This window comes from Mesocricetus auratus, unplaced genomic scaffold (assembly GCF_017639785.1).
Source record: "Mesocricetus auratus isolate SY011 unplaced genomic scaffold, BCM_Maur_2.0 Super-Scaffold_100021, whole genome shotgun sequence".
Lineage (NCBI taxonomy): Eukaryota > Metazoa > Chordata > Mammalia > Rodentia > Cricetidae > Mesocricetus > Mesocricetus auratus.
Window position 1 is genome coordinate 15,395,578 of NW_024429202.1, and position 995,388 is coordinate 16,390,965.

The 995,388-nt window shown below is 39.9% G+C and overlaps 7 protein-coding genes and 6 long non-coding RNA genes across 21 annotated transcripts; 6 read left to right on the forward strand and 7 right to left on the reverse strand.

Moving 5' to 3' along the window:
• The first annotated feature begins 3,020 nt into the window (after nt 1-3,020).
• Nucleotides 3,021-9,270, forward strand: LOC110341272. 2 transcript variants are annotated; one of them, XR_005870054.1, is made up of 3 exons: nt 3,021-3,120; nt 6,440-6,652; nt 9,224-9,270. It is a non-coding gene; the product is annotated as an uncharacterized LOC110341272 (long non-coding RNA). The 2 variants fall into 2 exon arrangements; XR_005870053.1 differs by lacking the exon at nt 9,224-9,270 and adding an exon at nt 7,113-7,323.
• A 31,599-nt stretch (nt 9,271-40,869) lies between these two features.
• On the reverse strand, nt 40,870-42,328 carry LOC121133294. Its single transcript, XR_005870116.1, has 2 exons — nt 42,282-42,328; nt 40,870-42,176 (listed from the first exon to the last, which is right to left on the reverse strand). It is a non-coding gene; the product is annotated as an uncharacterized LOC121133294 (long non-coding RNA).
• Nucleotides 42,329-54,326: 11,998 nt separating this feature from the next.
• LOC110341284 lies at nt 54,327-57,392 on the reverse strand. The gene is made up of 2 exons (XR_005870141.1): nt 56,209-57,392; nt 54,327-55,581 (listed from the first exon to the last, which is right to left on the reverse strand). It is a non-coding gene; the product is annotated as an uncharacterized LOC110341284 (long non-coding RNA).
• Nucleotides 55,339-75,796, forward strand: LOC110341285 (glutathione S-transferase alpha-3-like). 3 transcript variants are annotated; one of them, XM_040729506.1, is made up of 7 exons: nt 55,339-55,453; nt 63,478-63,585; nt 67,675-67,726; nt 69,521-69,653; nt 71,375-71,516; nt 74,282-74,413; nt 75,268-75,796. In XM_040729506.1, exons 2-7 carry the CDS (start codon nt 63,499-63,501, stop codon nt 75,385-75,387), a joined length of 666 nt encoding a protein of 221 aa, XP_040585440.1. In that variant the 5' UTR covers nt 55,339-55,453; nt 63,478-63,498; the 3' UTR covers nt 75,388-75,796. The 3 variants fall into 3 exon arrangements, with proteins under 3 accessions (XP_040585440.1, XP_040585441.1, XP_040585442.1); XM_040729507.1 differs by lacking the exon at nt 55,339-55,453 and adding an exon at nt 60,933-61,044; XM_040729508.1 differs by lacking the exons at nt 55,339-55,453; nt 63,478-63,585 and adding an exon at nt 67,416-67,475.
• A 27,984-nt stretch (nt 75,797-103,780) lies between these two features.
• On the reverse strand, nt 103,781-105,208 carry LOC121133268. The gene is made up of 2 exons (XR_005870081.1): nt 104,862-105,208; nt 103,781-104,576 (listed from the first exon to the last, which is right to left on the reverse strand). It is a non-coding gene; the product is annotated as an uncharacterized LOC121133268 (long non-coding RNA).
• Nucleotides 104,821-125,677, forward strand: Tmem14a (transmembrane protein 14A). The gene is made up of 5 exons (XM_005072277.4): nt 104,821-104,959; nt 115,148-115,233; nt 120,798-120,899; nt 121,446-121,533; nt 124,683-125,677. The coding sequence occupies exons 2-5, from the start codon at nt 115,164-115,166 to the stop codon at nt 124,720-124,722; spliced, it is 300 nt and encodes a 99-aa protein (XP_005072334.1). The 5' UTR covers nt 104,821-104,959; nt 115,148-115,163; the 3' UTR covers nt 124,723-125,677.
• Nucleotides 120,848-144,205, forward strand: LOC101840807 (glutathione S-transferase A3). 2 transcript variants are annotated; one of them, XM_040729281.1, is made up of 8 exons: nt 120,848-120,899; nt 121,446-121,533; nt 133,362-133,468; nt 138,173-138,224; nt 139,419-139,551; nt 140,758-140,899; nt 141,957-142,088; nt 143,648-144,205. In XM_040729281.1, the coding sequence occupies exons 3-8, from the start codon at nt 133,382-133,384 to the stop codon at nt 143,765-143,767; spliced, it is 666 nt and encodes a 221-aa protein (XP_040585215.1). In that variant the 5' UTR covers nt 120,848-120,899; nt 121,446-121,533; nt 133,362-133,381; the 3' UTR covers nt 143,768-144,205. The 2 variants fall into 2 exon arrangements, with proteins under 2 accessions (XP_040585215.1, XP_040585216.1); XM_040729282.1 differs by lacking the exons at nt 120,848-120,899; nt 121,446-121,533 and adding an exon at nt 128,860-128,997.
• A 16,713-nt stretch (nt 144,206-160,918) lies between these two features.
• Nucleotides 160,919-165,477, forward strand: LOC121133253. Of its 2 annotated transcripts, none has more exons than XR_005870064.1 (3): nt 160,919-161,252; nt 161,830-162,011; nt 165,232-165,477. It is a non-coding gene; the product is annotated as an uncharacterized LOC121133253 (long non-coding RNA). The 2 variants fall into 2 exon arrangements; XR_005870065.1 differs by lacking the exon at nt 160,919-161,252 and adding an exon at nt 161,259-161,635.
• A 1,319-nt stretch (nt 165,478-166,796) lies between these two features.
• On the reverse strand, nt 166,797-177,337 carry LOC101840543 (glutathione S-transferase alpha-3-like; the record flags this gene model as incomplete). The annotated part of the gene is given in 6 exon segments (NM_001281637.1): nt 166,797-167,164; nt 168,346-168,477; nt 171,012-171,153; nt 172,219-172,351; nt 172,982-173,033; nt 177,231-177,337. Coding segments are annotated over 6 exon segments (666 nt in total). The 3' UTR covers nt 166,797-167,044.
• Nucleotides 177,338-190,877: 13,540 nt separating this feature from the next.
• Nucleotides 190,878-206,457, reverse strand: LOC101822455 (glutathione S-transferase A6). The gene is made up of 7 exons (XM_040729210.1): nt 206,305-206,457; nt 200,720-200,827; nt 197,652-197,703; nt 196,430-196,562; nt 195,169-195,310; nt 194,587-194,718; nt 190,878-191,197 (listed from the first exon to the last, which is right to left on the reverse strand). The coding sequence occupies exons 2-7, from the start codon at nt 200,804-200,806 to the stop codon at nt 191,075-191,077; spliced, it is 669 nt and encodes a 222-aa protein (XP_040585144.1). The 5' UTR covers nt 200,807-200,827; nt 206,305-206,457; the 3' UTR covers nt 190,878-191,074.
• A 14,182-nt stretch (nt 206,458-220,639) lies between these two features.
• Nucleotides 220,640-222,647, forward strand: LOC101840269 (KH homology domain-containing protein 1-like). The gene is made up of 3 exons (XM_005072425.1): nt 220,640-220,745; nt 222,025-222,207; nt 222,523-222,647. The coding sequence occupies exons 1-3, from the start codon at nt 220,640-220,642 to the stop codon at nt 222,645-222,647; spliced, it is 414 nt and encodes a 137-aa protein (XP_005072482.1).
• A 5,796-nt stretch (nt 222,648-228,443) lies between these two features.
• On the reverse strand, nt 228,444-728,771 carry Kcnq5 (potassium voltage-gated channel subfamily Q member 5). Of its 4 annotated transcripts, none has more exons than XM_005072274.4 (14): nt 727,269-728,767; nt 398,791-398,881; nt 359,792-359,918; nt 336,766-336,941; nt 336,376-336,501; nt 318,734-318,844; nt 310,813-310,908; nt 301,125-301,219; nt 298,488-298,514; nt 289,291-289,511; nt 255,281-255,389; nt 236,275-236,406; nt 234,888-235,014; nt 228,444-233,193 (listed from the first exon to the last, which is right to left on the reverse strand). In XM_005072274.4, exons 1-14 carry the CDS (start codon nt 727,670-727,672, stop codon nt 232,231-232,233), a joined length of 2,805 nt encoding a protein of 934 aa, XP_005072331.1. In that variant the 5' UTR covers nt 727,673-728,767; the 3' UTR covers nt 228,444-232,230. The 4 variants fall into 4 exon arrangements, with proteins under 4 accessions (XP_005072331.1, XP_040585233.1, XP_040585232.1 ...); XM_040729299.1 differs by lacking the exon at nt 727,269-728,767 and adding an exon at nt 435,255-435,860; XM_040729298.1 differs by lacking the exon at nt 318,734-318,844 and having other exon boundaries at nt 727,269-728,771.
• LOC121133270 lies at nt 435,372-438,064 on the reverse strand. The gene is made up of 3 exons (XR_005870083.1): nt 437,682-438,064; nt 436,620-436,684; nt 435,372-435,395 (listed from the first exon to the last, which is right to left on the reverse strand). It is a non-coding gene; the product is annotated as an uncharacterized LOC121133270 (long non-coding RNA).
• Nucleotides 728,772-995,388: the final 266,617 nt, after the last annotated feature.

Here is a 995,388-nt window from a genome sequence, read left to right on the forward strand (position 1 = left end):
CTATATTTTCAGTTATAGCTGGGACCTAACCTTGGATGAGCAGATCTCCCATCACCCATCACACTGCCTGTCCATTCTACCCCCTGCTTGACTGAATTATGCCTGAGATTTCTGTCTCTCAGACACAAGTAATTGGATTGTTGGGTTCCTTTGTAGGGTTGTAGATTGGGTTAGTTTCCTCAGCGATGTCTCCTCCAGTCCCAGCTCTGCCCTTGTCAACCTTGCACTACCAGAGTTGCCTCATGCCCATTCAAAGTTCCTGATATATCTTAATATCTGCATACACTGAACTCCTAGACACTCTGACTAGTCTTAGTGCTCCTATGCCATTTCTGGTCCCTTAATCAGAAATGTCTTTAGCTGACCAGATGTGATGATTCACAGCTATCATCCTAGCACTCAGGAAGCTAAGGAAGGGTGATTGTGGCCAGTCTGAGGCCAGGCTAGGCTGCAGAGTGAGGCCAGGCTAGGCTGCAGAGTGAGGCCAGGCTAGGCTGCAGAGTGAGGCCAGGCTAGGCTGCAGAGTGAGGCCAGGCTAGGCTGCAGAGTGAGGCCAGGCTAGGCTGCAGAGTGAGGCCAGGCTAGGCTGCAGAGTGTGGCCAGGCTAGACTGCAGAGTGAGGCCAGGCTAGGCTGCAGAGTCTCTCAAAAAGAAAAAAAAAAAGCCCTTTCTGCAGCCTCAGGTCTTTACACTGAGTCTTCATTGAAGGCTTTCCCACAATTCTACTTTTTGGTTGAGACAGGATCTCATGTAGCTCAGGCTGGTCTTGATCCTACTATGTAGCAGAGGTTAGCCTTGAACTTCTGATTCACCTGCCTCTACCTCTGGATTACTGAGAATATCATACGATGAAGTGAGTGTCTGTGAAATCCATAAGTAAAGCTGATAATACAGGAAGTAAAAAGAATTAACAAAACATGGGAAAACAGAATTCATTGAAATACACTGGAAGGAGGCAGCGAATAAGTTTCCAGAGAGGGAGCATGGGCTGAGAGTTAATGGAAGGTTTTCCTTCCTTCCTTCCTTCCTTCCTTCCTTCCTTCCTTCCTTCCTTCCTTCCTTCCTTCCTTCCTTCCTTTCTTCCTTCCTTCCTTTCTCTCTCTCTCCCTCCTTCCTTCCTTTCTTTTTTATTTTTTGCAGTTGAGAAGTGTGTTGGTCATATCTTGTGGGCCGTCGGTGCAGGAGTGTCCACATCTGAAAAGACAGGTGGGCATCTCCTTCTTTTACTAAGAAGTAAATTTTACAGCTTGAGCTGTTTTTCTTGGAACTGGCAACACTGGTTTTTAGGAGTTAGGTTTCAGGTGTCTGCATAAGTAACATGGACCCCATGTGGTCACGGCCTGGTTGCTGAGCATGGGAATTTATCTTTCGCTTTAGGGATTTGTGCACAATGGGAAGATGCCACCATGCCTCCTTTTCAAATGAAGAAAACCAAGAGCTTACTATTCCTGGTGACAGGGCTAGTAAATGGCTGTGTGAGGCAGTTTGAGACAGCTCAGGCTAATCTCCCCTGTCTTCTTACCCTCTTTAGCCTTTTTCAGAAGACGGCCCCCGCACAAGACTTGAAACAATATTTTCTGCTGGGTGTTGGTGGCCCACGCCTTTAATCCTAGCACTCGGGTATGGGGAAACCCTGTCCCGAAAAACCAAAAAAAGAAAAGACATTTTCCTTCATGCTTACAAGTACCTATGGGCAAGGATATTTGCTATCTCATCTTGGAAGCAATATGCTTGTTCAAGTGGGGAGACAGAAGTCTTGGTTCGGTTCACATATCACTTATTTGTGTCTGCGAGAGTCAATCTGAATGTATGTACATGTGTGTGGGGTTGCCCATGCCTGTGTCCCAGGACTTAAGAAGAGAGTGGGGATCCTTAGGATCCGGAGTTAATCTGTTTTCAGTTCATCTGGCCTGGCTTGTAATGCAGGTGCTGGGATCCAAACTCTGGTCTTTATGATTGGGTAGCAAGTGCTCTTGACAGCTGAGCTATCTCCGCAGGCTTACGACAGCTGCTTAAAATTATTGAAAATGTTAAATCTTATTGATCTGTGTGTTTGTGTGTGTGTGTGTGTGTGTGTGTGTGTGCGCGCGCAAGCGCGCGCACGGGCGCCACAGCACAGCTGAGATGATCAGAGGACATTCTATCTTTCTACTACCTAGGTCTAGGAGATCCAATTGAGGTCATTGGCACTGGTGACAAGTGCCTTTACCCACAGGGCCGTTTCACTAACCATAGCTGTCTTAAATCTCATTTACCCCATTGTAATTTTTTATGTGATTCAATCTTTTAATAACTATGTTTAACAATCTGTTTGAAAAATTCCTGAAAATGTAGCAAGATTGGCAGTCTGGCTTGGGTCAGCTTCAGCGCTCCACTAGTAGAGTCTAATATAATGTTTTGCTCTGTAATAGGCATGGGATGGTGAGGTCGCCGGTATTATATGTGGTTATCTTCTCAAGAGCTTTGCCCTAGCAAGCATTCCATGCTTGTGCTGTTTCTGCTGTCCCAGGACCGCTGGGTTCTATCCTTCCTCCTTTACAAAAGCCCTAACAAATAAAACGCACTTGAGGGTGGAGAGCGAACAAAAGAGCTAATGCTCCGATTTTGAGCTGTGAATACTGACCTCTGCTTAGGGTCAGGGTGGGGCTCTCTGAGTGCTTCCAATTCGGAACTGAGCTCAGCTGCAATTGGGCTAGAGCTAGTGTCTCCTCTCCTCCCAGCTCCCAGCCACGCCTACAAGATCACTGAAACACCAGAATACTATTCTATTACATTCTAGAAAGGACAGCCTCCCAGGAACTGGGATCCTAGAAAGAAGTTAGCAGTGATTTGTAAAGCACAAAGCCCTGCACTTTAGCTATCTTAAACTTTTGCTATGGATGCTGTGCTGACCTCGATGGAAACTGGAGTGGGCCGGCACAGCTTTGGGAGCAAGAAGGACAGCTGGTGAATCAGCTGTGTTGCATTAGAGTCTATTCTACCGTTGGCTCAGAGACGGTACCATATATGGGCTGAGGCTCAGGACCAGCAGTCGTGCTGATTTGCCCCCAGGGATCCTCTAAAAGTGCATTTGGGGATTAGGTCATTGTTCCCAGCCAAAGGGAGACCCCAGAAAAGTTGGTGAGTATGAAGAAACTGAGATGATTTATAGTCTGGCCGAGATAAGGAGGAGGGCACAGCCGAAGTGCAGCCAGGCTGCGCTTGCAGGAGAAGGGCTGAGCCTGAGAAAGCCGTGGGAGTGATTCTTTGTAGTGGCTTCAAAGGGGAACCGCAGACCCCTTTGTGGACTCGCCCTCCAGCCACTGACCGCCAGGGGAAGCTCAGATCAGTGCTGGAGGGGCCAACTGGGCTAACTCTAAAGTGCTAGCTGGTTACGAATGATGGTGGCTATGACGCTGCTGAAGACGAAGGAGCCCGGCTACCAGCTGGGGATGGTCCAGGCTCTGGATTATTTTGAGGGCGAGGCAGGTTCATTCACACGAAACACAGCTACTTATCTGCCAGTCCCTTCCTATCAGCTCAGGCAGGACCAGCCTAGTGTGACACAGCTAGAACTGTAGGAATCTGAGGAAAGAGGTGGGGTGGGGGTGGCCGGGTGATGGAGGAGCGATTTTGGAAAATTGCTCTTAACAGATCCATTACATTATAAATGAAGCAACTCTCTTTCTCTCGCTGTAACTTAGTTACTTTATCTCCCTCCTGTCCTCCCCCACTGCCCGCCCCCCCCCAGCTCTTCTCTTTCTCCACGCACTTCTTAATTGTGTCCCACAGTCTGGAAGTATAGAGCACTCTACTCCACTGTGAGGATAAATGGCTTGCTATGTGAAACACAGGCAAATCTCACAAACACAATGTGGAGCAAAGAATCCAGACACAAAAGAGTACTGTGAAATCCCATTTATGCCAGGCTCAAAACCAGGCAAAACCAATCTGCGATGTCAGAAGTCAGGATAGTGGCTCCTTTGTTGACCAATGGTTGGGGACTCCAGGGGTGCTGCTAATGTCCTCGTTCTTTGTCCTGACACTGCTTCCGTCGCTGTGGACATGCTGAATATCCACTGATGATCCGTGCCGTTGCTGCGTGTGCTGTGTTTTAGTCAACTGCGCACATGATGGCAGGAAAGAGGGAAGGCAAGCAGGTAGGCAACCAGGAGGCAATCTTGTGAAACTGGTGTTTCCAGGAAAAGTGAGTGCCAGAGTGACAACCGAAAATGCGGTCTCAAGGATGGCGAGGCACGGTGATGCTTGACGATCCCCAAAGCAAGTCAGCCAGTCTAGCCTTAATTGGTGAGATCCGGGTTAATGAGAGATCCTGTCTCCAGGAATAAGCTAGAGAACAATAGTGAACCCACATGCACATGTGTGTCTATCCACATGAACATGTGCAAACACCACACACTATATATACACATATATATGTATACATATACATGCACACACACATACAACAATGGGCTGCCATAAATCATGACAAACTAGATAACTATGGACTGCAGAAATGTTTGTCTCACAGTTGTGGACACAAAGTGTGTCTACAAGAATCTCCCTGGTTCGGTGAGGCTGAGACCGTCTCTTCATTTCTTTAGCCGGAGGTGCTCCTGCCTTTGTAGTGTATCACTCCAGAGCATGGCTGTGCTTGAGTCCCCACAGAGACGTCTCTTAGGGCATGTCTGTGTCCAAATTTGTCCTTTTAAAAAGGACAGCAGTGGGATCTGTGAGAGCCCACTCCAGTGACTCCATTTTAACTTGGTTAAACACTTCCAAACAAGATCACATTTTGTGGTACTGGGGGTTAAGAATCCACCACATTTTTCTCTTAACCACAGAACTCAGAAATGCTAGCTGCTGGGACACAGGCTCAGAGCCATCTAGAGCAGTCCCCCGACTCCATGCCTTGTTTGGTTAAGGATCCCAGCTGAAGACCAAACACCAAGAGGCTGGGTTCGTAGTCACAATCTGTCATGTGTACACAGTGTTCCCTGCTCCCCAGGCACCATTGGTATCCCTGCATTACTTGAGGCTTCGTGGTAATAGGAGTAAGAAGGCAGCTCTGGGCCAGACTGCCTGCCTTGGACTACGTCTGTTACTAGCTAGTTGACCCTCAACTTCTGTGTCTCAGTTTCCTCATATGTAAAACCAGGATGTAGGAAGAAGTGAATGGAGGAATACAAGAAGAACTTACAACAGTGCCTGTAAGAGGAGCTCAGATCCTCTGGAACTGGCGTTATAGATGCTCGATAATCACCATGTATGTGCAGAGAACCAGTCCAGGGTTCCCTGGAAGACCAACCTGAGCTTTTAACTGCTGCCCACCTCTTCTTCCCCATCTGTTTATTTATAAACATTTACTTTGTCATTTTGTGTGCATGTGTGTGTGTGTGTGTGTGTGCAAGCATACACATGTGGGCAAATGTGCATGTAGTCGTCCATGGAGGCCAGCAGAGAGTATGTGATCACCTTATCTGGAAGTGCAGACATGTCACTGAGAGTCCCTCGACATACTTTGGTGTCCTGGAAGAATAGTAAGCACTCTAGACCACTGAACTATCTCTATAGCCCTTGTTATCCCATTTTAGAGTGGGAAATACTGACTCCACAAAGTTGTCCTCTGACCTCCATATACAGGCTATGGTGTCTGTGCCCACATTCATGCATCCTATAAACACACACAATTAATTAAAACAATACGGAAGGCAAGGTGGGTCACTCTGCTAGTAACAGGCAGCCAGAACCTGAATGAAATCTGTGTGACTCCAGAGCCTGAGGTTTCAACCATTTACATTCAGTGAAGTCAACAACAACAACAAAAAGACTATCCTGATGAATGCTACTTTATAAACAGCTGCGAGCTACCAGGACAAATGGGGTGGTATTTCTGAGCTCCTCAAGGTCAGGAGTCCTTGCTATCATTCCGTACTTCTTCTCCCTCTGCATCAGGCACTAGACCCCCACAGGTGACCCATATGCTCCCACAGAAGGATCTGCAAGTCGATTTCCAGAGAGCTTAAGCAGCCAGGCTCAGGGGAGGCAGATGCCAGGTGAGCACTTGGTAGCAAGGCCAGCACTGGGGCCAGCAGGCTTGCCCGATAGTGGTGAAGAGAGAGAAGCAGTAGATGCCAGAACGCAGAGGGACCGCAGTGTCTGGTCACACAGCTTGTGTTGGCTGTCGATTTTCAGAAAGAAAACAAACTCAAGGCAAGGAGGCTGGCACTTCCCACAGGGGCAGCCAGTCCCAGCAGGGTGCTGCTCCTGCAAGGGCTGCAGTAGCTGCCTGCTTGAAGATCACAGCTTAGGTCTGAGGGACAGGGCTCTTTGGCAGGCATTGTCTGGGCCATTCTGACTCTGACAAGCTCTCAGGATCACACATGGTTGTGGCTGGCAGCCCAGACAGACACGATTGTTTTGGCTTCTGTTGTTTCTATTTTTCCTCTGTCACCAGGCATGCACTCAAGGTCCTGGATCTCAGCTCATCTGATTGGAGGTGGTGGCCAACCCAAGTACCTGCTGGTGCCCCCTGGTGGAAGAGCAAAGGATACAAGCACCATCTGGGTCAGGAAGGAAAAGATATGGTCAGGAAGGGAACAGGTTGCTCTGTGGATCTTCCCAATGACTTTAAAGAGCTGTGCTGTGACTCTCCCTGCTGTCCCCATAGGTACATGATTTACTGTGACTGAAGGGGCAGCGAACACAACAGCTCTGACTGTCGATTGGACTTTGTTGAGGGAGGCAAAGAGTTGTTTCTTCACCTTGGCTTCCCTTTGGAGGCCCCACAACTATCATGGGATCTAGAAGGTCATTCGTTCAGGGATTTCCCAAAATTTGGGCTGACTTGAGCAGGAGGCATTTACTCCCACAGAGTTGGTATTTTTATTGCTAGGTCAACATCAAGGAGGTGTGAAAGTTTTGCTAAATCTTGGCCACCTTAGGGAGGGCAGGGGGGCAGGAAGGGGCTCGGAGTGCCTGGCTTCTCACACTGAGCTGCATTCTAAGCATCTGGAGTTGCACACAATGCAGATTCATAATGAGTAAGCCTGGGTGGGACCTGAGGCCTTCCCTACTCCCTTGTGCTGCAAGAGGACCACACTGGAACTTAAATCCTCCTGTCCTCCCAGCACCCCATCCTTGGAGCTTCCTGATGCACACATAGCAGAACAGAAGCTGAGAGACTGCATTTCCTGGAGATGGCTTACATGATCTCAGACAACTGGGAAGGGTGTCCCATGAGGAACGTGTACGTCTGGGGCAGTGGGAAGATTCAACTGGGAAAGGGGCTTGTTGTTAGTCAAGCCTTACCATCTAAATTTAATCTCTCTAATCCACAGGGTGGAAGGAGGTAACTGACTCCTGAAAGTCACACACACACAGGAACACACACACACACACACACACACACACACACGAACACATACACAGGAACACACACACACACACACACACACACGAACACATACACAGGAACACACACACACACACACACACAAACACATACACAGGAACACACACACACAAATATGTAAACACATTTTAAAATAGCAACAATAAGGAACCCAAAGAATGTTTACTACTATCACCCCCCCACTTGGTCAATTTAATCAAATAAGCACAGATGATAATATTTCAACTACTTTATCTGCTTATTTAGCTTCAAAATACATTCTTTTTTTTTTTTGGTTTTTTCGAGACAGGGTTTCTCTGTGGCTTTGGAGTCAAAATACATTCTTAAAAATAGTTTTGACAGACAGAGGCTGAAAACTGGACTAATATGTCTGTGAGGTTTTTTTTTATTTCTTAAAATTTCTGCAAATTAATCTACACTACTTTTTATTTTTCTTAAAGTGTACACTTGAAACATTCTGTGCTGCTGAAGTTCACAGGCCTCTGTTTTCCCTGGTGCTAGCTGATCCAGATGGAATCTATACGTTGGTGGCGCACGCCTTTAATCCCAGTACTGGGGAGGCAGAGGCAGGCGGATCTTTGTGAGTTCGAGGCCAGCCTGGTCTACAAGAGCTATTTCCAGGACAGCCTCCAAAAGCCACAGAGAAACCCTGTCTCAAAAAAACAAAAACAAAGCAAAAAAAGGAATCTATAATATCTAAGGGTTGAAACTGTAAACTTGGCACCCTCTGCTGGTAACTGCACCTTTGGGGGTCAAGGAAGACCAAGCCTCTGGGGCTGAGAAGAAGATTGCAAGGCAGTATTGATGAGTCTCTGTTTAGCACTGAAGGGAGGACAGAGAAGGTCAATAATGGGTATCTAATCTCTGCCTCTTTGGGTCACAACGACTACTGGATGACCTAAGGTCTGATTTATTTTAGTTTCTTTGTCTGGAAGGGTAACCAATTTGCATGAGTGGTTAAATTACCTGACATCTTGATGCATGTTTACAGATGAGTAGATGATCCAACTTAATGATCCATGGTCTTGTGCACTTTATAGATAGGAGAGGGAGGATGGATAATGGTGATCATGGAAACGAGAAGTTCATAACTCACTTTCCCATTCCATGAGCTTTACTTTAAATAAGGCATCATTAATCTTTGAAAGTGCTTGGGTAGCACATCTTTGGGTAAACATGCTCCTCTTTTATCAGATTTTGTAATTTTTTTGTTTGGTTTGTTTTTTTGACTTTTCAAAACAGTGTTTCTTTGTGTAGTTTTGGCTGTCCTGGAACTCTCTCTGTAGACCATACTGGCCTCAAACTCACAGAGATCTGCCTGTGTCTGCCTCCCAAGTGCTGGGAATAAAGATGTGTGCCACCACTGCCCGACTAGATTTTATAATTTTATATACAGTAAGTAATCAATAAATGTTTAACCCAGGCTGGTCTCAAACTTTCAATCGTCCTGCTTTAACATCTGAGATTACAGATGTATGTCACCATCATGGCTTCAATGTTCAGAGAAGTTTTTTAACATGCTTTTTGACTATTGGTTTTTGTTTTTACCTCTAATGATAATCTGAGCATCTAGTACAGAGCAATGTTAGTACATTGCCATTCCACAGGTAGCAGGAAGGTTTTCAAGAAGTTTGACTAAATAGTCATTCGCAGTTACTTGCTAACTGTTATAAAGAATACCAAAGCAGTAAGATTTGGGTTATTAAAACAGTAGAAGTGTACAAGAAATGGAAAACACACAACTCTGAAAGTAGCAAAATTGTTTTATTGAAGTGTCTAAGATGGCTATACAGATTCAAGCACTTGATTTCTTTCTTTCCTTTTTAGATTTATTTATTTATTATGAATACAACATCCTGCCTCCATGGATGTCTGCACACCAGAAGAGGGCACCAGATCTCATTATGGATGGTTGTAAGCCACCATGTGGTTGCTGGGAATTGAACTCAGGTTCTCTGGAAGAGCGGTCAGTGCTTTTAACCTCTGAGTCATCTCTCCAGCCCCAAGCAATTGGTTTCTAATATTTGAAGAAACTAAATTCAAGAAGAGTACCTTCCATGGATCCCTTCACCCATTGGGGGGGAATGAAGCCTGACCTTGAGTCCGTCCTTGGCCAAGGTGACTGTTGAGTCCTTTCAGTCGCACTCTGTCCTGAGTCTTTCACACTATGGGATACAAAAGTACATAGAAGAGTCGTTTGATCCTTGTATCTCCTGTCCTCGGTCTGCTAGGTTCTCTAGTCTGTCCCTTTAGGTGTCCAGCATTTTCATTGTTTACCTTAAAAAGGAGATATAAATAACTGTTAACAGCTTAGTGTGCTAGGCCCTGACCCAGGCTGAAGCGTGACAGACATTTGTCTCCTAAGGCTCTACTACAGAGCTAGGGTGCTCTGACTCTGACTACATCAATAGTACCCCCTTAGTTCAGGCAGGACCCAGTCTTCCCAGCTTTACCTTGTCCCTGTACCTCTCCTCCTCTTACCATATCATGTAAAGTTATCAACCTTTGTCTTTATTAAAAAATTATGAAGCAAAGTTGGATTTTGTTAAGAATAGGTTTTTGTTTGGTTGATTGATTGACTGACTGACTGATTGATTGATTGACTGATTGATTCACCAAGCTGCCCTGATACTTGCTACTTACATAGCCCATGCTGGTCTTAGACATTCCGCTATACTCAGTCCCAGCCTTTGAGAATAGAGAGATTACAGGCATGTGCTACTTTGCTCGCCTAAGACTAGCTTGCTAGGTTCCTTGAGAAAAGATCTCATGCAGCCTTGAACCTAGCAGGTAGTTGTAGGTGGTGACCTTTAACTTTTTTCTTCCTGTCTCCATTTCCCAAGTGCTGGGATCATATTCATGTGTCACTGTGCCCAACAAAAGATGGTTTCAATGTAAATTTGTAAAAGATTTATTTTGTTATTCATTTGTGTATATACGTGTGTGTGTGTGTGTGTGTGTGTGTGTGTGTGTGTGTGTATTGGATGCATGAGGATGCATGTGCGTGTTACTGCACTTGCCCATGTGAACATGTGTAGAGTCCAGAGGTTGACATCCAGATATCTTTCTTCAGTTGCTCTCCATCTTATTCCCTTGAGAAAGTCTCTCACTGAACCTAGAGCTTACTGCTTTGGCTAGACAGGCTGCCCAGTCACCTCCAGGATCCTCCTGTCTCTGTCCCCTCACACTAGGGTTACAACTGTGACCTGCCACACCAGTCTTTTGCTTCTGGGGAATCCAAATTCAGGCCCCGGTTTGTGCAGCCAGCACTTTACCCCCTGAGCCATCGCCTTAGGCTCCTTTGTTTTCCTAATGCCAGCCTTTTTGACTGGAGTGACAAGGATCTCCATGTATTTATTCAAATGTTCTTGATGACCAAGGGTGTTGAACATTATTTCATATGCTTATTGGCCATTTGTACTTCATCTCTGAAGAATGATCTGGTGGGAGGGAGAACTGTGGTTGGAATGCAAAATGAAATTTAAAAAAAACTTAAAAACAAAAGGATGATCTGTTGGCCTATTGACTTCAACAAGTCATTTATTGACTATAGTGGTTTCCTTTTTTCTGTCTTTGGAGAAGCTTTCCTTCTTTCCTTTTTCTTTTTAGTTCTTCGTATATCCCACGTGATAATCCTGACCAGATGTTTTGTTTTGTTTTTTTTATTCTATGAGCTGTCTCCTCACTCTCAGGATTCTTTCTATATACGGTGTAATCTCCTTTGTCAATCCTTTGCTTTTATTTCCTGATTTGCTGCAGCCCTTATCAGAAGGACCTTGCCTGGCCTGTACCTCTAAGTGCTCTCTGACCCATTTTGGATTGATTTTTTTTGTGCAGCATGAGTGACAGAGGTCTGGTTTCATTCTTCTGCGTGTGGACAACCAGCGGCACTTGTGGAAGCGGTTGTCTTTCTTACAAGTATGTGTTGGGCATCTTTGTCAAAGATGAGGTACCCATAGCGCATAGGTTTTTTTGGGGGGGTCCTTTAATCTATTCCACTGATGGATGTGTCTGTTTTTCTACCAGCAATGTACTATCTTTGTCACTAAAACTCTGCAGCATAACTTGAAACAATGAACTGTTCTTTTCTTGCCAAGGATTGCTTTGGCTACCTGGTGTCATTTGTGATTTCATATGGATTTTAAGAGCTCTTTTCTGTTTCTACAGTGAAAAGCATTGTAATTGTGTGTGTGTGTGTGTGTGTGTGTGTGTGTGTGTGCCTGTGAACACACGCAGAAAACAGAAGAAGGCATCGAGTATCTAGCTTGATCATTATTTTCTGCCTCATTCCCTGGAGACACAGTCTCACTGGAATTAGGCTGATAGCTAACTGATAGCTCCTGCCTTCATCCTTCACAGAGCTGGGTTGCAGGCACATGCAGCTGATAGCTGTCCAACCCCAGTGATCCTCCTGCCTCCGTCCTCCACAGCGCTGGGGTTACAGGCACATGCAGCCATGCCCAGCTTTTCACACAGGTTCTGGTCATTTGAACTCACGTAAAGCAAGCATTCTTACCTGCTAATTTCTTTTGATATCTATTTTTATTAGTTATAGGTTTTGGACATTTGTGTTTGTGACTATGTGTGGGTATTTGAACATGAATGCAGGGGCTGATGGGAGTCAGAGGCATCTGATCCCCCACAACTGGAGTCAGAGGCAGTTATGAGCCACCAGACATGGGTGCTAGGAATTGAACTGAGCACTCTGTAAGAGAGATACAGTCTTAACTGCTGAGCCATCTCTGTGGATCTCTAATGTAACGTTGTATGAATACTTTGAGAATCTTTTACACACATATAATATGATCATAAGCTCCTCCTATTCCTCTGCAAGCACCACCCAGACCCAGACCCACCCCAACTTCATGTCTTCTTTCTAAGACATATACATTTTTGATTATCTGAGAATGCCATGCAGTATATTTTGATCATATTCACCTTCCCTACTCCTCCCTCTAATTTCTTTCAGATCTACTCCCTACTCCCAGCCCTACTTCATGTACTCTTGTTTTGTGCTATAACCTATTGGGTCTGATTTGTGCTGCCCATATACTAATGGATGTGAGGTCATCTACTGGGATACTGTCAACTAACCAGGGACTATATTCTGTAAAAAACTGATTTTCCGCCAGATGGTTTGTGGCACAGTCTTTAATGCCAGCACTTGGGAGGCAGAGACAGACGAATCTCTGTGAGTTCAAGATCAGCCAGGTCTATAAAAGCTAGTTCCAGGGCAGCCAAGGGCTACACAGAGAAACCCTGACTCAGAAAACAAAACAAAACACAACAACAACAACAAACTGACTTTCCCTCACCAAAAAGCCATCAACTGTCCATCAGGGGTGGGATTTGTGAACCCCTTTTCCCTTCATGGTAGAATGATGACTGGCTTGATCTTGTGTAGATCTTGTGCAAGCAACCAAATGTGCTGTGAGTGGAGCAGGTCTAGAAGACACTGTTCCAATCTGGCCCTTTCTGACTTCTGGCTCTTAAAATATTTCTACCCCCTTTCCACCATAGTCCTTGGGTTTGGGAGCGTGGTAGCAATTTAGAATATCCCTTTTGTGGCTGAGCACTCCAGGGATGCTCTTCACACTTTGACAAGTTGTGAATTTCTGTGTTAACTGCCATCTACTGCATAAAGAAATGGTTCTAATGAGGTCTGAGAGCTGCCTTTGACATATGAACCGAGAGATGCCAACTTAAAGGGAAGTTGATACTATGTACACACCCACATGAAAAGCCAGGTGTGGTGGCTCACTTGCAACCTAAGTGTTGGACAGACAGAGACAGGGAGAACTTGGGATCCCTGAACAGATGACTGGGTGAGCCCATGGGTCCAGTTCACCTGTGGGTAAAAATAGGTGTTACAGTTTTAATGAACATGCAGAGAGACACAAGCGGCTTGGGGAGACAGTTCCATGGGTAGAATGCTTGCCATGCAGACATAAAGACTGGAGCCAGGTGGGCATGGTGGTTCACCTATAATCCTATAGCTGAGGAGGAGGAGGAGACAAGGGATTTCCCCAGGACAAGCTGGCTAGCTAGAGCAGTTCAATTGTGAGTTTGTGTTCTAGACAGAACCCTGGCTCCCATGGAAAGCAAAGGATGAAGACACAAAATGACACCTTCTAGACTCCATATGCATGGGCACCCTCATGGATGTAAATCTATGTGCACCATTGCCCACAAACATACCATTGCCCACCAATACACATACAACAAACAATACAGAAGAATGTATGGGATAAAGGGGCCACCTGTCCAGAGTGGGGGAAGTAGGCTATCCACCATGGAGACTGGAAGATCTCCTTTTGAAAGAGATGTGTGCTGGCTAGTTTTATGTCAACTTGACACAAGCTAGAGTCATTTGGGTAGAGGTAACTCCCATTGAGAAAATGCCTCCGTAAGATTGACCAGTGGACAAGTATGTAGGGCATTTTCTTAATTAGTTATTGATGTAGGAGGGCCTAGCCCATTGTGCAATCCCTGGGCAAGCGGTCCTGGGTAGTATAAGAAAGCAAATTGGGCAATGGTGTCTGATTCAGCTCCTGCTTCCAAGTTCCTGCCTTTACTTCTCCAGCTGATGATTTCCCATAAGATGAAATACCCCCTTTCCTCCCCAAGCTGATTTTGATTATGGTGTTTTATCACAGCAATAGAAACCCAGACTAAGACAGGAGGGGAGGAAGGCAATTGCTCTGACAGAGGGAATGGCCTGTGCAAGGGTCCTAAAGGAACACACTTCATCTGAGAGAGGTGTTTGTTTCTGGAGTTCATGGTGAGGGAATGGGAAGAGGAAGAGAAGTGGGATCTCATGGTTTTCATTCAGGAGTTTGGTTGAGAACCAAAGACAAAGGAAGGGACAGAGAAAATCTCTTGGGTCACCTTTTGCATTTTCCTGAGTTTTTTCTTCTATCTGCAGACAATCTGAGACTGTGACTATGCTGGGACAATAGTGTCACCTCCAGGGTCTTGTGGTAGCATACTGGGTGAGCTTGTTTGGTCCAATAACAGCAGAAGAGGCTCTTCTTTCTCCCCAAAGTTACGACTTTTTAGGAACTAACAGAAACAGACATGAAATCCCCAACTTGTAAGGGACCTGATGAAGGTCCCTTCCTGAAGATTGCCACTTGAGAAATATATCTCCAGTTTGTTCAATTTTCCTCCCATGATGCACTCATTCAGTAGTTAGTGTTGGCACAGCGTGAAGTAGGCTCAAAGTAGGCACTGAGGATGTAAACGTGATTAAGAAAATCTGTCTCCCAGTCGAGTTCACATGGGAGAATGCCTCTCAGCACTGCAGAAGACTGGTCAAGGAACAACAGTGCCTCATAAGGTTCAGCCATGAATGTTCCACAACTAGAAAAGGCCTGAATGAAAAAGGAGCTTGGACTAGCCCTTGCATCAGAAACCACTGTTACTCCATCTATTTTGGACCACACTCTCAAGGTGGAACTGCGGAAGTCTTTCTCACTATTTTCAAACAACTAAATGGCCTGGACCACACATGGTGTACCAGCTAGTTTTTAATGTCAACTTGGCGTTAATTCTAATTAATTAATTTTAATTAACTTTAATTGTCATCTGAGAGGAGGCAACATTAACTGAGAAAATATCTTCATATGACCAGGCTGTAGTCAAGTCTGTAGTACCTTTTCTTAATTACTGATTGAGGCAGTTGTGGGTGGTGCCACCCATGGACTGGTGGTCATGAGTTCTATAAGAAAGCAGGCTGAAGCCAGGTGTTTGTGGCGCATGCCTTTAATCCCAGCACTCGGGATGCAGAGGCAGGCAGATCTCTGTGAGTTCGAGGCCAGCCTGGTCTACAGGGCGAGTTCCAGGACAGCCTCCAAAACAATACAGAGAAACACTGTCTTGAAAAACAAAACAAAACAAAACAAAACAAAACAAAAAACAAAAAAAAGAAAGAAAGAAAGCAGGCTGAGCAAGCCATAAGGAGCAAGATAGTAAGTAGAAACCCTTCATCGCCTCTCCAGGCGACACCAGTCCCGCCTCCAGGTTCCTGCCCTGTTTGAGTTCATGTCCTGACTTTCCTTGATGATAAACAGTAAGGTGGAAATACAAGCAAAATAAATCCCCAATAACACCCCCCATTTGCTTTTGGTATTGGTGTTCCATCACAGTAATAGACAATTGCTCTCCAAGTTTCTCCAACAACTACAATACTAGGAAGTTCGTACTGATTTTCAGTTTCTTGTGGTTTTCAGATTAGAAGAGATGAATACCCTCCCACGATCTTGTACCTAGATGTGCCTTCCCTCATTTATAAGAACGAATGAAGGAGGACATGCTGTATATTCCACCATTGTATTTCCTCTCCATCAGGGCTCTGGACTGAGGAGGAAGCAGTCTTTGATCTTCCTCTGCATTTCAGAATCTCAGCACTGAGGTTACCACTCTAGCATGCTCTGTTAGTCTGTTGGATCATCCTCAATAAACAGTGATGGTACAGAATTCCACGATGAACATTATTTTCTGACACCAGTGCTGTGATAGTAAATTCAGCAACTTGAAGCAGTTACACACTAAACGACACCATGGTCAGCTTGGAAATTCTAGAAATATTGTATTAAAACCTGCCGCTGTTCAGAAGAGAAGTCTTGAGATCAAAAGTTGATGTGTGCTGGCCAGGAAATCTGCTGTTTAGTTGCTTTGTCCCTTGGTAAGTCAGTTGGCATTTTTTTTTATTTTGCTTAGTCTTAGGGGAGGTTAGAGTAGTAACATCCCTTGTCCAGATGGACATTGTTCTTGTCTGTTAAGTGCTCCATCTTTGTCCTACAGACTCAGGTCACATCTTCGTCTTTCCAGACACACGATGAAAGAGCACTATGGTGCTTTAGAACACAATCTTCAAGACTCCGTTAGCATTCCCTACTGTTTCCTCTCTAGGTGATGCACTTGACTACTGGAGTAGATGAGCTCTCTTCAGGGGTTCAGGCAATGCTTTGCCATATGAATGAATCTGTAGTGTCTCCTCGCATTTCCAAAGGACAGTGCAGTCATACAAGAGGTGGGTAGTCAATAAACACAGTGTGTGTGTGTGTGTGTGTGTGTGTGTGTGTGTGTGTGTGTGTGTGTGTGTAGGCCCACACATCTCAGTGACAGGAGAGTTACTTACACTATGTGTGCATTTGTTGGAGAAAGGCTGTCCAGGCTGTCTGGGTGGGCAACATGTGGTTCACAGCTGCTGTGAAACCTTCAGACCCTAGGCCAAGCACGTTTGAAAGTTGATACCTTGCAGGGAAGGAAACCAACTCTCATTAAAACTGCATGAAGGGTCATTACCATTTACTTAACCCCAACTTGGACTATAGAGACCTCTAGGCTCTGCTGGAGCCCCTTTATTTGGGGGAAATTTAATCGTTTTTACCTTATTTTACTACCTTACTCAAGAGAGTTTTCTTGAAAATGACAACCGTGAGAACAGCATGACTTATTTCTTCTCACTACAGCCATTGACTCAGATAAAGTGATTCGAATTTCATCTCCTTGAGGCGAGATGGAAAGTTAAAGTTCGTGTTAGCTGTACATCCAGAGTGTCATATTGCTCACTCACACTCAAGGACAGATTTTATTTTCCTGCCAGACATGGTCTCACTCTGCAGCCAACAGAAAACTCACTAAACAGCTGGTCCAAATGGGCATCCCATGAGCCACCACATCCAGGAATGCACTGGCTGCTTTCTGTGTGGCCGGGCTATGAGGAGAGGTCTCTGCACACAAAGAGCTCCTTGTTTGGTCACGTATGTGGACAAATGGGTTGAGTTGGCCATGCAGTGTTGGAGGAGCTGTGATGGGAGTTCTCATTGTACTTACCCAGTCTTAGAGATGAAAAATGCAGTCTATACCTGGGCATTGCTGGTGTGTGCCTTTGATCCCATCACTCAGGAGGAAGAGGCATGCAGGGTTCTGTTAGTTCAAGGCCAGCCTGGTCTACAGAGAGAGTTCCAGGACAGCCAGGGCCACTAGAGAAACTGTCTTGAAAATCAATCAATCAATCAATCAGTCAAACAAACAAACAAACAGAAACCAAAAAGAAAAGCACAAACAAACAACAACAACAACAAAAGAATGTACTCGAGAAAGAGACAGAGAGAGAGAGAGAGAGAGAGAGAGAGAGAGAGAGAGAGAGAGAGAGAATCGGATGAGACACAATGAATGGGCAGGAGTTTTGACACGACTTGAAAGCAGCCTGGAAATAGGAAAACTGTTCAGTGCTCTTGGGAGAAGACGGATTTGAGTGACTGAGAAATTTTCACTTAGAATGGGATTTGGATTGTGAAGTACACATGCACGCGTGTATATGGTCATGGGTATGGAGTGTAAGGGAAAATTCGAGAAGGGAGGTAAAGAGGCAGGCAAAGCCAGATAAATGGAGGTCTCACAAGCCAGCTATGGTGTTTAGCCACCAGAACTGGAGCCTTAGCGCATCATGATTAGATTGGGTTGTATTTGGGACAACCTTACCCCTGTCTCAGCATCATGTGACGCTCAAGCCCCACATCCTAGATGGCCTCTTTTAACCCCATCAGCATGCAGGCATCCCTTTTTGTATTTTCTCGGAACATTTATTACTTCCCTCATGTCACTTTGTATTAATCACGCACAGGTTTGTATAACTATACAATTGGTTGTGTGTGTCTTATATTTACGACAATGTTGTTAATACTGCTAAGAGAGAGGTGTCTCTAAGTATTTCCTTAGCAAGGTCTTGACAGCTCTCTCTCTCTCTCTCTCTGTCTCTCTCTCGTGTGTGTTTGTGTAATACAAGGTTTTGATATGTAACTTAGGCTGGACCCAGTGTATGTAGCTCAGGTTGATGTGGGACCTAAGATCTTCCTGTCTGAGCTTTCTGAGGGCCAGAGTTGCTGGTGAATGCTGTCACCACCAGTTTCACACAACATTTTAAGTTTTTCAGGCCACGTACAGTTTCTGTCATAGCCACAGCAAATACGTAGCAAATGGATGTGTTTTGATAAAAGTTTATAAAAATAGGCAGCAGGTCAGCTTTGCCCTGAAGCATGTCTTTTGATGATCCATAACCCACTGTGTCCATAGAAACCAACATATAACAGATGTCTACTTAAGATGTATGAAGTGCGTGCAGATGCAAAGCCTGAATGTTCTGGATTATTAACAAGTAAGACTTCTTTCCAGGATTCCTGCTAATGATCTTTTTAAAATATTTGATCTGTGCCCCTGCATTAATCCTGAAGGTCTAAGAACTCCACTTGAACCGTGCCTTGAGCCTCAGGCTTGTAAGGTTAGAGAATGCCAAAGCTCCTCAGTGACTACATCGGCAGACGTGATCGGCAGTGGCTCTTGTCGCAGAGACAGCATCTATCCGCCCCTGTTCAATTGGTGCATACTCATACCCACATGACAACTGTGGAAACATGCATTCTTTTCTCTGGCGCTTTGCTGTTCACATACCTCTTTTGTCAGATATCTCAAATCATTGTTCTTGAATTGCGACTTCCATGAAGTCCTAGGAACTGGACACAATTTTTGCAGATTGCTTGCAAGTGAAAACAAGCATAGCCTTTGCTCTCATTCCCTGTACTTGGCTCCTTATGTCAACCTGAGGCCTCTTCAGAGTTGCCTTTACGCCTCTATTTCCGTTCCTCAGCATTCTGATCTTGACCATGGACATCTGATGGGGGATATCCTTCTGTATATATGTTTCTTTTATTGGCTTATGATTAAAACACTAATTGGCCAGTATCCAGGGAGAAGTATAGGCAGGGCCTACGAGATGAGGAGAATTCTGGGGAGAGGACTCAGAGAGAGGTCGTGAGAGAGATGCCATGTAGCCACTGAAGGCGTAACATGCTGGAGCCTTCTTGGGTAAGATAAGGTCATATAGAAATACATAGATTAATAGTTATAGATTAATAATTAAGAAAGAGCTAGCCAGTAAGAAGCCTGAGCCATTGGCCAAACAGTTTATAATTAGTAGAAGTGTCTGTGTGTTTATTTGGGGCTGGAGGGCAGTGGGACCAGGCAGAACAGAACCTCTGTCTACAGACATTGTCTCCAAGAAGTGAAAGATATTTAGCTTTTCCTCTGCATCACCAGAGCCTTCCTTATAACTCCACCTGTGGCATCTTAGACTTTTTCCAGCAGAACCTCCAAAGCCTCTAGGCTCTGCTCACTACACAGATCCAAGGATGTTCTCACATAAGGTATTTGTTACAGCAACAGACTGGTGGTGTGGAATGTTCATTTACACCGTGTTAAGATGTGTCACTATGATTGGTTTAATAAAAAGCTAAACAGCCAATAGCGAGGCAGGCGATACAGCAAGGACTTCTGGACAGACAGAGCTCTGGGAAGAAGAAAGGCAGAGTTGTCAGCCAGATGGAGAGGAAGCAGTGAGGAGGCCTAGGCAATCGATGGGGCCTTGGGTAGTTGATCAGTATTTATCCCTGGAACACAAATGGACTTTGGGTGCCCATCCCATAATGAGAGATACACTCTCACCCTGGACTCTTGGGGGAGGGTCTAGGCCCTGCCCTGGATGAAATGACAGACTATGGACACCCCCATGGAGGGCCTCACCCTCCCTTCGAAATGAGGGTGTATGGGAGGGACCGGTGGGAGGGCATGGGAGGAGGGGAGGGAAGGGAGAGGGACCTGGGATTGACATGTGAAGCAACCTTGTTTCTAATTTAAATTTAAATTTAAAAATTAAAAATTGTAAAAAAAAAAACAGGTTAATTTAAGTTATAAGAACTGGCTAGGAACAAGCCTAAACTGAGGCCGAGCTTTTATAATTACTAATACGTCTCCATGCCATTTCTTGTGAACTGGTGCCTCAAAGAAAAACCATCTACAGACTGACTTTTCAATACCAGCTTAGTGTCTTAGATGATTAAAAAAAAACTGAAAAGGATCTTGTTATGTAACCCTTGGTGGCCTTGAACTTGTGTCCTTTCTACTTCTGCTGTCTGAGGGCTGGCATTACAAGCACACACCAGCACACTCTACTTAGACCATTTTTTGTGTTACTATAATAGAATACCTAAGAATTGATATTTTATAATAAAAAACCAGAGATTAACTTATGATTCTGGAAGCTGGGAAGTATGTGGGGAACACAGTAAGAGAGTGGGGGGGAGGGTTTGAATTTTTTCTCTTATTTAATCCACACACTTGATAATGCCATTTATCTATTCCAAGGACAGAATCTTCATGATGCAGTCATCCCAGCAAAGGTCATATCTGGTAGCATTATTGCACTGGGGGTTAACTTTCAGACATGTGTACAACAGTGGGTGCCATTCTGTAGTTTGAAAATCGAATCTAGAGTAAGTAACTGGCCATGGGATGAGTTATTAGTAATTGCTCACTCAGAGCAATTCTACCTGGGATTCAGCTCTAGAACTGTCTGACTTCAAATGATGGCAAGTGTAAGATTTGGTTTAGCTGGACTTTATTCCATCCATCAAAGATGTTTTATTTTACTAAAAAAAAAATTGAAGCAGAGTCTCATACCTTTATCCCAGGCTGGTCTGAAATGCACTATACGTACGTAGCCCAGGCTGGTTTCAAACTCATTGTGATCCTCTCTGCTCTAGGTTTCTTAGTGCTGGAATTACAGGCATGAGCTCCCACACCTGGCTTCCACGTTGCTTTAGAACCTCCTTCCCACCGCTGTTCCTCTTATGTCCAGGTTTGTACGTTACTCTAAACTTGGTCTAGAGTGGTCCGCATGAAGCAAATCTGTGAAACACTGGACAAAGAAACGGGTGGTGACTCAGTGGTTAAGAGCACTGGTTGCTCTTTTAGAGGACCTGGATTTAATTCCCAGTCCCCACTCACAAACATCTATAATTCCTGTCCCAGAGGATCCAACACCCTCTTCTGGTCCCTGAGGGTACCAGGCATGGATGCGGCACACAAGCATACATGCCAACAAAACACTCATACATAAACTTTTTTTTTAAAGAAATGAACGCAATGGGGGAGGGGCACTCCAGGGTGACTGCACCACTGAGACTCTGGCTAGCAGAATGTCAGCTATGCAGAGTGAGTAGGTCTAGTGTTTCTCACTAACTTCGTGCCGTACCCAGGCTTTATGGTAATAACTTGTGGGCTGGAGTGAAATGGCTCCTCTCCCATGGCCCATTTGAGAAGCATAATGAATGGCTCCTTATGTAAGGCTTCCTTGTGCAGTTTGACCAAGTGCACAGAACCCAGCCTCCAAAAACAGAGGCGTACGTCCAGGTTTTAAAAACCACCAACCAACCTGTACCCAGAAACAGTCATTCATTTATCTCTGTAGGAACCACGCGACTTCACAAACGTTCCAAGCCAAACTGCTCAGAGTAAAAAACAAACACCAGCAGCTTGCTCGCATGATGTTTCCAGGAATCACCCTGCCCAGTAATGAAAACAACACCCAAGTCTGCACGTTAACCAGTTCAAGTCTGAGTAAAACTGCATGGGGCGTCGGGGGAGGGGATCTATGTTATTTTGCTGCTTAGAAATACAAAAATTAATGAAAATTCCTAAGCAAAAGGCTAGGCCCTCAAGAGAAAAAAATTAGCAGTATTTCTGTTCCAATATTGGGCGTCCATTCTAGAGCCAAGGGTTTAAATGACAGCTACAATGTTGTGTGTTAGTGTCGGAAACTGGAAACCTAGATATCCCGTGATGGGGAGGGCTTATAAGCTAGTGTAGCTAGGCTGAAGAGGGGAGTGATGGGGTTATGATGAAGTGCGAGTGGAACCTTCGTGAATTCCACGGCAAGTGAGGGTGACCGAGGCAGAGGGACAAACACGCCAGGCAGACAGAGCTTAAGTGAGCAGTTTTATTAGAAAGGGGAGGGAAGGGGGGAGGAAAGAGAAAAGAGGTAGAGACACAGAGACAGAGAGAGGACAGAAGAGAAGAGGGAAGCAGGAAAAGTCCTATCTGCCTCAGGAGAACAGCAGGAAAGAGAGTGTAAGTTGGCTGGGGTCTTTGTTTTAAAGACTAAGCAACTATGGAACCTTGGGCTGACCAGAATGCCTGAGTGCATTCTGCCAGGTAACAGGGGCAGGCCAGCATGATGCCTTCCTTAAAGATGAACCAATGAGTGAGTGCTCAACTCCCTTGTTTCTGGTAGATTAGAGGAAAAGCATCAACAACACAAAACTAAGGACAGTCTGGACACACACATACGCACATACACACATCACACACATATATGCATCAGGAAATGCAGAGTGCAGCTAAATTTAAGCATCTCTGTATTTTGTGGGAGCAAATACCCTGCATATTTGGGAAACTGGTAGGAGTGATTCCTATGGAGAAGACAGAGTAGAACTGAGAACAAAGCAGGGATTTTAGGATTGTAGCCAGAGATATATGTATGCATCTGCTTTATAATTAGAAATTAACTTTTTGAAAAGGAGATCTTCTGGTTAGTAATGTGAGAATCCTACTTACACAACCTGACAAGTTCATGCTGCAAAGAAATCTCCCTCCTTTTGGGTGGTGCTCAGGATTGAACCCTTGGCCCTACATATGCTAAACATACGGAATTTATATCCTTAGTCCCAGAAAAATTATGTTAAAGAAGAAAGAATTTTTAAGAAAAAATTGTAATTGTAAAGTACTGTTTGATACTATTAAATCAATAACAACTTGAAATTTTGAAGATTTTTCTTATGAGAACTATTTAATTGATTGACTGATTCATCATTCATTCATTCTTTCTTTTTTTTTCTGAACCAGTGTCTCTTACTTGCTCTGTACCTGAGGCTGCTCTTGGACTTCTGATTCTTGGTGTCTGTCCTCCTGCCAAGGGCTGAGATTATGGGGATGCATAACCACACCTAGCCAGAAAATGTTTTCATTGGGAAATATTTAACAAGTATACCGAAGGAGTAAATATCTCCCCCTAAATTAAGTGAAATTGAGAAATATCCAGTGTTTTGTTTGTTTTCCAATTTAAGAACAATTACTGATCAAAAAAATGGTAATGGAAACTTCTGTCAGTGATAGCAGCATAAAAAGAATAAATTCTCCTAGAATGTAGAGGACTTATATGATCAAAACTTAATTAAGAAATCCACAAGAAGATTGAAATCGGGAAAACATAGACTGTGTTCCTTGGTGATAAGATGATGAACAAACCTTTCTGAATTAGTTACAAAGTCAGGCAATCCCAATGGAATTTCATCTTATTAACTTTGTTTATTTAATCTGAAGGCATGATTCTGAGTTCTAAGAACAGGTTGATGAGAAAAATCAAGATACTTCTCTACCTAGGCTGTTTTAAAATACAGCACAGAGCTTCAAGTTTTACATTTCTATTTCTGACAGAAAAATCAAACGGATTGGTGCAACAGAATAGAAATTGGGCTGTAAGTAAGTCTGCCTGTCTATTGTCCATCTGTCTACTAATGAATGAGAAACATCACATTCCAATGGTGAAAGGAAAAAATTATGTTTCCCCTGGTATTTTAAAAGATTCACCAGGCATGGAAGTGCAAAGGGGTTGAGGTAGAAGACTTTTGAGTTCAAGGCCAGCATGAAACACTTTGTTTTGTAAATCACAGCAATAGAAAAGTAACTAAGACAGGTGGCCAAGGCCACCATGCCGGGAAAGAGAATGTGCAAACTGGACAGAAATTAGATCACATCCCAGTGCCTCTCATAAAAATTAACAGCAAATGCTCATTGTAGCACCCGGGATGCTGAAACCGGAGGACTTCAAATTGCATAGCTAAGCTTGCATTCATAAACCAAACCAAACCTAAACCCCTCCTATGTTTAGATTTTAATGTAAGATTATAATTCCCTTTATTTTAATTAAGTTAATTAATTTCATCCCTTCCCTTTTGTGGTGCTAGAATAGAACTCAGGACCTTGTGCATGCAGGGCAAGTGCTCTACCACTGACCCATGCTCTTTATTGTAATTTTTCAAGATCTTGAAGCTTTTTAATAGTGATATTGTCAATCCCAGAAGAAGGTCAAGTCAGAAACCAAGAACCCAAATCAAATAAACCCAACCAAAGCAATCAACCAAGCACTAAAACAAACAAACCAAGAGGAAACAGCGAACAGACACTTTCTAGAAACAGCCTGAAGTTGGAGTCTCTGGATCTGGGCAGGTTCCAGGTATGCACAGGTGTGCTGAGGAGAGAGGGGGTTCAAATCTACTTAGGAACACGAACAAAGTGATGAATTGAGGAAGGTAGATAAGGATTTTTCACCAGAGAGCCACTTAGCATGAGGAGAGGTTACTAGGAAAGGTTGTTTAAAGAATATTTAGTCTTAGTTCACATTGAAACAAAAGAAAAAAATCTCATACTGCTGGGGTGATATAAATCAATTCTCAGTAAAAACTCAAACATCTAGGGACCTAGCCTGGGAAATTTTGTAATAGTTGATGATTTTTAAGGGACTGCAATTTTTTGCAAGTTACTGTATTAAGTAAACTGTCAAACCGTCCTTTAACCCCACATTTATTGAGACAGATTAGTAAATTTGCTGAGGCAAATTATTGCGCGATTAATCTCACTGGAGGCAAATACCACCCGAAGACCAAGAACATCCATAGCAGTCATAGATGTACCGGTGCCACCAGTGTGGACTGAACATAGCACTTTCCCAGCCTTAGCTGTTCAGGCGGCATGTTCTCCCAGGCTTTCTACACGGCGACACCTTTTCGGATATTTTCAAAGGATGCGATGCTCTCCTTAACTACAGTGTCAACATAGCAATCAGCAGCGCTCTCCTTTTTTATTTGCTCCGCTGTCAAAGTTCATAGTGCTACACCATGGTAACTCCAAGCTCTGCACATTTCTCCCACCGCACTCAGGTGGTCCAAAGGTAGAGCACTTTAGATGAGCAAAGTCCACTCTGTTTACTCTGAGTGAAAAGGCAGGAGCCACAGCTGCCTAGTGGCCTTTAATTTCGTGTTATCATTTGTTTACATTAGAACTTAATTTCCAAGGAGGATGTTGAAGCGCTATCGTTCATTGTTTGAGGAAGAAAGTAGAGTTGCGCTCAAAGGAAGCCTGATAATCAAAGTACTGGGTTTCCATCATGGTTCCTATTTGGGAAGTCCCAGGGCTACTAATCCTCCCACTTGTGCTGAATTATTAACACTTATCCTGCAAAAAGATATTGTAAAAATCGCTCATGCAGGTAGGTCACTGGGAAGCTGCTATCATGCTAGATTTGCACACTCATCTTTGTGGGTGGGGGCAGGGAAGTTTTGTGTATGGAAAGGATGGTCTTTCTGGGCCATATAAGCATCTAAATAATGGCCTTTGAAAATTTAGTTAATGTGAAATATTTCTGAAAGGGATTGGGATTATGCAACACAACATTACCCTTAACTGTATTGCTTTTCATTCATACAAGGAAGCATATCAGAATTGAAGAATACAGAATACTATTAGTGATTTAATCCAAGTGATGGCTAGAAGTCTCATGCTCTTAATTTGTTTTTCATTTTGAGACAGTCTCACTCTGTGTCATTTGGTTCAAACCTCCAGCTTGCCCCTGCATGACCCGTAAAGCCCCATTCCTGTCTCTCCAAACCCTGCCCTCACAATCTCCAACAAATAAAAGGCACCAAAAAGTCAAGTTCCACATTCCTGGTGACTATTGCAATTTCCTCCCATGTTGCTGCCAGCAGCCCAAGTCCCCGCCTAAGAATTGCAGCTCTTGACCATACTTGGACACCAACCCAGCTTGGGGTAGACACGTCATCACTCCTTGACTAAAGGCTATATAATCTCCCTGCTTTAGTTCAGGCCTTGATCTCTGGGGTTAGAGAACCAGTCTGACAGTTGCTTTGCTCAAATAAACCTGTTGTTATACTTTTTCTATTCAGCTTTATCTGACTCACTGTGTCAGTGGAGAGACCTATTGTCCAGGTACATAAAACCTACTATCTGTCTGGGCTGGTCTTGAACTTGCGGCAATCCTCATACCTCAGTCTCCTCCATACTGAAATTGGAAGTATTCGATACCACACCTGGCTTAAGACTTGTTCTTTGTACTACTCTTTGTGAGTAATGCTTTATGCTAATTATATTGTCATTTAATTTGATATGTAAGAAATGCTACTACTGTATATTTGTACTATTGTACAATATATTATAATTGAGTACTGGGGCAATATTGAATCAGTTTAATCTAAAGGCATCCCAGTAATAAGTAGCACTAATATAAACATGTTTTTCACCAGAGACATCTTGTTTGTCTTCTATATAAACTAACAACCCAGGACAACCCTGCTTCTTAAACAGTCACAATACCATGCCATGAGCATATTAAATAATAGTTTGAGGAGACTGTTTCCCAGAGGGCAAACAGGCTGATAAGCTGAACACAAAATATGACTTTACCAGTAAATTTAAACATCAAGGGGAAAAATAATGTCACCTTACACAAACTTGTTTTTGTAGGAGGAAGTCATGAGATAACACTTTAGAGCTCATTTTATAAGGCCAGGATTCCGGTGATATCAAAACTGCAAAAAACAAAAACAAAAAACCCCACAATACAAAAAGAGTATTACTGCAACACATTGTCAGTAACTGAGAAGCAAAAGCCTGGAATCGCCACCAAGCTGTATTCAGTACTGCAGAGAAAGGACAAGCATCATGATTAGATGGATTTATTACAGGATGGCTACCTTAGCAGGTCTTTAATGTGAACTGAGGGGATTTAGGAGAGAAATATGATCCATATGATTATCTTAACATATGCACGAGAAACATCTGCCAAATTCAAACAGAGAAGAAGGAGAAGGAGAAGAAGAGAAAGAGGAAGAGGAAGAGGAAGAGGAAGAGGAAGGAGAAGACAACACACACACAAACTCACTCCCTTTAATACACAGACTAAGGGAAATTTCGTTCCACTTGCCACAGGACCTCTGTGGCATGTCTGTGGCTAATGTATTTAATGTTGAAATGTCAGAACACGTCCCCCTAAGATTAGGATCAAGGCCAGTTTGCCCTCTCCCAGAATTTACATTAGAGGTTTTAGACACTGTTCTTGGGGTGTCAACTCAGCAGAATATTCAGTGAAGGTTGTGTGGATGTTGCTTTTGTTACTGGTCCTTTCAGTGCTGGGTAGTATCCATTGGACAGACAGACAGCACATTCTGTTTGTCTACTCACTAGGTCCAGTAAATTGGGCTTGTTTCTAGATAGAAAAGTACAGAAGTTCAATAAATGTTTATTTTAAAACATGAAGGAGCTGGATGGTGGTGGTGCATGCCTTTAATTCCAGCACTCAGGAGACAAAAGCAGGGAGATATGAAGCCAGCCTGGTCTTCAGAGTGAGTTTCAGAATAGCCAGCATTACACAGTGAAACCCTGTCTCGAAAAAAAAAAAAAAAAAAACCAAAACAACAAAAACCTAAACAAACAAACATGAAGGTATGTAAGGATCTTTATTAATAGGAAAAGATGTTTTTGACCAGTTGGTAAATGAAAATAAATTACAAAATAGGTAATGCTATCTGAACCTTTTTTATTTTTTATTTTTATTTGTTTTTTGAGATGGAGTTTTGCTTTATAGCCCAGGCAGGACTTGAACTCAAAATCCTCCAACCTCAGCTTACTCACTTCAGATCCCCAACACCCAATCAAAAAGCCGTGTGTGGTGGTGCATGACACCAATGCTGGGGCAGAGACAGGAGGGTCCCTGGTCAGCCAAATTAGCCAATCAATCATTGAGATCCAGGTTCACGAAAGACCCTGTCTCAAAAACTAAGATGGAGAGTGTTTAGCAGACACTCAGTGCTAAACTCTGGCCTCAATGTGTGAACACATGGGTGAGTGCACCCTTACATACACATGCACATCTACACACACACACACACACACACACACACGTTGAACAAACACTGTACAAAGGAAGATATGCAGAGAAGCACATTGAAAAGATGCTCAATGGCATTAATCATTAAGGAGAGGTTAGCAGAAGGCACTATCTTCTGGAAAACACCAGATACCAGGAAGAGTGCCAAGAAACGTGAACATACTTTTCTGGTGTGAACAGAAAATTGTGTAACCACTTTGGGACCTGGTCAGGGAGATTCTCGTAAACATGCACCTACACCATGACCCAGCAAACACACTTCTAGGGATTTACTTGGGAGGAATGAAAATATTGGGGGCTGGGACTGTAGCTCAGAGCTAGAGTTCTAGCACAGTGGTAGAACAGCATGGACAAGTACCAGATTCCAATCCTTAACACCACACAAAATGGGATCTGGACACAAAAGAGACTTGCGCGTGAGTGCTCATAGCAGTGATATTAGTGCTGAATCCTCTAGGAGGAAAATGACACTTCAAAGACTTACCCAGCTGGGAGTATAGCTCAGAGGTAGCAAGCTATGAGGCCCAGAGTTTATTTCCCAACTCTCTCTCTCTCTCTCTCTCTCTCTCTCTCTCTCTCTCTCTCTCTCTCTCTCTCTCTACACACACACACACACACACACACACACACGTACATGTGCACTGCATCTTTCCCCTCCTTTCCAGCCTTGGCCTCAATAGAAATGACTTCAGTGTTCATCAGAAAAGAATTAACCACCACATGCGTATGTCTTCTCAAATGAAGGCCACTCAGAAATAAGAGGGCCGAGAGTCCTACCACATATAACACATGGACAGACCTCAGTGTTATTATACTGACTGAGAGAAGCCAGACAGAGAGGAGTACATCCTGTATGATCCCATGTTTATGACCAGGCAAAACCATATCAAGGAAAAGAGGAATAGGGAATGGAGTTGGGATGGGAAAAAATGGTCGAGGGTGGATATTTTAGGAGTTACAGCGTACTCCTGACATTGCAACAGTTTGTATTCAACATGCCTGTCTTAAAAAAAATGTGATGTGTGGGCCTTAGTACCACAAGGCCAGAAGAGGGTGTTGGGCCCCTGGAACTTGAGCTGCAGTTGGTGGTCAGTCACCCTGTGGGTACCGGGGACCCAAGTTGGGTCCTCCGTGAGAGCAGCAATCACTCTTAACCATCGAACCAGCTCTCCAGCTCCTCATTATGAATATCTTAATAAGCTGAGTGATGCACAGGCATGCGCAATTGTTGAAAGTCATTCAGCTTGTTATTTCACTGAGTGTGATTTTTCAGTAACAATGGGGGGGGGTTTAAAAAGAACCAAACCAGAAATCTTTGTATTATGTACTAAGTGAAACATGTACAAAATAGAACAGATACCAGAACTGGCTCTTTGCCGTATTTGAATCATTTGTTAACATCAGTCACTGGCAATAGATTGTTTGAGGTACGTGTCACAACTTGTTCCTACTTGTTTTGAACCAAGAATAGTTTACTTCCTAACGAAAGGCTTCTTGTGTCCTTACAGTGTGAGAAATGGTGTCTTTTCAGGGATGTTACTGGAATATCATAGTCTGGCCCATGGAGGTCTACTGAAAAATCTTGGTCATTTTCAAATATCAGAAAGGCTTTGTCTTTTAGGGCATTTTCAGACAATGTTGTCTTTTAGAAGGGAACACTTTGCATTGGTGTATTAATTTTAAGGTCAGCTTGATAGTTTTGCTACCCACCAAGGCAAAAGCTACAGAGAAGGTTACTGCGACCCTGCCCTCCCTTCCCAGTTTGGAAGATGAATTGCTAGAAAGGATGAAGCAGATGGTGGAGAAACCAATTCTTCCTAAGTGCTTTATGATCTCCAACATATTTCTTCTTTCTGACTGTCCATTTCCACAGTAGCAAGGGAACTTCCACCAGAGAGGCCTTTGTGATGTGCTGGGAGCTCTGGAAATGTTACCAAACCTTTCTTAACTCTTCATTAGAAAGCAGGAAGGAAGAACACTGTGATGAATAGCTTTATGTCAACTTACCACAAGCTAGACTCACTTGGAAAAAGGAAACCCCCAATGAGAAAATGCCCCCACCAGAGTGACAAGTCTATTGGGCATTTTCCTGATCAACAATTGTTGTGTGGTGGGTCCACCTCACTGTGGGTGGTGCCACCCCTGGGTTGGTGGTCCTGGATGTATAAGAAAGCAAGTCAAGCCAGCCTTCAAGAGCCAGTAAGCAACATTCCTCCATAGCCTACATCAGGTACTGCCTCCAGGTTCCTGCCTCAAGTCCCTGCTTGGCTTTCCTGGATGATGGACTACAAGCTGTAAGGTGAAATAAACACTTTTTTCTAGAAATCACTTTTGGTTATAGTATTTTATCACAGTAATAGAAACCCCAAGACAAACACTGTTTTTCTGCTTTCCATATCAGAGCTAAGTTACTCAGAAACCTGGACATTCTTTTTGGAAACTATACACATCTTATTTGAACTGTCTCAGAATGAGGTGGCAATGAGCCAGAGAAGGTGAGGTTGAGAGGAGTGAGATGTCACCATTTTTTAAAATCAAATTAGAGCAGTGGTTCTCAACCTTCCTAATGCTTCTTAATGTTTTAATACAGTTCCTCATGCTGTGGTGACACCAAGCCATAAAATTATTTCTTTGCTACTTCACAACTATAGTTTTGCTACTGTTATGAGTCACAGTGTCAATATCTGACATGCAGGATATTTGATGTGACCCCGTGAAAGGATTGCTCGACCCCTAAAGGGATCAATCACAGCCAACCAGTTGAGAACCACTGCATTAGAGCGTCATAAAGGTTTCGTAACAACAGCGCATGTCAATATTGTCTTCATTCTCTGTTTTTCTCATGGAATGAGTACTTGCAACAGTACTCATCTGAGCCATCCTTCCAGCCATGTTTAAATTACACTCTTTAAAGTAAGACTGTCCAGCGTGTTTGTCCACTTCCACACCAAGCTTGCTGCTTTCCTTCCGGTGTCTCCTCCATGCTGTAGCGTAGACTAGGAGGACCTTTACCAGAGCTCAGACAAGTGGGAATGCTCAGTCTTGAACTTCCAGCTTTCAAATTAGGAGTCACATATATCTTTTTTTCTTTATAAAACACCCAGCCTTAGATATTTTGTTATATCAACAAAAATAGATGAATATAAGTCCTCTCATTCCATAACGAGGAAACTGAGGCTCAAAAAGCTGATGTGTTTAATCAAGCTTTTTGCTTGATCCTGTGTAGAGGACAAGCCTTGAACCAAACCCATGCCTCAAACCCTGGCCTTTTAGCCTTGTGTTTTTCTCATTAGACTGACTGTCATGATTGGATGCATCTTCAATTATTTTTAGAGCATTTTAATGAAGTGGTCCAGAAAAGCAAACTTGGGCACGTGCCTCTCAAGTACAGTCTGTGACTAGGGGAAACGAAGATGCAGGAACCAGGGCTGAGATGCCGGACACAAAGGTCCCAGCAAGAGCTTGAAGGGAAGATGTTCAGTGTGACGCTTGATAGAATCTTCTCTCATGCATCTCATTCCAAGCTTACCTCTCATCTCTAACTGACAACAACAGCAAAGTGTGCAGAGCAGAGAAAAGCAGGAACACATTCCATTCCTAGCATATCAAGAGGGCCACAATCACAGAAGTTTCCCAAATGTTCACATAGAACATTTCCACTCCCTTCTGTCTTTAGACTAAAAACTAGGGTTCCAGGAACAGGGTAGAACGGTGGTTGCCAGAGGTTGGGGTGGAGGTGCTTAGAAGAAGTGCCCTGATGGCCAAAGGCTACAAAATTTCAACGAAGCTGAATGAATCCGTTCTTGTGACCCAGCACACAGTATGATGACTACAGTCGCTTGCGTGGTACATGTACTTGAAGTTGGCCAAGAGAAGATTTTAAATATTTTTACTACAAAAACAAAAATAGTAACTCTGTGAGGTGATGAATTGTTAGTAAGCTCAACAGGACCAATTATTTCACAGTACAAATCCAGCCAAACATTGTGCTTTTTTTTTCAAACATTGTGCTTTATACCTTAATGCTTCTCCAATTTATTCGTCGATTATATATCAATAAAACTGGGAAATTATTATTTGGTCTTTGCACTAAATTGAGGCATTACAGCAATGTCTAAAATAAATCCAGCAAAGCTTTTAAATATATTGGGATTTTACCATCCATAAGATTAAGATTACCTCAGTGCTTTCAAAATTAAAGGCTTCAAAGTCAGGAAAGCACAGCACTAAGTCCCAGTGAGCACGGGGCTCACTTAGCATGTGTGTGTGTGTGTGTGTAAACAGCATTGTGTCCTAGTGCGCACAGGGCTCACTCAGCATGTGTGTGTATGTGTGTGTGTGTGTGTGTGTGTGTGTGTGTGTCCAGTGTTGACCAGCAAATGCTTTCCTGAGTAGAAACAATTTCAATAACCCTCCCACCACATTGCACACTTCCTGTTCTGAACTGTCCTTCCTCTCCTGGGGCCTGTCATCACAGGCGACAGGAGAGCTAAAAATCAGCAGAAAATTAACTTGGCAGGACATACGCTTACAGCCATCAGCTTCTGAGGGAAGGAGGCTTTTATCTCAGTTTCTTGTTTTGTTTTGTTTTGTTTTGTCTTTCCTCTATAGTTTTGTTTTTCTTTGTCTTGTAACACGTCTCCTGAAAGTAGGGATTACTTTCAAAAGACAGAAACCTTCTGCTTTAGGCTAATTCTGTACCAGATCAAAACAAACAAAAACCAAGAACAAAAACCACCACAAACAACAAAACAACCCAACTGTAAGAGGCTAGAAAACTCACAAATTCTTGAGCATCAATATGATACATGGTGGGAAACTACACACTTGATATCTCGTCACAGGCAAATGCATTAATAACATTGCATGGAATTACCTTCTCGTTATGTGTGTTGGTTGCATATGAGACATAAGTAAATTTTACATTTAATCCTGGGTCTTATTCCAAAGACAGCTCAGACATGTACAAATAGTGCAGACACTAAAAAAGTTTTCCAAAATTGAAAACATTTCTGCTACCATGAATTTTGGTTAGGGAGTACTCATTCTGTGAGGAAAAATCTTCAGTGAATAAATACCACTGAATAGAATGTTCAACATGTGCTTATTTCCAAATAAAGCGTCTTTTTGCTTCATGTAAATGACTTTGTAAGAGTAAGAAATATTTGTAAACTGAAGAAATTAATTCTCATGAACTATGAGTCCTTGAACATACATTTAATACAGGAGCCACTGACTGTTACATATAAAATAATCACATAGCCAATGGATTCTTCCAAACCTAGTGATCATCAGACTTGCCTTTCCACTGCGGTGGGATGCATAGAAGGATTTTTAGAGAGCACAATTACTTTCATATCAGAACCCAGACACTGCACTTCTGAGTTTTCTAAGCAAATCAGGAAGTTCTAATGGATAACAGAAGCTGGTCATCAGTGTCTTCAAATGAATGGCTGCATTTATTCAGCACTTACAAAGCCCTGGGACCCACGCTGGACCAACACAAAGACTAGTGTTTGTAGAAATTACTTAGTTTATCATGATTAACATCAACGAAGCCTTAGGACCTTTTAACCTTTTACTCCATATGCCTGTAATTAAAGGGCATTTTTGTTTTTTAGATCATAAAAATTAAAATGTATTTTTGTTGTGAGAAATTTCTAAAGAAGTATGCCTTTTAAAGCATTGTTTTTAGTGATACAGTTCAATACACTGAAATGCTGAAGAGCCCGCTCTCTGGATCATGACTGATCCCTTGTTTCCTCTTCACCTGATACTGTGCTTGAGTTTTGATTGGATGGAGAAGTCATTGTTCCCTTTCCAGGAAGGAAATTACTTCAGCAAAACTGTCTGATCTGAGCTTCAGAATCTTTTTTTTATTATTTATTTTCCAGTTTAAATTTAGATTAGAAACAAGGTTGCTTCACAAGTCAGTTCCAGGTCCCTCTCCCTTTTCCTCCCCTCCTCCCGTGCCCTCCCCACAACCCCCCCATTATCCCCTCATTTCCCCAGGGAGGGTAAGGCCCTCCATGGGGGTGTCCATAGTCTGTCATTTCATCCAGGGCAGGGCCTAGACCCTCCCCCAAGAGTTCAGAGTGAGAGTGCATCTCACATTGTTGGATGGGAGTACAAAGTCCGTGTGTATACTCGGGATGAGTACTGATCTACTGCCCAATAAAGGGCATTTTTGTGACTACAGATGACCATGTATCATGAAGACTATGTCATCTCAGCAATGTCTTCTATGGATTTGGACCTTATAGGTAGGTGTTCAGAAAAATTCAGTATCAGTGCCTCCCGAGTTGAGCAGCAGAGCTGAGACCAGCTGTGCGAGAGCAGGAACACAAGTGAATTACCACAAAGAAAATAGGGACTGCGCTGTCAGCTGGGTGAGACCCACTAAGGTGTGGGAAGCCATGTGATTAGGAGTCACTGTCACAGGCTGGCAGCATGAGGCATTGAGCATGTGTCAGTTACAGGGTTACAGGTATGCAAACCACTGAGCGATCTGGGGAGCAACTGTATGGTTAAGACACGTTTGACTAGGGAAAAGAACTCTTCAACAGAGTCCAGCTTTCGTGTGGTGTCCAGTGCCACAGGCCAGTGACTGTGGGCGTGTGGGTGCTGGGTAATACTGTCACCCTCGGTGCCCTGCTGTTGCTTTTCCCTCTAAGGGTCTCTCTTCCACCCTCACAGACTTGGTTGGCATGCTGGTAAATGTTTTGAATAAGCAACACCTGTGAACATTTCCGAGTCCTATTTGGTAGAATGAGAAGTGTTTTATGAGAAAATAAGAATGGAAACAAGAACAGGCGGAGATAGGGAAACTTGAGGACTAAAGCAGGCAGACAAATGGTAGGGGCATTCTTAGAGAAGAACGCACAGAGAGAACCCGAGAGGGTTAGGAGACAGGGATTCACCGTAAGAGACCGCCTTGCTGAAGAACACAGAGGGCAGCAGTGGGTGTGGAGGCAGAGGGTGGCATTGCCAGGCTGGAAAGTTCACAGAGAACACAAGCACTGATGTGACCCGTCTGGAACGTCCAACCTTCCTCGCCAGGCCTGCTGGAGCGTGCGTGTGTAATCTTCCTAAGCATAAGTGGGGTTTCTCCTACTCATCCCCATGCCTGCTCGGTCTGGAGGGAGACTCAAGAACTTGATTTCTCCCCAGCACTAGGTCTTGGGGACCTCACATGCTCCCTGCCCCTGTGGCTTCTCTGGAGTTGATGGAATCTCACCTCACCTCCCATGGATAGTTTCTCTTGAAGGCAGTGGCTGCTAAAGGGATAGGTATATAACTCAGGAAAGGAAATGTGAGCCCACCAGTTTCACTGATGCTAGAGCTTCAGCGTTTGTCCTCAAACCTCTGCTTAAAGCACAGAGATATGTTTGGCTGAACTGGGGCTGTGTCTTGCATCCATAAAGAACCCGACACTGAGAGTGGTTCACAGATCATCAGGTAACTAAATGAACAACCAGGTTCTCTTCTGAACAGCTGTTACAAAATTGTCTTAGGGCTTTTTATTACAGAAGCCAATAGACTACTTTAAAAAATTAAGCCAGTTCACACTGTATTTTCCATTGCTCACAACTAAATCCCACCTGGTATAATCTCTTGGGTGTTATGTACCAACCGATTTTTTGAGATAGGCTCTCACTGTATAGCTCTGACTGATCTGGATGTCTCTGTATAAACCAGGCTGGCTTCAAATTCCCAAAGACTTACTTACCTCTGCTTCCCAAATGCTTGGATTAAAAGTGTATACCACCACACCCAGAAAAATATTAATCTTTATTTTATTCATAAAAATGTGTATGGTGTTTTGCCTGCATGCATGGCTATGTATCATGGTCATGTAGGACTCCTAGAAGCCAGAAGAAGGCATTGGATCTCTTCAAACTGAAGTTACAGACATTTGTGAGCCACCATGTGGATCTGGGAGTCAAACCCAGGTCTTCTGGAAGAGAAACCAATGCACTTAACCACTGAGAAATCTCTGCAAATAGATTTCTTTAAATGTAAATTTTATTTTATGTATTTATGTGCACCGCATGTGGTCAGTACTGGAGTTAGAAATTGTTGTGAGCCACCATGTGGGTGCTGGGAACTCAGGTCCTCTGAAAAAACAGTAAATACTCTTAGCCAATGAGCCATCTCCCCAGGTTCAATATAATGTATTTAAATTAAAATTTTAGATTAGCATACAGAGTAACCGGTTTTGTTATGTCATTTTCATATAAATGTGCATCATTGTATTTTGTTCTTATGTGCTTCCTTCCCTACTCCCAATCCCTCTAGATGATTTCTTCCTTTAGTCTAATCTGCCTCCCTCCCTCCCTCCTAGTCTCCCTTCCTCCCTCCCTCCTTCTCCTCCACCTCTTTCTTCCTTCCTTCCTTCCTTCCTTCCTTCCTTCCTTCCTTCCTTTCTTTCTTTCTTTCTTTCTTTCTTCTTTCTTCCTTCCTTCCATCCATCCTTCTTCCCTCCCTCCCTCCCTCCCTCCCTCTCTCTCTCTCTCTCTCTCTCTCTCTCTTTCTTCCTTTCATTCTTTGGCAAATTCATACCTGCACATAATGTATTTGGGCTATTTTCAGTCCCCATCACTCCTTCTTATGCTCCCATTCCTGATGAATCCCTTCTTTTTCCCAACAAGTACCCTGACTACTTTCATATTCAAAAGTTTTTTTGAGCCACTGAGTTTAATTAGAGTTGCTTGTGTGAGCATGGGTGAGGGATTATAGCTGGAGCATGGGTAACATACGGTGGCTACACCACTGAAGAAAATTATCCTACCGCCCCCTGCAACCATCAGCTGAGAAAGCTCCCCAGGAAGGGTGGAGCCCCATGAGTCCTCCCTCAGGCTCTTACATTCTTTCTTCCCCTCTTCTGCTGTGTTCCCTGAGTCTTGTTCATGGGGAGGTCTGTGATACAAACATATGGTATATTCAGCGTATTTAAACACTTGATAGATAGTCCCTTCTTCTTAGCACTCTGACCAGTGAGGAGTCTTTGCATTAACTGTTGTCTACTACAACAGAAGCTTCACTAAGCCAACTTGAGAACAACACTCATTTATAGTTATACACATAAAGGTTTAGAAGACAGTTTCACACCATGTGAAGACAGCAAAACAACAATTCAGTGAAGCAATATTCTGACCCATTGCCTTCTTATCACGCGTATTCCACGACCCTCCATTTACTCCCTCTCTTAAAATCACTTCCTCTCCTCATGATCCTTTTACAGTCTTCATACTCTTCATACCTACCCCTGTGCACACACATACATACATATGTAATGTCTGAAATCTAGGTTTCCCAGCTCATTAGGCTATTTATTAATTACACGTTGGGGAGTGTATTAGTATGGAATGAATCTCTCTCTCTCTCTATATATATATATGTATGTATGTATGTATATATATATATATATATATATGGGTTTTTTGGTTTTGACGATGCTTCTAGGGATTGTATCCTAGGCTTTTGTTATGCCAAGTAATCGCTTAGCTCCTGACTGACATGCTTAAACTCAGACCTTCACTCTAAAAACCTCTACATCTCATAGTGTGTTGCTAAGAACATATTTTAGTCAGGTATGGTGATGCATGCCTTTAATCCAAGCACTTGGGGGGCAGAGGCAGAAGGATCTCTGGGTTTGAAGTCAGCCTGATCTACAGAGTGAGTTTCAGGACAGCTAGGCATACACAGAGAAATGCTGTCTTTAAAACCAAATGACAAGAAAAGGAGAAGAGGAACAGGAACATACTTCAGAGTTACCAAATCTTAGAATTCTCTGAACTGTCAACCTGGAGCAATAGTTATATGTAGTGGTTTGAAAGAAAACGGCTCCATAGTCTTAGATGGAATGATATTAGAAGGGGTGGCTTTGTGCTGGGCGGTGGTGGCGCACACCTTTAATCCCAGCACTCGGGAGGCAGAGGCAGGAGGATCTCTGTGAGTTTGAGGCTGGGCTGGACCGATAACCTCCAAAACAATACAGAGAAACCCTGTCTCGTAAAAACCAAAAAAAAAAAAAAAAAAAAAGGGGTGGCTTTGTAGAAGTAGGTGTGGCCTTGTTGGAGGAAGTGTATCACCTGGGGTGGGCTTTGAGGTCTCAGATGCTCAAGCCAAGCCCAGTGTGTCATTTTCATCCTGCTGCCTGCCAATCAGATGTAGAGCACTCAACTCCTTCTCCGGGACCATGTTGGCCTGCATACTGTCATGTCCTGCTATGACAATGGACTAAACCTTTGAAACTGTAAGCACGTCCCAGTTAAAATATACAAGGAGAACCCCAAAATGTGTCACCCATTTGCCTTAAGTGCAGAACCATGCTTATCAAGATTCCTACACTAGGAATTGCTGGAGGACAAACTGATTGCAGCTCTCCAGGCAGATTTGGTGGGTTTAGGGTGGGGCCTGAGAATCAACATTTTTTTTTTTTGGTTTTTTTCGAGACAGGGTTTCTCTGTGGCTTTGGAGGGAGAATCAACATTTTTAACAAGGTCCCAAGCAGTGCATTTCTGAGCACACTTTGGAATCTTTTATCACATTTAAACATGGAACTCCAAGAGACCTTAGGAAGATAACAAAACCCTCAAAGGCGCTCTGCTCCTATCCCAGAAACCAAGCTCCACCTAGAGGAGATGGGCAAGAGCTTGAGGTACTGCTTGGCTAGTGGAGCCTTGCTCACATGCTGGCATGCCTACTTTGACTAAGATACCCAAACTAAACTCAGAAGGCCCGGGATGTTAAACCAGCTAAGGGTTGGGTTACGGGAAAGCATTTTTAAAATGCAATCTTTGCTACCCCGTTTCCTACCATTCTCATTGCTCTGAGGGCTTCTTCAGCGCTCACCCGTTTCCATCCTTGGCGAGAGCTGGAACTGTTCTATTCCCACCGTATCCGGGAAGGGATGATGTAGTACCATCAGGGGGATAAGAAGTCTATGCCCTGCCTCGTGGGTTTATGGCCACTGCAGGTATCCAGGGTGCCACAGTAAGAAGGCGTCCTGAACTTGGGACATATGTTTCTGCTGACACCTTTCCAATCACTATTATGATTATGTTTTTGAATGTGTGCTTGAAAGTCTAGTGGAACGACAGTATGTGATCCAAGGGCTTCGTGGAGCTTGTTCGTCCTGCTCCCCACTGCCTTCCATGGTGGTTTCTTCCCCAAATTGTAGCATTGTGTGTTGTACCAGTTTAGCTTCTTTCCCTGGGTCCCGTTCTGTTGTCCCTTCCACAGCTGTCAGAGACCAGGGCACTGATCCATGCAAAGTCAAGAAGTCTGCATAGGGAGAACACTGCATCATGGGTAGAGGGCCAGGCAGCAGCCTGGTGGCTCTAAGCTCTGAGTACATTGGCTGTTGGCTGGAATTCTCCAGTCTCAACCCAGGGACTAAATGAGTTCATCTGGGAAGTAGACTTTGCTTTGAAATTACCTGTCCGCTGTGGGTTCATGGGAAGAGAAGGTTGATGTCTCCAGTGCTCAGTTTTCCTTTTGCGTTAGGTCTGAAAGGTCTTGACACTGGCCCAAAATAACCCACAGAGACCTGTGCAACCAACAGTTGCAGACAAATCACGAAGTTCCACTGACACTTTAACAAATGTTCACTCTCCCCAGCATTGCGTGGGAACAAAAGGTTTACCCTGGGCACCGCAGAGAAAGTAAAGAATTGAGGGGAGCGTGATGAGGTAGAACTGGGAATCTCAGGCCCAGGAAGACATAATGATCACTGGGACAAAGTCTAAAGGGGAGAGGAACAGCGATGCCTCGGGGAAGGCCTGTATAAATAGATGGTGACTCAGACCAAGCGACCCACCCCAGGAGACTGCGAGAGTGTGTCCAAATCCCATAGTGATGGATTAGCCTCTTGTTGCGGGGTGATACGGAGGCCTGGAGTAGAAAATAAGTTAGGATATTAGAAAATAAGGAATATTAAATTTGGTATATTCCTGCATTTGTAGACCGAGGTGTTTTTATGTGCTACCGCTCAAAAGGAGAAGTTGCAAGGGGCTTAGACTGTTCGAGGGAAGGGAGTCTCTCACAGCAACGAGAGCGGGGCAAAAGGGGAGCCATTGATCTTATCTGGTCAGCGACTGCTTTTCCAGGATGGAGAACATTCCGAAGTTAGCTGCGAGTTCTCAAGGGTCAAGAAACAGAGACCGAGTCTAGTAGATGCTATCAAAGAAACAGCAAAGATTCGTAAGGTCTGGCTTCCAGAGGGCTCTCTGAATTGTGTTTTCAAGCCACTTGCTTTACCCTAGTTGGTGGAGGCCCGTAGTCCCAGCCCTCAGGAGGCTGAAGCGAAAGTTCATGAGTCTGAAGGCGTCCTGGGATATATGGCCCCCATCTCGATTCCTCTCCCACTTCTTCCCCCATGCCTTGTACCTGAATGTTCCTTTTCTTACTCTATCTGGGAGAAAGATTTCTCAAAGAAACTTAGCTAGATACCTTTTGTAGGGGTGTGCCACTAGTTGCTAGGGTAACATTAGGATACTGGAATTCCAGGAGTGTGCCCAGCACTGGTGAAAAAATTTGGATATTTCACTTTCTTTTTCTTTATCCCTTCATATAATTTCCCTATAACACACATACTTAGCCCGTACAATTACTTGGAACAGATTTTATTTTTTTGCAATGGAAAATAACTCAGGGTGTCTATGGTAAAGATGAATTTATGACTTTAACCCCCTTCTATGTTTTTGGAGGGGAGAAAAGGCAGAGGAAATTAAAAACAAAGCAATCCAAACAAACAAAAACCATAGACAGTGCTCTTCTCTCCCCTGTCAGGAGAATCTAGCTAAAAAAAAAAAAAAAAAAAAAAAAAAGGATGAAGATTCTCAGTGTGCAATAGGAAGCAAAGCAGGGACCAAGTCTTTCGAGGACCAAAGCCATCCCAGAGCTCTAATCATGGAATGAACCACAGCCGGGACACATTCTGGGCCTAAACAACTGTCTTTCCAGTGAAAATTCTTGCATAATTCAACAAGTTCCACGTTGGGGTAACAGACACGAAGCGTTGATGCCAGGAATTCCCGGATGCTTCCTTGGAGCTCCTGGGGCCTGGAATTGACTCATGGAAGATTTTCGCTTCTCTTTGTAGCGTTAAGACTGCCACTAGAGAGAACACTCAGTATTGACACAGCTCACCTCGGGGGTAAACCAAGACAGGACATGTTATTCACGAGGTGGAATCGTCCAGGGAGGCAAAGGAATGATGAGAGTCTGATGATCAAGGGTAGATAAACCGCTCTTTCAGAATCAGACAGTGGGGAAAGCTTCTGTAGAAGGGGTCACATCCCCGACACAGAAGACTCAACACCCTGCTTGGCTGCATGCCTTCTGCATTGATGGAGCCCTCTGCGCAAATTCAACTGGGTCTGTTCTCAGAAGCTCACGTTTCCTCTGTGCCGGGGATACTGTTTGGCTCTTGATGGGAATTCTGTCTTTATCGGCATCACTGTTCAAAATCCACCATAAAATCAAAAGGGAAGAAGCATCCCGTTTGGGGTGTTTTATATCAGGACTCAGCATGTCCTTCCCTCCCGGGAATCGCGTCCACAGACAGCAGTCCCCTTGGCCCGTCGTGGTCGTTATCAAAGCCAGCCTCGAGAATGTAGAGATGAGCTGGATGGAATCTATCTTGTGTTGGAGTCACTGACTCTTAAGTTCCGATGCAGTCACAGGGCAGAGCCATTTAGCACCGAGGAGGCAGAAATGAAAGAGCCTGGTGTTCAAATACTTGGGCTTTCTAGCATGCAGGCTGTAAGTGGATCCAACACTTGCGGACCACTGAAGGGAGGCAGACAGTGGCCTTTTGAAACCCACAGCTCATCCTGTTTGGGCGGTAACTATAAACTAAAGGAAGTGTTTGTGTCAAGAAGTTTTGTCAATTTTGTTTTGTTTCATTTTAATCTGCAAAATACGGAAGGGAGGGGCAGAGTTTAAGAATGTGTGATCAAACTCGGGTGAGTTAAATTTTCTAGAGACATAGAAACTCCGGGGTTTTGTAAGACTTACCTGCTTTAGGGCTGGAGAAATGGCTCCGAGATTGGGAACACTTGTTGCTCTTCTAGACAGCCCAAGTTCGATTCCCAGCACCCACACGGTGGTTCACACCATCTGTAACTCCAATTTCAGGGAATCTGATGCCTGCTTCTGGCCTCCATGGACACCAGGCACAGATGTGGTACATACACGTGAAGGCAAAGCACTCATAGACATAAAATTAAAAAAAAAAAAACTAGATTAACAGTGTCAAGAAGACTAACTGAGAACCACAATTTCTGCCCATAAGGCTTCACTGTACTCTCTCACTTCAACATTTAAAACAAATTTGGAGTTCAGGGTCCATCATTTTCTTCAAGTGACTACCACAGCCTCAAGAGGAGAAACACAGTCAGCTTGGAAATACAGAGCACACAAGAGTAAAATAGAGAAACTTCAGGGAGCCAGAAAGAACCACGGAGAAATCAGAGAAGGAGCTGGGAAAGTTACCCATCAAGCTATATAAGAATTGGTGCCTATTCTCAAAGGTGGGAATGCTTGGATCTGACCAAGACCATGATATACTACAAACTGAACCTGGAAGGGACCTGGGCGCCACTAGGCGGCATATACATCTTCTGGACTGGAGAAAGATGTAAGGAGCATAGCCAAGTCTTTCAAAACAGAACTGACAAGTGGAAGCAGAAAAGAGAGAGAGATGGGCATAGTGGCCTGTGCCTGCAATTCTAGCACACGGCGCATGGAGGCAGCTGCATTGTCTCTGATTTGAGTTCTAGTCCAGTGTAGGCTACAAAATGAGACTCTACAGACCCACAAACAAAAAATAAAGAAATGAATGAAAAGTAGGAGAAATATTTGGAGAATGAATGGAGGGACCAACAGTTTGGGGATCATACAGGATGGATGTATTTCCTGGTAAATATGAATAGTGCAGCAGCAAATAAGCGTGTGCAGAACCTCTATGGTGCTATGACTTAAGAATTAGAGTCCTTGGGGTATCCACACCAGAGTATTACAGCTGGGTCCTATGAGGGTTCTGGTGTTGGTTTTTTGAGGTCCCTCTACACTGATTTCCACTGTGGAGACTCTCCAAACAGTTCAGACTATTGATATTACCCTTGGTTGCACCCTGGAGCTGGAAGGTAAGTCTATATTGCTGAAGACTCCATACACTTCAGACACAGACCCCAGAGGCCCCTGAGTCAGAACTGACCTGAATGCTGGAAGATCAGCCAGAGCTCTTAATCAGTAAGCCGTCTCTCTAGGCCATCACAGAAGTTTCAATTTGTATTTCCTTGATGGCTAAGGATGTTAAACACTTTTTCAACTATTTCTCAGCCATATCCATTTTCTCCATTGAAAGCTAACTATTTGTTAATCCATTTATTGATTGCATGATTTGTTATGTTTAATTTTTGATAGATCCTAGATATGGGTCCAGACAGTGGTGGCACATGCCTTTAATCCTAGCATTTGAGAGGCAGAGGCTGGCAATGTCTGAGTTTGAGGCCAGCCTGGTCTACAAAGTGAGTTCCAGAACAGTCAGAGCTATACAGAGAAACCCTTTCTCAAAAATAAATAAATAAACAAACAAATAAATAAAAAGTACAAGTAAAAAATTAAAATCACTGATTGAACTTATAGTTGAAAAGATGTTTTCCCCAGTCTGTTGGCTGTTTCTTCACTATGCTGATTGCTGTCTGTGCTGTATAAAAACTTTTCAGATTTCATGCAGTCCCATTTTCTAGTTCTTGGGATGTTCTCTATCCCCTTGGAGACCTTCTCAGGAAGCCCATGCCATATCTGTATCTTGAACTGTTTTACTTAGGTTTATTTTTTATCTAGTAGTTTCGGATTTTGCAGTTATACATTAAGTTAGCTGATGCATTTTGATTTGGAGGCAGGAGATGTGGGTCTAGCTTAATTATTTATATGTGGATATCCACCCTTTTTCAGGACCACTTGTTAAAAGAGGTTGTCTTTCCCCAAATGCATATTTCTGGCATCTTTGTCAAGTCAGGTGCCTGGAGCTGTGTAGGTCTCCTATTTCCTTGGTCAACAAGTCTTTCTGTGCCAGGACCATGCCATTTTGTTACTGTGTCTCTGTCGTATGATTTGAGATGAGGTATTACGATACCTCCCACGTTGTTCTTTCCATTTAAGATTGCTTTGACTTAGCGTTTTTTCTCCTTCTACATTTTTAGTCTTTTATCAATTCTTTGAGAATTTTGTACATACAATACGTTTTGATCATTGTCACTTGCCACTTCTCCCAGAACCACTCCCACTTCCCTACCCCTCCCAACTTAAAAAAACAAACCAAAACTGATTGACTCTGATTTGTGCCGCCCGTACACTGATGGGTGTGCAGCCAACCACTGGAGTGAGGTTGACCTGCCAGGGGCAACACCCTTAAAGAGAACTGACTATCCGTTCCTAGAAGCCATCAGCTGCCAGGAGCTCAGCTCTTCTGTTAGCGTGGGGGTTCCTGAGTGCCCACTTCACCACCTTGTTGGAAGATTGACCAGGTTGATCTTGTGCAGGCAACCACATCTGCTCTGTGTTCATGAGTATAGCGGCCCTGTCAAGTCCAGAAACACCATTTCAGCCTAGTCTTCCTCTATCTCCGACCCTTACAGCCTTGTCTGGGATGGTCCTAGAGCCTTTCCATAGGAATTTTCTAACTATGTTTCCTTGCTCTGTGAAGAATATCATTAGGATTTTATTGGATATGTGGACAGCTTCCCCAAATAGAGCCATTTTCACAACATTAATTAAGCTAATCCATGAACATGTGTGGTCTTTTCATTTCCTTGTGTGTATTTCATCTTCTTTCTTCAATGTCTTAAGGTTTCCACTGCAGAGATCTTTCACCATGCTGCGTTATTTCTTGATATTTTATTGTTAGATATCATTTTGAATATAATTTTCCCCTGATTTCTTTCTCATTGGGTTCATTGTTGGTAAAGAAAAACTATGGGTCTTTTTGTAGGCTGACTGTTGAAAAAAGTGTATCATGTTTAAGGGTTTTTGGTTGAGTCTTAAGGGTCTTTGTGTCTTTAAGTTTAGCCTCATGATATTTGCAAAAAGAAATACTGTGATTTCCTCTTTACTGTGTTATTCTTCTCCCTTTTTTTTTGTATTGCTCCTGCTGAGACTTTGAACACTATATTGAATAAGAGAACTGAGTGTGGACATCCTTGTTTACTCCTGATTTTAGAGGAATTTGAATAAAGTGTGCAAATGGTCACATTATTATTATTATGCTAGCCCTACATGAATCTACATATGCCACAATATAGAAAGATTAATTTTGGAAATGTCTTTCATGCCTGAATATCTCTTCATCCCAACTAAATTATAAAGTCAGGAATTGGAAGCCAGGCAATTGTGAGTTCCTTGAGGTTGGGAAGCATTGAATTAGGCAGCACAGAACCAAGAAGCTCTTTGAGGAGATAAAGAAAACAAAGAAAGGAAGGAAGGAAGGAAGGAAGGAAGGAAGGAAGGAAGGAAGGAAGGAGGGGAGGGAGGGAGGGAGGAAGGAGGGAAGGAAGGAAGGAAGGAAGGAAAGGGTACCAAAGTATAGAGGCACTTTTGTGAAAGGGAGCTACAAAGAAGTATCTAATTTTGATTTTGGCCATATCCCCAGTCAATATAAGGGACATCTCATGATGTCCTCATTCATCTGCAGGTTCATGGGCTTAAGAAAGTCTTCAGTTGAGAACTTAACCCTGAAAGTCAACATTATTAGCTGCTTCATGACCGGAATAACTTACCAAAATGTTTTCAGAAGTCCTTCCATGAAAACCAATTTCTTCCTCTCCATCGTAATCCTAATGCTCTTTACTTATTTATTTAAATTTTTTTCCTTTTTTGGGGGGGTGGTGGTTTTTGAGACAGGGTCTCTCTGTATTGTTTTGGAGGCTGTAAGTTTTAATTGTGTGTGCACATGTGCAGGTGTTCTCAGAGTCCAGAAGAGGGCATCAGAGCCACGGGGGTTGGAGTCATAGGTGGTTATTGTTAAGTCTCAAAGAAGCCTGGAAATATCTCCTCTCCTCCCAGGTCAGACTTCAGCTTCTCTTCCTGCAGTCCGATCTCTTATAACTCAGCCGTTTTGGCTACACTGGTTTCTTGTCTCTTGGCCTGGGCTGCCTCTCTTGCTCTCCCTCTCCGTCTTTCCTCTCACGGTCAGGTTTAGTCAGTCAGCCATGTTTAGCCTGGACTCTCCCCTCTGCCTGCTTTCTCCCTTCTCCCTGCAATAAAAGTCTTCTCCATACTCTAGGAGTAGCCATGTCCTCCTCCTTTTATGTCACTTTTCATTCAGTGTGAGCCTCCTGATGTTGGTGCTGGGAACCAAACTTGGGTCCTCTGGAAGAAGAGTGCATGGTCTTAACCACTGCACCAACTCCCCAGCTGCTCTACCTCTTTAAGACTAGCCTGAGCCGTCACAGCTTCTGTGAAGTGTGCCAGAGCCTGCCCAAGGTATCATAGCTGTGTGAATTTCGCAACATACCTGGCCAGTGTTTCTGATGTAGCATTCACTTCCCCTCTTTCCAAGAAACTTCTTAGAGATCCCGCTTCAACTTGTTATGACAAGCAGCCTGTTATATCACACAGCAAAAAGAAAGGAGAGGGAACAGGGTGGAATCTTTCCTCTCCTTAAACTTGTACCAGACTGGACCTCAATAGTAACTCCTGTAGCATCACCAAGAGGTGGATGCTTCTAGATAGTGTTTTTTTCTGACTTTCCCTAAGCTTTCTCTTGGGACTCCTCCTTGTAGATTAAAGACATTGTTCGATGCACTAGTGGAATGCTATAGAGAGGAGAAAGAGCTTCATCAGAGGCAATGATATGCTTAAGGACACCAGTTTGATTGCATTAAGATAACTTTGCTCAAAAAGACTTGGGGGAGAAATATAAATTAATACTATACATCATACTTTCTTCCTCATAATCCAGTTTTCTGTTTATATTCTGAGAGTCACAAGTACAGTCCCAGCTCTTGAATTATCTTTAGTGTTTGTCTTTTATTTTCAAGAAATTTATTTTGGATAAGATGAAGTCATGCCACCCATGTGTGCTCGTGAATGCATGTGACCCATCGGCCATAGAGACAAACGTGACTCTTTTAAAAGCTAACTTTATCTAGTATGACTGTATGTAATGATACGTGGATGTACATATGCCATGTTGTACATGTAGAGCTCAGAGGACACCTTTCTGGAGTCTGTCCTCGATTTTCACCCTAATGTGGGTTCTGGGACAAAACTCAGGTTATTAATTAGGTCATGCGGCAGCACCGTTAGCCCCTGAGCCATCTTTCCAGCCCCTTCTTTAAACAAAACAAAGAGGGAGGGGTCATTTAAGACCAATGCTCTCCTGGTCTTGTATGCGCACAGACACGTATACAGCACTGAGTACAGTTAATGACAACCAGTGAGAAGCAAGCTGCGCACAAAAATGACCTTTCACCCCATCGGCAGCATCTGGAGACGGCGAGGGCCGGATGACTTAAGGAGATGACTCAGGGGCAGGTAACCCTGCTCAGCCAAGGCCCTTTATGAACACAGCCTGTTGCTCAATCAATTCACTCGGCTTCTGATTCACAGTTCTGCGGCCCCAGGACTCTCAGTTGGTTCCCACCAGTCACAGAGCCCTTTCTCCACCTTTGCTCAATCCATTCCAGGTATCCAGTACCAGGTTCCAATACAGCTCCAACTGGCTCATTGCCTGCTGGCTCTCTCTCAGACTTCAAGTTTCAATTAACATGATATTCTTGCCCATGTTCCTTATTCTACAGCCTGTGAATTGGCCATTCTGTTCAGGCCTGAGTCCTTCCTATTGCTGAGCTAACAGAAAAATATCTGTGAAGTTAATAACAGACCCTTAAAATCAGCAACTAGGTGCTTTCTTTGGCCAAGACGTAGGTATCAAGCTATTGTTCTAGTGAATTTTAATGAAGAAGATATTCGTAGCCAAACACCCACAAGCATATGATGATCAAATGTGGCCATGCATTATAATAAAAATAGTTCTTATATTTTAAAAGTCTAGGAATTTTTTTTGCTGGACTCTACAGATAATTTAACAATACATGGGGGACGGAGGGCGCAAAAAAAGTTAGCAATATACTTTGAGGTTACTTAAGACTGCTTTCCTGCTGTGTACCTAGCCTGTTTGTTTAACTTGGTTAAAGAGAACAATGGAACAACCAACCTTGCTCACCTTGGATTTGCATACATGTGTAATCACCACTTACAATCTAAATTAGTAAACAGCTGTAATCTTGACATCTGTACTGTTCCATCCCCGACCTAGTACAAGGCACACGTGTTCTGATAGTCATTCGCTGAAAGGAGCAGAAATAGTGGTTAGAAACAGTCTCACGCCGGGCGGTGGTGGCGCACGCCTTTAATCCCAGCACTTGGGAGGTAGAGGCAGGCAGATCTATGTGAGTTCGAGGCCAGGCTGGACCGACAGCCTCCAAAACAATACAGAGAAACCCTGACTCATTAAAAACAAAACAAAACAAAACAAAAAAACCAGTCTCACAAAGTGAGTATCCACCACAGATACTGAACACAACATGTGGATATTGCTTGGTAAACAATGTTGCCTGTTGTCTGGGGTCAGCTGGAGTCAGTAGCTTAATCCCCTGTAAAATTCTGGTCGAGGTTTCTGTGAAGTGTCCCTCATTCCTTCTCCGTGCGATGTTTTTCTGTGTGTGATGTTCAGTTAATACAGAGTAAAACAGTTTGTGAGGAACAGTCACTCAGACAGACACACACCACGCATTCCACAGACAGACACATTCACACGGACAAACAGGCACAGGCACAGACTCACAAGACAGCCTTTGGGCAGGCACAGATTCACACGCATGCAACAGACAGACAGGAAGACACGGGGAACCTGAAGTACAGAAATAACAAATAGGCTCGCTCTTGGCTAAAGGACCAAGGGAAAGTGCTTTGATTTCCGTCCTTAACATCCGCACACAATACGTTATTAGTAACTTGGAGTTTATCATTAATGCGTTCAAACAGAGTGAATTCTGGTGCCTCGTGTGACAGTTCTTTGACGTGTTTAATCCATTCAATCAAACATTCAGAAGGTAACTCTTATCTTAGCCACTTAGAATCAGAAATTGCTTTCTATTAGTGGTGTGGAGGCAGACACGATACTGAACCAGCCATGACCCAGGCCTGACATTCTCTCTGCACACTGGAATACTGATACACAACTATTATTTGTTAGGTTGATTGATCGACTCATTAATTCATTCATTCGGTGCCTCTCCTGCATTATTAACCTTCCTAAACTCCTTAACTAGATACTAAGCTCCCAGAGGACGCATATCACTCATTGTATTAATAACAATAGCAAATATGACTGTGTGTTTCATACAGTGTATTCCGAATGGTCGGCCAGGGCTTTCCTTTGTAGAAGTGTGTGGGTGACACACGGGGAACCCTGTGGAATGACGAGAGACTGCACGTGATCCTCCTAAACCTGGATCTGACGCTTCCAAGGCGAGCTGCCTGTTCCTTCCTGTGTAAGATGGGATGATAGTGGCACCTGCCTCAGAGGGTGACTGTGAAGGTGACAGCTGATATCTGTAAAATATTTAAAGCGACTGGCACACAAAAGATGATCATTACCATTTAGTGGTTCCTATACCATTATTGCTTAATGAAATGTTCTCAGTCCCAAGAAAACCTTCATCTCCAGTGTTAACGTGAAAGGACCCACAGCCTTGGCTAAAGTTCGTTCTGAGTCCGGATGACTGGCTGAGGATAGAGTCAGGCCCTGTTCCCGTCATTCCCCACTGCTCTGCTTAAATCCTGTAATTTTTATATCTTATATCCTGCAATTTTTCATTATTTCTTCCTTGCACAGAATTTCAGGAAGCTGTATTCCTTAAACAGGATTCAATAAAAAAAGCATGCAACTTTTTTCATAGTTTTTCACACAAACTATTGTCCTTTGACCTCAGGTTAAGGGCAGTACTTTGCTCAATGAAGCGCCTGTCTCTATCGCCCCCTGCTGTCTCTCAGTGGAAAATGCAACTAAATGAGAAAAGCTTACTTGTCATGTTTGAGTCTTGAGGTCCTCATACAAATTCCATGCAAATTTACTGAACTTGGAAATAAATTTAAATTTATCTTTCTCTGGTCTCTCCAACTTGACTTTTATCTCTTTGGGTTTTTTTTCCTTTGCAAAATTTGCTTTTTGCTTAATCGGGTCTTTTCCATGTAATTATTTTCCTCTTGATTTTTGGCTGTTTTGCTTTGGTTATTTAAATTTTTCTCTTACACTTGTCTCTTTTTCAGTTTGGCAAAGGCCAATAAGGTGTATGATGAAGCAAACGTCCGCGTCCAGGGCATCTCCAACGAGTGGCCCTCGTGGACCTCCCACAGGACAGTGACCTCAGGCAGGCTGAGGAGGACCCAAATGGATTTAGAGCGGGTGCTTGCAGCTGATGGCTGCTACACTGTGTGTTGGGCAGACTGAACTGACCAGAGACCTTTGGACCACCAGGGTTCGCCTCCTCTTGGGATTAATACCCCCCCCCGAAAAGTGTTCCAGAACCCAGAACCAAGCTGGTCTTAGCTGGAGGTGGCACCTCGAATGTTGGGAAGGGTGGACAAGTGGCTCTAGGGCAGGAATGTGATGGGAGAACCATCTGGGTTGGCTATATGTCAGAAGCAGGTGATGGTGAGCGGTCCACATTACTGACCCACCAGGAACCTGCACGAAGTGGCGGTGGTAGGGTACCTGCCTGCTAGGACTAATGACACCACACCTGAGGGCAGAAAGTGGAGGCTCACAGGCGATCAGCTCCAAGGACGGAGAAGAGGAGAGGCATCTTGGAGCTGTAGTATTGTGGGGTGGAATTCAGCATGATTTTGAAGTCTCCTAATGGAATGGGCTAGTGGACGGATCCAGAGAGAGCCCAGGCAAGTGGGATCTGAGTCCCCAAAGCCTTCTAATCCCTCCAGCCCTCCCTCTATTTGCTCCCCCTGCTCTTCCATTGGGTACCTAGACCCTGTCAAACCCAGTCTCTGAGCTCTGGAAGACAGTTCTCTGGGGAGGGGCCACGTCTGGGATTCCCAGGAAACAAAGGGACCAGAGCAAGCCTGTTTTTGTAAGAGGGTTTTCAGATTAACCTCCAGCGTGCCCAAGGCCAGCACTGTGGATAAGCTATTTGCTTGCCTTCTGGAAACAATGTAGGTGCGATAGTCTTTGTCAGGAAGAGCTGGGAATATTTGCGAGTACCTTTCATGGGTAAATGCACCCTGCTAGCTAGTTTTATGTCAACCGGACAGAAGCTGGACTCGTTTGAGAAGAGGGATTCTCAATTGAGAAAAAGCTCTCATGAGATTGGTCTGTAGTCAAGTCTGTAGGGCATTTTCTTAACTAGTGATTTATGTGGGAGGACTCAGTTAATTGTGGGTACCACTCCAGGGCTTGTGGTCCTTGGTGCTATAAGAAAGCAGGTTGAGCATGCCATGGGGAGCAAGCCAGTAAGCAGCACCCCTCCATGACCCCTGCATCAGCGCCTGCCTCCAGGTTCCTGTTCTTACTTCCCCCAGTGAGAGACTGAACTGGAATACCAGCAAAAAGGACTCGAAATACCATTCAATCAAATTCGGAGCTATCCCTGGCTAGGCTGTCAAAAGTGATCCCAACACTGCAAGATGAAGAGGATTGAGTGGTATATTCCAGAAAAAGGAAAGCAGTGTGGAGAAGGACCAAGATTGGCTTGTCTGAGTCACAGATGTGGCCAAGTGTACACTGGAGTTCAGGGAATTACTTGTTTCTGCAGGGTATGTTGGCTACAGTGTCCAGGAAGAGGACACTTGGCATGTAGTTCCTGTGTGTATGATGGCTTCACATGTGAGTCTTAAAAAGACACTCAAGCTATATTAGTGTCATTTACAGGAAAAGAAACTTGGTGTGTGCACTTCATGGGATATGTGAAGAAAGTTCTCACCCCAGATAGGGCACCGATTGCAGACCAAAGAATGGATTCTACCAAAGTTCAACTTGGTGAACTAATGAATTTATTGGGCTCACTTACAGGAGTAGGAATGACTTAGAGGTAGCTACATCACCCTAAGTCACTACTTGTGAAATTTGTTTTTGGAGCTCTTTGTATGGCTTACAAACAGCTCAACATGCTTGGGACTCTCTAGCAGTTCTTATTATTTATATAACCTTGGGGCAGGGAGGAATCTTTGTGGATCTGTTAAGTTTCAGGGATTTCCTGAGACTTGTGGGTTGCTTACTGAGTGGTCTTGAGCATTACTTTAGAATGTCCTGAGTCTTAAGGAGCCTCCATCCAGGATGGAATGTTTCAATTCAGAGGATACTGTTATACAACATTGAACATTAGTTAAAGATGAGGGTAGGGTACTGAAGTAGCCCACTATTATTGCATTAGGGCATGTCTGACTTTTTGTGTCTAATGTTTGTTTATGAAATTAGGGTTCCAATGTTTGGTGAATATGTATTTATATTGTTATATCTTCTTGATGAATTTGTTCCCTGTATTAATAATGTAGTATTTCCTTTATCTCTTCTAATTTTGACTTGAAGTATGCTTATCAGACATCAAACTAGCCATGCCATCTTGTTTTTGGCTTCCATTCACTTGACAGATTATCTTCTATACTCTGTCCATAGGTGTGTTTTTTGGAATGAATATATATATATATATATCTGTGTTGTGGAGTATTATTTTAAGCTATGTTACTTTTGTTTATGCTGTGGGACAATTGTTTTAATGATACAAAGATGTATAGCTTTTGTTTATGTTGCATTGGTTTAATTATGTGAAGGTGTGATTCTTTGCCTGTCTAAAACACCTGATGGTCTAATAAAGAGCTAAACATCCAATAGTGAGGCAGGATAAATGATAGGCAGGGTCAGCAGGAGAGAGAATAAACAGAAGGAAAGATCTAGGAGCAAGAGAAGAAGGAAGAGTAAAAGGGAACAAGGAGAGGAAGAAGCTAGGGACCAGGCACCCAGCTACCCCTAGCCACAGAGAAAGAGTGAAAGTAAGATTACAGAAGTAAGAAAAGGTTAAAACCCAGAGGCAAAAGACAGAGGGGATAATTTAAGTTGACAAAAGCTGGCTAGAAAGAAATAAGTCAAGCTAAGGTTGGGCATTTATAAGTAAGAAAAGTCTCTCTCCATGTGATTTATCTGGGAGCTGGGTGATAGGATCCCAAAGAGCAAAAGAGTAAAAAACAACCAACAACCTATTTGGTTTTTCAAGATGGGGTTTCTCTGTGTGTCTTGGCTATTCTGGAACAAATTCTACAGACCAGGCTGGTCTTGAACTCACAGAGGTCTGCCTGCCTCTGCCTCTCAAGTGCTGGGATTATAGGCTTGTGCTACCACCTGTCCAGCTGTATCTAGTTTCTTTTTTTTAAAGTTCAGCCAACCAGTCTGCATGTCTTTATTGGTAAGCCAAAGTCATTTACATTTAAGGTTATTATTGAGAGGCATAATTTTATTGGCTGGATTATTCTTTCCTCTTTTTCTTCCCTATCTGTGTCATGGCTTTGCTGGTTGACTGTGTAGGGCACAACCGATTTCATACTGGCTCCCCTTGCCCACTCACTCTTCAATGCATTCATCTTCTGCTGTGCTCTTATGATTGAAACTTTCTTCCTCTTTCGTGTGTAGCATTTCTGTAACTATTTTCTGCAGTGTCAGCTTGGTGGGCATGAAATGCCTTAGTTTGCACCTGTTTATCAGTTTGCAAAATACGTTTGCTGGTTTTGGCAGTTGGAAGTTCAGCCTGAAAAAGTTCCTCTTCCCCATATGTTTGCAAGTGTGCAATTCTCACAGTGCAGAGATTTTAAAAAATGGCTTAAATAATGTGTGTCTAAGAGAAACATTGTGCACCTGTTTCCAGCTTCTAGTTTTTAGTGGCCAGGCGAAAGAGATCTTGGAGAAGCTAGTCTGAGACACATCTCTTAAGAAGAAAATTACTTTCCCAGAGGGGAAGGCATTTATTCATATCATATTGTTGAAACAACGAGGACTACTAAGAAGGTTTATTTTGAGTAGGGAAAGTGTTTTGTTTGTCTAGGGAGAGAGACAAGGCTGGGGGTGAGGGGGGACACAGCAGGGTGGGAAGGAGTTTCCTGGAGAACTCAGAGGCAAACATCAGGATGCCGCAGCCTCCTCATCCCTGTGACTTGCCGTCTCTGTTCCCGTGACTCTTCAAGGGTTTGATATTAATCCCCTAAGATCAGTGTGGACTTCCCGATTCTCAAAATACAGTCACGTTGCTTCCCAGAATAGTGTGTGTGTGTGTGTGTGTGTGTGTGTGTAAGGAATAGTTTCAGCAAACGAATGTCACAAGATGTAATGTACATATTAAGTTCGTTTGTGTTTGGAATCCCCACAGAACCCAGGAGCCTCCCTCAATACCTGGATTGCTATTGTATAATTAGAGAGCAGAGCGTCCGCCCTGGTTACTATTTTCAGCCTAGAAGGCAAAACCAGAGTGTTGTAAGAATTTACCAAGAGGCACAATTTCATGTCAATTTAAGATTCTTTTCTGGGAACTGAGTCCCCTGGACTCGCAAGATTAAAAATGCTTTCCCAATCTGGCGCTCTGTACCATTCCTCCCGGACGTTGAAGGCTGGTATCCCTGGTCCCACAGTGTAAACGCACGGTCTTGAGGTCACGCGCACATCTGTCTGATCCTAGAGACAGTAAGCTGTAAGGGGACTCGGGCTTTAAACCATATCAACTTGAACTCTGATCTGGACATCCTACTCCACCTTTTGGAAGGCCACCTCCCTCCAAGGAAAACAGGAAGAATTTAGACAACCAGTACGTTGTTTGCCTTCCGTAGATGCTCCACCAGGGTGGGCTCCCCGAAAGAACTTCATTCCTGCTAAAAATCTTCCTTCTGGGATCTAGCTGGCAATGCACCAGAAATGCACCTGCTGCCAGCGTCAGCCAGCCCGGCAGGAGGCGGCAGGAACTAGTCACACGCACGCACGGAATTTCTAGGTTGCTGAATGGCACGCAAACTGCTGGGCGGGGCTGGACCTAAGGAGCTGCACATGCGCACTGCGGGGCCGGCTCGGCCCGCAGGGTAAAGTGGGCCGTATCGCGGGAGTGCGCCTGCGCTGAGCTTGCTTCTGGAATGAGGTACTGCGCTTGCGTGTCTCCCTTTTCCCACCGCTGTTTTCTTTTCTTTCTTTAGCTTCAGTTCAGGCCCAGGAGAGCTGATGATTTATATGCATCCCACGGTGCAGACTTCCTTACCGTGGATTTTCCTGCAAAGGTGCAGAAATAAAGAGGCCTTCGCTGTCCCTCCCCGACTGTAAACCACGGTGCCAACACAGTTTCCCCCATGCCACCTGCGGACAGTTCTGCATTTCTAACTTCTTACCGACCTAAATCTCCCAGCCACCCGGCCTTCCACCGTCCCGGAGCTGGGGTTTTGGTGAAGGTTGCAGGGTGAGCTCATAGATTCCCATTTTCTCAGAATCATACAGACGTCACAGGGACATGGCTTTCATGTCCAGGGACCTCAAGGGTAGTGGCTAAAGCCTTAGGAGGTAAAAATACAAGTCAGAGCGGTTAAAGATTATGCCTGGTTTTCACAGCTCGTAGGTAGTTGTACCCGTTTGAAGCCAGATGTAGGACCTCACCCTAGCCTGTCTCAGGGGTGGGGATGGGGGTGTTTCCCTTCCTCTAGTCTCTTCTCCATTTGAACCAGAGTAGTTTTTCGAAAATCAATCTGAATATACTTCTTTCTCTAAATCCTTTGAATCCTGTTCCGTGCTGCCTACAGGACGCTTCCTGGCACCCCTCCCAATTCCCGAGCACGAGCACAGTCTATCCCTCAGAAGATGAGAGGCCAGGTTGCTCCCTGACCCTACTTGGCAAATCTTTCTCACCTGGCCGTGTTTAATTCTCCCGACCTTCCAGCTTCTCAGACAGTTGTCTGTCCTCTGCTTCTCCACGGAGCCCTAGCGAACGTAAAGCACTGTGTTGGCATCCACACTCCTGTGAGTCCAGTTATCTCTCGTGATAGATAATGCACTGTGAGCATCCACCGAAACCCTAGGGCATGGGTCCAGGCTCTGGGAATTTCTCGCACATTCCCAAAGCCTGTGCCGGACCTTGTCTCTCTTCATTCATCCATTGCTATAAAATACATTCCTTCATATCACTCAGGTGCTGTATGTGGATCTTGCTCAGGTTCAAATACTAGACTAGGACTAGTAATCTTTATGGTATAGCCGGAGAAATTAGAGAGCTAAGGAGGAGGCAGAATAATGGAATTTTAAATTTTAAGAGAGTTGTACAATGGCGTTTCATTTGTAGACTAATTGTGATACCATGCATAAAGTGCTGTGGTATCTGGCGCTGGTTTCAAGGCAGCTCTAGAATAGCAGGAGAGGTTTGTAGGAATGTATATGAGTCTGTCTGGCGCCGGTGGTAGATTTATAGACATTTGATGACTCCAGGGAAACATTCTTATATCTGTGAAGGCTGGAAGTCCCAAGTGAAGGTGTCAGTGGGTCTTCTGGAAGCTCTAGGAGAAAACCCTTCCTGTGTCATCGTCTAAGCCACCCCTCACCCATGCTGCTGGAAGTGGCCCCACACGTGGCTTCCCCACGCCCGTCTACTTGGCTCCCTGGGAGTGGTGCCAGGGAGAGTCCCTCAACGCGTGGGATGTGGCCGCATCCTTCCAATCTCTCCTCGGCCGCTTTGCCTTGTTAGTGTCTGTCCTGTCTCTCATCCAGGCACTTACCAATGGATTGAAGGTTTGTCTGGGTAATTCAGTTCTTCTTATCGGAAAGTCCGTAAGTGTCTCTCAGGAACCTTTTCCCCAAGTAGGGTCACATTTACAGGATCCAGGGATTTCGACATGAACTTACTGCCAAGCCGTTTCTCTAGCCCTCCTAACTCAACTTTTTGTGTTGCTTCTATGGTCAGGCTATATCCCACACTGTTAGCAGTAAGTTGGCTGGCTTCCTTTCGCCTTGACCTGTTTTGAAATCCTGTGCAGGTTAAAAGTCCGGTCAGTATCCCCGTCTTCTGTGTTTGACAGTAGTGAGGAGAGGCTGCAGGCAGGTGGGACCAGCAGCGCGTGGCGCCCTCTAGTGTTACAACTCTTGCATGGCTCTAGGAACTCAGGATTCCGCAGCTCTTGGCTTCTGGGCCTAGATAGAGTATTTGAGACCCTTGCGGTTGAAACATTAACTACTCTTTGGAGCTCTTCAAAGTGGTGGGGCTTGCAGTTTTTATTCCACGGCTCTCATAGCTCTTTTAATCTTCCATCCTCCCTCATTTTCTGCCTTCTGGATCCCCCACCCCAACCCCTGTCCCGTCCCTCTCCCTGCTCTCTTTAAGACAGGATGTCATGTAGCCTCTGCTGGCCTTGCACTTGAAGTAGCCAAGGGTAGCCTTGAACTTGTGATCCTCCTGCTTCTACATCTCAAGTGCTGGGACTACAAGGCAAGGAGCAGCATGTCCAGTTTTATGTAGTGTTGGCTTTGAGCGAGGTAAGCATTCTGCCAACCGAGCTACATTCTCAGCTTTTCAACCTCACCCTTTGACCCCTCCCACTTTACTCTTTGCTTTCTGTATCCCTACCATTCCTTTCCCCATCACCCTGGCTGTTCCCTTGGACGTAGATCTGTCTTTTATCGTCATGACTTCTGATTGCCACGGTGGGAGGCCGCTGCCATCATCCCTTCACGGCTGCTGCTGCCCCTCTTACAAAAAGAACCGGTAACTGCTCCCTCTGAAGTTGCAGTTAAAGCTTGAAAGATTTCAGTTAGATTTTGCTTTGTCTATGTGGCGGGCTTTTCCAGGAACCTGAATTGTGTGGCTTTCCGGAACACAATGCAGACAGTGGCATATACTGAGCCTGTATTTTGAGCTTAGCTTGAAGGCAATGTTTGTAAAAAGTGCGCATTGGAGAGCTGGAATACTTTCTTGTTACATTGCCTGACAAGATGCAGGACTTCAAGTCAACTAAGACTTCAGACAGACAAACAGTAATTATCGATGTGAGTATGTCTCAAACATTGCAAGGACCGTACTTATACCAAAGAGTTGTTTCTCTGAAATATACGTGAACACAAGTGTCTAGACTTTTCTCTGATCCATGCAGCAACTTTTTGCATGTTTCCCCCTTTCCACCTGACTCACAGGACCTTCCCCGCCTAGGCACCTTTATAAACATTGTTGGCTCTCATTAGGCTGTTTTTTTTACCTTCAGCGGCTATTGTATTGTATTTTCTCAACTTAGACTTTCCTTGAATTATTTCGACATTACTTATTTACTATCAGTTTCTACCATAGATTTTGAGCTCACTGGGGCTGAGCTTTCATATTTTGTGAGTTAGTCCCTATAGTTTTGAGAAAGCTGTGGGACACCTTCCCTCTCCCTGGGGCTCCAGGCAGATGTTACGCATCATTCAGAGAGCTGTTAAAAGTCAGTAATCAATGCTAACTCCTCAGGTTCTTCCTGTAAGAACACTTTCTCATGTTCATGTTCCTGGGAATAAGCAAAGACTTTGATGTCTCTTGTTGTCCTGGCTGCCTTAAACAAAAGAACTGTCAGCCAAACAGCTATAGTCTTTCCGGCCAACTCTCTCCTTTTGAGCTCTCTACAGACACCTCCAGGAAACTACCCAAGAATTGCAGCAATCATTTTCACCTAGGCCAGAGAACAACCCCCCCCCCCACCTTGTGGCCGAGCAGAGGGGCTGCAATGCTATGATTGGTGCAGATACAAACCTTCATTTGCATGTGAGGTTTGCCTCCTTGTGCAGACATCCTTCTGGATACATGACTGGATTGTTCATTTCACTTGGCGATTTTTCTGTGAGATGTTCTCACGTGCTGCCCCACCTTGTTTTCAAATAGTAGGGTCCATAAAAAGCTCCCCTTGAGTGGTCTTTTCCTGTCGGGGTAGCCTGACTGAACTGGTCATAGATAAGAAGCCTAGATACCACAGCAACAGTGATGTGGAGGCATCTGTCGCTTAGACTGTGGTGTGGCTGGCCAGCTGCTTGGAAGCTGAGGAAAAGGCAGATAAGGGGCCATGGCAAGTGTGCTGGCACAGGTCCCTGTAGTCGTGACACAATGAAGGGCTGTTCGTGTTAATCTCAGACCTTAGTGGAAGTGTGCTACCCTGCCTCTGGCCTTAGTAAAAATGACTGAGGCCTATGCAAGGTCATGTTGAATTCACCAAGCTCGTCTTGCGTGGAGTGTCACTTTTCTAGGCACGTGCAGACTACCAGGAGTGCAGAATCATAGCTGGAACATGCCTTCCTCTCCAGCTGCTGAAGGGTTTTAGAGTTGTTATAAAGTTTCCCAAACATCTGGGCTCCCAAGCCCCATCCAGCCTGTTACCAGTGATGGGACTGCTTGATGTACAGTTCCCCACTCAAGGCTGCCTAGACAGAAGGCAGGGAGGGCCTGTCAAACTGCCTCCTTCATCAGTTTTAATCATCCATCAAAAGCATTACAGTTTTTGGTTATCAGAAAGCTGGATGCAGGAGTGATATTTTTATTGACACTTAATTAGTACTGAATATTTAGCAACACTGGACAGTGCTGAACACCTTCTCCATGCCCCAGGAAGAGGTGGGTGCCTATGTCCAGCCTCACCTGGGCTAGCAGGGTATACATGCACCCATCTTCCCAGATCTGGGGAGCTGTGACTGGCCTTTTATGACAGTCATCAGTATTATATGCATCTTAGTTCATTGTTAATTCTCAATAGCCCTAAAAAGTATTTTTAAAAGATTTATTTATTTATTACATATACACTGTTCTGCCTACATGCCAGAAGAGGGCATGGAACTGAATTGTAGATGGCTGTGAGCCACCATGTAGTTGCTGGGAATTTAACTCAGAACCCCTGGAAGAGCAGTCAGTGCTCTTAACCTCTGAGCCATCTCTCCAGCCCCAAAACTAAATTATAAAGTGCTTTTACAAGAGAAAATGCAAGTCAGATATTAGACAATCTATTGGAGTTTATATACCCCCAAATGGAAGAGTTTCACCCTGTAATATATGGCACTCATACCCCAGTGTTTTTGGACAACTCAGAGACATAGTTTTCTTAATTTGCTAGACTTGTCATTGATTATATTTCTTTAAGGACAAGTCTCCCCTCTCCTTTTTGTAGTACTTAGAAATTAAATCTAGGCCTCATAAATGCTAGGCAAGGGTCCTACTACTGAGCTATGGTTCACCTGCCCCCCTATCTATTTTCTTTATAAAAAGATGTATCATATGTTTATTTATGTCTGTTTATGTATTTTGGGGAATATCCATTTGTGATTCATGAGACAGAAGAGGGCATCAGATCTCCTGGAGCTGTAGTTACAGGTGGCTGTGAGCCATCTGACTTTCATGCTGGCAATCAAACTGTGATTTAACCTGTTTTAAAGTTCTGAGCCACCTCCAACTTCTCCCAACTCCATTTTCTTAGTTAGGCAAATACTGTTATTGTATTCTCCAATTCAGTTTTGGGTTGTCAAAGTACCACAGTGTGTACTTGTTAGTGATTTCATCTCCCATCTCCCATCATGTGGTTGAAAGGCCGTTCACAAAAAGGCACTCACAAATTAGCTGCTCTCCTTGCACCCTCCAGGCTGAAGGATCCTGACTAGCGGAGGTCCTCAGAGGGCAGCACAGAGCTCAAGCAGGCTCCAGAGTGGAGTAGAGCAACCCTGCCTTGGCATTCATTGTGAGAGCATGGGCAGGTTAGTTCTCTGTAAGTAAAATATCAGGGGCTATTGCCGTGGTGGTTGCAGAAGCAGAATTACTCCCCGGTACTATGAGTGAGGATTGTATACTCCACCTACAACCACCGCTCATCTCTCTGTCTCATTTTCTGTTTACCCAACAAAACTTTTTAGTAACCTTTATCCTAGTTTTGTCCTGGCCTTTGGCAACCTCACTTTGAGAAACAGTAAGGAACATTTGGTAAAATATTTCATAAGATACGCCTTCATTTCCCTCTGTAACGTGATCCTCAGTCAGGGACCCCCTGAGCAGTATTGCAGGGGCTGAATCTCCTGGCTCTTCATCCCTAATACTTACCTGTGCCTCAAGCAGTGTGACGTCACTCTCCGTTCCCTCTGCTCAATCAAGCCACCCCCACTACCCTGATAAGAAAGTACAGTATTCACGATGACCTACAGTTATAAGACAAGTGAGTTGTGTGTTTTGGAGTGTTTTATACTTTATTTTGTAGTTGCACATTTAAAAATAAGTGCTTTTTAAATTGGATTTCTATCATTGAAGTCACACACTTTCTCAGAAAGATGTATGTAGGTAAAGCCAGTGTGTTGTGTGGTTTTTATCTAAAAATAAACATGTAAGAATTTTTCTTTAATTAAAAAAAACCTTTAACTTTTAGTTGGCATGTAAAATAGTGAGTTTTGGTAGGTAGATTTCTCTCTCTCTCTCTCTCTCTCACACACACACACACACACACACACACACACACACACACACACACGAGTGCACGCACGCACACATTCTTGTACTTGGTTTGTATTTCCCCCTCACTGCCCCTCCCAATTGGACTCATTCCTTCTCACAAATAGTCCCTCTGTACATTTGTGGGTTTTTTTTTTTTTTTGGTTTTACGAGACAGGGTTTCTCTGTATTGTTTTGGAGGCTGTCGGTCCAGCCTGGCCTCGAACTCACAGAGATCCTCCTGCCTCTGCCTCCCGAGTGCTGGGATTAAAGGCGTGTGCCACCACCGCCCGGCGCATTTGTGTTTTTAAATATATATATATATGCACACATATATGTGTGTGTGTGTGTGTGTGTGTGTGTGTGTGTTTGTGTATATATCATTTAGATCTAGATCTGGTAAATCTAAATGTTTTTATAAGTGCCTCAGATCAGGAGGAAAGTAGAGCTGTTTCTTCCAGGTTTCAGTGTTTGTACTCTTCCTTTCAATGAGCCTTTTACTCGTATTATCACGATACTGTTAGTTATGTCCATGCCGGGAGCTGTTGGTTTTCATGTTCTGATTCTTTGCTTTGTTCTGCCTGCCAAGCAGCCTGGATAGAGCAGGGGCTGTCAGACTGCCTTGACTGGACTCAGTCAATATGTGTATTATCATTTATAATGATTGAGCATGTACATGTGTACACACATGCGCCGTATACATGTAAGTGAAGCTGAAGACTCACCATGTATTATTTTTCTGCACTCCACTATCCCCTGTTCCTTTCTGTTTCTTTGAGGCTTGCCACAAGTTGTTTTGAGCACCACTAGCACTGCCTTCATTTGAGCAAGTCTCCCCAGAATCCATCTGTGAAATAAATATACCTCTTAGGTGATCTTTTTAGAGCAAAATAAAGACAAATTGGTGAGACTACCCATTGCTTATCTGATAATGAAGAACTGTTGGGTCCTTTTTGTATACTGTAATATTAAGTCAGCGACATCCCTTTTTGGCTTGATTATACAATGGAACTGAAGCATTAAAGGTAGGACACAGAGTCTAATGAAGAAAGATGGTAGGAGCTTGTCAGAGCCTTCAAATCGGGGGACATCACCGATAAAAGGCCAGGAAGCAGCACGGTAGACCTTTTGCAGCTAGGATATTATACCTGCTCGGTTGAATGGTTCTTGAGGCCCAGGTTTTGCTTTTGTCAAGGCGTTGACAAGTTTCTTGGGCCTTCACTACTGTGGGTTCCACACCATTCTGCTTTTTGTGTTCACTGAATTTTCATGTCTGTTGTGGGCTTTAGTAGACATTGCATTTGACATCTCTAACATTCAGTTTCATTAATTGCCATGTAGAGATAATAGCATCTTCACAGGTAAACCATGAATAATAAAGACTTGTATCAAGAAGCTATTGGAGACATTCAGAAGTGTTCAATGTATTTGAGTTCTCTGATTCTTCCTTTTCTCACTAAGTCTCACACAGGTATGGCCTCAAGTGCCCGCCTGTTAGCCTGCCAAGAGCAGAAGCGTTTTAACCAATGATAACCTGAGACCAGCTTGGTTTTTTTTCACCAGTGCTGTTGCTGGGTAACAGTATGGACCAAATCTGGGAACATGTATACCTGTCATAAAAAGGAAGAGATTTCCTTATTCTAGTTGATACTATCCACGCATCTATCATAAAATGCATTTTCACATGGTCTCTTTTATTCATTCTTGTTTAGAGAAACAAAGAGGCAACAGCCATGGCAAGCAAGCCCATCCTTCACTACTTCAATTCACGGGGCAGAATGGAGTCTGTCCGCTGGCTCTTGGCTGCAGCTGGAGTAGAGGTAGGTTCTAAGATGAGCCATCTAAAGTTGCATCTGAGTTGACTGAATGACATACTTTCCTCACATAAGCCTGATGATGTTTCTCACTGAAGGATTTATTAAGAGTTATGGTTTGAAATTCCAATTATTAAGAGATTTACAGGCTTGGCTAGGCGTTGGTGGCGCACGCCTTTAATCCCAGCACTTGGGAGGCAGAGGCAGGCGGATCTCTGTGAGTTCGAGGCCAGCCTGGTCTACAAGAGCTAGTTCCAGGACAGCCTCCAAAGCCACAGAGAAACCCTGTCTCGAAAAACCAAAAAACAAACAAACAAACAAAAAGAGATTTACAGGCTTATCCTAAGAAATCATTAGACCTTTCTTATAAAGTTGTATAATTTCAAAATAAACAAGAAATATATCACTTTTATGGACCTTATTTTTATTGAAACAAACTGAAAAATAATCTGTGTCATCTAAGTAACAGAGATGTGGGTACTGAGTGATGATAATAAATTACTGTTGTTTTTATGATTGTATATTAGATTTTTTCACATAATTCCTATGCTTTGGAGAAACAATTATTCTACTATGAAAGATGGTTATATATTTATTAGTAATAGATGTACATTCTGAAAAATGTATCACTCATAAATTTATATAATTCTATGCATTTGCTACTATTTGTATGTGTGTGTGAGTATGCACATGGCATGGTATGTGTGCATGTGTGTAGGTTGGATGACATCTTGTGAAAGTAAATTCTCTCCTTCCACCATGTAGGTTCGAGGGCTAGAACTCAGATCGTCAGTCTTAGCAGCAGGCACCTTCACCCAACGAGTCATCTCACGGTCACTCACTCACCACCTTCATTGTGCAAAGTTCATGGAATGTTCTTAGACAAAAATCTGGATTGTGGCCTACTGCCTATGCTACACAGTATAGCCTATGTTCCTAGGTCATACACTCAATGCAGCATGCCACGATACTGAATATGGTAGGCAACTGTAACACAATGATAAACACTTGTGTACGTAAGCAAACCTAAGCATAAAAAAGGCACAGAGAAGTTATGATTTCAAAGACACAGAAGGTGCATCTACTTAGGACATTTAGCCATGTGGAGGGCTTATCAGACTGGACACTGGTCTGAGGCAACGAATGAGGACTAAGTGGATGTCCCTGTAGGACATTTCTATATGCTATAGTTTGAACTATAGCATACAGAAAGGTTCATGTGGTAAAGGCTTGATCCACAGCCCGCGTATGATTGACAAGGAGAGGAACCTTTAAGTTCTTAAAATTCTCCACTACTCCCCTCACTGGGATTTTCCTAGGGGATCATTTTCTTCTTCAATGTCTTTGTTCTCTTATTCTTCTTCAGCTGGTATCCACCAAACAACAGGAGTACTTCAGTTGTACCACAATGGGGCAAACTTGAGTAGACAGCCATGTTGGACTGAACATTGTAATGGCAGCCATGGCTGCGCATCGTTGCTGAGATTCCTTCACGATATTACAGAAGAGGGAAGGAGGGTGGGGTGTGTACAGGAAAGCCTGTCTGCTCAGGATGACTGTTGAAGGTAGATGTGGGGTGCAAAGAACAGCAATATGATTTTCTGTATGTTTATGCATTTGATAAATTTGCATAATAAAATAATTAAGGTGTATACTATTGGAAAAGAAACACAATTATGGTGAAAATGCATAACACAAATGAGACATGGGTAGATGAGGGTAGTAGCTACCTGTTAGAAGCTGCAGCATCTACTCTGTGCCAATGTACTGGGGGATATAGGTTGACAAGGACAGATGGGTTCCTGTGATATGATGGCTTCTATATCTAGGAAGACAGGGTCAAATGTTTGACAGGATTCCTACCACCTATGAAGGAACCTGGTAAGGATCTTTGCACTATGGCACTGCCCCCTAGAGGTGTCTCAGATCAGAAGGACCCAGCATTGTGAGGGTCATGGACACTCTCACATCTTGTCCCTCATATGAGTGTAAAAGAGAAACGTTAAGAAGTGAGGTCATGCAGGGCAGTGGTGGCGCACGCCTTTAATCCCAGCACTCGGGAGGCAGAGGCAGGAGGATCTCTGTGAGTTCGAGTCTGGGCTGGACCGACAGCCTCCAAAACAATACAGAGAAACCCTGTCTCGTAAAAATCAAAAAAAAAAAAAAAAAAAAAAGAAGTGAGGTCACAGCCCTTTAGGAGAGCATCTCTTGGCCGTGAGTTTGCCTATGTCTTGGGATTGAATTTTCTCCATTGTGTCATGAATGGATGAAGTTTGCCCTGATCCTTTCTTGATTTCATGAAGAAAGAAGCATGAGATAAACATAAACTCCAGTGCCATTCTAGGTTGTTGTGCTTTTGCAAAAGAACAATCTGGTTTCAACACAGGTTAGATGCCAGGTATATGGTACAGGAATATGTTCCTGTGGGCAGCATAAGTTCAAAAACTATAGTCCGTGGGAGTAGCCTATGGTTTCCCATTCTCCATCCCAGTTGTGACTGAAGAGGACGGTGTTCAAGACTGTCTGTAGACATTTGCTTAGGCCTTCTGGGTTCCCCGTGCCCCAGTAGTGATCATTCCAGACCCAGTATTCACCACCAGACCACATTAGCACATACTAGCCAACTGCATTCCACCCTACCACCCTCCTGCAATGGCCAGGCTGTCAGTTATGTTTTACTTGAATGAATGCCTGGTAAAGTGACTGCACACATCCCCTTAGTGTCTCTGTAACATGACCTGTATGACCATGTAGAGACACAAGATGCTGTTCTTCACAGCATGCTAGGGACCCCCAAGCTCTGACTTTTCTCTACAAGGAACTCCATAAAAATAAAATGGCCATTACCTACACCAGTGTTGCTTACGGCTTGGCTTATGTGGGCCTGGCCCACTATGATGTGTTTTGGCAACGCTACATCAGTCTGTTTAAGGAAGTGATCTGTCCCTGTTTTAAAGAACAACCAAAGGCTTGCTGGAGCCAAGTGACTTCTTAGATCACTTAGTGTGTATGAGGCAGAGTGTCATTTGCAACCAGAACCCAGCAATGAAATCCAAAGAGCTTGATGACAGTCCTGATGATCTTTTGGGTGGAGAGAGAGTCTGCCCACTGAATAAGGTATGTTAAATAAGAACTGGTTTTCATCTTGATGTTATCTTACCATATGGAACTTCTGGTCAGACAGAGACATCTCCACTACCGGCTGCCATTCCAACCCAAGTGCCTTTTCTCAGAACAGGGTCTAAATGACTGTATACAGATCAAGGCCAAGCTGTATTAGAATGATTTAAAGAAAAAAATATGGGATTATATGATGAAGTAACAGTACCTATTAAATCCCAATGATGACTTAACATCTATCTAACACTTAGTGGAAACCTGGAACTTTCCTAAGTTATATACATACATAGTGACTTAGTCCTTATACTAACTTAAACACTAGGTTACTAAGCCACAAAGTTTAGTAATGAATCAATGTCATCTCACAAAGGCACCATTTCACCTTCCATGGTCATATCAGAAATCAAAGGTACCTTCATGTGGCAACTCTTTGATTCTTGCCTTAAGTGTGGAAGTCTATCTTAGTGCACCCCATCTTTTCCAGGGGAGGCAGTTGTGTAACAGTTTCTAAAAAGTTGAAGTTACGTATCAAGTAAGACCATTTTGCTTCACCTGACGGTGAAGTGCCATCAATTCCAGCAGAGGCCTGTTAGTGGTACAAAGTTAGATGTTTGTTGGTTCTCACCACATCCCATGGTAGAGACACAGAAAGTTCTGTTCTCTCAGCCACAGAGCTCCCTGCGATGTGATTAGAGAAATTCTCAAGTCTCTTCCATCCAGTACGATTCCTCCAGTGCCATGATCTCGTCACAGACATGGGTGTGGTCATGGAGGAGGTGAGCAGTAAGAGTGAGGGGCTGTGTGTGCACTTCCTCTGTCTCTGTTTCTTTATGTCTGTCATCAGTTTCTGCATGGCTATCAGTGTTCCTGCTAAACAAGTTTCTCTCCACTCTGCATACACAGGTGCTGTCATGTTGAGAGCTCAAAAACAGTGCATGATAAACAGGAACTCATGTACTATTTTTTGATTTGCAGTTTGAAGAAAAATTCATTAAAACACAAAAAGACTTGAAAAGACTAAAAGATGGTAAGAATTAATGTCTGTCTTAGGGTTTCTATTGCTGTGAAGAGACATCATGACCAGGGCTACTCTTTTTTTTTATATTTTATTTTCCAGTTTAAATTTAGATAAGAAACGAGGTTGCTTCACAAGTCAGTTCCAGGTCCCTCTCCCATCCCCTCCCCTCCTCCCGTGCCCTCCCCCCAGGGCTACTCTTATAAAGGAAAACATTTAATTTCACTGTCTTACAATTTCAGAGCTACATCTTGATTCCTGCAGGCAACAGGAAGTGAACTGAGACATTAGGCATGGCCTGATCATATATAAGACCTCAAGGCCCATGCCCACAGTAACATACTTCTCCAACAAGGCCACACCTCCTAATAGTGTGACTTCCTGTGAGTGTATAAGGGCCAGTTACATTCAAACTACCACACTGTCTAAGTGTCTCTGAGCAGGGTCCTCCATGTCGAGTTTAAATAGCAGATTCTATCTATGTACTTGTAGGGCTTTCGTGGGATGACAGAGAGGCAGAGTGGTAATCCGTAAGAGAGGAGTCTCCTTTGGCAGACCTAGCAACCTTCCCTGAGCTTCAAAGGGCTCTGGGTGTTTACTGAGGAGCCATCCCCAGGACCCCAGGAATGATCTCTCCTTTTCATGTGTTCTGTACCACAATTGGCTGTAGTAGCTTGGAATCCTACAGTACCCTCCATCCGGGTACAAGCAGGGACAGAAGCAAAACTAGAGGCAGCACTTACTTACCTTTCATTCTCTGACAGGCTTTAAAAGTGACTTCTCAGTAATATTGTAGGTTGATAATGAAATAGTACTGTATGATTTGAAAGTCTAAGTGAGAGTGCAGGAGGGAGGGAGGGAGGGAGGGGGTGGTGGGAGAGGGGGATGTCAAAAAGCTTACCTAGGACTCAATGTCCCACGATGCTAGTTTAACAGCATACAGAGACCCTACCTAGAAATCCCCTCTGTGAGCTGACCTTGAAGTAAGGGAGGTCCTACATCTTCCTTAACTGCTTCTTAAAATATCCATGAAGATGAATTAAGTTAAAAACTACAGAGACCAACAGCATATGTAGATGGAGAAAACACCAATGCTAAATTTCAGGCTAAAAGAAAAATAAGCCTTAAAAAAAAAATAGGGGGGGGGCGGTGCTGATGGTGCACGCATTTAATCCCAGCACTCAGGAGGCAGAGGCAGGTGGATCTCTGTGAGTTCGAGGCCAGCCTGGTCTAAAAAGCAAGTTCCAGGACAGCATCCAAAGCTTCACAGAGAAACCCTGTCTCAAAAAACAAACAAACAAAAAAGAGGGGGAGCTAAGCCAGTCAGTGGTGGTGTACACCTTTAATCCCAGCACTCCAGAGTCAGAAGCAGGCGGATCTCTCTGAGTTTGAGGCCAGCCAAGTCTCCAGAGTGAGTTCCAGGACAGCCAAAGCTATGCAGAGAAACCTTGTCTCAAAAAAACTTTAAAAAGGGGGGGCAGGGGCTAGTTTGCTGCTCTTACAGAGGAACCATGTTTGATTCCCTGGACCCACAAGGGAGCCCACAACTATCTGCAACTCCAGTTGCAGGTGATCTGATGCCCCATTCTAATTTCCATGGGTAACAGGCATATCTGTGGTATATAGAGATGCACGGGGCAAAACACACACACACACAATTTAAAAAAATAAATTAAAATTTAAAATTAGAAAAAAGAAGGACTAGGAAGCAAAAAATAAAACTTGAAAGGCTCCCACATGTATTTTTCTTTGAACATATCTGAGCCATAGACAATTTGTTCTTCTTTTCTTTGCTTCATCCAATAGATGGGAGTTTGATGTTCCAGCAAGTGCCCATGGTGGAGATTGACGGGATGAAGCTGGTGCAGACCAGAGCCATTCTCAACTACATTGCCTCCAAATACAACCTCTATGGGAAGGACATGAAGGAGAGAGCCCTGTATGATGAGTTTCCTGTACTTATGAACAGATAACATGAGAAGAATTTAAGTCCCATCTTGAGTGAGCACAACTGTGGTAGGGGGATCACAACCAGCACTGACATCAAGCAGGGAGACTCCCATGGAGAGGGAATAGTATAGCTAGCTGCCCTTAGAGAGCTATGAGTTCATGGATACAGAGACCTATGATTATACAGCAGCATAGAGCTTTTGGATTTAGCATGTCATCTGGGCTTTGGAAACTCTAAGGAACTATGAAGTCAGGATGGTGGAGTCCTGATTCCGTCTACTGAGTCTTTAGAGGCAAGATTCTGCAATTTGAAAGGTTAGACATGGATGAATGACCCAGAAATTCCATGAGAAATATACCCCAGAGAAATGAGCATGCATCCTTGGTTTTCTTCCTTCCTTCCTTCCTTCCCTTCCTCCTTCCTTCCTTCCTTCCTTCCTTCCTTCCTTCCTTCCTTCCTTCTTCCTTTTTCTTTGTTTTTCCAAGACCAGGTTTCTCTGTGTAGCTTTGTAGACCAGGCTGGCCACGAACTCACAGAGATCCACCTGCTTCTGCCTCCCGAGTGCTGGAATTCAAGGCGTGCACAACTACTGCCAGGTGGTTTTGGTTATTTCCAAGTGTTCCCAGCTGTACTGCTAATAATTAAAAAGTGCAAAATGTCCCACAGATGAACGCATGAGGAAAGTGCTGTCCAGCCACACAATGAATTATAACTGCACAGAGGAGAGGGCAGACTCATGAGATGACACAGATAAACCTGGACATTCTGTCACATAAGAGATCAGACACAGTGTGCCACACATTCCATGCTTTCTTTTGTTTAAAATGTCCAGAGGACTCAAATCCATGGAGACAGAAAGCAGAGTAGAGGCTGTCTAGAGTCGGTGGGAGGGGCTTAGACTTGGCTTATTATTACCCAGAGTGGTTAAAAAGTATGAGACTGGAGAGTGTTGTCCTTACCGACTTCAGTGAACATACAGAAAAGCACTGAATAGGATGCTTGGGTGACAGTTATGGCTATGAACATATCTCAACAAACTGAGTATTTTTAAAAAGTAGTTTATCAACTTCGTTTCAAATTTCATTGAATCTTTCCTGTGCCCCACACCTGTGACCATAAAAAAAAAAAACCCAGCATTTAGTGATGTGCTATTTTAAGTGGAGACTCAAGAAATTCAAGTATTGCTGGAATTGAATGACAGGGCCAGAGGGTGTAGTGGATCCATGTTTTATGGAAAATAATTGAGAGAGCTTCAACATTAGGGCTGTAATGAGCCTAAGCCACTCGATAGGGTTAGGGAGGGACATCAGAGTCTCAACAGCTGTGCCGGGGATTCTGATGATCTGTGTGGCATAGAACATGCCACGGCCAACAGCTAGCCCTCTTTGCAGGGTTCGTGGTTATGGATGCCACATTCTCTGAGTACTGACTCATTGACTCAGATGGATTGCTGATGTTCTCTGCCTGTGCTTAGTTACCTGGTTAACAAAGCTTCACAAATGTCTTCTCCCCTGTATACCTAAGAAACAAGTGTTAACCTATGAGCGATAGTTGGAGGTCCCACCACAGGTAATTTTTCTTGGCCACGATTCGAGTTGTCTCCTTTTAGGTTTTTAATCACTGAGCCATCTTTCCAGCCCCATCCCAGGTTTTTAAACAATGAGTGCAGGACAGGAAGGAAGTATTTGAGAGAGAATTTTATCTTTCAGGATTGACATGTACACAGAAGGTACGGTTGATCTGAATGAAATGCTTATTCGCTATCCATTCCTTCTACCTGGGGAGAAGGATGCAGGCCTTGCCCAGATCACACGGAAAGCAAGGAAGTGTTATTTTCCTGCCTTTGAAGAGGTAAGTGGAGGCTGTGTCACCATCAAGAGCTCTCAGTTTAGAGGACATCATAGTCTTCAGAGAGCGCCTTCTAATTTAGGGCTTCAACAACAAAAATGCCACTAAGTGGCTTATTCATATACAAAAATACTTATTTCCCATAAATCTGGGGGCTGAGAAGTATAAGGCTCTGGTTGAGGCCTTTCTTGCAGGGCCTTGCTTCTTGGTTGATGGATGGTTGACTTCTGGTCATGTCATCACATAGCAGATGGCTCAAGGGAGCTCTCAGAGGCACCATTATAATCACAAAAATAGGAAACCTGGGCTGCAGCTCAGCTGGTAGAATACTTGCCTAGCATGGACAAAGCCATGGGTTCTATTTCCAGCACCACATAATTCAGGTATGGTGGAACATATACCACCCCCCACACCTGTAATCCTTGCACTCAGGAGGTAGGGCCAGGAAGAACAAGTTCAAGATCATCCTCAGCTACTTTGGCTACATGAGATACCATCTCAAGGAGAGAGAGAGAGAGACAGAGAGAGAGAGAGAGAGAGAGAGACAGAGAGAGAGAGACAGAGACAGAGAGAGACAGAGAGAGAGACAGAGAGAGAGAGAATGTCATTCATGAGAGCATATGATTATTTCTCAAATGTCCCACCTACAAATTGCATCATATCATGAGATCATGAATTAGAATCTCAGTTTATGAATTTTGGGGGAATCCAGACATTCAGCTCAACAAAGACAGGAAAGTATCAACTTTCCTTTCCAAAGGACTTCTATTAATATTAGTCTAGTACCCCAGTTCTAAAGGTATTATGTAGAAGCATTTCTCTATTTATGCCAGAGCTCCCTGTTTTCAGAAAAAAAATGATTTATCTAGAATTTGATCCTTGGGACCCATGTGGTGGAGCGAAAAAACCATGTTCTTTTGGATTGTCCTCTGATCTCCACACAGGTGCTGTGGCAGAGAGAGAGAGAGAGAGAGAGAGAGAGAGAGAGAGAGAGAGAGAGAGAGAGAGAGAGAGAGAGGGAGGGAGGGAGGGAGGGAGGGAGGGAGGGAGGGAGGGAGGGAGGGAGGGAGAGAGAGGGAGAGAGAGAGGGAGAGAGAGAGAGGGAGAGAGAGAGGCATAATAAGTGTAAAAGAATTAGCTTGTGTTTTGTGTTTATACTAAACAATTATTCATACTTATTTTTTATTTATTATCTTATAGTATGTCTGAGATATCTTTAACTGATATTCCCATGTGTTTTGGTTTTCTTTTATTCATAGATCTGAAATATCATGTATTAGTCTTTCCCAGTTGTCATGTAACTTTCTTCCAATAAGAAAAGTTGAGAGACATTTTAGAGGCCACATAGATACTCCCCATGGATGGAGGAGATTTGACATCCTGTGGGGTTGTCTCATCATCTGCGTCCATCCCTGCATCCCACTCTCCGCCCATAAAGCACATTCTCAGTTACAGACATAAGTTCAGCTCATCTTCCATACTTCAGCATGCTGATTGTGCCACAGTGCTAAGAATGAAACCCAGTGTTGCCAAGATGATGGTTCCACTTGTCTTTATTTCAGTGTGAGTATGTGAGTATGAGAGATATGTTTGCACATGGTGTGTGTGTATATGCATGCAGCTGGAGGCCCAAGGCTGCTACCAATTGTCTCTCCTCAATCACTTTACACCTTTATTTTAAAACTGAACTTGAAGCTTATCGCTCTGCTAGGCTGGCTGGCCAGGAACTTCAGGGACCTGCCTGTGTCTGCTACATCTCCCAAGGCTGAGGTTACAAGCGTGTACCACTACTGAGCTGGGTGGTGATGGTACACACCTTGAATCCCAGCACTGCAGAGGCAAGATCTCTGTGAGTCTGAGTCCAGCCTGGTCTATAGAGTGAGTTCCAGGGCAGCCATGGCTACACAGAAAAACTCTGTCTGGAAAAACAAAAACAAAACAAAACAAGCAAACAAAAAACCCAAAGCAAAAGTACAAACATGTACCATCATGTCCCGCTTTTTTTTTTTTTTTTTTTTTGGTTTTACGAGACAGGATTTCTCTGTATTGTTTTGGAGGCTGTCGGTCCTACCTGGCCTCGAACTCACAGAGATCCGCCTGCCTCTGCCTCCCGAGTGCTGGGATTAACGGCGTGCGCCACCACCACCTGGCTCATGTTCTGCTTTTTAAAAATCATTTATTTTTATGTATATGGATTTATTTTTGTCTACATGTATATCTGCACTTTGGAAGACAGCCTCTGATCTCATGGGACTACAGTTAGAAATAGTTGTGAGCCACCATGTGGGTGCTGGGAATTGAACCCAGAACTTCCAAAAGAGCAGCTAATGCCCTAAACTGCCAAACCATTGGTCCAGCCCCATGTCCCAGTTAAAAAGCGGATTCTGGGGATCAGAGATCAGGTCATTATGCTTTGTTACCAGGCACTTGGCCAGCTAAGCTATCGCCTCAGTCCCTCAAGTTGACCTTAGGTCCCAGAGACACGTGAAAGACGAGCAAACAGACAAGAGCAGAACTATAGACAAAAAAAAAAAAAAGGCCCACTCATGGATGTATGGTCCTGCCGTGAAAGTTGTCAGGTTCCTAGAGAGAGAGCAGACCTCATGTCTCCCCATCCTTCATGTCAGGGTCCTAAAGAGAGGTCTAGGACTCTGCACTTCCTTCAGGAGGCTGTAGAAGGGGGAGAACTTGGCTGAAAAAGTCAGGGAAATACTTTTGTTCCAGTTTGATTGTTTATGTTCAGAGGTCGAATTTCCTAAATTCTGCAGGTGTTGAAGAGCCATGGCCAAGACTACCTTGTTGGGAACAGGCTGAGCAGGGCCGACATTCACGTGGTCGAACTTCTCTACCACGTGGAGGAGCTGAATGACAGCATTGTGGCCAACTTCCCCCTGCTTCAGGTGAAATAGCTGGGTCCCTCAGTCAGCCCGCAGATCCTGCAGAAGTCTTCGAGTACTGGTGGGGGGCTGGCATCTGGCCTCAGTCGTATCCAATCTTCAGTCCTCCTGCATCAGCTGGAAAATGATCTTCCAGGCCTGTTTCTGGAGTGGGAAAGGGAGTCCTGCTGTACCCGGAAATTCGGCATAGACACAACCTCAACAAGTATAATTTCACGTCGTATAATGAACAAATGCTAACACTCAGCTGTCTCCCCACGCCGCCTTTCCACTGTGGGTTCAGACCCTGATTTCTCTGGGATTCCCCTGACCACAGATGTACCTGTCATTGGGCACCAAGTCTTAGCTTAGCAGCTCTCTTCCCATCTGGTTTCTGCCTTTCAGATTCAGCCCCCGTTAGCAGACATTGTATTTCTCTCAGCGTGGGTACATACTCCTCCGACCCAGAAACCCCCCCTCTTCACATCTCACTGTGATAGGACCCTTAAGTCTGGACTCTGATTTTCCTGGTCTAATTCATCATCACTCATCCTTGGCATCTTGGTTTCAACTGTTGAGGGTTTCTCAGTGTTGGCGTCTGTCTGACACTTCTCTTCATTTTCCTTTACACTAGGGGTGACTCTGTATGGTTAAAGGGCAAGAAGGAAGGTGGGGATGGCCGAGGCTAGATAAAGTCTTCAGGGTGTGCTGAGAAGGAAGTGCTGCTCAGCCTTATTTCTCACTTCTTGCCTCTAGTATCTGTTCCCGCGGCTCTCCCCACACGTGCCTAAAGGGAGTTATTTTGTGTTGTTCAGGACAGGGCCCAGATTTCCTGGGATATGCTGCTTTGGGCCTCACTTTGAGGTTTTATATTGCAGGCCCTGAAAACCAGAGTCAGCAGCCTCCCCACAGTGAAGAAATTTCTACAGCCTGGCAGCCAGAGGAAACCTTTGGAGGATGAGAAGTTCATAGAAGAGCTTAAGAAGAGCTTCTTTTAAATCTGCCTGGACAGGACAGCACATGGATTCCCTGTCTTCCTGGGTTCCAGCAGTGAAGTGCCCAGCATTGCTCCTAATTCTCATGGAGCTAACAAAGGTTTCCAGCTGTTACCTGCTGATCTTGTTAGACATGAACCATGCAAATGGAGTTGTAATATCACCTATTGTGTTTTGAGCAAGTTTGGAATCAAGATCACCTTGTAATATGTCCCTTTGAATTTAAATAATCGGAAGAAGATGTTTAAACTCAGATCTGTTTGGAAAGAACTTTGTCATTCATCAGCTGTTGTAGACCCTATCAAAAAAAATTAAGCAGAATTTTTCACCTGATGCTTTGGCCTACGCAAAAGCACTCTTCTCTGTTATGTTTTGATGACTTTCTGAATAAGAACCCTGTTCCTTCAAGTAATACTTTTCTTGTTTGCTCACTCATTTGCACACTGTGTCCATGGTCAGGCATCCATTGCTCCCGGAGCTGGGTAAATGATGAATGAATCAGACACAATCTTAGCCTCAGGAAGATTGTTGCAGCAAGGGAAACTACAAAACAGGATGATCCTAATTCAACCAGGCTTTCCTTAAGAATCACATTCCTAAGGCTGCTCCGACAACACAGTGCAGACTTTACACCTCAAGATAATTAAATCTCTGTCAGAATCCCGAAGGGTGTGCATTTGAAATCAGTTCTGTTGTGCACCAGGCTTTAGCTAATGGCATCAGGGAAGGAGCCTTCTTAGCTTGTTCCTATCATTTGACAGTGGCTAGCCACATTAGAGAGTCCTTGATACACTCCCCTAAACTCTGCTTTCATGGTCATGTGGTATTTAGTGTGTGTGTGTGTGTGTGTGTGTGTGTGTGTGTGTGTGTGTGTGTACATTTTCCCTTTCTTATAAGGAACCAATAATCACATTTGGGAACACCTCTACAGGCATGACCTCACTTGATTGCATCTGTAGGGACCTCCTTTCCAGAGGGCATCACATTGACAGGTGTTATGAGTTTGTATATCTCTTTAGGAGACGGAATTTAGCAAGCATTCCTTTGAGACATCCTCCAGCCTCTTGTTTTTTTACATTGGGAAGACTCAGATGTAAGCTTCTGTTATGAAATAATCTTTTTGTGCACTGTGAAGATGAGTCTTTGCCAAGGTGCCTTCTGATTGGTTTAATAAAAGAGCTGACTGGCCAATAGCTAGGCAGGAGGTATAGGCTGGATGGCAAGACACAGAGGATGGTGGGAAGAAGGAGGGTAGAGTCTGGAAGTTCCAAGAGATGCAGAGAGAAGCAAGATGGGCATCCCTTACTGAGAAAAGGTACCAAGCTATGTGGCAAGGTGTAGATAAGAAATATGGTTTAATTTAAATGTAAGAGCTAGTAACAAACCTGAGCTATTAGCCAAGCATTTATAATTAATAATAAGCTTTTTTTTGTGGTTATTTAGAAGCAGCTGTATTCCGTAGTTCTATTGTCCCAGGTGTGTCCTTAGCATTCTTCAGTTTATTTGTTTGTTTGTTTGTTTATTTTTTCCGAGACAGGGTTTCTCTGTGTCGCTTTGGAGCTTGTCCTGGAACTAGCTCTTGTAGGCAGGCTGGTCTCGATCTCACATAGATCCATCTGCCTTTGCCTCCCAGGTGTCTTCAGTTTATTCTAACAGGTTTTCATCCACCTAATTTACCACCCTCAGCTTCAGCTCCAACTTCCTGGAATTTAACTCCTCTTTGCAATGTTGACCTTAGTTGGAAATTTCAAACCAATTGCATTTACAGAATTGATTTGAGCCCCAGATTATGGGCTGGGACCATAGCACAGTGCTAGTGTTTTCTTAGAATGTACAAGACCCTGGGTTCAGTCTTTAGCAGTGGAGGGGAAAAAGTATTGTTTATTGGGCAGTGGCTTGAACTCAAAGGGGCATAAAAAGTGTAACTCAGCAGCATGAAGTGGGCTTTGCAGCTCCACCAACAAAGACAAGGAGGGCATTGTTTGACTGGTTCTGCTTTTAGGCATGCATGGCTTGAGAGCCATTGGCTTATTTGGGATGATTTATTCAGGTAGCAGTTTTTGAATGTTAAGACCCAGTTATTCATTTAAAAAATAACAGAAAACATGTAATTTAGATTTTAGTTTCTTCATGTACTGAGTTAGAGTGAAGGTTTTTTAACTGTCAATGCCGTGCCCGCTGCGCAGCCTGTATCCGAGAATGTGCGGAGCGTGTCGGGATTGATGACACAGAGACCAGTCAACGATGTAAAGAAAACTTTAAGCAGGCCCCAAAAAGGCTCAAGAAAACTTTCCAAGAAAGGCTTCCCTCCAGAAAAGCTTCTGCTCCCTGCCTTACCCCTGGCTGGTACTGCTCTGACACCAGAAACTGACTTGGGTGTGTCAGAAGAGGCAGTTAGTCTTTGGAAAAGGTCGAGGTCAGGGCAGTTCCCATGGGACAGCCTTTTTCAGGAACTTATTGCCCCAGGCATTGTCCTGTTTTTAGTAAACATGTTTTTAGTAAACATTGTCTTACAGCTGCCTACTCCCAGGCCTAAGGTCTGTTGTCCCCACTTGTCAACTCTCAAATACAAGAGAATTCATGGTGGTTCATGCTTGTTCTCTAGTACCCAGGGGGCTGAAGCATTATCAAGTACAATTCCACCCATCCTACTTCTGTCTCTCGTGGCGAAAGTTGCTTTTGATTGCCCTGTAATATGCGTTCTATAATTTTTCTGTCTTCAAATCCAGCTTCATCTTCCTGTATCTTTGTTTTCTTTTGACCATTTGAAGACTTCAACTCGATAGACAAATCATTCTTTCTTGTACTACACCAAAAGAATGAATGCACAGGATTAGAATTCGGGGTCTAAGATAGGGAGAATGCAGTTCTGACCGGTCTCACATTGGTGTCTCCAGGAAGGAGTTTCTGTCTTTGAAAGTTTCTTTCTTCTCACCTTCATTTCTCACTAAGTGTCTCTCTCTAGCTTCTGCAGTGGAGCTGAAGCAGAGGACTCAGCTGATGTTTGTCTGGAAGGGGCTAAGACTTCCCTAGCTGTGTTGGCTCCACTGTGTGGCTCCAATTTCTGCATTGCAGATCTCCCAGTCAGAATCAGCAGCTGCCTCGAGATGAATGTGGTTCTGTAGGTTGAAAGCCCCCTTTGGATGAGGGGAGCTTTGAAGGAACCAGGAACTTTTTAAAAAGATTACATTAAACAGAGATGCATAGATTGTGGTTTGCAAGAAAATGGTCCCCCAAGGGAGTGGCACTATTAGGAGGTATGGCCTTGTTGGAGGAAGTGAGTCAGTGTACAGGTAGACTTTTGAGGTCGCTTTTGCTCAAGCTTCCCTCAGTGTGACTATCAGTTGATTTCCCATTGCCTGCAAGATGTAGGACTCTCAGCTACTCCAGTACCATGTCTGCCCACAGGCGGTCATGCTCCCCACCATGATGGTAATGGACTGAACCTCTGTACTATAAGCAAGCCAGAGTTGCACCCTTCCCCCTTGGGGGTCTGCAGACTAGCTTGTGACTAGGAGCTTCTATCCTCTTATCCTCTCCTCCTAGTATAGCCTGAATGCAAGTTCCTGTCCATCCTTGTTGTCTAATGCTAATTCCTGTTATTGGCCCATCCTTTGTCAGAGGGCACTGGGAACATAGGCTTCTGACCTTGGTGGTTTTCCACCGTGGCTGACTGGTATTTAATGCTCACTCTTGTTACAATAACTGCCATTCTCCTTGCAAGAATGAGCCGCTGTCTTCGTCTTCATTTAAATCCTTAGCCCTTCACCCAGATTTGAGAAGTGTTGTAGCCCCACACCGTAATCAAACCAGTTCGCTACAAGCCGGCACAATTAAATGTCTTCCTTTATAAGATGCCATAGTTATGGTCTCTTCACAGCAATAGAAACCATAACTAAGACAACTGGGTTCCATTTAGGGCAGATATCAGACCTGCTTAGGCCAAAGGCTGGGAAGAAAGGCAGTATGCCTAAGGGTGTGGCAAGGGAATAGGATGACTAACCCTCTGCTTAGCCAGCTCTGTGCCTCTGAACCAGAGAAGATGTTGCTCACATTCACACTGAGCTTGCCCAGTCTTGCCTCCAGGGAGCATAAGTTCTCAGCACCCCTTTCCAGGAAGCTGTTGGCACTTGCTCAGCCAGGAGCTTTTCCACCCCACCCCTCAGAGCTTTCTGGCTTCAATTCCTCTGGTTTCCCCAGTGTCTACTCTCAAACACTTTTGTTAATGTGACCCAGGACCTGAATGGGACTTAATGTGACCCAGGATCCCCCGGCCTCATGCTCACACGCAATGCTTAAATGTTTTATGTGGACATTGTCTGAATCTTGATACAAAGGATTTGGCTTTAGGAAAATCCTTGGAGACAATGGAAGGAATTGGAGTGCTGAATAGTAGTCAAAATTAAGGGAGAGGAGGGGAGGAGGAAGGAACTGGGATTGACATGTGAAACAAGCTTGTTTCTAACTTAAATTTAAAAAAAAGAAAGAAAGGGAAAAATTAAGGGAGGATGTGCTTTTGGTGTGGTAGAACAGTTTGGCTTTGTGTGGGAGTCGCGTGGGTTTTAGGCCCAGGGAATGAATGAGCCAGGTGCTTTCCTTATCTCTATGGCACATAACTGGTGGGAACAAATTAAGGAGAGAAGTTTGTCTTGACTCACGGCTCGGTGGCTTTAGTTCATCGAGGCGCATAGGCATTGCAGCCACAGTGGCAGAGTCTGGCAGTGGGAGCTTGCTGACATCTTGCTGACCAGGAATCAGAGAGCTCAGGCTCCCTGGAGGCAAGACCGGGCAAGCTCAGTGTGAATGTGAGCAACGTCTTCTCTCAGATACAGAGGTTCCTCTAAGAGAGGTTGTGGAGGTCATCTTCTCAGATATTACTGTGCAATCGGAGAATTGCTTTGGGGGAAGCATTGGTTAACTGGCTACTTTATTTTATTATTTTAAACACCAGTTTCTTTTGCTGGGTTTTATTTCCTTTATTTTTTTCTTCCTGAGTGCACAAATTAAACTATCCAAAGATCTCTAAACAGTTTGAAGTTTGTAGCCACCAACGAAACTAAAACACACTCACTCTGCCTTCCTCCCAACACCCCCAGAATAAGGGGAAGCAAATTACAGACACCGCCTTATTTTATTTTAGTGCCTGCTACAGTTTGACTGTGAAAGCTCTCTGCCGGTTCACATGTCTGAACCCTTATTCCCCAGCTGGTGGTGCTGCCTAGGGAGGTGGTGGCATTCTGGCTGTATAGTACAGACATTTGAAAGTTTCAGCCTCTCTTAGAGGAACCTCTGTTAGGTCTCAAGCCCAGGACAAAAGGCTAACTAAGGAGCCTATTTAACATATTAAAGTGGACCTGACTGCCAGGTTCTCCCAGCATACCTCAGCCCCTACCTGTTACAGGGTGAGGAGTCTTTAGATCGAGAAAGGAAACGTTACCACTCTGGAGACCAATAAGTGATCTAGCTTTCCTTTGTATATTTCAAGGTGGAGCCCTGATTTATGAACAAGTGCCCATGATTGAAATCGATTAATGAATTTGGTTCAAACGAGAGCCATTTTAAGACACATAGCTGCAAAATATGACTTATGTGAAAAAAAATCTGGAAGAACAGGCCTGATATGAAGACCATTTGTTACTTAAAGCAAGAGCCAGAGCAAATCAACAACAATAAAACCACCCAAAACAGAACACTAACTATTGCAGCTGTTCCTCTTTGAAGAAGTAGAAACTGTCTGTGGATCCATCTTTAATGATATTAGTAGCCATTGGTGCTCAATGCTACCTACCATTCCTTCCACATTTAGTACTTAGGATAATTATAGTACAAAAGGCTTTCCCTCATTCATTATCTAGTACATAGAGGCCTAGTTTCTGATAAAGAGCATTGGAGGTGGGTCTTTTGTTTACCTGTTTTCCACAGAATGAGCTGGTTCACCTGTATTCTGTACTAGCGACCAATTTTTATTTTATTATTTTTATGGATTAACATTTATCATCTTAGTGTCACTATCCCTTTAAGCATTTATGATATATTTAATTTCATTTCAGTTGTTATTCTCATTTGTGTTCAAAATGTGCTATTTTTGGCCACTGGGTCTGAACGACTCCTGAAAATGTTTTACATTCCCATAATGGTCCCTGATGACTCCTTCTTATATTTAGCTGAGGGTCCAGTTCAGCCCTGAGCATCTCTCCTTCAGATACAGACTCAGTCATTTCTCTAAGGAGCTGCTGTTAATCTTAACACAGACTGTTTTAAAGTAGATATGTCATAGAAATAAAGTGCATGACTGAAGGTGAATTGATAATTTATTCATAGTGATTTCATTGGTAAAATTTTCATTATGATAAAACCTTGCATGTGCCTTTGTATACTTTCAACTCTTACACCTACGTAATCCCACGATGGTCCTGACACTCTGAGTGGTACTCTTGAACTGCCATGCTCTCAGATCGGTGAGCTTATGCCTCAGTTGGTAGTCCTCAGACTTTCTCATGCAGTGGTGCTTTTCTTAAGTCTGGGCCCTGGGCTGAGGGAGGCCAGGCATTTCTTTCTCTTTCCATGTGGCTGGATGAGGCTTCCTCAGATCCTCAGCATGGACTTCTTATAATGAAGCTAGTTGCCCTTACTGCAAATGTAAAATGATAATCTGGTGGAAGCTGCAAGACATCAATTCTTGCCTTTTATTGTTCTATAGCATCTCTGAGACCCATTACATTCCAGGGCAGAAGCAACAAGAATTTGAGACTGTCTTCATGACACGTGATGTTATCTCAGGACGAAGCTACAGGACCAGAGGTTCAAAAGGATCACAGATTCCCGTTGTATCAGGACAGAGACATATTGTGAGACCCCCAAGGGTCTCTTTATTGCTTTGGTGTCTGTTTTTCCATTCATTCTGGCAGAGTTGTCCATGGTGTCCCCTTTTTCCTTATTGCCATTGGCCACCAGTCCTTGAGGACAAAGTGGCAGAAGTGGTGATAGAGAGCTTTGTGCAGCCTGTGAACATGGTGGAAATAGCCTTCTGGGAGACAGTTCAACTTTATTCCAGAGTGAGGGGAGATATAAAGGATGGGGACAGAGGCTGGGGCATCACCTAATTTGCATTAAACAGCACATTCCTGTCATAAGACCCCAATACAATGACTACATACCATATGTGCAACGGGGGAAAGCTTTTGCAGGGGACTGTGTCAAGGGTCACACTAGAGCTAAGTCAGGCATGGGGAAGGCAGTAGAGACAGTCCCCGGATAAGGTCAGATAGAGAGCAAGAAGCCCCTGCCCAGGGGAGGGAGTCCTCCATGTTGCTGAACTTGGAGAGAGCTGCCAGGCTGTTGTAGATGAAACCTTTGACCAGTGGGGCATCCCAACAGTTTTGGGTAGCAGCAAGTGGAGACTTGTGGAGCAAATTCTGTGCCCTTTAAAATGCTGTTCTGAGTGATTGAGATTGACAGAGATCCCTAGATAACCTCTTCTCCCAGATGTATACTATATGTAAATAGACAAATACAATAAACACCATATTTACCCAATATATTACTTTATTGTTACTTTAATACTTTGTGTGAGCACTTCATACTTTTTTATAACAATACCGCATAATTAATGTGAACACACATGCAATTGCTCAAACACTCTGGTGCTGTAATTCTTATTTCCCAGATTAATTTGAGGGGTGGAGTTTTGCTACATGGCTCAGTACCCTCCCACCTTCGCCCTCTGAATATTAGGATTCCAGGCTTGTACCACTGCACCTGGTGTCTGGTTAAGCTTGATGACTATCCTCCAAGGACCACTTGCTGGTATAAGTACTTGACTGGAGTTCCTGAAACAGTATCCCTTGTGGACCCCCAGTAATGAGGCAGAAGAGGTAGATACTGTATGAAATGTTTCCTGGTCCATAAAATGTTCTTCCTTGTATTGGTAATTCTTTTGCAAATGATCTCCCTTTCTCTAGGATTGATATGCATGTAGAAGGCTTGAGGGACCTGAGTGACACAATTATGTACTTTCCACTCTCTCTGCCGGAAGAAAAGGAAATGAATCTTGAATACATCCTCCAACAAGCAATGACAAGATTCCTCCCTGTTGATGAGAATGTCAGCAACAAACTTTTTCTGTTATATGTGTTGTACTTTAAGAAAAGGGGTGTGCGAGAGAAAGACACCATGTGACAGGGTTCAAGCAGAGGGGCTTAGGCTTTTTTTTTTCTAGTTAGGGAAAGGGATCATAAAAAGGGAAAGGGAAGCAGGGAGATTTACCTCTGGGGTCAAGAGCAGAGAGAGAGAGAGAGAGAGAGAGAGAGAGGGAGGGAGGGAGGGAGGGAGGGAAGGAGGGAAGGAGGGAGGGAGGGAAGGAGGGAGGGAGGGAGAGAGAGAGAGAGAGGAACACGCACAGGCGGTGCTCTTAGTGCCTACAGCTGAGGGCGTATCCTGTCAGAACTCCAAGGGCAGGCCAGTTCCGATGCCTAAACACTAACAATATGGCTTGCATCAAATTAAAAGACAACATCAAATGAAATTGAAAACAGAACTTCTTTGGTGGATGAAAGATTGCAAACCTTTCTAGGACAACTTGACATTCTTCCCTCGCTTGTATGAACTGAAACATGTTCCTTCCACTGAGGTTTTCACCCACACCAGATTCCTTTCCCTTCCTCCCCCTCCCCCTTCTCCTTCCCATTTTGTGTGTTGCACATATTGTGCGTGTGCACATGTGTGTATGCGTCTGTATGAATGTGCAGATGCTAACACCTGTGCATGCATACAGAGGCCAGAAAAGGACATCAGGTACCATCTTACATCACTTTGCACTTAGCTCTCCTTTGAGATGGGGTCATCCCTGCACCTAGAGCTCCTGTTTTCAACTAGACTGGAAGCCAGCAGGCCTCAGGGTCTTCTGTCTCTACCCATGTCAAAGCTGAGTTCACAGCGAGCTTTGGAACCTACAGGGTGGGGTGCCCTGCTTATTGTTAGTGTTGGGATCCCAACTCTAGTCTTCACGAGGAAGCACTCTTAACCTCTGAGCCATCTCTGCATCCCCTACAGAAGTCTTCTGGATTCTGTTTTGTTTTTAAGGACTTTATGCACATCTCCAGTATTGTTTGTGGTTTTGGTGTTGATAGAAGTTCAGTTACCTTACTTATGTCTGCAGTAACATAGTACCTTCTTCACAAGATCCCCCAGGACACCCCACACTGGGAGAGTGAGGATGAGACACTGGGGGAGTGAGGATGAGTGTGATTTCTCAAATGCTCTGGTGGGCACCAGAACTTCATGAAGTTTACAAGGTTAACAGGACTCTGTGAGCTACATGACAGCTTAAAAAGTAACACTGTGTTTTGTTTCACATTTTTCATGTCTGCAAAATGATTCCTGAAAAGCCTGTGCCTTAAACACACATGTAAAGCAGCGTCTCTAACTCCAGGTTGGGTGGTTCTTCAGTGACACATGCTCTTTCTTACAGGGACATTCATTATCTTAAGCACAGGTGTGGGGAAGGGTGCTGAAAACTTGACTCTTAATTTTAAAAAAAATAGAGGCATATTCTGAAATTATTTGCCATACTGATGCCATTATCTTTTCTGAGGTGCATGACATGCTTAGAACTGAATGATTAGTACATACATTTAAATGTATTGCTCATGAACATATCGTGTCATGCATATTTTTGTTACTATGCTTGTGTTACAAATTACAGGTACCCCAATTTCCTAAGTTATAGTTTTCTCTTAATACATCTATTAAGTTTCCAGTCTTTTTGGTCCAAAATGTATCCAACTATAAATACTATACGCTGCAGACTTTCTCAACATAAATTTCTTTCAAAGGCAGTTAAAGTATATCCATCTGTAATTTAAGACATTTTGCCTTCTAATTTTAAAAATAGTGTCAATAGCATAGATGGTTAACACCACTATTTCTCCTTCTTATTTTTCTGTTTGTGGTGCTGATGGAGATAAAACCTAGAATAAAACTTCTTAGCATGCAAGGCTTTATCCTCAAACACAGCTACTTTAATTTTTCTCCTCTTTAATACCACAGAGTGCAGAGGTAGCACTCATGAATAAAAGTGGCAACAATATAAACATTTCTAGCAACAAAGCCAGTAACAATGATGACTCACTGCTACTGAAAGCCAAGGATCAGACCATATGCATTTTTCGAGCACTGTCTTTTAATATTCATATTAACTCCAACAAAGAGGTGTTATTATCACTCCACTTATAGATAAGGAAATCACAACTTAGAATAACTTGATCGACGTCATATAACTGATAGAAGTCAACACTTTACATTCACAACTCTATAAATACTTACCACTCATCCAAGTTCTACAGTAAGAGCATGGACTTTTGGGCTGGAATATTGTTAGTGACACTGATTCTATTTTTTTTCATTTTTGTATCCAATGAATTTTAAATGAACACGACACACATTTATAGATATGTTGGAAGAACACTTGCTAATAAAATGTAGCTTTGTGTCCCTAGAAGGGGACATTCTCCCTGTACAGAGGCAACCTTCTAAAGAGCAGCTCATGCAAGGAAAGTGCCCAGAGGTGGGTGAGGACAACCTATGCCCACATACCCAGAAAAGCCACCAGACTAGGGTGCTGCATAACTCACGGGGTAGGTGCAGGAAGATGAGATGGAAAGGAAACAAAGAAGGATGAGTCTGAAGTCTTTCCTGTGCTCAGCTGACTGGAGGCTTAACTAAGACAGAGAGTTTAAACTGAGAGATTTGGGGTGGGGCTTAAGCTCGTGATGTTAGCTGGGGACAAAAAGCCAGATTAACAAATAGGTCTAACTTCTCAGAAACCTTCTGCCAGACTAAGAGCACTTTAATTTACATGTTGAGAGTGACCCTCACCTTCTGCCTCCTCCATCACAACCACCATGCAGGCCCTAAGAGAACACAGGCAAGATTTTCTTGTGGGCAGTCGGCTGAGCTGGGCCGCTGTGCAACTTGAAGAATGCAAGGCCAGTGTGCTGTAAGGGTTCCTACTGCGACAGGTAATGCTAAGTGCAAGCCAGTGTTCTCTCAGGCTTCCCACTGCTGCAAGTAATGCTATCTAACAGCTCCAGGGAACTTCAGAGAGAACGAATGTGTATTATTTCTTTACTCCTTCACTCGGTCATCCATGATTAAGAATTCGCTTATATATCTGTGTTACAACCTGTGCTAGAAATATAAAGACACCATCATTGAACACATCTAGTCCAGAAAACAAGCCCACAGGCAGGCACCTCCCATACAATGTGCTAAGTTAAGCACATGGGAAAGCAGGTAAGGGCTGCCTGGACCATCTCAGGGAGTGAATCTCCACACCTTTGCCTGGTGTGTGGGAGACGCTTAATGAAGTTGCTTCCTAAGCCGGTGCAGTGGTTCATACTTGCAGCTGTAGCACTGTACAGGCTGAGGCAGGAGGATCTCTAGTTCAAAGTCAGCCAAGGGTGCAGAGCAAGATCCCTTTCTCAAGAACAAACAGCCGCTTTCCTCTGGGGTAGGGCACGTAAGACAATACCAGGCAACACAGTCATTTCTTAGCAACAGCAGTGCCCACGATGAAGCTCATCTTCCTTCCACTGTACTAGGAACCAAACACACTTTTCCTCATTCATTTAATGCATCTCAAAGTAAAGAGAAGGGATGTGGAGGTTAGAAAACCTCTGTAAACAGAGACGGAGTTTTTCTTTTGTCCTGACCACACCTGGTCCCAAATAAATACACAAAGGCTTGTATTAATTGCAAAATGTTTGGCCTATGGCTCAGGGTTATTACTAACCAGCTCTTACAACCTACATCAACCCACTCCTATTAACCTACATTTTGCCACATGACTTTGTGGTTTCACCTGCCCTGTAGCATCTTGTCCCTCTGGCAGCTGCCTGGCATCTCTGCTGACTCCGCCCTTCTTTCCCCCTGTATCTCCCTTGGTTTTCCTGCCTAGCCTTATTCTGCTTGGCTATAGGCCAATTCAGCTTTATTATTAACCAATGAGAGGAATCCGTATTCACAGCAGCCGGAAGGATTATCCCACAGCAAATCTCTGCATTGTGAGTTGGTAAAAGGACTGGTACTCAAACTTTAATCTGTCTGATTACACAAGCATCATATAGGTTAAATCCCCAAATCTGCAATTTTAAAACTAAACCTTAAATATTCAACACTTACTACAATTCTGAAGCCTCAATTTTTTCCCACTTCATATTCCAGTGTAAACTTACTTGGAATAGTTTTTTGGCTCACTTCTTTTTTTTTCAGTGTTGCCAGTTTTACATTTCTGAACATTCCTGATCATATATGGCTCCATTCCTTATGCTTGTTTTAAGTAGTGAAAGCCAAAAGCACCTACTGTGTCAGAGATGGCTACACAAATGACAAAGCACCCATTTTGTAAGTTCATGCAGCCACCAAAAGTTGTTTAAAAGATCACACAACAGCATGAAAGCCAGGACTCCCCAAACTGTGGTCCTCACTGGGATGCTCTGATGTTGCTTTTATGGATTATATGTCAACACTTCATTACGGGTATGGGCATTTTCACATTTAAGACATTAGAATGTAATTCTTAAAATGAGATTACACTTTCATTACTCATAAGAACATTGCAACTTGCATTACACAAGGGCAGTATCATTTGGCAATAATAGACGATGTAGGAAAATGTCATTATTCTAACCCTTTCCCACAGTGTAGAATACAAATTTTGTTTCTTTTATAATTTGCACACACTCATACACACATATGTACACATACTCTCTCTAACACTCACACACATACATAAATACTCACATATACACGTACTCATAGTCACATACACACATATATTCACATGCACACTCACACACACGTACACTCACATACTGAAACACACACACACACACACACACACACAGAGCAAGTGCTGGAGCAGGCCAGGAGAGGGTGTCAGATCCCTTCAGCAGAAGTGACAGGTGACTGTGAGCCACCTGGTGGTGGTAGCAGAACTCGGGTCCCCTGGACAAGAGTGGAAAGCCTCCTTAACCGCTGAGCCATCTCTCCAGGAATATCAATTTCTGCATTTTTTCTCATTTGTAAGAACATGTCTCCTTTGTATTTATTTTGCTACATTACCTCATGGATTGTGACCTTTTCACATTGTAGAACTACAAAGTCAGAACCAGTCAAATCCCTACCATTAACAGATTTCTCCAACCTGGAAGCCAGAGGAAGCCTCCATTGGATGACGAATCCATTGGGACTGTGAAGAACATATTCAAATTTGAACAAGGCATATTTCTTAAAAACATGAACACTACAGTAACTGAGTAGACACAAAGGCCCAAATAATTCACTAAAAACTTTTCACTGTGCTTGTATCAATGACCAGGAAAATGTCCTGTTGCTGTGTTAATAAAGAAAATAATAAATGTGTAAGGAAATAAACTACTGGAAACTTACCAACAAGTCAGAAATACTAACTCATGTTTGTAATAATATATTTCCAAGGATAAGTCCAGAAAACCCAAGGAGGCTTCTCTGCACTCTGTATAATGCTAGAATAGACTTGTATATAGCAAGTGGAAGCCAAAGTGTTTCTATCACGTGTGTGTGTGTGTGTGTGTGTGTGTGTTTGTGTGTAAATGCTGGATTCAGGTGTGGTAGTTTGAATGTAATTGGCCACCATAAGCTCATGAGGATTGGCACTATTAGGAGGTGCAGCTTTGTTGGCCTTGTAGGTAAGGCCTCTTGGAGGAAGTGTGTCATGGTGGGGGTGGGCTTTGAAGTCTCATATATGCCCAAGCTATACCCAGTGAGACAGTTCAGTTCCTATCGCCTGTGGATTCAAATGTAGGACTCTCAGGTACTTCTCCAGCACTATATCTGCCTGCACACTACCATGTTCTGCCATGCTGATAACAGACTTAACCTTTGAACTATAAGCCACCCCAATTAAATACTTTCCTCTATAAAAGTTGCTGTGGTCATGGTGTCTCTCCACAGCAATAGAAACTCTAAGACATTAGGTTATCAGAGTTAGGTTCGGGCAAACTTGCTGACCCTCAAAGATTAAAAAAACAAAACACAACAATAACAAAAACACACATAGCACCAGCATTCAGGTTCACTGCCTTTTGTCAAAAATTCAGAGTGAAGCATAACTTCCACTAGCTTCCAAAACTTCCCATCATTTACTATGTCTTATACATATAGTAAATTTCTCTACAATTGGTCACACTGTTTGCATTTATTTCAGCATCAGCCACGACATGAATAGAAGCCACTGTCAGCCTTGGCTGTTGGAAGAAGCAAACACCTGTGATTGCCAGCCCAGCTGTGGTAACAATCTCTTTGGCATTGCTGGGCCAGTGGGCATTCTTTTCTTTTCTCTTCTTTTCTTTTCTTCTCTTTTTTTCTCTTTTCCTTTTCCTATTTTAAAGTGCATCCTTTAAAGTGTACCAAAGGAGTCTGCACAGGTTTCCTATTGGGTTCACCTAGTGGGTTTGCGTTCTCCCTCCCTCAATTCCTTATGGCTGAGATTTAAGCCTGCTTGTAAGTCAGCAGTGAGCTCCTCTCCTACCAGCCTGGCAGCTGGGGCTCTCCACCCCTCTCCTCTCACCAAAGGCCACTGTCTGAAGGACTGAAACTGTGGCCTTGGTGTCCTGGAGGGCATGCTAATCACTGAAAACCCTCAGGGGTGAGACACAGTCCTCAGGGGAAGACTCATTTCCCAGGGACCACACAAACCAGTGGAAAATCATCAGGATCTCCAGGGGGGCCAACTGGTCCATAAAACTGCCCTGGACATTACAGCTATAACTGTTCTTGAAATGAAGTGGTGATTGACGTGGGGGGAGAGGGAGACTCTCCTGAGAGATATGCAGAGCTGGTGTAACAACAGTCCCTGACACCCTTTTTACTAACAGTGAAACATGCAAATGTCAAAGATGATTGAGTTTCCAGGAAAGACAAAGAAATGAATGGAGAGGCTGAAAATAAAATATTTCTGTCAGGATACTAATGAGCTGTGCATAGAATTCCTTCAATGCGAAAACTCATATAAATAATACAAATAAAATCCCTAATGTACCAAAGTGACATACAACTCAATACCATGCTCTGTGGTTCACTCCAGGAATCCCTACAGTTTAACTTAAGCTTATTTGTGTCATAAGTGTTTGGAACTGTCAAAATCAGAAAGCAGCAAGCCTCCAAATTCCACACACAAAATGAGACAAAGCAAGTGCATACATAACAACTCATGAAAGACCAGCGTTAACAAATAGAAACAGCTAAAATTTGTGCTTTAAATTAAAAAAGGGGGAAACAAATATTGCCAGTTAGTTTTCAATATTAGGGTGACATTATTTTGATTTCAGTGTAAGACATTTACCCCCTATTTAAATTGATCTTTGAAATGCAAGAACCTGCTCTACTAGGTACAGGAGAATGATGGTAGTTTGACTCTTGGCTCCTCTAGATGCTAAAGCAGCAGTATGGACAGCCTCAGGATCATCACCAGGCTGAATAAACATAAGAGGAAGAGAGATGAAGGTCATTCCCATGGACAGGAAGGTCATATACTCCCTGTCATGTTCTTATCTGTGGCCTCTGAGGGTTCTATTAGCATTTACTAGAGCAGTGGGGGGATTTATTTTTCCTGTGCTCTAACTTCTCAGATGCAACCTAAAAACATTCTCTGATGGAAAGAGATATCAACTCACTGTTCTGAAAACCTTGGATGGGGGATTAAGGGAGAAACGCCAGTAGAAATGTAAATTACCCAAGAAAATCTACCCAAGAAAAGCAACTTGAAAAAAATAGCCAAGGGTGTTGGAGAGATGGTTCAGAAGTTAAGAGCAATTGCTGTCTTCCAGAGAACCTGAGTTCAGTTCCTGGGTGCATGGCAGATGCTCGTAATTAGAAATGATGTAGAACTCCAGTCCCAAGGTGCCTGATCACTTCTTCTGGCTTCTGTAGTCACTTGCACACTCATGGCATACACATGTTTGCACATGTGTGGGCACTCGTGTATGCACACACACATACGCACACAAAAATAAATCTTTTTACAAAAGAAAATAAAAGGACCAACCAGTAATTCAGTGGGGGCATAATTTTTTCAGATCTCTGGCGTCCTTTCTTCATCACTAACCCACTTTGATTATTCCCAGCATCAACCATCATCTTCACGTCAGGGACACTATTGGAAAGTTGTCTTTGGCAACTCCTCCCCCAAATAAAAACCACCACACTCGATAAATACAGAGCAACTCTAGAAAATTCTACAGTAAGAAAAGACCATCAAACTATTTAAGAGGCTTTAACCCAGGGCTAAATACTACTGATACTTTAAAGTATTTCTGTCTTGTGTTGGTTTATGCCACAGACATCTTCAAACATTGGGTTAAACAGTATTTGGTCTGTTTTTGTATGTTATTATGACATTATTAATTTCCAATGATGCCAACTGATTTTTCAAGTATGATATCCAAATACCTGTTTAATATTCCTTAAATGGAAAATCTGTAAATGTACTAACCTTGCTTTTTGGCTTTGGTAGTTCTGCTTCTGGCTAGCTTCTGATTAACTGAGTATGACAACTGAGAACATAGTTTTTGTGCTTAAAAGCTCACTCTGGGAAAGGTTCAGGGCTACAGTAGGATCCTGAACACTCAGTGTGGTTCCTGGTCAGCTAATAAAGACTTTCTATTGGTTTAAACCCATGTCCCAACAGGTTACTCTGGTGAACACCCTACAGCAACAGACACACACACACACACACACACACACACACACACACACACACACACACACACAGAGAGAGAGAGAGAGAGAGATTATATAAGAAAAAGTTTAAAAAGTAGGTAAATTTGGTGTAAGATGGCAGACTAGAGGCTGCCTCTGTGCGACTCACTGAAGAAACAGACTCTTTTCTGAAGGGAACCAGAGGAAGAACACTGAAAATATGTAAAGGAGGGGGGAGATAAGACACCCAAAAAAGTGCCAGAAAAAAAAGACAGAAACACACTGATGTAAGCCAGGCCCACACTGCTCTAGATGCATGGTCCCAGGATGATTGAAGGGAAGCAGAAGCCTCATCAGACCTATGTCCCACAGCCCTGGGAAAGCCCGATGTCTCACAAATCTCAAGCCCAGTTGTAGGTCCTGGGGACACGGATTCTTCTGCCAGTCAGTTGAAGGCACCACAGACAGCCATAGAGAGGAATCCGAGGCTGTCATTCTGTGACCTGGGGTCCAGTGACCAGGTGCTATCTCCAGAGGCAGTCTAGAGAAGGGGACAGAAACTGCCAGTCACACTACATAAGAGGGAGAGGTGGCTCTATGACAAGGACAGCAAAGGACAATCTTCATGATAGGAAGACATGAACAAGGAGAACTAGGAAGGAGTCCACCATGTCCAGCAGCACACCAGCAAACCCCCTGATGCTGTCCGAGAAGACAGAGGAGAACAGACAACAATCCAACCAATCAGAAAAAATCCACACGTTTATAAGAACTAGGTCAAGTGTGATGGTGTATGCCTTTAATCCCAGCACTCAAGAGGCAGAGGCAGGAGGGTCTCTGTAAGTTTGAGGCCATCCTGGTCTATATGGTGAGCTGCAGGATGATCAGGACTACAAAGAGAGATTGCGCCCCCCTCCCCAAAAAGTGAAGGAACATACCTCATTGGTGAAGATATTAGTGAAATGAGAGTCAAACGTCGAACATAAATTTATTAAGCAAACAAGCTGGTATATTAGTTTGATAGTGAACAAAAGCAGCCTTAAATTAGACTAGAAGATATAAAGAAGGTTACTACATAATAACAAGAGAATAATTCATGAAGAAGACATAGCAATTATAAATATGTACACATAACAAAATTTGAGTTAGCAACTGCATAAAACAAATACTAATGAGCATAAAAGACCAGACAGGTCTGGATACAAAAGCAGGTTGTCTCATCTTTAGATGGGTCACCCAGCTCAAAAATCAAACCAAGATACTTCAGAGTTAAACTTCACCACAGATCAAATGGTACACATATATTCAGAATATCCTTGCTACAGATGTAAAACACTCGTTCTTTCCTATGGTCCACGATAGCATTAGCACTGTTTGTAATTTGTACTTAAATACACATTGTAGGAAAAGCAGCTAGCAGGTGTCTATAAAACAGATGAAGTGGACTCATGCCTTCAAGTCATAGCAAAAGCTATGGCTTTTGAAATTTACTGCAGTAGCATAGAGAGAGAAAGAAATCTGAAACTTTTTGCTATATACCTTAAATCACTTTCTTAGACCTTTATAACTTGCACTTGCACACCTGAAATTATTTTTTAGACTGTCTCAGTTTACTTGGGGTTTTACATCCTCAGACCTTTACAACTTGTATTTACACACCTTAGAACATTTTCTTAGACCCTCAGATCACACGTAAACTTTCCACCTGTTTTTAATTTACCGTGGTTGGTTACTGAAAGCAGTCACTGTTAGGCTATGGGGAAGGAACCACTGCTGCCAAACTGACAGAGCTAAAGTTAGCCTAGCCCTCAACTATGTCAGAGCTCTGAGAAGGATAATTACAGCAGGAAATAGAAACCATATCAATTAAAATGACTGAGACTCATCCACTTACCTAGATGGCTACCCTAGGCTCACGTGGTCTTGATGGTTTCATTAGAGGCTCATAGATCTTCAGCTACTACACAGGATAGCATTTTATCTTCGTGATAGCATGGGTCTGTGGCTTCCAGCCAGACCCATAAGGTCTGAGGGATTTTCCTGTGGCTGAAGAACTTGGGAAGACTGGGTTACCTTGACTTAGGCAGATTCAAGCAGTCAACCCAACAGTGTTCACAGTTTGTGCATGGCCCAGGCAGCAGTCGAGGCATAGGGGAGTTTTCCTCAGTGGTTAGTGTTACCACAATCCAGGTCTGTGCCGCATCTGTCTTCTTTGGAGACCTTATAGTTGCTGCCAGCAGCTGGCATTTCTGTCTATCAACCACAGGAAGCTTCTTCCAATAACATTTTAAATGCCATAGGCAGCAGATCTCTGGAGTTTTGAGGGCCATCTACTAAGTATACCTGATTTTAGGTAAACTTGACTTATTTTCAGTTATTCTCTTTAGACTCAACCCTGAAAAAATATACAGGAGGATAAACAAAGCTTATTTCTGTAAATAAATTAAACTTGTACTTAGCATGACTACAAGTATATTTCTGAACACATTAAAGAATTTGGTCATTTATAAGATGACTAATAATTTGCATGTTTTAATTATCTTTTGTCTTTAACAGTTTACAATAAGTTAGTAGCTTTTATAAGGCTGGGATTTGCATTTTTAACCCTGTTAACTTTAGCCTGAAAAAATTATCAATTTTTGAATTGAAATTCTTGCTTCATCATTAGACAGAAGTATCCCAGTTTCTTGTATTTAGTGTTTGGTGTTCTTAGCTGTGGGGCTAAGTCTTTAGTCTTTTAAGATTACATATTAATAAAGACATCACGATATAAAATATTTAAAACATTTTAAATGTCCCACAGCCTTATAAATTTAAATGTTTCTAAGAAAATATGCCAGTTTCAAATTTAATTTTCTGTAAAGCCCCCAAAATTTCATTTAAAAAATTTAGCAGGATAGTGGTGGTACATCATGCCTTTAATCCCAGCACTCAGGAGGCAGAGGCAGGTGGATCTCTGTAAGTTCGAGACCAGCATGGTCTACAGAGTGAGTTCGAGAACAGCCAGAGCAGTATCTCCTGGAGATAGAGTTCTAAATATAGCTGCCATGTGAGTGCTTGGAATTGAACCTATGTCCTCTGCAAGAACAACCAGTGCTCCCACCTGCTGAGCCATCTCTCCTGCCCCTCACCTCTTCTAAGCTCTCTCTTTCCTCCTTCCACTCTGTCTCTCCCCTATCTTCAAACATGCTTTAATCTCAAAAATCAATTGTAGTGAAGATATTCCTGAATTCTCCCATGTCATTTAAAAGGTAAAAGATAAAAGGGACCAAAGGTTATTCTTTCACACAGGGACCTATTCTTAAGCTTGATGCTACTTTGTTTTGTGGTGGATTTGAGAACCTTAAAGATAGGACTCTCTCTCTCTCTCTCTCTCTCTGTCTCTCTGTCTGTCTGTCTCTGTCTCTGTCTGTCTCTCTGTCTCTCTCTCTCTCACACACACACATGCCTGCCTTAGTTACCAGCTTATCACCTACCATACATCACAGGCAAAATGAACACAGTAAACAAAATTTAATGAGAGAAGAATTTAAGAAGCCCAAAGGATATTCCACAGGACCTTGAAATACAACCACGTATTCAGATTCTTTGTGCTTATGACACAACATTAAATTTCATTATATTATAAGTCAATTATGTATTCAGGATTTTCAGCATATGATGGATTTTTGTCAACAGGCAGGTTCAAAGTCTTTACACAGGATTCCTCAGGATTGGGGAAAAGGACAAAAAGTCTGTCTCTTGTGATTTGGGGCAGTCAGTCCCTGGTCACAATGGCTTCACAACACCTACTGCTCCCGATCCTGTAGCAATTCCTCACTTTGTCCAGTGAGTTTCTGTAAACCAAGCAGGGCATGAAGTATAGGAAACAAAACAAAAAAGAGATTTGGGGACTGAGAATAAGAAAGCACAAGAAAAAAAGGCACACACTGAAGTAAGAGAGAAGAGAGGGAGGGGGCAGGTCTGGAGGAGAGGAGGGGTGGGAGAGATAAGACATAGATGGCATCTACAGCACAACACCTCTAGTAATGTCATCTTTATCTTCCCTGAACAGATGTGTGAGAACTTGCATCTACTCATTATCTCACATGAAAATGAAACAGGTTTCTGTCAGTCTCATCAGAAATCCTGGCAGATCCTGACAGAAAATACGTGCTATTCCCGAGATGAGATTTTTTTCAAGAATACAAGGCACACACACACACACACACACACACACACACACACACACACACACACACACACTGGGGTTGAGAGAGAAGGAGCATACACACACACACACACACACACACACACACAAACACACACACTGGGTTGAGAGAAGACGAGGGCGGTGTGTCTTCCTCTTGTCACACTTGATCTTTGACGTTGTTCTCGTCCAGTCTTGCTTTAGATCGCACTGCACTGTGAGGAGCCCTGTCCCCGTGGAAAGCGATCACGGACACGCCATACCCAGTTCTAAGGGCTCGCTCCTCTGAACAGCCCCTCACCCTCTCACCTCCCTCACTCCAGCATTGCTCAGCTTCCCTGCCTTCTCTTCTACATCTGCCTTCAGCATCCCTTCCTGTCAACGTCCTCTCAACGTGTGTTCAAGGAAAGGGTGCATTTGCTCCCAGCTGAGCAAGGCTCAGGCAGCCTGCAGTCCAGAGCAGGGAGTGGGCACCGTTTGCCTCTGAACTGCAGCCATGCAGTGTGCAAGTCCCCGCAGCAAACACCACCTTTCCCTGGGAAGGCAGCCAAGGCCTGGAGCCCTGGGTAGGAAATCCCCTGTGAGAGGCCCTTCCCGAGCCCCACAGAAAATGGTTCTCTTCATAAGCTCTGAGTCTCCTTCCTTTGTAGCTGTAAATGTCCACAATACATCCTCTACTTGGCCTTCTACCCACAATTTGCTTGCTGCTATAAAGATAGGAGAAAATTCTTGTATAAACATGACTTTACTTCACCCACAGAACAAACCCATCAGGGTTGCTATCTGTCATCTTTACAAGGCAAGCAGAGCGCACCCAAATATTTCTGTCTGCCAACTTGTCTTGTAAACATATGCTCCGTAAGCTTGACATGGAGATTGTGTCCTCCATTTTTCCTTGAGCGCTGACCCTAAACTGGGCATGCTCAGAAGTGTGTACCTACATGTGCTGAGGAGTGTGCCCATACTCAAGTGCTTCCCTCCATGAAATATGCATAGGCTTGCCTGCATAAAATCCCCACAGCCCCCTTGTCTGAGGAGACTTTGTATTGCACTCACCAGCAGCAGATAAGGAATCTTCCTCAATCCTGTTTGCCTGTGTTGAGGGTTTCCAGTCACCATGATGCAAGCCTACTGCCTTCAGTTACAGACCACACATCATATACCCCTGCCTTGTGCCTTATAGCTCAGAGGTGTCTGCAATGTGTCTGCACCCCCTACTCCTGTTCCCGGCATCTTCACCAAGATTTCTTTTCTGCTTCCTAACTGGGCCCTCCCTCTGAGATCAACATTAGGGTAAAATCCCCCATACAAGGAGACCCTGTGCTCTAGACTCTGCCACCTGTCCCAAGCCACTAGGACAAGTACTGAGAATCAGAAACGGAGCATTCTTGATGATGTGATACCAGAAAGCACGGAGGCCCAGTGATCTAAAATCTGTCAAACTATCTCAGTGATCCAGGACAGGGACTGGAGATCTCTATAACAGGTTTCTGATAGTGTTGGTCGAGTTCGATAATTCTCAATGTGTGCGTGGTGACCCCTTTGTGGTTTGAATGCACCTTTTACAGGGGTTGCATAAGACTATTTGCAGATCAGATATTTGCATTACAATTTATAACAGTAGCAAAATTACAGTTATGGAGGAGCAATAAAAGTAATTTTATCACTGGGGGTCACCGCAATGGGAGGAAGTGTACTGAGGCATTAGGAAGGCTAAGAACAACGGCCCCAGTTGATCTAATCATCGACCTAGCATCTGCCATTGAGGGGGGTTTGATGCCAACAAACTAGTGCTTATGCATTAGTTTCAGTCCTTTGTCTCAAGATGACAATTAGACTCATGGCTCCTGAAATCCCAGGCAAGTGCAGGGAAGAAAGATTCAGCAGATCTCAGAAAGAGAGGAAGGAAATAAAGTGGGGTCAGAAAAAAAATAAAGTGGGGTCAGGAACAAAATCCACTTAGCTAGACGGATCCAAGGCTTCTCAGAGGCTCTGATGAAAGGACAAAGGAGCCCAGCTCAGTGCCATGGCTCAGAAACAGAACTGGCAAGGCCAGCCTGGGACTGAGGCGTGGGCCTTGACGGGATTAAGGCTCCAGTCCCTGGGAACTTGGCTTTTCCCTGCAGAGACTGGCATTATCAGTCCTGTGCCTGCTGTGTCCCCTGGCAGCTCTTGAGATGCCCTGTGTTCCCTGGTGCAACATTGCTTGATTAGCCTCGCACTGGCTGACCTGTCCCATCGTGTGATAGATTTTGCTGACTGCCCCATTTCACCCTAGAAGCAGTATGTTAAGTGCTGTACTTCTTTATACGTTTGCTTAGCATCAGACAAAGTTTGTGCAAGACGTCCTGACCCTATCCTCTGTCTTCTCTACTTTTCTCATCCCCTGGAACCCCCACCTCGAGATCACTGAAGAAGGAGCTGCTGGTCCAGGTGAGTCCTCCAGCTGCTGAGGAGTCACAATCTGTCGTGTAGACACAGGGCTCCCCTCTCTGGGCACAGTCAGAATCACTGCATCATTTGAGGCTTCAGAGTAACACGGGAAAGAGTGCAAGCTCTGGGCCTGACTGACTGCGTGGGTTGGTTTTGCGCTTTGCGTAATGGTGCTTGCATATTTGTTTCATTTTTGAGACAGGGTTTCAATATGTAGCGCTGGCTGTCCTGGAATTTGCTAAAAAAGCCAGCTGACCTTGGCTTCACAAAGATTTGCCTGCCTCTGCCTGCCAAGTCCTGTGGTTAAAGGCATGTGCCACTACACCAGGATCTGCCTGGTCCAGAATCCCGGCTCCGTCTATCAATAGCTGCTTGACTCTTTCTGGTAGGATGTAAGGTTAGAATGCAGCTACTGGTCAGACCCAGCACAGGCAGCAGCCATTCCGTTGTCACAGACGCAGCCAGGCTCCCACTGAAGCACTGTCTGTGAGTCCCTAGCTAACAGAATTTCAGTGCCAATGGGAGTTTTCATCAAAAAGCGTCCTGGTGACCACACATCCTTCTTCCCACCCTTCCTAGTGCAGGGAAACTTGTCACACCATCATAACGGGGTCAAGAGAGACCTCCATTTCTCTCTTCCTCTGATGCTGAGGCCTGAGCTCTCCTCAGAGTCCCTGTCATGCTGTTATCCATTTGTTCATAATGTTCATTTTCAGAATAAACTCCTTCCTCCTCAACAGTCCTTCTCAGTTACCTTCTCAAAACCCTTATCTGAGACCTTTTAACCCTTGACCTCTGTGCTTCAGTTCCCCCATGCACAAAGCTGGTACGAAATCAGGGTTAAATGAGTTAACACAAAAAAGAGTTTACCCAACATAAAATACCTTGGGGTAATGCTAACCAAACAAGTGAAAGACCTGTATCACAAGAACTTTGAGTCTTTAAAGAAAGAAATTAAAGAAGCCCTCAGAAAATGTAAAGATCTCCCATGCTCTTGGATAGGTAGGGTCAGTGTAGGTTTTCTGGGATAGATCATGCCTATTTTATGTAGCGATAAGAAGAACAAGACAATTGTTTATGGATACTCACTAACTGCTCACTGTGTTAAGGCCAAACACAGCACCTTATTTATCCCTCATAGTCAACCTGGAGAGTTCCTTACACTGGTTCCTTGTTCTGAAGTTAACAGATAAAACTGTGTTGTCCCATGAAGCAGGTGTCCTTAACTTGATTTTAGCAAAGGAAAATTTGTGGCCAAGAAATTCAGAAGGCAAATACTGACTGGTCTGTCAGGGACAACCATCCTGGATGCCAACATAACTCTCTGCACCCCAGAGCCTTGGTGCCAACTATGTATGTTCAGTGACCTCTGCAATGCAAAGACCAGTTTGCTTTATAACCAGCTGCGAACTACCAGGACAAATGGGGTAACACTATGAGCTCCTCAAGGTCAGGAGTCCTTGCTGTCATCCCTCATCTCTCCCTCTGCATCAGGCACTAGACCCCCACAGGTGACCCATATGCTCCCACGGAAGGATCTGCAAGTCAGTTTCCAGAGAGCTTAAGCAGCCAGGCTCAGGGGAGGCAGATGCCAGGTGAGCACTTGGTAGCAAGGCCAGCACTGGGGCCAGCAGGCTTGCCCGATAGTGGTGAAGAGAGAGAAGCAGTAGATGCCAGAACGCAGAGGGACCGCAGTGTCTGGTCACACAGCTTGTGTTGGCTGTCAATTTTCAGAAAGAAAACAAACTCAAGGCAAGGAGGCTGGCACTTCCCACAGGGGCAGCCAGTCCCAGCAGGGTGCTGCTCCTGCAAGGGCTGCAGTAGCTGCCTGCTTGAAGATCACAGCTTAGGTCTGAGGGACAGGGCCCTTTGGCAGGCATTGTCTGGGCCATTCTGACTCTGACAAGCTCTCAGGATCACACATGGTTGTGGCTGGCAGCCCAGACAGACACGATTGTTTTGGCTTCTGTTGTTTCTATTTTTCCTCTGTCACCAGGCATGCACTCAAGGTCCTGGATCTCAGCTCATCTGATTGGAGGTGGTGGCCAACCCAAGTACCTGCTGGCGCCCCCTGGTGGAAGAGCAAAGGATACAAGCACCATCTGGGTCAGGAAGGAAAAGATATGGCCAGGAAGGGAACAGGGAGCTCTGTGGATCTTCCCAGTGACTTTAAAGAGCTGTGCTGTGACTGTCCCTGCTGTCCCCATAGGAAAATGATTTACTGTGACTTAAGGGGCAGCGAACACAACAGCTCTGACTCTCACATGGACTTTGATGAGGGAGGCAAAGAGTTGTCTCTTCACCTTGGCTTCCCTTAGGAGGCCGCACAACTGTCATTGAATTTAGAAGGTCCTTCATTTAGAGGTTTCTTGGAACTAGAGTGTGGGGGGAGGTAACTTGAGTATAAGGTACTCACTCCATCATTACTAGGTCAACATAAAGAGGTGTGAAGATCACGTGCAAACCTTGGCATCAGCACTACCTGGGGAAGGCAGGAAGGCTTTTATACAACCAGAAGATCTCGGGGGTGTTCAGAACTGCATTCTGGTGAGTTTGTGCTTAAGAAGGAACACTGGAAGACAAAACATGTCTCTCCTCTTCTTAGCCTCCTCCTCCATCCAATTTCATTGAGACCCTGAACACCCCTCACCCCGCAGTCTGTGGGAAACAATTTCCTGAAGACTTCTTACATAACCCTGAACCCTGGAGACCAGGCTGTGATGTCATCCTGTGGTTCTTTTTCATTCCATGTCCCCCTCATCAGAATGGTTGCTGAAGCCAGAAAATACGTGACTGGATGAAATTCTCTGCAAAAACTCCCTCATACTTCACTGCATGAAGCTGTGAGGGTGAGACCTAGCTTGTGACAGGGACCCACGGGAAATGTCAGGCACAAAGTGAAGCTGGCCTGAGAGAGAGCTCACATGAGCTGTAGGTGGCAAAGACTGTCTATTGGTGGCTGCCAAGGCACATTAGAGCCCAGGTGATGTCACCAGAAGCTTCATATGCCAGACAAGGAGAAGCCAGTCCTGGTGTTTGCCCTGCTGGTTATCAGTGTTGTTTAATCCAGTCACTCCTTGCTGGCTTCCCATTCTTGTCTCTTGTAAGGAGAATCTTTAGTCTGTGCCAGGACACATTGGAAGTCTGTTCTTACTTTTCACATTTCACATGGACTCACACAGCAGAGTACACTGAGTCTTAGAAGCGACTTTGGAAGAAGAATCTGCAGTGTGTCCCCACGTCCCATCAAGTGCAGAACAGACTCTCAAGGTTCCCAGGTCAGAGCTGCAGGAGAGATAGCTCCCCAGTCCCACCTCCAGGGTTCCAGAGTCACTGGGTTAGGAGCAGGGCCCGAGAATCTGCTTTTCTAACAAACACTCAAACGCTGCTGATTTGAGCCACACTTGAATGTTCATTGTGTATACTTTAGCCTAACTATCCAAGAGGGCTTAGCTAGGTAACAAACAAGCAACCCCAAACTCCTAACTTTCTGTTTCCACTCAAAACCCAAGGCCCGCTCCACAGAACAGTCACCAGACCTAGAGGAGCGCCTTGAGCCATGGTGAGGAGGTTTGGAAGTGCTTCAGAATGAAGGGTATTTGAGAAGTGGGGAGCCTCTGTGATGAGCTCATGACACAAACACCCCAATTGACACACAGCTGGTCTCTCACAGAAGCCTGTAGACATGACACAGGAGGCTGCTTAAGAGGAAATGATGGAATCTAAAATCTGCTATTACAAGGAAGTATAGACATGGTGGTTCACATCTATAATTCAGCTCTTGTAAGGCTGAGGCACAAAGGATGGCAGTGGCTTTGAGGCCAGCCTGGGCTACACAGTGAATTCCAGGCCAGTTGGGATTACAGACTGAGATTCTGTCTCAAAAATAATTAACTTTTAATATTCCATGTACTATATGCACACAAGCTTATTCAGCATAGTTTTTCCTAATGAGCAGTAGAGGAGTCACATGGATCAGAAAGGGATGAATCAAAACCTTTTTGCTTTTGCTTTTCTCTAATATCAGTAAGTCTCTGATTGCAATTTTTAGAGAGCAATCTCCACAAAGCAGGGTCCACTTGGAAGACCTGAGTTTCTCATGGGTGTTGAGGAGCAGGCTTAGCACTCAGTAAGAAGTCACTCAGAAAGTCCTGACTGGTGGGCTAGACTGCTGGCCTGACATCTTCCCTCCCTCCCTCCCTCCCTCCCTCCCTCCCTCCCTCCCTCCCTCCCTCCCTCCCTCCCTTCTTCCCCCCCCTCCTCAATCTATGGAAACACCCATCCTTTCGGATCTGCAATTCCAAAGTGGTCTAAGGACTGGAATCAGGAGGTGTGAGAAGTCACATGGGAAAATGCCATTTACCCTGTAGGATATTCCTTTGCAATCCTATGTATTTTATCTGGTGCATTTCTCCAGAATGCCAAAGGTGCTGAGGCCACACTGACTTGTTTGCCTCTCGTGTTGAGGATCATGAATAGACAGTCCTACAAAGTTTGCATAAGGTTTTTCTGGACCCCCATCCTGAGCTCCACCCTGACCATTCACTGGACTAGGTGGCAGCTGATGGCTTGAGCTTAGATGACAAGTTCCCTCCACTAAGAACCAGCCTGTTCCACATACTTGACACCATGCAATCCCAAGGCCATACAAAGTTCCCTCCACTAAGAACCAGCCTGTTCCACATACTTGACACCATGCAATCCCAAGGCCATACAAAGTTCCCTCCACTAAGAACCAGCCTGTTCCACATACTTGACACCATGCAATCCCAAGGCCATACAAAGCCATGGTCTTTGAGGTTTGTTTAGAATAACTGAATAGAAGCCTGTTGAGGCTGCTTCTGTCCTCTGATACTGTAGTAACAGAAATGTCAGAGTGTCTAGTCTGAGCCATATAAACGCTGCTGCTGGGGGTGATGTGTATCTAGGGAGAGGGATGTTTAAGTGGTAGACTGCACAAGACAGACTGTGCTCCAGTTCAGCAAAGACAAATGTGAGATAACAGAATCATTTACCCAAGTCATGTCACGGAAGTAATAAAGTGTCCAAAAGGTCCTCCTTTTATTTTGAGTAGGGAAAGTGTCCTGTGTGTCTGGGGGGAGAGACAAGGCTGGGGTGAGGGGGGACACAGCAGGGTGGGAAGGAGTTGCTGGAGAACTCAGAGGCAAACATCAGGATGCCGCAGCCTCCTCATCCCTGTGACTTGCCACCAACGTCCAGTGACTCTTCCAGGGTTTGCTTAGTCCCCAAGGACCAGTGTAGACTTCTCAGTTCTCAAAATACAGTCGCGTTATTTCCCCAAATACTTTCATGTGGAAGAAATAGGTTCAGCAAACTAACATCACAAGATTTAATAAATATGATGTTAGGGTCCTTTGTGTATTCTGGGAAATTCTGTTTTCCCCCACACCACAGAATCCGGGAGCTTCCCTCAGTACCTGGACTGCTGCTGTATAATAGAGAGTAGAGGGTTTGTCCTAGTTAAATTCTCAGCCAAGAGGGCAAAACTGGTGTGGCGTGAGAATTCACCACGAGGCACGGTTTCATATCAACTTAAAGTTCTTTTATGGGAACTGATTGCCCTGGACTCACAAGATTCAAAATGCTTTCCCAATCTGGCGCTCTGTACCATTCCTCCTGGCCATCTAAGCCTGGTAGCCCTGGTCTCACAGTGTAAAAATAGGGTCGTGATGTCGTATCCACATCTTTCTGATCCTACAGGCAGTAAACTGTACTCCCCCACTCGGGCTTAACACCACATCAACTTGGATTCTCTGAACATCCTACTTCGCCTTTTGCAACGTGAGTTCCTCCAGCGGAATTGCTTGGCTTCCTAAAAAAACAAAAACACCCCTTAATTTCACTTGTGGATCCTAGCTAATCAAACCCAGGAGTCTCCTTACACGCATCGTCCCGGCCGGGAGAGGGCAGCGGACTCCAACCCTGCGCTCCCGGGTGGCAACCAAGTTTCTAGGGTCTCGGTTCCCTCAGCTCCACCCAGAACTGCACCCGGAGTCCGGGCCTTGGAAAGCAGAAGGACGTGGGACTAGGGACACCGCGTCGCAGGACGGAGTTCCGGAGAGGTCTCGGTTCTGCAAGAGAACGCAGGCGGCAGTACCTGAGTGCGCCTGCGTGGAAACTGCTTCCGGGGTGAGGTCCTGCGCTTGCGCATCTCCTTTTTCCCTTCTCGAGCCACAGCACGTCTCAGGGCTGCAGGTGAGCTGTGCGTTCGTCTCATAAATGAAATTTTCTTGCAAAGGCATGGAAATAAACCGGTCTTTGCTGGGCATGCGCCATCTCCTTCAGTCTCTCAGTCTACACAGCAAGAAAAAAAATTCAGAGGACCAGGGGAAGGAGGGATGGAGGCTGCCCTCCCAGAGGGCTTTCCTGTCCCCAACGCCGGCAGTTTCCTGAATTTCTGCCTTCCGGGGGCCCTAAATATCGCACATATTTTGTCTTCTACCTCCCCGGAGGTGGGGTGTGGTGGCCGATAACATTCAACCAGACTTCCTTCAAAAATGGCTTTCGTGCGGCGTAGCTCAGAGGTAGCCAGTTATATTTTTTAATTATTATTATTTTTATTTAGGTTAGAAACAATTTTGTTTCACATGTCAATCCCAGCTCCCTCTCCCTTCCTGTCTCCCCCGCCCTCTCCACCAGGTAACCCAGTCCCCCACCCAATCTCCACTCCGATCCATGGTGGATATCCAGTGACTGTCATTTCATCCAGGGCAGGGCCTAGGCCCTCCCCCAAGAGGCCGGGCTGAGAGAGCATCCCTCATCGTGGGATGGGCACTCAAAGTCTATTTGTATGCCAGGGATGAATACTACTCAAGGCCCCATAGATTACCTTGGCCTTCTCACTGACACCCACATTCAGGGGGTCTGGGCCAGTTCCATGCTTTCCACACAGCCATCAATCTGGGGTCCAAGAGCTCCCTGTTGTTCAGGTCAGCTGTTTCTGTGGGTTAAACCAGCCCACTCTTAACTCCTTTGCCCATCAGTTCTCTCTTTCTGACACTGGATTCCAGGAGTTCGGTTCAGTGTTTGTCTGTGGGTATCTGCCTCTGCTTTCATTAGTGGCTCGATGAAGGTTCTGTTTCCTAGACTCTCTGGCAGTTGGATTGTATGCTGGCACTCCCCTGATTCATGTCTAAAATCCATAAATAAGTGAGTACATACCATGTTTCTCTTTTTATGACTGAGTTACCTCACTCAGGATTTCTTCTAGTGCCATCCATTTGCCTGCAAATTTCAAGATTCCATTGTTTTTCTCCGCTAAATAGTACTCCATTGTGTAAATGTACCATACCAGCACTCCCACCAGCCGTGTAGGAGTGTTCCCCTTTCTCCACATCCTCTCCAGCATAAACTATCATTGGAGTTTTTCATTTTAGCCATTCTGACAGGAGTGACATGGTATCTCAGAGCTATTTTGATTGGCATTTCCCGGATGGCTAGGGATGTTGAGCATTTTCTCAAGTGTCTCTCAGCCAGTTTAGACTTCTCTACTGAGAATTCTCTATTTAGTTCTGTACCCCATTTTTTGATCGGATCCTTTGGTGTTTGGAGACTTGCTTCTTGAGTTCTTTGTAAATTTTGGAGATCAGCCCTCTGTCAGATGTGGGGTTAGTGAATATCTTTTCCCAATCTGTGGGCTGCCTTTTTGTCTTGCTGACTGTGTCCTTTGCCTTACAGAAGCTTCTCAGTTTCAGGAGGTCCCATTTATTAATTGTCGATCTTAGTATCTGTGCTACTGGAGTTACATTCAGGAAGCAGTCTCCTGTACCAATTCGTTCAAGGGTGCCTCCCACTTTCTCTCTCTCTTTTTTTTTTTTTTTTTTTTTTTTTTGGTTTTTCGAGACAGGGTTTCTCTGTGGCTATTTTGGAGGCTGTCCTGGAACTTGCTTGGTAGTCCAGGCTGGTCTCGAACTCACAGAGATCCGCCTGCCTCTGCCTCCCGAGTGCTGGGATTAAAGGTGTGCGCCACCACCGCCTGGCCCCACTTTCTCTTCTAACAGGTTCATTGTGGCTGGATTTATGTTGAGGTCTTTGATCCATTTGGGCTTAACTTTTGTGCATGGTGATAGACATGGATCGATCCGCATTCTTCTACATGCCAACATCCAGTTATGCCAGCACCATTTGTTGAAGATGCTTTCTTCCTTGCCAGCCACAGTTGCAGTCCCCAAATAACACACAAGACGGTATATTAATCATGAAGACTCAAAGTTCTTGTTATTACAGGTCTTCCACTTGTTTGGTTAGCATTATCCCAAGGTATTTTATGTTGTTTGTGGCTTTTGTAAAGGGCTATATTTCTCTGATTTCTTTCTCAGCGCTATTATTGTTTGTATATAATATGGCTACTGATTTTTTTTTAGTTAATCTTGTATCCTGTCACTTTGCTGAAGGTGTTTATCATCTGTAGAAGTTCCCTGGTAGAGTTTTTTGGGGCACTTATATAAACTATCATATCATCTGCAAATAGTGAAAGTTTGACCTCTTCGTTTCCAGTTGGTATCCCCTTGATCTCCTTTTGTTGTCATATTGCTCTAGCTAGAACTTCAAGTACAATGTTGAGGAGGTATGGAGAGAGTGGACAGCCTTGTCTTGTTCCTGATCTTAGAGGAATCACGTTGAGTTTCTGTCCATTTAGTTTGAGGTTGACTGTTGGTTTGCTGCATATAGCTTTTATTATGTTGAGGTAAGTTCCTTTTATCCCAGATCTCTCCAGGTGTGTTGGATTTTGTCAAAGACTTTTTCAGCATTCAGTGAGATGATCATGTGATTTTTGTTTCTCAGCTTGTTTATATAGTGGATTACATTGATGGATTTTCATATGTTGAACCAACCCTGCATGCCTGGGATGAAGCCTAAAGCCTACTTGATCATGGTGGATGTGTTTTCTGATGTGTTCTTGGATCTGATTTGCCAGTATTTTATTATTTTTGCATCAATGTTCATAAAGGATATTGGTCTGAAGTTCTCTTTCTTAGTTGTGTCTTTGTGTGGCTTGGGTGTCAAGGTTATTGAAGCCTCATAGAAAGAGTTTGGCAAAGACCCTTCTGCTTCTATTGCATGGAATACTTTGAGAAGAATTGGTATAAGCTGTTCTTTGAATTTCTGGTAGAATTCTGCACTGAGGCCATCTGGCCCTGGGCTTTTATTGGTTGGAAGACTTCTGATGACTGCTTCTATTTCCTTAGGTGATAGGTCTATTTAAATTGCTTATCTGTTCTTGATTTAATTTTGGCAAGTGATATCTATCCAGAAAATTGTCTATTTCCTTTAGGTTTTCAAATTGTGTGGAGTACAGGTTTTCAAAGTATGACCTGATGATTCTCTGGATTTCCTCAGTGTCCATTGTTATGTCCCCCTTTTCATTTCTGATTTTGTTCATTTGCATGTTCATACTGTGTCGTTTGGTAAGTTTGGATAAAGGTTTGTCTATCTTGTTGATTTTCTCAAAGAACCAACTCTTCATTACATTGATTTTTTTTTGTATTGTTTTCCTAGTCTCTGCTTATTGATTTCAGCCCTCAATTTGATTATTTCCTGGCGTCTACTCCTCCTGGGTGAATTTGCTTCTTGTGTTCTAGAACTTTCAGTTGTGCTTTTAATTCTCTAGTGTAACTATTCTCCAGTTTTTTCATGTGGGCACTTAGTCCTATGAACTTCCCTCATAGCACTGCTTTCAAAACGTCCCATAAGTTGGGTATGTTGTGTCCTCATTCTCATTGAATTCTAGGAAGTCTTTAATTTCTTTTTTTATTTCTTCAGTGACCCAGGAATGGTGCAATTGTGCATTATTCAACTTCCATGAGTTTGTAGGGTTTCTGTAATTTGTGTTAATGCATGGTGGTCTGATAAGGTGCGTGGAGTTATTCCAATTTTTTTGTACCTGTTGAGGTTTGCTATGTTGCCAAGTATGTGGTCGATTTTTGAGAGGTTCCATGTGGCGCTGAGAAGAAGGTATATTATTTTTTATTTGGGTGGAATCTTCTATAGATTTCTGTTAATCCCAATTGGGTCATAACTTCTATTAGTTCCTTTGCTTCTTTGTTAAGTTTTTGTCTGGTAGTCCTGTCTAGAGGTGAGAGTGGGGTGTTGAAGTTTCTCACTATAAGTGTGTGGGGCTTTATATGTGATTGAGTTTTAGTAATGTTTCTTTTATGAATGTGAGTGCCTTTGTATTTGGGGCATAGATGTTCAAAATTGAAACTTCATCTCATGGATTTCTCTGTGATGGGTATGAAGTGCCCTCCTTTATCTCTTTTGATTGATTTTATTTTGAAATCTAATTTGTTAGATATTAGGATTGCTACCTGTTGTATATGTTTGAGTTTGTATCAAATTTAAATCTTCTATTTAGACTAAAAGGGGAATTGTAGGAGTGAGCCCAACAAAGCTATCCGCCCATGAGGGCGGAGATAAGCAAATTAGCACAGGTAGAGATAAAAGGAAGCAAAAGGAAAAAGGACCTCTTTTTTTGGAAGCCGGCCATGCTTCTGATTCCCAGCTTGTGTAATTCTCTCTTTCTTTCTCTGGTAAATAAATATATTGTATTCCCTATTGCATTGACTATAATCCTTAGCTACCCCCGCTTGTTTCTTGGGTCCATTTGATTGGAAAGTCTTTTCCCAACCCTTAACTCTGAGGTAATGTCTGTTTTTGAGGCTGAGGTGTGTTTCTTGTATGCAGCAGAAGGATGGGTTCTGTCTTCAAATCCATTCTGTTAGCCTGTATTTTTTTATGGTCGAGTTAATACCATTAATATTGAGGGATATTAATAACCACTGATTGCTCATTCTTGTTTTTTTGGAATAGTTGATGGTGCTGGAATTATATGTGGATTTCCACCTCTTTTCTTTGTCTGTTGCTAAGGTGGGATTATCTGTTGCCTATGTTTTTCTGGTTGTAGTTAACTCCCTTGGATTGGGGTTTTCCTTCCAGAACTTTGTGTAGGGCTGGGTTAGTGGATACGTATTGTTTAAATCTGGTTTTGTCATGGAATATCTTGTTTTTTCCATCTATAGTGATAGAAAGCTTGCTGGATATAGCAGTCTGGGCTGGCATCCGTGGTCTCTTAGTGTTGGTAGAATATCTATCCAGGCTTTCAGAGTTTCCATGGAGAAGTCAGGTGAGATTCTGATAGGTTTGCCTTTGTATGTTACTTGGCCTTTTTCCTTTGCTGCTCTTAATATTCTTTCTTCCTTATGTTCGGGGTTTTTACTATTATGTGGCGAGGTGATTTCCTTTTGTGGTCCACTCTATTTGGTGTTCTATAGGCTTCTTGTACTTTCATTGGCTTCTTAAGTTGGGCAAGTTTTCTTCTATGATTTTGTTGAATATGCTTTCTGTCCCCTTAAGGTGGTTTTCTTCACTGTCTTCTATACCTATTATTCTTAGGTTTGGTCTTTTCACGGTGTCCCATATTTCCTGGATATTTTGTGTTAGGGATTTTTTGGAGTTAAGATTTTATTTGGTTGATGAATTTTTTCCCCTAGTGTATCTTCAACACCTGAGATTCTGTCTTCCATCTCTTGTATTCTGTTGGTAATGCTTGTATCTGTAGTACCTGACCGTTTGCCCAGCTTTTCTATTTCACAGCATTCCTTTAGACTGTGTTTTTTTTTTATTGTCTGTTTCAGCTTTCAACTCTTGCACTGTTTGAATTGTTTCTTGTAATTTTTGCTTTGTCTTTTCCTCTCTTTCTTGCATTTGTTGAAGTTTTTGGTTAGTCTTTTCTTCCATTTCTTGCATTTTTTGGATTGTTTTTTCCTCCATTTCTTGCAATTCCTGCATTTTTTCCTCCATTTCTTGTATTTTTTGGCTTGTTTTTTCTTCCATGTCTTTAAGGGATTTTCTCATCTCTTCTTTGAGGGCCTCTATCATTTTCATGTAGTTGCTTTTAAGGTCTTTCTCATCTGCTTCTTCCACAATGGACTGTTCAGGTCTTGCGGGTGAAGATTCTCTAATTTCTGGGAGTGTCATATTGGTTTTTCTGTTGGTGGGTGTGTTTTTGTGTTGTCTCCTTCCCATCATTTCTTTCTGTGGGTGCAGAAGGAGTTTCTTCCTCCCCTGGTGGATATGTGACCACGGGTTCCTTTCCAGTGGGTGGGAGCAGTTCTAATACCCTGGTGGCTTTCCTCTTGTGTGGATGGAGGCTGTCCTAGTATCAGGACCTTAGCAAACTCTGGGTAGGCTGGACCCTTGCCTCGTCTGTGCCGTGGGTGGAGAATGGGATTTGGAAGCTGGTAGTCTCTGGGCGGGCTGTATCCCGATCTGGATTAACTGTGCATAGTCCTCAGGTCTCCGGTGTTTCTGCTCAGGCCACCGGAAGTTAGGCTTGGTAGTTTTATTTTTAAGTGACACCCTTTCGTGTATTTTTATCTACAGATCTCTTAGTGGGTGGGCAGACCTTGGAGGACTTGGGACTGGGCAAGCCAGGGATTTGTCCTTTGGTTTTGTATGTGAGCAGTAAATAACTTTGCTGCCTTGCATCCAGATTGCTATCTGGGCTCCTATCATTCCTCAGCCTCCTGTCTGTTGCAGGGATATGAGCATGCCTCTCTCTTCCAGCCACACCCATTCTTTTCATGTTCAGGCAGCCTCTCCTCTTAATGCTTGGTTGTGGTCTGCCGTGGAGGAGAAGCAAGAAATTTGATTGATTTGTGGGAATATTCTCAGTGTGCAAAGGTTGGGAATGGGTTTACCTTAGCGTTCCTTAGAACAGTGCTTAGTTCTCTATGGAGATGAAGGAACAGTTGGGTTCCAGACAATGTAGGCAGGGGTTGTGGGGCAACAGGGGATAGCTTCAGAAGGTTGTTTGTCTGAGTCACCTTGGTGCCCAGTGCAGGTCAGCAATGGACGCGAGCGCAGCTTTGCTCTCAGTGAGCTTGACGGGCCAAGAAAAGAGATTTAGACAGGCAACACACCACAGCCACTGGGCTGAGGGACATTAGACTTTGTTCTTCCTTCACAGGGACACTGTGCCCCCCCATCCTTTTCCTCCCCACACCATTTCCAGGCTCTGCTAACCTTTTAGCTTCCCTGTGTGTGTGAGAACACATGGGATTTGTCTCTCTGAGCTTAGAACACTAATGTTTACTGAATGCGCAGTGTGTCCCAGGCACTATTCTGGAACTTTAATTCAGTTTCTAAGTGGCCATGGGAGCCAGGCGGTCCTAGTTTCCTTTTGTGAAAATGAAGAAGAGGAATTACTGGCAGTTGAGGAACGCATCTGATTTTACACAGCTGGTAAGCCGTGGTATCAGCTCGGAGCCAAGGTGTGTGGTATAACATGCTTAGTACTGAGTAGGACTTACTGTGAGATGCTTGTGGGCAGAGGAGTGAGTCAGCAGTGTGGTCACAAGGTGTCGGCCACTTGGGAGAAGCATCCAGGATGGAGATATGCCACTGTGCCCCAGCCAGGTCTCTCTCCCTCCCTCCCTCCCTCCCTCCCTCCCTCCCTCCCTCCCTCCCTCCCTCCCTCCCTCCCTCCCTCCCTCTCTCCCTCTGTGTATGTACTTCAGTACTATGCTTACACATTTCTAGGGTTTTTTTCCCCCACATCACAATTCTCTAGGGTTTTTGTTTGTTTGTGTTTTGATGTTTTAGGGAATTTCCCTGTATTCATGTCTGTACGGGAAGAGAATTCCTGGTGCCCTTGGAATCCGAAAGAGAGTACCTGATCCCTTGGGACTGGAGTTACAGAGTCATGAGCTGCCCTGTGGATTCTGAGAATTGAACCCCAGTATTCCAGAGGAGTAGCCTGTGCTCTTAATCACTGAGCTGTCTCTCCAGCCCCCTGTTATTATTTCTTCATCTCTCATTTAGTCATCAAATGGTTTTTTTGAACTCAGGTGCTTCCTGTATGTATGCCCCTTGGTGTAACTTCTTGGGTACAGATGAAATCTGCCAGGTTAGCTCATCATGCAGATATGAGGATTCCTTCAGTGGGGTCTCCTTTTCTGTGACATCCTCTCTCTGTCTTTCTCTCTGTCTCTGTCTCTCTCTCTGTGTAAATGTGTATGTGTGTGTGTGTGTGTGAGAGAGAGAGAGAGAGAGACAGAGACAGAGACAGAGACAGAGACAGAGACAGAGATGGGGGGGCTTATTTACAAGGTCTCATGTTGTAGCCTGACTGGCCAGGGACTCACTATGTAGTGAGGTTGGCCTTGAACTCCTGGAAACCCTCCTTCCCTGGTCTCCCACATGCCGAGATCACAGGCATGTGCTACCACACTTGGTTTACAGTATACTTTAAGTGACTCTGAGATAAGCTTAGCACCTATCCCAGTCTGAGTCAGTCTCAAGAGACTGCTTAATCGAAAGGAGGAGCCGTGAGAAAATCAGAGGAACACGTGGGAGAGCCAGGAGTACGGCCCAGTGGTAGAGCTCCTGCCTGGTATGTTCAAGGCCTGCATAAAGTCCCCCGTTAGCACACACATGCTCTTATACATGCATACACACAGACAAATACACAGGATACTTCATACCCCATTAGCACTTTCATATTTGCTAACATAATTATTTTTCCTATGGAAAAAGACGTAAAAATGGTAAAATATAAAAATATCAAGATCCTGTGGCTACATAGGCCATAGACCATAGGGACAGCCTACCACTATTATTCAGCTAAATGGAAATAATATTAAAATGACTCCTAATACCTTATCGCTATACCCATAGATTAGTGTACTTTTCAGTACTCATCAGAGAAAGTTCTTGCAGTAGTCAGTAACACAGACTCACAACGGGTCACCATCCAGAGAATAAGTGACGTGTGCCAAGCATTTAATGGGATGTCTGCTATACCCTCCTTGCAAGGCCCAGGGATCATCTAGGAAGAAGGGGTAGAAAGACGGTCAGAGCAAGAGGCTGTGGATGGCTACAAGCAACATTTCCTAGACACAACAGGGCACATACGAACTCACATCGATTCTTACAGCATGCACAAGGCCCGTGCAAACTCAAGCAAGACAAAATCCCAGGATGGAGATGGGGAGATGGACACAAAGTCCCGTCCCTACCTGAGGACCTGTTAACATTTGGTGCTGCTGGAAGAGGGAGGGTCAGTTTTCCTTAAGGATATGAGCCGTGGTAGGTCAGCCACTCTCTAGGCCCCACAGCCAAGAGTATTTTAGCAATACAAATCGGACTTTATGGGAATGAGAGAGACTCAGAGAGAGAGAGAGAGAGAGAGAGAGAAAGGGGGGGGGGCAGGGAGGGAGGGCACAAACTTGGGTGGGTAGGGAAATGGGGGTGGAGATGGAAGGGGTTGGGGGAGGTAAGAGTATGTTAAAATACATTCTATGGAATTCTCAAAGAATCAATGAAAATATTATTTAAAAATCAGTAGTCAATGTCGACATTAACAAGCTGAAAAGCTACATTGGGTCTCATCTATCGTCCTCACTTGGGGGACATGGGGAAATGAAGGGATGTGGCCTGTGGATCCACAACCAGCTAGAGCAGTGAGTCTCAACCTTCCAAAGCTATGACCCTTTAATACAGTTCTTATCTTGTAATGACCCCCCAACCCTAAAGTTATTTTTATTGCTATCTCGTAACTAATTTTTGGTACTGTTGTAAATCGTAATGTGAATATGTGATATGCAGATAGTCTTAGGTAACCCCAGGAAAGGCCCCCAAAAGGATTACAACCCACAGGTTGGGAACTGTTGAGCTAGAGGCTGATTCTTTATCCCCTGAGGCTATCAAATTTCTGTTGCATCTTAGGTGGTTGAGGGCAGGGTTGCAATGGAACCTCTCCTCATCATTGGAGGTGCTTTCCCTGTCCCATGAGTCACAGGCCGATCAATTAATTTTTGGGAAGGGCATTATAAATGCATAGTGATTTACTATCGATTGCAAGTGGATGTCTTGGCCACTGGAAAATTGGTAGCAAAGCAAATAGTCAGAGTGAATCCTCACTTAGAGGAGGCAAAAAGCCACCCACTGCAGAGACAAAGTCCAAAGACTCGGTGAGGAAGCATTGAGAACAGAGGCTGATGAGACTGTGTGGAAGGACAGTGCATGCAGGTGTTGGCTGTGTCTCAGGTTGCAGGCCTGGAATCAAGGATGAGTTGGAATATCTAGTTAGCCTGACCAGAGCAGAAGTCTCAGTTAGAAATGGAACAGCTGAGGGTACAGCAGGTCTTGAAGACAGCCAACACAGAATTAGCGACAACACAGAATTAGCTGAGGTGTCCTCCACCCACCTGTGTATTTATAGTGATGAGATGGGGGATGGTAGCTGGGTGGTACAGGATATAAAGAGTAGACTTCTTTCTTTGGTGGGCCAGAGAAATGCCATAGTTTTGTGGGATGCCTATCATTTGTATACACATCTGTTCTCCAAAACTCTATATAATACGACCCTCACCCTTTCTTTAGACTTTTGTCTTCACCAATGGACCTGGTTGGTTTTGCTTATGCAGCCCTTTTGACAATTGGAACTATTTTGGGATATAAGCGAAGAGGTAAGCCTTTCCCTCTCTCTCTCCCTCCCCCTCTCTTTCTCCCTCTCTCCTGCCTCCCTTCCTGATAATAGTGTCTCATGAAGCTCAGGCTGGCTTCAAGCTCACTACTGATCTGCCAAAGTGTTGGGATTGTAGGTGGGCACCTACCATGTCCTGCACAAATGCAACAAAGGAACTTAGTGGGGAGCCGGTGGCTGTAGTGGAGGTTTGTGGCTGTAGTGGAGGTTTGTGACTGTAGTGGAGGTTTGTGACTGTAGTGGAGGTTTGAGACTGTAGTGGAGGTTTGTGACTGTAGTAGAGGTTTGAGACTGTAGTGGAGGTTTGAGACTGTAGTGGAGGTTGTGACTGTAGTGGAGGTTTGTGACTGTAGTGGAGGTTTGTGACTGTAATGGAGGTTTGTGATTGTAGTGGGGGAATTGGTGTTTGTAGTGGGAAGTTGGTGGCTGTAGTGGGGAGTTGGTTGCTGTGTTGGGATCTCCTGAGGGTCTGTGAGCAGGACAAGAATCTCTTGATGTCTTTGAGGTGGCTGAGAAACAGCATGCCTTGGGAGAGATTCATGGAGAGAAGGGAGTTATGTGGGGCCAAGCCTTCTGTCTTTCACAAAACTAATTTCACAAGCAATTGAATTTCATAATTAATTATGCACAAAATTTTCCCCACAAAATAAATACTAAGGATATAAAGTACTTAGCTACTTAATTTTTATAGTTATAAATATTTATGAACTTTATAGTCAAATTTCTATTGTTTTTATAGGTAGATTCTTCTATTTTTTAATACATTTTATTTAATTAGAAATGATCTTATTTTATATTTCAGTCCCAGTTCCCGCTCCCTCCCATCCTCCCATGTCCCCCATTGACCCCCCATACCATCCCATCCCCCATCCACTCACTAGGGAAGGTGAGGCCTTCCATGAGGGATCATCAAAATCTGTCAAGTCATTTGGGGCAGAGCCTAGGCCCTCCCCTGTGTATCTAGGCTAAGAGAGTATCCTTCCATGGGATGAACTCCCGAAGTCAGTTTGTGCGTTAGGGATACATCCTGGTTCCATTGCCCAGGGCTCCTAGATCACACCCACATTCAGGAAGCCTGATTTGGGTCTATGCTGGTTCCCCAGCTGTCAGACTGGGGTCCATGAATTCCTACTTTCCCAGGTCAGCTGTTTCTGTGGGTTTTCCCAGTGTGGTCTTGACCCATTTGTTGGTCATTCCTCCCTCTGAAGCTGGATTCCAGGAGTTTGGCTCAGTGCTTGGCTGTGGATCTCTGCATCAGCTACTGGCATTTAAGGTAGTCATCATTCTCATTATAGGAGAAGGGCGTTTAAGGGTAGCCTCTGCATTATTGCTTAGGGTCCTAGTTGGGGCCATCTTTGTGGATCTCTGTACAATTCCCTAGTGCCAGATTTCTCTTTAAATCTATAGTGGCTCCCTCTGTTGATGTGTCTCTTTTCTTGTTCTCCTCTATTCCTCTCCCCACTCAATCTTCCTGATCCCTCATGTTCTCCTCCCCCTCATCTTCTCCCCTCCTCTTTCTCCTCCCTCCCTCCCCCTTCCCCCCATGCTCCCAATTTGTTCATTGGCTCTTGTCTTTTCCGCTTCACTGAGGGACCGTGTATTTCTCTTACGGACCTCCTTGTTTTCTTGCTTCTCTGGAGGTTTGGATTGTAGGCTTGTAATCCTTTGCTCTATGTCTAATATCCATATAGGAGTGAAGACATACCATGTTTGTCTTTCTGTGACTAGATTGCCTCACTTAGGATGGTTTCTTCTAGTTCCATCCATTTGCCTGCAAATTTCAAGATTCCATTGTGTAAATGTACCACATTTTCTATATCCATTCTTCAGTTGAGGGGCATCCAGATTGCTTCCAGGTTCTGGCAATTACAAATAATGCTGCTATGAACATAGTGGAACAGACATCCTTGTTGTATGAATGTGCATCCTTTGGGTATATGCCTAAGAGTGGAATTGCTGGATCTTGAGGTAGACTGATTACCATTTTCTGGAGAAACCACCATACTGTTTTCCAAAGTTGCTGTACAAGTTTGCATTCCCACCAGCAATGGAGAGTAGATTCTTTTTTATAATTAATTTTCTTTTGTTTTTTAGAATGGGCCTGACTATGTAGCCCTAGCTGACCTTGAACTGACAAGAGATCTTTTGGCTTCTGTCTCCTGAGTGCTGAGATTGAGTGTGTACCACCACACTCAGTTTTTTAAAAAAGCATTTAAAAATTAATTATAGGCAGGTATAGTTAGATTGTAGAGTATTTTAGAGATAGTCCCATTGAAAGACCCCCAGAGTGGGGAGACCCTCACTCAAGTCTCTGGATAAGCCGACGCCCCAATAATTTAAGAGAGATGGTTCTTGCTGCAAGCACATGAGGTTTATTCGGGGAACCAGTGCACTGGGGCCGAGCTCATGACCCTCGCAGGAGCAGAGGAGTTCGACCCGTAGTAGCTGCAGTCGGGGGTTTTTAAAAGGGAAAAACTGAATCGGGGAGTTAGGCAAACATCATAAACATAAAGGATGAGGAAGTTAAATGATAGCTTATGTCTTAGCAGGAAGGTTATCTCAAGCAAGCATTCGTTGGGCATTGTTAACATTGAGCAGGAATGTGGTGAGCTAGTTCCTGGATCAGGGAGGGTTATCTCTTAAGTTTACCTTGAGGTCTCCGGTTTCTCAGGAGAGGGCAGAAGGGCAAGTCACTCTGTGATGGCTAGTCACTAGGGGTCTAAAAATGTTGAGTTGGGATCCCTCACCATGAGCTGTAGAGAAGAATTTGTGTTTTGCATTTGTAGGATAGAATATTCTGAATTTCTCTTTAGATCTCTTTGATCTGTGGTGGAGTTTTACAGATCTCTCTTTGTAGTCCTGACTGTCCTGGAGCTTACTGTGTAGACCAGGCTGGCCTTAAACTTACAGAGATCCTCCTGCCTCTGCCTCTTGAGTGCTGGGATTAAAGGCATACACCATCACACTTGACCTAGTTCTTATAAACGTGTGGATTTTTTCTGATTGGTTGGAATGTTGTCTGTTCTCCTCTGTCTTCCCGGACAGCATCAGGGGGTTTGCTGGTGTGCTGCTGGACATGGTGGACTCCTTCCTAGTTCTCCTTGTTCATGTCTTCCTATCATGAAGATTGTCCTTTGCTGTCCTTGTCATAGAGCCACCTCTCCCTCTTATGTAGTGTGACTGGCAGTTTCTGTCTCCTTGTCTAGACTGCCTCTGGAGATAGCACCTGGTCACTGGACCCCAGGTCACAGAATGACAGCCTCGGATTCCTCTCTATGGCTGTCTGTGGTGTCTTCAACTGACTGGCAGAAGAATCCGTGTCCCCAGGACCTACAACTGGGCTTGAGATTTGTGAGGACATCAGGCTTTCCCAGGGCTGTGGGGCTTAGGTCTGATGAGGCTTCTGCTTCCCTTCAGCCATCCTCAGACTGTGCATCTAGAACAGTGTGAGCGTGGCTTACGTTAGTGTGTTTCTGTCTATTTTTCTGGTACTTTTTGGGTGTCTTCTCACCCTCTTTACAAATTTTCAGTGTTCTTCCTCTGGTTCCCTTCAGAATGGAGCCTACACAGAGGCAGCCTCTAGTCTGCCACCTTACCCCAAATTTACTTACTTTTTAAATTTTTTTCTTAAATAATCTCTCTCTCTCTCTCTCTCTCTCTCTCTCTCTCTCTGTGTGTGCGTGTGTGTGTGTGTGTGTGTGTGTGTGTGTGTGTGTGTGTGTGTGTGTATGTATCTGTCTGTCTGTCTGTTGCTGTAGGGTGTTCACCAGAGAAACCTGTTGGGACATGGGTTTAAACCAATAGAAAGTCTTTATTAGCTGACCAGGAACCACACTGAGTGTTCAGGATCCCACTGTAGCCCTGAACCTTTCCCAGAGTGAGCTTTTAAGCACAAAATCTATGTTCTCAGTTGACATACTCAGTTAACAAGAAATTAGCCAGAAGCAGAGCTACCAAAGCCAAAAAGCAAGGTTAGTACATTGACAGACCTTCCTGGAACTATAGACATGGATGGGATAGGGCTTTGTTTTCATTTTGGCAGGCGGTGCTGTCTACATGCTGAGTTTTACAGCCTGAATGGCACTTGCATCATGGAGTCAGTTGTGCTAAGGTCTGGGTGCCTACTAAGTTCTTGGACCTTGTTATACCATGTCTATCTGTCTGTACCTACATTCGCATATGGATGACTATAATTTGTGAGCCCAGCTGCATAGCTTAATTCCCTATGGGTGTTTAAAATATAGAGATACTTCAGCTTCCACCTGGGAGTTCTAATCTAAAAGATCTTAAATTAGTTGGCTTCTCTAAAGCAAGGATTACATGCAAATTTTCCACAGTGTCTCCAGTGTGCAGCTCTCTGTCCAGAGCGTAGGAAGTGCTTAGCATTCATCATGGTGCATTGGGGTGGGTGGCTTGACTAGATGCAGAGTGGCTGTGTCTTCTACTTTCTCGGTGCAGTCCCCTTTTGTTTCTGATTACTGATATTTTTAAGACTAGAAGATGATTTTTCAAGATAAAGCCATTGCTTAACCTACATAGCACTTCTCTCCTCACCCTTGTAAGATAAACATATTTCCTGTTGTCACAACCCCTTAGTAAAAAGGAGATTGGGAGGGATGTTGGAAGAAAAGGAGCAACCGAGGAAGACTTTCTTACTCTGACATGTGATGCCTACCTCTGCAGTGCCGTGTTTGTGTTCTCCTGCCTCGCATTTAGTGTTTTGCAGGAAATGACCTGTGACGAGGTCCATCATTAGTTCGCCTTCATCCCTGTGGTCTTTTGAAGGAAAATGCCCTTCCAAAGGTAGTGGTACTGTGATGAGGTGTGGCTTTGTTGGAGTAGATATGGCCTTGTTGGAGGACGTATATCACTGTGTAGGTGGGTTGTGAGGTCTCATATATGCTCAAGATACCACCCAGTGTCTCAGACCACTTCCTACTGACTACAAAATGTAGGACTTTCAGCTACTTCTCCAGCATCATGTCTGCCTGCATACCACAATGTCCCACCATGATGATAATGGGCCTCTGAACTATAAGTGAGCCACCTCGAATAAATGTCTTCCTTTATAAGAGTTGATGTGGTCATGGTGTCTCTTTACAGCAATAGAAACCCTAAGACAATCGCCTTAAGACGCCCAAGTAAGAGAGTTAGACTTATATGTTAGATTTAAAATGATGGAATGAATTCCTTTCATTTTTCAGCTTTCTCTCTCTTTTGCATTTTCCTTTTCTTTTATTTTTTAAGGCGGATCTGCCTGTCCGGGAGTATTCTGTAGACCAGGCTAACCTCTAACTCAGAGATCTACCTGCTTTTGCCTCCTGAGTACTGGGATTAAAGGTGTGTGCCACCATACCTGGCTGCAGTTTTCTTTTCCTCTTCTTCATTTTCAAAATACTTATTCTCATTATTTTTAGTTGTATATAAGTATGGGTATGTACACATGAGCGGCAGGTGCCCAAGGAGCTGTGCAAGAGCAGTACTCACTATTAACTGCCGACCCAGCTATCCAGCTCATGTAATCCCTCTCTCTCCCTCCCGCCACAGGTGGAGTTCCATTTTTGATTGCTGGTCTTTCTGTTGGCTTTTTTGCTGGATATGGAGCCTACCGTGTCTCCAATGACAGACGGGATGTCAAAGTGTCATTGCGTAAGTGACATGCTTTCCCCAGTTACAGAGGATCAACCTGGAAGATGCCCCCTTCGGACTTTGTACCAGGCTTACTAGAAAACGAACTGTCAAAGTTAAGTGTCTGTGAGTCTTTGTCAAGATTGAGTATAATTCTTGTTGCTTTCTAGACAGAAGTGATCAAAAATCATAGTAATAATGACTTCCCACCTTATTTTTCTATAACACATGCTGTAAGAAATTGAATCAGAATAAGGATGGAATTATGACTAGATTTTCTTTTAGCTTTCTTGGGTGTACACTGAATGTGGTTTTCAGGTTCCAGTGAGCATTCCTTTATGCTGCCTTATATCATTCTGTTCAGTGCACAGATGGCTTTTCTGTACAGCTATGCCTTAGGACTGTCTAAAAGAACAGTACTTTTACCTGCTCATAAAGCACCTTTCTCTTCCTGGGCTCAGCAAGAGAATGCCTACTGCTTAATCCCCCAGGGTACCTGGTTTTAGTTTTTTCCACTAGTAAGCACTAATGATGCTTAAAATTCTAATTCATGGTTTTGGGTTTCAGTTACAGCTTTCTTCCTGGCCATGATAATGGGTTTGAGATTCAAGAGGTCCAAGAAAATAATGCCTGCTGGCCTGTTTGCAGGCTTAAGGTAAGAACCGCTCTGATCTATGCTTTCCTGTGGAGCATTTCCAAGTGGTGACAGTCTACGGCAGTACCACCCTGAATATGCCCAGTCTCACTAAAGTGTGGCTAATTTTGTGACGAATTCATTTTCATGGGGATGGAGAAATGCTGTTCCTGCAGAGGACCAGGTTTGGCTGACAACTAGTTCCAAGTGACCCAACACTCTCTTCTGGCCTCCATGTGTCCCAGGCATAGATGCATGCAGGCAAACCATTATTGCACATAAAATAAAGATAAATATTTTAAAAAAGAAATAAGTTTTCATGCTGGAGAAGCGACTCAGCAGTTATGAGCACTTGCTGCTCATAGGAAGTGAACTGGGTTTCCAGAACCTACATCAGGTGCCTTACAATCATGTGCAACTTCAGATCCAGGGGATCAGGTGACATCTTCTGGACTTTGCAGGCACCAAAACAGACACACAGACACAGACAGACAGACAGACAGACAGACACACATACACAGACACAGACAGACAGACAGACACACACTAGAATAAATCTTTAAAAAACATTTTAAAAGAATTAACTTTCATGTGAAAGGTCAAATGGTTATTACGATAAGTATAACTATAACAGAGGTAAGCCACCATGGATTCATCAGTCTTTGGAGTGACAGCATTCCTCTTTGGTGCACTTTGTAGTATCCAATCAGATGTACACATTTATCTTTATCAGGCTAAAGAGTTCAGTTCCCAATCAATTTTCCTCAAGATTTCTCCACTTGTAGCAGTAAATTGATATAGTGACAATTTAACTCATTGAATTTTGAAGGGAGATTTTCTTTTCTTTCCTTTTGTTTTTAAGTAAATAATCTCAAATTTCTCTTAATTTGATAGAGTATATTCATTTCATTCCATTGGTTTGTTTATTTATTTGGTGGGGTGTTTAGTGTATTACTTGCTTTTCTGTAACTGTGATAGATTATCCTGACAAATAGCAACCTAGAGAAGAGGACATATTCCAGGGGGATGTTCCAGAGGGGATGCTGTCCTTCAGGTCAGCCTGTTCTAGAGGGGATGCTGTCCATCATGTCAGCCTGTTCTAGAGGGGATGCTGTCCTTCAGGTCAGCCTGTTCTAGAGGGGATGCTGTCCATCATGTCAGCCTGTTCTAGAAGGGATGCTGTCCTTCAGGTCAGCCTGTTCTAGAGGGATGCTGTCCTTCAGGTCAGCCTGTTCTGGAAGGGATGCTGTCCATCATGTCAGCCTGTTCTAGAGGGGATGCTGTCCATCATGTCAGCCTGTTCTAGAGGGGATGCTGTCCTTCAGGTCAGCCTGTTCTGGAAGGGATGCTGTCCTTCAGGTCAGCCTGTTCTAGAGGGGATGCTGTCCTTCAGGTCAGCCTGTTCTGGAAGGGATGCTGTCCATGTCAGCCTGTTCTAGAGGGGATGCTGTCCTTCAGGTCAGCCTGTTCTAGAGGGGATGCTGTCCATCATGTCAGCCTGTTCTAGAGGGGATGCTGTCCTTCAGGTCAGCCTGTTCTGGAAGGGATTCTGTCCATCATGTCAGCCTGTTCTAGAGGGGATGTGGTCAGCTATGTGAGGTCAGGCACAGCAATACTAGGTGAGACAGGATCTGGAAGTAACGTGATCACGTTCTGTCCACACAGAGAGAAAAGAAAGAGGGCCAAACTACAAACCTCAAAGCACGCCCTCTGGTAACACACTTCCTCCAGTCAGGCTTCACTTCCTAAAGAAGCCATAACCTTCCTAAACAGCACCACCAGCTGGAGACTAAATGTTCTCCATGAGCCTGTGGGGCACACTTCTCGTTCCCACCGCTAGCTATTAGTTAGTAACTGTTACCTTTCAATGCTGAGGACTGAACCCAGGGCCTTGCACAGGCCAGGCAAGCACTCTGCCACTGAGCTGCATCCCCAGCCCTGATCCTGTGATTCTGTCCATGAAATGAAACATATTATCCAGTAAAATATTCTGATTCCTCCTGGGAACTGTCCTTGAGTGTTGAAAACCTTAAACATTGCCTTCCTTTGGTACATTTTAAAGGAATTATTTCAAAGAAGAAGTATGTAAAGCCTAATGTTCACTGGGGCTATATTTCTAATAGAAAATAGAAGCCAGAAAATTAAAGCTGCTCAGAAATTCACTAGAAAATAAATGAAAATATTTTATCCATTTAAGGAATATTAAACAGAAATTTGAATATCATACTTGAAAAACCAGTTGGCTTCATGGGAAATTAATACTGTCATAATAACATATAAAAAAACAGATCAAATACTGTTTGACCCAAATTTTGAAGATGTCTGTGGCAAAAACCAACACAAGACAGAAATACTTGAAAGTATCAGTAGTATTTAGCCATGGGTTAAAGCCTCCTGAATAGTTTGATGGTCTTTTCTTGCTGTAGAATTTTCTAGAGTGTCTGTGTATGTGTCTAGTGTGATGGTTTTTATTTGGGGGAGGAGTTGCCAAAGGCTACTTTCCAATAGTGTCCCTGACGTGAAGATGATGGTTGATGCTGGGAAGAATCAAAGTGGGGTTAGTGATGAAGAAAGGGTCCTTGTGATGGAACATTCCTGATACTCTTTAAAAAACGCCCCCACTGAATTACTCGTTGGGTCTTTTTTCTTTTGTAAAAAGATTTATTTTTGTGTGAGTATGTGTGTGTGCATACATGAGTGTCCACACATGTGTAGACATGTGTATGCCATGAGTATGCAAGTGACTACAGAAGCCAGAAGACATGGTCAGACACATTGGGACTGGAGTTCTATATCATTTATTGTTACAAGCATCTGCCATGGATCCAGGAACTGAACTCAGCAGCAATTGCTTTTAACTGATGAACCATCTCTCCAGCACCTTTGGTTATTTTTTCAAGTTGCTTTTCTTGGGTAGATTTTGGAAGTTTACATTTCTACTGGTATTTCTCCCTTAATCCCCTATCCAAGGTTTTCAGAACAGGGGGTTTGGCTTCTCTCATCTGTTCAGGAAAAATTTTTAAGTTAAAACACAGGGAAAATAAATTCCCTGCTGCTCTAAAGGGTGCTAATAGAGCCCTCAGAGGCCACAGATAGAACATGACAGGGAGTACATGACCTTCCTGTCCATCGGAGTGACCTTCATCTCTCTTCCTCTTCTCTTTATTCAGCATGGTGATGATCCTGAGGCTGTTCATACTGCTGCTTTAGCATCTAGCGGGACCAAGAGCCAAACTCCTATCATTCTCCTGTACCTGGCAGAACAGTTTCTTGCATTTCAAAGATCAATTTAAATAGGTGGTAAATGTCTTACACTGAAGTGAAAATAATGTCACCCTAATATTGAAAACTAATTGGCAAAATGTCCCCCCTCCTTTTTTTATTTAAAGCACAAATTTTAGAGGGAATGTTGTCCATCATGTCAGCCTGTTCTAGAGGGGATGCTGTCCTTCAGGTCAGCCTGTTCTAGAGGGGATGCTGTCCATGTCAGCCTGTTCTAGAGGGGATGCCGTCCTTCAGGTCAGCCTGTTCTAGAGGGGATGCTGTCCATCATGTCAGCCTGTTCTAGAGGGGATGCTGTCCTTCAGGTCAGCCTGTTCTGGAAGGGATGCTGTCCTTCAGGTCAGCCTGTTCTAGAGGGGATGCTGTCCATCATGTCAGCCTGTTCTAGAGGGGATGCTGTCCATGTCAGCCTGTTCTAGAGGGGATGCTGTCCTTCAGGTCAGCCTGTTCTAGAGGGGATGCTGTCCATCATGTCAGTCTGTTCTAGAGGGGATGCTGTCCATCATGTCAGCCTGTTCTAGAGGGGATGCTGTCTTTCAGGTCAGCCTGTTCTAGAGGGGATGCTGTTCTAGAGGGTCTTTCATGAGTTGTTATGTATGCACTTGCTTTGTCTCATTTTGTGTGTGGAATTTGGGGGCTTGCTGCTTTCTGATTTTGACAGTTCCAAACACTTATGACTCAAATAAGCTTAAGTTAAACTGCAGCCTGTCAGGTAATGGGATTCTTGGAGTGAACCACAGGGCATGGTAATGAGTTGTATGTCAATCTGATACATTAGGGATTTTATTTGTATTGTTACTGCACTGAAGGAATTCCATTCTTAGCTCATCTGTGTCCTAGCAAAATGTACTGAGCATTCCAATAAAATACATTTTATTTTCAACCTCCTCATTCATTTCTGTGTCTTTTCTGGAAACTCAGTCGTCTTTGACATTTGCATGTTTCACTGTTAGTAAAAAGGGTGTCAGGGAGTGCTGTTACACTAGCTCTGCATATCTCTCAGGAGAGTCTCCCTCTCCCCCCACATCAATCACCACTTCATTTCAAGAGCAGTTATAGCGGTAATGTCCAGGGCAGTTTTATGGACCAGGTGGCCCCCCTGGAGATCCTGCTCATTTTCCATTGGTTCGTGTGGTCCCTGGGAAATGAGTCTTCCCCTGAGGACTGTGTCTCACCCCTGAGGGGTTTCAGTGGTTAGCGTGCCCTCCAGGGCATCAAGGCCACAGTTTCAGTCCTTCAGACAGTGGCCTTTGGTGAGAGGAGAGGGGTGGAGAGCCCCAGCTGCCAGGCTGGTAGGAGAGGAGCTCACTGCTGACTTACAAGCAGGCTTAAATCTCAGCCATAAGGAACTGAGGGAGGGAGAAAGCAAACCCACTAGGTGAACCCAATAGGAAACCTGTGCAGACTCCTTTGGTACACTTTAAAGGATGTCCTTTAAAATAGGAAACGAAAAAGAAAAGAGAAGAGAAGAGAAGAATGCCCACTGACCCAGCAATGCCAAAGAGATTGCTACCACAGCTGGGCTGGCAGTCACAGGTGTTTGCTTCTTCCCCAACAGCCAAGGCTGACAGTGGCTTCTGTTCATGCCGTGGCTGATGCTGAAATAAAGGCAAATTGTGACTGCTTGTAGAAAAATTTACTATGTGTATGAGACACAGTAAATGACGGAAAGGTTGAGAAGGTAGTTGAAGCTGTGCTGCATCCTCGGCTTTTGTCAAAAGGCAATGAAAGTGAATGATGGTGATGTGTGTATTATGTGTTTGTGTTTTCATCTGTGAGGGTCAGCAAGGTGGCTCAGCAGGCCAGGTTACTTTCAGCTAAACCTGACAACATGGGTTCCTGAGTTCAATCCCCAAAGCCTACAGGGTATAAAGAGAGTTGTTCTCTGACCTCCGCACTTTCCAGGGAAAGCAGAGGTGTATACACACACACACACACACACACACACACACACACACACACACACACACACACACACAAATAAATGTAGTGAAAACCCTTTGACTTCCACTCACTATATATAAGTCTATTCTAGCACTGTACACAGAATGAAGCTACTATAGTGCTCGTGTTTTTAAGAAACATGCCTTGTTCAAATTTGAATATGTTCTTCGATGAAGAATGTCCTTCTGTATCTATGTTTCTCTTACTGGTTGACGAATTGGCCAGTAGCCAGGCAGGAAGTATAGGCGAGGTTGTCAGAGGAGGGGAATTTTGGGGAGAGGACACAGAAAGAATCCGCCAGAGAAGCAGCTGCCATGTAGCTACTGGGAAGATAGGATGCACCATGCCAGGTGTTCTTTGGTAATATAAGGCCATGTAGAAATACATAGATTAATAGTTATGGGTTAATAATTAAGAGAGAGCTAGCCAGTAAGAAGCCTGAGCCATTGACCAGCAGTTTAATAATATGTCTCTTTGTGCTTATTTGGGGCTAATCAGCTGAGGGACCAGGTGGAACAGGAACTCCAACTATGTTTTTTCACAGTCCCAATGCATTTATCATCAAAGGGAGGCTTCTTCTGGCTTCCAGGCTGGAGAAATCTGTTAATTGTGGGTATTTGACTGGTTCTAACCTTGAAGTCCTACCATGTAAAAGACCACAACCCATGAGATAATGTAGTGAAATAAATACAAAGGAGACATATTCTTACAAATGAGAAAAATGTAGAAATTGATATTACCTGGTGATATGGCTCAGTGGTGAAGGAGGGTTCCCACTCTTCTAGAGGACCTGAGTTCTGCTACTGCCATCAGGTGACTCACAGTCACCTGTAACTCCTGCTGAGGGGATCTGACACCTTCTCCTGACCTGCTCCAGGACCTGCACACATCTGGGCGTGTGTGTGTGTGTGTGTGTGTGTGTGTGTGTGTGTGCACGCGCGTGTGCGCGCGTACACGCACGCGACCATGTTTCAAAGTGTATTTGTATGTGTATGTTGAGGGTGTGTATATGTGTATGAGTGTGTGTGTGTAAGTGTGTGAGTGTACAAATTTTAAAAGAAACAAATAATAAAATTTGTATTCTGCTTTGTGGGAAAGGGTGAGGATAATCGAATTTCCTACATTTTCTGTTATGGCTAAATGATACTGCCTTGTACGATGCAAGTTGTAATGTTTTTATGAGTAATAAAAGTATTCACAAGCTGTAACCAACTGATCTCATTTTTATTAATTAAATTTATTTACTTATTTTACAAGTTCCATATATTAAGCACATCTGCAAAGAATTTTTTCCAATTCAATTCATATTTATAAGATCCTGGAAATTGGACCTGGCCCTGTCTTTTGAGGGGGACACATTGTAAACTTAATATACTCTATAGTATAGTTGACAAAATGTGGCACTTGCTGGATAGAATGATGGATAATTTGGGGTTGGCTACACTATTTCACTTCCATATTTGTTAGGAATTGTTGTCAACATTCTAAATCAATTTACTGAATTAGTAATATGTCATATTGTGTGCCCATTTGTAGGACTTGACACACACAAAAGCCCATGAGAGAAACACATTAAACACACAATGTGAAAATAACCTGAGTCCCCCTTATTGAGAAAATACAACAGAAGCTGAAGGTAGAAGAGTCTAACCCAGCACAAACCACACCCAAAGGTCTTTCTGTGAGAAGGTAAAATCCAGGACACCTGTGTCATCTCTCCTTAGCTTAAGCACATTCCCTCAGTATTTGGGAATGCTTATGTTAATAATCTTTATTTGTCTGAAGCTCAGCTGTTTGTTCTGTGCCTTACCTGGTGGCCCAGGCAGCAGAAATCCTCCCTGCCCCATCAGTTGGCCCTTTACAGCTTCTCCCAGCTAAGCTAAACAGAGATTTCCCACTTGCTCTCGCCTTTGCCTGCCACTCCTGAAAACCTCACAGGGAGTTTCTTGTAACAGTCCACCCTGACTGACACACAGGGAGTTAAACCCGTCTGAATTCTGTTCTTCAAGCTCTCCACTAGCAGCATTGAAAAGAAAACACATTAACAAACCTGTTTAGCAACAGAGGCATGACTTTGCTTTTTTTCTTGTAGTTTCTCATAGAAACTTCTGGCCTCTGGACAATGTGGGAGCAGCTTTTCTCTTATTGGATTGTCTCCCCTTAACTGGGAAGGGCTTATTCAAATTAGCAAATAGCTTATACAACATCAGGAACTCTTCTGTGATATGTGGAGTTATTTAGAGGGAAAAGCTTTTTAAGGTAAGTAATAAATCAAATTTTCTAACACACACATACACACACACACACACACACATACACGGCCCTTTGGCACCTAGAAAATGCTTTAGCACATGAAAACGTATGCTCTGTGCTCACATTATACAGACTTGGTGTGCTTCAGGACAGTTTTAAGAACTGTTGATGCTGTTTCTGCTGGATGCATTGTTAGAGATGTAAACATGAAGGGTTTAGAAAACTAGGGCTGAGAATTTAATGGTAAGAGACAAATTAACTTCCTATGGAGGAAAGAGAGGGGTAACAGCCCAGACAAACTGGAGTCATGTCCAGGGAAGGGGAGCCTGGTACTGATGCCAGAGTTGCTTTCCCTGTAGAAGGAACCAATGTACAGTTGTCAATTGTGATGCCAAGGCAAGACGTGAGGACAGGGAGAATTAAATAGACGAGGAAGGAAAATGAACTCACCTCTGCTGACTGAGATTTTGACCAAGATCACAAACTATGTTTGCAGTCAAGACATTTGTCTTGATTATTTGCCATTTTTGACTTCTATCTTATCAAACTATAAACCAGTGCAATACTCCTCATAAACTGCATATAATTTAGTTTATGGGGGAAAGTCTTTGGATAAAAATAAGCATGTCTAAACTTATTGCCTAACCTTTAAATTTTTAGTTGTATTTACAAATCTAAATACAACTATGTGTGGATAGCAATTGTCAAGACAGCTTGCCCCACCCATACACACACTTGGGTATATACCACTATTCTTTTCCTTTTCAGAAATATTGAGTGTAGACCCACTATATAAAATAACTGAGTTCATCCAGATTCTTGCAATTGAGTATATCATTATACTTCCACCCTAACCATCCCTGCTGCTAGTCTCCTTCCTTGCCCCAAACAGTCCTCCTCTTTTCTCCACCTTCCTCCCCCACCTCTCAAATCTAAAACAAAACGATTTTCAGGCAATGATTTTTCCGTTTATTTTCATTCTTTCATTCTGTGTCAAGGCATCTTGGCCACTTCTGTTCTCCGCATCTTCTCTCTTTCTAACTCCATCCGCTTCCCCTCTCAGACACATTACCCCTCCCAACTTCTTGTTATCCTCTCGATGTTCTGCCCACTGAGTCTGATTAGTTTGACCCAAATACACAAGGATATGGAATCATCCACTGGGTCATGTGCAACCTCCCAGGAGTGATCACCCAAAAGAGAAGCGACTCTCCCTGTCTCAGCAGCCCTGGACTGTCAATTGTTCTTCCATTGGGGATGGAGCACTGGGACTATCCTCCCCTCAGTACTAGGATTTTTAACTGGATTGATTTTGTGCAGATAACCGTGCTTACTATGAGTACAATTGTGTGATAGCAATATCATGTCAGGAGAATTCTGTTTCACAGGACCGCTCCCCAATTTTTTTGCTTGTAAGTTCTTTCTACTTTCTCTTCTCTAATGTTCTCTGAGCCACGAGTGGGAGGCAGGGCTTTTCTTAATGAATTTCAACTTTGCTTTATGCTGACATACCCTGAAATTCTTCTCTGTGGCATCAGTCTAAACATCCCAGTTCTAGGGAGAGGAGTCTCTGAGTACATTCCCTACCCTCAGGCTGTGGCTGCCCAATGTCCCTCCAACCTCAGCAGTGGGAATGCAGCCTAAGCTCTGGCTGGGGGTCGATGAAGGAGCTGGCTTCTCAGGGGCTACCACTTCAGAAGTATGAATGAGAGGGACAAACACTAGAGCATTTGGTGTTAGCTAGAATGCAGGTCTTTGGAATGTGAAAGTCATCAATATTATCATGTTGTGTGGTAGTCCTCTTCACACGGAGTTCCTTAAGTCTTCACTTAAGTAAAGCACTGAGATCCTTTGTCAAACTTTCTGTCTCTGGAGTTCCTCAAAAGCTGCTCACAGAGAGGCATGTATGAACTAAAGGCTCCCTCATTCCCTCTTCAATCTTGACTAGACTGGAGGACTCTTGGAAAATAAGTCCTCAGGACAGCAGCATGGAGCTGGGGGTGGGGTGAGGACTCCAGTGGAGCAGCCCTGACCTTTAGCAGGAGAAAGTCAGTGGTCAAATGCTATGAGGGTGGGAGTGTGTGGTTTCTCACTGAACTCTGTGAAACCATCTGTAAGTGGAGCACAAGGAGCTGGTCCCATGGTGGTTGTAGACAGGGCAGTTACTCCTCAGGACTGGCTGTGGCTGAGGGTCATGTTGAGAGCCCATCAAATCGTCCAGTCTCTCTGTTTCTTATTCTGTTGACTCTAAGGCTGTGTGATACCCTTTGTCCTGGTGGTGAAGCAACATTTGGAAGGCTCTTGTTTGGAAATGGAGAACGTTAGAGGGAGGAGCACTATGATGAAACACTCCAGAGCACGATCCAGTATCAATAATAATAGGATTAGTGAGCAGGTTTTAATCTCTTGGCTCTGAGTCCCCAACAATCAAACACCTGAAGCCAAGAGAACTTTACTCTCCCTTTCGTCCTGCTGCATTAACCCCCTAGTAAGAACATGCAATACTCGCATCCCGAAGTGTAAGAATGATTGAGTGATTGCATCACCAACAGAATTTATAATGTAAAGGTTGGAGCTTAGGAGCTCTGCATCTTAGGTGATGCTATTTAAAGTAACTTTCTATCTTAAATCCAAGCCCACATGCTTTAAAAAATACACCTTTGGTAAAGACAAGGATGGTGTTTCAAGCTGTGCAACATCAAAACTTTCCGAGAAGAAATGTAATGTTATATAATCATCTCTGTGTCTGGGGGAGGAAAGGGAGTTTCCCCCAAGTGGAGCCTTTGATCTCAGTGATGCCTGGATGTTCCAGGAGCCACTGCTTTTTTATCCTGTGGCTGTTTGCTGGGCCCAACTCCAAGAAGCCTGAGGTGGGGAGTGTCACATTTCCTTAATGGACTCAGCAGACTGTCTTATTCATTCCCAATGACCAAATGAGCACAGACATGTGCCTATGTCCACACACACAGCGTACACACACTGAGCTGAAAACACAGCCACGTCCTTAACCCTTTCTGCTCTCTGACAATTCCTACGCTTTTCTATATCACTAAAAAATACTGCATTTCAAACCTACATAGAGATTTCCACCATAATTTGAAAACCAATACTATAATTAATAAGACCTAGACTTTGGTTTTTCATGCAAGAGTGAATACTGGCACAGTGCTTCATTTTGGGCAAGCGCCTCTAGAAACCTCTGTCTCGCCATCCATACACTGAGAATAAATTTTACCAGTCCACTAGGTGCATGTTTCATTAGGATACAACGAAGATGAAGTGATGAGAGTACCCAGTGTGGCAGATGGGGACACCCCTGAACGTGGTCATCAATTCTGTGAAATGAACGCAGCAACACCTCTTTCCCTTGATTTCACATAGAAATGCAGGCACAAAGATGACAATCACAGGCTGAGTAAGCAAGGGATAAGCACTCTGTGTGTGTGGGCAGAATATGACTGTTTTCGAGGGCAACTCAGTTATTCTTAGCATACTCTCTCCGTGCAGTAAAACTCATTCCTGAAGCCTGATCTCTGCTTTTGATCAAACCCTGTCCGACAGCCAAAGGGCTGAGCAGTGCCTGCCGCCCTGCTCGTTGCTGCTAGCCATGTCCTCCGTTTGATGAGCTCAGTTCTGAGCATTCATGCATGAGGAGACAGAGCCTTCTTGGTTTATTCCTCTCCATGATTCTTTATGTCTGTCGCTGGTTTGATGTGATTGTGAACAACGCCTTAGAGTTCTCTGAGGTTAGTCTCCTTAACTGAAAATGGAGAAATAGGCACTTGGTGTGGTCATGTGTCTATTAAAGGCAATGTGTCAGAAGAGATCTGGGCAGGGATGTGGCCCAGGGATGCAGAGCTTGCTAGCATATGCAATCCCTGGGTTAGACCTTCACCAAGGGGGCAGGGCAGATGAGAGGAGGGAAGGGAAGAGAGAAAAAGGGAGTGGGAGTGTAATGGGTGGGACCGTTAGAGGCCTACAATAAACTGCAGTTTGCTGGCCCTGCTTTCCTATTGTGTCCCACACATTATTATCCTCCATTCTGACATATGAAGCAGTTTCCTTTTTTTCTAAGTCACACTTCAGCCAGTGGAGACACTAAACTGGTTTCGTGCAATCTGAAGGTGGCTCCTTTGGACCAAGGACACACTCTTGGAATGTCTCCACCCCTGACATAAGGAAGGTAGACACTCCAGTGTAGTGACTGCTGTCCAAACACCATCACAGGCCAGACTGTAAGAGCAACGTCAAGAACACATCAGAAAGCTCATCCACCATGATCATGTAGGCTTCATTCCAGGGATGCAGGGATGGTTCAACACACAAAAATCCATCAGTGTAAGAGCAACGTGTATTTCGTTCCTGTTTAGAAAACCACGCGGTTGCTGCCATGGCGGGGAAGCCAGTCCTTCACTACTTCGATGGCCGGGGAAGAATGGAGCCTGTCCGGTGGCTCTTGGCTGCAGCTGGAGTGGAGGTCTGTTCTGACTTGAGTCATTTTAAGTCGAGTCTGAAATTGATTTTACCAAACGTGTTTCTCATATGAGACATCAGAGTATCTTCCTGAGTGACCTAGATTAAAAACTGCCAACTATTAATCTATTACCCCAATAAATTATTGTTTTCATTAGCAATCATGAACATTAGAATAAGGACTGGAGAAATGGCTCAGCAGTTAAGAGCTGAGCAATTTACACAGCACACATGCACATAGACACACACCCAGAGAATAAAATAAATCTTCAAAGACACTAAAATAAGTGTAAGTAATGTATCAAAACTTGTGCACTGTATTTAAATTTGAGTCATCAGTAAAAATGTAAATGGAAAACTTATGCCATTTAGAGAAAAAATAGAAACATAGACATTGCCTAGTTGACATTGCTAAGTTACTTTGGTATTTTTGGCATACTCACATATTGTAGTTTTTAGGATAAATTCTATGTCTTGTTTTTTATTATTTGTGTGTAAGTGTGCAGATGCATATGTTATGTGGGCTCACGTGTGGAGGCCAGAGGACAGCCTCAAGTGTGATTTCTCTGGTACCAGCCACCTTCTTCTTTTTTTTTCAGACAGGCTCTTTCACATAGGCCAGGTTGATTGGCCAGGGAGCCCCAGCTCTGCAGCTGTCTCTATGTCTCCAACTCTGTGATTACAAGTGTGCACCACCTCATCCAGCTAGTTTACATGGGATCTGGGAGTCAAACTCAGGTCACTATGCAAACATTTTTCCAAATAAGCTGTTTTCCCCAGCCCAGTTCCTATGCTCAAGAGAAACAATCTGAACTATTTAAGGGTGAAACAGAGACAGAGGAGACGAGACCAAGTCAGTGGGAAGGGAGATGAGTAGAACAAAGTATAATCCTATACACATACACTGATGTACATATATGTATGTATGTGTAAAATGTAATAAAACAACCACTTTATATATTAGCTTAAAAACAATTAAAAGATTAATAAGTAAATCAAAGGAATAAATAACCATCCCCAGAATAGGGATTTTTTAAAAAAGTCATATAGTTTTTAAGTTATATCATTTGACAGTTCAGTTGTATTCAAACATTTTACACTTAGAGGAAAATAAGGGATATAAAATAAAATGTACCTAGGCCAAATGGCATAGCATAATGCTACCAGGCCACAAACCCGTACAGAGTTACTGACCTTAATACTGCAGGAATCATAACACCATGACAAGTACTTATATATATAAACATAGACAAAAGTAATGTGTAAAGCGTTTACTCCCCACATTGCTTAGAATGGAGATTGCAAGTCGATGACTGAGGAGTGCATGAAAATGGGAGCCCCAGGCATCACTGTGTCAGTTTGTGTGGGTCTCCAATGCCCTCTATGGGTCTGAGAATCCAGATCCCCAGCTGCGGCTGTGTTGAGCAGCAGTGGGACCTGCACGAGATGGGGCCCGATTGGAGGAAGTCAAGTCCTAGGATGTCTGCTCTTAAAAGGCCGTGGGCTCCAGCCGCTTTCTCTCTCCTCGCTTGCAGCAGCTGTGTGAATGGTTGGCTCCGGCAGGCGCTGCAAGCCTGAGTGTTCTAGCCAGGTCCAAAAGCAACGAAGGCAGCTGGCGGAGGACTGCACCTCTGAAAGCATGAGTCGAGATAACTTTCCTTCTCTTATGTTATCTCAGGAATTTGCTCCACTATCAGAGTCTGACTGACTTGCATGTGTACACAGACGTTGCATGAATACTTTATGTTAAGGCAACACCAACTCAAGAAAAAAAAATGTCTCGATAATAACCTTCACTTAATGTAAATGTCCAACTTCATGAATTTCATTTTTAAACGTTATATTTTTTGTCTATTGCCACGACAATAAGAGCACACATTATGTATGTAGCCAAATAAAATATTTCTAAATTTAAATGTTTTTTCATTTTCTGTAAGTGTTGTTTAAACATAAGACACAAGCACACACATTAGCTTCAGGCTGATGGCGGTCTGGATCTTCAGCGACACCATCCTCTTCCTCCATATCTTGTCCCCTTGGGAAGTCCTGGGACAGTGACGTCCATGAATTGTTATCCTCTATGAGGACAATGTCTTCTTCTAAGGTGTCTGAGGCTGATCTGAGATGTCACTCTGTCATGAGTTTGCTTGACATCTCTGAAAGCAGATGAAGGAGCATGATTTTCCTCTCTGCAAATGAAGGGTTTTCCATGTCCAGGTCTGTGTGTTCAGCATTAAAGGAATGTTTCTGTGAATGTTCCTAAATGTCCCACTACAGTTCCACGCCTCCTGCCTCTTTTTCCATCTATGCATTCACCATGCAGTAATAACTCTGAAATTCTGCTGCAACCTATGGGACCATGTTTGCAAACACTTCGTGGTTGATGCAGACGTTGTTGGAGAGGGCTTGAGTGTACATGAAATTTGAGATTTCCTTCAAGTGATTAAAATGATGATTTGTAAATAAAAACTTGTTGAAAGTGAGTGAGGGGTATAGCAAGGCACATTATAATTTTCTGTTTACTCCTATGTATATCCAACATGGTAACAGCAGAAGGATAGAAGCATATACTCTTAGGAAACGAATACAAATACAATGAAAATATTCACCCCAGAGGAGGGGTGGGCAGGAGACACAGTACAAACCTTCTATTAACCATGAAACATGTTCATTCATATTATCAAGAGAAGCAGGTTGTTTGCTGGGTCCTGGGAATACAGGGCAAAAACAAAAACAAAAAAAAATGACAGTTGCAATGCTGGCCTTTGGGCATTGTATTGCCAACATAAAAGCCACAGCTCTCATCTTAAATGGAATAAGAGATGGTTTATTCTGGAGCCACTGTGAGTGACCATGGCCCCTGGGAGCCCAGTTTAGGTTACCTCAAATTCCATGTTCCAACAAGAAAGTAGTTTCACAGGGTTTTTATAGTTTTACAGAACAAAAAAAGCTGTAACTCAGAACAAGTTTAAAATGCATTGGTGGGTGCACCAGAGAGGAAGGGACAATGAGACGAGGAGAGCTATTATCCGGTGACATTCTTAACTTTTGGCTCGGTGGAAGCCAGGGTCCTGCTAAGTTAATGGCTTCTAAGAGGTTTCTATTTATTATCATAGGATGCCAATTCTAAGTGAATATCTTCTAAAAGATTTTTATTTATTATCAGAAGATGTGAGCACAGATAATAGTTGAGCATGGAACAGATGTTCTATAAGGCTAAAACTAGCCCAAGATAAAGCAGTTAGTATCTGAACCTGCAAATGACAATCTGTTCACAAAACTGAAATTGAAGTAAGTTCACAAGCCTCCACAGACACAGACTCCTTCCAGGAGTTATTAGTTCACAGCTAGACACAGCATTTTTTCAGGAATTTTCTATTTCAGTATATTTCTATGTATATTTGGTTTAAATACACATACACATACATTTATATATACACATATGAGACAAGGAGTCAAGTTATTTACTGGGTTAAACGACATTTTTCCAACTGTTTGAGCAGAAATGCAGCGGGGATCTCTGTGATTCAGCTGAGTACTGCTTTCTAGAATTGTCACAAGGGAAAAAATCTTCTCAGTACAGGCCAGAGGGACCCCAAAACTGGGCGACAGGTCTTCTGAAAAGGAAGTCATGGAAACTGTCCTTGTCCCTGGGAGGTGGCGGTCAGAAAGGGAGGACTGCAATATGACGTTCTTTCCATCCTTCAGCTGGGCTTCCCCTGCCTCCTCAGCTTCCCAGCAAAGTGTTTGCCAAAGCCTCAGATTAGCACCTTTCACAACCACGTTGCGAACATGTTGATCATGTAATGAGGAAACAAGAACAAAACTGCTTTCTTCATACAAACCAGTGGTCTGTTTTCCCAAGCAACCAGATGGTGGCTTGTGTTTCAAGAGTGAGTTCAGGGCAGGAAGAGCAAGTGGCAATATACTTAATATACAACTGGTGACCTTTCTGAGTAGTTTGCCTCAGTGGGTTAGTCCTGAGATCAACCCAGTGTGAAATACATTCTGTGGATTAGGATACCGAGACACAAGAACACTTAGTAACATGGCCAACGTAAAGAACTTAGCACACTTTAAAGGCCATACCCAACTCAAAAAGCCATCTCTGGACCCAAGGATTTTAGTGACAAAAAAAAAATAGGTAGAGACATTGATTACTTCTTAAATCGGGAATTCAATATAGTTGTGCCCCATTTTTCAGGAGAGGCAATTTTACTTGCAAGACTAAAATAGTGTAGAAGAGGGACCTGCTTCATCCACAGCAGGCTCCCAAGGAGAGAAGTGCTGTGATTCCAACACAAGACTACTGGTAGATGCTAGTCACTGCCCTGTGTCATATTCCATGCTGAAGACACACAATGTTTCTTCTGATCTCATTGGGGATAGGCTGAAATATTATAAATGATAGCCCGAAGGAATGGTCAGCCTTTTCCTTCCACTGGAACTCCTGACTTAATCTACATAGAGTTTCAGAAAGACGATGTCAACTACAAGAAGGAGAAGCAATGTGTTGTGATCACAGTTCTTTTCTTAAAAGATCTGCTCTTAATTCCCACAAGCCATGATTAGTTCACCCATGTACTCACCAAATTAAAAAATATCTCCCTTCTCTTATATTATCTTCAGCTAGGAGTCATTAAAGTGAAAAGCCTGGCGCACAATGAAATTAATTAATAAAGACTTGTTTATTCTTTCTGTATTCTAGTTTGAAGAGAAATTTCTGAAAACTCGGGATGACTTGGCAAGGTTAAGAAATGGTAAAGACAAAGACCTAAATGCTCCCAAGAGGGTTTGTAGTAGAAGCTTTAAAATTAGACAGTAGCTGTGTAACCATAGGAAATTATCAGGTAGCAATTGATGAAAGGGCGGTAAATTGTAAGTCATTGGTCACTGTAAGCAGACCTCGTAAATATCTCAGTATTTGCTGAATCCAACCTCAAAGCCCCATGAATGTCCTCCCTGTGCTTTTCCATGCTTGCTGCAGTTAGCTTGGGTTCCCACACTGCCTTCCATCCACACACAATTCACTAGATGCCAGGAGTAGCTGTGTCAGCTACTTATCTTGAATTCTTTTTTTCTTTTTAAAGATTCACTTTATTTTTCATTTTTGTTCATAAATGTCTTGTGTGAGGGTGTCAGAGTCCCTGGAACAATAGTTAAAAACAGTTGTGAGCTGTCATGTGGGTGCTGGGAATTGAACCCATGTCCTCTGGAAGAGCAGCCTGTGCTTTTATCCTCTGGCCAATTCTCCAGCCTTATCTTGTGTTCTAACAAACTATTTCCCTAGTAACAGTGTATCATAGGATTAATAGGAAGTCTATGCTGGTTATGTGGAATAGTATGAGGGAAGATGAGAGAGAAAGGGGGAAGGTCAACACCTATGGGTGTGGATTTCTGGGCCTACCCAGAGCATACTGACCCTTGGTGTTAGTAAAAACCACATAGGAAAGCAACAGAGAAGTAAGGTTATGATCTTGCCTTGCTGTAGTGATGTAATGGCCCTAGCTAACTGTTGGCTTGTACCTCCCTCACCTTCTTCCTAAAACATATATGAACATGTAATAAACACTCCATCACATACTGTGTAACAAATATAGAATTAGTATTCTGGATATGAAATAAGATATCAATAAAATAATAGGGTAAACTTAGAAGACACAAAAGAATCAGAAAACCAAAAATTAAATGCTATATCATTAAAAGGTTGCTAAGTAATAAGTTGTTTTAAAAATTGTAGTCAATTCATCAAATACATTCTGCTTTGAATATGTCTAGCCATAGAGTATACATACACACATACATATCCATATATATGGAGAGAAAGAGGAGAGAGAGAGAGAAAGAGAGGGAGGGAGGGAAGGAGGAAGGAAGGGAGGAAGGGAAGGAGGGAGGGAGGGAGAGTATATGTCCATAGACACCTTAGTCTCCTTTTTCTTTGCTTCATCCAATAGATGGGAGTTTGATGTTCCAGCAAGTGCCCATGGTGGAGATTGACGGAATGAAGCTGGTGCAGACCAAAGCCATTCTCAACTACATTGCCTCCAAATACAACCTCTATGGGAAGGACATGAAGGAGAGAGCCATGTACAGTATAGTTTATCTCATTATGGGAAAGATTTAGGTCCTACCTTGAGTGAACAGAACCATGACAAAGGACTCATGAACACAAAGCGCCTGAGTGCTTGCGCATGCAAGCACTGACATCAGTTAAGAAGACTACTCTGGAATTGAGGGAAGAATGTGAGGAGAGATGAGGGAAAAATAGGAGGTGTTAGGTTGTCTTATGTACAAGAGGAGATGGTAGAGTCTTCAGAAGCAACAGTCTAGCCAATAGATTTGGACAACGGGAACATCCAAAGGGCAGTCAAGAGAAGGCTCCAAAGACCTAAGGGTGGTTATCTTCTAGTTCTGACAGTTACATCCATGACCATAGGCTACCATGGAAACCTACCATGACTGATTGTGGCTCACAGAGTCTGGTACAAAGACACCAGGGTTGCATGAAGCTTTTTGTGGAATCTGAAGTCTGTTTTAGGGGTGTCAAGACTGATCATGAGGTTTTCTCTCTCCTGATAGAACAACCCATTCAGACTAAATCTTCTCTGGAACTGTGGGCTTTTTATCAGACAGTTAAACACTAAGTCACCAATAACCCAGCAGTTCCATTACCACATGATACAGAAGAGAAATGAAAACATGTCCTCAGGAACAATTGTATAGGAATGTTCGTAGATGTGTTATTTATAATGTTAAAAAGAAAGGTTAAAAAATGAGCCAAATGTTAACACAAGAACATTGCTTTCTAGCCCTTTAGGTTATTCAAAAGGGAATATTATTATTAGAAGTGGTGGCATTTGCTTTTAATCCCAACACTCACTGACAAAGGAAGAAGAATCGTAGTGAGTTTAAGGCCAGACTGTAAACATAGTAAATATATGGGCCAGCCTGAGCTACACAGAGAGAGATCCTGTGTGTGTGTGTGTGTGTGTATTCTGAAAGGATTGCTAATCAGCAAGTAAAAATCAGATTACTGTGTGTGTGTGTTTACTCCTGAAAGGATTGCTAATCAGCAAGTAAAAATCAGATTACTGTGTGTGTGTGTGTGTGTGTGTGTGTGTGTGTGTGTATTCTGAAAGGATTGCTAATCAGCAAGTAAAAATCAGATTACTATTACTGGCTCCACAGCCCCATCAGAGGTGAACTATTTTACCCCTGTCTTTTACATCTTTCAAATATAAAATCTGAGGCTGAGGCAAGAGGGCCCTGGTAGAACGCTTGTCTGTTTTTCAGCATTGACATGTATGCGGAAGGTGTGGCGGATCTGGAGTTAATGGTTCTCTATTTCCCCCATATGCCCCCTGGGGAGAAAGATGCAGCCCTTGCCACAATCAAAGACAAAGCACAAAACCGTTACTTCCCTGCCTATGAGAAGGTGAGTGCCAGCTGTTTGACCTTCGGAGCATTCAGAGGGTCCTTACCCATCTGAGCAGCTAATATTGCTGCAACAAACATGCCATGCACTGTAGGGGTGAGCCTACAATATTGTCCACACCCAAGGGGGCATGAACAGGGGATGGGCACAGGTGAGATATTTAAGGAAAGGAAAAGGAAACGCTCTCTCTCTTTCTTGGAAGCCTGCCACACTTCTGATCTCCCAGCTTGTGTGTAAGTGCTTTCTCCTGATAATAAAAATGTTTGTTTCCATGTTGCATTGGTTCGCTTACAATGCTCTGTGTGGGTTAAAGGATATTATGAAGTATAAAATCAAGACTTACAAGTTTGGTTTCTAGGAAGACATGCTCCTTGGTTCATGCCTGCCTGCCTTCTGTGTCTTCAAAGGCAGGTGGGGCATGGGAGGTCTCTGGAGCCCCCTTGTTGGGAGCAGGAGGCATCATTGAGAGCTTAAGCTGCAGGAGAGAAGCCTTTCTTAGGGGTCCTATTTATCAACAGCATCGTGCTGTGGGCTGGCATTCTTATCATCTTAATTTGGGAGAGACACAGATCTTCAATCACAAAAGAGGCAAGAGGAAAAGGGTCTGGGTGTCATGGGGATGTTGGTGCTCCCTTCCACAATGGACTTCATTATTGTTAATTGAGCCGAAATGTAATCACTGGGTCAATCTACTTTAGTGTGAAGGGTACATTCACACAGGTGAAGTCACTTCCCACTAAGAGACCAGAGTACAGTTGGTGGGACACCCTCAAGCGTCAGAGCTTCACCTCATTACAGGGAGGGGGGAATAGTGCGGCTGGAGCTGGGAGTTTGGCACCTGTAGGAAAAGCAGTGAAGGACAGATGACAAAATGACGGGCAGAGATGTGCTTCTTGATGCTGGACCTGAGTCAGGGCCGAGGGAAAGGTGTGCAGCTCCATACTCACCTGAAAAGGAAGCAGAAGGGAAGGTGACTTGGGAACCTCAGAAAAAGTCAGGAGGGCCCAGATGACGGCTGTTTTCTTCAACATCTAACTAACATCTTTGAATCCTCCAGGTGTTGAAGAGCCACGGACAAGATTATCTCGTTGGCAACAGGCTGAGCAGGGCTGATGTTTACCTGGTTGAACTTCTCTACCATGTGGAAGAGCTGGATCCCAGTGCTTTGGCCAACTTCCCTCTGCTGAAGGTGCTCTATTTCAAACCCTCTGAGGGGCAGCCCATATCTTACTTCGTGAATCCAATATTTTGACCCACCTTCCAGTTTCTTCCTACCTTCATACCACCTCTCAAGCCCAGCTATACCTACAAAATGAGATTTTAGACCCTAGGCCTGAGACACCTGCTATCTCCAGAAGTACTCTTTGTCTTGTGTAATGGGAAGAACCCAAGGCCTTGCTTTCTCCCCCCATACCCTATTCCACCTTGGACTTGATCCTGATTTCAAGGAGATTTTCTTTATCACTGCTGCAGCCTTGTCTTTCTCACTGAATCTATCTGGGGATGTCTTTTCAAGCTTCTATGTTAACAAACCCTGTTGGGGAAGTCCTGTTATTTGTCAATAAAGTACTGTTGAGCCTATAGGAATCTAGATAGGTGGGGCTAGGAGTCCAGGAGGATTCTGGGAAGGAGAAACACAAGAGAGTCGAGATGTAACGCCATTGGGGTAGGAAGCCCGGAAACCTCTCCGGTAAGAGACATACTTAGATTAACAATTATGGGATAATTACTTAAAGCAGAGCTAGCCAGTAAGAAACAAGCAAAGGCCAACAGCTTCATAATTAATATAGCCTCCTGTGTGTTTATTTGGGACTGATGCGGATCTAGAACCAGGCTGGCGCGGCAGAGCCCAGGCGACTGGCAGGGGATAAACCAAAGCGGCTAGCAAAGAAAAAGCTTCTCTTAACAAAACCCTGCACATTTCTCTCTCCAGTGACTTCCCTCACAAGCATGTTTCTCCAATCCAGTAACTTCCACTGTGTGTGTGTGTGTGTGTGTGTGTGTGTGTGTGTGTGATGTATACATGTGTTCATCTGGGTGTACAAATGTGCCTATGCATATGGAAGCCAGAAGTATACATAGGATGCCTTCCTGTTTTGCTCTCTATCTTATCCTTGAGAAGCAGTTTGTCTCTGAGCCAGAGCTCATCTATTCAGCTAGGCTGTCTGACCAATGAATTTTAGAGCTGTCCATCTCCACCCTCTGCACCACAGCGCTGGGGCAAAGACACATACTGTTATACTTGCTTCTGTGTGGGCGCTGGGATCCAAACTCACCCCCATGCTTGCTGAGCAGGCACTTTGCCCACTGAGCCATTCTTCAGCTCCCTCACTGGTTTTATTGTCTTTGTTTTGTGTGGTGCTAGTGATTAAGCCTTGCATACACCAGGAAAGTGCTGTACCACTGGGCTACACTGACAGCCCCTGGGAATTCCCACTTTTCTTTCTCAGTGGTTGACACCGGACCCAGTTCCCTGTTCTATTTTCTACCACTATTTCTGACTCTGTTGTCCCAGATCTTCATGGAAGAAGATGAGAACCACTGGAGCAGAAGGAGTGTTTAAGATGTACTGGGGGAAAGCTCCATTTTCTCCTCTCAACTTCATTCTCCCCGAGTATCTGTCTCTGACCTCCACTTGCTGCTGATGGAGGGGATCGGTTGGTCTTTGATTGGCAGGGGCACAGGGCTGCACAGCAATAATAGTTTTTTCTTCAGCTGCTCTCTGAGGCTCTGATTTGTTTGTTGCAGGCACTGAGAACCAGAGTCAGCAACCTCCCAACAGTGAAGAAGTTTCTTCAGCCTGGCAGTCAGAGGAAGCCGTTTGATGATGCGGAATGCGTAGAATCAGCCAAGAAGATTTTCAGTTAAATCAGGTGGATATGGATGGATAGCAGCCACCAGGCAAGCCTTCTAAAGCTTTGCAACAATGAAGTGTTTTCATTAAATGTTGATCCTGGCTGGGCAGGGGTGGCCCACACCTTTAATCCCAGCACTTGGGAGGCAGAGGCAGGAGGATCTCTGTGGCTTCGAGGCCAGCCTGGACTACAAAGTGAGTTTCAGGACAGGTGCCAAAGCTACACAGAGAAAGCCTGTCTCAAAAAACAAAAACAAACAAAGTTGATCCTGCTGATTGTGAAGTTAACGTCTTTTCTAGGGTTTGTGCATGAATTCAAGTACTTATGACAAGTGGGGATTTGCTGGGATGCTATTTGGTTGTCGTCAAAATTGAAATCATAATCACTTCCTAGGATGTTTCCTTGAATTTCAATAAAATAGGGCAGGCTTACTCTCTGCCTGTTGACCAGATTGTTGCGAGTCTCTGTGTTACTACTGACTACTGCAAGTAGTTTTTCTGGAGTGGCTGAAAAATGCACTAATCTATGGGTATAGCAATAAATTGCTAGGAATCCTTTTAGCACAATTATCGCAGTAGACACTCCCTGTCTAGCCACAGGATCATTTCTCTCTACTTTTTAAAATTTAAATTAGAATAAAGCTTGTTTTACATGTCAATCCCAGTTCCCTCTCCCTCACCTCTTCCCCTGCCCCCCACTAACTCCCTATCCCATCCCCTTTCTGCTCCCCGGGGAAGGTGAGGCCTTCCATGGGGGTCTTCAAAGTCTGTCATTTTCTTTGCAGCAGCGCCTACACCCTGCCCCATATGTCTAGACTGAGAGAGTCCTCTGTGTGGAAGGGGCTCCCAAAGTCCACTCGAGTGCTAGGGATAAGCACTGATCCACTACCAGAGGCCCCATAGATTGCTGAGGCCTTCTCACTGATAGCCACGTTCGTGGGGTCTGGATCAGTCCTATGCTGGTTTCCCAGCTATCAGTCTGGGATCCATGTTCTCCCCCTTGTTCAGGTCAACTGTTTCTATGGATTTCCCCAGCCTGGTCTTGACCCCTTTGCTCATCACTCCTCCCTCTCTGCAACTGGATTCCAGAAGTTCAGCTCAGTGTTTAGCTGTGGGTGTCTGCTTCTGCTTCCATCATTTACTGGGTGAAGGCTCTAGGATGGCATATAAGGAGTCATCAATCTCATTATTGGGGAAGGGCATTTAAGTAGCTTCTCCACTATTGCTTAGATTGTTAGTTGGTGTCATCCTTGTAGATCTCTGGACATTTCCCTAGTACCAGATTTCTCTTTAAACCTAGAATGGCTCCCTCTATTATGGTATCTCTTATCTTGCTTTCCTCTGTTCTTCCCCAAACTCAACCTTCCTGCTCCCTCATGTACTCCTCTTCCCTCATCTTGTCCGTTTCTCTTCCTCCTAGCTCCCTCTCCCCTGCCCCCATGCTCCTAATTTTCTCAAATCTTTTCCCTTTCCCTTTCTCCGGGGGAACCATGTATGTCTCCCTTAGGGCCATCCTTGTTTCCTAGCTTCTCTGACATTGTGGATTGTAGGCTGATAATTCTTTGCTCTATGTATAAAATCCATATATGAATGAGTACATACCATGTTTGGCTTTTTGTGACTGGGTTACCCGGCTCAGGATGGTTTCTTCTACTTCCATCCATTTGCCTGCAAATTTCAAGATTCCATTGTTTTTTTCCACTGAGTAGTACTCCATCGTGTAAATGTACCATATTTTCTGTATCCATTCTTCGGTTGAGGGGCATCCACGTTGCTTCCAGGTTCTGGCTATTACCAATAATGTTGCTATGAACATAGCTGAAAAAATGTGCTTGTTGTATGAATGTGCATCTTTTGGGTATATGCCTAAGAGTGGAATTGCTGGATCTTGTGTAGACTGATTCCCATTTTCCCAAGGAGTCGCCACACTGATTTCCAAAGAGGCTGTTAGAGTAGGCACTCCCACCAGCAGTGGAGGAGTGTTCCCCTTTCTCTACATTCTCTCCAGCATAAACTGTTGTTGTTTTTTAATTTTAGCCATTCTAACAGGAGTAATATGGTATCTCAGAGTTGTTATGATTTGCATTTCTCTGATGGCTATGGATGTTGAGCACTTTTTAAGTGTCTATCAGCCATTTTAGACTCCTCTATTGAGAATTCTCTAGTTCTGTACCCCACTTTTTAATTGGATTATTTGGTGTTTTGGAGACTAGCTTCTTGAGTTCTTTGTAAATTTTGGAGATCAGCTGTCTGTCCAATGTGGGGTTGGTAAAGATCTTCCCATTCTGTGGGCTGCCATTTTGTTTTGTTCACTGTGTCCTTTGCCTACAGAAGCTTCTCAGTTTCAGGAGGTCCCATTTATTAATTGTTGATCTCAGTGTCTGTGCTACTGGTGTGATGTTCAGGAAGCAATATCCTATACCAATTCGTTCAAGGGTGCATCCCACTCTCTCTTCTAAGTGGCTGGATTTATGTGGAGGTCTTTGATCCATTTGGACTTAAGTTTTGTGCTTGGTGATAGACATGGATCTATCTGCAGTCTTCTACATGCTAGCATCCAGTTCTGCTAGCACCATTTGTTGAAGATGCTTTCTTTTTTTATATTGTATAATTTTAACTTCTTTGTCAAAAGTCACGTGTTTGTAGGTGTGTGGGTTAATCTCAGTGTTTTCAATTCTATTCCATTGGTCTACCTGTCTATTTTTGTGCCAATACCAAGCTGTCTTCAGGACTATAGCTTTAGAGTAGAGTTTGAAGTCAGGGATGGTGATGCCTCTGGAAGTTCTTTTATTGTACCGAGTTATTTTGGCTATCCTGGGTCTTTTGTTTTTCCATATAAAGTTGAAAAATGTTCTTTCAAGGTCTATGAAAAATTATGCTGATATTTTGATGGGGATTGCACTGAATCTGTAGATTATTTTTGGCAATATTACCATTTTTTTCTATGTTGATCCTACCTATCCAAGAGCATGGGAAATCTTTCCATTTTCTAGTATCTTCTTTAATTTCTTTCTTTAAAGACTCAAAGTTCTTGTTATACAGGTCTTTTGTTTGTTTGGTTAGCATTGCCCCAAGATATTTTATGTTGTTTGTGGCTATTGTAAAGGATGATGTTTCTCTGATTTCTTTCTTAGCCCATTTATCGTCTGTATATAGTAGGGGTACATGATTTTTTTTTCTTGAGCTAACCTTGTATCCTGCCACTTTGCTGAAGGTGTTTATCAGATGTAGGAGTTCCCTGGTAGAGTTTTTTGGGTCACTTATGTAAACTATCATATCACCTGAAAATAGTGGAAGTTTGATTTCTTCCTTTCCAATTTGTATCCCCTTGATCTCCTTTTGTTGTCTTATTGCTCTAGCTAGAATTTCAAGGACAATATTGAAGAGGTATGGAGAGAGTGGACAGCCTTGTCTTGTTCCTGATTTTAGAGGAATTGCATTGAGTTTCTCTCCATTTAGGTTGATGTTGGTTGTTGGTTTACTGTGTATTGCTTTTATTATGTTTAGGTATGTTCCTGTTATCCCTGATTTCTCCAAGACCTTTATCATGAAGGGGTGTTGGATTTTGTCAAAGACCTTTTCAGCATCTAGTGATATGGTCATGTGGTTTTTCTTTTGAAGTATGTTTATATGGTGGATTACATTGATAGATTTTTGTATGTTGAACCATGCCTGCATCCCTGAGATGAAGCCTACCTGATCGTTGTGGGTGATTTTCCTGATATGTTCTTGGATTCGATTTACCTGTATTTTATTGAGTATTTTTGCATCAATGTTATCTTTCTTAGTTGTGTTCTAGAGCTTTCAGTTGTGCTGTTATTTCTCTAGTGTGACTATTCTCCAGTTTCTTCATGTGAGCACTTAGTGCTATGGACTTTTCTCTTAATACTGCTTTCAAAGTGTCCCATAAGTTTGGATACGTTGTGTTTCCATTTTCATTGAATTCTAGGAAGTCTTTAATTTGTTTCTTTATTTCTTCCTTGACCCAGGAATGGTACAATTGCGTGTAGTTCAATTTCCATGAGTTTGTAGGGTTTCTGCAATTTGTGTTGTTGAATTTTAACTTTAAAGCATGGTGGTCTGATAAAATACATGGGGGTTATTCCAAATTTTTTGTACCTGTTGAGGTGTAGGGAGATATCTACATATCTGTGACCACACACCAACGAGGTTTCCTATGTTGCCAAATATGTGGTTGATTTTAGAGAAGGTCCCAGGTGGCTCTGAGAAGAAGTTATATTCTTTTGTGTTTGGATGGAATGTTCTATAGATGTCTGTTAATACCAATTGGGTCATAACTTCTGTTCCTTTGTTTCTTTGTTATGTTTCTGTCTGGTGGTCCTGTCTAGTGGTGAGAGTAGGATGTTTAAGTCTCCCACTATAACTGTGTGAGGTCTTATGTGTGATTTAAGTTTTAGTAACGTTTCTTTTACAAACATGAGTGCCTTTGTATTTGGGGCATAGATGTTCAGAATTGAGACTTCTTCCTGATGGATTTTCCTGTGATGAATATGAAATGACCTTCTTCATCTCTTTTGATTGATCTTAGTTTGAAGTCTAATTTGTTAGATACTAGGATAGCTACACCAGCTTGTTTCTTGGGTCCATTTGATTGGAAAATCTTATCCCAACCCTTTACTCTGAGGTAAAGTCTGTCTTTGAAGCTGAGGTATGTTTCTTGTATACAGCAGAAGGATGGATTCTGTCTTTGTATCCATTCTGTTAGCCTTTGTCTTTTTATAGGCAAGTTATGACCATTAATATTGAGGGCTAGGGTTAGGGTTAGGACCACTGAATATTAATTCTTGTTTGTTTTAGATTTGCTGTTGGTGGTGGTATTGTGTGTGGATTTACCCTGCTTTTTCTTTTGACTTTTGGTGAAGTGGGATTATCTATTGACTATGTTTTTTTGTGTGTAGTTGACTTCCTTAGGTTGGAGTTTTCCTTCTAGTATTTTCTGTACGGCTGGGTTAGTGAATATGTATTGTTTAAATCTGGTTTTGTTTTGGAATATTTTGTTTCCTCCATTTATAGTGACTGAAAGCTTTGCTGGGTATAGAAGTCTGGGCTGGCATCCATGGTCTCTTAGTGTTGATAGAGTATCTATCCAGGACCTTCTGGCTTTCACAGTTTCCATGAAGAAGTCAGGTGTAATTCTGATAGGTTTGCCTTTATATGTTACTTGGCCTTTTTCCTTTGTTGCTTTTAATATTCTTTCTTTATTCTGTGATGAGGGGACATTTTTGTGTAGGTTTTTGTACTTTTCTGTAGGCTTCTTTTACTTTCATTGGCATGTCTTTCTGTAGGTTGGGAAAGTCTTCTATGATTTTGTTGAATATGTTTTCTGCCCCTTTGAGTTGGGTTTCTTCACCTTCTTTCATACCTATTATTCTTTGGTTTGACCTTTTCACAGTGTCCCATATTTCCTGTATATTTTCTGTTAGGAATTTGTTGGACTTAAGATTTTTCTTTGGTTGGTGAATCTATTTCTCCTAGTGTATCTTCAACGCCTGAGATTCTCTCCTCCATCTCTTTTTTTCTGTTGGTTATGCTTGCATCTGTAGTTCCTGATAGTTTACCCATCTTTTTCTAATTCCAGCATTACCTCAGACTGTGGTTTTTTTTATTGTCTCTATTTTAGTTTTCAAGCCCTACACTCTTTGAATTGTTTCTTGCAAGTTTTGGTTTGTCTTTTCTTCCATTTCTTTAAAGGATTTTTCTCATTTTCTCTTTTAGGGTCTCTATCGTCTTCATCAAATTGTTTTTAAGGTCATACTCTTCTGCTTCATGTATGTTGGGATGTTCAGGTCTTGCTGTTGTAGAGTCCCTAGACTCTGGTGGTGTCATATTGGTTTTTCTGTTGTTGGATGTGTTCTTATATTGTTGTCTTCCCATCCCTTCTTCCAGTGGGTACAAGTGGGGTCTCTTCCTCTCCTAGTGGGTCCAAGGATCTCTTCTGTTGGGTGCAAGCAGGTCCAATACTTTGATGGGTCTCACAGTGGGTGCAGGTGGGTCTGAGGCACTCCCTCTCCTGGTGGGTGGGAGCTGGACTAGCACAGTGCTGTCAACAGACTAGTGTGGTTGCTTGGTGTGCTGGGGGCAAGTTGACTTGCCTGCAGTCACCAGGCTGGGAGTTCCCAGAGTTGGCGAGTGGATGTGGGCCCCGAATGGGAGTGGGAGTAGCCCAGTGATCTCAGCAGACTGAAGCTTGCTTGGTTTTCCAGGGGCGAGTTAACCTTCCTGCAGTCCCCAGGCCAGGAGATCCCAGAGTGGGCAAGCAGAATTGGGGCCCGAGGCAGGGGCCAAAACTCACCTCTCCCCTGAGTCCTCTAACCACAGGATCTTAACATAGCTTTAGCCATCACAATAGGAGTCTAGGGCAGGCAGATTTCTAGGAGTTCAAGGCCAACCTCACTGCATAATGAATTACAATTCAGCCCTCTCCAGAATGAGACCTTGTTTAAAAATAAACACCAAAATAACTAAGGAGAGAAAGAGGGACGAGGGAGGGAAGGGGGAGGGAGAGAGAGGGGGAGGGAGGAAGAATGATGATGATGATATCACAGAAAAGGAGACAACACTGAAAGAATCCTCACATTTGCATGGAGAAGTAACCCAGTAGATTTCATCTTTACCCAAGAAGTGGTACCAAGGGGCATAACATGTAGGAAGAACCTGAGTTCAAAAAGCATTTGTTGACTGAATAAGAGATGAAGAGATAGTGATGGGGGCGGTGGGAAAATGGCTCCATAATTCAGAACACAAACCTTTCTTCCAGAGGACGAGGGGTTTTCAGCACCCACATGACAACTTATGACTGTAACTCCAGTTTCAGGGGACCCAATGTCCTCTTCTGACCTCCATGGACTCTCTTGGTGCATAACCACATACGTACACACCTTCAATCCCAGGTGGGTGGACATATTTGAGTTTGAGACCACCCTGGCTTGCACAATGAATTCCAAACAACCCAGTGCTGCACAGTGAGACCGCCATGTCTGGTGGCAGGAAGTACCTAACTAAAATAACATCTAAAAAACTAAACAAAGAAACGGGAAAAACTAAAAAGAAATAGTAATAGGGGTGCTGAGAAAGGCAATTCTGAGCTCCTAGCACGTGATTCCATACCATCCCAGTCACCACTGTGTAAACTTTATGAGGAGAATGTTATCATTGTAAATACTTCCCAGGTAAAGAAACTGAGTGTCATAGGGTTTCTATTGCTATGAAGAGACACCATGACTATGGCAACTCTTATGAGGAAAATGTTTAATTGAGGGGGCTCCCTTATAGTTTCATAGGTTCAGTCCAATATCATCATGGCAGGAAACATAGCAGCATACAGGTAGGCCTGTGCTGGTGAAGGAGCTGAGTGTCCTACATCTTGCAGGCAACAGAATGTTGACTGTAACACTGGGCAGTATCCTGAGCATAGGAAACCTCAAAACCCACTCCCACAGTGACATACTTCCCCCAACAAGGCCATACTTACTCAAACAAAGTCACACCTCCTAATAGTGCCACTCCCTATGAGATTATGTGGGCCAATTGATTCAAACTACCACAAAGAGACGTGAAGACGACAAGCAATGTCCAAACCGCACCCACCTAAGATTTCAGAATCAGCAAAGTATCACTGTTGGAAACTGTGCAATACCAGCCCTGAGAGCTGAGTTATTTGACTGAACAAGGTGAAGAGGCAGAGGAAGGGATGTGTTTCAGAGTTCTTCATCCTGGATTCTTCTCCTGAGTGGCCCACACCTTGTGACCACACTGCACCATCCACCTGCTGACTCATTCCTCTGCCCACGAGCATCTCACAGTAAGTCCTACTTAGTACTAAGCATGTTATACCACACACCTTGGCTTCGAGCTGATACCACGGCATACCAGCTGTGTAAAATCAACTGCCCTGTAATTCCGTCTCTCCATTTTCACAAAAGGAAACTGAATTTCCCACGGCCACTAAGAAACTGAATTAAAGTTCCAGAATAGTGCCTGGGACACACTGAGCATTCAGTAAACATTAGTGTTCTAAGCTCAGAGAGACAAATCCCATGTGTTCTCACTCACACGGGGAAGCTAAAAGGTTAGCAGAGCCTGGAAATGGTGTGGGGAGGGAAAAGTTGGGGGGCACAGTGTCCCTGTGAAGGAAGAACAAAGTCTAATGTCCTTCAGCCCAGTGGCATAGCTGTGGTTGGCAAAATCACAGCTTCCTCAATAGGCACAGGATTTTTGGATGATGCTAGCATAAAGAAATAATAAATGTCTGAGGTAATGGCTATGCCAATTGCCCTAATCTGTTGGTTAGACATTAAATACGTGATACTGAAATGCCACAGTTTATCCTATATATATGTATAATTACTATGTGTCTATTAAAAGTACATTTTAAAACAAGCATTACCTTGCAATGATAAGATTACTTCATAGTTCCTCCTATTCCTAAGGCCATTAGTCTTTCAGCACACAAGAGACCAACTGACATAGACTAAACCTGTCGTGCGGATATTCAGTGAAGCATTCTTACCCTCCTTTTCTCTCCACAAGTATTTACTGTACATTGTCTTTGTAGGCATAGGAAGCAACTTCAGAAAGGCTGTGGACACTGGCTTGTCTACAGAACAACAGGGAGAAGCAGATGGTGAAGAGAGGAGAGGGAGGCATCTGACAGACACTGGAGCCTAAGGGAGGATGTCCAGGGGAGGCTGGGTCCCAGCTGGGATCTTGGGGGAAGCAGGAATAAGCCCAGTGAGCAATGAATGAACATGTACAAAGGCTGGAGCACAAGGCGTGTTTGCAAATAAAATGAAGCACAAAGGGTAGAGGGAGGATGGGGATTGCTCGGAAAATCATCTGAGCTGTTTCCAGCAGAGGGCAAGTAATACTCTGAGGGCAAGTACACTGTGTGCACAAACCCACACAGACACACACACAACAATAAATAATTTAAACACTGGAACAAATGGGCCGGGAACAGAACACCCGTTCAGAAACGTCACCCTGCACTCAGCAGCCCTGCAAAAGGAGTGTGTGGCTCCTGTCCCAAGGCCAGCGAGGGGTTAATAAGCAAGCCTTACAATACAACATAGATGCTACCAAATGTTTGCTGGCTGTGTAGTGGAGCATCCGGAAGGCAGGGGCATAAGCTGGGAGCTGACTGCAGTAAACTAATGTTGACGGGAGTGACCACCCTGGAGAAAGGACAATGGAGGGCAGAAGGTCCTGAGAGCTGCAGCATTCAGAATCAACAGATGGAGGTGGGACAGAAAGACAGGGAAGTCACAAGGATGACTCCCACATGTCTCTGGCTTCTACCTCTAGGAGATGCGGGGGTGAGTAGTGCCTTTCCCTGAGTCAGAGCCCTGGGGCAGTAGCCACTGAGTGTATGTGTGTGTGTGTGTGTGGTGGGGGGCATTAGGGAAATAGACTGAGGTGTCTATCAGCCAGGAAGACACCCTTGCTTAGAAGTCTGAAGCCGGAAAGACTATCATTCATCACTGGTTAGTAATTTGGGGCCTTATTTTCCTCAAGTATGAAAAGTAGATTCATCTTCTTCCTGGGACCCCCAGAATGTACCTGTGACCCTCTCTTAGACACGAATTCCTTTAATTTGGTGTAAAACTGTGGTGTGTTGCCTGTCTAAGTCTCTTTTCTTGGCCTGTCAAGCTCACTGAGAGCAAAGCGGCACTCGCGTCCATTGCTGACCTGCACAGAGCACCACGCCCTGAGTGACTGGGTGGCTCAAACAGACAGCCTGTTGAAATTATCCCCTCCGTTGCCTCACCACCACTGCCTACATTGCCAGGAATCCAACAGCTCCTTCATCTCCACAGAGAACTGAGTGTTGTTCTAAAGAACGCTAAAGTAAACCCATTTCCAGCCTTTGCTCCCTGAGAAAATGCCCACAAGTAGGTCATACTTCCTGCTTCTTCTCCACGGCAGGCAGAGGCCACAACCAAGCATTGAGGGGAGAAGACAGGAAAATGAAAGGAGCCATGCAGTGAGTCCATCCAGGTGCATGGAATTCAGCCAAAAGCACTGCCCACCAGCCTGCCGTATGGTACTGGGCGGCTGGCACTATAATGATCTCTGTGAGGAGGCAGCATGGCCCAGCACAGCGTCATGGTGAACTGAGTGGGTCAAGGAGACCCACACGTAGGCCTGGCACTGTCTGCCCTGGGCTCCAAGGAGAAAACATGGGCCCACCTGGCACCTTGCAGCGCCAGCCAGATGGGCACTATTAGAGTGAGCATTGGTGGTAAGTATTTTGAAAAAGCCTTGATAGTGGGCTCCTCCGCCATGCAATAAGCCAAATCCAGTCGAATGCGGCGCCACTGCCACTAGCAAGTCCATGGTATCAGGAAAAGAGAGACCAGACATCCAGCTGTTTGTACTAAGAGAATGCACATGTTGCCTTTATTGCCAGGAGAGTGTGTGTGTGTGTGTGTGTCTTCATTGTAAGTGCTAAGAGGTCTCTCTCTTGTAAGAGGGAGGAGCTTTATATACAGGTTTACAGCACAGTGGAAAAAACCCAGGTAGAAGAGGTCGTTGTTTTCCTCCTGCTAGATGTTGATGTCAGAGGGTCAAGGCCAGGGCAGTAAGCCAGGACTAGAAAACAGAAAGCACTTGGACTGGAAAACAAGTTGCACTTGTAGGCTGACCAGCAACTCACAGAGACCCCATGGGGCTGGGGCCCAACAGTCGAATTAATAAATCCAGGTTTAATAAACAGAGCAGTGCAACATTTGGGTGACTGTCGAAAGGCAGGAGAGAAATCATGTGGCAGGTCTAAGGATTGGGTCTTTAATCCCCTGTAAGCACAGTCTTGGGCAGCTCTGAGGGAGTAGCTGACCCTTGGCAGGCTTTCTGAGGGCCGGGGTTTGGAATGGGCGAGAGTGAGGTTGGATTAGAGCTTCCAACTAAACAAGAGGTATAGTAAGGGAGGGACCTGTGTGTACAGGGGAGACAGACAGAATGGTTCACGTCCAATGGACAGAGGCATATATCTGAAGAGGCAAGAGAGGAAGGGAGCCCACTGGGGTGAGTGACTAAATTGCCACCCAGGGCCAAGGTGATGTTTGGGTTCATGACTTGACACAATGGTGGTCTCTGTTGATGTCCCTGACCACTGATACCAACAAAAGTTGAGAGGTCAGGGCTGTACAGAGTTGACCACGTCCCCCACTGGCTGCAACACTTGGGAGAACTGGTCTCCCCCCTCACTGGCTGAAGCACTCAGGAGAGAGGGTCCTACACCTTACCTGGGCAGCACAATAGAGCTGACCCTGTGCACAGGAGCATGGGCAAGCTTGCTCTGAGGATGTGGGAATGGGAGAGCAGACAGCAGCCCTCTAATATTTCCTGTGGTGACATAGGTGCAGGAAAGAGGCCCTCCTCCCATCGACCCCCCCACACCACCAGCGGCTGGTGGGGACCTGACTCAACCCTTCACCAGCCGCAACACTCAGGATAACAGGCCATGCATCTCACCCAGGCAGCAAAGCAGAGCTGTCCCTGTTAACAGGTGCAGGAGAGCCAGCCCTGAGAGTGTGAGGGCTATAGCTGGTACTGCCTCCCTCATCTACAGTGAGGTGGTAGGGACGAGGTAAAGATGCCCTCCCCCCTTGCCCTTCCCACCTCCATATGGCAAGGGAGCTGACTCCCTGGACAGCTGCAACACACAGGAAAGTGAACCCTGTACTTCATCTGGGCAGCACAGCACAGCTGAGCAAGTTGACAAGACCGCATACGAGCCAACCCTGGGAACGTGAGCATGGGAGACCTGGCCCCACCCCTCATCTGCCACATGGGTGGGGGAAAGACGCTTGCCACTTCCCACCCATCAGTGCTTGAGACAGGTGGGGGAACTGTCCGTGTGCCCCACCAGCTGCGACACTGGGAGAGCATGTCCTGCACGTCACCTGGGCAACACAATAGCGCCAAAACTGCTGGAGTACGTGAAGAGGCAGAGGCAGGTCCTGCAGATCAGAAGCTGTAGGACCTCCACAACACAGGGAAGCAGCAGGATAACCAAGAGGACTCCCAGTGAGGGCCTTGAATTGGACCAATCACTCTATGCAATGATCACTTGCAAGTAAAGATATATGTGAGGGAACACCAGACCTTGAGCAGAGACCCACTTCCCCTTCTGCCTGGGAGTAGGCAGCTGTAAGACAATGTTTAGTAAAAACATGTTTACTAAAAAACGATACAATGCCCGGGGCAATAAGTTCCTGGAAAAGGCCTTCCCACGGAAACTGCCCTGACCTCGACCTTGTCCAAAGACTAACCGCACCTTCAAACCCACACACATCCACCTCTGGTCAGAGCAGAACCAGCCAGGGTAGAGGAGAGAGCAGAAGCTTCTCTGGTGGGAGCCTTTCTTAGGGAGTTTTCTTGAACCTTTTTGGAGCCTGCTTAAAGTTTTCTTTATATCGTTGAACGAGTCTCTGTGTTGTCAATCCCCGACACCCTCCTCACGTTCTCGGACACAGGCCGCACAGCAGACGCGACAATATGGACAAAGAGGTTTATTGCCTTACTCACTTGCAACTTCCATGATGAAAATTAAAATTTTTCCCTGCTTATTGATTTTGTTTGTTTCTTTATCTCCCCACCCTGTCTCCTAAATTTGCTTTATTTGGGGGAGGGGCACAGGGGAGGAGGGAGGATGCAAAGGAACTGGGAAATGAATGGGGCCAAGATACATGATGTGAAAAAAGGGTACATGGTGTAAAAGACACATAGAATAAAAAGAAAGTTATAAAATAAAACACCACTGGCTGATAAAAGAGGAGGGCATGAATTGCCTCCTCGTCAAAGTCTATTTTAGAGTGAGACTGTTGTGTTCGCTGCCCCTTAAGTCACAGTAAATCATTTACCTATGGGGACAGCAGGGAGAGTCACAGCACAGCTCTTTAAAGTCACTGGGAAGATCCACAGAGCTCCCTGTTCCCTTCCTGACCCAGATGGTGCTTGTATCCTTTGCTCTTCCACCAGGGGGCACCAGCAGGTACTTGGGTTGGCCACCACCTTTAATCAGATGAGCTGAGATCCAGGACCTTGAGTGCATGCCTGGTGACAGAGGAAAAATAGAAACAACAGAAGCCAAAACAATCGTGTCTGTCTGGGCTGCCAGCCACAACCATGTGTGATCCTGAGAGCTTGTCAGAGTCAGAATGGCCCAGACAATGCCTGCCAAAGGGCCCTGTCCCTCAGACCTAAGCTGTGATCTTCAAGCAGGCAGCTACTGCAGCCCTTGCAGGAGCAGCACCCTGCTGGGACTGGCTGCCCCTGTGGGAAGTGCCAGCCTCCTTGCCTTGAGTTTGTTTTCTTTCTGAAAATCGACAGCCAACACAAGCTGTGTGACCAGACACTGCGGTCCCTCTGCGTTCTGGCATCTACTGCTTCTCTCTCTTCACCACTATCGGGCAAGCCTGCTGGCCCCAGTGCTGGCCTTGCTACCAAGTGCTCACCTGGCATCTGCCTCCCCTGAGCCTGGCTGCTTAAGCTCTCTGGAAACTGACTTGCAGATCCTTCCGTGGGAGCATATGGGTCACCTGTGGGGGTCTAGTGCCTGATGCAGAGGGAGAGATGAGGGATGACAGCAAGGACTCCTGACCTTGAGGAGCTCATAGTGTTACCCCATTTGTCCTGGTAGTTCGCAGCTGGTTATAAAGCAAACTGGTCTTTGCATTGCAGAGGTCACTGAACATACATAGTTGGCACCAAGGCTCTGGGGTGCAGAGAGTTATGTTGGCATCCAGGATGGTTGTCCCTGACAGACCAGTCAGTATTTGGCTTCTGAATTTCTTGGCCACAGATTTTCCCTTGCTAAAACCAAGTTAAGGACACCTGCTTCATGGGACAACACAGTTTTATCTGTTAACTTCAGAACAAGGAACCAGTGTAAGGAACTCTCCAGGTTGACTATGAGGGATAAATGAGGTGCTGTGTTTGGCCTTAGCACAGTGAGCAGTTAGCGAGTATCCATAAACAATTGTCTTGTTCTTCTTATCACTACGTAAAACAGGCATGATCAATCCCAGAAAACCTGGGCTTCGCTTCTAGATCTGACGTGAATGACTCTTGCCGCCCTCAGTTTCCTCATTGGTAAAATGCAGACAGCACAGTCCGGCCTTTGGTCACTCTACTGAAGGACAAGAAATCAGATGTTAACCCTGTGGAAGGCACCGCTCTAAACTCTTTTTTGTGTTAACTCATTTAACCCTGATTTCGTACCAGCTTTGTGCATGGGGGAACTGAAGCACAGAGGTCAAGGGTTAAAAGGTGTCAGATAAGGGTTTTGAGAAGGTAACTGAGAAGGACTGTTGAGGAGGAAGGAGTTTATTCTAAAAGTGAACAATGAACAAATGGATAACAGCATGACAGGGACTCTGAGGAGAGCTCAGGCCTCAGCATCAGAGGAAGAGAGAAATGGAGGTCTCTCTTGACCCCGTTATGATGGTGTGACAAGTTTCCCTGCACTAGGAAGGGTGGGAAGAAGGATGTGTGGTCACCAGGACACTCTTTAATGAAAACTCCCATTAGCACTGAAATTCTGTTAGCTAGGGACCCATAGACAGTGCCTCAGTGGGAGCCTTAGTTTGTGTCTGTGACAAAGGAATGGCTGCTGCCTGTGCCGGGTCCGACCAGTAACTGCATTCTAACCTTACATCCTACCAGAAAGAGTCAAGCAGCTATTGATAGACGGAGCTGGGGTTCTGGACCAGGCAGATCCTGGTGTAGTGGCACATGCCTTTAGCCACAGGACTTGGCAGGCAGAGGCAGGCTAATCTCTGTGAAGCCAAGGTCAGCTGGGTTGTTTAGCAAATTCCTGGACAGCCTTCGCTACATATTGAAACCCTGTCTGAAAAAAAACCAAACAAATATGCAAGCACCACCACTCAAGCCCTGAAATGGACCCACGCAGTCAGGCCCAGAGCTTGCACTCTATCCTGTGTTACTCTGAAGCCTCAAATGATGCAGTGATTCTGACTGTACCCAGAGAGGGGAGCCCTGTGTCTACATGACAGATTGTGACTCTCTCCTCAGCAGCTGGAGGACTCACCTGGACCAGCAGCTCCTTCTTCAGTGATCTCGAGGTGGGGGTGCCAGGGGATAAGAAAAGTAGAGAAGACAGAGGATAGGGTCAGGAGGTCTTGCACAAACATTGTCTGATGCTAAGCAAACGTATAAAGAAGTACAGCTCTTAACACACTGTTTCCAGGGGAAATGGGGCAGTCAGCAGAATCTATCACACAATGGGACAAGTCAGCCAGTGCGAGGCTAATCAAGCAATGTTGCACCAGGGAACACAGGGCATCTCAAGAGCTGCCAGGGGACACAGCATGCTCGGGACTGATAATGCCAGTCTCTGCAGGGAAAAGCCAAGTTCCCAGGGACTGGAGCCTTAATCCCGTCAAGGCCCATGCCTCAGCCCCAGGCTGGCCTTGCCAGTTCTGTTTCTGAGCCATGGCACTGAGCTGGGCTCCTTTGTCCTTTCATCAGAGCCTCTGAGAAGCCTCGGAACCGTCTAGCTAAGTGGATTTTGTTCCTGACCCCACTTTATTTCCTTCCTCTCTTTCTGAGATCTCCGGAATCTTTCTTCCCCAGAGTTGCCTGGGATTTCAGGAGCCACGAGTCTAATTGATGGTCATCTTAAGACAAAGGACTTAAACTATTGCCTAAGCCCCAGAGAAGTTACTGGCATCAAAAACCCCCTCAGTGGGGATAGACATGGGTCTATCTGTATTTTTCTACCTGTCGACATCCAATTATGCCAGCACCATTTGTTGACGATGCTTTATTTTTTTCCATTGTACAATTTTGGCTTCTTAGTGAAAAATCAGGTGTTAAAAGGTGTAGGGAAAAAGAACAAGTCTAAGAAACACACCCTGAGCAGAGACAAAGAAACACACTTTGGCCCTGCAACCAGAACTAAAGAAATGCACCTTGGCCCTAAAATTGGAGCCAAAAGGCTAAAAAGGACCAGAGAAAGAAACACACTTTGGCCGTGAACCTAGAACCAAATCTGACCCTAATGCTGTGCAGAAAACTAACCAATCCTCGAGCAGAGTTCTAGCCAATCTGAGCTCAGCACTAAAATCTGACCAATCCCCACCCTGGAAGCCCCATATAAACCCTGTATCTGTTTAGCTTGTGGCTGTTCCCGCTACTGGGCTGTCTCCTGCCACTCTGGCAGAGGGCAGCCACTCTCCTGGGTTCTTCCTTCCAATAAACCCATTCAATGAGCTTTTGGTGAAGATCTTCTTTTGTGGCTACCGGGATGGAGCAGAGGCGACCCTGGGCAGAGCAGAGTGATCAGGGCTGTAACACTTTTGCAGGGGAAACCTTCGCTGGGCAGATGCTCTCCTCTCTCCTCTCTCAGGGAGCAGAGATGAACTGTAGCAACTTTGCTTGAGAAACCTCCTGCCGAGCAAAACTGCTACACTGGGCGAACATCCCCAGCTGGAAGACCCTGTCCTGCCAGAGCGGAGCCGATACACTGGCGAAGCCTTTCCTTGAGGCAAGGCTGTAAGCTGCTAAGCTTACTACAACCTGTGGTGGTCCTTGGCTCCAGAGCTCCAGGATACCTTTCCATCTGAGCTGTGTAACACTCAGGATTGTGACTCCGGAGTGCCAGAATACCTGACCCATCTTGATCATACCGAAATGCCTACAATAGGGGTGTGTATTAGTATAAGGGCCTTCAACTCAGTTCCATTGGTCCATGTGTCTGTTTTTATGCCAATACGGAGCTGTTGAGAAAGATTTCTTATTTGCTGATTTTATGCAGGCGAGCCTATGCACATTTCATGGAGGGAAGCACTTGAGTATGGGCACACTCCTCAGCACATGTAGGTACACACTTCTGAGCATGCCCAGTTTAGGGTCAGCGCTCAAGGAAAAATGGAGGACACAATCTCCATGTCAAGCTTACGGAGCATATGTTTACAAGACAAGTTGGCAGACAGAAATATTTGGGTGTGCTCTGCTTGCCTTGTGAAGATGACAGATAGCAACCCTGATGGGTTTGTTCTGTGGGTGAAGTAAAGTCATGTTTATACAAGAATTTTCTCCTATCTTTATAGCAGCAAGCAAATTGTGGGTAGAAGGCCAAGTAGAGGATGTATTGTGGACATTTACAGCTACAAAGGAAGGAGACTCAGAGCGTATGAAGAGAACCATTTTCTGTGGGGCTCGGGAAGGGCCTCTCACAGGGGATTTCCTACCCAGGGCTCCAGGCCTTGGCTGCCTTCCCAGGGAAAGGTGGTGTTTGCTGCGGGGACTTGCACACTGCATGGCTGCAGTTCGGAGGCAAACGGTGCCCACTCCCTGCTCTGGACTGCAGGCTGCCTGAGCCTTGCTCAGCTGGGAGCAAATGCACCCTTTCCTTGAACACATGTTGAGAGGACGTTGACAGGAAGGGATGCTGAAGGCAGGGCAGATGTAGAAGAGAAGGCAGGGAAGCTGAGCAATGCTGGAGTGAGGGAGGTGAGAGAGTGAGGGGCTGTTCAGAGGAGCGAGCCCTTAGAACTGGGTATGGCGTGTCCGTGATCGCTTTCCACAGGGACAGGGCTCCTCACAGTGCAGTGCGATCTAAAGCAAGACTGGACGAGAACAACGTCAAAGATCAAGTGTGACAAGAGGAAGACACACCGCCCTCTTCTTCTCTCAACCCAGTGTGTGTGTTTGTGTGTGTGTGTGTGTTGTATTCTTGAAAAATCTCATCTCGGGAATAGCACATATTTTCTGTCAGGATCTGCCAGGATTTCTGATGAGACTGACAGAAACCTGTTTCATTTTCATGTGAGATAATGAGTAGATGCAAGTTCTCACACATCTGTTCAGGGAAGATAAAGATGACATTACTAGAGGTATTGTGCTATAGACGCCATCTATGTCTTATCTCTCCCACCCCTCCTCTCCTCCAGACCTGCCCCCTCCCTCTCTTCTCTCTTACTTCAGCAGGCCTGTGTGTGTGTGTGTGTGTGTTTTCTTTCTTACTATCACTTTCACACAACTTTGGTTTTTTTTTTTTCCTACACCTTATGCCCTGCGTGGTTTACAGGAACTTGCTGGACAAAGTGAGGGATTGCTACAGAGTCTGGAGTAATGGGCGTTGTGAAACCATGTGACCAAGGACTGACCGCCCCAAATCATGAGAAGGAAAGATTTTATCTGTCCCCCAATCCTGAGGAATCTTGTGTAAAGACTTTTAACCTGCCTGTTGACAAGAATCCATCATAAAAGGTAATTCTGAATCCCTGATTGATTTATAAAATAATGAAATTTAATATTGTGTTGTAAGTACAAAGAATCTGAATGTGAGATTGTATTTCAAAGCTGTGTAGAGATGACCTTGGGCTCCTCAAATTCTCTCATTAAGTTTTGTCTGCTGTACTCGTTTTGCCTGTGGTGTGTGGTATGAGATAATTTAGTGGCTAAGACTCATAGGTAGAAACTCCCAGTCTCTCTTTTAAAACTCCTTTCCCTCCTACCCTGAATTTCAGCATATATCCCAGGATGATGCTGGTTTATATAATGATAATGAGCCTGTACATGCCCAGTGACATTAGATTTTTCAAAATGAGTTAGATGATTAACTACCTAGTTTTCCCTTACAAACTTTTGAGTTTTTAATTAGTTAAGGTTATTGACTTATTCTTCTACAGTTTCATAAGACATACTTTAAAAATCAAGATTCCTTTCCTTTTGGCCCCTTCTCAGTCTCATCAAATCCCTTCTCCCCAAACCTTCTGCCTCTTTTCATGTTTTATTTTGAATTGGAGGAGGCATTCTCAAACAGGCCTGATTTACTGGCTACACTAGAAATTTATCCATGTCTGGAGATGTTTGTGGTCTGGGTGAGAGGAGGTGGGAAGGACTACAGAACGAGATGTGAAGGAGCTAGGGAAACTTCTAGATGTCTCCTGCTGAGGTTCAGATTCCTGCCTTGGCCATTCTCCAGACATCCCATAGATGCTGACTCACCATGTAGCTAACTTGCTGACTACACTAAATTGGCGTCCTGTTTTCCTGACATTCAGAGTAATTCATTTCATTTCTTTTTTTTCTTTTTCTTTTTCTTTTTCTTTTTTGGTTTTACGAGACAGGGTTTCTCTGTATTGTTTTGGAGGCTGTGGGTCCAGCCTGGCCTTGAACTCACAGAGATCCACCTGCCACTGCCTCCAGAGTGCTGGGATTAAAGGTGTGCACCACCACTGCCTGGCTCAGAGTAATTCATTTCTAATATAGATTATAAATAAAATCATTTAATAAAAAGTTCTACAGGAAGCAAGTCAAATTCAAAATGCCCAGAATATATCCAAGTAATAAATCAAACAGATAGATGTGAACATACAACACTTGTGCAAAGACATTAGAGCAACTGGATTTTCTACTGGTCACTGAACTACTTGGCTTCTTGAATGGAGTTGGTTTCTGATTTTCTTTTGAGAGTTATACGGTTAACTGGGAATCTGTTAGGTTGAGATGGCACCAGCACCTTGATTTTCATGTGTGAGTAACATAGTAACTTGCACTTCAGTGGTCACACACTGCCAATGACCTTCTACCTTAACAAAGGATATATAACGTTTTTATTTGTTTTGATTCCATAAACACAACATAAAGTTTCCCCTCCATTCTCACTGCATGGATTCCACATCACTTGTGATTTGTTGATGCCATATTTATGAGTGACTGTTTGGTCAAATGAACCCATTAAATATTTTAATGGGCCTAAGTCTCCTATCTCTGTAACAAAACACCATGATCAACACAAACTTATGAAAGAAATTTGTAGGTTTTCAGAGAGTTAGCGTCCATGGCCGCCATGGTGGGAAGCAGTATGGCAGCAGGTAGACATGACACCAGGGTAGTCACCAAGAGCTTACATTTGATCCACAAGCACAAGGCAGGGGGAAGTGGGGAAAGGAACACACTAAGCGGGAAACTGGGAACGGCATGGGCTTTTGAAAGATCAAATCCCATCTCTGACGACATACCTTCCTCAACAATGACACCTCCAAGTCCTTCCAAACAAGTCCACCCACTGGGGATCAAGGATTCAAATATCTGAGCCTATGGGGGTCGCTCCCATTTGAGCATCTAATTTGTCATGGTTCAGATACAAAACGTTACCCTGGGACCCATGCGTTGAAATCTTTGTGCCCGAGTGTGCAATCCAATCCTACAATGTTGCTGAATAATGAGGTGGACACCTAATCTAAGCAATGGATTAATCCGCTGCTTGATTAAAAAACAAACTTGACTGTACTGTAGGAAGATAGTGAACCGTGGGAGGTAGGGTCTCATTGGAGGAAGTAGGGTGCCAGGGGGCCATGCCTTTGAGAGCAAAGCTTGTCCCTGGCCCCAATGTTCCTCTTCTGTGCTTCTCAGCTGCCTAGACCTGAGCAGCTGTCTCCATCACTCCCTCCCTACTTGATATTCTGTCCCATTTCTGCTCTCAAACAATGGAGCCATCTGACCCTAGAATGAAGTCCCTGAAACAGTGAACAAAACTCAGTCTTAGCTGCTGTTGGCTTGTCTCTCTGGAGTGTTTTGACAACAGCAATAAAATAACACACGGGAGGGGGGCAATATTCTTGGTATTCTGAGATAAGAGCCACGAATGACTTAAAAAAACATTTAAAAGTGTGTTTCTGTTTTTGTTTTTTCAATCTTACATTATGCTGGAAAAGTAAAACTCATATTTACTCTTCAGATTTCTATGTTCCTCAAAACCAAACCCAGACTTGTTTCTGTGGCTTCCAAGTTCACACAACAGGCTGTTGTTCCTCAAAGGGCCTCATTGTCAGTCCCTCTTGTGCTATAATTCCCACCAAAAATAGCACTTTCTGTCTTTGCAAACATGATCTCTAGCCCATCTCATGAGCTGGCTATCCTAATTTGTGCTTAGATTCTATGAGAAACCACTGTTTTTGGATGATACTTTTTAAAAGGCAGATTCAAGCGCAACACCTTTATTTTTATATTAAAACTACTCTAGAGCAGAAAAATTAAATAATGGTAAAAGTGGTGGCTTGGATGGGAAAAGTTTTTCACAGTCTTGTGTGTTTGAATACTTGGTTGCCAGTAGGTGGTGGTGTTTAGGGAGACTTAGGAGGTGTGGCCTTGTTGGAAGAAGTGTGTCACTAGAGTTGGTGTTGAGAGTTTAAAGACTAGAGACGTTTCTAGTTTGCTTTCTCAGCTTCCTGCATACATTCAAGATATGAGGGCTCAGCTTCTTTTCTTGCTGCCATGCTGGGTCTAAAAAGGCCTAGTAGAATTTCCTGAGCCTGGCTAGACTTTGGCGACCTGTCTCAGCAAAACTTCCTCAGCCCAGCTACTGCTAACGTGATGCAATGTTATTGGCCCTTACACCTCACCCTATCCTGAGGTCTCCACCCTCTTTCTCAACCCTACATAAATGCATGCTTGTTACAAAAAAGTGACTTTGCTTCCACAGGTATTCATGACTCAGTGTGGCTCTCTCAGGTGACTAGGAGGCGGGTCTGGGTCATCAGCACTTACATCCTGCTCAACCCAAGGAAGTGACCAGCTTGACCAGCCCTTCCCATAGCCCTGACTGCCAGAGGACCCAGCAGAGTGGTGCCCGAACAGGGACCTGGCACTGCCATGCCTGCAACTTCCTGATATCACAGACTCTTAAAACCTCTGGAACTGTAATCTCAAATAAAATCTTCCTTCTGTAGATTGCCTTGGTCATCATGTTTTATCACCACAATAGAAAAGTAACTAATATAATTATTATTGATTAGTCTTGATTATTAATTTGATAGGGCTAAGCAATAACTAAGCGATAAACCACTGTGTATGTGTGTGAGGATATTTCCATACAGGCTTAACAATGGAAAGACCTACCCTGAATCTGAATATAAGAGGCACCATTCCATGGGCTGTGATCTCCAGTTGAATAAAAAGGAATAATGTAAAGCCAAGTGCCAGAATCCCCCTGTCGCCCTTCCTGACTGTGGATTAAAGGTGAGAAGCTGCTTCATAACCCTGATACCACAGCTAAAGATACCCTCACCATCATGCCTTCCCTGAATAGTGGACTGTGCCCCCCAAATTTAAGTCAAAAAGTCCCTTTGTCTCATAAGTTACTTTTCTCAGGTGTTTTTGTCATGGTAGAACAAGAAATAACTATATCACTTCTCACCCAGAGTCTAGAGTCCAGCAGAGGTATATATCCAGAATTAACTGTTCCCTAGTGCGGTACTTTAGGATAAATTCTATCCTAGAGTATGTTTCAGTCTTAGCTGTAATTCCTACCAGTGCGATCTCATCTGGAAAGATGGTCTCTACCGATGTAAAACATTGATGCCATACAAGACTGGTGCTGTCCATAAGCTGATGATTGGTAAGAGGGATATCTGGGTAAGCATGCATGTGCGCACACGATGCCATGCTACCATGGAGGTAGAGATCGGGGTTCTATATCAACAAACCAAGGATATTCAGCATAGGTTTGGGACAAAAAGGTGCTAGGAAGAGGTAAGAAGAATCCATCCTCAAAGCAGAATCTGGCACACCTCACATTTAGATGTTAGACAGACATACCCCTCCCTGAGAACTGTGGGAGGGTATGTTTATATTATTTTGAGGCACAGAGTTTGTGGTGCATTGCTATACAAGTCTTAGGAATGGGCCACATGGAATGTCCAATTTTGTATTAGGAACACTTAACTTCTTATTACAATACTTTGAGCTTCTGGGGGCAGGAGGCATGATTGTATCATAATGCATGCAGCCCCGGAAGGAATGAATGCTCCATATTGAACATAAACATACTGTTTGAGTACTTGATGAGAAAAAAAAGCTTAATTCGTTGAAGGAGCCAGCTCTGCACAGTGTGAGTGTACACATGCATGTGCATATTTGGTCAGAAAGGGCACTATCCATCAGGGAAGATTAAGTTTGCATGAGCCAGAGTTTGACGTGAAGATTTCTACTTACCTCTGTTTGGCAAGGATGACAGCTATTTTATGAGAATATTTGAATAGTCCAGAGTCTAAGAAGCTTGTTCTATTTTATTGAAATTCAAGGGAACATCCTAGGAAGTGATCATGATTCCAATTTTGACTACAATAGCATCCTAGCAATTCTGCACAGGTCATGACTACTTGAATTAATGCTCAAAGCTTAGAAAACATGTTAGCCTCACAATAAGCAGGATCAACATTTAATCAAAACACTTCATTGTTGCGACGCTTAAGAAGGTTGACCTGGTGGCTGCTATCCATCTATCTGTGCCTGATTTAACTGAAAATCTTCATTACTGATTCTACACGTTTCTCGTCCTCGTAAGGTTTCCTCTGGCTGCCAGGCTGAAGAAACTTCTTCACTGTTGGGAGGTTGCTGACTCTGGTTCTCAGTGCCTGCAACAAACAAATCAGAGCCTCAGAGAACAGCTGAAGAAAAACTATTATTGCTGTGCAGCCCTGTGCCCCTGCCAATCAAAGACCAACCGATCCCCTCCATCAGCAGCAAGTGGAGGTCAGAGACAGATACTCGGGGAGAATGAGGTTGAGAGGAAAAAAATGGAGTTTTCCCCCAATACATCTTAAACACTCCTTCTGCTCCAGTGGTTCTCATCTTCTTCCATGAAGATCTGGGACAACAGAGTCAGAAATAGTGGTAGAAAATAGAACAGGGAACTGGGTCCGGTGTCAACCACTGAGAAAGAAAAGTGGGAATTCCCAGGGGCTGTCAGTGTAGCCCAGTGGTACAGCACTTTCCTGGTGTATGCAAGGCTTAATCACTAGCACCACACAAAACAAAGACAATAAAACCAGTGAGGGAGCTGAAGAATGGCTCAGTGGGCAAAGTGCCTGCTCAGCAAGCATGGGGGTGAGTTTGGATCCCAGCGCCCACGCAGAAGCAAGTATAACAGTATGTGTCTTTGCCCCAGCGCTGTGGTGCAGAGGGTGGAGATGGACAGCTCTAAAATTCATTGGTCAGACAGCCTAGCTGAATAGATGAGCTCTGGCTCAGAGACAAACTGCTTCTCAAGGATAAGATAGAGAGCAAAACAGGAAGGCATCCTATGTATACTTCTGGCTTCCATATGCATAGGCACATTTGTACACCCAGATGAACACATGTATACATCACACACACACACACACACACACACACACACACACACACACACACAGTGGAAGTTACTGGATTGGAGAAACATGCTTGTGAGGGAAGTCACTGGAGAGAGAAATGTGCAGGGTTTGTTAACATAGAAGCTTGAAAAGACATCCCCAGATAGATTCAGTGTGAAAGGCAAGGCTACAGCAGTGATAAAGAAAATCTCTCTGAAATCAGGATCAAGTCCAAGGTGGAATAGGGTATGCGGGGAGAAAGCAAGGTTCTTCCCATTACACAAGACAAAGAGTACTTCTGGAGATAGCAGGTGTCTCAGGCCTAGGGTCTAAAATCTCATTTTGTAGGTATAGCTGGGCTTGAGGGGTGGTATGAAGGTAGGAAGAAACTGGAGGGTGGGTCAAAATATTGGATCCACGAAGTAAGATATGGGCTGCCCCTCAGAGGGTTTGAAATAGAGCACCTTCAGCAGAGGGAAGTTGGCCAAAACGCTGGGATCCAGCTCTTCCACATGGTAGAGAAGTTCAACCAGGTAAACATCAGCCCTGCTCAGCCTGTTGCCAACGAGATAATCTTGTCCGTGGCTCTTCAACACCTGGAGGATTCAAAGATGTTAGTTAGATGTTGAAGACAACAGCCGTCATCTGGGCCCTCCTGACTTTTTCTGAGGTTCCCAAGTCACCTTCCCTTCTGCTTCCTTTTTAGGTGAGTATGGAGCCCCACACCTTTCCCTCGGCCCTGACTCAGATCCAGCATCAAGAAGCACATCTCTGCCCATCATTTTGTCATCTGTCCTTCACTGCTTTTCCTACAGGTGCCAAACTCCCAGCTCCAGCCGCACTATTCCCCCCCTCCCTGTAATGAGGTGAAGCTCTGACGCTTGAGGGTGTCCTGTACTCTGTAGTCTCTTAGTGGGAAGTGGCTTCTCTGGTGTGAATACACCCTTCACCCTTGAGGAGACTGCTTCAGTGACTGCATTCCCACTCATTTTCCCCCAGTGTCTTTATATCTATGACATCAAGAGTAAGCTTGATCGTCATCTCCTCTGCAACACTGACTCGGACTCTTCACACAACGTCACATCCTTTCAGTGCTGAGGCAACAAAGGGTTCACTGCATGTATGTCTCCAATGGATTTTGGAATGCTAGAAAAAAAAATACCATGATGGGAAGAAGAATGCGTGGGTGGGGGAGGGGAGGGATGGGCACACACAACAAAGCCAGTACCACAGGATATTGAATTTGGCTTTAAGTAGATGATGCCAGCATGTTCTTTAATATAAATAGCCTGTTTTCTGTCTTTCTGTCTTTCTTTCTTTCTTTCTTTCTTTCTTTCTTTTTCTCTCTCCTTCTTTCTATTTTGGTTTCATGACTGTAGCCCAGGCTGGCCTCAAACTCATTGTGTACTTAGCCTAATCTTGTTTTGATCCTTCTGCTTCTGTCTTAAGTTTGGCTTACAGGCTTGCATCATGCCTATCTCAACCTTTGTAGATGATTGAAAGTTTGTATACAAAATATTGGAGTAATATGTAATACGTGTTAAAATAATCTGTCAATGTTAGAGTCCTGAAGAATAAAGAAGAAAAATGCCGCAGCACTACCAATTAAAAGTAATGTTATCAAAGAGATATCAGATTATGCATATATACATAGAAATATGAACGACTCATTGGTATAAGAACAAAATGATAGTGAAATTTACATTTTTACTGATATTCAAGGGGTTCTTTGGTTTCACAGTATAGGCGACAAGTTTTAATGAATAGAGAGCATCTCTTCATGGGATAAATCCTAATCTGTCAGAATCCCAAGGGCCAAGAGGGAGGATCTGAGGATATGAGTATTTGTACTCTTATGTGGGCCCTGGGTCTGACATGCATCAATGAGTTAATATTTGTCGAATGAAGGAAGGAATGAAGAATAATATAACGCTAAGTAGGTTTTTACAAAACGAATGGGAACAATATGAGCTATTTGCTGAAATATCTCAGCGTTATTGCAACCTGAAGAACAAAACGCCCATGGTCAATGAAATGGGAGTGCGTGGAAGGTGGATGGTTTTCCTTCATCTGCAAGGCTCCTGCCAGTGACATGCTTACACACTTCACTTTTGTTCGGTTTGGCCTCACATAGCTGGATTCTGAAACATGGCCTCTTCATTTGTAAATGCAACTCCTACTAGTATGGCACACATACAACAAGCACACCACAAATGCATATGGAAATTAAGCTTTATCCATTGTCTCTGTGTGACTTTCTCTTAAAGTTACGTTTTTTCTTCACATCTCCTCGCTGTCTCTTCCCTTCCACGCCTCTGTCAGTACTGTGTATCCATCCTGAAGCGGTATAATACTCTCCTGATGGGGACCTTCTTCACGCCTCCCTATACTGTGGGGAAGGGTGCTTTCTGTTGTGTTATTCTCATTTTGATGTTCTTGAGTCAAAAGATTCATTACAGTGCTCTGTCCGATCAAGCCCAGCCTCCAGTGTGGCTTAGATGTTTACATACCCCAAGTTCGAGTTGAGACTGTGAAATCTGTCAGAAAAATTCTATGGTAGGTCACAGCAAAACAAAACTTGGGGGGATGGGACCTTACATTTGCTATAACTATGTCAAAGGATGTTTACATTCCACTTTTACACAATGCCTCAAGTGTTTGGGCGCTGAATTAACAACAATGAAGTCCATTCTGGAAGGGAGCACCAAGCCAAGAACACCCAGATCCTTTTCCTCTTGCTTCTGTTGTAATTGAGGATCTGTGTCTCCCCCAGTTAAGATGATAAGAACCCCAGCCCACAGCACTATGCTGCTAGTAAGTAGGACTCTTGAGATGGGAATAGATCCTACAGGTTAAGGGCTCATTATTGGCATTCCTGCTCCCAGCAAGGTGCACCAGAGAACTGCTACCCTTATCAGCTGCTGAAGACACAGACAGAAGGCAAGCATTCATGAACCAAGGAAAAGTCTGGCTAGAAACCAATCTGAAATGTCTTGATTTTATACTTCATATTATGCTTTAACCCATACAGTGCTTGACATCTTTGTTGCAGCAATGTTAGCTGACCAGATGGCCCCTGAGGACTAATGAACCCTCTGAATGTTCTCAAGGTCAAACAGCTGGCACTCACCTTCTCATAGGCAGGGAAGTAACGGTTCCTTGCTTTATCCTTGATCTTGGCAAGGTTTGCCTCTTTCTCCTCTCGGGGAACATAAGGTTGATGGAGAACGATTTCATCCAGATCCGCTATACCTTCTGCATACATGTCAATGCTGAAAAAACAAACAAGCATTCTGCCAACGCTCTCTTGCCTCAGAGTTTATAGTTGAAAAACATGAAAGGCAGTGGTAGAATAGTTCACCTCAGATGGGGCTGTAGAACTAGTAATAATAGACTTTTGCTTGCTGATTAGCAATCCTTTGGGTTTTTTTTTTTTGCTGGGGGAGGGTGTTGAGACAGGATCTCTGTGTAGCTCCGGCTGACCTGTATATATACTATGTTGACAGACTGGCCTTAAACTCCTAGATTCCCTTTCCTTTATCACTGAGTGCTGAGATAAAGGCAAACACCACCGTCTCCAGTAACATTCCCTTTTAGAATGACCTAAAGCACTAGCAAGCAAGGTTCCTCTCTTCATCCATTCTTCTGTTAACATATGGCTCATCTTCTACTTTTTGGACACTATATTTTTTGAATATAAATAACACATCTATGAACAGTCCTGTGCAATTATTCCCAGGGATGCATTTTTATTTCTCCTGTGTGTTTATCTGGTATTGAAATTGCTGGGTTATTGATGACTTAGTGTTAAATTTTTGAAAAAAAAACACTATAGTTCCAAAGAGGATTTAGTTTGAATGGGGTTGTTCTATTGAGAGAGAAAACTTTGTGATCAGTCTTGATACCCCCAAACAGCCTCCAGATCCCACAAAAGCTTCATGCAATGCTGGTATCTTTGTACCAGACTCTATGAGCCACAATCAGCCTGGCTGATGTAGATTTACATGGTAACTGAGGGTCATGACTGTAATTGTCAGAAATGGAAAATCTGTCAAAGACTTATTCTGTGTCTAAAGTTATTGGCTAGAATCTTGCTGCTGAAGACTAAAAAAACAAAAACGGAACTTCACCATCTCCTATTCTACAGGAGACAACCTAACCCTTCGTATTCTGTCATCTCCCCTTGTATTTTCCCCTCAATTTCACAGTACTCTTCTTAACTGATGTCAGTGTATGCATGGCCAAGCAACCCGGTCCATTGTGTTCATGTGTCCTTTGCCATGGTACTGTTCATTCAAGAGAGGACCCAAATATTTCCCAGAGTAAACATGTCATACAGGGCTCTCTCCTTCATGTCCTTCCCATAGAGGTTGTATTTGGAGGCAATGTAGTTGAGAATGGCTCTGGTCTGCACCAGCTTCATCCCGTCAATCTCCACCATGGGCACTTGCTGGAACATCAAACTCCCATCTATTGGATAAAGCAAAAAGAAAGGAGAATAAGATGTTTATGGGCAAATGTATGCATGTATGTATGTATCATTTATAATATTTCAGCCTATCCCCAATGAGATACATACATACATACATACATACATACATACATTACATATATTCCATGGTCAGGCACATTCAAAACAAAAAGTATTTGACAAAATGACAGAAAATTCTAAAACAGGTAATTACATGATAGCTAACTTTTCAGTGAAATAGTATTTAAATTTTTTGTTTTCTGTGTCTTTAGTGTCTTCTAAGTTTTATCATTTTTATCCTATTGATGTTTTTATTTGATACTTCGGTATTTGTTGCACAGGATGTAATGGTGGCATGAGTTAAACACAATATCTGCTTTTCCATGATAAGAGCAGCATGCATGCAAAAGCAGAGACAAGTCATTCATGGGGCTCGAGGGATGGTTTCAGCAAATACAGAGAGAGTTTCAGCCCTTTTAACTAAGATATTTACCAGATATGCTTACAGTGACCAATGACTCACAATTTACCATCCTTTCATCAAAGAATACTACAGTTACATAGGTACTGTCTAATTTTAAAGCTTCCACTACAAACCCTCTAGGGAGCATTTAGGTCTTTGTTCTTACCATTTCTTAACCTTGCCAAGTCATCCCGAGTTTTCAGAAATTTCTCTTCAAACTAGAATACAAAAAGAATAAACAAGTCTTTATTAATTAATTTCATTGTGCTCCTGGCTTTTGACTTTAATGACTCCTATCTGTAGATAATATGAGAGAAGGGAGATAGTTTTTAATTTGGCGAGTGAACTAATCATGGCTTGTGGGAATTAAGAGCAGATCTTTTAAGGAAAGAACTGTGATCACAACACATCACTTCTTCTTGTAGCTGACATCGTCTTTTCCATAACTCTATCTATGTAGATTAAGTTACGAGTTACAGGAATGCCAGTGGAAGGAAAAGGCTGACCATTTCTTAAGGCTATCATTTATAATATTTCAGCCTATCCCCAACAAGATCAGAAGAAACATTTTGTGTCTCCAGTATGGAATATGGCACATGCCCGTACCTAACATCTGCCATTAGGCATGGTCTGTGATTACTTTAAGTAAAAAGATCTGTAACTATTATAAAACACAATATTGGAAGCATTACAGAGGTAGGTTACAGTCATCGGTGGAATCTCAACTACAGGCCTCTGGTGCAACCTGATAAGATTTTCAACCCCGTGACTGGTGGAGAGTCATCTTGTTAGGTCTGACACAGATGTGGACAAATCATGGCTCTGTAGGGGTTTAAATATAACCCAAGATAAATAAGAATTAGCCTCTAGGTCTGTGACATGCCAAGTTCTCCACAGTTCTAATCAGACTCTGCACACTTACCTTCTTTGTAGGAATTCTTGTTCACAGGTGCTTTTTGATATCACCCTTTAGTTTAAACTGGTCTCATATTGGTGAAAAATGTACTTCATCCTAGATCCATATCTAATTATTTAAATGTTTTCCTGAAATTACAGAGTCTAGCCAAAATCCCATGCAAAGAAAAAGTCATCAAGGCAGGTGACTTTTACTGACATGTTTGTGCCATGTCTCATGCTGGCTGTGAGATTGTATAAGCAATCAGTTAACACAGGAAGGACTTCATTCCACTCATTTGTAAACTTAGAGGAAGTACATTCTTCTTTAAAAGAATAGTAGGATGCTTTCAAAATACTCAGTGCCTCACTGGCCCCACAGAAAGCAAATATCCTTATGGAATACAGTGGTGTGATTTTCAGTGACTTTTTGACTTCATGGAGTTCCTGGTTGTAAAATGTTAGAATATCAGAGTTACTTAGCATACTCCATGTATCAGTTTCCTGTGGATCTATATGATCACATGGTGTCACACCCAGGGACAATGAGGCTGGTGTGATAACAATTTGCCAAACACCCAGCCCAAGAAAAACATAAGGGGTGGAGGGTGGGCACCCCAGGAGAGTGGGCAGGGTGGGATGTGGCTGGAGTGTGGTGTTGATGGAATCTGTTGATGATGGATGGGGCTGTAATGATCCTTTGTACACTGTAGGATCCAGGCAACTTGTTCTCAGCAGGCTCCTCAGTCATGCTGAGAGGCAGGAGAGGGAGCTGACATTATTGCCACTTGCTCTTCCTGCCCTGAACTCACTCTTGAAACACAAGCCACCATCTGGTTGCTTGGGAAGACAGACCACTGGTTTGTATGAAGAAGGCAGTCTGTGTTGGTCCTACAGTTTTGTTCTTGTTTCCTCATTACATGATCAACATGTTCCCAACGTGGTTGTGAAAGATGCTAATCTGAGGCTTTGGCAAACACTTTTCAAGGAAGCTGAGAAAGCAGGGGAAGACCAGCTGAAGGATGGAAAGAACATCATATTGCAGTCCTCTCTTTCTGACCGCCACATCCCAGGGACAAGGATAGTTTCCATGACTTCCTTTTCAGAAGATCTGTCACCCATTTTGGTGTTCATCTGGCCTGTACTGAGAAGTTTTTTTTCCCTTGTGACAATTCTAGAAAGCAGTGCTCAACTGAATCACAGAGATCCCCGCTGGATTTCTGCTCAAACAGTTGGAAAAATGTCGTTTAACCCAGTAAATAACTTGATTCCATGTGTCATATATGTAATTATATGGAAATTATGAAAATGAAGCTGTGTCTGGCTGTGAAAGAAGACTCCTGGAAGGAGTCTGTGTCTGTGAAGACTGATAGACAGACTGGAGTTTTAGCATTGGGAAAAGGTTGGAATTGTATTAAGTTCAGAGTCTACTTACTTTTTCTTGGGCTAGTTTTACCCTTGTGTAACAGTCATTCCTTGCCCTATCTTTTATTTGAACTAACATCTTGTGATAATAAATAAAAATGTTTTAGAAGCTATTGACTTAGACCTAACATCTTATGATAATGAATAGAAACCTCTTAGAAGCTGTTAACTTAGCAGAACACCAGAGTCTACCAATCCAACAGCTAATTATGTCATCAGATAGCTTCTTAGATCTAAAAAACATTTCCCCTCATCTATTTGTCTCTGCCCTTCCAGTGTATCCACAATGTATTTTAAACTTGCCTTGATCTATGACTTTCTTTGTTCTGTAAAACTATAAAAGCACTGTAGTGGTTTGAGGAAGTATAGCCCCATAGACTCATGTGTTTGAAAGCTTCGCCTATGGGGAGTGGCACTATTAAGAGATAGGTGTGGCCTTGGTGGAGTAAGAGCATCACTGTGGATGTGGGCTTTGAGGTCTCATGTGCTCAAGTTATGTCCATTGTGGTAGACAGTTCACTTCCTATTGTCTGCAGATCAATATGAAGAACATTTAGTTCTTTCTCCAGCACCATGTCTGCCCGAATACCACCATGTCCATCATGATGACAATGGACTAAACCTCTGAAACAATAAGTGAGCCATCCCAACTAAATGTTTTCCTTTATTAGAGTTGTGTGGTCATGATGTCACTTTACAGCAATAAGCACTCTAATTAAGAAAATCTTGGAACATGGAATTTAGAGTAACCAAAATCTGTTTTCCCTGGGTTATGGTCACTCTCAATGGCTCAAGAATAAACTATCTCCTATTCCTTTTAAGATGAGAGTTGTGGCTTTTATGTTCACAATATGCTTCCTAAAGGCCAAAGGCCAGCATTGCCTCTATTTTTTGCCCTTTATCACCAGGACTCAGCAATCAACCTGACATTTCTAGATCATATGAATGAACATGTCTCATGGTTAATAGAAAGTTTTTACTGTGTCTCATGCCCACCCCTCCTCTGGGCTATATATTTTCACTCTAATTGCATTCATTTCCAAAGATTGCATGCTTCAGTCCTTTTATTGTTACCATATTGGGTATGCATATGTTTAAACAGAAAATTATAATGTTCGTCTCTATACCCCTCATTTACTTTCAACAAAATTGCCAACCAAGGCAACAGGCTTTCATCTACACCTCTTCATTTTAATCACTTGTAATCACTCAAATATCATGTACACTTACACCCTCTATAACAATGTTTGGGTCAACCACGAAGTGTTTGCACAAAGGTGGTGTCATAGATTACAGCAGAATGTCAGAGTTGTTACTGCATGGTGAATGCATAGATGGAAAAAGAGGCAGGAGTGGAACTGTAGTGGGACATTTAGGAACATTCACAGAAACATTCCTTTAATGCTAAACATACGGACCTGGACATGGAAAAAACCTTCATTTGCAAAATTATGCTCCATTATCTGCTTTCAGGAATGTCAAGCAAACTTGTGACAGAGTGACATCTCAGATCAGCTTCCAACACCTTAGAAGAAGACATTGTCCTCATAGAGGATAACAATTCATGCACATCACTGTCCCAGGACTTCCCAAGGGGACAATATACGGAAGAGGATGGTGAGGCTGATGTGTGTGCACAAGTTGTGTGTGTACGAGTTTTGATAAATGACAAACTTATTTTAGTGTTTTCCAAGATTTATTTTCATTCCCTGTCTCCTTTCTGGTGTGTGAGTGTGTGTGTGTGCATATACCTGTATGTGTGTTTGTACAGGGAGGCTAGTAGAAGACACAGTTGGGGACTTGGAGTTACAGGTGGTTATCAGCTGCCTGAAGCAGGTGCTGAGAATTAAACTTGGGTCCTCTGGAAATACAGCAAGTGCTCTTAACTGCTGAGCCATTTCTCCAGTATTTATTTTAATGTTTACGATCATTGATGGAAACAATATATATTTATTAGGATAAATCTGTGGGTTACTTAATAGTTGGCAGTTTTTAATTTAGGTCACTCAGGAAGACACTCTGATGTCTCTTATGAGAAACATGTTTGGTAAAATCAATTTCAGACTCAACTTAAAATGACTCAAGTCAGAACAGACCTCCACTCCAGCTGCAGCCAAGAGCCACCGGACAGGCTCCATTCTTCCCCGGCCATCGAAGTAGTGAAGGACTGGCTTCCCCGCCATGGCAGCAACCACTTGGTTTTCTAAACAGGAACGAAATACATGTTGCTCTTAAAGTCTGCCCTTTGAGGGTGTTTGGACAGCAGTCACCACACTGGAGTGTCTGCCTTACTTATGTCAGGATTGGAGACATTCCAAAAATATATTCCTTGGTCCCAATTGTTACCCATCAAGAACTACCATCAGATTGTACCGAACCAGTTTAGTGTCTCCATTGGTTAAAATGTGAATTAAAAATAAAAACTGTTTCATGGGTGAGAGTGGATGATAACAATGTGTGGGACACAATAGGAAAACAGAGGACCAGAAATCTTCAGTTTATTGTAGACCTCTAATGGTCCCACCCACTACACTCCCACTCTCTTTGTCTCTCTTCCCTTCCCTCCTCTCATCTGTCCCGGCCCCCTTGGTGAAGGTCTAACCAGGGATTGCATATGCTAGCAAGCTCTGCATCCCTGGGCCACATCCCTGCCCAGATCTCTTCTGACACATTGCCTTTAATAGACACATGACCACACCAAGTGCCTATTTCTCCATTTTCAGTTAAGGAGACTAACCTCAGAGAACTCTAAGGCGTTGTTCACAATCACATCAAACGAGTGACAGACATAAAGAATCACAGAGAGGAATAAAACCAAGAAGGCTCTGTCTCCTCATGCATGGATGCTCAGAACTGAGCTCATCAAACGGAGGACATGGCTAGCAGCAACGAGCAGGGCGGCAGGCACTGCTCAGCCCTTTGGCTGTCGGACAGGGTTTGATCAAAAGCAGAGATCAGGCTTCAGGAATGAGTTTTACTGCACGGAGAGAATATGCTAAGAATAACTGAGTTGCCCTCGAAAACAGTCATATTCTGCCCACACACACAGAGTGCTTATCCCTTGCTTACTCAGCCTGTGATTGTCATCTTTGTGCCTGCATTTCTATGTGAAATCAAGGGAAAGAGGTGTTGCTGCGTTCATTTCACAAAATTGATGACCACGTTCAGGGGTGTCCCCATCTGCCACACTGGGTACTCTCATCACTTCATCTTCGTTGTATCCTAATGAAACACGGACCTAATGGACTGGTAAAATTTATTTTCAGTGTACTGATGGAGAGGCAGAGGTTTCTAGAGGCGCTTGCCCAAAATGAAGCACTGTGCCAGTATTCACTCTTGCATTAAAAACCAAAGTCTAGGCTTTATTAATTATAGTATTGGTTTTCAAATTATGGTGGAAATCTCTACGTGTGTCTGGAATGCAGTATTTTTTAATGATATAGAAAAGCATATGAATTGTCAGAGAGCAGACAGGGTTAAGGATGTGGCTGTGTTTTCAGCTCAGCGTGTGTACGCTGTGTGTGTGGACATAGGCACATGTCTGTGCTCATTTGGTCATTGGGAATGAATAAGACAGCCTGCTGAGTCCACTAAGGAAATGTGACACTCCCCACCTCAGGCTTCTTGGAGGTAGAGCCCAGCAAACAATCACAGGATAAAAAAGCAGTGGCTCCTGGGACACATGGAGCCAGAGAGATCATGAATGTAAACTAAACACCCAGGAGTCACGGAGACCAAATGCTCCAGTGCCACACTTGGGGGAAACTCCCTTTCCTCCCCCAGACACAGGGATGATTATATAACATTACATTTCTTCTCGGAAAGTTTTGATGTTGCACAGCTTGAAACAACATCCTTGTCTTTACCAAAGGTGTATTTTTTAAAGCATGTGGACTTGGATTTAAGATAGAAAGTTACTTTAAATAGCATCACCTAAGATGCAGAGCTCCTAAGCGCCAACCTTTACATTATAAAATCTGTTGGTGATGCAATCACTCAATCATTCTTACACTTCGGGATGCGAGTATTGCATGTTCTTACTAGGGGGTTAATCCAGCAGGATGAAAGGGAGAGTAAAGTTCTCTTGGCTTCAGGTGTTTGATTGTTGGGGACTCAGAGCCAAGAGATTAAAACCTGCTAACTAATCCTATTATCATTGATACTGGATCCTGTTCTGGAGTGTTTCATCATAGTGCTCCTCCCTCTAACGTTCTCCATTTCCAAACAAGAGCCTTCCAAATGTTGCTTCACCACCAGGACAAAGGGTATCACACAGAGTCAACAGAATGAGAAACAGAGAGACTGGACGATTTGATGGGCTCTCAACATGACCCTCAGCCACAGCCAGTCCTGAGGAGTAACTGCCCTGTCTACAACCACCATGGGACCAACTCCTTGTGCTCCACTTCCAGAGGGTTTCACAGAGTTCAGTGAGAAACCACACACTCCCACCCTCATAGCATTTGACCACTGACTTTCTCCTGCCACAGGTCAGGGCTGCTCCACTCCACTGGAGCCCCCATCCCCAGCTCCATGCTGCTGTCCTGAGGACTTATTTTCCAAGAGTCCTCCAGTCTAGTCAAGATTGAAGAGGGAATGAGGGAGCCTTTAGGTCATACATGACTCTCTGTGAGCAGCTTTTCAGGAACTCCAGAGACAGAAAGTTTGACAAAGGATTTCAGTGTTTTTCTTAAGTGAAGACTTGGAACTCAGTGTGATGAGGACTACCAAACTCTATTTGTTCCATTAAGAAAACTAGCCTCTGCCTGTGGTGGCAAATGACTGTAACCCCAATACTTGGGATGCTGGGGCAGGAGGATAACGAGTTTGAGACTAAATTGAAATATATATCAGAATTTGTCTCAAAATAACAACAAACAGGATACAAACAAACAAAAAGAATGCAAAGAAAAAGGTTCAAAGAAATTGGGATCCTTAAGCAAATTAAGGGAGTTACATCTCTGGTGAATCCTAACATCTGGTTAAGAGTGCCCCCTCAAGAGGTAGAAATGCATCTTACAGATAATTCTGTCCATTTAGAGACAAGGGGACTCCATATTTTATTGGATCAGAGTCTCAGTTTTCCTTCTTACTATGGAGACAGTTACACATGCCTACATTCAGGGGTTAGTGATTAATACAATGAATATATATATGTATATATATGATAGATAGATAGATAGATAGATACATAGATAGATAGATAGATAGATAGATAGATAGATAGATAGATAGATAGATAGATGATAGATAGATAGATACATAGTACACGCACATTCACCATTGCCCTAGTTCCTGGGAGATGAGCATGTGTTTGAACACATCAGCCATCTCATCTGCAGCAATTATAATACATCAGAGAATGATCACTGATTTGGTCCTTTCCCTGTAAGTTTTTACAGGTATCCATACGCCTTATGCAAACCTGGCAGAGCAGAATATACTCAGAGTAACTTCAATACAATCTGTTTCTCGGAACCTCTCAACCTATGGATCCTGATTCACATGGCTAAGCAAGTGACAACCAAAGGAGAAGGCAAGTCATCTAAGAGAATGGGGACTCTCTCCAGTTTGAATTGGCGTTGGAGTGCTACTTGCAAGAAAGAGTACATTTTGGAAGTCTGAGATGTCCCATTCTCCCTTCAAACAAGGACCGATTCTCATACAAACATTACCGTACAGCATCTTGTCAGTCTGCTCTTCTATAATGTCTATTTTTTACAGAATTATTTCCTGTGAATTGGTAGACCTGGCTACATTGACATCTGGACTTTCAGAAAGTCTCACTATCTCTCTTCTAGAATATCCCTTTGCCCCCAATGGTAACATATGTTCCATGGCATTGTTGACTTCTACATTCTAACGACCTGTGCATTCTAGCTAACTACAAAATGCTCCAATGTTGGTCCCTCTCATTCATACTTCTGAAGTGGTAGCCCCTGAGAAGTCAGCTCCTTCATTGACCCCCAGCCAGAGCTTAGGCTGCATTCCCACTGCTGAGGTTGGAGGGACATTGGGCAGCCACAGCCTGAGAGTAGGGAATGTACGTGTAAAACACTCTTGGGTGGTAGATGCCAGGGATTCCTCTCAACATTCTAAAACAGACAGTGAAGCCCTACTGAGGAAGGGTAAGCCAGTAAAAACAGGCAGACTTGTGTAACTATTTCCTCTGGATTAAAACAATCTTGTGAAGGAAAGAACTACTCTTATGAGTCTCAGGAAGCTAAGGAAACCTAGGAGCCTCAGGAAGATCATAAAATCTACAAGATTCACATGGCCCCTCCCCAGGGTATTAAAAAGTAGTGAACAATTGTTGGGAAAGAATTATCTTCACTGGAGCTTCTTACAATCCAGACAGGATGCTCTAGTAGGCAGCTTTTGAGTAATTATCAATGCCTTTGAGTCACCCATGGTCCTATAAGAAACCACAGTATAGTCCTCAGTTCACTAAGCCAAATGTGGATGAAATATTTCCCTTCATTTGTCAGTGTTGCCCTGTGTAGGGTAAGTAGATACTTATTCATGTCTCCCCAGGGAAGGTCACATAACTGACAATGGTGCTGAGGTTGGAGAACTCTCTCCCTACCATTCTTCTGCTGTGCTATCAGATGCTTGAGTCCTACAGAGTTGATGTCACTGGTGATCTGCTTAATTAGTGACAAAGACTGATGTAAAATTATTTCTACAGCAGTAAATGCCATATTGGATTTTCCTGGCCTACATAGTTTTAGGATATTGTTGCTGGCAGTGAGAGCTGTGGCCCAATGCTGTCAGCTGTAGCAGCTCAAGGAGTTTTATTCAAGAGACACTGCTCCCTGGAAGCTGGGTGTATGGACTGATACCCCAGAGAAAAATTTCAGGGTATGTCTGCATAAAATAAATTTGGAGTTCATTAAAATAAAGTCTTGTCTTCCATTCAAAGATCTGGGAACTTCCGAGTGTAGGTGGAGCAGAAGTGGAGGCAGAAAGAACATATAAGCTGGACAATAGAGAGGGGTTCTATGAACTGCAGTACTCTTGCGTGACATGCTTGTTGCATACTTGAACCCATAGCCACCATGGTTACCTGCACAAGATCAATCCAGGTAAAAGATCCAGTGTGAGACAGAAGGTTCCCAGTGCTTCATGCCTACTTGAAAGCTATGGGAGCAGACAGCTGCTGAGGCAGAAAGAATCGCTTTTCTCTTGGGGGATCACCCTTGGTAGATAGATTATTACCCCATGGATGATTCCACACCTATGTGCATTTAGGCAAAACTAATAGGACTCAATAGATAGTAAAGCAATGTGAAGCCCAGAAGTTAGGAGGGAGAGTTGAGGAGAGGCAAAGCAGATAGAGTCAGAAGATGGATGGGGGGGGGGTTGTGGAGTGGATATGGGCAAGATATCTTGTACACATAATGAAAATTAGATAAACCAAAAAATTATTCATAAAAATAGTCCTAGTATAGATCTAATTAGAAGCAGAAGGTGGAAGGAGAGGAGGACTATTTGGTGCAAGGAAAGAGAGTAGCAGAAGAGAGGGCAGGAGGGATAGGTATGATCAAAGTATAATGATATACTTGATTGCAAGTATCTTGATGAACTCAGTTACTTTATACAGTGAGTGCACACTCAATATTCATGAAAAAGAAAAGAATAGTGGTACATACCCAAGGATGTGTATGGCCAGACATACACAAACACACACACACACACACACCCAGAGAGAGAGAGAGAGAGAGAGAGAGAGAGAGAGGAGAGAGAGGAGAGAGAGAGTTATCCTTAAATGTCTTAAATTTGTAGTTATAACTGTCTGAAGGTTTAAAAGATTAGGCACCGTGTTTAGATATGCTTATTTTTATCCATAGTTTCCTTCCTCATCTATTTAATTCTCCCTGTCCTCATGTCTTGCCTTGGCATCACGATTGACAACTGTACATTGGTTCCTTCTACAGGGAAAGCAACTCTGGCATCAGTGCCAGGCTCCCTTCCCTGGACATGACTCCAGTTTGTCTGGGCTGTTACCCCTCTCTTTCCTCCATAGGAAGTTAATTTGTCTCTTACCATTAAATTCTCAGCCCTAGTTTTCTAAACCCTTCATGTTTACATCTCTAACAATGCATCCAGCAGAAACAGCATCAACAGTTCTTAACACTGTCCTGAAGCACACCAAGTCTGTATAATGTGAGCACAGAGCATACGTTTTCATGTGCTAAAGCATTCTCTAGGTGTAAGCAAAGTTGATTTGATTTAGTACTTACCTTGTTAAAAAGCTGTTCCCTCTAAAAACTTTCATAACACATAAGGTTTCCTGATGTTTTATAAGTTATTTATTTATTTGAATAAGCCCTTCCCAGTTAAGGGGAGACAATCCAATAAGAGAAAAGCTGCTCCCACATTGTCCAAATGCCAGAAGGTTCTGTGAGACATTAGAAGAAAAATGCAAAGTCATGCCTATTTGGCTAAGAGTTTGGTTAATGTGTTACTTATTCAATGCAGCTGACGGGTTTAACTCCCTGTGTGCCAGTCAGGGTGGACTGTTACAAGAAACTCCCTGTGAGGTTTTCAGGAGTGGCAGGCAAAGGCAAGAGCAAGTGGGAAATCTCTGTTTAGCTTAGCTGGGAGAAGCTGTAAAGGGCCAACTGATGGGGCAGGGAGGATTTCTGCTGCCTGGGCCACCAGGTAAGGCACAGAACAAACAGCTGAGCTTCAGACAAATAATGATTATTAATATAAGTATTCCCAAATACTGTGGGAATGTGCTTAAGCTAAGGAGAGATGACACGGGTGTCCTGGATTTTACCTTCTCACGGGAAGACCTTTGGGTTTGTGCTGGGTTAGACTCTTCTACCTTCAGCTTCTGTATTTTCTCAATAAGGGTGACTCAGGTTATTTTCACATTATATGTTTAATGTGTTTCTCTCATGGGCTTTTGTGTGTGTTAAGTCCTACAAATGGGCACAAAATATGACTATAGTGCCAATTCAGTAAATTAATTTAGAATGTTGACAACAATTTCTAACGACTGAGGAAGTGAAATGGTGTAGCCAACCCCAAGGTATCCATCATTCCATCCAGCAGGTGCCACGTTTTGTCAACTATACTGTAGAGTAAGTTTATAATGTGTCCCCCTCAAAAGACAGGAACAAGTCCAAATTCCAGGGTCTTAGAAATATGAACCGAATTTGGAAACCGTTCCTTGTGGATGTATTTAACATATGGAACTTGAGATGACGCCGTCTCCAATAATGCACATAAACCTGCAGCCTAATGGCAGGTGTCTCTGTAGCAGCAGAAACAGGTATGAACAACGTGAGCTGGTGGAGAAAACAGCTCAATGGTGTTTTCCACAGACATCTTTCTTCAATTCATTTCCCCTGTATGGCCGTTTTGTCTGTGGGTATTTCTGTGCAGCGCCTGCATTCTTGGAACCCACATTAGCGGGAATATGTCAACAAATCTCCCTGGACTGGAGTTAGGATGGCTGTTAAACTGTAATGTGGGCTCTGGGAATCAAACTCAGGTCCCCTGGAAGAGCCAGTGGCCTTACACTGAACCATCTCTCTAGCATCCACAGAGATTCTTTTAAGACATTCATTTCTATTAATTCTTATTTCTCTGCTATACATTAGACTTTCTGTCTGTCTTTTTGGTTTTGGTTTTCCAAAGCAGGGTTTCTCTATGTAACAATCCTGGCTGTCCTGGAACTTACCTTGTAGAGTAGGTTGGCTCCGAAATTCACAGAGATCCTCCTGCCTCTGCCTCCTGAGTTCTGGGATTAAAGGTGTGTGCACCACCACTGCCTGGTTATACATCAGACTCTTAAATCTCACATAGTCGAAGGGACAACAATGTGTCAGATGTCAACTCATAGGAATCTCTAAGTGGATAGAATTAAAACATGGAAAATGTAGCTGGAAATGAACCTGGGAATGTCTAAAGTCAAACCACAGCTACGGTCTCTTGATAGGTATGATAGGAATGTAGTTAACCGGCGATATGTGAAGCATCGGCTGGCAAACCCACCACAATGAGCCCCATTTTATGGAAGCAGGATTACACTTTAAATAATAATGAACAGTATATTATAGCAAAGACACAAATGAAACCCAGTTGCTTACCGTCTTTATGAAATGTTAGGAGCTGGGGCTGCAGAGACAGCTCTGCACTCTGCTCCTACAGAAGACCTGAGTGTGGTTCCCATCACCACGTGGGGCGGCTTGCAACCATCTACAACTCCAGCTTGAGGAGCATCTGACAGCTTGGATCCCTGCAGGCTCCTCCACTCACCTATATGCACCCATGTACAGAGATACACACATATGCACAATTAGACATGATTTTTAAAAAAAATCAATCATTTAAAAAGCCTTTGGGGGACTGGAGAGTAAAGGCATGAGTGTAATGCTGTAACTCCAGTTCCAGAGGATCTAATAACCTCTTCTGGACACCCAACTTCAAGCAAACACCCCTACCTTGTAAGGGAAGGTCCCCTCCAGTCCTCTGCTTTCTGGGTGTGGGTGCGGCTTCTTTTCTCTGTTTACAATACACACCGCCTTTGTTGGGAGCCAGGACATCCTGATCTTTGTGCTACAGACTAATGTCTGTTATGCACTGCAACCCAAGGCAGGAAGATGTACAAAACTAGTTTTAGCATATTTTTATATGATGTGTATGACTGTCCTATATGTATATCTGTATACCATATGTGTAGCTGGTGTCCAAGAGGCCAGAAAAGGGTACTTGATCTCCCAGGACTGGAGATACAGATCTTCGTGGTCATGCATGCTTGCTGGGTCCTCTGGAAGTGCAGCCACTGATCTTAACTGCCTAGCCCCTACAAAACTAGTTTTTCTAGATTTTAAAACAACAGCAACAGTGTGGTATACAAATGGATGTGTGCTTTGAGGACTTCTTAAAGGATAGGAACATCTTGATTGAGTCCAGTCAACACCTGATAGATGTTGTTCTTTCTGTCTTAGCAGTGTGGAAAGTGGGACAGAGCAAAGAACCAGACAGGGAAACTTAATGGCTTCAGTGACACTTGTGGCTTGAATAGAAACACAGGGAAAGATTTATTGGAAGCAGCATTCTCAAGGCCTGGACTCAGTTACAGATGGTTTCACAACCCCCCCAAACTGTTACATAACGTCCCAAAGTACAAACTGTGCTTAGAAAACATCCAGAAATTTTCTTGCAAAGTTACATTGCATGTAGCTATAATTTTTATGATTGTCTGATCTCTTTTAAATCCATTTAATTTATTATTTGGAAATTTTATACATGTGCAAAATGCATTGCCTGCTCTCATTGTTTCCATTCCCATCATCTTCCCATCTCCCCCTCCCTCAAGTCCATCTCCCCTCACAAGTCCATCCCCTCCTCCCACAAGTCCATCTCCCCCTCCCCCAAGTCCATCCCCTCCTCCCACAAGTCCATCTCCCCCTCCTCTCCCAAGTCCATCTCCACACTTGCGCCCTTTTGTTTGGTTTTGTGAGCCACTGGTTTTATCCAGGACCAGCAGTATGCTATGGGTTTGGAAATGTCCAATGGAGCCTGGTGTGTTCACCGTTATGGGTTTCATACACAACAGAAGACAAATACCGTCCCTCCTCCAGAATCCATTTCTTGCTAAGAGTTCTGCCCCTTGAGTCCCTTCCCTAAAGCAAGATTAGCTGTTGACAGGCCAAGTTTTGTTCCAGTGCAGTGCGGGCAACTACGACTGCTGTGAGACCATGCTTGAAAGGCAGTTTTTTTTTGGTAAAATATTTTTCTACATAGCCAGGAGGGATTTCTAAAACCAAAGATGTGTGACCATGACCCTACACTGTTCTTTCTGGCCAGAGAAACATAACAGCAAAGTCCAGCGGAAGGCAAGAGAGGGTGAAGCTGATGGTAACCACTGAGGTGTGTGAAGTGTTAGGACCTAAAGCGGAGACATCACTAGCTCTTTGTTGTTAGTAGCTGAGGGCCATGTTACAAAGGGAATGGGTCTCCCTTACGTAATATTTTATCCAGCGTACTTTATTAAAGCCACTTTCTGCTACTTATAAGTATGAGGATCCCAAACCTGGCTTATGACTCAGGGAAACGTAAGCATCTAGCTTCCTGGGTTAATAGAAAAGGAAATGAGGGGAGATCAATTGATAGGGGGTCTCACCCATGTTTCTCACACATACTCAGTACAGAAAGGCTGTCCTCCTTGTAATCACCACCCTAAGAACAGGCACTTGGATTCCATTTACTGAGGAGTGCTCAAGGCTCAGATAGAACCTTCTCACCCATATACACAGTGAGTGTTGGACACCTGCTTGGCCCTGGCTTCAGGTCAGCTTCTCCTCTCTTCCTAGTTCTCTGAAAACTATAGCACCCGCACCACACGCAACTCCGAGGTATCAGGAAAAGACCAGATGTCCAGCTGTTTGTACTAAGAAGTGTCTTTATTTTGCAAGTGCTAAGAGGTTTCTCTCTTGTAGGAGGGAGCAATCTTATATATAGTCTTACAACACAGTAGAAAAACCCCAGGTGGAAGAGATCGTGTTTTCCTCCTGCCAGATGTTGATGTCAGTGGGGCAATGCGGGGGCAGTAAGCCAGGACTAGAAAACAAAATGCACCTGTGGCTGTCAGCTGACAAACAACTCAGAGACCCTGTGGGGGCTAAAGATGTCACATTCATCTTTATTCACATGCTCCTTTTTATTATTGTTGCTTCAAATTTAATTTTTTTTGAGACAGGATCTCACTATGTAGCCCTGACTGGCTCAGAAATCACTATACAGGACAGGCCGACCTTGAGCTTACAGATATCCACTTACTTCTGCCTCTGCAATGCTAAGATTAAAGGTGTGTTACCACCACACCCTGTGCATTGCAGTCTCTATTCCAGGAGCAGCATTTGTTTTTTATGAGAATAGAAGACTAGTAAACTTCATCTTTGGGCTTACTTTAACAACCAAAAAAAATATGTTTGAATCGAGGGCATGCATTTATCTGTATAAGACAACGGGCTTGTTTTGAAATCAGTGTGACCTATATCAATTCTATCTGGAAGTTCAAGGCATTCTGGTTTTGAAGGTACCTTGTTTCTTGCCAGAGTGAAGGCAGATTTTATAGATAACCCCCAACTTTTAGTATGAGGAGCTGTGCAAATCTAACAAAGTTAATAAAACTCAGATCTATATATTCTTTCTTGAAAATAAAGAGAGATATTTGTTTTCTGAAGGTCTCTAGAGGTTAATAGACATGATACCTAACAATGTCTCAGCAAATGGGAGTGCCCTGCTTCCCCAGGACCCAAGCTCAGTATTAGATCTGTTTTACGCTCTTTTATGTCCCCAGTGGGTTGTGAGGTCTCAGAGGGTAGGTTTTCCAGGGTAAGTACGGTATGTTGCACACAGCTGTATTACAGTCCCACTGGTTATCTAAAGCTTAGACCAGCAGTGCTCAATGCATAAGAGGTCACCCAGATGTATAGCCTTCTTCTTGAGAATGACTAAATAGAAACATTGCATAGTAGGTGATATTAGATCTGTAATATCTCAGAGACCACTTTCAGTTTACACAGACTCAATAAAAACTGGGCTCTTCACAGTCAGTAGACATGGAAACACTAAGGCATAGATATTGGAAAAATGAACTGAGTCTCCACAATGATCGATGTGTGCTACAAAATGAAGCATCTCTGACCGAGTCCAAGATGTACTCATCTAAGGCACAAGCAAATATTGAGAAAATGATTGATAACTACAAATTCATTTACCAAAACAGTAGTAGCTTGCGTCACTTACACCTACAACTTTCACAGTCCATGTTTTACAGGAGCCAGACATGAACTGTCTCCTTTAGAGTGGGCTTCAAATGCAGTTGGTTGCCCCTGTAATAGTCAGGCCACTGCTGACCAGTGGCACAACTTTCCTGGCATATGGGATGGGTTGTGTAGCAAGCAAGTACACAGCTGGGTAAAGTCTTTGATACCTTTTGTCTGGCTTTAGTCTACCTAGCACTGGTCTGTGCTGTGAAAGCTAGCCAGAAAGGAGGAAGCCTCTAGGTACCTTTCACCTTAACTCCCCTATGTCCAGTGGCCAACGCATGAGGTATCTTCAGAAATAGCATCTTAGCATCTAGTACTGGTAGGCTACCAAAAAGCAGTGGCAATAGGGTTCATTGCTTTGGAGGCCTATTGATCTCCCTGACCAAGAACTCCTAGGGAAATATTCTACCTTTGGCATTGGGAATTATAGTAACATACGACTTCTGGGAGCAACAGAATTCACCTGTGTCAGGGACCTCTTTTAAACTCAAACTATTAAAAATGTCTAAATTATGCATTTTTAATCTTCTTTGGGATGTCAGGAAGTGGGGTAGAGACTGAGAGAACTTGTAAAAGGCTGTCTTCTTATATTACGGTTGACTAGGATGTTCAGGTTGTTTTTTTATAAAACATTGGCTCATTTGAATAACTCCTCCCTACCAAAGGAGCCAGAGCCCAATCAGGGAAAAGCCACTCCCACAGATTTCAGGGGTTCACAAATTTCTATACCACATTAGAAGAGGGATGCCAGATATTTCCACAAAGCAACTGGTTTAATTATTCCTTTTCAAAATTTCAGGTAGGACAAAGACAGCTGACTGGACAAGGGGGAGTTCTTGAACACCAGACTGATGACTAAGAGGCCAACAGGGGAATGATCCAGACTCCATGAATGTAGTGTCAGTGAGGAGGCCTCAGAAATCTCTTGGGCCTTGGGTAGTAGACTAGTATTCACCATTGCATACAAATGAATTTTGGGAGCACATTCCACATGGAGGGATGCTCTCTCAGCCTGGACACATGGGGAAGGGCCTAGGTCCTGCCCTGGATGAAATGACAGACTCTGGAGATCCTCCCAAGGAGGGCCTCACCCTCCCTGGGGAATAATGTGGGGATTGGGCTGGGGGTGGGGGGTGGGGGTGGGGCTGGTGGAGGGAGAAGGGGGAGCATGCATGTTTCTAATTTAAATTAAAAAAACATAAATAAAAAAATTCAGGTAGACTGTTTTAGCAAACTATAGGGGAATGGATTTTTGAAGGAATGTCCTGTTATATTTTTATGAGTCAGATGCATAAAGCCAGCATGTGGAGACTAACAGCAGACAGGAAGGTGATGCCCTGTTGTAAAACTTTTCTTATAAGATCATATTTTAGTTCTGTTGACTGTGGCTGTGACAACATGCCATGAGAAAAGCAACTTTAATTGAGAAGCAGTTTGTTTGGTTCACAATTGCAGGTTATAGTTCATCACAGTGAGGATGTCCTCACACGAGAGCGTGAAGCAGCTGCCCATGTCCACTGTCAAGAGCAGACAGAGCAGGATCCCACCTATGTTTACCACCCAGCCCATCGTCTCCGCTCTTAAACACACCCTACAGCCCAAACCCAGGGAACGGTGCCACCATGGTGGTCTGTGCTTCCACAATTAACACAGGGAAGACAAACCTACATGGACATGGGCAGTTCTCTGTGAATTTGAGGCCAGCCTGGTCTCCATGGAGAGTTCCAGTACTGCAAAGATTACAAAGTGAGATACTGCCTTAAAAATGAATAAATTAAGTAAAATAAAATAAAAATAAGTTAATAATAATAATAATGATAATTGTCACTTGGGATATTACTCCAGAATTACAGCCATGACTGTGCAAACCTAAGAACATCAGGTGAAATTTCTAAATTTGACTCTTTGATAGATGATATGAAAGATGCTGTGACTATAAAACAAACCACATAATCTTCATTTTTTATTAAAATTTTCATTTTTACTACAGGAAATGGTTAAGCCAGGATATCAGAAAACCAATCCACCAGCATATCCTAATAAGAGAGTTTCCATTAAATTGTGTCAATATGGGAGCCCATATTTCATTAATACACATAAGTGAGAAGGCTCACTGTCTCACAGTCTTCAGGATCTATGTCACTTCATTAGAACTTGAAAATCTTCCTTGCTTTTAGTACAGTTTTCTCATCAACAGGAGGCTGCCTCCGGCTGCCAGGCTGCAGAAACTTCTTTATGTTGGGCATGTCACTGATTCGGGTTTTCAGAGCCTGTGGTTAAAAAAAATCCATAGCCTTATGGGGGAGCCCAAGGAGAAAGGCAGCTTGTCGCACAGCCTAGGAAATCTGAGTTCCTCCACCAGTTTGAGTGTCACAGCTACAGATAGGCAAGGGCAAGGGAAATAAGACTAAGAGACAGACAACAGCTCACTGGCACCTTGCATGAAGATTTGTCAAGGTTGTACTGAGTTCAGTCATCCTTATTATCTTCCTTGCATCTTACCCTTTGAGGTTCATGACTCTGGTAGAATGCAAGGAACAAAACCAGGGTGTCATACATCAACTCAGAGGAGTATGAGAACGGACGATAGGAAATACTGAGTAAATATTAGCAAATAAAAAACCAAATAGTTTATTGTGTCATCTGATATGATAATGTCCCAGGAGAAATTAAAGGAAGTAAACAAATACTTGGGGTTGGAAGAGTTTCACCAAAGATAACATGGAGGAAACTGGAAATCTTCTAGATCAAAGCCGAATGAAAACACAACTTAACAGAACATTTGTGATAGAGCCAAGGTAGTTTTAGGAGGAGAGTTACTGCTACCAGTGCATCCATTAACAAGTCAGAGAGCTCTCAAATAAACTACCTAATGATGCACCTTAAGGTCTTAGAAAAACTAGGGCAAGCTAAGCTCAAAAGCAGTAGGAGGCAAGAAATATCAGTGCATAAGTGAATTAAATACAAATTAAGAGAATAATAAATACATAGGCTGGGAATTTAGGTCAGTTGGCTGTGCTTGTTTAGCCTGTACAAAGTTTGATGATTCAATCCCTAAAACTGAATAAAGGAAGTACACCAGCACATACCTGCAATCCCAGCACTTGGAAGGTGGTGGTAGGAAGGTATGAAATTGAAGGGTTATCTCTAGCTACATAGTAGGTTAGAGGCTACTCTTAGGTATTTGAAATCCCATCTCAGAACAACCAAATAAATAATCAATACTCATAAACTTTATCAAGTACAGAGTTGATTTAAAAAATGAACATAAGTGAAAACTTCTAACAAATAGAACCAAAAGATAAAGAGAAGTTTCAAATCAACAGCATTAGAGATGAAAACAGGGATAATACCAAGGATTCTAATAAAATTGTAATGATCATTAAGAACAAAGCAATTCCAGGACTGTATGCATACCACTGATGAATTCCAGCAAGACTTTATAGATGACCTAACACTAATGCTTTTCAGAAACATTCAAGAAACATTGTTTGGCTCATGGTTCCAGAACCACAGGAGCCTATTGTGGATGGACGCATGCACAAGATGGCAGGTTTGCTGGCAGAAGCAGGAAGCTGCGAGCCCACATCTTCAACCCCAAGAAGGAAGAGAGCAAAGTAGGTGTAGGATGGGACTACAGAAGCCCACAGGCCCCTTCCTCGTGACACACTTCCTCCAGTAAGGTCACACTTCTTAAACCTCCCCTCAAATAATGTCACCAACTGGGAATACATTGTTCAGGTATCTGAGCCAATGGGAGACACTGTCATTTAGACTGCTATACCTGCATCAAAGCCAGACTATGGACAACACCAAAAACCAAACAAGCAAATGAATGAAACTACCCAAAACTCCTGTAGTACAGTTTCTTAATAAACACAGACATAAAACTTGTCAGTAAAAGTTGATGACAGCTACAACACAAGGCATTTGGTGGGATGCCTCACACCATTTGCTGGTACAGCTTGCCAAGAGGCCAGAGTGCAGGACTTATATTGACCACAGTGCATGGGAGGTGTTTGTAAATGAATGAAGAATATCTGAATGAATGAATCCCAACAGTCCCTCCACACATATGATAGCAGTCAGTCATTCTGGCAGATCACAACTGCCTTGTGTGTTGAACCTATGGGCAGACATTCCAGTTTCATAACAAAGACTGAATCAAAGAGAATATCTAGATTCTCCTCCATTGGCAGGCCCAACAGGTTGAGTTGGAAGAGTTAAGAGTTGGACAAGGGGTTGGAATAGATGCATTCAGCATGCTGTGGTGAATATTGTATATGATAGCTATCCTGTTTCTATTTTGTTGGTCTATCTAAGATCGGATGTATTACATGAAATGTAAATTATCTTTTTAATCTGAAACCACCATTGTCCATTTGCTTGCCCTTCCTTCCTTCCTTCCTTCCTTCCTTCCTTCCTTCCTTCCTTCCTTCCTTCATTTTAATACTTATTTTATAATTTAAATAGAAAGTGGTTTTTTGTCACTCAAGATTCCAGTCACTGAAGCTGCTCATATCTGCTTCATAGCATTCAAGTACACTAACTCTTTGTGGGGGGTGGGGTGCAGGGTGGGGTGTGGGGTGGGGTGCAGGGTGGGGTGCGGGGTGGGAGTGGTGAGAAAGTTAGAGTTATGTCCTCTAGGAAAGTCTTAGTGAAAAAAAAAAAGAAATGCTCTTTCGTTGTGTTTTTTAAATGTCAATTTCAAATCTAATTTGAAGACATGTTAAGATCATACACTCCATTTCTTTCTAGAGATGCAAAGTTGCTTCAACACATACAAATCAATAAATGTACTATAACAACCTGGTACAGCACTAGTGGAATTTTATTCAATCATAACGGATGAAATTATGACACTTGTAGGAGAATGAATGGAACTCATTATGTTAAGCAAAATAAACTAGACTGAAGGAGACAAAATAACATGTTTCACTCACATATGGAAGCTAGATTTAAATGTGTATATATATAAGTGTATATATATGTGACATGAATGTCGAAAAGGTATTATGGGGGTAGGCTTAAAAGGAAGGGGAGGACAAATCAGTAGTGGAATATATATTAATGAAAGCAAAAAGTGAGACTGTTTCAGGAGGGGAAGGGGTCTAGTCAGAGGCAGGAGAGAAGATGAACTGGGCGGTAGGGATAATCCTAATGGAACCCATTTCTTTGGAAAGAAAAAGAGAATATGAATATTAGAGCCAATCAAATGTCAACCATAATCAACTTTTACGCTGAGGTAAAGACAGTTTTTGATGGAAGAGTGTGTGTGTGTGTGTGTGTGTATGTGTGTTTCTCTACACAGGAGGGAAATCAATGTTTGACAGTGGGGTGAAAGCTGAGGGTAGGAGATCAGATGGCCAGAGACCAGCCCTGATGGACTCTGCAAAGACAAAGTTTCACCTAGGATGCTGAGCATCCAAGAGAGCAAGAAAAGAGACGCTGGCGGGAGAAGAGGATGGGGCAGAGGTGCTGGGTCCTTTGGGGTAACACCCAACTGGGTTTCTTAGAGACAAGTTTATCTTTAAGCCTTAGAACAAATGTCTAGAAGTTCATTTTGGAGGCCGAGGGATAAGAGTGCAGGCCTGAAGAAGGCTGGAGATCAAAACTACCTAAACTTGAGACTCCTGATGGGAGGTGTGAGACAGCTCACCTGAAGCAGAGGGAAGTTGGCTATAATGTTGGCGTCCAGCTCTTCCATGTTGTAGATCATCTCAACCAGGTGAATGTCAGCCTTGCTTAGCTTGTTGCCAACAAGGAAGTCCTGTCCATGGCTCTTTAATACCTGGAGAATTCAAGGGAACACATGCTGGACACACAGGGCCAGGCTGGGACTCCTGCTTCTTCCTGTTGAGACCCTCTCAGCATCATCTGTTAGTAGACTGGGACCCTGGGTTCAAATTAGTAAATGGGCAGGAGAGCCTGAAGAATGGCGCCAGTGCCCTTACAAAAAGCATGTGGAGGGTTCCTTAACCCATTGACTCTGTGAGGACACTTCTAGAAGTTGGCTACCCATGAAATATGAATCTGACCTTCGGGTTAGTAACTGCATCTGCCAGTACTTTGATCTCCTCTCCAGTCTCCAGAATTGTTACAAATTAACAACGGTTGCACAACTCCCAGTGCATAGAATTTGTCCTCCTGTCCCAGCCTTCAGGGTACTGGAATGACAGGTATATGGCACCACGTCCCCACCTGCATTATTGATCCTCAAGTCCAAGCAGCTTCTACAAACCTTTTCAAAGGCAGGAAAGTAACGGTTTTTCGCTTTCTCTTTCATCTGGGCAATTTTTGCTTCTTTGACCCCAGGTGGGTCATATGGGTAGACAATAAACAACTCATTCAAATCTGCCAAACCTTCCGAATACATATCAATCCTGAAAGACAAACACACCACAATTGTCCAATGTGTCTTGCCTGACATACTCAGCACGAAAAACTTAGAGAACAGAACATCAGAGGGTACTAACCACACCTCCTGCCCCTTCCTCCTGGTATATGCCAGATATTAGCTACGACTTTTACTATTAACGTTGGTTTCTGTGGTGATATATTACTTATGATTTATTAAAGCTTGCCTGAGGATTCAGAAAGCAAAGTCAGTCTCAAGCTGTAGAGATCAGACAGTAGTGGCATATACCTTTAACCCCAGGACTCAGGAGACAAAGGCAGATGGATGTTTCTGAATTCAAGACCACTCAGGGCTACTCGGGACTGAATCAGTCTAAAAGAGTAACAGAGCTCACACCTTTAACCCCAGAACTAGAGAGATATAAAAGCCAGGAGCAGAGCCTTCAGTGGTAAGTTTCAGTATTAGTCTCCAGCTCTGTCGAGGAGAGCATAGCAGTCTGAGTGAATCTGAGGAGCAGTGAAGTTGGGAGCAGTATGAGGCTCGCCCCTTTGGTCTGAGCTGAGGTAGAGGTAAGAGCGAGTGGCCGGCTGCTTTGCTTTTCTGATCTTCAGCTTGAAGCTTGAACCACTATACCAGTCTCTGGGTCTTTTACTTTTGGTGTTACAGGTTTCTTAGAGAAATCTACAAGGAACACACGTGTAGCTTAATTCCCTGGCCCTGACCATGATCATCTCTGGAAACTCAAAGTTGGCAGATGAAATCCTTCCAGTGTCAGCCTTTCATGTCTACAGCTCATGCTACGAGCATCCAGCTCCTGAAAAGCCTGAGCACTGGAACAATGATTCCACTGTTTCCCCGAATTCAAAGATGACAAAAGTTCTCAAGTCTCTATTCCTGTGTTATATCTAAGAACATCCTTGGTTATTGTTACCATCACATCCTTGGTTACTGTTACTGTCACCAAGATCTGCCCCAATGTTATTCATCCCTCATCTCCACAGGATTCTGCCATCTTCAACCCAGTATAAATACCAAGGCAAGTCTCCTGGTGGCCATAATCCCTTGCCCGAGATCTGATCATTCAATGAAGGACTTAAAACCTTCTTATGCTATCCACTCATAATGAAATAGAAATATACTGTACAGGGCTCTCTCCTTCATGTCCTTCCCATAGAGGTTGTATTTGCTGGAAAAATAGTTGAGAATGGCTCTGGTCTGCACCAGCCTCATTCCGTCCACCTCCACCATGGGCACTTGCTGGAACATCAAAACTCCATCTTTTGGAAAAAGAAAAAAGAATAGAAAGAGTTTTAAAACAAAAAACTGTGGATTATGCATATGCTGGCAGAATAAAAAGCCCTCAAGTGACTAAAAGTACAAGAGGAAATACATTATAGCCTGGTACCTTACTGTTTCTAAGGAAGTGTCCCATAGTTCTCCACCCCCTCCCTGGTGTTGCTCAGTAGCTTGCTAATTCACTTCTGTCTTTGTTACCCATCCAGACATATGCTAGGGAACTTTTGTTTCTTCATGTTGACTTCTGCTCTTAGCCATTATAGGAAAGTGGGAGAGACTGCAACAAGGAGATCAAGTTATAGCAAGGTTGGTCCACAGAACAATCGCTTTTTTTAAAAAAAACTTATTTGTATTTATTTAATGTACATGGGTGTTTTGCCTGCATGCATGTCTGTGTACCACTTATGTGCCTGGTGTCCTCACAGGTCAGAGTAGGGCACTGGATGGTTCCTGGGATCTGAACCTGGGTCTTTTAGAAGAGACGGCGTTCTTAACCACTGAGCAGTGTCTCCAGCCCCACAGAACAATTTCTATGTAGGGTTCTTGTGTGCTCTTCTAATCATGGCAGCAGGCAGTGGGTCCCAGGAAGGCAAGAGTGCCTGGACCCATGACTGCTAACCATGCCTGTTTCTTTAGCTCCTCACATGCAGTCACAACTTTCAATTCTTTAGGACCTTCTCACTGGAGATCCTTAAGGACCATCAGGGAATCGCTTGGTCGAGTCATCAGACTGAAGAACTCAGGTGAGTGCTGGGCCTGCTCCTTTTCTCAACCCTAATGCAGCAAGTGAGGAGTGTGGGGGGCTCTGAGCTCTGTGTATTTCAGGAAAAGTGGTGGAAGAAGGGGAAAGTGAGGGGCAGGCACTGGGGATGTTTCATTAGCAAATACTTAGAAGGCAGCCCTTTTTAAAGTTAAGTCTCAAGTCTTCCCAAAGAACCCTCCTTCTTCTTGTTTTCCTACTCACACTTCTCTGCCATCCCTGGGACACTCCTGTAAACACACCATATGACCTGGAATCTAACCTATCTTGAAGACACCCCTGTCTGGGGTCTTTGGGAACTTGGGCTTACCACTTCTTAACTTCTCCAAGTCCTCATTGGTTTGCAAAAATTTCTCTTCATACTAGAAGGCAGAAACCACAAGGAGTTGTTAGTTTTTCTTTACTTTTATAGGACCCTTGAGTTGAGTACATTCTCTTCCATACATGGTATAAGGGAGGTAGCACTCTGGGGTTTGGCAGTTTAAGTAACAACCTGCTTACAGCTGTTTGGAGCTGGTGTCTGACCTGTCCAGAAGGGAGCACAACTCACAGCTGTGTAGCTGCTCATCCTGAAGATCATTTTGTAGGGAAAAGGGGCCAGTCAAAGAAACACACCCTGAGCAGAGCCAAAGAAACACACTTTGGCCCTGCAACCAGAACTAAAGAAATGTACCCTGACCCTGAAACCAGTGCCAAAGGAACACACATTGTCCCTGGAATCAGAGTCAGCCCTAAAATTGGAGCCAAAAGGCTAAAAAGGACCAGAGAAAGAAACACACTTTGACTCTGAAAACAGAGCCAAATCTGACCCTAATGCTGTGCAAAAAACTAACCAATACCTGAGCAAAGCTCTAGCCAATCTGAGCTCAGCACTAAAATCTGACCAATCCCCACCCTGGAAGCCCTATATAAACCCTGTGTCTGTTCAGCTTGTGTCTGTTCGTGCTACCGGGCTGTCCGGCAGAGGGCAGCCACTCTCCTGGATCCTTCCCTCCCAATAAACCCCTTCAATGAGCTTTGGGTGAAGATCTTTTGCAGTGGCGATGGAGCAGAGGAGACCCTGGGCAGAGCAGAGCAGAGCGATCAGGGCTGCAACACTTGCCTGGGAAACCTTCCCTTGGCAGAGCAGAGTTGTTACACTCCTCTCCCCCTATCTGCTCTCAGCTCTCAGCTCTCCGGAAGCAGAGCTGAACTGTAGCAACTTCGCCCAAGAAACCTCCTGCCGAGCAAAACTGCTACACTAGGTGAAAATCCCCAGCTGGAAGATCAGAGAGGAGCTGATACACTGGGGAAACCTTTCTCTGAGGCAAGGCTGTAAGCAGCTAAGCTTACTGCAACCGGTGGTAGTCCTTGGCTCCCGAGCTCCAGGATACCTTTCCACCTGAGCTGTGTAACACTGAGTATTCTGTGACTCCCGAGTGCCAGAATATCTGACCCACTCCTGTTCCATCTTGTTCCATCCCCATCCAGCCCAAAATGCCAATACATTTCCCTTCCACCCTGCTCCCCACCAAGACTATGGCAACTTCACCATCTGGGAGGGGGGGTCTCATAGGGGAAGTCTGAGAAGGTCTCCTAATGATGAGTGTAACATTGCAGGGGTCTGCATCTCCACGTGGGATCACTGGGGCTGCAGCACAAGATAAGACATAGAACAACAGTCTCTGTCCTAGTTACCTTTAGCTGTCAAGGTGACACAGCCCAGTTACCTGAAGGAGTCTCAACTGGGGGATCTTACGAGTATTTATGCATTTTGATGCTCACGATTTATGATCTAGGCTTAACTCAGAAGCAGCTGTGTGATTTGAGCACAAGCGTTTAAGATCTCACAGCACTTCTTTTCTTCATTTTCAATATGGAGATTGTTTAGTATTCATCTATTGATTTTTTTTAATGTGAAAAAGTCTCACTATGTGGCTCAAGCAATTCTCTGGCTACTTCAGCCTCCTGAGTAGCTGGGGTCATAAGCACACTCCACTACACCTAGCTGGGTGGAGAGTTTTCAAAATACACAGTGCAGGGCTTGACCCACATCACAACCGACAATAAATATTAGTTCTAGTTCCAGAGGCTCTGATGATTTATTTCAGTTCTAAGTAGTGATGGACAGGAATATTTTCATCTCTGGCTGCTCGCTGGGATGTGTGATTGCAGATCACACTGTCACACTGCATTAGATGACAGAGACGGTGAAGTGGTGAATGTCACCAGTTAACCAAATATTCCCTCAGGAAACACATAGTGTATATAGGGGAAGAGCAGTAAGAAGCTCACTAAGGTTGGATGGGATTGGTGGGTTTAATGGTTATGCTGGGAACACTGGGAGGGATGGGCCTGTTATAAATCATTCTTGGGACACACAGGACCCAGATGGTCTGCGTGCTGGGAAAGCAGATTCCTCATACAAAAAACACAAGGTGGAAAGGCGCTGTTTATATCTGCCGGCTGCTTCCTTTGAAACTGGAAAGCATCAAAGCTAAAGTCCCATTCATGCCAGGAACAAGGGTGAAGTGCGATCCTCAGGGTCAGGAGTCTGGAAGAGCATTGTAGATCTCCCTCACAGGACACTGCCTTATTCCTTAACCATTCTTCCCAGCTTCTATCCAAGGGCAGAATCTGTGATTTCCATCAGAGGAAATCCTGCACAGATTACAGGCATCTGATCGAGAAGTGTTTTACTCAAAGTAGCCTCTAGAGGACAGCACTCAACAGGGTCATACAGTAAAGCGTCTGTGCCTCTTAAACATCAGGTAAAGCATGCTACAAACTGAGTGAGAGCTATAAAACAAGACCCTCTCACAAACAATAATGGGACACCTCTTTTTTTTATTCCCACAGATGTGTAGGATGCTTGAGGACAGAGCTGACTGTCTTCCTCATTGTGTATCCTTGAAACTTAAAAGGCCCTGGCACTTACTAGGTGGTCAAGAAAATAACCTCTCATGCGCTCACCCCACCCTGAACAAGCAGGCTGTGGGTTTCTACTCCTGACACCTGTCAGTTGTGTGGGTTGTATTTCACTTTTCTTTCATTTGCTAAAATGCTATATATTAATTCTTTTGCTACAAAAAGATAAACACTACAATAGTATATGGTTGTTCCTTGGGGCCCTTAGGATGTGCCGAGCAGTGTCCTCTCAAATTTCCTCTTACCTAGTCCAAATGTCAGATACAATATATTTTGTCTCTTCATTGAACTTGGAACCCACAAGCCTAGACTTTTGGGATTACAAGTGTGCCTTAATACCAGCACACAATTCTTCCAGGTCACAGTTCTTTCAAGGTTAAACAATAGGAAACACATCCTGACTGACGTGAGGATGGCAGTTGACACAGTCAGTTGTAGATTCATCTGAAGACGAACCGTCTCAAAACTTACCTCTACCCCAGCTGCAGCCAAGAGCCACCGGACAGACTCCATTCTACCCCGGGCCTCATCATAATGAAATAAGGGCTTTCCAGCCATAGTTGTAGCTCCTCAGAGTAACTAAATATGAATAAATGGATGAATGAATGTACAGAAGCAAAATGTACCTGGGATCATGGTTAATAATATAATAGTACAGCACTACCTACAATTATCTATGTGCTCTCATCAAGGCTGCTAGAAATCCCAGTCAGACCTTCTTGATCTAATTTCTCACCCTCCAAGTCCCACCATCCTAAAACTGCACCCGGCCACTCCCGCGCCTTCACTTGGAGAATATAAGGAAAGCAGCCTTAATTCTATTGGAGAGGAGGGCTGGGCACCTGGCAAACGTTGAAAACTGGAGACAGCACTGGCAAGGGGAAGGTGCCAGAACAAAGTTCTTCCCTAGCTCTTTGGCTCCTGTGTTGCTATGATCAGGAGGTCGTAGCTCAGCTTCACTCTGGCTGTAACCAGACCCCTATTCTCCCCACTTTTTCTATTGCAACTCGATTTCCCACACCTACATTGAGTTTTATTTCACAATGTAGGAAGAGAGCAGTTGCTACAGTAACTCTGTATTGAAAGGATCATGACCACAGGTGTGTTTAGTGCCTAGTAAGTTTCTCATTCTAATCTTCATTCAACTGTTAGAAGACACACAGGCGTCTCTACAGGTCCCGTGATGTGGAAAACCCGGCATTCAAATGCACTTCGTTTGACCCTTCCCCACACATGTGATTTGTAAACTCCACATCATTATTTATTAGTGAGTTGAAAAAGACCCCATTGGTTCTAAGTAGCACTCAAGTTTTAATGCCATAGGGAATCTTGGAATGTGCCATGTATGTTAAAGGTAAGCATTCTGAGTTCCTTTGATCCTGTGCAATGTACCTGTGGCTGGGCGTTCCACAAAGAAACACACCTTCCTGGTACCAGCCATGGGAGGGTCACAGCTTGTTCTTTTCCACAGTGCCTCCTCACTAGTGACTTTCTGGAATGGGTAATTTTTGTTCTGGGAGTCTATGTCAATCATTGGAGGATACATACGAAGCAACCTATGGTATTATGTTGCAGCCTCCCCAACGCTCAATTATGACAAGCAAATATGCCTACAGGCTTTATCCACTGTTCTCTTGGGGCAGCACCTCTCTGCCACTTCCCTTCAGGTTGAAAACCATGGCTCTGTTCCTAGCTGCCCCAGAGAGAACAGCATAAAGAATTGAAAAGCATCTCAGACTAAGACTAGGGGAGGTCAGCATCAGGCTTGGGCAAGCTGTGCATGAGGTACATACAGGAAAGCAAACCACAATCTCAGATTGTTGCTTTGTTGGATCATTGACACTCACACTTCTAGTTTACAAGTAATCTATTAGTCTTTTTGTAAAAGTCCAAAGCGATTTTCCTCATAAACCCCCATGGAGCATATGTTATGTCTCATGCAGCGATGATGGCTGTTATGTAGTGCCATGCCCACCTGATCTAGTTCCTTCACTAAAGAGGCTTAAATCAGTGGGACATTGGTGGTGCACACCTTTAATCCCAGTACTCGGGAGGAAGAGGCAGGCGGATCTCTGTGAGTTCGAGGCCAGCCTGGTCTACAGAGCCAGTGCCAGGACAGCCTCCAAAACTACACAGAGAAACTCTGTCTAGAAAAACCAAAAAAAAAAAAAAGAGGCTTAAATCTAGTCCAGACAATGAACCGAAGTGGCTGTAGTTTTCCCTTCAGGACTCATCATCGCCTCAGCTTGTCGGAGCTGGGAAGAATGTCTGCCAGCATGCAAACAAGGCATAGGCCTTCTGGAGGTGGGCTCCTGCCTGCAGGGTCAGCATCACCGAGCACTTTTCACACCTCTCAGAGGTCAGGCCTCTCATGCTTAGATTACCTTTGCCCCTTGCATAGTCTAATAAACCTGCTTCAAAGGCTTGAGAGATGGGGCCATAGGTAAGAGCACTTGATGTCCATAAGGAAGACCCGAGTTTGGTTCCCAGCGCCCACACCAGCTGGCCCACAGCTGCTTGTAACTCCAGTTCCCAGGGATCGAGCAACCTCTTCCGAACTCCGTGGACACCTGCACTCACACAGGAGTACTTACACACATGGGCACACTCACACACATGTAGTTACAAGCGTCGTGTTCTCCATGTATTTCAATGTTCCTCCCACAGGCACCATGGTTCTTTGAATTTCCGGTTGACTTATGCAACTCCAAATAATTATGATTTCTTTTTTCACAAGATCTCCTTGAGAGTGAAATTTTCGTACATAAGACCATTGTCACATTTTCTCTTCTGCTGCCAGTGACTTCAAGGCAATGCTGAGTCGGCTTGGTCAAATGCAAGCGGCTGCTCCGTTTTGCTAGTTTCCCCTTATGTCTCCTTAAACAGTGAGCCGCAAGGGATCTGAGAAACTAGATTTAAAGCTGGTTCTGCCATTCACACTAGTTTCTTCTTGCTTGTCTCATTATTCAGTTTTCATAGCTTACAAAAGTAATATCCTCTCCCCCCGCGCCCCACACACACTTAGGGAGATGCCAGGAAGTCAGCATAGCCTTTTAGTCTGTCAGTGTCTGTATTATTTATTCTACAGCCCAGAATAGCACATGGCTCCCTAGTTCAAGAGGGAGCCATTTCTTACAGAGCTTCCTTGCCAGGAAGAACACTGAAACCAGAGCAAAGCAAGTCAATGTAAGCTAGAGTCATGCTAACACAGTGATGTTCTCACTACGATACCTGCTACTCAGCTGTTTAAACACAATCATCCAAATAACGGTGGTCTCCAGACAGACAGCTCGTCAACTGAGAGTGCTTGCTACTCTCCCAGAGGACCAGAGTTTAGTTCTCCGCATCCATACAAGGCAGTAATCACTTACGTATAACTCCAGGGCTAGAAAATCCAACACACTCTTCTGGTCTCTTATCCGCTCATGCATACACATATTCACACACACACACACACACACACACACACACACACACACACACACAAATCTTTAAAATAATAGTGGCTGTTTCCTACAGAGCAAAAATAGTGGGTTGTTCTGGTTTTGTTTTGTCTTTTAAGTTGCATTTTTTCTTTTTGTTGGGAACCCTGGGAATATTAAACTCAGAAAAACAAAGGGAACTTGCAGATTCTCTGCTGCATTGGGAATGGGGCATTTCACAAGAGCTTGAAGTGCCCTTAAATTTGCCTAAGTCTAGGTCTTCTTGCTTTCACCACTCCAAAATTCCAAACATGTCCATCTTATTGCCCTTTTGAGACTTTAAATTCTGCTCATCTTTGGGCTCCTTAATACTGAAGGAGCAGGAAGACGAGGGAGGAGGAAGGCAAAGTGACAGAAAGAGAACCCAGGGGAGTTGGTGAGCAGAGGGAGGGGGAGAGGAAGGGGGAGGAAGAGACTAGAGTGAAGGCCCCTGACACTGCTTAGATGGTAACCCTGCTTGGCCTGCAAGCCTAAGCCTGAAGAGCAGCATTCCAGCCTCAGCTCCCACGGTGGTGGAAGGACCCAGCTACCCAAAGCAGTGCCCTGAGCACAGATGTGTGGTGGCTCATGGGTGCCCACACTTCCGCACATTGTAGGTAAGACACATACTAACGAAATAAAATAAAGGTGCCGCTATCAAGTTCTGACAACTCCACCAATGTGGTCTAACAACAGAAGAAACAGAAATGCAGGATTCCTAGAGTAAGTAACTGACTACAGTCTAGGCAACAATTCGGCCTGACTAGCTAGGCTGTAATCCATTGTTTTGCTTTGATTTCATTTTTTTTTTCAGAGAAAAAAACACTTTCTCCTTTGTGCCTGGCCTTAAAGCTCACTTGAACATTGGACATTCATGTGAAGACAACATGAAGTCCACATTTGGATTCTGCCAGGCAGACACACATTTCAGGGTGAGAATACAGACTACAGGATTGTATTTTCAGATTACGGCAGACATCCCCACCAATCCATCAAATTATCCTCCCTTGTTTTCTAAATTCCTGGCTTTTTTTGTTGTTGTTTTGTTTTTTTTGTTTTTTTTTTTTTTGAAACAGTGTTTCTCTATGTAGCCCTGGCTGTCCTGGAAATAGTTTTGTTGAGCAGGCTGGCCTGGAAGTCTCAGGCATCCTCCTGCCTCTGTGCTGGGGTTAAAGGCTAGCAGCACTGCTACCTACTACTGCAGCTGTGTAAACCAGAGAGATGGCTCAACAGAGCTCTTGTAGCTCTTGCAGAGGGCCCCAGTTTGAATGCCAGAACCCACATAATGAGACAGGTATCCCACAAAACACCTCTGACTCCTGCCTGGTGGGATCTGACTCCTTTGTCTGGGCTCCCACCCACAGTCACAGGCACCCCTCACATGCAAATACCATAAAAATTTTAAACGACTAATAAAAAAGGCCCATTCAACGGGCAGCGATTAGGGTGAAATGCTAGCTCTTTCTTATCTCATAATGAGACTGGGAGAGGTACTTTAAGGTATAGGTTAGGGTTTGGAGAAAACGGCTACCCAGCTCCCTGATTTCGAAAGTCACTAAGCAAGCAGGGGTTCAAAACTGCTTATTTGACGTCTCCTAAATCCTAGGAGCTCAGGCCTTTGCTAAGCCCCGCCCCCAAATGAAACTGAAAGCATCTCTTGGGTTTAGAAAACTCCAGGCCTGGGGGAAAATTTTCGATGCTAAAAAGCCTTCAAGGCAGGAAAAACAAAACAAAACAAAACAAAACAAAAAAAACAACCAGATAACTGAGAGCCATGCATAACCGCCTTCAGAGCATAGCAAGGCTGTGGCCCTCATGAAGTCACAGCACCTACACTGCCAGCACACGACCTGCCCACAACTAAGTGTCCCCCTTGTCCTAGCTGAGGAGGGACTCAAGAGGCCAGGCTCACCCACGCAGGACAGTCTGCTTATACCCAGTGGATCACCACACCAAAAAAGACGGGAAAGTGGGATTGGTGAGTGCCGCCAGGCTTTGTTATTCACGCATATGAAATCATCAAAGAATAAATCAATTAAATTTCTTCTAATTAAAAAAAAAGGCTCAAGCATTATGGAAGGCACTGCCCTGGCCTCTCCCCTCTATGAGAAGGAAAGGAAGGGACTGCTTGAATGAGGAGTAAAAAGCAAGAGGACAATGCCTGATGCTTGCTGAGAGGTAATTGAAGGTCTGTAACTTCGCAGTGTTCAGAGAGGCTGGAAGTTTTCTGTGTTCCTCTGGCAGTCTTCCTGATGCTCCAGTGCAAGGACAAGGCTGTACCTCTAGCCAATGCTTGTATGGAAGTCACAGAAATCTAAGGACCTGTATGTAATAGGACAATAAATTTTCTCGGTCCACTGAGCTCAAGTTTCCTCATTTTCTGCATTGTTCCTTTTTCACATTTCTGGAAAAAATGTTGTCAAACAAACGGGGTGAAGGACTTCTGCCATGCGCTCTAGGCACACCCACAAGAAAGCGCCTTGACTATACAACACTCCTTCCTGTGCTAAGGACTTTAAGTTAAAGTAATTTTCTTAGCAGCTAAAAGGCAGCTTATGCAAACTTGTAGGAAAAAATAACTCTGCCAGCACTTACCTCGCTAGAAAATTCTCCTCTTTGCTTCCACAGCAGGAAAGAACCCCAAGAGTATTTATTTCTTAGATTCCTTCTGGGAGGAGAGGGAGGAGTCCCGGGGAGAAGCCACACCCACAGCGTTCAGGGCTGGTGGGGAGGAGGGCTTCATTTGCAATTAGAAGGGAAAGTGTCAAGTCATTCTAACTCCCGCAAAGCACCCGGTTAATAGTTTGCCTTTCAAGATTGATCGCAAAGTACAACTGATAATCTCAGATAGTTTTACTCCGCCTGTGGGTGGCGACTGAGTTTGTGATCAAAGAGTTTTTTCCAATGGTGAACGGACTGCAGAGATAAAGGCAGATACAAAATTCTCACTCTGAAGTTAGCACTGTAAGCCAAGAAATCACAGACACAAAGGCAGTTTTATTCCAGGGTAGAATTCCAGGGTAGACTGGATTCTCAAGTGACAATAGCTTGGTTTGTAAACCCAATAAGTCACCAGCATTAATGAGATCTGAGGGTTTTGTAAGAAAGGATGTTAGCGAAACTGCTTCTCATTCTGAGGAGAAAAATAAGCAGGAATGGGACAAATCAGGTGGTCATGCATTTTCTAAAGCTATGCCAGAATTCAGGTCAAAAGACAAAACAGTCTATCTGATAATTCTGACACTGAGTCGTTTTTTGGCCTGTGAAAATATGGATAAATCACCGGTAGCCTGACGTGCAGCAATTCAACCCATGTATAAAAATTCCTTAGAAAATGTTTTTGCTGCTTGGTTTTCATCATTCTGCATCTATTTTCACGTTTCTATGATCATTTCAGTAGTTACTATTTCCTGATGATTGGAGGAAATCACACTGTCCCAGAATGATTCATTCCCTAGGATTCATATCCCACAAAGGAGGGAGAGATATGAGCATTGCTGGAGGCTGCAGGACATGAGGCTTTAGGATAGATAGGAGATAGATAAATTGGGAGATAGATGTTAGATAGATACAGATGCTAGGTAGATTGATGATAGATAGGTAGATTGATTGATTGATACATTTATGGAGCTGAACTCCTGAACCAGAGTCAGGTTGGAGGCTGAAAGAGACTTGTCTGTTGGATAAATCAGTACCACACAGAGATGCCTGGTGGTTTCTATAATGCAAACATAGTCTCTTCCTATTAGATTGCATTGAGTCCTCAATGAGCAATTATTTTAAGTAAACAAAGTCTGCAGAATTAAAGTATGGGTATTGTTGTAGAATATTATCTTAAGAGTTTTACATTTGTTTATGCTGTGGAATATTTGTTTAATGATGCAAAGATGTGTTGCATTCCTTTATGTTGCCTTTAACTCTGTGAAGCTAAGATACCCAATTGGTTTAATAAAGAGCTGAATGACCAATAACAAGGCAGAAAAAAGGATAGATGGGGCTGGCAGGTAAAGGGAGTAAATAAATAGAAGAAGAAATCTGGGAAGCAAAAGCAAGAGAGATCAAGGAGAAAAGAAGGGGCCAGTCAACCAGCTACACAGCCTGACATGGTTTAAAAAGAAAAGAAAAGTTATGAAGAAATACACAAAAGTAAAAACCCAGAGGCAAAAGGTAGATTAGAAAAGCTGGCTAGAAATTAACTAAGCTAAGGCTGGGCATTTATAAGAATTATAGGCCTCTATGTGTTTGATTTCTTTGGGAGCTTAGTGGTTCCCCCCCCCCCCCCAAGAGCAAAGGTCCCTCAAAGAGCCAAAAGAGTAAAAACAACAACTACAAGGTATATTTGGATTTGTACTTGAGCATCTTATGCACCTATTCTACCTATTTCTTGATGAAAAGCATAGTGCAAATCCCCCTTGAATGAGTGTGCATGCATGCTCTCCCCCCCCCCCACAGAGCCTGAGTAAACTCTTGATATATGTAAGTCCCCTTTATATAGCTGAAGCGTCTTACCATGGGAGGTGTGGATGGCAAATGGAAATTGTGTTGGTATCTGGTCAGGATCTATATTGGGAAAAGGTAACTTTTCTCACTGATGCAAGCCTTAAGTTTGACAAAGACATGAAGAGGTTTCACCGTTTTCATCAGGGGATGCAAGGTCTCATTTTCAGGGTCTTAGATTCATAGTTAAAGGAATTTAAAACCGAGGGTTTGTGAGGTGGCTGAGCAAGTAAACGCACTTGTTGCCAAACCTGATAACTTGAGTTTGATCTCAGAGACTGGCATCCTAGGTGTGCCTGTTGGGGAGATTTCATGTTCATAATGCTATCCTAGTATTTATTTATGCCCTACTGTTCAACAAAGACTCACATGTCTACAGCCAGCACAAGAAGCTTGGGAAATGTAATCCTTAGCTTCATGGGGAAATCACCATGCTCAGGGGATCAGGAAAGGCCAATCTTGTCACAGCTAGACTCCTAGAGAATTTAGGATGAGAGTGCAGAGCATGATAGAAAAACAGGAGCTCCCTGAGTTTAGGATTCTAGAAACGACTGCAGCAATTCTTGCAATGTTTTCCTGATGGAGGATGTCCTTCTCTCTATATGTTTCTCTTATTGATTGATGAATAAAGTGGTGTTTGGCCAATAGAGGCAGGAAGATAAGTGGGACTAGGAGAATTCTGGGAAAGGTAAGCAGAGAGAGGCTGTGAGAAGACATCTTGTAACTGAGGATGGAGTAGCAGGTCCAGACCCTTCTCCAATAAGCTAAGACCACATGGAATTGCATAGATTTATAGAAATGTGTTAATAATTAAGACAAAACTAGCCAATAGTAAGCCCTAGTCATAGGCCAACAGTTTAATAAATTAATGTAGGATCTCTATGTGTTGATTTTGTGCTGAAAGGAAACTCCATCAATGTTTTCCTGTGCAAATCATGGCAACAAACCAATGCTATGTTGAATGTATCTTTTTTTGGCCTTATCAGTACAATGTCCTCTTTCTTCATCATCATCTCTCTCAAATACACCAAAGCTGTGGCCCACATACACCAAAGCTGTGGTCCACATATTCTTCTTGAATGTGCTAGATTGATGGTTGGTTCAGAACAAACAAAACATTGACAAAGTGTATTCATGCCTGCAGAATGAAGAACAAATTCCCTCTCATAATAGAAACTATGAAGTGCCCCTGTCATAGCCTTCATTTATTTTAATTGGAAGGAGGTATTACATCCTCCATTAAACACTGGTCTACCCAAAAATATGCACATTTTGTCTCTGTAGGTAGATGAGGGTGATTTTATTAAACTAAATGAGTCACAGCAAAAGTAGGACATAAGCCAAGAACAGAGACTATGGGCAGCAACGGTGATCACACATAAAAGAGTAAATAAGAAAGAATACAACATTTATTAGTGACACTTTAAATATTCTAAGGAATGTCACCATTTAGATTGATCCATTTAGTTCTTAGAGAGAAAGGTTTTAGTTGACTCTAATTCACATTAAAAATATATGTAGGATTCACTTAAATCATATTTCTGCATTAACTTTTCTGGGGAGGTTTGCATGAACATCTCTTAGTTGTGTGGTATCCACCAGAAAGTTCTATTCAGACATGGGTCTAAGCCCAGAGAAAGTCTCTGTTATCTGGCCAGAGTCTACAATGGGTGTTTGGGATCTCAGTGAGGACCCCAGTGTAGTCCTGTTCATTTTGCAGGGTGAGATTTTAACCAAACCAAACCAAACAAAACACTCCATTCACACATCTGGGTTGACACACTTCAGTTGGCAAGAACAATTAGTCAGAAGCAGGACCATAGAAGCCCAAAAGCTAGGTCAGTACTTTTAGAGACTTGCCCCAGATCAATGGGCTTTGATGGATTAAGTCTTTGTTTTCGTTTTGGCAGGTGGTATTGTCCCTATGTGCCATTTATTTAACCAACCACAGGCAAAGATGATGGGACCATTTCCATTGGTATAACCAAATCAGCTGGTATTGGGCTGGCTAAGAATCATCACAGCGCTACAGGGGTCTGGTGTTCTGCAGTTTGAAGTCATCTGAAGTGTGATAGTGATGTGTCTCTCAGATCGTTTATTCCCTAAGGATTAGAAGCTCCAGACTCTAATGTAGAGTGCAATAGAAACTCTACTCTGGTACAAATTTGATTGTTCATTTTCTGATATCAGAAAACTATTGACACATTTGGTCTCAGGTTTGGTAGTCAAGCTATGAGTCCACAGTCATTAGAAGATGGGCAATCCCAAGTGTATCACAGGTCCATGTCCTTCCAGTGTGAGCATACACTCACTTGAGGATCTTAAATTAAAACTGTCCTTGGGGCTGGGCGTTGGCGGTGCACGCCTTTAATTCCAGCACTCAGAAGGCAGAGGCAGGTGGATCTCTGTGAGTTCGAGGCCAGCCTGGTTTACAGGGCAAGTTCCAGGACAGCCTCCAAAACAATACAGAGAAACCCTATCTCAAAAAACCAACCCTCCCCCCCAAAACCAAACAAACCCATCCTTGTTTCCATTCGTCTCACTTGCAGCCCTTGCCTTCCCAAAACTCAAAATAGCAAAGCTGTGCACTAGTGTCAGCTCCCACACCACACCTGCCATCTTCGACTCTGTTTCAGAGCCCATTGTGGTCCTTTTAACATATTCCTGCTATCACAACTACGCATTGTTGTGTTCTATTGTAGTCACTGAACTTGAAGGTTTTTTCTTCCAGCTTTAACACCGGAGTCAAATGGTTGCCTTATTTCCTCAAAGGGATAATACTTGACAAAGACACCACAAAGCTGACTGCAGAAAGGATTAGCTTTCTCACAGGCAAAATTCATGCCTCCTGGTATGTGTGTGCATGGGTGCAGATGTGTGTGTGTGTGTGAGGGGCAAATAAATGTTTTTGCAACCTTACGCCTGCTTTCTAATCTAAAGGCCATACAAGGAAGAGTAATTAGGAGAGTAATAGTTTTGTAATTTTTTTTAAACTCAAGAAACCATCAAAACTCAGGCATTAACCTGATACCAAATAGTACCATAGGGCGAGTGGTAACAGGAAGTCAGGAGTTCAGCACTTAAGAGCCACAGCAATCAAGTAGTTGCAAGCTGGCTGCATTCAGCTAAGTTTTGTCCATTTGAAGGAACAAAGTTGGAGATCAAGTCAAGGTTGATGCTGGCCATGTCTTATTTTGTTTTTGACAGTTTCATCATACTGTGTGGTCAAGGATGATCATGAATTTCTGATCTTCATATATCTCCATATCCAAGAACCGGGATGAGGCTTTTGCCACCAAGCCCAGCTCTGGGACTCCCTGTTTATGACAGTTGGGGTGTGTGTGAGTGAGGGTGGCTGATGGTCTTGTCTACTCCTACTGATTCACTACAAATTCTTCACATACTAATTTCGCCAGAGGCTGTATACTATTTTGTTTCTATTTTGTTCCCTGCACCAACTGAGTGCAGAGATTACAGTATTGAGCCACCTCACCTGGTGCATGGGTTACTGGGAATGGATGTGCTGTGTTTTTAAAATGGGGCTTCACCAAAGTCCCCCAACATGTCTTTTGACATTTTCCTTCTTCAGAGTAGTAGACTCACAATGTGGGGCTGCATTAAGGAGGCAGTCTGTGCACTGTTTCTAAGGTTTTGGGGGCACAAAGGTCCTGGTGCCCACTGATCACCAATGAAACCAGGAATGTTAAACACACAGGGGCCTCTTCTCAATGGAGAAGATAAAAAAAAATACAGTTTCTAGCCCAGAAAACTATGAATGGATTTTGTTAATGACCCCTGACCTTTTTGTTATGTGTGAAGGCCTCACCCACCTTTTACTATAGAGGCAGAATTCACCAAAATTCCCCAGAATGATTATCCTACACTCTTCCCTCCCTAGACCAATATCCATTCATAGGGGAGATGTCATATATACATTATAGCCTAGTGATCTCTATGTTTTCTTAGTCAGAGACAATGCTAGATTCTAGGTTTTTTAACTATGGAACCCATCCTCATGGTCACATGTACTTATGCATTCATACCTTCAGAGCTTTATTGTACATTTGGAACTGGAATGATTGTTGCCTAGAAACATTTTCCGAAATTGTGCTGTTTTAAATGTGCTGACAGTGAACCACCTGGCGTTAGACTCCCGAAGTCTGATCTAGATTGATGAAGTCAATCTGTACTGGATTTTCATTCTCATCTCTTTGCAGGTCACTGCCTGCACTGACACCTGCAGGGTCCCCCTCAACCGGCGTAGGGAGTATGTAGGCTGGGGGCAGCCAGATGATGGCCTGGAAAACCTCCCTGAGGGCCATACATGGTTGTGTGTCTTAGGCTGGTCTCCCAAAAATGGGAGCAGCAAGCATTGACCTAAAGGGAGGCACCGGACCAGCATTTGGTCCCATGTTTTAGTTTTCCTTCCAAGTACTGTGGCCAACCCCTTAGCAGTGTATGTGTGTGCTTGGATGAACCTGAGGGACTCTGCTCACTCAGGTAGGCTCCAGTGGTGCCAGGCAGATCTATGGACGAGCTCTGCTTGCTCTACTCTCAGAAGGAAAGCTTGCCTCCTCCAAAAGTACCTTGCACAGAGCCGAAGAGATGAGGGGGGCTTAAGCATCCCTCTCTTTCCCGACCTCTCTTTCCTTCCCTCCCCTTTCCTTTCTGTCCTCTACTTCAGTTTCCTCCCTGTCCCCTCCCCGACATCCTCTTTGTCTCCCCTGCTACTACACCCTCTTCCTCCTGTCCTCCTCTCTTATGGGGGGCTTGCCTTCCCTCAAGTTTGAACTAATTACGTTGTGTCCAGGAGATCCAACATATGAGGATAAATCAGAGCTTCACATGGATCATAGGAGATGGCATAGGCTTCGGCTGGCCAGGAACTTCTTTTTGCAGCAGCAGTAAACATGGTTTGTAGCGTTGTACAAAGTCATGACTACCCAGGCAGAACGACTTTGTGTTTAGGCTTAAAGGAAAAGAAATGACCTACCTTTCTAGACCAGAACAAAGAAATGTTTTGGATAACACTTCAAGGCTTGGTTTTGGTGTCTAGGCCTTGTCCCTTAGGTTATGAATTAATGAAAAAAAAGTAAAAAAAAAAAAAAAAAAAAAAAAAGGAAAGGACGTGACTAGTTTCAAGTTTCTACACCATATGAATGAAAAAAATTTTTAAAAAGGAAATGACCTAACTTCTCCTAGGCATGGTGATGGAAAAGGCTTATTGTAGGTATAAGGCAGAGCACAGGCGGAGGCAGGGACATCTGAGAGTTCAGAGTGAAAATGACCCTGAGCTGGGCCATGTGAGAAGAGGGGGACAGAGCCAGACCAAGAATCCAGGAAAGTAAAGGTATACCAAAGGAGCCAAAGGGACTACTGTAGCAAAGTGGCTGGATTATACAGGGAAGGCTAGTTTGGGAAAGAGCAACCCTGGCCCTGAGCTATAGCAGTTTAGGGTAGGGGGTAGGATTTGCCAGCCAGGAGGGCCCTATAACAGGTAGAGACTAAGGGATTCTAGAAGAGTCTAGTGCTGGGGTTAAAGGTATGAGATACTAACAGATACTAAAGGCATAAGTATACCCCATAAAGCCTATTAAAAATGACCCTAAGCCGGGCATTGGTGGTGCACGCCTTTAATCCCAGCACTCGGGAGGCAGAGGCAGGCGGATCTCTGTGAGTTCGAGGCTATCCTGGTCTACAAATCGAGTTCCAGGAGAGCCTCCAAAACAATACAGAGAAACCCTGTCTCGAAAAACCAAGAAAAAAATGACCCTAATGTAGAACTAAAAAAATTTCTTTTAAATAATCAATATGTTGTGTAAACCAGGTGTGATATTACTTATCTATATTCCCAGCCCTAGGGAGATGAAACCAGGAGGATGAGAAGCTCAAGGCCATTCTCCCTCTATTTCAAGGTACAGGCAGCCTGGGCTATGTGAGACCTTGTCTCCAAAAGTAAATAAATTGGGGCCTCACTTAAGGGAAAAGGCCAATCCTGAGGAAATAAATTAGCTTCAAGCTGTCAACTGAGTGGGCAGCATTAATCTAGTAACAGCTTCAGCACTGAATTGTAACACATTCCGGCTGTTCTCTTAAGTTCTGGATGGTGTGAAGCCATTCCTGATGGGACAGCCCAGGTTCTAAGGATAGAATTCCTTGCCAGTTGTTCTGGACCCAAAGAACTTCAATTTGTTCTTTAATGGTCAGGAACATCAGCTCCAGAATGTGTTTCCTTAAAACAAAACAAAACAAAACAACAACAAAACTATCAAGAGAGGGACGATATGAGGGGGGGGGGGTTCAAGATCATGATGGGGGAACTTAGAGGTGGTTGACCCGAAGTTGCCAGAGCTCACGGACTTTGGGGAGCCTGCGTGGGATAGATACAGGCCCTCTACATGTGAGTAACAGTTTTGGAGCCTGGTCTGTTTGTGGGACCCCTGGCAGTGGGACCAGGATCTATCCCTTGTGTATGAGATGGCCTTTTGAAGCCCATCCCATATGGAGGGATGCCTTCCTCAGCCTTAATGTGGGAGGGGGGTTTGGTCCTGCTTCAATTGAATGTGCCAGGCTTGGTTGACTCCCCATGGGAGGGAGGCAATACCCTTTTTTGAGGAGTGGATTGGGGTGGATTGGAAGAGGGGAGGGAGGGGAATTGTGGCTGATATGTAAAATGAATAAATTAAAAAAAATAAAGGCTCAGACAGCCCCCTAACTACCAGATCTTAGGCAGGAAAAGAATACAAAAACTCTTAAGCTGAAATCTTGGAAATAATCTGACACTTGAACTTCTTTTTTTTTAAATTTATTTCTTATTTTACATACCAAGCCCAGTTCCTCCTCCCTTCCCTTCCTCATCCCTCCCTGCCTCCCCCTTCCCACCCTTCATCTATTCCTCAGAGGGGTAAGGCCTAAACCTTTGGGGAGTCAACAAAGTCTGGCATACTAAGTTGAAGCAGGACCAGGGCCCTCCCTGTCCCCATATCAAGACTGAGCAAGGTATCCCACCATATGGAATGGGTTCCAAAAAGCCAGTTTATGCCCCTGGAATAGGTCCTGGTGCCACTGCCATGGTCCCCCCTAAACAGATCAAGTTGGAAATCAGTATGGCAGTTTCTCAGAAAAATGGAATCAATCTACCTCAAAACTAAGCAATACTACTCTTTGGCATATACCCAAAGGATGCTCAATCATCCCACAAGCACACTTGTTCAACAATGTCCATAGCAGCATTATTCGTAATAGCCAGACCCTGGAAACAATCTAGATGCCCCTCAACTGAAGAATGGATAAAGAAAATGTGGTACATTTACACAACGGAGTACTGCTCAGAGACACTTAAACTTCTGTTGTCTAACACCTTTTTGTCTTGGAGACTTGAAAGAGTGCAGTTCTGAGTGGAAAAGTAGGGACATTTGGAATAAGCATTTAAGGTTTGAAAACAACCCAGAATATAGTGGTATTTAGAAGTCCACAAACCCCAAATTTTCAGTTAAGGGAGCTGATGACCCTGAGTAGGTACTTCAGTCAAGAGACCAAACAAGATGTTTTTCTATCTAGACCCATTGACTGTGCTGCATTTCTTCGTGTCCTTTGCTGCCCTCTAGAGGCCCAAAGTTTCAAGATGGGTTCAGAAGTCTTTTCACCTTTAGCAGTATTTGTTACTCTAGGTATCTAAAGGAACACAGTTTCCAGCTACTGTTTTTTTTTTAAATCTAGTTTTGACACAGGGTCTTGCTTATGTCACCCAGGCTGAGTCTCATATCATAATTTAGTCTAAGCTGAAGGTATTACATGACCATCTTGGCTCTGTCTCTGGAGCAATGGGTACACATTCACCCCCTTCCCTCCTCTTTTTTTAAAAATAATTTATTTAACTTTATGTGGTGTGGTCAAAATACATGTGTGTGTGTGCAGTTCTCAAAGAATAAATGAGAGTATTAAAATAAATAAGGCTTTTCTCAATGGCCAATCCTTGTACAAAAGAGTCGATTTCAAGAACACATGGACACACAGACACACACAAACACACGCATATATATCACAATGTAATTTATGTCTCCACTTACCCTCTTCTGTTGACCTTCCTTTCTCATCCTAGTTATCTTTCTTGTTCTTAATTTTCTCCATTCTGTTGACAAATCCTGTGTGTGTGTGTTTGAGAGTGTGTACTATATAGCCATCCCATCCTCCAGTGTTGTGTGTGTGTGTGTGTGTGTGTGTGAGAGAGTGTACTATGTAACCTTCCCATCCTCCAGTGTCGTGTGTGTGTGTGTGTGTGTGTGTGTGTGAGAGAGAGAGAGTGTGTACTATGTAACCTTCCCATCCTCCAGTGTTGTGTGTGTGTGTGAGTGTATGTGTGTGTTTGAGAGTGTGTACTATGTAACCTTCCCATCCTCCAGTGTTGTGTGTGTGTGTGTGTGTTTGAGAGTGTGTACTATGTAACCTTCCCATCCTCCAGTGTTGGGATGCCAGGTTTGCACCAATATGACTTACCATGCCTATTATTTCAAATCAAACTGATTCGTGGGTTGTTTTCACTTACCACATGATTTAACTAACATGGATTTAATATCTGTTCATTTAAGTGCTTTATAAAGCAACTTATAGGAATTCTCTCCGAAACTTGTAGTTTTCTGATGATTAACCTGTTAATATTTGTTCTATTAAAGTTGCATTTGGAGACATGATTCCAGGCTTTGGCTTTGCAATTTAGGCTCTGATCTCTTAGTTTATTACTAGTATTAAGAATAAGTGTTTGTGACAGGGCCTGGTAGCCCATGTCTCTAATCCTAGCACTGGGGAGGCAAAGGCTGGGGAATCTCTCTCTCTTATTTCTTTTTGGTTTTTCAAGACAGGGTTTCTCTGTATTTCTCTGTATTGCCTTGGAGGTTATCCAGGACTTGCTCTGTAGACCAGGCTGGCCTTAACTCACAGAGATCCACCTGCCTCTGCCTCCTGAGTGCTGGGATTAAAGGCGTGCGCCTCCACTGCCCGGCTGGCTGGGGATCTCTGTAAGTTTGAGACTACATAGGCCAGCAATGAAACACATGAGACCCAAGCGAAAGAAAAGCAGTGTCATAATTAAGCATTGCATCATATTGTGTGCAGTCATCGTCTCTTTAAACGCTTCATTATCTCATTTTGCATAAGAAGGTCTCTTAGACCAGGCGTTGGTGCCTTACCCTTTAATCTCAGCACTAGGGAGGCAGAGGCAGGTGGATCTCTGTGAGTTCGAGGCCAGCCTGGTCTAAAGAGCTAGGATAGGTTCCAAAGCTTCACAAAGAAACCCTGTCTTAAAACAACAAAAAAAAGAAAGAAAAAAGAAAAGAAAAAGAGAAAAGAAGGTCTCCTCTCTTAGACCCTGACTGTGCACTCCTGTGAGTGTCCATCTGTGAGTCACTTGGTGATCAATGGACTGTGACAGTGATGTGTGCTTTACACAGGACCCTTTCCAGGCTCCTTAGTGACATGTGCTGAGGTGCATCTCAGGTGACCAGGTCCTTTCCTGTTGCCAGGCACTTGGAGCTACAGAGGCTGCACTAGGGAGAAGACCCAACACAAACCTCACAAAGTTCCTGACTTGCACAGAGGGTAGTGGTCTCTGGGCTTAGAGGGAAAGAGTTATCAGATTAGTGAGGGAACCATATAGGATAAAAGGCAGAAATTTGGTTTTTTACGAGACAGGATCTCAATGTGTAGCCCTGGCTGTCCTGGAATTCACTATGTAGCCCTGGCTGGACCTTGCTCATGAGATCTGCCTGCCTCTGCCTCCTGAGTGCTGGGATTAAAGGAATGTGCCACCACTGCCCATCCTGGACCTTTATTTCTGGACCAGACATAGCCAAATTTTGTCTCAACAAGTCAAAATATGTGAGTTCGAGGCCAGGCTGGACCGACAGCCTCCAAAACAATACAGAGAAACCCTGTCTCATAAAACCAAAAAAAAAAAAAGACTGCACAACAACTGGTCTTATACAATGTTTATTTTATTACTTATGGCTGCCTCTATGACATTATAGGCCCATCAGGACAGTTTGGGGACAGTTCTAGAAGAAAAGGCAAGAGCTCTCTAGAACAGATTCTCTTGGATTTGGGGACATGATATAGGGGCTTGGTTTTCAAATGTCTTTGTTCTTAAAGTTTATTAATAAAAGAATACATTTTTTCTAATTACGAGCAGTATTGTATTTGACCATGTCATGGTATTCAGTGGAAAATTTCCCAACCTATGATTTGATAGTTCAGTGTGCATAAAATGCCTGCTAGACACTAACTGAATGGTTCTGTAGCAGGTGTTCTCTGAGGAACCACAGTGGCATATATCGGAACTCTACAAACTGCAGAGGAGGGCAGGTAGTTTTGCTGTTGCTGTTTGTTTGCTTTAGAAAGGGTCTCTATTACACAGCTCTAGCTGTCCTGAAACCAATTATGTGGACCAGGCTGGTCTTGAACTAACAGAGATGCACCTGTGTATTGAGTCTCCTAAGTGCTGGGATCAAAGGCATGCTCTACCATGTCCATTCAAGATGAATACTAAAAAAGAAAAATTATATTTGTATTTATTGTGTGTGTGTGGCTTAAAGGACAACTCCCTGGTGTTGTTCTCAGTGATAAACATTGAGGTCCTTCAACATTGAGGGTCACTCAAAACAGGTGAAACTAGGGAACTGGGATGGGACATCTAATGGCATCCCATGAAACAAAGGACATTATTTACATTTAGAGATTTTAGAGGGTGTTTATCTCTGAGATTAGCAGGGCCTCTTCGTGTGGAGGCAAGCGGTCTTAGTCTTCAGTAGACTAGTGACCTTACTAGATAGGATATAAAGCAATAATCTAAGTCATTACTCCTATTGCCCCACCCTACCTTGGGACTGTTCATGCTGGGGGTTTAGGAATTTAAGTGATAGGCTGTAAGGTGTGGCTGCTTGCTCCTCAGAGACAGCTTCTGTAATCCAACCTTGTCTCTGAAGAAAAATGAAAATGAAAGGAAAGTAAGAAGTGAACAATAACAACATATTCCCCAAGAGCTTGCAGTTGTTAGGCAAAATGACCGAGACAGGTAGTTTAATGTTTTCTATCAAACACAAATATTTCTTCAAAAGCTGGGTGGGGGAGCACACCTTTAATCCTAGCACTCAGCAGGCAGAACCAGTTCCAGGACATCCAGAGCTACACAGATCCTGTCTTAAATGAACCAAACCAAACCAACCAACCAAACAAACAACAAAGATAGTTAGAGAGAAAGAAAAAGAAGTTATCATGGCCAAGGTGTTATCATTGCCAAACTGTGCTTCAAAAATCTGAGCACTGAGAAAACAGTAACTTGCCACAGATGACCAAACATCACAGGAAGCTGCAGTATGAGCAGGCCATCTTTGAAACATTGCTTCAAACTTTCGTGCACCTAGATGATCATGGAACACAAAATTCGGACTGGAATTTTGAGACCTGCATTGAAGCCCAGAGAGGAGAAGAATATTGATCTGCTAATGGTTCGTATGAAACTTGACTGAAGGAGAAAATACCTTTCCTGCATCTTGGAAGTCTCTGGGCTGGACTCAAACTCAGAGATCTGCCTGCTCTGCCCCCACAGTGCTAGGATTAAAGGCATGTTCTCCCTTTCCTGGATTTATGTCTCTTCTTTTTAAGAGTATAATATAACTACACCATTTTACCCCTTCCCTTTTTTGACTCTCAACCCTCTCATATAACCTTCCTTGATCTCTTCCAGATTCATGGTCTTTTTCATCAGCTGTCTTTACATGCATATATGTATATATACATGCATATGCCTAAATAACCAATTCAACTTGCTTTTTCTCTACCTAATAAAAGTGAAATTATCAAACAAATAATAAATGCCACCATGCTATTGGAGCTAGGGATGTAAACTAGACTTGCCCACAAACACTGATCTCATAAGATAGGCAGCAAAGGTGGCACACGCCTTTAATCCCATCACTTTGGAGGAAGAGGTGGGTGGATCTCTGAGTTTGAGGCCAGTCTACTACACAGTAAATGCTAGGACAGTCAAGAGCTACGTAGAGAGACTTTGTCTCAAAACAAAGCAATATAACAAACAAACACATGTTGGACCCACCCAGGACCTTCCTGTTCCCACACTTTCATCCCTCATCCATTTTTCTAGTCCATGCTCAGGAGAGTTCCTCAAGCATCTTTGATATTACCTAGAAGAAGATTTGACTTCCTGGCCACTGAAGATGATCTAATTGTTGTAAAAGGTTAAACCAATAGCTGACTGGTTGAATTCATAGAAACTTATGGGTGGATCCCTTGTGCTAAGGTGGGTCAATGGCTGGGTTTTTTGAGTTGAGTATATAAGCCAGAACCTGGGCCTTCTGCTCAATTTCATTGTATAGTCAGTTACTTGGACTTGCCATGTCCTGAAGTTGGAGGAGCACTTAAAATGGAAATGAATGGTGTCGATGAGAATGCCTGGTGGACGTTGCCTGAAAACTTTGAGGCCCCCTTTGTGGTATTCATAGATGAGGGCCAGGAGGAGCTCATATTTGGTAGGTGGCCTTTCTTATATTTTTCTCTTTTTTCTTTTTTTTTTGGTTTTTCGAGACAGGGTTTCTCTGTGGCTTTGGAGGCTGTCCTGGAACTAGCTCTTGTAAACCAGGCTGGCCTCGAACTCACAGAGATCCGCCTGCCTCTGCCTCCCAAGTGCTGGGATTAAAGGCGTGCGCCACCAACGCCCGGCATATTTTTCTCTTTCTGTTTCATGTTTTTCCAGTCTTTTTTTTTCCTGTCTGTCTCAGATTCCCAGTTGTGTGACACTACTCCTGGGGAGACATGAGCAAATGTCTATTCACCCCAGAGAGGGAACCAATAACAGCAATATAAGGAAACCATAAGTAGAACTTGGTGAAACAATGTGACTTATTGGGTTACTTAGGAATAGGAGTGAGGGGTTACCCATAGGAGCAGAATGACTCAAAGACAGCTGCATCACTAAAACCCACCTCAGCCTGGGTGACAGGTCACAAAAACTGGGAAACCCAGAGAGCATGCTGCTCAACATGTTGGCGGATAGTTTTCCCAGTGGCTCAGCTGGTCTGAACCTCTTCCAGGCACCTTGGTTGGTCTCTGCTTCTTCCAGGCTGCTTGGGTTGGGTTTCCCAGCAGCCCAGTCTTCCTGAGAGTGACTATTGGCAGTCTTTTGTGCTTTTTTTTTTTTTTTTAGATAGTGTTTCTGTGAGCAGCCTTGGCTGTCCTGGAATTCTGTAGACCAAGATATCTCATCTGCCTGCCTCTGCCTCAGGAATGCTAGGATTAAAGGTATGTGCTGCCATCATGCAGCTTGCTTAAATACACTTGGGGAAGTCAGAGCTTAGTGAATATGGTCAGTTTTGAGGGACTTCGGAAGCCGTGTACTTCCGTCTTTAGAGGCTTTCCTGCAGGATGGAATATGTAACTGCACCTGTCCTTAAACATTTTTTTGCTTTTGGGTTTTTGAGATAATGCCTCTCTTTGTAGTTCTGGATGGCCTAGAACTAGATATGTAGACAAGGCTGGTCTTGAACTCACAAGGAACTGCCTGTCTCTGCTCACTGAATGCTGGGATTAAAGGAGTACACCCCAAATGGCTGGTACACCCTGTTTTGTCTCTTCTTTAGCATCCATTGTCTTTACAGCTTCACACCAACCTGGTCTTAATCTTGGAGGTGACTGCTGCCTAGCATCACCCTCCTCAGGGACTCATGTGCATACAACAAATATATATATATATATATATATATATATATATATATATATATATATATATATGGTCATCTCTTCCATGCACAGGCCATCGAGACTTACACCTCAGACAGATAGAGGTACACAGTAACACCTTCATTCAGCTGGAGGAGTGGTTTACGGCATCAGGTCAGACTCGAGTAACTGTCGTGGGACCGTTAAGAGCAAAGCAGTGGTTGATGGATATGATTTGGAGTGTCGGTAGCCAGGAACCTAACCACCAGGCCCGAGGTAGGTGACCTCAACAGAGTTGGGGTTGAGTGGTTGATTGCCTGTCAAATAAATAGTTGTATAGCACCATGGATTCTCATAAGAGCTTCCCAGGAATATTGTCCTCCAGATGCCCTCAAAAGCCATTCTAGGAGAAACAGTTTTAGGTTAGAGCCATTTTTATTGCACGGAGTCCCCCCAAGATCATGGGGAGGTATGAACAGATCACCTGGGAAGGCCTGGGCTTGGCTGATGTCTTTCCCTCTCACGTCCCTAAGGAAGTCTTGGTTCCTGTCCTGAGCCTCAATTCACCATTGGTGCACATTCCTTCCCCAGGCCAAGAGATGTTGCAGCGTGTCCGGAACCAACGTCTGACCAGGGAGGACTTGGATGCCTCTTTCAGGGTGAGGTCATATAGCTGGGGCCTATCTCGACCTACCAGGATGAGAGGGACCACTTAAGACTGCTTTCCCAGCCAGGCGTTGGTGGCACATGCCTTTAGTCCCAGCACTCAGGAGGCAGAGGCGGGCAGATCTCTGTGAGTTCAAGACCAACCTGATCTACAGAGTGAGTTCCAGGACAGGCTCCAAAGCCACAGAGAAACTCTGTCTCGGGGAGAAAAAAAAGACTGTTTTCCCTTGGAAACCAGAATGGGAGAATTTTCACCAATGTTTGGTAAAAGCATGGAGGTTACTGAAGGGACTGGAATTGGTGTACTAGCCATCCTGTCATTCTTGTACATATGTCTGAGAGAAATCTTCTAAGCATAAGACAGGGCTGTGATGGCAAACATCCAATAAATAAGTTAGCTTCTGTGAAAGGCTTTTGATGCTACTTTATTTCCTTTGGATAAACTTACCAACCCAGTATCTCTGCAAGCTGTGTTCGTAGGTCTGAGCAGACTGTATTGTCTCCTAGGAAGCCTAGCCCAAAGAAGGGGCTAGGGAACAAGATACAAACAGCCTTTTAAAGATGGAAAGCCTGGTAGGCTACTCTCTATGTGCCTCAGTCAGAAACATGGGTTCTGCACACCAACCTCAGGAGGCTTAGGAGTCTCTGTCCTTAAATTGCAAACCAGTAGAGAAGAGTGGATGAAGGGTCCAGATGGGAGATGTGTTTGCTGTCAGCTCACCGAGCTTGGTTAAAAATGAGCTGCCCCAATTATCCCTGACTGCCAGCTGTTTGGGGGTGGGCTTGGAATGTGAATCTTGGGATCCATGAATGGCAAGGGTTCCTGACTCCATGAATCTCCATGATCATACAGTTGGCAGCCTCCTTCCTGAATCATTCCCTCTTCATATTGCTCTTAAGCAGCCTGCATCTTACAAGGAAGGACTCCATTGCCTTAAGCTAGAAGAGGGGCATCATGTCTTGGATCAGAGTGGAATGGGAGAAATTTCGGAAAATGGTTGAATTTGGAACATCCTTTGGAGCTAATTTCGTTCATCTCACACTGACAACTGCTGAACAGAAATTAGATCGGTTTCACAGTAGAAAAACACTTGTGAGTTTGACTAGAAGAAAGCAACCTAACTTCTCTCAAAGGGGAGCATCGTTTATTTTTTATTTTATTTTATTTATTTATTTATTTATTTATTTATTTATTTATTTTTGGTCTTTTGAGGCAGGGTTTCTCTGTATTGTTTTGGAGCCTGTCCTGGACCTTGCTCAGGAGACCAGGCTTGGCCTTGAACTCATAGAGATCCGCCTGCCTCTGCCTCCCGAGTGCTGGGATTAAAGGCGTGTGCCACCACTGCCCGGCCTCGTTTATTTTTTTATTTGATAGTTTCACAGTTGTGGGCTTAGGAGGAAGAGGAAAAACAGACTGAGCGGTTAGTTAGGTATGTACATATTTGCATGTAGGACAGCTAATGAAAAAGACCATGAATTTGAAAGATCAAGGATGGGTGTATGAGAGAATCTGGAGAGAAAAGAGCAGGGGTAAAATGATGTAAATCTCTAACAGAAAGCCAGGTGTAGTGGTGCACACCTTTAATCACAGTACTGGGGAGGCAGAGGGAGGCTGGTCTCTGAGTCTGAAGCCAGCCTGGAGAGAGTTCCAAGACTATATAAACCTTGTCTCAAAAAATATGTAACAGGTATTTTGTTAATTTACATCAACCAACAGCAAGTCAACATTCTTCTCCAGGCTGCAATCCAGGTCTGTGAAATCCAGTCCAAATGGTCTGTGTGTACCTAGGTGTATTGATCTTTGAGGTGTTTGCCCTTTCTTTCTCTCCTTCCTTCCTTCCTTCCTTCCTTCCTTCCTTCCTTCCTTCCTTCCTTCCTTCCTTCCTTCCTTCCTTCCTTCCTTCCTTCCTTCCTTCCTTCCTTCCTTCCTTCCTGTGTGTATGTGTGTTTAGCCTTGGCTGCCCTGAAGCTCATTCTGTAGACCAGGCTGGTCTTGACCTCACAGTAATCCACCTGCTTCTGCCTCCTGAGAGCTGAGATTAAAGGTGTACACCATTTGCCTTTAATCCCAGCACTTGGGAGGCAGAGGCAGGTGGATCACTGTGAGGTCAAGGCCAGCCTGGTCTACAGAGCGAGTTCCAGGACAGCCAGGACAGAGAAACACTGTCTCAAACGAAACAAATGAAAAAAAGTGCACCATTACTTTCTTTCACTAGTGTTTTCTTAAAAACTTTCTTTTTGTTTTTCAGCAAAGGTGTTAGCATGTTTTATGCCTAGTGCCTCTCATAACTGCTACATTACTTTTTGTAGTATAGTTGGGGTAATATGGCATTAAGTGACTATATTTGGATAATATTGGGCAATCCTTTTTTTTTGAGAGAGATTATGTAGAATTTTCAATATGTAGCTTATGGTAGTGCTCCAGTTTACTTTTTATTGCTTTAATAAAAACTATGACCAAAAGCAAAACATTTATACACAGAGAATAAAAATGGAATAAATCAGCCAGGCAGTGGTGGCCCACACTTTTAATCCCAGCACTGGGTAGGCAGAGGCAGGCAGATCTCTGTGAGTTCAAGACCAGCCTGGTCTACAAGAGAAAGTTCCAGGACAGCCTCCAAAGCCACAGAGAAACCCTGTCTCGGAAAAAAACTCAATTATTTAGAATTGGATGAATTGTAAGAAGTAGTCTTAAAGTTAATGCAAATTTTAAAAATTTGCAAAGATATACTTGTATCAGACTTGAAACAATACCTGCCACTTCAAGACCAGTGATCTGATTTTTACTAGTAGTTAAGGCAAAATAATTTTCAGTGATAGGTTTGAGGTACTGCAAAAGTAGTTCCAAAAATATCTAGAAGCAGTTATCAAATTTTCCTTAATATATGTGTGAATAGAAGTTTGACTAGCATGCATGTCTATGCTCAGTGAAGATGAAATGCCCACAGAGGCCAGAAGATGCTGTTGGATCCCTCAGAGCTGGAGTTATAGATGGTTGTAAACCCTCATGTGGGTGCTGGGAATTGAACCTGGATCCTCTGCAAGAGTAGCCATTTCTTGTTTCTTCTTCTTCTTCTTCTTCTTCTTCTTCTTCTTCTTCTTCTTCTTCTTCTTCTTCTTCTTCTTCTTCTTCTTCTTCTTCTTCCTCCTCCTCTTCCTCCTTCCTTCCTCCTCCTCCTCCTCTTCCTCCTCTTCCTCCTTCCTTCCTCCTCCTCCTCCTTTTTCTTGGTATGTTCTTATTGTATAGCTTTAGCTGGCCTGGAACTTGCTTTGTAGACCAGGATAGCCTCAAAATCACAGATATCTTCTTGTCTCTGCCTCCCTAGTGTGGAGTTAGCCACACTAGTTAATCATAGACACCAGGTAGTGGTGGCACACACCTATAATGCCAGCACTCAGGAGGCAGGGACAGGTGCATCTCTGTGAGTTCAAGGCAACCCTGGGCCACACTAGATTGTCTAGACATATCACTCCTGTCTCCACCTCCTTACTGCTGGCATTAAAGGCATGTGACTCCCAAGTACTGGGGTTAAAGGTGTGAACGACGACCACCACCTGGCTCTGTTTCTCTTTTATACCAGATCAATCTCAGTGTAACCCAGGGTGCTGGGATTAAAGGTGTATGCCACCACTGCCTGGCGTCTATGGCTAAGTAGTTGCTAACTCCACACTCTGATCTTCAGGCAAGTTTTAATTGTTAAAGCATAAACAAAATATATCACCACATTTATTTATACTTTTTAAATTTTTTAATTTTATTTTAATTTTAAATAGCTTGCTTCACATGTCAATCCCAGTTGCCTCTCCCTCCCCTCCTCAACCACCCCACCCACGATCTCCCCCCAGCCTCCCACTCTATCGCCACTTCCTTCCAAAAAACCAACAATGGAATCTTGAAATTTGCAGGCAATTGATGGCACTAGAAGAAACCATCCTGAGTGAGGTAACCCAGTCACAAAAAGAGAAACATGGCATGTACTCTCTCATATATGGATTTTAGACATGAATCAGGGGAGTACCAGCATACAATCCAACTGCCAGAGAGTCTGGGAAACAGAACCTTCATTCTGCGACTGATGAAAGCAGAGGCAGATACCCACAGATAAACACTGAACTGAACTCCTGGAATCCAGTGTCAGAAAGAGAGAACTGATGGGCAAATGAGTTAAGACTGGACTGGTTTAACCCACAGAAACAGTTGACCTAAACAAGGGGGAGCTCTTGGACTCCAGATTGATGGATGTGTGGAAAACATGGAACTGACCCAGACCCTCTGAATGTGGGTGTCAGTGAGGAGGCCTAGGTAATCTATGGGGCCTTGGGTAGTATTTATCCCTGGTGTACAAATTGACTTTGAGTGCCCATCCCACAATGAGGAATGCTCTCTCAGCCAGGACTCTTAGGGGAGGGCCTAGACCCTACCCTGGATGACATGACAGACTCTGGAGATCCACCATGGAGGGCCTCACTCTACCTGGGGATCGGAGTTGAGATTGGGTGGGGAACTGGGGGGTGTCTGATGGGGAGGAGGGGAGGGAGAGGGGGCTGTGATTGACATGTGAAACAAGCTTGTTTCTAACTTAAATTTCAAAAAAGGAGGGAAAAAAGATTTATTTGTGGAGAGATAGCTCAGCAGGCAAGAGCACTGGCTGTGCTTACAGAGGACCCAGGTTCAATTTTCAGCACCCACATGGCAGCTCACGACTATCTGTAATTCTAGTTCTAGGATACCTGATACCCTCATACAGATATACATGCAGGCAAAACATCAGTGCACATAAAAGAAATTTTAAAAAGATTTATTTGTTGTTATATTTTCATGCATGCACACTCTCTTTGAGTTTGTGTGCCAAATGTGTTTTGCGCTCTTGTTGGCTGGAGGAATGAGTCCTATCCTCTGGAGTTAGAGTTGCAGGAGGAGGTTGTGAGAAGATCAGTGGTGGGTGTTGGGAAATGATCCTGGGTCCTTTCAGAGAGCAGTGATCACTCTCAACTGCTGAGCCATGTTTTTCAGTCCCTATGATGGAGTTTCTCATGGGACAAAGGACACCGTCCCTTTGAGGTAGAGACATTCCTGAAGAGGCAGAGCTGGGTGCATGCTCCCGTGTGATCTTCACTGGATATCTACCTGGTCTTTATTTCTCATCACTTGTGTTGTTAGTTATACTGTTTTGTTATACTGGCTGGGTGTCTCTAAGACCAGTTCCCCAAAGACTCTCAGAGGTTTTTGAGTGCTGACATGAACACCAAGAATAGGAAATTCCATTCCATGAAGCTTTCTTCTATGGTACAAATTATTAAAAATAGTATATAAATGTCTGGGGTGAGCTCCATGGCTCAGTACTGGCCTAGCATTTGTAAGAATTTAGATTTGAATGTATGTGATACAGTGAATTTTGTGTTTAGATTTGGATTCCATCCCTATAGTATATTATGTATTTTCAAATACTTTCATATTTTTGGTTGTGAGCCCAGTCGTCTCTCCATCCCTGTATTTTCCAATATTCTAAAATCAACATCAATCTGCAACCTAAAAACATTTCTATTCCCAGGAAGTGGAGATAGGGGCTACTCAATTTGTAGCTAACATAACACCCACATGGACTGATGTCTGAGTTATGATCCATATCTAATTATGTTCTTCTTGACAAGGGGATGGCATGGTCAGAGACCTGAGTTGAATTCTCAGACATCAAAAAGAAGTTTTTCTTACCATATCCTTGAGAAGATGAAAATCTATATTCCCAAATGCTAAACTTTCTTTACCAGCATCAAAATATACGTCACTATAAAATCTGTGTATGGTTTGGTTGGTCAGTTCTGGATAAAAACAATCACACTCGCTGTTTATAGACATCTTTTTAATGTTTTAGTTTAAAACAAATATCTCAGTAAAAGAGAGCAAAGGAAATTACATTTTAATGATAGCTTGAAATGGGTATGGTATTTCTGATTTAGTTGTTTTCAGGAAACAGACAATTGTGTTGTTTTCCTACATGACTTTAGAACCACTCACTTAAATGCACATAATTATATTAAATTAAATTCTCTTACAAAACACAACCATGTCATTTAAGGCAAAAAAAATCAGGTTCTGGAGAATTAGCATTTATGATATTTCCTTGATATGATTGAATGATCTGTTTGTCTGGGTTTCATCATTTATGGTTTCAATCTGGAAATGGTTATGATATCTAGTTAGTTTGTGCCTCGACTCCTCTATTAGACTTGTTTGACTTTCAGATTAAGAACCTTCCAGACAAAACTGTGCCAACAAGAGGTCAGAAAGGCACCTAAGAACAAGAAATCATCAGAGCATCAGAAAACCCAGTAAAGCATCTTAATTTAAATGACCTTGACATCCACAGATACGAATTTGGTTGAACAAAAAGCAAACACTTAGATTAGACATGGCAACAGTTTTTAGTCAACCTCCTACAAGGGATGTCTGCTGTACATCTTAGCTTGATCAACCCTGTGAATTGCAGAAGGCAGATGGGCTTGAGCTGAGAAAACACAAGGCTACTAGTGCGCTCAGCTGAACTGTGCTCCCAGACACCCTTTGGGGTGGAGCAGTAGGCCTCTGCTAAGTGTAAATGGGAGATCCCCTCCTCCATTTCCCCAGAGAATGGCATAATAGGTATAACCCTGAAGTTTACATGCCAAGAAACCCGTCTTGCAACGTCCAAGAGTTTTTGTGCTAGAATAAAATAGACACAAAATGGTCATGGCTTCAATGTACAATCGTTTTTTTTTTTTTTTTCACAATGTAGTTTTCCACATTTTGCTTAAGACTTCAGTGATGTGTTTTGGCTTTGTCTCTAATTCTTCAGTCTTCAGCTACGTTAGATGAACTATACTGTGTTTGAGCCCCGAGGATGCCTAAGAAGGGGTCCCCAATACATTCATGATTCTTGCTGCCAGTGGGGTTCAACCTGAGACAGTATCAGTGCTGTCTGGAAGCTGTCAACTCCTGCCTCTTCCTCAGCCATTGCTTGCAGGAAACCTTGTTGAGTGCCAGGCAGGTATTTCTGGCTCTTGCCCAATGGAGGGATGTATTTTTTTGTACACATATGGGTACTTCAGGTTAGTTGGAGACACGGGTAAATGAAAAAAATCACATTAGTAATTGACTAGCATTCTGTTTGGAAAATGAAAAGAACAGCTTTAAAGACCTGACATTTTTCAATAGAGTGTAAAACTCAGATTTTGTAAGTGTTTTCTTCCGCCAAAGGATCCTGAATGCTATTCTCCAGGAGACTGCATCAGATTCCAAGCAAGTTTTTTTTCTTTTCTTCTTTCTTTCTTCCTTCCTTCCTTTCTTCCTTCCTTTCTTTCAATAGAGTCTCTCTGTGTAGCCCTGCCTGGCCTGGAACATACTTTATAGATAAGCTGGCCTTGAATTTACAAAGCTCTACCTGCCTCTGCTTCTCAAGCCCTGGGGTTACAGGTGTGGACCACCACACCCTGCATGCATCCTAGAGGGGTGAAAATAAGGAAGACTTTTAAACATCTCACCGTTTGCCAGAAGTGAGGCTGGGAAGCGCATTTGAGGAAGAGAGACTTGGTTCGTTTGAGGGTGACAGCTGGCTGGGGCCTGGTGAGGTTCTAAAGGAAATTGTGGTGAGGAATCACCAAATAGTTAAGGGAAAGAGAAGTAAGGGCAACTCATTGACAAGAGCTTTCTGCTGGGGGAAAGGCTTGGGAGGGGCTGGTGGATTTGGAGTTCTTCTTCCTTTGAGCAATCTCCTGATATCCCTAGATCCTGCTCATTTGGCCTGGATGCTGAAAAAAGCGCCGCCCCCTACTCCCTGGCCAGTACTAATGGTTAAGAAAAAATGTCTTCCTCCACGAATTCTTCAGTCATTCTTGTCTACCAACTTCTCTCAGATCTTTATTTCTTTCCTTCCTTCCCTCCTTTTTATTTTTTATTTTTTTGATTTTTCTTTTTTGAGACTAGGCTTCACACAGCCAAGGCTGGCTTTGAATTCCTGAACCTCCTGCCTCAACCTCTCAAATAGTGGGATTCCAGGTATGCACACATGCTAGTCGCTCTAAGCCTATTTGAATGTTACTGGTCAATACCTGATGGTCCAAGATATTTAGTTCTCTCTGTTTCTGAGTCACTCTCTTGCTGTATAATCCAGGGTAGCTTTGAACTCACTATCGCCGGTCTCAGTCTGCCAGTGCTGTGATTACAGGTGCTTGGCTGAATTCTAATAAGCAGCCGATATTGCTTGCATTTTGAGAAATACATGTTGTTTCTTTGCTGTCACAATATATTGCTAAGGGGTTTTGACCTGCAGACACAGCCAATACTATCTGGTTTGTGATTATAAATGTTCGTGACCTAGAAACTGAGCCGATAATTTCACATTTGGGATAATATTGTTGGGAAGAATAGAAAAATGTTCACTATAGTATAAAAGTAAAGGAAGTTTAGCTTTAGTCTTCCATGTGCAAAATGTACTACATAATAGCAAAAAGACATTCAGGGCTTATTAAAAATAAATAGCTTGCAAAATTCTCTGCTATACAAGAATAAGGGATGTTTAGGTAGTTGAACTTCCTAGCGACATTTATTTTCTAAAAAAAAATCTAGTTATTTCATTTTGGCTTCTCTCCTCACTGTCCTTTGGGGGAGGGCAGCCATTTCCTTTAATGTCACCCACTTGGTGGTAATGCTTGTGTCATCTTTTCCAGTCTTCCTCAGTCTTCTTCCCTGGGCCCTACCTGCATGCCCACTAAATGGGAACAGCTGGTCACAGTGGCCATTTGAGTGGGCAGGATGGGCAAACCGTGTTCTCACAGAGAGACCAGCCCAGCGGCACAGGCTGTAAACCCATCAGTAGCTCGTATGCTTGTAAAGATTTTTGACCATTTACAGAGTTGACCCCTCCATCAGAGACTATTCTCCTGAAGCTGATGATGTCAAGGGATCGAGTCTCCTGCCCCACCGGCCCTGAATAGCAGTATCTGCCCATTTTCTAATTAGAAAACATTCTCAGCATAAAGGACAACATGACAATGATGTGCAAAGTTGCTTGCCACAGCGCTAAGTCACTGAAAGCACACAGATTGACATTCAAATTACATTAATAACATGACTGAGAAGGATTGGGTTGGCAAAGATATCTTGAAATAAGCAGCCATTTCTGTTATATCCCAAATTCTGCTTTACTTGTGTTATTAGCAGCTGTTGCTAGCCATTGCGTCTAAACATACCTTATGGTCTAATTTTGAAAATGTACTTTGTATCTAGTCATAAAAGCAGAAATGCCTGAAATTTTGAAGGCGTTTACTCTCACAGTTTCAAAATACAGCATCAACTCTTGCAATTGAACTACTCCCAACATCTTCGCACACCCCATAGCATCAGCAGCAACTGTTTGCTTGGGATTTTAGACTCAAGGTACATTACTAAATGCATGGGTTAATGTCGATGCACCTTGGAATTTCTGCCATCCCTAAACATGCATTTTCATGCAATTAAAAGATAACGGGCTTATAAGTTGCCGTTCATGTTCTTCCCGATTCTTGCGATTTCGACTTTTTAGAAGGGCTTTCAGAATAGTTCATGCAGTGATATGTATGGCTAAAAGAACAGCTATACCTAGAAAGAAAACAAAGAACTTAGTTCAGTTTGACATGAGGCAAACTGAGGGCTTCTGTACTGTCTCCTGTCTTACAAATGTTCTGAGATGACCGCGACCTTCCAGTCCTTAGAGAGTCCGATGTAAAAACAGCTTCCCCTACGGGCTGTGGGGTGACATCAAAAGTATCTGTTTCTGCCTCCTCGGCACCCAGTTCTTCATCAGTTATAAACAATTTGGATTCTCTCCACTTGGGGTAGAAATCTTGGCTGCCTCTGGACCCACTCGACTCACTGCCTGAAAACTGCAGGTTCAGTTCCTCTGTCGACCTGATCAGGTTTTGAACAGACAAAGATTTGCCCAGATCCTTGGGTACCATGGGGCGGACGGACAACAGAGTTTCTCCTCCCATGTCAAAACTTTTCCTCAGGGACCGATCCTTGGTCAGGTTTGACTGTGCAAACTGAACGTTTTCCTTGGAGGCAACAAGGCAGGTGGTGACGTCAGAAGTACTTTCTTGTAAGCCCGTGGGGTTTGGGTGCAGAGTCTCTGGTCTGGATAGGTGTTTGATGGCTGGGAGAGGGGGTGGGATCTGTAAAGTTGTTGGGGCTGCTGGCTTGGGTGCTGCGCTTATTTGGTTTGCAAGGTTATTGGTGGCCGCCATGGAGGAGCCATCGTTTTGACTCATTGGCACCTGTGTTGCTTGGCTGTGCATAGTCGGGCTAAGCGCGTAGAAAGTCTGAGCACTGAACTCATTTGGCGTTAAAATGAACTGCAGGCCTCTTGAGATGTTGGCGCTGGCTGACCTTGTTAGGCAGCCGCTGTTCTGTGCAGAACTGGACAGGTCTTTGCTGTCCACAGGGCTTTGATAGTCAGATGTCTGTTCATATTCGAAAGGCGGGATCTGGAATGACGCCAAAGTGAGCGCCGAGGCGGAGCCTTTGCGAAGGACCTGTTGGTAGATGTCCAGCAGACAGTCCAGCTTGGATTCGATGGACTGGACCTGAAAATGGAGGAAATGGTTACGCACAAGGACACTCTCTTAGGAGGAACTGGCTTTCCTCTTGGGATGCAAAGGGTAAAATAAGGTTTTATTGGCAAAGTAAAAAAAAAATGCTATGAAGGTCAACTGCAGTTCTGACTGTCACCGAGTGTCACACTGGTGGTGACAGCGCTAGAGGAGGAGAGGGAGAGAGGGTCACTTTCGCATTTGTGACCCTCATTGCACTCTTACTCTACTCTTCAAAACTTTTAGCGTTTTTCTTTTTGATCATACAAGCACCATCAAAATGCATTTTTTTTTTCTTGGATTTTCGAGACAGGGTTTCTCTGTGACTTTGGAGGCTGTCCTGGAACTCGCTTTTGTAGACCAGGCTGGTCGGGAACTCATGGAGATCCACCTGCCTCTGCCTCTCCAGTGATGGGATTAAAGGCGTGTGCCACCAACGCCCTGTGTAAAATGCATTTTCAATCAGCATGTTTTTCTTAGCTAAACTGGTTGATTTCCTTTCTGGAATGCTAGTGAATTTTAGTAAGAATGTATTCTGTAATGGAATTAAGAAATTTAAGGATCAGTCTAAGAAATTTAAATTAAAAGACAGGCATGGTTGTACATGGCCCCTAATTTCATCACTTAGTAGGCAGAGGCAGGTGGATCTCTAAGAGTTCTAGGCCTAGCAGGGTGGTGATGGCACGCGCCTTTAATCCCAGCACTTGGGAGGCAAAGGCAGGCGAATCTCTGTGAGTTCAAGGTCAGCCTGGTCTACATACTGAGTTTCAACCAGAGCTACATAGTGAGACCTCATCCCCAAACCCCACAAATAAATAAATAAATAAATAAATAAATAAATAAATAAATAAATGCTTTCAAATAAATATTTACAATTCCATTGGGAACACTCTTTGAGAAGACACAGTCTCAGGGTTAACAATCAGTGTTTGCCACAACTATGGTGAGGTTTTAAAATCTTATTTTAAATGAAGGAAACTAAAGGAAACATAAAGAAATTGAACAAAAACACACCTGAAAAACAGATTTTTGCTATCCTACTATTGAAACTTACAGTTGGTTCCAGGTTAAGCATTAACGGATAAGAAAAAAATTTTCTTCAAAGGAAATCCAAAAGTGTTTTAAAGGACATTGTCTACACATAAGGGCACTTTCATTTCATCCACTCTCCACTTCATTCCTTTAACATAGGCTGATCACTAGGATTAACTTTAGGTGGCCAGACATGGTGGTGCCCATTTTTAATCCCAGTGCTTGGGAGGCAGAGGCAGGCAGGTCTCTGTGATTTCAAGGTCAGCCTGGTCCACATATTGAATTCCAGGACAGCCAGAGCCCTGTAGGGAGATTATGTCTCAAAAAACAAAAACAAACAAACAAACAAACAAAAAAGGTTAGGTTTAGGGGCTGGATAGATATGGTAAGTTAAGAGGTCTTGTTTTCTCAGAGGATCTTGACTCCCAGCATCTACACAACAGACAGCCCACAACTATTCATTCATACCACTCAGTTCCAGGAGACCCAACAGCCTCTTCTGGCTTCTTTAGGCACCAAGCCTACAAGTGGTGTACAGATATACAAGCAGACAAAACATTCGTATCCTTAAAACAAGACTTGAAAAGATTAATTTTAGCGCTTAAGTTGCATATACTCAGTTTTGATGAGCGTTAACTTGTATGATTGAACGATACCTGCTTTTCAACCTTGACAACCCGGCCGAGCATGCTGACGTCATCCGTCGTCTCATGTTCTGCTGTTATTTTCTCTCGGCTCTTTTTATCTGACGTGATTTGCCCCTTTCCAAGGATTTGATCAACACTGCCAGACAAGGAAGATACCTGGTTATCGGCAGTAAACATACAGACTACACTAGGCCAGTGCCTGTTATCGGCAGTAAACATACACTAGGCCAGTGCCTGGTTATCGGCAGTAAACATACACTAGGCCAGTGCTGTGACCCAACCTCCCTATGCTGCGACCTCTTGATACGGTTCTTCATGTTGTGGTGACCCCCAACCGCAAGATTATTTTTGTTGCCCCATCAAAATTGTAACCTTGCTACTTTTATGAGTTGCAATGCAAACATCTGACATTCCCAGTGGTCTTAGGTGACCCCAGTGCAAGGGTCATTGACCCTCAAAGGGGTGGAGACTCAGAGGTTGGGAGCTGCTGCACTAGGCAAAAGTGAAACGCTCCAAAAAGGAAAGAAAGGCAAGTGACAAATGTGTGGAAGGTGAAACAAGGTGACACGTGTGCCAATTGACCTGACTGTCTTTCTTCTTAGAAAAGAGTCATTTGTGTTATCTATTTGTTTATTTGTGTGTATATGTCTGGGTATCTGCCACATGCGTGCAGGTACTTTTAGGGGGGTGGTGTGTCACGGTCCCTGGAGCTTGAGTGACAGGCAGTTGTAAAGCCAACTAACATGGGTTCTGGGATCTGAATTCAGGAACCCTGGAAGAGCATCAAGTGCTCGTGACTGCCGAGTCACCTCTCTCACCCCTGATGGCTTTCTTAACACAAGATTACATAAGATAAATTCTTTTCATCCTTCTGGCCCGTGATGAGATCAATAACGAAGGAATTGCTAGAGGAGAAATGCGCAAGCAAAGTGACTCGTTTCTCCTGTGGACCAGTCAGTTCCGAATTCAGCCATTAAGAACCATGAAATCATAATTGTGATTATTTTACACCGATAGAAAAGAGTCAGTGAGGGTTTGTTTTATACCTGATATGTGGGTGATAAACGGTGAGAAAGCTATTGTCTTTTGTAAAGTGTTCTCGTGAGCTACGTTGCTAGGTCATCACTAACATTTACTGAGTACCCGGTGCCAAGGTTACTACATGTTACAAACGACATTGACGCGTCAGTGGTCATGTCAACCCTATGACATTCACTCCTTTTCCAGAAGGCCCTGAGATACGTGGAGGCTGTTAATGTCTGATTTACACATGAAAAGAATACAATGTATGTTACAAAGTAACCTCCCAGTTGCCGACCAAAACTGAATCAGAAATACAGAATTGAGGTTTCAGTATTGTAGGAAACCCCAGACAGTTTCCATACCCATTGCTTACCGTGTTTGAAGGCTTTTAATTCTACACAGCATGTCCAGATGACCAGCAGAATATTGTTCAATGACATCTTTCACATCATACGGGCGCAGTGTTTCCTTAAACTTCCGTTTTGCCACGTGAAATTTCATAATTCTGTATAAACACATATTGAATATTATTTCCCACAACTTTGTCAAAATAAGTTACCAATACATTTATCAGCAAATATAAAATAACTTATAGTACATAGTGTAGTCTCATTTACTGTAGAGGCCAAGACAAGAGAATCACAAGTTCAAGCCTTCCCAGGGCTACATGGCCAGCTTAGGAAACTTAGTTTCTTAGAAAAAGAAGGTTAAAGCAGGACTGTGGGTACGGCTCATTGGTAGGAGACTTGACTTAACATGTGTAAAACTCTAGGTTCCATCCTCAATTTTAAAATACATGTACATATATGAAACTCTGGGAAGCAAAAGTCATGTACTGGTATTTTATGCTTCTACAGTAATGCAATATAAAAGACAGAGGTTAAAGAGGGTAATGAGGACTGGGTGTTGGTGGCACACGTCTTTATTCCCAGCACTCGGGAGGCAGAGGCAGGCAGATCTCTGTGAGTTCGAGGCCAACCTGGTCTACCGATTGAGTTCCAGGACAGCGTCCAAAACAATACAGAGAAACCCTGTCTTGAAAAACCAAAAACCAAAAAAAAAAAAAAAAAAAAGAGGGCATTATGAGAACATTTCATATGAGACACACCTTCGGCATAGCAACACATGATAAAAAAGAAACTAAACATTGAGTGTTGTATCTTTTTAATATCCATTGAAATTTCTAATTAAAACCACAGTCAAATGCAATTCTATGTGAACCTCGACATCCTAGATACCATAACACGTACGGGCAATAGCTCTTAAAAGATAGCACATTCTGGGGAGATTGTTTGTTTGGGAGATATTTGCCATACAAGCATGAAAATCTGAGCTGTGACCTCTGGCATTGTGTAAAAAGCCAGCTGTGGTGCAGTACACCTGTAATTCCAGCACTGGGGAGGTGGAGACAGGAGGATTTCTGCAGCTACTGGTTGGCCAGCACAGCCGGATTGGTGAGCTTCGGATAAGTGAGAGATCCTGCCTCAAAAAATAAGGTGGAATTTGAGGAAAACACTTGATGTTGACCTCTGAACTCTACATGCACTCACATGTACATGTGCACATACATACTGAGACAAATTGACATACATCCCTTCTCAGCACCCCTCCCCCATTAATAGAGTAACTGTCCAAGTGGTCTTTTATGTAATTATATCTTCCTCTACGACTGTGTGAGGGCTAATATGTGACTTTAGCTGTAGTATTGCTTCCTTTACTTGTGAACCGTTAGGTGCCCTTACTTTTAGTACATAGGTGTTTAGAATTGAAATGACCTCTTGGAGGATTTTTTCTTTCTTTCCTTTTCTTTTTTCTTTTCAAGACAGGATCCTTCTCTCTCTCTCTCTCTCTCTCTCTCTCTCTCTCTCTCTCTCTCTCTCTCTCTCTCTCTCTCAACAGGGTTTCGCTGTATTGTTTTGGAGACTGTCCTGGAACTCACTCTGTAGACCAGGCTGCTGGCCTTGATCCACCTGCCTCTGCCTCCTAAGTGCTGTGTGCTGGGATTAAAGACATGGGCCACCACCACCTAGCCTGGCTCTTGATTTTTAATCCAATATGTTAGTCTGTTTTTAAATTGGGGAATTTAAAAAAAGTAATTACATTTTCTTTCCTTCCTTCATTTTGTGCATATGTATGTATACACGTGCATACACATAAATGTGCATACATATGTCACAGCACGTGTATGGAGTCAGAGGAAAACCTGCAGAAGTCCATTCTGTCTTTCTACCATATAGGTCCCATGGTTCAAGTTCAGGTTGTCAGGCTTGGTTGCAAGTATCTTTACCTGCTAATGGTAAGAATCTTTGAGATTCAACTGTGTTTGCAAATCTTGGTTCTAAAATAATGCATTCTAGTTTTGAAATTTGTGAGAAATTTCATAAACTATTTCTGCAGTATAGTGTTGGATTAGCTAGCTATTTTTCTTTTATTTTAATCACAATTATCAGTGGAACTTGTGTATAAACATTTTTTTTAGGATTAAGAAATCACTCATTATAATGCCTCCATTAACATGAGCCCCAGATTTTTTTTTTCAAGATAGAGTTTCTCTGTAGCTTTTGAGCCTATCCTGGAACTCACTTTGTAGACCAGGTTGACTTCAAATTCACAGACAACTGCCTGCCTCTGTCTCCCGAGTGCTGGGACTAAAGGCGTGCACCACCGCCGCCCAACTGAGCCCCAGATTTTAAAATTGTATTTCTTCAGTAACTTTCATGCCATTAGTAGCTCATTTGGTTTGATAATCAGGTACTGCAATAGTGTCATAAAGTGCCTGCTAAAAGCAAAGGAGTGTGACATTTTAATTAATCTGTGCAGCCTCATTGCTGGTAAATGTTAAACCTGTTGGTGTTTTTCAACTATTAAATAGATCACTGATTCCTATTATCACAGTCATGGACTCCAGGCAGGGAATTGGTCTCTGTTCTAAAAATTAAGATTTATAGTTCCTTGGTTAAAAGTGGAAAGATTAAGATTTAAAAAAGAAAATATCCATTACCAACCTGAAGTGATAGGTTATTTCATTGAGTTCAAATTGCTCAGCACTTTCAAAAGCCCAAACCCAATCTTCTAATTGCACCATTAACCTCAAATTAATTATAACCCAGTCACAGCATCCCAAGTCTTTTCATCATATTTTCACCAATTTCTTTATTCAGAAAAGGGATTTTGTGTTTGTTTCTTCTTCCTCTCCTCCTCCACCTCCTTCTCTTCCTCCTCTTCTTCCTCCTTTTTGGTTTTTCAAGACAGGGTTTCTCTGTTTAACATCCCTGGCTGTCCTGGAACTCACTTGGTAGACCAGGCTGAAAACACAGGCATCCTCCTACCTCTGCCTCTCAAGAGCTGGGATTAAAGGTTTGTGCCATCACATTTGGCAATGTGTTTGTTTTTTCTTTTTCTTTCCTTTCCTTTTCTTTTTTCTTAAAGACAGGCAAAATTATTTAGTGGAAAATAAAGGAAATCTGGTTGTGGTTGGGAAAATATCTCAGTTGGTAAGCTGCTGACATGAGGGCCTGAGTCTAGATCCCTAGTATTCACAGAAGAACTCGGGCAATCAGTGTGTTATCTATATATCTGGAGCTCACCAGTCAGCCAACCTAGTCAAGTCAGTGAGCTCCAGGTTCAGTGAGAAACCCTGCCTCAAAAATAAGCAGGCATTCAATTGAGGAAGACATCCAGTGTCAACCTCTGGCCTCCACCTATACACACTCATCTCTAGGTGTGCGTGCCTGTATGTACCATCCACATGAACAAGTACACACCACACTTGGATGCATAATACATTATGTCTTGGCTTCAACAGCACTGGGAGAGGTGTTCTCTTCTGCTTTACACATGTTTTGTGAGGCAGAAGTACAAAGGTCTTAGAGAGACACACCCAGCCACTCAGTACAAAGCCTGCTCACACCCAGGGCTGCCTGGCTCCCACTTGATATCCTAACTTCCCACGGTAACAGTACTGGAGGAGAGAGAAGGCAGTTTCTCTTTTTCTCCCAAGGGTAGTGGAAAGTAGCCTTCAGCACAAGGCAGCATGTTTCTACTGGCTGCTGCAGCTTGGATGCAGCGGCCTCTGCTGTGTTGTGTCTGGCTTGAAGTAAACACCTTCCAAACTGAATAACTGAATTACCTTTTTTTTCCTTAATGAAGACCTCCCTTATTGATAAAGCATTACATTAGTTCCCTACGGCATTCATTCCAATTTGTGTGCTGCCTTTTTTACTTTTAACTGTACATACCACAGCATGCCTGCTACCACACTGTAGGAGGATCGTCAACACAATGGAAGGAAAATACAGCTAGTGTCTAAAAGAGCATAATACTTTGGGTTACACACCGAGGTGGCTCTTTATGGTCATTGCTACTCAGGGGACACAGCAGAAGGCTTTACGAGTCAGGAGTTCAAGGCCAGTGTAGGCAATATAGCACGACCTTGTTATAAATAGCAGAACAACAACAATAGCCTTAGTTTTCTGTTTCTGTGACACTACTGTAAGTACCTCTGAAACTACCTGTGCCAAGTTCGCTCTAAGGAAGACTGGGCATGAGTGATTCCTTTTTCTATATCAGATCTCCTTTCAGTTCTTTGGCGACGGATGTAATTTTTATAATCAAAGTTGGAGGCGGGGAGGGGAAAACCTCAGAGGTGAAGGTAAACCTGGGATGTCGTCTCTGAGGTCATCTTGCCATCCTTGCTTTCTGTGGCACTTCCTTCTGTCTCTGGTCATGACTGGGATGCCCCAAACTGCCTCTGCATGTCTAATACAGTGACCCGGATGTGAGCAGGCAGTGTCATTTGCTGGACGAGCAGCTGGGAGACAAAGGCAGGAAGCTGAACAAGACACAGCTCTCGCCCTCTACAACTAAGTGCTGCACGGCTCTCTGATAGTCACGTCTTTCTGGATGTGTGGCAGTGTGCTAAGCAGCTTATCAGCACCACATCAATTCAAAACTAATAACTTGCCACCTTCAGTCTTTGGGTCAAGGAAAAGCTAAAGAACTGAGCAACCTACTTCAAGGTCACACAGCTCACAAGAGGGGAGTTATTGCTGATGTCGAGGTCCACAGTCCACCAATACAGTGAGATGTTTTACGGGGAGGGTGCAGGGTAGGGCACTTTATCACTGTACAAGGACTGTGTAGACTAGACATGTGACCTCTGACACATGCACAAGTGACCCCCAAGGTCACATCAATCACTTTATCCATCTTCATCTCTGTCTTTCTGAAGGGATCCATGCTTGGAATTCACTCTGCCCCTTCGCTTCTTTGTCTTTATTCTCTCAGAAGTTCTCTTCTTTCCCTAACCCCACTAATTGCAATATTCTTCTTTTCATAAAATAAAGGGGTTCTCTGCTTACTTACATACCACTTCAGGATATATACATTACTCTCATTGTAGTCTGTTTTGCTTTGAAATGCATTCTCTACCAGAGAGTGTGGCTAATTTTGAAAGATATTCTGTTAGCCTTTGAGAAGGAAAGAATAGGTAATTTTCTGGTTACCTAGGGGTGAAATGAAGCTCATGGCTTAATAATTCTAGACCTTAGGAAGAAATGAGAGTTTTGAAAATTGAGATGATATCCTTTTTTTATAGCATTTGAAACAGGGCTTGTCTGTGTAACCCTCACTATCCTGAAACTCTGTAGGCTGGACTCAAGCTCAAAGATCCCCCTGCCTCTGCCTCCCACACTTGGCTTGAGGGAGATGTCTCAAGCTGTTCCATTATGAATTTGAAAGGTCTTCTGATTACTGATTTTCCCCTTCTCCAGAACCAATGTATTCTGGATACTAAGATGTTTAGCTATAAGGATAGGGGAAAGAAGAGGGATGTGGGGTTTGAGAAGTTCTAGGTTGGAAGATTGGAAGGGTGAAAGCTGGTGTTGCGTCTCGGGCTAGCCTGGAAGGTCTGTGTCTTGACTTTCCCGACATATGTGGGCACAAATGCAGAGAAACTAAACCATCTATCTAGACGTTTGGTGTGCCCTGCAGATCTTATGGTTTCTGCAAGAAAGACAGACCTCTGGAGAAAATAAACAAACAAATGCAGATATGACTCCAGAACACGTAATTGGCACCAAACAAACTGTGGATAAGAGTTTTGACCTCTGGCTGTCTTCTCTGGCCCCTGGTTTAGATAGGAACCATGAGGAAAGGCCAAGAAACCAGGAATAAGCTGAAGTCTAACCCTGGCTTGTTAAAGAGGCCAAAGACCGTGGGGGCCTCTTCCATGTTTACAAAAGAACTTGTCTCTAGCTTGTTCATTGCCTGGGGAAAAAAGGAGTGTTTGAGAACATTTTCCCAGAGTAAAATTAGGACCTTTAAAATAGATTTGATAATCAGGATGATGGGAGTATTGGATTGCCTTTCCTAATATACCCTGAGAAAGGTATATGATTATTTTGCAGATAAGGATCTGTGGTAAAGAGAGAGGCCAAGAAACTTGGCTGATATTAAAAACTATCAAGCATGGAATAGGAAATGAGCAAGTTGGACTCCAGTGTTAAGCCCTTAATTGTGATAGTTACTGTCTTAATATTTTGGTACTTTATACTAGGGATTTTTTCACTCACATGTACCTGGCACGTAATGTACTCAAAGAACCTTTGCTAAGTGAATGACCTGTTCTTTTTGTTGTTGTTGTTGTTGTTGTTTTGAGACAGGGTTTCTCTGTATTGTTTTGGAGGCTGTCCTGGAACTCGCTCTGTAGACTAGGCTGGCCTCAACTCACAGAGATCTGCCTGCCTCTGCCTCCCGAGTGAATGACCTGTTCTTATGCCAATTTCTGGCTGACATCTGGAGGATAAATAGCACTCAGAAGATTCCTTTCTTCACACAAGTGGGTTGCATCAATGGACAAACATCACAGAAGCTAAGAACTCATGTCAGTCTCTTAGGAAGAGCCTAGGAGTGAAGTAACCTTGTTGAACAAGACGTCATGCTCTTGCAACACCACTAGAGGGTGGAAAAGACTCACTACAGACCCAACTTGGCGCCTCTTTCAGAAACTGGAGAAGGCTGCTCGCACATTTTCTGAGAACGAAGGAACTACAGCAAAGTTAAACTCTGGGTAGAATATGCCTATAAATACACACAAACACATGTGCGCTTCTGAGGAGTGAAGGAAACGTAGGTGCGTTTGTTGTGCTGCCATGAGTTATAAAATCTTAAAGAGTCTTGTTCTAGTCCTCTAAATCAGGGTGAAGACATGAATATGCAGGAAGAAGAATAATGGGAAACAGAAGCACCAGTGACTACTGCTGCCACCAAGCAGATGGATGGACCTGGCCAGCAGCCAAACCATGGGCAGGGCGGAGAGGGCCCGGCCGACTGCGAACCGAAGAGGCGTTTGATTGACTGGGAAGACAGCTCTACTTTCCAAGCTTGGCTGCTCATTGGAGTCAGCCAGGGAGCGTGGGCCCTGACTCTAATTCTGATTTAATTGGTCTAGGATATGACCCAGAGAATTTTGATTTTCTTTTTGTCTTATTTTGAGACAGAGTTTCACCATATTGCTGGTGCTGGATTTGAATTCTTGGACTCAAGTGTTCTGAGTATCTGGAAGTATAAGCTGTAGCTACCACACCAGACTAGGCACCAATACACACACACACACACACACACACACACACACACAAACACTCATACACACATTCATATACATACCCCACAAACTCACTTACACATACTCACTCACACACACACAAACTCATACACTCTTACACACTCACAAATTCACATACATACCTCACAAACTCACGCACACACACACATGCAATACTCTCTCTCTCTCTCTTTCTCACACACACTCCTTTGTAGTGAGAGAGACTGAACTCAGAGCCTTATGAATGCCATGAAAGTGCTTTATCACTGAGCTACACCCCCAGTCACAGAGACTTAATGAGCTCTCGTTTCTTGTCTGCCTGCTGTCGTGATAAACACCTGCTCAGAGAGGAAAGGGTTAATTTCAACTTACAGTCCATCATTGAAGACAGCCAGGATAAGAAAGAGGCAATCCCCTTAAGCCAGAGTGCTTTCAGTCTAGTGAGGCAGCTGACGAATGGGCAGAAGGCAGCTGAGAGCTTAGGCCAATCTGAGAGTGCAGAAGTGGTGTTCAGCTAGACTCGGGGAGGTGGTAGGACATGATTTCTGGAGGTGACAGCCCTTCACAGGCTCTGCATGCCCATCTCTGGCCCATCTCTCTACACCGTCTTGGCTTCTTGGGTTTAATCTGCTCTGCGTCTCTGTATTTCACAGCTCTTCTTCCAAGTCTGAGAAACTCCATTTTCTGATTTGTGAGTCTCCATAAGAAGCACAGCATCTAACACATTTAGAATCAAGGGTCTCATCGGGGCGTTGGTGGCGCACGCCTTTAATCCCAGCACTTGGGAGGCTGAGGCAGGTGGGTCTCTGAGTTCAAGGGTGGTCTACAAAGTGAGTTCCAGGTGAGCAAGGGTTACACATAGAAACCATGTCTTTAAAAGCCGAATAAAAGTAATAAACAAAACAAAACCAATTAAGGGTCCCAGTGCTCATTCTTGAATGACAGAGACTTTGGATCATCAAATACCCCCACTACATCACAAACTACCCCTTTCTCGGTTTTTAGACATTAACTCAAGATGGTGTTATTCATGAGCAAATCTAGTAGATAACCAGGTCTGCATGACTAGATAATTTGTGCTTCTAAGTATATGTGTTATTCACCATGATATTTAGTGATATTGTTTTCCTGTTTTAATATATAAACTTGTATTTGTGGGCACGGTATTCATTTGTTTTCCGAAGATTCTGCAAAATGAGTTAGAGAAACATACAGCTAAGACTCCTCTGTCCTTTCATCTCAGACTGGGATATTAGCTACTAGGGAAGCCCGGGAGATCTTAGACGCCCTGACTCAGTCTTTCTCTTGCTTTAAAAAAACAATTAATTAATTTTAGATCCCAACTGTAGCCTCTCCTCCCTCTTTCCTCCAATCCCCCATCCACCTGCCCTCCACCCCTCCCCCATATTCTACCCCTCCTCCATAGTCACTCAGAAAGGGGAAGGCCTCCCATGAGCATCAGCAAAGCATGGCATATTAAGCACCTTCCCTGGCATTGCACAAGGCAATCCAGCATGAGGAATAGGTTCCCAAGAGACATTCAGTTTAGCTTTTAACTTTTAAGATTTATTTTATGTATGTGAACAGTTTGTCTGAATGTATGTATGTATCTTGTGTATGTTTGGTGCCTGTGGAGACTAGACGAGGGCTCCAGATGGAGTTATGGGTAGTTGTGAGACACTATGTAGCTGCTGGGAACTGACCCTGTATCCTCTGAAAGAGCAACAGATGCTCTTAACCACAGAGCCATCTCTCTAGTCCCACACATCAGCTCTTAGCAGAGGCATACACAGGTACATCTCTGCATATCTCTTGATATCCTGAACCTCACTATGTAGACCAAACTGAACTTGAATTTACAAAGGTCTGCCCACCTCTGCCTCCTGAGTGCTGGGATTAAAGGAGTGTGCCACCGTGCCATGCCTAAATTATTATGACTCTCAAGCCGAAAGATCTAGGAGCCTGTTCTGTAGTTTGGTGAATTTTCTTTTTAAGAGTGTAAGGCAGTAAAACTCATGCAGAGACTTGTAGATCCAAGCAAATCTATAAATCATTAATTCCTTCCCAGGGTCTGCTTAACCTTGGTATGTTAACTAAATTTGGGGACTTTGTTTGTCTAGGAGTACAAAATTAAGCATAAAATCTAAAGTGTGAAAGGAATAAGTAAATAAGTACCCACACACTCTATTGGTCTTAAATCATTTTGTCCCAGCAGCAAAAAGGAGACTCAATTTAAATTATAACCAAATAAAAGATTAAAAAAAACCCGTGTCATTACAATGCGTCATTAAGAGGAACAGTAGTTTAATTTAGCCTCAAAGAAAATGTGGCCACAAGTGATTGTCTTCAAAACATAACCAAACAAAGAATGTCCTAGGGAATATATTAGCTGATTTTAAAAACATGTGCTAAATGATCCTTGCAGCATCTGCAGACAGCACCCTTTACTGTAGCATGGCTGTCAAGAATGTCTTAATAGTGACTTGAAAACAAGCCTCCACCATCCGTTAAAACAGCATAGGAGCCATCAGCAAGATTAAGAACTAAATACCTTGCAGATTCAACAGCAGCAGCAGCAGCATCAACAACGACAACAATCTAAAATGGCAAATGTCACCTCTTCTCTTTGAAGTGTTTTTATGTAAAGTGAGACTCAACAAGGATCCAGAGTTGAGGTTGCCTCTCAGGAAGGGGCCAAGAGAAGGGCCCTGTGTATGCCTCTCAGCTCAGGTACAGCACAGAGAACACAGGAAAACTCTGTCATCCAACCAGGGTGACAGTGAGGTCTGATTTGCATATCTACTTCAGAAGGTTTGACATGCCATCCCTGGCTCTTCAGTTGCTCATCAGATGTGAGGTTTTTTTTTTTTTTTGGAAGAGTTGAGTCTTTGCTAGTCACAAAGACATTCTTGATAATCATGTTCATATTAATAGTGAAAGAGTACAATATCAAGATTTTAAAAGAATTCTGTTTGCCATTTGACTTCAAGCCCTTCCCTCTACCCTGTCCCTCCCTCCCCCTCGTCCCCCAGAGTCGCATTAATGTTGATGAACACTTTTTTTTGTTTTTCGAGATAGGCTTTCTCTGTGGCTTTGGAGGCTGTCCTGGACCTCACAGGCTGGCCTCGAACTCACAGAGATCCGCCTGCCTCTGCCTCCCGAGTGCTGGGATTAAAGGCGTGCGCCACCAACGCCCAGCTGCTGATGAACACTTTCAAAGGACCTTATTATTTGATCTTTCTGAACTCTCAGCAGCACTTTGCACATTTTAAGTTCTATCTCCTACTCAACCTGGTTCCTCCAGGTTGTCTTCTCCTACACCTTCCTGGTTTCCATCTGTCTGCCAGTCATGCGTCCACTGTCTTTGCATACGTTTAAGCATTGGAATCTGTGTACATCATTTTATTTTATTTTACTTTTTAGTTCCTGAAATGAGCCATCAGTAAGACAGTAGTCATTGTGCTGCTGGTTACCAAGTTTGCTTCCATTCCATTTTTTTTTCCTACTCTGCTGCGGAGCCCCATTGGCAACCTTTAGACTCAACAGTTGTTTCTCTTAAGGCAGATACACTATTCTTGATTCCCCCTGCTCTTTCTTCTCATCCTTCCCTACAGTCCGTAATTTACTTGTTTTGTTTTAAGACCCAGTCTTACCATGTAGCCCTGATTGACTGTGAACTCTTGATTCTCTTGCCTCTATCTCTTGAGCGCTAGGATTTCAGGTCTGGGTACTATACCTGACAAATACTAACATCTGTGTGCATGTATGTGTGATGCAGTTGTAAGGATGCCAGAGGTTGAAGTTGGGTGTCTTCCTTGATTTCACCGCTTTATTTACTGAAGAAAGTTCTCTGGCTGAACTTAAGGTTCAGTGATGTGTCCTGGGGGGGCGGGCCCCCCTGTCTTTGCCCCTTGAGCATGAGGCTTACAGGTGGGCTGTCACTCCTGCCTGCTGGCTTTTAATATTCGTTCCAGATATCTAACTTTGAACCTCATGCTTGTACATGAAACACTTATCCATTGAACCATCCTCATAGATTGCATATTATATATGTACACATATATTGTATTCAGTATATGTCATATATAGTATATCTATATACACACACAGTATTATAGATACAGTATAAAACAGTAGTCTTTACTTCTCAATCCTCTCTTTACTTGGCAATCATAGCATCTTTTTAAACATTAGAATAAAGCACCCATCACATAAACTTATTTCTGTATTTAAACACTTCTCACATTCCTACTCTTTTAAAACAGCTCATGCTCCATCTTCAGTTTTCCCTGTACTTTCCTGGTTTGTCACCCTCTACTAACACACACTCTTTCTAATGCCGCTATCATTTCTGCATTTTTCTGTAACTCTAATTCACCCATGTTTAATCCAGCTCACCTTAAATAACCTTACTGGTTCCTATGGATCCACTAGGTTTCTTTGTTCCACCTCTCCCTGAATGCCGCATCTGGTGACCTGCTGACTTATGCATGCTCCAACTATCCTATCCTGCTGGGTGTCACAGTTGACTGTTCATGTTTATTCCTGTGCCTGGTGCACAGGAGAAACTCAGCTTACATTTTTAGGGTGCCTACACTAACTTCTGGGGGGGAAGTTCAAAGAGTCTGTATGTAGTTAGACCTCTGTAAGGGAGGAGGGAAAGATGACTGCTAACCCTTGCCTTTCTTTCTTCTTTCTCTTCTTCCTTTCCTCTTTCTACTCCTCCCCTGCCTCCTCTTCTTTTCTTCCACCATGTAGCCCAAGTTGGCACTGAATTTGCTATCTTCCTCCTTTTTTTAGCCTCTTGTGCTGGGATTAACGGTGTGTGCCACCTAACTTCTTATTTCTTTAGAAGTACCTGAGTGTGTGGAGTGTAGCGTGGGACAGTCACATCCTGAACAGGAAGGGAGGAATTAGGACTTTGACTTATGATTGAGTGAAAAAAGTATCCTTTTTTTTTTGTTTAAAAATATATTATTTAGTATGTATACTAAATAATGTGTTCTGTCTGCATGTATCCCTGAAGACCAGAAGAGGGCACCAGATCTCATTTCAGATGGTTGTGAGCCATCATGTGGTTGTTGGGAATTGAATTCAAGACTCTGGAAGACCAACTAGTGTTCTTAACCACTGAGCCATCTCTCCAACGCTGCCTCCCCCATTAACCTTTAATTCTGGGTTATTTATCAGTCTAAATAATAGATTGATAACTTCAGAGGGGTCATAGTTAGCACACCTTTGGGGAGGGATGCAGGTGAACAAGGCTGTAAATATTGTGGGAACCAAAAGCATCTCTTAGCAAAGGGAAAGGAACGTTCCTCTCATGTGTCTTGTCATGGGATCAAGTAGGGAGGAAAAGCTCAGCATTTTCTTCACCTTGAAAGAGGGGCAGCGGAGAAGGCAAGCTGCAAGGCACTAAGGAGCCCAGTCAACTCAAGGGCTGATCATTAGCATTTGCCCAGTGCTTACCAAAAGCCAGCACACAGCTCTCAGTGGCTGCAAATATTATTTCATTTAGTTTTCTCCACAGCTAGAACGATACTATCACCATCCCTATTAGAGGCTCTTGGCTGGGTATAGGATATCCTGTTTCTTGGATCAAGTTTCCTGAGCAGCCAGCCCAGTAGGATAATGATGTGGGGTAGATGATCCATAGTGCCAGCATAGTCAGCTAAAGAATTCTCTGAGGGGCTAGGGATGGAGCACGATGGTAGAATGCTTGCTTGTCTGATTATGCATGGCCTTGGACTGCAGCCTCAGTGCTGCAAACAAATACACAGAAAGAGAATTCTTTGAGTTTTCACTATTGACTTTATTATTTCGTTTGATTTTTTTTAAACAGTTGGCTTGACTTGGGATATAAAAGGTTGCCTACAGTGCAACATAACAGGCATGGCGATGATTGCATATAAATATTAAGAGAAGTTAGGAACATAATATTAATTTATAGCTTCTCTTGCAGTCTTTCAAAATAATGAGCATTTGAATTGGATTGTTTTTAATTATCTTCAGTAGAAAAATAGGCTGAGCAGTATTCTCATTCAGATTTTTGCTTTGTGGTCTTGGACATCAATTCCAGGGATTCACGCATGTGAGGTTGGCACTCTGCCACTGAGATAATCATATGAACAGACACACATTTTCTGCATATATAATAGCAGCTTATATAAGAACAATGGTCACTGAGGACCTCATTAGGAGTTGTGCTCATCCTAGACATAGCAATTCTATGAAAGCACACTAGTGAGAAGCATATAAACACCACATTGTCCAGTGAGCAAAGCCCTTTCCCCAAATGCCCAATTCTTTAAACAATATTCTCACATTACCCTGGTGTGCATATCTGAGAAATAACCTAACTCAGTGCAAGAAAACAAGCTATACATCTTCTCTTGCATTTTAAAAAGGTTATCACTCTGAGTCTTTTAAAAGAATCTAGTTGCATTGATAAGACTTTCAAACACTTGTTAAAACAAATAAAAATCATGCATCATGCATTCATTTATATGAGAATTTGCCAAATGTTCACAGTTTTTAAAAAAATGTGTATATGAGTCTCTGTGTGGGCATGTGCACATCAGTGCAGCTGCCCATGGAGGCCATAAGAGGGTGCTAGATCTCCTGGAGCTGGCATTATAGTCAGTTGTGAGCCACTCAGGTTGGGTGTTGAAAATCAAACTTTGGTTCTCCATAAGAGCAGCAAGGGCTCTTAAACACTGAGCCATCTCATCAAGCCCAGAATCAAACTTCTATAGTGATCACAAAACCAGTACAAGCATAACACATAACTGTTACTCAGCTTCTCAATTTCCTAAATAGTCAGTGCTCTGCATTATGGAAGATCATGTCAAGGTAATGGCAATTTCTTTCCTTTCATTCTTCCTTGTCATTTAAAAATCAACCATACAAAAATAAATGGTTTCATTATAATATTTTGATACATGTACACAGTTCATTCTAATAACATTCACTTTCTATCTATCAGTATCCCTTGGACCCTTCCTCCTATTGGTGGATCTTCGTCTTCTTTAAATAGTACTTCTACAAACTTGATATTTTTTGAAAATGTAGATTGTGCATATGAGAGGAAGCATGCCATATCAGTCTTTCTAAGGGTCTGGCTTATTTCACTTGACCTATAATCCAGTTCCATCTATTTTTGTTTTCCTGCAAATGACATTTCATTCTTCATTTATGACTGAGTAATGCTCTGTGGTGTGTGCTTTCCAGTTTCCTGATACATCCATTTGCTGTTGGGAATATAGGCTAATCTTATAACTTGATTGTTATACATAGAATATGGGTGATGTTTTTCATACAGTGATTGGAAAACAGGTGTCTTACCATGAAATAGTCAAAGGCAAGTGAGCAGAATGCTGTATAGCTTATCAATCAACTTGCTGTTAATTACCTTTACATGAAATATTTAGAGAAAGGTCTGTGGTAACCTTGGAGGAAATACACAAAACCAAGTCATCTTTTGAGTAAAGGACATATTTTAGCAATTATCTAAGAATAGTCTAATAATCTAATAATTTGACTGAGTATGAAAAATGACATTGAAGGGCTGGAGATATGACTCAGTGGTAGGGCATTCACCTAGTGTGTGTAAGAAGCCAGGTTGGATTTCCAGCATTTCAATATAGCAGCAGCAACAAACTCGACAAACAAATAAAATCCACCAAAAATAGGTAACCTCCTTTATTATAAAGTAATTGGAGGGAGGGGCTTGGTCCTGCCTCAACTTGGTATGCCAGACTTTGTTTACTTCCCAAGGGAGGTCACCCTCACTGAGGAGTGGATTGGGGAGAGGGGAGCAAGAGAAGGAGAGGGAGGGAGACCTGGGGTTATAAAATGAAAAAAAAAGAGAAAAAATAATAGAATTAATTCTGTATGAGTTATAGTCATCTTATTTCCTGAGATGTTGGGAGACATTTAATAAAAACTAATAACTGAATATAAAGAATTGGTACCTTGCTGTTTGTGAATGTAGTAATATTTTTCATATTGTCACCCTTGTGGTAGAATGCATATTTTTTATCCTTTGTTTTAATTTGAACTTGTCTTTCTGAAATACAAAAGACATATTCATGTATCCACATTAAATATTCTAACAAAAAGGAAAATGTCAAAGCAAAGTTGTTTGTTTAGAGATGGATAATGGTTGGCTCATACTTGGAGTCAGTAACACACAGAAAACCCTATATCAGGTGAGTTCTAAGAGATGGGCATACTTTGACAAACTTCTTAGCCAGCCTATGTTGAACTCATTTATGCAATTAGTACCTCAGGGAAAGAGCACCTTTGTATAAAATTTAGGGACACACACCTGCAAATTTCTTTGCAGAGCAAGTTGTATTGGGTGGTCTTTGAATTGTGTGTCTTACAAAAATAGTTTAAATTTTATTTTAAATGATATGCATGCATGTGTGTGTGTGTGTGTGAGAGAGAGAGAGAGAGAGAGAGAGAGAGAGAGAGAGAGAGAGAGAGAGAGAGAGAGAGAGAGAGAGAGAGAGAGAGAGAGAGAAAGTGCCCATGGTCTCCAGAGGAGAGAGCCCGATCCTCTGGATCTGGAATTTTAGGTCATTGTGAGCCACCTGATGTTCTAGGGATTGAAGTGGATTTCCTGTAGCAGTAGTGTATGTACTTAACTGTTAAGTATTTCTTCACCTTATGAATCATGTACCTGTACCTTACATGCTTCATGGATGAGCAAATTCAGACTGTTAGTAAACTCTTTAGTCTAGTGACTCTTAATTTTCTTTTTTAAAGTAGTATCTAATTATTTGAAATGGAATTTAGGAGTGATTTAAACAGCTCCGGGCAGAATCAGAATAGAGGGGAGAAAAATATCCCTCCATGTACCAAGTATTATCACTGAAAGCCTCAAAATCCACAAAAAATCCAGTCACCTCAATCAAGAAGCTCAGCTAAAAATAAGGACTCAGGGCTAAGTAGGTAAGAATGCTTGCTGCCCAAGTATGAGGACATGGGTTCAGATTCCAGCACCTACTTGTAGAAGCCAGATGTTTTGTACTCAGGCCTGTAACCCCACAGCAGGAGATAGGGGGAAGATGAAGGCAGGAGATTTGCTGGGATTTGTTGACCAGATAGTCTAACTAAAACAGCTCCAGGTTCAGTGGGAAACCCTGTCTCAAGGCAGCGATAGAGCAGGACATATGACATTTTCCTCTGCCTTCTGTCCATATACAGTGATGTGCAGACTCCCTCTACCCCAGACACTCACATGTGCACGACTCCCACATACAAATTAGAACCAAGCTGGGTGTGGCGGTAGACACTTGAAGTGTCAGCCTTAGGGACATGGAAGCAGGAGGATCAGATGTTCAAAACTGGTCTTAGCTATGTGTGTGTGTGTGTGTGTGTGTGTATGTGTGTGTGTGTGTGTGTGTGTGTGTGTGTGCGCGCGCGCGTGTGTGTGTGTGTGTATTTGTGACCAGCCTGGGCTGCATGAGCCCCTGTCTTAAAAACCAAACAAAACCCTAACAAAAATACAAAATATCATACCAAACAGTGAACAGAAAAAAAGAAAAGAAAAAGAAAAGCAGAAACAAACCAAAAGATCGAGAAAGAGTTTTGAAAAACAAGGGAATTAGACAAAAGACTTTACAAACGTCAGCCGATTTCAGGAAGGGCAAAGTAAATCTTAAACTGTTGCTAAAGTGCTTAAGACAGCAGAATAAACCTAACTCATTTTCTTTCTTGCAGTCCACGATCCTTTTATTATAGGCTGTGAAGCAAAAGCGGAAGTTTCAGAAGCTCTGCAGAAATGACACAAAACTGTGTTGAGTTTGACTTTTATGGAGCCTGATCTGCTTCTCCTAGATAAGATTTAAGGTACTTGTTGCCAGTCAGACGAATTTGTGGACCAACCTCTCTGACCTTTATGTTAGAGGCTATGATGGAAATAGTCAATACATAAGAATCTGAAGGTGACTTACAGAACGCGATTGTCCAATACAACTTCCTGTGATGATAGAACGCTGCTGAATTTTTTTTTTGTCCAATATGGTTGTCACTAGCTATGGGTGCCTTTGACAAGTTAGCATTTGAAATGTGTATTGTGCAACTGAGCAATACAATTTTAGATCATTTTCCATTGTAATTAATTCAAATTTAAATAGCCTTTTGTAACAAGTAGTTTCGATATTGGATAGTACATTCCTTTTTAAAATTTAAAAATTTCATTTTATGTGAATGGGTGCCTGCAAGTATGTCTGTCCTCTACATAAGCACCTGGCGCCTGAGGAGGTTAGAAGAGGGCATTGGGCCCACAGGAGCTGGAATTACAGTGAGTCACTATCTGGGTACTGGGAATAAAACTTGGGTCTTGTAGAAGAGCAGCCAGTGCTTTTAACGTCTAAGTCATCTCTCTAGCACTTTCATATCCCTTAAATTAAAGGCTTTTGACATTACTTCCCTACATAGTCTGAGCTTTCTGGACTTAAATACACATGTAAGTTTCTTTTACTTTTTTTCCTTTCCTTTCTTTTTTTTTGTAAAGGGGGGTTTCCCTATATAGTCCAGGCTGACTTCAGACTCACACTCTCTCTGTCTCAGCCTTCTAAGCCTTAGATTATAGACATGATCTATCACACCTCACTTAAATGTCATCTAGGACTTCTAGGTTGTCCATGGATGTATGGTAGCTATATAACTGGTTGCTCAAACTGGTATCCAGTGAGGAAGTCCGGTAGCACTACGCATAGTTAAAATAAGATGTAGGGTATAGGCCAAAAAGGAAGCTCCCTTTCTGTAGGATAATTAACCTTCACTATCCTTCTGCTTAACTTGTGGATACCGATCATTCAAACATCTTCTGGAGCACAGGCATTTTCATAATGTCATGGCTTTCTTTGCCTCCACAAACATTTACCGGTAACTAATTTCTGCTTGCCCAATGTTTCCCAATAAAACCACAGAGTCACATCTTACATCATGCTAAGTTACCAACTCAAACTAGCAGCATATGATCAATTACACTGATATTTAACTTAGAGCAAGTATCTGAACACACTAAGTTAGCTTGGATATTTTAAGGATTTCCTGTCTTCTTGGTAAGATGTAGGAAATGTCAAGCACAAAACCAATCCATTTGCCCAATACATACAAAGAGATATAGATTCCCCACAGAGATTAAGTGGGGGAAGGCAGACTAAACAGCAACTTCTTTAACTACATTATGAATTTTTCATTTGTACATGAGGGTTTGTAAACATGAGCTGGAGTTAACATGGGTCCTCTCTTAGCTCTTTGCCAGTGTAGAAGAAGCATATTTAGATTTCCTATGAACAATTATTTTTCAGAAGGGAACGCATTACTGCAGAGTACCCCAGGGCTCCCCAAGTTCAGAGCCCCAGCTTATTTCAAATAGCCTAGAGGGGTTTTCCTTTGTTACAAAATATGAAGCATGTTATTGAATAAATCCATAAAATAATTAAAAAAATCTAGCTGTACCAATAAACCAAATGTTCCCAAAGCAACAAATACAACACGGTACACTAGTTCCTTCTCAATCTCCTGGTGTGGTCTACCTTTTCAAACACCACCCACCTTCTCTAACATATTTCATGCTGAAAGCAGTACAGTTCCTTATTAAAAAAAAACACTTCATGTATTAAAAAGCATGTGGTTGGACCCACAGGCAGAGATAGTTATTCCAGGAGACTTACCTGCTGACAAAAAGTAACAGCCACACGCTAATTCAAGTCATCAGAGACGTGCCGGACTCATTTTGTTCACAGTTTTTACCCACCTGATAGCTCGAATGACAGTTTTAAGTGGTGGGGTGAGGTCCTCCACAGACACGTCACACTGGCATCCTTTCTCGTCATATACATCGTCAGTGCCAAGGGCTGTGTCAGCTGCAAGAGAAAACACTGCTTAACACCACCAATTTCTGTTTTGGATGTCCCGGGTTTTTGTCTCATATAGGAGAGTGGGGGCGCATACAGACTGGGCATATAAGCAGCTGTTGAGGTATAAGGCCAGTCAATTGTGTCCCCCAGTTTTATTCTTATTTTATGTACATTGGTGTTTTGCGTGCATGTGTGTCTGTGTGAGGGTGTCAGATCCTCTGGAACCGGAGTTACAGACAGTTGTGAGCTGCCATGTGAGTGATGGAACCCGGGTCTTCTGGAAGAGCAGCCAGGGCTCTTAACCCCTGAGCCATCTCTCAGACACTCGTGTCTCCCATTCTTAGCCTTGTCCTTCTTCTACGACCTCAACTTTTTTCTTTTTCTTTTTTTTGTGATTTGACTCAGATATTTTCCTAAGCTGTTTTCCACCTGGAGGATGGTGGTGACGAATTTGTGTTGCTCCAGCCATGCTTTCTGCCCTGTTTCTTGGAAACTAAAAGCCATCATTTAAATCACAGCTGTTTGGAGTTGAGAAAACCACTTTGGACTGTTAATTCACCAGTCTGCCTATACAGAGCTCAAATCCCATGACACTGGCCCGATTAGTCCTGTTACTGAACAAGTTACAATAGTAGGGTGAAGAGAGCACTTGCTTAAGATACTAAAGTCAAAGCTAAGTGAAGACCAGTTTGTATATGAAAATCATTTCCATGTAAACCAATCAGATTAACTCTTTTGGTGAATTGCAACTTTTGTAAAAGGACCAGGGCTACAATAAATACCACTTTATTGATACTTTATAAAATTAGTAAGTAATAAATTCACATCTTTGTATTTTTAGTTCCAGAAACAAAATATTGAAAACCAAGTAAATTCACGTAAGGGCTAAATATATATTGGAAACTTTATACATGGATTGTTACAAAGCTGCTAAAATTGATGTTGTAGACTCATGACTGAGAAAATGTCATATTGTTAAAGAAAAATTATAGGAGGTCAGGAATAATTTTATTCTTTTTGCCTACTCTATTTTCTACAGTTTCTACAATGAGTATGTTTTAACTTACTAACATAAAAGTAAATAGAGACATGAAAATGCACTCATGAGAGATGGGTAATGAAGGCAGCACTTGATTCAAGCCTTGTTGAATGTTGACATACATTACAGGCCTCAGGTTGCTCTGCTGTCTTTGCTTGGCAGCCTACTCATTGCCATGAACGGGAGAGATTTGGCACAGACTGTCCTGGTTTGACCCAAATCTGATAGGCTATTAGGAGTTTATTCATTGAGACGGTGCTTGCACTGGGAATGCAGTCACCATGGCAATTAATTCCATGAATACTGGCTGAGTGTTTGGTCTATGTACTCTGTGCTGGAGTGGAAGTGAGTAGAGGCAGAGAAGGTGGGATTTACACTGATGAGTTTTCCTAGATTTTCTTCAGGGTCTCTCTGACCATCTTTCTCTCAAAGGGAGTAAGACAGTGATGCCTGTTGTAAGGATAACGATAGCATGATAATGACACTTGGGCTGCCAGAATTTATCCTCCAAATTTATGAGTTGAGACTTGGTTGTTAGTGTGATAGTAGGAGAAAGGGCATTTGGTAGGTGATGGAGGCCACTGTGCTTATGAATAGGCTTGGAAAATGTGTGAGAGGACTAGAGGGCCTTTTGTCACCATGTGAGTACTGAGTTAAGTCATTGGGAGAGTACTGAGTTATGTCAGCAAGTGAGTATGGAGTTGGTCTGCTCAGGAGAATCTAGCAATAAAGCATCGTCTTGGAAATAGAGCTCCAGTCCTTCCAGACACTGTACCTGCTGATGCCTTGATTTTGGGTGCCTTAGCTTCCAGAATGGAGAGGAACAAACTTCTATTCTTAATATAACTAGGGTGTCAGGTCTTTTGTTATAGCAGCATAGACTGAGGCAAACGGCAATCATTCTCTGAAATGTATGTCAGCTCTTTGGTGAAATCTCTTTATGTGTTAGTTTTTTTATAATGAGAGTCACTCTACATGTTGGTGGCATTTTGTGGAAAATGAAGCTTGGAGGAGATAAGTACTTTGTCTGAGGCCATGAAGTGGTAAGCGAAGCTATGAAATTGGAGAACCTGGTTATTACACTCTGGTTTCTTAAGGCTCCAAAATCCAAACAGTCTTTATTGATCATCTGGTGTCAGAGAACAAGGTAAAATACAATACAATAAAATAGCAATGTCAGGAGAGATGACATAGGAGCAGACAAATGTAGCCTGCCCTGTTGGGTGTCTTCTACTTTCCTCCAAAGACCTTTGTCACAGTTTAAACAAGAGAGTATTGATGAGCTCACACTGATGACCTGGAAAGTAGCTTGCCTGTTTTGCCTAATTATTCACCTATGCAACACAGTCATTCGAGCCTATGAACTTTACATCCAAGGTCAGAGGCATTACTCCTCCTAGTTGATCCCAGTCTACTGGTAATAAGGGTTTTTCAGGCATAATTAAAACCTGGTTTGAAATGAAATCATATTGAATTAGGATGGATAGGAACTGCAGTAAAATTGTCTTTGTGGGACACAGAAAGAAAAAGGAAGAGGGATGCAGAGAAGCTGAAAGCTGACAATGTGATATACTTCATTATGGAAGCTCAGTGAGTGGCAGGGGTGGGTTCTTCCCCAGAGCCTCCTGAATGAGATGATCTAGGAATACTTGAATTTTGGACCCTGGAATTCCTGAACTGTAAAACAATGTATTTCCCTTGCTTTAAGCCATCCAATATGGGGTGATCTGTTATGGCCACCTAGGCGACATTTTTCTCCATGATTTCCAGTTCTTTATTCTGGGACAACAATGGTGATGATCATAATAGTGGTAGGATTTTTAGAGAAATCTAATTATGTGCCAAGAACTTTAATTAACTGCCACAAACCCCTGTGAGGTGTGTCTATTATTACCCCCAGCTTTTCACAGTGTGGGCGTAAGACACAGAAGGCTATGAAATTTGTCCAAGAACGCATGAAGACTAACTAGCAGAACCAGAGCTTAAACCTGTCCATCTGGGACCCCACACTCCCTTTGATCCCTTTTGATTTGTCTCTTTTGCCTCTCCTCTTAACCCCTGGCTTCCCTTCTTCTCTATGATTTTTTCTTTTTTATGACTATATGAATCTACTACATCGAGCGGAGATCCACTTTAGAGCAGTGTAGTGAGTGAGCAGCGCTGAGCCAGTTCATGTCCTAAAGGAGCCCCGGACATGTACATAAGTTGGAGCTTCCAGGAAGTGTGTGTGAGGGGAAGAGGAAGATAAGTAGACAGGGAATACAGATAGACCAGCTGACCAACAGCACCAAGATCACTAGCCTGTGAGATGCTCAGACATTAGCTACTCACAGGCAATAACACTGTTCAGGATTTCCAGTATAGAACTCATGAGAATGTCTTGTAATCTTCTACAAAACTGAGGCGACTGCTTTCTTTCATTGAACTCTAGTGAGAGATACTTCTCATCCTACGCTTCAGAAAGCTGGGGAACACTGGAGAGGAAATAGGGAGGGTACACTCTGCAAAACCCATATTGAAAATGTAACACAGCCAGCCATAACTTTATGTTTGGCAGCATAAGATTCAGGGTCTTTTTTGTTTTGTTTTGTTTGTTTGCTTTGCTAATAAAAAACATGCTATCTTTTATTCTTTGAGGTTTTTTTTCTTTTTGCAGGCATGCCATGTATTTTGATCAAGGCTGACCCACTATTCCCTCTGTTCCAGTTTTTCCATGATCCACTATTCCCTCCAACTTCATGTTGTTTTTTTCCCCCACGGAGGCTACTCAGCGATGCTAGGCTGTATATGGGCATAATAGGGCCATCTACTGGAGCATGGGTAGCCCCTCAGGGACTGCATCCTTGAAAAGAACAGACTTCGCCCTCCCAGGACAGTACATGTGGATTGTCATGGCAATCATGAAGTGAAGATAATGGGACCTGTGCTTATGGCTGACTGCAGATGGAACTGGGACCCTGCAAAGTGATTACGTGACAGTTGTCTCCCAGGTTACTGCCGTAGTTCCTCAACCCCAGCCTGCATGTTAAGAAGACATGTGGCTCAACCACCTCACTGGGAGGACGACTAGGCTGAAAATGAGAGTCAGACACTATATTATATTCAGTTGTGTCTGACTGGGATTTTATAACTCACTTATTCAGGCACAAATTAAACACTCATTTCTGTTTTATAGACCATATTTCTCAATTTGTGTGTGTGTGTGTGTGTGTGTGTGTGTGTGTGACACATACATGTGCACGGCACGTATGTGACGGCCAGAGGACAACCTGTGCGGAGTCTCTTCTTTCCTTCTGCTATGAAGGTTTTGGGGATCAAACTCAGGTGATAAGGCTTGGCTGCAAGTACTTTTATCTGCTTAGCCACCTCTCCAGCCCTTATTTCTGCTTTTTTTGGTAGGTTTGGCTAGGAAAAATAAATATCAGACATACCTCTGGTGTGTGTGGAGGTAGGGGTTGAATTAGGCATTATTCTCGTATTTATTCCAAAGCTTCAAAAATGGGGAGATACATTATTTTGCTTCAATTGTATCTTGGGGCATCACGTTTCTTCTAGTAAAGTCAATAACTTATTGTAACTCTATGGTTCCTAAGAGACTAGAACTCTCTATGACTGTTGAGCTGCTGTGGATGGGTAATCTTCAATGGAGGCTGAATCTCTGTTCTCAGTCACATGTTGGCGTGTGAAATTTTGGTAGATGTTAGTCATGGGAGCAGAAGTTAGTTAGGGTAGGCATGGGAGTCCACACCATCTGAATGAAACCTAGCCATAGTGTCAAAGTGTCAGTCAAGTAAGGTTCTCCAAATGTCTTCTTGCTTTGGACAATTTTCCTACCTAGTGCTGCTTATTCTCAGCATAGAAAAGAAGTATAGAATACAAACGTTTGTTTGCCACAATGCTTTTCTGCTTTTTCTCTCTTTCTTTCCTTCTTCCCTCTCTCCTCCCTCCTTTCCTTCCTTCCTTGGTGTTGTTTTGTTTTTAGTGGGCCAGGGCATTGATCATGCTGAGTGAGCATTCCTCCTCTGAATTGTATCCATAGTCCTGTTTCTTATTAATTATCAATATTCTGCGGTTGTTTCTTTGCATTTTCAAAAATCTAAAATAAACACCTGAAAAAAAACCCACTCATTAAAACTATTTTTATAGTGTTTGGTAAGTATCTCTTTGTCTTTAGGTAATGAAGGAAGAAGACAGCAAAGAATTCTAGAAACTTATGTTATATCCAAAATGTTTTTGTTTTTCTCATGAAAAATCTAATACCAGGCTGTAGGCATTTATGGAAGAATGGGAAATTGCTCTAGGTTTTTTTTTAATAAAACACCTTCTTTTAATATTCAGTTCCTCTTGGCAGCTTTGAAGTGACACAGTTGGTTTCAGTCTTGACTGCATATTAGAATCACCTGGGGAGTATGAAAAAAAAACCCAACAACTCCAAGGGTACCCTAAGATGAACCCTGAAGCTGAGGGTGGAAGCCAGGCAGCGGAAACGGGGTATATAGGTTGGTCACAGAGTTGCCTCACTTGCTGGAGGCTCTGGTTCTAGTCTGGTACAACCCTAACCCCCCACCAGAAACAGGCACCAGATTTAAAAAGGTTATTTTTTTCAGATTCCAGAGAAATCCAAGTGCAGCCAGTGGCAGGAAGCACTGATCATGGGTGGATTAAAGACATTGAGTCTCTCTGAGTCCCAGCTGGAGGGCATTTTTATGACACACACTGGGGTGTGTGTGTGTGTGTGTGTGTGTGCAGATATGTGTTTCAGAGCTGCGATTTGAGACAATATAAGTGCTTCACGAGACAACAGGAAATGACTACACTTAAAAAGTAAATCCTCAGACAGATGGTTGATAAAAACAGCAGGGTTTAGAGCCACGGTGAAATGTTAATTGTTGTGTAATTCTGTTTGAAGGTATCAGCCTTCAACTGAATTCCAGATCCCTTCTCCTGTCCCCAATGATGCCTAAACCTCACTCCTACAGGCTGCGTATTCTCTCTCTTAAAGGAGAAACTGCTGTTCCTCATGCAGGGAGTTTACATCTTCACAGAACAATATAGAATAAAACTGTCGGCCAGGCGGTGGTGGTCACACCTTTCATCCCAGCACTCACAGGCAGATCTCTGTGAGTTGCAGGCCAGCCTGGTCTACAGAGTGAGTTCTGGGACAGGTTCCAAAACTACACAAAGAAACCCTGTCTTACACTGCCCCTCCCAAATGTCAGAAAACACTCATTTTCTATCGATGGAAGAAGAATCATGTTAGTATGTTTGGGGAAGTTGGGAAATTATAATGGAGTCAGTCACAGCTTTGATCATGCAGATAGAAAGCAACTGTCCACAGAAAGTAAGTCATAATAATACCAAAAACGTTTGATTTGGAAAGCCTGCAAAATAAAAACAACATTGATATGTCCATTATGCTTAGGACAATTAATTGTGATATTCACATAAATGGGCAAATAAATTACCTTACAGAGATGACTTGGGCTAGGGATTTAGTTCAGTGACAGAGTGTTACTGACAAGCACAAGGTCCCAAGTTTGATTCCCAGGGCTTCAAATAAAAAATATACTTATCCACAGAATCAGCTGGCCCGAGCTAGTGAGAGATCACTATCTCAGGTCTGACAAATGGGGAATATGCATAAGACCAAATTAGACTCCCTTAATACAGGTGACAGTGGTGTGACTGGGACAATATATGAAGCCACTGGCAGTGGGTCCAAGATCTAACACTGATGCACAAACTGACTTAGTGAGCCCATTCTATATGGAGAGATACCTTTCCCAGCCTAGACAAAGGGGCGTGGGGGTGGAGAGGTAGGTGCCTTCGTCGTGTCTCAACGAGATGATGGGACAGACTTAGTAAACTTCCTAGGGGAGGCCTTACCCTCTCCATAGAGCAGATGGGAGGAAGGGGGGGCGGAGGGGATGGGAGGAAAGGAGGTAGGGGGAACTGGGATTGGAACATAAAAAATAAATTAATAAAAAGTAAAAAATATATTTATTCAAAAGAAACTAGTAATAATAAGTGGTAAAACTAGCCAGGCATTGGTGGCACATGCCTTTATCCCAGCACTCGGGAGGTAGAGGCAGGAGGATCTCTGTGAGTCGAGGCCAGCCTGGTCTATAGAGTGAGTTCCAGGACAACCTCCAAAGCAGTACAGAGAAACCCTGTCTCAAAAACCAAAAAAAAAGGTGCTAAGATAATTCAACATTATTACACATTAATCTCCAAATTAAAAGTCTGAACTATTTCTCTGTAATTAGCACAAGAACAGTAACTAGTAATGACAAAATTGATGGACTTAGCACATTGTTAGCACTGATAGATATTAGCATAAATACATTGCTCACAATTTAAAAAGAATCCACAGTATTACAAAGTTTACAGAATCCTGTCTTTCAATATTCTTCTCTCCTTTCTCTTTTCCTCCCTTTCCTTCTTGTTTGTCTTCCTTAGACGTTGTCTCCTGTATCTCTCTATGTCCTTGAACTTGCTATTGTAGCTGAGGATGACCTTAACCTTCCTATCCCTTGCTTCCATCTCCCCATGGAGTGCTAGGATTAGAGGTAAGAGCTACAGTGTCTGGGTTATATGGTGCTGGGGACTATACCCGGGCTTCCTGTGTGCTAGGAAGATACTCTACCACCTGAGCTAAGCCCTCCATCTCCACAAACCTTTCTAGCAAAAAAAAATGACAGAAATGAATGTTCAAAATATGTCTTAGTTAGGGTTTCCATTGCTGTGAAGAGACACCATGACCATGGCAATGCTTATAATGAAAAACATTCAATTGTGGTGGCTTACTTAGAGTTTAGAGGTTCAGTCCATTATCATTATGGTGGGACAGTAGAGGGCAGGCAGACATGGTGCTGGACAAGTAGCTGACAGTCTCACATCTTGCAGGCAATGGGAAGTAGTCTGTGGGTGTGGCTTGACTATATATGAGTCTTCAAAGCCTGCCTCTGCAGTGACACACTTCCTCTAACAAGGCTACACCTACTTCAGCTAAGCCACTTCTCCAAACAGTGCCACTCTCTTTGGGGGCCATTTTCTTTCATATCACCACAGAATGTAAAGTTGGTATTTTTGTTTGTTTTTTTGTTTTGTTTTTGGTGTGTGTGTGTGTGTGTGTGAAGCTGTAGCAGAAAAAAGTAATACACAGTGACAATGATTCAGCAAGACTACTCTGAAAGTAGCTATTCTAGATTTCCAGCAACAGAGATTACACTGTTAGTAAACACTGACAAACAAAACAAAACACAGCACCCTGAGCAGCAGGAACAACAGATGATTGAGCAGCCATGGCAGCTGAGGAAAGTGGGTGTACTAGAATGCCACTCTTTTCCAGTGATGGCTGTCCATCAGAGGCTGCAAGCAACTGCCGGTCTCCAACCTACTTCAGAGTGTTTATTCTTGGATCTGCAGGTCCCGGAGAATAATTTGAGAGCATTTCCCTCTCCACCTCAGAAGTGCTTTGGACATCGCAATAATCCTTAACAAACTGGAAAGTGCAGATGCTCAGAACTTGGCTGCAGGACCCAGTTAACTGGAATTCGAAGTTTGTGTTCCAGCAATAAGTCATCTAATTTTGCTTGCCATCAGGTAGTTTTTCATTTAAGAAAAAACAGCTTGCATCTGATGTTTATGTCCCATCAGGAGGAATCTGATAGTTCCCATTTTATTGTGTCTTCTTGGTTAGATAGGATGGGATATTATTTCAACATCCAACCAAAGAAATTCCATCTTTGGTTCCTGTAGTTGTGTCCAAAATATCCGACTTTTGATTGGGATCAACAAATCTGGGTAAAGTGAAGTTCATCTGACCTCATCTTCTTTTCTAGTAGTTACACCAAATTCCACCCACCCTTTTTTAAAATAATCCTCCAATTTCATTGTCATGCACTGTAGGACTGAATAAATACCAGCTCTAATACTGTCCACATTCACAACTCCATATACTTTTCCAACATTTTCTAGAAGTATCCTCAAACCTATACAGACACTTCCAATAGTATAGTCTGAAAAGGTTACAAGGCTAAGTACCCAAATCATCAATGCTGCCCTCATACTTTGTACCAAAGTTTCTTCCATGGCCCGTGTGCAGTTTCATGTAGGAAATAAGCTCTATCTCATTGGTTTTAACACTTGTCATGTAGCCCTTGGTCTACATGGCATTAATATTAACCATATTCACCAGAACATGCCCTAAACCACCAGGGCTCATTCCTCCCATCTACTGTTAGCATTCTACCTGATAGACCCACATCTTCATCTTTCCTCCTTGCATTTTAAATTAAATCCTAAAGTATAAGAAAAAATTTGGCCTGCACACTCAGAGGCAAATCTTATTAAAATTTGGCATATTCCCATGTAATCACATTTCCTCTGCATCAGTTGATGGTTTATGTCAAAGCCAATTTCTTAACAGATCAGAATTAAGCATTTCTGGTTGCCATGTGAGAGAAATTTCTTCTGAGAGCTCCTGCCCTGCCTCGCTGTATTGTGGTCTTTCCATCCCATGCTCCAGGTATACTAAATGACTCACAGATCCTCTGGTAGTAGATAGGCATCACCAACATGGGCTGCTCTTCAAGGAGTGTTATCCACACATGCAACCCATCCTTTTCTCCTTTTGTGTACTACTTGGCTGGAAATCTCTGCATGTCTAATTTGCAATAGGATGGCTGTAAAGTTCATGGAGCACCAATAAGCAGTAAGGAGCACCAAAATGGGGTGAACCTCAGAATGAGTAGAAGAAACTGTTTAAAATCCAGAATGCATGCAACTTGTGCTGTTTCGAAAACTATGCAAATTTATTTTGCATTCTAGCACTTTATTTACATTCTAGCATTTTATTGTCACTTGTCCTAAGCAAACGGACTGGGGTGTGGAGAGAATCACTTCAAGTTCAGAGACTTAGATACAAGTGGCAAGTCCTTCAGGTACCTGCTACCCCTAGGATATACACCTCAGTTCCAAGAGATGGATTAGCCCTTTCTTCCTTTACTGGGTACACACACTTCCTGCTGGATTTTGTTTGTCTTTGTGTTGTGTGGTTCTGGGTGAACTGAGAGCTTTGCACATAATAGGTGGGTGCTCTACCACTGAACTACACTCTTTTTTTTGTTTTTTTTTTTTTTAATTTTATTTTCCAGTTTAAATTTAGATAAGAAACAAGGTTGCTTCACAAGTCAGTTCCAGGTATAAAGAAAGCATCTTCAACAAATGGTGCTGGCATAATTGGAGACTGGCATGTAGAAGAATGCGGATCGACCCATGTCTATCGCCATGCACAAAACTTAAGTCCAAATGGATCAAAGACCTCAACATAAATCCAGCCACACTGAACCTCTTAGAAGAGAAAGTGGGTGGTACCCTTGAACGAATTGGTACAGGAGACAGCTCCCTGAACATAACACCAGTAGCACAGGCAGTAAGATCAACAACTAATAAATGGGACCTCCTGAAACTGAGAAGCTTCTGTAAGGCAAAGGACACAGTCAGCAAGACAAAAAGGCAGCCCACAGAATGGGAAAAAATATTCACTAATCCCACATCTGACAGAGGGTTGATCTCCAAAATTTACAAAGAACTCAAGTGCTGAACTACACTCTTAATGCAATGATAATTACTACATTGTGTTACTTTTGGTTGTTTTAGAAGCCCTCTTATTTGACACACTGTGAACTCCATGACAGCAGGACATTGTCTTCCTATCCATGTAGCTGATTTCTCTTACAGTTTCATCATCTATTCTATTCTATCTCTCTATCTATCCATAATTTACCTAACTACTTATCTATCATCTACTTATTTATATATTCTTGGTGACTATTAATGACTAAGTAAAACTCAAAACCCTACTATGAGAGTAGGTAGCTTATATGCAGAGTTAGGAAACCATCTCATTGAGTTTCTGTAGAGTAAGACAGTGATAAGGAAATGTTTGTTGCAACTGAACATATATCCATCAGATTTTAAAGACCGTAGAACTAAAAAAGTACACTATTGAAATAAAAACTGGAAAAGGAGAGAAATTATTTAATTTGAAAAACAAGTCCGATTATTCATATTTACAGAATATATTAGTTTCAAAATCAAATAACCTTTTGAGTTTTTAAAAGCATAATTCTAATTAAAGGTTTACCTTTTGAACAGGTATTTGCCTTTACATACATGCACATACATGTCCAAAGCAGATGCACTGCACTTGGTAAATGTTGTTAGCACAACTGGAGACCATGGATTGATAGAGTTGGTGTGACTTAGTGGATGTGTTGCTTGTTTTATATTTACATGTTATGAACTTCTTGACAAATAATGAAAAACAGAACCCAGGATAAACACTCCAGTATCCAAAACAATAAAACGAGAGGCAACATATTAAAAAATGTGTATTGCAAGAGAAAGTGCAGTTTACCTTTCTACCCCCTAAAAAGAGATCTAGAATTTTCTTTGAATGCCCCTCTCAACTTTTCAAAGAGCTTTTTTTTTAAACTAAGGAAAAGCATTATTAACATTTGGCTGGACTTTTTATTAATTTGTTCTGTAGTACTGTTCATACTTTTTGGACTTCTATCCATAGAAAGAAATGCATAATGCATTATATATTGTGATCTAACACACACACACACACACACACACAGAGACACGTAAATAAGACAAGAAGGTGCCAGAATGAATATTCATATTTAGTCCTGCTCCCTCTGAAAACTCACTAACATGCAGTGATGAGATAATTTAAAAAGATAAACCATAAAAAGAGAGAATAAAAGAAAAGGCAGCAGAAACATGACTTTGGAGGTGGGAAGCAGATAGATGGACAAGTTAGGTAACTAGCTGAAACCAGGAAGAAACTCTGTATCAGCAGGATAAATGGAGAGGCCAGATTTACACTTCAGAGAACTCAAGACTCTGAGGAGTTGGCAGCACTGGGCTCTTCTTGATGCAAGAACAAAAGGGAACTTGTTAAGATGAAGACTAAGTAAGATCTGCATCACACTTGGCCACACAGTCCTCTTTGCATTCACTTACTCTGCTCTTTTTTTTTGTTTTGTTTTGTTTTGTTTTTTTACGAGACAGGGTTCCTCTGTATTGTTTCGGAGGCTATCGGTCCAGCCCGGCCTCGAACTCACAGAGATCCGCCTGCCTCTGCCTCCCGAGTGCTGGGATTAAAGGCGTGCGCCACCACCGCCCGGCTTACTCTGCTCTTGATTGTGGATATGAGCAGCTGCTTTAAGTTTCTGCTCCCTTGACTCCCCTGCAGTGATGAGTGGACAGCAGCCTGGAACCCTGACCTACCCCAAGTTGCTTGTGTCAGAGTATTTTAAACATTGCAACTGCAGATAAAACTGAAACACTGTCCTAGTGATGACAGCAAACTCTATACCCACTGGGTAGGGGCTTGGGTAAGTAAGGGCTCTCTCAGAAGAACTGTAAAGATATTAATATCAGGAAGACTACAGTTTCATGTTAAAATTATTGTAATTTATATTAGAAGGATGGGAGGGTTTGGAGGAGGAAAATTAAGGGAAAAAAAGCTAAATTGTCATTAGCAAGAGCAAACTATAATTTGGGAAGACAGAGATATGGGAATGTCATAAGAAATGGCTAAACACTGAGGTTGGTGTTTCTGACCAAGAATCCTGTGGGTAGGGTGAGAGTGTGGTATGGGATAATCTGTTTGTGTACTGTGAAGATGTGTCTCTGCCAAGACACCAATAGCTAAGCAGGAGTGGACAGACAAGACCTCTGGGCAGAGATAGCAACTGTGGGAGGAAGAGAGGCAGGATTCTCCAGTGAGGTGTGGAGCAAGTCAGGTGTACAGAATGGAGGAGAGGTAATGAATCACATGACAGAATGAAGATTAATATAAATTTAAGTTATAAGAGCTAGTTGGGAACAAGCCTAAGATAAGGCCAATCTTTCATACACAAGTCTCCCTGTTACTATTTGGGAGCTGGAGGTCCAAAGAAAGATGTCTACTGGAAGGTGAGAAAAAAAGCCAACTTCATTATTTTCTTATAAAGTGCTTATATTATTTGATTTTTTATTTACCTTACTGTTTTATTTTACTTATTTCTAAGAATTTGAGAGATAACTGTGTGAATTCATTGCTCACAACATAGTATCACAACATAATATTTTGGGGATATATCCACGCTGTGGGGTGCTTAAGTCCAGCTAATTAGCAAATAGTTAGATGACTGAGGTTAACCCTGTAGAAGGGACTAGACATGCCTTTCCTCATATCTGGTACTGTTCCCTAAATTCCCACTAATATAGGATGGCACAATAGGATTGCCTTCCAAAATTGCCATCTATATCCTATCTAGTACCTTCAGTAATCTGCTAAACTTAGACTGTTCCCCTCTAAGCTCAGAGACCCCATTCTACAGGTTGTGGTTGGGTCTCCTGCTTCATCTTCCATGTGTTATATAAGGATAAGATTACCTGAAACCCGTCCCAGTGCATCTTTCCACAGAACCTGGAATCTTTGTCATTTAAAACACAAATATAATTTCTGTGGTAAGAGTATGTAGTGTCCAATATTTGCATTTTCTAAGAAAATTAATTAAAGATGTTAACTACAGTCACTTTAATGCAAATTAAGCCATATAACATCTTCTCTAATTTTTAATTACGGGTCTTTTTGTCATCATTGCCCCCTCTTTCTTCCTACCTATTTATTCCAGGCCTCCCTGGTAATGACTATTCTTCTGTTTCTAAATAGGTTTGACATTTTTAGATTCCACATGTGAACGAGATGTTTCTGAACTTGCTTATTTTGCTAAGTACAATATCCCAGGTTCACTCCTTTTGTCACAAGTCACAAATAGCTGGGTAGTATTCCACTGTGTACACACACACACACACACACACACACACACACACACACACACGCTTCCTTTATCCGTATACTTGTCGCTGAATACTTAGGTCATTCTACTATGTGGCTCTTGTAATGAATGCTGCAATAAACATAGGAATCAGGTAACTTCCCACATCCTGACTTCATTTCCTTTGAGTGTCTACTCAGCAGAGGGGAATCCCTGGGTCAGATGATTCTTCTATTTTAAATTAATATATATATATATATATTAATTTTTAATTTTTTGTGTTTGATTGTTTGTTCACAAACTATCACATGCATATTTGGTGCCTGCAGAAGGGGACATTGGATCCTCTAGAACGGGAGTAACGGTGAGCGTCACATGATTTCTGGGAACTGGATCTTAACAGCTGAGCCATCTCTCCAGACTTTATCTTCAATTTTTAAAGTAGCTTGCATACTGTTCTCCATAGTGGCTGTGATAATTTATGTGTCCACTAACTGTTGTTTCCTTTACTTTCTTGCTATCTTTGGTCTTTTTGATAACTGCCATGTCGACTGATAAGGTGCAACTTGATAATGACTCTGCATTTCATTGATTAGTAGTGATGCTGTGTTTTTTTATTGCGTTTATTCTCAGGTTTGCTAATTAGCAATGTTCAGAAGTACTAATTTACACTAATGAGTGTCATTACCAATTTACACAAATTTATTATGTAAGGGACTGCTGCATTTGGGCACTTTCTTTTAAAGATCAAAGATGCCATTTGTGAGTAATTCATGCCTCCTCAGCACCTTAAATTATGTTAATTATGATATGAATTTTTCTAATATTCTCTATTAAAGACTGTCAGTTAACTTTACTGGTTAGCAGAAATTCTGGCAAAATTTCATGGACTAGCTCTTGACACTTAATTAAAGGAGTCCTTTCGCTTTGAGTGATGGTATGAAGCACTAGAGAGTTTTCAAATACAATTAATATAGTCCATGTTGCTGAAGCTGCTGACTGCAGCGTAATGATGGCTTAGCCACTGCCTATACTTCCTGCCTGACTACTGGCCAATCGGTATTTTATTATACAGTATGAGTGACAAACCTTTACAGTGAATAAGAACATTATCCCACATCATTATTCTTTTTTGTTTGTTTGTTTTTGTTTTTCAAGACAGGGTTTTTTTTGTGTGTAACAGGCCTAGCTGTCCTGGAACTAGCTCTGTAGACTAGGCTGGCCTTGAACTCACAGAGATCTGCTTATCTTTGCCTCCCGAGTGCTGGGATTAAAGGTGTGCACCACTACTGTCTGGCTGCACTTTATTCTTTATCTTTATTCAAACAGAATCATTAGAATGTGTTTTTAAAGAAAGTTTTAAAAACATTATTTCAGGGTCTGGAGAGATAGCTCAGCAGTTATGAGTGCTGGTTGCTCTTGCAGAGGACCTGAGTTTGGGTCCCTGCACCTGCCTGTAACTCTAGCCCCAGAGCATCCATGCCCTCTTTCTGGCCTCTTTGGTACTTACACACATGTACATGTGCATGCACACAATACACACAAAAAGTAAATCTTTAAAAAGCAACGACAACAGCAACAATGAATTAGTGCAACTTAAACCAAGGCAGGATTTTCACTATCTTGATAAAACCATGCTGATTCCCACTTGTTGTACACATCAACCCTCAATGTCTTAGCATTAATAGGATAAGAGTTTTAATAATACAGCCTTTGCCTCAGTGGTACATTGCATTTGTCTATGGTCTCCAAAGACATTTTTATCAATAGGTTTAGTTAATTGAATCCTGAGTAATACTTAATAACTTATCTGCCCATAACCTGCTGATTATTCATTCATTTAAAACAAATCTTTTCTTCTTATCCCTGCCTCTGCCTCCTGAGTGTTAAGATTACAAGCATCTACCACTGTGCCTGGTTGTTTATGCAATGTTGGGATTGAACCTAAGGTTCATTCATACTAAGCAAGTACTCTCCCAACTAAGTTGCAACCTCAGTCACCAAATAAACATTTTCAAGTAGCTGTGTTCTTCTATTGTAAGCCAGGTCCTCTCTCGTAGAACAATTATCTATGCTGTCTTTAATAAAGTCACTGATTCCTGAGAAATAGTCATGACATATAATAGAATAAAGACAACACCATTTTTTTGTCTTTATGAATTATTCAGAGTGAGGACCTTAAACCTTCCATTTCCCATGACAGGAACTTTATCAAGTACTGGAAGAAAGGAAAAAGAAGACATGCAAATTAATCATTTTGAGGACTTCAATTCTTCAACATCAATGCAGAAATCGGGACTAGGGAATTATTAAATAATAACTTAAAATTTGAGGACCTATACCAAGCTTGGCATTGATCAATTTTCCATATATTATATTTCATTATTATTCATATGACTCTGTCAAACAGGTATAATACCTGGAGTGTGGGGCGAGAGAGAGAATGAGGGGGAGGGGAGAGAGGGAGAAAAGGGAGGGAGGGGGAGAGAAAGAGAATGTGAATGTTTAGCAAATTTGTTCAACTGCATCATCTTACTTAATCTAGTTGGGATACTAGGATTAAAGAGAATTTTATTTGGCTCCAAAGTCAGATCCCAGCTGCTGGATGTAATTAATCTCATTTTCATAAAAGTTCCTTAGAATTTACCATCACCATCTTCCTGTCTGTAAATCTTTCCAATTAAAAGTAAAAGCATAAATCTCATAGCTTCTGAAACATGCTTTTTTCTTTTTCTTTTTGCTCACTCGCACAAAAATCAATTTTTGACTGGGTGGAGGTGGCGCATGCCTTTAATCCCAGCATTAAGAAGGCAGAGGCAGGCAGATCTTTGAGTTCAAGGTCAGCCTCAACTACAGAGTGAGTTCCAAAACAGCCAGGGCTACACAGAGAAACCTTGTCTAGACACCCTATCCCCTCCCCCAAAAAAGTCAGTTTTCATAGATTTGTGTTTATAATCTACTAGCAGATAATCAAAGCACTTTTTAAAAGCTTGGTAAATTCCTAGCATAGAAAGACTGCCTCTATTAGAACAAATACTGAGGCAATCTTGGCCAAGTAAGTGACAAACCACATTCAGATTTCAGGGACATCATTGCTCTGGATAGCATTGGCTCAGGAACCCTCCTTATAGAGTGATGTAAGTAAAGGAGATCAGATTAAGATATGTTAATAAACTGCTCTTACCCTTTTGCATTTAAACATTCAAGAAGGCTTCTGAATTAAAGGTGAGATAATGTTGGGAACCTTGTTTTGTACCATCTCTAAAAGGATGTGATTTGTCTCCTTGAACCATATTTAGGGATTTCCAACCTTAACAAAAGAAGTCAGGGGCTGGAGAGATGACTCAGCAGTTAAGAGTACTGTCTGCTCTTCTGGAGGTCCTGAGTTCAGTTCCCAGCAACCACATGGTGGTTCACAACCATCTGTAACAAGATCTCTTCTGGCCTGCAGGCATACATGTGGGGAGAACACTGTATATATCATACATAACTATTCTATAAAAAAAAAAGAAGTCAGGCTTTATAATGGTCCAGAAAACTATAGATTGCAAATCTGCATTATTTATTTGCTCATCAAATAGGTTGGAAAAACTCTGGTCAGATTGACATATACCTTGATCAATTGAACAAAATCTTCAAGAGGCTTTTCGGGTCCGGCTGGTATTGTTCTTAAGAACCTATCATTCCCATGTGACCCAGCCTACCTACTGGGTGTCAAGAGACCACCTTGGGTCTGAGGTTAGGAATTTCAGCTGCGGTTTTCTCTCAGCCTCCAGCCAGCCCAGAAGAATCATAGACTGTGAAAGAATTGGGCCAAGATCTGGAGAATTGCCTTACCAAATCGCAGGTTAAACGGCAACTGTTTTACATCACTAATCTCAGAGAGCATACTTAGGCAAAATAGAGAACCGGTGCAGAAAGTAAGGAGTTACCCACTTCTGATGTCTTCCATCCCAAACACAAATGGTGGGAACACAACTGTGAAACAGCCCCCAGGTTCAGCAGAATGGTGTGCATACCAGTTCCCGTTGGTCTAGATTAATGTAAGATGTGACGTCTCTCTCGAGTGGGACTTGAAAGGCTTTGCAGGCAAATGGTGCTTTGTAACTGGGGACAATAATCATCTGGGGCCTCAGAATTTTTGGAGTGCAGGAACAATGGTTATGCACAATCCATGCAGTGGAGGGGAGCACTGCAGAGAGGGAAGATTTGGAAAGGCCGGACATTGAAAATAAAATAAAGGGAATTTGGGGCAATGAAAGAAAGTATCCTGCTGCAGACGGCATAAAGCAAGGACTGAGCAGCTTGTCTTTTTCTATGTCAGCCGTCCCTTGCAGATAAAGGATCTTGGCCTTTCTCTAACCTTTCTCCCCTTCCTTACCAAGTAGAACACACCATGAACCCGATTAAATGTAATTTTAAAATTGTGTCATGTTGGTTTCTTTTTGTGCTTTTGAAGGAAATAACTGAGATACACAGATGGGAGGGAAAAAAAAAACCTCCATGAGTGGAAAAATACTTCTCCTAAATACAGGCTAAATTCTGTGATTTGGGTAATGGTCATGTCTGTGCTTATTTTGTGAAAGTTTCAGAGGTCACGCGGACCGTTTTTAAAAAGTGAGAGGCTGGGGGTGGAAAAGAGGCCTTTTGTTCATCCCTGTGCAAAATCCGTACTATAGCTGAGGAGAGACAGCAGTAACCCTTGAAAAGGTCACGTCTTTGCACAGCTCCTAATCCCAAATCCAGGAAAATGCTAGCCCCAAGCAGTACCTCTCAAATACCTTTCTTGGACAGGAATCTACCAAGTGAGGACCTATCCGAATTTTATAATGTAGAGAGCTGCGAAATGCCGCACCCTTAAGATGGCGCTGGCTTCCGCCTCTGCTAGCCCGATAGCAAATGCTCTCTGTGATAAACAACTCCTTATTTGGTCAAGGCTGGGTATCTGGCTTGCTTCCTCGTATGTGGACCTATCTGCTGTCGCCACATGGCTTACCGGGGTTGGCCGCCCAAGGGCCTTTTTAAGCTGTGGGCAGGCACTCCCTGGGGTCAGAAGATTTGTTCAAATTCCTGAATAAACTGCTTGTGAGAAGGATTCCTGAGTTGCGTCTTCCTTACTGGTTACATTATAATGCACTTCTCTGTGCACACGCATATACCTCACAATGATAGACGGAGGACTTCAATACTTTTCAGAACATTAAGGGTCATGTCCAGTCCCGGAGGAAGACTAGAAACAGTGACTAGTGAGAGGTGAAAAGAAATAGGAAGGAGTCTTCTGTGTCAAAGAAACATGAGACCCCTGTAATAATTTATCTCTAGCATCCTTTAGTCAATCCTTCCTTCCCTCCACTGCTCCTCAGTATGAAATCGCCTGTGAGGCTAATGGGCAAAGGCACTATTTCCCATCAGGAGAACAGAGCACGTTTTAGAGACTCAGGCTTAGAACATTTCTTAAAGGATGTCTGATTGATCTCCTTTAGGGTCCTCTTGCCTACAGATCTTCCAAGCTTGGCTTGAATGCTTCCAGTTGTGTGGGATGTTTATCAGCTGGGGTTAGGCTTTTGTGACATTGAACTAAAAATTTTATTTCTTATCTCTTGGTTCTGATTATACTCTTTGAAATGACCAAGAATACTTCTAAAACCTCTTGATGAGCTTGAGAAGGGGCTATGCATTACACAGGAGTGTGCTAGCCTAAGTCAAACATTGAATTGGTCACCAAGTAGCTGATTTCCTGGGCTCACATTTTATTTTATTTATTTTTTGTTCCACTAATAATATAATTTTTTGATAATATGCATTTTGAAAGGTTGTATTGAATAGAATATGTAGCTACATAAACAAGTTTGAGGGCACTGGTATAATTATACATACATACATATATATACATATACATGCACACACATATACATATATATAATAAGAGTATGATGAGATCCTTGGTTATACTAAGTGTCACAAACCCAAATACTCTCAAAGAAAAGTAGGTAATGGAAATGTTTTTTAAAAAGTCAAGGAGAAACTAACAATCTAAGCAATAGTGGAGAGGCTAACTTAAATGCCCTTCCCCTATAATGAGATTGATGACTACCTTATATGCCATCCTAGAGTCTTCATCCAGTAGCTGATGGAAACAGAAGCAGACACCCACAGCTAAGCACTGAGCTGAACTCTGGAATCCAGTTGCAGAGAGGGAGGAGTGATGAGCAAAGGGGTCAAGACTAGGCTGGAGAAACCCACAGAAACAGCTGACCTGAATAAGGGAGAGCTCAAGAACACCAGACTGATAGCTGGGAAACCAGCAAAGGACTGACCCAGACCCCCTGAACGTGGGTGTCAGTTAGGAGGCCTGGGCAATCTATGGGGCCTCTGGTATTTATCCCTAGTATACGAATAGACTTTAGGAACCCATTCCACATAGAGGGATACTCTCTCAGCTTAGACACACAGGGGAAGGCCTAGGCCCTGCTCTAAATGATATGACAGACTTTAAAGACCTCCCATGGAAGGCTTCATCCTCCTTGGGGAGCAGAAAGAGGATGGGATAGAAGGTCGTTGGGGGCTTTGGGAGGATGGGAAGGAGAGGGAACTGGGATTGATAAGTAAAACAAGCTTGTTTCTAATTTAAATAAAAAAAGCAAAAAAAAAGTCAAGGAGAACTGGAGATTAAGGTTCATGACAAAGACAAAAGGCGATGATGGTGAAAATATGTTGCTTGAGACAAAAGAGATTGTAAGAAATTTGAGGTATACAACCTTTTAGATAGTTACTGATGACCTCCACCTCCTATTGCATGGTCTGTGTGATCATTATCATACGGAGAAAGGGTTACCTGTCACCTGAGGTGAAGGATAAAACACCACAGATTCTGACTGGTATATTCTGTCCTGTGGACACTCAGAGAGCCTACAGAGTGGCCGATGTGGCACATGCTGAGTTTAGGCTGCTAGCTTCCAGAGCAGTGAGAAATAAATACTTGTTATCTATAAGTCATCTAGTTCAAGATATGATTGTTACAGCATTCAAACTGCTTAGGATCCAACCTTCTCAGGATCACAGTGCTGTTACTTGGAGTCTGGACTGGATCTTGGGGATCAAGAGCAGTGTGGGGGACACAGAAGAAGAATAGGGCATTTGTATGAATAAAGAACCTAGGCAAGTAGAAGAAGAAACACACATAGGAGCAAGATTGAAGCAACCTGTCTGGGAAGTAGTTTTCACCAATAACGGAAGGACTGAAAGGGCCTCCCAGAATCCTGATGAGTTTTGAATACTCTTTGTAGATTTCTTCATAGCTAGGTTATGTGGAATATGTACTAGGTAGACATGTGGAGTGTAAAGTTCCAGACTTTAGATGCAGTCGCTGTTATCAAATCCTCTTGTTTTTGGTGTTCATGCAAAGCCTCAGGTTTGTTGCATGTGTAAAATCCTCAGTCAGAACCCTCAGCTGGACATGCACACAAACTAGCTGTGTAGAAGCCCTACTAGAAGGTTTCCTTAAAAATAATTATTTCAGAGCTGGATGTGGTGGTACATGCTATTAGTCATAGATTTCTATGAGTTCTAGGCCAACCTGGTCTACTCAGTGAATTCCAGGCCAGCCAGGGCTATGTATTAAGACATGTTTCAAAACATCAAAAAACTATCTGTTGTCACAAATGCAGAGTAACTATCAGTTAATTTCTGACAGTACCAAGCTACACCACCTACTGTAGAAAATTATAATCAAGGTCAGCGTGAAGTTGAGTCATTATTATGGAAAGTCATGGGAAATGCTACCTGCTGTGCAGTAGTTGGCATTTTTGTGGAAATACCAAACAGTGTCAATGGGGGAGTCTGAGAAAAAAAATCAAGCAAAGATGCTATTGGAAAACCAGTGTAAAAAGCAAAGAGGTTGAAGCTCATGTGCATGAAGAAGTCAAAGGTAAAAGAATGAGATTGTGTGATTTCCACTGCTTGGAGGAGAATGTCCCCCTTGGTCTATATAGGGGACTACAGGTTCAGGATATAGTAATTGTCAAAATCATTGTGTCAAAATGCTTCCTTTCAGTCAGTGTTCTCAGGGATTTCAAATAAGTGTGTCACACAAGGCTTTTAGTCAATTGGTGAGTCTTGGACTCAGACAGAGGTTGAAGAAGAGAGAAAAAGAAAGAGTAAACTCCTTTTAGAAGGATTCCAGGGTTTTGGCACTTTGCACTGGGTATTTGTACCCAGAATGCTGTGTTCTGGTTTTTCATCGCAGAATCCTGTGTATCCTTGGTGAGTGCTCACAACTGAGATATATCTCTGACCCTTCTGCTATTAAAACAAAAGCAAAGCCAAGGAAAACTCTGCATGCCCTTGTTTGTTGCTGCTCTATTCATGGTAGTTGGGCAATGGGATTAGCCTAGATGTCCATCAGCTGGTGAATGGATAGTGGAAATGTGGTACATACACAAAGTGGTATTTTATTCAGGTACAAAAAGAGTGAAATTGTGAAATTTGCAAAGGAATGAATGGAATTGGAAAAGACACCGAATGAGCTAATTCAGGCCCCCAAACACAAACACTGTATCCATTCTCTTATGTGGTTCCTAGCCTCAGAGGTTTAGATTTCTGCATTTAAGCTGGAGGAAGTGTTTGTGGAGTTGGGGAGGCAGGAAAAGAGTTAAGGAGTGGGGAAACAATAAGAGGATAAGAGAGGAAAAGACAAGGAAGTAAAGTGTAGGGAATGATCAGTGTGAAAAACTTTACATAAATATGATCAGGAGACTGGGGGAAAGGTGGGAGTGGGACAGAGGGACAACAGGAACAAAGAATGTATGAAAGAGACATAAGGAGACATCTACTAGATACACTAGCTGAAAACGTAGTATTAAAAGAGTGAGCTTTGAACAAAAGTATGCTACATTCGTGGAAAATGCTACTTCCAGAAATCACGAGCTTTTAAATTAAAATATCAATGTCAAGTTAAGGATGACTCTTTTAGAATTGTTGACTAGAAATGTCCCAGAATCTCTCAAAACAATACACACTATTGCCACTGATTGCTCTTTTTTTTTTTTTTTTTTTTTTTTTGGTTTTTCGAGACAGGGTTTCTCTGTATTGTTTTGGAGGCTATCAGTCCAGCCCAGGCTTGAACTCACGGAGATCTGCCTGCCTCTGCCTCCCGAGTGCTGGGATTAAAGGCGTGCGCCACCACCGCCCAGGGCCACTGATTGCTCTTAACTGCAGAAGATAACACACACTTTGGTTGGAGAATGGAGAAATTAAGCTGGAAGCTCCCTTTCAGCTGGCTAGTGCTCCCAGCTCTGGAAGTTGCTATGGAGGCTGTTGGGGGATAAAATTTGTCAGCACCAAGATATGGGCCATGTGTATTGTAAAACCAACTTGCCAGTCATCACATGCTTACTGGTGCCATAACTTTTTTTTTTTTGGTGGTGGTGGTAGCAGTGGCTGAGGGGGTGGTGGTACTAACTAACTGCTTTCTGATTGAATTTGAGGCCCATACTATGAGAAGGAATACATGCCTGGCATTATAAGCCAAGTCAAAACTCTATGGCTGTGGAGGTCATGGGGACCTGCTATTGTTTTTTCAACTGATGACATGTTATAAAGTCTTTTGGATATTTATTCTTATGGTCTTAGAGCAGAGCTGTTAACTTTGGGCAGAGATGTGCTCTCTCTGTCTCTGTCTCTGTCTCTGTCTCTGTGTGTGTGTGTGTGTGTGTGTGTCTGTCTGTCTGTCTGTCTGTCTGTCTGTCTCTCACATTCTCACATTCTTGCTCTCTTGCCATGGGTGAAGGATAATGCAGAGACTGTTAGCTGGTCAATGTGCTGAGAATACATGACTGAGAAGAGCTCAGATATAAATGGGGCATCTATATCATCTTCTCCAAGAATGTTGCAGCAGAGGGACTGGAAAGAACTTAAGAGACAGATGATGGGGAGCAATGTGTGAAGTACCTCTGTCTGGAGATGACACACCCACGGCAATCATGAACAAAAAGCAGTTAAGGATATTCATACAGATTCTGCATATACTAGGCACTTTGACAATCGACCATAGACAGGACCACCACCAACCAGTTCTCCTTCCTGAGGAATTATTGGCAGTTACTGATTGCCAAGGGAGAGGGTGGCATTTTCTTCAGTTTTACCTACCAACTAGTGGACCAATCTCAACAAAATTATCCCCTATGCTCACTGTGCAAACAACCTTAAAAATACTCAGTGGCTCAAAAAAGAAATCGCAAAAGAAACAAAGAAACTAATTGGGTAGAAGAAACTGTTCAGAGGGAGAGGAGAGGGGATTAGATTGTGTAATGGGAGTTGAATATAATCACGACACATTGTATATGTGTGTGACATTTCCAAAACTTAATTAAGATGAACGAAATATACATGGGAAAAATACTTAGGATAAAATATGTTCAACATCATTTCCTTCACTTGAAGGTAAAAAATACTTTCTTGTCTTAATCAGAAGTTACTATATGTTGCTTTTCCAATATCCAATCCTTGGGCCTTAAGCTTCAAATATATTCAGTTACCTCCCCTCCCACATGATCATATGCCTTAGGAAAGTCTGGTCTCAAATCAAGTTACTGACTCATGGCTGCCAACAATGGTCCTATTCCCCAGAATAGGAATAATTTTACAAAATAAGATGTGAATGGATAGGTTTAGCACTTTTTAGAACCTGTGGGCCTCAACTCCTTTGGCGAACCTCTGTCTCCAAAAATATTTACATTACAGGTCACAACAGTAACAAAATTACAGTTATGAAGTGGCAAAGAAAATGATTTTATCGAAATGAACAGAATAATTTTGACAAAAATAATCACCACAACACTAGGAAAGTTGAGAACCACTGTTTTAGAAGAAATACAGATACAAAGTGGCCTTTTTTTTTCTGTCTTTGAAAGTTCTATGAGCTGTTTGGAACTCCTTCAGCCATTTACTTCTACCCTGAAGAAGTGAGCATATTAATATACAGAATCAAATGACAGGTCACAACACAGCCCCAGGGTGGGAGAGAGCCAAGGAAGCAGTCATAGACACTGATACTGTAACAAGTTCAGAAGAAAAAGATTAAAAATTAAGACTTAGAAGTGTAGAGTGGGTTGTAGGGCCACCCTCAATGTCAAGTTACTGTATCCACCACTGAAGAAAACGGCAGAATCTGAATCTTGGATCAATGATCAACCTAATCTCCGGTTCACCTGTCGGCCATGAATTTACTTGTCACTGGGTCTGAGGGACTCTGAAGCTCCATCTAAACACTTGGCTTCCACAGCCCCCTCATTCCTCTAGTAAGAGTTCAACGCTGTGTGGGTTTTGAAAGCACGGAGACAGATCCACCTATCGAGTTGTAAGTGATGTTGTTTGCTTTGCTCTCGCAGGAAACTGCGTCAGCCACTCAGGCTGTACGAACAGGGGAGTCTTGGAGCATGAAAGAGGCTGTAGAGCCCACAGACTGCAAAGGGAAGTGTGGCCAGCAGAGGCTCCTGTTACACATGAAGGGAAGCTTCCACAGAGAAGAGCTCTGGCAGACATCTGACACTCGACTGTTGATTCAGCAACAGTTTAAATAGACTGCTTTCACTGAGCCTCAGGGGACTTGCTTTTGGAAGTCAGCCTCATAGATAATTAAAGTACATTATATTAACAAAACAAATCCAAACAGGGACTCAGTCCCAACAGGAAAACAAGAAATGGAAAAAAAAATCAAGGCAATACAACTTCTTCAAAAATTAATAGTGCTACTGTAGTGGATTCCATTGAGAATGAATCTAAATTCCAAAGAATTAAAAAATATATGATTATAATGATGCTCAACCTAACAAAAAGGGATTTCAACAAACTTTTAAATTAATTCAAAGATAATATAAATAAATACCCGAGTAATGCAAGAAAGATGATGCAGGATGTGAAAGAGGGATTCAATAAAGAGACAGAAATGCTGTAAAAATTAAATAAAAACTTTCTGAACAAGTATCTCAACCAGTTGAGCAACCCAGAAGAAAGTCTTATCAATAGATGAAGCAGAGTAAAGAATACCAAGGCCTGAAGATAAGGCAGATAAACTAGACATTCATGCAACACTAGAGAACGAAGCAAAATATAAATAGAATGTGTAAGGTTACTGGACACCATTAAAGGTCAAAGCTTAAAAGCATTGATGATGAAGTGTAAGCTAAAGGCATATAAAACATATTCGATGATATTGAAGAAATGTTCTTGAACCTTGGGAAAGAGATGGTTGTACAGATCTTAGGAGGTATTTAGGACATCAAACAGATGAAAGGAGAAAAGAAACTTCTCATATCATATTGTATGTATATCATATATTTGTATTTTATATTTAAAACACTAAGTACACAGAGCAAAGACTACTGAAAGCTGTAAGAGAAGTATCTAGTCAAATACTATGTAATCCTACCCCATTAATAGCAGGTGTCTCAACAGAAATTCTAAAATTCAAGAGGGCATAGAGTGCTGTGTCAGGCACTAAAAAAAAAAAGCTGTTAACCTAGATTGTTGTATTCAGAAAAAAACCCTTCTTGAAGGAAAAATACCTTTCCATGATAAACACAAACTACAGCAATGCATGATAACTGAGGCAACGTCACAGAAGGGGACAAACTTTCAAAAAGATGTAACACATCAGGACAACCAATTAAAAAAACCATAAATACTATTGGGCTTAAAGGCACTGATCAACTTCAACAAAATAGTAATAGATGATACTGATACTGTACTTCTGACTAATAGGCAATCCAGATTGAAAAGATAATGAATCTTCTCCACGAAAGAGTCCTTTATAGGCTAGCCAGTCCCAAGTGGTCAGCACTAAGCACATACACACATGAGCAACACTAGATAGATTCATCAGGTTCTCTCTCTCTCTCTCTCTCTCTCTCTCTCTCTCTCTCTCTCTCTCTCTCTCTCTCTCTCTCTCTCTCTCTCTCTCTCACACACACACACACAGACACATACACACAGACACACACACCCCTTAGAATAATAAAGATGAAGAGTCATGATTTTGAGAGGAAATGAAGACATGGGAGGAGTTGAAAGTGAAGAGAAGAAAATTGAAAAATCATGTAACTATAGTACTTATATATTAAATTATTAAAAATTAAATAAAAAACCAACAGAGGAGTATGAGTTAAATGACCCTATGTATCAAGAGATGTCTACAGGACATTTAATCTACAGAACAGTCTGTTTAAAAGCTGTAAAATACATGGTCTTGTCAGCAGCTTCTAGAATCTTCACCAAAGCAGACCATATGCTACTTTTGTTGATGAATCTGCAAAGCAAAACCTTGTATATTCTATCTAATACAAGAGGAAATTTAGAAATTAACTGCAGGTGAAATAGCAGAAAATAGAAGAATGTTAAGAGATTGAGCAATTTGTTGATGCTTAGTGGGCTGTCAAAGAAATCAGGAGGGGAAAACTTTAAAATCCTGGGATCAAATGAAAACAAAAACACACTATTTCAGAACCTGTAAGATACAATAAAAGTGTTCCTGAGAGGGAAGATTATAGCTACAAGCACATTAAAAAAATCAGAGAGATCTTACACACATAACCTAATATTTATCTCAAGGACTTTCAACAATAACAACAACAAACTGAGTTCCAGATTAGCAGAAAAAGAATAATAAAGGTCATGTCGGCTGTACACCTCCACCCCATGCTAACCTAGCAAATAGCAAGCATCCAGAAAGGCATTAAAAACATTGCCTCTTTGTGAATAGCTAGAAGGTAAAATATTTCTAGTAAAGGTTACTACTGTTCATCCCAGAGGACAAAAATTTTTGTGGTGGCAAATAGAAGCTGAAAGCTCATCTGTAAAGAGAAAGTTCAGCAGGGAACCTACCTGACTACCTCCACTTCCCCATTTGCTTCCACGGGATGGTTGCAAGTTCCTGATTTAATGAAGTTACTTTTCTTTGTCCTCGCAGTCAGGATACCAGAGCCATCTCTGTGGGGTGTTGTAAACTGATTTGATAATGTTTTGCTGTCTATTTGTTGCTCTTATCTATCTACTTACTTGCTGTTTTTTTCTTTTGTTTACTACTTCCTAAACTCACTTATTCAAAACTGCAGGCACGACTATTGCAGATCATTCTTTGCACAGAACACATATTTTTCCCACATCATAGTCTAGATTTAATGATATAGATATATGAAACCAGTATGAGAATTATTTGGGAAATTTAAAGAGATTAGTGGCAATTGAAGGTGACTGTATAGATAAATTATATAAATTACATTCTATACTTGAATGAAAATTTCTTCCTTTTCTTTAAAAAATTATTTATTTAGGTGGGTGTTGTAGCAATGCCTTTATTCTCAGCAAGATGGAAGTAGAGGCAGGTGGATCTCTATGAGTTCAAGGAAAGTCTGGTATATATAATGAGTTCCAGAAGCAAGTCAGAGCTATGTAATGAAACTCTGTCTCAAAAGTCTCATCTATCTATCTATCTATCTATCTATCTATCTATCTATCTATCATCTGTGTATATGAACTATCATCTATCTATGTATCTGTGTATGTATATATATATGTATCTATCTGTGTATGTATATATCTATCATCTGTCTATGCATCTGTGTATGTATCTATCTGTGTATGTATGTATCTGTCATGTATGTATGTATGTATCTATCTGTGTATGAATGTATCTATCGTTTATCTATGTATCTGTGTATGTATCTATCATCTATCTATGTATTTGTGTATGTATCTATATATCTATTTATGTATCTCTGTGTGTATGCATGCATGTATATATGTATATGTGTCTGTGTGTATCTAGGTGTATGTATACACACTATGTGCATACATTGCCCATGAACCTAGAAGAGGGTAATGGATCTCGTGGAACCAAAGTTAGTGGCGATTGTGATTCACTATGTGGATACTGAGAACAGAACCAAGGTCTTCTGTACTGGCAGCAAGTGCTCTTAACCAATGAGCCTCTTTTCCAGTGCCCCTCCCCTCCCTGCTTTGAGACAGGGTCTCAGTGCCTCATGTAATCCAGGCTGGGCTCTAGCACACTATATAGTGGAGGCTAGCCTTGCAAGTCTGATTGTCCTGGTGAAATCAAGGAAGCATGACACCATTCCAGTCTATTAAGATTTCTTAAGCAATCCATCACTTTGTACAGCAAATTTTATACAAAAGAAATATTTTTTTAAAGAAAGTAACAAAATCTGTAGAGAAGTGAAGGTAAGATCCTTGTATTATAAATAATGGTATCATAATATAAATCACATATTATTTAAGATATTCTGATGTGTTTGATTTGTGCCCGCAACCAACGCATCGATGAAGGTACATTAGCTGAGGAGAGGTAGGAACACAAATAGAAGAAAGGGAGGATATCAACAGTGGTAGGAACGAAGGGACAAGAGCTAAGGGAATTCAACATCTGGAAGGTGTTCATCATTTTTAGTTTACTAGCCTCCACTCAAGTGAACCTTTCTTATCCCCTGCGCCTAGATGGTGTCGGTCTTTTACAAACATCTGGTGAGGATGGAAGTACCTTCCCTAGCTGTCAGCAGGACCCTTGAATATTGCATAGCAGGATAGTATTTTCCCCTTAATCGCAAGCAATGCTGACCATGTTAAATCAAGTACACTGGTTCGTGTTTGTGGCAGCTGGGACTTTTGAGGAAGAGAAGCTAGAACAGTGATGAGGACACATGACTTGCAGGTGTGGGTAATCTGGATTGAATGGAAGACGAAGAATGAAAGCAAGGGCCAGCTAAGAAAAGAGAGAGAAAATGAGTGCAAGGTGCATAAGAAGAAATTAGCATGTTCACCCTGAGCCCACCTTAGCTATGGCTGTGCTGGAAAATCATGAAGTTTGAGTGCCTTGGCCCATGCCTTGGCCCTTTCCTTATGCCTATTAGGTCTCAAGCTAGTTACTTGTTTCTAAGTCTCAGTTTCGTCATCTCAGAAATGGCAATAGTCATGTCAATTACTTCATAACTCAGGAATGTAATCCATTTATAGAAATGAAGCATTTAAAACAGTGCATATCATAGAGGAGTCAACAGACATCACCATTATCATTATAATCCTATGTTCTCATGACAAAAATATAATTTTTGTGCTACCTGAATCTAAAATTATTCAGAGACACAAATGTTACTAAATAACTTGTGTGGCATTTCTGCCAGGTATTGCAGGACTTAGCTGATTAGGAGATATCATTCAGGTCACCTTGATTAAAAATATCTGCTATGAGAATACATACCACAGTCCTTAGAATTTAATTTTCCTTTTGCCATTTGTACATTTCTACACCCAATATCTGCCAGCTACTTGCCAATTCTTTGAAAACCATGAGTTTGAGATACTGGGAGACAATTGTGACTTTCTTAAGTACAACATGTTAATCTTATTAAAACTATAAGAAAGAAAACAAGTGGATACTCAGTAAGCTTGTGTGTGAGTCGTTACATTATACCAGATTCAGCAAGAACTGTTAACATTTAGAGATTAATCATAAACTTATTTTGTTTTCCACTTGTAACTGTCATTCAGAAAAGGGCGGATTTTTAATAAGATGTAATGTTCAGCTATTAACTCACAGGCATGTCTGGATTTCCATTATTCTTTCTTCTATTCATGCACGCTCTTTGAGAATGTTAATGGGTAATGAGATGCAGAGGGGCAGCTGAAAAAAAAACTCCAGAAGTGAACAGATGAACAGACCCGGGATAATTGGGAGTCGGCTGCAGTGTTGCTATGTATTATTTTCTATGAGTAGTAAGTGGATTTTAGAGATACTCATAACCTGGAGAGACGCTGAAGATTATATATATATATATGTAATCGAAGGCCACATTTACTTGATAGCTACTTCATTTTTTTCTATGAAAAATGTACTTCAAAATTTCCAAGACCCAATTTCAAGCTAAATCATAAGTAAAGACTCTTGGCTATTGGATTAAATGAGGAGTCAGGAGCTTCCATCTCCTGCCAGTGAGGAGCCCTCAAAGCTACTTCAACAGGGCAGCAATCAGTTCCGTCTTCACTTGGGGAGTTCAGAATCAATTGAGATGGGGCCCAGCCAGGGGAAAGTAATTCTTTTCTAAGCAAACAGAATTGCACTTGTATGAAATGATCTAGAAAGTGTATGACATGAGACCTTTCCAATCTGAGAAGAATAGGACTTTTTTTTTCTCTTTTGTACCTGACTTCTGAGATATGTTTGGAGATACAGAAAATGCTAGGGTAGGTAGTGTCAATTCCAGTAAGCCTTTGAAACCATCCTTACTTCTGGTCAAACAGTATAACTAGAATTCATTTTCTATGTTCAAAATCCAGTTTCTATGAATTTTATAATTAAATGTGCTCAGTCAACCGTAATGACCTCACAGCAAGAAGACAAAGATATTTTGAATCCCACATTATAAGAATAAGGGTCAATTTCTGTGTGTACTAATGATATATTTAGTACAATGTGAACCCAGGGTCAAGGTGGAAGACATGGACACCCCTCAGTCTGCCACGGAACCTGTTACATAAGCAGGGGTTCAGCCAAGGTGCTGAACTGTATCTGCCTTCCCCAGCTCATGTGTTGAAATACCCAGTACCTCTAAATTCTATTGTACCTGGAGACTGGGTATTTAAAGAAGTGATTGGTTAAGTTAAAATGAAATTATTAAGGTGGGTAACAATAGAATATTATTCATATTCCATACAAAGAAGAAATTTGGACACAGGTAGAGAGGAGAGACAATGTTTAGACAGAAGGACCATGAAGAAAGATATCCTTGGTAGGAACCACCTTGTGCTGAGATTTGTAATCCCAGATTGTGAGCCAATGAATTTACATTGTTTAAAGTACCCAGTGGGTGGTACTTTGTTATAACAACCCAAGGAACTCTTGTAAGCTATATTTATAGTTGGTGAGCATCTTTGGGAAGATCTTCGAACTGAGTGCAGGCTGATCCACAGCAGAGACCAGATGCTCCTTGTACTTCTCAGTAAGGATCATCTTCAAATGGGAAGTTTGTTACCCAATAGTTCAAGGACTGTGAGAGTAGCAGGAAGGGAGAGACAGTATGTGGAAGCCATAATTTGTTTTTGATGTATTCAAAAGTCCTCCTTGGATTTCTTATTGCAAAAGTGTTGCATGTTCATTGTGAAAAAATACTGGGAAACACAGGTGAAGAAAATGCCGAATCAGTGCATTTGTGATCTCATTTGTTTTCCAGACTTTTTCATGAACACACAAGTTTTTGTACATAGTACACATACACGTAAATGTACATATCCACAAGCATTCTGATAGGTCTTGCTGTGCAGCTCTGTAGGTCAGACTGTCCTTGTACTCTCATGGTCTCCTGCCTCGGCTTCCTAAGTGTTCAGATTACAGGCTTGCATTACAAGCATTCATCATGACATCTGGCCTGGGATCGTTCTTTCGCATCAGTAAGAATCATTTCTAACATCTGATACTGTTTCACTCATCAGTTACACTCTAGAGAATGTGCTGGAAGGTGGATGTGTCTAATGCTTGGCATATGCCACGGCTTTGATATCTATTTGCCAAGCTACCTTACAGAAAGGATGTACCCACTTTCATTAGTGTCTGTTCCAAGTCCAACAGAGAGCCTATTACCAGTAACTGTAGACTTAGCTGCCCATGGGCTCTCTGTGAACTTACTCCTGGGAGCAAAGTATGGAAAGTGGAGCCCTGAAAACTGTGCTGGTGGTGACTCAGGCTGCTTCAAGTGACTTGATGAAGAGTACACGACACAGGAGGACAAGGCATTTCCCGGCTTAGCAGAGAAACAGGTGTAAGCAAGCGTGGCAGGGTCAGCATGTCCTCGCCACTGAGATGGGAGCCATTATGTCTGCCAGGTGGGGCCATATCGGGTCAGCATTGAGGAGACGATTTGGAGAACATGACACTAGTCGGGGTGTGGAGAGTGAAGAAGTGTGAAGCAAGGACTTGTGTCGCTCACTTGAGAGGGGAAGGGAGGTCTCTGAGGACCTCTGAGGAAGCTGGGAAGGGCTGGCAGGCAGAGGTTCCAGCGGTTCACCGCAGGGAGCTGTGATCACTGCATCTCTGACCCTTGGTTGTTCATCTTGTCCCCCGGGCTTTGAGGGCCTGGGAAAACACAGGTTATGCTAGGGAACGAGAGTATAAGGCCTGGTGGCCTTAGCAGTTTGTATGCATTAATGGAAGATGCTATTTGATTCTGGTTCTGTGCCCAGTGTAAGGGATCCCAAGGGGGCACACTTAAAAGGAAAACCGAGTTAATTTTTGAATGAAAAAAAAAGTATTTCATGAACATGAAAATTATGTGTCACTCAATGATATGCTGGAAAGAAAACATTCTGGCATGTGAGATGATAAAATAGGTTAATTCCTCTTGGGAGAGAATTTCATTTTTCATTAGAAGGCTGCGAAGCTTCACACAGGAGCACTTCACAACAAGCAGCAGGCTGTGAGTTTGGGGTAGAAGGGAGTACAGTTTCCTTGTGTCTAGAAGGGTGCTGCTATCACTCCCATTTCAGAATATTCACAATGTACCTGGTCATCTTTCTGCTTTGAGTCTTTGCTGGTCAGATCACACACACACACACACACACACACACACACACACACACACACACACACACACACACACTAGCAAGGAGGTCACAGTGATCTTGAAATAAATAGAAGGAAAAATTAACAAAATGGTCCTTTCTTTCATCTTTCCTTCCTTTCTTTTTTATAAATGGGGTACCAGGCCTGGAACCCAGGGTCTCACACATGATGAACTCTAACCTTGTTCTGTATTTCCAACCCCTTGGCCTTCTCTGAGATATAGATTTAGCTGCCAAAGTTGCTTCTCAAAACTAACTTATGTTCTGTGTATTCACCCACAGCCATGAATACATTTCCAATAAAAATAAACAATTTCTGGTACCTTCAATGGCGCCGCAGAATGAATCATTTCATAGCCACCCAGCAGCCCATCAAGCTAAAAAGAGTCATGAAAACCAGGCTTACCGTCTATCACTGGCTTTGGCTGCGAACTCTTGAGGCGTAGTGAGGGCCTAAAGCGGGTTCGGTCGTTGAAGCTCCAACTCTTCTGCACTTTGGTGGGGCTGCCCTCAGCAGTGATGTCAGTGCTCGGGGACCTCCTGTCACCTACTGATGCTTGTCTGCTCTTGATGCTCTGGCCCCTCGGGCTAGCCATGCGTACTCTCTCCTTAAAACTCAGCTTCTGACTGTGAAGAACAGAGCCATGATTATTCCATCTCAAAAACGTTCTTCCATTCCGCATGGGCAAATGATCTGGTGGAACTATATAAGGTTATATACATCAATATATAGGCAAGAGTGTGTTCAGCAAGTAGGAGCATAGAAATAGATAGTTTCCTTTTTGAAAAAAATTAACTTTATTTGATCATGGTGTTTGTAATCATTTGAGGCCAGTTTCACTCTTATGGGTATGTGCGTGCTTCTTGGATTTATGTAGGAAGAAAAGAGACCAGGTACAGCAGTTTGTACCCAATTTCACTGAAGATAACCAAGAATGGGTGTGGAGTTCACTTTAACAACTGTTGGGTGATTGTAGCTTTCCTCCCCGCTGGTGAGTTTTTTAAGTTCATTTTTCTTTTTTTGTTTGTTTGTCTGGGTGACCTTTCTTTGTCATTCCTAAGCATCTCTGCAGGTAAACAGGGGTGATGATTACATATGTACCTATATCCAGCATGCATTTTATATCCCAGGCAAGGTTATGAAATCCATAAATCCATGCAATCTCAAAGCAATTGACAGCACGACGCACATATGTTAAACACACAACACTTAACATTACATTCTTCATTCTTGGGAAAAGAGACCACAGGGTGGAACAGCCTCAACATGTAATGAATGGGATGATTGACAGAATGAGATGCAATGTTCACTAGCACAATTTCCTGCTATGAAACAAGCTATTGATTTGCTGTGGCAGCTACTGGTAAGATCACATTTGTTGGAACATTCTGTTCTTTGATGCTACGGAAGATCGAGCTGCCATGGGCTGATCAAGGATGTATTAACAACAAAATCCAAAATGCACCTTCAGCCTATCCTGGTTAAGACCGTGTGTGTCTTGTCTGATGTTCTAGGGGGAGCAGGTAGGGGGGCTGTGGAGTTCCCTGGCTCATGTGAAGACAAGATTAACTAATGCAGCTAAGGGGATTTTCTAGAAATCAAATGAACTGTGGAGAGTGCTGCATGCCCCGATCTTGTTTCGCTTATAAAGCACTGCACTATTCATTAGAAAGTAGCACACTGTTATCAATGTGAGGGCCCTGTGCTCCTTAAGGACGGAAGAAATAATGGGGCAATGGATCCGAGGGTGAGTCGCTTAGCACAGCTCCTGTGAGTCATGCTGCAGCCTTTGTGGGGGATGAAGGCAGCGTGCTTATGGATAAGGACTGTCTGAGACCAAGTGAAGGCCTTGACTTTTCCACTTACCGCAGTGTCCACTGTCCCCAGCTGCAGCATGCCAACAGCAAATGTGTTTAGTGCATATGTGTTTGGCAGCTAACAAGAGATAGTAACATTTGTTTTCCCATGCCTAGTTGCTTAACATCTGGTGTTCTAAAAAGGTACCATGTTTAATGTGAATTTGCTTACATGAAAACAAATCAAATCATGAACAATGGTGGCCAGAGAGTCTGGTTAACACTAAAGGAGTTGACCATGCAACTGACATCTCCTGTCCCAAATGCAGATACAGCCACTTCCAGCACAACCAGCTGAAGGCACATGCAGGCTGGGCAGTTTTGTGATGAGGTCATGTGAGTTCAAGAGCTCTGTACGACAGCCCCATCAATCACAGGGTTTATCTGCACTTGACAAATGTATGATTAAATGATAGATTACATTAAACAACAACAACAGAAAACATCTTAAGACCACATAGTTTTATGCGCTTGCTATTTAGAGAAATCTGTCGAAGAGATAGGTAAAAAATGTTTACTCTTCTTTAAAAAGTGTTTAAGTATAAGAATTTCCAATCCTTTTTTTAATTCAGTACATGTGTACCATCATTTAAATTTATGATGATCTAGCTCAGGAGACATATGTTCACCTCTGTACCTTTCTTGTGGTGAATGGCTGCCTCAAGTAGACACAGCCACTGCTTCAAGTGTCCTCACTCTGTTTGAACTCATCTCTAACTTTTTTGGAATTAGTGCTAATTACATGGAACATTGAGTTTAGAAGCTAGAAAGTGATTTTTCTCCAACATATGTATATATGAGTGGGAAAAAAAAGCCCCTGATAAAAATCCTAAAACGATTGCTATTCCTTTTTAAGAATTACAATTTGAAAAAGGTAGAACATTTCTAAAATAAAACATCACCCAATTTGCCATGATTTATTTGAGATGGCAAGAATGTTTAAAAATTGCTCTTTAAAATGTATTAATGACACTTCTACATGTTAGTGAAAATTTGGGGGGTACTCTTTAAATCTCAGCTCATTAAAAGATATAAATTAATTCTAGGTACCATTCCTTTTCGGTTTTCTCTAAATTCATTTAAATTTTTTTTGTGTGTGTGTATGTTTGGGTATTCTGTCTGTCTGTGCACCCTGTGCATGTCTGGTGCTCAGTGGCCAGGAAACAGAGACAGGCATATCTCTGTGAATTCAAGGTCAGCCCATTCACATAGCAAGTTCCAGGCCAGCTAGGGTTATTTAAGGTGACTTTGTCTCAGAAACTAAGGCCAAAGCAGAATGAACCAAACCAAACTAAACCAAAATAAAACAAACATCTAAATTAAATTCAACAAATTACATACTAAAATAGAGAAAACGTAAGTAATGTTTTCTTTTGTCTTTAAGAGTATGAAAGTTTATAACAGCATCCTAATCCAGAAGAAGCTTTTTTTCCCAAGAAAAAGTTCTGTTCGCGTGATCCCTCATGGAAAGTTTTTCTTTTATTGGTTGTTCTACTTCCTTTCCCCTTTGGAAATCAACAGAGCATCTTGATTAGATGACTAGTAAACTGATTAGGTGGCTGTCATTGAAAATACACATCAATTCAAATTACAGACACTTCACTGGTACATAAAAGTTTCCATTACTTTCTTGGTTTTTGTTGACATTTATAAACATGACTTTTGAGGAAGATTTTCTGTCACAGCATTTTCAGGAAGCATGCCAGGGATGATCCCCAGGAGAGCAAGTAAGTCTCTCTTTGGAGAAAGAAAGCAAAAGGTCGTGATGGTCATTGATTGGGGCGTCTTAGTACGCAATCCCATGTTCCCAGCTGAGCACCATGCTCAAGGGAGCCTACACAACTGCTCTACAAGGGAATTCATCCTTCTCTAGAACCAGATGCCCAAATCACTCTGATGGCCCAGCATGCACTCCACTGTTAGATGCTCGCTGCCAGGAAATCTTGTGGCATCATAACTCCGCAGTAATCCACTACGGTTTACAATGCCGCCGCTATTGTTATACACAATTAGGGTTTTAGCCCTTCATACGATAAGCACTCTAAAAACTGTGGCCTCAGGCACAATATGGCAACCCAGCCATTAGCAAACCAGCGCGTGCAACAGCTTAGCAGTTGTCCAGCCACAAGGAGGCGCCAACAGGCTGACTGCCAGCACTATGCCTGCATTTTTTCCCCCCTTTTGGCTCAGTGGTGGATTATCAAAGCAGGCAACAGGCAACAAGGAAAATCACAAGCGCGCTGAAAACCTCATCCAAGAAGTCCCTAGGAGAGTGAATCTGTAAACAGGGCCCAGGTGTAGTGGCGTAACCTAGTCATGCACCTGAGGTTAGTTGGCATTCTCAAATCTCATGTCAACAGCTGGGATGCTGGGTACCTCTGCTTCCGTGAGGTGTACATTCTGAAGAACTTCTGCTTATTATTACAGAACTTACTAGGAGTGAGGGAAATAGAGCAGTGCATTACTAAGCGTTTCTCCGCCAGCACAGCGCTGAGGGCTTTCTTCTTCTAAAGACAAGCCATTCGATTTTACTGTTTTTGTTTTCCATCTACATGTATATGAGAAGACAGAGTACGAAAGCAGCAAGTACTCTGCGGTTCAGTTGTGCTGCCTGAGACACAGCCAGGGTTCTTACGGTTAGGCTGAAACAATTAGATCGGAAACAAGCATTACAAACGATGGTAGTATGTGTTAGGATCTGTTTCCTATGGGATGGGAAGATAAACATTGCAGAGCACAGCAGCTTCTGTAAAAACTATCAGTGGATATAGTATAAATCTGGGCGAATCAGATATTTCAGGAGATTTAAGAATGATTATTTCCACAAAAATAAAAATAGGACTCTAACAGGAAAAAAAGGAATAATTATTTCCATAAATCAATGAAGTAGATAATATTAGTTGCTTTGGAGCTGAACACACACACACACACACACACACACACACACACACACACACACACACACACGGATTCTTGGCTTTTGTGAAACTGAAGTTATAGTTAGCATAAGCAAATAATTGTCAGGTTGGATACCTGCTCAAAAGCAAACAGAAGAAAGGGTTCTAGATCACCTGTTTGCAAACACAAAAAAGTCGCTTATTTATTAAGTCTGTGGCTATTTATAAAAGAACAAATCCTTTCCTTCTATAAATAATGTGAACAGAGGGAAAGGTTGCTTTTAAACCATCTAATATTTTGCTAGTAAGGACTAGAGCTGATTATGCTGGGAGAGAAATGCAGTCCAGTCTCACTAGGTTTAATTGAATAATACATGCAGGTCATTCACTGTCCACAAAAGAAAAGCAAGTAGTAGAAAATAAACGCAGAGGAAATTTAAGGACACAGAGCCTTCACAAGCATTCTAGAGTTCTTTCCAAGTAGCCACACAACTGGACCAGAACCGGAAGAGCTAACACAGGGGAGTGGTTTGGACAGAGCACCCAATGAAGTAGAGTACACGAGTGTAATGCCATAATACAGTGTCACCTATGACTTAGCATGTGTGACATGAATCTTAATTTATCTTCACAGCTGTCTTAGAGGGCCAAAACTGCTTTAGGGACACTCTATAGATAGAAAATAAGACAGTGTCACCACAACAGGGACACAATTGGCTACTGTTTACCCAGAGGACAGGACAGGCAGGGAGATTTACAATTAACCCCGAACTCTCTGATGGTGTCATCTGCTTTTGCAGGGATAAAAACCTAGGCAGAAAGAAGTAAAACCCTTCTCATATCAATGCAACGATTGGCTGGCCAATTTGATGACCTAGTCAAGGAGGGAGGAAAGATAGGAATTCTAGATTAAAATCCTGTGGTAGGATGGCCAGAAGAGTTCACGAGTAAACTCTCTTCTCAGAAAAAGACAACATACACCATTGAGGGAAGGACTGTCCAATTAAAAAATGAGTTGGAAATGCTACTCAAATAGAGGATTAATTAGAATAGAATCAGTAAACACATTACCACGTATTTTTGATTAAAACCATTTTAGTGAGAAGATGAGGGAAAGAAGTGTAATAAAATAATAATGCCAAGGAAGATGGGATTATGGTCTAAGTAGAGAAGGTACCTGAACCTCTATCCAAGATAGCCAGAGTATCATTATTTTCATCATTACCCAGTTGAGCTATATTTATAAAACACTTCACTTGTATCTTATAGTTTGCAGTTTCAAATAAAGATTCTGTATCTTTCACAGTGTTTCTTAGCCTGAGGTGTCATAGATGAACCTTGTTGAAAGCACATCTTAGCTTCAGAGAAAGTAAAACTACTATTTTCAACAAGAATTCCCTGAAACAGTGAATATAATTAACCAAGGGTTTGGGTTTGACCTCCACCCATTTGCCTTCTGTGTTTGGTCTCCTCTGTGGTTGGTGCTCTTATTCCATGGCAGAGTCAGCAGCCTGAGAGAGAAGTGCTGTCTACAGCGTTGAACTCATTGCAGTTTCTAACTGAAAAGAAAATCACTAGGAAGGACTTAGGAGATTCCAGGCTCCGAGTTATCCAAAGGATTAAAAGAGAATCAGCTCCTTCTGGGGGTAATACTTGTCTGTTCTGTTTATCTAAACCACATCAATAACCCAATGATCACAAAGGCAGTAAAGGACTCTGGAGTTGAGTGGTACCAATTAATTAATTCATTTGAAATTAGGTCAAGCATTCATTAACAGTATTCTGAACTTGAATTGTTTTTCTCTAAGGGAGAGCTTCATTATAAATGCTTTTTCTGTTGTGTATATTTTGCTTCAGTAAAGATAGACTTGTTATTTTCTGAGATGGTGCTGTTGTTACTGCCATTACAATTGTCTTTCTGCATTCATTATTGCAATATTATAAATTCTGTTGTCTGTGGAGCACAGGGGAAAATCTAAGGCAATAATACAATGGGGGCTTCAATGCATATAAATTTTTATGGCATGCATCAACTATTTCCTTCAGGTTGTTGCAGTGTCTTTAATGATTATTTTAAGTGTGTGTGTGTGTGTGTGTGTGTGTGTGTGTGTGTGTGTGTGTCACTGGGTATGTGAACTTTAAGTGCAGTGACTTCAGAGGCCAGAAAAGAATGTAGAGGAAAGCTTGGAGTTGCAGTTGCAGGTGTAAGCCCCCCTGACATGGTTTCTGGGAACTGAATGTGGGTCTTTTGCAAGAGTAGTATGTGCTCACAACTGCTGGATCCATCTCTCCAACCCCACTGAGTTATTTTCAATTGTTAATATTATCTATTTTTACTTGTTTCTCTCTTCTTCCTCTAGGTTGCATTCTACAAAAATGTCTTGGGGTCAGGGAAATTTTATTCTTCTAACCAAGAATATTTTATTAAGCACATTCCCTGTAATCACCTTTATGGGAAATGCAATAAATAATTGGGGAGCAAGAGACTGACTTATAGGAGACTTGAGAAATTAAGTAGTGATATAGGACTGGCTTCAAGGTTGTTTTGTCAAATGTTCAATGACTGCTGAGAAGCAAAGAATTTCTTAGTGTCATTATCTAAGTCATGAACCCAGTTGAGTGATTTTGCATGCTTTCAAATCTATAAGTGAACTCTCTTTAACAACATTAGTCACAAGTCTATTGAACAGATTTTGACATTTTAGATACACATGATATCATGGAATTCAGGAAATCTGATTGCTAACTCTTTTGAATTGTGACAGCTGAGTTAAAGGTTCATTTTCTGGTCTTATAAGCAGAAGCTCAACTTTAAATTTGTCTTTGTTTTCTGATATATGAACATTGGGAAAATGAGTCTTTGGTGTTGTTATTATTGGTCCAAGGTTCCTCTCTCTCAGGATTACTAAAGAGGTCATGTTATGTTTATTCAAACATCTATTCATGATTTATAATTTCCCTTTTGGTTGTCAAAGTTCCATTTTGGGGGATGAAACCAAGAAAGGTGAATATCTCACAAGTATTTCTGTAATCCATGCCAAGTAGAATTTCTACTCTCAAACTTCAGATAAACTGTAGATAGAGAGGTCTGAAACAAAGCCCTTTAAATATCACTAAGAAGACCAAAACGTAACTAGTAATGGTAAGGAATTGTTTTGTGTAACTGTTTTCCACGTTGGTAATCATGACAGAGGATGGTGTAGTCTGTGTGGAATATGGGAAAAGGCCTAATGGTCATATTTGACCATCTTGACTCTTGGGTGTCTATGCAAAGGAGGTGCTTGGTCTAAAGACCAAAGACTAAAGTTCTCTTTGTTTGAGGTATCTCTTGAAAAGAACTCTTCTGGTAGCTAAAACTTAGATCATTGCTTATGAATACCTAGTGCTCTTTGCTCTACCTCTTATCTTTCTCAAGTAAGAGAGGGTCCTGAATGCATTGGCTCACCTACCCAGAGGGAGGACTTGAGGTTGTGACTTGTACTGTAATGTATTCTGCACCTGCCATAGATGAATGCATGCATGTCCTGGTCTGGGACTAGGGATAGTTTGTCTTCTCTTCTCTTCTCTTCTCTTCTCTTCTCTTCTCTTCTCTTCTCTTCTCTTCTCTTCTCTTCTCTTCTCCTCACCTCTCCTCTCCTTTCTTTCTTTTATGTTTCGGTTTTTCAAGACAGGGTCTCTCTGTGGCTTTGGAGGCTGTCCTGGAACTGCTCTTCTAGACCAGGCTGGTCTTGAACTCACAGAGATCCACCTGCCTCTGCCTCCCGAGTACTGAGATTAAAGGCATGTGCCACCAATGCCTGGCCTTCCTTTCCTTTTTTTTTCTTTGCATCAGTGAAGAAATGACCAACATAGAGTCTAATCCCTTCAAAGGGAGCTTCATAACTAATCCAGTACTGTATACATATTTTATAGTTGATGTCATCAAAGACCCTCATTAAAGCTGTCCTCAGGACAGGAAGATGCCTTCTTTTTTCTTTACTGAAGCAAGAGGCAATGAGAGAGAGGGAAAAATAATAGCAACAAAAAGCAAAAACAAAACCTTATGCCCAATGTCCTTTCTTTTCCGGGCATCTCCCGTTTTTTGTTGGTTCTGTCTGGTAATCCTTATACTTCAGTGTAGGGATCTACCTGGTCCTGCCTTTCAGGCTTTGCTTCCAAGTCTTGACCATCCCTGCTACTTATTACACAGATGGAAATTCCTCTCTTGGCTTCTGTTTCCTCTGAGGTTTTCTAGGAGGAGCAGCCACGAGTCATCTGGAGAATTTGTGGAAGGGCTCTCTTCCTACTGAAGATGAGGTCTCTTCTGTGGAACTGTTAACCTGAGTTAACTTTATTGCTCCCAGGGCTGGAGATAGCCCACACATAGGCAGTTCTTACATCTTATCCCTAGCATACCTCTTGCCAAATGAACAAAGAAAAATTTCTCATAATAAGACAAGCACCCTAATACAGGAAAGTCTATCCTAGACTGCTATCCATGCTAGCAACGTTGAGAAACACTACTTTTCTCCAGTTAGGTCTTTCAATAACTGTATTTGAATACTTTGGAAGGACTTCTGTTTGGGACAGTGGCAGACAGGAACAATCAAAGCCTACAATTATTATTCCTCTGAACATTCCAAGCCTTACAGATTGTTAAAAACCATTGAGTGGATTAGGGAAAGATACTTCTATTCCCAAGGAGGAAAAAAAAATCAATACAACCCAGTAAACTTTGCAGGCAATCTTGTGAAAAGTCACCTTTAATCGTATTGTATTTGTTGATCGATTTTACTCATAAAGCACATTTAAAACATCTGTTAGGCATCTGGTTTATAAATAAACATGTATTGAAAGAGAAATCACAAACCTGCTTGACGCCTCCCCTTGTTCTTTCCTTCAGGTGCGTGTGGACAGAAGAGAAATGATGATAAACCAGTGAATACATTTACAGCATTTGATAATGGCCAAAAACAGGAGACAGGCGAAATCGGGTACCTTAAGTAACCCTTCTTTAGTACAGTCCATAGAAGCAATGCTATTTATAATAACTGCACAGAGCTTTCAAACATATGTTCTTTGTGGCAGATCTGAGACAGCACAACATTACTTGGCAAGGCCAGTACTGCCCACACACAGCAAAATACCACACACTGTTTGGTTAAGAAACAGTGGTTCTTGCTAAAGAGACCCTGGTAAAAGCTCTCAGAGTGTTGCTGATTCTGGTGTGGTTGCAGTACCTGTGTCTTGGGCAGACATATGGGATCAAGGCATGGAGGCATTGATCCTTGGCTGTACTCTTGTTTCTCAGTCACTTACTGATGTAGGGATTTTTCCCTCTTATATGAAGAATTGAATTCCTTTGGAATAAATAAGGTGCATAGAAAATCTGAGCCCTTACATCCCACTGTTGTGTGGCATTTGTAATCACTCCTTTGGACAGGGTTGGGCTTTGGTAGCATGGTATAGGGTGGCTCATTTGCAAATGAACTGTGGGCTTTGGACTCACGGTTCTTATGTGTCCCAGTGCTATACTGGAAGGGCATTAATTATATCAGATAGTGTCTAAACTGTGACTCCTCAATATACCTCATGGCACCCCTGCAGCTTGGTAATTTCCCATAGCTTCTTAAAATATCTGACTCATTCTTTGAGATACCACATTTAGCTGGGCTTCACCTTTTGTAGAACCTTTACTCATTTTGAGAAGAAAAATCAGCAAAAGACTTTGCTCTGTAAGTCCTTCTCTTACTACGGCAAAGCTTTGAAATAGAGATGGCTCAGATCTCATGTGTATTGTACATAAGAGGAAAACCGTGGCCTGGAATGAGAAGGAAACTCCTTTACAACCATGGAAGGTGTGAAGAGGGGTCAGGGTGCCAATTCTTTGCATTTTCCAGACACTGAGAGCCGTTTCTGAGACCTAGCTATCATTCTACTCTTTGAGATGAGCTTGGGGAGTAAAAGCAACACGCACCATGGCACCATGTCAGAACCATGGGGAACCAGAGCACCGACCTGGTGCTATTTAGTGACAACAATGTCACTGTTAGCCGTGATGAAGATGAGGTTGTCAATGATCATTTCTTTAACACTGCAGCCCCCCCAGCCCTAACTTGCTTTCCTATTTACATTTCTCCTTAAAACTTTCCCAATATTTCCTTTTCCTGTCTAGTTCCTGAGCTATGAATGAGACTTGAACTTATTTGGCTTTCTTTGTCTCAGAAACCCAACCCTGTGTGTAGTAAGTACTCAGTGAGCACTTGCAGAATGGATATGCAGACGAGTGAATGCTCTTTCCCCTTCAGAGACATTGCAATCTGAATGCTAAGGAGAAATATACCATTCAAATTAAAAGAAGCTTTAGTCTTTTTCATTATATCACTCTGCATTCAGTAAGCTAGCCAACAGTTTCACTTAAGTGAAACTACTCTCCAGCTCATTGTAAATTATTCTTCTCACAAACAGAAACCTTACTGAAGTAGGTTTTCTCTCTAAAGCAAAGGTTCTGAACTTGGCTCCAGGGGGTCTGAGCATATATTAAAATTACAGGCAGAATTTTGTTTCTTGTGTATGTGTGTATGTATACACACATTGGATATTACTCTTGAGAAAAGGCCACCATTTCTGTCGCATTTCACTAACTTAACAAAGAACAACCATAATAACAGCAATGATTATGAAACACAATAACAATGAAGTATCTCTGGAGTGATTTGTGTCAGGACCCCTGGGCACCAATGACTGCTGTGTCCTTTGGGATGAGTCACTGTTTTTCAGTACGTGGGACTGAGACATGAGGTTTCAAGGAAAAGTGAGTGAAGGCGTGGCTGGTGGCCTCAAGGAGACAGGAGGAAAGTACATGTTTGACTCAATCCTCCTCCACCTCTCTGCCCCCATTTAAAAAAGGGAAAATACAAGAGGAAACCAGTATATGAACAATGTACTAGGAGATGCACTTAGAGAATTTGACTCATTATTAAGTTTTTCCTGACCTCAGAATGACTTTTAATCCAAAGCTGCTGTGAGTGGGAAGCCAGATAATCAAATATATTAGTAGACCTCTGTCTTCTGTCATTTGAGGTGCTCTATCAGCTTTATAACTAGTCTTCCTCTTTTATGTTTATCCAGCATATTTCCCAAAGATGAGAACTGTGATTCACATAGATACTGCTCTTCAAGCAGTCACCCTCTAAATTTAGGTGGTAGGTCAGGTGGTGCTTAATTTTTCAAGAACTTTGGTTTTATAAGAGGAGACATTAGAAAACTACCATATCTATACATCATTTATATTCTTTAAGGCTTCAGTCATGGCCTATGGTTGATAAGGAGTGATGCTATTTCCATGCAGTTTCACTGTTCAGTTGCTATTAAATAGGTTTAGACATCTTTAAGAGCAACAGAGAGAATAAAACAAGTCCCAAACTGGGACTTTTCTGCACACGTATGGTTTGCTTAACAAACTAGAAAAGACAACTCCAGCACCATCTGTCCCACTGATACCTACTTTGTAGGGCTGCAGGTGTGTAAGGCCTTCAGATGTGGCTTCCAGGTTGCAATGGAAACAGACTTCTCATCAGCTGCGTAGCTACGCCAAACACACTGCACATGGCACACAGGGTCACAAGAGAAAGCAGGAAACAGAATGAAATGAAAAGGGTGAATCATTTGTCTTCATTATACAGTAATTTCTGGAATATAAAACGTAAAGCATTGTGATGTGATCCTTACAACCAAAGTGTGAACTAAGAGCCCTGTTTTGTAGACAAGACCACCAATGTCAGGTAAAGGAATTCAGTCAAGTTTGGGAAGGTTGAAAAAGTGTCTTCAAATGATGGCCTCTTGGTCACAGTCTTCAGTGGGGATTTTCCTGACTGCTTTATGGCAGTGATTGGAAGGACTTCTGAACTGTTCATTTGAGAAATCATCTATACTTACTTTTCCATGCAGAGTTTGGAGTTTGATAAATATATTCCTTTGCAATGAGCCTGAAAATCACTCTAAATATATGGCCAAGCATTTGCTCCAGTTTCTTTAGAGAAAACCTTGTATTATGATTCATTACTTAGAACGTTCTATTTTTATGTGGCAAACACATCTAGATGCGTCACATCCCTACTGTATAACTAACAGTCATTATTTTGAAACACAGTGAAGAAAAAAGTGATCTAATTAAATTCTGTTTTCTAAGAATACTATTGAGTTGGACAAAAAATTTAAAAAATTGCTGCAACTATTGTGAAAAATTGTCTGGAAGTATTATTGAGTTGAATGTATGAATACATTATGATACAGACATTCGTTCCCAGGTAAATTTAATAGGTATGATTAAATACATTCACCAAAAAGGTATGCACTACATTTTGGCTTTTAAACTAAAGCTGGAAATGCCCATATATCTATAATTAGTAGTGTAAAATAGAAGTCTTGTAACATCATCACATATTGTAATGTGTCTAACTAGCAACAGTTTAGTGTAACTATGCTTGACAATATGGATGGACTTTCTGTGACTAATATCAGGTACTGTAAACAAGACTCAACAGAGAGCTTTCTATAAAGTTGGGAAAATACTCTATGCTGTTGGATGGTAGTGTAGCAGTTCCCCTTGTGGGATAGTGATGGAGAAAGGGTATCCGGGAAGTCATATTTTGTTTTTCTTAGTGTTGGCTACATAGGACTTCTCAGTTCTCCTAGGAAATGTACACTTTTCTGTCTGCACATTATACTTCAGTGAAATATTCAGGAAGTGACATGAAAAAATTTAGAACCTGAGTAGACCCTGAGGGATTTTATGTTTTTAAAGGTTATTTATTCATTTATTTTACACTTCCCAAGCAGGATTCGTTGCCTGAATGCTTGCTCACATGGCTTGTGTTGATTTAACCGATAAATCTATGGAAGTTTGATGTCTTGCAGATAATAAGACAATTGGCATATTATTTTCTTGAAATTTTAGTGTTTGGGGTTATTTACAAAAAATTTTTAGAGTGATCTAGACTAGCTAATAAGACACAGAGATATTGTTATTATTTTCAGTTTTGGTTGTTGGAGACAGTGCCACCACTGTAGCACAAGATGTTCCTGAATGTGAGGTGATCATCCAGACTCAGCCTCCTGCTGAGATTCCAAGCTACACTTACTGGAGTCACTTCTGTTGGAGTGAGGCCCTGAGATCCTTAGCTGGTATGGAAGTATAGATAGCTGCTTTAATTAAACAGTTTTCACAGAGTCATGATGCATTTCTGAGATCCAGACTCGGAAAGTAAGACTTTTGTACAACTAGACATATCCTGCAGGGCTGTGCATTATTCAACAATAGTGGGAAAAAACCACAATAACACTATGCCAAAAAATGGGGCCAAATATTACCTGTTAAGTGTCATAAACCACGGGGGTGGGAGAAGAGATCTTGAAAAATTGAAGGCTTTCTATACAATATGACTTAATTTCTTCATCTTTTTCTATCAAATTGAGTTTAACAGCTCAACTTTTTTGCCCATGTTGTCTTATAAAAATGCTGTGTAAGTGAGACACAGAAGGGTCAAGTGACATCTATTCCAGAGCTGAGATTAGTTAATGGTCAGCATGGAAGTGGGGAGTGTCAGTTGAACTATTTTTGCATTTGTTTATGTCTTTTAATTTTTGGGGACCACAATATCACTGTAGCATTCCCCCTTTCCTTTTCTTCTCCCATACCCTTTTATGTACCCCTCCTTGCTCCTTTTCAAACCATGCCTCTTCTTTCATTAATTGTTGTTACAGGCATATATGCACATACATGTATTTCCTAAACATAACCTGCTCAGTCAGCATATGTTCCTTGTATGGGTGTTCTCCACATACTCTTATATTCTTAGCAACTACCTCCTGTCCTTGAGTTCCACTGATTGCTTCCAGCAATTGAAATTCAATTCCCCATTCATATGTCCCAGTACCTAGTGTTCCTGTATTTAAAGTCCAAATCACATAGTATAAAATAAAATAGTTCCCTCCAGGGATTCCTGTAGATCCCAATTAACCAATTTACATGGCATCTGTAACTGGAAAGGACAAGTTAACAAAAAGCAAATGAAGGCTAAACTTGCTATTTATTTGGTGATTCTGGTAGCGTAGGCAGGCAAACAAATGTGAACTTCAGTCCTGAGTTGAAAGTACAAAGCCCACAGAATTCTTTGTGTGGATAGTGTTCAGTTTGTATTGTTTGGATCAGTACAGCTATGAGTAGTTTGACTCTTTCTAAAAATTGTTCAGAATATTTCAGCTGACCATCCAAAGGCAGACCAACACTGAACTTGCATTTTTCAAGGAGCATGTTTTAAGACACCAGTCCTGAAAGACAGAGCGGTCAACCAGCAGTCACTTCTCCTTTCACATGCTTCGATTCTTGTATAATTTCTATTTTAGTAATGAATATACTCAATAACACCTTGCACTTTGACATCTTCATGCGTGTCCATCAAGTGTTTGGCTCATGTTCAGCCTTCTGTCACCATCTCATGTTCCTTCTTCTCCTCAATACTCTCTTGTTTGCTTTCATGATTTACACATATTTATTGGCTTATTTAGTTAAATATAGGCAAAGCTTGCGATATGGCTTACTGTACTTAACTGGATGATTTCTTGTCCCACCCTTTTTCCTGCTAATGACATAACTTTGTTCTTCATGGCTGAACAAAAATTCACTCTGTGTGTGTGTGTGTGTGTGTGTGTGTGTGTGTGCGTGTGCATGCACTTATCACATTTCCCTTATTCATTCATCTGTTGATGGGTACTAGATTGGCTCTGTATCTTGGCTGGTGTGAATAGTGCTGCAACAAACATGTATGTGTAAACATTTCTGTGGTTGCTGACTTAGGGTCCTTCTGATTCATACCCATGGGTGGGTCACTGGATCATACAGTAATTCTCCTTTTTTTCTCTTAAGAATTCTTTCTTTTAAGGATTATGCTTCTATTTAAATTTAAGTATCATTAATCAGTTTTTGACTATGGGAGACAATAAAGTAGAACACTCACATTCCAGCTTTGTTTTTTCTCATCCTGCTGACATTTTTGTATCTCAGTTTTTGGCTGTTAGTGCTTACATTCTTTTTGTTGTTGTTGTTTTGGTTTGTTTTTTTGAGACACGGTTTCTCTGTGTAGCTCTGGAGCCTGTTCTGAAACTAGTTCTTGTAGCCTAGGCTGGTCTCAAACTCACAGAGAATCCTGAGTGCTGGGATTAAAAGCATGCGCCACCACCGCCCAGCTGTGTTTGCATTCTTACAACATTGTCTCTGGCATACCAATTTAAAAAGTATCAGTATAATTCAGTTTTGTGTGTGTGTATGTTAGGCCAGGGTGTATCTAGTTTGACTAGCCAGTAAGTGCTATAACCATGTTTTCTTTCGTGTTTATTTGTGTATATTTAAAATGAGTACATAAGTTGCTTTATTTGCGGTCTTTTCATTTTGGGGTTTGCTTTCATTATCTATTGCAAAGTTATGGCATTCCTGATCTTTCCTGAAGAAATGGAAAATCCTTGCAGTGCAATGCATCACAGAGCCTATCCCTTCTGTTTCCATGTGTTCCCTCGTGCTTAGCTCCTGCTCACCGTTCCTGCCCCTCCCTTGAGAAAATGTCCCCATCCGGTTGCATATAGGTAAGTCTGTAGGGCATTATCTTGATTAATAATTTCTATGAAAGGGCCCAGCCCATGGTGAGTGGTACCATACCTGGGCAGGTAGCCCTGGGAGGCATAAAGAAGCAGGTTGAAGAAAACATTAGACAGACCAAAGGGAATCCTGAGGAAGCAGGCTGGGGAGGATAAGTGCCAGAGTGGTCAAGTTCACCACAAGAAAACTCACAGAATCAACTAACCTGTGCTCACAGAGACTACATTGTCAACCAGGGAGCCTGCATGGGACGGACCCAGGCACTCTGCTTATACGTTACAGTTGTGTAGCTTGTTCCTCTTATGGGACTCCTAACAGTGGGGGCAGTTATCTATGAATCTTTTGCAGGCTTTTGGGACTCTATTCGTCATACTGGGTTGGCTGTCCAGCCTTAATACAAGGGGAGGTGTCTAATCTTACTGCAACTTGATGTGTCATATTTAACTGACACCCATGGGATGCCTGTCCTTTTCTTAAGAGAAATGAGTGGATGGGGAGGGGGAGGGAAAGTTGGGAGGAGAGAAAGGAGGGGAAACTGTAGTCAAGATGAAGAGAGAGAGCTAGAGAGAGAGAGAGAGAGAGAGAGAGAGAGAGAGAGAGAGAGAGAGAGAGAGAGAGAGAGAACAGACTGAGTGAGTCATGGGGAGAAACACGGCAGTTGGCATTCCTTTATGGCTTCAGTTCCTGACTCCAGGTTCCTGCTCTGAGTTTCCTAGATGGTGGACTGTGACAGGGACATATGAGCCTTTCCTCCCCATTCTGCTTTTGGGCATGATGTTCTATCACAGCAAAAGGAAGCAAACTAGGACAGTAGTAGGTACATTTTGGGGGCTCTTGGATGATTCTAAATGTCTTTGTATTATTCTCATGCTCCATGAATGGTTTGGCTTGGTGTGGAATGCTAGGTTGCCAGTACTCTTTCTTCACAATGGATTTACTTCACAATGGAGTTCAAAGTGTTGAATTTTTTTTCTTTTTCTAAACTTTAAATTAGAAACAAGCTTGCCTTGCATGTCAATCCCAGTTCCCTTTCCCTTCCCTCCTCCCCTGCCCCCCCCCAAAGACCCCTTATCCCATCCCTTTCTTCTCCCCAGGGAGGGTAAGGCCTTCCATGGGGGGAATCTTCAAAGTCTGTCATATCATTTGGAGCAGAGTTTCTAGTGAGATATTGGATGTCATGCAATTCTTCACCCTTTGGATATGCTCAACTCTGGAAACATTTAAAATGCCTGATTTTACAAGCATTCTGATATGTCTCTGTGATAATTTTGGTATGAAGGTTTTGGTTCATAGTGTAGGCATTTGGTGGAAGGTTTTGGTTCATACTGCAGACATTTGGTGGACTCTCTTACTATGGATACACCTGCCCTCTATTTCTAGAGAATCATAGGATGCTATTAACCTGGTAAAACCCTCTCCTTAGTTTCCTGGGACTCAGTGTACTCTGAGGTATCTGTGTTAGCTGGGTCTTGAACCTCAACCAAAGATCCTTCGATTTTCTTTCTTTCTTGTCTTTTTATTGCATTTTCTGAGATACAGTTACAACCTTGTGTTTCCACCCATTTATTTTTCTGCTTTCGTGTTTTAATAACTGTGATCTGGTTTTTCTGAATCTGTTCTTTGTGACTGAAGCATGATAAAGGGTGCATCATCTTGTAGCTTGGCAGCCTCCCTTTAGGATGGCTGAGTGAAGACCAAGCTATTTCACTACATAAAGCTAAAGGTTCAATACACAGCATGTTTTCTTTGGGAACGGTTAGCTTTATGGCAAGATAATCTTCCAACCCTCCACTCACTGCTCTGTCAGGACTGTTTTTTACAAAAGTTCATCGAATTGTTGTTGTTGTTACTCTACATGGAACAGGTTCGATATCTCCAGAATAAGCCTCTGTTGTAGACCTCTGATGAATTTGTTGGTGCCTACCCAAAAACTCAATAATGCCTGTGGAAGACACAATGTTGATTTTTGAACCCTACCCATGATCAGCCCCAAGGCTCAGGGAACACTGAAGATGTGGGAGCAGAAGAATATAAGAGCCAGAAGATGGGGAGGAGGAGGAGGGCTATGAAATGCTGTCCTTTGGATGTGACATGACAGTTACATACGACTCACAGCAGTTGTGAGTACATATAGGAGATAAAGCTACTTAAAAATTCCAGCATAGATTGGGCTGGAGATCCATCCCTTTTATTTGGGTAGATGGCCATCATCCTAGTGGATGATCCAATACTCAGGTACACATATGAACATCATGAATTGGACTCAGTGGGTGGCAAAAAAAAGAGTTGGGAGGGACATGTGTTGGTGGGGAGCAGGGAAAATAGGAAGAAGGAAGTAGGGGTGGATTTGATGAGGAACATTGTATACATGTATTGGATTTGAACTCAGCAAGGCTTTAGTCCTAGCTCTGATGAGGCTAATCTTGATGATCACGTGATACAAAGGGTTGGAAGCACTCTGCAAACTAAAAAAGACTCTGTGAGTCTTAGGCATTATTAACAAAAGTTGTGACATTTGAGCAGGTATTCAGAATGTTACTGAGAGCCGATTTCGTATCCCAGACTGCTCCACTTGAAAAGTTAATTTAAATGAGTCACGCAGAAATATTGACACAGCTAAGTTTGCTGTGAGCTTCTGGGCTTTTCAACTTTTTTTCCCCTAAATCCTTGAGATGCTGGTTAATTTAGTTCTTTCACCAATCAAATGAAAAAGCAATTTGAGCATCTCACTTGCCACGGTGGCAAGAGTGTGGCTCAGCCTTAGCACAAATGAAATTGCCTTTGATCCCATGCTTTGTTTATTCAGGAAACCAGCAGGTTTATGGGGTAAGAAATGAAGAGATCAGCAAACAAAACTTGCTTTTCAACCTACTTTATCCTTAAAAAAATTCATATCTAAGCTAAAAAAATAGATTTCTATAATGTATAGCTGAAGCCTAATTCCCTGGAATCTGTCAGACTATATAAAGGAGATGCAGTGGACAGATGAATATTATGCTGTTCCTATGCAGCATAAATTAATGTAATTCCACTGGAATCAGGGGGCATCTATTTCCTAAATCAGCAAATTCGATTTTATGTCATGTAGTTTGTGCTCTTTTCTGTCACAAACAATTTGGGATTTTAAATAAAATTCATAATGTCACTCTGTTATTACCTTCATTTTACAAGTTCACTTGCTAATCACAATGTATGTTACATAATCAAGTTGCACAAAGTAGAGCTCAAGGCCTCTGAGCTAAACTGTTCAGTTGACATCTACACCAATTTCAGGTTATCTTATTGTGGAGATAGATGTAAATTCCACTTCTCTAATGATTTGCTGCACAAAAAAACCAACTGGTTTTGAAGTTCAGTTGGAAACCGTTCCTCAGGACTCAGTAGGTGATAAGGACACTGCAGATGAGAAGTCCCTACTGTGATTCTTGGAGGCATGTCCAGTGCACTACGGCAACTAACAAGGGACCAGACATTTGATAAGTGTCTAGAAATCAGGTTTTCATCTTTGATTCACAGAGCTTAAATAGTAACTAATGGCTACTGTGTGGCAGCACAGCTCTGGATTGTCACAGCTGATGTGCACAGGAGACTTTTGCAAGGTTTGCTTCTCCACGGGACAGCTCACGCTCTAGGAGGCTTAGTATCTGCGAGATGGTTTATTGGTCCCATACATAAACAGAGCTTGTTGCTCAGTGGGATTCTGGGAGCCCCTTGAACAAATTTTGCCCTCACAGGTTGGTGAACTGTTCTAGAGTGAAGGAATATGGAGGGTCAAGATAGTAAAGAGAGGAAAACAACCTGTAGAAACCTTGAAGCATGGACATCAGTGATGAGTGCTTGCAGACAAAAAGTGGCGAGGATGCTGTGAGCCTATTGTGTGCACTTGTATCATGATGGGACTATTGTTTGGTTTCTGACTTTTCAATACTGGAGATTCAACTAAGGACTCATGCATGCTAATGAAGACACCATTAAACTTTATTCCCAGTCCCTGGCCAAGGAGCTTAAGGTCCTATTAACTTAGGGACCTTTTCTGCAAGGAAGTAATTTTACTGTTTTCATTGACAATCATTTAAAAATAGTTTTATTTACTTACTTTCATGTGTATGGGTGCTTTGCCTGAATGTATGTCTGTGTACCATGTGGGTGCCTGGTACTTGCAGAGGCCAGAGGAGGGTGTCAGGTTACTGACCCTTTAATTATGGAAAGACATGAACCATCATGGGGGTGCTGGGAATTGAACTAGGATTTTCTGGCAGAGCAACCAGTACTCTTCCCTGCTGATCCATCTCTCCAGCCCTCATTTATTTCTTTTTTAAACCACTGGAAAGATAGTGACTGTCAGAGGTTTGCCTTGAAATTCATGCCTGATGGTTCATTTCCTATGAACAATTGTAAAATAGTATTGTGTTTAAAACTGGTTCCCTTATTTAGTCATTAGATACAGACTTCCTTAAGGATAGAACTAAGCCACACAGCCCCTTTCCTATCTCCACTTCTGTTGGAAGTAAGGCATGCCACAGGCAAAGGCTAATGGGATGGCTCACAGTGGCTACAACAGAACAGTTCAGCCACTCAAAGCAGAGATCTAAAGTAAAGCAACACACTTGCTATAGTCACATATAAACCGATCTCCTAGTGCCTGGCATATGCATCCCATCATCTCCAGGTTCAAAGCCTGGGGCTTCGGCTGCTTGGACTTGGAAATGTAGAACTATTGTATTCATTGTGAAATGCTAACTTCATATCACTGATCCAGGAAAAATTATCTTGTGATTCTTCACCTGGTTCGAATCCCACAGGACAAGGGTGACAGCCATACTCTCTACTATACCACTAAGGAAGTTAAAACCCAATCCCAAACCAAACAACAACCTCCACCAAAACAAACAAAAAAGCGTGGATGGCAAAAATGATAAATATTTTAGAAAAATGTTAGCACAAATCCTGGGTTTTTGAAAATGAAATGAAATGCTAACACAAAACTGATGTATTATGAACTAGCTTCAAACAATATGCTTATTATTTAATATAGTCTAATACCTAATGTATTTCAGGCAATCTCCCTAAAAGATGTTAGAAGTAGTCTCACAGACACTAAACCTCAACATTCTAGACATCTCTGTTTTCCACAACAGAAGCATACGACGAGCTCGAGGAAGTCATGGGGAAACCAGGAATGATGCTGCATTCTGCACCATCACTTAATGACCAATTATGTTTCACGCAGTGATTCGTAAAACATATTAGGTCCTTCCAGGAGTGACATGACTGGTGACCTCTGTGCAGTGTTGGTGGGAATGGTTAATTAATCTGAATAAGGCATAGCCCATTTTCTGAGAAACATAATTTGCTGTTGTCACTGGGGAAAGGGACAACACCTGTTCAAATTCTAGGCTGTTCATTAGGGGTTGACTTCACTTTTTTAGAAGACAGAACAGTAAGGAGCTCCGGGAAGCAATGAAGTGTGGTGACTAAAAAATGATCCGACAGGAATGACTGGAGATAGATGTTGCCATCTACCTATCACGCTGACATTTACCTGGATGAGGTTGGCAGCTGGATTCCTTCTTTTCTCAAAATGTTTCTGGCGGTGCTGTTCCTGTACTTTTAGTGCGAAACCTGAGCCAAGAATGCCCTGGAATGAAATACAAAATAAATAGCATTTTAAAGATCTCTAAAACGAATCTACAGAAAAGACAAACAGTATGCTATGTGTTGACAGTAAACATAATTACTTATAAAAAACCATTGTCTTTATTACAACACTGCCAGGTAGTATAAAGCTGTTGGGCAAATCCACTGGACATTATCATTGATTCATTTTTGATATCATAAGGAGCATCATTCTTAGAAATGAACATCAAATTCAAGAGAGTTGTTTTAAATGATAGGATATGGGGGCATGAACTCTGCTTTGGACTGGACTGGGGTTTGAATTTGGTAGATTTAAAGTCTTGTTGCTATAGACATGGGGCTACTTTTAGCACTGATGAGGCTCTGGGATTGTACATTTATCATACACAAATCTGGAAAAATGGGGGTGAGGTTCAATAGATCCCACCTGTAGCCCTTAAAGACAGACTCTCAGTTTTGGAGCTGGAGGTTTTACCTGTCTGTCTGACAAAAAAATAAGACCATGATTCCTTGACAAACTTATCCATGTTTTCTTCAGTTTAATATGGCATCTTTAACATGTCTTACTCCCCACCCCCTTTTTTTTTTGGCTCACCTATTTGGAATTTGGGGTTAGTAAGACTGATACACCCTCCTCTGTTTATGTTAGTTTTTGATTTGTTTTGTGCTCTTTTAAAGATTTATTTTATTTTAAATTATGTGCATATGCATATGTGGGTGTACAGATAAGAAGATCTCAGAAGACGAGTCAGATCTTCTGGAACTGAAGATGAAAGTGGTTGTAAGCTGCTCAATGTGGGTGCTGAGGAACTGAATCCAGGTCTTTTACAAGGGTAGTGTGTATTCTTAACTGCTGAACTATTTCTAATCCTACGTGTTTTATTATTGTTGCTAGTTTGATTTCCTTCTGCTTATTATCTTCTTTTTATCTTTTTGTTTTTGTGAGACAGGGTTTCTCTGTGTAGTCCTGGTTGTCCTGGTACTCACACTGTAGAACAGGCTGGGTTGAACTGACAGACATCCTTCTGCCTCTGTCCCCAAGTGAAGTGTGTGGATTAAAGGGGTGCACTGCCACCTGGCTTCATGCTTATTCTTGAACTGCAAAAATTCTGGTTCTTTGATGTTTGCCTTTCTTTTCAGTTTGTTGAGGTCTGATATTTGTGAAACCAAGATGTCTTTCATCTCAACCTTAGGTTCACATCCAGAGCTTGCTAAGTTCAGTCTTTATGTTCTTGACTTTATTAGTATGATAGTGGGGGTGTCACTGCTTTCAAGTCTGTGGATTTTACTTGCTAGCTATAAATTACTAGCCTCTTACTAAATTTCAAGGAGTCTCACCCTTAGGTTAGAGATGGGCATCTTATAAACGCTGAGCCAGTATCTTCTGTAGGTAAGAAACACCCAATACCCACCCTTCATCAGCTCAAAGGTGACACCTCCTGGAAAATGTGTTCGTTTATCTCTAGAGGGTATTAAGTCTTGGCCATGTGACAACTTTGCTGAGATATTTTGGGGCTCTAGATAGCCCTTGACTTTTCATCTTATCTTGAGATTTCACAATTCTAAGCCCGTTGTTGACAATAACCAGACAGTAAGTAATGCAATCATGTTTAAAATACAGAAGTATAAAATAATACTATTTGCTACTAGTATGCATCTATTATTAATGAAGATAAATGACTGTGCTCTGAAATGAGCAATTAAATCATGTGTTCTGTTTTCTGTCTCTGCGTTGAGTGCAGCTCTTGTACTGTCTAATGTCTAATGTCTAATCTCATACAGGCTGTGATTACACAAGCTAAGCTTTATAAAATCCTGCTTTGTATGGTCTGGTTTGTGGATTTAAATAATATCTCCTCCACTTGGTATCACAGATGCTCTCCTCTTCCAAATCCCTCCACCCCTTTTTTGGTTAAATGAGGCTATTTGGGAAAGATTGATTTTTCTTCTAACTTCCTTTCCCATTAAGTATAAACACACAGGAGAGAATAAAAAATATCTTTACAGTATGTATTATATATATACATACATATATAGTGAATATTTGTGTATTACTTGCTCTAAACATAATTCAGATTTTTATAGACATTGGGTTAATAGCAATAGCTATCATTTTTAAGTACAATATGTGGATAAGGGGATTGAGAGTTATTTTCCATTTTGAAAATGAACACCGATCCTACATAGTACAATTTAATATCTACAAAGCAAATTAAAACACACTGAAAAGTACTTGGCATTGCTTAGAAACATATTTTAGTAGATGACAACTGTTTACTACCGTCTCTTGTGCCAGACTGTACATTACAGCAGCTAGTAAGTCAGCTCTGCTCCCTGTCTCATTATGTCTCTATTCCAACCTTTCTCTACCACTAATAACATGCAGGTTGGTGTCTCTAAGCAGATGCTTGCTATAATTTATACGTCCAGATACAACGTGGCTTCATCTTTTAATATGCACACCATCTCTTCAAATACTGACAATACATGCAAAATCTTTTAATTATAAAATGTATTTATTCTATGTGTTTTTCTACATCATGTATCTTGATCTCATTCATTCTCCATCCCTGTGTAGACGCAAAATCTTACAAATTGATTTTCATTAATTTTCTAGACTAACAGGAATTAAAGTTTTAGGTATTAAGATTTGCTTCTAGGCCAATAAATGCTACATAAATACCAAGTGGGAAAAATACCTTGACAAAAATGTAAAATATGTATCCTTTCTTACCATTCCATTTCAAGGAACTCAATTTGCATTCTCAACATGACAACCAAGTTATTCTGACTTTTAACATTTGTTTATATTTGTAATATATTTAAATATATTGTAATATATTCTTAACATTTGTGATATATCAACAAAATTGGTAAAAATTTTGTTAATATTTTAAATGATTGAAGATAGTAGTAAATGTGTGTTTGTGGAATAATTAACATTTCAAGTTAATCAGAACTAGTTGTTGCATTGAGTTTAACCCAGCTGGATACCTGAAGGAATTCAATCTCAATAAAAGCCAATTTATTTTTAAGAAAAAGTCACTTTCAGCTAGTGTATCCATCAGGAGGAGTGAGTAAGACCAACTTGTAAGGCTGCTGTAAAGAGGTTGGATTGGCCTGCAGAAGCTCAGTAGCCTAGGGCTGGAGAGAGCAGGAGAGGTGGGCTAAAGTGGAGCTTGGGACAAGTTGACCTGTTGACCATGTAAGGGGCAACAGAGTCCGCCTGCTGTCAGAATGAGACAGGGAACTATGGCTACTGCATTTTCTGGGTGTGGTAACCCTAAAGAGGAGAGGCTCACAGTCCTATTCAACCTTTTGTTTTCTTAGGTAGTTTGAATAAGAATGGCCCACATAGGCTCCTATATTTGAATGCTTAGTCACCAGGGAGTGGCACCTTTTGAGAAGGATCAGGAGGTGTGGCCTTGTTGCTGGAAGTATGTCTTTGGGGGTGGGCTTTGAGCTTTAAAAAACCCATGTCAGGCCCAGACTCTCTGTCTGCTTGCGGATCAGGATGTAGCTCTCAGATGCTGTTTCAGTACCATACTAGCTCTCATGCTTCCTGCCACAATGATAATGGAGTTACCTTCTGAAACTATGAGCAGCCCCCAATTAAATGCTTTTTAAAAATAATAGAATTATGTTGGTCATGGTGTCTCTTCAGAGCAATGGAAGAGAACAGTGATTAAGAAAGAGGTCGGTACCAGGACAGTGAGTACTGCTGTGACAGGCCTGACCATGTTGTTCTGGGGAGCATTGTGAAATGATTTTGGGATTCTACCCTAGAAAATCCATTGAGTGTTGAGAACTCAATAAGCCGTTCTGTAGGAGCTTGGAAGACAAGAATGTTGAAACAATGCAGACGATGAGGATTGGCTTGTGAAGTTTCAGAGGGAAGCAAAGACTCTACCGAGTCTTTTGAATGAAGAATCTGTGGTGTCTGGTCAGCTGGAGCTGAAGAATCAGCTGTGATTAGCAAGAGGTCAGAAATACTAAAGTAAAACCTTTGCTTTGCTGGTGCAATGGATGCTGGTCAGCTGGGGATGAAGAATCAGCCATGACTGAGAATAGACCAGCATCCTTGAGGTGAAGTCTTCTGGGAAGTGTTTCCTCAGAGTCATCACATGAGAAGCTGTGTTCCAGAGGCAGCCAAGGTTGTATTTCATCCTTGTAAAAGTCACCCAGGTAGTCCTGGTTTTGAAGGCAGGAAAGGGGTCATGGAAAACAGCTGAGGCTTGGCGCTTTGTGAAAGGGATGGAGTTCTTAAAGAGAGCCCAAGAAATGCTACTGATGAAAGTGCAACCCAGTTATATCAAGGGACCCTGTGGGATGACCACCAGAACAGCAGTGGCAGTGGAGTGGAGCCAGCTGGAGCCTAGAAGACAAGCAGTGTGTGCTGCAGAGGGCGGAGCTGGAGGAGTGACCCAAGCCCTTTGGAGGAGTCCTGAAGATTGTGAGTCCATCCCAGACATTGATTATTGGGTTACTTACACAATTGCAGTTTGGTTTTGCTTTATTCAGATTGTGACTATACCCTAGTTCTCTCCTCTGGAAGTAAGAAAGTGTTTTTTTTTTTTTCATCTTTTGCTAATTGAAGCTTCTTTTTTTCTCCCTAAATTTTTAAAATTTAAATTAGAAGCAATCTTATTTTACTTTTGATTTTATGGGAGCCTAGAGTTGAGAGATTTTGGATGTTAAAAGAGACTTTGGACCTTTTAAAAGAGACTGAAGTTTTCAAGTGTTTGAATTTGTAAGTCTGTGACACTTTTAAGTTTGAAAGTATTTTATATTGTGATATCAATATTAATGTGTACTCTTGGAGAAGACTAAGAAAGGAAAGGCTGTGACTTAATGGTGATTTGTTTGTGTGTCAAGTTGACAGGGGGTCAATTGTGCTGAATAATTTTATGTCAATTTAATACAAGTTAAAGTCATCTGAGAGAATGGAACCTCTATTAGTTAGGCTTCCATATGATGGGGTGATGAGGAAGCCTGTAAGTATGGCATTTTCTCAATTATTAGTGATTGATGGGGAGTTCCCAGCTAATTATGGGTGGTGCTATCCCTGGGCTAGTGGTTCTATATATAAGAAAGCAGTTGGAAAGCTCTTCCTTGGGTGACCAAGGCAGTATGCTGCATACCTCCATAGCCTCTGCATGAGCTCCTGCCTCCAGGTCCCTGCCATGCCTGAGTTCCTGCTCTCACTACTTTTGATGATGAGCTGTTTCATAGAATTGTGAGTGAAATAAACCCTTTCTTTCCCATGTAGCTTATGGTCATGGTGTTTCATCATAGTAACCCTAACTAAGACACTTTCCCAGCAAAATGCTGATGCAATCTCAAAATTTCAATCAGGCTGCACCGTTGGCCAGCAGGTCTACAGGACAAAATGACAACTCAGAACCTATGGTGAGATCACAGTCAAAGGTTTCATGGTGGAGGCTGCTTTTCTTGGCATTGTTAGGAAATGTTGTGTTTAGTGCAAGCACATTTTACAGATTTCTAATATCAATGAACTTAATTTGTAAAAATGGCGATCACTTTATTGGAAACGTTTCCATGAATGACTACTTAGCCTCTGACCTGTAACCTTATGCAACAACATCTTTTAACCTCCCTGGAACTGTTTGGAGTTTCATTCTAGGATCCTTGCATTTCACTGTGGAGGATTCAGAGGGGTCTGACCCTGACTCTAACTGGCCTTCAGTCTTCACACACTTGTCTCTCCTTGCTTTTTGTAGATTTGCATTTGCTGCCCTTGCTGTTAGTCTTCCAGCATCTGTTTCCATGCAGTATCTGTTATGTTGGCCTCTGTTGCCTACTTTAACAGCCTGTTTATCTCTGTGACCTCAGGGTAAATATAAACATCAAACAGCAGGTACTTTATCCCATTACTTTTGGGGAAGAAACCTAAGATTTCATTGCACTGTTTCCAAAAGTGTTTTCCCGCATGGAATGTGATGACTGATTCTTTCTCTGTTCTTTTCTAGATTGTTCTGACAACCATACGGGCTGATTTTGGACTCTATAGACCAAACTACACAACCAGTTCCAAGACATCTAGGGCTACACAGAGAAACCCTGTCTCAAAAATCAAAACACAGCAGCAACAACCCCAAGAGTTTTCTTTGGATATGGGAAATCTGCCTCCAATCTGTCTTATAGTACCACTTTGCATCAGGAAACCTTTTTTTGTTGTTTTCATGACAGGGTTTCTCTGTGTAGCACTGGCTGTCCTGGAACTCTTTCTGTAGACCAGGCTGGCCTTGAACTCAGAAACTTAACTGCCTCTGCTTTCCAAGTGCTGAGACTAAAGGCATGCACTAGCACATGTTTTTATAGTCTTACAAATGAAGGAGAGTGCTTTGGTTTTCTTCATAGTCATCGCTTCATTTACACTATCACACTGTTCTGTCCAGTACTTATCTGGACTCGATAATTCTTCTCCTACCATGTCAATGAAGAAACAAACTAAAAAAAAATCACTGAGCTAAATTGTGTCTCCCCAGATCCATATGTTGCCTGCACTTCAGAAAGTGACTTATTTGAGGATAGTGACAGTCTCCACCAGAGACCATCAGGTTAGGATGAGGGCATTAGGAGGGGCCCTATGCATACAAATGCTGTCCTTATAAGGTAAAGAAATTTAGTTATAAATGCTGTAAAGACACACAAAGGTGTTGGCCCTCTCTGCCTTAAGGGCGGAGGCTTGGAACAGCACTGTCCCTCTCAGGGCTCTCAGAAGCCAAGCCTGGCCTCCACTTCTAATCTCTGGATCTGGATCTGCATGTCCAGCCTTCAAACACTGTGACAGTAATTTCTATTGTTGCAGGGACCCCAGTCTGCCATATCCTGCCACAGCACTCCTGGCACACTAAGGTAGTTAGGTACACAGCAAGTGACAAATGTAACTCAAGCTGAGGCGTACTATCCAAGCCTGCGCATAGTCTGGGGAGTCTCTTAGCCACAGTTTTGAGTGGTCTAGGCCTGACCCAGCTAGCTGGTTGAGAGCTGGAACCCGAGTGTGAGAAGGACAGGAGTGTCCTCTAGGGTCATTGACAGTCAAAGAATAGGCACTGAGAGCTAAAACCGGGCATGTGCTCTCAGGTTTCAGTTTGACAGAGGTTGCACATGGCAGGGCCTGCGGCTTGGAGCAAGGATGGGGCTGTTTTCTTTAGGCACATCTGCTGAGGCTGGGCTCTTTCAGCTCCCTAATACCCCACTTAGACGGAGTAGGCAAAAATGATATCCAGAGAGAGGAGGTAAATTGCAATGCCATGTCTAACTGCCTCTAAAGAAACAAGAGGCTAAAATTACCAGAAAGTTCAGCTTCGTCCGTTGAAGAAAAACTAATCAGACACTCGGAGGGAGATAAATGTGGTTTTCATTCTGACAAAATGCAGAAACTGCTCATTAAGGAAAAAAATCAATAGCTGAGACACAGGAATAAATCATCTGGCACATTTATAACACTTAAGGTCAGATGCTTTTCATTCAAGTGTTTGGGAAGGGGAGCAAACTCGTGTGCACACCTTTCTTTCATTTGTGTACATTAGAAGCCAAATTGCAGTAAACACTTAAAATGTATTAGTGGCAGGTTGACTGAAATACTCTGGATCATTTGTTTATACAGATGTAGCCAGTATGAAGACTCAGGTCCATATTTATCTTCCTGGATGCATTTAGAAAAGTCAACATTTTATTTGCACAATAGTACCAGACAGTGAACAAGAGAGTCATTCCTCAGAACACTGATGTGTGAGAGCTCACTCCAGTAAGACTTAAGGACCCAACGGAAGCTGCTTTCTTGTTGCAAAGATACTCACAGCAGGAAGTGCAAAGAAAGAAATGCCAAGGAGTGCGAAGCCTGCAGAGAGCAATCTTCCCAGCCAAGTTAGGGGCGTTTTGTCTCCATAGCCAATGGTTGTCAGTGTAATCTGGAAACAAAGTCAATAGAACATAACCAGCTTAAGTACTTGAGAAGGAAGTTAGGGCCTAGGAACAGGAGGCAAAACAGTATTTCCACTAAATCATGACTCCAGAAGTCTTGTTGGCACATTCTATTACAGTGCTTTCATTTTCCATGACGCATAGCGAGCTTCTCTTCACTTAAGGGAAGGAATCACTTGCATATTTGGCCCTCCCTTTTAATATAGTCTTCAGATTGTCTGTGTATACTCAAAGGGGGAATTATTTGGGTAAGAAGATCACCATCACTAACATGGAAGAAATCACTCTGGATTTACAAGTTAGCACCCCAAACAGTGATTTATTCTAATTAACACGGTTCACCGCTGGCATTTTCTTACAGCCTCGTATATTCGAGATGTGTTTTATGACTTGTAGTGCAACACAAATGAAAGGTATATAGTTCTTTTCCTGAGATAATTATGACATAGTCAGGGAGGCATGGCCTACACAAACAACTAAAACAAGAAATAGAGGTGTACAGGGATTCTAATGAGGGCAAGCAACCTGCTGAGGGGCTTGAAGGGGTTTGACTGGTAACAGTGAGGACAATGAGGATGCTTACCTGGGATTGCTACCATATCGAAGACTTTGAAGGATGCACCTATCCTTCTGGCTAACGGGTAGACATAATGAAGGTGATCTCCAGGGAAGGGAATCATGTAGTGAAAAGAAACGGTGGGCTTTGAAAGTGTAAGTTCTTTAGCCAGTCTGAAGTATGGTGGGTTTGAAAAAGAGCAGTGACTTCTTACTGTCAGTTCATTAATGCTTAGAATTTTCAGTGTATATGTCCCTATGCTGCTTTTTGGTTAAATTTATCTCTGGCAGCTATTGTAAATAACATTGTCTTAGCTTCTTAGTCCCCCGCTCTCTCCTCTCTCCTCTCTCTCTCTTCCTTCTCTCTCTCTCTCTCTCTCTCTCTTTTTTCTTTCCTTCTTTCCTTCTTACTTTCTTCTTTCTTCTCTCTCTCTCTTTCTTTCTTTTATCTTTCTGCTTTTCTCTTTCTCTCCGTCCTTCCTTCCTTCTTCTGAGACAGGGCCTTTCTATGCAGCTCTGGCTATCCTGGAACTCATTGTGACTTCATACCTACAGAGTTCAGCCTGTCTCTGTGTTGCCACCATTTTCAGACTGAATTACAAGTTTATGTTGTGTGGGTGTGTTTACAGATGTGTGTGCCTGTACATGCATGGGTGTTCATATACAGGTGTGTGTATACACGTGTGTGTATGTGTGTGTGTGAGATCTGTACTTTCTCAGTCATAAGAATGTGTGGGTGTGCGTACAGGTGTGTTTGCCTATGAGTATGTGAGTGTTCATATATAGGTGTATGTAGGACCTGTAGTTTCTCGGTCATAAAATTGTGTCACCAGCAAACAATAAACCTTTTATTTCTTCCTTTCTGATCTGAATGTCTTTTGTTTATTTTTCTACCCTGTAAAGGACTTCCTATACTATCTTTTTTAAAAATTTAGTTTAAAAAATATTTATTTTTAAATGTGCATGCACACATGGGTAGGCGGGTGCCACCACTTGTAAGGATGACTGGCTGAAGTTTTTCTCCTTCTACTACGTGGGTCCCTGGAGTCAAGATCATATTGTCAGGCTTGGCAGCAAGTTCTTTTTATTGCTGAACTGTGTCATTGGCTTCCCAGGCACTACTATTTTTTTCAATAATCAAAAAGGATTTTATTTCAATTAGTTGTGTATGCATGTGTTTGGACACACACTAGTGAGTATAGTGTCAACAGAGTTCAGAGCATGTGCTTCCATTCCAGCCTGGAGTGGTGGGTGGTTGCGAGTCACCTGATGTGGGTGCTAGACACTGAATTTGGGTCCTCTGGAAGAGCAGTAAATTCCCCGCACCATTGAACCACCACTCCAACAATATTTCTGCATATAATATGGTGATCCGAAATAAGTTGGGCATGAAAAGACAAATACCACATGATTTTTTCCTTTTTGAAATTATTTTATTTTTGAGATTATAATCACATCCCTTCCCCTTCCATTTTGTCTCTCCAAACTCTCCCATAAACTTCTCCTTATTCTCTTTCAAATTCATAGTCTCCTTTTCATTAATTGTTGCTACATACATATTTATATGTACACAGACACACATGCACACACACACACTTTCTCTCTCTCTCCCTCTCTCTCTGTCTCTCTCTCTCCTACATATATAAGTACAACCTGCTCACTTCTTTTTATGCGTATTTCTAGGGATGACCATTTAGTACTGGATAACCAGCTGATGTGCTCTTTCCTGGGAAAGACAGCTTCTCCTGTCCTCAGCATTCCTTAGTAGTCTGTGGTTCTTACTGCAGGGTTAAGGCCTCATGACCTACCTGCTACCACTTGGGCATGCCTTTTTACATGTGCTGTCCTCCTTCAGCTCATGTGTAGGCAGTCATGTTGTTAAGACATTATTGGCGGAGCTTCAGACTCTCCTAGGTTACACAATCTCACAGGAAATTCCTTGTTCCTCTGGCTCTTAGAATCCTTCCACACCCTCTTCTGCAGTGTCCCTGTGAAACCCCTGGTACATCCCCTCCCATTGTAATCAGGAACCTTTTGGCTTACATCAGTAGCCTTAGACTCATCCTCCTTATTTCTCCCTTTCCTGGACCAACCAGCCAATCCTGCTGATTCCGTGTAAGACACTACATATTCACCCCAATCTTCTGTCATCACTGGTACCTTATCAGGCCAGGCTGCTCTACTAGTTTCTACTTGCTCTGTTTGCTTTTCATTCTCTTTTCCTCTAGTTCTTTCTCCATGTGCCTAACAACATATTCTTACTCTCTTCTAATAAAATATTTCAGTGCTTCTCTGAATTTGGAAAAGGTTCTGGCTTCTGACCTTGGTCACATGATTGGTCCCTGCAGAGGACATACTGCTTTCACATTTGCATGGTGTGTTTTAATCATGGCATTCCAGTCCCTCAAACAAGCAAGAATAGTTTTTGACCCAGGCAAATCATGTAGCCTTTTTACACATGCTGTCCTACCAGTGAAAACAATTATTTAATCTTCCCAGGGCTCCTTACTGTCTTTTAGGTTCTCTCCTTTTTACCTCCCTCCCTCCCTCCCTGCCTCCCTCCCTCCCTGCCTCCCGCCCTCCCTCCCTCCCTCTTTCCCTGCCTCCCTCTCATCCTTCATTGTATCCTTCTTGATTTATTTTCTTTTTCCTTCCCTTCTGCAACAGGGTCTTGTTCCATCATTATCTAGCTATCTTCAAATTTTCAATCTTTTCATCTCTGTGTCCCAAATGACAGCATTATAGAGACCCACCAAGACTGCCTGTATGCCTAGTTTTATGATAACACTTGTAATAAGTTGTAGTAATTTGCTAGTATTTACAGGAAGTTCTGTAGCTTGCTTTGGGGAAGGACCCCTATTTCTTTATAAGAAGGAGTAAATACAACGTGTCTTTTATTGTCTTCCTAACATCTAGCATGATGCTTGCTTCCAATAATGGAGAGCTCAGTATTTAGAAAATAATTGAATCCATCCAGGTGGAGGTGGTGTATGTCTTTAATCCCAGCACTTGGGAGGCAGAGGCAGGTGGATCTCAATGAGTTTGAGGCCAACCTGGTCTACACAGTGAGTTCCAAGACAGCCAGGACTGTTACACAGAGAAACTCTGTCTTGAAAAAGACAAAGAAAATATTGGATCCTTCCAAGATTATTGGGAAGACATTATTGAAAATACAGAATAAGAATTCCTGTAAACCCCTGACTTGAGGAGAGGCTTCCTATGATGGACTTGTACATGTCTTAGGAAGGGTAAATTGGAAGAGGGCTTTATGATGGGGTAGGACATCTGAGGAGGCAGAAGAAATGGAATCAAGGACACTTTTGCAGGAGTTAGCCTTGGCAGGGTGAACAAACTGCCCTTCTGTGGGAGACAATGTAGGCACAGTATGAATGGCGAAGGGTATTGGGAAGGCTTTGACAATACCTTTAATCACCCTGAAGAAGGAATTGGAAAGTGGTGAGGAGAGCCAGAGGCCTGAGTTGGGGGGGTGCTTTGGACAGTGATATATATATATATATATATATATATATATATATATATATATATATATCAAATGTGTTTCTTGATAATGACAAACTCAAAAATTTTTAATTTTATTGTATTTTAATCAACCATTGTTTTTCTGCCAAATATTTCAACCTATTTGCAATAATCTATTAATAATAACCTTCTAAAAGAACATTTCAAGCTTTAGTCATAGGAAAAATAAAGTAGATGGGTGGCAGAGGGAATAAATAGGGTACAAATATGCTCAAATAACATTATATGCATTTATGAAAATAACCCAATGGAATACATCCTTTTGCACAATACATTACAATAAAGAAAGGAAATAAAACTATGAAGTTTTGAAGGTGCACATTTACAATCAAAAGATGAGTTTTCTCTAGGAATTCACAATAACTTGTCTGGCTGATGTAGCTACCAATATTCTAAGACAGGGATTGATACATTCTCTAAAACTAACACTATATAGCCCTGCATCAGTGTTCAGTGGATTCTTGGATGTTCAAGTGAGGCTGTCCTCTAAGTGTTGGAATATCACAGTCATTCTATGTGTGACAATTAATCTCCATTGTCAACTTGACCAGACCAGGCTTAGAATCACCTAGGAGACTGTGTAAAGCACACCACTGGGTCTATCCATGAGACTGATTTGTAAAGTTCACCTGAAGGGAAAGAGCCAACCAGAGCGTGGGTGGCACCATTCTTTGGGACCAAAAAAAAAAGGGGGGGGAAAAAGTTGAAAGCAGTGACTTTCTCTTTCTCTGCTTCTGGGCTCATGCTATGCTTCTGGGTTGGCTATGAGATGAGCAGGTTTTCTCTGCCACATGCTCAGACGACCATGATGTTTTCTTCAAGACTATTGGGTTAAATGACCGTGGGATGAAAGTTCTAAAACCACGACTCAAACGTTTTCTCCTTTTAAGTTGTTCAGTCGCAGACAAGTGAACTGTAACTAGTATACTTGGCCATTGTGCTAATGGTAGCCAGGTCACTATTTCCACGGGAGCCAAGAGACAGAAACTCTCTTGACACTTAGCATCCTAGGCCTGTGCTAAACCATAAAACATTTTGGCTGGGCCCAGTGATGATTCATTTTATGTAGGTTCAGAGTCATGGAAAAGAAAGCCCCTGCAGGACCCCACAGACAACAGCTCTCACAGCATTTGGGGGAAGCCTAGAGCAACAGTTTGTTTTAGAGAATATGCAGAGGATTGTTAGGGGCTGTAAGGAAGTTGCCATTGGACTTCAGAGTTGAATTAGGTGATTGGGCAGCTGATTTGCTTTCTGAAAAAGACTTCATAGATCTCTAAGATCCTAGCAGTATTCTGGTTATTTGGTATGGTAAGATGACTTGTTTTACATGCCATATCTTTTCCATATTACAACCACCATCATGCAGATTATCTCAACAACTCTTGGTGATAAGGGCAGATGGCGACTATTAATTAAAGCATCCAATTAACATACTGATTTGGAATTCTTGAAGTTTTAAGAAGCACTGATTTGGAAAAAGCTAAATCTAATAGTGGAATACTTCTATGACAGAAACAATAAATGAGGCACCTCTTTTAAATGCCAGTCTCTTTAGAACAGGAATCCAACCTCAAATTAATAACATAATTCCTCTTCTGCAGATACCTTGCCAATCCCTGAGTTGTGTAATTCCCTGTCAGCTCTTTATGAGTTCAGGACACTAGGATTCAAGGATTCAGAGCAGTGGTAATTGAGCTGGAATCAGATCCAATGCCTCTGTTCGTCTTGGGTGAGTCACGAGGATGCTTCATAGTTGCATACAGGCTTGGTGGGTGGGGATGATGGGGGTTACTGGGTGGATTCAGGATGATGCAGAGAACTAAAGTGTAGTTGGCTAATAGGTTCTTCGTGTACTAAGACATTTTGGATAATTCCCGAGTGAAAGAATTTCACAATGTTCAAAGTGAATCACAGTGTATTAGAGTTTTGCTTTGCATAGCAAATATATTTTAAAGGAATGAGTTGAAGTGTAGTGCAGCATAATCAATGAAAAATCTTTCAAGCGAGTCCTATTATTCTTTGTAGGTGAGATCATTTTCTGATATTATATCATTGCATGATAATATACAGAGAAGCCTTCTTTTCTCTCCTAACTGGGGAACAAATCCAAGGCCTCTCACATATAGGAGGATGCTTTGTGTCTACGTTATCTCCTAAGCTCCAGAGAAGGCTCTGTAATCAAAACTTCTATGATAGCTAGTTGTCTGTTTAGAACTTTGTTTATAGCACATTATCACAAAACTAAATTATATATATACATATATATATAATTACCAAATATTTTGTTGCTCCTGAAAACATGAACAGGTATATTCATTCCCTAACATTCTTTGTGAAGAATTAGGATTCTGGTTCATATTTTTATTTGCATAAACCCCACCCATAATACATCAATTTTTGATGTTTTTATAAGTTACGTTTTTTAAAAGATTTGTTTACTTTATATATGTAAGTATTTTGCTTGCATGTATGAATGAATGTATGTGTACCACATCTGTGCCTTCTGTGCACAGAGGCCAGAAGATATCAGATTTGCTTGAACTGGTTACAGAAGGTTTTGAATAACTACAGAGGTGCTGAAAATTAAACCCAGGCTCTCTGCAAGAAAAAGTGCTCTAAACCACTTATCCCCCACCAAGTTATGCTTATCTTATTTATTTGCTTATTTATTTGTATGTGTAGCATGAACTCAAGTTTCATAGATTTATCTGAATATAGAGTCCCTAGATATGTAGGCTTTCCCCTTCAACAGAGTTGTGTGTTCACACTTGGTTTTAAGCTTCTATAAAACATTCTATCCCATTTTCATAAACCGTCTATCTGTCTGTGCCACGTATTATCAGTGTGCTGGCTAGTTTTGCATCAACTTGATTGTTTCAAACTAGAGTCATCAGAGGGGAGGGAGCCTTATTTGAGAAAATACCTCTATAAGACTGGGCTGTAGACAAAACTATAGAGCATTTGCTTAATTACCTATTGGTGGGGGAGGGTCAAGCCTATTGTAGGTTGGTGGCACCCCAGGGCTGGTGGTCCTGGGTTCTATAAGAAAGCAGTCTGAGCTTTGATGATCCCCCATGGAAGGCCTCATCCTCCTTGGGGAACAGAAAGGGGTTGGGATGGTGGGTTGGTGGGGGGCTTGGGAGGATAGAAGGGAGAGGGAAATGTGATTGATATGTAAAATAAGATTGCTTCTAAGTTAAAAAAAATCTAGAGAAAAAAAACACACAATCAAAAAAAAAAAAAAAGAAAGAAAGCAGTCTGAGAAAGTCAATAACTAGCACTCCTGAATGGCCTGTGCATCTGTTCCTGCTTCGAGGTTTCTGCCCTGCTTGTGCTCCTGACCTTTCTTCATATGAAGAAGATGCATGTGACATGATGTGGACATGCAAGCCAAATAAATGCTTTACTTCCTAAATTGCTTTGGTCATGGTGTTTCATCACAGACTATGATCATCAGCCTGTCCAATAAAATGAAATTAACCATGCCACAATAGTTCCAAATACAAGAACACTGAGAGGTAACACTGATTCTTGACAAGCCTTCAAACAATGTCAAGAACTGAGTTCTGTGGGCCTTAAGGATATGCTTGGAGTGTTATAGGTCTCTGTTAATATGCTCGTGGGAGATGTGAGTGTTGGCCCCTCTCATCCAGTCAGTGGAGAGAAGGTAAGTTATGAGATCATCCATTCAGATTCCTAAATGGATAGTTATATAACTAGGTAAGTAAGCAGAATACGACCTTGTTTTCTTACATACAATTGTGAGTATTAATTTTTGCAGGTATATAAGATGCAGATTAGGAGGTATGAACTTTTGGATCATTATATGGAGCCCAATTCCATTTTGACCTAGTTTCAGAATTTACAAAAGACATGCTGTTAACATGTTAAGTGGAATAAAATATCAGAGAAAAATGTCTTACTACAATTCTTACTCATTGACTTTAAAATAGTGTATTTCTAACACTTAGAGATCATCAAATTTTAAGTTTATTCAAAGAAACTGATGAATTTCTGGGCAAAGAGGCATATACCAGTAGCCCTAGCCATTGGGAGACTGAGGTAGGGGTATGGCTGTGAGTTCAAGGCCTGAGTGGGCTAAGTAGCAAGATCCTGTCTTGAAAAACAAAGAATAAGAAAAATAAAACCAATCAAGCAAATAAACGAAAACCCGAATAAAGCACTAAGTAAAAAATTTTGATAAAAACTCTCTGGTATTTCTTTCCATGCTCTTTTAGACTGAAAGGCACTTTCTGAGTCAAGAAGGTTCTGCCTGTCTCCACACCTCACAATCTGACCTGGAAGGCAGCAGAGGTCTGCCTGTGGAGTAGCAGGTAGACCACCGGCAGAGGGCACAGGGATCATTTCCTCCCATTGCCTGTCTTTTGGCAGGCCTCAAATCCTTGGTTGTTTGGGTCATCTCTTCAGCTAAATTTTACTGCAAGTGGCTTAAGTGGATGAGAACATCCCAGATAAGTTCTTGCTGTGTGTTGCACACACCAAGTTGCAGTCATGCAACTAAGAACACACATTTGTGAAAGTCTGTGGTCTGAAAACTTTGACCTAAAGGTGTAATTGTGTGAGGGGGAGTTGAAGGTACCTTATAATGCTTAGCAATCAAATACTTTGTCAGGAATAGAAATTTTCTTGATTAAGGAAAAAAAGAACAGAATGCCAGACAGTCAGCCTGGTGGTACTCATCTATAATCCTAATACCTAGGGCGTTGAGGTAGGTAGATCACTAGCCTGGGCTACCTAGTAAGAACCTGTCTCAGAAAAGCAACAGACTAGTGAGATGGCTCAGTGGGTAACAACACTTTCAGTGTAAACCTGATGACTTGAGTCTAATCCATAGATGCTAAATTTAAAAGGCAGATGCAATGTTCCATGTCTGTAAGTCCAGCATCCCTATGGAATGATGGAGGTAGAGACAGGAGAATCACCTGGAAGCTCTTAGCCAGCTAGCCTCAAGTACACAGTAGCAGAAACAAAACAGACCCAGTCTTAAGAAGGTGGATGGAGAGAACCAACTCCCGAAAGTTGTCTTCTCACCACACATATGTGGCTTGTGCATCCTTGCATCCTCAGACACATACCATACACAAAAAGGGTAACAAGAAACAATTACAAAAGCAACAAAATGAAATGAAGTAAAAACAACAATAATAATAACAGTATAAACCTATTAGGCTAGACAGTTTCTCTCTCAAGTTGATTGATTCCATCATATAAATGTAATTTTCCCTTCATGGAAGAAATCAATGAGCATTCCTTAGCATGACTGAGAAAACATAGCTATCAATACTAGTTTTCAGCTAATGCATTCATGTGAACAAGTTAAGAATAGATTGTTGGTATTTTGCAGCACAGCAGAGTTTCTTCATAACGGGGTCTTTGAAGAAGAACAATACCGTTGGCAGTATCAACAGTATCCTCCTTTACTCTCCCTCTAGTTTCCTCCCCTTCTTTCTTTCCGTTTTTTCCCTGTTTTCCCATGAGCACCTGATTTCAAAGAGTGTGTGGTCCTGGAGTCTGATAGTCTGCTTTGGGACTTGAACTATTGACTCAGAAAGGTTTTCTCTGGTTCAAACATCACAGTGTCCTGTGCCACCACTAGTGTCATAAAATTTGGATTCTTCTGTGGTAGGTTCCTTGGAATATTATCACTCATAATGCTTTTTTCAATCTTGTGGTAAAATGTATAATAATAGTAATGATTGATATTTTCCCTGTGCTTGACAAACAGTGTCCTAATCTCATTCTATGCACACAGCAAATCTGTATTTTGTTAATATGACTGTTTCTATTATACATATAGGAAATGATTGCTTAACAGCAATCTCCATGGACTAGAGAGAAGACTCAGTGGATAAGAGAGACTGCTACACAAGTATGACATGAGGACCTGAGTTCAAACTCCCAGGACTCATGTGAAAATCTGTGTGGCCATATATACCTGAATCCCCATTGCTGTGGGGGTTGGAGACAGGGGGATTGCAGTGACCACCAGCCTAGCACTAGATTTAGTGAGCTCCTATGTAAATGACATAAAATGGTGAGTGGTAGAGCAGGACACCTGGTACCCTCCTCTCGTTTCGACACATACATGGGTCCCCATACCTGCACTCATGTCCAGCCACATATACCTGAAAGAAAACAAATACTAATGCCTCAGCAAGACACAGTGTTGGATCTATAACCTATTTCCCTTGAGAGTATTTCTCCTCCTTTTGAAACAGGAGGCCTTCTAAATGCCTATAGAATAATACCATAAAAAAATAAGTGTACAGACTCAGGTATGGGATGACATTCTTAATGGATCAGAATTCTCAATGAAGGAGTTCCTGAAGAGCCTTCAGAGCAGTATGCCTCATAAACACATGCTGTTGAGGTGAGTGCGAGACTCAGGGGTGCTTAGAACAGGGTTTGGGGTGAGTGGCTGGGGTGTGTGGGTGTCTGGTAGCCAAGAGTGCTCTTGCATCATTAGGAGCTGCTACATTGATTATCTTAGGCTAAATAAAGCTTTGGTAGGTTTAGGTCATGCTTTGATGGTAAAAACCAATCATTTACTTAACTTCATGTACTGGTACTAATTTAGGACGTGATACTTTGTACAGTGATGCAGAAAATACTTTTGCTGGTGAATTCAGAATAAGGAGAGCTGATTCTCTGTTGGTTGACTGGTATTATCAAGGACATTGGTACCCTTGTTCATTTCACATGTATCTTACTTTCACAAAGATATGGGATTGGGACTCGTTGAGTACACCATACACTAGATTGCATATAGAAGCTGTCTGTATGACTTATTTGTGAAAGTCTGTAAGACTATTGGCACAGATTCTGAGACTTTCCTTGACTGATACAAATTCTTCCGTATGTCTGAAGTAAGCTCTTCAAGGACATAGTCTCAAATGGAATCTGTATTTAGATGCTATCCTATCTGCAGTTACATAGTATAGTCCTTCCCTCCATTATTATACACATTAAAAACATAACGCTAGCTTCATTATAAGGGAAGAAGTAAATAAAAAAAAGTACTCTTCAAGAACAGGTCATTACTAGAAAAAAAACCCTTCTTCAGGAAAACTAGATTTGAAGTTATTTCAGAATAAATCTAAAGTGAATTAAAGGTGAAGAAAATAACAGGAAGGGGGAAGATAATAACAGAAAATAACTTAAGAAATCCTATTCTTAAATCATTTCTGAATAAATTGGAGGCAACTGAAAAAGAAGAAAATAGTGCTCTAGTTAGACTTCGGAAGACCCTAAATTCCAGGAGCAAGGGGCATCTCAGTTTGAGTTAGTTTGCTCACCCCTCCTCCACTGCCCATACCATTACCCCCTCAGCTGCCACCGTGGAGCCTAGAAACCTTTTCATCACAACCTCCAATTCCCAATGCCCCTCTCTGCTTACACTGCATGTCTGCAATGAAGAATACAGTTTTCCTTTGTTCTTCTATTTGGGCATACATTTCTATTTAACATCCTTAAGAGCAATGTCCACTACCATCCATGTCTGTGAACTTGCTGCGGTACCCGATCCCATGTATCTGTTATTTCACACAGGGAGGTTGGCTCATCATTTTTTCCTCAGAATGGAATTGTGTTCAGGGATCATATCTGTACATTGGCACTGACCACTGCTGATCACATTCCTGTACCCCAAAAAGTTGATGTTGGGGGACAGCACTTTCTATCTTAAAGTAAGGACCTTTACTTTTAAGACTTGGAATTTACTGGGATACTGTAATTGTAGATGGGAATTTTGATATTTTATGTTAATACGTTGAACTCCTACTAAAGATAATTTTCCTTTTTATAAAGCCTAGAGCTAAGAAACATTCCTGTTTAGGGTGGTCTCATTTCCCCATTTAATCTAGATGCTACAGAGGTTATTAAGGCAACATGGACAATTTCAATTAAAAATGATCTAAATTAACTTTCCACAAAAGTCTTTGGTGACATATAATAAGTGGTACAATAATCTAAATTTATTTAACACTAAGATCTAGTATATGCTGTTTTTGTAATGAATAGAAATAATAAGCCCTCTTATTTACTTTTCATGTTTTTTTCAAGCATCAGACAACCCCATTAATGAGTCAGCCAGTATAAACAAAACAGATTTAGAGTCACAAGCTCTTATTTTCATTCCTAGAAGCTTGGCATGCTGGAAGATCTTTTTATTTTTTACTCTGATTATCAAGGCTAGATTTTTTTTACAAAAATGGAAACATAATTAGGCCATTCAGAAACCTGTAAAGTACAGGTTAAACACCAGTCAAAACAGTTTTTATTGAAGTGGAAATCATTGAAAAGATGCTTCTTCTCCCTGCAAATCACAGATATGACCTTTGAAAGCTTGCTTTGTGTGTTGCTCTGGAGAGAAGCTAGCTGGTGACTAAGCCAGAGTATATTAAGAGTTTCCCACACACGGTTTAACACACAATACAGCAATTTGTATTGGTAATAAGGAGAATAATGGAAAGAGAGATAAAAAGCTGCCAGGCTTAATTCACCAACAACTGCATCTTAAAGGGAAAAAGGTGCCCCTGAGTATCCCAATTAATTTAAATATATTTGAATTATCCAAGAGAAGCAAACACTAAGTCCGAATCCAGATTGCTGCAAACAGGCTGGGTTATAAATTGCCTTCCCTCACTCACGTGAAAACCCACCTATTTTTCTCAGTTTATACTTTATAGCACCACGAGTAACATGTTTTCATTTACTCTCTATACATTAGAGGTATTTCAAGAATGTCAGGTCTCTTTCTGATTTCCATCATTCTCTTTGCACAATTCCTAGTGTTTCTAGTTTGTAGGGAGGAAGAGTCGGAAACAAAGTCATTTTTTAAATTAATATTATGAATTAGCATACGAAGTGATGAGTTTCATCATGGCATTTTCTTTTTATTATATAGCACTTCTTATACATTCATGTCATTTTATTTTGTTTTTATTTATTCCTCTTCCCAATTCCTTTGGCACCTCAGCTGTGTTTGCTACTTTTTCTGGTCATTTTCCTTCACAAAGAGCCCCCCTTTCTGGTCTTATGTTACATGTATTCCATTACCATCTCTTCTACCCACCACTTGCATACAGTTTCTTTCTAACCTCCCACGATTCTCTATCTGCTTTCAGGGGCTAAGGGAGAACATGCGTGTTCATGCGTGCACATGCACGCATTCACGCACGAGCGTGCACGCACACACACACACACACACACACACACACACACCTAGACTTACCATATTAGAGAAAGCACGCACTATTTGTTTTTCTACACCTGGCTTATTTAACTGACTATGATGATCTCCATTTGTGTTCACTTTTCTACAGATGTCACAATTAAATTTTCCTTTGTGGAAGAAAGAAATCCATGCTTCTCTATCTAAGTTCATGGGGCTAAGGATGCACATGAATGTGTACATACACATTCACATGTACTCATTTGTATCTAGACTCCCCATATTAGAGAACTCATGCATGTCTGGTCTGGTTTTATTTCTTAGGGACTACAAAGAATGCAACAATAAACATGATTGTGCTTGTCTCCGTGGTGTGTGTGTGTGTGTGTGTGTGTGTGTGTGTGTGTGTGTGTGTGGTAATGATGTAGCCAACTTTTTAGTTTGCTGAAGAAATTCTACAATGATATCCACAGTGGCTGTTTAGTACACATTCCCACCAATAATGTATCTGTCTTCCTCTTTCCCATATGTTCACTAGCATTTACTGTCATTTGTTTCCTTGATGATAGCCATTCTGACTGAGGTGAGAAAATCCCAAAGCAGTTTTAAATTTCTTCTATGGTTCAGTTTTGAATATTTTTTCAAGTATCTATTGGCTATTTGTGTGGTCTATTTTGTATTACTAGAACTGTCTATCTAGTTAATCAGCTCATTTATGGACTGGATGGAATTTCGGTGTTAAACTTTTATAGTTTATGTATTTTAGATATTGATTTCCTGACTGATGTGCACTCGGTAAAGATTTTTTTCTCTCATTGTGTAACACGTGTTTTTACCTAGTAATTCTGAAAACCAATATATTAATATAATAGAGTACTCTGTTACCAACAGCATAATCTTGGGGACATGTATTCTGGTAATATTACTTGTTTGTTTTTCGAGACAGGATTTCTTTGTGTAGTCTTAGCTGTCCTGGAAATCATTCTGTAGACCAGGCTGGCCGTGGACTCACAGAGATCCACCTGCCTTTGCCTCCTGAGTGCTGGGGTTAAGGTCATGTGCTACCATTGCCTAGCCCTGATAATATTTTTAAAAGCCTAAAATTTAGTTGAATGTATCTCTAATTTTTATTTAATCACCATTATACAACCAAGAAATATATCACGTTTTGCTTGATTTAGTCCTGACAAATTTTCATTATCTCCGATAGGAGTTCTAGGCTACATGAATGAGCTTTGGATGAGTAGTGGACAATCCTAACTTCAATCTGTGCTTCACAGGGTGAACACAAACCTACCAGTGCTTCAGTCACAGCGTAAGATGATGATATGTCCTTAGTTCAGCAAACAGCTGGCTAGCACTCAAGAATCATTAAGGGTGATTTATAAGTGAATTTTCCTTTGTGGGGTAAAAGGAGTGGAAAATTTTTATAGGAATGGGAAAAGGGTGCCCTTTAGCAAGAAGGAGGGGCACAAACACAAAAGAAAAGGAGAGGATGGTGAAAGGGAATAGAGGATACAATCTATCTGAGAGAGGAAATAAGAAAATGGAGGGACTTTTAGGGAGGAGGCAGGGAGGGAGGCAAATACAGAAGAAGGTGCATAAAATACCAATAAGGATTCTGAAAAAGCTACAATGAACTGTACTCTTTTTAGCTAAAAGAAACTTGTAGCACATGCAATTTCATGTATGAACATACATATAGGGCGTTAATGAACTTTTCTCATCTGGGCCAAAGGTGCTCCCTCCAGGTGTCAATGATCACATCATAAAAACTTAAATACCAGGCATGAGAAAGCCCTCTTTTTAGTTGCTGGCTAAGACTGTTCAAGAGACTCCCAAAATATACAGCCTCCTGTTGTTGCCCTTGGTTACCTCTCAGGGGTAGGGAAGTTACATCCCAATTACTGAAGACACCATGCATTTCAGAAACGGCTCAGGAACACCTGATCTGGAGCTGACTTGAATGCCCCCTCCCTGATGACTACATTTGATGGTACCAGAAATCACTACACAAGCTTCCAAAAGAGGGAGACAACCAATAGGCCTACCCAACTGTGATGTTTACAAGCCACATATACAGACTAGCATGGCACAATAACTCTTGGGGAACAGGAGTGGCATGCATACCTTGGTAGCAACCAACACTTCTCAGATTGACCTTGAGTCCTGCTAAACAAGAGGGAAATCATTCCTTGTGCAGGAAACCTGGCTAACCTCTCAGTGCTAGTGACACCATGATCACTGTAGGAGAATCTACAACTTTTAACTTATTAAACCAGCATAACCCCTAACAACATTCTATATTTACTTACACCCAAAAGGAAGTGTAATCTTCACCTCTCATTAGGGAAACTTCTCTGCAGCAGGTGGAAACCACTACAGAAAACCACTACCAATCAGAACGCAGAGTTGTGGAGCTGAGTCCCAATGGATTCATCTAAAAAACGCTGTGCAGGTTCAGGGAACCCTGAAGAAGAGAGAGTGCTAAGACTGTAAGAACTAGGGGATCAGGGAGTTTGCAGCAAGTCTCCTAGTAATATCAGAAGCTATAACCATAAAGTCCTATCAACATGATTGTCCAAACATGAGCTAAACAAGGACAACACCAATGAACATGACAAAGTAGATGCAGAAAGCCCACAAGGCCTCAACCTTACACAAAGAATTATAGGCAAAGGAGGAAGTTAGGAGTAAGAGAGGTGTTTTTTCCCCATGGAAGGGCACACCAATCAGTTGTCTACTACCAAATGGTCAACCCTGAAAACATGCATATAATTATGTAACATTATATGGACTGAACAGGTAATATTTGGGACTATATATGTATATACACATGCAATAACAATTAGTGAAAAAATAAACCGTGGATTCAAAGGAGAGTGGGGAGGGATATATGGGAGGGTTTGGAGCGAGAAAATGCAAGGAAGAAAATGAGAAATGTAATTATATCATAATCTCAAGTATGAAATAAAAACATGTTTACACTACTATACATTTTGTATATTTCTATATAACTCCCTTTTGGAGTCTCTTAAAGGTATACAATGAAAAGAAATGTAATTTTTATATCATATAAAGTACTGCTGTACACTGTAAACTTCTTACTACAATATAAGTTCCAAATGACTGTTTTGTAAATTCCTTACAATGAAGGCAAAACTTTTACCTGAAAAGAAAATGCATTATTCACAGCATACCTTTTCCAGACTATTGGAGTCTGCATCTTCGTGACTTTTTGAGTCATTTTACAACTCTGTATATTGTAGATAACACAAAGCAATGCGAACTAACTTTGCCTTATCTACAAGTAAATAAATGTCTAGTGGATGTTCACCAATCTGCTCCCTACACTGTGAAAGCAGCCATGTTTTCCTTCTTTTGTTCTTCTGTTTCAATATCCCAACATTTAGCAATTTTCTAGGTTTGGTGGGTGCTTTTATCTGACTGTGACACTTTACTGGTTTCTTCATTGATAAATTTTAAATAATGAATTAAATATAATAGACAGCATGTGTTTGCTTTCTATTTTTATGACAGTTGTAAGTTTTACTCTTCCTGGTTTGGAAAAATCTTTGTAACAATGCAAAGGAAAAGTGGATTTTTTGAATGGAAAATTTTGTAATAAGGTATCCTTGGTCTTTGTTCCCACAGGCTATTCCCAGCCTTCTCTTCCTGATCGACTGATGCATTTAATTCTTTTCTATTTGAATCAGCTGCTATTCAATTCTTTTATTTCTGTTATTTTTTGAAAATATTATGATGTAGCCCAGACTGACCTCAAACTTGTGATCCTCCTGCCTCAGCTTCCAGAGTGCTGAGATTATAGGCATGGTGCCACCACACCTCTCCTATTCATTGTTTTGACAATCAAAAAAACCTTTTCCCCCCTGGAGTGGGGGGGGAAATCAATTGTCTACTTAAGTTTAAAAAGATAAAGCAAATGATTCTATTAACATTTCCTATTTTCAAAAATGACACGCTTTTCTTTGGAAATAACCGAACATCCCAAAGATGTAAAAGATAAATAATGTGGAAATGTAATTTTGTTTGCCCATAAAGGCACAGAAACCCCTTAGATCACTCATAAATAAATACTATGCACTTCCACACTTATCGCTTTTGGAAGCTAATGTTTTCGTTGAGACCATTTGCTGAAAACCATTTTGTTATATTCGGAGGAAACATTTCATAATAGGGAGTAGATTAAGAACAGATATTTGTACTTACTGTGCCCCACCAGAGAGCATCTGCGTATGTAGAAAACTCTTTATTGGCATCCTTTTCCACCAGATAGACAAGGAAAGAGGAAAAAATAAGAACCAGAAATCCTATGTACCAAGCTGTGATCAATTCCTAGGTATAAAAGGAAAAAAAAAAACATTTTAGAGGTAAAAAAGGATCTTTGAAAAAGGTAATAAAATCTGTGTACAATTAAATCATTTTCCTCCTTCTAGGAAGTATATGAACGCTTTTTAAGTAATGTATTATGTACCAGGGCCCCAAATGGCTTGAGCCACAGTCTGAGGTCACTGTCCGTGTTAAGTTTATTAAACATTGTTGAAACCAATGAAACGTTTTCAGAAGTTTTGCTATAAAGTGTAGAGAGCACATTTTTACCTTGCTGTGAGCGTAAACCACCGAGCCCAGCAACTTCCAGGTGCCTCCCCTCCTGTCCATGCGCACCATACGCAGGATCTGCAGGAACCGGAGACTTCTGAGTGCGGACGTGGCGAAAATATTACCCTGAGTTTTTGCAGAAACAACTGCTATTGAAGCAATAAGAACAATGGTATCTGAAAGGAAACAGGTTGAGACAGCCATGAGTCACGTGACTAACGCATTTTATTTCTCAAAGAATTTGTGTGTGTGTGTGTGTGTGTGTGTGTGTGTGTGTGTGTGTGTGTGTGTGAAGTTAATGCACATTAGTTTGAGGCCAAAGTAAACAGAGCTGGAACACCCAGCCTTACCTACCAGCACTTAGTGAGGAGCCTACAGCAGAGTGAAAAGGCCCAGAACACGACCCACCTGTCATTTTGGCTCTGGTCCCTTGACCACTCTGCGCTTTTACCTGTACAATTTTGAATCTTACAACCTTCATCAAATTGGACAATGGCATCCAAACAGTTCAGTGTCTTGGGGGGAGCTGCAGGATTATAAGGCTCTCTTTCACAATAACCTCAATTTCATTAATTCCCTAGTCTGCAACAAAAGCTCCCAACTCAACCCCCAACCTCTGGCTCCCGGGGTTGATGGGACAGGAAATGTCCTTGCTTCTTATTCTTTTTGCCAAACAAGATAGCATCCTCCCTGTGCCAACCATTCTCTCCTGTTGTGGAGTCTGCAACTGCGCCTCTATTTAACAAAGGTCTCCAGTATTCTGAATACTCTGGGCTTTGAATATGCTCTTTTAACCGGTCTTCCAGTTAAGTGAAAGCTTAGCACAAATCAAATACTACCTCTGTTTCAGTCCGTTATACAATTATGCACGATGTGCTTTGCATGGATATGGATACTTCATGTATTGGCGTTTGGCTTAAAAAAATATCAGCTCGTTTGTAGTCAAAACAGGCTAAAAGCAGCTAACAAAGGCAGAGAAAAGGCAAAGAGGACTTAATCACCTGGAAGTAAATCTATATGTAGTAGGAAAGGGATTTTGAGGTAGCAAAGACAAAGAGACAAAGTTGGCGTGCTTTTAGTATTCACTTATCTTCAATACCCTCAAGTCAAATTTCCTTCTTGCTTCAAGTGGGTTGTGCATGACTGGGCTTCCACACTTGTAGGCTTTGCTCTGCTCCATGAGTACAGAGTGTGGCATTTGGAACATTTCTATTATCCTCGGGAGTAATGGACGTATAAAGGTGTCTTCTTCATTCAGTGTTTTTCATTTGTGACGGTGGGACCATTTTGTAGAAACTGACAGGACCTGTCTGAGTGATTCTCCTGCTGTTCTTCCTTAGGTCTTTGATTGGAGAGAAAGGATCAGTGATTGACAGTTCAAGGATTTGCCATAGGGCTTTTCCAGTCAGACCTAGAGTCTAGTCTGTGAGGAGGTGCCCGAGGGCCTCAAATGCACCCTGAGTTTATGCTCTTGAGAAGGTTCTAAATGTGTTGATGCAGACACCAAAGACATATTTTAAATGAGCAGAAGCATACAAATGTGTGAGGTGACATTATTTTAGAAAGCATATGCATCAGTTAGTGTAAGCTAGGAAAGCATAAGCAAGCTTGCGTAGCTTATCACCATTAATTAGCTGTAGGTGGTAGACAACCAGGTGATATTAGACACAGCAACTTTTTGTTTTCCAAATTGTAGATTTCCACAATGTTGGAGTTTTAGTATACAAATACCTCATCTGAAATCAGCAAACAAATTGAAACAGTTGCATGCACACAGAAACCATGTTTTTCACCTTTTGGAGAGACTGTGCCAACAGTGATTAAAAGAGACACCGATTTTTATGACCCTGATGGATATTTTTGCTTTTATTTTATTGTATTCTAGCATATTACCAAGTACACACTCCATTATTTATGTACTAAAGTACTCAGAACACTGGAAATAGTGCTGCATACTATACAGCAAACACAAATGATTATCGTGCCTGGAATTTTCTATAATTTTGAGTGTATCTTCTAAAAATAATTTTTAATTGTGTGTGTGTGTGTGTGTGTGTAGTTACATGTATGTGAGTGTAGATGCCCACATAGGGCAGCAGGAACTTGATCTTGATACCCAGGCAGTTGTAAACCACCCTCCTTGCCTGCTTGGGACTATCCCTAGTTCGCTGTGAAGCAATATGTGCTTCTAACTGCCACACCATCTCTCTAAACTCCAAATTTACTTCTGAAGCTGTTTTTTTTTTAACTAACTTACTTTTATTTTATACATGTGAATGTTTTGCATGCATGCATGCTTGTCTGTGTACCACATGTGAGCCTGTTGCCCACAAAGTCCAGAAGAGGGCAGGAGAAACCATTGATCTGGAGTAACAGATGGTTGTGGGCCACCAAGGGGATGCTGGAACCTAGGTCTGAGTTCTCTGCAAGAACAGCAATGTACTAAGTCCTTTCCTTGCCCCACAAACTTATCTTTATTGTCATGAAACCTATTAATCAGAAATTGTATAGATCCCATTTTTCAGAAGACATGAAGTATGGAATGACTATACTGAATTTTTAAAAGATAAACTGCCAACCCGTTGTTAGACTAATTACCTCTAAAAGCATGCTATGAAGTTAGCATGTTATAGGAAAACTAGAGAATGTAAAATGAACACTATTAGTCTGAAGAAATTTTAAGTGAATCATACTCTAAATGTCTGAAGTCACAAAATAAGTAACTGCAGGTTGGATTTAATGCTCTCATTGTAATTCAGGTTAGAAGAGAAAGCCAGAGTTCAGTAAAACGAGCAGCCAAATGACAGACAGATAACACACTGTTTTCCCCCTTATTAGTACCACTTACAGTATTTCCTAGGATACTATGAAAGTTAGGAGTAATGTTTATTTCTACTCACATTTCTTTTTTTTTCTTTTTTATTATTTATTTTTAAATTTAAATTTAAATTAGAAACAAGGTTGCTTCACAAGTCAGTTCCAGGTCCCTCTCCGTTTCCCTCCCCTCCTCCCATGCCTCCCCATCCCTCCAATATCCCCTCATTTCCACAGGGAGGGTGAGGCCCTCCTTGGGGGTGTCCATAGTCTGTCATTTCATCCAGGGCAGGGCCTATACCCTCCCCTAAGAGTTCAGTGTGAGAGTGCTTCTCACATTTTCTACTCACATTTCTATTATGTTTGTTGTCTGTTGGTTTATAGAATGGATGTCCCATACGATTGCATCATTGTTTATTGTTTTGTTTTGTTCTCCCCCGTTTATGTAGCCTGAGAACTTTTTTTTTAATTGCCTAAGTAATTCAGACAACCCATGGAATGTGAAGCTTATAGAACAACCTTATATAAACAAGCACATAAATATAGGTTATATAATATATCACTAAGATTTATAATGCAAGGCTGGTAAGATGGCTTATTGGTTAAGTGCACTTGCTACTAAGCTTGATGACCTAAATTTGATCCCTAGAACCCACATGGTGGAAGAATTGACTACTACAAGCGATCCTTGACATTAACACGGTGCTGTGGCACCCCCAATAAATAAAGTAATAAAAACCCATGTGGAACTCTACTATTTTGTAAGCTAATTAAAATATATAATTAAAAACACAATAGGAGCTGAACAGAGATACTTTGCATGAGTGGACATGACTTTCCAGAAGATCTGGGTTATTACATGAAAATATCAGTGGCAGGGGTGGGATACATCTTTACCAAGTTTTTGGTCAGGGAGCACTCAGAGGTCCCTGAAACAATATAAGCTTTTGACATTGTTCTTGGTTGCTCAGCATAGCTGGTAAGACTCTATTGCTGAAGATACAATGTATTTTGGCAGCAGGATTTAGAGAATTCAAATTGGAACTGACATGAAAATGTCTTCACTGTTGACTAGCTGTCATAGTGCTAGAGTGTGTTATGTAGTTCACTTGGAGAAATAGGACATTAATGGTACCCTATGGCCAACCCTACATTATAGAATATTAACATTCCAGGCAAGATGTGTTACTGGTATAGTAGTGGTGCAAGGCTCTGGGGTAACCCACTGCTCTAAGGTTGGATTTGAAGTCTGCTCTCCTGGAAGGAATTTTATGTCTGGTGCTGTAAACTTAGAACCAACTATTATTGTTTTGCTAACTGACATGTTGCTATATAGTCTTCCAAATATCTATGTTTATGCTCACAGATTAGTGCTGTCCTCACCTTAGGCAGGGAAAATTCCCTGTTCTAGTTAATAGGCAATTCAGAATTCCATAATTGGTCAGAATATCAGAACAAGTGACTCGAGTGTTCAACCCAGAAGTAGGATAGACAATGCTGAAGCTGTCTGCTAAGAGCCATGCTGCAGCATCTTTGGCTGAGTAAATCCAGGGCAGGATGGCAGCGGGGGAAAGAGAAGTGGGAGGTTGTGAAAGCAAGTGTACGATGAATCAAGAATAAATCGTTATCACATAAAGCATTGAGGACAGACAGAATGCAGGGAGTGTTGAGCAGACATAAAATTATGCTAAGAACAGATGGTCTTTTATGGATGTATCAAGAGAAAATGGGGCTAGAGAAAGAAATAGAACAGCTAATAAGGAGTTCAAGACTGCATGAAAAAAGAAAACCTGTGGGTCTAATGCTTACTTCTTCCCAGGGAAATAGATATGAACACCTTGGGAAATATTGGAAGACCACTTGGTGATTTTAAGCAACTGGGTAGAAATACAAATAGACTAATACTGTATTATGGAGGAGGCCCACAACATACTGAGTCATTCAAAAAGATTTATCAATGATTTTTTCCACTTGAGACTCGAGGAAACTGCAAAAGATTTGAACAATGTAAAATCCATAATGGTATTTAAGACTCACTGGGATGTGAAGGAGCTTACCACACTCCTCTCACTCAACTCCAGTATTGTATAGTCAGCAAAATCAATATGAATCAATAACTATAGATGTGTCTGAAGGATATAAGTCCCCAAAAGCTCTCACTATGAGACAGATTCACATGCAAAGCTACTGAATCATGGACCTGATGCCTGGGTTAAAGCAAGGGCAGTTATACATCTGTACTTTACAGGACACAATTGCACTATGTAACATGTCTATTAGACAGCTCAATGGACAAACTGAATTCAAAGGACTGAGAGAAGCATGGTTGGACACTTCAACACCAGTAATTGTAAGAAGAGAGATATTTTAGAAATAAGCCACAGAAGTCATGGATGGAGCCATAGACACTCTGAGGGTGCTTGGCTTTTTAAAATTCTTTCTAGACTCTTAGCATATATATTTTCAGTAATTCACAAATTTCAGGTTTCCTCCAGTATCATGGGGTTTTCCCTCCATTTAAAATTATTTTCATCTTATTGTTTCTGGAAATATCAGAACAACAACAAACAAGTAATCCTATGGGCTATGTCCCTCTCACCTTCCCATTATGCTCCAGTTCTTTGAGCTATTTTATGGATCCCTTGATTTCATATTATTTGGAGTTATCCAGAATGACTTAGTCCATTTTTTCCATACTTTATTTTGGTTAATCTCTCTGCTTCTTTTTTCTCTCTCTCTGCTTCTTTAGATCATGGATGGTCAGGATTGTCTTTGTAACTGTCCAACATAGGTAACTTCTCTTCCAATGTAGGAAGGTATCCCTGAGATGATGGTGCTCATGCAGGGACTTTATTAACCTTTTGGCTCTTCTGAATGGAATGATGATTCTAGCTAATAGGAAGTGAGTGGACATGCTATTTGTCACCTTTAGGCTGAGGGGATGCACATCCAACACATTGCTGCCTCTTTTCCTATGCATCAGCTTCTTGTGGCGATGAAGGATGTTGTGAGAAGCCACGAGCAGTTTGTTTTCAGCCTAAGTTCCTGAGTGACCGTGTAGAGCAGAAAAGTCTTCATCATATTCTCCTCCCAGCATGAAGCACCTTCATTAAACAAGTGCAACCTTAACTCCTACTTTAAGTTACTGTAACCTACGGATGTGGGTGTTGTAATGATTAGCATCACTCACCTGTTTTTATAATATCAAAATTAGAAAACCCAGTTTTCTAATAGAAATGGATGAATGGAAAATAATATTGTATCTCCTTTCTAGCAAGTAAGGAGAGAGGAAGTAGGAGCAAGGAGTATTACACCTATCTGTCTGGATTCCAACTCTGGCTATGCCTCTAATCAACTGGATTTCCTGAGTGAAGATACTGAACCTTTCTGTGGAGTCACTTTAAGGAAGAAATAAATGTTAGCCCATAATACATAGTTAATCCATTATTGCTATCATTATAAGCTAGATATCATTCAGTAACAAGAGTAGTTATATCATGTTTTAGAATGTGAGATAGACTGTTTTCCAATATACCATTATGTTTCCAATATACATATGTAGGCTTCTATCGCAGTGGTGATTGTCTTTGGGTGGAAGTTTTCATAAAACACACACACAAACACTCTCTCCGTCCCTCTCTCTCTCTCTCTCTCTCTCTCTCTCTCTCTCTCTCTCTCTCTCTCTCTCTCTCTCTCTGTCTCTGTCTCTCTCTCTCTCTCTCTCTCTCTCTCTGTGTGTGTGTGTGTGTGTCCCCAGTATGATACAGATCAAGCATGTATGTACTACTCTTTTAACGAAAAGGAGGAGAATTATGTTTTTGTTTTAAATGAGAAGTTATGGCTCAGGAAGGCTAATATATTGACCAAGGTAATTCTTTTAGTCCGAGGTAAGGAAAGTGAAGGGAAATGGGTAACCTTTATTGAGTATTTCTGATATATGAGCCTGTGAGGTGTGCTTAGTACACAGATTCTATTTCATTACTTCCTATAATCGCTCTCCAAGGAGGCCTAGAGGTTATCAGTGTGGAGTTCCTAGTTCTGCCCCTTGCTAGCTGTGTGGTCTCAGGTCTATTAATCTTGCTGAGTCTTAGCGTTCTCACCTGTAAATAAGAAGTAGAGTCACTTTTCTCATAATGCTTCATGTAAGGATATTAAATGAGATAGCCCACACCAAGCCCAGAGTCTGGATTAGTGTGCCTGGTAGCGTGATAACTTTTTAATCTGAAGGAATAAAAATGTTAAATTTATACCTGCATTCTTAACACTTTATAGACCATGTATTGATATGAAACACATTAAGAATCATAGCCAAGGTCTTAAGTTAGTTAGTGGAACCAGAAATCAAACTCATAGCTGTCTGATCCCAGCTTGCATCTCATTCCAGGCTTCTGCCAGGTTACTTACAGAGAGAGTAGAAATGTCAGTAAACAGTCATGCAGGTGGTAGCAGTCACTAAGTCATGACCCACAGGTTGAGAACCACAGGTTCTAAGGCAAGTTTAAAGAGATGCAGTTGAAGACTGACTGCAGTGAGGACCAGGTTTTGATAGCAGTTGTAGAAGGCTTTTGGGTATGCATATCAGATTTATAGTTTATAAAGACCATTTTTTGTTGACATAGCAGTAAGTTGGTTGGCTAGTTGAGGTGTCCTTCATGCTCTAGGAAAAGGTGAGGTCAACTTTACACACGTGAGGATACAGTGGAGAGACAAGCAGTCAGAATAGAGCTGGGGGCATGAACACGGAGAAGCTGAGGCTTGCTCAATTTCTCACCATGAGATAAAAGAGGCCCAGGCCACATGCAGGGTTCTGAGTTTGAACAGTTGGGTGAGCAAAGTCTCCTTTATAGAGAAATGCTGTGAATGGAGAAGAAAGACAGGAATGCTGTTTAGGGGGGCCACATTAAGAGTTTAATTTGAACCTTGTTAAATATGACATGCCCGCCAGGTAACTGGTCCATAGCAAATGAGCATGGGGGGAGGGGAGCAAAGAGAGAAGGCAGGGCTGCAAATACGGGCGACATGTTTTGTTAATGGACGTTTCCTGTCCTGATTGTCTGGTCCTAAATAGCCAACTCAGGGAGTGATTTTGAATTATAAATGTTCAGTAAATAGCTCAGGCTTGTTACTAACTAACTCTTACAGTTAAATTAACCCATGTCTATTAATCTATGCATTACTACATGGCTTGTGGCTTTACCTGTCCTCTAACATATGTTTCTTTCTTGGTCAGCAGGCTGACTTGCATCTCTCTAGACTCCACCCTTCTTTCTCCCTGTATCTCTGTTGGCTTTCCCATGTATTCATAGTGTAGAGAAGGATTATCCTACAGGAATATTTTTGTTTGTTTTTGCCACAGTACTAATTTCCTTTACTATCAGTAATCTATCAAAACTATTGCTTCAAAGTATGATGATAAATGTTTAATTTCAGATGTGAGTCACAGATATGAGGATATAAGCAAGCTGTATTTCTGTGCTTATGACAGGAGAGAACTATTTGTCCCCCCAGAGGCATCATGAAGTAGGAGGTGAGGTGAACACATCCTACTTAAGGCACAATGTAGTATCTTGAGTAAATTATCAGTATATTTCTATCAGCATTCAATTTCAACAGTATGAGAAATCACAGGTATCTGGATGATTAAGAATGTGGTGTAGGGTTTTAAGTTTTTTTCCCTCTAAAATGAGAATTTTTTTAAATTTAAATGAGAAACAAGCTTTCTTCACATGTCAATCCCAGGTCCCTCACCTTCCCCTCCTCCCCTGCTCCCCCAACCTCCCATCACCCAACCAGTCCCTACTCAGCTCCCTAGGGAGGGTGAGGCCTTCCATGGGGAATCTCCAATGTCTGTCATATCATCCAGGGCAGGGCCTAGGCCCTCCCCCATGTGTCCAAACTGAGAGAGCATCCCTCAATGTAGAATGGGCTCCCAAAGTCCATTTGTATGCCAGGGATAAATACTGGTCTACTACCCAAGGCCCCATAGATTGCCAAGGCCTCCTCACTGACACCAAATTTAGGGGATCTGGATCAGTCCTATTATGGCCTCTCAGGCATCAGTCTGGGGTCCGTGAACTCCCCCTTGTTCAGGTCAGTAGTTTCTGTGGGTTTTGCCAGCCCAGTCATGACCCCTTTGCTCATCACTCATCCCTCTGTGCAACTGGGTTCCAGGAGTTCAGTTCAGTGTTTAGCTGTGGATGTCTGCCTCTGCTTCCATCAGCCACTGGATGAAAGTTCTAGGATGGCATATAAGGCATATTTTATATAGAGAGTATGACTGGCTTTTAGAAGCGGCAAGTTTACGTAGTTTATAATTTCTTTTAGCACCTGTTTTCATAAACACCAAAAGTCAAAACAGTGGCCAGTTTCAGTTCCTGAACTGAAATAGTATTTGACTACCCAATGTAAAAGAGAGTTGAAACCTACCAATGAGAGATCAATGTTGAAACTTCTACTGGAAATCCCCTGACCTCCGAAGATAGAATCCAGTGCTCACTATCTCTCACAGGTAACACCACAATTGTAGTTTTAGATTCACAGTCTGCAAACACCAGTGTCTCACTTTTCAGACCCACATTTAGTACAACAGTGAGAAAAACTGAGTCTTGGCAGATGGTTAAGTATACTGCTGTTGGGATATGTGCTTTTTTTCTTTGAGAAACTTGACCCTTGTGTTCAGATGACTTGCAGACTATGATTAATCATCACCTACTACTAAAAGGTTTTGAAAGGACACCTTCAGGAAGCTCTTTGACTGGACTTGGCTATTTGGCTTTTGCAGCAGAGCTGAGATTTGAGCTTAAATGTCACCAAGCAAAGGAAACCTATTGATGGGAATTTATTCTACGTTTCATCTTGGGAAATTGAGAATTACCTGGATCACCCGCCTCTCAATCTTTTCCAATGCACTATTTCTTATTTTAGAAATAAGAAATGGATACAGTCTAGGCACATGGCTAATCCTTGGGGATAAACACTGGGGTGTGGAAATGGAATTTTCCTTCTGTGGAGACTGAAGGGAGAGGGCTTTAAAGAAACAAATTTCAGTAAATACAAGCCACAGATGAATGTCTGTCTGTCCCTTATTGTAATTCTGAAAACCCCATTTACTCCAATTTGGAGATATACACAGGTTATAGCTATATGTGTGTGGTTTTACTGAGATTATTAACCAAACAAATTGTGTTTTATTACCTGTGAAAGCCCTATGGTTATTTCCAAAATCTTTGCCAAACTTTGCCCTCTTTGGTATTAAAAGCTTCAGAGCTTTCAAATTTTGTAAGTTTCTTCTTTGTAGTACTGTTTATGATCCATACAGGTCTCTGCATGATTTTACTTGTGCTTAAAAAATTCTGTCCCAGAGAGGTTTGAACAAGCTGATATTGTAAGTTATCAGATAGAGAGAGAGACTCAGAATTTACTGTATCTGGTATCTGAAGCTGCATCTTAGACATGGAACAGATTTTCCTTAAAAAATGCTAGAGCTATTAGTAAAACTCTGTTTGGGATACACTTTCTCCTAATTATCAATCCTTTCAGGCCATGAGCTCTCTGTAAAGCTTCACTTCTTTTAAAGTATGTGTGTGTCAGGAACCCTAGGCTTACTGAAAACACATAACACTACAATCTAGGATTCCCTTCTAAAGAGTCTGAATATGGCTTCATGGAGTTCAAACCACTCAGGAGCTACACATTCCTAGTAACTAAATATGGGAAAGCATCAAGGAGAAAGGTTTCGAAAACAGTTTCAGATGTGCAGATTTTCACAGAAAAACTCCAGAAAGCCACAGAAACTCGATAAGAGAAGGATGCTGAAGTCATAGGTTGGCAAATGTCCCAAGGATTAGCTCCAGCTCTTTAAAGTCCAAATTCCAAGCCCAGATTTGGAGTTTGTGGCAGGGGCTGACAGCAAATATTTGAAACATTTTGTAAAAGGCAGAAGTGGAAAAAGAGGAGAAAAAGGGGCAGTATAGGAGTAGAACTTGTAGTAGAAGAATCTAGAATTACGAAGTATGTAAAACAAGTGTTTCAGTAAACAGCATAATCACATTCACATGGCCACACTAGAGAATTGAAGGAGCAGATTAACCAAGCAAAAGTCACTCCTCAGGGAGCTCCTGGTGAGGAGGCGAAGGTTCTTTTTGTCTTGCATTACACAGTCACTTGCCACAGTCTTCCTTTCACTCACCCATGTCAAATGTGTTGGTTTCACTGTGTGTGTATGAATGTTTTGCATGGTGGGTGGGGATGATGGTCTCTAGTAGATGCCTATTAGCTAGCAGTCTTCTGGATTTTCAATTCATTAAATGCATATTGAGTGTGGCGGGGCATCTCTAGGACCTGAGTTTAGGGTGAAGTGTATAGGTGGTTTAAAATCAGTGTCGACAGAGACATGCTGTCTATACTCACAATGATGAAAAGAGAGTTAGTGGAGGAGACACTGGGATGCATATAAACAGTTATGCTGGGGGAAATTACAAAGGATAAGTATCCAGAGAGGCTTGCAGAGACAGCTGACCTGGTTAACAGTCCACGATCCTTCCCCGGGTTAAATCTGGGTAAGCTGTAATCCAACAACTGTAATGCAACAACTGATTTCAAACATTTTAGTTAAGGAAAAATTCTTCAGCTACTGCACACACTGTTCCTGAAGTCACTACATCTAATGGTCTCTAGATTCCAAAAAAATACAGAGCTTGGTTCCTACCCTTTCCCTCTTCTAAAACCAAGTTTACTCTTATTTAACATATGAACTCTTTAATCTAGAGACACGACACGGTGTTGGTGAGAGTTTGAGGAGAAATAATGAAACAAGAAGTCTTACTGAAACGGCATTGAAAACGTTCTGTTAATGTTAATTGACCTGGGGCTGATGGGAGGGTATCAGCACCCATCATGAATAATTATGGTTTGTCATGTCAGTTACTGCTGAGATGCCAGGCATTCAGGGATGCTCTTTATACCTGTTGTCTCATCTCTCCTTCAATTTCTCCTGGCAGTCTTTTGAAAACTCTGAAATTCCAAGTTTAAAATTCATGTAACACGTGAATGCCAAACCAAAGCAAATCACAGGAGGAACAACTTTTAGGATGCGTTTCAAGAGAGTTAAAAGCACTGTTATCTGCTTCTTTAGCCTCTGAATGAGAGCACTTACATAAAAATCCTCTGGTAAGTTATCCTTTGCATTGTCCTTGGTAATGATGAAACGCCTGCAAAATGAGTAAGATTCTGTAGGACCAGATTTCCTATGGACCAGTCCACCTACAGCAGTACTGCTAGCAAAGAAAGTAACAGTCAGCAGTTAGAGTTCTTGCTGTGATCCAAAGAGCCATGCTTTTTATTCAGTCTTTGGATGCTGTATATATTTATATGGTTTCAATCTGATGATGAGGTAAAGAGGTGAATGATGAGAAATTTTGCCTCTCCCTATCTGTGCTTGCTCAGAGGCTTCAGGTGAACGTTTTTATTCTTTTTACTTTAAAATATCTTTTCCATGTATTCTTTTTTTTTAGATTCAGAAACAAAGCAACATAAATACTTCCTCTTTCTTACTCAGATGCCAGCATACTATACATTATGCCTACACCCTTTACATTTAATAGACATTGGCTATACAGGAAGGTCTCAACTGTGTTTTATCATGTGGACATTCCTTAGTTGATTTAGCTAAAGTGAGCATGTGCTAATGGTGAAAAGATTAGGAACTCTGTTTGTGGTTGAAGAAGAGATGCTTATATTATTTAAACAGATACGGATTTTTTTTTGTAAGTGATACTAGTTGTTAGCACTCCCCTAGTATACATGGGCTTGATTCAGAGATGTGGGTTAAACACAGACTCACTGAAACAGTGTCTGGTGGAATCATAGATTCTTGGCATCATGAAAGCTAAGAGAACATGACCATGTGCATGTCTTTCTCAGAGTGTGACGGTGTAAACACATTGTCATTGCGTTTCCCTTCAGCTGTGTTCTCTGTCTCCTCCTTCATATCCTCTATGTTATACTCAGCTGACAGATTTCTCAGCTCTTTCTACCTTAGGGGGATCGGTCCTTTATCTTTGATAGGAGTTGTAAGTATTTACTTAATGTTGCTTTTCTTCTCGTTTTTTGTGTCCCGTACAGCATTCTTTGTTGCTTTGTCTGTATTTGTAGTTGTGGTTAGAAAGGCTTCTGGGCTTCCAAAGTCACAGAGATTTCTATTTCTGTTCCCCAACTGTTTTATTGTTTTTTTCTGTTTTACATCTTTGACTATTTGGCATTTATCTCTAGTTAAGATAGACATTGATTTTTTTAAATTAATTTTTTTAAAGATTTATTTATTTATTATGTATACAGTGTTCTGTCTGCATGCATGCCTGCAGGGCAGAAGAGGGCACCAGATCTCATTACAGATGGTTGTGAGCCACCATGTGGTTGCTGGGAATTGAACTCAGGTCCTCTGGAAGAGCAATCAGTGCTCTTAACCTCTGAGCCATCTCTCCAGCCCCTAAAATTAATTTTTATTTCAATTAAAAACAATTTTATTTTACATACAATCCCAGTTCCCTCTCCTTCCCATTCTCCCATCCCCCCATCCCTTCCCATGCATTCCTCATGCAGGGTGAGGCCTCCCATAGAGGATCATCAAAGTCTGTACAACAAGAAGACAGATTCTAACATGACCTTTTCCCACATGAGTGGCTGGTTGCTCTCATTAGGAAGAAGCATTTCAGTAAGTCAAAATCTATGAATCTGATCACCCAGGGATGTCTTATTAACTTCTGAGGAAAGAAACCTGATGAAAAAGTCACTGGGAAAAGTAAGAGGGACTTTCAAGAAAAAGTAGTCTTAGATATGAGATTCCTCCAATCCTATGAGGTGTTGAATCAGGGAAACAAATGACCTTTCTGTAAGTTACACATGAACTGCAAGATTGGGCCCAACTCTCTGTGTGGTACTTCTGGACCTTGTTAGAACTTTTAAATGTGTTTGCTGAGGGAGTCATAAATGCCACTTATTTCAGTCAAAATATAATTTACATTTATATTTTAAAAGAAACATCCACATTCTGGAAACTTTTTTTTTTTTTTTGCTGAGGCTAAACAAAATCACTTACTACACAACCCAGTAATCTCTAGAGAAATAAAATCATGTTCACATAAAAATCTGTACAAGAATGTTCATAGCGGTTTCATTAGTAATAGCTAAACAATAAACTAAATGACTTCCAATAGGGAAACGGATAAGCAAATTGCTGTGAATCCATATCACAGAATATTATTCATCAGTAAAAAGGAATGAATTATTGATGACAATTGCCATCATTTTGAGTGAATTTTTAGAACTTGTTACTGTAAGACTATAGTACTGACAGCAAACCTGTGGATCACAGACTTTATAATCTGAGGCAAAGAGTGGCTCGAAAAACGTAATGCTAGCGGTTGCATCCTGTGTGGCTGTAGGTTGACGGAAAGACTCTGTGTCTTGATTGTAGTTGTAGTTAAACAACTCTGTTCATAGGATAAAAAATGCACAGGGACATACATATACAAACTGATGTATGTAAAAACTGGTGAGATCTGAGTAAGGTCAGTTTACAGTAGGCATTCATCTCAGTTTCCTGTTGGAGGAAGCCAGGTAGAGGAGGAATTCTAACAAGGAACTGTCCATAACAGCTTTACCTTTTGTAAGAAGAACTCAATTGTTTTCAGTGTAAAAGGTCTGGGGAAAAGCCGGATTGGAGATTAACTGTTTAGAGAAGGAATCACCCCTTTTATGATACTGATATGTAGCTACTTTTGGACAGTGTCTCCAGGGAGGAGGAGGAAGATTGGGGATTAAGATTCAAGTCTCATCATATATTTTATTAACTTGACCCTGTGCTGCAGATACATGGCACGAGGCATAATGAAATGCCATGAGGTCAGGACTCAAGCGATCTCTCCTCTGAACCCAGCCCCTCAGTATATGGTGTAAGAAAGGTCTCAAGTTTCAGTCTCTTAAGGTATAAAGTCAGGATCTTGAGCCCTACTCACTTTCGTAGGAATTATATGAAATAAATTTCATCTATGATTTATGATTAAAACCATGAAGTTTTATCCCTATTGATGTAACTAGGCCGCCTGGTCCCTGATCTTTTATTATGCTCAGTTTCAAGGGAAAATTCCTATTTAAATTCAACTCTATGCTACTGTCCTTTCTCCAATGTAGATGCAGGGAATGCAAAATGGATGGACTGGTGTATATACTGTATTTGCATATATGGGACAAAAGTTATCAGAAGCCAAATGAGGAAGGGCACACTCAGAATCTGAGAGCTAAACATACATGCACTTTTCCTCCCATGATGTGGGCTTTTTTTTGTAAAACATTTTCTATTATTTTCTGTGTATGGGTATTTTTCCAGCATGTATGTCTACATGCTACACACATGTCTGATGCCTGCTGTGGCCAGTAGAGGGCGTCAGATCCCCAGGAACTCCAGCTACAGATAGCTATGAGCTGTCATGTGGGTGTTGGGAATAGAACTTGGGTCCTCTGGAAGAGCAGCAAGTACTCTTAACTCCCGAGCCATCTTTCCAGTCCCTGCTTGCTTTATAAATGTCTCTGTGTCACTCTGTGAGTGTATGTGTGTGTCTGTGTCTGTGGAAGACAGAGGTATCAGATCTCTTGGGGTTGGAGTTATGGACAGTTATGAAACACCCTAAGTGGGTGCTGGGAACTGAACCCAAGTTTTCTGTAAGAGCAGCAAGTGCTTTTAAACACTAACTCATCTCTCAGCTACCAGGTTTGTGTTTTTCTGATTACATTTAAAAGTTTTTTTTAAATAAAAATATGACTATACTATTATTCCCTTTCTCTTTCTTACATATCACACACACACATACACACATATACATAGATGTATATATATATATATATATATATATATATATATATATATAATTTTATATGTGTGGGTGTTGTACCTGTGAATATGTCTATATACCATGTGCTGTTTGTGTGTGTATGTTTAGTCCATATAAAGGTAACTGTGCTCACTTTGTATTGCACAACTAATTGGGGGCCTCTTCCCTGAAGAATGAAAAATTTCCCACTCCCAGCATCCTGTGCTTACCTGTCGTTCTTCATCTAGGATTGGAACTGTATGAGATTTCCCCCCTTCCACTTATTATGTCTACTGTGCCCTGCTTGTTCAGCTCTGGTTTAGACAGCCACATTGACAAAATTCATGGATGTAGCTTTCCTGACTCTTGGAAATGAAATCTCATAATAGACACTCTATTCCTTTGGCTCTTAGAATCTTTCTGCCCAGCCCCAGTTTATAACACAAGACCATGTTTACATTTTAATCAGATGGTTTATTAAAAAATAGGAGCATTCTGTGACATTTTCAAGTGCAAACTTTGCTTATGTTTCCATGTGAGAAAATAAAGTGCTAACTAGCAGAGATTAAATTTCCAGTACTGGAAACCTTCTAGGACAGGCTGAAAACCTGGACCCCCAAAGAAAGTCACTAATCTATGTGATATAATCTCCCACTAATCCGTTAATGAATTTTTTTCTGCCCTTTCTATTCTTCCATTAGATTAAACGGATTACACTGTAATTAAATTTGACTCTTACAAGAGGCAGTGCCTCACAGCAGGGAGCTACTGGGAGGCCAGTGTTCTATTCCCAGTTTCGGCGATGACTTATTTTTTTCCACCTATAGAGTGAGATAAGCAGTGTCTCAGAGGGATACAATTCTGCTTTTTTGAGCTCTATGTTCTAATCGGGCTCTGGATTCCTTTATAGATGGGTGCCTGTTGATGAAATAAAGGTATTTTTGTGTTCTTAATAGACACAAAGCCTTAAAATAGAATTGTAAATGCCTCCTACTACACAGAGCATTATCCACGCTCTCAAATACTGCAATCAGCTGTGCCCCAAGTCTCTCTGTGATAGTTATTAAAAATTAAAGGAAACACATGGCAAAGATATACCATGGAACAATTTCAAAGCCACGTGTCGCAGTTTAACTGCAGGACTTCCACTGAAGGAAATGGGACTCATACTGGTAAATCCTAAGCACCACTTTGAAAATTTACCCCATAGTGACAGTTTAATGCTTCTTATTGATCATAAGTTTCTAGATAACATCTTGAGGCAAAAGGGACTAGTTCTCACAGGAAATAAATAATCTTTAATGAAATAAATCTGCATCGCAATCATGGTAATGAATGAGTCCGGGGCACACTCATTTGGAAAGAAAGCTCCCAGGAACTGCTTATTAGTGACGGTTGCCAAGGGGGCTCTAAAAAGTTTCCATCACATCATAATTTTGGTTGCACACAGAAAACAACACGTTTCCCTTCTAAAGTGGGAATTTCATGTTCTCAAGCACAGATCCATCCATACATGGAAAACTCATGGACTGTTACTTTACAAATTATCCCCCTTGTAATTTATTCTTAGAATGTGTAGTAATTTACACATTATTCGTACAAAGTTCAAGTGGGCATAGACGTATAAAAGACTCAGGGCTTTCCACAGTCAAACTTCTAGTTGTGTCTAACTCAGGCATTCATATTTTAAGTCTGCAACTTCCAGGATTTTTGTTAGTATCAGGTCTCTAGAAGCTGATGCATCTAGAGCAGTGGTTCTCAGCCTTCCTAATGCTGCAGCCCTACACAGTTCCTAATGCTGTGGTGTCCCTACAGCCATAAAATTATTTCATTTCTACTTCATAACTGTAATATTGATACAGTTGTGAATTGTAGTGTAAAGATCTGATAAACATGACACCTGATATTTGACCACTGTGGGTCTCGCCTCACAGGTTGAGAATTGCCATTCTAGAGTTTGTGACCTCTGCTGGTCCCCAATGTCTCTTCTTCCTCCTCTCCCTACTCCTCTTGACCTCCAGCCACAACACCCAGTGACTCCTGCACAAGTCAAGCTCATAAGATCTGAGGAAACTTTGCAAGTATTCTTCCTTGGATTGGAAAGGTATATGCTTAAATATTTTCAAGACCTACTCCTTTTTAAAGATCAATGTAATATTCTGCTACTTAGAAAGATTTTCCTGGGCTTCACTTTCTAAGGTATACTCCCCCATACACACACTCTCTAAGTTTCAATTCCCAGCATTCAAAACTCTGTTTGGATGTGGAAGAATTACATAATATTTTTTGTGGATGACTAAGTTTCAAGCCATAGGTGAGCTTTGTTCCCTTGTCTTATGCAGTGAGTCATGACAGGCTGTATCTTTCTTCCCATAACTCTTCAATTTCCTTTTGGCTTTCCTCTTTCTAAGGATATATGAGACTGTAATCTTACAGGTAGGAATTATTTTTATTCGTGTTTGCATCTTTTGCACTGAGTGCGTCTGGCACATAAGTATTCTGTCCTTGATTTTTCTTACATAACAGGAAATACAAGGAATACTAGTAAAATATGTCATAGGGGTCTGCTAAAGTTTATAGAATAAGTGGGAAACAATCTTCAGTTTTGCATTTCCGTCTTAGAATACTTTCTATACAGTCAAATAATAGCATTTTATGCTTCCTTATCTGTCAAGTATGCTTACCACATAAACCATTGTCTAAGCAACTACTGTACTGTTAATGAGCAGCTGGAGGCATTCCTGGGAGTGAGACTATTTATCGGAGAAGGTGCCTCCAATGTGCAAATACCCAGGGACCCTTAGAATGATATTACATAAGAGTGTAAGAAGTACATACTCGGGACAGAATTCTGTTTATTCCCTAATTTCTCCTCCAAGGCAGAGAACAGCAATAGGTGTAGTTGTTAAAAATAAAGCTAATATTAATGTTAATATCATTTTATAAGCCCTGGATTTTGAATTTCTAATGATTGACATCAGTTGATGCTGATGGACAAAGTTTAATCAAGTTTAATTTCAAATTGTCAGTAAATGACAAAAGAGGGTCATTTTTTCTAGAGTCATATTCCTATCTTTATTTTTGTTTTCCCACCTTCTTTCTAACTTTGCAAGGTTTGTTAAGTACTGTCTTACTTCCTCATGTGGAACATGGTGTATTAGTGGTTGGAGAGATGGCTTGGTAGTTAGGAACACCCAAGTTTCTTTCACAACACGTACTTGGCAGCTCACAACTATCTGTAACTCCAGTTTCAGGGAATCCTATTCCCTTTTCTGGCTTCTGTAGTATCAGGCATGCATGTGGTACACAGACATACATGAAGGCAAAACAAGCCCCCCCACACACAAAGAGAAAACTAAAAATTTTAAAGTATACTATAATACATAAGTATTAATAATATAATATGTATAACATACTTGGAACAGTGGGTAGTGGGTAACAGTTCTCAGTAAATAATGCTGCTAGAAAGACAATGAAATCATTTTAATAGTTTGATTAAGTAGGGTTTAGCTGTTTTAAATTAAGCACAGGAAAAGAAACTACATGTTACAGAAGATTATGAATGTTGTGATAATTTGCAGAATACATGACTGTTAAGCAATAGCCTATGAAAATGCAGTTTCTACTAAAGGTGATAAAAAGCTTTGAAGGTTCAGGTCAAGATAAGTCTGTTCCAGTAAAAGGTGGGTATGGCAAAGAAGCAGAAAAAAATCTTTAGTTTGCAAGCCAGTGGCATCTCTCAGAGTCTCTGTTCTAATTTGTGAACGCGTTAACAACTTGCCTTATAATGTGATGAATTCACAGATGTATTTGAATAGCCTTAGTCATGTGGCTCACTCTAATAAAATCTTCCATTTTCTTTGAGCCAAGTAAGAATCTGGCTACATTTTCTAATAAAAAAATACACACACTTGCTGGCATGCTCCTGAGGAGCTGCTATTTCAAGTGAAAGACAGGCATGCTTAGTTCGTGGGAAACATCTAAGCTGTGGTTTTCCCCCTTGGTTCTTCCGTGGAAGTGTCACAGGAAACTGTTAAGACAGTAATAAGAAATCAACCTACATTTAACATCATATATAGATACAAGATTAATAACAGACTGGCATTTTCTGCTGCCCTGAGACATACTTCAAGACTGAAAAAAAAATACAGCCCTGTTATGACTTTTTTTAAAAGTAGTCACCAAGGAATCAAAAAATAGCTACTATTTGACGTTGAGGGCACCTGACAGATCAGACTCATTACTGCAGTCTAAGTAGCAGCATTTGATACTATTTGTGATTCTCAAGTAGGCCATTAAGAAAAAGCTGGGTAAAAAAGAATGGCTGTGTTACCAGTCCCTGGGGGTGATTCACACATCTCCCTACTCACGTTATAGAGGACAGGATTTATGTTGGGATATAGTGAAGTCATCAGGGAGCCAACCCAGGTAGGTGCTACAGACGCGCTTTAACTCTGAGGTAGGAAGACAGGGGTTGGCCAACGCTGTATGTAGGCTTTCACAGCAGAGTCATAGGGATGGAGCTGATTGAACATATAGGGGTAATGAGTTTTGTAATTCTACAGACAATTTTACATCAAAACTAAACAAAATATTCAAAATAGTAATGAAAGGAAACATTGATTTAAAAAAAAACACAACTGAACACTGATTTTTAGAATGCTAAGCACTTACAATATATTTTCCAAACACAAGTGTACAATGACAGTGTGGTTTCTTTAATTAATAGAAAGTTGGTGGTTCTGAAAGAGGAAATTTCAGTCTTTGGAATCAGCCCATGGGGCCTCTATTAAATAGTGTCCAAATATTACTGGTTGGTAAACAAGGATGCTATGGGAAGTCTGACTGTGGTATTAGCTCCTGTTTGCTTCCAATGCGAAGTGACAACATTGTTGTGTTTTAATCTGCTTTCAGTTGCTGTGGTAAAACACTGACCACAAACAACTTGGAGAAGAACCATGGAAAAGCTCTGGTTCCTGGCTTGCTCTCTCTTTCCTTCTCAGCTTGTCTTCCTATACAACCCAGGTCCACCTGTACAGGGGTAGCAGCACCCACAATGGCCTGGGCCCTTCCACATCAAACATCAATCAAGAAAATGCCCCACAGATTGCTATAGGCCAATCTGACGAAATGCCGTCAACTTGGCTGTATCAAGTTGATAGCTAAAGCTAACTAAGATAGTGTGCCCAGAGAGAACATTTCCCACAGTGAAGGTATATCAGGTGAGTTGTCATCCTTTCCACATTCTATTATTAAATGTTCAAGATTTAAAAAAAAACTGAGTGTATATCTGAGTAGTCTAATCTTTCAAACATATCAAGTATTAATAAGTTTTGGTATATTTTAGATTCCTTCTTGCTCAGAGCACATATCACAGATAGATGAGAAAAGTGCAGTGTTCCTTTTTGCATTCAGCAGCATTAATTTGGTTGAACAAGGGGACCATAGGACTGACTTCATCATTTTTGCCAGTTTATACAGCATTTTTGTGGACCCCTAAAGAGATCTAGGAAGAATCTCAACAATTTGAACATTTGAAGGTAATGGCATAGCCCTTACCTTCAGTAGGTGACATTTGATTCATCTGTGCAGGATAAATCTAGGAATCTAACAACCAATAAGTCATATTTGAATATATTTCACTATTACATCAGTTCTGTTGAAACACAGATCAAACTGTCACATGGACATTAAACAGAACGCTGAAAGTCACACATGATTACCTTCACTGCAAGTAAATATTCGATCTACGATCTAATGGGAATTCGTTATATATTTATCCATGGCATCTTGCAAAGCAGTTATTTTTCTAGATGCTAAATTCCCAACTAAACAAAAACGCCCCGAAGCTAACAAAACCCAAATTATGCTGTTATTACACTGTATTAAATCTGCAAGGTCACCACCGATAGGTGCGCTGAGGCAAGTGAGGTGACACAGAACAGAACATTTTCCAAGCAAGACCTTGAAAGAGCTGAGGCAGACTGAGGAAGATTAAAAGATTACTACCCTGTGCTGATGCATCCATGGCTGGGAAGAGCTATGGAGAGGCAGCAGGCATCTGGGAATGAACTGCCTTTCTAGCCTGAAGAGCAGAAATACATCGGCATTGCACTTGGAATGAGAATGCAACCACATTTTAATTGGTTTTAAAATCTGGATTGGAACATCCCTGCAGTCATCCATAAACTGACCTTATCCCGCAGAAGTTGAGTGCATCTTGGCCAACCACCTGCCTTGTGAATTTTTTTGTTAGGGTCTTTCATGGGACAGAGAGCCCTTGTAATGCAGTAGTTTCCTTTCAAGTGATAATCTTTCATGTCCTTGTTTCAGCAGAGAATTTGGAATGAGAAAAGGATTGTGTGTGTGTGTGGGGGGGGGTCAAATGCCTGATTCCTTGCTCTGTGGGGTTATAAGAAGCCATTTGCTTTTCTCCATACCTGAGCATGCTGGTTTGTACGTGAGAGAGCTTGGTGTTAGAAGTGCTTGCAGAAGCAGAACTCTACTGCTCGAAAGCACTCTAGCTCTCACCACTCACCACGAATAAAAAGATTAAGGGATGTGAGCAAAGGAATCCTAACTCCTCAAACAAGAGAGTAAACTATCTTGTAAATTAAACCCCACTTTCTCAGCTTGGAAATAACTAGAGTAAGCCTCACCCAGGAGAACTTCCAGCATTTGAATTTGAATGGTTGCCTAGCAAGAGAGAAAGGCAAAGAGCAGGAAAACAAAATTTAGCTGCCTGATAATAGTTTTGATATGGAGAGTTTTCACTTTTAAGATATAATTTTAAATAAAATACTGAGAGATGCCAGGTCTTGACTCCACAGGGTTCTGCAGTGTCTTCATCAGAAGGCATAATTTCAAACTGAGTCACCAACTGAAGTCCCTTCTGGAATTACAGAAGCTAGGGGCAATGAAAATGTGTGCTTTGTATAGGAACTGTGGGTGGGGGAATCATATTTCACAGTGTAGAACTCAGAGCATAAGCTACCCAGTGGCTTCTGTGTATGCTAGAGGGTCTGTGCTACTAAGAACAATACAGGAATGCCCATTTGAACACAGCCTTGTGGTATATTGTAGAGCTAGCTAACATATACCCAGATTCTCACACACATACACACACACAGAGAGAGAGAGAGAGAGAGAGAGACAGAGACAGAGACAGAGACAGAGACAGAGACAGAGAGACAGAGAGAGAGAGACAGACAGATAGACAGAGACAGAGACAGAAGCAGAGAGCCAGTCCACAGTCAGTAATTCCTGGGTATTGTCCCTTCCAATGTTGTAAAGCAAGAGGAGAAGAGAATATGCAGTATCATAAATCTGGAGACTTTGATACTCACCTATAACACAGAAAGGCTTTCTCGCGAACCTCAGTCTTCCTTGCCATCCTCTATAACGACAACAGCAACCTGCAGACCAGATTCTAATGATGAACTCCAAGCCAAAGACAACGATCATCACGAACTCCTAAAACACCAGAACAGATGTCAGAGAGAAGCATTGTAGAGTAACCCACTCTAAGACCTGGTGTGAATATTTCTGCACCTTTAGGTACTGTGCTTAGAGCATCTGACTGATGTCTAAAGACTTTCTTCTCTAGAAAACTAGCCTGAAGACTACTGAAGCCTCCTATTGTCTATGTCTCCTGTCATGGGATACATGCCTCCTCAAGTTTTTAACACTGTGAAAGTGTCCGTTTTAATAGGAAATGTGAAGGTTGAATAGTAATGTTTTCTCACCGGGGATATGTAGCATAGTTGGCTTCGTGGGCTTGGTAGCATGAAAAGAGTGACCCCTGAAATACAACGGCAAGTGCTGTAGACACTAGAGCTTCATGGTGTTGCGAGGGATGACATAATCCCTAAATTTAAGAGTTACTCCCAGGGAATAGAAGTAAGTTTTAGGAGTGTTCAGCCTTTTGTTACAGTGTTGGAATCTTTAAACACAAGCAGTTTCAGATGGATAACTGTGTGAGTGACACATGTATTGGCTGTCAGAAGTGAGACCCAGAACCCTCCAGATCTGAAGTTTGTTAATTAGCATGCTGCCCTTTGGCAATAGCTGCCTGGAAAACAACACCTGTGCCAGGGAAATGACTTGGAGATTATTTAGGAAGAGCTGTGAGTTAACCCTGAGGAAGGGCCAAATACAGAGGCCTCTTAAACAGGGGATGGGAGTGGAGATTGGGTGGAGGACTGGGGGGGCCTGGTGGGGAGGGCGGGGGAGGAAGGGCGGGAGAGGGAGCAAGCTGGGTTTGACATGTGAAACAAGCTTGTTTCTAACTTAAATTTTAAAAAAATGAAAAAGAAAAAAAAACAACTAAGTTTAAAACAAACAAACAAACAAAAACCAAAACCAAAAAAAACAACAAAAAAACCAGTCAGTCACAGAAGAGGTCTGTAAAAAGTCTGGATAAGTCTAGGAAACAAGTCACTTGTTTCCACAGGGATAGATTCTGAGTTTATTAAAATTAGTTTGTTTTTAGATGATAACTACCTTTGTTGTTTGAAGACAAGGACTGCCATTATTTATAACATAGATGATGCATATTAAGCAACTTTATTATAATGGATGGGTTATAAAATTGATGCACAATTAATATTACAGATGCTTCACATCACAGAAATGCAGATCAGAGAAATATCATAGTTCCAACCCATTTTCCATTAAGGTAAAGTTGTTACCGAACTCATGAAAACTACACTTTGGTGCATGCTTCATGCAAACAAGTCTTTAGTTTATGTGGTGACATGCTACACGTTTGAAATGCCTCCCTGAGACACACTATTCTATCCTCCTGTTATGCTGTGCTAACGAACCCACAAACATTTCTCATGATGAAAGATAAATCCCCTGTAGCACCATTACTCACGATTACTTGTAACTACTTCTTGGAGAAATATCTGCAAATGACTTATGCACAGATGACCACATCTATGGTCAATATACCAGTGGTGAAGATCTGAGGGTTTTTCAGTTTTGGCTTGTTAGGGTTTTGAAAGCTTATGTAAGTAGAGTCTATTAAGGTGTCAAAATGTTGCATCATCTGTTTTTAACTGCACTTTTTCCAACATATTCAAACCATGCTCAGGTATAAAATGCTCACTTATCTAAGCTTGTGTACAACCCAAGTTTAGAAACAGCCCACTCCAATATTCTTTCCCTGAGGCCTACTTCTATCAGGAAGTTTAGTACTCCAGTTGTGAGAAATCGTATGGCAGAAGATATTCTTCCCACAAACCCTGATGTGTGACCTCATCACACAGACACCACCATATAAATCATGTTTCTGTTTCATGTAAACAGATCACCGAGGGGGTCAGTCTCTGTTCTGATGGTGTCACTAAAAGACCAGGGACGTGAAAAGTACTAACACCTCCTGTGGCTGTTTGAGCAGACTTGAGTCTCTGGAACACTAGATGACTCATAATGAGTCTCAGCTAACTGGAGACCCTCTAATTGGTGCCGAAGCCCAGGGCATTGCTTACTTCCTGCCCTTTGTCTGCAGACACATTGCTTGGACATACTGTACCCCGTCCCGTGGACTCCCTCACATAATGTGGTTATGTGTCATTTGGACTCATTGAACGGTAATTCCATATGACCTTAGCTGATTGGATAATGTATGCATCTATGCCAGTGAACATATACATTACACCAGATCTGAGCTGGGTGGTGGTTGCGAACGCCTTTAATCCCAGGACTCGGGACGCAGAGACAGGCAGATCTCTGTGAGTTCGAGACCAGCAGTGTCTACAAGAGCTAGTTCCAAGACAGCCTCCAAAGCCACAGAGAAACCCTGTCTTGAAAAACAAACAAACAAACAAACAAACAAACAAACAAAAAACAAAACAAACCAGATCTGCACATCGAAGCTTGTCTCCAGAGTGTTCTTCGGGGAAACTTGTCTTGACTCCATCTCCCTCCACCCCACCCCCCTAGCCACAGGTAAGAGGGAGGGAAAAATCCCACAGATAACACCAGTAGATACATAAACACTGTTCTTAAGAAGAATTTGTTGAAATCACTGCTCTATTTCTCTTCTGCGGTGAGGCAAGATAAATGACATCTACAAATTCTTCATTTAATGCCCATTATCCAGGAATATGGATTGATGCTTCCTGGTTTTGTTTAAAAAATGAGATTAAGGGGAAATGCCAACAGTGCTTTGTTTGCGAAAACTGTTAAAACTGCACAGGATTCAGAGAGATCTCCAGCCATATTTGGCGGCATCATTGTCCCCTTCTCTTAGAAGTGCTAGGACAGAACTAGTGGAGAGAAAGTCAGCAAGTCTAAAGAGTCTCCAAATGACTGAAAGAAATGGGATCTAGACAGATTTTGCACCCTCCACAACCACAACAAAACGTGCATCTGCGTGTTACAAGTGTCTTGATTCAATTCTTTTGTTCGTTAAAAAAATTCAAGATAGAGCACACTGTAGGCAATCAGTGAGATCATGTGGACAGTGTGGTGAATTACAAGGGAATGCAATCATAAATAATAGTAAAAAGACAAGCAAATCCCTAAACACCTGGAAAATTTAAAAATATACTTTTTTTGTATTGTATTAGTCAAGTGAAAATCTCAGTGAAAAGCACGAAGTATAAATAACTGAAAGAGAATGAAAATACAACCTAATAAAATATACAAGTCCATCCACAATAGTGAGGAGGGGTACTTTTGTATCACAAAATGCTCATGATCTAAATAAAGGTCTCAGACCAATAGTCTTAGGACTGCAGTTGAAAAGCTGAAGATAGAAGAATCAAATTGGCCCAAGGAAAGCAGTGAAGGGAACTAGGATAACAAGAGAGGAAGAAAGTAATGAAATAAAAAACAAATAAACAGAAAATCCATTAAACAGCAGCAACAAAAAAACTGGTTCTGTGAAAAAAAAAACAAATAAAATTGGCAAATCTTTTTGTAAGCTGATAAAAATCACCAATCTCAGGGATGTAATAGAGGGAGGGTTTCACCAGAGACATGGTGGCTGTGAAAAAGTCAGGACTCTTTATGGATGGAGCTTCTGATTGTAGCAGAAGACACAATCTCACAGCAAACCCCCTGATTCTTTATCTCTTACCTTTCCATCCCTTCTTATACAGCAGTATTTCTTAAACTCTAGGTGTAGGAGTGTTTTGCATATGTATCTGTTGGGATTAGGCTCCATACCTCTGTATTTTGATTGGTTATGGTGTTCTGTAGTGGTCTCCAACTTTGTAGTGAGGTTTTTTGTTGTTGTTGTTGTTGTTGTTGTTGTTGGGGGTAAAGGTTACACTTTCCTGTGGGTATAAGGGCAAATCTTATGTAGTTAGGGATTATGCTGGTTTAGTAAAGTGGTGGTTGTAGATCCTTTCCCCAGATCCATGACTTCAATAGTCCTGAGTAGTTGACTAGGTTTCCAATACCAGGCATGATTTCCTTCTTGTTGAGTGGATCTTAAATCCAATAAGAGAGTGGTGGTTACTGTCAAGGTATGTGTGCCACTACAGCATTGTTAGGGTTATTGTTCCATGCTAGTCATTGTGTGATTCATACATCCAGAGAGTCTTACTCGTATGATTGCCTAAACATGAACTGAACAAGGATGGGGAAAAGTCTACGAGGCCTCAACCCTACATGAAGAACTACAGGCACCTGAGGAATGCTAAGCATGGGAGAAACTGTCTTCCCAAGGAAGAACACACCAATTTGTCTTCCAGTACCAAAGAGTCAGGCCTGAAAACATACATACAGGGAGCAAACAGACTGAGCAATTTATATTTAGGAATAAATATGCATGTAACAACAATTACCAAGAGATCATGAACTTGAAAAGGGGGGATTTGAAGAGGGGAAAAGGAAAGGGAAAATGATGTAATTAGAATTTCAAAAACTAAAAGAATTAAAAAAAAAACAATAAAGAGATGTTAGGAATGATGGTGAACAGGTGAATTTGACAATTCAGAAAATTGGACAGAAGCCATGAACACACTACAATCATTAATTTGGATAGTTTTATAATTTATAAAAATTTGAATACATAATTTAAAAACGTTTGCAAAAATCTACATCTGGGCTAAACAGTTTCAATAGTGAAATCAACAAAATAGGTAGAGAAAAATGATGCTGGTTCCACACAATTTTTACTAGAATACAGAAAACAAAGAAAAAAATTCCATTTTTCCTATCCAACTTCATGTAACATTTTCCAGAAAGTTGGAAGCATTACTAATTCCTTTTGTTGGCTTGGAGAATACTGTGCACCTCAGGCTGGCTTTGAACTTGTGACTGCCACTATTCTGCCCCAAGTGCTGGGACTAGCAGCATGTGTCAACCGATGCCCTGCACTTAATTCAATTTTTAAAGAAATGACCTTTTGATAGCTATAGTGTCTAGACTGACCTTGAATTTCTGAGCTAAAGTCAAACTTTCCTGGATAGCTGAGTCTACAGGCATGCAAATTATGTAAGAAAAATAAACTAGGGGTTGGAGAGATGTCTCAGTGGTTAAGAGACATAGTGTTCTTGCTGAAGACCTGAATTCAACTCCCAGTACCCATGTCACGTACAACTGTCTGTAACCCCAGCTCCAACGGATCTCACTCACCCGACCTCTGTGGGCACTCAAATTCATGTGCACATACCACACACACACACACATACACACACACACACACACACACACACACGAAATAATAAGAATCTGTTTTAAAAAGGAAAATAATCCAAAATTATAAACAAATATCTCTCGTGAACTTAGATACAGAAAAGCTTCAATAAAATATTAGCAAACTGAATCCATTACTATGTAAAAAACATACCAAGTAGACTTTATTTAACGTATGTAAAGCTGGTTCAGTGTTTGAAACCAACCCATACAATGCATTACATCAACAAATGAAGATGAAAATTTACATAAATATATTAATTAACTCAGGAAAAGCTTTCGGCATCTATTCCCTATAAAATATTTGACAATCGAGAAAGAGGGTGATCAATATCATCATGTTGATAAAAACCATCCATAAACTCCCTTACAATTAATATATTTAATGGTTAAAAAATGAATGCTATGTTTTCAAAGCAAGAGTGAGACAAGGTGTCTATGTTTATCCTTCTAATTAAAGATTTTACTGTAAGTTGTAAGGATTGAAATGAAGCAAATTAATTCAGCAAAAATTCCAGCTTAGAAAGTCAAACAGAAATGGTTTGTAGTATGTGAGGACATGAGTATATCATGTCACAGAGTCTACAGATACAGTCTATGGTACGTTTAGTACAGAAAGGTCAATAGAAAAAGGTTTCTGCCACTGTGAAGACAGATGGACTGGTGTGACACACCTACACACTATCTGCAGGTGATAGTGCCCTGTGCTGTTTTTACAAATAAACTTGAGGCAAGACCTGTTTTAAAAAAATAAAAAAATAAACAAGGATGGGAGGGAGGAGTAAGCAGGGGAAGGTGAGGAAGGGTAAAGAAAGGGGAGGGAAGGAAGCAAGACAACTCCCAAGTGTATACCTCACAGTTTATACTAAAATCAGTCATAAAGAACCAACACACCTTTAATCCCAGCACTTGGGAGGCAGAGACAGGCAGATCTCTGGGAGTTCAAGTCCAGCCTAGTCTACAAAGGAAATTCCAGGCCACCTAGAGCTACATAGACAGACAGACCTTGTCTCAAAATGATGGCATGAATATTAAAACCGTAAAACATCATGAAAATCATGCATAAGAGCTGCACAAGCTTAAGGCAGACAGAATCCCAGAACTAAAGAAGGGAAGTGTACACAGATTCCTAGTCCTAGCAAGAAGCTATTTCCAATTGATAGCTGATGATAGAGAAAAAAGCATGCTCAGGAATGCCTGGCCAAAACAACCCCAAATACAGGTTTTGTTTTGCTTTTGGTGTATGTGCTTGCTTTATTTTTATTTGTTTAGTTTTTTTGTTTGTTTTTAAGAGAGAAAGAGCATAAAACTTGGTGGATAAGGAGTTGGAGGAGGTCCTGGGAGGAGCTGGGGAAGGAAGCAGAATATGATCAAAATACATTGTATGAACTTGTAAATAATAAACAAAAATTTGAAAATTAAAATAGAAATTTTATATGTTTTAACCAAGAAAAGGTTATTAGTCTTGACACTCACTATGAATACAAATATTGTAAGGAAACTAGTACTCTCTCAAAATTAAAAATTTTTTGCTCGGAAAAAGCCTACGTCAGAAAAATAAAAAGGTAAATTACAGACAAAAAGAAAATATTTGCAAGCCATGAATCTGATGAGGTACTAGAATCTACAAGATATAACACAATAAATTAACAATATAAAGTCTAATACTCAATTACAAGATTGGCAAAGGATATTATTATTAATATATAATATGCATACACACATGTGCATTCTATATATAATGAAGAGCAGAAACAGGTGACAGGTAATAAGAGAAGCTGTCTCCCCCAAATTAAGATCCATAAACCAGAGGAATGACACCCAACATTGCCTTCTGGCCTCTAGACACATGTACACACAGCTGTACTTATGTAACCAAATACACACACACACACACACACACAGAGGCAACTTGAGAGATCTTTGAGCCTCGAGGTGATGAAAATGACAGAACCTAGATTGCTTCCTTAAGCACACAAGCCTCCACCTGTAATACATACCAACAATGTAAAGCTAGAGGAATCTGAATATGACCTATAGAGTATAGTAATACTGTTATCTTAGTTGTGATGTTGAATGACAGTTTTACCAAATGTTACCCTTTGGGGAAATTAGGCAAAGTGGACATAGGTTTTGCGTACTGTTCCTTCCTCCTACATGTGAGTCTATAATTATCTTGATGAACATTTCAGTGAAAAGGTCACTCTCAGTGATCAAACTACGGGGTAGACTCAAAAGAAGGAATCTGTTCTTCATGTCCGCTTGTCTAGTATTCACCACCGCCATGTGAATCAACACACTCTCTAGGTGACTCTTTATATAGGGTCTTCATACATTATTTTTAAATGAGTTGAAACTATGTTCAGTTGAAATGAACTTCAAATGTTCACACAGGATGATTGAAGTTTTAGGTAATTCTTTTGGAAGCTGTGAGACAGGTCTTCCTGCCTTTCTGTCCACTCTTCGATTAAATCAGGTCTCACTTGGTTGAACTAAATTGCTACCACTTAGTTAAATGACTGTATGTAGATCCTGAGATAATATTCAAAGTACTTGATCTCCCTGGAGGAAAAGTTATAGTCAAATTGATGTTACTAATACTGGATCTATCCTTCTCTACTAGTGACTTGTCTTTGATAGCCTTCTGCAGAGTGAAGGACAATGCTAAAATATGTTTATTATCTGTTTTGAAAGATTGTCCTGTTCCACCACAATGCATCACCCAGTTTTGATAAACGTAGACCGGCTTTCTTATTTTCCTTAAATAGAAAGGGTCCAGTTAGAAGCACTTGCTGCCAAACTTGACATCTTGGTTTCAGTCCCTAGCACCTACATGGAGGAAGGAGAGAAACGTCTCTTGAAAGTTTCATGTGGTTTCCATACACTTGCCCTGGCACAGATCCCACCCACTCATCCATCCATCCCCGTAGAAATAATCAACCGACTAACTTCCTTTAAAATAATAAGGAAATGTGTATAAAAAAATCAAGAAACCTAAGAGGCAGTGATAGGATAGTCCTGAATTCTGTCCAATGGCCTTTGAGACAACCTATCATTAACCCTCCTTCCCAGATAATAAGGAAGTCTATACACATGATACCTTTACATGGATGAAGATGAGTTTTCTGTGTATTGGTTGATGTTTACAGTTTATTCTTAAAGTTAGTTTGTTTATAAGTTACTCTTAAAATAGTTTTAGGTTAAGATTTATGTATTTATTTTTGGTACAAATTCAGGATTCCTAAAGGCATGCATTTTAGTTGTTTTCTCATTAACTAACAGCATAGTTAATTACAACAGTGACCTATATCTAATTTACAAGCTGTCTGCTGTGAATATTAGTTACTCGTTTCTTGTTTTCTGCCATCAAATGACATTTTCTTTGTTTGTGAAGATGAACTGCCAATGTTACAAACCTCCTGACGTTTACAACAGTTTTTTAAAGAGCTGTGGCTAATTAAATGCACAAAATGTAACTATTGCTTCTACTCAGAATATTGCCCTCATCAATTCCCAGCCATTTCTGCTCAGTTGTTTGTGTGTGAGTCTATTTAAAGCAGCACAAAGCTAGTGGGCCAGCATGCCTCCTCACATACTCCCCGCAGGAAGAGAATCTGTGACATAGATGGTAAAGAAAGGCACCAGTCAGAAGGATTTCTGGTTATAGTCACCGAGGCATGGAAAATTCCACCAGAATAGTAAGTATCGAAAGGATGACATGAAGATCTAGAGATGGCCCTTTGCTTAAATTGGAATATAAAAATCAATGAACAAAAACTGATCATTTCTTGGAGTTTTGCCTCTCTGGAGAACAGGAAAAATGCCATTGAAAGCATGACTACTAGGGCCTGGAGAGATGGCTCAGTAGTTTGGAGCACATGCTCCTCTTCCAGAAGACTTGAGTTCAGTTGCCAGCCCTCACGTGGCAGCCCACAACCATCTGTAGCTCCAGTTAAAGGGCACCTCCCTCCCTCTTCTGTCCTCTACAGGCACTGTACTCACAGAGTACACGGACATCCAAGCAAGGAACCCACCCCTATGCACAAGATAATTAAAAAGAGAACATGGCTACTGAACACTACTCAGCACATCACATACTGTTACCAGTTTAGTTTGCAAATGTCTTCCTATTTTAGAGGCACAAGCTACAATGTATACTACTAGTGTATCTCAGGAGAACTAGAGGGAGCTAATGCTTTGCTGGATAGAATAATTCTTTCTGCAGTGAAGACAAATGGATGACTTCAAATCAGGTCTGCAGGGTGGAGGTGGCAGTGAGCAGACATGGAACTTTCCTCAAGTGCCTAGCCTGTGGGAGGTGCTGTGGGGATGAGGGCTCAGCAGTAGGAGTGGGTTATGGATGGAGAAAGAATGAGGTGTGAAGGGGCACCAATTCTTCCAGTGGAAAACAAGTGCTCCAGAGAGTTTTAAAATACGTAACCAAGGCACCCCACTGACCTAAAGACACAGGAAAACATAGTTAGGTGAACGTAGAATAGAATCGGAAAGATACAGTGTCTGTCAATCTTGCCCCTGTTGGGTAATTAAACCTTACATTTCTTTTTGCTTTTTTTTGTGTATGTGTTTTCCACATTTTTGAAATGTCTCCTCTAGAAGGGAAGCTGTGTAATCATGTCTATAAGATAGATTTTTTTTTACCTCAGGTTCTCCAAATGGAAAAGAAACAAAGTGAGACAGTTTACTTTACTCATGTTGAACATGTTTTAGACATAGGTCTCAAATGTCTTGAGTTTTGGAGGAACTAGAACTTCAAGATGGCAGTAAAGTAGTTCCTGAAGGCCAAACAAAAGGAATTTGTTTATTTTCGTCTCACTGAGGGCCTAGGTTGTGCTACTGGATAGACTAAACCCTGGGAGTTGATTGTGAGGTTGTGATGTGCCTGTTGGTAGAACATGGAAACAGTAGGCATAGGCCTTAGAGATGATGGCTTTCAGAGAAGAAAAAGACTATGGAGTAATAAAGGAATGCAGAAATAACATACTGTATGACCTTTATCCCATTCCCTAGGATTCATTACAGAACTTTATTATGTCACCAGGAGAAGAAATCTTCAGGAATTGCCAAGTCACATGACCCCCATTCTAGATCTCCTGTAAGACAGGAGCTATTTTGATTCAAAGCTGATACATGCTTCCCTCCTCTCTTACTCATGGTTGTTTTCCGGTATAAGCACGAAAGTGCATCTTTTTACTTAAAAGTGCAGATGTTCCCCATCACTACAGCTGCTGCTGTTAAGGAACTTCGTGTGAACACTATATACTTTGGTAAAATTTAAAGGTAAGAAAACACACACTTCTCTATGTTCACACTACATATACATCTGTAGTCACAAAAGTTTTCAGGATCTGATGTCGGGACACAGCCAACTAGACTCATGCAAACAGAATAGTCAAAAACAGAAGAATGTGAATAGGGATAGAAAGGGCTGGGGGAAACAGCTCAGTGTGTAAAGTGCTTGCTGAGTAGGATTGGGGACTCAGGAATGGAGCCCCAGAAAGCCAAAAAGGTGGTGGTAGCAGTGGGCATCTACAACCCCACTGACGGGAGAGGGCAGAGATAGGCACATCCTAAAGGCTCACTGACAAGTCAATCTGGTGGAAGTGGTGAGTTCCAGGTTCACAGAGAGACGGTCTCAAAAAATTAAGATGGCTTTGATGAAGACATTCCATTTAGGACTGAATGTTCCAAAATCTTCCACTCTTTGCATATTGTCCAGTTATGTGTCTCTGTGTTAGTTCCTGTATACTATAAGAGAAAACTTCTCTGACGATGGCTGAGTGAGACACTGGTCAGTGGATATAGCAGGATGTCATTAGGAATCATTTTATTGCTATGTTCCTTTTTCAGAACAATAGCATTTGGTTTTTCTATATGCTCATGGTCTATCCAGTCTCAGGTTCTTGGCCACTTGAGCAGTGTCAGGCATGGGTTCCATTTTGTACAGTGAACCTTAAGTCCAATCAGGGAGTGATTGGCTGTTCCCATGCTTGTACTACTATTGCACTGGTCTATCATACAAGCAAGTCACCATTGTAGATTGTAGGTTTTGTAGGTTTTTACCATTCTCCTTCGGTAGCATGAAGAGTACCATCCAGTACCCTGAACACTACCCAGTAGGAGTGAAGGCTCTAGTTGGACACAAACTTGACTTCTCTGTGTTCATTTTGAAATACGTAATTAAACATCTCCCCACAGGGATCAGGGAGCTGTGCAGAAGAGGCGGAAAGTTTGTAAAGGATCAAAGAAGATGAATGACTCCAAGAAAACAGTGTCTTCCATACACAACAGGACTGATAAAACATATGAACTCATGGAAGCTGTTGCAGCATGCACAGGGCCTGCCCGGGTTCAAGCCAGAGAGTGTCCCAGCACTGAGAGGGTCAAGTAGATATAGGTGCCAACTCCTAACCAATAAGCTAGCTCCAAATGACACCTGCTTATAAAGAAAAACTTAGTTTTCTCTAATTGGGTCTCACTGGGTATATGAACCATTGGGTGTATGAACTCCAAGGCATTTTTGTAGACATTTTGTCTCATATTGTTTTGTTTGGGCATTTATTTGTTTTACTGATCTTTTACTTATATATTATGGTTTACATTTTTTGTATCTTTATTTTCTTGTGTATGTTTCTTATATTTTATCTTTCTTTTTTGTGTTTATGTTGTTTTGTTTGTTTGCTTGTATGCCTATTTGTTTGAGAGAGATAGAGAGAGTAAGAGAGAGAGAGAAGTCATAGAGTTGGATGGGTGAGGAGGTAGAGAGGATTTGTGGAAGAGTTGTGGGAGGAAAACCATGCTCAGAATATAATATGTTAAATTGTTTTTTCAGTAAAAAATATGGTGGAGAGAGACTAAAGAAAACATCTGAGGCTGACCTCTGGCCTTAAAACATGCATGCAAAATTAAGAGCATTTGAACACACAGGTCAATACACACATATGAAACACACACAGATATATTATTCTCTCTCTCTTGTTCAATTTTAAAACATTTAAAAAAGAAAAAGAAAATCCCTATATACAGAGGCTCTACAAATCAAACATACCAACAAATACAAAGTACATACTAGATTTCAGTGTAATCTCTGGTAGACATAAAAAAGTTAACTATTTTCAAAGTACATACATCAACGTCATAGTAACAATATTCCATTAATAACATTTCTTAAAGTGAGGGAACATTTGAAGTTTTCTATAATTTTGAACATCAAGATGACAAAGACGTTTTCAATATATGTGCATTTATTTTTATAGCTTAAATTCTATTATCTATGTAACTATTCATAGTCTATCCTTTATGAGATCTGTCACTGTTCTGAGATATTTACTTATATTTCTAATTGTTTCAAGTCATCCATCAAAATCACTCAAAACCTGTCAAGCTATAAATCAAGTCAACTTTTCATCTGAGCAAGAGGAAGGCCGTGGCCGCAGATACTCCTGAGTTATTCAATGTTTTCTCTTGCCTGTTCATCAGAACCACTACACAACAAATGCAGAGTAAATGTCCTTTGTACCTGCTGGCTTAAGAAAAATGGAGATGATGCTTAAAAGTGAGATGCTCTCTGCGAGTTTTTCAAGTGTTTTAGAATGCCAACTTTTAGTATCCCTAAACATAACATTGCAAATGGCAAATATATAAATCAGCACAGTGCCACCTCTCTCCCCACCATCATCAACTTCTTTCCTTTCTTTTTCACGAGTTCACTTTCTGATCACCACTTGTTTCTCTAGTTACCTTTTCTTGCCATGTCTACCCTTTATCTTGCATGGAGATGGCCTCTTCTGCATAGAAGCCACAACCCTTCTTTGTCCATAAGAGTATTTGGAAACATATTGCTTTCAAATCTCACATCACCAGCATCTCTTTATTCACAGGCCACTGCCTACTTAAACTGATTATACATACCTGCCAAACCACTCCTGATGAGTGATAGCCTCCATCCGTAGGATGAATTGCTATCATGTGGACTGATTTGGAAAACCACTCAGTGGAGGAGGCAACTGATATGCAGCAGTAACTTGAAACAGTTCTGCTCTCCCTCTCTTTTCTTTGGTTGTAGATTTATTCCTACCTGGCAACATGATGCTTATTTTGAAATTCACAGTAGTAGTATAATTATACACAAGAAGACTGAGCTACAATGCTAACCAATAAAGCCTCCTGAACACAATTAATGATCTGAGCCATGGAAACAGAGGCTTATCTGCTTGTGGAGTCCATGGGACCTTAATAAGAAGCGGGTGCTGAAAAAAAAAATAATTGTCTGCTTAAAGGTAAAATCTGCCTCAGAAAAGAATGTACTAGAGAAAGAAAGCACACTTCCTCCCTTTCCCTGGGCAGCCCAGGATGGCTGAATAGATGCAAAGTGATACAGCAGTGTCAGGTTGACCTTTTGTAAAATCTAGACAAAAGGAATCTTGGAGCAAAGTGGATTGGAAATAAATTTACCATCTGGTTAAAGTGAATGTGAGGGTGGGTGGGGCTGGGAGTCTTGTTCTGGAACTAAACAGGAGAAGGAACCTACAGGGCTGCCTCCTCCTCTTGAGCAAAGAGGGCTATGGGAAATTTCTGGGTTGAAAAGGAAGCAGCACTTTCACCCCTCACTTGCTTTTATCTCAGTTTAAGTCTTTGTTTACCATCCCAGGCTTGTTCATGGGGCTTCCATGGAAGAAACTGTATCTGGGTCACCTAGGGCAATCTGCTGGGTCCATTATAATCTCTTTTATTTTATTTTTTATTAGCATTAAAAGCAATCTTATTTTACATACCAATCCCAGTTCCCTCTCCCTTTCATCCTTCCATTCCTCCCACCATCCCCCATCCCACACCCCATCCATGCCCCAGGGAGGGTGAGGTCTTCCTTGGGGCATCATCAAAGTCTGACACATCATTTGAGGCAGGACCTAGGCTCTCTTCCCAGTATCTAGTCTGAAATACTATCCCTCCATAGGGATGGGCTCCAAAAAACCCGTTCATGCACTAGGGATAAATATTGGTTCCACTGCCAGCAGTTCCATTGGACTGCCCAAATCCCCCAACTGACACCCATGTTAAGGGGGCCTGTTTTGGTCTTAGGCAGATTCCCCAGCTGTCAGCTACTGGATGAAGGCTCTATAATAGCATTCAAGGTAGTCATCAATCTCATTATAGGGAAAGGGCATTTAAGGGAGCCTCTCTACTATTGCTTAGATTCTCAGTTGGGGTCTTTCTTGTGGATTCCTGGGTATTTCTCTAGTACCAAGTTTCTAGTTAAGTCCTTAATATGGCTCCCTCTATTAAGGTATCTCCTTGCTCTCCTTGACCTTCCTGATCCCTCATGTTCTCCTCCCCTCCCCTTCTCCCTTCCTCTTTCTCTTGTCATGACAGAAACACAAGACTCTCTATGTAGGTGTGAGAAAGAATACGTGCTCCCCTGTTGTTTGAACCTCAGAGCTCCTCTCTTGAAAGACAGGGAACAGAGCTGTGAGCAAGCTGCATGCAAAGATGAAAACATATCTCAGAGTAACTAAAAACCAGCCTCGTGTATCCAAGATTGGTATCTCATCACAAAGTATAAATGGGTTTTGCTTTGGAAAACTCCCATTTTTGATTTTGTTCATTACTTCGCTCTGGTTTTATTTTTTGAACAGTAAACATGGTTTCAATGGAAACTCATCTTTTTTAGGCACACAGATTCAACTCATCACTTCTATTCAGACTCTACTATTTCAGAATTTAATTCCACTAGAGTTTGAACAAAACTTATTCTTGAACCATGAATAAAAAGAGGATTTGTCAGACAAATTTAGAACAGATATGAGAGGAAACAGTGGGGGCTTAGCATATTTAAGAGGAAACGCTTTTCCAAGAACCTAAGTAGCACTTATTTGCATTTAAACAATTAATGGAATAATTACAGCCAAGCCATCCTGTTAATTAAAGAGAACCCAGCAGGATGTTCATTTGGCAACAGTTGGTTAGCAGAGATTCCCTAAGTATCAATGCAATGGTAGTTGTAAGAGGTAGGCCTCTTCCCCCATTCAAATTCCCCTTCCAACTATCTTTGGTGCTTTCCAAGCACTGAGGTTATTATTTGAATAAGCTATAGCTATTTGGGGAAAAAGTGAGTTATAAATATGCATTAATCTGTCCCACGAGTAGCCCTGAGGATCCTGTGATCTATAGAGGCAGTTCCTAGCCTAGCAGAAGCATGACAACCCCAAGGAGAAGGAAGAGTCTATAGGAAATCCATTGGTTCTATGGCATAAAGGCTTGAGATCTGTTTCTGGCAGCCCCATCCATTTGATTTCTTCTCCTGAAACTGCAAGATTTCTTGTGCTCTCTTTTCTACCTCTACCAAAAGATATATAGACCTGCATAAGTATATAAGCTTCCTTGCCCCTTTTTCCTCGATAGTAGCCTCTGTAAGCTGTAAGCTTCAAGAAGGTCAAGGACAGTGAAATGACTGCATCAAGCTAGTATCAAACAGATTCTTGGCTTATACTCCGATCACTCAAGAAGAAATGTAGAAAACAGAGATTTGACCATACTTCCTTTATTCGCTTAATTGACTTCAGAGCTTAACAATTGAGTGACTTTCCAATTCATAAAGCACACATGAGTTAACTTAAACCCCTTTCTCACTCACAAGACACATACAATTTATCTGAAGCCCCTCTACTGCATTTCAACTTTTCTTTCTTTCTTTCTTTCTTTCTTTCTTTCTTTCTTTCTTTCTTTCTTTCTTTCTTTCATTTTTTGGTCAATTTTTATTGAGCTATACATTTTCCCCACCCTCCTCTTCTTCAGTTTTGCTTTCTATATAACAGAGATAAAACAAAAAACACTTCTTAGAGATTGTCATTTGAGTTTAAATAATATTGTTACCAGAGTTTAAATAGCCATTGCCAGTTTACTTAAGGTAACATTTGTATAGTGTTCAAACCAGTGTCCAGCATACAGAAATTACATTATACTTATTTAGTAAGATAAATCTAAAAATCTATCTGTTGAAACCCTTTGGAAATCTTTCTGTGTGCCAGGTTCTTTTCTAGACTTTGTTTATAGAGACATAACTAGAGTGAAGAATCCCTGCTCCAGGTGATACACATTGGGAGCTAGAGGCTATAGAGATTGTTGACAAAGGGGAGAGGATTTTGAGGAGATGGTGGGTTTTCAGTTTTAATCTGGAAATCGACGAGGGATGTTTCCAAGCAGATACAAAGCTGATAAAGTAGCCCACAGATAGAACAGGGTGCTGGACAGGCTCAGCTCTGAGCTGTGAACAGGGAACAGGAGACTAGTCACAAGGAAGAGACTGAGGAGGAGCAGGATAGGTGGGGATGAGAAACAGTCTCTGTAGGCTCTTTTACATAACTGTACAAACTCTGACCTTTACTGAGGGGTAAGACTAATAGGTTCCCTGGCCTTAGCCCTTATCTTATTTTGAGAAAAATGGGAGATCTCTCCAGGAAGAATCAGGTATCCACAGATGATGCAATGACCATAACTGGAAGCTGGGACAAGATTCATCTGTATACATCTTTGGAACAGGAGAATAGGAATGAGAATCTCAGTGGAGAACAAGGCATTCCCCACACACTCTAAAACAAGAATCTTGGAATATATAAATATATCATATCTTTATCAAATGCTTTTCCATAATTGTCAGAGCCTTTAGAATGGAACCCACTATTCCACTCACTGCCAAGTGCCAACCCACAGATTGTCATTTTAAGTAGTCAACATGGTCACAAACAAATGATTTCCCAAGAGTGGCTTTAATGAGATAAGAAGCTATGTTAGATTTGATAGTGCTCTAGTTAGCCTCTCTCTTGCTACAATAGGGCAAAAAGTAATTCAGGTCAGGGAAAGATTTATTTGGCTCATAGGTTTTAGTCCATCCTTGAGGGAAGGCAAGACAGGAACTGAAAACAGGAATCTGGAGGCAGGAATTGAAGCACAACCCATGAGGAATGATACTTACAGCCTTGTTTTTTTAGATAACTCTGGATCACTTGCCCCAGAGCCACTTACTGTGGGCTATCCTCTCCCACTTCAATAATTAGTCAAGAAAATAACCCCATACACAAGCCCACAGGCCAGTCTAATGGAGGTAATTCTTCAAAAGAAGTTCCTCTTCCCAGGTGACTGTGGTTTGTGTCAAGTGAACAAAAAAGCCAACCAACACAGATAGTGTTCATGGCACTAAAGGAATAAGATGTCATAAAAAATCTGAAGATTATCATCTCATGCTGATCTTTATTTCTGAGATAAACTTAAATGGAAATTCAGAAAAATAAAAAAAAGAAATAAAACGCTTGACGGGAAGCCCTGCATCCATTGTGGGTCCTCCTCTGCCACTCTGATTCTTGAAGGAAGTCTACAGCATCAACCATGCTGTGACAGTTTTGGTAACACTGCCCAACTCTTGTTTTCAAAGCTGGTTCAGAAGGGTTGAGAAATGACACTTGGATAGTGAGGATCTGATTGTTTTTCACTTTTCCTGGTAGCTTGACAGGATTTTAGGAGAAGCTTCAGTTGTCTCTTACTGTCTGTGTTTGGGGCTGCATATAAGGAAGCAGTCATAAAGTGAGAACATTAACAAACAGGCGGAGTAACAAATAATTGCGTCTTGGTGATACATTCTAGCATTTTCAAGGTACAAAGAAAGGTGTATGGCATGTAGTTAATACTGTTACTTAAACTTTTGATTGTTGAGTGTTTCCAGTTGACTATGCTGTGGGAAAAAGACAAGTAGGAACAGATGTCACATAGAGTGTGCTCAACACTCACAGGCCAGACCCTGATTAACACAGGCTGATAATGCTGCTTCGATGATGCAAGTGTGTCCATGTGAATACTACCCTAGCTCATCTTCAATGCTGAGAGTGACTTATCACTGCAGTGGCTAAAAGAAATATCTTACAAGTTTTTTGAAGTTGGAAATTTACAGAATTCATAAATATGAATTCTGATTCTGACTAGAATTAAAATATCCAGGAAATATGTATGGGACACTGTGAAAAGACCAAACCTAAGAATAATAGGTATAGAAGAGTGTGAAGAAATCCACCTCAAAGGGGCAGAAAACATATTCAACAAAATCATAGAAGAAAACTTTCCCAACTTAAAGAAAGATATGCCAATGAAAGTACAAGAAGCCTACAGAACACCAAATAGAGTGGACCACTAAAGGAAGTCCCTTCGCCACATAATAGTAAAAAACCCCGAACATACAGAATAAAGAAAGAATAATAAGAGCAGTAAAGGAAAAAGGCCAAGTAACATACAAAGGAAAACCTATCAGAAGAATAACACCTGACTTCTCCATGGAAAATCTGAAAGCCAGAAGGTCCTGGATAGATATTCTACCAACACTAAGAGACCACAGATGCCAGCCCAGACTGCTATACCCAGCAAAGCTTTCTATCACTATAGATGGATAAAACAAGATATTTCATGACAAAACCAGATTTAGAAAATACATATCCACTAACTTAGCCCTACAGAAAGTTCTGGAAGGAAAACCCCAACCCAAGGGAGTTAACTACAATAAGAAAAACAGGCAATAGATAATCCCATGGTACCAACAGCCAAAAGAAAAGAGGTAGAAATCCACATAAAATTCTACCACCATCAACTATTCTAAAACAAACAAGAATGAGCAATCAATGGTCATTAATATCCCTCAGTATTAATGGGCTTAACTTGCCCATAAAGAGACACAGGCTAACAGAAGGAATTCGAGACGGAACCCATCCTTCTGTTGCATACAAGAAACACACCTCAGCCTTAAAGGCAGGCATTACCTCAGAGTTAAGGGTTGGGAAAAGATTTTCCGATCAAATAAATCCAAGAAACAAGCGGGGGTAGCAATCCTAATATCTAACAAATTAGATTTTAAAGTAAAATCAATCAAAAGAGATGAAGGAGGGCACTTCATACTCATCACAGGAGAAATCCACCATGATGAAGTTTCAGTTTTGAACATCTATTCCACAAACACAAAGGCACCCATGTTCATAAAAGAAACATTACTAAAGCTCAAATCAATTATGTTAAAACTTTATTCATCCCTTTGTGGCTGGACATTACTGAGTCGAGGGAGCAACCTCCTCATCTCAGGGATTTGTTTCTTCTTGGAGACTTTCCAACCCTGTTCTCTTTTGCCTTCCTGCCCTCATCTGAAATCCCAAGCCTTGGATTTATTTTTATTTCCAGTGATTTTCCAACAACATAGTGAGGGAGGTTCTTAAGTATCGGGTGAAGCAAGGCTTTCTATTCACTTCTCTGATAACTTTCATCATCTACCTGTCCTATCTTCAGGAGGAACTTCCTTAGGCCAGTGACTGTATTACTACAGGGGTGTCAGCTGCTCAGGCAGACAGGCTTGCTTTCGCTAGTCCACAACAGCTTAGGCAAGTGGTCCTGAAAAGGGCAGGATGTTACCCACTGTATATTAGAGGCTTGTTGGAAGGAAAATTAACTTTTTGGGGGGGGGGAAATGCTAAATTGCTGCAAAGCCACTGATTCTACATGAGTTGGGTATTTACGTAGATAAAAGTAACTCAGTCTTTCGTGTTCCATTTTCTTAGTAATTTCATCCCTCAGTTCTGCAGGAAAATGGGTGGACTGAGATGTTTGCAGCTTCCTGTAAAGTTCCATGGCTTTGAATCCTAGACCCAGGTAAAGCAACAGGCCTTACTGAGCCATTGTGCAAAATCTGCTTCTTTGTACAGATGTTGCTTCATTGTGTGCATGTTGCCTCATTGTACACGTGTTGCTTTATTGAACAGATGTTGCCTCATTATACACATGTTGCTTCACTATACACATGTTGCCTCATTACACAGATGTTGCTTCATTGTACACATGTTGCTTCTGTCATGCAGGGCTGAGATTTTTGGATGAAGTCTGTGTGGAGGCAAATAGTCTAAAACATTCAGTGTCAGGGCTAGCTGAAGATGACGCAGGTAGTAAATCATATCCTAAGTTTGCAATGAAATGTCTAAAGATTAAGCACAATAGGTGTTTCAAAAATCAGTTTCTGAACACTCCCAATGTGTCGTGTTCTCATTCTTAGCAGGTGGTAAAGTTTGACATTCTCACCTCCTATCTTGCATCCCAAATGCCCTCTTTCACTGGCTCTCAGAGACATCTCCTGATTTTGCTCTTTCCTTTTCATTTCCTCTGCTTTAGTGCAGATGCTCCACACACGACTCCCAGGCTATGCAACTGCCTTCATTTCTGTCCTCCATGGTCCTTCTCCATTTCCCTCTTCCTCCAGGGAGTACTTAGAATTATGACTCTCAAAATAAAATTTGGTCTGCTTATAAAACTACTTAAAGACCCCCCTTTGGTGTCTATTACTGCCAGAATGCACTCCAAACAACTTTTCTAAGGGGAATACATTCTCAGTGTCCTACTTGATGCCTAAAACTGCAGATAGCAACGAGTCTTCTGTATACTATTTTCCTATTCACAGCTCTGTGTTAAAGATGAATTTATAAATTAAACATGTTAAAAATGAAAATTTATAACTAATATGATATAACAATATCCTGTGGTAAGAGTTATTGAAACATGATTTTTCTCTTTCACGTTCTGTTTTTTAAAAAAAATCAAAACATTATTTTGTGTAAAGGACTGTTTCATCTACTTTAATGTCTGCATACCACACAGAGACCAGAAGAGAACATTGGATCACCTGGAACTGGAATTTCAGAAGGTTGTTAACTGCCACGTGGGTGCTGGGAATCAATCCCATGTTCTTTGGACGATCAGTCAGTGCTCTTAACTGCTGGGCCCTTCTCCAGTGCCCACCTCTCTCTCTCATTCATTCTCATTCTTTCTTTCCTCTAGATCATTAGTGAATGACTCAGTCATTACTAAATAACTTACATTATGTTAGCATTGAAAGAGTGATTAGGGCTTTACTGTATGTATTGTCGTCTGACCCTTTCCATTTTTACTGTTGGCTGCAGACATATTATACTGTTATTCTCCAGTGTTAATTAAGTTTTCATATTTGATGGTACTGCTAGTGATAATAATGTAAATACTTTATTAGCTAAGATTCAGAAGTTAAATGATACTCAAAAGAAAATGAAAAAATGTTAAAAAGGGCAAAATTAATAGTCACTTGATTTTACATTTTAAAAACTGTTCCATAATACTTAATTTTACTTGTCTTTATATGCCTTCGGAATTATTGAAAAATTGTTTTTGAAATTGAATATTCTTAAAATTACAAGGTTAATTGAAACCAGAGTATTTTAATATCTTCAGAAAGGACTGAATATGCATAGTAATTAATTTAAAAGCTTGATACAAGTATGCTAGATCTAGTCATCCATTTCATGTAGCTCAAAGTTTTATGTCAGGTTTCTTTTGGTCCATCCATGGAACGCTTACTTTGCTATGGACTTGGAGGCTAAAGCTATAAATGGAACAACGATAGACTCTTGGGGAGCATATACTCCAGATGTCAGAAACCAATACTGAAAAGCAGTGACAATAAAGCAAGACAAAAGCAAACAATGACAAATGCCATAAAGACAAAACAGAAGTAAATGCTAATTTATTTTCCAATGGAATGGTCAGATTATTTCATTTTCACAATTCACTGTGTACCATCTACAAGCAAGTCATTGTGATATACACTGGAGAGTAGGGAGACTGTTAACATGAAGTCCCTATTTTCACATAACTTGCAGATCAAGTAGAAACAAAACAAATATGGGAACCACTTCTCACTACGAACACTGTTATAGACCATCTACTGCTAAAGACTCCCCCATGAGCTATGCTGAGAAGCATAGCAACCCTTAGGGAATTGAGAAATGCTTTGAGAAGAGAAGATAAAAGCTAAGACGACTTTTGAAATGAACAGGAATTACCCAGGTGGCAAAGCAATGCTTTATGTTGGAATGGCTATCATCTAAAGGCACATAGGTAGTATGTGTGAAAATGAATGGCTTACTATTGTTGGAGTAGCATGTGACTGAGAATATGTAGGTGTGTGTGTGTGTGTGTGCATATATGTGTAAATTGTACACTTGTGCTATTTTGGGCTTCCAGGGCAAAATGTTACAGAATTAGCCTAAAGGTGTAGGAAAGGCATGGCTATGAGGAGACTGTATTTGGCAAGTGTAAGATTGAAGTCTTCTAATTCTGGACGTTATTTGGAATTTTACTTCAGATTAAAAACAGGAAGAGATAGATGATCTATTGAAAACATTTGAAGTTGAATTGTGAAAGAAAATTTAAAATGATCATATATGCATAAAATGATTACGGTTTCTATTGCTGTGAAGAGACACCATGGCTATGGTAACTCTCATAAAGAAAACATTTAATTGGGGTTACTTGCTTACAGTTTCAGGGGTTCAGTCCATTAACATCATGACAGGGAGCATGATAGCATGCAGACAGACACGATGCTGGAGATGAGAGTGCTACATCTTTCAGGCGACAGGAAGTCAACTGAGACACTGGGAGGTATCCTGAGCATAGGAAACCTCAAAGCCCGCTCCCACAGTGACACATTTCCTCCAATAAGGTCACACCCACTCCAACAAAGCCACACCTCCGAATAGTGCCACATCCTATGAGATTATGGGGGCCAATTACATTCAAACTACCACAGTGTATTAGTGTTTGCCTAAATGTATGTCTGTGCAGTGCCTGAAGAAGCTTGAAGAGGGTACTAGATTCCTTTGAGACTGGTATTACAGATGGTTGTGGGCTGCCATGTGTGTGCCAAGAAGTGAACTTGGGTCCTCTGGTAGAGGAATGAGCATTCTTAACTGTTTGAACCATGTCTCTCGCCTCTTACATTTCAAAGAAAATACGAAATATTTGGCTTATAATAAAGCTTTACATTTCTTTACTGACTTTGTTAATATATAATAAATTGTTAATGACTGGGGCTGGTTGTCTTCTGTTTGTCAGGCTGACTTCTAGAGTCTGGGCTAAATTATTATTATTAGCCTTTTCAGTTGCTTTGACTACAGGTGCAAGTCATGATGCCCATGCAAGTTTTTAAAATTACCAGTCTTTAATCCCAGCACTTGGGAGGCAGAGTCAGGCAGATCTCTATGTCTAGGCTAGCTTGGTCTTCATATTGAGTTCCTGGACATGCAGGGCTAAAGAGAGACCCTGTCTCAAAAAAACCAAAACTTCCACAAATAAACAAACAAAAAAACCTATAAAAATTGTGGGACTTATTTTGCCAATCTCATACAAATATATTCACTCTCATTGCTCATTTTTTCTCCTGTCAGTGATCACCTTTCTACTCTGGTGTCTTTTTATAATAGTGAATGATGAAGTTATTGCCACAATTCATTGCATGCTAGCTTCTGACAAGATGGCAGCTAAACTATCAGGATATATCTTTTAGATATGAGGAATGAGAGACAAAATAAGATCAAAATAAAAGCTATAAGTCATAAACATGGCAACATTTACAACAGAACAAGAGTATTACTTGTAGATACCTAGGATAGAATCTTGAGTCTTGACATGAAAGGAAAAAATGTCAGAATTGTAAAGTTGGTCTAATTTGCTGCTATTTTGCAGATATCTTTTTGGCATATGAAAAGATAATGTTTGTTAATGTATACATTGTTTGAAACAATCAAAAAGATAAACTCTCATGCCATTTTCTATATGAAACATAAATGCCTGAATCTAGATTGTGCTATGAGAGAAAACATGTAGTATTTGTCTTTCTGAATCTCTTAGTTTGCTTGACAGAATGATCTCCAGTTCTATTCATTCTATCCTTGATTTTGTTCTTTATGGCTGTATAAAATTTTAACACACAAGCATATATAATTTTATTTACTTTATATTGTGTCTCTAATATAAATATCTAGAATTTTCTTTCTTTAAAATGTAGACTATTTTAAAATGTGGATTTTAGTTTTAACATATTTTTAATTAAAAGAAGCATTGCATCACTTTTTTCTTTCCCCTTCCTTCCTCTGGCTTCTCCAAGATACTCTCCCTTTGACTCCTCCCATAACACCCCACTCTCAAGTTGATAGCCTTTTTTGATTATTACTATTACATACATATATGTGTATTGACATATGAGTTTGGATCCATTGATTTGTGTGAAAACTTCAGCATAGCCTAATAAAGACATACTTAGTTTGATTAATAATGTTTCAAACCATGACTCATCTGATCACATCTCCTTTTTACTTGACATAAGGATGGCACCACTACTTTATGTTACTCATCTTTTCACCTTGAAAGGACAAAATGAAACAGAATCTAACGTGTGCATGAACAGGCAAAGTAACACAAGGCAATACAAGCATTCTTAAAAAGCCTGCATATGTTAGATTTCACAGTCAAAAGATGGGGATTATGATAAAAACAGAATGAGAGGAAAGCATTGTGAATCCAGCAAACTCGGAAACCAGAACTCCAAGAAAAACAATGAGACACATGTAGTTTTAAAAAGACAGGTTCAGATTTGTACTCCGAAGCCCTCACATACTATAAACGGTCTGTAATGGTGTATTATAACCTTACTAAAAAAGCACCTGAATAGTTTTAACAAGGTGTGTCCAGCACTAACAATGAATTTCTGTAGAAACTTTGGTCATCATGTATTCCAGGGTGAAGACTGCTTAATGGAATCGTCCATCAGGAAGTGGGCAGGCTACTGAGTGATGGAGCTATGGAACACCGTCTCTTAAGTCACAAGTAGAAAGAGAGGTATTTGTTTGGCACAAAGGAGGGATTGTTCTGGTTTGTCATCCTGTGCTCACGTCTTTTGTACAGTGACTGGGTAGGATTGCATTATGAGTAACTTCCAGGATTGAGCAAGTATCCAAAATAAATTAATGGACAAGAACAGCATTGTATTTGGCAAGGGCAGGGACTTTATGCTTAATTTATTATTTGAGAAAAAATCACACCTAATTTCTGTGCTGCATTGACACCATTATCTTATTTGCAAATGTTGGAAGGTGGTTGGTGTGGTTTGAATGAAAATGACCCCCATAGGTTCATAGGGAGTGGTAATATTTGGAAGGATTAGGAGGTGTGGCCTTGTTGGAATTGGTTTGGCTCTATTGGAGCAAGTGTGTCAGTGAGGGTGGGTTTTGAGATTTCAGAAGTTCAAGCCAGGCCCTGCAATCACTTGCTTTTCCTGCTGCCTGCAGACCAGATGTATAGCTCTCTGATACGTCTCCAACACCATGTCTACCTGTGTATTGCCATGCTTCCCACCATGATGATAACCTTAGCTATAAGCCAGTGTCAGTTGAATGTTTTCTTTCATAAGAGCTGCTGTAATCATGGTGTGTCTACACAGCAAGAGAACAATGACTAAGACAATAGTAGACAGATTATTTGCTAATATTGCAGATTCCTCACTTGTTTTAACTAGGAAAATGCCTATCACAGGTGGGGCAGTGGAGATGCCTCATGTGGTAAGGTGCATTGCTTCACAGTCTGAATTCAATACTCCAAGTTCATTTGCGTGTGTGTGTGTGTGTGTGTGTGTGTGTGTGTGTGTGTGTTGGTTCACATTTGTAATAGCAGAATTGGGACATGGAAGCAGCTGGCTCTCCAATTCTTGATTGCTAGTTAGACTAGCCAGCTTGATGAACTATACGTCAGTGAATGCTATTACCATTGCTCTTAGAGACCCAAAGAAACTCAAAAAGGACCATCACAGTTAAATATGGGGACCATATGAACATCTCAGTCTATAGATGATACACAATGTATGCTGTTCCTCTCACAAACAGGATACCTAGTAGTTGCTTGATGAATACATTAAAAGGAAGCAAATTAATGAGTGAATCAGTGAATATCTACGATTTATTTATTTATTTATTTGGTTTTTACGAGACAGGGTTTCTCTGTATTGTTTTCAAGGCTGTCGGTCCAGCCCAGCCTCAAACTCACAGCGATCCACCTGCCTCTGCCTCCCAAGTGCTGGGATTAAAGGCATGCGCCACCACCGCCCGGCGAATATCTACGATTTAAAAAAAATCCTCTAGTTTGAAATGTTTGTCCTTACAGTGCTGGGCCTCCTTACGACCCAGCTGAAGGTTCACAATCTAATACTCACTTTCATCCTGGAACTCTTCAAGACTCTTTTCTAGATTATAATCCTGAGTCCTGACCTCATCATACAACTCATTCCGCCCAGTCAGTTTATGTCTGCCATTCATTCATTGCCCAGCTACAGTGACCCTGGGCTTCCAATTCATCACTCCTGTGAGACACAGGCCAAGACCAGTAGTGGGTAGCTTGATGAAAGAAACATATGAGCTAACTAGCCGAGGCCAGAGAACCACGCAGAGTCATGGATGTGCAATTAATTAATAGGTTCTCCTATCATTATAACCATTAAGAATAGGAACACTTAGTAGTTATTAGACCCCACTGATTTATGTTAGAGTGCTGCTTTTGCTCAAGGTTACAGCTGAAGTTTATCAGTACATGATTCCACCTTATTTTCAGAATTATGTTCAAGGGAGCAGGTGATGGTAATGAGAACCATAGGGAGTCCTCCCTTTTACCTTGTAGCATTAGGATAGTGCTCCCACATTCCACCCTGCCATCTTGCTCAAAGATATCACCATGTAGACTTCCAACTGCTTTGTTAAGGCTCTTTTCCTAAGAGGGGTTTTCATATCTTCCCAAGTCACTGAAATGTCTCAGGAATCTCTCTCATATAGTCATGAGATAGTCACTGCTGGAAGCCTGGGGAGACATGCAGGGTGTCTTCTCCATCCTCCATTTTCCCGTAAGGCTTTGTGGATTCATTGTGACTTATAGCACATAGTAAGCAAGCTCTGCAGTGTTTTCATTGAATCTAGACTGTAATGGTGTTTGTCAAGTGGCCATTTCCAGCTCGGAAACCTTCTTTCTAATCTACTTTGCAGCTGCATGGTGGATCTCCTCACCTTCACTGAGGTTCTGACACATGTCTCCATGGGGAAAGGCAGGGTTTTGTTTGTTTCTACTTTGGTTTTATATAGCACCAAGCCCATATCTGATCTAGTCACATGGTTAGTAATGTTATGTTGTGAATGATTTTCCATGATTTCAGCTTTATCTTTTGAAAATGATGAGACAAGAGCATATACTCTTCTAGATTTGCTTATAGTGGGGATTTTAAAAGTTGACAAATAAAATATCCCTCTCCTGTGTTTTGCCATTCATTATCTATAAATTCATGATATTGAGCTTCTTTATTTCTTTTGCTAGAGTAAGCGTTACTGTGCATAGTAACAAGGTACAGACAGGTATTCTTCCAAGCTAGGGCAATGTCTTAATTATATTTGGGACTTCTCATCCCAGCACAGAACTTGTAATACAGGGGGCATGTAAAATACGTTGGAATTACAGAAGTCATTTAAGTAAGACGACCTGGAGAAGTTAGGAGGGAGATTAATAGGCAGGGACCATGAGAATACCCAACTATCAGCAGAAATCTGGTGTTGGTTCTCCTAGGTCAGTCAGAGAAGAAGGTAAACCAGAAAGGCAGTGGACAAAGGTTCACAGGTATAATATACGTCTGGCAGAAGGCAAGCTACTGGCAGCTGTGTGGTAACCAAAGGGGCAGGATACCCCAGTTCTGAGGAGAAAGGCTTCCACAGACTTCCCGAAAAAATGCAAACCAAACCAATTATACAAGATTTAGAGGGTTTTGTTTGTTTGTTTGTTTATTTGGTAGTTTTGTTGTTGTTGTTCTTTGTTTTTCCAAGACAGGGTTTCTCTGTGGGATGGTCCTGTCTGTCCTGGAATTTATTTTGTAGATCAGGCTGACCTTGAACTCATTGAGACCCACCTGCCTCTGCCTCCCAAGTACTGAGATTGAATGTGCACACCATTACCACCAGGCTAGGATTTAGAGTTTTATTGTGACCTCTAAACAGCATACCTTCTTCATGGTTTCCCTTCCCTTGGATTCACACTTGCTGCAATGGAGTGTGGGTCTACAGTGTTTCCCAATGAATGATTTCAACGTCTTTCTAGATAGTTTGCAGACCACAACTCTCCTGCTCAGTCCATTCTCAGGCACTATAATTATTTCAGCATAGCTTTAAAATTTGATCATCTTTGATCAAATAGCTACTGTAATTTGTTGGCAGGTATCATTATGTTAGATGTCTCCAACTTAGCTTTAATTCTACTCTCAAGAAATTTGCAGTCTAGCAGGGACCAGATGCATCTTTTTTCCCACATATCCTTCTCCCTACTTTGCTTTGTTCCTTTTCTGTAGTTTTCTTGTTTATTCTTATTTCATTGAGTGTACTTTTTTCTGGGGCTTTTAGGCTTCAAACTTCACCAGCCCAGAATGCTCTTTCTCCTAATATTGCTGTGTAGCTTGCCTCTTTGCCTTATTTAACTCTCTGATAAAATGTTAGTTTTTCAGTGTACTCCTCTAAACATAAATGATCTTACTATGCTGGCCTGAATTTAGTACGTACACAAGGCTGTCCTCGAACTTGGGGATCAACCAGTCTGCCTCTACCTTCCAAATGCTGGGGTTAAAGGTGTGTACCACCACATTTTGCTTTTAAGTTTTTCAAACAAATTTAAATTTTCAAAAAATGTTATGTATGTGAGTGTATTTCCTGCATGTATACACATTCCCCAGGTGCATACCTAGTGTGCACAGAGGCTAGAAAAGGACATTTGATTTTTTTCAACTGCAGTTATAGATAGATAGATGGTTGTGGGATGTCATGTGGATGCTGGGAAACTAACCTTGAGTCCTCTGCAAAATCAGCAAGTGCTTTTAGTCATTGAATCATTTCTCCAGCCCAAAATTATTCTGAAAAATGTCACTTTATTTATCTGTTCACTGTACATCTTCCATACAAAAAAGGGACACTCCATGAAGACAGAGATGGTGACTCTTTTGTTTATTGTAAACCCTCCAGATTTTTTTTTGTTCCCTGGAGACAGGGTTTCTCTGAGGCTTTGGAGGCTGTCCTAGAACTAGCTCATGTAGACCAGGCTGGTCTCAAACTCACAGAGGTCCACCTGCCTCTGCCTCCCAAGTGCTGGGATTAAAAGCGTTTATGCCATCACTGCCTGGCAACCCTCCATCTCTTAAAAGAAAGACTTGAGTTGGAAAGATTGCTCAGTGGTTAAGCAAGTTTGATTGCCAGTACCCATGTATCAGTTTACAACCATCTATAGTTCGAAACAAGGAAGAGCTGATGCCCTTCTGCAGGAACTTTCATGCATGTGATAGAGGCAGTCATCCATACAGACAAAATAACCATACATGTAAAATAAAAAAATGAAAAAAAGAGAAAGCCTTGCTCATACATCTCCTACTTTCTAAACTTGTTATAGAACTTGTTAATAATGAAGGTAACATAGTGTGAAGAAGATGGGGTAAGGAGAGCTGGAGAAAGAGGCAATTCATTCCAAGAGAAGAGGGAGATGGTAGAAAATTCAAATGGAGACATAAAAAGAATCAGTCCCTTTTTTCTTTCTATTGTTAATGGTGTTGGATTCTGGTATTTTCTAAATACTGTTTCTGTCTACCACAGTTGAATGTATTTTTGTGCAGCTCAAATGGAGCTAGGCATCTGCATTCATCATTTGCTGGTAGGAGCTTATTGATAATGCTAATAGTATTTGCTGGGCTTTGTTATAGATAAGTCCTGCAACATGCTGCCATTGTTTGGTTAGATATTAATAATTGGACCAGCAATGTAGAAACTTCTTGATTTCTTAGTAGTGTTTTTTTTTTCAGGTATGGTGTATGGTCTCATTTGCGTGAACTCCATAACTCTTCCCTCTAGTATCTGAAATACCTTTCCCAGGGAAACTTACTTAATATATTATTATCTCTCAGTGATGGTCCTGTGTAGGTGTTTAACCACTCCTGCCTTTTCAGTCATCAGAAGATTGATGAGGGCCGCTAGTCTCCATGAATCATTCCAACGCTTACTTTCAGTTTCCTCGATGAAAGGAAAGCTCGGAAAAATAATTGCAGTTTTCAGTGTTCAATGGGATATTCTGGGAGCTTTCTTCTGTAAATTACAGGGGTTCGAGGATCCTCAGAAAGCATCACTCATTGCTCATACATGGTTGCTTGGCATCTCAGTGTCTGTCACTTCTGTTACAATTACATGATTTATACCCTTGAATGGGTTCTTATCTTTACACTCTGTTATCTTCTCTCACAATGATTAGCACCAGAAGGTTTAAATGCAAGGAATAGTGGAATCTCATTCTATACGAAGTCCAAACAATTTCATGTGCCAACCTTTTCACATCAGGGACGGGCTAATGTGTTTGTGGCTTTGTACCAATTCTGGAAGGTGAAAAATGGGCAACAGCATCTAATTCCTCTATGCTATGGTACACAGTGAATAGTGACACAACAAGTAAAAATCACCCACTCCCACAACTACAAAGGAAATAGATAACACTGATTAACTATGTTGTTGTTATCAGCTTTTCAAAGGACTTCTTCATTTTATAAACAGATTAACTGCAGATTTTCTTTAAATAGTGTTACTAGTGTATTTAAGATATAATTAGCTCTGCCTAATTTAGATTTTTTTAAACATTTCAGGAACTAAATCACTATGCCAAAAATCAATCCCAACAAACCATGTTTGCTTTGCTATGTGAAGTGTAAGCAACAAATACATGCAGGTATTTGTATAGGTTGCATCCAGATGGTGTCTGGAGTCTATAAAAAGTATGGCTGTAATTGAGAAAACACACAAAGATGGTCTGTGGGATATCTTACTGAAATTGATACTGCCATTTCTTTGTTGCTCATTTTAGAGATGACCACCTTCAATTAAAAATTTGAAAATAATATGTCACTTCCATTCAGTTGAAGGGTGTATGTTTTAGATGGGATGGAAAATTTTCATTTATAAGTCTAAAATAAAGAATTTAAAATTAATTTAGAAGGTGGGAAATTGCCCAGTAGGTTAGAATTACATTTTTACATAGTGCTGTTCTTAGGTAGAGGAGAAATGAATGTTAAAATGTGCAACCTCAGGCTAACAAACTAAAGGAAACAAAGCAATGCTTTCTACCATTGTCTTGCCTGGAAGTAAGAAGTTTCACTCAATAACCTAACCAATAAACCCCTCTGAACAAAGTCAGCTGGGGCTAGAAGGTGAAACTGTATCCCCAGATTACTCCATGGATCTGGTGATCAATTGCAACATAGTTTTTAGAGTTCTTGCTCTAAAGTGGTCTAAACTAACACAGCCATTTGTGATCATTTTCTAAGTGGATCTATTTACAAGAAAGTAACCTCACCCATGGTAGGGAAAAGTGTGATGAGCAGCACTTGGCATTTTGGCACTACAAAGAGGCCTTGGACATTAAGCTTCATTGGTTTGTGGCACATTGGGTAGTCTTGAATGAAGGAAGAAGATGAGAGCCATCTGTGTACTTGAAGACAACAGGCATTTTACTTGATGGTGTTTAGTTGGCAAAGTCTAGGTTGAACTCATGGCTCTGTTTTGTACTTGTCATTTATTCAGCACCATTTATTAGCCAAATGGCTAATTTAAGAAATGGTAAAACTGAGAATGGGATGCTTCCATTGGAAGATCTTTTCTTGTTTGTTTGTTTAAATAAGGAATCAAAGAGTAAAACAAACGGGATTGACATGCTATAGCTCCATTTCAGGTATGTTGAAAAATTTAAAATATAAAGAATCAATATCACTTTAATTTACCTAGAAATTTAGGCAAATGTATACACATATATGTGGATCATAAACCTTATCACTAGAGGGAAAACACAGTAAGCAACTTGATTTGATCCAGGATTGTCCTTCCCAATGCTTGTCTTCATACACACACACACACACACACACACACACACACACACACACACACACACAGACTTATTTAATTTTTATATTGTATAATATATGTTGATCATATTCTTTCATTTCTCCTAACTTCTCCTAGATTCTCCTCCCTCCATATTCACCCAATTTCACATTCTTTCCTTTAGACTCTAAACAATAATAATAATAATAATAATAATAATAATAATAATAATAATAGTGATAGTTCACCAAACCAGGGAAAACAACAACAAACAAACAAATCCAAACCAAATCATCAAGCACACTAAGTCCTACTCCCAGCCCTGTAGCAGATTACCCACAGGGGCTTGTCCTTACTTTTTGACTCCACTTTCTGGGACTCCTCCAATCTTCATGGTAGTCCCAAGTTGCCTCCTTTCTGTGAACCCTTTCAGCCTCCACTTCTAGCCCATCCCCATTCCATTGTTGCTGACCCTCATACCTTGAAACTCAATCTACCCAGGACCCCGGTAGCCATACCTAGCATGGACTCTGAAGCACTCACCACCACAGCTACCACAGTTTCCTAAGGTCCAGAGAGGGCAACAAACACCAAGGAAAGGAATGTCACTCAACAAAGACAAGGTCAGCTAGTATCATCTAGAATTATAATCATCCCAAACTTAGATGTCTAGACACCAGCAAAGAATCATAATGAGTATCCACCAGAACAATATGTCTCTACCAGAATCCAGCAACCCCACTTCAGAAAAAAACAATACAAAAGCAAAACTAGAAACTAACAACACCATAATAACAAAATAATGGGAATCATCAAACACTGCTTATTGATAACTTTCAACATCAATGGTCTCAATTTCCCAGTAAAAGATACACACTAGCACATTTGATTCAGAAACAAAATCCATAATTTTGTTTCAGTCAAGAAATACACCTTAACATGAAGGATGGAAAAAGATATCCCCAGCAAATGGACCCAAGAAGCAAGCTGGAGTAGCCATTTTGGTGTCTGATAAATGTATTTCAAACCAAAACTAATCAGAAGAGATAGGGAAGGACACTGCATACTCATCAAAGGTAAAACCTGTCAAGAGGATATTACAATTCTAAATTCTATTTATGGCCAAACACAAAGGTATCTAAATTCATAAAAGAAATGCTACTATAGTTAAAACTACACATAAACCCTAACACAGCAATAGTAGGAGACTTCAGTACTTCACTCTCTCCAATAGACAGGTCTTCCAGACAAAATATAACAGAGAAATGCTCAAGGTAAATGATATAACAAATAAAACAGACTTAACAGACATTTACAGATTATTTTGCCCCCACACAAAAGAATATAAGATTGTGTCCTGAGTGACCACATATTTGAACACAAAGTAAGTCTCAACAGACACAAGAAAAGTGAAATAACACCTTGGATCTTATCTGACCACTGTGGATTAAAGCTAGGTATCAACAACAGAAACAATAGAAAATTTATAAACTCATGGTAACTGAAGAGTTTACTACTGAATCAAAGGCAGGTCAAGATGGAAATTAAGAAAGAAACTAAAAACTTTTTAGAATTCAATGAAAATGAAAACACAACATACCCAAACCTATGGAAAACAATGAAGGTGATTTTAAGAGGTGAGTAATAGTCAAGAAATGATCAAACTCAGAATTGAAATCAATAAAATAGAAACAAACGACAACAACAACAACAAACAATACAAAGACTCCATGAGATGAAGAGTTGGTTCTTTGAGGAAATCAGTAAAATAGATCAGTCTAAATTAACAAGAACGTAGAGAGAGAATAACAAAATTAAAAAAAAATTAGAGAGTAAAAGTGGGCAGGGGACAAATAACAAAAGACATTGAGAAAAATCCAGAGAATCATAAGGACATACTTTAAGGATCCATGTTCCACTAAATTGGAAAAACTGAAGTATATACCACCTATTAAAATAAAACCAAACCCAAAACAAGACAAAAAAGTAAAATCATGATTAGGTAAGTGATTTAAACAGACCTATAACCTCTTGTGAACTAGGAGCAGTAATTAAATATCCCAACCATAAAAAGCCATGGGTCAGATGGATTCATGCAGATTCCTTTAAAGAAGAATTAACACTAATATTCCACAAGTTATTCTTCAAGATAAAAACAGAAGGAAATTTTCCCCATTCATTTTTCTAGACCACAATTACCTAAACCATACAAATATTCAACAAAGAGAATCACATAGCAATTCCTTATGAGTACAGATGTAAAAAAAATCAATAAATAACTTGCACGCTGCATACAAGAACGCATCAAAAAGATCATCTATCATGATCAAGTAGGCCTCATCCTAGAGATGCAGGGATGAAGCAACACACATAAACTGATAAATGTAATCCACCATATAAACAGAATGGAAGAAAAAAATAGTGATCATCTCACTAGATACAGAAAAGGCCGTTGACAAAATCCAACATTGTTTTATGTTAAAACTCCTGGAGAGACTAGGGATACAAGGGACATTCCTCAACATAATAAAGACTATTTGCAGCTAGCCCACAGCCAACATCAACTAAGTGGAGAGGAACTGAGAGCATTTCCACTAAATCAGGAAAAGACAAGGTTGTTCACTGTGTCTATGCCTATTAAATTCAGTGCTGGAAACCTTAACTAGAGCAACAAGAGCAGGAGATACAAATTGGAAAGAAGTCAATGTATTGTACTTTTATATGATACAATTCTATTCATAAGTGGTCCTAAAAAAATCTACAAGGAAAATTCTAGAGATAATAAACATTTTCAGCACAGTAACAGGATACAAAATTAACTAAAAAAATCAGTAGCCCTCCTGTGTGCAAACTACAAATGATTTGAAAAAAGAAATCAGGGAAAAATACTTTTCACAATATCCTCAAAATATTTTGGGATAATTGTAGATAAGCAAGCTAGAAACTTGTATAATAAAAACATTAAGACAAAGGAAATTGGAGAAGATATCTATCAGAAGATGGAAAGATTGCCCAATCGCAAGGATTTGTAGAATTTATATAGTAAAAATGGCCATCCTACCAAAAGTGACCTACAGATTCAATGAACTACCCATCAAAACCCCAAAATATTTTTCAAAGGAAATTGGAAGGACAATTTTCATCTAGTCATCCTCAGACTAGACACACCATGGACCAAGGAGAAAACCAAATACTATTTTTATGCTAAAGGAATGTAGTAATAATTCAATATGATATTGCGCTATACTCATAGATCAATTTCTTGCTTCCCTCACCATCATAGAAGCTTTCTCCTGAAGTAAATGACAACAAATACAACTGGACAATGTACAGAGACTGAGGGACCTTGAAACACTCAAGCCTAAATGGGATGTCTCCATCAAATCTGTCCCCTTAGAGAATTCCGTGGAATAAGATGTGAAAAGACTACAAGGGTCAGAGGGAATGGAGGATACTAAGGAAACAAGCCTTCTACCACATGGTGTAACTGATGTACATATGATCTTAAGAGACTATGGAAGTATGCCAGCTGGGCAACCAACTGCCACAGCCAGCCAGCCAGCCAGCCAGACAGACAGACAGACAGCTAACAAACTAACCAACCAACTTTCCAACCAACCAGCCAGCCAGCCAGGAAGGCAGGCAGGCAGCCAGCCAGCTAACCAACTTCCACAACCAGGCAGCCACCCAGCCAGGCATCTAGTCTATCAGCCAACGAGCCAATCAAACAACTAACCCACCAACTAACCAGCCAGTCAGCCAACCAAACTAACCAGTCAGCCAGGCAGCTAGCCAGCCAAGCAGCCAGCCAGGGTGCCAGGCAGCCAACCAACCAACCATTATAGCCAGGCAGCCAGCCATTAAGTCAGCCAACCAGGCAACCAACCAACTAACCAGCCAGTCAGCCAACCAGGCAACCAACCAACTAAACAGCCAGTCAGGCAGCTAGTCAGTCAGCCACCCAGCCTACTAACCAACTGCCACAGGCAGGCAGCCAGTCAGGCAGCCACCCATCCATCCAGGCAGCTAGCCAGTTAGACAGCCAACCAACCAACTAACCAACCAGCTAGCCAGCCATCTAGGCAGCCAGCCAGCCAACCACAGTCAGGCAGCCAGGCAGCCAGGCAGCCAGGCAGCCAGGCAGCCAGGCAGCCAGGCAGCCATCCATCCATCCATCCAGTCAGGCAGCTATCCAGTTAGCCAGTCAACCGACTAACCAACTAACTATCCAGCCATCTAGGCAGCCAGCCAGCCAGCTAACCAACCAACCAATAAAACTCCAGTCAGACAGAACTGAACTCTTTGAGCTGTTTGATTATATGTTCATAGGGAAGACAGTCTTTGAAATCTGATTAACTATCTAAAAAATATACTTTATAATATAGCAAGGTTTTCTAAATAATTAAGTGTTTTCAGGTTTTCTAATATTCTATAATTGAATGTCTGTGATTTATGCTATATTAATTCATTGTGAAAAACATTAAAATATGCAAGTTCTTTCTACTTACCAATTTCCAATAAAAATAAAAACTTAATTGTTTCATTTTAATTGCTCTTTAAAATAAAAAAAAAACGGAGCCCATTTCCCATAGAGGTATACTCTCTTAGCCTAGATAGATACACAGGGAAGGGCCTAGGCCCTGCCCCAAAAGACTAGACAGATTTTGATGATCCCTCATGGAAGGCCTCACTCTCCCTGGGAACTGGATGGGGGATGGGATGAGGTGTCGGTGGGAGACACAGGAGGATGGGAGGAAGAGGGAACTGGGGTTGATGTGTAAAGCAAGATTGTTTCTAATTTAAAAAAATTTATAAAAACAGAAAAAAAAGAAAAAGCACTGAATCTTAGCTTTGCTGTGTAGTTTGCTTATTTCTAGGCAGGTCGAACACACTTTAGCTTTAAAACTGACACCCTGAAAATGTAGAGCTACAGCCTGCAAATAGGAAAACTGATATAATCTTTCTTCAGTAAATACCACATAGCAGTACCCCTCTGAAATATCTATCTGCTGCACGAGGTCATTGCTCAAAATGAAGGTTCACATGCAGAAGCACTTTGTTTTTTGCTTTACCATATCTGAAGACATTCAAGACGGACAAGGTTGGGGCTCTGTGTTTGCAAGTGGTAGAGCACCTGCCTAGCATGTATGATGCCCCAAGTTCAGCCTTCAATATACAAATTATTACCATACCAAAATCCTTTTTTACTAAAACAAATCCTAGTTGCTAAAAGTTGTCAGTTGTTCATGAGACCACGTGCTTGAAAAGTCAAGGCTTGACTCATTTTGGGGTTCACAAAGGTTGAAATCATTTGGATTTCATGGGTTTCCTTATACTATTTAGAAACTGACTAATGATAGCAGCACTTATGTTCAGAGATTTTGAGAACCCATGAATTTTGGATTCTTGACTTGGTTATGTATTAAACCTTTTTATGGGATTCCCAATGGCTGGAAATTCTAAACATATGTTCATTCATGAAGTTATTCAAGGTTTTTTTTTGTTTTTAATTTTATTTCAAGGTCTGAAAGTCAGATTTACATTTTCAAGCTATAGTTACCGGTTCGGGGTAGACCTAAAATCAGCTGAGGCTTACACCTGAGGCTTCAAAAATCATTTGTAATAGGCAGAGAGGTGGGCCAAGCTAAAAGTCTACTTGCTCCCCAAATGAAAACTACCAATGAACAAACTCCTGGGGGGCTTTCTCTTTTTTCCGTTTTCTCCCCTGGGTTTAGAAATTGAAGTCATAACATTAGCAATATACCACTGAGCACAATGTGTGTGGAGACAAATTGGAGTAGATTTGTTCTTGATTCAAAACTGATTCTTCCCTAATGTAAGGACTTGCTGTTGTCGTAGCAATATCAAGCATAAGTTAACCATGTGAAAGCAAAGTCAGGAAAACATCTGCCTCTTTTCATATTAAATGGGTTGAAATCTTTCCTTTTCCACCTCTATGACACAGAATCTTTGCATCTTAAGTGCAACTAATCTCTGTTCGTTCACAGAAACCATTTTAATCCATCTCCCCTCCTTCCTCTGTTACACCATGCCTTGCAGAGTTGAGTTGTTGCAGCTCATTCACACAGTTCTGAGAATGTCAAGCCTAATAATTTTGGACTATGTGAGCCAGGTTGAAATGGATGCAAATGAACCAAACTTTCAATCAGATGTGATTGGAGCATGAAGTGCTATGGGTTCATTGTAATAGAAACTACAAGAGCTTAAAAGGCTCAGAATAACTCAGACTAAAATATCTTGGGGTCTTTTTCCATTTTAAAGAGAATTGGATAATTCTGTGTGGTTGAGGACTGACAGCATAATGGAAACAGAGAAATCTGCAGTTTCTCACCAGGTAACTGCATTAGCAGTGAACTCATAACACAGCCTGTTAGTTGAGAGAAGCATAAAGGGACTTCTGTTTTCCTATGAGGAGCTACATTCACACAGTTTTTAGCCAATTATACTTAGCTACTGCTAAATTCAGTTATTGGAAAATGCTTTCTACCCTGTAGCCTTCAGCAATAATGAGAAATCACATGCATGTTGATTTTTGTTATAATTGTTTATTAGCAGAGGCAAACACAATCAAAGCTGCCTTTAAACATTGCCTTCCTCTCATGATGTACCTGTAGGACATGACATTGTTGTCTAATAGAATCCTGACTATTTCTGCAAGGATTTCTCATATTTGGCTATCTGTTGCATCCAACAATCTTTGACAGTTTTATGTTTTGCAGTGACAATCTTTCTGGACATAATATAGGATAAAATGTATAGCATAAATATTATACACAGTTGTTACATCACATAAACTTTATGCACATTTATATATATGCGTATAAATTTATAAATATATATGATTCACTTACCAGAATTAAGAGGCAACTTGAAGCCAATTTTGTGTGCTCAGGGATAGTAGAAAACACTGACAAAATCAAACAACCAAATACAAGGAGAAAGCTGCAAAATAACAGAAAAGAGAAGTTTGATGAGAACCATGCAATCATGACAAAACAAATAAACCCACTTGAACAGGAGTGAGATAAATAATCCTGAGCATTTTAAATACCAGAGTGCAGTAGTATAATATTAAGTATAAATGGGGCTCTTTTGCAACTTTATTAATGGAGACAAGGTTGAATGTGTTGTGTTGTATGTGCATTGTGTGATGTGTGTGTTGCTGTATTTAAATGCTAACACTTAGAAGTCTGTGAATTTCCCGCACAACTCCTCTTCTAAAAAGGAACCCTAAGCAAGACAGAAGAGTGGCTCTTGCTCTTCTATCTGGGAATGCTTTTGTATTTGTTAAGTCTGTAAACTATCAGGCATCACGTGCTATTATTGCTAAGCTGAGCACCCATTGCCAGAGTCTGATAGTGCTTGTGGATTCTAACATGTAAATTTTTTGGGGGGGGGGATTCGTGTTGCACCCTTCCCCCATAGGGATCTGCTGACCAGCTTGTGACTAGGAGCTTCTAGAGAAACACCTTTTGTCCCCTTCTTCCCAGTAAGGCCTGCATGCAAGTCCCTGTTTTCTGTCCATCCTTATTGTCTAAATGCTAATTCCTGTTTGTGGCCCAGCCTTTGCCTGAGGACCCTAGGAAAGTAGGCTTCTGACCTTGGTGGTTTTCCACCATGCCTGCTACTGGTATATAATGCTCCACTCTTGTTAAAATAAATGCCATTCTCCTTGTAAGAATGAGCTGCTGTCTTTGTCTTCATTTACATCCTTAGCCCTTCTCCAGGATAGATCATTGTGAAGTTCTGTAGCCCTGTAATTGCCAACACCAGCTCGCTACATTTCGAGACAAGGTTTCTCTGTATTGCTTTGTCCTAGAGCTTGCTCTGTAGACCAGGCTGGCTTCAAACTCACAGAGACAGGCCTGCCTCTGTCTCCTGAGTGCTGGAATTAAAGGCGTGCCCACCAACTCCCAGCTGTACTTTCTTTAGGTTGATAGGAAGAACAGGGGGAAAAAGATGGTTTTCTCTGCTACCTGTGTACCCTGCAGCTCTTTGCAGTCAAATAGTTAGAGGAAAGGACTCGAAGTTCTGTCTATTCACATTTTAATGGCAGGGATCAGAAGTAACGAGCAAGCATTTTCTATCGGTCTCTGTAATGATGTTTCTATGAATATGGAACTTCTAGGATCAAGACATGGCTATGGATGCGTCTGAACTCCCGCAGAAAATCTCAAATAAAAGGGAAGTCTGTTTAAAGCCGAAGTTGAAATGCAGGCTATCAAAACAAACCAGAAACCCTGAGTGAAGTACTATAGACTAGATCTCACCAATACTTGTGTTCAGAAAATTCATATAATATGGTCTTCTCAATTGCAGAGGAATTAAACTCTAACTCCCCATAACTTGCACCAAAAAGATTTACAAGTTCCTTTATCATGCTAGACTCACAGTGCCCTGATAGTCTGGCCAGGGATTGACCGATTATGGCTTGAGCTCAAGTCTGCATCCTAATGCTTAGTTTTGAAAATTGTTAACAATTTCATATATAAGTACACATTTACATCATTTCCAACTTTTCCCTTTAAGATTTCCCATGCTTATCCTAATTCTTCTCAAATCCATGATCTTTTCTTCTGCAAATGTATGTGAAATTAAATGTGTAAATTAAAAACCCATTTAATCCATTTAGTGTTGTTCATTTGTATATGTATTAGGTACAGACCACTTAGGATTGAATATACCAGGGAATTAACCTGTAGAGAAGATGGATTCCTTCTCCCTCAACAGCCACTGACTGCTTATGGCTTTTCATGTCATAGTGGGTCTTGTGAAACACTTGTGTGTTGACTGACATTGCCATTTTTCAGGTCTTGTTTAGGTAACCCTGTTTTTCAGATCTCATGGGTACAGCATGCCTATCCGGTCTAGGAGACACTATCCAGCAGCAGGTGTCCTGATACTCAAGCTTTTAGAATCCTTCTGTCCTGTCTTCCACAATGGTTCCATAGTCTCTGGTACAGGAGTAGTGTTGGAGATATACCACTAATGATTATTTGTATAAATAACATTTTATTGTCACTGCCCTGTTGTCTATGTCAGCTTTCATATTAAAAGTGTAAAACAAAGTAGTTAAAACAGAATGTTCTGCCAGTGTTGTAGAATATTTGTACATTGTGTGAAGATGTATTGCTATTTGGTATAGTGGTTTATAGGCTTCCTTAGTCTACTGATGTAGCCACGATATACCCATGCAGAAGATTAAAATGCTTATGATGAAGGGCTAGGAAGACAGGGACACAAACTGAAAGATGGACTTAGTCCATAGACATTAACAACTTGCCAAGGTAACCTTTATGATCAGTTTAAAACTGCCATGAGATAAATATATTCCTTCAAGATTATTCAATAACAGCTTTGGCTTTAATTATATCTGAAGCATTTCTGTTTTGTTTCAGATAAAATTCATGCTTACCCAAAATTTTTATGCCAAGCTTTCTTTTGGAAGGTGGTGATTATTTTAAGATGAGGAGAGCATTTATGAGAAAGTAAATATTACCAGTTTCAAGGCTGCTCTGTTTAGCCAAGAAAAGTACCATCAGCTTTTTTCTGTTAGCTAATTATGAATCAGTTTCTGAGATTTAATTTTGCTAAGAAACTCAGGTTCTTGTTTGAACAAATGATGTCCCGATTCTAAAGCCTGTACTTTCAGAACAGGTGCACTTCTCTAGAATTAAAATGACATGCAAATGAAGTACTCAGAAAAGCTCAGCTGACACTTAGCCAGAGGAACCTTAGCAGGTTACATTACACACACACACACACACACACACACACACACACACACACACACACACCTCTAGCCACTCATAACAGCAACATGATACAGAACTTATACCTGATGTGGGCATTTCATGGAGCTTTAGTAGGTACAAATAGGCTTTGGTAATCTACTCAGAAGACACTCTTCTGTGAGCATTTTGGTTGACTATCTATTTTGCCAGAAGACTGCTGGGGAAACCATAGTAAAACCATCCTTATGTATATGAAGAACTCTTTGGGGGAGGTAGGAGTGTATATACTTGGAGGAGGGGAGATCATCAAGTCTTACATGGTATAGGATCATGAGATTAATAGACATACAGAAACATTTAAGAATGACAGTCCTTAGGAATCATTTATGTAAAAATAGTAACCACACCTGTGATGTTTCATTAAATTTCAAGTATTGCTATGATGAGCTAGGCACTTTAGTATATTGTATGGATGATGTTTTTATGTGTATCACCAATTATGATGACTCAAGTATGCGTGCCCGTATTAGTGACTTTACATGACTGGCTGGCCAACATGTATGTGCCTGGAGGCTAAGCTGTCTAATGAATCAAAGCTTAATGACCAGATTGGTGGGGGCTGAAGCTGATTGTGTGACTCTTGCATCCTAAATTTATCTGCCTTTATAAAGAGTGCTCTGTGAAATGCCCTTGGTATCTAATTTTTCCATGAGAGATGCACAGTTTGCCCCTGAAGTCTCCACATCTCACCTTTCACTGCAAAACAACAAAAGCATAACGAGACATTTGGGTGTTTTTTACAGTGATGTATTTGAGATCTATGTATTAATACCTTAATATAATGATCACTATAATCTCTGTAAAGTTCCAACCTGGGAAGTTACAGATTGCATGTGACATTAAAAGGCAATCAGAGAATTTGGGGAATAGTGCTTTATGCTTCTTTATTCTGTTTCTGAAAAAGGCTCTGGCAAATGTAAATGATTTAGAACTTGGTCTGAGAACCCATAAACATTCCAAGAGGCTTCTATCAAAGAAGAGGCTAGACTGTGTGTAAACACAATCTTGGACATGCTTAGTACAAAAGCTGACTTTAACGATCAGTGAATCCATGTGAACAGAAGCTCCTCTCTCACTCCCCATAGTGGTTATCTTTAAGAATCCATGAAAGACATTTGTTCTGTTTCTCTTTGAATCCTTCTAGTGTCCTGAACCTACTTTACGTCCATTCAGGCTTGCTGCAGACAGTTCTGTTTTTGGAAAACTGTTTCCTCCTTGAGTCAACTCCATAGAGAACCTTCACTGCTGGTCCTTTAGGTTCACAACTACAGAGTATATACACTCCTACCTCCCCCACAGAGTTCTTCATATACATAAGGATGGTTTCACTATGGCTTCCCCAGCACTCTTCTGAGTCAATACACCAAGGCTAATAGTTGCATAGGAACCCATGTTCAGATCTTGCACTTTCCTCACCAACGTGCCTGAAATATACTCACTCTGTCACTGCATCCCTTAATGTGAGACTCTGACGATGTGAGATCCTCCAACGTAAGCAACAGATCTGGCATTTAGTTACCAACATGAAATAGTGCCACTGTTCGTTCTTGCCAGGAAACTCAAGTTCAAAATTTCCACTGCCGAGATAATAGCAAAACTCTGGTTTCAAAAGGACTGTCTAAAGGACACTTTTGTTTCTGTCTCTTTGCTGCCACATCACAGAACCTGGGGTGAACCTGAACTATTGACCTGTGTCCAGAGTACACCCAGATTGGTCCTTAATGTAATTACTTTTTCTAAACTGTGTTTGATTTTTCTGCTCTTTCCTTGAAAAGGAATAATGACCACTTAACCAACATCCAATGCTTTGAGGGTTTCTCTGTATTTCACATTGTATTGGTTCCTGGAGGCGTCCCATAAGACATTCTCTCCAGTATTTTATTGTAAGAGATACCTATATTGCTTCTGAAAAAATGACAAAGACAGGTATCTTTAATATATTTGTATCATGGCTTTAGCTGTTAGGATGCTCAGATGTGAAACTGAAATTCATGTTAATAATGGCCCATTCAGTTATTATCAAGGATGCACATGTCCATGGACAGTCTTCCTTTCTAACATCTGTGTCCTCTCCTATCATTTGATCCTTGCCCTTGTCTCCCCCTCCCCCCTTTTATTTTCGAGACAGCGTTTCTATGCATAGCTTTGTAGATCAGGCTGACCTGGAACTCACAGAGATTTGTCTGCCTTTGCATCCCTAGTGCTAAGATTAAAGGTGTGTGCCACCACTGCCCAGCTCATTGTCCTTGTCTTAAATGTTTAGAGACCTTGTACCAGACTCTAAATTCAGACATAGTTTGTGCTCTCATGCACTTTCTGTTTCAGCAGGAAGATAGACCTCTTATTACTTTTATCCATTTACACACATAACACACACACACACACACATACACACACACGAGAGAGAGAGAGAGAGAGAGAGAGAGAGAGAGAGAGAGAGAGAGAGAGAGAGAGAGAGAGAAAGAAGAGAGACAGAGACAGAGAGACAGAGACAGGGACAGAAACAGAGAGATAGAGAGAGAGTCAATAGCTTCAACTCTTTTCTGCATAATTCAAGGTAAGCTCAACCAAATGACTGAGGATTCAAGTGATGAAGATACATTTTCATCTGTCATCACTCTTTGAAATGAGATTGTTAGTGCAGCTTTCAGATCCATTCTTCGTTAGCAATCAAGTACAATCACTCTCTCAAACTTAAAGTAAATTCAAATGAAGAGGCTTTGCACACTTGGATTCAAAAGTCTTCATATTTGTTACTCTATATATTATTATGTTAATCTCAATTCATTCATCTCTAGCAAGAACTGCCAACTCCGTTTTCTCAGAACCTTCAAGTGCCCAACATTGTCTTCTGGATTTTATTTTCAATGCTGTGTTGTTCTCTGGGGAGTTTTTACCAGGGACATAGTTTATGAAGGGTCCTGTCATCCTGTCGAAATTTCTTTCTATTCTTTAAGCACATTATAAATCACTTTTCAATGCTTTGCCGAAATCAAGACATTTTATCTGTTTTATTACTCTGCCACAGCTAGTTGGTAAGCCTATCCAACTGAAAAATAAGCATAATTTAATGTTCTTGCTCTTGGCAAATTTGTGTTACTTTCTAGTAATCACAGTTACTCTTCTGAATTTATTATAAAACATTGCTTAATATTCTATCTGAAGTATTTCTAGGAATTGCTATTGAGCTTATTGCTCTGCAGAGTAAAACCCCACTTGCTTTTTCTTATTTATTTTTTGATTATCAGAGTAGTTTCTTCTCTGGCCACTTGGGTCCCATTACATTTTTACAGGATTAGTGAAGATTATTAATTAAAGTCACTCATTATCACCCACAAAAGCTTCCACAGCTTACAGTAAAATAAACATTGAGCCCTAAATATGAACTCACAAGTAGCCAACATTTTAAACCAACTTATATTTTCATTATATCTTATCATATTTTTTCCAAACTGCTTGCGTTTGAAAAACTATGACGTCATTGATGGAAATGAAGGATCGGGCTTGGATTTGAAGAGCTTTTTCTGTGTGATCAACAATGGTGATACGCAGTAGCAAGAATCCTTCTTCTCTATTCCTATTCTTTATTTCCTCAGAAAAGACCACATATGCTAATTAGAAAGTTCATTTAAATTGTCTTTAGAAAGAAAACAAAACAAGGCCTATAATATTTTCAAGCTTCACACTCAGTACTTTGAATTGTGTGTATTTAGGTTTGTATTTGTGTATGTGTGTGTGTGTGCGTGTGTGTCCATGTCTCTGTTTATGTCTGTATATGTATGTATATGTGTGTGTAGACATGTCTGTATGCTTGTGTGTATATCTATGTGGATGTCTGGCTGTGTATGTATGTGTGTGTGTATATATGAGTGTGTATGCATGTGTATACATGTCTGTATGTCTGTATGTTTATATGTGTATAGACATGTCTGTATGCTTGTGTGTGTGAATGTATGTGTGCATATATGAGTATGTATGTGTGTTTGTATGTGTGTGTGTATCTGCATATGTCTGTATATATGTCCATGTAAGTAGAGATGCCCTTGGAGGCCAGAAGTATTATATTTCCTGCTCTTAACCACCAAGTTATTGCTCCAGTCCCTCAAAGCCTTTCTTTTGAGGGCAGTGGATGTCTTCGCTTCTCAGGCTTATAGTTTATCTAAAGTTACTTAGCTGAAAAGGTGGCTCATTGGTTAAGACCGCACCCTGTTTTTCCAGAGGACCTGGGTTCAGTTCTCAGCTCCCACACTGGATGACTCACCACAAACTGGAATGAACTCCAGGAGATCTGATGCCTTCTTCTGGTCTCCTTTGGTACCCTCCCTCAACGTACACATGAAGAAAAATAAATCATAAGAATTGAAATTATAATTGTTTTTAAAAATGAAAGAGCTTCTGTTCTTTTCATATTTAAAAACACAAGCTGGAGCTGGTTGTGTGGTGTAAAACATCTTTAGTCTTAGCACTCAGAAGGCAGAAGCAGGTGGATGTCTGAGTCTGAGGCCAGACTAGTCTACAGAACAAGTTCCAGTACAGATAGAGAAATCCTGTCTCAAAACAAAACAAATCAACCCAGAAAACGAACCACCATCACCAACAACAAAAACATGCAAGCAGGACATAGTGACTCAGCCCTCTCTGCCAGTCCTGCAATCTCAGCTACAGCTAAGGTTAAAGAAAGAGGATCACAGTTTTAAAGACTTCCTAGCCTAGCATTAGAAAGCTATCTCAAAATAATAATAATAATGATAATAATTGCCACAAACAACATAAAATACCTTGGGGTAATGCTAACCAAACAAGTGAAAGACCTGTATCGCAAGAACTTTGAATCTTTAAAGAAAGAAATTAAAGAAACCCTCAGAAAATGGAAAGCTCTCCCATGCTCTTGGATAGGTAGGATCAATGTAGTAAAAATGGCAATCCTGCCAAAAGCAATCTTCAGATTCAATGTAATCCCCATTAAAATACCAGCACAATTCTTCACAGACCTTGAAAGAACAATAATCAATTTTGTATGGAAAAACAAAAGACCCAGGATAGCCAAAACAACCCTGTTCAACAAGGCAATGTCCGGAGGCATCACCATCCCTGACCTCAAGCTCTATTATAGAGCTATAGTCGTGAAAACAGCTTGGTATTGGCACAAAAATAGACAGGTAGACCAATGGAATCGAATTGAAAACCCGGATATTAACCCACACACGTACGAACATCTGATCTTTGACGAAGAAGCTAAAAATATACAATGGAATAAAGAAAGCATCTTCAACAAATGGTGCTGGCATAACTGGAGGCTGGCATGTAGAAGAATGTGGATCGATCCATGCTTATCGCCACGCACAAACCTTAAGTCCAAATAGATCAAAGACCTCAACATAAATCCAGCCACACTGAACCTCTTAGAAGAGAAAGTGGGTGGTACCCTTTACGAATTGGTACAGGAGAGAGCTTCCTGAACATAACACCAGTAGCACAGACAGTGAGATCAACAATTAATAAATGGGACCTTCTGAAACTGAGAAGCTTCTGTAAGGCAAAGGACACAGTCAGCAAGACAAAAAGGCAGCCCACAGAATGGGAAAAAATATTCACTAATCCCACATCTGACAGAGGGTTGATCTCCAAAATTTACAAAGAACTCAAGAAGCAAGTCTCCAAAACATCAAAGGACCCAATTAAAAAGTGGGCTGCAGAACTAAATAGAGAGTTTTCAATAGAGGAGTCTAAAATGGCTGAGAGGCACTTGAGAAAGTGCTCAACATCCTTAGCCATGTGGGAAATGCAAATCAAAACAACTCTGAGATACCATCTCACTCCTGTCAGAATGGCTAAAATCAAAAACACCAATGACAATTTATGCTGGAGAGGATGTGGTGAAAGGGGGACACTTCTCCATTGCTGGTGGGAGTGCCAACTGGTTCAGCTACTTTGGAAATCAGTATGGAGATTCCTCAGAAAAATGGGAATAAACCTACCAGAAGACCCAGCAACTCCACTCTTAGGCATATATCCAAAAGATGCCTATTCATACAACAAAGATGTCTGTTCCACTATGTTCATAATAGCTTTATTTGTAATAGCCAGAACTTGGAAGCAACCTAGATGTCCCTCAACCGAAGAGTAGATAGAGAAAATGTGGTACATTTACACAATGGAGTACTATTCAGCAGAAAATAACAATGGAATCCTGAGATTCGCAGGCAAATGGATGACACTAGAAGAAACCATCCTGAGTGAGGTAACCCAGTCACAAAAAGAGAAACATGGCATGTACTCTCTCATATATGGATTTTAGACATAGATCTGGGGAGTGCCAGCCTACAATCCCATGGCCAGAGAGTCTGGGAAACAGGAACTTCATTCAGTGGCTGATCGAAGAAGAGGCAGACTCCCTCAGTTAAGTACTGAGCTGAACTCAAGAAAGCCAGTAACAGAGAGGGAGGACTGATGAACAAAGGGATTAAGACTGGGCTGGTTTAACCCCCAGAAACAGCTGACCTGACAAAGGTTAACTCTTGAATCCCAGGCATGAGCCTGGGAATCCAGCATGGGAGTGATCAAGACCCCCCTGAATGTGAGTGTCAGTGAGAAGGCCTAGGTAATCTATTGAGTCTTGGGCAGCAGATCAGTACCCATCCCGAGTATACACATGGACTTTGGACTCCCATCCAACAATGTGAGGTGCACTCTCACCCTGAACTCTTGGGGAAGGATCTAGGCCCTGCCCTATATGAAATGACAGACTATGGACACCCCCATGGAAGGCCTCACCCTCCCTGGGGAAATGAGGGGATAATGGGGGGTTTGGGGGGAGGGCACGGGAGGAGGGGAGGGAAAAGGAGAGGGACCTGGAACTGACTTGTGAAGCAACCTTGTTTCTTATCTAAATTTAAACTGAAAAATAAATAAATAAAAAATAATAATAGTAATACTTAAATAAAGGGCTAAAGATACAGCTCTGCTGTAGGGCACCTGCCAGCATGAACACGGCCCTGGTTTTCATTCCCAGTGCTGTAAAAAGCCAAACTAAACAAACCCAGTGTTGAGAGAGGTGACTCATGCTTATAATCCCAATACATGTGAGGCTAAGGCAGGAAGATGGAAGTTGACATCCTGGATAACATAGTGATATGTTTTCTTTAAAAAAGAGAAAAGGAAAGGAAACTGAGTGAGTATGGTTTTGGCTTCTTCCACCATTCTGTCCTCCTACTGCCTTTTTCAGGTCTCTGTGCAGCTTTTCACACAGTTTGCTTTTATTATGATTTTAAAATTGTTTTCCTCTGTTCCTTTTCTATGTTCCGATTCTTTTCTCCTCAAGTCTGTTATTAAAAGGGTCATAACCTCCTCAAGAGCAAGACCTCAGGTTTGGAAGGTATAGACTCTCCTCAATTGTTGTCCCATCTCTTGGTGTTACTCATGTATCTGGACTTGAAGATACTCAGTTGGATTGGACAAACTGAATGGATGTGCTATATCAGCACTAAGGTTAGGGCTGGCAGGATGGCACAGCAGATAAAGGTACTTACTACCCAACAACGCACGCCTGATGGCCTTGGTTCCTTCTCTGGAACCCACATAAAGATTGAAGGAGAGAATAGACTCCACAGACTTGTCCTTCTGTCCTCCACACACGCATTATGGCATGTGTGCCCCCTCAACAGAATAATAATAATAAAATTAAAAATAACATCTATAATATATCACATGGTTCCCCAATAACATATACTTTATTTCTGCATTTAAATTGATGAAAAATATGCATATGTACATTTATTTATGCAAAAGTAATATAAATTATGTTGGAAATTCATCTTTTGCCTAATTTAAAATTTTAAAGCTAGCCTATAAAGTAACACTTTAATTATGGCATTTTCATATATATGTACTCTGCTTTATTCTTATTAATGCCCATCATTCCCTCTCATTGCTCTATTTCTTCCCAACAAACAGTCCTGAAGGCTTTCATGTTACATGTATTCCATCATCCTTTCCCTTTCTTTCCCTCAGTCTGACCTCTCCTAAGTACCCTTCTTACCCTCATGTATATACACACATGCACACTCACACAGATGCACACAGATGCACAAACATGGACACACAGATGCACACATGCACACACACGCACACTCACACAGATGCACACATGTACACAAGCATGAACACATGCATGCATGCACACACATCCATATCCCATCTATGACGTGAAATGTGGATTTTGTCTTTCCGAGTCTGGCTTACTTCACTTAGTATCCCGACTTCATTCACTTTCCTGCAGGTGTCAAGGTTTCAATTATGTTTTGGAATGAATAAAGTTTCAATCTGTTTATGATCTACATTTTCTTTATTCACTTATCAGCCTCATGGATAACTAGACTAATTCTCATAGCAATAAACAAAGATGTGCAGTTTTCTCTGTGGTATAATGAAACATCCTTTAGATATGTTTTTTGGTTAGCTAGGTTACATAGCAGTTAGAATTTTAGTTTTTGAGGAGCCTCTACACTGATTTCCTCATTGGCTGTACTTGTGTATCTTTCAAACAGTTATGCACAAGGACTTTTTTTCTACCATATTATCAACAGAATTTGTTGTAATTTATTTTCTCTTCCTTCTTTCCATTCTTCCTCCCTCCCTCCCTTCTTTCCATTCTTTTTGTCAAAAACAGGACTTTCATTTGTAACTAATTTACTTTCCTTTTCTTTTTAAACACAATTTCTTTTTTCTCATTCTTTTTTATTATTTTAATTTTAAATAGTTTGTTTCAGATGTCAATCCCAGTTCCCTCTCCCTCCCCTCCTCCCGTGCCCCCCCCACCCCCCAGCCTCCCACCCTATTGCCACTTCCTTCCAAATAGGGTATATCTAGAGTCTGTCATTTCACTCAGGGCAGGGTCCAGGCACTCCCCTAAGAGTCCTGGACTCTGTTTATATGCCAGGGATAAACACTGATCTACTGCCCAGGGCCACATAGGTTGCCCAGGCCTCCTCATTGACTCTCACATTCAGGGGGGGCTGGATCAGTCCCATGCTGGTCTCCTAGCTTTCGGTCTGGGGCCCAAGAGCTCTCCCCTGTTCAGATCAGCTGTCTCTGCTGGTTTTGACAGCCCATTCTTTGCCAATTTGCTCATCACTCCTCTCTCTCTGTCACTGGGTTCCTTGGGTTCAGTTCAGTGTTTAACTGTGGGTGTTTGCCTCTGCTTCCATCAGTCACTGGATGAAGGCTCCAGGATGTAAACACAATTTCTTTATTGATTCTTTGGGAACTTCACATCATGTACCCCAATTTAGCTCCCCTACAGATTCCCCCATATCTTCTCTTAGCCCTTTCAGAGCCACCCCAAAAAGAAAATAAAAAAACAAATAAAAAGAAAGCAAGCAAAAACAAAAACAAGAACAAACCAAACCAAACCAACCAACCAACCAACCAATCAACCAACCAACCAACACAAAACCCAAATCTAACCAACTAAGCAAACAATCAAACCAACAAAATCCCTCTTTATTTTTCCTTTCCCACTTCTCAAGCACTTCTTCATTGGTCCTGGTGGCACTGGGAACAACATGTCACACAGTACACCCTCCTGTTCAGTCAGCTCCACTATCAAATGTGCCCTTGTTTCTGGCACACCATCATCACTGGATCCTTACCAGAATTCTTTGGGGATATCACACAGCCTCCCTGAGTCACAGAGATCCTGCTGGCACTGTTCCATGGGACCAGCGCCCTCACTAGCTCCAGCGGGTCCCAGATGGGGAAGATGCCAGGTGGCCCAACCCAAGGCCTGCCTGGTCATTCCACGCCACTGGGGCCACCTGCCTCAGATGAGGGAATCAGAGCCAGTTCTTCTACGCCCATATGCTATCAGGTTGGGTTCTTCCTTGCCTGTAGTGAGGGGTGGGATCATCTCTCCTGAGAGCAGGGATCTGCTCTCCCATGAGGGCTGGGATTAGTGGTCTTGGTTCAGTGTTCAACAAGGGGCAGGGCCAGGATTCCCTGGGCCAGCGAAGGGCAGACCTGGCTCAGGATGGAGCTGATTTCATCTTGCATGATTCCTATGGGTCCCTGAAGTGATACAGTTCATAGATATCAGCACAGACCTCAGTTGCTGCTGGACCACATGTCCTTCGGCAATAGCTTGGGTCGGTATGGCATCCTGGCTGTGGGTGGAAACACTAGACACTCAGATTGGGATGGCTCTGGCAGTGGCATGGCCCGTGGACCCCATCAAGGCCTCAGGCTGTGCCCTCAACCCAGGTTTGTGTGTCCTTTGTTGGCAATATGGGACTTGGACTTTGGCACAGACCCCACCCATAGTAGGACCATGGACCCAAACATGGTCTTTGGCAGCAATCATGTCTGGTTGTCAGTATGGCCCCAGGTGGTGGTGAAGGCTAATCTACATCAACAATCCCAGCAGCAGTGTGGTCTCTGGACACCAACTCGGTCCAAGGTGGAGGTCCAGAGCCCAGAAATCAGCATGGACCTTAATGGCAACAGGAACCACAGACATCAACACAGACCCTGGCTGTATTAGGGCCACAGACCCAGACATGGCTCCCATCCGCAGCCCTGGCTGACATCACCATGGCACCAGGAAGTAGTATGTGCCACTCATATCTGTAGGTCCACAGCTATAGCATGGCCCTAGGGCATCAACATAGTCCCTGGTTGCTGATCAGACCAGAGCAGCTACACAGCCTTTGGTTGGGCCAGGGGCCACAGACATCAACTCAGACCCTGGTTGTTGTAGGGCTACAGACCCAGACACAGTTTTCATCAACAGTCCAGGACTGGACAAAACCAGGACCCTGGGTGGCAGCACAGGTCACCCAGACCAGCATGGCTGTGGTGGTGGCAAAGCCTTCAGACCCCAACAAGGCCACAGGTTGAGACCCAGACCCCAGGCTTTCATGTGTTCTTTGGTGGTACCCTTGAATGAATTGGTACAGGAGACTGTTTTCTGAACATAACACCAGTAGCACAGACAATTAATAAATGGAACCTCCTGAAACTGAGAAACTTCTGTAAGGCAAAGGACACAGTCAACAAAACAAAACAGCAGCCCACAAAATTGGAAAAGATATTCACCAACCCCACATCTGACAGAGGACTGATTTCCAAGATATATAAAGAACTCAAGAAGTTAGTCACCAAAACAACAAACAATCCAATTAAAAAGTGGGTTACAAAAGAAGTGGGTTACAGAACTAAAGAGAGAATTCTCAATAGAGGAATCGAAAAATGGCTGAGAAACCTATAAGCAAGTGCTCAACATCCTTAGCCATCAGGGAAATGCAAATCAAAACAACTCTGAGATACCATCTTACTCCTGTAATAATGGCTAAAATAAAAATACCAATGACAGTTTATGCTGGAGAGGATGTGGAGGAAGGGGAACACTCCTGCATTTCTGGTGGGAGTGCCAACTTGTACAGCCACTTTGGGAATCAGTATGGTGGTTCCTCAGGAAAATGGGAATCAGTCTACCACAAGATCCAATAATCCCACTCTTAGGCAGATACCCAAAAGATTCATACAACAAGGACATCTGTTCAACCATGTTCATAGCAGCATCATTTGTAATAGCCAGAACATAGAAGCAACCTAGATGCTCCTCAACTGAAGAATGGATAAAGAAAATGTGGTATGTTTACACAATGGAGTACCACTCAGCGGAAAACAAAACAAAACAAAAACAATGGAATCTTGAAATTCACAGGCAAACGGATGGAACTAGAAGAAACCATTCTGAGCGAAGTAACCCAGTCACAAAAAGACAAAAAATGGCATGTACTCACTCATATATGAGTTTTAGACATAGAGCAAAGGAGTACCAGCCTACAATCCATGCCACTAGAAAAGCTAGGAAACAAGGAGGACCCTAAGAGAGATAGACATAGATGGTTCTCCCGAGAAGAAGAAAGGGACAACATCTCCTTAGCTAATTGGGAACTGACTTTTTTGTGTTGTTTTTATGCTAATACCTTGCTTTACAATTTATGTTGGATCCATGGAGATGGCTTAGTGAACAAGAACTCTTGGAGTACAGCACATGAGAACCTTGCTTGGATCCTTAACACTCACCTACAAGGCTGAATGTGGCTGCATGAGCCTGTAACTCCAGTGCTTGTGAGTGGAGCCTGAGGGTGGATCACCTAGTTTTCTGACTTGGAAGCCTCTTCAGAAAAATAAATCAAGACCCAAACTAGGAGATCCAGTTTCAATACAAGAGCCTGACTCTGGAATAAGACAGGCATGGTAGATGAGGGCTGTTTGGTCTCCTCTGGTCACCACAAGTGTGCATACCTGCACACACGAATACACACACACACACACACACACACACACACACACACACACACACACACTTATGGTTCCCTATATTGCTACCTCCACGAAAACACCTTTGTTTCTAAGAGCTGCACAAGAACAACAAATTTTTCATTTTCCCTATTGTAGATCCTCAAAAAAGGCCTTTATCCTTTCTATTTTCTGTAAAATATCGTCCTGTAACATAATATTGTGACATTATAGGGACTCTTCCTGCTTCTGTATGCTGATTTCCCTACCCACATGTCAGCAAGTCCCACATCAACTTATCCCCACGTTCCTGCTCTGTTTGCACAGAAATAGGAAGAGAGGCAGACAGAGGAGGCCAAGGGGGAAAGTAAAGGACAGAAGACAAGGCATAATGGCACAGAAGCATGAAAATGCCATGACGTAATCCATCCAGTCTATGTATGCTAGTCTAAAAATTAATAACAGAATGAAAATTAAAATAAATGTAATCAAGGACATCAAACTGATCATCTCTGTTCTTACACAAATTCCAAATTGAGTTAAAAATTCCCATTACCACACAATCTCTACATGGGTCCATTAATGCGGACAACAATTATGACAATGAATTACATGACTTTACCATTGGAAATCTTTCTTTTTTAAATAAAGATTTTATAAATGTTTTTATAGTGAGATATTAAGGAGTGTAAAATATGAAGCAATATGTAGCAAGATCTATATTGTTCAAGCTATTTGACTCAGTCTAAGCACCCCCCCCCACTTGCAGGCTGGCAATGCATGAGCTGGGTTAGGATCACAGGAGGAAGTATTTGAGGTTGATGTATTACTGTGTTATCACCACAGATGTCAACTTTGATGAGTTGGACCTCAGTGTTCAGCCCTTGATGACTCCAGTTCCTCTGAAACTGAGTTCCCTTAAATCAATGTGCTGAAGAACTGAGCCGTTTCTTCCCTGCAGTTGAGAGGTAGGAATGAGTCTTAGTCAAATTCACCAGGCATTTTAAATCATTAAAATGACTGCTAATGATCCTGCTGAACTGGGCTGTTATGTTAATTAGCAGATAATACACAATGAGAAAGGATCCATCTCAGAAGAATGTTCTAATTATCGTCAGGGAAGAAATAAAAACTATCTGCAATGGTGAGGAAAAGACCTTTGTAAAGTCCATGTGAGCATGCCCATTAAAGTTATGTTCTTAAGACGTTCATGCCGTGAAATTGCTAACCCAGTCTCTAGGAATTCTGATAACACAAATCCATATGATTAAATTCTCCATGTTTCTTGACAAGTCTATTCATGACTGAAAATGAGGTATGATATAGGCTTAAACAGATCTTCAAAGATGTTTGCTTGACCATAGTTGTCTGGCTGGAATACTTTTTTCATAAAATTAAGTGTCAAATCCTGACAATCACTGTAGTTTCCATTACTACCATCTTACCTGCAAATGAAAACTAGAATTTCTGAAGTATATTTAGTCACTTATTTATTGTTGGAGATAAAACTATGAGGTGATAAAATGTATACCTTAATATGTTTTTGTCAGTCAACTAAAAGCTATTTTAAAGTACTATATTTAATAATAAAAATTATCAGTTTGATTGCTTTCAACTGGGGAGAGCCATATGTAACACTTATTTAAAACCATTTTTTTCCTTGAAAAGTTTTCTGAGAACATTCACACCCCATGGGAAAATCTCAGTGGGCTCTTTGTCACACTTATGTACAAGAGGATCTATCTTGTGCAATGAGAGCATTTTAAACCTGCCAAAAAGTAAAGATTTGAAATAAAATTGAACCAAGTCATGCTGTGTGGCCCGAGGCATGGAGAATGACTACCTTTCTCCTCTCCTTTCTTTTTTGTCTATATAAATAAAGTAGTCAAGCGACTAAAACAGAAGAAAACAGAATCTCCCTGAGTAGAGGAGTCTTGGCAGTAGTTTTTATGATGTGGTACAGCATTGGGAAGAAATAAACTCAGCGCACAATTGTCTCCAGAGAGTAATCACCATAAACTCTGGAACCACTACACATGTAAGGATCTGCCCACCTAATACAGGTGCTAAATGTTTCTCTAGGGATGGACCTATGGTGACACTTCTTATTCTTGTGACTGGAGTTGAAAGGAAGCTGAAAGGAAATTTCTGTGTGTGTGGAGTTAGTGATGTATTTTATAGACCAGACAACTTGGCAAGCGATGACAGACATCAGAAGCACACACTTCCCCTCTTCAGAAATATATTTAGAGACAGTTTAAAAAACTTGGGACACTCTTCCAGGGACTGGTAACTAAACAAAATGGTCTATTTTCTTTCTGAGGCTGCTGTACTGATAGACAATAGGAATATCCTTCACAAATAAAATAAAATAAAAAAGAAATACCCTTCTCCCACGTATTTTGTGTAGTCAAAATATAGGTGATGATATTATGTAGGTAGACACCCATTGCATTTTCAAAAGGAAGTCAAAACATGGTTGTCTCTAATATTTTACCTGCCACAGAGAGTTCTAGAGATTATTTACTTAAGTTTTGCTTTTGTTTCATGTACATTATGATGGTAGATGTGGATGGTGGGAAATATAAAAGCGTTATCTATATGGATATTTAGCCTTACAATTTTTTTGCACAGTCACTCATTTATCTCTCCTTATCAAAATTTACTTTTATTATTTTAATTGTGTGTGTGTGTGTGTGTGTGTGTGTGTGTGTGTGTAGGTGCCAGTTGAGTTCAGAACAGAGGGTTGGGATTGTATGGAGCTGGAATTATAGGTGATTCTATGTGGTCCAACAAGGGTGTTGGAAACCAAACTTGAGCAGTACCTACTCCCTGAGGCATCCCTTCAGATCTTATCCTTTTATTTACTTTGTTTTAAATTTTGTTTTGTAAAATGTTTATTTTTATTTAGTGTGTATATGAGTGAGTGCTTGTACGTGTGTGTGTGTGTGTGTGTGTGTGTGTGTGTGTGTGTTTGTATGTGTGTGATGTGCCTACCTGGTGCCCTCTAGGGCCATAAGAGGGTGTTGGATTTCTTGGAACTGAGGTTATAAATGCTAGGAACCAAACCCTGGACCTCTGCAAGAGGTGTCTCTACTCCCCCTTCTTTCCCCTTCTGTCTTTCAATGCTAGGAACCAAACCCTGGACCTCTGCAAGAGGTGTCTCTACTCCCCCTTCTTTCCCCTTCTGTCTTTCAATAGAAATGTAACTCAATTTTCGTACTAGCAGTTGACTGAGAGGCAGTAAATAAATCTTAAAAAATCTCCATGACTTAAAAATTTAGTTGTTTTTGGGTGCTCTGTTCTCTCACTTGCATTCAGACAGCAGTAGCAAGAGGGCCCTGCTGTTGAAAAAGAAAAGCTACAAATAGTTTCCAGTTCTGGGATCTTTAAAATGCAGAAGGTTGTCAGGAACCCAGAAATATCACCTGCACAATCCAGGAAAAAGTGCATTATTTTTCCACTTCTCGACAGAGAATCTAGGCTATGTTTTCCTCACTACTTATTACCATTTGAAAGAAAGGAAGGGAAGGTAGATTTACAGCAGGAGGTGGGAAGCTTTTTTTTTCTGTAAAAGATCAGATAGTAAATATTTTAGGCTTTGGGAACCACATGGCCTCTTTCACAGCTACTCAAATCCTATAGTTGGAGTGCAAAAACAGCCACAGACTGTAAATGAATGGATATGTGTTTTGATAAAACTTTATTTGTATTTCAGTGGAAGATCCCGTGAGTATAAAGGCAGCACAAATAGACTCCCTGGGTTTAAAATACAAGAAGAGGACCTAAAATTAGGCAGATAAGGAAAGGGGCTGGATCTATGAGGAGTTGGGTTTGGAGTGGATGTGATCAAAACACATTGTATGGAGTTCTCAAAGAATTATATCCTTTTTAATGGGCAACAATGTGATTTCCACGCTGATATGGCCACACAACATCAGTTCTGCTCTGTAATTTCTTCCTTCCTCTCTCTTAGAACTTTTATTTTGGTCTTAAGTCCTTCTGAAGAAAAAATCTTCATGTAGATGCTTTCATCATGGAGTATGCTGTAGATGTGAAGAATAGGGTGAAAATACAGCGAAATTCCTGTGTTCTTTGTCCCTTTAAACGAAGGAAAAAATAGGTGGAAGCAAGTGATATAAATATTTTGAAATTTCTTTTTAAATTTGGAATTATTTTTAAGTTCTTATTAGTCCTTTGTGAGGTGTTCTCCCTGCTCCCTGAGACAGGGTTTCTTTGTGTAGCTTTGTAGACCAGGCTGGCCTCGAACTCACAGAGATCCACCTGCCTCTGCCTCCCAAGTGCTGGGGTTAAAGGCATGCCACAGCACTGCCGAGCTAGTCCTTTGTGAGTTTTATATGACGTTGATCACATTCACCCCTTCCCCCATCTCTCCCCTAAACAACCCTCCTTTCCTTACCCATGTAGCTTTCCATTTTTTCTTCTAATTCTTCAAGACCAATCTGCACTTCCCAAATATTCTTGTATGTGTGTTTTCCACTCGAGAATGTGAGAACTGCCAGGGACTACACTCTTAGGGAAAACTATCCCTTTCTCTCCCAGCATCTAACAATTGCCTACAGCTCCACTGCTGGGAATGGGGTTGTGTGCTCTGTTCTTAATATTTTGCGAATGACAGAACTGGGGAGAAGGCAGTTTGCTCTCTTTATTACTCCTGCTTTGTCATGTGCATTGGATAAAGTGAGTATCAGCTAATCAGAAAAGCTTTTGATCTTTGTCCTCCCTGGTTAATGTTGCCTGGTGGCCAACCATAACTGGAACAAAAAAACCATAGGGGATTAAGCAGGCTATTATCCCTAATGGATGTCAGGCAATGAGGGCCTGACTGCAAGAATCTAAGTTTGAAAAGTTCTCCAGAGTGTGTCTCTTTCACCATCAAGATTTGGGAAATAAAATAACTTTGTCTCTAGTTTCTGAACAGTCTTCCCTAAGAGTTTGAGTTTTTCAAGGGAATTTCATAAAACTCTTACCCTCCATGGGGAAATTGTATTCAAATGTTTGCGAGTACAGAGATACATGGAACTTTTTAAGCATCTCTGAGAACAACTCTCACATACATTTAATTTTGGGGAATAATTCATGGCATGTCTAAAATCGTACCCTTAGCCCAAAGGATTTTTTTCTTCATTTTAGGATTTTATTTTCTTTAAAGCAGTTTTGCTTTTACAGAAAAGTTGAGAGGAAGGTGTAAAGATTTCCTATAACCTCGAAGTTCAATTTTTAAATGAGTACTATAAAAACTTAAGATATAAATTTTCTTTTTATTAGTTAGAGATTTACACCCTTCAATATGATATGAGAAAACTATGATCAACAGTAACCTATGACTGAGAAAATATCAACTGAAGGACCTCTGGTGTGTGTGTGACCTCTTTTAGGGGCATCATTATGAATGAATGAGCAATTGAATGAATGCTTTCATTTTTCAGAGTACTTCTTTCTCAGATTTACTTTGCAAGCTCAGATTATTTAGTAGAACTAGCATTATGTCAGTCATTAAAAGGTGTGGAGTCCAGTTCAACTTCACTGCTTCCTAGCTTAGAACTCGTGGACAAGTGTAATGTGTATAGGACTTGATTTTGTATGAGTAGAAATTAAAATACTGTGTAAATATATGGTATTCCTGTCAGAGAATGGCAAAGTTTTAGAGAGCAGGCCTGTGTTTTACTCCTTCAAAGTTAAGAAAATTTCATGACGACCTACCAGATACTTCTATTCTTCTCCATGGCTGTACAGAAAGACATTCCTTAAAGATCCTTATGAACTTGTATTGGCTAAATGATTAATGACACATATGTATTCACCAGTGCCATAGGAAATAGAAAATGCACATCATTGCAAGATTGTATCTATTTCAAACATTGGATTTTGGAAAGGAAGACAATAGATTGGCTTTCATGCATGATAGATTGCCTCAGACTGATGGCAACCAGCAAAGGAAAAGCATAGATAAATGTTAGGGATAGAGACTTCTTTACCCGTAGCCAGAAAGGTAGCAAAGCCTTTGCCACTAACAGAGCGTCTACCTAACAAGACCCTATTTCTACTAAACTCATCTTTTATACAACTCACCAGATCATACTTAATGCTTGCTCTAACAGTTAATTCTCTTCTTTTGAGTAATTGGATTTGGCATTACTGAAGCTATATGTGGAAAACTGTTGTGCTATTTTCTATTTCAGGGCATATGAACTGTATGCATGTGGGTATGTAATACAGTTGGGGCAATATAATATTAAACAGTCACGTGAGATTTTATATTCTTAACTCATGAAGCTGGTAGTATTTTTTCTGCCTTTACTGTGTGTGTGTGTGTGCACATGCACATGTGTAAATTTAATGGTAAGTAAGGAAAAAAATTGTAATTATACATGTTTGAATGATAAAGCAGTATTCGAATAAACAATCCATGCAAGTTTGAAAATCCTGCCATATATTGATAACTAGAGGTTGTCATGGGAAGAGATTTCTCATACAAACCTGAATTTCTTGGATCATATAGATACTTTGGACAATGCCAATAAAAACAGAAATCAGGAGTGGTATTAGGAAAAAGCATGACAACAGCTGACTTATTCTTCATGTGTGAAATTATACTTACTCCACCGACTTTATTTGTCCTGTAAATTCAGCTATTTGAGAACTTGCCAACCAGGAAGTGGACAATTAAGTGTTCACTAATACCTGGAATGGTAGACCAGAGGATATACAAAGAGAGAGGATACACAAAGAGAAGGGGCAAGAAGGGAAGTCTGACTCAAGTTTTGAATTTGACTTTCCCAACTCCCCCAACACAACCAGAGTGCTTTCTACCCAAGGGTGGAGGAACAATCACTCATCTAAGGAGTGAGCTAAACCATCAGGTTCAACTCTAAAAAGCTGCCACTATTGGCAGCCTGAAACGATGGCATTTTAGCAGCTTCACGTGATCCAACTTTTCATGCTACATAGGTGTTAGTGTTATACCTGGCTGTATATACATGGTCAACACTTAAATCCAAGCATAAAGTTTGTGTACATCTTCCCAGGCTACAAAGATGGCTTCCAAAAGGGATGAGAAAAGTATCCTTTGCAAGCTGTTGTTTTCAAAATATCTCCTTTGTCTAGAGGGCTATCAATTCAGTCACTTTCAAACCCGGTTATATTTTCTTCTCAAGTCGGAGTTAGAGCAACTACTCAGTGGTTAAGAGCATTGCTATTCTTGCTAAGCAACCAGGTTCAGTTCCCAGCACCTGCGTGGTGGCTCCAACCTGTGTAACCCTAGTTATAAAAGATTTGACACATTTGACCTGACATGGCGCATACACACTATTAAAAATCCTACATCTTAAAAATTTTTGTATGCTGTGATTTAGGCACAAAAAACAACTATCAAACAACTGCATATTTCGCCTTAAAATATGGTTAAAATAAATCTCTCAAAACTAAGGTGCAAAAAAATAAGCAAATAGTGAGAGACGTCTTACAGGACCCAAAGAACAGTTAGGAAATTTTAGTCTGCTATTTTCAGCTTCAGCCTCCAATCTTCTGCGTCAGGTATGCAGTCATCACATAGCAACTGAGTGAGTAGCCAAAGAGAAACTTCTTAGTGAGACCACATTGTTTACTCTCATTCCAGAAGCCTGCTGGCCGGAAGCATGAACAAACAGCAGGTGTTGCTCCAGCTTACAACTGCGGGTTGGTCTTGGTGCTTTGATTAAGTTTTGGCTAAGTTATTACTTTTCACCTTTTTTTTTTGCAAATATTGCATCCATCTTTATGTGTGATTATAGAAGCAAGAGCAACAAGAAGCAAAAAAAGCCCTTCAGATACTATTAATCTCATGCTTAAGTGAAATGACTTTAAGGAAAGAAATTTGTGGATTCTAAGAATAGGCTCTAACGGTTCTGAAACACTGATGTCACTGAAAGTTATTAATATAGAAATCTACAGTTTGGTCCTAGTCCCTGGAAGTTACCGCCTCAGGTTTGGCCTTGCCCATCCAAATAGCCGAGGACAACTGGGAAGCTGTAACTTCAGTCCCTTGCTCCTCACTCAGTGCTTTTACATTTAACTGTACTTTTCATTTTAAAAGTTTGGCCTCCTTTGAAGTTGTTTTTCCTCATCTCAGATCATAATGATCTCTCTGACCTACACATCCAGCAGACAGAACTTGTTCTCAAGTAACGATAAAATGTCACATATGACTCCTGGTTCTGTATTCCTCCCTGCCATAGAATTTTGGTATTCTCATTGCTACTGTTGTTCACTTTACATAGTCATTTCACAGGAGGGATCGATGACTGATGATCAAATCCCTGAGAGATGTGGGAAGTTGAGCTGTTCAGATGACTCAGTGAGTAAAGCCACTTTCTGCCAAGACTGATGACCTAAGTTCCATTCCTGGAACCCACATGGTGGGAATAACTGAGTTCTGAAAGTTGTTCTCTGACTTCCATGGCAGGTTTACACACACATGCACACACACACACACACACACACACACACACACACACACCATATCACACATACACAGGCACACACACACAGGCACATGCACACAGGCACAAACACACTGACACACATACAGACACACACACAGGCATGCTCACACACATACGCACATACACACACAAAGTAAGTAAACATGTTAAAAGGCGAAAAAAGATGAAGTTGAAACCATTATTCACGAAAATCTTCATAGGGCAATGAATGTATCTGTCTTAAAGAAGGTTATAAGATTAGAGGATGGTGCACAAAAGCTTAATAGCCGTGCCATTACATCTATTGCAGTTCATTTCCTTTGTGTGAAGAGAGTCTAATGAGGAACTGCAGGCATCCTCTTCTGTCATAGCTGACAAGAGTGATGCTAAAATTTTGCTCCACATAATAAAATGTACAACAGGAGAAGTGGCTTATCTTAAACATATCTTTGACATTATGTGTCTTTCTCTGAATTCTGTAAAGCAAAATAAAATCAGATCTCTTTCCTTAATTTCTTCCCAAACTAACAGTTCTTTGAGGTATAATAAAGTTTCTTTTGTTGTTGTTGAAATCTGCTGTTGGTAGACCCTGCCAATAACCCATGCCAATTATTGAGTTTCAGAGGGGGTACAGGGCTCCTGAGTACACACTGTGTAGAAGACTCTCCTCACAGCATTTGTCCAGGTCTCATAGCGTCTCCACCCCCTTCTTAAGATCCAATTATGAGTTTCAAGTTGAACTCAGTCAGATTTCTGTTTTCCTAGAGGAAGTTCAGTTTCGCTGTGTATATTTGAAAGGTATCAAACAAGGGACAGGTACCTTTCAAAACATTGTTCCTATTTTTTTTTGGTTTTATGAGACAGGGTTTCTCTGTATTGTTTTGGAGGCTGTCAGTCCAGCCCGGCCTCGAACTCACAGAGATCCGCCTGCCTCTGCCTCCTGAGTGCTGGGATTAAAGGTGAGCGCCACCACCACCCGGCTACATTGTTCCTATTTTCATAGTGAGGAGGCAAAACAAAATTTCTGACTTTATGGTAATGGGAAATATGTGACTTCTCTTTATTAAGTATATGTAACAAAATAAGAAATAGGCAAAATGTTTATGAGACTGCAAGGGAATTCAATGGGGCTTGGGATGGCAATCACAGCAGTACAGAATACGTGGCCTTCTGCAGTTGCTTGAGGGAAACAGTGCTTCACTGTTGAACAGTGGTCTTCCCTACACATATGAGCATGTGGCCCTAGGGATACTCTTAGCTTCCTAGGACCAGCACCTATTTTCTGTAGAAGTAAGATGTTGATGTGCATCTAGCCTACTTCTAGATAACTCTGAACATGCATATCCCATGTGGTGTTCTTTCCAGATAGAAAAAACTATTAGTTACTTTATTTTACAAAGCATCAACATGGCATTAACCTGTTAGATCTGGAGCATTATTATTTCAATTGGCTGAATACAGCTATGAATCCTTTCTAAACAATAAGCAATAATTTCTAAATATAGTATATCAAACCTTAGCAGCAGCCTGATTGTGAAAGCTTAAAAACAAAACATATGACCCTCTGCAGACTGTGGAGTCATTTTTCTCTTATAAATAGTTTGATGGATGGGGTTGATAAACAGTACAATAAGAATATTTGCTTTCATATTCCCAAGCAGTAGCAAAGGTTCATGGTGAAACATTGGGAAAATGGCTCCTACGAAATACGAAATAAAAAGTGGGAGAATATTAAGTCACTTATCACTTATAAGCAACAGTCACCTTTTAGGTTTCCACAAATAGTGAGTTAGCAAATACATAATCATTGCCCCTGAGATTTGGTTCATTTTATCAACTGATACATGCATAACAGGTATCAATAACTTGTGCCTGAAAAGATTTTGTCTAGGACATGCTTACTTCAGGAAGCTCATCACAACTTTGGGCTTTGAAACATTATCAGCAATGCTGTTGGGGACCACATTAAATACTGAAATTATCAACCAACACACAAGTATAAGAAAAGCAAGCCAAAGAATAGTCTGGAAGAGATGCACGCTGAAGCGTGAGGACTGTAGCAAGAGAGCAGATTCCCCTTGCGTGAACTCAGCTGGAAACCTGTACAATTGGAGACCAAGTTCTTTTATTTCTTTTTCTTTTTTTCTCATTTTTAACCACAAGGTCACACAAATTAAGTCTGTGATTTTTGTCTTACAAGTTAATTTTCTTGAGTTAGAATATGTGTATGGAACCCACAAACAATGAGTTGTGATTGTATGAATAGGTAAAAACATAAAGCTCAAAATAAGTAAATGCTTAAATATCGTAATTTCCTTTATTTAAAGAGCAAACAGCGGAATTACTATCATTGATTTGTGGACACCAGGAGCTTAATATAATACTTCGCTATAAACACAGAGTAATAAAATCAATATTAATAATTCATATATAAATAATGTCTTTCTATGCCTTAGTGAACATTACTGCTAGATAAAGGTTTGTTTTCACATCAATAAATAAACAGAAGTAGCAACATGGAGAACTGGAAAGGCTACAGGAACCTGAGTGTAATGAAGCGTGTTCCAAATATTGATTAACTCTAGTCTTTGACCACATCCTTATTATAACCCATATATAATTGCAAAGGTCACAAAGAGGAGTCAAATGATCAATTTAGATAATGCCACCATTCTTAATGTTTCATAGCTTGCAGTTTAAAGTCTATCAGGGCATAATTACAATCCCTGAGTCCACTGATTGGATAAATTTTAAGCAGCCAATGCACTCACACTCACAGTCTTGAGAAGTAATGTAAAGGTGACCAGGATAACACCATGTGACAAATTAAAATGAATTCACAGAAAATTAAAAATGGTGAGAAGTCAAGTGAGGGACTGAAACTTGTTACAACTGACTTGATAAGAGACACACTATGCTTCCTGTTCTTAAAAGTAATCTCACTAAAAGCCACAGAAATCTAAATGAGGCTTCAAACTTGGTCTTTTTAAAAATTTATTTTCTACATTCCAACCCCAGTTCCCTCTCCCTCTTTTCCTCCCACTCTCTTTACTCCCCATCTCCTCCTATCTGCTCCATGGAGAGGGTAAGGCCTCCCTAGGAAGTCTACTAAGTCTGTCCCATCATCTAGTTGAGGCAGGACCAACGCACCTCTCCACCCCCACATCCCTGTGTCTAAATTGGGCAAGGGGTCTCTCCATATGGAGCGGGCTCCACAATGTCAGCTTGTGCATTAGTGTTAGATGGTGTCCCCACTGCCAGTGGCCTCATATATTGTCCCAGTCATACCATTGTCACCTACATTAAGGGAGTCTATCAAACTTAATCTTTAAAATGATTTTTCTGTTACAATGTAAGTAAACACTATTTAGTAAAACAATATTTCTTTCAGATTTTAGGCATTTAGTATTGTTGAAAATACAAATCTTAAGCATTTAGCAAGAGAGAATAGAGACAAAATAAAATAATAAACTTAACATAACTTAATTTTGTTATGTGAAAAAGAGAGATGAAATTATACCACTTACACTATATTTTCACCCATGCTTTAAACAGAACTTCCACAAGTATAAGGTCCTTGTGTGATGCCCAAGCATTTCATTGGTCAATGGAAGTGTCATCTTCCTTCGCTATCTCCACTGAATGAAGATTAGTAATCAGAGGCAAAGGACCCCTCTAAATCATTTTTCTTTTGATTTAAAATAGGTTTAATGTTTCATCCTTTCTACTAAGGGAAATGAACTCCAAAATATTTGGAAATAATTTCAGTCAAATTCAATCAGTTGCAGAATATGTTTGGCTACCGTGAATTGACCTTTGTGCTTAGATATGTTTCTTTCTTTCTTTTTTTTTAAATAGTGGTGTCTGCATTTCCCCCCTTTTGGTTGTGGCAAAATACACTGACAAAAACAATGAAAAGGAGAAAGGAGTCATTCTGGTTTACAATTCATGGCAAAGTCCAGGTGATGAGTCTTAAAGAGGCTGCTCACATGACTCCCATAACCTGGGGGCAGAAAGGGACCAATGCTCCACCCTTTATTTCCACTTATACAATCCAGGGTCCCTCTCAGGGAATGGCATGACCCTAGGTGGGCATGTCTTCCCGTTTCACTTAACATAGTCAAGATGCGCCCAGAGACCCTTCTCGTAGATGATCCCAGATTTCATCAAGATGATTTGAGATGAATACTCACTGTGTCTTAGTTGCTTTTCTGTTGCTATGATAAAATATCCTGCCTCAAGCAATCTAAGTGAGAAAGGGTTCGGCTTACAGTTCCTTGGAGACACAGTCTATCGTGGAAAGGGAGGCATGGCACCAGGAGGACAAGGTATAATCAGGAAGCTGGCAGGTCGCACTCTATCCACATTCAGGAAAGAGCATGCACAGGAAGTTAGAATTAGCTATAAGGTCTCAAGGCCCACCTCCAGCCACTCACTTTCTCTATTGAGGTGCCACCTCCTAAAACTTCCACCACCCTCCCAAACAGCGCCACCAGCTGGGGACCAAGTGTTCAAATGTATGAGCCTATGGGTGACATTTCACATTCCAATTACTACGACTCATTATGAATTATAATTTGGTAGGAAAAAAACAAAACTCATTATCTTCGAGGGAAAATTAATCAATAATGTCTTTAAAATATGTCTACCTGAGGATTTTCAGGTAGCAAGATTTCTGAATATGGGACAGCGGTTGAGTGCCTTGCAAGAAGGACACTGTATGACCTAAAGAGGCAGTTAAATTGGCTCCTTCCAGTCCTGGTTCCAAAGTCATATAATCAGATACCACAACTGAATCCTGACTGCTTCACTCAACTCTCTATTATCTCTGCCATTCTATACACTGCTGTCAAGTCCATGCTTTTCAGTTCACCTTTTCCCCCTAACAACCCTCTTTCACTCCTTATGGACTCTGGACCTGAATATTCAGTTGCCTTTCAGGCTCACAAACACGTAACCTAGACATGGAATTTCCATGTTTCCCTATCAACAGCTGCTCTCTGCTTTCAGACTTTTATGAGTTGGTCTCATCTAATCCTAAGTAACACCTGGGACTCTCCTCTTATGCAGCCCATCCAAAACCCCACTAACTTTGTTGGTTCCACTCTGTTCTATTTTCCTCAGAAGCTTCCTCCCAAGACATCTGCCATCTTGCACAGACTCACATGTAACTGTAAACGGGTGTCAGCTTCTACCCAACTTCATCTTCAGTGTGCCTTCTTGCAACTAGATGGCATCCTATTTTTTAGTTAAGTCCAGGCTGCATTCTAGTTTCTACTTTCCAGGTTGCAGATTGCATCAGCTTCACAGGTTAATTTTTCTTTCAGCACAATGTTTCTTAAATTTCATTACAATGATATTAAAAAAGCAATGCATAGAATAGAACAGAAATGGAATATAGAAGGAAATACTTGATAGTTGCATATCTATTAAAAAGTCAAGAAAAATGAGTGAAAAGAAAAAATATGTGTATGTACGCATGTATATATGTATTACTTTATCACTCAGTCCAGCAATAATTGAGAGGGTTTTTTTGTTAAGTTTTGGGCATTTTCATCCAAGTACAAAATGCATTCTAGTTATTCTCACGCTTCCTCATCAACCTCACCTCCTTCCTACAAATCCCTCTCCCACATTCAGATTTTTGACTTTGTTTTGTGACCAACATAGTTTAATCAAGGCCTTCTATATGAATTGACCACAAGAGTTTGGCTGTCCATTTTCTTTCTTTCTTTTTTTTTCTGATTTGACTTGAGTCCCATATCATGAGATACACTGCCTGGGCAACCAAAAACAAGAGACTAGATAACCCAGAGACATTCGGTAAAACCAAATACTGCTAGTCTAAAAAAGAAAGTAACAATAAAATGACTCCTAACGATATTCTTCTAAACAGACTGGTACCATTTTCAGCCATCATCAGAGAGGCCTCCCTATATAGCAGATGGGAACAGATGCAGAAATCCATAGTCAGATGCTATGCAGAGAGAGATATCTTGGAAGACACAGCTCTAAATGGGATATTCTCATCAAATCCCTCTTCTCCTAACTCACAGAACTTGTGAAAGAGGAAGTGGAAGGATTGTGGGAGCCAAAGGGGATGGAGGACACCACGAGGGCAAGGCCCTTCCAGTCTATTGAGCAAGGCACATGCGAACTCACAGAGACGGAAGTAGCAAGCACAGGGCTTCCATGGGTGGCCACCAAGTCCTCTGCATATGCGCTAAAGCTTTCAGTTTATTATTTTTACGAGTTTCCTGAATGCGTGAAAATTGAGCTTTTGATTCTCTTGCCTTCACTTGGGGCTCTTTTTCTTACCTTAGTTTGCCTTATTCGACTTTGATGGAATGTTTTTGCTTTATGTTGCAGTTAGTAGTCTGTTCTTTTCTAATGAGACACAGAAAGGGCGTGGATCCTCACAGTAGAGGAGGTGGGGAGGAACTGGGAGAATTGGAGGGAGGGGAAACCAATCAGGACATATTGTATGAGAACAGATCTATTTTTAATAAAAGGGAAAAAGAAAATATCAATGTATTTTTATAAACTGATATCATGAATAATTTAAAGGACTTTTTAGCTACTGTTAGATCTTGATCATTGAGCAACTGCTAACGTGGTTGACTGTGTGGTTATTTGGAAATCTTTCACCATACTCAGTCTCTCATCAGTCATTCTCATTACCTGACAGGCACAGATGTTGTGCCAATGTGAACAGAAGCATCATGTGGTCAACTTTTGTCAGTGTAATACCAACAAGTTTCAGGTGTATCTTAGTGCACAAAACGTTGTGGGCAGCACCCATTCTTCCTCACATAGCCCTCTGCTGACATGTTTCCAAAGATCCTTTGCCACAGATCATCCTATATATTTGTTTTAGAGTGCTAGATGAAAAGAGTTATTGCTGAAGGTTTAGTTAAAAATTAAACACACTCAGGATACTCCCAGTACTTTTGTTCTTTGAGATGTCATTTCTGTAATTAGATTTGAATTGTACTATGAATCCCTAGACCCGCAAACTCGCAAGTAAACTTTTATTCACCAAAACAATTTCAATTTGAGTTTGCCCTGAAGAAACTTGAAAAAAAAAGCAGAAACCATCATTTTGTATGGTGAACTCTAAAATGAAAAGCTATGATTTATTCATATTTTCATCTACAGGAAGAAATGTTTTCTTTAATGCCTGTGGATCATAGGGCTCCCAATGCCTTGTATAACTAAATGAATATTTGTTTATTACTTACGAGATTCAGGTATGCTATACAAAACCGTGAGTCCAAAACTATTTTCATTGAATCCATAGTTGGTAGAGCATGTTTTAGGCTGGAGGATGTATGCTGAATGTCTCTCCAGAAAATTCATGTATTATAAATAATTTTTTTGTCCCAAAGTCTGGCAATCCAAGAACTCAAAAAGAAACTGGTTTCCTTCAAGAAATCCCTGGAGCTCTCCCACTCCAGAAGCTGAAACGAATCTCCTTTACTTGCCCAAATATGAATGTGTTGATCTGATGCACATAAACGAAGTAGCAAGTGTGAAACAGCAAGGAGAAGAGCCAGCAAGGCTGCAGACAAGTTTCCCATGCAGAGCATTTCATATTCACGGCTTGTGCTTGCAGTGATGTTGCTGTCTGGGTCCAGCCTGAAAGCCAAGTGCATTTTATTCTGTTGATGGATGCATGTCACGCCTCACAGCAAGAACAGAGATTGCCACACCCATTTTCTTCTGCAAAGAGAGCCTGATTTTAAAGTTTATGTCTTTAGAAAGACGACTGAAGAATACTGACTGGTAGATACCACTTCTGTGTTACATTAAAATGCAACTCAGAATTATGTAGGATAAACGGACAGGATGTACACTTTCCAGAACCGCCTTTTCACTTAGCTGGAAACAAGTAGCACAAACATGGAATTCCATGAAGGGTTTTTCCCTGTCTGTGTCAATAATATGGGTCCTAGATGAGGTATGGGAGCAGAACCCTGTCTATATAATGTGGCCGTAATGGATGGTCACCACATGTTTCCTGTTTTCAGATAATGGATTGCACACTGGAAAAGTAAGAGAGCTGGTTCTTGTGATGCCAGTTAGGGCAATTCTCCTATTAATGACACTGGAATTGTTACCTGATTCTTGACCTGAGTTTGAGGTCTGTTTAACATTAGTCAAGCACATACTTATTGGGTTATTCATATATGTGACCACATATGGGCTTCATATTTTGCTGTACTTTAATATATCTACTTAAAATAATCTCAATTCCTGATCATATTGTTCAATTATATAGGCAATATTTAACTTTAATTGCTTACAGTCAGACAATTGAAAGTGTATGTTTTTCATGGAGGAAATTGCTTTGCTTTTGTTTGTGAATATGATACAAGAAAGTATAGAACACTTTCTGGGGCTAGACTGGAAATATTAAACCTCATATAAAACTTGTTAAATGGCATTTATAAATCTAACACAACAATTATTTTATATGTCTCCTATCTCAATGCTATAAATTGGGTATTTGGGTTAATGCATTCCTTTGGTACCATTATTCTATCAAGTCAATCACTCATCTGACCAACTAGTACATTTGGGATGTGGGGAGGCTATAGAATTGACTACTTCTGGCAATTGTTTTCTATTTTTTCCAGGCGTTCTCTTGTAATGGGTAATTTGAAACCACATGAAGATAATCTAGCCACGTATCATTATTTGCCACTGGCTAAAATTTGGATGCCTTTTAACTTTACACAAAACAAAAATATAAAAATCAAAACCACAAGGGAAATTGAACATCTATCTTGTGCCAGGTGCTGTCTGTACTCAATACCAAGGACACAGCGGCTCATGAGACACAGAACTCATCCTAAGAAGTCTGATATCATAAGGTAATCATGCCTTAAATAGGACTTAGCAATTTAATTTTTCTACGATTTGTATGACAGAATATTTAAGAGTGGTAGCTAGAAAACACACACATGAAAAGCATGGCGAAATCAAGAATGAAATGTTTTCCTGGGAAACCCTTTATGCTGTCATTCTTTCCTTCAGCTTTTCTGGGACAAAAGCCAGGCATGTGACTAAGTCTAGTCCATGAATAAGTGGACACCAAGGAAGTGACATTTAAAGAACGACCTTTGAGCTGAACAGATGATTCAGTGCTTAGGAGAACACATTCCTTTTGCAGATGACTTGAATTTGGTTCACAGCACCCACAACTGCCTGCAACTCCAGTTCTAGGGGGAATCCAACACCTCTGGCATCTACAGGCACCTGTTTTGCATGCATATACCCAGAGATAACCAGACCTGTACATATTATTATACTATAAATATAAAATTAAAAAGAATAATATTCCCTAGCTCCTAGTGCTATGGGTATAATAAGGACATTTTAAAAATGTCCTTATTTAATTCCAATGGCAACAGTCAGTTTGGAATAAAAGGCCATGAAAAGTGTCCTGACGAGCTGGTTATATTTTTAGCATCGTATTTTTTATAGCAAATGATGCTAATTAATGTGTAAGTTTAGGCTTTAGCCAAAGAAAAAAGAAAGCTGGTATCACATTTCAGGAGGGTTTAGGTATAGATATTGTGTAAGAGCATTGGACTTCTGAACAGCAAAGTTGAGAGCCAGTGACAGATCAACCCCTCACACATCTAGAACTTTAAAGTAATGGAGATTCACAGGGTGAAATGACACTCTCTTGAGGTGGAGCCTCGACTGAGAAGCTGGGTGCAGAGCTGTAATGCACCTGAATACCCAGGTTTTCAAATACTGACTCTATGCTGACATTGGGTGCAGAGCTGTAATGTACCTGAATACCCAGGTTTTCAAATACTGACTCTATGCTGACATTGGGTGAATCTTTGTGTAGTCTACAGGAGCAGCTATTTTATACATTGACAGTGTCTGAAATCAATCAGCCATACCTCTGAAATGTCAAAAGGTCATCTTGGTGGGAAGAGGTAAGATGACAGCTTCAGGAATTCTGTCTAAAGTCCTCCACTTCCCCTCCTTTAACCCTAGGATCTAATGATACATTGAATGCATTGGTTTTTCCACAAAAGACACAGGGTCAATGAAAAGGCCTATCTAAAAAAAGAGAACATGAAACAGTGATTGAAATTTTTTGCCTCAACTATTGAATATAATTGTTGAGCTTTTGTTTTCATGTTATTAACATTATGCCTAGTACCTCTTGGGGGGTGGGATTGGGGTGGGCATTCAGTCTAGGAAATTGAGCATGCTCATCAAGCACACTACCACCGAGCTCCTACCCATCCCTAAAATTCTAATCTTTGAAAGATTATTTACACCTAAAGGTAAATTAGGCATCAGGCATAATTCAACATGAAGTTGCTAAAGGATTTTACCTCCAGTTTGATCATTTTCTAGTAACTGACACATTGTGTGGCTTTGAGAAGACTTTTTTCAATTTGTGAGACAAAGACATTATCTACCAGGTTGTTACCATTACTATAAGAAACAGCAAATTTAATAAAGGATTTAGCAAATGTAAACCATGGGATTTATCCAGCTAGAATCATGTACTGAAAATTCATTAGTTTCTTCCTTCTTTTTAGCTGAAAGTAATAGAAGAGTTTTTGGTTAATGGTGACACAGGATTATGGGCTAAAGAATTTATGTCTTAAAGATTTGTGCTTGCCTGATTTTGAGAACTTTTTTGTAGTACACTTGGAAAGTGATAACCACAGAAGATCTATTTTATGCTAATATGGTGTGTCACAATGCTTCCTGTAGCAGGCTTTCTTTGGGGCTTCCAATCAGTTCCCAACATGACCCAGAGACTTATTAGTTATGAATGGTTGTCCTTATCTTATGCTTGTCTTTCTTGCTCTTGTAACTTAAATTAACCTTTTTTCTTCATCTAAATTTTGTCTCAAGGCCTTTTAACTTTCTTTCATTCTGTATGTCCTATTCTATGTCTGTCTGTCTGGTGACTGGCTGTCCTTGGACATCTTCCTCTTCTTCTTCCTTGTTCTCTTCTCTGTTCTCTTTTTTCTCCTCAATTCCTCCTCATATTTATACCCTGCATGCTAGCCCTGTCGATGCCTCTACTGCTTAACTATTGGCTGTTTAACTTTTTATTAGATCAATCAGGTGCCTTAGGAAAGCAAAACAAAACATATTTACACCATTAAACAAATGCAGCATAAATAAGTGAAACACATCTTTTCATAATTAAAGTAATATTCCACAATAGCATCCAAAGTACAAAGTGCAGCATAATTCAGCTTCAAGATTGTTAACCTATAACATGGTATTTAAAAACTGGGTCTGAAGGCTTTCTAGACCATCTTCTTAAGTAATCTAAACAATTTAAGGTGGATTAAAGTGACTAGAGCAAACATTCACTTTTTGGTATTAGAGATATTAAGTTAGTTCCTACTTTTAGTTAGAACAGATTAGCATGAACATGGACCTTGGCACTACTCAGAGCAATTAAAAATGATTTAAAGGGAAAAGGAACAAAATTACCAGAGATGAAATGCAACAAAGTAATCCACTTGTTCAATTTTAAAATACAATAAAAGGTTTGAATTTAACGTTTTGATTTAACCTTAAGAGGCATAAACTGAACAATTCAGAAGGTGTTTGGATGATTTATTCATGTTTTTCTGTGTTTATGTATCCAATTTAAATTCAAATTTCATTGAGTTGGCAACACAATTATAAAAATGGGCTAGCAGGTTTACATGAGGAAGTACAGATATGAGTGACTATGCTAACTGCTAAAATAAAGGGATGAAAAAATCATGGAACAATTGCCTTTAAGAATAATCTAAACTAATGTTTTAATCTGCCTTAGTACTTTACCCTCTGCCAAATTTCCATGATGCTACTGACTAAACTGCCTTTGAAGATCTCTGCCAAGAGACTTTTCCTATCTAGAAGAGAAAAACAAAGGGAGACCTTTTCCATGAGCTAAGAACAAATTTGAAGTTAACAGGATCCAGATAAAAGGGGCAGTAACCACTAATAAACCTGGTGAATGGTGGTAGGCACATTTGCAAAAGGGTTTTGCTCTCCAGATTCTGTCTCATTCAATATTGAGGCTTGTCCTTCTGTTTGAAGCATCCCATGCTCCTCTTAAACAGATGCCAGACATAATTTTATCACACGATAGAACTAGCCATTTATACCCATTTACTGAGCCACATTTGTTTGAAGGGGTGCTGCACACTCAGAACACTTTGTGGCTATATCATGCTCGTAACTTAAATTCCTACCATCATTACATATAGGGTGATGTTTTTATAACCAATGAGAGATTACCAAGAGGGAATTTTTCATAACACTCTCATGTATTTACACACTCACACAAGTCTTAAAATAATTCAGGATACAAATATAGTCAGCTAATTCTTTAGCCACAAACTGTAACTGCATTAATAAACCTTTCTTCAATGGGTACATGTGAATGCTGCTAGGTTTTCTCAAATTTTTGCTCTGCAACATTATTTTGTCGTCATTTTTACTTTGTTATTTTTGCATTTACATTCATCCAATCAAACCTCTCACCCTTTGCCCTCCTTCTTCCTCTCCCCCAGTCTCCACCTCCTTGCATATCAGTTCTTCTCTAACCAAACTGAAGTCATCCAGGTTTGGATGTGACTCATTCATGTTCAGATGAGATTATAGCCTTGGGATGAAAAGTTGAGCCAGACTTTGGCTTGTCTGAATGAATCTTATACTTTGCCACAGGAAAATTGGATAAAATACCTGAAAGATGAATTTCCACACATCTAGTCTTACTTGGTTGTAGTGAGATATGCCACAGCAAACCCACGGAAAAGATCACCAAGGAGTGGGAACTGAGGTGACGTAAACCTTTTGTAGAATCAGTTTTGCTGTTGTTCTTTGCTGGTAGATGGTTGATAATGATAGATCATCCCACGTAGGTTTGACATGCAGGAAGACAGAATAAAGAGTCTTGAGTTTGTTTGGGATGGATAACACATCCTCAAACTTTAAAGGCCACCATGTTAAAACATGCATGTGTTAACATGCCATTCCACACTGAACTATCTACACTACACCTATATCTTCAGGTGACTGGAAAGGTGAGTGTCTCCTCTACTTTTATAATCAGATACCAACAGTGAAGGTGTTTTAGTTAAAAGAGAGATGAGCATGGAAGAAACTTAGGGGGTGACCAGGCTTGGAGGACTCTGTCCTAAGCCAGGACTTATCAGTTTGTTGAGTTAGAGGGACAGAGGTAGTTTAGTTCATTAGACTTGAATACAGATTTAAGTAAAAATTGTATTTCAGTTGTACTGAAACATTTTTCATTTTGTTAATGTCATTTTTCTACGCTATGAGAAAAGTAGCAACTGAAATACATATGAGTCCAACATGAATGATTTTGAAAGTGTTTACATTTTGTTAAGACCACCCCACTCCACTTGGAAAACACAGTATGAATTACCAGCTCTTATTTTCAGGGCTAGAATGGTCTTATGATTCACAATTTGCCAACTAAAATTGTTATTCATAAGATGAAAATCCTGATTTAGTGCTAGTTGGCTGCAAGCCAAGCTTTAAGTCCACTTGGGAAAACATCAATTGTCTTTTTTTATACGAATACATTTATTTTTTGCTGCATTAATGATGTGTCATAAGAAATTCTCATTATGTATACCTCATCTCTATACTATGTGATTATTAGAGCATGGACTACGCCTCCTTCAGTTACTTGTTTATCTAGATCCTCGCACTACATGAAGCCTCTACCGAGAACATGACTACTGAATAGATAGATGCAAGAGTCACATGGCAGACTACTGAGATGTTTCCAGGAGCCTTTCCTGCTTTCTACAACACACTGGTGGATTTTCATAAGGAACACAGAATTCAGGAAGAGAACAGACTCTTGTTTACTGGAATTTCGAATATCGATATGGCATGCAGATGTATGACTTTTGACTTAAACCAACAAAACTGAACTATTGAAAGGGGAAAAGTCCTTCCGATTAGTAATACCTTTGTTAATGTGCTAGAAGCAGTGATGAATAGGAGAACCGGTCCTCGAAAGACCATTAAGACCTTGGCTAACCAGAAAGTTTCTGAAAAAGAAACAGCTCTTACCAAAGACAAGGATTTCAAAGGAGGTGGCCTCGGATGATTTGGCATTGAGTCTCCCAGTGACTAAACTGAGTTAAGAAGAAAATAATTTACAAAATAGAGTTAGATTTAAATTTTTAACATTGATTTATGGAGCAAATTATTTTCTGACTTATTAAAGTAACCACACTAACATAAAAATATTTGATTCAGAAAATATATCTTAATCTGTCTACAGAGAGTTTCAAAATATGCACCTCCGCTGCTATGGCCGAATAGGAAACTATGAGCTATGTATAAGGCAAGGTATAACACAAGACCATAAACTGTGTCTGGCAAGTCTAATAAAATTTATTTTCAGTGGTGTAAAAAGTAAGGCATATCCAAAAGCAAAACAGAAACACATGCTCAGTAGAATGGAAAGTTGTTGACCCATGTGTAAATGGTGAGGGCTGGGAGTCTATGCTTACTTTGTATGTAAGAGCAAAAGTGAGTTGTTGAGCTTTAAACCTATTCATCTGACACATCAATTACCTTGCTTTATTCAAAGGTATCTTACTACTTTTTCTGAATCTTCCTTTGTACATTTCACCAAACACTCTTTTACTTCAACTTACAACCTTTGCATGGCAAATTCACCCCATAGACAGAAATCATCTCTAAGTCATGACTTCCTTGTGATAGGCACACATTCAGTCCTTTTGTATATAACTAGAATTATAGAAAGCCAAATTACTCATTTTATCTGTCCAAATGCTAGCTTTTATTTCCACACAGCTCTTTTATGTCCACTTAACAAATTTGGAAAGATTTTCAAAATTGTAAAATGGACAACACCCTCCTCAGGATGAAGATAAGCATTGAAATTTTCTAAGATTTAGACTCTGCTCTTTATTTTAGGTACATAATATTGACTTCTAAGTATCTACTTTTTACATGAAAATTTCTATGCAAAGTGGCTGTGGATTACAATGAAATATAAAATACCATGGTATTTACTAAACAAAAACACCATGGGAATATGCATTCACCACTAACAGGCTGGTGTTCAAGGAAATGATGATCTGGGAAGAATAAAATGCTTACAAATTCTGATGATACAAAGAATGGTTAATAATTCCATTTTCAGATGCTGATACTGTATATAAAACGCTTAAGTTCTTAATACTGGTTTTCAGGCTTTGTGAAGCAGGGAATGGAAATGGTGAAAGCTTTCAGGCAACCAGTGAAAATTCTCAGTTCTCAGCAGCAATGATAGAAAAGGCCAGAGGAGGTTGTTCTAACATCTTAGGATCAGATGGGGGATCTAATCATTAATAGAGACTTGATTTCACAGACTTCAGAGAGATACCTTTGCAGAATTAACCATATGACATCACAATAGGCCAAAGAGTCACTGGAATTTCTTCACTCTGTGATAACAGCTCTTCCAAGTTCTGAAGACTTATCTTTAGAGGTCAAGATTCTCCAAAATAGACCAGCTGAGGTCTACTTCCCAATCCTTGGAATTCACCTACCACATCAACAGAATTGTGGTTTCACTACTCACATCACAGCTGTCACTGCTGTTACAAGACAGGGTATCAGTCACCACCATCACCAGGTGAACAACAGGAAGCAAGGGAATTAGAACAGATGGCTCATGCCACTCTGTGCAAGGAGACAGCCAAAAGGCTCTGCTGAAGACTGTGGCTTATGACTCATGAGGGGAGACCATACAGTTGGCTTCTCACAAGTTGAATGGCTTTTCACCAGTTGACAATCATCAGTGAGTTACTGACAATTTAAACTTTGTACTCAGTCAAGCATTTGCCATACCAATTCCATTTAGGGACCGCAAACAGTTCCCCAACTCTGAGTAAGTGACTTAGATGGAACCATTGGTGACAGACAATCCCAATCAATTTATGAATTAAGATTTGCTATGGCTAGCATGCCAAAAATTGATACTGAATGTTCTATAAGTTATTACACACTGCCATTAAGTCATATTTTTTTAAAAAAGCAATGTCAGTTAAAAATAAGAATAAAATTTCTGGTGGAACTTGAGAGTACATCTCTTGCTTTTTCTTAGCTATTTTTTATTTTTAGTGGTGGGGCTTAACAGGATCTTTGCTGAAAAGTATTTGAGACATATTTCTGTGATATTCTCATACTAATTATGCTCCTGAAAGAACAAATGCAAATTTCTTGCATCTCTCTCGGGACTTTGAAAAGGGTAGAGAGTTTTTAATAAAAAAGGGTTGCTCAAGAGAGTTTTCAATAAAAAATCTTGAAAGGGTGTGGTAGAATAGAAAGAACCTCTGATCTTTCTTCATGATTAAATATCACATTCAAATGGTAACTAGTAAAAACATAAATTTAGTTTATCAGAGGAGTTGGAAAGGCAGAAGTAGAAGGGAAACTAATTCCTATCAGTACTGATGAAAGATGATAGGAAGAATAATTACTTTCTTTTTTGTAGAAATGTCCACATTTCACTGAATAAAAATGCCAAAAATTGAATAGAATAACATACTAATTTGTGACATATGTGAAAAAGAGGGCAATACAAATACTTTTATGGCACTATCAATGCTGTTAACATTTTCCAAAAGGTTTAGAATATTGTAACACTGGCTGTTGATGATATTTCTTACCATATGTCACAGAAAGGGGAGAGACAAGAAAGTTCGCAGATAAGTACAGCTGTCCTTGCCTATCACCGTACCCGGTAGGCTGGGTTCCAACATGGTCGATATATGTGCCTTACTCACTTTACAAGGCAGTTGGAAATTCTATTTGTCATATGTAATTCTATTTTGCAATCTTTGGCTGTAGACCATAAAAACAAAGCATTACAGTGATTGTAAGACAGGGAGTGATATTTCCATCATGCGTATTGCAGAGGCAGATGACTTGTACAATGATGCAGAGTGGTAATATTAACTTCAAGCAAGGGTTTACCTTCCAGCCCTGAATGCCATCTGAAGGGGACAAGATCTTGTATTTAGGTTTCTTTTAATTGTAATGAGTTAAAAATAAATATTTCCTTCTGCCTTCTTTTTTGTTCTGAGTGAATGTAACTAAACATGAACATTTCCAACCAAAGAATAAATAGTGTTGAGTTTTGACTTAATAACAATATTATTCAGAGGAATTAAAAAAATAATTGTTGGTGAAATAGAGGCTTTGAGGCTATATGTGTGTATTTTTTGGTTATTTAGCCTTACTTTTTTTTGTTTTTTACGAGACAGGGTTTCTCTGCATTGTTTTGGAGGCTATCCGTCCAGCCCGGCCTCGAACTCACAGAGATCCGCCTGCCTCTGCCTCCCGAGAGCTGGGATTAAAGGCGTGTGCCACCACCGCCTGGCTATTTAACCTTACTTTGACCATCAGATCTATTACTCCTATAGAATTTTAAGTAGAGATATTTACTTTCACAAAACTTAAGCTCTTTCAGAATTTCCTCCATTTATTTAAAGTAAGACAAATTGTTTTACAACTACCATCATCAGTTAATCTACTACTAGGAAAAAATCTAAATACTTAAAATTAGAAGAGAAAATATGTAACATCATTTGTTTGACTCAAGCATAGGGAGACAATGTAAAATTACATTCTCTTTTAACATATACCTTGAAAGGAAAAAAATATCATAAATCCTTCAAGAAGGAACTGCTCATTCCCTAAGAGAAAGAAAGCAAACACCAATGAAATTGTTAGTGTGAAAAATCATAGAAGCTATTTGATGTTCACTCTTCTGGGGAGTCAGCCTGTAGGCTCGGAACAAGCTGTCCCCATGCTTAGCAGTGGATGCAGGGAATGGCAGATGAGATGAGTGTGTAAGCCAGTGGGGATCTGAAATACCTTATCATTTGTGAAGCCAGTACATTTGTTGTTATTATTGTTGCTGTTTAAATATCAGGCCTACAATAACCACTTTTTGGTTTGGGTTTTGGGGTTTGAGACAAGGTGTCACTTTTCAGTCCAGACTGTTCTTAAGCTAATGGTATGCTTCCTCTACCTTATGGGTCTCTATGCTTGGCAACCTCAAGGAACTTTAGGCAGCTTTTTTTGTTTGATTGATTTTTTTAACACATTTGAGATATTGCAAAAATGTAGTCCAGCAACCATGTTAAAAATAAGTATTTGGATCCCCTTCCTGGAGCTTCCTGGGTCTGCTCTGTGTGTGGTAAAACCACCCCGGGAGCCCGAACTCTATGGAGTCTGCCCATGTCACAGTCTTGGCCCCCCTATACCCTCCAGTTGAAGTGAGTCTGTGTTCTGCCTAGGCCCCACTTCCCCTATCCCCTCCTTGGAACTTCCTGGGTCTACTCAGTGTGTAGTAAACCTGCCCTGGCAGCCAGGACTCTCTTGAGTATGTCTTCATCATAGTCTTGGTCCCCTTAAATCCTCAGTTTGAGCTTGAGCTCCAGTCTTGATCCCCTGCTATGCTCTCTAGAAAAGAGATACCTCAGTAGAGGGTGGCAGTACAGGTTTAAAGAGAAATCTTGTACTTGGGAAATGCTCAGAGATCCACAGAGATGACCCCACCTAAGAATCTAGGCAGTAGTGGAGAGGCCACCTTTGATGCCCTTCCCCTATAATGAGATTAATGGACTACCTTAATTGTCAGCCTAGAGCCTTTATCAAGCAGGAACCCACAGCTACATACTGAGCCATAATCCTGGAATCCAGCTGTAGAGAAGGAGGAGGGATGAACAAAAGAGACAAGACCATGCTGGAGAAACCTACAGAACCAGCTGACCTGACCTAGTGAGAGCACAGGGACTCCAGTCGTTAAGCTGGGGAACCAGCATTGGACTGAACCAAAAGCTCTGAATGTGGGTGCCAGTTAGGAGGCCTGGGCTATCTCTAACAGTGTAACCATTATTTATTCCTGGTGCACAAGTGGACTTCGGGAACCCATTTCCTACGGAGGGATCCTATTTCAGTCCAGATACAAGGAGGAAGACCTAGGCCCTCCCCCAAATGATATGACAGACTTTGATGATCTCCCATGGAAGGCCTCGCTGTCCTTGGGGAGCAGGTGAGGGGTGTGTTGGGGGGAATTGATGAGGGCATGGGAGGATGGGAGAGAGAGGGAACAGGGGGATCGATATGTAAAATAATTGTTTCTAGATAAAAAAATTAAGTATTCGACAACTGTGAAATTTTACTCTAGGTTGGTTGGGAAAGCTGATAATAGCTTTTTAAAATTGATGTGACACTACAATAATTGAAATCTTTTGGTGTTCTGGGAAACCCCAACATGGTCATATTTCTTTATTACATTGTATGCATGTACCTCTCTGACTTTCACAAAGTTATTTTTAATGGTGTCCATATGTTCACTGTATCTAAATTATACACAGTTGAAAGCTCTGGTTGTGGAATTCTATTATATGGCAAAGTGAACTATAAACTGTGTCTATGCCACGTGTCTGCATAATTTCTAAATAGATGATATGTTCTTTTAGGCTTCAGTAGTTCCTTTAAATACTCATCAGAATAACTACAGCTATTATGTATAGAATCTTGGTCTGAAGGAAATATGTGCATTCTAGGAGGACTAATATAAATCACATTTTTGTGTTGAATCAGTACTGCCTCTAGATACAGAACAGTCACTTATATATATTACAATATCATAGTAAAAGTGAGAAACTCACAACACTCCCATTGCTCTCTATTAATAATTCATCAGTGACCTTTAGATATTCCAAATTGGGAGATAAGAGCATGTTTCATGCCTCACACTAGTTAAAGTGACCTATTGAGTAATCACGGACTCTTGCTTACATTTCAGTCTATCAATACCAATATTGCTCTTCTAGTAAGTACAGGTTGCATAAACAATTTTTTGATGATGATACCAAAACCTCTTTTCACAAGGAATTCCTGTTCAGAGGTTTTTCATGTGGAACAAGGTTCTTTTCATGTAGGAAGCTCGTGAGAAACTATATAGCAAATGAAACTTGTGTATTCATTTCAACATTAAATGAATTAAATTAAATTAAATTCAACATTAAATTAAAATTTTCTCTTATACAGTCATAATATAAAATAAAAATCACTTAAAATTGTCAATAAGAACATGCCACTTTGCTAAAAGACTGGTGATTATAAAAGGAGTTCTTAATTTATCTATGTAATAAAAATCCAGAGTCAGATATAGAGGAGAATAGAAGGAGCAAGACACAGCCATGCCTTATTTCTTTAGTGTCTCAGCAGACAAGAGAGGGAGTTCCTGTTTCTCCCTGCTTATATCCTGTTTCTGCCCAGTTATTTCACTTCCTGTCTGTCTGTACAGACTTCCAGACCTATGTGGTTAGCTAGTGGCAAGCTCTATTCTCTGACCTCCAGACAACCTTTATTTGTACAAGCAAGATATCACCACAGGTGATTACTATCTCAGGTCAAAGGGTACTGTGATAATACTTATCTTGGGACATAAATAAGGCAACAACCTGTATGATAGTGACAGAGCAAAGTCTAAGAATAATAAAAGCTGTGAAATGTGCCCTTTGAGAAGACTTTTGAACTCAGAACTGGGAGGGTCATTAAAGCTATCATGGAGATCTATGCACATGTCACTTTCCAGTCATATGAAGAAGTTGGAAGCAGGGGACTCTCTGTGTTCATATCTTGTGTTAAAAGCATATTTGAATGACTTTAGTATTTCCAGGAACATTCTCTTTTATAGTCAATATATAATTAATAACAACATTAATGACCAATAAACAATTTGTAAGAGATCAATGCATGGGAAAATAGCAAACATTAACTATGTAGACTATAATTTAATATCGTGGAGAAATTGTATTGGTTTCAATGAAAATTTGCCTCTTTAGTGAATGGTATGAGTATGTAAGAATAAAATGTTTCTCTGATCTACAAATCTGCCCTCTGAGCAGTTTAGCTGCATTTATTGACTTGAGTCTATCTCTGTTACCTGGACTGACTCTAAAATCACTATGTAGCTGATGCTGGCCTTAAACTTGTGATCCTTCTACCTCAGCTTTTTGAAAGTTAGGATTATGGGCACGTGACACCATGCCTCACTCTTCTGAACAGTTTTACTTTGTAAGCTGAAGTAGCCTCTACTATTCTACGTTATTTCCCTTTAATCATTGATGATTTTTATTTTATGATCAGCCAAACAGGTTAGCACCCACATATGCAGAAAGTGGTGAAGTTATCTTTTTGATGAATAAAGCTAATCATTTTAGGTGTATGTATTGCCCGCCTACAGCAGTCATTCTTTGATGCCTTACGTGCTATCAGGAGCAGGGCAAGCACACAGGTTTAAAAACCCCTACGCTTCTGGTTGGAAAGTTCAATTATACTTTTGAAGCTCGAGATCTGTCGTCAAATTTCTCCCAAATAATTTGAAAAGTTAGAAAGCAATTATCAATCTAAAAAAAGAATTTCCCTGCTAGTGAAGTATGGTTTCTTTAACTCTTGTACCTGTCAATCTCTTAAAAATATTTTTATCAGAAAAAATATTTTTAAGCTTATCTCAGGCATCTTCCTGACAACTACAGTTCTGCGGTGTCACGAATGATTTTCATTGGAGATCTTAGAGTAATCATAATAAATCCTTCATGAATGTTTTATTGTATAGGGTGGTAGTTATTGATAATCACATTAACACAATTTATAAAGAATAAGACCGATGGTTTTAATTTTAATAATTTATGTAAATTAAGCAATAATTTTATGTATTTTAAAACTGTAATATTTTTAAATTGGAAAAGGACACTTTTATTTAAAACAAATCCTAAGATAATGATCAACTATCTATATGGTGAAGTAAGTCATTGTTAGACATTACTGAATTTTCGGCAAATTTGCCAATTAAGAGCCTCACCATTTTTATTTGCCTCCTTGCCTTCTACTCACAAACTTATAATGCAGTTCAGAGGCCAGGTCCTCCAAGTAAGCTTTTGCTTTAGAGGCAAAGAAAAGGCCCCTCACCTCCCATGAGCCCAACAATGCTTCCACAGCCTTTACAAGCTGACTGCTTCAGACACTGGCCCTTTCAAAGCAAGGCTCTGTTTACTCTGGTTATTTGTTGTAAGTCTGTATTCGTTTGTGAGGCAACTGGATAAAAACCTCTCTCCTCCTTTAGATTATAAAAGAGTCAGAGCCATATTTGCTTGTTATGAGATTCTATCACTAAAATTCAGAGTACTTGGCATGAACAAGGAAATTACTATCTACTAGAGAGAAGGAGGGGCCTGGGAATCTAGCTCAATGGCAGAGCATTTACCTAGAATCCACAAGGCTCAGACTTGGTACATGTATGAACGTGTGCACACACTTAAAAAAGAGTAGAGAGATAATGCCTTAGCTTAGGCACTTTTGGTCCCATGGCAATCTAAAACAAGGATATTTTTTATACAGCTTTTTAAAATAAATTAGAAACAAGTTTGTTTTACATGTCAATCCCAATTCCCTTTTCCTCCCCTCCTCCCCTGCCCCCCACAGACCTGACCCCCCTATCTATCTCATCCCCTTTAGGCTCCCCAGGGAGGGTGGGGCCTTCCATGGGGGATCTTCAAAGACTGTCATATCGCTTGGAGCAGGGCCCTTCCTTGTGTGTCTAGGCTGAAAGAGTATTCCTCCATGTGGAATGGGCTCTCAAAGTTCATGCGTATACTAGGGTTAAATACTAATACACTTATTACCAACGGCCCCATAGACTGCCCAGTGCACCTAACTGACACCCATGTTCAGGGATTCTGGGTTGGCCCTATGCAGGTTTCCCAGCTATTAACCCACACACTCCCCCCTTATTCAGGTCAGCTGTTTCTATGGGTTTCACCAACCCAGTCTTGATCCTTTTGTTCATCACTCCTCCCTCTCTACAACTGGATTCCTAGGAGTTCAGCTCAGTGTTTAGTTGTGGATGTCTGCTTCTGTTTCTATCAGCTACTGGATGAAGGCTCTAGCATGGCATATAAGGTAGTCATCAATCTCATTATAGGGGAAGGGCATTAAAGGTAGTCTCTTCAGTATTGCTTAGATTCTTAGTTGAGGTCATCCTTAAAACAAGGATTTTAAAGGTGCTGGTCATTAAGGTTTTATGCAATGTCAACCCTGGTCAGATTATGTTTTCCTGATTTATGTAAACATTCTTTTTCATGGTGGCTTCTTTTTAATTTTCTTATCACTGAAAGGTTCAGTGTACAGATAATTCACAGGTGACTAACCTGTATCCTTTCATTTTTTGCAAGGCAAGTTATGGAGTTAGTAAGTGTGAAAGCCTTGATGCAAACCCAGATCAGTGCTCGACCATCATTTTACATTTCCTCTTCTTAGAGTAGACAGATAATGGAGCAAGGAAGTTAAGTGATTTATATGTATTTTTACTATTCCGACCGACAGTTTTCTTGGTATGCACATTGACGCCTTTATTTGTTATGTATGGGAATACTGACTGACAGTGGAAAGTCTTCCAGAAACCTGGTCAAACCTAGTCTGCCTTCCCATTAGTCCAAGGAGCATACCAGCAGTAGCAGTTGAACGTGACTGGTGTAGCTTCCATTGGGGTGCGAGCTAGGAATAAATACTCCAGTCAGATGAGAGTTAGGCCAGTTTGGGTGAGATTATCCTATGCATGAAAGATGAGTATCAAAGCTAGGCAAAAAGTTTCCTGCTAAAACTTTAATAATTTGACTAAAGTGATAACCATTTAAAAACTGCATAAATTATTCATGCTGTTAAAAGGCTTCCTCTGCTGTACAGAGTCAAATTATTAAGTATTCTTGCAGGGAGAGAGGGTTGGAGGCAGTCAGACCTGTTTTTGCTTTTTACTGTGAAGCTCAGAGCTGAATTTTGGGTAAGATTCAGAGTATCAAAGAATGTTGAAGCTTACAGACACTTTGAAGGCAGTGAATTTAACACTCTCATGTTATAAAAGACAAAATTAAGGCTCAGAGAGGCAGCTTAAGAAAAATGAATTCTTCTCTCCCACCTTAAAATGACTCAGACTGATACCCCAGAGAGTAACATTTTTCATGTCCCATTTAGTCACAAAGTTTAGTAAACCAACCAATAAATAATTGCTGCTATTTGTGTTTCTGCTCATATTCCAGAGGAGTAATTATAAAGAAATGCCAGCTCCTGTTTGCTATGGGAAGGAACATGTACTCCTCCTGGAGTGGCCTCCTGAAGTGATCGGTGCACATACAAGGAGGCTCCACAGAAAAGGCATACGGTTTGGGTATGATCTGATTGTCCAAGTTTGGATAAACTTTAAACAAGGCCTGATAAATACCTGTTGAGTGAATGAGAGAATACATAAAGAAACCATTGCAGAGGGTGCATGGATCTCCTCATTTGAGAAAAAGGATCAAGTTGGAAGTAAATAATATCGAAAACATGTTCTGAGTAGACAGGAAGTGGGGAGATGTCTCTCCAAAGTGGACCTTGTCAGTCTGAAGTTTGATAAAGTTTGGAAAATCTGCAATCCTCCTTTCAATGTATTAAGGGTACCGTATGTTTCCTCAGAACAACAGTAAAATATATGTCCCAGGGGGAACACTGAGTTTAATTTGCAGGAGAGCACAGCCCTTGGCTGTGGGATCTGCATTCTTCACTCTGCCCACTCCTTCTGTCCCATTTGTTGTGATCTCTGAGCATCTGGGCTCAAGCAGACTTGCACCTACTCTTCAAACAGCACAGAGGATTCTAGGATGCTCAAATCATTGATCATCACACTTACAATATTGGCTGCATTTCTAGATATGTCAAGACTTTTTCCTTAAAATACAGACACAAATACAAAGTTTTATATAAAGGTTAATGAGGTTTTTGGAAAGTTTTAGATATTGTATGTTTCAGGAGAGCATGGAATATGTCCTAGGTTCTAGAAACAATATTACTAATGTTAGCAAGACTTTAACACTTATTTTTAAAATAACCACTCACAGTTTGGAGCTGTGAACCAATACCATTCAAACTTCTCCAGAACATTGAAGCATGTTTTGGTTTATACGTTGACTTTCACTCATTCAGCTATGCTGGGGGTGAACTATGGGGACGATGACGCTTCTTGAATCATTTCTGCTCCTATAAGTTATCTCTCACATGTAACCCTGTGTTACCTTAATAAAATTCATTGGTTCATAAGTTGGACTTTGGTGGCAATCTTACTTTGGTCTGTCATCGGTTCCCTATCTGAAGTGAATAGACATTTGTTCAGATCTCTCAGGAGTACGGTCACACAAGTATGTATAACATGAAGCTTGTTTTCCTTAAATGTATGAGTCTCTGCTAGTTAATTCATGTTACTGTGCAACAATTACTGTGATCACATAATTTCTATAAAGCCAATCTGAAATCCTATCATTTCCCTTCATGCAAATGTCTGTTTTATCCCTATTTGATTTTGAAACCTTGGTAATAGGTGGGTACTCAAAGTTTTGTAGAACCAAGGTCTTAAATAACTGAATGATTAGATATTAGGAATACGGCATTTTCTGTTCCAGGAATTTAATCATTTATGTGTATTAATGCTTTTCATCTGGCAGCATTTAAATGTATCAGAAAACCTGTGAAGTGGTCAAGCTAGCACATGCTTTCTGAAATAAAACATACCAGGACAGGGTGAAATGCCTGCTCACATCTTCTGTTGACTTGTAAGTGATGAATTCGTTCTGTTTAACTGTAATACCAGTATCACTCTATTATGATCAAATTAGGGTGATAAAATACAAAGGAAATATAGAAATCTACATAAGTATAGGAGGAGTAAAAACACAGAATCACATAAAACATATTCCATTTCATGAGTGTGTGCATGTGTGGTGTATACATGGGTATATGTGGATGTCCATGGATCTGTGTAGCCCAGAGGTGACATTGGATGCCTTCTCAATGATTTTTCACCTTCTTTTGTGAGACAGGGTCTTTCTGTGAACCTAATGCTCACCAATTAGAATGAGGCTGGCTGGTCAGTGAACTCTAGGAACCTAACTGTGTCCTCCTCCCCAGAGCCTTGAAGTGTCTAGCTTTTTAATGGGAACTGGGGATTCGAACTCAGGTCTTCATGCTTACCAGACCAGTGGATTACTATCTGATCCATCCTGTCAGCCACTCCTTAACTAAATGTTGATTTTATAGAAAAATAAAAAAAGTATTTAAAATTGAGTTTCACAGGGGTGCTGGAGAGATGGTTCAGCAATTAAGAGCATTGGCTGCACTTGTAGAGGACCTGGATAAAGTTTCCAGCATCTACATGGTAACTCACAACCATCTGTAACTCTAGCTCCAGGGGTCTGATGCCCCCCTCCTTGCCTCTTTATATACCAGGGAAGCACATGGTGTGCAGATACACATGCAGGCAAATTACCGACACACATACATTTTTGTAAAGGTAAATATAAATCTCTGCATACAAATTAATACCCCATTGAGATGTTGTCTATTTTTTTTTGTCATCTTTCATTTGGAGCAAGGATAAAGTACACACTATTAAATAAGCAAAGTGACAGGAAAGACTAAAAGAGGCACAAAAAATAAAAGCTTATTTTTTACTGAAACATTCTTTAACACATGTATTATTTCTATTTTGGGATGTGTGATACATCATATGGACCTTTGGTTTGGTGGTAGAAACAGGTATAGCTTCCCTTTTTAAAAAGCAATTCTGATTGCCAGGCGTTGGTGACTCACACTTCTAATCCCAGCACTCGGGAGGCAGAGGCAGGCAGATCTCTGTGAGTTTGAGACCAGCCTGGTGTACAGATCGAGTTCCAGGACAGTCTCCAAAGGAATACGGAGAAACCGTGTCTCAAAAAACCAAAACAAACAAACAAACAAACAAATAAGATAAAAAAGCAGTTCTGGTCTGGCAGTGGTGGTGCATGCCTTTAATCCCAGCACTCAGGAGGCATAGGCAGGTGGATCTCTGTGAGTTCGAAGCCAATCTGGCCTACAGAGCTAGTTCCAGGACAGCTAGGGCTACACAGAGAAACCCTAATTCAAAAAACCAAAAAAATAAATAAATAGAAAAAATAAAAATAGAAAAGTGGTTCTGGTTGGCTCAGTCCTGTGACAGTTTCTTTCCTGTCTTTGGGGGATTATGGGAGAATTCAAGCTTGTGTAAGCAACGGTTGCCATAGTTCCTTTAGTGAAAGGATTAAGCTACAGTTGGCAGCTGAATCTTACTGCACTTACAGAGCATCACTCATCACCCTCAAGTCCCTCTTGGTGTATATCCACAAACTAGAGGGAGAATGACTGATGAAGAATGTCAGAGTGTTAGAGTCCCTGAAGTGACAATTCTTCTTTATGAAGCATTATTTATAAATTACTGCAATACACTTTTACCTTATTCCTTTACAATCCTAGTCTGCATGAATAATTTACCAATATGAATTGTTTTTCTGAGCTAGCTGTTATGTTTGCATCCTCAGCTCCCTCGGGACTTACAATCCTAGTTACGGTTTCAGCTGCTGTTCTAACACAATTATACAAAATGCCTAGATGAAACTCCTTGTAAATGACAGACACCACCATCACAGAAACAAGAGTACATTCATGTGGTGGTAATGATGAGATTCAGACTGAGAACTGGGAAATTAGAAGCCATCAGGTTCAAGGAGGAGGAAGCCAAGGATGAAACAGTTAGAAGGACACGTGGGAATTTCAGTGGAAAGAAAAGAGGGGCTAGAAACTTTTAATCAGAGCCAAGAATTTGATATGAAATTCATGTTTTAAGGAGCTAAGTAGATTTATCAATTAAAAATCAGATAAGGGACAGTGTTGTAACTGGGTCAGACAACACATGCTTACTATGCATTCTAGTATGAGTTCTTGTGGTCTGACAAGACATTCTGACCAAAAAGAGCTTAGGGAGGACAGAGTTTATTTCATCTTACACTTCCAGGTAACAGTCCATTATGAGGGATGTCAGGGCAGGAACATACATGGGAATTTGACCAGAAATTAATGGTTGAAGACTGCTAACTCATTCTCTGATCCACTCATTTACTTGTGCTTAGCTAGATTTCTTACACAGCCCAGGATCATCTGCTTGGGATGTCCTGCCTATATCAATTAGCAATTAAGATAATGCCTAAGACATATGTCCACTGACCAATCTGAGCTACACAACCCTTCTATTGAGGTTCTATTTTCATTGCTGATTCTGAGTTGTGTCAAGTTGACAGCAAAAACTAATAAAGACAGCATCTATATTGCCATGAGTTCAATTTCCTGTACTGCAGAAAATGGGGCACATTAATACATATAAAATTTTGTAATGAATTATAAATATTAAGTATATAATTTTTATTGCTGTAATTTTAGTTGTAAGAGGTTGTGTATTTGGAATCTTCTCTGAGCTACCAACCTGCATCCAAATAAAGACAAGGAGACTTATTTTAATTATAAATGTTTGGCCTTGTCCCACTAGCTCTTTTAACTTAATTTAAACTGTTTCTATTCATCTACATTTTGCCTTGGAGCTTTATACCTTTCCTTCATTCTGTATGTCTTACATTCCTCCTTCCTCCATGTCTGTCTGTCTGGCCCCTGGGGTTTCCTTGTCCTCTCTCTTTCTTTCTTCCTTGAGCGTAAATTCTTCCTTCTTTTTACTCTTACTCAATAGATAACTGGCCTTTCAGCTTTTTATTAGACCAATCAGGTGCCTTAGGCAGGCAAGGTAAAACAGAAACACATCTTTACAAAATTAAACAAATAGAACACATCCTGTCATAGTTAAACAAATATTCTGAAACAAGGTTTGAAAAATGATCATTTATTTCTTAGCTCAAAAGTTTGTGTGTGACTTATTTTAATACAACATCTAATTTTGAATTCCGTTTCCTGCTTTACTTTGGGAATAAAAAACTCTTATAAACTTGCATTAAAAATTGTTCAAATTTTCATTCATTTTCTCTGTGAGTTTACAGTAAATACCCAGAACAAAACAGGTAAGCTCTATGGTCCCGTGGGACTTACATTCATTGGGTCAGTAGTTCAACCACATGAAAAATCAATAAAAGGATAAAAATGACTGATAATGCCATGTTCAGTGAAGAACATGTGACTGAGGAATGGTAAATGAAGTCTTTGAGGAGGTAATTTTAGGCAAGAGGATCCAGGGAAGCTTCTCCTGTGTGTGTGTGTGTGTGTGTGTGTGTGTGTGAGGGAGAGAGAGAGAGAGAGAGAGAGAGAGAGAGAGAGAGAGAGAGAGAGAGAGAGAGAGAGAGAGAGAGAGAGAGAGAGAGTCTCAAGGGAGACCTGACTGGAGAAAAGAGAGCCAAGAAAATCAAAGCATGAAGGGCCTTCAATGTGATTAATATGTACAAAGGCTCAATCAAAATCATAGCACTTGAGCAGGAGAGAGATCAAGGAGGTTGGAAACTGGTGAGGGAGAGGGGAAAGGGACAAAAGAAAACGAGGAAATGGTCAGGGATGAGATCACAAACTTTCAGAGGCCACAATAGGGAGCTGAGATTTTAAATTCAAAAGAAGGTCAGGAGAAATTTAAGAAAACAGAGCCACAGTTTGATTTCTATTTCTAAAGTGATTCGGGGTGTTCTTCAGAGAGTGGATGATAAGGAGTACTATGGTGTCAATATAACAAGTTCTCCAAGTTTATGTGTCTTCACTTTGTCCCCAGATGGTGACATTGCTTTGGGAAGTTGTGACACCTTTGGGGCTAGCTACCGCAAGTAGATGGAGCTGAACCTTGAGGTTTAGAGCTCGCCACACTTCCAGTACTGCCTCTGCTTCCTGGCCTGCTGAGATGTGAGGAAGCAGCCTCCTGTTCCTGTCGCCATTCCGTCCATGCTGTGGACTGTGCTCTCAAAACATGGCCAGAAAAGAACCTTTCCCTCCTGAGGTGGCTTCTGGACAGATGTTTTGCCACCATCATAAGAAAAGTACAAGGGTCAAACTCAGGAAGCAAGATGCCATTTGTCTAATCTATGTACAAGAAAAAAAAGAACATGTGCGATACTTGGGATAGAGGCAGGTCACGGTATGTTGGAGAGACAAGACAACTGAAACTATTTTAGAAGGAGAATGACAACATTTGCTGATGGACTGTGAAAAATGGGAAAATGAAGAGTTCAGAATTTTCAATGACTGAATTCAGCATAAGCAGCTGAGTGGAAAGAGCCAGTTGCTGACAAGGGAATTCCGGAAAACATGTATTTGAAATACATTAAGAGATGTCTGGGCCCATCTGTTTCACTATGATCATAGCAGCATTATTTGTAATAGTCAGAACCTGGAAGCAACCTAGATGTCCCTCAACTGAAGAGTGGATAGAGAAAATGTGGTACATTTACACAATGGAGTACTACTCAGTGGAAAAAAAAACAATGGAATCTTGAAATTTGCAGGCAAATGGATGGAAGTAGAAGAAACCATCCTGAGTGAAGTAATCCAGTCACAAAAAGAGAAACATTGTATGCACTGATTCATACATGCATTATAGACGTGAAACAGGGGAGTGCCAGCCTACAATCCCACCGATAGAGTCTGGGAAACAGGGAGGACCCTAAGAGAGATATGCATGGTACCCCAGAGAAGGGGAATGGGACAGGATCTTCTGAGGGGAATGGGAGCATGTGAGTGGGAGCTGGGAGAAAGAAAGGGGTCATAGAAGAGGATAGAGGACATGGTGGAGCAGGAAGGTTGAGTCGGGTGAAGAATAGAGGAGAGCAGAATGAGAGATACATAATAGAGGGAGCCACTATTGAGGAGAGATACAGCACTAGTGAGATTTCCAGAGATCTACAAGGATGACACCAACTGGCAATATAACCAATAGTGGAGAGGGTACCTTAAATGCCCTTCTTTGATAATGTGACTGATGACTACTTTGTATACCATCCTAGAGCCTCCATCCAGTGGCTGAAGGAAGCAGAGGCAGACACCCACAGCTAAACACTGAATTGAACTCCTGGAAACCAGTTGCAGAGAGGGAGGAGCAATGAACAAAGTGGTCAAGACCGGGCTGGTGAAACCCATAGAAACAGCTGACCTGAACAAGGGGGAACTAATGGACCCCAGACTGATAGCTGAGAGGCCAGCTTGGAACTGATCCAGACTCCCTGAATGTGGGTGTCAGTGAGGAGATCTCGACATTCTTTGGGGCCTCCGGCAATAGATCGGTATTTATCCCTGGCATCTAAATGGACTTTGGGAGCCCATACCATATGGAGGGATGCTTTCTCAGCCTGGACACATGGTAGAGAGTCTAGACCTTGCCCTGGGATGATATGGCTGATTTTGGATATCCCTCATGAAGGGACTCACCCTTCCTGGAGAGTGAAGTTGGGATTGGGTGGGGGTTGGGTGGGGTTAGGGGGACTGGGGAGGAGGGGAAAGAGAGGGAGCTGGGATTGACATGTGAAACAAGCTTGTTTCTAATTTAAATAAAAAAACAGGTTATTAAACCTGGAGGGTTAAAGATAGTGAACAGGGACATTATTAGTATAAACATGAGATTCTAAAGCCAGCATCAAGCATCAAGTGAGAACATTTGGAGACAATTTGAAAATAAAATCACTGCATTCTGGGTCAATCTGAAGGCATATAAGCAGGGTAGATGGAAGAAGTATGCAAGCAGTCTGACAAGCCTCCTACTAGCAGAAGAGAAAACCTAAGAACACGGAGCCTTTGAATGTAAGAAGGGGAAGTTTCAAGTAGACTGAGGCTGGGCATGATGAGGCAAACCTATAATCCTGATATTCTGAGTTTTAAGGTCGGCCTGTTCTACGGAGTGAGTTCCAGGACAGCCATGGCTACACAGAGAAACTCTGTCCCCGACAAAAAAAACCCCACAAAGCAAACAGAGAGAGAGAGAGAGAGAGAGAGAGAGAGAGAGAGAGAGAGAGAGAGAGAGAGAGAGAGAGAGAGAGAGAATATGAAACAGAATCGTAAGTCTGAGGACAAGCAGGGATACAGAACTTCAAGATAGTCTCTGAGCAGAGCAGAGAAGACACCACTGTGAAGATCTTGAATTTGACCAAAGCAGGAGTCAAATTTAGTGAACAGTGGCTAAGAAAGGGAAAGACCAGCCCTTTGAGAAGTGTTGCCATGAAGGGGATCAGAGAAATAGGCACAAGCTGAATGGAGGTGAGGAAAGAACAGAGTGTTTGCCTTTCATAGGCAATAAGAGATCTTGTTTTCCAATGTTGAGGAGAATGGTACAGTTGAAAGCAAGCAGCTATGCGTGTAAAGAGACTTGATGCAGCTGCCCCTGTGTGTATGGAAATCTGTTTGCAGGGGAGTGAGGACCACACGGAGATTGACAGACATGAGGACAGCCCTCATGGTTGTGAGATTTCCTCAAATGTGACTTCAGCTTCTCATGCAGCAGATGGCCAAAGTTTCTCATGCAGGAATGAGGTTTTGATGGGGCTGGCAGTGACAGAGTGGAAGTACATGGAATTTACACTAGATACAAGGAGAAAATGACCACGAGGGTGGTGATGGGTAAAATACCAGAGTCACTAGATTGCAGGTTCTACTGAACTCAAGATTTTGTGGGAGTGAGAGACTACCAAAGGACATTTTCTAGGAGAGAAACGTAATTCTTAAAAAAATCAAGGTTTTGATCTGATCTTTGACAAAGAAGCTAAAATAATACATTGGAAAAAAGAAAGCATCTTCAACAAGTGGTGCTGGCATAACTGGATGTCGGTATGCAGAAGACTGCAAAGAGATTCGTATCTATTCTCACGCAAAAAACTGAAGTCCAAATGAATCAAAGACCTCCACATAAATCCAGCCACACTTAACCTCTTAGAAGAGAAAGTGGGAGGTACCCTCGAATGAATAGGCACAGGAGACCACTTCCTGAACATAATGCCAGTAGCACAGACACTGAGATTGACAATTAATAAATGGGAACTCCTGAAACTGAGAAGCTTCTGTAAGGCAAAAGACACAGTCATCAAGACAAAATGATAGCCCACAGAATGGGAAAAGATCTTTACCAATCCCACATCAAACAGAGGGCTGATTCCAAAATATACAAGGAACTCAAGAAGCTAGTCACCAAAACACCAAATAATTCAATTAAAAAGTGGAATACAGAACTAAATAGAGAATTCTCAATAGAGGAATCTAAAATGGCTAGAAGACACTTAAGAAATTGCTCAACATACTTAGCCATCACAGAAATGCAAACCAAAACAACTTTGAGAGATCACCTTAAACCTATCAGATGTAAAATCAAAATCACCAAGGACAGTTTACGCTGGAGAGGATTTGGAGAAAGGGGAATGCGTCTCTATTGCTGGTGAGAGTGCAAACTCATACAGCCACTTTGGAAATATTTATGGCAGTTTCTCTGGAAAATGTTAACCAGTCTACCTTAACACCCAGCAATTCCACTCACTCTTAGGCATATACCCAAAGGATGCACATTCATACAACAAGGACGTCTGTTAAACTATGTTCATAGCAACATTATTTGTAATAGCCAAAACCTCGAAGCAACCTAGATGTCCCTCAACCAAGGAATGGATAATAAAATGTGGTACATTTACACAATGGAGTGTACTACTCAGTGGAAAAAACAATGGGATCTTGAAATTCTTAGGCAAATGGATGGAACTAGAAGAAACCATTCTGAGTGAGGTAACCCAGTCACAAAAAGGCAAACATGTATGTGCTCACTCATATATGGATATTAGACATAGAGAAAAGAATTACCAGCTTACAATCCACATCTTCAGAGAAGCTAGGAAACAAGGACTGTAAGTGAGATACCTGATAAAGCAGAAAGGAACAAAAGCCCCTGAACAAATTGTGAGCATGGGGGGAGGGGGAAGAGAGGTAGGAGAAAGAGAAGGGGAGAGGAGGACATTAGGAACAGGAAGATCAAGTCAGGCAAAGAATAGAGGAGAGCAAGATAAGAGATACCATAATAGAGGGAGCCATTATAGGTTTAAAGAGAAATCTGGCACTAGGGAAATGCCCAGAGATCTACAAGGGTGACCCCAACTAACAATCTAAGCAATAGTGGAGAGGCTACCTGAAATGTCCTTCCCCTATAATGAGAATGATGACTACCATATATGATATCTTAGAGCCTTCACCCAGTAGTTGATGGAAGCAGAAGCAGACACCCACAGCTGAGCCAAACTCCTGGAATCCAGTCCCAGAGAGGGTGGAGTGAGGAACAAAGGGGTTAAGGCCACGCTGGGAAAACCCACAGAAATACCTGACCTGAGCAAATGGGAACTCATGGACCCCAGTCTGACAATTGGTGAACCAGCAAAAGACCAAACCAGGCCCCCTGAATGTAGGTGTCAGCTCAGAGCACTGGGCAGTCCATGGGGCCTCTGGCAGTGGAACCAGGATATCTCCCCAGTGCAGGAACAGACTTCGGGAACCCATTTCCCATGGAGGAATACTCTCTTAGCCTAGATACACAGGGTAGGGCCTAGGCCCTGCCCCAAATGACTTGACAGATTTTGATGATCCATCATGGAAGGCCTTAGCTCCCCTCCCCAGGGAGTGGATGTGGGATGGGATGTGGGGGTCGGTGGGGGACATGGGAAGATGGGAGGGAGAGGGAACTGGGATTGATATGTAAAATAAGACTGTTTCTAATTTAAATAAATTTTATAAAAAGTATAGTTTTGGTAATGCAAGTTAGGATAGGATAGAAAATGCATTAGGGACAACTTTTTCGACTAACCAAGATGGGATAGATAATGGAATATTTTCTCTGAATTCATCAAATGCAAAGGGACTACACATTGTTGATGTATTTATTGCCTGTATAAATTTTACATAGTTATTGTACTTATTGTACATAGTCTATCTTATATTAGTTATAACCTTTATTTTAGACAAAAAAGGAAAAATGTGGTAATATATTGTTTGTACTCTAACAAATATAGCTTGCCTGAAGATCAGAGGGTGGAACTAGCCACAGAAACCATGCAATGGTGCTACACAACTTTTATCACAGCACCTAGGAGGAGGAAATAGAAAATGATATGTCTGGGTAGAGAGAAGATGTGATTAGCCAGGGAAGGAACAGGAACTTGGCCTTTTTTTCTGCTGAGAAGTTGGTGAGGTAAGAGGTGACTGTGACTTGCTCCTTTGTCTCTCTGATCTTTCAGCACTTACTCCAAAAATAAAAAATTCAAGGTTTTGAAGTAAATACCATATTTGACTTATGGAGTGAAATAAAAGGTTGAGTCATGAAGATTGTGAGAACTCAGACCAAAGGACAGTAGTGTGTGATCAAGCTGGAGTTTTAGCGGCCTTTTGCAGGGCAGCAGCTCCTGTAAGTGTTGGTGAAACACCTAAGGGGGAATTTTTATATTAGGGGATCCCGTAAAGGTATACCAGTTATCTAAGGGGGCACATTACTGTAAAAAACTGACTATCCCTCTCCAACAGCTATCGTCGGCTAAGAGCTCAGTCCCTATTAGGAAGAAACATATAATGTACCTTTTTAAAGAAAGTAATTGTTTGAAACTAAGGGAAATCAACTCATTTATACATTATAGTTTTGAAGTGTGGTAGTTATTTTTATAACCTGGAGATAAAGGATTATGGATAAGACTTAATAATAATCACATTATTAGAGCTAATTTGAAATGATCTAGTAGACTTAAGTCCCTCTGACTGATGGCAGGAAATCATTAATTGGCACTCACAATACAGACTCATCTAACCCAAGGTGGTCAGAAATAAGGCACAGGTCTCCAGGAAGAGGAGTGTTTCCCCAGCCCCTCCCATCAGCAAGGCATGCAGTCATTCTGTAATAATTACAGAGGGATCTCTGCCAGAAGCAAAGGCATAAACCTTCAAAAGATGATTGAATCTGAGCTGATGCAGACAGAAAACTCCCTGGTCAGTAACAGATTATGCCAGGGTTTCATTTGATCCTTGTTTTAGTCACCATTCTCTTGCTATGGAGAGACAACATGACCAAGGCAACTCTTGTAAAAGAAAGTATTTAATAGGGGGCTTGCTTACAGTTTCAGAGGTTCAGACAATTATGATCATGGTGGCATGCATAGTGACATACATGGCATTGGAGGAGTAGCTGAAATCTACATCCTGAAGGAGTAGCTGAAATCTACATCCTGATGCATAGGTAGGTAGGTAGAGAGAGAGAGAGAGAGAGAGAGAGAGAGAGAGAGAGAGAGAGAGAGAGAGACAGATAGACAGACAGAGACAGAGACAGACAGAGAGAGAGACAGAGAGAGGGTCTGGCATAGGCTTTTGAAAGTTATGGTCAATTGAGGGACATAGCATATTTTAGTGAGAGTTAAATGTTATCTGTTAATGAGTTCATGTGAACTTTCAAGAAGCATTTCCAGGCATTTTCCAAAGCAGTTTTAGTATCAAAGAAAGAACAGAAAAGCTGCTAATACTAACGAAACATAGAGAAGATGAGTTTCTTGAAGCAATAATAACATGAACCTGATTTATAAGAAGCCCTCCAATTGCATACCATGTATAGTTTATATTAGCATGGTATAGATGCTCATTAAGAGGGCTGGATATGATGTGGGATAGAGCATACAAGTATCATCATTATCAGAGTTCTTAAATTTTAAAATGCCAATCATAGGGATTTATATGCAAGTGTTCTAAAAGGCCAGCTCTAAGATGTAAGTGAAACAAGTCTTTCCTTACTGTATTTATTATTTTTAATTATTTCATCTATTTTTAAGACTATCATATACTTATATCATTTCCCCTCCCTACTCCTCCTTCTGAACCCTTCTATATGCCCTCTCTGCTCTCTTTCAAGCTCATTTTTTCTATTAATTAATTGTTGTCGAATGCATATATACATGTATTACTAAATACAATCTGCTTAGTCTGCATTGTTGCTTGTAAAGTGAGAGTTAGATAAGGATTTTTTTGTAATTTTATTACTTTTGCTCTTATTATGTTATACATGTTTATAACTGTTGGTTTTCTCCTGAGCCTACTGTTTCAGGTATAATTTAAATACCAAGTCTTTGTGCTTCTGCATTGTTGTGTATGGGTACTGTCTATTGGATTCATATGAGGAAGATGGAGATGATTTCCTCTTTTCTTATACCCTGGTACCTTCAACGGAGCATCACTGTCTTTCTGTCTCTGTCTTTGGAGGGGACTGTGTTCACTGTTTTCATTATTAAGACCATATAATCTCTATCTCCAGCTGAGCCAGGAACTGAGGAGTGCAGAGGCTCACTGAGACAGCTGTGAGCTTGTCCGGCTTAAGTGGTTCATAATCCATATGAGTCTTTTTACATTCATATGATTTTCCCTTCTCCTATCAGCCTTATGACTACGGATTCAGGCCTTGGTGTTATATGTACCGATTCCCCAGAGGAGGTTCCAAGGGCCAGAGGATACTTCCCTCTTTGTCAGTGGGCAAGAGTTTAGCTAAGATGTGTTTCCTTTCTCTTCATCTTCCTGCTTTTAGTCTGGTATTCCTCATCTACCTGGGGAACCATAGCCTGGAACCTCTTTAATAATGGTTCTCTAGAGAGGGCACCTTTTCTTTTATTAGCTTTTCGGAGGTTCAGGTACCTGGTTATGGAAAGGGAGGGAAAATGGAAAATGCATCTTAAACAGATTGACATGAACCATCCTGTTAGAACCTCCATTTCCTTTCCAGGCCACAGTCACCAGTTCTGAGCCTGCTGATGTGTGATATAAATCAGCTTGGTCCTGGCTCTCTCAGCTGCTGACTTAGGAGTTAACTTTCGAGGTTCTGCTAAGTCAGTTACCATTTGTCCTCACGCTTTCCCGTGTTGATGCCTTGTGTTCCCTTTTATTTCTTGTGTCCTAGAGATTTAAGAGCTTAAAAATACTCTAGTCATTTTATTTGGTTTCAGATGGTGATAGGAGGATCACGTAAGTGTTCCTCCTGCCATATTTAATAAGACACCACGGAATTTTATTATTAGCAAAATGACTTAAAGGGTACTTAAGAAAATTTGTGTTTCCAGTAAGATGAATATGAAAATTCGCCTAATAGAAACTTGGTATCATACTAAAATACATTATGTACCAATACATTACAGATTAATATACCGCATATGATGAATAGATCCCAAATTCAGGATGACAGAAATAGTGTAATACAAGTAATCTTTGTTAACTCTAAGTTAGTGGAGGGAGCAAGTGAGGTCATGAGAGAATGTGTGTTGTTGACATGAGCACAGTCATGTCGGGAACCCCAAAGTCTCAGCACCATTGGAGTGGTGAAACCTTCTGCAGGGGAGGCTCAGAGGGACAGCCAGATGCCCTCATGCACAAGTGAGGATGCGAACAGCACCAGCAGCAAATGCCCGCCATCGCTTTCTCCCAATGAAGACCACTCCTCTACAGAGACCGCCCCTGCTCAGGTTAACTAAACCTGTCCCCCTGTTGAAGCTTTATGGAAAAATCTGCCTCCATGTTTATCTGTAAGTGATAACCCCACCTCCTCGAACAGCTATATGCAATAACCCTGGCTACAGCAAACACGCTGAGCATCTGGGGCATGGGTGCTCTCCTACCCCTACCTTTTCTGCACATGTATCTGTGGGTCTGCCTGGTCTTTTTTCATTCCCTTTCTGCCCTAGGTGGGCCAATCACTGAAACTGTGCAGGATGCACAAGTCAGCCTACAAAGCCATGGGTTTCATTAAAGTATTTTCGTATCATGTCCTATTTGACTTTGTCCCTCCCCCTTTATGTTATTATTGTATATGTATATAATACTATATATACATATTAACCAGTAATAAAGACTGGTTCCCTTTATTACTACAAATGGTTCCTCCTTACTGCTTCAAGTAATATGCATTCTATTAATCTCTCATAAAAATAGTTTAAAGTATAAACTTTAATAAAAGTTGAGCTCCAGTATTTCAAAAATGCCATATGTCTATATGGATTATCTCCCCAGATATAAATCTTTAGGAAACAATTAGCATTAAGACTGACAGTCTCTATATTTCTACCTGAGTATCTGACAGCACTGGTCAATCAAGTACAAGATGACAACCTAACTACCTACAGAGGGTACAGGCTAGCAAGCAAATGTAAAGGTTTAATGTCTCTGTTACTTAAATTGGTAAGACTAAATGACAGGAATAGCATGACCAATGATTCCCAGGTGTCTTTCCTAATGTACTAAAAGAGACAGCTTGATACAACAGGTTTAATTTAAACAAATACTCTAAGAGTTGACTCATTCATTTATTGCCTTCAATCACTTCCACAGCTTGTGTGAACATTTGTTAGGTTTCAAATGGAGAGAAGCCAAGTAAACTGCAGTAATTAACTTATGAATGCAATTAATGTAAGCAACATATGCAAGAATATGCAAGGATGTTATCATGTAGTAGCACATACAATTAATTAAAGTTCGATATAAACTAGATCTACTTAACCTTATTTCAAGGTGCATTGGCACAGGTCTTTTTTTTTTTTCTTTTTCTTTTTTTGGTAAACTGTCTATATGTCTAAACTAAGGTGATTAATTGCATTATATTAACGACCTCTAAGCCAACCCAAAGACTTCTTATTTATAAGTTAGTTAACAGCAAGCATATTTTACATGTTATGTGTTTATTTAAGATGATTTACAATTCAGGATTGCCTCCCATGCACAAAAGTCAAAAGAGGGTTCATAATGCATTTTATATTTGAAATAAAATGCTCCCTTTTAAGATTTAGAGTAACCCCCTTCACTGCCAGTTGCTCCTCTCAGATAGTTTTGTTTTATGAAAATATTTTAGTAAGTTTGTTGATGACTTTTTCTTGCCATTCACTATGTTATGAAAAACTTTGCCTGTTAATATCGCATGTGGCAAGTATGTGTCAAGCTTCCCTTCTACATAAGGAACTCTGACAATATCAGTTTCACATTGCTTTTGAAAGTTACTTCTTTGCAAAACTGATTTGATGTGGGTGTCAGTGAGGAGACTCAGGCAATCTATGGGGTTTTTGGGTAGTAGATGAGCATTTATCCCTGGCATACAAATGGACTTTGGGGACCCATCCCACAATGAGGGATGTTTTCTCAATCTGGACACTTTGGGGAGGGTCTGGGCCCTCCCCAGAACGAAATGGCAGACTCTAGAGGGCCTTACCCTCCCTCGGGAATGGAGTGGGGATTGGGTGGGAGGCTTGGGAGGCTGGGGGGGAGTCGGCATGGAGGGGAGGGAGAGGGAGCTGGGACTGACATGGGAAGCAAGCTTGTTTCTAATTTAAATATATAATGAAAAAGTGTTAAAAAAACTGATTTGAACACTTTAAAATGATCTTTCATAGAATGTGATAAACATAAATGAGGCCAGTCCTAGTGGTGCCTGCTTTTAATTCCAGAACGTAGGAGGCAGAGGCAGAGGCAGGATGATCTCTGTGAGTTCGAGGCCACCCTGAAAGAAATACATAACAAGTTTCAGGATAGTCAGAGCTACACAGTGTTATCCAATCTCAGTAAACAAACAAACAAACAAATAAATAAATACATTTAAATAAAAGGAGAGCAAAAATAGTTAACTGTTATTATGACTCAATGTCTGGTTTCACACAAAAATACCTTATAGTTGTGGCCAAAAGAAAACCAAAGACATTACATGAGTTTCAGAAAGGTTAACGGAAAACACACAGCACGTCCTTATCCTTGATGTTTCCTGTCACCATCTACCAATGTTTTCATTACATTCATTACTGACTTTGTCAATGATTATACTTAAAAATTATACTCCTCTGAATTCATCCTGCCTACATGAATATTATATGTTTGTAAGTTGTGTGTATGAGAGATTGAGAAAGCCAGAAAGCAGTTGCGTGTGCATCTATGTATGTGTGTATGTGTACATGTGTGTGTATGTGTGTATGTGTGTGTCTGTGTGTCTGTGGCAGTGAAATAACAGTCCCTGGAGCTCTACGAGGCCTCCCCTTCCACTTTGCTTGAGACAGAGTCTAATCCAGCAGGTCACATGGCCCACAAGCTTCCAAAGGTTCTCCTGTATCTATTTTTCATCTTCCCGTAGGAGCACTCGGATTGCAGATGTACTGTCACATTGTTCTGTGTAGGGTCTGAGGAGTCAAACTCAGGTCCCCATGCATGCGAGGCAAGAGCTTTTCCCACTGAACCACAATCCCATTCAGAAATGAACATTTGAGAAGTTTTGGATTTTTTCATGTTCTTGTCTTAGGCCTGTTTCTTCTATACTACTGCATTTCTGGTACAATCTATTCTATTCTATGATTCCACTTGACACAATTCCAGTCTTATAAATCCACTACTTCACAGGTTAAAAACCACATGAAAAACATAGAATTTGTTTTGTAGCTCCAAAATACATGGTTCTTAACTGATTCATTTAGGATTTTGATGTCTACAAGATTATGTTCCTCTTAATCAGAGGACAACAGTGTAGTTTTTGGTGGCCATATATATGCCTTAGAGGGAATGGGTAGAACATGATTGTTTTAATGGAATGAGTTCCATTGTACTTTATTATTTTCTTTTTCTGTCAACTGATACACAATTTCAGATACTTCCTCAACAACATCAACTATGAATTGAAGCACTGTTCAAATTCTACTGATAATATCCAGAAGAGTTCTTAGTTTCAACATCTTTCCTTTTCAAATAAAACTCAGTGCTTTGAGCTGCTAGGAGACTTGTCCATAGCTTAATGACGAGGAACCGCATCTCCATTACAAGTAAGCATTAAGTGGTTATGCCTTTCTATCTTATATTATAGAGCTGGTTAAGTACAACTTCTTTATCATAAGAGCTATTCTGTATTTCAGGCACACTACTCAAGACTGAGGAGCTAACTTCAGGATGTTTTGTTTTTGTCAGTCTTTAAATAAAAGTATCAATATTCACTTATCTGTACTTCTCCAGTACATAGTAAAATGATAGTTACAGAACATTTAATTCGTATCGAATGACTGGATAAAATATTAATGGATGAAAAATTAAAAGATTAATGACATCCACAGATTAAAAAGCCATGTTGCATGTTATACTAATAGCTATTGTCTCCAACAATTAGTCTAAGTGTTCTTCATAGGTACAGATACACATAAAGCCTGCTCTATGGTTATTTATCTTAATGTATTTGAATCTATCGTTTGCTTAAATTGATGCTGATTTGAAAGTAAAACAAGCATTGTTCATGCTCTCACAGATAAGAAAGTTCTGGTGCCCTCTGTTTACATTTTCTCATATGATAATTAAAGTGGATTTTCTTAAAAATTGTATGAGAGATGAGAATGTTTAAAAGGCTAATTGATAAATGTTTGTCTCTAAGATTCTTCTTTGGATGATGTGATTTTAATACAAATGTAGCACACAGAGCAATTAAAATGCACACAGTGAAGAATCTTCAAGACATGAGTACATCTTCAGGGTTCATCAGAGATCTTTGTAGTGAGTCACTTCCACTACCAACATTCTTCAAGCTCTTGAATATTGGGGCACATTTAGGAACATCTTTCCCCCTTTTTTCAATCGAATGAACACCCATAAATATTTCTCTACTACAATTGGCTAAATTTTAGACAGTTACACTAGAGAGAAATATTAAAAATGTCATCAGTTGTAAAGCTAAGGATAATACTAGCAAGATTAATATTAAGGTACAAGGGGAACTTACTTATTTGCTTCTAAGCAAGACAACATTTTGAGCAGATGCCAAGCAGTAGACATTTTAAAACATAAATTTTCTGTTTTTCTTTCTTTTTAAATCTATTTTACTCCCTGGACCAACGGTTTCAAAAGTCAAGTTTTTTCCTTCCTCTACTGCTTCACGTGCCTCAAGGAGAGCTATAATACCAATTGATTTTGTGCAACCACTAGCAATGCCTAGATATCTGAGACTAGAAGACTCACTTGTGGAAATAAGCATTTGTATTAGTCACATAAAACAACTGAAAACCAATCTTAATGTGCTTCATTAAAAGTGATCAACTCTCTAGGCAGTGGTGGCACATACCTTTAACCCCAGTACTTGGAAGGCAGAAGAAGGCAGATCTGTGTAAGTTTGAGGCCAGCCTGCTCTACAGAGTGAGCTCCAGGACACACAACGCTACACAAAACCTCTGCCTTGGGGAAAAACCAAAGATCAGCTCAACTCAATGCAATGTTAGAAAATGTGGCTAATGAAAACAAACAATGAAGCATGCACTATTAAAGGAATACATTGATTAGCTCAGCATGCCTCCATTACATCATCTTTAAATATTTTCAACTTTAATAAGGAGATGTTAGCTAGGCTTTCCTACCTATGGTATGTACCCCAGTTTTCATTTCAATAGACTAAAATCATTTTGTTTGAGACACTAAACTCATTGAAACCATATTAGTCTCACTGTCCCTAGTACCAACCTTAAATTCCTTTGCTTATACAAATATCTAGAAACTCCAAGACAAAAAGACAAGTGACAAAGATGATTCATCAAAAAAGCAATGACTTGCTGTTCTGATTTGTAGTGTAAACACATCAGTTTCCCAAAGTGACATCTGAGAAATTTGTATTTTTTGAAAAAGACAAAACAAGAACTTTCTAAATATGTCATAGTTGAAATATTTGAGAAGCTCAGTGGGACTTGGTCCAGGGAAATTTGGCGCATATTAAAACTACAGAAATCTAGTTGTAAAAGTTTTAGTATTTCCATGTGGCTAATAAAGAACCAGCAAGTACCACTAAAATGACCATAAATTGTCCTCCTGGGGATCAAAGCTAGCCAGCTTTGTAAAATATAATTCCTTATGTCAATATTTTGGGAAGCTTTAGTTTTTATTTTTTAAGCAATCCTTTTTAGTCTCAACGCTACCAGATTATGTATCAAGTAATAAGAATGATCTATTGAACCTAAAATACAGGACATCAGCATGGTAACAAGAAACCTGGAGTACTTCAAGTGTCCCTACATGTTTTTAATGAAAACAGAAAATATTCTTATTGCCTTAAAAATACTATATGAAGAACACTTTGAAAATTCAGAATTAGAGCATTTATTCCCCACTAGGAGTTAGATTGGAAATTCTAAACAACATTGAAGTTGTTGGCACTCTTTGGTTATTGTTGATTGTCTTTTAATATAAGTTGAGGTCTGGGGAGCCATTTGCTATTAGTTGTTAATTACCACCTACATGATCAGAAATAAGGGTTACTCAGGATATCATCTTCTAGAAACAAGAATAAACACTAGGGAGGAAGAGAGAGAAGTGGGAAGAAACGATTTCTCAGCAAAAACTGAACAGATGTTACCCATAAACAATATAAGCATGCTTGTTTTTAATATACCATAGCTTTTCATGAGCTGATAATTTCTTGCAGCTGTAATATTAATTAATATTTTCTAGTCCTATGTCCCATACCAATAAAAATTTATTGAGCAGAGGAGTTAATGATCTTTCTGGGCAGTCAATGAGATGGCTGAGGATGGATTCATGAAAGCCAAGTAACTCACTACAGACAAGCTCTACCTATCTACACCCAAAGAATAATTCCCATACCTACCACGTTGCTTGGATGCCTCTTCCAGCTTCCTTCTATTTATCACACATTCTAATGTCTGTCTCTGGAGCAGTCAGTATTCTTTACACGGCATCAGTTGCACTGCAATGCTAAGCATAATGCTTTTATTGGATTCCCATTACATTTGATGGAAGAAGTATTGCTTACAAAATTCTGGCTGGCATCTTCAAAAGTGTCATGCCTGCATCTTCTTGGGTTCCTGGAAGTACTAAGCAATCTCTTTCCTTCAACACACTGTTTTACTGACCCAGATTCATCCCTCATGTCTGACTTCATATTTCGAGAAGACAATGTTGTTCACGACCCTCCACCCTTGCCTTTGGCCTCCAAAGCTCTTATCATGAGTTTGTATTCTTGGAATTATTTGGTGTTTATTGTGTTAGACATCTCAGTATATAATCATCGTTATGAGACAGGCACAGAGACTGGATTGCTTAGAACATGCTTAGAAGATAAGCTGACTCAGAGTGGACATTCAGTGAACGGAGAACACAGAAGTGTTATTTTAGAGCTATTCTGGCAGTATCAGCCTCTTTGGGATATAATTTCAAGGTGCAGGGTTGGGGTATAAAGTTTTTTTTTTCCAGACAGGGTTTCTCTGTATTGTTTTGGAGGCTGTCCTGGAACTCACTTTGTAGATCAGACTGGCCTCGAACTCACAGAGATCTGCCTACCTCTGTCTCTCAAGTGCTGGGATTAAAGGCGTGCGCCACCAACGCCTGGCTTTGGGGTATTACATTTTTAACGATGCAAGCTGGAAGTTAGATTGCTGTTTTGACTGTTTTTTAATAAACACTTTCACTGCCTTGACAGATTTGGATTGAAGGACTTCATTTAGAAGCTCCTCTACAATTTCAAAGCACTATGTACATGGATACTGCACACTGTTCCATTCTCACTACTCATCATATGTGGCACCTGAACAATCTCATCTGGAATGCTTGCCATTCTTATTTATATATGTTTCTAGGAGATACTTCATCGCTCTACTAAGAGGACCTAATATTTTATTGAAGATAAATGTTAATAGTGTGTCTATCTTTAATTTTATATATTGGAGAATAACAAAACTTTTATTTTTTAATTCTAATTTTAAATAGCTTGTTTTACATGTCAATCCCAGTTACCTCTCCCTCCCCTCCACCGGTACCCCCTACCATCCCCCCATCCTCCCACCCTATTGCCAATTCCTTCCACATAGGGGATATCTAGAGTCTATCCTTTCACTCAGGGTAGGGTCCAGGCACTTCCCTAAGAGTCCAGGCAGAGAGAGCAACCCTCTTTGTGTTATGGACAGACATCGTGTGTCCATAACACAAAACTTTTATTGCTTTCAAATCCTACTAAGGGTTTTCCTGAAATAGCTAATGAGTATGATCAGGAAATCATACTCTAAGATGACAAAAAGAGAGCTCAGTGAACAGTAGGACTCCTCTTTTCTTTTACCTGTGAATATGTACATATTTTTGAGATATTGTTCTCATTGTCTTGCCCAGCTTAGTCTTGAACTCCTTCCCAAGGACTGGGATTATAGCCATGTGTCACCAGACCAGATTTCAAATGGACAATTTTTCATAAAAATCATTTTTAGGGAATAAAAATAATTTGAAACAATAACTAATGGGAGGGAGGGTGAGAGAGGGAGAGAGAGAGAGAGAGAGAGAGAGAGAGAGAGAGAGAGAGAGAGAGAGAGAGAGAGAGAGAGAGAGAGAGAGAGAGAGAATTTGTCAGGAAACCTGTGCTACATTTCTCCTCACTACCTCTTACTTATATGGGTAACTATCCTGGTTTTAGCAACAAATCCCAGCTTCAAGAAAATCCTAGAGCTGCGCACAAAGCCAGAATGATAGTTGCTTAGCCTTCAAAGGGAGGTCATAAGTCTAAATATACATGTGCTGTTTTATGGGTGGAAGGAGAGCAAGAGGAGAGATGGATCCTATATGGCTTTGAGGTGAAAGGATAAGGATTTGCCTCATGAAACCTCAAGAGCAACACTTTGCTGATCATAGGGATGGAGATATAGCATGGATGTATATACCATAGGCTGTTGGGACTTGGAAGCTATGGGAAGACCCATAAATCAAAGCAGGGATGGGGATATTTACTCAAGTCTTTAAAGACCTCCGAATGGAGTTTTGATGACTGTACTTTCAAGATCTTTTTTAAATTACTGACTTGATAGATAGTTACAATATTAATTCCTGTTAAGAAAAATGCCATTCCAGCTTTATAAGTCCTCTGATTAGTTCAATATTTTATTTTGAAATCTGTGCTTCAAGCTCAAAAGTTAAAAATGTTGTCATGAGTTCACTTCTCAGCAACATTTTAAGTTATGAAAATGATTTGTGGAACTCAGATGAGCAAGTTATGATGTGTAATTATTAGCAGAGGATGAGCTATAATAGAACTTCTCTTTACAATAATGATTCTTTCAGATAAAGGAACTAGAGTGGAAAGTAGAGTTAAAAATCACCCAAGTCGATTGTTAATCATGTTATTCGTGAAGTATCAGCAAAATGTTCTCATGTAGTAAACTCTGAAGTTTTTCAACATTTCTCAGTCGTATCTTGACCTAAGAGGGAAGCCATACTATTTGAAATCAGAAAGTCTGTATATAGAGTCCTCTTTCACATGTCCATGTCAATAAAACAAATAACCCAATTTAAAATGGAAAACAGATCCAAGAAAATAGACATTTCTCAAAAGATAACAAACGATGTGAAACTCCTCAGGGGAATGCAAATCTAAACCATAGTGACAGAGAACCTCACATGAGTTGGGATAGGTATTATCAAAGCGATACTACAGATTGACAAGAACGTGGAGACAAATCAGTTCTCATACCCCGTTGATGGCAATATAAACAAGAACATTGGCTGGTATGGGAATAGAAAAAAATCTATTAACAAAAGAGAGTATAACCATCACAGCCAGCAGTTCTAATTCTGAATTTCTACCCAGAAGTTTAGAAATCCATATGGCAATGAGATATCTTCATTACAATGTTCACTGCAGCAGTATTTACAGGTGTTATGATGGAGTCAGCCTGAGTGTCCATCAGTGGACCATCAGATGCAGAGAAGGTCATCATGCATGCTGGACAGAACATTCAATCAGTAAAGTGTTTGCCCCATGAGCATGATTCTGAGTTCAGTCCCTAGCATTCACATACAATAAAGAGGTATGGACAGACAGACACCTGGAGCTCACTTGCCAACCAGTCTAGCCCAACTGGAGTGCTTCAGGTCAATGAGAAATAATTTCTCAAATAACAGGGTCGACAGCATCTAAGGAACAACTATGATTGCCCTCTGGCCTCCACGAGAAGTGCATGAATTCGTGTGTATGTCCACCCACATGCACCAGCATGTGAGATACAATGGTAGGTGAAATCAGCCAGGTGCACAGACATGTTTTTATTTTGTCTGGTTAAGCATGGGATCTAAGAAACCTGAGTTAATTGAAGCAGCAAGTTGCATAGTGATTACTCGTGTACTGGGGAGATACTGACCAAAGACTATCTTTTCATTTAGGAAGAGTATATTTCACGAGATCCACTGTACTGCCTAGTGAAAACAGTGAATAACAGTATGTAACAAACTTGAAAATTATTGACTATAGCCCCCTCCCTCCCTCCCTCCTTCCTTCCCTCCCTCCCTCTCCCTTCCTCCTTCACACCCTTCTTCATTTCTTTCTTTTTCTTTATTAGAGATGTTGGGGATTGAATCTAGAGTCTCACACATGCTAGACAAGCATTCTATTACTGAGCTACAAGGCCATCTCTAGAAGATCAGATTGTTCTCACTCCTAAAATATTGTGAGATCATTTCTATGATAATTAATATAATTTAGTTAGTCAAAAATATTGATATGCCTCAACATATTATTCCATACACAACAAACATACAATTTTATTTGTCAATTAAAAATAGTTAAGGGCTGTGGAGGTGGCCCAGTGTGTAAAAAGTTTTTCTGTTCAACCCTGACAATGTGGCCTGAATGTTACAGAAGTAATCACCCACTCCAGATTAGGTTTAAAGTCTGTTCCATAAGTTAGACTCCATCTCTGGCACTTTTAACTGGGCTGAAAACCCATGGCTGGCTAGACACAGGGGAGAAACTAGTACTAGCATTTTGTTAAATGTACACAGTAACACATTCCCCATAATTTCTTATCTTAATGCCAATAAACGTTGTCTCTCAACTCTCATAAGAGGAGCTTCTCAGGAGGATCTCTGTGAGTTCGAGACCAGAATGGTCTACCGAGAGTTCCAGGACAGGCTCCAAAACAATACAGAGAAACCCTGTCTCGAAAAAACAAAACAAAACAAGAGGAGCTTCTTTTGCAGTACATAGTAATTATTAGAGACCAAGAAATGATCAATTTGCAGAATAAGATACTGTGGAGTGTTTATCTCTAAGTGGGTCTTCTATGTTACATCTTCCTCCCAAGGCTCAGGGATCGGTGCAGAAGAGAGAACAGAAAGATTGTGAAAGCAGGAAGGCATAGACCTCTGTAGTGAAGCAGCATTTGTCAAACAGGGCAGCACAATTGCACACATGAATCCACAGTGGTTGAGACTGGAGGCAAAAGACTTAAACGAGATCAAGTCAAGGAAATTCCCAGCATGAGATAAGGGGAGGGGATGATGAAGCTCAACCCCTAGCTGAGGAGCTACTAGTAGTTGGTCAATGCTGGGAAATGGAGAGTCGTGTTTCTTCAGAGGCAGGCCCTGAGAGTGTACCCATATGCATATAGGGCAGCACCAAGTGAACTCACTATGCATTAAATTTAAAGAGTTAGATATATAGATAGATAGGTAGGTAGGTAGGTAGGTAGGTAGGTATATTGATAGATGATAGATGAAAGAGAGCACACACATGAAATTGGAAAGGAAAAGTGGGTGGGATAGAGAAATAAATGGAATGGAGTGAATGAGGAGTGGATTGGGTCCAAGCATATATATGTATATTACATGAAAATGGTTTTTAAAAACATTTCAAGTTGAAGAAGTTGTATGTCTTAAATTTTCTCTTGTATTTAAAACTTATTTAACACTTAAAGCCAATTTAGATGCTGGTGAATAAAAGATCCAGGCAAGTTTTACTCATTGGGAAATTTTCTATCAAATTGACTCAAAAGTCTCTAGGACAGAAGATTGAACAACAAATTCTGAGTCCTTGTAAACCCCAAATGATTTAGTTCATTTAGTTTTTACATCCCAGTAAAGTAGAGGCTTTATAAAATGTAAATTTAATGTTTTAGAAGATTTCATACACGAGTATTATTATTTTTCCCATTTTCACAGGAAGACCTTGACGTTCAGAAATCATATTATACAAGTAAGGTTACATTTAGTAACAGAACACGGACAAGAGCCCTAGGGTGCCTGGAACCATTGTCCTGTTCATTGTCACGTTGTACATGGCTTTTTCACTCTTCCCTACACTTGGCTTACTGTTGAACTAAACAGTACCATTCTTCTAACTAGTCTTTGTCCATAGTTCTTGCTCATTTTTTCCTTTATGCATATTGTCTTACAATGTAGGTTTTCTGGTCCATTTCTAATCCAATACTGCCATTTCCTTTCACCTGAAATGACATCATTACAGTGTTTTTATACATTGATCCTTTAACATGAACATCATCCACGATGTTACACATCCTTAGTTTGCAACCTGAATATGCTAACTTTGATATGCATCTCCCCAAACCGAAGTTAACCCTTTTGTTAGGTTTGGTGTCACCATTCTTTGAATCAGCTGGAACATTATCTTTGTGTTTTTCTCATTTCACATGTTTCAATAAATGTTTATTCAACTGAATTAGCATCCAAAGCTGAAATTCTAGATAAACTACTTCTTGTACATAAATTTATCTAGTCCATAATACATTTATGTATATCGTACATCAAATTATTTTCCCTTAGCATATAAGCATGTCCTATTTAATTAATGCCTTTAAGACATATTATGATTTACTAACATACCATACTCTACACCATGTCTATTATATCATTACTACACATGAATGACTCTTAAACATACCTGTGTTATCTTACATACCCCATTCAGCCATAACCCTGCTTGTCCATATGTCTATCCCCTTCCCCATGTGGTCTATCTATCTACCATCCTCCGAGAAACCAGCAACCTGCCCACATCTACCCCTCTTCTTGCTCCCGGCCCATTTTAACTTGGGGGTGACTACACTGAAACTTCATCAGGCATCTGGTTCTTACTTCAGGGCCATAGAATGTTTTATCGTCCATACGTTCCCCTTAAATAAGACAGAGGCTTTAGGAAAATTAAATAAGGTGAAGTTTTGTTGACTGAATTAAAAATAGAACCTGGGAGAACTTCCAATAAATCCAGATAAAATGGTTAGATAATAAGCAGGGTCAACCCTCTTGACTCATTAGTTAAAAGAAACTGGAGATTAATCTCAATTTTAGTGATTAGCATCATCACCAGTTATTAAGATTCACACTAAATACCAGCATAGAAAGGCTACCTAAGGTTTTTTTTTTAGAAAAAATAATGAAATGACTGTGTGAGAAAACAGAACCATTAACTTTCTTCTGGGCACAATTGGAGAACACACAGAGAGAAAAGCTCATCAACCTTTCTCTTCACCAAAATAAATATCACAAAATGTGGAAGGTTAGCATTTCCCAATCATGAAATAACACCTGGATAGTAGAAGGTGTTTAAAAGTAAAACACGTAAGGTAGACTGATTGTAGGTGTAAACAGAGTTCAATATCCTGGTTCATAGTGCTCTGCTGCATATAATGGGATCAAGCCATTTTTTCTGAGTAACCAATGAGGATGAGAGGTATGCTCATGATGGGTCAACAACTCTTATGTAGATGGAAGAGGAGACCAACTGTCACAAGAGAGCTTCAGATGAGCTGTGGGGATACAGTTCTGGGTACAGTAGGCAGTTACTTGGCTGAAGTCTCTGGTTTTTAAGAATCAGGCACAATCTTAGTGAAGCAAATCAAAATACACTAGCTTTCATGGAATACATCCATCTGTGGTCAGAAATTCAACCACAATGTACATGATTGGTCGATAGCAATAGACGTGTTTAATATTGGATACTTCTGAAATGCCATCTTACTTTAGATAGTTTTAAAAATTAGATGTACCTATTGGTTTAAGTCGTATTTCATATTAATTGTTTTTCTAAGGAGTGGTTAAATAGAGTGATTATGATATAATGATCCAGACACATAGTTTTGAATTCTGACGTTTGTTTATTGATTGTTTATGACCTAAATCTTGTGATATTTTCTTTCATTGCCTTTAAAATGCGGATTTTTTTATAGCAATTAATTAAGTAAATCAACAAAGCCATATATAAAAATTATTGACACATGCCAGACAACACTGGGCACTATTACTATGGTTTGTGTTACTGATACTGCTATCATTAAACATATCAGGGGATGGTAATAGATACAATTCAGGCTTTCTGTTTCATATGTAATTTATGCAATGAGCTATACTGTTCTTTACATCCTGTTGAATGTATAGAATGACCTTATATATGTTTGTATCAACTTCCCCTCACTTCAGATGATGGACAGCAAACACGATCCAGAATCAACTATCCCCTGGATAGTCATAACTTGACATCATTTACATCATTAAAGTAGGGTTGTCTGGAATCTGGGCTAAACTTAGATTCATAGCCAGGATCTATGAATGAAGTCATGAAGTCATGAAAACTTAAAACACCATGAAGCAGAGGCCTGAGATCTATCTCTGGAGAGAAAAGAACAGAGAGAGAGAGAGAGAGAGAGAGAGAGAGAGAGAGAGAGAGAGAGAGAGAGAGAGAGAGAGAGAGAGAGAGAGAGACAGAGAGAGAGAGAGAGACAGAGAGAGAGAGAGAGACAGAGACAGAGACAGAGACAGAGAGAGACAGAGAGACAGAGAGACAGAGAGAGAAGAGAAGAGAAGAGAAGAAAAAAGAAGAGAAGAGAAGAGAAGAGAAGAGGAGAGGAGTACACAGATAGTACACAGGACCCCAGAGTTACAGGCTGTGCTGAAGAGAACTCAGTGCTGTGTGCCTGCTGTGCTAGTGTGTTACCACTAAGCCCAACCTCAGGCCAGAACCCTACAGGAATACTTAGCCATGCTCTAGGCAGATTATTCTCACTTATCTCCTCATAATATTGATTTCTGTGAATCCTTATGATTGTTTTTGAAAAAGAAAGGAATATAGGTCAGTCAGCACTCAGTCCTTTGAAGTTATGATTAGAGACTTTCCTATACATTCCGCTTTTTCCCCCTCTCTGTGACTGTTTCCTTCAAATCTATTAAACTCTGGGAAGAACAAAATTCGCCTCATTTAAAGACTTTTCTTCCATGATCTTGGGACATGATCACAAAACAACACCCTTCCTCTTCAGCAATTTTGAACACATGAAGGATTAAAATAACAGTAAATAAAATCTCCTGTTTTAGGCTCTATCCTACTCAAAGCCAAGCCAGAGGGTGTTTGAAGTAGAAGAAGTTGTATCAAACACTGATAGATGTTCTTGAAAACCAGATCTATGCTTAAATATATTGGCACCAGCAGAAATAAAAGCTTCTGGCATAACTTAATGTGCTCATGTAGTGTAGATCTCTACGAAGAGGAAAGCCTGTGAACATGTTCCCAAGATGTTCTGCCTTCTCTCCTGACACCGGACACATGGTTTGGAAGTTTCAATCTATAGCAGTGGTTCTAAATTTGGTACAGGTTTAGTCCTCTATGTATACCTGGACTTTCTCCAAGAACATCTGGCAATGACAAGATATTGTTGGCTGTCAGAATTCAGAAGTCATAGTGTAGAGGATGCTACTAGGTTCTCTGAATGCTCAGGACATCCCCTACCATAAGGAATTACCTGATTCAGTGTCAGCAGAGATAGTAATGACAAACCCTCTTCCAGTATAGTAACTTGATCTAAATTGCTTGACACATGGGGTAAGAAGCTGACATTGGCCTCCTAGGGAGCACCTTTTCCCAGACAAAACACGTTCTAAAAATAGCTTTTCAGTCTCCCAGGACATGTACCAGATTAAGGTCTCTCAAAGTCCTTTCCATCCCCAGTTGACAAAACACTTTATAAAAATGCCATTCATTCTCATTCCAGTCATTCTTTTAAGCACATTTCAAATTTGCAACATAAAGGGAAAGTAAGGGCTAACCTAGTATTGGTAATTTTTTTCTAGCTTCATGCTTTGCTTTCTCAAGTGGTAATCAGTCTAATTTATTTCAGTGACAAGCAGTGAGAGATGGGTGACAGAGGAGCTATCCTGTTTTATACTGACATGTGACAGTAGGACTGTCCTCGTCATCCCTTCCATCTGCATCAACTCTTCCTTCAGGGTCCTTTTCTCTTTTATGGGTTCCTTACTACATTTCTCAGACTGAAGGCTGATTTCCTCCCTTGTCCCTTCCTTGCTTCCTTCCTTTCTTCCTTCCCTCTTTCCTTCCTTTCTTCCCTCCTCTCTCCATTTCTTTCTCATTCCACCCTCTTCCCCTCTCTCCTTTTCTGTTTCCTTCTTTCCCACTATCTCCAGCTATGTAACTCAGGCTGCTCTCAAATTCCCAATCCTCTTGTCTCATAATGTTGAGGGCTTTGCTTACAGATATATGCCACTGCACCCAGTTTGGAAGATGCACTTCTATGAGTGCACCAGAACACTAATCTCTGGTGAGGGAACATACATAAGAGAACAAGGAAATGAGCACTTATATGGAAGCATTAGGTATCTATAGGGATATTGCAGTACATCATCCATCTCCCAAGGGCATCCCGTAAGAGACTGAAGAGTCAAAACTTTCAGTGCTTGAGGATGACTTACAGGCATTTTTCATGAGTGAGAAGCATCATTGCCACGAGCAGAAATGATCCAGAAAACAAAGGGCTTCCCATTTACTGAACACTGGAGCACTGTTTTTTTTAAATTTATTTTTCAGTTTAAATTTAGATAAGAAACAAGGTTGCTTCACAAGTCAGTTCCAGGTCTCTCTCCCTTTCCCTCCCCTCCTCCCACTCTCTCCCCCCAACCACCCCATTATCCCCTCATTTCCCCAGGGAGGGTGAGGCGCTCCATGGGGGTGTCCATAGTCTGTCATTTCATACAGGGCAGGGCCTAGACCCTTTCCCAAGAGTTCAGGGTGAGAGTGCACCTCACATTGTTGGATGGGAGTCCAAAGTCCGTGTGTATACTCGGATGGGTACTGATCTGCTGCCCAAGGCTCAATAGATTACCTAGGCCTCCTCACTGACACCCACATTCAGGGGGTCTTGATCAGTCCCATGCTGGATTCCCAGGCTGATGCCTGGGAATTCTTCATTGATTTTTAGGAAATCTCACACATTCATAGTCCTTCAGTATCTACACCTTACCCCTGCACTGTTTCCCCCAAGAGAACACCCCCAAATTAGTTAAAAACAAACAAACAAACAAAAGCCTACCTTGCTCTTCTGTCTTTCTAACACTTTTATTTTAGTGGCATTGGGAGTTGCAGTGTGTCACGCAGTACGCTGATTCGTCCCACAAAATGTTCCTTGCAATGAGTTCAAGGTCTCTGTCACACCAACATCACTGGACCCTCACCAAAACTCCTATAGGGTATCCTGCTATTTCCCTGAGCCATGGAGAGTCCGTCGCTGTCTTTCCACAGGACCAATCCCTTTAATCAAATGGAGCACTTTTTTTCTGCCTCTGATTGTTTGATAGTTTTTCTCACACAAAGACTTCTCTCAGTTTATCTGGGAGCAGTAATTCTCAGAATAATTCTGCTTCCCAGCTCCTCTAACTTTTGCTGGAAAATTCAATGTGAGACAGAAGACCCTATGACCAAGCTGCGGAGTGGCTACATGCTTCTTTCTTGTAATTTTCAAGTTTAAATGAAATAATCCTAGAGCATGTTTTGCAACTTCTCTGTAATAGTCATTATAAATATAATTAGTTAAGTCAACACTTTTTGATTGATAAAAGCAAAAAAAATCTCTCAATTGAATATCTGAAGGTTGCAGTTATTTGAATTCTGCATATTACCTACAGGTGAGATATGAAAGTGAATTCACTTCCACCCCAGTGGAAGTGAGAACAGGAACCCCCCCTTTTGTAGATTATAAATGGCTCATTGCTAAGACCCAAGGGCAGAATAACCATGGCCAGGCGAGCATGCCTTTGCTGTCTGCTGGTGTCCAGTAAGCATGGAATCTATAAAACTGAGTGAGAATGAGCTACCTCACTGCAGTTCTCCATTTTACCACGGGTGCAGACCCAGTTCCTCATTCCTTCCCAGCTCTTTCCAGTTCTCTTTCAATGCACTGCCTTCTGAAATGTCCAAGAGAGTGTGTGTTAATGTCCGGGCACTCTGAATATTTTAAAGCAGCGAGTCTATCCTGTAGCTACTTTGACATAGCTTTGGAATAGTCAGGGTGAAACCTGAATTCTTATTGCTTTAGGAGTTAATACTTATTATTAATACTGTGTAAACAATAGCGTGGTTGGGAAAAAAAGACATAAAAATGAGGATTTGCTGCCATAGAAACCACTGAGGAGTCTGCACTGTCAGTGTAGCTGTCAGAGTTGTGTAAAAGAGCTCAGCTTTAATAATTTAACATTAAAAATGAATTTTCTCCAAAAGACCAATTCTATAGTGATGACTCAATTCCCTGAGATTATCTACCAGGGATAAAGCCAAAGCCACCTCATTTCCTCAGCCTAGGGAGGATTCAATTAGCAGATTCACGTGGGGGCTCTGTTTGCGCTACAGCCTTTCCGTGAATTCAGAGACTGTGAGTGCATTGGTACAGAATATGCTTCTTAGCAGGGGTGATGCATTTCATGGATCTTACATCTCAAGACAGATTTATTTTTATGTGTGAATATTCAAAGGCAGGATCTTACATAAATTGTTATGTAAGGTTAAGACGTGAAAACACATGTACAGTAATGAACTTCTCATTTTTGTAATAGATGCAGATTTTTAAAACTACCATAGGAAACTTTAATTTTTAAAAAATATTGTTCCTTTCATTTTAAATTTATTATTATTTCTATCCATCTACATCATTTCCCTGACACTTTTCCCTTCCAACTCCTCATATGTCCCCTACTCCAGTATATCTCAAATTCATAGCCTCTAATTATTGGTTATTACTGACTCATATATATATATGTATATATCCTGCTGATTCCATTAGGCTGCTCATATGTGTATGGATTTAGGAAGGAATGCTTGTGATTAGATAACCTCTCAGGGGCGTGTCCATGGAGAAGATCAATTGTCCCTTTCTCAGCAGCCATTATTTGACTGTAAGGGTGCAGATTCTAGACAGCATTAATATCTAGTCATGATGCCTCTTTGGAGTACTAGCATAAAATTTTCTTATCTAAAAAGATAGTTTTCCTAAAATTTAATTTCTCAAGACAAAAACCCATTCTTTTCAGGAATGTGCATACAGATGTCTGCCCAAATCGAATTATTTGATCAAGCTTTCTGATTTCTTGTGATTTTTTTCTTTTAAGAAATGAAAGCAGTTGAATTTTTTTAATTCAGAAAAAAAGATTCAATAGTTGTTCAAACATTTGTAAAACATGAAGCAAAACATCCTTGAAAACAGGCCGTATCTTAGGCAGCCAAACTGCATGTTTCAGATGAGAACACACACTTCTGTATCTGAGGAGTCTGCCTCATCTAAATATATCTTGCAGTCAAATATGGCCGATTCTCCTTGTTTTTTTCCTTGTGGGTGTGTGTCGGGGGATGGGGGTGGGGGAGCACTGCATCATACTTTTTTTCTCTTTTGTTAAAAACCAATTATTAAGTTGTTCCTTTTGGCATCTCTTCACTACATAACCTGAAGCCTTTTACCAATTTTTTTAAATTAATAGGTTCTATTATTTGATTCTTATTTCATTCTTATGACTTTCTCCTACATCTGATTTTTTAAAATGTAGAGCCGCCACAGAAAAGGCAGCATTCTCTTGTGTCAGGAGAAGCAGGCAGGCTAGGAGCGGTGAGTCTATTTGGGTTTTGCATGCTTACTTGGACTAGGAGACCTTCTGAGCTTCATTCTTCCCGAAGCTCTGTTCTTCCCGTTCTTCCCAGGTGTCCTAGTTAGAGTTACTATTGCTTTTATGAAACATGGTGACCAAAGGCAAACTGGGGAGGAAAGGATTTATTAGGCTTATGCTTCTACATCACAGTTTGTCATTGGTGGGAGTTGGAACAGGAACTCAGACAGGGCAGGAACCCGGAGTCAGAAGCTGATGTAGAGTCCATGGAAGAGAAAAATGCAGTTTACTGGCTTGCTCACCATGGCTTGCTCAGACTTTTTTTCCTATAGAATCCAGGACAACCACCCACAATGGGCTGGGGTGTTTCATATCAACGAGTAATTAAGAAAATGCCCTAAAGGCTTGCCTACAGCCCAATCCCGTGGAATCATTTTCTCAATTGGGGTTCTTGCCTTCAGATGACTATAGCCTGTGTCAAGCTGACATAAATTTAGCCAGCATATAAGGTATATAAACACATGCCATCCAAGTCCCTGGGTTGAGCCTAGACTGTGAGGACTCAGACAGTGGCTTTCCAAGGGCTACTTACTCATAGCTACCAAGTACTACCACACACAATTAATTTAGCATCAACAGAGCTTCTGCTTGAGAAAGAAAATTGAGTTTGTTCTTTATTTCTTTACAGATTGATGCCTCTTAGCATAGCTCAAAGGTTGGACTTAAATGAGGATGAGGGAGGCCAGTGGGAAGCAGATGTGTCAGTAGGTATCTGGTCCTCCAGTGTACAAAAGCATCACTGAAGAGGCTGTGTTCATCATCAAGGTCTTGCTTGAATGCCTTCTACTGAACTTGTGAAACTCACCCCTGACACTCCCATTCTATGAGCAGTAAACATGCATTGGTAGGCTGAAAATCACCTTGCTTATCTTTTCCTCACCAGTGATACAAGTCAGTGGATCTATCCCAGCCTTTCTCTAGTATCTCAATTACTCTATTTTATCATATTCCTTGTGATTTATTTTCTAGCTTGGTCTGAGACAGAATATTTGTCAAGTGTCATTTAGATGTGCCAGGTTTTCCATTTAATGTTGCTAAACCCAACTGTAAAAACCTATTGGTCTCTGACCTTCAAGTACAGAGACTCCATTGATGGGTTCAGACTCCCAGCTATAGCATCTTGGCATCTACAGAACCGAAATGGCATAAGTCATTCTCATTGCTTTTCTACAGTGGAACAGGCACCAGGTCCTGGGAAATTGCAATTTCTTAGCTCTTCTCCTAAAGCAGGCCATAAGACCATATTTCCAGAGCTATTTTTTTCCACACGAATGTGAAGATGCTTTCGTAGCTCACGAATATGAGTAGAAAATCAAACAACCCAGTTTACTAATGTCCTATGGTGATCACTTTGGATCATACCCTCTTCATCCTCTAATCACATTTCTCCATCAGGAAAAACATGAAAACAGAAAGGTTTTATGCATTTCTTTGTGTATTAATTTTCTTAAAATGGGTTTCAAATCATGAAAATAGCCATGTATATGCTCATCTCTAATTATATGTCTAATTATAGTGACATCAGCCATGACCCTAAGCAAGGAGGAAAATAATTTGTTTTTCATTATATAACTTAAGATGTGGAAAGGTTCTGTGTGAGAATACACAAAAATTATATAACTATGGTAGAGAAATCATGTAAACAAACTACTAAAAATCCAAGGAAGACTGAGTTTTTACTTTTGTACTAGAATAGCATCTGCGTGCTCTTGGAAAACAACTCCTTCCACATATACAATGCCTAAATCCATTATTTCTAAATCATATATAATTGATTTCCTGTAGGTTTAAAAATCAAGTGCTATGATTCAAAGTCTACCAGAGATCCTGAGGACACAGTGCAAACCTGGGGAATATCTGCAATGATATGGTATTCATGTCACTTTAAAACCTTGTAAAGACCTCCTGGCCTTGGATGCTAGGCCTTAATTTGTACAATTTATGTAGTCTTACAATGGATGGATTATGAGTTTCCTAGGGTTGGCCAACATCAGCAATGGCACTGAGTAAAACCTTAACAAGTCCTATGTGTGATAATGAGACAGAAACTAGAAAAATATTTCTGGAAGTTCATATTGTAGCCAATGACCAAAGATTAATATTTTTATCTAAAGTAGTCATACCACATCATGAATAATGAACACAAGAGCACGTACCATTGTAAAAAAAAGAGTTAAACAAGGACATCTAAATGATAATATAGAATTCAAATATACCAGAGTGGTCTCTTCTGGAGTTTTAGGTTTTCTAATATTTTAAACACAGTAAAGATACCTTTTGAGAGCATTTTTATTGGTGCAATGGTTGTGACTATTCATCCACTTTTGGTGTCTTGTACTCTGCTAGGCCTTAAAAAAACCCACAATCTAATTAAATCACTTAATCACCTCCTCAAGATTGGGATAATTATGAGAAATGGTCAGGCTTAGAAGTTTGACAACATAGTTATTGTCATCAATATCAAGTGTCCTTAGCCTAAATTTAAACTTATATCAATATGATGACAATTACTTGACATTTCATGTTACATGAACCCGAAAACCTCTCCCAGGAGTTCAACAGGAAGAAGAGAAGTAGCTGTTAATCTTGGGACATCACAAACATCCCTGAAACGAATCAGTAAGTATTCTGGATTATTAATGTTGGATGAAGGTGTTGGAGAACATTCTTCATTAGTGGAAGTATCTATAAATATAACAAACACACTTAATCTATTCATGATCATTACAAAAAATGTTATAGATCAATGAACCTATTATGTCATCTGCCTTTGATTCAATGGATCCCACTAAGTAAGAGAGTAAAGATTTGAGATCCTGTAAACATGATAGAGCCATTGACTTTGGGATACTGTGCTGCATAGTTCCATATCAACTTGACACAAACTAATGTCATCTGATAGAAGGAATCTTGGTTGAGAAAACGCTTCCATAAGCTCGGGTTGTAGATAGGCTCTAAGACATTTTTTTGAAAAAATTAGTTATTGAAGAGGGAGAGCCCAGCCCACTGTATGTGGGGCCATCAGTGGGCTGGTGGTCCCAGATTATATAAGAAAGCAGGTTGAGAAAGCCATGATAAGCAAATCAGTAAACAGCACTTCTCCATGGCTTCTGCATCAGCTCTTGCCTCCAGGTTTCTGCCATGTTTGAGTTTCTGTCCTGATTTGCCTATGATTAACAGTGATAGGAAAGTACAAGCAAAATAAACACTTTCCAACTTGATTGTTGGTCATGGTTTTCATCGCAGCAAGAGGAAAACTGACTAGGCCAGGCACATTGTGCAGCAGATCACCCATTCTGGGCACTCCAACTTCTTTCTGTCTCGGATGTTGGTAATTAGAACGTTTATGTATTTGAAACTTGTATGGAAGACTGAGAGCAGTCATGTCCACTGCCAAATGGAAGAATTGGAAAAGCAGTGTGCCAACCTTCTTGGGCACAAAAACCAACAGCAAAACTGCAAGCTCAGAAGTAATAGAATTTTTGTGTTGAAACTGCACAATGTCTTCAAGAAAAGTGATAAAAAGGAACTACTTGCTTTGACAGTCAAAACTAGAACTGTTTCTTTGCTCTGGATTCAGCATTATCACAGAAATACCCACGAAGCTCTTAGTGTTACTGAGCTGCATCAGACCTTAATTCATACTGTTGGTGACAAGCATCATAAGGCTCAATAATCTCTTCTCCTGGCATTTCTTAAGTATCACAAAAGGACTCTGCTGTCATACAACATCAATTTCTCTATCACTTCCTGTTTGTCAGATACAGTTGTAAGCATTGGTCTTATCCACAGTTCGGTTTGTCACCATTTGTCTACATTAGTTCAGGTTACTATAATAAAGCATCAATGACTGGACAGTTTATAAAAAACAGAAATGTATTTCTTACAGTTCTGAGGTCTGGCCTGGATGCCAGCATGGTGGGGTCCATGGGAATACTGACTGTGCTGTAGACTACAGATTTCTGATTACACTCATGGCAATACAGCAATAGCTAGATCCCTGGCTTCTGCTAATTACCTTAAAGTATTAATGAAGCCTCCATTCAAATGACCTAACCATGTTCTAGAGGCCCCTGAAGTTGTGAGTTAGGATAGAAATATGAATTTTACGTGGTAACAACCATTTTGCCTGTTGCACAGCTATGTCTCCATCCTTTATAACTTGGAGAGTTCTCTTAAAGCCTAAGTTTCACCTTGTCATTCCCTTGCTTTAAAAGACCTGCAGGGTAAGCCCATAGACACCTGTTGTTTTAACAAAGAGGACAACAAAACACATTGGGATAAAAAAATACCATCTTCAACAAATGCTGCTCTTAAATAAGATAACTACACAAAGAAAAAATCTATCTTAATTTCTCATCCACCACAAAATTCAATTCCAAATGTATCCAAGACCCAAACCTAAGGCTGGACACCCTGAATCTCAAAAAGGAGAAGTTATGGACTATTCCTGCACTTATAGACACAAGAAAGGTCTTTCTAAACAGGACTCAGGTAAGTGCAGGTAATACAAACAATACAGAAAGGAGAACTAAAAAGTTGTGTACTGCTGAGGAGAAAGCATTAAGAATGGGAAAAAAACTTTACCAGCTCCACATCTGACAGAGATGTGCACATTTTTCTTAGTTGTTATCAGTGTATGCATTTTGGAATATTTTATGCATTTCTTTAGGTAACACTGCTTCAAATTTTGTCTTTGAAAACTAGGAAGACAAGGAACTGCCAAAGGGGGCATGGAGATCCTACTGGCTGATGTTCGGATATTGTTTCTCTCAGTCTTTGGGTTTGCATCAGTAGTGCATACCCTAAACTCTCAGGCTGAGATGTCACAACTATCACTTTTCCCAAGGACCCACCCACAAAAGCAGACCACTATTTTATTTCATAAGATTTACCTTGGTGATTTCAGTTTTTTGAAATTTAGTCTCTTTAATTGTGGTTTGCTTCTTCTGCCATTATTGTTTTTGTTAGTTTTGTTTCTAAGCCCATACTATTCCCACTCCCTTTCTCTTCTGTGCCCTAAAGCTGTTTTCTTTAGAGGATGCTATCTGTTTTTGTCTGTCTCCTATTACCTACAACTATTCAATATTATTACCTGTACCTTTTCCCTTATACCTACTTTTCTATTTAAGGGATTTAAAATTTTAATATTCTCCCATAGCTTACTTTTTAAACTTAGTGTTATATACATTTATGTATACATATATATATATATAAAATTTTCTGCAAGAGTAAGAGATTTACATCATTTCAACCTTTCCTTCATCCATCTCCTACTACTCCCACACTCCACACTTGCTCTTGAATTTGTAACCTATTCTTCTATATTTATTTTTTACATAAATGCTATACATGTATGTGGGGCTATCTATCTATCTATCTATCTATCTATCTATCTATCTATCTATCTCCTGTTTAGTGTTGCAAGCTGACACTTGGTATTTGATAACCTTTCAAGAGGGTTGAGAAAAATCAATTCTCCCTGCCTTGGTCACTGTTGATTGCCTATAGTTCTTCCTCTAGCTTGACTTTTTGTTTGAGAGCTCCTCTATTGAAATACTACTTCAAATTTTAATATATATATATAAGAATTTAAGCTATCACATAAATGGTCATAAAATAAGATCAGTTATAGGGATTTCTATTATATATATTAATCTTTTAAAGTTGATGAACTTATATGCATATGTTTCTAATTGTGGAGGATGGGCCAGGTTTGTGAAAATAGATGAATTTGTTTTCCCAGCTTCTAAAAAAGGATTGCAGAATATTGATGTAAAGCACAGGTGGTGTATTTAAATCTGTAGACATATTTATTTTGAAAAGGAAGATGGAAATACTTGTAAGAATTTCTTCAGTTCGTTTGATTTGCTTTCTGGCTACCAAATGAAGTGATCCTGACTATCTTCCCATATCAATTTATAGAGATGTGTCTGTATAACACAGAATTGTTTCCTCTATTCTATAACCCTGGTCCTCTTGAGTTCTCCACTGTGGCTTGGTAGATCTTGTCCTACCCTATGTCTCTTTAAGTTCCCAAAAGGTTCCCTTAAATTTAGAAAGTCCATATGCTTAGCTTCTGTTGATAACTTTCCGGAGGCATAGTTTAAATGGATATGGACAATCTGTTGTGGATAAAATATATTCTTTCTTATATTTTAATGTTTTGGGAATGGCAGAGACACAAACTGAAAATTCTTGAGGGTAGAAATGTTGAACTAATGTTCCCACTTCACGAAGGCCCTTGTGGGACAAACTGTCTTTGCCTGTTAGCACATTTCTATTAATACTGCTTGTTCCGATTTGGTTGTGCAGTGCTTTTACCTCCCGGTGCATGGAAATACATGCAGAGCTCAAATGGTGATACACTCAATCAGGCAATCAAACAATAGCATAGGAAAGTTGGAACGCTGGGATAACAGGACTGAGATAGTGCTGAGATGCAATTCAGGAGTTGTGGACTCAAGCCTTGGCTTAGCCTCTGCTGGATTTGTAGACTATAATCCTTCTTTATGCAGTGCTATTTGTCTGTACAATTCGGGGTGTAACAGATGACCTCTTCCTCCACAGTAAGATTCAAACTGCCCTCAGGCCAATTGAGAACTAACTGTGTGGCAAAGAATTTTCAAGGTACATGTCACTGAAAAAAAAATTAAGCAGAAAATTTGTTGAGAAGAACTGTCTTAAAAATTAGCACTGTGGCAATGTTACCATGTTTAAAAATGTCAAGGGTCGCCGGGCGGTGGTGGCGCATGCCTTTAATCCCAGCACTCGGGAGGCAGAGGCAGGCGGATCTCTGTGAGTTCGAGGCTGGGCTGGACCGATAGCCTCCAAAACAATACAGAGAAACCCTGTCTCGTAAAAACCAAAAAAAAAATGTCAAGTGTCATGATGATTGCTTGTCATGGTGCCTTGGATATAATAATCACAGGAAAGAAAAGCCTACATCTTCAAGGGAGTGAGATCATGGGAATGGTTAGAGACAATTCACACAGAAAGGCCGGATTAGCCCAATTTCTCTTCATGTCTGTTTGGAACATCACATATGTTCAAGTGACCTCATTATCTTTAAAAGCAAAAGCACAAACAACTTTTTAAAATTATATGTATGTGAAAAGTCAGTACAGGATTGTTCAGAACCTCTAATCAGACTGTTTGAAGATGAAGTTGGTCAGAAGTAAAACCATGTGTCTTCATTTATTCTAAACTGTTTCAAAAGTTTGTTTCAATCAGGTTATAAAAAGATGATGTACAATTTCACAAGAAAGATGAACATATCAGGAGACAATGGAGATGATCTTGAAAGACGCTCACAGAAAACTTCCTGTACTTAGAGTTGGGAAATGACACTGTTAGTGGAAAAGCAAAGAGTTGATTAACTGCAGTAGGCTTAGCACCTAGACTGCTATGAAGAAGTATCCAGAACCCTTTGTCTCACAGCATTCCCAGAAACACAATGCATGTTGGATCTAGGTGTTACAACCATCTCAAAGGTGTAGCAACCATCTCAAAAGTTCCCAAACACATGGGAAATCAATTTGAGGGCTGACATTTAGAAGCATACAAAAATAACACAGTACAAATGAAGCCCCCACTTTCTATGCGACCCAAAGGAATACACTAAAAACTAAAAGGCACATCAAATTATTAGAATAAATATAACAAGGTCAATAATGAGGACAGCCACAGACTACACAACTTCAAATATTTGAGAAATGAAAATACGATAAAGAAGTTACAAAGATAGGGAGATGATGGGTAAATATGATTGACCTGACTAGTAATCAAAACACATAATTAAGGAAAAATATGGTATTTTATTATCAAGATAGCTAAACATGGGATGAGTAACAATTTCTACGATGCAGAACGTCTTGCAGAGCCACATTGTCCACTCAGTAGTCATACTATTATTAATCTAGTTTTAGGAATGGTATGTGAAAAGGAAACCCCCTGTTCTTAGCAGTCTCTGAAAGAAAAAGTGTGGGGCTTGAAGGAAGCTTGAGTGAATGCATAAGAAATGGAGAAGGTTCTGAGGGAATGTGTGGTGGTGGTGTGTGCACAGCCATGTCAGACCCATAGGGATTGATAAGGACTTTCTGGCTTATGTTCATGGGAAAACGGCAAAAATGAGAGTGAATGTTGACAGTGTATACAGAAAGTAGCAACAGAGTTTTTCCCCCAGGCAACTACAGTCTGAGACTGCTTCCCTGCAGAGGCCTTCCATAGAAATTAGCTAAGACTGTCTCTGTTCAGCTATATAACATAAGTCCACCTCCTTATTTTCTGTATAGAGTAAGCTCACTTTCTTGATTCAGGTACATAAAATTAATATGCATTGGTACCGCCCATTAGAGAAAGCACAGCCTACCTGATCCCATCTTTTTGGACTTGTGTCTGTCCTTTCTTCACCCCTCCATTACTCAGTTAGGTCAATTTCCTAAAGCCATACACAGTAGGTAAAAAGATAATCTGAGATGTAGGAAGCAATGATAGGGTGGCTGGGTTTATATGCAAATTGAAAGTTTATAGAATCATTAAAATACTGAGAAGAACATAGACTATAATAGCAAAATGCTATGGTAAAGGGAAAATAAAAATGAGAAAAAATAGGTTAACTACTCATTTATTAAGTGTCTCAGAAACATTTATGCATTTCCCTCATGGAAATGTGCAGACATTTTCCTAATGTGCGTTTACTCATCAACAAGCAGGAAAACGCACTGCACATAAGAATATCCAAGGAGAATGTTCAATCCTTGTGCTCTTTCGCATGGGTGGGATTCAGTGTGGGGTAGGGGTGATGGAGTAAACACAGTCATATTTAGGAATAAAAGGCATTATCTATTGCATGATGAGAATATCCTAGAAAGTTCATTTGCTCCTCCTCAGAAAAGTCTAGACTAAGGAAGCCATATCTTGCTCTTACCTGTCCTACTTTCTCTTCTCTCAGCCTTTTCAACTTTTGTCTCTGTCCTTTGTTGTATCTCTACTGAATGCTCATGGACCATGGTTCACAAGCCTTAATTGTTTATCAGGTGCTAGCATTCATTCTCACCGCTGGCAAACAAAAAAGGAAACCAATGGATGCGAGTCATTTCCACTTATATTCTCATCTCTGTGCATCTCTCTTATCACAATCACCCAAATATTCCATGCTCTCTATAAGGAGACATCTTTCTGTCTGCTGTGATTGGAATGATAACCTGAGATGACTCTAATGGTAGATTACGGTCCTTCAGAACTTAATAGAAAAAAAATAGTAGGACCCAGGATTTCCTGTTAAGAGCATACGAGAAGGGACTACTTTTAGAATGTTCCTGCAATAGTCAAGCTTTTACCCAATGTGAAAGATGTGAAATGAGCCTAAGGTGTGAGTGTTTGACAGATGGTTCTGTAAACACCATGTGGTAAAGGGAAGAAAGACAGTACACGAGGTTCTGAGCATTCCAGAAGTGTCACGTTTTACAAGTTACCAGACATGAAGGAACTCTAGGCTCTCTCAATTTCAGTCATAATTAGTTATCCAATCTAATACACTAAGGGCATTATTTTAAATTATACTGTTATTAAAAATTAGACCAAGACAAGCAATTTAGACAAGCTTTCTCCTACATGTTATATATTTGTTTAAAATGTAGATGCTGGATTTCTAACCTGCCCAGTGTGAATCTGCAGTTACAGCCTGGAATCTGCTCTTCATCTCTTTATTACTTGGGGTTTGAAAACCACCTTTGTAAAGGGGTTTTTAAATAAAAACCTCAGGATTTTATTGTGATTCTGTGTAGTAATCTTCCTTTGTGAGCATTACTTTTCTCATATTTGGGGCAAAACGCCCGAGAGAAGCAACTTGGGGATAAGGGATTTACTATACACAGTGTGTCACTGCAGGGAGACATGACTGCAGAGGCTCTGTTGTGTGATGGAAGCTTGTGGAGTGGACTGTTATATCCCAGGAAGAGGACCTGGTGCTGGATCCAGGGATAGATTGCTGCAAACTTGTTTAGCTGCACGCCAGAGCGTCTACCTCTGCCAGCAAGGCTCCATGTCTCAAATGTTCCACAACCTTGCCAAGCATCGCCACCAGTCGCTAATCAAGGGTTCAATAAAATAATCCTGTGGGAGACTATTTCATGTGGAGGAACTATAATATCCTCTGAACTTTTACTAGCGATCACCATCAAAGTGATGGTTACTGGATGAGCCGTCACTGACATGTGACTTAAGTACCATTTACAAAGTTGAAAATCTCTCTCTCTCTCCCTCCCTCCCTTTTACTCCCTCCCTCCTCCCCCCTTCTTCCTTCTCTTTGATATTTCTAGCAATGCTGCATACTCAACCATTGGTGCCTAATTTCAAGACTTGCTTTAAATACTGTTAAATAATTATGCAGGCCTTGTTCTGAGGTATTTGTCAGGGCAGGGACAGGGCTTTTTGATTATTTTGTTACTCATTTACAAACTCTCGTTGGGCACTTTATCATAGTTGCAGATAATCTCATTATAGTTTAACAGTCTTGCTTGTGGATAATCTTCTAGAACTGAATGTTCACCTATATTGAAGTATTACATTTGAATTTGGGGACATTTTTTTAAAACAGTTTATTTCCTGCAATACCCAATATTGAATTTGTCCAAAATACTCAGTAATGATCCCATTGAATTTTTCTAGTGTAAATTTCTTTTATTTATTTATTTATTCATACATTCATTCATCTATTGGTTTTTTTTGTTGTTGTTGAGACAGAATTTCTCTTTGTTGTTTTTGGAGCCTGTCCTGGAATTCTCTCTGTAAACCAGGGTTGCCTGAAACTCATAGTGATCAGCCTATCTGTGCCTCCCAAGTGCTAGGATTAAAGGCATGTGCCACCACTGGCTGCTTTTTAAACACACACACATACACACACACACACACACACACACTCACTCACATTGAGACAGGGTCTCACTATGTACCTTTGGCCGTCCTTGATATCCCAGAGAGTCTCCCAATTCTGCTGGGATTAAAACTGTGTACCATCATATCCAGCCATCATTAGGATTTACAGGGTGAATCTGAGCACTTTAGACATTCTTTGAGAATTAATACACTTTATTTTGGGTGTAAGATAAAAACCTCACAAACTCTTTAAAAAAGACTCACAGTTTCACTATACATAACTAAACATTAAATAAGCACATTAAATATATTGGGTAGGTTATAAAAAATATCCTCAGTGGTTGAATAACATGTAGATTGAGTTCATTATACAGTGCTTGGCAATGAATAATTCAACGTTTCAGTAATATTTCATTTAACTCTGGTACTGCTCAATTTTGTATCCTCTTAAGAAAAAAAATCCATGTAAAGTCGGGACAGCTTGCTCAGAGGAAGAGTGTTTGTCTAGCATGCACAACGCTCTGGGGATGATCCATAATGCAGATCACCATTATCATCAACAATAGGAGCCACACAATTACCTACTGTGTTCTTCTTACAGTGCTCTATTCAAAATTCTTTTGTTCTCACTGGCAATGTGAACTGTCGATCAAATGTATGGACAGCATCTGTGATGCTTCGCTATCCAGCATCTTTTAAAGCACTCATCTGTGTGGTGGTGAATTCAAGTGGGATGAACATTTAAATCATCAGTTGTGGAGCTTTGTGCAAATGAAGGTGCTACTGGACACCTGCAATTAGACTGGTGTGTGTGTGTTTGTCCGTGTGTGTGTGTGTGTGTGTGTGTGTGTGTTCTCTTCAACATACCCAGATAACAACCAATGCTTGATAGGACTCTTAAAAAACAAATCATGGGTTATCATGATGGCTTGGTGGGTAAAGGCATTTCCCATCAAGGTTCATAACCTGAATAGCATCCCCTAGGCCACAATTTAGTAGGAAAAGCTGATTTCTAATATTTTTCCCCTGACCACATGTATGCTATGGCATAGGTATGTGTGTGACAATGTAATTTATTCTCTCTGATACTACCAGTTGATTCTCTAAAACACGGAATTATCTTACGGGACTAACACTACTACATTTGATAATCAAAATAAGACAACCAAGGAAAGTGACCCCATTCTCAATTTTTATTCTCTAAGAGATGAATCTATATAAGCATTATCCTTTATACAATTTCCTTATGCTAGTTACTCACTTAATCAAACAATTCTACCAGTCTCCATGAGGAATTACAAACATAATCAACTGAATCCCAGAAGACTTGTCAATGAAGACAAAAGCTGGAGGCCAATTCATTTTCATCACCTTTTAATATCTGATTTACAAGGCAATTTGTCCTGCAGCTTTTCTTGCTTTCATAATAAAAACAGAAGATAAAAACCCTTTGGAAAACTTTCCATGTCATTTCCAACAAAGATGTTATGACCCTCCGTCAGACCTCAAGTGCCACTCAAGTTGCCATACAAGAGTCAAATTCATACAGTGGTAGCAGTGACATCTATTGGGTTGAATGCCAACTGAGAAAGAGAGAAACATCCAGGCACCAGGGAATTTTGTATTGATGGCTGTTATCCACACTCCTTCTTACTTTTGAAACAAAGTCTCACTATGAAGCCTTGGCTGACCTGGAACTTGCTCCGTAGAACATGATGGACTCTAAGTCAAAGAGATTAGCTTGCCTTTGCCTTTCAAGTGCTAGAATTGAAGTGTGCACCACCATGCCTGGTCCAGGTTATTTCGTTAAAAGGCCCCATGAGACAAGTAGAGGGAGTACAGTCTGCTTCCTGACAAGCATTGAAGGTAAAATTTTAAGTGTCAGAATAATTGCTCTGACTCACATGAGCCAAGTAGAGATGCAGATGTTAATGGAGCCCACAAAAGACACTTCTTTTGGTAAAAGGACTATTTGAGAACGTTTTCAGCTTTTCTGAGAACTATTAGGAAACTCTAAACAAAATTATTTTCAACTTAACTCATAGAACCAACAAAGTCTTAAAACGTCATTTCAAAGCGAAAGTGGTTCAAAATACTACTCAATAATCATATAAGATTGGACCAACAAAAATTCAAGGATCACTTCTTTAAGGACTAAAGTCCAGGAACAGATTAGGAAGAGCAAAATGTGAGTGTAGCCTAGCTGTAGTTAAGAAAGCTGCATAGTTAGGGTTTTGAGATTACCTGTGAAGATAAAATCTCCCCAACAGAGTTCTAGTAGGAAAGGTTTGGTGTAGTAGCAATATTTCATTTGGCTTCACTAGTCCCTGTGCCTGGAAAATAGTCAATGATTCATTTAAATACATTAAATGAGTAACCAATTAAGGATTGCCAAGTTCCCCTCAGTGAGCCTCCATGAAATGTCTAACTGGGTAGTGAAGGAGACAAGAATAGAGCTTAGCTTGATGATCTGGAGATCTACTTGGTTTGGACTATACACACATATCTTCCTTATAGAGTGCCCTTCGCAACCTAGGACCCTAACCTACATTTGCTGTGTATTATATATCCATACATCACTCTCATAAGAAAATATCTATCAGTCTACAAACGCTCACCCACTGTACATTACACCACACTCTGAATAATGAGGTAAGTTTCTCCTCTTCCCCCAGCAACCACCAATTAAAGTTCCATTCAAATACATTATTGGAAAAACCTGGATGTGGAAATAAGTGGATTGATCTGGTATTGACTTATTTGTGAGACAGGTGAACTATGTCCTCTGGGTGCACTTTTAAGGAGACTCTCCTATTTATTATTTTATAGCTCTGTGTAGCTGGGTATTCATTTGATTAAAATCATATGCATTTGGGAAAGGACATGTGCAGTAGTTAAAGGTTATACAATGCAAACCTGTCAATCCAAGTAGAAGATCCTCTTCACTGTGTTCTCTTCTCCCAAATCTCGTAAGAGAAGTCCTGAAGGTGCCCAGGTCCCTGGGTAGTTTTTCACTTAGCTAGTCCACTGTCAGATCTGTTTTTTACTGTTGCTTTACTCGTGAATAAAGTTTCCTTGCCATTTTGTAATTTTTGTGCACCCCTTCTCCCCCAATTCTTTGAATAAGACAATAGAACCTGGAAAAACCTGTTCCAGACACTGACCACTGGCAACAGAAGGAAAAATAGTGTGGATGAATATGTGACAGTCTACCGCTTTTACAGGAAGAAAAACGGCCTCCAAAATACACTCTCACACTGTGTACACACTGTGAGAGTGTAGAAGAGAAAAAATAATTGACATACAGGAGAGAGCACTATTCTTACAAGACACGTTAATGTTTACTTAGAGAAGAAACAAACTGCAGCATTTAATCTAATTTAGGCTTCTAATGTGGGGAGGGTAAGTTCCAAATTTGCAAATTGTTCTAATTTCTTGATGGTTCTTATGCTCTTTCTACTGAAAATAGCCAGATTTCCTAGTCAGCCACCGATACCCACTAACTGATACACTATTCCTCCATCCCTCATTTTGATAGATTTACCTTACAAAGGAAGAGTCTAGATTTGTTACTTTTAAAGGCACATCATGATGATACACACACCTTAACTACAGCTGAGGGCACAGATGTCTCCAGGAATTTCAAGTCCACTCTCCAACTTGCACCCTAGAATCTTCAGTGCTTCCCACCTTTCCTAGCATTAAGAAGACTTACAACAGTGAGCCCTAATTCAACGTTTTGTTTTCAGTGTGCTGAGCAGATTCCTTTGCAATCTTCATTGCTCAAATACGAGTTTACACAAGAATGGCTAATTTTATTCATATGGAAAGTTATGCTGTAGGTAAATGGCAATGTGTAGGTCAATGGCTGTCTAACCCCCAGGATAGCCATATATATGCTTATTCTTCTCATTACGGCTTTGCAGAGGTTCTGTGTCATAAACACAATCATGACTATGTTGTAGAATACTATTTAAAGATGTGTTACATTTGTGGAACATTTGTTTAATTATGCAATAATGTGTTTAACGTTGCATTTGTATAAGTCTGGAAAGCTATGTTACTTTGCCTGTCTAAAACATCTAATTGGTCTAATAAAGAGCTGAACAGCCAACAGCTTGGCAGGAGAAAGGATAATTGGGCCTAGCAGGCAAAAAGAATAAATAGGAGGAGAAATCTGGGAAGAAGGGACCAAGGAATGAAAAGACGAGGAGAGGCAGGCACAAGAGGTCAGCCACCCAGCTATGTAGCAATCCAGGAAGAAAGTCTAGAAAGGTCTACAGAAATAGTGAAAGACAAAAGCCCAGAGGCAAAAGATAGATGGGAAAATTTAAGGTCAGAAAAGCTGGCTAGAAACAAGCCAATCTAAGGCCAGGCATTTATAAGTAAGAATAAGCCTCTGTGTGATATATTTGGGGGTACCCCTCAAAAGATCAAAGAACAAATAGTAAAAGAGTGAAAAAAGAGTAAAAAAACCCTAACTACATGACCAAAACTCAATTGAACTTATTCTGGGAGCTGTACTTTCTTCTTGTTTAAAGAGCAAAACACCCAACCAGAGTTTTAATTCAGACTAGATGAAGTTGATAAAAGATATTTTCTGCTATTTATGCTTTGTTTAAAATATTGGTAAGGTACAATACAGGGTACATTGCAAGATTTTTCCAAAGGTGGATACTATACAAAGTACAAATTATTACAAAAATTGGTGTGGCCCAATTGGAGTGCCAGTCTGCAGGTTACTTTTGTGTTGGAAAATTCTGGATTCGTACTGAATCACATTTACTCATCTCTACTGTGACTGATAAAGGAAATCTTCCCACAGAATATCAGGAGTTTCATTTTTCTGCTTAAATTTTCCAAATCTACTGGAGAGTTACTTCTGTAGTTAGGTCAACTGTCTAGTTGTTGGCTACAGGTGTCTGAGTAAACAACAGTTCATCACAGTTGTGAGTTAACTGTTTCTCTTCCCAACTAGGGAAGTGCTGTGTGCACTGAAGGGATTTCATGACAAGGCCATGGAATTGCCAAGTTGAGAAACTACAAATTCCCTGGTTGACCTTAGTTTACACTAGAGCTGGTAGATTGATCAAATGACAGAAGCATCTGTATTCTAGGCTTCTGATAAGGTAACTTGGAGCAACTTGAGCTTAAAATAGGAAGGGCTTAGGTTTATCTCAGTAAGCACAAGGTTCTAGATTCTGTCTCTATCATGGAAAAAAAGACAAATGGAATGACTTCCTTCCTTCCTTCCTTCCTTCCTTCCTTCCTTTCTTTCTTTCTTTCTTTCTTTCTTTCTTTCTTTCTTTCTTTCTTTTAGTTTCTTGAGACAGGGTTTCTCTGTATTGTTTTAGAGACTGTCCTGGAACTCACTCCTTAGACTAGGCTGGCCTCTAACTCACAGAGATCCGCCTGCCTCTGCCTCCCCAGTGCTGGGATTAAAGGCGTGTGGCAGCAACACCTGGCTAGGGAATGACTTTCAGGTGAACATAAGGGGATGATGCTGATGGAGGTGAGTTCTGGCCTTTTAGAAGAACATTCTGTTACAGGTGTTAAAGACATCAACACTGTGTTCTCCACATTGCTTTTGTGTGTGTGTGTGTGTGTGTGTGTGTGTGTGTGTGTGTGTGTGTGTGTGCTGGATTGCCAATGTCATTTCCTATTAGTCTTTGATAGTGTACATACAATATACTCCAATGAAATGTTAGGATAGACCCTTACATGAAGGTTAGGCTCAGCATGTAGCGGGGAAAGTAAAATGTATACACAATAAAAAGAAGGCTTATTCTTTACATCAAATGTAAGCTGTAGTTCGTGTGGTGTTGTCAGAAAAATGGTAATTACTATTGGCTAGAGATCTTAGAATATCTGAGAGTCTATTTGCAAATATGGGAACATCCAGTTATTTTTAAATTTAAAGATGAATGGACACTGATGGGCAGGAAATTCCAGAATGATCTTGCTTTATGGGAGGAATTACAGTCCTCTGTTTTAAAATTAAACCTTCAAAACCTTAGTTGTTCAATATATTTCCTCATTAGGGGAAGGATTAAAGATGATAGTGAGTGCTAGGGGCTAAGCTCAATGGTTAAGTCACACAATTTATTGTTTCTGAAGTATTCATTGCATAACAATGGATTACATAATCTTGTCACAGAATTTTTGGGGAAGATGATTTTAGTTACATGTGTTTTCATAAATTGTCTTGATTTGTCACATTTTAAGGAATTTTATCTTGGATTACAGTGACAAGTCATCAGATAGAGTACCAGGGGTCTTGGGACATAGGTTATTTGGACATGAAGGCTCCTTTATATAAGTGACCTCATTCAAATTTAGATAATTTTCCAAAATATCTGATTTGTCACTTTTTGAATATGTTCATCCAATTGTTTATAGATATTGTAAACCATATAATCAAGTTATCATATACTTTCTGAAAATTTTTACAACTCACTTCATCTATAGCATCACTGAAATCAATTTAACTCTAACAATACCTGTGTTAAAAATCTCAGAAATCTATCAGATAAGGAAATGATGTAGGTCTGATATGATTTATTCTTGGTGAATCCATATAGGGTCACAGGGTCACTGGCTTTGCTAAGGACTCACATGCTCATCTATTAAATGGTCTCTGTAGGAGCACTGCTTTTTCATCAAACAAATCTTACCCTATCTTTAAATCAGCTAAAATAAAATAAAATTGCCTGATACTACTCATCCAATATTGTCTACATTCCCTCAAATCCTTCTCATACTCTGTACAGTAGCTTACTAATATTATTAAGAGTCTCCAAGCTACTAGGACTGATTTTATTCTAATTACTGGAATTCCCCTAGGAGAACCACAGAGTCTCTCCGAAGGGCCAGATGTTTCTTGTCAATCTTAATGTTTATCATTCTTTCCAGGGTGTTCTATGTGATTTTTTTCAAATCTTGTCACTGGAACCCCTCATTTACTTTTACATAGATGTAATGGATTCTTATTAGATAATTTTTGAAATACAAAACTGTTTACATCAAGAACAAAAATTAAGGCAAGGTAGTTCCTATACTGCTGTGTTCCAGAATTCCATCTCCTCAGGTGGTACCAGGAATGTCACAGTTTCTGAACTCCACACAGCTACCAACAAGGGAAGCCACTGCCATGCAGTAACAACCTCCTGGGTTATGGGTTTTTTTTCTAATGACTTTTTTCAATGCAACCTAGTAACTCCTAACATTCTCCAATCCTCCCCAAAACTCTTTGACAGGGAATTGCCATAGACATGAAGAATCCTGGGAACATTCTCAGTTACACAAAACAAGTTTTAGAGATCGATGTACAGCATAATTCTGACAATCAACAATATGATTGTTGCCTAGCTGAAAACAATCGAAGAGCTCACATCCAATGCTTAGTGTTTTCACCACAAAGTAAAAACAAGCAAACAAAATGAAAACAAAGAAAATGTGAGGGGCAAAGCACACGTGTAATGCTTTGAATGTGGTGGTTTTTATTATGGTGTAGACATATGCTCCAATTCAGCAAAATGTATACTTGTACATATTAGTGTATCAGTGATCCATCAGTAAGGGCTAGTCTTGGTCTCCTAAGGCAGAGGGTGCAGTAATTGCTGGCTGAGGGAAAGCAGGTTGTCCCCGGAGAGGATGGGTACATTCCCAGCACCATGCTGGACAAATGTAATTGCCTGGGCCTCCTTGTTCATGAATGTTTGCTTCTGTTTAGGATTTTCCCTGTGCAATGTAACAAGAAGTCTCAGGGAATTTTCAGAATTAGTAATTACCTCTAAAGTGTTCCTTTGTGTATCAAGTGTCCACTTTATGTCACTGACTCCCGATGAACTGATTTTATTATTGAGGTGACATAAAGCTCAGAGTTCACATATAGTGCTTGGCATATGTTAGATGTTTAGTGAACATCAGTTTGGTTCTCCTACTACGACATGAATCCTTTCTCGATTAAATTAATTCATTTTGTGCCTTCAGTAGATAAAGATGGGATGCAGGGTGAAGTACAATGCAAGGTAAGTCTTTGCATGAGTATATCTCAGGTGTTTATAAAAGGCATTAAATACCTCTAAGTTAGATCATGGCGATTCTCTGCTTAGAGCCTTTGAGTAGTTTCCAAAGCTCCAATGTTGTACCTAATATGCTGTTCTGTGGGAGCATCTCTGACAGTCATTTCTTTTGCTATGCCCCATTCTCTTTTTGTCACTGTGACAACCTTGGTATTTACTGAGACACCAGGACCTGCCACAGTCTGAGTCTTGCTCCTCATTGTTGCATCTTCCTAGAATCCTGTTCCTTCTTTACTTAGATGGTTCATTTCACCACCACATTTAAGTCTAAGCTCAAGGTTATACCCTGAAGTGTGACATGTTTCAATCATAATATAGAAGTCTTTTGGTAAGAAGAAGTTAAATATAAATAAATTGTATTAGATGTATTAAAGGTGTGTGTGTGTGTGTGTGTGTACATGTATTTATTATAAAGACCAGAGGAGAATACAGTTTGAATTTACCACTCTTCACCTTATTCCCTGGAGTTGGATCTTGAACTTCACTGAACCTGGAGAGAGAGCTTCTGTTACCTTGTCTCCAAACCTCAAAGCAGTAGTTACAGGCACATATTTACTTGAAAGCTGGACATTTGATCTCAGGCATCCTTCTATGCTTGATTCTGGGCCATCTCTCCAGCATGTATCCAAGTTTTTTTTTACTTGAGTTATATCTTCAAATATTTAGTAGATGTGGCAGAAAATAAACAATGATAAACTAGCCATATAAATTCTGACAAACAAAGCATCAGACTTGTCCTTAGGATACTGATCTCCTAATACACAGCGAGCTATGCGAATTGTAATCACTATGTAACACATAGTTCCACTTGATTTTGCTGAACATTGCTATTTGTACTTTATTTACCTCATTGTGCTTCTGTGACATTTTAAGTCACCATTTATTCTTCTTAATCTGCCTTACTTTAGGTTTCAGGCATTTGCCTCCTATTTATCTTTTCCAGCAGCCGGGAAACCTGTTCTCCTCTTTCTCTGCCACACTGCCTCCTCTCTGATGAGCTGTAGCAAGAGACTCTCTCTGCAGACAGCAACAGTGGCTTTCCTGGGTACTTTGGCATCTGCCCATGCACAGAGCTCTCAATCACATTATCTCAGTCTTATGCCCCAATCCAGTGTTATATTCTGATCACTCTTGCTTCTCTCTCTCTCTCTCTCTCTCTCTCTCTCTCTCTCTCTCTCTCTCTCTCTCTCTCTCTCTCTCTCTCTTTGTGTGTGTGTATCTCCCTCCCCCTCACTCTGTCTCTTCTGTCTTTCATTAAAAGCTTTAAAAGTTTTGGCTTTGAACTTTCAAGAGGAGGCTACAAAATCCCACAATGGATGCTTCAGGGACGTTTTAGTAGAGCCTGCACTCAGCAGGAAAGGCCTCTTATCAGGATTTTTTACATTATAACTTAGCACTTTGTTTTCCAAAGACAGTACACCAAAGGAAAAACACTTTGCTCATCTGAGGACAGGAGGCATCATCAGCTCGTGGAAGAAATGGTACCATAAGAAAATGGACAAAAACTATCGAAAGAGAAATGGTCTTACTTAAGATTTTGAAATATACCGAGCTGAGGTGTTGTTCTCATTGTTCACAATTCTCATCAGACCATGATGACTTGACATACCTAATGTGTGGAGAAAGAAGATGACGGGCACTAAGGCCTATAACTATGGGGAACCTTCTAGAAGAAAGGTTTTGATGGATCTTAGGACTATGATTAATTACAGATCAACGGCTGCATGAGTCATAGCTTGTTAGTCACACTGAAACCCTATCTAAACCCAGTGGAAAATAAAAAGAGAGATAGGTCTGTTTCCCAGATAAAAATAATAAAGGTTGCTTCTAACGCTAAAGGAAAATGAGCATCTACAGTGATATACACACTGCCTTTCTTGATCCCATGGAAAGATATCTTACAATCAACCCGCACCAATTGAAATGCAGAGAGAGGAGACATCCCTGGAGCAGCAGCTGTGTGCTAAGGCAACAGCAGCAGTATATATAAATGAGCAGCATGACTTAAAAATCCTCAAATGTGATTTAAAGTACCAGTGGTCAGAAGAACTGAAGCCTGGAAGCAAGTTAAACACAAGTCAAACAAATGTAACAAAAATTCTAAGCGTGTAAACTAATTTTTTTTGCTTTGCCCAATGTTGGTGTCTTGAATTTTTCCTGAGTATGTTACCCACTCAGGGGTTCTTGAATTTCATTCTGTTTCATTTGGGACTCTCTCTCTCTCTCTATATATATATATATATACACATATATATGTGTGTGTATACTACATTTAGAAATTCACGTGTTGTTCCTCATATGCATTATATATTATATACATTTGTTATACATTGTATATATACACATTATATATATGTTGTATAATGCCAATAATGCAATTTATAATTACAGCATTCCTGGAACATTACCTTTTGAGATTAAGGGTCAATAAGTAAATATTCCCAGGAATATACAAAAGTTCAAAATTATGATTATTGTAAAAATATTTCTAACAGTATCCACACTTCATTACTTAGATATACAAAATTCATATCCAAAGATTAAAATGAACTCTGTAGTAGTGATTACAAAGAACTACCACCTACAGAAATATTCAAAGAAGCTTAAAATTCAAATCTCCAAGACAGGTGATGATAGGTCTTCATAAAAATCACGTGTGAACATCGACCAGTTAAAGTTATTTTGCTTTGGGAAATACATTATACATTAAGAGGAAATCATTCAGAGGACTTACACAAAGTATGCTATGTGCATGAACCCATTATCATGGGCTTTTCTTTTTAATTATTCTCCTTTGTACTCCTTTCTAAATATTATAGTATACCCATGTATATATTTGCTTACATATACTAATGCACACTATAGCTAGGATCTGTCTATAATGGAGGGTTTTTAATGTTCTTTTATGTACTTTAGGGAGTTTACCTAGGGCTAGCTTGTCTAAGTTTGGCATTTTTATTATTGCAGTTTTTAAAAATTAATTTTTTCTCCTGTAGATTCAGTCCAGGGTTTTGTGCATGCTAAGTACAAGCTCTATAACTGTGCCATGACCTCCTCAACTCTCTAAGCTATTGAAATAGATAGATCAGAAATTAAAAGACTTGTGGTGGACCCTGGTTCAGTTCCCAGGACCCACTCTGCAGGTCCAGTTCCCTGAGATCAGATGACCTCTTCTGGCCTCTGAATATGAATGTGTTCAATATGCTTACATGGAAGCAAACACTCCCTAGTTGATGCCTTTAACTTAATCTGCATTACTAACAATTATGCAAATAACTCTTAGAAGTACCTACACCCCCCTTTTAACCATGGTCCTCTTTTAGTCATGCTAAAATTGTGAGTTTCAATATATCTGTGATAATACTGACATTTTATAATTTAAATTAGAGTATTCTGACTTTTGAAGTGCCAGAATTTATGACTTAACAATTTATGATTTACAAAATTATTATTTAATGAGAATATATTTGTCTTCTGTCAATTAAAAAAATCAAGTATGTGGGGAGTTGCCAGTGGAACATGTCCATGTCCATGTTTTTGAGTCAAACTGTGCTTGCCCTACGTTACAAGACATTGTAGTAAATGATGTTTCTGAGACTGTAGTTGCCCTGGAAGATTCTATTTTATAAGCAGCATTTGACTCCACTTTGAGTGAAAATGCTGAAAGACAGCTTTGTGCTTTGATGACATGTAAAGAGCACTCCCAAGCCATTGAGTGAGAAAGAAGTTATTCCCATAAGTAAAAAGAGTTGATACCCTATACATTTATCAAAGTAAACTGGAATCCTATGAGCACATGAGTGCATTAAATTCATACCAAGGAAACTAGTCATGAGCAACTTATACAACACACCAGAATGAGGAAAGAGTGTAACACCTTCACTTGGATTCCATACAAAGGAGACCTAACACTACATGGTAAGACCACTGACCTGTACCATGGGACCAAGAGACAGAGAGATAACAACAAGCAGAGAACTCCTGAATCTCCTATGGGCTTCAGCTTAGCCTAACTTTTACCATAGACATAGGTGATCTGGTTCCCACTGTTGACACAGGCTACTCAAATTGTGATCCATACTTGTGCATGTAGGCCTTCCTGAACCTGGTCCTGTCATTTACCTCTATAACATTCATGGTTAAGGTAGTGTTGTAGGTAAAATTATACTTAAAATGGTATGAAAGTCTGAAAATAGATTCCCTACTGATAGTTGCTTTTCTCGCTTCTACAGTTTAACTCAACGCTGAAGCTTGGCTCAAGTTTGATCTTACAGAGATTATCTCTGCAACAGGAGCAACAGCTTAGGTAGAATGCCAGAGGGGTTAGTTACTCCTATGGAGACTCTGAGCATCTACATTGGCTTCAGGCTTCTGTAGCTCAGGCCTCTTTGTAACTGTTTGTACTCTGCTATGACATCCTCAATTCTTTGTAACTATTCTGTAGCAAACAGAATGCAACAGAATATGCAGAATAATGTATAATGTGTAATATGTGATATGTGATATTATTGGTTGGTAAGAGTGGACTAAGGGAATCCAATTTGCCTCTGTTGGGCATCAAGGGCATTGAGACTACTTGAAAAATTGTTGCCAAAGAAACTATTGTACCATGAAATTTTATTATTATTCAACACACTTTGTCACTGTGGGAAGACACAGTATCTGTTTATCCATGTTTCTAATGGCATTCTCATAACATCATTATTTACTTTTTCTATCAGAGATTTCTCAAAGATATAAAAGTAAAGATTGACTTACAGAATGGCCAAATAGAAGGAATATGAGTAGGGAATCTGTTTCCAGAATTTTAAGTATAGTTGTACTTACAACACTACTTTAACTGTGACTGAAATTATCGTTGGTAACATCCTCTTTTGTTTGTTTAGAACACAAAAATGTTTTTGAAGAAATGTTTCAGATTCCTTAGACTGCCTCCACATTTATTACATATTTAATAGGTGTCTATTCCATGATCAAAGAACTACCTAGAAAAAAGTAAAATGTACTTAAAATAATTTATTTTGGGGTTGAAGTTCATTATATTCATTTCTTTCTTTTCTTGAGGTGGGCCTTACTATCTGGTCCTAGTTGGTTTTCAACTTTTTAGTCTAATGATCCTCCCTCCACAGCATCCCAAGAACTGAAGTTATAGGTAAGCTCCACTGACCTCCATTCATTGTCTCTATTTTGGTCAAAGAAGAGAAAAAGTGGTTTACTATTGAGGTTTCTAAGGAAGAGCTCCTGGTCTGGTTTCCTATATCTATCAATTACTAACTGTGTGACCATGAATAGGTTACAAATTTCTCCAAGATTCACTTTTTATGCTTAAGATTGTAATAATAATTATTAAAAACTTCATATGACATTCCTGGACATAGTTTCCAAATACAGCACAATTTATGACATATTGTCTGTCATTATCATGACTTGCACCAACACTATCAATAGCAGTAGTACCTGGTTAAATAGTCAATCACTCTGTTCAAACAATCATACCGATACATTAGTTACCATCTGTTCAACAAACTTGAATGAACCCAGCTACTCATTATCCCTTCTATGGTTGTCATTTTCTCTTTGAGAGCTCTTAATTCTATAATATACCACTGCACTGGGGATTTTGGTCACAGAAATAATACAAGAAATACAACTTTGAAAATGAAGAGGAGGATGTTTACATAGTTCATTTACTTGATATCCTATATTCAATATAGAGTGTAATGTAACTTATCTAGGAAAATTTGTAAGACAATTTGCAAGGCTGTGGGAATTCAGATCCAAATATAAAAATTAGCATTGTTTGCATATGGTAGCAACAGCAACAGCCAAATATAAAGTAAATTAAAATAAAGGGGGGCAGTTCATAGTGTCAACAAAACCCTTAAGGTTCCCAGGCATACGTATAATACAGACATACATATGTCTTTGATCTTAGTTTTCTGCTCATGGATGACGAGATTGAGTGGAAAAATAGAATATATGTGATGATTTTGTAGAGCATGATAAAAATTCCAGCATGCAAATGATAGAGGCGTGAAGAGCTTGACCATCCTAGACTACAAAGTAAGTCTCAGTGTATTTTCAAGGGTTTGGATGGAGGAGAAAGAGAAATGATGTAATTATATTGTAATCTCAAAAAAAAAGAATTAAAAAAGAAAGAAACTAAACAAGACAAAATATCCAATGATGGACACTCTTATAGCTGAAATGCTTGTGCCCCTCGTTGCAGGCCCCCTTTACTTGTTGAAATTCTAAGTTGGTGTTAGGAGGTGGAGTTTTGGAAAATGATTAGATAAAGACAATGGAGATGTACGAGTGTGATTAGTGCCTTTGTAAAAGGAGCCTGAGAAAGATCCTTTACTCATTCCCATCACTAGAGGAGGAGGAGGAGGCAGAGGAGAATGGGGAAGAGGAAATGAGAGAGCATTTACTGTGCTCAGAAGTGACAAAAACTTAAAACAGCTGACAATATTAACTATTGCTAAGACTGAGGAGAAACTTTAAATTTCATCTGTTTCTTGGGGGAATGCAAGTTCTCAACCTATTTTGGAAGACGCTTTGTCAATACCCATTATAGAACTTAAAACCTAATAATTGTTCTTCCAGATTTAGACCATAGAAAAATTCTATCACCTGATTACAGAAATACAGCACTATCTCCAAAAGTCAAGGTACAAAAATTATGGGAAGATCTTGAAGGCATAGCATTGATTAAAAATGATGGTATAAGTATGACACATCTGAAGGAAGATAAGATTCACGTGTTGCTGAGGCACTTATGGCAACTAAGTAGAACATGGCTTCTTTTACAAAAGTTAGATAATCATATACCTTAATCACCTAATTCAATATGACAGCTTAAAATGGTATATTCAGACTGGTAAAAGAATTTGAGAATGGAGAAGAGATGAGCTAAGGCATTTTACATTATCATAAAAGGTTAACACACTTTAATGGAAGTGAATTTGCAGGTAAAATTAACTACAAGGAATGTATGTCTATGAACTTCAAAATCTGTCTCCCAGCTTGGTTAAGTCACATAGAGAAACACCACCTTATCTATTGTTCTCATAGCTAACAATCAGATATGCACCCCTCATATCCAGGGCTTTTACTCTATTTTCCAAGGATCCAGCACTCTAGGAGAGAAATAAATTCTCTATCATGAGGTAGGAAAATACGCTTATGTCTGAAGGATGTAGTTACTCGTGAGAAAGAACAATGCCTTGGGACCCTGTTAGAACAGGGGCTGCCTGAGGCAAAATAAACTTTCTTGGGTTATAACAGCACTTCAAAAAGAAAATAATGATCCTGTCAAAAGCACGACTTTAAAAACCTTACTCAAAATAGATGATCCGAACTACATAGAAGCAAAGGCATTTACAGAGTTTCACAGATGACTTCAGAAAATATATTATGAATTCAAAACTATGTAAATTGTATTGTAATTACTTTTGTCCCTTTATGAAAAATAAGATGGTAAACATTTAAGGAGGAAGCCATGGCTATACTCATGTAGGCAAATTCAATAAGAAAAAAGCAAAGAGTAACAACTAAGAGATAATCACAGGGGGCTGAAAAGATGGTTCAGAGGTTAAGAACACTTGTTCCTCTTGCAGAGGACGTGGGCTTAGTTACCATCATCCACATGGTAGTTCACAATATCTGTAAGTACAATCCAGGGGATCTGCATTCCCACACCTTCTTCTGACTGCCATAATCACCAGGCACACATGTGGTGTACATACATGTATGTAGGCAAAACATTCGCACATAATAAATAAATAATACATGCATAAATAATTAGATACATATTCATACATGCACAAACATACATAACCACGTACATATGATGGGAAATTCACAGGACAGGCCAAGGGAAACCTCCATGAAGGCCAGCTGACACTTCAGCAAGTTTGCACATGCACACTCCCATCCCAGTGATACACCATGTAAGGAAGGCAACCATGTCCCTTGTTGTAGTCAAATCCTTGGATGACACTCTAACTGTATAAGCATACAACTGCCTTAATTCTGCAAAGCGTAAGTCTTATTTTGAAGCACCTACTGTGTAGTGGCATTTTGTTTCAATTGCGAGCGATTTTGACACTTGATGGTATGAAAATGAGAGAGATGATAAAACCATGATATGAACGCTCAGTGTAAATGTTTCTATATTAAATGAAAGCAGAGTAATAATCCATAGTTAATTTCTGTTTGTGCTAACTGCTTTTTAAAGAGAGGCATTTAAAAGGCCTTGCTTAAGATATTGTTTCAAAATACAAAGGGGCATTTAACTTAGCTATTTATTTAGAGACTTTTATACATGACTATTGCATTTGGATTATTTCTATCCTTTCTTCCTCTCCCCCCAACTTTGTTCTTGTCTCATTCCTTCTATAATTCACGACTTTGTTCATTAATACTGCATAGATATGAGTGCATATATCTATATGTATGTATGTATACCTTCGGAGTCTATTTAGAGTCACTCCTACGTATATGTGTTTAGGGTTGATCACTTGACGTTGGATAACACATGTCGGGGGACGATGACGCTCATACCTGGAGAGTAACGACTCTTCTCAACAGCTCTAACTGCCTACAGCTCTTCATCACACACTGGGATTCTTCAATAAATGTTAAAAAGCTCAAGGCAGTACAATTCATTAGAACCATTTGTTTAAGTTTGTTGTGCAGAAGATGTGTTTGAGAACCTAGGAAGATTTTTTTTCCTGTGTGAATTCAAAGTCTGCCCCTTGGGTATTTAAGGTGCCAGAATCATCTATATCACATTTTTGGTTTTAAGAAAAAATGTTAAAGAGAGAGATACATTTTTGGAGTATTTTAAAACATGGGGGGCATTGATCTACTAACTAATCTGAACATTATTCAAGAAAAATGAAACTTGGAGTAATCTGCAAATTTTCTAGTCTTGAATAGTAATGTACTTGGTTTATTTTTAAATAGTGTGGAAGACATGCTTGAAAATACAAACTTAATTGAATGGACTCATCTTTAAAGACCAATAACTACCTATGGATATTTTCTGAACAAAACATCATGTATCCCAAGGCTTGAAAAAAAGAAATTGATAGGTTATGTGAAAAATCAGGTGATAAGGAAAATAATACATGATGTTTATAGAACAACAACAGTACAGATATTCATAAATATGTGAATACTCATAGGTGTAGCAGTAAAAATATAAGTAAGTAAATGGAACAGGGGATATAAGAGACATAACATTTCATCTGAAGTATTTCCCTTAATCAAAAAATTCTCCTGTGCACTCGGGAGGCAGAGGCAGGCGGATCTCTGTGAGTTCGAGGCCAGGCTGGAATGACAGCCTCCAAAACAATACAGAGAACCCCTGTCTCATAAAACCAAAAAGAAATTCTCATTGTATCGAAACATTTGAATTTGTTTGTGGGCAATAAGCACAAATATTATCCATTATATATTTAATTTTAACATATATCTCTCTAATAAAACTACGTAGACGAACATCCCTGCAGAACCCAAGGGACCAATAGAGATATTGAATTGGACATAACTTCAGGCAGTCACAATTTATGCTAACTGTGGATATTATTGCTGAGCACTTAAAGTTATACAACATAATCTTCACTTAAAACACAATAACCTAAGGATGGGCATAGCATCATGTCTCACATACAATGTCTGATGAATGACCAGAGTGACAGCTTGACATTTATCATATTCCTCCCAGGGAAATGAACAAACTGAGGTGATCTGGGAGAAGACAGTAGCTGGACTATGCTGTTCCAAGAAAAATTGGAAATAAACTACAAAATCCAGTGGTGGAAAGTCCAATATGGACAATAGGATCATTGTGAAAGCATAAGTAAAATGAATATTGGTTGTAAAATCAGTGAAGAAAACAGAGACAACCTAGAAGGACTAGCAAAAAAGTAATAAGATCAAGGTACATTATATACATGCATTGATATATAACAGAACCCCTTTGCACATTAATGCATGCTAGCCAAAGATAAATAGAGAATAAAAGAAAAGGGAATAAGCAGTCAAAATGAAGGGAAAGACACTGTGAGGGGGATGGTGTTCTTCTTGTCATACAGACTGACACAGTATTTGACATGTCTTTGAGTAAGCACAGTTCAGATTATAATAAAAATAGTTAAGGAAAAGGAAAAGAATATTTTAAAATGAGAAATCTAATTACTGAATAAATACTAAGTTAAATTAACGGTGGTGGCAGAATCATAATACAACCAATAAATATACACAATATATACAGATCCAAGGCTTGTGTGGTCATCACTGACTTTACTATGATGCTTCTGAAATGGGCTTCCTTCAAGGGAGTTTTGAGGTGCACTGCACTAACCAACTTGCTTATAAAAATGGTTTTCCCATATCTTTGAGTTTACTTACAAAAATGATATTCAACTCTATCAAAGACTTCCTATTAGTAAAAATAAGTACACTATGAAATTCCCAGGGAATCCCAACCAGATTCCTAAAATACTTTTATTTTTGAAATGTAACCAAAAGAAATGTGCATAGCATCATTTAAAGGAGGTTATATGTGGTATACACGCCCCCTGTTTTTGTAGGAATTTGACTTTTTTTTGTAGTTATATAGTCATTGCATATCTTTTTAGTAGACTCCTCAGTGGATGAGACTCATGGTTTCTGCAATGAAGAAGAGAGGCTCATAGCCTTGGGTTCTGAGAAATGGGAGTGATGTGCAGTACCCAGGACAGTGGGTTGTGATTGCCACTCAGTAAGCTATTATTCGTCTGACCCAAGTATTGCTTCTTTTACTTCCCATGGAATTACTCCCCATTAGACCTGAGAATGAACAGAACTTTCTGCTTTGATTCTGGTAATTTCATCATTTGAAAAGGAAACCAGTTTCCTAGGAAAAATCATTTGTGTAATTATTAAATCACTTATAATAAATATGTAGGTTGATAGTCTACCAAGCACCCTGAACTGCATTTCTCACTATGTCTAGAATTTCCTGCCTTATTTCTCTAAGGGATTCAGTGTTTTTTTTTCTCTGAATAGATAAGTGATGTTATCTATCAAGTTTTCCTAAATGTAAAGCAGCACAGTGTCTATCTTTGCTAACTACATTGGTAATAGTATTCATAATTGTTTTCTAGAAAAGAAAAACCATGCTAGTCCATTAGTTTCTATGATGAATGTAATGAATTAAATTATTTCTGATACATTAGAACATTAGAAATATTCGAATATTTGGCCCTATTTATTGAGGAAAATGCTTATTTTAAATTAAAATTATAATTATAATACTAATAGGATGACACAATTGATAAATGCAACATCTGCTGAATTTAAGTTTATTTTTATACAATAAGTAGCTTTGTTCCAAGTTCACATTTTTCAAAATCAATTCAGTATTAACAAAATTTGTAAATTATGTGTGTATATATGTACACACGTATACATGTACACATATATGCAAATATATACATATATGTGTGTATGTATTTTAGTAGGGAAAGAATATAAAAATGTATGTATGTGCCTATTTACTTGCTATTTTATTATGTGTTTCACTCAAGGGACCTGAGTTCCTCCCATTACTTAGGAAGCAAAAAAGGAGAAATGGTCTTGGTCTTCTAGATTATTTTTAATGTACTAAAGACACTCTATTCCTTTTGAGAGTTGCTGTAAATGTAATTAAATGCAAAGATGGCCACTAACGCGATTAAGGGGAAAGAACAGGTAGGCTTTTGTAAGCCAGTTAAAACCATGGAGCTGGCCACACCACTCAGTAATAAATCATGTTTGGTATCTGGAAGCAGAAACACCATGTAAGCATTTCTTTCTTTTCTTGCTCATAAAAGGTCGAGGGACTCTATTAGTGTACACTTTCTGATGGGAACAAATGCAGTCTCACTCAGATTGTGCAGGTAACTTCAGAGCTGGTTTGTGTAGCAGAGTCTGAGGTTTTGTTTTGTTGAGAAACTAGGGCAAATTTTACAAAGGACATATGTTATGGCAGGTGCAACATATAATTATAAGCAATGTTAATTATTCTTCAAGCACAATAAAAAAAAGACCCTATCTTGCAAGTTCTAAAATAAGAGAATATGACTGAACCTTTAAACTCGGATATCATCGGAAATTGGCACATTTTAATTTAGCTTTTATAATATTAGTGCAGGAGAGGAAAAGGTGAATAGGAAAATTATACGAACATAATCTGCTTATTGAAAATGAAAATTAGATCTATTTCATTGAAAAGCATGTGAATGGTACCCTGATTTTATACATGATTGAGTGAGTCCCTAAGACAACTGCATGAATCATCTTGTCTGGAAGCTTTAAACAGAAAAGTCATGCTTGTTTATGATATGCTTCAGTAGAAGGGCCCTCTTATCAGTCTATGATGAATATGTAGACACTGTAATTATTAATTTTATATGAAAATAATCCAGCATAAAACATCTACACCAATTTCAATGTCTTGTCACCTCACTTACTATAGACAATATAATCTGAACACTCTTTGGAGACAGTAATAACAAAGAGTATTTTTGTTAGGGTTACTGGAATATAGATTCCTCCCCTCCAAATTTACTTACAAATTCAGGAGAGAGTAATCTATTGTAAAGTAGCTACATTGACCTAGATCAAAATCCTTTTGATTGCTAGTTGTCTGACCACTTCACCATATGTGGCTATGTAATGGAAATTTTGAGAAGACTGAATGAAATAATGACTAAGAAGATTGTTTTGGTGTGCATAAATCATTCAAAGGTCATTTATGATAGACACTTGATTGCAGTAATTACCAACATGTTTTTGTGAGACTAGTACGACAGATAATGTTCATAGATGCAGCACATTCTTTTGATCCATTCTTTAGTAAGAACCTATCCCTCTGTTCCCTCTCCTGGCAAGTGTCATTTTGAAATGCAAGCTTCCAAGAGTGACATTAATATAGAGATTACCCATGGATCTGTTTGAACTTAAAATAAGAAGTAATTTTAAAGCTTGAACACTTAATTTTAGAAGTGGGTTAATCACAAATCAGAGCAGATCATGACTCAGACATGTTCTGAAGAGAGAGAGTTCTAGGGAAGGACAGGGAACAGGAAAGGTACGCTCTAAAACAAAGGCTGTTGGTTTGCTTAAAAGAGACATTCAAATTCATTCTGTTCATCCATTTACCTTCTGTCTATCTAGTCACCTAAACATCCATCTAGCTCAACATCTACCATTCAACATCCTTGAAACTCGAACTGAAGCTGTGAAAACTGAGGACACAGCCAAGCAGTTCTGACCCCTCCCTGGAAAACAAGGCTTGTTGGTGTTTTGTTGTCTTTTTGAGTCTTTGATGATTTAGTTTCTCACTGTGTCTGGGGAAGAGAAGATTCAGAAGACTCATTTTCCTTCAATCCTACCTCTCCTGCCTTGTTATACATTCATCTCTTAAAAGCTCTATTTATACAAGTATATGTGAATAACTGGCCAATCATAGAATCTGTCAGGTGGGATATTATTGGATTACTACTCAGAGAAGAGGGGCAGGTGGAGAGAGGCCACTTCACTTTGAGAATTAGAGGAATCCTGACAGTGTCTTTGGTTTTGCTCTAGATTCTAATGTCTGAATTTAGTGAACTAACAAGGTACTTTTTAAGTTTCATCTGAGGTTAAATATTGTTCTTTATGAATTAATATAAAAACATAACCAATATTTTATATCATTTTTCTAATTGCTACCATAAGGGAATTGTACTTACATTAAAAAAACATTTAATTGAAGTAGGTAGCTATTTCTTTACTAATTGATTCTAAACACATTTGTTTATTTAACAAATTCTAATCATGAGGGAATTGGCAACCATATCATAACAGCATCTATTATATAAATATGTACATACATTACAAAAGGTGGAAAATTGTAGGAAGCACAGCTTAGAATTGGAGAACACAGGATTGCTATTCACTCGGGCCCTTTTTTCTTCAACAGAAGAAAATGAATAATGCCTGGTAACATGGGATGCTGCAGCAAGTAGTCAAACAACCTTGTAAAAGGAGTTCTTAATTGGTCTAGATATTAAGTCTGGAGTCAGATATAGAGGGAAATGCTGAGAGATCAGAGAGAAGGAGCAAGCTACAACACATCTTACCTCCTAAGCATCTCCGCAGAGAAGAGACGGATTTCCCATTTCTCCCTGCTTATTTCCTGTTTATGCCCAGCCATGTCACTTCCTGTCTGTCTGTACAAACCGCCAGACCTCAATGGTTAGCTAGTGGAAAGCGCTATTCTCTGATCCTCAGGCAGACTTTATTTGTGCAAGAACGATATCACCACACAACCCGGTGATATTTTAATGTTCTATCAGGAGCCAGCTACCATCTGAGCCCTCTCCCTCTGTACCCTGAGCATTATCCCTCAGTGAATAGAGAACAACCCCATGAACGTGGCCCCATGTATTTTGCATCCTCCACCAATGGAATCTATCCTTATGCTTATCTCATATCCTTCCTCTAGGCCCTGAGCTCTGTTTATCAGTCAATAGAATTCATTCTTATTGTACATGTCACTGGTGCTTTGCTACTTTGTAAGGGAATTTCAGTGTAGACAGCCCAGAAGCTTTGTTATGAAAATTGTTATGGAGAGACTCTTCCCAAAAGCTCTTCTGTGTTTAAATGTGTAAGAAAAGTAAACCATGAGGTCAGTCCCTGGAGGGCATCAGGGAGTACCTGCAAAGACAATACTATCTAGAGTTTCATTGTTTATCGTTCTTGAATTGTCCCTGGGCCTACTGGTTGTGAGGCTTGAGGGGGTCTCCAACAAAAAATAACAACAAAAAAGACAGTTAACAATATTACATTTGTTTCCCTGACCCTACTACTAGGTTTTCAGAGCCAGAATGAGTTCTATGATGAACTAAAAAATGGATTCTAAGTGAAAGATCTGAACATACACTTAAATGATCCCTTCTTCCAAACTAAATTGTAACTTAAGAAGTCAGTCTCCTCTTGTTGCTGTAGCTTTCTGTCTACATAACGCAGCGAGTGGTCCTTTGTGCACGGGGTGGTACTGGACTGGCTTCATAGCATTATCCATGATGGGCAAGAACTCTACCATCACTGAGCTGTAACACTGCTGCTGTAGGCTGGCTCCAAACAGGCTTTACAGCCTTGTGTTTTGTCTTTGGTGGCTCTCATGCTGGATAGTTTTATGTTAACTTGATACAAGCATCATTGGGAAGGGAACCTAAACTGAAAAATGCCTCCATCAAATTGGCCTGAGGGCAAGCCTGAGGTGCATTTTCTTAATTAGTGAATGTTTTGGGAGGACCCAGTGCATTGTGCATAGAGCCACCACTTCACTGGTAGTTCTGGGTTTTATAGGAAAGCAGGCAGAGCAAGCCTTGAGGAACAAGCCAGTAAGAAGCACTCCTCCACAGCCTCCACATCAGTTCCTTCTCTCAGGTTTCTGCCTTGAGTTTTTGGCCTTGACTTCTTTCAGTGATGGTATGTGTCTTGAGAGTCATAAGTTGAAACAAATCCTTTCCTCTCTAAGTTGTTTCTGGTCAAGGTGTGTATTACAGCAATAGGAGCCTAACTAAGGCACCTCCAGAGATGCTAAGATTATAGGTATGAATCACCACACCTAGGACATGGATGCTAGTTTTGTTTTGGAAAATCTTGGTAATGTTAAGGAGGCAGGCCAAAATGCCTAGGTTAGTATATAGAACATATCCCTGAGAGTGGCATTAACTGCACAAAACACACCTGTTAGTCCAGTGTTGGGTCTCTGTGAAGGTTCTCATTATGAAACTAGGTCTATTTGTTAAATGCATGTGTTTCTTGAGTGTGTATGTCATGTGTGTGTAGGTGTCTGAGGAGGCCAGAAGATCTTTGGATACATGGAATTGGGTTAAGGGAGGTGGTCAGTCTCCATATGTGGTGTTTGGGAAATGAATTCAGGTCGTCTGGAAAAGCAATAAGTGCTCTTAACTATTGTGCCATCTCTCCAGCCACCGGAAACATTATTTTTCTAAAGGCAGCGTTATCAAATGGCTAAAACATAAAAAAAACAATAACACAAAACTGAAACATCAAGAAACCATTATCACCATTATATTTTCCTAAAATTTAATTTTCAAATGTCTAGATAAAAAGAGCATGAATAATAGTCATCATGATGATATCAACAAGAAAAGAGTATTACTGTATTATTTGCTCATTTTAAAGCTTTTACTCTGGGCAATAAAATTCCACCTGGTTATATATTATATTAAAAGGGCATTCAATGGAGTAATATAATTTTAACAGCAATAGGATTATGATAAATTAGTTTTTAAAAAGAGTTATGGCTTAACCTTGGGTGAACTTTTTTCAGGATAATGAATTTACTGTTTTTTTTCCCTGGGCTAATAAAAACTTCAGCCTGGAAATATTAAGAAAAACAGTCACCCAGTCTTTTAGTATATTTGTCCTGATGTCATTTTAGCCCCAAGAAAACTCGAAGTATCTAAGTACATTATGAAATGATTTTAACATGCTTTCAAAGTTCACTATTTTAGAATCATCAAAATGAATTTTAATTCCAAAGATAGCACTTTGGTGTGGATTTTTTGATGCCACAAGTTTTGGAAGAGAACATTTTGATATGCCCTAAGCACAAACCATTAGACTTGAAAACTTCTGAAATACCAAGTTCTTCACCCAAAAGTCACCTGTATTCTCTGTCTGACAGTTGTCATCGAGTCTCTGGGTTTTGTAATGATGGGAAGTTTGCTGCAACCAAGTGCAGATTTGCCCTGACAAAGGGTCTTACTCACCTAGGAACAATGCAAGAGTACAGCTTCCCTTGGTGCTCCTCACTTAGAAGAACCACCCTCTAAAACAGTTTTCTAAAATTTTTACATCTTGAAGTGATTGACTGTCAAAAAGACTGTGTCAAAATGTTCCATCTTTATAAATGGAATGCTTGTGAAGGATGAGCCCGGGAGCCTATTGAAGAAGTGGCACTACAGTGCTTATCTGAAGCAAATGGAAAGATGGGGGTGGGGAGAAAGAACTGAAAAATCTTAGAGTCAGGATATCCATGGGCCAGAAGACAGACCAGTTTTTAAATGGAGCCTTTACCTACACAGCCCAAACCAAGTTGCAGAGTAGGGCATAGAAGTATCATAAAAATTTAGCACATGTAACCCCTCAGCTAGGTGTCCTTGTGCAGGACATTGCTGTATAACTTGACTTCAGGCATAGAATTCTACATGACAGAGTACCAGAGAATAGCTCTTCTATACAGGATTTCTGCAATTACTTGGTATACAGGCACGCTGCAGTTGCTTTCCTCTGGGCTAAATACCTTGAGTACGTTATTACTTCTCTTCATGAACTATTTCTAATCCCTCATCCAATTGATTGTGTCGAATATGCATCTATCTATCTATCTATCTATCTATCTATCTATCTATCTATCATCTGTTATCTGCCTATTTATCATCTGTTTATCTCTATCCTCTATTCATATAACAGTTATCATATCAATCATCTACTTATCTATCTCTATTTTCTGTCATCTACTCACCACCTATCAATTGTCTGTCAATCTATCTATCTATCTATCTATCTATCTATCTATCTACCCATCTATCCGTCCATCTGTCATCTATTACCATCATCATGTACCTATTCAAATGCCTAAATGGAACATGACATTAGTCTTGGTTGGTTTCCTTGTTCACCATTATTCTGAGCTCCCATCACAGCACAATTTATCTGCAAATAACTGTCACGAGACACCTTGAACTTTAAGTTTCTACACCAAATTTCTATCACACAGAATAAGTCCAAAGTTGTGATTTCTTAAACTCCATTTATAAAAAGGGAATAGAAAGAAAACTGAGTAATTTTAGGAAAGTAAAAGCTAAGCTGATTTCATAAGATTTATTTAATTAAAGTTTAGTAACTTATTTCCTTCTGTTAGACAAATGTGTATTCACACATATAATTTCATACTGAATTCCTTCTAGTATATATACACATCTGCATTTTTCATTGTTATTAAAGTTACATGAATTCCCATTCCCTCTCTGTATCTGCTGTAGAAATATTAGAGCTTAATGAATTATAATAATTTTATAAAACCCAGACTGAAATAATTTACATATATTTTGGAAGCTCATGCAGACACAGGGGAGGTATCAAAATAAAGAAGCTTATGCAGCTTCCTATATTAAGGACAAGTTTTATGTTCATGTTTGGAGAGATTATGAGGATACTGACAATAGAAGTTATGATCTTCAGCATCCTTAGGTAGTGTTCTTAGATCAAGATAAAGTCTGAAGTATGAAGTACTTCCTTGCTTTAAATTATAGACTGTTTGACAATATGGCTAAAAGGCAAGGATAGTCTGAGCTAAAAACTTGACAAACCTAAATTGGAGAAAACACACACATACAAAACACATCTTGATCTTTGCTTTGGATGTTTTTCTTTTATTCTCTTCCTGCTTTTATTTTAAATACTACTAAAATCCTCACAGAGAAGAAATAAGAAGAAAGTGCTTGAAGCAAAGAGTGTAAAAAAAATAGAGTGAGCACGGTGGGGGAAATTTCAAAGGAGTATAAATAAGTTGGAAACATCAAAACTCCAAAATCAATAATTACTGTCATCTTATATAATGTGATATTTGGCCAAATTATCTGCTTTATCCAAAGCCCAGTAGTAACATTTAAAAAACGATCTTAATAATAGCATTTTGAGAATTCTACCACTGAACCACCAATGCCCAACTCAATGGATGACACTAGAAGAAACCATCCTGAGTGAGGTAACCCAGTCACAAAAAGAGAAACATGGCATGTACTCTCTCATATATGGATTTTAGACATAGATCTGGGGAGTGCCAGCCTACAATCCCATGGCCAGAGAGTCTGGGAAACAGAGACTTCATTTAGTGGCTGACTGAAGAAGAGGCAGACTCCCTCGGTTAAGTACTGAGCTTAACTCAAGAAAGCCAGTAACAGAGAGGGAGGACTGATGATCAAAGGGATTAAGACTGGGCTGGTTTAACCCCCAGAAACAGATGACCTGACAAAGGTTAACTCTTGAATCCCAGGCATCAGCTTGGGAATCCAGCATGGGACTGACCAAGACCCCCTGAATGTGAGTGTCAGTGAGGAGGCCTAGGTAATCTATTGAGCCTTGGGCAGCAGATCAGTATCCATCCCAAGTATACACACGGACTTTGGACTCCCATCCAACAATGTGAGGTGCACTCTCACCCTGAACTCTTGGGGAAGGGTCTAGGCCCTGCCCTATATGAAATGACAGACTATGGACACCCCCATGGAGGGCCTCACCCTCCCTGGGGAAATGAGGGGATAATGGGGGGTTTGGGGGGAGGGCACGGGAGGAGGGGAGGGAAAGGGAGAGGGACCTGGAACTGACTTGTGAAGCAACCTTGTTTCTTATCTAAATTTAAACTGAAAAATAAATAAAAATAATAGCATTTTGAAATATTTTTGGAATAATTGTGATTATATTATAGAAAACTCACAGGAGATAATAAATATGTTTACTATTTTTTAAGTCAGGAAAGATGATACAAGTAATACAAGAGGTGTGTACAGGAATGAATTTTCTAGGTGACTTGGCTTGGTTTTGGCACTGGTTACAAACACTAGCTATTATTCTTTCACTTTAAATTAATATGTGGTGCAATTTCCATTGACACAGGGGATGAGTACAGCACTCTTTAGAGTACTATTATCCTTTGTTCCTTAAAGATTCTACGGACTAAAACATGTTCCAGTCACTGCTACACAGATGGGATCTTCTAGGACATGGGATACAAATGCTAGAAAACATTGTCAGTGATTTCCAGTTGTTAGCTTAAACTCACATAGCCAGGAACCATGTAAATAATATACCCTGATTTCAACACATGGTTGGCCTTGGACTTGAGATCAAGCTTTTAGGGCATGTCTCCAGCTGGCATTTGAATACTGTATAGTGCTGGATTCCTTTTTGATAGCAAAACAGCCTGTTCAGGATCATTTACGATCAAAGGACTCAGCCTAGGGATTACTAGCCTGCCAAAGACATAATGCACTCAATCTTAGAAGGTATGGTGGAGATAGGACCTTTATGCAACCCTGAGCTTGGCCCAATGTTGTGTAGTGGATCCTTAATTGCACTTGGTAACTTTCATTGTGGTTGCTGGAAGGACATTATATCACTGAGGTACTTTGCATATCAGCATTCTGTATTTTGGCCAAGGCTGCTTTCCAACAAGCATTCTATGATGACTTGAGATTTATTCTTGAACGGCAGTGGAATTATAGATAGAACTTTGACTAAGAAACAGGACAGAATAGTGAGAAGAATATGTGATAGTGGGACCTGTAGGATTAGAATTTAGGGCCTGATTCACACAACTCTCAAGCATGGTGGTAAAGTCATTTCAGTATGATGGGTTCTAGTTCCTCATCTGCAATAAAGATTATGGCATCAGTCTCCAAAGATTCAGTACTGATCAAATGAAGGAATGGGGCTCTTGTAATACAGGAAGGTTTGCACCAAGTATATAGTGGACTAAGGATGCAAACTAATCCTCATAGAGTAGTTCACAAAATAGCAGAAATAGTATTTAGCTGTGAATAGCAGTGTTCCGATATTGACTCAGAAGTGAGGAGCTCTATGTAACTATTTGGAATCTATTTTTTTCTATTTCCTTGTAATACCTAATACTGAACACAGTAAACGTCTGACACAACACTAATAATAGATTAAAACCAAACTTTGTTGTTCAAAATACACAAAATTAATAAGCACAAATGATTAAAATTTGTGCTGGAACTTGAGACTTATTATTGCTCTGAAATTAAATCATATATTGATGCCATTACCAATAGAAACTAGCATATTCAAATAATTCTACATGATTTCATGAGATTAAATTCACTCAGGCTTTGATTTACTAGAGTTGTAACTATTATTAAATGTTCCTTTATGTGACTGTCAGGTTATTTTGCAAGCAACCAAACCAATATAGCAGAGAAAGAAGGCAGGGTGGTATTAAAGAAGGGAGGAGGGAAAAGAGGAAGGATAGAAAGTAGGAACAAAGAGCAACTACCTTAAGTAAGGCCATACTGGCCCAGATTTCCATAATGAGTCAACATTGCTCCTCAGTAAAGACTTTGAGACTTTTGGATTGGTATTAAGTTAGTAAGATTGCTAGTCAGCACTTATATATTTTTATCTATGTATGAAGTAGTTTGGTGTCCCAAGTAATATTGATGGATCATTATTTTTGTTTTGTTTTGTTTTTTTTTGTTTTTTTTTTTGTTTTTCGAGACAGGGTTTCTCTGTGGCTTTGGAGGCTGTCCTGGAACTCTGTAGACCAGGCTGGCCTCGAACACACAGAGATCTGCCTGCCTCTGCCTCCCGAGTGCTGGGATTAAAGGCGTGCGCCACCAACGCCCGGCTTGATGCATCATTATTACTTAACTGATTATAATTGGAAAAATAACAACTCACAAGATGGAAAAAATTGCCAGGAGTAGTATCCTCAGGATATATCGTCAAGGCAGTTTAAGTAGAAGTAGAAATGCAAAGGAAATATCAAGGAATAAAAGTTAAGTCTATAAATAAGATGAAATCAGGAAAAAGAGATGTTGAGGTATAAGAATTTATATAGGTATAGAAGATCTCGACACAGCTTTATTATCTGGGCACTGAGTACTGGCAGGGAAATAATGAAGGCCCTCTGAAATTCCACAAAGAACAAGGCAAATATGAGTGATAAATTATTTATGAAGTAGCCATTATACCCCTAGTAGGATGGAGAGATGCATAATCACTAGTTTATTCTCATATTGACTTACAACACACACTGCTTATTTCTGTGATAAGAATTTAAATATTTAGTATTTTCAGTTTTATCATTTTTTCTGTTACCTTTGTCAACCACAATAATGTTTTAAAATGAGTAAAGTACTGTAGGAAGAATAATTCTAAAGTAAATGTTTGTTATAAAAGTACATATATCTAGATGGTAATGCCTGCCTTATTGTGCAGGCAGAAATTGCCCTTTCTTATTTGGATCTACTTATTCTCCCTTACCTACCATGAGCCATTTAAAAAATGGTTTTCATTATTTTTGAGAATGGCTGTGGAACTGGCTTTCCTAGCAGTTAAATTCCTTTTCTCCAAGCCCTCTGGAATATTTTTCAGTAAAATACATTATGTTTAATGAAAAAGAAGTATTATAGAATTTTATGCAAAAACAGAAATCTAAAAACATAAATTTTAGGAATGGATTATTACCAAAAAAAGTCGATTAGATCAAAGAAATATCGCAAAGTATAACATGATTTTTCATGTCAGCTGGCAAATGTACCTTCTGAAAAGCAGAATTCTTTGACCCACTTGTATTCTGCTGTATACTCATCAGGGTTATCAACTATCATTTTTTTTTCATGGTTATAAGTTTAGACATATACACAAGGAAATAAGAAACTGCCTGATTTTTCTTAGCGGTTTGGGCTCATACCTTTACTTGTCAGTATTTGCTAAGCTATGCATCATTCATATCTTGTAGAACTATACACACACATGACATTGACAGGGCCAATTAGTCTGTCTTAGCCTGCTTCCAGATGTTAGTCTATATTCTCCAAGAAAACATTTCTCTCTTCTGCTGATTTTCCTGTAAGTGTTGTTGCAAAGGTGTTTGTGTCAGAGAGAAACAAAGACATACATTGTTGTTGAATATATAAATCACATTGCTCAGTTTTTCTTTTACCCTCAAGGACCATGAGATACCAGCAAGAACTTTTTGATTATAAAGGTAATCAAATGTCCGGAAGAGTTCAGGAGACTGTCCCAGAAATTTTTCAGTTATTTTGAAAGCCACTTGCTAAGAAATTAGCAACTAAGGAACAGAAGAAAGGGTGGAAGGAAGATAAGGGAAGGGGAGTGGAAGGGAGAGAAAATAGGAGAGGAAAACCATGGTAGGTGATTTGAATGATTAGGGAGTGGTCGGGATTTCAGTGCCTTCTCCCTGTCTCCCTCCTACTCCTCAACGGGGCAATCCTCCTAGTCTGTATCTGGACCTCCAATCAATTCATCTACAGTCACTGGATAAGAAGAAAACCAACTCAGATGAACCATCAAGTCCCTCTGCAAGGAATTCAGAACTGAGGGAAAGGACAGGAGTCAAGTATTTGCCTGGGGAAAGAGATACTTTAAAAGTATATACAGAGTCTCATGCAGACTTGTCGCCCATTCCAGTCAGAATTAAATGGAAGTCAAAGACATAGTAGGGCTATGAAGCCAAGAATAGACTGTGAAACTCTTCTGCAGAGGGAAGAAAATTGACAGTTAGTGAAGAGACTGGAAACAAAGAGCCAGAGACCCTCTTCAGTTGAAGTAAAGGAGTTTCTCTACCTGCCAACTGGGCATAGAGTAGGGATTACTATGTATGGCTACATGAATGTGGAATCATTTGGAAAGCGTTCTTTTCAGAAGGATTTACAGTTACAGCATAATGAGCTTATGCTCTGTGAGTTCATCTTCACATCTTATAACCAAGTAGCTTCTCACAGACATCCAGAAGTTCTTCAAGAGGGCAGGAGGAATCTTAAACTGATGTTTAAGGAAGCTGTTTACTAAAAAAACCTTTAATTAGGGACATTATGGACCATGGAAGAATTTCATAAAAGGAAAATCACTGAGAGCCTGTCTGCTCCTGGGACTTGGATTGCCACACAAAACCAATTTTCTAAATTCACACCCACACCTTGCTTACTCTCCTATTTCAATTTGCTCCTGGCCATTGGGGGTTTATCTGTATTTGAGAGTCTCTAAGCAGTCCTTAAAGTTTATTTTTGTGTCTGGAATTTCACTGCCTGGTGTGCACAGCTACAACCACCTGTTTTTGCCTTGAGTCATTTTGAATAGAGAGGAAAATTCATGAGACACACGCTGTTCCTCCCTTTGGCTGGATTTCTCCATTCTGGTCATGTCTTTGAAGGGTGTCAAATAGCCTGGTGGGAACACTTTAATCCTATCATCCTGAGAACGTAGGAGACAGAATAGTAACCCTCTAGCTTCTCTCTAAAGATGTGAGCTCTCCAGGCCAATATCCATGAGACTCTTCAGATAAAGCTTGTGAATGTGTGTATCAATACTAATCTGTAGGACATGGCACAAAAATGCAGCCAAAGTGCAATCCAAAGGAAGACTATTCAGGATAGTTTCCCCTCTCTCTAACACACACACACACACACACACACACACACACACACACACAGAGAGAGAGACACCAACACATGTACATACAGACACACACACACTAATGCATAATACACACATAGAAACAAACACAGATACATGCACAGATACTAATACACATACACACACAGACACTAATGCATGTACACACACACACACACACACTATTAAAGATACTGGTGAGCCAGAAAAACATTAACATAAGACAAAACAGAAATAAGGATCATTAAAATTAAGTTCATACCACTAAAAATATGAAATACAATACTTTGGAAAGGATTACTGTCCTAGGACCAACTAGGCTATCACATGGAAAGGTGATCAAAGTTCTAATAGTAAAATGTATGTAAGTTGATTCTCTTCAAGTCATTGTCCTTGGTCAGCTTAAGAAACTAGGTTTTGGGAATTATACTAAGAGCTGTCTGTGAACTCCTGTATTTCTCTAAATAGTTCCTCTGTTCTTGTCTTCATTTAAGTATTTCTGCTATGACTACTGCATCCATGATTTTGCATATGAGTAATCTTAAACTTAGAAAATGTTAAGCAAGGAAGGCAAACTTGCGCTGTTCAAAGAGTGAAGTCAGGCCACAGACTCCGTAAACCCAAGACTTTAAGGGCTTTTTCTCTGAGAGAACCCAAGTATCCAGCCAAAGGTCTTACTGAAATTATGACTGAGAGTCTCAGCAGGACTAAAGATACCAGAAGACAAAATTAGTTGGCAAGAAAAGGGAAGCAGGGCTGAAGTGTCACTGAGATTGTGACAATTAGAACAGAAGTCTTTATATCTCTGTGACTGAAGAGATCTCTTGTTTTTTCAGGGGAGAGTATTGTCTCTCATTGGAAGTCTCTCTACAAACCCCTCTCTTCCTTTTAAACCTTAACACCCTCATTTATTGACTATAGTGCAGTGAAGTTTAACTTCAGCTGCCTGTCAAAGTTGATTATGTTCTAAGTGAGAGACACAATGTCCCTTCCAGATAATCACCTCTCTGAAATCTGGGAAAAATCAATCCTAAGAATGAGAAATGTTACCTTCTGGTAGCCACTAGAACAAAGCAAAGGGAGTATGTAGGACTTTGATTTTCCTACATAGGTGTACATAAAGCTAAAGTTACTAATGGCAATTTTTGAAACTTGCCATTTTGTGCAATATGGAAAGGACAAACTGTTTAATATTAAATCAGAAGGTATTGCTACAATGTGATAAAAGAATATCTTTATCCATATCCCTTACACAATTATATGTTAAGTGCTATTTTTATTTAAGTAAAACACCCCTTTTTCTAAGATTTCTTATACAGAGGAAAATGCCAATAATTGCAAACTAAGGTCAGTGATGCCCAAAGTGGCAAACATTATTTCTGATCAATGGGACTGAACAATTCTGTGAAAATAACAAGAAAGGAAAACAGGGCATTGGAATGGGCAAGGATCTGTTTTGACAAGAGTTCTAGAGCTCAAGAAATAAAAAGAAAGTATCAGATAAAGAAAGTATCAGATAAATTAGATGTCAAACTTTAAAGGTTTGCACAGTAAACAAAACTACTTACAGTGGTGAGTGCAAGATACCTTAAAATTATACATCTGACAAATTCCTATCCAAAATAATAAATAATCCATAGCATTGCTAGCAGAAATGCAAGTATCATCATTAAAGAAATGGGCAATAGAACTTTCCAGGTAGTTTTTTCAGAGGAAATATACAAAAGGCCAACAGATATATGACATAATGGTCAACATACTTATTGTTGACCACTATCACAAACCAAAGCCACAATAAGATATCAGACTGACTGTCATGAAAATTATATTCAAATAAAAAAATCAATGAGAACAACTGTTAGAAAATATGTGGAGGAAAGGTTAGTCCATGCAAACTGTTGGTGGGAATCTGAATTAGTACACCCAGTATAGACAATAGTGGAGAAAACTTTCAAAATACTAAGCACAGAAGTAGCAACATGATCTAGCCATCTCTATGCTGAAAGAAGTTATGTAATGCTGACAAGACATATTCCCTCCAAGCTCATTGCAGCACTCATCACAAGAGCATAAAAATGGAAATGGTCTAAGTAAGAGTCAGTAGCTGAAGAACCCATAACTAAAGCATGACCCATATACACAATGAAATACCAGAGGTTTAAATGAAGACCGAGACCCTGGCATTAGTGGCATTCTGGGTGAAACTGGAGACAATTGTTTTAATTGAAAAATACTATGGGTAGAAAGAAAAGTTCCATATTGTTGTATTAATGTGTGGAATCTAAAAGTACTGGTCTCATGGAATTTGGGAATAGAATAGTGTTTTTTGAGGCCAGGGAGATAAGCTTGTGCTGGAAGGTTGGGAAGTGAGTCCATGAGTATTAGGTTACAGGTCAGTGAGAACAGGTGGTTCTGGTGTGCTACCACTCTGTGGAAAGTTATATAAAGCAATAGTATGCTGTGTAACTCAGGAAGCCTGTAGATCTTTGAGAGTATTCAACATAAAATGTTGGTCAATGAGGAAAGGGATATGCTTAAATAACTTCAAACATTATACAGTGTTTTAATATATGTAGGGTAAAATAAATTTAATCAAAAGCAAGCAAATAACAGTAGTAAGAAAGAATAGCACTTAAATTGAGAAATACTAGAGAATGATCAGATATTGGGAGACATAAAGTTAAAATTGTAGGTCAGAAACAGACACATGATTGAAAGGAAAACTAAAACTTGTGGAGTACCTAGTTTGGTTCCATGCAGGTTTCCCAGATATCAGTCCATAGTCAATGATCTCCCACTAGCTTGGGTCAGATGTCTCTGTGGTTTTCCCCATCATGATCTTGACCTCTCCTTGTTCATGTGATCCCTTGAACTAGGTCCTCTGAATGTGAGTGACAATTATTTGGCTTCTTATGTTGATGGGGGACTTGGTAGTGGGACCAGGACTTATCCTAAGTGAATTAACTGCTTTTTCCCCCCATTACCTTTGATGGGATACCATGTACAGCCTTGATACATTGGGAAGGGGCTTGATCCTGCCTCAACTTGGTATTCCCGACTTTGTTGACTCCCCAAAGAAGTCCTAACAACCTTGGAGGAGCGGGCAAGGGAAGGGGAGAGGTGAGGGGTAGGAGAAGGGGAAGGAAGAGAAACTGTGGTTAGTTGGTAAAATAATTTTTTTAAATAAAAAAGTTAAAAAATACGGAGTAAATATTTAAACATTACTTTCAACTACTTCTATGTATTGAAGCAAGATTTAATTAAACAATTATTGTTCATGTTTAAAAAACAGAATGATTTCAATTAATAGTAATTTTTCATTACTATTAGTAATGAGTCAGAATCATTTAATGGGAGACCATATATGTTCTTTGAATACACACCGCCATACACAAGCATAAAATAGTCTATGCTTATATGACATAAACAGGCCTAATGACAAAAAATGGGGATTAAAAATACTTCTTTTATAGTAAGATAGTGACAGACACACAAAAGTCAACAAAACTAGTATTGAGATGTCTAGTTGCCTCTCCCCCAGCTTTTCCCGGTGAGAACACTTTGAAAGACTGTAATATTGTATCAGAACCAAGAAATCCTCATTGGTGCAATACGAGGAACTGTAGGTCTTTCTCATAGTCCATCACTTTGACACTCTTTGAATATATGCATGTTGTTCCTTAAAGTTTTGTTACCTGTGTAGACTCATAGAACTATCAACAAATTCTGGCTACAAAACAAGGAGAGGGTAGCCAACATGTTCTAAAAGTGAGAAGGCTTTTCTGAGAGTGGCAAATAAATGGAGCATAGAGGCCAGGAATTTAAGAGGATCCAATGGGAAAAATATGAGGGAATGAAGCACAATTACTGAAAATAAACAAATAAATACTGGAGAGGGCAGAAAAATGAAAAATTGTGTCTGAAGCTAACAATTTTTATCATGTTAGAGGAAATACATAAATGTATAAATATGGACCATTCTACACTGAGGGAAGGGCCAAATTTTCATGTGAGATAAACTGTTTTTCTTTTTGAAAAGAAGGTATGCTGGTCAGAGAGGGCAGAGACAACAGTTCTTCTCTTGCAAATGCAGAAGGGCATATGAGAGAACTCAGAGGAGTAGAGGGGGGTATGGGTTGAAGGGGTACAAGAGGCTAATGGTGGAGGCAACTATGATCAAAGTGTTGATACACCCATATGGCTCATCGTTTATAGAGTCTAATAAAATGTTGGTAAAAGAAACTTAGATAAATTCACATGAATATAGATATGCAAACATTACAGAAAAAACAATGTAAGAGATAGCCACTACTTAGAAACACATGGAAAACAGTGTTTTACAGGGATTTAAAAACATCATACATTTTTCTAGCTGGTAAAAACATTTATGTCTATGTTGGAGCAAGTGTCTACTTTCATTATGTTTGTTCTTCCCCCAACTCCTGCAGCAGATGTTGAACTAGCTTTGTCACTATGTTTTGCAGTGGAGGAACATATGTGTACAATCCATGTCCCCTTGATGAACCCTGAAGAGACAGCCTTCTAAGTAAGGGGGCTGTGTGTCCCTCTCTCCCTGCTATTCATGCTTTGAGAGGACAAGGACCTTGAGTCTGCTGCTACCATTTTATAATTATGAGTTGTGGTAAAGGGAAAACACAGACTTAGAAACATTGTTTACCATTAAATTTACTTTGGGTCTCTCCTGCATCTGGGTTTCCAGTTATGACAAAGAAAATTCAATTTTTAATTCAATTTGTCATTATATTTTGTGACTGAAAACAAATGCCCTGACTGAGCCAGATAACAGTCACACAGGTATGTAGCAGTCAGATACCTGCTATGTTCCCAGTGTTAAAACAAAACAAAAACCAAATATCTTCTATACATGAAAGAAAAATGATTGTAAGTAGAAAATGGCCATAATATGTCAATGTTAGCATCAAGATTAAAAAATATCTAAGGAAAATATCTCAGTGTCTTTTAAGGTATTAATTATCCCAGGCTGGTCTTGAATGTTCTATATGTATCTGAGAATGACCTTGAAATTCTAATCCTTCTGCCTCAGTCTCCCAAAGGCTTGTTACAGGCCTGTGTCTCTGTACTCACAACTCAGAACATTGCACATGCTAGGTAAGAACTCTACCAACAAAGCTATTTTAACATCCTTAGGCTTCAAGGCTATTTTTAATACCAAAGAATCTATGGTTGCGGTGCTGCTGATGTTGGAGATAGATATGGATACATCAGTGAAATAATAAAAAGGAAAAAAGTACATGCTCATTCATATGTAGTTGTAAGCGACAGGAATAAAGTGACTGGTACATCAATCCAAGCTCAGACTCTTTTTAACTTTATGATTATGAATGATGCTGTAGGCTTAAATAACACATATAGTCACCTCTACTTGGCATATATGTGCATATGTATAAGTATATAGAATAAAGTATGGAATTTTACAAATATAAGAAAAAGAACTAAGTTTGGATGAACTACAGTCATTTTTCCCAGTACTGCATCCTCTCAGTCCATTTGTACTTGTCTGGGAAAAAAGTGAGTGTTTAAATCCAGAAGGGATGACATAAGTTCTTTAACCTATCAGACTGATAATTTTTTTGTTTTGTTTTTCGAGACAGGGTTTTTCTGCATAACAGCCCTGGCTGTCCTGGAACTCTCTTTGTAGACCAGGTTGGCCTCAAACACACAGAGTTCTGCCTGCCTCTGCTTTCCAAGTGCTGGGATTAAAGGGTTATGTCACCACTGTCAGGCCAGAGCGATCTTTTGAAGGAAAACAAAAAGTTGGTTAATAGAAGTTATATATCAAATTTCTATTATATATTTAATAAACAAGGAGATCTTCATGATCTACACATATATTTGAAAAGAAATACATGAAATTTTAAGTGATCCCAGCTTTTTCAAATGCTTTTGTATATTTACCTTTAATATTTTTCAGGGACAGAGTATGTTAAAGCTCAGATTCATGAGGGGTTTAGAGTTATTTTATTTCTACTATATTCTCTATACACTGTTCTTCCAACTGTGAATCCATACAAATTCTGCTTTCTCCAATGACTCACCTCAACCCACTAAGCTCTTACTCTTTGTTTCTCCAACCATATCATGTTTCTAAATTAGCTGTCTTTCTGACTGCGGAGAATGTACCTCTAATGGTGTTGAGTTCTTGGGGTTTTGTTTTCTCATGTATTCCAAGAGTTTGCACCATGTCCTGTGCAGACTGGGGATTCAGGAAATACTTGCTGAATCAATCAGTAGTCACTTTCCCTTCCTCCAGTTGTACTGAATACTCTTTGAGGCCATACACAATGCCATTTATCTCTATTTCTTGTCTGACACATGGGGGCTACTGCCAGCAAACACCTGTTAACAACCAATACGAATTATATGCAGCACACTGAGCAAATTCCCATTGCTTCTACTCAACGCGTCAATGTTCTGGGTCAATAAAGCATGGTTTTTACTCCTCTGACTTGTAAATGTGCAGTGAGAATGAATGCTTTTGCTCAAATAAGGTTTGTGTATATCTGAAGGTCCTTTTTAGCTTTACTCTTAATCCTAAGGTCTATGTTGAAATAGCAGCAAAAGCTTCGTTTGGTAAACTTGTCATGCATGTAAAGCTGTACTTCCTGTAGAAGATGTTGAGATGGAAGGACACAGGCAGTCCTTGTTTTAAGGACTATGAGTATGACTATAGAATTGAACCATGTGACATGATCAATAATCAATGGGAAAATTTTGATTTATGACTTTTCAAAGACTTTAGGATAAAATATATAAAATGCTCTCATTGGTAGTTATGAAAAAAGGAATAAAAAATCTGAAAGTAATATTGCAATTTAAAACACTGAAAACTTTACAAATGACAGCACATTTTTCTTTTGATTCCACATATGAATGAGAGCATGGAATGTCAGCCTTTCTTTCCCTAGCTTATTTTATTTATCCCAATGTCCTGATTAGATCCTAACACAATGCATATATTAGTCTATATATCACATTGAACCCCAGAAGTATGTACAGTTATGTGTCAATAAAAATAAAGAAAACACACAGAGACTAGTTTGAGGAGAGTTTGGCACATCGGGGTCATATAACTTACTGTTGGAAGATTCATTTGTGCACAGCTTGTCCTGTACATTCAGAGTGGCTTTGGACACAGTTTGTTTCCTTACTGGGCAATGAAGAGCCCACATAGCCTGTTCTGGGATTGTTGCCTTATGAGGAAGTGTCTTTCCCTGTATCAGACTTCATACATATTCTGTTGTTTCACATAAGCATGTGTGTCTATGTCTCTGAGACATGCCCTAAGCTTTCTGCTCTTCAGATCCCTAAAGGAAGGGGTTATGTGGGGTTCACAATCCTTTTACTAAAGCAGGAAGAGTGACATGTGTTTCTACACTGTTCCTGTCAAAACCAAGTGCTTGAGTCTCCCGGCTAAGCAACCATCACATTACTGAAGGTTAGAATCTGTGCCTTCTCTTCCCTCTTGCTGTAAGTACTACAACAGTGGATCCTGGTGTTATTTGTCTTCACGAGTCACTGACCTCTAGTAAGCAGGTTCTGCCTTTGGAACTTGACCATACTATCTGGCCACCTAGTGAACAAGTAAGCGTGACAGGGGGCAAAGGCTGTTTCTATGGCCTGGGAAATTGTACTTTGTATGTTTGGAATAGCTGCCACTTTTTCCCCTTTGTGGTGTTTTCATGGTTTGAAGTACCTCTGAGTGTTCAACAAGTGTATGTGTGTGTGTGTGTGTGTGTGTGTGTTATTACCATCATCTTCTTCAATAGGGCTCCTTCCTCATATGTGCCAGTGTGTTGATGAGTTTTTTCACCAAGTTCATCATTCAGAAATTCCTAGCATCTATCAAAACAGTCATGTGACCACTCCTGCTGCCAGATATTTTTCTCCATAAATCCACTTAGGTCTCACTCAAATTTCATTTTCTATGGTACTACTTTTTGCTTATTTGTGACATTTTCACTTTGGTTGGGCAAGCCACTTTTTATTTCTTCTGATCTGATTTTATTTAAAAAATTATACAAATGAAGAACAGCAATACACTATGTTGTGATTTTTATTCTTCAAGCATCGCTAGAGTAGCTCTAGGAATTTGGAACATATTTTCACAAAATCAGAAATGGAGGTCACAGAGGTCAGTTGCTTCATCATGCAGTGACTGGGCAGCAGGGAGGCTCTGCACTGTGACTTTCAATGTTCAAACCCTGGCTCTCACCTCTGATTTTTAGGCTACCCACACACAATGTGAACCAACATCTAAAGCAGCTTTGCTCTGATGCAATTGTTGAAGGCTTTCCTGTCTCATTTCCATTCTACCGAATGAGACAAAAGAAACATTTCCCCTTGGGTAGGAAAATGCAGATGGTATATTTAATTTGATTTGAATAAAAATGTATAGTGCAGTTAGTGGGTATGAATTTACTTCCTCTTTTGTACTCCTTTGGAAGCCCCTCTAAAGTATCTAGTTTTATAGTATTGTATGATTTTCCTCTGGGAGACAAGGATAGATCACAACTACACTGCTTGCTGCCTGCAAGTCAAATGAATAATGGATCAGCATCTCTATTAGCCATAAAAGAAGTGAGGCAATTGGCCAAAATTGTTGGTAATAGAAGAGATGATGTCAATTTATTGTCAGCACTGTAATCAGCAAATGTAAGAACTAGTTAGGAAAGACCTTGGGACAATCCAGGCTTTATAGAGTTTCTAAAAGCAAATATATTGTGACATCAGGAAATTGAACCCACACTTTAGGGACTGTTCTAATTAAACTGATTGGTAATTGAGATTGTGATGTTGTAATTGTATAAAATCAGGCTTGTCTATAGTGTGTCACATTTATGTTAAAAGTTCTGTGAGGAACTCATCAGTTAACAGCCCTATGTGGTCTTCTAGAGGACCTGGGTTAAGTTCTCAGCAATCACACCATGATACATTACTGTATATAATTCAAGTTCCAAGGAACCCAATGCACTCTTCTGACCTCCCTGGAAAGCAGACATGCATTCAGACAAAACACTCATACACATAAGATAAATAAATCTTACAAAAAGAACTTCTCTGACAAATTTTTGGGAAGTTGGTTTATCTAAAGTGAGGGATTCATTAGAAAAAAAGGGACACTGCTCAATTAGGCTTATTAGTTTATATGTATTTCTATATCAGTGGTTGAGCATAAACGGATTATTTATTGGTCATATACAGTTTTTGCTTGATATCAGTGGGGCATAGTTCCAGGGCTCCTCTTCCACAAATATCCAAGCTGGCAGAGACTCAGGTCTCATAGAAAATGATAAATTTGTATATAACCTATATACACCATTTAATACTTTAAACCATCTCTAGATTAAGGAGAATACCCCATACAATGTAAATTCAAATGAACATAGCCATGGTGTAGTGTTTGAGATTATGGGAAGGGCCCACACACGTTAAGCATAGAGGCATTGTTTTAGTTTCTATTTGCAGTTGGTTGAATTCAAGGATGTAGAATTTATGGATATGGACAGTAACTGCCTGTACGGACAAATTTGAAGTAACATTTGTATTTAAGATTTTCAGAAAATGGGCCATTAGCTAAAATCTAATTTGAAATCTCATCTGTACCAGAGGGTGAAATCGGCATGGTGGATTTTATGTCTCAGCTGGTAGCGCTCGTTATTTCTATCACTTAATATGTTTCTGACTCATAAACTGCTCACTTCCAAGCCCTTGGTTTTCATTGTAATTCTTTCCCCCAAGTCTAACATTAGAGAAAATTTCATCAAGTTCCTTTCCAAATGACATCAAGTCATGTGAATACCATTTTTTTGGTGTCTTGTCAGAATATCAGAAAATATTTTACCAAATTAAATGAAATGTTTGTATTCTGGACTTGCCTGAAAACATAATGGACTATGCTGTATACAATTAAGACAATTACATTGGCTTAGATATATTTTTGTGCATGCATGTGTATGTACTGACACAGACAGATGCCTAGACTACCTTTCTGCATTTCTCTTACTATTTTTAACAATTCCTCCCTTTAACCTAGGTTTAGTAAAATAATTCACTTACAGTAATTGACTTGTTAAACAACTTAAAAGGGCAAGTTAAATTTAATCAGAGTTTTCATTGTCTATAAAAATAGAGGTTAAAATTTAAAGTTTTAATTAATCCCATTTAAAATGTTAGAACTGTTTAAAAAGAATACATTGGTCACTAGTGGTATCATTTCTTATCTTTCTTTTAAATGTGTTAATTTAATTTGATAATCTGGGGAAGGCTTAGTGAGAATATAATAACCTGCATTGGGTAAGGTTTGGTGCTGTTTCTCTTCCATTGTGTGATAATTAATATGAAACAATGGCCACTGATGACTGAGTACTTGTAGCACTTCTTGTTCCTCTGAATTAGGGAAGAATATTATTATCCATGGCACAAAATATCAATATCAAGAGCCATTTTCTCAATGAGGCCAGGGACACTGAAAATGATAATTATCTTTTCTTTCACAAGGCCACATAATTATAATAGGAGAACTGAGAGCTCATAACTGACATTTCTCAGCTGGAATGATAGAATTGTTTCTTGTGCTCTAATCAGTCATGTAGCATGGCGTGATATGTGTGTGCTTGTATTTGCATGCATGTGAATATGAGCATATGTGGAGGGAAGGAGAAAAGAAGAAGAAAGCAAGCTTTAGTATGACCTACTGCATGCTTAAAATAAAAAACAAAAGAAAAAATAACCACCTCAAATATCTCAATATAATAGAAGCAGCTTTTAACCTTTGTTTACTCTTAGTCTCTTTTAAGAATGATGGGGGAAGAAAATCATGAGAGATCAGGAAGGTTGAGTTGGAGGAAGGGCAGAGAAGGAGAGCAAGGAAAGAGATAACTTAACAGAGGGAGCCATTATGGGGTCAATGAGAAACCTGACACCAGGGACATCTTTAGGGACACACAAGGATGACCACAACTAAGATTCCAAGCAATAATGAAGAGGCTACTTCAACTGCCCTTCCCCTATAATGAGATTGATGACTATCTTAAATGCCATCATAGAGCCTTCATCTAGTAGCTGAGAAAAGCGGAAGCAGAGATTCACAGCTATGCAGAGTCAAACTCCTGCAGTCCAGGTGTAGAGAGGGAGGAGTGATGAGCAAAGGGGTCAAGACCATGTTGGGGAAACCCACAGAATCAGATGACCTGAGCAAGTGGAAGCTCATGCACTCCAGACTGACAGCTGGGGAACTTGTATAAGACCAAACTAGAATCCCTGAAAATGGGTGTCAGTTGGGGGGATTGGACAGTCTATGGGGCCACTGGAAGTGGAACCAGTATTTATCCCTAGTGCGTGAATTAACTTTTTAGAGCCCATTCCCTATGGAAGAATACATTGGTCAGCCTAGATACAGCCTTAGTCCTGCCCCAAATGATGTGACAGACTTTGATGATTCCCTCATGGGAGTTCTCACCCTCTCTGAGTAGTGGATGAGGGGTGGAATGGAGAGATGTTGGAGAGAGTGTGAGGACAGGAGGGAGAGGGAACTGGGATTGCACTGCATAATAAGAGTGCTTTTAATTTAAACAAAAAATTAATTATAAAAGACTAGATGGTAGAAATTTTCATGGCGAGGGGAGGAGGGGAGTGGGACCTGGGAAGAATAGAGGGGGTAAAGAGGAAGGGAGTTGGTCATGGGGGAACAGGAAGTTGAGGGGGTGGGGGTAGAATAGGGGGAAGAGGGAATCATAGGATCGAAGACAGATCAGGCACCAGAGTGACCTCGAGTGATCTAAAGGTATAACATCAATTGGCAAGCTAAGCAATAGTGGAGGGACCACCTCGAATGCCCATTCCTGATAATGAACTTGATGTCTATAACCATCCGGGAGCCTTCATCCTGTGACTGATGGAAGCAGAGGCAAACACACAACTAATCACTGAACTGAACCCAAGGAACCCAGTGACAGAGAGGAGTGATGAGCAAATTGGCAAAGAATGGGCTGGCAAACCCAGCAGAGACAGCTGATCTGAACAGGGGAGTGCTCTTGGACCCCAGACCAACAGTGGGGAGGCCAGCATGGGACTGATCTGGACCCCCCAAATGTGAGTGTCAGTGAGAAGGCCTGGGCAACCTATGGGGCCCTGAGCTGTGGATCAGTGTCTATCCCTGGTATACAAACTGTCTTCATGTGCCTATAGCACAAAGAGAGATGCTCTCTCAGCCTGGACTCTTAGGGGAGTGCCCTGACCCTACCCAGAGTAAAATGACAGACTCTAGATATCCCCTATGTGGAAGGATTTGGCAATAGGGTGGGAGGGAGGGTGGAAGGGGAGTGCGGGAGGAGGGGAGGGAGAGGGAACTGGGATTGACATGTAAAACAAGCTATTTAAAATTAAAATAAAAAATGATAAAAAAATGAAAAAAATTAGATCTCTTGATTGTGGAAAAACAACTGTGACAAAATCGGACAGCAACATTGACATTTTGTACAAGTGAATACATCAATTAAAGCAACATAATTCCCAAACAATTTGCTAGCCTAGATAATTTTATGTTTAGGCCATTCTAGAGCAATCTTTGTTAAGGATGCATTTAAGCATTTCACATATAATGCTAATTTGAAAACCTAATGCAACTGGATATTAATGAAATAACTTATTTACATTCCTACACTCTCCTTGCTATCCCCTAACTTTTCTGCAGAATCTTGCTTGTCTACTGATGTATAAAATAATGTTTTATAGGTGCTCCAAGGTTACAAATAATAAAAAGGGTAGGAGAGGGAAATTCCAAGGACCCTGTTTGTTCAGAACATACTCTATGCTTAAATGTCACCCTCACCCTGTGGGTGCATACAGTCATTACATGTTAATACCCCTATCCGCTGTCTATCACATATTGTTTTAATGTAATTTATTTAATTTCTTTCATATAGTAGAGAATTTTAAAATGTATAAAATTAACAACTGATCCAGAAACCCAAAAAAATCAATGCTAGGCCCTCAGTTGGAACCATGTTTATCATGCTGTTGCAATATGTCAATTTGTATGTCTTATAAATGTGTGAAGTAGATCTTACTATTGCATTCTTTAATTATTGTTTGTAATCTTCTAAATCTTAATATCAATATTTAATTTTAAATTTTGTTAGAAAGCCAAAGCTTGCTATTTGATAATTAGTTTTGTTACAAGAAAAATAACAGTTAATTAGTCACTAACTTGTGTGTGTGTATAGTAAAATAATTCCATATCTGTGTACCTATCTTTATATGATCTATCTATCTGATATGGTGAATTACATTGGCATTACTATACACACTAGTAAAAGCGTGTTCTAGAAAACTTACTTCATTTTTTTCAAAGAAACAATCCTATAAAATATAAAATACAGTGATGATTTTGGTCTTACGGTTAAAAGAGCAGACAATTGTTTGCAGTATTACTCTGTTCCTACAGTGTTGAAAGCATTAACCTGACTTATGCAAGGGTTGAAAGTTAAATTGGTAGAATTCAAATAAATTAAACCCATATTTAATGCACATAAAATATATGTACTTTGTATGCATAAAATTATGTGTACATTGGAATAACTTGGAGTCTATTTCAGATGAAATTATGCATATCATATGCTGATTTTTTCAGGAGATTATTTTTCAAGGTGGCAGTAACTTAGTACTTAAAAATGGAAATAAAAAGGCCCAGAGATTATAAAGTGTTTTGAATGGATGTACCAGCAGCCAGACCAATTTAATCACAGGAGTCTTTGTTGAATTGGTTTCAGGTTAACAGTGAGAATGAGCTCCATTCCTGACTACTGAGTACCTGTTAATACTGGTAACTGTTGGTACACATGACAAGAGGCACAAAATTGTATTTTACAGAAAGTGCATTGAACTGATCATTTCAGATATATGTTGACAAGTGTAAGTGGTAGAGGTTTTCATCAGGTTCTTCCATGTGTCCACTAAAACTTTCCAGTGATTTGCTTCCTGATGAACTACATTTTGAAAAGCCTTCAACAATGGCATCCATAGCCTGATAATACATTGTTTTAATGTGATGGCTTGCTAAATTGTTTTGGAATTCAATAGAACTTTAGAAATTATCTGTTAAATTATTTATGAGATGGTTTCTAAGCAGTCAATCACTTTAGAATTCTGAATATCTTTTACATGATTTTTCCTGAGTAAAAACAATATCTGGTAGGCAAGAAGCAAGATTCTTTATTATTTTTTCTTTAACATACAAAGATTTGATATCCTCCGTTTAAAAGGACTGAAAGAGATTAGGAGATATTAGTCCGTACTTTAGAAAACATAATTTAATTTCCATATCCTTATCTTCCACTGGGCCATGAGTCAGTATGTGTATTAATAAAAGAAGTATCAGCTATCCCAGAATAATACTGCCTCAGGCCAATAGCACCCAACCAGGAAAACACAGTTTGCTAACAAAGCACCAGTCTCTGACTGCAGCCTGGAAGGGCAGCATTCTTCTATGTTTATATAATACATCCTTCTGAGAATTCCACATACTTCACAAACATTTGCTTGTCAACTTTCACAGACTCTCCAGGAACTAGATAAGTGTGAAAATTATTATTCCCACAGGAGAATTGAGGGCAAGAGTCATGCTGAGATGTGTCAGCAGGACTCCACATGAACTTGATAAGAGCTGTTCTGCTGTGCACACAGTAGGCACTCAATAAATAGTATTTAGTGGACCTGAGTCAGGGTCTGAGCTAAAATCCCCCGGGTCTGTCTATCCTGTGCATAGAAAGCACCCAGAGCAACTATGAATGCTTGCGATTATGGGTTGTTTCAACTGAAAAAGTCATGCTGGAAATGTAAACTACTCCAGTTCCAAGTAAAAGCCAAACATTGACTCATTTCATTTGAGCTGGACAGCAGCTCCTCTTGGCTGTTCTAATAGTACTGCAGCCTTTTATCCCTCACCCGACAACAAGTCTCTTAAAGCATCACACAGATTTCTAAATGAATATTTTCTTTCTTGGATTAAAGAGAGATTATACAATTAAATCTCTTACATTAAAAATCATCAGCTGATAAAGTTTACAGGAAGGGTGTGAGCATGAATGACATCATTAAAAACTACAGCCAGTATGTAGAGCAATCTTCGCATGAAGAGTGCTCACCCTTGAGTGGAATGTCACTATCAAATGATGAAGAGGGGGCAGAAAGGTTGTAAGAGCCAGAGGTGATGGACAACTCCAAGGAAACAGCACCTTCCAGATTCAGCAAGGCTTATGCACACAGGAACTCACAGAGACTTGACACTATGTACAGGACGTGCACAGGTTAAAATGAGGCAAGAATCCCAGCACCGAGAAAAAGGAGTAGACACAGAGCCCCACTCCCAAACAAGGTGCTGTTTCAACTTATGCTTGATAGGAAAGTGAAAATCAGTTCCTTCCAAGTGAGTGTCACCAGGTATATCAACCACACTCTGTGGAGGTCCCATGAACAACACAAATTAGAATCTGTATTTGTGTGTGTGTGTGTGTGTGTGTGTGTGTGTTTAGGGTTTTATTGTTCTGTATTTTATTTTAAAATAAAGTGCATGAAGTTGGGTGAGTAGGGGAAGAGCTCAGAGGTTCTTGAGAAGGGAATAATATGACCAAACATAATGTGTGAAATTCCCAAAGGATTAAGAAAAATATATTTAAAAGAATATGGTTTATCTCGATTTGGATTTTAGAGGACTCAAGATTTATTTCTAGATGTTTCCTATAAATTCTGAGAAGTTGGAGATGCAGGGGACATCGATGTTCCTCTGGAAATAAATCCTCCATGCAGTGAGAGGGTGGGTTTCTGAGTATGGAGTGAAAATACGATAGGAACACAGGTTTAAAGACTTGAAGCGTGCCCCTCTACCTGCACACATGGATGGATACATAAGAAGAAGCACAACTCTACATGTTTTTGCTCCATCCTTCCAGGCCTTTGAACTTGTCTCTGCCCGACACAGTTTGTGTGGTGGATACACAGGGTCCTGCTTCACAATCAGTTTTACACGTGTTCACATGAAGCCTCAAGCATATGACTTACTTGCATATTCAGATATGCTTAAAAATGATGACTTTGCAAGATTTGAAATAACCAGTCTTCATTCACCCCTGAACTTTAGTAGTGTTGGTCATTGTTTTTGTTGTTTTCAATTTAAGTTACCCATGATCACTTTGGGAACACTCAAGTGTAGCATTTTACATTTCAAATACTGTTGTATATCTGGTTAAACTGGCCTAGTCATTCATCCTTCCTTCCTTCCTTCCTTCCTTCCTTCCTTCCTTCCTTTCTTTCTTTCTTTCTTTTTTCCTTTCTTCCTTTCTCTCTCTCTCTCTATTTTCTCTTGGATATTTTATAGCAAAGCATAATTAGATAATCATGTTTAACTTCTAAAGGATGGAATGCTCTTTACTAGTAATTTTTCTCTTGGGTTAGATACAATTTAAGGTAAAGAGCCTTTGAGTTACAAAGCCAGATCAGAATCCCTTGTGTTTATTCCAATTTGTTCACAAATCTTTAAGTTTAACCTTACTAATTAAATACATTTGTTAATAATGAATAATAGATAGTCAATGTTAGTGTCTATAGACATTCTTATCAACATTATAAGTCTGACCTGAGAGGTTATTATGAAGATGATGCATTAGTAAGTCATATCCTGACTTTCATGAGCTCAGCATATATCACTGCTCTGGCATCCTTGCCACCTCTGAGGCATGGAATTGATGACTTCAATATGTTTCCTATGAAAATGGCAGTTTTCATTGTAACTTGTTTGTCCTGCCTGGCTTTTCCAGGTGGAATTATAATCTCAGAGCTCAAGGTTCTATTAAGCTGTTCATAACCTGGGGATTTTATTCCAACAGCAGGAGTAATTTAAAGCTCTACACTATCCTCTACAGAAGGTCATGAGGTCCCTTCTAAGTTGCAGGCCTGGTGTTATGCACATTGCCTTTTATTGGGTCCACATAAGTCTTTCTTTCATGTTTCTTGTGAATGAAAGTAATGCAGAGGAAGCTAAATTTTCTTCTGGGTCAAATGAAGGCTGGATTTTCATTCATTGAAACTTTCTTTGTAGGGTACAGATATTAATGGTTGGCCATAAGCATAATAGCATGGTGCCTTTAGTTAGCACTTTCCAGAAAATAAGCATAGAATAGGAAACTGACTCCTTGAGAAGTGGTGAGCTGTTTAGAAGAGGAAACAGAGGCAGAGTAAAGACCACAGCTTTAAGTCCTGCTTAAAGACAATTCGTAAGTAAATTCCCACCTCTTCCTGTCCTGAGATATTGTTATTGACCATCTTGTCCTCATCACCATTAAAGACTCTGGGAAAATAAAGAATTATTTCAGAATCACTTAATTTTATTATATTCGGGATATGTTCATGGCCTTATCCCTTACTGTATCTCTGTCCCCTTTGTTATTCACCAGGACTGAATATGAAGGAAGGCAAACATTTGGATAAATCAACTGTAAAAGAGTAAGACCCATTTGGGGTTCTCCTAAGCAACCACTAAAATCTGTTTAGTGGACTGTGAATATAAACTCTAATGTCTTCATTACCTAAAGTCTTTCTTAGATTATTCAAAATAAATGTCAACAATACCTTTTAAATGTAAACAGCTGACTCATTTCTGGCCTTTGAGGATTAATTTTAGTATTTTAATTGCCAAATGTATTGTAGAGAAAAATCAGAGGAAGAATGTAGATAACAAACTGTGAGAAATTCTCTTTTATGTTGTTGTTTTCAAACTATAGCAGGACTTTAAAGTCAGGAGGCTAGATTTTTATATATGACTGTGGTTCATAAATAGGATCAAATCAGGCCCCCTGAATGTGTGTGTCAGTTAGGAGCACTGGGCAGTCTATGGGGCCTCTGGCAGTGGAACCAGGATGTATCCCTAGAGCACGAACTGTCTTCAGGAGCCCATTTCCCATGAAGGGATAGTCACTTAGCCTAGATATACAGGAGAGGGCCTAGGTCCTGCCCCAAATGACTTGATGGATTTTAATGATCCCTCACTGAAGACCTCACCCTCCATGGAGAGTGGATGGGGGATGGGATGGGGGAGTCAATGGGGCTTATGGGAGGATGGAAGGGAGAGGGAAGGGGCTGATATGTAAAATAAGATTGTTTCTAATTTAAATAAAATTTATATAAAAATGGTTCTAAAATTGATTCCCAAGAGTAGTTCCACAACTGTCATGAAAAACAGTGGTGACATCCAGACTCCTTGAGAATGTCTCAAGGATGGTCTACTCTGATGAAATCGTGTGCATGAGACCAGTGTGAAGTAGTGTTTAGCGGGGAGTCTCATTGCTTGACCATCACTTTCTGTGTGCATATATTACACTCTGGTATGTTCCTCTTTTGTTCCTTTTCAGAAGGGATTTCATGAGTGGACTGGAGGCAGGTGGGGATAGAAACGTGAGGGATCAAGCTAGGCGGGACAGAGAGTGAGAATACTGAGACTACTGGAAAGGGAAGCATTTTAAAGTCAGGTAAAAAGCTGGTGCAAGGGATCTCCCAGGCATCTATAGGGATGGCTCTAGCTTACATTTTTAGCAATAGCGGATACATAGTCTAAACTAGCCATCTTCTGTGGCCAGACTGGTTCGTAGCCCAATTGTCCTCAGAGAGTCATTATCAAGCAACTGATGGAAACAAATGCAAACTCACAGCCCAGAATTAGGCAGAGTTCCGGGAATCCTGCAGAAGAGGGGGCGGGGGGAAGATGGTAGGAGTCAGAAGGGCCACGCGTGCCAAGAGAAAACTCACAGAATCAACTAATTTAGGGTCACAGGGGTTCACAGAGAATGAACTGACAACCAGAGAGCCTGCATAGGACTGTCACAGTTGGTATAGCTTGATCTTTTTGTGGAACTCCTAAGAGCAGGAACAAGGGCTGTCTCTGACTCTTTTTTGCTGGCTTTTGGAACCCTATTCCACATATTGGGTCACCTTGTCCAGCCTCAATTCATGGGGAGGTGCTTAGTCTTGCTCAACTTGATATGCCATGTTCTGTTGATACTCATGGGAGGCCAGTCCTTTCCTAAACAAAAACAGAGGAGTGGATTGTGGGCATGTGGGAACAGAGCAGATGCGCTGTGGTGAGGGCCTAGGAGGAGAGAAGGGAGGGGGATCTGCATTTGGGCTGTAAAATAAATAAATAAATAATAAATAAATAAATGTATTAAAACAGAATTCATATTCCATACTAGGAAGATCATTCAGTGGTTTCTGGAAAACTGAATATCTGTGTTCAATTCCTTCAACACACACAGGCTGGAAGAAAGAAAGTTGTCCACTGATCTCTAGATGATAAAAGACTGTACACCCCATCAAATGAACAAATATACAAATCAAATTTAAAAAGTGCCACCATGGAGACTCCTTGTAATCCAAATGATCTAGTGACTGAGGCAGAGGATTGTCATGAGTCTGAGGCTGTCATGGACAACATGATCATAAGACCATCCTGAGCTACGGAAGGAGACCCTGTCTCAGAAACAGTAACAAAACAAAAACCCAGACAATTTCCAAATACAGTTACCAAACTCTTAACATAGTGTTGATGTTATCTGAAAGACTGTAGTCACAATGGCTGGGTAGAAATCTCATTAACTACATTGTGCATGGTATTACTCATACAGGTCACCTCAGTCCCCTCACCTAGACAGAACTTATTCAGTATTAATGCTCGAGATTTCAGTGAGTAAATGAATTAATTACTGGAACTCACAGTAAGTACTTCAAAATTGTTGGAGGTCAACAGAGTTTTACTTACAGCATATCCTACGACCCTCATTCACCTACCCATATTCCTGAGTTGAGATTAAATGGACTAAGACAGCAACTAAAATAAAATTGAGTAAGTTAGATGGTGATGGTGAAAGAATACTGTTTCAATTTGAGGATGGAAAATCGCATGAATATAAAAACCTCTTTACATTTTCACAGATTTACTTTAGTAATTGCACCAGTCACTACAACATGACTTGTTATGGCAAACGTAGCTCAATAATTGGTTATTTAAATTAATTTATGTTCTTGCCCTGAACATGTTCACTAAATCAACTGACACTTTGAAAAAAAGCTGTTAACCTTTTTTTTTAAACTATAGAAGGCATGTTTTCTTCATATAACAGTAGCTGGAATCTGAGCCAAACAGGAATACTCGGCTTAATATCATCTTATAATTATATTACAACTGTGACACATGAGATGAAGCAGTTTGGAAATCATGTTGCAGGTGAGACAGGTTGTAAATGCAGTTTCTAGTATGTGTACTTCACGGTGAGAATCCACATCAGACACAAAGAAATGAAACATTTGTGGTATTCCCTAGGGCAAGACTCTGGAGGTTTTCTTCCTCACCCCAAGTAAACAGCACTTGTAGAAATCTTTTCACTTGCACATGTTACACCTTTTTCTCTCTGCATATGAACTGCACACCTGAATTTCTCATCATGTAGACACTATTAAAGGTAGCTTTCCATCTAAGAAAATGTTGAGACATAAGAAAGCCTTCCCATGAGACTTTGCAAGCAATAGTTTTAGGTTAAGATTGATCCCACCAAAGGTCTGATTTCCTACTTACTTTGGCATCTACAATTATAGTTTCTTGGTCTTAAATGCTTAATTAGGAGCCTTTGGAAAGTTTTGTGTCAAGCTAAAAATATTTCTAATGTACACTTCTGCTTACTCAAAGCTGCACGGAGCTGTAATTTAGAAAGGAAACTTGTTTCCTTAATTGTTGTGTCAGTCAGCTAATGTACAAGGGGCAGGCGCAAAATAATCTGTTTATATTTAGCACTAGTGGCCAAGAAATGTCACAACCTTCATGTAATTTAGGAGAAGGTTAGGGATGCCGTGTCTATGGAGCTGATTAGGGTTTAATTTGATTTATTTTTAAAATCATGTGTTACAAGGGGTTTTTCCTGTCCATTATGACAGTTTGATTCTATGCAATTATAAAAGGTAACCCCAGAGCCAGCTTGATGTCTCCATTTTTATTGTAGTCATCACAGAAAGTTAGGTTAATAGAAAGCAAAGATGAGCGCACAGCTTGGGTTACAGAGCCCTATTTTCTCACAAGTCTACTATTTTTATGCTGTCTTCAGTCACCGAAGAGTGTTCGTCATAGAACAGATCAGGAAGAGAATAATCTAAAGCGAAGTGCACATTTTTGGATGACTCATGCATTTACCAAGTGTGATGGGAGAGAAGAGGGAGAACAAAGAAAAACGAGCAAATTAGAGGGAACAATGTTTCTCCAGCGCTCTCCCGCTTGCATGGCTTTCCCACATTTATGATGTCGAAGCTTCCTGAGAGGCATGGGGATTTATTCTTTGTAGATGAGCTCATCCCTCTAAACAGCATATCATCATGTAGCTCGTACAGATGCTAGATGAAGAGCTGGATGGATGTGTGCTATAAACCAGTCTCACCACATCTGTCAGTGTGACGGTGGATAAGCTATACAATGTTCTGAGCATCAGGTCTCGCCTCTGGAAAAAGACAGTCATGGTAACTGAGTTACAGGTTATCTGGTCACACCAATGAGCTCAGGGCGAGAGCATCATTTTCCCTGTTACCACTCCTGTTGCTTAGCCCTAAAGAGAGAGGGGATGCACTCCAGCTGTTGAATAAAGACAGGGCAACTGAGGATGGACAGGGTACATCTGACAATGGACTTTACCAGAGAAAAATGTTTCCCTTCCTGGCAGTCATTTCCACTGGTAAACTGTCAGTAAATTGAAGTCACAAATTTCCATATCACATCAACTTTGGACACTTCCTCACCTGAAAACTTTTTATTTTGATCTCTCATGAATCGTTGTCGTGTGATATGTGTGACTAGCTAGTTAGCAACATTTGTAGAACCTGTGATACTTAGTATTCATTCTATTCCTGAATTAATGTGACTCCATTTTTTTATAATTTATGTGTATTAATTAAGAATCAGTATGATACCAATCAGGGACACCATGTCAACCAAGATCCACAAACATCTAAAAGACCTTTAACCATTATTGTCTTTTTATGCTGCATTAGATTTCAATAACACCCCTTCAATGCATCACAATAAATGCAGTGATGTACAGAATCAACCCGCTACAACTAATGAACATGTGAGTTCCACATATTTTAAGAAATAGGTATTAGAACTTAGTGTTCAGATTTCACTATGTCTAAATGAGAAAAGGTACATTTTCGTACACATATTAAGGTACATTTCGTACACATATCATATTAAGTATAATACAGATAGAAAGATAACTATGAGTTTGTGTGAAGTGTGGATGAAAAGCACTATAATTTCTAAAATCCAATTTATTTTAACTGATACATGAAAAACAAAATTATATACATTAATAGGATAACTGATGGTATCTCAATTTATGTGTCCAGTGTGCAATGTTTAAATCAGGTTAATATGCCCGTCTCTCTTCAAATAGCCATCATCTTTAAGCAAAAATCTTTCAAAACAAGCATTTATTAGATATGTAAACAACATAGCTGTTATCTATATTTATTATATTGTATATTAGTGCATCTGAATTTCCTATTATTCCATTTAACTTTAACTAAGCAACCATTTATTCCAGCACCAACCTCAACCCATTTACTCAGTGTCTGGTAATCAAATTTCTACATTCCACATGACTAATATCATGCAGAACTTATCTTTCTGTGTCTGGCTTACCTCACATAGCACAGTGACTCCCCACACCCACCCATGTTGTGGCAAATGAAAAAATTTCATTTTTTATGGGTGTAGTATTTAATCGTGAACATACAAACTATTCTTTATTCATTTGTAAGGTTTTTCCGTGTCTTGATTATTGTGAATATCACTCCTGCAATCTTCAAAAATCATAGTTTGAAGAATTATAAACACCAAATTAATGTATAATTATAGAAGCATATCTTTCAATATCCTAAATAGATCAAAGGCTGGAATAGACAATTAGATTGTTTATCTATGATAGAATAAGGGGGAGACAGCATCCATGACTCCATCATGAGGAAATAGGTAGCATGGGGTACAACCAGGTTTAGAAGTCTCTTTCAAACTAGGTGGATACTATAACTCAGTAGGTGAAGTTATAATAGTAACCTTGATGGTCTTTGCTGAATGTTGCAAGGAAGGAGTGTGAGGTCAAATGCATAGATTATGGTGACAGGTACTAACGTATATATAACAAAAAATAAGGCAGAAAATGTCAAATGTTTTACTGAAAAAATGAGTATATGAGTAGTCAAATTTGTTAGTCAGTCTTTACAGTCTTTTTCCAGGGTAGACCTATACCAAAATGTCACATTGTACCTATAATTCAACAAACTTATAGTTTGTTGGTAAAAATAAACAAAAACAATGAGCCAAAATTAAAATCAAACTGCATGGTGATTTCAGTTGCCAAGAAGTGTAGAAGTGATCACACACAGCTTGATGGTAACAAAGTTAACTACCCATTACTGTCAAAACACAACACCATCTTAAGCAATACAATAGAAACCAGTCTCACAACGTTCAAGATATAATTCAAATTTTTGACAAGTACCCAGGAAAACATGACCTATTTCAAGGAAAAACAGTAGATGTTGGCATTAAAATGGTTCAAATACTGGAAGGATGAGATAAAAACTTTTAATCAACTTGTAAGATGCGCAGCATGATTGAGATAAATGTACTTATAATAAAGAAAATGCGATGACATCTCAGCAGAGGGAAATGGATGTTAAAACAACATTGCATCTGGAATAGAAATAACTTCTGAAAGGAAAAGTTTCTGCCACTAATTTGAATAAAAGCACTGTAGGGGGCTGTTAGTCAATGAACATTCTTTTTTTTCTATACCACATGTCGATTTGTTTAAATCAGTTACCAAACATAATGATTATCCTTAAGCTCATTAATGCTTTGCTAAAGATCAGAAAAGACTAGCGGGTAAGAAATGGTATTGGGTGCGGGAGCGCCTAGTTCCAAGTCTTTAGATACAATGCAGTTGCTTGCATATTAATCAGTCATTACATATGGTGGGTGATTGGTAGAGCAGTAATTTATCTACAGGAAACCTCTATACAAATCAGATTCATCCAGACCTCCCTAGTGCCATCCTACTTTATAGGACCCTAAAGCCACGTGGATGACACAATTCCCATCCTTTTTCTCTACCCCATTACCTATCCATATGTATTTTCCTCTCCAGTGGTGCTAGGCAAACTGAAAGCAGTCTGCTATCTAAGAGATGTAATACATACTGTACTATACTATAATATAGAAGCTAACACATTGGAATTGGACAAAACAAACCAACAGAAGAAAAAAGGTAAGGAGTCCTAATGAAGTCACAACAATCAGTGACCCACTGTTCCATACACTCCATAAAACCGTTAAACTGGTAGCTATAATATATACTCATAGTGTATATATTTTACACCACGCTCATGGTGTAGACACATACAGGTCCTGTGCATGCTGCTTCAACTCTGTGAGTTCATATGAACTTTGGTCATGTTGATTTAGAGGGCCTTGTTTTCATAGTGTCCTCCATTTCCTCTCGCTCTTACACTTTTTCTGCCTCTTCTTCAGGGATCCCTGAGCCCCAAGGAGAGGGATTTGATGGAGACTTCCTATCTGAGACTGAGTGTTCCAACGTCTCTCACTCTCTGCATACTATGTGACTGTGGGTCTCTGTATTTTTTCCCATCTTCTGCAGGAGGAATTTTCTCCAATAATTGACAGCCATATTTCAATTCTTACGTTTATCATGAGTACAGTCAGTTTCTTCCCCAACAATGCAGATACCTTGAGTATGCAAATGAAGCCAGTGAAGGGTTCACCATGCCTTCATCAATAGTTCACTAACCCTCACAGTTTATAACTCATTCAAATGTTGTGTCATGGAGGGTGGGCATAAAACCACTATGTTATCAGTTTTGTCTCTGTCTCTCCCTTTCCCACTGCCTCTTTGAAGGACCCAAGCACTCCTGACATAAAGACAGAATAAGTTCTTCTAACTTTGAAGTTAGGTAAAGTTAGGTATGTGGATTACACACACACACACACACACACTTCAGACAGGAACCCAGTTTATAGCCATCTTTACTGCTAGGCATTTGCAGTGGAATGGCTTTGGGAATCATGTAGGATTTGAGTTTCCAGTCTAACAGGGCAGCATCTAGACTTAACAGGAGAACTAATAAGAAGACTTTAGTATGAAAAGTGCACTTATCACTGTTATGCCCACTTGCTAAGAAGGCTCAGCAGAGTAAGTCACACCATCTCTCCTCCAATTGCCCCAGGAAATGTTTACAGTGTGCAGGTAAGGAGAGAATGCATCCAACTACAGATCAAGGGCCAATATCATCCTAGGCCTAGATCCAAGCATCTGGTTCAAGGATGGATCCTAGGGTGGAGAGAACAACTGACAGCTGCAACAGCTGACAGCTGTGAAGACTCAGATGCTTATTTTTATGATTGCATGTGGAAGACCTTTCCTACCCTGGTTTCCAAGCAAAGGCTAACAATATCCACCGACAGTAGATGTAGTGTACAGTTTTTCTGATATGCAAAGTGCCATAGTAGGTGTCCTTGGTAAACTTAGTCCTGGGATGTCAAGACATCCCTCTAAAACATGGCCTCTGTTTGTTTCTAAGATTGTTGCCTAATCTCCCACGTAGTTCAGTTAGTCTGGATATCTTTATTTCAAGGGCTTGGGCTTTTCATAAATATTCTTGAAAAATTTCTAAAATACTTACTCTTGAAAAGCCACAGGATAATTCAAATTAGCAAAGAAAAACTCCTTTTAAGTATATAAACTCACACCCAAAATGTTAATACTGAATTAAGGTATATTTGCAACCCCATGTAAGAATAAAAACATGCCAATTTGCCACTCATTTTATATTCTAACAGGCTTCAAACATACACAATGTGTAACAGTATTTGTAAAGAGAACATCAGTGAGATAAAGAGATGTGAACTTTGACTTCCTCACAAGTTTCTGGTACACATACTTTTAAAATGCTGTTATGTCTTCTAGGTTATATAATTCAAGGCATATAAAGTGATTGATGCAAATGAAAGCTATATAATTTATAAGAATTTCTGCTAAGCTTTTGTTATTCAGTTATGCTGTTCATATACTGGGTGCAAAGAAAGAGGATAAGTGAGACTGAGTAATTCTTGAAAAATATTCCTTATCATCTTTGCTGTGACTAACACATAAACAACACAACTCAAAAACAATCGCATTGACATCATTGCTTTTAATATTTTCATGGAATATGGGCATCAACTTTGTAAACTACTTTGATGAGAGCTTTTTAACACACTCCAGAAAATGCAGGGGATTAATCAGGATTCATTATAAAAGAAAGGAGCAACATTGGATGTGATGCTCTAATCAGAAAGTTAGTGATCAAGAGTGATGTCTGAAAAAAAGTGATCAAAGAACAATCAAATAACTTGATAATCTATTTATAATCAGTTTTCTATTTAGCCATATTAATTAAATCAATTCAAATTGTATTATGCTCCACGAATGTTTAAAAAGAACAAATCAGACATAATGATTCTCCATATTTGTTTTTCTTTCTTTTTGTGTGTTTTCTGTGCATGTTGTGTGCAAAAGCATGAGTATTTTCATGTGGATTAGAACATGCCTACGTTTTAAGTGTATGAACACCACGTAGACATGTGAGTAGAGCTCAAAAGTTGGTGTTGGGAATCTTCCCCAATCATACTTCCATTTTATTCTTTGAAGGAGGGTTTCTTAATCAATCCAGAGTTTATCAATAGAGATTTCTCATTGGACAGCTTGTGTGGTGATCATCCATCTATACCTTCTGAGCCTAGAGGGTGACATATGGGCTGCCAAACACACACACCCTTTATGTGAGTTGTGGGAATCAGAGCTCAATTCTTTGTGCTCGCCCAGCATGTTCTTTAACATCCGAGCCACCTTCCCAGCCTTCATATTTATTTTTTATCAAGACTGATAAGGTGCAGGTATCATAGCTATGAAAAGAAATGGTATGGTAAAGGAAATACATTAGAGGAAATTGTTACTCATTTCCATATTATAGCTGACTTTCAGAATGTAATATATAGTATTTATAAAAGGAACAGCAAAATCAAACCTTATTTCCAGATGAATTTGTTATTTATTATTAGCTACAGATTGCAACGTTTCATCCAAGAACAGAGGTAAATTAGGGAATGGAAACAATAGCGCGAAAGACAAAGCCTGGACTGGAGAGATGGCTCAGCGGTTAAGAGAACCAGAGGACTTGAGCTTCATTCCCAGAACCCGTGACTGGTGACTCACAACTGTCTGTATTTCAAATTCTCAGGGATCCAAAGTCACCTTGTGACCTCTATGAAACCCTACACATTACACACAAACACACACGCACACACTCACACACACACAACTAAAAATAAATCTTGAAATGCTCAAAGTTTTGGTGTCCTTTTAGAAACTAAACAGACTATCAGCTATTTCAGTTAGCAGCTGGATACTATAAAATATCTTATCTAGGGCATTTATCGAACCAACATTGTAAGCTTTCTCTAGTTTTGGCACAGTGTGCTGTGCTGATAAATGTTTGACAGCCAGATACCAGACAAACACTGATTGACCATGTTTACATGGCATAGATTCTATACTAGGTGATTTCAGATTACCCATGTGAAGTCACCAGTCATTGCATTGGGAAGTCATTCTTTCATACACACAACACATGCAGACAATCTGAATAATATAGTAATATAAGAGAAAAAATGATCAAGAAATGATAAATATTTATCACCTTTATCTTATATATAATTTTTATTTTGGATCCAATCATTTCTAACAATGAGTGAGTAGCTCACTTAAATCTTCAGTATTCAGCATTTGGAACTTGTGAATTGATTATAAGCAGACCCCACTCTGACTCTGAACACAGTATTACAGTTAAAGGCTTTGGCCTATGAATTTTTGAACAGACACTGATGCTCCCAGGTATTATTGGTCAAACTATTTACCTGCAGTATGTCCCAGCTCTATAATCTATATAATTATGTCTAATTAGTATAGTTGTTACAAATATTAAATATGAACTGTATGTAATATACTACATGCCTGATATACAATATAATTCTCAATGAAAACTTAAGTCATGATGATAATTTCTCAAATTAATTAATTATAAGTTGTCACTGCTACAACATAAAGTCAGTAAGTTTGGGGGCATAAAGAATTATACAGTTTTGGTCAAAATTGCTTCCTGGATATTTGGAGGTGATCTATTATCAAAACTAAAAGGGAAAGATGATCTCAAGGCTCAACCAGTATAAGTGATCAAACATTTAATCACCTGGATTTTAAAGTGGAAGGGATTTTGGAATATATCCATAGCAAGAATAAGTAGGAATCATGATGAAAAAGATTCCCAAGCTGTCTCTAGGCTAGGCAGGGAAGAGAATGTATCCATATGTGTGTATGTGTGTGTGCGTGTGTGTGTGTATGTATGTGTATGTATAGATATATACATATCTATTTGAGTGTATGTATGTATGTATATCACATCCTCCATAAATCAAATATCTATTATTTATCCTTTTTTGTTTTTATTTTATTTATTTATTTTAGAAGCACTTTTATTCACATATCAATCCCCTCGCCATCCCATCCTCCCATGCTCCCCACTGACCCTCCCAACCCACCCCAACCCATTCCCCAAGGACAGTGAGGCCCTCCATGGGGGACCATCAAAATCTGCCACATCATTTGGGGAAGGGCCTAGGCCCTCTTTCTTGTATCTGGGCTGCAATAGTATCCCTCCATAGGGAATGGGCTCCCATTTAATCATTTCTTTTCTACCTATATATTATCTACTATCTCTCCATTGATCTGTCATCTATTTACCATGAATAGCTACTGTGGCTCTTTTCATGTATTGCATTTTAGAGCTTTACAAAATCAATTTTAGGATACCACTATTGACATGTGTTAATAGAAATCATTTGTGTATATTAAGAAAAGACTGAGCTCTTGCATTGTTTTCTTCCAAGTGGTGTAACAATTCTTTTTCCACATACAATGAGCAACTCCAGTAGGATTTCACAATACAAAGTTAATTATAGAGTTTCCTTGAGTCACTTGGGCAGGACTTTGTGTGCCTTGATCTTACTAGTAGGCATCTATATTGTGCAAAATTATTTTATATAAAGCCCATGACTAGAGCCAAAGCATCTCCTTTTGCTGGTGCTCAAATTACAGAAATTCCTAGAGTCTGTAGGCATTTCCAAGGTATCCTGTGGAAAGTTTCAAAGCAAACAAAAAGATTTCTCTTACATAGGCACATACTCCAGAGGCAAGCAAATGTTCACATTACTCAATACTGAAGTTCTTTCAGGAATTACAATACGAATTCCTTTTGAGCACTACAGGTCTTGACAAATCACTCCAATTTTAGGGTGTTATGCAGTCTATTAAATTCCTTTATTGCTCCAATCCTCTTTTACCAAAATACTTTTCTTTCCTGAAAGTCTAAAAATACAAATCATAATATAACAAATATTCCAAGCTCCAAAATAATGTCCCTGCTTTGTCATTTTGCTTCTTATTCATTGATTTTGTTTTTTTAAAAACTACAAACTTTTGATTAAGTTGAGTTTTTTCCTCTTTCCCAGACATTATTCTAAATTCCTCATTAGATACGACTGCAATTCACAATCCGTTTATAGTTTTGCATAGTGTATTTGATCATATTTGTGCAAACATAGTAGTTTTAGCATTATTTTGTGCCTTATTTTTTAATTCAACATTGCTTTGATACTTATTAATTCTGACAACTATCATTATTTAACATTGCAATGTAGTTATTCTGTTATATAAATAAATCACACTATATTTTCAACTTTCCTGTGAATATTTAGATTTTTCTATATTAATGCTAAAATATGCACTGATATTAAAATAGTTGCTAATTTCTAATAAAAACGAATTCCAATAAAATTAAGAATCAGCCAAGAAAAAACAATTATCCAATCCTATTATCCAGCAATTTAAGTAATATTTAAATTATAACAGTAATTTCAATATAGGACTACACACACACACATGAAATAATGTAAAATAATAAAACTAAATCTTTTAAAAACACCTTATTTCTAAGTTTTTAAGGATAAAAGAGAAAGGCAATTATTTTTTTGTTGAGTGTTTCCTGTGTTCCCAATGTTGTCTTTAATTTTTGCAACTAGTCTGTTGACTATTGCTCATACCATAGTACTTAGTTTCTGTATTTAAGAAACTAAAAAGAATCATGGTGTATAGAAACCATGCTATACACCAGTCATTTACTCCTCATGCTAATTCTGAGACAGGAACAATGCCACCCTCACTTTGCAGATGACAAAATTAAGAAAAGGAAGCTGAGTCACGCATGCCAATGCCTAGTGTGCCTGAGATGAGAATCTGACAGAATGGCCCAAAATCTCCTCGTCTAAGCTCCGGGTAGAACTGCTGTCACTCAGAGAAGTTGAGGGGTTTGTGGGAAAGATCATCAATATTTTGACTACCTACTCTTATGGTTCCAATTTTACCAAAAGTAATGAAGCCTCCCTTAAGAAACCCTTCAAACTAAAACCTTATTTTCAAGTGAGAAAGCCTGGGGACCTGAGCAATGAAGGAGAGTCAAATCCTTGCCCAGGTGGACCAATGCTAAGGAGGCTCACATGCAAGATCTGCTCATGCATGGGTGCATGCTCACTGTTCATGATGCATGTGCAGTCTGTGGGCATCTTTACCGAGACAACCTAGTGGAACCTCTCTCCTACTTTGCTTCCCAGTGGTTTTGATTATTCAAAATATTCTTCAGCTGGAATTTTCTGTAAACGAGACTGATGACTTGCTTTTGTGACTTTTTTCTAATGTATCCTTATTATCTGGACCTACAGGTTTTCTTTTATAGGAAAATGTGAGAGAAATTTTATTTTATTCTATATTTTTATTTGTATTTTTTAATGTTCAAAGTTGGAGGGAATATTTTAGGAACGTTTATTGGGATTTCTACTTTTCTGTTCTTATGGAACACACACACACACACTTTTGGGAGATGATGTGTGCTAGATCAAACGCAACTCTGAAGTGATTTAATCTGGCACTGTACACATTACAGAACACCATCTCGGCCGTGGACGGCTGCCTGTCCACAATAGGGTGTTGAGAGGTGGGTGCTCTTAGCATCAACCCAAAGGTATGGCTTTGTTATAAATATGGGAGGAGGAGGTATGGCTCCCTGGCATACCTTTGGCAGCTTCTTGAGTAGAGTCATTTAAGACTGTGATAACCGAAAGCTAGGGATGAATGGCCATTAGTATATGGGTTTTTAAAGTAAGAATCTGTTCTCCTCTGCATGCATTTACACACTTTATGTCTAGATAAACTCATTGATTCTCATTTCCCTGCATAGCTCCCTAACTTTGCCCCTCAGCACAGACTCTGTCCCAAGTCATCCTTCGGTCATTTCTGCCACCTCCCAGATACATACCTATGGGAAATTTATTACCTTATAATAGAGATTTCTACCTCCCTTATTCATTGGTACCTTGAGAGGACACAATGTCCTCTCTGATGCTAGAATGATACCTATGGTTTGACACTTCCTTCCTAGTCATTCCCACCCTCATCCTGCAGGATCTCTTAGTATTCCCTCATCCTTACATCCCCAAATCAGTCCTTCATCGCCTCACTAAACCTTGTTTGGATCTTCATAATATAGGAACTCTTGACATCAAGCTACTGGAGAGACATCATTAATGTCTCCCTTACTTACATTTACAAAAAGCTGAAGTCCCATTGACTATGCTCAATATTGTCCATGATCCATTCAATCACAATCTTCTTATTCTCTAACTGTTACTTCTGTCTTAGAGAACATTTCTGTTACATTGACTTCAGATTTTTGTCTGTTTCCAAACATCTATTCACTTTGTTACATACATGCTTGTATTGATCATGTTTCCCTTTGCCTTTTCTTCTGCTCACTGAAGCTGCACTTACTTATACTTATTAATGTCATTGCTAATTCAGGTGCTACTTCCTTTCTACACTTGCTATTGCTCCTTTAACCCATGGGCTTCCTTTCTTCTTGAACACCTGTGGTACCTGCAGAATGGATAAATCTATAAAAAAAACTTAGCTATGTGCAAGCTGAGTCCAAAATGTTTTCTATGGTTCCTGTTACCTAGCAGATGTGGAATGCACTAAGGAAACATTAATTGAATAAATGAAGGATGTACTGAAGAGAGACTTTTATTTTGCAAAACCATTTGTAAGCTGCATAAAGTAGGCTCTTTCACATGGTATGAGCTACAAAAAATACCTGGACTAAAATAATCTCTTTAGCATAATTTTTCTACGAGATTACATTTTAGAAAGCAAATGCCTGGACTTGAGAGCAAGTGACTGAGCTCAGTGGTTAGCAGTACTAGCTGCTCTTGAAAAGCACCAGTGTTTGTTTCTGGTACCTGCATAGAGGCTCACAACCATCTGTAACTCAAACTCCAGTGAATCCAATGCCCCATCCTGGTTTCTGCAGGCTCTTGCATGCGTGGGGTACACATGAGCTCATGCAAACATACACATATACACTTAAAAAATAAAACAAATAAAAATTACAGCAAAATAAAAATTGAAAAATGCCTTTGATGTCTGAGGTTGTAAAAATGTGTTGACACAAGCAATAAAGAGTTGCCAAGAGCCTAAATGTATAGATACAACCTACTCAGTCCAGTCTCTCTTACATGTATGTTTTCAGGTGTGATCACTGGGTGTAGGGTAGCCCACTAAGAGGCTCATCCCTACACCCAAAGAAGACTGTCTCTCCCACTCTCAGCACACTTTAGTTCTGTGTAGTACTTTGTCTATGGGTGGAGCCCTGTGAGGTTTGTCCTTCCATGCTAGCATGTCTATTAGTGTTGTAGTTATTCATTTCTCATTTAGGCAGTCATATTGATAAGGCACCGTGGATGAAGATGTCCTGCCATTTCTAGGAGATACCAAGTCTCAGGATGGACAAATTTCTTACTTACATGGATCCAGAATATAACATTATCATTAAGCAATGAATGACTCTGTGTGTGTATATGTGTATTTATATATATATCATATATTCATATATATCACACACATACATTCTTACATATACATATATGCATATATAGTATATATTTATACATACATAGAATTGTGTGTGTTATTTTATTACTCTACACATTCAAAATTGTGTGTTACATAAATACAGTAATTTCTATGTATTTTATGAAAAGCAAGAGCACTCTTTGAAAAAATTATGCTAGCAGGAATACTGAGGAAATGGTACCAAGAATAAACATACTTTCCTTTAAGCAGACAGGCACACACGGGAACTGAGATAAATGGCACTCTTCAGTGAGAAGTATAGCTTCTTGCATTCTATTAATCATTTTTTACCATTTACTTAGAGTTTCTGCTATGAGAAGACTGATAGGCACTGACTTTCACTCTTTCTAATCTACAAAATGACTGTTGTTTCTAAATTTAGCTCATTATAATTATCTGGTTTTTCCCAAAGCATTAGCAAGGCTAATAAGGGGGTCTGATGACTAATCTCACAGGAAGAATAACTGATGACTAAAGTATTCCTAATGCTACATATGTGTGCATTTGTCTCTTAATGGACAGAGCGGATTGAGCTGGTACCTTCCTCTTTCAAGCTCATCATTTAGCTTTCTTCCTTAAGTTGGTATGCACAAATTCTCCAGAGATGAAGCATTTGTCATGGATCCATGGGAGAAAGTGGGGAAAAGAAAGGGTCTCACATTCAGAGTGGCCTATCAGCTGGGAGAGTGCAAACTGTTTCTGGTATAAAACCATAACATCGAAGGTTGACCTCAAGAAGATAGCTGTGATTAGACAACTGATTTAGTCTCCTAGTCTCCAAATAACTCTAGCTTGCTCACTTGCCTGGTCCAGGCTTTCACTGCAAAGTCACAAATAAAGCTTGAATACTACCTCCTTAGCTACACTACAACTGGTTTCATTCCTTCTTTATCTGTTCCTTAAAAAGACCACAGTGCCTCATATGCATTGGAGTGAGTAGACAGACAAGATTGACCTTAACAACTTTTCAAGGTTCAATGAGAGTGGACGAAGGACATCTTCGCCTGAGTTTCAAGCATTAAAGCAGCACGTTTATAATTTCAGTTTGAAGACACTCCAGGCTACACATGTTGAAAGGTATTATTAAGAGCTATTATCAAGGTCAAAATTCTACTCTGAGTCAAGCTATAAATGTTTTGCATACCAGAATCCTCACCTTCACCCACGAAAGTGAATGCACTCTCCATTGGCAACCAGCTAACTCATTTTGCACTTGTAATCTGCATTTTGGGAATCAGTCTTGCATTTTTTCTGCCCTTTGCCAGTGGCACCGTTGTAGCCTCAGGGGAAACACACACTAACAAATGGCAATCCTGACTCTCAAATAGCTTCCGTTCTAGTTTATGGAGCCAGGTGACAACTACATGAAATACATGATGTATTTGAAAATAGTAAATTCTGTGGGGGAATTAAAAATAAACAAGAACCGAGAGCATTGCAAGTATCATTATTTTTGCTGATTAGATTTTGAAAACTGGAAAGTAAAATAAAAGAGTGGAATATTTGAAGGAGGAACACAGAAGCAAGAGATGGGTTTTATTTACTGAAGAGCAGAGGAAACACATAGTAGGGACAGTCATATCTAAGGTATATCAGGCAAATGTGCATTGTTGCTTTTTATTTTTCCCTAGTTTATGCCTATGGCAGAGTTCACCTGGCTTGGAGGCATCAGGAGACAATATTACCTAAAGTCCTCAAAGATGCCGTGACTTGAAGAGTTCTCAAGTTGAAAGGGGAAGATTGCAGTTTCTCCTAACTACTAAGATGCATTGTGAAGATCAAGGGAAAATGGCTGTAATGGAGCTTTGAAGACCATGGAAGCTGCACACACTAGGAAGGTATCATTATTGCAGAACTAGGATAGAAAGAAGCTAGAGGCTTTTTCTTGTTTCCAAACATCATCAAATATGCTATAGAGATGAGACAGTGGGGGAGGGAGAAGGGAGGACCTACAATCACTTATCACATTTATGAAGCTAATAACCATCAGGAACAGTGACACCTTTTGTTCCCTGTCTAGAAATTCTTGCAGTTGGTTAAAATCTTCTAAGGGTGGATGTTTGGCTCTACAAAAATATGAAGACAATGTACATGATAAATTCCCGATGTAAGGTAAAAAATATCCATTTTAATCAAATAACTAAAAGTGTAGATTGAAAAGTAGACTAATTTGTTGAGACTTGTAAACTCTTGGTCAAAATATCAGAAACTGCCAAGCAAAAAAAGAAAAGTGCTGGGAAGAGAAGTTATTTTCAGTTTGGTTAAACTTTGTTTTATTTTGGCAACTATGTTCAGATGCTGAAAAGACAAACCTAATACAGGATTTTGGTTTTTGCCTTTTGTTATTGATTTGTAGTTGAAAACATTTAAGAATAAATATTAAGCATGGAGTCCACTTTAAAAGGTAAACTAAGACCGAGATATACTCTGTTGCCTGGCAAGTCTCTAATTTACAGACTCAAATGAATCTCCTGCCTCAACTCTCCCGTGTTGGAAACACAGATGTGTGCTTACAAATTGGATGTTTGGGTATAAGGAGTAGAACTGCAGGTTTAATTACCACTTTTCTAAAAAACAAAACTTTCTTCTTGGTTGTTGCACAGATTCAACCTCCAAGTTTCCTCTTGATCAAATCTTACAATTTTCAGCACACTCTGTATTTCTCATTTTGACTCAAAATAGAAGGGGAGAGCTTGGAATTATTTTATGATTTAGAATATTCAATTATTAATAATTATTTTGAAAGAGAGACTGGTTTTCTGAAACAATATGGAAGCCCAGATATAGTTTCCATCTCAGCAGAATACACTCATCCTGGATAAAACATGAATTTTGTAAGAGACCAATAAAAGCAGTAACTGTTGATAAAAATAATTTGGAGACATTAAAATAGATTTAATATTGACACATTAAAATGCCTTCTATGTTTGGTTATTACATTCTGTGGAGTTACATTGTTGCACTGGGCAAAATGCATCACAATGATTGATTTGAACCTTGTCAAACTTCACTGTGTGAGAAGCATGCTCACAGGCTGCCCTCATAACCTACATGATCTACCCATTTATATTTGGTTCATGCAGTTAGTGAGAGCTGCTCTCATTTCAGTGTTCATCATTTCTGAATCCCTAAGCTTGCATATAGTCTGTAATATATAAATGTAACTTCCAGTGTGACACAGAAGCCAGACTGAGAGAAGTGTGATCCCTTTGGTAGACAAGAAATGATCTGGGTCAAGGACTCCATCAAACCTATCACCTGCCAACAACATGTGGGGGTCCTTTGGACAGCTGTTACTGGCTCCTAGCTAATATGGTAAAGTGCTTATGTCCAAATACCAATACCCAACCAAGGGGAAAAAAAGAAAGAAAAAAAGAAACGCCTATAAGTAGGATAAGAATAGAAAATGTTACTGGGTGGAAGTTTTTGGAAATGTGACAAACAATTCTGGTCAATTCATACAAACATATATTTAATTAACACTGGAAATGATATGTTGGTCATTTTAATTTTATAATACATATAAACCAATTATCTTATATATAACCAACTTGCTGCATTAACAAACTTTGATAAATGACCTTTACAAGGGTTTTAAATATAACATTCCAGTAGTCATTGAGTACCTGCTTCATTCGTTCTTAAAATAAAGCTTCTCTCCAGGTTTTGTGCAGCATACCTGTTACTATAGCATGCAAGAGGTTGAGAACGGAAGATTCTAAGTTCAGCTGAGAAAGGATGTTCTCAAGTTCAAGGCCACCCTGATCTAAGAAAAAAAAACTCACAATAGCAAGAATACCAACCAAAAATTTCCTCTTTTCATTTGAATATGAATGTATCTTCAATTCAGTACATGAAAATATATACATATTCAGATTAATAATTAACCTGTGGATATGCTGTTTTACATAGCGATGACCTTCAGAGATATGGTTAAGTCAGGTATCATGGGGTGGTGATATTATTCTGAATATTAATGGTAGACCCAGTGTGATCATAGGAAGCAGAAAGATCAGTTTGCTGGGTTTTGAGTCAAAGAATGCAAGTACCAGGAGGATCAGAATGATGGAGAGGGTGTGAATGACCCCCCTCCAAGAGCTCTCAGAGGAGAGAAATATTACCTAGACCTCAGTTTTATCTTCATGTGACCTAGTTTGGACTTCTGACCTTCAGAGCAATTCAGTAACAAATACATATTGCTTTAAACATTTATTTTGAGGCAATTTATTTTTCAGGAACAATTGGAAAGTATTTTACGGGGCCTATATATTGACATACGACCGTCCCAGGCTTTGCAAGTACTAGGTGCGTAGTAATCACAGAAAGTTGGCCATGTTTGTTCTAGAAAATAAAATGAAATGAACTACCTGCAAGTTCTTAGGCATGCTTCAGAGAAGCATCCTGGGAATACCTCTCCTGTTGCCATACTTAGTGGTTTTAAACCTGGTTGCCAAGATGCAGGCCATCCTTGTCAACATGTAGAGCAGGCATACAAGGATAGAAGGCTGGCAACCATGAAATACGTCTATGTCTATGTCTATGTCTATGACTATGTCTATGTCTATGTCTGGCTGTCTGTCTGTTTATCTAATGTTACTTGATTTTTATCAGGAAACAAATCCTATGTGTCAGTTACAAAGATCAATTGTTTATTGTGGAGAGCTTACAGAAATACACTCTTCCAAATGGCCACACGTACAAGCAGGAGATGACCAGGGAAATAAGGTGCCACAGGATTAAAAACTGAAGTAAGTGTTATGGACAAGGAAACCTGAGTGCCGCATCCAGAACCCGTCATTAAAGGGATCTGAGAGTCCCTAGCCAAAGAAGGGTATCTCCATGAGAGAGAATATAAAAGCTTCTTTAAGAGAAACAAGAAGGGTGTTGTGGAACATGAAATGCACCAGGAATAAAAGACAGACTGGGACAACAACCACCCTTCTAAGATGAGCAAATCAAAAGCCTAGAAGATGTGTCCTCCATTCAGGGACTATGCTGAGAGGTGAACTCAGAGACTGGGGTCCTTATTCCCGGTTTATTATGCAAAAAGGAACATAGCAAGGGTGCTGTAGAGAGAAAACAAAGCACAGAAATGACTCAAATAAGAGCCCTCTGGGAGGTGATTTGATAGTGACAAACACACTAGATATAAAGCACAAACATACTAGGGACTGAGATCCCAAGAAACAGAAGAGAAGCAAATTAGAAAATATAAAATACATTGTTTTTGCTGTTTGAGACATATTTATGCGATGGAGACTGTGGTTACATGGTCTGGGACTCATGAGTCTCCTGCCTCGGTATCTCAAGAGCTGAAATTACAGGCTCGTGCCACTATGCCACTCTTTTAGAAATTGCTTGAAAAGCGAACGGAAAGGAGGGGTGGATTGGGAGAGTATGAGAATTTAGCAGAGGTGGAGAAATCTCTAATGTATTTTCAAAAATCCTTTGAAACCTGAGCGTCCACCCTGCAATAAACGGTATTGAAAATGAGAGATAAATGACTATGACATTTCAGTCAAGTTAGAATATTTAGCTCACGATGTCTTCCACAGTGACAGAACATAATATGTGAAACTCAATGAAAGGCAATTTGGGAGGCAGACAAGTAAATTTGTCTCTCATTTATATGCATGCTGCAGTTGAACACAGGGAAAAGGAGAATGTCTCTAAGTGTTGAAATAAGGGAGAGAAGGGAATTGGAACCTGGGGTGGTTTCCTCTAGACCTTGTTCAGAATGGCTTCAGTATAGAGGTTGCAGTGCATAGAATTTGAAACCTGGTGGAAAGTAATTTTTGTGACCACATTTCCGGTTGCTCAGGAAACCATTAATATTTGATTACAATACTGAATATCAATGCCTTAAAAACACTGCTATCATCTTTGGCATCTCTTCTAGTCTCAGTCTCTCCATCTCAGGGTCTTTACATCTCCACTCTGCCATCAGCCTCTTAGCCACATGGTCTATGAAGGTCTTGGCCACTTTCCTATCTGTCTTTCCATTCTTGACACAATGCATGACCATTACCTATATATTAGTTTTTCCTTCCCCTCAAGGTCCCATGTGATGAATTATAAATGACTCATGAAACAAGCCAGTAAGCCCAAGGTGAACATATAAAACACAATTTGGAAAACAACAGTTCCAATAATGCTTCCATGAAACATCAAATTCATAAATGCCACATGTAGCATGGCCTGGAGGCTCAATGGGTGAGCAAAACAGAACCTCTCCAGAGAGAAAATGACACATTGTGTTGGTGTCTCAGGGGTTGTCTGTCTTTTCTGTGAGTCTATTCTTGATACAAGAAAGAGAAAGAAAAATGTAGCTGTCATTTTCTCTGGGCTTCTCCATAGGACTCCTGCCTCCCTGCTTTAAATGTATTTTATTCCCTGTCTTATAGGAAAATGAAGTATTTCAATGCATGTCTTACTAAAGAATATGTTAACTTTATGTATGTAAACACAACCTACTTACAAAATGCCAAGAGAAGGGCTGGTTGGGATATGTAAAGATGACTAGATTTTTCAGGGTTTTTAATGTTTAAGTCGGCTTGCATATCAGCAAATCAAGGTAACTATCTTACTTATGACTTGCGCTCCAACTCTCATAGACTGAACGCCCTTTTCTTGGTGATGTAACCACTTTGTTCCTGTATTCCACAAACCTTTCAGTTGATTATAATAGTATCTGGGTATATCACTGGAGGAAATACTTTCTGCCTGGTCAATCTAAACTTCTATACTCCAATCATCACAAGAGCTGGCAGGTGTCCCCAAACAGTAATACACATCAAGAGATGCTTATCATATCAGGAAGTGAAAGCGCATGCCCCCAACTGACATCCACTTCCACACAGTGATCCAAGTCCCAGGTGTAGAGAAAGTCCGGGTAAAAAGAAAAACAGAGGGAAGCCTAGCAAAGGGTCTGTAAGTAAATTGGCAGAGGAAGAAAGGAAAGATATCTGTAATCTCTGTTATCGTTGTCTTGTTAACATCACAGAAATGGAACAAGTAAGGTCTCTGTAAGACTTCCTCCTGAGAAAGAACCTACACTTTCACAGTGCATTTAGCAAGGAGTGGAAAGGAATTCCCCTAACACCCTCCTTACACATTAACAACAGGAACCAGGTACAAGTGTTTCACTGGCCTGAGAAGTACAGAAAGATATTGTCCAGGCTCCTCTAGAATACACGCAACCACCAATGTGAGTCAAACTTAATAAAACTTCCTGTTATTTCCACGTACAAGAAAGGATAGATGTGAGGCTTCATCTTGGCAATAAAATCATACTCAAATGGCACAAAATAATGGTATGTATTACTATCAGAACTAATAGATATGATGAAAGGTATTTTCCTGCTTACTTTCATCGAACTGAAAAATGGCACAGGTCAGTCTAAGCTGAGAGAAATGGCAGAGGCTTCTGCAGCACTCCAACAGGAAGCTTAAGTCACCTTCAGAGGATCTGAAGAGCCACTGGGCAAGTGAGGACAAGGCAAAACATGAGAGCTACAGGTTCCTCTAGGGAGTACGATAGGCAAAGGAAAGGATGGCTTCCCTGCAAGCCAGAGTCCTGAGGCATTCCTTATGTAGGAGGAGACAGGGCTTGCTCTCCTAGAGAGATTGGATCTACTCTTTGGCCCAACAGCCAACAGCTTTGTTAAGTATTTGGTCTACCGTTCCTTTCTTGAGTTGCTTCTGGAATGCAGGATCATTTGTACTTTTAAATACTCTTGGAATAAATTGGAAAGAGTTTTTATTTTAGTAGTGATTAAGGAAAAAAAAGCTTCATGTTACAATAAAATGTATGGGAATAATGCAAAAGAGCCTAATTTCACTTTAAATGCTGATGTTTTATACACATCATGCTGTTTGTAAGAAGGTTTATTGATGGACATTAGCTACCTGCAACTCTTCTATACTTTACTAACCCTGCAGCTTCGTAGCTATGAAATATTGAGCAACGGAAGTTGTAGGGCCTTTCCCCTGATGAGGAACACCTTCACAGACACCTGCTTTTTTTAGAATGTAATCACCTCTAAATCATACCCACAATCCCAACTGAAGAAATGCTACAGAAAACTTCAAATCTGAACCTGCAATTTAAACAATTATGTATTAATTAGTTAAATATTTAAACATATTTAAAAAGATGAAGTGCTTAAAATATGAGACAAAGAAAATACTTTTAAATTAAATTTTAATGAAACATGTATTTTCTGAGGCAAGGTCTTACCATGTGTCTGTCCTGGGAATTGTGATCTTTCCTATCTCGGCTACTATGAGCTGGAGATTTCAATCATTCAATTAAAATAAGTCTTTATTAAATAATTACTAACTAACCCTGTTACAAAAAATCCCTGAAGTTATCTGGATATTCCAGGTTTTAGGTATAAAATACCTGCTCACTAATAGGGTTCAGAGTTTCCATGTGTAATATTTATCTTTCCACAAAATATCAAATGTGAAATATGCATTTAAAATACTTCTAGGTTTACTGTTGACATCAATGTTTATGTTATTATCAAATAAATTGATCTTCTCCTAAGATCTGCTTTCATTAGTCACAAGAAAACCACAACACAAGTGTATAACCATTACCAAAATGTCCTTTACCACAGTTTCTACATGTAATGTCCTTATTTCGTGTGACAAACACAGGCTCTTAAAATTGTAAATAGTCCCTAAAAGCTACTGCAACAGTCTATAGATATTAATAAAATTAATTGAATGAGAATATGTATGGCTTAACAGAGAATGTAAGTTTTTTTTAAACCATGCTGAAATTGACATATATTTTTCGATGGATTTTCCTGTTACCAATCAGCATTTTGTCACATTTAATAACAGTTTAATAATGTACACTTATTCAAAAAATATTTTGAACTGTTGACTATAAAATGGTTGAACATAAGCGTCATTCAAACTGCCAGTGCCATCCATTTGCCTGTAAATTTCAAGATTCCATTTTTTTCTGCTGAGTAGTACTCCATTGTGTAAATGTACCACATTTTCTTATCCACTCTTCAGTTGAGGGGCATCTAGGTTGCTTCCAGGTTCTGGCTATTACAAATAATGCTGCTATAAACATAGTTGTGTAGATGTCCTTGTTGTATGAGGGTACATCTTTTGGGTATACGCCTAAGAGTGGAATTGCTGGATCTTGTGATAGACTGATTCCCATTTTCCTGAGGAATCTCCATACTGATCTCCAAAGTGGCTGCACAAGTTGGCACTCCCACCAGCAGTGGAGGAGTGTTCCCCTTTCTCCACATTCTCTCCAGCATAAACTATCATTAGTGTTTTTGATTTTAGCCATTCTGATGGGAGTGGGAGTGAGATGGTATCTCAGAGTTGTTTTGATATGCATTTTCCTAATGGCTAAGGATGTTGAGCATTTTCTCAAGTGTCTTTTGGCCATTTTGGACTCCTCTATTGAGAATTCTCTGTTTAGTTCTGTACCCCATTTTTTAATTGGAGACTTGCTTCTTGAGTTCTTGGTAAATTTTGGAGATCAGCCCTCTGTCAGATGTGGGGTTTGTGAATATCTTTTCCCATTCTGTGGACTGTCGTTTAGTCTTGTTGACTGTGTCCTTTGCCCTGCAGAAGCTCCTCAGTTTCAGGAGGTCCCATTTATTAATTGTAGATCTCAGTGTCTGTACTACTGGTGTTAAATTCAGGAAGCAGTCTCCTGTACCAATTCATTCAAGGTAACTTTCCACTTTCTCCTCTAAGAGATTCAGTGTGGCTAGATTGATGTTGAGGTCTTTGATCCATTTGGGCTTAAGTTTTGTGCATGGTGATAGATATGGATCTATCTGTTGTCTTTTACATTCCAGCATTCAGTTACTCCAGCATCATATGTTGAAGATGGTTTCTTTTTTCCATGGTATAGTGTTATCTTCTTTGTCACAGATGTGTGGTGTTCAAAGGTGTGTGGGTTGATATTAGGGTCTTAGATTCGATTCCATTGGTCTACCTGTCTGCTTTTGTACCAAAACCAAGGTGTTTTCAGGACTATAGCTCTATAATAGAGCTTGAAATCAGGGATGGTGATGCCTCCAGAAGTTCCTTTATTGTACAGGGTTGCCTTGGCTACCCTGGGTCTTTTGTTTTTCCATATAAAGTTGAGGATTGTCCTTTCAAAGTTGGTGGAAAATTGTGCTGGTATTTTGATAGGGATTACATTGAATCTGCAGATTATTTTTGGTAAGATTGCCATTTTTACTACATTGATCCTACCTATTTGGAGTTTTTTAATGAAATAGTTATTAATATAAACTTTATCAGAACTTAGCATTTCCCCTGTAATTGTGGGGAAATGTGTCTCATCTGTAACTATTCATTAAATTGGGTTCCTTGGCACCTTGGGCCTCAGTATCCTTGTGTATAAAACTGGGTATCTGCCAGGGCACACTTTAATTCTGCTTCTGTGATTGCACTGTATTTTCTTAACCTCATTTTCAATTTTAATGCATTTTCTGAAGTGCAACTTCTACTTTAAAAACTGCTTCTTCAATTGCCTTTGGATTAGTTCTGAACCATTATGTTCCTGTAATAACTTTAGAATCTAATTTTGAGTAATACATCTTAAAACAAATATTGTATTTATGTATTCAACAAACATATAAACCTTTTAAACATTTATTTAGTTATTTAGTGGTATGTGGTGTATGTGTGTATGAGAGAGAGAGGGAGGGAGGGAGGGAGGGAGGGAGGGAGGGAGAGGGAGAGGGAGGGAGGGAGGGAGAGGGAGAGAGATGGAGAGGGAGAGATGGGGAACAAGGAGTCCAGAATTCATGTAGAAGTCAGATGACAACTTTGGTTCTTTCTTTTCACCATGTGGGTTCTAGAAATTAAACTCAGGCCAACAGGGTTGGTGGCAAGCACTGTTACCAACTGAACCCTTACACTGGCCCCTTGATGCTTCGTTGTTGCTGTTTTAATTAATTGTGTCATTGCTGAACTAGAATTTAGACTTACTTGTGCTATTTTTCAGTTCAATGAAAGTAAGCAGGAGAATACCTTTCATCATATGTATTATGATGTTCTGATAATAATGCAATCATAACATTATTTTGTAGCATTTGAGTATGATTTTATTTCCAATATGAAGCCTCATATATATCCTTTCCTACACGTGGACAGGAAGTTTTATCTATTTTAACTCACATTGGTGGTTGCATGCAGCCTAGCAGAGCCTGGACAATATCTTTCTGTACTTCTCAGGCCAGTGAAATGCTTGTACCTTGTTCCTGTTGTTAATGTGTAAGGAAAGTGTTAGGAGAATTTCTTCCCACTCCTTGCTGAATGCATTCAGGGGCAAGTCTTACAGAGAACTTACTTGTTTCATGTCTGTAGTGTTAGCAAGATGATGATAACAGAGCTATAAGATAATTTATCCTTGGAAAGACAGGCCAAACCCACATAGCTGCATCATAAAAAGATTTACAACCACTGCGACTCCCCACAAAACCATTTCTGAGGCATTTGAAGACCCTGCTAATGGGTACAACAGTCTGGATATGTAATAGATCTTACAAAGTTGGGGCAGCTCAATTATGGCCTTGGTAATACCTTTCCCCATTTGCTCAGCGAGCTCTTACTTCCCACTCTTGTTTTTCAGGTTATTCCCGTGTCACACGGGATCTTTCTTGCCATTTACAAACCTGTCCAAGTATCACACCAATTCCTTAAATTGATAAGTAAAGTTGTTCACTTTTCAGGGCATTTTACAATTAATACAGTTCTTTCTATTTCCTCTTGCTACCAAACATGATGATTGAAAAGCCTCTTGGTCATTGCCTCAATTTTCTGACTCCATGTTCCCTCTTGAATCTATTACAGCATGTCTTTGGTTCTCACTTCTGTTCTGCTGTCAGGAAAGATCACATTTCATTTTTAGTCTCCAAATTTGGCATCTCTTCTCAGGTTCCACATTTACGTGTAACAGTCAAGGTCCTGTATATTCTTTCATATTTAACCCTTTCCCAAGACATTCACCTTATCTTGGTCCATTCGGTGTTTGTGTGCTCTTGTTCTGTCAGCAAGATGCTCAAGGAAATGACTTTAATCCTCTGTGGTTGAAGAGTTTCTCTGGCAGCGGTTCCAAGGAGCCAGGCATCTCCTGTGTGTGAAGGGTCTTTCCGCTAAGAGGCTCACATGCATTCTGATATCGAATGTCCTGCCAGCACTTTCAACTTAATACATCCCTAATAAACTCCTCATCGCCCTGTCAATCCAGCTCTTCTTCTTGGCCACCTGGTTGTGCTAATGGCACCAGAATGAGTCATATCAATTTTGTCTCTTGCACTAGACTTCTAATTTCTCAGCTCATTGCCAAGTGGTTCAGTGCTCACATTAATCACATTCATCGTTTAAATTCTCAGATCTGTTTTAATTATTTTGTCCTCATGAAGCTTGACCCAAATAGCTGATCTGCTTTTCAATGTCTTTTCACCCCTGCCGTTTTATCCAACGGCACACCATGCTTCCCACGCTTCAAAGGAGTGATTCTACACTGAAGTCATTGCTTGAGTCTTCTCTGCTTAGAAGACTTTGTCTTTTCCTTACTTCTTGTCTCACCAAATAGTACATCTCTCTTAAGATATTTATAAAAGAAATACACTTAACCTTTATAATATTTGCTCAATTCGATCTGTTCCAGGGAGGAAAAAAATGAGTATGCTGGCCATATATTGGGTTCTAGGTTAACAGAGTCCCATGTACATGGCATCTGTTACCTAACAGACTCCGTAGGCTCTTTGAGAATTAAAAGTATATCAAGGGCTATCAGAATGGCTTAATGGGCAAAATCCTGCCCACCTGAGTTTGAATCCTGGACACCTGTATTAAAAAAAATCCAGATGCAGCAACATGCATTTGTAACCTAGTAACTCCCCTCACGTGATGGGAGGGAGAGAAATTAGAATCATGGCAGTTTCAGGGGCAGCTGAGAAACAAGAGAGGCTACCTCAAAACAAAGTGGAAGGAGGGAACTGCTCTGCAAAAATTTCCCTACTGCCACAGCTCAATTTGGCGTGTGTGTGTGTGTGTGTGTGTGTGTGTGTATGTGTGTGTGTGTTTGTGTGTGTGTAACATGTGTGCACGGGCATGCACACATGAACACACGCACAATATTTTTTAAATCTGTGTCTAATTCATTTTGTATTATAACTTGAGGCATTGCATGTGTTTTAAGATGGATGACACAAAACTAAATCCTATACTTCCCGCCAATGGTCTGTTTCTCCTCCTTTCTCCATTCACTTCCCTGACAGATACTTGATTTGTTTCCTGAATTCATTTGAATAGATCCTGTGTGCAAGCTGATGTGAAATTATGAACAGTACACTAAATTGGTTCCTACTTAAAACTCCAATTAAGGGTTCTATTCTGTCAAATTTTCTTCCACCTAAAACTCAAAAGTAAGGACATTCTTCTTGAAAAGAAGATGCACAAAGCAACTGAGAAAATGTTCCTCTCCTTATCATCACCATGATTTTCACTGCTTAAGTTCCTATCCACTTTGCCAGTTAATGAAGTAACAAAGGGCAGAGATAATTCCCACATGCTCAGGAGTGCCACACAAGTGAACCACTAGGTTTAAAATAAAAATGGACCACACAGGGATTAAGCAGGTAACAAAGATGAAAGCAGATACTGATGGTGGATAGAAGGAAGGAAGTTATAATAAATTGGAATTTAAAGGCATGTATATGGTTCCAAAGGTCTACATGATGAAAAAAACGCAACAACTTCTTTTATCAGACATTGCTCCTTACAGAGTTTGGTAATTTTCCAGAGGTACTTGTGATGTGGACAACAGTGTGTAACCCTTATTTTACAGATGAAGAAATCAGAGCAGTGAGCCCGGGTGAGCTCTTAAGGTGAGTGACTTAATTAGCAACTCAGGAATCAGACATCTGCAGGTTGGGAAATGAACCATCACATTTCACTCAAGACATGCAGCTGATGCAGCCCAGTCTCAGTGGGAACACACTGCTCACAGGTATCCTCTTTCTATGGTGGCGAACAGGGTTACAGCCTCCAGGGCTATTGTCTGTGTTTCACACCTAGAAACTTGGTTACCCTTTTAGCCAGTCTAGCTGTTCCGTCTTTGCAGATCACGTTCCGTCTTGTGAACCTTACACTTTGTTTCTTTTCTGTGCATTGCTCTGGTGACCATCAGCATCTCCAAGTCTGCCTCTGTGCTAGACAGGCCCTTTTTCTGACAGAAAGTCAAGTGCTCACTTTCCTGCTCTGACGGTGACTAACTCCCCAGTTCTCTGGGTAACACTGGCACAGACCAGAGCACAGTGCTGTGAACAAGCTCTCAATAACCCTCACTAGCCCAGTGATTGCCACGAAATGCCTGTTCCAAGAACTGCAAAAGTAATTTAAACGAAGACTTTCATTTTAAAGGGTGGTACATGAGAAAGTCATGAGATGAGATAAAGTCATATCTACTCATTGTGGGAAGCTGGAAAAGAAATTTAGTTGAAAAAACATAGTTATTTTTTCCATCCCCAGATATGTACAGCACTGAAATAAAACCCAGTGTGCTCACACTGCTGTAACAAATCTAATTATACCTGAGTGGTCTTCAAAATAATTTTTTTAGTTGGCCTAGCTTATTTTCAGGGTGTGACCTCCAAACTGGTAGAATCCTGAAAGCCAGCCTCTGGAAACATGCGAGTTTGAAAGAAAATCTACTTAGTTTAGTTACATACTTCTCAGCGTGTTCACATTCACCACAAGTACTCAATAAAAACACACAGAGTGTGTGGTAAAACAGCGTGGCTGAGACACTATATGTCATTATTAGTGGATAAAGTGCATCTCTTGAGAAGAGATAAAGACACAAATATAAAAATCATCATTCACCAGGAAAACAGTCACCTTAGGAATATTCTCAAAACTGTATATACTTTATTGCAAAAAAAATCAAACACATTCTCAATCGTAGTTATAAACCATCAAGGAAAAATTTTGAATTTATTCCATTTTAATAAGAAGTGATTCCAATTTCAAAGATTCCTCTTTGACCTGGTAGTTCTCACACCAGGAAGATAGCAGGGCACCTTAGGTAGGATTCTAAGTAGATAAAACCTTTGAAGCCAGTTCAATCAAACTATATCTCCTGTTAATAATTCCCTCTGCTCCTATTCCTGAGCAGTGAGGGTCTTCAGACAGAAGGAATAATATCCTCTTTTTCAACCATATTTTATGAGGACCAAAAAATCAGCTCATTGTACATGGTTGTGTCCCTAAGTCCATTGGAATACACAGCAGTTTGTCATTAGATATATTTTAAAACTGGATTTTTTGGCATGCTATATATTCTTTTCCTTGGAGGCTCTCTCTTCAACACAACTTCATTTGATAGTAAAAGTTCTAGTACATACTATGGGTGAAGTACTGGCTTAGGCATTACTGACATTCTAAAAAGACTGATGCAGGGAGCTTGGCATGCACAGGCTCTCAATCTAATGGAGCAGAGAATCATCCTTAAATGACTCTAACATATGCCAACCCCAACTTGAGACATGCAGTAAAGTGTAGAAGATTAAATTTCACAAGAGTCTCTTTTAAGAAAAATGCTGGCAGAATATGGAAACGTTTTTGCTAAGAAAGACATGCCTGCATATCATTTATAAACCATCTATCCACAACCAGGAAAAAACAAATTATGGCCCATTCTGACAAGAAGGTGCAAGGAACTTGAGCAGCAGATGACATCAAATGAACCTTCATTATGACTCTCTAGAATTCAGATTTTATAAGACATCCTCTGATTCAGAAAACGCAAGAAAAATGTTCTTCTGGGAGAGGTGGGAAGGCATAACATCTTCCTTCATGATTCATTCTATTTGACCTATCCTTTTGAGAACTCAGCATCAACTGAGTTTTCCCAGTCTAAGGAAGAGTGGATGCTGAATGTCACCCCAGGCAGTTTATTTGGCATCCATGCTGACTCCCATAGCCCCCAATTCCCCAGTGTTTATGCAGCCCTCTGAAGTGTCTTTCCTTGGGTAAAGTCGCAAGCAGTGCTATCATATGTGAAATGTGGAGGGAAAGACACAATCTTATTTTTGTATCAACAGATCATTTTCAATGAAAATTCAGTAGAAAAAAGAGAACCAGAGAGAGCAGTCTGAGTATCTCTGCCCTAACCAGCACCAAATGATACTATGCCATTTTAGAGAAATAGCGGATTAAAATATATCAGCTCTTCATAGTTGGAGGTGTGAAAAAGAGTTTGAACTCCATACATCAGAAGGAAAAACATGTTTATGCTCCTGATAACTTTCCTGTTCTCTCTTCATTCTTAACCTCAAAGTTATGATTAAGCATGTCCAAACATGGAGTTTATTTTTATAGCCAGGCTAACAGACAGCCAAAATGGCAACCAAAAGTCTTTTCCCCTCTAATTGCTTGCAGTCATAATTCGTAATGCTGACATCATAGTAGTGTGGGGTGTTTTCAAAAACAATCACTTCCTTTTTCATCGCTACACAGTAGAAGAAACGGAAGGTTCTCTACAGAGCCGCTGTTTTTATACTCTCACTATTACTCTGTGAAAGGAAACAGACTTTTTTTGTTAGATACTAAAATTTCTGGTTCTCCAATTTCTAAAGGACAACAATCCTGTCTGTCAGAGCAGAATACAGTAGTATATGCATTTTTCATTTTTAAAGGTTTATATTCCTTAATTGTGTGTATGTCTGAGTGTCTTTGCGTGTGTATGGCCTTGTTACTGTGGGTGCCTGTGGAGATCTGAAGGTTCTCGGTCCCCTGGAGCTGAAGTTACAGTCTGCAGTGAGTGGCTGACATGGATGCTTGGAACTGAACTCAAGCCCCCTGTAAGAAAAGCATTTGTTATTTACTTCTGAACCATCTCTCCAGCCTCTGTATGATATGCACCCTATATAATTCAATGGATTATCTGCCTTAGTAATAAGATCTATTGAATTTGTTGATCCCACTTCTTTCTGAAAAGGATTCCTTTTCTCACTAGGCTAGGGAAAATGAATGGAAACAAGGACAACCTCCTAGTGTGAATGACCAAGTTTACAAAATGAATCAGAAAACTCACTGAAATGCTTCACCGAATAGACTCACATGCAAAGACTAGCAGCCTACAGAAATGGGAAAATATTTTTACCACCTACACACTGATAGAGGGTTAATATCTAAAATATATAAAGATCTAGAATTAGTGGATATCAAGAAAACAAGGAACCAAATTAAATAATGAGGTACAGATCTAAACAGAGGAGATGCAAATCAAAAATATTTTGAGGTTTCATCTTGTGTCTATCAGAATATCTAAGATGAATAAAACAAATGACAGGTCATGCTGGTGAGATGTGGAGCAAAGGGAACACTCATCCATTGCTGGTGGGAGTGCAAACTTGTGCAGCTGTTACGGAAACTAGCAAGGCCATTCTCCAAGAAGATGGGAATCTATCTACCTCAGAATTCAGCTATCCCACTCTTGGGCATGTACCAAAGGTTAATTCGTCCTACCACAGAGACACTTGCTCAACCGTATTAATTGCTAGAAATTGGAAACAACATAGGTGTCCTCCAACAGAAGAATGGATGAAGAAAATGTGGTACTGTTTCATTTTGTGTTGCTATTGCTATGATGAAACACTATGAACAAAAGCAACTTGGTAAGGAAAGTGTTTATTTGGCTTATACTTCCATATCCATAGTCTGTCATTGAAGGAAGTTAGGACAGTAAGTTAAACAGGGCAGGAACCTGGAGGCATAAGCTTATGTAAAGGACATGGAAGAATACAAGTTTTCTTTCCATTGCTTGCTCAGCCTGCTTTCTTATAAAACCCAGGACTGCCAGTCTAATGGGGGCCTATATTAAAGGCAGATCTTCCCAGTTCAAACGATATGGATTAAAGATATATTTTCCCATCTCAAAGATCAGGATTAGAAGTGAATCTTCTCACAGTGATTTAATTAAGAAGGAAATACCTCACAGGTGCAACTAGCAATTTAGGTTTTAATTAATTCCAGATGTAGTCAAGTTGACAACATAAAATAGCCATCATAGATACATTTAAAAATGGAATATTACCTAGCCATCAAAAAATTAAGAAAACATGAAATTCACATGGAAATGAATAGAGCTACATAAAAAATCATCCTGAGTGAGATAACACAAAACCAGAAGGAGAAGTATGGTATGTATTCACTTCTATGCGAATATTAGCTGTTGAGTCAATGAAAACCAAGCTACATTCCATAGAACCACAAAGGCTAGGTTTAGTGTAAGGGACTGGGCAGGGATAGATATCCTCAGGAAAGGGAAATAGAACATATAGTTATGAATATATAGATGGAGCTGGAATGTGGACGATTAAACGTGGAGGTTGGGGGAAGGATGACAAAGGAGGGGATACAGGAAGAGACAGCTAAAATTAAGGGTCATTTTAGGGGTGGTGTAAAAGGCTAATACAGTAGAGACTTCCTAAAAATACGTACAGAAAGGCCATCTAAATGAAATAGCAATTAATGGGCAGATGGAGCAGCAAATGGACATCTCTTATCACCAAATGAAGTTTTCTGTACTGGGAATAGGTTATGTCTAATTGAACTGTTGGTCAAAGATGTTTCCTGGGAATCCCCAAACAACATAGGCTGTTGCCATAACTGTATGTTGCTCTCCACAAACCTATGGCAAGCCTTCATTACTGAAGAAAACACCTCCACATTTCATTGAACATTGAGAAGTTGAGCTGGTACCTGCATGGAAACTTCACCCTTACATTCTAGCATCTTTGGTACAGGAAGGTACTCTACATGCTGCCAAAGAAGTAAACATTAACCCAACCACAAACCCTTTGATCTACAGTGGTGTCCTGACTGCAAGATATGCTAATGCAATGGTGGTACAATGTTTCTGGGAGTAACCAATTAGTACCTCACTTAACTGAAGACCTATTTCAGGAGATGCAACCCATACCTGACACTGCTTAGGTGATCAAGAACCTGAGACCAGACACCCCATGGAACTAGGTTAAAATCAAATGCTATGGTTCCAAAATAAAATGAAGGCAAAATAGCATAGCAATAAAGATTGCTAATGACATTCTGCTATACTTAGAGATCAGTGCCTTGCTCAGCCTTTATCAGAGAAGATTCCTCCTGAAGTTGATGAGAACAAATAGAGAAACCCAAAAGCAGAGAGTGGGAGAACTTGGAACACTCAGCCTTAAATGGGATGTCTCCATCAAATTCTTCTACACAGGGCTCAGGGAAACATATGGAAGAGGAGGCTGAAAGACAGTAAGAGCCAGAGTACATGAAGGACACCAAGAAAACAATACCTTCTAAATCAACATGATCAACATATACAGGAACTCCGAGAGACCGAGGAGGGTATACAGGGCTTGCATGTTGTTGCCGGTTAGAGTTCTAGAGCTACAAAGAGAAGTGGACACAAAGTCCCATACCTAAGGCAGAAGCAGTCACCAATTGATAACCAATTGCAAATGAAAATTTAGATTCTTCCAAGGGAGTCTGACCAGGGAAACAAATAACTCTGAAGGTTTGGTTGCATGTTTAACAGTAGACGTCCAACAGAAAAAGAACTCGATGGCATTTTTGAAAGCTGACAACAACAACAATAACAAGAAAAAATGAATTCATTGTTAAGGGGTATTTATATGTAGGAGTCTGGAAAGGACAAGCTGCTCTTTCAGGCACAGGCAAATGACAAACGTTCAGTAGAGTGGCAGCTGTGGTCTGGGAGCTGATTTAACTGGAACACAGTTTAATGACATGTTAGCTTGATCCCGACGTGCAGTAAACATTTACTGCCCACGGTATATAATGAAACCATGGGGGTAATGCCTTTTATCAGGGGCTGTTTTCTAATCCTTCAGAGCCATTAACAGTCACAACAGAGGTAAACAGGACTGGTGACATGTGCCTCTAAAAATACTGCTTATTGGCAACCCCTTTCTGGAAGAAGTATTTTGTGTTCATTGGAACTATCAGCGTGTGAGTGAAATTTTCCAGCCGTTCACAAAAATACCCGGTCTACAGCAAGGACACATCTGAGAAGTTTAGAAAAAGCATAAGTAGTGGGAACTATTAGCCAGCAGTGCATCTCTGTTATCTGGGCAGATTGGCTGTCACTGAACGCTCTTTGTCCTGGCATAATTAGATTAAATTGCAGAGAAGTCTGTGTGAAATTTCCATCAAATATGGTCAGTGTCCAGCCCACTCAGATTATTGTTTTTACACATGTCCTTCTGTGTACAAGGGTTTGCCATGTCAACATGGATGTGACTCAGAAAATGTAGTGTCACTTTGACAGTCATTCTCCACTCACCACCTGGCTTGGGAAAAGCTCTTCTCAAAGTGGCAGGGCACCAGACATAAAAATAAAACATAAAAAGGGCCTTACATGTTTTTTCCAATATTAAAACAATTTTTTAAAAAATGGGTCCAATGAGCAGGTCGTTGAGATGAGAAATGTAGGAAGTAGGATAAATTTTGGATAATTAAAAGGTAAAAGGATGGGAGAAACCGTAAAAGAGGGAGCCAGTATAAGCCGGAGGAGAGATCTAGCACTAGTGAGATCTTCATAGATCTACAAGAATGACTGGCATTAAGGCTACCCTACATGATTTCCCATGATAATGAGAATGATTACTGCCTTATATGCCATCCCAGAACTCTCATCCAGTTGCTGATGGAGGCAGAGGCAGACACCCACAGCTGTGAACCAAATTGAACTCCTGGAACCCAGTTGCAAAGAAGAGTGATGACCAAAGGAATCAAGATCGGGCTGGTGAATCCCACAGAGGCAGCTAAACTAAACAAGGGGGACTCAAGACTAAAGACTGAGGGGCCAGCATGGGACTGATCCAGACACCCTCCCACCAAACCTGGGTGACAGAGAGGAGGCCTTAGCAATCCTTGGAGAGGGGAGCAGTATTTTTTCCTGGCATTCAGAAGGACTCTGGGAACCCATACCACATGGAGGGATGCTCTCTCAGCCTGGGCACATGGGGAAGAACCTGGGCCCTTCGCGGGATGATGTGACAGACTCTGAAATTCCCTCATAGAGGCCCTTGCCCTCTCTGGGGAGCAGAGGGGGAATGGAGTGTGGGTGAGTGGTTGGGAAGTTGGGGGAGTGGGGGAGGAGGGGAGGGAGAGGGAACTGAAAGTGACAAGCATAAAAAGTTAAACAAAAAATGTTTTTAAAAAGGTAGTAGGCCTTGACATTGGCATTGCTTCACATGAGGACATGGAGTCTTAGAAGATACGTTTTGATTTGGTTGATGCAGATACATTGTTGAATATTACAGAATGAAGATGTGAACTCAGTTCCTATTTCTTTATGATAATCCTCACTTTTTTTGTCCAAAATGGAACCATGTTTTGAGGATGCACTTGGTTACCTGAAGTAGAATATTCAAAATTGTGCTCCAAAATGTCTTCTTTATGTATTACTACATAGCTTTGAAATTGGTTCATTTCTCTGCATTTCCTCTGTTACTCGTATAGACAAGGTCACCACAGACAAGACCTTTCAAATCCTACCCTACCTCAGGCAACCTTCCACTCTACTGCCAGTAAACACACATGGTGTCATGTGTGTCTACGGCCACATTTTCTGCGACAGTGCCAATATCCTCAGGATATTTAATAGTCCTTGTTTCTTTGTGCTACATTTCTGCTTTATTTCCTACACATTCTCTGTATTGTACATGCACTACTAGCTTGAAAGCCTATGTTTTCTTGCTCCATATGTCATTCTAACTTGAACTTTCCTCTGCTTGGGACACTTATGATTCAGACACAGCATATTACTTAGGGCAATTCTTTACTACTCATCAATTCTTATCTTAGGTATCACTTCTAAGAGTGAGGGCCTGAGACAGCAAACAGCATTAGTATTTCTCACCAACACATAGGCATCAGAGGTTTATCTCAGAGCTTTGTAAGTTCTGGAACATCATCACTACACAGCCTCACTATTTCAGAGTTGGGCTGTGACCCGATATCTATTGGACAAGATGCCCCAGGAAGGATATGATGTTTTCCACACATCAGACCTCGGAACTGTGCCTCAAGGAAGACTCAGAGGAAACTTGCAAGCTTCATGAAGGCCTTTGCTAAGTAGAAAACCAGAAAACAACTCCTTATGGAGTTGCCTGCAAGTTGTGCAGGGAATTCCAGGGGTGCAGCTTTTAAGGACCAACATGGATGCTAGGAGGTGGTTTTCAGGGATGCTGTTGCTCAGGGTCCCTATGAGTATAATGAATAAGCTTATTTGCTTATCAAGATGGACTTGGGTAGATTCATTATTTCATCTATTTATTAATTTGTTTATTTTAATATCTCATGATTACAGACTCTTGGCTCAGTACAGTTTGTTCACATCTCCCCAGGAAAAGCCATATAACAATGAGAAATAAAAGTTTTTTTTCTGAAAGTTCAAAGCTCCAAGCTATGTGGTTACTGTACCTGTAGCTAAATAATCATGTGTGAGTCCTGTATCTCCTGTAATTTTGATTTGGCCTGTAACTTTACTCTTGAGATAATATTCCTATTCTCCAAAATCAGTCTCATTTCTGGGTCTTGCATGATGAACCCTGAAGTGGAGTTCACAGACCTTCCCTGGAAGTCAATCTGAAGCATTTAGAAGGCAAAAGCATGTGAAAGATGATGGATAGCCATGAATTGCTACTACAAAAAGAAAGGGACACTCTTCCTGTTACTCTGCAAGATTCTTACAAAAGCAACAAATTAATTTTTTATTCACTTAAATTAGAAACAATCTTATTTTATGTATCAATCCCAGTTCCCTCTCTCTCCCATCCTCCCATGCCCTGCAACGACACCATCATCAAAGTCTGTCATATCATTTGGGGCAGAGCCTAGGCCCTTTCCCATGTTTCTAGGCTGAGAGAGTATCCCTCTATGGGGAATGAGCTCCCAATGTCCATTTGTACACTATGGATAAATACTATGCCACTACCAGAGGCTCCATAATCTGCCCAGGTCTCGTAACTGACACCAACTTTCAGGGGTCTAGTTCTGTCCTATGCTGATTTCCAAACTGTCAGTCTGGGTCCATGAGCTCCCCCTTACTCAGGTCATCTGTTTCTGTGTGTTTCCCCAGCCTCGTCTTGACCCCTGTGCTCATCACTTCTCCCTCTCTGTAACTGGATTCCAGGAATCCGGCTCATTGCTTAGCTGTGGGTATCTGCTTCTGCTTCCATCAGCTACTGAATGAAGGCTCTATGGTGGCATTTAAGGTAGTCATCAATCTCATTATAAGGGAAGGGCATTTAGGATAGTGTCTTCACTATTACTTAGAATCTTAGAGTCATCCTTGTATATCTCTGGACATTTCCCTAGTGCCGGATTTCTCTTTAAACCTATAATGGCTCTTGAGACAAATTATTAATGGGAAGCAAAGGAACAACAAACAATAACAGAGCTATTTGTCATCATGCCATACTAAGTTCTTCTACATTCTGCGTGATTATATCCATCAATATAATGATACAATTTGCTAATGAGAGTCATCGGTACTTAGCCATTAATCAGTGCTTCTTTTATTATTAGTGTTTCACAGCTAAATTTCACATCATAAAAGAATTCTTAACTGAGTTCTTTCTGTTTAAAAGTCCTCATCTATGATATTATTTGAAAGTTTATCTCCTCTATATTACCCAGATCTCATAATTAAGACATCAGTAAAAGATTACACTGTAAATTACAGCAAAACTTTGAATATTGAGTTTTACAGTATGCAGGGAATTAGCTTTATCAGCCAGTGATTCCTCCATATAGTCTATTTTAAAGAAATAACATAAGGTATACAAATTCACACATAATTACAGAGACTCAAAATGATTTTAGCACAAAGGCTTATACCATTTAAAGTATATAATTGTGAGAAACTGGAATGAATCGAACTGTTAGGCACTTGTGAATTTCCACATGATGGATTATTAGCAATGATTAAGAGTAAGATTTGTCAATGATATTCAGTACTGTAGGTAAGTGACAATGTTTCAAAGTTAAGTAAACATAAACAGAGCATGAATCATGACTAAATATGGGAAAACACATACATTGAAAAATATCGGCAAGACACTTAGAAATCAAATTTTTCAATGAGGTTAGTGGAAAAAGTTTTTATTCATGCTTTTCTTAGTTTTTGAATTTTACTCAATAACTTCATGGATTTTATAGCTAGTAAGACAGATGAGGAATCGGGTACATTCCCAAAGGGCATTCATGGCTTAGAATGCAAGCCTGAGATGGTTAACTTCTACAGCAGGGGACAAGTCCCATCTTAAATTCTATATTGGTGTCTTCATTTTTGCTAGGAATTGATAGGGGTCCTCATCACATGACATTAACTTCTATTTACATTCATGGATGAGTGATATTTTTAGTGTTTCACCAAATAAGAAATACAAGTGGTCAATAAACATTTGAAAAATGGTTCAACATCTTTACTCAGCAGGGGTTTGAAGCACATGTTCTACGACTTTCCCTATCTTATTTCCTGAGACAACTAGTTTTATGAGTACTGTCTGGAATAGTGCCTCTATTCCCTTTTAAAATGTAGTGGGTTTAATTGTGGTATCCTCATACATATGTGTCATTGTTATTTGTTACTACTCATCTTCCTTGTACTACCCTTTCCCAACCACTCTTCCCCACTCTTGATGGTCTCTTCCATCTTCTAAATAGTCCCTGCCTGTGTTAATGCCCCTTTTCTCCGTTAAAATTCTTTCTCCTTTCTCACAGTCCTCTTTGTACTGTCCTTCCTGTCCTCTCTTCCTCCTTTACTGGCCTCTCTCTCTCTCTCTCTCTCTCTCTCTCTCTCTCTCTCTCTCTCTCTCTCTCTCTCTCTCTCTCTTTACACACACACACACACAATTGAAGTTTAGAGTTCACATAGGAGAGAAATACATGTGTCTTTCTGAACCTGAGTTATTTCACTTGACACAATAATATCCAGTTGTATTAATTTACCTTCACCTATCTCAATTTTATTCTTGTCTCTCTTAATGAAACCCTATTGTGTGTGTGTACCACATTTCCTTTTCCCACTTGTCTGTTGATTGATGTCTATGTTGGTTCCATTTTTAGCTATTGTGAATGATGCTAGAATAAAAATATGCTGCTATCTCTGTGGTAATATTTAAAGTACTTTAGGTTTGCACACAGCAGTGGCATACCTACATTCAGTGGGATATATATATATATGTATATATATACATATACATATAATCCTGTATTCAGTGTTCTTTGAGGAAACTGTGTATTGATACTCACTATGACTATGCTAGTCTCACTTTGCCAGTATTGTACAAAGGAGCTTTCCCCACATCCTCATCAGCATTTGTCCAATTTGCTTTCTTGTTGACAGAAATTCTGACTGGAATGAGATGAAATGATGTTTAAATTTGTATAGCCCTGCTGACTAAAGGTGCTGGGCCATTTTTTAAATGTTTTTCGGCCATTTGCATTTCTTGTTTCATGAAACACTAAAAATATCACTGAGAAAATTCCATTTTATGTTCATAAATGTGAATAGAAATTAATGTCATGCGATGAGAACCCCTACCAATACCAAGTGAAAAGGAAGCTACTCATGTAGAATTTAATTAAAGAGGGGACTTGTTCCCTGCTATGGAAGTTAATGAATGAAACTGAGACATGACAGTGAAGAAATAAAATCAAAATCCAAGATGCTCTAATGCTTGGGGCATCCTACCATTCTGCTCTTCCTTTATGTCAGGGACTCTGGGAAGAAGTAAAGGATAGTTCTTCAATAATGAGGAGAGCAAAGTCAGGGGAATATGACTAAACATCAGTTTGTTTATATTTAGGAGACTAAGTGTTCTAATGTTCTCTTTTTTTCCTCTCCCAAAATGAAACTCAAATTATTCATTGAATGACTGTTGGATTTCTCTCACCCACAAACCAAGACAAATGTAAGAATGAAGAATCTTTCTTCAAAGATCTTTGAAAAGCTACTTGTGGAAAATAAAAAAATGCAAATATTCATTGCATTAATCATTTAGTTGAAAGGTTAACAAAGTGAAGAGACATGATGGGCAGCACTCTCCAATGATGACGCTCAGTGCAACATGTTCAGAATAATGTGTTCTTGAAATTTAAAAAAAAGTTAAAGCATTTATTTGATGTAGCCAGGCTTCAGAATTTAAAGGAGAAAATTGATATGTACAAACTCAATATCTGTAAGGGATATACTGGTACAGGGACCTTGGAGAAAGCTCTTTGGTACCAACTGTACTGTTAAGACTTAAACCATTAAATATAAAGTCTTGGACGAGGACTATAGACGTTAAGGCTTTAGAGTATACATCCATCAGTATGCCCACACTAGACTTTAGGAAATACATCTTTTAGGACATTGCAAGGAGGCAGTATGGAAGCTTTTCTCACTAAGTATCTGTGGTTAGTTCAGATACTTCCTGCATCTATTATATACTCTTTTTATGATCACAAGTTAAAACGGTGAAATAAAAGCAGAACTAACACAAGCAAAATTACTTAAAAGATAAAATAATGCTAGAAGACTAGGGTTTTCTTTCCTACATGAGGCAGAGAACTGAGTCAAAGAGCTAATTTTATCATCACATTAAGTTCAGGATTGTTTATTTCTTGGTAGAAAAATGTGTGGGTGATATAAAAGTGCCACCATTGTTTTGCTACACAGGGAAAGACAGGTCAAATAAGACCTCATTAGGAAGTGTAGCTTAACTCCTCAAAACTCAAACTGTAACTCAGAAAGCACAACATGGGTTGGAGAGGGTTGGAGAAACGGTGGTTTTTCTCTGATAATTACTCATTAGTGTGGTCAATAAGAGCATGTGATAAAATGTACAAAGACAAAGTATTAATAACCAGAATAAACTGGTTTCCCATGCCTTCTTTTAGTAAGAATTTCAAAGCACCTGGTAACTAGAACACTAATGGAAATTGAATAAAATCAGAAACCTCTCTTTTAGAGAGTGCCGTCTTCACTATCATTTAGACAGATGCAACTCTATCTCTTTATTCCACTGTTTGGAAAAAACAATGTGAGGTTACTGTGGCAAGTGAATTCATTCAGAACTCTTAGATTGATATATGGACCATGCTCCATGACATTTGGTTATCTATCTCCTACAATACCTGGACTCTGCAGCAGTTCCCAAGTTAAGGATGACTATGCCAATAGCCAGTTGCTGTTCATTCCCCATGTAAGCTTCAAGATATAGGTCTTAGTCACCATTCAAATACTAACCTACATCTTGCTGTGCAGATATGGCTAAGAACAGTCACCAGGCCACGTTGAGGAAAGGAGGCTACCTTGATTATGAAGATATGTCTCACCCAACCAGCTGAAAAACCTGAAGACCAAAGCTAAGAGTCCCATGATGAGTTCTGCACCATCATTTTCTGTCTGGAAGTGTATAGCCTGCTAGCTTTTTCTGGTGATTCCAGTGATTCCAGGGCCAGCTGAATCCCCAGGCATGTATGCTGAGTTCCTGGGACTAATCTCACTCTTCTGCCTTGGTTTTTCTCTGGCAACTGGTTTGCTTATTTCTGTCTTTCATTTTATTTCTACATATCATAAGTTATCATAAGTACTCTACCAATCCCACATCTTTGGAGACCACTAGCTTACAGAACTTTCTTTCCCATTTAGATGAATGAACCTCAATTTTAAGACACACCCCATACATTATATGCTATTTATATGGATTTGTATATGTGGTTAAATGCAAAAGAATTTAAAAATAGAATTTAAAGTCAAACATTAAATATTTACTAAGGATATATGTGTGAAAAGATGGTATTAAAATAGGTTACAAAGAATATAAAGACATTTTAAAATTAAATATATGAAAAGGAATTTTTTGTGGAATAGCATCACCAATGTACCATGAACTGAGGGATTGATATAAGTTGTGTTATATATCTCAATGAGCCAAGGTAAAACCTCTCATGTAAAACCAGCTTAGAAGACATTTCAACGGTGAAGTGTGAGGCTGTATGGGACAATGCTGGGACAAGCAGCATGGGAATGTATTAGTGAACACACACACATTCCACTCTGTGAAGCACAATCATTTCTCAAGACTTAGCTCAATTTCCATGATATTTCTTTTATTTAGAATGACTAGCGCATTTTGATTTCAAACCAGAGATAGCTCAGAGTATTTTATATTTGTTCGCATCATTTTAAGTATTTTGTATCACGCATATACTCTGATCTCTTTGTTTCTAAAAATGACCTGTGTGTGTTCATGGGTGTGTACATACATGTGGAGGTCAGATAGTGACATCAGGCGTCTTTCTTAAATTGACAGTCACTTTTTGTTTCAGACAGGGTTTCTCACTAGTGACATCAGATTCTGATATTGGGCATCTTCATTATGTTGACAGCCACTTAACTCTTCTGCAGACACAGATGAGCCTATACTGGCTGGAAAGTGAACTCTAGTGATCTGCCCATCTCTATATCCCAGGAACTGCTTACATATATCACTCATAGTTCTGTATGTATATGCTGGGGACCCAAACTCAGTCAGGTTTTCATACTAGCATGGCAAGGAAATTCTTGACTTAGCTATCTACCTAGTCTCAATCTCTGTTTTTTTTAAAATATCATTTTGATTTTATTATTTTTTTCCTGAGGACAGACTTTTTTTCATTTTTTAAATATCTAGCTTCTTACAAGGCAGTTATTGGAGGTTATAGAGCACCATCCATGGCTCTAACTCATTAGAGTGGTGGACTGTTCTTCCTGGCTTCACAGATTGGTTCCTGACTACTTTTCTGAGAATGGCAACATTCCCGCAGTAATGCAACTTACACATACGCATTGGAAAGAACTGAGTCTCAGATTCAGTTTCTTTGGACATGTCTCCAATTCCTGTAGCCTCTACTAAAACGATACGGTTCCTGAGCACACATAAGCCATCTGTGTAGAACAGGCTATGCATACACAGTGCACTTTTGTGGATGACCATTTCTGTTACGGTGACTGTTTATCATTTTGGATATGAGACCTTGAGATCAAGATACTCAGTGATGGTTATACTGATTTGTTTCTCACAGTGGCTGGCTGCAACACTAACATTTCAGGCACTCAACCTTTGAATGGTGGTAACTAATACTGAAATAAAAGTTTTAATTGTAATAACTGTTTCGTGCCTTTAAAATCATAAATGGCATTATGACTCAGTGATATGAACATTTCACATAATATATTGAAAATTTCCTGCCCCAGACCTAGCTGCACATCAGATCTATGTTACTATAACAAACATTTGAGATAATTAGCTTACTCAAAGACAAGGTGTAGTTTGACTTAATGTTTTAAGTGTTGTAGTCAAGAATGATAGCAAGGGAAGAAACAAGCAATGTGTACCCATTGCTTACCTCATGACCAAGAAGCATAAGGAACAGAGAGAGGGAATCTACACTCCTCTTTAAGGGCACACTTCCCTTGACCTGAGCACCTACCACAAGGCCCCAAGACCGAAACAGAAACTGTCTCGCACTGTTGCTATCCTGGAGACCAAACTTGTAATGCATAGATCTTGGCAACATTCATTATCCAAGCTATAATGTGAGACAAAATTTGTGCCTTAATTTGTATTTTTTCATATCATAACTGTCAATTACAGCTAATGCAAAAAGTCACCATACTGGAAAAGTCAAGTGCAACTTCCTAGTTTAAAATCCATCTTATTTACAGAGTTGAGACCACTATTGAACTAAATAATATCACAATAAGTACATTCATATAACTTCTGTGTGGTGATAGTTTGTTATAAATACCAGTCATTGTAACTATAACAAACAGTATTTTTATGTAAGATTTTGATGAGTCTGGCATGGTGGCTCATGCCTAGAGTAACAACACTTGAAAGATTTGAGACAAGAAGACTGGGGAGCATTTGAGGCTACCTACTGAGTTCCAGACTACTCTAGGCTACAGTGTGAGACCATGACTTTAAGACATTTTATATTTTTAGAAATTGGTATAGTTGGTAATGATTATGGATTTTGACAACATTCTTTCTGGCTATAACTATTAAAATAGCTATATTATAACAAAACTTTAGATTCATAGAAATCTATCTGTTTCCATGAAGCTTTTCTGAGACTATCATAATTATTTCTGTTAAGGCAATCAGCATTAACATCTTCAGCAGATCACAGAGGCCATGAGTTCATAGAAACTGCAGAGTAACATCTGCTTTCTGTAGTGCATGTTCTTCCTAAAGTTAAGGCCTCATCTGCCTGGAAATAATCTCATTATATTCAATGAACAGATTCACTATTCTCTCTTTTTGCCCTTTAATCCTATTACAGTATCTATTTGTATTTCAATTTTTGACCTTTGGAATTTACAAAATCAGTAATCCTCATAAAATTTAATAATATGGGCTTAAATATGACAAAGACCTCTAGTTACATTGAATCCTTAAATGAGCTTTCATAGGTCATCAAAGCTACCATCATCCTGTGATTCTTAGTTTTCAATGTAGAGTCTGATCACCAGCACCAGGTGGTGTGCTACACGTTATACTCAAGAGGTTGAGGAGCAATCACATCATTTACTCATAACCTGCAAGTCCTTCTTGTCTTAGTGATGCAGGCACCGTCAAGGTCTCCGTCTCAGATTCAGGGTGCTTCAGAGCATTTCCAGAGAACTAGCATCTAGTTTTTGCTGCAGTGTAACTTGATTTCATGAGCTGAAATGATCAGTTACGTACGCAAAAAATATCTCTCTGTGCTTGTGATCCTATCCGACTTCTGTGATTACAGTCACAGAATCTTCAAATGTGGGTCAAAACTGGCAATGATAATACTTCAAATATCTGTCTGCAAGGCACCAGTAGTTATTTCAAAATACATTTAACATTTTAAAAGACGTTCCATAAAATATATTTAAAAAGAAATTGCTTACACTAGGTTAATGCAACTGTTTATATGCTCATATGGTTAAGGAATATTTATATTCTGGAAACAGAGGTTACATTTATCAGTAGTAATTAGGACAAATCTTGGTCTTAGGAATCAAAATATAAGACTGAAAAAGCGAAAGTGAAGCTATTTTCCAATATATATTTTACATTAGTCAGTTACTCTAAAACAGAAATTTAATAAATGATTACATGGTTGAGAAGGGAAAAAGATGGTTTGTTTTTCCAATTTTATGTAAACTTTGGGTAATGATTTCTGTTATCCAAATCAAGGTACAATTTCCAAAATATCTTCAGATACATTGCAGATTATTTTAATAAAATTTGGGTTCACATTTTACACTGCTTTTCTCAAGGGGTTTACCCTGGCATAGCATAAGCGATTCTTGTATCAGCAAGTGTCAATCGAAAAGTGGCTATAACTCAAAAGAAACACTGACAGTGATAATATCCATTTAAAAGGTCTCTTTTGTTCTTAAAACTCTTAAAACTCTGTCTTCTCCAAATAGTGCAGTCTTGAGTAGTGGGATTATTAGATCAGTGCCTAGCCCAAAAGTCATCAGGGAGGCGCCATCCAGCAACAGACAGGAGAAGATGCAGAGACCCTCAACATTAGGGGTACTTTGGGAACCTCTCCAGAAGAGGGGGGCAGGAAGGATTGTAGGAGCCAGAGAGTTCGAGAACACCAGAACACAACTCACAATATCAACTAAGCAGGGCCCATAGAGACTCACAGTAACTGAGTGCTACTCACTGGCCCTGTATGTGTCTGAGCTAGGTCCCCTGCATATATGTGGCATTGTGTAGCTTGTTGTTCTTATGGGATGCCTAACAGAATGAGGAGTGTCTCTGACTCTTGTGACTGCTCTTGGGACCCTTTTTCTCCTACTGGGTTGCTTTGCCCAGCCCTGACATGAGATTTGTGCTTAGTCTATTTGTATCTTTTTATGCCAGGTTCAGTTGATATGGGGAGGAGGTGTTCTTTTCCAAAGGGCAATGGAGGAGGAATGGAATTGGAGGAAAGGGTGGTGGTCATAGTGGAGAAGAAAGCAGTAAAAGAAGGGAAAATTGTGGTCAGGATATACTGCATGAGATGAATAAAGAATTAAAAAATAAGCGAAGTGGGATTAGATACATATGACTATGCTATATTAAAAGGTTCTCAATATCTGGGCTGCCTCCCAGATGACACCATCAGCAATTGATGCCTACAGACTTTCCCCTCCTGAGTGCAGTTTGTTCAGTCTGTGGTGCAGCTGATGACAAAGTCTTCTCTCTTCTCCCCCACTTAAAGGTCTCAGTTAGTTTGATTAGTATCATCTATTACTCCCAAACATACCCCCTGACGGACATGTGGTCCAGATCTGTTCAAGAAACAAAGAAACAAGCAACAACAAAAATAAATAAAATAAAACAAGAAAACATCTCCGTGCTTTGCTTAATTTTAGTCTAATCAGATAAGGACACTTGAGACAAGGTACTTATATGACCCCATGTTGAGATTTCGTTAAAACATATAATAACTACAGAGAGCAGAGTAAAGAGTATGGGGGGGGATAACGTTTTAGCTTTAACTTTGAAAAATCTAGTGTACCTGAAGGTAGTAATAACTACAGCGCTTCCAATTAGATAAATGAACAGTCTCTTTTTGCAAAATACTTATAATCAGTATGTGTATGTGCATGCATGTGTGCATTTGTACAGGGCAAGTGTGTGTTGGAGGATTTTCATGTGCAGGACAACTTGATGAATTGGTTCTCTCCTTCCGTCATCTGGGTCCTGGGACTTGAACTCACATCTTCAGGCTTGGAAGCAGCTTTTCCAGCTGAACCACCCCTTGGCCACCTTATTGTCTTTCTTGATTAAACCTGTCTTTCTGTGTTTCTAATACTTGCTACTCAACTTTTCTGTCAAGGGGCTTTTCTGATTTTAGTCAACTTCAATTTTATTGCAATGACTGCAAAATGTCATCATTTCAGTATGTGTATCTTCTCTTCTGAGCCTAGCTTTCTCTAGTTGTTCAGTCCCTTCTCACATTACTACTCTGCCTAATAGAAAACAAAACAATCAGTCACACACTCTCACTAAATGCAAAGCTCTGGCTGTACCTGAGTATTTTCAGAGGTACTTATGGTGGTTTTAGATCAACATGTCTGAAATGTTAAACAGAAAAATTACCTTTAGTGCTCAAAAATCACAAGGCAATACCTGTTAAAAGTCGTCTTTTGTCAAATCAACTAACAGTGGGTTGGTTATGATTTATGGTGTGTTTTATTTCATATGTACATCTTTTAAAATAAATTCTGTCCAACATATTATTGTTTTGTCAGTTTTTGCTTTTACTTCTTGTCTTTAGTTTATCTTAGGAATTTTAAATTTTGTCCTTTTCAAATGCCTGGGATTTGGCTCAGTGAAGATAGCACATTTTGAAAAAAACTCCATATCTAAATGTGGATATAAACATATGTGTAGCATTTCAATGTTCATTTATCACTTGCAAATGTGTCCCAAAAGCTATAAATAGGAAGCACACGCACATCAACGTGCATTGATATTCATATGCATCCACTATGTTTTTTCAGATATCACAATACATTTTTATGAAAATTTCATTAACTACCCTAAATCAGGCTATGACTGACACTTATTTAATAGAAATTTTAAATTTTAAATAATTCTCACATCACAGGAATGCCAAGAATATTCATTTACTCATCTCTTCTTTTTTTCTACTCTCCAAACGTCAAGCACCAACTCTGAATGAGGCACTACAGGGTCACAATGTTCAAAGCATTTCATAGTGCCATGCACTCAAATGAGGCCATGCATTTGAAATGCTGGGCATAGAGCCTAACACACAACTGGGCTGAAATCAAGCCAATTCTCCCATCCCTCTTTCCTTCCCTTTCATTCTTTACCTGGAGATTTTGTATGTGTACCACCCTCATCCTCTTTGGAGGCATGGCACTTGTTAGAACCATTCTTCACTTCATCTCACAAAAATTCTTCCTCAAAATACTCTTGTTTTATAATGTCCCTAGGATATAGTAAAAAATAAATTAATAAACAAAACAAGGAAATTCCTATTCATTTGTCTAAACTCACAATTTCCCCTATACCTTAACATAAAGGAGAGATATTAGGAAAGTGGTTCATAGTAATAGCATATTTCAGACATTAAATGTTTGGACAGGGTATTCCTGTTGAAATGATATAATTGAATCGTTGGGTGGTAGCACATAGACACAGAAGCCTGTCAACTGCAGCTGCTGTGGATGTTTAATAATGTGGGCATGTCTTATTGGCAACTCAACCACCACAAGCTGTGCTGCCATCAATGGCATAATTTTTTTTAATGGCCAAAAGAAACCAACCATCAAAGTAAAGTTTTGAGCAGAAGTAACTACTATATTAGTTGAAATCCTGCAAAATTCATTACATATTAGAATTCTACTTATTTGCAAAATGAAATTAGGCTTGAATTCAGAAGTCTGTAAGTTGATCCTTTACTACGTAGAAATCTAGTCAGGTATCCCAGACATATTACAGATAGCTGACCTCTACCCAGGAATTATGGCCACCTGAAGACTGTTCATCCATTTTAAAACTCTCTCTGAAGGAAAGAAGGAGCCCATATTTATTGAGCCTTTTTTAAAGTCATGGTTTACATTGGCTCACACATCAAGGATACAGTCCATCTTGGCATGGAATTCATAGTGGCAGGAGATTGAAACAGCTGGTCACATTGTGCCCAGAGTCAAGGAATGGGATGATGAATGCTTGCATTCAGCTCACTGTTGCTTTTTCAATTCAGTCGAGAATCTCAGCCCACGAAATAAAACCACTTATATTTAGGATGGATCTTTCCACCTCAGCACATTATTCATTTAATTTCAAGTCACATACTTAGGCATGATAAAATAGTTGCAGAAAAGTGTTGAAAACATTCATCTGACTTACTTGTCTTCTGCCATGAACACGTCACAGCAAAGACCTCAAAAGTCTTCATATGCGATCCTACATAAACACACACACGCACACACATACACACACACACACACACACACACACACACATACACACACACACACACACAAAGTCTCTGAGTTTGCTGGAATGGCCTTAATATAGAGACATCTTTTACATGCTTATTTGGAGACAATGTAATAATGCTTCTTTACCAGAGTCATTGGAACCCCGTAGTGATGCTATCCTAGTGATTATACAATCGCAACAAGTTTTAAGGCATATAAAACATCAAAGTCATGTGGGATGGAAATGGTATCTTACAGTCCACTGAATAATTTCAAACTAACATGATATAAGCAAATGCTTTTGTAAGTATGGAGTATAGCCATTTTAAGGGCCATATTCATTTGAGAACTTCTTTTTACATTCAAGAACTGAAACAACAAATAGGAGAAAACAGTATTTCCTTATGGACCATGTCTTCTGTAAGCATGTAGATTTTGAAAACCACGTTAACAGGAAGTAATTTTATGACACAAAACTTTTAAAAAGACTTGGAGAGAAAAATGAATTGCAGTTTTCTACCAAAAAAGATCAGACGCACCAATCTATAGGTTTATGTGGCACTTCTATTATAGAAAAAATCAGCTTATTATAGAATTATAATTTCTAGAACTCTTTTAAAATATGTGCTATAAAATGTACAGGAAAATAAAATAGTTTACCAAGTAATCCTTACTCACATTTTCTGAGCTGTATAATTTAATAAATAAAATAAAAAATATTTATAGCTAGAAACAACAATGGACAGTTAGGGTTGTGAAAATCTTCCCTAAGAGGGGGGAGTGTGCACTGGAGAGTGTCACACGGGAGTGTGTCACACAGGAGAGAGTGACACAAAACTCCCACATGCTTTTCCTAGTTCTTCTTTCGTTTTCACCTACTTTCATTCATTTTCTAGTGAATCTACTCATCAAACACACGAGTGATTTAGTGCATGACAGTCTGGAGACTCAGAGATAACCAAGGGAAGCAAAGATTAGGTTTTCTAAAGCAGAGGCACTGGAGCAACCAAGACATATTTGGGGGCAAGTGGCAAACAAGAAAGAAAGGAAAATCGGATTAGTCTCGAAAAAAGATAAAAAAGCAGCAATGACTCAGAAAAAAACAAAAGCATGTTTGAGCTGTACAGAATGGCCCCCAGGCTGATAAGTTGGATTAACTGATGCATGCCGAGGAAGAATGTGTAAATTGGCAGAGGAACTGGCTAAATTTGGAAGGATAGGAAGACCAAGGTCGCAGAGGTAATAACCAGGACTAAGCTCTGACTCAGAGGAGCAAGTCTTGGCATGCTGACTCCTGGCCTCTCTGCTGACAAGTTCAGGCTGAGGATGGAGACTCAGGTTACTTTCTTCCTTCCTTCAGGCCCTAGTGTATGAGTCTATAAAAAAATCCGCTCACTTTGGTCTCTTGTGTAGATTGGTTACAGTAATATAATCTGCTTGTTGTTGTTATTAATATCCCTATTTATGTCTCAGCAAAGACTTGCAATTAGTTTGGTGTGGGGTGTGGATACTGTAATTTTCTAAAGCTCAAGCGACACATGGAACATGAGGTTGGCAAACAATTCTGAAGCCAAATAAGCCAACAGTTTGGGCTTAGAGGGACATATTGTGTGGGTTACAGCAACTCCACTTCTTGATTGTGGTACAAAAGCATCTGTAGATCATATTCAAATGAATACAGGGAGACTTGATGGACAAGAAAAAAATTAATTTAGCTCATTTTTATCTATCTCAAACTTGCATTTTTTCAACTATTTAGAAAGGTTAAAAATTAATTTCAGCTTTTGTCTACAAAACATACATATTGAGGAGAGACATAACTTATCAGACAGCAGACAGATGTCAAACCTTCTTCTATAGGGATGCCTTCAACTCAAACCTCTTGAGGTGAGTCAACACAGATAGAATAGAACTTGTATCTTTACCCACAAGTCTCTCAGAATTCCACCAGCAGGATTCTAGAGTAAATCAACCATAGAACTTTTTAAAAATGATTTATTTATTTAATTTTATTTTATTTGTATGAGTTCTTTGCCTGTGTTCATATCTTTTAACCGTGTGTGTGTGTGCTGCCCACTGAAGTCAGAATAAGTCACTGGATCCCAGAGAACTAGAGTTTCAGATGATTGCAAGATGCTACATGGGTTCTGTCAACCAAACTAACTCTGCACTAGTGGCCAGTACAATTAACCAGTAGCCACCTCTCCAGCCCCAACAGACTTTGAATGAATCAAGTTTTTCTTAATTTGGGCATCTGAGTTCTACAGTCTGAGCAATGATGAAATCAGTAATACTAATGTTTTCCCTCTATTGGAGAACTGTCTAGGAAAACTATCTCTCCTCATATAAAACAGCTTCCATCAGAACCTCATGTCATAAACCCTCCCTATTGTACATGTATTAGGAATAATCAACATATCTATGAGCCTTCTAAGATGTGTTGATCCAAACTGGATATGCAAAATAATAAAGAAATGTAAAAACTGTATGAAGAAAATGTAAGAAATCATACTAACTATTGTGAAATGCAGTATAGTGAACTAAAAACACTGTTTAAATGATTTAATAATTTTACCCATTTTAAATCTTATTTTGATATTGTGGGATCCATTTTTGCCATGTATTATGTTCAGGCTGCCTTTGAAGTAGTAGCTCTTTTAGCTCAGCCTCTCAGTTTCCAGGATTACAAGTATGACCCATCATGCCTGCTCTCTTTTTTCCCTGATATGTGTGTGGGGGATAGGTGCTGTTGCTGTGTGTGTGGGGGTGTATGTAGTGTATTGTGTATGTGTGTTTGTGTGTGAGTGTGTGGGTGAAGTGTGTCTGTGTGTGTATTATGTGTATGCACATGTTGTGTATGTATGTGTATTGTTGGGTGATGTGCATGCCCATTTCCAAATGTGGAGACTACATGCTGATGTCAGGTATCTTCTTTAATCACTGTGGCCTACATTTTGAGAAAGAGTCTGTCAGTGAATCTGGAGCTCATTAATTTGATGGAGTGTTGACCAGTGAACCCCAAGGGCCCTTATGCTTCTGCCTCCCCTGTGTTGGGGGTAGAGATGCACTGCTACACCAGCCTTTTTTTCTATATTTACCTGGATGCTGGAGATCTGAATTCAGGTCCTCATCATTCTTGTATGGAGAGCACTTTGCCAACTAAGCCATCCCTCTAGCCATTTTTTGCCACTTTTAAAATAGAAAACTAAAATTACCCCTGGGGCTCACATTCAATTTCTCTTGGCACCATTGCTGTGGAAGGTAGAGGTTGAATTACTCTAATTTCAGGCTTATGGCGGTGCTTAGGTTTTTGGTAACCTCCAAGGTAGTGATTGCTTTGATAAAGGCACACACCAGTTGTGATGTGTGCACACAAGAGGAGCAACCCCCTTAAGACAGGGAAAGGGACATGAGGTGCAAATAGACTTTAAAGAAAAGTGAGGTTTATGCTTGAAATTAAAGATGCCAAAGACAAGCAGATAAGGAAAACATAATTTCTGCCATGTTCCCATTCTTTGCCAGCAGTCATGAAGTGTTTTCAGACAGTACCTCAGCTCCACAACATCATAAATCTCAGTTTTGGACCTTTTGCTCCAGACAAGGGAGCACAGTAATAGTGTCAGGGACACTCAGGTGGGTTTCTACTTATTCTTTATCCTGGGAAGTCAATACTGCCTATGTGAAATACAAAATAGTCTTAGGCTCTATGTTCTCTGCTAATGCAAAAGCATAACAGTTGATAAGTTATAGAATGAAGCAGGGAAAACCTAAAATAGTCACCATCTTTATAATTTTTTTCAATTTGTACATCTTTGTGGGATGAATTATGGTAATTCAACACAAGTATGCAATATATTTTAAGAAAATTGGGCAAAACACATTTGTATCTCTTGACCATTAATCACTTTGTGTATTGGGAATGTAACCTGAGCTAATTCAATCACTCCTGTAATCCATCATGAACTGAATCAAACAGAAGAAGAACCAGGAGGGATTCTTATCTTCTGCTCTTTGATGCCCCATTGCTGGGTGCCTTTCTTAACCATTCTGACTCGTTTTGTTATGGGGGATATCCTTTTGTATGCATGTTTCTCTTATTGGTTGATGAATAAAAAACTGTTTGGCCACTAGCCAGGCAAGAAGCAGAGTTGTGGCTACCAGAACAGGAGAAGGTTGGGGAGAGGAAGGCAGGAAGAGGCCACGAAGAGATGCAATGTAGAGATTGGGAAGATATGACGTGTCAGATGGTCTCTGGTGAGATAAGGCCATGTAGAAATATATAGATTAGTAGTTATGGGTTAATAATTCAGAGAGAACTAGCCAATAAGAAGCTATAGCTATCAGCTAACAGTTCAATAATTGATATGTCTCTGTGTGCTTTATATGTGGCTAAAGGGCGGTGGACCTGGCTGGAAAGAAAATCCAGCAACATGTTATTCCTATCTTTAGTGTCTACTATTCCAATCTATCTTATAAAGTTGGCCTTGTTGGTTTCCACAGATTATATATATTGCTTGCTGATCTTATAGCTCTTCATCATTTTGTTGCTTAGCTTTGTGCTAGTGTTCCTACTTATTGTCTTTTTTTGATAAAATGAACCCATTAGGGATCATTCAAAAGTCTATTAGCACCACTCCTTTCTCTTCTGAGCCAGCCTATACCTCAGAGGAGGGAACCACACAAAAGATCTCTAATGCCACTCACTTTGGACATGTGTAGGAGCCCCTGGAAGAAAAGTTTCCTATAAAAAGATGAAGCTATGAGATGAGTTCTTTGGTTCTATTGCCACATAAGTGAGATAGCATTTGAGGCTGAAGATGAAAGACTACATTGAAACCATGAGAAAAAAGAGAGAAGAAGAAACATGAGGACATCCCACTATGGATGATGGACCAGGCAGAGCTTCAGTCCTGGATGATACTGGAGGGGCCCTGATTTCCCCCAGACTTCTTCTTATATAAGAACCAATTCTGTATTTTTAAGACTGCTCTTAGCCCAATTTTCTACTATCTGCAGTGAATGCAACCTTAATCCAAGGTTATCATTTTATGATAAAATTTTTCTTACTGCAACTATTTCATAGCCTGCCTTCTCTTACATCTTTCATTCAAATGTCTTCCTGTTATCTTTTCTCTTGCAAGTGATTGCTCATCAGATTCAAAATGATGAAGCAAGGCTGAACTCCTCTCTCTTCCCTCTGACATCCTGGCTGTGATCAACTTTAAAGGAAGAACATCCATCAGAGGATATTGTTGAGTGCCACACCCTTCTCCACACTGGGGGAGGATGAGAAGCAGAAAGAATTCACACTGGAGCTATGGCGGCAGGAGAGGGATGCGGCAGTTACCTGTTCATTTGCTTCTCCCATGGGTGCTCTAGGACACACCTCAGTTCTTTGTGAGCCACATAGTCTATTGTGTTGTGGGTAAACGCACACAAGCCCCACCGTCTTAGCAAAATCATCAGGCCCTCGCAGGGAAAGCATTCTCCTCAGTGATAAGCAGAAGAAGCCTCCAGTCCATAACAGCCAAGTCAACAAGAGAGATACTGAAAAATGCCCAGAGGACAGCACAGAGACAGATGAAATCATGAGAAGGGAATGCCTTTCTTCCCCAGAGCTGTTTATCCAGAATGGTTTAATGTAACCAGGTGACACCGGGAACTGTTGATACAGCTAATTCTCCACTCTTCTTTCAACATCATATAACCTCTGCTTTCTTTCCAATTTCCTCATCTGCAAATAATGCATACCTAGGATATTTGGGTGGAATAAACCTCTCTTGTTTTCTATAATAAGCCACATAGGAACACATGTGAATAATTTGGGCCAAGGCACATCTCATTGCCTGGTGAATGAGCATTTGTTTGAATGTGTCTTGCACACTTTCATTTGGTAAAATCAGTTTTTATAATGTGACACTGCATTGTACAACACTGCCAGACTGTAGTCTGATTTTCACAGTGTTCACAGAAGCAGAAATAAAAGATATTTAAAAGATATAATATGTTGTAACTCACCTACAGTGGTGCTTGGAAATTCACAGCATTTTTCCTGAGACTTGTGTTATATTTTATTTTTTATGAGGAATGTATGTACACCCCTGTGTGTGTGTGTGTGTGAGATAGATAGAGAGAGAGAGAGAGACAGAGACAGAGAGAGACAGAGAGAGACAGAGAGAGAGAGAGAGAGAGCTGTACACGGGTATGCGTACTCATGTATGCACATGTGGAATCCGGAAGAGGAGAGGATGTCTGGTGTCTTCCATGTCTCTGCCCCCTCATCATTTGGAATACAGGTGTCCACCATCATGACCAATTTTTATGTTGAGCACAGAGGATTCAAACTCAGGTCCTTATCCTTGCATGGAAAATGTTATCTCCCACTGAGTCATCATGCCATCTTCAATTGTCTGTCACTATTTAAAAATTAAAATATAATTGCATTTCTTTCACTTTCCTTCATTCCCTCGAAGCCCTTATCAATGTTTCACTGACTTGCTCTCTTTCAAATTCATCACACACAATAATTGCATGTACACACACACACACACACACACACACTCCTATACATGTGTGGAGTGATTTGTGATTTGTGGAAAACAGGTTACTATTCCCTCCATATGCACACCTGAGATGCACACTATGCAGGGCAGTTTATGGTACTGGGGAAGCCAGCATGGGGAAGTGGCTTCTGATAGAGAACCACACTTTCCTCTGTGGATGTACCTGGAAGGCCCTGTGGTATGCATATGTTTGTGTACACACCTGTGTGATATCTGCACATCCGATGAGTCTGAGTGGGCAGCCCTAGTAAATTTCAAATGTAATTCTTTACAACTCTTGTCCATGAAAAATAAATAAGAAAAAAATGATTTCCAGGCACACATGAGAAGATACAAGTGGAAGTGTTACGTCATTAAGAAGATGGTTGACAGCAAAAGGACAAATGGGTTGAGTTAAATTTCAGTCTATGTTACTATTTTTCTTGAAACTAAGATGATTTTAACTCTGTTGTTTCATATTAATTGAACTTGGCTAGCTCTGAAATTCTACTGTTCTATATTTGTGATAATGCAGGATTTCAAAGAAGATGTGATGAGTCTTCATGCCAGATTGTTTGCCTGGCTTCCTAATATCCTTTACAAACAATTTCTGATGTTTCTAGTCTTGAGAGGCTCTATCAACCCTGAGGGTGGTGCAAAAGACAAGTCTGAAGCAAGTTTGAGCACCTTTTCTATATGTTTGCAAGTATAGAAGTTGTCTTGTAATGAAAGAAGTCTTAGACTCATGATACTTCCAGGCTGGGGCTTAAAGGTTATAACACACAAAAAATTACTCAAAAGACTGAAAGTGTAGTCAATAATATCAATATACAGGTGAAAACAAGATTTCTTCTGGGGAATCAAAATGAGATTTATGTGTCAGGCAAAGGAGAGTACAAGGAAATAAGGATAGAAACAGGCTTGGCAAATCATCAACAGCAAATCACCTTTCTCTCAAATGTTATACACTTCTTTGAATGTAACTATAAATACATGTGAATTTACTCTTAACTGGAAAATGACTTGAATTTATATATTTACTAGGTTGATGATATAAATCTCTACAATCTGTTGCTTAGGTCTTGGGGAGATTGCTCAGTTGGCAAAATACTTGCTGTGTAGGCATGGGGAGCTGAGTTTGAATTCCCAGAAAACATACATCCAATAACATAAGTATGTTATCTTTAGCACTTCTATAGCAAGACATTAGGTGGAGACAGGAGAATCCATGAAATATGGGCTAGCTAGTCTGGCCAATACACTGACAAACAAAAAAGACATCTTGTGTCACACACAGCAGAAGGTAAAGTCTGAAGCCCAAGGTTGTTTATCACAATTATTCTCCCTTCATAACATTTCTGTGATTAATTTGCTGAATCTACAAACATCACTTGTATGTTGCCAGACCAAGAGTGACAAATTGTAATTATTATGTTCCTTGTGCTGAAATCCATCCTGCTAATTACTGACAGGGCCATATTTCAAAAACTCAATTCTGATGTCATTCTGTCCTTTGAGAACTTTAACAGTTGATGATTAGATAAAGCAAGCTCTCTGTAGATAGAATGCCTCTTGTTTTCTGATCCCACAGTCTGCCAGTTCCGTCACACTGTCACTATGCCTCAGATGCACTGATCCCAAATGCTTTGGCCCTTGCTTATGCAGCTCTGTCTGACTCCTCATCTGACAGTGGTAGTCAGTGCTCAGCTCTCTTCTCAAAGGGAAGGAGTCCCCAAGCCAGTGAGGAATCCTCTGTTTTGGTTTATGGGGATGCAAATTCCTCACTGCCATATCTGCCTTAGCTGCATTAGAAGTTCCACAAAGGTAGGGAAACAGTTCTAGCAGTTCTTAAAGCTCCAATTCTTTGGGGGTGGGAAATCACTGCACTTAATAACATATGTTTGGGAGTTGGTCAGACTGTGCTCTGCCTCTTATTCAGTAGTGCAACCTTGGAGAAGCTACTTAACCCAGAAATTAAAGTAACAAAATTGCCAGCCTATTGGGATTGGGGTGATATTTGTAGTTTACACCGAAGAAATGCTTTTAAAGTTTTAAGTTGCAAGGAACAACTGGAAAAATCATTCAAGCCTGAAAACACTGCTGCTTCAAATTAAGAGTCACCCACTCATCTGATCTGTTGGGTTTTGACCTTCCTAATTCTCTTCATTGCTTCCTCTAGTCTTCATCCAGATACTGTTCAATTAGGAACACAATTCTTCTCATTCTCAGCAGATTACCTTCCTTGACACAAGAATAAAATATGAATAGCTAAACTACTATCAACCAAAGGCTTCGAGATCTTTGTCAACACCTCAATGCCCTGATACTTTGTAGAAAATGGAGACCCATTGACTCTTTGTCCACCTGTCCACCTGCCCATCTGTCTGCCTGTCTCCACATTCAAGTAAACTGCCCATGAAACTTGCTTTCATACTCATGCATGTGGGCTTGAGCTTTTTCTGGTTTTGAAAAAGAAATATTTCTCCACCTGTTGGATGTCAGACCAACTCATGCGTACCTCTCACTTGCCTTTGTGTCTTTCCCCAGGACTCGACGACCCATTCTGCTCTCCCATCAACATCTGCTTTCCAGCCAGCATCTTTCCCTACAGTCTACAAATGTACTAAACAATCCATCTAGATTAAAAACTAAATTAGTCTTCTTTTTCTCCGCCTCAAGGTATTTTCTTGCTTTTCTCCTTCAAATTTCTACCAAACCTTCAAAGGATAGTCAAGAAAAGCTGTCTCTATCACTTGTATATACCTCAAGTCACTTCAGTGCAACCAAGGGCAATCACTGCCAAAATAGCCCTCACTAAAGCCACCTGTGCCTCCTCTATTGCTAGATTTAATAGATTTTTAATGCCTCCTCCTCTATATGCTCTTTCTTGATCACACAGAACTTGTGATGTCAAAACTCTCTAAATGTCTGTTTTGAAATAAGACCCCTTTTTAAGATTTTCTTGTAGATTTCCCAAGATTGTGTTGACCTTTGATTTTACAGAAAAAATTTTCAGTTTTGCAGAAGTGAAATTAAGAAGTGTAAATTATATACATTTGTAATGGGCAGTGTGATGCTTCTTATATGAGTACACTGTACAGATGATGACCACAATCAAGCTAACTACTGCTTATTTGTGTATGTGATGAGCTCTAAGATTTACTTTCTTAGAACTTTTCATGCATTTGACACTGTCAGCCACAGTTATCACGATCACTAATATTCACTCTTTCATAGGCAACACAAACTTCCAGGGGTCAGAGCCTAACACAGGTGTTGGGGCATAGGTCTGAGCTGGTGCATTTTAAGGAGTATATTTAAATTTTAGAGTGAGCTCTCTGGAGTCCAGAAGCAGGAAAAGAGCACTGTAGACAACTCTCATTCATGTCAATGATCTTTCATGGTAATATGTGTTTAGGTACTTTTAGTCATAGGATAAGGGCCAGGCATTGTCGATTCTCTATGGGAGCCTCAGGGAGGAATGGATGCGTGGCATACTGGGGAGGAGAGATGGGGGGGGGGAAGGAGGCGTGGGGGGAGAACTGTAGTTGTTATGCAAAATGAAATTAAAAATAATATACTTTGAAAAAGGTAGGCTAACCATAGGGATCCTGTTGTTGATTGTTTTCTCTAGTTTTGTGTGGAACATTTTTCACTTGCTGGTAGGCTAGTCATAGCCTGGGGTGGAGATTAGAAAATGATAGAATGGAGCCCAGGGCTAATGTGCACTCCTAGAAATCTAAAATTCCATGGAAGTGTTAGACTTGTCGCCTAGAGCATTCACCTACCTGCCCCACTTACTTATCATCCAATCAATTATCATTTTCTTACATGCATCTTGAATTTACTTTCTCTCCTCCATGTTTACCAGCATTCTTCTTATCTACCACTTTGCCATCCACCTCTTGAGGACTACAGCCATATCTCTGATAGATTTTTCAAAAGTAAGAGATGGAAATTCAGGATGCTAAATAGTCCTCACTGGAGACACCTTTTTCAGATTAATGTATCCTTTTTCCCTACTCACACAATTCTATGGTAATAGCCAAGAGCAGGAACCTTCTCAAGGAATATATTAGTACTTTACCACTTCCACCTTTGACCTGCATGATCAGCTTTGCTTGGAATATGTATTTGTTCCGTGCTTTTCAAATGTCTAGTTCACTTCCCTTTTCCACAGCATCAGGTGATGCTGAAGGTGGATCACATTGATCTTCATTTCCATGGCAGCCTGTACTCAGTTTTCTGACTTGCTTTTAGATGGCGTTACCTTCATCCATCTTTTTCCTCTTCCTACCCCTGTCTCTCTTTGTGAAAGGATAAAGTTTTACTCATTGTTTCCTGTCTAGGACCCATCCAGTTCTCGAAGCATCGTAAAGTAAATGCTTGTTCAGCCTAGTCCCACAAATTTATTATGACCTTGGGCAAGTCCCAAATTCTCTGGCACTCAGACGTCTCATAGAAAGTTAAGGAGCTGAACTAATCTCTTAAATGTCCCTTTTGGTTCCAACATTCCATGAGGTTCCTATTATATTTGTTGAAAGCGTGTAATGGAGTGTAAATTAATTTTTAATAGACTGTAATTACTAACAAAACATTCCTCATTTCATCACTCAGCTCATTGCATGAGGTGTCGCATATAAAAAGTTTGACTCAAAATATCTGTGAGTAACTAGTAATTCACACAGCTGCCATCTTAAAATGCTGGAGTAAACAGGTAATTCACATTTATAGTTTAATCACCAAAATCCATTCAAAGTTGCTGAGAAGGCAAATAATAAATCCAGCATTACAAGGGGAAATTGGGGTGTGAAACCTAGTCATTGTACCCAAAACTTTATATTTTCTAACTGCTTAAAATCACAGGTCATATTTCTCAGTTAAGTATAACTCAGTACTTACTATAAGTGTTATCTTTTATTGTTGCTTTTAGAGTAATTTTGCATAATTCAAAAAGGTTGCAAAGTTGTCACAAAGAGGTCAGTATTAACCTTGTCCCATGCTTCTCCTATTTTTAATATTTTACATGATACCCATGCCTTAATTAATAGACCACTATTTATACATGACTTCTGACATCCATGCTTTATTCAGATTTTTGAATTTATCATCCTGCCCCCACATCACATATAGGGGAATGTTCTTCTTTTCCAATTCTCAGGGTTTGTTTGACTTTGATATTCTTAACAGTTTTAAGGAGTACCCAGTAAACTATCTTGTGGATTGTGTGTGTGTGTGTGTGTGTGTGTGTGTGTGTGTGTGTGTGTTATGCAATATCATCACTAGGCTGGGGCTATGGATTGGTGGGAGTCAACATGGATACAAATAGTCATTATCAAGGTTGCTCATACGTAGCAGTTTATATCAACATGAATTAATTTTTGAAAAACAAATTTACATCAAAATGTACAAAATTAACATGAAACAAGGATGAGAAGCCAATGACCATCAATTCTGCTGTTCAGTTGTTAATTCTCAACTAACTTGGGCCTCTGTACAGCAAACAGCAGTTGAGTAAAATACTCATAGGGAAACATAGTTACATGTGCAATCAAATAATTTTCACAAACTAAATAAACATGAATCCAGTTTAGAGTTCAAGTAATAAAACATTACTGGGCATCTAGTTTAGGCCTTACAGTTGAGGCACAGAAGACTGACTATGTTTCTCCAATTGCATCTCCATATACACTTCAGAAAATATGATAGTGATTTTGCTGATGCCTTACTAGGTAAGTGGAAAATGGATTGCCTTTTTTAAAACTTCATTCTTTCAGGAGCTGGCTCAATGGTTAAAGAAATTTGCTTATCCAGAGGACCTGGGTTCAAGTCCCAGTGCCCATCAAGTAGCTGATAATTGTAATTCCAGTGTCAGAGGATATGATCTCCTCTTCTGGCCTCCTTTGGCTCTGGGCACACATGTGATCATACACACATGCAAACAAAACACCCATATATATTAAATAAACTAAAGGTAAAAAATAGGAAGTCTATACTTTTCTGATATAAGAAAATGTTATAAATGAAAAGCTGAAAATCAAAATTCTATAAGCTAGTGAATACTCTGTAAACATGTTTATATGTTCACAGGTTAATATGGTTACACTGTTAATATGTGTAGTACTGTATTTAATTAAGTGCAATATTAACAAAACAATGTGGATGATCTACGATATTGAGATGACAGACTTCTTTGGCAATTTAATTCAGTATCAAAATCTCCAGTTGTTAATTCACAACAGTCATTTTGACTCAGCTCTAACAGTCTGGTGGGCATTACCCATTCAATAAAGAACAAGCTCTTTTGGGAGATTGAAATATCTTTTTTTTTGCTTTTTATTTTTTTTATTATTTTAATTTTAAATAGCTTGTTTTACATGTCAATCCCAGTTCCCTCTCCCCTCCCCCTGCTCCTCCCACACTCCCTCACCATCCCCCCAAGTCTCCCACCCTATCACCATTTCCTTCCACATAGGGGATATCTAGAGTCTGTCATTTCACTCAGGGCAGGGGCCAGGCACTCCCCTAAGAGTCCAGGCTGAGAGAATATCCTTCTTTGTGTTATGGACACACGATGTCTGTTTGTATGCCAGGGATAAACATTGATCCACTGCCCAGGGCCCCATAGGTTGCCCAGGCCTCCTCACTGACTCTCACATTCAGGGGATCTGGATCAGTCCCATGCTGGCCTCCCAGCTGTCGGTGTGGGGTCCAAGAGCTCTCCCCTGTTCAGATCAGCTGTCTCTGCTGGTTTTGCCAGCCCATTCTTTGCCAATTTACTCATTGCTCCTCTCTCTCTGTCACTGGGTTCCTTGGGTTCAGTTCAGTGTTTAACTGTGGGTGTTTGCCTCTGCTTCCATCAGTCACCGGATGAAGGCACCAGGATGGTTATAGACATCAAGTTCATTATCAGGAATGGGCATTTGAGGTGGTCTCTCCACTATTGCTTAGCTTGCCAGTTGGTGTCAACCCCTTAGATCACTAGAGGTCACAATGGTGCCTGATCTGTCTTCTAACCTATGATTCCCTCTTCCCCCTATTCTACCCCCCCCCACTCAACCTTCCTGTTCCCCCATGACCTACTCTCTCTTCCTCTTCTCCCCCTCTCTTCTTCCCAGCTCCCATTCCCCCCCACCCCTCGCCGTGTTCCCCATCTGTTCAGAAGATCTTGCCTCATTCCTCTTCTCTGGGGGTACCATGCATATCTCTTAGGTTCTTTCCTGTTTCCCAGACTATCTTTTAGGAAAAAGTTCTCCTTGAATATTTCTCAGTGTTTTCAACTCAGGTTATAGTGTTTGTGCCTGGGAGCTTCACAGAGGTCACCCTTAAAAGTAATATGCCTTTTGACCAAATGAGTGACACTTGACGGGTTAAACAGAGTAGTGACATGGTATACATCTCTTCCATAAGCATACTGATGTTTAGTACGATTTGGAATTCATGTTAGATGACACACTTGAGGCATAGCACTTTCTATATACTAATGTATTCGTACATGAGAGTCTAGCAAGTCTGGAGGAGAGCAAGTGAGAATGCCATTTTACTTAAGTAAACACATGTTCCAATGAGACTCATCCATGTCTTCATAGAAGCAAGTGTTAGTCCTGTGAAGCCATTTATCAGAATAAAAAATTAGGTGTTTAATGTATAAAATTATGGGATAATTGACAATTAAGTATTAAAGAGGTGGTGCAAGCTGGCATACTCTTTCTCAAATTTACTAATTACTGAATTTGGCAAGTAAATCCTTCTTCATTATTATATTTTTAGAAAAACTGTTACAGTCTATTTAAATGGCAGATTGTAAGCTCAGGCCTTCACTCTAATTAGCGCATAATCCTCTGGATCAATATATTAGCTGCAGTGAATAGTCTAAAAGATAGAAAATATTAAGAATACAAGTAAATGAAGGATAATATATCACAACACCCAGGACACCCTAACTTATGGTTACATTACACACTATAAAGTATCTTACAAACTCAAGAGTAAATATCTTGACTGAGCTATTGAAAACATAATATATGCAACATAAGTTCTTATTTTAAGGCAAATAATCTGAACTTTACTTGTGTTGTGAATTACTTTACAATTTGTTGAAAATGGTAGGGTAATTCCAGAAAAATTAACAAGCACACATTTTTTTCATGCAGTAGTCTAGGAATTCTCAGAGTCCGCTAATACTACTTCCACAGGTCTTACCATGTACACAGAAGATCCTCCATGTACTTTTATTGTTCTACCTAACCCACAAAAATTAGTCTGTTACCAGAATTACATATCAATATGAAGTGCTTTGCCATCTGAAGCAAATTTTTATTCTATGAATTTACACTACACAAAATGACTGGAGTCAGATAATGTAACATATCTATCATCTCAGATACCTCTCTCTCTCTCTCTCTCTCTCTGTGTGTGTGTGTGTGTGTGTGTGTGTGTGCGTGTAAGAACATCTAAACTGCAAAATCTTTGCATCATCATTAAGCATCAGAGAAATGAAAGTTAAAGCAACAGTATCCTAGCAACTCATCTCTAAGGGGATGACAAGACCATTAAAGACAAGAAAATAGAATTGTAAGAGTGAGAGGAGAAGATAATCGTGTTGGCAGTAATGTAGAAGCCATTTTGAATACTGAAAGATATTTTGATTTATTAACAGGTTTAATACCTTCCCATTTTCTAAGTCCCTTATTTATTTACTCATTTATTTTATTTGTCCTTCAAAAATTCAAGCATGTACATGATGTATCTTGGTCATAATCATCTCTTACTTCTTCCAGATCTCTTCAAAAGCCCTGAGCACATCTCCCTTCCAGATTCAAGTATTATTTGTTTGTTTGTTTGGCCAAGTCCAATTAGTGCTGCCCATACGAAAATGGATTCATGGCTGCACATAAAAAGAAAGATGCTTGGTATCATTCATCACTAAGAAAATCACACACCATATCTCCTTTGGATAAGGTTCTACTGCTTCCATTTACTCAACTTTTTACATTGCTTGTTTTACTTTCATTGTGTGATTGCAAGAGGTCTTTATATAGTCTGGAGAGTAAACTGATATCAGATATACAATTTGCAAGCATTTTTCCATCCATGGGATATCTTCTTAAATTTCTTAATGATATATTTTGATGCTTAAATACATATTTAAAAATTTTGTTAAAAGTTCATTTTATATTTTGTTTCATTTGCTCAAGGTTATGGTATCATAGGTATTGTACCAAAGGTTTTTTTTCACCATGTCTATACTCATTGTTTACTTATACATTTTTCTGAGTACATTCTAGTCGTAGGTCTAATATATAGGACATGATTTACTTTTACTTAACTCTTTTTATGAGGTATAATATAAAGATTTAACATCATACTTTTGCATATGGCTATGGCTATTCAGTTCTAATACCACCATCCCATGTCAATCCCTATTGACTCTAAGTAACAATTACTGTGCATTGAAATGTCCCTATTCAAGCCAGAACAGAATCTTCATTCTCTTTTGGTAAACATATTGCCATTCCTCTCCTTTCATTTCCAACTCAGTGACTGACATAATTGTCCACTTAGTACTGAAGAAATAAATTTATCTTTGGTTTCCTTTGTTGGTCCATCAGCAAGTTATTTTTTCTCTGCCTTCAGAAACAATTCAGAATTCACTCTCTCTCCTTTTCTCTATTTACTTCATTTTCAGGGAATTTCAGCCAATGTTACCTTGATTCCTAACTGTATATTGAAATAATTCAAACAAAAAACTTTAGTTTCTTCTATTATCTCTACATTCCTCATAAAAACTTCACAGACATTGCAAAATTTGCACCTCCAAAAGGTGATATTTGATACTCAATTCTCCAATGCTACATACTATACCCATCCCTCCTACATTCTGTAAAAGATACTTCGTTTGTGGAATTTCTCAGGATAAAAACCTGGGAACTTTTTATCTCCCTATTGTCACACCAGTCTCCAGTGAGCTCAGCAAACCCTTCATACTCTTCTTTCACACCCTCTTTAGAACATCACCAGTTCTTTTCATTTCCACTGCACACATCGTAGCCCAGCACACCACTATCTCTTGCTTGGCTTACTCAGATAATCTCCAAGTGACTCCTTTTTTCTTACCTTCTATGTATTGTCCACACCCACTGTCTTTCTTCATTTAATCATTTTTAACATTTAAACATCAGATCTTAGACACTCCCTTAATCAAAGTTCTTAACGGATTTCCATAAAATTTACAATGTAATGCAAATTCCTCAACAAGACCTGTTTACATCATCACAATCTAACCTGAATCTGGTCTTTAGAGATTGGCCTTTGCCTCCTACACAAATTAACCTCTATCCTAGAGTCTTCTGGGTACCTCTTTGGTCAAGCCCTTAGGGTCCCAAAGAACTACAGTGCTCATACCTTATTATTAATTAGTTCATCAAAACTGCTCCTCCACCAGTCTGTCTAAAAGTAGTGGCAGCACTCTTTGTTCCTCTAGATCACCTATGCCCACCTCTGAATAGAAGCTACAGAGGGACCTTTGACTCTTGGTGTTTGGTGAATGTCTAATGCCAGTTTGTGTACATAGTAATTCATTCGTAAATGCACACCGAGTTAAGTAATGAAGGAACGAACACCTACTCTTACTACCAGCCTATTTTAAGCCAGGGTGCTCTCTTCCTTAAACAAATCAATTATCCTCTAACCAGTCTAGTTTGCATTCCTGTCTCCTATAGTCAGACCAGTTTCATGGAGCAGAAATATTTCATGTACACTAACATTTTCTTTTACAAAACTTCACAGAGGCAACTCGCTATATAAATCCACATCTTAAATGTGATATGGAAATATGCTTCTGACAATGTTTTCCACTCTTGGGCTTCTGACTGTGCTAGCTTATCCTTCGCTTTCAGCTAGAATACTGATGTTGAACTTTCAAAATGCTATGATCACACTTATGCTTGGGTCTGCTGTTGTTTTGACAGTTTTTTGGGGGGGTTGGTCCCCCTGCATGGAATATTCTTATTTCAGTCTTCACAGAATAGCTTGTTTCTGCAGACTGGAACTTAAGCTTAAATACAAGGGACTTGACAGACCACCCAGTGTCAAGTACTCAATGGTCATTTTTAGACAAATGGCTACTTTATGTCCCTACATAGCACTTATCTTGATCTAGCATATTTAATTACTTGTGATTTTTATATACCAGTCTTCAGACACTAAAATACAATCTCCATTTACATTTTAACATATTTTATATAAGCTCAGGGCTTCTGATTTCCATATTCAAAACAGTACTTCTGCATGAGACTTTTATATCAGTTGGCACTACTAGAAACTGTGTGTGTGTGTGTGTGTGTTGCTTCAAGTGATTTCTATCATTTCACCTTATATGATTCCAAAATCAATTTATAACCAATAAACTAAAAATATATATTCTGATAAAAACTTCAAGAGTTTTCCTTTACATTTTTAGTCTCCTTTTACTTTTGTTTTTGTAGTCCCAAGTGAGTAAGTAAATTTTAAATTGGGAGTAATTTTCTAACTGAACTTTTAGAATGCCTCTTCATGATTAAAAAATCACACATTGACAACATTTCTTGGAGTTCTTAGTATGACCTTGGCAAAAACAGATATTCTCCTGACTTGCTTAGATTTCTTTCCTCTTCCTTAGGGAGTTATTTTCAAAATAATAAATATAAGACTTTCCACCCACACAATTACAGTTTACAGTTATTTTATGAGTTCTGGATTTGCTCAAAAATAGTTGCTTTCATTAGTATGTTTATTGAGACAGAAACAAAAGTGAAAAGAGATTAAGTGATGTTCCCAGAGGTTACAGGGTGGGCAAGAAAATGGTGGAGTCAGAACAAGAGATTTAATTTTCTTCTCTCATATGTTGTATTTTGTCCATAACAGCACATGACACCTATGGATAAACTTGGGAAACATGGAACTTCAAAAACATCCATCCATGTAGGTTCTCTTCACAGGCTTCCATTCTTTGCTCCTTAGTGAGAACACGTGAGAAAAAAAAAGACTAACTGGAGAACTCCTTTAAAACAGAGCCACTGACTTGAAGTGAGCATCTGCCTACCCTTAGTACACCTGTACCAGGTCTAAAACAACAGTTCACATCCTAAGTATTTGGATATGACACAAGTCAGTGCATGACATCAAATACTACTAGTAACTGACAGTTTGCACACTTATTGAAAAGAGAAATGTAGTGGGAACCTGGAGATGGGCAAAGTTGGGAAAAGTATACGAGATGTGTATGTGTGTGGGAGAAAAAAAGAAAAATACGTTCTTGAACCTGCAATTTTACCTCCCACTCTGTTTCCTTCAAATGTTTACAAGACAGTATTTATAATAACTCATCCCCTTGAGGCTAACACTGCCTGTGTGGTTATCAAACTTGTTCTACAAATAATTAATGTACTGTCTGTTAGTACTGCTCTCTGTCCTCTGGAAGAGCACACTTGGGATCTAGGGCACTATAACTTTTCAGGGAAATACCTATGATGCATATTTATGTGAACATGAACTTTTATGACTGTAATAGATAAGGGAAATATTACATTGTTCATAGTTCAGAGTTCAGTAAAGTCTACTTTTATTTTGCTTTTAAAATGACTGACAGCTGGGAAACCAGTATAGGACTATTTCAGACTCCCTGAACATGGATGTCAGTTTGGAGGTCTGGTTGATCTATGGGGCCTCTGGTAGTGGATCAGTATTTATCCCTAGTACACGAAGGGACTTTAGGATCCCACTCCACACTGAGGGATACTTTCTCAGCCTAGACACATGGGAGAGAGTTTAGGCACTGGTACAAATGATATGACAAACTTTGAAGATCCCCTATGGAAGGCCTTGCCCTTCCTGGGGAACAGAAAGGGGATGGGATACGGGGGTCTGTGGGGGGCAGGAGAGGAGGGAAGGGAGAGGAAACTGAGATTGATGAGTAAAACAATGTTGTTTCTAATTCAAATAAAAAAGGAAAGAATATATATGCAATATATGAATATATATATGCAAAAGACCCAAACATATCAAATAAAATAAAAACTAGTGCAATCTAAAAACAAAAACAAAAAATGGTTTCTCATACAGCCCATTTAGCCTCAATTTGAGTGATGTTGGCTCCTGATCTACTCCCTTTTTCTCACAAGAGCTATGATCACAGGCATGCCTCAGTACACATGGATGAAATTCTACCATTTTTGGAACAGAGTTTCATCATGGTTTATGAAGACAGATCTCTTTCTGGGATAATAACTTAACAATTCAATTGTGTAGGCTTCTGTGTTACTAAAGTGGTTCAGTGTTGCTCATTTTTAAATCTATCTTGGGAACATGAGACTAAACATTTAGATGAGATTCGAAGGACAATGAATGATAGACCAATTTAGCACAAAATATAAAAAGACAATTTAACTAAAATGCATAAATGTAATTTAGTTAAATAATTTGTAACATAGCAATAAACTTTAGTTATTTAAACAGTAGCAAATCTCCTATAGCATTACTCATTTAATTATGCTGTGGGATCATCTGCTCCTTATTTGGAACATTGTCTGCATTTATTCTAATACCTAAGGAAACACTGCCCAGAAATATCATTTTGGATACACTGTACAAATTTTTTTTGGTCCTGATATTTATTTTTCTGGCCTTTAAATATTCATTTTTTATTTTTACCTTACGTGTATGTATATTTTGCCTGAATGCATGAAATTGTTCCACATGGTTAGTACTCATAAATGACACAAGAGGGTGTCAAATCCCCTAAAAGTGGAGTTAAACACAGATGTGAGACAATGTGTGTGTCTGGGAACTGAAACTAGATCCTGTGAAAAAGCACCAAGTACTATTAACTGTTGAGCCATCTCTCCAGCCACTGGTCCTGAGCTTTTCATCACGCTTCTTTGCCAAGCTTTGTTTTATCATTGTGAACAGTGAAGTAACAATTTGATACCATACTTGGAATTGTATTACTTTCAGTCAAAGAGTATGAGTATGATGGTTTAAATTTGTAATCCAGGCTGTCTGAAGACTAAGAGAGAAGAACTTCATGTTGGACAAGTATTATTTGTCTCAAAAACAAATATCAAAGAAGTATGGAGGAAACAAATTAAAAGATTGTGTACATGTGTGCAAGTGTGTTCAGATAATAATCTTGGTGTCATTTCTCAGTTGCTTTGCAACTTGTTTTACAAGACAAGGTCTGACTCTGGTGTAAAGCTCACCAAATAGCTTAGGCTGGCCAGGCTGTGAGTGTCATGGATCCACCTGTCTCTGCCTCCACAGTGCTGAGATTACAATCAGGCACCACCACAGCTTGGCTTTGTACAAGGGTTCTGGAAATCAAACTAAGGTCCTCTGTACCAGCAGACCTATCTCCCCAGGCATAAATCTTACCTTAAACAAAATTTCTGGGTTGCCTGAATAATCTGTGAACAAAATGGGTTTCTAAATTGGGTCTGTCTACATGCAGGACCTTCTGATTTTAAACTGCTCCTCCTTCCCTCCCTCCTTCCATCCCTCCCTCCCATGTCTCCCTTACTTTCTTATAAAAATAGAACAAAATACAAATCCGTGTGTGTGTGTGTGTGTGTGTGTGTGTGTGTGTGTGTGCATGATGAATGCAAGATGTGTGTACATGTTTCAGTATGGGTACTATATGCAACAGAGCCCGTGGGGAAGTCAGAGGGGAAGCTTGGATGTCAGTTCTTCTATCTTGTTAGTTTCTGTTCAAAGATATCTGAACCAGACTAGCTGGCTTGTGAGCTCCCAGGGATTTCTCCTATGTCTGCCTCCCACATTTTGTGCACAAGAACGGAAATTACAAACATGAACAATCATTCTGGCTTTCATGTGAAATGATGAGTAGAAATCACATTTTCACAGAAATTGTTTTACCCATGGAGCTATCTCCACAGCCCTTGTAGCAATATTTTTAGATTTAACAGAATTAACAAGCAGGGCAAAAAGAATGTGTTTCCTGGCTATGCCACTAAAGCAGCTGTAGTGTTCAGCCCAATAGGGGACCCATAACTTGTCTCCATGTGCCTCATTGAGAAACAAACAAATGAACAAACTATAGGAACCCTTGCCCTGGAAATTTGCAAATGCACTATGGAAACATGGGGCCTTCTTACATCAAGCTTGTTTCTAGTCACTTAGCACAGATAGGTAGGAATGAGAACATTAAATATGCAGTCTAGTAGCATATTATTTGAGCTGTCATATATCAGGGTTTTGCAACTCAATTTTAAAACATGCTAGTGTCCCTGTTGCAAAATTATCTTTTGGATATGTGAGTACAATAGCATTATCTACATGAGGAAATAAAATAACAAAGAAAACTCATTATCCTTTAGTTATTAGAATTTCAAAAATATGATTTTACAACATTGTAAGTTTACTATGTTTATGATGACTAGATCTGATCCATATGGAAAGCTTTGCAGTTTATTAAAGATCATATTGATATACTAGTTATTATATATAATGTAGCATACAAAACACATATTACTAGTAAGAATACAAATTGGGAAAATAAATGAAAGTACTGATGCTTTACTTTTGAAAACCATTAACAGTCATTAAATCAGTTTAAGTTTGTACTAAACACTATTTGCAAAGTAATATTCAACTTTACACTAGTCTTCCTTTCTCAAAGTTAGTACCCTAAAATTCTTACTTCTTTATTTGTAAAAATCACAATTATACTACCCCCAACGATATGAAAATCCTCACACAAGAAACGGATTATGTTAGATCTTAATGTTTTTTGGAATTTTTACCTGTGCTTTAAGGCAATAAAATTAGAATGTGCAAATGCAAACTTCATGCAGCTAAATTCCAGTTGGATTTTATACCATTGAATTCTCTTAGCTCCCAAGGACTAAAAATACATGCAAAAGAGTCACCTCCCTCAAATCGAGGGCTGCAGAGAAGATTGAGTGTGTATGGTAGACAAAATGTAGGGCTGATAATGAAGAAAGCAAACTCTAGCTGCAAACTAAAGTCGACAAACACCACAAGCATGCTGTGTGAAGCAAGGTGCCCTGGGCTTCTCTTTCCACAGTGCTTTTCTAGCAGAACATCTCAAGTACTGAAGGACTGCTGACAGGCCCACAGCATCAGCCAGGCTTTGGGGGTTTGGTTTATCAGCTTCTACAGGAAAAAAATTGGGCAGGAGTCACCTGACCAATAACTGGTGAAAAAATGAATACCTGCCCCTTTTAGCCCTTAGGGTTTCCATGGGAATTCTGTCTATATTAGCTTTGGCTGAGGCTTGTAGCTATTTTTAGAGACTCTGAAAGCAACTAAGAATGCCTTTCACTTTTATACCAAAGTCGAACTGTATCCGTGTTGATCGCCCCCTCACCCCCCCACACCCTCATACATATACTTCTGAGAAACCAACTGTATTCAGCTGTAGCTTAGGTACGACTCAAAATCAAAAGCCAAGTCACCAATTCATTTCTCACATTGTTCAGGTGCTGACAGCCCTGTCTCCTTAATTCGCTGTAATTGCTCTTCAAACTTTACCCAGGAGGCCGAGCTACACCGTCCTGAAGACCTAATTGTAGAATACTAATAGATCTCTTCCCCAAGAGCCTTTCCTGGGACTTCATGAATCGGTGGACTGGGTTTATTAATGGAAGCTACAAACCACGGGCAAAGCCCAGCAGTCACACATCCTCATCATTGAGAGAAACCCTGTCATCTGGAAAGCAGTTCCTTTTTCCATCTCACTCATTCAAGAGCTCTCTATTATATTGGGGCCGAAGTGCTGAGTGTTTCCGTATGTTCTATTCAGTAATATCTGCACTCTCTGTCCAATTTCTTGCCTTTCCTTATAATTTAGTCATCATAGATTCTTCACATTAGAAACAGGAAGACTAGAGAAGGCCTGTGTGTGTGAATATGTGAAATATTATTCCGTTATTATTACCGTCAGTAGCTAATAATACTAATAAAGTAATTGTTTTAGTTTGACTGACGTATTCAATGTCCACTTTTCAGTGGTTTTAAATTCTCTAGATTTGTCCAGTTAGCTAGTTTGTCTTGTGGAGTACATCCATCTATTAAGCAGTAGATAGGTGATGCTGTAACAACAAACAGCACACTTGTTGAGGGTACAGGTAACTGTTTATTGTACAAATTACTCACAAGAGAAAATGAGCAACCCAGATGAGTCAAGTAGTTTTCTGCCACCGAACTGGAAGCGGAAAAGAGGGAGAGAGGTTCTGCTGCTCAGTCTTTTATTCCTTCCTCCGTACATGCCCCTAGCCATGGCCAAAAGTGGGTCTGGCTGGTGATGGAGTTCACCACCTATGTCAGTATGCGTCTTTAGTCCCGCCCAAAGTGGGTGTGGTTAGCTGTGAGGTAAACTGCCCTTTTATTACTTCATCTGTATGTGCCTTTAATATGCCACATGGCTAATGACAGAGTCCTAAGTTTCCCCCTACAGATAGGTAACACAGTAACAATTATAATTTCATTCAAAACATATTTTTACAAATGTAGGAGAGACGGGCTGGGATTAAACTCGAAACTGAAAAGCCTGACTATCTACACAGAGGTGTAACATAGTTCCCTAGGTAAAGACACATGGTATCTGGACAATGACTGCCTCTACTAAAATCCTTATTGAAAGCTAAGCAATATTTTAAATTGCAGACTATAATATGAAGCTGAACTTTTATACAGTCCTTCTTAACCATAGCCAAACCCAACTTTAATTGATTTTCTTTTTTTCCACCAAAATAACCTTGTAATGATGATGTGAGTGACAGAGAGGATAGAAATCATTGGAGATGAGAACATTTAATTGTTAAAATGTATAGATATCAATCTCTGCGTTTAAATCACATAATCTGCATGGAGGTCATTTATCTCCTAAGTTATTGGATTCTATGCAGCTATGGGTATTTCCCAATAATGAGTTTCTGGTTGCACAAACAGGGTTATTATCTGAAATAGGAGAAATGTGAAGTCGATGTTTTGCTTTGGTTTTAGATTGTTTTGTCTATTACAATGTTCTTGAAAGCCAAAAATCTCTTCTTCTCATTTTAGCTTCAATGAATTCATTTGAGATTATTCATTGATATTTCTGACTATTTTACTTGATTTTTAATAAACTTATCTTACTAATAGTAGCTTAAGATCAAGTAAGTCAGAACTAGTAGGCCAGACAAGAACTTGACTTCACCTGACATACATTCTTGCTACAGAAATGAGGTTAGTTATATTTTACAATGATAAAACTATGTCTGTCTGTATGTCTGTCTGTCTATCTATCTGTCTATCTATCTATATTTTACATATAATGCAACTTAAATGAATGAACAGTCAAAGGCTAGTACAAGGACTGACTGAACATAATTCTAAAAAGAGAATTATAAACCAGTATCTCTGGCAAAATTATTTATAAAAACAATCTTGAAAAAGTACTAATAAATAAACTAAATGAAACAAAGAAAGATTTTATAGTATTATCAAATTGGCTTTTTGTTCAAAATGTAAAGAGTTTAACAGGTGGAAATATGAAATTGTATTACATGAATATAATGAAAGTTAAAAAATAGTGTGTCTTATTAAATGAAATTGGTAAAATTCAACACCACTTCATGGTAGAAGTTTTAAGCAAGATACAGAAAGATTATATGTGAACATGATAAAGCCTTTATATAATAATCCTAGAGCCAGTATCACACTAAATGAAAAATACCCTTAGTTTTTGCAATAAGGAATGAGAGAACAATACCCACTCTTACCACTCCTATTCAATAAATTACTAGAAATTTTAGCAAGCTTAATTGAAGAGTGGCATAAAGATGAAATCTAATTTATTCCCATTGACAGATTATATTATCCTCTACTTAGAAAAGCCAAAAGACTGTTTAAGCTGCTAGGTGAATTCAGTAAGGTAGCAGTGTACAAAATCAACATATAAAAAAATCTGTGTAATAGCCCTAGCTGTCCTGGAACTTGCTCTGTAAGCCAGGCTTGCCCAAAACTCACAGATATCCTCCTGCCTCTACCTCCTGAGTGCTGGGATTAAAGGCATGTGCCACCACCTAGGACTGGAGAGATGGTTCAGCTGTTAAAGGCCAGGCTTACAACCAATACTGTAATATTCTGAAAGCTCTTGCTTTGAGTGCCTTGGCTTCCCTCCATAATGGGTATGACCACAAGCTAAAATCAGCCCCTTCTTCCCTAGGATGCTTTTGGTCAGGGTTTATCACAGCAAACAAAAACCACTGAATTAGTAAAACAGCCACTTGGTTGTATTATTTCTGACTACCTATTAAGTTCTGAAACTATTGTAATATAACAGAATTAACTACCTTTATTCCTAGATTGATTTTACACAAGAATTTCTAGTGTAATGTGTCTGAATCATATAGCATACCTTCCACATCTTCTCAAATATGACTTCAATTTCTGTTTCCATTTGTATTTTCTATTTTTATTAGTTTTCCTGTTTTGAATCCAAGTCACACCCGATGGTGCACTACCTGAACTCAATTTGCACTTTCCTGATACAGGCATTGGATCACATGGTACTCTCTCGCTGAAATTGCCTTCTTTCAAAAGAATCTCCTTTCCATCAAAATCTGGATCCAAAGGCTATTTTTTATATCCCCTCTCTGTTTCTCTATCACTACAACCTTTTTGAAAAACCTTAAAGCTAAGTTTAGACAGGTTTTCCTGTTTGGCAACTACAAGCTTCTTAATGCTATGAGCTATCTCTTTACCATGTTTTGTACCCTATTACTAGCTCAATTTACATAAAAATATCAAATAGTACCTTGGGTCAACTGGAAGAATTAGAAGATAATTTATTTTTAAATGATATAAAATGATGAAATGCACTAAATATATATTGAAGGAATAACAGGAAAAGTCTTGAATAGGGATTAGAGGTTTGCCTCAGCAGTTAAAAGCACATGTTTTGGCATAGGACCCAGGTTCAATCTCCAGCCCCTACATGGTGGCTCACAATGATATGTACGTAACTCCAGTTCTAGGAGATTGACACCGTCTTCCAACATCCACAGACACTAGGCATGCATTTAAGGCACACATATATGTATTGGCAAAATACTCATTCACATAATTTTTGGGTGTTTTCGAGACAGGGTTTCTCTATATTGTTTTGGACCCTGTCCTGGAACTCGCTTGGTAGGCCAGGCTGGCCTTGAACTCACAGAGATCTGCCTGCCTCTGCCTCCTGAGTGCTGGGATTCATGCACATACTTTAAAAAATCCCTAATAGTAATAGTCCTTTTTAGAATACCATTAGTGTATCATGAAGAACTATATTTGAGCACATGGAATGACATTCTGAAATGCCTATGATGTCCTACGGTATATCCATCTGGGAACCTTTTTGTCCATCTGGGTTGCCTTGCCCAGCCTTGATGTGAGGGTTTGTACCTGGTCTTATTGTATCTTGGGCTGTGTTTATTTGATATTCCTGGGAGGATTACTCTTTTCTGGGGGTAGGCAGGAGTTGAGTGATTCTGGGGCAGAGAGGAGAGTGGCTGGGAAGGGTAGAGGGAGGGAAAGTTGTCAGGATGTATTGTATAAGTAAAGACTAAATAAGAATAATTAAACAAATGGACTTAAAAAGCATCACACTTTGCCTATTACATCAAAATTAACTTTTTAAAAAAAGCTCAATATTAGAACAATCATTTTATACCTCAGTCTATATCCAAAATATACTGCCATTGCTTATTAAATTAATAAATCTCCAAGGGCATTGATAAGTCCTTAAGAATTATCTATCTTGCCTAAGGGAACTTTTAAACAGTCCAGTGGTTCGAAATCTGTTGTTTTAATCTTAGCATTAAATTTCAAAATGATGTTGATGCTGCCTTCTAGGAACGCTTTACTTCTAAGTAATTGGTACTATCCAATCTCACAGAACATTCCTTAGCTCTGGATAGGCATGTTTAACACATCTGGACTAACAAACACTCTTAGAAAATGTCACAAGTTTCCCATGAAACCCACTGTGCCAGGTTACTTGCTTCTTTATCATTTAAGTCTGAGTTTTTGTTTGTTTTTCATGACAGGGATTCTCTGTGTAGTTTTGACTGTCCTGGAACTCACCATGTAGATCAGCTTGACCTTGAACTCACAGAGATCCACCTGCCTCTGCCTCACGAGTACTGGGATTTAAGGCACACACCACTATCACCCAGATAAGTCTGTGAATTTATAAAAGGGGTATGATATTTGCTATGTGCCAGATTGGATAGCATTTTGACACCAAGATGCACAAGGTAAAGTTTTGTACATTTTAAAGTTACGGCCATTTTCGCTAGAAAACCTTAAGCAAGAAGTAATACTGAGTTTTTAAAAACTATTTTGCATCTCTCCACCCCCTCATTGTGCTGTCATTTTAATCATAATGTGTCCCATGGATGGCATGTAATTCCATGACAAGCTACATTGTTTAAATTTTACTTCTCATTAGATAACACCATGAAAAGGAAGCACAAATGCCTAAACATCATGTTAAAAAGCCACCCCAAGTTGATGGCATAAATGGAAATAAAAATGTTTTTGAAAATATTGTCAGTGACTTCTCAAGGCAAGATTCTTTTCCATGTCGGCTATTTATGCCTCAAGTTTTTCCATCCACCTACCTGTGGTTGGATCATTTCCCTGGATGTTTCCTATGAATGGGAAGCAGGGCATGGCAGGAGAAATAAAGTGTAATGAAGTTCAAAACTTTCCTTTTGAATATTCGTAAGCAACTGCTGGATGTGGTTCACTGTGGGATTTAACTGCAGGCATTACCTAAGCTGAAATTTAAGAAATATTAATTATATTAGTTTGTCTACATTATTCCATGATTGGGGAAGTTGAGGAGTAAGTGACTAATCAAAGTCTTATGAAGGGGAATAATTCCTACTCTCAACTCAAAACACAGTTAACAATACCTCATAACCAGGTGGCTTTAAAAATGTAATAAACATCACTTTGTAATTGGCTGGGTAAATAGACATTCTCTCTACACTTTAACAGAACCTCATTCTAAATACCAGAGCAAGACACTGTTAAGGGAAAATTCTTGGAGTGTTGAGAGTGCCTGTGTAGTTTATTGAAACATCTCTCAGTTGTAAGATTCTGTGATGGCAATGAACGGTGAAAAGAAATATGAGAAGGAATAAAGTAAATATGTAATGTAGAGTTTGTTCGGGATCCAAGAGTTAACTCCCTTTCTTGAAGAAAGTTGAGTCATGGGCAAACCACAGGTGGTCAGGGAGTGGGAGCACCATGACACATCTGTTTGCCATTAAAGCAGCTGGTGCCATTCTACAGCTTTTTCTGAATGAAATACATTCATGTGTGAGCATGTCAGAGCGAGTGCAGGAAAAACACTCATTTTCCCTGGCACAGCACACACTTACACTCAGTCTGAACAGAAGACCTGGGCCTTCATGCCTCAACTGAGGAGGACTTCTCCCCGTAAGCCTGTGGCACTAACAGAGATGAGATTTCTTACACACAGTACCCTCAGAGATGAACAAATTTTTCTTACAAGATTAAGGAAAAGAGCCTGATCTGATGAGAATTTTTACCCAACATCATTATTAAATACATTTGTAATACTGCCCTCATTTTACTTGAAGACATAAAGCATCAAGAGATGTCCTTAGCCAATAGGAAACAAGTATCAGCCCTTGCATCTGCATCCCAGATATGACCACTCATGGTGCTTCTCAAACTCTAATATGAATCCAGATCGCTTGAGAATGTTTTTGTGAAATTTCCGTAAGCCTGAGGTGGGGCTCAAGACCCTCAATTAAACTAGGCTTTCAAGTAATGCCTAGAAAACTTTTATTATGGAGAATATGTGTGAGCTTTTCATGAAAAATGTTTGCGGGCCTGGTTTTCTCTACTACAACCAACTTGCTAATACCGAGGACAGTTTGAGTTCATCTAAGCTTTGTTCCATCTCTGACCCTATTTTTTTTAATGAGAGAAATATTTGCTTTTAAAAACACATTATGATTTAAAATATATATAATTTGAATTTAAATATAATTTAAAAAATTCTATCAACTGCATCTATATTTTTTTTATATAAATTTATATTTCTCTTGTTTTACATGTCAATCCCAGTTCCCTCTCCCTCCCCTCCTCCCGCACACCCCCCCACCATCACCCCCATCCTCCCACCCTATTGCCAATTCCTTCCACATAGGGGATATCTAGAGTCTGTCATTTCACTCAGGGCAGGGTCCAGGCACTCCCCTAAGAGTCCAGGCTGAGAGAGCATCCCTCTTTGCGTGATGGACACACGATGTCTGTTAGTATTCGAGGGATAGACCCCATTGGTTGCCCAGGCCTCCTCACTGACTCTCACAATCAGGGGGTCTGGATCAGTCCCATGCTGGCCTCCCAGTTGTCAGTCTGGGGTCCAAGAGCTCTCTCCTGTTCAGATCAGCTGTCTCTGCTGGTTTTGCCAGCCCATTCTTTGCCAATTTGCCCATTGCTCCTCTCTCTCTGTCGCTGGGTTCCTAGGGTTCAGTTCAGTGTTTATCTGTGGGTGTTTGCCTTTGCTTCCATCAGTCACTGGATGAAGGCTCCAGGATGGTTATAGACATCAAGTTCATTATCAGGAATAGGCATTTGGGGTGGTCTCTACACTATTGCTTAGCTTGCCAGTTGGTGTCATCCCTTTAGATCACTAGAGGTCACAATGGTGCCTGATCTGTCTTCTAACCTACGATTCCCTCTTCCCCCTACCCTACCACCCCAGTCAACCTTCCTGTTCCCCCATGACCTACTCTCTCTTCCTCTTCTCCCCCTCTCTATTTCCCATCCCCCTACCCCTACCCCTCGCCTTGTTCCCCATCTGTTCAGAGGATCTTGCCTCATTTCTCTTCTCTTGGGTACCATGCATATCTTTTATGTTCTTTCCTGTTTCCCAGACTCTCGGTCATTGGGAGGGCAAACTGGAATTCTCCTGATCCATGTCTAAAATCCATATATGAGTGAGTACATACCATGTTTGTCTTTTTGTGACTGGGTTATCTCACTCAGGATGGTTTCTTCCAGTGCTATCCATTTACCTGCGAATTTCAAGATTCCATTGTTTTTTTCTGCTGAGTAATACTCCATCGTGTAAATGTACCACATTTTCTCTATGCACTGTTCAGTTGAGGGGCATCTAGGTTGCTTCCAAGTTCTGGCTATTACAAATAATGCTGCTATGAACATAGTGGAGCAGATGCCCTTGTTGTATGAATTTGCATCTTTTGGATATATTCCTAAGAGTGGAATTGCTGGGTCTTGTGGTAGATTGATTCCCATTTTCCTGAGGAATCTCCATACTGATTTCCAAAGTGGCTGTACGAGTTGGCACTCCCACCAGCAGTGGAGGAGTGTTTCCCTCTCTCCACATCCTCTCCAGCATAAATTGTCTTCGGTGTTTATGATTTTAGCCATTCTGACAGGAGTAAGATGGTATCTTTATCATAAACTACATTCTCATTTCTGTCTCCACTCTCCACTCACTCTCCTTTTCTAGGATATCTGCAGCTCGTGGTCAGCTCTCTTATGCCCACGTCACCTTGCATCGTTATTGCTCATATTGTGCCTTAGTTACTGTACTATTGCTGTGAAGAGAAACCATGACCAAGTCAACTATTATTTAAAAAAATAATCAGAGGCTACCTTAGAGTTTCCATAATCAGCAAGCTAAGAACTTGCATCCTGATCCCCAAACAGGTGGCAGATAAAGATGGAGACCGGGCCTGGGGCCTGGAATGGCCTTTTAAAATCTCAAAATCCAATCTCAGTGACAAACCTCCTCCAACAAGGGCATGCCTCCTAATCCAAAAAAAAAAAAAAAGAGTACTGTCAACCAACTAGGAACCAAACACTTAAATATATGAGCCTTTGGGACCATTGACATCCAAATCACCACAGACTATATGCTGAAAAGGACAGGATTTTCTGATGTAGGCTTTTCCCCTCTAAGTAAATTTTGATGTGATGTGAAGAGTCCCACTGAACTACAACTTTTGGGAGTTGACCCTTTTCTTAATCCATCTTTCACTTAAAGAATTTAAAAATATGTGAAAATCATTTTATTTATTTTCATGAAATTTTAATGATATGGTTTAGCATTTGAAAAACACTGTAGATGATATCTGAAGAGTTATTATGTGGGACAGCTTTCCTGGAGTATTTTAAAGACATTTCACAAGTACAAGTAATTATTTTAAAGAAGGTACAAATCGTGGGAATTCATGTCACATGTTGTTAATTATGCTGTAATATCACTGAGGACAATGCTAATATGGCAGGGTGTCACCGAATCTCAACTTAGCATCTGGGACTTTAGTGTTTCAGTGAATGATCCTTAATGACCTTTCTTAATGTTTCCCCTTTTTCTAGACTCAAAATTATATTGAGATTATTTTAAAGAAAAAGATGGTGGCCTGAAATCCAGGCCTTTTCTAATCCCTTTTCTATCCCAAAGGAGCTGTTGAAGGGAAAAAGGAGAAAACAACATCTTAGTTGTCTTGGCTAATGTGGTCTGGCCTTGTTTTTGTTCACCGTGACTTTAGATTTAGTTCAGTGACAACAGCCATTAGTATCTGTCAGCAGAGCTCTGACACAGGAGGGAGATAGTGACTCACCCTTGATCATCACCAGCATGTCTGTTCTGGCACATCTGAATTGCCTCCAATTCTTTGTGAACAAAAGTAGTGCTTGACAAGTTTTGCTAAGAAAATTATGAAAAAGGGAAGGGCTATTAGAGGAACCATATCTTAGGGCAAATAAACAGCATGCTGGCTTATAAATTCAGGGGCCATCAGAAGCTCAGTAAAGAATAGAGTTTAATAATTATTTATATTAAATTTGTTTTAATAGTGTTTACAGATTATAGAATTATAGAATTATAATTATAGAACCAATTATAGAATTATAGAAATTTTAATGACACCTTTACTAATTTTTTAACTATATTTCCAAAGAAGACACGTGTTGAAGGCTTAACTCCAGGGATGTGAACATGTTTTGGAAATTGAGAAGAGAGTATACTGGGCTTCAGTGGTCCCTACATTCAGTCACTTATAAGGAGAGAGCAATCTGTGGTCAGGAATGCAGGCACAGAAGGAAAGCAGCCTGGTTAGAAGAGGTAGATGAGAGTGACAAGATAAAAAAAGTTAAGAATTTCTAGGAACCACCAGAAGCAGGGGAGGATGCAACAAAGACCTTCCCTATGGTCTTGAAAGAGAATATGACCCTGTGATTCCTCTTGATTTCAAATCTCTGGCCTTGTGAGTCATGAGGAATAATGGTGACTGCTGGCTGCTGAAAGAGACAGAGACATTTTTCCTTTGGGGAGGCGTTCTCTGGTAAGTTGTTACCCAGCAGATGGTCCCATACTGATTTCCATATGGTTAACATTAACTGGACTCAGGAATAATCAAAATACACTCTATATGTATATACATTTTCAAAGGAAAAATATAAATGTAAAAATAATGTAAAACACAGTAACATTCCTACATATATATATATATTTATATATGCTAAGCATAGAGAAAATTGCTAGTATCCAAGTAGAGCTCCTCACATCGACTTCTAACTTTAATAAACAACAGTCCTGCATTGTCTTGGAAGCTTCCTAGAAATTTCAAGGACTATGAAAAGTGTGCAATCACTTGATTTAAATATTTAGCCTGCCATCAATCTGATGGTGCAACAACTAGTGCTAGAGTCCAATTCAAGGAAATCATTAATTAGAGGCAACAATTTCTTTCATTGATACTTTAAAATTTAAGGAGAAATTGTACACACAGAAACACATAGAATTTCCAGTTTTTTTTGTGTGGCTGAATTTCTAAATGGCAAAGTATTAAGACAAGTACAGGAGAAACTGGAGAATAGGAGTGCTGTGTCATTAGATTGAAAGGTCCTGATATTTTAGCAAAAACAACATAAACAGCCTCGTTAAGAATAACCAATATCAAAATTTCTATGCTGAATTCTACTTTTCCATATAGTACTTCATCATTTCTTCTAGATAAATCCATTTCCTTCCATTCTTCCATATTGTATTCTTTATTTATTTGTTTTTTATGTATTTTGGGGGCATAGTATCATGTAGCTCAGAGCGGCCTCAAATGCAGTATCAAAGGATGCCTTTAAAATCTTAGTCCTCTTTTCTCTACTTCCCAAATGCTGGGATTATGCACATGTATTACCATACCAGGATTCCAATACTATCATTAACATACATTTCCCTAAACCTCTTTTCCAGTCAGTAGGATTATTCTTAAAGTCTGGTGTATTTTAAGCAAAATAAAACACACAAACAAAAGGAATAGGCTTCCTACTTTATTTCTCTATTATGTTTTCTCTAGCTTTTATTCTCACTCACATTTTATGTTTTGTGTTAAGAAAATAATAGTGCATATAAAGTGAAAAAGATGCTCTGATACTTTCCTTTTAGGTGCAAATATCTCATCTGCTCAAATCTTGGTCTCAAACATCCATCATTTACAGTAGACAGTTGTTAAAGACTATACTAATGGAAGGGAAAGATCATTTCCTCACTAGATTAATCTTGGGATATGTAGATTAGCATGGCACCATGAACATCACTTATCATAAGAAACAGGCCAGTTTTTCCTTCTCAGACACTGGGTCAGAGGACACATCCCCCTATTGACTCTGAATTTAGGTGTAGCCATGGTATTATTGACTTTGGGTAATGAATTGTAAGCTCAGTTAGGGGCATCATTTTTGCAAGAGATTTAATTACCTGTGTGTGGTCTGTCAGCACCTCTCCTCAGCCCAGATAAACCAGAAGCACCTGCTAACATGGAGCTTCCATTTACCTGGCTGCATAGAGATCAATCACGAAGAACAAACCTCCTATAGACGTGGAGCATGGGAAGGAGATTAGCTTTCACATAAGGAGACAGTCACAGCCACTGAAACTTGCACTCTGTCTTCTGTTCATGCAGAACAAATGAGCCTATCATGAAATATTTAGTAATAACAATTTACATCACACCTGATACTTTATTTTCATGACATTTGTGCTAGGGAAAGGTCACATTAGGTTCATCATTTCATCAAAGAAAGGGGAAGCTCAGTGGGAAGAGACAAGATAACATGGCATAACAGAAGCTGAGTCAGGCGCCAGAACTATTCTTTACTAAATATCCTGTAACCGAAATGAAGTGAATCTGGGCACAGTCCTGGTAGAAAACATAGGGTGGAAAGGACTTGTGTTTGTTATTTCGTAAGTTTACTTGGTCACTACTAATGATATTAATGAAACACAATTGGCAAGTTGCCCTTACATTGGGTTTCAATTCATTATATTATAAAATGAAAACAATTTGTACTTATCAAATTTCATATTGAAATTAAAATTATGACGCCCCACAGTAGAGTTTCCTTAAATACATTAAAGTTCTATCAACTCGATTAAAGTTTAAGGATTAAAATAATAAAGATATTTAATCAAATATATTATTTAAACTATAAAGTATTATCATTTAGGTCTAATAATATTTAAGATCATTAGAAGTACTGAAAATAGAATAATTTAATTGTAATAATTTTATTTATATGGTTAAACTTTTATTCCTTACCAAACTTTCATCTTTATATGGTCTATATATTTAATGAGAATAGCCACATTACCCGAAGTCAGGACTTATTTTATACTAACATTCTTTTAAAGTGGTTAAAATGATTAAAAGATTTAGGCTAAAATTAGACTGGGGAGTCATTAGGATAGATACTTTTTAAGGCAAAAGGATATTGGTTGGTTTTATCTTTTAAGGGGACATTTTACGTGCTTCATTTTTATTGATGTTTTTCCAGATTTCTCTGAATTACAATAGAAGGTCGATGAAAACAAGCAGATGCTCACACACCTGTGTCTGAAGACATCAGAACAGACATGGGGCAAACCAGACAGCTGCATCCCATTGAGTTCATCGTGTTCATTTTTATATTTGTACATCATTCCCAGGGAAAATTCCAACTCAAAGGCATAGCCTCAAAGACCACCACCGCCGGTGTTCATTTCTAAATGTACTTGCAACAGCTCAAATCAATGTAGCTCATTAGGAACAGTGGTATTGGAATGCAAGTGTCATTGGGGTCAGCTGAATCTTTTGCATTACATTTGTACACACTACCCAGATTTCTTCAGCAGATTCCAGATTGAGTATCATGACCTCTTATATTAGACACTGAAATGAGATCTCATCTCCTGTAGGTCAGCTGATATAAATAGCAACAGATTAGGAGCAGAAGAAAAATTTGTATGTGTGAGCACATTAGGTGGACCATTTACAACACTTATGAACTTTGAACACTGTTTAGAACATTGCTTTTCAATAAACACAGCTATTTCTTTAAGACAAATAACACCTTTTGGCAATTCTTGAATTATACAGCTTATATATTCACATTTCAATAGAGATTGAAGGCCTTCACCAGTACTCTATCCCTTGAAAGATTCTCTGTCCCTTCTCCCTATAACAGTCATCCCAGAAGAATTGAGATACAGATATAAAGTTCATCCCTATGTCAACCTGCAATAGATTTCCTGTTGTGTGGAAGTAAGAGAGTACCAGAGGAAGAAGGTATAGGGTGGACAGCAGGGAATGAGGAGGGTGGGTAGGGATAGGATACAGGGTTACAGCAGGCAGAAATCTTTAAGCTACTAGTATTAAATGGCCCCTAGATGTAACTCAGTGGTATATCACTTGCCTAGAATGTGAGTGACTTTGGAATGAAAAAACAAAAGTGAAAACTAAATATCAAAACAGAAGATCATGTATTCCAAAGTTGAGGGGCAGTGAAATTGGTTTCTCTCTTCCAGTCACTGTGTATTTTCTGTTTTTCCATAGCATATCCTTTCAGGGGCACAGAGACTAGCTTTAGGGCATACACCAGATATTTATTATTCTATGTGTAAGTCTCTGAAGAGGTATATACACATGAGTGATGGTTCTCTTTGAGACAGGACCTAAAGTTACAGATGGTCACTGTAGGTACTGGGAATAAAAATCATGACCTCTGGAAGAATAGTGTGACCTCTCATTCATTCTCTGAGTCACTTCTCCGGTCCAAGTTTTTCTTCCTCCCTCCCTCCCTCCCTCCCTCCCTCCCTCCCTCCCTCCCTCCCTCCCTCCCTCCCTCCCTCCCTCCCTCCCTGCCTCCCTTCCCTTCCCTTCCATTTCTCTGTCTCTCTCTCTGTCTCTCTGTCTCTGTCTCTGTCTCTGTCTCTGTCTCTGTCTCTCTCTGTCTCTCTCTCTGTCTCTCTCTCTCTCTCTCTCTCTCTCTCTCTCTCTCTCTCTCTCTCTTTCCAGATCTGTAAAAATTCCTGGAGAGTTCTATAATTCGTATTTCAAATGATTGGCACAGAGACTCTTATGATTTGGGCTTACTGAATCAGCTAAGGTATGTATTTTTTTCTATTCTAATGCACTTCCGTCTGAATCCCTTGGAATTTAGAAATTAAGATTCCCACATGACTAATGTAGTGATCTAGAGTTATTGAAAAATATTAGAGCAGTTGTAATAGACGTTACTATCCAGAGAAGTTATCAAAGCCTACTGAGATGGCAATGATACTGCTATGATTAAAAATTGTGTGTGTGTGTGTGTGTGTGTGTGTGTGTGTGTGTGTGTGTGTGTAGGGGGCAATACTTTGCCAAGTAGCTTGATTTTAATCAAGCTACACCCTGAGAAGAAAATTCAGAAGTCTCATATAGATGTACAATCTACAAAACACTATGAGATGACACATTTACACCGTTTGTTGTCACTAAATGATTTATTATTTAGCAATAAATAACTAGTAGAATAGCCTTCACTTAGAGCACTGTAAATATTCCTAAAATATGTAAGTTAATTTTATTTTCTCACTTTATGGATTTGTGCTATATAAAGCAGACTCTAGATGACAACAGTTCTTGGGATCATTAAGTAGCAAAGAGCTGCTGTGAGAATTAATAACTTCTCCGTCCTGACTCCTCAGCTCACTGAGCACGCCATCTGCAGCTCTCCTGCCTTCTCTCATAGAGAAACAAATTATTCAGAAGATCATGGTTTTCTTTAAGTGTTGTGTGTGTACAGGTGGCCTCTGTCCCATCACTTTTAAGAAAGATTGGGTTTAAAATAAAATGTGCCCAAGCAGCAGAAGCCCAGAGTTTCCTTATGTGAGATAAAAGACTTTCAGAAGCCACAGAGGCAAAGCAGAGTGAAGGCAGGAGAGGTTACAGCATAAGTCCTTTACATGATAGCATGTGGTAACCATCAAGACACCCCCACCCACATCTTATTTGCTGCCCCCTCCACAAAAAGTGGCAAACATCCTATTCAGATATGAAGATAATGTAGCAATGTTGTTAAATTTCCAACACAGCTACTTCATGGAATTTCATGATAAAGACATTATTTAGCACTTTGCACAACAATCATTAAAAGCTCTGTAACTACACTACTACACACGTGTTTATCATCACAGTAAATTATCTAATTTATAATGGTTTGGGATGATAACCCTTGCCGTAAGAGGATCACAAGTTTAAGTCTTGCTTGTCGGTATGCATGAAACTGCATTCTGTGCCAAAATACAGAAGAAAATCTCCAATGGGAAATGAAAATGATTCTGTCACATTTACATGTTGACTGTTTACACGGTTCCTTTGACTCTGTATCTACATAGGAATATAACTTACATCATCATGATTCTACATTTTTTCTTAAGTGCTACTTCATAGGAAGAGTCTCAGAACCAACCTAAAAAATCAGATTAATTATCTATATGCCAATATAATATTTCATGTGCTACTGTGACTTATTTATGTAAGCCCTTGCTGTTGGGCACTTAGATCACTTCTGTGTTCTGTACTGTAACAAGCATCACTAGTATTCTTTATAGAAGTGCTATTCCTCTGTCTGAATTATTTTCTAGGGGTACATTCCTGAGAATAGAATTTAAATATCAAGATGAGTAGATAATTTAGGGATTTTTGACAAAACCCTCTAATGTCAAATATCTTATATTAAGATTTTGAACCAGTGAATCTTTTTGAGTGTATAGAATTAACTGTATATATATATATGAGTTATATAACTATAACCATGACTTTCATGATTTAAAAAAATATTAAGGAAGAAAAATCAGAAACATCATGAGTTTTTTTAATGTTGCTACATGAAGTATATGCATTCTGACGTTTTAAAATGATGTTGTTTTTCGGCTAGCCTGGCTCAGGGAAACTCACAGAGTCTAAACCATCAACCAAGAAGTCTGACTGGGACTGACCTAGGCCCTCTGCACATATGTGACAGTTCTACAACTTGGTGTACTTGTGGGACTCCTGGCAATGGAAGCAGGGCTGTCCCTGGTGCTTTGGCTGGCCCTTGGGAACCTATTCCTCATGCTGGATTGCCTTGCTCAGCCTGAATATTGGGAGAGGGGCTTGGTCTTATGACAATTTGATATATTATCCTTTCCTGATACCCATGGGAGCTCTGCCCTTTCTGAACAGAAACACAGGTGGAGTTGATTGAGGGGGAAGGGACAGGCGGAATGGAAGGAGAGGAGGGAGGGTAGGCTTAAGTCAGGATATAAAATAAATAAATAACTTTAAGACATGCTGATTTAAAATTTCTTTTCTCAGATATAAAATATTCCTCAGTTCATGTAATGTTTCCAAGTGTTATTTTTAAATCGAAGCAAATGATGATAAATTTCTACTTCTTTATTTTTCAAAACATAAAAAACACTGGATTAATGAAGCCCTCTCAAAAGAATGATTCAATTTCCTTTATAAACATTTAAAGAAACAGTTATCAGCAATAAACTTAACTATAAATCTGAAGGACTAGTAAACTGTGGTGTGCTTGAAATTCATTAAAATCTTTGGGTTAAAATATTTTTAAATTTACTCTTTAAATCATATATGTGAGGGTACACACACACACACACACACACACACACACACACACACATTGTGGTGTGTGCATGTGCATGGGCACGGCTATGGATGTGCATGTGATGCAGAGCTCCTGTGCAGTTCAGAGGGCAACTTGGTATGGTTTGCTCTTTCTACAATGTGGGTCTCCAGGATCAAAATCAAGTTGTCAGGTTTGGATGTAAATCCCTTTATTTGTTCAGCTCTTCCAATGCACCTAAAGGGTGCCTTGAAATGAAGACTCTTTTTGGTTATTTAAAATGTAATATATATATATATATATTTATATATGTATGAGAATTTATTGTTATTTTATTAAGACAGCCAAAACAGTAGTAGCTTATTCTTCAACAATAGCATTTAAGAGAAACACAGGGGTCATTTATTGTAACAATAGTTTAAACTCCATCTTTGAAATATTTATTTCTAAACGTCTAAAGTAAACATGACAATTTCAGTGCATTTATTACAAGAAATCATAATTGTTATACTGAATTCTGCCAAAGCACGTTCTCTACAGGTCCAGTGTTGTGGAATATTCCTTTTCACTGTATAAAGACATGCCACTGTGATTGGTTTAATAAGAAGCTGAATGGCCAATTTCTAGGGAGGATCTGGGGGCAGAGAAGACAATGGGAAAAAGGGAGAGTCAACAGCCAGACACATGGGGGAAGCAGGAATTCACCATGGGCAGCACAGAGTAAATGTAATAAAGACACGAGGCAGAAAGTAAGGAATACAAATAGGTTAATTTAAGTTATAAGAGCTAGGTAGAAACAAGCCTAAGCTACTGGCCGAGCTTTTATAATCACTAAAAGTCTCATGTGGTTCTTTGGAGCTGGCTGGCCAGAGAGAAAAGCCCACTTGCAGTTCAGCCTCAATGGTGCCTGCCCTGTCTATATCTCTGCTGGAGAAATCCTACAGACAGGGTTTATTTTAGCTTTACCTTCAGAAAGTAATATGGTGCTTAGTCTCTTTGACAAGGAAGTTTCAATGATCAGATATGCAAAATGAATATTGGGCCTGGGATTTTCTACCCAGATTGTTCTTGTTATTTGTTCAACAGTCCACACACACACTGAGTTGTAGAACATTTAAATATGATAGGTATTAGCATTTTTATATTAAAATGACCTTGAGCTTAAGACTAGAATACAGAACATAAAATAAGAATTCAGTCAGATTCCAAAACTTCTTTATCTTTACAGCTGAGAAACTTAATAGAGCAGCTGTCTATTGAAACCTGGCTGGATCTAACCTGAAAATCCTCATCCCTGATGAAATTGTTTTCGCTGTACCAAATGGTTCCACGCAAGCTTCCAGAGAAGGGAAGCAACCATCTACCCTGTTATGATGTCTGTTAACAAAAATGACTAGCATGGCATCATAACCCTAAGGGTGCAACAGTGGCATATGTACTTTGGTAGCAACCAATAGCTATTTAATATGTCTTAAGGCCCACGCAACAAAGATATCATGGCTGGTTACTAGGAACCTAGTCAGCTATCTAAGGCTAATGAAGTCATGAGATTATGGAGAATTTATAATCCTCCTATTTCGACTAGTCAGAACTTTTTTCAACATTCTCTCTTTCTCTTCTATTGCTTCCCATCTGTGTATTGCTCTTTCTCATCAAAATTTAAACTTACCCCACACTTTTCCATGTTTAAAAGAATGTGTATGAAATCTTGCTTCTTTCTCAATCTAATAGGTACTATTGCTTGAAAGCATTGTATAGACAATTATTGTTTTCCTCAGTGCTTATCTCTTGTCCTCGTTTTTTCATCAAAGTTAACTTGCATTGGTCTCCAATAGTTTTTTGTGGAAAAATTCAGGAGGTATATTGATTGTCATTTACATGGTATCTATAGAATTTTAAATGTCTTCCTTGAGTTCTTTGTACTCATCCTTAAAAAATAACATGGTCTACACTATGCTTAATTATTTTACAGTCCTGTTCTGTTCCTTTTCTAGATTCATATCCTTCTCTAGACCTGTGTGGGTGTCTAATTAGAACCTTAAACTAATCTACCATGCAACTAAAGATACCTTAGCTCCAAAATCTTAGTGAAAAGTGTTACATTTCATGTAGCTGTCCAGGACATAAGTTAGGGCATCTCCATGCTTCATTTAACCCACCCCTCACTTCTATAATCAGTGCAACTTAAGTCCTGAAGGCTCTTCCTTCTTAATGACTTGTCATTTCTGACTTGTTACATGGTTCAAGACATCATCATTTCTTATCTATATTAATAAAACTACCTTGACACACCCTCTGTTTTGATCCTGCTTGTCCCCAACCTATTTTCATTTTGCCTGTGTAGTGATCCTCTGGCATGCAAGGCTGAGCACATCCCTCCCTGTTTCTAGTTCTACAGTCAGGGATAATATACATTTTAATTAATTTGGCTCAGAGGCCCCTAGATCTAGCTGCATGCCCCCTCTCATTTCTTCAGTCATTCCCATTTGACAAAGAATGTAAGAACTAGCAAAACTACACAACAAGTGGTTCGTGATTTCACTTCCCAGCTTTCAAATATTCTATGTTTATGCCTTTCTATCCAACTAGATCAACAATCATTTGTGTGTGCATGTGTGTGTGTGTGTGTGTGTGTATAAAAATGTGTGATATGTGTGTGGTTTATGCACACATGAGTGTTCAGATCTGGAGAAAGATGGCTAATGTCCTGTGCTACCATCTTCCATCTTATTACCTTGAGACCAGGTCTTTGCATTGCTGGGGCCCCCAGTGTTGGAATTAGAGAAGAAAACACAGTCACGCCCAGGTTTTATGTGGATGCTGGAGATTTGAACTCTTGTCCTTAATTTTTTGCAGCAAGTACTCTTAACCACTGAGCAATTTTTCCTGTGCCCAAACATTCGAATCTTACCCTGCAGCCTGACCTTCAGAACTCAGCTCAGTTTTCACTGTGTAATACCAATCCTCCACCTAGGTTACTCAAGTGCCTCTTGTCTATGTCCTGTCTCACCTTGTGCATACCTCTGTCAAATCACTTATCACCCTATTCTAGAAGTACTCCTTATCAATCAGCCTCCCACATTAGGCTGCACAGCACTCAAGGCAAGGATTATGTTTTAATCCTCTTTGGGATGTCTCTAAAACTGTACACTTTGAGGATTATATTGTTAATGCTTGCTGAATTGCCTGGATTTTAAAGAAGAAAAGAGAGCATGTGATTCAATTACAGTGACAAAGGTAAAAGGTGGTGTAATTTCTCCTCTCTAATATTATGAAGCTGAATTAATACTCAATAAAAAATATTCTGTTATTTCAGGGGAGAACCTGCAGACATCTGCCCCATGAGATTTCGAAACTCTTAGAAACTGGTAACCATTAGACACCTTGCATTGGCCCTGCCCTTGAGTACAGTCTTCATAGATTTGTCACTATGAAAATTCTACCACAAGAGGACAGTGAGGGGCATATGGCACAGGCTGTTTGGGGAATGATGTGTCTTAGAAAAGTAGATTCTCAGGTCTTTAGAGCAAGAATAATAGATATGGAACTGATACAAATCACTAGATACTGGGGATTGAATCTGGTTCCACAAATTAATGATAATCTAAGGATGTTCTTATTAAGAATGTTGTCAAAATTAAGGTATCTGAGCATTAAAATCATGGAAGTATTTGTAATATAGATGGCTTAGTACAGATGACTGAATTCTTATTTCCAGTTCACAACTCTTTACCAAAGTTATGCATGTGTAACTTTTCAAGACCTCTCACAAAAATGGGAGCAGATATTGGCTTGCCTTAATAAGCACAATTAAAAACAACATGGGGTTAGAGGATTAAAGGTGATTTTTAAATTTTTAAAAATATTTTATTAATTTGTTTTATGTGTAAGAGTGTTCTGCCTGCTTTCAACATTTGAGAAACACCTGTTTAGACATTTTGTCCATTTTACAACTGAGTTGTCCCTCTTTCATATTTTTGGATATAAGCCTTCTATCAGATGTAGGATTTGCAATTTAATTGTTTCCTTTCCTGGGCAGAATAATCTGGTAAATTCAAATGAAAATCACAAGGAGTTAGCACTTAATACCTGTTGACCGCAACTGTTATCAAAAAGGCAAAAGGTGCTGAAGAGGTTATACAAAAAGAGAATTATGATATACAGTTCTTGGGAATGTTAACTGTTACAACCATTTTGGAAAACATGGAAGTTCCTCAAAATAGTAAAAATGTCTAAAGAAATTGAGGGATAACTGCCTGTATTCCTATGAGTATGGCAATACTATTTACCAAATCAAGACAGCAAAGCACTCTAGCTTGTGTCATTGAATGATGAATGCATAAAGAAAAACAGTGTACAGACCTACTAGGATACAGAATAGCCTTCAAAATGTTGTCATTTGTGCCAGTGTGGCTATGATGGGAAGCAAATACTGCATGATCTCACTTGTGTGTGGAGTGTTAAAAGGTCAGTGTTGGAATCAATGAGATGCCTCAGCATGTATATGTGATTATTCCAAGCCAGATGAGCATCAGAACTCAATTCAAACACACATTGAATGAATGAATGAATGAATGAATGAATGGAGAGAGATCAAATAAAAAACTAAGTGAATCTCAGAAGCAGAGTAAATAACTCAATACCTGAAGGTGAGATTAGTCTGGAGACAGAGAGGATGTTGACCCAAAGTTGCAGAATTTCAGTTAGAATGGAAGAATATGTAACTATTAATGATCTATTGCTGTACATGGTGACCATAGTTTTTATAACAGTGTATTTTTCAAAACTGCTAAAAGAGTTATCTTTTAATATTTTCATGACAAAAAAATAAATTGGATCTTTCTAAAATATGTATACAGATCAAAGTATCACATCAAATCATGTCCATATCCACAATGACTGTTCATCAATTAGAAATGCACTAAATTTTAATTGACCAGGGGAGCTTTGATATTTTCACTTTTGTCATGAGGCCATTAGGTTTCATGTGGCCCCTGGTCCAAAGACCAGATAAAAAGATGATGCAATTGTATTGGAACAACCTGTTAAGGCCAATCTCCAATTTCGCAATTTACAGACAGAAAATATGACCCAGATTAGCCACACCCTAACAAACTACTGAAGAGATGAATTCTTCCAGGATACCCAGTTTGGTCAGGTCATCTATTATACACTTTTATTGTAGAGACAGCAAACTAATATAGCAATCATAGAATGTGAAAAATTACTGAGGAATAAGTCACTTCTAAGTGATTCCCAACTTAGTTCAGAGGCAGATGTTGGAACTCATTCATTTAATTTATTCAAATGTATGCAAATTTAAAGAAATCTAGAAAAAAATTTAAACCAGGTGAGTTCCACTCAGAGAACAATGGGGACATATATTTTCTCAAAGGAGGGGTACTGGGTACATAAATACCGCAGCTGAACTTTGCTGTGCAAACAGTTATAATCCTAATAATGACATATCGATAATATAAAGTAAACCCCACATACAAGCTAGAAGCCATTACCCTCACAAATGAGTTTGACATTTTCTGCACCTTTTATTTTTCCCATAAATTTTGATCAAGAAGAATGGAAATCAATAGCCCATGAGCAAAAAGCAACTCTGTGAAAAGTTTCTGCGTCGACCCAGCATGCCAGTCATGCAGTTGTTCAGGGGATGTACTTCATCAGCTGAAAGCTAAATGTGTTCCATGTCAGGAAGTAGTACTGTGTGTAAGGATTCATTATCTTTGCTATAGTAGTTAAACAACTGTCATGGACATCTTTGTGTTCCTGTGTGAATGGTGTGCTCGCTCATGTGCTTTGGCACAGCGTAGAGGTCATCAGGCCCCTTCTGTTGTTGGTCTTAGCTTTCTTTCTTTTTTGCAACAGGGTCTGTTGCTATTTGCCAGGGAGTATTTCAGAGCTAGCTAGCTCATGAGTTTCAGAGGATCCTCCTCCCTCCATCTCCCATCTTCCATCAAGCACTACTGTGTCTGGCTTCATGTCGATTTGAAGGCTCTAACCTCGAGACCTTATGGTTGGAGAGCAAGCACTTTACCCACTGATCTACCTCCTAAGCTCAAAATTATCTTGTGGTTCAAAGGAAATGACTCTGCTGAGGGCCATGTGTGAGCACAGCCCGAATGGTTTAATCGCCACAAACATACTTCACCCGGTAAAGTCTTATTTCTATCTGCTCCTTCATTTTGTATCTTCTCTATCAAGTTTCTTAACTACACATTAGCATTTAAGAGAATAATAGCTTTTCTTTGCATTTATTCAGTAACATTTTGTAATCTATACTTCATCTAACATAATTTTCTAAAAACCCATTTCTTCTCCTTTTAAAACCCCTGAGTTAACCTTTAGTGAGAATTTTATAAGATTTCCTGGTTGTTTTGAACATTAAAATTCATGGCAATAAAAGATTGTTCTGTATGTGACAATATTAACAAATACCTTTTATCTATGTGATGTAAATGTTTTTCTGAGAAACTTAAAGGGTCATTTGTTATTAATTAGATTACTTTGACTATATTTCAGCTTTTTCTTAGGTTCTGCAACATGAAAATTTTTATGTACAACGAATCCATTCATGATGCATGTAAATGACTTTGGGAGTTAAGCAATTTAGGAAGCCACACTGACAATGTTATAGCTTAAAAACTTTTATTTTAGTCATATAATGAACTATCAGAGATGTGTCATTGTTTACATAAGCTCTTAGCCTGTAAAATTCAAATATCCTAATTCTAAAAGGAAGCCATAATAAGATATTAAATACTATGTTAGGAATTTTAGGCAAGTAAAAGGTTTCTTTATAGTTTTATTTTACTAATAACTGAATATATTTGTGGAGTATAATATTTAATGCACTGATATTTCATAAAGACTAAATCAAGATAATTTATAAATCTATCACATCACAGAATTATTTCTGGTTAAAATCTTTTCTTTAAGCACTTTTAAGATATCAATGTATTGTTTCATTATAGTAACTATTCTATGAAGAAATGATTAAATAAATGATTTAATTGGGCTTACAGTCTCAGAGGATTAGAATTCATGGTGGCAGAATGAAGACTTAATGATAGGAATAGCTGAGAGTTTACATCTCAATCCATAAACAGGAAGCACAGAGCATACTGGTAATGGCCCAAGTCTTTTGAGATTTTAAACCTTGCTTCCACTGACACAACTGCTCCAACAAGGTCAAATAACCTAACTCTTCCCAAACTTTTCCATCAACTGGGTATCAAGTACTCAAATATATCAACCTGGGGCCATTTCCATTTAAAGCACCACAAAAGGAATCAATCTTCTTTGTTTTAGAAAATGGCAAGCATTGAATTATAAGGCATCTTTATATTATTCTCAGCTATAAGTTGTCTTTCTCTTGTAAATGTGAACTTGATTTTGCTTCCTTATTCCTAATGACAAAAGGTAGACCTTAACATTAATTTTTCCTAATATTTGAACCATAGTACATTGCTCATATGGAGTTATTTTATATGCTTTAAATAAAAAAGGATAATTTCACAAAAGTTCAAAGATAGACAACTACAGAGAAACACGTAAACATCTATATAGATGTAATTCTGGGTTTCTAAATAAGAAAGCATGTCAGAAGAAATTCAATTACATAAAAATTATATTACCATGTTAGTAGACAAAGGAAGTGCAGAGATGTTGCAGTCTTTAATTTTTAGCATACAAGCTCATGAACTCTCATTTGAAAAATGAATTCAAATTAACTGTGATAGGAGTGCTCTCATCTGCACTAAAATAGCATGAAGGGTTGTAAGGAAAGGTAATGATTAAGAACAAAGTATTGAATCACATATTTTCTCTTTTGCAAAAAAAAGTTCCAATATATTTAAAGCACTCAAAATACCAAACTTTTCACGCAGCTCCCTGACATGAAAAAGAGGAGGGAAAGGAAGACAAAGGAAGAGAAAGGGAAGGGAGACAATTTGGATATACTCTGTGATTTTTACATGTTTTCTATAGTATCAACAATGCTCTAATAGCATGTACTGAAGCCTGTTAAGAATGACATTCTATACCACATAATAAAAAGTTTGGCATTGAATATTGAATGCAAATCCAACTTGGTTCTTTTTCTCCTATCGTTGGCATGTGTAAAGTAATAGCTTTATTACTTCTATCTTTATATATATATATATATATATATATATATATATAAGAAAATAACTAGAAAATCAATTGTCATGATTATAATGTGTTTAATTTATACTATATGTGTTGCATATTTTAACAATATCTTTTAAAGAGGTAAACATAATTCTAATTCTATATTCCTACCTGCCCATCTTTCTATATATTGTTTGACTATCTTGTCTGTTTATCAGTCTCTCTATACTGCAGACAAACCTAGGCCTTGTAATTGCTAGGAAAATGAATTGTCTAGTTCTACTCTAATAAGTTCCATTTTAAATATAACTAAACAATTTTATTCTTTTTTATATGGCCAATAAATTGGGAAGCTAGACTTGATGGTCTGCCTAAGTGTTAGGTTCTACTCATTACTGCACTTTGCTATTAATATTTTATCATTGTTATTGCAGCTGTTATTATAATGACCATGCTTACTTCCGCGAACTTAACAGGGAATCAGCAACAGAAACATTTTAAATACAAACATCATATTCTGAGTGGCAGCTTAGAACAATATTTACACACACTGAAAAAGAATTCATTAGGCTGACAAAACAGGTACAGTCTTGACTGTGCTTTGGTGGTCACCATGCTGACTCATTTTTGTGCAAGCCTGTCTAAACTTCTCAGCCCAAGGAAGGTAATGCAAAAGAGGACAATGTGTCAAGCCTGAGGAAGTTTAAGAAACTTCTATAAAGTTCCAGTGGCAAAATTTAAATCCTGGAGTTCTAATTTGAGAAAATTTCCATTTACTGACTCATGGACGGAGGTTTTTGCTTTCGGATCCCAAACGTGTTGTACAGATCCAGACTGCCATGGTACCTGAAAGGAAGGGACGTCGCTGTTGTTTGTGGGAAGCCAGGGAAAGTCTTAGACAAAAAGCAAAGAGGACATATAGTTATGCTGTGAGTAGAAAGGAGAATGAAAGGACAATATACAGAGGAGATGGAAAACTAAGCACATCCCAGAGATGCAGAATTGCAAGACTGGTTCTGGGAAAATGCAGGAACCAGTGAGGAGGGTAGAGAATGATAAGGGTAGAGAGAAAAGAAGAGTGTCAGCTTCACGCTGCAACCAGTCACTGTGTAGTTAGTGGCTTGAAACAACACACAGCCTTTTATGTCACAATTCTAAAGGCCCGAAGTCTGAAGCAAGCCTCATTGCATAAAGCCAAAGAACCAGCAGGGCCAAGCTTTCTGGGTACCACAAAGAAAGCAGAGGGAACATCCTTCTGTGTCCGCCTCTGGATATAAAGTGCCTTCCTTAGCTCAGGACTCCTTCTTTGCCCCACTTCAGTCTCCTTTGCACTGATTCTCATCCTCTGTCTTTCTCATATCTGGATGTTTGTGAAAACACTGGATCCCCGGAGATGACCTGGGATAAAATTCAAGCACATCCACAACGTTCTTTTTTCAGGAGAAGTAGCATTCCCTGTTCCTGAGGGCTCACATAGCAAATGGAATGCAGGCATTTTCAGTCTATCACAAAAGAGGACAGGTAAATTCACACCATGTCGTGAGAAATGGCCCTTTCATTAAAGACTAGTAAAAGACAGTACAGGTTATTTATGTAGTAAGATGTCGTAATTCAAGTAATTTATTAGGTAGACTGACCTGGTGTTTGATAAATGATTCTCCTATAGCAATAGTTCTCAAAAATTAGCATCTATAAAAGTCACATTTGAGGTTTATTATAAAAGAAGAGTTCCCAAGACCTTTTACTGCTGAAGATTCTTATTAATGATTCCTTTACAGAGCCTAGAAATCACCATTTTAACATAATTACTGGAGAAGAAGTCTAAGGGCATTATTTAAGAAAGACTGGGGCATGGCGCTTACTTTTATGAACTAGTGTATTAATAAAAGTTATTACAAGCCCATGAAAATTACAAGCAATAGAAGCTACTCTTCCAATCATAAAAGTAGGTTATTTGTTTTTGATGAAGGAGAAAGAGATGTGGCAACTGGGCATCGCATTTATTAGGAACTTATTGGTGCTGTCTTAAGCTCCATGTAGTATTAATTCATTTAGTTTCACAATCACAATAACCCAACATGTTTATGATGATGTACCAATTTTATGGATACAAAGCTTAGAGGGGTTAAATAGTTTTACCCACACCATGAATCTAGAAAAAGTCAAAAAGTGATTTTTTCCCTCTGGTTTACAGTTTCATATACTGTATACTTTGCTGCCGTGTCCTCAGCAAGATGGTAATCCACATGAAACTAGCTATTCTATTCATAAAATTCCATTTTAAAGCTAGTAATCATTCAATAACTACCACCTCGTACTCTTTTTAAAATTTTATTCAGTTATGAATATTTTACCTGCATGCATGTACACCGCATGTGTGTATGGTGTCCTCAAAGGTCAGGAGAGGGAATCAGATCTCCTAGAACTGGAGTGACAATTGTGAGCTCCCATGTGGTTTCTGGGAACTGGATTCAGGTCCTCTGAAAGAACACCCAGTGCCCTTGTCCTCTGTGCTTTCTCTCCATCACATACTCCTGATATTTTTAAGGAAAAGATGGAAGTGAAAGCAATAAATCAAGATCGAGGGACTGGGATTACCTTCTCTCTGGAGTGGCTCTGGACCTTGAGCAGATCTGTTAAACTCTGTGCCCTGCCATCTTGCTATAAGGCCAAATAAATAAATACCAGCCTCCTGTATCTCGCTGCAGGTCTGGGGGAATTTTAATGGTTTATTTCTTTTTATTTTATGAGTATGGTTTCTTTGCCTGCCTGCATTTCTCTGCACCAGGTACAAGCAGTACATTGAGGCAAGAAGAGGGAGTCAGATCCTCTGGGACTGGAGTTATAGATTGTGATGAGCTGTCATGTAGGTGGTAAGAACCGAATCCGGGTCTTCTGCAAAAGTAGCAAGTACTCTTAAGCACTGCGTCATCTCTCCAGCACCCCCCCATGTCTTGACACTTAATGAATATAGTAATTATGAATCACACCAACTACAATCACTACACACTTATAGCATCAAAGCTTCTCCACTGAAGGAATTCTGTATATTAGCAGAAACTCTTTTGGTTTAAGAATAGCTAAATTTAGTAAAGAAATGTAGGAAAATCACATGCTGAAGCCCAGTCTAGAATTCATGGGAATAAGACCAAAGAAAATATTCTTACCCATTACCTATTCCATGGATTCAGTGACAGAAATAACACAATGTAGCTGAGAGACAAATTAAGCAAAACATTTTGAAAGAAGAAATAGTTAATTTGATAGATTTAGAATCTTAACTGCAGGCACTGATTCATAGATAAGTCCTTGCCTATGAGTCTTACTTTTATTTTTGAGGCAATTGTAAAACATGGTGAAATATGATTCTCCACTGTAAAGCACCAAGCACACCAGAAAGTAAAATAAGCTGTGTGCTCCTGGAAATGAAAAGCACTTATAAAGATAGTTAAGCTTGAAAGAAAGGAGGAAAGAAAAGTAAGGGAGAGAGGGAAGGAGGGAGGGGGATAGAAAGAGGAAAAGAAAGGGAAGGAAGGAAGGAAAGAAAAAAGAAGGAAGGAAGGAGGTATGAAGAGAGGAAGGAAGAAAGCAAAGAAGGAGGGAAGGAAGGAAGGACAAACACATGACTTCAATGTTCACTGTTTGTGAATATCTTCATTAAGTAACAGAATATAATGATGAGGGTCGCTCACTCTCCACTTTGAGTGCTGGTAGTTGAACTTTGGATCATGTCTCCAACTGGGACTTAATGGTGATACAACCTGACTTTGGTTTACACATCAGGTATCAGAAATACCAGAATGAAAAGGAGTATGAAATCTTTTCAACTCCTTCATTAGTCTAGACAGGGAGATAACCAGCCTCTGGTTTTATGGGGTCAATCCAGGAGGCTCTGAGTTTAAAGTAGATTCCTAAGGACAGATCAGGAGAAATGTTACTGACACTTGAGTGTTTTGATGGTGCTGAGCAGAACACTGCACTGCCCAATCTATGAAGGCCTGTTTAAGGAATCGAGGGAGTTACTGAGGAGGCACAGGAGGAATGAGTGAGGGCTTCCCCAAAGGGTTCATTGCAACACCACTGCCAATAGATGATTCCTGTAGAGGACTCTAGGACTAGAGGCCACAGAGTTACTATTTTCAGATGAAGAAAGCAAGAGGGAGGGCATCGTGACTCTGTGAACACTTTTTTTTTTCTTTCAGAACTCGGCTCTTGTAGATTCCTATTAAAAGCACAACCACTTAGCTATATTGCCAGATTTTTTATTACATTTTATTTTGAGGTGGGATATCATTAAATGCTGCCTGATTGTCCTTTAATTCACTCTGTAGCCTAGGAAGGTCCTAAACTCATGATCCTCTTAGTTTTCTGTTCATAGAGTTGGGATTACAGACTTCGACCACACAACACAAGTAATACTCAGGTTTTTACCAGAAAACAATCACGTTAGTTTGAAAGCTGAATGAAATATTGTAGTAGATAGCTGAAATTTGATGAATTGAGGTTTTTTTAAATAATTCAGTACTAGTGTAGATGAATGTGTGATGGAAGTGTCAGAGGAATGTGTGAGAGAAGGCAAGTGAGTGACATTGCCCTTGGAGGGGACAGATAAAGTAGTGGGGAGTGCCTGATATTTAAATACAGTTTCTCATCCATCTTCTCCTGCGGTGGACACTGCTGCTTTCCAAAATATTTCTTCATGGTGGAGACAGAAAAACTTTTCTATAAGAAACCTTGGCCAAATAGTGGTCTAAATATATGGGCAGAAATTTGGATTTCTTCTGGGTCAGGGTAAGATTAGAATTCTGTTCTATCTAAAAAGCATATTTCATAAAAGTAGAATTAGCTCATCTTTACTCTTTATTTATCCTAACAAATAGATGTTAATTCAATCATTATTGAATGAATGGTTAAGTGATGAAAAATGCCACTCACTGATCCCAACAGCATCTATAACTCCACCATTTTCAGCCTTTTACATTCATGTTGGAACTACTTATTGAATTATTTTTGGGAAAAAAAACCTAGAAAACTTTTATATTTCAACTCAAAAAGAGCAACTGACACAACATGAGCACATGCAAAACTCCACCCAAAAGGAAACACGTATTGGGGATTGAGAAAAGATTAGTATTTATTTTTAGTCCTCCCCGTTATGGCTACCACAAAAAAGGGAAAGGATTTCATGTAAGACCATAAGAAGCAGCAGAAGGAGAGAGTCCCCAGGACCTGGCTTACCTCCCGAATCCGCAAGTGAAGGCAAGATAGGAGAAGCCAGCCGCTTCTTAATGCCACCAACTGCTGCTGCAAACTGGCAAGCAGAGCATGGAGACCATCAAAGGACAAGGCACATGTTTCTGACATAATTAACTATTCACACCCTCTCAGAGATCTGCTACAAATAGATTCCTATCAGATCAGGGTGTCAAAAGGAGTTTAGCTTAAGCAAGCATTGGCTGTCAAGGCAACTTCAGTTCTCTGAAAGAGCCACCCAGGGCTTTTTTTTCAGAGCAAAATAAAGAAAAAAGGGCTCTCTGTGACTTCTATCCAAAACTATAAGAATGTTCCATGTATGGCTCCATGCATATGGTTTGGGGTGGTAGTATAGCACATATACATTGTGAGTATATACATATAGAGAGAGTATATGCACATAGAGTGCTCCAATGCTCTCATATATATCTATGTATTTGTATTTATATTTATATGCAGCTAAGAATTTGCAAAAGACACTGAATGGACAGCCGTCTTGTGAGGGCATGCTGGAGAAGTCTCTGAGGTGGGATTGCAGATTGTTGATACTAAAATTACTGAAAAACTTGAGTGAATATTATGTTAAGCCATGACCTTTGAAAGGGAAGGAAGGGGATAAAGAGATGTCTCAGTGATTAAGAGCACTGGATACCCTTGCCTAGAACACAGCCTTGATTCCCAGCACCCACAGTTGGGGACTCGCAACCATCTGTAACTCGAGTCCCAGGGCGTCCAAGTCTTCTTCTGGATTCTGCAGAAACTCAGTGCATACATATGGTTTACAGACATACACACACAGGCAAAAATAAATATAAAAATACACATAAAATGAAATGAAAAATATATTTCAAAGAAAAAATTTTAAATTGCAAGCACTTTCTCAGTGATATAATTTTTTTATTCTGTTGTATGAATGTATTCATAAGTGCACAAACTTGAGCATTCAACCAATTTTTATTTCTTTGGTCTGAATATTAAAACCTAAAATCTGTAGGTAGCTTCCTAGAGAGGAATTCTAATGACTTCCATATCATCTAGTACATTTTGAGTTATGCTGAAAGATAAAATAATAGCTCACATCCCTCAAAATAGCCTATTTTAAAGGACATTTTACCCCCACTAAAGATTTCTGCATCTCTGCTGATATGTGAACTCCTAAGAATGTTCATCATCTGAAAACAATATCCCCTGACATGCTTTTGGTGAGTCTGGAAACCTTGGTGAGCTTTGTGGTCAGCTATTCCTTCTAGATTAGTTGTTTACGTCATTAGTAAAAGAACATTGAGTGTTAGGCTTCAAATCTTCTGGTTGTGTTCAGAAGAGATTAACAGTGCTTCCTTCTGTGTGTAGCAGCTTTTGAAGTTCATTGACACATGCCCCTGTAACTTCACTACACAGGGGTCATTACTCACATTATGGCAGTCATCAGAAATGGTACTCATAGATATAGGGTCTATGAATAATACTGCTGTGTCCCTTCCAAGAAGAATGAGAATTCCATGAGATCTGTTTTGTTTTTTAGATTCTCCCCCAATACCTAAAGTGTTCCTTGGTGCATAGTAAGGATTGAATATGTATTGTGGTGATCAAATGTACAAATGAATTTGAATTTCTGTTTTGAGAAGGCAATGGGGGTAAGAATGGCTAAAGTAGAACAGGAAGTCATCCTGTGAAGAAACACACACAACCCGTTTTCTGAAGGTTGATTTTCTCATTTAACTTCCTTGACTCTCCAGTGTCGGGAAACCTAAACCTGACAGTGAGTGTCTACCATCTAAGATCCTCTCAATAGATAATAATTAAACTCCTAGTATTAAATACCACTGAGAAAAACAAATCGGTAGTACCCATGGTATAACACCATGAAAATAAAGGGAATCTGTACACTGTGATTTTTAGTGTATTGACAAAAAAGAAAGTCGTGCTAACAAGTAAACACAAAAAAGAAAACCCTAACTCACTGTTACTGTGGGATAGTCAAAGTCAGCTAGATATTCCACTAAATAAGTTACTTAAAATAAAATCCAAACAAAAAGTAAATGTCTGCTTGATACTAAAGGGCCTTGGATGCTGTTACAGTAGAACATTCAAAAGGAAATTACCATACCTTCCACAGTATACACATCCAAATAATAATTTTCCTTTGTGAAATAATGACTTTGTGAGGTTATACATTTTCTTGCAAATAGCTAATTAAATATATAAAATAATATTTTAATTTCTTTTAGTATTAGACCCCATTCTTTTCAAAATATTCAAATGATGAATTTTATTTGGGGACCTGCAATAAAATATTTCCAGTCTTTTAAGTGATATAAATTATCAAGGTGAACAATAGCATGTGAATAATGGGATGAAACTAGAATATCTTGTTAATTTTCATGTGGTTGATAATTTGATGGAAAGAGCACATTCCAAATAAGTGCTTCAGATTGTGTATATGAATATATTTATACACAAATTCATAAATATATACAGCAATGAAAACAGCTCGGTATTGGCACAACAATATACAAGTAGATCAATGTAATCGAATTGAAGACCCTGATATTAACCCACACACTTATGAACACATGATCTTTGATAAAGAAGCTAAAACTACACAATGGGAAAAGAAAGTATCTTCAATAAATGATGCTGGCATAACTAGATTCTGGCATGTAGAAGACTGCAGATAGATCCATATCTATCACCATGCCCATAACTTAAGTCCAAATGGATGAAAGACCTCAACATAAATCCAGCCACAATGAACCTCTCAGGAGAGAAATGGGAAATACCCTTGAACAAATTGGTACAGGAGACTGCTCTGTGACCATAACACCAGTAGCACAGACACTGAGATAGACAACAAATAAATGGGACCTCCTGAAACTGAGAAGCTTCTTTAAGGCAAACAGAATGGGAAAAGATATTCATCCACCCCATCTGACATAGAGTTTATCTCCAAAATTTACAAAGAACTCAAGAAGCTAGTCTTCAAAAATACCAAATAATCCAATTAAAAATGGGGTACAGAACTAAATAGAGAATTCTCAATAGAGGAGTCTAAAACAGCTGAGAGACTCTTAATAAAGTGCTTAACATCCATAGCCATCAGGGAAATGCAAATCAAAACAACTATCTCACTTCTATAAAATGGCTAAAATAAAAAACGCATAGGACAATTTAAGCTGGAGAGGATGTCCAGAAAGGGGAACACTCCTCCACTGCTGATGGAAGTGCCAACTTGTACAGCCACTTTGGAAATCAGTATGGAGATTCTTCAGGAAAATGGGAATCAGTCTACCACAAGATCCAGCAATTCCACTCTTAGGCATATACCCAAAAGATGCACATTCATACAATAAGGACATTTGTTCCACTATGTTCACAGCAGCATTATTTGTAATAGGCAGGACCTGGAAGCAACCTAGATGCCCCTCAACTGAAGAGTGAATAGAGAAAATGTGGTACATTTACACAACGGAGTACTACTTAGTGGAAATAAAAAAAACAATGGAATCTTGAAATTTGCAAATACATGGATGGAACTGTAAAAAACCATCCTGAGTGAGGTAACCCAGTCACGGAAAGACAAACATGGCATGTACTCACTCATAAATGGATTTTAGACATGGTGCAAGGGATTGCCAGCCTACAATCCCACTGCCTGACAGTCTGGGAAACAGGGAGGACCCTAAAAGAGACATGCATGATACCCTGGAGAAGGGGAATGGGACAAGATCTTCTGAGCATATTGGGAGCATGGGGTAAGGGGAGAGGGAGCTGGGAGAAAGAGAGGTGGAGAAGAGGAGGGGAGAGGACAGGGGGGAGCAGGAAAGTTAAGTCGGGAGAAGAATAGAGGAGAGCAGGCTGAGAGATACTGTAAGAGAGGGAGCCATTATAGGTTTGAAGAGAGATCTGGCACTGGTGAGATTTCCAGAGATCTACAAAGATGACACCAACTGGAAATCTAAAAAATTGTGGAGAGGCTAACGTAAATGCCCTTCCCTGATAATGAGATTAATGACTGCCTTATATAGCAACCTACAGTCTTCATCCAGTGGCCGATGGAAATAGAAGCAGACATCCACATCTAAACACTGAACTGAACTCATGGAAACCAGTTGCAGAGAGGGAGGAGTGATAAGCAAAGGGGTCAAGACCAGGCTGGTGAAACCCACAGAAATATCTGACATCTACATTCCAGGGAAAATTGTAATTTCAACTTTTTTAAGCCTCAGTGAGGGACTCAGGATGCTCAGTACTATGCAGAGCCTGGATCTGAGGGTAATAAGGGTTAGAAATGGCTCCCTCAGTCTTCCCTCTTTTTTCATCATATGCTTCCGTGTATTATCTAAATCTCTGCACTCCAAGAAGCTTTGCAGTCATCAAAAGAAAAGAACATTTCACTAAGATCCACAGTGTACAAGACTCCATAGGTGAAGGTATTCAGTGGGGGATTTGGGACAAGTCAGGAGGACATTGTTGTACTGTGAGCCCACCTAAGCACATAGCCATTCAGAGTGCTACAAACAGTGTGTGAGTTTTCTGCATCTTCAGTATTCATACCTGTGATCCTGTGATGACTGGCCTGAAATTATTCCTGGATGGATAAATCAATTTTTTACTTAACTCGGTCCAAATAAAGAAATAGCCATTATTAAACACTGCTGTCCCCGGGCGTTGGTGGCGCACGCCTTTAATCCCAGCACTCGGGAGGCAGAGGCAGGCGGATCTCTGTGAGTTCGAGGCCAGGCTGAACCGACAGCCTCCAAAACAGAGAAACCCTGTCTCGTAAAAACCAAAAAAAAAAAATACTGCTGTCAATACTTCATTGTATGAGAACGCACACTTAAACATCAAATTTACCCTCAATAAAATACAACTACTTAAAAGTAGTGGCAAATATTGTTGGGTAATTTTTAAACTCTTCAGAAGTGTCATCCTGTTTAAAAGAAGATTCATCTGCTGACAGGGATTAACTTTTTTCCTCTTTGTGACATTTCTTTTTCATTTCTCTGCTTCCTTATTATCTCCTGTTAGAAAACTGTTTCTAGCACTAATTTGTTTATTCCAAATTTGATGCCAAAAATCCATCAGAATTATTGTCCAGACTCCCTGGTGCCCAAGAATATGATTCTCAGGATATTAAGAGGAAAATCGAGTTTTTACTATTTCTGAACAGCCTTGACATTAGCAGTTATCATTTAGAAACTGTTGGGAATTATCTACTATATGAAGTTCTGATGTGCAGCAGCTGGCTGTTCAACTCTGAGTTGTGTGTGGTCATTACTGACATTGCAGTAGCTCTCAAACAACGCCCAAGGCTACCGCTATCCACACTTCCGACAGAAAGTTATTTCCGTGTCCTTTTGAAACCCACATGATATTAAGCATGAAGTACACCAGCAATCACTCCGCTGCCGAAAGCAGTAAAGGATGAGAAAGCAGAGTGTTTAATGGCATTACAGGAGACATGCTCAGAAGACATTTGTCTCCGTTTAGTGAAGGACTCATTTCCCTTCTGAGTTCCAAGGAGGTTTTATTGATGTAAACGTATCCATTGGCTTTGCTCCTCGAGAAGGGAAGATACCCTGTGTGGGACTGGAATATTAATTTCTTACTCCTGAAATAGACACGGAAAGGAATTTCTGTAGAAGGAACTTGCTTATGATCAATGCACACATCAGTTATTTATTAGCTCATTTGAACAAACCAAGGCTGGCAATATGAAATATTGTCTAGAGAAAAGAATTTTCAGAAGATGAGTGAGATGGAAGGTTCTTTATCCAACGACCTGAGTTGGATCCCTAAGAATCACATGGTAGGACAATACTAGCTCCTGTAAATTGTCCTTTGCCTCTACACATACGATGTGGCATGTCTTCCCACAACGTATGTACAAAATAATTAAATAAATGCAGTAAAAACATATCAGAAAGGAAGGTATCTTGGAAGGAAGACTTAAAATACACTAGGATAAGGAGAATTATTAGCATTTTGTGGTTTGTTGGAAATGTGAATAACATATTTTGTAACTTAAATGAGCATGTCATTTATCTTTCACATGGAACCTCCAGTGTGGATCTGGGACTCAAAAAGTCAGTTCATGGTAAAACCATACAAGATGCTGCCTTGAATTTCAAATGTATGCTATGAAGCGTTGCATCACCAGCTAAATTGCAGACCCAACCCAATCAACATTTTGTATTTATATCCTGCCATCAGACTTCAAACATCAATTCATTTATTTGTCCCGTAAATATTACCAAACACTTACAAGATGTCAAGTGTGATTTGGGATCTATGGAGGCAGTAAACAGAAGAGATAGTGTTCTGGTTCTCAGGCAGATTTTCTTCCAAAGGCAGACTGACCAAAGCCAAATAATTCATAAACATATAACAAGATAGCAAGTGGGATAAGCATGCTAAAACAAAATAAAGCTATGGGGAGAGGGAAAACTATTCCTTAAACCAAATATTTATGGTACACTTGGGAAGTAAACCAAGGACTAATTAATTACTTTTTCCCCAAGACTTTCCACAGAAGATAATAATAGCTAAAAAGCCAAGTGGGTTATCTGTCTCAAGGAATACTTCATTTAAATTAGATGGGCTGGCAGCACTTTTGTGTAAACACCCTTAATCACTAGGTTGTGAGCTATGACCTCAATTTAGTCATAAGCTAGCCATGCTTATATGTGTTCAGAATAGTCCTCAGTGGCTCAGATGGGGATCTGCTGCAAGACAGAGAATCTGTGTGGAAATGACAATAGCTGTTGTCTTACAGTCTTGAACATTATTTGAGATCTTTACCTTAATTTGATTTTTTTAATGTATTTGACTCCTTAGATAAAGGTATGCAAATGATAACAGAAAATTAATTTTTACTATTGAGCAAAATCTTAGGACCCTTCACATGGTTTTGAGTGAAGTTAAAGAAGCCTTTAGAAAAATACAGAGAAGCATGGACCAATATAAAAGAATTCTTGTGCAAGTAAAATGGTAGGAATTTCACCCAAAGGAGACCATGCTAATTATTTATTTTTATATGTATGAGTGTTTGTCTGTATGCATATATGTGCACAATACCTGTGACTGTTGCCTGGGAAGAGTATCACAGTGACTGAAACTGAGGATTTATTCAGCTGTGAGTTGCCATGTGGATGCTGGGAAAGGAAGCCAGATCCTCTTCAAGAGTAATAAGTTCTCTTAACTGCTGATCTATCTACCTTTCCAGCACTCCAGAAAGAATACTTTAAATCAGCCTGTCAAGAGATAAAATTTGTTGTGTAAATGTATTTATGTAGGATACATTGTTCTAACTGCCACTGGAGTCATAATTTAATACAAACAATAGTTGTATAATTACATATGTACTTAGGCTAGTCATTTGTTAGAGGTCTGCTTTCAAATGTAGTTTCAACAGGTTGTTATGTATGGCAAGTATTAGATATAATGCAATTGTAACTAATTTAACTGAAAGATTGACCATAGAGGTGAAGAGATTTAAGTATTTTAAAGCCCATCTGGCTGTAGAGATTCAGGACTATTCATGCATGTCCTTGCCTGGATGTCACATGCCACTCACTCTAAAGGAGCCATTCTTCTTTCATGAATGTTCTCTTTCCTTGGCTTCTACCTAGGACGAGTCTGCTTTATTCTTGGTGTTCCTCTGTGAGCTCCTTTCCCTCCACAAAACTAATAAATGCTGGCACTCCTCCAAAGATTCTCTTTTCATGTTAAACTCTCTTTATTGGTGGTCCTCCCACTCATCTACTCATTCAGAACCATAGGGGGTTCCTTCCATATGTCAGCAATATTCTTTCTACATCTTTGAATCAATAATAAAACACCTGAATGCAGAGAACATACGCCATATAAGGCTGTGATTACCATTTACATTTGACCCTCCACGTTCTTACGGCCCGTTTTTACCTGTCATCTGAGCTTGATTCATCCACTTATTGATTGTCAACTAAGACATTCAGAATTTCATATCTCAAAAGGAACAGGTCATGTTGCGGGTAAAACTATCAATTTTTAAAATGGCATCAAGTTTTCGCTGGTAAAACCACAGATGTAAAATTAGTCTTTACCTTGTGGACTTCAACTATAAATACCAATGCACTGTGCTCCATTCCACAACCACCAACCTGCTTATACTGCTTCATCTTTGCTGGAATGCTGGAGGAGTTACTCTGGTCCCAGTCCAAAACTGGCTTTCTGAAATCTAAATCTGATCATGGTGACCTTTCTACAACAATGATGATAGCATTTGGTGGTTTTGGTAATTTGCTTGTATCTTATAATTGTTCAGCAATATGAAAAACAAATAAATCTTCAGCAGAGCTCACCTGACATGACATAATTTGACTTTTGTCCACATCTTTCATCTTTCCATAACCCACTCTAATTTGCATTGTCTTTTATCAACAGACTTTCTTTCTGATTCTCAAAAACACTAAGAATTTCAAACATACCAGGCAATTTCCTAATCCAGAGATTTGCACATACTTCTCTGGAATTCTTCTCTTCATGTGGCTAACTCTCAGTCAAACCTCAAAGATCACCTCTATGGGAAGGCTATATTGGCCTGCTTTTGGTGTCCTAATGAAAAAATACATTTTGTGTGGTCTGTAACTACATACACTTGTGTCCTCTTCATTTTGGAGGGCTGTAGGTGTTAGGCAGAACTGGATTCCTTCCTGGCAGATGGCTCCATTCTCATTGTCTCTGTATGTGTGTTCTTTACATATCTCATTTGACATCACTTAACTTATACTTTGCAAAATTTGCTATCTCTAAATACAGTTATACTAGAGAGTAAATGAATTTTGAGCTTTGAAGAGCACAGTACTATCCATAAAATAGCCTTCTCATGACTTCCCGGTTGGGTTGGGCTCCCTGTCCTCTATTTTCTGAATACCTGGATTTGCCACAACACACTTTGTAGTCTCTAATAATGAGTGCTTTTATCATGAACAAAGTCTGGCTTTCTCCCTCTATTGTAGAATGTTATTTTAACTAGGCAAAGATGTGTTACATTAGTTTACGTGGTGTTTACGCTGCATTTGTTTAATGATGTAAGGATGTGTGTTTGATTATGTAAAGATTTTGTTTGTTTCACCTTGGTGCCTAAGGTGCCTTATTGATCTAATAAAAAGCTGAATGGACGATAGCTAGGCAGAAGAGGGATCTGTGGGGCTAGCAGGCAGAGAGAATACATAGGAGGACAAAGCTGGCCTTGAGAGGAACAGAGGAGAGAATGAGGAACCTCCAAATTACAGAAGAATATCTGTTATAATCACTAATGAGAAACACCTGAGACCTAGTAGCTGGCACAAACTTTATTTTTAGTAAATAATGTCAAAATTAATTTTAAGTAAAAACAAATAGTTCATGCAAAACATGTTGAAAAGATTTTCTGATCATAAACAGGAGCTTTGCTGTTTGCTGGCTCTTTCACAATTGATTTCAGTTAGCATGGGTACACCCTTCATATTAAGCATGTCTTTTCTGGGCCAAATCTCTGTTAGAAACCATAAAACTGCCATCAGAATGCAATAAAAATTATAGGAGAAAAATAACACAGCAATTCATTTCCAGAGATATTTCCTCAAGAGTAATCTGAGATTATCACTTCTTAGGCTGGTACTTCAGTTCATGAATGAATGGGGTAGCAGGGCCAAATTATTTGAATGCTTTATACAGATTAAAGTGAATGTGTTAAAAGCATGACAAAGACTACAGCAAGCCAAGTATTATCAGGAAAAATGAGCATTTTTTCTTTGTCTGCTTTATTATAGAAAATCTAAAATGAAAGTAAACATACTTTCATGATTTATTTTTCAGAAATTTATCAAAGATTGATATAATTTCACTAAAATTTTATACATGCTGTTTCAAAATTTGACAGAATATGAGTTGATTGTCTTCTAGAACATTGACATGAAAATAATCTAAACACTTGTTTAGCAAATGCTATTCCATGAGAACCCCCAAACATACACATATATTGTCAAGGCTATTTGTTACTCTCCACAAACTGATGGGAAGGTCCTATTGCCAAAGACAACATCTAAATAATTCATTGAACACAGAGAAGTTGAGCTGGTATCATTATGAGATATTTCAAACCATTTCAACTTATACACAGTTGCTTTGTACTCTAGGTGTCTTTCTGCTTCTGTTTTTATAAGAGATAAGCATGGCAACATTTGCAATAATAATCTTGCTTCCAATTTTAAATATGCACTATGGTTTGAACCCAGGGCCTCTTGTACGCAAAAGGAAGCACTCTCCTAATTGAGATAAATCACTAGCTAAATGATTGTTTTGAAGGCAGAAAATATAACTTCACTATGAATGACATTTTTAATTAAATTAAATTTTATAGTGTTTGATAGTTCCGATTTCTTCTGCCTCATTAAAACAGAATTGCAATTTTAATTAATGTAACTTCATAGAGCAAAAATTTCTGAAATACTAACTTCAAAAATTATGTAAGCATAATTTATTATTCCAATAGGCCTATATTTTATTTGGTTTTCACATATAATTTCATTTTTTTAGTGAAACAGAAACATGAGAAGGAATATAAAAGGTTATGTTATACAAGACTTCTTATTTTATTCCAGTGTAATTGGGCTTGTCAACATTGTAACAATATAACAATTTACTTCCCAGATTGAAGTAATTAAAGTATAAAATATGAAAGGTCTTTTGTGTTAAAATTTAGATCTGATAATTGCTTTGAATTTATTCCAACCTTATATTTTAAGGAGATTACAAATTTTTATAAGTAATTGCTCTTTACAAATTTTATTTCTTATTGCCTGTGTTTTACTTAAAAAACATACTTTGACATTAAAGTCTTCACACATATTTTTGAGAATAGTTACATGAAAAACATTAGTTCCTCTATCGTTATCTATTTAAACTTTCTAACTGCTCAGAGAGAACCTCATCCCCACAGGGTAGCAACTAGTGTTTCTCTTACTCCACGGAAGCAATTCTACCATCTACCGTAACTAAAGAAGTTTGTACTTGTTCGCACTTAATAAACACGAAGAAACGTACTAAATGGCTTTCAGATGAAGGTATCTATATTATAGCCTTGTTGACAGACCCACAGTGCATTCTACTCATAGGGATATGTGTTAGCAAAGGTTAGCCTCTAGACAAGAGTGAACAATTGGTTACCAGAAACCCCCAGTGTGTCAAAACCATCACTCTACCTCCTCATTTGTTTGAGGGGTTGTGTGAATGTGAATTATGCTAAAATCTTTTGACAGCATAAATTATTCCTTGCCTTATTCTCCCTTAGTTGGTAACATCTCAGATGACCATTGGCTATCTTAACTGCCTCAGAAACTGGTGCAAAGTGACAGGAACCCTAACACAGTTTGGAAAACAAGCACCATGTGCATCATTTGGAAGAAGAGCAGCCTCTAGAGGCACAAGTTTTAGTTACTTTTTTATTGCTGTGATAAAACACTATGACCAGGGCGCTCTGCAGAAGGAAGGATTTGCTTTGTGCTTATGGAGGTCCCAAGTGTGGGCTACATCAGCATCACAGGGCCAAGGTGTGGCAGGAGGCCGATATGGCAGATGGATCTGGAAGCTGAGAGTTGAGAGTTCACATCTCGAGCCACAAACAGAAAGCAGAGAGAACAAACTGAGAACGGCATGTGGCTTCTGAATCCCCAAAGACCACCTCCAGTGATGCATTTCCTCCATAAAGCCACCCTGCCTAAACCGACCCCAAGACAGATCAAGCATTCAAAGGCCAGAGACTATGATGAGGGACATTTATCATTCAAACCACCACAATCCTGAACCACTGAATTATGACAAACTATACCAGAGGCTATCAAGGTCAGCTGTAGACTAAAAGCACTTTAACTGCATTTTATTCATGCATGTGTGGGCATATGTGCCGTCACAGATGTGGCAGTGAGGGGATGAGAGATCCACTTATAAGGACCAGTTCTCTCCTTCTGCTATATGGATTTCGGGGATCAAATTCAGATTGCCAGACTTTGGGGCGAGTACCTCAAACTAAGCAGTCTCAGGAGACTGACAAATATTTGTCCTCATCATTGGTAACCATTGCTTTGCAGGGTCAGTTACATCCTCTCAATTCAGTTGAAAACTAAAGCACACGCTACAGATAAAACTGGATAAATGAAAACCATGTTATCAATACCCAACCAAATCCATGAGTATCTAAAATTGCTGACATATATTCCATTTAAATCACGCGAGAATGCTGAGATGAACTCTTCGCAAATGCTCCTTACAAGAAGGAATCAGAGTGGAAGAGAAGTATGTGAAAGAGAATTTGTGGCAGGGGAGGCAGGAGTCTACAACAGATCAGGTAATGATGTCCACTCCTGCCCACTCCTGTCCAGCAGGGCTGTAGCCTGCCCCAATCAGAGACTGCCTTTTGTGTTGATTATAGGGAGCCAGCATAGGACTCTGGTCAGGGGATAACAGTATCAGAATCCTCATACCATCTCTGTAGCTGAGCAAAGGGTGGGATGAAGCAGAATAATCCAGGTAGGAGGTAGTGTATAAAAGAAAGTTGAAAATGGCTTTGAGGCTGGTCAGTAAAAAGACAGGAGGAAGACTGGTAAGATTCATCAAGATGGAGTCCAAGAGCTGAGATGGCTGAGCTTACGACAATAACAAACATTATCGATGTTTTGTTTTATTATCCTCCAGGTTCATGAAGTGAAGCTATGCTGTGACATCATTGGTAGAAGACATGGGACAACAATATCACCTTTTATCAAATGGCAGGGAGTCCCAAGGCAGCATCCAAGCGTTTCCGTGGAGCAGCTAAAAACAAGAGGAGTTTTGTCCCTTGAAATGTGAAAACACATCTCCTGTACTTGAACCACGGCTATTTATTGCATCACCTCAAGGTTTAATATCGTTGTCATCTTTTAAAACAATGCCCATTCCTTAAACCTTTCATGTGCAATTCAAGACAAAGGTGGAAGAAAAATCAAAACGGTGGGGGGGGGGGGTGGAAAGCAAGCACATTATTTCCTTAACCTTCGCCAGTAACTCAAGAATGCCTACTTGTATATTTCCCTGAGCCGCGTGAATCTGCATCATGCTTGGCTCCTACTCCTTACCTAGGCAACCTTCATTGCTAAATAGATTTTAGAGCTTTATTTTTGCTCAGCTTCACTTTTCATGATGTTGTTTCTGTTGAAGTCATTTGTTTGTGAATGCTAACTTTCCTCTGAAGGAAGATCCTAGGACAGTATGTACAAACTAAGATCTTTAGCCAAAAATAAAAATAAAAAAATTGTATTTGCCTTGAATTTCCATCTTCTGTAATCCTAATATGCTATGGGGGAAAAATGGTCCTAATTTTGGGTACATATTCTAAGAATGAGGATGCATAATGTGCCAAGCTTATTTGCTACATTAAAAGGCACCCACTAATGTTTTGAATTGTTTTTAATCCATATGCACAAACATAAGGTAATTTCACACTGTAGAATTTATAGCACTATTTACAAAATTACCAAATTGTCACTAATTTTAATAGTATTTTATTTGCAAAAGTGATAATGTATTTGGTTCCTGCATTTCAGAAACAAAGAGGAACGGTCTAAAGATATATTTCAGAGTTTAAGCTGAGTAGACTGATTTCAGAAGGTCTGGAGTTAGGGTAAAAAGCTTTGGAATTTATGTGACTTCAGTTCAGCTACATTAAAAAATTGGCTCACAGCTTTGTTAAATGTTGCTGGATACTAAGCTTTAATTAAAGGGTTTTTTTTCCCTTAAGAGGTTATTTCACAAGTAGTGTTTTCGACAAAGTGGATGAAATTATAATTTATTTCTCTCTTAGAGAGTCATTTTTGTAAATACAGCTACCAGAAATTCCCCCTCCTAATTTCTTCATTAAATCCCCACCTAGAAATGCTGCTGTTATTACTGCTTACCACAAGTTAAATCAGCAAACATTCATGTAGCCAAGTCATCAGAGCTAAAGGAAAATGCAATCTATCCCTGAATTTACAGAATATCTGACAACATAGGTTATACTGCATTTGTTACTCACCCATTAAAAGGGGAAGTGGGGGAGGGGTAGTTTGGCAGAGGGTTAGCTGAGGTGCAATTTGCACACCTGCTGCCTGGCATCTGTGATGTCCAGCATGAATTTCCTCTTCTGGGCATGGACGTGGGTTATTGATACACATATTTTTCTTCGTTTTTCAATTATTGAGAAATATTTTGCCCACTGTATTATAAAATTGACATTCAGTAAGTTCAATAATTTAGATATTATAATTATATTAACCCCTCAGGTGCTTTTTTCATATACATATATATGTGTGTTTATTTAAATTTCGTCTATAGATATTTACATTTCATACTGTATTTGCATCCTTTATTATCGCATTGACCTAGTTTTTCTATGAGGTTCCCAAAGGAGTAGCTGTAACTCCTCCCCTCCCTTTCCTTCTCAAAGAAGCACACAAATTTGAGAGGAATTAAGCAGACATTATTTCTGGAAGCATATGTATGGTTTGAATTTACATTTAAGAAGTCAGTTTTTATTTAATCATTAAACTGTGATGCATGATGCCAGTGCCCTAAAAGTAGACACTGATTGCCTTAACTTGGTAAGAAAGAAAAAGAAAAGAGAAAGAAAGAAAGAAAGAAGAAAGGAAAGCAGTAAAGGAGGGAGGAAGAGAGGAAGATTTGAATGAGAGATTGTCCAATAGTTGTGCTTGAGTTAGAACAATGATGATGTACTGAATGTCTATTTCATAGTATATTTTGCAAAATTAAAATATCTCAAGAATAAAAAAAAAACAAATGCCTGGCAGTGGTGGTACATGCTTTTAATCCCAGCACTTGGGAGACAGAGGCAGGCAGATGTCTGTGAGTTTGATACCAGCCTGGTCTACATGAGCTAGTTCCAGGACAGTCTCCAAGGCCACAGAGAAACCCTGTCTCGAGCCCCCCCCCCAATAAAAAAAGAAATAGCAGGTCTGGCTGGTTAAACCACTGGCCTATTACCTGAGTTCAATTTCTGAGACACAGACAAAGGAAAAAAAGAATAAACTTTCACCAGTTGTCCTCTGATCCCCATGGGTATGTCATTGCATATGAATGCACACACACTTACCCCCCTCCTCCATCTCCCCCAAACACACACAAATACATAACTTTAACATTCCAATGTGTCCGCGCGTGTCTGCACATAGTCACACCCATATGGGTGTTATAACTCCTTAAAGAAGGGACAACCTCAAACAACAGTGTGCACAAACTAGACTATAGAATTACCAAAATAACAAATTTGTTTTAGAAATAGTTATTATATTTTATTATTGATTGTGTGTGTGTGTGTGTGTGTGTGTGTGGGTGGGTGTGTGCGCACGCGCACATGCCATGAAGCATTTGTGGAGGCAGAGTAAAACTTGTGGCAGATGATTTTCTCCTTCCAACATGTGAATGTCTGGTGTCAAGCTCAGGTCCCCAGGCTGGATGGCAGGCAACTGTAATGGTTGAGCATCTTGCAGGCTCCTGACAGCAGCTTCATTTTCCACCTTATATTTACTTAGTACTTAAAATCTTATATTTACTTAGTACTTACTCTATGCTGTTTTAACTGCTTTAGATACATGGTCTCATTTAATTCTCAAACATGTCTTTGAGACAGATCAAGTGGGAGTAAAGAACAACGAATTATACCCAAAAAGTAAGGCATGGTGCTTGGAAAGCAGAGTTCCTAAAATGCAGGCTCCATAAACATTAACATTTTTGCTCACAGGGGATCAATCAGGCAGCGTAAGTGATAAGCAGTGCTCCAAAATAAGGGTACTTAAGCGTGATCTAGCAAATTTGATTAATTTTCAAATTAATCAAAGTTCAAATTAGCCATTTCATTTCAACACACAACAAATTAAGTGACTAAGAATGAAAATTACGTTGTTAAAGGATTCTTACATTAACTGAAATTCCAACTCATAGAATTCTAAGTTGTTTGGGTTAATAGCACTGTCACCATTTGTTTTCCAGTTGTGATGTTTACATACTCTACATTGAAGTGAGAGATTTGGCAAGCTTCTAATTAATTAGTTACTAATAGCTAAGTAGAATACCATAACTTTCACAGCAAGACAGTTGCTTGTACTTAATCAGTAATCTCTTGAAGTCAAGATAATAGGTAAGAAAGGTCTTCTGTAGTCAACAGGAAGACAGGATTTGCTGTAGTCCCCAAAGGCCCTGAGGCAGGTTTTATATCCCTGCTTCATTGCCTTCAACCACCATGATCTCATGTTTAGTCATTATTCATTTGAACCTGAACTAAGGTTTAAACCATCTGACAAATAGAATTCCCTTGCTTCTTCCCTACAAGGTAACTCCTGTGTATGGGAGTACACATGCACACCTCTGTGTGTGTGTGTGTGTGTGTGTGTGTGTGTGCATGTGTGTGTGTGTGTGTGTGTGTGTGTGTGCATGCCCATGCCTATGTATCTGTGTTTGTCTGGGTGTTGTATACATGTATGAGCAGATAAACATTGGTGTGAACATGTGTAGGATAGAGAGAAACTTCCAGTGTCATTCCTTGTGTACCATAGAGCATTTTCTGACACTACCCCAGTGCTTGTCATGCAATGCTGGTCTATAAGGCCCAGTACTCCGCCTCTCTCTGCTTCCTAAGCACTGGAATTGCAAGTGTTTGCCAACATACTCATGCCTGACTTAAAAATACAAAACAACACAAAAAAGGGCTTTATGAATTAAGCTCTCTGGTCCTCTACTAACTGAGCCTTTCCTCAGCCTAAAATCTACTCCTTACAAATTATTTTATTCTGGAACTAGTGAGATTTCCAGAGATCTACAAGGATGACACCAACATGCAATCTAAGCAATAGTGGAGAGGATACCTTAAATGCCCTTCCCCAATAATGAGATTGATGACTATCTTATATGCCATCCTAGAGCCTTCATACAGTGGCTGATGGAAGCAGAGGCAGACACCCACAGCTAAACACTGAACTGAACTCTTGGAACACGGTTGCAGAGACGGAGGAGTGATGATCAAAGGGGTCATGACCGGGCTGGTGAGACACACAGAAACAGCTGCCTTGAACAAGGAGGAAAGCTTATGGACCCCAGACTGATGGCTGAGAGGCCAGCGTGGGACAGATCTATACACCCTGACCATAAGTGTCAGTGAGGAGGCCTCGGCAATCTATGGGGCCTTGGGTAGTAGATCAGTATTTATCCCTGGCGTGTGAATGGACTTGGGGAGCCCATTCCACACGGAGAGATGCTCTCTCAGCCTGGACACATAGGGGAGGGCCTAGGATTATATGACAGACTTTGGAGATCCCCCATGGAGGGCCTCACCCTCCCTGGGGAGCAGAGGGATGATGGTGAGGGCCAGGGGAAGAGAAGAGGGAGAGGGAGCTTGGATTGATATGTGAAGTAAGCTTGTTTCTAATTAAAAAATTATTTTAAAGTTAAAGATCCTTTCTTATTAATGACTCTAATGGTGAATCTAGATTCCTGAGCATTCAGCTACCATCCATGTGATCTCTAGTTTTCCCAAAGCATCACCCTTAACTATAACTTTTAACGAAGCATTGTTTAAAAAGATACTTCTGGAACTCTCACTAAAAATTAAATTAACCCTCTAATTTTTATCTTAGTGTTATTGTTAACTCTACTTGACTCACTTAAAAGGTAAAACTTCCTGTCTTGACATGAGGTGACACAATCACCACAACTCAGCTAATTAACATATCTATTGACAAATTATACTTCAGTAAAGCTGAAAGGAAACCTTCCTGTAAAACAACAGAACAGATAAAAAGTCATAGGCTGATCAAATATTCAGACAAACATCAGTGAGAGCTGCTTTAACTAATGCCATGTTTTAAACACTTTGGATAATTTTTATACTCATTTGTCTTTTATCTTCCTTCACCCCTTCCTTCCATGTATATTTTACACCCAAACCTAATGAGTAATTATAGTATAATTTTGAAAATGAAATTCATTTTGCATTAATTTGACCACTTTCTGTTGCTTCTTTGAAAATTGTTTATAAAAAGCAATTTTCTTACAAACAAATCAAGATTTTTTTGACATTTTAATGGAAAAAGTCACTGGAAAAAAGTCTGACCTATCCTGAGTTATTGAATTCTATAACTATCACATTGACTTACCCACTCCTGTTGCAGTTGGTAGCCAAAACTACTGAAAATGCAAAATCAGTAAGAACTGTGAAATAACTACTCTCTGAAATGTTACTTCACAAGGAAAAGACTGCTTAATGATTTCTTAGTACAATCAAGTGACCAAATTAAGCCCTAGTCAAGCATAGCAGTGTATAATCAGAAGTGTAGCCACTGAAAGACTCAGAAAGATCATTTGAGCTCATGAATTTAAGACTAGCAAAGACAACAGCAAAATTCTGATAGAAACAAAGAACACCCCCCCAAATACAAATTCTTTCTTGACATTAATGATCTATTTATAACTCATCAGACTTCATAATGGTAACTGGTAACCTGGTATTCTCTGCACTAACAAAGCCTATCACTACTACTGTTATGTGATTAATCACTGGTAAAATGTCTACTTTCCATCATGTGGAGCTATCTTTCTTCTTCTAAAAGTACTTCTGAATGATTGAAAGAATCATTTCATATTCTGAGTCATATTCAATATCCTCTGGGTATCCCTTAGAAATGCTACTTCTAGTTATAAATCTATTTTCAAATTTTATGTTTTTAGGTCAATGTTTTAATATACTAGATTTCCCTAAAGTAGAGAACCCTTGGATAACACTAAGGTAAAGGGCTTCTTTGACTGTGATCCTCTGAAAATAGCACAAAGAGTTATCACCCATCATCAAAGAAAATCGAAAACATACTTGCTAATTCATCAAGCCTGTATTTCTTTTGGAGATTTCTTTTGCTTCTGTAACTTTGTCATGCAGTTAAAACAGAAATCAATTATATAAAATATATGGTGACTGGAGTATAAGTAAAAGTGTTTTTGTTTACAAAATTATCCAACTTTTGAATTTTTCACACTTAGGCTTTACCAATAGTAGTTTGTAATATCTTTATATTTCTGTTCTAATTCTAATATTTCACCACTTATTTGGTTAAAGTGCTGTTTCATTTGTTGCCTAGGCCTATACTGTTTATTTCACTGATGAGGGGCCATACACTATTTCCAAGTTTTTCTATTAAAACAATTGCTTTCCACAACTCTGTATACATCCTTGTCCATGTCAGACCTTTTGAATATTACACAGGGAGAGGTGATCTCTGTCTCACAAATACGCAGCTCTTCAAATTTACCTGATGTTTAAAATGGTCTACTAAATATTTGCATAAGGGTACTCCCTACCCGCCCAGCATCTTAAAGACCATACTTTCTTGCCAAACTAAAATGAACTAAAACAGTCTATAGGTAAATATTTCCAAACATTATCTTTGAATGAAATGAGTATGTGTATGAATACAGTTTATATTACACATATGTAAATGAAAATCATGTATAGTTGAAGTTCAAAACGTTTAGTCAGGGAGACATCCATTTCAACATCCTGACAGGATAAAGAGGTGTGGTGTTAGAAACATCTGTAAACCTTATTTTTGGTGGGAGTGGTGGGGGGGTGGGAGATCTAAAGAAATATGACAAAACTACCACTTCATTTAATGTAAAAATATACAATAATGCTGTTTACCATATTCCAATTTTAAAAGTGCCTTATGTACAGTGCCTCAGGATATAAGGTAGACAGTAAGAAGACAACTGACTTCACCCCACCCTAGAGCTTCCATATGTGGGTTCACACATGTCTATGTACACAAACCCCAAGCACATGCAAACACACATACATACCACATACACATGCAATTGTGTAATGAGTTTGAGTTTGAGAAGGGCAGAGAGAAACATCTCAGAACAGTTAATAGAAATGTCTCTCCAAATTAAATCAGTAGGATAGTAGTGTGAATGCCTCTTCTTATTAGCTCATAATTAGGATTCAGTACAAGCAATTAAAACTTTAACTGCTACAGAATAATCTAGGTGGATTCTTGTTCTATGGTGAAGCAGTTTGTGTGTCTAGTAACAGCTCTACAATTCTATGATAAGGGCTTCTTTCACCACCGCATGGGTTTTATTTTTCCAGAATATTTCCCTTGTTTTCCACCAAAGAATTTGTTGTTCGATTAGTTCCCCTCTCTTTTCCCTACAGGAATCACCTACCCTAAAGTTAATGGGGTTTTTTTCCTATCAAGAACTCTTTGATATTTCAGCAGAAGAAGCCAATGGAAGAAAGCACAGACACTGGACTGGCCTCATGGACTAAGCCATGTACTTCTTCATTTCTCATCCGAATTCACCCACAGGTAACAGGTTTCTGTCTCATATCCCGGCTGTCTTCTGACTCTCTACCAGTCACATTTCTGGTTCCTCTCTGACCCACAATCACATAAGATTCTGAGGACTCTGCTGCTCTTTTCCTTGTTCTTATTTTATATGTTTTCATTGGGCCATCTCATCAATTCCCATGCATTAACTATCATTTGTAAGTTGGTAGCTCATACATTTATATCTCTAACTCAATTTCTTTCTCTCTTCTTTTCATCTTTCTCTTATTGAAAAATAAATCATTTAATATAATATATTCTGATTAGTGTTGACTACCCCTAATTATTCCAGATCCTTACCCCACCTCTCCTTCAATTAAAATCAACATCCTCTCTATCCCCCCCTCTCTCTCTCCCTCCCTCTCTCCATTTTTCATTATTTTTATCCTAATCAGTATTTCACTTTCTCTTTCTCCCCCTCTCTCCTTTCTAAATTATCCAGCACCCTCTTTGACTGGAAGAGGAGTGGTGGCTTTTGTGACTTGGGAGATAACACCAGCTCTCTTAGTATTGCATACAAATACTTTCACACAAATTCCTTTATAGTTTTCTAATCTCATATATTCTGCACTGTGTCATAATAGCATCTTATTAACCTCTTTAATTCCTCTGTATTTGAAAAATCACTGCATTCCTGACATTGAGTACATCAAGACACAAGTGTCTAAGAAGCACCTCACATACTGATGAGAATAAAAGGACTCCTTTAGAGTCAAGATTACCCTGAAAAGTCTAGAGGACAGTACACATGTTTTCTTTATGCCTCTAGTCATAGAGTTTATTCTATTTTCATATAGGTGCTCATGTTGTAGCATCTCCACTGCAGGAGAATGAATCTTTTCCCCGCTGAATTACCTTCCTTAACAAAGAAGGGAATTTTAAAAATGAAGTCATTTTCAATTACATGGACTCTGATAAGGAAATTGACATGACTGTGCACATGTGGTATCCCTGCATCCTGCAAATCCTAGATCACAATTCAAATTCAATAAAATCATCCCATGAATAATCCCTTTATGTTTCTAGATTTATAACAGTTCATAGTACTTGTGTATATGTAATTACTTGATTTTTCATCCAACCTTCCAATTAGTTTGTGAGCTGGTTATAAACAAGCAGAACACCAAGAATAGAACAGATGTCAATAAAGGGATGATTACTGCACTCTACAATGGCATCAATGCAGAGGATACAAAGGATAAAGGGTTATTTTTCTAAAATCCTGTAGACAGAGTAATGACTATATTAAGATACTACAATTTGGCCAAAGACATTATGAGTGTTGCTTTAACACATTTCATATGGAATCTCTCTCCTCAAACCAATATACTCAGGAAACAAATTGAAATTCACTCAGAGATGGCTACTTCTATTAAATGGCTTATGAAGCAATTGTAATAGCATATAATATTTTTGCTTCGAAGTCCAAGCTCAGAAATATTTCCCTGTGCAATTGTCTCAAAGCTTCACTTCCTTTTTTTTTGAAAATCCTCTAAAAACTAGAGACATAAATTCATGTTATAAAGGAAAGACAGTTTACTTGGCCAGTAAACAGTGTTAATCTTCTGGGTATGACACATGGAAGTATAGAATGCCCAGGAGAGTAGAAAATTTGTGCAAACTGCCAGGTAGTTACCAAAAATGTGCAGCAAGTAATTCTTTTTTATATATATCCACATCTTTAATATTATTCCTGTTTCCATTCCTTCCCAGATATTTCCCATTTATATGACTTCCTTCTCTACAATTTAGCTCCTTATTTAGCTCACAATGTAGGCATTATACTAAGGAGGTAGAGTATTCATCTTTTGGCATCAGAACAGTTGCCCATAGCAACTACCACTTGAAGGGAAATCTTATTTTCATCTGGTAACTCCAAATAGGGCTGAAGGGTCAACTACAGGGCAATTGTGTGAAGCGGGCCTTAAACTGCAAAATTGCTCAATATAAGAACGTCTTTCATTTGGATCATTCCAGTGACACTGGGAGTTTTGTTCACAAATATTTTATAAATCACAGGGTGTATAAATTGACTTCTAAATTATACTTGTAAAAATAGAACTATGCATTCCAACTTCAAATGTCCTTATTGTTGAGGCCATGAAGATGAAATACAATTGACATACTCCACACAGTAAACAGGGAGACAGGTGAAGAGAGTAATATCCCTCTGAAATATATTATGCTAAGTACTCTGAAACTGTAGCTCCACTCGAATTAGCTCTTTCTAATTACATTTCTGTTTATTCTTGAAATGTACTATTTCCATGCAATGAAATGATCATATCTCCTTCCCCCATTACCCTTCTCCATCTCTTCCCATCTAGCCACCACATGCTCCCCTGTGAATTTCATATCCTCTTTTCTTCTTTTTCTTTTATGAGCTATTAAATCTAATTCATGCTGTTCATATGTGCACTGGTGTGAAGTCACCCACTAGATCATAGGAACCCACCAGTGGGAACACCCTCAAAAATACAATAATTCTCTCTCTCTCTCCACAGAAGCTATTAACTAGCACATTAAGCCATGAGATCTGGAGAGCACTTCCCTTATGTATATCGGAATATTGGCAGGTTTCATCTTGTATAGGTCATGAGTTCTGGGCATGGCATGTCCAGATGATAGTACTCACTGCATTGTTCACCATTGTGTGAATTTTATGTCTGCTTTCTTTTCTGTGATTTCCACCTGATCCTTGGCAGAGAAGGGAGACTGTTAAAGAGGTCTCACTTGGGGCTGGTCAAAATGTCTTCCCTGCTTGATAGATTTCATAGTGACAGACAGTGTATGTGGATTTCTGGAGGAGAAAACAATAAACGATGATCTCCCTAGTGCTTCATCCTACTTGCCACAATATTAACATGCCCGGCAAAATGTGTCTACTCATACAATAGTGACAAAACTGTTATGAAGAAACTAACTGCTTTCTGATTAGATCTGAAGTCTATTTTGCAAGAAAGAATCCCATGCTTGGCACAGTAATCTCAGTCAAAGCTCATGCTGGGAGTGTCACTGGTCCTTGGGTAGAAGCACGGTTGATATTTCCTAAATGGCTGTTTCATCAAATTCTTAGAAATATTTAAAGTCATGCTCACAGGTCTGGAGTATTCTCAACATTAGTATGAGAATTTTTCTTTTGCAATGTGCCATAGTCAATGCAGACATGTAAGAAAAAGTGCTACTAGTGAGGATTTTCTGGGTTCTAGCTTGAGTTCAAGCTTCTAAGAACAGAAGCTATGCCACAAGGGAAGGGTACAGTCTTCTGTTGGTATAAGTAACTCAATCAAATGACTCAGAAATGAAGGAATCTGCGTGTTTCTGAAAAATCTGATGAATAACAATTATTAAATTCTTAGTGCAAATAAAGACAAATATAATTTTCAGTATATCTTCTTTAAAGGCAACTTACATCTACTCTATACAATGTTCTGAGCAATGTTTAATATATACCATATACATTAGTGTTTATACTGAGAACAGAAATCCCTGAAAATGATCAACTAAAGCCCTATGAATATTGTGCCTTGAGGTTTCCATGACATTGTGCTGTCACGATACCTCAGCACCTGACCTCAGGAGCTCTGTGTGTGCTTGGGAAATGGATATTAACATCAACAGCATCATTTATGTTCATACTCTACAGCTTTGTGTCTTCCACTACAAATCTTTTATAGGAAGATGCTGTTAAGGTTAGAGTCTGGAATCTGGTTCATGTTTTGAACACCTGTCCTCTCTACCTGGTGGTGCTATTTTTTGAGACTGTGGAATATTTAGGATGGAGTGTCTAATTAGTGGAAGCAGGTCACAGAAGAGATAGGCTTTTTGAGGCAATCTCTATCTCTAGGCTTAATATTCTCTGCTTCCTGGTCCACAGTGATGCAAGAATCCTCTGTAGACATTCCTGCTACTATACCTTTCCTTCCATAGCAGACTGAATTTCTCTTGAATACATGAGCCAATGACTTCATCTTTCCTTAAGTTACTTCTGGCAGGTGCTATGGATACAATAGCTAGTACAGATGCCTACTGATTGGGAACACCAATGCTTTTCATGTTTTAAGTCAATTCAATGATACATGGCAAGAGGTTTTATCAGTGCCTTAGCTTTAATCAAAATAGAGCATCCTTCCAAAAACACAAAACTTAACAAGGAACAAGAGATAGATGGAAGAATGGGAACCCAATTGCAGAGAATCAGAATCAGCTTAAAAATTCAGGGGAGATTGATATGGTTGGCTCATTTGTAGCTAAGCTTTTACAAGCTCACCGATTCCCAGCACGTTGACCAGGTATGAGTCTCTATAATGACTGCTGCCCACTACAAAAAGTAGCTTCTCTGACAAAATGAGAGTAGCCGAAATCTATGGGTACAAACATAAACATTTAGAAAGCAGTTTGACTGCATGACCATTTAGCACAACACAAGTATGTTTCCTTCTTTAATCTATGGCCTCCCCACTCACAGTCTTTTGACCAGGATTGTAGTACTAGAAATGGAATTACACCTCTGGAGCAGATGTTGAGTTCAAGGCTCAATGAATATCATGGAAGAAAGGTCAGAAACAATGGATGACCTGCATGACAGAGAGGAGATCTGTGACATGCTTTCTTCTGTATATAACATGTGTGATGCACACATAAACTCGCAGCACCTGTAGTTGCCTTCACAAAAGCTTCATAAGATCAGGGCAGTCACAGTATCCACACCCCTGGCTGAGTAATTACTGGAAATTGATGGCTGCTGAGTGAGGCAAGCCATTTATCTTTTAGGATGTGGCTGCTGATAGCTTTCCCATGTCCCAGTGGATGGTCCCATTCCAATACATGTGTAGTCAACATTAACTGGACTCTGATAATAACAGTAACAATAGTGAAAGAGGACATAAAGGCAGGAGAAATATGGGTTTGGGGGTCTTAGGAGAACTTGGAGGAAGATAGAAGTGGTAGATATAATCAGAATACATTCTATACATGCATAAAATTCTCAAAGAATAACTAAATAAAAACTGTGGAATTTTTGAAAAATTCAGGGAAACATGTAAATATGTTGATGATGATTGTAACAAAATTTTACTAATATGAAAGGGAGAGAAACTATGAACAATTATAAGACAAAATTATGCATAACTGTGTGTGGTTCCACTGAAATACCACCATTTTTTCATGATTTTCTAAGCTATTCAAAGTCAACTCTGAAATTCATGTTATGAATTTAATTTCCTATCCTTTAAGTCAGTCTTAAATAATTTTTCAAAACAGAAGTTCAGTTACTAAATCAGATTACAGTCAATTTACTATGTGATTTGCTTTGTTTTTCATTTTTCTTATTTATTGGGGTTATATCAAAACTTGTTTTGGCTTGAAAATGAAACATAACTTAGTTTTTTAAAAGCTGCATGCAGTATGGCTGAATTGTATGCTTCATGGATATAATTCCATTATAACAACAAAAAGTATAATAAATACAGGCTACCATTTGCTTGGTATTTTATGAGCTAATACAATGAACACCAGCGTTCATTTACTTCAATTTTTATTTAAAACCCAATTTTTAGACACCATAAAGTCTCTCGCCTCTGGAACTTATTTCCCAGAGTGTATTAAAAGCTGGCATGGGTTTATCATGAGTGTGATTCAACTTGGGCTAGGATGCTGAAATGGATCCATTCTCCCATCTGTCTGAATCTATTTGACCTTCTGAGTTGATGCTCCCTCACCCAGTCCCCCTTGGACATGTTTGTGGGAAGCTTGGGTGGCTTGTGGAGATAGCCTGAGATTATGGAAGTCATTTTTTTGAGACTATGTTGTTTTTTCCTGTGCAAAGGCAATCTCTCTCCACAGGGGAATTGGACTCGTGACTGAAGGTCCGTTAGTCACTAGTCCTAGTGACTGTTCTCACTCAGTGTTCTGGATGCCAACACATTGGGAGATGCGGTGGGAGGTCACAGCTTGTATCTAAACCAGTTGCTCTGGAGGGCCATAACTTATTGGTCTCAAAATTAAATGTACATTTAGACAGACAGTAAGGAAATTAAGTTACCAACTGAAAGAACTTTTAATGAGAAAAGTCTAGGATATGACAATGCCGTATTTTTACTGGTTAAAACCCTTTACCTTTATAAGTATGTGTTTCCCTCTAAACTATTTTATCTTCATATGTATTTTTCAGCATTAAATATTTCTTTAGGAAACAGTTTTTATTGATTTTGTAACTGAGAACAATTTGAATACAATGAGAAAATAGACTACTACTGCCCAATACTTTCTCAAACTATTGTTTTATGAATATCAATATTTTATAACATTATAACATTAGGAAAAATTCATGGCATAAATGTGATAAATATTATCTATAGATAAACAGATTGTAATCTTTATGAGGACAGTAACCCTAAATACACCTTGAAACTCTATTATACTTTCTTATATCACTCTGTTCCCTCTATGGCCATGATAGGTTATATAGAAATTTCAATTGGGTGTGGTGGCAAATGCCTGTGACCAGACTCTTAGGGAGGCTGAGGTGAGAGGATTGCAATATTGATACCAGTGTAGGTCATGAGAGTGAAACCTCAACCTCAAATGTTCAACAGCATTGCGATAAATAATTAATCTTAGGAAATCTGATGGCAATCACAGTTAGCCACTGAAACTCACAGAGTTATGTGTAAGCCACTCAAACTCACAGAGTTATGTGTAAGATGGAATTCCATGTCATCTCAACCTCTGTATATACTCTATTTCTCATATGATTCTCACTGTTTTCTGCATGTGTTCCCAAAGAATACATTGTAAGAAGCAGCAAATGAGAAAAGACAGACTAGAAGTTAAGAAGTTCATCTGGAGTAGCCTGGGGAGAAGAAGAGAAAAAGAACTCTCAAGAGCTGATTTTGAGACAGGGTCTCTCTAGCCCTGGCTCTCCTATTTTGCTACACAACAGGATGGCCTGGAACTCACTTTCTTCTGCCTCCCAAATACTGGGATTAAAAATCATCTCATCAAGGAGACCCTAAAGGACTGTGATATGCAATAGAAAATACCCTGAAGAGTATTCTGGTCACCTTAAATAAAGTTAAAACTACTTGAGAATAGATGGATGAAGAAAGCATGGTAACCTGCATTTTTTGCCTTTTAAGAAATGACCAATTAAAAAGTTAAGGTTTTGTAAATTCAAGTTTATATAGGCTCTCATGGAGACAGTATTTATTTTCTTCCAGGGAGACACAGTAAAGTAAGCACTACTCCAACAACTTTGGGACACAGAGCTTACAGAATAAACAGACATAAGATACTGGTAAGGATTTTCCTAGCCACTTTACATCCATAATTTTCATAGGACTCAGTCTAAATGGAAGATGCCCTTACAGTTTATCTCCTTGAGTCAGCCATCATTGCCAGTCAAATTGGATGGCCTTCATCTGAACTTCTGGAGATTCTAGGAATCTGTCATGTACAATATCACTGTTTATGTTCCTGTCTGAGTCTCCACTACATCCCATGATCCTGGAAGACAAGACCTATCTCTACACAATTTGCTTCTCTAAATTGCAGGATTATTCTTGGATATGGCAGGCACTCAGTATTTTCTGAGTAGATCAAATGGAAAATAAGGCACAGTCTCTCTGCTAAGGACTTCAAAACTTTCCTGGAGGAGATACGTTTTGTACAATAGAGATGGTGTAAAGAGAAAATAGATTTTTCCATTCAAGGCTTCCAGTACAGGCAATAGACATCTGGATAGTTAGAGTAGAGAGCAGTACTGGTGAGGTTTTTCCTGCTCTCAGTGTCGCAATAGAATTCTAATAGTCCTGCCTTTCCTGGCTACTTCAGATAATTCATTTAGACTGTGTAAGTGAACCTGTATGTTCAGAAAATTAAACAGAAGAGGTAAATGACTAACAAGACCAGAATATAGATAATTCTAGTAATTAAAATATACATACACATACATAGGCAGACATGGGTGCACAACCTGATCTTAATTACTCTAATAGTACATATAATAAAAAAATTAGCATGTCACCTTACAGAATCACATTGCTTTACCACTTGTTTTCTCTTGTTGGATAGACTGCCTTTTTTCTGAAGGTATCAACAAACATAGGCCAAATGGGTAAGAACTATTAAAAGGTTAGAAAAAAAACAATAAAGCCACATTAAAATAGCAGGTGCTATCTCATAATGCATATAATAATAATTTGAAAGTGCCAGAAAGTTTATTACTAAAATATGCCAAGGAAGTTCTATAAAATTAGGTGAGAGATGTATTTTATAACCTTAGACTATAGACAGTACAGAAAAATAATACTTTTAGCACAGGAAAAAACACAGATTCACAAAATTCAGAACATAAAAGATAAGCCTAGAAAGCTATTTAAAACCTATGCAAATGGAAGCAACCTAGATGCCCCACAACTGAAGAGTGGATAGAGAAAATGTGGTACATTTAGACAATGGAGTACTGCTCAGCAGAAAAAAATAATGGAATCTTGAAATTCACAGGTAAATGGATAGCACTAGAAGAAACCATCCTGAGTGAGGTAACCCAGTCACAAAAAGACAAACATGGTATGTACTCACTTATATATGGCTTTTATACATGGATCAGGAGAGTGCCAGTCTGCACTTCCACTGACAGAGAGTCTGAGAGACAGGAAAGAACCTAAGAGAGATATGCATGGTACCCCAGAGAAGAGGAATGAGGCAAGATCTTCTGAACAGATTGGGAAAACGGCGAGGGGTAGGGGGTGATGGGGAGCTTGGACGAAGAGAGGGGAGAAGAGGAAGAGAGAGTAGGTCATAGGGGAACAGGAAGGTTGAGTGGGGAGGTAGAAAAGGGGGAGAACAGGATGAGAAATACCATAAAAGAGGGAGTCATAGATTAGGAGACAGATCTAGCATCAGTGAGACTTCTAGTGATCTAAAGGGATGACACCAACTAGCAAGCTAACCAATAGTGGAGAGACCACCTTAAATGCCCATTCCTGATAATGAACTTGATGTCTACACTATATATATGCCATCCTAGAACCTTCATCCAGTGACTGATGGAAGCAGAGGCAAACACCCACAGTTAAACACTGAAATGAACCCATGGAAGCCAGTGACAGAGAGAGAGGAGCAATGAGCAAATTGGCAAAGAATGGGCTGGCAAAACCAGCAGAGACAGCTGATCTGAACAAGGTGGAGCTCTTGAACCCCAGACTGACAGCTGGGAGGCCAACATGGGACTGATCCAGACCCCCTGAGTGTGAGAGTCAGTGATGAGCCCTGGGCAACCTATGGGGACCTGGGCAGTAGATCAGTATGTATCCCTGGCATACAAATGGACTTTGTGTGTCCATAACACAAAGAGAGATGCTCTCTCAGCCTGGACTCTTAGGGGAGTGCCTGGACCCTGCCATGAGTGAAATGACAGACTCTGAATATCCCCTATGTAGAAGAAAGTGGGGATAGGGTGGGAGGCTGGGGCAGATGGTGGGGGGGTGCAGAAGGAGGGAGAGGGAACTGGGATTGACATGTGAAGCATGTCAATTTTAAAATTAAAGTAATAAAAAATTAAAATCTATGCAAATGACTGACTTTCATATATGAGCATTTCCAACGAAATATGATAAAGACCTCCAGTCCAACTAGAAAGTGAGTGAAGACAACCATGACTACTTACCTATTTCCTGAGAAATAAATTGTTTACATTTACCAATCTCATGAATTATTCTTCAACCTCACATATTAATAATAAACAGAAAACTTCAAGAGAACTGGTTGCTGTTCCAGGGAACTCAGTTTCAAATCCTAGCACCTGCATGGTGCCTCTCATCTATCTGTAGCTCCAGTGCCAGGAGATCTGTCATGCTCTTCTGGCTTCCACTGCCTGCCCTATGATATATAGACATACCTGCAGGACAAAGACCCATAAACATAACAATAAATATTTTGAAAGCTAACATCTAAAGATGAAGGAACATATAAACCATGATAGTTCACTTTCCTGACTAGATCCAAAGCCTTACGCTTACATAGGAAATATTTAGGAGAAAATGTGGGATAATGACTAATCAAAACTTTACACTGCTGACAGAGTTGACAAACTAAATGTTTTGTGCCCACCCCAGGTTCATATGTTGAAACCTTTGATGTGATATTATTAAAGGGTGAGGGGCGTGGAAAGCAACTTACTATTTATTTATAGCTTGTGTATGTGTTTTCATGTGCAAATATATGCTTGTGTGCACATGAAACACATGTGTGAGTGCTTGTGTGCTCATGTGTACATGTATGGAGGTCTGACATTGACCTTGAGTGTCTTTCTTGGTCATTTTCCACTTTCTTCACTGATACAGGGTCTTTCACTGAACCAGGAGCTCACAAATTCATCTAGACTAGGCAGTCAGCTTGCCCAGGTGAGCCTGTTTGGGCCTTCAGGTTGCTGGAAGAATAGGAAGTACTACGCCTGCCCAGGTTCAATCAGAGTTCTGAGTATTGTAACTCCCTTCCTTACATAAGAAGGACTTTACAGCCAAGCATTGGTGGCACAAACCTTTAATCCCAGCACTCAGCAGGCAGAGACCGGTAGATCTCTGTGAGTTCTAGGCCACCCTGGTCTAAACAGCAAGTTCCAGGACAGCCTCCAAAACAATACAGAGAAACCCTGTCTTCAAAAAAAAAGGAGGACTTAACCTACTGAATCATTTCATCAGACTTCTGTTAGGTTCTGGTGAAGTCTTGAGTAGGGCCTCAATCTCTGAGTTTGCACAGAGAAGAGGCTGTGGAAATGTAAATGAGCTGGCAATCTTTTGGTAAGGCAGGAAGGGGGCAACTACAGGAAGATTAACTTGAGTTTTAGACTGCTCTGTTCCTAGAACGATGAGTAATACACACTTTCTATTTAACCTACCCACTCTGTAACACTTTATTATAGCAGCCCAAGCTAAGATGCACATAGAGCTATCTTATACATCTGTAAGCATACAAGAACAATGACACTAATGTAAGCATTTTTATTGAAATATGACAAGCAATACTGAAAATAATAGAAGCCTAGCTAAGTAAATATATTTATTTATTGTAATACATACATACATATACATATATGTATATATCCACACATTTGGTGGAGTCTTAAGTACTCTGAAATGAACAAAACGGTGCTATATGAACTGTTACAACAGAACATATAGTATTATGATATGCTAACACATAGAAAGAAGTATCACACCGGAAATCAGAACACACCTTTGATAAACACTAGAAAACCAGAGGACCCGGCTACTAAAAGAGAAGGAAATTCATTCTTGGAAAAAGCTTTACAAAAAAAAAAAAAGAAAGAAACCAAAGTGGGCAGGAGACTGGATTAACCATTGCAATCCTTTTCACGTTGGGTTATATACTAATCCCAGTTGAAAGAAAAGTAAAGTTTTACAATGTTTAATACTGCTTGTCATTGAAGCAGACATGCTGCAAGCCTCTTTAGCTTTGGTTATTCACTACTCCCGTCCCTTGCAGTACTGCCCTTTACCTTCATGTGTACATACTATGCTCATGTGTACACACTATACACATATACACCCCAAACGACCTACCTAGCCCCCTCTGAACTGCCATAGTGCCCCACCTCATTCAGATTACACATAGTTCTATCTTTGAACAAAAGTATAATGTAACAATAGTATAATGGTAACAATCAAATTTAGACAGCTTTTATCCAAGTGTGTTCTCAGTGGAACAGGATATAAAGAACAGAAGAGCCAATCTGGTCTGAAATGGTTTTAGGTGCATGGGCAGCAAGGCAAAACTGTGCCATCTGGGAAACTTTTGGGGAGAATCTCTTGTTTAACCTTTTGTGCCTATTCATAATTAGGTATGCGTCTGATTAAAAACAGATGCATTCTGGGAAGGCACATACTCAGTGGAAGATGGGAATGTATGATCAAATATCTCATTCAAAGTCATCCTTTTCTTGAATCCCATAAAATAGAGCCTGGGACAATAGCTGGGTCCCTGAGTTCTCTGTCCATGTGATATTGTCCAGGTTAGCTTACTGTTAATTTGATACAGCTAGAGTCACATGGGAAGAGAACCTCAATTAAGAAGATGCCTCCATCAGGTTGCCTGTAAGCAAATCCGTAAGCCATTTTATTGATTATTTACCGATATGGGAGGGCCCAGCCCACTGTGGGTGATGTCATCCCTGGACAGGTGGTCCTGGGTTGTATAAGACACCAGGCTGAGGAAGTCATCAAGAGAAAGCCAGCAAGCAGCATTCCTCTCTCTGTATGCTTCAGCTCCCACCTCCAGGTTCCTGCCCTGACTTCCCCCCAGGCTGGATTGTGGAAAGTAAACTGAAATAAACCCTTTCCTCCATAAGTTGGTTTTGGTCTTGGTATTTATCATAACAATGTAAAGCAAACTAACACAGTTCTTTTGCTTCTTTTGTATGCACGAGACCTTAATTTCAATTCTTTTCATTAAAAATAAAACCACCTGACCCAGAAATATAGACTATCAGTAACAGCTTGAAAAGATCTAGAACCACCTAGTGCATAAACCTATGGGTGTTTCTTTAGGGAGGTTTTGGATTGGGTTGAAATGAGAAGCCTCGCCCTAAACATGAGCATTGATTTTATGTGATAAGGTCTTGGGCTGATGAAAAAGAAGAAAGTGAATGGAACACCAGTATTCGTTGCTATCTGTCTTCTGATTTTGGATATAATTTGACCGACTATCTCAAGCTCTGGCAGTCATGGCTTCTCCATGATGCTTAAGCTTATACTGTGAACTAAATGCATCTCCCTATTCCTTAAGTTGCTTTTCTCAGGCATTTTTTGTCACAGCAATGATAAAAGTAACTAATATGCAAGTTATATAGCTGGCATACATGTAATTTTGCTAACTAAAAACTGATCTTCAACTTGGAAATTATATGCTTCATCTGGTGAAACTATTGATACTAAGAATGAGCAACAAACTTGGCGTCACAGATAAAAGTCACTGTATGGGAACCCCAGTTCTGAAGATATGTGTTCTAAATACAGGTAATAAAATAGAGGCTGGAAACTCATCTGAATGTTCCTGAACCAAACACAATGCACAAGATGCATTCATCTCATATTTATTGCCCGTTTCTTTTTATTGCCCTGTGTTTATGTACTCTGCTTACTTGTTTGGTGCCCAATGTATTAACAAATAATATAGGAAGAAAGTCCATGCTGTGGGTGCAGGACTAGAGAATGAACAGAAGATTCCTTAGAAACCTTCTGTTAAAACTTAAGTGTGAGAGGTAGAGCTATCTAAAAGAACACTATTCATTTTTTGTTTGTTTGTTTGATTGATTGATTGATTGATTTTTGGACACATCTACTGTCTGTCACATTAGATGACATTTTTCCAGGAAAAAGTTAAGTAGCAGGCTAGAAAAAAGCAGAGATGCTTTGTCACTGCAGCCCCAACTCTCCTAGTTAGACACACTTTGAAATGTGTGAGCAGTTAGGATCCTGTCCATCAATAACCACTGATGGTGGGGAAGTAAGGGATGAGGTTGCTGGTAGAGCAAACCATGGCTCCAGTGCCTCACAGAGGAAGGTTCATCAATGAATAATGACCACGTTGTGTTGGGGAAGTCCTGTGCATTTGTCAATAAAGTACTGTCTGGCCAATAGGGAATCTAGATAGGAGGGACTAGGAGTCCAGGAGGATTCTGGGAAGGAGAAACACAAGAGAGTTCGAGATGTAACGCCATGGGGTAGGAGCCCGGAACGATTCTCCGGTAAGAGACATACTTAGATTAACAATTGGGGTAATTACTTAATTCAGAGCTAGCCAGTAAGAAACAAGCAAGGCCAACAGCTTCATAATTAATACAGCGTCTTGTGTGTTTATTTGGGGACTACAATGTGGCAGAGCCCAGGCGGCTGGCGGGGGATAAACCAAAGTGGCTAGCAAAGAAAAAGTTTCTCGTAACAACGTTGCCTATGGCCAGTGGGAAAGTACTGATTCACAAAAAGGAAAGGCATGGTGTGCTTATTCTGAATAAGTGCCACACCATGTGTTACCAGGCAAAGAAGCACATATGTGAACAGATTAGTAAGAGACATATACTCTGACATTGACTACTCAGACCAATGAACTCTAAGTCTTAGTTTCAATGTCAGAAAAATAAAGATCCAGAAAGCTGTCTTTTAAGTAGAAATCTCTGTGAGGATACAAAAGGATGATTGATAAGTAAATGTAAAGGAAAAACTTGTGATGCAATGATGCTCCAAACATTGTGACAAAAGCTTGTCAACTGGAAAGCTGCTCCACAAACAGTATCACAGAATGGCGAAACATGCACAGTTACCATTTGCATCAAGAGTGTGTTGCCTGATCCCACTACAGAGTCCAGCAGTGACTTGGACTGTAGATAGATTTCTCTATTCTCTGACCACAAGTGTCTGAAAATGAGAGATTCTAGATGCCTCAGAAAGTCTAGAGGCCAACGCGGTTTTGCTTCCGAGTTCATTCACACTTTAAAGACTAGTTTTTAACACTTTCATTTATTTAATGAATGTGAATTAATTGCCCTTAATTTCTTCACTTACAAAACTGGGTAAAAACATTTTGCAGACAGATCATAGAATTAAAAGTAAACACACACACACACACACACACACACACACACACACAAGGCAAGTCAAGTACCATATCTCACATCTGTTGTCTTGGACACTTTGTTTTTAACCTCCCCCTAGGTGTGAACTAGAGAGCAGAAGGGAGGTCGGGCAATGATCACTGTCTGCTTTCCATGAAGAAAGGTGAAAATTCTCCTAGGTCCTAGAGCTCTATTAGAACTAAGCAGAGCAGTTACCCCTCCACAATGCCTTCACCACCACCACCCTTGACCTTACACTAACTAAATCCTCATTGGACTTTATAAGCACATCCTCTTCTATCCCATCTTCTTTGCTAATCGTGAAAAATGAACCAGGAGAAGTAACTACACACTGTGTGACTCTCATAAGTTGAGGGAGAGAACACGGAGAATACTCTAAGAGCGAGTGTGATATGAGATGGCCAGACATTTGAGGTGTTGTGATAATAGAGCAAAGCTATAAGAACCCTAAAGATGGCAAATCTACATGCTTCAGCAAAAGGAGAAGGAGTGGGGCTCAGAGAAGTCAGCAATATCAAAGCTGGAGGAAAAACTGACATTTCCTGATGAATAAAAGAATGGAAGGAAGAAATTTAGAAAATTATGGTGAACAGAAGGCGCCTGAAGCAAGTGGCTTCAGGGTCAGGCAGTAAGTGGGCTGGATATCAAAAACTAGATCTCATCCAAAGAATATGTATCAGAAGATTAGTCCTAAAAGCAGTATCATTAAGCATAACTATTATGTTGGCTCAAATAACTATGAGAGAATTTTGTCTGATCCTTTTAACATTGCAGTATGGTGATATGATGTATCTTTGGATATAGGTAAGGATGCATTTGAAGTTCTTTTTTTTCATAGACTTGAAATCAAAGTGAATATAAAAGTTCTACAGAGAGAAAGGTAGCTTGTAGGTTCAAATCTTAAGGAACTCCAGCACTTTCTCCAGTCTTCCTTAGGAGTGAATACTCTTTAACCTTCAAAGCAACCAAGAAGGAAGATCAGGGAACATCTCAAGACTCCTCAAAGACACAATAAAATGTAGAATGGTTCCAGATCCTCTGAAGTGAGTACTTCTAAAATAGTATGAAAAGAGAATGCTTCTTAAGTTGTTCCCATTAAAAGCTATCTATCATTGGGGCCTGGAGAGATGGGTTAGTGGTACTGGCTATCCCTTCAAAGGACCTGAACTGGATTCCCAAAATGCACATATAATAGCTCAGAACCATCTGTAACTCCAGACCCAGGGGATCTGATGCCCTCTTCTGTTCTCTTCAGACATTGCACACTTGTGATGAACAGACTCACATACAGGCAAAAACACCCACACACATTTAACAGAAACTGATATTACATGTAAAGAATATCCTATGATCATAACATGGTATAAATAAGTGCTAAGGATAAGTTTTAAATGGAATGATAAACAAAAAAAAACAAAAACAGAACAGGTTCATGTGGTGAGTAGAGGCTGGGTATCTATCATCAAGAGTGGGACTACCCTCTTTGCCTGGTTCAAAGAAGGAGGCATTGTACTGGTGCTTAAATTCCAATTAACTTTCTCACCCAGAGAAAAACATTTCACTTTGGTGACATTTCCTGCCTGTAAAGTAATGATAATAAAGCTCACATTGGAGAATCATAGAGTTAAATGCATGTGCAAAGTGTCTAGCAAACAGTAATTACTCAATGAACAATAGCTGCAGTTATCACGTCATCTTTCTTGTTATCTCAGTAGAAGTTACAGAAAAGCATCATCACAGAGCAAGCCCTTAACGAAATTCTCTAACCGGGAAGGACCAATGTCCTAGAATAAGCACTCAGGGCACTCAACATGCAATATGTTTCACAGAAGTGTGTGAACAGGATGGAGTAAGTTTTCACACCAGTTCTCCCTTCTTGTGCTCAAGTTCTGCAATCAGTGCAGCAGTAGTAAGGGTTATATTCTAGGTGCTCATGGTTTGCAGTACCTGGTTGTATTCTCTTGCACTTTCTTTTGTTGCTACCTGTTAAATAACTGCATAGATCACAAAAGTCACCATAAATTGAAATGTGTGCTTCTCTTTCTAAGAGTGAGGGATGATTCCAACAAAGACAAGGAAAACCTTTGTGGTAAGGTATACTTTTGGCTTCATAAAATTATATTGATTATTTCCAGATTTAATTTGGTATACAGTAGTGTAAAGTGATGCACTCTTTTACAGCTTTGTGAATGTAGATTATATTTGTGGGGAGTAGGTGTTCTACACAAGGAATTTCTATTACCAAATTTTGGACAAAATTGCTGAGCTATTTCAGTGAGGAAAGGCTTGTAGAATGCTATAGAACTCTGGGTACTGGGGACCCAAACTAGGGTCCACATCCTTGTGCAGGATTCCATCTCTCCAGATCCTGCTAGTTTTATAGCTAAAAGATGTGTGTGTGTGTGTGTGTGTGTGTGTGTGTGTGTGTTATATCTCAAGTCTCTAGCCATAAAAGTCTTCACCTGTTATCATCATTTCCCAAACAAATATTTCCCTGGAGCTCACTATGTGAGGTTCGATGACTTCCTAAGTGACACCACATTAGCAAAACAAAGTTGGAAACCCTTATATGCAAATCTGTTTGATTTTCAAAGTCTTATAAACAAAATTCCCTGCCAATTTTCAAGACAGAAAAGAACAAATGCTTTGGATGAGCCTCACTGTGTTAGCTTTTCCAAAGGAATCAAAGGAGGGTTTCAAGGTTTTTGTTTTTCTCTTTGTTTTTAGAACAAAATGGAATTCAGTAAGAACGATATTATATGACTTCTGGAAACAGCAGCAGATCAAATGTGGAACACATCCAAAGTGGGAAATAACATGTTTAATTGAGCACATTAATTATAAAAAAATCTTGCAAATTGAATGTTGTCCTGAAAACATTTTAACTACTTATTTGAACATCTTACACATTTGGTAGAAAAATGCTAAATATAACATTTCTGTCTTTGTGTAACTATTTTTTGCCAAATATATTTTATTGGTTTTTTGTTTTCATTTTACTTTATTAATTATTTGGGAATTTTACACATGAACCCCAAGCAAACTCACTTTCCAGTCCTCCCAAGTCTGGCCCCCATCCTTCTGAACAACTCACCCCGATAAAAACAAGAAGAAGAAGAAGAAGAAGAAGAAGAAGAAGAAGAAGAAGAAGAAGAAGAAGAAGAAGAAGAAGAAGAAGAAGAAGAAGAAGAAGAAGAAGAAAAAGAAAATTCCAATTTGTGTTTTCCATATACTCCCTGGAGTATGGTCAAGCACTCAGTGGCCAGACCCTTAAAGTAAACCAAGTCCTTCTCTTTTTCACTCCTCCAGAAGTCATTAATTGCAGAATCTTTAAAAGTTCTCTGCAGTGGCTTTCTTTCTAGGCTCTTTGTATGATGAAATTTTTCAGAAAGAAAAAGAATCAAGTAATTAATGAAATACACTTACACACATATGGCCATCACTCCTTTGCTCTTTATTTTCTACCACCATGTATTAGTTGTGGATTAATGAAAGGATTGTGGCAATTAAGAGACCAAGCCCTCATTAAAACTATCTGACTTGAGTCCTGACTTTCCTCTTTATGCCCTTGAGAAATGTTCTTGATCTTTAAGCCTTCAAATTCTGCATCTTTCAAATGAAGACAGCAATATATAGCATTTATCATAACAACTGTAGCCCCTTTTTGAGTTACCTTATTGACATCATAACGGTCATTGGTATCATCTTCAGCAGTGACTTGCTTAATCCTCTGTCATTGGATCATTTCTTATCCCAGTGACTTTGACAGACTGCATGAGTTCCCAAAAGATGCAAGGTTACAATGCATGTCAGTGCTACAGTGAGATACTGGGTTTTACTCTTTTGCTATGAAAATTCAAATTCCAAGAAACCATTCACCCTTTTGACAAGCCTATAACCACAAATTCATAATATGTCTTTTTCCATAAACAAGGCCAAACATAACATCTCCTTCATCTGATTACAAGCAAAAGCTTCTATCTGAGCTATGCTGTATCACAAACAATACTAACTACAGTTACAAGCTACCCAAAAGAAAATTGTATGGAAAGACACGTGGCATCTATCAGCATAACCAGTTTCCCATTCAATATGCATGTCACTTTCTAGCTTACAGTGCAGTAGCACTTGCTCTGCTCGAGAAACAATTCCTACTTACAAAAGGTATTTGTCTCATATTAAACATTTATCATTCAACTTAACTCCCTGGTACTGTGCCGTGTGTCACAGATACCAACCAAAGCGACAGCTTACCTTATCTAGATCTTACGCTAGATATACTGTGTTTAGAAATAAAAATAAGGAAGACAAGTTTTAACATAAGTGTGATGCTGATGCCAGAGTCAGTTATCCTCTGAGGCAGGAGGTACAGATCTCATCCAGGGGTTAATCAGTTTACGAATGTTCACAGGATACACAGCAAGGATGCAGTCATAGCCATTCACTTCTCCCTATCATCATAAGATAAGGTTTTCCTGTTCCCAAGGATCAAAAGTTATTTGACTACTACCCTCATTCATCATCATCCCTAAAGAAAATCTGTTGGGACAGGTGCTCCAGAACATAGCTCTGGGAGGCCTAGACTGTGCTGCCTCCATTTTGTGTGTCTGGCTTAAGTGAATGAGTCCTGGCTTCCTTGGACACAATTTCCATAGCAAGCAGGGTAATGGGTGTCCTTGGGAACTGATGTAGCAGGTTATACATTTAATCATGCCAACTAGTCCTGGAAGACCCTTAATTAGAGAGGCAATGTTAACTGAAATCCCATTTTATGAACTAGTCTGGTTTGGTAGACCAAGGAAATTCCAAATTTGGTATAGAAACATGTGCATACACACACACACACACATTCTTTGTCATTTAAAAACTCTATTTTGGATATGGGTTAGTCATTATCTCTTAACATTTATTCCTATATTGTTCTACAACAGACCTTTCTAATGAAAGATCTAGATGTATTTATTTCCATAAGAAATTTAAAAACATCAACATTTCATAATCAGAAGAAATTAGTACAAGGATATGCTCAGATTCTAAAGAAAATTCCCAAATGTTAGAAAGATGCAAAGCTAAACTACAGATTAAAATATACAACAGTATTACTTTTTAAGTAGTGTTAGCAGGCTTGAGGATATGGATGCTTTACCAAGGATTTGTGAAGCCTTGCTTCAAACCCCAGCATTGTGGAAAGTAAAGCAAAATTAGATAAAATAAGCCTTATGTAACTACTCAATATAAAAAGTGCTATTCTTAAAACAAAAGAGCTGTGCTATAAATCAATGAATTTTCTTAACTACCAGAGCATTGTTTTCCATGAGTTCTGTACAGAAATGTCTGTTATTCCTTAAATCATAAAGAGTTTCAAGTGATTTACTCCAAAATTCATTTAAAAACCAAATAGGGATACAGAAGTTGGGTATGATAACATATACCTGTAACACTAGAACTATGGGAGCTGAGGTAGTAGGAACTGACATTCAAGGCCCACCTAGATATCTGTCTCAAAACTGCCACCATAACCACCACAAGATTCCTAGGGACATGGACACAAACCAGCTTCTTAATAGCGATCCTGCAACAGGAACACATCCTTCACCTTGCTTTGTTGGCCCCGGGCATGTTCTGATTCGGGTAAAATTGAGTTTATGTTAGAGTAGGGTGCTTTAACATGGTACCATTATTGTACTGTTTTATGACAGTGAAGGACAGTATTTCACAGATACTGAGAAATGTGAGATAAAACTTGCTGCTCCTCTTCATGTTGGTCTTCACAGGCCTCTGCTCCGACTCACATTCCAAGAGTTATCTTTGCTTTCAAGATAAGATGAGAGAATAACCAGGTGTCTCAGAGGTCATACACAGCAGACCATGTCAGATTCATTGGCGGACACTACAAAAGTCTAAAGGCCTTCATGAGAGTTAATAAAAGTGGATCCCAAGTCAGTTGTGCCAAAGACACTTCCCTGAATTTACTTAAGCAGTTAGGTGGAGTACCGACTGCAGCTTTGATCAATAAGAGGCTAAGACGGAATATGGTGGAAACAAGGAAAAGGCTATACTAGGAGACTAGGTAATATCTAGTGATTTACTCCCTTAAGTCCAGAAAGGATCAATTTTCTAAGTCACTGCTCTCATCTGATAAAAACCCCTAAAAATCTCTTCAAAAGATTGATATTGCAAAGCTGCAGGAGCATAAATATCAACAGCTAGGTTATAAAGAACGTGGAGTGAACAAGAAGGGCAAATGCCACACAGCCATTGGTTCACTGGGGGTCATCCTGCAAAAATGATGACACATCCTTCAGAAAGCTAATATGAGAAGCACGTCAGTAAAGCTGAATTATTATCTCACTGGCAAGTCTCACTACCCTCCAGTCACTCAGTCTCGGCCTCCAATGGCTAGATGGCTAATCTCAAAAGGCTGCTGCTTGTCAGAGTAATAAGCAAGACTGCAGACCTCAGGGCCAGAACTGAAAACTGAAAATTGAAAAATCTATAGCCCATTGACAAATACCAGGTCCCACAACAGAATTAAAAAACATAGTGATTTAATTTAAATATCACTGCAGTTCCAGAATAAATTAATGCAGACTTGGTTTTATGCCCTACCCCCCACCTCTTAACCACCCACCCCCACTCCCAGGAACTAAGCATCTCCTTTCAACAGATAGCAATTTTATATTTTTTTAAATACCTTGCATAAGAAGTATAATTAACTTGATAATTTAATGTTAGTTGGTGAGTAAGCCTTATATGTCCCAAAGACTGTTTTAGACACTCAATTCTGAAAAATCAATTAGGCCCTGAGTACCAAGACATAACACCCCTGGGAAAAATGAACAGGGCTTTTAAAGATTTGTTTGTTTCATTAAAAACATAAGCAAAGTGAAAGGTCTTTCGTACCATTGTGACATGGTCACACATATTTTATCACTAAATGGTAAAGCATGAAGAGCATCTATGAAGGTAGTTCAGAATGAGCGGACAGCAGAACCTTGCTGTGACTTTTAGAAGATGACTCCCTGTACCTCATCTCAAGCTTCCTCAGAACCTCTACCAAGCATTCTTTCAATCCTTTCTCTAATCCAATTACCTAAAGAGTTTAATTATTGTAAAGATTTGAGGAAACTGAAAAATAGTTGCGATATTTTATTTAGAACATGGCTTTAGTCATTAAGTCTTTAAGTTAGAAATGTAGCTGATTAAATTCTAGTGCTGTATAATAAATCAGATATGTGCCCATGATTTAGTGTAATATGTTGTACTACAACTTCCTGAAATTCTGGAAATAAGTATCTCATTCATTCTAACCTCATGCAGCTGAGTCAAAGATCCTGTTGGAGAATGTTTAGTTTGATTTAACCTGGATAAAGCTGACTTGTTAGTGCTATCATAGTATGGAAAATACTTTCAGGGTTTACTGTGGGGCACCATCTTCAACTTATTGAACCAAGGTGAAGTCATCAGAATATTGAAGAACTGTGCATAGAGAATTAGCAACTAACTAATCTTCAAAATTAACAGATGCTTTATCTTAGCCATTCTTACTGGGGTAAGATCAAATCTCAGAAGAGTCTTAATTTCTATTTCCCCAAGCATGAAGTTTCAGGCTCAGATGAGAGGCCATTGGCAACTGGTAACCACTGGGCCAGTTTTCCTGATGGTGTGGCCTCTGAGAGACTGTCCATGCTCCAGCAGGTGGTCCTACACCCATGCACACACAGGCAGCACTGATGAACTCATTAAGGTCAACTTTATTTTAAGACAGTGTAAGGAGCCGAGAAGGAAAACTGGTAGGGGAAAAAGGAAAGACACTGGAGGGGAGGAACTGGGAAGTGGATTTGTTCAACATACATTATATGCACATATGACATTCTTGATAATTTTAAAAACAAGATAAAAGATAATGCCAGCCAGCTTCCAAAGTCTGAAGAATCACTATACCTTTCACTAAAACATTAATTATTTACACCTTGATCTTCTCCCTCCTCTGACATTTCTATGTATTCTCCTGCATAGACAACTCCCATCTCTTTCAGAATACCCTTCCCACAGGCTCAATTCATGTCTTGCCTCTAAGCAGCCTAACCCTCACCCATGACCTTTGTCCATCTAAAGCACTTTAAATGATCTTGAAAAGACTATTCTACTATTTCCTATTCTAATTACATAATAGTGTTTTCAACATTTTAATGTAATAATTGGAGGCTGGCAAGATGGCTCACTGGGTAAAGGCACTGGCCACTATGCCTGAGGACTTGCGTTCAACCCTAGGACTCACATAGTGTAAGGAGGCAACTGTCTCTCACAAAGTTGTCCATCCTCTATAGGCATGCTGTGGCTCATGTGTATACACTCATGAACTCAAAGTAAATAAATAGAAATGTAACTTTAATATTTTAAAAAACAGACACTTTATTTTTCTTTTCTTCTTTATTTTTTTCAAGGCAGTGTTTCCTTGTGTAGCTTTGGAGCCTATCCTGGCACTCACTCTGTAGACTAGGCTGGCCTTGAACTCACAAAGATCTACCTGCCTCTTCCTCCTGAGTGCTGGGATTAAACGTATGTGCCATCAATGTCCAGCCAACACTTTATTTTTTCAAGAAGGAAGCAGACATAGGTCACCCACATTCAAGGTGTGACTTCTCCATTGCCAGTTTCTTTTACCTTCTTCTCCTTACAGTACCCTAGATCTACACAGCTTCCTATTTCCCCAGAGTACAAAGCTGAGAGAGAGTTCTGCCTCTTCTCATTGAGAGGCCTGTGTTCAGGGAGGCTAGCTTAACTGGTCCCAGACCCCAGGATATCTGCCCCCTAAGGCTATTCTACAGCCTCACTAGAAGTCATTTCTACTTTGAAGTGGCTTTCACTACTGGAAAGTTACTCTGTTTAATTAGCTTAGATCTTACATGGCTGACCTTTCCCTTTCTGTTCATCATTATTAACTCTCCCAAGTGCTGGAAGACAGTTACCATACTACATCTCTTTCCACTACACATTCTTTAACCTTTCACAGGGACTTTTTATCATGCCTATAAATTTTTATGTGACACTGACATATCCATACTTATTATCTTTAATCATGAACTTGAAAGGAATAAGTATTAGAAAATAATCACGCTGTGGTGATGCCATTATTGGTAAAATAATTGTGATATTTAAAAGTCATTTGGGGGGCATTATTGCTGATTATGATGAACCTGTAAGGTGAGGTTGAAAGAAGATAAAACTTTCATTTCTCTCAGATGAGAAAAATGGAGCCTCGGGGGTTATTTTTCAAAGAACTACAGAGCCAGAGCTAAAGACTAAACTTCAACTTCTGTCTTAAAATCTCATTTTTACATTCATTTTATTTTATTTGTATGAGTTCTTTAACTTGCATAAGTGACTGTATATCATGTTCACCCTGAAACTGAAACTATGGACAGTTGTGAGCCACTGTGGGATGTACAGAATTGAACCTGGGCCCTTTTCAAGAACTTTAAGTGAGCTTAACCACTGAGCCATCTGTCTAGCCTCAAAACTTTGATTTTTTTATTTATAAACATATTAGGATGACTATCTGTGCCTGTGATACAATCTTAGTAGCCTTCTTTGGCTCTTTCTGTCCTTGGTTTTAAAAAGAGTTGTTAATGTATGTACATGCATATAAAATTTCTGGCAAGGTAAGTATGTCTCATCACAGACAAGCACTTCCTGCCAAAGATCTAAATGTTCACAACTCTGCCTTCAATAACTGCGTTATAATAGCATTTGTTGTCCTGGTTACTTTTTTTATAGATCTCATATACTTATGTGTAAAGGTGAAATTACTACACAGTTTATAAAATCAATGCTATGTCTTGAGTAATATTACAAAACTTAAGCCCAAGAGGGATCATTATTTTAAAGTGGCAAATACAAAGTACACTCATTGTCATCACTTCTCTCTAGAAAGCAAAACTCAAGTGCAAATACACAGGAGCATGTGGTTTAGATGAAGCTGAAGTGGTTGTTGAAAACTGAATATTCCTAATTACTGAAACACAATCTGAATGATGGTAACATAAGTGTGAGAAACCCTTCTGGTGATTCTGAGAAAGTACACATCAAAACTCAGTCAGCACCCACTGCAGACTCCTGATGGAAATATGAATGTCCCTATTCCATACTCCATAAGCAATGACTCACTCCACTTTTCCTTATGGACTGAATATTTATGTCCTTCTCAAATTCATAGATTGAATCTCTAATCTCCAATGTGACTACATTTGGAGATAAATGTAGAGAACTAAAGTCACAGAAATCATTTCTATATAAAAAGGAGAAACGAGATTCCATACATTGTCTCACTGGCATGTGAATACACAATGTGAAGTTGGCTGTCTAAAAGCTAGGAAGAAAGCCAGGAAACTAAACTGGTGGCTAGAATCTAAATTAAGTATAAATTATATGATGATGGTGCCCTGGTCCAATAGGTCCAATAGGATTAGTGCCCTCTGAAGAGACGACAGAAAGTCTATATACACTTTTCTGACTGCACAAGGACCCAGTAAAAAGGTCCCATCTATAAATCTCATCAAGAGGTCAGTTTGGTCAGCACACATCTCTGGAATCTCTAGTTTCCAGACTAAAAGAAACTGAATTATTTCATATAAGGTGCGAGCATACTCTGAATTCACTATTACATTTCCATAGTTGATGTCATTTATAAAAGCTTTGAATTGTTTCTTTATATCTCGATTATAGAATCAAAGAGGAAAGCCTTAACTACCAAGAGTAATTCATATAGCTGATCACAGAGTTGAGGTCATTTCACTCATATCTAGATAGCTAATTATTAAAATTCTAATATGTTCATTAAGTGACTCTGAGTAGAAACTCAACTTTGTTGAGAAGCATTCTCTGGGTGTATGACAATGCTCTGGCTGCCTAAGGATAGGACAACAGGGTATATGTTACATCACTTCTGGCATGCTGTAACCACCTCATACTGGAAGCTCTTGATGATTTATGCCGATGAATACAAATAGAAATTTGAAAACATGAACTCCCCATGAAAACAATGTAATTACAAAGAAAGAAAGGAAGCAGCTTGAGAATTTGGGGCAAAATCCACTTGCTTCTGATGATATCATATGCATCCCTTTGTGGAAAGTGTCCTCTTGTGTACCTGCAAATCAGCAAGTGAATAATTGCCAAAAAGCTAGTGAGAAATTTAAAAAGACAGTGTTACCTTTCCACAAATCCTTGGCAAGTATTGAGAAGATTCAAATGTTGACAATGAGAGATTTGCAACCCTGTAGTTTTAAGAAAGCAGTTTTAAGGCATCCTATGTAAATGAATTTTAGTCCCAAGTCATAGTCTTAGAACTGTAATTTTTAAACATTACAATTGGTACTTACAAATACCATCTTGTGAAAAGATGGATACTTTTTATTTATGAGTGAGATTTGGGAGTATACTTCAAAGGTTATATTACAATGACTTTATTCTAAAATATATTTTCTTATTGTCAATAATTGGGCACCTAAATGGTGAGATATTTTTGTGACTAAGAATTTCATGTCTTCAGCTATATGGAAGGAAAAATTTGTAACATTATTGACAAACAGTTTTCATTCAAATAACAGGGGTTTTACAAATGAAAGCCATGATAAGTTTGCTTTTATATATATTCTTGAAAAAATTGCACATTCTGTTATTTCCCTCCTACAGTAACTGTCTTCTGTAAATCGCAGAGTGTTGTAAACAAAAACAACATATTTGGTTGACTTCTGCCATATACCTGCCCTGCAGCATGAAGTTAACTCTGAAATTAATTGCCATGTGCAATAAGTCTTCTTCTTGAAGATAATGCTATGAATTCAATCATGACTGCTACCTGAATCTCAGTATCACTGCAATATACTCCTTAGGGCCTGTAATTAATACCTCAGCCCCGCCCCAACACTTTGACCTTTAGGGATCATGATTCATTTCAGAGGCTTTCTATTTATTCTACTACTATGCTAGTGAAATTATGTAAAGAACTATGAGGTTGCATAATTTTTGTGAATACTAGGAGGTGTCTCAAGAGTGAATTTTAGGCAATATTCCTCACAGAACTATGACATTTGAAAAAATCATTAATAAGCCTTTAATTTACACTGGTTATGAATACTTTTAGGAGAGTCCAGAAAAGTTCTAATGTGAAGCAGTTTGGATGGTACATACTAAATCAGTCAGCGATGCTGACTGAGGGAACCAAGCACATACTACCTTAAGAATCTTTCCCCTCTTCTATCCTTTACTTCTGTGTGGAGAATCAATGGCACCTCCATGTTTGGAACAACAACAATTTTTGCAATCACAGGACAGAAGAGAAGGGGGTCTTAGATGGGAAATAGAGATTTAGAGAAGGAAAGAAGGCCGCAGTACAGCATTGTGTACCCCTATTTATAATCTGAATATAAAATATTTTACAGCTACTTACCCAAAAGGATGTCTTTTAAGAGGAGAATTGTACTAAATACCAAGTGAGATTACAATTTCAATATATCATGCCTCACATCTTGACAAAGCTTAATGAATTAAACCTTAATCCCCCTTGGAAACATGAACACTTTAATGAACAGGTGACTTTTACTCATACTTAAAGCTTCCTGAAGACTTTGAAAACATTCCATCTTAGGTTTTTAAAAGAGCAACACAAAACACACTGGTATTGCTTCCTATGCTTTATATGCTCAGGAATTTAATATTTAATGTAGATCATATATTTTTAGTTCCCAACTGTCAAAAAAAGGCTTTCCTCATTTTTTTTCTTTACCATTAGTAAGGTAATTTACAGAAACACGAACAAGGGCAGCAACAACAGCAAAGCAACCTTCTAGAAAGATGAGGAGTGAGTCAGTACTTCAGTTGTTCAGCAGGTAAGAGCAGTGACTGTTCTTTCAGAGGACCTGACTACAATTCCCATCACCCTCATGGGAGCCCATAACCATCTGTAGCTCCAGTTCTAAGAGATTCATCATCCACTTCTGGCTTCTGTAGGCACTGTACGTACATGGTACATAGACATGCATGCAACAAGGCACCTACAACACACAAATAATAAAGTGTTTTTGAAAGATTGTACATTTCTTACTATGTCAAATTTTATTACTTTTCTTCTTCAATGAACCGATAACACTTACGTGCATCATATTTTACTCACTGAAATACTAACTGGGATTGTGTTCCCCTGGTAGAAATATTTATTCTTCTCAACTGAGTTAATTAGTGTGTATGTTTAAAAATTCCAAAGCTACACAGAGAAACCCTGTCTCAAAAAACAAAAATAAATAAATAAATAGAAATCCTATCAAAAACTCTACTACATATTTTCATTAGAAGTTTTTATTCTACATCAATATTTAAGTTATAACTTTTGGTCATCTCTCTAATGTAGACCAAGCTGGTCTCAAACTCACAGAGATCCACTTGCCTCGGCCTCCTGAGTGCTGGGATTAAAGCAATGTGCCACCAACACCTGGCAATTACATTAATTTTTAACTCTTGCTAATTTTCATGAAGAGTAGAGTTTAAGAGTGTAATTTTCTGGAATAAACATTTATCACTACCATGTATTTCTCAGTTGAATGAGCAATGATTTCACACACACAATTATGATTTAAAAGTCAAAAAACTCATGTATAAGATGAACATCAAACCTTAAGTACTGACAACTCCTGGAGACTATGTCACTACTGGGGCCATCAGTGTCAAAGAATCACCTGGCTGTTGGTGAGCTGCAAATTACTTCTTACATTACAGAATACTAAGAAAATTTCATCTCAAAGTAACTCAAAATATAGTACATACCATAAAAATCAACACAGACTAATATATCAATGTATCTAACGCCAAGTGAGCTTCAGCAAAGAAAAAAAAATAACATTAGAGAGATGACAGTCTCATTAGTAAGCACAGCCAGGAAGCACATGCAGAAGAAACAAGATCCTTACTTTACCATATTAAAATGTCAACTCAAAATGGATCAAAGGCCTAAATGTAAAACCTAAGACAATGTCGCTACTAGAAGAAAACTCTTCATGAGATTGTTATAGACAATAAACTTATCGATTGCCCCTCCAATTACAAGAACAAAAAACAAAAGTACACATATAGGAAACACACTAACAAGTTCTGCAGAGAGACACCTTCCTGAACATAACTCCAGTAGCACAGATACCGAGATCAACAACTAATATATATGGGACATTCTGAAACTGAGAAACTTCTGTAAAGCAAAGGACACAGTCAAGAATACAAAAATGCAGTCCACAGGATGGGAAAAGATATAAATTAACCCCATATCTGACAGAGGGCTGATTTCCAAAATTTACAAAGAACTCAAGAAGAATGGATGCAATTGAAAAAGTGGGGTACAGAACTAAATAGAGAATTCTCAACAGAGGATTATAAAATGGCTGAGAAATGCTTTAAAAAGTGCTCAACATCCTTAGCCATTAGGGAAATGAAAATTAAAACAACTTTGAGATACCATCTTACTCCTGTCAGAATGGTTAAAATAAAATACACCAATGGCAGTTTATGCTGGAGAGAATGTGGAAATAGGGAAACACTACCCCACTGCTGGTGGGAGGACCAACTCATATAGCTACTTTGGAAATCAGTATGGACATTCCTCAGGAAAAAGGGAATCAGTCTACCATAAGACCCCGCAATTCCACTCTTAGGCATATAACCAAAAGATACCTATTAATACAACAATATGTTCATAGAAGCATTATTTGTAATAGCCAGAACCTGGAAGCAAACTAGATTACCCTCAACTGAAGGGTGAATAGAGAAAATGTGGTACATTCGCACAATGGAATACTACTCAGGGGAAAAAAAAACAATGGAATTGAAATTTGCAGGCAAATGGATGGCACTAGAAGAAACCATCCTGAGTGAGGTAACCCAGTCACAAAAATGCAAACATGGGGTGGACTCACTCATATATGGGTTTTAGACAGCCTACAATCCTACTGACAGAGAGACTGGGAAACAAGGAGGACCATAAGAGAGATATGCATGGTACCCTGGAGGAGGGTAATGGGACAGTATCTCCTCAGAGGATAGGGAGCTTTGGGGAGGGGAGATGGAGCTGGGACAAAGAGAGGGGGAGAAGAGGAGGGGAGAGGAGGCCATGGTGGAGCAAGAGGGTTGAGTTGGGGGAAGAATAGAGGAGAGCAGGATGAGAGATACCATAATAGAGGGAGTCATAAATTTGGGGAGAGATTTGGCAGTAGTGAGATTTACAGAGATCTACAAGGATGACACCAACTGGCAAACTAATCAAGAGTAGAGAGGCTACCTTAAATGCCCTGATAATGAGTTTGATGACTTCCTTATATGCCTTTCTAGGAGCTTCATCCAATGACTGATGGAAGCAGAGGCAGACACCCAGCTAAACTTTGAACTGATCTCCTCAAAACTAGTTGCAGAGAGGGAGGAGTGATGAGTAAAGGGGTCAAGACTGAGCTGGAGAGACCCACAGACACAGCTGACCTAAACAAGGGGCAGCTCTTGGAATCCAGACTGATGGCTGAGAGGCCAGCATGGGTCTGATCCAGACCCCCTAAATTTGGGTGTCAGGTAGGTGGCCTCTGCAATCTATGGGGCTTTGGGTATTAGATCATTATTTATCCCAGGCATACAAATGGACTTTGGGAGCCTGTTCCATATCAAGGGATACTCTCTCAGCCTGGACACATGGGGAAGAGCCTATGCCCTGCCCCAGATGAAATGACAGACTCTGAAGATCCCCCAGGGGGGCCTCACTCTCCCTTGGGAGCAGAAGGGGAATTGGGTGGGGGGCTGGGGAGCTAGTCAGGGTGGTAGGAAGGGAGGGAGAGGCAGCTGGAATTGACATGTGAAGCAAGCTTGTTTCTAATTTAAATAGAAAAGATAAAAATTTGTAAACAATCACACTGTATTCCACTGTTACATATATTGCATGTCTATTATTAAAAATTTGAAGTGTCATATACATTTTGGGAGTTTCACTTACAAACTAGGTATCAAACAAACTTAATTACAACAATGTGTCATATTAAGTGGCTAACAGATTACAAAGAGGAAAAGAGGAAAGAAAGCATATCTGTGCTACCTCTCTCTCTGAGTGACCTTGATAAAGTTCCTTATCTTGCTGTTCCTCAGTTTTTCTCATATATATGACAAGAATAATGAAAGATTGTGGTGAGGATAAATGAGAGTAGGCTTACATAATCTTAGCTCTGATACAAAGTAAGTGATCCATGGACATTATCTTAAGTTATTATTATAATGTTCACAATGCTTCAATGATGCTTGAGGAAGGTTTTCAAGACAGGAAATATTTGATCTGACCCAAGATCTGGGCTTTCCGTGAGCTTTCAGTATTGAGACCCCAGCATTCAGGAAAAGAAGAGCACAAGCAGAAAACTATGTAGGCATCCATTGAAGAGACAAAGATAAGAGTGCAGGTGGTAGGTCAAAACAGCAAGTACACAAAGCCATGATGAAGTATGTATGTTGACTGGACAGAGAGTATTTGTAAGAAAGGGGCATGGTGATTCAAATTCAAACTCTCACAGAGATTGTCCTAATTTTTTCTCTATAATTCTTATGTTGACAATTCCCAATATGATAATACAAAGAAAAGTGGGACTTTGGGAGCTTATCAGTCCTTAGTGCAGATCCCCTATAAATGGGATTATTGTTGGAGATTCAGCCCACTGATAGCTGTGAAGAGTATGTTCAAGGTCCTGGGTGCAATTCGCCACAGCACAAAGAAAATGATGGTATTAGTGTTCTTGGAAAGCACCTTTGTGACTCCCTTTTTCTTCCACAGTGTGAGGTATCTGTCTGCCCTCTTCAGAACACCACCTCAGAAGAGGTCAGAAGTCATCACAGGAACCCAGAGCTGTTGGCACCTTGATCCTAGATTCCCTAACTTTCAGAATGTGAAGGAAATATGTCTCTTTTTATAAATTATCCAGCCTGTGGTATTTTGTTATAGCAGAAGGGATAAATTAAAATAGGAGCATTATTTGCCTGCTTTTATACCCTCATGATGTTTATGTTTGTGAGTGCCATGCTTAGGGTGAGAGTTAAGGGGAGGGTGAGGATTAGGGTTAGGGTTAGGATTGGCAAGATACTTAATATGGGGACAATTATATAGGTACAGATTTCAAATGAAGGAACCATGAATTTAGGTTTGTAATCAAAAATCCTTGGCGGCCAGGTGTAGGGGAGCACACCTTCGATACCAGCAAAGGTAGGTGACAAAGGTAGATCTTGGTGAGTAGAAGTCCAGCATAGTTTACAATAATGAGTTCTAGAAAAGTTGGAGTTACATAGTGACACCAAGAAAATTCTTGAAGATTTCAAAACAGTTGTTGGATATATAGGAGGAAAGTTGTGATTGAGATTTAAAAGGACAATTGCTTTTGATTAAATTATATTGTATTAATGAAGCTCAAAATGCACATTTAACCTTGGAAATTAACTATCTCCTAAATGGGGTTTCTTAAACACTTAAACTATCTGAATAAGTGCTGAGTAAACATCACACTTTGAAGTGTATTATTTCAGCCATTGAAGCCACAGACTACTATAAATACTCTAGTTTTAAGAACTGTTCACTAATTGTGATATATAACTGTTATACAGGAAGTGGTCAACACTCAGGAAGGAGAGCCGTTTAGTTCACAGATCTCAACTGTTGATCCAGGACACACTATGCATCGCTTAACGGTATGAGTCAGACATGAATAGAACTCCTTTAGCTTTTCAAATCAACATGTATCTTACTCTACTAACAGTCTTTATTTATTCCTTCAATTAGCCAGTCACTTGACACACTCGGAATGATAATGGAATGTCAATGCCTAGAGAGATGGCTCAAAGGTTAAGAGCACTGTGATCCTTTAAAGGATCCCAGTTTCAATTCCCAGCACCTACAGGGCAGTCACAACAGCCTGTTACTCCAATTCCAGAGGATAGAATTCCCTCTCCTAACTGACGCAGGTGCTGCATGCATGTAATACACATGCCTGCAGGTGAGACACCCATACACATAAAAGAAAACAAAAAGGAAAAAAAGTAATGATTAAAAAGACAAAACCTGAGCTTGGAGAAATAAGCTAAAAGAAACAAACCTCTAAAGGGAGAAATGTGCACATGCTCTACCATACACCTCCCCAGGTACTAAGGAAGTAAGAAATCCAGTAATCTCTGGGTGTGTGGAGGGCCTGGATGGACTTTAGATGAGAAGAGATAACATTCCAATTAAAAGGATCTAAAAACCCACATGCCTGAGACTACGGAATAAATACAGTATGCCAGAAGAAGGAGAATACAATGGTATCCACTCATTTAAGGACTTCTCTCCCCATCTTCAGTCCTCAAGCCTGTCCTATTACATTCTTGTTTTGAAAATAGAACTGCCTTCTGCTGCAGAAATTACCATTTAAGTTGACAAAAATAAATGGATCTTAAGAGTAGAACACACTTTATTTTCAAAGGGCCTTCCCTGGCCATTTGTTCTTTCCAAACAGGCTTTTAGAAACATTGCCTGCAACTCTGTCATTTCTGAGCACAAAAGGCAAGGACTTGGAGACTTCCAAGAAAGCTTCCTGCTGCCTATCAGAATTCTAGGTCTGCCAATGCCCAGAGTACAGAAATCACATCTGTGATTCATTTGACTTTTAGTTATAGATTAACATGCAAACAGTGGGTAGAGCTTGGTGACCACTTACACTTTAATGGGACTGACTTGTATTAAATTCTAAGGACAGTTTCCAAAGAGAAAGTGAAATTGTAAGGGTAACTGAAAATAGGTAGATTTGTGAACATCAACATACTAATACCATTTTATAAGATGCATTAAACCGGTAACATTGTAAGAAGTATACAGAATAGGCTACAGAGAAGCGGAATGCTGAGATATAAACGAAGCTATGAATGGTTGTGTGCAAGGTTTTAATGGGAGAATACTTTTTACAGCCCTGGAACATTTTGAAATTCTGGTAAATTTTCTGAGTGTCTCACAGGAACCACTGAAGTCAGCTAGACGTTGTTTGTTTCCTTAGGCCTGAATAGTCCATGGGGAAAAGTACCAAAAATCATCAGAATTACTAAAAATAACACATTTAGTGTGAGAAAACATGATAATACTAAAGTCTATTTCATTGAAAAAAAAACTAGGATAGCTAATCAGGAAATTGATTTTTAAAAGAAATCAAGCAAAAACTGTAAGAAATTGTGATTCTCTCAAACATTAACAACAATAAGCACACCTAGTAGCATAGTCAAGTACCTCCTGAATACATTGGTGAGTAGAAATGATGAAGTTCAGACCAAATTGTATCAGAGTCAGGGATATGATGTCTACAGCACATGTGCATTTGTGTATTGGAGAAATATAATCCTGAAATATAATCTAAGGAAGTTGGATACCTGGGTATTTACTAGATCCATACACATAGAATTCAAAATCTAGTTATTATTAGACCAAAGGAAGAAAAAGCAAGGCTGGGAATGGGTGATTGATGATTTTTACTTCTTGATTATTTAGTTCATTTATAATTAAGGGCATTTGATATTAAAACACTATCATAGATTAACAGGACACTAGTAACTGCAATATTTTCTGTTCAAAGAGCCTTTCTGTCTAATGAATGAAAAATCATCCTCGTGAAATGCTCTCAAACACACCTGTTGCTCCTGACAGAACATCAAGTGGTGACACTGGAGGACTGAACCCAGAGGGTAACAAATGCAATGTCCAAGGCGCAATGAATGATGGCAGAGGCACCTTCCCAGAGCAATTAAGAAGCCTCTTAAATTCCTGCTGTAACCAGTTCATAACACCATACTGTTACTCGTGATCCTCTATCCCAGATGAAATTTCACTGGGTTCCTCACTAAGATGACAATCGAAGCTGCAGCCCTTCTGGTAGCCTGACAAATTTGAGGAGACACCATGACTACATTACAAAAGTAGATCCCTACATCTGATATTGGCAGTGACAAATCACACTACATCTCGATCTGCTAGTTATCAATGGGCAAAACATGGAAATGTGAAACCCAGACGTGAGCTCTGGATCTGTGGAACACTTCCATACATTTGCATTTTTGGAAGACATGTAGATAGATTCTTTCCCTGTCTTCCCATCTTGGTCCATACGTTAACTACTAGCTGGAACAGCAGCTCCCCAAACAGTTTCTGCATTTCCAGTTTGATTCATTCTAGCCTACACCATGCACAGGTGCTTCTCAGTATTCGAAATTACTGTCTCCTTACCCAAACCTACCAATGGCACTTTATTTCCCTCTGAAGCAATGAGAATTTTTTTCCAGCGCAGCACACACAGCACGTACATTCGCTCTTTGCTACCGGTCCTAATCTCCTGACTTCTGCTCCACCTAAAAGGCTATTTAATTTTTTGCTAACACCATCACTCTCCCTGTTGCTCAGCAAGATGGCAACGCTCCATTCCTTATTCCCACTCTTCATTCCACCCTGATTCTATTTTTTTCCATGATTTCCTTGCCCTTTCAATTCCTCTCTCTGAGGGATCTTCACAAACCTTTGGAATTGTCTCATAATGATAACAGGCCATTACCACTGTATACATAATATTGTCCTTGCATTTGAAGACTGTAAATGTGGTTTGCAGAACCCACCATGTGACAAAATAAAAAAGAAAGAAAACAACACGCAAGACCTAGTTGTGTATTTGAACTAAATCTAGTGGCATCAAAAGCCATTGTGGGAGGCTGAGTTTTGAATTGCAATGTTTGAAAGCACATCACAGTTTATGTGTGGGCATTACCCCCACATTCTCCCTTTTGTTCGGAGAAAGTCAACAAAGAAAGAACTTAGTTTTATTTTCCTTAAAATTAAAGCAGATCCTGTCTACTAAATATAACAAGAACCAAAAGAAACTCAGAATTGCTTCTCAAAAATGTGTGTCATTTGTTAGAAATCGTGAAAAAAAACCTGCATAAGCATTTTAATACACATGCATGTCTAGTTAATATTTAGGTAAAGTTATATTTACCTTAGTCATTGAATTGCTGCCTCTATACCTTTTCATTAAAAAATAACATACTGGCAAAGTAGACCTATGTAATGATTTTAATGCAGAGCACTGATACATAAATATCAGCAACAAACCATTTGCTGTTACCTTTGCTCTCTGAAGGATTCTCATCTCCAAATCACACATTCATTTCATATGAAAGCATTTTTCCTTAACAGCTACAGTTATTTGGCATTTTCGTTTTGCCTAATGCAGCATTCTCTTGGTCCCCTGTGTCACTGCCTTGGAGACCTCTTTTCTTTCTTTTCTTAACACTTTGTGCCTCTTTTTTTTTTAATCATTTTTTATTTTAATTTTAAGTAGCTTGTTTTACATGTCAATCCCAGTTCCCTCTCCCTCCCCTCCTCCCGCACTCCCCTTCCACCCTCCCTCCCACCCTATTGCCAAATCCTTCCACATAGGGGATGTCTAGAGTCTATCATTTTACTCTTGGTAGGGTCAAGGCACTCCCCTAAGAGTCCAGGCTGAGAGAGCATCTCTCTTTGTGCTATAGGCACATGAAGACAGATTGTATACCAGGGATAGACACTGATCCACAGCTCAGAGCCCCATAGGTTGCCCAGGCCTTCTCACTGACACTCACATTCTGGGGTCCAGATCAGTCCCATGCTGGCCTCCCCACTGTTGGTCTGGGGTCCAAGAGCTCTCCCCTGTTCAGATCAGCTGTCTCTGCTGGTTTTGCCAGCCCATTCTTTGCCAATTTGCTCATCACTCCTCTCTCTCTGTCACTGGGTTCCTTGGGTTCAGTTCAGTGCTTAGTTGTGTGTTTGCCTCTGCTTCCATCAGTCCCAGGATGAAGGCTCCCGGATGGTTATAGACATCAAGTTCATTATCAGGAATGGGCATTCGAGGTGGTCCTTCCACTATTGCTTAGCTTGCCAATTGATGTTATACCTTTAGATCAATCGAGGTCACTCTGGTGCCTGATCTGTCTTCGATCCTATGATTCCCTCTTCCCCCTATTTTACCCCCACCCCCTCAACTTCCTGTTCCCCCATGACCAACTCCCTTCCTCTTTACCCCCTCTATTCTTCCCAGGTCCCACTACCCCCCCTCGCCCTGTTCCCCATCCATTCAGAGGATCTTGTCTCCATCCTCTTCTCTTGGGTACTATGCATATATGCATATCTTTTAGGTTCTTTCCTGTTTCCCAGACTCTCTATCTGTGGAAGTGCAGACTGGCACTATCCTGATCCATATTTAAAATCCATATATGAGTGAGTACATACCATGTTTGTCTTTTTGAGACTGGGTTACCTCACTCAGGATGGTTTCTTCCAGTGCTATCCATTTCCCTGCGAATTTCAAGATTCCACTGTTTTTTTCTGCTGAGTAATACTCCATTGTGTAAATATACCACATTTTCTCTATCCACTCTTCAGTTGAGGGGCATCTAGGTTGCTTCCAGGTTCTGGCTATTACAAACAATGCTGCTATGAACATAGTGGAGCAGATGCCCTTGTTGTATGAACCTGCCTCATTTGGATAAATGCCTAAGAGTGGAATTGCTGGGTCTAGTGGTAGATTAATTCCCATTTTCCTGAGGAATCTCCATACTGATTTCCAAAGAGGCTGTATGAGTCGGCATTCCCACCAGCAGTGGAGGAGTGTTCCTCTCTCTCCACATCCTCTCCAGCATAAATTGTCTTCGGTGTTTTTGATTCTAGCCATTCTGACAGGAGTAACATGGTATCTCAGAGTTGTTTTGATTTGCATTTCCCTGATGGCTAAGGATGTTGAGCACTTTCTTAAGTGTCTCTTGGCCATTTTAGCCTCCTCTACTGAGAATTCTCTATTTAGCTCTGTACCCCACCTTTCAAGTGGATCCTTTGGTGTTTTGGAGACTTGTTTCTTGAGTTCTTTGTAAATTTTGGAGATTAGCCCTCTGTCAGATGTAGGGTTAGTGAATATCTTTTCCCATTCTGTGGCCTGCCTTTTTGTCTTTTTGATTGTGTCCTTTGCCTTACAGAAGCTTTTTAGTTTCAGAAGGTCCCATTTGTTAATTGTTGATCTCAGTGCCTGTGCCACTGGTGTTATGTTTAGGAAGTGGTCTCCTGTACCAACTCGTTGAAGAGTATCTCCCACTTTCTCTTCTAAAAGTTTCAGTGTGGCTGGATGTATGTTGAGATCTTTGATCCATTTGGACTTAAGTTTTGTACAAGGCGATAAATATGGATCTATCTGCAGTCTTCTGCATACCATTATCCAGTTATGCCAGCACCATTTGTTGAAGATGCTTTCTTTTCTCCACTGTACAGTTTTAGCTTCTTTGTCAAAAATCAGGTGTTCATAGGTGTGTGAGTTAAAATTAGGGCTTTCGATTCGGTTCCATTGGTCTACCTGCCTATTTTTGTGCCAATACCAAGCTGTTTTCAGGACTATAGCTCTATAATAGAGCTTGAAGTCAGGTATGGTGATGCCTCCTGAAGTTCCTTTATTGTATAGGGATGTTTTGGCTATCCTGGGCCTTTTGTTTTTCCATATAAAGTTGATTAATGTTCTTTCCAGGTCCTTGAAGAATTGTGATGGAATTTTGATAGGGATTGCATTGAATCTATAGACTGCTTTTGGCAAGATTGCCATTTTTATTATGTTGATCCTACCAATCCAAGAGCATGGGAGATCTTTCCATTTTCTGGTATCTTCTTTGATTTCTTTCTTCAAAGACACAAAGTTCTTGATATACAGGTTTTTCACTTCCTTGTTTAACATTATCCCCAGATATTTGATGCTGTTTTTGGCTATTGTAAAAGGTGATGTTTCTCTGATTTCTTTCTCAGTCACTTCATCATCTGTATATAATAGGGCCACTGATTTTTTTGAGTTTACCTTGTATCCTGCCACATTGCTGAAGGTGTTTATCAGCTCTAGGAGTAACCTTGTGGAGTTTTTGGGTCACTTATGTAAACTATCATATCATCTGCAAATAATGAAAGTTTGACTTCTTTTCCTATTTGTATCCCCTTTATCTCCTTTTGTTGTCTTATTGCTGTAGCTAGAACTTCAAGTACAATATTGAAGAGATATGGAGAGAGTGGACAGCCTTGTCTTGTTCCTGATTTTAGAGGAATTGCTTTGAGTTTCTCTCCATTTAGCTTGATGTTAGCTGTTGGTTTACTGTATATTGCTTTTATTATATTCAGGTACGTTCCTGTTATCCCTGATCTCTCTAGGACCTTTATCATGAAGGGGTGCTGGATTTTGTCAAAGGCTTTTTCAGCATCTAGTGAGATGATCATGTGGTTTTTCTTTCGCAGATTGTTAATATGGTGGATTACATTGATAGATTTTCTAATGTTGAACCATCCCTGCATTCCTGGAATGAAGCCTACTTGATCATGGTGGATGATTTTTCTGATGTGTTCTTGAATCCGGTTTGCAAGTATTTTATTGAGTATTTTTGCATCAATGTTCATGAGGGAAATTGGTCTATAGTTCTCTTTCTTAGTTGTGTCTTTGTGTGGCTTGGGTATCAAGGTACATTGTTTCCTTATGCTTAAATTTCCCTCAGGAGGCTGGCTGGATGATTTACTTACATCCCTCCTATGTTTCTTACCTGTACACTGTATCTGAAACAGTTGGCCCACAATAAAAATCATTTGGAAAGTAAACAACATAAAAATTCTATTTCAATGCATGAGACAGTTGTAACACAACTCCAGTGTAATAACTTTCTCTTGCTTCAAATTAAGGATAACCCGAACACAAGTTAGCACTGCCTTCCTGAACCTCCAAACACTCCCTATTGCTTGAACCCCAGTTTCCTTTCATTTCTATACTTACATTGCATGATCTTAAATACCATTAAGTCAACCCCAGTTATTTCCTTTCTGTGTACACCCAATTTAAATATCAAATTATTCTTGGGGCTGAAGAAATGGCTACAAGGCTATGAGCACTTGCTGCTCTTAAAGAAGGCCTAGGTTCAATTGTCAGCTCCCACAACTGCCTGTACCTCCAGATAAAAACCCAATCTTCTGGCCTATGTGGGTTCCTGGGTACACATAAATTCAGTCAAACACACATATACAAGTAAATATTTAAATATATGCCATGAGACCCTCATCCTGAACTGTGCTTGCAACATGAACTCATTCTCTAAATGCTGAATTATTTCTATTAAGTTCCAAAGTGCCTTGGAATTAAGATGATGCAATTATTTCTGCTTTTTAAGTGAGAAGAGTCTTCTGAATATTTATTGACTACAAGACACACAGTTATATATAAAATTATCTTATGTTCAAGCTTATATTTTTTACCTCAGAATTAAGTACATGGTATCTATACTTTGATTTTTCCCTAGAATAATTTCTGCAATATATATTTGGAAATAGATGCTTTGGAGAAAAATTAAAATATAACAAATCAGAATATCTAGCGTGGTAATATACAGTTTTGTGTGTACATCAAAAATATGAATGTTATTTTCATATATTCTCACTTTCAAAATAAAATGCTATAATAGCAAGCATATTTTCAGGGGCTGACCCTAGCAAAATAATTTCAAATAATTATTTTTACTAAACTAGTTGTCAGAACCGCAAAATAATTCAGTTGCTAAATATCACCAATATATGTTTTTTGAAAAATTAGAAAAGGGTACTATTTTGTTTCCACTTTATGACAAAAACAATACTCATCCACTAATCCAGCCCTACAGAGAATTCTGGAAGGAAAACTCCAACCCAAGGAAATTAACTACAACCAGAAAAACATAGGCAATTGATAATCTCACTTTACCAGCAACCAAAAGAAAAAAGGGGTAAAAATCCATACACAATTCCACCACCAACAACTCCAAAACAAACAAAAAGCAATCAATGGTCATTAATATCCCTCAATATTAATGGTCTTAATTTGCCTATAAAAAGACACAGGCTAACAGAATGGATTCAAAGACAGAGTCCATCCTTCTGCTGCATACCAGAAACACACCTCAACTTCAAACACAGACAATACCTCAGAGTTAAGGTTTGGGAAAAGATTTTCCAATCAAATGGATCCAAGATACAAGAGGGGGTAGAAAGCCTAATACCTAACAAATTAGACTTTAAAATAAAATCAATCAAAAGAGATGAAGGAGGTTATTTCATATTCATCACAGGAGAAATCCACCAAGATGAAGTCTCAATTCTGAACATCTATGCCCCAAATACAAAGGCATTGATGTTCATAAAAGAAACTGACTAAAACTTAAATCATACATAAAACCTCACACACTTATAGTGGGAGACTTCAACACTCCACTCTCACCACTAGACAGGACCACCAGACAGAAACTTAACGAAGAAGTAAAGGAACTAATACAAGTTATGACCCAATTGGGTTTAACAGACATCTACAGAACATTCCAAACACAAAAGAATATACCTTCTTTTCAGCGCGCCACATAGAACCTTCTCAAAAATCGACCACATATTCGGCAACATATCAAACCTCAACAGATACAAAAAAAATTGGAATAGCTCTACATACCTTATCAAACCACCATGCTTTCAAGTTAGAATTCAACAACAACACAAACTGCAGAAACCCTACAAACTCATAGAAATTGAATTATGCGCAATTGCACCATTCCTGGGTCAGAGAAGAAATAAAAAAAAAAAAAGAAATTAAAGACTTGCGAGAATTCAATGAGAATGAAGACACTACATATCCTAACTATGGGACACCTTGAAAGCAGTGCTAAGAGGAAAATTCATAGCACTAAGTGTCCACATGAAGAAACTGGAGAATAGTCATACTAGAGAATTAACAGCACAACTGAAAGTCCTAGAATGCAAGAAACAAACTCACCCTGGAGGAGTAGATGCCAGGAAATAATCAAATTGAGGGCTGAACTCTATAATAAAGTAGAAACTAGGAAAACAATACAAAGAATCAATGTAACTAAGAGCTGGTTCTTTGAGAAAATCAACAAGATAGACAAACCTTTATCCAAACTTACCAAATGACAGAGTGTGAACATGCAAATTAACAAAATCAGATATGAAAATGTGGTCATAACAACAGACACTGAGGAAATCCAGAGAATCATCAGGTCATACTTTGAAATCCTCTGAGTTGTAACGAGAGAAAATTCACTATTTATGCCATAAATCTCACATTTAGAAATAAAGGTAAAATTGCAAGTGGTGAAAATTATAGACAGCAAAGAAAAGTCTACTTGCAAACAAAGGACCCTTCCAGGCAAAAACTAGCGGCAATAAAGTGGAAGCAGGTGAGCACATCATCCAGCGTGTCTAAGACAAGCAGAAAGGGCTTGCTTCACTGATCCTGACAGCCAGCAGGTTGGTTATGAAACACCACACACAGGCTAAGACATGGAAGATTCAGAAAAGGTGGCAGCTGAAACCCAAAACGGAAACCCAAGGGGCATGTCTTTTTTTTTTTTTACAGAAAATGAGAGCCACTGTAGTGGAATAGACAAACTACAGTAAGCTACTGCTACTGTGACTCTGATTTCTAGGCATATCCGTGATTGTGAATAAAAAACAACAGCTGAAATGCAGAACATATATGAATGTTGTGAACAACACAGAGGGGAAAAAAAAAACAGGAGGTATCACTTGGAACCTTGGTTTCTTACGTTTCTGTCTGCAGGGAATCCTCAGTCTATTTAAATGATCATGGACTGACACCTGAAGCTTTCCTCCTTAAGAATAATTTAATTTCGAGAGCCACCACTCTCTGCAACAAACATTTTTACCAGTTGGGTCATTGTGCCAGTCCCCTTGTTGAGAATTGTTCTCCAGTAAGTCATGAGGCTAAAATGAATTCTCTCTTTTTTTTTTTTGGATTGATTGTTCACTCCTCCGCAAGACCACCAGATCTGTCCTCGGGGTTTAAACCACACAGGAACACAGCATATTTGATGTTAGCAAACATGGCTGCCACCTTCAAAGTCCCTGGCAGTGGCCAGCCTGAAAGGAGAGGTAGACTGTGATAGTGTATCAGTAAGTCTGAAAGATCCAGGGAAACTCGAGTTGGATAAGGTAGGGATATTACGAAGGGCACTGGTATCTAACTCAAGCTTCCCCTAATCTGGGAGATTATCACCCAGTGATAATTGGCTCTCTGTGAAAGGCAAGGAAGTGAACGGCAAAGACTAGAGGAAGGCAAAGCAGAGCTGGGGAAAGAGAGAGAGAGAAAGATGAGAGAGGAACTCAAAGTTAGAGCGAATGATTCAGAGGAATTAATAACCCACTCTTCTAAGGAAGTACGTCATTAAAACTCCTTCACCCTCAGAAATTTCTTAACTGAAGAAGGCAGGAGGCTACAGAGCACCCTGACACAGCTTCTGTCTCAAGGGCTTTCAAAGTTACCTATGCATTATAGAGCGTTTGGGTTTCCTTTTAACTTTCCAGAGATTGCTTGATGTGTTTCTTAATTCATGAACCATATATTGTTGTTTATACAAGGGGATCTTACTAAAAATAAAAATATTATGAGGGTGAATGTATACATTGAGGGGGAGGTGCTAGTGGAGATGGAACCACCTTTAAAATGTTGCTTACCTCATCAGAAAAGAAACCTGTAATTCATGAATAAAATATAGTCTGAGTTTTACATCAACACTATAAATGGGCTTATTGAGTGTAAGTTTTTAAAATGTTATTGCATTATAAAATTTAATGGAAAATTTTTACTTTCCCTTAAAAATAAACTCAAATGCCACAGACATTTCCCCAAAATTCCAGCTGTCTGCTTGGTCTGCTTGTGTGACCAGAACGGTTTTATTTTTCCTCCGTTGGTAGTTTGAAGGTATAATCTGTGATATGTAACACCACTTCGAAGGGGTTAAATGAACTTAGACTTTTCCAGTGGAATCAGCAGTTTATTTTCACATAATTGAGGTACACACTGCAAAAATCAGTGTTTTAACTGGGAGGCTTTTGTTGGTAGTTAAAAGCTGTCATCTTAAAGAGAGAATAGACTTCTAAAGCAAACATGACTTAGTCCAACAATTTAACAAGTAAATTAGTATGTGCATGAATGTGAAGTTTTGGAAGGTCCAGGCATAGGTGGAAATAATTCCCAATTTATAATAAAGTCCAAGTGTATTTCTAGTAAAAGTTCTTCCACACCCTGTGTTTTGCATTTTTTTCTTCCTATGTTGGTTTTTCCAATGTAGCAGTCATAGCCCAAGTACATGGCTTTCTAAATACAGAAGATCTATCCATCACTCTGTGCTGTCTGTCCAAGTATCTCTCCATCTATCTTTTCATCCTTTCATCCACCTACTCTTCCATTCATTCTGTTCAACTAAAAGAGCACTAATTTTGTGCCAACCAGCTGTTTGGTCTTGTGTTAAGCGCTAAAGAATAAAGATGGAGTATTTCCCTCTCTTGAAGAATTTATACAACAAATTAAAAGCTAATGGGGTAATTATAGTACATTAAGTGGCAGCTATGTTAAATCAATGGACAGGTATGAGAATTAAGACTAAGCAGAAATCTCAATACTTCCCCCACCTCCATACAGAAATTAAATTTACAACTCACAAATGAATTTGGTAAGTTTTTTTCTTTTGCCTTTGGTCTCTGTTTCAGTTCTTTCTTATTTCACATGGACACATTTTGGCTGTCTCTTGTCTTCCCCCATATCCCCATGGGTCTATTTGATGCATACTTCTTTTTCATGACTTCTCGAAGGCCATCCCACACTGTGTGCAGGCCGAAGTTTCTCCCTTATGACTGAACCTACTTGAAGACATCAACCAGTGGTTACATCTTTATATCACTGATTGTCATAGTGTATCTATGTGATGAATTTTTAAAAAGAAAAGAAATATAACCTGTCCCCCATATGTGGTTTTCTCACAGGTGATGGATTCAAGTATGGAAATTTGTGAAAAGAAATTACGTCTATACTAGACATGTAATCTCTTCATAGTCATTAGCCTTTAAATAATATAGCAGGACAACTATTTATACAATATGGACACTTTGTTGATTATAAGTGATTTAATCGTGATTTAAGGTATATGGAAGGATTGTATAGGTAAAATACAAACACTATGGAATATGACAGTAATAGTTACCTGTGGGGTTTCTAGAACTAATTTCTAGTATATACAGAGGGACAAGACAGAAACACTCTACTCTGTCCTAGAGGACACAGAGACCTGCTCCCCCAACCTCTAAGATTTTGATCTTTTTTTGTCTTCTACAAAAGGTAGGTTTTAAGTATTTTCTCTTTAAATGGATTTTTCCCCAGAGGTAAGTACATTCATTTAGTCTCCTGGCAGAGAAAACAGTAAAGTATTAAGATGCTTAAGCCAGTTTGAAAATATTCTGGAATTTCTAGTTTCCTTTTCCTGCTTTTAACACAGCTATATGAATCTGGGCCTAACCTGAAAGTCAGCTTGGAAAGCACATCTTAAGGACCTTTCAGTACTTTTTTTCCCTTGCACTTTGCTTGACTAGGAAAGTTTAAAATCTGTGTTAATATCGCATCCATTTATATTGATTAAGTTAAAACAGTTATCCATGAGTTGCCGTTTTTATATACTTAAGCTAGCAGGCCAGAGAAGAAATGGTTAAGGTAAATTATCAGCTCATCAATTACAGGTTGAATGACCGAATGCAGATTAGAACATAGAAAGAAGTCAAGAGGGGAAATCTTAGTTTCTATCTCAAGTAAGTATATTTTAATTGTCTGGTTAGACCAAACATCTGTATTTGTTCACAAGTGTGTGAAAGACAATTGAAAATGGAGTTTAGTAAAACAGGCATTGAGCACTTAAATCATATATGTTACAGTTGGGAGAAAAACACATCTGTACCTGGTATCAACCAATGAAGCATTTACTCACCCAGTGAAGTCAACTCCTGGGCACTCATGTCCATTTGCCTCTCTGTGACTAAGAAGTGTGAAGTTCACAATATTTGTGACCTTACCCTAAAGTTTCATTCATTAGTCATAGTCTGCACTAGTGGTCAGGGTTCAATGCCAAGAACTTACTTGTCATCTGACTGGGTTTCTTTTCTTCACATAGAATGCTTTAGGTAAATCACATCATGCTAAATTATTGCTCACAGGTAACAGAACTGGTTGATGAATTTTCTACGCCTGAAGTTTCATTCCTTAAGCATGAAAGAAGCTTTGAAAAAAATCATAACAAGATCAAGGACTGACTGTATCTTTTGGTCATTTGTGCTCCAAGACTGATGTTCATAAACAGTATCTAAATCAACAAACTTATAGACTCCTGGGGTCACACAAACACTTCACTAGGTCTGCATTGCCCATGACTGAATATACTCACAGACACCACTCCAGTAGCTGTCTCCACTGGGGACTAAACAACTTCCTCTAAGGCAGTGGTTCCCAACTTTCCTAAGGATCTGACACCTTACCACAGTTCCTCATGCTATGGTGACAACCATGTGTATGTTCAAATGTGTGCATGTTTGTCTACGGATATGGTTCATAGTTTTGTTTTACATTCTGCAAAAGGCTATGAATAAAAACATTTGGAAACATAGTCCTTAATGCACACTAAGTATTCATGACCAATATGCCGCCCATTTTCAGCATTGCTCTGCTGCTGCCCATCTGTAAGCAGGACAAGGTCAGTGCCCAAACAAAGACCTCTCTGACCAGCATTCATTAGTCTGGCCAAAGGAATTCATGTCTCAATTTTATAAAAATCTAATTTTTTCTCAGAGAAAGTCATGTCTTGAATATATTTTTTAAAAAACACTTTTCTCTCAGGTGACTAATATGATTCAGCACATACTACAAACATGGCAAGCTCAGAAATAAAACCGAGTGTTAATATTATCAGTTTGGGAGATTAGTTCAGAAAATATCTCCTTTTAGGGGGTTGTCTCTATATAAACATTGACTTTGCTTTTTTTTCCTCTTCAGAGATATTTGAAACATAAGAGGTTTGATAAAAATAAGATATGCCCCACACAAACACCCATTTTGTTGCATTTTCCATGACTTAAGTTAATTTTATTTCTAAAGAATTATTACCTTTAGATTCAGCTGAAACCACAAATATGCTTTCCCAGTTCCATCACCCAAAGACATACTTGTAGATACCAACCCTCAATTCCTAATATTAAAAAATGTTTTACTAGGTAATGAATATCGGTTTCATTGGTTTTGAATACTGTATCGTCTCTTTCACACTGTAAAAATTCATCCTATATTTCATCTCCTTTTTTGTTAGAGGCAAAGTCCAGACTGACACTACACCCTAAAGCTTCTCGACTCAGTCTCCCGAGAGCTAAGGTTGCAATCATGTTTTGCATGTCTGTCTCTATTAACTTAGTTTTTATTCAACATTAAGTTTCAGAGGTTTTAATAGTGATTATGTGTTTCTAGTTTGCCCAACGTTACTACCACATGGCATTTGCTGTATGATACAGTCCAGAGTTTACCTATTATTTTCTTTATGAGCTTTGTTCTAGTAACAAGGTTGTAGGTATTCTAAGTAGGTCTCATGTGCCACATGCATGAAATTCCATGACCCCCTCCCACCTAAAAGGATGAGAAGTAACACTCCTTTCTCATAAATAGGACTATAACTTTTCCAATGGAAAAGAATCAGCCTCTATATAACACAGTGTCCATGGTGGCTGCCATTATGCTTGCACCATGCCTGTTGCCAGTATCCATTTAATTCATTGTCGAAGTTTTCCCTGTGTGGTAATGTTTATATGTGTCTCAATCTCCTTAAGATGCAATTTATGTTTCCTTAGTGTAAGTTTTAGCATATGCACATTCACAGGTTCTATATACTTAGTAGATCTTCAACATTTACTGATTGAATAAATGAAACAGTTTCAATAGCAATTAACTACATAAAGTGTGACATAGCTGTAGTCAATATTCCATTTACATTTTCTATTGTAACATCCTTGTCTACTACAATGAATGTCATATTATCCCTATTGTTTTCCTTTTTCAATGCTTACTATCAGCGCTGAGATCTAATGGCAAAGAGATACTCCATGGGAACTTAGAAATAGAGACAATAAATTTGCCATGCTGTGAACACATTAATTTGCACTCCTTTCTTTTCACGAAGAAGAGCTGCTTGCTTCCTATAAAGCAAGCACACCTGTGGGGTACTCAGCCGCCAGCAAATGAGAAAGCTTGGGAAGGGCACTATTGAGTTTCTAAGCTTTATGTTCTGTCTTCACCCCACCTTCGCTCATCTTAAGACATTGCTTTTCTGTTTCTCTTTCACTCTAGGTTAGTTCTAGCTAGTCTCCTCTCTGTCTCCTGACTTTCTTTTCTGCTTACTTTACACTTGCTTGTTCATAACAACTCACCCCACATTCTCAATCACTTTGACCAGTGATATCCTCTCTACTTCAACTCTAGGGATAACTGCCTCACCAGGCATGTCTCCATAGTCACCTGCCTACGGGACAAAGAAACACAAGAGAACACACTTGGCCACATAGCAAAATTTTCAGCATTTTGGACTTGAGATCATTGTTGGAATTACTCAATTGTGTGCTTGTATCAGGAGAACATCATGGACAATACGGGAATAAATGTGAATTATTGGTGTTCCCATAAAAGTTGTTTGCAGTGGCCTTCAGATATACAGGACTTCATTACAGCCCTGTTTTCTGTGTTTATCTTTACCAAGACAGTTTCTCTTGATGGTTTTATTCTCCTTATAGTTCTTCCTATAGGAGGAAAAAACAAGACCATAATTATAGCTTTCATGATTCTAGCTAAGTTGAGGGTTTTTCAGGTCTACTAAATAAAATGAACCCCTTACAATGTGATGAAAGCAATCATGACTTGTATCTTAGCGCTCACGGACATGGATGGATAATGATTTATAATGAGGACAACCTGCCTAGGGTCTGCACATATCTTTGGGCAATAGTGCCACCTTATAATGAAGCAACTAATATTAAACCAGTCTCAAAGAACTCTGTTCTAAGTAGATGACATCCCAAATTCGAGCAAACCTAGGTTGGTAGAATGCCATCTATGAACAGTTTCTCATCATAAAAGGTCTGTTCCTGAAAAATCTTTGTATTGAAACAGTAGTAAAGTATGTATACCCACAGAAATGCACATAACTTTCCCAAAAATCCCCTGTGGTTCTTCAAGCATGAGATGACCAAAACTAAAAGCTGTTCTACTTGAGCACAACTGTCATATGTAATGAGGGAAATAAATGTTTTAGAACTTTTGCTATTTTTATTTTTAGAGGTACACGTATTTATGAAACTTATTCTTAAAAATAAACTCACCATTTGTTGCTGAAGTTATTCACACAAACCTTGTTTATGTTTTCAAATGAAGGGGTGTTTTCACACATTTTTATTATATATGTGTACATGCTTACAAACATATGTAAAAGACAGTATTCTTGATATTTAAGAAGAGCTAGAAGGATACTCTGCTGCCTGAAATCTAAATTACAGTCTGTGGAAGACATTAACATTATGTATCCAGTTCATAATTGAATATAGAGCTGCCTTATATGCCTTTCTCATACACTGTCAGCTTAGCCTTAGCATTCTTTTAACCAATGGTGCAACCACATCACAGAAGTTACCCAGAAGGAAGTAGAAATCTCTATATTAACTGGGGCAGTTATATGTGAGAATTTTAGGGAAGCCAGAAGTACTTTCTCTTCAGGGTTTTCTTTCAATAAAAGGAAATAGCATTGTGATATATGCAGGAAGGAAATATAATGTAAAAGTTACAACTTTCCTATAACATGTTAAAAATGTCAAGATTTCAAAAAATATTCCAAGAAACTAATCATGCTGAGCCAGAAATGAATGATTTTGTTTATGAATATCCTGGGTAAGTTGATGACCAACAGCTCTTGGTGGGACCTATCATGAAGTCAGTGGGGACCAATCTAAGAAACTAACTATTCATCTGCTATTACGAAGCAAAAGCAGAGAGCCCAGATACTGGAGGTCTATCAGAAAAGATGAGACAATGGTAATGCTTCACTTCATAGTTAAAGAATTGGTGATGTTGCTTGTTTCCCATTCATTGTTTTAATTCTGACAACCTGTTAGAAAAGTTTAGTCAAGAGCATTATAGACCTGAAGTGCCCTCAATTTCTGGTTCCTTGAGTTTGAGAAGACAGGAAGGCACGATATAGTGGAAATTACTTACTCTGAGAACTCCTGTTCTCAGAGACATGGTGCTAGTCATTCTAGAACACTCTTCATCTGCAAAATTATACAAACTAAGTTTCCAAGAATTCCAGTGGGGAATCACTGTAGTCAGTTTGGTTCACATAAAACTTTGCCCCTAGTACCTCCCAGGAAATGCACAGAGTTTCCTCTAAGAAGGGTAAGGGAGATGGTGGGAGACAGAAAGACAAGAGACTGGGAACTAAAAGGTATTTGTGATATAAAAAATTCCTAAATGTACTGTAGAACAGAAGCACACACTGTATAGTTTATGTGTGCGTTGATAATTCCCACTATTCACAGACTCAATATTTAAATATTCATTTACAGCCCATAGTCTATCAATAAGGAATTTTTTTAAAATGTTGTCTGTGGTATATGAGGAACAGCTCAGAACTCAGGCCTCCTGTTGCACATGTTTCCAGTTAATGCTGAACAAGGACTAGCAAATGTTCCTCAACCTGAGTGGGTTGTGATGTGTCTTGTGGAGAAAATACACGAGATAACTTAGGCTTCAATGGTATTGATTATGAACTCAATGTTATTAAACCATAAGTGTATACACACACACATACACACGAGAGAGAGAGAGAGAGAGAGAGAGAGAGAGAGAGAGAGAGAGAGAGAGAGAGAGAGAGAGAGAGAGAGAATCATTCATTAACCAGGGGTGCCTTATCGCATCTTCCAATACTGCTACTCCCTGCTTTTATTTTTTATTTAATTAGTTTTAATTCTTTTACTTACTCCAAACATGTGTTAATCATAACTTCAATTCTCCCTCTTTCTGATGTCTTGTTCATTTCAATTACTCCAATTTTCCTCCTTATGACAAACTTTCCATACAGTTTACAGCACTGCTTGGAGACATTCAAGGTTTAGTTTTACCCTGCTGCTTCCTAATGTAACATTCTCCTTCCTCTCTTCACCCATTTAGTTGTTGCTTTCACGGCCTAATCTGTCTCCTCTCTGTCACCCCCGCAACAGTGCCTGCTGCCTTATCTCAAGCTCTTTAGAACGCTTGGCACTTATCAGCTTCTCCCTTGAAGACAGTGGATTTATGTCGCTACCAGATTTTCCTACTGGCAAAGAAAGTTCTACATTTCTCTCCTCCCCGAGGTTTGCTTCCTAGTTACACATGGTACTTCAGACAACTCTTTACCCTTAGGTATTCCTGCAGATGCCAATTGTTGTGTCCACACAAAGCTCCTTGCTGTGTAGTTTTCAACTCTTTTGTCCAGGACATTGAGTGCACTTCCTATCAAACTGGATGCCCCCTGACATATGGTGCTGCAGATGCTATGGGCTCCAAGATGCCTGAATTGTCCTCTGGTTTCTGGCCACCCTAATTTATCCTGGCTTTCTGTTCTACTGCCTTTTTGTAGTTTAACATGCACAATGGTTTGTTTCCTTTGTAATACCTTAACAGTCTCACATTTGTTTGGGACTTATCCTCCTATGGGTGCTGCTGCATCGCTGTAGTTTTAGTTTCTTCCCTGTCCTATCATCTCCTGTAATGCTGGCTTTCTTTCCTGTACTCTTTGCCCGGCACCTTCACTAACTCTTCACTTAACACGTTTTCATTGTCAAATGATAATCCTCCCCAAAGCTCAAATAAGTCACCTGTATACCTCATCTCTATGTAAGAATGAACAAGTAATTGCTGCTTGGGGATTGTCATAATTGGTTGGAATTTTGAGAACTTTGATTCTTCAATTCCCTTTTCTTCTGAGCACCTAACTAAGGAAAATGAGCTCTAGTTCTTCCTCTGAAATCTCCCTGCTCTCTGTTTTCTCATGTTTGTAGATGTAGTGTTCTGGTTGACCCTTGGCTATGTTATGTGGCTTCTGCAATGCCAGATGTTACTCTGGAGAAAATAACTTGCTAGCTTTACATGTGGCCCTTGAAGTAATAAGACACAAGATATGACTGTGGAGAGGGCTGTTAAATATCCTATGACATACATTGGAAATCTTTATTAAGTCTACAGTACTGAAAGGGAATTGAAACCAACAACAAGCCAGAAGAAGGAGGAGGAGGAGGAAGAGGAAGGAAAAGAAGGAGGAGGAAGGAAAAGAAGGAGGAGGAGGAAAGGAAGAGAAAGAAAGAAAGAAAGAAAGAAAGAAAGAAAGAAAGAAAGAAAGAAAGAAAGAAAAAGAGTTAAGTATTTGCTTTATTCTTTTATGGAGGGAAAAATTCTATGATTTCTCTGGTGACATTGTGAATTGTTTTATCCTTTGATTATAGGATATTATCTTTTCTTCAGCATAGTGTGACAATTTCTTGACTCTTCTTATTTATAGTTGTTTAGGTTACTTCATCCAATGCCATCTGTAAACTTATTTTTATTATCTCCTTCCAGCCCTGAACTCTAGAATAAAACTCCATTTCCACATCTCTGAAAAACAGCTCTCAGCAGTATGACCTAACCAGTTTAAAAACAGGAAATTTTGAAGTAACTCATCAGGTCCAACACTGAATGCAATAGCTTGGGAACCATGTAAGGGAATTTTTCTTGGTGGAGATGCTGTGAAAGCAGCACTTCCAATTTCAGTGGTGTGATGAGAACATTCTTCAAAGAGAGAGAAGAAATGAGAGGCTACTGAGCATGGTCACACCAAACTGGTAGCCTACATCAGTCTAGAAGTCAACATGATCAACATAAACACAGTGACTGGGTGGTTTCTTTCTCCTGTTTTGTTTTTTGTTTGTTTTGTTTTGTTTTCCGAGACAGGGTTTCTCTGTGGCTTTGGAGGCTGTCCTGGAAGTAGGTCTTGTAGACAGGCTGGTCTGGAACTCACAGAGATCTGCCTGCCTCTGCCTCCCAAGTGCTGGTATTAAAGGTGTGCCCCACCACTGCCCAGCTGATTTCTTTCTTAACGTAGGTACAGGTCTACTTTGGAAGGGTTGCAGGGTCATCTCACTGTGAGAATAAAATGGGACCATGTTACCTACGGTAACTGCATTCAGTGGGAAGACTGTAATCATTTCATTGTTCTGACTCCTTGCTGGGTCTAAACCTAGAGAAGCAGTCTAGCTTTCTTTTAAATGCTTGACTGCCCATTTGATATTCAGTGCTGTCAAACTGTAGCCTGTAAATAAGCTTCGTTTCTTCTATTTGCCAACATCTACACGAATAAGAACTATAACTTCTGAATTCAGGAAAATATGATGAAAATTTTAAATGGGGTCCCTAAGAATCTTTACTATTGCTATTCTATGTCTGTGACCCATGCATTTGGTGAACTGAAATAGACCTATATAGCTTTATCATTCTACCTCAGCGGTTCTCCTCTGATAAAAATGCATTTTCCAGGCCATGGATTAACCTCCCTGTTATAAGGGAAATGCAGATTTCTGGTGACAGATTATAGACACCTTTTATTTAATATACAAACTTCTAATGACTAGGATGGAGTATGCCGTAGATATTTTTAAGTTACATGCCCCTAACCAATGTTTAGTCTGTTCCCCTTCCATCTTAATATTACTCTATTCCATTTCCTATTCTTCTTCTCCCCATAATAGCATGTGTTATCCAGGTATCCATCATAACCTAATAACTTCTATTTACTGCCTTTCTTGTGATTTTTTTATCTCCAAAATTTTAAAGCAGCATCCACCAGCTACTATAAACACCAGCACCAAAAGCTCAGTATCTCCATAGTTAAACTCATTTTTATCACCTCTTACATCCCTCAACTCATTGCTCCACCTGAAGTCCTGCTCTCAGTTAATGGCCCTGGTCTTAGTCAATGGTCCCACTATCTATATAATGGCTCAATCAAATACCAGAAATAACAAATCCATCTCTCTTCATCTTATATATTTGGTAATTCATAAATACTATTCCACTATAGCACCATACTTTTTTCTTTTCTTGCATCATTTCCCTAGTCTGCATCCTAGTTCAATAATAGTTTCAAAGCTGATCACCTCTCTTTTTGATCTCCTTCAAGCCATTATTCATCTGTGTGAGTGGTACAGCGAAATGAGAGCTAGTGATAGCTGCATGTGTTGGTGTATGCTTGAAATTCCAGGACTCAGGAGCCAGCCTGGGCTTGATAGAGATGTGGAGGCCAACCTGGACTGCATCAGGATACTCCGTTAGGAAAGAAAGGAAGGATGGAAGGGAGGAGATGGAGGGAGAAAAGAAAGAAAACAAAAGAGAAAAATAGAGAGGTCATTATTGCCTGCCTTAGTTCTATCGGTTTCAAAGACTGACCATTAGGTATAAGATAAAATGCTGCAATTTTAGAGTGGAAATAGAGTCTTCTATTATATTATTCCTAATTTTATTAATGGTTTCAAAAGCAGTCATCACACTAAAGGAAATATGCATATTTTAAATAGTGTATATACATATATGTGTGTGTATCACATACAACATTAATATTATATTTTAATATAGTCTATTCCTGTTTCACAAATTAAGAAAGCTGGTATTGAAAGCAACTTGCTCATGGCTACCAAATCAGTAGAAGCAAAGTTGAGCTTGAATTTGAACCTAATCACGTACTCCTGTGATACTATCTGCTTTGTGGAATGATTAGCATTGAACACCTATTCTTCTGTGGATTTTAGTTACATGAGAAACTGGATCCCTGGCTACAGACAAGGACATATGAACTGTAACTTTACAGTAATAAAAGATCATCCTGCTATGGAGTAAAGAAGAAACAGTCTAGAATAGTCTCATAAGTATTACAAAGGGGATAATGTACATTGTAACTGTGTTCACAAATCCATTTCTCTTCACATACAGTTGAAATCAATTAACTTTAAAGTTATAAGATAATCTTAAATAACAGAATGAATTTCCGTTTTTCTTCTTTTTATTCAACTGACTGATTTGACTTTCCATGGAGTAACAGAGGAAATGGAAACTGTCTGATGAGGAATGCAGTGTGTGTGTGTGTGTGTGTGTGTGTGTGTGTGTGTTTATATTGTGAGCTTAGCTATGTGTGTAGACTAGATATGCACTGGTATACATACATAACTATTAGAAAAGTAAAAAATTATTTTTAAGTTTCAGAATTGCTGAATTAAACAGCATTTACAAAACTCACTCTTTTGACAAACTCATGCAAAAGATGTTTAAAAGATCAATCACTAGAAAACTCTGAACTCGTCAAAGAATGTCACTAATAATGCAACAAAACAATGAAGTTGCATGACCAATCTGCCAATCTGTCTCCTGTGTTGCAATCAAATAGAATGTTAAAGAGTACACTTGTAAATGCTTGGAGAAAAACGAAATATACAGTGTAAACATGGAGACATCATCCAGACTAACTGGACTGTGCTAGTCAATGTTTGGCTTCCAGTAGTTTCACACCACTGGGTTAGGATAAAACATGCTCTGCTGGCATTTTCATCTGCCAAAATAGCCATTTGCAATTAAAAATTAATACTGGCATTACTTCTTTGCAAGCAATTATCAAAAGGCTTCTGGCTATCTTCCTTGTTTATAGTACTTCTTGCACCACAATTTTATCCCATTTTGAAATACAGTTCTCATATTTTTGTTTCTCTTATGCCATGTTATTCCCAATGTTGGTATATCAACAATTTTAACATTTTTAATTTGATTATGGACCTCAAGTACAAAAGTATTTATTTATATTTTTACAAAATAGGTTGACTTGCCATGGTATATATTATATTACTACATTAGCTGAATATTAAGCAGTATAAATTGAGTCCGTCTACACCTAGGGGGAATACATATGCTTCAATGAGTACATTTTAAACAAAATTCAAGCATCAGTTTCTATAGATGCAGTCTTATTTTGGAACAAAATTCTTATACCAATAATAAACAATTAATTAGGTCTAATAGCATCAGATACAGAAAGTAATCAGTAGAGTAAAATTCCATCTACCAAAAGGGAACTAGTATAGTCTGGAGATTTGCACTAATTGGCAAATGAACTAAGATAAGCACATGAACTACAGCTGTGCAAAACAGAGTTGTGGGAATTCATTATTCAGGAGGGGGACTGTAGCCTTAAGGACTGTGTCCACATGGAGTAGGGCAAGGCAATGAATAGGGACCGTCTCCAGTCAGAGGAGTGGTATGCTGAACATTGGAAAGGCAGCTACAGCTATGGTGTGGCACATAGAACTTGAGGAGTAGGACATGAAGTTATAGCCATGAATTAGAAGGTAATTATCCAGCTCAGAGATGAGGAGGGGAATAATTAAAATACCAGACAAGCTTGTTTTCCAAATACTTCTTTCCTTCTGTGATAGTAGTTTTGAACCATTCTATTCCACCATCTCAGGGTCACAGACACTATTGTGCCCATGCATAGATGAAGTATCAGAAACCTGATGGGTCAAATGATTGCTCCACATCAGTAACTTAGTAAAGCTAGAGGTCAAGAAGTCACCTTCTGAAGTACTTCTAGCATCTCCAAGACCTGGTATTTCTTTCAGCTTTGGCTTACCTGAGACTTCTGCATGGAGCACAGACCTTGTTAAATAATTAAGATTAAGAATCAAGTAGACTTTCTGTATGGAAATTTTCCCTCAGACAGAATTGAAGGCCGGGGGTAAGAAGACACCACCACCACAAAGGTACATGAAGCACCATTATTATATTATCCCTTGTATTCCCAGAATGCAATGAATTCTAAGACAAGTGGTAACTATCTCATCCCCACCAACTACCTGGAAATGTGCCTAAGAGGTCACTTTTGTATTGTATTTTGAATAAACAATAAAAAATTGGAAATATGTGTTGAAAATTCAGGGTACATTAAATAGGAAAAATTCAACAGCACAGAATGAACAAAAGAATAGCCATGAAACATGGGACAAAGTAAACCAGCAAGGCTAGTAATCAAGGTGGAGTCTTGGGGTGTTTGGCTATAATTAAGTCAAAAAGATGGCATGTGGGTTTTGTGAACTGTCCCAAGAGTCCAGGAGCCTAATTTATATAACTCCTAACAATCCATCCTATACTGAAATCATATATATGACCTGAAGCATTCCACACAGGCTTAGACAACAAAGGCCTTGTTCTTTAGGAACATCACTCAGAAGAAATCTCGTGAAGTCCCATTAACTTCCTAACCTCTGGATCATTCTAGGTCTATCTCCACATTCTTACTCATCCATCCTTTTTGATGCTTGCTGGTATTCCTTGTATATCTCATTGGTTTTTGATTCATTGTTTCAATTACCACAAGCTGATAAATATTACAAAATCTAGGTGTAGGATGGAGATATTTACATTAACCTCAAGATTTTTTTTAATGAATTGGTTCTTTCCAAATATTTTCTTGTGTGACTTCTATGTGCTTGAAAGAGTAGGAGTTTGCTGACCTAAAGCCCACGAGGCAAGACTGAAGCTGTCTCCCTGTTCCTATGCCTCACAATCATCACCCAAATGACTAGGAACATCTGAAATTCTACTTGAACAAATCTGAACTTTTTACATTTCTGGGAACTTGGGTCTTCACAGTTTACCACATAAACTGCTGGATGACACTTCTAATTCCCAAATCACAGTTTGGAATCATCCCCATTGATCCTTCAGATGAGTAAAAACATCCAATCAATTCTGTATCTTTAATATTTTTTAAAAAAATAAATGACTGGAGCACTCAGCCCTAAATGGGACGTGTGTATCACACCTCTCTTCTTACCCATCAAAGCTCTGGAATATCAAGTAAGAGGGCACAGAGTACAAGAGCCAGTGGTTAGGAGAACCTGTTGCACCATTGGCCTGCCGTAAACTCACATCAGGTTTGGTTGCCTGCACAGAATCAAACCATTAAACATTCCAGCATGACTCGTGGATGGATTCTCAAGGCCCCACCCTTAACTGCAGAGTTATTATCAGCTGATGGCTGGTAAGGGAGGAAATGATTTCTTTAGGGGTGTTACCCCCTCTTTAGGTTGTGCATGCACCAAGGATAGCCCTACACCAGTGGCACACAGGCAACATAATTTGGACTCAGTGGGTTATCAAAAAGCAAGATGTGGGAAGTTAGAATGGGAAAGTGGGAGGAGACGAGAGAGGAGTTGGAGGGGGGAAACGGGAATGTGTATGATCAAAATACACAGTACAAAAGTCTCAAAGAATGAATCTTTTAGGGAAAAGGGACATTTCTGATGGACACTCTTTTTAACCCCACAGTTACTCCCTTAGTTCCTTACATAATCATCTCTCCACTTTCCAGCAGCCCAGCATGTAGAGAGCCAACATTTTCAGGATGAATTTGATGAAAATCGGAGTAAAGAATGGAAACTGTACAAGCGTTACTTTCTAACTAGAGACCATACCGATTCCATTTTAAATTTCCTCTCCCAATTCATTTTCCAAACTAAAATGTATTCTCTTGATTTTCAATCATTCCTTAACCACTTCTGCCTACAGGACAAAGACAAGATTCCGTATCCATTATAAGCTCCATTTGGTGCATGGACCCCATCCTTGTCTTGAAGATGGCTTTATCCTGCAAGACATTTAAAGTACTTACAGTTTCGACACATCCACGACCTCCACACTTTCACTACAGCTATTTTCTTTGCCAAAATTACTCATTCCCCCTATTCTGATCACCTGAAATGGAATACCTAATTGTCCAAACACAGTCCATGTCCGGCTTCTCCTTTGAAGACTGATACCTTTTCTTCTCTCAATCACATTGACTTCTCTTTTGCATGAAGCTTTGTAACTCATGTCCTCTGTCACAGTACTGATAGTATCATTTCACACTTGTTGAAATGCTTGCTACCCCCCAAGTGCTTTTCCTCCTTGAAAGCGGAGGTCTTTGTCTCATTAATTCGGAAATCAGCACATACTTCAGACATTTACATATATGTAAACAGATAAGTCTATGAATGGCATAATTGTATTTACATTTATTAATAATACTTGTGTCAGAGTGGCAGCTACAGGGTTGGAAATAGAAGCAAGATGGATGGGTAGCAGAGGAGAGGTTGGTAGAAACAGAGGGAGTCAGAGAAAGTACCAAACGACAGAGAGGGATATATCCATAAAAATAATCCAAGTCAAATGAGCAAAATTTAATGGTCATTTGAATGGTCAATGGTAGCTAGTATTTGGGGGGGTGACTCCAGGGTTCCTAGCTTTGGTGGAATATTCTAGTTTGAAGTATTTCTGAATTTCCAGCTACAGTACTCAATCAGGCAAAGATACTTTGGGCAATGTGATGTCTGTATGGATGCATTTCACAGAGACTCCTGTGAGAGTCCTCAGGACTGACCGCATTTGCTACCCTAACACAAATTTACATTAGGAATCCTATCACGAACTCCTCTACAACTACCACAATCCTCCTAAATTTTCCCCAAAGAAGGGCAATTTAACAGGAACAAACAACTCGAAGAAATCATCTCCTATTTTAAGAGCTCATCTAGTTAATTGTATCACAGCTGAAGACAGAACACACTGCTGCCCGGGGACTCCGAAAGAGCAGGAAGTGTCTGGATCGCCTACAGCCCACAAATTTAGAGGAAGAAGTTGCTTGAAGCAGGTCACCTCTGTTCTTGTCAGCACCCTTACCAGTAGTCTTGGATATATACTCATAGAAGTTCCCATTTTAGACTATTAAAATATCATTGTAATAATTATTTTTACATATTCTAACAGAAATCTCTCTTTACCTGAAGCATAATATTAAACATACTCCTCTCCTTTCTTGGCAGTGGAAACACTGGGCTAACCAAGTAAATTCATCCCTGAAGTGCCTCATTAATCACAGTGTACTTGTTTTTGGCACAGAGCTTAATATGCTACAAAAACTGTTATTAAAGTAAGATTTGAGGATCCCCAGGTTGGCAGGGCATTAGTTAGTTACACCTCTCTAGAAATTATTTTCTTATAGTTTCCTGTAATGGTCTTATTAGACTTAGAGCTCAAAGTACCCTTGCTTTATTAATTCAATGTGTAAATTCCTGCCATTCAAAACCTCATTTAAAATCATAAGGAATGATTACCCCTCTTCGCCCCAGGCTCTGTGGTGGTTGTTCTACCATCTTTCCAGAGGCTGACTCTATCCATTCCGATTTTGTGCTGATGTGGGTCTTGCATCACCATGTAGCTGTGCAGCTCCAATCCTGCAGCCTCCAGGCTCTCAGAAGCATTCGAACGAACTTTACATTAGCAATAGTGTGTTGACAAGCTCATAATTTATGTTCTATCTACCACTGGATTCACTGATAAAGCTGGTTAACAGGCAAATCCTTCCGCTGGAACCCTTTAAAAACCCATTTGTTAAAGTGTAAGAACCCCAGAAGTCCATAATAACTGACTTAACAACCAGAAAAGAAAATGTAGTATTTTGAGACATTTTCATTCATATTTGTAAACAAGGCTTAGGCGACATGGGCATGTACAACAACAGAGGTTGTGTCAAATCCCCTCTGAATCCAGGATGAATACTTTAGCCAAAGAAAGTGCAATACATTACATCATATTTAAAACTCCAAGTCATGAATACTTTGAGCATGTTCTAAAAATATCATCCATACCATGGATATTTACTGCAAATTAAGCCTCATCATTGCTAAAAATTTTCAGTATATTCTGACAGGTCAAAATAATTTATTACACTCATTAGGTACTAGATTGGTTGCTTATCAATCCAAGGAGATGAGCTTAACCAGTGTCAGTGGTGTTTCTCTGTCATTAATTGCATCCATATCTATGTAACTCTTCCATTAACAAATGATAGAACTTACACTTTTTTTTACAACATTCCCTGTGAGTGTCTTGCAAACATATAAAGCTGGCTGGAATAGTCCACCTAATCCTACATGTCCACATCAATCTGGAACTGTAAAAATTTCCAGACACCAGGGCCCCAGAGTGCAGACTCCACCAATTTCCTGAGTTGTACCTGGTCATATTTCAGGTTCACCTATTTACAAATCCAGTCCTTTCTCTCTGGTTATTATTTTGTAAGTTTCCTGGGTTGGTGCCAATTCTTCATTCCAGGGAAGGGATAAGTATAGGATGGTATGCTTCTTTTCTGAAGGGATTTTTTGTGTTCCAAACATATTTTACTAAGTAAGAAACAAGGAACCAGTCACTATGTGCCTGCAACTCTCTCTGAAGCTCTCCTAAGGTTAATATATTTCACTTTAACATAAGGAAGGAAGGGGCAGACTAGGGGCAAAAAGAAGACCAAGTATTCTTTAAAAACTGTAAATTAGACAGGGTGTAAAGGCATAAAAATTACTGTAAATCATCCAGATAAACCTAACTCTAACAGGACATCGAATGAATGGACGTTGTGGGAAAAACAGTAGTAAATTTTAAAGCCACTGAAAGGTTTTTAATGCCTAGGGGGAAAAATAAACATTTGTTTCCAATCATTTTCTCATTAAACATTTTCTGCTAGATGGTTAGGCTTACTTAACACACACACACACACACACACACACACACACACACACCACTTTGTCTCAGTGCCACAAATGCCAAATGAACCCACTCCTTGTTCCTTGAGTCTCTGCCATGGCACCTTGGTCGTGTTCCTGAACCGTTCCCCACTTGTGGCTGCCACTGAGCTGAGAGAGAGGAGATTGTATGGCCTGCTAGCACTCCTAGACTCAGGCAACGTCTGAGGCAAGGACTACATGCACTGACAGATTTTCCGTTGGTGACAGCTGTGATGGTGGCCAGGCGTGTTTCCGGGCGGGCGCGCTTAAAAGCTAGTCTCTCTCTCCACCTTGTAGCAGCTTCCTGTGCTGGACCCTAAGGCTGGCTGTGGACCCACCCTTCACCTTCTACCCTCCACTCCTTCCCACCCAGCCATCCTCCTCCTATACACTCTCCAGCCTCAGGTTGGTGAACATCCTCCCAGAGCGTTTCCCGGCTCCTGGGCGCCCCACTCAGTTAAGTTTCCGCATGTCAAGACCTAATCACTCCTGATTATCTGAGTCGCCTGAATCCTACTCCTGCCTTCAATTGCCCGGGTACCTGGAACCGACCGGCAGTTCCTTGTGTACTCTGGGGCACAATGGTTCAACCTGAGCAAGTTCTAGAGGTGGGACAAGAGAGATGGAGGGCTTCAGAGGGCCTATCGCAAACACGTGCAAAGAAATAAAAACCACCACGTGTGTGTGTGTGTGTGTGTGTGTGTGTGTGTGTGTGTGTGTGTGTGTGTGTACGCGCGCGCGCACGAGCGCGCCTTTCAGCGCCTCCAGCCAGGGCGCGGGTTCCACGCGCGCCCCGGGGGTCAGGCGCGTGGGGGCTCCCCATCAGCCGGCATGGTTGGGGGCGCATGGGGAAAGGGACGCGGGTACTCACACAAACGCGTGGTAGACGAACGCCCAGCCGCGGGGTCTCTCCAGCACGTTGTACAGATAGTTCTGCACCCGCCGGTACTTGACGTTGCGCCGACAGCTCTGGCTGCTGGTGTAGGAGAGCGGCTTCCCCAGCAGGCTCATCCGGGCCCCCTGCTTGCCCCGGCGGCTCTCTCTCAGGCCGCCGCCACCTCCAGTGAGCGCCGCCGCGCGGGTGCCGAGCAGCAGCAGGCCGTCGCCCCTGGCGGCCGCCGAGTTCAGCAGCACCCTGCCGCGGCCGGACTCCACATCCTTCATGCCGCTGCCCGGGCGCCCCCCACCCGCCGCCACCGCCGCCGCCGCCGCGCCGCTCCTCACCCAGAGCCCGGCGGCACCGCCCTCCTCTCCTCCCGCGTGGTGGCGGGGCATGGCATCACCACCGGCACCGCGAGGGGGGCGCCGGCGCCTGCGGCGGGGGCAACGGTCTCATGTGCGCGGGCAGGTCTGCAAGAGGAAGCCCGCAGCCGACGGGGCGTCCCCCGGGGGGCTGACGAGCTCAGTGCCGGGGCTCCGGGCGGGGGCGGTGGGGTGTGCGAGGCAGGCCGGGGAGGTCGGGATTTCTGCCTCTGCCGATTCCAAATCCGGACCTGTTGGGGGCGTCACTTTGAGAGGTGACCCTCGCTCTGCCTTAGTCCCGCGGCTGCCACTCCCTCCTCTCCAGAGTGTCCACGGGCCGGGCTAGGGGTGTGCAGGATGCCCCAAAGCACGCTTCCACCAGTGCACACCCAGTCGGGGTCAGCTCAGTCTGCCCCCTGCAGAACACGGGCCTGAGTTTCGGTCTGTTCTTCCTGAGGCTTGGAGCTAGCTGTCCGGAGAGTCAAGTCCGCCTGGTGCCCTATGAACAAACTGGACGATCCGATCGGGTCTCCGGGTTTCTCCCTTCTATACCGCTCCTGGTCCTGCCATCCTCCTGCAATGAGTGTGGGCAGGAGCGGCTCGGTCCTGCCCTCCAGGTGCTGGCTAGCCTCGGGGCGATGCTTCGACGCTTGGGTTCCCGCGCTGAGGACCAATCCTCCGCAGTTCAATGGACACACCCGGAGACCGCCAGCGGCTTCCCGCGACTCAATCCAGCCTGCAGGCTGTGACTTTCCATCCTAGCCTCAGACAGCATGCCCGAGAGTCACAGAACATCCTTCCCATCCCCAGGGATGGGGTGTGGGGAGGGAGTAAAACTCCAAAGTGGCTCCTTTGCGATGAGGGAGCTGCCATGGGTCTCCCCCTGACAGAGAAGTCTGGGAAAATGAGCCCACATCTCTCCTTCAAGAAATTTCCATTTAAGTGGGAGAAAGTCATAAAACTGCTTAGGTATCCACAGCGGCGCTGGCGTCCCCAGTGAGTGGTTCAGGGATCCTGGAGGGTGGGGAGCCCAGGACCTACCTCTCAGCTAGGATGTTGTAACTTACAAGATTAGAGGCATGTTAAGGGGAGCCGCTGACTGGATCCCCTACCACCTCTGACAGATGGGCGCCCCAAAATCCGCGCTCTTGGCTGAGAGTGAAGCCAAGGTGCTGCTGGCTGGGAACTCTGGCTTTCAAAAAACATTGTTAGCAATTAAACAACAGATTCAGCACTGGGGAAACTGAGAGCATGCCAGCTTTGGGAACTACTTCCAAAACAACAGCCTTCCTCCCAAATATTAAAAAAAAAAATTAATCACCAAGTTCAATTGAACTATGCTTTCGACAGAAAGCCATGGTAGACAGTAGCAAGGTGGTTGGTTATTCTGCGTGCCCTTTTCACTTCCTTTAATATCAAACAGTGCTAAGGCAAAATCGCATCTTAGTTGTCTCAAACATAGCAGATAATACTCTACTAAACACCCCCCCCCCCAGTGCATACACCCACGCCCGCGGACAGCTGCTCTCTGCAGTCATAACGTCAGCTACAAGTTTTACTTTTACTTTTATCTTTATTGTTTTGGGAAGACCCTCTCTGGCTCTTAGAGTCAGTAAGACCTGGCTTCCGTTAAAGGCTCCGGGCAGTAGGCACTACTAACTCCTAGCTCTGTTCAGCTGGCAGCCACACCACGTGACTGTGAGCCAAGCACCAGCACCCAGAGTCACTCCTGCTTTCCCCTAATACACTTCACACCCACACACCGTGGAGGTGCTAGAGAGATTGCTCCGCGCCCTGCTATTCAAGGCAAATGCAGAGAGCGTCCTGGAATAAGCTCTCCAATCTTAGAGCTGCACAGAGACCCTGGCTGAAGGCGGGGAGAGTTTGATGCAGCTATATTTAGACTCCCCATGGAGTTTCTGTGCAGGGACTTTCAGGGTGAAAGATGCAGAGACTTAAAATGACTCGTGTGCACGCTTCGAACGTGAAAAATCTTAGCTTTTCTGAAAATAGGAAAATGAAAAGGCCACTTCCCCCTTAATGATGCTGTTTTCTTTGCTGTAAGCTTTTACTACTGTGGTTAGATCACCTTCATCTCACTGGGGACTGAGCCCCACATGCAGGCCGGAAATCGCTGAAAGACAAGACTCAAGAGCACGTTCCCCCTCCCCTGCGCCCCTCGCCTCTGAAAGCTCCAGGAAGTCAGCTGCTTAACATCTAAGTGATGCTTTCCTGGGATACAAGAATGATACCAGGGAGCCTAGGATGTCTATTCCAAAAATGCCAATAAACCAGGTTGGGAGGATGACAGGGACAGCTGTGATTAGTAAGGGTTATGACTGTTGAAGACGTTTGTAGCTATCTTTTCTAGGTGTCATTCAGTCACAAACCCAGAGAAGGGGACTTGTCTGTGGATCCACTAGGAGTTCCTGGATGAGCTCCTGGGAACGCTGTATCCTGGCTCCCAGTTGCCATACCCATTCTGCAGCTCCAAGTAAACGAACCAAACAGCACCAGGCATGACTGTATCTACAGCATTGCCTACTACTACTGGAACAGGCTGTTCTACGTGTAAACTCTAACTAGTAATCATCCTGTCTTTCCATTTCCAGGAAGAAATAACTAAGTGATCTGTTGAGACCTCTTTCATGGTCTTGGTCTTTGCCATGCTTTCTTTGCGATCCAGTAACTTCCCTCGATAGCCAAAAGTGAACTTGGAGGAAAATAAAGTGTTTGTAATTAAGCTTTTATTGTTGTCGCTGTTCCTTTGAATACAGGTGTTGCTAGGAAACTGCCATTTCTTTCTTTTGCTGAAGTGTCAGTATTGAGAGCAGGCATAGTGGGACATGCATAAAAATACAGCATATATTTCATGAATAATAATTGCATTAAAATATTATGACGAGGTAATGGTAAAGGCACATGACAATTCTACTTATATTGGTTTTGTGAGACAGGTTTCACTCTGTAGCCCATGCTGTCCTGAAGTTACTTATTTAGCCTAGGCTGGCCTCTAAACTGTGATTATCCTCTTACTTGTGTCCTGATGCTCTGATTACACTCAAGACTCAAAAGGCCTGTCCAGAGAATCACTTTTTTAAAAAAGTGTTTATTCCTAGTGTTGTGCACGTGAATTGATTGACAGTCTCTCATTCTTTAACATGATTTTGTTTTAACCAGGTGGTGGTGGCGCATACATTTAATCTCAGCACCCAGCAGGCAGAGACAGGCAGATCTTTGTGAGTTCCAGGCCAGCCGGGTCTATAGAGAGAGTACTAGGACAATCGGTGCTACATAGAGAAACCCTGTTTTGAAAAGCCAAAACAATAAACAAATAAATAAATAAGGTTTTGCTTTCAACTATTCCCTTGCGATGCCTGCTTAAAATTTATGACTGTGGAAACAAAATTCTCTGAAGTCTGTATAGAGATGTTTTCAGTTGAATGAAGTAGTAGAAAATATTTTATTTCAATGTGTTTTCTGTCATACTATATTTTCTTTCTGAACAGTACCCTGGAATATCATTAGAAATGTCCCATGAAGGCTAGAGATGCACTCATGACTTTTAGCAACTGAAAAAGGAGGCAAAAAAATGAAGATATGGACTTGAGTCAAAGGGCACAGACTCCATTACACCCCCACCCTTTTCTTCTTCTTTGTGGCAAGCTTTTTACCCTTTCTTTGTCTTAACCCTTCAATGCAGCATAGACTCACAATCAAAGTCACATACATCTGCTGATCAGCTTGTGTGGGATCAGAAGCACTCTACAGGGATACTGATATACATTGGTCTGGCATGACATTCCTGAGCTAATGAGAGTAGCAATGATAAAATAAGTTGCCAAACTTACAACTATAAGTAAGCTTACTAACGGAATATAATGGAAACCTATGACTGGTGACTTGCACAAAGCCTAGTTATAACAATAAGCCCAGAGGCAGAGCTGAAGTCCCTACCTTTTGAACAGAATACCTTTTAAACTATATCACTCATCTCCTTAGCTTTTATTTCCTTTGTGGCAATACGTAATCAAGCCAATAATCATAGCAGCTATAATGCATTTTGTAGATATTTATCATTATAACTTCTGACTCAAAAAACTTATTTTCTCATATTAAAAATACCAGGATGGTTTACCAAAGTATCACCTTTGGTCAATCCAGAATAATTGTTCCTAAGAGATATGACACAAACTTGTTAAGATGTTTCTCCAATAAGCTGATACCAGAAACTACAGCACGGAGACCATCTGAGGCAGGACAGACTGCTGGAGGTTCTAATAATTGGAATCTGAGGCCTGCATTACATTGGTAATGAGAAATGACTACCTGCCAACAGTCTGACCTGAAGGTACAGAAAGAATGTAGGAGGTGAGAAAAAAAAGTTCTGGCAAAGAGGACACACTTGTGTTCAACATTCAACAAGGCTGATGGCTGGAACTTCTCTGATTGTAGAGATCTGGAATGTTGCAGGTCTATTGGATTGGACTGCCTTTAGCCCTCTCAGTTGTAATTTATTGACAACCTCTGTGTTTGACATAACTTCCTTTTGACTCTCAGGTAAAATCTCCTTAGCTTCCCCCATCCTAAAGGTTAAGAATGTTATCAGATGACATCTGAGGCCTGTGGCAGAAATGATCTTGCTTTGCTGATATTCCTGAAATAGTTGAGATTTCCACTGATATAGTTTTTAAATGCCTTAATGTATGGCTTTTTCTGCTCCATTCCTTTAAAAAGTATTCATGAAGCTGCTATGGTATTTGCAGTCACCTAAGTCTGTGTTCCTGGGCCATGGTATCTCATATTGGGCTCCAGGATACTCTATGCCTGCATTCCCTTTGAGGTGAGCATAATGGTTTTGCTTCAACAGCATATGTGTGGCAGTCAAGAGGTGCTTGGTATGGTAGCTGAGGTGTAGGGCTTCAAAAGGTTTCGCTGTTTTTATACCAAAAACTATCTTTTTTTTCTAAGAACTTCCCAAATATTGTCCTGATCAACACTGCCAAAGCAAAATAATTATAAATGTTTATTATATGGTTCAGGATGTTCCAAAACTAGTTTAAATTATTATTTCATTTGGTTTTAATAGTAACCATATAAGTATGTGTTCTAAAACCAAAATTCAGATTATATTTAAAAACAAGAAGCAGCTTCAGTCTTCCTGTGAAGATAGTCTCCCTATATAGATATTTTAATTGAGAATTTTAAAGTAGCTGTAAGTCTCACAATATTAATGTTTTGACATCCTATTTATATTTTTATCCTTTTCCTAACACTAGCTTCAGTTTCCTTTTGGAAACCCTGCATACTTCGTTAATCTAGTATAGCATGTTACTATGCCAGTCTTAGTTTCTGTCTTTTAGATACTGTTTGCACACTTCTTCTGGGAAGTAATTTGAATGGAGTCATTACATTATTTCAAGATTCATATAGCTAGAAAGAATGAAGTTGATACAGAAGTGAAAAATCTCCCAGGAGCTAGCATACTGGAAATTTCTGTTATAATTCTATGCCCCCTAGTGGTACTGACATTTTACCATTCTTCTTCAATGAGGAATTAAAGACACATCCTTTATGGAGTTCCTGCCATGTATCTACTACTTCCGTATGCAACTGTCAATCAACAGGTGTCTTACTAGCTGAAGTGGAATAAAGATGAAAACGAAATAGTACTGGTTCTTTCCATGTCCAAATCAGATGGGAAGCATAGATAAATTAAGTAATTATAACTTTGTGATGAGTTCAGAAAAGGTTTTTCAGAATGTCATAGAAACCACAGAGGATTTCCTGAAGAACAAGATAGAAGAGCAAGGTGTTGATGAAGAAGCAGACAGGGGTGAAGACACAAGGTCAGAATCTTCAAAGGGAAAACATTGGAGGAAACAGAGCTGATCATGCTTTCAGAATGACAAGCAGTTGGATTGCACTCCAGCTGGCCTGCTTTTGAAGACAAAGCTATAATCAGGAGGCAAGAGCAGTACCACAAGAACTCTATGGCCCAGGGACTAAGAAAAGAATAGGATTGTATCCTGTAGAATAAAGAGCCACTGGAGAAAGTTGACTAGGAAACATTACCTATTCCTACTTCCACTTCCAGAACAACACTTGGTACATACTGAGAACCAATATAATCTTTGAGAGAGGCCCATTGTTCCAAGTCAGAGGAATCAAAGATGAAAACCTAGAAAAAAAATACAATTTCATCTATACCATAGATCAGTGCCTTATTCAGTCATCATCAGAATAGCTTCCTCCTGCAGCATATGGGAATAGATGCAGAGACTCACAGCCAGACATTACACTCATGTGTGTGCATACACACACATACAGAGAGAGAGACAGAGACACACACACACAGAGAGTGAGAGACAGAGACAGAGAGAGAGAGAAAGACAAAGACAGAGACAGAGAGACAGTGAGACAGAGAGAGGATTGTCCTTGGAACACACAGTTTTAAGTAGGGTGTTTCAATCAAATCCCTCCCACAGGACTCAGGGATCCCTGAGGAAGACGAAATGGGAAGAGTGTAAGAATGTAAGAGTCAGAGGGGATGGAGGACCCTAGGAGAATGAACAATCTGAATCAATTGAGCAAGGTTCATACGAACTCACTGAGACTAACACAGAAAGTACAGGGCCTATGAGGTTCTTAACCAGGTCCTATGCATATGTTACAGCTTTTAGCTTAGAATTTTTACGAACTCCTTAGTGTGTGACTGAAGGAGTGGGTCTTTTATTCTTGTGCCTACTCTTGGGGCTCTTTCCTTCAATTGGATTTTCTTGCCCAGCCTTGAGGTGATGATTTTTGTTTTTATCTTATTATATTTTATTTTGCCATAATTGTTATGTCTTAGAAGTCTGTTATTTTCTAGTGAGAGACAGAAAAGGATTGGATCCAGAGGAGAGGGAAGGTGGGAAGGAACTAGGAGGGAGGAGGAACTGCAATAAGTATAAACTATGTGTGAAAAGAACCTATTTTCAGTAAAAGAAAGAAAAAATATAAAGGAAGGAAAAGCACATATGTTAAACCAGAAAGGAAAAGCCTGAAAAGCATGAGCACTTAAGGTGATTAGAGGGGACAGAAAGTAAAACAAGATTAAGCAACCACTGAAGAACCCTGCTGTGGATGCCAGAAAAAGAACCCCAAGGGGAAGCTGTCAAAAGAGATCAAAAAGTCAGACATTTTCAGTTTAGCAGTAAAGACACCATTTCATTTTCTGGTAGAATTATTTTATTGGGGGATTTGAAGATGTATAAGTGAAAAGAACTTTTCTGAAGGTGAGGGGGAACTAGTAAGTATAGGATTTGTGTTGGAGCATGATTCTAGACAAAATACCGCGCTGACTAATTCAGGGCTTTAGGAGTCCTCGTCCACATGTTGAGTATATGGAAGCATTTGACAACTGAGATATGCTTTTGATTGACACTGTATTACTGTCAATTGTGATGTCCAAGACATCTTTGTTATCGTTTATTGATTTTATTTGATTGTTAGTCTTTTAAAAGTTCATGTAATAATGTATATTTTCTGTTTAATTTTATCAAGGGGAAATGCATAATAAATAAAATATGTATTTTATCTGATTTTGTTTATAATGAAAAGCTGTGGCACTGGTCAGATCTTTCAGGAGAAAATAAGACTATATTAAGAAAGGGAAAAGTCTGATACATGTTAATTCAAATCCATGTCTGTGGAGAGCTAGAGAACAGAAAGTGAGACAGGTTTGAAATTGGTAGACTAAAGGGCATTTAAGGTCCTGGAGTGTCAGTTGGAGCTTTGTTTTATCTTTTACTTATGTTTTGAAGTATAAAATTGTAGTAACAGAACCTCTGTTAAAATTATGTTTGAACATCCCCAAAGTAAAAAATAACCCTGTCTGTAGGAATTCTGAATAACACTTCCTGCCCTTTTCATTCATGAATCAGCTACAAAATGACCAGAATACCCCATTGGTATCAAAAAGAAGAGTCCAATGGGTGACAGTGTGACAGCCCTGAGATTATGGTCTCCCTGAGATCTTTTGAACATTGGCTTAAATGTCTCAGATTATGGCAAAGACAAAGATACTAGGAGGAGCCACTGAGCTTTGTTGGAATCTTGTTATTCAAAATAGTTCATTGGAATAAGAAGCAAATGTCCTGAAAAGGAGCAGGAAAGTGAACTAACAAACAAGCTGTGTTTTCCACCCTGGTGGAAAATTTTGATGAGTCACAATATGAGGACAGTGAGATAGGCTGAATATCACTGCATGTGTTTTAAAGATTTTTATTTGAGTTGGGTGGAGTGGTGGCCCATTCACTTGATCCCAGTACTCAGGAGGGATAGATGGGTGGATCTCGGTGAGTTCAAGGCCAGCTAGGTCTATAGAGCTAGGGCCAGGACATCAAGGCCATACAAAGAAACCCTGTCTTAAAGAGAGAGAGAGAGAGAGAGAGAGAGAGAGAGAGAGAGAGAGAGAGAGAGAGAGAGAGAGAGAGAGAGAGAACGAACAAACTGGGTGATAATTTGTGTATGAGTCTGAGTGCTAATGAGGGAGGAAAAAGAGGGAAAGGTTGTAATTGTTCCAAGGAAGAAGATATTTCTGGTGATATTCTGAATAGCCTGGGGAATCTTCTACAATAGTTATACTTTGGTCATGGGATAATTGAGTTTATCAATTATATAATGCCTTAGTTAGTTTCCTGTTGTTAGAATAACACCATGGCAAAAAGCAACTTGAGAAGTTTATGATCTCTTGTTATCGTCCTTCATGCAGGAAAACCAAGGTTAGAATGCAAGACAAATACTTGGAGGCAGGAACTGAAGCAGAGACCATGACAGAACGCTGCTGTTTGACTTGATTCTTACGGCTTGCTCAGTTAGCTTTTTCACAGAGACAGGCCCACCTGCCACATGTAGCATCACCCACAGTGGGCTGTGACCTCTTGTATCCATTAGTAGTAGCAGTAGTCTGAAAATGCCCACAGACATGGCCACAAGCCAGTCTTATCCAGGCTATTCTTTAGTCGAGGCTCCCTTTCCCCAAGTAACCCTAGCTTTGTGTTAGAGTGAGAGCTGAAGCTGACTATGACATCTAGCAAGCAAAATTTTCAAAAAATTAGTAAGCACTAGGCAGGTAGATAGGTAGGTAGGTAGGTAGGTAGGTAGGTAGGTAGGTAGGTGCCCTGTGAAGGCAGTTAGTTGATGTTCTTTCCTGCTATTGTGAGTCCAGGGCAGATCACATTGTTCCTTCTGATGAGGCTTCCAGACAAAAGAACAAATAGCAGCAGGCAAAGATATTATCAAACCGAGCGTGTCATCCACCAAAAATTGACTAGGCCAGTAGTGGCAGGCAGCTGGGGTTGCCTATAGAGTTTTCTCTCCATAGGCAAGCTTCCCATGGACGAACTTCCTGGTTTTCTTCCCCACAGTAGGCACTTTTGTGTCATGGGATAGATAAAGGTAGCCTCTGTTGGAGATGGCTGACCTAGCTGTTCTCAAGGGCACAATGTTTTTACTCTTGGACTGTTGTGCTATTTTCTTCCCTGCATCATGGAGTTAGGGGAAACTCCCCATCCCCAGATAAGGGGTCCTGAGAGACACTTGATATAAACATGCTTGAAGGACACAACATAAATAGAGATAGAGCAAGACGTGGGGCAACTCCACTTCCAGGGTAGGCTTCTCAGTGATCCCAAGCAATTTATGACAGTTTCCTAGAAAAATGAACATAAAATGTGGTGTAGAAATATCAAAAAATGAAGAAGCTGGGAGATGCAATACCTGATATTATTTGGGGGGCAATGAGAATTAGTGGAGTGACTCACAAAAATATGTAAATATGCTAAGAAAATGGCAACATACAAAATAATATAGATCATAGCATTGTGCTTCCTGAGTCTCAGTTCTTCCACATGTGGAATGGGGTGGCAGTGGGAGTGGGAGTGTAATACACTATCCAGAGTTTTTGTGTGGGTCAAACGAATCCATTCTCATAAAACAAGTAGCAAAATTCTGACTTGCAGCAAATGTTTAATAAATGTTACTTGCAACTCGTAGTACTCATGAGAATCTAGATCTTAAGTTCAATTTGTGCCATAGCCTGTGATTTGGGGAGTTGCTGCTTCTTATTCAGAAAAATAAAGCTTTTATAAATGCCCAAATTTGGCTGAAATTGAGAAGTAACCTAAGATTAGAAATATAAACCTATAAACATGGTTTTAATGGTAAAACTGAAGATATATTAGAGGTGAAACTTAGTTTTTCAGATAACTGAAGACATTCAAATTTGCATATGATTGTGAAGTTTTAAAGCAAATTACAGCAGCTACATGAAATAATATGTCAGGTGGTACCTTCATAGATGCATAATTTATGGAAGGTCACTGGATATAGCAGAATAAACCTCAACTGTATATATACTTCTAACAGCAATTTTCAAATGATAACCCTTTCCTTTTATATATATATATATAAAATTGTAGATGTGTTAGTGATAGGTGTTGAATTCATTACTCTGGGCTGCCTCAATTTATGCTTCTAAAGTTTCCTAGGTAACACAGTTTATAGAGTTTCCTGAAAGCCTTCGGGAAGTGTTCTTTTTTTCAGGTATACTAATACATTTTCATACAATTTCTGATGTTCATAAACTCTTGGGAACAATTAATAAAGCTTGGGCTGAAGGGATAGATATCAGGGGAATGGACAAAGCTCTGGGTTCAATGTCAAGTAAAACACACACACACAAACACACACACACACACAAGATTACTGTTATACCATGTTTATGGATCTTTATTAATATTTAACTATATTCTTTTCAAATTAATCTATTTATTTTTAGATGGGATCTCTTTATGTTGTTTATACTGGCCTCAAATTCCTAATCTCAAGGCAATCTCCTGTTCCAGCCCCTTCAATAGTTGGAATTACAAAGAACTTGTGTCTCTTGTTATCATTTTTAAATTAAATTTATTTTGATTGATATGTAAAACCACAAAGTTGTACAAATTGGCTTGGGAACCATGTGATAGATTTAAGCATACATTACATAATTAAACAACTCTGTCTCCTTAAAGGCATCTATCATTTCTTCTTTGTTTAATCCTTGTTTTTTTCATGGATATACTGTGTTTTTGATCAAATCCACCCACTATATCTCTCCAACAATCTCTTTCTGCTCCTGTCCCTTGTGTTAAGGACCATCTACTGGAGTTACAGATGGTTGTGAGCTACCATGTAGATGCTTGGAATTGAACCTAGGTCCTCTGGACAAGCAGGCAGTGGTATTAACCTCTGATCCATCTCTCCAGCCCCTGTCAACAATTCTTGAGTTACTACTATGGATGTAGTTGAATGCTAAGATAGTGTGACTGCTAGTTCTAGGCAAGCCTGGGTTACATCGTGAATTCCACACTAATCTAGCCTGTAGAGTGGGAACCTCTCTTAAAAAATTAAAACAAAAGATAAAAACACACTATTTATATTTAATGTAGCCTTTATTTTATTATAGTTTTTTACAAGCTTTAAGCTATTTTAGTTCTATTTTAAATAAATAACATGGAATGATAGAAAAGAGTGTCTAAAATGTGACATTCTAAAGCCAATTAGCATGTTCTATCAACATCATTCGTTCGGAGTTAGTGTCAGTGTCTTATACTAATGCTGATCTGGTGCCCTAAAAGATATTTGTAAAATTTAATAGTTGCCTATTTACCACTTATACAGAAGTGTTTTTATGAGACTCAAGTATAAACATTGATCTGAGACTCTATCCTTTTGATCTCCATTTGAGGTACACTGTCTTTCATGGTTACTGTAATAAGAAATGTTCATTCCTATGGTATGTTTGACTTTAGAAGAGTTTTGTTAAATTGACAATAATTGCAGTCTATTTAAGTTCAGATAACATAATACTACCGTAAATAACAATTTTCTTCATGCTTGATGGCCTGCTTGTGCCTTGGAAGATATGATGGAACTGAGAAATAGCAAAAGGAAAGAAGCAACTTAGTAACTTGCTTACTGAATAAATGTGCCTGCCGATAATACACAGCTTGTTTTTAAGCTAGCCTTGCTAAATCAAAGATATTTTTCCGTATGCAATTATTTTAATGTATATTCGTGTTTAATTTATAGGTATATGTGCTCACATAAAGCCTCTAAAATATATTATCTATTACATTCTTTAAACCTCTTTGTTCTGGGCACTTCTCTTATTATGAAAGCATTCCCATTCTCTTAATACCAGAGGCACTGTTTTAATACTTTGCTTCAACAAAAATTAAAACCTGTGCTGTTTTTTTCCTGTTATGAATTCTGCTGGAAAAGCCAGAGACTTTTGCAGGGCTATGCTTGAATTCCAACAACTCTACTTAAAATATGAACAGAGCTGGACACATTGTTTAATTTTCATTTTTCAACTTTAGAGACAATAAACAGTTACTGGGAGGTGAACTGAATAATATAATACATACAAGGCATTTTTGACCAGGAAGGCATTTTATAAATATTAAGGAAGTCTTAAAAATGTCTTCCCTGTTTTGTTTAGAGGAGTACTGTAGGAGAAAAATTAGGAACCACAACTTGGTGCACATATATTTACATATAATATATATTTATATATACGCTAATTTTTATTCTAAATTAAATGATAATGATTAAGGGGAAAATTCAGTATTATGAGGTCATACTACTTATCATGTTCTTAGTAGCCCTAAAACTAAATATTAAAGTGAATTTGGACAAACATTTATATACACATCTGTAAATAATCTCATTCTCTTTATCATTTGCTATACTTTTAAAAGTTTCTGCTCTGAGTTCTCCTACTGCATCCCTTCCCTGCTGCTATCACACAACTTTCATCCACTTAGCAGTTATCCAATATTAGAATTAGGATGGAGTTTAGATCCCTTTCAACTAAAGGAGAAAGCACATCTGCATTTAAAAGTTTAACACATTTGGGGGAAAGTGAGTTGTATTCTCCTATACACTTTCTTCAGTTTTCTTTAAAGAAATACATGAGGTAGACTTTTGTTAGCCTCTCATTTTTAAGGTATGAAAATAAAGCCAGAAATGTAAATAGCCAGGTTTATGAAATCAATAGCAGGAAGATTGGGACTTGAATCATGGCCAGCTCAAAGGATGTTGTTCTTAAGCACGAATGCATGTCCTCTCATGTTAGAAATACTCTTAGGAGGAGAGGGTTATCTGCTTAGGAATGTTACTAAGAGCTGCATGGAGGAGGCCAAGGAAAAGAACATAATAGAAAAGTCTCATAAATACTGATCACTCACTCCAGCTATGAAACAAGAAGAAGAGTAGAAAAATAAATACAATCCAATAACAACATGAGCGTGTTAGTCTTATAGAATGTCACAATGAAACATGAAATTTTGTCCAATTACTGTATTATAATAAGTTTTAAAAACAACAGAAGAAACTATGAATTCTTAAAGCATGTAGCTGGATCTGACATGGAGCTGAATCTCTAAGTCCAGTAAGGTACATATGCCTTCATTCTAAAGATTATGAGTGTGGGTAGATCTGTTAAGATTCCATTTTTGTTGGAGAGGCACCTCAGCAGTTTAGAGCTATTGTTCTTGCAGAGAACAGAGGTAAGCTTCTCAGACTAGCATGGCAGCTCATAACTGCACAGAAGTCAGGTTCCAGGAGATCTGACAACCTCTTCTGGCCTCCATTGCAACCAGGTACATAAAAGGTGTGAAAAATGTTCATGCAGGAAAAACTCTCATGCATATGAAATAAAATTTAAAATCTAATTTTTAAAAGGGTATGTGCATCTGCAAACAAAGACCCCTCAAAACATAGAGTTGAGGAAGTTCCATTTGTGTTCAGCAGAGAGTTCCAGTCACACAGGCAAGCTGGAAGACCTGTGAAGCCATAAAGACCATCCCTTTTCTGTTTACAGGTCTGCATTCTAATGTCATTGATACACATGGCTATTGTAGCTCCAGATACGATGTATGGTTTATAGGTGATATCACCATTCTGGCAGGGATAAGGAAGACACTCTAGAAAAACTTGTGCCCTTCCCTCTAGCTATTAGACTATTGAAACAATAGATACCAAGAAATTGGAATTGTCCCACTCCAAATCTCATGCTGTGAGGAGGAAAAGGTTAAGTGCATTATTGGAACTAGACAGGGAGCTTATGTCTTGAAAGAGATTTCACTCAATTCTGACAACTTGTCAGTCACTTTTAAAGGATATACTGAAGCCTGGACAATGATGACAGGCAGGACCAAGCCTTGGCCAGAATGGTTTAGCTACATGTATTTCATGTCTTCTATTTAAATCTAAAACTCATGTCAAGATGCAGAAATGAATGTGGGTGGTTTACTAAGCTTTGTTCCTCTTTCCAATGTAACTACTGTAGCATGATAACTCAGAGACAGATATTGGGGTTCAAGATTCAAGCTGAGGATCAGATAAAGAGCCAAGTGGCCAGCCACAAACTCTACCTCTATCTCAGCTCAAACCAAAGGGGCAATCCTCAAACTGCTCCTGACTTCACTGTTCCTCAGATTGACTCAGACTGCTATGCTCTCCTCAACATGACTAGAGAATCCTGAGACTGACTACTGAAGACCCTTCTCCTGTCTTTTGTGCTGGGATTAAAGGCATGAGCTCTGTTACTCTTTTAGACTGATTCAATTTCATGTAGCCCTGGGTGGGCTTGAACTCAAAGAGATCCATCTACCTCCTAATACCGAGTCCTGGGATTAAAGGTAGGTACCATCACTGCCTGATCTCTATAGCTTGAGGTTGACTTTGTTTTCTGAATCCTCAAGCAAGCTTTAATACATCCTAAGTAATATATCACCACAAACTACATTGAATAAATATTCTTTCTTGCTTTTCCCTGTGACTTTTGTGCTTAAATGGCCTATTGAGGACAGGAGGCCAAGCCAAGACTATTAGAATGGTAAGGGTCATGGCTCTGACCCTAAGAATTCTCATAACAGTGGAAATAAGGGAGGAAATGAACATCATCATTTATTTAGAAAAAGTGTCTTCTCAAGAGATTTCTACCTATTGCCCCATTGGCTGAGCTGTCACGTGACCAACCATAACTGTATATAAGGTAAGGAAAGTGAACCATTTTAGTTGGGCACTCTAAAAATACTTGAAATATATTTTATTAAAAGAAACAAGGAATTAATAGATGATCAGCAATGTCTATCATAGTTCATCCATGTGACAACCCAACATCTGTACAACTCTCCAAATACATCGAGAAGACATAACCCCTTACTAATGCTATCAATATACTTAATTAACACCTCCATGGGGGATTTTTGAATGAGAATCATTCTTCTTCATTACTCTAAATATGGTTCCTATGCAGGCCAGTAGCTTTAAAATGAGTGCACTGGGATGCCTGAATGGCTCAGTAGTTAAGAGCCCACACTGTTCTTGCTCAGGATCCAAGTTCAGCTCCCAGCAGCCATATTAGGCTGCTCACAACCACCTATAATGCTAACTGCATGCGACCCAATGTTTCTGGCCTCTGAGTATGACCATGCCTATATTCACATATCTACAACCAGACATACTCGCATCCAGAGCTGTTACACATGTGAGAGGATAGACTACTACGAGGTGGCTTTTACTCTGGCAGCCCAATATCTGTTGATGCAAACTTGGGAGCTCAATAGGCTGTTGTCAGCCATAATTACTGTGGGTAGTCTATTAGTTTCTAATGAATTCTGTGTGTTAGATACCACAGGCAGAAGCTCTGTTTATAGCATCTGTCCTTAGGACAAAAGGCATACCACTCTTCTATTAACTCTCCAGCCCCTGGCTATACTTTGGTCAGTATAGTAATCCTACTGTGATTTTTGCCAACAGGCAACTTGTGTTACTGACTGAGAATTCCTACTAAAATTCCTTCAGAAGAATACAGTGAGTTTTATCTATCTATTTGTAGAAATATTAACTGATAACTGATTATTTTATCAGGTTCTATTTCAGCCACCAAAGATGATGGCTTGCATAACTTTTAAGGCAATCATCATAGGCCTTTCCATCATAGTTGCAATCACACTCAAATAACTAGAGAAAACAATGGACAGACATATGAATAAATTACATTTTATTAATGGGGTTATACCTGGATAATGCCAGATTAGGATTGTGGCTGCTGCTCACACTATTCAAACACTGTGGCATCCACTGCACAGACCTCAGATGTTTTAGAGTTTTCTCAGTTATTTGGCTGCCTGCCTTCTTTAGGCTGAGCCAAAATTAAATTTTTCATTATAGTTTTAATAGTGAGAATAAAATTTCTGATTTTGAGCATCAGGCAGTTTCTCAAAATTTCACATACACTCTAGCCTTTAATAAATGGAATTTCTGCCAATATTTAAATATTGCAAATCTGTTTGCAGATGTCAGTCTGTGGTGAAATATTTCAAACACATGAATGCTCTGTGATCCAGAACTGACAATGACCCATTGGAGATGGAATTATGTCCAGGAGTTACTCTACCCAAGTGGCAGATGAATGACACACGCAGGGATTTTGTGTTGCTTTTCCATGGACATAAATTGTAAATTCATGGTGATATCCAAACACAAATTTATTCCTCACTTGGGACATTAAGATGACTTTCTGTCTTATTTATTTAATAGAAACAAAATACAAGTGAATGCAACTTAAAAGATAAGCAGGCTCCCACCTGAATGTGGGTGTCAGTGAGGGGGCCTAGGTAATCTATGGGGCTTGGGTAGTATTTACACCTGGCATACAAATAGACTTTGAGTGCCCGTGCCACAATATGGGATGCTCTGTCAGCCAGGACTCTTGGGGGAGGGCCTAGGCTCTGCCCTGGATGAAATGACAGTCACTAGAGATCCACCATGGAGGGCCTCACCCTCCATGGGGATCAGAGTGGAGATTGGGTGGGGAACTGAGGGACCTAGTGGAGAGGGCAGGGAGGGGGAGGAGGGGGAGGGAGAGGGAGCTGGGATTGACATGTGAAACAAGATTATTTCTAACCTAAATAAAAAAATATTTTTAAAAAAGATAAGCAGGCAAATTAAAAATAATTCCAAAAACAACCAAAAAATACTCATTAATTGATGGCCTGACACAATCTCTGCATTCTATGTTTTATTTTATCTTTTCAAGAAGTAGTAGAAAACATTGTATGAAGCTGTTAGGATCACAGATTTCTTTTTTTTTTTTTTTTGTAAAAAATTAGGTTTCAATTTACATACTAACCCTATTTCCCCCTCCCTCCCCATCTCCCTTCCCTCATTTCTTCCCCTTCCCATGCCCTATCACTCCTCAGAAGGGGTTAGACCTTCCTTGGGGGAGTCAACGAAATCTAGCATACCCAGCTGAGGTAGGACTAATCCCCTCCCCTCTATATCAAGGCTGACCAAGGCATCCTACCATAGGGAATGGGCTGCAAAAAGCCAGTTCATGCACCTGGAATAGGTCCTGGTGCCACTGCCAGTGCCCTCCCTCCCACAATAGATGAAGCCACATAGCTGTCACCCACATTCAGAGGGTCTAGTCAGGTCCCATGCAGGTTGCCCAGCTGTCAGTCATAGTCCATGAGCTCCCACTCCCTGTGGTCAGCTGTCTCTGTGGTTCACTCCAACATGCTCTTGGCCCCACCTTGCTCATGTGGTCCCTCCTCCCGCTCTTCAACTGAACTCCAGGAGCTCTACCCAGTGTTTAGCTGTGGGTCACCGCATCTGCTTCTATCAGTTACTGGATGTAGGTTTTATGATCACAATGAGGGTAGTCACTAATATGTTTAAAGGTGAAACCCTGTTCAGACACCCTCTCCATTATTGCTAGGAGTCTTAGCTGCGGCCATCCTTATGGATTCCTGAGAATTTCTCTAACACCAGGATTCTCCCTAACCCCATAATGGCTGCTTCTATCAAAGTATCTCTTTCATTGTTCTCCCCCTCCATCCCTCCCTTAGTTCAGTCTTCTTGATCCCTCATGCTCCCATCCCCTCCATCCCTCCCTTCTACACCCCTCCCAGTTTACCCAGGAGATTTTAACTGTTTTCTCTTTCTGGGGCCCTCCATGTATATCCCTCTTAGTGTCCCCTTTTTAACCTAGCTTCTCTGGGTCTGTGGGTTGTAGCATAGTTATCCTTTATTTTACAGCTAATATCCAATTATGAGTAAGTACATACCAGGTGTGCCTTTCTTGGTCTGGGTTACCTCACTCTGTATGGTTTTTTCTAGTTATTTTCATTGGCCTGCAAATTTCAAGATGACCCTTTTTTCCCACTGAATAATACTCCATTGTGTAAGTACCACATTTTTTTAAATCTATTCTTCAACTGGTTGGCATCTAGGTTGTTTCCAGGTTCTGGCTATTACAAATAATGCTGCTATGAACAAAGCTGAGCAAATGTCCTTGTGGTATGATTGTACATTGTTTGGCTATATGCCCCAGAGTTGTATTGCCGGTAGACTGTTTACTTGAAGGCTTCCATGGAGTCAGAAACAGCAATGCAAATAGAAACCAGAAGAGACCCTCAAATACTGTTAAGTGAACAGTATTTATGTTATTCTCAGACACAGTTATTATGTTAAATTAAAAAATGTTTTAACAAAGAAGGGATCATATATGTTTTCACTGGCAGAATGCACGTGTGTCTACAGACACACACTCCAGCTAGTTTATGAAGGAAACACTGAAGCCTGATTAGTATTCTTTTTTAGTCACTCAGGCAAACAATTCACTCTGACCCTGTCTAGAAGGAAAGCCCTAGTGAAAATGATGATGATGATAGGGAAGTGGCATTTTTACTCAGAAAATGTTTACTAATGTTGAGACGAACACAAAATTCAATTTGTACAGCATGTGGAGTCTGAAGACCAACAGCAAGAGGAAACAAACCTAGTCAAGATGAGGTCTAATAAGTGGCTGTCCTTGCCTAGGACCTCAGGTGGCTGAAATCCCAATTAAAGGACTAATAAGAAAAATATTGGAAGAATAATTACTTGCCCTATAATGTGGTACTTGATTTATGAGAAAGGGTGTGTGTACTAATAATTCTTAATAGGTCTGAACACAAGGATTTGCAGACTAAGTTCATATCAACTGGGTAATTTAAAAAGCACTATTAGTAGTATTTTAGTTCAGAGCTGTCCCACGTTGGTTGTGTTCTCAAGAACTCAGAAAAGCACATGTAAGCAGGCCATCCAAAATTCAGTCAGTCCTCAAGGAACACTTGCACAAGAAGCTCTAATGAATGGAAGCTCATTGTCGAATTCGCAAACACCCAAGGCAGTATGGCAAAACTGATCAAAGTACATACATGCTCTACCCCTATTAAAATGCCATCATCCCTTCACATAACAAAGATTTTCAGAGGGAAATGTTTGCCATGGGATTTGTTAGAATATAAAATAGTTACACTTAGTATTTTAAGATATTTGTTTTCATTTTTTTAAGAAAGAAAGGGTTATAATACAGGGAAGAAGCAATAACACAAGTAAACTTCACAAATCAATAAAATAGAAATGTCAAGAGTGAAAACACAGAAATTAAAATTATGGTTATACCAAGTATTAAGGCATGGGCCACTCCCAGGAGGATGGGGCAGGAGAATCACAAGTGGTGACTAGGATAAATAGTGAGTTAAAGGTTACTTCAAGCAACTTAGTGAAACTGTGTCTCAAAATGTTAAAAATGAGGGTTGGAGCTACATGTCTCTGTGATAGACTGTGTGTTACCACAGCAAGTGAGATGCCCTAAATTCACCACAACATGGGGCCACAGGGTTGTCCATGCCTGGGCTACTGTCATGAGCCATGTCTGTGTCCTTGGCCCAATGGTAGCAAGGGGCTGGGCTGATGTCCATGGCTTGTGTTACCATAGGGAATCATAGGAACCATGCATTTTGAAATCTGAAGGCCATGCTGACACAGCCCTGCCTCCTCACTGGCTCTGAGACTCCAGGCCTTGCCCTTTAATGGACACTTCAGCAAAACTTTCAGCTCACCATGGAAGAGCTGACCCCTGCACTTAGAAGAGATGGCCCCACCTCTCAGCACAGATATGGGAGAGCTGGGCCTGAAAACATGGGCCAATGAAGGGCTATTGCCCCTTGCCTGAGGGGTGATCCCAGTGGCCCATTGGTCCCTTGGGCCCAGACTGACCAGCTCAGCTACCACATCCTGTACTGATGCTGCAACGATAAACGGCACACTTACTGAAGGTAAAAATAAGTATTTATTGTAGAAATTACTCACAAGAAACAAACAAGTAACCCAGATGAGCCGAGTAGTCTTCTGCCGCTGAACTGGAAGCTGGAAAGCCTGAAAGAGAGATAGAATTCGACTGTTCAGTCTTTTATACCTTCCTCCATAATGCCCCTAGCCATGCCCAAAAGTGGGCCTGGCTAGTGGCGTAGTTCCCCGCCTATGTCCATATGTCTTTAGTCATGCCTAAAGTGGGTGTGGTTAGTGGTACGGTAAACCGCTCTTTCATTACCTCATCTGTATGTGCCTCTAATAAGTCACCTGGTTAATGGCAGAACACTGTTTCCTCCTACAATTCCCCTTTTAGTCTAAAAAGGATATTTAAACTTAAAACAACTAGCTTGTGTCAATGAACAAAATGAAAGAAACACCCAAGTCTGAACACCTCTTTCCAATCCCAACTCTAAAATAATTGAAAACTAACACTAACAGGTGTAAACTATCCTATAATATCAATAGTAGGGAGAGGGGGCATAGAATTCTCAAAACTACTTCCTACTGAGATGAGACGATGACAATCTCATGGGGACCTGTGAGAAGAAAAATGTTAGTGTAACAAAATCTTCAATAGATCAGACAGTCTCTGTATGGCAGGAGATGCTTGATTGAAGTTCCTGACTGGGGTTCTAGTGTTGATTGAAGCTCTCGTCTGAAGCTCTGGCCAGATTGTAGAAGGTGTGCTGTTTCAGTTCCTTGGTCCGGAGTTGTGTTGAGTGATGTAGTTTCAAGCCAGTTTCAGGATAGTGCTTGTCAGGTGGAGTTGATGATATGGGCAGTTCAGATGCCTCCAGTCGAATCAGGTGGAGTCAAGGAAGTGGATCCTCTTTCTCTTTATGAAGCAGTTGAAGATTGCTGTCAGGAAATCCCTTGTTCTCTGGAAAACTCAAACATTAATGTTAACAAAGAATTTTTTAAACTTTTATATGTATGCATACTGGCTGTTTATGAAGTATCTCTTTTAAGGTTCGGTTAGATCTTTAAATCACTGCTTGTCCTGTGGGATTGTAAGGTATACCAGTTACATGTTTTATATTATAATATTTGAAAAACTGTTCCAATTTACTGGAGACATATGCTGGAACATTGTCAGTCTTTATTGTTTTAGCTATACCCATAACAGCCATCACCCCTAAGAGGTGTGTAATAACAGAATCAGCTTTTTCAGAGCTGAGGGCAGTAGCCCATTGGAAGCCTGAGAACGTGTCTATGATATGGTGTACATATTTCAAACTGCCAAATTCTGGGAAGTGAAATACATCCATTTGTAAAAGTTCATTTCTGTGAATACCTTTAGGATTACAACCAGCTGGTAACAGAGTTTGATTGTAGAATGAGCAAGTGGGGTAATTTCTTACTATTTCTTTGACTTGTTGCCAGGTGATAGAAAAATCTTTCTTTAAACCTTTGCTGTTAACATGGTGTTTCTTACAAAATTCTGAAGCTTCCAACACAATACCTATTAATAAACGATCAGTTTCATCATTGCCTTGTGCCAGACAACCTGGCAGACCTGTATGGGATCTGATGTGTGTTATATGTATAGGATGAGTCCTGTTTCTGATGGTTTCCTGTAATTGTAAAAACAATGAGGTTAATTCTGTACTATCAGGAACAAATTCTGCAGTCTCAATGTGCAAGACAACTCTCTCTGCATACTGAGAATCCGTGACTACATTGAGAGGCTCTGTAAAGTCTTTAAGTACCATGAGAATGGCATATAACTCTGCCTTTTGTATGGAGTTGTAAGGGATTTGAACTACTTTACTTATATTTCCTGATTTATACCCTGCCTTACCTGATTTGTTTGCATCTTTGTAGAAGGTAAGAACTCCAGAAATAGGTGTTTGCCTCACGATGTGCAGAAGAATACAAATTGTTTTCTTTATGAATTTGATTCTCTCTGTTTTGGGATAGTTATTACTAATAGTTTCCAAAAAGTCACTGCAAGCTATTTGCCAATACTCATTATCCTTCCATAAAGAGGAAATTTCCTCAAAAGTTAAAGGTACAATAATTTCAGCTGGGTCTTTCCCAGTCAGTTGACGAAGACTTAACTTACCTTTTAATATCAAATCGGAGATCTTCTATATATGTTTTAAATTTTTTATTCTGTTTATGTGGCAGAAATGCCCATTCTAGTATGATTTCTTCGCTCTGCATTAATATTCCTGAGGGGTATTCTCTAGATGGTAAAATAGCCAGAATACAGTCCAGTTTTGGATCCACATGGTCCACATGTGCTTCTACTATTCTCTTTTCTACCCATTCTAATTCTTTTTCAGCCTTAGCTGATAGTATTCGTGGGCTGTTTAGGTCTTTATCTCCTTTTAAAGCCATTTTCAGGTGTTTTAAATCATGCCCTTCTACACCGATAATTGTCTGTAATTGAGAGATTTCTCCTAATAGTTTTTGAAGATCATTAAGAGTCTGGTAACAATCTCTTCTGATCTGTACTTTCTGCGGTCTAATTTTCTGAGGGTCTATTTTATAACCTAAGTAGTTAATAGAATCTTCTCTTGTATTTTTTCTGAGGCAATTTGCAATCCCCAGCGAGGCAAAGTTTCCTTTACTGCTTCAAACATCTTTTCCAAAGTATCCCTATTTGAATCATACAGTAATATGTCATCCATATAATGATATATTAACGAATGTGGAAATTTTTTATGAATTATTTCTAGAGGTTTGTGCACAAAATATTGACACAAAGTTGGGCTATTTAACATACCTTGAGGCAGCACTTCCTACTGGAATCTTTGTACTGGTCAGGAATTATTATAGGTAGGTACTGTGAAGGTGAACTTTTCTCTGTTGTTTTCTTGTAACGGCATGGTGAAGAAGCAATCTTTTAAATCTATAACTATAATTGGCCAATCCTTAGGAATTAGAGAAGGTAACGGCATCCCAGGATGTAGAGACCCCATAGGCTGAATTACCTTGTTGATGGTTCTAGGATCAGAAACCATTCTCTACTTACCATACTTCTTCTTGACAACAAAAACAGGTGAATTCCATGTACTAGTTGACTCCTCAATATGTCCAGCATCTAGCTGTTCCTGAACTAACTTCTCCAAAGCCTCTAACTTCTCAGATGCAATAGGCCATTGACCCACCCAGACAGGTTCATCTGTTAGCCATTTTAAGGGTAGAGCTTTTGGTTGCACTGTAGGTTTGGCACTAACATCCTGTTTCTGTACAGACTGTACGCTTGGCATCTGCTTTCTGTACTGCTTTACTATATTCTTTCTACCACCAAGAGCTTGTCTATAATTCCTAGCTGTTACATGAGCAATGTTAATCTGAGTATTCCATTGCTGTAATAGATCACAACCCCAGAGGTTTATAGCAATATCTGCAACATATGGCTTTAACCTTCCTCTCTGTCCTTCTGGCCCAATAAAGTCAATCCATCTAACGCTCTGTTTAACTTGAGATAGGGTTCCAATCCCTAAGAATTGAACGTTAACCTCTTTTAAAGGCCAAATTGGGGACCAAGACTTCTGATTTATTATGTTGACGTCACTTTCAGTGTCTAAAATGCCATTAATCACCATATTATTTACTTTAACTGGTAACTTGGGTCTATGATATTGTATAGAAGTTTGCCAAAATATATGTTATATATTTCCTCCTGATATAATTGATTCATCCTCTGGAGCTAATGTATTATCCAGTGCCATATTATTTACAATGGGCAGTGGATCTTCTAATTGTCCTGGGAGAGGCTGTCCTCCACTGTCACTGGGAATGACTGGATAATCTTGGTTTTCAGGGCCTTCCTGAGACCCCTGTTTAAGTTTCCCGGCTATAAAGGTCTACTTTGTCTATCGGTAGTCGACCAGCCTTCCTTGGTCCAATGTCTGCCCTTCCCATACCTCCTCCAGAGACCAGGAGGCTGAGGCCTTCTGTCTGATACATTCCTGGTAAAAACATTATTTCTAGGAATGCGTTGTCTACAGTTCCTACTCAGATGTCCTATTTTACCACAATTAAAGCACGTGGCATCTTTATGTCTGTTAAAATTTTTGGAGATTGCCTCCCCTACCCAGGCCTCTATATCATCATGGGTAGGGTATTTGGCATCCTGGTGCCTCCTCAAGCCTGTAGAAATAGCTTCACCTACCCAAGCTCCTGTATCCTGATTTTTACATTCAAGGTTCGCTGTATATAGCACCCATTCCTCCAATGGCACTGATCTTATTTTTAATGGCCAAAGTACCTGCTTGCATTGTAGATTTGCATTCTCATATGCCAAAGATTCTATAAGGTATCACCTAGATTCTGGATTTGCTACTTGTACTTCTATTGCTCTGGACAATCTCTCTAAAAATTCAGTGAACCTTTCCCTTGCACGCTATACTGCCTTGGTATAATGTTGCATTATCCTGTTTCACAAACTTTATCCAAAGCATTCAAAGCAGCTGTATGGCATAAAGACAACATGTGCTCGTCATATGCAGAGTGAATCTGTGTGTCAGCGTAAGCACCCTCCACAAGAATCTTGTCTTGGGGAGCTTCATGACCGTTCTTTAATTGCTGAATCTCTAGGGCTTTCGCCTCTTGGCCCTATAAAGCTCTTCATTGAATTTGATATGAATATTCAAGCATTCTGCAGAGGCTAATTGGGCCCAGTCTTTTGGGGTTACTCTATTTGCATTGGCCCATGGGGTTAGGAGCTCTCTGACATAGGGAGAATGAAAACCATACAAAACAATGGCCTCCTTGATTCCCTTTAGGCCCTTCATCTTTATTGGTTCCCATTGATAAGCAATGGAACCATCTGGGTGCTTTTTTGTTGCTGGTTTTTCAGTTACAGATACTGGGAAAACCATAGGTGAATGCATAACAACCTTAGGGAGATCTTTCCGGCATTTGAGAGGTGTTGGGAAACCCCTGTCCTGACCTGTTGCCTGTATGTCTGATTCTGAAGTATCAGATTGGACATCTTCTAGGGCCTACAATCTATTCATCATTGTTTCTCTGAGCTCTTGAATTTCTTGGGACAAATAATTTTCTAAGGACGTCATGAAATTGTTCATTTTTTTGCATTCATCATTTACAGATGATTCCAAATATTTAATATTCTCATCCTTAGAAAGTATCTCAATGACATGTAAACTGCCTTCCAGAAATAACGTTCTATCAGCTAGTTTGTCATTGCTCTCAGACATGGAACAAATCTTTTCTGTTAGCTTTTCAATCTTTGTAGTTTGCTAGTGAAATCATCAAACATGAAACAGTTTCGTTGGTTAAATGTTTCAACATTATGTTCCACTTTTTCTATTCTGTCTGTTAAACACATGTTTCCTGATAGTAATTCATTTTTGTGTTCTATCTCTTTAAACCTGTTTGTCAGACCTACATTATCATTTTTAATATCCTGAATATTTTCTACCAAACCTTCCTTACCATCCTGCAAGGAATTTTCCATTTCCTGAATTCTTTGTACTAGGATTTCATAACCACCCTACAATGACCATGACCTGTATAAGTTTGTCATATTTTCCCTATTTTTGAACCATTTCTTTAGCAAAATTATATGGATTATGAAACTAATAATCACCATCGTGGGTAGGAAGTACCTTCCAGGTAGGTCTTCAATCATTTCTAAAATCCCATCCATACAAAAAACAAGAAAATTCTTAACATCCTGCATTGTAATGTCAGTTGACATTGTATAAAGCAGTTAGGTTTGTTACCAGTGGAGTTTTATTCAGGCCGAAATCTGCAGGCCGCCAGTGAAAGAGCACGGTGGCCGAAGTCAGCAGGCTGCCAGTGAAAGAGCACGTGGCCATGAGAGAAATCTCGGAATACCACTTAACCTTACTGGCAAGTGGAAGGTGCTGGTTCCCAGCGGCAGGAATCATGCCTTGCCGAGCGAAGTGGTAGGAATTTAGGGAAAGGAGAGTCCACGTGTGCCTGGGGCTGGTGTGGTCGGGCCGAGGAGCAGCTGCTTTCTGGGTGCCTGGATCCAGGTTCCAGGACTTCTGACACCAAAATGATGCTGCAACAATAAACGGCACACTTACTGAAAGTAAAAATAAGTATTTATTTTAGAAATTACTCACAAGAAGCAAACAAGTAACCCAGATGAGCCGAGTAGTCTTCTGCCGCTGAACTGGAAGCTGGAAAGCCTGAAAAAGAGAGATAGAATTCGGCTGTTCAGTCTTTTATACCTTCCTCCATAATGCCCCTAGCCATGCCCAAAAGTGGGCCTGGCTAGTGACGTAGTCACCGCCTATGTCCATATGTCTTTAGTCATGCCTAAAGTGGGTGTGGTTAGTGGTGCGGTAAACCGCCCTTTCATTACCTCATCTGTATGTGCCTCTGGTAAGTCACATGATTAATGGCGGAACACTGTTTCCTCCTGCTCTGTAGCTTGGTTTGGCCCTAGCATCTCCCCTAACTATGGCCTGCTGGAATGAGAGCCTGCTGGAATGGCATTTCTATAACATGGGACAACAGTGGGATATCCAAGAGGGACTTCAGTGAGAGCCCAGTGATGATGGTGTACCCCAGGCCTTAAACCAGACCAAAGACTCGTAGCGATGGACATTTGCAGGTGGGGCTGATTGGAAAAAAGGGGTATATTGCTTGACACACTGCAGCTCCTGATGCCACTAGGATGAAGGAAGAGGTATTGGAAATATGGAAGAGAAAGGTAGTTTTTTTGTTTGCTTGTGCTTTTAGGTAATTTGAGGGGACAGGATGCAGGGGAATGCAGGGAGGATGTAGAGAGACTGGGAGGTGAACCAGATTGGGGTGAATGATGTGAAATTTTTGAGGAGTCAATAAATAACTATGTAAATAAAAGACAGAAAGAAAAGGAAAATAAAATGTAAAGAGAAGCTTTTCCTCTGCTAGCTGCTTTGGCTTTACCTTGCCAGTCGCCTGGGCTCTGCTGTGCTGTAGTCCCCAAATAACACACAAGACGCAGTATTAATAATGAAGCTGTTGGCCTTGTTTGTTTCTTACTAGCTAGCTGTGACTTAAGTAATTTCCCCATAATTGTTAATCTAAGTATTTCTCTTACCAGAGAATTTTCCAGGCTTCCTACCCCATGGCATTACATCTTGACTTCCCCTGTTTCTCCTTCCCAGAGTCCTCCTGGACTCTTAGTCCCACCTATCTTCCCTATTGGCCAACAGCACTTTATTGACATATACACAGGACTTCCCCAACATCTTCTCTTTTCTGTCTAAACAAAAAGAAAGGCCTTAACTTTAACATAGTCAAATTATATATAACAGAACAGTTATCAAGTAAGAACACAGTTACAATATTTTGTCTATTAACATTCAGCAAGATTTAAAGATAATATCATCCATCCCATCCTTGTGAGTCCAAAGTTCTATATGTAGCTTATCTTTTATCATAACTAAGGAAATCTATAATTATCTGTCTTCAACTCCATCAAAGACCACAGAAGGATAATATATAAACACTAGGATTGACAGAGACATCTTGCTGCCTGGACCATCACCTGAAGTTCCTTTGTAATGTTGGGGCATTCATCTTTAGCCCATAGGCCACAATGTGTCCAGAAGATTTCTCAGCAAAGCAGGAAATTTCAAAACTGTCCATCTGCATTGGCAGTCTGTCAGTCATTTCTCTTTGTCCTGCAGAAAGTCTTGTAGACTCTTCCATGAAGCAGGAACCCTATAAGACTGAGTTCAGCAGTCACTTTTCTGTGGGTCCTGCATGTCCAGATTATACAACAACAGTCAAGCAGTACAGGCAAGAGCAGTTTCTTGCCCAAATGGCTAACCTTGCCATGTTGAAAGCAAACTCCATAACGAGTTTCTTCAATGCCCATCTTCCTCTTAGACGTAATTGGTGATGCCAGGAGCAGACATTTCTCATTGTCAAGAAAAACCCTAAACCACTTTAAATGCCATTTTCTGAAGGTCTTTGAATGGTTTGAAGACTGCCTATCTATCTCAAATATATTTTTGTATATCTAGAAAACCTTACTTACCTAACTATAAGTTTTGACTATTATAAGTAACTATCTATAGTCTATATTCAATTATGCATTACATTTAAAAAGATCAGTATAAGCACAATACTTAATCAAGAGGAAAAATATACATATCACAAAATTGACCTTGAATTTGTATCAATAAATGAAAAACCATACCCATACCATAATTTCCCTTTTTACCATTAAAAAGAGATTGGCTGTGATCACTAACTAATTATAAACAATCCCATTTAAATGGAAAGAAAGATTTATAAACAAGATGGGAATTAGGACGTTGCTCATTCCAAACTGCTTCCTGCTGGAAGGGGGTGCTATTCATACCATAGGGATCATGACAAAACTCAGAAACCTATACAAGTCCTTATTTTCCGGGTCTGTAAGTTTGTATCATCTTAGCTGTCTCAATTGTTGGAACACCTGGCCCACTGCTTCCGGGGATCTTGGTTCATCAAACCATAGAAGCCTGGAAGGAATCCTCAGGTTTTCATCCTCTGTGGAAACATAAGCTAAAACTCTTTTCCAAAGTAACATATCCTTATACTCAAATTTGAAGTCAAGGCATTTTCAAAAGATATAACTTGAATTAATTTAGCAGCATTTATAATCAAGTGTACTTTAGCATTTGTTCCTTCCTTAGCAATCAAAAAACTGAAAAACACAATAGCGTGCAGTATCCAGACTCTCTGTGTATTTTCCATCTTTACGTGGCTTATTTATTTATCTATTATGCCTTTACTTCTTTTACTTTTATTTATTTTTCGCTGAGACAGGGTTTCTCTTTGGAAATCTGCCTGCCTCTGCCTCTGGAGCAAATCCTACAGGCTTGTGCCACCACAGCCGGCTTCTCTATTCACCACTTTGCCGTTTCTTTTTCTCTCTCAATCTTACGTAAATTTTTAAACACACTGTAAACCTTTAGAGGTTTTTCTTCATCCAAGTCTGACTTTACTGTAAATCTTTATGTTTTTCTAGCCACGTGTCTTATCTGTTAAAACCGCGGCTGTTTAAACTGCTGTTTTTCCAAGATGGCGGGCATAAGCGTGATTCTAGCTGCTGGCTTGGAGATGAGGTCACTGCCACTTCCAGCTATGCGTATACACCTTTCAATTGTTAGCAGAGCCTCTTAAAAGAACCTTGCTGGTTTTTTTTTTTTTTAATGCTGAGTCAGGAATACTCGAAGACTTCCTTAAGCGCATCAGGTGAGACTCTGCTTTTCGCTAGCAAAACAGAGCCCACCTGAGAAAAATGCTGTTACCAAAAAGCCCATGCTTTTCTCTGTTCTTTTGTTTCTAAAATTCCTTTAAAGCTTTTGTCATTCTACGTGGAAATTCATCATCCCACTCCTGATCACCATTATGTAAATGTAAAGCCTTTTCCTTGAGAGAAGCCTTCCCACCAGCCTGGTTCCAGAGCCACATTAGTCCCAAATAAACACACAGGAGGCTATATTAATTATGAAGCTGTTGGCCTTGCTTGTTTCTTACTGGCTAGCTCTGACTTCAGTAATTACCCCATAATTGCTAATCTAAGTATTTCTCTTACCGGAGAACTTTCCAGGCTTCCTACCCCATGGCGTTACATCTTGACTTCCCGTGTTTCTCCTTCCCAGCATCCTTCTGGACTCCTAGTCCCACCTATCTTGATTCCCTATTGGCCAACAGCGCTTTATTGACATATACACAGGACTTCCCCAACAAGAAAACAGTAGATTAAAAAGAGATAAGTTTTCATATCATCAGAATAGAATATACCCCGACCTCTCAGGCACTTAAGTGTGCCTCTTGAAAAGCCTATACTAATTAATGTTCCTGTGTGTGTGGTTGTGTGTGGGGAGTGTGGGGGGGGTGTGGGTGTGTGTGCGGTGTGTGTGTGTGCACTCATGTGCCCACACCCGTTTCTCTCCCTGAACAATTTTCTATGTTGAATTGACTCCAGTTCTGCTTCATACTGGTTCTTTCTTTTCACACAGCATGTCCAAGAATCTGGTTTGAGCTGAGCAGAGGTCCATGAAAAAGATGAAGAAGTCTTCAGACTATCATGAATGCTGCGCGTGGCTCTTTCTTTGCCACCATTAACATTCTTTTTGGGGCACGGGGCATGTGAGATCCATCAGAAGCATTCTTGATGTCTTTCCCTGACTTAGCATTCACCTATTCTATTCTAGGCTCAACTTAACATATCACAGTGCTTCTGGCATCAAATGGGAAATCACCTGAGAGATATCCATAATTGAGGCAGGATATCAGTATAAATATTGATACACCAAGATCTTTAGGTATGTCATGTCTCCAACAGGGCAGCCCAAGGCATGGCAGAAACCACCCTTGCCAGGGATGATAGCAAAAGTAGCTGCTCCCAGAGCATTTCATTCTGGATTAAAAAACATACTGGGAATGCATGTTTCTGTACTCTTTATCCTGAAATCTCAATGGCATATCTGTTTTTCCCTTGTCTATGCTGTTGTTTCTACCCCAACTGCTTTCTGTGAAGCTATAGCCTTGGACAATGGGAAACACTATTGGCTTCTCCTCCTCTGAGTTTCTTTACACATCTGTTTTTATAGAATCAAGCCTTTTTCCTTGTGAGACAGACTTCCTACTAAAAATTGTTTTAGATACATTTCTTTTTATTTTATGTATATGTCTGTTTTCTCTGCTTGTATGGATGTGCACCACATATGTGCCCAGTGTCCTCAAGGTGAGAAGAGGATGTTGGATAGCTTGAGACTGGAATTCTAGATGGAACTACCATGTAGGTACTAGGAATTGAACCCAGGTCATCAGAAAGAACAGTAAATGCTCTTAGTTACTGAGTTATCTCTGTAGCCCAATATCTTATTTTTAGTTCTCACTATATAATGACAGGGCCTCCATAACTGTCCAAGACCCAAAATGCTGAATTAAGATTTCATGTGTTCACATTCAGGAGAAGTTTGTAGATGGAGGTTACTGTCCCTCCTGGTCCCATAGCCGCTTTGCCCCAAATAAACACACAAAGACTTATCTTAGTTATAAAATGTTTGGCCGATGGCTCAGGCTTCTTATTGGCTAGCTCTATCTTTGTTATTAACTCATTTTTATTAATCTATGTGTTTCCATGGGACTGTGGCTTATCCGTAGTCCAGTATATTACTCCTTCAGCAGTATGGCTTCTCTTTGCAGCCTCTCTCTGCCTTCCACTCCCCAGTCTTCTCTTGGTCTGGTAGCCCTGCCTATCCTTTCTGCCTGGCTACTGGTCAATCGGTGTGTTATTCCTCAACCAATAAGAGAAACATATATACAGAAATCCCCTATAGAAGTTAAAGCCCAGTTGCTCTTTGTGTCTGTTTTTTTTAGCTACAGTAAAGAGATTAAATGAGGCATACTTGGGTCTCTGAGAATGTCTCAGGTGAAAAGTAATCACCAGGACAGCCAGGATGCCCAATGCCTGTGTAATGGCTCTGCTGGGTGGACCAAAGTTGTCTGGTTCTGAATGGGAAACTAGCAGAGTAGACCAGGTTATACTGTTTGAACTGTGGTGTCGGATCCAGGTAGGGAAGTCAGCATTGAATATCAGGGGTCTGTCTTATGATTCTTGGTATCAGTAAATAAATAAATAAATAAATAAATAAATAAATAAATAAATAACAAAACTCCTCTTGGTGAATAAATATATCTCCCTTCCTATTTATTTTAGTTACAAAAGCAAGCACAGAAAATATAGCCCAGCCTCACTATAAATTATAAAGTGAAAAATTATTTGGTCTAAGGTGATATTGAAAGAGATAGTCCCATCTATGAGTACATTCCCTTCTCTGTGGCTTAGTTCCTGAATTAGGAAAGGGTTTTGCCTGTGTATTCATAACTAGCTTCATGTTTGAAACTTTTAAAATTTTACCTGGTCTCGATTTGATCCTTGTTAACAATTAGGTTTGGCTCAATGTCTTTGGTATGTGAAGTTTATTGTCTTTGTTATAAAAAACAAATTTTATTTTTATAAGTACAAATTTAGAATTAATGGTTTCTTAGTGTTATGGAAAAAATAATCAGATTAACAATCTAACTTAAAATTGACAAGTAGCATAATTCAATTTGTTTCTTTAATCTATGTTTGTATATGCATGTATGTATATGTATGCATTGCCTACATGTATCATTTTTAATTGCTTACATGGTACTAAATAGGACTATAAGTGGTGTTAACACAGATTAAAATATGTTAAGTTTTCACAGATTCCTTTTAATTAAGAAGGTAGCTAAGATTTTAAGGAAACCCCCAGCTCCTGTCATCTCACCAGACTTGGCTTGGTCACCTGTTATCAAACACCAGTTAAAGCAATGGACTGCTGACAAGGGTTATCATTTGGAGAAACAGAGCGATCTGATGGCCCCAAGTCCATCTTTGGTGGCACTGACATGAGTCTAAGTACAAATAAGGAAATGAAATTAAAATAGAGGATAAGGAGCACATATAACTGAAATGTATTGTCAGATGTTATCTTTTAAATCATTTTATCAATTTGTGTTGCCTGATGGTATGAATGGGTTCTCAGAAGAATTCTCCTGCTGCAGAGGGAAGTCACACACTCAGAGATGTTAACTGCCTTCTGGGGATGGTCCCGATAAGCTCTTCTTGTCAATAAGGGAAGACTACTTATTTCTGTGCTCTCAAATTTCCTTGATTAATGTGCTTACCTTAAAAGGTTTTCAGGGAATGCAAAATGAGGAAGACACACAGACACCAAATAAAGATAGAGATGCCAGGCTTTTATCTTGCCATTTGGTGAACTTGAATGAGAAATAGATTTTTTAAAGCATAATTAGTTTCTGAGTGCTTGTTCTAAAAAAACTTAAATCTGCAACAAATTAGTTAATTGGGATTTGTTGGTAAGGGAAGAAAATGTCTCAAAGACTGTTAACATGTTTTGCCCATGTTTCAGACACAGATTCTTGCATTTTACTGAAATAGGAAGTGCTTATGTGCTTTTATGAAAATGCAGAGAATGCTAAGGCAGAAAGGAATAATCAAGTAACAAATACATAGAGCTGGATAGATAGGAGGTAGAGTTTTGGTAAAGAAGAGAAGGTCTTTTTAGATGCTGCAGGGTTAGTTGAAAGATTGAAAACAGAAGCAAGGACGAACCTCAAGAACACAAGCATGTCTCAGAATGTGTAAGTCAGCATGCATACTGAAAATGGTTTATATCAGATAATAAATACATCAGGTGTGCATGTGATGAAGTTTACTACAACTAAAGACTATTAAAAATACAGTAAGGCCAGCTACCGCTAAGTTCTTATTTCATCAGCTCAAGACATTAAGAGAAAGCTTCAAAAAGAGACATTAGGACCTCATACACCACTCATTAATTTAAATTGGCCTTGTGGGATCCTCAACAAGGTAGACTTAAATTGAAGCAGTCTAAGAGGTCCAACAAAAGTGATTGTTGACACAAGAACAAACTCATTTGATAACTTTACTAGACAGGGAATATCCTACTACCCCAGACACACCCCAGATGGGGGAAAAAGATGATTCTAAAGGGGTAGGTCTGCCACAGCTGTGTGACCAGGACAAAACAAATAACTTCTCACCAGAGTTCTAGGAAACAGGCCTCACTTGTTTCCACAAAGAAAGACATTTCCATAAGAGATAATGCCTTGCCCTCAGAAAGAAGAATAACTTGCAATTTCAATGAAAGCTGCCTTAGAGATGTTGCCCAATATCCCTGGCACTTGAGTGGCTTCAAAGAACTACCAGGATTGTGATTTGCCTCTTGATGTTGCAGGCAAAAATGGTTTCTTTTCAATATGTGTTTTGGTTCTACCTGAGCTGTAAAGAGAAGCTTTTTCATTGAGAGAAGCCTTCCCGCCAGCCTGGTTCTAGAGCCGCATCAGTCCCAAATAAACACACAGGAGGCTATATTAATTATGAAGCTGTTGGCCTTGCTTGTTTCTTACTGGCTAGATATGACTTAAGTAATTATCCCATGATTGTTAATCTAAGTATTTCTTAGATTAAGAGAACTTTCCGGGCTTCCTACCCCATGGCGTTACATCTCGACTCTCTTGTGTTTCTCCTTCCCAGAGTTCTCCTGGACTCCTTGTCCCATCTATCTAGATTTCTATTGGCCCAACAGTGCTTTATTGAGGTAAGACTTCCCCAACACTGAGCTGATAGCCTAGCATCCTTTTTAAAACAAATATTGTGATAATCAGCATTTATTGGAACGCCTAAAAGTCAAATGATTACCTTAGGCTTGTAAATTCCTGCCTTATTAAAAGAAAAGGAACATAACACTTTTGCTTCATCAGCAACTGAATCCAGACATGGCATTGTGAATCCCAGCTAGACTTTTGAACTGAGAAAGCCAGGGTGCACAGGCTGTAAGAGCTTCAGCAATGCTTGGGGCTACAGATATCATTCGAAAATTGCTTTCCCAAATAAAAGCCCAGCCCATCTTGTATAGAAGAAAGGAAGAAATGGACCACTAGAAAATCATGGCTAATTCAGTATAATTTTGTTTTTCCACACAGATAAAAAGTTATTAAGGGATTTAATTGCTCATATCACCTGGACAGAGAATTATTAACTATTCCAGTCACTTATGCCTTTGGTGATAAAAGAAGAGTATAAAGTCTGAAACACAAAATTACTAATGACCTTAATGACCTAGTTGATGTGTCTCTTTAATAACACAAGAGGAAACTAAGCCTCTGACTTTATTTAACCTAGTACTAAGGATAGACACTTGTTCTTCAAGAAAAAGATTGACAGATCTTTCTCAAATACTTCCCTATCAAGTACATAAATATCATATTATGTCTACTGAAATTTCCTCAAAAGAGATATAGGTCTGCCATACCCAGGTAATGAAAACTCAATAAGTTGTCTCTACACGACAATATATCCCTACTGAGTCTTTACAGACTCAAACTTAGCACAAGGTTACTTAAACCTGTTACATGCTTTTTTAAAGACTTTTTAAATAATAGCAGCAACACAGGAAATTTTTCTCAAATACAAAGAAAATTTTCCTTTCTAACTGTCTGTAGTTATAACCTCACTCTATGCTCTGGATTGCTTCCTGCCTTTCTTTTAGGCACTGTTTTCATATAGCTAATGGTTATAAACTCACACCACTTTCTTTCTAATCTGTCCCATCATTTGATTTCTTCTTGACATTGTTCTGGTTTGTTTTTGTCATAGCATCTGCATGTAACTATCAGTATGTTTATACAGTCACTGTGATTTCACCTATAAGCTCATGAGCCAAGAAGATGAGCACAGCTCTCCAACAGACATAATGGCTCTTGATAATGTGACAGCAACAGAGGGAAAATATGTGACATAGAAGTATCTATGTGTACCTAACAACGATGTGTTCTCAATTAGGGTATCTCCTTGCTAAATTCTCTGTCAGAATATGACTTATTCTTTAAGGGTTTACTAACGTCATGTTATTGGGTACCTCATAATAAAATGACTTTTCTATTTTGGGGGTGGCATAAGCCTAGACACAGCAATCTACTGTGTACATTATTATTTGTTTGGTTTGAATCCCTGTTTCCACATTCCCATCAAATCATGAACCACTGATCTTGGATCCTCTCATGTCCCTCTTAGGTAAGAGGTTGAGACATTTGATCCTTAGACTGAAGAAGTAATGGAATACAGACTTCTTGAACTTTTCTGAGGTGAAAATTTGGGCCAGATGGAAATTATGAGAGTCTGGGTACAGGGAGAAAACACTCACTTCAGAGTCTAGTTGAATTCATTTTCTTTTGCAGCTACACGAATGTAGCTATTTTTGTTATGACTACAGATTCAGTGTAAGTTGCATCCAATACTAACAGAACACACACTAGACCCATTCGCAATATTGAGTTCATTAAATAAAGCATTAAGAACCTTGCAAGTTGTGATTTCAAACGGTTTATATAATGCTGAAGTCTTTGGTGGCTTATTATATGAGCTTCAGACTGTTTTAGTAATATTTGGGGAAATAGATCTGAATTTTTCATGACTTTTATTGCATTTTCTGATTTGATTTACAACATTATAAACTGTAATTAATGATACATTCATAAGATAAGGCTTTTAAGCTTCTACTTGGGGGGTGGGACTATCAAGTCTGGTGACATAGGCTTGTAATTTCAGCTATTTGTGAAGCTAGCAGGTGTGAGAGCTTAGGTTCACTCTCCATCCATTATCACAAAGTAAAAGGAAAACTACAATATAGTGTAGAAATAGAAAAATAGGACAAACCAAATATGATGGACAAATTACAGTAAAAATTAATTATGCAATTACATAAGCACAGAATTTAATTTAAATAAAAATATTAGAGATAAAAACAGGCACAAAGTGAAAAAGCTTCAATTTACTAGGAAGATTAACATGAATATATCTATATCTATTTAATGTGCACATAGGTATGCATATGTGTATATATGTATAGGTGTATGTATTTGTGTACATATGTGCATGTATGTATGTGGGTATGTATGCATGTATGCATATATAACTGAAATAAAAAAGGCAAAGGCTAAGGATACTATCCGAGTGGGAGATTTTAGCATACTTGTTTAGTTAACTCAGAGATGAAGTATGTAAGACCACTGAGGAAATGCTACACTTGAATGATGCAATTCACAGGTTCAATAAAATGGATCAACTAAAGGTTGCTACGCCACTTAAATAAACTTTGCAGGTATTCCCCCAATTAACCCTATATTCTATCATAAAGCAATGGTGTCTATAAGACATGTTATTTGATTACAGTGAAGTAGTTAGATGTAATTATAAAACATTAGATCAAACACACATTTAAAAGGTATGCCGAAACAGAGATTCACCGATAAGCACTGAGCTGAACTCCTGGAATCTAGATGTAGAGAGGGAAGAGGGATGAGCAAAGAGGACAAGACCATGTTGGAGAAACCCACAGAAATAGCTGACCTGATCAAGTGGGAGCTCACAGACCCCAGTCTGACAGCTGGGGAGCCAGCATATAACCGAACCAGGCCTGCCGAATATAGGAGTCAGTTAGGGGGCCTGGACAGTCTATGGAGCCTATGGCAGTAGAACCAGTATTTATACCTAGTGCACAAATGGGCTTTGGGAGCCCATTCCATATGGAGGGATACTCTGTCAGCCTAGACAGATGGGGAGGGCATAGGTCTTGTACCAAATGATGTGATAGACTTGATGGTCCCCCATGGGAGGCCTCATCCTCCCTGAGGAGTGAATGGAGGGGTGAGAGAGGGGTCGATGAGAGGAATAGAAGGATGGGATGATCAGAGTGAGAAGTAACTGGGATTGATATTTAAAATAAGATGGTTTTTAATTTAAATAAAAATTAATTTAAAAAATGATATGTATTTCTTTTTTATGAACAATCCTTTTAACATTTCTATGTGTGTATATACCCTTATCTGCTGTCAAAATAAGTAAGATTCTCACAAACTCTCATAGAGTTTATTTTCTTTTGTATGCTTCATTCAAGGGCAAAAATTGTCACCTCAAAACAACTTTTTGTCGTGAAACATTTCCAGTGCGAGCGTTCTGAAGGGAAAATTAATCATCAAAAATACCCAGAGGGATTTTGTATTCAATATGTGGAACTGGAACAAAGCAAAATAAAATATTATATGTTCATCTGAAACAACAAAAGAAACCAGAAGTCAGAGGGGAAACCATAATGAAAATTAGTGCTGAAAGCTAACTGAGAATCGAAACTGTACAAGGTTGTGCTCCCAGCAGCAATGGTTGAGTGCTTCCCTTATTCCACATTCTTGCCAGCACGAACAGTCATTTGTTTTATTGATCTTAGCCTTTCTGACAGGTGTACATGGAATCTCCAAGTAGTTTTGATTTGCATTTCACTGATGGCTACTAAATTTTCAACATTTCATTAAGTGTTTCTCAGGCATTTGCGATTTGCCTTTTGAGAATTGTTTAAAGCTGTACCCATTTTTAATTGGTTACCTGTTTCCTGTCTTTCTTTTTTGTTTGTCTGTTTGTAATTTCTATTCTTCTCTCATACGTTACATCCCAACTGCAGTTTCCCCTCTCTCCATTCTTCCTTCCCCCTCCACTGTCTCTCTCCTCCCCAGCATACACTTAGCCTCCATTTATTTGAAGTTATTGTATTGTGAAAGATGCTGTGCCCCCCATTTCTTTCTCAGCCCATTCGCCATTTGAATATGAAAGAAGCAGTTATTTTTGTGAGTTAATTTTTTTGTCCAGTTTCTTTGCGGAAATTGTTTATTCCCAGTTGCATTTTTAGGCTTTATCATTTCAAATGCATTTTAAAGATACTTTGACATTTTCCTTTCCAACTTCCATATGTATTATCTCCTCTCAGGTGTCTTATCACTCCACCTAAATCTTCAAGCACTATATCAAGTAGGTATGGAGAAAGTGGACATCCTTACCTTCTTCCTGATTTTAGTGGAATCCTTTAGTTTCTCTTCATCTAAGTTGATATTGACTATTGGCATTCTGTACTGTTTTTATGTTGAGGTATGTCCCTTGCATCCTTTTTCTCTTCAGAATTTTTATCACAATGGGTGCTGGATTTTGTCACAGGATTTTCTGAATCTAATCAGGGGTGCATGTGTTTTTTGTTTTCAAATATGTTTATGTTGGGGTTTGCATTTATTAATGTATGTATATTGAACCATCCTTTCTTCTCGGGGATGATGCCTACTTGATCATGATTAATGTTATTTTTGCTGTGTTTTTGGCAAATTCAATTGGCAAGAATTGAGAAATTTTGCAAATATGTTCATAACGGAAATTCATCTGTCCTTTTTCTTTGTAGGGTTTTTATGTGTTTTGCGAATCAGAGTAACTGTAGCATCACAAAACAAATTGGGCAATGTTCCTTCAATTTCTATTTTGTGAAATAATTAGAGAAGTGTTGGCATTAACTCTTCTTTGAAAGTCTGGCAGAATTCTGACCTAAAACTGTCTGGTCCCGGACTTTTTAAAATAGAAGACTTAATGATTGTTTTTTAATTTAATTGAAGGCTATTGGTCTATTTAAATTGCTTATATGATCTTAATTTAACCTTTGTAAGTGGTGCTGATTGAAAAAAAGTATGTTTCTTTTAGATTTTCCAATTTGGTGGAGAACAAGTTTTATGATTCTCTGGGTTTCCTCAATGTCTGTTGTTACATCCCTACTTTGATCTCTGATTTTGTTAATTTGGATATCCTTTCTCCACTTCTTAGCTGCTTTGAACAGGATTTATACACCTTACTGATTTTCTCAAAGAACCTACTCTTTGTCTCAAGGATCCTTTGTATTGCTCTTTTGAGTTTGTATGCTTGTTTTTCCTATTTATATTTATTTATGTTTTATTTATTTCTGTCCTAAGTTGGATTATTTCTTCCTGACTATTCCTTTAGGATGTTACTTATTCTACAGGCTTCAGGGGGGCAGTTGAGTTACTAATATGTGATTTATTCAACTTTTTTATGTAAGCTCTTAGTGTTATGAACTTGTCTTAATGTTTCCCCATAGGTTCATATATATTGTATCTTGATTTTCATTTTAATTCTAAAACTTTTAAAATTTCTTTCTTTCTGTCTTGACCCATTTCTTTCATTCAGTAATAAGTTGTTTAGTTTCCATGAGTCTGTTACCATTCTGATGCTTCTGTTGTTGTTGATATCCATGGTAGTCAGATAGGATGCAGGGTGTCTCAATTTTTTTGTATCTTGTTGAGACTTGCTGTGTGTACAACTATGTGATCAATTTGGGAAAAAATTCCATGAGGTACTGAGAAGAAGAAAGCATATTCTTTTGCGTTTGGGTGAAATATTTTGTAAATGTCTGTGAGGTCCATTCGATTTTATAATGCGAGTTTGCCCCAGTATTTGTTTATTTTTTTGTCTGAATGACCTGCCCATCTGTGAATGTGGGGTATTGAAATTTCTCACTATCATTGTCTGAGAGTCAATATGTGATTTTAACTGTAGTAGTGTTTCTTTTATGAATTTTGGTGGCCTTGTGTTTGAAACATAGATTTTAAGAATTGCAATATTCTTTGGATGGAGTTTTTTCTTTGATGAGTGTTAGTGTCCTTTCCTCACTCTTCTGATTTGCTTTGGCTTGGCAAATATATTGTCAGATATTAAAATGACTACACCAGTTTGCTTCCTGAGTTCATTTTCTGGAAAAATATCTCTCCATACTTTTACTCTGAGCTGATATCTATCCTTTATGTTATGGTATGTTTCTTGGATGGATGGATGGATGGATGGATGGAAGGATGGATGGATAGATGGATTCTGTTTTTGCATTCATTCTGTTAGTCTGCTATTTTATTTAATATTGGGGAATTGAGACTATTGATATTGAAAGATATTAATGTACAGTGTTTGCTGATTCCTGTCATGTTGTTGTTGTTGTTGTGGTGGTGGTGGTGGTGGGGTTTGTGTGTGTGTGTGTGTGTGTGTGTGTTTGTATATTTTCCTTTCTTTTAATTTTATGGTCTGAAATTATGAATTCTCTGTATTTTCTTTCATGTGGTTAACATCTTAAGGTTGTATTTTTCTCCTATCACCTTCTGTGTTTATAGATAAATATTGCTTAAATTTGATTATATCATGGAAAGTCTTGATTTCTTCATTCATTGTGACTGAAAGTGTTGCTGTGTATGGCAGTCTAGGCTGACATCCGTGCTCTTGTAGAGACTGTAAAACATCTGTTAAGGCCCTTATGGCTTTTAGTGTACGCAATGAGAAGTCATAAATTATTCTAATTACTTTTCTTTGTATGTTACTTGGTCTTTTTCCATTGTAGCTTTTAATATTCCTTCTTTGTTCTGTAAGAGTAGTGTTCTGATTATTAAGTGCCAAGGGGAATTTATTTTCTATTCCAGTCTATTTGGTGTTCTATATGCTTCCTTCACCTTGACAGGCAACTCCTTCTTTAGGTTGAAGAAATTTTCTTTTATCATTTTCTTGAAAATATTTTCAATGCCTTTGACCTGAAGATTTCTTCTCCATATTCCTATTAACCTTCGATTTTGTTTTTCTGTAGTGTCCCAAATTTCCTGCATTTTTTTTGCCAGGAGAACTTTTAGACTCAACACTTTCTTTAGACATTTTCCTCTGTCATGTATCATCAGCACCTGAGATTCTCCCCTTCATCTCTTATATTCCATTGGTGTGACTTGCCTCTGAGGTGTCTGCTTGATTTACTACATTTTTCATTTCTAGGTGTTCCTCAGTTTGTGTTTTCTTTGTTGTTTCTATTTCCCTTTTCATGTCTTGAACTGTTTGTTTCATTTCCTTTTAATATTTTCATAGATTTCCTTAAGCGATTTTTTTCATTTCCTCTTTAAGGACATCTATCATATATACAAAGGGTATTGTAAAGTCTTTTTCTTGTGCTTCAGCTATGCTGCAATATTCAGGACTTGCTTTGACCCTTTAGAACAGTTCCTTATGTTGTGATGACCCCAACCACAAAATTATTTTTGTTGCTACTCCATAACTGTAATGCTGTTATTGTTATTAATCATAATATAAATATCCGATATGCAGGATATCTGATATGCGACCCCTGTGAAAGGGTCATTTGATGCCCCACAAAGGATTGTGACCCACAAGTTGAGAACCACTGTTCTAGTGGAAACACACTGTCCTGACTATTATTAGTTGTGCTTTACACTGGAGTCTAGGCATCTGGATTTGGAAAAATAGTGATTTTAGGTGCCGATATCTGATCTGGTATCTGTTGGATAACTGTTTTGTTCCTTGGTTTCGGATACCTTTTCTTGTTCTTAGGAGAATGTGGTGACTGTGTGTTACCTGATAGGTGGAGCCACTGGGGGTTCCAGGCGTAATAGGTTTATAAGTTGGGATCTAATATATAGGAATGGGGATGAATCAAGAGGGGGCTACTGAGAGGGTTCACAGGAGGAAGAAAGCAGGGTGTTCCACCAGGTTCTGCTTAGTCCCCTGGGACTGAGGGCAGAGAGTGAGGAGAGGCCACAGGAGTAGGTTTTTTAAAGAGCTAGAGATAAGGATGAAGAATTGAACTTGAAATATGGAGGGAGAGATGAAGATCTGTAGTTCCCAGGGAATGCCTGCAGGAGTTGGAGGCAAGGGTAAAGGGATGAGTTGAGGAGGTAGTTTGCAAGGGAAGATCTGTGTGATTCACTGGATATGGGCGCAGAAAGGTTGTTGCATGTAGTGTGCTGCAGAGATGCAGAGGAGACGACTTGATCTGGAGGAGCTGTGGGAGAGATGGTTAGACGATATAATATTTTAAATTGTAAGCACTGCTAAAGAATGGTTGAATAGTTTATTGTAACCACTAAACCCATGGATAAAACTAAATCTTTAATTATAGTTATGAATTAGCTTCAGAGAATTCCCAAATTGAATCAAAGAAGTATGACATTTAATCTTACCAAGATTTCACATTTTCAAAGATAAGAATGGGAGAACTACACTATCACTGGTAAATAAGACCTAACCAATTTAATTTATGGGTTAGAAGACAATATTTTTTTATTAATTGGTAATTTCCATATAATTCTAGTGAAAGACCATTCTAACAAATTTTGTTTGTTTGTTATTCAGTTACAGGATTCAACACACTGTATTGCAGCACAAATAATAAAAGCTCAGAGACAGATATTGGGTTTCATGATTCAAGCTGAAGATCAGGAAAACAAAGCAGCCAGACACTAGCTCTTACGTCTATCTCAGATTGAAAGGGGCCATTCTGGCTCCATGAATCCTCAGAGTGCAATCCAGACTACACTGCACTCCACCAACCCTCAGACTTGGTCAAAGATTCCCAAGTAGCCAAACTTCTCTCTGCTATGCTTTCCTCAAAATGGCTGGAGACTAATTCTCACATGAGACTCTTTGCTTCTTCCTTTTATACCTCTCAAATCCTGGGGTTAAAGATGTGGGATCCCAATACTGAGATCACCTCTGTGTGAGTTGTTTCTCTATTAGGCTAGATCAGTTTACAGAGTGACTGTAAACTAATGGAGATCCATCTACCTGTCTTCTGAGTCCTGGGATTAAAGGTGTGTAGCACCACCACTTGGCCTCTATGGCTAACTAGTATGACTGCTGGAATTAAAGGTGTGTATCATCACTGCCTGCCTCTATGACTGTGGCTAGCTTTGCATTTTAATCTCCAGTTGCTTTATTAGATCATAAGCAATAGTATCCTTGCATTGTATAATTTAAACATTACAGTACCAAGGATCAAAAACACCCAAGTAGCCAAGACATTACTGAAAAGAATGGACTTCACTTGATCAGTCATAAGGAATAACCAGAAAAGTGCAATGATCAGATTCCAACAATTTGGAACACCATGAAATGAAGAGAACACATATCCACTTGGTTGATAAAGAGATGAGATTTCTTATCAGTGCTGATTTTTTAAAAGCTGTTAAAAAAAAAGATACCGAGACAACCATGGGGAAATGATACACAAAGTGGCTCCTTGGTAGTATGATGGTGGAGATTATCTCTCTTTCCATGGCATAAAGAATTCTTTTCAAAACAAGGCACTCCCAAGATGGACTGAGTGCATTAAAATAAAGTTCTCTGCTAAAAAACATGGACAAATTAATTAAAATAAAATGTTAGAAGATATTTATCAATTAATGCTTATATGTTTATACTATATATTTATATCTTTTATATACATGATGAATATCTGGACTATAGACTAAGTAAACTATTTCAAACATTTACAATGAAAAAACAAATGAACAAATATAAGGAAAAAGGAGCTGGGCAGTGGTGGCACATGTCTTTAATCACAGCACTCTGGAGTCAGAAGCAGGCCAGTATCTGTGAGTTTGAGGCCAACCTGGTCTCCAGGGCAAGTTCCAGGACAGCCAGGGCTACACAGTGAAACCCTGTCTTGAAAAGACAAAAGAAAGGAACGAAGGAAGGAAGGAAGGAAGGGAGGAAGGGAGGAAGGAAAACAAAGAAAGAAGGAAAGAAAGAAAGAGGACAGAGTAACTCACCTGGAGCTATTTCTCTTGAAAGAAAAAAAAAGTCAGTAAATGTACAATGTACAGCTTGTTGAATCTCATACGGAACAAGGATAATGGAAATCAAGGTCACAGTGATAATTTCATCTATACCCACCATAATCTGTTGTCTTAAAAATCTGAGAGCTTCACTATCTACTTCATGCATCAAGCCACTAGGTTCTAGGATTACTCATATGAAGCCTGGAACCCTCATTTAAGAGGATTTGATGTTTTCCAATCAAACCAAAAATTCAGAATTCTCGTGACCTAGCAATTCCATTCTTGCCTGTATTTCCCAGAACTGCATGCATGTGGATACCTGGAAATATGTACAAAAAATGTTCTTAGAAGCTCTGTTGGCTAGCAGGGGAAAATGGATACAATACAGTAATAGCCTAAGTAAACACTGGAAAATTCTCAGGGCACAGTAAATCCAGTAAAATGAATAAATCACAGCCCCATGCAACACTTGGAACCTTGGGAGCCAAAAAATTAAGATTTTGGGGATGTTTGAGAATCCCTCTGATACAGAACTAGACCATGCAAAAGTAAAATATATAGTTTGAGTAAATAGATTTGCTAAAATATTTAAAAACATTCAGTGACAAAGAATGATATGTAAAATATGATGATGTTGTTTGGGATTCTTGGAATGACCAGGAACTATGTTGAGGTCAGAAGCTAGTGTTCACGAGACTATAAAGGAGGGCGATTCTGTGATTTTTAATCTGGGTTGCAAGTAAAAATGATAGGTAAAGTGTGACCTAGGTATTTCTGTACTTTATGTATTTTCATATAAAATTTTAGCCTGTGTCTTTTTATAGGAAACTAAGACCATTGGTATTGAGGGATAATTCATGACCATTGTTGTTGTGGGATTGTTGTGTGTTTTCCTTTTTTCTGGGTTTTGGTAATGCAGGATTTTCTATTGCCTACGTTTTTGTGAGTGAATCTAACTTCCTTGGGTTATAGTTTTCCTTCCAGTACTTTCTGTAGGCCTCGATTTGTGGATATTTACTGTTTAAATCTGGTTTTGTCATAAAGTATCTTGTTTTCTCCATCTATAGTTATTGAAAGCTTTGCTGGGCTGGGATCCGTGGTCTCTTAGTGTTGGTAGAATATCTATCCAGGATCTTCTGGCTTTCAGAGTTTCCATTGAGAAGACAGGTGTGATTCTGATAGGCCTTCCTTTATATGTTACTTGACCTTTTTCCATTGCAGCTCTTAATATACTTTTTATTTATTCTGTATGTTTTGTGTTTTGAATATTATATGGTAAGGGAACTTTTTTTCGATTTAGTCTATCTAGTGCTCTGTAAGCTTCATAAACATGTCCTCCTTTAGGTTGGGAAAGTTTTTTTCTATGATTTTGTTGACTATGTTTTCTGCACTTTTGAGCTGGGCTTCTTTGCCTTCTTCTATATCTATTATTCTTAGGTTTGGTCTTTTCACAGTGTCCCATATTTCCTGATTTTTTTTTGTTAAGGATTTGTTGGATTTAACATTTTCTTTGGTAGATGAATCTATTTTCTTTACTGCATCTTCAACACCTGAGAGTCTCTCTTCCATCTCTTGTATTCTGTTGGTTATGCTTACATCTGTAGTTCCTGTTCATTTACCAAGATTTTCTATTTCCAGAATTCCCTCAGTGTGTGTTTTCTTAATAGCCTCTATTTCAGTTTTCAAGTCTTGAACTGTTTGAATTGTTTCCTTCACCTTTATGTTTGATTGTTTTTTCTTGGCTTGAGATGCAATATTCAAATAAGTGTTATAGGTAAAATTCAAATTAAATAATATAGTGTCCTGAGAAGATAGATAATTCCTAATCTATGCAGCATCTTTACACAATCATTGCAGAAATGATTTTGTATGAGTCAACCCTAATGTTGCTTTTTAATTCTTCTAAGTGTAGAGACATTCTGACATCATTGTGTGTAAATCGAGTCCTTAATTTATCTGGATAATGAAAGGCCAGAGTCAGACATAGAGGGAAATGCTGAGAGATCAGAGAGAAGGAGCAAGTCACAGCATGCCTTACCTCTTAAGCATCTCCACAGAGAAGAGAAAGATTTCCTATTTGTCCTTGCTATGTTACTGCCCAGCTATGTTACTTCCTGCCTGTCTGTATAGACATCTAGACCTCTATGGTTAGCTAGCGGCAAGTTCCATTCTCTGACCCCCAGACAGGCTTTATTTTTGCAAAAAAAGATATCACCAAGACTGTGCCTTTCTCTCTACGGGAGAAGAAATGATGAATGAGGCAATGCTGCTCACACGTATGTTCAAATCCTTTCTCACCTAGACTTTCTTCATTGAAGTTACAGGGCAGCTTTGTGAATGAGGTTTTGTCTGGAGAGATGCAAGATAGAATTTATGTATGGACATCTCACATGACCCTTTGTTTTAATTTATATTGTATTTCTTACATTGGAACGTTGTTGTTAAATATGAGCCCTGAGTTTCCTCCTTCGTTTTATGTGAGCTCTGGTACCTTTCTTTACTAACATCATTGTAATAGTTCTGTCTTAAAGGGGCTTGGGATTGCCAATTCCTCACTTAATGCTAATCAAGGAGTCATAGTTGAGGTCCCCTTATCTATTGTATTTAGAAGTTTCTGTTGTCTTGTGCTTATCTGTCTTAAATTAGCTGTAGACCAAGGCATGAGCTTCCCTGGGAGGGACTAACCTTTTGCTCACTTGTCTTCTCAAGCTCTGTTTCACTACTTTTCCAAAATGCAGAAGGCTGCTGGAGAGTTGTAGGTAATTTGAAGGCATGGACGTTAAAACTAATGAAAAAAAAACACAGCTGTTAAATTATTCTAAATTCTATTGCATTAGACTTTCAGTAGTAAATGAATTTAGGGGCTTAATATGGAAAGTAAATCTGTCCCCCTTCACTCCCATGTACTATTCTGTGTTTTAGTTGCATCTGTGCCAAGAAGTTTTGGCAATCTGTGCATATTTTTTAAACCTCAAAAGTAAATAACAAAACAGAGACTCAATAGATGTGTGATTGATTTTACAGATTATTATAGCCTGATTTGATCTGATGCTGCTCTCCCAATTTTTCCTACTCATTTACAAGTGAGTCTTTGGAAGTGTCCCACAGCATAGAGCATGCACATATCAAAAATTGTACATGCCTGAGTGTGAGCATGTATACATGTAAGTGTGTGCATGCACACAAGCAATTTCTAAACCATTGCTCAATAACTCCTCACACTCTCAAAAATTACAAATACTACTTAGGTATTTAGTATCTTAAAATGATAATTAAACTGGAAAAATGAAATGTCTAAAAACTTCCTGGAAGGCACAGGGAATGAAACAGATAGTAAACTTCCCTCTGGTCAAAACTTAAGGTAAACTACATTCAGAAAGTAAAGGCCAGTTTGCTTACAGAATATTTGCCTCCCAAAGAAACATCTGAAGGAACTGAATTGTGGTGGTGGTAGTCTCCTAGACAGATTTCGAAAATTAGTTGTGAAGCGACTGACTAGCTTACATAAGGTTCTGGGGCAGATCCTTAGCCCTGAAAATAGTAAAGCAATGACTTCAATGTGACTGTAGTCTCAGAAGAGTTAAAATATCATAGCAGGGATGAACTAGAAGTAAAAAGCCCAATGCTAAACAAGAACTAACAGATGAAATCCATGAAGAACTCAAATAATGAAATCAATTGAATATTACAATGTATACTTACAAGCTAAACATAATTTTCCCACTTCTTTTTAAATTAATTTCTATTTAAATTAATAACAGTCTTATTTTACATACCAATCCCAGGTCCCTCTCCCTCCTGTCCTTCCATTCCCCCCACCAACCCTCCATTCCACCCCGCATCCACCCCTCAGGGAGGGTGAAGCCTTCTGTGGGGGATCATCAAAGTCTGTCACATCATTTGGGACAGGACCTAGTCCCTACCCCCCCTATATATAGGCTGAGAGAGTATCCCTCCATGTGGAATGGGCTCGCAAAGCCCATTCATGCACTAGGGATAAATACTGGTTCTACTGCCAGAGGCCCCATAAACTGCCCAGCATCCCCCAACTGAAACCCATGTTCAGGGGTCCTGGTTCAGTCTTATGCTGGTTCTCCAGAGGTCAGACTGGGGTCTGTGAGCTCCTATTTGCTCAAGTCAGCTGTTTCTGTGGGTTTCCTCAGCATGGTCTTGACCATTTTACTCATCACTCCTCCCTCTCTACACCTAGATTCCAGGAGTTATGCTCAGTGATTAGCTGTAAATCTCTGGATCTGCTTCCATCAGCTACTAAATGAAGGCTCTATGCTGACATTTAAGGTAGTCATCAATATCATTATAAGCAACAGACATTTAAGGTAGCCTCTCCACTATTGCTTAGATTCTTAGTTGGGGTCATCCTTATGGATACCTTGGTATTTCCCTAGTGTCAGGTTTTTCATTAATCCCAAAAAGTCTCCCTCTATTAAGATATGATGGGGGAAGTTCTGTGTATATGTCAATAAAGCACTGTTGGCCAATAGGGAACCAAGATAGGTGGGATTAGGAGTCCAGGAGAACTCTGGGAAGGAGAAACACAGAGAGTAAAGATGTAACGCCATGGGGTAGGAAGCCCGGAAACTTCTCCGGTAAGAGACATACTTAGATTAACAATTATGGGGTAATTACTTAAGTCAGAGCTAGCCAGTAAGAAACAAGCAAGGCCAACAGCTTCATAATTAATACAGCGTCTTGTGTATTATTTGGGGCTACAATGTGGCAGAGCCCAAGTGGCTGGCAGGGAAAAACCAAAGCGACTGGCAGAGGAAAAGCCTTCCCTTACAAAGATATCTCTTTTCTTGCTCTCCTCTGTTCTTCCCCCAACTCAACCTTCCTGATCACTCACATTCTCCTCCTCCCTCCCCTACTCCCCTCCTCTTTCTCATACCTTCCTCCCTGCCCCTGTGCTCCCAATTTACTCAGGAAATCTTATCCCTTTCCCATTCTCTGGGGTCCATGTATATCTCTCTTAGTTTCCTCCTTGTAGGCTGGTTATATTTTGCTATATGTCTAATATCCAAAGGAAGTTAGCTACATTCACAAAAGACCTAGGATAGCCAAAACAACCCTGTACAATAAAGGAACTTCAGGAGGTATCACCATCCCTGACTTCAAGCTCTATTATAGAGCTATAGTCCTGAAAACAGCTTGGTATTGGCATAAAAACAGACAGGTAGACCAATGGAATCTAATCGAAGACCCTGATAACAACCCACACACCTTTGAAGACCTGATCTTTGACAAAGAATCTAAAACTATACAATGGAAAAAAGAAAGCATCTTCAACAAATGGTGCTGGAGTAACTAGATGCTGGCATGTAATAGACAGCAGATAGATCCATATCTATCACCATGCACAAAACTTAAGTCCAAATGGATCAAAGACCTCAACATCAATCCAGCCACACTGAACCTGTTAAAAGAGAAAGTGGGAAGAACCCTTGAACAAATTGGTACACAGGACTGCTTTCTGAACATAACACCTGTAGCACAGACACTGAGATTGAAAATTAATAAATGGGAACTCCTGAAACTGAGAAGCTTCTGCAAGGCAAAGGACACCGTCAACAAGACAAAAAGGCAGTCCACAGAATGGGAAAAGATATTCACAAACCCCACATCTGACAGAGGGCTGATCTCCAAAATTTACAAAGAACTCAAGGAGCAAGTCTCCAGAACACAAAAGGATCCATTGAAAAAGTGGGGTACAAAACTAAACAGAGAATTATCAATAGAGGAATCTAAAATGGCCAACAGACACTTGAGAAAGTGCTCAAAATCCCTAGCCACCAGGGAAATGCAAATCAAAACAACCCTGAGATACCATCTCACTCCTGTCAGAATGACTAAAATCAAAAACACTAATGACAGTTTATGGTAGAGAGGATGTGGAGAAAGGGGAACACTCCTCCACTGTTGGTGGGAGTGCCGACTCGTACAGCCACTTTGGAAATCAGTATGGAGATTCCTCAGAAAAATGGGAATCAGTCTACCACAATACCCAGCAATTCCACTCTTATTCATATACCCAAAAGATGCACATTCATACAACATGGATGCCTGTTCCACTATGTTCGTAGCTGCATTATTTGTAATAGCCAGAATGTGGAAGCAAACTAGATGCCCCTCAACTGAACAGTGGATAGAGAAAATGTGGTACATTTACACAATGGAGTATTATTCAGCGGAAAAAAACATTGGAATCTTGAAATTTGCAGGCAAATGGATGGCTCTAGAAGAAACCATCCTGAGTGAGGTAACCCAGTCACAAAAAGAGAAACATGGTATGTACTCACTCATTTATGGATTTTAGACATGAATCAGGGTAGTACCAGCATACAATCCCACTGCCAGAGAGTCTGGGAAACAGAACCTTCATCCAGTGACTGATGAAAGCAGACAAACACTGAACTCAACTCCTGGAATCCAGTGTCAGAAAGAGAGAACTGATGGGCAATGGAGTTAAGACTGAGCTGGTTTAACCCACAGAAACAGTTGACCTGAACAAGGGGGAGCTCTTGAACCTCAGATTGATTGCTGTGTGGAAAGCATGGGACTGGCCCAGACCCCCTGAAAGTGGGTGCCAGTGAGGAGGCCTAGGTAATGTATGCGGCCTTGGGTAGTATTTATTCCTGGCATACAAATAGACTTTGAGTGTCCATGCCACAATATGGGATGCTCTCTCAGCCAGCACACATGGGGGAGGGCCTAAACCCTGCTCTGGATGAAATGACAGTCATTGGAGATCCACCATGGAGGGCTCACCCTCCCTGGGGATTGGAGTGGAGATTAGGTGGGGGACTGGGAGACCTGGTGGGGAGCGCAGGAAGAGGGAGCTAGGACTGATATGTGAAACAAGCTTTTTACTAACTTAAATAAATAAATAAATAAATAAAGGAATATTCTTTCGTGTTTAAGTGACCTTCTGTAGCTATCTGTTAGTACATTTGAATCATAATATCTGTGAGTTCTTTTATTTCTCTGTTTAGTTTCTGCCTGGATGATTTATCCATTGGTGAGAATGGGGTGTTTAATTTTTCCCTCTATTAATATATTTGATTTGATGTGTGATTTAGCCTTTAGTAATGTTTCTTTACAAATGTATGACTTTAGGGCATAGATGTTCAGAATTGAGATATCATCTTTGTGGATTTTTCATTTTATAAGTATGAAATGCCCTTCTACATCTCTTTTGATTAAGTTTGGTTTCAAGTGTATTTTGATAGATATTAGAATACCTACACCAGCTTGCTTTTTAGGTCTGTTCTATTGGAAAATCTTTTTACAACTCATTCCTCTGAGGTATGGTCTATCTTTGATGTTGAAATGTGTTTCTTATTTGCAGCAGGAGAATGAAAGACGTGTTCTTAACTTCTTAGCCATTTCTCTAGCCCTTTCTTCCATTTTTAGCTACATCAGACAGTAGTTTTAAAAAGCTGATTATAGATGACTTTTTTTTGGTTTTTCAAGATAGGGTTTCTCTGTACTGTTTTGGAGGCTGTCTGTAGACCAGGCTGGCTTCAAACTCACAAAGATTCACCTGCCTCTGCCTCCCAAGTGCTGGGATTAAAGGCGTGCACCACTAATGCCCAGCTATAGAAGACTTTTTAATACTAAATGTTTATAAAATAGTAAATGGTGCTAGAATGTAGAAAATCAGAAGGTATCTTTCCTCTACTAACTCTTACTCTATAAGAAATAATTAGAGATTAATAAAAATTAATCATAGTACCTACACTATTCTCAACAACATTCCATATAATAAGTAGAACAAGAAATATGAAGATGGGGTTGGGAGAGATGGCTCAATATTTCAAAGTACTGGCTATTCTTTCAGAAGAATTGGGCTTAATTCCCAGCATTCATATGAGGTCTTCCAAACATCTGTAACTCTAGTTTTTGGGGATCCAGAACCTTCTTCTGGCTTCCATGGCCTTCAAACATGCACACAGTGCACATACATATATACATGCAAAAGCACTCATTTGTATAAAATAAAAATAAATATCCTTGAATAAAAGATGTAAGTGACCTATCTCTCTCTTCATGTGTAGAGTGTTGGGCTTCTTGATTTAATATGTAAAGAGTGCTTATCCTACCACAGACTAACATCTTTTTTGAGAATCCCACCTTCTATGTGAGGACTGGAGATTCAGACCTGCCAATCCTTGATGGTACAACAGTGTGTGCTTTTGTGAGATTAAACTCCAGTTTAAATTGTAAGGGTTGAACAATGAATGAATCTAATATAGTCCTAGGATGCCTTTTCACCTTTCTGTTGATAGACATTTTTTTCCTGTTGATACTTATTTTGTATTTGGTAAAACATAAAAAGACTCTCAGAAGCAGTTTGTCCCTGTGATCACTGTGGTTTCGCCAAAGTCCTTTGATTTTTGTTAGACCACTATTGACTGGAAAATAGTCAATTCATTCTTCAATCACAGCAAATTCTCAATCTTGTTTTTGCTTAGTACTAACTTACTTCTCAAAATTTTATCTGCATTCTCTTCACTGGAATTAATTTGTTTCTTGAATTTTTCTTTCTTCTCTGTTTGGAAGGCTTTTAAAACACCTCATCCCCACTTCTGAAAGGTGAAAGAGGCTTTGAAGGAGGCTGCAGGAGGAATATAGAGGCCAAGGCAGCAAAGCAAGACTAATGGATTGTTAAGATAGAGCCTAGGAATAAGTGACAAAAAAGGTTTTGGGGTTATATATATAAGGATTCAGACAAGAAATTAAGTATGTTATGATATACTTAAGGTAAAGTCCAGAAAGGAAACTAAACCTAACCAATTGATGGTCTTTACTCTAAATCATGACTTTGAACACAGTAAGATCTGCTCAGGAACCCATGTGATCGTCTGGTCTGATACTGATTTGTAAAGTAGCCATCTTATACTTGAGATGTTTTACAGAGTTGAGTGGATTGGGCGTAGTGGGGATTGAATCCTTTATCCGTTTCACTATCACTTTCTCAATAACAATGGTAGTTTAAATAATTGAGTGAACACACTTGAATAAATAATATATACAAGCCACATACGTAAGAATGAGCTCACTGGTTTATTGAACAGCTGTGGTTATGTGTACCCTCTGAATGTGGATAGTTTCAGTTTCAAGGCATCACTCCATCCATGTGGCTAAGTCTTACAGTTTCACATTAGATAAAATACAAGTTTAATAGATTATTTGGATACAGAAGAGTGGCAAGAAGAATATAAAGCCTTGGACATTGTAAGAACCTTGAAAGAAAGGAGATTTATGACAGAATAAAGTAGCTTTCCAAAGGTTTCTTTTATTTTTATGCAGTGTGTGTGTGTGTGTGTGTGTGTGTGTGTGTGTGTGTGTGTGTGTTTCCACGAGGGCCAGAAGAGGGTGTCAGATCCCATGAAACTGAAACTACAGGGGGGATGAGTTGCTTGTTGTGGTTGTATCAGTCAATCTTAAGTCCTGTACAAGAGCCATTTCTGAGCCTATTCTTAATGATTTTATTTTAGTAGTCCTAAACATGGAGTGTGAGAAAGAAACAAAGAAGGGTTCATAAAAGCCCTATTCCTAATAGCTTTAGGGTAGATTTGAACTGCACACTGAGGATTTCAATGTTTTGTACACATTGATATGCTTTCTTAGGACATATAAGAGAAAAGTCAAGGGCTAGCAAGATGACTCAGTCAGGAAGTTACCTGTTGCTAAGCTTAATGATCTGAATTCAATCCCTGGGTTCCACATGGTAGAAGCAGAGAACTGACTTCTATAAGTTGTCTTGTGACACACACACACACACACACACACATCTAAATAAATAAATGAATGTAATTTTTAAAAGATAAATATAAAAATTATTTTCATGCTGTTTATTTTTAAATGACTGATCTTTATAACTAAAAATAGAGTCTTCTCTCATACAATATATTCCAACTACAGTTTCCCCTACCTCCAGATCTACCCCTCCATTTCCTCTTCAGAAAAGGGCAGGCTTCTAAGAGATGACAGCCAAACAGGAAAAATAATATATAGTAAGACAAGGTGAAAGACCCCATATTGAGGCTGGGCAAGGCAACCAAATGACTGATTCTTAAGGGATGTTCTTGTATCTAAGTGTTTTTACAATGTGTGTACTGTGTATGATTGCATTAACCCTTGTTGTCTCTCATTTCAGTGCTTCCAATTTCCTTTGATTTTGCAACTATGATTTGTTTTATACATAATTAAACACCTTTTGTATTATTATACAGTCTGCTTTGCTTCCAGTATTGAGCAAATGGCTTATGTACTTCTTAGAGAACTAAGATTTTAAGACACTCTAGGGAACAGATTTCCTGACTACTCCAGTTATCTGGCAGATGAGAGTGACCTTTAGTGATGGTGGGGGAAAGGCAATGATTCAGATCATGGAAAGAGTCGGTTAAAGTGCTTATAATGATGCTAGTTACTCATTTAAGAGATACAGACAGGGGCAATCTTCTTCAATTATCTGATACATAGAGATTTTATCTCACTTTAAGTTACATTTTGTTTGTTGTGCATGTGTGTATATGTGTGTGGGTGCTGTGGCAAGCATGAGGGGATCACAGAAAAACTTGAAGAACTTGGTTGTCTCCTTTCATCATATAGGTCTTGAGGATCCAAATCAGATTGTTAGATGTGGTAGTAGAAGCATTTCTCAACCTTCTAATACCCAGATATTGTAGACAATAAACCAGATTGTTAGGGATCAGATTGTGAACTTATCACAGCAGAATGCATTTGATTGCAATTGTCACAGTGAGGTGACAGTCCAGTTGAGATCACCAAGCCCTTTCCATTATATTTAAGGAACTGTGAAGATGAGGTAATAACAACACTAGACCAGCATCTACTGAACAAAGAAATTGGCTAATGCCTAGTCTTTTAAGTCTTAAGGGAAGTAATGCCCCTCAGAGTAAGAGCAAGGGGACAGATTAAAACCAGAATAGATACAAGAACCTAGTCATAATGGGAAGCTAATCTGGTACACACCAGATCTTTCAGCAATGGATGTTATATAGTGATCAAGGTAAGGAAATGATCTAAGGGATACAGAGATGTAAGGGTTAAAGAAAATTCCTGCAAAGGTTGTGGTTGACTGGGGAGTCAATGCTGCATACTTGGACACAAACTTCCCTGTTCCTCAGAATACCCAGTCACAAACAACATTTTCACTCCACTGACAGTAGTTACCTAACAATGTGTATCTTGGGAAATTCTCTTCTGAGAAATGGGTTCATCTGCCTTTAAATGTCTCTCTATATCTGTCCCATTTCTTTTTAAAGTGAACAGAAACCTTTAATTAATTAAGCTGTGTGATTATCCCTCAATAAAAATCATTATCAGTTCCAGTGAGGTATTTTTGCTGCTGCCAAATCCAATAGGTTAATTACTTGTTTAAACAAGCTAAAAGATAATACCTTTACTGTAGTAGAGGTGAAGGTAACAATAAATCATCTTCCAGATGAATTGCTTGCACACACACATTCTAAATGCAGAATAAATGGAGTTCATTAAAAATACACTTAAAAAATCACCGAGCTAATCATAATTGCTAACCATTTCTACAATACTTTCAAAAACTATTCCTTGTCAGGATCTATTAAGGTGTGATTGTTTTCCACGTGTAGATTGTAAATTAATAGCTATGGGGTCAGCTCCAAGTTTCAAAAACACTTGTAAAACCAGAGTGCTTCTGTACAATAGCCAGAATCATGCAGCAGATGGCATTAAGAACATTTAGCAAAGCAGCCAACAGGAAGGCCTTTCTGAAATGCTCCACAGGGTTGGAAAACTACCTGAATACTGAGATACACTGACTGAATAGGTCCTCCCCAAAACAAGCTGAATGATGCAAACTCCAAGTTCTACATGGTGTACTTTCCACTCAGAAGAATTTACAAGCCTCGAAGGAAACATCGAGATCAGTCTTCTTTGAATAAACCTGCAGATAGCTCCACATGGTGCCTTTTCCAGAGGTGGGGTGTTGTGAAATGCTCTGAAACCTGAACTTTTGTCATTCTTCTAGTAAATTTGTACAGCTAAGTTTGGAGCATACAGCACAAAATGTGTCTTTTACTTTAAGGAAAAGAAAGCAAACGTTGCTCTTTTCCCACTCTGTGTCAGCCATCTTTCCTCCCTGTAATTGCCTTGTCTGTGACACCTCAACATGCTTCTAGAGAAGGTTCAGACAGCCATGTAGTTAGTGCTTTCCTGGTGATTCCCTTTAGCAAGGTGCTGTCTGTTACAGCAGCAGATTATTTAAATTATGATGTCTGCAAATAACCATACTACAAAACTAAACCACAGGAAAAGGCAAAACAAGTCTAAAGTTTGAGGCAGAAAATTTAAAAAAAAGCTGTATTTCTGTTACTGTTCCTCTTTATAAACACAGTGAAATTTGACGCAACTTTATGCACCTGTGCACGAATATAAGCTTGGTAAATATTACAATACATATCTTTTTTTTTCTAGGAGGGAAAAACATTTCTTCCTTATGCTGTGTGGGATCAGAATCTGTGCTGGAAGGCAAGATTGGGCAGGAATTTCCAGGTTCCAATCACAAACTCTGAAGAGAAGCACCTAGGGAGCTGAAAGCTAAGACCCAGGTTCACAGGCTTCTCTGCTGCAGGTATAGGCAAAGGCTCAGCACCTGGATGTCCAGCTGACTAGAGACATTAGATTGGACTTTGCCGGACATCATCTGTGCCACCAACACACGACTTTCCCACCATTCCTTGCCCTTGAGCCTGCCAGTGTCCCGGGACTCCATAGGTGTCCAGGATTAGTGACCAGCATGGTGCACCGGTACTGAGCAGTCCCCAGGGGCCACCAAGGAGGCCACAAGTTCCAGAGTTCCAGGATGGCTGAAAGGCGTGCCCACACTGCCACCAAGTTCACCCACAATCAACTAAAATCACCTGTAGAGCAGAAAACACAATGACATTCTCGTTAAGGAATCACTTGTTTATACATTTCATATGCTTAACCATTAACAATCATTTAATAGAAACAAATAGTAAATACTTCTAATTTCATGTGTCCAACTTTTCCTAGCAAAATTACACAATTGCTCTTTTTCACTTAAAACATGTTAATTCTCATTTGATTTCATAGTTTTTTCAATATAGGTGTTTAATTAAATTAGAAGCATGCATGCTTCACATGTCAATCCCAGCTCCCTCTCCCACCCCTCCTCCCTTGTCTCTCCTCCAGCCCCCCCCAATCCCCCACCCAATCCCCACATCATTCCCCAGGGAGGGTGAGGTCCTCCTTGGGGGGGATCTCCAGAGTCTGTCATTTCATCCAGGGCAGGACCTAGGCCCTTCCCCATGTGTCCAGGCTGAGAGAGCATCCCTCTATTTGGAGTGGGCTCCAAAAGTTCATTCGTTCACCATGGTAAACACTGATCTACTACCCAAGGCCCCAGAGATTTCTGAGACCTCCTCACTGATACTACATTCATGGAGTCTGGATCAGTCCCCTGTTGGCCTCTCAACCATCAGTCCGGGGTTCAAGAGCTCCCCCTTGTCCAGGCAGCTGTCTTGTGGGTTTCGCCAGCACGGCCTTGACTCCTTTTCTCATCACTTCTCCATCTCTGTCACTAGATTCCAGTGTTGAGAACACAGTGTAATTTTACAATGATTTTTTTGTTCTTAGTTAGCTTGTATACACTATTATATCAATAACCCATATTTATGTGAAAATCATACACTATAATAAGCATTGATATGTCTTTATTGTAAAATTGGAAAAGCTTTTCTGGTGGTGGTGTTGCACATCTTCAATCCCAGCACTGGGGAGGCAAAGAAACCCTGTCTTGAAAAAAACAAAAAAAAAAAGAAAGAAAGAAAAATTGGAAAAGTTTTAATGCTCCTTCTGTTTTAGTAATTATAATAGTGAAAAAGTCTATTATCGGAGCATTGGGATGTACAGAGTGTGGAATCCTTTGATGACTGCATCCACTAGATGCAAACATTGACCATCTCCTCATGTTGCATCCTCTGAAGATTTAACATTCATCTTCAGTCTTTATGGATGACCTCTGGTCACAAGCCGCTTTCCTATTCTACTTTTACCTGAAGGCTGTTGTCTATGCATTCTAAAACTAATGAGTATATTGGGTGCTGCATTTTTTTCTGTTGACACAAGTTGAATATTTTACATTTATTTTTATTTATGAGCATGCCTCTGTATGTCCATATATACACCGAGTGCACTGGTTTTCATGGAAACCAATGGTATTGGATTCACTGGACTTGCTGGTGGTTGTGAGTGGTAGGTACTGGAAACCAAACTTGGGTCCTCTGGAAGAGCAGTTTGTATACTGAAACACTGAGCCATTTCTCTAGCCCCATGATTTGAACATTTTAGTAAAATTAACTTTGAGTATAACCCAGATAAAAGTAACTCTGAGTGCTGATGTAAAGTAAAGGTAGAAAGTAATTCTTGATCCTTCTCCTTATATGGAAAACATTCTGTCCAGGATAATTTTTATAGAGGGTACAAGAAAGTCATTCCAGGAGTTTAATCCACCAAACAGTAACCTAAATATCATTTCTTATATATTCACCAGTGTTAAGGAAAGATCAAATAATTTATGTCAATTCTAACATGTTCACTACATACATATATAGTATATACTATATGCATGTATACTTCAGATACACACATACATATGAGATTATCACTTTTTTGTTTGTTTTGTTATTTGAGACAGCACTTCTCTGGGTAGTCTTTGTCCTGGCTGTCCTAGAACTCACTCTGTAGACCCAGGCTGGTCTCAAACTCACAAGGATCTGCCAGTCTCTGCCTCCAAGTGCTGGGATTAAAGATGTGTACCACACCACCAGGCAAAGATGATCAGATTTTAAATCAATATAGGATATATAATTTAACTAAAATCTTTAATGCGTGTGTATGTTTGTGTGTCTGTCTGAGTGTATGGCATATGTATGGAGGTGTCCATGGAGGACATAGGAAGGTATCAAATTCTCTGGAACTAAAGTTGCTTGTAACTGTAATCCACCTAACATGGCTGCTGGGAACCTAACTCCTTTGCAAGAGCAGTATGCACTCTGAACTATTGAGTCACCTATCCTGTCACTGAAGCTGATATTATTTCAATCAGTTACTTTAGAAGAAAAACATGACAATGTGGCTTAGAATATGTCACTGTTGCCATTTTTGTCAATGTCAGTAATTTTAAAGCAAGATACTTTTGTATTACTTAGGGTCTGTTCATACAACGGTCTCTTATACTGAAGGATTCTTATTGTAATGAAGAGCCTTCTAAATCTTGTGTGTTCTATAGAATATATGTGTTCTATAGAAAAATATATACTTATGGAAATACAACTTTAAGACAAGTTCCTGGAGCTGGGAAGTTGGCTCAGGGGTGAAGAATGCTAACTTCTCTTATAGAGAACCCACCTGGGTTCAGTGACCAGAAACTACGTGACAGCAAATAACCATGTGTAGCTCCAGTTCCACGCTGTCTATGTCCTTCTTCCGGTTTCCATGGGCACTGCATGTATGTGGCACACATACTCGAAAGTAAAATATACATAAAATAAGAATAAATGAAACTTACAAAAAAGAGAAGATACCTAGGATTTTCTAAAGATTGGAAGTCCAAGAACACAAAAGAGAAAGTGCTTGCCTTGTGCTTGTGTGCAGAAGCAGAGCCATTGTTCCCAGTACACAGGTGCTGTTAGAATGATACTAATCATCGGCTCATGCTACACCCACAGGCTTCATGCCCTCAACACACATTAGTGATATCTTTGACATTAAAAATATGTTAAACATTGATAAATTAACGAGTTCCTGTGTGGGTTCTGTTTATTTATAGCAGCTTTAAAAATTCATTGATGTCAAATACATTAAAGGCATACAACTTCAGACATCAGTTAATGGCCCATGAATAAAATGTCTGCAAATTCTTTACAGAGTAATAACACGACTGCACATTTTTATATCTTACCTGGTAAGTAGAATATTTGCATACACATATTAAAGCCACTGATTTCATTTTCGTTGCATTTAGTTTAGTAATATTTCTGAACCTTATGTCCAAGTCTACAGAAAATAAAGACCAGTAATCAATGAGCTTTATTTTTTATTCTTTAGAGAATATTGAAGCTCGCACGAAAATAAGAGAAATTGCAGAGAATTTTCATGTAGTCACTGTCTCCATACATTTACAGGGCCCTTCACAGTGGACCAGCGACTGTCTCCATACATGTACAGGCTTCTCTTCAATGGACCAGTCACTGTGTCCGTACATGTACAGGTTCCTCCACAGTAGACCATCCTCTGTCTCCATGCATGTACAGGCTCCTCACAATGGACCAGCCATCATGCCCATACATGTACAGGCTCCTCCTCAATGGACCAGCCATCATACCCATACATGTACAGGTTCCTCCACAGTAGACCAGTCTCTGTGGCCTTGCATGTGCAAGCTCCTCCACAGTGGACCAGGCACTATGTCTGTACATGTACAGGCTCCTTCTAAATGAACCAACTCACAACATTCAACGAACCTACACAGGTCCAAAGTTAGTCTCATATGCTGGAGTTCATTGCTGGTAGTTTACAATGTGTGGTTAGGGAAACATGTATCCAATATTTTACTACCACGCAGAACAACTTTCAAGTCCTAAAAACCATCTAAGTTCTTTTTATTCATGATCCCTCAAACTAACCCACAGAAACCATTATTTTGCCCTTCCTAGAATATTATGTAATTGAATCATGCAACATGTAACCCTTTAGCTGGGACTATTTTCCCTTAATGGTATCATTTAGATTTCCGGCACAACTTTTTTCCTTATTGCTGTATTGTATTCCTTTGTTTGGACGTAGCACAATTGATTTATCACTCATCAAGTGATGGGCATATCAGACACTTTCACACTTGGACAATATAGATAAATATCACTATAAACATAGGTGGCATGAGAATGTGTTTTTGACTTGTATAGGAACTCAAGGGTGGTGAGATTCTTTCGTTTTCTTTTCAATGCAGTGGGTCACAAAAACTGACTGACAAATGTTAAAACTGGTTTTCTTACTTTAGATAAATCCCACTTAGTTATGTTTTATAATTATTATAATAAATTTGGGATTCTTTTGCTAATTTTGAGGACTTTTTTGTAAAGATGTTTATGTAAAAATAAATGGATCTATAGTTTTCCTGTAAAGATATTTTTTAAACTGGATTTGGTCTAGTGTTGGCATAGTGGAGGGAGGGAGCTGGGAAGGTTTCTTTCTAGTTCTTCTGGAAGAGTTTGTGAGAAATTTATTCTTTGGATTTGTAACAGAATTCACTGGTAAACCCATGTGGATACAGTGTGATCTATGTTTCTGAAGGTTGTTGTTTATTACTTTTGTTTACTTACTGGTTCAAGATCTATTTATGTTGTATAATTTTTTCTTGTATAGATTTGCAAAAATCGATGTTCAATTAATATAGGTTTTAACATTGTGAGCATAGACGCACCCATAGCATTCTTTTATTGACATTTTAGTTTATGATCTTTAGCTGTGTCCCCACTTTTATTTCTATTAATTTATTACGGACTTGTGTTCTCTGTCTTGCTAGAAGCTTATCCATTTTACAGATCTGAAAATAAGTGACTTTTGGTTTAGTTTATTTTCTCTCTTCATTTCTAGGTTTCATTTTCAATTGTTTCTGATATAATTTTTATTATTTCTTTTCTTCTGCCCACATGGTCTTAAATTTGCTATTTATTATATTCCTGGTTTCCATATGAGGGAGATTAGATTATTGATCTTAGCCCTTTTCTAAAATACATGTTCATTGCTAGTAACTTCTGCCTCAGCATTGTGTTAAATGCATCCCATACAATTTGATGTATTGTGTTTTCATTTTCATATAGTCCAAAATAATTTGAAGCTCCTCCTGAGACTTCTATAGTACATATGTTATTTGAAATAGTGACTTTGGGGATCATTTTTCTATTGATTTATTGCTAAGTTTCATTGTACTTTGTAGAGCATAAATTGAATGATTTCGGGAATCTAATGCATTTTTGGTTGCTTTAGAGCCTATGGGATGATATTTCTTGGTGAAAGCTATCATGAAAAACCCTAAACTATTTAAGTGTCATATAATCTGTAGGTCTTTGAAAGGTTTGAAGAATATCTATCCATCTGAAATACATCTCTGTGTATCTAGAAAACCTAACTACCTAACTATTATAGGTGACTATATACAATCTGTATTTAATTATGTATTACATTTTAAAAGATCAGTATGAATACAATACTTAAACAAGAAAAATACACATATCACAAAACTGACCTTAAATTTGTATCAATAAATGAAAATACATACCAATGCAAAGTATTCATTTCTATACCATATGGGATATAGGTAGATTATTATATCCTCCAGTGACTTATGGTTTGTATATTGCAATTTGTCATACTGTGTAAGGGCTTCTTTATATTTACAATGTTTGATGCATAAATATCCTTATCATCTTCTATGTATATATGCTTTATATATGTTTAAGAAATTTTATATATTGACACAATTTACTTTTCTTTCAAGTCTAAATCTTTTCTTTAGACTAAAAGGGGAATTGTAGAGAGAGACCACAGGCACCTGTGCCGCTGACCACGCCCATTTTGGTGGTGGCTACGAGTGCATATAGGCATGTGGAATAAAGGGCTGAGGAGACAGGCACTTGCCCTTTTTTCGGTGTTCTGGTTGAGTCTCGAAAGGCTGCAGAGACTAACCTCAGTTTTCAGTCTTTTGTGCAAGTATTTTCTCACAACAAATAACCAACAATACCCTTATTCTGTGTACTGTTACTTTTCCTTAACAGTATTGACTCTTTTTGTTTGTTTGTTTCATTGTTTGTTTTGCAAGACAGGGTTTCTCTGGGTAGCTTTGGATGCTGTCCTGGAACTTGCTCTGCAGACCAGGCTGGCCTCTGTGGAATTTTCAGAGATCAACCTGCCTCTGCCTCCCGAGTGCTGGGATTAAAGTTGCCTCCACCACCACCACTAGGCTGAAGTATTGACTCTTTAAAGTTGCATAGTGTTCCTTATTCTTAGTAACTTTCCACATTCTGGAATTTGTTCTCTCTGAAGTTAATATAGACTACTTTTTCTGATTAGTGTTAGTATTATATAACTATCTCTATCTTTGTTTTTAGTTCATATGTGCTTTTGTTTGTAAAGTCAGTTTCTTGTTTTCAACATTTAGCTTGGTCTTGTTTTTTGGTATGTGTTGGAAAAGTCTGCCCTGTAGTTGATTTATTTAGACCATTGACATTTAAAATAATATATATTATTGACATTAAAATAATTATATCTATATATATTGATCATATTTGGGGTTTACATTTTTGCTTCCTTCATTCTTTATTCTTAAAATGAAAAAGTATTGTCAAATATCCCTTGTTGTAGAATCTTATATTTTTTTAATATTGTGGGAAAGCAGTAGTCATAAGGGATTTTGTCTTTTTTATAAACTTTTATATCTTTGCCACAGTTTTCCTCCTTCCTCTCCTCCAAGTCCCCCTCCGATTCCCCTGTGTTCCCACCTCCTCCCAATCCACTCCTTCTCTACTTCTGTTCAATAAAGTTCAGGCCTCCACAGATATAAACACATAAGGGGTTAGATTTGCAGTATTATTTCATAAAAAGTTTTAGGGACAATTTGGACTTAATAATCTGTTTAAAGTATTCAAAGCCAGTATTTGTTTTTAGAAAACTCAACATATATCTATAAAATTTTTTAAAATAATCAGAGATACAGGATTTGATGCAAGAGTACTTTTTTGAAATGAACACCAATTTTCTTTCTAAATATCTTAATAAGTAGAACATTCTAGAATTCTTTAGAAAGAAAAAAAAGTTACCTTGTAAGTTCCATAGCTACCTTTAAGAGTCAGAAGTCAAATGTAGTGATGTTCTTTGGATATGAGGCATGAAAAGACCTTTCTAAGCACAATCAAATTTATGGCAATTTAATCTCATATATTTTATTCCTATTAATATTCATCAGAAACCATTATCTACTTTATATCATTAATCTTCAGAATGTTATGTGGTTCATCTTGCTTTACACCTGCTATGGACTTGGAGTGAGGGCTTATTTCTCAGAAGAGAAAGTGGGAATAGCCTTGAACACATTGGCACAGGAGACAACTTTCTGAACAGAACACTGATAGCACAGGCACTAAGATCAACAATGAATAAATGGGCTGAGGGAGAGGCAAGAGGGAACAGGAGAACAGGTAAGAGGGAGAACTTTGGTTGGATTATAAAATGAAATTTTAAAGAATAAATAAACAGGATCTCATGAAACTGAAAAGTTTTTGTAATGCAATAGGATAACAGGTTAACATGGCAGGCTACAGATTGAGAAAAGATTTTCACCAACTCCACATCTGACAGAGACCTAATATCCAAAATACACAAACAACTCAAGAAACTAGACTTCAACAAACCAAATAACACAGTTTAAAAATGGGCCAAAATTCTAAACAGAGAATTCTCAACAAAGGAATCTCAAATGGCAGAGAAATACTTAAAATTTGAACATCCTTAGACATCAGGAAAATGCAAATCAAAACAACTTTGTGATTTCATCTTACACCTCTCAGAATGGCTAAGATCAAAAACACAAGTGATAGCTCATGCTGGAGAGGATGTGGAGCAAGGGTAACACTCCTCCATTGATGGTGGGAGTGCAAACTTGTACAGCCACTCTGGAAATCAATCAGTATGGCAGTTTCTCAGGAAAATGGGAATTAGTCTACCTCAAGACCCAGACATTCAACTCTTAGAAATATATTCTAAGGATGCACATTCATACAATAAGGGCATCTGTTGGACTATGTTCATAGCAGCATTATTTGTAATAGCCAGAACCTGGAATCAACCTAGATGCCCCTCAGCCGAAGAATGGATAAAGAAAATGTGGTGGGTACATTTACAGAATGCAGAAATCCTCATCTGTTAAAAACAATGACACCATGAAATTTGCATGCAAATGAATGGAACTAGAAAAGATCACCCTGTGTGAAGAAACACAGACCTAGAAAAACAGGAATGGTATTTACTCACTTCTAAGTGGACATTAGCTGTTAAGTAAAGGATATTCATGCTACAATCCTTAGACCCATAGGGGCTAAGTAAAATGAGGACCCAGGGGTGAACACAGGAGTCTCCCTGGGAAGGGTAAATAGAATAGATTTTGTGGGTCGACTAGGGGCATGTGGGGACTAGGAGGTGGTGGGAACAGGAGGCATCAGATGGGAGGAAGATGGAAGGAAAGAGTACTAGAAATGAGAGTCATTGAAAGTGTGAAGTGGTACCTAGTACAACGGAAACTACTTGGAATATTTGAGAGTGAGCCTATTGAAGACTCCTAGTAACAGGCGATATGGAACCTGGACCAGCTATCTTCTATAGCAAGGCAAGACTTCCAACAGTGAGACTGGGTCACCAACCCATCAACAAAACCTTCAACCTACAGTCTTTCCTGCCTCCATGAAGTTGTTCAATAATGGTGGTGCAGAACTTGTGGGAGTGGCCAATAACTTGTCCAACTTGAGGCCCACACCAGGGAAGGGAGCCCACTCTTCACACTGCCTGAATGGCCAGGAACCAGAGGCTGAATAGCCCTAACACCCAGGAAAGAACCAAACACAACTGGGGGGAAAATCAATGAAATGATTACTAACGATCTTCTGCTATACTCATAAATCAGTGCCTAGCCCTTGTCATCAGAGAGGCATCATCCAGCAACTGATGAGAGTATATGTAGAGATCCATAGCCAAACACCAGACAGGGCCAGGGTAATCCTACAGAATTATTGGAAAAGTGTTGTAGGAGCCAGAGAGGTAGAGGACACCATGAAAACACAGCCCACAGAATCAACAAAGCAGGTTCATAAAGGATCTTAGAGACGGAAGCAAAAATCACAGACCCTGAACTAGTTCCTCAGCATATACTATTGTTGTATAGCTGGATGTTCTTATGGAGCTCCTAATTGTGGGAGTGGGGGTGGGGTGGGTCTATGTGACCTTTTGCCTGCTCTTGGAAACTTTTTCCTACTGGATTGTCTCATCAACCATGATACAATGTTTGTTTCTAGTCTTAGTATAACTTGTGCTGTGTTTGGTTGATATCCCTGGGAGGCCTGCTCTTTCTTTTATGAAGGGAAATGGAAGAGGAATGGGTCTAGGGGAGAGGTGAGATGTCGAGAGATGACTGGAAAAAGTAGAGGGAGAAGAAAATGTGACCAAGATGCAATGCATGAAAGAAGAATTAAAGATAATTTCTTTAAAATTTTTAAAAAGAGGCATTTTTATGGCATGCTTTGTATGTTCATTTAAAGTGTGCTATGAGTATTCTTTTTAGAGGAATTAGAGAATTAATCACTTCCCTGCTTCCTATCCCTTTGTCCTAGAAGGATGACTGCATTACTATGGAGCTGCATCTGAAAGTTATAGTTTTTTTTCTCATGGTCTGAAAGGATGGGCTTCCTGGAATAGTTGCTTGACTTTCTCAAGGGGATTTTTCTTAATATTTCCCCCCAAATGATCACATGGCATAAACAAAGTACTTGCATAACTGGGAAGAGCACAAGCAACTTTTAAAACTAAGTTTTTGTATTTTCTACATCAAGAATTATGCGTTACTATTCAAGTGTCTCTCACAATGACATGAACCATACTATGATTGTGACTGTATTATGGCAATTACAAATTGTCTATTTTTCTTATACTTTAGAAATATAAGTTATATTCTAAGTGAACTTATTTTTTTATCTTGAGAATGTAAAAGTAGGATCAAAATACAGCATTATCATTTGAGTCTTGATTAGTGAATTATCTTTAATGATGACAAGTGTCTTTCTCTTATGTGAAGAGAAAAATATTATAGCAATTAGAAGCACCATTTACTGATATTTCTAATTTAACATGGAAAGACTTTGAAAAAATATCTGGATCAAATATGAGTCCTAAATCGGCTCCTAAAAACTGATGCTTGAAAGTCTCATCCTTTGAGGGGACTAGCAAATACTGTTGCTTGTACTGCTGTATTTCAACAGAAAATCAAACAGCATGGTTGCCCATTCTTTTCTGTCCATTGTGTTTCTCCTGACACAACTTACATCACTGGCCAAGAAGATTCCCAGTATTTGTTTCCCCAAAGCCTGTGTTTTAAAACTTCCTATCTCCCTGCTATGGCTAATAACAACTAGTAAGCCATGCTTGCCTCCCTCAAGGAACTCACATGCCATCAAAGGAGAGAGATTTGCATACAAATGACTAGATATCATAAAAGGTCCACTGTTTGTAAGAAGAACAGGAAGGAAGCTCTGAAAAGGAAAAAAAAACTTTATAGATAACGTGTGTTTAAAATTTTCAATGGACCACTGAATATATTCCATGAAAGAAATTCCAACAGGAAACAATAAATATTTTCAGCAAATTGGCAGGATATAATGTCAACTCAAGAAAATCAGTAGCCCTACAGGTGATAAAAGGGCTGAGAAAGAAATAAGAGAAACATTGCCCTATACAATAGCCACAAACAACATAAAATACCTTGGGGTAACAGTAACCAAACAAGTGAAAGACCTGTAATAACAAGAACTTTGAGTAGTTAAAGAAAGAAATTAAAGAAGACACCAGAAGGTGGATAGATCTCCCATGCTCTTGGATAGGTAGGATCAACAGAGTAAAAACAGCAATCTTACCAAAAGCAATATACAGATTTAATGCAATCCCCATTAAAATATGAACACAATTCTTCACAGACCTTTAAAGAACAATAATCAATTTTATATGGGAAAACAAAAGACCCAGGATAGCCAAAACAACCTTATTCAACAAAGCAACATCTGGAGGCATCACCATCCCTGACTTCAAGCTCTATTATAGAGCTGTAGTCCTGAAAACAGCTTGGTATTGGCGCAAAAATAGACATGTAGACCAATGGAATCGAATTGAACACCCTGATATTAACCCATACATGTATGGACATCTGATTTATTTAAAAATAAGCTAAAAATATACAATGGTAAAAAGAAAGCATCTTCAACAAATGGTGCTGGCATAACTAGATGTTGGCATGTAGAAGAATGAGGATAGATCCATGTCTATCGCCATGCACAAAACTTAAGTCCAAATGGATCAAAGACCTCAACATAAACCCAGCCACACTTAACCTGTCAGAAGAGAAAGTGGGAGGCACCCTTGAATGAATTGGTACAGGAGACTGCTTCCTGAACATAACTCCAGTAGCACAGACAGTAAGATTGACAATTAACAAATGGGACCTCCTGAAACTGAGAAGCTTCTGTAAGGCAAAGGACACTGTCAGCAAGACAAAAAGGTAACCCACAGATTGGGAAAAGATATTCACTAACCCCACACATGACAGAGGGCTGATCTCCAAAATTTACAAGGAAACAAACAGATATCAAAGAAGCAACTTCATGAAAACCTTGGAACTTACAAAATCATGTATGTGTAATGTGTGAAACACTATAATAAGGTTATTAGCAATGAAGAATATAGTGGTGGCAGAAAGGAAGCTATAATTTAAGCTATTAAGATAAAATGGCTCATTGTATGCTCTCCTAACAATATTACATTCTAAAGAAAATAAAATCATTAAAGAATATAAAAATGGTTGCAATTAAACTACTAAATGTGAATATTTATTGTACATAAGACACAGAGATAATTTCTTTGCATATGACAGCTCAATAAATTCTGTCAACCTTTATTGTTTGATATTACTATTTTCACGTTATAGCTGAGAAATATAAAACTAAGAATATTAAAGGTAAAATTAATCCCTGACGTCTCTTGCCCAATAGGAGCTATGAAAAGAATTTTATGCTGTTGAATAATCTTATCCATTCCATTACATGATCTCCACTGTCCAAGAAATAAGCTGTGAAGAACATGAAGAAACCCAGAGATACTTGGCCCCTAACTTCAAGATATATGTGTCCAAGATACAGATTTAGTACAGAGGCAATGTGTAGATAGTCACTCCAGCATAAACTAGGATCATAGAATTTCTCATATCTCTTGTTCAAGCCATTGACTGAGTTGAGATTTTATTTCCATAGTACAGAGTTATAAAATTCTTGTCTGTAAACACATGGTCTATGCTCTTAAAACACATTGACTTATTCTGTTGCTAATTTTTGGCTTCATATAAAACCACAATTTCCTTAAATATATATATATATATATATCCAATAAGGAAATATAAAGAGAGAGAATACACATAGGAGACTATTAATTTCAATAGAATCATTTTCCTAGGTAGTAAAAGCGAAAATTTGTGATGGTAGCTCCAGATCTTTGTATCTCCATTAGCATTTATGTAGCCAAGAAATTATTGGGAATAAAGGGTCATAACATCACAGTAGTCAGGGTAAAGTTTATAGATAATAGAAGTAAGTCTTGGAAAGCACTAGCTAAATGCCCAACTTGTGACATTCACTAGAACTAGTCTGTGATATATAATTTTGGTTCTTTATAGCTGTTACTCCAAATGCAGCTGAAGACTATCAATGAATGGCATTTATCCTGACACTTTCAGTTTAGAGACTAGTGTTTCCTCTTTGTGAGGTCAAGGACAATCCATTCTTAACTCACCCATTTCATATCTAGATGATACATCAAGAATATCCCTAGAGGGTAATCATCCTTGAAAAGTATATATTCTTATTAACTACCAGTAAACAAGATGAATATTAAGACAGGTAATGTATTTCAATTCTTTACTCAACCTTTTCAATCATAAATTGTATCACAAGTCATCTTTCCTGATGCTTTCAGTTTAGAATTTAGCTTGAGATGGAAAATAAAAAAATTACAAGATACTGGAGAATTCTAGTGTTCACAGACAAGTTTCTATAAGTCCCACATCACACCCAGAGAAAACGATGTTTCGTATTAACTTCATGAAGCAAAAAAAGGAAGTCTATTCAACATCCTTGTATTTGTATTGTCCAATATGCACAGTATGAATATTAACTTGTAAACAGGAAATGACAGAAATTTATTTAAAAATTTAACACCAGAGACATAATTTTAATATGGCAAAGTTAATATATTCAATAATGAAATGATTACTTCCTAATTGAATTTTTTAGCAATGTAAGTTACAAAGAATTTTCTGCTTATCATAAATGAAATGGTGCATCCATTTGCATAGTTTTCACTTCATACTGAGAAAATATTAAGTACTTTATTGTGCGTATAAGTGTGCCTAATAAATTTGTTTAAATTCTATGTAAGTTTGGGCTTTAGCTACAGATCCAGCTGCTACACCTTGTACATATTTAAATTATTACTTATTCAGGACTAGTGAAAACAAATAATAGGATGCTTCAATATTATCTTGATCTGATATAGTAGAGTGTGGTGTTTCCGAATGAACTTCTCTCACATTCATGTACATGAATACTTAGTCCCCAGAGGTGGAACTGTTTGGGAAAGATTAGGAGATGTGTTCCTGTTGGAGGAGGTGTTTCACTGGGGCATGCTTTGTGTTTGCAAAAACCTACAACACTTCAAGTTAGAACTCTTTCTGCTTTGTGCTTGTGGATAAAATGCAGGCTCTCAGCTACTACTTCAGTATCATGCCGACCTGCCTGTTGCCACGTTTCCCACCATGATCATCATAGACTCTAACCTTCTAGAACTGTAAGCCTCCAGTAAATTATTTTTTCTGTAAGTTGCCTTGATAGCTGTTTCTGCATTGGTTTGAATGAAAAATTTCCATAGGTTTACAGGGAGTAGTAAGTACCATTAAGAGGTGTGGCTTTATTGGGGTAGGTGTGGCCTTGTTGGAGGGAATGTTTCACTGTGGGAGGGCTTTGAGGTTTCAGACACTCAAGCCAGGCCCAGTGTCTCTTCCTGCTGCCTGCCAATCCATATGCCTGCAGATCTAGCAGCATGTCTGCCTGCATGCTGCCATGCTTCCTGCCATGATGACAATGGACTTAGCCTCTGAACTATAAGCCAGTCCCAATTTAAAACGTTTGACTTTATAAGGGCTGCCATAATCATGGTGTCTTTTCACAGCAATAGAACTTTGACTAAGACAGTTTCTTATCATGGCAGTAGAGAATTAACTAAGAACAATGTTACACATTACAATTTTATTGCAAGATAATATATTTCCATACAGGTTTTTCATACACACTTTGTTTTGGTTAATTTTTCTCCAATCCCCTATTTTCCCCTATTCACCAACTCTCCCTGCTTAAACATATTCACCCTTAATATTCTTTCTCCACATTCTTATTACTTAATTTCTACTATCCCCTTCCCTTAAGATTTCCCCTTTGTAACTTCATATCTTCTATAGGTATTCCATGTTGAACACACAGAGTAAGGAATAATATTTTAATATTTATCTAAAATTGCCTATAACACATATAAGTGTATGTATGTGTCTTGAATGAAGTTATGCCACTTGAACTGACCAAGTGCATAGAGCAACTAACAAAAACCAACAGTATCAGTCCTGAGAAACTTTTGTCTAAGCTGTTGGTCATGGCAGCCAAGAGATTCCTAAAGCAATACAGGCTACTGGTATTTCTCATGGTTATCTCCCAAAGGTTAAAACTAAAGCCCTATTGCTGAAGACACCACATAGTTCAGAAACAGATCTCAGAATAGTCAATCTGTATTTGATTAGAAAGACTCCTTTTAGAGATCTAGTTTTCATAATTTTAGAAGATGCTATTCAAGTTGTCAAGGGTGAGAAATAATTAAAAACCCTACTCCCCTGTAACACCTATGGATCACAGCAATAGCAAGCATGACAAATTGTTCCTAAAGGTACACTGGTAGCTCTAATATCTTGGCAGTAACCAACAGCTGTTTCATTGGGCTTAAAGCCAACTCAACAGGAAGGTATTGGAAGCCTAGCCAGCTACCCCAGTGAGGTGAGGTCATGCGTGGATCTTAGAGAATAATCTCCTATTTCAACTATAATTATTGTCTGCATTCTAAAACTTACATTTATACCCACAGATTAAGTATAGTTCTCCTCATCAACTTAGCTACTTTATGCAGCAAGTGGAGACTGTTACCAAAAAAACAATCATACAAATGGTTAAAAAGCAAATGGTTAAAAAGCAGAGATCCGGAGCTACTCAGACTCGATAAATGTGTACACAATGTAACTCCTATACCTAAGGCTCAAGGGATATCATGGAAGAGGAGCCAGTGAGATTGTAAGAGTCAAAGTAACAGGGAGTTTTCTTTGAGATTATTTTTCTAAAAATGACAGGGAAGCTACACACATGAAACCTCAAAAATATGGTTGCCTACATAAGACCCAAACAATGACATTTCCAACAGACATGCTAACTGTAAAGGAGAAGTCTCATAAGGCCCACCCCTAGACAAAATAGCAGCAGAACACTAAAGACTGCTCTGAGAGGAAAAATTAGTTTTTTCTAGGCTTATCCAATATCAAATTGTCAGCCCTGAAATCATTATACACAGGCAATTCTGAATGTGTGTGTGTGTGTGTGTGTGTGTGTGTGTGTGTAGCAATAACAAGGAAAAGAAGAGGAAAAGGAGGCCATCAATTTGAGAGAGAATAGGGTAGGGGACACTGGAGGTGTTACAGAGAAGGGATTGGAGAGAACAGGAGAAGGTGGAAATAACATAATTATATTTTAGTTAAAATGTGATTTAAAATTAAAATATAAGCTGTAAAAATCTAAATAACTAATAAAATCATTACTCTCAAAGGATTTTCCCTTGTGTGGTGGTTTGAATAACAATGGGCCCTCTAGATTCATATATTTTAGTGTTATTCACCAGGCAATGGAATTGTTTGATATGATTAGAAGTGCAGTGATATTTTGTTTTTGTAATCTAACAAATAAAGCTTGCCTGAAGATCAGAGTGCAAAGCTAAGCCACTACTTAGCTATAGAGGATATGGCCACATCTTTACCCTAGACAGAGGCAGATGGATCTCTGTGAGTTCAAGGCCACACTGGGCTACATGAGAGTGAATTAGTCTAATGGACAAAGGGCTCACATCTTTGATACCAGCACTTGGGATGATATGCCTTTAATTCAAGCACTAGAGAGGACTATAAGGCAGAAACTCATTGCAGTCTCTGGGGAGTCTGTGGTTTTGTGGAGAGCACAGCAGTCTGCCATCACTCTGAGAACATGAATCCACCCCCTTTCTTCAGTCTGAGTATTGGTAGAGGTAAGAACTCTTTAGTGGCTGGCTGCTTTGCTTATCTGATCTTCTGCTGAACCCCCAATATCTGTCTCTATGTTTTTATTACTTATGCTACATAGAAAGGTTAAGAAGTGTGCCCTTGATGGAGAAGTATGTCATTGGGGTGGGCTTTGAGGTTCAAAAGCCCATGACAACCAACCCCAGTCTCTCTTTCTCTCTCTCTCTCTCTCTCTCTCTCTCTCTCTCTCTCTCTCTCTCTCTCTCTCTCTCTCTCTCTCTCTCTCTCTCTCTCTCTCTCTCCCCGTGTATCAGGATATAACACTAACACTCTTAGAACCCTGTCTCTTACTACCATTCTCTCAGTCATGATAAAAATGGACTAAATCTCTAAAGCTGTAAGCAAGCCTTCAATTAAATGCTCAACAGTGATTATGATACCTTGCCTGGTAAAATTAATGAAAATTTATTTGTCATAAATAAAGAACTTATATGTGATAATCCACAAATTATTAAGAGTGCCAAGTTTTACTTAACAAGAATCATCTCAGAAATAAGGAAACCATAGAGAAATACTGTACATTACTAATTGGAAAATAAATCATACTTTTTAACATAAATATTCATTTGCTTCACATTTTTATTCATTTATTTAGTGAGAGAGTGAGAAGAGATTGTGTACATGCGAGTGCCATAGCACACATGTGTAATTCAGAGGACGACTTGCCAAGGTCATTTCTTTCCTTCCACCATGTGAAATCTTGGAAGGAAACTCAGGTTGTCAGTCTTGGCAGTAAGCGTATTTAATTAATTACTATGCCATCTTACCAGTCTTACATAAATATTTAAAGCAGAAAAAAATCTTTCTATACACTTACTATAAATGCAGTTAAGGTCAACAGTCATTCAGCCATGGCTGGAATGATTATAACTTTGGTTTGTGTTTTGCAAAATAATAGTATATAGAGGAACTAAAGCAGGCAAAAAGACTTCAAGAGCATAGCTCCTTTGATTTCTGTTTTCCTAATATTCAATTAAAATAATATTCTAAGAAACCTTTTGATTTGATGCTCTGGGGCTTAGAAGATAAGCTTCAAAGGCATGGTGGGTTTTCATCACCCCCAGGAGCTAAGGAGGTTAGTAGTCTTATTTCTGCCTCCTTACATATTGAATAGGGCAAGTCCTGTATCCAAAGTAACTCTGACTCCTGAGCAGCAGCACACCTAAGTTCAGGTACCTTTGTTCTGCAACAAAACAATTGGTTATATTCCAGATGTGTATCTGCATATTGGAATTGAGGTCACAGAGAGCAATTGGGCTGGTGGCATAAGGGTGGTGTTAGTTTTTCTTGGGGAGGAAGATGATAATGTAAGAGTGGACTAGGAGAAGTGCAGTAGTGCAACAAATCTATTTAGTGAGAAAAGTGGAAGGAGAAGACAGAACTCTTAACAGAAGGCTGAAACAGCAAAAATTAATCAAGGAAAATAATCCAATGGAAGATGCAGAGAAATTCAATGGGTAACAAATCCTATAAAAAGGGCAGAGGCATGGATTCTAGAATGGAATTCTTCTGGTATCTAATGATACAGGAAGGTAGAGTATTTAAAAACTAGATCTATCAGATAGAAGCTAGGGGACAGATTTACCCTGCTGTAGTCTCAATGAATGACAAATTCTGAAGTCAGATTACTATTTTCTGAGGTGAATTAGAGGTTAGGAAGTGTTGAAGATCCAGTTTTGTCTCTTTGTATTGATTTATGCTATTATTGAGGTCACAGAAAGGATAGGAAGAGAAATGATATCTTTCCACAACAACAGTTCTCAAGACTGGCTCCCTATCACAAGCATGTGGAGTAGGATTAATTTGAATTTTTACTTTTTAAAAAGTACTAATTCATGAGTCTTACTCCAAACCAATTAAACCTGCATCTGTAGAGGCAGGATACAAATACTAATGTTTTAAATAGCACTCCAAGCAATTCTACTGTCAAGCTAGAACTGAAGACCACTAAGGTTAATCAGACAAGCATATGGCTTTTCAAAAACAGCTTTAGTTTAAATGTCAGATTCACATTCTGCTGACTGTGTGCTCTCTTTGAAGCTAAATTTCCTTATCAGACAAGTGGAGATAATAATATTATCAGTTTTAGAAGCACTAAGTGATGCAAAGCATGTGAGACACTGAGCATGCTATGAGCATCTCACACACACACACACATACACACACACACACACAGACTATGGTCAACATGCTAATAAAGAGGCAAGCATAGTCAAGAACTATGATTCTTTCCATCAATTATGGTTTTCGTTACCCACTCCATACCTTGATTCCTATGCTATTTCTGCTGTGATGCTGTGATAACTGGCTTTTTAAAAAAACTATGTCAACTCTGCCAAAAGCTTTTGGTCCTACTCTTAGGACTGCTGGAGTCTTACACATTCTTCTTAGACCATTGGTTTGTAACACTCACAGAAACTTTTTTGCACCAAACTCTGAGTTCTGTCAAGCCACTGTTCATGTTTTACTCTACATTTAAGTCATTTGGGGCAATGCCTTATGGCACCACAAGACTGTAAATGGTGTGCTCCTTGCTAACAGGCATTTAGGTATGTTGGTTTGATGACATTGCTTACACACAGCTTTGTTTCTTGCAGTTTCCATCTCTTTGTCCTTATCTTAGCATCATTGCCTAAGTAAAAATTGCTCTGCAGAAGTCAAACAGGTACAAAAGGCTTCACTTAAGGTTATTGCAATATCAAGAATTGTCTTTATCTGAATTTAATCCTGCTAAAACAAAAGGCAAAGAGAGTTAGGACTGAGGCAAGCTGGCAGGAAAGGACTGGAGGATATAAGCGGGAGGTTGACCAATTAGACACGAATCTATTTACTCTTAATTTGACAATGTCCTTTTGATGATTAGGCTGTCTCCTGCCTTTTTCCAAGACTGAAATTCCTTCTTCAATGATTATTTTTCAAAGGATCCTTTCAAAATCCTTAATAAACACATTAGAGAGGAAGAGGCTGCGAGAATTTATCTAGGGTCTTTTTCAATGGGGCAAAGGGGGAATTTGCAAATGAAAATTTCCTCCAGGATATGCCATCAACAAACTAGAGATAAGGGCCTGCAGGCAATGGAAATCTTCTCTCAAATGCTGTCAATTTGCAGGGCATGTGAGGGTCATCTCAGTCAACAGCATGGTTTGATCTTTGCCTAAGTATCATTTCCTCTGTTTTTCTTTACTAACTGAGAGGCAAGAATTCAAAACGATGTAACTGAAAGAACTGTGGTGGTATTCTGATAGCCATGTTTCCTCATGGTCAGAATGCCCTTTGTGGTTATATTTCTTCAAAGCTGTAATTAGGTGATATTAGAAACTAAAGCATATTCCCCAATGTATGAATTATTAGCAAGGTGTCTGCATTCTCAAGAGAACTGACACTATTATCACTTGTATCCTTGAACTCCTCTGCCACTATATTTTCTTCTGTGCTGGATGTGCATGGAAAGAAAAACTCTTAAAGGAAGATCTGCTTGGTCCATCATGATTTGAGAGAGAAAACAGTCAGATACTCCATACATATATCACCAGTTTTACAATATTAATGAAAACTTTAAAACTGACAGAATAGTGTCCATTGAGCTGCCTTTTAACTTGGGGTAGCCCATTGCAACAGAGGGTTTACATTGCTTAGCTTTGCTAAATAAACTTCTCCTTAAACTCCCTATGTCTATTAGACTAAATTCTTATCTTTAATGGATCTGCAAAACACAGTCATTATTAATTATTTACTGTATCTTGGGCACCACTCTGTGTTTATGAAATTCTTATTCTTTAATAACAACTATAATGCTTGAAGTGTATTCACATTGGGCAAATGATCAAATAACAATGTCCAAGATACAACTATGTGACAATAACTCTTCCCTCCAGCCTGGTCCCAGTGCCATGTCAGCCCCAAATAACACACAGGGACTCTATTAGCTATAACGCTGTTGGCCAAGGTATTCCCCAATCACAACTATTCCAAGTAGCCTTCAATATTAATAATTATAAGAGAAATTCTAGATTTCAAAGGGAAATATTTTAACAATAATGTTTCTGTCTTGCTGTGGAATTAACTATGTTCAATTTTTTATTCTCCATATACTAAATATTTAATAGCTAATATCACCAACAGGATTTCCCGAAAGCCAATTTGCTGAGAAATTATATGCTGTCTAATCTGGTGTTAGGTATCATTGTGTTGGTTCCTTGTCTTATTGCTGTGACAAATATCATCCAAAAGATGGTTAAAGAAAAGTTTCATTTGACTCACACCTCAGGGAAACAGTCCATTGTGGCAGAAAAAGCATGGAAACAGGAAGCTGGGATGGCTTGTCACGTTGCTTCTGTAATTGGGAAGTGAGGACCATGAATGCTGATTCTTGGTCACTGTCACCTTTTGACTTAGTTCAGAAACACAATCCACAGAATAGTGCTGCCTATATTAAGATGAGCTTTCCCACCTCATTTGACCCAATCTAGAAACTCTGTCACGGGCATTAGAGAGATGGCTTGGCATTCAAGAGTATCCCATGGTCTTCCAGAGCAATTGAGATCAGTTCCTGGTACCCAGATCAGGTGTCTTTCACACTTTAGGGGTATCCCACACCATATGCTGTCCTCTTAAGAGGACACCCACACATATACACACCCACACATATACACATACTTTTAAAAATTAAAGTTTCTACATGGTTCTAGAACCTGACAAATTGACATTAGCCATCGTAATGATTTCATTTTAAGTATTTGTTTATTTGTTAATTCATTTGTCTATTTATTCTGAGACAGGGTCTCTCTACATAGCCCTGACTTTCCTGAAACTCACTGTGTAGACCAAGCTAGTCTCAGAAGCAGATATTCAACCACCTCTGTCTCCAAAATGTTGAGATTAAAGCCATGTACCACCGTATTCGGCTGCAATCATAACTGTCTTTTAAATATTTTGATTAAATCCAGTAATTTGGTCAAATGAAGGCAATAAGCATTTCTGCATTATCATTTCTTTATTTTTGTTACTTTTAGCTTCTTTCTTCTACATTTTCAAAAGCTATTAGTTCAAAACATCATTATTTGTAACTATTATAATAATCTCAATTCCAAAACAATCTAAAGGCTTTTCAAAATTGTAGTTAGTTCTTTATATAATTTGCTTCTTCAATCTTTGGTTGAACTTTATAAACTGAAGTTGTAACATGAAAGTATTTAAGGAAAAAATTGAGGTGTATCATAGTTGATAAGTAAGATCTAGTTTTTCCAAAGAAAATTGGTTATGTATTACATTTGGAAAAAGTAAAATTTTCATTCATCCATTCATGCACTCCCATGAAGCAAAAATTCTCAGTGTCCTTTGTCTGATACCTTTTGGCAAATCAACAGAAACATTTATTTCAAGGCACATACTTTCTTTGATTCCCCCCCCCCATATAGCTTCTGTTCAAACATGAATTTTTGTGATTCTAGGATGTTTTCAGAATTGGCATTCTATTTAATTTGGTAGAGAGATAAAATATTGATGGTGTCAAATTTTTATCTTAAATGCCATTCATATTAAATATGAAAGATAACTTGTTACATAACTTCTCCTCATAAGATATGAACAGACATATTCCCCAGATGGCAGATTAAAGAACTGGCTTCGCCCAAGTACAGCTTAGTGAGCTGCTGAGCATGTGTAAGAGAAACATGTGTAAGGAGTTCTTTACGGGAACAAGGATGACCCAAAGGCAACAATATGACAAAGCCTACCCCAGTATGAATGATGACTCATGCAAGACTCATGCCTGGAGCTCCCTGCTCAACTTGTAGACAACTAGTTCCTTCCACTTCTGCAGGGATTATGAACTACTAATAAACATCAAGGAGGGATGGGACTCATGAATCTTGTAATTTTCCGGTCTTCCTGAGTCTTGCATGTGTTTTGAGTTTTCTGTAACTCATACGTTGCATTAGCTCCCTGACTCTAATGAGCCTCCTGTCTCCCTCTTTCAATTCAGAAGAAATGACTACACCACCATATAAGTTAAGATTAATGATAAAATACTCTTTCATCACTTGGTTTCAGATCTAGAACATCCCAAGAACACCACATAAAGTACGATTCTGTATTCCTTACTGCATCTACTGCCTTTATTTTAAGAAGTAGCCTGCATAAGATTGAACTAGACTCCCTTAATAAAGGTGACAATGATGCAGCTGGGACAATATATAAATGGGCACTGGCATTGGGTCCAAGATTTAGCTCTAATGCACAAACTGACTTAGTGGAGCCCATTCTATATGGAGAGATACCTTGCACAGCCTAGACACAGGGGTGTAGGTGGTGGAGAGGTGCCTGGTCCTGCCTCAAGAAGATGATGGGACAGACTTAGTAGACTTCCTAGGTAAAGCCTTACCCTCTCCAAGGATCAGATGGGAGGTAGGGTGTGTGAGGGAAGTGGAGGGAGCAGGAGGAGAGGAGGGAGGGGGAATTGGGATTGGAATGTATAAAATAAATTAATAAAAAAGCAAACAAATTGTAAAAACATACCTTCATATATATCAGTATCCCTAACCATGTACTAAATTGTTTGCTTTGGAAACACATTTTCTTTTTATGTGACATAGAAATCAGATATATTTAGCTTGTGCTCAGATAACAATACAGAGCTAGTGAAGTGGCTGAGTGGGTTAAGACACATGCTGCAGGTACTGATGACCTGAGTTTAGTCTACAAGACTCACATGGTTGAAGGGGGCAAAAAACTTCTGTAAGCTGTCTTCTGACCTCTACACACATGTAATGGCTTGCACACATGTGTGTACACACACAAAAACAAATAAATTCATGAACACACACAAAAGAATAAGTAAGTGCAATATATTTTGCAATGATAATCAATAACATTGAGGATAACAATGAAGATCCATGTGGCTGATTTTGCTTACAAGACGAGCCAGCTTCATACTTGGCAATCAGCATCTATTTCTATCAACTATTAGATCCAAATATAACTTTGAAAAATTTGTTAAGGACCATTTATTCTGTACTGCTCACTTATCAAATTTTTTTGCTTTTTGAAAATTAATATAGAGCTTATGTAAAATTTTTGTTGATGCTAACTGAATACTAAAAATAAAATAATTTAGCTCAAATTATTTTAACATTGCTATAAATACATTTTGACCATGTTGCCTAAAATGTGTACATGTGTGTTCATATTGAAGAATAATTGTCTCCTCTTGACACCTATTATTCTCAAGGCCACCAGTGTTTGGCCTCTGCTTTCCTGTTATGCCTGTCAATAAAAATTTCTAACTTGTTCTCTATCAAGCACTTAAATGAGCTTAAACTCTGGGTGTGAGATGTCCAGACTGAAGTCTTCTAAAGTAACACTGACCTTATCTAAAATAAGTTGCAGGATCAGTTGGAAGGTGTAAAGTTTCAAGGAGAGAGTGACAGATACAGAGCTAGACAAGGAGGAGAGATGTGCAGATAGGTGTGGCAAGTCTTCAGTGCAAGATGAATAGAAAGGAAGAAAATCAGCTTTTTTATTTTTTATTTATTTAAAAGGTTTCTTTTCATTTTCTGTACCCTCCCTCACTTCCTCCCATTCCCCTTCCCTTCCCCCCACCCGACCCACCATCTGCTCCTCAGTAAGGTTAAGGCTTCCCATGGGGAGTCAACAAAGTCTAGCATATCTAGTTGAGGCAAGGCCAAGCCCCTCTCCCCTCTATCTAGGTTGGGCAAGGTATCTCTCAAAGGGAATTGACTCCAAATAGCTCATGCACTAGGGATAAATCCTGGTCCCACTAACAGTGGCCCCACAGACTGCCCAAACCACAGAACCATCATCCCTAGTCAGAAGGTCAAGTTCCATCCAATGGAAGTTCCCCAGCTATCAGTCAGTGAGCTCCCACTAACTTTTGTTAGTTGTATGTGTAGTTTTCCCCATCATGGTCTTCATCCCTTTGCTCATGTAATCCCTCCTCCCTCTCTTCCACTGGACTGCTATAGCTTGCCCCAGTGCTTGATGGTGGATCTCTGCATCTGCTTCCATCGGTTACTGGATGAAGGTTCTATGATAACAATTAGGAGTATTGGTTTATTTACATTTTGAAATCTATTTTCTCTGAAGAATGGATGAAGAAATTTGATTTCAAAATAAAATAAACCAGTACTTACCAATTTGAGAAATTGAGTTTCACCATTTCATTTGCTTATGATCTCTGACAGCCGCTGGTTCTGTGTGACGGAAACTAAAGCTTAGCTTGCTTAATCAATCCCAAGGCTTGCTGTTGACTTGAATACAAGCTTCTATTTGGGCAGAGCTTCCACACAACTTATGATGTGGATGAGTGATTTTGTATGTCTTGTTTATATTTATATAATTTGTATAATTTATTCTTCTCTGACTACTTTTCAAGTGGTCTGTAAATTTCACGATATGTGTGTATGCATATTTATATGCGACGTGTACTATTTTAGATAAATGTAAAATAATATGATTCTCTGAGAGACTTTATCAGACCACCTTGGAGCTATTTGTCCCTCTTCCTTCTTTCTCTTTCTGTGTTGAACTCCCTCACCTCTCTCCTCATTTTTCTCACTTCCTTCTTATTGTCCCCTGTATCCTGGTATCCTCTTCTCAAGCTCCTATCCTAGTCCCTTTATACTTTTCTAGTTTCTGTCCTTACTTCATGTCACCTATTCACACCCGAGGATTTGGAGCTAGAAACCACTAATGAGAGTAGCAGGTGGTGTTTGTCTTTCTGGGTCTGGGCAACCTCATTCAATATAATTTTCTCTAGGTATACCATTTACCTTCAGATTGTATTATTTCATTTTTGTTTACAGCTGCATAGTGTTCCATTATGTTTTGAAGGACATTTTCATTTACTGAAGGAAATATGGTTTGTTTCTATTTCTCAGCTATTGTGATTGGAGAAGTAGTTAATTCAACTGAGAAAGTATGTACAGAAGAGAATGTCAAGTCTTTTGTGCCTGGATCAGATGGTAGATTTATTTTTAGCTTTTTGAGGATTCTCCATACTGATTTCCAGAGAAACTGCAAGAGTTCATATTCTCAACAACAGTAAAGGAGAGTTATCCTTTCTCCACACCATCACTAGTATTTTAATGATTCTGACTGGGGTGAGATCAAGTCTCAGCTGTTTTAATTAATGCTTCCCTAATTAATAAAGATAATAAGCATTTTATGAAATCTTTCTTAACTGTTTTGATTTCCTCTATTGAGAACTCTCTGGCCAGATACCTATCTCATTTTTAATTGGGTCATTAATTTTCTACACTGCTTTTCAAGTTACAAAGGCCAATGTTTTTCCAATATGCAAAGGTATATTCTGGATGCTAATCCATTGTAAGATGTATAGCTGACAAAAGTTCTCCCTCCACTCTGTGGGTTTGTCCTTTTATTTAGCTTTTTTTTTAAAACTTTTTTGTATTAAATAGCTTGCTTCACATGTCAATCCTAGTTCCCTCTCCCTCTCCTCCTCCCACACACTCCCCACCATTCCCTCCCCAGCCTCCCACCCTATCCCCACTTCATTCCACATAGGGGATATCCAGAGTCTGTCATTTCACTCAGGGAAGGGTCTAGGCACTCCCCTAAGAGTCCAGGCTGAAGAGTATCCCTCTTTGTGTTATGGACACACGAAATGCATTTGTATGTCAGGGATAAACACTGATCTACTGCCCAGGGCCCTATAGGTTGCCCAAGCCTCCTCACTGACTCTCACATTCAGGGGGTCTGGATCAGTCCCATGCTGGCCTCCCAGCTGTAGGCATGGGGCCTAAGAGCTCCCCCTTGTTCAGATCAGTTGTCTCTGCTAGTTTTGTTAGCTAATTCTTTCCCAATTTGCTCATCGCTCCTCTCTCTCTCTCTGTCAGTGGGTTCCATGGATTCAGTTCAGTGTTTAACTGTAGGTGTTTCCCTCTGTTTCCATCAGTCACTGGATGAAGGTTCTAGGATGACATATGGGGTAGACTTCAAGTTCATTATCAGGAATGGGCATTTAAGGTAGTCTCTCCACTACTGCTTAGCTTGCCAGTTGGTGTCATCACTTTAGATCACTAGAGGTCTCACTGGTGGCAGATCTCTCTTCGAACATATGGTTCCATCTATTATGGTATTTTTCATCCTGTTCTCCCCCTATTCTATACCCCACTCAACCTTCCTGTCCCCCCCCGTGCTCCCAATCTGTTCAGGAGATCTTGCCTCTTCTCTGGGGTACCATGCATATCTCGCTTAGGTTCTTTCCTGTTTCCCAGACTCTCTGTCAGTGGAAGTGCAGACTGGCATTATCCTGATCGATGTCTAAAATCCATATATGAGTGAGTACATACCATGTTTGTCTTTTTGTGACTGGGTTATGTTACTCAGGATGGTTTCTTCTAGTCTCATCCTGTGAATTTCAAGATTCCATTGGTTTTTTCTGCTGAGTAGTACTCCATTGTGTAAATGTACCACATTTTCTCTATCCACTCTTTAGTTGAGGGGCATCTAGGTTCCTTCCAGGTTCTGGCTATTACAAATAATGCTGCTATGAACAAAGTGGAACAGATGTCCTTGTTGTATGAATTTGTATCTTTTAGATATATGCCTAAGAGTGGAATTGCTGGGTCTTGTGGTACATTGATTACCATTTTCCTGAGGAATCTCCATACTGATTTCCAAAGTGGGTGTAAGAGTTGGCACTTCCACCAGCAGTGGAGCAGTGTTCCCCTCTCTCCACATCCTCTCCAGCATAAATTGTCTTCCGTGTTTTTGATTTTAGCCATTCTGACAGGAGTAAGATGGTATCTCAGAGTTGTTTTGATTTGCATTTCCCTGATGGCTAAGGATGCTGAGCACTTTCTCAAGTGTTTCTCAGCCATTTTAGACTCCCCTATTGAGAATTCTCGATTTAGTTCTGTAGCCACTTTTTAATTGGATCCTTTGGTGTTTTGGAGACTTGCTTCTTGAGTTCTTTGTAAATTTTGGAGATCAGCCCTCTGTCAGATGTGGGGTTAGTGAATATCTTTTCCCATTCTGTGGACTGCCTTTAAGTCTTGTTGACTGTGTCCTTTGCCTTACAGAAGCTTCTTAGTTTCAGGAGGTCCCATTTGTTAACTGTCTATCTCAGTGTCTATGCTACTGGTGTTATGTTCAGGAAGTGGTCTCCTGTACCAATTCATTGAAGAGTATCTTCCACTTTCTCTTCTAAGAGTTTCAATGTGGTTGGATTTATGTTGAGGTCTTTGATCCATTCTGACTTAAGTTATGTGCAAGGCAATGGACATGGATCTATCTGCAGTCTTCTGCATGCCAATATCCAGTTATGCCAGCACCATTTGTTGAAGATGCTTTCTTTTTTCTATTGTATAATTTTAGCTTCTTTGTCAAAAAATCAAGTGTTCATATTTGTGTTGGTTAACATCAGGGTTTTCAATTCAGTTCCATTGATCTACCTGTCTATTTTTGTGCCAATACCAAGCTGTTTTCAGGACTATAGCTCTATAATAGAGCTTGAAGTCAGGGATGGTGATGCCTCCTGAAGTTCCTTTATTGTATAGGGTTGTTTTGGCTACCCTGGGTCTTTTGTTTTTCCGTATAAAGTTGATTATTGTTCTTTCAAGGTCTGTAAAGAATTGTGCTGGAATTTTGATAGGGATTGCATTGAATCTGTAGACTGCTTTTGGTAAGATTGCAATTTTTATTATGTTGATCCTACCAATCCAAGAGCATGGGAGATCTTTCCATTTTCTGGTAGCCTCTTTGAGTTTTTTCTTTAGAGACTTAAAGTTTTTAATATACAGGTCTTTCACTGCCTTGCTCACTGCACAGCCTGTGTCCGAGAATGTGCGGAGGATGTCAGGATTGATGACACAGAGACCAGTTGGTGGTAAAAGAAGGCTTCAAGAAGGCCTCAAGAAAAGCTTCATGAAGGCTCCCAGATAACTTCAAGAAGCCCCCTAAAAGGCTCCAAGAAGTCTCCTTTCTTTATTCTTACCCCAGCTGCTTATATGCCCTAACACCAGAGGCAGAAGTGGGGGGGGGGGCGTCAGGAAGAGGTGGTTAGTCATTGGAAAAGGTCAAGGTCAGGGTGTTCCTGAAGGCAAGCCCTTATCAGGAATTTATTGCTCTGAGCACAGTAGTTTTTTTTTTTTTTTTTTGGTTTTATGAGACAGGGTTTCTCTGTATTGTCTTGGAGGCTGCCTTGGAACTCACTTTATAGACCAGGCTGGACTTGAACTCACAAAATACACCTACCTCTGTCTCCCAAGTACTGGGATTAAAGGCATATGCCACCACTGCCCAGCACACAGTATTGTTTTTAGTAAACATGTTTTTAGTAAACATTGTCTTATAGCTGCCTGTTCCCAAGCTGATGGGGAAGTGGGCCTCTGGCCAAGGTCTCTTGTTCCCACATTTCACTTCTTTGGTTAACATTATCCCCAGATATTTGATGCAGTTTATGGCTATTATAAAGGGTGATGTTTCTCTGATTTCTTTCTCAGCCACTTTTTCATCTGTATATAATAGGACCACTGGTTTTTTTCTAGTTAACCTTGTATCCTGCCACTTTGCTGAAGGTGTTTATCAGCTCTAGGAGTTCCCTTGTGGAGTTTTTCGGGTCACTTACGTAAACTATCATATCATCTGCAAATAGTGAAAGCTTGACTTCTTCTTTTCCTATTTGTATCCCCTTTATCTTCTTTTGTTGTCTTATTGCTCTAGCTAGAACTTCAAGTACAATATTGAAGAGATATGGAAAGAGTGGACAGCCTAGTCTTGTTCCTGATTTTAGAGGAATTGTGATGAGTTTCTCTCCATTTAGTTTGATGTTAGCTGTTGGTTTACTGTATATTGTGTATATTGCTTTTAGAGACTTTTTAGTTTTATGAGGTTCTACTTGCCTTAATTCCTGGGTAAATGAAGTCCTATTTAGAAAGTCCTTCTGACACCTGTAGCTTGACAGGTTCTGCCTATTTTTTCCTACAGTTTTTGCATTTTAAGTTTCAATTTTTGATTCACTCAGAGTTACTTCTTATGCAGTTATATATGTATATATAAATATATATATATACATATATTCACTCTTCTGCATGTGGACAACCAGTGAAGAAGCCAAACCTGAGAATAATAGGTATAGAAGAAGGTGAAGAAATTCAACTTAAAGGTACAGAAAACATATTCAACAAAATCATAGAAGAAATCTTCCCTAACCTAAAGAAAGATATGCCTATGAAAGTACAAGAATCTTACAGAACACCAAATAGGCTCGACCAGAAAAAGAAGTCACTTCGCCATATAATAATCAAAACATCAAACCTACAGATTAAAGAGAACATATTAAGAGCAGCTAAAGAAAAATGCCAAGTAACATACAAAGGCAGACCTATCCGAATTACACCTGACTTCTCAATGGAAACGATGAAAGCCAGAAGATCCTGGACAGATGTCCTACAAACGCTAAGGGAACAAGGATGCCAGCCCAGACTACTATATCCAGCAAAGCTCTCAATTACCATAGATGGAGAAAACAAAATATTCCATGACAAAGCCAGATTTAAACAATACGTATCCATGAATCCAGCTCTACAGAAAATGCTAGAAGGAAAACCTAGAGGCAAGGAAGATAACTACATTCACAAAGACACAGGCAATATATAATCACACTTTACAAAACACCAAAATAAAAAGGGAGGAGAAACTACACAAAATAACTTCACTAACAATAAATCAAGCACAAACAAGGATCACCAATCAATGGTCATTAATATCCCTCAATGTCAATGGCCTCAACTTGCCTATAAAAAGACACAGACTAGCAGAATGGATACAAAGACAGTACCCTTCCTTCTGCTGCATACAAGAAACACATCTCAACATCAAAGACAGACGTTATCTCAGAGTAAAGGGTTGGGAAAAGATCTTCCAATCAAACGGTCCCAAGAAACAAACGGGTGTAGCAATCCTAATATCTAACAAATTAGACATCAAATTAAAATCAATCAAAAGAGATGAAGAAGGACACTTCATATTCATCAAAGGAAAAATACATCAAGACGAAGTCTCAATTTTAAACATCCACGCCCCAAATACAAAGGCACCTACATTCGTGAAAGAAACATTACTAAAGCTCAAAATGCACATAAAATCTCACACACTAATAGTAGGAGACTTCAACACTCCGCTAGACAGGACCTCCAGACAGAAACTTAACAAAGAAACAAAAGAACTAATAGAAGTTATGACCCAACTGGGTTTTACAGACATCTATAGAACATTCCACCCAAATACAAAGGGATATACCTTCTTCTCGGCACCACATGGAACCTTCTCTAAAATTGACCACATAATAGGAAACATAGCAAATCTCCACAGATACAAAAAATTGGAATAACCCCCTGCATCTTATCAGACCACCATGCATTAACATTAGAATTCAACAATAACACAAATCGCAGAAACCCTACAAACTCATGGAGATTGAACAATGCAAAATTGCACCATCCCTGGGTAAAGGAACAAATAAAAAAAGAAATTAAAGACTTCCTCGATTTCAATGAGAATGAAGACACAACATACACAAACTTATGGGACACTTTGAAAGCAGTGCTGAGAGGAAAGTTTATAGCACTAAGTGCCCACATGAAAAAAATTGAGAACAGTCATACTAGAGAATTAATAGCACAGCTGAATGTTCTAGAACAAAAAGAAGCAAACTCCCCCAGGAGGAGCAGACGCCAGGAAATAATCAAATTGAGGGCTGAAATCAATCAAGTAGAAACCAGAAAAACACTGAGAAGAATCAATGAAACAAAGAGTTGGTTCTTTGAGAAAATCAACAAAATAGATAAACCTCTGTCCAAACTAACCAAAAGACAGAGGGAGAGCATGCTAATTAACAAAATCAGGGATGAAAAAGGGGACATAACAACAGACTCTGAGGATATCCAGAGAATCATCAGGGCATACTTTGAAAATCTGTACTCCACAAAATTTGAAAATTTAAAGGAAATGGACAATTTCCTGGATAGATATCACTTGCCAAAACTAAATCAAGAACAGATAAACAATCTAAACAGACCTATAACCCCTAATGAATTAGAAGCAATCATCAAAAGTCTCCCAAACAAAAAAAGCCCAGGACCAGATGGCTTCAGTGCAGAATTCTACCAGAAATTCAAAGAAGAGCTAATTCCAATACTCCTCAAAGTATTCCACACAATAGAAGCAGGAGGCTCACTGCCAAACTCTTTCTACGAGGCTACAATTACCTTGATACCCAAGCCACACAAAGACACAACTAAGAAAGAGAAATATAGACCAATTTCCCTCATGAACATTGGTGCAAAAATACTCAATAAAATACTCGCAAACCGGATTCAAGAACACATCAGAAAAATCATCCACCATGATCAAGTAGGCTTCATCCCAGGAATGCAGGGATGGTTCAACATTACAAAATCTATCAATGTAATCCACCATATTAACAATCTGCGAAAGAAAAACCATATGATCATCTCACTAGATGCTGAAAAAGCCTTTGACAAAGTCCAGCACCCCTTCATGATAAAGGTCCTAGAGAGATCAGGGATAACAGGAACGTACCTGAATATAATAAAAGCAATATACAGTAAACCAACAGCTAACATCAAACTAAATGGAGAGAAACTCAAAGCAATTCCTCTAAAATCAGGAACAAGACTAGGCTGTCCACTCTCTCCATATCTCTTCAATATTGTACTTGATGTTCTAGCTACAGCAATAAGACAACAAAAGGAGATAAAGGGGATACAAATAGGAAAAGAAGAATTCAAACTTTCACTATTTGCAGATGATATGATAGTTTACATAAGTGACCCAAAAAACTCCACAAGGTTACTCCTAGAGCTGATAAACACCTTCAGCAATGTGGCAGGATACAAGGTAAACTCAAAAAAATCAGTGGCCCTATTATATACAGATGATGAAGTGACTGAGAAAGAAATCAGAGAAACATCGCCCTTTACAATAGCCAAAAACAGCATCAAATATCTGGGGATAATGTTAACCAAGAAAGTTAAAGACTTGTATATCAAGAACTTTGTGTCTTTAAAGAAAGAAATCAAAGAAGATACCAGAAAATGGAAAGATCTCCCATGCTCTTGGATTGGTAGGATCAACATAATAAAAATGGCAATCTTGCCAAAAGCAGTCTACAGATTCAATGCAATTCCTATCAAAATTCCATCACAATTCTTCAAGGACCTGGAAAGAACATTAATCAACTTTATATGGAAAAACAAAAGGCCCAGGATAGCCAAAACATCCCTATACAATAAAGGAACTTCAGGAGGCATCACCATCCCTGACTTCAAGCTCTATTATAGAGCTATAGTCCTGAAAACAGCTTGGTATTGGCACAAAAATAGGCAGGTAGACCAATGGAACCGAATCGAAAGCCCTAATTTTAACCCACACACCTATGAACACTTGATTTTTGATGAAGAAGCTAAAACTGTACAATGGAAAAAAGAAAGCATCTTCAACAAATGGTGCTGGCATAACTGGGTACTGGTATGCAGAAGACTACAGATAGATCCATGCTTATCGCCTTGTACAAAACTTAAGTCCAAATGGATCAAAGATCTCAACATAAATCCAGCCACATTGAAACTTTTAGAAGAGAAAGTGGGAGATACTCTGCAACGAGTTGGTACAGGAGACCACTTCCTAAACATAACACCAGTGGCACAGGCACTGAGATCGACAATTAACAAATGGCACCTTCTGAAACTAAAAAGCTTCTGTAAGGCAAAGGACACAGTCAAAAAGACAAAAAGGCAGGCCACAGAATGGGAAAATATATTCACTAACCCTACATCTGACAGAGGGCTAATCTCCAAAATTTACAAAGAACTCAAGAAACAAGTCTCCAAAACACCAAAGGATCCAATTAAAAGGTGGGGTACAGAGCTAAATAGAGAATTCTCAGTAGAGGAGGCTAAAATGGCCAAGAGACACTTAAGAGAGTGCTCAACATCCTTAGCCATCAGGGAAATGCAAATCAAAACAACTCTGAGATACCATCTTACTCCTGTCAGAATGGCTAAAATCAAAAACACGGAAGACAATTTATGCTGGATAGGATATGGAGAGAGAGGAACACTCCTCCACTGCTTGTGGGAGTGCTGACTCATACAGCCTCTTTGGAAATCAGTATGGAGATTCCTCAAGAAAATGGGAATTAATCTACCACTAGACCCAGCAATTCCACTCTTAAGCATATATCCAAATGAGGCAAGTTCATACAACAAGGGCATCTGCTCCACTATGTTCATAGCAGCATTATTTGTAATAGCCAGAACCTGGAAGCAACCTTCATGCCCCTCAACTGAAGAGTGGATAGAGAAAATGTGGTATATTTACACAATGGAGTATTACTCAGCAGAAAAAAACAATGGAATCTTGAAATTCGCAGGGAAATGGATAGCACTGGAAGAAACCATCCTGAGTGAGGTAACCCAGTCGCAAAAAGACAAACATGGTATGTACTCACTCATATATGGATTTTAGACATGGATCAGGATAGTACCAGTCTGCACTTCCACTGATAGAGAGTCTGGGAAACAGGAAAGAACCTAAAAGATATGCATATATGCATAGTACCCAAGAGAAGAGGATTGAGACAAGATCCTCTGAATGGATGAGGAACACGGCGAGGGGTGGGGGGAGTGCGACCTGGGAAGAACAGAGGGGGTAAAGAGGAAGAGATTTGGTCATGGGGGAACAGGAAGTTAAGGGGATGGGGGTAGAATAGGGGGAAGAGGGAATCATAGGATCGAATACAGATCAGGCACCAGAGTGACCTCGAGTGATCTAAAGGGATAACACCAATTGGCAAGCTAAGCAATAGTGGAGAGACCACCTCGAATGCCCATTCCTGATAATGAACTTGATGTCTATAACCATCCGGGAGCCTTCAACCTGTGACTGATGGAAGCAGAGGCAAACACACAATTAATCACTGAACTGAACCCAAGGAACCCAGTGACAGAGAGAGAGGAGTGATGAGCAAATTGACAAAGAATGGGCTGGCAAAACCAGCAGAAACAGCTGATCTGAACAGGGGAGAGCTCTTGGACCCCAGACTGACAGTGGGGAGGCCAGCATGGGACTGATCTGGACCCCCCAAATGTGAGTGTCAGCGAGAAGGCCTGGGCAACCTATGGGGCCCTGAGCTGTGGATCAGTGTCTATCCCTGGTATACAAACAGTCTTCGTGTGCCTATAGCACAAAGAGGGATGCTCTCTCAGCCTGGACTCTTAGGGGAGTGTCTGGACCCTACCTAGAGTAAAATGACAGACTCTAAATATCCCCTATGGGGAAGGATTTGGCAATAGGGTGGGAGGGTGGGGGGGGAAGGGGAGTGCGGGAGGAGGGGAGGGAGAGGGAACTGGGATTGACATGTAAAACAAGCTATTTAAAATTAAAATAAAAATGATAAAAAAAAATTTTTAAAAATTAGAAAGTCCTTCTGACACCTGTAGCTTGACAGGTTCTGCCTTTTTTTTCTACATTTTTTGCATTTTAAGTTTTAAATTTTGATTCACTCAGAGTTAGTTCTTATGCAGATATATATGTATATATATAAATATAAATATATATATATATTCACTCTTCTGCATGTGGACAACCAGTTGCCTAGCACCATTTGTTGAAGATTCTGTCTTTTCTCCAGTATATGTTTTTGGTCTCTTTGCCAAATTCCACATGGTTGTAGTTATGTGCACTGCCACTTGAGCAAACAATGCTCCCTGTCAGATCTATAGCCTATATAATGAGAACCTCAGGGCTGAGAATAAGAAACCTCAGTCTGAGCTGTTGGTCAAGGTGGTCCAAGAGACTCCCAGAACAGCCCAGTATATTACCATTGCCCTTGGATATCTTCCAGAAATTGAAGTTAAGTTTATATTGCTGAAGACAACACATTCTTAGAACACAGGACTCAAAAATTTCCAGCTAAAAGCTTCTTCCCTGTGTTCTAGCTTCTACAGTACCAGAAAGTAATGTGTAAGTTACCAAGGGCTAGAAGCAATAAGTAGTCCTATCCATTTGTGATGCCTATGAACCACACCAATGACCAGCATGACAAGAAGATCCTAAAGTTTCAGTGATGGAACTCTTATGTTTGCAGTAAACAACATTTGTCTAATTAGATGTAAGGTCCACTCAACATGTGGAAAACCATTCATGAAACCCTAATTTCTGAGGTTAATGGGGTCACATCTCAGAGAAGTTCCTACACCAACTTATGAATCACCACAATTTCTAACTATGTTCTAAAACTTATCCTCTACCCACAGATAAGTTTAATTCTCACCCTTCATTAAAAATAGCAAACCACAAACAATAAAAACAAAAAAAGATATCTTTCCAGCAAATGGAGAATATTCAGAAGACCATATCTGGTTACAATGCAGAGATCATTTGATCACGTATGTTTATCTGTGCATGTATGGATGGAATGGGATGGAAGTGGGAATATGTATGTGCGTGGGGGGGTTGTATTGTGTGTATGTGTGGGTTAGACCACAGTGGACACATCTACAACACAACTCCTGTACCTAGGGTTTGGAGAACATCAGAGAATAGGAGACAGAATTATTGTAAGTGCCATCAGACCAAGAAGTCTGTGGTGAGGCACTGTCTCCTAGAAATGGCTGCTTAAAAGAATTTATCCAGATCCTGCCCTCATCACAGTCTTAGCCCCTCTACACCCTCTGTTTGAGGTGAGTGTGGGGCCTGCTCACACCGAACTCCCCCATCCTCTCCTTGGAGTTTCATGGTTCAGCTTGTCATGTAGTGGACCCACCCAGGCACACTGGACCACATGGAGCCTGCCCTCATTGCAGTTGTGGCCTCCATACTCTCTCTGACTTGTCTTGGCCTCCTATGCCTGCTTCTTGAGAAGACCCACCCCTGCACACTGAACTATCAGGAAACTGCCCTCATTGCAGTTTTGGCCCCCTACCTCCTCTGCTTGAGAACTTCGCACGAGCTTGGACCATCCAGAGCTGCTGACATCAAAGTCTCGACCCACTTACACCCACTGAGATATGAGAGGAGAGAGAGAAAGAGAGATCCCACCTGTACCCACTGGGAAAAGGGATGGAAAGACAACAGTATAAGAACATATTCAACAATAGAAAGACCAATGTGACACCAGCAGAAACTAGGGACTCTACACAAGGAAGACCTGAACATCCCAATGCAAATGAAGCAGAAGAGAAGGACCTTAAAAACAACTTTGTGAAGATTATAAAGACCCTCAAAGAGGAAATGAGAAAATCCCTTAAAGAAATGGAAGAAAAATTGGACAAAAAATAGGGGAAGTGGAAGAAAAGACAAACCAAAACATTCAAGAAATAAGCAAATCTCTTAAAGAGAGCAAGGAAAGTCAAGAAAAAAACAACCTAACAAGTAAAGGGAACAATTCAAACAGTACAAGGCTTAAAAGCTGAAATAGAAACAATAAAGAAAACATAGAATGAGTGAATGCTGGAAATATAAAAGCAGGGTAAAATTATCAGGAACTGCAGATGTAAGTATAACCAATAGAATACAAGAGATGGAAGACAGACTCTCAGGTGTTGAAGACTCACTAGAGGAAATAGAGACATCAACCAAAGAAAATCTTAAGTTCAACAAATCCCTAACACAAAATATCCAGGACATATGGAACACCATGAAAAGGACAAACCTAAGAATAATAGGTATACAAGAAGGCAAAGAAATAGAGCTCAAGGGTACAGAAAACATATTCAACAAAATCATAGAAGAAAACTCCCAACCTAAAGGAGGACATGCCTATGAAAGTACAAGAAGCTTACAGAACACCAAGTACACTGGATGACCAAAAAAAGAAAAAAGAAAAGAAAAAGAAAAAGAAAGAAAAATTCTGCTAGCCACATAATACTCAAAAGAAAAAACTTACAGAAGAAAGAAAGAAATTACTAAGATCAGCAAAGGAAAAAGTTCAAATAACATATAAAGGCATACATATCAGAATTACACTTGACTTCTTAATGAAAACCCTGAAAACCAGAGGGTCCTGGATAGATGTTCTACAAATGCTAAGAGACTGGAATGCTAACCCAGACTGCTATACCCAGTAAATATTTCAATCATTGTAGATGGAGAAAGCAAGATATTCTATTATGAAACCATATTTAAACAATACATATCCACAAAACCAGCCCTACAGAAAGTTCTGGAAGGAAAACTCCAAATCAAAGAAGTTAACTACACTCACAAAAACATAGGGAATAGATAATCCCACTACACCAAAAGCCAAAAGAAGAAAGGAAAAGGGGAAATCCACAAACAATACCAAAAATAACAACAAACCCAAAACAAACAAGAACAATCAATCAATGGTCATTAATATTCCTCAATATCAATGGTCTTAACTCACCTATAAAAAGACACAGGCTAACAGAATGGATACAAAGACAGAATCCATCCTTCTGCTGCAAACAAGAAAGATACCTCACCTTCAAAAACAGAAATTCCATCAGAGTTAAGGGTTGGAAGAAGATTTTCCAATTAAAGGACACAAGAAACAAGCTGGTGTAGCAATCCTAATATCTAACAAATTAGACTTCAAACTAAAATCAATCAAAAAACATGAAGAAGGTCACTTCATATTCATCACAGGGAAAGTCCATCAAGATGAAGTCTTAATTCTGAACATCTATATCCCAACTAAAAAGGTACCCACGTTCATCAAAGAAACTCTACTAAAGCTCAAATTACACATAAAGCCTCACAAACTTATAGTGGGAGATTTCCTTCACTTTCACAACTAGACAGGACCATCAGACAGAAACTTAGCAAAGAAAAAAAGGAACTAACATAAGTTCTGATCCAATTGGGTTTAATAGACATCTATAGAACATTCCATCCAAATAGAAAACCCATAGCAAACCTCAACAGATACAAATAATTGGAATAACACCATGTGTCTTATCAGACCACCATGCTTTCAAGTTAGAATTCAACAACTACACAAATTGCAGAAACCCTACAAACTTATAGAAATTGAAAAATGCGTGAATAAACCGTTACTGGGTCAAGGAAGAAATAAAGAAAGAAATTCAAGAATTCAATGAGAATGAAGACACAACATACCTAAACTTATGATGCACTTTGAAAGCAGTGCTAAGAGGAAAGTTATTAGCACTAAGTGCCCACATGGAGAAACTGGAGAATAGTCACACTAAAGAATTAATAGCACAATTGAAAGCACTAGACAAAAAGAAGAAAACTCACCCCAGAGGAGTAGATATCAGGAAATAATCAAATTAAGGGCTGAAAACAATAACATAGAAACAAAGAAAACAATACAAAAATTTAATGAAACAAAGAATTGGTTCTTTGACAAAATAAGCAAGATAGACAAACCTTTATTCAAACTAACCAAAAATAGAGAGAAAGAATGCAGAATAGCAAAATCAGAAGTGAAAAGGGGGACATAATAACAGATGCTGAGGAAATCCAGAGAATTGCCACATCATAATTTGAAAACCTGTACTCAACAAAATTCAAAAATGTAAAGGAAATGGGCAATTTTCTGGATAGATATCACTTACCAAAATTAAATCAAGAACAGAGAAGCAATTTAAATAGGCCTATAACCCTAAATGAAACAGAAGCAAACATCAAGTCTCTCAAAAAAAAAAAAAAGAGCCCAGGGCCAGATATTTCCACTGCAGAATTCTAACAAAAATTCAAAGAAGAGCTAATACCAATACTCCTCCAAGTGTTCCACACAATAGAAGCAGAAGTGCCATTGCCAAACGCTTTTTATGAGGCTACATTTACTTTGGTACCCAAACCACACGAAGACATAATAAGAGAAGTACAGACCAATCTCCCTCATGAACATTGATGCAAAAATATTCAATAAAATACTGGCAATCAAATCCAAGAATACATCTGAAAAATCACCCAGCATCATCAGGTAGGTTTCATTTCAGGCACACAGGGATGGTTTAGTATACTAAAATCCATCAATGCAATTCACCATATAAGCAAATTGGAAGCGAAAAAACAAACGATCTTCTTACTAGATGCGAAAAGCCTTTGACAAAATCCAGTACCCCTTCATGTGTCTTGGAGAGATCAGGGATAACAGGAACATACCTAAGCATAATAAAAACAATATACAGTAAACCAACAGTCAACATCAAACTAAATGGAGAGAAACTCAATGCCTATCCTCTAAAGTCAGAGACAGGACAAAGTTGTCCATTTTCTCCATATCTCTTCAATATTGTACTTGAAGTTCTTGCTAGTAGATGAAGGAGATACAAATTGGAAAGTAAAAAGTCAAACTTTATTTGTAGATGATATAATAGCTTACATAAGTGACCCAGAAAATTCTACTAGGAATTTCTACAGCTGATAAACACCATCTTCAAAGGGCAGGATACAAGATGAACTAAAAAAATCAGTAGCCCTAGTATATACAGGTGACAAATGGGTTGAGAAAGACATAAGAGAAACATCACCCTTTAGAATAGCCACAAACAGCATAAAAATTCTTGGGTTAATACTAACCAAACAAGTGAAGGACCTGTACAACAAGAACTTTGAGTTTTTAGGAAAGAAATTAAAGAGGATACCAGAAAATGACAAGATCTCTCATGCTCTTAGATAGGTAGGAGCAACATAGTAAAAATGGCAATCTTGTGAAAAGCAATCTACAGATTCAATGCAACCCACATCAAAATACCAGTACAACTCTTCACATACCTTGTAAGAACAATATTAAATTTTATATGGAAAAACAAAAAAACCAGGATACCCAAAGCAACCCTGTCCAGTAAAGGAACTTCTGGAGGTATCACTATCCCTGACTTCAAGCTCTATTATAGAACTATAGTCCTGAAAACAGTTTGGTATTAGCACAAAAAAGAGCAATGGAATTGAATTAAAGATCCAGATATTAACCTACATACCTACAAACACATGATTATTTTACAAAGAATCTAAAATTATACAATGGAAAAAGGAAAACATCTTTACAAATTGTGTTGGTACAACTAGAGGCTGGCATGTAGAAGACTACAGATCGATCCAGATCTTTTGCAATGCACAAAAATTAAGTCCAAATGTATCAAGGACCTCATTATAAATCCTGCCACACTGAACATCTTAGAAGAGAAAGTAGGAGGGTCTCTTGAACAAATTGGTTCAGGAGACTGCTTCCTGAACATAACACCAGTAGCACAGACACTGAGACCCACAATTAATAAATGGGACTGCCTGAAACTGAGAAGCTTCTGTAAGGCAAAAGTCAGTCAGTAAGACAAAACAGCACCCACAGAATGGCAAAAGATATTCACCAATCCCACATCTGACAGAGGGCTGATCTCCAAAATTTACAAAAAACTCAAAGAGCAAGTATCCAAAACACCAAAAGATCCCATTTAAAAGTAGGGCACAGAACTAAATAGAGAATTTTCAATAGAGGATTCAAAAAATGACTGAAAGATACCTAAGAATGTGCTCAACATCCTTAACCATCAGGGAAATGCAAATCAAAGCAACTCTGAAATGCCATCTTGCATATGTCATAATAGCTAAAATCAATAACACTAATGACAGTCTATACTGGAGAAGATATAGATAAAGGGGAACTCTCAGTATGCTGGTTTCTCAGGAAAATGGAAATCAGTGTACCTCAAGATCCAGCATTCTATTCTTAGGCATATACCCAAAAGATGCACATTCTTACAACAAGGGCATATGTTCAACTATGTTCATAGCAGCGTTGTTTGTAATAGCCAGAACCTGGAAGCAACCTAGATGCCCCTCAACTGAAGAATGGATGGAGAAAATGTGGTACATTTACACAATGGAATATTACTCGGCAGAAAAAACAATGGCATCTTAAAATTCATAGGCAAATGGATAGAACTGGAAGAAAACATCCTGAGTGAAGTAACCCAGTTACATAAAGACAAGCATGGTATGTACTTACCCATATAGGAATATTAGACATAGAGCAAAGTACTTCCAGCCTACAATCTATACCTCCAGAGAAACTAAGAAACAAGGAGGATCCTAAAAAAGAAGTACATGGTTCCCTGAAGAAGAGGACAAGAACTCCTTAGCAAATTGGGAGCTTGGGGGAGGAATGTAGGAAAAAGAGAAGGGGAGAAGAGGACAATGATAGGAAAAAGAGGTGGGAGGAGGTCAAGAGGGATCAGGAAGACTGAGTCAGGGGAGGAATAGAGGAGAGTAAGAAAAGAGGGAGCCAGTGTAGGTTTAAACAGAAATCGTGTACTGGGGAAATGTTCGGAGATTCACAAGGATGATCCCAACTAAGAATCTAGGTAGTAGGGGAGAGGCCACCTTTGATGCCCTTCTCCTATAATGAGATTGATGACTATCTTAATTGCAATCCTAGAGCCTTAATCCAGTAGCTGATGGAAGCAGAATCAGAGATACACAGCTAAGCACTGAGCCATACTCCTGGAATCCAGTTGTAGAGAGGGAGGAGGGATGAGAAATGAAGTCAAGACTGTGCTAGCGAAACCTACAGAACCAGCTGACCTGACCTAGTGAGAGTACATGGATCCAGTTGTTAAGCTGGGGAACCAGCATTGGACCAAACCAAACCCTCTGAATGTGGGCGCCAGTTAGGAGGCCTGGACAGTCTATGGGTCCTCTTAAAGTGGAACCAGTATTTATCACTAGTGCACAAATGGATTTTGGGAACCCATTCCCTACGAAAGAATACTATTTCAGCCCAGATATATGGAGGAGGGCCTAGGCCCTCTCCCAAATAATGTGACACACTTTGATGACCACCCCCATGTGAGGCCTCACTATCCTTGGGGAGTGGGTGGGAGGTGGATTCGGGGATTCGGTGAGGGGCATATGAGGTTGGGAGGGTGAGGGAACAGGGGGAATGATATGTAAATAAAATTGTTTCTAAATAAAAAAATAAAATGCCACAAAGTTAAAAACAAAGAATTTATCCATTCTTCTGTTGATGGCCATCTAGGTTGCTTCCTTCCCCTATAATCAGATTGATAATTACCATAGTGGCCATCATAGAACCTTCATCCAGTAAGTGATGGAAGAAGATGCAGAGATTCACAGCAAAGCATTGGACCAAACTCCTGGAATTCTGTTTTAGAGAGAGGAGGATTAGTGTGAGCAAAGGGGTCAAGACCATGTTGGTGAAACCCACAGAAATAACTGACCCAAGCAAGTGGGAGTTCACTGATTCCAGACTGACAGCTGGGGAACCTTCACAAAACCAAAGTAGGCCCCTCAATGTGGGTGATAGTTGGGGGGGCTTGGACAGTTTATAGGGCCACTAGCAATGGAATCAGTATTTATCCCTAGTCCATGAATTGACTTTCTGGATCCCATTCCCTATGGAGGAATATATTTCTCAGCCTAGATACGGGAGTGGGCCTTGGTTAAGCCCAAATGAGGTGACAGACTTTTATGATTCCCCATGGGATATCTCTCCTTCTTGTAGGGTGGCAAGAATGGGAGGGGGGAATAACTGGAGGGAGAGGAAACTGTGATTGGTACGTGAAATAATATCTTTTTAAAAAGCTTTATTAATGGCAATACTAAAAATCTGATAATGTGGATAAGGGAATTCTCATCAGGTTCCACCATTAGAGAAAGAATTACTGCCAACTAATAACTACCTAGAGAAAGAAAATTTGCCTCTCCCAAGGATAAGACTGCTAATGGGTTATCCAATACAAAGTGATCTTCCCTGACACGTACACACAAACAAACAAAAACTTGACTCATCAGTTTATATTGATATATTTATTTTTTACGGGGGAGGGAGGGAGAGAGAGACAGAGACAGAGACAGAGAGACAGAGAGAGAGAGACAGAGAGAAAAGAGAGAATGGCAGACATATATGTCTGTGACAACAATAAAAAGAGGCTATCAATTTGAGAGAGGTTGAGAGGATACATGGGAGTGGTTAGAAGGATGAATAGAAAGAAGGAACAAGTATTATAATTATGTCTTCATTGAAAAATTTATCTGACAGGCTAGGACTTTAGTAGAAGTCAGTATCTAAATTTATCTCTTGGATATCCAGTAAGAATTCAGGGAAAAGAGATTTTTGCGACACCTCAGAATTAAAAGTAGTTCTACCAGATGCATCACTTTCTGTTTACTTTGTTTTCAGCTTCTAATAACGAACTGAGTTCTTGGTTGGATTTTTGCTTTGTTTTGTTTTTATATAAGCTATGAGCTTTGCTAGGCACTAGAGCATACTGTAAGATCAGCAGTGTTTGAGTACTCCAACATGTCTGGGTCCAGGTGAAAATTTTCATACCATTTCCATTTCTTCAGTGATGTGAGAAAAACCAAGGCTCCCTGGGAATTCGTAATTTCATGAAGAAGAAATATTCTCCAACTGTGGTTACTGCTAACATGTACCATCTGTGGCAGGATGAGGTTGTCAGTGATTGCTTAGCATGGGCTCCCTAGAGATATGCTTGCAGGCTTTGGAGAACTGCTCAGGGACAGGTCTAAGAATCGACCATTGTAAGGAAAGTTGATGGTCACAGAAAATCTACTTAGTGTTTCTTATACCTTTATTTGTTTACATTCATGCTGGTATCTTGTCAAGATGTAGACTGCAGAGCCTCCAAAGATCTGGAGATAGTATATTTAAAGATGAGGGCATGTCTTTTTCCTAAGCTCTCAGATATCACAGCTCGGTAATTTGGAGGAACATCACTAAGGAAGGACTTCTAGAGGTCTTCTCATGAGAGAGATAGAATGAGAGAAAGGGATAGAGGAAGAGGGGCAGGAACACAGGAGGGAAGGAAGATGTACTTGTCACACAGAATAAGGCAGTCAATCTACAGAATCGGGTACAAGCATGAGTCAAAGGTGACCACCTTATTGTATTGAGTGGTTAGTGACCAGTATCTAATAAGGACACAGAGACGCTCCTTTTCCATGTAGTTGTGAACACGACTCAGGCTTCCTCATGAGGAAGCTTGCAGTGGAATATTTGCACCACCACTTATTCACTGTGCTCATTATCAAGTTACTTAACCTTTCCAGGCCCCGTGTTCTTCCACATAAAATCCAAGATATTAATAGTTGTGTTTTCCTCAGATTGCTGTGAAACTTCTATCAAAGCACTTACCGCTGGGCCTCACGCTAAAGCAGTGCCCAGGCTCCGCAAAGGTTAGTGATTATGTCTCCAAAGACAGATTTCCCCTTTGAGGACATGCAGTAACTTCATTAGATTAGAGGCTTTCTAATACATTTCAGTGTGACAAATGCCAAGATAAATTACACAGGAGCTGGAGATGTTTTTATGTTATTTTGATCACAGTGCATTAATTCTTCTGGGAGAGACTTCAGTTACCATTTTCATGATGATAACCAGACAGTAGCTAAACCTACCTTGAAGTATTTGCTCCTGTCTTAATTGCTTTTCTATTGCTGTGATCAAACACCATGACCATGGCAACTTCCAGAAAGAAAACATTTAATTTGGAGCTTACAGTCGCAGAAGGTTAGAGACCATAATGTCAAAACAAAGGGCAAGCCTGTAGGAACAGCTTAGAACGTATATCTGGATCTGTAAGTTGGAGGGAGGGAAAGAGGGAGAGAGACAGAGACAGAGACAGACAGAGAGAGAGAGAGAGAGAGAGAGAGAGAGAGAGAGAGAGAGAGAGAGAGAGAGAGAGAGAGAGAGAGAGAGAGAGAGAGAGAGAGAGAGAGAGAGAGAGAGAGAATCTGGAATGGAATGGGCTTTAGAAACTTCAAAGCTCACCTTTAGTGACATACCTCCCTCAACAGGGACACATTAATTAATCCTTCCCAAATAGTTCCACCAAATGGGTACCAAGTGTTCAAACATATGAGCCTAGGAAGCCATTCTCATTCAAACGACTGCAGCTTCCAAATTTGTATTCTAAATTGGGGATAACTTTATCTGAAAAATACTGAAATTCTACCTGACTGAGACTATTGACTGATCATTTCCAAAATCTGATTCTTGTGTTTCTCTTCCACCACATTCTCACAGATTCTGTATTCAGAGGAGATATTTTTGCTTTAATTCACTATTCACCCTTTCTTTCCAGGCTTTGTTGTATTTGGTCTATGCCTATTGCCATGGGGATGGCTAATGACTGCAAATGCTTTACTTCGTTTCAGTCAATTCCACAGTTACTGTTGTATCAGGCTTATTCTGGCTTTAATGCTGATGAAAAGGGAAAAAAGAAACTTATTTAATAAAGTAATTTTTCCACTCAATTTGCTTTTTCCTCTCTTTATTTGTCTCAAATTTAGTGTTCGTCTGAATGATGGAGAAACATCATTGGCTGTCACATGCATGACTGGTTTTCAATGTATGCCTGCATCCTTCCTACCAAACTAAACCCTGAGGACAGCAAACCACACTTACAGTAAAAATGCCTTGCCTGTCACCATCAGGTACACCCATCGTCTTGGACTTAACCCTCTTATTGTAAACGAGTGGTTGCTGGCGAGTGATCATAAACAAAACTAATCTCCCTGCTTCTATTTTCCACCCATCTTGCCAAAGACCTAGACACCACTCTATTTATTTCTTTCTTGGTCCTTGGCTCTATTTGTCCCTCCTCTTGTGAGCCATGTTCGCTTTCCTTGTATCCATTTTGAAACGGCTCTGATCCCCTCCTGCAGCTCCTCAGTGAGTCATGGAAAGGATTTGCTTTTTCACTATTTATCCTTCTAGATGTACCCTGTTATTCGTCTGCCTCTCAGCTGCCCTTGTGCAACTAGAAGCCTTTTTCCTTGTCTCCTTCAATGTTATTTTCTTGTTTAAATTTTCCATCTTTGAAATGCCAACCCCTATTCCCATTTTTACTTTTAAGTATTTCCATTGTTTGTTCAAAGTTGTAATTTGGCTAAATGACACCATGTCTCTGTAATATGAACTATGTAACAGTATCATGTGCTAAATTTAATTAGTTCAAATTGTCCAACATAAACATGATCATATATTATATCTCATTTCCCTTCTATATCAATGTTAAAAAGTTAGATTTCCACTCCTATTAGGAAGGTTCTTAACCTGACTAATGCTAAACCCTTTAATACAGTTCTTCATGTTGTGGTCACCCCAAACTATAAAATTATTTTTGCTACTATAATAAAGTATGTGAATATCTCATATGCAGGATATCTGATATTCGACCCCTGTGAAAGAGTCCTTCAACCCTAAAGGGGTTGTGACACACAGGTTGAGAACTTCTATCCTATAACAATCATGATATTTTGGTGAATTAGGAGAATTTACTTATATCCTATGGATTATATTGATTTTCCAGTAAAGCAAATTTAATGTCATAGGACCATGATTTAGATCCAATTAAATTGTAGCATTGGTCAAAGACTATAACCTGTGAACCAAATCTAGTCTAACACTTGCTTTTGTAAATGATGTTTTATTGAAACAGAGCCACACCCATTTCATGGTACAAGGAAGAATAGAAGATTATAAAGTGGAAGTATTTGCTAGCAGGCCCCTTTGAACTCCTCCTTACTGGTGACCTATCCAGTACACTAAATTGGCAAATTTCTATGTCAGTTCTTGAAGTAATATTTACACAATATTCAGTCCTTGGTTGTCTCCCTTCCTCAACTGTATGAAAGTTTCATATTAACTAATAGAAAAGACCAGATTATTTTTCAGAACATACTTATAGGCATTTTTTATAAGTAAGTCTGGCATACAAAAATGGCTAAATTTCTTATGCGTATTTGCGACATTGGACATCCTATCCTTATGTTTCTGGAAGTCCTAACCTAAAAGGAATAAAGAGAAGAAAGACTGGAGAGAAGCTGAAGCCACATCTGCATGGTGGTGTGGGTCTAGAGTTTATTATCATCTCTGAGTGTATTGAGTGAGATGACATTCTACGGGCCTCCTTTCCATTTTCAATCTACTTTTGAATCAATAGTACAAGGCTTCACTCTTCACACCCAGGTGTTTGCTGCACAGATGGTCTGCTTTGTGGCCTAGGAATCCATACTGTTTATTAGCAGTTTGGATTTTTAATTGCATGTTGGGCTGCAGGAGGAAGAGTACTTTTCAATACAAGATGATGGAGAATTGCACAGCAGGACTTCACAGGTTTGATTTAGTCACAGGAGGAGGGAAGAGAATAGAAAGCTTACAAATGAGTGATGGGGGAATTGGCAAAAGCCATTTGTGGCAATGTTGCCTTACCTATAAGAAACAGCATTAAGAATTTAATTGTAATTAGGAAGCACTGGGCAATGTTGGTGGTTAAGAAAAGGCAAGATTTTGCAAGCAGAGAAGTAAACTACAGCATTTCTATATTACACAGATTCTTGCTTAGGTATATCTTAAATATTTCATGAACCCCTGGGATGGCCACTTCTATAACATGCACTTTACTGTTCTATTTTGATTTCATATAAGGATGCATACAAATACATATTTATATGTGTAAGTGTGTGTGTGTGTGTTGATAAGCGCATTTGTTCCAGCTGAAATAATTATTAAATTGATGAATGGCTTTAAGTTAATAAATTCATGTTGTGATTCTTAGAGTCTCATTTAAAGAAAACAAAATTAGAATATTTCAAAAAGTTATTTTTGGATCTGAAACTCTCTGCCTATGACATGTCTATGAAGTTTATATTTCTTGTGAGGTTTAGGACCCATGGCAATTCAATGCATCTGTTAAAGAATATAGTAAGAGAATTATATTAATAAGATTTTCTGTTCTTATTTTTCTTTCAGTGTTGTGTAGTAGCAATATTGAAATTATCAGATATAAAAGTGCACCTAATTTGGTAACTACAGAAACCAACATCTTAAGTTGAAGCTAGGTCTTATCAAGTCACCACCGATCCAGTTAAATTAAATGGAACACCGTTTTTATGTTTTAGATTTCTGTCTATTTCTAGCATATTTGTGAAATATTTGTATGTCTGAAAGTGTATTTGTTTCATCAAAAATTTTAATTTTTTGATGGCTTGCATATCTTTTAGAGGAAAAATAAAATTGATAGTAATTACTCCACTATAGGATGCCTGGTTTAGTAGTGAATTCCATAGAAGGAAATTCTGTCTTTTGTGGGCTTTGCAGTGTGGTGAAACAGAAAATAATACACATGAACTTTTATTAAAAGTTGGGGGTGTTAACGATCTCATCCTTATTCTGTTTAATAACAAAACTGTACATGGCTACATGTTAAGATGATACCAAAAGCTTTATAAGGTATTATAACTCTTGTTTAAAACACGTTTGAACATACTTGAGAAACACAGAGAGAATGTACAAATGTGAATGATCACTTACGCGTCTACTAAAACACGGACCCCTTATATCATTTTCTCTGCTCTTTCCCAAAGTCACTGTCCCTCATTACTCATCACAAGGCAGGCTCTGTTTTTAAACTTTTAAAGCCTGTGATTTTGACTTTGCTGTGAAGATCTGCTTACATCAATTTTGCTTCTCTATTGAGTAGATGATTATATTACCAGAACAAACCACTGACTCCTTGGCTCTCCATCATGACTGGCCGTCAACAGCATTAAACATTTATTGTTGCTGAAATTAACTTTCTGCCAATAAATCTCCCTTCCCAGCCAGAGTTGTGTCAATTTCCACATCAGAGGAAGCCAGGTGAAGACAAGTAATCATCCCGAGAGAAAGATTGACTGGGGAGAACACAGAACCACACCCTTTGAGTTGCCATTGTATTTTTAAATATGCAGTATGGATGTGAAGAAAACAGAAATAAACTTTATGAAACGTACACAGTTATAATTCCTGAGCCCAGTGGAAATTATCCTTTCTAAGTTTGTATTTCCAGTAATTATTTGCAGTTTTGATGAGACCAATTGGCAGTTAACCAAAGGTTTTTGCAAAGTACATCTGAACAATGTTAACCCTAAAAATAACATCTGCATGTCCCTGATGTCAGTTGTCCCTTGGTTAAGGTCTCTTGCTTTACTTGCTTCAGCTACCTTCCTTTCTGCACCAGCATCACCAACTGCAAACTCCTGTTAAAATTTTATCACCTGAGATGCCTGGAAAGCAACACAGATATGTAAGGTAAATATCTCCTTTCAGAGGCACAGCAACCTTAATAATTACCAATAACATCTACAGAAGGGGCATGCTTGAAGACATTGAATGCAGGGTTTCAAGCCAGCAGGAGTTCAACACATCCATCTTGAATTTAATTTGGTATTTAATGGCATTCTTAGGATGTGTTAAGGGACAACTTTAATGTGGTGTCCTCAGGAGTTGTAAAAGCACATAGTGTTAGAAGAAGGTGATTTTGAGTTTAACTGAAACATGTTTTGTTTTTATTAATTCTCAGTGATCCTTCAAGATCAATGAAGACAATCCACAGCTTATTAGTGTACATCTTTTTATGAACCAGGGATGCCCTAGAGCCTTGTGACTATATATAGTTATTTGTATGATAACTATGTTTAGATTTCAGTTGAGTGAGTTCAAACATTTTCTAGAAAACTATCTAGTGCTGTTCTTAGTTCTCTAGGGTGATAAAAAATCATGTTGATCTATAATTTCTATGCCCAGAGGTGAAAGAATCCTGTGATTTGGAAGTGTGTTGAATAGACTAAAATGACTTTTCTAGTACAGTTCTCTGTTAGTTTCTATGCTTTCACCAGTAATGTCTTAATTATTTTCTTTTCAGTAAACAAATTTGCAAATCCCTGAAGCACACGTCATTAGTAACAAATTAACACAGTATTCTGTTCTGCAACTTTTACTGAGTTTCTTCATTGATATTTTCATTCATATATAAAGTGTACTCCCACATCTATATCATTTCCCTCCCTATAAATTCCTTTTTCTCCCATCATGTCTTTTTGTTTCATTTTGATTCTTTTTAACTGAAACCTACTGAAGTTAACCAGATCATCTATATGACCTAAGGTTTGGGAGTTTCACTGAAATCTAGTGGACACACAAAAGAAAACATCACTGTCATACTCCTAGAATCTATCAGTAGCCAGTAGTTCAGCACAGAGTTGTGGGGACATGTAAGTTCCTCCCTGATTCATTATTAACACTTTAGGGCCAGTCCATGCAGGCCTATTGGTACTATCTACATTGACTGCACTAGTTCCTGAAGACAGGATTTCACAGCCCTTCTCCTTATCTTCTGCCTCTTACATTTTCTATGTCCACTCCTCCATGATGCTCAAAAACTAAAAATAGAACTACAATTTGATCTGGCTATATTGTTCTTAGGCATATACCCTAAGGACTTACTGTAAAAACACTGGCTCCACTATGCTCTCTACTGCTCTAGTTACAAGAGCTGAGAAATGCAGTCAGCCTAGATGTCCACCCACTGAAGATAGTTAATAAAAATGTGTTATTTATAAACAACAGATTGCCTTCAATTTTAAAGAAAAATGAAACTTTTAATTTTGCAGGTAAAGGTATAAAAATAGAAATATATGTGTATATTTTGAGCAAGGTAACCCAGGCTGAGAAAAATATATGCCATGTGCATCTTAGCTTAAAATATTTAGATTTATGTTTTTAACTTAGAGTATCCATAGCAATAAGGAGAACAGAAAAGGAACATTGGGATTCCTTAAGAGAGGCAAGAGTGCAAATCATAGGTAATATGAGAACAGAGAGAGGAAATTTGGGACATGCAAAGTTTAAAAAGGGATGTAGTTTGGGATGGGTGGCCATGAGGCAAGAGTAAGGGTTAACCAAAATTAAGGATGCATGAGCAAGCAAGAAACCTTAGTGCTTTGCATGTTAATTAAACTATACACCTGTAAAAGAGAAAGGACATTTAAAAACGAGGTACTCTTCATGTCTGGATGCTACAGTCCCTGCAAACAGAGTTACTAAAAGAAAAACTTCAGTGCCAGGTCTGACATACATCCCTATGAGTTGTCATTCAGAGAGGTCCCAGGGCTCTCAAAACACAGTCTACTCCCATGAAGCCAATTGTATGATAATCTTCATGAGCAGTATAATCATTTGCCTTATAATTCTCTTTACTTAGTGTTTCATCTACCTTGTAAAGTTGGGATATATCTCCTCTGAGGCCATATAATTTAAGGACCACTCTTTTGTCAATAATCGGGTGGTAGTATTCAGTATATAATCATATATAAATAATAATAATAATGTACTGTAAAATGTTATTAATCTCTGAATCACACACAATGATTGAGTTGCAGACAGAGCTAATCAGAAAGTGAACTTATGAATATTTTCCACATGATATTAAGAGATCATCTTCCCATATTGAGGCTAAATAAGAATTGTTCATATTTATGTTTTTTCTTTTAAGTACAGGATGCTCAAAATAAATATATGGTTCTATATACAACAGGGATTCAGTTTGCTCCCTTTGGAAAATCCATCATCAATATCATAATTTGGGGGTCTGAAGACGTTTTCTATTAAGGCCCAAGACAATAAATATTTTAAGCTCTGTTGGAATTATTCAGTTCTCCTAGGGTAGTTCAAAGGCAGCCATTGACAATACTTTTAAAGGGGTGGGTGCAGTAGTGTTCCAATAAATCTTTGTTAGCAAAAACAAACATTGATTCCCAGGTCTTTGCTAACTAACCCAGTCCCTTGGTGTTTTAGAATGTTATCCAAAGCATTACAAACACAAACCAGGTTTGGGGCATTATCTTATTCATGGATTTTATTCATCTTTAGAACAGTTTTTTCTAGTATAATAGTACACAATTAAAATATAATGAATATTTTAAATATTTTCTTTCTTTCTCTCTGTTTGATTTTCAGGACGTGTTCTGAAAGTCCTGGCTATCTTTGGGCTCACTTTGTAGAACAGGCTGCCTTGGAATTCACAGAGAACCACTTGCCTCTGCTTCCTAAGTACTGGAATTAAAGCACCCAGCATTTTTTTTCTATTTTTAATCATATGAATTTCATTCACATTATAAAGTTAGAAGTAAAGCAAACCATATCATAGAAATGCTGGAAAACTACATAAATCAACATTATTAGAATATCTATATTGATCAAATTTTTATAATACATGCTGAATTTATTAAGTAAATGAGTGAATTTACAGAACAGAGTATAAATAATCTCTTTTACAATGAAATCACATGTACTTTATGTCAATACTCTATATAGCACATTATGACTTCTATAAATTAGTCTATAAATGTTTTACAATATTCTGTTTAACAGTCTTTTTTATTTTTAAATTTAAATTAGAAACAAGGTTGCTTTGCATGTCAATCCCAGCTCCTTCCTCTCCTCCCATGTACTCCCACCAACTCCTCCCATCCCCCCCAATCCCTACTCCTTTCCCCAGGGAGGGTGAGACCCTCAATGGGGGTGTCCATAGTCTGTCATTTCATCCAGGGCAGGGCCTAGGCCCTCCCCCCAAGAGTCCAGGCTGAGAGAACATCTCTCATTGTGGGATGGGCACTCAAAGTCCATTTGTATGCCAGGGATATATACTGATCTACTAGCAAGGCCCCATAGATTGCCTAGGCCTCCTCACTGGCACCCACATTCAGGAGGCCTGGATCAGTCCCATGCTGGATTCCTAGCCATCAGTCCAGGGTTCAAGAGCTCCCCCTTGTTCAGGTCAGCTGTTTCTGTGGTTAAACAAGCCCAGTTCTGACCCCTATGCCCATCAGTCCTCCCTCTGTGTCACTGGGTTCCTTGAGTTCAGCCCAGTATTTAGCTGTGAGTGTATGCCTCTGCTTCCATCAGTCACTGGTTGAAGATTCTGTTTCCCAGAATCTCTGGCAGTGGGATTGTAGGCAGGCATTCCCTTGATCCATATCTAAAATCCATACATGAGTGAGTACATAACATGTTTGTCTTTTTGTGACTGGGTTACCTCACTGAGGATGGTTTCTACTAGTGTCATACATTTGCCTGCAAATTTCAAGATTCCATTGTTTTTTTTCTCCACTGAGTAGTACTCCATTGTGTAAATGTACCACATTTTCTCTATTCACTCTTCAGTTGAGGGGCATCTAGGTTGCTTCCAGATTCTGGCTATTACAAATAATGCTGCTATGAATATAGTGGTACAGACGTCCTTGTTGTATGAATACGCATTTTTGGGTATATGCCTAAGAGTAGAATTGCTGGGTCTTGTGATAGGCTGATTCCCATTTTCCTAAGGAATCTCCATATGGATTTCCAAAGTGGTTATAAGAGTTGACACTCCCACCAACAGTGGATTAGTGTTTCCCTTTCTCCACATCCCCTCTAGCATAACCAGTCATTGGTGTTTTTGATTTTAGCCATTCTGACAGGAGTAAGATGGTATCTCAGAGTTGTTTTGATTTACATTTCCCTGAAGAAGTGCCTAGGCTCTCCCCCATGTTTCTAGCCTGACAGAGTATCCCTCTATGTGAAATGGGCTCCCAAAATTCATTTGTACACTAGGGATAAATACTGATCCACTACCAGAGGACCCATAGACTTCCCAGTTCTCCTAACTGACACCCAGATTAAGGAGTTCTGGGTCAGTCCTATGCTACTAGTCTGGGGTCCATGAGCTCCCCCAGTTCAGGTGAGCTGTTTCTGTGGGTTTCTCCAGCCTGGTCTTGACCCTTTGCTTATCACTCCTCCCTCTGCAACTGGATTCCAGGAGTTCAGCCCAATGTTTAGCTGTGGGTGTCTGTTTCTACTTCTATCATCTACTGAATGTAGGCCTAGGATGGCATATAAGGTAGTCATCAATCCCATATTTCCTGGATATTTTGTGTTAGGAATTTGTTGGACATAAGATTTTCCTCTATGAATCATTTCTCCTAGTGTATCTTCAACGCCTGAAATTCTCTCTTCCATCTCTTGTATTATGTTGGTTATGTTTGCATCTGTAGTTCCTCATAGTTTATCCAGCTTTTCAAATTCCACCTTTCCCTCAGACTGCGTTTTTTAAAATTTTTTTATTGTCTCTATTTCAGCTTTCAAACATTGCACTGTTTGAATTGTTTCTTGCAATTTTTGGTTTGTCTTTTCCTTTATTTCTTGAAATTTTTGCTTGATTTTTCTTACTTTTCTTTAAAGAATTTTCTTATTTCCATTTTTAGGTCTCTATCATCTTCATGAAATTGTTTTTAAGGTTGTTCTCTTCTGCTTTATCTATGTTGGGATGTTCAGGTCTTGATGGTGTAGAGTTCCTAGACTCTGGTGGCATCATATTGATCTTTCTGTTGTTGACTGTGTTAGTATATTGTCATCTTCCCATCCCTTCTTCCAGTGGGTGCAGGTGGGGTCTCTTCCTCTCCTGGTAGGTACATGTTTAAGATTCTCTTCTGAGCCAGGCATTGGTGGTGCACGCCTTTAATCCCAGCACTCGGGAGGCAGAGGCAGGCAGATCTCTGTGAGTTCGAGGCCAGCCTGGTCTACAAAGTGAGTTCCAAGACAGCCTCCAAGACAATACAGAGAAACCCTGTCTTGTAAAACCAAAACAAACAAAAAAAAGATTCTCTTCTGGTGGCTGCAATTAGTTCCAATACTCTGATGCGTCTCTAGGTGAGTGCAGGTGGTCTGAGACACTCTCTCTCTCCAGGTAGATGGAGGCAGGACTATCACTGTGATGTCAGCAGACTCTGGACAGCTTGATCCACCTGGGGTGAGTCCACCTCTCCCCTGAGTGGGGGCAGAACTATCGCTGTGATGTCATCAGTCTATGGCAGGCTTGATCCATGGGGGGGGGTTGACCTGCCTGCAGTCCCCAGGCCAGGTGTTCCCAAAGATGGCAACCTCTCCCATGATTGAAGGCAGGCAATGTTGATTTAATTTTAAATTAAAAAGAAAAGTAACTGAAACCTGGTAAAATGAGATCTTTTTGACATTTTAGTTCTCCCTTGACTTAGCTTCACTTGCTCTGGCTCAGAAGTCTTGAAGAGGACAGCCACAAACCCTGTGTGAATACAACACATAATTGTCTAAGAATTACAGACATCTCTCTTGACCTGTTTGCCAGTTTCCTGAAATATACTACGAATGACTCATCATCTATTTAATACAGAAGTCTTTCATGGTAGAAAGCAGTGCTGTGACTATACATGTAGCAGTGGCCACAATATCCAAAGAAATGTATATGATGCTGCTAACACAAATTACATTCACACAGCTATTTGGGAAAAGCCTGGAAGGAAAGGCAGACAAATAAATCAAACATTACAAACTTCATGGAGGCAAATCTTCACAATGATACTGAATTGGAGTTTTTTATTATAATTCAAAAAGCATGAGAAAAAAGGATAAATTAGACTTCATTAAAATTTAAATATTTTGTGTACCATGTGATACTATCTAAAGGCAAGTTACAATTAGGGAGAAAATATTTGCTAATCATAACTATTAAAAACCTGGTGTTCACATAAAAACATATAAGTATCAACCTATTGTAAAAACAATGAAAGCCAGAACAAACAAACAGCAAACAAAAAATACCATCACATTACAATTTTAAATTCCCCAGGGAACATATACAAGTAGCCAATAAGCACAAGAAAAAAATGTTCAATGTGTGTTATTTGTCACTAGAGAAATACAAACACAAGCCACAATTGTAGCCACCAAGATGACTCTGATTTTAAGAAAAATAACTGTTGATAAGTATATAAAGGTATTGGGCTCTGTGTGGATTACCCTGACCTTATAAATGATGTCACTATTGTGAAAAAGGCTGGTGATTCCTCAAAAAGTTACATCAATTAACAATTTCCATATGGCCCTCTAATTTCACTCCTAGGTTACATCCAGAAGAAAATTAAAATATGTGGCCAAGCAGGCAGCAAAAATATTTTTAGGGTAGTATTTATGCACAGTATCTAAAAGTGGACACAGTCCAAATTTCTATTAGCTAATGAAATGGTAAAAAACAATGTAGTATGTCCCTATCATAAAATAAGTCACAAAAGAAATGATGTACATATATATATATATATATATATATATATATATATATATATATATATATCATGGTTGAGCCTTGAAGAGATGTGCTGAAAGAAGTCAGACACAAAAGTTCCAAAATTTTATGACTATATTCCTATGAAATACTCAGAAAAAATATATTCAAAGGGAGATTAAGCAAGTAAATGATAGCAAGGAAATGGAGACAGGGAAGAGAAAGACTTCTTAACCAGGTTTTTTTTTTCACATGACAGGAAACATTCTATAACGCGGGGGCACTTGTTGTGAATGCATGAGGACTTGAGTTCAAATCCTAGCATCTGAACTTCAAATTGGTATATATAAATATATTTTATGAGACCAAATTGTGTACTGAAGATGGCTCATCATGAAAGGAACATAGACTTGAGGAGTTTGCAGGGAAATCCCAATTATATTCAAGGATACAAAAATTGGTCCAAAGAACTGTTGAAAATTGATGGCTTCTGGGAAAAGGATTAGTCAGGTTTTTTTTGCAAGGAAGCTATCCTTTCAGAAGTTACCCATGATCCAGTAGATAGTCCTACAATCATGCATATATTGGCATCACTCACATGAGTCTAGAAGGGGATAGTGGTGGGGGTAGTAGGGGAGAATTAGAGGGTAGGTAATGGGGGTAGACTTGATCAAAACATTATATGTGTGAATGAAATTATCAAACAATAAAAACAAGACCAACAAATAATAAAAACAAAAGTATTTCTAAAGTGTTATTTGTGACAAGAGGTGAAAAGAATCAGGCCCAAGTTGTCTCTTAGAGAATAAAATACAGACTGATTTAATACCTGACATCAATTATTGTATTAAATGCAGTCACCCGAGGGAGTAAAAGAAATCTGGGGTGTTTTAGAGGATAGAGAAAATGCTGGATTCTTATGGTAGCTTTACTTTTTAAAAGCAGCTTTTTAAAGGAAGGTCCAGTTACAGTGGTCTGACGCTGCAGACAAAAGCAAAAGAAATATGCTATTGTTACCTCATAGAGTAGCAGTATATTTTGTTGGACATGAGTAGAATTATTGTCACTGTCTAAAATATGCTTACAGACTCTGTGTGGTGAGTCTCTAAAGGTGGCTGAAATCATAGCTGAGGAGCCTAAGGGTCCATAAATAAGGATGTGTCAGGTGAATTCAGGCTAGCTCAAAACATCTCCAGAGCTGGTCAGTGTTACAGCCACAGTTTTTTAGACTATGGTTATCTCCATAAACCTTTATATTGACCGCATTCTCCTGTGTTAAAGTGATTGGGGGCAGTATTTCATTTGAGAGAAGTGATTGGATTTGATGGGCACTTGAGTCCTCCCTCATTTTTGTGAAGTACTTAAATCATTTTCTTCTGGCCTTAACTCCCCAAATCCACAAATTCCCAGAAATAGAAGTGCTCTGGAAATAGATATAATTTAATCCTTTAATAACTTTACTTAATTTTAGCTATTTTTATACGTAGGTGCTGCCGCTACAATGTTCCATGGAAATTGATACCATCATCGATGATAAACACATTGGATCACTTTATACAAGAATGTGAAATCCAGTCTCAGCCTGGGAAAAAGAAAATGAATCTCCAATACTGCATAATGGCTGTCATTTAAATGTACATGCCAGTAGACTTATGAAAAACCAAAATCATTTTGGCCTACTACAATACATTTTTGCATCCTATGACTCAGTCAACACTTAGATTAAATGTAAATATAAATAAAGAGCTCAAAAATAACAGTTCCTAAAATCTCACAGAAATTCTCTTTCTAACATTATACATTCCTACCTCCGGGAGTTTGCATAGCAAACTCTTACAGCACTGGCTGAAAATACAACTTCTTAAGCAACCAGCTACATTAACTGGAACCTAAAGGACATTTATTTTTAAAAGATAATAAAGCAGAAAGGTAGTTGTACTAGCTAGTTTTATGACAACTTGACACAAGCTAGAGTCTTCTGAGAGGAGGGAACCCCAACTGTGAAATGCTCCCATCAGATCAAGCTGTAATCAGACAAGGCTGAAGGGCATTTTCTTCATTAGTGATTGATGTGGAGATCCGAGTCAATTGTGGCGGGGGGGGGCATGAACTGGTGGTCCTGGATTCTGTAAGAAAGTCAGCTGAGAAAGGCATGGGAGCAAGCCAGTAAGCAGTACTCCTCCATGGCCTCTGCATCAGCTGCTGCCTCTAGATTCTTGCTTGAGATTCTGCCCTGACTTCCCTCAATGGTTCAAGGTCTATATATATCAGATAAATCCATTCCTCCCAAGTTGCTTTTGGTCATGGTGTTTTATCACAACAATAGTAGCCTATTGTGACCTTAAAATAGTAGTGAAGCTAATAATCCCTGAAGTCACAACTGCTATGAATATCTTTCGATATTTTTTAGGAATAAATTTCACACATAGTGCCTGAAATGGGCAAAGAATAATTCAGGCCACAATATACAGCATCCTTATTGAAAAGCAATTTTTTCTAGACTCCCTGTTACAAAAGCAGGCTCTCTGGGACAACATACACACAGGGAAAGTACTATACATTTTCCTTGCACAGGTTTTGTTATACAATGAGGCTATAACATACATAGTTGGATTATAGGTCAGAATTCTTACTACACAGTTCTTCCAGAAAAAAATATGAGGGTTTATTTTAAAACTTACATGAGGAGAAAATTCCCTTTCTATGTTTAACAAAAACATCCCCAATGCATAAAAATTGGCAAAATATTAAAAATATACTGACACACATGATACTGGTAAAGTGGCCCAGAATCTTAAACAGGACAGGTCATGGGCCCATGGGTAAACCTACTACTGTTAGTCTGCTAAGGGAATACAGCAATAAATTGACAATCGCTACTGACTTACTGTCATACTCACCAAGCAGAACATTGTCTGCTCCTCATCAGAGAAGCTTCTTCCTCCAGTAGGTGGGCTCACAACCGGACAGTGTACAAGGAGTGAGAGACTTAGAGGCACTATTCCCTCAATGGGATGCCTTTATTGAACTGCTTTGCTCAAGGTTCAGTGATCTATGAGAAAGAGGAGGTGGATGACTCCAAGGAAACAGTGTCTTCCAGATAACTGGACTGATTCCCACATGAACTCACAGTGACTGTGACAGAATGCACAAACCTGCACAGACTCAAACCAGACAAAATCCCAGCACTGAAAAGGGGGGGTGAGCATAAAGTCACACTCCTAACAAATAACCTACTTGCCATTAATATCTTCTAGGAAAGTGAAAATCAGTTTTCTCTAACGGAGTGTCACTGGGAATATCAACAGCACTCCTCAGGAGTGCTTTCTGGATGCTTGGCAGATACCAGTGGAGTCCATGTGCTCTGTCTCTCTCTCTCTGTCTCTCTATCTCTGTCTCTCTCTCTCTGTCTCTCTATCTCTGTCTCTCTCTCTCTGTCTCTCTCTCTGTCTCTCTCTCTCTGTCTCTCTCTCTTTCTCTCTCTCTGTCTCTCTCTCTCTTTCTCTCTCTCTGTCTCTCTCTTTGTTTCTTTTTTGTATATGTGTGTGTTATTTCCTTTTGGTAATTTTGTCCTATTGACTTTTATGTTTTTAATACATGTTTTTGTTTGTTCTTTCCCATGTATGTATGTATGTGTATTTTTAGAAGGAGAATAAAGTGCTGTTTCCTGGAACTTCTGGAACAAAGTCTGGTGATGAAACTGCAGTCTTGCTCTCTCTGAAGGTGGGAAGAGCCTTTTTGTCTCTTTCCGCTATTGGTGGTTACTAACATTCCTCAAATTGTAGTATATCCCTCAAAATACAGTTTTCTTCTTTTTTTGTATATTATTCTCTCCCCTTTTGTGTCTTTCTCCTATTGTATCTACACATAATACAACACCTTTTACCTCATGCCTACACATGCCTGTATTTTCCAATATGATACCACCTTAACTATTTCCAAGTTTTCAAAGAAAGGTAACAGTATGAGTTATTGGAATATCAGTTGTATGTTAAGTCAGTGAGAGATCACTGTTAAACATATCACATTCCCACCACTTGGAAGTTGGGGATCATATTCTTTCTTTCAAAGATGGCCTCAGTCCCAGTATACAGCCTAGATTCATTGTGAACTCATAATCTTCTATCTTGGGCTTTCAATTTTAGGATTATAGGTGTTGTCCAACACATGTAAAAATTTTGAAGCATTTTCTAATACTCTAGTACTATCTTTTATATTTACTGTTCCAGATCTAGAGCTGACTCCAGGAAGTGTGGGTTTGTTTTATCAGCAGCTGGTAATTGAATCCAAGATTGCCAGTCCCCAATAAAGTTTACTAGGCTCTTAAATCTTTGTTGGGCTTGTATTTTTTAGGCTCTTAAATTTTGGCTTCATATATACTGATCTCCATATAAATATTACATATATTTTATGTAAATTACATATATATTATATGATAGGTTTTAATGCATCTTGCCACAAATTAGAAGCCCATGGACAAGGAGCCTCACCTGAAGTATTATCCTTAATTATCTTGATTGATGTGAGAAGGTCCAACCCAGTTGTAGCTGGTGGAGACCCAGATAGAAAAGGGTATTTCAGAAGGAAGTTTATCTTGCCTTTTACGTGTTTGGACCTCTCTCTCTCTCTCTCTCTCTCTCTCTCTCTCTCTCTCTCTCTCTCTCTCTCTCTCTCTCTCTCTCCACTGAGTTAATTTGTTCCTTAGTTGCTGCTGCTAATGATTCTTTTGCTGACAGTCGAACCAGAACTTCCAAGTTTGTATCATGAAAAAGGGACCAGTAGCTCTCTGGGAATTTTCTGGGATCCCAGGTACAAGACTGGGACTGCTGAAGCACCTGGTTTGTGGACTGAATGACTGTTGGTCATTGTCACCCCCTGTGAATTACAGCCATTCTGGAATTGCTCTGATTCATGAAGCAACCAGCCTCAAAGCCTGAGTACTGGGTTCTCCGTGCTCAGTGCCTCCAGGGTGATTTGGACATTGTTCCTGTTTTAAAGTTTACTCAGTAAGAGCTCTTAGTTCTATTCGTCCAGAAAACTATCTATTTTGTTCACAAATCCCTAACTCTAATCCCTTACTACATACCACTCCATCATTTTCTTCTTGGTAACCTTAACCTCCCCCATCAAACAATGAGAAACATGTTTGTTTACCCACCACCTATTTCTTAACTGTCTAATTTATCTACATTTGTATAGGGACCACAGATTTATAAACATGTATTTTCAAAGGAGACAAGTTCATCAACTGAAGCACTGTACACATGTACAATTTTTGTCTTACTCCTATAGAGACCACATTTTTTCTAAAAATCGCTTATGTTGCAGAGCTATTGCCTTCTAATTGAAACATTCCCTCCTAGAGGAAGGCTCACATGACTCAGGAAGCTCAGGAAAATCACAAGGCTCAGAGACTTCATGAAATTTACAGGACATATGAAACTCAGAAAGATTCACTTTTCTTGAGGCTCCTGTCTAAGGTTATATAAGCAGTAAGTAAAACAGTATCTGAGTGATGTGATGGCTCAGTGAGTAAGAGCTCTTGTACAACAAAGTGCAAAACCCTACCACCTAAAGAAAAGGCTGGACATGATTGTGTGCATGCCTGTAACACAACAAGTATGAAAGGCAGAAACAGGGATCTCACTGGGACAACAGCCTATCTTCAGGTGCAGAAACAGACCCTGTCTCAGGGGCATAAGCAGGTGTATTAGTTGCTTTTCTGATGCTTTGTCAAAGTAATGTGACCAAAAGCAACTTAAGAATGAAAGGATTTCCCTTCCATTCCAGAGGAATGGGGGCATTGGGGAAGGAGCAGAGGGAAAGGGAACTGAGAGTAATATGTGTAAAAAGTTAAATTAAAAAATCTTTAAAATAAAAAAAGAAAGATAGGATTTATTTTAGCCTTTAGTTGCAGAAGTATGTAATTCATAATGGTGCAGAAGGTATGACAGGAGGAACAAGGAGCAAAGAGCACACACTTACATTCACACAGGAAGCAGAATGATCAAATGGAAAGTGGGGGAAAGGCTTTTAAAAACCTTCCTAGGGACGTACTTCCTCTAGCACGTTTCCACAGCTTAAAAGTTCCTTAAGCTCTCCAAATAGCACTACCAATGGGGAATGAAATGTTTATATACATAAGCTACCAGGGGCATGTTTTTCATTCAGACTGCGGCATTGAGTCAAGCAAATTTATGACCTCATTATTGTTTTCATTTAGAAATAATGCATGAAATTAGGAGACGTTATTGGACATAAAGTTGACAAAGGGCAGATTTGTTATGGTGAATCTTGATGGTAAATTTGCCTGGATCTGGAATAAACTAACACATAAGCCACTGAAAACTTCATAAGAAACGTTCCTGGTCAGATTATTTGAAGTGGCATACTCACTGTAAATGATGGTAGCCCAGATAAAAAAGGAAACATGATTTTTGCCTTCACTCTTAATGGAAAGCTCATCTATCCTGTTCCTGTGGTATTCTTTTGCTTATTTTAGAACAAGATTCATTGAGTTTCTAATGAAGACTGAAGACCAGCAGCTCTCCAGGCATATTTCATGGCTTCTGCTCCTGACTGAGACATCTGAGACACCCAGCATGGTGAACTGAGCATCTACCAGCTTCTCTGCTTATCCAGTGTGAGACAGCCATGGTTGGACTACCCAGTACATGTGTAAATCAATCTAATAAAGCCTCTAATAAAGTTCTTTCCTTTAAAGAACCCTGACACAGGCGTGTTATGATAAATCTTCCCTCCATCCTGGTCCCAGTGCCGTGTCACCCTCAAATAACACACAGAGACTCAACGCTGTGGGCCAATGTCTAGGACTTCATATTGGCTAGTTCTGTCTTTAGTATTAACTCATAATTACTAATATATGTATTTCTACAAGGTCTTGTCTTACAGAGAACTCCAGATTCATATGTCCTCTCCTCCCCGGATCACATGATGACCCTTTACTCCATTTCCCAGAATCTTCCTTCTCTCCTAGTCCTGCCTATCTTGCTTCCATGTTGGTCAACAATGTTTTATTCATCAAACAGTAAGAGAGACATATTCATAAGGGAGCTTTCTAATACTATCACATGCAAGGAATTTCCAGAATGATTTTTAAGCGGTTATCAAAATCATAGAAATTCTAATGACTGATTATGATGCACTGTACTCACCTATTAAAAGATAACTTCAATAAGTAGTCACATGGCAGGTTTTGCATGACACAGATTTTTTTCTCCAGATTTATTTTGGTAAAAAAAAATCAGATATAACCTTTCAAAAATTACATTAATGTTTAACATGCATTCAAATAACTTTCTTTTTTTTCCAGTTTAAATTTAGATAAGAAACGAGGTTGCTTCACAAGTCAGTTCCAGGTCCCGCTCCCATTCCCTCCCCTCCTCCCATGCCATCCCCCGGCCCCCCCACGTTATCCCCTCATTCCCCCAGGGAGGGTGAGGCCCTCCATGGGGGTGTCCATAGTCTGTCATTTCATATAGGGCAGGGCCTAGACCCTTCCCCAAGAGTTCAGGGTGAGAGTGCACCTCACATTGTTCTATGGGAGTCCAAAGTCCGTGTGTATACTTGGGATGGGTACTGATCTGCTGCCCAAGGCTCAATAGATTACCTAGGCCTCCTCATTGACACCCAAATTCAGGGGGTATTGATCAGTCCCATGCTGGATTCCCAGGCTGATGCCTGGGATTCAAGAGTTAACCTTTGTCTGGTCAGCTGTTTCTGGGGGGTTAAACCAGCCCAGTCTTAATTCCTTTGATCATCAGTCCTCCCTCTCTGTTACTGGCTTTCTTGAGTTCAGCTCAGTACTTAACCGGCCACTAAATGAAGTTTCTGTTTCCCAGACTCTCTGGCCATAGGATTGTAGGCTGGCACTCCCCAGATCTATGCCTAAAATCCATATATGAGAGAGTACATGCCATGTTTCTCTTTTTGTGACTGGGTTACCTCACTCAGGATGGTTTCTTCTAGTGTCATCCATTTGCCTGCGAATCTCATGATTCCATTATTTTTTTCTGCTGAATAGTACTCCATTGTGTAGATGTACCACATTTTCTCTATCCACTCTTCGGGTGAGGGACATCTAGGTTGCTTCCAAGTTCTGGCTATTACAAATAAAGCTGCTATGAACATAGTGGAACAGACATCTTTGTTGTATGAATGGGCATCTTTTGGATATATGCCTAAGAGTGGAGTTGCTGGGTCATGTGGTAGGTTTATTCCCATTTTTCTGAGGAATCTCCATACTGATTTCCAAAGTGGCTGAACCAGTTGGCACTCCCACCAGCAATGGAGGAGTGTTCCCCTTTCACCATATCCTCTCCAGCATAAATTGTCATTGGTGTTTTTGATTTTAGCCATTCTGACAGGAGTGAGATGGTATCTCAGAGTTGTTTTGATTTGCATTTCCCGGATGGCTAAGGATGTGGAGCACTTTCTCAAGTGCCTCTCAGCCATTTTAGACTCCTCTATTGAAAACTCTCTATTTAGTTCTGCAGCCCACTTTTTAATTGGGTCCTTTGGTGTTTTAGAGACTTGCTTCTTGAGTTCTTTGTAAATTTTGGAGATCAACCCTCTGTCAGATGTGGGATTAGTGAATATTTTTCCCATTCTGTGGGCTGCCTTTTTGTCTTGCTGACTGTGTCCTTTGCCTTACAGAAGCTTCTCAGTTTCAGTAGGTCCCATTTATTAATTGTTGGTCTCACTGTCTGTGCTACTGGTGTTATGTTCAGGAAGCTGTCTCCTGTACCAATTCGTTCAAGGGTACCACCCACTTTCTCTTCTAAGAGGTTCAGTGTGGCTGGATTTATGTTGAGGTCTTTGATCCATTTGGACTTAAGTTTTGTGCATGGCGATAAACATGGATCGATCCGCATTCTTCTACATGCCAGTCTCCAATTATGCCAGCACCATTTGTTGAAGATGCTTTCTTTATTCCATTGTATATTTTTAGCTTCTTTGTCAAAGATCAGATGTTCGTAAGTGTGTGGGTTAATACCCGGATTTTCAATTCGATTCCATTGGTCTACCTGTCTATTTTTGTGCCAATACCAAGCTGTTTTCAGGACTATAGCTCTATAATAGAGCTTGAAGTCAGGGATGGTGATGCCTCCGGACGTTGTCTTGTTGAACAGCGTTGTTTTGGCTATCCTGGGTCTTTTGTTTTTCCATACAAAATTGATTATTGTTCTTTCAAGGTCTGTGAAGAATTGTGCTGGGATTTTAATGGGGATTGCATTGAATCTGTAGATTGCTTTTGGCAGGATTGCCATTTTTACTACATTGATCCTACCTATCCAAGAGCATGGGAGATCTTTCCATTTTCTGAGGGCTTCTTTAATTTCTTTCTTTAAAGATTCAAAGTTCTTACGATACAGGTCTTTCGCTTGTTTGGTTAGCGTTACCCCAAGGTATTTTATGTTGTTTGTGGCAATTGTAAAGGGTGATGTTTCTCTGATTTCTCTTTCAGCCCTTTTATCATGACACAGATTTTAAAGACAATTAGGTGAACATCAATGGTCATGGTTGCAGTATTACTTTGTATATTATCATTGTTAGAAATCTCGAATCTTTCCTGAAAAATGGCTCTGAATTTTGCAATGCCATACTGATGAATGAGAGTTCTACTGTTCTGTATCCTCACTAGCAAATGTTGTTATCATGGGTTTTAGCTACTCTAATTGGAATGCAGTAATGCCTTCCTATTGTTTTAATTAACAGTTCCCTAATAATGAATGACTTTTTTTGCAAAAGACTAGTAGACTATAAAAAACAAAGATACATAGAAAAAATATCAAATGTAAAAACTCTAGGGAAAAGGAGGAAACTCACCAAATGGTTTTATAAAACTTGAAAGCTGAGTTGTAACTAAAGTTTAAATGTATACTTTCACACAACCTGGGTCTCAATAATCAGCTCCCCTCCCCCAAAATGTGATTTAAACCTATGCTATAAATATATTGAAGTATATCAAAACAAATGTACAAATGAATTGGAAGTTGAAGAATGGAAATGCATGCAAACAGTAAGTCTGTTTCTCCAACTAGCCTTGTTTACCAATGTGCAAATTTGCATATTTTCTATAACATGTACTGTGTGTATATTTATTATCTATACTTATGTGAAAGTTCAATGTTAACAAATGTATACAGCCCAAATATCCTGGTATCCAGTGTGTATTATTACAGCCTTTGTGGTTCTTAAGAATGGTCTTTAGGAATCATTGGTCTTCACTGAAACCTGTGAGTATTAAAATTTTGATTTCAGGTAAATATGCCACAAATAAACCAGGCATAGAATTTGATCAAAACTGGTAATTAACCAGGATGAGAAATCTGTGTAAAATGACAGTATTAAATTCTGAAGTGATCATGAGGTCCTAACCCCATCTATATCAATGCCTGAAATGGGTTGCAATCAGCATATATTTTAGACCTTGTCACTGAGCAGAGATGCCTTATTCACAGAAAAGAACCTAACTTTGAAAACATAAATTATTGAAATCAATGCCCTACTTACAAACATGATGGCAATGATAAAATATCATTGTCAAGGGCAATATTTATGCAGCCTGGGGAAAATCTAATAAGTCCTCAGAAGCAGAGATGTTCTCAAAAGGCATTCACATCCACTTTAATTGAGCATTAGAAATGAGGAAGATGCATCAAATCTGCCACACTAAAGGAAAGTGCTTGGTCCTGATTACTGATTTCAAACGTGTAGGCCTGGTTTTATTTTTGTCTCAACATCTACGCCTGTTAATCCAATAAAAGTCTCTTTCTCTAATATTAATAAACTATATACAATAAGAACAATTATCAGGTAAGAATTTCATTCACAATATCCAGTCCATTTGTATTTGGCAACCTTGGAGAAAGTACACTATCTTGGTGATTCCAAAGTTGTATACCTAAATCACTTTGTATCATAACTTGTATTAACAGCCTAAAAATATCTTTTACACCTTAAAACATTTTCTTAGATAAGTGACTTAAGCTTTAATGCCTCTCAACCTTTATAAACTTTATATCTCTTTTGTGAATTTCTTTTTTCAATTTGGTAACAAGGAAAACTGTAAAACTGTATCTAGTCTTCAACTCCATCAAAGGCTGGGAAGGACAAATATTACCTGAGTAAACAGAAAGTGCAGGGCAAATAGCTTCCAAAAGTATGACAGAGATATCAGTCAAATGTGTAAGTCTTAAAGGAGAAATGATCAATTCAAAAGAGTTTCTTGAGGAAAACATCTTCAAGTCTCTTGACTGATTACTCAGACACAGACATACATTCAGTGGAGTAGATAATTGTACTACTATGCAAATTCACGTGTGAAACACATTCAAGACCAAGCATCAGATTATACTCTTACTGAACCCCCCAACCAATAAAAACCCAATGCCACAAGAAGGTTGCATACAAAGATCAAAAACCCTACTAAAAGTGTCTATGTATGTAGTCTAGGGGGGAGAAATATTGGAATATTATGGACAATATGGAAATTATACCCAAGTGAAAAAAATACATTTGGTTTAAGTATGGGTAAGCATTTGGATAAGGCCAAGAGTAAAGGATCCAGAAGCTTTGCTTGCACTTCCAAATGGCCCCTGGTGATGTGCATGTCATGCTTAGATTCATTATAGTCATCATCCACTTAGATACACTGGGGATCCGAGGACACAGTTTGCCACCAATTAATCTTGAAGATACCAATGACAGGGATATTAGTTATCTTATTGAGACAAAATTTCTCAGTCTAGCCTAGTTTTTATAATTTCCCTACAAATGTGGGTTTGTGTTTTATCCAGTACATATTCCCTTATCCAAAGTCTCTGATACAGAACTGAAGATATCTTATTTGTTGTTTGAAATCATGTTATTAAAAAAAATGAAGAGATTAGAGAAAGTGAGAATTGGAGGGAATAGAAGTAAAGAAGAAGATTGCAAAGGCTAAGGGGCAGGTTAAGATTGGGAGCTAAGGAGTAACAAAAGATGTGGGGTACTTGCAAAGAGACAGTCAAATAATGCAGCCAGGAGTGAGGAAACAGGGCAAGAGATATCAGAGTACATGTGCTTCTTCTTGAATATAGAAAAGTATAAGTCAAAACCTTCAGTAGGAGATGGGGAGATGCCCTAGAAGTTATGAGCACTATCTAATCTTACGGAGGACTGGGAATCGGTTTCAGTACTAAGGAGGCCCATTATAGCTACAGCTCCTGGGAATGTTATACCCTCTTGTAGCCTCACATATGGCACATGTGTGGGCAATCGTGCACACAATAAATAAATAAACAAACAAATAAAGTGAGAGCTTGAGTAATACTTAAAGAAATCTTTGCTCACTGCTTTGAGAAAACTTGAATATGAATTTGGTTAGTGATCCACTCATCACTGTAACTTCGTATCTAAATGTAACATCCAGATGTGGCCTCAGTTATTTTTTGTTGTTGTTAATTTCCTCCTTTTTTATTTCAGTCCTCTTTTTGTAGGACCTAGAATGCTGAAAAATTCTTCACTTCTTTATGTTTTTGTCAATCTGCCTGTTGTCAATCTGTCCTTGACAGATAGCTTAAGGTCCAGGTCTCACTTAGCACATCAGTGAACCTACAGATGAGCTGTGTTTTAGTTGGGTTTTTTTTTTTTTTTGGTTTTTACGAGACAGGGTTTCGCTGTATTGTTTTGGAGGCTGTCGGTCCAGCCTGGCCTCAAACTCGCAGAGATCTGCCTGCCTCTGCCTCCCGAGTGCTGGGATTAAAGGTATGCGTCGCCACCGCCCGGCGGGTTAGTTGGGGTTTCTTTTGAGTAAAGTGACACCATGACCATGTCAACTTTTATAAAGGAAAGCATGTAGCTAGGGTGGCTCACTTAGAGTTCAGAGGTTCAGTCCATTATCATCATGGTAGGACGTGATAGCATGTAAGCCTACATGGTGCTGGGGAAATATCTGAGAGTCCTACATTTTGTAGGTAATAGGAAGTTGTCTATCACGCTGGGAGTAGCTTGGGCATAATGGACTCCAAAGCCCATCCTGCGGTGACACACTTCCTCCAACAAGGCCATACCTATTCCAACAAAACCACTGCTCCTAATAGTACCACTCTCTTTGGTGGCCATTTTCTTTCATGCCACCACAAGATTTGAGCACCATTTCAGCAGACTCCCTGCCTCAGCAACTTTCTTAGAACCTGCATCCAGAGCTCAAGATAGAGCCCTAACCTCTCTTTCCACACACAACACACATACTAAGCTATACTTGTAATGATTCTAGAGTCACAGTTCTAGAGAGCCACAGAAGACTGACAATCTGGGGATACAAGTTGGGTCCCTTTTACCTTAGCATGTGTGAGTGGCAGAGATGGTAGAGATGGTGTTGGAAAAGAGAAAGGAAGCTAAAAAAAAAAAAGAAAATGTGGTAGAACTGTTTTAGCTTATGACTGTGATTATTGAAGCAGAGCTAAGCAGGATCAACAGGAAGGTGGGGTTCTATTGAAAGTCAACATTAATTCTTCACCTGAGGGAGAGAAGACACACTGGTGTGGGCTGTTGGTATTGTTGAATTGACACTCTTGTTTCATGATGGTAATTTGGGAAACACTGCTTGTCCAATCCAAATGACAAGTGGCAACAATTGGAAAATGAACATTTTTCTCCATTAAATCTTTTGGAAACTTCTTTTATTATTTTTATTTTTCGTGTGTGTGTGTGTGTATGTGTATTCATGTTTGTATGTGTGTACAATCATCTTAATATAAGTATATGTGCATGTGAACATCTAAGATAGTTGTCAGAATTATCTTTGATGATTTTCCATCTTATTCATGGAGCAGGGTCTGTCAGACAAAGTAAGTCAATGTCATTGGTCTCCTAGCCTTGTTAGCTATCTTGTACTAGGATCCACTGTGTCCACTTTCTGAGGCTGGAGCTACAGGCCAGCTCCACATCCACCTAACGTTTCAGGTCTCCATGCTTGTGTGGCAATTGTTTAACCACTGACCACCTTCTCAGTCCATCTTATGGAATCTCCCATCTGTTGATACCACAGTGGCATTCCCCAACCTGGAAATAATCCCTCCCCTTCTCTATCAGGTAATGACAGATATCTAGTTCTCTTCCACTTGCTCAAAGGAAAGATCTAAAAAAAATGAGAAGTAGCCATATATCCCTATCAAAATAATTACAATATATTTGTCTAATGACAATATGCTGGGAAAATACATAGAGCTTAAAATCAAACAAGAATCATATCATACAGTGCTGCCAAAGAATGAAGTTTAACTAAAAATATCTATACACAAAGCAACTTTTAATATGGTAATATATTTAGGAGATAGACTTTCTGATGGTGTGTGTTTATGTTCAGATATGAAAACCCAGCTTCTGGGCAGCTTGTAATTAGAATGCAGACTTTAAGGGCGGTACATTCCCCCTGCCAGTCATGCTAGGATTCTGCAAGGTAAAGGCGATATTCAGTAAACACACATCCACTTTCCCTGTCCCAGCACGAGGCCCAGATGACTCACAAACATTTAATTCTGCATCTTGCTCTTCTGAAACTGATGCAGTCTCACAACACTTTCTGCTATTCTGCAAAATTGCTTACAGTGTAGATAGTATTTGGGAACTAGCTTCAGGATTTAACAGGATGGTTTCATCCCAGGTTGGATAGCATCGCTTATCTTCCTTCCTTTCTTAGGTGATAACAAAATATTTATAGTTTCTTCCATGCTTAAACAAGACCAACTTTATAGATTTTAATAGTCTGTTATTGGACACAAATTCTGCTTTACTGTGTTGTTTTTCTCTGAGGAGACTCTTCAGATTTAACACAAGTTGAGTACACACACACACACACACACACACACACATGCACGTGTCTTAATCGAGTGATGAACAAAGTTGCTACATATGCTCATCTCATCACAGATGCGTTCCCCCTCGCTCTGGTTTTCAAAGTGCATCACATATTAATAATTGTACTTGTGAATGCTCTTACATATGTCTCTATGATAATTTGACTTTGTACCAAACCCATACCTACTTGGTTTGCCGAGGCTTTATATAGACAAGTATTCTGTAGCCAAAATTTTCTGAGGGTGATATAGCACTAGAAGCACAAATTCCTGAAAGTATCAGAAAAAAATAATCGAAGAATATCATGATTTGGACTCAACCAAGTAAATGGAAAGGCACACAGCCAATTAATGGTTATTTAGGATATTCACAGTCTCAGCCAAGATTATAGTAGTATTAGATGCTGATTAAAGCAATGCCTCATCCAAGTGACCAACAGAAAAAGAGATCCTATGAGAAGCAATTTAGGAGCTGCTAAAAGCTCATGTCTAACATAAAAATCAACCCCTTTCATTCTTTTAAGGTGGTGAAATGATTTCCAAATAATAAACATTTTCAATGAAAATAAACTTCAAAAATCCAAATTTATGACTTGCGGAAATGGTTTGGTTGCTAACGTGTTTGCTGTACAGGTATGAGAACCTGAGTTCTGATTCACAGCACTTAGGAATAAAAGAAAAATAACAACGATGGCAGAATGTAACTACAGACATAGTGTTATGGAAGTGTAGACAGGAGGATCCCTGGACTCACTCCCTACGTAATCTTACTAGATTGGTAAGCTTTAGGTTCAGTGAGAGACCCTGACTCAAAGGAAAACAATAGGAAACACTCAAATTATCCTCTAATGATGTGGTGTGTGTACCTACAAACCAACTTACATACAGGTGAACACATGCACATTCATAACACATGTACACACACACACATGCACATATACACAAAAATAATTTTAAAATAAATTGGTGATATTCATTTCAAACTAAATTTTTTTCTATGTGCATTAATCAGAAATCTGTGCAGGACACCAAAGATTCATATTTCTTTTGGCCAGTGATCTGGATAGACAACTCACTTTTCAACTCTGCATTCAGGGACTGTATGCCCAGATTTATCTAAGACACACATTGTAGTAAAGAACAGTCAGAGAACACATCACACAGGACTGTCATTTGCCTCCCATGTAGTTGGTAAACTGGCAGCATATGCCTAGAATCTGTTAACCTGTCCATGATGGCTCTTGATCAATGATGCTCTTTTACTTGCTAGTTTATGGGTTCTTTGGTGGTAGTTAACTTATTTTCTCTCTCATCCTTCTTCACTTCTTCCATGTTGTATGTCATGGAAACATCACATTATGCAGAAAAGCATGAAGTTGGTTTCCACAATGCTTATACACACCAAGAATCAGATAATCCTCACTTATCATTCCATGATCTTTTCATAGAAGCCTTATAATCATCCCCATCTAGCTAATGAAGTAATAGAAACCTAAAAGTTTAAATGACTTTAGAAGTTAAACAAAATTATAAACCACTGATGATTTAATTTGAATTCATACTACCCATCTGTGTGTGAGTGTGAGTGTGAGTGTGTGTGTGTGTGAGTGTGAGTGTGAGTGTGTGTGTGTGTTCTCTGTGTATGTGCCCTCCATCTGTGTGTGGGTTTGCGTATGTTCTTTGCAGAGGCAAGCAGAGGACACATGGCTTGGGATACTCCATTCTATTACTCTCTGCTTTATTCCTCTGACACTGTGTCTCTCATTATACCTGGTACTAGGCAGTTAGCCACAAACCCTGGCAATCCTCCTATCTCCAGTTCCCATAATACTAGGTTTATGGACATGTGCAGACATGCCCATACTCTTACATGTGTGGTAGATACTCAAACTTAGGACTCATGTTTGTGCATCAAGTACTCTGACCCACTGAACTATCTCCTTGGCCCCAAGAACCCTTGTTTATATGTGGCAACCCACCAGAAGGAGGATCCTGCTTAAAACAGCTGGTTAAATGAAAGTAAAAAAGGCCACAGTCAAACAGATCTAGTTCTTACACAAAGAGACATAAGCCTGGAGATTAACATTGTAAAAAGGGAGAGGTGAGATGGCTTGCTGCTGAAAGGTACCTGCTGCAATCCTGACAACCCAAGTTTTATCACAGTGACCCACATGGTAGAAGGAGAGAACTGGCTCCCATAGGTCTTCCCCTGACCTCCTCATGCAAGCTATGATAGCAATATGTCCTTATCTTTTAACATGGGCTATAGCATGCATAGTCCCCCATATGAGCAAATAAGTGTTATTTCTTTTAAATTTGTGGAAGGCCATATTTCCTATTTCTCTTTGAGATGCATACTGAATGTGAGTTTAAGAAAAATTATAGGTCACAATGACTAAGGTCCTCCAAGTACATCATAGCACATTAAGACAACAGGATGCGATTCTTCCTATGGGGTCTAGGATCACCAAAAGAACAATTTCAATGAGTAAAAACTACAGTTCCTGTATTGAGATACAAACTCAGAACCTCTGGAAGAGTAGAAAGTACTTTTAACTGCTGAACCATCTCTATAGCACCAATAAGAGACTATTTTAAAAGTTAGGATAATGATACATTTGGAAAAGTCCTCTTGTTTGTGTGGACTTTTAAGTCTCTGTAAAAAAGAATGGCTTCTCATTTTGAATTTACTATTGTCTGAGTGTACAGAGTTGAGTATAAGATGGCTTTTCAAAATCCTGGATAAATGTCTGTCACACTGTGATGCTATATATTTGAAACTTTTTCTTTAAACAAATCATGTGATGCAAAACCTTCAACATAGCCCTTCCATTGTTAAATTTGCTAGAATTGTTCTAAGGTTCTATAATTAATAAGGATCTTATTAAAATTTCTTGTAAGCAACTCCCTAAATATGCATGTGTTTATATATTTATAAAACCTAGTTTAATTTCAATTAAATTGGTTGGAAAGTATCATAAACATCCCAGCCCTGATAAATTATTACTTGGGAACAGATGTTGCCATGACAGTTTTTAAAAACTTGATTACATTTTAATTTTGTGACAAGATGCAGTCAGTAGCAGTGAGCTATAATGAAAGCTGACGTTCAAGGATTGTTGCTACAATGCCTTAGTTATATCAGCCCCGTTATTATTGTTTCTGTAGATAATTGCATCTTGAGTTTTGCTTTTGAAATCTTTGTGTAATTTCATCTTCAGTAAGAATGTTTTAAAAATAGATGGAAGCCACGTTTTGTGGACAAAAATTCTTTACTAAAACAGGCAAGTATTAAACTAAAAATTGTCTTACTAGAGAAGAATAAGAACATTTATTGTTAGTACATGAAAATAAATAAGGACGATAGTTAATTTCACACTAGAGGACTTCCTTTCACACTGGCCAAGTATTCAGTGTCATTGAGGTAGCTCTGATGTCTGTGTTGGCTGTATATGTCACTACATGTATTTGAATATTTCCTTGATGAGAGGTTAAATATTAAGCACCACCAGTGTTTATTACTTTGTTTTAGACTTTGTTAACAAGAAGCTTGTAATTGGTTTGTCAGCATTTTAACTAGTAATGCTCATAACTTAATCAAAATTACTTTATATAATTAATTTAGTAAAATACTTAAGCATGTTGTAGTTTTATTGTTTTTAGATAAGATCTCACTTTGCAACCCAGACTTGTTTGCAACTCTCTGTTAATCCAGACTAGCTTCCCACTCAGGTTGATCCTCCTGCTTCAACCTCCTCATTAAGCCTTTCCTCTGAGCAACTGTGCTCTGCTAAATTGCTCATCATTTAAGAGTATCAAACATGAAGCATACGCTCATGGTGTGGATGCATTTATAGCTAATAACAGGAAGGTGTATGAGACAATGTGTTGAGAGGTTGGGATTGGACATGGGTATAGATACATAGTGGCTAGAATGAGAACACCCTTTAATTTTCTCAGACAGTAGCTTTAGCAGTGATATTGTGACTACATTTCATCTCCCTTTCTTGAAGTATCTTGGTGACTTTTTAAAACAACTTATGCTTTTCCTGTAACCTAAACTGTCCTCACACTTACGATCCTGCTTCAGCCTTCTGCCCATGTACTGGGACTACAGGCATGCATCATGGTGCTCATTCTGACACACTCATAATGACTTTAAGCACAATACCACACATTAACAGTTTGATTCACTACAGCATCAGCAATATATAACATCAGCAACACACACACACACACACACACAAACATATATATATATATATATATATATATATATATATATATATATATATTCCCTATCCATTCATTGTGGTGCTGATGAAGATGAAGATCAAATTCGGTGCTTTGTGCATACTAGACAAGTGTTCTACCATAAGCCTATGTCTCAAGTCTTCCAGTGCTTTTAATATGTTTTATAAATCTTATTTCCACTCAGGGTGTTGCCCTCATGTTATCTGTGATTGTTTCTCAGACTGATACAGCATTTTTCCCCTTAAAACTTGTACTCACTGAGTCTGGTATTACTCCCTTAGGTTGCACAGAATTTCTTCATGGTCAAATATGATTATCTTCCTTTTTATAAGATTAGATGACAGCAAGGAAGGTATATGTATAAATATGCTATGCAAAAACAACAATGACAACAACAAACATGTTTTCTAAGTGCAATCATGCTACTATTCTTAAAATACAATTAATTCTGTTTTTACTAATTTCATTAAGTGAAGGGTAGGGGGGCATGCATATGCCGTTGCTTGCATGTGGAAGTCAGAGGACATGGTAGATTCTGTTTTATCTTTTAACCTTCATCTGGATTCCAGGAATCAAACTCAGGTTGTCAGGATTGCTTGGCAAGGCCTGAACCTACTAAGCCACCTCACTGGCACAAAGCCATCATTGCGTTAGTCTGCTTGGCTTTGAGTACCCAAGAGAAGTGACCATGTGTCTGTTAAAAACTTGGTAAAACAGTAATATTTTTTCAGTTTCTCCTCGGGTTAAAGAAAACAACTGAAAAGAGTGGTTGTTTTTGAAGTTCAGGCTCTAGAGTTGGACTCCAGTGGTAGCACTCAGAGAAGAAATGGAAAGACCATTAGATTGAGCACAAAATGAGTGGATTTGTGCAGAATTACACCAAATGACTGTTCTACTCAGCAGCTTCAGTAAATAAAAAAGTATCATTGGTATATCACTCAAATACAGCGATTTCTTTTTAAATCTGGAGATGATTAATGAGTTAGGTAACAATGCAAAAATCATAGCTAGGTGCTGTGGCATGCAACTGTACTCTCAAATATTCTAAGGGCTGAAGGCAAGAGCTTAAGCTTAGAAATTCAAGACCAGCCTGGGAAACATAATAAGCCATTGATCCAAAAAAAAAAACCGATAGATAAACAAGTAGAAATGTTGGGATAAAGACATGAAAAAATGTAAGAAGTTTGAATTCAAAGTTGTGTGTTTGAGTTCAAGAGTTAAATAGTACAAATATTGAGTATAGTTATTTGGTTAAGTTGATTATGAGTTCAGAGAGGAAGGAGCAGATACATCTGCCAAGAGAACTCCTGTGGCTTAAGCTAGGTTTACAGAGAGAATCCAAGTGGTCAAGAGGAATTATGTGTTGATTAGAATCCACCAGGAATCTTTTTTTATGGTATTTAAAGGGATCTGGAAGGCATTCGAGAAAGTATTTGAAATAACTAGTGATCTAGAAAGCACACTATATGTCTGTGGGGTGGAGGTTTAAATAAGGAGTCATGGTGAATGGCATGACTGTGTGCTGTTTTCACACAGAAGGGTGATTAGAGTTCTTTTGCAGAATATAAATAGACAATGACAGGGACTAATGTTCCCTGTTTCTGTGGAACCATTCTGACACACTGTGAGGGAATATTACTGGAAATGTACAGGCATGCTGGATGAGAGCCACAGTTACTTCATATAGATATAATTAAAGGGAAGACAAGAATCCAAGGAATAGGGTAACTAGGGGGAAATAGTATTTGTTATCTAAACATTACTTGACTTTGTGTAACTAAACTCAACTAGGAATGGAGTTTTTAAAAGTGTATTGTGAAAATAAAGTTAGCTTTGCAGGGTGGGGAGATGATCTTTGAGGGTAAGAAGCAGTTTGAGATTCTCCAAGGCCATGTGAATAACAGGTAGATATGACTTTGCAGCTGTAATTCCAGCCTTGGGAGCTGGAGACAGGTTCCACAGAGCAAGGTGGCTCTCCAGTCTTGTCATATTGATAAGCTCTGTGTTTGATTGAAAGTCCTGTCTCAATAAATAGGGAGAAAGAAAGATCAAGGATGATCCCGCAAATTAACCTAGGGCTTTCATGTACAAGTGCACCTATGTGCAAGCATGTACTAGCACATACACCCACACACACACACACACCATACACAAAAATGCAAGAAGTATACAGTTAACATTGCATATAAAACCTACACAGACTACATCTTCTACCAATGGCTTGATTGATTTCTTTTTCTTCTTATCCTCCTCCTCCTCCTCTTCATCTTCTTTATTTTTAATTTTTAGATAAGGTCTCATGTATCCAAGCTGGACTTGAGCATATATGCTATGTAGTTGTGGCAGGCACTGTACCCCTGATTGCTCTTCCTCCACCTCCCAAGTGGCAGGTTTGGAGGTGCTCATTGCCACATGTGGTTTATGCAGTGATTGGGGATGAAAGTCAGAGCCTCGTGCATTATAGACAAGTGCTATACCCACTGAGGTACGACCCCAACCTTAGTGATTTAACCTCTATGAACAGCAGTTCACCATAGTTTGAAAAATTCTTTCCACTCAACACAATGAAACAGTTTTAGAATTCTCTACAGAAAAGAAAGCAACATTTTTTGCAAATTACACTTCTTCCTGACAAGGGCTAAAGAACTGGAAACTGAAGAAAAATTAAATAAAACACACCTTGAGAATTAAGAGGATGGGATAAGTGAGAAATTCTCCATAAAGAACAAAATGTAATAACGAGAAATTGTCCCAAGACTTGAAAAGCACTTACATCAGGAGACAGAGTTTTCTCCCCCATAACCTTTCATGTTCTGGTTGCAAGAGGAAAATACTTTGAATCCTTAGCCTGTCTGATTCTTTTGAAGTAGGATTGCTTACATGAACAAAGTGATCATAAGATCTCTTATATATAGTGTGAAAGAGAAACTTTGCTTTTAGAAAACATATCTGAAATGCACTGAATGTCACTCTAACTTTTAGGCTATTAGCAATCAATTCTTCTAAGAAGCCATATTTCAGGCTGTTCTCTTAATATCCTGCTTGCTAATAGCTTCCTTTTTGCAATCACCATTATATCTTTCTCAAGAGGCTCAGGGAAATGCAAGGAAAAAGTTATGTGGGAACTCAAGATCCTTCTTCATGAATATTTCCTAGCTACTCTCAATCACTGTGACGTCTCTACTGAAACTCTAATCCTTTTCTTGCCAGAATGAAGTTTTGTTGCGTGGCTTTTGAGAAGATGAACTCCTGTTTTTGAGGCAACATGTTCACATTCATCTTCTTGCCTTAATACAAAGTCTTTGATTCAATTCATCAAAGGAAAAAAGCATAGCAGAAAGTGCAGACAATAAAAAATCATTTCTAGTGACAACAGTTTTGTTTTCTGCTACCTTAGCTTGACTAACAGTGCTGGACTTGAACTGATAATGTATGGAGAAGTTTCTTTTCTTAACCCATTTAGAACTGAATATGTCTCCTTAGAGATGTGCAAATTCAATACCGGTGTCAAGAGAGGAAAGGGAAAAAAGGTTTTTTTTTTTGAGCTTTGTTACCATGTACGGCGGGTGAGAACCAGCTGAAAGCTCAAAAGTCTCTTATTCTCTAGAGTGAGGATTAGAAGAAATATGGAAAGACATCTTTTGGGGTCTAGGGTCCAGTTCTGAGAGTAGAAACAAGTTAATTGCTTAAACCAGGGAGATACTGGGTGGACAGCTTATACAGTGATGGAGAAGTTACCGCAAATATCTTAAAAGGCATATATAAATTCTTTAGTAATCTCTCTTTTTTATCTCATGCTTTTTCAAGATACCTGCCAAGGTTCCTGGGCTTGTTAGCATCACCAGGGTATACCTCTGGTTCCTTCTATACTTTTCCCTGTGTGTCCAAGACAGGACAGTTCCAGATATTGTAGATTGCCTCATCTCCATACATTGGTTAATTTTATGTCAACTGGCTACAAGCTGGAGTGGTTTTGAAAGAGAAAATCCTAATTGAGAAAATGCCCTTACCGATTGGCTTGTGGACAAGCCCATAGGGGAATTTTCTTGATTGGTGATTGATGTTAGAGGGACCAGTTCACTGTGGGTAGTGCCATCCCTGGGTTGGTGGCTCTGGGTTCTATAAAAATCCAGTCATCTGGGGAGCCAGCCAGTCAGCAGTATTCTTCCATGACTGTCCCATCAGGTCCTGCCTCAGGTTCCTGCCTTCTTTGAGTTCCTACCCTAACTTGTTTAATAAAGAGCTGAGAGACTGGAGAGATGGCTCCATGGTTAAGAGCACTGGTTGCTCTTCAAGAGGACCTGGGCTCAATTTCCAGATTCCACATGGCAACTTGCAACTGTCTGTAACCTCAATTCTAGGGGACCTGACATCCTCACACAGACATACATGCAGGCCCAGGCAAAATACCAATGCATATAAAATTTAAAAAGTTATAATGAACTAGGATATGGAAGTGTAGCAAAACAAATGTTCAATATGTTTCATATCAGCATACCTTTGGCAGTAAGCAACAGCTCTATAATTAGGCTTAAGACCAGTTCAAAAACTGGGAAATCATTCCTACTACTGGAAACCTAACGAACTATCCGGAGATAGTGAAGTCGTGAATCTTGGAGGAGAACCTACAGCCACCACTTTGTTAAGCCAGCAACAATACCCTAGCTACATCCTCATTATCTGTCCTTATGGCCACAAGGAAACTTCTCTTTGAAATAGAAGGGGACAATTACAGACAACCACAGCCAATCAAAACGCTGAGTTATGAATCCTAGTCTCAAAGGATACATCAATAATACAATCCCGCACCTAAGGTAGAGGAATCATTGTGGAGGAGGATTTGGAAAGATTGCAAGAGCCAGAGGGACAAGGAGTTTGCTGTAAGATTGTGTCTCCTATGAATGTCAGAAGTTGAGCCTAAAATCCTCCCCAACACGACTGTATAGGAATGAACTGAGAAGGGCAGGGAGGGGAACTGGGGTTGGTATGTAACATGAAAACCAATTATTTGAAAAATAAATAAAATGAGCTGAACAAGAAAAACAACAGGAGACATGCTAATGTAGGTTGGGAAAGCCCAGGAGGACCCTACACAAGGAACTAGGTAGCCAAGGAATGCTGAGAGTGGGAGAAATGGTCTTCCCAGGGAAGAGCACACCAGTTATCCAATACCAAATTGTCTGTCCTGAAAATATACGTATAAGCAAGACATTATACAGACTGATCAGATTGTACCTACACATTAAAATATATATGTGCCTATACATGTGCATATGTACATGTATGTATGTATGTAGCAACATTAAAGAAAAAAGAGGCCATAAATTTAAAAAAGAGAAAGCAGAGGTATATGGGAGGGTTCAGAGGGGGAAAGAGGTGAGAGAAATGTTGTAACATCATTTTAATCTCAAAAAATATAAATAATTCTTAAAACCTTTAAAATATTCAAACAATGAATGTGCTACTAAATATGTATATATACTTACTAAACTGTATACAATATATATATATACACATACTTACTAAACTGTATACAAAGCTTAGCATTAAAAGTGAATTCCAATGTGAACCATGAAAATTGATCATAGAGGTGCGTCATTGTCAGCCCACAAGACTGATTGTGTACAATGTACCATTGTGGGAAAGCTTTGAGAGAAATCAATGGGAAAGAAAATATGTGGGAATAACAAATAAATAAAAATGCCGGGGCCTAATTATCTATTTCATTTGATCCATATTAATTTTGGTGAAATGGATTCAGATTAGTCTCTAGAGAACTAGAAGAAGTAACTAAAAGTCTCCCAACCAAAACAGTCCTGGGCCAGATGGTTAGTTTAGACCTGAATTTTGCCAGATTTTCAAGGAAGAATTCATGACAATACTCCTCACATTATTCTACAAAATAGAACAGAGGGAACCTTGCCAAATTCTTTCAAAAACTCCACAGTTACCCTGGTACTTACACCACATAAAAACTGAACAAAGAAAGAAAATTACAGAACAATTTCCCTTATGAACATAGATGCAAAATTTCTCAATAAAATACTTGCAAACAGATCCAAGAACACATAAAAAAGTTAATCTGCTGTGACCAAGTAGACTTCATCCCAGAAAAGCAGACACAATTCAACACAGAAAAATTGATTAAAAGGGTAATCTACCATATGAACAAATTGAAAGACAAAATCCAAATGATAACCTCATTAGATACAAAAAAGGCCTTTGAAAAAAATCCAACATCCCTTTATGATAAAAAGTCATGGGTACAAGGGGCATGCCTCAACATAAAAATGCAGATTAGAGCAGGTGCACACCAACGTCAACCTTATTGGAGACAAAATAAAAGTATTTCAACAAAAACCAGGTACAAATACAACTTCCCACTCTCTCCATGCCCATTTAATATAGTACTTGAAGTCAGCTATCACAATAAAACAACTACAGGAGATCACCATCATTCAAACCAAGTGGCAGCCTAACAAATGGGGAAAGATTTTTACCAATTACACATCTCATAGAGGGTAAAATCTCAAATACGTTAATACTAAAAAATTAGGCATCAGCTGAGTGATGGTGGAACATGCCTTAATCCCAGCACTTGGGAGCCAGAGGCAGGCAAATATCTGTGGGTTTGAGGCCAGCCTGGTACACAAAGCAAGTTCTAGGACAGCCAGTGCAACACAGACAAAGCCTGTCTCAAAAAAATCAAAAGAAAAACGCACATCAAGAAAAAAAATAACTCAATTAAAAATGTGGTACAGACCTAAACAGAGTATTCTCAAACGGGACACACAAATTGCAGTAAAACAGTTAGAGAAAGGTTTAACGTCCTTAGCCATCAGAAACATGCAAATCAAAAGTACTTTGAGATTTCATTTTACACTAGTCAGAATGTCCAAGGTCAGTAAAATAAATGGCAGATCTTTCTTGTGAGGATGTGGGGTAAGAGAACATTCATGCATTGCTGGTGGTAGTGCAGACTTGCACACCACTATGGAAATTAGTGTGAAGGTTCTGTGGGAATTTGGGAATATATCTACCTAAAGATTCAGCTATATCACTTTTGGGAATATACCCAGAGAACACAACATTCTACTACAGAGACACTTGGTCAACCATGTCATTGTCACTTATTCATAATAGCCAGAAGTTAGAAACAAACTAGATGTCTGTCGATGGACAAAGAGAGTTTTTTTCAAAACGTGGTCCATTTACACAATGGAATATTACTTCCATCCCAAGTATACACACGGACTTTGGACTCCCATAGAACAATGTGAGGTGCACTCTCACCCTGAACTCTTGGGGAAGGGTCTAGGCCCTGCCCTATATGAAATGACAGACTATGGACACCCCCATGGAGGGCCTCACCCTCCCTGGGGGAATGAGGGGATAACGGGGGGGGGCTTGGGGGGAGGGCACGGGAGGAGGGGAGGGAAAGGGAGAGGGACCTGGAACTGACTTGTGAAGCAACCTTGTTTCTTATCTAAATTTAAACTGGAAAATAAAATAAAAAAATAAAGACAAAAAAATGAAATTCACAGGAAATGGATGGATATAGAAAAAGAAAAACCATCTAGAACAATATTCCTTAGACTCAAAAAGACAAGTATGGTATATATTCACATATATGTGGGTATTAGCTGTCAAGTCTTCAAAAATCAGGCTACAGTCCATTTAACTGGAGGTTAAGTATAGCATAAGGGAAAAGATTAGATCACCCTTTGGAGGGGGAAATAGAATTTGAGATGTTGCCCAAATGGGGCCACACTGGAACCTCTAAACAACCCAGACTATTGTCAAGGATATTGATTGTTCTCCACAAGATGATAGTAAAGTCCTATTGCTGAAGATAATAACTTCAACACTCATTGAATATGGTGTCTAATTAGACCGTTCACCCCTACTGATAGAGTACATGAATTCAAAGCATGTACAGGGCCTCCTACAAGTTGGGGCCAGATGGGGTCCCAGTGATGAAGTAAGGAGTGAACGCAAGCTCCAATCCCTAACCCAGAAGCAGCTCCAATTGATAATCACTGGAAAAAGAGAAATGGGTGTTCTCCAATGAAGTTTCACAGGTTATACAAATTGAAGTGAAGAACAGGCAGGCCCCATGCCCAGCAGTAGGCTGGCTTAACAAAACAAACTAAATTTTATTTTGAAGTTGTTTTTCTTTTTGTTTTCTCTCTCATAATGCTTGGTCTGAACATTTTTTTTTCTGACTCTTCATGTCTTTTGTGTATATGATATAGTTTTTAATTTTATGTGTTTATGGAATTTTGTGTTTGCAGATGGGAGTGCCTCTGTTGTCTATGTGCTTTTTCTTTGGTTCTTTTGTTGTTACTGTTGTTGTTTCTTTGTTTTGTAGTATTCAGTTTTGTTTGTTTTAATTTCATCCATTTTACTATTGTTAGATGCCTGTTTGTTTTCTTAGATAGCAAGGAAGATTGTGTATTGGATGGGGAGATGGGGAGGATCTGGGAGGAGTTAGAGTTGGGAGAATCATAATGAGAATAATTTGTATGAAAAACAATCTATTTTCAATACTCAAAAGAAAAGCTTAAGCATTTCATTTTAACCTGTGTGATAGTATGTTTTGGTTAAGGATTAATAATTTTATGGTTTCCATTTATTCAATTAGATTACACTGTTTAAGTAGCACCCACAGTAGCAGGTTTCCCTATGGAAGTTTCACAAGTACTTAGTTGGGTTGACCTTCCCTGATGTTCAGTTATCCCCATCTCACCGTCTCTCCTCCTTGCCGTTACCTTTGTGCCTCCAGCATCCCCTCTCCACTCCCAGCACACATCTGTTACTCTCCCTCATACCATCCCATAAAGCCTCTTTCACCTCTTGAGGACGCCTTTTCAATTTCCTGTCGCTTATCACACTCGGTCCCACACAATTACAATCACACTAAAATTACAAACAAGGATCTGAATACGAGAGTGAGAATGTGTTCATTTTTCTGAGCCTGGTTCACCTCATTTAATAAAATTAAAGTTTGATAGTTTCACCCATTTTCCTGCATGTTTCATGATTTCATTTTTTTTCATGGCTGAATAAAATTACATTGTGTGTATGAGCCATGATTTTGTTATTAATTCAGCTATTGAAAGACGTTGAGGCAATTCCATTTCTTTGCTTCTGTGAAGCACAGAAATAAGCATGGATATAGAAGTATCTCTGAGCTATAATACATTCTTTGGGGTATATGGTAAGAATGGCCTAGCTAGGCCCTATGGTAGTTCAATTTTAGCTTCTTGAGAGACTTCCTCATCCTTTACTATAGTAACTGCACCAGCTTTGCACTCCTACCAACAGTGAGTGGGTAGTGTCTCTGTCTTCTCTCTCTCTCTTTGTCTGTCTCTCTCTCTCTCAGCTTTTCCATTTTTTAACCTCCATACCAGCATTTGTTGTCATTTTTTTTCTTGCTGATAGCCATTCTGACTGGTATCAGATGGAGTCCCAAAGTAGCTTTCATTTGCATTTCTCCAATGACTACAAATGTTAGACATTTTAGAAAATATTTATCAAGCATTTACATATATTCTTTTGAGTACATCCCCATTGATTGGCCCATTTATTGAGTGGGAGGTAGGTTGCTATATTTAATTTTTCTCTTTGTCTGAAGTATAAGTGCCAAAGATTTTTCCCTGTTTGTTGGTTCCTCAAATATGATAATAATAATAATAAGTAACTTAAACAAAATTTAAAGGAACTATCTAAAATAAGAATACAGTAGGCTGGTTTTTTTAGGTGATAGGGGAGACACAATCTTTTGGGAACCAGTGACATCAATTAAGTAGCACTCATCATCACCAAGCATAAGTATATGTCAGGTGTCCTACTCTGAAAATGTAAATTCTTAAATAATTTTCAAATTAACAAGATAGCTAGATTTTTTAGTTCATCTTGGTATGGAAAAGTCGATGACATATTAAATCTATTTCACACGGCTTCATGAATAATTTAACACAATGGCCACACAAAACCAAGGAACTTGAGGTGCTTCCCAGCATAGCAGGAAACCTGACTCCCTCTGTGAATGTGTCTTCATCTAATTGTTGTTGCCTACACATTTGATGGCAGGAACAAGACAGACCTTCAAGTTCTGACTAGAAATATGTTTGAATTGTTCATGGGAAAAGATATCAGACACGGAGGAAATTGGAAGGGAAAATTATATGCAGTCATTGAGGACACACACATTGGATCTACTTTATAATTTTGCTCAAAACATATTCTCATCTCATATAAAGATGAAGAGTTTCCTGGAGACAAGTCTTGCATACTGGAAATTTTCTCCCGTAATTGACCTTCCTTTATCTTGACGCTTAAGAGTGAAGTGCAGGAAATTTGATCAAAATCAGTCAACCCATTTGAAATGTAGTAGGCAACAAACAGATGTAAAACATTAAAAGGTCCAATCGATTTTGCTACATTCAATCAATATTTTTTTCATTCCCAATTCAGCGGGTTGCCTTCTTTTAAACAACCATGTCAGCCAAGAATGACTAAAAACTACATTTGATTTTACCACATACTGTTAGGTGAAAATTAACCACAGGGAAGCAGAAGTCAGACGAGTCAATCGCAAATTCATTTCTTTCTCCCATATGAAAGGTTCCCTATGTAGATCATGTTACTACAAAGTACCCTGTAATTTAGACATTGAGAACTGAAGTGCACTTGCTTTTGACTCTTAACATGTCATATGCTCCAAGCAATCACTGTCTTCTTGGATGAGTAAGCTTGTTATTGCACGTTTAATAGCCAGTAGTCTTGTAATTAAATTTTTAATTAATTAAATAAAAATTAACACTTTATTTTCAAGTCTTAGAATGCTAATATTTGAGTCTTTAATTCCTAAGTTTTGTATATAAATCTCAAACTCTGATTTCAAGAGTCAGCCTTTTCTTCACTTTTGGTAAAAATTTATCCATTCTCTTAACTGTGTTATTATCCAGCTAAATATTGTGTCAAATACTAAGCTACATAGGAAGTTGTTTTATATTGTTAGCATGTAGCCTCAGCATTTCTTTGTATCTTAAATTAATTCACATGTTCTGCCTTGCTGGAATGAAAAATGCAGGTTCTTCCATGAAGATGTCACAATGTGGTAGAAGAAACTTCACAGTAATCAAAATTATAAATTTGATTGCACAAAGTATTATGCATCGAATCTGATCTGTCCCACCAGGCTGTGTGTGTTTAAACACTTGATCCTCAGGCAGCAGATTTATTTGCATATTTTATCAACCTTAGGTATATGGTGCCTGGTTGTAAGACATAAGTTATTAAGCACAGGCCTTTGATGGCTGTGATCCAGTAAGGTCCTGTCTCTGCTTCTTGGTGGGCTGCTGCTGTCTGAGCAACTATCTTATGCTCTTGCAAACATGTGCTGAGCCACCTCACCTGCTATGGCTTTCCTGCCATGATGGACTGAAACTCCCTGAAAAACTGAGCCCCAAATAAACTCTTCTTCCCTTCGTTTGTTTTTGTCTGCTATGCTGTCAAATCAGTGAGAAATATGGTAGCCTTCTTTTAGCTGATTAAATGGACACAGAAAGATGGATAAGAGGACTCAAGTGGCAGTAGACAGTATAAGAGGCAATTTGGAAAGCTGGTCTGTTCTTGTATTTGTTGGGAATTGTATAAATTTACATAGGATCCAGTTAGTCCTTACTGGAAAAAAGGATAAAAGCACAAATCCTATATTTAATAATTTTTCCTCTAAGGGCTATCATGAGATGTAATAATTTGAATGAGAAACATCCCTCCAATGAGCCCTTGTTTTGGAACACTTGCTTTACTCTTGGTGGCATTGTTTGAAGACGTTTTGGGGGGCAGGCTTTGACATGCTTCCGTGTTACATTGAATGCTTTGTTCTTACAGTTGAGGATATGCACTGAACTCTCAGTTTCCTGCTCCAGGCACCATAGCTGCTGATTCTGCCATGCTTCGCAGTCATGATGGAAACATGAATCCTATCCCTCTGAAACACTAACTCAAAATTAACAATTTGTCCTGTAATTTGCTTTTGATGATATTTTATACACGAACAAGAAAGTAAATCAACACAAGGCATGTTAAATATGTATGAAAAGGTAAGTAAACATTTTACAAAGGTCACTATAGCACGCATGAGTATTATGATGTCAGGAGGTGTACACTAGGAGTGGGAACTGGGAAATCATTTGGAAGTCATTCTGTCACTATCAGAAGCATGGACGATTTGTTAAAAGACATGTACAAAGGCAGTGATGACAGAAATGCAAAGCTGAAGCCCACCCAAGAGAAGCAAGAGTGATATTGTTATGCCAACCCCATGTAGAATAAATCATAGAGGAAAATCTACAAAACTGAGACAGAAATTTCTAAAGAATTATATCTGTACAGAGGCAAGGATGAAGGTAGTGAGCCCAGTTTCAACAAATGGACTTATTTGTCTGTGATTTGGCATTAAGATTGTGAGACAAGGGCAACAGTCACTAAGGCTACAGCCAGGATCTCCACAAAACCTACCCTTTGACACCCTGCTAGCCTGCACCTCACCCTGATTCAGGATATCTGAGATGAGTCCCAGCAATAGTGCAATATTTATGGTGCTTCAGATACTTGAAACCTTGAATAAGACCAACAACAACTGGTCACAATGAATATCTGTAGGTAAAGTTATTGGAGTAAAAACTGATTACTATGTCACGCACTGAAGTTTCCAGTGTTACTACGGTGAAGGAATACACAATGGAGAGGTGGAAAAGACGGAGGAATGCAATGGTGAGTGTACAGTGGAAAGAGGTAGCTCTAGATGCAGGGGCAACACGTCCTTGTGGAGTAGAGCCAGTAGGGTATTATGCAGCAACCTGGAGCTTGCACAGCCTCAGCCACAGGACGTGCTGCCCAGCCACGTGGTTGCCCTGGTTCTGAGCAACAATAGGATATCCAAGATGAAGAAACAATTCATTTTCTGGATTGGACCTCCTCGAAGGGCCTTGACTATCTGTGCTTTCTCTGGAGATCATGTTGGTATCTGTGGTCTGTTGCCCCAGGCCATGTTGAAGCCAGAGGTTCATGTGATTATCCATGGTCCTGCAGCAGCTGGGGACAGTGTGAATGCTGTGGCCTGTATTACCTGCCACCATGGGTCTGTGGATATCCTTAGTCAGTGCTGCCACCTGAGTCCATGTTGATATCCCTGGGCTGTGCTATCCCCAGGGACCATATTGATGTGAATGACCTGCACTGCCACCTATAGCCATGTTGGTGTCCATGGTTCATGCTGCTGCTGAGGCCATTGTTGGGGTCAGTGGTTCTGCTGCAGCCGTGGGTTGTGCTAATATCCATGTCCTTTATTACCACTAAGGGCAAGACAGATGCCTATGGTCTGTTCTGCTACTTGGGGACATGTTGATGTATAGGGCCATGTTGCTGCTGAAGGGCATATGGGTGTTTATGGTCTGTGCTACTAACTGAGGCCATGTTTATGTACATGGGTCAGGCTACCACTGGAGATCATATTGGTGTCTGTGGCCTGTATTGCCCCAGAGGACATGTTGATGTCCTTGGCCTGTTCTGCCTCCAAGGGCTGTGATGGCATCTGTGCCCTGTGTTGTGACAGAGGGCCTTGTTGATTTCCATGGTCTATACTACCACTAGAGACCTTTCTAAGGTCCATGGCATGGTGCTGATGCTGAGGATTATGTGGCTATCTATGGTTTGTGCTCCCGCTGACTGTAAAGGGCAAGAAATCTGCTTTTGCAATGGTATCAATGACTGTAGACTCACAGCTGAGAAAGAGGGACATATAAAGCTTTCTGACAACTTCTAATCTTAACACACACACACACACACACACACACACACACACACAAAGAAAGTCACAACCTAGATGAAAAGTCACTGAAATAAATGCTTAAAATGTTGTGATAAGGATGCTGAAGTGTAACTCTCCACAAGTGATGGCTAATGGCGAATGTGGGAGTTTGACCTTGCTCCAGTGAATATGTGGGCAAAACAAATAGGACTTAATTTTTTCCTCCTTCCATTGTTTGGAGGTGGGAGTCACAAGGAGGGGGGAAACTGGGGGGGGACGTAGAAGTGAGAGTGATTGGGATGCATGATGTGAAATTCCCAAATAATCAGTAAAAATGTTATGTAGAAAAAATGAAATGGTTTTGAAAGATTTTTTTAAAAAGTTTGTGAGACAAAAGAGAAATCTGAACAAAAGTATAGATACCACATCCAGTTTATAGGAATACATGGCACCTCCGAGGAAGAGTGTTGAGCATAACCTAAAATCAACTTACTCTCAATTAATGCAATGTTGAAAACACTATAGACAAAGGAGGAAAGCGTAAACAAAGAGAGCTACAGAATAGTAGGAAGGAAGCAAGGAGAAAGTAGTATCAGAGAAGCCAAATGAGAGAGGGTTTATGGACTAGGGGAATAGCTAATAATATTATGGCATGAGAAGTATGTATAATAAGGAGGCATCTGTTGACTTTTGGTACAAGAGAGGCACTTGATGAATAGAAAATTTTATGAAAAACTTGAAACAGCACTGCAGAGGGCTGAGGGCATATGAGAAAAATCAAAATGTATGGGTAACACACATAGTCTTCTGAGGATCAAAGCAAACAACCACAAAGCATTGATTTGCAATTTGTGTATAAATTGATAGATCCTCACTGGAAATGAGTAATAGAACAGAGAGCGTTTCTCATCTCAGTGAAAAATATTGTTGATTTTTATTTTGGTACTTGTGATCAAACTTGGGGCTCCACATATGCTAGACAAGTGTTATACCCCTAAGCTAGAGTGCTGGTCCTGAGGAAAGAATATTATTGATATTTAAACTTCAAAGTTTAATATTTCAGAATCTTTTCCATGCAAAAATACAGAGATAAATATATGGAGTGGCTGTTGTTATTAGCAAGTCAAATTGCAATCTTCATTTAGTTTTAAATTTTTACTTAAGGAATTATGACTGTAAAAATGGCCATGTAGGACATTGATCAGTCTCTGTGAGCTATGATTTATTGAACCACTTTATATGGTTGGATCTATCCTCCACCTGTCTTTCTGCTCCTAATACACTGTACTTCTTTGAACCTCGTATATATCTAGTGTCTAGAAACTTCTTTACATTTTGTTGGTGAGATTATTTCTCCTTCCTAAGTTTCAAGTTTTATTGACCCATGCTATAGGAATTTTACATAAACATCTATATAATTGACATAATATTCATTGTGGATGCCATGACATCATCCCTCTATCTTTTAGTGTCAATTTTTGCCAAGAAAAATAAATTGCAGAAGAAAAATACTCATACTTAGTATATTCCTTTATATGTGTCATGACTGGCCCTCTCTGATTTTATAACATTTTCTACATATTTAGAGCACCAAAATTTCAAAATTAAGGAATCCAGATAAAATCTATCATTATTGATTACTCTGGATAATTGGTAACTTTTAATTCAGAGATTTTGATGTTCTTAGTTCTCAGTGTGTTTATCTTTACACGTAATTTTGTAGAAGCTCACATTTACTTCTCTATATGTGGACAACGCTGATGGCAAGCACTTACATTGAGTGACTGAGTAGCAGAGAGACAGAATGTATTCTGTTTTTGAGAATTTCATTCTGGGGAAACTTTGAATGAGCATGTGCTTTGGGAATTTTCAAGCTTCTTAGGGAAATTTCATCATGTCTCATCTCATAAACAAAACTTTTTAAAGGATATTTCTCTTGGAGAGAAGAAGATATATATTCATAGTGTCAGTCAATTCTTCCAAATACAGACATTCTATTTTCTCCCCTTTTCCTAGTCCCGTGTATAACAACCCTCACTCGAATATGGCATTTTTCGCCCTAAGGTTCATGCCAGAGTTTAGATATTATGACTTTGTGTGAATTGTAGGTTGTAGATTTCCTCTAACACACTTAACCAATACTACCTCATCTCATTAGCACATCTCACACCTTAATAAAAATCTCTCATTTATTAATGAGCTTCTTGTTTTCTAAATAGTGAGCTTATAAAATTGTAAAGGAACTTTTTGGTTAAAGAGGAGTTGTAATGCACCAATGACCAAATGCTTTTTTAAATATAAAATAATTCCATACCTTATGTTTTTAAACCCTATTAATGTATGAACTGTGGCTATTTCCACCTATAGCATATTTCTGTAATATGCTGTGGTTGCTAAAGGAGAAATAAGGACTTTTGAAAATATCACAAGGAGATATTAAAATATAAACCATTAAATCTTAATCCATTTGAATCAGTCTTCAAAATACTCAATAGAATTATAACCTGCACTATATAAGCTAACACAATTATCTTGGCTAACTGAGACTCCATCTTAGCTAATTGTTTTTGAACAATCATAAGGTTGATATTGAAGTAACACAAGATGACAGATAGCACTGCCCATTGAGGAACTAGTTATGCTTTTATTTACTGCTCATATGTGCACACATGGCCATGAAAAATACTACCATTCTAATGTGATTTTATCAGAAATAACATTTGCTATTGTTTAGTTTGCCAGTTGGCGTTATCCTTGGAGATCTCTGGAGATCTCACTAGTGTCAGCTCTCTCCTTAAGCCTATAATGACTCAATCTATTATGGTATCTCTCATCCTGCTCTCCTCTACCTAGAACTTTCATTCAGTGACTGATGGAAGCAGAGACAGATACCCACAGCTATACATTGAATTGAACTCCTGGAACCCAGTGACAAAGATGGAGGAGTGATGAGCAAAGGGGTCAAGACCATGATGATGAAACCCACAAAGACAGCTGACCGGATAAGGGGGAGCTCTTGAACCCCAGACTGATGGCTGAGAGGCCAACAGGGGACTTATCAAGACTCCATGAATGTAGTGTCAGTGAGGAGGCCACAGAAATCACTGGGGCCTTGGGTAGTAGATCAGTGTTTACCATAGGAGCCCATACCAAATAGAGGGATGTTCTCTCAGCCTGGACACATTGGGAAGGGCCTAGGTCCTGCCCTGGATGAAATGACAGACTTTGGAGATCCCCCCCAAGGAAGGCCTCACCCTACCTGGGGAATGATATGGGGATTGGGTAGGGGGCTTGAGGGGCTGGTGGAGGGACAAGGGAGGAGGGGTGGGAGGGGAAGCTGGGATTGACATGTGAAGCATGTATGTTTCTAATTTAAATAAAAACATACATTGAGAGAAAAAAAAGAAATAAGATTTACACTAATTTTACTTATCTCTCAGGCTTTGAACTCATTACTTATGAATTTTGCCAATTAGAATACATAAGTGAATTGATGCTTAAAATTGGTAAGGAATTATCTGAGGCTTGCCTAGATTTAACTGTTTCCCTCTACCTGTTGTCCCCAGTAATTACATAAGGCAAGGTACATTAGCAATTCAAGTAATTAATCCATGCCTTCTGGAATTCTGATCTAATTCTTATTGCTCATTTTCAATGGTTTCTTCATCTATATATACAAAACTGTTAATATTTACAAAGTAAATGATGCAGGATTTGGGCTTAGTTAACCAAGTAAACTTCTATATAAAAGCCACGTAAACAAAAATGAATATAATTTCATAATGGAGAATACAACATGCACAGACTCTTCTCCACCACTAGAATATTAGTGGGGGATTGAGGAAAGAAAAATGATAGAAATATCATGGCCTCAGGCTATGTTCTCTTAGACCTCTGTCTTTGGAGTACAAATTGAAAGAAGAGTCACAGTTCTCACCAGGAGGGGGAAATAGAATAAATTTTTGTGGATGGAATAGAGCAGGAACAGCAGAGGGATTAAGAACAGGAGAATCAGGTGGAGAGAGGGAGGAAAGAAGCAATTGAGAGAGGGGATGAAGGGAGAGACAGCTAGAACTGAAGGGCATTTGTGGGGCTGTAAGGAAACCTAAAGCCATGGATGTGAAAATAAAATGAATCCTAATGGTATTCTGCTATATCCATAATTGGGTGTCTTCTCAGTCATGATCTAAGATGCTTCCTCCTATAGTATATGGGAACAAATACAGAGATCCACAACCAGACTGAGAGAGAGAAAGAGAGAGAGAGAGACTTTGGTACACACAACTCTAAAGGAGATATCTCCCTCTAATTCCTCCCCTTAGAGCTCTGGGAAATCATTGAAAGTGGAGGCAGAAGAAGTAAGAGAGATAAGAGACAGAGGATACTAGGAGAACAAGGTGTTGCTCTAAACAACTGAGCAATCCTCATATGAACTCACTGAAACAGCCAGCATAGGGCCTATATGGGTCTCCTGCATATGTACTACTATAGCTTTCAGTTTAGTACTTTTATGGAACTTCTGAGTGTATGAATAACTGGGTTTTATTCTTGTGCCTATTCTTGGGGCCCTTTTATTTTTCTCTTGGCCTTTATTGTCCAACTTAGAAATTATGGGGTTTTTTGTTTTCTTTTATGTTGTATTGTTATTGCTTAAAACCCTGTTTTTTTTTAAGACAGACAGAAAGGGAGTGGTTCCCTATGGGAAAGGATGTAAGGAATAACAAGGGAAGAGTAGAGGGAGAGAAAACTGTATTTATTTACTAGTAGTTTAAAGGAAGTGAAAAATAATGGGGCACAAAATTATTCCCAATGTCTGAAAACGCATCTGTGCTCTTGCAATACCCTGAGATTCAGTATGCCTTCCTAACATTTTCGTCTTTGGCTTCTCACTTTCCATATCCTAGATCTCAGTCATTAAAAAACTTTAAGGTTCCCACTTACTTCAAGCCTTATTCTCAAAATATCAACCCATATCTCAAAATAAGTAGTGGAGGAACTGCCAAGAACAATAGAAGCTACATGCCTGTACATGAGACATCTGCTCAGAATCAAAAGACACTTGTCTTTACATGTCTCACTTGGTTATTGTATCTTCCTTTTTGTTCTTTGCATTCTGTAGGAAAATAACACATGTCTGTTAGCCATTTGTGGTGGCTTATGTGAAGACAGAGAACGTACTCAAACAAGATACACTTGACATGAAGTTGGCATGGATAGCAAATAGACTACATGCCAGGACCAAGACGCTAAAAGATCTTTGACAGGCTGAAATGATGGGCCAGATATAATAAGCTGAAGCTTAACGGTGATAAATCTTTATAATTTGAACAAAATTCCAACTAAATAAATCAGACTTGGGTTTGTAGTTGAAAGGGAACTTTGGTGAGAGACTTCCAGGTTTCAGTCTAAGTAGTTTCAATAAGTTAACTGTGCAGGGTGTTTCACATAGCTAAATCCAGTTTGGAGCTTTGTTGTCATAAATCAGTCTTATAAAAAGAGGACCATGACAGCTGTCTTCTAATCAAACAGGGTTGCTTTCCAGCAAAGGAAGTGGATAGCTACTTTTCTTCTCTTAAGAAAAATCTTTCAGGGTTTACTCTGTGAGTAAGATTTATGCACTTACTTGGGGAGATTATGCTATAATACACATTTTTTCTAGTTTGCAAGATAAGTGTCAGGTTGGGGAATATGGAGAGAAATGGCTATAATAGGAGTTTTCTGCTTGAGAAAAATCTGTGAGTTTTTAGACTTTTAAAAAATACTAGATCATTTTCTGTTTTGAAGTATAATTTCTTCCAAATCCCAACTCTCCATTATAGGTCAGTAATCTAAAACAAGGTTAATTTGTTAGAATATAGGAGGAAAGCATTTTTCATGTGGCAAAATGAACAGCAACAAAGAAAATAGAAAGTGATTAAAAATGGAGGGTGCTGCAAGAATTGTAACAAGTGGCTTAGGACATGACTCATACTCATCCTGATAACTCTTTGGGTTTTTTTTTGTTTGTTTTTTTGGTTTTTACGAGACAGGGTTTCTCTGTATTGTTTTGGAGGCTATCAGTCCAGCCCGGCCTCAAACTCACAGAGATCCGCCTGCCTCTGCCTCCCAAGTGCTGGAATTAAAGGCTTGCGCCACCACTGCCCGGCATCTGATAACTCTTAGTGATATTAGCAAAGGTGCTGTATTTCATTTGTTACTGTAATTCTTTGATATTATCAAAGCGAAATTGAGTTTCTGTAAAACTGGGCAACCTGGTAAAAATTGATGGGGATTTTATGTTTGGGATCTTTTGAGTAAAATGTGAGTTTTCTTAGTGATCTCTTGGCTCTTACTTGAACACATTGCACAAGTCTTCAGATCTAGAAATAACCCAATAACTATCTTTTCATAGTAATTATCCAACAGTCAAGACTGCTAATGTGTGGAGTGACCAAGAGATAGAACATCTGTAGTAACTGAATGATCACAAAAACCTTTTTGATAAGATGATATTTAATAGTAGATATGGATGACAGGAATGCTGAAGCATTGGCAGTTGATCTACAAGTTTAACACAGAGTGTCTGATGACCAGGGAGACTTGTTATAGTTAAGGAACCTGGCAGAGATAGTTGTGCTAGATGAGATGGAAGACTTGGAGAGGGTTGAGGTAACCTAGAGTTTTGCCAGTCAGAATTAGGAAATCAACATTATGAGAGCTGGCCAAAGCTGTTGAAGAATTTAAATTTAATTGTAATCATGGTAATAAAGATTCACCCTTATAAAAATGATAAGCATCCATAGATCTCTTGAGAGTACAACATTAAATAAAGAAAAGAAAATGGGGTTAGAAATAAAATAAATGATGGAATTGTAATAGAATTTGAAAACATTTGATACTAAGAGTAAACAAGATAAGATAAAAATAACCCTGAGTTATTGTCTTAGTGTACTGTATTGCTGTAATAAAACACAGTTTTGTGACAGTCAGGTTCAGATCCTGAGATAGAGAAGAGACACTGTTGAGAAGTTGCCTACTACTAGATGAGTTTTACAGAAGTGACTGGTCCAAATAACTTGAGCTGTCTATTTATATTTCAAAAACAAGCACGTTTTCCTACCCTCCAGGAGTAACCCCCAGAAAAAAACAACGAGTATGTTCTTCCCAACTTTTACATCAAAATAACTTTTAAACCAAAAACAATGCTCAGCAATTTGTTACCTTGGCGAAATATTGAGTCAGGCACATCCTGTCCTTACAAAGCTAAAAGGTATAAACATAGGTACACCTTCTCAAGAACAATATTGTTTAAAACTTAACAAAGCATATTTAGAGAAATAGGGGTGACTTGCCATAAACTGCATCATACAGGGAAATTCTCCAAATTTCCCTTGTCCTACACAAAAGTCCTGCATGCCTAAGTATCTCTATAAAGGGCAAAATTTGAGAAGGCATTCTTTTTCCATATGAATGGTTTCCCCAGAATTAGGAAATTTAATTAATGTCCCCATGTCACTTTCTTACTTGTGCCCATTAATTTTTATTGCCTTGGATCCTGTCTGCATTGAATCAGAAATATTTTCAGGGTCTGGGGTGACAGTTTATATTTCCAGATAAGAAACCTGAGAAGCAGCAGTTCCCAAAGAATTTTAGGGGAAAATACTGGAGAAAAAAATGGGGTTCCTGAGAATGACTACATATGTTCCATGCATGACTGACAAAGTGAATCTATAAACTGCCAAGAGTATCTTCAGCATTATAAGAGAGAAGAGAGTGCAGTCTCTGCAGTCACAAAAGTATTATCCTGTCGAGGTCCACTGATCATTGCTGAGAGAAAGACCTTGTCCAAGGGCCTTGCCTCATGTAAAACTGTTGTGCAAGCCTTCATATGCTAATCCAAAGCTAGGTCACATGGCTCCCCACACATAACCAAATGTTTGTTTCATCTTACAACTCTCTTACTTCATCACTGAAGGAAGTCACAACTCTTGGTTAAGTACCTGGAGTCCGGAACTGAAGAAGATGTGGAAGAACATTACTTATGCCCCTCATAACTGGTCAACCTGCATTCTTATACAACTCAGGCCCACCTGACAATAAAGTGGGTCCTTCCTGATCAATCATTCCTTTTTAAAGTTCAGCTTTTTTCATCTAATTTTAGTATATATATATATATATATATATATATGTATGTATTTTTTAATTTAAATTAGAAAAAATCTTATTTTACATATCAATCCCAGTTCCCTCTTCCTACCATCCTCCCATACCCCCCAAAAATTCCACCACCCCATCCACCATCCAATCCCCACGTAGGGGGAGGCCTTCCATGAGAGATCTTTAAAATCTGTCAAGTCATTTGGGGCAGGGCCTAGGTCCTCTCCTGTGTGCCTAGGTAAGAGAGTATCCCTCCATGGGAAATGGGCTGCCGAAGTCCGTTCGTGCACTGGGGATACATCCTGGTTCCACTGTCAGAGGCTCCGTAGACTGTCCAGTGCTCCTAACTGACAACCACGTTTAGGCAGCCTGGTTTGGTCCTATGTTAGTTCCCCAGCCATCAGACTGGGGTCCATGACTTTCCACTTGCTCAGGTCAGTTATTTCCGTGGGTTTTACCAGCATGGTATTGACTCTTTGTTCATCATTGCTCCCTCTCTGAAACAGGATTCCAGAAGTTTGTCTCAGTGCTTGGTTCTGGATCTCTGCTTCTGCTTCCATCCTCTACTGAATGAAGGCTCTACGGTGTCATTTAAGGTATTCATCACTCTAGTTATAGGGGATGGGCATTTAAAGTAGCTGCTCCACTACTGTTTAGGGTCCTGGTTGGGTCATCCTTTTTAATCTTTGTATTTCTTTTTTTTTTTTTTTTTTTTTGGTTTTTCGAGACAGGGTTTCTCTTAATCTTTGTATTTCTGTAGTGCCAGAATTCTCTTTAAACATTTAGTGGCTCGCTGTATTGATGTGTCTTTCTTCTTGATCTCTTCTATTCCTCTCTCCAACAATTTTCCTGATCACTCATGTTCTCCCCCCTCCTCTTCTCTCCTCCTCTTTCTCCTACCTCCCTCTCTCTACCCCCATACTCCCCATTTGTTTAGGGGCTCTTATCCCTTTCTGCTTCACTTGAGAACCTTGTGATTCTCTCTCATGGCCCTCATTTTTTCCTAGCTTATCTGGAGGTATGGATTCACTATGTCTAGAATCTATATATGAGTAAGTACATACCATGTTTGTCTTTCTATGACTGAGTTACCTCATTTAGTTCCTTCCATTTGCCTGCAAATTTCTAGATTCCATTGATTATTTTGCTAATACTCCATTGTGTAAATGCACCACATTTTCTGTATCCAGTTTCAGGTTGAGGAGCATCTAAGTTGCTTCCAGGTTCTGGCTATTACAAATAATGCTGCTATGAACACAGTTGAACATATGTCCTTGTTGTATGAATGTGCATCATTTGGGTATATGCCTAAGAGTGGAATTTCTGGATCTTGTGGTAAGCTGGTTCCTATTTTCCCGGGAAACTTCCATACTGATTTCCAAAGTGGCTATATAAGTTTGCACTCCCACCAGCAATGGAGAAGCGTTTCCCTTTCTCCACATGCTCTCCAGCACAAACTCTCATTGGTGTTTTTTATTTCAGCCATTCTGAAAGGTGTAAGATGATATCTCAGATTTGTTTTGATTTGCATTTCCCTGATGGCTAAGGAATTTGAGCACTTTCTTAAGTGTCGTTCAGTCATTTTAGATTCCTCTTGAGAATTCTCTATTTAGTTCTGTACCACACTTTTTAGTTGAATTATTTGATGTTTTGGTGACTAGTTTCTTAAATTCTTGTAAATTTTGGAATTCAGCCCTCAGTCTGATGTGGGGCTGCTGAAGATCTTTTCCCACTCTCTGGGCTCTCATTTTGTCTTGTTGACTGTATCCTTTGCCTTGCAGAAGCTTCTCAGTTTCAGGAGGTCTCATTTACAAATTGTCAGTCACAGTGTCTGTGCTACTGGTATTATGTTCATGAAGTGGTCTCCTGTGCCAATTAGTTCCAGGGTACCTCCCACTTTCTCTTCTAAGAGGTTCAGTAGGGCTGGATTTATGATGTAGTCTTTGATCCATTTGGGCTTAAGATTTTTTGTATGGCAATAGGTATGGATCTTTCTGCAATATTCTACATGTCAGCATCCAGTTATGCCAGCACCATTTGTTGAAGATGCTTTCTTTTTTCCATTGTATAGTTTTAGCTTCTTTGTCAAAGATTAGGTGTTCATATGCGTATGGGTTAATATTGCGGTGTTCAATTCGATTCCATTGGCCTCCCTGTCTATTTTTGTGTTAATACTAAGCTGTTTTCATTACTATAGCTGTATATTAAAGTTTAAAGTCAGGGATGGTGAAGCCTCCTGAAGTTCCTTTATTGTGCAGGGTTGTTTTGGTTTTCCTTGGTCTTTTGTTTTTCCATATAAAGTTGAGAATTGTCTTTTCAAGGTCTATGAAGAATTAATTGTGCTGGGATTTTGATAGGAATTTCATTGAATCTGTAGATTGCTTAGATTGCAATTTTTATACATTGATCTTACCTATTCAAGAGCATGGGAGATCTTGCCATTTTCTGGTACCTTCTTTAATTTCCTTCTTTAATGACTTAAAGTTCTTGTTATATAATTCTTTCACCTGTTTGGTTAAAGTTACCCCAAGACATTTTATGTTGTTTGTGGCTATTTTAAAGGGTGATGTTTCTCTGATTTCTTTCTTAGCCCTTTTATTGTCTATATATAATAGGGCTACTAATTTTTTTTTTTACTTAATCTTGTATCCTACCACCTTGCTGAATGTTCATCAGTTGATGGAGTTACCTGGTAGAATTCTTTGGCCACTTATGTAAACTCTCATATCCATATCATATGCAAATAGTGAAGGTTTGACATCATCCTTTCCAATTTGTATCCCTTTGATCTCCTCATGTTGTCTTACTGCTCTAGCAAGAACTTCAAGTACAGTATTGAAGAGATATGGAGAGAGTAGACATCCTTGTCTTGTTCCTCATTTTAGAGGATTCGCTTTGAGTTTCTCTCCATTTAGTTTGATGTTGGCTGTTGGTTTACTGTATATTGCTTTTATTATGTTCAGGTATGTTCCTATTATCCCTGATCGCTCCAAAACCTTTATCATGAAGGGGTGTTAGATTTTGTCAAAGGCTTTTCAGTATCTAGTGAAATATCATGTGTCTTTCTTTCTCAGTTTGTTTATATGGTGAATTGCATTGATGGATTTTCATATGTTTAAACATCCCTGCATCAGTGCGATTAAGCCTTTCTGATCATGGTGGGTGATTTTTCTGATGTGCTCTTGGATTAGATTTGCCAGTATTTTATTGAATATTTTTGCATCAATGTTCATGAGGGATACTGGTCTGTAGTTCTCTGTCTTAGTTTTGTCTTTGTGTGGCTAGGGCTCCAGTGTAATTTTAGCCTCATTAAAAGTATTTAGCAATGACCCTTCTGCTTCTATTGTGTGAAATACTTTGAGGAGAATTGGTATTAGCTGTTTTTTTGAATTTTTTGTTTTGTTTTTGGCTGGGAGATTTCTGGTGACTGCTTCTACTTCATTAGGGGTAATAGGTGTATTTAAATTGCTTATCAGTTCTTGATTCAATTTTGGTAAGTGATGTCTATCCAGAAAATTGTCCATTTCCTTTAGATTTTCGAATTTTGAGGAGTACAGGTTTTCAAATTATGACTCGATGATTTTCTGGATTTACCCAGTGTCTCTTGTTATGTGCCCCTTTTATTTTCTGATTTTGTTAATTTGCTTGTTATCTCTGCCTTTTGGTTAGATTGGATAAAGTTTTGTCTATCTTGTTGATTTTCTCAGAGAACCAGTTCTTGGTTTCATTGACTGTTTTGTTTTCTTTGTTTCTATTTTGTTAATATTAGCTCTCAATTTGATTATTTCCTGACATCTACTCTTCCTGAGTATGTTTGCTTCTTTTTATTCTAAAGCTTTCAGGTGTTCTGTGAATTCGCTAGTGGGGGTATTCTCCAGTTTCTTCATGTGGGCATTTAGTGTTATAAACTTTCCTCTTAGCACTGCTTTTAGAGTGTCCCATAGGTTTGGGTATGTTGTGCCTTCATTTTCATTGAGTTCTAGGAAGTCTTTGATTTCTTTCTTTATTTCTTCCTTGACCCAGGAATGGTGCAATTGCACATTATTCAATTTCCATGAGTTTGTGGGGTTTCTACAATTTCTGTTGTTGTTGAATTCTAATTCTACTGTATGGTGGTCTGATAAGATACAGGTGGTTATTCTGATTTATTTGTATGTGTTGAGGTTTGCTTTATTACCAAGTATGTGGTCAATTTTAGAGAAGGTTTCATGTGGCACTGAGAAAAAGGTATATTTTTGTGTGTTTGAATGGAATGTTCTGTAGATGTCTGTAATACCAATTGGGTCATAACTTCTGTTAGTTCCTTTGTTTCTTTGTTAAGTTTCTGTCTCATGGTCCTGTTTAGTAGTGAGAGTGGGGTATTGAAGTCTCCCACTCTAAGTATGTGAGGTTTTATGTGTGAATGAGTTTTAGTAATGTTTCTTTTATGAATGTGGGTGTCTTTGTATTTGGGGCATAGATGTTCAGAATTGAAACTTCTTCCTGATGAATATTTTCTTTGATGAAGATGAAATGACTTTCTTCATCTCTTTTGATTAATTTCAGTTTGAAATCTAATTTGTTACATAGTAGGATAGCAAAACCCACTTGCTTCTTAGGGCCATTTAATTGGAAAATAGTTTCCCAACACTTAAATCTGAGGTATTGTCTGTCTTTGAAATTGAGGTGTGTTTCTTGTATGCAGCAGAAGGATGGATTCTGTCTTCATATCCATTCTGTTAGCCTGTGTCTTTTTATAGGTGTGTTAAGATCATTGATATTGAGGCATATTAATGACCATTGATTGTTGATTCTTGTTTCTTTTAGATTTGTTTTTGGTAGTGATATTGTGTGTGAGTTTTTCCCCTATTTCTGGCTTTTGGTAAAGTGAGATTGTCTATTGTCTATGTTTTTGTGAGTGTAGTTAATTTCCTTGGGTTGGAGTTTTCCTTCCAGTATTTTCTGTAGGGCTGGATTTGTGGATACGTATTGTGTAAATCTGGTTTTTGTCACAGAATATCATGTTTTCAACATCTATAGAGATTGAGAGTTTTGCTGGGTATAGTAGTCTGGGCTGATATCTGTGGTCTCTTAGTATTTGTAGAAGATCTATCAAAGACCTTCTGGCTTTCATAGTTTCCATGGAGAAGTCAGGTGTAATTCTGATAGGTCTGCCTTTATATGTTATTTGGCATTTTTCCTTTGCTGATCTTAATATTCTTTCTTTATTCTGTATGTTCGGTGTTTTGATTATTATGTGGTGAGGGAACTTTTTTGGGGGGCAGTCTATTTGGTGATCAGTAATCTTGTGCTTTCATAGGCATGTCCTTCTTCAGTTTGGGAAAGTTTTCTTCTGTGATTTTGTTGAATACATTTTCTGCACCTTTTAGCTGGGCTTCTTCACCTTCTATACCTATTATTCTTAGGTTTGGTCTTTTCATGGTGTCCCATGTTTCCTGGATATTTTGTGGTAAGGATTTGTTTTATTTAAGGTTTTCTTTGGTTGATGAATGTATTTCCTCTAGCTTTCCTTCAGCTCCTGAGATTCTGCCTTCCATCTCTTGTATTCTGTTGGTTATTCTTGCGTCTGTATGTCCTGATCATGTACCTAGCTTTATCAATTATTATTCAAGAGAATTTCCTCACAGGCTTGCCTACAGGTGGGTCTTTTGGAAGTATTGTAATAACTGAGATTCCTTGCTTCCAAATGACTATAGCTTATATCAAGTTAACCAAATAAATAAATAAATAAATCTAATCAGAACAATTTACTACTTGTGTGTAGCTCTTGCTCTGTGATTTTTCATCCTCAGTACAGCACAGCACACATAGCCTGTGTCACAGGCTCAATCCAACTCCGCTTCACACTTGCAATTTTTCTTGAAGATTTGCCATGGTACTTGGATCTTCAAAATGCTGAGGTCGATGCTACAATTACTGTGTCCCTTGACCCTTTGGCTCCCTTTTGAGACTCTGACCCTTACTTATGGCACCAAGTCTCGAATTATTTCTATGACTCTTACACTCCTTAGTCTGCTGCTACAACTGAGGCTGTACTTTCACCAGTGGACTGACCTGGTATCTCACAGTACTAAGCCTCAGCTGCTCTCCATGATCCTTTCGTGTATTCAAAACCAGTATGGTCTGGGAAACTTACCTATCAACAAATTTGGGTGCTATCTCAAGGTAGAGCCTTGGCATCCTCTAGCCCACAGTTTCTGTGTGCTGACCCTGACAAAACACTTTGTGAAATACTTAACGTCACTGATGCTGATCACTTCTAATTCATAACTAATTCCTCATCCCCAGCTTTCCAGTATCAATTGTCCAAGGAAAGTACAGACTTCACTTTATTGGCTTTTTATTTTTAATCTCAGTTGATTCTTTAACCCTAACTGACCTGAACCATAGGTTCTTAGTAGAACATATGGAATGGTTCCAACAGAATTCTTAACAGACTCTCAACCATCCTTCTGAAACGTCACAAGCTGAACTTCCATCATTATCATTGCTTTCAACATTATCTTATAAGTTCCACAACAATCCATTAACCTCTGGAATACTTAATAAATTTTCTGGTTCAAAGTTTCAAACCCCTTCCATTATTCCCCCCCAAACCTGGTTAGGTCTGTCACACACAGCAATATCCCATGAACTTCGTACCAATTTCTGTCTTAGGTTTTTCTATTGCTGTGAGAAAACACCATGACCAAAAGCAACTTGGTGAGGAAAGTGTTTATTTAGTCTTACAACTCTCAAATCACAAAGTCGGGGCAGAAACTTGAGGCAGGAGTTGAAGGAGAAGCTATGGAGGACCTCTACTTACTGGCTTACTCAGTCTACTTTCTTCTACAACTTAGGACCATCTGCTCAGGTGTGACACTGACCCCTCAGGATAGACCTACCTCCGTCAATCTTAAATCAAGAAAATGCTCCACAGACTTTATATAAGCAATCTAATTGAGGCCTTTGTCAACTAGGGTTCCTCTTCTCTGATAACTCTAGCTAAAAACAAACAGGCCATTAAAAACAAAACAACTAGGAAAGCTTTAAATCATGTCTTGGTGTTGTGTTTACCATGCAGTGGGGTTTTAAAGTCTGTGCACAACAAAGGCAACTGTCTATAAAACAGATGTACAGCCATTTTTTATTTTATTTAAATTAGAAACAAGCTATTTGACATGTCAATCCCAGTTCTCTCACCGTTCCCTCCTCCCCGTACACCACCAGCCTCCCAGCCCCCGACCCCATTCCCTCACCCTCCCCAGCTTGGGTGAGGCTCTCCATGGGGAATCTTCAAAGACTGTCATACTATCCCGGGCAGGGCCTAGGCCCTCCCCCATGTGTCCAGGCTGAGACAGCATCCCTCCACATGGAATGGGCTCCCAAAGTACATTTGTACACCAGGGCTAAATACTGGTCTTCTATCCAAGGCCCCATAGATTGCTGAAGCCTCCTTACTGACACCCATGTTCAGGGGGTCTGGGTCAGTCCCATGATGGACTCTCAGTAACCAGTCTGGGGTCCAAGGGCTCTCTCTTGTTCAGGTCAGCTGCCTCTGTGAGTTTCACCAGCCAGGTCTTGACTCTTTTGCTCATCACTCTTCCCTCTCTGCAACTGGTTTCCAGGAGTTTAGTTCAGTGTTTAGCTGTGGGTGTTTGCCTCTGCTTCCATCAGTCACTGGATGAAGGCTCTAGGATGGCATATAAGGTAGAGCCATTAATACATAAGTAATTATTGAAACTTTAAAGAGATTACTCAAGAAAAGTGTGTAATGGGGACTTGATTAGACATGAAATTGAAGCCCAGCAAGATATAAGTATTTCAGGTACTACCAGCAAGGAAATAGTCTAAGAAAATCATTAAGAAGAACTTTCTGGAGAGGTTGGAGGAGAGTGAGGAAAACTTGGTATAGAGTCAAGTAAGATATGAGTTTCCAGGCAACAGGGCCCAGGAATATATAAGTTTCAGAGATAGTAACTAAGTACTGAATGTACTTTACGTTAATAGCTATAAAACAGATAGGTGAGAATGATCACTAAGGCAGTTTTATGGATGCTTAACAGCAAGCATGATTACCATATAGGGACAGTCCCTAAAAAAAAAGAGATTTATCCAAGGATGAAATATGGGACGGCTCTCCCTGTGACTACATATACTAAAGTCCCTCTACTTGGTTAAGTTTTTTGAATAACAGAGACTTAAAACTTCTTACACAGTACTTTATAAGATAAATGTTGGAGTAACAACTTGAATTTCACACTTGTGTGAATAAACATGAGACTGATATTTGTAATCACTAGAACATTAAAAAATTAAGTATATTTCAAATATAGAAAAAAGTTGCAAAATCAGAAAATATGATCACTTAAAATACACAAACGAGTATTTATTAAAGTGAAGATATTATCTTATATTACCACAAACCATCAATGCCAGAAAATGAATACAAATGTATTATTTTAATATAATTCACAGATCATTTGGATATCAGTTACTCAAACAATGTCCATCATAAGAGAAGTATCCAGTTCCAAATCAAATGTCCAATTAAGTTGCCACGTGTGTTTATTTTCCTTTGATGTATAGTATTAAGCCTTCAAGATTTCCTTGAAATTACCATCCTGAAGACTTGAAGATGAAAATTATGTATTTTTTAGAATGTTCCTCAATATGAGTATGCCTTGTCATAATGCCTTGGATTTCCTGTTGGAATGTTACACTGAATTTATCTCAACACATTTTATCAGTTGGTACATGATTCCATTTGTTTTATTACTGTGGATGCTCGACACTTGTCTACAGCAGTGTCTTCCAGAATTCTCCATTAGAAGTTATAACTTTTCCTTCTGTGATAATTCCATACTCAGTGAGAGCATTCTTTGTGATCTTTGTGCCTACTCTCTCATTTTACTTTCAATGAATTCATTAACTTTCATAAATATAGATTTATGAGTTCTTATTTTATTTTGTGTTATAATCTGTTGCCCTTATAATTTGTACTAGATTTGACTAATGGAAACTTCTTTCATCTTGCTTTGTGTCCTTTTGACATCTTTCTGTACACCTCCCCTACCACCTTATGACACTATAAACTGTTTCAGACTCTGATACTATCAGAACCTGCTCTAAATTGAGTCATTTCTCCAAGGACTGTTAGTTTTAAGGTACAATAATATGTATTTATCAAGATCTGGGCCTTATGAGTTTTAGACATATATACTCAAGTACTCACATTGTGATTGTTAATTTCATATTCATTTAATGAGGTCAGAAGTTCTCCGATATGTGTTGAATATTATTCTAAGAAAACCCCTGAGGGTATTTCTTTTTGCGAGAAAGCATTGACCCTGAGACTTAAGAAGCACAGGGGAGGGATCTCCTCTTGCTTATCTTTAAGTTCAGATCTTTAAGCTGTTTCTGTTTTTATATTTTCCTGATGGGGAATGTTCTTCTGTGTATATGTTTGTCTTATTGGTTGATGAACAAACACTGGTTGGCCAGGCAGGATGATAGGTAGGACTAGGAGACAAGGAGGATTCTGGGAAGTATAGGCAGAGAGGTGTCATCATGTGATCCCAGGAAGTGATGTAGCTCGGCAGAAACTGCTACTAGCTAAACATAGAGGTCTGGAGGTCTGTATAGACAGGCTAGAAGTGATGTAGCTGGTCAGTAACATGACATAAGCAGGGACAAACAAGAAATTGCTCTCTTCTCTTCTCTGTGGAGATGCTGAGCAGACGTGATGTAGACCCCAAGAGAGTAAGAGGCCTGGAACTTTTCTCCAGTAAAATAAGACCACGTGAAAACACTTACATTTATAGTAATGGGCTTATAATTAAGACAGAGCTAGCCAATAACAACCCATAGCCACTGGCCAACAGCTTTATAATTAATATAGTATCCATGTGTTTCTTTGGGGCAGAGAAGGGCAACGGGACCTAGCTGGGCCAAGAAAACCTCACATTACATTTCCAGATTTCAAACCATAACCAAACTGTGGACTTTTCTTGTTTTGCAAGCTTCTAGCCTTCCTATCACAACTACACCATAGATCTCTCCATAAACTCATCAACTAATGAGATTACCTAGTGATCCTCTTACAGGTTCTGCAGGGATTCCTTGATATATAGGCATCTAAGTCTTCACATTGAAGATTCATATGCCTAGTCTCTGAATCATCACAGGGTTCATTCTGGCTTTCTGTCCTTCCCTGCCCACTATTCCTTTGTCTGACAATGAAAAACATGGTGCTACCACCTATAATTCACTTATCCCATACATTCTCTTGTACATTCAAACGAGTCATTTCTCTGTCACTCGTCATGGATGCCCTTCTTAGTCCACTCACAGTCTGAGGTCATTCTCCTTCTTGTCCCCAGAATAGCTCCTGACATTCCCATTGCAGCTACAACTTCCATGCCATCTTACTTCAGGCACTCATATCCAGTGTTGGTCAGTATCATTGAAAATTACTGCCCTCCTTTCCTCTTGAAAATACTTCATTTTCATTCATGCAGACTGGTCTTCTTATGTAAAAAAAAATCTCCATGTCCATCAAATAGTATGAAAAATCTGCAACAAATCAATTTCCTGATTTATGTGATTCTCCAATTCATAAAATATTTTTAAAAATATATATATGTATATATAATCATATATGTGATTATATATATTTATAATTATAGCATCCTGTATATAGCATTCTCAACTTTCCAGTTTTAGTAGAATTACTAAATGTAGGAAGGAAATTTATGGCCTTGAAACATGTCGAGAGGACCCCTGTTCTACTTATGGAGTGGCATTCTGTGTCCCACTTATAAAAGTTATGTGTTCAAATTTAGGCTCCATGGCAGCTGTGCCACTAAACTTAGCAGGAGGATAGAGATAGAATTTTAATTTTGACAAATATCTCAATGCAGCTAAACCTTATTTTGAAAAATGAGTAATTTAAGTACAAAATGCTTATTTACATAAGTGTACTTTTTTAAAATCATGATTTAAGGTATTGGCAACCTTAGTTACAAAAACATATATCACGATAAATATGTCCATTTGTGGTGTAGTTCATATAACATGCTTTTATAAAAAGAATTAATGTATTTAGAGAAGAACACTGACAAATCTCTTCATGTTCCTGAATGCTTTTGATACTTAAAATCATCTTTCACTTGGAAAAACAATAGACAATCTTTCATTTATGGGTCACTGTAATGTTGACACATAAATTATAATGTTATTTTTTTTAAAGTACACAAGTTGACAGATGTGGGCTCACTTATCTTGTTAAACATGTTGATAATTTCTTTCCTAGACATAACAGCTATTGGACAGATACTTGCAACTTATTCACAGTAACAGAATTTTTTTAAGTAGGGAAAAAAAGATTGGTGTTCTGGAGTGGATGATTCCTGAGTTTTTAATTGGTTTCTATTACTAGTTTTATTTTAGGAAAATTATCACAGATCCAGTAAGATGGCTCATCAGCTCAAGGTGTTTGCTGTCAAGCCTATTGGCCTGAGTTTGAACCCCAAGATCTACGTGGTGAATAGAGAGATGGCATATAAACACTCACTGGCCTGCAGAGTAAAGAAACAAATGTAAAAAGTGTTCTTTGAAAAAAATACCCTGCAAATTGAATTTTGTATTTTTGCTGGAAAGTAAATTCAACACACACACACACACACACACACACACACACACACACACACACACACACACACACCCCTGATAGACATAAAGGACCATCCAACATCTGACTTCTTTTTACCAGGCAAAGTGGTTCGAATCTAGCATGTAGATGACCTGAAGACTGCAGTGGGAACTACCAACTCATGGACTGTAAATACTGCTTCAGGTCATTCAGCCACTTTCAGGAATTTCAGTGTGAGTGGACATAATAAACTGTTTGCTATTAATAAAATATCATGGTGCTGTTGGATATAGGGATCACATATTTAGGAAATTCATAGGCTTCCAGTAGCCCTAAAATTATAAAAATCCTTAATTAATTTTTAATCAAACATAGTTGACTGAAACATATGCAAAACAAATATGGTAAAAATTTCAAAGTAGGGTTCACTGAAATAATTACAAAGTCAAGCAATAGTGGCAATAGTTTTCAGCAATATCCAAGTTGTGTTTGTCTTTATTTTTTTAACCTAATATTTTTATTGACTACTTGGGAGCTTTCCATAATACCCTGATCATATTCACGTCCCGATCTTCCAAGCACCACCCTTTCTGTTGTGACCTACCTCAAAGAAAAGAAGAAAAGAAAAAAAAATACCAAGTCCAATTTGTGTTGCCTACATATTCACTGGAGTATAGTCAAACTCCCAGTGGCTAGCCCATTAAAGAAAAGTGGGTCCTTCCCCACTCCCACCCCTGTGATCAACTGTGAACAGCTATGTATGCTTCAGGATTCCCAGCACATTTTTAAGAACTCTCTTCAATGACTTCCTGTCTAGACTGTTTCTTATTCATTCTTTTGGAGGGGATGAAGGTAGGAGAGAAAAGTTGTCATCTCTCATTCTCAACTGTACCTCTATAGCCATTAACCCCAGTGTAAAAGAAGCTTCCTTGTCCTTGACTCTCAGTAGCAGCACAGATTGTGGACTTCCGTATGGCTTCTGGTGGCAATACAGACCACAGACGTTAAGACTGCACTGGGCTGCCGCAAAGGCAGAGAACATCAACATGGCCTGAGGCTACAAGACCAGCCGTGGACACCAACATGACAGCATGCAGCAGCATAAATCATGTACATCAACATGGCCTCCTGTGAGAGCATGGACCACAGACCTCAACATGGTCTCCAGAGGCAGCACAGATGATGGTCCCCACTGTTTCCCTATTCCATGATAATTATCACTGATTAAAAAGAAAGGGGAGAGGAAGGAAGGAAGGAGGGAAGGAAGGAAGGAGGGAGGAAGGAAGGAGGAAGGAGGGAAGGAAGGAAGGAAGGAGGAAGGAAAGAAGGATTATCCAGGATGGGGCTGTATATGATGTGCTGATAGTAAAACTCCCAACAAGATAAAATGGTTTTCATTCCTAGAAACTGGAAAATGCCTCAGTCGGAGCTCACAGTTTCACTTTTTCCTCTTCAATTTGGGTAAGTTTACATCCTGAGCTTTCAAGGAGGTCTATATCACTATGACTTAACTGAGCCTAAGGGGATGCTGCATTCTTCTATTTATTTAATTGAAGTGATTGAGTGAAGGTTGGACAAATAATAACATCAGAGCTGCTCAGACATAACGAAGCTCTTAGATAGGTATGTTGACATTGGAAGAAGTATGAATGATATAGGCAACTTGCCTTCATCAAAGAACTCACAAGAAGCATGAACCTGGAGAAAAGGTCTTAGAGATTCCTCTGTACCAACCCATTTTTGAAACCGTCTCCTCAACTTTCAATCATATGAAGCACCATATTCTTTTTCATTTATTTATTTTTGAGACATGTTCTTCGAGTCAGTCATTTGTCATCATGAACTTTGAATACTAATACAGATGTTTTTATAAGTCTCTAGAGGAAGGTACTTCTAAAGCTTCAGAGAATTAGAAATACTTTGATTCTTACTTGTTTACTCTCTCAGAAAGATATATAAACATGATTGAACTTGGGATATGGTATGTGTAGTCAAATCCACAAGGAAATTGACAATGTATGCTTCAATATAAACATGATTTGGAAAGGCAATCGGTTAGATCTCCATGCGTAATCTAGACGATGTGCTGAAATTAGTTTATCTCTGTAGGTGCCAGCAGCTAATGACATCTGGTTGCAATGTCGAAGCAATGTGAAAATGTTAGAAGAAAAAGATAGATTGAAATTGTCCTTTCAAAATTAGAAATAATAACTAATACTTTAGAAATGGCTTCTCTGAAGGAAATTATGTTGTCCTAAGCAGATGAACTCCTCTGGAGTAATTATCACTAAGATTTAAGTCTAGTCTCCTACAGGGAGTCTGACCTTGTAGATGCCCACTGTTTATTAGCTGATAGGACTTGCCAACAACTCTAAACGTCAACCGAGGCCATGCTTATTCTCAAAACAGTCAAGAGGCAAACACTAATTCTCATTAGCCTGTCCTTGCCTGGCAATATTTTGTTTCCATATGGTAAAAATTTCCACTGAAGGGAAAAAGCAGAGAATAATTCTAAGAGTTTAAAATGTTTACTGTTTTCAAGTGGTGTTCTTTCGTGAGTTCACAGCAACATCAATATTTTCACATTTGTGAGAACAGCAGACTCGAAGGACAAACTGTCCTGCACAGAATCACTTTTGCATCAACTCACACCAACTCACAGCTTTAGAGGCATGCAGCTGCCAAGTTTTATTCCAGGAGTTAGTTTTAATCTTACCTTTTCCTGGTGCCAGCAAGCTATTTACACAAGGTCACTCAAGTATGTTATTTATTGACTGACCTATGGGTGGGAGCAAGTAGAGACTTCATGAATCATCTAATTAAGACCTTTATTAAATTGATCATTTTCTTTGGTATATTTATTTCACTTTGTTTTTTTTTCAATTCAAATTTCTTCCTAAATGTCAGTTGGGAAGAAGATGAAACCCTACAAAGGATACTAAATGTTGATTGATACATAAATTTTTTAAAAATCTATTTTGGTGATTAGTACATGTTTTATATTTTGTCCCCTCCTAATTTAGTCAGACTTTCATTTAATCTTTGCCCAGAGTATAAATGTTTAGACATCAATACTTTTAATATTAGCAATAATGAAAATACTGTCATTTATATTTTTGTTTTTAATAGGAAAATAGTGTCAGAATCACATTTAGTTATTTTCCACAGTAGCTTTCTAAGAGGGGTAAATGAGAGACCCTTATGCTGAGCCTTAGTCATGTGAGAAATGCCTCTTTGGATTTTTATTTAAGTTTAAAAAATTCAGTTATAAAATTGAGTTGTGAGCCGGGCATTATTAGGACACGCCTTTAATCCCAGAACTCAGGAGACAGAGGCAAGCAGATCACTGTGAGTTCGAGGCCAACCTTGTCTACAGAGTGAGTTCCAGGACAGCCTCTAAAACAAAACTATAAAAAAATTGAGTTGTGGATATTTTTTCTCAATATATATAAGAAACATGAATGTTTCACATGTCAATTCCAACTCCCTCTCCCACCCCTCCTCCCTTGTCCCTCCACCAGCCCTCCCAGACCACCACCCAATCCTCACATCATTCCCCAGGTAGGGTGAGGCCCTCCTTGGGGGGGATCTCCAAAGTCTGTCATTTCATCAAGGGAAGGACCTAGGCCATTCCCCATGTGTTCAGGCTGAGACAGCATCACTCTATTTGGAATGGGCTCCCAAAGATCATTCATACACCATGGTAAACACTGATCTATTACCCAAGGCCTCAGTGATTTCTGTGGCCTCCTCACTGGCACTACATTCATGGAGTCTTGATAAGTCCCCTGTTGGCCTCTCAGCCATCAGTCTGGATTCAAGAGCTCCCCCTTATCTGGTCAGCTGTCTTTGTGGGTTTCATCATCATGGTCTTGACCCCTTTGCTCATCACTCCTCTATCTCTGTCACTAGGTTCCAGGAGTTCAGTTCAGTGTTTAGCTGTGGGTATCTGTCTCTGCTTCCATTAGTCCCTGGATGAAGGTTCTAGGATGGCATATAGGGTAGTCATCAACCCTATCATCAAGGAAGGGCAATTAGTATAGTCTCTCCTCTATTGCTTAGTTTGCCAGGTGGTGTTATCCTTGGAGATCTCACTAGTGTCAGCTCTCTCCTCAAGCCTATAATACCTCGATCTATTATGGTATCTTTCATCCTGCTCTCCTCTATTCTTACCCTGACTCAACCTTTCTGCCCCCCCATGCCTTCTTCTCCCCTCCTCTTATGCCCCCTCTGTTTTTCTTGGTTCCCTCTCCCCTCCCCCAATGTTCCCAATCTGCTTAGGAGATCTTGCCTCATTCCACTTCTCTGGGGAAGTGCTCAACATCACTAGCCATTAGGGAAATACAAATCAAAGCAACTCTGAGATATCTTATTCCTGTCAGAATGGTGAAAATCAAAAACACCAATGACAGTTTATGCTGGAGAGGATGTGGAGAAAGGGGAACACTCCTCCACTGCTGGTGAGAGTGCCAACTCGTACAGCCACTATGGAAATCAGTATGGAGATTCCTCAGGAAAATGGGACTCAGTCTACCTCAATTTCCAGCAATTCCACTCTTAGGCATATACCCAAAAGATGCCCATTCACACAACAGGGATGTCTGTTCCACTATGTTCATAGCAGCATTATGTGTAATAGCTAGATCTTGGAAGCAACCTAGATGCCCCACAACTGAAGAGTGGATAGAGAAAATGTGGTACATTTACACAAAGGAGTTGTGAATATTTTTTAAAGTCTCCTCAACTTGGGAGAATTTTGTTCAAACGAAGAGAAAGTAAGTGTACTCGGATGTATATTCGGAGCAGCTAATAGCTGTATTTTGGAGCAGAAAGAAATATATATTTTGAGAAATAAAACTTAATTACTAAAATTTTGAAGGGCAACTGTGTATGTGAGAACTGAAAATAATCAGGAAAAGATATTTTCACTATTAAATTTATGCCCCATCTAATTTTCTTATTCATATTTAATCAGCTAAGCCTTTTGATCCTCTTTCTATTATTACTTAATGTTTATTGGTTACGCTAACAAAGTGCCAGCTGAGGAGGAAACTTAGGTTCCATTTGCAATGTGAGAAATCCTGTGGAGCAATGGTGGTATCCAATTTATCTGTTTGCAGATAAGATATTCAAAGAAGAATGTGAAGTGTTCTCTTTAATAATTCAAAACACTGTCTCTGAAAGAGCTGGAATGCACTCCTCTAGAAAAAAAATGTTAGTATCTACTTATCCAGCTGGTGGTACTGATAAAATATATCTGTATCTATATCCATATCTATATAAATACTCACATATATGACTATATCATGTTAACAAATTATACATACATATATGTATATATTATTTCTCTAACCACATGTCAATGTAACATACATAAGCCTCTGCCTTATATGCTTACATACCTATATGTGATACTAAAGGAGGCGTGTGTTACACTAACGTGATCCCTATGTTCTTATAGCTTACATCACTTTTAATATCAAGCACACTCTCTTTCATCCCTTTTTTGATGTCTGCATAGTCATTGATTAAGATAACAAACAAGACCCTTATGACTAATTTGCAGCATTTAAACATATTTATGTTTCTCATCATAGCATTGTCATCACATATATGAAAACCAATGTCTTTGGATTGTGTAAGAAGCAATGTGAAACTATTTACAAATAAAAAGTTGCTCTCAGAACCCACTAAGAACAGTCAGCTACAGGCAAGGGACACTTATGCAATGCTTATGCATATAGTTTAGAATGAATCACAATCTAGATTTTCACACCAGAGACTATAAATTCATAAAAATAAGTGTGAAATCTATGTTGTCTTTTACATATCTAAGAACATACTCCTTAGATTGCAAGGTTCCTAGAAAATCTAGGTATCTTTTCCCTTTATACTGTGACTCTCATGGAGCTTCATCATGGGTCTGTGTAGAGAGTTATTCTTTGAGCTGCTAATAGGTGAACCGGAACAGACAGGTTGTAGGAGGTAGGGTGGGAGGAGAGGAAAGATGAAGCACAGGAAAGAAGCAAAGGTGGTACAAAATTAATACAGATTGTTTCTTTGGTTTTCCTGAATTGTCATTTTTACCTGTTATTTTTATTGAAATTAGAGACAAGCTTGGTTCACATGTCAATCCCAGCTCCCTCTCACTCCACTCTTCCCCTGTCCTCCCAACCCCCCACCCAATCCCAACTCCACTCTCCAGGGAGGGTAAGGCCCTTCATGGGGGATCTCCAAAGTCTGTCATATTGTCCCCAGGGCAGGGGCCAGGTCCTCCCCCATGTGTCCAGGCTTAGAGATTATCCCTCCATGTGATATTGGCTCCCAAAGCCCATTGGGATGCCAGAGATAAATACTGATCTATTGCCTGAGGCTCCAAAGAATGCCAAGACCTCCTCACTGACACCCACGTTCAGGAAATCTGGATCAATCCCATGCTGGCCTCTCAGCTATCAGTCTGGGGTCCATCAGCTCCCCCTTGTTCAGGTCAGCTCTTTCTGTGGGTTTTACCAGCCTGGTCTTAACCCCTTTGCTCATGACTCCTCCCTCTTTGCAATTGGTTTCCAGGAGTTCTGTTCAGTGTTCAGCTGTGGGTGTCTGTCTCTACTTCCATCAGCCACAGGCTCTCGGATGGCATACAAGATAGTTATCAGTCACATTATCAGAGAAGGACATTTAAGGCAGCCTCTCCACTATTGGTTAGATTGCCAGATGGTATCACCCTTGTAGATCTCTGGAAATCTCACTAGTGCCATATCTCTCCTCAAACCTGTAGTAGCTCCGTCTATTTTGGTATCTCTCATTCTGCTCTCCTCTATTCTTCCCCCAACTCAACCTTCTGGCTCCCCCATGTCCTCCTCTTCCCTCCTCTTTGACCCATCTCTTTCTCCCAGTTCCCTCTAACCTCCCCCATGCTCCAACTCTCCTCAGAAGATCCTGTCCTGTTCTCTTTCTCTTGGGTACCATACATATCTCTCTTAAGGTCCTCCAGGTTTCCCAGACTCTCTGGCAGTGGAATTGTAGGCTGGCACTGCCCTGATCCATGTCTAAAATCCATATATGAGTGAGTACATGCCATGTTGGTCTTTTTGTGACTGGGTTACCTAACTCAGGATGGTTTCTTCTAGTGCCATTCATTTGCCTGCAAATTTCAAGATTCCATTGTTTTTTTTTTTCTGCTGAGTAGTACTCCATTTTGTAAATGTACCACATTTTCTCTATCCACTCTTCAGTTGAGGGGCATCTAGGTTGCTTCCAAGTTCTGGCTATTACAAATAATGCTGCTATGAACATAGTGGAACAGACATCCTTGTTGTATGAATGTGCATCATTTGGATATATGTCCAAGAGCAGAACTGCTGGATATTGAGGTAGACTGACTCCAATTTTCCTGAGAAATCTCCATACTGATTTCCAAAGTGGGTGTATGAGTTTGCACTCCCACCCGCAGTGGAGGAATGTTCTCCTCTCTCCACATTCTCTCCAGCATAAACTGTCATTGGTGTTTTTTATTTTAGCCATTCTGACAGGAGTGAGATGGTATCTCAAAGTTGTTTTGATTTGATTTGTATTCATTGATTTTGAGCTCATAGAAGGTGCTCATCTTCCAATGACTGACACAGCACAACTATTAAATTATTAGTAGAATGGAAATGAGCTATGTCCATCTATATCATTCAGATTTTGTCCCTGTAACAAAATATCTGATACAGGTTTTATTTAGTGCATAGTTTTGGAGACTGTGTGTCAAAATTGCATAATATAGGATCCATGAATACTGCCTTTTAACTCCAGTACTCCATGGTGTAGGTAATAATGATGGCGTATCCAAAGGAGCTCTGAGGTCATTGCACCTTGAACCAGGATCCAAGTGAAGACACACACAACACCAAGCTTGTTCCTCTTCTGACAACTTTATTGCACATCACAGTGAGAACTGCTTCTGAAAGTAAAACCCCAGAAAGCCCCCCTCACTCTTTCTTGACTTCTTGTTGAATCAGTAACAAGTTGTAATAGCATCATTCTCTTACCAACCCTCCAATCAATTGTGTGCTCCAGAGAACATAGTTAAATCACATCCAACTGGGATACCACCTAGAACATGGCCTCCTAACTTACCTTCTTCATTCTCATTCATCCTCACTATACCATATCTATTATTCTTTAAAGAAACTAACAAACATTAAATACATTCACAAATACATCAAGTGTGATGTTTTTCTGCACTCACACTGCAATATTAGTTATTTAATAGTTGATAAAACTGGTAATGAACTATTCAACTTTCCCAAATGCAAGAAAGGGTCCTTATAACTTTTTCTCCTATAATGTTTTAACACAAGATTTGTACAATAAAGTCAGGTATATGTAGATTTCAATTCTATCTCTAACATTTATTAACTTGCTCACTTTTATGAGATTCAGTTCTTCATTACCCAATAATAGGAATAAGTAGATTATTTGAAATTAAGTAAGATGTTTGATAATAGTTACTGGGATATTATACATGTATAAATGTTTTCTTCTTTTCTGTCTTACTACACAGATCTACAATTTGACTAAAATCATATAATTATAGTCAAAATAAGAAGAGCATGGTTGATCTCCAAAATTTACAAAGAACTCAAGAAGCAAGTCTCCAAAACACCAAAGGACCCAATTAAAAAGTGGGCTGCAGAACTAAATAGAGAGTTTTCAATAGAGGAGTCTAAAATGGCTGAGAGGCACTTGAGAAAGTGCTCAACATCCTTAGCCATCCGGGAAATGCAAATCAAAACAACTCTGAGATACCATCTCACTCCTGTCAGAATGGCTAAAATCAAAAACACGGAAGACAATTTATGCTGGAGAGGATGTGGTGAAAGGGGGACACTCCTCCATTGCTGGTGGAAGTGCCAACTGGTTCAGCCACTTTGGAAAGCAGTATGGAGATTCCTCAGAAAAATGGGAATAAACCTACCACAAGACCCAGCAACTCCACTCTTAGGCATATATCCAAAAGATGCCCATTCATACAACAAAGATGTCTGTTCCACTATGTTCATAGCAGCTTTATTTGTAATAGCCAGAACTTGGAAGCAACCTAGATGTCCCTCACCCGAAGAGTGGATAGAGAAAATGTGGTACATATACACAATGGAGTACTATTCAGCAGAAAAAAATAATGGAATCATGAGATTCGCAGGCAAATGGATGACACTAGAAGAAACCATCCTGAGTGAGGTAACCCAGTCAGAAAAAGAGAAACATGGCATGTACTCTCTCATATATGGATTTTAGACATAGATCTGGGGAGTGCCAGCCTACAATCCTATGGCCAGAGAGTCTGGGAAACAGAAACTACATTTAGTGGCTGGTTAAGTACTGAGCTGAACTCAAGAAAGCCAGTATCAGAGAGGGAGGACTGATGATCAAAGGGATTAAGACTGGGCTGGTTTAACCCCCAGAAACAGCTGACCAGACAAAGGTTAACTCTTGAATCCCAGGCATCAGCCTGGGAATCCAGCATGGGACTGATCAAGACCCCCTGAATCTGGGTGTCAGTGAGGAGGCCTAGGTAATCTATTGAGCCTTGGGCAGCAGATCAGTACCCATACCAAGTATACACACGGACTTTGGACTCCCATAGAACAATGTGAGGTGCACTCTCACCCTGAACTCTTGGGGAAGGGTCTAGGCCCTGCCCTATATGAAATGACAGACTATGGACACCCCCATGGAGGGCCTCACCCTCCCTGGGGGAATGAGGGGATAACGGGGGGGAATGGGGGAGGGCACGGGAGGAGGGGAGGGAAAAGGAGAGGGACCTGGAACTGACTTGTGAAGCAACCTTGTTTCTTATCTAAATTTAAAAAAAAGAATTAAAAAAATCATTATTAAAAAAAAGAAGAGCATTTTTCTATTTCTAGAGATAAAAGATACGCTCAGAGCACAGTTGCACTATTATCAATAGAAAAAGAAACTTTAAATCTGTAAAGTACATTGAAAATATTCATGATATTATAACTACTGTGTGTCCCACCACCCTTTAGGCTCTGATATGCTGACAGTATTCTTGTCACGTTTTCATTGATACTTCTTTATTTTGAATTTCAGCACAGAACTGAGGTTAGATCACAACAGAAGTATTTCACCTACATTTAAATATTTGTACTTATATCTGCTAATGTTTTGAAGGTAGAGTACATTAATTATAATTCTTCTTAGGGTTTTTGCTGACAGAGATTATATGAAATGTAAGCCTACCATCTGATCTGTCACTCCTGTTTACATACCCAAATGAAACATGTCAGTATACAGTAAAGGTACCTAGTGCCCATGTTCATCAGGGCATGTTTCACAATAGCCACATTACATGTGATCATCAGCAGATAAATGGATAAAGAAATGAAGTATGTATACACAATGGAGTAGCAGTGAGTCACAAAACAAGAAAATTACATTATAATGGATTAAGTTTAAGATCATTAGTTAAATACAATAACCCAGACTCAAAAAGACAACCATTTTATATTTTTCTCATACACTGAGATTCTATATAAAAATATATAAATACAAAAGGAACTATTTCTCAAAAGTTAGGAAAGAGTAGTGATGGGTTTGAATATGTCATCAACATACATTATAAAGATTGTGAAATGCCATAATCTTTATAGTTATGATATACAGATAAAACATCTGAGCATTACAAACAGCATTGTAATTATCACATAACCAGATTCATTTTGACAAAATATCTTGCTAAAGAAAGATTCTAATCACACACATTAGAAATCATCTGAGGAATGCATTAGTTCTCAGTGTAAGGGAAATTGGACTCATGAATCAAATAAGCAGTGTGAGTCACTTACAACTCTACAAGTTATAAGAAAAATCAAGTATTTGCCTGGGGTGTGACACCTGCCTGTGCATCTTCCAGGATCTTGCAAGATCTATGGCAGGAGTTACATCATCAGAGACACTTACAGGGTCTGCTGTTTATAGCAGAATATTTTAACCTCTTTTCAAGTTAAGAGATTTTCACTGAATACATACACAAAAATAGACTAAATACCAGACTAGGTGGCTAGTATTGAAATGGCCTTGAACATATTTTGCTTCTAATTTAGTCTCTACAAACTTATATAGTAGTGAAATTGGTAGGAGAGGTATCATCTTTAGTCACACTCTCAGGAATATGTATTCTGGTTTGAGAATCTGGAGGAAAGGGAAGGAAATGATTCAATTGTGTATTGTAGCTTTGTGTGTAACTATCATATAGAAGCTGTAACACCTACTGTATTAACATCTACTGAGTCATTACTTGTAAGTTAGGCATGATGATAAACATCTGTAATGAAAAAAAATATGAGACATTTAGGATTTTTTTCCTCTATCCCCTTTTCCACCCTCTCTTGGTAAACTTGCCTCATTATCTGAAGGTTTTCTTATAAATAAGGAACAGTTAAGTCACATTCTCAGAGCAGCTGACTGAAGATGAAAGAAAGGATCCCTTTAAAAAGATAATACAGAAATAAAAAATGTTTAAGAAGCATAATGGTACAACTGATCAGGAAACCTCAAAACTCCCACTTGAAAGGATGGTGAAAATGGCCATCTCTCTGGCATAGCACATGAAGGGGAAAAGAAAAAAAAGCTACCTGTTATTAAGAATGCAAAATATTAAACAACCAACTAGATGAAATGCAGATAAAAATTTTAGGCTAGGCTAACAATCAATAAAGGGATATAAAAGTTGTGAGCTTTGTTCCTCAATTAGGTTTCAACAAAAACTTTATAGGTTGGTTTGATCAAAGTAACAGTAATTCCTACAGAATCCAACTAGTTCCTACACAGAAGTAGAGGGAAAGTTTACTATTTTTCATTAAGATAGTAAACCTTCATGTTAAAATGTATTAGAGAAGGGTAATTTTTAAAATATGTTTTAATTTGCAAGCATACTTACAGAGATACATTGTTTAAAAAGTAGATTATATTAGGATTTACCTGCCAAGTAGACCTAAGAGGCACAGCACCTACATGCACCAGGTTTACAGGAGCCCTTGAAAATTTTTGATTTTATAATTGGAAGAAAAGTGGCAGGGGATATGACTTAATCAATGAAGTGTTTCCCATGCAAGGATGAAGACCTGAATTTAATCCCAGCACCTGGGCTGGGCGAGGTAGTATACATCTGCACTGAAGAAGCAGAGATGCAAAGTTTCCTGGACCTCAGTGGCTTGTCTGCCTAATCACATTGGTGAATTTTAAGTTCGGCTAGAGACTCTGTCTCAGAAATAAAATAAAATAAATATAAAAGTAATGAGCCACACAAGTAGACTCTTGATGTTAGCTTTTGTTACCTGCACACATTGTAAACATACACACATAAAAATATCAGAAGAAAATAAATGTTTAGGAAAAATAAAATTTTACAACATATAATTTTAATATGATCATCTTTGTACAAACTCAGTCATAAAATGGTTTCTAATATTTTTGTCATGAATAGAAAATTGCTTGAAGCCTATGAATGTCAGGCCCATTGGTCCCTCTTTCTTAAGTGGCAGATTGACAACAGTTGTGGCAATATTTAGTCTGCGAACTGTGTCTGAGAAATTTCTCTGTAATTAGTCTTCGTGAGAATAAGAACACCTGTCTAGGGACTCATTCTTTTCCCACTCAAATTTTATGTTTTCCCCGCACATTTCATCACATCTCTTTCAAGACTGCACACAAACACCAGGATGCAGGCCTTAGGCACACCATGCGTCTGCTCAGCTTCATCAGAACATCCACAACGTTGGTGGGGATTCAGGTGAGCATCCTGAGCCAACCTCACATCAGTACATGGCTTGCTTTCAGAGGCTTTATGGCCCAGTCCCTCACTAACAGGCCACCTTGCTTGGAGAGTTATGAGCAGCATTCATTCTACAAAACACCCAGTGAAGGACATCCAGAGTTCTAAAACACATCCAGTCTATTTTCAACAGCACTGCCAACCTCCAAGTTAGAACACTCAAGAACAGGCCCAAACTCTGGAAAGAAATGAGCAAGGAGCTTGGGAAAGGTAGAAAAGGGGGAGGGAGAGAGAGATGGAAGGGGAGGGTGAAGGAACTGGGAGGAAAGAGTGATATGCTGACCCTTCTAGTTGTTTAAGTCTGTTTAGAAGGGTGACCTGAAGTCCCACCCACCACTGGTCATCATCTGAGTCACCTTACACAGATGCAAATGACAACTAGTCTGGGAGGTGCTGTCTTTTACCTGCTCATGGCCCCTGAGTAAACAAAACCAAGGTTCTCTTACTGACAGCAAGCAGAGCAAATACTGAAGAGGCAGGCAGCTAACAGATTCTGGTACTTTCCCTAGGGAAAGCAACCAGCTGCTGCAGGAACAATTAGGAAATCTGATGGCTGGGCCAGAGCCCCAGAGATACTTTTCAGTACCAAGATCAGAGCCTGGTCCCTGAGAGGCCTGCTGAGTTCTCAGGTTCCACAATCCATTTCCAGTCTCTTTCTTTCAAACTCCAATTTAAAATAAACAAACAAACAAACAAAAAAGAAAATCCATATAAGGTAAAAAAAAATCCTCCACGTGCCTCCCAGTGCAAGTCCAGCTAGAGGTTACTCTGTTTATCTGTGATATAAAACCCAGAAAGCAAACAAAGTAGTTATGATGTTCAGTACAAGGGCATAGGAAAGACCCCATTAGAAATGGCAAGCAAATCAGGTTTTTTTGCTTGTTTGTTCTGCTTTTTTGTTGTTGATGACGTTATTTTACAATATCCTACACCCTACTATATTATTCAAACTTGTAGGCACAAGTACCTTCCTGTCTCAATTCCCAAATTGTTGGAACTACAGGTGCATGCCATGATGCCAGATTCCAAGTTTCTGAAAGATAATTAATGTACATCTTAATGTTTATTTTGATGTCTATAAGGCAGTAGATGAAGGAGTTGGGTGCTTCAGGAAGCAAGAGGCCACCTAAGAGCCATGTAGGCAGAGCAGTAATAACGTGAGCCTTTCAGGGTTATCACAAAAAACTTGGGAGATTGTTCCAGGGGCCCTAAGCAGAAGCTGCAGTGTGCAGCAAGCAGGCGCTCAAGACTATGGCTTGCCATTTGCAGTGTTGTCACCCATGTCTAACCCAAACCACATTCTGCTGTTCTCTCACTTACATATTGATCTCATTTTGAAGCCTCGCCTGTAATTTCCTCAAACTCTTCAAGGCCAGTTTTTATGTACCTGCTTTAAAGATTAAAGAGAACAAAAAGATTATGGAAATTTAAGCGACTTAACCAATGTCATACAGACCCTGTCATTCTGCACTGGCTAGTTTTATGTCAGCTTGACACAATAAGAGTCATCAGAGAGGAGTGAGCCTCGGTTGAGAAAATGCCTTCACAGGATTGGGCATGTAGGGCATTTTCTTAATTAGTGATTGATCTGGGAGGGCCTAGGTTATTGTGGGTAGTGCCATCCCTGGGCTGGTCATTCTGGGTCCTATAATAAAGCAGGCTGAACAAGACATAGGGATCAAGCTAGCAAGTAGCATTTCTCTGTGGCCTCTGCATCATCTCTGTCTCCAGGTTCCTGCTCTGACTTCCCCTGATGATGAATGATGATGTAGAAGCCTAAGATGAATTAACCCTTTTCTCCCCAATTTGCTTTGATGACTGTGTTTCATCACAGCCATCACAACTCTAACTAAGACATATTCCTAATTCTAACTAATTTCTTTCAAGTTGTGTGAGACAGTTTTCAAATGGCTTCTTACCATACTGCCCTTTATATTGCAAAATAGTTACCAGTCAACCGTTCATACTGCTTTAGTAGATTACTTAAAGACACTTTCTAATAACTTTCTTTCAGTAGCTTGCATTTTGCCTCTCCATGGGTTTCATTTATTTTTTTAACCCATCAACACAGTGTCGAGCAGCTCACTAAAATAGCAGATCTAGGTAAATGGTTATTTGGGTTTCCAATACACTAAAATGAAGGTCAGTTCCCTGCATACTGGATTTACAAATGAGCATTATTGTTAGACACAAATAGTGATCTGAGCACTTTTCATTGGTTGCTGACTTCCAGCACTGATTTTGCCTCCCCCCCAATTATTGCCTCTCTTCTTAGCTTCATTGCAGTTTAGGTGGTGACTGTCAATTTTCTGACATTTCCAAAGAATGGTAGTGGTTCACAGGGTGAAATAGGAGCCTTTAGTGAAGGCTCTAACTGGGCACAGGGATGGAAAATGAGGCTTTTGAAAGGTTGCCCTTTAGGAAAAGTTAACCAACAGCTCAAAATGAATTGCCAAATTATAGTATACTGGTTGCTCAGTTACTAGACACTGCTATGTAAACTAGAGTGAGACTCAGAACAACGCCTGACTCAGCTCAGGGCAGCAGCACACGTGAGTCTTGGACTATCAGAATAAACCAATATAGGTGACTAAGGATAATTAATGTATTTATCCAAAGGGTATTTCTTTTATTTTACAAATCCAATAAGCAAAAATCAATATGGAAAGGTGGGCGATATGAAAACAAGTCTCAGTGAATCTTGGTGAAATGATTCACATGCTGTAAGCTGAAGGAATGCATTAAAGACAACCAAGCCTGAACCAGGAGGAGCCTCGTAGCTATGGCAGTTCATTGGCCTATGACTGGGCTAGGGAAGCAATCTTCCTTCCATGCAGTATGCCGTGGTAGTGTTCAGGAGTCACTGTCTAGACATCTGGAGGTACAAGACCTTGTACAGAACTAGTCCTTTGATGAGTAAGAGGTAAAAGATACATCTTAGAGCTGTATTTTTAAATATGCTAAAATTGGTACAGCTGCAGGGTTCAGAAGCTGAAGTGAAAAATGTCATCCTGGAGGACAGTGAAAAAATGTCTCCCTCTGAGCTCTGTGGCTGTTTCCACAGGAGCAGGAGTTTTATTTGCTCATTCGATTTGCACTGTGATGCCAACAGAGACTGCACGCGTCAAAGGAAGCCGAAAGCCATTTCTACTGGCTCTGCTTTTTTGGATCAGTAGAGAAGAGAGAATGAAAGCAGACGCCTTGGGGGTTGTCTCTTTCTCTTCTGTTTATACCACTGGCAGGTCATAAACCATCCTGGCACTGTTAATTGGTCATTTGATGAAAATGTCTGAGATCTGTCAGAGAAATGCCTCAAAAAAGAAACGGTAAAAATGAGCCATGTGTGTCTAAATAGACTCCAGGTACTACTTGTTTAATATATAATTTTCTATTCATCCTTTGTGAATTTCATATATGTACCCAGCATATTTTTAAATTATACTCACCGCCAGCTATTCCCTTCCTACTCCTCATGGATCCCCTTCAGCCCCTGTAATGGTTTGAATGACAATGTCTCCCATAGACTACTATCATTGAATATTTGATCCCCTATTTGATTCCTTCCCTTGGAAAGCATTAGGAGTGTCACCTGTATGGAGGAGGTATCGTTTAGGATAAGGTTTGGAGTGTCAAAAGTCTCTCACTATTACCAGTGTGTTTACTGCCTCCTGCTTGTGGTTTGACAAATGAGCTTTTATATGTTCCTGCTGCCACTCATTCGCTCTGCCTTCCTAGACTCTAACCCTCTGAAAATGTAAGCCCAATAAATCCTTTTCTTTCCTTCCTTCCTTCTTTCCTTCCTTCTTTCTTTCTTCTTTCTTTCCTTTTTATTGTTTTTATTTTCATTTCTAAAATTTTACAACCTGACCAGTTTCCCCTCCTTCCTCTGCTCCCAGTGCTCTTCTATGCCACCCCCAATCCACTCTTCATACTCCATGTCTCCCCAGAAAAGGTCAGGTCTCCCGTGGATATCAACAAAACATAGCATATCAAGTTGCAGTAAGAGTAAATACCTTCCCTTTTAGTAAGTCTAGGCAATGCAAACTTTTATAAGATGTCATGGCCATTTTTTAAATCACAGCAATATAAAAATAGCCAACACAATCTCCACCCTCATAGTTTCGTGTTTCTTTTTTTTAACTTGTAATCCACTGGGTTCAAGCAGTGCTGGCCATACACACTTGGGCATAAGTACTTCTTTGGGAATGAAACAGTAAACATTTAGGAGCCGTGCTTTTTTTTTGTTACAAGAGGGACACGAAGGTTCCTAGAATGGCCTAAAAACCAAACTTTTACAATTCAGCGAACTACCAGGCCTGCTCCATGTTTTAAAATATGTTTCATGTTCTTTTGCTTGGATTGTTTCCTATTCTGGTTCATTTAAGATAGACTTTTCTGACCCTGGCCCCTACCAAGAATGGTTCCCAGTAATCTCTAAGGTGGTTCTTTGGCTAACATGCATTTGTCCGTTGCTTGACTCATTAAAAATAGTTCAGTTTGATTTGCTTGCCAGGAAGAAATGCAAACAGGCATGCATTCTGTTACTTGGTATGTTTCCTCAAGTCTGGCAGGAGTTTCAGGCCCACACTATGTCCTTTCATTTATTATTTTGCTTACCCACATTTTCAGCATAATTCAAAAAAATCACATACTTTTGGGTACCGAAGTGAGAATTTTGGCATTACTGTTGTACCACCCAAAAATCTTGCTAAAGAAAACTTGTGTTTTGCTCTCAATAGTCAGATAGGTATAAATTCTAAGTTATTTTGGCTTAAAAATATTGACTCTCAATTTCTGGTCTCAAGCATAATTGTAAGTCAGTTCTCAGTAATAAAAAAGGAAATTCTAGAGTAAATGTGTTTGTCTTCGTGGGTCACTGGGTCTTTGTTCTAGCTATTTCCCTCTACTATTACAGCTCAAAAAAGTCATATGTATGAATTGGATTTGTTATATTCCAATAATAGCTTGATATTGACTCTGTCATGTGACCTTCACATTATTTTCATTGTCACAAAATGTTATTCTTCTTTTGATATCTTTCCCATGATTAAAAATGTCAAAAAATTATTTTACCACCACCCCCAAGCCCTTCATGAATATGTGACAGGCCAGGCTTTGTTCAGGGGCTTGGAGGTTTCTGACTGCTACTGTGAGGTTAAGTACCATCAACTAGACAAAACCTGTGCTATTCAAGACCACTGGCAATACAATACTGTCACTGTATGGAGAATGTGTTCAATGTATGAGAGCTGCAAGATTGCCAGTGAATTACTAAGGACTAACAGGAGGGTAATAAGAAACTGCTACTTGAGCTACGCAAAAGCCTTACTTGAATTAGCCATTAGACAAAAAACAGTTATGTGTTATAACCACTGACTTCATAATGATGAGAAGGTTTGTGACCTGGAATTAAGTTCTTTGAAGTAGTATACTGACTCGGCAATTGAGTAAGGATAGAAACATTTCTGTGATTAAATCTGTTACTCCCACCTATATAAATGCCCATTTACATTTGTTTTGACACTTGGAACAAGGATCTCTTCTACGTTTTATTTTTGGTTTGTGTATGAGATATACCCATGTACATGTGCACTATGCATATGTGTGCTGTGGGTATACGCGTGGTATAAGTATATTTGAGAGTATGTGTATGCATGTAATGCGTGAGTGTGTGTGTGTTACATACATATGCATATATATGCACATGTGAAATCCAGAGGTCAGTATGTGTATCTTCCACCTTTAATATTTGAATGTCATCTCTTATTGATTAGCTAGGCTGTCTGGCTAGCAAGCCTCCATCACTACTGTTCAAGCATTGTGGGGAGGGTGGGGGAGACAAATGGATGCTGTTACAACACTTGGGTTTCTAGAAAGGTTCTGGGGATCTAAACTGAGGTCTTCATGATTGCACATCAGTCAGACATCTCACTAATCAATGTGCAAGGATTCTTGATGTTACTGACGGCAATTTTGTTTTGGTTTCCCCATACAATAACATCACTGGGGGTAGTAAGTACATTGATATGAGGTTAACACTTCATCGCAGCCTGTTTATTATAACTAATCTTCTGAATAATAACATGGATATTTATTTATTTTTATGTATAATTTTTCATGGCCAAGTGGCATATTTGTAAATTTCAAGTGAATACATCTTTGAAAACATTCCTAGATTGATGCAAAGTGGTAAAAGATAATATGTCTAAAAACATGTTCACCCTGAATCATGCAAGCAAAACCTATGACTGTTGTTATACCAACACTGTGACCATTTAAAGAAAACAAACTCCCTTAAAATGAGGCCGTTTGTTTCTAAATGGGCTCTATTTAGCCATATGTAATTCACATAGCACATCATTTTTACTCTAATCTCAAGAAACAAGGACATTGATATTTGAGCTAAGCAAAGATGTACACACATTTCCTAATAAGTCTCTTAATTATTGGGTACATGTGGCAAGCCCAGATGGGCTATGTGACTCGTCTATGTATCACTTGCTTTTAGTCCTAAAAAAACTAATAAACAATTATTCCTTCTCTTTCTCTACTTTAGATGTACCTATTATTTTGAGACTCATAGGTTTGAAGGTTTTCCTATAATCAAAGTTTTATAAGTGGCTCTCAAACTTCAATATTCAATCACTTAAATGAAGACAAAGTTTAAACATTTACTTAGTTGCTTGGTGTCCCAGCAACTTCATTTACCAATTTCCTAGGCACTAATAAGGCCCCAAGAGTCTGTTTCCCATTTATGAGTGAATGTTGATAGCCTCAGTCTTCTTTTTTTTAATTCTTTGAAAATTTCATATATGTACACAATGTATCTTAAGCATATCCCCTCATTGTCCCCCTCTATCTTCTTTGTACCACCAAAATATCTCCCTTTCAACTTCATTTCTTCTCTTTTTAAAATAGCCCACAGAGTACAGTCAGCTCTGCCCATATTTATTTGGGTGTGGTGTCTATCCTTGGGGCTTGAGCAACCCACCAGTGACCATACCCCAAAGAAAAATGATTCTCCTTACTGCAGTCATCAACTGTTAATAGCTCCTCTTCTAACTATGGCATTTCGGTAGTCCCTCCCGTATCCATACTGTAATTCAACTGACTTGGTCTCATACAGGTAACCACTGATGTTGTGGGTTCGTGCCCTGCCATATCTTGAAACGTCTTTTGTTTAAGGTATTTCACCTTTATTAAATGATGGAACTCTTCTGTGGTTTGGTGTAGTGGGTGGAGAGACAGAATTGTTCTGTTTTATTTAGAAAAGTTCGATACTGAAAGGAAGATGATAATGTGTTTCTGACTTTGAGGGAGAGAAAGACAAAAATGATTTTTAACGCAGGAAAAAGAATTAAACTGTGAGAAACTGTTTTCAAGGAACTAAGTTGGAGCTGATGGGAAAGATAGGCTAGTTTGTGAGGGGAGAATTTAATTCTCCACAGCTCTTCAGAGGACCAGGTTACAGTGACATTCTAAAGTCTTGCGTCTTTGGAAACTGTGAAAGATACAATATTATGTTAGCCATGCTGGTGTCACTGTGGTCCGTCAACATTGTCTATGAATGTCAATGGAGATTCCTGGTCAAGGAGGACGAGAAGAAGTCTGGACTGGAAAAAAAGATGCAAGTCTTGAGTAAGGATGGTGTTAAAAGCAGTTTGATGCCTAGCTTCCATTTACAGGTCTTAGCTGTTAAAGATTTAGTGGGCACTCTGAAGAGGCTGGCTTTGAGCTACCATGAAAGAAGACATTCGGGTCTTAAAAGCTGATCTGAAACTATCTTGTAAGTTCAGGCTGGAATACACTATTATTTTTCAGTGTTTACTCCTTTTTAAATTGTGTCAGGTTTATTTTTAATTATGAGTGACCAGAATTCTTACCTCAGTTACCTGCATCAAGTGAGGTCTGCCTATCATACTAAGACAGATTTTGAGACATCCATTAATTTCGAGCCTTGTTTCTTTCTTTCCTTTTTCTTCAAAGACTAAAAACAAAAGTAGAGAAACCTATCCAAGACTACAAAGTTTGACAGTTTTGACATTTGAAAAGTAAATATTTTATCCTTCTTAATTGTAAAGTGTGTCCAAAGTGTTCTCAGTGCTAAGAAGTGAAGTGTTGTAATGACTACTTGAAAAGTGTGAATTTGTACTCTACCCCAAGGCACTTGTACATATAAAGAAGCTGTGTATTCTTGAGTCTGTGAGTGAGTGTGTGTTTAGCCAGCAGTAAGGCAGACCCTCATCTGCTGCCTCAAGCCCAGGTCTACAGCTGCAAGGAACAAGTTATCTATTTAGCAGACAGCATTTGCCTCTGCAGGGTGGAATGCACAGTAGGTCTCTTAACCACAAAAAAACACTACTGAGTTGTCGAGAGTTGCCAACAGCTCAATTCTATGTTTGTTTTCTGAATTCTAATGCCATCAGATACATTAGAATTGCAATTCAATTTTGATTATTTTAACGTTCTCCCACACATCTCCCACTGAGGCAAACCTGTTGACAATGTAGCGTATTGTTTAATATGAGAAGAGATATCTGAAGTGCTGTAAATTCTCAAGACTTCTAATTGCCTTTTTAAATTCCTATTCCTTGCCATTAGACGTCAAATGATAAGTTAAAAAAAAACCTACCAGGCAGCTCTATTAGCATTTTCCAGTATGCTTTGATTTGAGTTTTAATTAGAGTAAGTGTGTGCTGTGATATGCCTTTCCCTCTGATTTTCTTTCCCATTTTTATCTTAAGCATGCTTGGGCAAATCATACGTTTCTTTTCTTTTTGACAGAATATTCTCACATTAGTTCTGTCACTTTGAAGGGTAATTTTTAAATCTAATTGTGTCTATGTATTCACATTGGACATTAAAGAAGAATAGATATCAGGGGTAGATGGAAAATATACAAGAATAGCAATGCAGACTTTTATAATTTTTCAGCTTTTGTTTTGTAGATCTGAAGTAGTAGTTTGTCTTAAAAGGCAAAGCTTTGAGGGAACTCTTCTCCCTGGTGGGTTGTTCAATAACTGTTCTTTCCCAGCAAATAGAATCAACTTCATTACAGCCGGAGTGCATATGGGCATTTGAATTCCCTTCTACAGCAGGAATGCAACTCAATGCCTGAGTGCCAAGGTTTCGCCACTCTGTTCACGGCATATTTCTAGAACCAGGCAGCTTCATCCCTTCTCTTCCTGTCCTTGGCCACATATTGTTGGATGAGATCATTCTGTAAACAGGATTAGGGAACACCAACAGGGTCCAACCACTTTCCAAATGCTAATCTGGATGACAGGCTGTGATGAGCACAGTGGCATTTTCAGTGCGGGTCACTTTTGTCCCTAAATCACAAGCTGCCTTTGGAAACATTGTGTTTCCAGGAGTGGTGACACATAAAAGACTGAAAGAAATGCCAGCAAAGCCGTTCCCTCTCGGGATCTCGCATCAAGGTGGTTTGAAGGAGAGACTCCATCAAATGTTTTCTCATTGTCTTCTCCTGGTGCTCCAGTGGTGGCTTTGGTCTTGATCAGGAGCTTCCCAAGAGTCAGATCTTGAGAGCTTCTTTGCCACTATTGGCATAGCTCTCACAGTCAAAGTTTGGAGGCATAGTCAGGACTGATACTGGATCCTCTCAAAAGACAATGAGTACTGATAGGGAATGTACATGAAATGCCCCTAGTGTTTATTTAATATGTGGCAGTACACACACAGGTCAATGGAGACATACATGTAAGCAGAGACATTCTCAGACAACTTGATGTAGGGTTAAAATGTGCAATGAGATATAGAAATAAAGGAAGAAAAAGCCCTGTTTAGTGTATAAAAGATGGAGGAAGTTCATACTGATTTCAAAGCCAGAAATGGCAGAGTCAAATTGAAATGTGAGAGTGTATAAAAACCATCATTGTGGAAATGGTAAGGTAGAATAAAAGATTTGATTTGGAGGGCAGAGCAGAGTTATTTGAAGATGCAGGAAAATGTGATTTATATCCCCAGCATTATAAGTAATTGGGAAAGAGAACTCTTCCAGTTTCACCTGGTGTTTTATTCAGGGACTGAACAAAATAATAAATACTTATTGAGTGACATTCATGACTAATATTAACTACTGTTTGGTCAACTTCTACTGGACACAGTCTTTGAAAGTTCTAGTAGATGTTTGGAGATTGGAGTCTTATAATCCTTTATAAAGCCATCAGGTTTATATTATGTTATGAATGTCCTGGACACTAACAGTGACTTTTCCAAGTATGTTTCATGTTTCTTATAGAACTCAGTCTTTTCATTGCATCATGATACTACAGATCATGTTAGGTAGAAAGATGTTATCAACTAGCTTATTGAGAACACACTGTCAAAAGAATATTATTGTTTTCATGGGAAAATTTCTGAGTTATGAGGGGCTAGTCTAGGATACAAGCAAAAGGAAAAATAACATGTATCATTTAGATAAAGTCAATATCAAGTGGGAATGTGATCCTTTTGAATTATTTGTGAATAGGAAGCATGTGATAGGAACTGGTTTTATGGTTTATTATGGGGTTAGGTACACTAAAATAAACATATGAATATTCTGGAGGGTGGTATCTGTTGGCACTAATGATGACATTTATATAACAGATGGAAATACAACTTCAGACAAGAAAATATGAGTCAGAATTCAAGAATATTAGTTATTTTTAAATATAATATTCCATGACATTTATTTGTGGTGTGTATGTGTGTGTGTGTGTGTGTGTACGTGAGCGCATATGTGTACCATTGTGTGCATATGGAGGTTAGAGGACCACTTGTGCAAGGGAGATCTCTCCTTCCACCATATGGGTACAGTCTGTAGAACTCTAGACATAACACTTGATGGCAAGAACTCCTTCCTGTTGAGCCATCTAACTGGACTATGAACAATAGTTCTTTAAGAGATTGCGGGGACAGTTTTACTGCACTGAAGAGAATGGTAGTAGAGAAACCATGCAGACTGCAGACTTACTACAGGCTACAGTTAGATCCATTGTTCAAAGATTATAGACAAGGATATCTATTCTTCCTCTCCATTTTCAATGACTGCATCAAGCTTAAAAGAAGTGACTAGGAAGCATCATGACAAAATAGGTCATATAAAGAGGTTTGCATTTTGCTAGATCTCCTTGGTGACATTATATATGATTTTGTATGAAAAGAGCAGCTTTAAAGTGGTATCCAAACAAAAATTTTAGTCTTTAGTCAATAGGAAAATAGAAAGTGCATCATGATATAAGTGGCTGAGGCAGGTTAATTTTAAAAAAATGACAGTAACAAAATCACTCATCTAACATATCTTACAATGTTACTCTGTCAGAACTGAGTTATATTTCTACCTTCCCTACTCTTATCCTTAGCTCTACTACTATTTCACTTCTACCTGAGTGGTCCATTGTTTTTGTAGGGTGAAAATGATGCTATGCAATTTCTGAGGCTAGCTCACACAGGACAATTTTGAATCCACTTTTACTTTGAGATAATTGCCTGAAGAAAAGCCACCACACTTGGGGGAAGCCCAAGGTATCTAGAGAGCCACATATAGGTGTTTCATCTGGCATTCTTAGTTGAGGTTTCACTGGAGAGCCATGTGTTTGAGAAAAGCTTTAAGATGATTCAGCAGTCACCTCCATCTGTGGAAGCTGCATGGAAACCCAGAACAAGACTTCCACACTGAGCCTAACTTCTCTGCCAAACAAAATGAAACCAAATGATGAGAGATATTTTAAGTTAGGCTTTGAGTTGGATTGTGTGAAGCAATAGGTAACCAGAGCACACTTCCTGAAAACAACAAAAAAGTTATTATTATGCATTAAAAGGAAAAAAACTGTAGGAGTTTTACAGTTCCACCATACCAAAACAAGCTGACTTTAAAGAAATTGTGACCTATTAACAGAGCTCATGATTTTGAGTAAAATCCATAAACAAGAGTATAAAATGAGAGTCAACAATATTTTATAAAATGCAAATGAGAATGTATGTTATTTAGGTATTATTGCACACACACCTTGTATTTGCTTTTTGAACAGGCAAAGTGACCTTGAGTTTAATTTCTACCTCTAGCTTCTATCATTCCGTCTTCCTAGTGTGGGTGTTCAGTTTGCTGAAAAAGCCAGATTTTAGAACAGCTTTCTTTCAGAAACGATGTTTTTAAAGTTAAGGGGAAAAAAGAATTTGCACACTGCAGAAGTGGCAGCTATAAAAATAGATGTAAAAATAAATTGAAAATTCATAACAATTGTGCTGTAAAAGATGTGTTGAAACTGAATTACAAAGTAAAATGAACAAAGTGGGCTTTTGATTAAATGAGTAATCCAGAGTATTTACAGTATGAAAATATGTTGGGAATGACTAGGATAGCATAAAATAAATGAAGAAATTATTGTGTGCAGAAGTCTAGACTGGAGCTAGCATAAATGAAGACTTTCAGAGAGTATATTTTTTATATATGGCAGGGTCAGAAAACTGCCTCAGTTCCTGATTCCCAACATAAAGAATAGAAAATTCTGTGCTTAGAAATGTAGAAAAATTGGAAGTGACAATATGTCAAAAAGTTTTGCAACCGTGGAAAGATACTAAGGTAGAAAAACCAATTTGAATGGGTTTCTGTACGCTGAAAGCACATTGCTCCCTCTTGCTGCATCCCACCCCCGCTGTCCTCAGACCAGAAGCATCAACACCATCCGTTTGAAAGAGTGGAAGAGACTCCAAGTCCTCACGTGCATCTGCACAGTTGGCAGCAGTAAGTTATCACCACTTTCTAAGTAGAAGCTGAAGGCCTTAGCTGGATTGCAGATTCAGTAACATGAAGCATTTGTTAGAGTTCTATGATTTTGTTGTTGTTATTCACTTAAAAACTACTTGATGATGGATAGAAAGATCTAATGCCTACAAATGACTGTTACCCAACTGAGGAGCTAGACAATAGTATTTTTAGACATTTCGAAAGATACAAAAATTGACCACAATTATTGGATACTGAAAAATTCAGGCAGTGGCAGTGAAAATGACACAGTGAGTGCTTGGTACTGGTAGAAAGTGAACTAACAGGAAGTGATACTTGACCAGCCTCTTCCTACACCCCTGGTATATAGTGAACAATAAAAAATAGTTAAAGACGTTGAGCTAGCAAGGTAGACTATTTGAAAAGGAAGCTGAAAAACATGACAGAGAATAGTAATACCATCTGGATGTAGGGTCAGGCTGGATGTCAGGGTAACCAGATCAAGAAGGCCTGGAAGGGAAGTGTGGCATTCATCTTCCGTGGTAGAATAATGGAAATCAATAAAGCTGGCTGGTCCTCAAGAGAAATTTTTCTGACCGCACAATGTGAGATGGAAGAGAAAGGAAGTCTTGGGAGGTAGTATCAATTTCAATTCCTCTCTGCCTGAGCAGGATTCTGTTTGAATGTTTGCACTTAGCACGCAACTGAGTAAAACAACCTCAAGAAAGAAGTGTGCCATGGAAATTGCAAATATTCAAGAATATTTGGACTCTCTGGTGGAACTAGCATGGCAAAGAGTATACGGGACTTAAGAATGCTGAGCTATTGAAGATTCTGCTTGAATCAAGACTTTTGTTTGAGGAAGACCATTTAAAAAAAGGATAGGGACTACACCCCTAGATGAAAGGACGGACCTTGTGGAAATATATTAATCTTCTCTTTGCACCATGATAACAATAAAGAAACTTGTCTTCTTGTCAGTAGATAATGGCGTGTGTAACAATATCATCTGAGTTGAAGAGGAAGGAGGGAGACACATGGAACACAGGAAGTTCCTGAAATTAAGAAAGTCCATAAGGCTCCTCCCCAAAGTTTTGAAAACTGTGAACAACTGCTGGGGGGAGGAGTCTCTCCTGTCTGTTAAGCTACCTTCAGCTGCCTTGAAGAGCTCTATGGGGATAGGATTTTCAGGTCTTCAATCCTGCAGGTGGTGACTTTTTCAGTAGGAAATTGTCTCCAACATCCCTGATCCTCTGAGTTAACCCTTGTCCATACCCCTGTAGTAACTTAGCAAACTCTTTTAGTCACCAGGTTAGAATGAGGTAGAGTTGTCACTTTGGTCTGTCATAGATTCTCTATGTGGGGTGAATAGACATTTATGTCACATCCCCTGAAGAAGTGTTTCCCACCAATTATTAGGCACACATCTATCTTTGCTAAAGATAAGAAGTATATAAGGAGGCAAAACCCTTAGTAGAGTCCTGAACTGAAAATTATACAGCTTTACTGATACACCGAAGTCTATTGTGAATGAGAACTTTCACCTGCCAAATCACTGGGAGAGCAGTAAAGTTGAGTTGTGGGCATGAGTAAAGGCTGCTTGAATTGAATAGGACTGTAGACAGCACCTTTAAGTATGGTATTTAAAGGTTCTATGCCTTCATTTCTTCTCTGAAAACAGGAACAATTCTAAAAGATTTCATGTAGGATTGTTAAGAGGATTGAGCACTCTTAACTACATCTGAAGTGACCGAATAAATAAATATCAATCACTGTTATTATAATATTGACTTTGTCTTTGCCAACCAGCCTTACTGAAGGCAATCCAGTTGTTGCTATTGCTTTTTTCTATGTCAGAAAGTTAGAGAGAGATCAGTGGCTTGTCCTGTGTGACACAGTGAATTATTTGATGTCATTCAGAAGTGCCTCTCTTCCCATATATTCCTTGTCAAGAAGGCCATAGTTTTATTTTTCCAGTAGAAAGCTAAAATATATACTTACTGAACTGGACAGAACAGAATCATAAATAAATTAGTTGCATCCAGACTTTCCTATCTGAGAAACCTGAAATATAATTTTCCTTCCAGTCTAAAAGGACATGTAAAAAGTTCCAGACCACACAATGACAGCATTATGTCTATATCAGAAAGTACAATAAATCACTGAAAGAAAAGGACAATGCCTGACAGGAAGCTGGGGATATTGTTTTGATTTTTGAGTTATTCTCTGTGTAAAAGCCACTAGTGTTTTAAAGTGGGTCTTGTAATTTGAAAAACTCTATCTTGTACTTCCGAAGTTTGAAATAAAAATTTTTGGTTTTGGGAAACAGTAGTAAGGAGAGTTGGCAATGGTTGAAAACCTTGATCCATTTGTTTTCCAATGCATGTGAGCACCCCCACCCCAAGGAACAAGCTTGTCTTACCCCAGAATTCAGCATAAAGCTAATAATAACCAAAATCACGAAATCTTCAAAATTTTATACATACAACAGTGGTTTTCAACCTTCCAAATGCTTGAACCTTTAACACAGTTCCTGATGTTGTGATGACCCCCAACCAAAAATTATTTTTGTTGCTCCTTCATGACTATAATTTTGTTACTGTTATGAATTATAATGTAATAATTTGATAAGCAGGATGTCTGACATGTGACCCACAGGATCACGATCCACATGTTGAGAACCACTAACATACAGACATAGTAAGAATATTAAACAGGTACATACAGGAATACTCACCTATAACTCCTCAGCCAACATGCAGCAAAATTGTGACAGGGTTCCCTAATCTCACAGAATTTTAAAAGTCTGATCATACAGAGGTTCGTTAAATGCCTTGTTCTAAGTCTCAGTTACTAAATGAAGAAATGGGAAGAAACATTACATTAAGCTGTTTTATTCCTACCTCTCCAGAAAAACCTCTATCCTTAGTAGATATCTTTTAAGACCATTTGTTCAGACTGCTGTGTCTTCCATCCCAACTAGTCTACTGCCCCACTCATGGGCCCAGGTAAACCAGGACCCATTTACTGACCGCCTGCCTGGGCCTGGGCTCTGCCACTGAGGCTTCCATCCCGGCAGAGGCAGCAGGATCCAAGGTACCATAGTTTCCTGCTCCACCCACGGAACTAGGACTAGACTGGCTGCCTGTGCTCGGGGACTGCCACAGTTGCTTCTATCCCAGAGGCAGGAGCAAAATCACCCCAGCATCCTAGCCTCCTGCTCCACCCACGTGACTAAGACTAACAGGGCCTGTATCCAGACTACACTCCTGTGCCTGGGGTCTACCACTGGGGCTCCCATCCATCCTAGCATGATCCAAAGCACCCCAGCATCCTAGTCCATTTTTCCACCCATGAGACCAGGAGGTGGAAAGCTACCAGAACAGTGGACTTGCTGTGGACACCCAACAGAAGGGAACCCTGGTCCCACACCCATCAGTAGAGGAGGAGGCATCCACTGGAACCCACTGAAAGAACAGATGTGAAGGAGACAATATAAAAACACAAAAAGCAACAGAAAAACAAATATGACACAGCCAGAGTCCAGAGAACCTACACCAACAAGACTGGAACACCCCAACACAAATGAGCTAGAAGAGAATGACATAAAAAACAACTTCATGGAAATGAAAGAGGCCCTCAAAGAGGATATGAGAAAATCCCTTAAAGAGATGGAAGAAAAAACAATCCAAAAGATGCAAAAAATGGAGCAAAAGACAAAACAAAAATTTCAAGAAACAATTCAAACAATGCAAGGGCTGACATCTGAAATAGAAAAATATGAAAAACACAGTCTGAAGGAATGCTGGAAATAGAAAAGCTGGCAAAATGGTCAGGTACTACAGATGCAAGCATAACCAACAGAATACAAGAAATGGAAAGAAATCTCAGGTGTTGAAGATACACTAGGAGAATGAGATTTGTCGACCAAGGAAAAATTTAAGTCTGGCAAATCCCTAATACAAAATATCCAGGAAATATGGGACACCATGAAAAAACCAAACTTAAGAATAATATGTATAGAAGAAGGTGAAGAAACCCATCTCAAAGGGCCAGAAAACATATTCACAAAATAATAGAAGAAAACTTGCCCAACCTAAAGAAAGACATGTCAATGAAGGTATAAGAAGCCTACAGAACACCAAATAGAGTGGACCTCCAAAAAAATGCCCTTGACACATAATAATCAAGACCCCAAACATACAGAATAAAGAAAATATTAAGAGCAGCTTCGGAAAAAGGCCAAATTACATATGAAGGCAAACCTATCAGAATTACGCCTGACTTCTTGATGGAAACTACGAAAGCCAGAAGGTCCTGGATAGATATTCTACCAACATTAAGAGTCCATGGATGCCAGCCAAGACTGCTATACCCAGCAAAGTTTTCAATCAATATAGATGGAGAAAACAAGATATTTCATGACAAAACCAGATTTAAACAATACATAACCACTAACCCAGCCCTACAGAAAATTCAGGAAGGAAAACTCCAACCCAAGGAAGTTAACTACTACCAGAAAAACACAGGCAATAGATAATCCCACTTTACCAACAGGCAAAAGAAAAAGTGGTGGAAATCCACATACAATTCCAACAACAACAACCATTCCAAAACAAACAAAAATGACCTATCAATGATCATAAATTTCCCTCAATATTAATGGTATTAACTTGCCCATAAAAAGACACAGGTTAACAAAATGGATTCAAAAGACAGAATCCATCCTTCTGCTGCATACAAGAAACACATCTCAGCTTTAAAGATGGACGTTATTTCAGAATAAAGGGTTGGGAAAAGATATTCCAATCAAATGGACCCAAGAAACAAGCAGGGGTATCAATCCTAATATCTAACAAATTAGACTTTAAGCAAAAATCAATCAAAAGAGATGAAGGAGGTCACTTCATACTCGTCACAGGAGAAATCAACCAAGATGAAGTCTCAATGCTGAACATCTATGCTCCAAATACAAAGCCATCCACATTCTTAAAAGAAACATCAGTAAAATTCAAAGCACATATAAAACCTCACAAACTTGTAGTGGGAGACTTCAACACCCCACTCTCACCACTAGGCAGGACCACAAGAAAGAAACTTAACAAGGATACGAAGGACCTAATAGATGTTATGACCCAACTGGGTTTAACAGACATCTATAAAACACTCCATCCAAACACGAAAGGATATACGTTCTTCTCAGCTCCACACGGAACGTTCTCAAAAATCGACCACATACTTGGCAACATAGCCAACCTCAACGGGTACAAAAAAATTGGAATAATTCCATGTATCTTATCAGACCATCATGACTTAAAGATAGAATAGTATATTATTCAATTTCAACTCATGGAAATTGAATAATATACTATTGCACCATTCCTGGGTCAAAGAAGAAATAAAAAAAAGAAATTAAAGACTTCCTAGAATTCAATGAGAATGAAGACACAACATACGTAAACTTATGAGACACTTTGAAAGCAGTGCTAAGACAAAAGTTCATAGCACTGAGTGCCCACATGAAGAAACTGAAAAATAGTCACACTAGAGAATTAACAGCGCAATTGAAAGCTCTAGAACAAAAGGACGCAAACTCACCCCAGAGGAGCAGATGTCAAGAAATAATTAATGTGAGGGCTGAAATCAATAAAGTAGAAACTAGGAAAACCATACAAAGAATCAATGTAACAAAGAGTTGATTCTTCGAGAAAATCAACAAGATAGACAAACCTTTATCCAAAATTACCAAAGGGCTGAGTATGAACATACAAATTAACAAAATCAGAAATGAAAAGGGAGACATAACAATGGACACTGAGGAAATCCAGAGAATCATCAGGTCATATTTTGAAAAGCTGTACTCCACAAAATTTGAAAATTTAAAGGAAATGGACAATTTTCTGGATAAATATCACTTACCAAAATTAAATCAAGAACAGATAAGTAATTTAAATAGTACTATAACACCTAAGGAAATAGAAGCACTCATCAAAAGTCTCCCAACCAAAAAAAGGCCAGGGCCAGATGGCTTCAGTACAGAATTTTACCATAAATTCAAAGAACGTGTTATACCAATTCTCCTCAAAGCATTCCATGCAATAGAAGCAGAAGGGTCTTTGCCAAACTCTTTTTACAGGGCTTCAATAACATTGATACCCAAGCCACACAAAGACACAACTGAGAAAGAGAATTTCAGACCAATATCCCTCAGTAAAATACTGGCAAATCGGGAACCTCATCCACCATGATCAAGTAGGCTTCATTCCATGGATGCAAGGATGCTTCAACATACGAAAATCCACCAATGAGATCCACCATATAAACAAACTGAGAAACAAAAATCACATGATCGTCTCAGTAGATGCAGAGAAAGCCTTTGATAAAATCCAACACACCTTCATGATAAAGGTCTTGGAGAAATCCAGGATAACAGGTACATACCTAAATATCATAAAAGCTATATACAGCAAACCAACAGCCAACATCAAACTGAATGGAGAGAAACTCAAGGCAATTCCTCTATGATCAGGAACAAGGCAAGGCTGTCCCCTCTCCCCATATCTCTTCAATATTGTACTGAAAGTTCTAGCTAGAGCAATAAGACAACAAAAGGAGATCAAGGGGATCAAAATTGGAAAGGAAGAGGTAAGACTTTCACTACTTGCAGATGATATGATAGTTTACCTAAGTCACCCAAAAAACTCTATCAGGGAACTCTTACAGCTGATAAACACCTTCAGCAACATGGCAGGCTACAAGATCAACTCAAGAAAATCAGTAGCCCTAATATATACAGACAATAAAAGGGCTGAGAAAGAAATCAGAGAAACATCACCCTTTATAATTGCCACAAACAACATAAAATACCTTGGGGTAATGCTAACCAAAGAAGTGAAAGACCTGTATTGCAAGAACTTTGAGTCTTTAAAGAAAGAAATTAAAGAAGATATCAGGAAATGGAAAGATCTCCCATTCTCTTGCATAGATAGGATCAATGTAGTAAAAATGGCAATCCTGCCAAGAGCAATCTACACACTCAATGCAATCCCTATCAAAATCCCAGCACAATTCTTCACAAACCTTGAAAGAACAATACTCAACTGTATATGGAAAAACAAAAAACCCAGGATAGCTAAGACAACACTGCTCAACAAAGCAATATCTGGAGGCATCACCATCCCTGACTTCAAGCTCTATTATAGAGCTATAGTCCTGAAAACAGCTTGGTAATGGCACAAAAATAGGCAGGTAGACCAATAGAATTGAATTGAAAACCCTGAGATTAATCCACAAACCTATGAACAGCTGATTTTTGACAAAGAAGCTAAAATTATACAATGGAAAAAGATACCATCTTCAACAAATGGTTCTGGCATAACTGGATATTGGCACGTAGAAGACTGCAAATAGATCCATGTCTATCGCCATGCACAAAACTTAAGTCTAAATGGATCAAAGACTTCAACATAAATTCAGCCACACTGAACCTCTTAGAAGAGAAAGTGGGAGGTACCCTTGCACGAATTTGTACAGGAGACTGCATCCTGAACATAACACCAGTAGCACAAACATTGAAATTGACAATTAAGAAATGGGCCCTACTGAAATTGAGAAGCTTCGGTAAGGCAAAGGATACAGTAAGAAAGACAAAAATACACCCCACAGATTGGGAAAAGATATTCACTAACCCCACATCTGACAGAGGACTTATCTCCAAAATTTACAAAGAACTTAAGAAGCAAGTCTCCAAAACACCAAAGGATCCAATTAAAAAGTGGGGGACTGAACTAAATAGAGAATTCTCAATTGAGGAGTATAAAATGGCTGAGAGACACTTGAGAAAGTGCTCAACATCACTAGCCATTAGGGAAATACAAATCAAAACAACTCTGAAATACCATCTTACTCCTGTCAGAATGTCGAAAATCAAAAACGCCAATGACAGTTTGTGCTAGAGAGGATGTGGAGAAAGGGGAACACTCCTCCACTACTGGTGAGAGTGCCAACTAGTACAGCCACTATGGAAATCAGTATAGAGATTCCTCAGGAAAATGGGTCTGAGTCTACCTCAAAAGCCATCAATTCCACTCTTAGGCATATACCCAAAAGATACCCATTCACACAAAAAAGATGTCTGCTCCACTATGTTCATAGCAGCATTATATGTAATAGCTAGATCCTGGAAGCAACCTAGATGCCCCAAAACTGAAGAGTGGATAGAGAAAATGTGGTACATTTACACAATGAAGTACTACTCAGCGAAGAAAAACAATGGAATCTTGAAATCTGCAGGCAAATGGATGGCACTAGAGGAAACCATCCTGACTGAAGTAACCCAGACACAAAAAGACAAACATGGTATGTACTCACTCATATATGGATTTTAGATATGGATCAGAGGAGTGTCAGCCTACACTCTGTGCCAGTGAGTCTGGGAAACAAGGAGGTTCCCAAGGGAGATGCATGATACCCCAGAGAAGTGGAATGAGGCAAGATCTCCTGAACAGATTAGGAACATTGGGGGAGGGGAGAGGGAACCAAGAAAAAAAGAGGGTGATAAGAGGAGGGAGAAGAAGGCATTGGGGGAGCAGAAAGGTTGAGTTGAGGTAAGAATAGAGGAGAGCAGGATGAGAGATACCATAATAGAGGGAGCCACTACAGGTTTGAGGAGAGATATGGCACTAGATTTCCAGCGATCTATAAGGATGACACCAACTGGCAATCTAACCAATAATGGAGAGGCTACCTTAAATGTCCTTCTCTGATAATGTGACTGATAACTACCTTGTATGCCATCCTAGAGCCTGTGGCTGATGGAAGTGTCTACCCACAGCTGAACACTGAACAGAACTCCTGGAAACCAATTGCAGAGAGGGAGGATTGATGAGCAAAGTGGTCAAGACCAGGCTGGTAAAACCCACAGAAAGAGCTGACCTGAGCAAGGGGGAGCTCATGGACCCCAGACTGATAGCTGAGAGGCCAGCATGGAATTGATCCATATCTCCTAAACGTGGGTGTCAGTGAGGAGGTCTTGGCATTCTTCGGGGCTTGAGGAAAGAGCTGACCCTATTGAGATCTCCAGAGATCTACAAGGATAACACCAACTAGCAAACTAAACAATAGTGTAGAGACTATGCTAATAGCCCCTCCTTGATGATAGGGTTGATGACTATCCTATATGCCATCCTAGAACCTTTATCCAGGGACTGATGGAAGCAGAGACAGATACCCACAGCTAAACACTGAACTGAACTCCTGGAACCTAGTGACAGAGATGGAGGATTGATGAGCAAAGAGGTCAAGATCATGATGATGAAACCCACAAAGACAGCTGACCGGATAAGTGGGAGCTCTTGAATCCTAGGCTGATGGCTGAGAGGCCAACAGGGACTGATCCAGACTCCATGAATATAGTGCCAAGGATTAGGAAACAGAAATCACTGGGGCCTTGGGTTGTAGATCAGTGTTTACCATGGTTTATGAATGAGCTTTGGGAGCCCATTCCAAATAGAGTGATGCTCTCTCAGCCTGGATACATGGAGGAGAGCCTAGGTCCTGCCCAGGATGAAATGACAGACTTAGAGATACCCCCCACAAGGAGGGCCTCACCCTCCCTGGGGAATAATGTGGGGATTGGGTGGGGGGCTGGGGAGTTGGTGGAGGGACAGTGGAGGATGGGTGGGAGAGGGAGCTGGGACTGACATGTGAAACATTCACATTTCTAATTTAAATAAAAGCATATATTGAGAAAAAAAGACCATTTCTTTAAAAGAATAGAAAACTTAATTAAAACCAAATTGTAGTTCTTGGGGATCCCTCCTGTATGTGAGCAACTTAAACAAGACCAGAGACTCATTCTGTTACCATATGCAGAACTCCCTGGGTACCAGTAAGCATCCTGTGTTTTATGCACCTCTGGTTCCATAATATCATTGGAAACTCAGTGTTTTGTGTGGGATGTCCCATTTTCTTGCCTTTCTTTTGATGTGGTGTTCCCTGTTTTGACACCACAATGTTCTTGGTATATTATTAATAGAAAATGAAATGCCTTCTCTCTGAAAGTGTCTGAAAACATTATATGGCCGGTAAAATCAGTGCTCTTAGCAACAGTGTTAAAGGGAAAATGTGTCCAGGGGCAAAACCCAAAGGTGATCTCAGATATAAGCCTTTCTGAGAAACTGCAGCAAATGTATAGCCATTCCTTAAAGCTAAATTGATATGTCATGCTAACCACAAAATGACTTTCCCTGATGCTTTGCTTATTTACTGAAGTTTGGAGTTATTAAAAGACACTTGATTGAGCCATGGGAAGTTATTTTGAAGTGGACATAGCTACATAGTTTTAAACCTTTCTGCAGGGCACAATTGAAAAACAATATATATACACTTTTGGATCAGGTTTTTTAAAAGGGGTTATCTAGATTAGATTAACTGAGGTAGAAAAACCAAGCTTAACATTTGGTGGTGCGTCCTATGGGCTAGAGCCTCAGACTGTAAGAAGAAGAAGATGCACAAGCAATTTACTCCTCCCTGTTTCTGCAGGAACGACATGATGAGCTGCCTCCCAATCCTGCTTCCATGCCTTTGTCGCCATGGTGCGATATTTTCTTGCATATTATAAGCCGTACTAAGCCATTCCTTTGTTAAACTGCTGCTTGTCAGATATTTTGCTACCAACTGATAAAAGCAACTAATACAAAAATGACACATGGTTGTGGTTTTAATTTTCACTTCTCTCATGTAGACCAGAAGAGTCCAAACTTGGCTCTATTAAAAGTTTGCTATAACTTGCCAAAAGTGGCACAAGAAAACACTACCTAAATAATTCCTTCACAACTATTTTTAAATCAGCAAAAGAAACTCCCCTCAAGTGAAGCTTCAAAACAAAATATTTTATCAGTAATTTTTTCAATCACTAAAGGAAGAAATAACTAATTCTCTCAATAGGTTTCCTTTAAAGTATCAACTTACAAAGTCATTTTTTAAAATAATTCTAAAACAAAACATACATAATTTTATAAAACAGTCTTAGATGACAATTATCCTCTTAAAAATTGGTAAAATAAGTAATACATATGATTAAATTGTGTTAATAGAAATAATTGAGGAAAATTAATCAGTATATTATTCCATATTAAAACAGTAGAGGATATAAATTATATCATGGTAACAGACATATGAAAACATTTGCCAGCATTCAGCAGTTGATAGTTCACAATCATAGCTTTAGAAATTACAGGAAAAAAATGTTCTTCAAGTTGGGATAAGTGTATCTGCAAAAGGTACTAAGTTGGGAACATCAGTGGCATATTCTGAGGTTAAAACCAAAAATCCAACTATCATCAATTCTTTTTATCTTGGAAATGAGAATGAGGTAAAAAAAAAAAAAACAACCAAAGATATGCAAAACCAAACCAAATGGGCAAATAAGCACATATGCATAAGAATCAGAAGAGAAAGGCCATTTTGAGATAAATACATCATTTTAAAAGAAAATCTTTGATGGTACTTAGAGATGTATTTTCAGTTTTGACAAACTTTACCAAACTTATTGAGTGAACATTATTTATTATGCATATATTAAAACTGTTGTGGAATAGTAGTGTAATTCACTAACCCTACATCTGACAGAGGGCTAATCTCCAAAATTTACAAAGAACTCAAGAAACAAGTCTCCAAAACACCAAAGGATCCAATTAAAAGTTGGGGTACAGAGCTAAATAGAGAATTCTCAGTAGAGGAGGCTAAAATGGCCAAGAGACACTTAAGAAAGTGCTCAACATCCTTAGCCATCAGGGAAATGCAAATCAAAACAACTCTGAGATACCATCTTACTCCTGTCAGAATGGCTAGAATCAAAAACACCGAAGACAATTTATGCTGGAGAGGATGTGGAGAGAGAGGAACACTCCTCTACTGCTGGTGGGAGTGCCGACTCATACAGCCTCTTTGGAAATCAGTATGGAGATTCCTCAGGAAAATGGGAATTAATCTACCACTAGACCCAGCAATTCCACTCTTAGGCATATATCCAAATGAGGCAAGTTCATACAACAAGGGCATCTGCTCCACTATGTTCATAGCAGCATTATTTGTAATAGCCAGAACCTGGAAGCAACCTAGATACCCCTCAACTGAAGAGTGGATAGAGAAAATGTGGTACATTTACACAATGGAGTATTACTCAGCAGAAAAAAACAATGGAATCTTGAAATTCGCAGGGAAATGGATAGCACTGGAAGAAACCATCCTGAGTGATGTAACCCAGTCGCAAAAAGACAAACATGGTATGTATTCACTCATATATGGATTTTAGACATGGATCAGGATAGTGCCAGTCTGCACTTCCACTGATAGAGAGTCTGGGAAACAGGAAAGAACCTAAAAGATATGCATATATGCATAGTACCCAAGAGAAGAGGATTGAGACAAGATCCTCTGAATGGATGGGGAACACAGCGAGGGGTGGGGGGGAGTGGGACCTGGGAAGAAGAGAGGGGGTGAAGAGGAAGAGAGTTGGTCATGGGGGAACAGGAAGTTGAGGGGTGGGGGTAGAATAGGGGGAAGAGGGAATCATAGGATCGAATACAGATCAGGCACCAGAGTGACCTCGAGTGATCTAAAGGGATAACACCAATTGGCAAGCTAAGCAATAGTGGAGAGACCACCTCGAATGCCCATTCCTGATAATGAACTTGATGTCTATAACCATCCGGGAGCCTTCATCCTGTGACTGATGGAAGCAGAGGCAAACACACAATTAATCACTGAACTGAACCCAAGGAACCCAGTGACAGAGAGAGAGGAGTGATGAGCAAATTGGCAAAGAATGGGCTGGCAAAACCAGCAGAGACAGCTGATTTGAACAGGGGAGAGCTCTTGGACCCCAGACCGACAGTGGGAAGGCCAGCATGGGACTGATCTGGACCCCCCAAATGTGAGTGTCAGCGAGAAGGCCTGGGCAACCTATGGGGCCCTGAGCTGTGGATCAGTGTCTATCCCTGGTATACAAACAGTCTTCGTGTGCCTATAGCACAAAGAGGGATGCTCTCTCAGCCTGGACTCTTAGGGGAGTGCCTGGACCCTACCCAGAGTAAAATGACAGACTCTAGATATCCCCTATGTGGAAGGATTTGGCAATAGGGTGGGAGGGTGGGGGGGAAGGGGTATGCGGGAGGAGGGGAGGGAGAGGGAACTGGGATTGACATGTAAAACAAGCTATTTAAAATTAAAATAAATGATATGAAAAAACTGTTGTGGAATAGTACTGTAACTATGTAAAGAAGTGTTACATTTGTTTATGCTGTGGAATATTAATTCGAACTGTGTAAAAGTATGTTACATTTGTTTCTTCTGCCTTTGTTAATGATGTAAAGATGTGTTACATTTGTTTTTGCTGCACACATTGATTTGTTTCACCTTGCCTACCTAAGTCACCTGATTGGACTAGTAAAGAGCTGAATGACCAACAGTTAGGCAGAGAGAGGATAGGAGGGGACTGGACGGTAGAGAGAATAAGGAAAAGGATGAATATAGGCTAAAGATTAAGGAGGAGAGAGCTAGGAAAAAAGAGAGAGAGACACCAGGGGCCAGAAACCAGGCAACCACCACCCAGCCAGACACTGTTGTAAGCAGGAAAGTAAGATACACAGAAAAAAAGAGGCAAAAAACCCTGAGGAAAAAAAGGCAAATAAGGAGAACCTTAGGCCAGAAACAAATCTAAGCTCAGCTGAGCATTCATAACTAATAAAAAGTCTCCATGTCAAGATTTGGAAGCTGGTTCATAGCCCAAGGAGAAAGCCTGCTATGAACAACAAATATTGGACTTAAAGTTCTGAAATATACTGTATGTTAATGAAAATATCCAGAACTGGTGATGAAATTAAGGATAGATTCCCTGGAGCAGGAAAGAGAACCCATTTTCAGTTCCCAAAAGCCCTGCTGGGGTCCTTACTACTCTCTTTAACTCCAATTTCAGGAGATATAACAACTTTTCTTAACCACCATGGGCACCAGGCACACACATGGTACATACATATACATGCAAGAAAAGCACTCATAACATGAAAATAAATAGATTTTTAAAAAGAAGAAATACCCAATACCTTCTGATAGGGGGTCTTATACATTTAATAGAAAAAATTTAATTTTTATGGCATCTGGCAATGTATAACAAGTAAATGAAGTGCCAGACTTAATAGTGTAAAGGGACCAGGTCTCCCAATATTAATTCATAAATGCAGTATAATCTCAGTTCAAAACTATATATAATATATATGCATATATATTATATCTTCATGGAACTAGGTAAGGGAATCTAATTTTATATTGAAATGCAGGGTATGAGTAGAAACATAGCCAATGGAGAACAGCAAAATGTGAGGGCAGGCTATCTTATTTATAAAAATGTAATTTGAGGCAGATTTACCATGACGTTTGTAGGAATCTTGAAGGCCTCTTCATACTGTGTTCCTATCATTACATGTGTTTGGCAAAATGTGTTAATTGAGATCATTCTGTCATAGTCAGCTAAGACTCACATGTTGCTAAATTTACTTCTGTCATTTAACCACTATGCTGGCAGACCGAAGAGCTGTGTGCATTTGAGGGACTCGAGTGAGGAAAAGTTGAGTTGAAGTGACACTTTTATTGTTAGTTCCTAGCTGTATACATATGGATCCTAGTCATTTTTATATTTAGTACTGCTAGCCTGAAGTTATAAGAATGGCTTCCAGGAATATTTCTAAGTCCACTGTGCTGAGTCACCCAATGCTAGCGCCTGAACAAGTGGGAGCAGAGGTTATAGTGATAACTGGCAACAGAAAAGTGTGGGCAGTGAAGGAAGAAATGTGTGAAAAGAGACAAGAAAATTTGCTCTGTGAAACAGGAGAAGTAGTCTTCCCCAGGGAAGAACACACCAATTGATTATCCAATGCGAAATGATCAGTCGTGAGAGCACACATTTAACTAATATATTACATTTATTATATTTAATGACATATTTAGGTTATATTTAGGAATATATGTATATACATATGCATATATGAGTGTAACGAAATTAATGAAAAAGGTCACGAATTTGAAAGAAAGCAAGGAGGTGTATATGGGAATAATTGAAGGGAAGAAAGGGAGTTATGATGCAATTATATTATAATTTTAAAAAATTTACTAATTATGGCCCCCCAGAAGCCCTGACTATCCAGAGTCTACACACATCACAATCTCCCCCCCCATACCCTCCAGTTCCACCTAGGTCCAACACCCCCTATCCCCTCCTTGGAACTTCCTGTGTCAGCTCCCCATGTAGTGGACCTGCCCCAGCAGCACGGACTCACTGGAGTTTGCACGCATCACAGTCTTGCTCTTCCTATGCCCTCAGCTTGAACTCAAACTTGAGTCTTGCCCCCCCCGGTTACACTACCCTCTGTGTGAGGAGAACACCAGGAGAGGCTGGGCCATCCAGAGTTGCCAAAATCAAAGTCTTGGCCCACCTACACTCACCCAAGACAAGAAGAGAGGAAGAGACCACACCTGCACGCACTAGAAGAAAGGATGGGAAAACAACAGTATAAGAACACATTCAACACTAGGAAGATCAATATGACACCACCAGAATCTGGGGACTCTACACCAACAAGCCCTGAACATCACAATACAGATGAAGCAGAAGAGAATGACCTTAAAAGCAACTTTATGGAAATAGAGACCCTTAAAGAAATATAAGAGAAAACAAACAAAAAATACAAGAAATGGAGAAAAACGGCAAACCAAAAAAATTGAAGAAATAAACAAATCTCTCAAAGAAAGCAAGGAAAGCCAAGAAAAACCAACCAAACAAGTGAAGGAAACACTTAAAACAGCTCAAGGCATGAAAACTGAAATAGAAATAATAAAGAAAACACAGAATGAGGGCATGTGGAACTAGAAAAGCTGGGTAAGTGATCAGGAACTACAGATGTAAGTATGACCAATAGAATACAAGAGATGGAATAAAGAATCTCAGGTATTGAAGACTCACTAGAAGAAATAGAGTCATCGAACAAAGAAAATCTTAAGTCCAACAAATCCCTAACACAAAATATCCAAGAAATACAGGACACCATGAAAAGGCAAAACCTAAGAGTAATAGGTACATAGGAAGGCAAAGAAATACAGCTCAAGGGTACAGAAAATATGTTTAACAAAATCATAGACGAAAACTTTCCCAACCTAAAGAAGGACATGCCTATGAAAGTACAAGAAGCTAACAGAACACCAAATATACTGGACCATAAAAGAAAGTCCCATTGTCACATAATAATCAAAACACCAAACTTACAGAATATAGAAAAAGTTTTAAGAGCAGCAAAGGAAAAAGGCCAAGTAGCATATAAAGGCAAACCTATCAGAATTACACCCAATTTCTCCATGGAAACTCTGAAAGCCAGAAGGTCCTAGATAGATATTCTACCAACACTAAGAGACCACAGGTGCCAGGCCAGACTACTATACCCAGCAGAGATTTCAATCATTATAGATGGAGAAAACAAGATATTCCATGAAAATCTATATTTAAGCACTATATATCCACTAATACAGCTTTACAAAAAGTATTGGAAGAAAACTCCAACCCAAGAAAGTCAACAACACTCATAAAAACAGAAGAAATAGATAATCCCACTTTCCAAACACCCAAAGAAAAAAGATGGATGGGAAATCCACACACAACAAATCCAAAACAAACAAGAATTAACAATCAATAGTCATAAATATCCCTCAATATTAATGGTCTTAACTTGCCTATAAAAGGACACATGTTAACAGAATGGATGAGAAAACAGAATCCATCCTTCTGCTGCATACAAGAAACATACCTCAACTTCAAAGACCGATGTTACCTCAGAATAAAGGGTTGCAAAATGATTTTCCAATCAAATGGACCCAAGAAACAAGCTGACGCAGCAATCCTAATAGCTAACAAATTCAAACTAAAATCAGTCAAAAGAGATGAAGAAGGTCATTCCATATTCATAGGAAAATTCTATCAAGATGAAGTCTCAATTCTGAACATCTATGCCCCAAAGAAGCATTATGAAAGCTCAAATAAAACATAAACCCACACACACTTATAGTGGGAGACTTCAACATCCCACTCTCACCATTAGACAGGACCAAAAGACAGAAACTTAGCAAAGAAACAAAAGAACTAACAAATTATGACCCAGTTGGATTTAACATACATCTACAGACCATTCCATCCAAACACCAAATAATATATGTTCTTCTTAGGGCCACATAGAAACTTCTCTAAAGCCGACCACATACTCAGCAATGTAGCAAACCTCAACAGATACAAAAAGAAAAGGAATGGCGCCTGTAGTTTATCAGACTACCATGCTTTAAAGTTAGAATTAAACAACAACACAAATGTAGAAAACCTATTATGGAAATTGAACAATGCACAATTGCACCATTCCTGGATCAAAAAGAAATTAAAGACTTCCTAGAATTCAATGAAAATGAAGACACAACATATGCAAACTTATGGGACACTGTGAAAGCAGTGCTAAAAGGAAAGTTCATAGCATTAAGTGAAGAAAATAGGGAATAGTTACACTAGAGAATTAACAGCATAACTGAAAGTTCTAGAACAAAAAGAAGAAAATTCACCCCAGGGGAGTAGAAACCATGAAATAATCAAAGTGAGAGCTGAAATCAATAAAATGGAAACAAAGAAAACAATACAAAGAATCAATGGAACTAAGAGTTGGTTCTTTGAGAAAATCAACAAGATAGACAAACCTTTGTCCAAACTAACCTAAAGGCAGAGAGAAAACATGCAAATTAACAAAATCAAAAGTGAAAAGGGGCACAAAACAACAGATACTGAGAAAATGCAGAGAATTATCAGGCCAGACTTTGAAAACTTGTACTCCACAAAATTCGAAAATTTAAAGTAAATGGACAATTTTCTGGATAAATATCACTTAACAAAATTAAATCAAGAACATATATGTAATTTAAATACACCTATAACCCCCAATGAAATAGAAGCAGTAATAAAAATTCTCCCAATCAGGGAGGGTCTAGGCCCTGCCCTGGATGAAATGACAGACTATGGACACCCTATGGAGGGCCTCACCATTCCTGGGGAAAGGAGGGAGGGTTGCTGGGAGGGCATGGGAGGAGGGAAGGGAAATGGAGAAGGACCTGGGATTGACACGTGAAGCAACCTTGTTTCTAATTTAAATTTAAAAATAATTTTTTAAAAAACAAACAAACAAATTCTCCCAATCAAAAAAAAACTCAGGGTCAAATGGTTTCAATATGAAATTCTACCAAAAATTCAAACATTCCTCAAGTGTTCCACACATTAGAAGCAGAAAGGTCATTACCACATTCTTTTTATGAGGCTACAATTACCTTGGTACCCAAGTCAAACAAAGACACAAGTAAGAAAGAGAACTACAGACCAATACCCCTCATGAACATCGATGCAAAAATAATAAAAGACTGGCAAAATCGAATCCAAGAACACATCAGAAAAATCATCCACCATGATCAAGTAGGCTTCAACCCAGGGATGCAGGGATGGTTCAATATACGAAATTCTATCAAAGTAATCTGACATAAAAACAAACTGAAAAAGAAAAATCACATGATCATCTCCCTAGATACCGAAAAAGCCTTTGACAACATCCAACAACCCTTCATGATAAAGGTCTTGGAGAGATCAGGGATAACAGGGACATATAAAAACATAATAAAAGCAATATATAGCAAACCAACAGCCAGCATCAAATTAAATGGAAAGAAACTCAACATGATTCTTCTAAAATTAGGAAGAAAACAAGGCTGTCCACTCTCTCCATATCTCTTCAATATTGTAGGTGAAGTTCTAGCTATAACAATAAGACAAAAAAGGAATACAAAGGGATAAAAATTGGAAATGAACAAGGCAAACTTTAACTCTTTGCAGATGATATGTAGTTCATACATATGACCAAAAAACTCTACCAGGGAACTCCTACAGCTGACAAACACATTCAGCAAATTGGCAGGATATGAGATTAACTCAAAAGATCAGTAACCCTACTAGATACATACAGACAACAAATAGGCAGAGAAAGAAATCAGAGAAACATCACCCTTTACATAAACAACATAAAATACCCTAACCAAACAAGTGAAAGACCTGTATGGAAAGAAATTTGAGTCTTTAATGAAAGAAAAAGATACCAGAAAATGGGAAGATCTCCCATGCTCTTGAATAGGTAGGATCAACATAGTAAAAATGGCAATCTTGCCAAAAGCAATATAAAGATTCATTGCAATACCCATCAAAATCCCAGAACAATTCTTTACAGACCTTGAAAGACCAATAATCAATTTTGTATGGAAAAACAAAAGACCCAGGATAGCAACAACTAAAACCCTGTATAATAAAGGAACTTCTGGGGCATCACCATCCCTTATTTCAAGCTCTACTATTGAACTATAGTAATGAAAACCTTGGTATTGGCACAAAAATAGACAGATTGAGCAACAGAATGGAATTGAAGAACCTGATATTAACCCACATACCTATGAATACCTGATTTTTGACAAAGAAGCTAAAATTATACAATGGGGAAAAAAGCATCTTCAACAAATGATGCTGGCATAATTGGGTGCAGACATGTAGAAGACTGCAGATAGATACATATCTATCGCCATGCACAAAACTGAAATCCAAATGAATCAAAGACCTCAACATTAATCTAGTCACACTGAACTTCTTAGAAGAGAAAGTGGGATATACCCTTGAATGAATTTGTAATGGAGATTACTTCATGAACATAACTCCACCAGCACAGACACGGAGATCTACAATTAATAAATGGAACCTCCTGAAACTGAGAACTTTCTGTAAGGCAAATGATATAGTTAACAATACAAAATGGCAGCTCACAGAATAGGAAAAGATATTCACCAATCCCACATCTGATAGAGAGCTGATTTCCAAAATATACAAAGAACTCAAGAAGCTAGTCACCAAAACAAAAAAATCAACTGAAATTGGGGTTCAGAACTAAATAGAGTATTCTCAATAGAGAAATCTAAAATGGCTAAAAGACACTTAAGAAAGTGCTCAGCATCCTTAGCCATCAGGGAAATGCAAATCAAAGTAACTCTGAGATATCATCTTATACTGGCCAGAATGGTTAAAAATCAAAACCACCAATGGAAGTCTGTGCTGGAAAAGACAGAGAAAGGGGAACACTCCTCCATTGGTGGTGGGAGTGAAAACTTGTGAGGCCATTCTGGAGTCAGTATGGCAGTTCCTCAGGAAAAAGGGAATCAGTCTACTTCAAGATCTAGCAATTCCACTCTTAGACATATACCCAAAGATGCACATTCATACAACAAGGACATATGTTCAACTATGTTCATAACAGCATTGTTTGTAATAGCTAGAAATTGGAAGCAACCTAGATGCCCCTCAAATGAAGAATGAATGGAAAAAATGTGGTACATTTACATAATGGAGTACCACTCAGCAGAAAAAAATGAAATCTTGAAAGTTTCAGGCAAATGGATGGAACTGGAAGAAACCATCCTGAGTGAGGCAATGCAGTCACAGAAAGACAGGCATGGTATATAGTCACTCACATATGGTTATTAGACTTAGAGCAAAGGGCTACCGGACCACAGTCCACATTACCAAAGAAACTAGGAAACAAGAAGACCCTAAGAGATAACTACATGGTCCAATGAAGAAGGAGAAAGGAACAAGAATGCCTGAGGAAATTGGGAGCAATGGGGGAGAGAGGAGCGAAGTAGGAAAAAGAGAAGGGGAGAAGAGAAAGGGGGAGGAGAACAAGAGGGATCAGGAAGACTGAGATAGGGGAGGAATAGAGGAGAGCAAGAAAAAAGACTCTTTAATAGAGGGAATCAGTATAGATTTAAAGGGAAATCAGGCTCTAGGGAAATGTTCAGAGATCCACAAAGATGACCTCCAACTAAGAATCTAGGCAATAGTGGAAAGGCTGCCCTTGATGCTTTTACCCCATAATGAGATTGATGACTACTTACTTGCCATCCTAGAGCCTTCATCCAGCAGCTGATGGATACAGAAGCAGGAACACACAGCTAGGCGCTGAACCATATACCCGTAACCCAGTTATAGATAGCGAGGAGGGATGACCATAGGTGTCAAGATCATGCTAGAGAAACATACAGAACTAGCTGAACTGACCTAGTGAGAGCACAAGGACCCCAGTCGTAAATTTGGGGAATCAGCATTGGACTGAACCAAACCCTCTGAATGTGGGTGTCATTTAGGAAGCCTGGGGAATCTATGGGACCCCCTAACAGTGGAACCAATAATTATCCCTAGTGCACAAATGGAATTCAGGAGCCCATTCCCTATGGAGGGACACTGTTTCAGCGGAGATGCACGGAAGAGGGCCTAGGTCGTCTCCCAAATGATGTGACAGACTTTAATGATTCCCCATGGAAGGCCTCACAGTCCTTGGGGAGTGAGTGGGGGTGGTTTGGGGGTGTTGGTAGAGGGCATGGGAGGATGTGAGGGAGAGGGAATGGGGGGATTGATATGTAAAATGATTGTTTCTAATTGAAAAAAAGAAAAAGTTACTAATTCCATTCTTGATGAAAAGTGTCTATTTCTAGAATTCCTTTTTTTAAAAACTAAGCTTAATATTTTAAAAAATGCTCTCTGTGGGAACTTTCTAATCATTGCATGCCTAAAATATCAATGAGAGAGTGCATTTCTCCTGATGCTCAAGTGAAAAATGAAAACACTCATGTCTTAGAAATGTGTTTGACCCTCAGTACTCAGGAACTTCCATGGAAGAGAAGGCAGATGGATTTTAAGAGTCAGCGGAGATGAAGGATACCAGGAGAACAAGTCCCTCTAACAAGTGGTTCTCAACCCTTTAATACACTTCCTCATGCTATAGTGATCCTAAATATAAAATTATTTCTTTGTACCCCATAACTGTAATTTTGCTACTGCTATGAAATGTAATGTAAATAAATACCTGATATACAGGGTATCTGATATGTGATGCCCAAAGGGATTGCAACCCTCGTATTGAAAACCGCTGTTCTAAATCAACTGAGCAATGTTCATATGAATTCACGGAGACTGAAACAGCAATCACAGGGTCTACATAGGTCTGCATCAGATCCTCTGCATATATATTGTATCTTTTAGTTTAGAATTTTTATGGGACTCCTGAGTATGTGAATGAGTGGGTCTCTGATTCTTATGCCATCTCTTGAGCTCTTTTTTCTTCTGTTGGTTTGCCGTGTCCAACTTTGTTGTGATCTTCTTTGTTTTATCTTATATTACATTTGTTTTGGTTTGTTGTTATTAGAAGCCTATCTTAAAAGTCTGCTCTTTTCTAGTGAGAGTCAGAAAGGGAGTGGATTTGATGAGGAAATGGGAATAGCAGAGGGAGGGAAAATTACAACCAGGGTATATAGTATGAGAAAAGAATCTATTGTCAATACAAAGGGAAAATGTAAAAGAAAATAAGAAGTATACTTGACAATGCAGTGTTCATAATCAGGTCACTGTTCATTTTTAATAGGAACCATATAAAGGGAAAATTATTAGAATTCTTATGTTTACAAAGCACAGATTTTTGACAATATATAAATGGTGAGTATATCAATACCTAACTTATTGAAAAGTTTCGTTGGATTTTTTTTCTAATTTGATAGAAATTCTAAATTCTCAACATTCTTAGCACTAATAAATAGAAAATCTGAGCAAATCCTTTCTACACAGTCTTTTGAAAAGTTTCAGTTTTATTTTCTTACCTCACACCATTTACAGTATAGTAAGTAGGAATATCATAGATTAAAATGTGAAAATAGAACTAAAGATTACATTCAAAACATAGAATAATGTGATTTTACTGCGGAGAATGATTTTAAACATATAAATAACTGCCTTAGTCATGAGGGATATAAAAATGAAAATTACATGGGGATACCATTCACAATTAGCACAGTGACAAGGATTTGGAAGACTCATACTCCAGAGGGTTGCTGGGAAGGCAACAATTAGGAATACTTTCCCAACGCTGGTAGAGGTTTGCAGAAATGTAAACTAGCATAGCAATTATGGAAACCCATATGGAGGTTCCTCAAAAAATTAAAAATAGAACTACCATATGATCTAACAGCTCCAGAACTGGGTCTATAGTCAAAGGAAATGAAATCAGCATATTGAAGAAAAAGGGGTGAGATGGCTACATAGATAAAGGTACTTGCTGTAAAGCCAGATGACCTGAGTTCAATCCCCAGCTGTGGTATGATGGAGACAACTGAATTCTGCAAGTTGTCTTCTGACATCCATGCATGAATCACAGCATGTATATAACCCCCACTGAACACATATATGTATGGGTCATGCACACAAAATAAATACATAAATATAATTTTTAAAATTTATTGATATTTTAATGTAATATTTTATTATCTTCTTTAGAATTTCATACATGTATCAATGTGTTTTAATCATATTCACTCCCAGTCCTCCACCTAACTCCCCCTAGATACTTGCTTTCCTTTTCAACCACTTTCTAACATTGTGTCCTCTTTAAAAAGAACAAAACAAGAATAGAAAACACAAGAAGTCAATTTGTTCTCATGGACATGGAGCCATTCACCAGATAACAGTCAACCTACCTGGGGGCCACATGATTGAAGAAAACTGACTGCCCTCCCTCCGAAGTCACAACTGTCAGTAGCTTTTTAGCCAAGAGTGATAGCTGGTGAACCTTTACCCTGTACTAGAATATTAACTGAATCAACTCAGTGTAGATAACCCCAACTGTTGAGAGAGAGTTCATGAATGTGGTTTGACTTTGTTTTATTCTTATCTCCCTGACCTCTGCACTGGCTCTCATTCTCTTTTAGCCTCTTCTTTCTCTCTCCCCCTCCCTCTCTTTCCCTCTCCCTCTTAGTTTTCCTCTCCCTCCCCACCTCTTTATCATGTGTGCAAACTCCATAAACCATATTCTTTGAACTTTGACCAATTGTGAATTTCTGTGTTAAGCTCTCTCCATCCTGCACAGGACTTTTTCTGATTAAGCCTGAGAGATGCATTAATCTATCCACATACAAATACAAGTCTGGAGGGTCTTCTGATACTATATAACAGCAGGTATGTTAGCCTCTAGAATCTATGGGCTCCTAATCCATTGATTCTTGACAGATTTACAGTACCTGGTATGAATAAGAATAGGTCCTTATGTGGATCAAGCCTTAAATATAATCAGAAAGTGTTATCACTATAACGTCTATGCCACTATTACACCCGTATGTCTGTCTTGCTTTGTTAGTCACTATTGACTCACAGGTTCAGAGTTGGGTAAGATTGTTGATGACTTCTTTCTGTCTCTAAGCAGTCTACATAACATTTCCCAAACTATGAAAGCCAACCAGCAAGGAAGATCTTGATTTCTTCACATCCTATGAGCAAAATCTGCAATGTCTTCAGCAATAAAATCTTATCAACAAGTTTTTGTGGGGTTCTAATAATAGTGAGTATAATGTTTCTCACAGGGGTGAGAGGGACAGAGAAAGGACAATGAGGAATTTCTTGGATGCTGATAATATCATGTAATCCTTGATATAAGTAAACAGAAATTTGTGTTTGTTTTAACATTCTGTAAGTGGCTAATCTAGCCAAGTATTCTTAATTATGTTTAGTCTGTGTCTCCATAAAAGTTATTTTTAATACATAAGAAAAATTAAACTTGATCACAAATAAATGCTGTTTAAGGGAAAGATGCCATAAAATAAAAAAGAGTTTTTCTTGTGAATTTTTTATCTTTTCTTTTTAATTTAAATTAGAAACAAGCTTGTTTCACATGTCAATCCCAGCTGCCTCTCCCTCCCCTCCTCTCCCACCCCACACCAGCCCTCCAATCCCCACTCTGCTCCTGATAGCGGGTGAGGCCCTCCATGGGGGATCTCCAGAGTCTGCCATTTCATCAAGGGCAGGGCCTAGGCCCTCCCCCATGTGTCCAGGCTGAGAGAGCATCCCTCTATGTGGTTTGGGATCCCAAAGTCCACTCATATGCCAGGAATAAGTACTGATCTACTATCGAGGGGCCCATAGATTGCTGAGGCCTCCTCATTGACACCCAAATTTAGGAGGGTCTCGATAAGTCCTATACTGGCCTCTCAACTATCAGTCTGGGGTCCATGAGCTCCCACTTGTTTAGGTCAGCAGTTTCTGTGGGTTTCACCAGCCCAGTCTTGACTCCTTTGATCATCACTCCTCCCTCTCTGCAACTAGGTTCCAGGGATTCAGTTCAGAGTTTAGCTGCCAGTGTCTGCCTCTGCTTCCCTCAGCCACTGGATGAAGACTCTAGGATGGCATATAAGGTAGTCGTCAATCTAATTATCAGAGAAAGACATTTAAGGTAGCCTCTCAACTATTACTTAGTTTGTCAGTTGGTGTCATCCTGGTAGATCTCTGGAAATTTCACTGGTACCACATCTCTCCTCAAACCTATAATGGCTCCCTCTATTATGGTATTTCTCATCCTGCTCTCCTCTATTCTTCCCCCAACTCAAACTTCCTGCTCCCCCATGTCTTTGTCTCTTCTCTTTTTCTCCCCCTTTCTTCTTCTAAGCTCCCTATACCCTTCCTCAATGCTCTGAATACACTCAGGAGATACTGTTGCATTCCCCTTCTCTGAGGTACCATGCTTATCTCTCTTAGGGTCCTCCCTGTTTCCCAGACTCTCTGGCAGTGGAATTGAAGGCTGGCACTCCCCTGATCCATGTCTAAAATCTATATGTGAGTAAATACACACCATATTTGTCTTTTTGTGACTGGGCTACCTCACTCAGGATGGTTTCTTCCAGTTCCATCCATTTTCCTGCAAATTTCAAGATTCCACTGTTGTTTTTTTTTCCCCACTGAGTAGTACTCTATTATGTAACTGTACCACATTTTCTCTATATACTCTTCAGTTGAGTGGCATCTAGGTTGCTTCCAGGTTCTGCCTATTACAAATAATGCTGCTAAGAACATACTAGAATAGATGCCCTTATATGAATATGCATCTTTTGGCTATATGCCTAAGAGTGCAATTGCTGGATCAGTGATAGACTGATTCCCATTTTCCTGAAGGATCTCCAAACTGATTTCCAAAGTGGCTGTACAAGTTGGCACTCTCACCAGCAGTGGAGGAGTTTTACCCTTTCTCCACATCCTCTTCAGCATAAACTGTCATTGGTGTTTTTGATTTTAGCCATTCTGATATCTCAGAATTGTTTTGATTTGCATTTCCCTAATGGCTAAGGATATTGAGCACTTTCTTACGTGTCTATCAACCATTTTAGACTCCTCTTTTGAGAATTTTCTATTTAGTTCTGTACCCCACTTTTTAATTGGATCCTTTGGTGTTTTGGGGACTTGCTTCTTGAGTTCTTTGTAAATTTTGGAGATCAGCCCTCTGTTAGATGTGGGGTTAGTGAATATCTTTTCCCAATATGTGGGTTGCCTTTTCGTCTTGTTGATTGTGTCCTTTGCCTTACAAAAGTCTCAGTTTCATGAGGTCCCATTTCTTAATTGTCGATCTCAATGTCTGTGCTACTGGTGTCATGCTCAGGAAGCAGTCTGCTGTACCAATTCATTCAAGAGTACCTCCCACTTATAAGAGGTTCTAATTGACTGCATTTATGTTGAGGTCTTTGATCCATTTGGACTCAAGTTTTGTGCATGGCGATAGACATGGATCTATCCGCATTCTTCTACATGTCAGCATCCAGTTATGCCAGTATATTTGTTCAAGATGCTTTCTTTTTTCCATTGTATAGTTTTAGCTTCTTTGTCAAAAATCAGATGTTCATAGGTGTGCGGGTTAATATCCGTGTGTTCAATTTGATTCCATTGGTCTACCTGTCTATTTTTGTGCCAATATCAAGCTGTTTGCAGGACAATAGGTCTATAACAGAGCTTGAAGTCAGGGATGGTGATGCCTCCAGAAATTCCTTTGTTGAACATTGTTGTTTTGGCTATCCTGAGTCTTTTGTTTTTCCATATAAAGTTGAGAATTGTTCTTTCAAGGTCTGTGAAGGATTGTGCTGGGATTTTGATGGGTATTGCATTGAATCTGTAGATTGCTTTTGGTAAGATTGTCATTTTTACTATGTTGATCCTACCTATCCAAGAGCATGGGAGATCTTTCCATTTTCTGGTATCTTCTTTAATTTCTTTCTTTAAAGACTCAAAGTTCTTGCATACAGGTCTTTCACTTGTTTGTTTAGGGTTACCCCCAAGGTATTTTATGTTGTTTGAGGCAGTTGTAAAGGGTGGCATTGCTCTGATTTCTTTCTCAGCCCTTTTTCTTCTTGAGAATTTTAATAGAACTTTTCCGGTTAATAAATAGTGCTTAGTTTCCTGTGGCCATAAATGTATTTGATGATTTATAGTTCAGCATTGTTGAGTGTCTCTGCCTTGACCATGGATTGCCTCTCTTATTGGTTACACAAATAATCAAGAAAATAAAGGAAAGAAAACAATGAAAAGCTATACACTATTCAATACTCAATAAAACAGAAGCTATTTTAAATAATAAGGATAACTTCTAAATATTCATTACATTTGCTAAATAACTCAGAATTACATAAAATATTAATCACTTAAACTATGTTATAATTCTTCCTAGATGCATAACAAAGCTGAATGAAACAGCATAGTTACACGCAGCTTTAATGCCAGCACTTGGAAGGCAGAAACAGGTGGATCTCTATGAGACTGAGGCCAGCCTAGTCTACATAGTGAGTTCTAGTCCACCTAGGTCTACATATTGAAAGACCCTATCTCAAAAGTAAATAAATAAATAAAATTCAGTGGTAGAAATCACTAAAACACAGGTGCTCACTTAGTCAAAGTGTTTTAAGTGACTTTTATGTGTCTTTTACTGTTCTAAATGTTGGAGCTAAAGAAATGGATGAAATGCTTAAAACCTGATAGGTGGAGAAGAAAGAGAATAAAGGAAGATGTATCCCTTTTTTATGTGTGTCAACACTTTTAGAAAAGAGGTAAATGAATAGTAAACATACTGTAAGAGAGTGATGGCTGCTATGAGGATTAAAAAGACAGAATAGAGAACACACAGAGGCTTCCAAGTCAGATGGGATGGACTATTGGGTGTTGGTCTTCATGTGGCCAATCTTTTGGTTTGCCATTTGTGTGAACAAAATTTATTCAAAGGCAGTTGGATTTCTGTTCATTAGAGGACAGAAGATACAACAATATTCTAAGTTAAGAATAACTACCAATCCACAAGTGGGGAAATTTTTATCAATTTTTCTATTATTTTTTATTTTTATTGAGCTATACATTTCCCCCTTCCCTTCCCTCCTCCCCTCTCCTCCTCTATCCTCTCCCCTGCCCCCCCACACCCCAAATTTACTCAGGAGATCTTGTCTTTTTCTCCTTCCTAGGCAGATCAATATATATATATATATATATATATATATATATATATATATATATATTAGGGTTCTTTTTGTTAATTAGAATCTCTGGGGTTGTTGCCTGTAGGCTGACTGTCCTTTGCTTTAGGTCTAATATCCACTTAGGAGTGAGTTCATATTATATTTGTCTTTCTGGGTTACCTCATTCAGGATAGCTTTTTCTAGTTCTGTCCATCTGCCTGCAAACTTAAGGATATCATTGTTTTGTTTTGTTTTGTTTTGTTTTACTGCTGAGTAGTACTCCATCATGTACATGTTGAGGGGCATCTGGGTTGTTTCCAGTTTCTGGTTATTAAGAATAATGCTGCTATGAATGCAGTTGAGCAAATGTCCTTGTGGCATGAGTGTGCATCCTTTGGGTATATGCCCAAAAGTGGTATTACTGGGTCTTGAGGTGGACTGATACCCAATTTTTGGAGAAACTTCCATACTGATTTCTAAAGTGGGTGTGCAAATTTGCACTCCCACCAGCAATGGAGGAGTGTTCCCCTTACTCCACATCTTCCACATTAAATTTTCAATTAACATGCAGTAACATAATTTCCCCCATTCCTTTTACTCCCTCCAACCCTTCCCATGCCCTCCTCACTCCTTCCCAAATCCACAGCCCTACCCATATCCTCCTTATTCCTTATCAAATCTTATTTTCTTTGATTATTATTATTGTTATACACACACACAAAACCTGTTGAGTCCATTTAGTACTGCTTGTATGTATATGATTTTAGGGCTGACAAGTTGGTACTGGATAACAGTTAGGGAGCACACCCCTGGGACACACTATCTCAGCAATCATTAGTTGCATAGAGGTTCTTGTCTAGACCTGGGGCCCCATGAAAAGAATGCCTTCTGCATTAGCACCTCTATAGGTATTAAACTTGTTGAGGTCATGTTTAGGCAGCCATTTTGTTTCTGTATCATGGGAGTAGCTTCCCTGTCAATTCTAGGAGACACACTCTTTTGTAAACAGATTTCAAATCAGAGGTTGTGGATCTTTTTTTATATGTTCCCAAAAGAATTTTATTTTACAGGGGAAAGTATATTAAAAGTCAGTTAGGAACTTTTTTTTTAGTAACACTCCCTAATGAGGGAGACGATTTCTTAGGTATGCTCTTTTCTTCCTTTTGATGGGAAAAGAACTGAGACAAGTGTTCTGTGAGTGTTTGGGACGTTCATATGCTGTAACATCGTCTCTTTTATTTCCATATATTTTTTATTTAACTTTTTACATATGTCACTTTCAGTTCCCTCTCCCTCCCCTCCTCCCCCATCCCCCAATCCTCCCAACCCATCACCCCCACTCGACACCCCCTGCTCCCCAGGGAGGGCAAAGGCCTCCATGAGGGATTTTCAGGATCTGTCACATCATCCCAGGAAGGGCCCTGGTTCTTTCTCATGTGTCCAGGCTGAGAGAGCATCCCTCCATGTGGTATGGGTTCCCAGAGTCCTTCTGTATGCCATCAATAAATACTGCTCTACTCTCCAAGGTCCCACAGATTGCCAAGGTCTCCTCTCTGTCACCCAGGTTCTGTGGGAGGGATGTCTGGATCAGTCCCATGCTAGCCCCTCAGTCATCAGTCTGGGGACCATGTGTTCCCCCTTGTTTAGGTCAGCTGCCTCTGTGGGTTTCATAAACCAATCTTGATTCCTTTGGTCATCACTCTTCTTTACAACTGGGTTCCAGGAGTTCAATTCGGTTCACAGCTGTGGGAGTCTGCTTCTGCCTCCATCAGCCATTGGATGAGAGTTCTAGGATGGCATATGAGGTAGTCATCATTCTCATTATCATGGGAGGGCATTTAAAGTAGCCTTAATGCCAGTTGGTGTCATTCTTGTAGATCTGTGAAGATCTCACTAGTGCCAGATCTCTCCTCCAACTTATACTGGCTCCCTCTTTTCTGGTATGTCTCATCTTTTTCTCCTCTATTCTTACCCTGGCTCAACCTTCCTACTCTTCCATGTCCTCCTCTCCCCACCTCTTTTCTCTCTCTCTTTCTCCTGTCTCCTTCTACCCTCCTCTTCTCACCCCCCCCATCCAATTAGGAGATCAAATCCCCTAACCCTTCTCCAGGTTACCATGCATATCTCTCTTAGGGTCCTCCCTGTACCCAAGACTCTCTGGTGGTGGGATTGTGGGCTGGCAATGCCCTGCTCCATGTCTAAAATCCATATATGAATGAGTACATACCATGCCTGTCTTTCTGTGACTGCGTTGCCTCACTCAGGATGGTTTCTTCCAGTGCCATCCATTTGCCTGTAAATTTCAAGATTCCATTATTTTTTTCTGCTGAGTAGTAGTCCATTGTGTAAATGTAACACATTTTCTCTATCCACTCTTCAGTATGGGAGATCTTTCCATTTTTCTGGTATCTTCTTTCTTTTTTAAAGGACTCAAAGTTTTTGTTATACAGGTCTTTCACTTGTTTGGTTGGAGTTATCCCAAGATATTTTATGGTTTTTGTGGCTATTGTAAAGGGTGATGCTTTCTGATTTCTTCCTTGTCCCCTTTATTGTCTATATACAGTAGGGCTACTGATTTTTTTTAGTTAATTTTGTGTCCTGCCACATTGCTGAAGGTGTTTATCAGCTGTAGGAGTTTCCTGGTAGAATTCTTTGGGTCGTTTACATAGACTATCATATCGTCTACAAATAGTGAAAGTTTGACTTCTTCCTGTCCAATTCGTATCCCCTTGATCTCCTTTGTTGTCATATTGCTCTAGCTAGAATTTCAAGATCAATATTGAAGAGATATGGGAGAGTGAACAACCTTGTCTTGTTCCTCATTTTAGAGGAGTCGCCTTTATTTTCTCTCCATTTAGCTTGATGCTGGCTGTTGGTTTGCTGTATATAGCTTTTATTATGTTTAGGTATGTTCCCGTTATCCCTGATCTCTCCAAGACCTTTATCATGAAGGGGTGTTAGATTTTGTCAAAGGCTTTCTCAGCATCTTGTAAGATGATCATGTGGTTTTTTTCCTCTTCAGATTGTTTATATGGTGAATTCAATTAATGGATTTTCGTATGGTGAACCATCCTTGAATCCCTGAGATGAAGCCTACTTGATCATGGTGTATGATTTTTCTGATGTGTTCTTGGATTCGATTTGCCACTATTTTATTGAGTATTTTTGCATCAATGTTCATGAGGGAGATTGGTCTGTAATTCCCTATCTTATTTGTGTCTTTGTGTGGTTTGGCTACTAATGTAATTGTAGCCTCATGAAAAGAATTTGGCAGTGATCCTTCTGCTTCTATTGTGTGGAACAATTTGAAGAGTATTGGTATTAGCTCTTCCTTGAATTTTTAGTAGAATTCAGCACTAAAACCATCTGGCCCTGGACTTTTCTTGGTTGGAAGACTTCTATTTCTTTAGGGGATATAGATCTGTTTAATTTATTTATTTCTTCTTGATTTAATTTTGGTAAGTGATATTATCCAGAAAGTCATCCATTTCCTTTAGATTTTCCAACTTAGTGGAGTACAGATTTTCAAAGTATGACCTGATGATTCTTTGGATTTCCCCAGTGTCTGTTGTTATGTCCCCTTTTTCATTTCTGGTTTTGTTAATTAGCATGCTCTCTCTCTCTCTGTCTTTTGGTTAGGTTTGATAAAGGTTTGTCTATCTTGTTGATTTTCTCAAAGAACCAACTCTTTGTTTCATGGATTCTTTGTATTGTTTTCTTTGTTTTTACTTTATTGATTTCAGCTCTCAATTTGATTATTTCCTGGTATCTACTCCTCCTGGATGAGTTTGCCTCTTTTTCTTCTAGAACTTTCAGGTGTTCTGTTAATTCTCTAGTGTGGCAATTCTCCAGTTTCTTCATGATGGCACTTAGTGCTATGAATTTTCCTCTTAGAACTGCTTTCAAAGTATCCCAAAGGTTTGGGTAAGTTGTGGCTTCATTTTCATTGAATTCTAGGAAGTCTTTTATTTATTTCTTCCTTTACCCAGGGGTGATGCAATTGAGCATTGTTCAGTTTCCATGAGTTTGTGAGGTTTCTGCAATTTGTGTTGCCGTTGAATTCTAATTTTAAGCTGTGATGGTCCAAGAGGATACAAGGGGTTATTCCAATTTTGGGTATCTGTTGAGATTTGCTTTACTGCCGAATATGTGGTCGATTTTAGAGAAGGTTCCGTGTGGTGCTGAGAAGAAGGTATATTCTTTTCTGTTTGTGTGGAATGTTCTATAGATGTCTGTTAAACCTAATTGAGTGATAACTTCTGTTAGTTCCATTGTTTCTTTGCTAAGTTTCTGTCTGGTGGACCTGTCCAGTGGTGTGAGTGGGGTGTTGAAGTCTCCCACTATAAGTTTGTGGGGTTTAATGTGTGATTTGAGTTGTAGTAATGTTTCTTTTATGAACATGGGTGCCTTTATATTTGGGGCATATATGTTCAGAATTGAGACTTCTTTCTGATGGATTTTTCCTATGATGAGTATGAAGTGACCTTCTTTATCTCTTTTGATTAATTTTATTTTGAAGTCTATTTTGTTAGATATTAGGATAGCTACACCCGCTTGCTTCTTATGCCCATTTGATTGGAAAGTCTTTTCCCAACCCTTAACCTTGAGGTAGCATCTGTCTTTGAAATTGTGGTGTGTTTCTTGTATGCAGCACAAGGATGGATTCTGTCTTCGTATCCATTCTATTAGCCTGTGTCTTTCTATAGGTGAGTTAAGACCATTGATATTCAGAGATATTAATGACCATTGATTGTTGATTCTTGTTTACTTTGAATTTGTTTTTGGTGGTGGTTTTATATGTGAGTTTTTCTCCTATTTCTGATTTCTGGTAAAGTTAGATTGCCACCTATTACCCTTGTTATTTTGAGTGTAGTTAACTTCCTTGGGTCGGAATTTTCTTTCTAGAACTTTCTGTAGGGTTGGATTTGTGGGTACATATTGGATAACTCTGGTTTTGTCATGGAATATCTTGTTTTCTCTATCTATATTGACTGAGAGTTTTGCTGGAAATAGTAGTCTGGGCTGGAATCTGTGGTCTTTTAGTGTTTGTAGAATATCTATGCAGGACCTTCTGGCCTTCATAGTTCCCATGGAGAATTCTGGTGTAATTCTGATAGGTTTGCCTTTATATGTTACTTGGCCTTTTACCTTTGCTGCTTTTGGTATTCATTCTTTATTCTGTATGTTTGGTGTTTTGGTTATTATGTGGCGAGGGAACTTTTTTTTCTTGGTCCAGTCTATTTGATGTTCGGTAACCTTCTTGTAGGCATCTCCTTCTTCAGGTTGGGAAAATTTTCTTCTATGATTTTGTTGAATATGTTTTCTTTACCATTGAGATGGGCTTCTACGCTTTCTCCTATACCTGTTATTCTTAGATTTGGTCTTTTCATGGTGTCCCATTTTTCCTGGACATTTTGTGTTAAGGATTTGTTAGGTTTAAGACTTTCTTTTGTCGATAAATCTATTTCCTCTAGTTTATCTTCAGTGCATGAGATTCTGTCTTCCATCTCTTGTATTCTGTTAGTTATGCTTGCATCTGTAGCTCCTGATTGTTTTTTCAGCCTTTTGAATTCCAGCATAACCTCAGTTTGTGTTTTTCTTATTGTCTCCATTTTGGTTTTCAGGTCTTGAACTGTTTGAATTGTTTCCTTCATCTGTTTGATGGTTTTTTGGGGTTTCCTTGCTTTCTTTAAGAGATTTGTTGGTTTCTTGCATTTTTTGGCTTGTGTTTTCTTCCATTTCTTTAAGTGATTTTCTCATATCCTCTTTGAGGGCCTCTATCACTTTCAGGAGGTTGTTTTGAAGGTCATTCTTTTCTGTTTCATCTGTTTTGATATGTTCAGGTCTTGCTGGTGTAGAGTTTCTAGACCCTGGTAGTGTCATACTGGTTCCTCTATTGTTGTGTTGTTGGCTGTGTTTTTATTTTTTATTTTTGTTGGCTGTGTTTTTATATTGCCTTCTTCCCATCATGGGGTCTCTTCCTCTCCTTAAGCACTGGGAAAGGACCAAAGACACAGGTGTGGGCAGAGTCAGGGTGATCCTTCCTGGAGGCACAGGCCTTCTCTAGGTGCAGCAAATGTCCAGGGAGATGGAGCCAGAGGATGTAGGGAGTTGGGGCTCAGAGCAGGGCCCCCACTCACTTTAAGCACCAGGAAAGGATGAGAAGACTCTGAAGACTGAGGTATGGGCAGACTAGGGTGGTCATTCCGGGGGAGGAACGTCTTCTCTAGGCACAGAAAACTCCCAGGGAAGCAGAATTGGGGATGTAGGGAGTTGGGGCTCAGAGCAGGGCCCCCACTCAACTTAAGCACCAGGAAAGGCATAACATCGTTTCTTAGGCAGCATTCAGTGATATATTTTTCCACAACAGGACAGCATCTCAATGCATGACACTCTTACAGCTTCCTCTGACAGGTATCCAAAGGATTTCATTTATAATGAACTCTCTTTCCAAAACTATAATATAGAAATGTTTAAAAAGATAAAAAATATGATATAGGTGTTTTCTAAGCTTTCATCTGTTTACTTCATCTTTCCGTCTGTTTTTGTTTTGTTTTGTTTTGTTTTAGATTGTTTCTCACTCTGTGGCCCAGGGTGGCATGGAACTCACTATTCCATGATGACCTTAAATTCCTGACAGTCCTCCAGCCTCAGCTTCCCAAATTCTGTAATTACAGATGGAGCTATGGTAGCCAGTACTGACAACCTGACAGAAGGATGAGCATTTTCAAAATCCAGTTGAATTATGACTACTTATAGCCTAACCCTGACTCCCTGATGGGATACTGAGGGCAACTCATGTGCACATTTAACAACTTTTACTTTTCATTTGCTTCCTCTCACCTTCCTTGAGAATTCATAACTTGTCAGGAAGAGGAAGCTAATTTAAATTCTTTAAGATGAAATTTACATTTGGAATTACATTCATGCATTTTAGTACTTAATGATGAAGCTTGTTTTAGGGGAGGAAAGTATTTAAAACAATGAAGCTAATCAACTAGATTTTTAAAATTAATTTGACCAATGTCTACATTCATAGGTACATCAGCAGTTTATTTTTTTCTCTGGGCCTCTGAGATTAATTTTTATACAAGAATGTAGTTCAAAATGGAAGTCGTTCTAATTGCCAGGAACTATTCATTTCAGTGATTTAGAAAGATATGGAGGGGACTTCTTCAATTAGAATCAAAATTCTGAACATTCATCAGCCTTCACATAAGGCTAGGACTGACCAAATTGACAAACGGAGGCCAAAAAAAGAGCTCTCCTGCATAATTTTAGGGAAAGCACTCCACGGGGAAGATGTGTACGGATACACAAGTTGTGCCTTGTATATCATTAGGGGGCTGTTAATGTAGAAATGGTTGCTTGGATTCATCAGACATCTTGGGCCCAGCCAGAGGCAGTTGAGGAAGATAATAAAAACAAGTAGCTGTATTCTTCCACCTAGGGAAATATTTTGTGGTAGTAGATATAGTCCCTTGAACGTAGAGGTATGGGTTTTCTGCGGACTCGGGAAGCTATAGAGCCTGTTCCTGCAAAGTAGTTTCATTTAAGAACAGGTGAGCCTGCAATTTCTTCATTAACCATTAATCTCTGTGCAGGGCCTGTTCACTTTGGCTCCCCACTTCAGGACGTCTAATGGGGCCATCTACTCCAATTTCAGTGCCTCAGGAAAACTGCCTTGTCTTTGGAGAAATGCCAGTAGTGGAGAATAAATCTTCCCTCGGAGTTTCTGCCAACAGACTGGAAGTTGAACAATTGTAAGGAATAGAATAATTTGTAATGAAGAATCTGAAATTTTCCAGCTCAACCCTCAAGACTGTGCTGTGAATTGAACTGGAGTATTACATTCTGCTCACACCTCCAGATTAAAACTCCCAAGTAAGGTATGTGAAGATAGGAGGGAATGAAAATCATCTGAAGAGAAGCAGATGGCTTCCTCCGCCATGGCGTTTGCATCCTAGCACTTAGGCAACAAATTTTCCTATAAGGATTTCCAAACAGTAAGAAAAGGCACTGGGATTCTAGAGCTTAGAGATTATATAAATGATTTGAAGGCTAAAAGAAAATTCCTAAGCTAATGGGTAACAATATTCTATCCTGTGTATAATTAGTACCATTGGTCTGAAGTGATCTGTAAAAACCCTGATTCTATGTGAGAACTGATATTTAGGCAAATTTATTGCTGACCAATTAAAATCTTTGTGATTATTCTGGTTAGTCTCTGGGTGAGAGGTTAGAAAGATATTTTTAGCAAGAACAAAGCATTCACTCATGTTTTAAAGAAAAAAATGAACTAGAATAGATAATATCAACAAGATAGTCAAATAGTCTCATTGCTCAAATTTAAAATGACAGCAACCCCACTGCCAGAAATGAAAAGGACAGCAGGCCTCAGAAAATGGCTTTGTTGTTAGCATGCAGCTGGGATAGAGAACTTGAAGCCCAGATCTATCTTAGGATCTCTGGAAATTTCTAAGAATATCCACTCAAAATGATTAGTATGTTGGTTATTTTTAAATACATTAATACAAAAGAACAAATAATCATGAGGCACATTACCAATACTTTTAAGTGGTCAATAAAATTCCTGCTACGAGTACAAGTTTTTAAAATTGCCTACCACACTGGGCAATATCACACCAAAGAGTCGAGAGCTAGGAAGGCCACCTTTGCAAGAAAGGACGTTTAGAAATTGAGATTCTTGGTTGCCTGGAATGAAATTGATAGATAATGAGAATTTCAGTGAAGCCTTCATTAGAATAAATGAATTTGTTGTCCCCATAATGTTCCTCACGGATCTTCAGATGTGCAGAATATGAGAGAAGTATAATGAAGAACTGATAAAGAAGCAATCATTGACATATTTTCTTTTCAATGAGATCATGCAGTGGAGAGGACGAGAAAAAAAGACAGAGAAGTGAGAGATTGGAACGATATGGAAGCCATAAACACAAGTCGACCATTGAGGATGAATATAAAACAGTAGACTCAGGCTCAGCAGTTAAGATCACTGACTGCTCTTCCAAAAGACCAGGGTTTCATCCCTGGCACCCACACGGCAGCTCACAATGCTTTATGACTCTAGGGAATCCTCTTGTCTTCACAGGCACCAGGTACCCATATGCACATGTACACATGAAGGCAAAACACATATAAACATAACATGAATAAGTTAATTTAAAAACAATGAAACAGTAGACTCCAGATAATGATTGATTTTATTTGTTTGCCTTTCACCATTTTTTTTCCATTATAAAAGTGTCCTATGGAGCAAATGACTTTAATGTTTTAACTCTCTAATCAAAACCTGGCCTTTGGGGTTTTATCATCATTGGAGAAAAAGGCCGGAGGAGTTTTTATTGTGATGGGACAACTGGTAAAGAGTCACAGTTGGAAATTTGAGTCCAAGTTAGACAAGCTCATTCATTTTAAAGTTCAAGCTGTCTTATACAGAGTCAGATTCCAGATACAAGCCAAGGCCCATAGTACCCTCAGAGATGTATACATATGCTTAAAATGTATTTTTAATTAGAATTATAAAATGTTTTGTGTCTATCACCTTTTCTTGTAATACATAGGTCTAGAAAAGAAATATTAAGAATGAGATCCTTATGTACTATTTGCTCAAACCTAGATTTGGAGGCCCTAATTAAACAAAGTTATTAGCATCTGGATTTTATGGGCCTGGTGACATAAAACCCAGAGGCAGATATTAGGGACCAAGTCAAAGATCAGAAAAGAAAAGCAACTGAACCCCTAGACAGTTCTTACCTCTACCAAGACTCAGACCAAAGTGGAGTTGATCCTGTCCTCAGAGTGACTGCAGACTGAAATGCTCACCACCAAGCCTCAGACTGCCCTGAGACTGTGCTGAGCTCCTGTTTTATATTCCTCTCTAGTGCTGGGATTAATGGCATGTCACCCCAAGTGCTGAGATCAAAGGTGTGAGATCTGTTTCTCTTTTGACTGATTCACTCTCATGTAGTCCAGGGTGGCTTTGAACTCTCAGATATCCATTTGCCTCTGTCTTCCCAGTGCTGTAATTAAAGATGTGTGCCATCACTGCCTGGCCTCTATGATTGTTACTAGCTTTGCACTCTGATCTCTGGGCAAGCTTTATTTGCTAGATCATAAACAAAATAGCACCACAGGCATGGAATGGAAAGAAAAGAATTCCTTTCCACATTTCATATTTCATTCAAGCCTCCAAATTAACTGTTGTAAGCCATTTGTTCAACATCAGGTCATAAAATAAAAAGCACCCCTTTACATAGCAGTGTATGCTTTTAAAGTACATAAAATAAAAATTAGGGTATACTCATGCTTTCCTTTTTCCTTCAGTGATACTTATATCTGAAAAGAGATATCTAACTCATTCCTGCAATGACTTCATAATATATAATGTATACAAGTATCATATATGCATACTATAAGGTAGTGAACCAGTGATCCATGTGTAGTTATTCACCAGGTTGATTTTTGTCTTGCTATCACAGTCAATATTACAGTAGAATAATATATACAGAAAACTTTTTTTGTAGTATACAACATGGGCTCTGTGTCAAAGATAAATACAAATATGGCATGTTTATAATTAATTAACAAATTTCCCTTAAAAGGATGACATCATGCATTTCCTTATCTAATGGATTATATCATTTTTCCTCTACTTCCTCATAAGAACTGAGTATTACTGAAAAGGGATATTTTAGCTAATCTGATTTAATTCATGGGTGTATGTTTAATTTCTTTTTTTCCCCCAAAGAGCTATATCACAGAGGACCAGACCCATAGACCAGAATTTTCTTTGGGCTGCCAGCTCATAAAAAAACAACATGGAAGAGACTTATCATTAATTATGAAAGTTTGTCCTACTGTCCCACAAACTCTTATGACTTAAAATAACCCATTTCTATCCATCTGTGTTTTTCTATGTGACTGGTGGTTTTTACCTCTCCTCCTGCACATCTTGCTTTCCTAACATCCAGCTTGTGACTCCTGTTCTTATTTCCAGAGCTCTCTGCCCACAGAAGTCTCATTTAGCCTTGTCCTGCCTTGTTAATGGCCATTAGTATCTTCATTAAAGCAATCATACTGACACATCTTCACACAGTGTGTAGGAATATTCCACAACATAGACCAGGCTGATATTTCTAAAACTCAATCTCACTCTTCGGCCTAATCCCAATGTATCAGTAACTTTCCTGTTGCTTTGATATAACACCATGGGCAAGCCAACTTATAGAAGAGTTTATTTGGGCTTGCAGTTGCAGAGGGATAAGAATCCATCATGATCAAAGGGTACAGCAACAAGCAGTAGGTCTGATGACGGGAGCAGGGAGTTGAGAGGTTACATCTTTAAATGCAAGCACAAAGCAGAGAGCGTGAACTGGAAGGAGGATGAGACTATACAATCCCAAAGCCCACTCCCCAATGATTCACTTTCTCTAAAACAGCTGTACCATCTAAACTTCCCTCAAACACCATCACCATCTAGGACCAAGTGTTCAAATACTTGAGCCCATGGGGGAACCTGGTCATTCAAACCAGAGGACTGAAAATAAACTGTCTACCCCAGGCTGAGCTCAATTTCATGATTCTCTTGCTTCAGCTTCCCAGGTGCAGAGAGGCACATGTTACTATACCTGACATCAAAGGAAACTAAGTAGAAAGTGATTCGGGAAATAGATTTTTCTCTCTTTTGAACATTTGGTTCTTATTACTGTTCATATTGAACATTGTTTTTCTCCTGTCTCTCCCTCCTCTGATGAACTGAACTAGGCAACTGAAAAAATGATACACCAGATTTAAATAAGACAAAGTATCAATAACATACAGTCTAACTTTTGGTCTCCAATTGAGAGAAACAAATTTGTGCAATTTATCAAGAATATCACATGCTGTTTACTTATTGGACACTGCTGTCCACTGTATTTCAAGGATGAGAGACGTAGTTTGTCTATGTGTTAGGAAGACACCTGAAGGGCTCTCTGCTACGAAGATTTCTGTCTGTGGCCACATGTGACACTTAATCATCACCCAGGATTGTCTTATTCCTCAGTGTTCATCTTCAATATACTACCAATGTCATCACTTCATCAACATGACTGCATTATCTTCAAATTTACTAAGGCCTTATATTTTTGACTCTTCTGCAATACATCGTTTTCTTCTAGTACACTTCTTGTACAAAGCTACAAAATGTCTCAGCCCTTTGGGTGATGACAGTTTTGAATTAATTCAGCCGTTATCCTTCTTAACATTCTTAATGTTTCTGAAGGAAGCCCTCAGAGCCAATGGATTGTGTAAAGCATGAATGTTTTAGAACTGTAGCAAGATATTCAGTGCTGCATGGCATACTGTGCTTACCCTGCTTCACACAGGATCTTCAGCCTTGCTTCAGTGACTGCAGGAACCTCATATTGCTAGAGCAATCTCACTCGTGTCATTTCCTCTGTTGAAACATATAAGGACTCATTTCCACATTGGTCCTAAAAATGAAGCATCCTCTGCATTTTGTGTAAGGCGCACCATGGAATAGCTCTCTTACCTCCTATCGTATCCCATGTCTCCATTTGCAGTCTATGTTCCAACTACATCAGTCACCAGTCTTTGTGTGTGTGTGTGTGTGTGTGTGTGTGTGTAATGCCCTTACTCATGTGAGTATTTGAGGAAGACAAGGATTGTCAGTAGGATATTTTCCCCAATGACTTCACACCTTACTTTTCGAGACATGGTCTCCTTCTGAATCTCTTACCCACTATTTTATCAAGAAGGGAACCCACATGCACACAAATTTGCCTATCACCACTCTGGCTTCCCACCCTCTGTCTTGTTCCCAAGTTTTGCCCAGACTTTATGTATTTGGCATCTAAACTCATGCTGTCGTGCCTATACTTGTTTAGCAAGTAATTTGCCCTCTATAACATCTCCCCAGCCCTCATTTAACCTCTTTGAATATCTTCTTTCCCTTACCCTGTTTAATGGGTTTCTCCTTGCCTTCTCTATTCAGGTGTCACCTGCTCTGGCAAATTTACTTGTCTCATCTGTTCCATCACACACACTTTGCCTGATCAGAGTGAGCCTCTCTCTCTCCATTTGTATGCTACCCCCAAAGTCCCAGTCCTACAACTCCATACTCCACAGCAGAGCTTCGCTGCATCAAAAACTGAAAATCACAGCTGCCCATAATAAACACTCGATAGTGTTTGCAGAGTGAATGGACAGATGGGCTTATAATATGAGGAATGAGACATTTAGTTTGGTAATTGGAGGACTGGGAAAGAAGTCGGGCTGACTATTACTCAGTATGTAAGGTCTGACTTCCACTTTGGCAATTTCAATAAAATCAATAACCAGAAACAAAATTTTAAAAACTCCCAGTCTGCTTAAAAGAGAACTTCTTTCTTCAAGTTAATTACTTGCAGTGATATTTTACAGAAAAACACCTTCCTAGGTGTCAAGTGGGCTTTACATCATGGTGTCCCTACCTCCTGCCTCTCATATTCAATAAAAACCATACATTGAGTTGAAATGAATACCACCGATAGAGAATAAAAGTTTTTCTGACTGGCAAGTTTTCCTCAAGTCCCCAAATGTGTTCACACATCCAGAGGAAAACTGTCTTAGCCTGAGTGGGCTTGCTAGATCCATATGGAAACAAAAGGCAACAGCAGACCTGAAGGGATTCACAGCCCATTGCTTCTTGAGACCTGGAATGCTTGTTAAACTGCAAGGACAAGTCTGTGATTCTTAATCTTCATTTCCAAGTCAACTGCGTTTAGAATTGAAATATACCATTAAATGTATCTGTAAGGGAGTTTCCTAAAACCCTGATTGGGGAGGACTCATCCTGAATGTAGACAACACTAGCCCCTGGGGATAGGGTCTGGACTGAATGAAAGGAGACGATAAATTGAGCACTGGCATTCAACATTCAGGCTTGCCCAGGTATAGTAACTGTTAACCTCTTAAACTGTAAATCAGACTAAATCCTTCCTTAAGTTGCTCTTGTCACTTGCTTTTGATCGCAGTAAGAAGCAAACAGACGGATACAGGGCTCAGAATATCTGGACTTGTTAACAAATCTGATTTTAACAAGTTTCTCTGTTGTTCCTTGGAGAGCTCGTTCATCCCAGAGCTTCTTGGAGCAAAGGTGGGGAGGAGTGTTGGGATATGAATTTGAGTTTGTCTATCAGGCTACGAAAATATTTTTGCTATCAGAAAAAGGAGTCATAGTCCCCTATTTTGATTACAATATTCACAGATCACCTTTTGGCAACTTAATTGTTATATAGCTAAACTACTGTAGAAACTGCCTATAAAGCTGATATGAATTGTTGTTTATTCTTTATGATGTGTTTCACTGAGAATTAACTAGTTATGGTTAATTTTATCAGTAATATCATTTAAATTTGTCCTAACTGCTTTTATTGTTGTAGTAATAAAATAGTCCCACAAAGGAGACTTAAGCCAAAAATGAGTTCAGTTTAATTCATGCTTCAAGGGTACAGTCCATCATGGCAGCTGGTCACATGACTTTGACGCATTTCCACAGAGAGGATGATTGCTAGTATTTAGTTTTCTTTGTCCTTTGTAGTCAGTCTAGGGCCCAAGCCTGTGGAATGGTGTTACCTACATTTAATTGAGTCTTCCAACTTCATTTAACCTAGTCCAGATAATCTCTTACAGGTTGCCCAGAAGCCTGTCCATACTCTATCAAGTCAATAGCTACGATTATCCACCACCATAACAGATTCTGTTAAAACATTATTTAGACACCAAATATCAGAACTACCCAGGTTTAAAAGAAACTGACTATGTTTTGCATCTGAACATAACTTCAATTTTTAAGCCAATACTAGAAACAGTTATGGCAAAAGACACATATTTTTTAATGTATGCTTCAAAATAATGAGTTCAAATGTACATCTCTCTCATTTTTCAAGTCAGAAGATGATGTTATAATTGAGAAGCATATGCCCCATGACATCACCCTTGAGATGAAGCCATTTAGTTACAACACAAATATAAACCATACTGAGGTGAGAATTGAATTCACATACACACACACACACACACACACACACTTATGTTAGCAGAGGCAAACTAAATTAGAAAAAGAGATGAGAAGTGTGGTTTTGAAATTGGCTATGATGAATGACCTACTTTGGGTGGGAGGAGTTCATTTTTGATTTGCAGAAACTGTGTTTCCCTCAGCACTTGAGTCTTCCATCCCCACACATCTTGCGGGCCAGATGGTGTTCTTTTGGGATGACTTTCATTTGATTTTCTCCCTTCTTTGGAAATATTTCTTTCTTTTCCACCATGTCAGAAAGTGATGATGTCCTCGAGGGCCATTTGCTCCAAACACTCTTCTTCATAGTAGTGATAATTCTATGAGGATGCCCATCAGAACAATGTATATCCTAGAGAAATAGATGTGTAGTTCTCTGTGGTAAAGTTTTTTAAAAACTTACTTAGATGTCACCTGGTTACCTGCAGATGGCTTAGCCTCAGTGGAGAATGACTTCTAGTTTGCATAACAATAGACCTAGGCCCCATACCCATCATGGGGATGTGCCTGGGGGCCAGTGAGGCATACCTGAGGACTAGTGAGAAGTCTGAGGGCTTGTGTATGTGCATTCTAGGACCATCCCTAGGGTTAAAGGAAGTGTTTCCTAGTCAGCCCTATATACATGATAATAGATGTCTTCTGGCAGTACCCCTGCTTCTAGAAAGCAATTTAAGAGTATGCTTGAATAAACCGGTGTTTCCAGTATGGACTGGGAGCCCTCCTGAAATAATAATAAAAAAAAACTTATTTGAAGAAATGGATACTTTTAAAAAATTCCATTCTTCATTCAGGACTAGAATGTTCATAGCTAATCTTACATGAAAAGGTAACAAATTTGTTCTGGAGAGTGATGCACAATAAGAAAAAAATGGGCCATAGAGATCAACTGAGGGTGAGCAATGGAAGAGCAATGCTGCTTTCTGGGCTGTTCCTGAACACAAACTTGGGAGCCAAAGAAAAAAGGCATCTAACATGACCAGTGTGATTCAGGAGCAAAACAGAGGAGAGAAAATGTGTGCTCTCTGCTTCTAATGGCAAAGCCAAATGATGGCTACAATTAACTATCTTTTGGTATGAAACAATGCCAAAGGAGTGAATCAAGATTAATGATTAGGGAGTGGAACTCACTGTACCAAAACAGAGCCTGGTCATTTTCCCCGAAACAGGAACTTCCCATTGATTGTTTTCCCCTGAATTAGTTCTTCAGCCTTGGATATTTCTATCACTCACTCCCTAGTGATGCTTGTAGAAAGCTTTCTACAGTGGACCTTTCCTCGTGGGGTGCCTCCACCTGTTCCATATGCGCCAGAAGCCACCTCAGGTGGAACTGTGTTAGAAATCTGCTTCTTAGAAAAAGTGCACTCATCATACCACCTGTGGGAAGGCTTTTCTAGAACTGTTTAGGGTTTCCGGCTTGTGGAAGAGCTTTAGTCCCAAAGTGTGACCAGCAGCCCGGAAGGCAGTCTCGGCATGCTGTTGCCGACAGAGAAACATAAACCTGAAATCCAGGAATATCAAAAAAGGCAATTTAGTTCAAGTCTGCGATGGCTCATGCAGTGTCCTAGCCCATCTACACCACACAGGAAGTATCTCCCAAGCCTCTTTCTCCATCTCTCTCCAATGATCTAATCAGGCACACAAAGCTGCTGGGGAATTTCTCTTCCCTGGTCTAAGACACTATATCCAAACTCAGTCCACATTAGAACAACTGTTATCACCTTCTTTAAACTCTTCCTCAAATACTCTTCCTCCATTTGAATCTGGATTCATTTAGACCTTCGATGTAATTTTTTTTTAATTTAAATTTAAATTAGAAACAAGGTTGCTTTACATGTCAATTCCAGGTCCCTCTCCCTTTCCCTCCCCTCCTCCCACGCCCTCCCACCAACCCCTCCAATATCCCCTCATTTCCCCAGGGAGGGTGAGGCCCTCCATGGGGGTGTCCATAGTCTGTCATTTCATCCAGGGCAGGGCCTAGACCCTTCCCCAAGTGTTCAGGGTGAGAGTGCATCTCTCATTGTTGGATGGGCACCCGAAGTCTGTTTGTATACCTGGGATAAATACTGATCTACTACCCAAGGCTCAATAGATTACCTAGGCCTCCTCACACCCACGTTCAGGCAGTCTTGATCAGTCCCATACTGGATTCCCAGCCATCAGTCTGGGATTCAAGAGCTAACCCTTGTCAGATCAGCTGTTTCTGGGGGTTAAACCAGCCCAATCTTATAACCCCTTTGCTAATCAGTCCTCCCTCTCTGTCTCTGGATTCCTTGAGTTCAGCTCAGTGTTTAGCTGTGGGAGTCTGCCTCTTCTTCCATCAGCCATTGATTGAAGGTTCTGTTTCCCAGACTCTCTGGCCATGGGATTGTAGGCTGGCACTCCCCAGATCTATGTAGATGAGAGAGTACATGCCATGTTTCTCTTTTTGTGACTGGGTTACCTCACACAGGATGGTTTCTTCTAGTGCCATCCATTTGCCTGCAAATTTCCCTTTATATCTATGACATGAGTCAACCAAGCGCCTGAAGACTTACTACTTTTTTTATTTAAATTAGAAACAAGCTTGTTTTACATGTCAATCCCAGTTCCCTCTCCCTCCCTTCCTCTTCTGCCCACCATGGACCACCTATCCCATGCCCTTTCTGCTCCCCAGGGAGGGTGAGGCCCTCCATGGGGGATCTTCAAAGTCTGTCATATCATTTAGAGCAGGGCCTAGACCCTCCCCGGTGTGTCTAGGCTGAGAGAGTATCCCTCTATGTGGAATGGGCTCCCAAAGTCCCATTCCTATACTAGGGATAAGTACGGATCCACTACCAGAGATCCCATAGATTTCCCAGGCCTCCTAACTGACACCCACGTTCAGGGGGTCTGAACAGTTCTATGCTGGTTTCTGAGCTATCAGTCTGGGGATCAAGAGCAACCCATTGTTCAGGTCAGCTGTTTCTGTGGGTTTCACCAGTCTGGTTTCACCCCTTTGCTCATTACTCCTCCTTCTCTGCAACTGAATTTCAGGAGTTCAACTCACTGTTTAGTTGTGGGTGTCTGCTTTTGCTTCCATCAGCTACTTGATGAAGGTTCTAGGATGGCATATAAGACAGTCATCAATCTCATTATAGGGGAAGGGCATTTAAGGTAGCCTCTACACTAGTGCTTAGATTCTTAGTTGAGGTCATCCTTAAAACAAGAATTTTAATTTGTCATCTGTAAGGGATTGTTCCTTAGAGTGTTCCAAGTCACAGAGAATCATCTGGTGGAAGGAAAGTTAAGATTTATTTTATCTGGAATCTTCAGACCAGAGAGATTTTTCATTTGCCTCTTGGCCAATGATTTGACATCCTCTCATATATAGGATGTGGTTTGATTTCCAGTGAATATGGGGCTCGTCCCATTGCTCCAGTTCAAGCTAACCTTTTTTCTGTATTTCAAGCACCTGATTTTCTTCCTTGCACATAAAACAAAATCTTAAAACTCCACTAAATGAAGTTCCCAAAGAATATTTAACTCAATACCAAGTCTAGCAACAATGTGGCAGCATTTTGAATACCACAGGTTCTAAATAAGTTGGTCATTTCAAAAAACTTTCTTTTGTATGTTTATGACTTTCTCATAACTGAATTAAGGGAAGTAAGCTGCAAGACCACTTGCTAATAGCTGCTGCATAAAAGGGCCATATCTGAAGTTTCAGATGAGTCCTTGCACATAGAAAAAGTAGTGTCATATTAGGAAATTTTGAGGACTATCAATGCTGTTAAGGCCAAGATCTCAGAGTGCTTTAAAGACCAAAATGCTGATTATTAAAGTTTGAGCCATGTCTCTATTTCTGAAGCTGGATTTTTTTGTCTTTTTTTCTTTAAATTAGAATTGAGCTTGATTTACATGTTGATCCCAGTTATCTCTCCCTCACCTCTTCCCCTACCTGCCACTGGCCCCCTATCCCATCCCTTTTCTGCACCCCAGGGAGAGTGAGGCCTTCCATGGGAGTTCTTCAAAGTCTGTCATAACATTTGGAGCATGGCCTAGACCCTCCCCCATGTGTCTAGACTGAAAGAGTATCCCTCTATGTGGAGGGGGCTCCCAAAATTCAGTCATGTACTAGGGATAAATACTGATCCACTGCAAGAGGCCCATATATTTCCCAGACCTCCAAACTGACCTCCACGTACAAGGGGTCTGGACCAGTCCTAGGCTGGTTTCCCAGCTCTCCGTCTGGGTTCATGAGCTCCCCGTTGTTCAGGTCAGCTGTTTCTGTGGGTCTTTCTAACCTAGAATTGACCCCTTTGCTCAGCACCCTTCCCACTCTGCAACTGGATTCCAGGAGTTCAGCTCAGTGCTTAGCTGTGGGTGTCTGCTTCTGCTTCCATCAGCTACTAGATGATGGTTCTAGGATGGCATATGAGGTAGTCATCAATCTCATTATTGGGAAAGGGCATTTAAGGTAGCTTCTCAACTATTGCTTAGATTGTTAATTGGGGTCATCCTTGTAAATCTCTGGACATTTTCCTAGTGTCATATTTCTCTTTAAACCTATAATGGCTCCCTCTATTATGGTATCTCTTTTCTTGCTCTCCTCTATTCTTCCCCTGACTCAATCTTCCTGCTCACTTGTGTCCTCCTTTTCCCTCCTCTTCTCCCCTTCTCTTTCTCCTAACCCCTGTCCCCGACACACATGTTCAGCAGATCTTGTCCCTTTCTCCTTGTCAGGTAGAACATGTATGTCTCTCTTAGGGTTCTCCTTGTTTCCTAGCTTCTCTGGAGGTATGGATTGTAGACTGGTAACCCCTTGCTCTATGTCTAAATTCCATATATGAGTGAGTACAAACCATGCTTATCTTTCTGTGACTGGGTTACCACACTCAGGATGGTTTCTTCCAGTTCCATTCATTTGCCTGCAAATTTCAGGATTCCATTGTTTTTTGTTGTTGTTGTTGTTTTTGTTTTTTACACTGAGTAGTACTCAATTGAGTAAATGTACCGCATTTTCTTTATCCATTTTTTCAGTTGAGAGGCATCAATGTTGCTTCCAGGTTCTGACTATTACAAATAATGCTGCTATGAACATATATCCATGTAAGAATGTGCATCTTTTGGGTATATGCCTAAAAGTGGAATTGCTGGATCTTGAGGTAGACTGATTCCCATTTTCCTGAGAAACCGTCATACTGATTTCCAAAGTGACTGTATGAGTTGGCACTCCCACCAGCAGTGGAGGAGTGTTCCCCTTTCTCCACATCCTCTCCAGCATAAGCTGTCACTGGTAAGACTTACTACTTTTGAAAACTATTTCAAAGATAAAAGCTCAACAAACTCACTGTTCCCTTTACCAGATTATATGCATGTCCACATGGTACCAAGTTCCTCTAATGTTTATTTTTTAGTAAGGAGGAATATTCTCCAATATAATGTCAGATTGTTAAATCTTTTAGCAAGTGTTAATATTTCAGTAGCCAGAGCAAGACAAAATATTTCATCATATTCTTTCTTTCTTTCTTTTTGTTGTAGAAAAAGGGCTTCTGGGCAAACATTTTCCATCTTCGTCAAATACATTCTATCTGCTTAGAAAAGACCACCTGACTGAATTGACTGTTGACAGTTCCTGGTACACTAAGTGTAGGGGGGAACGTTCTTTAGCCCTCACTGGATAGTCTGCAGACTCCTTTCCACCATTTCTTAGAAATTTTTCCCTAATTGGATGTAGGCTGGAGGTCTCTGGAGAGCCACAATCTATGACCTGAGGGAGATAAATTGAAGACCAGCTTGTAATTAAATAAAATATTTAATTGTATCTCCGACATTTGAAGACTTGATCCCCAGCTGGTGACTGTGTGGGAGCAGAATAGGAGGTGTGGCCTTCTTGTAGGAGGCAAGTCACCTGGAGTGGACCTCGAGGCTTCAAAAGCCCCATGCCATTTGCAGCTGGTTTTCTCTGCTTGCAAGACTGAGATATAAGCTCTCAGCTGCTGCTCCAGTTCAATGCCTGCCCACCTGCTGCCAAGCTTTCTGCCATGATTGTCATCGACTCTCCCTCTAAAAATGTAAGCCCCAAATTAAATACTTTCTTTTGTAAGTTTCCTTGGTCATGGTGTTTCTTTTCACAGCAATTGAAACATAACTCAGAGAGTCTTACTTTTAAAGTTGCCCAATTATTAAATACTCAATTATGTGACACACTTAAAAAAATCATTGTAGTTCAGGTAACACAGAGGTAAGAGAAAACTTAGTTTTAGAGGAAAGAGGGACAAACTAGGCCTTGAATAATGAAAACAAAATATCCAACCATGAACCCTCCTTTACACATTTTTTAAATTTGAAATATATATACTCCTGCTGAGTGCTGGAATTATTGAATCATCATGGCTGACCATTTCTTACATTGTTTAACTCTTGTTTTTCCTTCCTGAATGCATTTAAGAAATAGTTAAATTAGGCTTCACCAAAAATAACAGCAGCAACAACAAACAGATAATCTATAGTCTGTTGTGTTGCTAAGTCATTATTGTCAATACATTAGGTATAATGAGTGCAATTTTGGCTTATATTATTCTAAGCTTACAATGAGTCTATTGAGACGTAACCACATTATAAGATGAGGCATGGGTGATAGTCACATAGCATCAAAACGTGTTAGTACCAAGAGAAGTGAAGGAATGAGTGGTTTCTGGAAACTGTTTCCAGATGTTCATTGTAGAAAAAACCATGAGCTACTAGAACAAACACCTGCAATTCCACCACTGAGAAACAACTTGTTACCACACTGGTATGCTATTTTCCATTAATGTTGCCTTCTTGAAAGTCAGCAGTCCTGTGTTTTCAAGAGTCCTGCCTTTCTCTTCTTCTTCAATGTCTTTCTCTTATTCCTTTTTCCAGGACTTCTGCAGTTTTAATACTAGTCTATATTGACTCCAATTTCATTGCAGTCAGTAGAAACATAGTCTATATTAGTGATCAGATAATTCATTTGTCAATATACAGGAGGACTCACTTCATTAAGCATGGTCCCTCAAAGCTTGTAAGTATTCATTTCACCTCACATTTAACTTTAAGGATTTATATTACTTACTTGTTATTCTAGTCTACATGCTGAGAATGACTTTCAGAATGTGACACTGGAATTATATAAATGAGTGTACTTGATATTATTATATTTGTTAATCGGGCATTTTAATTTAACACTCTTCTTCTCTCCTGACCTCCACATAATTAAAATCTTCTGAAGATTCATGTTATTTTCCCCTTACATTTTGGAATCACCCTGTGTCTCTAGTTCTATAAATATCTGGGGTTCAATCTGTAGTCACAGCATATCGCTCTTCTACCCTCTGGTTGTAAAGAATATGATCACATAAGTCTTTGTGTCATCGATGTTCATATCTTGAGGATTTTAATATCTGGTTTACTCTTCATCTCTCCCTCAACTCTGGCTATAAACTTGAAGAAATTTAATTTCCAAAGAAAATAAACTGTCCCATAGATGAATCTCAGCTTCCCAATCATTCTAAATCAAATTAGTTTTATACTATTAAGTATCATTTTCTCTTAAATGTTAAATTAAAAACCATAACTTTGACATTGTCCTCAGCAACTAGCCCTTCTTCCAATGCCTATCTCATTTTGCCATTACTTGGGCTATTTAATTAGCAGAGATTTCAAGATCTTTGTTCTCTTTAAATTGATCAATTATAATATCCACTGCTCCTTTTCCCTTTTATGACTTGAAATTTCTTTAATTGTCTTACCTAGCAACTCAACATCTGCATCTGTCCTGTGAAGAACACACTTTTGTACATCATTCATCACTATACCTTTTCTCTTCCTTCACCGAGACTTGGAGACTTGGAAACTTACTAAGAACTTTACTTTTACAATCTCAAAATGTGTCTTGCTGATGCCAGGTGAGTCTTTGTTTTTGTTTTGAATTCCTCTGCTGAAGAGCACTTTCCTACTTCCTACCATTCTATTCAACTCAGTCTCCCTTTAGCTCACTCATCTAGCTCATCATTCTCTGCAGATGTGGTTACCCTCCCATTTGTGAGCGAAGGGAAACTACCAGGTTTCCTCTGCTTTGTGCCTCTTGGTTTTCTGCTTTAAAAAATAGATGGTTTCCTCTTTGTAAAAGTAGTCCCCTATTGATACTATTTCCCAAAGATGCATCCTCAATTATTTTCTCTTTTAGTGTTGTATAAATATTTCTTTCTTTCTTGTTTATGTGCATATATCCACATTTTCATATAAAAGTTCATAGTCTATGCTCTTGAGTTTCTTGTAGTTTCCAACATTGAGCATTGCTTTTGCAATATGATACTATATTCTCTCCATCTACAAAATTCTAGAACAATGCCATTCTGTAGTCACCATTACTGCTTTTACACTTATGATTTGTTAGTCCTGAATACCATCTCTTATTTTATTGTACCTTCTCTTTGTTCATAAAGTCACTAATAACTTTCTAAGTAACAATAAGCAACAACTTTCTCTGCCTTTTAAAAAATGTGTACTTTTAGTATCATGAATCACTGTTTGCAGTGCACAAGTTGAATTCTTTTTTTTTTTTTAATTTATGGTCTCCTTGGTGATAGCATTTTATGCCATTGACTTCTAGGAATGTAGTCACATTAAGGATATCCAGTGATTTTTCTCTTGAGTTTTCAAATCATGTCTCAAAATTGCTGGCCATGTTGCATAGACATTTAGCATCCCAAATCTGGAAAATTGGTAAGGGAACCAATATTCTACCTCTGCAAACATCTTCCTTTTCTGTACTGATGACTTGCAGAGCTGAGTCATCAGAGTTCTCTTTAAATGCAACAGAGTCTGGTCAATAGACTCAGAAGGGGTTAGCGCTGGTATAAAGGAATCTTATGATCAGTGGTCAAGAGAGCTAACAACTGTGGAGGCTAGTACCAGGTTCAAGTCTCAAGTTCAACAAATAAAACATACAGACAACACTGGAGTGTAAAAGCAAGAGAAGTTTATTGAAGCGAAGGAGTGGGGTGGCATACTTGAGAACAAAATGGGCCACTGTTTGGATCAACAGTTATCAGAGCTGCCCAAAAGGAGGGGTCCAAAGGTGGCTTGCTGTTATCCAACTATTTTTCAAGGGACTTTCAAAGAGGAAGAGGACTTGGAGAAAAGAGCCATGAACTGCCAATCAGTGTGCTGCTGGCTATCTGCCTCTGTAGTTTCTCTAGGAACCAAGATATCATCAACTGTAGTTGTCAAGTGGTTGCCACTAAGCAGGAAGCTGTTGATTCAGTTGGGGAAATCTGTACGATCATGGAGTCCCATCCTCATTGGCACGCCATTGTCATATCTTCTCATCTTGAACTATTGTAGTTTATTTGCATTTCATATTCAAATGCAATTCCTCCTAATTAATGTGTGTACAATATGTCCAGTGGTTGGTCTCCCTTTTCTCAACTCTTCCACATGAATATTTAACAATTGCTATCTGACTGTCTTATGTGCCTGCTCAACTCACGGCAAGACAAAAATGACTACAGTATACACCACTTTCATGGCACACCTCTGTTTGCTAGCCCTCTATCTAGCATGACTATGATATTCATTGTATCAAATCCTTTTCTTGGAAATGTCAAGTATACATTCTTATAGTAGAAGAATAGAAGGATCACTTTGTGCTGAAACTGGTATACACAGTTACATTAGGTTCATGGTCCAGGACTTCTGTTGCTCTCTTGGTTCTGTCCACACCTTCAGTTGTTTAACAATTTTCTTAATGAAGGGGCATAACTCAATACTTTGCAACAAATTTCCCTTATTTCAATTTTTGTTCATATTTTCCTTCTACTGTAATCATTTATTAAATGATACTGTAACCCTGGCTTTAGAGTTATCTTTCTGAAATACAAGAATGTTCTTGTTTCTCTTTTAAAGTATTCCAGAGATTTTTTAAACTGATGTTTAAACCCCAATTTCCATATCTAAGTTTAATAGAACTTGTGGAATCTGAGTTCTTTTCCTCTCTGCTGCTACTCCCTAATTCTTTCCTATATATAGCAGGAATGCCAGCTTTATTGCTTGCTCTTCTGGAATCTTCCTGGCCTCACATCTGCCCGCCTCCAGCTCTGGGATGGCACAGGCTCCCAAGGGAGAGCTGATCAAAAGGCCATGAGCATCTGTAGGCAACACTGTGAGGTGAAGAATGATAGGACCCAGGGAATTCTAAAGATTAAGTTTCCCACGCAACTTCCATGAGAAAATATATGCTGACAAAAGAGGATGTCATGACATGGTAAACTGTAGTAAAAATCAAAGGAAGGAGCCACAACATTAGACATGTTAGGAAATAAACACGGTCTTCCCCTCACTTGGAATTATAGGATTAGCAACAGCAAGGGAGAAAACCTCATGCCAGCATGAGGACAGCAAGAATGTAGAAGCCAATGACATTTGCCTGTGGCCACGTGGAAGACTGAGACATTGGACACATAACAGCCATGGCTGAATAAAGGAAAATGGGGTCTTAGAGTTGACTCCCCATGGCTAACTTTGGGAAAGTAGAAGCTTTTTGCTTTGATTGCAACAACTGCCAATGTGGTGAAAGACAAGATCCAAGCAAGCGATTAGAAGCAATAGAAGCTGACTGGAGTCAGGTCCTGTGTTGTGTAAGAGTTGTGGGCATCTGTCTTGGTGCCTATGATTGTGAATGTGTGACTAAGAAGCCATGGGACAAAAAATGTTCATTAAAATACAATTTTGGCAAGTAGGAAAACTTTGGGCAGCCTTAAAACTTTTAAAAAATGTTGCCACTGTAGTCTGCCCTTGGGTTCTTACTGATTTCCTTAATTGCCATCTGTTAGGTGAACAATGATAATAAAGTAGCATGTTTTCCCAAAGATTTTTTATATTAAATTTGCTTTGAAAAAAATCTACTCATGTGTGAAGGTTTATTTCTATCTTTTCTCTTTGAACTTTTGAACATTGATTTGTCCAAGCCAACTTACCATGTTCTTTGGGTGCAGCCAATATTCTGAGCTTTATGGTGGTCATTGTTTACACTGTTCCTGTGAAGTTTCAAATGAAAAGCTGAAATCACTCTTCGTGAAAATCATGTGCTTGAAGTGATGATGAAAGAGAAAAGTGCTTTTAGGGGCCTGATGTGGATGTCTGGTCTTACTTAGCATCTTAATTTCTGACAGCTCTCGTTTGGTTTTTGGCAGAGTTCACCATCTTCTTTGTGATATTTCTCTAATGGTTGGTGGTTATATGATTTGACATTATCTTCTCAAATATTACAGTAATTAAGACCAAAAATACAAAAACAAAGCAATCAGTATGTTAACCAAAATTCAAGAGTAAAGTTCCTGTTAATTTATTTTCCTACATCCTTAGTAGTAGATATGGAAATGTAGACATATTTTCGGACAGCCATTTTCTAGAGAATGTTAAGCTTGCTCTTTGTACTGAAAATTTGCACCTAGCATGAAGAAAGCAGTTTGAGATGTTGTGAGATGGCACTTGTTTAAGTGCATAGAAATCACAAGAAAAAAAATGACATATAAGGGTTTAATCTAAAGCCAAAGAATGATTGTAGTTACTGAGACACAAATGAAGCCCATAAAGATGTGGAGCCCATCCTGAGGACTAGATTTAAAAAGGTAACACTTGAATGGGTATCAATTTGGGTTGAGGTGGAGACCAAACAGTAAGGTAGGGAGTATCAGTCACACATAATTTTGTCCAGAATTTCCCTATGAGAGTCCTCTGGTTCTAACTATGATTTTTTTAAAGAAATAATTCCTTTTTTATTTATTTTACATGTGAACTGCAATTTCCCTGCCCTCCTCTTCTCCCATTCCCTTTCCCAACCTCCCCTCTGACCGTCTTCAGTCTATTCCTTCTCTGTTTATATTCAGAAAGGGGCAGGCCTCCCATGGATATCAGCAAAGTATGATATATCAAGCACCTCCCCTTGTATTTAGGTTGGGCAAGGCAACCCAATATGAGGGATAAGTACATAAGAGCCAGCCAAAGGATTAGGGATAGCCTCTGCTCTCATTGTTATGAGTCACACACAGAGACCAAGTTATACAACTGTCACATATATGTAGAGGGTTTAGATTGGTTGCATGAAGGCTCCTCCATTACTGATGGCAGTAATGGTGGCAGACTTGTATAATCACGTTGTAAATCATTATGGAGGTTTCACAGAAAATTGGGAATGGATAAAGAAAATGTGGTACACTTACATGATGGAGTATTTATCCCTAGCACACGAATGGACTTTGGGAGCCCACTCCACATAGAGGGATACTACTCTCTAGGCCTAGACACACTGGGAGGGCCTAGGCCCTGCTCCAAATGATATGACAGATTTTGAAGATGCTCCTGGGAAGGCCTCAGCCTCCCTGAGGATCAGAAAAAGGGATGGGATCAGGAGGGAGTCCACAGGGGGCAGGGGAGGAGGGGAGGGAGAGGGAACTGGGATTGACATTTAAAAGAAGCTTGTTTCTAATTTAAATTTAAAAAGAGGAAAAAATAAAGAAAAAAGAAAAAACAATGACTTCAGGGAATTTGCAGGCAAATGGATGGAAGCAGGAAAAAAATCACCCTGAGTGAAGTAACCCAGACCCAGAAAGACAAACACGGTATGTGTTGTAGTTTTTTAAAATGCCATGAAGAGAACTCATAACATGACTCACATAGGTGGTTTATTGGAGGAGGAGAGAATAAGGGGCAGAGAACAGGGCTGAGATCAGTCCCTGCAGACAAGCATGATGGAAAAGGAAGACAAGGAGGGAGAGAGAGACAGAGAGAGAGAGACAGACAGACAGACAGGATTGGACAGAGCCCTTTTTAAATTTCTTTTAAATTAGAAACAAGTTTGTTTCACATGTCAATCCCAGCTCCCTCTCCCTCCCCTCCTCCCCCATCCCCACCAACCTCCACAATCCCCCACCCAATTCCCACTCCTCTCCCCAGGCAGGGTGAGGCCCTCCGTGGGGGATCTCCAGAGTCTATCATTTCATCCAGAGCAGGGCCTAGGCCCTCCCCCATGCGTACAGGCTGAGAAGGCTGAGAGTGCATCCCTTGATGTGGAATGGGCTCCCAAAATACTCCATTGTGTAGATTTTCTCTATCCACTCTTCAGTTAAAGGGCATCTAGGTTGCTTCCAGGTTCTGACTATTACAAATAATGCTGCTATGAACATAGTGGAACAGACTGGACCGGGCCCTAACCTAGTGAATATGCACAGGTGGTGCTCTTAGTGGCTGCAGCTGAGGGCATATCCTGTCAGAACCTTAAGGGCAGGCCAATACAGATGCCTGAATACTACCAGTATGTATGTACTCACTCATAAGTGGATGTTAGCTACAAAGTAAAGGATGACTACATTACAATCCACAGCCCTAGAGAGAGTAGGCGACAAGGAGGGCACAAAGGGGCATGCATGGATCTCCCTGGGAAGATCTCCTGGTCTGACTGGGTGTGGGTGGACATGGGAACTTGAGAGATCAGATTGGGGAGTAGATGGAGGGAGATGAAAGAGATGACTGAAAGGGGGGGGCCCTTTTCAGGGTCAGGTAGAAACCTGATGCAAGGGAAACTCCCAAGAATCTACAGGGCCGACCCCAGCTAAGAATCCTAGCAATAGTGAAGCCTGAGCTGCCCACCATCTGTGGTTGAATTGGTGACTACCCCGATTGTCATAGAGAGCCAAACATTGGGCCAAGCTCAGGGAATCCTGCTGAAGAGAGGGAGAAAGTGTTGTGTTGTAGGAGCCAGAAGGGTCAGGGACATCACAAGAAAATGCACAGGAACAACTAACCTGGCTCATAGGAACTTACAGAGTCTGAACTAACTATGATTTATAAGCAATAATATAGCCACTACTATAAAAAGCACAGCTCCTAAAAGTTTCTTACTAGTGCACTGGGTTTTCAGTTTGTTTCTGCTTTTTGTTCTTTTTGGCCAACTCAAATAATGGTTATCTGTTTCCTGTGACTGTTATTGTTACTATTCATCTCTCCGGAGAGTTTTACAGGCAAGCATAAATCTATCCCTAATACCAGATAAGAGAGCCATTCAAGAAGTATGTAGACACTTAAATGAAAAGTGGTGCAATTTCAGGCTGAGTTATATTATTTTGATAAAAACTTAAATTTATGTTTGTGTGTCTTAAGGGATAAAGCAGTTAGTGTAGCACTCGGATAAATCAAAGGCTCAAATATAAAAATGTACATGGTAATGGTCATGTTGTAAGCACAGGAAGGATGGTTGGTGGGCATTATGCAGTAGCATACCCCGAATCAACAAGCTGTCACATACGGGTATAACAGCTCCTGTTTGCCATCCTTGATCTAGCCCCTTCTCTTCTTCCAGCTTGTGTGAGTGGTGAATGGACTTTTGCCTCAGATGAAGTGAATATATGGTTTCTCAAAAGGAAACTGAGATCCTCATACTCAATGAAATTGTTTCATGGTCAAATGATTAGAAAGTGGTACTGCCAGAATTCTGACTCACAGCCCAAACTACTAAATGAGATTCCACCCTGCGTCCTATGGTATCTTAAATCTGAAATATGAAGTTATATCACAATGCATAATTCATTCTCACATGGAAAGACTAAGGAAATAAGCCAAATGAGAGCTAATTTTAAAAAGAAGAAAATAATGGCTGTGAGATAGTACTGCCTGTAATGCGTTTGTTGAAAAAGCATGAAGGCCTAAGTTCAATCCTCAGAACCTATGCATGAAGGGGAGACATGGGGGTTTGTAATCCCAGAGCAAGAGAGGTACAGATAGGTGGATTCTTATGGCCCATTGGCCAGCTTTCCTAGTCTACTCAGGGAGTTCCAGGTGAGTGGGAGACCCTGAATCACACACCATTATGGCTGATACAAGAGGAATGACATCTGAGGTTGTCCTAAAGCTTCCACAGACATTCCCACACTGTGGCATGCATCTACATACACAGGAACACACATACACACACATAAACACACATTCGCACACACATTCACGAGGAAACCAAGTCATTCATTTTAAAAGTTGTCAGTTGTTGTGATGTTTATGTAAATTCTTCAGAGTTTTATTTTCCTACCCTCTCAATCCTCAGCAAGTAGTATGCCAATAAGATTTTGATGACTGACTCTGGTTGAAAAATTTAAAACTCTAATTTCCAGCGCTTGACATTTTCATACACACACACACACACACACACACACACACACTCACACACGATTCTTGATTTCAGGCTACTTTTGCATAGTAGAGAGGAATATCCATGTTCAAAAAGAACAAAGAATCCTAAGTAAGACTAATCCAAAGAAAACCACAGTCGTGTTATAACCAAACTGTATCTAAGGTTTAAGAAACTCCTGAGCACAGCAAGAGGCAAAAGTCTTCACTTGCAAGGGGAGCTGCAAAAGGGTACCAGTGGACCTCTCCACAGAAGCTGAGGGAGGGACAGTGACAGCTTCAAGGTGATGAGACTCAGAACTACCACACATGAAAGCTATACTTGCTAAAGCTTTAGTTCAGAAAGGAAAGAGCTAAGACATTTCTGGATAAATTAAAACTGGGGAGATTCATCCCTTCTATTACTTACAAGAAGTGCTAAAAGAATACCTTTACATCCAAATAAGAGTCCTTTAATTAACAAACGACATAAATACATGAAGGTGCAAATTTCAACAGAGCACTCTGACACTGTGATGGCATTATGGAGGTTACTGCTACATCTTGTTAGAATACAATACTAACATAAATAACTGTCACCACAATGGTTGATTAAAGAATACACAATATTAAAAACTGTAAATTGTGGGCCAGCAAGATGGGTTAGCAGCCTGCCCCATCCCTGACAAGCTCGATGATCTGAGTTGGATCCCCAGGATACCCACAACGTGGAAGGACAAAAACCAAATTCTGGATGTTTTCTTCTGACACCCACATTCATTCTGCAGTATGGACATTCTGGTGGTGAACCAATGTGCTTACACCAAAGCACCCAACACATAAAATAAGTAAAAATGAATTAATAAAATGGGAAGTCAGCAAAAAAAGTATAGTGTTTGTACTTGAAAAAAGTTAACTTGTTATCTGTTTAAGACAACCCATTAAACTATAAAATGCTGACCTTTGTTCTCCCAAGTGGGTCACAGAATACCATGGTTTATACACTGTCATAGTGTAGAATTTCCACAGAGACACAATGCATCTTTGAATGGAGGGAGGATGCTTCTGGACCAATGAGAAATGTAGGCTCCAGGGTATTTTTTGGTACTTTAGGCTAATTCATGGAAGGAAAAAAGAAAATGAATGCAGTTTTCTCTTGATGGATTTTAAGGTATTCCATTCAAAACTGAGGAGGACCTGAATAGTTCCTCAGGTGTTCAGCTGACTCTACACTTCTGCAGTTGGCAACGATGCATGTATCATCGGCTGAATGCTGAGGCACCCAGAGAAGATCTTCACCACTGCTAAGAGATGAGTTGCTGAATTAATTCTCCCAGGGGCCAGATCGGGCCTCTAGCATCTATTGCTAAGAAGGAACATGTAATAGAAGCGGAGAATGAAAATATTCCTAGAAACTCATCTGTGAAGAGGTGTGATTTATGGTGTCTATTCAGATTCCCAGTGAGAACTGACTGGGAAGAATGCCACACGGATCTTGGCCGCTCTTGGCCTCTGCCTCTGGCACAGTACTGTTGGCTCAGAGGAACTGCTATGGGCAGCAACTTTGGTCTGTCTTTTCACTACTGGCTGAGGAGTTAGACAGGAGGAGATGCAGGACCAGGGACTATATACTATACACTACTAAGAGGGGTGTACACAGCCAACAGCACAAAACCTACCCAAACTCCACCTTGAAATCGCAATAACTCCCAAAACCATTTGTTTCTCACTTGGCTCAAATCATTTCAGAAGGACTTGGATGCCCACCTTGTTTTTTCCATGAGGTTCCATTTTGTGACTGATAAACCTCTTCATACCCTCCGGGTGCACATATGCCATCATTCCTCTAAGTACAGGAACTGAGATGCAGGAATAGAACAATCCCTCCACCACCAGACACTAAAAGGATGTTTTTGCTACTAGCTTTTGGATAGGACAAACTTGGGGAAAAGAGCCTATGACATCAGATGCCAGACTGGAATTTTACATTTAGGAATTACAACAGTCATATGGAGCCATGCTTCAACTTAATATGTAGAAGAGTGTGCTGAGGGTATAAATAGATGGCAGTCATTGTTGCTGGATGATGAGGCCACAGAAGTCCATTATACCATTCCATTTGGGCATGTCTGACATGTTTCACATTCTTTTAAAATGTGTAGCTGAGTCTAATTACAAGAGTCCAATGTCTAGAGTCTAACCTCTCACACAGCTATGCATCTAATTATCGCACAATGTCAACCTAATTCAGGAAATGAACTTAGAGGTTGGAAATCGGATCAGATGACCAGTTTGTTCATCACATGCCTTTCTGGAGTCCTTCTCTCTCCCTGTTCCCCTTGCTCCTGCAGGGCTGTATTAAGAGCTGGGACGAAAAGAAAGGGACTAAGAAGGCTGGCACCCAGCTGTACTACAAGTGGGGTATACAAACACTGAGTTGTGGCACATCCCCTTTCACGGATTCACAGTTTGATCTCTTGGCGTCTCAACAACCCTGATTCCCATGTAAAGCTACACAGTCCCGATTGGTTATTTTTATTCAGTTCAACCCTACCTGTACCCATCATAAATGGATATTTCTAATATTTTCTGCTGATGATATTTAATTCCTACCAGGAAGCCCACTGAGAGCAGAGGCAGAGTTTTTGCAAACATTATTGAAGACAAGTTTTTTTTTTTCAATGCAGTTTTCTGCTAGAGGGACACCAACTGCATGACAACCTTGGTCTATGAGCATTTTCTGCTCTTCTGGCATTGAGACAATTTACACATTGCTTGTATCCCTTGGATTTCTCTGTGTGAGACTCAGATATATTCCAGTTAGCTGTGGCATTGTCCATAAAAACAGGAGAAGAGGGGAGCTCACCGATTCTACAGTTCGGAAAGATGCTTAGATAATGTCTAATTGCTCTTCCTAGTTCAAGCAAGTGCCTTTTCTTACATGAGTCATTTTCTAGATTCTAGTCTAAAAGGACTGTGAGCTTCTGGGAGAAAAATGTGTTCTTCCTATTCTACTTAGAATGATATTCTGTACCTTGGCAACTTCCCCTGAGGAAACCTGTGCTCTCAAACTTTCCATGGTCAAAAAAAAATCTGTCTGCAATTTCCATAGGTGAAGAGTTTTGGGATAAATATAAGCAAACTGTTTTTTGGATTACCTCTTAGCCAATACTGCCTGTATGATCTGATATCTCTTTTTAGAATGCACAGATATTTAACACCCTTTCTTAGCAGCTTTGCAGCCTCTGCCAAAATTCCAAAACAACAGGGATTTCACACATAGCAATTCTTGTATTTGCAATCATTTTAAAGAGATGTTACCCATGACATTTCAGGGGAAAATGCAAATATATTACATAGTGGTGATGTTGAATTTTTTGTAAAAACCTCTCAAGAATTAGTAAAAATCACATTTTAGGTGATGCACAGCGCACCTTGTAGATGAAATATATAGACTGTTCTAGAAGATGGGTTTGTTCATACAGATAAGCCACCTCAAAGCATCTTAAATGCAGAGTACCTAAGAAATCAATGGGAGTGAAGGAAAGGCTTTAGTGTGGGAAATCATGATGCAGAAAGTGGGCATGGGAGATCATCATGGGGAGAAACCAGTGCCCAGCTGCAACACAAATAATAAAAACACAGAGACACACAGTGGGGTTTAAGCTGAAGATCAGAGAAGCAGAGCAGCCAAGCTACCAGAGAGATGGAGCAGAATCCCCTGCTCCTATCTTATATACCTCTCTACTGCTGGGATTAAAGGTGTGAGTTCTGTTCCTCTTTTAGATTGATTCACTCTGTTGTAGCCCAGGGTGGTTTTGAACTCACATAGATCCATCCACCTCTGTCTCCTGAGTCCTGGGATTAAAGGTGTATGCCACCACTGCCCAGCTTCTATGGCTATGGCTAGTTTTGCATTCTGATCTTCAGTGGCTTTATTAGATCATAAACACCCAACAACCAATGTTCTTGTCTACATAGACAGTGCCAATCCTAATGAGGTCCCAGGTAGCTTTAATGGGAAGAAACAAAGTTGAGAAGCTTGATGCCATTTTTATTCATAAAAAGAATTTTAAGTCAACTTACATCTAGTACAGATTTTGTATTTGTTAAAAGAAATATTTTTGTCGAATGGTCCTTTAAAAATTTCAAGAGTTAAAACTCTTTCTTGGCCTGGGGAGATGGCTCTATCAAAAAGTATATGCTGATCAAATGTGAGGACCGGATTTTGATCACTCAGAGCTCATGTACAAAGGTGTGGATGTACTTGCCTGTAGCCCCAGCGTTGAGAATGTAGAGAGAGGAAGGTCCCTGTGGCTCATTCAGTGAGTCCAAATCAGTGCTCTTCAGATTCAGTAAGAGGCCCTAATTCAAAAATTAGGGAGGAGAGTAACTGAGGAAGACACTCTACATCAATGTCACGTGCACGCAGACACAAACACACACCAAACTCTATTAGAAGTTCTACCTGTCAGCCATGCATTTTAAACTACTCAGAGAATTCATCTGCTGGGTTGGCACAGGGTATTTTCAGTGCCATCTGGATGGCAATGCTCACTTTGACTCTGGAGATCAGAGGCTGTGGTGAGCCATCTGACTCCCTCCTCCTCCTGGTGGTGTGTTAGAAGGTACTTGGCACAGAGAACAGACTGACTTAGAAGGGAAAAAAATAAGGTGAGAAACAGAGACTCGGTGACTGGCAATTTGCTTGCAGCTTTGCTCGGTAGGTTTTGCATGGTGTGTTTCAGGGGCATGAACAGGGAAGGGCTTGCAACAGAGGGGCTCTCACACACCCAACCTTAAAGTCACCTTTTTAAAGACAGGCCCCACTTTTGATTTCTGTAGAACAAACACTTGCTTCTGCAGCTCATCTTCATCCTCACGGTAACTGTGATGATGTTTAATCTTATCCGAGGTCAGGGCAGGGATTCTGAGGGAGTTGAATGACTTGCTCAAGACTGGGAGGGAGGAATCCAGACCTCCTGAGTACCATCGGTGCAGCCATGTGCATGTAGTTCTGCTGGCTGAACTCCCATTAGGGACCCTGCTTTCTCTCCCTCTCTCAAACCTCCTGAAATGAAGGGACCCACAGGAACTGCAGCTCTGAGGTGATTAGGCTGCTGTTGTTAGTCATTCCTCTTTCTTTCTGTCTTAATCCCTTTGAATGTCAGCTAGGAGCTAGGCAGAAGCAAGAGTTTTCTTCCAAAACAAATCACTCTCGTGTGCTGTCTCTTTTTTTGTTTTTTGTTTTTGTCTTGTTTCCTTTGTGTAGCTGTAACTGAGTAATTCTTACTGAGCCCACTTGTGTCACACTGAATCCCTGAGCATCTGTCAAGAGCAGACAAGAGAGCAAAGCTACCTTGCACACACCGAGCTCTGACTCCTGGCATCTTGACATGTCCAGAATGCATCCAAATTGAGATCTTTCCAGTGGCAGAGGAGGTGGAATCGCGAATGTACCCTGAAGGCTCCCACTTCATTTAATAGATCGTTACGAGAGAATCAATACAATGTGCGCGCAAATCAAGTGAGAGAATGCCCGTGTACAGAGTTGTTCTCTTAAAGCATACATCCGGAAGATGAGACTGTCTGGGCCCCAGGCGCAGTTGTACTGGGTGTAGCACCGGTCTGGCTCTCCCACTAACCAGGATGTAAATGGCCTTTACTGTCCTAGGTCACATTACTGCTACAATTCAACAACCCCTTCAGCATTTACATTCTAAGATTCCATCCCATGTATGGAGTTTGGATTTCTAGCACTGCTATTCTGAGCTGATTTTGACCCAAGCATATGCAATGCTAAATATAATACTTTAACTGCATTTCTGTCTCTGGTTGTGGCTTTTTTTTTTTAAACTAAGTTGAGATGCAGATGAGCCCATTTGATTCAAAAGTATGCTGAGCACATTCAGGCTGTGCTGCCTGTGACTGAAATCCTTCTGGAATTATCTATGGAAACAGACCAGGAATCTCAAGCAAAGCTATAATTTTGACAATGGGCTGACTCCACAGGCAAAGTCTGCATTAACTGAGTGAAATGCATGCAGCATTGCGGTATTCACACATCCCATCCTCTGAAGAGCACTTTGATACCAACAGTCCAATTGCCTAAGAAAGAGTGGCCTCTGGAACAGGGGCAGCCAAGAAGCTGGAGGGGAACCACCGCTGCAATAAGGTGTTAAGTTGGGCTCTGTTAATATCCCCAGTGAGCTTAAGTAAAGTGAACAGTGGAAGTGGTATGTATAGCACCACGGTCTTGTGGCAGCCATAACTGGGGCATCTGAAGCATTGCTGACTGTGTGAGATTGGGCTGACCTACTCATGGGATATGGAAACAGAGACTTGGTAGCAAATACTAGCCCCTGGTAACTAGGGCCCATTGCTCACTAGCTCCCTGTGAGTTCTGGCTTAGTGATCATGGGAAAATCAGTAAAGTGCGTTTCCTGGGCTGTTGAGTTGCGTATGGATGGTTTCTCCAGCAAGAGAAAGTCTGCTTAAGAAGAAAGGCAAGAGTGTGTGACAACGAATTTACAGAATGAGGGAAGCTACCAAAAAGATCAGACCATGTCCCTAAGAAGGTGTTCCATGGAAAGGATGTGTATTTCAGAGACTCTGGCAAGACAGTGGGGCAGTAGAATAGGATTTCTTGCCACTTCACATTAAGTAGAGAAAACAAAACAAGACCATTTCTGTGGGTTTTTAGTTAAGGAATAAGGCTCTGGGAGGTCATACTTTCACTTTTCAAAGTATTTCCACAAATTAGTTTCTGCTTTGACTGTCTTCTTTTACACACATGGAGAAGATCTCACTCAAATGACAACCACAAACCCCATAAAGGGTAATAGCCGTTTGCGACAAGAATATCAACTGACCAGATAGCATCCGCCATCTTTCTTTGAGTAGCACCACTTTTTGTCTTCACTAAACTTTGAAAGGAGCAAAGACTTTGAACCAATGTTTAAGAGATGCTTACGTTTGAACAGTCATTGCCAGGCATGGTGGCTCATCCTGTCATCCCAGCACTTAGAAATTTGAGACAGGCGAATTGAAGCAAGTGCAAGCACACTTGGACTATATAGCAAGGCCCTTTACAAAAATTAAAAAAAAGTTGAACAGGTCCTTAAAAACATTCATAGAACTTGGCATATTGTAGTAGAGAACTTGTTTAGCATGTATGAGCTCTTTATTAGATTCTCATCCCTTAAAAATCAATAAAACAATTCCCAAACCACAATTTTCAGAACAAAAATAACATCCATAATTACCACGATAGTATTAGTTATAAAACTGATAACAATTCACCAAGCACTTAGCATATGTTGGAAATCATGCTAAGCACATTGCACATATTTTCCTCTCACATCTTTTCTTTAGGAAACTGACCTTAGAACAACATGCTTAAAACACTTGAAAATTCCTCTAGGGTTACTAAATGTTGGAACTTAGGTTTCCCTTCTAGTATATTTTTTCTGTTCTATTATGTTGGTATCATTATGCATGCCACTCACTGGGTCCTAATTGTATCCCAGGCAATGTGGAATCTAATTTTATTGTGTCTCATCAAACATGGTTTCACCACCATGAGAGGTCTGCGTTCTTCATAGCCTGAGGAATGCCATAAGCAAGACTCTACAAAATCTATCACAAGTCTCTAAAACCATGAGGCAATAGCTATGGGATGTGTGGGGTAAATCTGATTGGCTCAGTTGTGACATCTCCTGTAAGTCACTTGGCTTTTCTTGGGTTAAGTTTCTTTTCTGTGTGAGCAGCACCACCTACCTTACAGGGGTAGAGGAAACATGAAAACCAGGGTATTATCTATACAAAATGGCTTGCAACGGGAAAAGGTCTCCGAGTAGATAATTACATTGTCCCTGTTTCATGGAGGTTTTCTATGCTTGGTTGCGGTTTCCACTTCTGTCAGCTTTCACTTCAGGAGAACGGATCATTCCAATAATTATGGAGAACCCATCTTGCCAAGTACTGCCCTGTCCACATGCAAGAGATAAATAAATGTAGTCCTTGATGTCAAGAAAATTGTTTGGCTAGTAAAAGCAATAGACAATAGACGTGAAAAAGTAACAGGCACTCCCCAAAATAATAACAATAGAATGTGATATTAAAAAACATGAATGCCATTTCCAGAGAGCAGAGAGGAAGGACCAATTCCAATGGGTAGCAGTCAAGACAAGTTCACAGATGTGCAGTGAGCAAAGCAGATAAGTGGAGTGTTCTAACCCTGCACACACACACACACACACACACACACACACACACGCACGCACGCACACGCACACACACACATGCTCGCACGTGCACACATGCGCACAAACACATGAAAAAACGGTTCCTTAATGAGCAGTACAAGCACAGGCAAGGATTCCTGAGTCGGACCTCCTAGTCATTGCATTTTCACATTTGCCTGCAAGAGGGTTAGAAAGACTTCCATGATGAACTAAGTAAAGCAACAGTTCCTCGTGGGGCACGTATGCTCATGTTCATGAATTCTAAGTCCCATGTATTGGTCCAGAGAAGGCTACATCCTTCTGTACCAGGAGCTATCAACCAGATGACATCTGAGGGAGAAGAAGATGGATACCGTCCCTTCTAGCATCCATCATTTGCTTTTGCCCTGGTCACGAAAAGTCCATCTTTCATGGGGTATTCTGCTTTAAGCTTCACCAATCAACCAAGTACCCACAGCCCCAGTCTTTCCTGCAGCAGTTTCCTTGGCAACCATGGCCCTGCCAGAAAGCTCACCAACCCACAGTGGGACCCTGTGAAGCTCTACAGCTCTGTCAGGAATGCTCTGCTTTTAAATAATAGGGGGAACCACACTGAGGTTCTTTCTCACACAAATGCCAACCCAGATGTATTTGTAGTGCACCCTTCATCCGGGAAGTTCAAACAAAGCAGGACTGGGTTGGACCTTATTGAGATGAAAGTTATTGTCAGTCACACTGTTCCAGAAAGGAGTCAGAAAAGAAGAGGGGATAAAATCAAAGGGTTCTCCAGAGGAAGGGTGCTTATGTCCCCTGCCCTCTTCCTTCCTTCCTTCCTTCCTTCCTTCCTTCCTTCCTTCCTTCCTTCCTTCCTTCCTTCCTTCCTTCCTTCCTTTCCTTCCTTCCTTTCCTTCCTTCCTTCCTTCCTTTCCTTCCTTCCTTCCTTCCTTTCCTTCCTTCCTTCCTTTCCTTCCTCCCTTCCTTTCCTTCCTTTCTTCCTTCCTTTCCTTCCTTCCTTCCTTTCCTTCCTTTATCTTTGTTCCCACTCCCTTTATTTATTTTAATTTTTTTATTAAGAAATACCCCTGGCTCTCCCTCGTAGTTAAACCTTGTAGCTGTCTCTGGAAATCTCAAACTCAAAGGCTGGAATTGAGCTCACAGACTGTAGGCTCCTTGACTGGTGTAGCTCTGTTGATGGTCCAGATTCTCCTACTTGGTTTCCCATTCTGACTTCCTCTGACTTCACTCTTTTTCTTTCCTTAAACAAGATACTCATCTATGGAAGTTGTTCCTAATGAGACCTTAATATTAAGAAAGACAGATATAGCCCAGACTGACTGAAGGTATCCACAGACCCATTCAATGCCAGCTTGCTACCTGGGATCAGGCTATGCCCAAACTCCAGTGACAAACTATTTCTAAGAGACAGGGACCCAGGGAAGAAAGGCAAGGGGATGCGATGGCAGAGGCAGGAGCCACTGCTGTGATCCAGGAGCCATCGGGAGGGTCAGAAGCCAGAAGAGGCATGAAAGGATTCTTTCCTGTGTCCTGGGAGTGACTTCTGATTCCTGGGTTCTGTAGTTGTCACCTTCGGAGCTTTCAAACCACAGATCCTGTTAATGCTATACCATCTACTGTGTGGTCATCTATTGCGGCAGACCCAGGAAGCTCATACCAACGCCTTCACAACTTCCCAACATTTAGCATAGGCTGACTTCGGATGTTTTCACTCACTCCCTCAAGCTTCCCAACTTTTAACTCATCCTGGCTTGGTGTGTTCCCCTTGTCCCTCCGCGCTTCTGCCCTGTGGCCTGGGCACTTCGGGTTTGCTTGTCCGCTGGTCCCGAGGATAGGACAACTCAGTATTCAATAAGAAAATGGTAGGGATTGTCTGACCAGACTAATTTAGGGAAAGTGTGCGAACTTGTGATCGGAAAACTGTAGCGTTACAAGTTCCGTTTCACGTTACAAAAGAAGGCATTCTAATTGCTTAATGAAAAAAATAATAATTAAAAAAAGATTTGGACATATTGACAATTATGAAATAGTTAAAGTTAAAAACCGATATTTTTATGTGACGACACAGCCAGTTAGCCTACTTTTGTCCTCAAACTCTTAATTTGGTCCATTCTATCTGTGAAGCCCCGAGATTTCTAAGTCAAAAGCCCTCACAAGGTTGGCTAAGCTGCACGAAGCACTGCTGCCATCTTGTGCCCGATGTGCTCCATCACACTCACTTGTTTTACAACTTTGTCCCCTCAACAGCAAGCAGAGAGTGAAATCCAGGTTACGATTTTGAACTTCTGTCATTCAGCTGGTGTAGCAGAATGAGACAGCAGTTTCTTTTCTTTTTTAAATTGGCTATCGAGGAGAACAATACAACACAACTGCTAACAATTGGTGCTAATTCACAAATAGCACTCTCTCCCTGAAAGATGAGACTATACAATGAGAATTTCAATTGATTGTTAGTCCCTGCTAATTCTGTGCTTTGACAGGTTTCTGGGCACGGATGATGAGGAGGGTCAGAATTTTAGAAGGCCAGCTGATACCTAGCCTGTCCCTGGTATTTCTGCTACTTTAGTTACTGTGAGACCATCTACTCACCCTTTGGTGAGCCTTTTGTTTGGTTTGATTTTCTGTTGCATAATTTTCTAAGGAAGAGGATTAATATACTTCAGAGTTCTATTTGGTACATATTTGCCATTATATTAAAAGTACTCTCAAGCATCAGTCTACTTTATCACTTAGTAGATTTGCCTGGCTATCACCCAGTAACATTTCTATTCCCTAGACTCCAGTAAAATTTCCAGGCACACTAATGCTCAGGACTGTGGTTGAAGTTCCCAAGAGTGGATATTCTAGAACCTACATCTAGCATCACTACTAGAGATGTGTTGGGACAATATTCCACACTTGTTAAAATGTTCTTTGAAAGACTCCCAAGAAAATAAATCAAATAGCTCATTTTTTCTAATTTCTTTCTGTTTTTAATTTAAAAATTTATTTTTCATGTTACATACCAATCCCAGTTCCCCTCCCTATCTTTTTCCTGCCCCTCATCTCCCTCTTCCCCAACTCCCATCCACTTCTCAGAGGTGGTCAGGCACACCAAGTTGAGGCAGAACCAAGTCTGCTCTCCCCTGCCCCCACTCCATATCAAAGCTAAGCACGGGGATTGAATCTGTATATGGCTTTGGTAAGATTTTCACTTTTATTATGTTGATCTTGCATATCCAAAAGCATGGGGGGGGTCTTTCCATTTTCTGATATCTTTTTCAATTTCCTTCTTTAAAGACTTAAAGTTCTTGTCATACAGGTCTTTCGCTTCTTTTGTTAGAGTTACTTCCTGATATTTCATGTTATTTGTGACTATTGTAAAGGGTACGTTTCTCCGATTTCTTACTCAGCCCATTTATCATTTGTATGTAGGAGGACTACTGATTTTTTAAAATTAATCTTGTATTTTTCCACATAACTGAAGGTGTTTATCAGGTGTAGGAATTCCCTGGTAGATTTCTTTGGGTCACTTATGTAAACTATCATATCATCTGCAAATAGTGAAAATTTGACTTCTCTTCCAATTTGTATCCCCTTGATCTCCTTGTGTTGTCTTTGAAAGACCCCTACCCAGGACCCCCTAGGAAAAGAAAAGCAAGGCCAGGCTGTTGCCTAATGAAAAAAAAAACCCAGACCAGGTGCCTCGCCCAGCTGGCAGGATGTCAAACAGGATCTGTGGTCACCAGAGCACATGGGACCCGGATAATAATTGCTGAAGCATGCCAGGGTCTTTTATGTGGCAATACCAGGACACCTAGTCCTTGGCAACTACCCCTGCCCCCAGTTGTGTCTATGATCACCATAGTAGTCATGGGACCCGGATAATAATTGCTGAAGCGTGCTGGGGTCTTTCATGAGGTAATACCAGGAAACTTAGTCCATGGGAACTACCTCTGCCCCCAAGATGAGCCAATGAAATGCCTGTTGCTATGCTGATACTTATGTAACCATTAAAACTCTATATTGTGCTCCCTACAAGCCCGGTATGCTCTGCACCTGAGTTGCAGTAGCATCCGCAGGAGCCTGTGTATTCAATAAATCACCTCTTGCATTTGCAGCCAGTGGTCTGGTCCCAGTTCTTGGGCAGAGGGTTTGGTTCAGTGCCTGGCGCTTTGATGCTGAGGTCTTTCATTGGAGGTCCCACCGAGATTTCTGCCCCAGAACCACCAGTGCCACCGGGATGTAAGCTAGCCGGCACCCTGTCCGCTTTGTTCTTTGTTATATGTGTGTATGGTGATCTGTCTCCGCGCAGGTTGGCTACATAGTCATTCAGTAACTAGGGCAGCTTGAGAAGGGGCTGACGAGCCCAGACTTCTCCCCCGCCACCCTGGCAGATGTGCCAGGGATCTGGAGAGCTCAGTTGTTTGGAGCTCATGGGCCTGAAAAGGGAAAAACGGGACCACTACTCCTGTTGACCCGTCTGAGTATTTACTTTCGGTTCTCTGCCGAAAGCGCACAGCATGTCTGGTCGTGAGTTGCTTAATTGTGTTATTTGTCTTGTTCGTCTACTTGTCTTTGTATTTTGAGTTTTCTGATTCAAGCATGGGACAAACCATAACCACCACTTTGAGCCTTACTTTAGATCACTGAAATGAAGTGGAGATTCGTGCCTCTAACCAGTATAAACTGCACATCTGAGTGGCCAAGCTTTGATGTGGGCTGGCCACGTGATGGGACCTTTAACCTAGAAATTATCTTACAGGTTTAGTATTGGGTCTTTGACAAGGGACCCCATGGACACCTGGACCAGATAGCATACATTGTTATTTGGGAAAATTTGGCTACAGACCCCAACATGGGCAGCCCTGTTTGTAACTCTCCTACCTCCTCCGAAGGCAGGGAGAAAACCGTTGGCTCCTCCCTTCCCCCCTTCTTCACCCTTGGTCCCTGTCCAGGCTCCAGATCATCATCTACCCCCAGATGATACGGTTCTCATAGAAATCTTACAAGAAAAACTACAAGTAACAAGTTTTGTATAGTTAATTTAAATTTATTAATAGGTTTTCATGTTCAGGATAATTTTCAACCCTGGATGACTATCCTTGCAACAGTCTATTGATAAGATAACTTTCACATTAAGACAGCTGTTGCATGCCACTTTTTTTTATAAACAATTCTTTTTATAAGTTGGTCCTATGGCTGAGGACTTTGGCCAAGCCTAGCTAGTCACTGGCCCATCTTATCCCTCTGTCTCTGTTCTTGCCCGTCTATACACATGGTGCAGGTCAGGGGTCTTCTATTGCTGCCATGAACACATGGCATGCTGGGCAAAAGTCTCTCCTGCCGTGTGCCATGGTATAGAGCATGCTGCAGCAGGGTCTCCTATCCCTGAGCATGCAGTGAGGCAGCTGCTCTGTTCTCCAACTGCTGCTGCAGCCCTCACAGCTGAGCCTGCTCCATCCTCACCTGCCTGCCTTTGAGGTGTGCAGGATGTGAGGATGGGGGTCTCTCTCTCTCTCTCTCTCTCTCTCTCTCTCTCTCTCTCTCTCTCTCTCTCTCTCGCACGCACATGGCATACTGGCAAAGGAGCCATCTGCCAGCTTTTCCCTCCACCACAGCTCCCTGTTCAAGCACACAGGGCTGGAGCAGGTAAGCCATTTGGCCAGATCCGGTCTTTCCACAGAAACTACATGGCTTTAAAGTTATAACTACAAGAGAAAAAAATGTAAACTGTTTACTATGATGTTTCATTTCTACAAATGCTAAATTTAAAAAATTGATCTCTCAAAAATTATGTATGCTTGTTTTGTTAAAAAGTTCTGTCTGTATTTTCTGTCATAATCTAAGTTTTATTACAAGCACAGAGCTAAAACAAAAGTGGTGCAGGTCGCCACCGTTTTACAGTCAGTCACATGCCAAGCTGGCCACATGGCTGGCTGGTAGCCATTTTACTAAAGTTAAAAGAGATCCAGCATCTTAACTAAAGGTGACCACATGGAAGTTATGAGGCAACAAGTTTTTATTCAGATTTAAAATGTTAATGCTTTTATACACAGGAATGCTAAGTTTTATAATTTAACAGTCACCCAGTTAATAATGGTTTTAAAGGCCTAAAATATATTTTAATTTTCAATATTAAAAAAATAAGGGATTTCAGAACAGTTTTTAAAATGTTTTCAATTTATAAGGTTATAAGATATGTATACTGTTAAAATGTTTAAAGCTAAACCTGACAGTATAAAGTTCTAGTTTTATAAAGGTTAATAAAGTTTATACTTTCAACAGTTAAGCTTAAGGCAGACAAACCTGTAATACTTCAGAGACCTGAAGAACATGGCATTTAAAATGTTAATTTAAAAGTTTATAATATCAGACAGACTGCCAGATCCTAACAGTGACCCAAAGTCTCCAAAGAAGATTACGAGGTACCCCGGTCCTTGCACCTGGATTGTGTTGACTCTGACCAGTGAGCAAGATGCTCAAAGGTGACACCTGCTGCTGCCAGGACCTGGCCCAGAAAGTGGACAAAGCTGCTGGACACTGGAAAATTGATTGCACCCCCCCTTTTTTTTTTTTTGGTTTTTCGAGACAGGGTTTCTCTGTATTGTTTTGGAGGCTATTGGTCCAGCCCAGCCTCAAACTCACAGACATCCGCCTGCCTCTGCCTCCTGAGTGCTGGAATTAAAGGCGTGCGCCACCACCACCCAGTGATTGCACCCCTTTTGCAGAGACAAAACAAGGTCAGTCTTTTCCATGTCCCTCTTCCACAGAGAGAAAGAAAACTCACCTTACAGGCCTGGTGAAGATTGATGCTGTTCCTGATACTTGTGCCTCCAGTGCTAATAGAGGAGACTTGGGTATGGCTATATATGGACTGGTACCTGACACTTTTTAATAGATTCGGAGACTATATAAAATTTATCCTTCTCAGATCTCTAAAAGTATTAATGGTTGTCAGCTTGACATCAGGCAGCCAAATCCACAAGACTATAGTCAGCTTGGTAGCTCATTTTATTTATGTAAAAATCAAGCCTTAATATGTCTCAATAAGGACCAAAGGATGTAAATACTTGTTCAATCACAAGCTCAAGGTTTTTAGGTTTATTTTGGTTATCATCTAAGTATAAACTTAAAGGGCTTTTCATCAGGCCAAAGATACCTCTGTCCAATTCATACCTGGACAGAAGACAAATGTACACTACTAGCCCAAATCTGTAGTTTCTGCTAGGACACAAAATACAGATACCCAGATATCTGCTTTTTCTACAATGTAGATTTCAGTACCAATTGATAATGCTAATGTACCTATAACCTTTATGTCCTTTTGTATAACAAAATTTACATAGGCTTTAGAGGATCAAAAGTCATACAGCTTGGATCTACTCCTCACAGGTCAAAGAGGACTCCAGATAAGTACAGCCAGTTATCCCACCTGTCTGTTCCTGAGAATGAGATTTTCTCTCCTGGTCCTGGGATTCCTGACCTTCCTGATCACTAATACTATGGGTCTAAAGAGTTCCAATTAAATACATAAGTTTTAACTTCTGTTCCCAGTTTTAAACATGTCTTAAACAGGTTTGCATTTCTGGCAAACACATATGAACATCAGTTGCTGACCACAACCTGCTCCTAAAGACTGCGAGCCCTAGACTTTCTGTGGATGTGAACCAGTTCAGCTGATGTGGACACCCCCTGTCTCTTCAACACAGTCTGCCAATTAGCTGCTCCTGGATAGATACCCCATTGCCTAAATTCCCTGTTTGCTTTTGACTTGCATTTCAGCCTTCTTGGGTCCCCTAACTTCTTCCCAAAGTCAGCAAGAAGTAGCATGGAAAGAAATACATCGTCCTCTTTTCCCTGGTTAAGATGCCAAGTCAAAAGAAAAAAAATCCCTTACATAGGGAACAGTATAATAAGAGAGGGAGACATATGTGCCACTCTCAAAGAGGAATGTTGTTTTTATGCAGACAAGACTGGGGTAGTAACTAAAACTCTGGATAAACTCAAGGAGAGGCTGACTTCGTCAGAAAAAAATTTAAATCCCAAAAATACTAGTATGAGGGTTGGTTTAACAAATCCCCCTGGTTCGCTGCACTAGTCTCTACTCTTATGGGCCTCCTAACCTTTGGGCCCTGCATTCTCAAACAATACCATGCCCTCAAACAGACAGAACCATAAGTAAACCTTAAGTAGAGAGGGCTGGACAGTAGGTATATGATTCTACCTATACACAAGAACAAGGGGGGAATGAAAGACCCCTACCCAGGACCCCCTAGGAAAAGAAAAGCAAGGCCAGGCCGTTGCCTAATGAAAAAAAAAAAACCCAGACCAGGTGCCTCGCCCAGCTGGCAGGATGTCAAACAGGATCTGTGGTCACCAGAGCAGTCATGGGACCCGGATAATAATTGCTGAAGCATGCCAGGGTCTTTTATGTGGCAATACCAGGACACCTAGTCCTTGGCAACTACCCCTGCCCCCAGTTGTGTCTATGATCACCATAGTAGTCATGGGACCCGGATAATAATTGCTGAAGCGTGCTGGGGTCTTTCATGAGGTAATACCAGGAAACTTAGTCCATGGGAACTACCTCTGCCCCCAAGATGAGCCAATGAAATGCCTGTTGCTATGCTGATATTTATGTAGCCATTAAAACTCTATAAATATTGTGCTCCCTACAAGCCCGGTATGCTCTGCACCTGAGTTGCAGTAGCATCCGCAGGCGCCTGTGTACTCAATAAATCATCTCTTGCTTTGCAGCCAGTGGTCTGGCCCCGGTTCTTGGGCAGAGGGTTCGGTTTAGTGCCCGGCGCTTTGATGCCCAGGTCTTTCAGTCTTATTGCTCTAGCTAGAACTTCAAGTACAATAGTAAATAGAAATGGAGAGAGTGACAGTCTTGTTACTGTTTTTAGTGGACTCATTTTGAATTTCGCTCCCTTTAGTTTGATATTGGCTGTTGGTTTGGTGTATATTCATTTATTATGTTTAGATATGTTACTTGTATCCCTGATCTTTCCAGGACATTTATCACAAAGGGGTGTAGGTTTTTGTCTAAGGCTTTTTTCAGCATC

Bases quoted from the DNA above. Each gene is read 5' to 3' on its own strand.
- LOC110341285 (XM_040729506.1), top strand. From the start codon at position 63,499: ATGGCAAGCAAGCCCATCCTTCACTACTTCAATTCACGGGGCAGAATG. The intron at 71,517-74,281 runs GTAAGTGGAGGC...TAAATTCTGCAG, and splicing joins ATTTTCCTGCCTTTGAAGAG to GTGTTGAAGAGCCATGGCCA. The intron at 74,414-75,267 runs GTGAAATAGCTG...TTTATATTGCAG, and splicing joins CCAACTTCCCCCTGCTTCAG to GCCCTGAAAACCAGAGTCAG.
- LOC101840269 (XM_005072425.1), top strand. From the start codon at position 220,640: ATGGAAATGAATGGTGTCGATGAGAATGCCTGGTGGACGTTGCCTGAA. The intron at 220,746-222,024 runs GTAGGTGGCCTT...TTCCATGCACAG, and splicing joins CCAGGAGGAGCTCATATTTG to GCCATCGAGACTTACACCTC. The intron at 222,208-222,522 runs GTAGGTGACCTC...TTCCTTCCCCAG, and splicing joins ACCTAACCACCAGGCCCGAG to GCCAAGAGATGTTGCAGCGT.
- LOC101822455 (XM_040729210.1), bottom strand. From the start codon at position 200,806: ATGGCTGGAAAGCCCTTATTTCATTATGATGAGGCCCGGGGTAGAATG. The intron at 197,704-200,719 runs GTAAGTTTTGAG...TCTGCCTTCTAG, and splicing joins TGGCTGCAGCTGGGGTAGAG to TATGAAGAGAAATTTTTGCA. The intron at 191,198-194,586 runs GTGAGCTGTCTC...TTTTAACCACAG, and splicing joins CCAACTTCCCTCTGCTTCAG to GCTCTGAAAACCCGAATCAG.
- LOC101840807 (XM_040729281.1), top strand. From the start codon at position 133,382: ATGGCGGGGAAGCCAGTCCTTCACTACTTCGATGGCCGGGGAAGAATG. The intron at 139,552-140,757 runs GTACAGTATAGT...TCTGTTTTTCAG, and splicing joins GACATGAAGGAGAGAGCCAT to CATTGACATGTATGCGGAAG. The intron at 140,900-141,956 runs GTGAGTGCCAGC...TGAATCCTCCAG, and splicing joins ACTTCCCTGCCTATGAGAAG to GTGTTGAAGAGCCACGGACA.
- Kcnq5 (XM_005072274.4), bottom strand. From the start codon at position 727,672: ATGCCCCGCCACCACGCGGGAGGAGAGGAGGGCGGTGCCGCCGGGCTC. The intron at 336,502-336,765 runs GTAAAAATGTGC...TTTTATACCTAG, and splicing joins TGGTTTACGCTCACAGCAAG to GAATTGATCACAGCTTGGTA. The intron at 236,407-255,280 runs GTGGGTAAAAAC...GTGTTTATACAG, and splicing joins ACTGTCATTCGAGCTATCAG to AATTATGAAATTTCACGTGG.
- Tmem14a (XM_005072277.4), top strand. From the start codon at position 115,164: ATGGACCTGGTTGGTTTTGCTTATGCAGCCCTTTTGACAATTGGAACT. The intron at 115,234-120,797 runs GTAAGCCTTTCC...CTCCCGCCACAG, and splicing joins TTTGGGATATAAGCGAAGAG to GTGGAGTTCCATTTTTGATT. The intron at 120,900-121,445 runs GTAAGTGACATG...TTTGGGTTTCAG, and splicing joins GGATGTCAAAGTGTCATTGC to TTACAGCTTTCTTCCTGGCC.